General features: G+C 43.7%; 3 protein-coding genes and 2 non-coding genes across 8 annotated transcripts; 2 read left to right on the plus strand and 3 right to left on the minus strand.

The window, feature by feature from the left end:
• Positions 1–198,466: 198,466 nt before the first annotated feature.
• LOC126251998 (alanine aminotransferase 1-like) lies at positions 198,467–264,683 on the plus strand. Its single transcript, XM_049952781.1, has 12 exons — positions 198,467–199,100; positions 226,073–226,162; positions 226,275–226,383; positions 226,493–226,623; positions 229,441–229,554; positions 229,676–229,805; positions 240,983–241,062; positions 258,073–258,193; positions 258,336–258,457; positions 261,590–261,775; positions 264,062–264,210; positions 264,560–264,683. The coding sequence occupies exons 1-12, from the start codon at positions 198,810–198,812 to the stop codon at positions 264,648–264,650; spliced, it is 1,614 nt and encodes a 537-aa protein (XP_049808738.1). The 5' UTR covers positions 198,467–198,809; the 3' UTR covers positions 264,651–264,683.
• Positions 264,684–330,724: 66,041 nt separating this feature from the next.
• On the minus strand, positions 330,725–888,583 carry LOC126251794 (E3 ubiquitin-protein ligase ZNRF2-like). Of its 4 annotated transcripts, XM_049952427.1 has the most exons (5): positions 755,685–755,763; positions 441,520–441,615; positions 337,639–337,744; positions 332,539–332,629; positions 330,725–331,053 (listed from the first exon to the last, which is right to left on the minus strand). In XM_049952427.1, exons 1-4 carry the CDS (start codon positions 755,746–755,748, stop codon positions 332,572–332,574), a joined length of 324 nt encoding a protein of 107 aa, XP_049808384.1. In that variant the 5' UTR covers positions 755,749–755,763; the 3' UTR covers positions 330,725–331,053; positions 332,539–332,571. The 4 variants fall into 4 exon arrangements, with proteins under 4 accessions (XP_049808384.1, XP_049808386.1, XP_049808385.1 ...); XM_049952429.1 differs by lacking the exon at positions 755,685–755,763 and adding an exon at positions 888,556–888,583 and having other exon boundaries at positions 330,725–332,629; XM_049952428.1 differs by lacking the exon at positions 755,685–755,763 and adding an exon at positions 806,573–806,618 and having other exon boundaries at positions 330,725–332,629.
• Trnas-gga (transfer RNA serine (anticodon GGA)) lies at positions 629,345–629,419 on the plus strand. The gene has a single exon. It is a non-coding gene; the product is annotated as a tRNA-Ser (tRNA).
• Trnas-uga (transfer RNA serine (anticodon UGA)) lies at positions 713,177–713,251 on the minus strand. The gene has a single exon. It is a non-coding gene; the product is annotated as a tRNA-Ser (tRNA).
• A 187,043-nt stretch (positions 888,584–1,075,626) lies between the features above and the next one.
• LOC126251414 (uncharacterized) lies at positions 1,075,627–1,076,171 on the minus strand. Its single transcript, XM_049951824.1, has one exon. It carries the CDS (start codon positions 1,076,005–1,076,007, stop codon positions 1,075,627–1,075,629), a length of 381 nt encoding a protein of 126 aa, XP_049807781.1. The 5' UTR covers positions 1,076,008–1,076,171.
• Between the last annotated feature and the right edge of the window lie 36,508 nt (positions 1,076,172–1,112,679).

The following is a 1,112,679-nucleotide window of genomic DNA, read 5'->3' on the forward strand; positions in this document are numbered from 1 at the left end:
TGTTCTGCTACATCTGGATCAGGAACATGCTGTGCTGCTGGAAAGACAACAAAACGTTAAGTACAACCTAAAATAATTATTATATGAATGCGGATGTCTGTTCTTTCAGGCATGTCCAAAAGAACAGAGACCATGCATTCACATAATTGATTCGCCTCGATGGGCAATGAATCAACCACATTCAGTGCAGATGCACTATTACATCCAGCCTCCCTCAACATGGAAGCTAACCTTACATTTGCAGAAAGAAACCCAATCCACCATCTAAAAACTGATCCTGACCTGCAGACAAAGGCTCCACCGCTATGGTTTTGAACCACAGGGATTGCCTGTCAGAAGAACTCCACCAGCTGTTACATTCATCCACCTACAAACCCTGCATAGTAACCTGATTGTACAAATAAAACAGGATCTCCAGCCTCTCCTCAAATCCATAGGCCCATCCTAGAACCTCTCTCTCCTTACCCCTACTCACCCCCATACTCCTACCTCCTACATGCTTCCTAAAGTCCATGAACTCAGCCACTTGTCAGTTACACCGCTCCCACTGAGACAATCTCTGCTCTTGTGGACCACCGCCTTCATCCTGTTACCCACAACCCGCCCTCCTATACTAAGACAGCAGCCATTTCCTCTGTTGACTTTCCACAGTTCCTTTTTCTTTACCACACAGCACCGAGCGAGGTGGCGCAGTGGTTAGACACTGGACTCGCATTCAGGAGGACGACGGTTCAATCCCGCGTCCGGCCATCCTGATTTAGGTTTTCCGTGATTTCCCTAAATCAGTCAAGGCAAATGCCGGGATGGTTCCTCTGAAAGGGCACGGCCGATTTCCTTCCCCATCCTTCCCTAATCCGATGAGACCGATGACCACGCAGTCTGGTCTCCTTCCCCAAACCAACCAACCTACCAACCTTTACCACACAGCACTCTGTTGGTCACTAGTGATGCTGCCCCCATCTGTACTAATGTACCTAACACCAATGGCCTTGTCACTATTGAACACGACCTCTCCCAACACCTGACTGGTTAGACACCTGCTCCCTACTTCCTGGTCACCATGACCAACTATATTCTCATCCACAATTGCTTCACATTTGCAAGTATCGCCTGCAAACAAATCCATGGTACAGTAATGGTCACCTGCATCAGACCATTATATGTCAGCCTATTCAAGGACCACATAGAGGAATCTTTCCTAGAATCTTTCCCAGAATCCTGAATCCCTCTGTGGTAAAGATTTATTAATGATATCTGCATGATTTGGACTGAGGGTTAGGACACCCTGTCCACATTGCTCCAGAACCTCAACCTTCTCCTCCATTCGCTTCACCTGGACCTCTTCAGTACAACAATCCACCTTCCTTTATGTTGCACCCCATCTTAAATATGGCAGAGTTTCGACTATCTCTTGTCATGACCTGAAATGAGGAATGTACTACCCACTATTATTTCCATCCCTCCCAGAGTGGCACTTATTCTCCTCCTTACCTACACAGTGTTCTTGTCCACCCTACTCCAACCCTGGTGCCAACCCTCGCCTCATGGCTCATATCCCTGCAATACACCATATATCCTCCCACCACCACCTACTCAAGTGCAGTCGCAAGCATCAACTATTCGACAAAGGGGGGTCTGCCTGTGAAAGCAATCATGTGATCTTCAAACTAAGCTGCAACGACTGTGTTGCGTTCTATGTGGGCATGACAACCAACAAACTATCTGCCTGCATGAATGGCCACTGACAAACTGTGTCCAATAGACAGTTGGATCACCCAGTTGTTGAAAATGCTTCCTAACACAATGTGCTTCATGTTAATGACTTCTTCATAGCCTGTGTCATTTGAATCCTTCCTTGCAACACGAGTGTTTCTAGTGTTTCTGAATTATGCAAGTCGGAACTCTCCCTGCAATATATCATATGCTCATGTAGCCCCCTGGCCTCAAACATCACTACTACATGTCCTTCATCTATGTATCTGCTTCTCTGCTCTTCTCTCTCTCTCTCTCTCTCTCTCTCTCTCTCTCTCTCTCTCTCTCGCTCGCTCTCTTCCATCTTCTACTTCTCTTTTTCCCCTCTCGCTCTGTTCTTTTTCACTACCTTACCCTCTCTTCCCACCCCAAACCTCCCAAATGCATCTAGCAGCCCTACCCTGTCCTTAACACATTCCTGAATGCTCTCACAAGCAGCACTGCATCCTCCCCAACCGCACCCTGCAATCCCTCCCCTTCTCTGCCCCACCTTACTCCCTCAACCTCCCCCCCCCCCTGCCCATCAGGACTGCTTCTCCCATCAGGCGCAGTTGTTCGCAGTCTGGCCTAAGTGGCCGTAGACAATGGGAATGTGTATGTCAGTTTTGGTCGTGGTAATTTGTGCACTTTTTCCGCTTTAGAAGGAAGTCTTTTGGCAGAAAGTTAAAGTGTTTATCAGTCTTTTTGTTTTGCCTGTCTGCAGCTCAACATCTCTGTATGGTGAGTAACAATCTATCCTTTTCGTAATGTTGCTTTTTCTGTTTATTGCTAGCCTATATTTTCTATGCTGTCTGCATCACCCATCGTCAGTTATTTTATTGGTGAAGGAACAAAACTCAACCATTTTTGTTAGTGTTTCATTTCCTAATCTTATGGCCTGAAAGTAGTCGTATTTAAATCGACTAGATTCCTTCAGCCTTGTTATTCGTTCCATACAGCTGCTCTTCCAAGTCCTTACTGTATCAGACCGGATTACAATGTCGTCCATAGCAGTTTCTACCCCTTCCTCGGTGATTAATTACTTAAATAAGAGAAGTTCCTGCCATGACACATGCGTCATACACGCCAACTGAGTAATTTGTTCCTTGCGAATCGTTATATGTGGAGAGCTACGTGGGACAACTCTAAAAGCAAAAGACTAACACTCCTGTAAGTTCCCTAATTCACCATTAAGAAGTTAGATTACCTCGACTCTTGTAAAGCATTCGCGATATTCCAATTGGTTTTCTTCTAATCAAAACTCATGGCGCCACACAAGCATATGAATGTGAATGGCGGAATTGTTAGAGGGAAAATTGCTACGCTACTTTAATGGAAGTCTCGAAATATTGTTACGGCACCTTGTGTTTTTAATCGGAGAATCGACGCAAATGCAGTCTAACGGTAATATTTCATTCTAAGTTCATGGTTTATAGTCATCGCACATCGTTCACCAATAGAAGAAGTTCCTTAAACTATCTCCACGCGAAATTAATAACAGTTGGAAGTCGCATACTCGTGAATTCTTATATAAACGTTCTACAAGTCACTTTTAATCGGTAAATCACTTTTGAATGCGTAATACCAGAAAGTGTGGAGCAGACATTTTGTCGATAACAGCTGGTTCCCTTCATTGAGGCTGATTAATACCTTAATTTAAGTAGAACAACGCAAAATATTCATTCGCAGTGAGTACATTTTACTGCTCGAAGACTCCTTCGATGTTTCGCGCCTCCCTGCCCAAGGTGTGTTTCTGATTGCTCCGTTTAATCAGCCAATGATTGACGTTACTAAATTAAATTCTAATTAAAACGTGAACTTGATTTTGGAGTTAGTTAAGAAAGTGCCAGTGTGAGTAATGTAGACCGTCCGCTTAGAGACGTATACAGGGTGAAAAGTATTTAAACCGACAAACCCTTTGTAGGGGACATCAAAACAAATATTTTTCCCTAATGTCATTTTTTCCTATGAGGAGTATTTAAACCGGTAGAGGAAGATTTCTCTGGCGACAAATTAATTAAACCAACAAACACTTTTCCATTTTTTTATGACCAAGAGACAACACATTAACACAACCCAATTTCAATTACAGTAGATTTTCAAAAATGTCTCCATTGACACGAAAACAAAGGTTACACCGCCAGATCATGTTTGGTCTGACACGGACAAAAACATCAGAAGTGTCCTGAATTGCTCCCCACAGAGAAAAGTGGGGATCGAGCAGGCCACGGTAGAGGACCACCTCTGCCAATCCACGTGTCTGGGAACCGTCGGTCCAGGAATCGACGCACACGACGACTGAAATGTGGCGGCTCCCCGTCATGTTGGAGCCACATGCGTTGTCTTTTTAGGATCGGGACGTCTTCCAGCAATTCTGGCAATGCTCTAGCGAGAAAATTGTAGTAGTGCCTGCCATTTAATGGCCTAGGTAGCAGGCATAGCAAAATTAAACTGTCCCCAACAACACCGACCCACGCATTAACGAAGAACCGCACTTGATGAGCTCTAGTAACTGTGGCATGCGGGTTATCCTCACTCCAAACATGCGAACTGTGCATGTTGAAGATTCCATCAGGCCCGAACGTTGCTTCATCGGTAAACAACACAGAGGATGGAAATGTAGGATGCATTTCACACTGTTCCAGGTACCACTGCGAAAACTGTGCTGTGGATGGATACTCAACGGGTTCCAGGTTGTGGACACGCTGTAAGTGAAATGGACGTAACAATTACTCTCGAAGGGCTGTTCTTACACTCGTCTGATTGGTCCCCATTTTACGTGCAACTGCACGAGTACTGATTGAAGGATCCCGCTCCACATGCTGCAAGACAGCTTCCTCAAATTGCAGCGTTCTTACCGTGCGACGGCGCCCCTGTCCAGGTAATCTTCTAAATGATCCGGTCTCATGCAGACATTGGTACACAGTAGCAAATGTCGTATGATGCGGGATACGGCGATTAGGATATTGTTGTTGATAAACCCGCTGTGCAGCTCGTCCGTTGTGGTGCGCTACGTAGTACGCACCAACCATATCAGTGTACTCACTCCAAGTGTATCGTTCCATTAGTAAACAGAGACAATGCACTTCTACACTGGTGGACAGCAGTTACCTACAACTGAAGAGCGTAATGCGCTTTCTAACAACTGAAGATTGTAATACTACCTCTAACAACTGAAGAGCGTAATACGGCCTGCACCGGTTTAAATAATCCTCATAGGAAAAAATGACATTAGGGAAAAATATTTGTTTTGATGTCCCCTACAACCTCCCAAAGTTCGTCGGTTTAAATACTTTTCACCCTATATAAACACCTCAACCGTTAATATGAGTGAATAAGACGAGCGCCTGCCGCCGAGCGTCGCAGTGTGAACGGCCGAGTCCTGCACCGACTGTCGCTGTGTGTGGTGGGGACCGCTGGCGTGCAGCCGCGTCACTCTTTCCACACTGTATGATGAAATCTGATGAATTGTGGCTCACCGTGGGCCGTAAACGTCGCACGTCGACAAACGTTTAAGTCTTTTTTTTCTGCTCCCTGAATTAGAATCTGTTTTCAAATCTCTTCTTGATTTCCTCGACAGTTTGCTCATTGAACAGACTGAATAACCTTGGCAAAAGTCCTCAATTCCATCTCAACTACTGCTCCCTTTCCACGTCCTTCGGCCGTTATAACTGTAATCTGGTTTTTACACAAGTTGTGAACAAGCTTTCTCTTCCTGAATATTATCCCTGTTACCTTAAGAATTGCCAAGTATGTGTTCCAGTCTAAACTGTCAAAACCTTTCTGTAAATCTGCAGATGTTATAAATGTCAGTTTGTGCTTCTTTAACCTATCTTCTTAGGTAAATCGTAGTGTCATAACTGCCTCACGTGTTTCTGCATTTCTCTAAAACCTAACCTGATATTGCACAAAGTCGTTTTCTACTAGTTTTTTAATTGTTTTGTGATTAATTTGTGATATGATTCCGCAACTATAAATTACTAAACTGAAGTTTCAAATCTGTTGGCACTTAAATACTTTAGAATTGGAATTGTCCAATGCGTCTCAAAACCTGAGGGGATCCTACTACTGCCATATGTCTTGTATACCAGGTAGAACAGTTTTGTCATGAGTGGCTCTCCCAAGTATCTTAACAGAATAGTTGAGAGGGTATATCGCCTGCCCGAAGAGCTTGGTTTAGAATTAGTTCTTGCACGGATCTCTCAAATTCTTCTCGCACTACCACATCTGACATCTGATCCTCATTTACTTCTTCTTCTCTTTCTATAATACTGCCTTCAAGATGGTTCCCCAGTATAGCCAAAATATAAAAAAAATGGTTCAAATGGCTCTGAGCACTATGGGACTCAACTGCTGTGGTCATTAGTCCCCTAGAACTTAGAACTACTTAAACCTAACTAACCTAAGGACATCACACACATCCATGCCCGAGGCAGGATTCGAACCTGCGACCGTAGCAGTCGCACGGTTCCGGACTGCGCGCCTAGAACCGCGAGACCACCGCGGCCGGCACCCCCAAAATATAACTTCCCCTTTTAGCCTTCCCTTCTTCTCTGCGTACTGGTATGTCATCTGCCCTCTTGATATTCATAAAATTCCTCTTCTTTTCTCCACAGGTCTCTCTAGTTTCCTGGTAGTCGGCATCTATCTTTTCCATAGACATGGATGCATGTACAGCTTTGCATTTCTGCTCTAGCCTCAGCTGCTTAGATATTTTTCTTTCATTCTCTTTTCTCCAAATGTCTTTATTCCCCTTTACCAGCTGTATTTTTATATTATGTCTTTTCGTCAACTAGATTCAGTGTGTTGTTTATTATCCGTGGATTTCAGTTTGTTCTTGTTGGTTATTTCATCCTCAGATACCACACTGTTTCACTTCTCAACCCCACTCGTTCATTATCTACTGAATTCCTGTACTCTTTTCCCTGTCCCAAGTCGCTATCGAACTCTCAATAACCTCTTTTTTTCTGTTTCTCTGGCTCCAGTCATATATTTCTGCAATTCCCTCAGTTTTAATCTGCAGTGTCCGGCTAATGAATCATTGTCAGAGTACACATTTGTCCCTCGAAATGTTTTGCAGTTTACGACCTGATTTCCAAGTCTCTGTCTCACTACTCTGTAATGATCTGAGTTCTTCCAGTGTCTCTTTCATTTATATAATCTTCCATCACGATTCGTAGACCGAGTCCGAGTGATGAATGGTTTGTACTCTGCCGGCGTGTTTCCCCTGTTGTTGGACTTGCCTGCGCTGCTGCTGTGTCGGCGACGTTTCGTGCGCCCACGGCAAAGTGAGTCAACTCGTGGCCCGTCAACTCGATTACCTCTTCACTCGCGATCCGCATGTACTCGACCTAACCCTCGGGCCTAGCTGCAACAAAAAAAAGCTCAGTTAAATATCTTGAAATAAAAGTTGTTTTGCTCTGGCCCTCCATTGTATTAGGTGATGCCGCTAACCGTATCTGTGCGCGCTTTTCTCGAAGAAAATAATAAATTCTTCCTGTTGTATGAATCAGATTAAACAGTGTTAGATTAAATAAAGCGTGCAGTAATCCAAATAATATTCCCCAACTACAGTTTTAAAGATCAATAATAATCTTTTATTCTGCTTTTGTTACTACCTGCACACAGACTGGTGATTAATTTCATCATGAAAGTTAAGCAGATTTAAATACCTCGATCCCAAATATAGTTGGTAGTAATTTCAGTATATAATTAAAATAAGCAGTAACACAGCATGTGTTCACAGCTCTAAAGGGTTAAAGGGTCGGATCGACGACAAACACAGAAATTACAACTATGGTAGTGACACGATGATACTAGGTGTCTACCAGTGTTGAAATGATTGCAAAATGGGAGAAAATGATTACAACTGCAAAAAGAATAGTTAAATGTCTGGGACAACTTCAAAAAGACGTTACTCAGACTGCAAGAAAAAGAACTATCTGTCTTAAAAATAAATGGAAACATGCTTGGTGGAATGGTGATTGCGATTAGTTAATTACAAAGAGGCGTCCGCCCCCGGTAGTTGAGTGGTCAGCGCGACAGAATGTCTATCCTAAGGGCCCGGGTTCGATTCCCGGTTGTGTCGGAGATTTTCTTCGCTCAGAGACTGGGTGTTGTGTTGTCCTAATCATTATCATTTCATCATCATCGACTTGCAAGTCGCCTAAATGGCGTCAAGTCGAAAGACTTGCACCCGACGAATGGTCTACCCGACGGGAGGCCCTAGTCACACGACATTAATTTATTATAAGGAGGCAATGAGCTTGGAATACCTGGAACCCAAATGAAAATTATAAGAACATGAAAAATCTTATAGAAGCAAGAAAACATGGATCAAAAGGTCTCAAAAAGTTCAGAGTAGAACCCACAAAATATCACAATCGTCAGTGGAGTTACACTTTAAGCAGAACAAGAAACATTTGTAAAACATGCAAAAATAGTTTAAAGCAAGGCATACCACCAAGTCTACAGTTTATAGAACCAAAAACCACAAAAGGCTGCATATAATAACATTGAGAAATGCAAAATCCTTGTTGACTACTTCAGAGAACCACACAATTGTGATGCACCAAAAGAAGAACTTAATGTTGATAATGTAATCCAAATATAACCAACAAAAGATGAAATTAGAAAAATCATACAACAACTTAAAAATAACAAAGCATCAGGAGAATAAATATAGCTGCTGAATTGTGGAAACACTCTAGTGGCAACATTATTCTATGTCGAACAGAAATTCTTAATGAAATTTTGACAACAAACAGCTTACCATCAGAATAGACGTCAACATTAAAACATCCATTACACAAAAAAGGAAAGAAAACTGCGCCTAACAATTATAGAGGGGTCTCCTTCATACCAGTAACATATAAGATCTTGTCCATGAGATTTTTAAGGAGAGATGAAGGAATAATCGACCTACAGTTAGGAGAGTATTGAGCAGGTTTTAGGAAGGGAAGGTCTTGTGTAGAGCAAATACTAAATCTAAAGAACCCAACCGGAATGAGGAAAATGAGAAACTTGAAATACATGAAAACTTTTTTAGGTTTTAAAAAGGCATATGACTCAACATAGAAATTCACTAATCAGCCATATAAAGGAATTTGGATTTAACAATGAAACAAGAGGAATGATTAAAGGAACTTTAACAAACACAACATCAAAAGTAAATTTTAGTGGGGAATTGTCCAAACCTTTTGAAATAAAATCAGGATTCTTCCTAACGGAGCGTTACAGAAGGTAGCTGGAGAATGGAAAAATTCACTAATATCAAGGGTATTCATCCAGGAAGAAACCCAAATGAATTCATCATATATTGTCTAGCTTTTGCAGATGACGTGGCAGTATATACTGACTTGTTTGATAGTGTAAAAGGACAAATCACAGAATTATAGAAACAAGCAGACAAAAGAGGACTAAAATATCATTTGAAAAAACACATTTCACGACATAACAGTATCTGAAACAAACTGTTTTAAATACCTATGGTACGGGTACCAAGAAACAGAAAAAAAGATAGCCATAGAAAATAGAGTACATAAAATCGAAAGGACATTCCAAATGACAAAAATTCTTTGTCCTGGAACATAAAACTAAGACACTATCAAACAGTGGTAAGGCCTGAAACACCGGCTGCAGCAGTAACACTTGAACTAACAAGATTGTGTGACCTTGAAAAACGAAAAAGCTGAAAGGAGAATTCTAAGGAAAATACTGGGACCTAGAAGTAAAAGCAGTGTTAAATAGAAATTAAGATCAAACACAGAACATGGAAAACTGAACTGTTGTAAAGACGAAAAGAAGATTATAATTTTATGGACACATATATCGAATGGGACTAACTGAGCAGATCTTCAACTTACTAAACAGCTACAAATCCAAACCCACATGGTGCACCGAAATTGAGAAAGATATGATGAACATTGGAATTAGAATGAATATAACAGATAACAGAATACGTTTTAGAGAAGCAACACAAATGGTAGGGAAGAAAAAGTTTTGCAAACGGAAGGAAATATACCCAGGAAGAAAAAGAACGACACTCTCAAAGGATAAAAGAAGTTTAGGAGTGACGAAATTAGACACTAAGGAGCCGAATCAAAGCTGATTTATCGTACACACCAAATGCGTTATTCGAATACGTAAATAAATTAAATCTTAAAAGTAGATGTTCAATTCACAGGAAATGTTCCGCTCATTTCACTGCTGCAGTCATTATTCAGTTATCTATAACTTATGGAGAAGTGGATGTTCAATTCACAGGAAATGTTTTGCTCATTTCACTGCTGCAATCATAATTCTGGTATCTCTAACAATATTTAACATATAAGGAAACAACGCAAAATACTGAATAATCAGATTAAATTGGCAGTTAAACATACAGTTCTTATAATCTATGTGTTGTAAGTGAAACATGTATATGCTTGTCGACATATGCTGCTATGATGTTCGTGTAAATGTTTTGGTTTATTAATCAAGCTGACTTAAATTAACTGTCCAGTTAACCTGGTTCTCACTGGTTAATTATGTATGCAATCAAATATGCATATATCTCAGTCGATCCATATCGATGAGCGCTAAAAACTGATGGGTTGATCTCTTCCTGGATATAAAATTATAATTTTTGTTAATTATTTACTGAAAATCCGTTAAAAAAACATACTTTGCTCTGTATCTAATCATACACATCACATTCATAGTATATCTCTCTTCACTGTAATGATAGTTGGCATCTGTGTTATTGCATTTGTAAACCAAATGAGGCACAGGACAAAACTCTGTCACCTCTGCGCTCTTTACAGTATGTTGTGTCCGTAGTGGTACGACGTTCTCAGTGCGGGAGAACCTCTTAAGCTAGCCAGCTGTGCACACCTCAGGTGACACATCAGCTCTTCATTATATTAAAGTTTCACCACAAGAAGATCGTATGTCGTTTACACCACAAGATTTTTTTAATTTTTTCAGGTACTTGTGGGCTTTAGCAAGCTTAATGTGTGCATAAATCTGTAATGTATCAGTCAAATTTGATTCTTCCTCCAAACCAATGCAGAAATCAGTTGCAACCGGGTTAGTTGAGTTTTCACATTGCTATATCGACCGAGCGATATCGGTTTACTGTAGTGTTCTTTACGACCAATCAGTTCTGATAGTTGCAATGTCTTTGTTTTCCTCTTAGACATTATCTCCTCAAAGTCGATGGTTCTTCACAAATAGGAGAGGTAATGGGTCTCTACCTTTCCTTGTGCAATCCCACGCGTTTACACATTTTAGTCATATTTGGCGTAATTAGTTTTCACCAGACATCACCCATATTTCTGCGAAGCTGAAGGGTATAGACTCTGGTACGGAATATCGTTCTTTCAAATAAAATGCAAATCTAATTAAACTCCAGCAATCACTTCTCTGGACTGCGTCTTTCAATATTAATGAACATTTCAAAGCTTCTTTACTATCACAGAATATACACTCCTGGAAATGGAAAAAAGAACACATTGACCGGTGTGTCAGACCCACCATACTTGCTCCGGACACAGCGAGAGGGCTGTACAAGCAATTATCACACGCACGGCACAGCGGACACACCAGGAACCGCGGTGTTGGCCGTCGAATGGCGCTAGCTGCGCAGCATTTGTGCACCGCCGCCGTCAGTGTCAGCCAGTTTGCCGTGGCATACGGAGCTCCATCGCAGTCTTTAACACTGGTAGCATGCCGCGACAGCGTGGACGTGAACCGTATGTGCAGTTGACGGACTTTGAGCGAGGGCGTATAGTGGGCATGCGGGAGGCCGGGTGGACGTACCGCCGAATTGCTCAACACGTGGGGCGTGAGGTCTCCACAGTACATCGATGTTGTCGCCAGTGGTCGGCGGAAGGTGCACGTGCCCGTCGACCTGGGACCGGACCGCAGCGACGCACGGATGCACGCCAAGACCGTAGGATCCTACGCAGTGCCGTAGGGGACCGCACCGCCACTTCCCAGCAAATTAGGGACACTGTTGCTCCTGGGGTATCGGCGAGGACCATTCGCAACCGTCTCCATGAAGCTGGGCTACGGTCCCGCACACCGTTAGGCCGTCTTCCGCTCACGCCCCAACATCGTGCAGCCCGCCTCCAGTGGTGTCGCGACAGGCGTGAATGGAGGGACGAATGGAGACGTGTCGTCTTCAGCGATGAGAGTCGCTTCTGCCTTGGTGCCAATGATGGTCGTATGCGTGTTTGGCGCCGTGCAGGTGAGCGCCACAATCAGGACTGTATACGACCGAGGCACACAGGGCCAACACCCGGCATCATGGTGTGGGGAGCGATCTCCTACACTGGCCGTACACCACTGGTGATCGTCGATGGGACACTGAATAGTGCACGGTACATCCAAACCGTCATCGAACCCATCGTTCTACAATTCCTAGACCGGCAAGGGAACTTGCTGTTCCAACAGGACAATGCACGTCCGCATGTATCCCGTGCCACCCAACGTGCTCTAGAAGGTGTAAGTCAACTACCCTGGCCAGCAAGATCTCCGGATCTGTCCCCCATTGAGCATCTTTGGGACTGGATGAAGCGTCGTCTCACGCGGTCTGCACGTCCAGCACGAACGCTGGTCCTACTGAGGCGCCAGGTGGAAATGGCATGGCAAGCCGTTCCACAGGACTACATCCAGCATCTCTACGATCGTCTCCATGGGAGAATAGCAGCCTGCATTGCTGTGAAAGGTGGATATACACTGTACTAGTGCCGACATTGTGCATGCTCTGTTGCCTGTGTCTATGTGCCTGTGGTTCTGTCAGTGTGATCATGTGATGTATCTGACCACAGGAATGTGTCAATAAAGTTTCCCCTTCCTGGGACAATGAATTCACGGTGTTCTTATTTCAATTTCCAGGAGTGTATTAACGTACCCTATTTGCTAAAAGCGCTAATTTTTCGAATCCACCTTTTGTCTCTTCGTTGGCATCAGTGTGAACTTCGGATTTAATTATGAACTTTTACAAACGTGAAGATACTTTTTGTGTACATGTTGTTCACAAAATGATGTTCCCCATACTTTCATAAAAAATCTGAATCTTCCAATTAATTTCCACAACTTCGCCCAAGTTTTTATTTGCACCAAAACGTACAGAGTCGTGAAGGACTGAAACAAGGTCAGAACAAAAGTCGTGTTTTTTCAAGATCATTAAATCGACTGACAAATATTACAATAGAAATTATATCTTTCATTCTTTTATATTCTTGCAACAAATAGGCATAGCCAGAACTTGGACCTCTCGTTATCTTGTCTGTACCAATGATCGCATATTTGATGGCAAAAAAATGTCCAGTGCATTAGTACTTTCTCGGATGTTAATAACTGATGTAGCTCCCAACTTCTTGCTAGGCGCCCAGGAACCAAAATAAGTAGCAAGTATTGTGGTTAATGTGAATAATCCAAAGTATAATTCTTATTTTACATAAGTCATACCGTCATAAAAACGTAAATATGACTTCCTATACATCGTCACCGCTGGAAAGACCTCTAATGGTACTTGTGTCGCTACGCGTGTCACACTAAGGTATCACCAAGTTTTGAAGAACGTAATTTCTCGTTTTTACTTTATCAGGTACATTTAAAAGATGCTGTTTATAAGATTGACTTGTCTCTGGAGTTATTCCTCGGCATTTTTTGTACTGCAGTACGGTGGGAGTCTCGTCACGCGCCATGTAAAATGGAGATTTAAGCGACAGGAGTGACAATTGTCTCGAGAAAGAACGCTGTTTACAATCCGGGCCAGTTGTGCAATCTTGCCGCTCTTCCCTCTAGCTTTATGTAGGCGCGCAGAAAGTGTGCGGCACTACGCTCGTAATATGTTTCCCTATTTTAGACTCTCCTACACATCACATTATTATTAGATATACAAGTACACAACATGGTAATAGAAGTCTGTACTTTAGATTTACGATCTCACTTGAGCAGTAGTATATTGTGTATTTAACTGATACACATTTGCACAAATCTGAAGCCGAATAACACTAAACAATTGAGAAGTCCGCGTTTTAGCTGAAAGGTTCTTAATTTAATGGCTCTCTTATGTTATGGCAAATGCTGTACGTACCGCTGCATGTCTTTCGTTAATCCCGAAATTCTTTGCGGCATTAGCGTTAGTCATGAACTACGTACTCCACACTGGAGAGGGCGGCCATGTCCGAAGGTTAACTAGCTTGAGTATTCTAGTGCTGGATGAAACACGGAACTTTTTAATAACATAATTAGTCAGGCATCACGACTGATGAGTAGTAGACGAAAAAAATTTCAGTTAACAATGCTTTGAAGATCTTTTGTTGAAATGCGTGATGATTAAAATCCTGTCTTGTATATCAATTTATTCACGATTGGCTTCACAGTGGAAAAATAATGCCTTTGTAAATGATATTTTTCCACTGTGAAAATGGTCTTTTGACTGAAACCTGTCGTGTATAAAATGATATAGAAGACAGCATAGTGTTCAACATGCATGTTAACAAATATCTTGATGTTGTTCACAGTTGCCCGAAGAAAATCTTTTAAGCACTGTGAGTACGGCGATACGCAATGACGGGTTCACTGCTTCAAAGTATTATATTTGTAAGTAAAACCGAATGTTCCATTCCATAATATATTTTGACCGTATAAAAGTATAAAATAAGTTCCAGCTACTGTTGTTTCATTTTTGTGTCCTCTACCTGTCGCAGTACACTACAATGAGGCAGTTGTTTAACGGTACATTCGGCTCTTCTTATCCAACGAACGCGAAGAATATATGTCTCTGAGGGGCGGAAGATGCTAACCTAGTGCATTTTCTTCAATTGCAACCGCGAAGTGAAACATGATCATAATAGAGCGCAAATATTGGTGTACTTGTATATTAGAACAAACAAAAGTCTACGTGAGGGTATTCATCAATATATAAAGGAAAGCTGAACATCATGAAATTCTGTAACCATTTCTCAAACTGGATCACATTACACACTAGACATACGACATGTTGTGGCAGCTTGTTCAACACATGTGTATCTATGCAGATAACAACTTGTTTAGCTAATGGTAAACCCGCAAGTGTCTGTAGTGACTCTTTTCCATCACCGTATTACAATCATAGTTCATACTATGTCTATTTCTTAGAAAAGAGAAATATCAGTAATGAGAGAATTAATATGTCATGGTCAAGCCTCAATGATTTTATTTCCTCTGGATGAACCTTATTCCGTTTCTATATTCCGTTTCTAAATTTCTCCGTGGTTTTCTTAGTGCTTGTTAAATGTATAGATCGAATGGCATTGAGAAGATGCTAAAACAGTGCTTCAGTCCCACCTCAACTACTGATTCTGTTTCATGGCCTCCGTGTCTTATAACTGCAGTCTGGTTCCTGCAGAAGTTGTAGGTAAACTATCGCTCCCTCCATTTTATTCCTGCTGCCATCAGAACTTCCAAGAGAGTATTCCAGTCAACATTATCAAAAGCTTTCTCTGTACGTACAAACACTATAATCGTAGTCTACCTATAAGCTATGTTCTAAGATCAGTCGCAGGGTCAGTACTGCCTAATTTCTCTGGAACGCTAAGTCGATTTCTACCATTCCGATACCCGATGTACGGGTTGTCATTCTGAACCGTTCTCGGTCCCATATGAAGGTTACTGATGAGTCGGCAAAATCTGCCCCGACACTACAAAGTCTGACCCCGTCCCTGTGTTCGGGGATGAACAGCGCCTAAGGCTCGGAGAGTGACTTTAGGGTGCATACTTGAGAAAAATTTCGAAACAGAACATCGGTTTATCGGCATGAGTGGTCTATGTCAATTAGAAACTCGCGCCCCAGAATTAAGATCGGCTGTACCTAGTAATCAGTCAGATTTCACAGCGGAGCTATGAGTTCAGTGAGGTTTGTGGCGAGCCAAAGGTGTCTGGAGAACAGAGGCCATCTTCACAGTGTGGCCATTAAGCGAATGCGGGTTCAGGTCGAGAGCTGCCAGAGAGCTGTCAGCTCGGTTGGCTTCGCAGCCAAAGTGGCCTTGACTGTCAGTCGCTCGACCAGTCCTGAAAATGGTGTATGGCGTCTTACGCCTGAAGGAGAAAAAATTCTTCAAAGAGACAGATTATAGCACGAAATTCACAGCGCCGGGCCAAATACAAAATAACGGTATGTTACGGTGAGACTGGTTGGTGAGTGACAGGTCTCCCCTGAAACGTGAATTCTCTTTGTTTCTGAGAATCCATTTCCTCCCCATGCATCCCCAGGTGAACATACGTAGAAATAACTTGGACAGAGGCTGAACTGGCGGTTATAAAGGCACATTTGCATGCCGAGCGTGAGTTTCCGCGGAAACGCGAAATATTAATTAAATAAATAATCAGTGACTAATAAATAAAGCCTATGGCACACAACTGCAGCGCTGTGTCGCTGATAAAGACAAAAGAATAATTACGTTACTCTTATGTCTGTTTAAGAGAGGAGAGAGCTCTGGTAGAAGTGGTGCGAGAAGCACGTATTTTATTTTATTGTCTGGCACACCGCCATATTTTCATGTTATAGAAGAATACTGCGAGTTGCAACCACACTAGGCACTCGATTCTGTAATGAATTTATATTTATAAAAGTAAGTAGGATTATGAACTGTAGGCTATTTCATTGAATATATCTGATTTAACTAACTGTGTAACTTTTTTATGTTTAGTAGACAATCACCTCTGTACGACGTATTGGCATGGCTGGCAAATCATTGTAATATTGAGATTAGATCATGAGTCCGTACCTACCGCAGCAGTCTTTGGAAACGATTTAATTACGAAGTCCGATTATTTGAGTTTTCTTTCACGGTCAACTACGAGTTACATTGCCTTTTCTAAATAGCCATTGTCAAGCGTCTGATACCGAATAATTAAACGTCCACGTTCCAGATAAGCAAATACCAATTACAACCAATCATCATACATACAGAATAATTAATCATTAATATTTTATTCCATTTTATTTTTATTTATTTTATATTGGCGACTGCGTGTCGGACTTGTTATTTTGTCATTTGTTACATTGTTCTTTTTTGTTTCATGTCAAAAATCAACTTTCTGGACCTGGACGTGAATGTATGAGAGATAATGAAAATCTGAAGATATTTTCCAATTCTAAAGTTTTGCCGGAAGACGCAATGAAGCTTCCAGCAAAATAAGGTAAGACGCAGCATCTTTGCATTAGCAGGCTTGACCAGACGTATAATTCAGTGTATTAGCTTTTCAGTAAATTCTGTAGTGTTTCTTTCGCGCATAACAGTTTTCAGTAACAAATTTCATTCTTAGCACTTTTCCCTAAACAATAACGTATCCAACAATACCAATACACGAGTGAACAATATGGCCGACTTCTGTACGATATGATGTAACATGGCCAGCAGCCATTACCAATAATCTCAAATTCAGTTTATATTTTTAAATTAACGGGACAGCCATTGTTGCTACGAGCGATTCATGCTCAACTGCATTTCATTTTAAAATCAGTGTCAAATATTTTCTTGAAACATAAATCACGTGTGGCATGGTAATGACTAGAAATCAATACGCAAAAATGGAACAGCAAAGACGTACTATTCAGACACAATCCGACTCGGACGAGAGACAAATGTTAGAAAATGACTTTACGACAGCAACCGGTAGTGACGATTTATCAAACATTGACGCAAGTGTTGACGGAAATTTTGACAATAGGCCGTCCACCACAAAAATTTCAAAGTCTCAGTCAGAGCCCATGTTAATGCATGACGTCACGTCTAATGACGCGGCGCGGGCACAGACGTCGCAAACGGTAAACATTGCCGACATGTTACAAATGATAATGAAACAGAACGCCGAAAACATGGCAACCTTACAGACACAAAATGACGAAATTAAATCTGACCTCATAGCACTCAAGACGAGTAATGACACTTTATGTAAACGTGTGGAACTTATAGACGCCACACTGACCAAACAGATGACTGAACTCAGTACTAAATTTTCCCAGCTTAATACGACACAAGAAAAGACTACAACTGACGTAGCACTTTTACAGACACAAGTAAAAAATCTTAATGTCACGTGTGAAGTTCTTACTGAACAAATTCAAACATATCCTTCAGTACACGACAACCTTGAAAAACGAATTACTGACGTACAGAATAAATTTGACAATGTTGAACAACACCTGACTGACATCTTACAATCTGATGCTACAGCTCATTTTCAAAACATTAATAAAGAATTTCATGATTGGGTAGTGAACAAAGACAAACATTTTGATAGATGCCTACGTGAAAATTTACCAACAATTGTGCACGACTCCGTAGCGCAATACATTACTAATAACAAACAGCTGATCAGTGACGCAGTACAATCCGTCACTGGACCAATGACACAATTCACCGATCGACCACAGTCTGAATGTAACGAAAATATCAGTCAAAATGTACAGTTCAGGAACCAATATACATTCGAGTATGACACACACATACCGCACACGACAAACACACAAGAACAAAACACACCACGACTACAACACATACCACGATGTACAAACACAAACACAAGCTATTATCATGGTAAACCACAGCAACATTATTGTAATTACTCGCCAGCTGAACATTGCAGTAATTACAGTGGAACAAATCCATATCACAATGCAAAGGAAGAAGAAAGCTTAATGAAACACAGGCAATTTCAGATTTTTATCCCAGAAAAACGAACCATTCATCCGGTGATTTTTCTTAAATCTTTTAGTAACGCATTTCCACGCACTTGGAGTGACCGGAAAAAGATTTTCTTGTGCCTTTAGGTGAATTGCTCGCCTGCAGGTGTGTCCTTTCGCCTCGCAATTCAGGGGGCAATATAAAGGCACATTTGCATGCCGAGCGTGAGTTTCCGCGGAAACGCGAAATATTAATTAAATAAATAATCAGTGACTAATAAATAAAGCCTATGGCACACAACTGCAGCGCTGTGTCGCTGATAAAGACAAAAGAATAATTATGTTACTCTTATGTCTGTTTAAGAGAGGAGAGAGCTCTGGTAGAAGTGGTGCGAGAAGCACGTATTTTATTTTATTGTCTGGCACACCGCCATATTTTCATGTTATAGAAGAATACTGCGAGTTGCAACCACACTAGGCACTCGATTCTGTAATGAATTTATATTTATAAAAGTAAGTAGGATTATGAACTGTAGGCTATTTCATTGAATATATCTGATTTAACTAACTGTGTAACTTTTTTATGTTTAGTAGACAATCACCTCTGTACGACGTATTGGCATGGCTGGCAAATCATTGTAATATTGAGATTAGATCATGAGTCCGTACCTACCGCAGCAGTCTTTGGAAACGATTTAATTACGAAGTCCGATTATTTGAGTTTTCTTTCACGGTCAACTACGAGTTACATTGCCTTTTCCAAATAGCCATTGTCAAGCGTCTGATACCGAATAATTAAACGTCCACGTTCCAGATAAGCAAATACCAATTACAACCAATCATCATACATACAGAATAATTAATCATTAATATTTTATTCCATTTTATTTTTATTTATTTTATACGGTTTCTACTACCCTCACTAGTACAACACTGATCTTGTACTAGAAACCACTGCATCAGATATATCACCTAGTAACTACGTCGGTATCTATACTCCGAGAGCTGACGTATGGTGCGTGATGAAGGACGCCCTTGCCAACACTTACTTCCGTCTTCCCCTGTTCCAGTTTCGAATCGTGACTGGGAAGAGCGATTGTCGATATAATCTCCAATTTCTCCGAAATTCTTGTTGGCGTAACTTGCCGAGACGTAGGCCTATGATACTGGAACTAACATGTTTAGTGACTCTTCCTGGAACGTACGCTTTTGGAGTAGCAAGAGCGAACCTCGCCGTTATCTACAACCTCTCTTTAGTAACGTCTGGCACACGAGTTCGTTGACCGTATCCATAATGCCCTCGCCATTACTAAACGGAATGTGCACTCTTGGTTGGTTCTTCTCTATCTCTTCTATTAATCCAACCTGGTAGGGCTTCCGGGCTGTTGAGCGAAAGTCAAGTATCGCTCGAAAGAGTGTTTTCTAAGTCACTTCCTTCGAGAATAAAATTCCAGAACATTCTTCTCTATTAGCCTGCAATTCCTACAGCTACTTTTCTGTGGTAACTGCACTTCATAGCGTTCGTAACGGTTACTCATAGACATGCTTTCAGTGATTTACCTCCGATAGTATAACTGAACAGCAGTGGAACTCTTAGACAAATTGCCTGGTGACTTCCATATCCGCGACGTTTGTTTGACGATTTCTCTTTTTCGCCAGCACGAGCTGCTGACCCTCCATTGCCAGTGGTGAACAGGAGTCGCGTTGGCGGCCACGTGTTATGTGCGCCTGGCGCGACAGCGTCCAAGTGTTTGACCGTGGTCCTTGCTGCTGTGGTTCTACCCTTGCTACCTCCAATGGTCGTTCGCTGCAGCACGGGACTCCAGGAGACACTCTTCTTTCTTGTCGAAGCTACTGTCATGGTTTTTTACGCAATATGTCACATTGATTTACGACCAGCGTCAACAGACAGTCTTCGCATCAATAGCACATCCTCAGCACGTCTTCCTGTGTAATATGGGGTGCTTCAAAAAGGAAAAAGAACATCGAAAATTCATATAAATTAATTCATAATACCCATAGCCCTCTCCCCCTCCCCCCATGAACCATAGACCTTGCCGTTGGTGGGGAGGCTTCCGTGCTTCAGCGATACAGATAGCCGTACCGTAGGTGCAGCCACAACGGAGGGGTATCTGTTGAGAGGCCAGACAAACGTGTGGTTCCTGAAGAGGGCAGCAGCCTTTTCAGAAGTTCAGGGGCAACAGTCTGAATGATTGACTGATCTTGCCTTGTAACACTAACCAAAACGGTTTTACTGTGCTGGTACTGCGAACGGCTGAAAGCAAGGGGAAACTAAAGCAGTAATTTTTCCCGAGGGCATGCAGCTTTACTGTATCGTTAAACGATGACGGCGCCCTCTTGGGTAAAATATTCCGGAGGTAAAATAATCCCCCTTTCGGATCTCCGGGAGGGAACTACTCAGGAGGATGTCGTTATCAGGAGAAAGAAAACTGGTGTTCTACGGATCGGAGCGTGGAATGTCAGATCCCTTAATCAGGCAGGTAGGTTAGAAACTTTAAAAAGGGTAATGGATAGGTTAAAGTTAGATATAGTGGGAATTAGCGAAGTTCGGTGGCAGGAGGAACAAGACTTTTGGTCAGATGAATACAGGGTTATAAATACAAAATCAAATATGGGTAATGCAGGAGTAGGTTTAATAATGAATAAAAAAATTAGGAGTGCGGGTAAGCTACTACAAACAGCATAGTGAACGTCTTATCGTGGCCAAGATAGACACGAAGCCCACGCCTACTACAGTAGTACAAGTTTACAAGCCAACTAGCTCTGCAGATGACGAAGAAATTGAAGAAATGTATGATGAGATAAAAGAAATTATTCAGATAATGAAGGGAGACGAAAATTTAATAGTTATGGGTGACTGGAATTCGATAGTAGGAAAAGAAAGAGAAGGGAACGTAGTAGGTGAATATCGATTGGGGGTAAGAAACAAAAGAGGAAGCCGCCTGGTAGAATTTTGCACAGAGCATGACTTAATCATAGCTAACACTTGGTTCGAAAACCATAACAGAAGGTTGTATACCCGGAAGAAGCCTGGAGATACTGACAGGTTTCAGAGAGATTATATAATGGTAAGACTGAGATTTAGGAACCAGGTTTTAAATTGTAAGACATTTACAGGGGCTAGAGGACAAATGTAAGGGTGTAGAGGCTTATCTCACTAGGGATAAGATAGATACTGCCTACAAAAAAATTAAATAGCCCTTTGGAGAAAAGAGAACCACTTGTATGAATATCAAGAGCTTAGATGGAAACCCAGTTCTAAGGAAAGAAGGGAAAGCAGGAAGATGGAAGGAGTATATAGGGGGTCTATACAAGGGCGATGAACTTGAGGGCAATATTATGGAAATGGAAGAGGATGTAGTTGAAGATGAAATGGGAAATATGATACTGCGTTAAGATTTTGACAGAGCACTGAAAGACCTAAGTCGAAACAACGCCCCGGGAGCAGACAACATTCCATTAGAACTATTGACAGCCTTGGGAGAGCCAGTCCTGACAAAACTCTACCATCCGGTGAGCAAAATGTATGAAACAGGCGAAATACCCTCAGACTTCAAGAAGAATATAATAATTCCAATCCCAAAGAAAGCAGGTGTTGACAGATGTGAAAATTACCGAACTCACAGTTTAATAAATCACATCTGCAAAATACTAACGCGAATTCCTTACAGACGAATGGAAAAACTGGTAGAAGCCGACCTCGGGCAAGATCAGTTCGGATTCCGTAGAAATGATGGAAGATGTGAGGCAATACTGACCCTACGGCTTATCATAGAAGATAGCTTAAGAAAAGGCAAACCTACGTTTCTAGCATTTGTAGACTTAGAGAAAGCTTTTGACAACGTTGACTGGAATACTCTCTTTCAAATTCTGAACGTGGCAGGGGTAAAATACAGGGAGCGATAGGCTATTTACAATTTGTTCAGAAACCAGATGGCAGTTATAAGAGTCGAGGGACATGAAAGGGAAGCAGGGGTTGGGAAGGGAGTGAGACAGGGTTGTAGCCTATCCCCGATGTTATTCAATCTGTATATTGAGCAAGCAGTAAAGGAAGCAAAAGAAAATTTCGGGGTAGGAATTAAAATCCGTGGAGAAGAAATAAAAACTTTAAGGTACGCCGATGACATTGTAATTCTGTCAGAGACAGCAAAGGACTTGGAAGAGCATTTGAACGGAATGGACTGTGTCTTGAAAGGAGGATATACGATAACCATCAACAAAAGCAATACGAGGATAATAGTATGTACTCGAGTTAACTCGTGTGGTGCTGAGGGAATCAAATTAGGAAATGAGACACTTAACGTAGTAAAGGAGTTTTGCTATTTGTGGAGCAAAATAAATGATGATGGTCGAAGTAGAGAGGATATAAGATGTACACTGGTAATGGCAAGGAAAGCGTTTCTGAAGGAGAAAAATTATTATTATTAAAATGTTAGGTTTATTTGGCACATTGAAAGTAAGATTGCTGGCAAGTTATGTTTGGTTTTGAAGGGAGAGAGATGTCGGAAGACAATAGCATTCTGCGATTGCTTCTCAGAACCGAACACAGGATTCTTACCTCTTCCTACTACAGCCTCATGCAGTACATTCTGGCGCAATAATTTCCAAACCGAGGCGTGGTGCTTAATACACCTGAATCACACCTCAATAGGGTAGTGTTCAAACCCTTGTTCGGCCATCCTGATTTTGGTTTCTCGCGGTATCCCGTTCTCACTTTAGACGACAGCTAGGAGGGTTCTATCAGACTTAACCTGCTGTACAGATTTAAGTGTCAGGAGGTCGTTTCTGAAAGACGTTTTATGGAGTGTGGCCTTGTACGGAAGTGAAACATGGACGATAAATAGTTTGGACAAGAAGAGAATAGAAGCTTTAGAAATGTGGTGCTACAGAACAATGCTGAAGATTAGGTGGGTAGATCACATAACTAATGAGGAAGTGTTGAATAGAATTGGGGAGAAGAGGAGTTTGTGGTACAACTTGACTAGAAGAAGGGATCAGTTGGTGGGACATGTTCTGAGGCATCGAGGGATCACCAATTTAGTACTGGAGGGCCGCGTGGAGGGTAAAAGTCGTAGAGGGAGACCACGAGATGAATACACTAAGCAGATTCAGAAGGATGTAGGCTGCAGTACGTACTGGGAGATGAAGCTGCTTGTACATGATAAAGCAGCATGGAGAGCTGCATCAAACCAGTCTCAGGACTGATGACCACAAAAACAACAATACCCACACAGGTGATTGTAGAGTCAATTTGTAGGGAAATACATCAGGTTTTGTTTCGGGTAGTTCGCTAGTGCTGAATCGCACCGTAAGGAGCGCTAGCGGCAGTTGCGTTAAGGATGGCTGTCTTCACTGGACGCGAGCGTGCTAGCTGTGTGTTTGGTTTGAAGAATCGAAGCCAGTTTAGCTTAATTTCCGTATTAAGTACGCTAAAGAACCTTCTAGTAGGCCTACAATTTATGAGTGGCGTAAATGTTTTGTAGAAACGAGGTGCTCGGTAAGACATGGGAAATCATCAGGTCGTCCGAGCACATCTGACGACGCCGTTGAGCGAGTGAGACAACGGTTTGTCAGCAGCCCTACAAAATAGACCCGGCGTGCATCTTGCGAACTGCAAATCCCACATACTACTGTTTGGCGTGTACTGAGAAACCGTTTGCATTTGAAACCGTGCAGATTGACGATCGTACAAGCAATAAAAGACACTGATAAAATTGCTCGCAAGAACTTCTGTGCAGATACGTTAAATCTATTACACGAGGATGAACATTTCTTGGACAAAATCATCTTTCCTGACGAGTCGACTTTTCACTTAAGTGGCAAGGTTAGGTTAACACACATACTGTAGGATTTGGGGCAGTGAAAATCCACATCTAACATTGCAACATGTTCGTCGTAGCCCTAAACTGAACTTTTTTTTTTTCATTGAGCAACAACAAGGTGTACGGCCCCTATTTTTCCGTGAGAGAATCGTCAACGGGATAGTGTACTTGATGAGTTACAACATTTTTTTATACCACAGGTCTATGAGGATGACCGAGAACGAAACGTTTACATCATGCAAGATGGTGCAACACCCTTCTACCTGTCTGACGTCCGGAATTTTCTCAGTGACCGCCTTCCAGGTCAATGGATTGGTCGTGATGCGCCAGTTGCATGCCCCCACGTTCCCCAGACCTTACACCACTCAAATTTTTATGGGGACTCATCAAGGATATCGTGTTTGTACCTCCTGTGCCGGCTTCTCTATCTGAACTTGGAGCAAGAATTTACGCCGCCACTGAGCAAGTTGCACCTGCAATGCTACAGCGAGTTTGGGAAGAAATTGACTTCCGATGGGACGTGTGCATGATAACCAACGGAAGCCACATACAACATCTTCAGTTTGAGGGAAAAATCTTGATGTGTTTCCCTACCAAATAACATAAAACCCAGCTCTGCATCTTCTTTCAATAAATTTATACGATTTTTTAAATCTGTGAAGTTGCGAGGTGCCGGGGCTAGCAGTGTATTTAACACTAAATTCTTCTAGAATCTTCATATATAACTCCGACTTTTGCTGTTGCACATGGATTAAAAAGAAACGCGAACTGACTGTAATCGACCCTGCAAGTGGAGTAGAAAAGAGTTTGGCACCTGCAATAATTTAATTTGATAGATAAGTTAAATAAAGGAAAGATTCATTAAGGTAGTCAGAAATGAAAGGGTTGCTCTACCGATTAACAGAATGACAGTTCTGTCCAAAATAACAATATGATCTATTATGACTAAACTGAAAATAATAAACAAAACACATGAAACATTTACAATACATCAAATTGGCTCAAATTGGATACTCAAATAAATGTTGTGAAGGTGAAGTTGTCCCTAAACTAGATTGTGACATTTATGGCGAAGTGGTATGTGGAGCCAATTCCTTGCAACTCAAATCTTAAGAGAAACACACAGCCAACCCAACATTAATTGCTGCTACAGTAGTGAGAACTCAGATAATGAACACCCAAGACAGACCAAAGTTAGAAAAAGACGAACAGGCGCGCTCTGCTGAGCTCTGATTATCACAGAGCAAAACTCCCTAATCTACCGGTGCTGCGAACATACATTACCAAGCTGTCTTCTCAACTGCAAGAACACGATCTGGCGTAGCGGAGACGATGGCTGGTCGCTTTGACGTCCCGTCTTGGTGATGATAATGTCTCGAGTATAGCCCGAAACAAATTATCCTGGTCTGGTTGTTCCAGACTGAAGACTTCCTATCAATACAAATGCGCCTCTGAGGGAGACGAAGAAGGTTCGCCACACAATCACTGACGGTACAGTGATTGATTTTAACAAGCGAAGTCACACAGCACCTCCGATACAGTCAACTTTAGCCAAAACTGCTCAAGACGGACAACATAGGCCGCTTGTACGCAGAACGCTCAATTGCCAACTGTACTCGGAAAGTTACGTTGAAGTCCACCAACTTCGTCAAACAGTTGAAAGTATATTAGACAGCCAATGGAAGGTAGGCTGTCCAGAGCAGCGAGAGCTCAGTCTTGTAACCTACTCCGACCTAAAGGCGAGAGCCGACTCTCTCAAGAGCACCCATACAAACCGAACACACAACATTCCCGCCCCCACGACAGTGGCCGTGCTTAAACGTTCCAATCAGAAACTCGAAAACCGGCGGAAAATCCCACTCTATTGCCGAAGCACTACCATTCCACCAATGGAGATTCTTGGCGCCAATTTCTGCGCCGATTTTGCTACGTCACGGAGCAAGCCCTGAGCAAGCAAATCACAGTTAAGATTTTGCAGAAAACGCGGGAATTTGCCCGCCAAGACTGCCTGGGTACACAAGTCATTTCCACGCCTCGCTGGTAGCCCGCCAGAAACGGTTTTCACTAAGTTCCTGCGAAGTAACGGAATCTCTAGCCCAGCCGCCCCTTCCGGCGCATCTGGGCGTGTCGCTCCCGCTCTTATTACAATGTCGGATTCTGGAAAGCATCCACTCGACTCCCTCACACCTGTCGACTTAACCCTTTCAAGCTCAGCAGAACTCGCCTGTCACCGTTCACCCAGGTGACGAGAGACGCTGCGAAGGAAATCCGCGTGTGAAGGAATAGCGACTTTTCACCACATGCAATTAGAGAGGAAGATCGAATTACTCAGAGTAAGACAGAAATATGAGAGGGGGCTCATGCCACCTCTCAAAGTCCTCTTCGAAAGATCCTGTAGTAATAGTTGCTGAAATCCAGGTTAAAGATGTCAGAGAGAAACCATCAGTGATCGTACGTCGAAATTCGGTAAATAAAAGACGAGTCGACTAAAAGGCCGCGAAATGCTCGTCGTTTCACTTTAGTCAATAAATTATTTCAAACGTGAACGGTACACAAAGCTGATTTCAAAGGCTTTACCGTCTTTGTCTGACGCCATTTTCACAGACAGCAGTGCACAGCAGTGGCGTGTAGCCGCGCCGATGAAAATTGCATCGGAGCGGCTGCGGGACACCGGCGGTGGGAAGATGATGGCGGATTATCAAACTGCGCTCGCTGTAGGAGGTGACGGCCAATGACGGCGGCGACAGCGCCGGGCCGTGCCACGCCGACAGCCGCCGCCCACGCCGCTGGCGACTGCGGCGCCGCGGCAGCCCACGCGGTGGTCGGCGGCGGCGGCGCGCCTGCATTGTTCACGCAGGTGGCGGGCCGCCGCGGCTGTTTTAACACGGTCGATGCACAGCGGCGGGCGACCGCCGCGCGCCCGCGCTGTGAAACCGCGGCATCAGAAGGCCGCATCGCAGCGATAATCGCCAGCCCCTGTGGACGTAGGCAGAAAGGGGCAGGCAGCGTCTGCTTATTTCGTTTACGAAAACGTTAAGAATGGTTTCGGACTCTCTCCGCTCCTCCGTTCACGGCTGCTGAAAGGAGCGTCCGTGACTCTGTTCGTAGGTTCGTGAGAAAGACAGTAGATTACCGTATTTTACAAAGACGGCAGGAAATACAGTGTAATTTTTCCTCCTGTCTATGTAATTACGTAGTTATGTAGTTCTCAATTCGTTCGAGCAATCAATCATTCATAATAGGAAACACAGTCATAACTCAGTCACTCAAAATGATTCAGAAATTTTACTTGTTAGAATGAAATCAGGCGATGATTCTTCTTCTCTGGAGGCTCGTGCTTTGCGGCAGTCTGCTAATCTGTACAAATAAAATGCCTCGTATTTTTGGGAGCGTTGTATAATCAGTCGGGAAACCTCAGATCAAGCGGATATTTGGCTTTGATGAAGTATAACCTTCCGAAGAAGTAATGGAGCTCTTGGATTATTAAATGCAGGTGCGTATCCAGTCTTTTGGAAGTTCCCTTCTGATTAACAACTACGCAATATATCGATGAATATCATTAATTCTCAAATGTCAAATAATGTAAATTGTTACACACCTTTTGTATGAAGGAGCAATATATATATATTTCCCTTTTAATCGTACAATTTCGTATCAGTTATCTTTTGTCATAAATCTCAATATTCAGATTACAATTCTTCAAAAAATGCTCAGGCTAATCGGCACGAAGACAAACTAGGAAGCTTTTTTTCTAACAACCACCAGAGAGAGTACTACAAACAATAATTATGCGCTTATGGCATAGCTATTGTATGAAACTACTTTGCGCATGGATTCTGTTGTGGATTGGCAGGAGAGCCAACCCACGAATGTTAGAGGAAGCCGAAAGGCACGCGTTTTAGCTCACGCAGGCTGGCGTGAGGTCTGGAACAGGACAAGGAAATTAGAACTTAGAAAAACGGACGCAGATGGTGGAATACTTAACTTTAATCCATTAATGTCGAACGTAGCTCTTGTCTGTACATTATTTACAATATCAATAGTAACTGAACATGGCGCCTTGCTAGGTCGTAGCAAATGACGTAGCTGAAGGCTATGCTAACTATCGTCTCGGCAAATGAGATCGTATTTTGTCAGTGAACCATCGCTAGCAAAGTCGGCTGTACAACTGGGGCGAGTGCTAGGAAGTCTCTCTAGACCTGCCGTGTGGCGGCGCTCGGTCTGCAATCTCTGATAGTGGCGACACGCGGGTCCGACGTATACTAACGGACCGCGGCCGATTTAAATGCTACCACCTAGCAAGTGTGGTGTCTGGCGGTGACACCACAGATTCTGCGAGTCTGAAGATAGAAAATTAGTAAACGTCATTCAAGGGTAGAATTGTATCAGTATAATTCATCGAATATAAAGAGATATTACAACGGCATGGAAATCAACATCGAAAAACCAAAAGTGATGCGGCTATCGAAAAGGGAGAAACCTTTGAGGATAACCATCGACAATCGAGAACTGGAGGATGTGAAACAGTTAAAGTACTTGGGAAATTTAGGGGCAAAGGATGCCCAATGCAGCAGTGAAATTAGAGCAAGAATCGCTATGGCCGAAACTGTATGCAGTAGAAAGAGGAATCGGGTGACCAGCAAGTTAGATTTGGAATTAAGGAAGAAACTGGTGAAGTGTTACATCTGGAGCATTGTACGGAGCATAGACGTGGACCACGAGAAAAAAGAAAACAAAAAACCTTGGAATTTTTGAAATGTGGCGCTGGAGGAGAACGGAGAAGACTAAGGGGACCGATCGGGTGAGGAATAATGATGTACTGAGAAGAGTAGGAGGAAAGAGAGACACTCTGAATACAATTCTTCAGAGGAGGGCCAACTGGATAGGATGCACACTGAGACACTGGAGCCGTTACAGGAGCGCTGGGACGAAGAAGAAGAAGAATAATTCAACTTTTTGATGACATTACACGTGAAAAGAGAAACAGCAGACTGAAGGAAGAAGCTGAAGACAGGGAACATTGGCATCAGAAATTCTCCGCAGGAAGACACAGACCTGCCACGAGGCAGAATACTACACTTTGTTCTTCGAAAACTTGCCTCCAAAATTCAGGATCGTCTTACACTCGAAATTAATATAATAATGTCCAGTGTTTGAATTAAAATTCCCGCCATTTTGAAAAATGGCCATATATTCGATGACGCGGGAAACCTATCTCTACCTGGCAACACTGGATTCAACTGGCAGCAACACAGCAGTGACCCGACCAACGTGAGTTGCGCGGAGTCACAGGCCTGCTAACGCCGTCTCCCTCGCAAACCCGGAACACTGCTCGGCCTACGACGCGTCATTGCAGTCTACGGTGCCAGTGAACTTGAGCTCAAAGCTATTTGTGCTATCGATAACACCACAATATTTTTGTTAGTACCAAACATCGTAGTGAAAACTGGTGAAGTGGTACATCTGGAGCATTGTAAGGAGCCATAAATTGAGAGTATGCAGAAGAGCATGGAAACAGACTAACTGAGCGGCGACTAACTGAAACCCTCAGCTACCGACAGGTGTTGTTGATATACCTCGATGTGGACAGCTGAAAATGTGTGCCCCGACCGGGACTCGAACCCGGGATCTCCTGCTTACATGGCAGACGCTCTATCCATCTGAGCCACCGAGGACACAGGTGAATAGCGCGACTGCAGGGACTTATCCCTCGCACGCTTCCCGTGAGACTCACATTCTCAGCTGTCCACAATTCTACATATGTAATTTACCTTATAGACATTTGCCCATTCACTCATTACTCGCGCACGCTTTGGCGATTGGCAGGAGATCCCGGGTTCGAGTCCCGGTCGGGGAACACATTTTCAGCTGTCCACATCGAGGTATATCAACAACACCTGTCGGTAGTTGGGGGTTTCAGTTAGTCATCATTTATTCCAGGGAAAAGCTTCACGGTCAACAACAGTAATCTGTTCTTTCGAGAACAGTTACTGTCTTCATATATATAGTTACAGGCTACCCAGCCATCGACCTTCGTTTGTGCGAATGCGCACAGGTTGCCCAAACTCTTACGGGAATCGCCAAAGCGTGCGCGAGTAATGAGTGAATGGGCAAAAGTCTGTAAGGTAAATTACATGTGTAGAATTGTGGACAGCTGAGAATGTCTCACGGGAAGCGTGCAAGGGATAAGTCCCTGCAGTCGCGCTATTCATCTGTGTCCTCGGTGGCTCAGATGGATAGAGCGTCTGCATTGTAAGCAGGAGATCCCGGGTACGAGTCCCGGTCGGGGAACACATTTTCAGCTGTCCACATCGAGGTATATCAACAACACCTGTCGGTAGTTGGAGGTTTCAGTTAGTCATCATTTATTCCAGGGAAAAGCTGCACGGTCAACAACAGTAATCTGTTCTTTCGAGAACAGTTACTGTCTTCATATATATAACTGAGCGGCATTTCGGCACTCCACCAACAGAAAAAAAACATTCGTGATTGGCGCGCTACTAAACAAGATGAGGAACACAAAATGCGCAAATAGAGGAGTGAATGCAAAATGGGTAAAACTAGAAGATGACGTATTGAAATGGATTCAAGGACACCGTCAAAATGGTATTGGTGGTGCTACAGGTTTATGAAGAATCATGGACTTAGCATGCGAACCAAAACCTAAATATCTTACAAAATGCCTCAAGAGTATGAAGAGAAAATATTATTTTTCCATCGCTTTACTACTGAACATCGAAAGAAAACCAGTGTGGAACTAAGCCAGATAGCCAATATGGACGAAACTCCTCTGACATTTGATGTGCCACGTAACAGAACTGTTGCCACGAATGGTGCTAACACTGTAACTGTAAAAACAGTGGATGTGAAAAAATGCACTACACCGTTGTCCTTTTATGTTGTGCTGACGGTACAAAACTTAATCCGATGAACATTTTCAAGCGCGAAACAGTCCCCAAACCGTCACGTTTTCCTGTTCGCGTACATGTTAAGGCTTCCATGGACGAGGTTGGTATGAAGTTATGGATTAACAGAGTGTGGGAGAGAAGGAAAGGAGCTTCACTGAACAAGAGATCTCTTCTTGTGCTATATCAGTTTAGTAGACATTTGGAAAATTCTGTGAAAGATTAAGTGAGACAGGGAAATACAGAGGTTTCTGTTATTCCGGGAGGACTTACTTCACAGTTGCAACTTACTGATGTCTTTATAAATAAACCATTTAAAGTGTATATGAGAGAGGAATGGAACAAATAGATTGTGGATGAAACGCGACCTGAAATCACGACCTACAATCAAACAAGTGTGTCAGTGGATAAAACAGTCTTTGCTCTAGAGTGAGAGAAGACATTACTGTTAAATCTTTCGATAAGTGCGGCATAAGAAGTACCAGTCCTGATGGCAGTGAAGACCGTCTTACATATGAAGAGGACAACAGGAAGAACAAGAAGAAAAACAAGAAACTTTCGATAACGATTTTTAGGGAATTTGAAGGTCAATTCGGATATAATAACTAAGAATTTTTTCATCCTAGTTTTGCAATCTAATAATAAAAATTATAAAAATGTTATTTTTAAATAAATAGCTTAAAATTAAGGTGCGTCTTACAGTTCGTAAAATACTGTATCTACCTACTTTCGAATGAGTGTATAGTCGTTTGATGAATTAACAGGAAAACCGCAGTCATCCGTCAAAAGCAAAGACTTTATGATGGTTTCAGTACCACCTCAAGAAATGTAGGCTATGACCTTGGATGAGAAGAGAGTATTTCAGTAATCACATCACGTTGGATATTTTAAACAAAAGCTAAGATTTAGTTAACCGGAACGAAATTGTGAATGATATAGTTCTCTTAACGATGTTCTGTTATCATAGGATATTACCTTATAATGCAGTAGTTGGCGGAGCTTGTGGTCACAGATTCGATTCCCAGCCAGGTAGGAGCTTTCAGCCACTCGGGGACTGGGTTTTGTGTTGTACTGATAATAGTACAATCATCGAAGGGCAAGTCGCCCAAGTGGCATCAAACAGAAAGACAGCTCCAGGCGGCCGAACAACCGCGGAACTGATCTACCGACCTGCGCCATACCATCACTCCATTTCAGTGAACTTCGCGATTGTACTCATTAGTATATGGTAGCGTATATTGATATATGGCAACACAACCAACCTCCATACATACGAGTAGGCAAAATATTTTTCATAGATAATCATAAGCTGATTAAATAATGTATTATCGATTTTGTAGGGAAAGTTAAATACAATGCAAGGATGTGTAAAGCGCGGTCGAACAACCGAAAAGCATCTCGGAATAAAATATTTATTTGAAACGTGAGTAAAAACCATTTTTGTTTTTATACTGTCGACTGGAAACCGCTTGTAAAACTTACAAGTGGTCCTTTTCTGTATGTAATGAGTACTGCTATAAAAAATATGCACAGAATCTTCATTATCTGTAACTACTCGTACACAGTTGTTGCTGTGGGAAGAAGGCCTAGCCATCCTGTAACGAATGATGTTGCTGGGATATGGCACGCGTATCAGGCTGGGGAGCTGAATCGCTAAATAGTACACTTGTTTGAAACTTCCTGGCAGATTAAAACTGTGTGCCGGACCGAGACTCGAACTCGGGACCTTTGCCTTTCGCGGGAAAGTGCTCTACCAACTGAGCTACCCAAGCACGACTCACGCCCCGTCCTCACTGCTTTACTTCTGCTAGTACCTCGTCTCCTACCTTCCAAATTTTACAGAAGCTCTCCTGCGAACCTTGCAGAACTGGCACTCCTGGAAGAAAGGATTTTGTAGAGACATTGCTTAGCCACAGCCTGGGGGAAATTTCCAGAATGATACTGGCTACTTTATTACTGTTTAAACAGTGATTTAGCTCATATAATGTAGATTTATTTTTTCGTTGTTTAATGAAGCAAAGATTAAACTGCGTAATAACAGCAGCGCAGTCCTTCACTAATGAACACGAAAATATCAGTTCTGGAGAAGTATCTAAGGATTCTTACGAAAATTCCAATAGAGCTGCAGTTTTTCAAGATCAGAAGTCTACACACAGCCCGCTACACTGGCCATACTAGTGTAAAAGTTGATTCCTTATTGCCCTCGCAAAGTCCAAAACATCCCCACCACGCCTGAGGTTTTGTGGACCTCCTACCACGCCGTACGTCAGCGCCGGCACGGAGACCTGTCTCTGAACTAACAGAGCGCTCCATTAATTCGGGCTGAAACACGCCACCACTCTCCAGGTCAGGTTCAAGACCCACCCGTGGCTGGCGATAAGTCGTACGGAGACGTGGTGTGGATGTTTTACCAAATAGACGCGCCTCCACTGACGGAACAGTTTCTGTCAACCTGCAGACTACAGGGCCTCTCATCATGCAAGATACTTCCAGTCAGCGTTTGGTATTAGGAAGCCTTCCAAATCTCGTATATATACTCCACATTCGACGTTGAAAATTATGTTTGAGAACATTTTCCATATTATCCCCACTCTTTGTAACCAAACAAAGAAAATGTTTACAGTGCTTCAAAAAGTAATATTCGCAGTAAACTAAGAAAACGTATTGATTTAATTTTACATATTTTAAAACAAGAAATGTTGAGGTTGCTCGCGGAGAGGATGAGAGACGGTCGTGGCTATATGCGCGCTGCTTTGACAGACGGCGCGGAGCTAGCTAGGAGCAGGCGTGTGTAGCTGGCTGCCTAACTAGCAGGCGATAACCCCGCTACTGGCGGAATGTGAGCGCCGCGTAGAAAGCGGGTGTCGTAAGGACAGCAAGTCTAGTCTATAGGCACGATAATGCGAGAGCTTTTTCGAAGGGAGGGTGGTCTTCCCTGGTCATCGCGACGTGTGACGGTGTTGTAGGGAAAGTTAATACAATGCAAGGACGTGTGAAGCGCGGTGGAACAACCGAAAACAATCTCAGAATAAAATATTTATTTGAAACGTGAGTAAAAAACATTTTTATTTTTATACTGTCGACTGGAAACCGATTGTAAAACTTAGAAGTGGTCCTTTTCTGAACGTAAAGAGTACTGCTATAAAAAATATGCACAGAATCTTCATTATCTGTAACTACTCGTACACAGTTGTTGCTGTAGGAAGAAGGCCTAGCCATCCTGTAACGAATGATGTTGCTGGGATATGGCACACGTATCAGGCTGGGGAGCTGAATCGCTAAATAGTACACTTGTTTGGAACTTCCTGGCAGATTAAAACTGTGTGCCGGACCGAGACTCGAACTCGGGACTTTTGCCTTTCGCGGGCAAGTGCTCTACGAACTTTTTTTTATCATTATTTTTATTTTCTTCAATGACCCACTTTTTTTAATGGGTTATGAAACCGAATTGCATCGTGAAGACAATGTTAGAAAATTGTAATCCGAATAGATTACCGTGAAAATAACTCTCTCTATAATACTGTTGACTGCATTAACGGAACGCAAAATATTCTTCCATTAGAATTTAAACAAAAATGAGAGAGAAGCAAAAGTAAAAATTAAGAGAGGAAATTAAACTTCTTCAGTGATGCACGTCTTATGCTTTACAATAGTTTATTCCTACTATTCTTGTGCTGTGGTATGACTCCCGTTACTTTTTGGGAAAACATGCTTTTTTGGGGGTTCTGTTGAGCCTTCACGGCTACCGTATCGGCCCCGGGGCACACGAAGTCCCCACCGTACGTCACCCTCAACAGCAGTCCCCTACTTTGGCAGACTATCTTGTTCCGTCGATTTCATATTATTTAGTTATTAACCGATGCCTTGTTTCTGAAACAAAATTTGCATCATAATCCCGAACTTCTTTTATGGTCTTTGTTCCGGTACATTTTGAAGTATTCGTCTTTCATATGTTCTCGATATTCTTGTAGATTGTCATTGCCTTTGTTGTTGACAACATAACTGACAAAATTTCCGAATAGCCACAAGATGACATTGTTTTTTTTTTTTGTGGTGGAAAGGAAACTTCTTCGGGGAAGAGTATATCGTGTAGTGTGATTTCTCTTCCATCGGTCCGTTTGAGAAAACCGACTTGCAATACAACGTCATTCCAAATATTCTTGTATCCATTACAGATGAAGCGATGCTTTAAGGAGTCCAAATTCTGACATTTTTGGCACACATTGGTTGCATGTAGTCCTATTGAATACGGTTTTTCATTGGTACTAATTATGCTGTTGACAACTCTGTACCATGACGCTTGCACTTCCGTAGTCAGTGTTTTGTTATTTATATTAGTCCATATTTTTTCCCAGTTTTGTTGGGATACTTCAGCTCCATTTTATTTTGGTTTTCGTGTGCTTGTAACTTCTCTATTATATATTTACATGTCCACTTATTTTTGTCTCTTAAAATGCATGTCAAGTAGCTTAATTCTACTTAAAAATCCTTAATATGCTTTAGGTTATAATTTATGTTGTGAACATCTACTGGTGGCTGCATGCTTCTGGGTTTGAGAAGGTCAAATAGAGCGGCAGTTATGCCGTTCGGCTGCGTCTCTATAAGTTTTAGCGTTCTTTTAATGAAGAGGGCAGTGTTTTTCCTCCGAAGGTCTGTCAGCCCTAAGCCTCCGTTTTCGGGTTTCGACGTAGTCGTTTCTATTGCTACTCTAAAAATACGGCCTTTCCATACGTATCGACAGATTGTACTCATTATAGATTTCGCTATGTCTGGAGGTGTTGGTAAAATCTGAGCGACATATGCAGCTTTCGAAAGAACTGCACAGTTTATTAGTTTAATTCTTTGCTTGATATTTAAGTCTCTCGTTTCATGCAGTATTAAGCTGTCTCTGATTTTTCCTGTTTCCAATTAGCAGCAAAAAGTTATGCCCAAAGCAGTTTGACGGTCCACGCTGTTTGCCCACGGTAGCTGCACATTGTCAAGACCCTGTAAATTTAAAAAGGAACTTTTCGTTTCGTTTATCCTCGCACCAGTTACCGTGCTATAAAGCAAAAGTTGGCTTGGCACAGTCATCATCGCTCCTTACTAGAACTCCCACATCGTCAGCGTATGCATTTGTAACCGTCTGCAGCCCAGCTATTGTTATGCCTTCTAAGGGTGTGCTCAAAAGCCGTAAAAGGGATTCCAGAGAAACCACGTCAAACAACATGGACAGGGGATTTCCCTAAGGAACTCCACGAGATATCTTCACTAGTATATTGTCCATTGATTGAGATTTTGGTTCGTATGCCTCTGACGATGTTCATTAAAACCGCTAAGTTGCCAACATTGAAACCTATGTGTTTCAAGGTTCTGAACAGATATCCGTAGTTGACTCTGTCAAAAGCTTCAGCAAAATCAATGAAGGCAATGCCTCCATTCACTGACGATGATGAGAAAATAGAAATAATGTCTCGATATTCACATACAGTCTTAAAAATCATACGTCGAGGGAGACACGTCTGGTGGCATCCAATGCCTTTTTGTAAAATCGGTCCCATTCGTTCTTTAATTACACGTGCAACTACCTTGTAATCTGAGTTCATTAGACTGATCGGCTTCATTTTAGTAATATCTTTCGTGTCCGTACTCCTTCCCTTTGGAAGTAGTACAGTTACACTGTCCTTGAAAGCAGCAGGAATGTCCTCTCCCCTCAAGACGTCATTAACTACTTCCGTGAATTGGGAACCTATTAGGTGCCAAAAGGTCCTATAAAACTCCACAGGCAGGCCGTCTGGGCCTGGAGACTTACGTGAAGGTGACGATTTGAGTATATCAAAAACCTCGTCATTCGTAATTTCTAACGTTAAACCTCTGTTCTCCTCCTCTGTAACAACTGCCTCTATTCCGGAATTCCGTAAAAACTCTTGTACTGAGTAGTCGTCAGTAGCATTTCCAGAATGTAATTGCTGAAAAAATCTACGTGCTTCATTTAAGATATCCCTTTGTTCTGTCAGGACTCTTCCGTTCTGAGGCTGGCAATAAAATATATTCTTCTGTTTTTTGTGTGTTGTATCAAGTGGTAGATGGAGGTGTTTTCTGCCTCCACCGTCGTTCTAGTGTGTGATTTGATTTGTAATCCCTCCAAATGTACCCTCTTGATACTTATCATTTTGGCTTTACCGTTTTTAATATTGATAAAGACGTCTTGAGACATTGGTTGGTCGTAAAGGTCTCTTACGTAAGAGTTGTAAAACTCCATTGTGTGTCTTGACCACATTGCCCTTTCTTTGGCGTAAGATATCAGCGCTGCTCTTATCTTTTTCTTAGCGGCCATAGTCCACCATTCAATAGTTGTTCTATATTTAGTACGAATCCTTAAAACAGACTGCCAAGTTTCTTGCATCTTTAAAGCTAGAGCGTTTCCAGAGAGGGTATTGATATTTAATTTCCATAGTGGGCGACCCCAATATGTCTTTTGCCTGGTTAATTTGATGCTGCACCTCACTCCGAGGTCAGAGAAGGCGGCTGCTATCACCTCGATACTACTGACTTTAGTGTCTAGAGTAGGGGTGGCATATATTCTGTCGATTCTGCTCTGTGTAGCACCAGTGATATATGTGAAGCGAACCAGCGTCGGATATTTTATTTCCCATGCGTCCAACGACTTCATGTTGGTGGACAACGCCTGCAGTTCTTGGAAGAAGTTAAAATTTGGTCGCTGATCCTTTTTATTTAAAACGCAATTAAAATCTCCATCAATGACAATTTCTGCAGGGTTTTCTTGGAGTAGAAATAAAATGACACTTTTAAAAAAGGCTGCCCTCTCTCGTCTAGCATTGTTGCCTGATGGTGCGTAAAGGTTTATAAAAGTGGTGTTAAAATTTTTGCAGCTAATTCCCCTCCCCGACTCTAAAAGGCACACGTTTGTCATCTCGATTCCTTCTTTAGCAAGGATGGCCGTTCGACACGCGTTTTCTGGAGCCACATTCAACTCCTCTTTGTACCCTGAAACATACAATTCTTTGACATTAACTTCCTGCAGAAAGGCAATATCTGTATCTGACTGATACAGAAAGTCCTTCAGTGCATCTACCTTTGCTTGACTCTGAATTTTGTTTATGTTTAGGGTGGTCACGTTATATGTATGTTCCACTGTGAGACGCTGCAAGACAGTAAATAGAGGACACGTTATTGGAGCCGCGTACAATAACTTCTGTTTAGATATATATACAGTGTTATTTAATTTTACTTTTATTCCATTGACGGTTTTCCTACTTTTTTTCTTTTTTTTCTTTCTTCTTAGAGTTCAATGTGACAATTTTTAATAAAAAGATTCTTCCTCAAAAGCCCCTTCCACCCCCATTGCATCGGTCTGATCCTCCTTTTCGTCTGTCCAGCTAAATCGTGGCGCGGTGATGTCATGTCCATGTCCTTGTCCAAGTCGGGTTTCATTGTTCATATCTGATGTCGTATTGTCATGCAAGGGTTCAAATGTTCCGTGTAACGTGTGAGCCCGTTCTTGTCTCTTGTTCCGATCCGAAGACTCGCCGACCGCTTCAATTTGTGTATCTTCGTCCTTCTTTTCGGTCTCCTGTATCTTCCTCAGCCGCTCTCTTAAAGGAGGGGCCAAGTTCTCAAAAATGGCGCCGGCCGGAGTGGCCGTGCGGTTCTAGGCGCTACAGTCTGGAGCCGAGCGACCACTACGGTCGCAGGTTCGAATCCTGCCTCGGGCATGGATGTGTGTGATGTGCTTCGGTTAGTTAGGTTTAAGTAGTTCTAAGTTCTAGGCAACTGATGACCTCAGAAGTTAAGTCGCATAGTGCTCAGTGCCATTTGAACCATTTTTCAAAAATGGCTCTGAGCACTATGGGACTTAACTGCTGAGTCCCCTAGAACTTAGAACTACTTAAACCTAACTGACCGAAGGACATCACACACATCCATGCCCGAGGCAGGATTCGAACCTGCCACAGTAGCGGTCGCACGGTTCCAGACTGTAGCGCCTAGAACCGTTTGGGGCCAAGTTCTCTGCAGCTTGATGTGCTCTTCGTCTCTTTTTATTTTTTGATGATTTCGGTTAAATCGTTGGTGAAACCTTTGGTGAACTTCCTGGCGACTCCATGGAAGGTCGATGAGAAGGCACCTGTCCCGCCTTCGTGGCGGAAGATTTCTGAGCTCTGTTACTTTCGGAGTCGGCCGTTGCTGCTGTTTCTACGACACGTGAGATGGGTGGTGTCATTGGTTGTCTTCTTGCGCCCCCCCCCCTTTTCATTTGACGTTTCCTGAAGTTGTCTGTGGTGTCCTGTCATCTGTGTGGTTGTCAGTTATTTGTTGCATCACATCCTCTTTATGTCCATCCGCTGTAGTTCCCTCTGGGATGTTGGCCCTTTCGTGTGTACTACCGCTTCGTACTCTACCATGTCTACATCAGGTATTATCGATGAAGCTTGTCGCTCGTTGGAAGAGTTGTCAGAGGGCAAGAGCGGTGCGCCGTCAGTGACGTCATTACTGGCCAGATTCTGATTGTCATCGTTAGTCAACTCCGCGGTGCTTCCCGTTTCCGTTTGCGCGTCGGAAGGTCCCGCCTGCTCGGCCATATTCTGTTGATATGGGGCCCGGCTAGCTGCCGCGGCAGCGTACGTCACTTGCATGCTAACAACTTGTCCTGGGACAGCCGCCTCGTTAGTCGGTAACTGAGGAACACGCCTTCTACTGCACTCACTTCTGACGTGCCCTGTGGCGTTACATAACGCACAAGTCCGTGGCTGCCCATCATAAATTATGAGAGCGCGATGGCCACAGATATTCAAGTAAGAAGGGATTTGTCGTAAGAGCTCAACCTTAATCTGTCTAACTCCATTCAAAACCGGAAACATATATTGCTCCGACCATTTTTCTGCAATATTAGATATAACCCTACCATAGGGCTGAAGACCAGCATTGACTGCTCCGGCAGGGACCTCGAACGACAGTTCGAAAAGTCTCACTGTTCGAATGCCTAGCCCAGCATGGGAAACAAGATCGTCACCAACGGTTCCGTCTGCATGATTAAATTTCATTTTTCCATCACACTTGTCAACTATCGAGGAGCACAAATCAGAGGAAAGCAATTCCAAAAAGACAGAATTGGAAACAAAAAAAAGATGAACGCCAATAATTTCGTCTCCTGTGATCTTAACTGTTTCTGAAAGCCATCTTTAGATCTCAAAAGCCTTTGGTCTTTTACAGGTCCAAGCAAAAGTGAATCTAACCGTATCTCTTCTTTCACAGTTAATTTCGTTCATTTTGCCACTTTAAGTCACTGATAGATGCAAAGTAAACAAAGCGCTCTACTGACCTTCGTTACAGCCACACAGCCGCTGTTTGCGCCAGCCCTCCTAGCGCTGCAGCCACACGTCCGTGCGGCTCGGCGGCCGAGCAGCGAATTAGCCACTCAGCTACCCAAGCACGACTCACGCCCCGTCCTCACAGCTTCACTTCTGCCAGTACCTCTTCTCCTACGTTCCAAACTTTACAGAAGCTCTCGTGTGAACCTTGCAGAACTAGCACTCCTGAAAGAAAGGATATTGCGGAGATATTCAGTACACTGGTTTGTTTGTTGCCACCTGGAAAACGATCAACAGGTTGACCCTGTTGACGACAATGTGAAACGCTGAGTTCTGGTGAACCTTTACAATAACTTCACCAGCTCGCGTCAAGACTTCACTTAACATTTCCGCGGCTGCGTTAGAACAGCAGGAAGCAGGGATTCAGTAAGTAATATATTGTTATCTGGTACCTCGGGAGTAGCTGCCGGTCGGGACTAGTCATGAATTTTCATAAGGTATCTTCAGTTGTCCTGCGCCGTCTGGAATCAGGTGCGTTCTCTAAATTATTCCAAGGCTCCCTCCGTGCAGTTAATATTTATGTTTTTACTGTAATATCCAAAACACCTAGAAGTCGACTACCAGTGCCGTCTTCATCATCGACACCTGTTTGCGTCGGACCTGGATCCATTGTTTTAGAAAAGAAAGACAGTTGATTGGCAAAGACGTATCTTCTAAACGAAATTGTCCCTAGCCCTGCTTTTGTACGTCCCTTTCCTATTCTGAGTAGGAATCTTTAATTCCCTTTCACCTTTCCATCAATTTTGAACCCATAATAAAACTCAAACTGTAGACTACCTCGGTACCACTAATGACACAACTCACTATTATTATTAATTTAATATTCTTATTCAGATATCTCGGTAGTGGCAACACTGTAATTGATCTGCTGTACCAATACTGAACGGGCCACACAACACAGTGTGAGCAATCTTCAAATTTTGTAGTCCTGTCGTCCTCAGTTGCGTGTAATATTACGGCATCTTCATAATTTTTAATTTTTGACAGTCTAATTACAACTGAATGAAACACAATTTTCGTTTGATACGTGTTTCGCCTTTATTATTTACAGGGCAGCTACAGGAGCCTGGAATATGTACATATTTTTGTTTATACTATTTAGTTCACTTTCTGGGACGATGTATATGTAGATGATAAACAGTTCTGGTAGTTGGCTTTTCTATGATGTGGTAACAATTTAAAATTCTACTTACAGGTTCCACGGATGTTGTTCTACGTGTTGTGTTTTTGTTCCATTTTGGCGCTGTTCTCCGTCTTATGACTGCGATTTCAAATTTTGTTTCTCAGACTTCACAGCACTAGCAACTGAATACTTGTTTTGATGCTACGTTTTGGTTGGTTTTGACAAATGTCGACTGCTATTGCCGAAGAGCGAATGTTATTGCCAACTATAGAGTATAATTTTGTGGTGTGTGTGTGTGTGTGTGTGTGTGTGTGTGTGTGTGTGTGTGTGAAATGGCACTTGTCTTGGTATGAATTTTTTTTATATAATTTTGTTTGTGTCTATGTGTGTGATAAGGGGAGAGAGAAAGAGAGAGAGAGAGAGAGAGAGAGAGAGAGAGAGAGAGGATATCAATTTCTTTCAGTGTGGCTGCATGAGTGAAGTGGAATGACTTTATCTTCTAATTTTTTTATTAAGTGTAGTAGAGATTCTGTATTGATTTGTGTTCGCTCATTCATCACATGTTTGTTTTCAGCAATGGTTTTCTGCATGTGAAATTTCCTTGTATTTGTATAAGGGACTTCTCACGAGTGTTTATTCAGATTATTCTCATATCTTGTACCATGTTTGTAGGATGGTGGTTGTGGTGTTTCCAATGCTTTGGAATGGTCTGTTCCATGCTTCTGACACCTGATGTGTTCTTTGTTCCATGCTTTAAAATACCTCCACATCATACCCATGTATACTGCATCACAACTTTGGCATTCAAGTTTGTATATTCCTCATCCCAGAAATTTGTCCCTCTTGGTTGTTGGTTGGCTTAAGTTCGACTGGAGGGTTCGCAGAGTTTTATATGCTATTTGGAAGCCTTATTTCTTTAGTTTGTTTGACATTTTGTGTGTTAATTTATGTGTGTAAGTCATAGTGTTCCATCTGCTTCTTTTCTGTGTGATGGTGTCATTGTGTATGAGTGTTGAGTGTCTTTGGGAGTTTGCAGCTAGTGAGTTTTCTTCCATACTGGAAATGCCTGGTACATTGTGTTTGTTTTTCATTTGTGTTTTTATTTTTTGATTGAGTCTGTGTACTACATATGTGTCATGCCCATTTTTCCTAGCTATTTGTATGTCTGTACTCATTTCTTTTTCATAGATTCTCGTCTTGAGTGGAATCCTGTTTAATCTATATAACATATGTCTTAGTGCTGCAAGCTTCTGTTTGTGTGGATGATTAGATGTGGAATGTATCATAGTGTGTGTGAGCTTTGGTTTTCTGAAAATGATAAATGAATGTTTGCCATTTTGTTTTATTATTGTTACCTCAAGAAAATTTATTTTATCTTCTTTTTTTTTTTTCAAGTGTGTATTTTATTTTCTGATGTGCTTTGTTGACTTCAGAGTGAAGTCCATCTCTTTCTTCATTGTCTGATCTACCAGACAAATAATGTCATCCACAGTGAGTATCTTTTCAAATATCTGATTTTTAAATGACTGCTAAAAATGGTGGCTAATGTTCGTGATGTTGGGGATCCCATGGCCAATCCATTATTTTGCAGATAATATTCATTCCCAAACTGGAAGTAGTTTTGTTTGGTCATCAATCTGAGCACGTTTATTATTTCTGTTACTGCATCTGTTTTGAGGTTTCTGTAGGATGTGAGATTTTCTTCTACGATTTCTATTAGTTTTGTGATAAGGATGAAGGTATACATGATTTCTGTATCAAATGAATTCAGTGGTGCTGTTTGTGGTACCTGTAGGCTCTAGTAGTCCTTTGTTAGGTCTCCTGTATTTATTACTGTTCTGTTGTTTTCTATTTTGTAGTATTTTGTAATTAACTTTTCGAAATGTTTGTTATGTGGTATATTGGAGCGTTCTTGAAGTTAATAATGCCTCTCATTGGTATATCGTCTTTATGAATGTTTAGCTGTGGAGTGTTGGTGCTTTTGGATTCTTCCATGTCATGTAATATTTCTGTTTATCGATGAGTGCATGTTCATTGTTTTTCAGCGTTCATTTCAGGTTTGCCTGAAATTGGGTCTGATTTCAATTTTTGTATGGTGTCAGCATTCACGTATTCCTTGGTTTTTCTGATGTACTGTTTTTTTGTCCATCTATTACATTTCCCTCATCTGCTCTCGTTATTACAATGTTATTATGTATTAACTTTTGTTTCAACGTTTTCTTGGTGGCTGTTACTGTATGATTGTTCTTATGACATGTCTTCTGTGTTTGCTTCCCTTTTATTTTTTTACTAATTATCTTACCGATCCTTTCTTTATTTCCAAGTTATTTATTGTCCTTCAAGTGTTAGGATCTTTCAGTTCCTACTACGAGATTTTCCATGTATTGGTTGTTTAACTTGCTGTTGGTGCAGTGTTTCAAACCTTTTTCCAAAGAGCATTTTTTCTTTTTTATGTAGTTCTGTCTTTGTCAGGTTAACTAAATGTGGGTGTAATGTGTGTTGTGTTCTTGTGGTTTCACATTCCAAACGTAAATCTATTTTTGTATCTTTTTTATTGTCAGTTTCATTATTTTCTGTTTATGCCTATTTTGTAAATGTTTCACTGCGGTGTGTGTGTTATTTTCAGTTTTTTCCATCCGTGCCATGAGGACTATGGCGTTCCCTATGTGCTATGCTAATTCCAAATGAGTCTCGCAGAGTAACAAGTTTAGGTACTGTTTTTTTCAAATGTAGCATATTAATTTCATTTAATAAACATCATTCTGAAAATGTTTTAGACTTATGTGCCACTGTAGAACTATTTTAACTTCTTCATTAACATAACTTACAATTAAGTTTTCCTTTTTACAATTTTTATTGAATTTTATGTGCTCTATCATCCTATGAAGCTTCAGGTGTATTTTCTTGAACTTGATGTATTGACAGGGAATGCTTGACACAGCTGTAGTAACATCTTCAAAGTATGTAGTCCTGTCGTTCACAGTTGCGTGTAATATTATAGTATTTTGATAATTTTTACTTTAGGATTGCGTAACTACAATTTAATGAAACACAATTTTCGTGCCGTATGCGTTTTGCCTTTATTCTTTGCAAGGCGTCTTCAGCGGCCTGGAATATGTACATATTTTTGTTTATACTATTTAGTTTACAGTTTTTGATATATATTCTATTTACAAGTTCTCTGGATGCTTCCTATAAAAAGAAGTAAAAAGAATATGGAACTATAGAAATATGGAACTTATATAGTTCCATATTTGGCGCTGTTATTCTTTTTACTTCTTTTTATAGGAAACATCCACAGAACCTGTAAACAGAATTTTAAATGCTCACACAAACAGGTCATACATATCATAAGATTACACTCAATAGTTAACAATAACATTCGATCTTTGGCAAGAACATTTGACAGTTCGCAACGCCAATCAAAACGTAGCATCAAAACAAGTGTTCAGTTCCTGGTGCTGTCAAGTCTGAAAAACGAAATTTAAAATGGCAATTATAAGAAGGACAGTGGCAAAAATGGAGCTAAAACACAACATGTAGAGCAAGATCCACGGAACCTGTAAGCAGAATTTTAAATTATTAAAGCGTCATAGAAAATCCGACCACCAGAACTGTTTACATCCTGTATATATACATCGTCCCAAAATGTAAACTAAACAGTATAAACAAAAACGTATACAAATTCCAGGCCACTGAAGCTGCCTTGCAAAGAATAAAGGCGAAACAAGTATAGCACGAAAATTGTGTTTCATTATTGTAATTAGATGGTCCAAAATTAAAATTATCAACATGTAGCGTGAAATAGTGAGGAAGGTTTGTGGCGCTGTGTGGTAAGTCTTGCACAAGGTGTGTACATCGAAACTGAGAGAAGAAAGGCGGCTGAAAAACGCCAGGGCATTTGAAAAATATGCAAACTTCCCCAACTACTAAAGTGTCTTAGATGCCAAGCACTTGACTGTAGTTAAACCAGATTCCAGTGTTTCGTAGTTCTTAGACTACAACGAAGTTCATTCTGTTCTCGTGTTCATGGTCGCAGATTCAACCTATTTGTTCAGCTAAGTGGAAGTTGCTTCTGGCGTTAGAGAGTATGATAGCACGATTTTCGGAAACTCTGCGCTGTTTTAATGTGAGAAGCCAGCCAAGTGAACCCAGCGAAAGGACATCCTCAACCATGAAATGCAGAACCTTCTATACCCTTTACTCTATTTGGATCATCATGAGACTGTACAACGAAACTTTCCTTTGCTACGAAAAACATAACTGTAAAATATGGCGTTTCAGTCTTCGATCGCTATTCTTTATTCTCAATAACCGGTTTCGGGCTAGCTGCCCATCTTCAGATCTGTTAGACAATGTTAAAAATGTAATTAATAAGAGAGATACAGTTAGCGATAAAACTATCTTATGGAACGTATTAAATGCCAACATACCATATGTTGTAGTTACAGAGTAACTTGTCCGTACAGAACACACAGTTCACTGTCATAAGTAAAGTAAATTTCAATCTGTTAAAACATTATATCGCAGTATTTAAGAGTAACCTGATTGGTAACAGTAAAAAGTGCCCTCTACCTATAACAATTGTGCATCTGTCATTATTTCGCCGTATATATTAATGGCGAATATTCTTTTTAATAAAACAATTTTTAAGGTAATAACATATGAATAATCATTGTGAGTGGACCATGAAACGAAAAAATTTTACATTAATTTAAAATTTTTTTATAGAGAAAAATAAAATATAATTAAAACGTAGATATTCTTCCGAAAATGTGCGTTTGCTCTTCTTTGTTTTTGATTGGTGGTGGAGTGGATTTCCCTACGTCAGAACGTATACAACGCCACGCCGAGTCGTCTTGCGCCGCGCCCAATTCACCCCGCCGCCAGTACGCTGAGGGCCGTTCCGCTGTAGCTGTTTCTTACTGGGGCGTGCTGTTGCATTCAAGAGGAAGCCTAAAACAGGTCTTTAAAAATCTCATAATAATTCCTGTGCATAAAATCACTTTGCTCATTAAGTAGTAGGTCTGGGGTTTTATTGTGATGTGCGTATATTTCAATCTCTTCGAGCACGTTGAGATAGAGACTTTTTGGAGCTTTATGTAGCACCTCCATTTGATCATTTATGTTACTCACTTCATGTCTACTCTCTTTTACATGTATTCCAAATGCTGTTCGATTGCTATGACTGCAATGTTCCCTGTATCGAATTTCAAAATTCCGCCCTGTTTGTCCTATACAGGGTGGTCCCGAATTCATGGTACAAACTTTAATGGTAGGTACAGGACATTGTAACAAGGATTTATTGTATAGGAATGTATAGTCGCAGGTGACGCGGTGAGGCGTAAACAGGGGAAAGAGAAATGGAGTGATCGGTTGGTGTCACTGCCGGTAGAGGGCGGTAGATGAACATGATGTATCGCAGTAGGGACAAGCGCCATTCACAATTGTGCTGCCGTAGACGATGGGTGACTTTACGTATGCAGAAAAAGCAGACATGCATTACATGTACGGCCGTGCAAATGGTAACGCCAGAGCTGCGTTACGAATGTATCGCGCGGAGTATCCTAATCGACGAATGCCGGATCATAGAATTTTTCAACGGTTACATCGTCAACTTTGTGAAACAGGTACGTTCGACGTCAACAGACATGACGCTGGTCGATTAAGAGCTGTACGCACTCCAAGACTGGAAGAACGCATCTTGAACATAGTGGCTGATAGACCCGAGTCAAGCACAAGAACTGTTGCGCGTGACGTACATGTGAGTCATCAGACTGTATGCAGAGTGTTAAATGAAAATCGCTTACACCCCTTCCATTTTCAAAAAGTACAAGCATTGAATCCGGCAGATTATCCTCTTCGCGTGAACTTCTGCCAGTGGTTGTTGCAGCAATGTGCGTTGCAGCCGGATTTCGTAGGTCATGTGCTATTTACAGATGAAGCGACATTTTCACGCGAGGGTGTCTTTAATGCGCACAATTCCCATGTGTGGGCAACAGATAATCCACATGCAACGCGTCCACATGCGTATCAACAACGTTTCGGTATTAATGTGTGGGCTGGTATTGTGAACGACTTTTTGATTGGGCCATACTTACTACCCACGCGACTCTGTGGCGAAAGCTATCTTATTTTTCTGCAAGAAGTGTTACCAGAACTGCTGCAAGATGTTCCGCTCGCCATTCGTAACCGCATGTGGTTTCAGCACGATGGAGCGCCAGCACACTTCAGCACTGCTGTACGGAATTACCTGAATGCCACGTTTGGTGCTAGATGGATTGGGCGTGGTGGACCAGTCCCTTGGCCACCCCGATCTCCTGATTTCTCTTGCCTCGATTACTTTTTATGGGGACATCTTAAGAGCCTTGTTTATGAGACTCCAGTTGACTCAGATGAGGATCTCGTTGCTCGCATATCTGTAGCTGCTGCAGGTGTGCGTGAAATACCAGGCATCTTTGAACGTGTACGCCAATCGCTGCACCGACGCTGTCAAGCATGTATCGCTCATGGTGGACGCAATTTTGAACACTTACTGTAAACATGACACTTGTCAACAACGATTTCAATAAAATCTTTCGTTTTCCTTTCGGCCGTTATTTCCCCTGTTTACGCCTCACCGCGTCACCTGCGACTATACATTCCTATACAATAAATCCTTGTTACAATGTCCTGTACCTACCATTAAAGTTTGTACCATGAATTCGGGACCACCCTGTATAGGACAAACAGGGCGGAATTTTGAAATTCGATACAGGGAACATTGCAGTCATAGCAATCGAACAGCATTTGGAATACATGTAAAAGAGAGTAGACATGAAGTGAGTAACATAAATGATCAAATGGAGGTGCTACATAAAGCTCCAAAAAGTCTCTATCTCAACGTGCTCGAAGAGATTGAAATATACGCACATCACAATAAAACCCCAGACCTACTACTTAATGAGCAAAGTGATTTTATGCACAGGAATTATTATGAGATTTTTAAAGACCTGTTTTAGGCTTCCTCTTGAATGCAACAGCACGCCCCAGTAAGAAACAGCTACAGCGGAACGGCCCTCAGCGTACTATCGGCGGGGTGAATTGGGCGCGGCGCAAGACGACTCGGCGTGGCGTTGTATACGTTCTGACGTAGGGAAATCCACTCCACCACCAATCAAAAACAAAGAAGAGCAAACGCACATTTTCGGAAGAATATCTACGTTTTAATTATATTTTATTTTTCTCTATAAAAAAATTTTAAATTAATGTAAAATTTTTTCGTTTCATGGTCCACTCACAATGATTATTCATATGTTATTACCTTAAAAATTGTTTTATTAAAAAGAATATTCGCCATTAATATATACGGCGAAATAATGACAGATGCACAATTGTTATAGGTAGAGGGCACTTTTTACTGTTACCAATCAGGTTACTCTTAAATACTGCGATATAATGTTTTAACAGATTGAAATTTACTTTACTTATGACAGTGAACTGTGTGTTCTGTACGGACAAGTTACTCTGTAACTACAACATATGGTATGTTGGCATTTAATACGTTCCATAAGATAGTTTTATCGCTAACTGTATCTCTCTTATTAATTACATTTTTAACATTGTCTAACAGATCTGAAGATGGGCAGCTAGCCCGAAACCGGTTATTGAGAATAAAGAATAGCGATCGAAGACTGAAACGCCATATTTTACTTAATGAACGATCGCGGACCTCCCAGTGAGACAACCATGTCTTGTTTTGATAAACATAACTGTAACTAGCGTTTAAGCCGTGCCCGCAGATACCTCGAGTGCACATTTTAAATTCTAAGGTATAAACAGAGAATATTTCGCTGTCATATATGAGAGGTTCCTGTGCCCCTTTCTACTTCAGGGTAGCCAGAGGGTGGTAGTACGTTTTCATTTGGTTATCATCAGATTTAGTATATATTCAGACCAATATAATTTACACATTCACTATGTGATCAAAAGTATCCGGACACCCCCAAAAACATACGTTTTTCATATTAGATGCATTGTGCTGTCAGGTACTCTATATCAGCGACCTCAGTAGTCAATAGACATCGTGAGAGAGGAAAATGGGGCTCTCCGCGGAACTCAGGGACTTCGAACGTGGTCAGGTGATTGGGTGTCACTTGTGTCATACGTCTGCACGCGAGATTTCCACACTCCTAGACATCCCTAAGTCCATTTTTTCCGAGTGATAGTGAAGTGGAAACTCGAAGGGACACATACAGCACGATATCGTAGAGGCCGACCTCGTCTGTTGATTGACATAGACAGCCAACAGTTGGAGAAGTTCGTAATGTGTAATAGGCAGACATCTATCCAGACCATCACACAGGAATTCCAGACTGCATGAGGATCCATTGCAAGTACTATGACAGTTAGGCGGGAGGTGAGAAAACTTGTATTTCATGGTCGAGTGGCTGCTCATAAGCCACACATCACGCCGGTAAAAGCCAAACGACGCCTCGCTTGGTGTAAGAAGCGTAAACACTGGACGACTGAACAGTGGAAACACGTTGTGTGGGGTGACGAATCATGGTACACAATGTGGTTATCCGATGGAAGGGTGTGGGTACGGCGAATGCCCAGTGAACGTCATCTGCCAGAGTGTGTAGTGCCATCAGTAAAATTCGGGGGCGGTGGTGTGGTCTTGTTTTTCATGGAGGGGGCTTGCACCCCTTGTTATTTTGCGTGGCACTGTCACAGCACAGGCCTACATTGATGTTTTAAACACCTTCTTGCTTCCCACTGCTTCGAGCACCTGTTCATAATGCACGGCCTGTGGCTGAGTGGTTACACGACAATAACACCCCTGTCATGGACTGGCCTGCACAGAGCCCTGACATGAATCTTATAAAACACCTTTGGGATGTTTTGGAACGTAGACTTAGTGCCAGGCCTCACCGACCGACATCGATACCTCTCCTCAGTGCAGCACTCCGTGGAGAATGGGCTGCCGTTCCCCAAGAAACTTTCCGGCACCTGATTGAACGTACGTCTGCGAGAGTGGAAGCTGTCATCGAGGTGAGGGGTGGGCCGACACCACATTTAATTCCAGTATACGGAGGGCGCCACGAACTTGTAAGTCATTTTCAGCCAGGTGTCCGGATACTTTTGATCACATAGTGTAGCTGTTCCAGTAACTTTGCCATTTCTGGAAAGCCAAACATAAGTTTATTCCTTAAGACAGCGGCAGGCAAGATTTCAGCTCACGAACCATGTCTTGGCACACACACCACGACCTCTAGCACGGCTACTCCCTCCCCCCACTGCCGCGCCACGCTGTTTAGAAATAAGAAGACGGAGCAGGAAGGAACTGCGAACGCACTGCATTTATACGGCAAATCAGCTGCATTGCTCACGACTTGCTTTCACATTTCAGGTCGCAAACTTAATAAATTTTTGGGCATTATTGAATTAGTTCTGGCGTGCTGAACTCTCAACTTATTTCATCCGGTAAAAAGTGTCGGCGAGGACAATTTCAAATATTTTCATACTTATGTTACTACGTAATGATGACTTATTTAGTCTCATAATTGAAAAAAGGTCTTTCGCACACATATATTGATCGAATATTGTGGTTCAACTTACTCTGAGCACTATGCGACTTAACGTCTGAGGTCATCAGTCGCCTAGAACTTAGAACTAATTAAACCTAACTAACCTTAGGACATCACACACATCCATGCCCGAGGCAGGATCGAATCTGCGACCGTTGCGGTCGCTTGGTTCCAGACTGTAGCGCCAAGAACCGCACGGCCACTCCGGCCGGCGATAGAATATTTTGGTACTTTTGGAACCTCATTATGGGGATGCGGAAACTGTACCAGGAAAACAATGCGTACCTCCTGGACAGTTTAACTTAAACGAATTTTTTGTTGTTGTTTTTACTGGGGTGCACGTGCGCTCAACAATGAGATTATCGGCGCCCTTACAAATGTTAAGAGAACCGAATATGGGTACAAGGACTAAAAACATTGCTTCAGCCACTCACCCACTCGCCATCTCCCAGTCCTACTCACTCGCGTTAATCCACACAGCCACTCCGCCGTAAAACAAAGGAGAAAGAGTGAAGGGCGCTGTACCTGGTTGAAAACAAGGAAAATAACAGAAGCGCTAACAGAACGTCACAGGGATATGTGATCGGCTGACTACACCCAAAAGACAGGGCTGAACCAGTCACCTTATTAACACATTGAGGACATCTCCCAAAAATTTTTGGAAACAAGTTCGACAAATCACAGAACCTCAATAGGCACACCATATTCGTCTGAACGTCAATAAAAATAGAGGGGAGAGCTGCGGGCAAATCTGCCGCTGCCCTCTGGTCCAAAAATAAAACAGTCTAGTAGAATGTGGCGCACCGTGATCTCAGCGCCACAAGCACCGCGACTTGAAGGGTCGTCGTGCTCGAGCAGGAAGCCACGCTTCAGAGGTCTGCGGCCAGCGCGAAGGTGAGTGAGGAGCACCTCGTCCCGTCTCTGTGCCTGAAAGGAGGGGAGGTACGCCATGGCTTTATTAGACACAGCTTATTACCTGCCACTTCCAGTCACTCAGCACCTCGTCGATGCATGACTCTTAAATCAACAGCGATGTAATAGCGTGGAGGAGGATGGCACACTGAAATAACTTGACGATTACGACACGCATCCTTGGCTGCTTCATCTGCCCCATGCAATACCCAGTTCTCTGGTACCCACTAAAAAGACACTTCCTTCCCCAGCTGTTGTAGATGGAGGAGTGTGTCCTGCGTATTTGTAACTACTTTATCTTCTGACTACAAGCTTTGTAAAGAGTGAAGAACACTCAGAGACACGTAACAGACAAGGAATTTGTGGTGTCACCGCCAGACACCACACTTGCTAGGTGGTAGCCTTTAAATCGGCCGCGGTCCGGTAGTATACGTCGGACCCGCGTGTCAACACTATCAGTGATTGCAGACCGAGCGCCGCCACACGGCAGGCCTAGAGAGACGTCCTAGCACTCGCCCCAGTTGTACAGCCGACTTTGCTAGCGATGGTTCACTGACAAATTATGCTCTCATTAGCCGAGACGATAGTTAGCATAGCCTTCAGCTACGTCATTTGCTACGACCTAGCAAGGCGCCATTATCATTTGCTATTTATCTTGTGATGCATGTACCGTCAGACCAATGTTCACCAATTATGGATTAAAGTATTCCAGAAGCTACGTACTTTATTTGCTATTCTCCATTACTTGTCCTGTTCCAGACCTCACGCCATCCAGCGTGAGCTTAAACGCGTGCCTTTCGGCATCCTCCCATTGTGGGTTGGCGCTCTGGCCAATTCACAACAGTTGGCGCCGAGGATTTTGCGTTCGTATTGATATTGCCCTGGTTTACTTGTGTCATGGCTTCGCCACAATCTCCAGATGTACTGTCCGAATGTTATCGCTTGCAGAATCAGCAGACGCAGGCCTTATTAGATGCCCTTGGACAGCTCGTCCAGGCTCAACGTGCAATGCAAAACGATGCGGCAGCCGCCGCTCCACCGCTACCGCAGCCACAACACGCTGTTGCACCACCTTTTCGTCCTTTTGATGCGGCACTGGAAAGCTGGACGGAGTGGTCACGCCAATTTGGATTCCATATCGCCGCCTACAGGATTCAAGGTAATGAGCGGCAGCCTTATCTCCTTTCGTCCATCGGCGTACACACGTACCGTGTGATAGTCAAATTATTTCCCCAACGCGACGTAGCAACTCTGTCCTACGACGAAATTTTGTCTGCATTAGATGCATATTTCAAAGAATCAGTCATTGTAGTTGCAAAAAGGTATACGTTCTTTCGTACAAAACGTACAGCCGGTCAAACTAATCGGGAGTGGGTTGCAACTTTGCAAGGCCTTACTAGGGATTGTGCTTTTAAGTGTCAATGTGGACTCCCTTATTCAGATACTGTGGTGCGTGATGCAATTGCACAGAACTTTTCTGATGTTTGTATAAGGGAACAGATTTTGAAACTAGTCAATCCCTCCCTTCAACAAGTGATGGACATATTGGATCGGCAAGACACACTTGACTTTGCACAGGAATCATCTGAAACTTCGCCACCCCTCTGTCAGGTTAACCGGCCCGCCGGGCGAGCTGCACGGAACAGTAAACAGTCCTCATGCCCGGCTGCGCAAAAGCCGCCTAGCTCTCCGCCACGTGTGCCGCGCAAGCAAGCAACTGCAGTGAAATCATGCCCGCGGTGTGCTACTAGACATTCGCGTGAGAATTGCCCGTCACGCCAAGCTATTTGCTTTTTCTGTAATAAACGAGGACATGTTCAGAGTGTTTCCCAGAAAAAGCTCTGATCGAACACTCACAACCATTCCAGGCCCTTTGCTTCGCGCCGGAATCGGAATCGAACCAAGAATACTCAGGCTCGTGAACCGTCGCCCATGGAAATTCATGCAGTTCATTCCATTCCGCCCAGTGCCCCTCTCTCTAACAGTGACAGTGTTCGTCCCACAAATAGTGTGCGTCGACATCGACGGAAATCCCGTCAAGTCGCAAGTGATTCTGTACCAGTGTCAGTCCACGTTGCACGAGACAGTCGCTCTTGTCGTCAGCAGGACAATAAACTTTTTGTGGACTTGGACATTAATGGCAAAGTGATACCATTCCAGCTCGATACCGGAGCTGCAGTTTCACTGATCAATCACGACACGTTCAAACAGCTGGGCACACCTCCGTAGCGTGCCGCAAATGTTAAGCTAAGTAGTTATTCAGGACAAGCGATCCCTGTGTTAGGACAGTGCAGCCTTCTTGCAACATACAAAGGTCAAACTAAACTTGTGTCATTTTACGTCCTTCGTTCTTCTTCTGCAGTGAACTTGTTTGGTTTCGATTTATTTCAGTTGTTTAACTTGTCTATAGTAAATCAGGTCCTTTATCGGTGAACCAGACTGTGCCTTCAGACAGTGTTTCTCGTCTATGTGAAGAGTTTGCAGACATTTTTGCACCGGGCCTTGGTTGCGCTACGAACTATAAAGCACATTTGGAACTGAAAGTTAACGCGCAACCGAAATTTTTCAGAGCGCGCAATGTTCCCCACGCATTGCGTGATTACGTCGCAAGAACATTAAACGATTTGGAATCACAAGGTGTGATTGAACGTGTGCAGGCTTCTCTCTGGGCATCACCCTTAGTAATTTTGCCAAAACCTTCCGGAAAATTGAGACTTTGTGTGGACTTCAAGGCAACAGTGAATTCCCAACTAGTGATTGCAACTTTTCCTTCACCCCGGCCGGAAGATCTTTTTGACAAACTGTGCCTGGGTAAATATTTTTCGAAGTTGGACCTAGCATATGCGTACTTGCAAATACCGGTGGACGAAGAATCTCAGCGCGTTTTGGTGGTTAACACACATCTTGGTTAGTATCGATTCAAACGACTGCCATTCGGGTGTGCATCCGCCCCTGCATTGTTTCAGCAATATCTACAAACTGTTTGTGCGTCGGTCCCTACTGCAGCAAACTATCTGGACGATATAGTGATCTCCGGACAGACGGAAGAAGAATATTTAGCCAATCTCAGAACATTATTTCATGTCTTGCGACAAAATGGTCTTCGCTTGCGGAAGGACAAATGTGTGTTTTTTGCTCGTGACTTGCCCTACCTGGGACATGTACTCAATGCCCAAGGCATACATCCCAGTCCCGAGCACCTCCGTGCCATACAAGACTTGCCTTCGCCGCAGAATTTGAAGCAGCTACAGAGTGTGCTGGGAAAAATTAATTATTATCATCGCTATGTGCGCCACGCCTCTTCCATTTCAGCTCCGCTTCAGCGCTTACGCCGTAAAGGTGTTCCGTTCGTCTGGACGACGGAATGCGAACGCGCCTTCCGCCAGTTGAAATCGGCGTTGCTTTCAAATACTTGCCTTACGCCATTCGATCCCCAGAAACCACTTTTGTTGATGGTGGACGCCTCAGATTTCGGGATCGGTGCTGTGCTTGCGCACAAAGATTCAGTAATTTTCCTTTTGTTGTCCGGATGTCTTCCACGACGTCATCTGCCACCATCCAAGCGTTATCCGCTATCTTTTGCATTGAAGGTCTTCCACAGACTATTGTTTCCGACAATGGCCCACAATTCACGTCCGCAGAATTTCAGTCATTCTGCATTCAACATCTGACAACCGCGCCGTTTTCGCCACACTCAAACGGTGCCGCTGAACGATTGGTTAGGACTTTCAAGTCACAGATGTTGACGTTGAAAGAGTCGCATTCTCGGGAGGACGCGTTATTGCTCTTTTTGTCCTCGTATCGCTCTCAGCCCCGAGATGGTCGTTCGCCGGCTGAGTTGCTCCATGGTCGACCTCATCGAACCTTGATGTCTTTGCTACATCCGCCGCATCAGGTTCCTGTGCAGCGGCAGACACCTGCTTTTGCCCCAGGCGACGTTGTATACTATCGCAACTATCGAGGCTCACGGCGTTGGCTCGAAGGGCGCATTCTTCGCTGCCTTGGCCGCGCTACGTATCTGGTTTTGGGGGCCTCTGGTGAGGTGCGCCGGCATCTCAATCAGCTGCGCCTCTGTCGTCGCACGGGTTCTGCCGCTCCCCGTCTGCTTTCAGCGACGGTGCCGTCCGGTCAGTGCCCTGGGGACCCATCTACTGGCTCGCCTCAGCCCCAGGTGTTACCGACGCTGCCTGCCATTTTGCCCCATGGCGACGCGCCGCCGCCTGTTCTCCCGCCGGCGACGCCCGCACCGATCGCTTCCCGTGACCTGTTGTCCTCCACCATGGACTTCTTGCCCGCTCCGGACCACATGGCGTCTTCGCCCGTCGGGTGCCCCGACCCTATGGAGGTCGACCCTTCGGCCCCTGTCTCTCTACGGGCGCATACACCGCATGTTGGCGTGCACCCTGGACTAGGTTTTCAGGCGTTTCCTAGCTCCCCTCGGACCGAATGGCAGGATGCGGGTGGCACAGCCTCGCCTGTTGTTAGGCTCCCCACCTCGTCGCATACGTCAACATGGGGTCCTCCCCACGGCAGGCGGAAGCCTTATAACACAACCGTACGCCGATTTGCGGGGAAGGAATGTGGTGTCACCTCCAGACACCACACTTGCTAGGTGGTAGCCTTTAAATCGGCCGCGGTCCGATAGTATACGTCGGACCCGCGTGTCAACACTATCAGTGATTGCAGACCGAGCGCCGCCACACGGCAGGTCTAGAGAGACGTCCTAGCACTCTCCCCAGTTGTACAGCCGACTTTGCTAGCGATGGTTCACTGACAAATTACGCTCTCATTTGCCGAGACGATAGTTAGCATAGCCTTCAGCTACGTCATTTGCTACGACCTAGCACGGCGCCATTATCATTTGCTATTTATCTTGTGATGCATGTACCGTCAGACCGATGTTCACCAATTATGGATTAAAGTTAAGTATTCCAGAAGCTGCGTACTTTATTTGCTACTCTCCATTACTTGTCCTGTTCCAGACTTCACGCCATCCAGCGTGAGCTTAAACGCGTGCCTCTCGGCATCCTCTCATTGTAGGTTGGCGCTCTGGCCAATCCACAACACAATTTAGCACCTGAAGCACATCTCATCTGGTCCAGTGTTCGCAAGATTGCCTATAATTCTGCGTCGAAGACTGGGAAGTCGCAAGTCAGTCGGGTCTTGAGGACAATATCAGAGAAAACCCAAAGGAGTCCCCCTGTTTCGACCTACCCCTTAAGACAACTGTAGAGATGCGGCGCTTACTTAAAATGTCCTTATATAGTGTATTAAAACATGCAGGAGTGCAGTCTCTCCTGTACTGCACCAAATCTAAACTTACTCTGGACCTCTGCAGTAACAGTTATAGCCCTGGATTTTGGGCTGTATGTGCTCCACACCAAGTAGCACCAGCACACGCTGCACCCAGAGTGCAAATGGTGTTGTTGCTCGTGCACGAGTGGAGAAAAGGAGGATGAGCAACACTATGGTAGGCAAGTGATGTCGGAGCTGTGAGGAACTAAAATCCCTGATGCACCGTGAGGAGCTGCCGCCATATGGTGAGTGGTGCTTCCAGAGTCTCAGCACAGAGGCTGGGTATGGCGCTGGTCCTGTAACTACCTGTGGTCAGCCTAATCTCCTTAGGGTAGATAGCATCTGGCAAGAAGGCCTCACTGACGCATAACCGTCCGTCCATACTTTAGCTGTGAAGGCACAAAAGCCCTACAAAACTTCAGCAGTACCTTCTGCGTTCTGGCTTTCAGGTCTCTCAGGTATGGTAACCACGACAGTTTGGAGTCAAACATGAGGCCCAGATAGCTCACTGAGTCTTTGAAATGAAGAATGTTGTCCCTCATATGCCAGTCAGGAAAGTTAATAATACGATAAGAAGGATTAAAATGAACACACACGTATTTATCTGCAGAAAACTGAATACCCGTTTTTCCAGTCCACTCCTGTAACCTCCGCTCTGTAAGCTGCAACAGACAGATCGCTGTTGCAACACTGGAGGAGGAGCAGGCACAGAACATCGTCCACAGATAAGGAACACTGTTCAGGACTCCTTAGCACAGACATGATACTATTTATGGCTATTGCGTAGAGGATAACACTTAAAACACTGCCCCGAGGAACACCATTCTCCTGATCAAAATGGTCCCACAGCGCGTCACCAACTTCGGACCTAAGAAAGTGCTTAGGCAGGAAGGAACATATGAAGATGGGGAAGTGGCCACGGAAGCAATTGCACAAGAATACGATGTGTCTAGTGTTATATGCCTTAATAATATCAGTGAATATATCATGACAGTGACCTTTACATAGGAAAGCCTGCTGAACAGCCTCCTCTAGCCGGGTCAGGTTGTCACTAGTGGAACAAAATCTTCGAAATCCACACTGAGAGCGGCTAAGGAGTTGCCTGGTCTCCAACAACCAGGCACGACGACGCTTAATCACACGATTCAGGGTCTTTCCTACATGGCTCGTTAAGTCAACACCCCGGCAACTACTGGAACATGTGCAGTCCTTTCTTGGTCTGAGGAGAGATATCACAGTTGTTTCGGCAGATGTCGAAGCATGCAGTACTGGGTTTAGTCATGATTCGGTGCAGTATCACAAGTCTCAGACAGTGCCAACTCTAACTCTCACGTGGTGAAAGTGCAGTTATAAGACTCAGAATTGTGGTATCTGAAGTCCAACTTGCACCTCTCCATAGTCGCTTGGTAGTGGCGGAAAGCCAGATCCTGGTGCTGCAAATACGCTACCATCAGCTGAGCGATACCTCAGGCGTTATTTGGAGGCATTACTGTTTCAACGTTTCCCGGAAAACCTACTGATACTTTCTGACACTGTTTTAGAGCAGCTGGATGATGGAGTCCAGAAACGATTGCCATGATCTTTTCTTGCTCTCCTCAATTACGCATCGAGTCTTGGCCCTCGCGACCCGAAAGGCTGTGTGACAGTCGACTGTTGGGTGGTGCTTAAACTGTCGAAGAACAGTACGACTGTCCCGGTTTCCTCAGTCACACTCAGGAAACCATTAAGGTACAGGTTGTCTCCTAAGATAACCTGAGAGCTTTGGGATGTACAAGGCAGCGTCATCATAGATCACTCCTGTAGTGTGGTCCACACATTCCTGGACACTGTTTTGGTGTTCAAACACAGCCAGCTGGCTGAACGGGATCCAGTTAGCCCTGCTGACCATCCATTTAGGTTGCTTCACCCAACAGGTGAATGCAGAGTGGGAAGTTATCACTGGAGTGAAGATCGTTAATGATTTCCCACTGAACAGAGTCCAACAGGGCTGGAGAAGGTCGATGACTGAGAATGATCAAATAGCAGCACAGAAGTGAGTGGGAGTATCAGTGTTGAAGATGCACAGCTCGTGAGATGTCATGAGGCTCTCCAAAACAAGACCCTGAGAAGAAGTAGAGGTCGAGCCCCAAAGGACATGATGTGTATTGGAGTCTCCCACCAGGAGAAATGGTCAGGAGAGTTGTTCTGTACGATCTGTAAGAGCCTCACAGGTCTGTTGCATCTTGCACGGTTAAATAGCGAGCAATAAATTTTCCTATGATACACATGAACTTGAACCGCAGCTGCTTGCAGACCAATAGCCAGGGGAAGAGCAGAGGAGTGGTGCATGTTACTAACAAACACAGTGAGATCTGCCTTGCCCTTTCCCCAGTAAGGTCAACCTTGCCATAGAGCAGGTAGCTCTGTACTACAGGGACACCAGCGGAATGGGCGTTCCTGTGCTAGGAGTTTCTCCATATGCATCCTGAACTAATTAATCTTCCGCTGTAGGATGGGAGCCATCTATCATGGGTGTAGCATGTTGATCCTCACTTTCTGCCAAGGAGGGGAGCTCGCAATGGATGGAGGCTCACTCTTGGGCCAAGATGTTTGCCTCAGTCTGACATCAAGGCCCATCACCTCTGAAGAAGTTCCGAAAGAGACGTAAGAGAAGATGACGTCGACATCTTCGGTCTGTACTTCCTGTCTCCGTCAGTGGGCGATTCTTCGCCTTCGAATTTAACTTTTTGATCTGAGGAGGTTTTGGAGACACAAGCGTGGAAGAGGTAGTGGTAGCGTTGGATGGTGTACAAGACTTGATGTTTGGATGGGCAGGGAGTTCCATAACATCAGCAACCACAGCCTTTTCTGAAGTAGGCTTCGAAGTAACTACAGCAGCACAAGTGGATTGACAAATTCAAGTACCATCACTGACACTAACAACCTCCATCTGTGTTGCAGCGTTGTTTTCCTGGACTGGCTGAGAATGGAAGAAAAGGGGATAGCAAACATAGGCAGCTGCATGGCCTTGTATGTATTTTTGGTTTCACCCTATGACATCCGGTTTTGTCGTTTTTATCTGCTGGATATTACGTTCTTCAAGGAAGACACTGCAGTCCCTACCCCAGACAGGGTGATACACAACCACCGCCACGCTGTACAGTGGTCGCTGAAGCATGCCCAGAGCTTATGGTGACGGGGGACTGGTGGTTCTTACCAGTCCCCACCTCAGGAACACAGGATCTCCATGTCGGTACCCAGGAAACGAATGCTGAGCTCCTGAGGGCAAAGTATTTGTCTCTAAAATGGGAGCTACATTGCACACCAGTCAATTACATCTTCGCATACAAAGGGACGCTTTCAACTGCAACGGAAACGATGTCGAAAACAAATCGAAAAACAAATGTAAGATTAGCAGTTCTTTCAAACTTTAGAAATTGTAATTACTTCAAGGCCACGATTAATTCTTCAGACCCCCGTTTTCCTTAACGCCAGTGAGTTTAGAAACCCGGTCCGGCCGGAGTGGCCGTGCGGTTCTAGGCGCTACAGTCTGGAGCCGGGCGACCGCTACGGTCGCAGGTTCGAATCCTACCTCGGGCGTGGATGTGTGTGATGTCCTTAGGTTAGTTAGGTTTAATTAGTTCTAAGTTCTAGGCAACTGATGACCTCGGAAGTCGCATAGTGCTCAGAGCCATTTGAACCATTTTGAGAAACCCGGACTGTGTTTTTTGTCAGAATTTGTCCGTTCTTCAAAGCGATTTTATTTTTAAAGGCATCTCTATCAAATCAGAAGTAAATAGTATCTCGCCTTTCAATGGCTTACTGTTGACAGTGAGTAGGTAAAGCCTCTAAAAATGAGAGGTGTGCAGTCGTTTATGGATATTGCAATTTTCGTTTCTGCACACCTTATTCCTTTAGCAGTTCGACAATACAGGCTTTTAAATTGGAAAATCGCTCCAGGCATGCCCCTTGACTTAACCAACGTACTTTTCAGTAACACATAAAGTCTCAATACTCTTTTTCAGTTTCATTGAAATATGTCGCAACTGACAATGGAATAATGCGTGTCAGTACCAAAATTTCCTGTGCCGGCCGAAGTGGCCGTGCGGTTAAAGGCGCTGCAGTCTGGAACCGCAAGACCGCTGCGGTCGCAGGTTCGAATCCTGCCTCGGGCATGGATGTTTGTGATGTCCTTAGATTAGTTAGGTATAACTCGTTCTAAGTTCTAGGGGACTAATGACCTCAGCAGTTGAGTCCCATAGTGCTCAGAGCCATTTGAACCAAAATTTCCTTCTCGTCCTCTGAGCCTGAAAAATTAGCACAAAATGCTTTTTTGATGTACGGAACAATGAAACTCGTCTGCTAACCATTGTAATTTTTCGCTATTTTAGTGTCAACTAAATCTTTAAATTCTTTCTGCATGCTGTTGTAAAGTCATTTCATAGAAATTTCGCAATATCCGTCGATTATGGGACAGCGTAATAGATACTGTGAGTATTCTCAACTCTCTCTGTGTCATTCCCATTCATTTTGAAAGCTTGTGACAATTGATTGCAATTTTCCCTCACTTTGTGCAAACAACCACTGGACCCCTGGACTTCAGTGCCTGTTCAACGCGCGCGGTCCGTTCACAACTGGTTTCTTACATCAGAATTACTTATTAGGACATCCTCCCTCTCTCCCTCTCCCCTCCCCACTGAACCAATGAGGATCTATCAACCCCACCCCTCCTCCTCCTCCCCATCATCATGGTTTATATCTGCGACACGTGAGTATGAGGAATTCACTCCGCAGCTCAGCAGTGTAGGGGCGGGTTGCAGTTGTGTCTGTTTATTAATAGCAAATTATGTTAAGTCATTTGCCTTGAGTCCTATTTGTTAATACTAATGTAACATAATATCGTTCAAGACGACAGCAGGGACCACACCCAGGGGGAAATGTAAGAACTCTCATTCCTCTGTGTTGTTCCATATTTTTCTTATTTTCCTCAATTTTACATATTTTTCATCCATTTTCGTATTTCTTCAGGATTTTCCAAAATTTTACGTATTTGGTCCAGTTTCCAACGTCGCATCGGTGTCATGATTCTCTCAGGCAGTCACAGTGCAGAAATTGCCTGAATTAGTTAACACTGCTATAGAAGCACATGTTGTCAACTCCATTTTTTATACGTGGGACACTGGCGCTGAGTAAGATAGGGAGAGGTTGTAGGATAAATATGTTCGTTAATAACAAATTACTTTAAGCCAAACCACTCGAGAACTGTTTCTTACAAAACAATTTAATACCATATCATTGTAAACACTAGTATAGGCTAGAACCAGGTGGGTGTATACGACTTTTCCATATTTTACGCTTTTCACCCCGTTACGCAAGTTCCGCCTGAACATCACATCAATGCAGCATATATAGCACCTCGTTGCATCTTGACATCACATTAACATAAAGATGTCATGTCACAGAATCACATCGCGTTGCAGTGTCAAGCCAGCCACAGGTTGCATCATGTCGATGTTATGATGCTCTCAGATAATCACAATGCAGCACCGACCCCACACTATCATTGCTAAGCCACCTCATCATTACTAGAATGCGTGTGTGACGTGATACTGTATATTTTAGAAATAAACACATTTGTAGAAATAATGATATCCCATCACATAACTGATGTCATAACAAGTACTACCAACTATTAACCAAACATATTGTATGTATAAGAAATACCGCACTGCAATAGATAAACCACCACTGCCTTTCTATACTGTATAATGCCATAATAAAATTCTGATGCTTCCAGCCAAAGATACCGTAGGTGTAGCACAGTCCTACAAAATACGCACCTAGAGGTGGAGTTTAAGCGCCAAGCACTCCCTCCTATACCATCCCATCCACGCTTTCTCTCTGGGCCACCTATGCCAAGCAGTCATAACTCAGAGACTCGTACGTGCTTACCAGAGGAAATGTGTGGACACCTCCGCAGAAAATCTTTGCTAGGAGTTTAAGCGCCAAGCACTTCCCTCTCCTCCACCATTTATCTCTGGACCCTCCTCTCCCAACCGTCACCCATCTAACACTGGCGTCAGTGGACCCATTTTCATCCAGACTGCACTCTGAAGTGGAATGAGGGCACATAGTAATAATAATAATATCTAAATCAAATACATCCTTTAATATTATTAGTATATACGACGTTACTACAAGTCTCGCATATTAAGTGCGCGAAAATCCGAGTATGGTCATCGCTATTAATGTAATTGCGACTGTTCCGTAGAATACCAAAGATACAGGCGCTGGATAGCTAGCACATTGCAGTATGTGGCGATACTATAAGACTCGTAAATATTAGGTTGGTACATAAGATCGTAGTGTTTTCCCGTAAGTTTACAACAGATACACCTAACAGAGAATTTAGTCATCAGTAATAGATTATCCTTCACTATTTACAACAGTCTATCAACGCTGGGGAAACTTTTCGATTCTGTGAATGAAGAACTCATGCGGTTTTGAAGCACAGAGCTTGTCGTGTCATGTTCGGAGCCCATTTTCCCCAGGAAAGGAAGTTCCTTGAAGGATGGCCGATCGAGAGAGAAAAAGGTGAAAATCTGAAGGCGCAGGGATCAGGTGAATAAGGTGGGTGTGCAATAACGTCCCGCCGGCCGGTGTGGCCGAGCAGTTCTAGGCGCGTCAGTCTGGAACCGCGCGCCCGCTACGGTCGCAGGTTCGAATCCTGCCTCGGGCATGGATGTGTGTGATGTCCTTAGGTTAATTAGATTTAAGTAGTTCTAAGTTCTAGGGGACTGATGACCTCAGGTGTTAAGTCCCATAGTGCTCAGAGCTATTTGAACCATTTGAATAACGTCCCAACCCAACTCTTCTACAGTGTTTTTTGTCATTCTAGCAGAGGGCCATATAGCGGAGTGGCGTCACTTCACGCAGTCCGCATGGTCGTTGATCTCGGACTGAGTACGCAAGACGCCTGAGTTGTTGATAATAAATATGAACTGTGGTGGTTATACCTCGAAGCAATTCGTAGTACGCCGTTGCATGCGAATGTCGCACTGCGGTGCAATGATCACAGTTCATCACATATGCAGGGTCTCGAGAACACTGACGTGGATGATTGTGAATTAATGCATTTCAACCATCTTCATCAAAACCTAAATATCTACCTAAACGTGGAGAGTCAGTAATGTCAAAACAGTCCTCCTTAAAACGAGAAAACCACTTTCTTGGCGTGTAACCCCACACACAGCGCAAATTTTTCTGGTTGCCGCCGATGCTGCCAAGCCTCTGTTGAATTCAGACAAAAGAATGTGTCAGAAATTTTCTGATTTCGCAACTTGGCACTCCACTTTAAGCGTCCACAGATCGACTCGCTATCTCCAAACAACAGAACGACAACATATAAAGTAGCAACAGTGAATCACAAGTGAAAAATGAAAACTGGAATACGAAAATGCAAAACTAAAACGCTACGAATTTATGCACCAACACAATACAATCCTGCAGGAAAACTCGCTGGACCAGATCCACCACGGCTCATGGATAGAATATAAAGACTGTCGCAATATTAGCGTACGAAGTGACTATGACACTCGTGAACAGGTGCAGGAATAATCTGAAGTATATACGCCCTCAACACACACAAATGACACTGAGCATTGGCTCCAGCGCAACATAAATAAACTTTTCCAACATACAAAATCAAAGGCACACAGAGGTCATGACCTTGAAGATCTAGCACCACCTGTCGATAAGCATATTTTTCAAGGACCAATAACCTATCAACGACGTGATTCAAATTGCGAATGAGACACAAACAATGACTGCTGGAAAAACGAACTGTATACACCTGATAACACTATAATCGCAGCCACATTTATAACAAGATGTGTGCGTCTCTACATCTACATCTACATCCATACTCAGCAAGCCACCTGACGGTGTGTAACGGATGGTACTTTGAGTACCTCTATCGGTTCTCCCTTGTATTCCAGTCTCGTATTGTTCGTGGAAAGAAAGATTGTCGGTATGCCTCTGCGTGGACTCTAATCTCTCTGATTTTATCATCATGGTCTCTTTGCGAGACATACGTAGGAGGGAGCAATATACTGCTTAACTCCTCGGTGAAGGTATGTTCTCGAAACTTCGACAAAAGCCCGTACCGAGCTACTGAGCGTCTCTCCTGCAGAGTCCTCCACTGGAGCTTATCTATCATCTCCGTAACGCTTTCGCGATTACTAATCGATCCCGTAACGAAGCGCGCTGTTCTCCGTTGGATCTTCTCTATCTCTTCTATCAACCCTATCTGGTACGGATCCCACATTGGTGAGCAATATTCAAGCAATGGGCAAACACGTATACTGTAACCTACTTCCTTTGTCTTCGGATTGCATTTTCTTAGGATTCTTCCAACGAATCTCAGTCTGGCATCTGCTTTACCGACGATCAACTTTATATAATCATTCCATTTTAAATCACTCCTAATGCTTACTCCCAGATAATTTATGGAATTAACTGCTTCCAGTTGCTGACCTGCTATATTGTAGCTAAATGATAAGGGATCTTCCTTTCTATGTATTCGCAGCACATTACATTGAGATTGAATTGCCATTCCCTGCACCATGCGTCAATTCGTTGCAGATCCTACTGCATTTCAGTACAATTTTCCATTGTTACAACCTCTCGATATACCACAGCATCATCCGCAAAAAGCCTCAGTGAACTTCCGATGTCATCCACAAGGTCATTTATGTATATTGTGAATAGCAACGGTCCTACGACACTCCCCTGCGGCACACCTGAAATCACTCTTACTTCGGAAGAGTTCTCCCCATTGAGAATGACATGCTGCGTTCTGTTATCTAGGAATTCTTCTATCCAATCACACAATTGGTCTGATAGCCCATATGCTCTTACTTTGTTCATTAAACGACTGTGGGGAACTGTATCGAACGCCTTGCGGAAGTCAAGAAACACAGCATCTACCTGGGAACCCGTGTCTATGGCCCTCTGAGTCTCGTGGACGAATAGCGCTAGCTGGGTTTCACAAGATCGTCTTTTTCGAAACCCATGCTGATTCCTACAGAGTAGATTTCTAGTCTCCAGAAAAGTCATTATACTCGAACATAATACATGTTCCAAAATTCTACAACTGATCGACGTTAGAGATATAGATCTATAGTTCTGCACATCTGTTCGACGTCCCTTCTTGAAAACGGGGATGACCTGTGTCCTTTTCCAATCCTTTGGATCGCTACGCTCTTCTAGAGACCTGCGGTACACCGCTGCAAGAAGGGGGGCAAGTTCCTTCGCGTACTCTGTGTAAAATCGAACTGGTATCCCATTAGGTCCAGCGGCCTTTCCTCTTTTGAGCGATTTGTTTTTAAATCCCCCTGTCATCTGTTTCGATACCTATCAATTTGTCATCTGTGCGACAATCTAGAGAAGGAACTACAGTGCAGTCTTCATCTGTGAAACAGCTTTGGAAAAAGACATTTAGTATTTCGGCCTTTAGTCTAGTCATCCCCTGTTTCAGTACCATTTTGGTCACAGAGTGTCTGGACATTTTGTTTTGATCCGCCTACCGCTTTCACATAAGACCAAAATTTCTTAGGATTTTCTGCCAAGTCAGTACATAGAACTTTACTTTCGACGCTATCGACCGAGGGCCGTGGACGGTGATTCCTGCGGAAGCCAGACAGAATACAAGCCGTCGGCGACGTGTAGTACAGCCGCTGCTGGTCCCAGGACAAGAGCCATGTCGTTGGCTTCGCGTGTTGTTGTGGTCCTCAGTCCTGAGAGTGGTTTGATGCAGCTCTCCATGCTACTCTATCCTGTGCAAGCTTCTTCATCTCCCAATACCTACTGCAGCCTACATCCTTCTGAATCTCCTTAGTGTATTCATCTCTTGGTCTCCCTCTACGATTTTTACCCTCCACGCTGCCCTCCAATACTAAATTGGTGATCCCTTGATGCCTCAGAACATGTCCTACCAACCGATCCCTTCTTCTAGTCAAGTTGTGCCACAAACTTCTCTTCTCCCCAATCCTATTCAATACTTCCTCATTAGTTATGTGATCTACCCAACTATTCTTCAGCATTCTTCTGTAGCACCACATTTCGAAAGCTTCTATTCTCTTCTTGTCCAAACTATTTATCGTCCATGTTTCACGTCCGTACATGGCTACACTCCATACAAATACTTTCAGAAAAGACTTCCTGACACTTAAATCTATACTCGATGTTAACAAATTTCTCTTCTTCAGAAACGCTTTCCTTGCCAATGCCAGTCTACATTTTATATCCTCTCTACTTCGACCATCATCAGTTATTTTGCTCCCCAAATAGCAAAACTCCTTTACTACTTTAGGTGTCTCATTTCCTAATCTAATTCCCTCAGCATCACTCGACTTAATTCGACTACATTCCATTATCCTCGTTTTGCTTTTGTTCGCTTCGCGTAACCACGGGAAAATCATCAAACGCAAAGTGATGGACGTTGGGGACCACTGGCCTGTGTCCGTCCAGTTAACAACCAAAATCTTCCTGCTCCCACCTGCGGCTGGGGCGTCCAGAAAGCTGAGGCTCCAAAGCTGCCATGAAGAACCGATGCCCACGCGTTAACGATGGCGCGTGTAATCGCCAGAAGCAATGTGTCACCTGTCGAGATGCGAAGCAGCCAGAGGAACCTGGGCGAATAAAAACGTTCTAATATTAATTTTAATACACACGTCTCTTGTTAACAACAAATGCATTATTTAGTAGCAAAAACACACCCTACTTGTACTGGTTACAATAATGTCATCAGGTGTGTAGTGTTGGACGTTAAGGTTTTGCCACGATTCCACATATCGCTAGAGCTCCGACCACATCCCGTCTACAGTACTGCCATCGGTAACGAACCGCAAATCAGGTGATATCGGACGCAAGTTCCTTGTCTCATACTTCTAAGAAAAGAGTAGGTTGTAGAGAGAATATTACTACATCTTTTTATCGCTATGTTCTAAGATGGTAAATGCGGCATCTCGTTCGGGAAAAAGATGTGCGTAATCCTTGGTTGTAATGCATTCTTCTTCTTGGACTCTGCTGGATAATTTGATTAGGGATCATATGTCAAAGATAGGATGCACAATAATTATATTCCACATCTGTTAAGCCATACTGGTATGGTCTCAGACCGACGAGAAAATCCCATAATGTGATTTTATTAGCTAGTTCACCGCACTTCCTAACAGTGAATCCTTTGTCACCGTAATACACAAATTACTAACTAGACGACTTTCTCCAAAAACAAATAAAAAATATTTATACTCCTAGACTGTGCACCAGTAGCTCAACCAATACATTAGCATTCCGTAATCTCAGATCGGATTGCCCTCTTTTCTCGAAAAATACTCCTGAGGAGCGACATGTGTCCAGCGTACATTTCGTCATTTCGAGCGAGATAAGAGAAATTAGGGATCTATAGACGTCTTCCATATTGTACATGTGTGTCTTGAGAAGAGAGACGCCATGTACGCACGGTCCTCTTCTACGCAGAAAGCGATCCACTGCTCGGATAAACAAAACAAAACAAAAAGAATCTGTGTCAAATTTTTGTTAGGAATTATACTATGTAAGCACTGGACCGTCAATGTGGTTCAAATGGCTCTGAGCACTATGGGACTCAACTGCTGTGGTTATCAGTCCCCTAGAACTTAGAACTAGTTAAACCTAACTAACCTAAGGACATCACACACATCCATGCCCGAGGTAGGATTCGAACCTGCGACCGTAGCAGTCGCACGGTTCCGGACTGCGCGCCTAGAACCGCGAGGACCGTCAATAAAATAGGCTTCTATGGAAGTATTTCTTAAGATAGCTTTAGCCCAGATCCATTAAACCAAACTCGGAATTGTCTCATAATTTTGACCAATCTCGTAATTTGTTGTAAGATACCACTAAAGTCCTAAATCTGTTATCTATGTGATAAATAGTTATAGATTTGAGAGCTTATCGTAGGTATTTATTTATAACACCATAGTGACTTCAGTACAGTGTTGTGGAAGTGCGACACCTCTAGAAAGTCTAACGGCCACAGTTAGGACAGCATAAGAGCGCCAGTTTCTCAGTCTTGATTCTTAGGAAGTAACGTGGCCAGACGGGGTAATTTCAGTTATCCGGTGGAGTACCTCTGAATTTCGTTGGCTAGTAAACAGATACCAGCATTGGTGTCTTTTGAGTATCGATTTCCTCGTTAACTATACTCAAACACCAAAGAATCTCGTATAGGCATGCGCGTTCAAATACATAGATACATGAACGGGCAGAATACGGCGCTCCGGTCGGCAACGCCTATATAACACAAGTGACTGGGGCGGTTGTTAGTTCGATTAACGCTGCTACAGTGGCAGGTTATCAAGATTTAAGAGTGTTTGAACGTGGCGTTACAGTCGGCGCACGAGCGACTGGACACAGCATCTCCGAGGTAGCGATGAAGTGAGGAGTTTCCCAGATGACCATTTCACGAGTGTAGCGTCAGTGTCAGAAAACCAGTAAACATCAAATCTCCGACATCGCTGCGGCCGGAAAAACATCCTCCAAGAACGGGACCAACGACAGCTGAAGATAATCGTCCAACGTGACAGACAGCTGCTGGACCATGAACAAGTGTCAACGTGCGAACCACTCAACGAAACATCATCGATATAGGCTTTCGGGGCCGAAGGCCCACTCATGTACCCGTGATAACTGCACGACAGAAAGCTTTATACTTCGCCTAGGCCCATCAACACCGACATTAGAAAAAAAAATGTTCAAATGTGTGTGACATCTTATGGGACTTAACAGTCCCTAAGCTTACACACTACCTAACCTAAATTATCCTAAGGACAAACACAAACACCCATGCCCGAGGGAGGACTCGAACCTCCATGACTGCAGCGCCCTATACCGCTCGGCTAATCCCGCGTGGCCGACATTGGACTGTTGACTGGACACAAGTTGCCTGGTCCGACGAGTCTCGTTTTAAATTGTATCGAGCAGATGGACATGTACGGATTTGGGGACGACCTCATGTTCACGGATCCTGCATATCAGCAGGGGACTGTTCAAGCTGGTGAAGGCTCTGTAATGGTGTGGGACGTGTGCCGTTGGAGTAATATGGGACCCCTGATACATCTAGATACGCCTCCGAAGGTGGAACGACCGCAAGCATTCTGTCTGATCACCTGCATCCCTTCATGTCCATTGTGCATTCCGACGGACTTGGGCAATTCCAGTAGGACAATGCGATACCCCAGACGTCCAGAATTGGTACAGAAGGCTCCAGCAACACACTTCTCAGTTTAAACACTTACGCTGGCCACCAAACTCCCCAGACATGAACATTATTGAGCATATCTGAGTTGCCTTGCAACGTGCTTTTCAGAAGAGATGTCCACCCCGTCGTACTCTTACCGATTTAGGGACAGCCCTGCAGGATTCATGGTCTCAATTCCCTCCAGCATTACTCCAGACATTAGTCGATTCCAAGCCACGTCTTGTTGCGGCTCTTCTACGTGCTCGCGGGGCAGGTGTAGCAGTTTCTTTGGCTCTTCAGTGTGTAAACATACAGCGAATAGTTTTATAAACCTTTACAGGTTCTGACTGTCTTTTTAACTATACTATCGAGGTGTTACGTCCTGCCATTACCAAACAATCCATTAAGACAGCAGTCTTCCACAACATGTAACATGCAGCTAAAAATAAAAACTAATGTATTCCATTTTAGGAGTCATAACAGAATAACGACTTCATGATGAACACAATCTAATCTAGTAGTACTTTCCCATTAGAAAAGCTGTAGAACGATCTTCGCTATACATATAAGAATACGCTCAGTGTCTTACAAGAAATGGTACGGGATAGTCATAAGGATTTCTAAACTCTGTAGACAGGCCTAAAAAATCGCAGAATAAATCGAAGTAACATTCACAGTCCAGAGGTCTTTGTCCAAAATGAAACATCGAAACAACATTTTTTTAAATATCTTTACGCCATTTAACTGTTCATTGTTCATTTATTTTTCACAATCTTGATTTAGGCTTTATAGCCATCCTCAGTGCATGTTGAAACGTTAAAATATATTTGACCTGCCTGTGACATGTCACGTCAAAGAAACACATTTCTGGTCTTATAGACCAGTTGTCGTATTACAGCATATGAGTACATATCAAAGATACATAATGTGGCTGACATTGTGTACAATGAAAAACCACTAACACACAGTATGGCATGTTTAAGTGAGAAAACTAGCCTATAAGACCAGTCATTTTACAAGACTATGTTCCCCCACGAAGGATAGGTTACCGAAACATTAGTCTTTCTAGAATACTGCAGAAGAAAAACTGCCTTGTGTTTCTTGCATCACGTAAGAAATCACATCGATGACAGGTTTTAGAACCATCACAATTTAGTTAAATCCCTTCAGATCATGACTGCGAAGAAATGTGTAAAGTGCAGTACCGAAGATACACTGGGGTCCGTCAAATTTCCTCGCAAAACGTTACCAAAACTTTCGTCTGCAGCTGCAGAAGTTCCCGTTTGAAAACAAAAATGCTTTAATGAAGAACCAATTAGAAGACCAGAGAACGCTTTGTCGGCTTTAGAGACATGCGTTTCAAAAGTTTTTTCTTCCAATTCTAATCACTTTTCCAGTCTCATCAGGAGCGACGGAGATAACGTTTTCGACTTTAAAACGTTTAAACCCTGACCTAAGGAACAGGAAAAATCGTAGAGGACTGAGTGAACTTGCCCTCCTTTCCGTGCATCGGAGTCTTCCAGTTGATCCAGAGGCAGTAGTAAATCACTTTGCAAACTGCCACAACCGACAAACACTTGCTAAAGGTAAGTGCTGGCAGCTATTCCGTGCCTCACTGTTTCTGTAAATCGATAAATTTTTGGGCTGGAAGCCTGTGGTGAAAGGCATAGGCGGTACTGTGACCGAACACCCACTACGACCTAAAAAAATCGTGAATACGTTCATGTTAACTTGAGGACATGTGTTCATTTAGCTTCACTCTGCATGAGAAAGAAAATTTTCTAGAACAGCTGGCGGTTTAAAATTTGAATACAGCTTCTCAGATTAGAAGAGAAATTCGGCAGCTACTCAAAGCTGTTTGTAAGTCTTCCATAAACAGGAACCATTAAGATGACACACCAGCGCTTCAACCAAATAAAATGAGAGAGTACTTACTGATCACGAAACTCTTAACAAATCGATCGTTTCTCCCTCGTGGAAGCCCTAAATAATATCCCACTCTGCCGGCCGGTGTGGCCGTGCGGTTCTAGGCGCTACAGTCTGGAACCGCGTGACCGCTACGGTCGCAGGTTCGAATCCTGCCTCGGGCACGGATGTGTGTGATGTCCTTAGGTTAGTTAGGTTTAAGTAGTTCCAAGTTCTAGGGGACTGATGACCACAGCAGTTAAGTCCCATAGTGCTCAGAGCCATTTGAACCAATATCCCACTCTAAATAACCACTGTTAAGTAACAACGAAAACTGATGAATATTAAATCGGCACCTTTATTAAGAGCGGTCAATTTCATCTGACTGTGTCGTAGTTCAGGACCGGTGTAGCAATACAGAATGGGATATGAAAAAGCCTTTTATACGAATCACACATTATGGCATGCTCAATTAGCAAAAATTTCTCACAGGGGTAGAAAAATATTATCGAAGAACTTCTCACGTGGCTGTTCATATGTAAAGCATCTTAGTGGCGCCAAAATTACTGTCTAGTCACTAATGGACGAGACAGGGACTGAAACTGAGGGTAGCAAAGCAAAAGCAGAATGCCGGTCTCCGTTTCGTAATGTTCCTTTTCAAATGGAGTTACAGGGCTATTGCCCCACTGTCATTCTCGTACCACTGAAAAAAATGAGTGGTGACAATATGAGCGTCAGTAGTGTAGAGGACCGTCTGAAAGCGCGTAAACTGAACGAGGCTACAGTGTCCCATCGAAACTCTACGAAATTCTATAGCAAATATGTGGCTGAATTAGTGCCTCTCTTAACCACAACCCACCGCAGATACCTCGAACAAAAAACTGTGCCCAGTAGAATGCACTGGTAACATCCATGTATAAAAAGGGTAGCGGATGCGATCTACAAAACTGTTGTCTAATCCTCTGGATGTCCAATTGTTGTAGTATGTCAGGACATGTTCACTAACATCCCTAATCGTATTACAATTCCATGGATTTTGAGCCGTTCTCTGCCTGGGTGATTTACCCCTGCTCAGTCATTCACCTGGTTTCACTCAGCTGTAATACATAAAGAGAGAATATTGTAACGTACGAAACACTCTCATTCCAAAATCTAAACAAGCAAGTAACATGTGCCATCTGTTATTGAAGAACTTTTCACACGGCTGGTCATATGTAAAGCATCTTAGTGGCACTGTAATATTGTTTCTTCTACCTACAAGACATCTGAAAATTACGCTTTTCAGGTCGAATTTACATAAATGCGTGAGAAACTGTCTTCACTATATCAGCTGTATAAAAAAATAAGCGAGTTTCATAAGAAAATATACAGAATTACGTGAGAATCAGAGTCATGAAAGATCATGTCGCTCTTTCCACAAGGATCCATGGAGATACAATTTATATTTACTAATACACACATGGCACTACACACAGACACCAGTGGTCTCTGGACTGGCCGAAGCATCGAGGTGCATCGGAGTTGCAGCAGAGTGCTGGTCGCCCTTCACTCAGTGCTTGATGTCAGAGCAGCAGCGGATGGCTCTGGTCCCCCATCCGGTCCACGGCAGCATCAATAAAGCAACTGGGCTGTTGGCAACATCTCGGCCTGGCAGCAAGTGGCAGTCTGGCAAGCTGTCGGGAGTGAGGGACATGAGATCTGGTGGGAAGGAACGAGACACTGGTGTGGATGCACGGCGCCCAGCGTCTCCATCTCAGCCACTGATGACCTCTGCCCCTATCGTGTCTCTTGTTCCACTGGCTGAAAGGGTGCAGTCTTCCCTTGGATTAGGTGGTGGGGCAGCGTTACATTTCAAATGCAACCCATCTCCTAGTGATGATTTCCTCTCTTTCACTGTGCCAGTGGGCAGCCTGTGCTGTCTCCACAGTTGCCGGTGCCTGCCTGTGTCTTGCGTGACTGGAGGAGCAACTCGTCTGGATCGTGGCCACCAGCTTCTGCACACCATCTGTGGAAGTGTATGCCCGCCTGGGAGAAGCGTCTGGGCCTGGTTGTGGTGCTGGCTCTATTGGTGTCCTTTGAGGGCACGGCGTGAAATCAGGGATGTGCCTCCAGTCTCATTCACCAAAATGTTTGGTGGGTGGTTGCTGTTGCCTGTCATTTACTCAACGTGAGACCGTCCTGCAGACAATCGAGGAAGTAACGTGATATCAGTGGTAGCCCCGCTACCCAGGGTAGGCTGGTTTATAGCAGCCATGGTGCGTGTTGCAGCTCCTCCTCCGCTTTCATTTTCATTGGGATGTTAATGTGGCAGGCAGACCTGCAGGTGTCCTGGCATTCATTCAGCGCTGATGACCGGCACTTCATTTGACAGGCTTCTGGGCTAGCCGCCGCAGGCGTTCTCCTTCAAGCTTCCGTGTGGTCATTGTCGCTAGTCATAGGGTGTTGGCTCGCAATGTCCCACAAGATCCATCGATAGTAGGTTTGACATCTCCCAAAATGTGCAGTTCTTGTAGTATGTTTCAGTGCCAAGCTTTTACATCGATCTTAATAAATAGTTTCTTATGAACAGAACAACAACCCAAAAATAAGTTCTTTGAATAAATACAGTATGAGCGCATATATAATTACTGGAGTAATCCTAATAAAAATCAATAGAAGAAAAATGTGTTATTGTATTGACTAAACATAACATCGTTAACAGTTACAATTGCCTTAGAAATATGGTGTGACATACCTGTGGTCTGTGTTTGAGAGTTGTGTTGGTACCATTTCCTGTCATGCATATCCGTATGATATGCTGGCCCTGCATTCACACTTCACACAACACATAGTATTAACTTATTTTCTTTACCAAACACCTGTCAACTTTAACTCCTTTCTACTCTTAGAGTGCGTTACGTATGCTACTCATGTTCTTAGTACTTCTGGTGGCGTTGTCACCCAATGGCGAAGTGGCCTGAAACATACTCCCATTCGTCTGCACAGATGCTCTGTCTCATGACAACCACTCCTGCATTTTAACATCTGAAACTTACAAATGTGATTAGTTCCCACTTACTTGTTGCTTTACAATTCACAAAAATTCCTCCAATTTCCTCTTGTTGGATCGGCACTGGAATAAAATACAGGAAGGTAAATTCTTTCTCCAATACAGACTGAGTCTCATCCTCACCAGCTGTCCCCTTCTTACTGCTGCCCTGTATTTCCTGACCCTGAGGTACGCTACACCACTGCGACTCGCACTGTACGTACTCATCCTCATAATATATTTTACTTACGACACTCTAGTCGCACCAGAAAAATACGAAGACCTCTTGAAAGGCTTCATAGCGTGACTGGCGATGTCCCAGAATCGCAGTAGACTTAGCGTCTCCATGCACCTGATGTGTGGGCAGCTACTACCACTCATAACACACCCGAAAACAGAGCCAAACATGTGCTGTGGCGTGGCTGCAGTCTTGTCGTCACTAAACAGCAGAAAGGAAGGTAATCTCACTTTTTGGGCAGTGCTCTCAAAGGCCATTGTGATACTGTGGAAGACTTCACTACGAGAATTATACAGCTGAAATAGATGCTCATATTGCGATCGTTTCTTACCATTTCTATACTCCTTGGAGTATGATAAAGATAACGTCAGTGCGGTGCAAAGACATAATGGCCATTTCTCACAAGGGGAAAATGCAGGCTGGACCCTGAACTTACTTCAGTCAACATGCAGGTGCTCTCACGCCACAGAGTAGGTGTGTTAATTCGAAGAGCTGACACTTATGACGAATCTCTATTCAGTCCTGACTTTGATTTTCAAGCAGTTACTGAAGGCATTGATACGATGGTGTATCAACTACGCTACTCACTTGACCACGTTCCTTAAGGAGTCGTACCCCTACCTAATAAATGTCAGTTACCAATACGTCAGTTACAGGAATTCAATAAACGGATGATGTAGACTACGCTACACAATATCCACCTAGAATTATATAATCCGTTAAAGTTTTATGTACAAACGGATTCTAACCTACATGAACTACTTTAGTCACCTGTTCTGCAAATGTTGCGACTTTATATTCTAGCATGTTGATGTTGCTCGTTCTGATAGTTCCTGTGGCCTTGTCTAGAGCTGTGACCGCAGTAGCCGAGCGTCAGTTTCTATTCAGACTTCTGATACGTTTCCCCTGCGGCGGGTTGGGTGGTCTAATCTGGACATGATGATCGTCTTGGTTTTCTTTCTGACACTGACTGTTGTTCTCCCAGTTGTTTCTTAGCTGCTGTGGTTCCCAGTGTTATAATTGCCACGTCTACCTCAGTTCTTCCACAGTGGCTGGTTACTCCATCTACAGATCGAGTTGTTGTTTTCCTGTGATCGATTATCCCCCCATTTAGTCCGTCGTCGTTCCTTTCTGACGAGCCTTGCCAACTGCGATCAGCCGGCCGCGGTGGCCGAGCGGTTCTAGGCGCTGCCGTCCGGAACCGCGGGCCTGCTACGCTCGCAGGTTCGACTCCTGCCTCGGGCATGGATGTGTGTGACGTCCTTAGGTTAGTTAGGTTTAAGTAGTTCTAAGTTCTAGGGGACTGATGACCTCAGAAGTTAAGTCCCATAGTGCTCAGAGCCATTTAAGCATAGTATACTTCGCGAAGCGCGCTCTTGAATGATTCAAGAGAATCTTTGCACATTCCGACAAGGAGCTGTTGGTAGTGCAGAGGTAACTGGACGTAACAGTGTCTCGTAATTTTCTTGAGAGTGTACGGCTGGTCCAAAAACCGATTCTTCTCAACTAACGACTCAGAGAACTCACCGGACTACCGTATCCTGACGCTTTTAGGCCTTTGCCCAGCATAATTTCCTGCTTGATTCCTGCGATACCTCTCACTGCACATATGTTCCGCAAACCCCCTTCTAAAAATCCGCAGATAAATTCAGATTGAATTTCAGTGGCCACGATCCTGGTAGCACTTTATCTTACTGAAATATCCAACTGTTTGAGTATTGGGACACTACTGGTCTCACCCTAAAGTACCATTATCCAAGATGGCGGCGATGACGTCATGCAAGATGGCGGCGATGACTTCAGCTGATGACGCAAGTACCGTTATCCAAAGTGGCGGATTTTGGCGAGAAGTTTGAATTTTGTTTGCATTTTGGCGGGAAAGTGTCACCCCCTCTCGTCCAGGACAATGGCGCCAAGTTCAAATTCCAGTATGATAAAGGCGGGAAAAAGTACTTCTCTTTATTATTTAACCAATTTCAAGCAGATGTGCTTGCCATGAGATCTGGATTCAAACTGACTTAGTAACGGCACCAGAGGGCGCTACCGTGAAGTCATTCAAGATGGCTGCACCTGGTGCACCTGCCACGTGGTGTTGGTCTAGTTCATATCATTGACACCAGAGGGCTCTGTCATGATGTTAGCTGATGACGCATGTACCATTATTCAAGATGGCTGCACCCAGTGTATCCACCATGAGGATGTAGCTCTAGTTCCTATAGCCGCCACCAGATGACTATCATGACGTCAGCTGATGACGTTCTGTGGTGGGGGAAATGGTGTGAACCAATAGCAGCCCTTAATCGAGTCATGAGTTCGACTTCTACCAATAGGATTCAAGTATCCGGTGACGTCATTGTAGGAAATATAGGTTAAGCTCAGTGGGGTCTCAGTCTTGGTCAGTCAGCGGGAGAAGAAGAAGAACAAGAACCATGATGCGCCAGCAGCCGTCGAACTCCCGTGCAGTCACGCAGAACAGGATCAAACGGAAAAGTAATTATCATACTTCCCATTATTCTATCTCGCTTCTTATATTATTCTTCACGGATTTCACGTATTGGATCATTCCTCGTCTTTGTTCAACAGAGTCCAGCGCCACCATGCCTAGCTCCACAGACGCGCCCGGACCTGCATCAGCCTTGACAGCCATCTCACCGAGACCTACAGCAACGACACCCGTCACGTCTCACCCAGTAGCGGCCACGTGGGATCCTGTATCCCACATAGCCCACATGTTGGAGCAGGACAAGGAGTTGCTCATCTCTGTCCCACTCAGCAACTCGTGTGATGAAGACGCTCGACCTGCACACGACACATCGAATGCTGCCGCTGGCGGTGTTAAACAGCAACTAGAAGGAGGTCAGTACTTGTCGCCGACATATGTTCCTTCTCAGTCGAACATTCCTGTGATAGTGCACGCGCAAACTTTAGATACTGTCGATAAAAAGAACACGTCGAGTGCAGCCACGCTTTTCGCCACCACATACCCCCAGTGAGTCCAAACGTGTGAACATTGCTATAGAAGTGCACCACGTCTGGGGGATCCAAACTATAATGGAGATTGAAAATGTGTCAAAATGTGTTAAAGTGCAAATTTCCGAGTTCGACTGGGATGAGATGTGCTGTGCAGAGCGCTACATCAACCAGCAAATGACCACCGAATATCATCCATCTCACATTCGTCTTACTGATGCTACACTTTCTACTACTACGGTATATGATGACTGCGCCTTATGCGTGAAATCAGGTGTCAACTGCGTCTATGTGAGACATCCGTCAGTTATGAAGTTATTCAATCTAGGCTCTGCCATACGGTTTGCGCTGGAGAGACTGAACCGTTGGTTGCCTAGCATAGAGGCGGCGTACATATCTTGTAAACTCCCTACGTGTGAATATTATACATATTGACGATTTTGAGAAGCACCGTCGTACGCATATGACCGTTAAAGCTAAAGACTTCCATTTGAAATGCGTGAGTCACCTGCCGGCCGCTGGTGGCCGAGCGGTTCTGGCGCTACAGTCTGGAACCGCGCGACCGCTACGGTCGCAGGTTCGAATCCTGCCTCGGGCATGGATGTGTGTGTTGTCCTTAGGTTAGTTAGGTTTAAGTAGTTCTAAGTTCTAGGGGACTTATGACCTCAGCAGTTGAGTCCCATAGTGGTCAGAGCCATTTTGAGTCACCTATTGGAGTGCGTGAGATATGTGCCGAATTTGTTGCCAACCAAAAAGAATTATTTGGTAGATATTGTACAGGTGCTAAGAAGAATCGTACAGATTATGCTGATACCCCAGAAATACTACATCCAATGTACGATTTCTAAATAAATAATATATCTCTAAATTCAACTCGTGTTTGTGTTTTATTTCATACCACTTTCCCATTGTAATAAAATTATTACAATAATTTTTTTCCATGCTATACCAGTTACTGAGATTTTGTTCATCCTACTCTTCAGGTATAAAATATATACTTATTTTCCTCGTGTAGTCAACATAGTTCAATCTGTTAATTGATGGAACTATACTGGCTACACAGAAATACTATTATTATCCTTCCAGGTTTCATTTTATGTATATAGGTCAACTACATGACTGTGCCTGACTCATTTCGAATCATGGCGGGCTGGGTGAAGCACCCTCGCCGCGAGGGCTCTGTTGTCGCTGACTGGTCATGTGAAGATTCAAGTGAAGAGCTGAAGAATAAGAACAAGAAGAATGGAATTCTCCTCCTCATAATGCGCGAGCGCCGGCCGCGGTGGTCTAGCGGTTCTAGGCGCGCAGTCCGGAACCGCGCGACTGCTACGGTCGCAGGTTCGAATCCTGCCTCGGGCATGGCTGTGTGTGATGTCCTCAGGTTAGTTCGGTTTAAGTAGTTCTAAGTTCTAGGGGACTAATGACCACAGTAGTTAAGTCCCATAGTGCTCAGAGCCATTTGAACCATTTTTAATGCGCGAGCTATTATTGTAGGTCCATCGAATTGCGGGAAAACTAATGTCCTCATGATTCTGCTAACGCATGTAGACGGGGTCTGATTCCAACCTGTCTATGTATTCTCAAAAACACTCTTTCAAGTATCAGTTATTGCAAGAGATACTGCGAGGTGTAAATGGTGCTACATACACGACATTCAGTGAAAGCGGTGATATCCCCCCACCCGAAAAAGCAAAACCAAACACAGTCTTCATATTTGACGATGTCGCCGTGGAAAACCAAGACCAAATTCGAAAACATTTCTGTTTCGGTCGTCATATGGGTGCTGATGTATTGTATCTAAGTCAAACGTATTCCAGAATCCCCAAACAGCTTGTTAGGGATAACGCAAACCACACTATACCCTGCAAGCAAGACAATCTGAATTTAAAGCACATTTACCAGGCACATGTGGGAACGGACATGTCGTTCAATGATTTTGTAAAGATATATATATGCAGATTGCTGGAACCATTCACAGTATGGGTTTCTCGTTATTGATAAAACAAGAATCACAGTATGGGTTTCTCGTTATTGATAAAACAAGAAAACTGAATGATGGTAGGTACAGGCGAAACTTTCAAGAGCTGTTGCATAGATGCCAAGGTAAGAGAGGTTAGTACATCAGTCTACGTTACACCAGGGACAAATTCGCGCGTATGTCCACTTCTCAACCGGAGAGGATGGGTGTACTCAGACAGAACATTCGCCTGTACTTGGATGCGAAAATTCAGGCTATGGCGCATAAAGTTGCAGGTATGCGCAGGGAACTAGAGACGTGTTAGCAGACTCTTCTTAGAATGGTGAATGCGTTAAATGAGCTAGTTAATCAAGTGAGTAAGAAAGTAACCGACTTAACTGAAAAGGTCGATGCTATTCAGGGGAAAATATATGTAGACTCCCTTGTTGTTGAGAAGGGTGACCACGATCATAGTAAGAGGAGGAAGAAAATGACTTGATATATAAAGCCTCACGTCGCAGAGATGTCTGATTAGTATATGCCGACATGTCGACGAAGCAGAAAGTTATTCAAGCGCGGAAAGCAATTCGTGAGAAATTACGGCTGCTGAGGTTAGGGCATATGGATCGGCAGCAAACACTAAGAGAGACCTTTAAGCTCTCAGCAAAAGCAAAAGCACATGATAACGAGTATGTTGCCATAGATGAATTCATTATTAGTCACGCTCCAGGTCAGTTAGAGAGAACATTCAGCGTTAGCAAGGGAAGACCGTAAATGTTGGGTGCACATCCCATAACTGTAACTGAAGACAAAATACAGATCGGTGATAGACAGTTTGACAGAACACCCGGCTTAATGAATCTTATTTTCCTAAGACCTACCAAAAGCCCATAAATTATTCAGTTAATGATAAGGACACGTACCGTGAAATACTGCACATGACTCGTGTACACAAGATCACGAAAAGCCTTAGCAACAAGAAATATAAAACCATCATAAAACCAATACTTGAAGACGAAAACATCAACAACGGTGGCAGCAGCGGTGATGGTATTGACATTTGGCTTACAGCAGTGAACAATCGAATCCCTCAGTATATATATTATGACGACCCCAACGAACTAATAGCTCGACTACGGTTGCTCATGGCATCAGCTGCTGCATGTAATACAGCTCATTCGAATGAGGTTGCCTTGATAATCTCTGAGCTTCGAGAGACAGGTATCATCGAATAAGTATGGAGATGGTAGTTCGAGAACTGTACAAACGAGCACGCAAAACATACCCTCGCACGCATGTCATGATTAAAGGGTTGGATGACTTGTGGCAAGATGATCTTGTAGATATGCGGCAATATTCACATGAGAATAATGGATTCAAACACATTTTAATGGTTATTGACACATACTCGAAATTTGCATGGGCAGTAGCAGTCAAAACAAAGACCGGTCCAAATGTCGCTGATGTTTTTGAACGCTTGCTACAGACAGGCACGAATCTATGCCCAGACAATCTCCAAACCGATCATGGTGGCGAGTTCTACAATACCGTATGTATTTCAAGACAGTGATGCAGCGGTATGGAATCCATCGCTGCTCGACATTCACTCACCTGAAGGCGAGTATCGTGGAGCGATTGAACAGAACAATAAAAGGTCGAATGTGGATACGTTTTAACCTTCGAGGCTCATTTTTTATAAATGGACAGATATCCTCCCAGGAATAATTGCTCAATATAATAGAACGAAACATAGAACAATAAAAAAGCGGCCAATCGATGTGAACTGGGCTACACACAAATACTATTATTATCCTTCCAGGTTTTATTTTCTATATAAAGGTCAACTACATGACTGTGCGTGACTCACTTAGTGAAGCACCCTCGCCAAAATTTCTGGGGCATTTGGAATTTCTAATTGGATGCAGCTAGTAGTAAGATCGGGGTGAGATAACAGGGGTGTACCTATAAGAGACTGTTTTAGTGTCTCAAATTCCTTTTGAGCAGTATTATCCCAAGTCCAGAGAGAATTTTTTCCTGTTAATTTACATAAAGTTGGCGTATCTAAAGCTTTGCTGCTAATAAACCTGCGAAAGCCAAGTGAAAGTATCATTGATGATATTGTTCGAAATTAATTATTCAGCAAACCTGCATCTGACTGCGTCTGTGAACTTGTTTCTTGCACTCCTCCATTTTGCCAGAAATGCAGCACGTATTTGACTCAGCAATAAAATTTAAGAGAATAATACCGTTTGTGCAATGGCATTAAGATGGTACTGGAAAATTAACTTATATATGGATACCGTATACTTTCGCATTAAGATGCTGGATCCACGCAAACAGAAATTTAATGTAGGTGATTTGGTGCGTATCTCAAAACACAAGACGGTATTTGAGAAATCATACCTACTGAACGAATCCTAGAACTTATATACTGAAGGACAGTAAAGGTGAAGAAATTGCAGGCTCCTTCTACACTGAGGAGATGCAGAAAAGCTCAGAACCAGTTGTTTTTCTCGTGGAGAGAGTCATAAGGCGAGGCGGAAATAAGGCGCTAGTCAAATGGCTTGGTTTTCCTGCTGCACAAAACAGTTGGATTGATGCCAGTGATTTGCTATATAAGGAGCATGAATCGCCATATGAATCGCCACAGTAGCGTAACATGCGCGCATGAAGACACATTAGAGGAGGCGGTGATATTCTGGACAAACTACCTGTGGAATTACACATCCCTGGGTATAACTGCTGCGGACCTGGGACAAAGCTTCAGAAATGCTTGGCGCGAGGCGATAAGGGAATCAATCTGCTTGGCGAATTGTGCATGGAACACGACATTGCATACGCGGCAAATAAAGATCTATGAAGTCGTCACATTGCAGATGGGATTTTAGCTCATAAAGCTAAGGCGATACGGAAAAGAAAAGATATTGGTATAGGTCAACGCATCGCGACATTCGCAGTTGATAAAACTGTGCGCGCAAAAATCGTTGGATTTAGGAATGATGAATTTCAAGCGAGTTATGAATGCTGCACGTTGTGCACTAAACAATAAGAAAAAGAACAAGAAGGGTTGTTTGAAGAACTCTATGCTTACAGCGATGTATGCAGCTAAAAACGCAATCAAGCACAAAGATTAACGAACAAAAAGAACAAGAGGACCCGTTAAAGCACCTCGTGTTCTACCAATACCCACGACATCCTGCGGTTTTATTCTATTTCTCATCCCGGCCCTCTCCGCGCGCTCGGTGGTAGGTTCCCTCGCCGGTGGGGCTGCAGCTATAGCCCGAACGGTTAAGAACGTACAAAACTCCCAAGCGCAGTTAGAAGAGGCGAGAAGACATAACCGCATGATGGAAAAGATCTGTACTTGAAACCGTACAGGAAGGGCCTTGGTCTATTCATAAATAAAAAAAAGCCCATTGGCGGTCCTACCAGATCGGCCGCTCACAAATACAGACCACCTTAAGTTTGTTACGGATAAATTCAAGGTACCAAGATTCCGTGGTGTGTTCATGCGTGATACATTACGGAAGACTATGTGGAAAACTGGTGAATGCGGTATTGTGATTTTAGATGTTGTCGGAGGCCCCAGCACCCACTGGGTGGCATAGGTTATGAGAGACGCTGGGACAGAGTACTATTTCGACCCATTTGGTGACCTCCAGCCACCCGAAGAATTACAGTAATACTTCACTCACGAAAGGCTTGTACTCTACAATTATCAAAGCTATCAGGACTTTAATACACACCTCTGCGGACATCTTTGCTTCATGTTTCTCTTGACGTTCACAAAGAAGAAGATGAATGCTATATAAGGAGTATGTTTAAAAAGTTGACGTTCAGATGCAATGTCGTACACTTTGACGTTGAAAGAACGGTCATCTAAACTGCATGCAAATTACTTCCCGCCAACCTATTTGAGCACTGGTCAATGGAATGTTGCATTGATTGGACTGGAGACATACAACAGCAACTCAAATATACCCGAGACTAACAATAAACTGCAACTCGATATTAATGGTGAAAAATATCTTCTGGAAATAAAACCTGTTGCATACGATATCGACGATTTAAACGACGTCTTAAAACAGTCCGGGAAAGATGTTGAACTACGTGCAAACATCAATACACTTAAATCATAAATAAGAACTGTAAATGCAACGATTGACTTTAATGAGGAAGGTTCAACAGGACGCCTGCTCGGATTCACAAAAGGACAGATTTTGAAGAAGGATCCAACTAAATTTTACAAGTCGAATCAGACAGTGGACATACTCCCAGTCAGCACAATACGTGTCGAGTGTAACATTGCAACGAACTCCTATCTCAACGATACTCTCATTCACAATATTTACGGTTTATTCCCCTCAGTTGCAACGGGGCATAAGATTGTTGAGACTGCAATGCAATATACGTTCGAGTGACAGATCAGAAATTGGAATATTTGGAGCTACTTATTGTCGATCAGAATAATCAACTTGTTGACTTTCGAGATGAGGAAATCATTGTACGATTACATCGAAGACAAGATGGGCGTGCGGTATAAAACAAGTGCATGCAATCCACAGCGCGCCACCTCACTACCAAACAGCAAAGTGATAACGCCTGCGAACTTTCTTAAATCAGTTGGTCTGAAACGTCGCAATGACGTTATCACCCAATATAGCAAGTCAGTATTGGGGCTAGGCTAGCACCATCCCAAAGTACCGTTATCCAATATGGTGGCGATGACATCATCCAAGATGACGGCTGTGACGTCAATCAAGATGGCGGATTTTGGTGGGAAGTTTCAATTTTGATGGGAAAGTGCCACGGCCCCCTCGCCCAGAAGAAATGGCGTGAAGTTCAAATTCCACCATGTTAATCCATCACACCCCCGTTATCTCTACTAAGCAAAGAAAATTGCGGGAAAAACGACTTGTCTTTATTATTTAACCAATTTCAAGCATATGTGTCTAGACTGCAACTGGCTTAGTTCGCATCGGTGTCAGCAGAGGGCGCTCTCCTGACATCAGGTGATGATGCAAGTACTGTCATTCAAGATGGCTGCACCCTATGTATCCACCATGAGCCCCAGAGCCCAACTGGCTTAGTTCATATCATGGCCACCAGAGGACACTACTGTGATGTCAGTTGATGACACAAGATCGTCCACTGTCTCTCTCACGCCGCAACACTGGCCCCATTCCATCTGACCACTTACGTCAAACAGCCTCGGCCGCCACCTCCATACATGCGCCGTGCCTAGTATTCTCTAAATATGCTAACTAAACAAACACCCACATCGCGCATCTAACCTACCAGTTGTCTAAGTACTTAATTCCATTTCAATTTTAATCATCTTCAATAAGTCAATTTAAAATTTCAATATTCAATTATCAAATGAGAAATTCGACATTTCCCCACTATCAGAGCGGTATTCATTCATGACATAGCCGCCCCTCCCCTCCCACCTCTGTTGGCTCCTGCATTAGTCACGTGATTCGACTTATTCGACCTAGAGCTTGGAATCAATTTTCATCAATGCCACACCCATCTGGACTTGGAATCAACTAGTTAAAGTCTCCACCATGATGCTCAACCCAGAACCATGCCCCCTTACTGACCCATGTTGACGGGATAACGCGTACTTACCTGCAGTAATGTGCACTAACCTGTACTAACGTGTACTAACTTGCACAATGCATGACTTCATCCAAGATGGTGGGGCAAAATGACGGGAAAACAGATCTGAACGCAAGTCTTTATTTTGCAGGCCGTGTCTCCACCACGAGGTTTACTGTCCACCTGACATAGTACACATTACTGCCCTCCTATGACCTAATCCTAGATGATGGTCTGTAGGGGCGAGAATTATGCTAAAATTAGTCAGGCTGCGCTACGTTGCTGGGGAGAGTAAGCAATGAGTCCACTCTATTTATTTTCGAATATGTTATTTAGAGATCTAATACATTTATCCCACTGAGGCAAAACACTCTCCACCTTATCCTTGCGCTCACAATACACACTCTACAGACACGCAAACAACTAATTTACGCAAATAATTTACTCCACCACACCCCGTCCACAGCCCCAACCACGCGGCGCGGCCATCAGCTGTCAACCCACGCACACGCCCCACGCCAGTGTCCCGCAAGTGGCCACATCTGATTCGTACTTCAACTCTTAGAAATTCCTGTCCAAATACGTGTTCCCCTACACAAGCGTGCTGACGTGATCGGGCGGAAGCGCAACCGCGAGCTGCAGCCGAACGCTATGCCACAGTTGTGTCTAGGCGCCGTTAATGACCGAGGCCTTATTTACAGAGCGAACTCTCCAAGCAGAGCCGCACGCGAACGGCGTTACTCGCTACCCTCACTAACTTCGGTCCGGTGAAGACGCCGCAGAATTCCATTCCGCAGTAGCAGAACCTGGTTTCTCCTTAGCGATTCCAACAGACCATACGTCACGTTTGACTGACGCTTCACCACGCATAGCTACATACCATCGCAAACGCATCTATAAATGTTATCAATCTTATACTCAACTCACATTGCTATCTAAAATAATAACCAAGTCTACTAAATTCCATAGCCCCCCAGAAATAATTAACGTGCACGTTTTTACTAGTTTTCGTCTTCTCTCAGCTGTTATGCATTAAATTTCATGCCCTATTACGAAAATAACGTACAATAACGTCCAATGCAGTCTTCCTCACGGACCTAGCGTGATACCCACCCCATCACGTGATACCCATCATGCTCTCAACATCTGCAAATGTTCACACAGCTATGTACAGATCCCTATATCCCAGCACAAATGATGGAGCATTCTCATTTGCTCTTATCGAATTTGCACGTCGAATTACTTATGCAGCCTCTATCGAAGGACAGTCCACCTATTCTTTCTCGTGCTTGCAGCCGTTATATCACACAGATCGCTAAATTGCATTGACAGTTAAACCAGCAAAATTTTCTCCCCATTATCAAATACATACCAGACTCACATGAATATTGCAAGCTAGGAACATATGTACCACTGTAACTACAATTAAATATTACTATTCCTGCTACAGTCTGACACTAATCAATGTACACCTAATCACTCCTCTTGATCATTGTACTTCAGTATTTATAACGAATATAATTTTCCACTTAAAATTTCTCACTTATACCCTCCTCCTTATCAATCTGCTAAATCTATACGTCCCTCACGATAGGACACACAGTCATCCTCTCTAGTCATGCCATAACATAAACCATACTATCTTTACAATCCAATATATATACAGTTTACACAGTGTAAGCCACAGAAAGTCACAATACAATATATACACATTTTACACAAACAGTGCACTCATCTTTTATATCTGTACAGCACCCGAAAAACATTTCTCTACCGATCATCAAATACACACCAGACTCGCAAGAATAATGGAGATTGAAACCGATCGCCATCCCAGCGATATATCACCGAGTACCTTGTCGATCCAGTAAACATGCAATTCACATCCCCCACCATACAAAATCACCCGTTTTACATCAGCGAGCCGAAGTCACTTGCAGAACTGTTCTACAAATTCGCGATCGTTTCCTCTAGACACAAACGCGTTACTGTGTCTACTTCCTTGCCTGCTGCTCCAGACTCGGGGATTACGAGACCACACCTATTTTCGCCATAATATTATACCATTTTTCGCTATACATCTCGATATCAAGCAGTAGCTTCCCGATAGCTAACGCAGCGTAATTCATGACATATAGACTCGAAATCGTTTCACTACAAATACGAAACTTTAGCTACGTGGAGCGTCCTCTAGACCACTGAGTAACTATAAACAAACACATCAAAAATCATATTTCCACCCGCGAATATCGATCTCGGTGATTTAACATACTCCAATCATCCATATAATTTACAAGCCAACTTAGGTCTTTCCCATGTCTAAAGAACAGGCAAACGTGCCTTCCACACACCACATTCGATCTTCTGTCAACTAAATAAAGATCCCAAATGTGCACAAACACTCAACCGAACAATTTACACGGGAGTCAATAACTCTCCATCTCAATCATACCATCTTCTCAAAGTTCCACTTGATCACAAAAGCCGCCCAACACATACTAAGTATTAGTTCGCTGTCTGGCCGTCTAGACAAGTGCAAAGTTAACTCATATACTTTCCTACAATCCAACAGGCCTCTGCATTCACATGGATGCTGCTGTTAACAGGAAACGTGAATCGTTACCACCACAGACTTTGCATACACGGAACCATTCGGGAAAACCGCTCCCATATATATATTTATCATTATACTTACAATTAAATGCCACGATCGCACTCTCAATTGAACAGCATTCAAGAATGAGCGAAGTATAAGAACTACACCCTCTTGTCAGCAGTGGCTCTCGATATAGCTGTACCTTCCTTATAACTAGACATACTCCCTCCCCCCCCCCCCCCCCCCCATTGCTGTCACAGTACTCAAAGTCAAATCCTTACCTTCCATACAACAGGACATATTCATCTCCTTTCCGTAAACACACATATTTTATAAAACTGGTGCTCAAATGTGAACATACTAAGTATATTACTTTGTCAATAACTGATTGCCTACCACACCAAATAGCATACCAAATAATACTGATCGAAAATCAGCTATGGGCATGCATCTCTCTTAACTTCTTCTTTCGAGCCCTACCACTGTGTCCTAGAAAGAGACACGTAATCAGCGAGATGTTAAAGAAAAAACTGGCCCCAGCAACTAGTGCATGTTACTGTCTCATTCAGTCTTGGTTCTACAAGTGCACACAAGTATCAATGTTAAAACCTATACCCGCATTACAAATCAACGTACGACATTACCTCTCAATGAGGTCCTTTTTTCTTGACAAATACCATGAGGGTGATCGTAGGAATACGTATTATCAGCCAACGATGCAGCCTATGGATAAAATCACTGAACTTTGAAAGGGATTGAACTAAGGAACGTGGTATGTACGCGCGGTCTTTGCGACCCCCCCCCCCCAAATCATTCTTTATTATTTGTAATGCACTCTGTCTCGACATCATATCAGAGGTTCCTCGATTATCCACCGAGTTATAGGCAATGACTGATTGAGAAAGAACATAAACGGTAGTAGTAGATGATGTGCTGACTGAGGTCATAAGAAGAAAAATGTACACTAGCTTCTCAGATCTCTAGTGTTCGAAATGATGTGAATCATCTGGAATCACCTCTCTCCAGTCAGACACATACCAGCATCAGATTACAACGACTAGTCACTCATATTTGTGGCACTCTCATATCTCGAAAGGAGTCACCTTTCCCGAACTTAGCTTCTACATTAAAATTCAACGTGGTTTTAGTCACCCTCTACACATCGTGCAACTGATCCCATTTCTACAGCTTCGCGCATGTGATCAGTCCAATTTAAGTTTGAACTGAGCAGAAGTCAGAGGAAGACATATCCACCACCTTCACCAACCTTCGTAGAAACAGAACGAGCTGAATTACTGCAACAGGACCGTGTGTTGACCATTCGGTGGAAATGCACGCAATGTGGTATGTCCCCAAATAGATACAAGTACTACAGATCCGCGTTCATTGGAATCAATCAGCCCAGCAGATAAAAATTACGAACTGTAAAATCTCATACCAATTAGAAGTCACCAAGGCACCGATGCGGGTGCTATGATGCATAGCTGCGGCCAGCCTCCAACGTGGGGAAACAAATTTCACAATACTTCCCACAATAGCGTAGCGTGCAGCCATCCATGCATTCCTAGCCGTATAAACCGTTCACCGGGTCTCACCTCAAACTGCTACTGCTACTGATGCGTGCATATACACCAACATACACAAAATAGAGCAAACGCTCCCCAAATGTGGAGGTTACTGGATACATTCGGGTACAGTGCTATATTACACCTCCCGATTTGTGCATTGGGGCTAGGTGTTGACAGCTGTGTTACATTTACAGGCAATTTTTAGAACCCAGAACAAGCGGTTACGTAGTGATCGCATGGAGAGATCTGATATAAAATCGACAGAATTGCGAAAAATATCTAGGGAATAGGTATAAATTGATCGAATATGCACCTAAATGGGGGTAAATTGAGGAAGTACTTGTGTATGTTCTGGTTCAGGCCGAACAGTTTGTACATGTGATCAAGCATGCGCCAACAGCAGGACTGTGAGAAAACGTTGACATCGAAATGAAGGGGAATCAGGGAGGTAGTCAATTTTTTTCCCGTTGAGTCAGTATTATACTGTTTGTCTACTGAGGTATAAGAGATACACGCTAGTTGACTGCTGTATTTGGTGCTTTTGAAGAGTACAGGGATCGATTCACCTCTAAACTTACTTGCATCTGCGTTATAGAATAACAGAGAGTAGAGGGGTTGATCGATTGAGAAAGAGCTGTAACGAGGAGAAGGAGAAGTTGGTGCAGGTCAATTTCTTTTATTTTCTTTCAAGTGTTCTATCCGGATGCATGAGTCACGTGACATAGCCTACGTTCTATGCTTATAGAGCTACGTATTCTGTATGTGTTCTGTATGTGTTCTGTGGGTGTTGTGTGCTGTCCTTAGGTTAGTTAGGTTTAAGTAGTTCTACGTTCTAGGGGACTTATGACCACAGCAGTTGAGTCCCATAGTGCTCAGAGCCATTTGAACCATTTGTACGTTTGTAAATTTTTAATGGATAAGAAATGTTTCTGGTCGAGTGGTTCGATATATTCTGCGAACGGATTTTCTCTCGTTTCTGCACCACGCGTCTCCGTAAATCGGTGTCCTTGTACACCATTAAGGTCTCCTCTTGTGTCGTCAGATTCACGGAGTAATGTTTCCGTCCGCCCGAGACGTACACAACTCTATTCCGGTTCGGTTTCTGCCACACTTTGCGTCACTGAGGACGCACGCTCTGTCGTGCGCCCTATGGCGACTGGTGTGTTCTCCTGCGGCATTCGCTGTTAATGTCCCCTCACGTTGTGCATCGAAATGTCGTAACATATGCTCTTCTCTCTTTCCTGGATGATGCGGGAGTGCCGAAGTACGAGATCGTGATTCTAACTGCGCAACCCGCTGGAGTGTTTTCTGGACGTCATTTGTTTGGTCGTTCTGCTGCGAGGTGATCCAAGTCTGCTCTTCTTTAACGTCTGGTATTTGTGCCTGTTTGTGCTCGATCTGTTCGATGCGCTTCACGTTCTCTCTAATTTTTTCTTGTGTTTCCTTCTTCACCGTTTTTGTAGCATGGCATGAACCTTTTGGATTTTGGCATTTCGGTTTTGGCCTGCTTTTACTTGTTCTCTAGTTAACAAAGCGTCCTTGCGTGCACCTTGGGCTACTAGTCTTGCCGTTCTGGCTTCGCGCTTTGCCTCGTTCACGACCTCTCGCGTCTCTGTCGATGTTTCTTAACGATTTCTACCTCTTCTTTAACACCCGCGACTTCCTTCTTAACCTGCTCTATACTTTCAACAAGCTGTTTAGCTACCATCCGTATCACCTTCGTCTCCTTAGTGATTGCGTCTCCATTCTCCTTCGTGGCTGTCCTCTCTCTCGTGCGTCTTTTTCTCCGCTTCCTGCATAAATCGCGCGAGGCCCTCAAATTCAGATCCTCCGTTAATACCTTCAGGACTATTCCATCGCTCTGCGGCATTTTGTTCCTGTGTCTGCCCTGCCACTCTCAGTAACGGTTCGTCTTGCCACGCCTGCAAATTCTTCATGGCGCTCTGCTGCGGTTTCACCTTCGCGCTCCTTGTCTGACTGAACTTCCTCGTCACAATCAGAAAATTCTGCTTTCGACATATCCGCAAGGACACCTGCTACTTCCGACTTAGAATACTCTGTAACTTTCTCTTGATCGGTGCTACTTGTAGGACACTGATTAATTTGTGACGAGATTCGAATAGTCTCAATACTTTGGAGCAAACGTACGTTGCTTCTAGTGAGCACGCATTCAAGTTTCTACTCCCGAGAGATTTCAATTACTCCCCTCCGCAGTGCCACACAATTCCACTATGAGATTTACTCTGCCGAGCCATCAACTCTAAATCCCTGACAATGCGTATAAAACAAAAAAAACCCTAATCCACGATAAAATGCAAGAGCCACGGATAATCTACCATCCCACACGTCAACATAACACCGTTCTCCGTCAGGAGGCGCCTTGTCACGGTCCGCGCATCTCCCCCGTCGGCGATTCGAGTCGTCCCTCGGGAATGGGTGTGTGTGTGTTGTCCTTAGCGTAAGTTAGTTTAAGTTAGATTAAGTAGTGCGTAAGCTTAGGGGCCGATGACTGCAATTTGGTCCCATAAAGCCTTACCACAAATTGCCAAGAACAATCAACAAGTGACACAGGAATCACAACAACAAATGAATGAAAATACAAACAAACAACACACACAAATTTACAAATCATCATCAATGTATTTCGCGCCAGCATTTGTTATGGTGGCCCGAAACTAATTTACCTCAGTGGACTCACTGAATTTCAACACGGGGACACAGAAACCATGTACGAGAAATGGCATCTGACCGTCGCAGAAGCTGCTATCAGTTCAGCATCCTGGTAGCGATCCCCAAATCGCAAGATTACACTGGTTTTGCGGTATGATTTGAAAGATTACTGGCGACTATCAGTTTACGCGCTGATAGATGGCACTTTAACTAGTAAGCCTTCCACTTCACTATCTGGCCTATGCGTCAGCTAAATAGCTTGTTGTTGTTAGGCTGCATTACAGGTTATCAGTTTTATCACAATCTAAATGAACTTCAATGGTGAAAAAAACTGGTGAAATGGAGGCCCTCTCATTATTGTACTCAATTGTTAATGCTCAATTAATATATCAATATGAGATTGATCTTCTATAAAAAATTTTGGTAGAAGATTATTGATCGTAAAGTAGGAGAAACAATGCAAGTTAAGTGAGACGACAAATAAATCCAGAACTGTTGTCAACACAAATAGGCATACCAATTAGTTAACATTGCAATGGAAGGCGATTAGTTGGCAAAGACTAGGGTTTGTCTGATTAAACTACACTCCTGGAAATGGAAAAAAGAACACATTGACACCGGTGTGTCAGACCCACCATACTTGCTCCGGACACTGCGAGAGGGCTGTACAAGCAATGATCACACGCACGGCACAGCGGACACACCAGGAACCGCGGTGTTGGCCGTCGAATGGCGCTAGCTGCGCAGCATTTGTGCACCGCCGCCGTCAGTGTCAGCCAGTTTGCCGTGGCATACGGAGCTCCATCGCAGTCTTTAACACTGGTAGCATGCCGCGACAGCGTGGACGTGAACCGTCTGTGCAGTTGACGGACTTTGAGCGAGGGCATATAGTGGGCATGCGGGAGGCCGGGTGGACGTACCGCCGAATTGCTCAACACGTGGGGCGTGAGGTCTCCACAGTACATCGATGTTGTCGCCAGTGGTCGGCGGAAGGTGCACGTGCCCGTCGACCTGGGACCGGACCGCAGCGACGCACGGATGCACGCCAAGACCGTAGGATCCTACGCAGTGCCGTAGGGGACCGCACCGCCACTTCCCAGCAAATTAGGGACACTGTTGCTCCTGGGGTATCGGCGAGGACCATTCGCAACCGTCTCCATCAAGCTGGGCTACGGTCCCGCACACCGTTAGGCCGTCTTCCGCTCACGCCCCAACATCGTGCAGCCCGCCTCCAGTGGTGTCGCGACAGGCGTGAATGGAGGGACGAATGGAGACGTGTCGTCTTCAGCGGTGAGAGTCGCTTCTGCCTTGGTGCCAATGATGGTCGTATGCGTGTTTGGCGCCGTGCAGGTGAGCGCCACAATCAGGACTGCATACGACCGAGGCACACAGGGCCAACACCCGGCATCATGGTGTGGGGAGCGATCTCCTACACTGGCCGTACACCACTGGTGATCGTCGAGGGGACACTGAATAGTGCACGGTACATCCAAACCGTCATCGAATCCATCGTTCTACCATTCCTAGACCGGCAAGGGAACTTGCTGTTCCAACAGGACAATGCACGTCCGCATGTATCCCGTGCCACCCAACGTGCTCTAGAAGGTGTAAGTCAACTACCCTGGCCAGCAAGATCTCCGGATCTGTCCCCCATTGAGCATGTTTGACTCTGGATGAAGCGTCGTCTCACGCGGTCTGCACGTCCAGCACGAACGCTGGTCCAACTGAGGCGCCAGGTGGAAATGGCATGGCAAGCCGTTCCACAGGACTACATCCAGCATCTCTACGATCGTCTCCATGGGAGAATAGCAGCCTGCATTGCTGCGAAAGGTGGATATACACTGTACTAGTGCCGACATTGTGCATGCTCTGTTGCCTGTGTCTATGTGCCTGTGGTTCTGTCAGTGTGATCATGTGATGTATCTGACCCCAGGAATGTGTCAATAAAGTTTCCCCTTCCTGGGACAATGAATTCACGGTGTTCTTATTTCAATTTCCAGGAGTGTATTTATACTGGCTCGAAAGATGGATAGCGCAATATGAAATTATCTAACGCTCAAAGGCCTTTGATGGATTTATTCTACGCAGAAGTAATACTACATTAGTGCAGCTGAGAGGAAGTGGCGGGATTCTGTTTGGCCTAACAGGCCGGAGCAGCAAGCCTTTCTCGACGTGCAGCACTGTGTCATGTGACGGTCGTGGTGCAAACGTCTGCAGGGCAGTGATGTGTGACGGCTGTAATTCTTTATCACAGGCACGAAATGTAAAAAGTCGCGGCTGGCGATTTGTTAGACGGATCGCAGTTACTCTCTAATGGAGCCCTGAAATCTCGGCAGATTTCAGCGTGTGACATTCCCGTTCGCCGGTCATACAGTGGACCAACTTGACTCGCTCGTACGGCAGTGCACACAAGGGGATAAAACGTCGAGGCGGCAGACCTGACACTAATACGGTTGCCCTCAGCACAGCGAACTGTCCGAGATGACTGAGGTCTACACTGTCGGTACAGCTAAGTCTTCACCACAGGCTTCCCAGCCAAGGTCAGTTCTAGTGCGAAGTCACGCTCAGGACAAGTGTCCCAAGTACAACCCACTCATAACAAAAGTCAAGAACATAATCCTCTTCAGACTGAAGCCAAACAAGCGCTGTACCACGTGTGAGATACAGAGGCGAGCGAGTGAGCCTGAACTTAACCCAGTTCACTGCTAGTAGCGCCACGTCACCTTAACGCGTCTGTATGTAGCGCACAAGTACTGCACCACAATTTAGTACGAAATTAAAAATAAAAATTTATGTTTAAAACTTTGTTAAATTATAGTTTAGTGTAATAATGTTCCAAATACCAAGTCTTGATGTTCTAAACTTAATAGTTTACGGAAAAATGCCGTTCTAAGAGAAAAATCAGAGGCGCTAAATAATGACGCTAGGAAGCCAGAATTTGGTCAGAAGGTGCATTTAGAAGTTATAAATAATCGATGAAAACCATGAAACAAAAATTAACGCCAGAATCCACGTTTTTCGCAAAAATCAGAGGCGCTAAATAATGGACTTAGAAACTTGAAAATTTGTTTTATGCTTCAGTACACCCAAAAAATAATAACAGAGTGTCCACGTTAAGCTATCTCCTATGGTTTTAGATTAATTAAATAAAAACTAATTTTGTAACTAAAATGTACCTAAGTGTTGTAGATTAAGTACTTGAAATTTTAATGATGGAAGATTTTGGTTAAACCAGATGATCAAATATATCAAATAATAGAGCTACACCAAGTTTAAGACTTGTAACAAAAATAGCAACTGGTATAAGTCTTAGCAAAGGTATGGTTCAGAGGTAACAATCTACCGATAGTTCCACTAAATAAATTCTATTAAGCAAAGTTTTCATTCTAGCGATCTGAAGCTTTCTACGTGCTTTCAATCTGCTTATCTGCATACCAGCAAAAATTAAGAAGTTACTGAAGTAATTGGTAACTATATTATTAAAGATTATGTGCCCGAGATAGCGGTCGTTTGTAGACTGCCGCCGTATGCAAATAGACAGAGACAACAGATGTTTTCTCGGCAGTCCGCACCGTCACCTTATAAATACAGCTCCTTGATGCAGTAAAAAGGTTCACTTCGCTCTCAGACAGTGTGAGGTCCATGCTAGTTAAACGTCTGGTCGCGCTCTGCCTCGGATGACGTCAGAGCTGAGCTGTGACAAGCGCGTATTTGGCAGTGAAAACGGATAGTGAACTAGCGAGGACTGTACACCGTCCTGGATCGTTTAGAATTCGGTAAAATAACTGTTAATGTGCCGTCCGTGTGAAATTCAATTCCGCGTGGCAAGTGGCGAATTTATTTCCACTTTTATGGCGAGCATTAATTTTTGAACATTTATTGCGAACTTTCTACTGAGTGATGTTTGTCAGGGCGAAAAACAGTCTGGTAGGAAGTTACCGTAGAGGTCGCCTCTCAACTGCTGAAGGTGCTCTTAGATTAGAAAGACTTCTTTTCCATTGAACATAACGTAATTTTAAGTGTTGTTTGTGAGAAACTTTAATTAAATTAAATCTTGATTGGAACTTTAACCTTTTACTGAAGTCATAGTCCTGATCGCGCAAAGAAATGGGAACTAGACACTTTTCTTTCAGTGGGCTGGACCGGAATGTGGCCGTGCAGACTGGAAACAAAGGTCAGTATGTTTCCCTTAGCTTTATGGCTGACCACCAAATTAGTTGCAGGCTCACGTGATTAAAGACGGGATCAGAACCTTAAACCAGTGAAGTAACCTTACTCGCCGCCCCCACAAGACCACAGTTTGAATCAGGAGACAAAGCTTCTCTGCTTCTCATATTCCGTCAAACCGAAATAAACTCCACAAAAGTACTCACGCAACCACCCCGACAATGGATACGACCCAATCACAATACTCAATGAGCTCCGTGCCTCTCCTCTACCTTGTCCGCTCTACTCATTAGCCAGTTCTGGTCATAGTTAAGAATATACTCCTCCTTCCTCGACAAGCAGCCAAACGCTGACTCGTAAATTTCTGTGCAGAGAGGAGAAGACGTTGTGCTCCCAACCTGAGTTTTCCCACAGCCACTTTAGACAGCGTATTTCGGTTTTCCATTTAGCCCTAAAGTGAGCAACAAATTTATCACAGAGATCATTATGTGGATGGCCCAAACGTTACAGCGTGTCCGACCAGAAGCCTCAGCTAAACTAAGAGAAGCGCTTTTGTGTGCCAACACAGACCACTTCAGAGCTGCCATAAACGTAGCGTTACATTTAAAATTGTTCTGAAGGCCTGAGGCTTCCCACAGATTCAGCAGGCAGACCGATGACACCACCAGACAGCTCCCTCAACAGTGTCCGGTCCACGGTGAACGTGGAAAGTCTCGAATATTTACGGCCACCGTTCCTGTTCACAAAGGGCATTTCGACACTGTTGTAACGCCTCCACCTGGTGACCTAGATTTCTCTTGCGCCCCTGCCCCAACCGTGGCTAGAGGTACCTGTAGTTGCAACTTTTGACGTTTAGCTCACCGGAGGGGACGTGACGCCGTTGCGCAGGTAACGCCAATGGCGAGTTGACCTTCCCTACCACGCCACCAGCGGTTAGGTTGGTAAAGGGCCCCTGTTGCCACGACACGAATAAACAGTACCACGTTGTGTCACGCGTTAGAGGCACCTACGTCCATTAGCTCCCGCTGCAAAGTGATATTTTCTGGCACTGAAGTGTTACACAGTCGTCAAGTATTGTGCACGGGTGTTTTATGTTGGCGTTGCATTAATAACAATGGAGCATGTCTGAACACGAGATTCCCAGGAAAAATGGTCATCCAAGAACACGTTCACCGGCTGTGAATATAAAGTTCTGTTCAAAAAAATTCCTCCAAATTCGACAATAGTAATGGCCAATGCGGAATACCACTCGGCTGTGTCGGATAACGCTCCAACAATGCAGCGAAGGAAAGCGGCTGTTTTTCTCTGGGTACAAAGAAACATTCGATGGAATAAAGCTGTGTAACGCGAAGTTAATGGAATAGTATTGTACTAGCTAAAAACCCGCACTTACCAGGTCGTCGAAATGGCTAATGGTAAAGAGCATAGTTTAATCAGGCCTCCTCCGCATCATGCTCATTTAAATCCTTCTGAGAATAGATAGGCCTAGATGAAAAGTACTGTGGCAAAAAACAAGAAATTTGCGCTCTTTGAGGTCGAAATAATGACAAAAGAAGCCACTGCAAAAGTTACATCACAGACGACGTGGATTCATGAAGGACTGTATCGAGTTTTGAGTAATACCTTACTTCCCTTGTTACTGCATCAAGTTCCTTCTTTTGCCTAAACACAGCAGATTTCACAGGTATACATCTCACTAACAATCTAACGAAGTTGGAATAGTCGCAGAATCCTAAAACAGTGTATTATTAAACTTTAAACTGAGAGCGAAACATATCAATAGTTATGATAAATTTGCAGCATCTTCACTCCTGTTGTAACCGCGATCGCAACGGTCGTGGGGTGGCCGTGAACGAAGGCGTGACGGGCCCGGTCGGGAGCGGCCCGCGAACAAACGAGACGGACAGACAGGAAAGGATGGTCACACACAAGACAGGCCACCGAGCAAGACGCCAAGGGCAGCAACACGCAAGACGCAACGGAGTCACAAGCGAAGACCTCACGAAATCGACAACGTCCACTTGGACACGGAAACAAGCAAGTGAACACGATGTCTGTAAGCGAAATATCGAGAGTGTGACGCGAATATCAGACTGCCTCGCTCAGTGAGAGGCAGGCGCTTAAGTAAGTGATAGGGTACGTGGCTATTGGCTGCTGGGACCACGTGCTCCACAGTGGCGCCCTCACATTATACGCGGGCCAGGGGCGCGCGCAGCGATGGCTGCAGAAATCTCTAGTGGTAATCGAGGTCCACGGATTCGAAACCCGCGGCGCTCGGTAGCAGAACTCCTGTTGTTGCAAAACCCACGGCAATTCTCGTTTCACAGACTGTTGATTATCCTTAAAAATTACATAATTTCGTGTAAAATAATCTGTAGTTGTTTGAATATCTCGGTAGGTATGTAAGTTTCGCATATTAATCATATAGCGTGCTATCATTTACCAAAATCTTGTTCCAATATCTCAGGCCATTATGACTTATGAGACACGACGTATTGACGTATATTTCATTCTGGCTTATTCACTGGTGAGTGCGTTCGTGACAGAGCCGTTCTCATACATTCCATTTTTTCGACGCTGCAGACAGACAATATCCTTCGAGGTTTTAAGAATAATTTATTATGTTATCTAAATTTCATATGCAGTAACAGCTGACGTAACACACAGCAAACGCAAATTCATAGCGACCCCTATTTTTCACTCCAAAATTTACGAATTTCTTGCAGTTAATTAATGCCGAAATATCACAATAACTATGACCATTAACGAACGACACGTTCGTAAGCATTGTGTCTGATCACCTGCATCCATTTATGTCCATTTTGTATTCCGAAGGACTTGGCCGATTCTAGCAGGACAGTGAGACACCAGACACGTCCAGAATTGCTACGGAGTGGCTCCAGGAACATTCTGAGATTAGACACCTCTGGCTGGCCACCAGACTTCCCAGACATGAATATTATTGAGCATATCTTGGATGCCTTATAACGTGCTCTTCAGAAGACATCTGCAAGCCCTCGTACTCTTACGGATTTATGGAGAGCCCGGCAAAATTCATGGTGTCAGTTCCCCCCAGCACCACTTCGGACATTAGTTGAGTCTATAGCAAGTCGTGTTGCGGCACTTCTGAGTGCTCGGGGGCGCTACACGATATTTGGCAGGTGTACCAGTTTCTTTGGCTCATCCTGCAGATGTTTTTGAGCCGGCCGGTGTGGCCGAGCGGTTCTAGGTGCTTTAGTCTGGAACCGTGCGACCGCTACAGTAGCAGGTTCGAATCCTGCCTCGGGCATGGATGTGTGTGATGTCCTTAAGTTAGTTAGGTTTCAGTAGTTCTAAGTTCTAGGGGACTGAGACGCCCTCAAATATTAAGTCCCATAGTGCTCAGAGCCATTTGAAGCATTTTTTGTAACTGTAGCTCCTTGGAAAGGTAATACTGATACCGCAATTCTACCTCCGATTTGGTCATAGAGCCCCTCAGCTAATCACATAAATAACAGCACTTGCTTTAATTCCATAATTTAACCCACAACCGGTTGGTATTCCTCTTTCCTATCTACTTCATATTCTTCAAAAAGAACTTCTCTAATATCCCAGGACTTTCCCTTCTCAACCTCCATCACTTATCTTGGCATGTGTTCGGACCTCACAGAAACTACTTACTAGTTTTCCCTTTCCTCTCATTTTGTTCCTGGTATCGTCTGTTACCGTGATTATTACTACCTCCTTGGTTCCAACCTCTTCCACCACGCCTGTTCAACCCATCGCCATGCCCCTCGTCGTCCCTCCCATTCTGATTCCTGTTATGTTCCATCTGCTCATCATGGTTTCTATTTGGTTCCCCTCAATTACCACTTTCTCTCGATCTCCAATTTACTCCTCTCTGGCCACTACTGGATGTTTCTTCCCCTGAAATTACATCCAGATGGTCTAAAGCTTGTAAAATATCTTCTGCTTTCTTTTTCGATATCCCTACTAATGTTTCCTGAACAAACACTGGCAGTTTCACGATTACTGCCCTAAGTGGGTTATCTAAACACAAGTTCTTCTCGCAGAAACTTGGAAACGACCTTTTAGCTATCATACCCAATGTCTAAGAAATTTCCCCCCTGGAAGATGCTGTTTCTAACTTTGTACCAGGCCAGTACTTCTCTAAGAATTTTTTAATAAATTCGTCAAAAGTTTGACATGATTCACCAGCTCTCATTCCTCGTATTTTCCTCCACTCGTCCCATTTTTCTGGTAATAGTTCTTGGAACTGTTTCGCAATAGCTTTAGGATGAAGTTTCCCTCTTGCCGAAAAATAAATTAAAGTACAAACTTATACGTAGAGGTCTTCATTTGTACTGTTCCTACTATTATTTACAGCAATAATATCTTTCAACTTTGAATCTAATTTCCTTTCAAACGTTTCGGACTCTGATAGTAAAATCGCTGGCCTATTTCTGAATACTAGCTACATTTGTGATTATCTCATTAGTATTGGTTTCTACAGAAAATATTATATTAGGCAAAGCTGTCTCTGTTTCATATACTTTTTTAGCTACATTTGATAATACCTTATTCCATTTTTCAGTCTCCTTCCCAAAATTGTGACCTAAAATTTTGAGATTATGTAGTAATTACTAAATTTACTGTGACTCTTTTTTCCGAATTTCGCGTCACTGCTCGCTCTTTCTTGATTATATTCACACATTCTTCATCTACTACTTTGAAATTTTGTATAGTGTCCCAAATATATTTAACCAATCTATCAGCTGTGTTCGAGTTAATTTCTTTCAGAGTTTCTCTCAACTGTTCTTCAGTGTCTCTAGCACTATTCTCTTATTAGTTGCTTCGAGATTTTGGTTACTTCTTCTAGTTCCTTGATGGTTTCCCTAGCAGTTTCTTCTATTTTGTTGTTAGTCTTTTTCAGTTTTCGGTTTAGTTGTTTGTTTCCTTTGCACTTTCCTCTAGTTTACTCATCATAGCTGGAAACAAGGCGCCGGCCGGAGTGGCCGTGCGGTTCTAGGGGCTACAGTCTGGAACCGAGCGATGTGTGTGATGTCCTTAGGTTAGTTAGGTTTAATTAGTTCTAAGTTCCAGGCGACTGATGACCTCAGAAGTTAAGTCGCATAGTGCTCAGAGCCATTTCAACCATTTGAAAACAAGGCTTGCATATTAAATTATGAACCATTAATTTTGGTAGGTTCATTTTGTGTCCTCATACTTTCGTCAACCTCAGTCTGAGTGTGTGACTCAGCAGCATTTCCTGTGGTATCTGAAGTATTTAATGGGACTTTCCGCCCCTCGTTACCTACAATATTATTCAGAGTGACTACAGGGCGTTCTTTTGATTTTGCAACGGGAAATACTCATACATCATGCATCTCTGACGAGTCAGAAGTGTCTTGAACGATATAGGGACTGATGGCCTTAGCAGTTAAGTCCCTTAAGATTTCACACACAACATTTTTCTTGAACCATATTCTCGCGAATATTGGGTTCGTTCATTTTAATTTTAATTGTCCTACCGCTTTTAAGTAACAGTAACTCTATACAACACTACTCTGTCACTTTAATCTACATTGATAACTGTATATCTCACTGGGTGCAGTAATGCTCCGCTGCCTCCAGCGCACCCCTTCTCCGCTGCGCTATCCACACGATGCCCGCGCGTCGCGTTGTTTCCCCCGGTTACACAGCTCGCCTTCCACATTGGGTGCCGCTATCTTCTTTCTTCTGCTGCGACCTGTTCTCGACGATCTTTCGCTATTCTTCACTCTCGAAATGTTCGAATTGCAGTGACGCAAATCGTATATTTCTCTATGCGAAACTTATCACTTTACGTCACACACTTCCTGCATTACTTCACTGACACAGTTTTAACGTCACACGCTGCAATAACTTTTAACGTAATTGTTCACTTCCCGCTTCTTTTCTCGTCGCGTTTTTCGTCGAGATTGCACTTCCTAATTTGCCCATAAATTTGCAATAAACATTGTTTTATATCGCAAGCTATTTCTCTACACTCGTATCTGCGAACTGCAAAACTGCAAATCTCCGTTTATGTCAAAATTATTCATTTATTTTTTAATATCAACATTCCCTGGCGTTGCAAAATTACTGAAAAATAGTATTTATGACTTATAGACTGCTCCTAATGTCTGAGTGGCAAAAGGCAACTTTTATAAAAGGGATTTCTACGTCGGCACATCATCCCACTGGCTCTGAAAGCGCCAGCCGCCTCTGCTAACCGGCGTGCGAACCAACCGCTCACCCCTTGCTCCATACACACTGCAATGCTAATACATTCACTTCACGTATGTGGAACAGCAAAACTGCAAATAAAGTAAAGTGTACTCTTATCTGCAAATAAGGGGTACCTAGCGTGGTTGCACTGAAAGAAGTCACAGCAGATTTTCCTTGCTTTCTTCCCTGCCACCTCGCTTGTGCTCTGCTCCTTACGACCTCATTTTGGACAGTACATTAAACATTCCATTCATTGGCCCGAAAATACAATATCACGTACGCGCCAGTGGAGGAACAGGAGAGCAAAGGACCTAAGAGTTCTAATACAATCACTCACATGCAAGTGAGTCAGCTACAAAGAGAAGATTTCCGATTATGACTGTATCAAAGATCTTAGTAATCAAAGCGGGAAAGATAAGTGTTTAACGTCCTGTCGACGTCGTTAGAGACAGACACACTCTCGGATTTCGAAAGGATACAGGGGGAAAAGGGGTATGGCTTCAGAAGTAGCAGTCCGTCATTTCCATTAAGCGATTTAGGGTCACCATGGAAACCACAAAGTCTCCGGACAAAAGTGTCAAGATTTATTGCCGGTAATTTACAATTTCCATGGCCCATGTAAACAACATGAGTGAAGGCGAAGCGACGCGATGCCAAACAGCAGCCAGACATGGGTGAGGGACCGGGGGGGAGGTCGACTGGGCGACGAACAATGAACAATGCGCAAGGCGGGCGCCATCTATCAGCTGGCTGGATATTTTCGCGCTAAGTGGACGCTGTTCGCCTTACAAGCTGAAATGTCTAAAACGTTGATCAGCGCTGTTCAAGAACGTTACGCATTTCTGCATCTAAACTACACCCTACAAACCACTGTGAAGTACACGCCACAATTTAAGTACCAATGGAGCACTCATTACGGCTTTTTCCTGTTCCACTAACGTATTCTGCGCAGGGGAGCTTTTTCTGCTGACAGCAGATGTCATCGAACCGTACGCACACGCCGATCAAAGCGGGTGCATGAAACTATTTGAAATTATTATCTATCTTCGGAATATGGAAATATCAAAGGCATATTCTCTGCTTTGGAATCAAATAGCTCGTCGTGTCATTACGGTTGAAATGGACGCATGAAATCTAATTATGGATCTTCATAGCTACTAATCAGACACTGATCAGTGGGAACGCCCATATGCGTTCCACGGGATGCGTGAATTCTGAAGATCTTAACAGACAGTTGTGCCAGGCACTTCACCTCACAAGACAAAAGAGAGTGAAATAGAATACCAGATGCCCCCATATAAAATCCATTTCAGTTGCGTTAGAAGAGAGACTAGTTGGCATGCTAATCAGTACATTTTGCTATAATGCATTCTAAAAGCAGTAAATAAACAAAGCTTCTCACTGCAAACTGAAATAATTAAAATATGTAATTAATTAGCGATTACATCTTGTGACATAAAAACAATTAGGTCTCAATCAAAGGCAATTAGCGCACACAGAATTCTTAAATATTAACGTGTGTAATGCGGCACTATTCTTCTTTCACAATACAATAAATACTGTCAGATACAGTAAATTGTTTCTATCGACAAAAATGATAATTCCATATCTCGAAAGATAAAAAAGTTTCAAGTGTTAATCAAACGGAATAATTCGCATCTCTTTGCGATATCATCTGCAAAAAATCTCGTTTACGTATCTTGAACTGGTTATGAAATTCCACGCCTTTTACGACCACAACATTCACTTTGTGCTGTGCATCGTCAGGACCTTGGACGACCCTCTCATAGACAGAGAACTCAATATCTCAACAACAGAGATAGATATCGTTCTGCTCTTAACTTTAAATGCAGTTGGATATGTTAGCCACATTTCATATGCAGCAACGTAAGACGTAAAATGAACGAAACGAAAAGGCTACGCAATGCGTTTTTACCTGTGCAAACTCTTAAAATTTCGTGCAATTATTTACTGAATTGATCTGCAGCACAGTAACTAAGCCAAATAACGAAAAGGATTTGGGTCCTATATCGAGTGAAGACATAAGGCTGTAGGACTTGAAATAATCAAATATTTTCATCAAGTAAATTTCTTAAAATCGGATGATAAGTATTTCATATTGGCCAGCGCATCTGCACGAGCTCTCCAGCTATTGGCTGTGCTGCACACATAGGGCAGACTAGCCGCACTGCACTGCTTCAGGTTGAACCACTTAAAGTACTCGTGTAGCCAGGCGGATTCGCCAGGTCGCTCACGTAGCACGGGGTGTGAGTGCAGGCGCATTCCGTGCCTGCATGTAGAGCAACGGCCGACCACGTCACACGTGTGTCTACGACGTAACTGAGCTACAGATTGTGCTGAGGGTGGAGTTGTAGAATGCTGTGCGTGCTGCAGTCTGGCCACATGTAAAAACACGGGACTGTTGTGTCATCTGCTAAAGACGAAAGTTAACCTCTCGTGGCCAAGCACACACTTATTATAAAGTGGGTTTAGTGGTTTCGTGTCTTTTTAATCTTTATTTTCTTATTCGCTTTCTTTTCGTGAAACACTGAAACGTAGTATTAAACTCTGAGGCATGGAAACGTTCAAACTCCGCCAAATGCTGGGCACTTACAGAATGAAATTCCCAGTCAGACTGCTAGCCAATCCCAAGGAAGAACCAAAACTTTTGAAATAATACTTGAATGAAGACAAGACAACTCCTTGGAAACAAAATCGAATTCTCGACGACTGTCATGAATCCTTTCACGAACAAAAGCTACGCCAATGCGTTGCTACATGTGACTGGCGGTGGGAGAATTAATACGATGTAGAACTTTGGCAAACGTTGGAACAATATTTTGATCACGACATCTCAGTAAAAACGACAACGCACATTGCAGTCTTACGCCGCTGCTGCGAAGTTTATCCAATTTTCGCATGCAACGACACGTTTCCTCCCTGTCGAGGTAAACAATGTTTCTCACGGCGTATGCAGTGTTCAAATAACTTGAGGGAATGCAGGCGGATGACGATGAGAACGGCCGATATTTCAACACGATCACACCGTGCCATTTTGTAGGCAAAACTGCAGCCAGTAAGCGCTGCGGAAGACAGTTCAGAACCTCGGTTTTCAGAGAAACTCCGTAAAAATAACACGCACACACCCACACACACACACACACACACACACACACACACACTGTAAGTACTAGCGCCATCACAAGCCAAAGATTACCGACGTCAGAAGTCATCGATATTGAACTTAATAATCAATTAGTGAAGTAGGATAAACTCTGTGCCGGCCGCGGTGGTCTCGCGGTTAAGGCGCTCAGTCCGGAACCGCGCGACTGCTACGGTCGCAGGTTCGAATCCTGCCTCGGGCATGGATGTGTGTGATGTCCTTAGGTTAGTTAGGTTTAAGTAGTTCTAAGTTCTACGGGACTGATGACCACAGATGTTAAGTCCCATAGTGCTCAGAGCCATTTGAACCATTTCAACCATAAACTCTGTCCCTTTGTCTTTTTACAAGTGAGAGAGTAGGATTCGATGCACAATTTAAATAAAAACCACCATCTCTATTTACATGGTTGCGTGCTAATTTAATTTCAACACAGTAATATCACAAATTGAGTTCGCCTTGATGCAAAACACCTTGTTATTCGTTTATTTCTTTATTATCCCAAACTAGTTTCGGCGACAAATATCACCGTCATCAGTGTTTTTTTTTTTTAATCTAAAACGTGCAGAAAATGGTATGGTTTTACAAACACAGTAATACATTATTACATTTTTACAAATCGTCTTTTGAAATATAGTTTTATATTGATACTTTCACACTATCTTATTTATTGTATGCTAGAGCATGTTTTAAGCAATTATTGGCGCTGTTTGTGACATATTTTCTGTGCTCTTTTTTCTTTTGCCGTCTTTTTACTTAGCGAACATCATGTAATCTGCAATCATGTGAGCGGCTGTTAGTAAACAACATACTAACAGGTGAACTTCGTATGTTGGGGTTGTGGTAGTGTTGTGGAAACCAGTTATTTTGGTGTGTATTTAGCTGTTGCTTAGCTATTCGTATACTCACGTTCGTTGGGTGGTGTGTGGCTGCTTTTTTACACAGAAACCATACCATTTTCTGCATGTTTTAGATTTTAAAAACCCCACTGATGAGGGTGATATTTGTCGCCGAAACTAGTTTGGGATAATAAAGAAATAAACGAATAACAAGGTGTTTTGCATCAAGGCAGACTCAATTTGTGATATTACTGTTTTTCTATGCAAACACGGACCAAATGGAAGAGTTCCAAGATAATATTATTAATTTGAACAGTTACCCTAATCCTAATAGCTGAGATCGCGTGTCAGAATCTCCGTATTGTTACATTTCGCTGAGAGGACGCTCAGCAGAGCAGCAGCAGCACTTCTCTGGTAAACTGTAAACTAATTTTGTCTTTGCTTTTTTTCCACGTGCTTCTGCAAAGAAGTGAACTGTACGTGTTAATTCTACTGTGTAGACCAGTGGTTAGAAAATTAATCGTAGTTTTTATTTCTGCGTAAGTCTTGTGAATTCCCTTGTGCAGGGCGGCTTCCTAGTGTAAATTTTCCCGTTGCCAGAAACTCCACGCCACTAAGTTTTCATTTAGTGCTAGTAGACAGCACACAGTTTAGATCAGTGCATTCTAGTTTGAATATTTATCTCGTGCAGTAACTTTTAGGCAAACAGGGTTTCTAAAGAGAGGTATCTCTAAATACATCAACTTCAGCTGAGAAATTTATTTCTGTTTAATAGCTCGCAGCCTTAGAGTATAGTGAGAAATCTGCACAGCAACTTTTAGTGTTACTTTATTCTCCCTTGGAATGTTTTCAAACTCAATAGCGCCATTTGAGTCTGATATCTATTTTCCACACAGTACGATATGGCTAGGGGCTGTGCTGGTTGTGAGCGGACACAAGGAGAGTTGGCTGCTGTCCGTAAAACAGCTGGAAGCTGCGTTGACCACCATCGACACGCTTCTAGCTAATTCTCAAAGTTGCGGTGACGTCGGGGCGCCAGTGGCGAGACCTGCGACACCTTTCGTGCCACTGGAGTGACCTGGTAACGCGGACGTCGCTGCGGCTTCCGATACGCAACACCTGACAGGTCCGTCCTCACTCCAGAATGGGCGGCAGGCATTGGTGGGCTCGCGTGTCACTGGACGGAAGGCGAAAGAGGCGGCAGGCCGTGCGGCTGGCTCCCTACGTCTACGAGGTGCTACCCAGTGTTGATGATAGCTGTACACCAGCACGCGATGCCTCTCCTGTTGCGACAGCCGTCGATGCTACTACCCAGTCTGGAGAAGTACAGAGGGTGGGTATGCTTGTCATTGGGAGTTCCAATGTAATCCACGAAAGAAGTGGCTTATAAGGTTCTTGTTCGCAAAATTCTTGAGTATTGTTCATCTGTCTGGGATCCTATCAGGTAGGATTGATAGAGACGATCCAACGGAGAGCGGCGCGTTTCCTCGCGGGATAGTTTAGCTGGCGAGAGAGCGTTACGGAGATGCTAAACAAACTCCACTGGCAGACGTTACAGGAGAGGCGTTGTGGATCACGGAGAGATTTACTATTGAAATTTCGGGACAGCACTTTTCATAAGTCGGACAACATATTACTTCCCTCGCGTATTGACCACGAGGAGAAATTCGAGAAATTAGAGCCAATACAGAGGCTTACCGACAATTATTCTTCCCACGCACTATTCGCGAGTGGAACAGGGTTGGAGGAATCAGATAGTGGTACCGAAAGTACCCTCCGCCACACACCATTAGACGGCTTGCGGAGTATGATTTACATGTCGATGTAGATGTTAATAACATGACCGGTGCCAAGACAATGTTCTGCAGTGGCTGTTGTAAGCGTGGGTGCCGCTTAAGCTCTGTACACCGGTCCTCCACGCTCCTAACAGTCTGACCAACATATGACATGCCGCAAGCGCAAGGAACATGGTGGACACCCTACTAATACAAACCAAGATCATCCTTTACGGAACTTAAATTGACCCTGATCTTAGATGGTAGTCGAAACACACACTTCACATCATATTTTTCCCAAAATATGACCAACCCTGTTTGAAATGCTCCCTACGTAAAGGAAAAATGCTGTAGACTTCGTGCTAGCTCAGTATTATCATCACTCACCTGGGGCACAGTCAGTCAATTGCGCTACGCACACTTCTAACCTGTCTTTCACTATACCGTTTCTAACGAAATGTGACTTCCAGATGGGCTAACTCAGCTGGCAAACTCTCATGGTCCGAGATTACGTAGGCCCACTAAAGGATTACATGGCCCCTATCGACCAAGGTACGAAAGACTCCTACACGTTGAGCCGGATAGTCACAAACTATCAGCCTGCAAATTCAATTCAGTGTGAGTAGGCTTCCTACGAACGACATGTCCCAACGTACCATCCACCTTCCACCTGACCATCACGTCGAGGGAAGGAAGACAGCCACGCATTTCCTCCTCCATCGTGAAGCGAATGTTCGGGTGGATTGAATTCAGGTGTTCTAAAAAGTCTTTCAGATTCTCCCTGCCTTGAGGCCAATAAACGGCACGCAGGTTTCAAAGGCACCGACTCTAAGGCACGTTCCTCGACATCTTCCATAACCAAACTGCCAGCATTAGGAGACAACGGGCTTCCCATCGCAACTCCATCTGTCTGCTCGTAGTTCGCTTTTATATTTTGAAGAAAAGGTTTTGATTCTGGAGTTTCCCCGGTCATATAACGTAAAAATTCCTGCGGAGAGGCTTCCAGTAGTGATAATAGTATTTTTCCATTCATGCAACAGAATCCTGATGTTCCTCTACTGAATTTATTCGCATTGGCAGATGCTACTCATTTTTCCGATTACGACGTGTATGTGTCTGTTATATTCCTTCGTCGGGTCATAGTGGACTGCTTCATTTGTTAGTTTGTACTTCTTACTTGTCCTTGTCCGCGCTTCTCGAAGGGTGATGTTTTCATGGCTGGCTTGAGTTTGCAGTCTTTTATCATAAGATTGTGCCGCAATTCTTGATCCTCCAATCCGTTCATTTCGTTGTCTACTTCTCACAGTCTTCTTTGGGAACTTAAACGTGCTTTGCTCTTTTCCTCTCATTCGTTTTTTCGTTTTTCTTTATGTTATCGCCGTTTTCCTTCAGAAGTCGCAAGATCTCAAAAATCAAATCAACTTCTTAGTAACAAACGCACTAAGTACAGTTTACACAATTTTCACACTTTATTTTCAATTTATATTCAGTCACTGTATCACTTTGACTACTCACGCTTCACTGTTTGTTTTTATTCACTCACTGCGCTACTTTTTGGGTTCCTCCCTTCGTCACTAATAAGAAACTGATGTTCGAACCCACGACAGTTCTTTATACATCCCTACTAATAGGTAGCCCCACCAGTGGCGAATTCCCGAACATACCAAAAAGGCGTCGAATGGTCCACAATATTCCATAACATTCCACAACATTCGAGAGTGTTCTGGAATGTTTCACAATGATCCGGGATCTTCTGGAATGTTATCGACACTATTTCCCATGGGATCTTATTTTGTAAGTTAAAACTATACGGAATAAAGGGCTCACAGTTATCGCTAATAGAATCGTACCTTGATAACAGACAACAAATGGTCATAATTGAGAACCAACTATCAGACATACTCAAAATTGAAACCAGAGTTATTCAAAGATCAGTAATTGTCCCATTTCCCTTTCTAGTGTATATCAATGACCTCCCACATAACTTGCCAGACAAATCAATTCTATATGCTGACGACATCACCTTAATAACATCAGACGGAAATCTGGAAACTTTACATGACAAAAATACAGACATGGTAGAAAACTCCACCACATGGTTGCAAAGCAATAAATTGGTCTTAAATGGCAATAAAACAGAGACTATTTTCATTTGAGTAAGTTGAAACCAGAAGGGACGGTAAACACATCTGTCAAACTGCTAGGAATTTATTTAGACCCGAATTTGAACTGGGGCGAACATACGCAACAACTATGCAAGAAACTGTCCAGAGTAATTTTTTTATTGCGCAAACTTAGGACTTGTGCCAGTAAGAGCCAAATGTTAGAGGCATACTATGCCTTTTTCCACTCGCGTCTGGTCTGTGGCATAATACTTTGGGGGAACTCTTCAGAGGCTCAGGAAGTTTTTAAGTGGCAGAAGAGGGCAGTCAGGGGTATAAAGGGCTTACCCGACAATGAATCATGCAGACCAGTATTCAGGGAGCTGAAAATAATGACTCTCTCTGCAGTATTCATATACCACTGTCTGATAGACATCAAAGAAAACCATAGTAACTTCACAGTAAGGGGGGAGGTACATTCACACAACACAAGAACTAAACATTACATTGGCACGCCCCAGGTAAAGCTAAAGAAAACCCAAAACTGCCACAACTACATGGGGATTAAGCTATTCAACATACTGCCTATAACACTGAGGGAAATGCCAGTACAGCAACTAGGGAAGAACCTAAAAAATTGGCTGATTCTGAATACAACCTACAACATTCTGGAATTCGAATAAAACTTAAGACGCCTCCAAAATGAATGATGATTATAGCATGTAGTGAAAATATAGGCGGTATCATATTCTGTGACAAATTTGATCCAAGGAGATGAATAACTGTAAATACTTTTCTCTTCTGTATATTTTTTAAAAAAACTAATTGGTACCTTTAAAAAAAACCTGTATGTATGTATTGTATTGTGTTTTGGTACCTTTACTTGTATTTTTTGACGCTGTCTATTACAACACTAAGTTGTTTAACGACAATAAAATTTGATTTGATTTGAACATTATAGAATCTTCCGGAATGTTCCAGACTATTCCCAAACATTCCAGAACATCCAGATTACTGGAACATTCCGGAACATCCTGGAAGGCTGTGGAATGGCCTCAAATACTCTCGAATACTCTGTAATGTTATCGAATATTCTGGAATGTTCTAGAAATTTGTAAAGGGCGAAGCATCTCAGGTCTTATGTCTTCAAAAGCACATCCATCAGGTAAAAATGGGAACCTTCTTCATGGATGGGGGACAGAGCGCTAGCGCACCACATAACTCCCTACATCGTACGGGGACTCGTTCCTGAGTTTTAGCGGCATGCACATTGTACACTTACTTTTACAATATACAGGGTGATTCAAAAAGAATACCACAACTTTAGGAATTTAAAACTCTGCAACGACAAAAGGCAGAGCTAAGCACTATCTGTCGGCGAATTAAGGGAGCTATAAAGTTTCATTTAGTTGTACATTTGTTCGCTTGAGGCGCTGCTGACTAGGCGTCAGCGTCAGTTGATGCTAAGATGGCGACCGCTCAACAGATAGCTTTTTGTGTTATTGAGTACGGCAGAAGTGAATCGCCGACAGTCGTTCAGCGTGCATTTCGAACGAAGTATGGTGTTAAACCTCCTGATAGGTGGTGTATTAAACGTTGGTATAAACAGTTAACAGAGAATGGGTGTTTGTGCAAAGGGAAAAGTTCTGGACGGCCGAGAACGAGTGATGAAAATGTAGCACGCATCCAGCAAGCATTTGTTCGCAGCCCAGGAAAATCGACTCGCAGAGCTAGCAGAGAGCTGCAAATTCCACAATCAACTGTATGGAGAGTCCTACGAAAAAGGTTAGTTATGAAACCTGAACGTCAACTACCCGAGGCGATGGATCGGCCGCCAGGCAGCCCGTGACAGAGCACTTCATCACTGGCCTCCAAGAAGCCCTGATCTTACCCCCTGCGATTTTTTCTTATGGGGGTATGTTAAGGATATGGTGTTTCGGCCACCTCTCCCAGCCACCATTGATGATTTGAAACGAGAAATAACAGCAGCTATCCAAACTGTTACGCCTGATATGCTACAGAGAGTGTGGAACGAGTTGGAGTATCGGGTTGATATTGCTCGTGTGTCTGGAGGGGGCCATATTGAACATCTCTGAACTTGTTTTTGAGTGAAAAAAAACCTTTTTAAATACTCTTTGTAATGATGTATAACAGAAGGTTATATTATGTTTCTTTCATTAAATACACATTTTTAAAGTTGTGGTATTCTTTTTGAATCAATATTGATTAATTGTTATTATTATGTCCTCTGCAATTCAATGTAATCAGCAGTTGAATTTACCGCCAAAATAGAATTTAACGCGACAATCTGAATTTCTCGCCGATTTTGAATTTCCCACCATTTTTCCAGGTGGGGGAGGGGAAGGCAGGTGGTTTACAGAGGGGGAGGGGATAGTTAATTGATCGATTCAATTAATTAGTGAATTAATTTGATATCAAATGTGTTCCAGAGATGGCGAGGAGGAGAGGGAAGGGCTGGGGGGTTTCTCAGAAAGATGGATTATCCCCAGAGGCTCATAAATCAGTTAGCATAACAATAGGTTAAGGTATTATGCCATCAATTTAATTAATTGGCATATCAATTTGATATCAAAAGTGACCCAACTCTCGCTCTGCCCCGCTACTATGGTGTTAGCCGTTAATTTACATGCAGGTGATGAGTGTAGACTGCAGATTCTCACCACCAAAACATCTTTCAACACACTGCAGTCGACCATTAACACACTGCTAACGGAGAACGACGATTTCAGGACACTTCTATTACGGCCATTCTAAATATTCTGGAATAAATTATACTGGAATACATGATGAAGGTGCGGCCAGAAGACTACGGATTGGACAAGACAGAGAGTGGTTAAGCATCTGCAAGCAGATGGCTTAAATCAAAAAAAGGAGTTAAGTTAATTCTTGAAATTTATAAGAAACTTACGGATGAGTGCTATAACTTGATTGGTGTAAATAACTACTTGTTTCCTAGAGAAATGATGACTGCTTTGTGTAACATTACAGACATATTTCACAAGCTAATACCACTGCTTCACAGCACTGAGTTTATTTCCAATACAGATGCTATGACAAGCCTTTTCAGTTGCATGGAGATTCCGAAGAAACTACACAAACACGGTTTTTTTGCCTTCTTTCACAGATTTTCTTATGGTTACTGCACAAGTTGGTTTCGCGTTATAAACCCATTTTGAAGTACATTACTGATTTCAATGATGATAATACAATGATAAACATAATTATAAGGCAAAGACAGTCATTTCAACTTCTTAATGTATCGATCCTTGGCTTAATGCAAAATTACTTTAGTGACCCTTTTTGACAAATTACCTACGGAATTACACAATTCAGTAATTACACTAACATGACTAAAGATATCTAGGAATGAAATTATGCATCAGCCAGGAACTTTTTAACTAGTGATGGATTGGGGCCCAAAGTTTCCCTTCTCTCTAAAAGAGGTGAATAACTGAATTGGGTCTCCTCATTTAATAATATGTGTCGGGATGTATACATCTGTATTTAATTTTTATAAATTTCTAACTGGCTGAGTTTAGCCCCCTTTTCATCTGTGTGTAAGACTTGTACATCTATTAGGTATTGGTTGCATTTGTTAAGGCAATGTTCTGCAAACGCTGAATCAGGCTTCTTCAGTCTCCAGCTTCTATGATGTTCTTTAATCCTGGTACAGATTGACCTTCCAATCTGTCCAATGTAGCAAGACTGACACTCCCAGCATAAGATGTTATAAACCCCACTTTTTGTGATGGTTAGTTGTTGTCTTTTGCATTGACCAAGCAACTACCTGTTGTCTGAGGGACACAGAAAAGCACAGAAAAACCCTTTGCCTTCAAAATGTAACTTGCCCTGTTTGACGTTTTCCCTAAAAAAGGTATTTTCTTTCCAGTTTGTCTAGTAGGAACCTGGCCTGCTTCTTCAGCCTTTTCCCTATTATTTTGCCTATCATCCTGGGATGAAATTCATTATTTGTGGCTATTGTTTCTATTGTATTAAGTTCTTGGTCAAAGTCTTCTTGGGACATAGGGATAGAAAGGAGATGATGGTTCATGTCGTGAACTGTTGCATGTTTATAGGCTGTAGGGTGTTGGGAGGAAGCTAGGATGAACATGTCAGTGAAGGAGTCTTTCTGATAAATTTTAAATTTATGGTTGCTGTCTTCAATCTTTAAACTAATGTCCAGGAAATTTATGCTTAGCCCCCCAACTCCATATTGACCCTTATATTAGTGTGCCACTGTTCCTTATTTTCCACAGAACTGTAGAGTTGTCTACTGAAACCTTCTCTCTCTCTCTGTCTCTCTGTAGTGGTCAATCCAAGGATTGGTTTGCAACAGCTACAATGGCAGCTTGTCTCCATTCTGTGCGTCTTTCAGCTTTTCTCTTCATTTCTTTATAGGTGTTACATCCCACATCTTTCACGATTTGATCCATGTACCTCAGCCGTGGTCTTCCTCTTGGTCTTTTTCCCTCGACATATCCCTCTATGATTGTGTTCAGGAGTCCTCTATGTCTTCATAGATGGCCTGTAAATTGCACTCTTCTTTTAACAATGAAACTCCAGAAGCTTCTCTTCTCACCTGCTCTTTCCAGAACCACTTCGTTTGTGACCTTGTCGATCCATTTTATTTTGAGCATGCGTCTATAGCACCACATTTCAAAAGAATTTAGCTTCTGCTGTTCCTCTGTCCCGAGAGTCCATGTTTCACACCCATAGCATGCCACACTCCACACATATGATTTCAAAAATCTTTTCCTGGTTTCAAGGCTGATGCTCTTAGATGTTAATATGTTTTTCTTCTTGTTAAAAGCAGCCTTTGCTTGAGCTATTCTACTTCTCACTTCTGCCTTGCTCCTTCCATCCCTGGTAATATTACTGCCCAGATAAGTAAATTTATCAACTTGTTCAAGCAGTTCATTGCCTACATGAACTTGGACTTTCACTTGATCTTCTTTGTCGCATGCCATTACTTTTGTTTTTGCTTTATTAATTCTCATATTATATTCTTCACCCATAACTTTATCCATTCTATTCAGTAGGACTACAAGATCTTCTTCACTTTCAGCCAGGACAGCTATATCATCAGCATATCTTATCATATATATTCGTTGGCCATGAATTACTACACCTGTCTGTGAATTTTCCCTTACTTTTTTCGGCGCCTCTTCAATGTATACGTTAAAGATAACAGGGGATAGTGCGCAACCTTGTCGGACACCTTTCCGTATCTGCACCTCTTCTTGTTTTGTCCGTCCACGGATAACTACTGTCTCGTTTTCGTACAGGTTCCATATCATTTTTCTATCTTTATGGTCTATTCCTACTTTTTTGAGTACCTCAAACATCTTATCCCATTTAACATTATCAAAGGCTTTCTCTACATCTACGAAAGCTATGTATGTTTTCAGGTTCTTATCTAGTCGTTTCTCTATTATTAGTTTTAGAGCAAATATTGCTTCTCTGGTTCCTCTATCTTTTTAATTTCCTTCTTTCTTCCATCATATTTAGTAGGTCATTAGTGATCCATTCCTTCCTTTTCTCTGTCCTTTCTTTTCCTATTACTTCTTCTGCTGCTTCTAAAATACCAGTTTTTATTTTTTCCCAGCTGCTTTGGATGTCATTGCAGCCCTGTGTATTTGTTTTCTTGTCTGTTTCTAGTTGATAGTGCTTCAGTGTATTTTCGTTTTTCAGGTTTGTCAAATCCCATTTACATGTACTTCTTCTTTTAATGTTCTTGAATTTTAGTTCAGTCGTCATCATAACGAGTATGTGGTCACTTTCCACATCACAGCCTGGATATGATCTGCTTTCCTTAACTTGGTTTTTAAATCTTTGCTTCACTAATATGAAGTCAATTTGGTATCTGTTAATGTCACCAGGCATTTTTCAAGTATATCTTCTTCTCACATACAAAGAATTTCATGAACATATTTGTACCAATACAAAAAATGTTTTACCAATGGTTCCCTCTTAAGAAAATCAGTCTCCCACTTGTCTATGAATACTTCTGCTAGTAAGTGGGATAAAGGTGAGCCCATTGCCAGATCACACTGGTCAACACTCATTTTCTTGCCAAGGATATTTGAGTGGCTTTAGGATGGGTTAGTGGTGCTGAATATAGCAACCATTTATGCAGTTTGGCTCTAGTTTTTGAGATAATGCATGATTTATTCAATAAATTAGAAAAAAATTGCTAATACTGAACTCGAGCGCTACAAACTACAACGAAAAAAGAAAATAATCTTTATAAATAGCTTCTATGAAAACCTGATAGGCATTTGTCCACGTATAAAACATAATTGAAAAGTTTCTCTATAAGTATATCATTTTCCGTCCATGACGAACCGCTTCCTGCACATTTTCCTTTTATAGGTCTCTTCAGAACAGTCACGTTGCAGATTCCAGCAATAATCTGCCATCATATGCCTGTCCCATCTTCCTTTATATCTTTCCTCTATTCCTTTCATATCTTGATGGAACCGCTCTCCTTGTTCCTCACTGAAATCACCTAGATTACGAGGAAATCGATCCAAGTGGCTGTGAAGGAAGTGCGATTTTATGCTCATGTTAGCTCCTAAGTTTTGAAAAATAGTGAGCATGTTTTTGACCAGTTCCTCGTAATTGGTAGATTTATGATTGCCCAAAAAACATTTTACAACAGCGACAAAACTGTTCCAGGCCGATGCTTCAGTGACAGTCATGACACTTGTAAAATTGGTATCGTTGATGAGCCTGCGAATTTGAGGACCATCAAATATTCCTGCCTTAAGTTTTTCACTACTGAGTCCAGGGAACGTATTGCAGATGTATGTGAAGCAATTACCATTTCTGTCTAAAGGTTTGGTGAATTGCTTCATTAGTCCTAACTTAATATGTAATGGTGGAAGAACAATCTTGTCCCTACTAACCAGAGGTTCATTAATGATGTTTGCTTCACCAACAGCCATATGTTCCCTTGGAGGCCATGTTTTCTGCTTCCAATGTTCGTGCTTTGCCCTACTATCCCACATGCAGATAAAACATGGGTGCTTTGTGTATCCACTTTGTTGTCCAAGCAAGAAGTTCACCATTTTCAAATCAACACAAATCAACCACTGGTGCTGAATATACTGAATTTTCTGCAGAACCATCTTGATGTTAGCATATGCTTCACAAAGTTTTGTTGAGTGGGCAATTGGAATAGATGCGTAACGATTGCCATTGTGTAGGAGAACACATTTTAAACTTCTTGTGGAACTGTCTATGAAGAGACGCCAGTACTCTGGTCTATATTCCGGCAGCCCCAATTCAAGTAAAAGTCCAGGTATATTGCTGCAATACACTATAACCTCTTCTTGGTTGAAGTATGGAAGAAGGTTTTCTTCTCTCGTCCGGTAAGCTGTTATTTTAACACTTGGATGAAGACAGTTCTTTTCCTTAAGCCTGGATGCTAAGAGTTCTGATGCTTGCTTTGAAAGATTGAGTTCTCGTATCAAGTCACTGAGCTCCTTCTGGTCGAACTGCTGGGGTTGTGTCTCACGTCCTTCGTATTCCGAACCACTACTTGTACATTCCTCGCCGTGCACATCGTCATCTGATGACGTTAGCGTGGGTAATGTTGTGAAGGTTGGTACAGGAACATCGTTGCTGTGCACCACCGGTCTTCTTGCTGACTCCAAATCGGGATATTCCCACTTTCGTTTTTTGAACCTATTAAAACCTTTCACATTAACAATGCAAAAATAGCAATCATCTGTATGGTTCTTCTGCTCTCGCCATACCATAGTCACTCCAAAGTTTAAGCTTTTCCTTTTTCGTTTTGTCCACTGCCGTAAGCACTCCACACAGCATTTACAAACTTTATGGGGTGCCCACGCCTTGTCTTGATCTCCAAGTTTAATTCCGAAATATGCCCGATACGCTTCCTTCACAAAAGGAGTGATATTCTTCCTGTTCTTTTGAAGAACGTATTCACCACAAATGTAGCAGAACTCATCTGGATGGTTCATGCAAAGACGGCGTGAAGAACTCATGTTTTCCTAAAACAAAATTGCACAAATACTACATATTATGCAGAACTTTCTTGTATTTGCATGTCAATCACATCCAACAAACATCATTAATTGTTTTGTGTGAAATGAATACTCACCTCTTATTTGCTACGTCACGATGAAAAGGTTCTATCTCCTTGAAGCTGCACCGCACATGTGTGTGACTTTCGACCATCGCCATTTTTCATGTTTACACTGAACGCTACCTATCGGCTGTTGCGGGGATTACCTCGGCCAACAAACGAATGTCGAGTACCGCCGAATTCAAATCTGCACAACCCTCAATATCTTCAACACACGCACCGCACAACAGGACTGAACACATGCTGACAGTGTGATGTTTGCATGATGTAATCCTCAACCACACAGATGCACTCCCTGAGCACAATTGTTTAATAAAGATAGTACAATATCACTAATTAAAGAACAGGTAGCAAATACATTACACCATATATGGACCCTGCAGTCGATATTATCCACATGAAACTCTCATTTCCACAAATAACCTATATCTCAAAAACCAGAGCCAATTTGGAAAAAGTACAAATATACTCGGAATGAGTATCATAACAATATCCCATTTTCGTTCAAACTTCCCTGGCAACGAAAAAAAAAATTTATTTTGTAGAGCTGTGTCATCTGTTGCTGATAATAGCTCCCTTGGAAACCAAAATAATTTTGATTTCAGAAACAGTGCACTGTACTAACTATGCTCAGCTGTTCTCCTGGATTAATTTTGTGTGAATACAATGATTGTTATACAATTTCACTGGAATACTTGTCAACAAGCTATGCACATCAAAAGGGACTACTTTTGCATTTGTTGAATCCTTAACATCTGTTAAAATTAAATTTGAGCTGTTCTTAAGGCTATATTTCCCTTTGACATTCAGTGCCTGCTTGATTTTTTCTACACACTGAACTTTGGTTACTATATCTTTCTGCGGGGCTAGTTCTAAATCTGCCCTTAGATGGTCTGACAATTGAGGTTTTGTTATCATGTCTGGAGCGTGTTTGTAGTCATTTGATATTAATTCTTCTTCTGATTCTGAAAGGGCTAATGTTGATAAACTTCTTTTTATCTTTATACAAAATGTGCAACTGATTTATCACAATCAGCTTGTAACGATGGTGGGCCGCTTCCTTTATTGTATACACATAAAAAAAGTTTTGCATCACCCCGATTCCCAGAACTCTTGAAGATAAACGTTGACTGTTGATATTGTATCACAGACACAGTCCCTCTGACTGTTCAGAGATGTCACTAAACCCGCCCAACGTTAAACAATCGTGCATGAGCAGTGCCTATTAGACAGAGGTGGTCCGACAGCCGAACAGTTCCAGTCATTCCAACAGGAACGAGGTACACGGCTCATGTTGTCTGTAGTTCAATCAGGCCTAGAGGGTCAATACCACGGATCGATCGCGTCCGCATTGTTACTTTGTGCCAGGAAGGTCTCTGAACAGGGGAAGTGTCCAGGTGTTTCAGAGTGAACCAAAGCGACGTTGTTCGGACGTGGAGGAGATACAGAGAGACAGGAACTGTCAATGGCATACTTCGCTCTGGCAGCCAAAGGCTACTGCTGCAGTAGATGACAGTTACCTACGGATTATGGCTCGGAGGAACCCCGTCAGCACCGCCACCATGTTGAATAATGCTTTTTGTGCAGCCACAGGACGTCGTGTTACAACTCAAACTGTGCACAATAGGCTGCATGATACGCTACTTCACTCCCGACGTCGATGGCGAGGTCCATCTTTGCAACCACGACACCATACAGCGCGGTACAGATGGGCCCAACAACATGCCGAATGGGCCGCTCAGGATTGGCATCACGTTCTCTTCACCATGAGTGTCGCATATTCCTTCAACAAGACAATCGTCAGAGACATGTTTGGAGGCAACCCAATCAGGTTGAATGCCTTAGACACACTGTCCAGCGAGTACAGCAAGGTGGAGGTTCCCTGATGTTTTGGGATGGCATTATGTGGTGCCGATGTACAAAGCTGGTGGTCATGGAAGGCGCCGTAATGACTGTACGATACGTGAATGCCATCCTCCGATCGATAATGCAACCATATCGGCACCATATTGGCGAGGCATTCGTCTTCATGGACAACAATTCGCGCTCCCATCGTGCACATCTTGTGAATCACTTCCTTCGGTATAACGACATTGCTCGACTAGAGTGGCCAGCATGTTCTCCAGACATGAACCCTATTGAACATGTATGTGATAGAATGTAAAGGGCTATGGTCCACTTGACTCACCAACCACTCTGAGGGACCTACACCGAATCGCCATTTAGGATTGGGACAATCTGAACCAACAGTGCCTTGATGAACTTGTGGATAGTATGACACAACGAATACAGGCATGCATCAATGCAAGAGGACGCTACTGAGTATTAGAGGTACTGATGTGTACCGAAACCTGGACCACCAACTCTGAAGGTCTCACTGTATGGTGGTACAACATCCAATGTGTGGTTTTCATGAGCAATATAAAGGGTGGAAATGTCGTTTATGTTGATCTCTATTCCAATTTTCTGGCACATTCTGGAACTCTTGGAACTGAGGTGATGCAATTTTTTTTTTGATGTGTGTATTTGCAGACACCTTTGTGCTAAATAAGTTGCACGTCTGTACACTCTTTGAATAAGGCATTGATCCTACAGCAGGAGCTGCATATTTACTCGTAGGCCAGTGTGGAGGGGGCTGGATGAAGTTCCCCCCCCCCCCCTGTGCCAGCAGCTTCTGTGTTCCCACAACAGGTGCCAGCCTCCACTGCCCACCCATGTGCTGGCAGCCGTTGTTGCTTGTGTGCTGTGCCTATGGTGGGAGTGAATGAAGAAAATTAAGAGCACAACAGTGTTACTTGCTGTGATATTAGAGTAGCAAGAGGGTTTTTTTCCAGTGCAGTGTCACACACCTTTGACATGTTTTGCACATCATTGCAGCTTATGTGTGTGATGTTAGCTGCTGGAACACTATATTAGAGCAGTAAGAGCCTAATATTAGTACACTGAGGTGTTATGTTTCATAACTATATTTTTTTAAAGAAAATTAGTAAACATCATTGCAGCTCATTATTGAGTTGGAAAATGGATACACATCACAGTGGTGTCAGAATTGCTCAAATGAGGTTTACATTAAGACTGACAGTCCTGTGGAAGCCAAGGAACGACCAACAGCAGCGCAGTGGGGGCAGTGGGTGTGGGAAGAGGTTATTTTTTGTGTTATAAAGTACTTGCATTACAAATGACAGTTACCACTTTATGCTAAAGCATTTGATCACCTGGACAGACATGAAGCCTATAAATTAGGTAATAATTTTGACATTTATTGTCCATTAATTACGTCCAAAATAAACAAAATAAATTAAAACTTCCGGGCTGAATTGCCGTGGTCCATATATAAAACTGCCGACTCATCTCAGAAGATGTTGCCTGCACTAGGCAACGAAACGTCAGGAAGGAGAAGCAGTTTTATATATGGACCACGGCAGTTCAGCCCGGAAGTTTTAGTTAATGAAGACGCAGGCCGTGAAAGCTTACATGGTATGATTAAACAAAATAAATATTTTATTGTTTTCATCAGGCTCATTACAAAAATGGTTCAAATGGCTCTGAGCACTATGGGACTTAACTTCTGAGGTCATCAGTCCCCTAGAACTTAGAACTACTTAAACCTAACTAACCTAAGGACATCACACACATCCGCGTCCAAGGCAGGATTCGAACCTGGGACCGTAGCGGTCGCGCAGTTCCAGACTGTAGCGCCTAGAACCGCTCGGCCACCCCGGCCGGCAGGCTCATTACATGGAGCTAGCGCAAATGGCTACGTTGTCTACTTAAAGAGAACACTGCCCCCTTTCTCCCGGAGTCCACCTTCCCCCACTACTGCCGCCTACTCGTGGTTTCACTGTTCTTCAACCAGTTCCCACTGACACTCGCAACAGCAGCTTAGGAAAAGCTGACGCGCTTCGCCAGGTGGCTGGCCACAAGAACCTGCCCTTTTCCAGAGTCACTCACGTCGGTGGATTTCCCCATATGCAGTCCGTGTCGCCGCCAGAACGATTCCCCCACTTCTCAGCTCTGCTTACCTGCTTCCTGTACCACATCATGTGCCCAAAATGCCACTAAGCGGCATTTAGTCTCGTAGTGGGTAGTGGTCACAATGTTTTGGTTCGACAGTGTAAGGGGCACCTTTTTTCCTAATATCTTTGAGTCTTCTTGCAAGCATCAAAATTTAATTTTACGGATTATTAAGATTTTTTAAGAAATGACAAGGCTAACAGAGAACCCAGTATCGTCACAATAGTATACATGCTGAGGCTTCCTCCAAGTATCTGATATCTTCGAGATTCCTACCAGCTCTTCTGCCATTATTTTCTCTGCCTGTAGAAACTTTGATATTATCTGTTTCTTCCAGCCAAGGTGGAGACTTCCGGTCGTTTTATCAAGTTTTGCGCGCCCAATGTAAAGCAGCCTCAATGTTCCATAATCAGTGGATCTTCGGTCACGGGACGATATTGATATACTGCAACATATCACATATTCAACCTGATGGAGCGACGGGTTAACTAATTCCTAGTCACCTGTTAATTGCTTTATCTTCTCTTGGTGTTTGCTTTTTTTCCGAAGAACTCTCCCATAGGAGCCACCCATATGTTCCTGCTCTTCCCTGCTCTTTTCAATTTGGGAGGCTCGCCACTGAGGCAGATTAATGCTCAGAATATCTCTGGCCTGTACTCCGATGTGGAAATCATGCTCGCAACTCCCAAGTTCCCAAATACACGAAATGTAACCATGCGAAATATGAGAAGACTCTAACATTCATTGAAACTTACACAGAGAGTAAAACATGCTTTACCTGCCTCTGTGAAGCCGTGATAACAGCCTCGTACCTAAAACGGTATTACAGGCAAGCAAAATACACATAACCGATCTGTAACAGGAAACAGTCACACATACACATTTGTGCGAAGAACACGGATAAAACTAGACCAACGATAACGACGCAGAGGTGAAAGAAAGTTTAACTCATCTGCTAATGGAAAATGAAGCGCTCATAAATAGATTGTTTTACTGTAGGTTTCTCTCTGTTAAACAAAATTTTGTAAATACCGTATTCACGGATGGAACACGTACAGCACAGCCGTTTCTCACTTGCCGACAGCAGTTTAGGCTGAGTCTGCAGCATTTCAACTGCACTGTGGTACGACTACAAGCTTTGACTATGCATTGACTGTGCCTTCTCAGCATAATTTTGCTATATCGTAAGAAGAATTCACTAGTATTGGGACAAGGAAGTTTCTGGCACACTCTGCATTGTAGCCAGATGTATCAGAGATGGCGGCATATAAACTTCGCAACAGCGCATGATGTCGTCCAATATGGCGGACATGACGTCAGCAGATGACGCAAGTACCGTTATCCAAGATGGTGGCTTTTGGCGGTAAATTGCCATGCCCCTCCCCCACAAAAATGGCAGGAATTTCAAATTCCAACAGGATAATGCATCCCACTGCGGTTATCTCTACTAACCTAAGAAAACCGTGGAAAGAAAGGACACTTGGACTACCTCCACTAACCTAAGCCACCCGAATGCCACCTCCTCCTAGGGATTCGTGGGAAAAGGTCTCAGCCGGCACTGGGCTGTTGGACAGAGGAAGGAGTGTACTTTATTTTGGAACAATTTATTTAGGTATGGAGTACATTTATCACAGTGATACAGAACACATGATCTAACACACCACACAACATAAAGATCTGCAAACTACTCCTAAAAAACTCATCTGCAATGCTCTACACACGTGACTGTTAATTCTAAACTGTCAAAATAACGTATTGCAAAGCCTACAGACAGCAAACCACTCGTAAATAATGCAATACATTTACGTCCAGAGAGCCAAACAACTCGTAAATTGTCAAAATAATAATCCATCTAAAGGACCCTGCAAACATGCTTGCTAATCGTCAAGTGTCGAAATCATGCACCAGTTTTTATTTAAACAATTAGAGGCAGCACCACCATTCAGTGTGTTCGCCAACTGACCTATTAAACAGTGCCATCACCAGAGGGAACTGTCGTCCGTTGTGTGAGGTAATCCAAGATGGCAGCCATGATGTCAGTTGATGGCGGCAAACAGTGTTCACCATTAGTTCCGGACCTAGTACACAGTACCACCACCAGAGAGCAGTGTTGTCCATTTCGAGATGTAATCCAGTATGGTGGGGGGGGGGGGGGAGGAAATGGTGGGAAAACGACTCTTCCAATACTGGACATAAGTTTTTATTTTGCAGGCAATGTCTGCACCACGAGATCTAGACTCCAACTGACCTAATACACAATACTGCCACCAGAGGATGCTGTCATCCCTCCTGTGGCATAATCCAAGATGGGGGTGTGGAGGGGGAAAATGGTGCAAAAATGACACAGCCTGCACTGGGCTGCTGGAGAGAGTAAGGAAGGAGTGAACTTTATTTATTTTGGAACAATTTATCTGGGGGTGGAGTATATTTATCACACTCATACAACACACATTCTTGGGGGTCACGCCACGCTACCCAGCCCACAGACCTGTAAACTACTCTTAAATAACGCTCTGCAGACACCCAAACAGCTACTAATTTACGTAAATAATTTCAGTACAAACAAGCAGTCTACTCCTAAATAACGCAGTACACAGATGTGCAGACATGAAATCAACTCGTAAACTGCCCAAATAACGCACAGTGCAGACCAAAGACCTGCTCACAAACTAATGCAACAGACACATAATAAATGTACGCAGACACCGTCCAGTAGACTGCACAGGAGGCTACCTGCAGACCCGCAAAGTGACGCGGCCATCAGCTATCAAACCACACACAGATGCCTGCACACATGAGGTGGCGATATCACAGTCATACTTGATCCCTGACAAATTCCTCTCAAAATACGTGTTCACTTAGGCACCGTCGCTGACGTTACCAGGCAGGAGCATAGATGGTCCAGGGACGCGCGTGCCATCACAGCCGTGAGCCGCCGCCAGATGCAGGTGAAAGTTGCCTCTATTTTCGGGTATACGGTTAGCGTTATACTGATGTCACAGAACTCCAAGGCTTGCAGCGTCAACAACCTGTGCAGGGGTGGTTCATGTTTCCCTTTAGCGGTAGGAGCTGTCAGAATGGAGAGGCCTGTTGGAGTGTAGGAATATAGATGAATTAACGTGTTGTCCTTTACCGAATAGTGAACTAATACTTAGTATGTGTTGGAAGGCTTTCGTGATCGTGTGGAAATTTGAGAATAATTATGGAGGTGTGTTTGCACTGGACCATTATTCCCTCCCATGCAATTTATTCAGTTGACTGCTTCTGCACATTTCGCACCTTTATTTAGTTGAGAGAAGATCGATTGTGGGGTGTGCATCTAGGATGTGGAAGACACATTTGCCTGTTCTCTAGACATGAGAAACATTGACCTTGTAAATTATAGGGATGATTTAGAATCTGTTACATCACTGAGATCGGTATCCGCAGGTGGAAATATCATTTTTCGTCTGTTTGTTTCTAGTTACTCAGTGGTCTGGAGCACGCTCCTCCTAGGTAAACTTTTGGGCTTGTATAGAAATAATTCCCAGTCTATATCTTCGGAATTATGTCGCGTGAGCAATCGGTAGGATACTGCTGTGTGCGAACCATGCGAAATTAGGTATGTTCTTGTAATACCAAAGTCTGGAGATGGGTGTAGAAATGCGAGCAAGCAGGCAGGTGCAGACCAGAGACCTTAACGTGTTTGTACCAAGGGAGGGGGGGGGGGGATGAGCCAGTCTTTGCACAACAGGTTCTGAGAGTGACTTCGATCCACTGACAGTTTTCTGATGAAAAAGGTATGATTTTGTATGGCAGAGGATATGAGTTGTATGTTTACTACATCGACACGGTACACGGTGATATATTGCTGGGTTGGAGATCGGTTACATGCTCTAATATTCAAGCTCTTTCTCAGTGAGAGAGCGGTGTATTTGAGTAAGAGTCTTTCTGTATTTGACGATATGTATGTCACTTTGCGAGGTTTAGTTGTCGGTGCAATATGGCGATCAGTGTAAAATATTTTATTGCCGCTGAATGTCACGTCTGTAGAAAGAAACAAAAGACGGACAGTGCTTCCCTAGGACTGAGGAGCATCGTGACATATAGCCACTGTGAGTGTAGGCATACCATAATTTTTTTGGGTGCTGTACAAATATAAAAGATAACTGCACTGTTTTTGTAAAATGTGTATACATCGCACTATGAAGTTTCTGTGGCTTATGTTTGAAAAATGTGTATATATTGCAATGTAAAGTTACTGTAGTTCATCTTGTTGCATGACTAGAGAGGATGACTGTGTGTCCTATCGTGAGGGACCTAGATATTCAGCACATTGATAACTGCGAGAGTATGAGAGAGATTTTTTACATGGAAAATTATATGTGCTATAGATACTGAGATTCTTCCAAGAGGCACAGCTGTCAAGAGGAGACATTACCTGTACATCAATCAGAGTCAGACTGTATCTGAAATCATAATATTTAATTGTAGTTACCCTGGTAAATATGTTCCTGGCTTCCAATATACTTGTGAGTTTTTAAAATAATTGAAAAGCCACGATCACTTCAATTGTTTATTAGGTGACCAGTTTCAGCACTCTGAAGGTGCCATCATCATATCTGTGAAGGTATAACATAACAGGTTTGAGGGAGGGCTTACATGAGTTAACTACATACATTACAATTACTACAGAACCACATACCTGAAACGTGGATTAACATTTATAAAACCATATGGACATCATGGCATATGAGGCAGACTATCAGATAAAATCATTGTCACAACCAATAAAAAATAATAAAAAAACTGCTCTCATGGTTGTTCTTTCCATAACATATAAAACTGGTCACCAGATAAAACTACCACTGCTCGCCTAACACTGGTCAGCATCATCACTGCCCTATTCCGCGCAGGCTCACCTGCTGTGACTCTAGCGGTTCACAACCGGCCACCAGATAGCTATGTCCAAGCAGTGCATACACAGTCCCACAGTATAATCACGCATTACTACTAAAACACAGCTTTACTATAACTGCTTGTCACATACCCATGCAAAGCCCATATTTGCGAATACATTTCCTGTACATACTTCAATCACTATAAGTACGTGCCTCAGATGCTTTTACTTTGTAATTGACATACTTGCGTCATCAGCTGACATCATGGCTGCCATCTTGGATTACGTCACGCAATGGGCGACAGTGTCCTCTGGTGATGGTACTGTTTACTGGGTCAGTTGGCGAACACACTGGATGGTGGTGGTGTCCTATCTGTATAAATAAAGACTGGTGCGCGATTTCGACAGTTGATGATTAGCAAGCTTGTTTGCAGGGTCCTTTAGATGGATTATTATTTTGACAATTCACGAGTTGTTTGGCTCTTTGGACGTAAATGTATTGCATTATTTGCCAGTGGAAAGCTATCAGTAGGCTTTGCAATGCGTTATTTTGACAGTTTAGAATTAGCAGTCACGTGTGTAGAGCATTGTAGACGAGATATATAGGAGTATTTTGCAGGTCTGTATGCTGTGTGGCATGTCAGATCACATGGTCTGTATCACTGCGATAAATATACTCCATACCTAAATAAATTGTTCCAAAATAAATAAAGTACACTCCTTCCTCTCCCCACCAGCCCAGTGCAGGCTGAGTCCTTTTCCCACGAATCCCTAGGAGGAGGTGGTGTTCAGGTGACTTAGGTTAGTGAGGTAGTCCAAGTGTCCTTCCTTTCGTGCCATTTTCTTAGCTTAGTTGAGATAAACGAATTGACCTTCCTTTACCACCAAAATTCAAAATTGGCACCACTTCCTACAAAGAGGTGGCAGTCGGATGACTTTCGGTAGTGGAGGTAGCCCAAGTGACCTATCTTCCCATGATTTTCTTAGGTTAGTAGAAATAACCGCAGTGTGATGCATTATGCTGTTGGAATTTGAAATTCCTGCCATTTTTGTGGGGGAGGGGGGCATGGCACTTTACCCCCAAAAGCCTCCATCTTGGATAATGGTACTTGTGTCATCAGCTGACGTCATGGCAGCCATCCTTGATGATGTCATGCGCTGTTGCCAAGTCTACGCTGCGCCATCTTGGATGATGTCCCCGTCGCCATCTTGGATACATGTGTCAACAATGCAAAGTGCGCCAGAAATGGCCTTGTCCCAATACTGTCACTGGATCGACCCATGCCTTGAAACATTACCTTTTTAAGTACCATATAAAATAGTTTATGTGAGAAAATTCTACAGAAAATGGAAAGCTAATTTTTCTCTTACAGAAATCAAATATCAGTCAAGCTCTGTAATTTCACGGAATCACAACTCTATGCTGTTTATAAAAAATGAATGGGCAAGTTCATTTGTCTTGCAAACGTTTCTCTACCTTTTTTTTGTGTGTGTGAGCTCGGAGACACCGGACACAAGTGAAATGTATTTCCTGTTTGCTGGCAATAACTTGTTCAAATGTTCAAATGTGTGTGAAATCTTCTGGGACGTAACCGCTAAGGTCACCAGTCCCTAAGCTTACACACTACTTAATCTGAATTATCCTAAGGACAAACACACATACCCATGTCCGAGGGGGGACTTGAACCTCTGCCAGGACCAGCCGCACAGTCCATGATTGCAGCTCCTGAGACCGCTCCGTTATTCCCTCGCAGCTGGCAATAACTGATCTATTTATTATACTTAATCATGTGTTATTATTTAAAAATCATTTACTTTCCTCATTTCCTTTGTCATGATCATAATTTTCGTTCTATTTTTATGATTTATAGCGGCCGACGGAGTGAAAATGACAGCATATTGTTCGACGATGAAACGACCGAACACAACCAGTATTCTATCATTATCTGTTTGTTGATCGAAGACAGAACACCAGTGAGATTACTTTGCCGATCGCCTGTCTTTGCCTTATGTAATTCACTGCCTTATGTTTGTACTCAATGGATCGGTCACTAATCGTCGAACAATGACGTCACCCAGTACACTCCTTGGTCTGATGCGCTCCCACATTTCTTTAGTGACGGTGGTATATCTGAATATTAATAATTGTCATTTCCCAGATTTATCAGATTTGCCAACGTCATGAGAACGAACTTTCTTGTCGACGATTAACTTATGCAGAGTTTTATAACATCTTGTATCGTCGCTTATTTGAGAAACTTTTAACTGAAGTATCTCAATAGCCAAGAGAGGCATGTTTCAACTGGCGCCCAACGTGGGGCCTGAAAAGTGGAATTTCTTTTATCATTTGCAATTACAAGCACCACTTTATAAGATTCAAAACAGTCTTGATCGCAACTTTTTATTTTTATAGGTGTGATCGGTTTCGATTCTATTTAAGAACCATCTTCAGACCCTGAAAAAAACATATTACCAGATACAGGGATCGTTATAATAGTAAGTATATAAAAAATGTAGAACTAATAAATAAATATACCCAAAACGGTGGGTGGACTCCGTAGTGCAAGTTGCGCCGACCCTCGACGCTGGAATAACTGGTAATCGGACAAGGAGGGAACGGTTATTAAATAGGCTTGGTCACGCCCACCGTCCTGAGTGTGACGTCATTGCTAACCAATCAGAAACACGTCTATGATTAGGTAAGTACAAGGAGTAGATTAAAAAGTGCTTTATAGTTAAATTACATCGTAACATCATTATAAATGTTTATTCGTCATAAAATTTAAACTATAAAGGTTACTTGGTTTAAGATCAACTAAAAGTATGTTGCCGTCTAACGTCTATTCTGCGAACATGCACCAAATGTTGTTAAATCGACAGGGAGACGCTACTCGCAAAGATACATCGAGGGTTGCCGTGGGAACGGCGTCCTATGCCGATGGGGGCAGTCTACAGTGCTGTCAGAGATTACAATAGGCGAGGACCAACGGCCTCTGTCGATATAACATGTTGGAGATAGCTGGAAAGTCGGTTATAGTTATATTATATCGTAACATCACATAAGTCTCATTATTCGTCATGAGATATAAGCTGTAAAGGTCAAAGATTTAAGATCAGCTAAAAGTACGCTGCCCCCTAATGTCAGTTCTGTAAAAGATGCACGAAAGGTTGCTATATCGATAGTGAGACGGTGCTAGAGGATGTACATCGAGAGTTGCCATGGAAACGGCGTCTTATTCCGATGCGGCAGTCTACAGAGCTGTCAAAGATCGCTATAGATGAAGACCAAAGTCCTCTGTCGATATAACATGTTTGAAATAACTTTATGTGATGGTGGTTTTAACAGTCATTACAATGAGTGCGTGAGGAGGCAGTTTTCACATTAAAGCATAGTGAAAGACATAGATGTTATAGAGTAGCACAAAGTTACTATGGGCAGGTTCCATTCTATGTAGTATTGATTATGAAAAAGTTAAAAAGTAGAATCATGATGTTCTTAGGTGGAAAGGTGACAATATTCGTGTACACTAAGGGAAATAATCCCGTAATGACAGATAGTTGACATAAACGTTACATTACGTATAGCATTTAGAGGATGGCTGGCTCTGAGCACTATGGGACTTAACTACTGAGGTCATCAGTCCCCTAGCATTTAGAGGATAGAACCTCTATAACCAGGAGACCATTAGCGATATAGGAAAAATTTTACAAGCACTACTGCTTTTCTGTTGCATTTTTGTTGACCAGCTGTGAAGAGAAATTATCAATTACTCGTTGGATGACAACAGCAAAAGAAAAATTTACGTATAAATTAATATTGAATGGTGCTGTGGTATATCGCTAATAAAGCTAAGGACACCATAATTCTATCGACTGCATTTGCGTGTCAAGATTTTCAAACATTGCACCGAATGCTTCACGATCCGGATTTGGTCATTAGAGATTTTAATTTGCAAAAGTTTTCAGGTAGTAAATTTCATTGATGTGAAAAATCGCGTACAATATGTCCGGTTCCACAGAACGAAGACGATATGGATTGAAATTGTTCTTCTGTTGTTTTACAGTGAAGAGTCGAAGAAACTGGTGCACCTGCCTAATATCATGTAGAGCCCCGCGAGCACGCAAAAGTGCCGCAACAAGACGTGGCGTGGACTCGACTAATGTCTGAAGCAGTGCCGGAGGGAATTACACCATGAATCCTGCAGGGCTGTCCATAAATCCATAAGAGTACGAGGGGGTGGAGATCTCTTCTGAACACCACGTTGCAAGGCATCCAAGATATGCTTAATAATGTTCATGGCCAGCGGAAGTATTTAATCTTAGAAGAGTGTTCCTGACGCGTCTCCGTAGCAGTTCTGGACGTGTGAGATGTCTCATTTTCCTGCTGGAATTGCCCAAGTGCGTGGTAATGCACAATGGACACGAATGGATGCAGGTGATCAGACACGATGCTTACGGACGTGTCACCTGTCCGAGTCGTATCTAGACGTATCGGGGGTCCCATATCACACCAACTGCACACGCCCCACACCATTACAGAGCCTCCACCAGCTTGAACAGTCCCCTGCTGACATGCAGGGTCCATGGATTCATTAGGTTGTCTCCATATCCCTACACGTCCGTCCGCAACGACACAATTTGAAACTAGAGTCGTCTGACCACGCAAAATGTTTCCAGTCATCTACAGTCCAATGTCGGTGTTGCCGGCTCTAGGCGAGGCACAAAGCTTTGTGTCGTGCTGTCATCAATGGTACTCGAGTGGGCCTTCGGCTCCGAAAGCCCATATCGATGATGTTTCGTTGAATGGTTCGCACGCTGACACTTGTTGATGGCCCAGCATTGAAATCTGCAGCAATCTGCGGAAGGGTTGCACTTCTGTCATCCTGAACGATTCTCTTCAATTGGCGTTGATCCCGTACTTGATCTGTTTTCGGTTGCAGCGCTGTCGGAGGTTTGATGTTTTACCGGATTACTGGTATTTACGGCACATTCGTGAAATGGTCGTACGGGAAAATCTCCACTTCATCGCTACCTCGGAGATGCTGTATCCCATCGCTCGTGCGCCGATTATAGCACCTTACTCACTTAAAGCTAGACAACCTGCTGTTGTAGCAGCAGTAACCGATTTAACAACTGTGCCAGGCGCTTGTCTTATACAAGCGTTGGCGATTGCAGCGCCGTATTCTTCCTGTTTACATATCTGTGTATTTATATACGCATGCCTATACCAGTTTCTTTGGCGCTTCAGTGTATGTGCAACGTGGAGGAGTAGTCCTACAGTGCCATATATACCGAATAAGGTCTCATGTAAGCATTTACATCTACATACTTACACCGCAAGCTAACGTAAGGTTTGTGACGGAGGGTATCCGGAGACTTTCCACTTCCGCTCACAAATGGAGCGAGGGAAAACCGACTCTGTATATGATTCCGTGCGAGCTCTCATTTCTATTACCTTTTATACACGGTACTTAGACCAGATGTATGTTGGCGACATGAAGATTGTCCTGCGGTCTTTTGCAAATGCCGGTTCTCTAAATGTTTTAACTAGTATTTTGAGAGGAGTACGTCTTCTTCCCTCGAGGGATTTGTATTTGACTTTACGGAATATTTCCGTAATATTCGAGTGTTGATCGAACCTACTGGTATCAAATCTACCACCATAGCTGTTTGTCGACGTCTTCCTGTTATTCGGCTTGGTGAGGTTCCAGAACACTCGAGCGCTGCTCAAAGAATGGGTCGATCGAGTGTTCCGGGCGCCGTCTCCTTTACAGACAAGGTACATATAACTAGCATTCTCCCAATAAACCGAAGTCGACAGCAGTTTTATAAATTATAACTCTTACTGGGTACTCCGGACGATACCTTCGTCTCCCATTAACACTTGCCGTCTAGCACAACGTAAAGGGTTCTGTCAATTAGAAAGACTTCCCGCCACTCACACTGTTGTTGTTGTGGTCTTCAGTCCAGAGACTGGTTTGGTGCAGCTCTCCATGCTACTCTATCCTGTGCAAGCTTCTTCATCTCCCAACACCTACTGCAACCTACATTCTTCTGAACCTGCTTAGTCTATTCATCTCTTGGTCTCCCTCTACGATTTTTACCCTCCACGTTGCCCTCCAGTACTAAATTGGTGATCCCTTGATATCTCAGAACATGTCCTACCAACCGATCCCTTCTTCTAGTCAAGTTGTGCCACAAACTCCTCTTCTGCCCAGTTCTTTTGAGTACCTCTTCATTAGTTACGTGATCTACCGATCAAATCTTCGGGATTCTTCTGTAGCACCACATATTGAAGGATTCTATTCTCTTCTAGTCTAAATTATTTATCGTCCATGTTCACTTCCATACATGGCTACACTCCATACAAATACTTTCAGAAAAGACTTCCTGGCACTTAAATCTGTACTCAGTGTTAATTAATTTCTCTTACTCAGAAACGATTTCCTTTCCATTCCCAGTCTACATTTTATATGCCCTCTACTTCGACCATCATCAGTTATTTTGCTCCCCAAATAGCAAAACTCATCTACTACTGTCTCATTTCCTAATCTAATTCCCTCAGCATCAACTAATTTAATTCGACTACATTCCATTATCCTCCTTTTTCTTTTGTTGGTGTTCATCTTATATCCTCCTTTCAAGACGCTGTCGATTCCTGTCAACTGCTTTTCCAAGTCCTTTGCTGTCTCTGACAGAATTACAATGTCATCAGCAAACCTCAACATTTTTATTTCTTCTCCATGGATTTTAATACCTACTCCAAATTTTTCTTTTCCTTCCTTTACTGCTTGCTCAATATACAGACTGAATAACATCGAGGATAGGCTACAACCCTGTCTCACTCCCTTCCCAACCACTGCTTCCCTTTCATGCCATCTGGTTTCTGTACAGATTGCAAATAGTCTTTCGCTCCCTGTATTTTATCCCTGCCATCTCCAGAATTTGAAAGAGAATTTTCCATTCAACATTGTCAGCTTCCTCTAAGTCTACAAATGCTAGAAACGTAGGTCTGCCTTTCCTTCATCTTTGTTCTAAGATAAGTCGTAGGGTCAGTACTGCCTCACGTGTTCCAATATTTCTACGGAATCCAAACTGATCTTCCCCGAGGTCGGCTTCTACCAGTTTTTCCATTCGTCTGTAAAGAATCCGTGTTAGTATTTTGCAGCCGTGACTTATGAAACTGATAGTTCGGTAATTTTCAGACCTGTCAAAAACTGGTTTCTTTGATATTGGAGTTGTTAGATACCGTATGCTCAGACGTTTGTTAACTGTCTGCACTGTGCCATTGTTTCAAATAATTTATGGAAACCCGGGAATATGGAATCTCCGTATTGCTCCTAATCCATAATTCGAAGTATATCGTGCGACAAGATGGTACATTGACTGCTGCACGCGCGATGCTTTCTAAATGTGTGTTCACTTGCGGACAGAGCTTTGCCGTGTCACGGAAATTTATTATATTCAAACTTAGCATATACTCAATAATTTTACAGCAAACCGACTTTAATGATTTTGGTCCGTAATTTTGCGGGTCCGTTCTTTAACCTATGTCATATACGGGAGGCATCTGTGCTTTTTCCAGTCAACTGGACCTCGCCGCTGGGCGAGAAACCTTTCGATAAATGGAAGTTAAGTATGACGCTAATGCCGAGGTGCACTCTCTGTAAAACCGAATTGGATTCCATATGAACCTGCTGCTTTCAGCTGCTTTTCAACGCCAGGTATGCCTATTTCTGTGTATTCCATATGGGAGTGCAAAATCATGACCTACGTTACCCATCCCATCCCAATTGAAGACCTTTCCTTGGCCAGCTGTCATCCAACAAATCTAACACTTAGATCCCATCCGTCAGTTCCTTCCCACATAGAGACAGCACACATCCTTTCACTCCAAAACTTCCCGCATCCCATTCCCTTCACACAGTTAACAGCAACCCCATCGTATCATCGTCATAATACACATAATATCATCATCATCATCTCATAAATATCAAAGCCTATTTGAATTTATTACGTTATTTTATATTAAGATCGTAATTATACAGGATGTATCAGAAAAGACAATTCAAATTCAAAAATTCATATAAATTTATTGAAAGAAGATATAGAGTTTAGTGTTATTTTGTAGGGAAAGACATCAAGTTTTTTTACGTTCAACTAAAGTTGTTGTATGGTGCTTATCCTGCACACATCCCATCGGAATTCAACTTCTTCCCAAACCCGGTATAGCATTGCAGGTGTAACTTGCTCAGTGGTGGCGTAAATTCTTGCTCTAAGTTCAGATAGAGAAGCCGGCACAGGAGGTACAAACGTGATATCCTTGATGAATCCCCATAAAAAAATCGAGTGGTGTCAGGTCAGGGGAATGTGGGGGCCATGCAATTGGCGCATCACGGCCAATCCATAGACGTGGGAAGCGGTCACCTAGAAAATCCCGGACGTCAGACAGGTAGTGGGGTGGTGCAGCATCTTGCATGAAGTAAACGTTTCGTTCTCGGTCATCCTCATCGATCTGTGGTATCGGAAATTGTTGTAGCATATCCAGGTACACTATCCCGTTGATGGTTCTCTCACGGAAAAAAGGGGGCCGTACACAGTTATGTGTGTTTATCTTGCCACTTAAGTGAAAAGTCGACTAGTCAGAAAAGATGATTTTGTCCAAAAAATGTTCATCCTCATTAATCGATTTGACATATCTGCACAGAAGTTCATGCGAGCAATTTTATCAGTGTCTTTTATTGTTTGTACGATCGTCAATCTGTACGGTTTTACATGCAAACGGTATCTCAACACGCGCCAAACAGTCGTATGTGGGATTTGCAGTTCGCGAGATGCACGCCGGGTCGATTGTGTAGGGCTGTTGACCAACCGTTGTCTCACTCGCTCAACAGCGTCGTCAGATGTGCTCGGACGACCTGATGATTTCCCATGTCTTACTGAGCACCCTGTTTCTACAAAACATTTGTGCCACTCATAAATTGTAGGCCTACTAGGAGGATCTTTAGCATACTTGGTACGGAACTTACGGTGAACTGTTGCTGCCGACTTCGATCCTTCAAACGAAAACACACAGCTAGCACGCTCTGGTCCAGTGAAGGCACTCATCGTTAACATTTTGGACATCTCTTTGAACACTGCCCAGTCGCCTTCTCTAGGACGTACGTAAATATCCGTTTGAAAAATTCCCACACTATATCTGCACGCTCTGGAAATGAGTATAACAGCGCCTGGTACAGAAGAATGGCAGGGTCCAGTGGGAGTAAAGACGCAGAGGAATTAATAACATTAAATCCCAGTAGGCACTGATTAAATCGATGGGTAAAGTTGAAAATTTGTGCCGTACCTGGATTCGAACCAGGAACTCCAGCTTAGTAGACAGATGCGCTAACCACAGCGCCATCCGGACACAGTTGTGATCGCAACTACACAGACTACCTGTAACGTCTTGTAATAAACAAAGACAATATATTATGTAATAATTAAAATATTAGATGTGTCATATTGTGTCATTATGTAAAATTATGTATTATTTTCTTTATTTTTTATTTTTGAGAACGTCTGTGTCGGCGAGTAATAAGACCGACACAGAAGATAAATGTTGTACAAAGATCACCAAATGAATTTGTATATAAGGCATGATGTAAAGCAATGTCTTTGTCTTCTTAATCTGAAAGCTGTGAGAGAAAGATCTCCTGTTATTGTCGTAGAGAGCGCGAAGGTAGCATTCTTTTGTCGAGATTGTGAATTGGACGCCATTGCGCGTGAATGTACACAGGTCTGTAATTATTAAGATATTTAAATGTTTAAATAGAGTTGTTTAAATGAAAACTTGTATTACTTAAATGTTAAAGTGTGCCTGCCTATTATCCCATCCTGTTAAGATATTTTTCAGCCATATAAAAATATTATCTGTGGAGCTGAGCTGTGTGGAGAAAGAAGAGCCGCTGCCGCGGCGTATTTAAACGACTTACAATATAGTCGAGTATACCGCAAGGAAGCGGTAAAATAATAGTAAAAAATAATATTATTTCTTTTAGCTCCCAGGTTGGCAGTGAAGATCAGCAGATTTTATGATGTGTTGCAGGTTGACGCGGGCTGCTGATAGGATATAATTTTCAGTGCAAATAATTTTATGTACCTAAAGAATCTGATAGGAAACTTGCTGTGCTCCGTTCTGATCTGGCTAAATTTTATAGTGAATACGTAATTTTCTTTAATGAGAGTCTCATGTTCTTGGGCTAGCCGTGGTATGAAATAGCATTTTAGTAAGAAATAAAATCCACTGCAGACTTGTATTTGTGAACGATCGTACGAACTGTAACATCAGTGATCATAGGACATTAATTTCAACTTTGAATAATTACGAAGTAGGAAAGATATATTGATACTTAGCATGAGTTGCAGTTACTAAAAAATCGTTCTTTAAATTGTAGGCCAGATTCAGAACAATAATACTTCCATCATTTTATTTTGCTAAAAAAGGTAACGATGATAAAGCAATTAAAAGCACAGCATTGTTAAAAGAATTTCACGTCACTCTTTCCATATATGCGTTGTTACGTTAATAATAATTAAAAATAATTAAATAAACCAGAAGGAGCAAAAACAATTTTTATAAAAGCAACAATTAACGAAAGGGCAGTCAGCAACAGCAATAGTTTTTTTTTCAGAGAGACGTGAAACTGGCGCCCAAAAACGCGGGGCCCGAATTTGCAGTGGCCACAATTATAAAATTTTATGTATTTTCTTTCAGTGTCTATTGTTATGTAGGTGTATATGTATATGTATTTAGTGTTAAATGTATGTATATCATGATCTATGCTATGTATTAATGAATGTTCAAACACTCTTACATGACAAAACGTACTACTGCAAGCGAGTTTGAGAAGACGATCCTGATTGTACTGAGAAGCTCTAACGACTACGTAATCCGGGGGCAGCCGGACCCCGAGATAATAGAAACTAAAGGTAAGACTACAGTGTAGTTGTCCTGTTTGTAGAAGTTGAGCTCCAGTGAAGTAATCTCATATCGCTAGTGGTGTGCATACTGTATGTAGTTTGATGTTAGTATTTGTGACAGGACAAAGTTGATGTAGATAGTAATTTTTAGTGTGCAGTGTAGTGTATATAAAGTGATGTATTTTGTGTGCAAGGGGAAAAACTGTTAGATTTTGTGTTTTAGTAAGCAATTTAGGAATATGGTTAAGTTGCGTAGTCAACGTCCGAGCAATATGGATATTGAAGAACAACAATTAGCTAGTGAAGGAAATGTGGAACCGGGTGCCTCAAGTAGTACTAGTACTCTCTTTGAAGATATAACTGGCGAAAATGTGGGGGCAGGGCCACAGGAAGTAGTGCCACCGCCCACTAGTCATCAAGTTGATGTAGATAAAGAAATTGTACCACCACCAGAAAAGCAGGAACCAGAGAGTGGTAATCTGCCTGGTGGGTATTCAATTCAGACTATGTTAGAGCGTGTGCTAGATTACCAGGCAAAATTTGCGCAACAGCAAGTTGAGCGAGATCGCCAACAAGCTGAACGAGATCGCCAGCAAGCCGAGCGAGATCGCCAGCAAGCTGAGCGAGACCAGCAACTTGTGCAATCGATAGAAAGTATGAAAAAAGAGATAGCAGATATGAAAAAGAATTACGAGTCGATACCTAAGGCCGTGCAGGAGCTGACTGAACAGGTCACCCACCTGCAAGTAGCAAACACTAACATGGTAGATGAAATAGGTGTCTTAGCCAACAGAGTAGAAAAGCTAGAAATAGATTCCACACAGATTGTAGAGCAGAAGTGGAATGAACAGGCAAATAAAATTGAAACAGAATTTAACTCATGGCTAGAAGTGAAGGAGACTGAGATTGACACGAATATTAATTCTAAAGTAGAAGCAGCAATAGCAAATAGAGATTCAGAATCGTTCAGTACCGCCGTAAATAGTCAGGTACAGAACGATGTGCAAACCATTAAACAAATACTCAGTGAGGATATTCCGCAGTGGCAAGTGAATGTTAACAAACGGATATCCGATCTGGAGAAGGGTTTAGCACAAACCAGGAAACAAGTGGAACAGGAACCTCTGTCGCCAACAGCCCATGGTTTTGGCAACGCACAAACTTATATGCGATACAACAATGGGGAATCTGTAGTCGATAATGCGAAGAGCTGTAGCTCCGGTACGGAGCACACAGCATATGTCCCAGCAGCAAACCCATGTAGTTCAAAAATATTAGTGGAAGAAAGTTTAATTAAAAATAGACAATTTCAAACATTTACTACTGAAAGGAAATCAGTACACCCAGTGGTATTTATAAAAAGCTTTAAAAATATCTTACCCAGTGTATGGAACGAAACACAGAAAATACAATACGTAATGTCGTACATTCAAGGTGACGCAGCACTGTGGGCTACAGAAGTAGCAGACAGCTGCAAGACATACGAACAGTTTGAAAGGGCATTTTTATCGAAATATTGGTCGCCTTGTATACAAGAGCGACTAAGAAAAGAGGTATATAATCCCGAACCGTACTCACCCCGTCTTGGGAATTTGAGGCGGTACTTTGAAAAATATATAAACAAAACACGCTACTGGGACGAGCCTATATCACCGAGAGACATAATAAGACTACTCAAATCCCATTTACCAATTCAGATCAAGGAGAAGTTAATACATGTACCAGAAAGCGACATGGAAAACTTCCTGTCGGTCCTAGATTCCATAGATTTGATACAGGAAGATGTAAAATCGGCGTGCGACCATTTGCGGAATAATGGGTCGGGATGTAATCACGACAGAAACAGTAGTGCACAGAACCACAACCATAGAAATGGTGGGGGTGGTAGCAAGCGACAAGAACAATCGCAAAATGGTAGTAACGGTAGAGGCCAAAACGGGTATGGACAACCAAATTATAACAAAAAGCGTCGATTTGACGACAGATACGAATCCGGAATGTCAGGGACCAACCGCTGGAAAAATGCGCGAGGTCAGTGGCAGAGTAATTATAATGATAGTAATCGAAATTGGCAACAGAATCAGTGTAGAAGCCCAGAGCGACAGGCTAGTGACCGGTATGACAACAATAGACCACCACCGCAAAACGCGCCTATTGCGCAGCCGTGGCGGCCTACAAATCAGAACGTACATATAGTGGAGGTCGCGGACAATAGCCGTCCAAGTACCTCCCAAGTAACTAATCCAACAAACTAGAATCGGCCTCGATATGCTCTCCATCGACGGCCGAGGGATGGAGTGAGAGCAACTCGAGTAATAACAGTAATAGACCTGGGATACGCATGCTGCGATACAACGAAGGTGTCAGTATGGATAAAGATCTGCTGAACGAACCGCACGAATGTAAGAAGGATAATAACGAAAATGTGCAAGCTATTATTGAAGCTAGAATCAATGATGTTGCAGTAAACATAATTATCGACACAGGTGCCTCAGTAAGTGTGATGAGTATGGAGCTATTTAAAGCACTGGGAAAGGGACATAGTATTCCGACCTTCCCGGTTAATAATTGTAAGGTGTCTGGAGCCATTAGTGCACAGAGCCAATCAGTTAAGTACCAGGTGCAGGTGGAGATTTATAAGGAGGGCGAAGCCATAGTGAGCTCGTTCCTCGTGGTTAAAGGATTGAAGGTGGCCTGCATTCTGGGAATAGATTTTCTCCGTGAGAGGGACGCATTGATCGACCCCTCCGTGGGGAAACTAAGCATAATTAATAGGGGTAGAAGGATTGAATTATCTATGATGAAATCGAAGGAGGTACTTGTGCCGTACTGTAATCGAATCGATATCAAAGGTAGGAACCCTTGGGTACTACACATCGATGATTTTTCACATGCAACAGACCTCTATTACCCGAATTTAGAGGATCAAAATTTCGAAACAAATGTTGAGGCATTTCAGACTAAAGTGCACGAATCGGAAGGTTTAAATGATACGCAAAAGCAACAGTTGACGCAGCTGCTATCGGAATATACTATGGTATTTACCGACCGTCCAGGAATAGTCAAAGGGTACCACTATCACATAGAGGTGATACCCCATAATACATACTGTCGCGCAACCTACTCCATCCCTTGGTCGAGGAGGGAATTAGTAGCTAAAGAAATTCGAAAGATGTTAGAGTGGGATATCATAGAGCCCTCCTTCTCTCCATACAGTAGTCCTCTTGTAGCAGTGGCGAAAGCCAATGGAAAAATCAGGCTAGTGTTAGATGCTAGGGACATTAACAAAATTATTATACCTGTCCGGACTCGTCCAGAGAATTTAGACGAGCAAATACAAAAATTTCATGGAGTGCAGTACTTGACCTCGATCGATCTGAAAAGTTCATATTGGCAAATTCCCCTTACAACGGAATCCAGGAAGTACACAGCTTTCATATTCGGGGGGCGAAGTTACCAATTCAAGGTGCTTCCCTTCGGATTGAATGTGAGTGCTGGAGTGTTTATTACTGCACTAGACACCGTACTGGGTCCAGACCTATTGGAAAAAATTACGGTATATGTAGCTATTTGTTAGCACATCCCCATACGGGGAAGATCAAAGGATTATATCCACGTAAAGACGTGAAGTTATTTATTCAGTGACACATAATATATAAAGAGTAATAGGTGTAAAAAGATTTTAATTGTGTTTTAGAATATAAGTGTGTTAGTATTTAGAAAGAAATTTGTGTGTAATGAAGTTGGGAGGAAGTGGAATCAGAAAGTGAGCAATAGCTTACACAGGACAGATTTTGTTTACAGACAATTAGTCATTAAGATATTACGTGCTTATTAAAAAATGAACAATTTTCTTGTTGTATAAAGGATTAATTTCTTGAACCATTTTCTATGTGTAGGGTGTAAGTGCAATTAATGATGCAATCTTATAGAGTAAGGGAATTACTGTAATTGTATTAGGATAAGAAACCCTGAGAGAGAGAGTCTTTACTAGCCAGACATTGACTTTGCAATATGCGACAATGATGTAATGTGATGTTGGCTGCCAGTAGTGATTTGAGAACGACACTGGAGCAGAACCTAATTAAAAACGAGCCCGTTCCGTGGAAACTCCGTTCTGTATGTAGCAATGCTTCAATTGAAGCCTGTGTACTTGGTACACGACCTTGAATATTCATTACGCGATACGCGAGTTAAGTCAGACAATGCAGAACCTACACTGTAGTCATATAGGAAAAATCATTAAAAATAATGTTATTGCTGAACGAAGTATTTATTGAACAATATGCCCGAGTCAAGCTGTCATGCACATGGTAAAATCTGTTTGATAGATGGGTGATAATCAGGCAAGCTACACTAAGAAAAAAAAAAATATGTATAAAAAAAAAAAAAATTTACAAAAGGGCCAAATACGCCTAGCAACAATATGAAGAGTATGGTGTGATAAAGTGAAAACAAATAAATGCTATGTAAATCAGAGTGACTATGCAAAGAACAGTTAAAAGGTGTTAAAAAATAAACTGTGTGCATAAACACTTAAGGACAGGACGGAATATTGTGTGTAGTAGGGACAGAAAATGACTGTTGTATCTGCACCAATTTATACGTCGATAAATCTAGTGTTGAGTGATAGACTGTCCTAGTGCAGCGCTCAACGAACAATAGACAGTGTATAAAAACAGTAGTTATTGATCCGTTCGGAGACGATTTACACAAACATCGCTCAACGGAGACATGTAGTATGAGTGTAACGAACCATTTTCGCGTGTTGAAAGACGCTCTGGCAGTGCATCAACCGTGGAAGTGAATGAAAACGTGTAGTACAATGTGCGTGTGACGAACTCTGAATACCAGTGTCACGATGCCACAAAAAACCTGTTATCACGCCAAAACATCCTGTGCATACCAGTGAAGCGACGGCTTACTGAACAATAAACGCTTTTAACAAATTGCCTCTTCTTCCACAGCTAGTAATCTGTGTCCTTAAAGACAGTACACCGTGTGGAATGTTTGTTTCATGCGCCACGACGGGGAGCCATGCGGAGAAGCAGAGACGAGTGCCGTGCCGCCATCCAGCCGGTTGCGGTAAACCACTGCCACTCGCCGACAACAGCGAATGGTTCAGCGCGGTTCGCGACTGCTTGGGCGCCACGCTAGCACGACCTCACTGTTATTGAGAGCCGGTCGTCGAACCCAGCGGCCGTCGGTACGCGGCGTTCCAGACGACGCTACTCAACAATTGCTTCGCGCCGCCAGCTCCATACCACATTGTTGTCATTCAAATGAACTATTAACTATATGTATAATGTGCTAACATGAATGGTGTTTAATGGACACGCAATGACGTGATAAACATTTTTTTTGTTGTTATCCAACACGAACTCACAATATTCATGGATTTAGTGATGTATCGATATAATATGTTTGCGTCATGTTAATGAAAGATACTCGCACGAATGCTAGACATTTTAAACCAACTGTCGCGAGTAAGTGCAAAGACGGTTCATTATACTATTGTAAAAATGTGTAATAAGTGACCTTCATAACAATCCAGAATACAAGTAGTATATTGATAACAAAGAGACTAAAAGTGTAGCATGCTATCACAAATAGCCTTTGTTATATGTGGACATTGAATAGAGTCTAAACTTTTCGTGAGATGACCATGGCTCCGGCGCAGTTTTCCCAGGTTTTCTGATCGCACGTAGCCCGAATGGGGGAGCCAAATAAATGTAATGACCCTGGGACTAGGTTGACGGTCACCTCGCAAAGTGTAAGAACAGTATACGAAGTGTAATTAAACCTACAGTGTAAAAGAACTGAGTAGTGTAAAGTGAATGTTCCAACTAAAGTAATAAACCATAAACAAGACAGACGTTAGTGGCAGCATATTGCCGAACATTTTCATCGTTAGTCAAATGCTGCCAGGGGGCAGTGTAACGTCTTGTAATAAACAAAGACAATATATTATGTAATAATTAAAATATTAGATGTGTCATATTGTGTCATTATGTAAAATTATGTATTATTTTCTTTATTTTTTATTTTTGAGAACGTCTGTGTCGGCGAGTAATAAGACCGACACAGAAGATAAATGTTGTACAAAGATCACCAAATGAATTTGTATATAAGGCATGATGTAAAGCAATGTCTTTGTCTTCTTAATCTGAAAGCTGTGAGAGAAAGATCTCCTGTTATTGTCGTAGAGAGCGCGAAGGTAGCATTCTTTTGTCGAGATTGTGAATTGGACGCCATTGCGCGTGAATGTACACAGGTCTGTAATTATTAAGATATTTAAATGTTTAAATAGAGTTGTTTAAATGAAAACTTGTATTACTTAAATGTTAAAGTGTGCCTGCCTATTATCCCATCCTGTTAAGATATTTTTCAGCCATATAAAAATATTATCTGTGGAGCTGAGCTGTGTGGAGAAAGAAGAGCCGCTGCCGCGGCGTATTTAAACGACTTACAATATAGTCGAGTATACCGCAAGGAAGCGGTAAAATAATAGTAAAAAATAATATTATTTCTTTTAGCTCCCAGGTTGGCAGTGAAGATCAGCAGATTTTATGATGTGTTGCAGGTTGACGCGGGCTGCTGATAGGATATAATTTTCAGTGCAAATAATTTTATGTACCTAAAGAATCTGATAGGAAACTTGCTGTGCTCCGTTCTGATCTGGCTAAATTTTATAGTGAATACGTAATTTTCTTTAATGAGAGTCTCATGTTCTTGGGCTAGCCGTGGTATGAAATAGCATTTTAGTAAGAAATAAAATCCACTGCAGACTTGTATTTGTGAACGATCGTACGAACTGTAACATCAGTGATCATAGGACATTAATTTCAACTTTGAATAATTACGAAGTAGGAAAGATATATTGATACTTAGCATGAGTTGCAGTTACTAAAAAATCGTTCTTTAAATTGTAGGCCAGATTCAGAACAATAATACTTCCATCATTTTATTTTGCTAAAAAAGGTAACGATGATAAAGCAATTAAAAGCACAGCATTGTTAAAAGAATTTCACGTCACTCTTTCCATATATGCGTTGTTACGTTAATAATAATTAAAAATAATTAAATAAACCAGAAGGAGCAAAAACAATTTTTATAAAAGCAACAATTAACGAAAGGGCAGTCAGCAACAGCAATAGTTTTTTTTTCAGAGAGACGTGAAATACCCCAGCACGCCTCCTGTCAGACACAAATTCCCAACTTGCCCACACACAACTGATGTAGTGCCCCTTGCCCATTTCCTCATCACTCTCGACATTTCGCCAGTTCCCGTAAGAGCTAGAGTGTGGTGCGCATCCACATTGTAGTGATGATTGGGCGTCTTCGCCTTAATTATTTATGTGGTGCCTGTTCTCTCGGACTTTTGAAAAACACTCAATCGCCAAAGAAATTGGTGTAGGCATGCGTATTAAAATACAGAGATACGTGAACAGGCTGAACGACCTTTTCACGAGTGTACCGTGAATATCAGGAAACGAGTAAAACATAAAATCTCCGACATCGCTACGACCAGAAAAAGATCCTGCAAGAACGGGACCAACGACGACTGAAGAGAATCTTTCAACGTGACGGAAGTGCAACCCTTCCGCAAATTACTTAAGTTTTCAATCCTGGGCGATCAAGAAGTGTCAGCGTGCGAACCATTCAACGAAACATTTTCGATGTGGGCTTTCGAAGCCGAAGGCCCACTCGTGTACCCTAGATGACTGCACGACACAAAGGTTTACGCCTCGCCTGGGCCCATCAACACCGACATTGGACTGTTGATGACTGGAAACAAGTTGCCTGGAAGGACAAGTCTTGTTTTAAATTGTATCGAGCAGACGAACGTGTACGGGTATGGCGACAACCTCATGAATCCAGAGACCCTGCATGTCAGCAGGGGACTAATCAAGCTCGTGGAGGCTCTGCAATGGTGTGGGACGTGTGGAGTGGAGTGATATGGGAACCGTGAAACGTGTAGATACGACTCTGACAGTTGACTCGTTTGTAAGCATCCTGTTTGATCATCTGCATCCATTCATGCCATTGTGCATTCCGACGGACTTGGCCTATTCCAGCACGAAAATGAGACGCACGACACGTCCAGAATTGCTACAGAACGGCTCCAGGAACAGTCTGAGATTAAACACTTCCGCTGGCCACCAAACTCCCCAGACACGAATATTATTGAGCATACCTGGGATGCCTTATAACGAACTGTTCAGAAGACATCTCCAATATGTACTCTTACTCTTACTCTTACTCTTACTCGGCCTCTATCTCTTACGGATTCATGACGAGCCCGGCAGAATTCAAGGTGTTATTTCCTCCCAGCACTACTTCAGACATTAGTCGAGTCCATAGCACGTCGTGTTGCGGCACTTCTGTGTGCTCGGGGGCCCTACACGATATTTGGCAGGTGTACCAGTTTCTTTGGCTCTTCAGTGTAATATTCTGCAGATGTTTTTGAGCCAGCCGGTGTGGTAGAGCGGTTCTAGGCGCATCAGTCCGGAACCGCCCTGCTGCTACGGTCGCAGGTTCGAATCCTGCCTCGGGCATGGATGTGTGTGATGCCCTTAGGTTAGTTAGGTTTAAGTAGTTCTAAGTTCTAGGGGACTGATGACCTCAAAGTCCCATAGTGCTCAGAGCCATTTGAACCATTTAGATGATTTTGATGTTGGGTTTGGCGGTGGACAGATCTTGCGCGGCCAAATCCAACATCAAAAACTGTTACATGACCTTCCTCCCGTAGCTCCGTCCCTCAATTTTTCGACGTGTTCACACCAACGTAGACCTCACCGAGAGTCACTGCTTTTCCGTGCTTCCCCTTTGCAGGGCTCCGCTTACGAAGCAGACAGAAGCTTCTGCGTCCTCATTGGCCGAGTTACAAGCACCGATAATAGGCGTTTTACGATCCCGTACCACCTGTGAAGGACGAAACCTATGAGATTAACTCCCCTGCGTTTGCCCAACGATTTGCAGTCCTTTCTGGGCACCGCAGAGCGTAACAGCTGTACGCTCAGTACTGGGCCAGCGGAACTGCGACTGGAACACTCGCATACGTCCTCCGTCAGTTCACAGCGCTCTGTGCATCCATTGCTCCCTCCCTCCCTCCCTCCAACCCTCCAATCCCAATGCCCGAGCGGGCCTCCGCCTGTGCCATTGATCACGTGCGCAACTGCTAATTGCAGTCGCCTGCCCGCATGTGAGCACCATCTTCGCTATCTGCGAGAATACTATTACTGTGATTGCTCGTTTACCAAACCACCTTCAGCGCTAGGTCCAGAGAGCAATTACCAGGGCTCAAGACAGGGGATCTGCTTGGAATTATTCGTGTGAGCCAATGCGGGAAATCGTGGTACCACATCAGTGGTAGTTGACATTTTTTCTTATTCGCCGTTCTCTGGATGTCAATGTGACACACCCTGACTACAAAACAGGTTCGTCTTGCGACATATGTGATACGTGTTGTAGCAGTTCTGTGCGTTACCATGTGAGTCTCATGGTCACACTTAAGGAAGCAGTGGCGATACACTGCCAAACGTTTTCCAGCTTTCGATATGTCTTTGATAAATAAAGAAATCCAGCCAGCATTTTGCCTCATGCAGCGTGTGACCTATGCAGCTGCATCTCCACCGGAAAAATCATATCTTACTGCTCGGGATGAAATAATTTCTCCCAACAGTCGTTGCATAATGCGACTGCCTGATGTTTATTACGGGGCTTGAATCGCAGTAATTCATATACTTTAAAAATATGCGCTCTGCCCTTCAGTGTCACACCTCCATTACTAAAAAATTATCAACAGTAACAATGCTTTTGGTCTATAGGCCTTCTAACGGTGGTAGGGCTCTTTGACTAGCTAATAGTTATTACAGTCTCTGTGGCGGTACGTCACATAAATGGACATTTGGAGAAAGGGAAAGGAAGTTTTCGTTACGAGACGTCTGAATTATAAATTATTTCAAGACTGTGTACGTGTGCGCGACGTATAACAAATAGTAAATAACGTAAGTTATTATTATCAAAACACAAATATCGATGTAATTAACAAAACAGTTTTTTTGGTATAATCTCTCTGTAATATAAGCCATGAAGATCAGAGACAATGCTTTGATTGAACTAGCTCTCCTGTTTTGTTTCGTCTAGCAGTAGGCCGCCATTGTAGTGCTGTCTGATAATTAACATAAGATTTATCTGTATTTTGAAAAATATAATAGAAATTGTTATTAGAAAGTGTGTATTATTGACTTAGTTGTCACCTCTCATGATTGCAGCCATTAATTATAATTACCAAAATTTTTACAAAACTTCGTAGTCCCTAGCAGGATTTAGTCGGCCATTACGCTGACTGTATTATTTAATCAAAAAATCATGTCATAATATTAAATGTAAATGCGAGAGACTTCTCAGTTTTGATCTTTCATTAATTTCAAAGTTAAAAAGAGTAAAAAAAGATTTGGTTTATTAATATTTAGAATACTGAGTGAGTTCAGTATGTTTCATTTTGGAAGCCTAACGGCAGACGAAATTCTCTCCAGTTTTGCCTTACAAATAATGAAAAGAAATATTCAAAATCATTACATTCCGCTATATCTCAGTTAATCTTTGTGTAATTTGGTACATAAATAACCAGTAGCCCCTGAGACCCATTTAATAATTACAGTTTGCGTAAGAATACGCATATTTTCTTTTCTAAATAGCAGCGGTCACGCAAACTATTTGTTAGAAGGCGGTGAGTCGCGTGCTGTGTTTAAAAAATATTGTATCGTGCGTACTTCGGGGCAGCCGATGTCCGTACGAGTGTTATCGCGGTATAAGTTAATTAAAAGTCTCATGCTAGTCCACAATATTTAAAGCCACCCCAACCAAAATCATAAAATATATAATTGGATTTTACCATCCAGGTATTTCTTGTATCTCCTATCACAGATATCCAGCGCGAACTAAATGTAACCGGTAGCTCATAGCCAAACTATTCCTCGTCTAAGAAATCTGCTAAGAAAAACAGTTTGGAATATTTTCTCTTATTAACACCAACTGATTTAACTTCCTCCATTGGACGCAATATCAAATATAACGAACTTTTATGCATAAAATTTTCAGTTTACTTTCCCTTTCAAACTGAATAGTGTAACTGAATATTTTTTTTCTGCTGATGTTAAACATGCACACATATATCATTTCACATTTATTAACAGTTCTCCTAGTTATACAAAAAAGTAAAATACTGTTACTTAACTCGCACATATAAAAAGTTACTGCTTCAGATTTAAAATTAATGCCGTTGACTTGCAGAATCTTTAAAGTCTGTACATTACTAGTTGTTTTTAAGCACAATTACTCGCTGTGATTTTACAAGAGACAGACGTTGAAACAGGAGTGACCCAAATTACGATCACGGCAGCACTCCAGTTATTACGTGCAGTACGGTACTTCGACAGATCTCGGTTACGCTATTCTCTACACCCAAGACATCCGTAAGTTTCAGATGAATGTTGGGAATAAAAAGTTATTCTTTAAGATGTATTTTAAAAGCAAATTCTCTCGAAAGCTTAAACCGATACGGCCATTCGGAGTTGCTTCTCTCCATAACCTTGACTAATTATTATATTTTAACTGACTTGCGTCGTTCCGTTAAGATGTTCAGGGAGCGCGCTTCCATCGATCACACGGGAGTTCAACGACTCTTGCTCATCCATTTTCATGTGCACAAACACAAAAGAATTTTCATTTATTTTCTTAACAATTTTTTACTCGAATTTTAAACAAATATATTCTGTGTTCGTTACATTAAGTCCTTCATATTGTGCCAGAACATATTGTTGTAACTTATTTCCACTCACATCAAAATGTACTAGGAAATTAACATTATCTCTACCATCCGAGAGTTGAAATCTCTCATCAAAACTTCCAGTAACCTGATCTGCCTACCCTCAGTGTTTCTGTGTGCGTCTTAGTAGGTGGCATTACCGGCGCTGGTTGTTCACCAAAGCCAACGCACCATGCCACCATCTTCACCGCCGGTATGGTCATCCGTCATTGCCAAGTATCATCACCTGCGCCAACAGCCATCGCCATCCATCATCACCCCGCCTGGCATTGCCTTCATTGCCAATCATGCCAATCATATTCCTTGCCTATCATATTCCTCAACGCGAGACGTCTTCATCTGCCGTCGTCCGGCCTGTGTTTCCCTCCACCGCCAGTCGCAACCATCTCTCAAGTTCCACCTGTCACCGCTTTCTCCAGCTGTCATCATCACGCATTACCGTCACGCCTGTCCTCACCACTGCCAGCAGTCATTGCCATCTACAATTACATCGTACTCCGTAAGCCAGCTTACGGTGTGTGGCGGGGCATACTTCCAGTACCGTTACCTGATCCCCATTCACCGTTCCACTTGCGAATGGCGCGTGGGAAGAATGATTCTCGGTAAGCCTCTGCAAATTTCACTGACTTTGTCGTCGTGATCATTTCGCGAGATGTATGAGCGAGGAACTAATACGTTGTCCGACTCTTTCCGCGGAAATTGCACTCTCGAAATTTCAATAGTAAACCTCTCTATGATACACAATGCCTCTCTTGTAACGTCTGCCACTATTCTAGGCTGCGGTAGAAGATAATTTTCATTAACACTACTATATTAATAACAGAGTAGTTACTTCTAGGACATTAATGCGATCTGTGTAATGGGGACTTTCAGTTCCGACTACTTGTTTCGTAAGCCTATATACTGGCAAACACCTACTGCATTATTTATATACTCCACCATTCCAGCCGGCCGTTGTGGCCGAGCGGTTCTAGGCGCTTTAGTCTGGAATCGAGCGACCGCTACGGTCGCAGGTTAGAATCCTGCCTCGGGCATGGGTGTGTGTGATGTCCTTAGGTTAGTTAGGTTTAAGTAGTTCTAAGTTCTAGGGGACTGATGACCTCATATGTTAAGTCCCATAGTGCTCAGAGCCAATTTTTCACCATTCCAGTGGGTTCATCATATACAATACGGTTCGCTCACGCGGTTCTATTTACTTGAATGTCCTCCAGAAGCCCCAGTTAAGCGTATCTGTAGGGTGCAGCTATTATTTAAAGTATTTGACGTATCTGTAGTTGAGTACACAAAATTACACGGGTCGACAACTAGAAACATTGCACTGGTTGTTGCAGTGGATCGCCACAAGAGACGTTGACATCCTTGTATTGAGTATAGTGTGCTTCGCCTCATGAAGAATTTTCACCAGGCATTTGTTGCTCGTGTATCTGCCTCACGACATCATACTTCCAGTTCTGCAGAGGAAAGTAAGTTTCACTGTTCTTCCTCTCATGTTTGGAAAGCCATTTGTTGTTCAGTTTGACTTCAGAACTCACTCGTCACAATGTCTATATCGCATTCTTTATTGAATGAAGATTTTCACTTATTTAGTTGCACGAAGTTCACTTAAGCGTACATTTCGAACACATATACATACGGAAACATGCTTTTCGCATTTTAAAGATACATTTGTAGGATGGGCGTGGATATACTGCAAAAACGTTGATATATATTCAGAATATAAATAAAGAATTACTTAAGATATTAATTAGTATAAGCGGTTGTATCGATTGTGGCGTGCCGAGAAGACGGCACCTTTTTTGTTCTTGAAGCGCGCCAGTCGATAAATCGAAGTATACACATTCAAATCTTGACATTCATTCCCACATATACATATGGAAACATGCTTTTCATATACACTTTCACATTTTAACTTTCATTCCCACGTTGGAGCGGATTTATTTCACAATATGTGCCCGTGTACTTATCCATGCCTATTTTCATTTTGTTTCAATTTGTTCATGTGCGTAGCCATGTTGGATTATTTATGTAACACATTGGCAGGACATTTATAGATAATAGTATTTTTCCTTTCTCACTAATTAGGCAGACATATAGAAATTGAGGAAATCATTGTCTCGCCCTCAGAACAACAAATCACAAAACTGCAGTACACGTCCGAACGAAACATTAAAAAAAAATTTTAAAAAAACGCTTTCGCGAAAACAAAACGCAATGCACCGAAAGGTGCAAGTAGAAACTGCCGAGCTAACTACAGATGGGCACCTACTGACACGGGTATTTACCATGATATGTATTCATTTCAACAAGCAAGCAATTTTGAAAATTAATTCTATATGATGAAAATCATACATCTTCTATTATACAGAGCATAAAAGTATTTGCATAGATATTTGCAAACTTGAGATAAGATAGTAGTTACTCTTAAACCTAAAATGTCTTATTCTACATTCTTTCTTATGCTAATGGCCCTATAGACGCGGAAAATTCTATTTATATCAGTATTCAACACACCACAGTTTTGCATTATGCACTGTGTATTACGTGTTTTATTATTATTTTTTTATCACTCATTCTTCTTCAACTCTATGCACATACATTCTTCAACTTAAGAGTCCAGTTTCATTTTTCACAGTCAGTATTCCAAAACATTTTAGCAAACAGCAAAATCTTTTTATCTACCAGCTAACAACATCGACATTTAGAGGAAAATTGTCCATATCAATCTGTGTATTTCAATCAGCCCACAAATATCATTCAGTTATGATCTACAAATTCGTGACTACAATGTACAGGTTGGCCCAGCTTAATCGTTTCAGCGCAGATATCTCTGGAACAACAATAAATGTTGAAAAACGTTATGAATGTTAGGCAGGGGCTCATGAAAGTAAATACTACGAGACATTTTAAAACGTAAGCAAATATTACTTACAACACACAATTATGATTTTTTCAAAAATGAATACCCCCACTATTTCTTTCGCAATCAATAACGTGAAAAATCTGAAAAAGAATGGCATTAGTTGCATCGCAATACTTCAGTTACATCCAGAGAAATTGTAGAAAGAAATTGACGCTTGAAATAAACTAAATGCTCAGCTATTGCAAATCCCGAGATGAAGGCGTGAATCCCACATTGCCCATAATCGTGATGTAATCTTACTTTAACTGTTGAGGGTCGAAAGTAACAATAGGGTTCCCTGCGACAAACATTGATATGTACGTTGGTTTCCTTAATGCAAGTGTTACTTATCTAAATACACAGTGCGGAACAGTGCCGGCTAGTATACTAAACGAACAATTCGCTGGATAGGACGGGGCAATCATGTTCAGAAATTTCCAGCGTGTCGCCGGACCTCATATCCACGAACTTTTTCGTCTGGTGACATGTGAAAAATGTGGTGCATCGGAAGTTTCAAACAATGATTGGCAACATGAAAGTGCGCATATTACTGCTACATGTGGCGCAATATCACCAGAAACACTGACAACAGTGAGTTGAGCGGGCACGGCGCTGTTGGCATGTAACTGGCGGTCTCTTCGAACATACAATGCAGCGTTTCTGCCGTGAGAAATATGATTGCATTTTGTGTGTTTCTGAGAAGACGCATGTTTGTTTTCTAGGTAATATTGTACATTTGTGTAATCATTTCACCATCTGCAGAAGTTCAGTTTTAACTTAATCACCAAAAATGTTCAGTGATATGTCCTGTACGCGTCATGTACCATTATGTTATTGATGTACAACTAGCATTACCCCTCTTTTAGGTCCTTGGTCAGCCACTATTTATTTTTACTCTGGCCGGTGATATTCGGTTATTTCGTTACGCTATGTTCACTCTAGGACTGTAGTACAGATCAATAAAGTACGAACGAGTAAACCTTTTCCTTATCTCTACGTAGTTTTGAAGCCATAGGGGTCGGACCCTACCGCCATTCTAGGTAGCCCAAAATACTAGCAGACTTGTTTTTACGATTGCCTCTTGTTCGTTATTTCTATCGTGTGCATGCAATAACTGTTTTAAGTACTAAAAATTACAGTACTTGCTTGAACAACATAATGTCAGGAAGGCAATTTCGAACGTTTTTCTGCTCCTGAATGCGTATTAGCTCTAGTAAAACGACCCATTTGGCTTCGTTAACGTAGCTTGTTTTTGTTCTTGAATTTCGAATAACGAAGAAGAGTAGGATGTGATGTGAAAAGGGTGGTTACATGCTGCATTTTATTCCACTTTTACTGTATTTTTATCGATAGCAAATAAAGCTGGAACTCCGAAACTAATACTTGTTTGCTTACTGCTGCTGCTTCTCGTTCGTTACATTTCCTGCTTTCAGATCATATGCACAACACTTTTAATGTTCACGTTTGCAAAAAAAACTTACCTCCGTGGTCTTAGTTAGCCCATAAACGTTTGCACTGAGGAAAGAAACAAGACACGCTATGTTATCTTGTGCATGTCAACAAAGCGAAAGATTATTGAAATTTCAAAGAAACAGAACTGCATAGAGGTAAACCTGCATGCAGACTAGAGTTCTTGTTTTAATAGATTGTCAGTGCATTAGTTTTCATTGTAGTACACACATCTCCTCGCTTTGAAATCTTACCTATGATGCATCATTCAATGTGTGGCCAATAATAACAATTTACAGGGTAAAGTAACAATATAATTTTTTAAACATCTTCCTGCATTGTGGAACACTGTAGATGTTATTAAGGGAATGGTCTTAAAGCGAAATGTCCATATTATGGGGTCTTCAGTGTTTAACATGTATGTAAACAATTTTTCAGTTATGGTTGCCTAACCCATGTAAGATGTAGGCCAACCTTTCCAACAGTAGCCTATTTGCTTCATTTCCCAGAATATAGCTCGCGAGTAACTCTGTCAGTTTCTCAGGAATAAGCAAACATGTTGTTGTTGTTGTGATCTTCAGTCCTGAGACTGGTTTGATGCAGCTCGCCATGCTACTCTATCCTGTGCGAGCTTCTTCATCTCGCAGTACCTACAGCAACCTGCATCCTTCTGCATCTGCTTATTGTATTCATCTCTTGGTCTCCCTCTACGATTTTTACCCTCCACACTGCCCTCCAATTTGTGATCCCCTGATGCCTCAGAACATGTCCTACCAACTGGTCCCTTCTTCTTGTCAAGTTGTGCCACAAACTTCTCTTCTCCCCAATCCTATTCAATACCTCCTCATTAGTTACGTGATCTACCAACCTTATCTTCAGCATTCTTCTGTAGCACCACATTTCGAAAGCTTCTATTCTCTTCTTGTCCAAACTAGTTTCACTTCCATACATGGCTACGCTCCATACAAATACTTTCAGAAACGACTTCCTGACACTTAAATCTATACTCGATGTTAACAAATTCCTCTTCTTCAGAAATGATTTCCTTGCCATTGCCAGTCTACATTTTATATCCTCTCTACTTCGAACATCATCAGTTATTTTACTCCCTAAATAGCAAAACTCCTTTACTACTGTAAGTGTCTCATTTCCTAATCTAATTCCCTCAGCATCACCCGATTTAATTTGACTACATTCCATTATCCTCGTTTTGCTTTTGTTGATGTTCATCTAATATCCTCCTTTCAAGACACTGTCCATTCCGTTCAATTGCTCTTCCAAGTCCTTTGCTGTCTCTGACAGAATTACAATGTCATCGGCGAACCTCAAAGCTTTTACTTCTTCTCCATGAATTTTAATACCTACTCCGAATTTTTCTTTTGTTTACTGCTTGCTCAATATACAGATTGAATAACATCGGGGAGAGGCTACAACCCTGTCTCACTCCCTTCCCAGACACTGCTTCTCTTTCATGTCCCTCGACTCTTATAACTGTCATCTGGTTTCTGTGCAGATTAAAATAGCCTTTTGCTTCCTGTATTTTAAGCCTGCCACCTTTAGAATTTGAAAGAGAGTATTCCAGTCAACATGGTCAAAAGCTTTCTCTAAGTCTACAAATGCTAGAAACGTAGGTTTGCCTTTCCTTGATCTTTCTTCTAAGATAAGTCGTAAGGTCAGTATTGCCTCACGTGTTCCAACATTTCTATGGAATCCAAAATGATCTTCCCCGAGGTCGGCTTCTACCAGTTTTTCCATTCGTCTGTAAAGAATTTGAGCTAGTATTTTGCAGCTGTGACTTATTAAACTGATAGTTCGGTAATTTTCACATCTGTCAACACCTGCTGTCTTTGGGATTGGAATTACTATATTCTTCTTGAAGTCTGGGGGTATTCCGCCTGTCTCATACATCTTGCTTACCATATGGTACAGTTTTGTCAGGATTGGCTCTCCCCAGTAGTTCTAATGGAATGTTGTCTACTCCCGGGGCCTTGTTTCGACTCAGGTCTTTCAGTGCCCAGTCAAACTCTTCATGCAGTATCGTATCTCCCATTTGATCTTCATCTACATCCTCTTCCATTTCTATAATATTGTCCTCGACTACATCGCCCTTGTATAGACCCTCTATATACTCCTTCCACCTTTCTGCTTGCCCTTCTTTGCTTAGAACTGGGTGTCCGTCCATCTCAGCTCTTGATATTCATACAAGTGGCACTCTTTTCCCCAAAGGTCTCTTTCATTTTCCTGTAGGCCGTATCTATCTTGCCCTAGTGAGTTAAGCCTCTACATCCTTACATTTGTCCTCTAGCCATCCCTGTTTAACCCTTTTGTACTTCCTGTCGATCTCATTTTTGAGACATTTGTATTTTTTTGCCTGTTTCATTTACTGCATTTTTATATTTTCTCCTTTCATCAATTAAATTCAATATTTCTTCTGTTACCCAAGGATTTCTACTAGCCCTAGTCTTTTTACCTACTTGATCCTCTGCTGCCTTCACTACTTCATCCCTCAGAGCTACCCATTCTTCTTCTACTGTATTTCTTTCCCCAATTCCTGTCAATTGTTCCCTTATGCTCTCCCTGAAACTCTGTACAACCTCTGGTTCTTTCAGTTTATCCAGGTCCCATCTCCTTAAATTGCCACCTTTTTGCAGTTTCTTCAGTTTTAATCTACAGTTCATAACCAATAGATTGTGGTCAGAGTCCACATCTGGCCCTGGAAATGTCTTACATTTTAAAGCCTGGTTCCTAAATCTCTGTCTTACCATTATATAATCTATCTGATACCTACTAGTATCTCCAGGATTCTTCCATGTATACAACCTTCTTTTATGATTCTTGAACCAAGTGTTAGCTATGATTGAGTTATGCTCTGTGCAAAATTCTACCAGACGGCTTCCTCTTTTATTTCTTAACCCCAATCCATATTTACCTACTACATTTCTTTCTCTCCCTTTTCCTACTCTCGAATTCCTGTCACCCATGACTATTAAGTTTTCGTCTCCCTTCACTACCCGAATAATTTCTTTTATCTCATCATACATTTCATCAATTTCTTCATCCTCTGCAGAGCTAGTAGGCATATAAACTTGTACTGCTGTAGTAGGTAAGGGCTTCGTGTCTATCTTAGCGTTCACTATGCTGTTTGTAGTAGGTTACCCGCAATCCTATTTTTTTATTTATTATTAAACCTACTCCTGCATTACCCCTATTTGATTTTGTATTTATAGCCTTGTATTCACCTGACCAAAAGTCTTGTTCCTCCTGCCACCGGACTTCACTAATTCCCACTATATCTAACTTTAACCTATCCATTTTTAAATTTTCTAACCTACCTGCCCGATTAAGGGATCTGATATTCCACGCTCCGATCCGTAGAACGCCAGTTTTCTTTCTCCTGATAACGACCTCTTCTTGAGTAGTCCCCACCCGGAGATCCGAATGGGGGACTATTTTACCTCCGGAATATTTTACCCAAGAGGACGCCTTTATCATTCCACCATACAGTAAAGCTGCATGCCCTCGGGAAAAAATTAGGGCTGTAGTTTCCCCTTGCTTTCAGCCGTTCGCAGTACCAGCACATCAAGGCCGTTTCGGTTAGTGTTACAAGGCCAGATCAGTCAATCATCCAGACTGTTACCCCTGCAACTACTGAAAAGGCTGCTGCCCTCTTCAAGAACCACATGTTTGTCTGGCCTCTCAACAGATACACCTCCGTTGTGGATGCACCTACGGTTCGGCTATCTGTATCGCTGAGGCACGGAAGCCTCCCCACCAACGGCAAGGTCCATGGTTCACGGTCCATGGTCCATGGTTCATGGTTCATAGCACAATTGAAATGTGCAATGTGCATTCATGATCCATGGTCCATGGTTCATAGCACAATTGAAATGTGCATCTATTTTGATCACCTGCTTGATTTTGCTTTTGAATTTCTTTTTGAGGTTTTCAAAGTATATAAGCCTATACTATGCTTTGTGACATGACAACAGTTAGTTTGATGTTCCCTGTATCATATGCACGATAAATCGTAATAACGTTGAACGAGTCATATATTGACATGAATTCTCTCTCTCTCTCTCTCTCTCTCTCTCTCTCTCTCTCTTTCTTTTAAGTATGCATCCAAGCTAATCATTTATTAGCTTTTTCGTTTATCAGTTAAAGACAGACAAGCGTTAGTAATTCCTCCCCGTCGTCATTTAAACATTACAGTAATAAGCATTTTATTCCACTTCTGTGGAATAAGAGAAGTTGTCATAGAGAGACGTTTTCAGTTTAGTTTCAAATTTTACTTTGCTGTGCGTCAGGCATTTTATATCAATGGGTAAGTGATCAAAACGTTTGGTTACAGCAATGTGGACCCCTGTTTGTGCTACAGACAACCATAACGTGGCGTAATGATGAAAGGGCTCTGTTGGATTCCTTTCACGTTAATTTATTAAATCTGTTGTCATTTACGGCATAAATTCCTCTTCTAAATTTACTGTGGTGTTTCTGACTATCTGGGAGGAGACTGAGCAGTGAAACGTGTTACTTTTACACATAAACAAGAACGATCTGTCACACTATTACACTTTAAAACACAGTTTATATGTAATTCATGTCACACAGTCTCATACGGAACCTACATCCGCTTTCTTTTATATACTGTATATGATAAGATACTGTCATCCCCCTTCCATTCTGTGTGAGAGGATGAATGAGCAAATGTATTTCTAGTTGCATGCTGGATGGTAGCAGACAAGCCTGTCTGCTAGAGAACAGTAGGACCAACGTCGGAACAGGTAGCTACACTTTCTAAAAGCAGAGAGGTTTCTATTCTTAGTATGGTCCTGTCCGTCCCTTGTCATGTTGGTATAAGAAGCTGCCCCTCTGGCCACTTCCGTTTGTATTTGTGAGCCACCCTCAGGAAGGGACCAAGTCAGTCTGTCCGTGGCGAGCGTCTGAAGTGGTAAGATCTCCGGCTAAGCGCGTGTCTGCTAAGTCCGTAGGACAATGGATTTCTTAAGTCCAGCCTAACTGAAAATTTAATCACCTTTATTTCAGGTTTAGCTCTAAAATATCTAATGTTATCTTAAATTGCAACGCAGTGTAATTCGAGTGTGAAGTTCAGAATATATTCCGGTAGTTGCTTTGTCACTACTTTATGAGTAAAGTGGAACCACGTGTTGATCAGTAACTCTAACTAGCATCATCAATCTTCAATGCGAATGTGCGTGAGATTATAACGTCTCGTCTTGACAATATTTTTCAATATAGCAACTTTTCTTTATGTTCAATCCACGTGGGGTGTACTTTGTGAGACCAGTACCACGTGCTTATACAATTGTTTGACCCATCAGGTTAATAGTAAGACGATAGTAACCAGTTCGAGGTTTTTCTTTTGTAAATTGCTTTTCGATCTAATTTATTTTAATTATCAAAATTATTGTGGAGTTACACTCTTTGTGTAAACCAAGTTGACCATGTGAAGCATGTGGTGTATTCATCAAAGTAGCCCTCAGCTATTCTTTTCGGGAAGATTTCACAGATAGTATGAATTTAGTATACCAGTGTGTGGTAATTACATGACGGACAGGATTGTGCTACGAACGTAATTTCTTTGGGTGAAAATTGAATAGGTTGGTTGTGGTTAATTTCCTCTTGCAAATGTTTCAACGTTCTTCGTGTGTTATTTTATGAATGCAGTGTTGTATTCAGTCTCCCAATCTTGGCTCCATATTTGATGTGTTCCGTAAGATTATAATCTCACATTTTCACAATCCTAAATAAGGCACCAGCTTAGTTATGAATCGAGTTTAATATGCTGAAATTTCAATGATCAATGTTAAAATAAATTTCCAAATATAAACTGATTTATTTCTTTTTATTTAAATTCTCTTTTTTATATACATATCACCGGTTGTCGTATGACTATTAAAAGATTATAATTAATGTTAGTCTGGTTGGGGATTTGGTAAGCTAGACTAGATACCTGGTGAAACAGTTGCTCAGTAATGCAAGGTTAACTTCGCCAGACAGCTCACAGCTTTTAACCCGCTTTTATTGTCTATCAGCACCGCTTTCATAGCAAATTAAAGTAACAACATTACAATGAATGTCATTCGTTTTCTTCTGTTATTGTAATTATGTACAACATTGTTAAAGTTGAAGTGTAGTGGATTATTTACAACAAACTTCATAAGGGAATGAATATACTGCGAAACAGATAGATTGCTACTCGCATGTCGATCAGCAGGCAGGCACGACAAAAAGAGCGTTCACAAAAGTTTTCAGCCAAAGCCTCCTTCAAAAAGAAAGCTAAGCACAATTACACATTCATACAATCATACACGCAGAACTCACAAAGACATGACCGCTGTCTCTGGCTGTTCTAGCGAGAATCTTTTTTCAAGAGGGAGGAAATATGAACGATCAATAATTATCAGAGGGAGGAATAATAGCGAATGAGGTGCTGCCCCAACAATAAGCGCGCGTGTTGTGCGGGGACGAGACCGTTAATATAGTGTGGCTCGGACGTTGGAGCGTTTGCGATTTGGAATGCAATGAAAAACAGAGGAAAGAAGAGAAAGAACGGAAGCAAGGCAGATCTAAAGTCAAATGACAGACATAAAACCACTACGATAAAAATGAACAGTACAACCATACATCATGTATACAAAAGAAAATATTGCTTGAACGGCCCCACTTGCTAGTGAAACGTCACACCTTTAAAATTTAGACTACGATCGGATTGTTTAGGACATCTGTAAACAACGCAGGCTGGCATTTTTGATGAAACAATTATATCTCCACTCAATCAAAGCACACAATGCGGTCGAAACTGGGCATGGGTACGTCATGGGGAAGTATCAGTATGGTGAGCTTGGAGGTAAGAATGCGGTGAACCTAATGTTTTGGGCTACTTAAGATGGCAGCTGTCGGCTTCAAGTTTGTGACGTAATGAGAACTGCCTTCTTTTTTTACCTCAGAAGAACGTATGTCTGTAATTCCGTCTTCCTTTTTTTTTTTTGACTTCCATGTATACAAGCCGTCACCTTTGAAAGATGATGTCAAAAGTTACCACAGATGATGCATTGCAAAGACATAGACGAATGTTGGGAAACAAAGTAATGTAGTACAGAGAAATCAGACCGTAGACATATGCCACGTGTATCCATATTTCGAACGTAATTTTACACACATCGCTTTCTTCGCAGTAGAAAGTATTGCTATTATATTCTTCAGTCGATCTATATAGGCCAACTGAAGGATAAGCTAAGTCGAAAACCAGCGACAGACGTACAATTTATATCATGAACTTCTTTATCTATGTAGATCAACTGAAGGATAAGCGAAGGCAAAAGAAGCAACAAACTTAAAATTTGTATCCTGTACTTCAGTTGACCTACATAGATCAACTGAACAATAGGACACTAGTGCTAGCGTAGGCAAAAAAAGACAACTAACATAAAATTTATATCTTATTCTTCAGTTGACCTATATAGTAAAGGATGCGAACCAACTGCAGAGTAAACAGCAATTGAAACGACTCACTATGAGACAAATGTATAATTCGAAAAGTGTACGCAAATGATTTAAAATTACCACAAGCGACAAAAAGCATACACAATAGTTACCTCTTAATAACACATTCAATTATTTTTATTTATGACTGACGTTTGCCACAGACGATAACAGATTTGTTATATACACCCATGGAGATAAAAAAAAGGGAGATGTCATTACGTCAGAAACTTGAAGCTGATGTCCGCCATCTTAACTAGCCCAAAAAATTAGGTTCCCCACGGTGATACTTCCCCATGACGTCACTCTGACGTGCCCGTGGCCAGCTTTCAACAGCGATGGGTGGGTGCTTTGTTTGTGTGGAGACGTAGTTGTATCATCAAAAATGGCAGCCTCCGTTGGTACAGGTGTACTAGTCGATCCGATCGTAATATGAAGTTTAAAGGAATCACATTTCATTCGTAAGTGGAGCAATTCAAGCAATATTTTCTTTTGTATACATGATTCATTGTTGCACTGTTTACTTTTGTTGTAATGATTTTATTTCTGTCATTTGACTTCAGATCTGCCTTGCTTTACTCAGCGTCCGTTCTTTCTCTTCTTTCCTGCGTTTTTCATTGCCTTCCAAGTCGGAAACGCTCCGACATCCGAGCCACACTGCCTCACCAGTCTCGTCACCACACAACACACGGACACGTAACCGCGCTCCTTGTTGGGGCGACATCTCCTGCCCTAAATTCCTCTCGCCGATAATTATTCATTGTTCAGATTTCCGCTTCCTTCAAAACAGATTCTGGCTAGAACAGCCGGAGACAGCGGTCATGTATGCGTTTCTTTTTTGTGTACGATTGTGTGAATGTGTAATTGTGCTGTGCTTCCTTTCTGAAGATGGCTTTGGTTGATAGTTTATGTGAACACACTTTTTGTCGTGCCAGCCTTTTGGTCGACATGTGAGTGGCAATCTACCCATTGCACAGTATAGTTAGTCCTTCATGACGTTTGTTGTAAATAATTCACTGCACTTCTACAGGAACAAATATGTACAGAATTACAATACCAGAAGAAGAAAATGACATTCATTACGCCACATTAAGGTTGTCTGCAGCACAAACAGGGGTTCACAAAATTTTGATCACTTACCCATTGATATGAAATGCCTGACACACAGCAAAGCAATATCTGAAACGAAACTCAAAACGTTTCTCTTTGATATTTCTAATGAGATTCAAGTTTTCTTTGAACCATTCAGCTATTATATCATCGGAGTTCGGGGTTCAGTAGAAGGAGCCAATTATTATTTTGGTACGGCTGTTGAGTATAAACTCTACCCATAGTAATTCGCAGGAACTATCTATTTCAACTTCACAACAAGATAAACTACTACCAACAGACACAAACACATTACCACCTACTTTATTTAATCTATCCTTTCTGAATATGGTTTGCGCTTCTGTAAAAATTTCGGCAGAATTTATCTCTGGCTTTAGCCAGCTTTCTGTTCCTATAACCATTTCAGCTTCAGTGCTTTGTATCAGCGCTTGAAGCTCCATTACTTCTCCAACACAGCTACGACAATTTACAACTACAATACCGACTGTTGCTTGGTCGATTCTCGTCGCTTCTTTGCCCTGTACCCTTTGAGACTAGAGCCGTTATTGATTTTTCCCGACACTATCTAACCTAAAAAAAACCGCCCAGTCCACTCCACACCGCCCCTGCTACCCGTGTAGCCGCCTCCTGCGTGTAGAGACACCCTTACTGAACCACCATTTCCATTCTTTACGTAATGTGTATCTGATATTATTTTATTTCCACTGTCAAAATCTGCACCATTTCTACACGCTCTGTTGCAGGCATTACCATGCACAAGATCACACAAAAAGCATTTTGCAGATTATAGTTTCCTTATTTGCTAAACTCAGTGAAGAGTGTACCCTTTTTGCACGCTGTTACTGTAACGTGTAAATGTTGATGGGTAGGAATTATTGACTAACATGAGTCAGTCTTTAATCAAAAAATGTAAAAACTAATAAATGATGAGCATGGACAGCCGGTCGTTGTGGCCGAGCGGTTCTAGGCGCTTCAGTCCGGAACCGCGCGACCGCTACGGTCGCAGGTTCGAATCCTACCTCGGGCATGGATGTGTGTGATGCCCTTAGTTTGGTTAGGTTTAAGTAGTTCTAAGTTCTAGGGGACTGATGACCTCAGATGTTAAGTCCCATAGTGCTCAGAGCCGTTTCCAGCATGGAGACATATTTACAAAAAGAAACTGATCTGAATATATAATAACTCGTTCCATATCATTAAGATTTATCACGCAAATGATACATGGAACGTGAATCCAACAAGGGAAACTCACCATCGCAGCCCCCTCAGACTTTCTGGTAGGAGGATCCAGTGGAAGGACCGTCAAAAACTGAACACAGACAAGCACGAAAACAGGAATAAAATGTACTGAGCTCTGAAGAAAAAGCAAAATAGAAACAGTTGAAGGTCTAAGGACAGGAAGCGCAATATAGCGCAGCCCACAACACCAATGTCGTTGTGGTTAGGTGGTCACGGTATTAGAATGCCACACGGGCGATTCCTATCCAAACCCTACTTGTGCCTTCTGTTTCCGCTGCTCCCTTTTTTCAAATTAGTGTCAGTCTCGTGGAGTAACATCGGAGTGTAAGGAAGGGACCAACAACGATAGCTGATGCTGCACATCTACTATATTACCAGAGGTAAGAGATTTGGCTTTCGAAAGGGAATCGTAAACGTTTGATGACAAGGCGACGAGTCAATTGAATTCTCCTCCGGAAAACACATCTGGTGTGTGATACGCGGCATTAGTGGCAGTACGTGTGTCACATGACAGGAATCTCTTATCGACGCACCTAATTTGTAAGTGAGTGAAATATGCCTTCTCCCTGATTCAGGTGTTCGTATGAGGGTGAATGACATCACTCCCAAGGAAATGATGAAAACATAATAATTGTCACATAAGCTGCTACAAATGAACGCAACATTTCCACAGCCACACAGTTTCTCTGTGCTCTGTCAAAACATATGTTTTTAACGTTTTTGAAGTTGCGTTCCGTTGTAGAAGCTTTGACTCTGGAATTCCTTTGTTGTAACATAGTTCACACCCGTTTATTTGTTGTTTTAATTTCTCGGAGACGTCTATGTGGTATATCGCCTGTACTCACTATCCATCATGTTTACTTGCGACGGTAACGTATTCTTACCACACGACTCAGTTCTGTAACCAATGGATAGTATGACAAGTGCCAAGACCATAGAAAGAGAACAAACATTTCAATGGCGGACGGGCAGTTCATGACGTTGTGAAAAACAGAAAATAAAAATAAATGGCACGAGAGAGTTTTGAACAGGCTGGGCCACTTGACAGTCCAACACCGGGCCACATTTTTTCCCCGTGCATTCCTTCCCCCTAGGGAAGAGGAGTTTGTGGGACAACTTGACAAGAAGAAGGGACCGGTTGGTAGGACATGTTCTGAGGCATCAAGGGGTCACCAATTTAGCAATGGAGGGCAGCGTGGAGGGTAAAAATCGTAGAGGGATACCAAGAGATGAATACACTAAGCAGATTCAGAAGGACGCAGGTTGCAGTAAGTACTGGGAGATGAAGAAGCTTGCACAGGATAGAGTAGCATGGAAAGCTGCATCAAACCAGTCTCAGGACTGAAGACCACAACAGCAAACAACAACATGGTGTACAAAAGGAATTCAAGAAAAGGAAGAAAAATTGCCATTGCCATTTTTGACCTAAAAAAAAAAAAACACTTCAGGCTTTGGCCCCTATCTAATCGTACTCCCAGTACGAGTAACATATAGCTGTAAGGGAGTGAGACAGAATAAAGGGAAGGAAACTGCAGGGGAACCATAAAAATTAAACATAATAAGTTATCTTGATTTCATTTTTATTTTTTATTTATTTTTTGTTGTTATTATTGTTTTGTGCATGAGGTGGTTGAGTACCCGGCCCTGCGTTGGCCAGCACATCCAAGCACATCTACTCGTTCAGTGGGCGTAGATTCCATTATCGGTTCTGATCGGTTCGGGTACTTTCCAGCTTCCCGTGGCTTGGTTGTCCCAGCTGCGAGGTGGATCATTAAAGGTGATCTCTCAGAAATTGGAGAAGTGTTGCTGATTGCGTGGGATGCGTGTTAGGTTGCACTGTCGTTCGTTGAGATAATTCCAATATCCTAGCACTGACTCCCCCCCCCCCCTCCATGAACCACATGGACCTTGCCGTTGGTAGGGAGGCTTGCGTGCCTCAGCGATACAGATAGCCGTACCGTAGGTGCAACCAAAACGGAGGGGTACCTGTTGAGAGGCCAGACAAACGTGTGGTTCCTGAAGAGGGGCAGCAGCCTTTTCAGTAGTTGCAGGGGCAACAGTCTGGATGATTGACTGATCTGGTCTTGTAACACTAACCAAAACAGCCTTGCTGTCCTGGTACTGCGAACGACTGAAAGCAAGGGGAAATTACAGCCGTAATTTTTCCCGAGGGCATGCAGCTTTACTGTATGGTTAAATGATGATAACGTCCTCTTGGGTAAAATATTCCGGAGGTAAAATAGTCCCCCATTCGGATCTCCGGGCGGCGACTACTCAGGAGGACTTCGTTATCAGGAGGAAGAAAACTGGCGTTCTACGGATCGGAGCGTGGAATATCAGATCCCTTAATCGGGTAGGTAGATTAGAAAATTTAAAAATGAAAATGGATAGGTTAAAATTAGATATAGTGGGAATTAGTGAAGTTCGGTTGCAGGAGGAACAAGACTTTGTGGTGTAACAGACGACAAATGATCTGTTGCATGCGCCATCTATCGCCCCTGGGCTAGCACAAATTCTAATTAAATGAGAAAATTGAGTTGCGGGTTAGGATTTCTTAGTTATGTGCATAAATACTGTGGAAGTATTTGGTTTTTATGTGGGCAGATAATTCAAACACCGAGCCAGCAACCGGCGCGGGCTTCCGTTGACGCGGCAAGTAGCGGGCCGCCATGGAGCAAACGCGGTGAGGCTGATGACGTCGCTCCACGGAGGTCCAGAGTCGCGGCGGCGGGATACTCCGAGGCGGTTGTTGGACTTCGGAGGAAAGACAAAACGAAGAATGTATAATGAGGAACTTTGTGTATAACAGTGAAAGGAGGAAGAAGCAATTTAACGGCCGGTAACGCAGTAGGCGGTACCTCAAGAGCCGACTGTGCATAGGTATCAGAAATAAATCGCTGTAACTGTTGTAGAAAAAGGAGTTCTGAATAAGAGTTATTACGAGAAGCAGTCAGACAGCGTCAGTTACTGGTGAATGATCGCCATAGGCGACATTTTCTTCATCAGCTGCGCCGTCGCCTCTTTCACTCGACGAATTTTGTCAACATTAAGACAGAGCAGAAATACGCAAATAATAAAACTCTTCAGTGGGGCGGGTATATCGCAACTTCTGGTCAGGTGAATACAGGGTTATAAATACAAAATCAAATAGGGCTAATGCAGGAGTAGGTTTAATAATGAATCAAAAAATAGGAGTGCGAGTAAGCTGCTACAAACAACATAGTGAACGCATTATTGGGGCCACGATAGATACGAAACCCACGCCTACCACAGTAGTACAAGTTGATATGCCAAATAGATCCACAGATGACGAAGAGATTGATGAAATGTATGATGAGATAAAAGAAATTATTCACATAGTGGAGGGAGACGAAAATTTAATAGTCATGGTTGACTGGAATTCGATAGTAGGAAAAGGAAGAGAAGGAAACGTAGTAGGTGAATATGGATTGGGGCTAAGAAATACAGTAGAAGAAGAATGGGTAGCCTTGAGAGACGAAATAGTGAAGGTAGCAGAGGATCAAGTAGGTGAAAAGACGAGAGCTAATAGAAATCCTTGGGTAACAGACGAGATATTGAATTTTATTGATGAAAGGAGAAAATATAAAAATGCAGTAAATGAAACAGGCAAAAGGAATACAAACGTCTCAAAAATGAGATCGACAGGAAGTGCAAAATGGCTAAGCAGGGATGGCTAGAGGACAAATGTAAGGATGTAGAGGCTTATCTCACTAGGGGTAAGATAGATACTGCCTACAGGAAAATTATGAGACCTTTGGAGAAAACAAAACCACTTGCATGAATATCAAGGCTTCAGATGGAAACCCAGTTCTAACCAATGAAGGGAAAGCAGAAAGGTGGAAGGAGTATATAGAGGATCTATACAAGGGCGATGTTCTTCAGGACAGTATTATAGAAATGGAAGAGAATGTAGATGAAGATGAAATGGGAGATACGATACTGAGTGAAGAGTTTGACAGAGCACTGAAAGACCTGAGTCAAAACAAGGTTCAAATGATTCAAATGGCTCTGAGCACTATGGGACTCAACTGCTGTGGTCATCAGTCCCCTAGAACTTAGAACTACTTAAACCTAACTAACCTAAGGACATCACACACATCCATGCCCGAAGCAGGATTCGAACCTGCGACCGTAGCAGTCGCACGGTTCCGGACTGCGCGCCTAGAACCGCGAGACCACCGCGGCCGGCTCAAAACAAGGCCCCAGGAGTAGACAACATTCCATTAGAACTACTGACAGCCTTGGAAGAGCCAGGCCTAACAAAACTCTAACATCTGGTGAGCAAGCTGTATGAGACAGGCGAAATACCCTCAGTCTTCAAGAAGATTATAATAATTCCAATCCCAAAGAAAGCAGGTGTTGACGGATGTGAAAATTACCGAACTATCAGTTTAATGAGCCACGGCTGTAAAATACTAACACGAATTCCTTACAGACGAATGGAAAAACTGGTAGAACCCGGCCTCGGGGAAGATCGGTTTGGATTCCATAAAAATATTGGAACACGCGAGGCAATACTGACCATACGACTTATCGTATAAAATAGATTAAGGAAAGGCAAACGTACGTTTCTAGCATTTGTAGACTTAGAGAAAGCTTTTGACAATACTCTCTTTCAAATTCTGAAGGTGGCAGGTGCAAAATACACGGAGCGAAAGGCTATTTGCAATTTGCACAGGAACCAGATGGCAGTTTTAAGAGTCGAGGGGCATAAAAGGGAAGCAGTCGTTGGGAATGGAGGGAGACAGGGTTGTAGCCTCTCCCAGATGTTATTCAATCTCTATATTGAGCAAGCAGTGAAGGAAACAAAAGAAATATTCGGAGTAGATATTAAAATCCATGGAGAAGAAATAAAAACTTTGAGGTTCGGCGATGACATTGTAATTCTGTCAGAGAACGCAAAGGACCTGGAAGAGCAGCTGAACGGAATGGACAGTGTCTTGAAGGGAGGGTATAAGATGAACATCAACAAAAGCAAAACGAGGATAATGGAATGTATAATTAAATCGGATGGTGCTGAGGGAATTAGATTAGGAAATGAGACACTTAAAGTAATAAGTGAGTTTTGCTATTTGGGGAGCAAAATAACTCATGATGGTCGAAGTAGAAAGGATATAAACTGTAGACTGGCAACGGCAAAGGAAAGCGTTTCTGAAGAAGAGAAATTTGTTAACATCAAGTATAGATTTAAGTGTCAGGAAGTCGTTTCTGAAAGCATTTGTATGGAGTGTAGCCATGTATGGAAGTGAAACGTGGATGATAAATAGTTTAGACAACTAGCGGTTCTAGGCGCTCAGTCAGGAACCGCGCGACTTCTACGGTCGCAGGTTCGAATCCTGCCTCGGGCATGGATGTGTGTGATGTCCTTAGGTTAGTTAGGTTTAAGTAGTTCTAAGTTCTAGGGGACTGATGACCACCGATGTTAAGTCCCATAGTGCTCAGAGCCATTTGAACCATTTTTTTAGTTTAGACAAGAAGAGAATAGAAGCTTTCGGAATTTGGTGCTACAGAAGAATGCTGAAGATTAGATGGGTAGATCACATAACTAATGAGGAGGTATTGAATAGAATTGGGGAGAAGAGAAATTTGTAGCACAACTTGACTAGAAGAAGGGATCGGCTAGTAGGGCATATTCTGAAGCATCAAGGGATCACCAATTTAGTATTGGAAGGCAACGTGGACGGTAAAAATCGTATAGGGAGACCAAGAGATGAATACACTAAACAGATTCAGAAGGATGTAGGTTGCAGTAGGTACTGGGAGATGAAGAACCTTGCACAGGATAGAGTAGCATGAAGAGCTGCATCAAACCAGTCTCTGGACTGAAGACCACAACAACAACAACAACAACAGCACTGACTTACCAGAATTAAAAAGATAACAGAGCATGTGGCAACAGATCCAGATCACAGAGTCAGTTTTGATGGTAGGGTAAAAAGTCCCCTTCGGGAATAAAGGATGTCGATCTGGGCGTAAGAAACGCCAATATACGCCGTGCAAGTGTCCAGACATCGGACGCTGGACCGCAGTGGAAACGGTGGTCGTGTGTGTCGTCCACTCTACAGTGGGTGCAGAAGGACAAGACGGCTAGATGGATGTGATGCAGTCGATGTCGGTTAACTCGTTTGCCATTCACTGTGATATACCACGCTGATTGGACGTCAGATTGGAGGAAGCATGCTTGGACCACTTTCTATATGTGCTGCCACACATACTGGGAATAATTAATGGAGATGGCACTGTTGTAACACTTTCTAAACTTGTAAATAATAGATTTCAGCTATCAAACGTTCTTTTTAAATTTTATTGGTAGATCTAGATTTCGGCTAGAAACTAGCCATTCTCAATCCACTATCATTTTTGATCAATGCACGTAATGCCTGTTGGTCGAGCTTCATCCACAGTTCATTGAATACTGTATTTCCCTGCTGTCGGCATTCTCAAAAATAATAGAAGCAATTATGAAAGACAGAGTAATGAATTACCTGAATAAATACAATCATTGAAGCGAATCACAGTTTGGTTTCCGAAGTGGCAAAAATATAGAGTCAGCCATAGTAGAATTCACAAAAGTTGTAGTTGATGCTCTTGATAAACACGAGTGCGTCACAGGCATATTTTTGGATCTTTCTAATGCGTTTGATACAGTCGACCACAAGATTCTATTAAATAAATTAGAAGCGTTAGAAATAAGAGGGGTAGCTAACGAGTGGTTTCGATCAGACCTAACAGATAGGATACAAAGAGTAGAGGTAACACATACTTCAAATTGATCTGAACATTTAGTAAAACACTTATCAGAACCAAAATACATTAATATAGGGGTTCCGCAATGTAGCATATTAGGACCAATACTGTTCCCGATATACATCAATGACTTTCCCAGTAGTTTTACTCATGGTGAAAAAATCCTCTTCGCTGATGACAGCAATATTATAGTCACTGAGAAAATAAGAGAACTCCTTGCCGAGAAAGCAAATGAAACTCTCAAGGAAGTTTATGATTGGTCAATAAGTAATAAAGTGACATTGAACATAAACAAAACTAATGCTATGAATTTCAGATTGAAGAGGAAAAATAACAATGTTAAATTAAATGTAGATGGCGCCTCTATAGACTGTGTAACAAATGCAAAATTTCTAGGAGTGAATATTGATTCTCAGTTGAAGTGGTGTGAACACACAAAGGTACTTGCAAACAGAATGTCATCAGCATGTTATGCCATTACAATCATATCAGCAGTGAGTAACATGCAGTGTCTTTTAGTTACATATTATTAATATGCACAAACAGACGGAGATTGCTAAGAGACTGAACGCTATTATAGCACAAGAACTGCCATTCCTCGCCCAAGAGGTAAGTCATTAGTAAGAAATTTTAAACTAAGAAATATAAAGCACTTCTTTATGAAGCATAGTGTTCCAAACAGATTAATCTATTTCACAAGACTGTATCATCTATATGAATGGAGATAGAAGCTTCCCAACTTTGACTTAAGCACAGTACTATCAAGCTGCTTATTTGGAAAAAATCAATAGAATTTTAAAGGGTATATGTTTCACGTGTATGTATATACAGCCTTGCGGTGCCTTTTACAATTATGTTTAGAATACAATGAACCATAGAGCTTGCCGTTTGTGGGGAGGCTTGAGTGCCTCAGCGATACAGATAGCCGTACCGTAGGTGCAACCACAACAGAAGGGTATCTGTTGAGAGGCCAGACAAACGTATGGTTCCTGAAGAGGGGCAGGGGAAACAGTCTGGATGATTGACTGATCTGGCCTAGTAACACTAACCAAAACGGCCTTGCTGTGCTGGTACTGTGAACAGCTGAAAGCAAGGGGAAACTACGGCCGTAATTTTTCCCAAGGGCATGCAGCTTTACTGTATGGTTAAATGATGATGGCATCCTCTTGGGTAAAATATTCCGGAGGTAACATAGTCCCCCATTTGGATCTCCGGGCGGGGACTACACAAGAGGACGTCGTTATCAGGAGAAAGAAAACTGGCGTTCTACGGATCGGAGCGTGGAATGACAGATCCCTTAATCTGACAGGTAGATTAGAAAATTTAAAAAGAAAAATGGATAGGTTAAAGTTTGAAGATATAGTGGGAATTAGTGAAGTTCAGTGGCAGGAGGAACAAGACTTTTGGTCAGGTGAATACAGGGTTATAAATACAAAATCAAATAGGGCTAATGGAGGAGTAGGTTTAATAATGAATAAAAAAATAGGAGTGCGAGTAAGCTACTACAAACAACATAGTGAACGCATTATTGGGGCCACGATAGATACGAAACCCACGCCTACCACAGTAGTACAAGTTTATATGCCAAATAGATCCACAGGTGACGAAGAGATTGATGAAATGTATGATGACATGAAAGAAATTATTCACATAGTGAAGGGAGAAGAAAATTTAATAGTCATGGGTGACAGGAAGTCGATAGTAGGAAAAGGAAGAGAAGGAAACGTAGTAGGTGAATATGGATTGGGGTTAAGAAATGAAAGAGGAAGCCGCCTGGTAGAATTTCGCACAGAGCACAACTTAATCATGGCAAACTCTCTGTTAAAGAATCATAAAAGAAGGTTGTATATATGGAAGAAGCCTGGAGATACTGACAGGTTTCAGATAGATTATATAATGGTAAGACAGAGATATAGGAACCAGGTTTTAAATTGTAAGACATTTCCCGGAGCAGATGTGGACTCTAGCCACAATCTACTGCTTATGAACTGTAGATTAAAACTGAAGAAACGGCAAAAATATGGGAATTTGCGGAGATGGGACCTCGATAAACTGAAGGAACCAGAGGTTGTAGAGAGCTTCATGGAGAGCATTAGGGAACAACTGATAAGAATGGGGGAAAGAAATACAGTAGAAGAAGAATGCGTAGCCTTGAGAGACGAAATAGTGAAGGTAGCAGAGGATCAAGTAGGTGAAAAGACGAGAGCTAATAGAAATCCTTGGGTAACAGACGAGATATTGAATTTTATTGATGAAAGGAGAAAATATAAAAATGCAGTAAATGAAGCAGCCAAAAGGAATACAAACGTCTCAAAAATGAGATCGACAGGAAGTGCAAAATGGCTAAGCAGGGATGGCTAGAGGACAAATGTAAGGATGTAGAGGCTTATCTCACTAGGGGTAAGATAGATACTGCCTACAGGAAAATTAAAGAGACCTTGAGAAAAGAGCACCACTTGTATGAATATCAAGAGCTCATATGGAAACCCAGTTCTAAGCAAAGAAGGGAAGGCAGAAAGGTGGAAGCCGTATATAGAGGATCTATACAAGGGCGACGTTCTTCTGGACAGTATTATAGAAATGGAAGAGAATGTAGATGAAGATGAAATGGGAGATACGATACTGCGTGAAGAGTTTGACAAAGCACTGAAAGACCGAAGTCGAAACAAGGCCCCGGGAGTAGACAACATTCCATTAGAACTACTGACAGCCTTGGGAGAGCCAATCCTGACAAAACTCTACCAGCTGGTGCGCAAACAACAACAACAACATTATTAATATGTACATTCAACTCTTAGCTATGGCATTCTTTTTTGGGGAACAAATGCACAAAATATTGACACAATTTTCAAACTCCAGAAAAGAGCCATAAGAATAATAACCAAAAATACTAGTCGAGCTCATTGTAAAGATCTGTTCAGAACACTGGGAATTTTAACTGCTCCGTGTAAATACATTTACAAGTCAGTTGTACACATCAAAAATAACATTGGTAATTACTGCACAAACAGCTCTCTCCATGACCATGCAACAAGAGATAGACTAAACTTACATTTACCAAGAAAAAGTAAACATAAAACTCAAAACAGCATTTTCTACCAAGGAATAAAGCTGTACAATAAATTATCAAAAGAGATTAAAGAAATTGCCAAAATACACTTATTTAATAAGGCAGCTAAAAAGTACATGTTATGCAATACATTTTATACATTGAAGGATTACTTAGCTAAATCAGAGTAGCGGTTTGATAAAAAAAAATGTTATACAAATAAATAATAATAATAATGATTATAAAATATCCAACATTCCACATAACACCTTCACTTTATGTTTTTCCCCTTCTTTTTTTCCTTCTTTTTTTCCTTCTTGAAATACTTACCCCCAAGCTATCCGTAGCATAATACTAACACCTCTTTCTGAGCTCAACATCTCACTCATTATGGAGGGACGCTGACTCAGGTTTTCAGGATAGTAAATGGGAAGTTGCGATACAGAAAATGGTCCAGAGATCGCCAGTGTGTGTGTGTGTGTGTGTGTGTGTGTGTGTGTGTGTGTGTGTGTGTAGTCAGTGAAGAGTTATGAAACAATGTGTGTATAGTGTGTGCAGTGACTGATAGTGAGATACGAGTGAACCATGTGGCATTACATTATTTAAGAAGTTATTTGTAAAAAAAAAAGTATACCAGGAGTAAATCTAATGATTGTCTCTAACTAGAAGTCTGTAAATATATGTTTTGTGTTAGCAGAAGAGCCAACACCGTGTTACGAGTGGAGGCCGAAATGCACGCGTCTTAGCTCACGCAGGCTGGCGTGAGGAGGGAAGAACTATACTGACGTGACGTCTGGAACATGCCAAGGAATTAGAATTCAGAAAGCGGACGTAATTAGTTTGATACTTAACTTTAATCCATTAATGATGAACGTCGCTCTTGACGGTACATGAGTCACAATATTATCTGTTCAGAATACATTCTTGAAGATATTAGTTGTAGTAACTGAATATGGCGCCTTGCTAGGTCGTAGCAAATGATGTAGCTGAAGGCTACGCGAAAATGTCATCTCTGCAAATGAGAGCAATTGTAGACAGTGAACCATCGCTAGCAAAGTCGGCTGTACAACTGGGGCGAGTGCTAGGGAGTCTCTATAGAGTAGACCTGCCGTGTGGCGGCGCTCGGTCTGCAATCACTGATAGTGGCGACACGCAGGTCCGACGTACACTAACGGACCGCGGCCGATTTAAAGGCTACCACCTAGCAAGTGTGGTGTCTGGCAGTGACACCACATTCCTCCCCCGCAAATCAGCGGACGGTTGTGGCATAAGGCCTCCGCCCGCCGTGGGGAGGACGCCATGTTGACGTATGCGATGAGGTTGGGAGCTTAACAACAGGCGAGGCTGTGCCACCCGCACCCTGCCATTCGGACCGCGGGGAGCTAGGAAACGCCTGAAAACCTGCTCCAGGGAGGACAAAAAGAGCAATAACGCGTCTTCCCGAGAATGCGACTCGTTCAACTTCAATATCTGTGACTTCAAAGACCTGACCAATCGTTCAGCGGCACCATTTGACTGGCGAAAACGGCGCGGACGTCAGATGTTGAATACCATAGGCCTTGCAGAATGACTGAAATTCTGCGGACATGAATTGTGGGTTATTGTCGGAAACAATTGTCTGTGGAAGACCTTCAATGCAAAAGATAGCAGATAACGCTTGGATAGTGGCAGATGGTGTCGTGGAAGACATGCGGACAACAAAAGGAAAATTACTGAATGAATCTGTCACAACCAACCATCGATCATTCCAGAATGGACCGGCAAAATCGATGTGTAAGGATTGCCAAGGGAAAGTGGCTTTTGGCCATGAAAAGAATTTCCGCGGTGGTGCTGATTGTTGTTCGGCACACACCATGCAAGAAGAGCACATATTCGTAATCGCCGCATCGATTCCGAACCAAGTACAGTGCTGACGAGCAAGTTGTTTCGTTCTCACTATACCCCAATGTCCTTGGTGGAGAAGCTTTAAGACAGAGGACTGTAACGAACGTGTGACCACGACCCTGGACTGATCATTATCAGAACGCAACAGCAAAACACCACGTCGAACAAAAAGTCTCTCCTTGTGAGCAAAAAATCGGCGAACCAACGGGTCCTCGATCCGTGACTTTGACAATGGCCATTGCGTAGCAACAAAACGCAAAACGGTAGCTGTGGCTGTAGCTACACGACGAAAATCAATCGGAAACGATTAGACCACGTCATCGGTTTCCGAATCAATGAACATGCAAGCAAGTTCGGAGGAATCGAATGCTCTATCCTCAGCAACAGGCAAACGGGACAACGCATCGGCGTTTCCGTGCTTAGCAGTGGACCGATACAAGATATCGTAGCGGTACTGCGAGAGGAAAATAGACCAGCGAATGAATTTCTGCGCTGTACGTGGAGGTACGGGCTTGTTTGGATGAAAAAGCGATGTCAGAGGTTTGTGGTCTGTGATTATGGAAAAGTGACGACCATACAAGAAGTCATGAAACTTTTTACCACCAAATACGAGAGCCAATGCTTCTTTCTCGATCTGTGAACAATTTATTTGCGCAGACGAGAGCAATTTGGACGCAAAGGCAATAGTGCGATTGTGCGAGCCATCTTTGTGCGCAAGCACAGCACCGATCCCGAAATCCGATGCATCCACCATCAACAAAAGGGGCTTCTGGTGATCGAATGGCGTACGGCAAGTATTGGAAAGCAATGCCGATTTCAACCGGCGAAAAGCGCGTTCGCATTCCGTCGTCCAGACGAAGGGAACACCTTTACGGCGTAAGCGGAGCTGAAATGGAAGAGGCATGCGGCACATATCTGAGATAATAGTTGATTTTTCCCAGCACACTCTGTAGCTGCTTCAAATTCTGCGGCGAAGGCAAGTCTTGTATGGTACGGAGGTGCGTGGGACTGGGATGTATACCTTGGGCATTGAGTACATGGCCCTGCTGTGACAAGTCACGAGCAAAAAACACACATTTGTCCTTCCATAAGCGAAGGCCATTATATCACAAGACCTGAAATAATGTTCTGAGATTGGCTAAATGTTCTTCTTCCGTCTTTCCGGAGATCACAATATCGTCCAGATAGTTTGCTGCAGTAGGGACCGACGCACAAACAGTTTGTACATATTGCTGAAACAATTCAGGGGCGGATGCACACCCGAATGGCAGTCGTTTGAATTGATACAAACCAACATGCGTGTTAACCACTAAAACGCGCTGGGATTCTTTGTCCACCGGTATTTGCAAGTACGCATCTGCTAGGTCCAACTTCGTGAAATATTTGCCCGGGCACAGTTTGTCCAAAAGATCTTCCGGGATGGGTAAAGGAAAAGTTGCAATCGCTGGTTGTGGATTCACTGTTGCCTTGAAGTCCACACAAAGTCTCAATTTTCCCGAAGGTTTTGGCAAAATTACTAAGGGTGATGTCCAGAGAGAAGCCTGCACACGTTCAATTACACCTTGTGATTCCAAATCGTGTAATGTTTTTGCGACCTCATCACGCAATGCGTGGGGAACATTGCGCGCTCTGAAAATTTCGGTTGCGCGTTTACTTTCAGTTGCAAAGGTGCTTTATAGTGCTTAGCGCAACCGAGGCCCGGTGCAAAAATGTCTGCAAATTCTTCACATAGACGAGAAACACTGTCTGAAGGCATAGTCTGGTTCACTGATAGGACCTGATTTACTACAGACAAGTAAAACAACTGAAATAAATCGAAACCAAACAAGTTCACTGCAGAAGAAAAACGAAGGACGTAAAATGACACAAGTTTTGTTTGTCCTTTGTATGTTGCAAGAAGGCTGCACTGTCCTAACAGGGATCTCTTGACCGGAATAGCTAGTTAACGTAACATTTGCGTCACGCAACGGAGGTGTGCCCAGCTGTTTGTAAGTGTCTTGATTGATCAGTGAAACTGCAGCCCCGGTATCGAGCTAGAATGGTATCACTTTGCTGTTAATGTCCAAGTCCACACTTTGATTCCTGAGCAAAGTCAAGTGTGTCCTGCCGATCCAATATGTCCATCACTTGTTGAAGGGAGGGACTGACTAGTTTCAAAATCTGTTCCCTTATACGAACATCAGAAACGTTCTGTGTAATTGCATCACGTACCATAGTATTTGAATATGGGAGTCCACATTGACACTCAAAAGCACAATCCCTAGTAAGGCCTTGCAAGGTTGCAACCCATTCCCGATTAGTCTGACCTGCCGCACGTTTTGTACGAAAGAAGTATACCGTTTCGCAACTACATTGACTGATTGTTTGAAATACGCACCTAATGCTGACAAAATTTCTTCGTAGGACAGAGTTGCTACGTCGCGTCGGGGAAATAATTTGACTATCACACGGTAGATTTGCACACCGACGGACGACAAAAGAAAAGGCTGCCGCTCGTTACCTTGCGTTCTGTAGGCGGCGAGATGGAATCCAAATTGGCGTGACCACTCCGTCCAGCTTTCCAGTGTAGCATCAAAAGGTCTGAAGGTCGGTGCAACTGCATGTTGTGGCTGCATTAGCGGTGGAGCGGCGGCTGCCACATCGTTTTGCATTGCACGTTGACCCTGGACGAGCTGTCCAACGACATCCAGTAATGACTGCGTCTGCTGATTCTGTAAGCGATAAAATTCGGACAGTACATCTGGAGAGTGTGGCGAAGCCATTACACAATAAAATCAGGACAGTCTCAACGACATATGACAGTATAGTTAAGAACACCATTTATCCCATCCTCGTTGCCAATTTTGTGTTAGCAGAACACCGTGTTACGAGTGGAGGCCGAAATGCACGCGTCTTAGCTCACGCAGGCTGGCGTGAGGAGGGAAGAACTATGCTGACGTGACGTCTGGAACATGACAAGGAATGAGAATTCAGAAAGCGGACGTAATTAGTTTGATACTTAACTTTAATCCATTAATGATGAACGTCGCTCTTGACGGTACATGAGTCACAATATTATCTGTTCAGAATACATTCTTGAAGATATTAGTTGTAGTAACTGAATATGGCGCCTTGCTAGGTCGTAGCAAATGACGTAGCTGAAGTCTATGCAAAACTGTCGTCTCTGCAAATGAGAGTGTATGTAGACAGTGAACCATCGCTAGCAAAGTCGGCTGTACAACTGGGACGAGTGCTAGGGAGTCTCTCTAGACTAGACCTGCCATGTGGCGGCGCTTGGTCTGCAATCACTGATAGTGGCGACACGCGGGTCCGACGTATACTAACGGACCGCGGCCGATTTAAAGGCTACCACCCAGAAAGTGTGGTGTCTGGCGGTGACACCACAATATGTGTATACGAATTAGTTTATTTTAATTTGATCTAAATTTGTAAATACTTTGACATGTCCTATATCCTTGTAAAAAGAGATCTATGGTTGAATAAAGCTACTACTACTACTACATTTTATAATAGTCTAATCCTTAAACAAACAGACAAATGGTCATGGCAAAAATATTGAAAATGGGTATATTTATTTGTAATTAGTTCGACTGCCACCTGTTGATCCTCTTGTTCCTCACAAATTTAGTTTCATGGTTTAATAAAAATGGCTTATATGTTTGGCAAAATGATAATTATGTACTTTCCAAAAAGTTAAATACACTGTGTGTAATAGGCCCTCCAAATAGTGGTAAAAATTGGATTTTCGACTGTTTAATATCGTTAGCTTTAAATGTAGGTCATATTGGTCGTTGCAACAATAAAACAAATAAGTTTACTCTTCAAGATGCTGTAAACAGAAGAATAATAGTTGGGAACGAAATTTCATTGGAAGAAGGTGCATTAGAAGATTTTAAGAAAGTTTGTAAAGGTATAGCCTGTAACATACGAGTTAAATATAAAGGTGATTCCATTTTACGTCGAACTCCTCTACTTTTGATTTCTAATTCTCAACCAGTTGTTTGTAGTCACCCTGATTTGAAAGATATACGTGTGAAAACTGTTAGATGGAGAAAGTTTGATGAATTAAAAGATGCAAATAAGACACCGTATCCATTAGCCTCCTTCAATTTGTTACAAATGTATAATGTGTCATATTGAGGTGAAAGAAAGTCAATCCACAAATTGTATATATACTGCTTTTATTGTCATTATTGTACATTACAAATGGTTTTACAATATATTCAATCATAAGAATTATGCATGTTTCATTTCATATTGACCTTTATACACAGATGATTCCTCATTCCTTGTCACATTTGCCATGTAAATCATATCCGATATTTGAACTTTTGATACATTTGCTCGAGGATAATGAGTCTCTAACCCATCTGAATAAACAGAACATTGAGCAATCACTTCAAATAACATTTGAGTATCTGTATATTTTGAAACATCACTGTTCAAACTACTGGTACTTAAAGCATAAGTAGGATTTATCCCTATATGAAGACTTGGTTGCACATTAGTATCATGCACTCTAATATTATACCCACTAGATGTAATATCAGCTTTTTCAATCAAATCATTATATCCCAATGAATCCATATTTGTTACTGCACTAATAGCTGATACTAGCTGTTCTTGGATTTGTGGTGGTTCTAAAGGTGTTTTCGAAAAATCATCGCACGTCATAAATGGATTGGAATGCTTATACCATTAAGGGTACATCGTTGAGGCACACCTTGTTGAGTTACAGAAATGGGAAATATATCAACATTACTAACTTTTGGAATTTTAAGAAAACCTGAAGTAAGGTTATATTCATAATTTATTCAACAACACTTCCAGTACGCAAATCTGCATCAACTTCAGAAACACACGATTGTACGCACTTCCAACCCCAATTATGTAAACCTTTATCTTTTGAGCTAGATACACATGCATAGTAGTATTTCAAATTAGTGGGTTGTCCGAATTGATGTGCGGGAACTGTAGTTAGAAAAGCTTCTTCATCATTTCTATATCCGTACCATGATTTCCATATTGGACAAAAATTACGTTTATGGTCTGTACTAGTTGTCTCCATAGGTGCAGAGGTGGAAAATGCAGTTGGCTTTACATTAACACCAGGAATTTTCAAATTTATACCTATACTGGTTATCATATTTTTATTTTGGTTTAAAGTGGCAAGTTCAGTGTCACTTGAATTTGTTGGAAATGCAATTCTGGGATTACGAGCAATTACTTTTACATTACAATGAACAATTCTACTATCATCTGGCAATAAATCAAATTCGGAAGGAGTCATATACAATAATGGAACTTCGGCCAAAGGAGTAATCATAAAAACAGCATCTTCATGAGTAATTGCTTTATATGCTTACCCATATGTGAAAAAGCGATGCACTTTTCTATAACTTGTAATATTTCCAGTATCTAATATTGATGAGGACGGTAACGGTAAATCACGTGTATTAGCAGAATCACCCATTCCATTAGCTGATGGAGCTGCAGTTACTGGAAGTGCTTTTTTTTATTGTTTTGCACAAACATTCTTTTGCACTTGACCTGCACGTTTCCCTGATGCTGATTCCATTTCACTACTATGTGTGTCAGAACCTGAATATGGAACTAATGGTGCAACTGGAGTGTGATCCTCTTGTTCATCTTCGGAATATTCGATCTCGTCGTCGTCGTGTTCAGTCGCAGCTTCTTCCATTGATGCTAGTGACGTACTGCCAGACGTTGATGGGCGTTCGTGATCTATAGGCAAACCACGACGTACACGTGACATTAGCCACTGTTCATGTGCATAACGTTTCTGGCCTTCATGCATTCGATTCTAATTTGGACGTTCCCAAGGAGGCCAATCATAATTCTGAAGGCAAGAAACGTTACTATTATTATCGTAATATAATAGACAAATAGTGTCTACAACAATATAAATATATAAATTTATATACCTTGTTGTTTGGAATCCGGTGCTTTCGGATATAACACTTTGTTGAGTTTCTGTTCCACAAATGTTTTCAATTTCAGTCCGTACTTTTCTGCAAAGGAATGCCAATTTCGTGAATGACTCCAATCAATAGCAAAGTGAATTATGGCTTTAGCATCCAACTGCTGTACACGTTGCTTAAATTCTTCTTCAGTAAAAACACATTCTCGAGCTTCCTTTAATAAGCGGTCGTAACCAACGTCGTGTTCTTTAGCAATGGCATCTGCTCCACTTCCTGGTGCGTCTATATTTATAGGGTTTCCAGGCCCAACATAATCGCTACCTGGCAACGTTAATCCTTTATTTTTCGCTCTTTCAACTAATTTCGTAGCGCCGTATGCTATTCCAGCACCTGCTAAACGTGTTGCACCAGCAGCGCCAGCTATCTCACTTGTAGATAAGGAGGTGCTCAAGGCCGCGTCGTCCACTGCTGTTTCAGCCGCTCCAGATAAAAGCGGTCGACTTTCAGTCGTACCTGTGTCTATTGCTGGGTGACCTCCCTCGCCGTACTGATGTGGATGGCGCTGGCGCAGTCCAGTTTTGGCTTCTTCTGTCGGCCTTGGCTCTAATTCAAATTCCACAACTTCTTCGTCTAAACCGTCATATGCTGGGTTACGGGCCGAGTCTAATTTCATTAGCAGCATCTTGCCTACCAATTGTCCTTATACTGTTGCTCCTATTAACATTAAAATTATTCCCCCTCTCCGCCATTTCAGTATCGTCCACGGGTCCTGGATATAATGTTCCTCCGTCGTACTGTATTGAACTACGTTGTCCTGTGCTTAACCACGACACTGTGCTGACTAAATTACATTTACTAGTATCTATATTTATATAGGTAAAAGAATAAAAATCTGTCACTTCATTGCGCCATAAATTGGAAAATTTTATACGCGCCAACCTTTTGCTGGCGTGGGTGCTTGCCCAGATAATAGCTCTAACAGAGCTAATTATCTCAGCGACAGAGCGACAGTTCCTTCCAGACCTTCAGATCCTGGGGGACCCGGTGACCTTGGGGACTCGAAACGCATCGGCAGTAGTTTCATGTTTCAAGCTATAGAAAAAGGATATAAAATTTATATCTACAAAATATGGAATTTTAGAAGTAAATGCAACACACTGTTTAAAAATTACATTAGGACTGAGCGAGCTGGCGCAGTGGTTAGCACACTGGACTTGCATTCTGGAGGACGACAGTTCAAACCTGCGTCCGGTATCCTGATAAAAATTTAATCAACAAGAAAAATTCACTAAGATAAAAGAGTAGATCTAGAAAATTATGGAAGCCTTACTGAAGAAGCTCAACAACGCCAGCAATGCTTATTTGTTGACAAACATTAGCGAACTCAGCCCAGGAACTGTCTTTTTTCTCATACACGGAATGGCTGTTTCATCTTCGTGATTTCCATTAATGTGCACTTTTCCAGACACATACCTTCCTGCGAGATCTCCTACCCAACTTGCTCTCAGGCTCTCTTTGTCCGGCCTGAGCATCACACATGTCTCTGGAGTACCTCCAGCAGTTGATTTATGTGGCACATGTATTCTTCAAATTTGTAGATGCGACAGTTATGCCGTCGATGTAGGCGACACAAAATTCCTTTATCTCGGGTGTGATTACGCCGTGCAGGGCCCTCGCAAATGCCGTACTTGAGTCCTTAAGCACATATGGCACTTGGCTGTACTCATACTGTTCATCTTCAAATAAGAAGGCAGTGTACTTCCAGCAGGTTGGATCGAGTTCAATTTGATTCAAACCGGCTGTAGTATGAAAAGTGGACAGCGAAATTTTTCCGAGAACTGGCGCAGTATGTCCTGGACAGGTTCCGGCCTTGTTCCGTCTGCCTCAGTGTGATCATTTAATAATCTCGCATCGAGGCAACAATGGCCCGATCCGTCTTTCTTAGGAACAATCGCGAGCGAATTCACGTATTCCGATTATAAAATCGAGAGACAATCCACAGACGACAATTGCATTCACTTGGAAGGCAACTTCTTCCGTCGCTTAGCGACAACGAGATCTGTTTTTCTATCTCCTTCCTTTTCGCTCCAAAAGTGGGAATTAGTAAGATTTCTTTTACGTATACCTCAGCCAATTTACTATTACTTTGCACCAGTTTTGCGCAGAAAGACGCCGAAAGTGCTATCACTTCCGACCCAAAATGCAGACATGCTCTCGTCTTAATTTCTGTTACGGTTATCTGAATGAGGGGACACGGACTGTCCGCTTTTTCCGGCAACTTCGGGTAATCACACTCCTGGTAAACTCGTCCCTTGCTTATGATTGCCAGTACCGCTCGATGCCTCTTCTGTGCTGAGGCGTCCCCTGCGATATCGCATGACTTCGGCCATTCACTTGTACGATCTCACACATCTCCGCCGGCAGTCTGTATTCTGGCTCTTCGCCCCTGCCCTGATCTGCCTGGTGTGCGGCGCCGGCGTCTGTCTCACTCTCGCCTATTCCCTTCATCTGTCCTTCGTCCGTTATAGCACCCATTATGCTTGCCACTGCGCTGCTCGAACTCTTGTGGCGCCCTATTTTCTGTCCTCACTACGTTAGCATCTGCCGTACTTTGTTTCTCCTGCTCCTCGACGTCGTCCTAGGATCTTCAAATATCGAGGAACTGTTCTCGCGACATTGCCCCGACGAGTGCACGTTGTACGTGAGCAGGCAAATGTGAACGCATCGCGCTACATCGTTGCTGATCTGTCATTTTGTCGTCCGAATGCCTCACCTCACCAGAACGACATAGAGAGCAGCGAATGTTGCCACGGATTGGTGCGACAGTGGCGCATACTGCCCCCACGTTTGCACTTGCCTGTGGGGCCAGGTACCAGTACGTTCCCAGAAATTTTGAGCAGAAGTCCTTAGAACTACTGTTCACGCAAATTGTTACATCAAACCAGGCAGCCTCCTCTCAGTCGAGTGCTTCTCGCGCAACAAGTAAAGCACTACTTTCCGCCACTCCTTTCACACGCAGATATGCGTCTAATTCTTTACTTATTCTTCGGGTGGGTACTGCGCATTCGATAAAATTAGCCACTGGTAAGTCCGCCTCGTGTATCGGGAGTGAGGCCTGCAAAATTCGTAGGCGTGACATGCGTTATAACAACACGTCTTCGTCGCACTGCGGAAACTTCTTGCTCCAGGACTGACACTCTAGTTTGTGTTTCCCTCGACCATTTACTTTCCTCATCCATGCGCGTTGAGATCTACATCTACATCTACATCCATACTCCGCAAGCCACCTGACGGTGTGTGGCGGAGGGTACCTTGAGTACCTCTATCGGTTCTCCCTTCTATTCCAGTCTCGTATTGTTCGTGGAAAGAAGGATTGTCGGTATGCCGCTGTGTGGGCTCTAATCTCTCTGATTTTATCCTCTTGGTCTCTTCGCGAGATATACGTAGGAGGGAGCAATATACTGCTTGACTCCTCGGTGAAGGTATGTTCTCGAAACTTCAACAAAAGCCCGTACCGAGCTACTGAGCGTCTCTCCTGCAGAGTCTTCCACTGGAGTTTATCTATCATCTCCGTAACGCTTTCGCGATTAGTAAATGATCCTGTAACGAAGCGCGCTGCTCTCCGTTGGATCTTCTCTATCTCTTCTATCAACCCTATATGGTACGGACCCCACACTGCTGAGCAGTATTCAAGCAGTGGGCGAACAAGCGTACTGTAACCTACTTCCTTTGTTTTCGGATTGCATTTCCTTAGGATTCTTCCAATGAATCTCAGTCTGGTATCTGCTTTCCCGACGATCAACTTTATATGATCATTCCATTTTAAATCACTCCTAATGCGTACTCCCAGATAATTTATGGAATTAACTGTTTCCAGTTGCTGACCTGCTATTTTGTAGCTAAATGATAAGCGATCTATCTTTCTATGTATTCGCAGCACATTACACTTGTCTACATTGAGATTCAATTGCCATTCCCTGCACCATGCGTCAGTTCGCTGCAAATCCTCCTGCATTTCAGTACAATTTTCCATTGTTACAACCTCTCGATATACCACAGGATCATCCGCAAAAAGCCTCAGTGAACTTCCGAGGTCATCCACAAGGTTATTTGTGTATATTGTGAATAGCAACGGTCCTACGACACTCCCCTGCGGCACACCTGAAACCACTCTTACTTCGGAAGACTTCTCTCCATTGAGAATGGCATGCTGCGTTCTGTTATCTAGGAATTCTTCAATCCAATCACACAATTGGTCTGATAGCCCATATGCTCTTACTTTGTTCATTAAACGACTGTGGGGAACTGTATCGAATGCCTTGCGGAAGCCAAGAAACACGGTATCTACCTGGGAACCCGTGTCTATGGCCCTCTGAGTCTCGTGGACGAATAGTGCTAGCTGGGTTTCACAAGATCGTCTTTTTCGAAACCCATGCTGATTCCTACAGAGTAGATTTCTAGTCTCCAGAAAAGTCATTATACTCGAACATAATACATGTTCCAAAATTCTACAACTGATCGACGTTAGAGATATAGGTCTATAGTTCTGCACATCTGTTCGACGTCCCTTCGTGAAAACGGGAATGACCTGTGCCCTTTTCCAATCCTTTGGAACGCTACGCTCTTCTAGAGACCTACGGTACACCGCTGCAAGAAGGGGGGCAAGTTCCTTCGCGTACTCTGTGTAAAATCGAATTGGTATCCCATCAGGTCCAGCGGCCTTTCCTCTTTTGAGCGATTTTAATAGTTTCTCTATCCCTCTGTCGCCTATTTCGATATCTACCATTTTATCATCTGTGCGACAGTCTAGAGAAGTAACTACAGTCAGTCTTCCTCTGTGAAACAGATTTGGAAAGAGACATTTAGTATTTCGGCCTTTAGTCTGTCATCCTCTGTGTCAGTACCATTTTGGTCACAGAGTGTCTGGAGATGTTAGTCATCTTCGCGTTTACCGTTGTTTCTAAGTTGTCAACCTTTGTTTCACACTCTTTTCTCATCTCGTCCAAGTTGTTGGTGACCTCCGTCCGTTCGGTTTCGGTCTCCAGTTCGTGCATAAGTTCATCACTCTGCCCTTCAAGCTTTTGATTACAAAGTTTTACTCCAGTTTCCCGTCTTTCAACTCATGGTTTGTTTATCTCCCTCATAAGTGTTAACTCCGATGTGCGGTTGTCTAATATCTCGAGACTTCGATACAGTCGACTCCGACTTTCCGTACGGCCCACAGACATGCCTCGTATTTCCTTCCTCACTCCCGAACTTTTCTCAGTAATCCTCTCGGTTTCTAGTGCACTCCGAATTTATGTACTCCCCACAGAAGTGCCTGTCGTTTCCTCAATCACATACAGGTACGAAATCCCCATTGTCTTGACCGCTTACATATTTATCACTCTCCCAGATCTCAGCTGCATGGAAAAAAGGAATCACAAACTAAAAGCATTCCACAAAACGAACAGAGAAAATGCAACGCTGATGGCAGCGTAGGTAGGAGCAAATAGAACACCGGAAACTTGGGACATAACACGTTCCATAACTACATCACTAAATATGGGGGTAGCTGTGAGAACAAAAGCTGAATACACTAGCTATCGCTATACCTACTTCATATACTCATTTGCGACAGACCCAGCACACAAAAACACACCATCCTTAAGCCTGACATCATACGCAAAGAGGTTAGCACATCCGAATAAGGGAACGGAATTGCTCCAGAGTCGTGACTGGAAATTTAGAAGTTGTCACGCTAGCGAAAACGTGAGACAAATCAAATCGAAGCCCCACGCTGGGCGCCAAAATGTGGTAAACTCGAGGAATTGTTTGTGACATCAGGTGACATAAGAATTATCAATGGCATCGCTCCATACTGGTGGCGACATCAATAATTAAATGAGAAACTTCCTGGCAGATTAAAACTGTGTGCCGGACCGAGACTGCCAGGAAGTTTCATATCAGCGCACACTCCGCTGCAGAGTGAAAATCTCATTCTGGAATAATTAAATCAAATGAAACATACAGGGTTATGAGATCAAGGAGTCGATATATGAATGGAACAGGTTGCTTACACGATTAAAACATGAAAAAAATAAGAATTTCAGTACTGTTTACACACACCAAACCAGAACTACAAATCTCAGGGCGGAACGAATCTTCTCACGACTATTCGTGATCAATCGTCGTGTAGTGCTGCGGCAGATGTTCTGCGTCGGAGCTCTGCGGTCCGTGTCTGCTGCTCTCCTCGGCACCCGCGGCTCTGCAGCGAGGCACAGGTACGCTCCCTGCGTTGCCCTCCCCTTGCAGGTCGTGTGGTCGAAGCTGTGGTGTCACGGTGTCGGAGGGCGATGCGCGGAGGCGCCCTACTGCCGCGCTGCCTTACCGACTCCCCTTAAACCCCGGTCCATCTCCCAGCTCAACGATTCCTCAGAATTGTCTCCTCTCGCGGCGTTATTGTGGTGTCACCGCCAGACACCACACTTGCTAGGTGGTAGCTTGAAATCGGCCGCGGTCCATTAGTACATGTCGGACCCGCGTGTCGCCACTGTCAGTGATCGCAGACCGAGCGCCACCACACGGCAGGTCTCGAGAGACGGACTAGCACTCGCCCCAGATGTACGGACGACTTAGCTAGCGATGCACACTGACGAAGCCTCGCTCATTTGCAGAGCAGATAGTTAGAATAGCCTTCAGCTAAGTCAATGGCTACGACCTAGCAAGGCGCCATAGCAATTGATAGTTATCGTATGAAGCATGTCTCATCAAGAACGATGCATACAAATGATGGATTAAAGTTAAGTATTCCAGCAGCTACGTACTTTCCTTTATAGCATTCATTACGTATCCTGTTTCAGACCTCACGCCAGCCTGCGTGAGTTTAACGCGTGCATTCGGCCTCCTCAACCAAGTAGTGCGCGTAGTGTTGGCTAACTGCTAACACTACAGTTATCATTGGTCGCCCAGTGAATGATCGCAATTTAACGACCATTCCTCTCAGTGCAGGGTGGAAATTTCCTATTGAGGCGTAGCGCTGTATAACGATCCTGCCTTGGTGGCGGTTAAGTGGGAGATGTGTCTCAGAGCTGGATAGTGACAGATGGTGACGCGAGACTGGACGCGCACATAGTTTCTGTATCAGTCGATAGAGGACAATATTGGATAGGGAACTGATTTACTTTCGATTGTGCCCACTAGAGTGCACTAAAATAATAGAATGTTTTTCATAAACTGTTCTAGTATTTTCATAAAGTGTTATTATTTCTTTTTGTGTATGTAAAATGTTATAAATGTGTTTTAGCAGTATGAATGATGCATGAGTGTGGTTTAAGGTTAATATGAAGATAATTATTTAACGAGTTATATAGTGGGATTTAGCATGGGAACATTTCGAAGAAGTATGGATGTGGACAAAGGGGATTTTTGTAGAATAGATTTGTAAAGTAAGTTTATGGTAAAGGGAAAGTTAATTCAGGTATAAATAACAATAGTAAATAACTTTATGCATAAACAAAACTTCAGCATATTAGATAATTACGTCGATAAAAAGTGCAGTCGTTAGGTTTACTATTTTGCGATTGGTTATTGATGAAGAGCGCGGACTGGCGCGGGAGAATGTGGTTTTGCTATTAGCTGTTGAGTAAACTGACCAATATTAAAGCAGTATTTTTCGCGCGCCTTTCTCTGCTGGTAGAGAAGAGTTAGAGTATTCTAAAGAAGAGTGGGAGCCTAGCCATGAAACAGTTCGGACGTGTGTAGTTGTAGTTCAGATGGAAATGATAAGTTGCCGGATCTAGCAGTCTCTCATACATGAAAAGTGTGGTAAAGTGACGGCATAATTACTCCGATGGGAGTGTAGAAATTTCGGAATTTTTAAGTGAATTTTGTGACGAGAAAAGACATATATTCCGCGTGGCGTATTGAGCAGGTCGGTGGCTAAAAACTGTGACTGCATTTGGTACCGACAGACTTAATATTTGGCGAGCATTATCAATCAAAAAGAATCTGTATTTTTGTAGCTATTACGTTTTCGGGAAATGCAACGCCATAAACTTGCTAACGTGAGTGAAAGGGATTCGTGACTGTGTTAAGACTAACACGGGCTTGGCAGTGATACTTGTTCACCTAAGTTTCAGATTATATTAATGGAGGACAAAATTTCCAAACTTTCATTTGTGTGAAAACTTTCTCCCGAAACGTAGATTAGTGACTTAAATTGCAGTCTGGTTCACGTCGAAGTACAGTAGGTTCAACTCGGCTTTCCTACTGATGATCTGCTGAGACAATGTTCACAGGTAGGTGCAGGTCCGTCGTAAAGGGACGGAAAGAACCGCACCGCCGCACTATTTGCATCTAGTATGCGAGTTGGGAATTGGCATCTTTCTCACGATTTCACTAGCATTGGTGGCACATTCTTCCGACGTTTTCCTGCATTGCGAAGTCGATGTGAAACAGCCATACAACACTTCCTTGTAGCCGCTGTCCCTGCGTGAGGCCTGGACAGACTCATTTTTGGGCTTCGTCTCGGAGTCTGCTTCTATCTGTGATTTCTAACGAGCGTCCTTACTGGCCGGAACACGTCTTTTTAAGAAGGCTGACTTCTTTCAAACGGCTCCCTGGGCGAATTCTTCGCGATTTGTGTATGCTCCTCCCAGTGCCTGTGGTGTGCTGGAATCGTCGACACGTTCTTGCTTTCTAAGGCAGGTAAAACGACTGCTGCCGGGCCAGAAGAATTCACATGCTTTTGCATGTGTATTCTTGAGATCCCATCCTAACGGCTGCAGAGGCCCATCGGTTTTCGGCACGCTTTCCATTGCCCACGAAGCACTCCGCAACGTAACCATTCTTAAGCAAGGTGAGGGCGTGGCTGCACAACGGCTGCTTACTCCTGTGTCACTCGGGCCGGCCGGTGTGGCCGTGCGGTTCTAGGCACTTCAGTCTGGAACGGCGTGACCGCTACGGTCGCAGGTTCGAATCCTGCCTCGGGCATGGATGTGTGTGATGCCCTTAGGTTAGTTAGGTTTAAGTAGTTCTAAGTTCTAGGGGACTGATGACCTCAGATGTTAAGTCCCATAGTACTCAGAGCCATTTTTTGTCACTCGCGGTATGAGTACGGGGAGGTGTCAAACCCTGGAATGTGGCCACAGTGCTGCGGGGCCTCCGTGAAGGCGGAAAATGCATCTTCTCGTTGCCTTTTGAGGTGGGGCGAGGCTTAACGGCGGAGTTCACCTTTCATCCCCTTTAATGCTTTCTTTGGGATTGGAAGAAAGCAGGTGTTGACAGACGTGAAAATTACCGAACTATCAGTTTAATAAGTCACAGCTGCAAAATACTAACGCGAAATCTTTACAGACGCATGGAAAAACTGGCAGAAGCCGACCTCGGGCAACATCAGTTTGGATTCCGTAGAAATGTTGGAACACGTGAGGCAATACTGACCTTACGACTTATCTTAGAAGAAAGATTAAGGAAATGCAAACCTACGTTTCTAGCATTTGTAGACTTAGAGAAAGCTTTTGACCATGTTGACTGGTCCGCAGCTCGTGGTCGTGTGGTAGCGTTCTCGCTTCCCGCGCCCGGGTTCCCAGGTTCGATTCCCGGCGGGGTCAGGGATTTTCTCTGCGTCGTGATGACTGGGTGTTGTGTGATGTCCTTAGGTTAGTTAGGTTTAAGTAGTTCTAAGTTCTAGGGGACTGATGACCATAGATGTTAAGTCCCATAGTGCTCAGAGCCATTTGATTTGTTGACTGGAATACTCTCTCTCAAATTCTGAAGGTGGTAGGGGTAAAATACAGGGAGCGAAAGGCTATTTACAATTTGTACAGAAACCAGATGGCAGTTATAAAGAGTCGAGGGGAATGAAAGGGAAGCAGTGGTTGGGAAGGGAGTGAGACAGGGTTGTAGCCTCTCCCCGATGTTATTCAATCTGTGTATTGAGCAAGCAGTAATGGAAACAAAAGAAAAATTCAGAGTAGGAGTTAAAATTCGTGGAGTAGAAATAAAAACTTTGAGGTTCGCCGATGACATTGTAATTCCTTCAGAGACAGCAAAGGACTTGGAAGAGCAGTTGAACGGAATGGACAGTGTCTTGAAAGGAGGATATAAGATGAACATCAACAAAAGCAAAACGAGGATAATGGAATGTAGTCGAATTAAGTCGAGTGATTCTGAGGGAATTAGATTAGGAAATGAGACACTTAAAGTATTAAAGGAGTTTTGCTATTTGGAGACCAAAACACTGATGATGGTCGAAGTAGAGAGGATATAAAATGTAGACTGGCAATGGCAAGGAAAGCGTTTCTGAAGAAGAGAAATTTGTTAACATCGAGTATAGATTTAAGTGCCTGGAAGTCGTTTCTGAAAGTATTTGTATGGAGTATGTGGTGCTACAGAAGAATGCTCAAGATTAGATGGGTAGATCACATAACTAACGAGGAGGTATTGAATAGAATTAGGGAGAAGAGGAGTTTGTGGCACAACTTGACAAGAAGAAGGGACCGGTTGGTAGGAAAAGTTCTGAGGCATCAAGGGATCACAAATTTAGCATTGGAGGGCAGCTTGGAGGGTAAAAATCGTAGAGGGAGATCAAGAGATTAATATGAGGTGTGGCTAGAAAAAAACCGTACTAGTACTGGTGAAACAATAAAACGAATGCAATAAGGCTGAAAGTCGCGTGGCCTGTCACGTGACTCTCGCTCCGCCTACTGCTCGAGTTTCATCAGCCTCCTGCACTCAGTCTGCCCGTGGCGTCTGTTTTAAGTAGTTGACGTTTTGTCTGTGCGTCGGAAAATGTTGAGTGTACAGAAGGAACAGCGTGTTAACATCAAATTTTGTTTCAATCTAGGAAAATCTGCAAGTGAAACGTTTGTAATGTTACAACAAGTGTACGGCGATGATTGTTTATCGCGAACACAAGTGTTTGAGTGGTTTAAACGATTTAAAGATGGCCGCGAAGACACCAGTGATGACACTCGCACTGGCAGACCATTGTCAGCAAAAACTGATGCAAACATTGAAAAAATCGGTAAACTTGTTCGACAAGATCGCCGTTTAACAATCAGAGCTGTGTCTGAGTTAACAGGAGTTGACAAGGAAAGTGTCGAACAAGTTTACTGATTTTTTCAATGTTTGCATCAGTTTTTGCTGACAATGGTCTGCCAGTGCGTCATCACTGGTGTCTTCGCGGCCATCTTTAAATCGTTTAAACCACTCAAACACTTGTGTTCGCGATAAACAATCATCGCCGTACACTTGTTGTAACATTACAAACGTTTCACTTGCAGATTTTCCTAGTTTGAAACAAAATTTGATGTTAACACGCTGTTCTTTCTGTACACTCAACATTTTCCGACGCACAGACAAAACGTCAACTACTTTAAACAGACGCCACGGGCAGACTGAGTGCAGGAGGCAGATGAAACTCGAGCAGTAGGCGGAGCGAGAGTCACGTGACAGGCCACGCGACTTTCAGCCTTATTGCATTCGTTTTATTGTTTCACCAGTACTAGTCCGGTTTTTTTCTAGCCACACCTCGTATACTAAACAGATTCAGAACGATGTATGTAGCAGTAGGTACTGGGAGATGAAGAACCTTGCACAGGATAGAGTAGCATGGAGAGCTGCATCAAACCAGTCTCTGGACTGAAGACCACAACAACAAACACCCTTTAATGATCATGGGAGTTTGCTGTTTGACAAGTCCCACTGACCCCGTTCTGAATGATCTATAGCCAAAAGAGGTAACAGAATTAACATCAGGGTTGCCATGTGCTGTGTTCACGCGGATATGGGCAGGACATTATAATCCTTGTGTTGGCAAAAGAGATTTTAAACTTCGTGTTCAATATCAATGAAACCCTGAATTTAATTAAGAAAAATTTTGGAGGTACGATTTTGTACCTTGTGTAATGTGTTGTTTTGAATCGATTTAGTTATTGTCAAGCCTTGGCCCCACAAAGATACACTGTGACTTCCTATGCAGGTTACAGTGGGCCTGAATATTGGCTGTACTACACACCAGTTGGGAGTGGCAATCTGGTTACGCATGGCAAATTGTAAGTAGTGATAAAAACTTCTGATGATCTGCATCCTAGGCCTTAGTGGATCCTTATATTATTTCATTCTGACTCTGTCGTACTTCAGCGTAAGTTTCTAAGGCTCCTCGGTCACCTTAGTTGTCATTATTAATTTATTGTGCATTGCCGGCGTACTGACCGAGTTTGAGATACTGTTTTAATTACTATAATTTTGGGTGTCTCACACTCATGTGTTAAATTGCATTTAGAATTATGTAAAGAACTTCTTGTTGCTGAAAATTTAACCTAAACGCCTGTTTCAGAGATTATTTGGTTTTATATTAGCTAGGCTTATTTTGTACATTTTGTATTCTGTAAAGCTTAAGATTGTTTGAATAAATTGTATGTGCTTTGAGAAACTGAAAATGATGAAGGGTGTTGCAAATAAAGATGAACCTGGGGCTGATCCTTTCGAACTTGGTTTTCCTTAAACTTTTTTAAGACACTAGTGAGCCTCGTCATCCTTTTCCGATAGATCGTGAGATGGCCGGAAATTAACTTGAACAGTTAATGAGAGGACTGGACCGTGAAGATAATATCTTAGACCGGCTCGTGACGAACGAACCTTTTCTACTTGGCGTAGAACAGGAAACTAGTTATCAAAGTCGTTACAGCAGCACTGAATGCAGCGGTAAACAGGAATACAAGTAAAGGCAGGAGGTCTTTCTGTTTAGCAAGAGCGACAAGAGGCAGATTTTAGATTACCTGATAGGTCATCACGTAAATTTCATCTCCAGCACTGACAATGTTGAGCATCAATGAACAAAGGTTACGAGCCTCGTACAATACTCTTTAAACAAGTATGTCCCGAGGAAAGTTGTGAGGGATGAAAAACGTCCATCGTGGTCTGACAACGGTGTTAGGACGTTGCTAATAAAGCAAAGAAAGCTTCACTGCCATATTTCTAACGTAGCCAAAGCCTAGCGAAAAACAAAAACGAAACGAAGCCAAAATTAGTGTAAAGCGGGCTACGCCTGAAGCATTCTACGAATACGAAAGTAAAACTCTGTCTATCAATTTGACAGAAAATCCTAAGAAATTCTGGTCGTATTTAAACGGATCTAAGTCATGTGGCCCTACACTCTGCAACCGTAATGCCATCGAAACAGAGAATGACACAGATAAAGCCGAAGTACTAAGAGTATTTTTCGAAAACTGTTTCACAGAGAAAGATCCCACTGCAGTTCGTTCTTTAAATCGTCGCACGAATGACAAAAGACAGGAATCGAAACAATTGGCCACGGTGTAGAATAGCAACGGAAGTCGCTCTATAGGGGAAAGGCCACTCCACCTGGCGGGACACCATTTCGATGCTCCGCAGAGTACAGGAAAGAAGTCGTCCCTCTTCCAGTAACAGTGAACCACAGGTATCTAGAGGAGAGAAGCGTTGCTAATGATTGGGAAAAATCACAGGTCATTCCCGTCTTCGAGATGCGCCGTCGAACGGTCGTACAGGACTAAAGGGCTGTCTCCCTGACGTCGGTCTGTTGTAGAATTTTCGGAACTTTTTTATCCCCTGGAGACCGAAAATCTCCTCTGCAGGAAGCGACATGGCTCCCGAAGACAAAGATCGTGTGAAAGCCAGCTCGTTCTGTTCGTCCACGAGATCCGGAGAGCAGTAGACAAGGGCGCCCAGGTAGCTGCCGTCAGACGCAAAGCACACCATTTTACATCGTGTGAATCGTTTTTTGTCAGAATATTGTCAGCAGAGGTTGAATCTTTCTTCCCTAAACTCCAGATTCTCTCATTTTCAGACAACGTAGTAACAATCAGTGTGAAATGGTATATACTGGTCAGTCAGGCAGAGCTGTGACAATTAGGTTATCTGAACTGTAACTGCAGATTAGGTAAGAAAAATACAACCTTTTCTGATCATTTTTAACAGAAAATCATTCACATGTTGCAGAATGTGAAATTTTACATTCTGTTAAGAAAAGCATAGAGCCCACCCTTCTAGAAACACCGGAAGTCTACGAGCACATTACACAGGATGCCGGTTTAAGTAAATGATCAGACCCAGTTTCCTTTTCCTTGTTGTTAAATTAAGTTTGTTACAAATACCAGACTCAAATCGTAAATTCTTCGTATTTCTCATCAGCTGATAAATTTATCTCCACATGAAAACCTTGTTTTCCCCTCTTTCAGTAAATTTAATTATTTCTGTTTGACAAAAACTGTAATGTTTTCTATGTAAACACTACGTTATTTTTGTATCTTCTGTATAAATAATATATACGTTAGTCGCACATCATGTTTGTAGTAACTTCTGTCCCCCTGCAGTAGATGAGGGAAGTTGTATTCGCAAATATCGAATACACAAGAACAGTATGCAACCCAGCCGGCACGCGAAAACGAAAGTGAATTTAAACCAAAGAGTTTGTTCAGTCAAAGCACAGAAGTGCGGTTTGAGTGCTCGACAGTCGCTACATGTTTATCTGTGTTTGCGACATTCACTTGTCACCTGAAAATGTCCTAACAGGCTGAAAGCCGGCTAGTGATCAAATAAACACAATTTTGCACAACATTAGGAAGTGTTTTCCTATTTATTATTGTTATTATTATTATTATTATTATTATTATTATTATTATTATTATCGCCAATTAAAACGTATTACATTTTTATTGTTTCTATTATTGAAATCGCAGGCATCTGCGCTTCAAGAGCGTGAGACCCACACCACATACGAGTAACAGATGATATCGAACATACACAAAGGACCATGCGAACAGTCAGGGGTTCGACTTACGAGAGGGCGCCACGAAAATGCTAAAAAAAAAACTGAATTGGCAGACTCTTGAAGATCGATGCAAATAATCCCGCAAAAGCGTACTTTCAAAATTCTAAGAACCAGTATTGTATGACGAATATTCTCGAACTTCCTACGTATCGCTCGCGTAGGTATCTTGAAGATTAGGCTAACTACAGAGGGTAGACACCCATTTAAGTAATCTTTATTTCCACGACGCGCGTGCTGTTGGAACGGGAAGATACCGATACCTAACACGTGATAGTTTAGTAATTGCCTCTGACATGGACTTCACAGAACTTTGCAGAGCACGTAGGTGTTTGTTACCTCTCTCGCGCTACCATTCAAAAGGGCGAAACATCAGCGGAAGTCGACACCTACAGGCGAGCTGCTTGGAAAGTGTCAACACGCGGTCGTCCTCACTATCAGCTCTGCTGCACGGACCGTTAGATAGCGCTTTACCACGGACCTTCGGACCTGAACGTCGCCAGTGGAGAGACACACAGTAGCAGACGGTTCTTCCACACGAGCATCTGTGCGGAGGACGTGTCGAGCTCATTTACCCGTTGAGGTGTTGCAGCTTCTCTGTCGCGTTGTTTCTGGCTCGACGAAAGTCATCTCAAAAGACTTGCACCAGGCGACCGGTCTACCCGACGGGAAGCCCTAGCCACACGACGTTTCATTTCACAAGTTACTGTGCGTGCTGGTATGACTTCTGTAACGAGCTCATCAGACAGTTACCACTAAAACTGGCTACAGTTCGAATTCCGTCTAAAGCCGTATACGGTCTGCAGTTCCCTGCTCAGCTCACTCTTAATATCGGGAATTCCGAATTAGCGAGAGCACGTTGAAATTCCAAGAGCAGCCATGGCAGGAAGCCGTGTGTTTCATTCTGTGCGGACCCTTAAAGCGCGCAACGCCATGCCGATATACGAACGCGTGAACGGGAGTGCCGCACTGTATATGGAGACAGTAGCTGTACCTCCTCATATAGCTCGCAACATGGTGACAGCCAACAGTATCGGCGGGGATCGTCCCAGCAGGCGAGCTAAGAGTGTGACTCTGGAAACACTCAACCCGTGCATAAAGGAAATGCAGTATGGTATTAGGGGACCACTCGTGAATCGTGCGTCGAAGATCGAAAAGGAACTGGAAAAGGTACGTTGAAAGCTGCAGTTTACAGTTTCAGTTATACACACATGCAGTATAGTCATATATGTCAAAATCTTTGAAGGTTTTGTGTATTAGTTTCACGTAGTAGTATAATTTAGACACTCTGCATGCAATGCCATAGGGTCAATGTCGTTGCTTGCTTAGTATCTCATTTTTGTGAAGGACTTTAGTTTATCGTGTCTAAGTTGCTTGCTTAGTATCTCATTTTTGTGAAGGTCTTTAGTTTATCGCTGTTACCACCATCTAAAAGACGCCAGGCCTTTTTTGACCTGTTGTTTTAATTCATTTTAATTATATTGTAGTAGTACAGCTTTGCAGCGCTTCCAATGGCAAGAGGTTAAACGTACATTTGTCTGACTGCCTGTGTGCAGTGCGATAGAAAGTACGTGCTTATACACTGAAGCGCCAAAGAAACTGGTATAGGCATGAGTATTCAAATACAGAGACATGTAAACAGGCAGAACACGGTGCTGCGCAGTTGTTGACCGGTTACTGCTGCTACAATGGCAGGTTATCAAGATTTACGCGAGTTTGAACCTGGTGTTATAGTCGGCGCACGACCGATGGGACACAGCATCTACGAGGTAGCTATGAAATGGGGACTTCCCTTAAGGCCATTTCACGAGTATACCGTGAATATCAGGAATCCGGTAAAACATCAAATCTGCGACATCGCTGCGGCCGCGAAAAGATCCTGCAACAACGGGACCAACGACGACTGAAGAGATTGCTTCAGTGTCGCAGATGTGCAATCCTTGTCCAGATTGCTGCAGATTTCAGTGCTGGCCATCAACATGAGTCAGCATGCAAACCATTCAATGAAACATCATTGATAGGGGCTTTCGGAACAGAAGGCCCACTCGTGTACCCTTGATGACTGTACGACACAAAGCTATACGCCTCGCCTGGGCCCGTCAACACCGACATCATAACTGGAAACATGTTGTCTGGTCGGACGAGTCTTATTTCAAATTTTATCGAGCGGATGGACGTGTACGGGTAAGGAGACAACCTCATGAATCCATGGACCCTGTATGTCAGCAGGGGACTGTTCAAGCTGGTGGAGCCTCTGTAATGGTGTGGGGCGTGTGCAGTTGGAGTGGTATGGGACCCCTGATACGTCTAGATACGACTCTGACAGGTGACACGTACGTAAGCATCCTGTCTGATCACCCGCATCCTTTCATGTCAATTGTGCATTCCAGCAGGACAATGAGACACCCCACACGTCCAGAATTGCTACAGAGTGGCTCCAGGAACGTTCTGCTGAGTTTAAACATTTCCGCTGGCCACCAAATTCCCCAGACACGAACATTATTGAGCATATCTGGTATGCCTTGCAACGTCCTGTTCAGAAGAGATCTGCACCCCCTCGTACTTTTACGGATTTACGGACAGCCCCGCAGAACATGGCGTCCGTTCCCTCCAGTTCCTTCCAGCACTACTTCAGACGTTAGTGGAGTCCGTGCCACGACGGTTTGAGACACTTTTGCATGCTCGCGGGGGCCCTACACGATATCAGGCAGGTGTACCAGTTTCTTGGCGCTTCAGTGTGTAGCAGTATATGCTTCTGTTTCTGACAAAGAGATTAGTGTATCGCCGTTTTCGTCCTCTACAACACACCAGTTCTTACGACTAGAAGGCCATTATTCGCAGCGTAGCCCGAGACTTAAGTTATGTTGAAAGGTGACAGCATTGTTAACCAATTACGTTGAGCATCCTGTTGCGTTGAATAGACTATTTATTCGTGCGCTTTCGAAACGAATTCATGTCGTTACGTCATTAGTTTTACAAATTAGCTGTTCTGCCATCTTAACTTCCCATGATCGCTTGCGACAGGCGTTCGGAGTAAAACCGTGGACGGCTCCTAGTAAAGTTTTACCAGAAATGGACAGGGACTGTATTTGAATTATGCTGACATGACTCTTGACGCTCTCTGGAAACTGCGGGAAGCTGCCCTGGCTACGATATACGGAATTCAGGCTGCAGCTTTCAGTGTTGCTTTACAAAGAAAAATACAGGACTATTGCGCTAACTTAATCTTTGTTCTACTGAAATCATTATTGAAATGAATATTAGTGTAAGTGACGATGAAGAAATAGCTGAAATCCTTACAATCGAACAAATCTCCTGGGCCCTGTGGAATCCCTATCAGAGTCTAAACTGAATTTACGGCTGAATTAGCTCTACTTTGAACCATAATTTATTGTAGATACCTCGAACAAAAAACCGTGAGCATTAATTGAAGGAAAGCACAGGCCACATCCATCTAGAAGACGGGTAGTAGGAGTCATCTATAAATCAACAGTCAATATCTTGACATCGGTTTGTTGTAGAACCTTACATCTTGAGCTCAAACGTAATAAGGTATCTCGAACAGAAAGAGCCCCTCCAGGCCAATTACCATAGATTCTGAAAACATCGGTCACGTGAAACCCGAATCACACTTTTGTTACATGATATACTGAAAGCTTTGGATCAAGGCCGTCAGGTAAATACATTATTTCTCGATTTGCGAAAAAAGTATTTAATTCAGTACCGCATCAACGCATATTACCAAAAGTACGATCGTATGAGCACCCCAGTTACTACACACACTGAGGTTGCCCCCTCACCCGCGGTCGTCGAGAGAATTCAGGCTGCAGCATCCAACCGGCCGGAGTGGCCGAGCGGTTCTAGGCGCTACAGTCTGGAACCGCGCGACCGCTACGGTCGCAGGTTCGAATCCTGCCTCGGGCATGGATGTGTGTGACGTCCCTAGGTTAGGTTAGGTTTAAGTAGTTCTAAGTTCTAGGAGACTGATGACCTCAGAAGTTTAGTCCCCCCAGTGCTCAGTCTTTTTTTTTTTTTTTTTTTTTTTTTTTGCTGCGTCCAATGTTGCTTTGCAAAGAAAAATACAGGAATATTGCGCTAAGTTAATCCTTCTTCCACTGAAATCATTATTGAAATGAATATTACAATCGGAGTTCGCTCCAAGACGTGGTAAACAGCGAAAGTGTACCCAGGAGCCTATCGAAAGGCCTCCCTGGTTCACCTGACACAGATTTCTGGTCCTGCCTGTGACTGATGATAATCATCATCCAGATGCAGTCATTTTTCAGCCTGCAAGAGCCGGGAATTGGCGGAGGTTGGGACTACTGGTAATTGGAAGTTCCACTGTTAGCTTTGTAATCGGGGCATTACGGACGCGACTATCAAGGATGGGAGGGGGCGCAGGAGGAGAAAGAGGATGAGGAGTAGTCACAGAAGTGGAAAGGGTCTTCCAGATGCCATAAATAGCACAGATTGCAGTCAACTACAGGTGATGGTTCATTTCGGTACTAATACTGCGAGTCACTTGGCGTCAGAAGAGATTCTGTTTGGTTTCTGGAAGCTATTTGAAGTGGTAAAGACTGCCATTCTTCTTCCAAGATGAAGACAGATCGGTAGTATCGTCAACAGGACCAGTTGTGCGTGTTTGGTACAGCTGAGTGGAGGGTCTGAATCACAGGCTCAGGTGGTTTTGGGGCTGTGTAGGATGCAGATTCCTCGACTTGCGCCATAGGATAGTCGCTTTACAGGTTCCGCTTAATAGGTCAGACACAGGAAACAGCTGCACGTGTGGGTGAACAGGGCGGTGTTTTAGGTTAGATGATCGGGAAAGAACAAAAATGGCTTCAGTCTCGAAGGATTCAGGTCAAACACAGGTAGAGGTAGACGTAGGAACCATAGGTAATGCAGTTGTGTCGTAGCATTACTGGGAAAGAATCAGAGATCCAAGCTTATATCGGTATAGGTATTGGAATACGAGTAATGCCAAAGAAAGGTCAGCCAAAATTTTTACGAAATGAGTGTCCAGAAGGGATAGGTTAAATACAGTTGATCGCGGAGTGTTTGTTCCGGTTAGAATTAGTATATGTTGAAATTAAATTGAAGTAGATAGTTTCTGTGAGTTAGTGTGGATAGAGGTTACACTTGACAACCTGAATAAATTAATAATAGGCTCATTTTACCGACCCCTTGTCTCAGATCACACGCTTGTTGAGAGGTTCAAAGAAAATTTGAGTACCACCTCAAACAGGTACTGCACTCACACAGTTAAAGGTTGTGGTGCCATCAATCTGTCCTCGATATGTTGGTGAAAATACATGTTCAAAGCAGGTGATAGGCACAAAAATTCGCCCGAAATTGTTCTAAATGCTCTCTCTGAAAAATATTTTGAGCAGTTACTTCAGGAGCACACCAGAACTGTAAATGGTTGCGAAAAGGTACTTGAACTCTTAGGATAAATAATCCTAAGAAAACAGAGGACATCATAACGGTCTTAGGGATTAGTAAGCACAAAGTCGTTGTGGCGAGACTTAATACCGTAACATCCAAAGCCACCAAAAATAAAAGTAAAATGTGTCTATTTACAAAAGCAGATAAAAATTCGCTTGACACTTTTCTAAGAGAAAGTGTCCATTCCTTTCAAATTATGTAAGCATACACCAGACGTAGCTTGAATTCAAGGAAATAGTATGGGCAGCAATTGAAAGATTTATACCTAATAAATTAAAAGAGTTTGAACTAATTCCGCGTGCTACACAAAACGTGCCAGAACACTGTTGCAGAAGCAACGAAAAGAGCATGCCAACTTTAAAACACAAGAAGATCGAGATTCACCACGAATATCAGTGCGAGATGCTTTTAATAATGTCTACAACGGAACTCTGCCGGGAAAACTGACAGAAAATCCAAACAGATTCTGCTCACAGGTAAAGTACTCCAGCGGCAAGACACAATCAATATCCTCATTGCATGATATGCCGATGACAGGGTCACAAAATGGAGTTACTGAATATGATTTTCCGCAATTCTTTCACCCAAGAAGACGAAGTAAATATTTCTGAATTCGAATCAAGAACAACTGCCAACATGAGTAACTTAGAAGTATATATCCTCGGTGTAGCGAAGCTGCTTAAAGCACTTAATAAAGGCAAGTCTTCCAGGCCAGTTAGCATGCCAACTAGGTTCCCTTTAAAGTATGAACATGTAAACGTCACTACAGATATTCTGATTTAGGTTATGGCATGTTCGATACGTTTGCTATCATTGGCGATGATATGGCGGAGACGAATAACGAAATTCTGAATGACCCACTGAAGTGTCGGAACATCGATGCTTCGATGACTTCCTGAATGGCTGTTTCCATCTCAGCAATGGTTTTGTTGTTATTGCTGTATACTTTGTCTTTAATGTAGCCCCACAAAGAGGAGTTGCATTAGTACAGATCCGGAGCATATGGTAACTAATCGAGGGCCCTGCCAGTCGTCTCTGGGTACCCAGAGGCAGAATGCGGTCCCCAAAGTGTTGCTCCAGAACGTCAAACACTCTCCTGCTTCGATGGGGTTGAGCTCCGTCTTGTGTGTACCACGTCTTGTCGAAATCACGATCGATTTCGATGGGGATGAAATAATCTTCCAAAACATTCACTTACCGTTCGGTAGCCACCGTGCCATCAAGGAATATCGCACCGATTATTCCGCGACTGGACACTGCAAGCCACACACTCATCCGTTGGGGGCGAAGAGACTTCTCGATAGCGAAATACGGATTCTCAGTCCCCCAAATGCGCCGATTTTGCTTATTTACGAACTCATGCAAATGAAAGTGGGTTTCATCGCTAAACCAAACCATATTCACATACTAATACCCATCATTCGGCGCGGCCAACCGTGTAGTTTGAAAGTCCTAACGCAAACCGTTCAGAAGTTCAATAATTGTCGACCTGTATTTGGCAATAACATACAACAGCTCGCCGTATCTAAGGCCACGAAAGTTGCAGACCATATCACTGAGGTCGATTTGCAGTAGTATTTTGGAACATGTAGGCCTACTGTGTTCTTACATTAAGAATTACCTTGAACAAAACCATGTATTCACAAATAGTACACGGATATAGAAAATATCGCTTGCGTGCAATCAAATTCCGTGCCTATGGAATATCGTCTCAGTTGTGCGACTGGATTCGTGATTTCCTGTCTGAAAGGCCTCTATTCGTACTAATTGAAGGGAAGTCCTCGAATCAAACAGAAGTGATATCTGGCGCTCCCCAAGGAAGTGTTGTAGGCTCTGCTGTTCCTAATCTATATACACTCCTGGAAATTGAAATAAGAACACCGTGAATTCATTGTCCCAGGAAGGGGAAACTTTATTGACACATTCCTGGGGTCAGACACATCACATGATCACACTGACAGAACCACAGGCACATAGACACAGGCAACAGAGCATGCACAATGTCGGCACTAGTACAGTGTATATCCACCTTTCGCAGCAATGCACGCTGCTATTCTCCCATGGAGACGATCGTAGAGATGCTGGATGTAGTCCTGTGGAACAGCTTGCCATGCCATTTCCACCTGGCGCCTCAGTTGGACCAGCGTTCGTGCTGGACGTGCAGACCGCGTGAGACGACGCTTCATCCAGTCCCAAACATGCTCAATGGGGGACAGATCCGGAGATCTTGCTGGCCAGGGTAGTTGACTTACACCTTCTAGAGCACGTTGGGTGGCACGGGATACATGCGGACGTGCATTGTACTGTTGGAACAGCAAGTTCCCTTGCCGGTCTAGGAATGGTAGAACGATGGGTTCGATGACGGTTTGGATGTACCGTGCACTATTCAGTGTCCCCTCGACGATCAGCAGTGGTGTACGGCCAGTGTAGGAGATCGCTCCCCACACCATGATGCCGGGTGTTGGCCCTGTGTGCCTCGGTCGTATGCAGTCCTGATTGTGGCGCTCACCTGCACGGCGCCAAACACGCATACGACCATCATTGGCACCAAGGCAGAAGCGACTCTCATCGCTGAATCGACACGTCTCCATTCGTCCCTCCATTCACGCCTGTCGCGACACCACTGGAGGCGGGCTGCACGATGTTGGGGCGTGAGCGGAAGACGGCCTAACGGTGTGCGGGACCGTAGCCCAGCTTCATGGAGACGGTTGCGAATGGTCCTCGCCGATACCCCAGGAGCAACAGTGTCCCTAATTTGCTGGGAAGTGGCGGTGCGGTCCCCTACGGCACTGCGTAGGATCCTACGGTCTTGGCGTGCATCCGTGTGTCGCTGCGGTCCGGTCCCAGGTCGACGGGCACGTGCACCTTCCGCCGACCACTGGCGACAACATCGATGTACTGTGGAGACCTCACGCCCCACGTGTTGAGCAATTCGGCGGTACGTCCACCCGGCCTCCCGTATGCCCACTATACGCCCTCGCTCAAAGTCCGTCAACTGCACATACGGTTCACGTCGACGCTGTCGCGGCATGCTACCAGTGTTAAAGACTGCGATGGAGCTCCGTATGCCACAGCAAACTGGCTGACACTGACGGCGGCGGTGCACAAATGCTGAGCAGCTAGCGCCATTCGACGGCCAACACCGCGGTTCCTGGTGTGTCCGCTGTGCCGTGCGTGTGATCATTGCTTGTACAGCCCTCTCGCAGTGTCCGGAGCAAGTATGGTGGGTCTGACACACCGGTGTCAATGTGTTCTTTTTTCCATTTCCAGGAGTGTATATGATTTAGGAGACAATCTGAGCAGGCCTCTTAGGTTGTCTGCAGATGATGCAATCATTTACTGTCTAGTAAAGCCATCAGGAGATCTTTAACTGTATTTTTGTTTTATTTTTTATAATTGAGAGCTGCATCAAACCAGTCTCTGGACTGAAGACCACATCAACAACAACAATGGTCTCCTATTCGTATCTTCGTGTGTGTACGGTTAATGTGAATTTTCTGTCAACTGAACAGTGCAAGTAGTATGGTTACATAAAGCCTGTCTGACAGAAAGAGTCGCTGAATCCATCTGAAATTGTGTAACCGTCTTCCAATTAACTTTTATCAAAACTAATTAAGAAACATAAAACAGTATAACGAATGAGCTACCTTGTGAAACTCTGTATTGTGCAGTACAGTGAACGGGGGGCACAATGCATTTCTTGCATTTCCAACACACACAACTAAAAACTAAAGTCCGTCCGAACAGGCCATGAAGGCTCCACGGTACCGACCGGCCGCCGTGTCATCCTCAGCCCACAAGGATTACTGGACGCGGATATGGAGGGGCATGTGCTCAGCACACCGCTCTGCTGGCCGTATGTCAGTTTCTTCTCAATCGGGTAGCCCCTCAGTTTGCCACTGTAAATTTACTTAAGCGAACTAAGAAATTCCTGAACACTCACGAGAATGTGTAACACTGCACTGTAAGAGGAAGAATGTCTGACAAACAAGTAACATCTTAACTAAACTTTAACTGTACTGACCATGGCGATAATTTGAAATGCAATGCTCAACTGTAAATAATTTTGTTGCTCCTACAGTGATGTTAAATGGGCCCTAATAAACTTCCGTAACTTACCTTGTGGCAACGGAAGCTCGGTGCTGTTCGAGACTGGTGAATGTTAGAATGCTGCGCAGCAGCAAAAAAAAAAAAAAAAAGAAAAAAGAGCCTTACCCGAGAGCAATGGAAGATAAAGCAACTATGCTAAACACGTCATATTTAAACTTTAAGTAACTGTCAATAAAATTCTTCTGGATTTGAGGCCGCATTGTCAGTTATAAAATTCCGACGTTTCGCCAACACACCCTAGAAGGCCTTCTGGATTTGAGGCCGCATTGTCAATTATAAAATTCCGACGTTCGCCAACACACCCTAGAAGGCGTCTTGCAATAGTCGCCGAAACGTCTGATGTTTATAATTGACAATGCGGCCTCAAACCCAGAAGAATTTTATTGACTGTGACAACGGCCGCGGAAGCCTACGTTTACATTTAAGTAACTGCTTTCCGCCAAGTGAAATTTGGTGACACAAGATTACAAAATAGTAAGGGGACGGTGAAAGAAACTGAACTTACTGAAGATACAGAAGAGACAACCGTTTAAAAACTGACATATGGAACAATTTTTTAACGATTACAACAGTTTGTAAAAAATTCACTTCTTATATAAAATATAACTCTGTCATGTAACTCATTAATGAAGGGTAAAGGAGTAGTGAATCTAGTCCAAATTATGTGGGCACAGAATTTTGTTTAAATCCGTCTCAACAATCAAGCTAATCAACCCGAATCAATAAAGAAAATCATATTGAAAATTTGCCTTTCAAAAACCTATCATAAATTAAGGGTGAGCAAGCAATGCAGCAGCATTACCTAAATATCTTCACACTTTACAAAACCATGTTTCCAAAAATCAGTATCCTCTGCATTTGCATCTCTGTATTCCAGACAGCTCAAAAGCTTGACCAGACTCTCTTACTTCATACTCTCGAATGTTACACAGGCAACGACAATATCGCTGACAACCAAAGATCACATAGTTTGTACTCAGAACATCTGCGGCGTAATATATCGATTGTTGAAGACTTATATAGGAAAAAAGTATCCAGTAAACAAGTATGAAGTATGACTTATCGAACACAAAAAGACCTCACATCGCTCTTGTCGAATACCGGAAATAGCTGGAAACCTTACAGATCAAACGTAATTGCAAAATGATTAGACAACATATTTGTATTGTGCGAAAAATGACAATTGGCCCTAAATAATAAAAAGTATGAGGTCATCCACATAGGTACTAAAAGGAATTATAAAATTTCGGTTACATGATAAATTGCTAAAATCTAACGCGAACCAAAGAGAGCATTGTTTTACAGCAAACTTGAAGGATGCAACAAATCCGCTAAAGAGACTGGCTACATAGCAACGGCGATAGGAGAGGGGCTAGGACACGAGTAACTGGGACATAGCGCCCGCCTGCCCGGCTGCGTGACTAAATGGAAATCAAACGCAAAGGCGTGAGCACAGCGAGTTGTGGACACTTGTGAGAAGCGACACTTGTGAGAAACTGGAATGTGGAGACACTTGTGAGAAATCCGGGATACTGAGGGACCGGCAGAGGGTGTGTCGCAAATGCTGCGCCACTACCTGCTCGGCCACTACCTGCTGCCGCCTGGTGTGACTGAGCGCTCGGCTTGTGCCGGCCCGGGCAGCTGCCGAGGGACATTCACACTCCTCCAGTGCAACCAGGCTACATTATTTCAGATTTTTTTTGGGCAAGGACAAGTGGCCTTAGTCACATTAGAAATCGGAGCTGATTTTGCCCCCACGATATCGTGTCAACCATTAGTTGCATCACAGTTATGTGTAAGACCTTTTTCATTGGAATTTTTGTTCTGATTAATCTTACATAGGGCATAATTTTCGCTCAACCTCATACTTAACGACGCATTTTACAGAAACTATAGAAACCGTAAATATTTTTCATCTTTCAACCGCTCAGCCAAATTTTGATATGATAGGAATGGCAACCTTTTACCATATATTAAGAGGAATCAACTAAAGAATTTGTTTCTCAGTAGAAACTTTTTTCTTTAATTGTTTCGAAATAAACCTCAATTTTCGCGGACCACGCAGGGAAGTGTACTGAGGTCTAACGTGAGTCCTGCCAGCAATTAGCGTTAAGGAATGCAATTTATGTATTGAAACAAAATGTAGTCATCGTCCACTCAAACAGACATTGTTTCTAAAATTCTCTGCACAAAAATGCTGATTGTGATTGTTAGAAAAGCTATGACTTTTCAGACTTCATTAGTGAATCTTTTACAATTTGCAAGAGACATTTAGCCGACTTTGTGTCGTTTCCAGGGAACACCACGAGGAGGTAGTCTCTCTTCGTCCCCCATTATATTTATTTACAATATTTACCGGATGATTATTTATTTGCAATTTTTACAATAGAGCGATCGGCGTGAACTGAACCTCTTTTCAGTATTTACAAGTGTTGCTGTAGCTTCAGCCATTTCCTTTTCATTGTAATTTCTGTGCATAGGCCACGCAAGTAATAAATGATTTTGTATTGCCGTCAACTTGGAGTCTTGTAAGGGCCGTAGAAACTATTTAATCTGTCTTAATTGCGGACTTCTTTCTTCTTTTCCCACCTAGATTTAAAACTAGTCGGTGAAATTGGTGCCCATGATATTCTGCGTCCTCTCTGAGAATTTTTAGTAAGGAGTAAAAATTTGGATGAACCTTCGAAATTAATGTATTTATCCTCCGATTCCATCCTTCTGAAACATTGTTGGTGCGGTGACGCCTTCCTGAGCGGTTCCATATATTTATCCAACCATTGTTCAACAAAATAGTCGTAAAAATCCTGCAGTTTTTCATTATCTGGCGTGCTCTCCTGAATGCATAGCCACCCATCATCTAACATGTCCAGGGGAATGTGAGCCAAAGCGGAACACAATCTTATGTGAAAACGAATTTCTTCGTTTTCCTTGTAGGCAGTAACAAGGCCGCAATTCTACACTTGCCTCCACAAGCACTGATTGAAATGGTAGTTGCAGCCATTAATCTTCGCATCAGGAAACAAATGTGTTAATGACTGGGTGATTGCAGTTTCAAAATCCATCATGATAGCTGTAGGATTCCATCCAGGTACATTGCTCTTAACAGCTGTGAAAAAGCGATCGTACGTTTCTCGCTTTTTATTCGGTAGCAAGGCGTACACGGTTGGAACTAGAAATATTGGCACGAACAATAAATAACTGTCCAAACTGCTTGCTGGAGCTTTTGAACGTTCCATCGACAAAGAACGAATTGCAGTCTGTTAAACTGGATTTTCCCCTTTCGCTGTCGAACACCAATATCCTATCATTTGGTCCTCAGTTGTCATCTGCAAGCAAAAATTAGCTCCCATCATTCATTAGCAAATGATGTTCGTGCAGAAATATTCCTGTAGCATCGGTCGGATCTTGTGTAGATCCAACGCTTTTTTGCCTGATGCGTCGCAGCGATCTTTTGCAATCCTGTGTGACGTCAGTGATGGGACGATGTCGTATCCTTGATTGAACAATAGCCCTACTTCTTCGGCGTAAACAGAAGCAATTGAAGTGTCCGTTTCTTTTGCACGCCTTTTGGCGTTTGCCACGTATTTTCGCACTTCATTAGCCGCGACGTCCGGAATACATGTATGGCTGCCTTCGCCTAAAACTGAGTTGTTTCTGGTGGATAGTCTTCCTTTACACTTCTTGTTCACGTTTACGCACCGCCAATAACTTACACCTTTATTGTTGGTATATTCCACTATATACTGGTAAGCGTTATAAATCACTAAAGGCTTCCCTTTCGTAGTCGTGGAGAATTCCATCTTTACAACAGGAGCAGTAGTCAACTGCGGTGTGCTACCTGTCTGGTGTCCCTGTAGACCTCCCGCTACCTGTCTGGTGTCCCTGTAGACCTCCCGCTACCTGTCTGGTGTCCCTGTAGACCTCCCGCTACCTGTCTGGTGTCCCTGTAGACCTCCCGCTACCTGTCTGGTGTCCCTGTAGACCTCCCGCTACCTGTCTGGTGTCCCTGTAGACCTCCCGCTACCTGTCTGGTGTCCCTGTAGACCTCCCGCTACCTGTCTGGTGTCCCTGTAGACCTCCCGCTACCTGTCTGGTGTCCCTGTAGACCTCCCGCTACCTGTCTGGTGTCCCTGTAGACCTCCCGCTACCTGTCTGGAGTCCCTGTAGACCTCCCGCTACCTGTCTGGAGTCCCTGTAGACCTCCCGCTACCTGTCTGGTGTCCCTGTAGACCTCCCGCTACCTGTCTGGTGTCCCTGTAGACCTCCCGCTACCTGTCTGGTGTCCCTGTAGACCTCCCGCTACCTGTCTGGTGTCCCTGTAGACCTCCCGCTACCTGTCTGGTGTCCCTGTAGACCTCCCGCTACCTGTCTGGTGTCCCTGTAGACCTCCCGCTACCTGTCTGGTGTCCCTGTAGACCTCCCGCTACCTGTCTGGTGTCCCTGTAGACCTCCCGCTACCTGTCTGGTGTCCCTGTAGACCTCCCGCTACCTGTCTGGTGTCCCTGTAGACCTCCCGCTACCTGTCTGGTGTCCCTGTAGACCTCCCGCTACCTGTCTGGTGTCCCTGTAGACCTCCCGCTACCTGTCTGGTGTCCCTGTAGACCGCCCGCTACCTGTCTGGTGTCCCTGTAGACCGCCCGCTACCTGTCTGGTGTCCCTGTAGACCTCCCGCTACCTGTCTGGTGTCCCTGTAGACCTCCCGCTACCTGTCTGGTGTCCCTGTAGACCTCCCGCTACCTGTCTGGTGTCCCTGTAGACCTCCCGCTACCTGTCTGGTGTCCCTGTAGACCTCCCGCTACCTGTCTGGTGTCCCTGTAGACCTCCCGCTACCTGTCTGGTGTCCCTGTAGACCTCCCGCTACCTGTCTGGTGTCCCTGTAGACCTCCCGCTACCTGTCTGGTGTCCCTGTAGACCTCCCGCTACCTGTCTGGTGTCCCTGTAGACCTCCCGCTACCTGTCTGGTGTCCCTGTAGACCTCCCGCTACCTGTCTGGTGTCCCTGTAGACCTCCCGCTACCTGTCTGGTGTCCCTGTAGACCTCCCGCTACCTGTCTGGTGTCCCTGTAGACCGCCCGCTACCTGTCTGGTGTCCCTGTAGACCGCCCGCTACCTGTCTGGTGTCCCTGTAGACCTCCCGCTACCTGTCTGGTGTCCCTGTAGACCTCCCGCTACCTGTCTGGTGTCCCTGTAGACCGCCCGCTACCTGTCTGGTGTCCCTGTAGACCTCCCGCTACCTGCTCGGCCGGGTCTCCTCACAACTGCCGCTCCTCACAAGTGTCGCAACCTCAGCACAGCAGGCAATCACTGAACCCGTTGGATTGTTTAAAATGTATATAGGGTGACTTTTTCCACCGCCTATACACTTTGGGGATTGATTGATGAGAGGATACGGAACGGAAAAGGTCTAATGAATTTATGTCCGGATATGCATGGTTTCCATGCTAGATTCCATTTATTCACTCATACTTTGTTACAGAGACTGCGGTCTAATACGTGCTGTACCATGCGGCCACAGTTACAGATGCATGTTTTCCTCCTAGAGGACGGTACTGTTCGTCATACGTCATGCCCTAGCACCCTCTCCTGACACAGTAATTGGTACTGTTGTGGCCGACTCACTTTTCTTCCTGACTCACCTAGTAGTGGATGTGGTGCAGCGTTGTAGACAATGGTTCCTTATTCGGATCGAGAGCTTTCCGACATGGTGTTTACTTACGAAAAGGCAAATGGCGACTTGCGGTGGGCAGCACGGCTGTATCAGGAGACCTATCCCGGCCACAACAAACACAGCATTCAGTGTTTGCAACAGTGTTTTGCCGTTCTCTGGCACAGGGTCGTTTCAGGAAGCAGGGAATCATGAAGGACGTAGCCGAAATGTTTGCACACCAGACTTGGAGGAAACTGTGATTAACATTGTGGAAGGTGATCGCTGCGTCAGAATCAGGCAGTTGGCCTGCCAGTACAGGGTAATGAATGTCTCTAGTATGGGAACCATGCATTTCCGGACATACGTTCATTAGATCTTTTTTGTTACGTATTCTCTGATCGATCAATCCCTAGAGTTTGTACACGGTGGACAAAAATCGCCCTGTTTACAGTTAATGCAAAATGCTATGGATTTTTATGGAAGGCATGACCACTACGTCAGACACTGCGGAACAAAATGGTTCTGAGCACTATGGGACTTAACATCTGAGGTCATCAGTCCCCTATAACTTAGAACTACTTAAACCTAACTGACCTAAGGACATCACACACATCCATGCCCGAGGCAGGATTGGAACCTGCGACCGTAGCTGTCGCGCGGTTCCAGACTGAAGCGCCTAGAAGCGTTCGGCCACATCGGCCGGCCACTGCGGAGCAAAAAATATTATTTTTCGTAAATGAAAATGTTGTAATATTTATGAACGTATTTTAATTTCCATCAATTGACACTAGATCTTAATGGGTATATTATAAATATTGTAATCAAAAAGAGGATAATGTTTTAATTATTAAATACGTTAATTTCTAGCCTTATCAAACAATACGTTAAGGGCACCTAGCTATTAGGGATATCGCACGCGTTGCAACTGTAAGATTTCCATGTAGGACGTATCGCAGTTGCTAGCGGCCGCTTGAAGAGCCAAGCTGACACCGGCGATCAAGTGCGTATCGCATTATTAGTAGCGAAAGCGTACAAAAGAGAGAGGGGGGGGGGCAGGGAAGCGCCAAATGATAAGACATTTGTGTGGGAAAATGTTCTCGAACCAGTCCTGTGTGTAGGGGAAGGGGGCCTAAAGCGGCGAGGTCGGGAAAAGTGCCCACCGTAGAGGTGTCTGCCGAGAGGTACTCAAACGAGTTCTGATATGCCACCATTGTCAGTGAGTTTGACAGGGGATGACTGTTGCGTTGTTTTTTAATAAAAACGATTGTGATTTTCAACTGTCTCATGCAACGTTGAGTCATTAATGTTATTCTTGTTATCTCATAACAAGAATAATACTTTCCTACCATATAAATATTTGAACATCGTTTGGCCTACAAACGTAGTTTCTCGTTTTCCTTTTTCGGCCTGATAGTTCCCTCTGGGAACACTGATACCGACATGATGTCCAGTAGCCGAAAGTGGCTGCAGCACTCATCGAGTTCACCCCAACAAGAGTAACGGTAGCTACTGTCTACACATCACGCATAATATTGCAGAGCAGATTCACTACCAAACCCTTCCCCACACATAGCCTTCGTCCCTTTCCGACTAATTTGAATTGCCTGATTTATTTTATTTAAAACCGTTTCTCTTGTGTTATAGTTGCGCTAATACAGAAAAATTGAAAACGGTCTGCTCCGGCCACTAAGTATTGTTTGAGATACTACGGCAGTAAGGGCTTAGCAGTAAGATGCTGTTGAGATGAGACTGGCCACGTTATTCCACTCAGCAGGGAGAAATGGCCACTACGCAAGCCTTCAGGAAAATGCATTCAGTTCCTACATACTGTTTTGCTTTTTACTTCAAAATATTTGGTATGATATCTCAGAGCATGTACATTCAAAATGTGTAAGCGGCAGGGTTCTATCAATAGACATGGTTTCGTGAAAATTCAGTTTCTCTTAGAGTGGCCACTGTAGCCCACCTTGCCCTACAATTGTGCATGTACGAATTTTAAACTTCACGCCCCTCGTCAAGTTCCGTTTTCGCATGCTGACTGAGCCGCGTGAAATCTTTGCCCAAAAAGGGTCGAGGACGGGTCCACTAAAAAGAACTGAGGGACGGTACCTAGCGGTTTCCGAGCTCGCATTTTCAAGCCGTACTATACAGAACGCTGCGAACTGAGGTCAATATCAAGGGTGCGTCGACAGCTTTCCACAAGAAATCAATACACGCTGCAAAACCATGGAATGTATAGATATCAGATGCCGTCGCTAGAGCTTTAGCTTCCGCCAGGATCTGTGGTTGTAGGACGGGAGAGGGGGGGGGGGGGGGGGGCGCCATGGCTTCCTTACGCAACCCTCCCACCATTTTCCTAGAATGATCTGAGAAACCACGGAAAACCAAATACAGTACGGCTCGCCATAGAATTGAGACCAGATTCTTAAAATTATTGAGAATTGCATCACACTTTATCCATGCTTTGGACTGGCACAAGTACATTATTGTCATTTAAATGTGTTTAAAATCAGCTTACAAGCATCATCAATATACTTTTTAAAGTTTTTTTATTTATAAGTAGCTATTTATATTTTGTAAATTTTTATTTCCACATTAATCTTCAGTCAATCTTTTGTACGTAGGAGACAGCTCTCAAGCAAGTCCTGATCTCATCATCCTCTTCGTACATTTTTACTAACCTTTCATCCCGTTTCGTGTACACTTTTTTTCGTTTACCTTAACGTACTCAGCTCTACCCTCACTATAACGCGCACACAGAATTTTTGCTTCTCTTTTCATACACCTAATTACGTCATTGATTTTATGATTTGGTTTAGCAAGCATGTTATTAATTTTGTGGTGCCAGCCTTCTGCAGTGTTGGTCGTTCGATGGCGCCGTTTGTAGAAACTTCAACTGACCGCAGATAGAAAAATTCTAATTAAAGTTCTCTCAAAAATCAAATATTCAAATGTTAATTTAGTCTTAGAATATCCTAAATACTCGCAGTTAACATACTATTAACTCATTGTTAATAGCACACAGCAACTCTGAATAGGAATGACGTTAAACTCACGTACTGTATTTGAGAATAGTACAGTTGATTGTGCAGCTTGCTAAGGAAGATGGTTAGCTGCTCGACAGCGAGGCTGCAGTTTCACTAAGAAGCTGCAAACTGTAATAAGATCATTAATTTTATGTCTATAGATGGACCAGAATCCATCTGCGTGCAAAGATGGCATAATCAGTGGAAGATGGTTCATAGGTCCGATACATATAATTCAAAACACAGCTGCATAAAGGATAGTAGTCAACCCCGAGGATGCTTCGTTAAATGAAAAATATTATAAATCTCAGGCACTGCAGCAAGTTACAAAGTATATAACAACAAATGGTAACTGGCCTTGCCTGACACGCTTAAACTTCACTGACACTTGTACTACAGTTAATTACAGCACACATAGAGGTATTTAAACGATTATTCTTCCTGCGCTCCTTGGGAGCCGTTATGAATTTTATAGTGGATTCCCAAGTATGGATCTCGCTTCCATCCCCACCAACGTACTTCTGCGTTCTCGCCGTAGTTGTGAAATTATGACTGTATGTGGTAAATCGCAATTGTAATAAGATTCATTAATGTCGAGGTGCAAAGTGTGTGATATCTCGCTGTTTCGTGACGTGTGGGGCAAAGTTAATTTTCAATTAGTTGTTATTCCAATGAAATAAGCTATCGTTGCAAACTGACAATGCAACTGTTTTATCGATTTCTATTTTGGTGAAACTGTAATCGTGATGAAAAATTAGATGCCTCAATAGTTCAGATGTCATACCGTATGCTGCAAGAGCGGAAACTAGTGTCACTAGCTTTGCTATCCCTGCGCTGAAATTATATAACTCCTGCGTCAACAGCATTCTTCCATGCTGGTAAGCTGAAGAATGAGTTCCAGATTAAATCTAACTGAAAGTCCTAAATATAGATAGCCTGAAAGGCAGCATTAGAAAGCAGCAGAGGATAACGCTGGATACAAATAAAACCCCTTCGGCACCCCACAGGTGGGGTTGTCTACCCCCAGGCGCAAGAGCAGCACACAGGGCACAACTTGGCTGCATGGGTGTCAAGTCTCGGACAGGTGTATTTCTGACGTGTTCAACAAAAACAGTGTTGCCGAGTTGGCGTGTTAGAGCGACCCTTTACCAGTTTTATTCATGCACATGTAAGTGTTGCACCCTCTATGACCACGCCACAGGTAGGTGTGAAACAGGGGGGCTGAAACAGCACAAACGCCCTTTACTACTTTGGATCACGTTCGAATTGTATCAGATGGCTTTGAACGGTCCACTTCATATACCAGAGCACAAACTGTGGTAGCACTACACTCCAAAGGGGTCACATTGCATTCAGTATGACTGAAGCCCTACGAAGTCGATAGAATACGGTTGAAACGTCTGGAGATGGGGGGTCAGCAAAGCCGAACTTTGTCAGAAATGTCGTTCTGTAGCACATTAGACTGCAAACTGTTGGTTTCGACTGCAAAATGTGTAGGAATCAACGCCCTGTGATAAGCAGTTGTTTCATTGATGCTCTTCGTGCCACCCACCTCCTGAGGACTTTTGTGTCGATTCTGAGTGCCAAAGTGTCTGAAACGTTTTTCTTGCCGACCCATAGGAAAACTGCACTATTTCAATGATGGTATGGGGTTCTGATGACTGTAAAAAGGAGAGGTAAAATGTAGGTAAAAGGAGAGGTGATGACCTTCCCATCGTGTGTCACGTCCACAACAGCGTTGGGCAAAATTGTTGTGAAATTTGATGCCAACATACAATCATTAATCCACCTCACACGAATTTTAAATGTATGCAGTGTGCAGAGTTTTCAAAAGTTAACTTCCTTACACACTACCTGATGAAAAGTATCTGGACACCAGTTAGTGAACATCATATGAACTCTACGGAGGACACTTTCAATGAGGTATCTGAATGTCTTTGGAGAAATGGAAGCCCCTTCCTCCTCAATAACTGAAACCAGAAAAAGTTCTGATGATGGACACTGGAAGCTGGTGCTAGGTCGACATCGTAATTCGTGCAAAAGGTGTTCCATTTCGTTCAGGTCAGGACTCTGGGCAGACTAGTCCGTTTCAGGACTAGTATTATGCACGAAACATTGTCTTACAGTGCTACTTTGTCGCAGGGTCAGTAGAAACCACAGGGTCAGTAGAAACAGTCGTCGCCTCCAAACTGTTCCTCTACTTTGAGCTGAACACAATGATGTAAAATGTGTTCATATTCTCTTGCATTTAACATTTTCTTAAGTGCAATAAGGGGAACATGAAGAGCACCCCCTTACTCTAACACCATCTGTTCTGTACTTCACTGTTGGCACTACACATCACAACAGGTAATTCTCTCCACACATTTGCCAAACGCAAACCCTTTTCATTAGACTGCCACAGGATCTAGTGTAATTCAGCACTCCAAGTTCCTCGTTCCCAGTCATCCACTGTACAGTGAAGTTGTTCTTTACGCCATCTCAATCACCACACATTACGGGCCAAAGGAATGCACGGCTTACGAGGAGCTGCCCGATCGTAGTATGCCGTTCTTTTTAGGTAGCTGTACACAGTCACTGTGCTAGTTGAACAGCTGGCAGAACTTTGCAACTCTTTCCCTGTCTGCCAGTACGTGAGGCCTGCCTGGTGCCAGTTTATCTGTGGTTGTTCCCTCACATTACTTCCGTCTCACAGCACATCAACAACAGCTGACTCGGGCAGCTTTACAAGGGTTGAAATGTTCCTGGTGGATTTGTTACTCTGGTTGACTAGTCCACGTTCAAAGTCACTGAGCTCGTGTGACCATCCCATTCTGCTGTTACAGTCCCCTCCTCCTCTTATACTGGCACGTCTGCCTTTCACAGTATCTGGCGGTCAGTTCCACACTACACAGTTCCGGATACTTTTGATCAGACAGTGTACACGTCGACGACCAGTGTCGGGCTCGTACTGCTGAACATATCGACATCTCGAGAATGTGTCTCATACACCGTCGTCGACAGATCTTCGATCTCTCACGTCGGTCCTATTCCGACTCGGCGAAATGCACCTCTGTACCACGTTGAGCGTTCTCCACTTTTACAATAACTTCGAAGACAGCTGATAAGCTGGCACTAAGATTTTTCAACTCACTGATGGTCACTTATTAAGTAGTGGTAAACAGCAGCATACTGAAAGGAACTATCTGGACGGGTGAGCAGCTCAGTCTCATATACACATGCACAATCCCCTGTCTGGAAGCGGATCTAACACTATCTCACTGTAAATTCTTTATGGTGGTGGTGCATAGTGGTAAATGTTTAAATGTCAAACACGGTCGACCGAGTGTGGTACATTGTTCTAACGCAATAATCCTAGGACCTTCACACACGAGAGGGCATCTTCGATGCGCGAGTGTGGGGAATGCCGTTTCTGAGTATCGAAAGAGGGCATCCAATCAAACACTTTCCCCAAACGTGTAGGTTTGCCATTCTTTAACCTGTCTTCTAAGATAAAGTACAGGACCGGTATTGCCTCACATGTTGCCACATTTCACCAAAAACCCAAATTGTCCTTAGCCTTTTATCAGATTTCCATTCTATTGTAAATAATTCGTGTAAGTATTTTGCATCAATGACTTATTAGTCTGGTAGTTTATTAATATTCACACCTACCAGCATCTACCGTCTTTGTATTTGGTGTTATTACGTTCTTCTAAGTCTGATGGTATATTTCGCCTCTCACATATTTTGCAACCTAAGTGGAATAGGATTGTCACGACGACCTCTCCCGAGGACCCCAATAGATCTTATGCAATATTGTACACGCCAGGGACCTTATTTCAATTTAGCTGTCTCATTTGTCTCCCAGTATATCTTCCATATCATCTTCCTCTACTTCTTTAGTAAGCCCTCGTCGGCAATTTTGTAAACCGTCGTCGCCAGTTTTGTAAAGGCCTCGTCGTTACCCCTGTGAAGGCTGTGTTGCCACTGTTGCTACGGTAGGCCGAGATTATGAGTTCCTAAAACGTATTCTGGTGCAGCACACCACTAGGACAGTTTCTCCCTGACACTATGACACAGCTATGCCCCAGGGTCAGGTAACAGGGTAGGAGAACGAAGGTTCTACTACACTCCAACAAATTAGTAACGAAAATCACACAAATGAGTTAAAAAGGTTTACCTATTTTTGTGACTTGTCAAATAATGAAGTCTGCAACACTGCTTGTAATATAACACAGAAAGGGCCTTCAATGGCTCAGTGCAAATAATCACGGGTAAACTTTGCAGTACATGGCAAATGCAATTTACGACAACTGTCTGTTCGCTTCTAAGAGTTCACTATATGACATTCCCTATCTAAGTCAGCCATGGATGATGATCTACAACCAAGTGAACGAGAGCTGCTCCTCTATCTTCTGAGTAAGTTTCTGTCCGTTGTCTTCTGGTCACGGCAGATTGTACTTGGCCGGCAATTGGCCAAGGCGAAGTCGATACCTTCATCCTCAGCACTGCCCGTGGTGCCGGTGGAATGCGCACAAGTGCCGAGTCTCTATGGCACTGGCACCAGTTCGCATCTTTGTGCCTGTGGTGCTTTTGCCCTGGCTGTGTCTTGTTTGGACGACACAGCAGCTTCGTCTTCCCTTTCTACAATATTATGCTGGAGTTCATTTCCCTTGCATAGGGCCTCTATACATTCCTTCCATATTTCTGCTTTCCCTTCTTTGCTTAGTACTGGCTTGCATCTTAGCTTTTAATATCCATACAACAGCTTCTCTTTCTCCCTCTCTAATTTCCTTATGTGTGGCATCTATCTCTCCCCTAGTTATGCACGCTTCTACATCCTTGCATTTCTCATCTAGCCATTCCTGATTTGCCATATTGCACTGCCTGTCAATTTCACTCTTTAGAAATATGTGTTTTTTTTTCTTTCCATTTTACACTTTTAGTTCTGTAGGTCCAGACTGAGGAGCAAATTGACATATTCGTGGAAGAAGTCAGTACATAAAATTAACATCAGAAAAGTTAATAACTGATCAAAAGAATTTACATGTATCCTATTCAGACAAGATGCTGAGTATATATTAGCATAATCAAAAACATAACACAGGAATCGTCTTAATTTTTTTCCATTAGCTACCCAACAGAATAGGAGTAGTAAGCCATGAAGAAATTCTTCACTTAGACATGAAAGTGAATGGATTACTGCTAAGATTTTTTTTTATTCTTGTGGTACCTTAATGAAAATGGATGCAGCAGAATACTGCATGGCTTTCTGCACAAGAGTCAGGGAGGTGTGATGCAAATGCAGATTGGATTTCTGCCTAGTATTAACTGAATAAAAGCTGCTGATTCTTGGGAATAAGCTTATCTAGTTAGCAACAAATAGTATTTAAGAAAACATATGTTTAAGAGGCCAATGTCAGCCTTCCCAGATTCCGGAATAGGGGTCAACAAGATGTTAGCAAACTTACATCCCACATTGCTTGAACGGTCCATTTCTGAGTAAAAAATACCCTTTGTGAATGGGAAGAGTTATTCCGAGTGTCATAAGTGAATGAAAATAAGCAAAGTAGCCTAACTTCAGATTGGATATCACTTATGAAAATATGTTGTAAAAGTCAGTATAGTAGCATTCACTTTCTGAACAAGATCCTGAACCTGGACTTTCAGTGATAGCTTACCATCTGTCTGAACACCTAAGAATTTAGACTGTTCAGACTCACTAAACATGTGCTCATTTTGTGTAATCAAAATGTCAGTTTTAGTTTAACTGTGTGTTATTAACTGTAAAAGCCAAATCTTACTGTGATTTAGCATAAATTTGTTTCCTACAAGCCATGAACTTGGGTCCAGAACTGCATTATTTGATACACTGCCCATGCTGCACTCAACAATCTTCACTGCAAAACTTGAGTCATCAGCAAACAAAAATATTTTGGAATTACCTGTCTTTGGAAGGCATATCATTTACACATGTAAGAAATGGCAGCGGTACCAGCACTGACAACTGAGGCACCTGCCCACTTAATCATGCCCAGTCAGACTACTTATCACGGTTATCCTTTATACTGTGAAGAATTATCTTATGCTGTCTGTTCTTAAAGTATGAGGGGAACCAATTGTGAGCTGCTAGTCTTATTCAATAATGATCCAACTTCTGCAATAATATTTTATGATCAGAACTATCAAACACCCTAGTTAAATCAAAGAAGACACCTAGTGTAAGAAGCTTTTTATTTAACATGTCCATTGCATTGCAGAGAAAAGAGAATGAAGCTTTTTCAGTTGTCAAACCACTTATACAAACAAACTATACATTTCAGCAAATTATGTGAACTGAAATGACTAATTACCCTTATGTATAAATAAGTTTGATGGTGTAGAAATAGGTCTAAAATTGTCAACATTATCATTTTCTCCTTTTTTATAAAATGGTTTAACTCCTGAGTACTTTACTCTTCCAGGAAATTGACCATCCCTATGGGGAAATCTATGAATATGGCTAAGTACTGGGCCAACATACACAGCGCCATACCCTAGTTTTATGCTAGATGGCCCATCATATCCATGAGAGTTCTTCGTCTTCAGCAATTTAATTATTGAGTCAAACTTTCCCTTGTCAGTAACAAAGAAGTTTATTTCAAATGGCAGTCATCAAAAGCTGTTTTCTAAGAGTGTCATATGATTCCGTGAAAAAAAAGGTTTTTATTTAATTCACCTCTTATACTCAGAAAGTTATTGTTAAATACTGCACATATATTTGACTTATCAGCAACAGTAATATTTTTACAGTATCTTGACTTTAAACGCTCAACCTTGTGCTGTTCGTCACACACTTCTAAACAGTTTGTAATTACATATAAAATGTGATCATGCACAAATCCCTTTTAGTGTTAAAATTTGTGTGTCATGATCTGAAAGGCCAATTATGCTTTTACTAATGGAATGTTGCTCTATTAATGAAGAATGAACAAGAATGTTGTCTATAGTTGTGCTACTGTTCCCCTACACTTTGGTTGGAAAGAACAAATTATGCATTAGAAGATAGTAATTTAAAACCTCTTCCAACATTCCTTTTCTTGCACAACTACTTATAAATTAATGTTAAAGTCATCACATACAACTAATTTTTGGTGCTTTTGCCGGTGTCACCCGCTGCATTTTTGTATTTTCTCCTTTTGTCAATTGCATTCAATACTTTGCTTGTTATGAAAAGATTTCTGCTGGGCCTTCTTTATCTTTTGCTATTTGATCCTTCACTGCCTTCACTATTTCATCTCTCAAAGCTACCCAGTCATCTTTAACTGTCTTCTTTATTCCTGTTTCAGTTAATTGATGCCTAACACTCCATTTGAAGCCCTCAACAACTGCTAGTTCTTTTAACTTATCGAAGTCCAAACTCCTTAATTTCTCTCTTTTCTGCAATTCCTCAGTTTTAATCCACATTTCATAACCAATATATTATGGTCAGAGTCCAGTTCTGTCCTTGTAAATGTTATGCACTTCAAAATCTGGTTTTGAGATCTCTGTCTTAAAAATCTGTAGTATATTTGAAACCTTCCTGTATCTCCAGGTATCTTTCAATATGTAGCCTCCTTTCATGATTTTAAACCCATTACTACTACTTATTAAATTATGTTATTAGCAAAATTCTACCATGTGTCTTCCTCTCTCATGACTTTCCCCCAGTCAATGTTCTCCTATCATTTTTCTTTCATGTCCTGTTCATATGGTCATATTCCAGTCCCCCATCACAATTAAATTCTCATGTCCATTAAATATCTGAAGAATTTCTGTTACCTCATCACACATTCTTTCAATCTCTTCATCTACAGAATTAGTTGGCATATGAACTTGTACTGTTGTGGTAACTAATGGCTCCATGTGATATGATAATGCATTCACTGTGTTGTTCATGGAAGCTTACCCCAATTCCTATTTTATTATTTATTATTAGACATGCTCCTGCATGACCACTGTTTTATTTTGTATTTATATCCCTGTACTCTTGGATCAGAAGTTCTGCTTTTCTTATCATCACACTTCTCTAACTTCCAGTATACCAAACTTCAACCTATCCGTACAATATATGTGTACGAAGAACTTATTTCCCACTTGACAACAGTTTCAAATAAGTACTAGAACAACAAAGGGTTCCAAGCAATTCAAAAATTCCCCCATCATTCAAGATAGCCCTTGGACAAATGCACACAATTATAGGTCTACATCCCTGTCATCAGTTGTTGCAGGATTATAGAACTCATTGAATGCTAGCATATTGTGATGTCCTGGGAGAATGAAAATCTCTCTGTAGGAAATAATATGGTTTTCACATTCAAATACTTTGTGAAATTCAGCTTTCTCTATTTTCTTTATTTGTGAATTGACCACTTAGGATCACCAATTCTATTTCTTCTTTGTCTGAAGTGCCCTCTTTCTCCAGTGCTCCTTCATATGGATGCTGTGCTGTTGCTTTTGTTCATCCATCCAGGTCCTTCCAGTCTTCTTAGTTCTTTCGACTTGAAATCCTTCCGAATTTCGAATCATAGTCCAAAATGTATCCCTATTTAACATCTGAACTTCTTGAATGTCGAACCTTTCCAGATATTTACGAGCTTCCTTAACCCTACCTGAAACCACAATGCCATTCAGTTGCCTGAGACTGTCTCAGTCATGTGTGTGAGTTGCATATATATATGCGGATGGATATGTGTGTGGTGTGAGTGTATACCTGTCCTTTTTTCCGCCTAAGTCGACTGGAATGACTCCTTACCCTCTCCCTTAAAACCCACATCCTTTCGTCTTTCCCTATCCTTCCCTCTTTCCTGATGAAGCAACCTTGGGTTGCGAAAGGTGTGTGTGTGTGTGTGTGTGTGTGTGTGTGTGTGTGTGTGTGTGTGTGTGTGTGTGTGCGTGCGCGCGCGCGCGCGCAACTTCCCTTCTCATGATGATATTGTTACAGTCCATCCTGGATTTTCCATTGTTTAAAGTGGATATATACTACCTAAGTTAAATAATTTTGAAAGACAACTTGCCAACAAACATTATAAAAACACTATAATACCATAAAAACTGTAAGAAGTTGGTAACAATCTAGGAAAATGAGCTGTGTCTCCTGAACTTACAGTAGGATGTATGTATTGATTACAGCTATGAGTTTTGTCAAAAGATAAAAATTTGTTAGCTTTGTAATACTTAACTCAGAATTAACATCCTACTATCATTTATAGTTATATGTTTAACAGCTCTGAAGATTGGCAACAGTGTGTGAAACCAATAATCTTGAGATAATAAACAGTGACTGACAGACTATTATTTCTAAAAATTTCTTTTTTTTAAAGACCCATTTCCATTTTTAATTATGCATTGGCTCATACTACCATGGTATGAGATTATTTTTAGTGTCTGTAGTAAACAAATTTCAGTGTGGCTCCAATTAACAAGTGTCTTTTACTTCTTGAAACAGCGTAAGTGTAACTGTAAGTGGAGACCTGACCTCTGTTTTGCAGATGACAATCTGAGAGCAGCACAGATTTTAAAATTACTTGTTTTGCGAATTACAACTCTTTGGCTAGAGAATTAAGTGTGCTACAGTGTGAGTGGCTCACCTTTCATTTATTTAGTGTTATAGGGGCCACATGACAAAAGACTGAAAGCTAAACAGTTTACTTTTTGTGTGTGTGTGTGTGTGTGTGTGTGTGTGTGTGTGTGTCTGTGTGTGTGTGTGTGTGTGTGTGTGTGTGTGTGTGTGTGTGTGTGTCTGCCTGCAGAGGGGAGGGGGGGGGGTTACAGGTAGAATGAGCCACTCAAGCTTACACGCACCCCCACCCCTCCCCTCTCTTTTGTTCGAGTCTTGTCAGTACTATACATATTGTAATTCAAAAACCATTGTTGTTTTTAACTGACTTGTTACTGTTTGGTTGTTTTGTGCAGGGTGTCAAGAAACCATTTACAGAAGTTATTAAAGCAAACATTGGTGACTGTCATAGCATGGGGCAAGTGCCTATCACATTTGTTAGACAGGTAACTTTAGTAAATATAATTAAAAATTTTGCAATGAATTTTACTTCCAAATGAAATTTATATATTATGAATATATATTAATATTGTCTTTCTACTGGAGTATCTATTTTAGGTGCTTGCTATGGTTTCATATCCAGTGTTATTGGACGACCCCAGGTTTCCCTACGATGTAAAATATCGAGTCAAAGAGATCCTGGCTAGTTGTCCAGGTGGCAGTGTGGGTTTGTGTGACTGACTTTAATACTAAATTACTTACTTCAATCACTCTAACCTATTTAAGTTCACTGCAACATTAGTATTTTTCAAAAGTGCTTAATAAATTTTTTCTAGGGTCTTATCCTGAATCTGCTGGAACTGAAGTGATCCGTAGACATGTAGCAGAATTTATAGAAAGGAGAGATGGTGCCCCAAGCTCTTGGGAGGATATTGTCATGACATGTGGCGCGACTACAGGCATAAAGGTAGCAAAACTCTAATTGTGATGTCATTAAATTATTAATACATTCAGCACTGCCATCCCTCCCCTTCGACTGCATAGGTGAACTGGTAATTTTCCAGCAAACTGACGGAACCATCACTCAGTGGTGAAGCATCTTAGAGGCACACATCTAGCAGCATTTTAAACCCCATAATTTATAAATTATGAAATATGCTTGCTTATACACATGTTCACATCAGTATTGGTGTATTAGCATTGCCAAAACATGAAAAAACACACCACCACCCCCTCCCCGCCCCCCACCACAACCACCACCACCCAGAAAAGGTGTTATATTTGCTCCCAAGGATTTAAAGCAGATTGAAAAAAATTCATACTGTGAGACAAGAATGATTACATGGAATTTGTAGATAATCTACTTCCAAATGGTAATTTGAAAACATTGTGGTACACAAAGTCAAACATTGCACTTTTTGCCCCATCAACTGCTTTCTTTTCTTGTACACAGTCTCTTTCCTTCCTTTCAAACACAGGAAGGTCCACGTTGGAATATCAACAATTATGGAAAGGACAAATTGCTACTCAGTTTAAAGATGAAACATTGAGTAACAGACAGGTACAGCAAAAAGGCTGTTACACATTAAGCTCACAGACAATGCTTTTATCAGGAAAGAGAAGCACACATATATTTGCACAAGAAAGAACACCTACAAACGCGAGTGCTTTTTCTTGCTGCTCAGGCAGTCATCTGTTTATGAGGTGTGCTTGCTTATGTGAATGCATGTGTGTTTCATATTTCCAGTAAAGGGTTTAGCCGAAAGCTTAATATATAACAATCTTTTCATTGTGCCTGTCTGCAATTCAACATGTCCTCCTACCCTCCTTCATCAGAACAAACTTCACAGTAGCATGTGGTTTTTACTTTGTTGGCAGTGGGTAGTACCTTTTCTATAAAATAGCGAACAAAATTTCTATCTAGGCTAATGGTTAGTGATGGTTCCAGTGGTATAATGTCTCTTCTTGCAGCTACCAAGTCCAAGCTAACTTTTTTTTTTTTTTTATAAATTCCACTTGAGATATATTTTGCTTGGTGACTTCCTTCTGGAAAATAAAACAATTAACAGTAGACTGAGAAAATGTGAAAGAAAATTTTTTTCCACTTCATTGTTTTGCTTGAATAAAAGAAGGGGGGGGGGGGGGGGGGGGGAATTCAGGTTCCTTGTTTTGAAGCTTTTTGGTAGCATGTTTCTGTCCTCCATGACAATTCTGAAAGTTAATGTCTGATGTTCATACATGTTCAGTGAAGGGATACTTGTAAATAGACTACTGCTGCTGCATCTAGTGAACAAAATGTGACTATATTAGATTAATACTAGTTCCATGGATCATGAATACGATATTTTGCAATGATGTGGAACGAGCCAAATTTTCCAATACATGACATAATTAAGTTAATTTAACAACTTGTTTATTTTTTGTGTTTATTTATTTATTTATTTAGTTTTCTTAATTTATATCTAAAAATTCCTCTATGGAGTAGAAGGAGTTGTCATTCAGAAATTCTTTTAATTTTTTCTTAAATACTTGTTGGTTATCTGTCAGACTTTTGATACTATTTGGTAAGTGACCAAAGACTTAAGTGCCAGTATAATTCACCCCTTTCTGTGCCAAAGTTAGATTTAATCTTGAATAGTGAAGATCATCCTTTCTCCTAGTATTGTAGTTATGCACACTGCTATTACTTTTGAATTGGGTTTGGTTGTTAATAACAAATTTCATAAGAGACTATATATACTGAGAAGCTACTGTAAATATCCCTAGATACTTAAATAAATGTCTGCAGAATGATCTTGGGTGGACTCCACCTATTATTCTGATTACACGCTTTTGTGCAATAAATACTTTATTCCTCAGTGGTGAATTACCCCAAAATATGATGCCATATGAAAGCAATGAGTGAAAATAGGCGTAGTAAGCTAATTTACTAAGATGTTTATCACCAAAATTTGCAATAACCCTAATAGCATAAGTAGCTGAACTCAAACGTTTCAGCAGATCATCAATGTGTTCCTTCCAATTTAATCTTTCATCAATGGACACACCTAAAAATTGGGAATATTCTACCTTAGCTATATGCTTCTGATTAAGGTCTATATTTATTAATGGCGTCATACCATTCACTGTACGGAACTGTATGTACTGTGTCTTATCAAAATTCAGTGACAGTCCGTTTACAAGGAACCACTTAGTAATGTTCTGAAAGACAGTATTGACAATTTCATCAGTTAATTCTTGTTTGTCAGGTGTGATTACTATACTTGTATCATCAGCAAAGAGAACTAACTTTGCCTCTTCATGAATATAGAATGGCAAGTCATTAATATATATTAAGAACAACAAAGGACCCAAGACTGACCCTTGTGGAACCCCATTCTTGATAGTTCCCCAGTTTGAGGAATGTGCTGATCTTTGCATGTTATGAGAACTACTTATTTCAACTTTCTGCACTCTTCCAGTTAGGTACGAATTAAACCATTTGTGCACTGTCCCACTACTACAGCTATCCTACAGGCAGCAGTCATGTAGCAAACGCATTTCAGTGGATGGAAAAGATGTGCCCATATGGGATAAAGGCGCTTTCCACATGGCCGATACATGTGTGCTCGTATAGTGTACGGGCATAGTGCTGAATGTGTTAAGGAATGTGATAACACACACATGGTTGTACACTCCACACACACCACTGCAACAACCCCTTCCTTGCTCATACACATATTTGTTAATTAACAATAACTGAAAAGTGAAAAATATTTTCTTATCAATGATATTGATGTTTCAGATGGTGCTGTACTTGCTGATAGGAGAAATGAATGGGAAAAAGGCTGGTGTCATGACTCCAATTCCCCAGTATCCTACATACTCTGCTACTCTTTCAGAATTTAACATGGTGCAGGTCAGTGAATTTATTTTGGTCTTGCTCTTCTTTAATCTTTCTGTACGAGTGTTTTGTGTTCCGTAATTTGCACATGAATGAGCTGTGGAAGTCATTCCTTTTGCAAGATTTTGTTTTTTAGATACCATATTATCTAGAGGAAGAAAGTTGCTGGGGCTTGGATCTAGCTGAGCTGCAACGTGCCATAGATGAAGCTAGAAAAGTATGTAACCCTCGTGCTATAGTGATTATAAATCCAGGAAATCCAACAGGTAATGGTAAAGCAGAAACATTTACTTACTGATTTATTTTATGCTTTCACTTGTTTACTCTGGCCAGATTAGGGCCTCCAAGGTTTCTTAGGTCTCAGCAGACACTCTACATCTACAGTTTGAACATACTTATTTTTCAGTAATAAATCATTTATATTATAGTAACCATTCAAACAATGGAAAATCCAGGATGGAACGTAACAATAATAGAGAAGGAAAGTTGCTACTCACCATATAGCGGAGATGCTGAGTCACAATAGGCACAACAAAAAGATTCACACAATTATAGCTTTAGGTCATTGAGGCCTTTGTCAGCAATACACACACATACACACACGCACACACACACTCATGCAGATGCAACTTGCAAACATGTCTGCAGTCTCAGTCTTAGTGTGGTTTCAGTTATCTGAGAATGCAGACATGTGTGCAAGTTGCATTTTGTGTGTGTGTGTGTGTGTGTGTGTGTGTGTGTGTGTGTGTGTGTGTGTGTGTGTGTGTGTGTGTGTGTGTGTGCGCGCGCGCGCGCGTCTACTTGCGTCTAATGGTCGAAAGCTATGATTGTGTGAATCTTTTTTTGTGCCTATCGTGACTCAGCATCTCTGCTATATGATGAGTAGCAACTTTCCTTCTCTAATACAGTAACCATTCATTCACTCACTCATTCATTCATTCATAGTAGGCAATAGATCTCATCAATAAGGAGAACATTAAGGATGTGGAATGTGTAAAAGTATATATTAACATGAGACAAAGACATCATACAAATTATATGTGTGTCCTGTGTTAACAATAAATTATCACTAAAAGTTTCAAGAAAATGTCAGCAGCAGGTGTAATTTTCTTTATTTTTTCTTTATTTTAAACCATTACTGCCTTGGGCCCAATCCAAGGCCATTATCTATTGGTATAAATCAGGCACAGGGTGTCTTGGAGGCCAAAACCTATTGTGGTTTAAAGTAAAAAGAAAAGTGCAACAAGTGCTGACATTTTCTTCAAAATCGTTACCACAGTTGTGGAATCATCACAGATATGTTCTTCATGCTGGACAAGAAATTTATCACTAAAATGCTTAATTTTATTCATGCTTATGCCTTATAAATTTAATTGAGTAAATTAGTAAGGAAGGTGGTAATTTAAGAAATGCTGGTGCCTTCTCAGTTTCACTAGCTGCTCACAGCAGCTTAAAATTTACAACTTGTTTGGAATGGTATGTTTTGGAGAAAGTACTTTTTACATCTATAATTAATACTGACTACTATTTATAGTACATCATTCATTTTTCATACAATATTTTTAATAAACATTGCTTTTTGTCATGTGCCCAAAAAACGGTTCCAGTCCCAGAATCTAGATATTCAAATAATTTGTTGAGTTACTAACAAGGTTTTCTTTAAATTTTTCTTTCAAATTGATAGTATTCCCAATTTCTTGCTTTCTGTTATATGGGAGCTAGTTAAATACCCTACATAACAACATTCTGAACACTAGACAAGGAAGTACAATCTACATGATAATTATTTTTGTGTCTCATACTGTGAATGGTCATATCACAAACTGTTGAAACTGATATTTATCATCAGCAACAAAAACCATTAAGGAGTAAATGTATTGGGAGGTGAGTATAAGAATTCCAAGATTCTTATAAAGGCTTCTGCAACTTGTTACGGTTTTATATTTTACACAATATTCTTACTGATACCTTCTGCTGAAGAAACATTTTGTCTACTTTAGGTATACTTCCTTTGGAATAATACAAGCAAAACTTAAGATACGACATGAAACTGCCCTATAAATGTTGCATTAGAACATCACACATATTTTCTCTGCATCCAGCATTAAGTGTAGTTTATACTGACTTCATACAATGAAGAGAGGAAGTAAAGTAAACAGAAAAATAGGAGAAAAGGGAAAAATATTCATGAACTTATAATTTACAAAGACTCTGGTTACTGGTAGAATACTGAGGCGACAGACTCTGATGTGTAAAAGTGACTGTTGTCTGGAATTGAAATCACAGTTGATTTAGTATAATGTGATCCTGCTACAATTTGTAACAGGCAATGGTGACCCCTGTTAAAAACATGCTGTTACTGATTGCAGCTGACTCTGGCAGTGGAAACTTTCCTCAAATTGATGTACCCACAGTACACCCTGGAGATATTGGCACATTACTAGACCAGTGTCCGCACAACTTTGGAGGCAGTGTCTCACATGCCATATGCTGAGCATTGATACTGGGTACCATGCTCTTCATGCTCTAGACTGTCTTGCTGATGGCCAGCTGCAAAGTGTAAAGCAGCTTCAACTGTTCACAGCCATTAAATATATTCAAAATTCAGTTTTATAATTGCACCTTCTGCCAAAATAAATAAAATGCTGTGCATTTTTTATTTTTTATTAATTAATTAATTTATTTATTTTTTCACTTATGATGTATTGGCTGTTGGCTTTTCTCTCAGCACTGTGACTGACATTTATTTTTCTGATGCTTTGCTGGCATGAGTGGCTGGAATTGTCAAAGATTCATTCTCGATTGCAGATGGTTGCCACCTGAGATGAAAGCAAACAGCCAATATTATTTCTTGTCAAGAGTCTTCTCAAAAACTCACAGAAGGCTGATGTTTCTAGTTTCCATTTCTGCCCCAGATTCTGCTTAATTTTTTACATGGAAATAGTAATTTCTGGGTTTCTTGAAAACTAATTTGTTCAGATTTATCATTACTGGCATTACTTTATTTAGTCTCAGCGTAAAACGTTACTCTTGACCACAGAACTGAACTTAACAACTATCCTGCTACTACTTCATTCATTAAGTGTCATCTTTTTGATACAGGATCCTGTCAAGATTGGTTACGTATGTTTTCCAAGATTATACGTAATGCTATGAATCTTACTCTTCAAATGATTTATTTACAATCTTTATTTTTGTGTATTATTGCAATAAGTTCAAACATACATCAAAGAAACTGAAATATTTATTTCGAATGAAACTTCCAGGCAGATTTGAAGCATATGCCAGGGCTGGACTTGAACCTGTGACCTTTGCCTTTCACAGACAAGTTCTATATCGACTGAGCTATCAAAGCATGACTCACGATCTGATCTCAGACCATTACTTCCACCAGTACCTTCAATAACTTACCAGGAAAATTTAAAGGTTCCAGATGTAAGTCCTGATCCGACAAACAGTTCTAATCTGCCAATTAATTTTAAATCGATGCACACTCCACTTCAGAGTGAAAATTCATACTGGAAGTTATTCAGAACATTATATTTTATATTGTAATCATAAAAATTTTATCAGCTGGTTCATTACTTCAAAAAAGAAACTATTATCATTTAACTGAACTCCACATATGAAAATGACAAAACATTATGCCATTCCCATACTATTTACCGAATCATAGTTGACTGCTCTTTTCTGTAGTCTGGGTGACTCCAAAATTAGGCATTAGACATTCATGAGTAGCCAGTTTTGGAGGGCAAATCTACACCCATGGTACATGTCCTCTTAACTAAAGTTCTGACAGTAAGCCTACAGTGCATGGCCGGTCTATTATCCCAGACTGTTCTATAATTCACTTCTTTCCACAATATTCTACCAATAATGAAGAAGTTTTAACATGCCAACACTTTTGTGTGACACAGGTAATTCTTTCCACTCTATTTGTGTGCAGATTATCAAGTTTGCGAATTATTCGTGCATGAAAAAAAAAAAAAAGGATCTGCAATCTTTTCTCTAGAAAACAGCAATAAACAACCATGTGACAAAAACTGCCATTCCCATTGTTTAAACGACTGCCACATGACAAAAAAGTAACATGTACATTGTTACTGGCCAACCTGTTCCACATAAATGGAAGACAAATTTCAGTTTCCTGATGTCAAACAGTGTGTAACTGTCAATGAAGCAAGTTAAAAGAAATTTTTTAAAAGAGATTACAGAGAAACAAAAGAAATGTGTTGACATTAAAATGAAAGTTAGGATTATTTGAATGATTTGAGAAGGGGAAAACTACTGCAAAGCTAAGTGCTGATTGCAAACTGTTTGGGACATTACAAAGGATAAGCAGAAAATATAAGATTTCATCAGGAAATGGACCACCTACATAAAAAAGCATGAAGAGAGCTACATTTGATGACTTTGCAATGCTTTAGCAAAAATGAGAAGGTGGTGTCATTGTTTCAAGTGCAATAAGTGTCAAAAAAGCTATATTTTTCATGAAGCTCTAGGGTTAGAGGGAAAATTTAGTTCCTCATCTGGGTAGCTAACCAGATTCAAACAACGTTATGGGAATGGTGAAGTTACTGTGCAAGGAGAGTGGCTTACCTCAAATGTTAAGGCAGCTGATCCCTTCCAAGCAGAGTTCCATAAATTTGTGGAAGAAGAGAATTTCACACCAGACCAAATTTATAATGCAGAGAAAAGTGGTTTGTATAGGAAATGGCTACCAGCCAGAACGCCTGCTTTTATGAGCAAATTTGAAGCTCCTGGCTATAAGTCATCTAAAGAACACATCAAAATTTTGTGACAGCTAATCCTCCTGGGAACCACAAAGTGAAACTACTAGTGAGTGGAAAATAACAATAATAATACTAAAAAAATGAGCATTCAAGGATATCACAACTAAGGATCTCCCTGCGCATTACTACAACTAAAAAGTTGCCTGAATGGATAGTGAAATTTTCAAAACTGATTCCACACACTTCTGTACCACAAATTCAGTGATTTCTAGGAGAGAATGTCTTGCCACAGAATGCTATTCTATTGCTTGTTACTGCTCCTTCACATCCTGATGAGCGGATTCTTGGATCTGATTATGACCTGTCATAACTAAGTTTTTACCACCTAATTGGCTCCCATTATATAGCCAACAGACCAGTAAACACATCAGTATCCCATACATGGAATTTCTGATGCACGACTGGAAGTGAAGCTGGATGAAAATTCATTCAGATATAGAAGAAAGTGATTTTCAAGGTTTTAGTTATGAAGAAATAACGTCTGCACAAGTAATTAATCTGGCAACAGATTTAAATAGTTTTGAAGATGTCAATGGAGGAAACTTGAATGAGTGGCTGATCACTGATGCATGTGAAAATGGCTTCCAATACACGAGTAATGCCAAAATTGTTACTGCTGCTTCATAACAAAACAAAGAAGAGGAAATTGAATGTAAAGATAGGGATGAGGACACTGACCTTGTCAGTCATTGAACCGCATTGCAGTATGGTGATACTCTTCTAGATTAAAAAGGCCAGAGGAGTTTTCGGTACAATGACATTATTGTTCCAAGAATAATCTGAAATTCCATGCAAAAAAAATTCAACTCCTCTCAGAAACACACTGACATTACCATCCATTTTAAGAAATAAACAGGCTTCAGCACCTATGCACAAAACTGAGATAAAATTTCAAACAAGGGATGCATGTTTGAATATATCTTTATTATTCATGTTTTTCGATTATTTGTGTGTCTTCTCATGCACATTCCCCTGAATAATTAGAAGTTTACTGTATTACACCTGTACTTGTTCTGAGCACATTTACACTACAATTACAGCCACCCATCATGAGGCTCCCATTGCCGACTTTTTACTGTGCGATTGCCATTTAATTATATACACTACCAGCCATTGAAATTGCTACACCAAGAAGAAATGCAGATGATAAACGGGTATTCATTGGACAAATATGTTATACTAGAACTGACATGTGATTACATTTTCACGCAATTTGGGTGCGTAGCTCCTGAGAAATCAGTAACCAGAACAACCACCTCTGGCCGTAATAACGGCCTTGATATGCCTGGGCAATGAGTTAAGCAGAGCTTGGATGGCATGTACTGGTACAGCTGCCCATGCAGCTTCAACACGATACCACAGTTCATCAACAGTAGTGACTGGCGTACTGTGACGAGCTGTTGCTCGGCCACCATTCACCAGACGTTTTCAATTGGTGAGAGATCTAGAGAATGTGCTGGCCAGGGCAGCAGTCGATCATTTTCTGTATCCAGAAAGGCCTGTACAGGACCTGCAACATGCAGTCATGCATTATCCTACTGAAATGTAGGGTTTCGCAGGGACTGAATGAAGGGTAGAGCCACGGGTCGTAACACATCTGAAATGTAACATCCACTATTCAAAGTGCCATCAATGCGAACAAGAGGTGACCGAGACGTGTAACCAATGGCACACCATACCATCACACCGGACGATACACCAGTATGGCGATGACAAATACATGCTTCCAATGTGCGTTCACCGCGATGTTGCCAAACATGGATGCGACCATCATGATGCTGTAAACAGAACTTGGATTCATCAGAAAAAATGATGTTTTGCCATTCGTGCACCCAGGTTTGTCATTGAGTTCACCATTGCAGGCGCTCCTGTCTGTGATGCAGCGCCAAGGGTAATCACAGCCATGGTCTCCGAGCTGATAGTCCATGCTGCTGCAAACGTCGTCGAACTGTTCCAGCAGATGGTTGTTGTCTTGCAAACGTTCCCATCTGTTGACTCAGGGATCAAGACGTGCCTGCACGATCTGTTACAGCCATGCGAATAAGATGCCTGTCATCTTCACTGCTAGTGATACGAGGCCATTGGGATCCAGCACTGCATTCCATATTACCCTCTTGAACCCACCGATTCCATATTCTGCCAACAGTCACTGGATCTCGACCAACGTGAGCAGCAATGTCACGATACGATAAACCGCAATCGCGATAGGCTACAATCCGACCTTTATCAAAGTCGGAAACATGATGGTACGCATTTCTCCTCCTTACAAGAGGCGTCACAACAACGTTTCACCAGGCAACGCCTGTCAACTGCCGTTTGTGTATGAGAAATCGGTTGGAAACTTTCTTCATGTCAGCATGTTGTAAGTGTCGCCACCGGTGCCAACCTTGTGTGAATGCTCTGAAAAGCTAATCATTTGCGTATCACAGCGTCTTCCTCCTGTCAGTTAAATTTTGCATCTGTAGCACATCATCTTCATGGTGTAGCAATTTTAATGGCCAGTTGTGTAATAACTACCCCAATACAAAATTTAACCTGAGCTTCTAAATTCTCACTTTGCTCGCATAGATTCATCTCCTACCCCCATGATGGCTCCAACATGACTCTTTATAATCTTTCAATAAAATACTTCACTTTTGCATACGATTGCAGAAGCATGGTCCATCAGGATCTGCTCTGCAAGCATGGTCTGGCACGAGTGACTCAGTCCTTCACGCTAAACAATCTCCAGGCATCAATCTCTCCCTTCGAGCCATGAGGGCAACCCCATCAGCGATGCCAATCCACTGTAGCAAAGCAGCATAAGGGTGGATTTGATCCTTCAAGTAAAGGATTGATATCTGTACCCTTAAAAATGAATAGATCAACACTCCTGTGTGATGAAAAATAAACCACAATCTCTCAGAGACAGTCATTTTTCCATCCTGGATTTTCCATTGTTTGACTTCATCTGAATATAGTAGTTTTAAGAGTCTCTAAAAAGAAAACCTCTTTGTCGCATAATAATCCAAGAAATGGTCAAAATTTTGGTGGAAGCTTGTTGCATCTACCTCATATTTGTTCTGTTATCCTTCAATAAATCCAGTAGTCTTTGTTTTCCACATTATGTATGAGCAAGCACATTTATAACTCAACCAACTCATATCTTGGAGGACTGTAATGGATACAACCCGTCTGAAAGATAATGAAATTTATTTATTTATTTATTGATATTTAAATTTTATAGTCCAACCTAATGCATTCATCTCTCATCACTATAGCAAACTTATATTTCAGTGAATCCAAAGATGTCACACTGCATTAACTACAGCATTATTACTGAATACCTATTGTGGGAACACGGGAGCAATCCTTTTGACAAATGGCATAGGAATTTGTTTTCTTTACTACTACAACAGGGTTCACAGAAACATCGTATTCACCATGGAGGTTGACAGTTATGGCCACCTCTGATTGCTGGATGTGAGTGTGCAGAAGACACCTGATGGCATTCTGAGACATGATGAAGGCAGAAGACTCACTCACAGGGGCCTGTTATCTTTCCAACATGTGGATGCTACTATCCAGGACACTGAGACTCAGTTTTCATGACACTAGTGCACAAAATGTGGACTATGCGACAGTTTAATATGTACTGAGGCTAAACTCTTTATAAAGACATTTATTTCAAGAGTTACAGGATGTCATACTGAGTGATTATAAAGAAACTGACAGTGTACAGAGTGCTGTAGTGCAGGCTGAATACATCACAAGGTGCTGAAACACGGTACATACGAGGTGTGGCAATAAAGTAATGAGACTGATTTTCTTTGCAAGATCTGGCAACCCTGCAGGCTTGCGTAATCACAATATCTTTGACCTTGGTCTATAAGCTGCTTCTAGTTCAAGTGGCGCATCAATGCAACTGCTCAGTCGTGAGTTGTGCTGTAATAAGTTAACACGTGTTTGTGTCTCTCGTCACAGAAATGGAACCACATAATATTGCGCAACAGTATGCCATTTCTTTTTGTGTTTAATTGGGTGAAACATGACGACAACTTACGGTAAGCTTCAGAAGGCGTTTGGAGGGGAGGTTATGTCAAGGGCTCAAGTTTTTCGTTGGCATAAAATGTTTAGTGAAGGCAGAATGAATACTGAAGATGAAGACCGCAGTGGATGACTATCAACCTCTCGGACAAATGTAAACTTGGCCAGGGTGCGTGAACTCGTACGATCTGATTGAAGATTATCCGTGAAAGTGATTGCAGAACTAACATCAATCAAGAAGCAGTTCATCTAATAATAACTGAAGATCTTGGTATGAGAAAGATATGTGAAAAAAATGGTCCCCAAAAGTCTCACACCACACCAGCAAGAAACACGGAAAACTGTGGCGCCCAATCTGTTAGAGCAAACAGAAATCAATCCAAAATTGTTGGTCTGTGTTACCACTGGTGATGAAAGTTGGTTTTTTCAGTATGATCCAGAGACAAAACGCAATCAGAAGGAAACTACTTTGAAGTAGACAACACTAAACTTGACTATAACGGTAAGCAACATTTTTTTTCACATCAGTCTCATTACTTTATTGTCACACCTCATATGTTCATTAAGCAGTGCACTCCCAGATCATGCTGAAAAAATTATAGTTTCACTTTCTACCCCCAGGTGAAAATATGGCACTGTAAGCAGTCAGAATGTGGTGTAGGTGCAGGAGAAGGGGAAGGATGACCAAACAGTAGATAATGTTAGTTCTGGCAGGTTTATTAGGATATATGTGTTCAATATGGTCTTCTGACAGGATAGTCGACAGTTGCTTGCGATATGTCTGTGCAACCAGAGCGATACATCGTCGTATGTTCTCCTTCAGGTCAGGAAGAGTCTAGACACAGCCCTGATAGACATGATCTTTCAGATATCCCCACAACCAGAAGTCACACTGATTAAGGTTGGGGATCTGAAAGGCTACACATCTTGAAATTGTCTGGAGATGATATAGTCATTACTGAATGTTTCTCAAAGCAAATCTTTCACCTAGCAAGTGACATGTAGTGTCACCCTATTTTGCGTCAAAATAGTGGTGTGGACACAGTTACGTTCTTGCAAAGCTCAAACCACACGTTACGTAAGGAGTCCTTACAACATGAAAATGTCGCTGTAGAGCTAACAGGTCTACAGGATGTCGCCTCCTCAAAGAAAATTGGACCAATAATGAAGGAGCTCGTGAAACATCACCACACAAAAACATAAGCTGTGTGGAGTGGATGTTCCTGCACAACATGCAGTGGAGTAGAATCCCACATGCGACAGTTCTGCACACTCAAGGCATTGTGCAGAGTAAAATGTGCCTCGTCCATCCAAAGAATGTTTCCCAGCCACATCATCCATTTCTATGCACGCAAAAAAAGAAGGGAAAACTCATGGCATTGTAGCCTTGGAGCTTCATTTGGTGCACATTCTGAATCTTGTAGGTATAGCACAGTAAAATACACTACAACATCTTTCGAACTGTTGACCAAGTGAGAAACAATTCCTATGACACAACTTGAGTACTAGCTGGAGAATCTGAGGCATGCGCTGCACGATGGGTATAGCCACGGCAACTTTATGAACAACTGCCTTGGGAATGAGCCGCCTCCTTCTACCTTGAACATCACCCAATTCATCTGTTTCTTCAAATTCCTTGATCATATTCTTTAACACATTTATTGACACTGGGCTTCCTCACAGCTGTTTCTGTCAGTGATACTCCGGTAATGCACTGCTGCTGCTGCTGCTGCTGCTGCCGCCATTCTGATGAAACAACTTTACCAGCAGACAGCACTGCACAGTCTTTCTTCTCAACAGCCCTTGCGTTTTGTATTGAAAACTTCAAGATTCTTAACTTTTTACACCAGCATTCACTTTTCAAAGGGAATCAAAATGACTCATCTACCAAAAAACAGCATACTGATGTTAAAACAGGAAGCATTTCACATTTTGACTGCTTTCAACACCCTACTGTCATCTGGTGGCAGAACGTGGAACTATTATTTTTTCAGCAAATTCCATGAGAGCTCTGATTAATGAACATATCTACAGTGTTTCAAGCTTTCAACATCCTGTGATGTGTATGGTCCACACTGCAGCTGTCAGTTAAGTTATAACCACTTTGTAGCTGAAGCCACCTGAATGCAGTGGCAGCAAACAGAGAATGGGAGAATACTTTCCTACTGAATATGGGTTTAGCCACTACAATAATTGGCTAATGTTTAACTTAGGACATTTTATGAGTAAGATAAAGAAGTATATTGGGATTTCATATTTATTCCTGGAGTGTGTTGCATTCTTAGGGATTGAAATGCTAGGGACTGGGAAGAGAATGTGGGGGAAAACTCAAGCAATGAGTGCTGGGGTTTAAGCCTCTTTGTTTCTTGCTTCAGTTATTATAATAACACAGCTAGTAGCTGTGGCATCTTGAGTCAAAAAAGACCATTTCGGTTTGACATTGAAAAACTGCCAAGTCCTTAAAAATGAGAAGATCATTTAACTCTCGGCAGATCATCTTATCTTTAGAAGACGGATGCAATGTGGGGACTAATTGCTGTTTTCAGTGCACTCATTATGAAAGTTTTGTTAATTCGATTTCCAAAGTACTTGTTTTATAATAAATTTTACTTTCCTTGTTACAGGGCAAGTCCTTTCAAGAAATAACATTGAAGAGATCATTAAATTTGCGTATCAGGAGAGATTATTTATTTTAGCTGATGAGGTAAGTTTTTCAAAATTATATTTTCACATTATCCAAAAGTTATTAATCACAATATAAGCCATAATAACAGTGAAGAAAGGAAATTCCAAGCTTATTATTGTGGTTAGGTTGAGCCTTCTTACATTTTAGACTTAGAGACATCCAAAATCATTACGTAAATAATGTAGGATGCTAGGATCGTCTTCTTTAGGAAAACTGGTACAGTATGTAGTGCTTTATTCATTTTATTGTATTCACAGTCATGTCACCAAGTTATTAATACTGAATTTGACAGATTTAATACAGTTTGATACAACAATACAGTTTAGACAAACATTATTTGGTTTGCAGACAGCTATCCAGTCTACTTCTCAAATAGCACATCTGAAATTTTTCAAGTAAAATGTTTACTAGATGACTAATTAAGGAAAAATTAGATGGTTATCCTTGGATTCCGGGAACTTGTATTATTAGCAACTATCTTATAAGCTGACTGGTAAAGGAGAGGCATGTTGGAAATGGACGGGCACTGGCATACAAATGGTCCATTTATTTCAATGAATTTTACCTATTACAGGGAGGTTATACAACAAATTAACATACCTTTGGAATGTTGCATAATTTCATATTGTTTCTCCACAAGTTTAATAAAAACAACAGATATACATAACAGTTGCTTTAGTCCTCAATAATAAATTTTCCTTCACTATTTACAACAGTCTACCAATGCTGGATAACTTTTAAATTCCACAACTGTAGAAATAACATGATTTTAAGGTAAATAACTCATTGATCCATGTTCAGACAATGCATGTCAGCAATGATGGTTACACCTCGGGGAAGCAATTCTTAGTACACTACATGGTTGCTGTTCCTCCAGATGCATAATGTTATCTTTTGTGAATGCACACAGGTCTTTGCATAGAGAGTTGTTTCTTTCTTTGGGCTCATTCATTCCTTTTCATCCATTTCTTTCTTTTCCTTATGTTAGCATAAAGACACAATTTCTTGTCACCAGTGATGCGACTGGTCAATGTTGTTCATGAGCCAATTAATGACTAGCAAGCAGAGATGCACATATCACCACCCGATGATTTTTGTAATTTTAGTTTAAAGCATGTGGTACCGATATCCAATTTTTGAACCTTCCCCATTGCATGCAAATGTCACATGATGGTGAAATGACCACAGTTCATCACATTTTCCACTTCTTAAGCACACTGATGTGGATAATTGAGGATTAGTGTGTTCAAACAATCTTCATCAAACCCCAAATGTCTTCCTGAACATGGAGAGTCACTAATGTCAAAACAATTCTCCTTAAAACTAGAAAACCATTTTCTTCCTGTGCTCTGTGCAATGGTGTTATCCCCGTACATGGTGCAAATGTTTCTGGCTGCTTCCACTGCTGTTACCCCTCTACTGATATCAAACAGAAAAATATGTCAGAAATTTTCCAATATCTCTACTTGGCACTTCTTTTTCTAGTGTCCACAGCTCCACTCACTATCTCGAAATGACAAAGTGTAAAATCAAATAGCAACAGTGAACTACAAATAAAAAATTACAAATGATAAATAAACCCAAAGCAATCTGAATACCAATGTGCAAACTGCAAACACTATGATGATTCAAATGGCTCTGAGCACTGTGGGACTTAACTTCTGAGGTCATCAGTCCCCTAGAACTTAGAACTACTTAAACCTAACTAACCTAAGGATATCACACACATCCATGCTCGAGGCAGGATTTGAACCTGTGACCGTAGCGGTTGCACGGTTCCAGACTGTAACACTTGGCCATCCCCAGCTGGCAAAACACTATGAACTTATGCACCAACCTAATGAAATTCCAAAGGTAATGTTTTGATGGGAGACTGTACAAATATGCAGAGATGGACCAATGTAAATGATGGTCCAGCTATCATGTCTGGACCAGATACATCTCACCACTAATGCAGCTGAAATTGGTGTTCATAAAAAGTTCCCTCTCTCAGCACATGAAAACAAAACCCCTATGTTACATGGGACACGTAACTTACGCCTATCAGCAGAGAATAGAAAGTATAATATTTTGATCCCAGTTCAATTAATGGAGGTCATGTTTACATACAATTTCCATCTACAGAAAGAAAACAGACTACAATAATTATCTCTATACGTGCAAAAGGGTACAGAGTTTGCACACTAAAGGGGCCTACACATTAAATCTACACATACATAAGAAATCACTTAGTACTCATGACTCTTACCACATGAGTCTACACTCTCAGGTGAAGATGGGAGGTAATAATGTAACAAATACATGGTGGCTGCATCTAACTATCTGTTCACACAAAGGTGCACTAATACAGGCAACATTATTTCACATATGCGGGTAGGCGACTTGTGGAAAAGCATACAAGTCCTCATGAGCACACACACTGCACCATTTATCAGGCTTTGGAGGTTGCCAGACTGCTGTCCTGGATAGTATCAGTGTTGGTGTAGTTAAGAAATGATGGCTGGTGTTGTGCCTGGAATAACTGTCTGTCTGGGTACGAGGGCAGCGAAAGCCCAGTTGTTTAAAGCAGGTAGGCCCACTGCTTCTGCATGAAAATGCAAGTAGCTAGCAATGCTCAGGCTGCATAGTCACACAAATCCAACTTACCAGTGCATGGTGTGCTGACTGCTCATACACCTATCTGAGAACACTGTGCAGCAAGCCATTATGTTCTGTTGGCGTGCAATTACACGCTGCACAAATCACTCATTGTTGGTGTCTCAATGTCCGTGCAGGAAGTGTTCATCATGTTAAAGGCTTCTGGCCACACTTTCTGCCTGGAAAACCCACATAAGGCAAAGAGTTGGACAAAGAGAGAATCCGTGTCACATTAGGGTGCTTGCTACATACCAACGGTCCAGCATCTTCTGTAACGTTCTGTCAGCTGCTTGCGCAGACAACGAGCAAGCACGAATGTTGTGGTGCATTTCACCACAATACTAATCAGAGTATTTTTCAGCAGAGATGGTTGCCCATCTTTTACAGTTAACAATTGTTGGGAATTATACCAAATTCAATTCTTGCATTACCCAACTAAGACAGTTCAAGTTCTTTTCTTTAGGACGTGATTTGTGTCAGCTCAAAGGAAAGTCATAACATGGACAGTTCATCATGATACATGTGGATCATTGTCAAGGAGAAGCAGTCATTTGATTTTATGTAATATACCTTTCATTATCATTTACATTTCCTGAAGATGTAGATGAGTGTACAACACAAATATTGTAAAGGAAGATGGGATCCAAATGTCACCAAAGAGGCTCTTGATATGCTACGAGATTTCTGCCTTTCTATACAAATATTCAAAGAAGGAATTCTCAGGTATCTCGCAGAATGAAAGTGTGAAATTGGAGTGATATTTTGGCATGAGATCACACTGCCATAAGATACTTTGATGCAACAAGTATCTTCTGTTATACACTGCTAATATATCATATTACCCCACTGCTGTTGCTGGTGAAAGCAGAATGTGTAATTACAGGGCCAGCACTCACTTGTGGGTGCTGCATTTCTAATGGTGAAACACCAGAATTGCTTGCTTTTCCACTTGCACATACAGTACTTACATATTGCATTCCATTTTGACCTCTCACACACAGATTTTTATCATGCAAAAGAGAATAGTCAAGATAATGAAAAAATGCCTCACCTCCACTACTAAACATGTTTCAGGAGCTATAACCCTAAAACAACAGCCCGGCAGGGATTTTGTTGCCCCGCTGGTGGCGATTCTCGCAGGAAGTATTAATCCCCTCCACTGTATACAATATAGTATACTGAATGAACGTGTTTCAAGTGGAAAGGGGAAATCCATGAATTCTAGTCACCAAAGAGCATTCATGTATGATTCATATGTGCATTCAGAATCAGCACACGTGTTAAGGAGATTCTTTCAAGAGGAATTTCCTAATGTTCAAGTTCATAATCAGAGTACAATTAATTAATAAACAAATTTTGTGAAATGGGAAGTGTTTTTGACAGGAAACATAGTCAGCTGATACATTATTCAAAGAAGCAGCTCTGGATACATTGTGCATGCTGTGGAAAGGTCTCCTAGAAAATCTGTCTCAGCAAATGGCAATTTCCTATGGCTCTGTTCAAATGCCTATAAAGAAATAGAAGTTATAGCCCTGTAAAATAACTACAGTGCAAGAACTTAAAACAGGTGATGCTGCAAAAAGGCTGTGGTTTTCTGAATGGATTTTGAACAGAGTGCATGACGGAGAATGTTTCCTAAGTGAATACATTATTTCACAAAATAACCGTTACTGAAGTTCTGAAAAGCCTAACATAATACACGAGGTATGATGCATAATCAAAAAATAGGAATGTGGTGTGCTGTTAGCACAGAGAGAATAATAGACCCAATTTTCTTCCAGGAAGCAAACAGTGAAAGATGTGTGGAAAACATTTTGCAGTCGTTTTTGGCCAATTAACTGAGAGAACATCCTTCTGTGACCCATCAGTAGAACTCTGTGACTGCACATACAGCCAACTTCTCATTACAGGAAATTCATGATGTACTTCAACATATGGCCTCTTCATTCCCCCATTTTAACCCTCTGTGGGTTATTTATCTCTGGGGAAGAGGGGGCCATTTAAGAGAAAGTATACAAATCAAATCCACACACTTTATGTTAACTTAAAACTAACCAACATTTGTCAAGAAAAATTGCTGCCATTTCTCAGAGGTAACTGCAGAGTGTAATCAGCAATTTTCTAAGTAGGTTTGAACAATGAATGGAGGCAGTTACAGCATATCTTTGCTTAATATAGATGAGTAATTTACTTTTCTTTTTAAGTGTTTGTGTTGCATATGGTATAAATAACTGAACCAACAAACTGTACCTGCACCACAGGCACAGCAGCCAGCCTCATGGGTCAGCCGCATGCTGCAAAAAAGGTTGCACTAATTGTTGATCACCATGTATATAGCCTGCCAGTGCCTTTTATTTATATTCAAAATATAGCGTGTTTTCTTCATTAAAATTTACACATTTTTGCAAAAAAATTGACATCCACCATCAACAAGCCTGTCACTTCAATTATGTATCTATAATTAGTCAATGGCTATGTAAAGGACAGACTAATGTAAGAGACAAGGGAGTTCTTTTATACAAGGAGCTATCCAAAATTCAGAGGCAAACTAAAACTGTTAGTTGTGAAGAATTGCTTCCATACAGCTGAAGATTTTATGAACGCTAGTCTAAAATAACGAAGTAAAAAGTTTTTAGTTAATTTATTTCATTCTATATATGTCATTCTATATATGTCATTCTATATATGTAATTGTTCTTTTTTATCATTATAAGTCAATTATAATATTTGTACAAATTGTAACTGTGACTTGCCCTATGACCATGTGTAGCATGAGCCACGATTTATGGATCAATAAAAATCTAATCGAATGATCTGCACCTTGACAGGACAGGACAACACAGTATAATCTGCTGTAGATATCAAGATCTAGACTCACCTGCATGTTGTTTGCAGTTACTTCAGTGGGGGGCCCAGAGAAAGGGAGAGGATGACTGAAAGAGAAGAGGTTAGATGAGAAGAAAGTGGAGATGTGGAGAGGTAGAGAGAGAGAGAGAAAGGGGGGGGGGAGGAGAGAGAGAGAGGGGGGGAGAGGAGAGAGAGAGGGGGGGATAGAAAGAGTGAGAGAGTGAGAGAGAGAGAGAGATTGGCAGTCACAACAGCAATCACAAAGAACAGTAATAAAGTATTATATTCAACAGTCTTAATTGCACAAAACACTTTTATTCATAAGTGGTGACCAGTTTCTACTTGATGTAGATCATCTATGAACCAACTATTTAATTTGCAGTAGTATAATAAAACAAAGTTAAAAGCAAATTGTACAGTGATGACTTGTGGATACCATGGCACAGAGCAGGAACTGTGGTGATCACCCACTCATGTTGACTGCCGACTATTCGGCGAAGTCATGGAAGTAAATAGCAGATGCCTGACCATTGCCTGTCACCCTGTAGCATCTTTAGCCAATAGGATATAACAATGTGACTTTTTCAGACAGCATCAATTTAAATCTCAACACTATGCTGGTATGATTATTTTCATATTATAACAAATAATTTGATGTCTATCGGAAAGTGATACAAAATGTTAAAAAAGAAGCTCCACATGTCTAGAATCAATAATAATACTAAAATCTATATGAGCAATGGTTAAGAGGGAAACCAGAAAATCAAAAGCATACATCTTGGAATTCTTGCTCACTTCCCAACATATTTACTCCTTAACATTTTTTGTTGATGATAATAAAAAATCAGCTTTAGCTGAACTGCAAGTTACAGTTACAGTATGTGTGACACACACACACACACACACACACACACACACACGTAGACTTCATCTCTTTGTTCAGGGTCCAGAATAGGGTCGTGTACTCTGATAGCAAGAAATTATATAAACACAGCTTAAACAAAATATCCATGTATTATAATTTCTTTTGATCACACACACAGAAAAAATAAAATCTCATACAGCCGTTAATCTGTTCCATTAACAACAGTTGCTATTTGCATTAAATATTGGCTGATTTCCTCACCCATAAGGTGGAAAGTCTAATATTCCCTTCACTACACTGCTTTTTGATATGAATGGCATACACGAAACTAGCAAATACTGAAAAGTTTGAGGCGATAAGAACATTTAACTTTTCTCAGATTTTCATAGATTCCAGTAAATGAAACTGGAATACAGATGTAGTCTCACTTGGGAATATGTTCATTTTTCCCAAGGATAGTAAAAGAATGTGGGGTAATGAAAATAGGGATGACATACTATCTACATTACTTAAGGAATTAATAAAACCAACAGCCCACTTAATAAGCAGTTCAACTGGCCAGGGGACCATTCCTGAACTTTTCAAAATTACTGAGATACAACCAGTGTATAAGAAGGGAGCAATCACAGACATAAATAATTACAGGTCACTCTCATCGACTTCAATACTTCACAACCTCTTAAACAACTCACAGTTTGGGTTCTCAAAAGGGAGGTCCACAACAATGGCAGTAGCAACTTTTATCTATTAAATGCTAAACAAACTGGATAAAAGAATCAAAGTCATTGGGACTTTTCTAGATTTGTCTAAAGCCTTTGATTCTATGAACCATGCAGTACTATTATCCAGTTTAGACACTTACAGTATAAGAGGAGTAGCACTCTACTTCTTAAGTTAGTACTTCCAAGACAGAAGATCGTTTAGTACACTATGTTATAAGAACAAAAGTAAAATCCTAACAGTAAAAACAGCACACGAATCTCCTAAATGTGGAGTCCCTCAGGGAAGTATTCTTGGCCTCTTTTTCTTTATTGCATGACATAACATGGTCGCAAAACTCAAAGCTAGTGAACTATGCTGATGACACATCATTTATTAGCTTGGGTCACACTCATCAGCAAAGCAATAAAGAGAACTCTGTACCGATCACAAAATATCTATCAATGAATAAAATTACACTGAACAAAGACAAGACTCTTGTAATAAAGTTCTTGTTTAATTATAACCAGTCTCATACTGAATCATTGTGTACAGTTGAAACAACCAATAAACCTATGTTTTTAGGCTTTGTGATTGACAACATCTAACATGGAAAGAACACAACAGCTACGCCTGTAAAACGATTAGCAGCAATGTTTACATACTGAAACGTCTGTTGAGTATAATAAATCCTATTGTCCTTAGACAATTGCATTTGCTCCTCCACCAACCACAGTCTAAATGGATAAGACATTCAGGTTTCAAAAGAGAGCATTGAGGTTAATTGACAATATAAGTAAATGTTACTCCCGAAGGGACTACTTCAAAAATTATGATTTACTGACTGTGTATTCATTGTATGTCCTCAAGATTATTATGTTTGTAAAAGAGAATGATGAAATGAGGATAATGAAAAGACGCACTCATAATTACAATACACAAATCAGATGTGATTATCATAGGGTAATGACTAACAAAACAGCTACACATCAAGGTGCACTTGAAGCTGTAAGACAATTCTATAATAGGTTACCAAATAATACAAAGGAGCTCCATGGCCATCATTTTAAAATAAAATTGAAACAATTGTTAATCAAAAATGTTTACACTCATTCAAATAATTCTAAGCTCTGTTATTGACAATTTTAGTTTAGTATGCCTGAGTACAAAATGTTGGTGAATGTTTATATAATAGTATATAATATGCTACTTGTTGTATATATTCATTACATGTATGGCATGATATCTTTGTAAATGTACAAAAACTGATGATATGCAAGACTGTAAAGCTATTACAGACAATGCTATTATTATTATTATTATTATTATTATTACACTGAGGTGACAAAAGCTGTAGAATAACTCATAATATAGTGTTGGACCTCCTTTTGCCCAGCATAGTGCAGCAACTCAACATGGGATGGACTTGACAAGTTGATGGAAGTCCCCTGCACCACACTGTCTCCATAGTTGTGCATAATTGTGAAATTGTTGCTGGTGCAAGATTTCTGTTTGCAAACTGACATTTTGAATATGCCCAATAAATGTTTAATGGGATTCATGTCAGGCAGTCTGAGTGGCTAGACCATTTGCTTGAACTGTCCAGAATGTTCTTCGAACCAATCGTGAACAATTGTGGCCCGGTGACATGGCACATTCTCATGAGAGCATGTAGTCCATCAGTGGCTGCAAATGGTCGCCAAACATAACTATTTCCAATAAATAAACAATTCAGTTGGAGCAGAGGACCCAGTCCATTCCACATAAACACAGCCCACACCATTACGGAGCCACCACCACCTTGCACAGTGCCTTGTTGACAACTTGGGTCCATGGCTCCCTGGGGTCTACAACACACCCAAACCCTACTAGCTTGTACCAACTGAAATCAGGACTCATCTGGCCAGGCCACAGTTTTCCAGTCATCTAGGGTACAACCGACATGGTAACAAGCCCAGGAGAGGCACTACAAGAGATGTCATGGTGCTAGCAAAAGGAACTCATCTCAGCCATCTGCTGCCATAGCCCATTAACACCAGATTTCACTGCATTGTCCTAAAGGACATGTTTATCGCATGTTCACATTGATTTATACAATTATTTAATGCAGTGTTGCTTGTCTATTAACACTGACAACTCTACTCAAACACTACTGCTCTCATTCAATTAGTGAAGGTTGTCGGCGACTGCACTGTCTGCGGTGAGAGGTAATGCACGAAATTTGGTATTCTGAGTACACTCTTGAGACTATGGATATCAGAATATTGAATTCCCAATCAGTTTCTGAAATAGAATGTTCCACACATCTAGTTCCGACTACAATACCTCATTCAAAGTCTGTTAATTCCCATCGTGTGGCCATAATCATGTGAAAAACCTTTTCCCATTAAGCAGCTGAGTAAAAATGACAGCTCCACCAATGCACTGCCCTTTAACACCTTGTGTACATTGCCATCCATTGTCACCTAATCATATTATTCCCACCTACAGCTAACCGAGGCTTGCACTCATCAGCTATACTACAAACAGTGTTCACACTGATTCACTCCTGCACTCACCTTTTTCTACAATGGTTATTCTTTTGTCATTTCTTGCAGATGGTGATAGCAACTCTGGATTTCTTATCACTAATACATTTAACTGTTCCCTCAAACAGCATCTTCATGCAAGACCAAATCTCAGTTTCCCAATTGGGGTTCTGTTGCCATGTTGTTGTTGTGGTCTTCAGTCCTGAGACTGGTTTCATGCAGCTCTCCATGCTACTCTATCCTGTGCAAGCTTCTTCATCTCCCAGTACCTACTGCAACCTACATCCTTCTGAATCTGCTTAGTGTATTCATCTCTTGGTCACCCTCTACGATTTTTACCCTCCACGCTGCCCTCCAATGCTAATTTGTGATCCCTTGATGCCTCAAAACATGTCCTACCAACCGATCCCTTCTTCTAGTCAAGTTGTGCCACAAACTTCTCTTCTCCCCAATCCTATTCAATACCTCCTCATTAGTTATGTGATCTACCCACCTTATCTTCAGCATTCTTCTGTAGCGCCACATTTCGAAAGCTTCTATTCTCTTCTTGTCCAAACAAGTTATCATCCATGTTTCACTTCCATACATGGCTACGCTCCATACAAATACTTTCAGAAATGACTTCCTGACACTTAAATCTATACTCGATGTTAACAAATTTCTCTTCTTCAGAAATGATTTCCTTGCCATTGCCAGTCTACATTTTATATCCTCTCTACTTCAACCATCATCAGTTATTTTTCTCCCTAAATAGCAAAACTCCTTTACTACTTTAAGTGTCTCATTTCCTAATCTAATTCCCTCAGCATCACCCGATTTAATTTGACTACATTCCATTATCCTCGTTTTGCTTTTGTTGATGTTCATCTTATATCCTCCTTTCAAGACACTGTCCATTCCGTTCAATTGCTCTTCCAAGTCCTTTGGTGTCTCTGACAGAATTACAGTGTCATCGGCGAACCTCAAAGCTTTTACTTCTTCTCCATGGATTTTAATACCTACACCGAATTTTTCTTTTGTTTCCTTTACTGCTTGCTCAATATACAGATTGAATAACATCGGGGAGAGGCTGCAACCCTGTCTCACTCCTTTCCCAACCACTGCTTCCCTTTCATGCCCCTCGACTCTTATAACTGACATCTGGTTTCTGTACAAATTGTAAATAGCGTTTCGCTCCCTGTATTTTACCCCTGTCACCTTCAGAATTTGAAAGAGCGTATTCCAATCAACATTGTCAAAAGCTTTCTCTAAGTCTACAAATGCTAGAAACGTAGGTTTGCCTTTTCTTAATCTTTCTTCTAAGATAAGTCGTAAGGTTAGTATTGCCTCACATGTTCCAACGTTTCTACGGAATCCAAACTGATCTTCCCCGAGGTCCGCTTCTACTAGTTTTTCCATTCGTCTGTAAAGAATTCACGTTAGTATTTTGCAGCTGTGACTTATTAAACTGATAGTTCGGTAATTTTCACATCTGTCAACACCTGCTTTCTTTGGGATTGGAATTATTATATTCTTCTTGAAGTCTGAGGGTATTTCGCCTGTCTCATACATCTTGCTCACCAGATAGTAGAGTTTGGTCAGGACTGGCTCTCCCAAGGCTGTCAGTAGTTCTAATGGAATGTTGTCCACTCCGGGGGCCTTGTTTCGACTCAGGTCTTTCAGTGCTCTGTCAAACTCTTCACGCAGTATCTTCTCTCCCATTTCGTCTTCATCTACATCCTCTTCCATTTCCATAATATTGTCCTCAAGTGCATCGCCCTTGTATAAACCCTCTATATAGTCCTTCCACCTTCCTGCCTTCCCTTCTTTGCTTAGAACTGGGTTGCCATCTGAGCTCTTGATATTCATAAAAGTGGTTCTCTTCTCTCCAAAGGTCTCTTTAATTTTTCTGTAGGCAGTATCTATCTTACTCCTAGTGAGACAAGCCTCTACATCCTTACATTTGTCCTCTAGCCATCCCTGCTTAGCCATTTTGCACTTCCTGTCGATCTCATTTTTGAGACGTTTGTATTCCTTTTTGCCTGCTTCATTTACTGCATTTTTATATTTTCTCCTTTCACATCTCTGTGTGTTCCAGTCCTATGCTCCAGTGCCCACCCAGTGCGTTGTCCCATCCCGCCCTGCCCCCACTGTGGCACCGGCTGCCGCCATTCCAGATCTGACGGGTGCATCTCTCATTGGGCCACCGGCATCTCCTCCATCACCTGGGTGCCCTCTTCACACAAGGGACATGTGTGGCGTACCCTGTTACTAGTGCACGTGGCTATGAGTGCGCTGAGTGTAGTGTTATGGCATGAGTGTTTTTAAATCAAATGCCAACTGTATCAGTGTGGGTCAGTCATTAGAGGCCAGCTGTAGGAAGCATACACATGGCAGGATTCCGACATGCTGCCTACTGGCAACTTGCACCTATATACACAAAGAGGAGAGCTGACTAACTCTCACTGTGTTCTTTTCGTTTGCATCAGCTGTTCTGTGTATCATTTATGTTGCACCTTCTGTGTGTTTCTTTTGTCTTATGTGTGGAGCCGCGAGAGATTTATTTTTGTTATTGTTCAGAGGTTTATGAATAAAGCCATCTGTGTGTTACTTGGGTTGGCTTCGTGTATTCTTGGTTAATCAGATGTTCAGGTACTTTTGACCTCTTCAATGTTTAAAGTAATATTTTGTTTATACTTGTGAAATATCAAAAATCTAATCACCAAGTGATAGCAGGCAAAAACACAGAAAGACATAAAATTTTTAGTTTTTTGAACGAGGGACTGCTACTTCTGGCTGAATCAAAGAAAGACTTAGAGGCTAAAAGAACTGCCAAGCTTTATAATGCAGGGAAAGCTGAAGGGGAAGTTGTCCACGATAAAAAATCAAGGAAGACATAGCAGCCAAATAGAGACATCTTGCCTACTTAGTCTCCCCTGATTAATTGACTATGTACAATGACAGTTGGTTGGTTGGTTTGTTGGGGGAAAGAGACCAGACAGCGAGGTCATCGGTCTCATCAGATGAGGGAAGGATGGGGAAGGAAGTCGGCCGTGCCCTTTGAAAGGAACCATCCTGGCATTTGCCTGGAGCGATTTAGGGAAATCACGGAAAACCTAAATCATGATGGCCGGACGCGGGATTGAACCGTCGTCCTCCCGAATGCGAGTCCAGTGTCTAACCACTGCGCACAATGACAGTTCAGCAAAGCAGTTTTACTGGGTGTTGTTGTTGTAGTTGTTGTGGTCTTCAGTCTTGAGACTGGTTTGATGCAGCTCTCCATGTTACTCTATCCTGCACAAGCTGCTTCATCTCCCAGTACGTACTGCTGCCTACATCCTTCTGAATCTGCATAGTGTATTCGTCTCTTGGTCTCCCTCTATGAGTTTTACCCTCCACGCTGCCCTCCAATAAAAAAGTGCTGATCCCTTGATGCCTCAAAACATCTCCTACCAACCGATTCCTTCTTCTAGTAAAGTTGTGCCACAAATTACTCTTCTCCCCAATTCTATTCAGTACCTCTTCATTACTTGTGTGATCTATGCATCTAATCTTCAGCATTCTTCTGTAGCACAACATTTTGAAAGCTTCTATTCTCTTCTTGTCTGAACTATTAATCGTCCCAAGTTTCACATCCATACATGGCTACACTCCATACAAATACTCTCAGAAACGACTTCCTGACACTTAAATCTATACTTGATGTTAACAAATTTCTGTTCTTCAGAAACGCTTTCCTTGACATAGCTAGTTTACATTTTATATCCTCCCTACTTCAACCATCATCAGTTATTTTGCTCACCAAATAGTAAAACTCATCTACTACTTTAAGTGTCTCATTTCCTAATCTATTTCCTCAGCATCACCCAAGTTAACTCGACTACATTCCATTATCCTCATTTTGCATTTGTTCATATTCAGCTTATAGCCTCCCTTCAAGACACTGTCCATTCTGTTAAACTGCTCTTCCAGGCCTTTTGCTGTCTCTGACAGAATTATGATGTCATCTGCAAACCTCAAAGTTTTTATTTCTTCTGCATGGATTTTAGTTTCTACTCCAAACTTTTGTTTTGTTTCCTTTACTGCTTGCTCAATATACACATTGAATAACATGGGGATAGGATACAACCCTGTTTCACTCCCTTCCCAACTGTTACTTCCCTTTCATGCCCCTCGACTCTTATAACTGCCATCTGGTTTCTGTACAAATTATAAATAGCCTTTCGCTCCCTGTATTTTACCCCTGCCACCTTCAGAATTTGAAAGAGAGTATTCCAGTCAACATTGTCAAAAGCTTTCTCTAAGTCTACAAATGCTAGAAATGTAGGTTTGCCTTTTCTTAATCTATTTTCTAAGATAAGTTGTAGGGTCAGTATTGTCTCACATGTTCCAATATTTCAACGGAATCCAAACTGATCTTCCCTGAGGTTGGCTTCTACCAATTTTTCCATTCATCTGTAAAGAATTCGTGTAAGTATTTTGCAACTGTGAAATATTAAACTGATAGTTCGGTAATTTTCACACCTATCAACACCTGCTTTCTTTGGGATTCTTCTTGAAGTCTGAAGGTATTTATTTCGCCTGTCTCATACAGCTTGTTCACCAGATGGTAGAGTTTTGTCAGGGCTGGCTCTCCTAAGGCTATCAGTAGTTCTAATGGAATGTTGTCTACTCTTGGGGCCTTGTTTTGACTCAGATCTTCCAGTGCCCTATCAAATTCTTCATGCAGTATCATATGTCCCATTCCATCTTCAGCTCTCTCTTAATATTGCTCTCAAGTACATTGCCCTCGTATAGACCCTCTCTTCATCTGTGGAGCTAGTTGGAATATAAACTTGTGCTACTGTGGTAGGCATGGGCTTCATGTCTATCTTTGCTACAATAATGTGTTCACCTTTCTGCTTTCCCTTCTTTGCTTAGAACTGGTTTTCCATCTGAGCTCTAGATATTCATACAAGTGGTTCTCTTTTCTCCAAAGCTATCTTTAATTATCCTGTAGGCAGTTTCTGTCTTACCCCTAGTGATATATGCCTGTACATCTTTACATTTGTCCTCTAGCATTCCCAGCTTAGCCATTTTGCACTTCCTGTCAATCTCATTTTTGAGACGTTTGTATTCCTTTTCGCCTGCTTCATTCACAACATTTTTATATTTCCTCCTTTCATAAATTAAATTCAATATCTGTTCCGTCAACCAAAGATTTCTACTAGCCCTCATCTTTTTACCTACTTGATCCTCTGCTGCCTTCACTACTTCATCCCTCAGAGCTACCCATTCTTCTTCTACTGTATTTCTTTCCCCCCATTTTTGTCACTCATTCCCTAATGCTCTCTCTGAAACTCTCTTTACCCTCTGGTTCTTTCATTTTATCCATGTCCCATCTCCCTAAATTCCCACATTTTTGCAGTTTCTTCAGTTTTAATCTACAGTTCTTAACCAATAGATTGTGGTCAGAATCCACATCTGCCCCTGGAAATGTCTTACAATTTAAAACCTGGTTCCTAAATCTCTGTCTTACGATTATATAATCTATCTGAAACCTTCCCATGTCTCCAGGCCCCTTCCACATATTCAACCTTCTTTCATGATTCTTAAACCATGTGTTAGCTATGATTAAGTTATGCTCTGCGTAAAATTCTACCAGGCGGAATCCTCTTTCATTCCTTGCCCCCATTCCATATTCACCTACTACTTTTCCTTCTTTTCCTTTTCCTATTATCGAATTACAGTCCCCCATGACAACTAAATTTTTGTCTCCATTCACTATCTGAATAATTTATTTTATCTCATCATACATTTCTTCAATCTCTTCTTCATCTGTGGAGCTAGTTGGAGTATAAACTTGTGCTACTGTGGTAGGCATGGGCTTCATGTCTATCTTTGCTACAATAATGTGTTCACTATGCTGTTCATAGTAGCTTACCCACACTCCTTTTTTTTTTATTCATTATTAAACCTACTCCTGCATTACCCCTATTTGATTTTATAGTTATAACCCGATATTCACCTGACCAGAAGTCTTGTTCCTCCTGCCACCAAACTTTACTAATTCCCACTATATCCTACTTTAACCTATCCATTACCCTTTTTAAGTTTTCTAACCTACCTGCCTGATTAAGGGACCTGACATTCCACACTCCGATCTGTAGAACACCAGTTTTGTTTCTCCTGATAACGATGTGCTCCTGCGTACTCCCCGCCCAGAGATCCAAATAGGGGACTATTTTAGCCCCAGAATATTTTACCCAAGAGGACGCCATCATCATTTAACCATACTGTAAAGCTGCATGCCCTCAGGAAAAATTGCGGCTGTAGTTTCCCTAGCTTTCAGCTGTTCGCAGTACCAGCACAGCAAGGCCATTTTGGTTAATGTTACAGGGCCAAATCAGTCAATCATCCAGACTGTTGCCCCTGCATCTACTGAAAAGGTTGCTGCCCCTCTTCAGGAACCACACATTTCTCTGGCCTCTCAACAGATACCCCTCTGTTGTGGTTGCACCTACGCCACAGCTATCTGTATTGCTGAGGCACGCAAGCCTCCCCACCAACGGCAAGGTCCATGGTTAATGGGAGTTTTACTGGGTACAACATAAAAAAAACTAAGGAGTAAAAGTAACAATTGCATTATTATGGTACAGTTCTTGATATGCACTGCTGGAAAGGTTGCATTTCAATAAATTGAAGTGATAAATAAAATGTTTTTTACTGGTTACAACATAAAAAAAACTAAAGAGTAAAGGTAACAATTGCAATATTATGCTGCCTGAATATTACTAATGTCAGCGTCTGTTAAATTTATACAAAACAGGAGTGCACTAAGATGGAACATGGTACAGTTCTTGATATGCACTGCTGGAATGGTTGCATTACTATCAATTGAAGTGATAAATAAAATATTTTTTACTGGGTACAACATAAAAAACCTAAGTAGTAAAGGTAACAATTGCAATATTATGTTGGCTGAATACACTGTGCTAGGACTGTAGCCCTTCAGCTTGACTGGAGTGAGAAGTTGTGCACTGTGGAGTGTATGAAGAAGGAAAGATGGAGAGTAGGAGGGATGGTTGGTATCCATTGATACAAAACAAATATCATGAATAAATTTCCTGAGACAAATGTGATTCCAGTTTTAATGTTTTCGTTGCGAGGCTCTGATTCAAAATATTCACAGCAGTTTACAGGTGTTAAATCATATTTCAGATGTAAGAAGAAACACAGTATATAACTACCGTCAGTGTCTGTTAAATTTAAACTAAATAGGAGTGCACTAAGATGGAACATGGAACAGTTCTTGATATGCACTGCTGGAATGGTTGCATTACAATAAATTAAAGTGATAAATAAAATGTTTTTTGTGATAATGATGATAACGACCATGAATTCTCATTTTACATGACATTCTTCAGTACAGATACCTGTGTGAAAAAACATCACTTTTCTTTGCAGTTGCAGTTGTAATTTGTTTTTCCTTAGGTGTACCAGGACAATGTGTATGCAGAAGAGAGCAAATTCTATTCATTTAAGAAGGTTATGATGGAAATGGGACCACCTTATAGTGAGATGGAGATGGCCTCTTTCATGTCAGCATCGAAAGGTAAAATGTTTATTCTGATTGATATAGTGATGTTATTGTTGTTTTTCCTTGGTTTCTAATAGTGAAAGGATAAAATAATACCTCAACTAACTTTAACAGTGTCAGTGTTGTTAGGGTATGTTTTTTTTTTTTTTTATTACAGGATACTTGGGAGAGTGTGGACTACGAGGAGGATACTGTGAGCTTATCAACCTAGAGCCAGATGTGAAAGCAATGTGCATGAAAAGTTTTACTGTCATGTCATGTCCTACTGTCCCAGGACAGGTACTCTCCCTGACTTAAAAAGTTTCTGAATGCTGTAAGATTATATTTTACAGTAATTTCATGTTGAACTTTTTTTTCTAATTTTTTATGTACAATAATACATTTTCATGAGAGGCTATTTCATTCCACAGAACCCTGGAGTGAGTATCTTTATGCAATCCCCTGCAGGAAGTAGACACGTAAATGGGCATAAAATGCCTAACTCACATTCATTTGTAGATATTAGCCCCTCAATGAGCTATTACACATAAATTTTATTTATTTATTTATTTGTATACTTGTTCCATAGATCTGTACATGTGAGCAAGTCACTCGATGTGGAACGTGTCAATGTACATAATAAGGTTATAATAGAGGGAAACATTCCACGTAGGAAAAATATATCTAAAAACAAAGATGATGTGACTTACCAAATGAAAGTGCTGGCAGGTCGACAGACACACAAACAAACACAAACATACACACAAAATTCAAGCTTTCGCAACAAACTGTTGCCTCATCAGGAAAGAGGGGAAGGAGAGGGAAAGACGAAAGGATGTGGGTTTTAAGGGAGAGGATAAGGAGTCATTCCAATCCCGGGAGCGGAAAGACTTACCTTAGGGGGAAAAAAGGATGGGTATACACTCGCACACACACACATATCCATCCACACATATACAGACACAAGCAGACATATTTAAAGACAAAAAGTTTGGGCCAAACTTTTTGTCTTTAAATATGTCTTTAAATATGTCTGCTTGTGTCTGTATATGTGTGGATGGATATGTGTGTGTGTGCGAGTGATACCCGTCCTTTTTTCCCCCTAAGGTAAGTCTTTCCGCTCCCGGGATTGGAATGACTCCTTATCCTCTCCCTTAAAACCCACATCCTTTCGTCTTTCCCTCTCCTTCCCCTCTTTCCTGATGAGGCAACAGTTTGTTGTGAAAGCTTGAATTTTGTGTGTATGTTTGTGTTTGTTTGTGTGTCTGTCGACCTGCCAGCACTTTCATTTGGTAAGTCACATCATCTTTGTTTTTAGATATATAATGTACATAATAAAATACATAGAATAAAGACATTGTTATAGTATTAATAACAGTGCACAAAAGTCATACTTATTAGCTTAAAAACTAGTCAACATAAATGTGAAGATAGCAGTTTCATATTTAGGGCATTATTGCATCTATTTTAACCTTGAACAGTAATCAAAACTTCCCACTTTGGGTTTAAAAGTGACCCAAAATGGAAATGAGAAAAACAGGAATTTTTACATTAGGGCATTATTACATTAGTTTAACAGTAAACAGTGTCAAAAAATTTAAAAACATCTTTCCAATCTGAGTTTTACTTATTTCTCTGAAAGAACTCCTCTAGTGAATAAAGTGAGGTCTCAAGTAAATAATTTTTCAAGCTACGTTTAAATACTGATGTACTACTCCTTATACTTTTGATGCTGTTGGGTAGGGAATTGAAAATTTTCGTTCCAGCATAGTTTACCCCTTTCTGAATAAGTGTCAAGTTCTTTAACTCACAGTGGAAATCCTCTTTTCTTCTGGTGTTATGTTCATGATGTAGTCAATTCGTTTCATACAGAGTTGGGTTATTTATTATGAAGCACATCAGTGAATATATGTACTGAGATGTTGCTGTCAGTATTTCAAGTCATTTAAAAAGATTTCGACATGAGGTTTGTGGGGGTAGACCACAAATGATTCTTATTGCTCTTTTTTGTGCTGTGAGGATTTTCTTTGCGGCAGGTGTATTGCCCCAGGTGTTGCATCTAGTTAGGTACTTTACACATTATAGTTTGTTGCTGGTATTTATCTTCTTATTGCTTGCATTTAGGAAGATTTTGTGAGATATGCCACATGTGGCAATTATTTTAAAAATGTATCACATGCGTAACTAAAAATGGATTTCGTATGTTCATCCTTTCGTTACTGTATGTGGTGTATTTTATGTATCAACTTCACAAAGAAAAAGTAAGTCTGGCCAATACTTACCTTCAGACTGCACTATAAGGAATCGCAAACATCTTTTGTTGCTACACACTACTGAAACCGAGAGATTCACACAGTAAAACTTCTGCTCCCACACATTTACAATCTACAGTCTTAACACAACACCAACAGATGACATAAGAGTCTTTATTCCCCGACAACTATTATGTATCACTCTTTAATCTATTTTAGTCACTTCTACAGATGGGAATGGAGTGGAGCGATGCATAGGTGATTTATGCATTATAAGTAAAGCTTTATAAAATTCACTGTACTTTTATTTAGCACTTCAACAAAGTGTCATTCAACAGTTTGTTAGTCTCAATTTTACATCAACAACTTTCAGATTTATGGTGGCATAGATTTACTTTTACAAATTAATATGCAAATAGTAAAAAAAATGTAAACTTGCTAAATAAAATCAAAATAAGAGAAAATAAAACACACATTTTATGTAAGCAGCATAAATAGTTCGCTTCCACAGTATTAGAGCACAATTTTTTTGACAGTAATTGTTACTGAAACAATAGTTAATTATATGTAATGGTCACAAAATGCAACAAATTTTATGACATATTTCTGTAAAATGTGAATATGTCAGTTTCTAATGTTATCTGACAAGTATGTAGATTTCTGTACATGAAATCTTTTACCCAACGCTGGTTATTTCATAACAATTTTTTTAAATACTAACTTCAGAGGTAAAACAGAACTGTAAGGGTGAATATCATGGCACTTTACCAGGTGCAGTCATAAAGGAAGTAGTACGCTCTCTTTTTCCAGTCTATGAAAGGGCTGATCCAGCCCATTACAAGAAGACCCACAATTTAACATGAACTTCACATTATGGTGTAACTAGGAACTTTTCACATAAATATCCATTCCACAGGTAAAATAACTGAGATGTGAAAGAAAAAATGGTGAGACTGACAGCATCTTGAACTTTACATCTTTGGATTTTTAGTCTGACATGTACCCACTAAGTCACCGAATGACATTTTAGTGTCTGTTGGACTTCAACAATGGATTACTCATTTCATTTAAAATGATAATCATATTTCATAAGTTGCACGGTGTAGCGACTTTTTTCTCTTAGAAGTAAGAATATCATTGGTGATTCATTTGTATATATAATTTTTATGTGTGTTTATAGGTCACAATTGATTGTGTAGTCAAACCACCGCAGCCAGGGGATCCCTCGTACGAACAGTATACTGCCGAAAAGGAGTCCATTTTAAACTCACTCAGTGTAAGAGCAAAGACAGTTGTAAACATGTTCAACTGTCTAGAGGGGATGTCCTGCAACAAAGTGCAAGGTGCCATGTATGCATTCCCACAGGTACAACTTCAACAACATTCTTGTAAAATGTGTGGATGTTACAAATATGTATATGTTATATGATGCAAATGGGAAACATGTTCTATAGTGTCCAATCGAAATATGAGGGAAGACACCCCATATCAGACTGTTCATTCACAGTAGAGTGTTTCTGTTAATATGTTGAATGCCACAAGCATCAGTGACAGACTTTTAATTGCCAGGCCAGGCCATAGCATTAGGTGTGAGGCTGTGTTGTGGCTGTCAGCGAGTACATGGCATCAGGCGTAAGGCTCTGCTGTGACCGTCAGCAGCCTCGTGGCAGTCGACGTGTTAAATGTCTCTGTGCAGCATACCAATCAGTTATATATCAGTGGAGTGGCCTTTCCTCAATTTTGTCCATTGTTTCCAACCTGTTGTCATAGTAACAATAACAATAATATGCCCAGTGTTATAAAAACCATTTCATAGTGAAAGTCATGTTACGTTGTTGGTTTGAAAAATGAGTGAGGAAGCAATTGGAGGCCCATCACAGATGTTACCTACAATTCTTCAAAGGCCAATAGTTGAAATAGACTGTAGAGTATGCATCCACTGTCATAGGTGCCCAGTGCAGAGCACAAAGCACTGTTGTGAGGAAGTCAGAGCTTGCTATCTTTTGCTGTTTCATTCCCTGTTGCAGCCTGTTGTCTGCTTAATGCAGACAGCTTTCTCTATCCCTTTTCATCCCCATTCAGACAGCAGTAATGTTTCTTTATGCTGCAGTAAAACAGCCATTTCATACTTCTATTCTTTTTGGCAAGAACGACTTTATTTATTTATCAAATAAAAACTTTTGTCATCATCATCATCATCATCATCATCATCACCACCACCATGTCCAGTTTGGTTAAGGCATCCTTACATGTTCCAATATCAAGTAGATTGCAGTTGATCTTTCTATCTCTTTTAGGACACCCAACATTCCTTTTCCCTTCAGGTGTATATTATTTTAGGTATTCGTTCTTTTTGCATTCTTCAATTGTATTCATGCCATTTCTTTCTGTACTCTCCTATTTTATGAAGTATGCTTTTGACAGACAGTTCATTACTTATTTCACTATTTTTTATCTGATCTATAATTTTGTAACCAGCTAGAGGTCTTAGGAGTCTCATCTGCTAGCTCAATCCTCCTTCTTCGACTGGCATTTAGAGTCCAAGTCTCTGACCGATACATTAGAACTGCACTGCTATCACATTATAAAATTTTAGTACTGTCTCTTTTCTAACTTTTTTGAAGATTAGTGCGATTTATAGTACCTACATACTGCTGGAATTCTTGCAGTTTTTACTCTTGATCATTGGTGTGTGATATATGGGACTTCACATCCCAGGTGTTTAAAAGTATTTACTTGCTCTAGTGGCTTATAATCAATTATTATTTTTGCTCTTAAAGGCTCTTCACCCTGGAATGCCATTATCTTGGTTTTACTTTTAAATACTGTAATATTAAAATCATTTGCCACCTTGTGCAAGAGCCAAATTGCTCTCTTTAATTTATCTTCTGAGTGCACTATGGTTATCTGATCATTTGCAAACAGGAACGTATTTATAACTTTATTACTAAGCTTATAATGGTGCACTGCTTTATTCTGCCATGTATTTATGACGTCTATGTATATATTAAATAATTTAGGTGATAATGGACACCTTTGTCTCACTCCTTGACAGATGTTTCTCACAAACAGACTCCTTCTTTGTGCTTTGATTTTGTTGTGTATATATACACTTTTGAATTACACTTTTTTTTACGTAAAAAGCTTTTAATGCCTAGACTGCAATTTTGAACACAATGACTAGTTTTGGTTGTTTTCTACAACCCTCTTCAAATCATTCAGGTCATAAAAAAGCAGTGAACATGCATTGAAAAATATCGTTGTTAACTGCATTCATGCAATGACATGAATTTGTATTATGGGCCAACAGACTGACTGTACGTAGTTAAAGACTTCATGTGATTGAGCTAAGTTGCAAGCCATAATCTCACAAAAGATGAAACCAACAGTAAAAATCACCACATACCCCTGATCTGCACTTCTACGGCAGCTATTATAGAGAATAAATGCAATGGGAAAAAAAAATGTCAGCTGTTCCATAGCACGGCTTAAAAAGGAGTGATCCAGCATAGCATGCAAAATAGCCATCTTTATAAAAATACAAACAAGTCAAAGATTAAAAATAAAATGCCAAAAGTCCAATGTGACTGGCAAGGCACATCAAAAGTCAGTTTATTTATTATTCATGACCTGCTGTCAATTTTTATTTCAGTTACATCTTCCTCCCAATGCTATAAAGGAAGCTAAACAAAATAATTTACCACCCGATGCTTTCTATGCATTGGGATTATTGGAGGATACTGGTATCTCTGTTGTACCAGGATCAGAATTTGGACAAAAACCAGGGACATATCATTTCAGGTATGAAGTATAATATTGACTTGAATGTTGATTGTAAATTATGTATGTGGAAAGAGGGAAGTATTCAGCTCCCAATCACTTAAACAACTACAACCACAGTGTGGATGCTACACCAGATTAAAAATGTAGCTGATAAGAGTATAAATGATTTAAAGGCAAAAACCACCTAGTCAAAGATTTGGAGTAACTGACATTTCATACTTTTCAGTACCTGTACAAATTTTTTGTTCCTGTTCCTCAGTTTTATTCTCATCTTTTATTCATCATTTTAGAACTGAACTACTTCATTATTTTATTCATATGTCACATATTGTTGAAAGATAACTCTAATAACTCTTTTTTTTTTCAGAACTACAATTTTGCCTCAGCATGACAAACTGAAGAGTATGATGAACAAAATCAAGGCTTATCATGATAAATTCATGCAGAAGTATGGATAACACATAAATTTCAGAAAACTAATCACAAGTTTGACTGGATGAGGATGGAAAATTAAATGTATTTAAAAATATATGGTACTTCCTAAAGAGACTGTAAAATGAATGTTACACCCAATCCATCATTTTTTATATGCTTTCTTTGTATCCAAGTTTTTGACAGGGGCATAAGACCTCTATTACAAATTATGGAAGGAGTAAAAGTAACCAATCACCATATAGCTGAGGCATTGAGCAGCTGATCAGTAAAGAAACAATACTGCATGTGTAGCTAAGTTTTCTATGTCCTTCCTCCAATCAAAAGTCTAACAAAAACATACACATGCACACATTTAAATTTCCTCATCTACTTCTACATCTACATCTACATCTACTTCTATAGTCTGCAAACCACCATGAAGAGCACAGCAGAGGGTACGCACCATTGTACCAGTTATTAGCGTTTCTTCCTTTTCCTTTCATGTATGGAGCATGGGAAGAATGATTGTTTGAATGCCTCTGTGCATACAGTCATTATTCTACACTTGTCCTCACGATCCCTACGTGAGTGATACATAGGGGGTTATGGTATATTCCTAGAGTCATGATTTAAAGCTGGTTCTTGAAACTTTGTTAGTAGACTTTCTTGGGACAGGTTATGTCTACCTTCAAGACTCTGCCAATTCAGTTCTTTCAACATCACAGTGATACTCTCCCACAGGTGAAACAAACCTGTAACCATCCATGCTGCCCTCCTCTCTATATGTTCAATATCTCCCATTAGGCCTATTTGGTATGGGTCCCACACACTTGACCAATACCTAAAACTTTTCGCATGAGAGATTTCTATGTAAGCAGTTTCCTTTGTAGACTGAGTGCACTTCCTGAGTACTTTACCAATAAACCAAAGTCTACACCTACTTTATCCACAGCTGAGTCTATGAAATCATTCTATTTCATAACCCTACAAAGTGTTGCACCCACATATTTGTATGAGTTGGCAAATTACAACACTGACTTATTGACATAGTCATAGGATACTACATTTTTCATTTTGTGAAGTGCACAATTTTACATTTTTGAACAATTAAAGCAAGTTGCCAGCCTTTGCACCACTTTGAAATCTTATCAGGATCTGACTGAATATTTACACAGCTTCTTTCAGACAGTACTTCATTATAGATAACTGCATCATCAGCAAAAAGTCTGAGGTTACTATTAATACTATCTATTAACACTATTATCAGGAGAAAGAAAACTGTCATTATACAGATCAGAGCGTGGAATTTCAGATCCCTTAATCGGGCAGGTAGGTTAGAAAATTTGTAAAGGGAAATGAATATGTTAAAGTTAGATATAGAGGAAATTAGTGAAGTTCGGTGGCAGGAGGAACAAGACTTCTGGTCAGGTGAATACAGGGTTATAAATACAAATCAAATAGCGGTAATGCAGGAGTAGGTTTAATAATGAATAAAAAAAATAGGAGTGCAGGTAAGCTACTACAAACAGCATAGTGAATGCATTATTGTGGCCAAGATAGACACAAAGCCCACACCTACTACAGTAGTACAAGTTTATATGCCAACTAGCTCTGCAGATGATGAAGAAATTGATGAAATGTATGATGAGATAAAAGAAATTATTCAGGTAGTGAAGGGAGACAAAAATTTAATAGACATGGGTGACTGGAATTCGATAGTAGGAAAAGGAAGAGAAGGAAACGTAGTACGTGAATATGGATTGGGGGTAAGAAATGAAAGAGGAAGCTACCTGGTAGAATTTTGCACAGAGCATAACTTAATCATAGCTAACACTTGGTTCAAGAATCATAAAAGAAGGTTGTATACAAGGAAGAAGCCTGGAGATACTGCCAGGTATCAGATAGATTATATAATGGTGAGACAGACATTTAGGAACCAAATTTTAAATTTTTTCTAGCGGCAGATGTGGACTCTGACCACAATCTATTGGTTATGAACTGTAGATTAAAACTGAAGAAACTCCAAAAAGGTGGGAATTTAAGGAGATGGGACCTGGATAAACTGACTAAACCAGAGGTTGTAGAGAGTTTCAGGGAGAGCATAAGGGTACAATTGACAAGAATGGGGGAAAGAAATACAGTAGAAGAAGAATGGGTAGCTTTGAGGAATGAAGTAGTGAAGGCAGCAGAGGATCAAGTAGGTACAAAGATGAGAGCTAGTAGAAATCCTTGGGTGACAGAAGAAATATTGAATTTAATTGATGAAAGGAGAAAATATAAAAATTCAGTAAATGAAGCAGGCAAAAAGGAATACAAATGTCTCAAAAATGAAATCAACAGGAAGGGCAGAATGGCTAAGTAGGTATGGCTACAGGACAAATGTAAGGATGTAGAGGCTTATCTCACTAGGGGTAAGATAGATACTGCCTACAGGAAAATTGAAGAGACCTTTGGAGAAAAGAGAGCCACTTGTATGAATATCAAGAGCTCAGATGGAAACCCAGTTCTAAGCAAAGAAGGGAAAGTAGAAAGCAGAAAGGTGGAAGGAGTATATAGAGGGTCTATACAAGGGTAATGTTCTTGATGACAATATTATGGAAATGGAAGAGGATGTAGATGAAGATGAAATGGGAGATACGATACTGCGTGAAAAGTTTGACAGAGCACTGAAAGACCTGAGTCGAAACAAGGCCCTGGGAGTAGACAACATTCCATTAGAACTACTGACAGCCTTGGGAGAGCCAGTCCTGACAAAACTCTACCATAGCTTGTTCATTGCTTACCGCTCACATATATAGTCTTAATAGCTAAATATGTTTCGTCCATGGTTGTAACTTTATTTCTTTTCATCAGGCTATTCAGTCTGCACAATCCTATTATTCATCAGCAACTTATTTGACTCGATACCTCTGGCTTAATATCTATTCCTTTTTATCTCCATTCATATTGCTTTGTACTACTATAGCTATGAACACAGGTGGATATACACTTCGTCCCCCCTTGTTCCTTTAGCTTAAGCTTACTATACCATTTCACTTGAGATGTGCAACCGTCACTACTTAGCACATGTGCTCGAGCCCTTCCTGAGCACTACCTCCCCCCTTATCTGTGACGGTTGTTATATCTTCCTGTGCATTACTTGTCTGCGTCTTTGTATTTAATTGTTTGAGTGTGGAAGTGTGATCGTGCGTCCTGATTCTTCAATCTACTACGGTTCTTAGTTGAAGATTTTTAGAAATCATGGAAAAGAGAAGGACTTTAGCGATAGAAGTATATGAATGTGGAGAGAGGGAAAGATAGATTGGTACTCTTAAGAGAAGTAAGAAAGGAAATAAAAGAATTGGTTGCTAAGATCGAAGAAAGAAAGAAGACAGCCCCAAAGACAGGAAACCCTTTCCTCCCCCCTTCCCCAGGATCCCCACTTCGCCGGTACTTAAGTGACAAGCCGGAGGAGGTATGATGTTCAGCAGCTCCTGCAGAATGGATGTTCTCACAGTCACCTTTGAAGTCCCCGAAGAAAAGATCTTAGCAACTCTTATGAAATGGAAAATGATGAAGAACCAGTGACACTTGTTTGCGAGGGTTGTATGAAGGGCGTGATGTGTAGGTCGTGTCTGTGCCTATGCTACCCACCCCTTTCAAAATTAGATATAAACCCTCCCCAATCACATCACACTTTACAAAAAATATAAAACATTCTATAAAAATAGAAATTATATACACTATAATCAAATAGTTATTCAGTTAGTCACTTCACTTTATATTTCATAGACATGTGCAGTTTATGTCATCTAGGTATCATTCTTCCTAAACAGTACCATTATATTATATCTCCTGTTAGAATGTTACCCTGTTAGTTTTATCTCATGCTTAGAGGTTACTGTTTATTGTGACTCCTTAAATTAGTCATAATCGTGTAGTCATAATTGGTCTCTTTCAATACTAATATGATAGGATAGCTTAAGGGCTATAAATAGATTACAGGATAGTCGAAGATTTGAAGGGAGTTTGGTCTAGGAAATCTAATGTGGAAGTAACACGGAACCCAACTCGGAAACCGGCGGACGTCACTCCGCCCGTTGACACAGAACGTCAATGTCCATGTGGGTTTTGTACATATCGTTCTATATCCTTAACATTATACATTCCCTATTCCTCTCCCATCGCAGGATCTACTAAATATAGGGTTTTTTGGTGTACTATTGATTGAATACAATAAGGTCCTACGTATTTCAGAAAAAAATTGTGTGTTTTAGGTATGGCTTGGTTAAACCGTTTTAAGAAATGGGTGGTGTGTACCTCCCCAAATTATTTGAATTTAGGAAACTGTGTCGACAAGCCTGAATTTGATCCCCATCGCAAATCAGTTATCATGTCCTTATTTAATATAATATTTTGGGGAACTGTGCCTTTCTCTAGTTTCTCCTGCATAAGCTTGAATTCTTTCCTCAACGTTTCTAAGGCTTTCCTGGTGTTATCTAAATCGAAGGTTACTATAGGCGAAGTGATATCAACACTTAGTTTCTCTTCAACCTTTCGTCCTATTAATTCTTCTACTTGTTCTTCTAAGCCATTCAAATTTATTAGCTCTGCAGTCATTAACTTTTCGTTGAAGATCTGTTCGATGGTTTCCACCCGTGATTTGACCCCTGAAATTTGCACCTGTACTAGGGGGAGCAACTTATCTTGTTTCTGGACATTGGTTTATAGCGTAATTAATTCTTGTTCGACCACATCAAATGTAACATTACAAACATTTTTCAAAGAGTCTTCCAAATTACCACATTTACAGTCTACATCATATTCTAGTTTTTGAACGAACACTTTTATATTAGCTTCATTTCTTTGTTCTAAATCCTTAAATAAAAAATTTGTCTGTTGACTCATGGAACCAGACAATTCTTTTTTCCATTCTTGCATCTGATTACTTAGCATATCAACTTGATCCTCTAGTCTTGTGTTTTGCAAATCTGACTTAGAGTTTAATTCTGCCTTCAGTTCATCCTCTTTTGTGTTCTGTGGTTCAAACTGCGCTTTGATAAACCTCATTAATTCACCTAAATCTGGCCCCTGTTTTTCAATTCCCATAGCCCCAACAGACTCTACGGATTGATGTTCTTTTTCCATTGTGTTTTGTTTTGCCTTTAATCTAGTTATCATTAAAAGTACACTCACTTATTTCCACAACACCACAAACTTCACAAACAATCAAAGGTCAGTAGTAGCTCACCCGGCATCGGTGGAAGGCGGTGTCAGCGTCGATGGACGTCGGCGTAGGTGGACGACAAAAGTGGACGGCTGCGTTGGCGTTGGTGTGATGCGACGTCGGCGTTGGTGTATGGCGGCGTCTGCGTTGGTGTAATGCGACATCGGCATTGGTGTGATGCGGTGTCGGTATTGGTGTGCGGCGGCGGCGATTTGAGACTAACTGCAGCGTTGTGCAATTTTCTTGATTCCCTTAATCATTTCACCATTTATCAGTACGATATTTCTGGATAAGTATCATGGAATCGCTCCTCAGCCTCGTTGTTATCAGTTGCTATGGCAACTCCCAACTGTTTTTTTTTTTTCTCTTTTTCTTATAACTTCTTCAATATTTCCCCTTCTTTCTCAGGTCCTGTCATGGTCATCACGTTGTGCGGTGGCCCGGTGTAATGTTAAGCTCCCTCTATACAGCTTAAGCATTTTTGTGATCTTACTTGTTGAAGAATGCTGGTTCTGCTTTCTTGCAGCGCCGATGTCTTCTGCTAGTACTGGACACTTCTCTGATGATTTCACTGCTACGAAGGGGAAATTTTCACTCTCTCACTCTCTCTCTTCTTATTTAAAAAATACCCTACTCTTGGAATATCATTCAATGCACCAGAACATATTTATTTCCACTTTGTACAGAAAAACAACTAAACTTTATCACGTAAGCCCACACATCACACGCTCCTCAGGCGCTACTTTGGACCTTATAAGGTTGTAAAACAATTGTCTGACGTTACTTATGAAGTTGAAGATTTCAACCCCAACACAAGACAATGAAAGACCAGAGACACGGTCCACGTCCTTCGAATGAAGCCCTATATGGATCCTGCAACCCAGGGTAAATTCGAAGCTTCTGCAACAGGCACCAAGCAGAAAGGTGACTACGAGTGTAGCGGCAAAGTAAGTTCTAAGATCACCGCCAGGGCGAATATCAGTAATCGGGAGTCGGAGTATGCAGGAGCGATGACTCGTTCCCGGACTAAGAGGACTTAACACCGAGACACTGTCCTCTTAAGGACGGAGCAATGTCGCAGAAGAAGCTGAGTAGCACCGTGCTGTAGTGGTTATGATACTGAACTGTTGCATGGAGGGTCGTAAGTTCAAAACTCACCTAAACTGTACACTTTTAATTTCTATATTCTGTTTGAGTACATTCTGGAAGTATCCACAAATGTTAGGAATCATTGTACTGGAATGTCCTGTAGCCATATATGTATATACTGAATGTGTTCTCAAAAATGGCTCTGAGCACTATGGGACTTAACTGCTGAGGTCATCAGTCCCCTAGAACTTAGAACTACTTAAACCTAACTAACCTAAGGACATCACACACATCCACGCCCGAGGCAGGATTCGAACCTGCGACCGTAGTGGCCACGCGGTTTGAGACTGTAGCGCCTAGAACCGCTCGGCCACTCCGGCCGGCTGAATGTGTTCTGGCCTGAGGCAGTTCACTCCGCACTCTTGTATGTGCAAGTGCTGAATATACCTTCTTTAAGTGAAGTTAGTGTTCGTCATTCATCTAATTACACCTTCTTCTACGTGACATTATTCTGCTATATAGTGATTGAAGGCTTCACACATTGCTCTTCCACCCTTATGCCATGCATTTACACATACCCATGTCACATTGATCTTACCAAGTTCATCATCTCACTCATTACAGAAGGATGCCAATTCAATTCCTCAGGCAAACAAATCTGACATTCGCAGTGCACAAAATGGAAACCTATAATTATCATAATGTCAGGTCAGCTGATGGTCTGGGCATTTGGTTCCTACAACAAGACTAAGGCTAACTGTTATTCTCATCATACAATGTGCTATTCTCATCCTAATAATTCAACTGTAAGTATGTAAATACATGCATACTGGCATATGAATTATGCTTTTTTTTTCAGAATGTAATATGATGACATATACTTGTAAAAGCAATCCCTGGATGAATGCTACTACTACAACTACTACTACATCCATGGAGATAAAAAAATGAAGGAAGTTATCAATACATCACAAACTTGAAGCTGACATCTGCTATCTTATGTAGCCCAAAACATTAGCTCACCACATTCATACCTCCATGGTGAAACTTCCCTGTGATGTCACTCTGATGTGCCTGTGCCCAGTTTCAACCATGTTGGGTGCTTTGACTGTATGGAGACATAGTTGTTTCCACAAAAATGCCAGCCTGCATTGTTTACAGATGTACTAATAAATCCTATGGCAGTCTTAAGTTCAAAGGTATCGCATTTCATTTGTAAGTGGAGCCGTTCAAGCAACATTTTCTTTTGTATATTTGAATTGCTGTTGCACTGTTTACTTTTATCATAATGATTTTATTTCTGTTATTTGACTTTAGATTTGCCTTACTATACTCAGTGCCCATTCTTTCGCTTCTTTTCTGTGTTTTTCAATGCCTTCCAAATTGCAAACACTCCAATGTATTGGTCTCATCCCTGCACAACACATAGCTACGTAATAGCATTGATTGTTGGTACAGCATCACATGTACTAAATTATTCATTGCTCACATCCCCCCCTTAAAAAAGGTTCTGGATAGAACAGCCGGAGGCAGCAGTCGTGTGTGTGTGTGTGTGTGTGTGTGTGTGTGTGTGTGTGTGTGTGTGTGTGTAATTGCATGAAAGCGTATGTGCGATTTTCTTCGTTTCTGAAGAAGGCTTACCTTGAAAACTTGTGTGAACACACTTTTCATTGTGCCTGCCCAATCTATCCGTTTCTCAGTATAGTTATTACCTCATGAAGCTTTTTGTAAATAATGAACTGCACTTCAACAGGAGTAATGTTGTACACAGTTACAACACCAGAAGAAGCAAAATGACATTCATTACGCCACATAAAGGTCATCTGTAGTACGAACAAGACTTCACAATGCTACAAACCAAAAGTTTTCATCACATACACATTGATACACAAGTCAGACAGAGAGCAAAGTAAAATTTGAAACTAAACTGGAAATGTTTCTCTTTCATAACTCCTCCTATTCCACAGAAGATGATAAATTAATGTTATGATGTGTAAATGGTGATGGGTAGGAACTACTAACATCTGTCTGTCTTTAATTAAAAAACTCATAAATGATCATAGGCTTTTCATATTAGGTGCATTGTGCTGCCATCTACTGCCAGGTTCTCCATATCAGTGACCTCAGTAGTCATTAGACATCGTGAGAGAGCAGAATGGGGCACTCCGCGAACCTCACGGGCTTCGAATGTGGTCAGGTGATTCGGTGTCACTTGTGTCATACATCTGTATGCAAGATTTCCACACTCCTAATTATCCCTAGGCCCACTGTTTCTGACAGCGAAGTGGAAACATGAAGGGACATGTACAGCACAAAAGCATACAGCCCCACCTTGTCTGTAAACTGTCAGAGACCACTGACAGTTGAAGAGGGCCGTAATGTGTAATAGGCAGACATCCACCCAGCCCACCACACAGTAATTCCAAACTGCATCAGGATCCACCGGAAGTAGTTAGGCAGGAGGTGAGAAAACTTGGATTTCATGGTCGCATGGTAAATGCCAAATGACGCCTCACTTGGTGTAAGAAGCATAATCATTGGACGACCAGTGGAAAAAAGTCGTGTGGAGTGACGAATCACGGTATACAATGTGGCAATGCGATGGCAGGGTATGGGTATGGCGAATGCCCGGTAAACATCATCTGCCAGTGTGTGTAATGCCAACAATAAAATGCAGAGGCAGTGGTGTTATAGTGTGGTCGTGTATTCCATGGAGCGGGCTTGAACCCCTTGTTATTTTGCATGGCACTATCACAGCACAGGCTTACATTGATGTTTTAAGCATCTTCTTGTTTCCCACTGTTGAAGAGCAATCCGGGGATGGCGATTCCATCTTTCAACATGATCGAGCAGTAATTCATAATGCACAGCCTGTAGCAGAGTGGTTAATGACAATAACATCCCTGTAATCGTCTGGTCTGCATAGAGTCCTGACCTGAATCCTATAGAACACCTTTGGGATGTTTTGTAACAGCAACTTCATGCCAGGCCTCAGCGATCAACATCGATATCTCTCCTTAGTGCAGCACTCCGTGAAGAATTCCATTCCCCAAGAAACTTTCCAGCACCTGATTGAGCATATGCCTGCAAGAGTGGAAGCTGTCATCAAGGCTAAGGGTATGCCAACACCATATTGAATTCCAGCATTACCGATGGAGGTTGCCACAAACTTGTAAGTCATTTTCAGCCAGGTGTCTGGATACTTTTGATCACATAGTGTACTTTGAAAATTTCTAAATGTAATTCAAAAGTAAAATGAAGTAGATGATTAAAGTAGATGTAGATCCGAATTGTGCTATGTTTGGTTATTCCTGAAAAATTGACAGAGTTAGTGGTGAGAAATATTCCAGGAAAAGAAGCAGATAGGCTACTGTTGGAAAGGTAAGCCTACATCTGACACAGGCTAGGCAATCATTACTGAAAAAATAAATTACATATGTGGTTAAGTAAAATATCCATTTTATGAGGCCTTAAGTGTTTGAGACCCTACCCTTTATCACACTTGTACAATTCCACAATGCCGGAAGATGTTTAAAAAATTACATCCATTTTTTTACCTTGTACAGTACTATTATTGACCACACACTGAATGATGCACCATAGGTAAGATTTCAAAGTGAGAAGATGTATAAACTATAGTGAATGCCCTGCAATCTAGTAAAACAATAAAAACTCTATTCTGCATAGAGGTATACCTCTATGTAGTACCTTTTCTTTGATATTTCAATAATCATTCACTTTGTTGACATGCACAAGATATGACAGCATGCCTTGTTTCTTTCCTCACTGCACACATTTATGGGCTAATAAAGAACAGACTAAGAAGAAGCAGTACCAATAAGTAAGCAAGCTTTAGTTTTGGAGTTCCAGTTTCATTTGCTATTGATACAAATATGGTAAAAGTGGAATAAAATGCATTATGAAAGCATCCTTTTCACATCACATCCTTATCTTCTTCATTATTTGAAATGTATGTTTGAAACTGCCATCCTAACACTACGTTATTCGAGCAAGGACTGTAATTTTTACTACTGTATTTAAAGCAGCTATTGCATGCGCATGACAGAAATGCTAGGCATGACCTGCACCTCAATAGGTATGGGAAGGGGAGGCTGGCAGAGCTTATAGGTGACAGTGTAGTGGTTAGTGTAGGATCACTCATGGAAAAATTCCTGTAGTACGTTTTACAGCTGCACCTTTTTCAGATTGAAGTTAGCTGATACATACAACTGCTTAAAAGAAATCCCTCTGACTAAGGGATCACCTTCACAGGACGTCATGTTTCCAAGAAGAGAATGAATTAGCATATTTCATCAAAATATAAAACGTATTAGAGAGAAAGTTAGTGAACTGCTTATAGATGTTGACTCTGAAATTATAGGTACATCAGAACACTACTTAAATAATTTGGCAATTCAGAGGCTTCCTTTACCAGGATACAGATTAGCTACCTGTTTTCCACAGAGTTCCTTGTGGAATGGGGGAGTGGCCATGTATGTAAAGAACAGTATTCCATTTGAGTCCATAGACGTATCATGGCCCTGCACTGAACAGATATTTGAATGTTGTGCACGGGCAGTTGAATTTAGTGAAACTAAACTTATAATTTGTGTTGTTTATTGGCCCCCTAACTCTGACTTCAGAGCATTTCTGCTCAAGCTAGGGGGGGTTCTTGATTCTCTTTATAGTAAGTACTAGAAATTAGTTGTATGTGGTGACTTCAATACTAATTTTGTATATTATGGTGCAAGGAAAAGGATGTTGGTAGATCTCCTAAATTCATATGATCTAATGCAGACTGTGTCTTTTCCAACTAGGGTGCAGGGGAACAGTAGCACATTCACAGACAATTTTTTTAAATTTATTGTTCATTATTAGATGAGTATTCTGTTAGTAAAAGGGTGAATGGCCTTTCAGACCATGATGCACAAATATTAACACTAAAAGGCTTTTGTACTCAAACAATTGTCACATATAATTACAAACTATGTAGGCAATAGAGTGTTTTTTAAACCTCATCAAGGAACAAGAGTGGCAGAATGTTTATAGTACCGATAACACAGGTTAACATATTTATCATGCTCTTTGAGAGTTGCTTTCCATTAGAACATTTCAAATGGGGTACTAGCAGTAAAAGGAAGCCTGGGTGGCTGACTAATGGGATACGGATCTCATGTAGAATGAAGCAGGAATTACTTCAGAAGGTAAGAAGTAGTCACAATCAAGTTACAAAAAAATGGTTCAAATAGCTCTGAGCACTATGGGACTTAACTTCTGAGGTCATCAGTCCCCTAGAACTTAGAACTACTTAAACCTAACTAATCTAAGGACATCACACACATCCATACCCGAGACAGGATTCGAACCTGCGACCGCAGCGGTCGCGCGGTTCCAGACTGTAACGCCTAGGACCGCTCGGCCACCCCGGCCGGCATCAAGCTACAGTAGCATATTACAAACAGTACTGTAAGCACTTAAAAATGTTATTAGGAAGGCAAAGAGTATGTGGTACACAAATAGAATAGCTAATTCACAGGATAAAATTAAAACCATATAGTCAGTTGGGAGGAAGTCTCTGTTCAGCAGCACAAGGTTGAAGATATAAAGTCAGTTCATAGTAAAAATATTTCTGTTACTGATAAATCAGGTACATGTACAGTATTTAATAATCATTTTCTGAGTGTTGCTGGTGAATTAAACAAAAATTTAGTCGCTACAGGGAATCATATAACTTTCTTGGCAATTGCCTTTCCAAGATTGATGTCTGAATTACTCCTTGTGATAAGATTGAGTCAATAATTACATCACTGAAGACTAAGGACTCTCATGGATATGATGGAGTCCCTAGCAGAATATTCAAGTACTGTGCTGTGCGTGTTAGCTCTGTACTTAGCCATATTTGTAATTTTTTCTTTAAGAATGGTCAGTTACCTGAACTATTAAAGTACTCAGTAGTAAAGCCACTTTATAAAAAGGGAGAAAGGGATAATGTAGACAATTTTAAGCCTATTTCTATGCCATCAGTGTTTGCTAAAGTTATTGGGTTGGGTTGATTTGGTGGAAGAGACCAAACAGTAAGGTCATCAGTATCATCGGAATAGAGAAGGACGGGGAAGGAAGTCGGCTGTGCCCTTTCGAAGGAACTATCCTGGCTGACATTTGCCTGAAGAAATTTTGGGAAATCACGGAAAGCCTAAATCAGTATGGCCGGATGTGGGATTGAACCATTGTCCTCCCGAATGTGAGTCCAGTGTGTTAACACTGTACCACCTCACTCAGTTTAAAGTTATTAACAAGACTGTGTATGTAAGCATAATTGATCATTTTATATCACACAATTTGCTATCAAATGTACGGTTCGCTTTGGAAATCGTTTAACAACTGAAAATGGTATATTCTCTTTTCTCTCTGAGGTGCTGGATGGGTTAAACAGAACGTTTTGAATGCTATGCATATTCTTTGATTTAACTAAGGCATTTGATTATGTGGATCACAAAATATTGCTCCAGACATTGTACCATTACGGAATAGGGGGAGTAGCTCACAATTGGTTCATCTCTTACTTTAGCAACAGACAGCAAAAGGTCATTATTCACAATGTTGAGAATGGCTGTGGTGTGAGGTCTGAGTTGGGTACCATCAAGTGGGGGAAGGAGGGGGGGGGGGGGGTTGCCCCAGGGATTAGTGTTGGGGCCACTCCTGTTCCTTATTTATGTAAATGATATGCCCTATAGTATTACGGGTAACTCTAAAATATTTCTGTTTGCTGATGACACTAGCTTGGTAGTAAAGGATGTTTGTGCAACATTGGCTCGGTTTCAAATAGTGCAGTTCATGACCTAAGTTAATGGCTTGTAGAAAATAAACTAACGCTAAATCACAGTAACAGTCAGTTTTTACAGTTTTCAATAACAATTCAACAAAACCCAATGCTTTAATTTTACAGAATGGGCATATGATTAGTGAAACTGAACAGTTCAAATTTCTGGGTGTTCAGATAAATAGTAAACTGTCGTGGAAAGTCCACATTCAGAATCTTGTTCAAAGACTTAACGCTGCCATTTTTACAATTTGAACGGTATCTGAAACAAGTGACTGTTTGACACGAAAATTAGTCTACTTTGCTTATTTTCATTCACTTATGTCGTATGATGTTATGTTTTGGGGTAACTCTTCCCTTTCTAAAAGGATATTTTTGGTTCAGAAATGGGCGGTTCGGGCAATGAGTGGTGTAAGTGCGCTAACCTATTTTCGACCCCTGCTCATCAGTCTGGGTATTTTGACATTGGCCTTTCAATATACATATTCTATACTGTCATTTCTTGTTAAGAATATCAGCTTATTTCCATGAATAAGCAGCTTTCACTCAGTTAATAATCGGCAGAAATGAAACCTGCATTTGGATCGTACTTCCTTAACTCTTGTGCAGAAAGGTGTGCAATATACTGCTGCATCCATTTTCAATAAGCAACAACTCAAATTCAAAAATCTTAGCAGTAATCAAATTGAAACTGAAGATTCTCCTCGTGGGTCACTTCTTCTATTGAGGACTTCCTTGAAAAATTAAGCTGATTCTTGTTGTATTATTGATTGCATTTACTTAATATCACGGCTTGACTTTTTTTGGGTTCATAAACACTTTAATTTTATCTATTATTACTTTTACATTGTAATTTCATGTTCTGACACATTCCATGACCTTAGAGATTTGCTCCTCAATTTGGTCCTGCGAAACTTGATGTGTAATAAAACAAAGAAGCAATCATAAATAGTAATCAGCTGTTTTGGGCTACTTGAAATGGTGGCGGGCCCTGACCACACTGGTTTCAAAACAACGTACAGCAAAAGTCTAGTGTCATCTCCCTTCTTTTTTTACCTTCATGATTACATCCTATTATAGTCCCACCACATGTATAACAATCCCATCAGTGAAAGCAGGCATATCGAATATGAACTCTGCTTTAACTTACACAGACACTTTATGTGGGCATGGCCACCAACCAGCTACCATCTCAAATGAATGACCACAACTAAACTGAAGCCAAGAGCCAATTAACCACTCAGTGGCAGAGCAAACCACTGGGTAGAACATACTCAACTTCAGCAGCTTTATCACACCCCTTTCCATCTGGATTCTTGCCCAATAGCAGATCCTCCCATTCGGCAGATAGTAATTGTTTGTAAAATACATTCAAATCCTGCAATCTTCTGGGTCACAATTGGAAATAGCCTGTCTCTCTCTCTCTCTCTCTCTCTCTCTCTCTCTCTCTCACACACACACACACACACACACACACACACACACACACCACTTCCACCCCCGCCCTCAGGCCTCTCACTTCACTACATTAATCTTCACAAACACTGTTCTCTATACTGTCTGGCCTTCGTGTCAACAAACAGTGTCTGGTATGAAAGATACAGGCTGACACAGAACTGCAATAACTGCTACAATTGTGTGCTACTGACTTATGTAGTTCCTGCTCCAGTAAGTAGCTAGCAGCACAATGCACTGGCATGAGACACATTTCATGATCTCCAGTGAAAGTAGTTTTGAAAATGTATCAAAGATGAGATGTTTAAACAAGGTAATGCACTATTTTCCCACTAGAGGGTGTTCCTTTCTTCCCAGTGATAAAGATTATGGTATGCACATTCTGGATTTCAATAACTGTTGCATAGACTATCACCCAGTAAGAACACAGAACAACACGGAAGAATTTCATTTCAGTATAACCCCCACCCCAAAAAGCAATAGAGTAAATAAAAATAAGAAAAAACAACTTGCAACTAATTTATTGATGGTTTAGTGTACCACTCAGTCAAGCTCAAAACACCACAGAAAACTCAATACGTCAGGCTTCCAAGTGATCTGTTACCTCTCAGTTGCTATTAATCCCAGAGAAATTGGAAGAAATGAAGAACAAGGTTGAATACACAGCAAATTTCAACAGACTTTGTAAAAATCTTTCCAGTGGCCAAGTTTGGAGATACATACATGATACATAGCAGTTTTTTGAATTGGTTGGTCTCACTTGGTCTTTCAGTATTACTAGTCTTACTGTGGAAAACTTTGTGTATGTTGCTTTCTAAGTCATCTTACTTATACCAAGTGTTTCCACGTAAGTGTTGAAATGTCAGGTGCTTTCTAATGTCTCCATATTGTATTAAAACTCTCAAAATACAGACTGAATAAAATTTTGAAATCCATCTACTTTGATGAAATGTCATTCATCTCTAAGCACAATTTTTTTCCATCCACATTTTATTCATTTAGAGGAGAAAAAGTCATTTCCAATTTTTTTTTTTTTTAGAAACTACAATTGAAACAAAATTCAGACTATCAATGTGTTTTTAACTAATTACATGTGTAGATAAAATTGTGTGTATTAAGATGGAATTTGTTCACATTTTGTAAAAGTCAAAGTCCTCTTCTGTGACAATATGCCACCAGTCCATCAACACTTTGCTATGACTAAATAAGACACACTCCAATTTCAACATTCAATACCTACCTGTTGATAACGTCAGTACAATGTTGCTCTCTTTATGACAGTAGCACACGTGAATGAGGAAATTGCCAAATTTCACAACATTTTGCAATAACAGCCAATTTTGTACTCCCTGTCCCAAGTCATAGCTGAAAGGCATTTGCATATACACTCCTGGAAATGGAAAAAAGAACACATTGACACCGGTGTGTCAGACCCACCATACTTGCTCCGGACACTGCGAGAGGGCTGTACAAGCAATGATCACACGCACGGCACAGCGGACACACCAGGAACCGCGGTGTTGGCCGTCGAATGGCGCTAGCTGCGCAGCATTTGTGCACCGCCGCCGTCAGTGTCAGCCAGTTTGCCGTGGCATACGGAGCTCCATCGCAGTCTTTAACACTGGTAGCATGCCACGACAGCGTGGACGTGAACCGTATGTGCAGTTGATGGACTTTGAGCGAGGGCGTATAGTGGGCATGCGGGAGGCCGGGTGGACGTACCGCCGAATTGCTCAACACGTGGGGCGTGAGGTCTCCACAGTACATCGATGTTGTCGCCAGTGGTCGGCGGAAGGTGCACGTGCCCGTCGACCTGGGACCGGACCGCAGCGACGCACGGATGCACGCCAAGACCGTAGGATCCTACGCAGTGCCGTAGGGGACCGCACCGCCACTTCCCAGCAAATTAGGGACACTGTTGCTCCTGGGGTATCGGCGAGGACCATTCGCAACCGTCTCCATGAAGCTGGGCTACGGTCCCGCACACCGTTAGGCCGTCTTCCGCTCACACCCCAACATCGTGCAGCCCGCCTCCAGTGGTGTCGCGACAGGCGTGAATGGAGGGACGAATGGAGACGTGTCGTCTTCAGCGATGAGAGTCGCTTCTGCCTTGGTGCCAATGATGGTCGTATGCGTGTTTGGCGCCGTGCAGGTGAGCGCCACAATCAGGACTGCATACGACCGAGGCACACAGGGCCAACACCCGGCATCATGGTGTGGGGAGCGATCTCCTACACTGGCCGTACACCACTGGTGATCGTCGAGGGGACACTGAATAGTGCACGGTACATCCAAACCGTCATCGAACCCATCGTTCTACCATTCCTAGACCGGCAAGGGAACTTGCTGTTCCAACAGGACAATGCACGTCCGCATGTATCCCGTGCCACCCAACGTGCTCTAGAAGGTGTAAGTCAACTACCCTGGCCAGCAAGATCTCCGGATCTGTCCCCCATTGAGCATGTTTGGGACTGGATGAAGCGTCGTCTCACGCGGTCTGCACGTCCAGCACGAACGCTGGTCCAACTGAGGCGCCAGGTGGAAATGGCATGGCAAGCCGTTTCACAGGACTACATCCAGCATCTCTACGATCGTCTCCATGGGAGAATAGCAGCCTGCATTGCTGCGAAAGGTGGATATACACTGTACTAGTGCCGACATTGTGCATGCTCTGTTGCCTGTGTCTATGTGCCTGTGGTTCTGTCAGTGTGATCATGTGATGTATCTGACCCCAGGAATGTGTCAATAAAGTTTCCCCTTCCTGGGACAATGAATTCACGGTGTTCTTATTTCAATTTCCAGGAGTGTACAAATTAGATTTCATGATGGCTATGTAAGTTACTGACCTACATTTATTAAAGGTAATGAATAATGTTAACTGCAAGGTAATCATGTTTGTGCTGTGAAAATAAATGTACATGGACAGTATTTAATGTATCAAGCAGTGTTGGCTAGTTAAATGAAAATTCTAACCAATACCCATTTCTTATCAAACAATGCCCAGAGGGCAACTGTAAGATCAGTAACCTTATAAGATCCAACAAAGAGAATGAGAAGGGTCTTGGTCTTTCATTCCAAAGATTGATTTACCAGATGAAACTATTAAGAATCTACAACTGCAAATACCATTTACACTGAGAGCACTCCTCCCCACGTTCATTATCAAGGGCTACTAAAATATCCAGTTTCTCTAAGATTTCGTGATCTTCCCCAGGTTCATAATGCTTCTTCATCCCATTATCAGCAACAGAGAGGCCCCAACATACCAACTTACTAAATATGTCAAAAAATTGTTTACCACTCAGACTGGTATATGATTACATTACATTTGCAACTCTGCTGACTTTGTGGAACACTTCAGTTTCATGTTGAAAGATTCAGAGGTCTTTGTCAGGTTAGACACCATCTTCCTTTTTATCAGCCATCTTCCACAGGCATTCTTTGAGCTCAGCAGCCAGAAGTTTGACATGAAAATAACTTCTTCTGATACAGACTAGATAAAGGAAACAAAGTCATTAGGACTTTTCTAGATTTTTCTAAGGTCTTGGATTTTGAGGAACTGATGTTATAAGAGGAGTAGAACTAAACTTGATAAGTTTGTATCTCTGAGACAGAAGACAGTTCTACATTGTGTTATAAGAATGAAAGTAAAATCCTAACAGTAAAATTAACATACACAAGTATCAAGTGTAAAATTTTCCAGGGAAGTATTCTTGGGCTATTTTTATTTTTCGTATGTGTTATTGACATAAAACAACCACAAAACTCAAAGCTAATTAACTACGCTGATGATGATGCACCATTTATTAGCTGGGACCATATTGAACAGTTAGCATTACAGTGCAGAGAACTCTGAACTGCTCACAGAATCTCTACAATGGATAAACTTACAAGACTGTTTTAATGAAGTTCTTTTAAATTATAACCAATCTCATATTCAGTCGCTACCTACAGTTGAAACATCCAATAAAAATAAGTTTTTAGCTATTGTGATTGACAAATGTCTTACACAGAACGAGCATATCGGCTACACAAAAATTAGCAGCAGTATTTACTTACCAAAAACCTCAAAATATAATAATAAATCATCCTGCCCTTAAGCAAGTGTACTACAGATTAATCCACTCTCATTTTCAATGAGGGCTGAAATTTGGGGTGGGGCACCCACAGTCTATGTGGATAGGAAATTGAGGCTTCAAAAGACATCAGTTAGGGTAATTGCTAATACACACATCAAAAAAAGTTTTGCATCAGCCCAGTTCCCAGAACTTCTGAAGACAGATGTTGACTGTGGATATTGCATCAGAGACACAGTCTCTTTGACTGTTCAGAGATGTCACTAAACGCACCCAAGGATGTAAACAACCATGTATGAGCAGCACCTATTAGACGGAGGGGCTCCAACAGCCAATAAGTTCAAGTCATTCCACCAGGACGGAGGTACACAGCTCATGTTGTCTGAAGTTCAGCCATGCTTAGACAGTCAATACCGTGGTTCGATCGCGTCCACATTGTTACTTTGTAGTGGTGGTGGTGGTGGTGGTTAGTGTTTAACGTCCCGTCGACAATGAGGTCATTAGAGACGGAGCGCAAGCTCAGGTTAGGGAAGGATTGGGAAGGAAATCGGCCGTGCCCTTTCAAAGGAACCATCCCGGCATTTGCCTGAAATGATTTAGGGAAATCACAGAAAACCTAAATCAGGATGGCTGGAGACGGGATTGAACCATCGTCCTCCCGAATGTGAGTCCAGTGTGCTAACCACTGTGCCACCTCGCTCGGTGTGTTACTTTGTGCTAGGAAGGGCTCTCAACAAGGGAAGTGTCCAGGAATCTCGGAGTGAACCAAAGCAATGTTGTTCGGACATGGAGGAGATACAGAGAGACAGAACTTTCGATGACATGCCTCACTCAGGCTGCCCAAGGGCTACTACTGTAGTGGATGACTGCTACCTACGGATTATGGCTCAGAGGAATCCTGACAGTCACGCCACCATGTTGAATAATGCTTTTCGTGCAGCCACAGGACATCGTATTATGACTCAAACTGTGCGCAATAGGCTGCATGATGTGCAATTTCACTCCCGACGTCCATGGCGATGTCCATCTTTGCAACCACGACACCATGCAGTGTGGTACAGATGTGCCCAACGACATGTCGAATGGACCGCTCAGGACTGGCATCACGTTCTCTTCACCGACAAGTGTCGCATATGCCTTCAACCAGAAGATCATCAGTGACATGTTTGGAGGGAACCTGGTCAGGCTGAACACCTTAGACACACTGTCCCAGTGAGTGCAGCAAGGTGGAGGTTCCCTGCAGTTTTGGGGTGGCATTATGAGGGGCCCACGTATGTCGCTGGTGGTCATGGAAGGCGTCGTAATGGCTGTATGATATGTGAATGCCATCATCCGACTGATAGTGCAACCACATCGGCAGCAAATTGGTGAGGCGTTTGTCTTTATGGACGACAATTCATGCCCCCATTGCACACATCTTGTGAATGCCTTCCTTTAGGATAATGGCATCGCTTGACTAGGGCCAGCACATTCTCCAGATCTGAACCCTATCAAACATGCCTGGGATAGATTGCAAAGGGCTGTTTATGGACGACGTGACCCACCAACTATTCTGAGGGATCTACACCGAATCACCGTTGAGGAGTGTGACAATCTGGACCAATTGTGCCTTGATGTACTTGCGGATAGTATGCCACGACGAATAAAGACATCCATCAATTCAAGAGGACATGCTACTGGATATTAGAGGTACCAGTGTGTAGAGCAATCTGGACCACCGCATCTGAAATACTCACTGTATGGTGGTACAACATGCAATGTGTGGTTTTCATGAGCAATAAAAAGGACAGAAATGATGTTTATTTTGATCTCTATTCCAATTTTCTGTACATATTTTGAAATTCTTGGAACCGAGGTGATGCAAAATGTTTTTTGATATGTGTATAAACGAATATCTGTCCTATGGGAATTTCTTCAAAAAATTATAATTTATTGTTTGTGCATTCACTGTATGTCTTTAAGACTGTTATGTTTATAAAAGCGAATGATAAACTAGGTGTAATGAGCAGAGCCAGTCATAATTACATAACATAAACCAGATGCAATCATCAAAATGTACTGAGTATTAAAAGACAAACCAGTGGTTGAAACTCGATCAGCTGCATCAGTGTACCTCTTGTATGTCATGTATCTTAAATTGTCTAAAATTTTAGCTGTAGAATTGATGTGTGGCAAATGCTGCATTGTAGTTACATGTATTCTTGAAATAATTCTCTGATTCATCTTTAATTGCTCCATCATTTGAAGAGAGTCTTTGATACACTGCATTGAAAAACAAATTTTATGTTCATGGCAGCAAAGTAACTTTTTGGTTTTGGCAATACAATTGTTTTGTTTTATTTTAGGGCGCAAAAACAACTAAGGTTGTACACGCCCAAGTCAGAACTGTAAAACATGAAGACAAAGAGAGGAGTTAAAAACAACTACAAGTTAATCGCAATCAACAGAAGACAGGACAGCCAAAAACAGGGATGTGGAGAAAGGTCTATAAAATACACCATAGAGAAACAGAGATCATGATCTAAAAATTAAATGTTCTTTGCCATATTGCCATGACGGATAAAAAGTAAAATGTGGTCAACAGCCTGTGCATTATTTGCTAAACCAGCTGATAGCTAAAACGGCAAACACAAATGAGAACATAAGTGGTTAAAAGGGCATTCATCACGAAATGGCGGGCCATCAAAGGTTCAGCGCAATGAGCACAAGGTGGTGGGGGAGCACCACTTAGCAAATGGCAATGGCTAAAATGACAGTGCCGAGTAAGCAACCTAGCTAACTTTATCTCCTCACAGTGAGAGGGCCGAGAGGAGGTTGTCCAAGCCACAGGGAGAGGCTTAATAACCTGGAGCTTGTTCCCATGAAGGAAGGACCAGTGGCAATGTGAAAGTGACACCACCTGCTGACAGACGGCATCATAGAGACCATTGGAGGGAATATAAGAACTAATGAGCTGAAGTGAAAGGACTGAAACCTCGGCAGCAGCGTCAGTGGCCTCGTTTCCTGTCAGATGGGTGTGACCAGGAACCCACATAAACATCACATTTGCTCCATCAAGAGTGAGCAAATGAGAACTTTCCTGGGCCCATTCCACTAAGGGATGGACAGAGTTCAGCACACAGAGGCTTTGGAGTGCACTGAGAGAAGCAGAGCAGATGACACAACTGGAAAGTGTGTGAAGCCAGATGTACTGCATTGCCTGATCAGGGCAAAGAGCTCTGCAGTAAATACTGAGCAGTGTTCCAGAGGCCAATACCAAATGTCAGAGCCAATGGCGAAGGTGCACCCAACACCACAGTTAGTCTGAGACCCATCAGTGTACAGAAAAGTACTATTGTAATGTTCAGTGTGGAGGTCGCAAAACTGAGGGCAATAGAGCAAGGCTGGAATAGTGTTCATAGGAAGGGAATAAAGGACAAGGTGAAAATGGGCCACTGTACGAAGCCAAGGTGGTGAAGGCTTCTCGCTCATGGGGAAGGTGGCAGGTAGCATGAGGTTAAGCTGGCAGAGCAAGAGCCGAAAGTGAACTTCAGGAGGTCGTCAGTCCTGAGACTGGTTTGATGCAGCTCTCCATGCTACTCTATCCTGTGCAAGTTTCATCATTTCCCAGTACCTACTGCAGCCTGCATCCTTCTGAATCTGCTAAGTGTATTCATCTCTTGGTCTCCCTCTACAATTTTTACCCTCCACGCTGCCCTCCAGTACTAAATTGGTGATCCCTTGATGCCTCAGAACATGTCCTACCAACCGATCCCTTCTTCTAGTCAAGTTGTGCCACAAACTCCTCTTCTCCCCAGTTCTACCCAATACCGCCTCTTAGTTATGTGATCTACCGATCTAATCTTCAGCATTCCTTTGTAGCACCACATTTCGAAAGCTTCTATTCTCTTCCTGTCTAAACAATTTATCATTCCTGTTTCACTTCCATACATGGCTACACTACATACAAATACTTTCAGAAACAACTTCCTGACACTTAAATCAATACTCGATGTTAAAAAATTTCTCTTCTTCAGAAATGCTTTCCTTGCCATTGCCAGTCTACATTTTATATCCTCCCTACTTCGACCATCATCAGTGTATTTGCTCCCCAAATAGCAAAACTCCTTTAATACTTTAAGTGTCTCACTTCCTAAACTAATTCCCTCAGAATCACCCGACTTAATTCGACTATATTCCATTATCCTCGTTTTGCTTTTGTTGATGTTCATCTTATATCCTCCTTTCAAGACACTGTCCATTCCGTTCAACTGCTCTTCCAAGTCCTTTGCTGTCTCTGACAGAATTACAATGTCATCGGCAAACCTCAAAGTTTTTATTTCTTCTCCATGAATTTTAATACCTACTCCGAATTTTTCTTTTGTTTCCTTTACTGCTTGCTTAATATACAGATTGAATAGCATCGGGGAGAGGCTACAACCCTGTCTCACTCCCTCCCCAACTGTTGCTTCCCTTTCATGGCCCTCGATTCTTATAGCTGCCATCTGCTTTCTGAACAAATTGTAAATAGCCTTTCGCTCCCTGTATTTTACCCCTGCCACCTTTAGAATTTGAAAGAGAGTATTCCAGTCAACATTGTCAAAAGCTTTCTCTAAGTCTACAAATGCAAGAAACGTGGGTTTGCCTCTCCTTAATCTTTCTTCTAAGATAAGTCGTAAGGTTAGTATTGCCTCACGTGTTCCAACATTTCTATGGAATCCAAACTGATCTTCCCCGAGGTTGGCTTCTACTAGTTTTTCCATTCGTCTGTAAACAATTCGCGTTAGTATTTTGCTGCTGTGGCTTATTAAACTGATTGTTCGGTAATTTTCACATCTGTAGCACCTGCTTTCTTTGGGATTGGAATTATTATATTCTTCTTGAAGTCTGAGGGTATTTCGCGTGTCTCATACATCTTGCTCACCAGATGGTAGAGTTTTGTCAGGACTGGCTCTCCCAAGGCTGTCGGAAGTTCTAATGGAATGTTGTCTACTCCTGGGGCCTTGTTCCGACTTAGGTCTTTCGGTGCTCTGTCAAACTCTTCATGCAGTATCATATCTCCCATTTCATCTTCATCTACCTCCTCTTCCATTTCCATAATATTGTCCTCAAGAACATCACCCCTGTATAGACACTCTATATACTCCTTCCACCATTCTGCTTTCCCTTCTTTGCTTGGAACTGGGTTTCCATCTGAGCTCTTGATATTCATGCAAGTGGTTCTCTTTTCTCCAAAGGTCTCTTAATTTTTCCTGTAGGCAGTATCTTGCAGACGCATAAATGAAACACCCATAGTCTAGTTTTGAGTAGAGAAGGGACCGGTACAAACTGAGGAGTGTGGTTCAAAGTTTCCTCTCAAGCGTGAGTCCCAGGAATTTCATAGTTTCAACAAATGGAGGAGCAATAGGTCCAAGATTTAAAGACAGTGGAAGAAACCATTTGTGCCACCAGAAATTCACACAAACGTTTTTGCCAGCGGGAAAACAAAAGCCATTATCGAGGCTCCATCAGTAAAGAGAATTGAGACAATGCTGAAGACGCTGCTCAATGAGCCAACTGCGATACATGGCAAAATCATCCACGTGAAGGGAGCCGGAGATGCCCGGCGGGAGACAGGCTATCATAGGGTTAATAGTGACAGCAAATAAGACAACCTCACGATGGAAGCCTGAGGCACATCGTTTTCCTGGATAGAAGTGTCCGACAAGACAGAACCCACACTTACCTTGAAAACTCAGTCTTTTAAAAATTCTGGAAGGAATCTGGGCATGTGGCCACAGAAGCCACATGTGTGGAGTGTACAGAGGATACCAGTCCTCCGGCAAGTGTCACAGGCTTCCTCCAAATTGAAAAACACGGCCACAGTCTGGGATTTCCGCGGAAACCATTCATGACACGAGTGGACAAAGTGACAAGATGGGCAACAGCAGAAGTGAGTGCTCGACATCCACACTGTGCACGGGTTAGTAAATTGCGAGACTCAAGCCCCTATACTAATCAAGCACGAATCACGTGTTCCATCACCTTGCAAGCACAGCTGCCGAGAGAAATGGGGCAGTAGGTAGAAGGGAGGTGTTTGTCCTCAACAGGCTTAGGTATGGGTATGACAGTGGCTTCACATCAGTGTCTGGGAAATGTGCCCCTGCCCAGATGCAGATCCACGTATGATGTATGACGTGCTTGCCGAGGAGAGGAGTGGGAGGGGAGGGGAGGGGAGGGGAGAGGGGGAGTGGGGAGAGTGGGAGGGGAGGGGAGAGGGAGAGGGAGAGGGAGAGGGAGAGGGAGAGGGAGAGGGAGAGGGAGAGGGAGAGGGAGAGAATCGCCCAAGTCTCCTCCGAGCTTTTCTGATGGAGGAAAGCAGGCTGATAGTGGGAGGAGCCCGAAATCTCCAAAAAAATGGTGGCCCAAGGTGTTGGATATAATAATAGTATACACTATAACATCATCTGTTACTTTCAGGCTAGAAATTGCGTCATGCATCTTGCTCCTAAAGAGCCGACGGAGTATGGCCCATACAACAGAAGAGTGAGTGGAACTGTTAAAAGAACTAGTGGATGATATCCAGATAGCTTGTTTCTTACCCCAAAGAACGCGACAACACTGTGCATGCAACTGTTTATAATAAATGCAGTTTCCGATCGAAGAATGATGGTTAAAAACGTGGAGAGCACATCTCTGTGTGCGAATTGCATTGTGGTATGCCTCAGTCCAAAGGACCGGGATATAGCATGGTAAAGAGGAAGTGCGAGGAATGGAACATTCTGCAAAGGTAAGTATAATGTTGGTAAGATATTCTACTCAGTCATTACAACTGAGGAAATATTCGTCAAAGGTCGCCAGGGAGAACTAAAGCCTCCAGTCGGCATTAGAAATCTGTCATTTGGGTGTGCACGTAGGTGGCATAGGAGTCAGCAAACGGATACCACATGGGAAATGGTCACTCGAGTATGTGTTAGAGAGAATGGATCACTTGAGATGATGGGCAAACTGGGCACTGCAGATGGATAGGTCCAAATGTACCTCTCGGACACATTCTAGGTGAGCCCCATAGGAGATAGTGTGCGTTAAAGTTACTGAGCGGCAGAAAGGGATGAGGTCGCAGCCCAGTAAGCTGGAGGAAGTCTGCCCAGTGACATCGAAAGATGGAGGGATGTAAATGGTACAAAGGGAAAAGGTCAAGTGAGGAAGGAAAAGGTGAACTGCAACAGCTGGTACACTATGAATATCATCCCATATGAGCAGCATGGCTCCTCCATAAGATGGAATGCCATCCTCAGGGGGGAAGGTGAAAATGGACCAGGAAGAAATGCGAGAGCTCAAAGTGGTCATGAGGATGCAATTTTGTTTCCTGGAAACAGAGAACAAGTGGACATTGTGATTCAAAGAGCAGTCCTAGATCCTCTTTGTTTGATCAAAGCCCACGAATATTCCATTGAAGGAGAGACACGACAGTGAAAGGGGAGGAGGGAAAAAAGAAAGGGGTACACCACAGCAGCTGCTCTGTGTCAGCCTTCAAAGACTCACTGCTACAGTGTGCAAAGGCTGGCGGATCCTGCTCCATGAGATCTGCAAAGGTGTCAGCATTCTCCCTCTGTTGATCTGTGGAGTCCAGGGCAGAAAAAAAATGATTGGTGGTGTGCACCAGCGACATAGAGGTCGGCTGGGAAAGAGTATCATGTGGTGGCACCGTCAAAGAGGATCTTTAAGTTGGTGAAGAAGACCGTTTGCCTTTGTTTGACTTCTTGGAAACTTTCTGGTTGGTGGAGGAAGACTCAGACATTTGCTGGTTGGAAGAATGTAGGAATTCTTCGCAGGAGTAGCCCTTCTGTCCTTTCAAGCCTGCCGGTTGTGTAGCCGGTGACTTCGCCACATGAGGCGAAACTTTGGTGGCTTGTTGCACAGCTGGTGATGCTACCATGACACGGGGCAATTTTAGAATCACAGTGCTGAATTTGAGGTTGCATGTAGCAAGAACAGTACTGTAAGTGCCAGATGGTAGGACACAGGGTTTGTGACTAGCCAATAACTTGCGGGCGACCAGGTAAGGTACTTTTTCCTTTACCCTGATCTCCTGGACAGGCCTCTAATTGAGATACATGGAACAATCTCCAGAGCAGGCAGCATGGTCACCATTGTAGTTGATACAGCTGGGAGGAGGCGGCAGACAATCGCCCCAATGAGCACCCCTACCACAGGTTACAAATTTGGCTGGGTGTTGACAGGACATTCAAGTGTGGTTGAAACGATTACACTGGTAGCAGCGCATCGGGTTTGGAATGTATGGTCAGACTGTAATAGCTTCATAACATGCTTTGATCTTGGATGGAAGCACCACTCTATAAGAGATGAGAAAAAGAGTGTGTGTGGGCACTGAGGAGAATCTGCCTTTTTCATCACCTAATGGACTCCAGTGAGGTATGTTTGGATTTCAGCCTCAGTCAGACCGTTGAGCAGCCTAGTGTAAATAACAACACAGGAAGAATTCAGAGTCCTATAGGCCTCGACACGAACAGGATAGGCATAGAGGAGTGAAGCGGCAAGCTATTGTTGTGCTTGAATCAGAAGTAGTCTCCAAAAGCATAGTGCCATTGCATAAATGAGAGCAGAATTTCACAGGACCGGCAACTGCAACACCTTTCTGAATAATAAACGGATTTACAGTTGCAAAAGACTGACTGTCTTCAGTACTGGAAACCACAAGGAACTGTGGTGCTGCTGGGAGGGTCTTTGAATCGGGAGCATCATTCTGTTTATGTCTGGTAGACATTGACTGCGAAGATGATGATCGGCTCATTGCGAGAAAATCCCCCCATGACTGCCAGCGTCTCCAATGGCGCGCTCCTTCCAAATGGGGGCTCCCCTCAGGTCACACCTCCTGAACACCTGACAGAGGGACCAATCACCAATTTGGGAAGGTAGCAGCTCACACAATCACCCCTCCCTGGGCCTGGCCTGTACCAGGGGGTACATGCGAACCCTACCTGTCAACCCAGGGCTGGGAATTACGTGTTACCGAATCATCTGTTACTTATTCTATGCAAAAAGTGTCTCTCTCGCTCATAGTCTTGTCAGTCTGACCCATTAACATTCTTCTTGTGGTGTTACAGTTATTCTTGTTACGTTCATTCTCGCTATGAAATTAACATTCTTCTTCAAGGCATAGCCTAAAACAAATATAGTTTCCTTATAATAAAAGACATTGTGGCTCAAAATAAAGATACTGAAAATTAGGAACATGATAAATTTTTTGGTGACTGTGGCAAACGAACACAGAGTTAGTTCTGTTTACACTTAGACAAAAAAGTAACTGAAAATGCCGTTACTTTCTTGTGTGTGTCATGTCTCCCATAGCACCTGATCGTTACACATGGTAAAAAATAGTAACAATGTCAGAGCCAAATAAAAACTTTTGTCGTGTGTGTGTGTGTGTGTGTGTGTGTGTCCTCATAGTGGTTATTTATAAACACAATTTTGTTCTTTCCTGCACACCTGCGACAAAGTTTCTTTCAAATTATGTACATAAGTTTCATTGGCCTCCTTACATAATTAATTTACAAATCGGTACTTCAATTGATGGTACTCATGAATTAATATCATGATGGTTAAGTAAACAGATGCATTATTATCAATGCCCACACTGCTATTACTTTCTTTGCGCAGAAACGGTATCTGTCTAGCTGTGTGTCTTTCACTCTGACCCGTTAGCATCCTACTTCTAGGCATATCCTAAAACAAATATAGTTTCTGCATAATTATGGAAGTTGCAAGTCATAGTTATTAAATATGAAGGAATTAAAAACTAGGAACTTACTTCAAATTTTCTGGTAATAGCAACAAATGACCACACACTTACTCTTACACAAAAGTAAGTGAATTAACGATGCCATTATCCAACGTTATTTACAGACTTCGTTACAACGATATGTTGCTTTCCACTGTTGACATCATCGACCTAGCAGCTGTTTTGCACTGTAGCTGCCCGGTATGCATGTTTTACTGCAAATGAATCACGTAAACATAAAAGCCCCTAGAATGCGATTTCATGAAATGTTGTTACTTTCGTGTGTCATTTTTACCATAGCACCTGATCAGTATGCAGGAGAGAAGTTGGTAGCTCTTCAATATTTGATGTTTGGTTAGTGGAGATTTTAATGCATGATAGAGAATGTGAAATCAGTGTTATGAACGTGAAAGCTTCTACTTCCTTTTACCATTCGTAATGGCCATTAATCCATTCTCTGCTGCTTCTCCTTTTCTTGAAAGATTTCAAAACTTCACCTGTCATGTGCTTGTCTCCAGTCTTCAGCTGGGATCATTTGTCTACATCATCTCCCTCTCCTTCCAGGCCAGCAAACCTGTTACAAATTTCAATACCATTTATCCTTTCAATGTTGCTTTCTCTCAGGGGATTTTTTTTTCCCCCTCCTCTCTCCCGGTTTGCTTCTATCTGTTTTCCTGCAGTTACAGCTTTCTATCCTTTCATGGTTAGTTGTCAACATAAAATATTGGTCTGATTCTGTTTCTGCACCTCTTTGAGATTTTACATTCTCAATAACACTTCTGTGACTGGCATCCACTAGTACCTCGAGAGCCAGCATAGTGTCTCAGAAAAACCACTCTTTCTACTTTAGCATTATAGTCACCAAGGAGCACTTTTATGTCACAAGATGGTGCATCCTCATATACTAATTCTGGGTCCTCACAGATACTGGCTTTTTCTTTATTGTCTTTATCATATGTGCACGATATGACACTGTGGCAACACAGCAGTGATGGCATTAATGAATGTAGCTTGGTTGGTCAGTTGATTGATTTAAAAGAGGGGGAGAGGGCCCAAACTGCTAGGTCATTGGTCCCTCGTTCCGAATAAAATAATTCCACAAGAGTGGGAGTAAAATAATCAAGACATACAATACACAGCTGGAAGAAAGGAGAAAACCACAAGAATGACAAAGGGCAACAAACACTAAAACAGAAAAATCGGACAAGAAAATCACAGAGAGATACAAGAAACATGTAGAAGAGATACAACAAGACAGCAGATTACCGTGGCTGGCTGACCATGAGAATAGAAGGAGAAGTCAGCCACTCTGCAACACATTAAAACCTTCACCCTAAAAGCACTAGGGTCGAGGACACAGAAGGACAAAGGACATGTGCTAAGACTTAGATCAAATGATAAAACCTACTCTCACAAATAAAACATAAAAATAAAGCTGCTGTTGAGGCATTGTCACGCAACATTGAAGGTAGGGTGCTGGAAAAGTTAAACGTCCGCTGCAGAGCGGCTAAAAGTGGGCAGTCCAGAGAGAGGTGGATGACCGTCATTTGTCAGCCACAGCAACACCGGGGTGGGTCCTCACGATGCAGGAGGTAACCGTGCGGTAGCCACATATGGCCAATGACAAGCCAGCATAGGACAACTGATTCCCTGCAAGACGACCACTTGCAAGACTTCCACACATTCGTAATCTCCTTAATGACACACAGTTTGTTGTGCATACTAATACACCATTCCGTCTCCCAAAGCAGAACACAGGTGTGTTTTGGAGATACGCATCTCCAGAAGCAGTTTCCGCGTAGCCTGTTTGACCAGCCTGTCGGCAAGTTCGTTGCCTGGGATTCTGAACATGTCCTGGGGTCCACACAAACATAACTGAACGATGGGACCGGTCCAGAACATAGATGGACTCCTGAATGGATGCTATCAAAGGACGGCAAGGGTAGCACTGGTTGATAGCTTGTAGGCTGCTCAAGGAGTCAGTACACAGGAGAAATGACTTCCCAGGGCATGAGTGGATGCGCTAAAAAGCACAAGATATGGCCGCCAGCTCTGCAGTGAAAACACTGCAGCTATCTGGTAAGGAGTGACGTTCAATATTTCTTCCAAGAACATACGCAAAGCCTAAGTGACCATCTGCCATCAAGCCGTCAGTGTAATCCACTTCATGGCCCCAGTACATGTCAAGAATTGAGAGGAAGTGACAGCAGAGAGCTGCAGGGTTAACGGAATACATAGAGCCATGTGGAAGGTCCAGATGAATCTTCGGCCTAGGTGTACACCATGGAGGTGTATGCAGAAGGACCTGGATGGGAGGTGGTAAAGAGAAGGACTCCAGTTCAGATAGAAGGGATCGCACGTGAACCGCAATCGTTAGTCCTGACCTGGGCCGCTGATGCGGGAGATGAACTGCCACAGGTGGAAAAAGGAAACAGTAGTTTGGATGCTCAGGAGAACTATGAATGTGTCTAACGTAACTGGAGAGCAGTTGTGCAAGCCTAACCTTCAATGGAGGGACTCCGGCCTCCACTAGAACACTGATCACCGGACTCGTTCTAAAAGTTCCCGTCGCTAGGCAAACGCCACAGTGGTGCACTGGGTTGAGTAAACACAACACTCAGGGCGCCGCCGAACCATAAAAAGCATCCTCTGCCCAGTCTCCGTTAGTAAAGGCAGGATTGAACAAGGGCTTCATAGCGTTGCAGCAAATTAGAGCGACTTGCACCCCAGTACAGTGGGGAGACATATGGGTGAACTACCAGCACTTAAAACACTGCATCGGTGGAGGGATATATGGCCTGATGTCACAGCAGTAGATCATCACATAAACATTCTCGGGCAATGTGTCACCCTCGATGGAGGCACCAGTAGCAAACTGGTTATGCCTCGGACCACGATGGACGTGCCAGATGAAATGAACACCTCAGCGCTCTAAATTGTTGCGCAGCTCATTGTCCGACTGCAAAAGAAGGTCCCTGTGAAATATGATACCCTGGACCATATTTAAGCTCTTATGGGGTGTGATGGTTACAGAAACATCCCCCAGCTTGTCACAGGCGAGTGGTGCCCGTGACTGGGCAGAGGATGCTGTTTTGATTAAGACTGGCCCAGAGTGCATTTTGGACAAGCCTTCCACCTCCCCAAACTTGTCCTCTAAATGCTCCACAAAAAAATCAAGATTACATTGACAAGACGGATTCCCTATCAACTCTTGTACATATGAGGTACCAGAGTGAATAAGCTTCGCGGCCATCATTAGCCTTGCGTTCTTCCAACGGTGTGGCTGGGGAGGGGGGCGGCAATGATTTGGGATCACATTTCTTAGCATTTAGCATTGAAGTTAGACCTTCATTGCTTAGAGACTGCTGGTGTTTGACAATCAGCAAGAGATGATGTACTACGCTTCATGGCGAGTCATCTGCCCTGATGCCACCCACTCCGACCAGGGGCCCTCCCCATGGGCACCACCAAGCCGCAGCAAAGGCCACCTGGTAGGATGGCCATTGCCGGGAGTCCCGATGCCCCAGCGGGATAGCATACATGTGGAGTTTGATGTGTCGGCAGCTGGGCCAACACCTTGTAGATAGAGGTGGCTTAATGCACGCTAGACTAACGCAGACGGGCGTGAAGTACTGGAACAGGATACGTAATTAACGCTATGAAGAAAAGTATGTAGCTGGTATAATACTTATCTTTTAATGAATCATTGTGGTACATCGCACAAAGGAGACTTTAATTACAATCACTGTAAGGCTAATGGCGCCTTGCTAGTTCGTGGCCATTAACTTAGCTGAAGGCTATTCTGTCTCTCGGCTAATGAGAGAGAAAGGCTTCGTACGTCTAGTCGCTAGCTCTGTCGTCCGTACAACTGGGCTGAGTTCGAGTCAGTCTCTCGAGACCTGCCTTGTGGTGGCGCTAGGTTTGCGATCACACAGTGGCGACACGCGGGTCCGACATGTACTACAGGACCGCGGCCGATTTAAGCTACCACCTAGGACGTGTGGTGTCTGGCTGTGACACCACAGAGTTAATAGTGCAGGCATCAGCAGAGTGATCCCTGTGTGGTTAGGGGGCTACAACCAACAGGGTACATGGCGGCCCCACCACAATGGATTGGCTACCGTGCTGGATATGAGGTGCGAAGAAGTCCATTAGCAATGTCAGCACAGAAAATGATACTGCACAGTGGATGGAGGAAAACGCACCCAGGAGGATGACCCCACCCAACAGCTGCAAAACGGACAGAAGTGCAGATCCACATCGATGAAGGATGCGAAGAGGTCTCAGTGCATGATGGACACAATGCACCTTGTAAGGCGCCCTTCCCCAATTGGCTCACTCTTTGGAAAAATTTGGAAGAATGGAGGTCAAACCCTACAGGGGACTATCACATAAAGGCCGAAACACGTCAGACTCCTTTTAGTCACCTCTTATGACAGGCAGGAATGCCTCGGGCCTATTATAACCCCCGGACCTGCAGGGGGAAACTAATGTAGCAAGACATTTCAGGCAGTGGCACAATTCTCTGCCGCAGGACTATCTTTGAGACCAGTTCAATCTTTTTCATTGTATGCATGTAGGCTTTTTCCATTTACTGTTACTGTGCAATAAAATGTATATATTTTGCATTCACTGTGTCCATCATCCGACCAGGAGGAAACTCATCTGGTTCTTGTCCATATTAGCGACGTCGCAATGAATGTCAGCACCTCCTTGGATTATCATGTGGCCTTCATCTAATCTCATAGGCTTAGACACAGGAACCATCTCACAATTACAGTGTTGGAGAACTTTGAATGTAAGACAGTGACTTACATAATTTTCACTTCAGAGCTTCACATCAAAATGAACAACCTCTGCCTCTTTCTAAAAAAAAAAGTGTGACATGTTTTGTGCACTGCCAGTGGCATCAACAATGAGGTCCATATATCCAAACATTATGCACCAAGTACCTGCTTTCTAGGTGCCTTTGGTAATGGATACATCATATTTGCAATGCAACAAGACATCGTTCAACAGACTGTTGCATACATACACAAGGGAATGTTATCTGACTTTGTCATGCGCACAACACCAAGTACAGTTCCACCAAACTTGTTTCCATTGTCATGCAGAGCCCAACTAGTTGAGCCACATATCTACATCTACATCTATATCTACATCCATACTCAGCAAGCCACCTGAATGTGTGTGGCAGAGGGTACCTTGAGTACCTCTATCGGTTCTCCCTTCTATGCCAGTCTCGTATTGTTCGTAGAAAGAAGGGTTGTCGGTATGCCTCTGTGTGGGCTCTAATCTCTCTGATTTTATCCTCATGGTCTCTTCGCAAGATATACGTAGGAGGGAGCAATATACTGCTTGACTCCTTGGTGAAGGTATGTTCTCGAAACTTCAACAAAAGCCTGTACCGAGCTACTGACCATCTCTCCTGCAGAGTCTTCCACTGGAGTTTATCTATCATCTCCGTAACGCTTTCACAATTACTAAATGATCCTGTAACGAAGCGCGCTGCTCTCCATTGAATCTTCTGTATCTGGTACGGGTCCCACACTGCTGAGCAGTATTCAAGCAGTGGGCGAACAAGCATACTGTAACCTACTTCCTTTGTTTTCAGATTGCATTTCCTTAGGATTCTTCCAATGAATCTCAGTCTGGCATCTGCTTTACTGACGACCAACTTTATACGATCATTCCATTTTAAATCACTCCTAATGCCTACTCCCAGATAATTTATGGAATTAACTGCTTCCAGTTGCTGACCTGCTGTATTGCAGCTAAATGATAAGGGATCTTTCATTCTATGTATTCGCAGCACATTACACTTGTCTACATTGAGATTCAATTGCCATTCCCTGCACCATGCGTCAATTCACTGCAGATCCTCCTGCATTTCAGTACAATTTTCCATTGTTACAACCTCTTTGTATACCACAGCATCATCCGAAAAAAGCCTCAGTGAACTTCCGATGTCATCCACAAGGTCATTTATGTATATTGTGAATAGCAACGGTCCTACGACACTCCCCTGCGGCACACCTGAAATCACTCTTACTCCGAAAGACTTCTCTCCACTGAGAATGACATGCTGCATTCTATTATCTAGGAACTCTTCAATCCAATCACACAATTGGTCTGATAGTCCATATGCTCTTACTTTGTTCATTAAACGACTGTGGGGAACTGTATCGAACGCCTTGCGGAAGTCAAGAAACACAGCATCTACCTGTGAACCCGTGTCTATGGCCCTCTGAGTCTCGTGGACGAATAGCGCGAGCTGGGTTTCACACAATCATCATTTTCGAAACCCATGCTGATTCCTACACAGTAGATTTCTACTCTCCAGAAAAGTCATTATACTCGAACATAATACGTGTTCCAAAATTCTACAACTGACAGACGTTAGAGATATAGGTCTATAGTTCTGCACATCTGTTCGATGTCCTTTCTTGAAAACGGGGATGACCTGTGCCCTTTTCCAATCCTTTGGAACGCTATGCTCTTCTAGAGACCTATGGTACACCACTGCAAGAAGGGGGGCAAGTTCCTTCGCATACTCTTTGTAAAATCGAACTGGTATCCCATCAGGTCCAGTGGCCTTTCCTCTTTTGAGCGATTTTAATTGTTTCTCTATCCCTCTGTCGTCTGTTTCGATATCTACCATTTTGTCATTTGTGCGACAATCTAGAGAAGGAACTACAGTGTAGTCTTCCTCTGTGAAACAGCTATGGAAAAAGACATTTAGTATTTCGGCCTTTAGTCTGTCATCCTCTGTTTCAGTACCATTTTGGTCACAGAGTGTCTGGACATTTTGTTTTGATCCACCTACCGCTTTGACATCAGACCAAAATTTCTCAGGATTTTCTGCCAAGTCAGTACATAGAACTTTATTTTCGAATTCATTGAATGCCTCTCGCATAGCCCTCCTCACACTACATTTCACTTCGCGTAATTTTTGTTTGTCTGCAAGGCTTTGGCTATGTTTATGTTTGCTGTGAAGTTCCCTTTGATTCACAGCAGTTTTCTAACTCGGTTGTTGAACCACAGTGGCTCTTTTCCATCTCTTATGATCTTGCTTGGCACATACTCATCTAACACACATTGTACGATGGTTTTGAACTTTGTCCACTGATCCTCAACACTATCTGTACTCGAGACAAAACTTTTGTGTTGAGCCGTCAGGTACTCTGTAATCTGCTTTTTGTCACTTTTGCTAAACAGAAAAATCTTCCTACCATTTTTAACATTTCTATTTACGGCTGAAATCATCGATGCAGTAACCGCTTTATGATCGCTGATTCCCTGTTCTGCGTTAACTGTTTCAAATAGTTCGGGTCTGTTTGTCACCAGAAGGTCTAATATGTTATCGCCACAAGTTGGTTCCCTGTTTAACTGCTCAAGGTAGTTTTCAGATAAAGCACTTAAAAAAATTTCACTGGATTCTTTGTCCCCGCCACCCATTATGAACATTTGAGTCTCCCAGTCTACATCCGGCAAATTAAAATCTCCACCCAGAACTATGACATGGTGGGGAAATCTACTCGAAATATTTTCCAAATTATACTTCAGGTGCTCAGCCACAACAGCTGCTGAGCCAGGGGGCCTATAGAGACATCCAATTACCATGTCTGATCCTGCTTTAACTGTGACCTTCACCCAAATTATTTCACATTTCGGATCTCCGTCAATTTCCTTCGATCCTATTGCACTTCTTATCGCTATAAACACGCCTCCCCCTTCACTGTCCAGCCTGTCTCTGCAGTATACATTCCAATCTGAGTTTAGAATTTCATTACTGTTTACATCTGGTTTCAGCCAACTTTCTGTCCCTAGTACTATGTGGGCATTGTGACATATGAACACTTTCATGGGATTTCCTTCCGATTTGCATCCTGCCAAAGAGAGCTCATCCATCATTGTCACTACTCTCCAGCCCACTGTAATGTCACATATGTATCAAAATTTTGGTGGCATTTCTTTTCACCCCAGCTCACAACGAAATCATGGCATGTCCAATTACAGCTCAATGCTCATCACATTACTGAACCATCTGGGTGAGCACACTGACATTATTATTGACACTTATTCTGGGGACCAAGAACTGGCCAAAACCTGGAGTAGAAGGATCTGAGATATTTAGAGGGTAATGGAACATACAATAAAGTTCGGTGAATGAAGTCAGAACAGCCGATTGGGCAAGACTGGTTACTGACAACGCTACATCTGTGTAGCAGCCAGTGTTGGCAATCTGCCCCTACCACAGTTCAGTTGAGCATCGTGTGTGTTCCATGTTAGACCTGTTGAACAAAGTGCTTGTTTAGTGAGTTGGTTCTGAACTGAGAACAGGACAAGGAAAAAACAAAGGATCAATTTAAAGTTTTGTTTTACGTTTAGCAAGACACTGGAAGAGACACATGCAGTACTGCTATGTGTTTATGGGGATCAAGCACTGTCCATGAAGTGCATGTACAAGTGGTTCACCCATTTTCAAGAAGGCAGGGAAAGAGTTTCTAACAATCCCTGTATTGGACGATCAGCGACCGCTATCAGTGACGAAAACATTAAGAAAGTGAGGACATTAATCACAAATGACTGTCGATTAACTGGGCGCATGATAGCGGATAAACTGCAGATGAACTGTGAATCCGTGCGAAAATCCTTACCCACGAATTAGGGAAGAGGAAAACGTGTTGTCATCTAGTGCCACATCATTTGACTGACAATCAGAAGCAGCCATGTTTGCAGGGTTCACAGGATTTTGTCAAAACGGTGGATGCGACACCTAATTTCTTGAATTGTGTTGTCACTGAGGACAAAACCTGGTGTCTCTGGTATTATCCTGAAACGAAATAGCAATGCACAGAACGGCATTCTCCGACAACGCCATGTCAGAAAAAGATCACAGCTGAAACATCACGCATCAAAATGATGCTCATCACCTTTTTCGATAGTCAAGGCATTATCCTCAAGGAATTCCTACGTGAGGAAACAACATCAAATGTTGCGTGGTACAACTCTTTCATGCAACATCTAAGCAGGGTACGACTCCAGTATGCACAACAAGATTCCTGGCTTTTTGTTCATGACAATGCTCGCTCACACACAGCCTATATTGACAAACAGTTCCTGGCAAAAGAGGGTGTGGTGCAACTTTAACATCCACCTTACTCGCCAGATCTCAAACCTCCAGACTTCTTCCTGTTCCCTCAGCTCCAACTCGCTTTGAAAGGAAAGAGATTTGACGATATTTCTGACATCCAACAAATTATGACACGGCTTTTGAACACCATCCCAAAGGAAGACTTCATGCAAAGTTTCCAGGACGTGTATCGCACAGCTCAGCGGTGCATAGTTATTGGAGGTGGCTATTTCAAAGGACAGTAAGGTTACTGTAGTTCATAGTTCATCTATACTAATTTTACAGGACTATTCACTGAACTTTATTGTCATAGGTTGTATACGGCAAAGACAGATTAGATGCCATAGGATGGGGAGAGTTCATTGCAGTTGACAAAAATATTGTCTCTTCTGACATTGAAATTCAGTGTGACAGTGAATTTATCTAGCAGCATACAACATGTCTAGGTGAAACCCATTTAATTGTTTGATATTTTTACCGGCTACCCAATCCTGCTGTGACACTTGTAGAATCCTTCAAAGGAAGTCTGTGGTCAGCATTGCAATAATACCCAGATCATGGAATACTAGTTGGAGGCAACCCGAACCTGCCAAGTACAGACTGGGACATCTACGGATTAGTTGCAGGGGATACAGAAAGGCAGTACTTTTGAATATGCTTCCCAAAAACTGTCTTGGGCAGCTAGTTTGGCAGCCCACACATAACAGAAATATCTTAGACCTTGTAGCTATAAATGAGCTAGACCTTATCAATGACATCAGTGTAGAAATGGAGATTAGTGCTCATGATGTCATCATAGCAACTATGGTCACAAAAGCTAATAAATCAGTCAAGAAGGTGAGGAGAGTGTGTTTCTGCTAGAAACAGCAGAAAAATGTAAGTTAATGTGGATGAGTGGGAAAAACCAACCCATAATGTTCAGAGACATCGTTAGTAGCAACCTGCCTTATACAGTCACATGGTTTAAAGATCTGGGCATAATACTGAGAAGTGATACGAAATGGAATGAGCGTGTCAACATTGTGGTAGGGGATTTACTGGGTGAAGTTTGGAAAAGTGTGGCTCTTCTGTAAAGGAGACTGCTTATAGTATACTTCTGTGACCTATTCTTAACTACTACTCAAGTGTTTGGGATTCGCAACAGGTCAGGTTGAAGGAAGACATCGAAGTAATACAGAGACAGGCTGCTAGAATTGTTACCAGTAGGTTTTAAGAACATGGAAGTATTACAGAGATTCACCAGGAACTCAAATACGAATTCCTGGAGGGAAGATGATGTACTTTTCGAGGAACACTACTGAGAAAATTTAGAGAACCAGCATTTGAAGTAGATTGCAGAACGATTCTACCGCTGCGAACATACATTTCACGTAAGGTTCAGGAAGATAAGAAATGACAAATTAGGGCTCATATAGACACTCATTTTTCCCTTGCTCTATTTGCTAGTGGAACTAGAAAGGAAGTGACTAGTAATGGTACACGATACCCTTTTCCATGCACTGTATGGTGGCTTGCAGAGAATGTATGTAGATGTAGCTGTCAGCCCTGGCTATTAACAAATATGACTCAGTAAAGACAGAAACAACTTTATAATATGAGCAGCCATAGCTGTGGAAATTCATGGTAAACTGAACTTGAATATGACTGCAAACAGCTGGTAAGTAATGATTTATTCACAACCAGTTTCATTAAGTTAAAGTAGCATCTTCAAGTGGTTCTACACAGAAAACAAAGTATCCTTGTAATCTACACATTTTAAAACTTAATTAAGGACAGCCAATAATATTAAACCTAAATAAAAGTATGCACAGTAGCGTCACATTATTAACACATGGAGATGCCCCCAACATTCACAGTCACAGAATTCAACCCCATGATGCTGGAAGTTAGCAACAAATAACAACCAGCAGGGGATTGGGGCAAATAGCACAGGGAATGATGCACTATGGCAAAAAGAATCATACTTAATGTGATAAATATAATTAAAATTTAATACAAGAAACATAAAATAACATACGTTCAATGGAGCATCTGTCTGAGAAATCTAAACCATAACCAATTGTTACTACAAAGATAAAAACCTATAAAAGGATAAAATTAGATTAAAAATCAGGAAGAGAGTAATTAATTAAGCTATGAGCCTACATGAGCATCCATGTGCAAACTGAATGCAGATGAAGGACTAGACACATTCAAAACCTTATAAAGTTATAAACTTTATTCAATACACTAGTAAGAACCAATAATGAAAATCAAATAATAATAAACCACATTTATAAAGGTTGTTCGGATTAAAAGAGGGGGAAAGCGACCAAACTACGAGGTCATCAGTCCCTTGTTCCCAATAAAACAATGCCACAAGTGTGAGAATAAAACAAACGGGACTGACAACTCAAAACGGAATGAAAGAAAAAAATCACAAGAACGATGAAGCGCAAAAAACAGGTAAATGGACAAAAGGGGACAAGAAAACAGAAATGCAAGAAATGGGATGAAAAGATTAAAACAACAAAGCAGATTACCATGGCTGGCTGACCATGAGAATAAAAAAGGAGAAGCAATACATTAAAACCTCCACCCTAGAAGCACTAGGGTGGAGGACACAGAGGGCCAAAGAACATGCCCTAAAACTTAGATCGAATGATAAAACCCACCCTCATGTATAATAAGTAAAACTAAATCAGCCAATGAGGTGTTGTCAGATAAAATTAGCAGCAACAAGTAAGGTAACCCAAGATTTCGTTGCTGAGCAGTCAACGTTGGACAGAGCACCAAAATGTGAGCCACTGTCAACTGGGCATCACACCGGCACTCTGGCAGCTCTTCATGGCGCAGGAGATAACCGTGGGTTGCGCGAGTATGGCCAGTGTGGAGCTGGCAGAGGACAACTGATTCCCCGAGAGAGGCCCACATGGAAGTCTTCCACACATTCATAGTCTCCTTAATGACAGTTTGTTGTGCGTACTGTTACACCATTCCATCTCCCAAAGCCGAAAAACCCTACGGCATAAGTCAGAATATAGGTAAGGTTCAGAGATGCCCATCTCCAGAAGCAGTTTCTGCGTAGCCTGTTTGGCTAGCCTGTTGACAAGTTCGTTGCCTCGGATGCCAGCGTGTCCTGGGGTCCACAGAAACACCATTGAACGAAGGGACCGGTCCAGGGCATAGATGGACTCCTGGATGGACGTTACCAAAGGAGGGTGAGGGTAGCACTGGTTGACAGCTTCTAGGCTGCTCAAGGAGTCAGTACACAGAAGAAACGATTCCCCGGGGCATGAACGGATATACTGAAGTGCACAAGAGATGGCCACCAGCTCTGCAGTGAATACACTGCAGCCATCTGGCAAGGAATGCTAATCAGAATGGCATCTGTGGACGTAGGCAAAGCCAACATGACCATCAGCCATCGAGCTGTCAGTGTAAACCACTTCAGAGCCCCAGAACACATCAAGAATCCAGAGGAAGTGACAGAAGTGACAGCGGAGAGCGGCAGGAGCAACTGTGTCCTTATGGTCATGCGAAAGGTCCAGACACATCTGCAGCCTAGGTGTACACCACGGAGGTGTGTGCGGATGGACCTGGATGGGAGGTGGTAAAGGGAAGGACTCCAGTTCAGACAGAAGGGATCGCACGCAAACTGCAATCGTTAGCCCTGACCTGGGCCGCTGATGTGGGAGATGAACTGCCGAGGGTGGAAAAAGGAAACAGTAATTCGGATGCTCAGGAGAACTACAAATGTGTGCACGTCAGATCTGCAATGGAGGGACTCAAGCCTCCACCAAGACACTGGTCAACGGACTCGTTCTAAAGGCTCCCGTCGCTAGGCGTATGTCACAATGGTGCACTGGGTCAAGTACACGCAATGCTGAGGGCGGTGCTGAACCATAAACCAGACTCCCATAGTCAAGGCGGGACTGAATCAGGGCTTCTAGAGCTGCAGCAGAGTAGAGCGATCTGCACCCCAGTTGGTGTTGCCCAGACAGCGGAGGGCATTGAGGTGCTGTCAGCATTTCCACTTAAGCTGATGAAGGTGAGGTAGCCAAGTCAACTCCTAAGAACTGATATGTCTCATTACAGTGAGTGAATCATCATGAAGGTAAAGTTCTGGTTCCGGATGAATGGTATGATGCTGACAGAAGTGCATGACACATGACTTAGTGGCCGAAAACTGGAAGCCTGAGGGAGAGCCCATGACTGCCCCTTGTGGATGGCTCCCTGTAGGTGCTGCTCAGTAATACCAGTACTGGTGGAGCAGTACGAAATGCAGAACTCATCTGCATACAGAGAGGGTGAGACAGATGGCCCTACAGCTGGTGCCAGATCGTTAATAGCTACAAAAAATAGAGATACACTCAATATAGAGCCCTGACGGACCCCATTCTCCTGGATATGGGGAGAAATATGGGAGGCACCAACTTAGACATGAAAAGTACGGAGCGACAGGGCGACCCTGACATGGAGCCAGTAGGCCATCTGACTCCAGGACCCAACCCAACCGTTGACACACCATACATTCCAGCAGCTTACAAACAACATTGGTGAGGGTGATGGGCCCAATAGCTATCCACATCAAGCAGGTTTTTACCACCGGAACAATGGTGCTCTCCCGTTATTGCAATAGAAAGATGCCATTGCACCAGATCAGGTTGGAGATGGTGAGGAGATGGCGCTTGTAGTCAGACGAGAGATGTTTAATCATCTGACTGTGGATCCAACCTGGCCCAGGTGCTATGTCGGGACAATGTGCAAGTGCGCTGAGGAGCTCCCACTATGTAAATGGGGTGTTACAGGGTTCACTGTGGCGTGTAGTGAACGAGAGGACTTCCCTTTCCATCCACCGTTTGAGGGTGCGAAAGGCTGGGGGGCAGTTCTCCGATACAGAGGCTCAAGCATAGTGCTCAGCAAAGTGCTCGGCAATCCAGGGACATCTGCTGGGGTCTGGTACCCAAAAAGACGTCCGATCTTCGTCCAGGCTTGGGAAGGTGACATATGGCACCAACTGGTCGACATGTACCTCTCCCAACAACCCTGTTTCAGTCGTTTTATAAGCTGGCTTACACGGGCACGGAGCCGCTTAAAGGCTATCAGATGCTCTAGGGAGAGTCAACAGTGACATCACAGGTGAAAATTTCCCTGCCTGCCTTGTTTAAAGCCAATCTGGATAGGTGTCCATGGGCCTGACACCGGGGCAGTGATGGGAAGATGGGGAAGTGGTCACTTCCACACAGGTCATCATGTGCTCTCCACTGGATAAATGGGAGAAGTCCTGGGCTGGAAACTGATAAATCAATGGCCAAGTAACTACCTCGAGCCACACTAAAATGTGTGGCGACCCCAGTATTTAAGAGGCAGAGATCGAATTGAGACAGTAAAGTTTCGACATCTCTGCCTCGGCCAGTAAGCACAATGTCACCCCACAAGGGTTTAAGGGCATTAAAATCTCCCAAAACAGGACAGATTTAGGGAGTTGATCAATCAGTGCAGCTAATACATTCAGGGGTACTGCACCATCTGGAAGAAGATATACATTGCAGACAGTTCTTTCCGGCGTCATCCGTATTCTGACAGCCACAGCTACAAGAGGGGTTTGAAGGGGCACAGTTTCACTACAGACTGAGTTTAGGACATAAACACAAACTCCACCTCACATTCGATTATAGTCGCTACGGTTCCTGTAATATCCCTTATAGCCACGGAGGGCAGGGGTACACACTGCCAGGAACCAGGTTTCCTGGAGGGCAATGCAGAAAAGAGATGTAAAACTTAACAGTTGCCATAGCTCAGCCAGGAGGTGGAAAAGATCGCCGCAATTGCACTGCAGGATGAAGTCATCGTGAGACAGACAAGGCATGGAACATTCAATGAGGCAGTTTACGCCTCAGGGTTACCTGTTGCCACCGACTTTTCACCTGATCAGTCTACAACCATTGTGTCTGAGGGTCCAGCGAGATCCAGGCCCTCAGCAGACGCCAGAATCTCCACCCCATCCTCAGATGCAGAGCTCGTAGGTAGCGATGGTGTGGATGACACCACAAGTTCCTTGTTCTTGGGTGTCTTCTTTTTCGATTTCTCGCACTGTTCCTTGGGTTTTCCTGGTTGGGAGGACTTCACTGGCTCAGTCTCCACAGCTGAGGATGAGCGTGAAGCCCTAAAACCAACTGCTTTTGGCCCTTCAGCAACTAGCGGGTGTCATCTTTCCCACAAGCAGAGACCTGTGAAGGGAGTGACCCAAGGGAACCCTTCCTAACGAGTGGAGCCGAAGAAGCCTTACACTTCTCTGGCTCAGAAGTGGGGACTGAAATCCCTGATGGTTGGAGGGGTGTTGCTCCCACAGTAGGTGGTGCAGAAGCAACAGAAGCCACCATCAAGGGGGCAGGTGCAGTCTCCCAGTTCTGAGAGGCAACAGGAATTCGAGGAACTGATGGGGCAACAACTGTTCGTGTAGCAGTGGCGTATGAGGAGGTCATAGCCACAGGATGTAGGCGCTCAGATTTCCTCTTAGCCTCAGTCTAGGTCAGTCAGTCCAGGGTCTCGTATTCCATGATTTTCCTCCCTTTCTGTAAAATCCTGCAGTCTGGCGAGCAAGGTGAATGATGATCTCCACAGTTGACACACATGGGGGCCATGCCCACGGAGTATTGGGATGCAATGGATGTCCAGAATCTCGACAGGTGGGGCTGGAAGTATGGCGGGAAGAGATATGGCCGAACTTCCAGCACTTAAAGCACCACATCGGGGGATGGATATATAGCCTGACATCACAGTGGTAGACCATCACCTTGACATTCGCGGGCAATGTGTCACCTTCAAAGGGCAAGATGAAGGCACAAATGGCAACCTGGTCATCCCTCGGACCCCGATGGACACACCAGACAAAATTAACACCTAACCGCTCTAAATTGGTGTGCAGCTCATCGTCTGACTGCAAAAGAAGGTCCCTGTGGGATATAATACCCTGGACCATATTTAAGCTCTTATGACGCGTGATGGTAACAGAAACATCCCCCAACTTGCCACAAGCGAGTAATGCCCATGACTGGCCAGAGGATGCTGTTTTTATGAAAACTGACCCAGAGTGCAATTTGGACAAGCCCTCCACCTCCCCAAACTTGTCCTCCAAATCCTCCACAAAAAACTGAGGCATCATGGACATGAAATATTCCCCATCAACTCTCATACATACAAGGTACTGGGGCAAATAAGCTTCACTGCCATCCATAGCCTGGCGTTCCTCCCATAGTGGGGCCAGGGAGGGGTCATATTTCTTAGCACTGAGGTTGGACTTTGTTCACTTAGAGACTGCTGGCAGTGGACCACCAGTGGACTACGCTTCATGGTGTGTCATCCGCCCTGATGCCACCCACTCCACCCAGGGGACCTCCCGACGAGTGCCACCCAGCCGCAGCAAGGGCCACCTGGTAGGATGGCCATTGCCAGGCTTCCCAATGTCCCAGGGTGATGGGCATCTACTCCTTGGTATACATGGGGAGTTAATGGTGCAGGCATCAGCAGAGTGATCCCTGTGTTGTCAGGGGGCTACAACTAACAGGGTACATGGCGGCCCCACCACAATGGACTGGCTACCGTGCTGGATATGAGGTGCAAAGAAGTCCATGGTCATCAGCAGCATATGCAGTGACACTGCATAGTGCATGGTGGGAACACACCCGGGAAGGTGTCCTCATCCAAGAGTTGGAGGATGGGTGGGACTGGAATGCAACGATGAGAAAGTGGGCTAAATATCACACTGCATGATGGACACGATGCACCATGTAAGGCGCCCTTCCCCAGTTGGCTCACTCTTTGGTACAATTTTGAAAAATGGAGGTCAAATCCTACAGGGGGCCATCACATAAAGGCCAAAACTTGTGAGACTCCTTTTAGTCTCCTCTTACGACAGGGAGGAATACCTCAGGCCTATTCTAACCCTCGGACCCGCAGCGGGTATTTATAAAGACAAACTTAGGAACCAGAAGAACAGGTTAATGAACCATTTAATATAAATTTAATTTTCCAAATTTACCAACACAAAAAATTTACATACCCTATAGCTGGTTGTCATGAGGTCAAAACACTGGATGAGGTCAATTGTGTACTAACCTCATGGGGTTGGCCATATGACTGGAGGCACAAGTGTACGAAGGAAGACTATAACATGTGATAGGTGAGGATGGATTTTTAACCCCAAAGATCTGGGAGTTCCTTACCAGTGGAACATTGTTCTATGAACCAAAGAACATAGTAAAAACGAAGATGTGACTATCATCAGGACAGATCACTGTATTTAGTGGGAATGCTAGAAATGTAAACAGTGAGGGAATAAGGTATCAAAAGTGAATATGAAAGTCCTGACTTTGAAATCTATTAATGATAAGCTGAATTGCAACCAGGCCTTAATTACAAGGCTGATAAGGAGAAGACGGTGGTCATAATTGAAAAGAAGAATTATACTGAAAAATTGGAGCAGTTTTTTATTTACATTGAATAACATTCTAAAGATGGTCTTTAATTCCATCGAATGTCTTCTCAATGGCTTTCAGTAAAATCAAATACTTTGAATGCATTCAAACACCCCTCAACTGTGGGCCACTATGAAGCTTCATAAGGACCACCGGCCTGTCCAACCCTTTGCTAGAGTTGGTAGAGCACTTGCCTGCGAAAGGCAAAGGTCCCGAGTTCGAGTCTCGGTCCAGCACACAGTTTTAATCTGCCAGGAAGTTTCCTTTGCTAATGATAGGGGGCAGCTGGCTATCATGTTTTGCTGGCTAAGTACTTGAATAAATATTACAAGCGTCCTACTTACTTATTGAGAAACTGCCAGCACATGTGCAACATGTATTGCAACATTCAAACCGATGAAGTTATAATTCGCATTTCCAGTAATTTATGCACTTTCAAAGGAAGGAAAAAATAAAAAAAAGCAAGGGGAGGGAGGGAGGGAGAGGGAGAGAGAGAGAGAGAGAGAGAGAGAGAGAGAGAGAGAGAGGTAGATGAGGTCATAGCCAAACTAAGGATAGCCCTGCAGTTTACTTATTTCAGGTTTGGGGACTGTTACCACATGCAAGAAGATGGGCTGCCAATGGGATTACCCTTGGCCTTTTGTTTACCTAACACTTTTCTGACTAATTCTGAACAGAATTCCACAGAAAAATTTTGCTGCCATACCGAAAAAAATCTTGTTGTGGCGCAGATATTTCAGTGACATTTTGCTAGCCTACGATGCCAATAGGGAGCCTCCAGCCAAAGATTCAGTTCACTGTGCAAAAAAGTGTGTTGGGTTCACTTCCTTACTTAGTCTTCATGATCATACTGCAGAATTTCTCTATCTCTTTTGATATTTATAGCAAACCTACATCCACTGAATCAGTAATCCACAGTACTTCAAACCGTTCTCTCAAATATAAAATGGTCACTTTCAGATCAATGCTAAATGGACAAAAAGAACTAAAGACGTTGGCTTCCAGTGAGCATTGATTTATATCAATGGGAGAAGTTGGACATGTCCAACAGAATAGACGCCACATATATATCGCCATCTAAATAAGATGCACGTTGTGCCCGTATCTCGTAAGTCGTTCAATAAAGAGTACCAACTGATTCAATTAATATTTTTACGTAATGGTTACAGCACCAACTTTTCTAGTGATTTTAACAAGGGCATTTTAAACAAAAGTGTTCTGATCTGAGGTCTGGTCATATTCATGACATTACTCTCCAGCCAATAGCTTAACAATTCTGAGGCCATGGTTGCCATAGGCTACCCTATTATGGTAAGATTTCAGAGAAGACTGGTGCCAGTCTCATAGCAAAGAACACCTCCCCTGATGTTTTATACCTCAGAGCATTGGTTATAAATGTAGGCACACAGATTACTCTACAGGTTGTAAAGTCAATGTACCCGGTGTTTATTGTATCCCATGTGGTCCAATGAGACATATAGGCCAGACTGATAAGTCATTCAATACACATTTCCAGGAACATCTTTATCTGGCCAGCTGAAAGTCAGCCTTGAGCACACCCCTCCACAAAATGGGACATACAGTTACAAATTTGAACTCCAATTTACTTATTATGCCCCATCAGAAGAAAGATCTGAGTCTCAACATTCATGAGGAGGTTGAGATTATTCACAGTAACAACACCTTTCAGTGGTATACTTTAAATAACCAGATGGAGCCAGGACACTATTGTATTCAAAATAATTTTGTTTGTCTAATATAATTCCTTGGATCCAACAACTTTTGCATTTACTGTTGGTGCCTTATTCCCTCGCTATTTATATATCTAGCATCTCCACTAATATGAAGGAGAATCAAAAAGTAACACACTAATTTTATTAACAAAAAGTTTAATAGGTAACAAAATAAAAAATAAAAAGTGGACCTACATCATTCACCTACTTTTCTACATACTCACCAATATTCTCAACAGATTTTGCTGATCACTGTAAAAGTCCATTTTGGTTGGCATATAGTCATCTGTAGACTGCTGATTTCTCTTCCGCATCTGTCGCAAAGTGTTGGTCCGCCAGGAATTTCTTCATGGGACCAAACAGATGGAAGCCCGGCAGTTCAAGGTCCAGACTGTATGATGCGTGCCGGAGCACCTCCCACCCGAATTCGGCAATTTTCTCATTAAAAGGGGCAGCAACAAGGGGTAAGCATTGTCATAAGGAAGTCTCATACTGTCAGCATTAATGTAGAGGCATTTGTTACAAAGGGCATGATGTAACTTCACCATAGGTTTAATGTAGACTGCAGCATTCACAGTGGTCCTGTGTTCTGCAAAGTCCACCAATAACACACCATACATATCCCAGAGCACTGTCACGAGCACTTTCCTGGCAGACCGAATCACTTTGAATTTTTTTCATACTAGGGAACCAGCACACTTCCACTCCATAGAGGCTCGCTTTGTTTCAGGCGTGTAGTAGAATCGACACTTAATTTTTTAGGAAACAATGAGCAACTCTGTCTCAGTCAGGGCCCACACTGCAACATATGGCAGCAGGCAGCTGAGCATGACGTCGCTCACACCCGCAGGGACAGCAACCTCCAATCAGTCTAAAATTTTATGTGTCAGTATGCACCTCTTTGATCATACAAACCATCCTCCATAATAAAGCACGTTTTGTTTTCTGGGAACTTGTGGTAAAACTTACAATGAGAAATGATTATTTTTACAAAATATTGTCCTGAATTCCGATTTTTGCAACATAATTTATCATAACCAAAACACTAAAACCACAATATTTAATATAAACAACAGATGCTACATCTGTCCCCACAGCAGTGTCACTTTGCTTCCTTATTCCACTCCATACATATCGACACAAGTCAGTAGTCTTTGTGACTATGATGTCATGTCTTCAACTGCTGCCAGACACAACTCAGTGAATGAGTATCTAGAATTAAAAAAGCCTTTAGTGATTATAAAGATACTCCCACCCATGGGAGTCACATACAGTTGCGACTTCCCAAAGAGATGTGATGCTTTAAATGTCATTTGTCTTTTACTCATTGAGTTGTATTACAGCTCAATTAATCTAAGTTCACATTTATTACACAAATAATTGTTACATTGTCATTTAATACATGTGTACCATTCTACATCTCTGGTACTAACTTGCTCCATTAAGTTCAAACAACAATTCCCTAGGAGGTGCCACTATGCCTTTCCAGCACATCCCAAATGAAATTAACCCCTGGTTTCAAACACATTTCGGCGGTAAAGCATGCAACTGCACAGCACCCTGTGATCACCCAAATGGTAAGAACAATTCACAATAGATGCTCCAGATTGTTGCACCAGTACAAACCGCCTACTTCCTCGACACATGAACCAGCCCAGTTGCACACCATTCCCACAAAAGACCTGCAGACTCTATATCGTAGACCATACTCCAAACCAATATTTTCTCAATGACACGGGGTCAGAAGTGAGTACCACACTTATGAGCTAGCGTTATTGGAAAGAACTTTAACCACTTTCCAACTTCATGCAGCAAATGATTCACATATTGCAGCATATGGAACCTCATCTCAAACCTTGAACCTTGGTTTAGAAGAGATGTTTCCATGGCAGTTTTTCATTGCCGACATCAAGGAACCAGTACTGGGGACTCATTTCCTTAGAAATGTTCATCTGTCTCCCGATATGGCACTTTGAACTCTTCTGCGTCACGGCAGTGGACATTCCGTGACTGGAACCATACACACACGCCTTCCACAAACACTAGCTTGCAAAACACTCATTACATCAACCCTTACAAACACAGCTGACGATCCTCCAATCAGTCTTCAAACTTCTCTCTCTCTCTCTCTCTCTCTCTCTCTCTCTCTCTCTCTCTCTCTAAAGCCCGTATCATCAAACAGACTGATAGTCTTTGGGCCCTAATCAGCACATGTAGGCTGTGCGGTGACTAGGTGATTATCTGTCTCTTAATGCCTGCATGATCCTGGACAGTCATCCAATTTGGAATATTCAGGTCTTTACTCAAGATTTAACAACCACCTCCACGTTCAGTGTGCTGGACTGTTAAAAGGCTTATTTTTCAGATTCCCATGAACCAAGACGCCACACAAAAGAAGACTATTATTGCCTCTTTTGCACTTTATGAATTGTGTTACAGGCCATATGGACTCAAGAATGCAGTGCAGACTTGGCAGAGACACATACAAAATAATCTTTTCATGTTTTCCTTGTGCTACTCTTACTTAGATGATATTTTCGTCTTCTCTATATCTTAATGCAAACATGAAGGGCATCTCAAAGTAGTTAATGATGATAAACGTCAACTGCAACAATTGAGAGTTACTTTCCTTCGTCATTTGGTCAGCAGTGACAGCATATGCCCTACAACACAATGGACTGAGCTCATTAGTATACTGCTGTGGCCACAGAACTTTCAAGGATTAAGCCAATTTCTTGGCATATTTTTATAGCAGATGGCTACCTCATGCAGCTGCGATCCAGGCATTGCTGACAAATGTGTTAGCAGGCAAGCACACAATGAGAGAGCGAGACATCAAGTGGAACTCAAAGATGCAACAGGTATTTGAGCAAATTAAAGACTGCATTTCCCAGGATAGGATCTTGGTACAACAGCTACGCACCACATATCTGTCAATCACTTCAGATGTGAACATTTCTCCAATTGGAATGGTTCTGCACCAGTTGGTAGCAGGAATACAGAAACTACTACACGTTTTTCAACAGAAGATGACTGGCCTGGCCGCAAGTGGTTTGATTATGACATGGAATTGTTCGCTGTGTATGAAACAGTATGTCAGCTCAGACAATGTTGAGGGCAGGCCTCTAACGATCTACACCAGTCATTGTCCCCTGGCAGATTCCATCTAAAATCTATCAAGGATTGTTGCACAGTCATTTTGCCATTTAGATTATATTTCACAATTCACAACCAACATTCAACATCTCCAGAGCTGAGAAGATATCATGGCAGACGCAATCTCTCAGATCAACACACTCTCAGTTGATATTGATTATGAGAAACTAGCAGGTGCACAACTACAGGAAAGACACAATTATGCCAACCCTTGTGTGACACCACAACCAGTTTGCGAATAGAATGCCTCACGATTCACAGCTTGCCAAATGTTGTGTGTGAGGTTCCACAGAATCATCTTTGACTAATCCTAATGCTCCGTACGACGGGTGCTGTCTTCGATAAACTACACAGGCTGTCCCATCTGTGGAGACTCGTCAGAGACCACTTCATGTGACCAAATGCCAAGAGATTGTAAAACCTGGATACAAGTGTATGCTGCCTGGCAATGCTGTAAGATATGACGGCATGGACAACCACAACACGATCATTACTCAGTCTCAAAGGGTCACTCTCAGCATGTCTGTATAGACCACGTCAGGCCACTCCCTCAATCAGTTTTCATTACACCCTTTCAGCAATCAATAGAGTAAGTCACTGGGTTGAGGCTATACCAGTATCTGACATAATGGCAGAAACCGAGGCAAGGGCATTTGCCCATTTATGGATTTCTTTTTTTGGCTGTCCTGCCTCTGTCGTTACTGATCAAGGCAGCCAATTGGAATCCACACTTTTCACTGAACCCTGTCACTTTCATAGTGTTCAGCCGTTCCGAACCATGTCCTACCACCCTGAACGTACTTGCTTAGTGGAGCACTGGCACTACACACTAAACGGCCCTCATGTGCCAAAGAGGGGAGTGCAAGGAGGCCCTGCTGCGGGTACGTTTAGGTGTGCATTGCATGTATAAGGAAGACCTTTGTGACCTTGGCATAAATCCTTCACAGAGAACCACTAACTGTGCCACTGGACTTCACAGGGCCATCTCAACCATCAACAGATAAAGAACTTCCTACACTTGTCTACAAGGTGAACTGGCACAGCACTCATCTCAAGGTACCAGTCCTGCAAGTACATGGTTCACATAAAATCTTCATCCATCAAGCTATAAAGGACTGTGATTATGTAATGCTGATGGATGACACATTCTGCCTGGCCTTGCAACAGCCATACACAGAACCCCACAGAGTGATTACGCAGAGTAATAACATGTTTGACAGCCTGCTTTGCAGGAAATCAATGGCTGTTACCATCAATAAACTTCAACACAACCAATTATAGCACTGCCCACATACATGAAAGTACTTACATTGCTCACAGCAATGATGTATTTGTAGTGTGACTAGACATGTAACAATTTCAACCTGATAAAACTCATCAATAACCTTGTGATCATGGAAGGTCAGTACAGGGAAAGGCTGGCAATGAAGGGACACTCCCCAGAATATCCTCTGACAACTACAGACTACCACTGCAGGTGCCGCCACTTCCCAGCTTTTGCACACAGAACCATCACTGCCACAGCTGCTAAGAAACAGCCAAGCTCCAGGTCTTGAAAATGTAGCAGGACACATCCATAGCCATGACATTGCCCCAGTCACACTTCGGACACTTCACTTCATCCAACTGCCACATCGAGAAAGTTTCAGCTGTGCTGCTTTAGCAGCCAACCATAGCATGGGCGGTCATGACCCCCCCCCCCCCCCCCTCCGTCCACGCTCCTCAGTGCGCCACACTGCAGCACAGTAACCAAATAGTGACTGTGGTAACTCTTAAAGCAGAACTCTTTGGACAGTGACGTAGCTCTGCTGCAGGACTATCCTTGATCCAGTTCCAGTTGACCTTTTACTATACGCACCTGCATTTTTTCAAGTATTGCTACCATCCAATGAAGTGCAGTATTTCACATTTATGGTCTCAATCATTGGACTATGAGCATACTCAACCGCGTCTTCTTCAAAAAATAACTGTTAGGTTGTAAAACTTTCCTTTCATTCTTCTCCAGCTTGTTCTTTGATATTTTCTTGTTCTGTTGGCTACTGCAAACCGACTGCAACTTGATGTTTAAGTGTTTCCACTACAGAAGTAGCAGCAGAACAATCTTTATGTGCCCCTTCTCTGCACCACCTGATCTCCTGCAGTGCCACTAAATCTAGCCTGTGCTTATTCCTTTCTTAATCCAACATCTCCACTGCTCCACACATGCAGAGTGATCTTACATACTTAGTACATCAATTCAGTCAAGGATTGTTCTGTGATCTTCCAGTACTAGTCATTGACTTTCTAGAGTCAATTACATTGTTGTTCCAAACCAAATGTGAAGCTATTTCTTGGGTTTCATAACAGTTACCATTTTTTTTTAATGGTGTGCGGACTTGGCCCCACACCCAACCCCCAATCTGGAGGACCAGGTAATCCCCTTCAGTCTGGATCGTCACATTTGATCTGTCCAGCTTGGGAAACCTTACCATAGTTCAATCTACAAAGAAAAATTGGGGAAAAACTAATGCATCACGAGATTTTTTTTTACAATGGTAGGAGGGAGTGTCTTGAACAACATACTGAAAATTCTGACTAGTGTGGTGTCAGCATTGGTGTCATGGGGTGTTTATAGGTCACTTTCTTATGTTTTTTTAATAACTACAAAAAGGTGGTGCTTGGTAAAAATATTTCCCAGTACAATTTTGCGCAGAAAACATCAAATTCAATTTTCTCTTTGTTGCAAGGGATGGGATATTGTAAAATATTGTTTTAGTGGTATAAAATTAAATGTTCATCTTTGAATGAAGTGGATTAAGAACAAATATTAAATGTGTGTACGAGTTCTAACTGCAGTAGAGCTGTATGAAGGGATAAATTGTGTTCTGGCAGTGTAACAGGATGGAGGGAGGTGGAGGGTAGAAGCGCAAGAGGAGGGAGGTCTCCACATTGTGTTCATGCACTTCCCTCCTTCATGCATCTACAAATTGAAGAGAGAGTAGGTGATTCTCCACTCTGTGTACCCCAAAATATCACAAGAAGCAACTAACGAGTGTTTCACACAGTTGTACCCACCCTTCACAGTACACCTTATGAATCACTGGTGATGCAGTGTGCAAAACATGCCCGTGCTGTTTATTTTATACAAACTGCATTAACACTACAAGGAAACAAGTACAAGAAATGGATATGGGCAAACTCTGGTTACATCTCTGCATGCTGTACTACACTGGTACAGAACAAAATGATCCTTAACCGTCATGTTACAGTTACAGTGTTCCTCCAGGAAACGCAACTTCCCCCAACACAAGTGCTGCTCGTTTTTCATTTTGCATATGAAATCTACATCCCCAGCATTTCCTGTCCCATTCTCTTATGAGAGTAGACAAACAAACTTTACCGATCTTATGTTTATGTAGTGGTGTTATCTTCAGTTTATTAAATGAGTGCTTATTTGAGTTGCTAAGTGAGCTTGTATGTAAAATATGTCCCTATAAACAATGGCTGAGAGGTGTATAATTTGTGCCACGTTTTCAGTGACTGTTGCAGTGTTGGCAGGAAGTAGACTGGATTGGATGTTGTGGCACACTGCTGCTGTCTACACAGCATGCTGTGAAGTCATGTAATTGTGTTGTAGTCATTTGGTGGTGAATTAATGACTGGCCACAAAAATATTGCATTTCTCTTCCCATTAACTGAGGTATTGCATAAATACTTACAGTCATGAATTGCTGGCACTTGTAGAGTGGGCTGTACCGATTGCTGCCACTTGCCACACATACACAGTGTATTTACCATGCTGGTTATGAATATGTCATGTTCAAGTCTACAGCATAATTTCCTGTAATCTGTTGCTCGACTTGTGCCGAGAGATCTGAAGTTCTGTAAGATATATGTGATTCTACTTCTGTGGTGATCTTCTTCTGGTGCAAGAGGAGATAATTTAAGCCTCTGGACCTCTTCAGATCTTGGGAGAGCTCAGGTGAAGGTGACACATGTGACAGCACCCATACTGTTAAAAAGTTCCAGACAGTGATAATGGAGATAACAAAATAGACATTATCAAACACATACTGATGGCATGTTACACATGGGACAAGCTCTTCAGTATGGTAGACAGTAGACAGCTCCAGCTGCCCAACATTTTTATGTAATAGCTCAATTAACAGATGCAAACACCCATTCCATTTAATAAACTAAAAATAACTCCAATATGTAAACAACAGTTGACCAAAGTTATTTTATTAACTTGCATAAAAGAACCGGACAGTACGTACTGGGGAGGAGTAGCCTGTTTGCAAAATAAAAAGTGAGTAGCACAAATTGTGGAGGAAGTTGCCTCTTCCAGAAGAACAATGCAGGTGCCTTACTGGATGACTAAAATTCAGTTTTCTGTCTAGCAGTGTAGGACAGTGTGCGGAGATTTACATAGGTTTTGTCCATATGCATTTTTGCTATTATACGTGCTTTCTATTACTTATAACCTGTATCTCTATGCTATGTCGTGTTAATGCACTTTGTGGAAAATAAACAACCCCTGGCATGTAGCGAACTGTGTTGCCACGGATACGTAAAGCACACTATGGACAGTTGGTTTGACTTTGTGAAACACCTTAGTTGCTTCTTGTGACGTTGTGGGGTAGGTAGAGTGTTGGATCACCTGCTCCCTCTTCAGTTTGTAGACGTATGGAGGCGGGAACTGCACGAGAACAATCTGGCGACCTACCTTTTCTCGAACTTCTATGGTCCACCACATCCGCCTCCACACTGTTACACCTCCACAATGCAAATTATCCCTTAATATGGCTCTACTGTGCTTAGCCATGGTACACACATTTAATATTTGTTCTTAATCCACTTCAGTTAAAGATAAAAATTAATTTTGTAGCGTTAAAACAATTTTTAATAACACGTGATTTTTCCATTCCCTGCAACAAGGAAACTGTTATTCCTAGGGGGGAAAATGAACAAAACTTTTACTGTAGGAAATTCAATGTAGTTTAATTTTGTACTGGAAAACATTTTCACAAGAAGATGTGGATTTAGAGACATTCAGGAAAAACATTAACAAGGGATTTTTAAATGCCTCCCATTGGCATGGTTACACCTCACAGGTCCAGATATTCAATATGTGCTACATAACAATCCCTCCTACCACTGGAGAAGAATTTGCAACTACAAAATTTTTCGCTATTTAACCTTCTTTGGTCTTCATTGACTGGGCTACAGTGGCATAGCTAATGCCAGGATAGCTCTCAAGGACATCTGCACCCCCCCCCCCCCCCCAAGTCCTCTACCTACACAAGGTAAGGATAGCAATGATGGAGCACACAACTGATCTGCTCAAATCAGGACAGGGATGGACAGGGGGGGGGGTGAGGGGGGGGGTGAGAGAGAGAGAGAGAGAGAGAGAGAGAGAGAGAGAGAGAGAGTCAAGTATCCAACAAAATGAATTATTTACAATGTAGGTAATATGTTACTAACTTATGTAACAGCCAGTGCTACACCAGTAATAGAAGCTGCTGTTTTGTATCATATCACAATAATTTTGTAGCAGATCTGGAGTCAATTGGGAACCAACATTTGTGCAAATTTACCTCTGTATTAGATAATGAGACAAAATAAGATTATGTGTCATGAAAGTTGGTTTTCATTCCACGGTTTGTGTTAAGACCCAAACCTCTCGCCAACCTCAGGCAATCTGCTCTCTTAAAAGCTATCTCTTTAATAAATTATATACACTTCTCCTGTTGTCACCTTGCATGCGAAAATGATTGTCTTACATTAATCGCACAGTTGCAGCTGTATATTTGGCAGTAAGAGGGTGTAACAGAACCAAACTGGTGCTAGGTTCTTGAGAACAAATTAAGGCCATACCAAATGGTTGCAATATGTTGGGTACTTTCATCCACTGGGAAAAGTTAATCTATCAAGCAACCTAGCCTTCAGCATCTGAACTACGCATCACTGCTGCAATTTCAAATATTTGATGGAAAATAGTTCAGTGCTGCAATCAGTATTGCTGCTGCTGTTATTAATCCTTTTGAAAGTACCTAAAAATAATGTGAGTAGATGATTTTTCTACATTTTGCACCATTCAGTATCAGCTCTGACTTGTCTCTTGAGCTGCTATTGATGTATTTTTTTCCCACCTTGCACTTGTTTTGAAAGTGTTTCTCAGCTTCACCTGATCCTTTGTGCTGTCTTCCTGTGGAGTATGCTACATGATATTTTACACTCGCTTTGCTTTGGCCATCTACTGACACAGGAAGACGTGCAGTCATTTAGAATGATTTCCTTTAAGTCTGAAAAGTATTTATTATTAAATATATAAGAATCACTATAGCTCTCACAGTTTGTGTCATATATGGTAGTTATCTTTCAGATTTAATCTAAAAGTAGTCAAGATTTTATTCATACTTAAGGGGTGTTTATTAACTTATGACACAGAATTGCTGGCTAGTACTGGCAACAGACTCATAAAAGTATGACAAACTATTCCAGCTCTTGGAACTAGTAGTTCTTTCCATGGGAGTAAAACCCGCCCAATGCACCTACCACCACCACTACTCCAACCCCATCACTTGACAAGCATACAATATCAAATTTGGAGCAAACTGCGAAACCACACAAGTGAGTAATGGGCAGAGAAGAACTGTTCTCCCTGTGGACACCCAGTACACAGATGCTGAACGTGCTCTGTCTGCAGCATGAGTCAAGGGAATTGAGTGCCTCCTACACCATCCAGGCTACTTGGTTCCTCGCATTCAATACTAGTTTCCCTGAATTCTGAAGACAAGAACTTGCCTTCCAACACATCCTCGCATCCTGACACCCTCCTGGGCTATTGCTTTCATTTCATCTTCATTCTCTACCCTCCACTCTTTATCTTTTTACCATCTCTTTTCCTTCTCATTTTCACCTTCATTATTCATTCCTCTTCCCCTTCCCCTTTAACCCATCTTTACTCTTCACTCTACCCTATCATCTCTGGAAAGAAGCTGACACAACATACTACTGTCTTTGCTTCCTCCTCCATCTTTGTCTACCACTGTCCTCATAATAGTTGGGTCCCTCTCATCCTGGGGTCTAAGTAGCCTGCCCTTCCTTTTAACCTGCCCCAACTTATCTTCCTCTCCTCCTCCAGAAAGGATCTACCTGTCATAGCACCTTTAAACAGAATGTGCATTTTGCATATATATTCTTACGTGGGTTAAATTTGTCTACCGAAAGCCAGTGATAATATTGCCTAAAAATGTGATCTATTAAATATTGTGCCAGTTATGTAAATAGGACTCCTTTCAGATGGATCCTTTTAAGCTATAATTTACTTATCAGGCATCCAAAGTATGCTTATAGTGGGCTCTGTTATGACTTTTGCAGCCACAATAGTAAGAAGGAAAAATAAGAAGATAGTTTAGAGAGCAAATATTTGGCATTCTATCTGCTTTGTGTAGTGTAAATAGCGGCAGAACATACTGTTTATCAAGAACAACATGTTTCATTCCTTCCTTACAAGCCGATCAAAGTCGTTCGTGTGACAAAATTATTTAGGTAGTTAGTACGCAGGGAATTTTCCATTGGGTCTGCACTGAGTTGACGTATGTACGGAACTGGAGAAAAATGTGCGAGTAAGAATGCTGTCGAGCAGCGGCGACAATTGAGCATCTCCACCTCCTCTGAAAGGGTCGCTTATGCTTTGATGTTGTGGCTTGAAAATCGAGGAGCGGACAGGCAGACAATAATGTCAACACCCAGTAAACAGCTGAAGAGATACAATGTAAAACATTATTTTGTTCTAAGATTCTATTTGGAGATGTTAGTCTGATCTATGAATTAATGGAAGATCTGTTCACCGAATGTCGTTACTATTACATACAAATGCAGAAAAGTTATTTAAAAAATGGTCATGTCATTTAGTAGCATGGAGTTCTGTTACAGCCCTCTGCAGAAGGTGAAGAAGTTTGGCCGGACAGATCAGGGTCACTGCATCAAGAAACTTAAAGAAAGGCAACTGTGCAAACATAATTGAGCTAAAAAGTATTGTGAAATTATCAGGGTGACAGATCATTTGTAAATTACACATACACACTGTATGTGCTAAATGTATGTACTGTTCAGTCTAATGGTTGGGGATAAGATGTATGATGCAAGAACACGGTGTAATTTCTAGAGTGTATTGTTTAAATAGTATTATTATAATGTAAATATAATGAATGAGACTAGTAATTTTTTCCAATATATTGTGAAGCATTGAAAATAGTGGTTATTCCACATCCAAATGCAGCGTTCTTAGTAGACCCTAAAATGGGACAAGAGAAAGGATTGATATTGTAAAGATATTTATATCCCCAGGAAAATTTGCACCCTTTGCAAACTCAACAGTGTGATATCCATCAGTAGCAACATTTAACTGCTTGGTAGCTTTACATTTCTTTTTATGAAGCAATTTCTTCATCATCAACTATCCATTATCTTTAAATGATCTCCATCTCTTACTGTACTATCATAAGAAGAAACATGAGAGTACTGAGAAATGTGTCATTTGAGAACCAAGCATACAGTACATATATTATTAAGTACCAATTATAAACAACATGGCTGTTCAAGCACACAAAAACTATGGACAGAATAATTTTGTTGTGTTTTTTAACAATTTGTACACATGATTTGTGCTTTTTCTTTCCTAGGGTTTTGTTTACTTTTTATAGTGGAGATTAGGTAATGGTAGTTATTCACTACATATTGTAAGTCATTAAGTACAAAAGTACTTATGACTAAGATGAAATATTTTGCATTATCATACACATACATACATCTGACGGTGGTGAAATACTGTGACTGACCCAACCTTAATAGACTTTGCTTTGGCACAGTAAGTAGACGATTCTTTTTACTGTGGTTTGAAGAACATGTTAGGAATGTCAATAGAGTGAAAGGTAGAGAAAGGGAAACTATTCCCTACGGCAGTAGGGATGGTGACATGCTAACATGTAAGCGAACAGGAAATAGTGCAGCAAGCAAACTATATTGCCACCTCTGTGGTACATGAAATTAGTGTTTTAAGTTTTAGGAGAGTGCAGATGACTTGTTTAACAGATGAGGAGTGAAAGTAATCTACAGAACACTCCAATAAGAGAGTGCTAGTGCATAAAGGATTTCTGTAAGTGTAAGAAAACTGTGATAGTTAATAATATACGACATCTTTCAACATAAAACAGAAGGATTAAAGAGCCATTAAGTAAATGTTTTGTATTTTATAATTATTAAAAAAGATGAAATAGAGATTAACAACAAACATAGAAGTGTGCTCAAGAGAATGTGGGAAATTACTTTATAACATATACAGCCAAAAAGTGACGATTGAAGTATGTTCACTCCTTACATCTTACAATTCCTCATGGTTTTTGAGGTGGGAGGAATGAGACCACTTTGACAACAGAAACACAAATATTGTAGTCGAGTAACAATAAACAGATTATTTGTGAATAACATTTGATGACATCTGCGTGAATGTTATGCATAATAAAAGAGAAAACAAATGTAGGAAGGATAAGTTGAGAGAAGCCTCTTTGTTACATAGTTTGAAAGCATTGTGAGAAGTATAGGTAAAGGAGTACAAAAGTAGAGGTCAGGAAAAGTTGATAAGCCATGGAGCAACTTCACCATTGGAAGATATACAGTTAAAGGTCAGAAGCTTTGCATAAAGCTACAAATCTTTAAGATGGGGTGGACCCAAGTTTATGTAGGTATGGGAGACAGGAAGGATAGGCAAACACTGGGAAGGGCTGATCTAATCCTTGATCAGGTGAATCCATAGAAGGAATGACATAAACCATTTTTTATGGAAGTATAAAGAAAGGGACACTCACATCACAAAGACAATAATGTATGTACATAGTGTCTCTCTGGGGGATAAGATGTAAGGGCAGCTATTACAGAGGTAAGAGCTGTGAAGTGACTGTTAGTCACACTAATGAAGTGTTCTCCAACATAGTCAGGATTATTAGACATACCTGAACAATGAAGATTCTTGGAATTTTCACTTCCGTACACGTTTGACTTCACGTCACCAAGGTACGGCAACAATTGAGAGTCTCCACCTCCTGTGGAGATGTCGCTTATGCTTTGGTGTTGCCCCTTGGCGTTGACTTGGAAATCAAGTAGCAGATGGGCAGACAATAATGTCAATCCCCAGTAAACAGTTGAAGAGATACAATGTAAAACATCATTATGTTCTAAGAGTCTATTCAGAGATATTAGTCTGATCTATGAATTAATAAAAGATCTGCTCACTCAATGTTGTAAAAGTGTTAAACACAAGTATCAAAACACAGAAGAGTTATTTAAAAAGTGGTCATGTCATTTCATAGCTTCCAGTTCTGTTACAGCCTGGTACAGATGGTGAAAACGTTAAGCAACACTGTCAGGGTCACTGCATAACACATCTGTTACATCAATAAACTTAAAGAAAGGTGACCATATGAACATAATTAAAGTAAAAATTGTCATGAAATCATCAGGATGACAGATCATTTGTGGAAGTAATACACCAGATGGCTTAGTCCAGCTACAGAAGGTGGATATTACATGCCAAAACTTACACATGCATGAAAACACTCAAAATAAATTCATTACTGAGGACATTCATGTTTTTAAACAATTTTTCTCACAAATCTTCAGGTCCAATGGAAATCATTAACAACATGACATTGACAATAGCATCATTAATGGAAACACAAAAAGAACTTTAAAGACACATAAATGAAGTAGAAATAAACCCTTAAAGAATAAAATACAAAGTTTGCAAAGATTTCAAGGCAGAATAAATAAAAAAAACTGGAATAACATGGACAGAAGAAAGAACAGAGGAGAAAGTGGAGTGCTGGAAAAATAGGCAAAAATAAAGAAAGAGGAGGAATTTAAGTAATGTGACCCCTGTTGGTCATCACAAAGATAAAAAAACCTATCATGTGATACTAAGCTTGCTGCATCTACTCTTAAATCACTGGCATGAAAATAGTATACTACTGCTGTAGAAAGAAATGCATCAAAGGTGTTAATAGAGTCATTCTCATTCATATATGTAACAAATTAATTTCAGGGCTGCACATCTATTGCAATTGCACACCAGCTGGAAATACTGATAATTAAATGTTTACATTACTGCATAAATTAATGAAAACCAATAAGCAGGAAATGATAAAATTATTAGACACTGATCACCTGCACTAATTCTGTGAAATTGGGGAAGGAAATTGGTCATGAAGTCTTTAACAAACCATTTTGAGATATGCCTTAAGCAGTTTAGAAGAGGCATGAAAAATCTAAGCTTAAATCACCAACCAGTGATTTAAGCCCCGCCTCATCTACACAAGTCCAATGTCTACAGTACTACCTCAGACCTTCTAAAACATTATTTAAAATGAACTTTGAAAAGGCATTTCTAAATGAGCCTAACATCAATATTAATGCATAACAAAAACAAATGGATAACAGGTATCGGGAAGTCCTCCCAAACCTCTAAGTATCTTAGCTTTATGAAAAAGAGTCATAGTAAGACAGAATTCTTAAATTCCTATCATAGGTGCAAAAAGACTTATTTGATGATGAAGTAATATAAAATACAGAGAATAAAAGCAAAGCAGTCTTGGAAGTCAGTAAACAGGAAAAGGGGAAAGACAAACAAAGGCACAAAACATAAAACAAAGGCACAAAACATACTGATAAAAGAGGAGGATAAAGCAATAAATAATCGACATCACCCAACAAACTATTTGAATGAGTGATTTTCAAATACTGATGAGGAATTACACCAAAAATTCTCAAAAACAGGTGGGACATCTGTAAATACACTGCTGTTAGTGAAAACTGGAATCATCAACCAACTGAGAATGAATGGCTGAAATCGCTCCAAAATCTGAGGATGTGTAGAGTAGTGGAACAATAATAAATAACTAAAATTGTACAGAGAAAATGTGCACATAGGCCAAGCAGCACCCTCTTTTGTATGAGCTAACGGTGAAGGACGTTAAGCAACGTGGAAACACAATCAAGTGTTCAATGTGCCTCCTTGATGTCGAAGGGCACAATATCAGCATTTGAGCGAGTTCAAAAAGGGCAAGAAGGTTGGACTCCAGGGAAAGTGTTTACCATACTGTAACACTGCAACTCATATAAGGAATGCTGCTTTGACAGTGATGTGTTGTGTGTGTGGGTGGGGGGGGGGGGCGGGGCGCAGGTGCACATGCGTGCACAACCAGTTGACAGAAGAGGGCCACACACAGTGATAAACGAGTACTGGACCTAACAAAGTGACCATACAGCAAGAGGATTGACATATTGTCCACCTGACCACAACCAACACAACATCTTTGTCCACATTTTTAGCATGACGTTGAAGTACTGCAACTGGTAAAATAAGTTTGCACCAACAGGCTGACACCATCTTCTGAGGGATGGACTGGTGGCCATTGCATCAACTTCCATTGCCCAGAAACCACCAATGCTTCAGACTACTATGGGAATGTCAGATGCATGCCGAGTTGCTGAATATAGTATTTTCAGAGAAGTCTCACTTCAACTAAACCTACAGTGATGGCTGCATATTCATTAGATGTTACCATGGTGAATGAAATCAGACTGCACTGTAGATAGGCATAATGGGCATAAGCCAAATGTGACATTTTGGGACACCGCTGGTTACAACGAGTGATCTCACCTCTGATGTATTAATGGTAATATGAACAGCAACAGCTACATCAGTACGTCAGGGAGGTTTTTGAGACCAAGTCACTGCCCCTCCTGCAGGCAGCTCCACATTCCATATTTCAACAGGACAATGCCTGGTCACATGTGGCAAGGAATGGACAAGCTTTCTTTTAAGAATTACAAGTACCACTGCTTCTCCAGCCTGCACTGTCACTTGACATGTCATTCTTCGAACATGTCTCAGATATGGCCTGTCGGCAACTTGTTCATTCAGTGCTTCAGGGAAAACAATTACAACCTGTGTGCAGCAACATATCCAGGCCTTCTTTGATTATGTGCTACAACATCTAGAGGCTTTGATTGTAACATACACTGCCTTCATTCCATGCTGAATTCCACAGTCAAAGTGCATGTACTGTTCTGTAATTCTTATCATTTGTAAATTGTCACATCCCTTTCCATGGAATAAATTTCATAGTAATCATGTATCTCCTTCTTTGTGTTGCAATTTTTATAAACAGTAGTGTAATTATGTGCACAGTACAGTGAAGTTACTACCAACAACAGAGCAAAAGTCAGTAAACTGTATGAAACCTAAAAAACCAAATGTCAGTAGGATTAGATAATGTACCAATGTGTGTGCTGAAGCAATGTATACAGAGTATACAAGCTCCCTTCACAAATGAGTCATTTACATCCGGGAGGTTTCCAGAGTATTTAAAACAGCCAAGAGCCATGCACATGCTAAAGAAAGGTAACGCAGAAGACAGAAAATACCAGCCCAATTCCCTGCCGTCATTGTTCTAAAAAATAATAGAATTGATTATAAAAAACAGATTAACGAATAACTTGAGTAAATACAACCAACCATGTGAATTACAGTTTGGTTTCCAAAGTAGTAGAAGTACAGAATCACAAATAGTAGAATTCACAGAAGTGACACTTAATGCTCCTGACAAAGATGAGTGTGACACAGGACATATTTACAGATCTTTCTATATCTTTTGCTACTGTTGACCGTAAGATTCTACTAAATAAATGAGAATCATTAAGAATGAGAGATGCAGCTAATGTCTAGTTCTGATCATACCTAGTGGATAGGGTACAAGGGCAGAAATAACATATGATCAGAGTTTCTATAGTGCTTTAATATGTGTACTTACCAATGTTTTAAGTATCATTGCCTCATATCCTACATTTCCTTGTCACACTCCTACCATCCCTCTTTTAGGATTGTACATGGTCTGTACCATATTTTAACTGGCATGTAGTAACCAACATGATGCTCGGCACAGTGAGTTAATTCAGACTATTAGGAATCAATTAATCCCAACAAATTAAATAATCTAAGAATTAAACTCTCACTTGGCATTTAAATTGGAATTGCTGACATAATATTTTGCAGCTAAAGTGTAGGTTGACATTGCAATTTAGGGGCACTTTCATCAGTTTTTATATGTTCTAATTAAAAGTGTTGAGAGCAAATGCGAGTACTGCCTAATATATCTGTATTTTTACAGTTTCGTGAGTTTTTTTTCTTAAATATGATAATCTAAAATGAACAGTCTACACTTACAACCCTTATGGACTGAGTCAAACACAGGCAACTTCTACAAAATCCTGTCAATTTTCTGCTATTAAACATCTTTCCTGTACCATTTCTTGCTTTAATACAAACATGTGAATCATATCTGGCAGTAATAAAAGAACAATTAAGCAGTTACACGAAGGCTGTTTTCCCACCTCATCAAAGTAAGAACAACTGTGGGAGAGTGTTACACACAGACAGAAGAGACAACTACATGTTGAGGAGGTGAAATGAACACTTTGTGTGAAAATTTTACGATGTCTAGTAGGAGAGAGTGAGTAAGCCATCTGAGAACACACTGCACCTCTTATGATTTCAGTGCATAAATTCTGACAGTGGTTTATAGCTGATAACAGAGCTAACTGCAGCTCTTTAACAAAACGGAATAAGTTCAAAACATAATTTAATGACATCTGCTTTCTCTTCAAATAACAGTTGTCTCTCTTCATTTGCCTATTCAGCCAAAATCTTCCAAATTACTTAGCACATTTATGAAGAAAGACACCAATAAATGGTCAATCTTTTTAAAAATAGCCTTAATCAGAAACACAGTTTCTTATTAAAAAGTAACTCAAGAAGTCACTCCCCATACATCCAACATCATGCATTATCAAGCACGACATATCTAGCAGTACACATAAATGTCAGTTGACTAAACTAGTCACACAATTATTTGTCATCTTACAATCAATCAATCTTACCTTCCTTCTATCGCACTACTTTAACAATCTGTAAGAATGGTCTCAGTTTTTTTAACTGACATACAAACCATGGATCACTCAAAAATGGTTCACAATGGACAAGCTGAAAAAAGGTTCAGTTTTAGACTTGAATGAGTTGTTGCTTTTGAGAAGCACCAAACTGTTATCAATATATACGAGGTTTTGATTCCAGTGTTATACAGGGTTTGACTGGAAAAATATACACAAACACACAGGATGTTGTTGTATTATTATAATTGATTTTGGCTAAAATAACAATACAGAAGTTTCATCATCATAATATTGGTTATTTACATGTCTAATTACTGCATCACAAGGAATATATTTCCACACAAATTTGAGTTTTACACCTTCAAGTGTAGCACCAAGGCATCTTTCCGAAATAGTGGCAGCACAGTGCAGCCTGGTAAAATCAAGCCTTTATAATGGAATCACAGTTAGATTTTATTACCACCTCTTCTCACTCTTCACTTAGCATGTGAAAAGCACTGACTGCTGTCTCTCTTCAGATTCACTTTTTTTAAATAAATCATTCTTAAACCACTTCAGTGTTTCAGCTGTAAGAATTAATCACAATGTTGTCATGTTTTACTGGAGTTTGTTCCACAATGCATCTTTATCTTACTATCACAATGTCATAAAAACCATACAACAATTTCCCATAGCACACATATTCAACATTGTTTTAGAACTTAAATCGTAAAAGCAAATAGCACTTATAAGCTAGCAACAAACATATAATTTTCACATAAAAATTAAACTGCTAAGATAATTTCAGGATTTTTGTTACACTGTAGCTGATTTCAATAATTATATACGATAGGAACAAAATTGAAAGAAATGGCACAACATGTTGTAAGGTACTCTTATAGTCACTCCCACTGTAAGCTTGCAGCAAACTGATAAAACTTTCTAGCAACAGTACAATTTGACTTAAGCATCACCAAAACAGTGTGTGTTTATAGGGTTAAACCAACTGTTAGAAACTGCTTACGAACACAATTTCCACACTCATTAATAAAAATGTAAGGATTTACAAATCTAATATCTTTTTAAAAAGTTTCTAAGCAATAAAAATTTTGGATGCAAACAGTTTTAAACTTTACCACTGTTTAATCAACATCTTTGGTTTCACTTATTTCCATTCACAACAATAAATTACTTAAGCTGTCACTCAAAAATACTCCTGAGTAGCATGTTTGCTCTATATAGTTTTTTTTATGAAAGTATCAAAAATATTAAAGCCTACCAGACTTTTAGGGAGTTCCCTGCTTCTAACACAGTTACTTGTATGTGCCCGTAATCCTTAGTCTAAGTCTTTTCAATTATACTTCAAAACATATTACAAGTATTATACGCTCTTACAGCAAAGACAAGTGGTCGTTGCAGTGAGTGATGTTAAACACAAGAACTTGAAGGACTAAACATTCGGCTTTTGTTTCAGCATGTAAATACAGTTATGTTAATTAAATACTCAAACATATGTCTAATATGTCACAGTAAATATGGTACAATGCCTTAAAACTGTATGTTATACCAAAAAAGGCAAAGCAAGCAATGTGTTCTGTCTGAGAAATATATATATATAAAATATGAAGCAATATCCATGAACAGAACACGTAATTAAATTCTTGCCCTTTCCCATTCTATTTCAATGAGGTTTCAAACAACCTCTCTTAACTGTTGTTAGTGACTGACAAGAATGCTGGCAAAGCACAGTAGCTTCTCTTTCCCTAAAAAAAATCTTTCAACACATCACAGTATGAGTCATCCATCCCCCTCACAAAACCATCTCTCTCTCTCTCTCTCTCTCTCTCTCTCTCTCTCTCTCTCTGTTGTTCTTATTTGGGTAGATAATTAAAACAGATACAGAGGGCAGGATTCTAAAAATGTGAATCCAGATCACAAACTCAACAACTATATTTTTCAAACTGCCTAACTATCCTCCCAATGTTACTGCATTTGTTACGGTGTGAAAACTGTAATTCCTATTTGAATGTATGTAACAGTTTTAAAACAATCACTTCACCATGAGGTAATACCTCAACAGTTCGGGAAGAGGCAGCTGACAGAGGCTAATCACCAGGGTGTTCTGGACACGAACGGTTCACTTCAAACCACCTGTCAATGCAGCTGTAACAAAATTTGTTCCAATAAATGTAGATACACAAGCAACTTCAATTTACAGCTACAAATAATAAGAAATGAAACAACCTTTAGCTCGGCACTACACTGTAACACTCATTTAAAATCAAACAATTAGCAAAGGCACTGTAAAATGATTACTAAAAAGAAATTAAATTCAGTTACACAGATGAAATGAGAAGGACCCTTCCCCTCACTTTACAACATTGTTCGATCTTAATATCCCCGCCCCCACAAACACCATTCTTCATTATGGAATTACCTCACAATGTAAACTAAGAAATATGAAAAAACTGAAGGAATATTTTACTTTTTGTGTGTCACTGAGTATCATCTGCTCTATTAATTTTTAATAGCTGCCCTCCCCCCTTTAGTGCCTCGCCCAAAAAAAAGGGAGGGGGGGGGGGGGCAAGTATGGCACTAATAACACATACTAAAAGTCAATGATTATAAAAGGAATCAATACATCATGTGTAATGAGTAGGAAATTATATGAAAGGGTTAGGGCAATTGAAGAGGTAGGAAGATATACTTTGCTTTATTGTTAAAAGTGATTAAAAAATAAAATCCGAGACTTATATAGTGAATGAAAATAATATCTGAGATGATAAAATTAATTCTGAATGGGGAATAGTAATGACATAAATCAATAAATAAACTGAAGAAATGTCGAGATTTAGTTTTTAAAGATAAAACAAAATGACATTATACAATAATCTGGTACCAAACTATAATAACCCCATCACTGAAATAGTTCAGAAAGCTGGTGTGACAGTTCACGGAATAATCCAATACAACATATGCATGAAGCAATACATGCAGCAAAATCATGATTACTGCATGCTCTACCAAAGACATTAAGAACATAATTCACTTTCTCAACTGTAACAATCCTCGCAGAGCTGATAATAAATAAAGTAAATTGCTAAAACCCCATTCTTCAGATGTATATAAGGAACTCAGTTACATATGCAATACACCATTATCACAGGATATATTTCCTGACAGAGGTTGTACAGAGTTTCAGGGAGAGCATAAGGGAACAATTGACAGGAATGGGGGAAAGAAATACAGTAGAAGAAGAATGGGTAGCTTTGAGGGATGAAGTAGTGAAGGCAGCAGAGGATCAAGTAGGTAAAAATAGAAGGGCCAGTAGAAATCCTTGGGTGACAGATGAAATATTGAATTTAATTGATGAAAGGAGAAAATATAAAAATGCAGTAAATGAAGCAGGCAAAAAGGAATACAAATGTCTCAAAAATGAGATCGACAGGAAGTGCAAAACGGCTAAGCAGGGATGGCTAGAGGACAAATGTAAGGATGTAGAGGTTTATCTCACTAGGGGTAAGATAGATACTGCCTACAGGAAAATTAAAGAGACCTTTGGAGATAAGAGAACCACTTGTATGAAGATCAAGAACTCAGATGGAAACCCAGTTCTAAGTAAAGAAGGGAAAGCAGAAAGGTGGAAGGAGTATATAGAGGGTCTATACAAGGGCGATGTACTTGAGGACAATATTATGGAAATAGAAGAGGATGTGGATGAAGATGAAATGGGAGATACAATACTGCACGAAGAGTTTGACAGAGCACTGAAAGACCTGAGTCGAAACAAGGCCCCGGGAGTAGACAACATTCCATTAGAACTACTGACGGCCTTGGGAGAGCCAGTCCTGACAAAACTCTACCATCTGGTGAGCAAGATGTATGAAACAGGCGAAATACCATCAGACTTCAAAAAGAATATAATAATTCCTATCCCAAAGAAAGCAGATGTTGACAGATGTGAAAATTACCGAACTATCAGTTTAATAAGTCACTGCTGCAAAATACTAACGCGAATTCTTTACAGACGAATCGAAAAACTAGTAGAAGCCGACCTCGGGGAAGATCAGTTTGGTTTCCGTAGAAATGTTGGAACGACTTATCTTAGAAGCTAGATTAAGGAAGGGCAAACCTACGTTTCTTTAGAGAAAGCTTTTCACAATGTTGACTGGAATATTCTCTTTCAAATTCTGAAGGTGGCAGGGGTAAAATACAGGGAGCGAAAGGCTATTTACAATTTGTACAGAAACCAGATGGCAGTTATAAGAGTCGAGGGACATGAAAGGGAAGCAGTGGTTGGGAAGGGAGTGAGACAGGGTTGTAGTCTTCCCCGATGTTATTCAATCTGTATATTGAGCAAGCAGTGAAGGAAACAAAATAAAAATTCGGTGTAGGTATTAAAATCCATGGAGAAGAAATAAAAACTTTGAGGTTCGCCGATGACATTGTAATTCTGTCAGAGACAGCAAAGGACTTGGAAGAGCAGTTGAACGGAATGGATGGTGTCTTGAAAGGAGGATATAAGATGAACATCAACAAAAGCAAAATGAGGATAATGGAATGTAGTCGAATTAAGTCGAGTGATGCTGAGGGAATTAGATTCGGAAATGAGACACTTAAAGTACGAAAGGAGTTTTGCTATTTGGGGAGCAAAATAACTGATTATGGTCGAAGTAGAGAGGATATAAAATGAAGAAGAGGAATTTGTTAACATCGAGTATAGATTTAAGTGTCAGGAAGTCATTTCTGAAAGTATTTGTATGGAGTGTAGCCATGTATGGAAGTGAAACATGGATGATAAATAGTTTGGACAAGAAGAGAATAGAAGCTTTCGAAATGTGGTGCTACAGAAGAATGCTGAAGATTAGATGGGTAGATCACATAACTAATGAGTAATTATTGAATAGGATTGGGGAGAAGAGAAGTTTGTGGCACAACTTGACCAGAAGAAGGGATCGGTTGGTAGGACATGTTCTGAGGCATCAAGGGATCACCAATTTAGTATTGGAGGGCAGTGTGGAGAGTAAAAATCGTAGAGGGAGACCAAGAGATGAATACACTAAGCAGATTCAGAAGGATGTAGGTTGCAGTAGGTACTGGGAGATGAAGAAACTTGCACAGGATAGAATAGCTTGGAGAGCTGCATCAAACCAGTCTCAGGACTGAAGACTACAACAACAACATTTCCTGACAGGCTGTAATGTGGCACTGTCACACCCCTTTAGAAGAAAATGTTATGTATGCAAGAACAATAACACACCTACCCCAAAGCAAAATACTAAGTCAGTTTCAATTTAAGTTTTAAAAGCATCTCTCCACAGAAGATGCCATTTTTTGGTCCACAAATCAGATTATACAAAATTTAAATTAGAAATACTGACTTTTTTCCCCACTGTGACATGTCAGAAGCATGCAATTGTGAGGTCACCATTTTCTCCAACAGAAAGTGTAATATTATGGTATTCAAGATCTTGTTGGTAATCAATTTTTATTACATCTAAGGAGATAACAAACCCAGAGAGAGTATACAAAAAGTATCTTCATAGAGGGGAACAATCACTGTAGGTACATCACAGAAACTGGTGTTGAGTGGTCACTCATTCTTAGAATACATAAACAACATGCCATCAAATATAGAAAAAGCTGTAATAGTTCTTTGCTGATGGCAAGGTGCTACAATCATGTTTAATAAAAGACATTCCAACACTGAAACTTCCTGGCAGATTAAAACCGCATGTTAGACTGAGACTCAAACTCAGGACCTTTGCCTTTCACAGGCAAGTGCACTGGCGACTCAGCTACCCAATCACAACTGATGACCCAACCTCACAGTTTTCCTTCTGCCAGTACCTCATATCCTACCATCCAAACTTCACATAAGTCATTCTGCAAAACCTGCAGCACTAGCACTTCTGGGAGAAAGGATTTAGTGGATACATGGCTTAGCCAGCAGCTTGTGGGATGTTCGAGATTTCCACTCTGCAGCAGTGTGTGCACTGATATGAAACTTCCTGGCAGATTAGGACTGTGTACCAGACCAAGACTTGAACTCTTGTCCATAATGCTTCCCTTTAGAGGAAAAACAACCTGAATCACTTCATGCAACAGCATCAGAGTTACAGATGCTAGCTTGTGTATTAAAAGACAACTGAAAGCAATGTTACTAGTAACAGTTGCTTATGCAACGAAGTGTAATACTTGTGTTGTTGCTAATAATTGTAGAATACAAGTAAGATAGATGGTAAGATCTTGTGGCGACACATAGTTACTCCATCTAAATAGAAACATGTGGACTGTGGGACTTATGGACCCACTCGATGGATCAACCACCAATGCCCTTACTCAATAAGACACTGCAAAGAGGTTTACAAATTAACTGGGATGTTGGCACACAGAGAGTGATTAGCAGATGCATCTCACCATCTCTCCTCCCACCCCCAACAAAACACTGATTACAAAAATTTCATTTACCATCAAAACTGGAAATGACAAACTTAAGTTCACCATCACTACAGAGAAAGGTGCACAACAGTAAGCTGGAATTTTTTTAGGGCTCAATATGTTTTTACAAATGCCTTACAGGATGACATATCAGAGCCATGAAGAGTGGTCTACGTCACGTTACTTAGAAAGATGAACATTATGTTAATTCCATACTTTTCAATGAGTAACATGCTCCTAAAATAGCATGAACATCTCAGATTTATTTTATGAGCATAAAATGGTGTCATAGGAGCAATGACGAACATGAAATAATTCACTACTAAAAATCATCCATAAAGTAAGTTATAATGCACCTAGTATATTTACAGATATGACTTGTTCCTACATCAAAATTACAAGTGTCACTAATGTATACAATATATGATACTGCTGTTTTAGATACTTGAAAATGGCCTAAGGCCAAAATTGTACAATTGTACATATAATAAGGAAAATGGCAGCTGACGGCATCAAGAAATCTTTCAAAACATTACGTTAATTGTTTGAGAATACATCTCACAGACAAGTAACTGGCCATTCTGTAACCTATCATACCTAACCAAGTAATTATTTTACCTTTTTTTTTTCAGAAACTGAATTTCAGCATAGAGCTTCTATTTAACTATGCCTTATGAAGTCTTATCAGATCATTATCAAAACGCTGTACATTTGTGAGAAAATTTACTTGCCTTTTGTGATATATACAGAGACAAGGCAGTCTAGCAATGATATCCCCTTGCTGTAGATCCTCCAGGCATATGACACATTCTCCTTTGTCATCTGCCAGAACATCTTCTGCAAAAATACAGTTAAACAAAATTGTCAATAGGTTTATCGTAAAAAAATACAGTTAAAACAAAAGCAAAAGGAAAGTGTTTCAGTATGAGAAAATTATTGTTATTTTAAGAAATGAAATAAGCTTTCTTTTTCTTGAATTCTCTTTAGCAAATATTAATTTAAATAGATGCCTTAACTGAACTATCTACTGTTGTATGTATTACAGTTTTTGTGTAATAAAGGAGTCATATTATGCCAGAAAATGATAATATAAAATATTACAAAATCATAAAATTAGCTGTCATTACTGTTTAGTAGAAATGGAAGATGAAGCAACTGTAACTGAACTGAAGACCTGCACCACACACAGATGCTGCACAACTGTGTGTCTCAATTAATGCTTCAGTTCCATGTTGAACATTCAAAGCTATCAAACTTGGTAAATACAAGGCCTTTACAAGAAAACTGCAACAAAACAAAAAGTATTTGCAAGAATGCAGCCAACTTAGGCAATGTGACGGATTTTCGATACGTATTTTCTGACGTAAATTGCTCAGTGCTGTCTGGTTCTATTGACGCACTGGAAAATTGGACCACGGGTACAAACTGGTATTCATTCCCTGCCCATCACTAACACTGAAATTACGGCCAATTAACATTCTACAAAAATCATGGACATCATACAAAATTTGATAACAGGTTCGCACAGTGTTCTCAAGATACTGCACATCTAGCTGGCTTGTGTAAGACCAATTTCCGGTCAGTGACTGACCAAAACTCAAAGCTCTTTTGGAACAGTAAACATAAATACGCTTTCCCAAGCAGAAAAATTACATGAATTAGGGAACAATAATTCCACGCACATATGGGATTAATTTTGGCAACTACAGGCTTTCGCCCCATCTCTACCCCCCCCCCCCCCCTTCTCTCTCTCTCTCTCTCTCTCTCTCTCTCTCTCTCTCTTTCTTTCTCAAAAAGTACCTCGGAGTTGCCTTCGCCATTAACAAGTACATACTAAATTCAGCAATAAATATGAATCCCTTAAATAGCAGATTAATAATCGTCACCATAAAGTGTGCAAATCAATAAACGCTCACATTTTTGCCAATGAAGGTAGTAGAAAAGACGCTAGAGAGGGGGAAAAAAACGTGCAAAATTCAGGTCAATACACGACTGGTTGAATTTAACGAACAGTTAAGTAACTGTACCGGCAAGAAATACTGGTAAACAAAAGTGTATAAAAATGGCCTAAGTTGAATACAAGAACAGTCAACCGTTTAGTGAAATAATTTGTCTGACAGTAAATAAACGCTGAGTACAGAAACATTTGACGTAACTCATTTGCTGTATTTCATTGCAAGCATCTACATCTACATCTACATCTATACTCCGCAAGCCACCCAACGGTGTGTCGCGGAGGGTACTTTACGTACCACTGTCATTACCTCCCTTTCCTGTTCCAGTCTCGTACGGTTCGCGGGAAGAACGACTGCCGGAAAGCCTCCGTGCGCGCTCGAATCTCTCTAATTTTACATTCGTCATCTCCTCGGGAAGTATAAGTAGGGGGAAGCAATATATTCGATACCTCATCCAGAAACGCACCCTCTCCAAACCTGGACAGCAAGCTACACCGCGATACAGAGCGCCTCTCTTGCAGAGTCTGCCACTTGAGTTTGCTAAACATCTCCGTAACGCTATCACGCTTACCAAATAACCCTGTGACGAAATGCGCTGATCTTCTTTGGATCTTCTCTATCTCCTCCATCAACCCGACCTGGTACGGATCCCACACTGATGAGCAATACTCAAGTATCGGTCGAACGAGTGTTTTGTAAGCCACCTCCTTTGTTGATGGACTACATTTTCTAAGGACTCTCCCAATGAATCTCAACCTGGTACCCGCCTTACCGACAATTAATTTTACATGATCATTCCACTTCGAATCGTTCCGCACGCATACTCCCAGATATTTTACAGAAGCAACTGCTACCAGTGTTTGTTCCGCTATCATATAATCATACAATAAAGGATCCATCATTCAAAGGCGCGTAAATATTTCTCCAATCTATTTCATTGATAAATCATTCCACAAAACATTTGATCATTTTTTTTTTTTATTTTCAAGTTTTGCTCAGGAAAATAGCGTATTATTGACATGTCATTTGCTTTCCTATGTCTTCTCGTCTCGAAATGTCCTGTATGTACTTGTTCAAAGGAAACCCATTTGACAGTTAAAATTTCACACCGATGAAACCTTTAATGCGCAAAATAACTAGGCCTTGAAATGATTAAACTGAACCAGGCATATGAAGTAATAGCTTGAGCGGTGTGCGATATTGTTACAGTGTTGCACAACTCCCAAACTCTACACTCATTTGCGATCTTTGCATGTAATCTTTTAGTTTAATATACCAAACATATCCTCTAAAATCTGTTACAATCAACCATCTTCGGTCGTTCAACGTCCAAATTCTGCATATCCCAATCCTTCATAACAGGCCAATAAACGGCCTTCTCAGCCGACAGCGCGCCTCAGTAGATGGGTGATGAGCCCACAGGCTGTGCTTGAAAAACAGTGCACCTGCGTATTTCGGTGACTTGCTGTCAGGTTAGGTTTCGATTTTGGTGTTGATTCGACAGTATACAAGTGTCTGAACATACACAACGTGAAGATGTATATTATAATTGATACAAATTTGTTACGAGAGTTTCGTAGGAAATGTTTGCTCATCAACATTTTGTATTTCTGTCCGCTGTAAATCGAGATTACAAGGAGAGCTGCTGGTCTCGGAAATTCAGCTCGGAATGAGACTTCGCTGGTTCGTAGTATATCTCAAGCGTGTGCACTCGTAGAAGTCTTAAAGCCCACTATCCAGAAAATTCCGAGAAAATGAGCTCCAAAATTTTAAGCGCACCTCATAAGCACCTCATATAACGTTAGACGTAGCGTTCCAGCACACAGGTGAAATGGCTCCGCCAGTAGCGTGTTAGAATGTCATACTGCCGATCCGGCCCTGAGTGGGAAGCCAGCGAGAAACAAAACGGAGAACAAATTTCCACAGGACATCTGGAACCAAATACGGAAGAAAATCCCTCAAAACGTGTTACCAAAAGATGCCAAGGAGACATGGAACAAGATAGTAAACACAACGGTGCTAACCAATCAAAGGCTGGCGGAGATAATACTCGTCGCAACTGATGAGTGTGGCGCATGTCCCTTGACAGACACCCTCGAGCACCGTTTCACCTGCGGAAATGCCACCAAAATTTGGAAAGCATGCCAGCAAATGATGGCTCATATCATCAGAACAGCGCCGATGAGTGTCACAGTGGAAGTTATCACTGCCCCAGAGACCAACCCATTTCCACGACCCAAGAGGCTGGCGACCCTCCGGTTGCTCGCCATGACGGCACACGCCTTCGTGGCGAGGAAGTGGACTGACCACCTGGTCTCCCTGGTGGACCTCTGCGACGAGAACACGAGGGCCCAGCAGCACAGACGCTACCGCGACAACTTTAAGAACTTCCTCCAGACTCCACTACAGACAGCAATCGGCAGAGTCCTCCCCAGCCTGTGACCATCGCCATCAGCCATCCCACCACGCTCATCTCCAGAGAAAGTGCGCAGTGAAAGTGAAAATGTGCAACAGAAAAAAGGGTATCTCCTCACGCTCCAAATAGCCTACCTCGATCAAATATAACAGTGTGAAGTGCGTTTCAGTGAAATTAGTGTTTACAAAGTGTTCTCCCTCTGTAACATGTCATGTCCGTAATTTCAAATCATAGTCCAAAGTGCTTCAAAGAATATTACCAGTGTTTTCTAAATGTGTGTTAAAAAAGCAAACTTTCCATCCTGCCGTGCGGTGTTGCTTACCATCCAGCCGTACTCGACTGTACGAACTACATGTGCTAGGCTATATGCTTTACTCAGTGACAAGCGCCTATTACACACAAATTTTGAATGGTTTCCTTTTGTTATATGCTTTACTAGTTTTATATGATGTATACTCTCATTCTCCTCATGACTCTTATATAGCATGACATCGCTTTTCAAATTATCTTTTTGTTGTATTGTACGAAAATTTCTTCCACTTCTGTTCCACCAGTCATGCTAATGTTTTCTCTCATACTTTGCCAACTAATAATGCTGACTACGGAAAGAAAACTAGACCAGCATACACAAAGTGACTGTGGCATCATAAAGTGCATTACACACGCAAAAGCTGAACTCAATAATCATTGCTGTGTTGACGTTAGATATACGTTTATTATGCTTGTCCTACTATGATTTATCTACAAAAAGACGACAAATGGCCATGGTAAACGGACTTGAGGAAGACCAATAGGGGAAACCAAACGGAATGTTTGTTGTTGTTGTTGTTGTGGTCTTCAGTCCTGAGACTGCTTTGATGCAGCTCTCCATGCTACTCTATCCTGTGCAAGCTTCTTCATCTCCCAGTACTTACTGCAACCTACATCCTTCTGAATCTCCTGGTCTCCCTACACGATTTTTACCCTCCACGCTGCCCTCCAATACTAAATTGGTGACCCTTTGATGCCTCAGAACATGTCCTACCAGCCGGTCCCTTCTCCTTGTCAAGTAGTGCCACAAACTCCTCTTCTCCCCAGTTCTATTTAATACCTCCTCTTTAGTTACATGATCTACACATCTAATCTTCAGCATTCTTCTGTAGCACCACATTTCGAGAGCTTCTATTATCTTCTTGTCCAAACTATTTATCGTCCAAGTTTCACTTCCATACATGGCTACACTCCATACAAATACTTTCAGAAACAACTTCCTGCCACTAAAATCTAAACTCGATGTTAACAAATTCCTCTTCTTCAGAAACGCTTTCCCTGCCATTACCAGTCAACAATTTACATCCTCTCTACTTCGACCATCATCATCAGTTATTTTGTTCCCCAAACAGCAAAACTCCTTTACTGCTTTAAGTGTCTCATTTCCTAATCTAATTCCCTCAGCATCACCCAGTTTAACTCGACTACATTCCATTATCTTCGTTTTGCTTTTCTTGGTGTTCGTTTTATATCCTGCTTTCAAGACACTGTCCATTCCGTTCAACTGCTCTTCCAAGTCCTTTGCTGTCTCTGATAGAATTACAATGTAATCGGCGAACCTCAAAGTTTTTATTTCTTCTCCATGGATTTTAATACCTACACCGAATTTTTCTTTTGTTTCCTTTACTGCTTGCTCAATATACACATTGAATAACATCGGGGACAGGCTACAACCTTGCCACACTCCCTTCCCAACCACCGCTTCCCCTTCATGCCCATCGACTCTTATAACTGCCATCTACTTTCTGTACAAATTGTAAATAGCCTTTCGCTCCCTGTATTTTACCCCTGCCACCTTTACAATTTGAAAGAGAATATTCCAGTCAACATAGTCAAAAGCTTTCTCTAAGTCTACAAATGCTAGAAAATTAGGTTTGCCTTTCCTTAATCTTTCTTCTAAGATAAGGCGTAAGGTTAGTATCGCCTCACGTGTTCCAACATTTTTATTGAATCCAAACTGATCTTCCCCGAGGTCGACTTCTACCAGTTTTTCCATTCGTCTGTAAAGAATTCGCGTTAGCATTTTGCAGCTGTGACTTATTAAACTGATAGTTCGGTAATTTTCACATCTGTCAACACCTGCTTTCTTTGGGATTGGAATTATTATATTCTTCTTGAAGTCTGAGGGTATTTCGCCGGTCTCATACATCTTCCTCACCAGATGATAGAGTTTTGTCATGACTGGCTCTCCCAAGGCCGTCAGTAGTTCTAATGGAATGTTGTCTACTCCTGGGGCCGTGTTTCGACTCAGGTCTTTCAGTGCTCTGTCAAACTCTTCGTGCAGTATTGTATCTCCCATTTCATTTTCATCTACATCCTCCTTCATTTCCATAATATTGTCTTCAAGTACATCGCCCTTGTATAGACCCTCTATATACTTCTTCCACCTTTCTGCTTTCCCTTCTTTGCGTAGAACTGGGTTTCCATCTGAGCTCTTGATATTCATATAAGTGGTTCTCTTTTCTCCAAAGGTCTCTTTAATTTTCCTGTAGGCAGAATCTATCTTACCCCTAGTGAGATAAGCCTCTACATCCTTACTTTTCTCCACTAGCCATCCCTGCTTAGCGGTTTTGCACTTCCTGTCGATCTCATTTTTGAGACGTTTGTATTCGTTTTTGCCTGCTTCATATACTGCATTTTTATATTTTCCCCTTTCATCAATTAAATTCAATATTTCTTCTGTTACCCAAGGACTTCTACCAGCCCTCGTCTTTTTACCTACTTGATCGTCTGCTGCCTTCACTTCTTCATCCCTCAGAGCTACCCATTCTTCTTCTACTGTATTTCTTTCTCCCATTCCTGTTAATTGTTCCCTTATGCTCTCCCTGAAACTCTCTACAACCTCTGGTTCTTTCAGTTTATCCAGGTCCCATCTTCTTAAATTCCCACCTTTTTGCACTTTCTTCAGTTTTAATCTGCAGTTCATAACCAATAGATTGTGGTCAGAGTCCACATCTGCCCCTGGAAATGTCTTACAATCTAAAACTGGTTCCTAAATCTCTGTCTTACCATTATATAATCTATCTGATACCTTTTAGTATCTCCAGGGTTCTTTCATGTATACAACCTTCTTTCATCATTCTTGAACCAAGTGTTAGCTATGATTAATTTATGCTCTGAGCAAGATTCTACTAGACGGCTTCCTCTTTCATTACTTACCCCCAATCTATATTCAACTACTATGTTTCCCTCTCTCCCTTTTCCTACTCTCGAGTTCCAGTCACCCATGACTATTAAATTTTCGTCTCCGTTCACTACCTGAATAATTTCTTTTATCTCATCATACAGTTCATCAATTTCTTCATCATCTGCAGAGCTAGTTGGCATATAAACTTTTACTACTGTAGTAGGCGTGGGCTTCGTTTCTATCTTGGCCACAATAATGCGTTCACTATGGTGTTTGTAGTAGCTTACCCGCACTCCTATTTTTTTTATTCATTATTAAACCTACTCCTGCATTACCCCTATTTGATTTTGTATTTATAACCCTGTACTCACCTGACCAAAAGTCTTGTTCCTCCTGCCACCGAACTTCACTAATTCCCACTATATCTAACTTTAATCTATCAATTTCCCTTTTTAAATTTTCTAACCTACCTGCCCGATTAAGGGATCTGACATTCCACGCTCCGATCCGTAGAACGCCAGCTTTCTTTCTCCTGATAACGATGTCCTCCTGACTAGTCCCCGTCCGGAGATCCGAAAGGGGGACTATTTTACCTCCGGAATATTTTACCCAAGAGGACGCCATCATCATTTTACCATACAGTAAAGCTGCATGCCCTCGGGAAAAATTACGGCTGTAGTTTTCCCTTGCTTTCAGCCGTTCGCAGTACCAGCACAGCAAGGCCGTTTTGGTTAGTGTTACAAGGCCAGATCAGTCAATCATCCAGACTTGCCCTGCAACTACTGAAAAGGCTGCTGCCCCTCTTCAGGAACCACACGTTTGTCTGGCCTCTCAACAGATACCCCTCCGTTATGGTTGCACCTACGGTACGGCCATCTACACTCCTGGAAATTGAAATAAGAACACCGTGAATTCATTGTCCCAGGAAGGGGAAACTTTATTGACACATTCCTGGGGTCAGATACATCACATGATCACACTGACAGAACCACAGGCACATAGACACAGGCAACAGAGCATGCACAATGTCGGCACTAGTACAGTGTATATCCACCTTTTGCAGCAATGCAGGCTGCTATTCTCCCATGGAGACGATCGTAGAGATGCTGGATGTAGTCCTGTGGAACGGCTTGCCATGCCATTTCCACCTGGCGCCTCAGTTGGACCAGCGTTCGTGCTGGACGTGCAGACCGCGTGAGACGACGCTTCATCCAGTCCCAAACATGCTCAATGGGGGACAGATCCGGAGATCTTGCTGGCCAGGGTAGTTGACTTACACCTTCTAGAGCACGTTGGGTGGCACGGGATACATGCGGACGCGCATTGTCCTGTTGGAACAGCAAGTTCCCTTGCCGGTCTAGGAATGGTAGAACGATGGGTTCGATGACGGTTTGGATGTACCGTGCACTATTCAGTGTCCCCTCGACGATCACCAGTGGTGTACGGCCAGTGTAGGAGATCGCTCCCCACACCATGATGCCGGGTGTTGGCCCTGTGTGCCTCGGTCGTATGCAGTCCTGATTGTGGCGCTCACCTGCACGGCGCCAAACACGCATACGACCATCATTGGCACCAAGGCAGAAGCGACTCTCATCGCTGAAGACGACACGTCTCCATTCGTCCCTCCATTCACGCCTGTCGCGACACCACTGGAGGCGGGCTGCACGATGTTGGGGCGTGAGCGGAAGACGGCCTAACGGTGTGTGGGACCGTAGCCCAGCTTCATGGAGACGGTTGCGAATGGTCCTCGCCGATACCCCAGGAGCAACAGTGTCCCTAATTCCCCTACGGCACTGCGTAGGATCCTACGGTCTTGGCGTGCATCCGTGCGTCGCTGCGGTCCGGTCCCAGGTCGACGGGCACGTGCACCTTCCGCCGACCACTGGCGACAACATCGATGTACTGTGGAGACCTCACGCCCCACGTGTTGAGCAATTCGGCGGTACGTCCACCCGGCCTCCCGCATGCCCACTATACGCCCTCGCTCAAAGTCCGTCAACTGCACATACGGTTCACGTCCACGCTGTCGCGGCATGCTACCAGTGTTAAAGACTGCGATGGAGCTCCGTATGCCACGGCAAACTGGCTGACACTGACGGCGGCGGTGCACAAATGCTGCGCAGCTAGCGCCATTCGACGGCCAACACCGCGGTTCCTGGTGTGTCCGCTGTGCCGTGCGTGTGATCATTGCTTGTACAGCCCTCTCGCAGTGTCCGGAGCAAGTATGGTGGGTCTGACACACCGGTGTCAATGTGTTCTTTTTTCCATTTCCAGGAGTGTATATCGCTGAGGCACGCAAGCCTCCCCACCAACGGCAAGGTCCATGGTTCATGGGGGGAGGAATGTACAAACGGAATGTACAAACGAAAAAACCATAAAAATAACAGAAATGTTTACCAACTTTGACAACATTGATACATTGAAATGTTAAGAATTTATCGTCGTTAATAATTTAAAAAATATACATTCATACGGCTAAAAAAATGTTCGATCCTAGCTGCAGGTTCGATTTTTTTTTTGTTTTCTTAAGTATTTCAAGAATGATAACAATTTTTAAATAAAGTTAATGACCTCAAGTATTATCAAGTACATCATAAACAATTTTATTTTGTTTATGAAATGGCTGCTACAGGCTACTTAAAATGTGAATTACAATCCTCAATACTTCTTAAAAAAAGTTGAATTACTTCCAATGCATTTTTGATGGAGGTAAATTAAAGCGTTAATTATTGTCATTAGCGCTACAAAATTGGGCGATATTATAAACTGTGAAGGTTATAAATATTGGTTGTAAATTCGAGGAACCGGTGTCTTCGTGGAAAAGCAGAGTATAGCTGTTGCCCTATTGTATATACACGCATGCTCAGAAATTAAGGATAATGCTGATACATGGTGAAACGACGCTCTGGTGGGTGGTTTGGGGGTCTTAATCCCCTCGGGGTATGACCATGCGGTGCATCTGACCTGCGTTCGTCGCACGGTGGCGCTGGCAGCAGTCCACATACGCAGAGGTGTGTTGGTGCATGTCAGAGTACGGTGCAGCGAGTAAGTGTGCAGACGTTTTCAGACGTGCTAATGGTGTCTGTGTAATATGGCTCAAAGAACACATATTGATGACGTTATGAGGGGTAGAATACTAGGGCGACTGGAGGCTGGTCAAACACAGCAGTTCGTAGCACGGGCCCTCCGTGTGCCACGAAGTGTGATCTCAAGATTATGGCAACGATTCCAGCAGACAGGAAACGTGTCCAGGTGCTGCAGTACGGGACGTTCACAGTGTACACCACCACAAGAAGACCGATATCTCACCATCAGTGCCCACAGACGGCCACGGAATACTGCAGGTAGCATTGCTCGGGACCTTACCGCAGCCACTGGAACAGTTGTCTCCAGACACACAGTCTACAGACGACGGAACAGACATGGTTTATTCGCCTGGAGATCTGCAAGGTGCATTCACAGGAGAGCCCGTAAAGCCTGGTGTCAAGAACACAGTACGTGGTCATTGGAACACTGGTCCCAGGTTATGTTCACGGATGAGTCCCGGTATAGTTTGAACAGTGATTCTCGCCAGGTTTTCATCTGGCGTGAACCAGGAACCAGATTGTTATTGTTGTGGTCTTCAGTCCTGAGACTGGTTTGATGCAGCTCTCCATGCTACTCTATCCTGTGCAAGCTTCTTCATCTCCCAGTACCTACTGCAACCTACATCCTTCTTAATCTGCTTAGTGCATTGATCTCTTGGTCTCCCTCTACGATTTTTACCCTCCACGCTGCCCTCCAATGCTAAATTTGTGATCCCTTGATGCCTCAAAACATGTCCTACCAACCGATCCCTTCTTCTAGTCAAGTTGTGCCACAAACTTCTCTTCTCCCCAATCCTATTCAATACCTCCTCATTAGTTACGTGATCTACCCACCTTATCTTCAGCATTCTTCTGTAGCACCACATTTCGAAAGCTTCTATTCTCTTCTTGTCCAAACTGGTTATCGTCCATGTTTCACTTCCATACATGGCTACACTCCATACAAATACTTTCAGAAACGACTTCCTGACACTTAAATCTATACTCGATGTTAACAAATTTCTCTTCTTCAGAAACGCTTTCCTTGCCATTGCCAGTCTACATTTTATATCCTCTCTACTTCGACCATCATCAGTTTTTTTACTCCCTAAATAGCAAAACTCCTTTACTACTTTAAGTGTCTCATTTCCTAATCTAATCCCCTCAGCATCACCCGATTTAATTTGACTACATTCCATTATCCTCGTTTTGCTTTTGTTGATGTTCATCTTATATCCTCCTTTCAAGACACTGTCCATTCCGTTCAACTGCTCTTCCAAGTCCTTTGCTGTCTCTGACAGAATTACAATGTCATCAGCAAACCTCAAAGTTTTTACTTCTTCTCCATGAATTTTAATACCTACTCCGAATTTTTCTTTTGTTTCCTTTACTGCTTGCTCAATATACAGATTGAATAACATCGGGGAGAGGCTACAACCCTGTCTCACTCCTTTCCCAACCACTGCTTCCCTTTCATGCCCCTCGACTCTTATAACTGCCATCTGGTTTCTGTACAAATTGTAAATAGCCTTTCGCTCTCTGTATTTTACCCCTGCCACCTTCAGAATTTGAAAGAGAGTATTCCAGTTAACTTTGTCAAAACTTTCTCTAAGTCTACAAATGCTAGAAACGTAGGTTTGCCTTTTCTTAATCTTTCTTCTAAGATAAGTCGTAAGGTTAGTATTGCCTCACGTGTTCCAACATTTCTACGGAATCGAAACACCAACCTCTTAATGTCTTTGAAAGGGACCTGCATGGAGGTTGTGGTTTGATGGTGTGGGGTCGGACTACGATTGGTGCACGCACACCCCTTTCATGTCTTTGACAGAGGAACTTTAAGAGGTCAGGTGTATCGGGACGTCATTTTGCCCCATTATGTCCGCCTTTTCAGGGATGCAGTGGCTCCCACCTTCCTCCTGATGGATGACAACGCACAGCCCCACCGAGCTGCCATCGCGGAGCAGTACCTTGAAACACAAAATATCAGGCAAATGGAGTGGCCTGCTTGTTCTCTCCAGATCTAAACCCCATCGAGCACGTCTGTGATGCTCTCGGTCGACGTATCGCTGCACGTCTTCAAACCCCTACGACACTTCAGGAGCTCCGGCAGGCACTGGTGCAAGAATGGGAGGCTGCTCGACCACCTGATCCAGAGTATGCCAACCCGTTGTGCGGCCTGTGTACGTGTGCATGGTGATCATATCCCAAATTGATGTTGGGGTACATGCGCAGGAAACAGTGGCGTTTTGTACCACATGTGTTTCGGGACGGTTTTCTCAACTTATCACCAATACCGTGGACTTACAGATCTGTGTCGTGTGTGTTCCCTATGTGCCTATGCTATTAGCGCAAGTTTTGTGTAGTGCCACGTTGTGTGGCACCACATTCTGCAATTATCCTTAATTTATGAGCATGAGTGTAGAAACAGGTAGACGGTCAGGAAGTGTAAGGTCTGCACGGAACTAATCGAGCAATGGGTCTTACCTGCTACAGTGCCAGTTCATTCCTGGCTTTCGCAGAGATGGAGCGTCCTGTGCTGTAAAATATTACCAGAATGTTTATAATATTGTGAATTAAAAATATCTGTCAATGAAGACATCGCGAAAATATAGGAAGCTGCAGATTCATTGTACAGTGAAGTGTCGAAGGTGATGTTAAAAGATGTGGTTTTTATTAAGAAAGCTTGCTTGCTGCAAATAATTTGATTGCATCGGAATCTTGAACAGCAATTTCTCGTGAAGCAGTGTCGATGGGTAAAGAAATTTGCAGAGGTAGTATGGACATGTTGGCTGAAAAATACTTGTGACTGGTGAACTTGCTCACGAAAATGAAAACTGCGAAGGTGAACCTTTCGAAAAGTGGGGAAGGAGACCACAGCTCATCGGATGTACAGCGTTATTACAAATGATTGAAGCGATTTCACAGCTCTACAATAACTTTATTATTTGAGATATTTTCACAATGCTTTGCACACACATACAAAAACTCAAAAAGTTTTTTTAGGCATTCACAAATGTTCGATATGTGCCTCTTTAGTGATTCGGCAGACATCAAGCCGATAATCAATTTCCTCCCACACTCGGCGCAGCATGTACCCATCAATGAGTTCGAAAGCATTCTCTACAGCCCAGATTTGCACATTGTGTCTGTTGACTTCACCATTAAGAAAAAATGTTGCTTCATCACTGAAAACAAGTTTCGCACTGAACGCGCACCCTCTTCCATGAGCTGTTGCAACCGCGCCGAAAATTCAAAGCGTTTGACTTTGTCATCGGGTGTCAGGGCTTGTAGCAATTGTAAACGGTAAGGCTTCTGCTTTAGTCTTTTCAGTAAGATTTTCCAAACCGTCGGCTGTGGTACGTTTAGCTCCCTGCTTGCTTTATTCGTCGACTTCCGCGGGCTACGCGTGAAACTTGCCCGCACGCGTTCAACCGTTTCTTCGCTCACTGCAGGCCGACCCGTTGATTTCCCCTTACAGAGGCATCCAGAAGCTTTAAACTGCGCATACCATCGCCGAATGGAGTTAGCAGTTGGTGGATCTTTGTTGAACTTCGTCCTGAAGTGTCGTTGCACTGTTATGACTGACTGATGTGAGTGCATTTCAAGCACGACATACGCTTTCTCGGCTCCTGTCGCCATTTTGTCTCACTGCGCTCTCGAGCGCTCTGGCGGCAGAAACCTGAATTGCGGATTCAGCCGAACAAAACTTTATGAGTTTTTCTACGTATCTGTAGTGTGTCGTGACCATATGTCAATGAATGGAGCTACAGTGAATTTATGAAATCGCTTCAATCATCTGTAATAGCCCTGTATATCAACCAGAAGAAAAGAAAGCAAGAGAAGTACATCGTGTTTCTCTGGATTACAAAAGCAGCGTTGTTAATATCCCAAAGGCTCACCCCACGTGGAAACTACATACATTACAAAAAAGAGGATGCAGCCGGTTAAGAAAGTAGGAAAATTTATCCCAATGGACAGAAGAAGTAAATAAAAGGAGGCAATCAATTTGGTAAGTACGCGACAATCAGTTCCTGGACATACGATCGTTTTGTTGAAGCCCGATGGAATTGTCAGCAAGTGACGTGTCAGGAAGATACGGAATTTACAACAGCTGGCTTTAGCAGCATCACAACAGTCTACAGATTTTGAATTTAAAGCTTCTGACAGCTGGTTCATAGATTCAAAAATAAGCATGAAATTCGTCAGCGAAAACTGACAAGATTTGCTTTAAGAAAAGAAACAGCGACGATCGAAGAAACCTTAGCTGCTGCAGACACTTTTCGAACCCAGACATTAAAATTGATACTGAATTTCAACAAAGATTTTGTTATCAACACTGACCAGACATTTTTTGCGGGGTATTTAAAAATTCATTTTGCTCTCTATTTTTACAATCCTCTGACAAAAGACTTTGATTTTGGTTGTTTTTTCTTTCCACGCTGTCACTATCAGTCGATGTACAACAGAACTCTGGCTCTTCAAAGGAAGCAAAACTATTTTCGTCAAAAGATACTACATGAATAAAGTGACGCATACATTTACCGCTCAATATGCTCTCACTGGAATCATCCTACGTCAAGTGTGTGTTTATTTACAAGAGGCAACCGGGAACTTTTGTTCCCGAGTTCAAGAAACAGTAAATAAATATGAGCAAATTATAAAACGCTGTAATAACGTCTTCCAAATCTGGGAAACTAACGACAGAACTGTATACTGACTTTCTCAACCAGTGTTTGAAGTCATATGTGTGTCAAGATCGGTTTCTGTTAATTATTGACTCTTGAGGTGAACTCGCAAAGCCTGAATTATACAACGATATCTTGTAAATTATAGACTGCAGCAATCAGTCGTCCTTTTAAAACGTTATTATGCAGATCTAGATTTCAGCTAGAAGCTAGCCATTCTCAATGCACTTCCGGATGGAAGGTAACCTGACGACGATATCTTTTAGGATGACGAGAAATCACCAACATGTACAATTAAAGCGATTCCTCCGGAATGTACTCCACTTGTTCTACCATGTGACACCTATTTTTATAGACAAGTAAAAAAATCTGATATTGTGTGTACAAAACAGCGCTTGTCTTATTAAAAATAATAAGGAAATAAATTCTCGTGAAGACTGTATGTAAAAATACAATCAATAGTCCATCATCAGCTGTCATCACCAATTTGCTTCCACGCTTTCTGATGAAAGAGGAGTTTTCTGGAATGTCAACGAAGTATGTTTTTCAACAGACCTTTTTTAAAAAAAAACATTGTTCCTGTAAAACTATCGTCGTTCATAAATTGTACAAGATGCTAAAATATTTTTCGTTTTCTTCTGATACTTGCACATAAAATACAAAATCAGCAAACGAACATGATATTGTAAAAAATTTTACATAATTGAACTCCACCCTGAATTTTGTGATTGTGGTAATTAATTTGCCTCCACTAAAAATGCATTTGAAATTATTCAACTTTTTTAAAAAGAAAACACTGACGAGTGTAATTCACATTTTAAGTAACTGTGACAGCCATTTCATAAAGTAAATAAAATTATTTATGATTTAACTGATAATTCTTTAGGTCTTTAACTTTATTTAATAGTTGTTACAATTTTTAAAACAATTCATAAAACAAAATAAAACCGTACCGACAGGTACGTGCGATCGAACCCATGTCGGTCGCATGATAGTCTAAGACACTACTGACTGACCTACTTCACGTATCTGCTTGGTTGGTTGGTTGGTTTAAAAGAGGGGGGGGGGGCGAGGAGGAGGGGGGCAAACTGCCAGGTCATCGGTGCCTTGTTCCCAGTAAAATAATTACACAAGGGAAAGAAGAAAAGAAAGGAGACGTACAGCACAATAACAAGAGAAAGGAAGAACCAGAAGAACGACAAAAGGACAACCAACACTACTAAGGACAAAACAGGAAATGAAAGCAACAGAGAGAAGCAAGTAACAGGTAGAAAGGGTAAAAACAAGAGAGCACGTGACGGTGGCTGGCCGAACACGAGAATAAAAAGGAAAAGCTAGTCACTCAGCGACACATTAAAACATCCACCCTAAAAGCATTAGAGTGGAGAACACAAAGGGACAAGGGACTAAAACTTACATAGAATGATAAAAACCACCGTCACGTATAGAACGTAAAACCAAATTAGGCGATGAGGCGTTGTCAGCTAATATTTATGGCAACGAGTCCGGTAACTGAAGAGTCCGTCGTTGGGCAGCCAAAGAAGGGCTGCTCAGCAAGATACGGGCCACTGTCTGCCAGGCGCTGCACCAGCACTGAGGTGGGTCATCACGGCGCAGGAGGTAGCCGTGGGTCACACAAGAGTGGCCAACGCGGAGCCGGCAGAGAACCACAGAGGTCCACATGGAGGACTGCCACACATTCGTAGTCTCCTTAATGACACGCAGTTTGTTTTGCGTGCTGAGGTTATGTCACTTCGTCTCCCAAAGCCGCAAAACTTTGCGGCGTAGTACTGAACGCAGGTCGGTTGCAGAGAAGCCGATCTCCGCAATCGGTTTCTGCGTAGCCTGTTTGGCCAGCCTGTCGGAAAGTTCGTTGCCTGGGATTCCGACGTGACCTGGGGTCCACACAAACACCACTGAACGACCGGACCGTTCCAAGGCATAGATGGACTCCTGGATGGTCGCTACCAAAGGATGACTAAGGTAGCACTGGTCGATAGCTTGTTGGCTGCTCAAGAAGTCAGTACACAGAAGAAACGACTCCCCAGCGCATGAACGGATCTGCTCCAGAGCACGAGATATAGCCACCTGCTTGGCAGTGAAAACACTGCAGCCACCGGGCAAGGAATACTGTTCAATATGTCCTCCCCGAAGCCGACGTGACCATCAGCCATCGACCTGTCTGTGTAAACCACTTTGTGGCCTCAGTACATGTCAAGTATCAAGAGGAAGTGGCAGCGGAGAGTTGTGGGGTTAACTGAGTCCTTAAGGCCTTGTGAAAGGTCCAGGAGAAACCGCGGCCTAGGTGTACATCATGGAGGTGTACATGAATGGACCTCAAGTACATGTGGTAAAGACAAAGACTCCAATTGAAGCCCTGACCTGGGCCGCTGATGCAGGAGATCAACCGCTGTGGGTGGGAAAAAGGAGACGGTGATTCGCAAGCGCAGGAGAACTATGAACGTGTGCAACGTAACTGGCCAGCAGTTGTGCACGCCTAACCTATAATAGAGGGGCTCCTGCCTCCATAAGGCGCTGATCACCAGACTCCTGTCGCTAGGCGAACCCCACAGTGGTGCAGTGGGTCGAGTAAAAGTAACGCTGAGACAGCCGCCGAACCGTAAACCAAACTCCAGTGTTCAAGGCGGGTTTGAACAAGGGCACTGTAGAGCTGCAGCAGAGTCGAGCGATCTGCACCTCAAACGAAGTCAATCAGGCGTCGAAAACCAGTCCTAAGAATCGATATGTCCCCACCACAGTGAGTGGATCAAGGTAAAGTTCTGGTTCTGGATGAACGGTACGACGCCGACAGAAGTGCATAACACACGACTTTGCGGCCGGAAACTGGAAATCGTGGGCTACAGCCCATGACTGCGCCTTATGGATAGCTCCCTCTAGGCGCCGCTAAGAAACAGCAGTACTGGTGGAACAGTACGAAATGCAGAAGTCGCCTGCATACAGAGAAGGTGAGACGGACGGCCCTACAGCTGCTACTAGACCGTTAATGGCCACTAAAAATAGAGACACACTCAATACAGAGCCCTGCGGGACCCTACTTTCCTGGAGATGGGGGCAACTATGGGAGGCTCCAACTTGGACACAGAAAGTATGAAGCGAAAGGAAATTTTGGATGAAAATCGGGAGCGGGCCTTGGACACCCACTCGCATAATGTGGCAAGGATATGATGTCGCCAGGTCGTGTCATCCTCTTTTTCGTAAATCAAAAATATAGCAGCCAGGTGCCGGCATCTGGAAAAGGATGTTCGCATGGCAGACTCGAGGGACACAAGATTATCAGTGGTAGAGCGACCCTGGAGGAAGCCGCCCTGACATGGAGCCAGTAAGACACGTGACCCCAGGACCCAACCCAACTGCCGACACACCATACTTTCCAGCCCCTTACAAAGAACGTTGGTGAGGCCTATGGGCCGATAGCTATCCACATCAAGCGGGTTCTTACTGGGTTTGAGCACTGGAATGATGGTGTTCTCCCGCCACTGCGATGGTAAGACACCATCGCACCAGATCCAGTTGAAGATGGCGAGGAGATGTCGCTTGTAGTCAGATGAGAAATGTTTAATCATCTGACTGCGGATCCGATCTGGCCCAGCAGCTGTGTCAGGGAAATGTTCAAAAGCACTGAGGAGCTCCCACTCTGTAAATGGGGCGTTATAGGATCCACTGTGGTGGCGTGTAGTGAACAACAGGACTTTCCCTTCCAGCAGTCATTTAAGAGTGCGAAAGGCTGGGACGGGGGGGGGGGGTCATTCTCCGACGCAGAGGCTCGAGAATTGTGTTCAGCAAAGTGCTCGGCAATAGCGTTTGCGTCGGTAGATAACACGCCATTTATGTTAACACCGGGAACACCTGATGGGGTCTAATACCCGAAAACACCTTTGGTCTTTGTCCAGAATTGGGAAGGTGACGTATGGCACCCGATGGTCGAGACATACCTCCCCCAACAGTCCTGCTTCCGTCGTTTGATAAGTTCGCCAACGCGGGCAAGGAGCCGTTTAAAGGCTATGAGGGGCCGCTTATGCCGCTTATGCCCGTGTAGAGCTCGCCGACGCTCCTTGATTGCTTCAGCGACTTGCGGCGACCACCAAGGGACTGCCTTTCGCCAGGTGCACCCTAAAGAGCGAGGGACCGTATTTCCTGCCACAGAAACGAGTGTTGTAGTCACCTGCTCAACCATCACATCGATGTTACTGTGTGGAGGAGATTCAGCGGTGACAGCAGAAGTGAAAGTTTCCCAGCCCGCCTTGTTTAAAGCCCATCTGGGCAGACGTCTATGGGCATGAGGCCTGAGACAGTAAAGTTCGACATCTCTGCCTCGGCCAGTAAGAACGGTGCCACCCCACTAGGGGTTATGGGCGTTAAAATCACTCAAAAGTAGGAAAGGTTTAGAGAATTGGTCATTCGGTGCTGTTAATACACTCAGGGATACTGCCCCATCTGGAGGAAGATATACATTGCAGACAGTTATTTCCTGCGCCGTCCTTATTCAGAAAGCTACAGCTTCAAGAGGGGTTTGAAGGGGCACAGTGTCACTATCGACTGAGCTTAGAACATAAACGCAAACTCCACCTGACACTCGATTATAGTCGCTACGGTTCCTGTAATATCCCTTATAGCCATGGAGGGCAGGGGTCAGCATTGTCAGGGGACATGACCTCAGACGTTAAGTCCCATAGTGCTCAGAGCCATTCAGCAATGTCGGGAGCCACGTTTCCCGGAGAGTAAAGCAGAAAGCAGGTGTCAAGCTTAACAGATACCGTGGCTCAGCTAGGCGGTGGAAAAAACCACTGTAATTCCATTGGAGGATGGAGGCATCGTGAGACTGGGAAGGCATGGAACATTCAATGAGGCAGCTTACGCCTGAGGGTCACCTGCTGCAACCGACTTTTTGCCTGAGCAGTTTATATCCATTGTCTCTGTGGGTCTGGCGAGATCTAGGTCCTCAGCGGATGCCAGAATCTCCACCTCATCTGCAGACAGACACCTTGTAGGTAGCAGTGGTGTGGCTGCCATAGCTATTCCCTTGGTCTTGGGGACCTTCTTCTTGGATTTCTCTCGCTGCTCCTTGGGTTTCCATGGCTGGGAGGGCTTCACTGATTTAGTCTCCGGGACTGAGAATGAGCATGAAGCCCTAAGACCAGCTGCTTTTGGGCTCTTCAGCCACTGGCGTGTCGTCGTCTTTCCCACTAGCAGAAACGTGGGAAGTGAGTGACCCAAGGGACCCTTTCCTAGCAACAGACTTACGCTTCTCCGGCTCAGAAATGGGAACTGATATCCCCGATGGTTGGGAGGGTGGGGTGTGTTGCTCCCGAAGTAGATGGTGTGGGAAGAGCAACAGGGAGGGAAGTGCCTCCCCCCCCCCCCTCCACTGTCAAGGGTGCATGTGTAGTCTTCTGGTTCTGAGAGGCGACAGGAATGCGAGGAACTGATGGGGGCGACAACTGTTCTCGTAGCAGCGGTGTAAGAGGTGGTCATAGCCATAGGATGTAGGCGCTCAGTCTAGGTTAGTCGGTCTAGAATCTCATATTCCGTGATTTTCTTCCCTTTCCGTAAAATCCTGCAGTCTGGCGAGTAAGGTGAATGATGCTCTCTGCAGTCAACACAGATGGGTGGCGGGTCACATGGAATCTCGACATGTGACGCTGGACATCGACTGTTCTGACAATTTACGTACCTTGACAGATGCAGACAAGCTTCATCAAATAAAAAAAGCATCGTAGGATCAACTTCCCCATCGTGCTCAGACTGTAACAGCCAGTTGCAATAACGACGTCGAGAAACAGTATCTGAGTTCCTCAGTTAATGCATTACCGTTATTTTGTATGGTTTGAATTTCAGTCCGTGCACAACTCTGTGAGCAGATGCTCTTGACACACCAGTCTGGTGTCTCCAACGGCGCACAGGTTTTCTCGGACTTCTTTCCAAGGCCTCCCCTATCTCGTCTAATTTATTTTCGGGTAAAACACTAGGTTCTCTAGGCCTTAGTTTGTGTTATAACGGCTCTGAGCACTATGGGACTTAACATCTATGGTCATCAGTCCAGTTTGTGTTATAGATCCAGCCTCTTTTAAATTTCTTCACTAATCTGCGTATCGTAGAATCATTGGAAACATGCACTCCGCGAAATTTTCGTATGAGCTCAAGCCGAAATTCCAAGAAACACCTGTTGGTCCTTCGTGTATTCCATACCGAACGGAAACTCGACAGGAAACCCAAAACAAAACACCCAGTCTTCCAGTATAGAAGACATGCGCACGGTGTTTCTGTCTGAGGACCGGGTCCAAACACATAAGGCAGGGGAAGCACCGGACTCGGCGCAGCTGTTATAATGACATCTATCAACAATATTTGAAGCGATTAAACTTGACAAAAAAACTCAAAAGAAAACACTAGTACACTCAGCCACATAGTGTAGGGGCCGCGCGCAAAGTATTGCTGTCCGAGAACTACGCAGAGCGCCGTCAGTCTATACGAGTTTACAACAACAGATAAGACGTTGACGGAGAGTTTAACGCTGTTCAAACTAATCATTGTAATAAGAAATGACATCAGTTGAAGTACGAAGGAGTGTTTCTACTTTGGAAAGAATAAGAACGTTCTTAAGGTGTCACCTTACTAATATTTAAAAGTGCTTCTCTTGACGTTTTTCCGTACTTTCGATTTAAAATTTGGGTTGTTTTGAAAATCCGCCTTATGCAAACACTATCTATTTTTTTTATTCGTTCAGACGGGTTTCGAAGCCTGTGTGTTATCTTCTTTGGGTCAAACTTCTTATTTCTCAACATTACATCGGTAGTGAAACAGCGTTATTATAGATGGGTTTTTGTATCATTTTTTGTCATTTTTGACAGCGTGTCATCCATCTGCAAAGCAATCGGGAAGATAATTGCTTGTGCATTCGTGAAGTACTATTTCGTGGGCAATGGTCATCTACGTCACTGTACTTACATTTTCCGTCCTGTTGCGTATCTCTGGTGGATATCTCTTTATACTGCTACTGAGTACACTGTTTCCGCACTGTTATTTATAAAACTTCGCTCACAACTTTACTTCGCAAGTATTTTCCACAAACCGTCACTTGAGCAGACACTTGTATCCATTCTCACTGAGAGGTGCTATATTGTCGCTGCTCACTTGTTCATCGTCTGCATTTTGTTTAATGTGGCGCTTATTTTGAATGTTTCGTGACGAAGGTACTGAAGGTGAACGTTAAGATGTGAAAAATTTTAGGAATTTAATTCTTGGAAAACCCTTCCACGATCTTCTTCCATTTCTCAACCGCAGGCTTATTTTTGTCATCAAAACACTGTGCCACGTCCAGGCTTCTTTTAATTATTTGAAATCCTTTGTATAAAGAGTCCATGTTCTTCAGTTGATCGATGCTTAAAAGTTCCGCAGCAGTATTTTGGAAAGGATGTTGTTTTCAAAAACATCTTATCGTGGTAAAAAAATATCCAACAAAACTGGCTCTGAGCACTATGGGATTTAACTTCTGAGGTCATCAGTCCCCTAGAACTTAGAACTACTTAAACCTAACTAACCTAAGGACATCACACACATCCATGCCCGAGGCAGGATTCGAACCTGCGACCGTAGTGATCGCGCGGTTCCAGACTGAAGCGCCTAGAAACGCTCGGCCATTCCGGCCGGTAACTAAACTGGTATAGAACTGTAGAAAATCGTTCCAAATAAACTTTTGTATTAGTGTTTATTCGCCCGTTATTTTTGTCTTACTTTCGAAAAAGTTGTGATTTATTTCTTGCTCAATCTTCAAGCGAATCCCGTGCATTTCAGCATGCATCTTAACAACTGATGGAAAATCTCATTCAATCTTCTTATTTGTTGTTTATACCGAAAACATTACGTTATGCAGTAATGACAAATAGACCAAAGTTTTTTCCTCTCCTTCATCACGTGTGATTATCTTTTCTAATAGACGAGGAAAATTAATATTCTTTCGATATCAGGACTAAGAGATAAAAATCTCGAGGCACTCTACTGAAGTATCAAACTTTCTACATCACTTCCAGTTTATGAGCACTGTGATTTGTCGCACTATGGAGAATATGGACGGCACTACCAGCTTTGACAATCATTTTCAGCTAGAAGAAGTGTATAAATGTAATGGTTTCTCCCGAAGTTTACATTAGTGTTGTCAGCGGCGAATGCCGAAACTTCATTTAAAGCCAATCCATTCTTCTCCAATGTGTCCATCACTAAACTTTGAAATTTGATATGTACATTCATCGGAACATTCTACAAATTCCAGTAGACTGTTTACAGTCCTGGTATCGCAATCAAAGAATCGTTTACAAATTGAAAACATTTTTCCATTTTTTAATTACTTGCATCTGTCGCTAAAGAAAAGGATAGATTTTTTCCTTGGATGGTATTAAAAATATTTTCAACTCATTCTTTGGTCAATACATCGCATTCAATAGCTTCCGCTTTTGTTCTTCCGCAGCTAAAACGAGCGATTTTTAAATCACTGCAGATCTTTTGATTTACCTGCAATTTTTTTTCTCAGTTCCATCTGCGTTAGCACAAACAAGAACTGTTTTTCTTTAGATAACTTGCCACCGACACGTTTTTCGCCCTTGAGTTTCAGAGTTTTGTCGGGCGTCAATCTAAAGAAAACACCAGTCTCGTCTGCATTAAAGATGTCAAATCTGCTTATCCTTCACGAATTGTAGGTGACACAGCAGTGAGCCACTGATTCAGTATTCACACTTATGGCTTCACCTCTCACTATTGAGAAAGTAATGCCGTGGCGTTGCTTGAATCTGTCAATCCAGAAACACAAATTCCTCATCCTTTAATTTCTTGGCAAATTCTTGTGCTTTCACCATAAGCAGAGGTCCACTAATGGGTGCACTGTTGCTTAGTACTTCATCCACCTCGCTCCGTTCAGCTTTTCATAACCGCTTAATTCTAGATCTATTTTGTTCAAACGCTGTAATAATATTATACCTGTTCTTCCAAATCATTTGCACTGTGGAATTTACGAGGCCAAACTGACGAAATACGTCAACCTTTTTAGCTCCAATCTCTATTTCATGAATCACTTTCACCTTTTCTTTTACTGGCCATGCTGTTCTAAAAAGCGTGCACTTCGTGACGAATTGTTATGGAAACGGACATCACGTCTACTATTATCCATTTCATAATGATTGAACCTGACTTTGAGCTCAAATTTTGGTCACATCGCATGGCGAACATCGATATGTTACACCTTGCCGGGATCGTGGAAATGTCTACCTTAATTTGGTGTACGAATACTAGATTTTAGTTGAAAAGGGGGTGGCATACGCGGTAACATTTAACAGAAAGAGTGCTTTTTCGACCAATTTTTGGCGAGTGTAAAATTTGAGGAGTCATAGAAGTCAGACCGCAATTGGGAGAAAAATTTTCTTTGTTCAGTTTAATGATACAACCATATTCAATTTCAATCCAGACTAACTGTCATTGGTTTCCAATTAGTCGTTTTGTCCTAATATGGTGGGCGTAGATGGCTGCAGTTCGCCTAATGGTGGTACACATTAACATCTCTACATCTACGTCATACTCCGCAAACCACAGAATGGTGTGGGGCAGAGGATACTTTTCATACTACTAACTGAGACCTCCAACCCTGTTCCACTTGTGAATAGCGCGTGGAAAGAATGACTGCCGGTAAGTCACTGTACTGGCTCTAATTTCTCGAATTTGTCCCTTGTGGTCATTAAGCGAGGCGTATGTGGGTGTAAGTAATAAGTTTTCAGACTCTTCTCGGAAAGTGCGCTCTAGAAAATTCGGTAGTAAAGATCTCCGTGATGCACAACACCTCTCTCGTAACGGCTGCCTATCCAGTCCGTTGAGCATCTCCGTAACGCTTTCGCGCCGGCTAAACGAACTCGTGACGAAACGCGCCGCTCTTAGTTGGATCTTCTCTAACTCTTCTATCAGTGCTACCCGGTAGAGATCCCAGACGGACGAACAGCACTCAAGACTCGATCGAACAAGAGCCTTATATGCCACTTCCTTTGTGGATGGGTTATATTTCTTTATGATTCTTCCTATAAATCTGAGACTGGTGCCTGCTTTCCCCACTACCTGTTTTATATAGTCATTCCACTTAAGTAAGGTCGCTCTGTATAGTTACTCCTTGATATTTTACGGTAGACACTGTTTCCACCGGTTTGTCATCAATAGTATAGCTGTACAGTAGTGGATTTCTTTTCCTATGTATGCGCAATATGTCACATTAATTTCCGTTTAGGGTCAGCTGCCAGAGCCTGCAACATTCATCAATTCTCTGGAGGCTCTGAGCACTATGGGACTTAACTTCTAAGGTCATCAGCCCCCTAGAACTTAGAACTACTTAAACCTAACTAACCTAAGGACATCACACACATCCATGCCCGAGGCAGGATTCGAACCTGCGACCGTAGCGGTCCAATTCTCTGGAGGTCATACTACAAATTGTTACTATGTTCTGGCGTTGCTACTTTGTTGCAGACAACCGCATCATCTGCAAACAGCCTCAGAGAGCATCCGACGCTTTCTACTAGATCATTTATATATATTGTAAACAGTAACGGTCCTATCACATATAGTTGGGGTACTCTGGAAATTACCTTTGCATCTGTCGACTTTGTTCCGTTAAGAGGAACATGTTGAGTTTTTTCTGCAAGGAATTCTTAAATCCAGTCGCAAATCTGCTCCGATGCTCGATGTGCTCTTTCCCCCCCCCCCCTCCCCGCTAAACGGCACTGCGGGACGGTGCATCTACCTAAACGCTATTGTCTACGGCGCTGTGGACCTCATGGAGGAACAGAATGAGCTGGATTTCGCAAGCTCTTTGTTTGCGGAATTTATGTTGATTTTTATAGAGTAGGTTTTCCTTCTCCACGAACGTTATAATTCTTGAGCATAAAACACGTTCCATAATTCTACAACACACTGACGCCAACAATACGGGTCTTTAATTGTGTGCATCTGTCCTACGGCCCTTCTTAAAAACGGAAATGACCTGCGCTTTCCTCCAGTCGCTAGGTACCCTTCGTTCCTCAAGCTATCTACGATAAATTACTGTTAGGAAGGCAGCAAGTACTTTCGCATGATCTTTGTAGAATCTTACAGGTATCTCGTCTGATCCTGACGCCTTTCCACGATTACAGTTATATTTCTGTTCCGTGATCGGCTGTCTCACTATCTGCCATCTCGACGTTCGTACGGCGAATTTCGGGGAACCATGTTGCGATCTTCCGCGGTTAAACAATTTTGGAAAACCAAATTCAGTATTTCGACCTTCTCTCTGCTATCTTCCTTTTCGGTGCCAGTATGGTCACTAAGTGAATGAATCGATGATTTTGACCCACTTACTGATTTTACATACGACCAAAATCTGTTATGGTTTTTACTCAAATTGATTGACAAAATTTTACTTTCAAAGTTATTGAACGCTTCTCTTATCGCTTTCCTTAGCTCATTTTCGTTTCGTTCTGCTTTTGTTCGTCAGCTAGGTTTTTATTTCTCTTGTATCTGAGATGAAGTTATCTTTGTTTACGTAGCAGTTTTCTAACACGGCTGCTAAACCATGGTGGGTCTTTTCCATCCCTTGAGACTTTACTCGGAACATACTTGTCTAGAGCATATTGCAAGACACCATTCCATTTTTTCCATTTGTTCTCCGTATCTTCGTCCTCATCACAGTATATCTGATGCGACTTCTCCGATACAATGAAATTTCTATCCTGTCACTCCTGCTGGGCCAAAATATCTTCATACCTTTCTTAACATTCTTTGTTAAGACCCGTTGTCATAGATGCTATCACAGCGTTATGATCACTAAAATGTGTGTGAATTCCTAAGTGACCAATCTACTTAAACTAACTTATGCTAAGAACAACACACACACCCTGTCCGAGAGAGGGCTTGAACCTCCCCAGGAGGGGCCGCGCAGTCTGCGGAATGACGCCTCAAACAGCGCGGGCCTCTACGTTAACTTATTCGGTAAGTTCAGGTCTTTTGCTGCCAGGTGGTCTAAGATGTCCTCAAGAGTTGGTTCTCTATCTCCTCAAAATAATTTTCGGACAAGACATCCAAACAATGTCTCTGGCGCCCCCAATGTATACTGACAAGTAGAACTCATCCCAATTACAACGGCAAGACCAGGATAATTTATAATGAATTCTGCGAATTCTGTCTGAAGCGCTCTACCACTAGAGTTTCTGATCCAGGCGGTCTATGGAAGCATCCGATTACAGTTTTTGACCCATCTTTGATACGTAACTTGACCCACCTCAATTGACAGTCGGAAAAAGGGGTAACCTCGCTAGATTTTATCGAATTCTTTGTCGCAATAGACACGCCACCACCACTGGCGACTACCCTATTCTTACGATTAATATTCCAATCTGAACTGCCGGCCGCGGTGGCCGAGCGGTTCTAGGCGCACAGTCCGGAACTGCGCGACTGCTACGGTCGCAGGTTCGAATCCTGCCTCGGGCATGGATGTCTGTGATGTCCTTATGTTAGTGAGGTTCAAGTAGTTCTAAGTTCTAGGGGACTGATGACCTCTGATGTTAAGTCCCATAGTGCTCAGAGCCATTTTAACCAACCTGAATGTAGGATTTCGTTGACATTTATGTCCGGTTTCAACCAACTTCCTGTCCCTAATACTATCTGTACTTACCTTCTATAAGCGATAATACTCTGGAACCTTTCCTTGGATGCTCCTGGAGTTTACTAAAATCATATTAACCTTTTATATCTCTGATCTGCGACGAAAAGCGTTCTCTGGGAGACTGTGGCTAATTTATCAGGCAAATCGTCTTTGATCCTACGGTAGGGTTCATCTAGCCTAAAAAGGCCCCATGTGCACGCCACAGAACCGTCTTATTAGGTTAGAACTTCGACTCTGCTCCACACCACATGAAAGACGAAAAGCGTAAATGTAAACTGTGCGGCCTTTCACAGCTGTTCTGTTTTTATGCACATACATCTGCTCAAAACGCTAATATCACGTCTTTAATTTATTTGCTTTTGCGTTTCTACGCGCTGTACGCTCGCGTATGCTATGTTGCCGAACCTCTGAACAGTATTTCCACTACATCATTGTGCTGGTCTGGTGCAAATCATTTTAGAAAGTTTGGTTGGAAGGCACAAAAAATGACTTTTGCATCACAAAATGTACCCAATTATCACACAGGAAGTTTTCAAGAGTGGAATGGCTAGAAAGGAGGAATTCAAACACCGTCCGGTTCTGTGGAATGCGCCTCACTGGGAACGAAGGTTGGTTCATGCAAAATGCTGGCAAATGTTTTATTGGGCAAAAAGGAGGTACACATTATCATTGTGAAACGAATGCTAGACACTACCTCGAGTGGTTTAGGAGCATTCGCGAAAAATTACCGAACACATCTGCTATTGTTTTAGATCAGGCTCCATATCACGCGATGATAATTTATCACGAAATCCATCTACGAAACGGAGAAATGATTCTGTTACTGGATGGATGGAAAGCCCTGGAACACATACGACCGCACTTCAGGGCGCAGGAATACCTTCAAGTATACCTCCGAGGAAATCAAACTTATGTGGTCGCCTGTAGCGCACTGCGAAATGAAAGTGTTTGGAGGAATTCAGTGATTCATGTACACAAACTTGAAAACAGTTATCCACAAAGAGTCTACTTTTTTTACATAGCAACAGAACCGCAGCTGATCCAAGTAGACGACTGCAATAGCAGCAACGAGACCTCAGTCAGCAGCGAAAGTGACTTCGGTAGGTTTTATTTCAGTCATCACTCTTTACTGAAAAATATATTCGATCTAATCGACTTTTCCATGGCTGAAATGTGCTATACAAATGCTCATTTATTGCGAGCTGCTTGCATGTCGGCATTTATTTCCAATTTTCCATACTATTTCCCTCTACTCGCAACGTGGCCAACGCTGTCTGTACTGGAATGCGACTACGAAGTTGCCGTTCTCCGCTGGCTAACGCGCTTATCGCGCACTGGCGTGGCAACTATGCTCCACCACAGCCTCAACAAACAAACACAAGCAGTACTCATGTTCAAGCCTAACACCAGTGTCATCCCCGCCCCAATAGCTACACCGGTAAGCTCAATCGCAGAGCTTTAGCGATGGCACGAGTTATTAGAAAATAACTAAAATCCGCAAGTAAATAGAACAAGATTGTATCGCCGAACTGTGCAGCGGAAATTTTTTTCCTATTTACGGTCTGATTTTTGTGCGTCCTTAAAGTTGACACTCGCCGGAAAAAAATTTGGAAAAAGGGCAGTTTCTCTTAAATATTACCACGTATATCACCCCCATTTCAACTAAGATGTAATATTCATACACTCAATAAAAGTAGACATTTCAGATTCCGGTAAGGTATAACATATCGATGTTTGTAATGCAATGTAACCAGAATATGAGCTCAGAGTCAGGGGCCAATCATTATGAAACAGATAATAGTTCTTTGATTGTCACCACTACTGTACTATGAATGTGCTAGGGTAACAATGAGGAGAGTAGTCGGTACGACGCTTACTGTTGACGGAAGGGCAGAGAGAGGAATATACGAGGTTGCAATACTGAAACAGATTTCCTTCTACAGTACATTGATTCTTGGAAAATCTTGTTACCAAATGAAAATGACGTTGAATTCTGTGCCTTACGGGGAGTACGGCCGTACCACAGAAATCACGACGTTATGGCTGAGCTGTCGCTGTAACAGATATTCAACTGTAGCTTGGTGAGACATGTCAAGAAAATGAAACTCAAAAGAAAGTTAAGAGATGTCAGAGGTGGAAAAAACTGAAAACTGTGTACTACCATTCAAAATAAATAAAGTAAATCTACTTCCAAACACACTAAACTGAACATTACAATTTCGTCACTACATCAGAATATGTCAATGATTCAGAAACACTAATTTCGAACTGGATATCAGATACCGGAAACGCTGACAAATGAGAATGGAAAATAATAAAAAAAATCCTTGACCGGAAATGCACAAGGATTCAGTTGAGGCTAAGAAGCAAGCAAAGCGAACAGAGGATCATAGTGACGTTAGTAAACAAAATTTTTCGGCACTATCAAGACAAGGAAATCAGATAAACTTGCAAGACAAACACTTACATTTTATGAAACCAGGGAAAGCAAAAACAGTGGCCATGAAATGGAGCAGGGAAAAATACAAATAATTATCAAAAACTGGCATCGATCACACAAGATGACACTCAAAACAGAGACATTTTTCGGTCTACGGTTCAACAAATTGCAATTTGACCGAGAGGAACGGAAGAAGACTGGAGCAGCTTGATCCGAGGTGAGGATACAAGCCCATAGCAAAAGACTGGACAGGAAGACCAAGCAAGGTTTAAGTACTTTGTGTAGTCTTGAATGGGGTTGGTTGGTTGGTTGTTTGGGGAAGGAGACCAGACAGCGTGGTCATCGGTCTCATGGGATTAGGGAAGGATGGGGAAGGTAGTCGGCCGTGCCCTTTCAGAGGATCCATCCCGGCATTTGCCTGGAGTGATTTAGGGAAATCACGGAAAACCTAAATCAGGATGGCCGGACGCGGGATTGAACCGTCGTCCTTCCGAATGCGAGTCCAGTGTCTAACCACTGAGCCACCTCGCTCGGTCTTGAATGGGGTTATTCGCATCGAAAGTGACAGACATTTATCCTCAAACGATTGCCGCCTTTATCAGTCGAGTACCGATCTACCATAGCGATTAACACTTTGGAGTGATATGTGTCTTTCGACAGATGTGTGGTTCCAATATCTGCCCTGTTAAGGTAATTTTGCTATGTTTTCTTTGGCTTGCTTAAATATCTTCAGGAGAATTCCGGAATGGTTCCATTAATAGGCGCCGGCCGGTGTGGCCGAGCGGTTCTAGGCGCTTCAGTCTGGAACCGCGCGACCGTTACGGTAGCAGGTTCGAATCCTGCCTCGGGCATGGATGTGTGTGATGTCCTTAGGTTAGTTAGGTTTAAGTAGTTCTAAGTTCTAGGGAACTGATGACCTCAGATGTTAAGTCCCATAGTACTCAGAGCCATTAATAGGCCAATGCCGTTTCATTCCGACACCACGATCATCAACTGGCGTGTCCATTTGTAACAGTCTTCAGGTGTCAACTGTTATGAACCGACAAACTGCCTGATATTTTGTAAGTGGCTAAAAATAACCTGGTACGTGCAGGAATGAAATTCATTAAGTCCATAAAAAGTAATTTATTGTTTGGAACGGTATAATCCATCAATAATCTTCAAAATACGACGCTCTTGCGTCAATACATTTTCACCAGCTGGATTTCCAAGCGTTTTAGGCATCTTGGAATTCATGGGATGGAATGTCCCTTAGCACACGCGAAACAGCCTCTCACTGGGCTTGAAACTGTGCTCTCTCAAGGGTCTCTTGAGGCAGAGAAACAAAGAAGTCTGCTGTAGTGAAGTTGGGATTGGTAAGGGAGGGGCATTGGGTCAGCGTAGCCATATCGATGATAACTCCTCACCAAGAAGGCGATGTGGCAGGGCGCCTTGTCTTGGTAGATCTTGAACGGATCGAGAATGTGTGATTAGACGCGCACTGCCCTTTTCTCAGGCTTTTGAGCACTTCCACACAATAGGCAGCATTGTCCTCCAGGCACAGACTCATGAAGGATGACAACGAGCGTTGCCTTCACTTAGATCAGCTCATGCGTGCCTTGTTAGGACACAGTGACTGCGAGGTGTGGCAGATGGAGGCCTGTGTCTTCTTCTTAACCTCATATTTGTCCAAAAAGTAGTATAATTTGTACATGAACACAGAAGTTTTTCACAAACGAGCACCCGATTGAATTTGCGGTCGTCAATCAAAATTTTCGGGACCATTTTTTTTACACTTTCTTCATCTGCAATTTCTCTTTTACAGTTTCGTAGACAATGGTATTGAGTATATCCCAGGTGTGAACGTGCACTCGTTCTGCGGTCTTTACCTTTCAACGTTGAAGGGCGTCACGAGCGAATTTCGTCGTCGATGCCATCCCGGATTCCCAAAAACTCCTTGTACCACCGAAATTCCTTCCGTTTCGACATCATTCATTCCCAAATGCCTTTTCAATCATTGGAAACGTTTCAGCAGCGGACGCCCTATGTTTCACGCAGCCTTTGATTTCAAGTGAACACTTCATCGTGGATGGAAACGGTGCCAAACAGAGATGCACGTATGGACATGTCCAGACTTTGGAGCAGCTCGGATAATACTAGGGTTACTTGCGTTATGACACTAACAAAATTCTACCAAATAACCGACGCAGATGGGCCGTGGCCCGACAACACAAACGTCATACTAGAACTGGACATACTCTTTTCCACTAACCTTGTTTTCCTTTATACTGTGGTGGTCCTATTCCGAAAAGGGAAAGTATAGATCGCAGCTGTAATTAATTTAATAAAAGCAGACAGCACCAACAGTAAGATCACCATCAAAGAACATATGGTATACCGATATACGAAGGTCTGGACGAAAATAATGTTCTCGCGTTATCCAGTTGATAATGAACTGCCAGCAGACAAAGAACACCTGCAGTCAGCTAGTGACTAATAACAACACAGGGATTACCATTAACAAGATAGGTGGCTTGGTTTACAATCGCTTTGTTATCAGCTTTGCGATACTGAAATCCGAGCAGCCAGCTAGCTTCATCATCATCATCATCATCATCTGGTGAGTATTCTACGGCTGGCGCCGCTTCTCGCTTTTCGTGTCCCATGTCCTTCGTTCATGCGAATCTCTTTCTCGGTGTCTGAAGTAATAACAAAGTGCAACAAATTTGGAAATCAGTAGAGACAGTGAAATACTAACGTTATGCTTTGAGCAAAATAGTTTAAAATATGTCACGTTATTCTGGGATGTGGTGTTGTAGATCTGTTACGGTTTGGAAAATGTATAGCAACAGAACACTGAAAGTCTTATATCGCTGAAATACCCAAACGAAACTTAACATAGAGTAACGGAATTGTAATTCTTACGCTATTCATCGAAATTCTAGTATTGAAATCTTTCTTGATAAGATAATATTACTGCATACAATTATTAGGTCATTTTTTAATGTTTCCTGTTTCAATTAAGATGACATGTCTGATAATTTGAAAATAATCTATGGATGAACAAACAACTAACAAGCTTAGTTAACGACGTCTTTGTCATAGAATGACTAATCCTGTAACTATTCCTCTGTATTCGATAACAAAATGCTTCGGCTCTCCACCCGTAACTTGAAAGTTACGCAAGGATACATACTATTGCGCTATAATATAATTTACGTCTGAAAAATCACCAGTTGTCAGTAATGAATTTCAACGCTGAATCCATAGGTAGACAACTTCACTACTTGTAAGACAAGTAAGCCACTTCGAAAGCCTAAAAATCGAATAAAAATCATTTTAAAGTAGACAAGTGGCTGTACTATCTGTAAATTCAACATTTGTGTACCTCCGATGTTTGAAGGTTAACCAGTCTGAAGTATACGCATGCGCAAGCCGCTGAACAAATAACACTGATTAATAGATAACTATTTCATAAGAGTCATAAATGAGGGATTATTTGACCTGAAGCTAAATCTCTGCTTCAAACAATGTATGTTAACACATGCAGTACTTGCTTCTTTCTTCCTCTTCGATGTATCGACTGGAGCTCTCCAATGTCCTCTGTTCCGTGTCCCTACACTAACCTGTTTGGAATTTCGTCTTTTTTTAAATGTCATCCAGCATTCTTAGCCGTCTTCGCCTCTTCCTTTACAACTCTTCCTTCGATGTCTCTTCGTTGCAGTGCGATTTTCTCATTCTCGTCATTTCCACTAATTTTCTTTCCTATTTTTCGCAGGACTTCATTCGTCATTCTGTCAATTCATTTCACTTTTAGTATTTTCCGCCACAGTGACGTGTTTTTTCCTCTTTCTTTTCAACTATCTATCATTCGTGGCCATATACCACACTCCGGACAAACATGCGTATTTCTTAATTCCACTGAAATTACTTTTGATGTCAACAAGTCTTTCACCTTTTCAAAAGGTGCTTTATCCATAGATATTCTTATATCCTCCACACATTCTTATTTCTTCCTCACTGTTTTCACTTTCTTTCACCAAACTTCCTAAATACATGACCAATTTACGTGTTCAATGTATTTCCTTCTAACGATTTTTTGATGGCACCTTCATGTTTGTAGATTCTCAACTCTTTGGTGTCTCCTATAGTTATCTTCGTTCAATTTTTTCTTCTCACTTTTATGATCCTCTCCATCATAAATAGCAGTTCTTCTGGTTCAGCCAACACTGCCTGACCATCTGCAAACTTAACTGTCTTTATCCTTTCTCCTCCTCTTCCTTTTTCTAATGCTATACCTGTCGGTTTGTAGCATAGTTATTCAAAAGCGTTGATGATTAACAACAATCTTGTGTAACATTTCCTACATTATCTGTCTCATCCGTTTTCTTATCGCCAATCCACGTCGCCACTCTCTCTTTTAGAGTTCGTTTGTAAGTCTTTTGCTCTTCAGTCCTCACTAACGTATTTTACGGTATTCAGGAGGATACAACAGTCCACTGTCATACACTTTTTCGTAATCGTCATTACATGTAAAGGATACGTGCTTTATGTATGTCTCATGTTAACGTCTAGCATTCTTTGTCCTATCATACTCAACGCCCAACAGCATCTCGTGATCATTTTTCTTCCCTGAAACCATGTTTTCTTTAACTTGTATTTCTAATCTTCAGAGCAGAAGACTACACACCTCCACTGTAATGTGGCATATGAAATTAACTGCCCTTTAATCTTGGCATTCTGTGGCGATGTATTTCTTTGGTAAAAGCGACTAGAATGGTTTGAACTAGATCTTCCGGCCAAATACCTTCGCATATATCCCATTGATCAGGCACGTTAGTCTGAATATTGCTCTATTTTCAAGCCGTTTCGACCTTCGGCCACTATTTATCATAGCCCACTTGTTTCCTCTTTCTGAGATGCTAAAAGGTTTTCTCCAATTCACATAGACAAATACGTACAATACCACATATATAATTTTTGGAATCTATAGCCTTTTCAGTGGCAGGCGCGATGATTTAAATCCCTCGGGGTGGTGGCAGTCATAACATGTAAAAATCACTGTAAATGGCCAACATCAGTACACAATTCAGTTTTCAGAGGTTCTAGGATAGTTGATAACCATCCTAATAACATTTACGTTGGAAGATTGTACACTGTACTTATACTTCTGAGTGACATTACTCTGATTTCACGAAAAAAATTGATTTATTTTCCAATGTAACAGAAAACTGGTGTAAGTAAATAACCGGGAAATGGCGAATAAAGAGATAGTAACGGTATAAAGTGATGATGGTGGTCACTATCTGAAGGTACTGTTGCCCGAAACATTTGTAATAAATCATTTCTGTACACAATTTATCATTTAATTCTCTTGAGAGCAAATTTTTTCGAACGTAATAAGCAGTTTCGGCTATGCAATAGCCATCTTGAGAATCTACTAAAGAAGTGAATGTTGTTTTCTTCTTTTACTTCTATACAAGAGCAACACAATACAATAGGCATCTTCAGAATCTACAACAGATGTAAAAGAAAAAAAGTTTCCGTCCATTGTAGATTCTGGAGATTGTTATTTTATATCCGAAACCGGTAATTCTGTTCAAAAAATCTTTGCGATCAAGATAATTAAATAAAAAATTATGTACGTAAACATATAACTACTCTCCAAATTATTTTATGTCAAATTCGGTTTGATAAATTCTGGTTTAATTCACTACCATGCCTGGCACAGGCAGCTGGACATGATAAGATTATTAAAATTACCTCTTCAACCTGATGTAGTCCAAAAAGATAGTTGTACTCTACAACAAATCTGTTTTGTCAATAATTTTAGTGCTAGTCAAGTCGAATTGTTATATCAAAAGCTACAATAAACAAATAACACACACAAAAATTCTAACAGGTTTGTTAGAGAGTACACTTCTGGTACTGCATATATCAGAAACTTTGGTCAGCATCTTGATGTTGCATTTCTAACAATTTGAAAATTTTACACAAAACACCTGAAGGGCTGTTTCTTAATATGTTAGAAGTAAATCTAAATCTATTCACATTATAAAAACAAACCCCCATCTTCTATAAACGAGCAGCTAGACTTCAAAGACAACAGTTTCCTGGAGCATTTGACGATCTGCTTTAGAATGCTTACTGTGATGTCCTGATTTTCTAACAGTACAAATCTAAAAAATGGCTCGGAGCACTATGGGACTTAACATCTGAGGTCATCAGTCCCCTAGAACTTAGAACTACTTAAACCTAACTAACCTAAGGACGTCACACACATCCAAGCCCGAGGCAGGATTCGAACCTGCGACCGTAGCGGTCGCGCGGTTCCAGACTGAAGCGCCTAGAACCGCTTGGCCACCACAGCCCGCACAGTACAAATCTATTTTACACCTTCTTCACACTCTTTTTATTGAGACCCACATTATTTTGCTTCCCTGTAATTTTATTGAAATATAATGGCTCATCACATTTTCTTATTACTTTTACAAATATTTTGCACATTAGGTCAGTCACAGAACTGGATTTTTAATGTATATTTGTTCCTCATGGAATCATTTTAATTTATTACTTTTCGACATTACTTATTGTCACTAGTTACCACATGATGTATTTTACAAAGATGGACAGATATTTTCCTTTAATATTGCTCGCCTTTCACATTACTTCCGTTTATTTGCTACCACATTACGATCTACAGCTATTTACTATAGATCGTTACGTACATTAACGGATTCGGCTTGTTTAATATTCTGAGGCTGCGTCTATGGAGCGTTCTCTACTTCATTTATCAATGTTGTAGGTGGTTCAATGGAAACCGCCCATCTCCATAGTAGCCAAGTACTTGGTACATCTACGGAAGGTCGTCTGCTGGACGTCACCTATCGATACTCACAGCCGTCTCTTTGGCCTGCTACACCTTTGCAACGCCGCCCACCTACTCTGCAGAAAATAACAACACCGTAATTATTTTTCCAGCATGCTCCTAGACTGTAGCCGACACAACGAATGTGACGTTTATTTGTTCCCTTTTTAAAGCTCTTAGTATATTTATACCACAATAGCTGTATTAACAAGACGTTTCTTCTTTACAATAATTCTATGTAATTCTGGCATTGTGTTTACTAACAAGTACATCTTTTTGTACATAATTCTCTCGACTTATACCTAACTGGCTAAAGCTGACGTAATGTTGTCAGCTGTAGCCGGAGTCTCCACTATTGGAAGAAATAGCTGCACTGCTCTCTTCAGCAACTGACTATCGTCTATCAGCGGTTCCTGCTCCATGTACAGCCATTGTCCATCAGTATGGGTATATCTATGTTTTGTAATTTAGTAGTTAAATTTACGTTATTTTTATGTATTCCTCTAATTTATATCCTTTATTATACTGCAGCTGAAGATCAGAAGATGATCACGTGATGATCGAAACTGGTCACCTTTTAATAAAATGTCTCTTACGACCTGGGCTGTTTTATTATTATCTTCAATATTACATTGTGATCGCTCACTTTATCCGGCGAGAGTCGCCAACGCTGTATAACGAGGAACTTGTTACTCTAGTATCCAACAGCACATACCTAATTCTGGTCTTAAGCGGAAATAGATTGTCGCCGTTAATAAGTTAAGAGCAGGGCACATGACTACCAACAAAACGGAACGTCTTTTACAGTTAATTATCTCTCTGAATTACATAATCACGGTAGAGTTGAAGATGACAACCTGCATTTTTTAATTGGTGTGTGTAAAATATACAAACTTAAGAGTGAAAACACTACAAGGACTGATGTGTTCATTCTTCCTCACTCCGATCTTTCGCAAGTTCTTCGAACTATCCAGCATGTAAATGTATGTATAAAGTTCATCAGAGTTAGTAAAGGGATCTGTAACGATAATTTTCTTTAATTTGATTAGTTTATGAAAAAGCTAATCTTCGAATGATGTAATGTTCAATCTCCTTATATTCGTGACGAAGCGTCTGAATTAAAGGAAGTAACAGTCTAAATTCAACCTCAGTCATCACGTGTGTGAAAAGCTTCCACTTCAACATGCGACCGAGCGAGGTTTAGTCGACTGACCTCTGTTCCGAAGCGAAAGCTTAGCAGGCGAAGTGACTCAGCGTTAACAAGAACGGAGAGTGCGCGTTACAGTGCGGGCATTCCGGTATCAGATTCTGCTAATTTGGTGCCATTACATCAAGCTAAAACAGGAACTTTCTCTTAATCACTGCCTGCTCCAATTACCTGTAGCGAGCTGTGTTTAAACCGACACAAACTTAGCGTCGCTAACGATCACATTTCCGCTCGCACGAAATGCTAGAGTTTAGAGGGCGTGAAGGGCGCAAAGAGTTTGGATGTCGTAAAGGAAGACGAAGATGAGGACGACGCAGTGACTGATGAGCGGAAGGGAAAGAAGGAAGAGGAAAAGGAGCGAAAGAACGGCCGCTAACTTGCTTCTGCACTCACAAGCAGACACTTCCCATGCAGATCCAACAATGTGGAAATTAAAATGGAAATGACAGTTGAAAACGGGAGGCTAGGAAGCGGTGCTCTTCCATCGTCCCACCATCACAGCTGAACTGACGTTTAGTACGCACAAATGACGTAGACACTTTTGGCGCGCTGGAGCGTCGTGTAGAAATGTAACAAATCAGAAGGGAATTTTGAGGGGACGGGTTGAATGATTCAAAATTTGTTACACCTACCGTTCACTTAAACTTGTCTCTGCTGCTCAGTCATTTTCAGAATTAATAAGCACACAGATTTAAAGTAAGTTAAGAGGCCGCCTTGCTTGTATTACTTTTGTAGAGCTGCTATTGCTCCTCGTTTACCTACAATAGCCGTTCAAATCTGTGCTATAATACGGTTTTACGTGGCAAAAAATCTCAGAGATGCTGACATTCTGCGCGAATTTGTGCTGTACGTGGACCGAATGTGAAGAGCGAAGTGTTGTGCGCGTCTACGGCGCGTCATTCGTGCACATGACAGAAATCATTTATAGTCAGGAAAAAACTTTACAGAAAATTGACAATTTGTGGTAAATTGCGTTTCAGAATGTCTCAACCGTCGTATAACTTCCCGCAGGAAGTATTAGAGGGCAAATTTTGTGCAGTTTGGGCTCCAGAACGACTTGCTGAGAACCACAAAACTCTATACATGACTGTTTCTCTGGACTTTCTTTCTCGTTTCGATGTATAATGAGAAAACGTACTGAACGGGAGGAGAAAACCTACTAAATGGAATCGAGACCAATGATGTCATGGGTTTCCTATGCTAACGCGAAGACAAAATACGAGTCAGTGGTATGGGGAGAGAGCACTTCGCCCCCTCCTCTTAAAAAAAAAGTATGCGCATTTTATGCCTTTTTTACGAGGGGAGATGGGGGAGGGGGAGTGGGGGTTCTTACGGAAACCTGTTCGTGGATTGTACGCGACGCGCGCCTGCAAACACTTCCGAAGCATACCGTGCGACAGAGAGAATCCGGCAACCTCTTGACGACACGTGTGCTGTTTTTTGCACGAAATGCTCGACCATACTCCTCCCGGCACACACAAGAATTATGTAAGACGTTCCTCAAGCTCTGCCCTACAGCCCAGACTTAACTCTAATTGATTTCCACCTATCGCTTGGATCCCGTCACTTTAAGCCGACGAAGAACCTCAAGATCGTGCCTTTCACGCGCTATGCCAGAATTTTATTCAGAGGGGATTTGGTAACATAAGAGGTGCGATGGATGCTTAAACATGAATGGTGATTATGTGAGGAAGGAATAAACGGATGGTATTTTGCATATATTTACTATAATTATTTCAGTACTTCATTTGTAGCCTAAAGGAGAATACTTTGTAGTAGAATACGAAATCCCAGACAACGACGTAGTTAGAGACGGACAGAAACTCAGATTCATCAACGAGGCAAAAGTAAACCGACAGGGATTTTTTCAAAGACACCATGCTTGAAGGAGATTTACAGACAGCACGGAAATCTAACTATGGGTGGGCAGTCGGGGACTCGAGCACGTACAACGTGTCTGTCTCAATGACGTCTCGGTTGTTCCAGGTCAGCTGTGGGATACTTCCAAATGGCAACAAACGAAACGGCGCAATGGTTAAAAGGCTGGCTTCGTATTTAAGAATATCGCGATTCAAATCCTGTCCCGCTTTCCTAATTTATGGTTTCGGTGGTTAATGGACTGCTACGGGAAGCTCCTTCCATCGGCTGCGGACATATTTTAGGTCAGTTATGTTCATCACTGTCAGCTAGGCAGAGGCTTCCTCCAGGCTCTTCCATGCATCACGGTCCCTGTTTATAATCATACATGTCTTCTCCTGCATGATTTCCATTACAAATTCTGTAAGATCGCTGTTACGATCTTTCAGCAAGGAATTTCACTAGTTGTTCTACTAACCTAGTCTGTTGACAATGACTGGGTGCAGGCAGCAGAGGTAGCAAGCTCCACCATCCGAAGCCCAACAGCCAGGAATAAAGGGCGCTGGGCTAGAGTTGCCGTTCGTTCCGATGTATCGGGACCGTCACCATTATGGACCTCCTTGTTCCGACATCTCGATAAGACCCAATTTTATCCCGATTTTGCAAAATACTGTTACGAGCTTGGTTACGTACTGGAGTAACTCCATCTGTTAGCGCATCATGTAAATACAGCTTCAGTTAGTTAAAAGTCAACAAGCTTATGTTGACGAGGTCTCACACATGGCGTTGCATGTTGCGTGTCCTATATCAACGATGTAAGCACCTTCTAGACCTGACGCAATCATTCGAGAAAATAACAGACGTCTCCAGTATTACGGGGCTGGAACAATTTAAGCATCGCCACGCGTAAGAATCGGGTTGTTTCCATTTGAATAGCGATCTGATAAGGTGATACTTTCTAAACGTAATACGAGCAACGAGTGCAAGTTAGTAATGTCTGAAGTATTTACAGCCGGTATATAGGCCGTGAACTGTACGTTGACGTGTACTTCGATGACTAAAGTGTTATTGTCGACTGTTTACCGTCTAATAAACTTATCATAGCTTACGAAAATGTCTTAAGGATGGCAAGCGAAAGTTTCACTTTTTGGATGATTACACAAAAGAGTGGTCTTTTGCCAAGAAGGGACGTACGGATCAGGAAGTGTTGTGAGAGATATGTAACTGTTTCATCTCAGCAGTTCACAGAGGTGAGGCACCTGCGAGCCATCACATTTCTACGAAAAATCGTACAAATAGATTGGCGGAAGCATCGAAATTAAAGCCTATTTCTACATTCATGATTAAAGATGATACCCAGGAAGAACTAACAACAGCTTATGAAGTTTCATCAGTCTTTCAGTTCTCTCGAGTGGGCAGTAAAACTGAATGCTACAATGTGTCCTCATTCCAAAGTCGCCAAAGCTACAGAGATTTTTAAAAATATTCCCGCACAACACTCCGTGTCAGAATGCATAAAATAATCGCAAGAAGTTTCATTTTATGGCATAGTCACCGACGCTTCGAACCACAAGGCTGAAAAGATGTTTCCTTTAGTTGTTCAGTACTTTCCTGAAACTGATGGAATCCAACAGGAGCTGTTGAAATTTGATTCGCTGAATAAAATGGCTCTGAGCACTATGGGACTTAACATCTGTGGTCATCAGTCCCCTAGAACGAGCTACTTAAACCTAACTAACCTAAGGACATCACACACATCCATGCCCGAGGCAGAATTCGAACCTGCGACCGTAGCAGTCGCGCGGTTCCGGACTGCGCGCCTAGAACCGCTAGACCACCGCGGCCGGCCCGCTGAATAAAAAAAAAAAAATGGTTCAAATAGGTCTGAGCACTATGGGACTTAACATATATGGTCATCAGTCCCCTAGAACTTAGAACTACTTAAGCCTAACTAACCTAAGGACAGCACACAACACCCAGTCATCACGAGGCAGAGAAAATCCCTGACCCCGCCGGGAATCGAACCCGGGGACCCGGGCGCGGGAAGCGAGAAGCGAGAACGCTACCGCACGACCACGAGCTGCGGACTTGCTGAATAAAGAAACATCGGAGACAGTTTCAAAGTTTTTTTCTAGACACTTTAAGACAACTGCAAATTCTATTTGATAAATTAATCGCTTTTGGTGGAGACAATACCAATACGGCCAGCGGAATGTCTTACCAAATTAATGAAGAACTGGGAAAATGTAGAAGGAATTGGAGATATTGCGCATATTCTCCACAGTAATATATCAAGCGCTGCTGCAGTCTTAACCGTCGACACTGAAATCATCGCCATGAAAGTATTTAATTATTTTTCAGTATACACGATAAGGACAGAGAAGCTGAAAGAGTTTTGCTTATACGTTACGTCAGTCATCAGACTCTCCCATCTCACTCAAAAACAAGATGGCTGTCGTTAATGCCCGCAGTTGAGAGACTTTTTAAGCTTTGGACTACATTAGAACAATTTTTTAACACCGAACACAGGCCGCCTAAGATAATTTCAGATTTCTTCAGTAGCCTGATCAGTGAAATTTACCTCATGTTTGAAAAAAATATAAAAAGCGTAGAAGAATAAAGTCTCGATAGTTGAAATAAGAGATATATTAACCGACACTCAAAGATGTTTGAATGAAAGGAAGACTGACAATTCTACTGGCATGCAAACAAATTTGAACAAATTGAAGAGTGAGAACCGTAACCAAGATAAAATTAATTTGATTTCGTAATTTGAGGATGAGACGATGCCTTTCTATACCATAGCATTTGATTAATTAGAGAAATGGGCTTTTTAAAACTAAATATCAAGTATTTGATTGGATGACGCTATCTGAAGCCCCCGATTGGGTGATGATTGAAAACACTGACTAAAAATGGTGTGAAGATTTTAGGCTTGATTGATTTAGAGGCGGGAGAAGGGACGAAACTACGAGGTCATCGGTCCCTAGTTCCTAATAAAACAATGCCACAAGTGTGAGAATAAAACGGACGAAACATATCACACAAAACGGAAGGAAAGGAAAAGCCACAAAAGCGAAGGGATTAACACTAAAACGAACAAAAGAGGACAAGAGAACAACAGAGAGACGCTAGAAACAGAAGAGAGTAAAACATGAAAGCAGATTACAGTTGCTGGCCAACCACGAGAATAAAAATTGGAAAGCAAGCCACTCTGCAACACATTAAAACCTCCACCTTTTCACTAGGGTGGAGGACACAGAGGGGCAAAGGACATGCGCTGAAACCTACATAGAAGTATAGAAAACCCACTCTCACAGATAAAACGTAAAACTAAAGCTGCTGTGGAGGCATTGTCCCCCAACACCGAAGGTAGGCTGCTGGGAAAGTTAAAAGTCTGCCGCAGAGCGGCTAAAAGTGGGCAGTTCAGCAAGAGGTGGACGACTGTCATTTGGGAGCCACAGCGACACTGAGGTGGGTCCTCGTGATGGAGTAGGTAACCGTGCGTTAGCCACGTATGGCCAATGTGGAGCCGGCAGAGGACAACTGATTCCCTGCGAGAGGCCTACATGGAAGACTTCCTCACATTCATAGTCTCCTTAATGAGGAGATAAAAGGAGAGTTACTGTTATTAATCATACGCTCATACAGACAACACAAAAAAACTTCGTCAGACAATTACGATACTTTGGGATCGCTGAGAGTGGCAGGAATCTGAAACAGGGACACGAAGTGTTCCGAATGGTGGCGACTTTTATAGATCAGTGCTTGGTGGCCGGTGGTCAACTTATCGCTCATGACACTCGACGAGTGTCGTCCAGAAAGTAATACACCGCTGTCTTTCTTTTTTTCCTCAATCGTAAACAATGCTACGTTACGTATGTATTGTTTGAATTCTCCTGAACGAGCGCGCTAAGTTTTCGTCACTTCCGACAGATAGCGTAGCTGGAAGACAGTTTCAAAATGGCGTCTGTAGGTGATGTACGTTAAAAGCATCGTGCCGGCATTGAATTTCACACTGCAGAGAAAGAAACTGTGGGGAATATTCACAAACGCTAGTGCAAAGGCTATGGAGCATCTGCCGTCGACAGAAGGTCAGTTAGTCGCTGGATTCGGAGGGTGCTCAGTAGGTGGTTCGGCGGAGCCCCACGCTTTGCAGCGGTCGGGGAGAACATCCACGGCTGTCACGCCTGACATACTGCAGCGAGCTGATGTTCTCATTCGCGAGGACAGACGCATTACGACTAGGCAGTTGGCGCTGCATCTATCAATCAGCAAAGGGAGTGTGGATGCGATTATCCGCGCTCTTGGATATTCAAAAGTGTGTGTAAGATGGGTCCCGCCGTGTCTAACGTTGGATCAAAAAATCACAAAGAAAAAACATTTGTCATGATTTGTTGCAACGTTTTGAAGCTGAGGGGGAGGCCTTCTTGTCCCGGATTGAGGCAGGTGATGAAACGTGGGTTCACTACTTTGAGCCCAAAACAGTCGATGGCATGGCGCCATTCCCACTCCCCACAGCAGAAAAAATTCAAAGCAACTGCTTCTGCCGGTAAGGTCATGATCACCGTGTTCTAGGACTGTGAAGGTGTGATTCTAATTGATGTGATGACGTGTGTGTGTGTGTGTGTGTGTGTGTGTGTGTGTGTGTGTGTGTGTTTTGCTCTGAGGCACAATTTTGTGTGTCCTGATTTGCAATGTCCTCTTTACTGTTTCAATTGCCTACACAAACCGAAAACATTTTTTGGGATAGCTCTCCTTTGACAATCTGTTAACCTTATTTGGCACCTCACCAGGAAATAATAACAAACACACACACTAATGGCCGAGGGAGGACTCGAACCTCACACACATTTGACATTTGACCCGAATGTACATATTCCGAACCACAGGCTTGGTTACTTTGTTGAGTGTGAAAGTTGATATTTTTGTAAAGTTCCTACTTCCATGCAACATTTGCCGCGACAGAGTCCGCCTTAGTCGTTAGGAGAAGGCAAGTAATGCCAACAGTAGGAAGATGATCCACGGCAGAAAGCGCTGTTGCCAGCTTCCAACTGCAAAGTGTTACCGGCTACAGGCGAAAACAGTTGCCGTCTACAGAGGTGTAACAACACTGAGGCGTTGCCATAGATGATGATGATGAGTCCCATACTCCTTTACAGAGCGCAGGGGAGCGACGCGGGAGACACGCGCCGCCTTACTAGGCAAGGTCCTAGTGGAGGTGGTTTGCCATTGCCTTCCTCCGACCGTAATGGGGATGAATGATGATCATGACAACAACAACACCCACTCATCTCGAGGCAGGAAAAATCTCTGACCCCGCCGGGAATCGAACCCGGGACCCCGTGCAGATACGTTAACAAAATCGCGTTACGTCGCTGGTTGAAGCTCCCACCCCCAGCCCACTGCAGCTGTCAGGGATTCAACTGTAGCAGGCAGGCTGTCTACACCTGACTTGTACACGTTGGGCGTATCGCTTTAGGAAACTTCAACAAGTGAAGGTATCTACCACACGGTCCCGTCAGCAAAACTAGTGAAGGTATCTACCACACGGCCCCGTCAGCAAAATCTCCAGGTCTGGATGCTACACTGCATATGTGGTTCGCATAAAGGGAAACGATTTTCAGCCTACAGCTGTCACTAACAAGGGAAGCACCCCAGCTACAACGGCAAAAATGACTTCAAAATACGGGGACGTGACTATTTGAAACATCAATTGCACACAAATGCAGTGTTTTACAGATATATGACTGTAAGTGGCTGACGAGGTCTATATAATCCAATACAGTTTTTAATTCGGTTTTTGTCGATAGAGCTGGGGTACTTAACATGTAAGTATACCCTCGTACCATCACGCGCTTCCTTCTCGATCATCCTGCTCACTTTTTAGTTGTTGTCCAAGAGACGTTTCTACGAATATCTCGGGTTTGAGAATATTTCTAATGACATGTTTTGGTCACTGTCAGTGTCACACATCTTGTAATTAAATTTAACTCTTTCTGTCCTGTTAACGAAACTTAATTACGTCTTATTTCGCTTAACTACCGAAAACTAGTGTGCTTCCGACCATTTACGTAGTCCTAGTTGTGGTGGCGGTGGTGGTCCAAGCAAAGAAAGCGTTTTGCGTAGGCAAACTTTTAAGAAAGAAAACGATATATATTGAGTAGCTGGAACAATCAGTGCCTCAGATTGTATGGAAAACAGACTTAAAGAGAAAAGCACAATGCCACACTACTTTAGACATCTACGATAGTGGCAGCTGCTGGGAATAAGAAGGGGGTCTTTAAAAAAGGAACCTAAGCTCTGGACAGTGCAAGAAAATCATCCGCGTCGTTTTAAAATGAACCACCTTCGGCATTTATACTTCAACGAATTCTGGGAAACCACGGGAGACATACGCTGGGTAATCATACCGACCAATGTAGCGTAGTGTTTTAGCATACTAGATTCGCAACCGGGAGCAATCCCTTTGTAGAGGGCACGGAAGACTTCCTTCCCTACCTAAGTTGTGCTCCGTCTGTTGTCCGTGGGACGTCAAACTCGAAATCTTACTTCCTGTATGGTCAGACATTACTTCAACCCGGTCTTTCCGAATACAAACCCTGTGCCACCAACATTACGTCACCTAGCTCGATCCAAACACTAGCTACTTAAGTTTTCTTATGGGTACACAGGTCCCTTTCTTAAGCTTAGTCCGGTAGCACCTATTTTTGTTAATAAAGGCTCTGCCGACAGTCACACAATCTGAACGATCTCTGTTCCGAAGAAATTAGTATCCCTCAGGCCATGTAAATGTGTAAAGTTGGTTGTTGACCGATTACTTCAGTGGACAATAACATTTTCATTCGTAATTTACTTCGTTCTTTTGGCTGAACAATTCTGTTCGTGACCGAAGCCGTTAGTCAGCTGTGACAACGTACGTTTCGTTTCGTATTATATCGATTCGTGTCGCTATTCAAAGGCACCAAATCGATACGACCGGGGCTATGTCGTGCTGCTGGCAGTAAGACCAAGCTGTCATATTCCCACCCATTTGACTAATTGTTTCTACTGCAATACATTTTCAGGCAGGTGGCGATTACGAAACCAAACTTTAATTATGAAGTGGCACTCCTATAACCATTCTCGTTCATCAGTACAAACTTTGACTGATACATTTTCGAAGCACTGTCGAGAGAGTTTCATATAATTATGTTCGTATTGACAACCAGAATCAAAAAATACTCCTTTCACATTACAAAATGGTGAATATTTACAGGGCAGAACTTGGGATGTAAAAAAAAAGGGGGGGTAGTTTTTCGACTTATCTGGTAGTTTCAAACACATTTACAACAGAAAATGACATATTCGCGCTTTTTTATTTGTTAGTATCAGTACCCCCGTCACGTAATAAAGTAACATGATACATAATGTTATGTCGTATAACATGGCACATACCATCACGCGATCCAACATGGCATTTGTCATCTCGGGCAATATGAAACAACGTCATTAACGTTTAGGACGCGTGCGTCCCCACTCTGGGATGCACCCTCACTCTCGGATATTTTCTATTGTAGATCCATCCACGCTCCATAAGCATACAAATTTAAAATTTATGTCTATTTGTTCTTACGCCCAACACCGTAGACTGTAATCCAGCTGCAGGAGGGCCCGCTCCAAACGCGAATTAACTGCACAGACAGAGTACACACGCGACGGCGTGATAACAGCAAATTGCCGTGCCCATCGGAAGCTATGCCAAGATAGACACAAGTGGTTCTAACAGCAGAATATCCGATCGCCGCAGAATATTAAGTCATTTCAGGCATTAGACACTGTTTGAATTTATTGTAGGAGTGCCGACCCCGGCAGTACTGAATTGCCGGATCAACCCCAACAGGGGTTGTGTTTGAGCGAGAAATGGTCCCCTCGGAAAAAATAAAAGAAAAAATCAATCCCTCCACCCAGAACCTCTAAAATTGTTATAGCGACCCCCTCCCTCCCTCTCAGGAACAAATCCATTCCTAGAAATGTTATGCCCCAAAAATACTTTTTTATAGCTATTACATGTATCCTCTTCAGCCATATGATACTTTATATTGTTTACTACGGCTGGCGAACCTTCTGGATTTTTGACACAAGACGCAAGTGTGCCAGTACCTTGCAGCTAAGAGAGGTAACTGCGTAGGGGAAGTAGGGTTAACGCGTCAAAAACGCGAACTTGTCGAGAAGTTTTGATTTAAATGTCTTTGAAGCTTCCAGATGAGTTCCCTTCTTTTTACATACCTCACTCTGCTGAGGACGTATTCGCCTCTTTCTGTGCTAAGCTAGCAGCTCTGTTCATTCTGGTTCCCAACTTTTACTCTACCATAATTTTTACATTAGACTGCCACAGTTTGGCAATCGATGTAGATATTTGTTGTCTCAGGCAACGACTGATCCGGTTTATATTATTTTGCTGTCTTTTGAGCCGCATCGCTTGAGCTGGGCGTCGTTGGCCTGGCTGCATCCACTAAGTCCTACTGAGCCCCTGAGCACGCGGGCATCACCACTAACCACGTCAGGGTCAAATGCCCGTGGGAGGTTTTTTGTTTTATTGGTTATCTTCTCATTTTTCATATTTATATTTTTAATATTTTGTTTCATATTTTTATTTTTGTAATTTTTATTGATTTTTAATTTTTTCTTTTATAATTACATTTTATTAATATACGCATGAGCCTATATAATAAGCAAACATATGAAAAATAACCACGAATACTTAATCCGTGCACAAAACAGCAGCAAACATAAAAATGATATCGAAAGAAATATTAAATAGCATGCGAAGTTTATGATGATAATGAATGCTAAATAACTTATATTACCTAGATCTTACGGAAGGACCATATTATACAGATAAACTTACTTTAAATGTTACTATATCGCAACCTTAACGATTCGTACAAAAAATAATAAACTACTGAAAAGCATACATCTTGGTATTATCTATCTTAAAATTCTTGTCATTGTTTACTTAGGGTATGCAAAAGCAAAAATTGAGAATTAACAAACCGCCACTACAAAAACTCACATGAATAATTTTGGCGTGAAATGTTGCAACTACCAATGTGAAGAACGCATGATTGGCTGAAATGAGCAGGACACCTGCGAAACAAGGTATTCACACAAAATATTATCTGCCGTACGAAAATGTATATCGTTTTGTATGGGGCTGCGCGTAATTCTGGTTTGATACATGCTTTGTTTTGCACGTGCACACAATTTTTCGTTGATTTTAAACCACTAGTGAATAAAACATTTAACGTATAAACAACGAAACGATGATTAATATTAACAACCAGTTTTTTTAAAAATTATATCTAAATACAGCGCCTAAAATGCAACGCATTTCTACAAAACAGTTTCATGCGCAACGACGTGCTTTTTCGCACGTAAAACCAGAACGATGAAAAGATTTCTGTAAAAAACTAAGTCGGCGAAAGTCACGTAATGTGGGCAAGTGAAGGGACGTCTTGTCACCAATTACAAGTGCCTAGGCTGGTCCCGGCGGAGGTTCGAATCCTCCCTCGGGCATGGGTGTGTGTAAGCTTAGGGCCTGATGACCTTAGCAGTTAAGTCCCATAAGATTTCCCACACATCTGAGCATTTTGAACAAGTGGCTATGTAAGGTTGAACAACAGCATAAATCTTTCGGCGTGGAATATACATTCAGTTTACCGAGGAAGACCCATTTCGCAAAAAGGAGTTCGCTTGCGGTAAGGACACGAGCGCTGTTCATGTGTCCGGCACTCCGCCAAGCTATGGCTAAACATGACATGAAACGATGAGCGAGCTGTGCGGTTTCTGACTGATTTGTTTACTCATAAAGAGACGTTACAGACTCGTGAAGCACACATCAAACACTAAAAGAGCTACGTTGTACATTTAACCCGACAGAATCCTCTTAAACTATCAAGAACCTATACCTACGTTGAGTCGAAAAATGTTATTCCGCTTCAACACAAACGTATCGTGGGACTTCTAGTATGCTCGATTAATCGCAGGACAATAATTTGGGTCAGCCATTTCGATACAGAAACAGCCACAGCCGCAAGATTCACTTTTTATTTAACTGATGACGACTTTAGTTTGAATATGGGTTTATATAACCGAAAACTAGTCATCAATTACATAAAAACTGCATCTTTCAACTTTGGCTGCTTCCATATCGAACGAACGTATCACTTAAGGTCAAAATCAGAGAGATTACGAAAGCTATTGGAGTGTATAATCAACAGCCTTCTCTTCGAACGCTTACCAGATGCCACCTGTAATACTTGCAATCGCGCTCGACATAACTTCCTGTGGATGCAGCTAACCGGACTTTTCAACACTGCTCACACACAGAAGCAGCCAACACAATATCTCGTTTCTGAATGGAAGACGGATGTTCTATGAAACACAGAGGAATCCGTTTCTGTATGGAAGACTGAAAAGTCTCTCGTGCAAATCGCCTTTGTTTTGTCTTAGGGCGCAAAAACAACTAAGGTCACAAGCGCCCTTGTCAACCGCAGAACATTAAGATGAAAAAGGAGTTAAAAGCGACTACACGTTAAGCCCAATCGATGCAAGGAAAGACAGCTAAAAACAGGGACTTCCTCTCGGAGAAAAGTCCATAAAACACGGCATAGAGACAACGGAGGCCCTCAACTAACGATTAAACGTTTTTCGCCATACTGCTACGACGAATAAAAAGTAAAATGCGGTCGACAGCCCGCGCGTCGTTCGCTAAAACGGCCGAAAACTCAGACGGCAGGCACAAACGTGAACGTAATGGCGGACCGTCGAAGGTTGAGCCCAATGAGCACGAAGTGGTGGGGGAGCAACACTTAACAAATAGCGATACCTCAAAAGACAGTGCCTGATACGCAACCTAGCTAAAACGATTTCCTCACGAAGAGAGTACCGAGAGGAGGTCGCCCAAGCCGCTGGGACTGGTTTAATTCCCCGGAGTTTGTTCCCATGAAGTGAATACCAGTGGTAATGCCAAAGGGACATCACGTGCTTACAGATGGGAACACGGAGATCCTCAGAAGGAATGGAAGAACTAGCGAGCCCACGTAGGAGGACTGCAGCCTTGGCAGCAGCGTCAGCAGTCTCGTTTTCGTCAGACCGACGTGACCAGGAACCCACATAAACAACACAGTGGTGTAACACCATAGCTCTAATGCTGTACGGATTTATTTTGTCTTTTGTTTTGGTTTAATGTTATAACATTGAGTATCTGTAAAGGTTGTTGGATTGAATCGATAACACAAAATTGTATACTCCTTTCTCTGTAAAAACTTGGATGTCATGGTTTGATTTTATGCAATGTAGTATATCTGTCATTTTAATTCTTTGTCTCAATTGGAGGGAGACGAAACTTACTGTATACATTTGGAATTTGGGTGAATAATTTTTTGTAGAAATACTAATTTGTGCAAATGTTCTGTTTTATTTAAAATGTTTGTTTACTGTTATGTAAACTGCTGACCTTCACTTAGGGTTCTTAGTTAGTTTGTATGGTAAAGGTATGGCGGTTCCCCTCGGGAACGGAACTGTGCAGCGCGCGCAAATTGTGGTTGGCCTAAGTACAAAAGGTGGAACAAGAGTCAGAGCTACCAAACTGTGCACTGCCCATACAAAAGTTGTATACTGTGCTGGTTCAGAGAGAGGCTTTTCCTGCCGCTTTCCAATGCCTCGGATGGACGGATAAATACCTGGAACTATTCTGGAATTGGTATCTATCATCGCCACCAAGAAATGACAGAGTCCAACAATTCTACCTGCAATTCCACCTACCAACATGCAATCGCCACCACATTGCGCAATCACTATAATGGAGCACTATAGTAATGTACAGTGAAGGATCAGCTCATTGGATGTTTTAGTGTGCACAAATATAAGGTAACTTATAACTGAATTCGCCGGCCGGAGTGGCCGTGCGGTTCTAGGCGCTACAGTCTGGAACCGAGCGACCGCTACGGTCGCAGGTTCAAATCCTGCCTCGGGCATGGATGTGTGTGATGTACTTAGGTTAGTTAGGTTTAATTAGTTCTAAGTTCTAGGCGACTGATGACCTCAGAAGTTAAGTCGCATAGTGCTCAGAGCCATTTATAACTGAATTCATGTACCTACCTTGATTTTTTTCCCTATCACAACACCTCTCAGGTTCTTCTCCATTTGAACTATGATTACAGAGTGTCCTAGTTAATGGAAAAAAATGAAAGCCTCAAAGCCAAATAGTTAATTAAATAATGTTGTTTGATCTTTGGTGAGAAGGGAGTATTCAGATTTACTGTGGATTTAGTGAAATTGTGGGAGGTAGTAAATGTAGCTTTGTGAAAGCCTCCCAGTGATGGAAACAGTCCAATTTAAAATTGGTGGAGTTTCAAAGTCACCTATTTAATCATTTACTTGAAAGTAGGAGGTTTCGGTAATAAAGACAATTTGCTGTTTCTTTTAATGATTGAAAGTTCTTAAAACTGAGGCTTATAAAGTTTTGCTTAGTTAATGATCATATGCTGCCCGTAGTAAATTGTAAAAGGTGAGTCAGTTTCTTGCAAATTTGTCAACATTGTGTCTCACTGTAGTAAAAGTGGAAAAGTGCAATAGTGGAAAGTTATATACTTGTTTCTTTTGGGTAATGAAAGTGCATATTAATAGTGTAATAGGATCCACAGGTTATCCTTTATGCTCATGATAAATAGCAATTAAATAGAAAGACCACTGTTTATGAAAACAATAATTTCTTTATTCAAAAGACAGTGAGAAGTAACCTGTTAGTGAATAAAATAGTATTTAGCTAAGAGAGACTTACCCTGTGATCAGTTCATAATTTTGCAGTGAACTACATTTACGATTTTATGTCAGCTAGGAAAATGTGTGAAAAGTAATAGTGTGTAATGTTATCTGTTATGGTGCTGGTTAGTGTTTAACGTCCCGTCGACAACGAGGTCTTTAGAGACGGAGCGCAGGCTCGGGATAGGGAAGGATTGGGAAAGAAATCGGCCGTGCCCTTTCAAAGGAACCATCCCGGCATTTGCCTGAAACGATTTAGGGAAATCACGGAAAACCTAAATCACGATGGCCGGAGACGGGATTAAACCGTCGTCCTCCCGAATGCGAGTCCAGTGTGCTAACCACTGCGCCACCTCGCTCGGTTGTTATCTGTTATATTTATGCAAATAGTCTGTTCTGCTCTGTCAGCTTCCAACTTAACCGTGAACATATGCAGGTGTCAGAGTTCATTGCACTCGCGTGTGGCAAAATATAGGTTGTGTTTGTCCGTTGAAGTTACTCATACCTATTTTCTTAAACAAGAATGTTAATCATTCTCTTGCCTAATTAGGCTGGCGACCGTTTTCTTTATTCTTTAAACAGTGTAGATATGCAAAAATATTGTTTGTTACTGTTCGAATATTTACTTAATTCTGGCTTTTATTTCCGATAAGCCACCTCCGTTAGGTACAACACGGTCAACATAACAAAATTCCTCTCAGAGGGTACCACTGCTCTGTTGCTTTATACCATAATTACTTTAACAAGATGGTTTTTATTTCACGACCTGCCTCCAACTTTAAGGTTATGGTATGGCAGTAGCAGACAGGGCTCCCTCAAGAGTGAGCAAGTAGAGGCTGGACCTGTTGTGCTAAGGGATGGACTGTGTATAGCACGCAGAGGCTTTGAAGGGCACAGAGAATCTAACAGGTGATACAATCTAAAAGCCTGTGTCGCCGGATGTACCGCGTGGCCTGATACGGGGCGAACAGCGCTGCTGTAAATAAAAGGCAGTGTTGCGGAAGCCGATACCCGAAATCGTCGGCAGCCATTACGAAAGCACATCCGACACCACGGTCTGTCCGAGAGCCATCAGTGTACACAAAGGCACTATCGCTAAGTTCTGTGCGAAAGTCGATAGACTTACAGCGGTAGATCGAATCCAGAGTAGTCTCCTTAGAGAGCGAATGAAAGGTGAACACGGGCCGCCATACGAAGGCACGGTGGTTAAGGGTTCACACCCATCGAGAAAGTGAAGTTAAGCTGCCCGAGCAATAGCCGGAAGTCAACTCCTCGGGTAACAGAAGAGGGTCGCGCCCCGTAATTGCAGTCAGAGTCATCGAAGGAGGAGGCACAGGATGGATGGTCAAGCATGCAAGACAAACGGCATACGTATCCGCCGAGGAGAACATTGCGTCGATATGACAGCGGTATCCGGCAGTTTCAGCATACAGACTCTCAACCGGGCTAGTGTAAAAGGCGCCCATGGCCAAACGGACGCCACGATGGTGGATTGTATTTAGACGGGTTAAGATGGACGGACGTTTATATGCATAAATGAAACACTCATAGTCTACTTCCGAACGGACAAAGGAGTAGTAAAATCGGGGAAGGGTGGTCCTACCCGCTCCCGAGGAGGTACCGCTGGGGACACGTAGGACACTGAGGGGCCGGATACAACAAACGGCAAGGTAAGACATGTGGAGGACCAAGAAAGTTTCCTATCGAGCATATACAAACGGTTTTGCCAGTGGAAAAGTAAAAACCATCGTCGCTACTCCACGAGTAACCTCTGCCAGGTACTTAATTGTAAATAGCAGACTAATCACTAGACGTAGATGTAGATGAGTAAAGACGATCGAGACATCGTTGAAGAAGCTGCTCAATGAGACAACTACATGGAGAATTGCAACAGATGGCAAAATCGTCAACAGAAAGGGAGCCGGAGATGCCCGGTGTGACACTGGCCGTAATAGCGTTAATGGCGATGGCAAAGAGGACAACGCTCAGGGCGGAAACCTGAGGCACACTGACTTCCTCGATACACGTGTCCGGCAATGCAGAACCCACATGTTCCTGGAAAACTCGGTCGTTTTAAAATTCCTGGAGGAAACACGGCAGGCGACGCTCCACGTGCAGAGAGTACAGAGGATACCAGTCCTCCAGCACGTTTCATAGGCTTTCTCCAAATCGAAAAACACGGTCACAGTCTGGTATTTCCGCAAGAAACCAGTCATGAAATGGGTGGACAAAGTGACGAGATGGTCAAATGCAGAACGGCGCGAAAGAAATCCACATTGTGCACTGTTCAGTAAATTGCGAGACTCGAGCCACGATACCAGCTGGGCCTGAATCATATATTCCATCACCTTGCAAACACAGCTCGTGAGAGAAATGAGGCGGTAGCTCGAAGCAAGATGTTTGTCCTTACCGATCTTAGGTATGGGTATGGGTATGAAAATTGCTTCTCGCCAGCGTCTGGGAAACATGCCCTCTGCGCAGACGCCAATGTGTGCATGAAGCAGAAAATGCCTGGCCACAAGAGAAAGGTGCTGCAACATCTGAATGTGAACATCCGTCGGTCCTGCGGCGGAGGATCTGGATGAAGTGAGAGCACGATCTAGCACCCTCGTATTAAAGGCGACATTATAGCAGTCATTATTCTGAGAGGAGAAAGGTATCGCCCAAGCCTCCTCCACTCATTGCCGGTGAAGAAAAGCAGGGTGACAGCGAGTGGAGCTCGAAATGTACACAAAACAGCGGACCGAGGAGTTGGGAGACAGCAATAGGCTCCACTATGACATCATCTGCTACGGTCAGGCCGGAAACTGGGAAATGGACCTTGCTAAGAGAGCCGTCGGAGGTTGGCCCACCAGACGGAAGAGGGAGTAGAACTGTTGAAAGAACTAGTAAATGAAATCTGGCTAGATTTTTTGCTATCCAAAAGAATGGCACGACATTGTGCACGCAACTGTTTATAACAAATGCAGTTCGCCTTTGTATGATGACAGTTAAAAGCTCGGAGAGCACGTCTCCGCGCGCGAACTGCGTTGCGGCACACTTAGTCCACCAAGATACCGGGACATAGCGCGGTAAAGACGAAGTGCGAGGACTGGAATGTTCTGCGGCGGTAGGGATAACGTCTGTAAGGTATTCGAGCTGGTCATCACAACTGGGGAAATGTTGTTCGTCGAAGATCGCCAGGAAGGAGCAAAGCCTCCAGTAGGCCTTAGAAACCTGCCACTTGGGTTTGCACATAGATGGGGTAGGAATCAGCAAACGGAGAACACACAGGAAATGGTCGCTCGAGTACGTGTCAGAGAGAACGGACCACTCGAGACGACGGGCGAGCTGGACAGTGTAGAACGAGAGGTCCTAATGGGAATAGGTGTGTGTGGAGTCTGAAGGGAACGTGGGTGCTCCAATGTTAAGGCAGGTGAGGTTGAGTTGATCGAGAAGGTCAGGCAAGAGGGCACCTTTCGGAAAGGTTCTGCATGACACCCAAGGGGATGGTGTGCATTAAAGTCACCGAGCAGCAAAACGGGGTGAGGGAGTTGACCAATAAGCTGGAGGAAGTCTGCCCTGGTGACACCGAATGATGGAGGGATGCCGATGGTACGAAGAGAAGAAGTGCGGCGAGGAAGGAAAATGCGGACTGTAACAGCTTGCAGGTGGATGTTCAGAGATGGTTTGACTATGAACGTTATCCCGGACGAGCAGTATGACTCCCCGGAAGTCAAAGCGGTCGTGAGGACGCAATTTTGTTTCCTGGAGGCAGATAACAAGAAGATGCTGCAATTCCAAGAGCAGCCGTAATTATTGCTTGTTGGATCTATGGCCGCGAACGTTCCACTGGAGGAGAGGGAAAGGGGAGGAGGGAAAATAAGAAGCCACCTTCCCTCAGCAATTGCCGAGTGCGAGCCTTCGAAGATTTTCTCTGTCACGGCGCAGAGGCTGGAGGATCCTGATTCATGAGATCTACATAGGCGTTGGGGTTCTCCCTCTGTCGGTCTGCGAATTCTAGGGCAGAAAAACGGTTGGCGGTGCGCACCAGCAACACGAAGGCGGGCCGGGTGAGGGTATTACACGGCGGCTCCACTGAAGAGGATCTCCGAGTCAGCGAAGGAGAAGACTGTTGTCTGTCTGATTTCTTGGAATCTCTGCGGTTGGCAGATGAGGATTCAGATGTTTGTTGGCTGAAGGAACGTAGGAAATTTTCGCAGGCGTATTCTTTCCATCCTGCCCGAGCTGCAGATTGTGTAAGAAGTGATTTCGTTGCGTGAAGCGAAAATTTTGCTGCTTGCGCACAGCTGAAGGAGAAGGAGACGGGGATGCTACAGTGACACTGGGCGATTTTACAACCATGGTGTTAAATTTGAGGTCGCAAGTCTGCTTGGCCATGTCCTTTGTGGAGCAAGACGTAGCAAGAACGGAAATGTAAATGCCAGATGGTGAAGCGCAGGGCTTCTGACTAGCCAACATCTTGCGAGCGACAGGTTAAGGCACTTTTTCCTTCTCCCGGATCTACTGGACGGACCACTCATCGACATACACAGGACATTCTCGGGAGGAGGCTACATAATCGCCATTGCAACTGATACAGCGGGGGTGGTGGGGGAGTGGAGGCAGGCAGCAGGCAGTAGCCCTCGTGAGGATCTCTACTGCAGGTAATACATCCGGCAGGGTTTCGACAGGACATTCTAGTGTGGTTGTAGCGATGACGCTCGTAGCAGCGTATTGGGTTCAGAATGTATGGTCGGACTGTGATTACTTCATAAACTGCTTTGATCTTTCATGGAAGCACTATTCTATCGAACATGAGAAAAAGTGTGTGTGTGTGTGTGTGTGTGTGTGTGTGTGTGAGCACGAAGGATGCGTCTACCTTTTTCATCACTCAATGGATTGCAATGACACCCTGATCAGAGAGGTACGTTTGGATTTCTGCCTCGGTCAGATCATCGAGCAGCCTATTGTAAATAACACCACGGGAAGAATTCAGCATTCGAAGAGCCTAAAAACGAACAAGATAGCCATGGAGGAGCGAAGCTGCAAGCCGTTGTGCTTGGGAATCACAATTAGCCTCCAAAAGCCAAGGGCCCCCGCGTAAACGAGAACAGAAATGGTCAGGACCAGCAATTGCAACAACACATTCCTGAATAATAAACCGATTAATGGTACCAATGGACTGACCATCTTCAGTACATGAAACAACAAGGAACGAAGGTGCAGCTGGAAAGGTCTTTGAATCATTAGTCTCATTCCATTTACGTTTAGTAGACGCAAACTGAGAGATAATTGGTTCATGTGAGAAAATCTCCCACGATTGTCATCTTCTCCGATGGTGTGCTCCTTTCAGCTTCCTCCCCAGCCCCTCCAGAGGTAGGATCATCCGTCCAAGTGTTCACAGCTTACGTCACATCTCTCTAACTCCTGACAGAGGGACCATTTAGCGATTTGGGAAGGTCACAGCTAAGGGAACGACCCCTCCGTGGGCGTGGCCTGTACCAAGGGGTATGTGCACACCCTACCTGTTAAGATGGGGCTGGAAATTACGCGTTACCCCATCACCTGCTACGCATCAAACGCATAGCAAGCCTTCAGGAGCGCACAGGGAGGAAGAAGAAAAATAGGAACCTCAAAGGTCGAAGGGGAGGAAGTATAGGAGAAGGAGAACGCAGAAAGAAAAAAAGAATGAGAAAACAGCGAAGGGACTGTTCTGGTCTGAGGCTTCTGAAAATTCAGGACACATTCGTACAAATATCCCAGACGTATTTCCTACAGGAGGGGAAAAAGAATAACTGCAGGACAGACATGCAGCACGGAAGGGAACAGGTGCTGCGAAGCTTGGGGTTCCATGGTAGCCGAGCACGTACTCACCAAAGAGTGTTGAGTCTCTTCGGGGGCCTATGTTTGTTACGTGATACACAACAGTACGTAACAGTACTAGTGATTGCTGGCTTGTTAGAAAACACAATTTACTCTTTTATTCAAATTTGCCTGCTTCATACAAGTAAGAGCGCTTTGAAAGCACGTAGGCAAACAGAGAAAACACCTGTGGAGTTTCTCAGAAGGAAATGCCGGGAGGGACGCTGGTTAATGGCTTGCAGTGCGCCAGACACATTTTTTTAGTGCCGACCTCGGGCGCCCGATGCACAGTACGCTTCACAGATACGATCTACGGCGTAAGGTCCCGATCAGAAGCGTTTCACAACCCAGAAGTGGAAAGGGAAGGAACGCTGTCTTTAGGCGAGACTAGGATGGCATTATTATGCACAAAACGTAGAAAGTTGTTTTCTTCGGAAATCACCGGACGCTACATATACCATGTCGTAAATTGAGTGAGAACCCACTGTTTGGGGCGCCTTTGAAGGTGTGAGATGCCACTGGAGGTTTTTCCCTATAAAAACGATATTTTCCGACTTAATATTGGTTACCTTTATCTGATCCCCTTTCTGAGTACGCAGGATCTGCGAAATCAATATCGTCTTTTTTGTGATGATTCGAAAGTTCAACCTGAAGCCAGCGCTCTACTTTGGCGACACGCAAGGCTAACTACTGCAGCGATGAATGTACGAGCCCGCCATCGCATACAGCCGTAGGGCACGAGCCCTTGCCGTCTGGTGACAGTGCCAGGTTTCACGCCCCCCCCTCCCCTCCCCTCCATTCCGTCTTCGCCCATGACTAAACTTAACATTGGTTCGCCCACTGTTAAGAGTATGCGGCCGTGGTCGGGGGGAAAGCCGCAGATGCTCACATTGTGCAGCGGATACAGAACTGCGCCCTGAAGACTGCTATGCATCTTCCGAGGCGCTTCTCGACGCGCCAACTCCACGAGGACACCGGGATCCTGCCTCTCCGAGACAGGTTTCGCGCCATCGCCAGGAAGATCTACGAGAAAACGGGACGCTCCCGCAACCGGCTCATCCGTGGACTGGGCCAACAACTTCATCACAGGCCAACCACGCGTTGGCCTGACCTGCTGAGGGATTAAGTTTTACTAATCCCTCACCAGAGTGTGTCTTTCTCTTTTTCAGGCTACACCAGCTAGGGCCAATCAACAAGAGTGGTAATATATCTTTCTCTCTGTTACAGGAACCGCAGGAATGACAAATATTGTCTAAACTGCACCACCACGAGCCAAGGACAGGCTCGTCATTCCAGCGTCAGCGTCAGCCATGGCTAAACAAACACAACAATGCATTCCGCACGCACTCACAGCAATCATCCACGCATACAGATACAAACTTGACAATTCGTAACGGGTGGGAGTGAGGCAATGATCAATTTCCTGCCCAGCACAGAACTGTTGGGTTTCCGGCTTGTCCTCAGCACTCATTTCTAGGGTATAGGACTGATTTTAATACGAGTTATTACGACTGTGTTCGAATTTTGGTTTGGAACGAGGAAGAAGATACAGAACACTGCACAACCGGAGTGAATCCAAATTCTTATCTCGGGCAGTAGATATGGTAAACGCGGTGGTCTACTACGACCGTTAATGGTACATTGCTTTGGAACTTATTTCCAATTGTTTCATTAAGTAAAGGTGGGTGGTCTACTAAGGCCATGAATGGTACATTGCTTTATTACTTATTTCAAACCGTTTCGTTAGAACTCATTGTCTGATTCTACGGCAGAAAGCGACTCTTAACAGCTGTCAATACGTTGTTTTCTGTATCATACAGTGCGCCTGTTTTTCATAGCAAGTGATTGGTAACGCAATTACGAAGCTATAACAAACGCCCCAATTAACGTGCTGGCAAAAACTGAAAGTATAAGGGCTGCAGACAAAGCAGCGACGGCGACTACACATAACAACTGCTGTTAAATGAGACAATTAGTGACATCAGTGCTAAAACAATAGGTTGTGATTTCGGACCTTCTGGATGGAGGAAAGCTAGTTATAAAACGCACGCATAGCATACAGACCGCAAAATTGAGAGATTCTAGAACGCACGATGTTTTAGCAGTGCGGATTTTTTTTAAATTTGAAATGCGTCGTGGCCCACTAAAAGGACGGCGCCCGTGACCCAGTGGATGTTGGAAGGTCCTGCAGAAAGTTCATCACTTCTGTCTCTAAGCTGGTCGTGGGCTGTGTTCCAAAATGAACAGCATAGAGACAGCAGTGATGTCACTTTCTGCACGACCTGACCATCATTTTGCAGGACAATGCTCAAGCACGTACAGTGCAAGCTGTTACTGATTTGTTTGACTGATGGGGCTGCTAAGTGCTATACCACCTACTGCACTCCCCTGACTTAAGCCTTCGTAAGTTCAACTCGATTTCTAAACTGAAGGAAACACTTCACGGCATTCGCTTCAGAACTGCTACAAATTCATCGGTCAATAGACCGCGCCGCTCGAACTGTCAACAGAACTGGCACTGCTAAGAGTATCCTACCACTTCCACATCGCTGGCAACGGATTATACACAATGCTGGTGACTACTTTGAAGGTCAGTAAAACTTTGCAACACGTATCTACGTTGTACGAGCTGTAAATAAATAGTTGCCACTATTAAAGTTCCGACAATCGTATATAACGTTTCTTTTGATCGTAAACGAACACGAATGTGGATGCAATTATCTTTTGGACCAACTAGCTGGTTGTTCTACCTAGACGCGCGCGTCCACGCTCGTGCAATACCAGTGGGACAAACTGTGCGTCAACTTCCCTCGACAATGACGGCCACACACCGACCACCCTCAGACGAGCTAACTTCCTTCACTTAAAGGCTTGCGACGACATTACAGCGTCATCCGAGCTATGCCACATAATGACATCGTTTTCTTAAATGTATGCATATTGTACATGTTACTAATTTCAGGTACACGGAAATTTTCTGCATTGTTCAAATGGTTCAAATGGCTCTGAGCACTATGGGACTCAACTGCTGAGGTCATTAGTCCCCTAGAACCTAGAACTAGTTAAACCTAACTAACCTAAGGACATCACACACATCCATGCCCGAGGCAGGATTCGAACCTGCGACCGTAATGGTCTCGCGGTTGCAGACTGCAGCGCCAGAACCGCGCGGCCACTTCGGCCGGCTTCTGCATGGTTCGGGACATTATGATACATATGGTAGTCCTTCGCCGAGTGTTGTTCTGTATGAATGAAAATCAAGTTTACAATATGTGTGTCGATTCGACGGAGTAGATGCAACCGAAGAAGTGATATAAACGCGAAGAACAAAAACTGCAAAGGAAGTTGCACAGTTAAAATTGGCTATTGTCATGTATATTCGATCAAACAATGGCAGTTCATTCGCGCAGTATGGCTATGAATCTGGGACTTTTGACCTGTTTCAGCCGAGAAAGGTCAGTTGATTCAAAACGGTTTTAGAAACCGTGAAAAAGTGAAGTAGCGCTTTAATTTCATTTTCATATATTTTGGCTTATTATTTAATTACGAAGTACAGATAGTGCCATCTTTAGCGAAATTCTAATTGACATACAAAATAACATACATGAAGCTCTCAGCTGTACACAATGATAAGAGGCAAACAGGTAGTTTTGAGAAACTGTACGGTAAAGTTTCAATAAATTTTCAATAACAAAGTATTTCAAGCACATGCAATGCGATTTTTGAGTCATTTATGCCACTGTTTTCAAATATATTTACAATAAGAACATGTTTTTACAATGGTGAAATCTATCTGAAATTGTATTCTTAAAACTATATCGTCAAGAGATATACAAGACTGTTTACTTGCAAACTGTGTGACTATTGGGACAAACTGCGTTCTGGCCCAAAGTACCGTTATCCAAAATGGCGGCCGTGACGTCAGTTGACACAAGTGCCACAAGCCCCTGGCAGGAAGCTTGAATTTTGGCGGAAAGATAGGACAACTGGGCTACCTCCACTAACCTAGCCCCCACCCCAGAAAAATGGCGGTAACTTCAAAATCCATCAGGACAATGCAACCTCTACTAGCCTAAGAAAATCGCGGGAAGACAGGGCACCTGGGCCACCTCCACTAACCTAAGTCATCCGTTCGCCACCTCTTCATAGGGATTGGTGAGAAAAACCTGCACTGGGCTGGTGGAGAGAGAAAGGAGTGTACTTTATTTATTTTGAAACAATTTATTTAGGGATGGAGAATATTTATTACACTGATACAAAACACACTCTCTGACATGCTTGGGGTCATGTCACACAGCCTACAGACATGCAAACCACTAAAAGACTCTGCAAAAATGCTTGCTAATCGTCAACGGTCGAAATCGTGCACCATTCTTAATTTAAACAATTTGAGTCACTACTGCCATCCGGTCCAGAGACAAACTGACCTAGTGCACAGTACCACTGCCAGAGAGCGCTACCACCCCTCTCATCTATTCGACCGCTTTCTCCCTCCTGCACTTCTAATGGGACACGTCTGACGTGCCTAGCCTGCGTGTGCGCATAGCGACGTCGCATTGTATAGCCAACACGCGCATATGGACGTCGCATCACTATCTAAATAAGCGCCAAGTCGTTCTTTGGGCCACGGGCGTGTGTGTTCACCGCCGCTGAAGTCATTCCCATCCCTAGCTGCACTCCAGCGAAGACATATCTGCAGAGCGGCTCACCCTCACAGACGCTATAGAAAAACTGTTCCACCACTCGCGACCAGTGTGTGAGACGTGCATACTGACGTCACAGGTTATGCAATAGAAATCTGCTCGCGACTGTGACGGTACTCGTGCGACGTGTGTAGCCAGCGCGCGCATGGTGACGTCACAGCGTATAGCCCGCACACATATACAGATGTCACAGACTGTGCAATAGAAATCTGACCGCGATTCAAACGGAACACGTGAGTGCCGCTGCCCCAGCCCCGACGCCACCCGGGCTGCGGCCGCCACAGCATCGCTCTGGCGCCCATGGGCCATCCTCCCTCAGGCTAGGGGGTTACGGCTGCAGCAACCAGCCTGATCACAGTGGCCCGATTCCACAGCGCAGCCTCCTCCGACGTCACGTCCTTGCCAACCGCGTGAGGTATAACACACACACACACACTCTCCTGTCCATCTCGCCACAGAAATCCAAGGCGTGCTCACACCGATCCCATCATGCCTGCTAATTGTAAACTGTCCAAATAAAGCATTCCGCAGCCAACACACATGCAAACTACTAAACCAAAATAATTTCAGTACAGACCTGCAAACTGCTTCTAAATAACGCAGTACAGTGATGTGTAGACACGCTCAGTACTCGTAAACTGTCCAAATAGCGCATAGCACAGCCTACAGGCCCGCTCGAAAAATAATGTAACAGACACGCAATCAACGCGCGCAAGCACCGCACCCCACCCCCTGTCCACTGGACTGCACAGGAGGTTAGCGGCAGTCCCCATGAAGTGACGCGGCCGTCAGCCGTCAAACCACACACACAGACATCCGTTTGGGTCCTGCACACATGAGGCACTGGCATCTCAATCATATCGTCAAATACGGAAAGACTCCTACTCAATTGTACTGCACTCCCACCGAGGACAGGAGCTTGAATATTAGAAAGTGAAAGCATATTCTTGGCACGAGCACCGCAGCCGTTATTACTAGTAGCAGCTACGTTTCTGGTACTTAAGCTGTTTACATGCACACATTCTGACAAAGATATAACTTAACGAGAATCTGAAATTACAAACATCGCAGCTATTTCTCGATTACTGTGAACTACGAACTTATATGAGTAAAGGACATGAGTTAGCATGTTTTGCATTCAGTAACACTGTTTACCACCGACTGTCCGTTGCCGTGGTTTCCAGCCGAGACCTTCTCATGACCTTAGGTGCTGCATCCTCTCAGCAACGTACGTCTGAGGGAAGTCGCGTAACTCATATACGAGAGCACGAATTTTCTATACGGTGCTTTTCATTGAGAAAATTCTCTTACTGTTTTGCGATAATGTCCTCCCACGATTTAGTAGGTATTCTTAGATACACTTCAATCTTTCATCTTCCTCGAAGATCTCCGTAATGGGCTCGAATATTTCCGCGACTGTGTGACGCTACTCACAAATTTTAAGAATGTCGATTACGACAATGGACGTCGGTATCTCTACTCCACAGCCAAACTACATATAATATTCACACATTGTACCTGTTCGTAGAATGACAAAGGAACAGTCAAACTGACGTGGTACCACACATATGCTCACCGCTCGATGGTCTGCCAACACAGGGAATTGCTTCAGTTGTTGTTTGCGTCGTATGGATACAGACTAGCATGCTTAGGGCAAAGTGACGTCAAATTAAAAGCTTTCGTAACTGGCATATTTATTTGTCATTCGTCCACTGAGCGATCGACAAGCCACCCTGGATTTGTGTATCACACAAATTTAGGAAGACAGAAGGGTCCATTAGTTTTCAAGAGGCAAATTTTTATTATTGCACGACACACAGTTTAGGAGACATGAAATTTTATACAACGGAGTTCGATTTTTTCAATAATCGGGGATGGGGGGTTTTATGGTATGTGAGAAATTACTCGATGAGTCACAAATGACAAAAACCTGTGTCTTGGTCAGAGCCGTCGATGTATTGGTTCTTTCAGATTTATAGTAGAGATAAGGCTTGAGGCATACGACATGTGTCATGGGTCCTGGTTACAGCACTGGCTGCCGGGTACTTTGCAGACAAATATTGTGTGTTTTGGCATGACAATGGTTCAACAATAGCCTTGTTACTACTATATGCGCAGTCGACCTTGATACTCCGCGCGGGGATGATGGAATACGCGGAATCCCTTATGGCCACTCCCAGCATCCGCGGCGCGGGGTGCACATGTAATATACACGTCGTCTTTTACATACAGAAAATTAACCGTGTTAATGCCGCCTCTACTGAAGGTTTTTACTGCCTGAGGATGCGGTGGGTCGTTTTTTGTAACAGGAAATAAAAACAAGGGCAATCGAACGAAATCATTTTCGGTGCTAGTAGTGGATGTTGCATGCGCCTATAGAAAAACGGAATTCATGTGGACATACTCGTACAGCAAAAAATACTGTAACTTTGTGCTGTCTACGAGAAAAAGAGGTAGGGATTTTCCAAGATTGAAATTTATTTAGATGTATTTATATATTTTTCGCAAGAATAGTAGTTGTTGACAAATTCGCTACCTCAAACAACCGCAGCAGAGAAATGAAGCGCTAAAGAACGTGCTGATTTCGTAGAGGTGCGTGATTTAGAGCAGCGTCGATGAGTCGTATCGCTGACAATCGAGTCGACGGTGGTCGGCAGAGATGATCACCTCGTTTCTCTCCTTTCGCAACTTGTCCCTGACGCAGGACCCGGCGCCGGCGCACGAAGGCCGCCAGATAAGGGCGGCGCGCGTGGGCGGGTCGCCCGAGCGATCGAGCGCATCAGGTGACTCAAACTGTGGCGCTACATTCGTTAGTGGATTAGTCGGCGAACAAAGAGCAAAGAAGCCTTCTCATATCAGAAGACTGACGAAACGGTATCAGGTCGACACATTTCTGCTAGCTTTAATCGCTTCCCTTTACAAGCGACCCAGTTTTTTGGAATGTGTAAATAATTACTCTGTTTGCAACCACAAAATTCGTAGCAAAGGAAAAATTCTTAGGAATGGAAAATAGCTGCAAATGAAGTTTCTGTTTTCTTTCCAAAGAAGTGTTTAAAATCTTACACAGCAGAACAGGAAAAAACAGGAAAGGTGACGACGTGTCGGTACCAACAGCTAGGAGGCACTGTAATGGCCATACTCTTTATAGCTGCTGTACCGTTCGGATCTTCACGTCTCGAAACCAATATTTCCTTGTGATTATCTTTTTAACATCAAATTAAATACCTTTACCATACTCAATGATTTCCTCTGTAATTTTTTAAAATTTTGTTCCAAATGGTCGATGTTACTTCCATAGTGTTCGTGTCAATATCGACAAAAACAGGAGTTTTCTTAAACATTAGTTATTTGCCGTGGGTTCACAGTTTTGCTTTGTCAAATGTTTCACCTCGTGTAACAATTTATGTCTTTTCAACATATGTATTCTGCGTCTTATTCCCACGAAACCACGTTGACTTCCGAAAGCTGTTCAGTATTATTATGTTACTAGCTCACAAACCGGGCAATTTTCTATTAGAAAATGAATAGTGTTTGTAGTGAAGTATCAAAACATTTCATTTCCATGTATTCGCGAAAACACCTTTCAAATTATGAAAGAGTTCTGTAGGTGCTCAAGCGTGTGACTACAGTATCCCGGACAGTTTCTCTACGCTGGGCGCAGCTGCTTCGCCTGTCAACAATGCGATTTTGTAAACGTCTCTACAGCAACAGATCTTCATAGGTCTATAGACGGGTGTTGTGTTCGCCTACAGCCGCTTTCGTTTCGTAGTTGAAAGCTGTCCAAAGCGCTGCCAAGTGTCAAGGATTGCCTTATTTATTTGTTTAGTGTATGGCTAGAGATACAACGTCTATCATGATTGAAATGTACACTTGTATGTCCAGATTACGAATGTAGTCTACAGTTTGTGGAGTCGCGAGAGCAAAGTCAAAAGCACTGCCATTATACTTTCTTGTCCTACATTCGGTGATGATGTACTGGATCATCTGTCGTGTAGCACCACAGTCACACTCAGGCATTGAAGTTATGTTCCACTTGAAGTGGGAGGCCGCACAATTCCCGTGGTTGATTCGGATTCTGTTTAGTGTGGCCCATTGTGTGCGAGGGAGGTTGAAACCAGGTGGCGGCGTCTTCACAGGAGGCATTGTTGGGCAGCGTTTGTCGTAAGTCTCTTCTGCCACTCAATGGTAGTTGCTGTTCCTCAAGTTCATGGCATCTCTTGTTGGTTTCCTCGAACGCGGGCGATTAGCATTTGCGTTGCTGATGTCAGAATGTATCGGTAGTTTTGGATTGTCCATTATTTTGTTGAATTCTCTTAAGAGAACGTCTTTACGTCTCAGATCTGGCGGGGGGATATAACTTAGTGCTGGTAGCCAGTGTATGGGAGTAGATTTGATTGTGCCACTGATAAGACGCATTGTGGTATTTAGTTGTGTATGTATGATATTTGCATGGGCACTATTGAGCCAGACAGCAGTACAGTATTCAGCAGTCGAGTACACCAACCCTAGAGCTGAGCATCGCAGAGTTGCGGTTGTAGATCCCCGAGTTGTTTCACATAGTTTACGAATTATGTTGTTGCGAGTTCTTATTTTTGTAGCAACATTTTAGAGATGATGTTTGAAAGACAGAGTTCTATCCAGTGTGACCCCTAGGCATTTAGGGTATCTGTTGTGTCTCAATTTCTGGTTGTCCATGCACACCTTATCTCCATATTAGGCGTTTTGTTGTTTAGATGAAAGCAACAAACTTCAGTTTTACTGGTGTTTGGTCTGGGTCCCCACTTTTTGGAAGTATTGAGTCTGCCTCTTGAGGTCTTCTTTCAGGGTCTCTTCCGTTTCTCCAATGCTTTGCTTTCCGATACCAATTGCTCAGTCATCTGCATCTGCATATCCGAATTTTCTTGAAAGCGTATCTGGCATGTCTGAAATGTACAGACTAAACAGCAATGGAGCAGGAACCGACCCTTTAGGTAGCCCGTTGTTCAACGATCTTTTATTGCTTACATCTTCGCCCTTATACACACGGAATTGTCTTTGGCTCAACATGGTGTTCAAAAACCGTGCAGTTCTTCTAGATGCTTGTAGAGTCCTCCGTCTTTCCACACTGTATCATAGGTAGCTATTAAATCTATGAATGCCACTGAAGTCCTGAGTTTTCGTTGACAGCCTGCTTCTATGTAAGTTGTAAGAGACATAACTTGATCTGTTGTATTCCTGTTTGGTCTAAAGCCCGCCTGTTCCACTGGAATTATCTTGAGTACATCAGGACCAATTCTGTTCAGTAAAAGTCTTTCCACGAGTTTATATGCAATGCTGAGCAAGGCAATATGGCGGTAGCTTTCTAACTTTTCACTTGGTTTATTTTTCTTCAGTATAGCAATAATCTTTGTCTGTTTGAAGAGCTTTGGTATCTGGCCTCTTTCAAGAATATCAGTGTAGAATTTGGCTAGACAGGCACGAGCCTGTTTTTCACAGTGAGCGAAGAACTTCGGGGGTAGGTCGTCCTCACCAGGGGCTTTACCTAATTTAGTGTCACTGATGGCGGTGTTTATTTCTTCCACGTTTAATGGTTTGGGTTGTGTCATCGGGGAGCTACGATTAAGGAGTTTCATTTCTTTCTTTATATCCTTAGTAAGATTTTTGCTCCTTTTGCTTTTGGAAATCATGACTATATGCGAGGCAATCTTGTTTGGATGGATTTCTGACGTTGTCCGTGCAGTTGTTTTTCCATCTCCAAGCTTCCTTAGAAGACACCAAGCTTCTAGGCTTGATTTTGTGTAGTAAAGTGAGCTAACTTCATCTTCCCATTTTTCCTCCTGGCTGCATCTAGGCTGTGTAAAAGCTGATCTGCAATTTAATGGTCATTGCTCTCAGTAAATTTGTTGGTAAAGGTTTTCCCTTTCTTCACTCCATCTAGGAATATACTCTTTGCAATACCCTCTAGAGATATGTTTCTTTGCTGCAGATATCATAGCTCCTATAAATCGTTCATAAGCTTCATATGTAGGTGGTATTCGACGTATACTATTACCAAGTTTTTCTGTGAAGCCACGCTAATTGGCCTTATTGAAGTTCCAGCGAGGTCGAGGGCTGGACGTGATCAGGGGGATTTGGATGCCGATTTCGTATATCACAGGTCTGTGCTGGCTATGAGGGTAGTCATTAAGCTCCTTTCGAGTGGTTAGTAAAGGTTTGTTTCCTTCATTTCTGGACACAAAGCATAGATCAGGAGAGTACACTCTTTTCCAGGCTGCTGAGTTGAACGTGCTTCAGTCTTGGCATCAAAGAGGTTGTTTCTGTCCATCCATTCCACTACTGCTTCACCATTTTCATCATTAGATTCCTTAAGATGCCTCGGCTGCAGGATTATCTTAGTAGAAAAGAATAGCTGTATTAAAATTTCACGCAGGCTGTGGCATTTTTTCACGTTTCTCAGTGTTTATGACGTCACATCTCTTGAGCTCTGTGTCATACATTCAGCGGCATATGTGGTTATATGAGTTAGCAGCATAGAAGTAATAAACTTAGTAGCGCACAATGCGGCAGTCTGTGATGTCACACGAGCTGTGTGAGAAAAGTAATGAGACTGATTTTTATCTATCAAAGTTTTTATTATTTTCAAACGACAATACTGTCCATAGTTTTTGATCCGTCTTCAGCATGTAATCTACCCTCTTCTTCCTACTTTCTTCTATTGACCACATTGAAGTCTTTTACGAAGATCTGAGAGGAGCGAAGATCACAATAAACTTTCTAGTTTAGTTAACTTGTCATATTGAGTTGGCTCCAGTTCTTCTTGACCAGAGGTCCGACTCTTGAAGCTGAAAAATGTCATATCAGGTCCTCACGGTTGGTGTGAACTAAATAAATCTGAATATTGTTGTTGTAGTATTGTTTTCGTAAATATATTTTATCACATTTTAGTATATCATACAGTATTTTGATTTTTCACATTAACAGAGCCGAAATTACATTGTTCGCACTAAATACAAAAATACGTCCGATCACATCAGAGGCATGCTTACGACTCTCACACTCTGCAGAAATAATATTCCAAAGGGTTTACAATTTTTCTTAACAAATGAATTTCTTCTAGTTTTTGTTACATTATTAATTTCGAGCATTATTTCATAAATGAATCCAGGAATAAATATAGTAAACAGTACAGGATTGCGTAATTAATAATAGAAATTTAAAGTTTACCAATAATACGCAATTTCAAATGTTTCCAAAAAATAACAACAATAATAATTTTAACTGTACATTCAGAAGTAGTATATATCGATCCTGTGCTAAAATATTATATAATTCCTTTTCATGAATTTTAGCTTCAAATATAACATACTGTGTATAAAATTACATGAGAGTTTTCAGAAAAGCAACTGAGACAATATTGGTCTGTACAAAATTCGAAAAATAATACTGGTATCGACAAATACTGTTGAGGAAAGGTAATGCTAGAGGAGGATGTCCCGCTACAAGCACCTATAGTTGTACATGCTGAAATAATCGGCAAGCAGTTGCTTAATTCCATGGGCACGTGGTTCACCGTGCCCGTACAAAAATGGCATTTTGCTGCATGCATCTTATTGACGACACTTGCAAATAATGCGACACGTACAACCTTATGAAGAACGCACTAAGTGCCCGACACCGATTAGGAAACTAGATTTCTGACTATTTCTACAGAAACAATACTGTCTCCTACAAAGCGGTTCCCTTCGGCAGTTGAACAAAGGAGGAGCCGTCGTTCCAGGTCTTAGTAGCAGCGCTGAAAGGCTTCACCTTGTAGGGTCTTCGACACGTCGCTCACATTCTTTTGATTGTTCTGCTGAGTACCAAACTGAGGTCCCTTTAAGTCATTATTCAATTTCGGGAGAAGAAAAAAGTCACAAGGACACAGATCAGTTGAATGTGGGGTACTGTGGAACAACAGGAATGCCTTTTGAGGTAAAAAATTCCACGATGGAAGGGGCCCTGTGACATGGGGCGTTGTTCATGATGTAACATACACTTCTCTGGAGTGTCTAGTCTCACCTGATTCATCGTTTTTCTGAGCCTTTCAAGGGCATCTTTGTAAAACACTCGATTGAGAGTTTGTCCTGGAGAAACAAATTCTTTATGCAGGATACGCTACTGTCAAAAACGCAAATGAGCAAGCATTGTTTTGATCTCTCGATTTACTCACTCGAGTTTTCTTCGGTCGAGGCGGTGTCTCGGTGTGCCACTCCACTCCTCATTCTGCCGCTTTGTCTCAGGATCGCACTCACACGACTGAACCATTCGTGGTCACTGGCAATCCTCTCAGAATGATAAACGCACGCGTTTCTGCGATTGCCCTGCTCAGTTGTGGGATTGTTCGGCACCATTTTGTTACAAACTTTTCACATGCGCAAAATTGCGGCCAAAATTTGATTTACGGTAAAAGTATTCAACAAGTCAGTCATCATCCTTGTTGTTAAACGTCGGACTGATCTCGCAAAAGTACGCACATGTTCGACGTTTTCACCGGTTTTTGATGCTGAAGGTGTCCCTAAGCGAGGTTCATCTTCAACGTGTTTTCAGCCTTCCAAAAATGATTTGTACTAGCGAAGAACTTCTGCTCTTGATACGAAAGTTCCGCACAGATCCGTTTCCACTTTTCAAAGGTAACAGTCGCGGATTCCTCAAGCTTAACACAAAACTCGGTAAACGTTGCTCTAAATTCCGCTGTTCCACTTTCGTAAAACACAAATTCACTCTTGACGCTCTTAAAAATCACTTGATGGCCGTACGGAGCTGAAACTCGGACATTGTTGTCCGATAGTAAGCTTGGTCGAAATCGGTTCATAAGTTCAGGACGAGATGTGGAACAACCCCCCCCTCCCCCTCCCCCCGGACACACACCATCCCACACAGAGGAACTAATGGTCAGAAATAAGTATTTAGTTTTTTATAAACAACATACGCCTTATAGCAACAACATGAATTCCTCGCTAATGTTCGAAGCGAAGAACCCAGATGCCTACATCAGCACCGCACTGTTTGCCACACCATATAGCACCATGTCTAAAATTCTACTGCGTGGAAAATTCTTTGTCCAAAATCTTGGTCGTCTGTCCGTGGATTGAGGTACCTCGTTTCTATACATGACGATAAATTCCTTCCAGTTTGTAATACACCGACTGAAAAGCTTTACTCTGTACTTCCGTTCGATTTTCGCGTATTAATAATGTAAATAGAAATGAATGTAATTAAAACGTATAAAATATTACAAAGGGCTAACACACAAACTTACTTCAAACTGAAATTCCTCTCACACAGTCAAATTATCACGCATACATTAAAATACTGTGAGTATAGTCAAGCGTTCTATTAAAACTCCACTTTTCCTAATCCCGAAAACAAAGTCTTCTACTCCAAATCGATTGCTACAAATGAAAACTGCTTTTTTCGGCATGACCTACATTCTACATGACAAAAGCTCGTTCCGTTGTAACATAAAAGATACTTTGAGCCACTCCAGAGAATTGCTTGAAATCATCCTCTCGCTTTACATAATTATCCTTTTAGGTGTATTTACTATATCAGCGTTGTTCGTGTGATTAAAGTCATCGTATTCGGTTTCCGTTTTATAAATTACCCCTAGCTTCACTAACACGTGCATCTTTTATCCGCAGTGACATGACAGGTTTGTGGAGATTGGTTTCCATCCACTAATTCCGCAAAGGCTGATATGAAACCGATCGAGGTGGCGCACTGGTTTTCAAAGTGGACTCGCATTCGGGAGAACGACGATTCAAATCCGCGTCCGACCATCCTGATTTAGGTTTTCCGTGATTTCCCTACATCGGTTAGGGCAAATACCGAGACGGTTCCTTCGAAAGGGCACGGCCGACTTCCTTCCCCATCCTTCCCTAATCCGATGGGACCGATGACCTCGCTGTTTGGTCCCCACCGCTGATCCAACCAACCAACAAATCTGATATGACCAGCACTGCTCATCTTAATTATTACACTTATTTCGGAAAGGCTTTTGAAGCAATTCATGTATTTCAATTGTAGCGGAGGTCAAACTACATCGGCACTCACAACTAGTTTCACTTGTTAATAATAACGTCGATAAGGGTATATTAATAATTTCCTTAATAGTTACTTACAGAAAACCCGATTTCAGTTTCGTAATCTTCTGATCAAACGAAATCGTTTGATAGGCATCACAACAGCTCTGAGCACTATGGGACTTAACATCTAAGGTCATCAGTCCCCTAGAACTTAGAACTACTTAAACCTAACTAACCTAAGGACATCACACACATCCATGCCCGAGGCAGGATTCGAACCTGCGCATCACAACAGCAATCGGTTTAATTTTTATTTTGTTTTTCCCTGTGATTTTTGTTTTTCTGTGTTTTTAGGCCTTCGATCTGCCTATTATACACAATTTTCATCCACCGGAATCGGAAATTTCTGCGGCACTCTCAATATCATTATCCATATCATTCGCCACCAGCATAGCTTAAATTTACACGGTATTTAATTTTTCGTATTTACAAGACACTTCGTAACACTACGGTAAGGACTGTTTGACGCCAAGGGAATGAAGTCAGCCGCAGTGGAAGGGCGCCAGCAGCACTCACTGGCTCTCGACACGGGCTGCGTTGTTCTAGCCCACCACTGGTAACACTGATGCAGCCACGTACGGCCTCACAGCAGAGCTAAGATCACCAGCAGCTTATCCCTTGTACACAGTTTCTTCACACCGTTTAGTTTAGAGCTACTCTATTTCTGGGCAGAAGTGAACCGCAGCTGATTATTTAGTTGCAAAGATTTTCTGTATTTTCCATCTTTAGTATTCAGGGAGTTTACTTTTTAGTGCAGCTTTCCGCCGCAGAAGCCGCTAGTGTCGCTTTGTTTACTTGATTCCACGACGTAATAGTAAATATTCAGTAGACCTCCAGCCTCAGATTCTCTGAGTTTAATCTCGCGTTTTGCAAGTGTACATCCAATTAGTCAGCAGCGCAGTAGTTACTCAGCTGTTTGTTTTGAGCGTAGTTAGCCGCTCAGTTCGGTGCCAGCTATCGCCTGTGACACATCAACAGGCTTTTCTTTAATAGTACATATTTAACTGCTTGCGTGTTTTGGCATTGAAGAAGTTTTAAGTCTAAATTGAGGCCTCTGTAACTCAGTTGTCATTTCTTCAGAACAGCCAACTACATAGTTCACTGAAGCACAATCAGGGTCCCTTGGTTCGCGTCAGGAGGGTAACAAACAAATTGCGGTTTAGGTTTCTGCCGGCTTCTACTGTTTACTCGTCAATTACTCTTGCTAGGATGGATAGGGTGTGTGCCTGCTGTTTGCATATGCAGGAGGTGCTGGGTGTAGTTCGCGAACAGTTGAATGTGGTTTTGGCTGTGATCACTAGCCTTCAGGCTACCGCCCCGGGGTGTGGCGGTGGCGGAGATTATGGAGCGTCGCATGGGACGCCTCAGGTATCGCTTGTTTCGCCCAGGGGCTCTACCGCCGAGGAACCTTCTAGTGAACCCGGAGCGGTGGACCCGCAGGGTGAGTGGCGCGTGGTAACGCGTTTGCATCGCTCGAGACGGAGGGCCAATATGGAGCCTGGCTGTATGGCCTCGCCTATTCATCCTGTGAGTGAACATGTGGCCGATCCTTCAGCACTGGAAAGAAAGCCAATGTGCACTCGGTATATGTGCCTTGACTGCGGCTATCGAGCGTGCAGGGTGCAAAAAAAATGGTTCAAATGGCTCTGAGCACTATGGGACTCAACTGCCGAGGTCATTAGTCCCCTAGAACTTAGAACTAGTTAAACCTAACTAACCTAAGGACATCACAAACATCCATGCCCGAGGCAGGATTCGAACCTGCGACCGTAGCGGTCTTGCGGTTCCAGACTGCAGCGCCTTTAACCGCACGGCCACTTCGGCCGGCCGCAGGGTGCAGTCGTCTCCAAGTTGTAGCTCACGTCGGCACCAACGACGCCTGACGCGTAAGTTCTGCGGCTATCCTCAGTTCTTGCAGGCGGCTGGCGGAAGTCGTGAAGACTGCTGGCCTCCCACGCGTGATGCAAGCAGAGCTCGCAATTTGCAGCATCATTCCCTTAGTTGATCGGGGCCCTTTGGTTTGGAGCCGAGAGGAGGGTCTCAACCAAATGCTTCGTTGATCTGTGACAAGTCTTGGCTGCAGATTTCTGGACCTGACCTGCGCTACTGGATGCGGATTTGTAGGACTCTCCTTGACAGGTCAAGGGGTGCACTACACAAAGGAAGCAGTTACTCGGGTAGCAGAGTACTTGTGGAGTACACATGTTGGAAATCTGTCCGTGTGCAGAGGAAAGACGGTTCGACAGTAAAAATTTTATCACTAAACTGTCAAAGTATTCGTAACAAAGTTTCCGAATTTTGCTGCCCTCCACCAAAGTTCTCAATCTCAAACAATTCTTGGGACTGAGAGCTTGTTAAAACCCGAAGTAAAAAGCTCTGAGGTATTTAGTTTATGGCCGAGCGGTTCTAGGCGCTTCAGTCTGGAACCGCAAGACCGCTACGGTCGCAGGTTCGAATCCTGCCTCGGACACGGATGTGTGTGAAGTCCTTAAGGTTAGTTAGGTTTAAATCGTTCTAAGTTATAGGGGACTGATGACCTCAGAAGTTAAGTCCCATAGTGGTCAGAGCCATTTGAATCAATTTTATTTAGTTTATTATGTTTATCGGAAAGGCAGATTAGACGCGGTAGGAAGACGAGTGTTGACTGCAGTCGACAAAAATATTGTCTCTGCTGAGGTTGAAATTGAGTGTGAAAGTGAAGTTATCTAGCCGGGCATAAAAGTATAGACTGGGACGCGTATGAATCCACTGGAGGGGGTACAGACAGACAGTCCTGTGAAGTGCTTCTCAACACGTTTTCCGAAAACGTGTCTTGAGCAGCTAATTTGGGAGCTCACACGCAGTGGAAGTATCTTGGACCTTGCGGCCACAAACAGGCCGGACCTTACTGATGGTGTCCGTACAGAGACGGGGATTAGTGATCATGATATGGCAGCGGCTATGGTTACGGGTTACTAGAACATCAAGAGGGCTACGAATGAATTTCTGATAGAAAGAACAGATAAGAGTTGTTAGCATCGCCTTAGGCAATGAATTGCAATCATTTCGTTCTAGAATCACATACACTGCGGAATTATGGGCAAAGTTTAAAAAGATTGTCAGTCGTGCTCTGGATAAGTATGTGCCTAGTAAGTAGTCTAAGGACGGAAAATACGCACCGTGGATTAATTACGAAATTCGGAAAATTCTGGGGAAGCAAAGGCTGTTGCACTCTTGGTTCAAAAGACGTGCAAATAACGATAGGCAAAGATTAGTAGAGATTCGTGCGTCTGTGAAAAGATCTATGAGCGAAGCATACAACAGCTACCACCTTCATACGTTGGGTACAGATTTGACGGAGAATCCGAAAAAACTCTGGTCCTATGTAAAATGCTAAGCGGGTCTAAGCATTCCATCCAGTCACTCCTTGACCAGTCTGGTTTGGCAATAGAAGACAGCAAAAGGAAGGTCGGAAGTATTAAATTCGACGTTTAAAAAATAGTGCATGCAGGAGAATGTTGCAAACGTAGCATCTATCGTTTGACCATCGCACAGAGTCCTCTATGGATGACACAGTAATATGCACACCTGGCGTAGAAAAGCAGTTGAAAGAGTTGAAAACAAATAAATCGCCAGGTCCGGATGGAATGCCAATTCGGTTTCATAAAGGGTACTCTACGTCACTGGCCCCTTACTTAGTTGGCATTTACCGCGAATCTCCTGACCATCGCAACGTGTCAAAATGGTTCAAATGAGCACTATGGGACTTAACATTAAGGTCATCAGTCCCCTAGAACTTAGAACTACTTAAACCTAACAATCTGCGGTTGTTCGCGGATGATGCTGTGGCGTAAATGAAGGCGTCGAAGTTGAGTGACTGTAAGAAGATAAAAAAACGATGTAGTCAAAATTTCTAGTTGGTGTGATGAATGGCAGCTGGCTCTTAATACAGTAAAATGTAAATCAATGCAGATGAGTAGGAAAAAGAAACGCCTAATGATCGAATACAGCATTAGTAGTGTCCTGCTTGACGCTGCTTTAAATATCTGGGCGTAACGTTGCCAAGCAATATGAGGTGGAACGAAAACGTGAGCACTGTGCTGGAGAAGGCAATTTCGGTTTATTGGGAGAATTTTAGGAAGGAGTGGTTCATCTGTAAAGGAAACCTGTGATATTCGCTATTTTTGACTTCATTAAAACAGCAAATACGAGTAAGACGGACGCAGATTTGTGGCAGTCTGATCTAATTTTTACTAAATGTATAAAAACGTGTTATGTCTAAGTTTGAGTGAAGTGTAAAGAACTGTTATAACTTACCGTGACGACGCACGAGCGACTCAAAGAAGACAATGGCTATATAAAAGAGCGCTCAATGGACAAGATACGGACATAAAAATCTACCGTCATTGTAGTACTAAGCTTAAGGTACGATATATGTTTTAGTTATAATAAATATTTGTTCTGGGAATACTGAATCATTTAGCAGTGCTCATTCCTATTATCTCCTCAGTATTATTTTCATTTTAATTATGCATTTTGCTAATATTACAGACACCAAGATCAGCAGTCCAATGTGCGTGTTACATTGATAAAAAGAAAACTGTTTTATCGTCTTCTTGCATCAGCTTTAATATTGAATTTCCCTTTTGTGTGATGTTACGGTTGTTTTTGCGCCCTTAAGAACTTTCTGGTCCCTTAGGAAATTGTTTTGTCATAACAATAACTTCACAACCGGGTATGATCGTATCTACGATCATGAAGTAATTAGAAAGACGATAACGCAATTTCTTAATCAATAGCACGCTAGTTGTGACTGCCTCAAGCCACGCGAAACTGCAAGTAAAAACTATTCACATCTCATAATGCAATATTTTATGACAATGGTCAATCCATGATTCTTACGCCAATTGTGATTGATAAAACAGTAAGCTAAAACTCAATTTCTAACTTTCCATTGAATAACAACATCACTTTTATTTTGTAACATCACACTTGGCGCCCGAACAGGGACTTGACCAAAAATTAGTTCAAATTCTTGGAAAATTTTCTATGTGCTTGTGTTAATGAATGTTCTGTCGTCTCATGTACACATCATCTCTGTGAGAATGACGGAAAATATGCTGGTCAATAACGCAGTTTAATTATCGAGAGAAAGGAAAAGAAGAGAGACGCGAATTTGCTGAGTCAACATAGTGCTAACCAAGCCATCAAAAAGTAAGTCAGAATTTTGCATACGCAGTGAAGTGCTTCAGTAGCAACGTTGCTTTTCCAAGTCGATCCACATGCTTTCTATCTCCTTCCCGCTATAGAAAATCTGCTTTATTTCATCTTTTAAAGTAAAATTCTTCGTAGTCTGATAATAGAAATTATTTCTCCCCATTCTTAGTATAGCTGTATTACATTTTCAACGTGGTGGATAGTGTGTGCAATTTGCAGTGAAGAGCATCTTCATTCATTTGTCTGAAACGTTTAGGTTCCATCTTGTCTTCTCGCCAGATAGAATTTCATTTGTTGCTCACGCGAGAGCGGTGCTCTTAGCGGACTCACCACGTCACTGACAAACGACGAAAGCCTTGCGTAGCACGTGATTTACTGACGAAAATGGCAGATAGTAAACAGAGACAGGTGACAACAGGAGACGGGAGTGAAGACGTTAATAGTATTCCATACCCTTTACGATCGCGAACGGTAGGTTCCCGTGTGGAAACTAAACTAACCATGTCTGTAACAGGGGAAAGTGACCCTAAAGTCCAAACTCTTCCCTCTGCAGCTACAAATGACGTCGGTGCGTTAATGGAAATGCTGAAGCAACAGTCTGACGCAGTAAATGAGACTATAAAAACACAAAATGAGACTGTTAACGCCCGATTAGATGCTGTAAGCGAATCAGTAAAAACACAAAATGAGACTGTTAACGTCCGATTAGATGCTGTAAGCGAATCATTAAAAACACAGCTAGGCACAATCAAAACAGATCTGCATAAAGAAATTACGGCTGAATTAAATAACCATTTGGGTGAGGTGCAAACTAAGATCAGTGATCAAATTCAGAAAATGCAGAAACAGGTGAAAAGTGAAGTAGCTGAAGTATCTGGAACATTAAACACAAAAATTCAGGCAGCTACCAAAGAAATAAACTCAGTTAGAAATGCAGTATCTGACATTGAAGGTGTAGTGGAGGATCTGTCGAGGCAGATAGACTCAATCAATATTGAAGAACAGGTTAAGAGCACCGTGAAAGCACACGCGGAGGCATTGTCGGAACACTACGGTGAATGGATAAAGGGTAAAGATATTTTTATCGAAAAGAAGGTCAGGGAGGAGCTTAGGGAGACTCTCAAGGATGTAACTTATGAAATCTTAGCTGCTCCTGGTAAGTCGGGAGACACAGTGGTTTCTGAATTGGGACAGATTCGGAGGACACTTACACGGGATCTTCCTGAGTGGAAACAGCAAGTAGTGGACGAAGTCAGAATGCTGAGAAACTGGGTAGAATATCCGCACACGCATACGCAAACTATAGGGAACAACTCTTTAGACGGTGACGAATGTCAGTCAACTCCTTATCGTTCACCGCCTAATTACATGCAAAACAACAGTCCTGTTGAGCCCCGAGTAGGGAAAATAAATGATCCGCCCACAATTGTGAGTTTAATGCAAGAGGAAAGTGTGATTAAGCATCGCACTTTTCCTGTTTTTCATCCGCAGAAGCGAGAAATACACCCCATCGTGTTCCTAAAGAATTTTTCCGGCATATTTCCCAGGAGCTGGACAGACAGACAGCGTATTCAGTTCGTCACTGGCTTTATTTCTGGTGATGCAGCATTATGGTGACGGAAATGGTAGACACGTGTAGGAATTATGAAGAGTTTGAGAAAATGTTCTTGGCAAAATTTTGGAGTAATGGGGTACAGCAAAGATTAAGGAAGGAGATGTATGGTGCGGAAATTTTCAATGAGAAGCATGGAAGACTCCGGCGATACTTCGAGAAGTATCTAGCAAAAATTAAATTCTGGGATTCTCCGATTTCTTCCAAGGACGTAATTATGATTCTCAAAAGCAAACTCCCTGTGTCTATTAGAGAGAAACTAGTAAATGTGTCCGAAGAAGACACGGATGTATTCCTTTCTGTGCTGGATTCCTTAGATTTAATTAGCGAGGATGTGCGCTCCAAGGTTGGCAGCGGCAAATTCTTCCCTGGCAGCCAGCAGAATGCATCGCACGCGGACAACAATGCGCCGAAGGAGAGAGTGCGCTACTGTGATCGCGGGTACCAACCTGCCAGCCGTTATGAAAACGCAAACGGCAATAACTTTAAACGGAAGCAGAAAACCAATTACAGTAATCAGCAGAGATACCACCCAATTTACAACCACCAGGTACAACATCAGTACGGAAACCCACCCTTTAATTCTGCGCCTGAGCAGTATGGAAATTCTCCACAAACGATTGGTAATTTTTCAAATGGACCAGTGTACAATCAAAGTTATAGGTCGAAAAATAGCAAGTGGCATGGGCAAGGCGGAGGCCACCCAGCACATCAGAACAACTTTTCACAGAATAGAGGACCGCGGAACAATTTTCAAACGGTACCAAATGCGAACTTTCCTTCACAAGGAAATGGTTCTGCCGGCAACCAAAAGATCGGGCGACAGCAGCCGTTTCAAGTATTCTATTCACAAGTGAATGCACCCAATGGATTTTACCCCTTTACACCGGCATTTGTACCACATAACCAGCACCAATATGAAACGGAACAAACACATAAGGCCATGAATGACAAACAGACTAAGCATCCTGCGGAAAATTAGAGGCAGCGCCTTTCAGCCTCCTAGAGGTCGCTGCCGGATCCAGTGGGAGTAGTAACGAATACTCTGATTCTGAGTATGCTAATGCGATACGGTACGACCATGAGACCGACTTACGAGATGACCTTGCACCTGACATACAAGCTCAAGACATTAATGACATTTATGATGAACAGGTCCAGGCTTCGATTCAGATTTCTATTGCCAACGTTCCTGTCACAGCCATTGTTGATACAGGAGCAAACATCAATGTCATGTCATCATGTCTCTTCAGACAGGTGTCTTCTGTTTCAAAAGTTTTATCATTGCCGATTCAGGGTTGCTCCATATCGGGAGTAATTGGTCTATTGAAACAGAGAGTTAGTTTACAGACACAGCCTCAACTGCAGATAGAATCTGTTTTGGTTTCTTGCCTCTTGCTTACTGGAAATTTCCTTGTGTGAACTGTTAATGATAAGTATTGTGTTGAACAGCGCACTGACTACATGGTAACGGCTACTACATGTAAACTTTAAGTATTAAATGCTATGTATGGAAAAATTGTTTATAGTGATGGACATGAACTGATATTTCTTCAACAAGCTGAAGCAGGAAATTAAGGTTGCAGAAAGAATTTCAATTTAGCTTTTTGAGTTAGTATAAAAAAATGTGCTTGCGAGGTGATTGCCAGGATCTATATAAATATGTAAAAGTGAGAAATGGAGGAGGATGCGTAAATAAGCACTTCTCTCAAGGTACAAGATTTATAGATTTATTTTTAGTAATGTAAGTACTTGAAGTTCTGTTGTAAAAGCCCAAATTACCTGCTTAAAAAAAAGGTACATGTTCAAACAGTCCAGACAGTGGACAGGAGTAGAAGAAATAGCTTAAAGTTCAGTTAAAGCGTGCTGTTAAATGGAAAAACAAGTGGTAACCCACATGTGTTCACGCAAGGAGACAATAAGCTGTAGTAAACTAAGTTAGGGGAAATACAATACAAATAGAGGCAAACCATGAAGCACGACTAATGTAGCGTAAGTACTCCACGAGGCCATTAATTGCCATAAAAGTAAACTGTTTCCCTGTGATCTGAGCCCAATCTAAAGAGTATATGAGGAATGTTAGCTGACGAATTGATTTCAGTAGAATCAAGGTACTAAATGACCACACAGCAAGCCCCCTGTATCATAAATAAATCCAAGTAAAGATCTTCAGAAGATTTGTAGTGTAATCTAGCGACCATTCAATACCCTAATTGAAGGCTAATCTAAAGAACAAGCAATGCAGTGATATTTCAACTTAATACTGACTATAATCAGAGTAAGACGTAGAAGTAGCAAAGCATGCTGTACTGAAAGAGGTTGAAATTTATATATGTGCGTATGTTTATTATGATAATTTTATTTACATGCAGATTTTATTGCAAAAATGTCTCCTAAGACACTCCTCTTATGAAATCCATTGTGCCCGTTCCTTTTGATCCTGGTTCATTAACCCTGACCAAGGGTCGACTTGTAAAAGGCACGTGTGCTTGGAGGCAAAGCAGTGCTTATGAGAAATGAGACACGTAGCGCGATGAACTTCGATAGCTTTGGTAATGTTTTTTTTGTGGACAGGTTGCGTAAACCCAGTGAAATGTGGGTAATTCCATTCATGCGAAAAATAGTAGACACGCGTTACCCTATTATTTTTTTTTTAACAGAGAACGATTGCTGAGTACATGAAGCGAAGAGGGAGACCTATTGTTATCCAGTCTGCCCTCAAATATAAAAAAAAAATTGGCAAGCACAAAGGAAAGCACAAAAAAAAAGATTCAGCGTTAAATGCGTACTCGTTAAGTAGTAGATATGCTGCGTGGCAGTAGAAAGGATCTTGGGTGCACTAAAGAATAAATGCAACGAGTGTTGCGAAACCTGTAGTTTTCATAATGAGGAGATGAGGAGATGAGCCCTTAAAAGAAAGTTTGAAAGAATATTTTTAGGTTCACTAGTGAAAGCAAACCTTGAGATATAAAGAGTCCATTCATAAAGCAGTTGTTCACTGAACTTAAAAAAAGGAGTGACCATTAATTGTAAATATTAGCTCGTAAGTGATCTTTTGTAAATATAATAGTAGAATATAAGTCTTTCTGTACCAATGGAGGAAACCTGCAAAATTGATTGTTTTGTAAATGAACTCTATCGGCGAAGGAAGCACTAAAGTGCGACGTGCATAATAAAAATAACTGTTCACTATATATTAGTGGTAGTGTTGTACTGCAAGTGTAAAAAGAAGTCAGGGCTACGACAACAGGTGCAACGCAAGGTTCAGTGTTGTTCTAAGTGCATCGACAGCTAAAACATTCGTCGTCACTTACCTGTGAGCCTCATGGGAGGCAGTTGACAGAGAAGTATGGAGGCAGCTTCAGTGTCCGGCTCCTCCGATGGAAAACGCGCACGAGGTGTTTGTATCGATGCACTCGTGTGATACGAAGTTCACAAAAAAAAAAAGGAGCAATCGACGACCAGCAGCTCTGTTATAGCCTGAGCGCGAACGGATACTGAGTATTGGAGCTCACGCAACACTGTGCAGCCGCTGTGAGTGGCTGACGTGTGGGTGACGAAACAATCCAAACTTTAAACTGCTAACCGCCATGACTTCCATCGTACATACTGGAGGAAAGACATTTGTACACTTGTGTGACTACATTTTCATACGTAAATTAAGCAATTTTCTTGAGTTGAAGTTAAGATGAGTAAGAAGTAGATTGTTGGACTACTCAGACCTTAAAGCCATTAATACCGGCACTCCTGAACACTGCTAAAATGAATTATAATCCTGTCTCTTGATGGACAAAGAAAATGAATGTGCACTATAGGAAGACCCTAAACTCCAGACCAGTCCCGATCCTTAACAAATGTATCCAATAGGTTGTAAGTTATACTAATAATTTTCCACATCTTCTGTTTCATATTGTAAATAAAAAAATCGGGAAGCCACTTGAATTCCTGGCACCACAGTGGAAAGGACAGATATACTGCATGATGAACGCCGTATACAGCTAACACTGAAAGTGAAAGTATCACGAAGTGTAGTGGTACGTTATTAAACTGTAATTGAACCACAATGAGTCAACAGATGCTCCAACATTGTCCACTCTAGCTTAGTGAAAATAAGTACTCACTGTACTCATGTATTAGTTGTTAAGCTCAAGAGAAAGTAATTACTGAATTCTATCCCCTGAAGTACGAAATGAACGTTCACTTATTGTTATAAGCCAATATGGACCAAACTGAAATATGCACATAAATGTTAATCTTGGTATTATGGAATGAAGTGACTGATGAACAAAGAAGGAAAAACTTTATTTTAAAAAAATGATAAATATCTGATATATGTTTATAAATGTAATTTCAATTTATGTGCATAGTACGCCAGTAACATTATGTAAATGTAACACCAAAAATCACGAATATCTCATGAGGGCATGAGGATCGAGGTAATCCTTCGGCATTCCCTCTCTCCTCATGGGAGGCAATGTGATATTCGCTATTTTTGACTTCATTAAAACAGCAAATACGAGTAGTTAATACTTTCCGCCAGAAGGCAAATACTTGTTTATAAATAATGATTAATGTACACTCTTGGAAATTGAAATAAGAACACCGTGAATTCATTGTCCCAGGAAGGGGAAACTTTATTGACACATTCCTGGGGTCAGATACATCACATGATCACACTGACAGAACCACAGGCACATAGACACAGGCAACAGAGCATGCACAATGTCGGCACTAGTACAGTGTATATCCACCTTTCGCAGCAATGCAGGCTGCTATTCTCCCATGGAGACGATCGTAGAGATGCTGGATGTAGTCCTGTGGAACGGCTTGCCATGCCATTTCCACCTGGCGCCTCAGTTGGACCAGCGTCCGTGCTGGACGTGCAGACCGCGTGAGACGACGCTTCATCCAGTCCCAAACATGCTCAATGGGGGACAGATCCGGAGATCTTGCTGGCCAGGGTAGTTGACTTACACCTTCTAGAGCACGTTGGGTGGCACGGGATACATGCGGACGTGCATTGTCCTGTTGGAACAGCAAGTTCCCTTGCCGGTCTAGGAATGGTAGAACGATGGGTTCGATGACGGTTTGGATGTACCGTGCACTATTCAGTGTCCCCTCGACGATCACCAGTGGTGTACGGCCAGTGTAGGAGATCGCTCCCCACACCATGATGCCGGGTGTTGGCCCTGTGTGCCTCGGTCGTATGCAGTCCTGATTGTGGCGCTCACCTGCACGGCGCCAAACACGCATACGACCATCATTGGCACCAAGGCAGAAGCGACTCTCATCGCTGAAGACGACACGTCTCCATTCGTCCCTCCATTCACGCCTGTCGCGACACCACTGGAGGCGGGCTGCACGATGTTGGGGCGTGAGCGGAAGACGGCCTAACGGTGTGCGGGACCGTAGCCCAGCTTCATGGAGACGGTTGCGAATGGTCCTCGCCGATACCCCAGGAGCAACAGTGTCCCTAATTTGCTGGGAAGTGGCGGTGCGGTCCCCTACGGCACTGCGTAGGATCCTACGGTCTTGGCGTGCATCCGTGCGTCGCTGCGGTCCGGTCCCAGGTCGACGGGCACGTGCACCTTCCGCCGACCACTGGCGACAACATCGATGTACTGTGGAGACCTCACGCCCCACGTGTTGAGCAATTCGGCGGTACGTCCACCCGGCCTCCCGCATGCCCACTATACGCCCTCGCTCAAAGTCCGTCAACTGCACATACGGTTCACGTCCACGCCGTCGCGGCATGCTACCAGTGTTAAAGACTGCGATGGAGCTCCGTATGCCACGGCAAACTGGCTGACACTGACGGCGGCGGTGCACAAATGCTGCGCAGCTAGCGCCATTCGACGACCAACACCGCGGTTCCTGGTGTGTCCGCTGTGCCGTGCGTGTGATCATTGCTTGTACAGCCCTCTCGCAGTGTCCGGAGCAAGTATGGTGGGTCTGACACACCGGTGTCAATGTGTTCTTTTTTCCATTTCCAGGAGTGTATAATGAGGCGTCGCATGGCGACGGTGGAATTTTCTAAATAATGTAATTCGTCGTCTTTGGGCGGCAATATAAACAGAAAAATACGGATAGATATGCGATCCTTCTCTATTTTGTTCGCTGGAGAACAAATGAAGCCTTGAGCGCTAAAGACTTGTACTGTTTTTCTCAAGTAAGACGGACGCAGATTTGTGGCAGTCTGATCTAATTTTTAATAAATGTATAAAAACGTGTTATGTCTAAGTTTGAGTGAAGTGTAAAGAACTGTTATAACTTACCGTGACGACGCACGAGCGACTCAAAGAAGACAATGGCTATATAAAAGAGCGCTCAATGGACAAGATACGGACATAAAAATCTACCGTCATTGTAGTACTAAGCTTAAGGTACGATATATGTTTTAGTTATAATAAATATTTGTTCTGGGAATACTGAATCATTTAGCAGTGCTCATTCCTATTATCTCCTCAGTATTATTTTCATTTTAATTATGCATTTTGCTAATATTACAGACACCAAGATCAGCAGTCCAATGTGCGTGTTACATTGATAAAAAGAAAACTGTTTTATCGTCTTCTTGCATCAGCTTTAATATTGAATTTCCCTTTTGTGTGATGTTACGGTTGTTTTTGCGCCCTTAAGAACTTTCTGGTCCCTTAGGAAATTGTTTTGTCATAACAATAACTTCACAACCGGGTATGATCGTATCTACGATCATGAAGTAATTAGAAAGACGATAACGCAATTTCTTAATCAATAGCACGCTAGTTGTGACTGCCTCAAGCCACGCGAAACTGCAAGTAAAAACTATTCACATCTCATAATGCAATATTTTATGACAATGGTCAATCCATGATTCTTACGCCATTTGTGATTGATAAAACAGTAAGCTAAATCTCAATTTCCAACTTTCCATTGAATAACAACATCACTTTTATTTTGTAACATCACAAACCGCATACAGAAAGCTGGTGCCACCTATTTTTGAGTACTGCTCGAATGTTTATGAACCGCTCCAGGATGGATCAAAAGAAGAATAAGGCACTCATTTGGAAGAACGCTACTGAGAACGTTCAGTGAACATGCATTTGGAAGTGACTTCAGAAGGATCCTACTGCTACCAAATTCATTTCGCGTAGGGACCATGAAGATAAGATACAAGAAATTAGGGCTCATACAGAGGCATATAGCAGCCGTTTTACCCTAGCTATATCTGCGAGTGGTACAGGAAAGGGAACGAATAGTTGTGGTACAAGGTACCCTCCACCACGCACCGTATGGTGGCCTACGGTGTATGTATGTAGATGTAGAGGACATTATTGCACTCGTCCTCGCGCGACCGTTATCGGAAATTTTGCACTGTGGCGTATACAGTAAACAAGAAGAGTGGTGACTAGGGAAAATACATCAGATTGTGAAAGATTTCAAGAGAGTTGTGCACATACTATCAAGTGTTTAAGCGTTTCGTCGAGAAAAATCAGGATAAAAACTCACGATAAGCCGACCGAACGCACTCACTCCCAGGTGCACTAATATTGTGGTGGCTATCGGGTCGGGCCACAAGTGCCAACGCGGCGCACGCTCAGCCTCGCTCCACACTTCCCCCCTGCCTCGCTCCACACTTGCTCCACTACGACGCTGCTCTGCCTGAGGGAGAGGAGAGGAGAGGAGAGGAGAGGAGAGGAGAGGAGAGGAGAGGAGAGGAGAGGAGAGGAGAGGAGAGGAGAGGAGAGGAGAGGAGAGGAGAGGAGAGGAGAGGAGAGGAGAGGAGAGGAGAGGAGAGGAGAGGAGAGGAGAGAAGGGGAAACCTGGGAACGCGACGCGTTTAAATGCCAGTGCGGTTGCACTACACACTACTTCGTTTTAAATTTAGGTCACAAACTAAAGAAATTTTCAGTATTATTTATTTTTGGCGCGCTGAAGACATAATTTTTACCTTTGTGAGAACGTAAAATGCCTACAGCCGTCCTTATGATTTCATTTATTTTGTTGCAACCAGTTGTTTTTTGAATGTTTCTTCAGTCAGTTGGCAGTTGATGGTTAGAGTGCTGGCACCTAAGTTTTCAGATTATTTGTGTATCCACTTATGCTGGCCACTGATGCGATATATAAACTGTTCCGCATCGATTACGGCCTGAAGATGGCGCACTTACGCCGAAACTGGTTGCCACAAAATAAATAAAATTATAAGGACGGCTGTAGGGCGTTTTATTTTCTCACAATAGCAAACGGCCATCATCCCGAAGACCTCCTGCCAAAGGATGGACATACAAAAACTTAATTTTTACCTGGTACAAACAATTGGCGTACGGACAGACGCAGACTGTTTCAGAGTTTTGCACTCAAGTTGTCAGGTAATCGTGACCTCTTTAGACACGGAATTGAAAAAGGATCTTTCACACAAATATGTCGATCGAAATATTGTAGCATTTTTGCAAGATCATTATGAAGACTTGGAAACTTTACCTGAGGAAAACAATATAGACATCCTTGATCGTTTTAAAGTGAAAATATTTGTCATTCGAACGGGGATTACCTTGCAGATCGATCAATTACACCTGCACATGCACAGGGGTGCTTTCAGCTGAAACGGCAAACGGCTCGGAAACAGATGAAAGATCGACAGTGTCCTCAAAATCTTTATAAAAACTATCCCAGTAATTCTTTCGAAGCCACAATAAATTCTTCAAACCTCGCTTTCTCTTTAAAGCGAGAGTTCTCAGTTAACTGGACTGTCTCTGTCAGAATGTGTCCCTTCTACAACGTGATTTTCTTTTTACATGCATCCCCATCAAATCAAAAGGATATTATCTCGCAATGTCTTACTGTGGGCAAGTCCACTTAAATGCGAGGTCTCTACTCCATTCCGGACGTTTTAATTTTCGTTTCTGCACTTTTCTTCCTCCGTAAATTCAACAATGTAGATTATTAAATCGAAAAATCGTTCCAGGCATGTCCCTTGACTCACAAAACGTACCTTGCAGTAAAACATGACTTCCACTGAAAACTGTTGCAGCAACTGACAATGGAATAATGTGTGCGACTTCAGAAATTTTACTATTCGTACCACTTGTGCTCCAGGCCCGTAAATATAGCACAAAGTGCTTGTTGATGTACCGAACAATGAATTCCGCCTCTGTAAGTTTTTGCTCTGTCAAACATAATCTAAAAGCTTTCATGGTACTTTAATGTAGTTTCATAGCAAATAGACAGTGCCAGGCGAAAAGAGAATTCTCATCCTTCTCTACTGTCATTCGTAATCATTTTAAAGGACTGTCAAATTAGGTCGCTAGATCTGCCTCTTTTTGTGCAAACAGCCACTGGACTTATCATCGTCTTTCGTACCACGGAACAAATAGCGAATGTTAAACAGCGCTGAGAGCACGATTCTGCCGAACTGGGAAAGTTGTGCCGACAGAAAAATCACACGTGGCAATGTTAAATGCAGCGTCGCGGTGTGGCGAGTACCCCTGGGAAAGAGCGAGCAGCGGCGAGTGGCAGGCAGGCCGGGTCTTCGCCTTGCCCGCCCCTGGCCAGCACAAACTGCACGCCGTGGCCGGGCCTGGTTTGTTGCATCTAACCAATATTGCTTTTATTTTGAAAACCAAATAAACAGATACTACGCAAAATTTTTGTTTACCACTTACAAAGTTAAAAAAATACCTCAACACACTAAAGTCGATCCGTCGACCTACAACAGATGACAAACAACCACAAGTTCAATATATCCACAGGAGTTCTGGATTTGCGAATAGATCTTTGAGGCAGCCACCCAGTTAGTACCACATTACAAACTAATCCTCAATGTTGCAGTGGACAAGCTGGGCATTTCACAGACTCTTAAAGCCGTGCCACATTCGTCTCGCTGAAAACCCGCAGGTAAATTAGCTGCTGCCCCCTTCTCTGAAAATTTAACACAGCTGATTAAAGCGTGCCGCGCCGTCATCCGTGCGCCGCAAGCCTCACGTAATGGAGGGCCGTCTCGCTGTCGTGTTACAGGACTGACAAGGAACCCCTCGAGTACGAGGTTACAAATTCAGTTTTTAGTAAGGCTCATTTCAAAGCGTTAACAGTTATGACAGGAAAAATATTAGGTGCTAATGACTCAGCATGTGCATCAGGAGAGCGACAGAAAGTGAGTGTCCGGGAGGTGCAGATATAAACCTTCTATGGGATGTGTGTATCACTCTTCATCCAATGGACATCGTAGACATTCAAAATGTTCAAAACTAAACCATTAACTTCTACCATGAACATCGAATCAAAAATGGAGCGCCAGAGAGATCACGAAAGTTCGCACCGTCAAGGTCGAAGGCACTCTTAAAGAATCAATACAGAATCATATTGCTGTAATGTGATGGGATGCAACCGAATGCGAAACAGTTTGTCGTGGAGCTTATCGTGACAACTTTAAGGTGTAGCGATGATACGTTTTACAGGCGTGGAAAAAACAAACATACAGATGCCCAATTTGTCCAATGTTTCCAGGTAGTACGAACTGCAATGTGACACACTTTTCAGGAAGGACAATTTCCTCTAAAGTAGTAACATTTTTATACATAGTCCAATAATCAAACAAAGTATGTTATTTTTATCAGCTATTGGACAAAATCGATGCTCGTACCGTAGTTGTAGTTGTAGTTCTCTTACGCCCGTATTCCCACTCTTGCTTGCTTTGACGTAAATATTCACTATTGCCCTTTCAAGATGACGCACACGTGAAAGGACTGTAGGAGCCAGAGAAACTCAATCTTCTGGCAGCCCAATAAATAACTTTCCAGCAAATTTACTATACAGATTAACAGTCGCCCTAATTGTACACGAATGTGTTAAGGCATTGATGTTAGTTAATCTTGATAAAACTCCCTTGGTACCCCTCATTTGCAGGGTACCTTTCATATGCATTTCCTCTTCCCGATTGGCCGGAGTTCAAAACAAACTCCTTCCTGAACGATGGTATAAATTTGTTTATCTCATCTACAAATTTTCGGGCCGATTACGCAGACTGCTGCGATTCGTTGAGTTGACGCACTGTTTGGAATTTTGTGATCTTACGTCTTCCCATTCTGTAGCACTGTTGGAAGTCAAGCAGCCATCACTGTAACCTACGTAGCGCGCAGTTTAAGCTGCAGGTCACTGTCAAGCACATCCTGTAAACTGTATAGAGCGTCCTTGAAACGTGCAAACACCAGTTGTAGTAACAAGTGCGCCTTGTCCTCCCCCGAATAGCCACTGTCTTTCTTAAGCACTACGCGGTCCCATTGCTGAGGACTTATTCGAAATCTGTTCATATTTTTTCCCTATGCTGAAAAACATCCAATCCATAGTTGTGAAGTCAGATAAAAGCAATACATTAGTTGCGATGAAAGAAAACGAATACATAGACAATACCAATGAATTTTCTGCAGCTAACAATATTCAGCACATTGAAAAAGATCCAACTAAACAATTTCAAAGTAAAATTAAGGAACAACTATTCCTATCGACAGAAACTGAAAAGAAATACCTCACATGCATGAATCCAAAAGCACCACGCTTAAGAGCACAGCCAAAAATACACAAAGATGGAATTCCGATGCGTCCCGTCGTCAATTCTATAAATAGGTCAGCATACAAACTGTCACAAAAACTGAATAACATACTGATGAAAAATTATACGTATGAATCAACATATTCCATAAAAAACAGCATGATACTAAAGGAACTGAAAACCAGAAAGCTCCCCCAAGATGCGCAGTTTATATCACTTGACATCACCAACCTTTACTCAAACATATCCATACAAGAAGCTCTAACAGCAATAAAAAAGAACCTTATGCAACACAAAAAACTTTCATACACTGAGATTGTCGAATTTATGGAACTCCTTCAGCTAACCCTAAGTTACAACTCCTTTACCTTTAGTAACAACGCCGGCCGCGGTGGCCGTGCGGTTCTAGGCACTTTAGTCCGGAACCGCGTGACTGCTACGGTCGCAGGTTCGAATCCTGCCTCGGACATGGATGTGTGTGATGTCCTTAGGTTAGTTAGGTTTAAGTAGTTCTAAGTTCTAGGGGACTGATGACCTCAGATGTTGAGTCCCACAGTGTTCAGAGCCATTTAGTAATGGGATTATGTATATCTGGTACCATATACATATATATATACATAAATTATTTAGAACAAAAATTATTTGACAGGCAAGAAAATAGAATTTGATAGGAGATATGTAGATGACACACTACTGTTAGTGAAAGGGCACACCAAAGACATCACAGACATTTTAAATCATTTCAGTAATCTACATGACAAAATCAAATTTACAATGGAACATGAGAAAAAAGAACCAACTTTCTGGACCTATATATTACAAGGCATAACAACACATGTACATTCGAAATTTATAGGAAAACACAATGACTGACACCACAATCCCTGCAACCTTATGTCACCCAAATACCCAAAAACAGGCAGCATACAGGTCAGTGCTCCATAGAGCAACAAAAATACCATTGAAGCAAGAAAATATGCAACAACAAATAAACATGGTGAAAGAGATTGCAGTTGTCAATGGTTACGATGTTTCCATGGTTGACACAATCCTAGACAAAGTGAAGAAAGACCCAGGTGCAAACTGCACCACAGAAGAAAAAGAGAAAAACAAATGTATATCTAGTATTCCATACATAGGCAATGTATCACAGAAGATTGCAAAAATTCTCAAAAATCTCAAAGTAAAAATTGGGTTTTCTACATCTAATAAACTACAACAAAAACTAATACATAATAGAAAATGTAATCAGGATCCATATTCAGACTCTGGAATATACAAGGTAACACGCCAGGAATGCTCTATGTTCTACCTAGGACAAACAGGCCGGAATTTCAACACCAGGTACAACAAACACACTAAGTCAGCAATAGCACCACACATACATAATACAGGACACCCAATTCGAAAAATAGAGCAAAATGTCAAAATACTCCACCGACTAAATAAAGGACATAAAATGGATTTGCTAGAAGAACTGGAGATATATTCACATTACAGAAAATGTGAAAACAACATATTAAACGAAAAACTTGTAAGTGAATCAGTGAATTTCTTTGGATGTTTCGTTAGTATACTAAAATAAAAATAGTAAACATAGAAATAAGCACAATTGTAAAATCGATATATGTGGTTTATGAGCCAAATTGTTTAAGATACATAACCTCTGTACAAAAGCATATCATGATCTGTGGAAGACCTATAATGATATCTCTGTGGACTACGTGTAAGAAGATCTTTGTAACTGTTTTGTTTGTATAAGATATTTTCGATGTGTAAAGTGTACAACAAGTTGTGTATGATGTTTAGTGTGTGAGACTCGGCACAAATGGGCCATTAGAATACTGTAAGTACAAACTCTTCTAAATTTCGCCACTAACTTCACCAAAAGAATCGATACCCAACTGAAAAAAACCCTGTTTCTTATATATCGCAGCAAAAGTCAACGAAATGAAGCATACTCTCACACATTGACAACATCAATAAAAATGGCTTAATACACACAAAAAACGCACTTGAAAATGGGAATCATTTCCCCAGACGCGTCGTACGAAAAGTAAAATAAAGAAAAATCGTGACTGGTAGCAGAAGATTTATTTATAAACAAATCCATTGTTTTCACAGTCGCAGGCTTTTAGAAACCATTTATAATGGATCAAATCACATATCCAACATAATCAAAAATACAACCAGAATACAAACAAGTGACAGAAATAACAAGTTACTTTGGAAAAAAAATATTATTTTATACAGCATTTGGAAATGAAATTATTGAGAGTCAGCGAATTTCTGACCGAAAAAAAAAAAAAACTGTAGGATACTGGAGATTACTGTTAGTCTTTATACAAACAAATTGGCTCAATAATTTCATTTCCAATCCGTGCATAAAACATCATTTGAGATTAGCTTTTTTATTTTTGTCTGTTGTTTGTAATTCTAGTGATGTTTTTGGTTGTGCTGGATGTAGAGAAACGACCATGTAGCGACGCTGCTTTGTTAGAGCGTATCACAAACTTTGGCGTCATATATATAGGATGTTGGACAACGACACCGACAAACTTCGAGGGATTGAAGAGGGTGTCTTGAGGAACAAACTGAGGACAGGAGCCTGTGTGCGGAAACGTGATTCAACGATAGTGAAGAGCGCCGCCTGCCGCCAGGCCATCCCTCCTTCAACAGACGTGACCTTGTCCGCTGATGCACCGCAGACGCAACGTCTCACAATATACCTAACAGGATGCTGGGCGTTAACTAGGGCTGAACGCGTCAAAAATGGTTCAAATGGCTCTGAGCACTATGGGACTTAACATCTGAGGTCATCAGTCCCTTGAACTTAGAAATACTGAAACCTAACTAACCTAAGGACATCACACACATCCATGCCCGAGGCAGGATTCGAACCTGCGACCGCAGCGGTCTCGCGGTTCCGGACCGTAGCGCTTAGAACCGCTCGGCCACTCCGGCCGACTGAACGCGTCAACCCCTGTCTCAACAGAGCTGTAGAAACCGCTAAGAGCACTGGTGGCAGAGTGGAATGACATACGAACACATCGCTCATTCGTACTTTGTCTTGTGCTGTCGCGCCGCATCACGGAGAACTTCGCTTGGTTTGAGCAGTGTGAGCTGCATATCGTTTGCGGTGATGCGAGAAGGAGCCCGGCCACGCAGTTTTGCGCGTCTACGGGCAAAGATATCGAAACTGGCGCCACCCACACTACTGTACGGTACGTTTGCGACTATTCATCACCGTCTAGAGGGTGAAACAAGTGCTTTCCAAGGACGTTGGAACGGCGGAGGTCGCGTGAGAAGCGTACGATCTGAAGAGGAGTTATTAGAGGGGAATTCGACTGGGACCCATCTGCAAGCACACGTAAAAAAGCAACCACATTGCGGGTGTGTCGCGATGCATGCCACGGGAAGGCATCAGTTCAATTTTCTTGACTCACAGGCACTGATGGGCCACTAGACTGCTTTGCGTGTGTTCGGGCAGTGGTTTTTGCAACGTTGCGCCGCGCAGCCGTATTACGCTGCATAAGTTTTGCTCGCGGACGAGATCTTCAACCTTTAGTGTGTATTCAACGCAAAAAAAAAAGTGGTTCAAATGGCTCTGAGCACTATGGGACTTAACATCTGTGGTCATCAGTCCCCTAGAACTTAGAACTACTTAAACCTAACTAACCTACGGACATCACACACATCCATGCCCGAGGCAGGATTCGAACCTGCGACCGTAGCGGTCACGCGGTTCCAGACTGAAGCGCCTAGAACCGCACGGCCACCCCGGCCGGCTATTCAACGCACCCAACTGCCATACTTGTGCGGAAGAGAACACCGACGCCGACCACGAACGGCGTCATCAAGAAAAGTTTAACATAAACTTACGGACTGCCGTGGTAGACAATTGCTTTATTGTCTCCTACATAGTTTCTCCTCGATTCGCAGGCGATAGCTATGCAATATAAGTGCTGCCGGAAGTGAGGGGGTGACACTTGTTGCTCATCGAGGTCTGTGGTTCCAGCACGATCGGGCATCCACACACTTCAGCCTAGCTGCCAGACACCAGACTGGACACATGTTTGGAGACCGCTGGATTTGTCGAGGTGGCCGTGTAACTTGGTCGCCCGCTGGACTTTTTCTTGTGGGGTCATCTGAAGACCGTGGTGTATGAAACCCCAGTGGAGTCGGCGGAAGACTTGGTTGCAATGATGCATGCACAATCAGGAACAGAAATGATGAAAAACTGAACATTTTTTTATTACAACAGATACTCAAAGGACTGTTGGGGGCTTCGAAGAAGTACTTGTACCTGGAAATGAAAAGCAAACCGATGGCAAAACTTATTTTTTAATACAAAAACTAGTATGTTTCTATGTAAAACATCTAACTAATGCTTATTTTATTATATTATAGCCGTACCGTAAATTGACAAAATGCTTGTATTCGAACTCGGCATTCTCTCGCAAAGCCGGCCGAAGTGGCCGTGCGGTTAAAGGCGCTGCAGTCTGGAACCGCAAGACCGCTACGGTCGCAGGTTCGAATCCTGCCTCGGGCATGGATGTGTGTGATGTCCTTAGGTTAGTTAGGTTTAAGTAGTTCTAAGTTCTAGGGGACTAATGACCTCAGCAGTTGAGTCCCATAGTGCTCAGAGCCATTTTCTCTCGCAAAGCAATCGAATTCATTGAAAACACACGTTCCGACCTCGGAGTAATCAAGACTATCCATCAACCTGAATATACTATTTAAGCATCTGACAGTGAAAAAAAAGGAAGCGCTTTTGCAAATATTGCCAGTCAAACCTGACAATAAAATGAACTACTTGTGTGGTGATCAGACATTTGTAAGACTCACGTCACCTAATTGTGTCCAATCTGTCAGATAAGAGAGGGAATATTGCCAATTATAATTAAAAAGATGCACGCAGTGTTATGAAGACGGTGCGAAAGATTCAATTTTTCAATAGAGGAATTTTTATGAATTTATTGTACTCCCCCTTCTCAATATTAACACTTTATCAGAAAAGTAAATGGGAACAGAGCAGCAGAGTTGATACCAGAAAAGGAACTACTTTCCTTACAATCTTACATTTGGCTGAGAGATTATCAACGGATATAGAGAATCTTCTCAAATACAATACGCATCAATTAAGAAAACAGCCCGTGACGCCGACTGAATAAACATCCCTTCAATGGTTTATCGGAACCATCCACAACTGGGCATTTACGTCTTACCTTCAGCAGTAAGTAATGGGTCCCGGCAAAGATGAACAGCGAATCACGGCTCCGCAGAGGTTCCGCCCAACGGCGGTAGGGGCCTTGCAACTGAACTTTACTGCAAGACAGCGTCGTAATTGGCCTTCCCCTTCGTTACGCCGACGTCAGCTTTATTGCCGCTCTAAACTTGGCCGTTTCGCAGAGCCGACCCTTAATACAAAGTCGCTCTGTGGCGTGCACGAGTTATCTGTATCGACTTCCAGGCTAAAAGGGTCGCTCCAACATTCGACGCGTCAATCTGCAAGCTGCCAGACAGTTCCTGCCGTGTCCATAAAGAACGTGGGCGGATCTCTCTCAGGCTTCGTTAGCGACAACGTAGCGACACCGACGGTCGACCACCCTCCCGCGCCCCTTGTGGCAACTGTTAAAACACACCAGATGTTTCCCTGTCCCCTTTCGATTTCAGTCCTCTGCGAGTACCTTCACCCCAATAGTGGTACTTTTCCTGACACATTCCGCACAGCCTCCACCTTATTACGTATTGCTGAAATGATCTTACAGATCCCTCCTCATGTTCACAATTCGTAACTTGGCTTACGGACATATACTTTATTACGACCCACAGGTGTCATTTGCAAATGTCGAGTTAATATTTTACCCTAGAGCTACGCTAACGCCAGTAGCAAATTACTTATCTTAATTCGAACACGTTAATTTAAACATCTCAACACTGACATCACAACAATATTCATACGTGACACAAAAAAGTAGAAAAAAAAGTCAACGTAAACCGGTGAAAAAATTGTCCAGTGCGTTGGAGCCGAGCACGGTTTGTTTGTTCGCTGTTGCTTTAGGGCGCAAAGCAGCTGAGGTCATAAGCGCCCGAGTCATAACTTGAAATGGTCAATTATCGAATTGATTTGAAGTCGATAATACTCGAGAGCCCAATCGACTGGAGCAGAGGCATAGCTAAAAGTAATCACTCCTATTCGAGCAGGTTGCTCAAACAGCTGAAAACTAAATTTCCTTCGCCATATTACTACGACTAACATGAATTAAAACGTGATCTACAGATCGTAGTGTATCTGCTAAAATATCGGACAATTCAGATGGCAAACATGCATTAAAACATAAAACGTTATGAAATCGGCATTGGGTCAGAAAACTGCGCTTTGTCAGTCGTTCGTTGCAGTAAGCACAGAGGGATGCGGAGTCTCCATGTAAATAACGGTAGCTGAAACGACAGTGCCAAATACGAAGCGTAGCTAGAAGTACCTTCTCGCGACGAGAGGGGCGAGAGGAAGTCGTCCAAGCCGTTGGGAGGTGTTTAATTTCCCAGGGTTTGTTCCCATATAGGGAAGACCAGTGTTCATGCCAGAGTGACACAATGTTGCTACGTATGTGGACACAGGGATTGTCTGAAGAGACAGAATAGCTAAAAGGCCTAGGTAGTCATTCGCCGACATTCCGACGTAACCAGGGACCCACATAACATCACATTGGCTCCATCATCATCATCATCATCATCATCGAGCGAGTGGAGGCAATCTAGGATTCGTTGTACTAAGGGGTGGTAAGTGATCAGCACACGGAGGCTCTGGAGGACGCTAAATGAATCTGAGCATAATACACAGTTGAGAAGCGTGTGACGACGATGTACAGGGTGTCCCGATAGAGGGTGGACAGCTCTGCAGTACAAATCCAGCACTGTTCCAGAAGCCGGTATCCAAAATGTTTGTTGCCAATGACAAAATCGCATCCTACACAACGGTCGGTCTTAAGAGCCATCAGTGTAAACGAAGGTGTTGTCTCTAATTTGGGTGCAAAGTTCGGGAAACGTATGGGTAGATCGCATCTAGTGTTTTTGGGAAGCGAACTAAGTCCAAGATGAACGCCGACCTCTGCACGAATCCAAGGCGATGAAGAACGGCTCTCACCCATCGGGAAAGTGGAAGGTAACGTAAGGTTAAGCTTCCCAAGCAGTACTCGGGAGGCAACAAAGACGTGGCGCTTATTCCGTACTGGACGTCAAGGGAGTCACCAAAAATGGACGCATGAGATGGATGATTGGACATGGAAGAAGACAGCACTGAGGAGAACACCACGCCGATATGACACCGGTAGTTCCCGAGCACGATGCTGCGTTCTGAAGTATCCGGGAGGGCAGCGGTTGTGACACCCATACGGCCTTGCTGGTCACGGCTTCCGGTGGCCGCACTTAACTACACCGGACAAGTCACGGCTGCCACCTTCCCTTTTCTCCAACTGAGCTGGGACCGTCTGCAATTGTTTTGACGTCGACCAGACATTATGCTCGAATCTTATTTCTTTCAGCAAAACATTATACCAATAAACCAGACACTTCCCAAACACTTAACTGCCCCGTACAGTACGACAGATGCACACATGTTGAATTTAGGATTCCTGTCATCCTTTGTGACAGGGAGACACACAATACTTGTAGCACCGAGCTTTATCACAAACTAAATATCGATTCCAGATATTTTTCAATCGCCGCCCGTTTGGTCAAATTGTCTTTGAGTGCAGCAAAAAATAATAAGATGATGTCTGAACTTAAACTAACACACTATGGATAATGCAGAACCCCGTGACTGTAGGATATATTAAATGAAATAAAACTACAGGTAGTTGTGACCATTCACTTCTTAAACACACAGCAAAACACCCGTCCCCCCTTTCCCTGTGGCCATTCCCTCTTCCGTCGCCCCCCCCCCCCCCCCAAAATCTCATTCCATCTTCTCCCCCTCTCTGTACACCTACTACACCACCCCCAACCAAATTCGAGCTAGGTGGTCTAGATGGTTCTTAACCCCATACGATTTTTTCTGGACAATAAATGTTACGTGTACCAAGTTTGGTTGAAATCGATGGAATAGTTTATGATGAAATGAGGAAAACATAGAGAGAGATAGAGAGATAGATAGAGAGAGATAGAGACAGAGAGAGAAATTCATTTTACATTGAACCCTCTGCCAGGCACTTTATTGTGAATAGCAGAGTAATCGGGTACATGTAGATATATGTAATGATTTCTCTACTTCCATAAACTAATATTATAAGCACTTCAGACTCATCTTCAGATGAAACACGCAAGAGTTTATATTTTCTTACTTGTAGGGTGTGTTCGGCACTGGAGGTGGCTTCACCACAACAAGATGACAGCTGACACGTGAATGTATCGCTTTGTGTGCTAGTTATTTGGCAGATCCGAAGTGTGAAATAATTTCGGTGAAGGTCACGGTTAAAGCAGGCTCAAACATGGCAAATGGATGTCTCTATAGGCCCCCTGGCTCAGAAGCTGTTGTGGCAGAACACCTGAAAGAATATTTGGAAAATATTTCTAGTAGATTTCCCGACCATGTTATAGTTCTGGGTGGAGATTTTGCCCCCCACCCCCTCTTGCAGCGGTGTACCGTAGGTCTCTAGAAGAGCGTAGCGTTCCAAAGGATTTTAAAAGGGCACAGGTCATTCCCGTTTTCGTGAAAGGACGTCGAACAGATGTGCAGAACTATAGACCTATATCTCTAATGTTGATCAGTTATAGAATTTTGGAAGACGTATTATGACTTTTCTGCAGACTAGAAATCTACTCTGTAGCAATCAGCATGGGTTTCGAAAAAGCCGATCGTGTAAAACACAGCTTGCGCTATTGGTCCACGAAGAGCGCCATAGACACGGGTTCCCAGGTAGATACCGTGTTTCATGACTTCCGCAAAGCGTTTGATACGGTTCCCAACAGTCGTTTAATGAACAAAGTAAGAGCATATGGACTATCAGACCAATTGTGTGATTGGATTGAAGAGTTTCTAGATAACAGAACGCAGCATGTCATTCTCAATGGAGAGAAGACTTCCGAAGTAAGACTTATTTCAGGTGGGCCGCATGAGAGTGTCTTAGGACCGTTGCTGTTCACAATGTACATAAATGACCTTGTGGATAACATCGGAAGTTCACTGAGGCTTTTTACGGGTGATGCTGTAGTATATCGAGAGGTTGTAACAATGGAAAACTGTACTGAAATGCAGGAGGATCTGCAACGAACTGACGCATAGTGCAGGGAATGGCAATTGAATCTGAATGTAGACAAGTGTAATGTGCTGCGAATACACAGAAAGAAAGATCCTTTATCATTTAGCTACAATACAACAGGTCAGCAACTGGAAGCAGTTAATTCCATAAATTATCTGGGAGTAGGTATTAGGAGTGATTTAAAATGGAATGACCATAAAAAATTAATCGTCGGTAAAGCAGATGCCAGACTGAGATTCATTGGAAGAATCCTAAGGAAATGCAGTCCGAAAACAAAGGAAGTAGGTTACAGTACACTTGTTCGCCCACTGCTTGAATACTGCTCACCGGTGAGGGATCCGTATCACATAGAGTTGATAGAAGAGAGAGAGAAGATCCAACGGAGAGCAGCGCGCTTCGTTACAGGATCATTTAGTAATCGCGGAAGCGTTACGGAGATGACAGATAAACTCCAGGGGAAGACTCTGCAAGAAAGACGCTCAGTAGCTCGGTACGGGTTTTTGTTGAAGTTTCGAGAACACACCTTCACCGAGGAGTCAAGCAGTATATTGCCCCCTCCTACGTACATCTCGCGAAGAGACCATGAGGATAAACTCAAGAGAGATTAGGGCCCACTCAGAGGCATACCGACAATCCTTCTTTCCACAAACAATACAAGACTGGAATAGAAGGGAGAACCGATAGAAGTACTCAAGGTGCCCTTTGCTATACACCGTCAGCTGGCTTGCGGAGTATGGATGTAGATGTAGAATGCTTCGGAAGTTGGATTTACTTACATTCTTACTGGCTTAGTGCGCCAGTATAGCGGGTATTGATGTAAAGATCCAACTAGCAGTTTCCAGTGTCATTGTGCTTCAGTCACGCATCATTTTCTTGTTATTATTTTGTACAAACACCGACCAGCATGCAGTATGTGCTGTACAATAGTGTACAGGACACAGATCTTAGTCCAAATATACAGTATAAAATTTCTGGGCTGGAAAAATTTCTTCAAATTCTGTGTCTGCAAGGAGCCCACCAGCAAAATAGCGCCCATAAGTAAATAAATTAGACTTTGGACGCAATTTGCTACATAACTAACACACACGGCGATACATTAAAGTGCACCCGTCTTCTTGTGGCAGTACAGCAACAAGTATGAATATGATGCACACCTGATCTAAATAAATGTCATGTGACTATGCCCTCCCGTTGGGTAGACCGTTCGCCGGGTGCAAGTCTTTGATTTGACGCCGCTTCGGCGACTTGCGCGTCGATAGGGATGAAATGATGATGATTAGGAAAACAGAACACCCAGTCCCTGAGCGGAGAAAGTCTCCGACCCAGCCGGGAATCGAGCCCGGGCCCTTAGGATTGACATTCTCTCGCGCTGACCACTCAGCTACCGGAGGCACATCTGATCTGAATCTGGGCCTTAAAGCTCGATAATTAGGTCATGAAAGCAAAAGATGTTAAGTAAGTTAATGATCGCGGTTACCTCCAATTATATTTCTTGTCTCTAAACCGATTTTACATGGCAGCTGTCTGATAAGAATAACGTACTCCCATTCTGTGATATACACAAAACATGTCTTTCCATTGTTGGTGCACTTAATGGCAAGATACACTGAAATGTCACACACTTTCTTTTGGCTTAATTTGCTCTTCACATTCGTGCCGGCCGCTGGTGGCCGAGCGGTTCTAGGCGCTTCAGTCTGAAACCGCGCGACCGCTCCGGTCGCAGGTTCGAATCCTGCCTCGGGCATGGATGTGTGTGATGTCCTTAGGTTAGTTAGGTTTAAGTAGTTCTAAGTTCTAGGGGACTGATGACCTCAGATGTTAAGTCCCATAGTGCTCAGAGCCATTTGAACCATTTTTGAACAGTTATTCGTGGTTTGCAAACAGATGAGAATTGTTTACTCTTGGACATAGCGAATAATTTTGCTATTGATAGCAGTTAAGCATCCCTATGTAAAACCATTCGTGATGTCGATTGTCACTATGATGAACTTTTATTGTATCACGAACTTCTGTTGAAACTGTAAACTGAACAACTGCTCAACTGCTTTCAGTAGATTGCTAATTAACGTTCCGCGAACTGACGCCCTGACGCCCAATCTTTTTCCTGTGGAGGCACACAACCATCATTGCATCTTTCGAGATAGAATGCTGTACGACAGTTAGAATTAAGGTCAAGTCATGCGCCAGTTACTGAAGCTATCCTGCTCCGAACATAACGCGCGCATGAACCAAATTTTCTCTGGTTTTACAAGCCTCTAAAATGAACTTAATTGTCATCTGCTGATAATTTTAAGTCACCCACCACTGTAACTTAATTGTCCTCAGTCACTCACTGTATACGTGGTAGCGCAGTGGCTGGAGGTAACCGACTCGTACTTGGGACGGCCAAGGTTCAAATTTCTGTCCGTAATCACATCATATGGAGGCGAAAATGTTGCCCTAAAGAGAATAATGACTATGTGTTAGACTTCAATCGTTCTCCCTACCAAAAGACTCACGTAGATTGACTTTTTTTTTTTTTTTTTTCATGCCAGCGACCTTGCTACACACAACCTGCAACTGCCTGGTTCACTTGCAGTAGCAGATCCCGCAGACAGCCTCTTTACAATCTCCACTAGCTTCTGGAAATTCATGTTTTGATGCCGATATCAGTACTCTTAGTATTTACAGGTCAAGCAGTCTTGTTCGTACAAATTACAGAATTTTTTAAATCGTTATGAATGTTTACGTCTGTGAGTTGTGTGGTTCAAATGGCTCTGAGCACTATGGGACTTAATTTCAAAGGTCATCAGTCCACTAGAACTTAAACGTAACTAATCTAAGGACATCACACACTTAGATGCCCAAGGCAGGATTCGAACCTGCGACCGTAGCGATTGCGCGGTTCCAGACTGTAGCGCCTAGAACCACTCGGACACCCCGGCCGGCAGAGTTGTGTGTCCTCTTGGCTTAATCACTAACTCTTTTCAGGCAGATCCAGATGTAGACGTCACGGGCATGTAGTACTCTATACCTTTCACCGCACAAATGAGCAGTTTGCCATCTCACTAGCCTGTTTCCTCAGAATGGCAAAGAAAGAAATAAATAAACTTAACGCACACATCTACCCACTAAATGCACCCCTCCCCCCCTCTCTCTCTGTGTGTGTGTGTGTGTGTGTGTGTGTGTGTGTGTGTGTGTGTGTGGCGCGCGCGCTCGAGTGCCATTCTCAGGCGACAGACGAGATGAGGCAATATTTTCACTTACCGTTGTAACTGAGCCGCGGCTTCGTGAGGCACATCACCAGGTGACATTCTATGTCATCCGGAAGGACGAACTTTGCACACACAGGACATTTTATTCCTGCGGAAGAAATAAAAGAGAACAATAAGTTTCTGTAGCATAAGAGAATGAACGAACTTTTAGTAAAATACCATAAATTATAATGTTTTGAATTTGGAATTATTAGTTGCTACGGCGTTCTATTTTCGAAAGGGTAAAACGCCTTTACAAGTCTCACGAGACAAACTTTTCAGATAATGCAGCAGAGTTATACATACGACATGAACTTTTCTGAGACAACTTGGCAAAAGCACAACAAGTTAAAAACCAGTGTCAGTCACGTGGCATCAATTATCATGCGGTTAGGGAATGTTGGAAGTTAAATAGTAAATTCTTAAATTTACAGAAGAATAGGAAGTGCCTTTCTTTTTTATTTTTAGAATTTTTGTTATTCGTTCTACACATACGACACTTATTTAAGGGTAATTATGTTCAGAAGAACGACGCACGATCATGATGCTTCATACTGGTTTATTAAGAGAAGATGTTACTGAAACTTCATTTATTATCGTTTATTTATCTTACGATAATAGGGGAAAATACTAGAAAATAGCCGGCCGAAGTGGCCGCGCGGTTCTGGCGCTGCAGTCTGGAACCGCGAGACCGCTACGGTCGCAGGTTCGAATCCTGCCTCGGGCATGGATGTGTGTGATGTCCTTAGGTTAGTTAGGTTTAACTAGTTCTAAGTTCTAGGGGACTAATGACCTCAGCAGTTGAGTCCCATAGTGCTCAGAGCCATTTGAACCATACTAGAAAATAATTTCGAGGGAAAAGTCGGCAAACTGGCGTTATACATCATAACAGTTGCCTTGTGAAATTTTTTTATGTGGCATCACGGTTCTTTTTCTGTGAGTATCTAAACTTTCCTGGCGTATTAATTCTTGATAATCTTGTCCCATCTGCAGTCATCCTCACAGACTGTTTAAGCGGTCAATCTGGCCTCCATATACAGGTGAGAACGCTGTTTGATGACTCTTTCTTCCGGTGAAATTTAATACACAGAGTTCTCACTTGAAAACAGCGGCCACATTTGTACAGAAATGTAAAATGGAACAAATGATGCAAAATCCGTTAAGAACTTTATAACGATAAATATTTACTGTTGGTTTGTCAGAAACAGCCCGTTATAGAAACTAAGTTTTTCTTCCAAGCACTTTATATACGAGTTGAGAGATTTAACACAAATCCAGGACGTCCTTTTCACTTTTAGTGCCGTCTCCAAAGCTTATGGCCATGTCTCTTGTCAAACTATGAGCTAACTTATCATCATATAGCCTAACACAAAAGTGCTGTATCGACATGCACACATCATACACCTTGTATACCGACGGATCATGGCCGGCCGTTATGGCCGTGCGGTTCTAGGCGCTTCAGTCTGGAACCGCGAGACCGCTACGGTCGCAGGTTCGAATCCTGCCTCGGGCATGGATGTGTGTGATGTCCTTAGTTAGGTTAGTTAGGTTTAAGTAGTTCTAAGTTCTAGGGGACTGATGACCTCAGATGTTAAGTCCCATAGTGCTCAGAGCCAACCGACGGATCATGATTTTTCTCATTGCCGAAGACAGCCTTGGGTCAGAGGCCAGTGTCCCATACGGGGGCTATGTTTTGGCAAACGAAGGTACGTTCGGCATTAAGGATGCGAGTCAGAATTTTATTATTCAAAATTAAATTACTTTCTGTTGTACCACACATCTTCCGAAGCAGAGAGACGTACCAAAGAGACAACTGCAACTGACGAAAACAGTTACCGAACACGTAACACGAAGCAAGTAGGAGTAATGACCAAGTTAGAGGACAAGCCACCCTTGTCAAACAGAGGTAAACAAAGCATCCAAGAAACTTTAGACCAAGCGAAAAAGGGCCATTTTCTTTTGTTATCCCGTTTCACAATCACAGAAACTCTGCTGTTCCTTTTTAACGTCGGCGCTCATCCTGTAAAAAACGGAACACTGGTCGCCTATTGCCTTCCCCGTCTCCTGACATTTAGAGTACGGGACTCCACTCCAAACTACGTCCCTCGAGCCTACACCGGCCCTCGAACACCACCTATCCGGCCCCCAGTAACGAGTCGGACATGTATGATATCCGGCCCGACGTAATTTTTTTGTTCGTTTGTTTGGTACAGTCGAAGCTTGTTTATCGAGCATCTACCGTAACGAATGACTCGCACAAAGAGTAGAAGAAATGTAAGAGACTGACTCGCGGAACGGACGATGATTCACATAGCCCCTGCTTACTGATCTTTTTCTTTTTTTTTCAGTCTTTAAGAACCATTTCAAAAACCACCTTCTGGCCTGGACCCGTCTCTTTGATCACTATAAACGAAGACTTAAGTGGTGCGCTCTCCTATAAACTTCCGCTCTGAAAAATAGAAGCTCAGTCGGTTGTACTGATCGCAATGCGCCTCGCGTCGCAACACGTGTGATGTGTACTGGGGCTCGCGCTTCCGCGACCATTTTGGAAGATCTTTTCTTCGAAAACGCGTGGTAACCCTTTCCTTTCCAGTATCTGTTTATGAATTCCCACTCTGATTTGTCATCGTTAACGAACACAAATTCATTAAACACGCCCATAAGGCAGTAGCTATGCACGCTACGAATATGCTGTGTCTCTGTTTCGAGAAATTTTGAAGCAGGCGTACACAAGTATCTTTAGATATCTTTCTTCCAAAATATGATGTACTCTACTATAAATTAAAAACTACAGTACTATATTAAAAATCTATTTCAGTACCCATTTTTTCGGAATGGAAGGCAATAAGGCAATGACCTATTCCACATGGATTCCTACAGAAAAAAAGTGTTTCACTTAACGATTCTTAATTACGACTAAGATGCAAGAACGAATCACGCTTATTATGCGAAGTAACAGCGTAAAATGTACAATAAAATGTACAATGCAAATGAATGTTACAAAATAACATACAAGAATCAGTCGTTTTTATTTTATGGCCAATTAAGATACACATTACTTGACATCCGTAACTGTAATTAATTATATGAGATTTCCTGAAAATTTACCGTACGTAAATGACACAATTCAATTCACACAACGAAATTAACCATAGAAATTGTAATTGATGAAATTTATGTAATTGTAATTTTCCATTTATAATTGTTCGTGGATGTGGATCAAGTTTATTAATGGAAATCATCGACAGCGACTTCAAATGCTCATCAGTTAGTTTACATCTGTAAATGTTTATGTGTATTTCATTTTGGACAACGGTTTTTCACGTGTCGAAAGCGGGGCAAAAGACACGAAGAAACATATGGAAATGATCAAACTGTTCGAGTGGAAGATTCTTATAAAATTACAGTAATGACTTTAAACATTTCAAATCGCTACACTACAAATCAATCTATTTACAAAACTGAGTAATGAATTACACAGGATTTATCTTTAAGGCAATCTTAATTACATTAAATACTCATTGTTAAACACACTGGAAAACAGCAGTTACGGAACACACTAGCCATATTATATTTTGCCCGCATCTCGTGGTCGTGCGGTAGCGTTCTCGCTTCCCACGCCCGGGTTCCCGGGTTTGATTCCCGGCGGAGTCAGGGATTTTCTCTGCCTCGTGATGGCTGGGTGTTGTGTGCTGTCCTTAGGTTAGTTAGGTTTAAGTAGTTCTAAGTTCTAGGGGACTGATGACCATAGATGTTAAGTCCCATAGTGCTCAGAGCCATTTGAACCATTTTTATTATATTTTGTTTTTCAGGTCGCACATGTTGCCGCAAAGGTGCTGGTACCGTATACTACTACTTGACTCAGCTTCTTTACTCTTCGGAAGACGTCACTGCCATACACGTAGCATGGTCTGAAGTAGTCGTAACATACGTAAAGCTCAGCACCAGCATCGGCCATCACCGCGGCGATGACTTGCAAGTAAGTGCCAACAGGAATTGCGGAGCGGAGTCCACCCCCGTTCCCTGTGTCACAGGTATCTGAATCACGTCTAGCCCCAAACAAAAATTTAAACGTACATCTACATCTACATGGATACTCTGCAAATCACATTTAAGTGCCTGGCAGAGGGTTCATCGAACCACCTTCACAATTCTCTATTATTCCTATCTCGTATAGCGCGCGGAAACAGTGAACACCTGTATCTTTCGTAAGAGCTCTGATTTCCCTTATTTTATCGTGGTGATCGTTCCGCCCTATGCAGGTCGGTGTCAACAAAATATTTTCGCATTCGGAGGAGATAGTTGGTGATTGGGATTTCGTGAGAACATTCCGTCGCAACGAAAAACGCAGTTCTTTTAATGATTTCCAGCCCAAATCCTGTATCATTTCTGTGACACTCTCTCCCATATTACGCTATAATACAAAACGTGCTGTCTTTCTTTGAACTTTTTCGATGTACTCCGTCAGTCCTACCTGGTAAGGATCCCACACCCCGCAGCAGTATTCAAAAAGAGGACGGACAAGCGTAATGTAGGCAGTCTCCATACTAGGTCTGTTAGATTTTCTAAGTGTCCTGCCAATAAAACGCGGCCTTTGGTTAGCCTTCCCCACAACATTTTCTGTGTGTTCTTTCCAATTTAAGTTGTTCGTAATTGTAATACCTAGGTATTTAGTTGAATTTACGGCTTTTAGATTAGACTGATTTATCATGTAACCAAGTTTAACGAGTTCCTTTCACTACTCACGTGGATGACCTCACACTTTTCGTTATTTGGGGTCAAACTGCCACTTTTCGCACCATTCAGATATTTTTTCTAAATCGTTTTGCAGTTTGTTTTGATCTTCTGATTATTTTGTTAGTCGATAAACGACAGCGTCATCTGCAAACAACTGAAGACGGCTGCTCAGATTGTCTCCCAAATCGTTTATATAGGTAAGGAATCGTACTTCAACACTACAGCATGCTGGTATTATGAATTACAGTGTGTCCAACTTTTCTTGAGCCATGTCAACGGCGACCGCAGGCAACGAACCATTATTGACGCCTCGTGGCGAGATATGTCACCACAATGCTACGGCGAGAAGATATCCCGCAATGCTGATACCATATGCAGCTCGCGCTCCGTTCTGACCACTTGCTGTGATGTTGATGACGGAAGGAAGTAACGAGGTTTTGTGAAAGCTCATTACATCCATACGTGGTATTTATTTGTAGCAATGTACACGAATTTAAATTAAGGCCACAGCTCAAGGTCAAACAATACGCTGCCCACTCTGTAATGTCTACTGCAGCGGCACTGTGTCATGTCGTAAAGACTGGCAGCGGCGGGAAGCGTCACGAAACTTGTGAACTGTACTGAGAAGTCCCGAGCAGGGCCCAATCTCCTCCCTGACACAAATTTCAGTTCACGTTTTCAGCTTATTTTGCCCTTTTTAGACTGCCACTATTGCCCAGGCTCTCCGGCATTGGAACAGAACCCCAGCATTAGATGTGGGGTGGTATTCCAGCGCCAGAGAGCCTGGGAAATAGTGGCAGTCTAAGGAGGGCAAAATAAGCTGAAGACGGGAACTGAAACTTGTGTCAGGGAGGGCATTGGACCAGGGTAGTCCGTGCAGCAATGTTAACTGTGGTGCTGTGGCCATGTGATGGCTACCATTCCCACCTTATAAGCAAGGAGACCTGGGTTCAAGTCCCGACCACGGCACACATTTTAATTCATTTCTTCAGCTTCCATCATTATAGTACATAAAGATAAGACTCAAATGTCTCGAGGAAAATTTAATTATGAGATCTATAGAACTGTATTTGACACAAGATATCTACGGAAGACTTATAACTATGTGGTGTCACTTGACATTGAAAGCTTCAATGAAGCCGAAAGTGGATGGTTAAGTGTCTGTGCACGATGTGTGACATACATCAGACGATCTGAGAAGCCTAATGAAACACTTATTGAAAATAAAACACACAGAATTTCTACGAACACTGAAACAACAACTATAGTGTAGCAAAAGAAGGAATGAGGAAAGTACGGAATATTACGGTTAGACGTCACATCGACACAGTCATTCGAGACGGAGGGTAAGCTTCCAAGATAATCGTCATCGCCTAACTTCAGTTACTAATTTCCTCTGTTTTTTATTCGTCTTCCCAAATGTGAGTCTGAGGGCTGCGTTAAGCTAGTATCGCACAAAGATTTGTAATGGATGCGGCTGTGCCCATGTTGATTGAACTAACACAGCATTCGTCGCTAATAATGTGGGGAAAATACGAAAAAAAGGTCTTGAGGGAGGGGTGAGGGTGTTGTGCCTGCACTATTGTTTTAGGCCCACACTCAAGAAGGCAGTGAGCTGGGGCACCACGATGTGGTACTCACTGTACTACCAAAGACACGTCCGCCTGAGGGATGCCACGCCTGTGAGGCGTTGTGGAAGGATGGCAGGTCCCACGAGGCAGTCGCTAATTATCCCCGTCCACAGACAAGCCGAACCGGTGATGCTGGTTCACTGTCACCATACCGAGGGGATTCTCCATACCACACAGGTGGGTGTCGTGAGGGCTGATGATACCACCCCTGGTAATGGTAGCCTCATCTCTGAATAGGGTGGATGACAGAAATCCCAGCACTGTATGGCCTGTGCGACAGTCGCCGTAGAGGGTAGTCCGTAGCTAATAAAGGCTTCATCCGTTTTAAGTGATACGCATAGAGGCAGTGGTCGTCGAGAATGTTCCACACGGTCGTCTGGCTTTTCCAACACTGACGGGTCACCTGTCTGGTGCTGAATCTGGGCCCACCTTCACTTGGATGTACCTCAGGCCGTATGCCTGTAAGACCTGTGTCGCTCCGCATTATTCTGGGGCAGTCCCCTGCAGTTTGCCACCATTCAGTAAACTCATTCCGTGTGGTGAATGCACCAAAATATACACGAACACGAACAGGTAAAATGCAGCGAATCGGTAAATGTGCTTATCTTGCACAGACCATACAACAGGCTAGAAAAAATCGCAACTGATAAATAGTTACTAAAACGGAAGAGTGTACGGTGTGACTAACACTATCTGCAACTAAAATTACAACACCAAGACAGTTAACGATGATTTATAGCCCCCACAGAACAGAGATATTTTAAATAAGGATTATTAGGAAAATAATGGGCGCAGTACAAAGTTCATATGGTTGAAAAATTAGTAGTAATGAGAAGATCTACTAAAATATACGCAAAATATCAGAAGTAACGGCAAAGCGAAGGTGAATCTTCTTTGTACACCTCTACTGAATGAATAAGAACACGCAAAAGAAAGAAATTTACTTGTATTTCTGGAAAAAGAAGTCAACAGTATCATGGATTACGGAAATAAGAACATAGTAGCATATATACATAAAAAAACCAGAGATACAAAATGAAACAGATTCCAGAAAAAAATAGTACATTTAGAAGGCTGAAACGCAAAATAAATAAGAAATGGGTTCCATTTGTGAGATTACGTGTATGCAACTGACGACTCCGCCGCACTATCCTGTTCTCTCCTGCAGAGCAAGTCTGGGAAACTACTGCAGCTCTTCAGCCGGCACCCGGGATTCTGCAACGCCTCTGCACAGATCCTCCACAAGACTGTGAAATGGTGAAGCTATTGAACCACTTCTTAGAGAATATATCGCTCAGCTGTCATGTCTCTCTTGCAGCTAGGGTACCATTGCTCTTCTCTTGCCAGTTTATTCGTCACGAAAAGGACTTCCCACTTTTAACAAGCAATCCAAAGACAAGCGTGTTGAAATTTTCCGAATTTCCTCTAACCTTTCGACATTCTCTTCATGAAACACGCTCTCATTTTTACATTACTCTTAACTCTCGAATAGTAAGAGAATAATACATGCCCCCATCGCTTCCTGGAACCTGTTTCGCTATCTCCCGGACATCACTCGGCGCACGCTGCTCAGACCTGTGGCTTACTCATCATGTAACTCTTGTGAATACCTATGGTAAATTAATGTACGGCACTCAAATCGAAGTCAGTCCCTTGTCTCATCAACGAGCCCCTGCTATTTTTTCCTCCCTTCATGTCCATGAACTTCTCTTAATCTACTGGTCAGTGATAACCTCGACGCTGGGTACGCTGTCCAACAACAACAACAATAATAATAATAATAATAATAATAATAACGCTTAGCTTAGCAACTTCTTTTCTAATGATACCTAACCATCTTTGTCTTCGTTCTCCCCTTCGTCTTCTGCATTTCGCGCTTCCTTTCGAAACTTCCATTATAGCTTGTACCTCTCTTCACGTTACACGACCATACCAAGTTGATGCTCGAGGTTTAACTTTACCTGTAAGACCTGTGCTACACTATTTTACTCTGCTTTTGATTCGTCTTCGCGTACCAATTTCCCGAAAAATTCCAAATATCTGTCTGACGACTGCGTTTCTGGAGGCCATAAGCTTCCTCGCCGTCTTCAGATTCGTGACTATTTCGCAGTTCCGCATAAAACCACTAGTTTGGCAATTGTATGTCTATTAAAGAAGGTTGAAGTCGAGGAATTTATTAAGTGCAAAACGTGCCTTTTTGATTGCGAGAATCCTGGGCGACCTTTCGTGATAAGTTGTTGTGGTCTAACAGACTATCGAAGTACTTGAAGCTGGTTACTTTTTTAAAGTCTGTTCCACCAATTTCTACATTTCTTTATTGGTTCTGCTGACCGCATTGTATTTGTCATTTTCTCTAGTTCATCCCGAGGATGACTTCTTTGCCTTTCTCTATTAATAATCTGGTCATGTGCTTAAGCAATTATTCATACCTGACTGTACTACACAATAGACATACACTAGAATACATCGCATGAAAGGACTATACTAGACCGAGACATACGCCTAAGATTTGAGGTGTACAGGCATGCAGAAGACTTGTACAGAAAAACCCTACATAACACGCGTAAACAACACTGGGAACGGTTGTAACAAAACAAAAAGAGCAGAACATTTGGGGGGGGGGGGGGTTCGGGGGGGGGGAAGCATAAAAAAATACTAACAGGGAAAATAAAACCCCGTTAGTTCTGGGAACGCTACGGCTGGATGACGGCTCTTTGATGAGGGGATGGAAGAAGACAGCTGTATAAACTGTATAAAGTGATCTCTGACGACGTCATCGATACAGACACACAATATCATACAACACTAAGAGAAGACCTAAACACACCATACCAACACTGACACAGTCACCTTCCCTTTTGCGCAATATGAGGTTGCGCTAGCAATCTCAGAGCTCAAAAACACAAAATCACCTGTATCAAATGGTATAGACACTGAAAAAAGTAGCACCGGAGATCACCCAGTTCCTAACAACGTTGCCTTACGGCCGGGCAGGGTACCTACAGTATAGAAAACCTGCGAAGCAGTTATTATTGAGAAATCAGAAGAGAGGAATCCTACAGAGCCAAAGACATAGAGCTACATCCCTAACAAAACACACTAGCAAAGATTCAGGGAAGCTACTGTGTAAGCGTTCGCAAACCCACAGGGCATTAGCCAACACCAGTTCGGCTTCAGAACCGGTAAACACAGTAATACGGCATGGCAACAATGACTGACACTGTCGGAGGATTCTATTACCTCTGGTGGCTCGCAATGTTGTAAAGGTTAAGACGTCTGGAGGTACCGAAATTACTGCACAACAGTTTCCTACACAACTGTTAAGACCGAGTAGTCGAATGGCAGATAGCATGAAAGGAATTAAAAGAATTACCAAAGGGTGTCCTCAAGGGTAGATCCGAGAGTTAACAATCGAACCCCTCCTACAACTTCTGGCTGGAGATGACAGGTCAGACGAAATTGACGCCTATGCAGATGACTTATTTTAGACGTAGTCTCTGCAAACAACAGAGTCCAGCTAGAAGAGAAAGCCAGTGGAATATTACAAACAACTACAAAATGGTGTCACAACAAAAGACTCAGGATAGCCGAAAACAAAACGACATACACATTACCGAAAGTATCACCCCAAAGAAGTCCTTCGGTTAAAATAGGGGACGCAAACATCAAACGAGCACATGTTAGACGATATCTTGGACTATATATAGATGATGAAGTTGAATTTGCTCGAACACATAAGGCTAATAACAGACAAAGCTGAAAAAATATTACATAAAATGTTGAGGTTAAATTCGAACCAGTACAGAGTACCTCTAACAGTCATATGGACATACCACTGTGCACTCTTAGAATCAATACACAGCTTCGTGGCTAGTAGGTGAGCACGCAGACCGGACCTGGTCACCAACAAAGCACCAATCAGACGGTCGCAGAGAAGTGTTCAAAAATGGTTCAAATGGCTCTGACCACATCTGAGGTCATCAGTCCCCTAGAACTTAGAACTACTCAAACCTAACTAACCCAAGGACATCACACACATCCATGCCCGAGGCATGGATTCGAACCTGCGACCGTAGCAGTCGCGCGGTTCCAGACTGTAGCGCCTAGAACCGCTCGGCCACACCGGCCGGCTTACTTATTAACAGTACTACAACAAAATTTAGTTTAAGATCAATAATCGATATAAATTGTATAACGGCTTGTTTATAGTATTTAGTCTCTTCTGCTTAGCAATCCTTATTTCATGTAAGAAGTGGTGCCTCATGCGACTAATAATCATATTGGCATGATCTTAATTTTATTGCATTCCACTGCAGCCGTAACAAATTATAAGTAAGCCTATGGACTTCCGATCAGTGTAGGAGTAATAACAGTACGACTCAATGCTAGCGGATTCCAGTAGAAGATCCAATTCTCGTTTTTACGTACACACCTAGTTACGATTTAACAGGTGTAGAAACGTAGTTAGTCTGCGAGCGAGCGTGACGAGGAGTAGGCTGTGTGCCAGCACATCTCATCATCGAATACAAACGTTACACTACTCTATAAATACACACACACACACACACACACACACACACACACACACACACACACGCACGCACGCACGCACGCAGTATTACAAAACCACAAATATTGTAATGCAGCAAAATCATTGTACATACCAGTCAAATATCAGGATAGCGAATACTAGGGTAAATAAAGCATAAGTGTTTGCAGTAGAATAAGAGCTGTTTCTTGTTTTCAATTTTTTCCATTAATTTAAATGGTTACCTTATGACTATTGACGCTAGTATTGTTCACGCTGAGATGGTTTACTTTAAGCTGAAACCGGACTAGCATCATCTTGGTGAACATGTATTGCAGCGACTTGAACAGTAAAAAACCCTAACACGCTAAGTACTCTCTGTCATGCACTTAGCACTAATTTCCAGAGAATATATAGATTTAGAACCGGCAGCATGATGGTGACGGGTAAGAAATCTGTCCAAAGATTTCTTCAAGACGACGTTATCATTTTTTCTTTTTTTTGGTTAGTCAGAGATGATTTCTCGAACGAAACTCGCTTAAGAAGCTCGCATTGTCACGCGGCAAAGTGAAGGCTGCGTCCACGGCGACAGCACGGGGCTGGCTGGCCAAGTCGGCACAAGAGTTTCCTCGCAGTGGACAGAGGCGGCGTGCTGGGCGGCCCAGTAAGAGGCTTAAACGCTTGCGCGCCGGGGTTTCAGCCGGTTACACAGGACTTCACCTCGCGTCGCGCCTCACTCGCCTTTCGCGACGGATTCTGCTTCACAGCTCGTTACGCCAACTCTAGTCATTCCAAGCTACAATTAACGTAAACGCGCCAATAGCCGGTATTTATTTCGCGCAGAGCGAGAAACGAAATATTATTCTCTAGCGAAGTGGGTCAGGAAATGTGTCGTCCCGAAACAGTTGTTCTTTCAGAACATTCTCGGTGCACGGTACTCAACGTGCATCCTCAGAGTCTCCAGCACAAAAATTGGGTGTATATGTTCATGCGTAGGTCAATAATACCGGGAGAAACTTCAACCAAAACTGGTACACGTATTTTTTACTATCAATTAGAAAATGTGCGTATATATATATATATATATATATGGGGGGGGGGGGGTTAAACATATGCCAATTTCTCAGGGTCGGTATGTCGTGCCACATAAGCATCAGTGTGTAAACGACTGGAGCAATTTCAACCAAACCTCGTAACTACATATCGCACTATCTGGAAAGAAAGAAAAAAAAACACAGTGTAGTACGACTTTCGTACTTAGAATAGTTGGGTGCGGGTGAACAGGAGGTGATTGCACATATGACAACTTACACGTATGTGGAAAATTCGAGAGGCACCAGGCTACGGGCTCACCATCTTTCTTTCATTTTTCAGGGGGGTTTTGGTTCGTCTTGTGCTGTACCAGGACACTAAGCATCTCTTATAGAAAAAGACGTATTTCGTGTGTCGGCAGCAATCAGTCTGTCGGTACTAAAGTTTGGAGATACTCACTACGACCTCCATACTCCACCTCTGACTCTAACCCGGAAATTATTTCCATATTGAAGAGGAGGGGCGCCTTCAGCCATCGGGCAGCAACAGAAAAACCGCCAACCACTGTCGCGTCGTTTGATTTCCTGTACACATATCTACAGGGTTTTTCATGTAACGCATTTTCTCTGTAACTTAAGGAGTATTTACATACCTAGCCAGGAATATAGTTAATTCTGTTATTTTTCACAGAGTTCAGAAACGGTTTATAGAAACGATAAAAGTGTCAATGGTGGAGCAACATGCTCTACACAATTGGCTGTGTTCAGATACATGTTCTGGGGGCCGGATGTTCATTTATGTGGGGTGTTCAAAAGAGTGTCCATTTTCTAGAATACACAACACAACGCGCCTTCTAAACGACCTGCCGACGAGGTGTAGAGCTGCTCGTGTCACGAAACGACAGCTTCCTCGATGCGATCTTTAACGTCATCTACAGTTGTGGGTTCGATGACATCGACACCATTTTCTAGACATCCCCACAACAAGAATTCCGTTGCTGTTAAATTGGGTGACCGTGAGCCCATTCGTGAGGAAGAACGCGTTCTAAACATATTCCAGGAAACCTGTTGTTCCCTTCTTGCGCAAGACCACGAGGAGAATACGTTGGGTGACCATCGTGCTACACTCACTCACGGCCTCTAATGACCAACGTTAAGACGTAACATTTTCAAGATTACCTAAACTGTCGACAACAAAGCTCGATACATCTCGCCGGTCAGCGTGACTGCGAAGTAGTGTGCACCGATGATTTCATCTCCAAAGATTCCACACCATACATTAATGAACCACAACGATCGACATGACGTACTCCATTTTTCTGTGGCCCGGTAACGCATACTATGACGATTCAGTACGCAGTAATTTCTGAACGTGGATTCATCAGAGAAGGAAGGCGCCCCGTGTGAAACTATTCACAACCCATTCGCAGAAAGTAGCTCTCCGATTTTCTACGTCAGGGACTGGTGGTAGGAGTGAAACCTGCGTCCGTGTACTATTCGCTACAAGGATATAAGGCTGATACAAGTGACTGCAATAACTTCTGATGAGCTGACATGAGGAACACTATGAAGTGCAGCTAAAACAAACACTTCCGTATCCTCACTTCTTGCTGGCCTCCGCGTACCACCGCCGCACCATACCAACGTCCTTGTCTCTCGAAGCTGCGGTACAGCACATAAGAACGTAATGGCTGATGAAGCTCTTCGGCCAGGATATTTCGCGGCGTAGGCTGCTTAAGCAGCATCGTATCGGCATTCGCCGAGCATAAGCACTGGATGTGTATGTCGTGTTTACTCCATCTGGCAGACCCAACCTCGTTTCTTTGTGCATTCCGACCTATCCTGCACACAGAAGTGTAAATGCACATTCTACGCTCTAGCTCAACATGACCTGAAACAGCGCATCGAAGAGGCTGCCCAGTAACACCAACTTCACATCTCTTCCGCACGTCGTCTCGAAGGCGCAAGTGTTGTGAATTCAGGAAAATGGGCACTCGTTTGAGCATATCACTCAAACGAACATTCAGCCCCCAGATCATCCACCTGAAAACTGGCAGTTATGAACAACACGTTGCACCTGCCCTTGAAACTTTCAACGTTTAGAGCTACACAATCAAAATTAATAGAAATATAATTTATTTAAATACATACGCCACATGACAGAAAAACTGTCAGATTTAAAAAATTACAACTCGTTGTTGTAACTCTTTGGGAAATAACCAAATAATGTTCATAAATCTGCACGAATAGTGACGCTTCTCACGTTTACCTATAAATTTCACTTACAGTTTTGTAAGTTATAGAGGAAACGCCCTGTATATAACAGTGTGTGTGTGGGGGGGGGGGGGGGGTGTCCGGAGGAGGAGGAGGAGTGGGGAGAACATGGGTTCGCACGCACCGGTATTGTTCCAGAACTTCTGCATGGAGTGACTTCAACCGAACTCGGTTGGCACTTGATTAAATATCTGGAGAAAATACTGTTGAAGTAAGACACCACTAATAGACTCAGGGGTGATGTGCACATCGGAAGCAGCTGATATTTGAAAACAATCACAAACGACCGATATTAGCGTCGAATCCACCCTCTCTGTCCATTTTTAGGAACCACACTGATTACAGGCACGGAAAGTTTTATGTAGGTATAAAATGGTAAAACAGAGATTCAGGAACCAGGTAGTAAACTGAAAAACGTTTCCAGGAGCAAACGTGGGCTCAAACCTAATTTTATTGTTTATGGCATAGAGAGTAAAGCTTCGGAAACTGTAAGAAACTGGAAAGTAAGGAAACAGTAGAAGCAACTGAGGTGTTGAGAATTTCAAACAAAATGATTAGGCAACGATTGACTGAAACCGGAGGGAGGAATACAGTAGCAGAGCAATTGCTTGCTTTGAGAGATGAAACAAAAAGGGAGGAGAATAGCAAACTAGCTAAACAGATAAGGCCAAACTGAAATCACAGCATAACATAGGAAATATATTTGTTTAATGACAAGGGAAAACAGAAAAATACATCATTTGAAACGGCAAAATGGAATATGGACGCCTAAAAAAATGAAACCGGAAGTAGTACAGGGTGGTGAAACAGTTACGGTTGCAGCAGAACAGCAAAGGTATGTAAGTATAAACGGTACGAAAGGTAGATGTCACTTGTAGAAAGGTAGACGTCACTTGTAGAAAACGTTCTCTTACAGGAAACGTAAAGTATCCGTTGGAGGGGACAGATTCAGGAGTATGGACATTAACAGCTCAGAGGGTAAGCCTGTACGAAGCAAGGAAGCGAAAGCTCGAAGATGGAAGCAATGCATAGAAGGGCTACACTAGGGGAAAAGGAAGGTGTTTTTCGTTACGGCGAGATCTCTTCACGGAATTAGAACCACGAACTTTTTCCTCTGAATATCAAATCACACGGTACAGACACATTAACGTGACAACCGGCTATGTGCGATGTCAACGAGCAACAACCATTCTCAGACGGCAGCTGGCAGCACTGGCGGTGGAGGATATACACGGTGTTACAAAAGGGTACGACCAAACTTTCAGGAAACATACCTCACACACAAATAAAGAAAAGATGTTATGTGGACATGTGTCCGGAAACGCTTACTATCTATGTTAGAGCTCATTTTAGTTTCGTCAGTATGCACTGTACTTCCTCGATTCACCGCCAGTTGGCCCAATTGAAGGAAGGTGATGTTGACATCGGTGCTTGTGTTGACATGCGACTCATTGCTCTACAGTACTAGCATCAAGCACATCAGTACGTAGCATCAACAGGTTAGTGTTCATCACGAACGTGGTTTTGCAGTCAGTGCAATGTTTACAAATGCGGAGTTGGCAGATGCCCATTTGATGTATGGGTTAGCACGGGGCCATAGCCGTGGCGCGGTACGTTCGTATCGAGACATTTCCAGAGCGAAGGTGTCCCGACAGGAAGACGTTCGAAGCAATTGATCGGCGTCTTAGAGACCACGGAACATTCCAGCCTATGATTCGCGACTGGGGAAGACCTAGAACGACGAGGACACCTGCAATGGACGAGGCAATTCTTCGTGCAGTTGTCGATAACCCTAATGTCAGCGTCAGAGAAGTTGCCGCTGTACAAGGTAACGTTGACCACATCACTGTATGGAGAGTGCTACGGGAGAACCAGTTGTTTCCGTGCCATGTACAGCGTGTGCAGGCACTATCAGCAGCTGATTGGCCTCCACGGGTACACTTCTGCGAATGGTTCATCCAACAATGTGTCAATCCTCATTTCAGTGCAAATGTTCTCTTTACGGATGAGGCTTCATTCCAACGTGATCAAATTGTAAATTTTCACAATCAACATGTGTGGGCTGACGAGAATCCGCACGCAATTATGCAATCACGCATCAACACAGATTTTCTGTGAACGTTTGGGCAGGCATTGTTGCTGATTTCTTGACTAGGCCCTTGTTCTTCCACCTACGCTCAATGGAGCGCGTTACCATGATTTCATACGCGATACTCTACCTGTGCTGCTAAAACATGTGCCTTTACAAATACGACACAACATGTGGTTCATGCACGATGGAGCTCCTGCACATTTCAGTCAAACTGTTCGTACGCTTCTCAACAACAGATTCGGTGACCGATGGATTGGTAGAGGCGGACCAATTCCATGGCCTCCACGCTCTCCTGACCTCAACCCCCTTAACTTTCATTTATGGGGGCATTTGAAAGCTCTAGTCTACGCAACCCCGGTACCAAATGTAGAGACTCTTCGTGCTCGTATTGCGGACGGCTGTGATACAACACGTCATTCTCCATGGCTGTATCAGCGCATCAGGGATTCCATGCGACGGAGGGTGGATGCATGTATCCTCGCTAACGGAGGACATTTTGAACATTTCCTGTAACAAAGTGTTTGAACTCACGCTGGTACGTTCTGTTGCTGTGTGTTTCCATTCCATGATTAATGTGATTTGAAGAGAAGTAATAAAATGAGCTCTAACATGGAAAGTAAGCGTTTCCGGACACATGTCCACATAACATATTTTCTTTCTTTGTGTATGAGGAATGTTTCCTGAAAGTTTGGCCGTACCTTTTTGTAACACCCTGTATAAGGCGTGTCGGGCGGATGTGGACAAAAGTGCAGTCGTTGTGGTGTGGGAACGGAGCGATTTATATGACGTCCAAAAGGGCGTGACCACTGGATTTCGGACCGAGGATGGAAGCTTTTCCGAAACTGTTAAGTTTGTAAACATTGTTTGAAGCCATCCAAAACCTGCGCCGAGACTACTGTCGTGCAACACTGACCGGAGATGACAGGGGTGAGCGATTGCTGTGAAGATGTGTACGGGGGAATAGACTTGAAACTGTTGAGAAACTCACAGCCCAGATGGACCAAGCTGCTACCAACGATGTCTCCTCAACGGCCGCTAATCGATCGCTGCTGTGTAGAGGCCTCTACGGCTGGAACGTGGTTCGTGCACCAGTGCTGACTGTTGTTCACCGGCGACGAAGGCTAGAATTTGGATGCCAATACTGCAATTGGAAGTCCACTGAGTGACGACTGGTGGTCTTTTCAGATGAATTACGTCTTATGCTCCGTAGGCCAGACGGCAGTTAGCGTGTACGGCGCGAAACATTGGAATGCAAACACTTTGCAATATTCGTCGGAAGGGGCCATGCCGGAGGAGGCAGTGTTAAGGTCTGGGGAATGTTTACGTGGCATTCCCTGGATGATCTCGTCATTCTGGAAGACACAATGAATCAACGCAAATATGCATCTATCCTATGGGACCATGTCCACCCCAACATATAGTTTCTCTTCTCCACGATGGCTTCTACCAGCAGGAGAATGCAACGTATCACACAGCTCGCAGTGTACATGCGTGGTTGGAAGAGCAGCAGGATCAGTTTATCGTACTCTCCTAGCCACCAAACTCCCAAAATTGAAGCTCAGTGGAAAATGGAATGATCGTGTGGCATTGCTTGTCGGGAGGCGTCGTCCGGAGAAGTTCGGCCGCCGGATGCAAGTGTTATTTCAGGCGGCGCCACACTGGGCGACATGCGCGTCCGTGATGATGAGATGATGATGACGACACGAGCCCGAGCCCACTGCATAGCAGGCAAGCACGTCCGCACTCAGGTAAGCAGGCGGACCACAATGATGGGGCTGTTCGCACCGAGAAACACTGTGCAGCTGGCCACAGCACTGGAGTCTGCACTGTCAGTACCTTCCGGAACGTCGCTGACTCCCTTGCTACATGTCCCGCTGCGGTCCACTCCCCAAAAGGTGATTACTCAGCGTTTTTCTGTTGGTCACATTAATGTACCTGGAAAATGTATTTTGTCTTCTTCCACCTACTATGGGCAAATGCACATCGTGATAAAGTAAGAGAAATCAGAGCTCGCAGGTTAATACTTAGGTGTCCAGACGCATAAATAGTGTGACAATAGTCGAGGTCTGCGTACAGCATCACATTGGCTGCCGGCTCAGAGGAGAACGGACGCTGCTGACACAGTGCACTACTCGTCGTCGTACGGACCCAGCACCTGGAGTGACGGCGTGGGACGCCTGTGGTTACAACACGCGATCACCTCTGGCTCGCATAGCCAGTAACCTAGCCAGCGATACTACATTTCAAACTTTTGCGGGCAGTGGTCTTCTAGGTCTGCGTGAAGTTACCTTCCTAAAACACAGTGAAGATTTCATGTTGCCCATGTTGTTATGAAAGACCTCGATACAGAGGGAGTTCAACTGTCGCCATGTTCTCCGAGTCTCTCACACATTAAAAGCATCTGGTCGTGGGTTGCCGATAGAATGGCAAGGCTCCAATCGCGAAACAACAGTTGGTGAACACTCCCCCCCCCCTCTCTCTCTCTCTCTCTCTCTCTCTCTCTCTCTCTCTCTCTCTGTGTGTGTGTGTGTGTGTGTGTGTGTGTGTGTGTGTGTGTGTGTGTGTCTACCTGTCTGCGGGGAAGCGGTTGTTGGAGTTATCCTACCGAGGCCAAATACTTTTAAGATAACCTGAATTAGAGGAAGCGTCTGTCATGGAGACAAGATCTCTCCTGTCCTCGCAGCAAATGCAATGCATGCACTAGGTTGGGGGGCGGGAGGGGAGGGGGAGGGGCGTCAGGTCTTCTTCTGGCCGTCGTAGCGACAGCCGAAGGCAGCATGCGAAAGTCACATATCATCATCTTACCTGTCCGCAATCAGATCGTGTGTGCCCGATGCGTGGAGCACTCCTCCACCTTCGCTGTGCGCTTTGCACGAGCCGTAGTAAAGGTGTTTAGTGAGTACCTAAAGAGCCGCCTCTTAAGTCTACTCCGTGAGCAGTGTCAGGTACTACCGTAGCTCCAGACACTGGACAGAGGGCTGTCGAGCGCAATGGGTGCAACCGGCTACAAATAGCGGCACATGTCGGCAAAAATGACGCCTGTCGCTTGGGTTCGAAGGTCATACTCACTTTCAGCGGATGGCTGATTTGATGAAGGCAACTGGCATCGCTCACGAGGTGTAGGCTAAGCTGACTATTCGTAGCAGGGTCGAACGCGGTCCTCTGGTTTGGGCTAGAGTGCAACCTCTAAACCAGAAGCTCAGAAGATTTGTGATGGTATCGGATACGAATTTCTAGACGTCCAGTACTGGGTGGAGAATTCTACGGCTCCCCTTAGTAGGATAGGTGTGCGCTACACGAAGGAAGCGGTTGCTACGGTGAACACATGTGGCGTGTACATAGGGGTTTTTGAGGTTACAGGAACCACCTCCCGCCCTCCCCTGGGATCAGAGACGCATTGCCTGCCAAACTTGAAGATGCATCAGCCACAATGTGCTCAGAGGATCTTGGTTCTCATAGATAGTATACAGAAAATAATAATATGATATTAGTTAACTGCTGGAGCAGCCAACGAAAGATCCAGAATTAGTATCGCTTATTGAAACTTATAATGCACAGATATTATCAGGAACAGAAAGTTGTTGCAGAGGTATCATATGTTCGGTTTGGAATATTTATCACAAGGATGGGGTACTCGGCAATGATGGCGGCAAATGGATTGCAGTAAAGAATTCGGTAATACACAGGGTGAAGAAAAAATGCCGGACTTTGAGATCGGCGTGCGATTCCTCATCCAGATTCAAAACAAATGCTTATCTAGTCAAGTCAGATCCGGTGTTCATTTCGAAAACACGAGAATGAAAATGAGGAACTGCCAACACTGTCACATCGTGCAGCGCATCGGAATGTCAGCCCGCACTGCCGCGCCAGGGGTCGCAGCTCACCGAGTATACCGCTGGGTCATCACACACACATCCAACGTACAAGGGTGGTTCGAATACTCGCAATGTTTCTTTTTTATTTGCCGTTATTTACAAGCACGACATCATATTTGTCATAAGACAACAGCCTATCACATGGCAGTGTGATCCATTACACTGCATTCACGTGTGTAGTAACCGCAGAGGGCACAACCAAAACTCATCCTGTCAGGTTCGATATGCTTTTGGTGCTGGGTGCACCCGATAACCGAGCTGCTGCTGCTTCTGCTCGTGCGTACACTGCACGGTACCCATCCCTATACGAACGTTTCTCGTCCCCTGGAGCAACGTCTTCTGGTAACCGGTAACCTTCGTCCACAGGTAATGGACAGAGGTGGTCCAAGAGGTACTCCAAACGCAGAGAACGCTATTCCTGAAACCGTTCAACATTCACCTCAACGGAGTAGCTGTGATATTTCACGGCAGTTTCAGATATCTCAAAGACTGGTTGTTAAAGTGGTGTAAAACGAAGAACTGCGTTCATATCATACACGTAAACTCAACACCAGCGGCCTGAAGACCGCGTTTGACGAGTACAATTCTGTCAATGGTTTTCCCCCAAGCGGAAGATAACGAACATTCTACAAATAACGTGGTATGAACTGACGAATCTAGTTTCACTCGTGAAAGTATTTTCAATCTCCGCAACAGCCATTATTGGTCGGAACATAACCCACATATAACCCGTAAGCGTAGCTTTTAGGCACGCTTCGCCGGCCGCGGTGGCCGTGCGGTTCTGGCGCTGCAGTCCGGAACGGCGGGACTGCTACGGTCGCAGGTTCGAATCCTGCCTCGGGCATGGGTGTGTGTGATGTCCTTAGGTTAGTTAGGTTTAAGTAGTTCTAAGTTCTAGGGGACTTATGACCTAAGATGTTGAGTCCCATAGTGCTCAGAGCCATTTGAACCATTTTTTAGGCACGCTTTGACATAAACATGTGGGCTCGAGTTGTGGGAGACAAGTTGAAGGTGCTCGACTGCAGTTACGGTTTCGCACACTATGGAACGATCGTGAGTCACTATTTAAATCAAGCGTTTCCAGGGAAATGGATTGGTCGTGGAGATCCAATGCTCTGGCCTCCAACGTTCCCCGGACTTAAATCCACTATATTTTTATTTGTGGGGACACTTAAAAGGAACAAGTTTATAGCATTCCACTCATGGATATACACAACCTAATAGCTGGCGTGGATGCCGCTTCGGCTGTAGTGGATGCAGGTGTGTTGTGAAGGGTCCAGCAAAGTATAATCCAGCGAGTGGCGGCAAAGTGTTTGCAAATACAAGGCGGTTCCTTTGAACATCTTCTCCAAACTGAACATTACTTGTACGTGCACGTACCAGCTCTGTGAAGATAAGCGTGGACGTCAAACGTACAGAATGGAATTCTTGTGTGTAGCATAATGTGCAGTTTACCTACTGTCTCTTTTGTACTTCACCTGATACAGAAGACGTTACTGTATCCAAACTTATTTTCTATTGGCTTTATTTGTGCCAGGGCGAAACAAAGTGGTCGTTTACGTCTGCAATAAAAGTAACAGCAACAAAGAAATATACATCATACCACATCGTGGAGTACCGAATTGGATACGACTTGATGCTTCAGAATAGAAAAAAAAAAAAAAAACACCGTGTCACTGAGCTGATGGGACAGTAAGCAGGTCTAAATCGTCTATTCAGTCACTCCGTGATCATACAGGCACCGAAACGGAAGATAAGGCCGAAATATTCAGTACGGATTTTCGAAACTGTTTCACAGTGCGAAGTCGTAATACAGTCCCTCCTTTAAATTGCCGAACGAACGTCGAAATGGCAGATATTGAGATGACCGATCGCGGAATAAAAAAGGAACTATAATCGGTTAGTAGTGGAAAGGCATCAGCACCAGACGAGACACCTGCAAGATTGTACAAAGATGATGCTGGCAACTGGCAAAAAGCGCAGGTCATTCCCGTATTCAAGACATGCCGTAGGACAGATGCACATACTTTTAGGCCTATATCGTTGACGTAAATCTGTTGTAGAATTATGAAACATATTTTATGCTCAAGAAGTGTGATATTTTCGGAGAATGAAAATCTTCTCTATAAAAATCAGCATGGATTTCGCAGACAGAGATCTTGTGGAACAGCTTCTTCTGTTCCACCACGAGATCCATCGGCGCTCAGATTGGTGCCGTGTTCCTCGACTTCAGGAAGGCATTTGACACCGTCCCGCACCGCCTTTTAGTGGAAAAAAGAGGAGTTACGGAGAATCCGATCAGGTTTGCAACTGGATTCAAGGCTTCCTTGCAGGTAAAACTCAACATGTCGCTCTTAAGGAAACAAAATGTACAGATGTAAAGGTAATTTTCGGAGTATCCGAAGGGAGTATGATAGGAATATTACTGTTTACATTGTACATAAGTGATATCAACGCCAGAAGACGGTATCGATTTGCAGAATGACCTACACACGATTAATGAATGGTGCAGGCTCTGACGGTTAACCCCGAACGTAAATAAATGCAACATATTGCGCGTACGTAGCAAAATATATCCACTATTGCGCAAGTGAACTACTGATGACAAATTGTTGGAAACAGTCTGCACTGTAAAATATCTAGGAGCAACTATCCAGAGCGATCTTAAGTCGAATGACGCCATTAAACAAACAGCATGATAAGCAGACGCCAGACTAAGATTTATAGGAAGACTCTTACGAAAATGTAACTCATCTACGAAGGAAGTGGCTTGTAAGCGCTTATTCTACCGATTCTTGCGTATTCGTCGTCAATCTAGGATTCTTACCAGGTGGGACTCACAGAAGACATAGAGAAGAGCCAACAAAGAGTGGCGCATTTCGTTACTGGCACGTGTGGTCGGCGCGAGAGCGTGACAGAGATGCTCAACAAACTCCAGTTATAGTCATTACGACAGAGGCGACGTGCACCTCGGAGAGTTTTAATATTTAAATTTCGATCGAGTACTTTCTGGGAATAGCCGGACAATATATTACTTCCTCCCAGATGCATCTCACGAAATGACCGCAATGAGTAAATTTGAGTAGTCAGAGCTAATACAGAGACTTAGCGACAGTCTCTCTTTCCACGGGCAATTCGGGAGTAGAACAGGGAAGTGGGGATCAGTTAAAGTGGTACCAGAAGTACCCTCCCTCACACATCGTCAGGTGGCTTGCAGAGCAGATGTAGACAGACGGTCCAAAATGCAGTAGATCACTCGCTAATTCGATGTCAGACAACCAACGATCAGCAGCTGTACCATTCAAAATAACCACGAAGCTGTCCGCCCCATACACGTACCTCTGCTCTGCCCTCCACACGTTCCAGAGCGCTATGGACACCCGGTGGGCGTTGGAAGTCCGGCTCGTCTGGTGAATCGAGGTACGCGTTTCTACAGTCCAGTGGCAAGGCATGAGAAAGTCCACGACCGCACAGGCCACGAAATGGAAGTCTTGACTTATCTGCCAGAATCTCTCATCGGCGAACGACACAGCACTCTACTGATCGAAAATTTGCATCCTTATGAACGCCCACAGCAGCCTGCAGACGATCTGCACTTTCAGCAAGACAATGCACGAACACAATCGCTCCAAAATAGTATCCGAACCGTTACAGAACATACGAAGGAAAAGAAAGCGATTGTGTGGCACTCTCCTTCAGTACCACTAAAGCACATTTAGGACGCAGTCACGGGAAATGAGTCTCTTCCACTGACCACCATAGGTACAAAACTAATCTCAGACATTTCGTTGTAATCAGTCATGAGACCTACAGATGTACGAGGCAAGCGCTACATCCGGCGCTGAGCGGTGACCAATGCTGTGAACGCAGTCTCCGATCGCCATACATGCTACTGTCCGTTCCTTGGACTTGGGTGGGTCGCTTTCAGTCTTAGCCGAATTGAACGAAACAGCACCAGCAGCCAGAGAAAGTCGTCGTAATTTAGCACTTCAGCCTAGGGTATCCCTAACACGTGTTCACAGAGCTGTACACAATCTCGTTACACAAACTCAAGCTGAAACCTTACAAAGGAACGCTAATGTGTCAACTGGCTAATTCAGGTAGGATAATTCCTGTTATTAAAGACACTTCGCGGCATCGTCACAGAGACACCTGCTTTAACAATCTCGTCCACTGGCCAGCATCAAACAACTTTAGGACTTTTAGTTTGTTGTCAGTTCTCTCAATATGGGTTGCAGTACGTTGTTCAGATACCTAACAGCATATATGGCTTGTTGGAACAAGTTCAGTCCAACAATTCGTGTTGCACTGACATATTACCGTTTTCACATCACATCATTCTTCATTTCACGATGAGGAACTTTAGAACTTCAACGTCGGTCGTTCTCAGAGTCCACGTTCTCCAATAGATACAGCCATGCTGCATCAGAAACAAATTTCTTCCTCGTGCACAGACTGCAGTACTGATGCCGAGAAACCGTACCTGAACTCACCACTTGGCGCTCTACCGTTACTGTGGAAGGTTTCAGTTTCTGTGACAACACTGTCGACACACCAGTGCTAAATGGCACCTAGATTTTCTTCCTAGGTCCGCTCCTCGATAGTCCAGTTCAGCTGAAACGGGCGCGCCACCTGACAAATCCCACGAACGGGAGTTGGCCATGGGGCTAATAACCCAGTACCGTAAAAAAAAAGAAAAAATGAATATTATAGAAATTCAACTGAAGCCTCGGAAACTGCATGGAAAACATGTATCATGACACCGGCAAAGCAAACAGAGAAAACGATCTGACAACAGCATCATGGAATGTGAGGACAATGCTTCAGCCTGGAAAAACGAAAGAAATAGCCAATGAAACATTAAAATTTAACTATGATGTGGTAGGGCTATAGGAAATAAGATGCCAAGGAAATGGGCAGACAGATAAACGTGAGTACTCGATGTTGTATAGCGGACCAGCAGAAACTACAGACCAATTCGGAACAGAGTTTATAATAACTAGGGAGTTAGGACTAGCTTACTAGAGTTTGAACCCATAAATGAAAGGATGCCCACACTCCGACTAAGAGAAATTTAGGAAAATATCAACAGTATATGAGCAGTATATGCAGCGACAGAGGAGAAAGAGGATACAATAAAAAAGCCGCGCGGGTGTAGCCGAGCGATCTGAGTTGCTGCAGTCATGGACTGTGCGGCTGGTCCCGGCGGAGGTTCGAGTCCTCCCTCGGACATGGGTGGGTGTGTTTGTCCTTATGATAATTTAGGTTAAGTAATGTGTAAGCTTAGGGACTGATGACCTTAGCAGTTAAGTCCCATAAGATCTCACACACATTTGAACATTCGATACAATAAAAGAACAGTTCTATGAAGACTTGGAAAAGTATGCTGCGCAGTACTACATAAGACCTGATGCTAGTAATGGAGGATTTTAATGTAAAGTTAGGAAGGAATCAACATCAATATGGAGTTTCTGGAAAATATTCACTACATGACAAAAACAACGAGAATGGAGACTTACTATGCCAATTCGCAGCAATGAATAATAAGATTATTAAAAGTACCAGCTTCCCACACAAAAGGATCCATGTGGGACCTGGAAGTCTGCAGTCAATGAAGTAGTCATTTAGATTACCCATATTTCAGTGACTGCACGGCACTCCACGTCTATCACAGATGTACCAAGCTGCAGAGGACCAAACTATGACTCAGACAACTTTGTGATAAAATCAGTCCTCAGAGAGAAACTGTAATTAACAAATCGCAAGTGAACAGAAAAGAACATGAACTAGGATACTCACAAAGTGAAAATCGCTGATCAAGTAAAAAGTACCAAGTAACACTAAAAGTTAGCAATAGTAAAAGCTGAGCAATAAAGAGACTGAATAGGAGTAGACGAAAGGCAGAGTAGGATTGAAGAAGCCATTACACATTCTGCAGAAGAAATAATAAGCAAAAGAAGGAACAGAAGAATCCACGAATGGTATGATGAAGATTGCAGGTCAGCAACAGAGGAAAAGAACAGGACAAGAACAAAAGCGCTACAGAGAGAAACCAGAAATGATGTGGAACAATATTGTCGCACAAGAAGCGAAATAGTGCAGTCGCCGTAGTGTAGTGGTTATGATACTAGCTTGCATGGAAGGTCTTGAGTTCAAAACTTCGGTTCGAGTACATTCTAGAAGTATCCACAAATGGCAAAAATCATTGTACTAGAATGTTCTGTAGCTGTATATATACCGTATGTGTTCTGGCCGGAGGAAGTTCGCTCCGCGATCTTGTATGTGCAAGTGCTGAATAAACCATCGTTAAGTGAACTTAGTGTTCGTCATTCATCTGCTTACACCTTCCTCTACGTGACAATATAGAGAATTAAGGAGAAGAGATAACAGACAGTGCAAGAGAAAGAAAAAACGTCGACTAAGAAGAAATTTCAAGAAGTAGAAGAGTTACAGGAACAGATTGAAATAAAGAAGTTCTACCATGCTGTAGGCAAAATAAAGAGCAGATTCCAGCCAAAAATAATGGTATGCTCCAGTAAAGATGGGGAAAATGATAAGGGAGGAAGAACACATGGGCAGAGTATTTCGAAGATACACTAAATCCCAGCGTAGAAGGTGAAGACACAGCTTAACAGGAGGAAAGAGTGGATATGGAAGTAGACAATGACGCAAGAAATACAACACTACAACTCTCCTAGCCTGTACACAAGACGAGAAACAATCGACGCCCTGGGGAAGACAGCATAATCCCTGAATTAATAAAAACTTGTGGAGAGGCTGTAATAAAGGAACTGCACACATTAATATCAGATATATAAGAAACAAAAACTATGCCAGATAACTGGAATAATAATCCCTATCTATAAGAAAGGGCACAGCTTATAAGATCTTCAAAAGTATATCAAACGAAAGGATACAGAAGTGCGCAGAAGACATACAAGGATAGTACCAGTGTGGCTTTCGATCAGACAGAGGAACAAGTGATCAAATATTTGTGATAAGACATATGATGGAAAAGTTCTATGAATACGATGTAGATCTGCATTTCCCATTCATCGACTTCAAACAAGTCTTTGACGATATAAACCGGCAAGAACTGTGCAGAGAACTGGAAGAAGCTGGCACATGTGCTAGACTAATGAGACTAACCAGAATGGCAATGACAGAGACAAGAGCAAAAGTAAAGGTCCTTAGCAGAACAAGTGAAAGCTTTGACTTTAATAAAGGCGTGAAGCGAGTGATTGTCTCTCCACTGTCCTCTTCAATATAGCCCTGCATAGTGTAGTAAATTAAATCAACAAAAAGAGGCACCATATTTATAAAAACTAGCCAGATTTGTGCATACGCTGATCACATCGCTATAGTAGGAAGAAAAATCAATGCACTCCAAGTAACATACCGGGTAATGGAAATGGAGGCAATAAAAATTGGCCTCATAGTAAATGAAAACAAAACAAAATATATGGTAATATCACAACCTGAGACCAGAAGAACCACTTAGACCTAAACTTCTGTGGGAAATGCTTAAAAAGGAGTGCCCTCTTTTAGCTACTTGGGAACCCTAGTAACAAATGATAACACTATTGAAAAGGCTAAAAAGGAAATACAAGTAGGAAACAGAGCTTACTTTCCAAATATGCAGCTTTTCTGAAACAGCCTTGTTACAAGTAAAACAAAACTACTGGTATATAACTCCCTAGACCGCCTAGTTACACATACGGGTGACAGGTATGGACGTTGACAGAACATGACAAAAATGCACTAAGAACCTTTGAGCTGAAAATACGCAAAATCTAGGGTCCAATAAGGGAAGAAGAAGGCCGGAGACCACGCTACAATGCCGAATTACAAGTATTAATATAAGGTAGGAACATAGTAAAAGTTGTGAAATCACAACGAATACGATGGCTCGGACACGTTGAGAGAATGGCAGGGGATAGAATCCCGAAGGAAATGATTAAAGGTGTGATCCATTCAGCTAGGTGAAAAGGGAGACCTAGAAGAAGATGGATTGACGATGCAATATTTGATCTCACCAGTATGGGAGTCTGGTCGTGGAAAAGAGCCGCAATGAACCGAGAAATTTTTTTTTTCACTCCGTCTTCAGGCCACGAGTGGACTACCGGGACCATCCGACCGCCGTGTCGTCCTCAGAGGACGATGCGGATAGGAGGGGCGTGGGGTCAGCACACCGCTCTCCCGATCGTTATGGTATTCTTGACCGAAGCCGCTGCTATTCGGTCGAAGCTGAAGTGCACCCCGAAAAATGGCAACAGCGCATGGCGGCTGGATGGTCACCCATCCAAGTGCCGGCCACGCCCAACAGCGCTTAACTTCGGTGATCTCACGGGAGCCGGTGTATCCACTGCGGCAAGGCCGTTGCCACAATGAACCGAGAAATGCGGGGGAAAATCATTGAAGAAGCCACGGCTCACAAAGGGCTGTAGCGCTACCAAAGACGAAGAAGAGGAAGTAGTAGAATGTAAGAAATATCGTTTCAGAAGTCCAAATGTGTTAAGTCTGAGTAATTATGAAACACGAATAAAATCCAGAAATCGAAGCACTGTGATTTTATCCTCCACAGCAGCTCTCCTACGATCGGTTTATCATCGCCAGTATAAAGCAGTGCACGAACTTATGAGAGGGCATCGCCAAGATAACAGGCAACAGTTGAATCACACGAAGAAAACGTCACGGAACACAAACAAACGCAAAGACTAAGTAGACTCATTCAGCCGTGCAACAGGTACAACTTGTTTATGAGATGAACAATATTATTCCAATAAATAATGTGATGGCAGTTGCTCTTCAAACGATAAAATAAAGAGATTCACGAAACTGCATGATACACATCCAATTTCAACATTTTTGAAAGAACATTCAAGCCACCTACCACCTACTCAGTTAAGAGAAAAAAGAAAATTCTTTAATTTTGCAATATCCAGTCAGACCTTGGCACATCAGCCTGGTCTAGTGGCTGCAAGTAATTTTTAACGCGGAGAATTCTAAAGTTGTGGACTGTATTGTAAAATTGTACCGGGTTTAGACTGTAAGGTTGATGAATCACTACAAGAGTCGGTCAAAGCCCGAAAAATACCTGGTAGAAAAAGTATGTGGGGGATATAATGAAGCATTATCACAGGAGCTGATTTGTAGTTAAAGAAAATGTAAGTGTTTCCATTTCTTGATAAACTATTGGAGAAACCAAAGATAAAATCTTCTGGGGTTTTAGAGCGCGTCATATTTCCTCCTAAAATAATCGACGTTTCGATCCCTTTGCTGGGATCTTCATCAGGATGTTTCGGTGTCCATTATTGTTAGAACACTGTCACAGACCAGCGTCGCGGTTGGTTGGTTGGTTTGTGGGATTAAAGGGACCAGACTGCTACGGTCATCGCCAGCGTCGCGTTCTCGTATAAAGGGGAGTATCGGTTAAAATTCTTGTGGCTACCACTGATGGGATATCATCACAGGCTAATATTCCCGCACTTATGCAGAGGAAGGCGTTATTGGTTAAACGAAAGGTTCGAGAAGCGGTTGAAATTTCCAAGAATGCATGTAATTTCAATAGAGAGGACGGCTATAGGCTTCCGGCATCGTGGCTCCCCGCCATCAAGGAACTGAATATGCGGCCGCTGTGTGCGAGCAATGCTGCATCTCACCTGGGAGGACAATATTATTTTGGTTAAATATTCCCCCTCTCTTGCTCTGTCAGTTTCGCATCTAGCCAATGATGACGGCCAACCAATAGCAGTAGGAGGAATTTCAACCAATAACCCTTCTTCAGCGTAAGTGTGGAATAGTGCCTTTCTATCCAATGACGATGGGCCACCAATAGTATCCACACGAGTTTAGCCAATACTCCCCTTGTTCTGCAAAAGCGCGGGAATATTAGCCTACGACGATGGCCCACCAATGGTAGCCACAAGAATTTTAACCGATACTCCCACTTCTCCAGCACAAACGCGGGAATATTCCCCTTTATAAGAGAACGCAACACTGGTCTCTGACAGTGTTCTAGCAACATCCTGAAGACGATCCCAGCAGAGGGGTTGAAACGTCGATTTTTTTAGAAGGAAATACGACGCGGCTTAACAACCCATAAGATTTTTAACTTTAGTGACAACGGCCACGAAAGCTAGTAGACTTACATCGGAGAAACTAGTTTTTCTTTTTTTAGTGAAAGACGAGAATGCACACAGGGTTGTCTGGCGACAGAGTACTGGAGGAATGCTGAAAAGGCTGAATTGTCCGAACCGTTAAGGCAAGACTCGTAATTATATCTTCCGACAATCTACACAGATTGTTCCCTCAATCTAGCGGTTCTAGGCGCTCAGTCAGGAACCGTGCGACTGCTACGGTCGCAGGTTCGAATCCTGCCTCGGGCATGGATGTGTGTGATGTCCTTAGGTTAGTTAGGTTTACGTAGTTCTAAGTTCTAGGGGACTTATGACCACAGATGTTGAGTCCCATAGTGCTCAGAGCCATTTTTTTGTTCCCTCAAAACCGACCTTCGAGTTTTCTATGACTATTCTTCCGCCTCTTACATAGTGCCGTATTAGAGACCGTGAAGATACGATCAGAATAATAAAAGCTCGCAAACATTCATCCCACGCTCCGTCTGTGAAGGTACACTCTGATATGGATTTGATACTGAGCTGGAGATCGTAGACGCAAACATATAAGGGTATGGAACTAGGTGATACGTGAGATCACATTTATTTTAAGAGGTGCTAAAAGATCACCTCGAAGTCAAAGAAAGCACTAATTTCACGGCGAAAAAGTTAATCCTATCATGCTTTCCTCGAGGTAAGTGAATTCAGTTCACGCCTCCATGTATCTCGCGTTTGGGAAAAGTGATGGAATATGCGACGATCCTGATGAGCATGAAATAAGAGAGAACTGTTTTCTAGTCTAGCTCCTGACTGTAACACACATAATGGTAATAAGAACTCTGCTTCTGACAATAGTGGAAGTGTTCCCGAAATTGTCATTGTCGTACATAAATTGAACACGAACGTCAGGACAAACATCAGAATGACGAACACAACCTGAAATCACGTACATGACATATTTGGGTAGGAATGTGGCTGTGATGCCATTTTAATGGATGTTAAAAGAAGCACTGTAATGGACAAGAAAGCCTTAGAAATAAAAATACTTGTTAACAACCAACTATCTTGAAGAAAAACTGACACTGTATTATTTTAGTGCATTTGAAACTCTAAAAAACTGATGTCTTACCTTCCTCCAACTTCTGAATCGCCTTTCTCAACTTCGCATTTTTCACACATACATGTCACAAAATAAGAGAAAATGACACTAATACGATCGCTTAAGAAGGACTCAACAGAAGACAACTGGACTGTTGGACTGACACTTAGGCTCCTAGCCGCCTAGCTCAAACTACGTGTGTATGTTGTGGGCCATTCCCCAGAAAGAATGGAACTGAGGCAACAGTCTGTAAAAGAAGAGGTTCCAGATTTGTGACTCTTCTTTTTTAACGTTTTAAAACATTTTAACGCTTTTTTAGTCAGAGGTTCCGGTACGGCAAACCGGCGCGTACAGTCAGAAATTAAGCACTGGTATGCAAAAGAACCATAAAAATATCCTGGCTGCAGAGAAAAAAAAAATTTTACGGCTAATTAACGAGAAAAGGTATTGCTTAACACCGTAAAAAGGCAAAAAAGAAAGTGACTGGACACGTAATTCGTTACAATTCACTCCTAAATAATGTCTTGAAAGGAAAATGATTAAATTTAAAGAAAGAGGGAGGACAGAATGAGACGCAGGGTCACAGTGTGGTAAATAGAATCAATGATGGCCAGTTCCGCAAATTTAAACAACAGCTGAGACACACAGCAGCGGCTTTACCAACAAGACGCAGGCACTCTCTAGGAAGGCCGCGCGGCGTGAGCGCAGCGCCGCCAGCCAGGGGATTCGCGCGGCGCTGACCTGGTGAGATTTCGGCGGAGCCACTGTGAGCCGAAATGTCTGCAGCGCACGCCGCCTTATCGATCCGAGCCCGTCCCGAAAACGGGCAAAGCGTGCCAAACGGAGCGGTCGAAATTCGGAGTCACGCAGAGGCGGGCGGAAGCCGGGGAGACTGAGCAGCTACCTGGACAGGACAGCAGGTGTTCCGGGGTCGATAGACAAGCGGCCAACCACGCCCCCACGCCGCCGCTGCCGCCGCGCACCGCGTGCGTGGTATTGAACCCGGCGTTGCTACCCCGGGACTCCGCGGCCAGATTCCCGAACGCGCAGCTCGCGGCACCACGTAAACATCGGATGTCACTTTCCGCTGCGCGGAAAGGTTTACGAAATGGCGTTTTCCCGAGGAAAAATGTGGCATAATCGAGAGCACCGAAGACATCCACGCCGTTAAGCAAGTCGTTGGAGATGAGGGAACACTCACAAGGACTTAGCCTCGATCAGTAACTATGCCCGACGTACTCTTCGTGTAATTTAGGGGAGTGTAAAACGAGATGGCCATTCGAGAGTGTAAGTAATCGAGGTACAGTGTGCAACTAGCGCATCGTCTCATTTGGCGGGCACCGAGTAGCTGCCTGATTTTTAGCATAGCGCACGAAGAAACACGTGCATGCGAGATACTTTTAACTGACGTGTCAGTAATAGGACCACGACTCTACATACTTCGCAAAGACATTGCAAAGAGAGTACTTTGTATCCGTGTTAGTCCTCCTCCTCCTACTCCAGTCTTACTTGTAGTGAGGAAAAAAGTACTTTATCTATGCCTCGGTATGACATCTAAAGAAGGGACCAGAAGTACAGAGTAGAACTGCTGTACAGAAGCCTCAAGTGGCGCATCCGTAAAACTGTTCAAATATGTGTGAAATCTTATGGGACTTTACTGCTAAGGTCATCAGTCCCTAAGCTCACACACTGCTTAACCTAAATTATCCTAAGGATAAATACACATACCCATGCCCGAGTGAGTACTCGAACCTCCGCCGGGACCAGCCGCACAGTCCATGACTGCAGCGGCCTAGACCGCTCGGCTAATCGAACGCAGCCGTAAAAGTATTCAACGATACGTGGGGACGTCGTTTTTTTGGTCCCAACGATTCTCATCTAAGTTCACGTAGCATCTCTTAGACTATTATACAGACAGTTCACCGACCTGTTCCCATCGGCCTCGCAATCTCTTTCTGAACTGCTTTGATGTCTGTTGTAAAGACTTCTTCGTAAGGATTTCAAACACAGCAGTAGCACGTCTAGTAACACAAATAGTCTTGTGCGCGGTTTCCGTAACAGAAGCCTTCCCTACTTCCGAACGTAGTCTTTCCACGTCTCATCCCCTCGCAGTATTACTCTTAGACAGTTGAACGACATGACCGACTAGATCAAGTACAACCACACGCCACCACCGGACATTACCCCCTTACAATCCTACAACACTCAATAACTCAAATGAGCTAACTATTACGGTACCTACAATATGGCACACACGCCGAGAAGATTACAGTTAATTAAAATACAGACTAGTTCTGCACTGTTGTTATGCAAGAGCTTTCGAAAATACATTAAGAGGTCTAGTAATGACGAAATCTGCTATAAGTAATGTTCTTCTTTCTAGGACACAGTGCAATAATGAAAGCTATGGTAAGCATACTGTTTGTGCCGGGCTACTCGTTTTAAGGGGTGAGTCCAAATCCCAAACATTACCAAAATAAAATTATATGACCACCGTACCTAAGGACCACAACAAAAAGGGTTAAAGCACAAGGCGACACTTATCTCCACAGCAGAGAGTTGATCTTTGTGCCTTACTATGACTGCTGTACAAATCGAAAAGTACACAGAACAGGACATACAGCATTAAAAGCAACGTCATATCATTTGACTGCAATCTCTTCAGCCCGGTGTCACACATCCTGTTTCAATTATATGCACAGAGAGAGGTATACTTTTACGAGTATCTAACGAAGAAATATTTACTATTTCGCCGATACGTGACGTTTCATTTGCGCCAACAGCTGGGAAAGGGGCACGACACAGTTCATTCTTGCGTAGATTTGAACTCCCTTTAATAGGTCAATGTGCCTCGAATGTGCACGGAAAATTCAGCAGCCGGTCTGCTTCTGTTACTGTTCGAAGCACCTAGCAACAATGTTTAACCTTCAGGGCGGATACAACTTCACGTGACGGCGAACAAATTTATCTCCTTTCGCAATAAATGCGTGCAACCCTACCCCCCCTTCCTTCCCTCCCCCCCTCCCCCCATCTCTCTCTCTCTCTCTCTCTCTCTCTCTCTCTCTCTCTCGTGTGTGTGTGTGTGTGTGTGTGTGTGTGTGTGTGTGTGTGTGTGTGTGAGCGCGCGCTCTAGGAAATACGCGCTACTAGCGGAACTTTCGAAGCTTCTGATTTTTGACCTTTTCAGCTACTTTTCGACCGCGACCGCCCAGTACACTAAACCTTACGCGGAATATCCGAAGACGTGAAAATAACAGGGGCCCTACACAGGAACTCAGTGTTTGAGATGGAACGACCGGTTGTCCACAGTCTGGGTCAACTACGACGCGCGGGACGCAGCTGCGCGATTACAAGCGTGACGATGGGGGGTTGCTACTAGAGGGTACATCCGTCTGGTAGTTCGGCGACGGCATCCTGACGCGAATACGGGACAGACGGTTACCACATACGCAAAACTGCACACATCTGCAAAATCTGTGGTGCTGAAGCCACCATATTTGTGAATGCACAAGGATAACAAGAAAGTGTCGTACTTACGAAAATGTTTAGCGGGAGTGAGAATTAAGGGGCGTAGCTAGCGAGCACTGTATGTGAGCGTCATACGACTTTCGTACTCCGTGCACTAGCCGGTCGCAAACTACTTTGTGCCAGGGCCACACCACACAGTCCCCTGCCCGTGCCACCGCTCTCGGCAGCAGCTTTTAAGTGCAGAGTGACAGGTGAGCCAGGAAGTGGGCGGCGCGGGCGGCGACGCACCGTAGAGCACCCTGCGGATGCCGCGCACGCCGGCCACCCCCGGCGAGGCGGAGGCGGCGCCGGCGGCGGCTGCTGCGGCGGCGGCGGCCACGAGCTCGTGGTGGGCGGCGGCGGCGGAGGCGGCCGTGCCCTGCGCCTGCGGGTCGGGCACGCACGAGCCGATGATGATGCCCATGGCTGGCGCCTGGCGGCCGGCCAGCGTCGCGACTGCCCGCGCGCCGCCGCCGCCGCCGCGCCCGCCATAACGATTTTAGCCGGCCCCCCTCTCTCTCTCCCGGGGCGAGCGGCCGGCCCGCCAAATATCAACACGCGGTGCGCGCACTTCGCTGCCGGCCGCCCGCCGCGGGGCATGCGCGGCCGCGGCTTGGCGCGTAGCGCGTGTCGCCGTGCACCCCAAGCCCCACACGCTCGTTCTCCGGCCTTCTCTACACCCGAGGCGATCGTACAACAGCAAAAGATAAGGCTCTCTACAGCCCGTCCTCTCACGGGACGTGTAAACGTACGTGGACGAGGAACCGGCGACGTCGCAGCGTGGAATTCCACGTCCTACTACACTGTTAAGCTCGAAATGAAGACTCCGGCATTCCAGATTCTCGCCTCGTTGACACGAACGAAGTACCCAATGACATCCGGGCATCACTTGTACGTAGCAAGCGTAACTTAGGAGACGCCGTATAGTATAAGGTTAAACCCGGTATTTTCTGGTTTTTGTACTGAAGCACACAAGGTATAAACTGGTATAATCAGAATCAAAGACCCAGGACACTGAGCATCTATCCAAAACGTGTCGTTATTATATACAGGGTGAAAAGCATTTAAGCCGATAAACTCGGGGAGGTTGTAGCGGACATCAAAACAAATATTTTTTTCCTAATGTCTTTTCTCCTATGAGGATTATTTAAACTGGTGCAGGCCGTATTACGTTCTTCAGTTGTTAGAAGCGGTATCACGCTTTTCAGTTGTATGCAACTGCTGTCCACCAGTGTAGTAGAGCATTCTCTGTGTTTACTGATGGAGCGATACACCTGGAGTGAGTACACCAGCATGGTAGGTGCGTACTACGTAGCACACCACAACGGACGGGTTGCACAGCGGGTTTATCAACAACAATATCCTAATCGCCGTATCCCGCATCATACGACCTTTGCTCCTGTGTACCAACGTCTGCGTGAGACCGGGTCATTTAGCAGATTACCTATACAGGGACGCCGTCGCACGGTAAGAACGCTGCAATTTGAGGAAGTTGTCTTGCAGCATGTTGAGCGGGATCCTTCAATCAGCACTCGCGCAATTGCACGTAACATGGGGAAGACTCAGACGAATGTAAGAACAGTCCTTCGAGAGCAATTGTTTTTTTTTCATTTCACTTACAGCGTGCCCACAACCTGGAACCAGTTGATTATCCACCCAGAGCACAGTTTTCGCAGTAGTACCTGGAACAGTGTAAAATGCATCCTACATTTCCATCCTCTGTGTTGCTTAGCGATGAAGCAACGTTCAGGCGTGATGAAGCCTTCAACATGCACAATCCGCATGTTTGGGGTGAGGATAAGCAACATGCCACAGTAACTAGCGCTCATCAAGTGCGGTTCTTCGTTAATGTGTGGGTCGGTGTTGTTGGCGACTGTTTAATTGGACCGTATCTGCTAGCTATGCCATTAAATGGCAGGCGCTATTACAATTTTCTTGCCAGAGGATTACCAGAATTGCTGGAAGACGTCCCGCTCTCTACAAGACAAGGCACGTGGTTCCAACATGACGGGGCGCCGGCACATTTCAGTCGTCGTATGCGTCGATTCCTGGTCAGACGATTCCCAGAAACGTGGATTGGCAGAGGTGGTCCTGTACCATGGCCTGCTCGATCCCCATATATGTCCCCTCTGGACTTTTTTGTGTGAGGAGACATGCGCAACCTTGTTTACGCAACTCCTGTTGCATCAGAAGAGGATCTGGTTGCCCGGATAGTAGCAGCAGCAGGAACAATTCAGGATACTCCTGGGGTTTTTGCCCGTGTCAGACAGAAAATGATCCGACGGTGTAACCTTTGATTACGTGTCAATGCAGGCATTTTTGAAAATCTACTGTAATTGAAATCGGGTTGTGTTAATGTGTTGTCTCTTCGTCATAAAAAAAATGGAAAAGTTTTTGTTGGTTTAATTAATTTGCCGCCAGAGAAATCTTCCTCTACCGGTTTAAATACTCCTCATAGGAAAAAATGACATTAGGGAAAAATATGTTTTGATGTCCCCTACAACCTCCCAGAGTTTGTTGGTATAAATACTTTTCACCCTGTATATATGAACAGCGTCCGTTTGTTTGTTTGTAATTCACAAAAATCTACACTCTTATTTTGACCTTGATTGAAATTATGCACATTTTACCTTCAAGACACGACATATCCATCTACATTTACGTGATTACGCTGCTGTTCACAATAAAGTGCCTGGCAGAGGGTTCAATGAACCATCTTCACGCTGTCTCTCTACTGTTCCGCTCTCGAACGGCGCGCGGGAAAAACGAGCACTTAAATTTTTCTGTGCGAGACCTGATTTCCCTGATTTTATCATGATGACCATTTCTCCCTACGCAGGTGGGTGCCAATAGAGTGTTTTCGCAATCGGAGGAGAAAACTGGTGTTTGAACTTTCATGAGAAGGTCCCGTCGCAACGAAAACCGCTTTTATTCTAATGTGGCACTATCTCCCCTATTTCGCGATACTACAAAATGAGCCGCCTTTCTTTGAACTTTTTCGTTGTCATCCGTCGGTCCCACCTGGTGCGGATCCCACACAGCGCAGCAATACTCCAGAATATGGCGGACAAGCGTGGTGTAAGCAGTCTATTTAGTAGACCTGTTGCACCTTCTAAGTGTTCTGCCAATGAATCGCAGTCTTTGCTTTGCTCTGCCCACAACATTACCTATGTGATCGTTCCAATTTAGGTTACTTGTAATTGTAATCCCTACGTATTTAGTTGAATTTACAGCCTTAAGATTTGTGTGACATATCGCGTAATCGAAATTTAACTGATTCATTTCAGTATTCATGTGAATAACTTCACATTTTCCTTTATTCAGAGTCAACAGCCACTTTTCGCACCAAACAGATGTCTTAACTAAATCATTTTGCAATTATTTTTGGTCATCTGATGACTTTGCAGGACGATAAATGACAGCATCATCTGCAAACAATGTAATAGGGCTACTCAGATTGTCTCCTATGTCGTTAATATAGATCAGGAACAATAAAGGGCCTATAACACTTCCTTCGGGAACGCCGGATATTACTTCTGCTTTACTCGACGACTTTCCGTCTATTATTACGAACTGTGGCGTTTCTGACAGCAAATCACGAATCCAGTCGCACAACTGAGGCGATACTCCATAGCAACACAGTTTGGTTAGATGACGCTTGTGAGGAACGGTGTCGAAAGCCTTCCGGAAATCTAAAAACATGGAATCAATCTGACATCCCCTGTCGATAGCACTCACTACTCATGCGTATAAAGAGCTAGTTGTGTTTCACAAGAACGATGTTTTCTGAATCCGTGTTGACTATGTGTCAATAAATCGTTTTCTTCGAGGTACTTCATGATGTTCGAACACAGCACATGTTCCAAAACCCTACTGCAAATCGACGTTAGTGATATGGGTCTGTAATTCAGCAGATTACTCCTATTTCCCGATTACTCCTATTTCCCTTTTTGGGTATTGGCGTGACCTGAGCAATTCTCCAGTCTTGTAGGTACGGAATTTTCTGTGAGCGAGCGGTTGTGTATAATTGCTAAATATGGAGGTATTGTTATCAGCATACTTCTGAAAGGAACCTGACTGGTATACAATCTGGACCGGAGGCCTTGCCTTTATTACGTGATGTAAGCTGCTTTGCTACACAGAGGATATCTACTTCTACGTTTCTCATCTTGGCAGTTGTTCTTGATTGGAATTCAAGAATATTTACCTCGTCTTCTTTGGTGAAGCAGTTTGGGAAAACTGTGTTTAATAGCTCTGCTTTAGTGGCACTGTCATCAGTGACTTCATTGTTGTTATCGCGCAGTGAAGGTATTGATTGCGTCTTGCCACTGGTGGGCTTTATGTATGACCAGAATCTCTCTGGGTTTTCTGCCAGATTACGAGATAGAGTTTGGTTGTGGAAATTATTAAAAGCATCTCTCATATATTTCGAACTTCTGCAAAACTTTGCCAATCTTGGTGATTTTGCGTTCTTTTAAATTTGGCATACTTTTCTCGCTGCTTCTGCAACAGCGATCTGACCCGTTTTGTGTACCATCGGGGATTAGTACCATCACTTATTAATTTATGTGGTATACATCTCTCAACTGCCGTCGATACTATCTCTTTGAAATCATTCCACATCTTTTCCACGCTTACGTAACCAGGTCAGAAGGATTGGAGGCTGTCTCTTAAAAAGGTGTTAAGAGCATTTTCATCAGTTTTTGAAGAGGTGTACTTTGCGTTTCTTTTTGATGGTTGTAGGTGTTACGGTATTCAGCGTAGCAGCAACCGCCTTGTGGTCGTTAATCCATGTATTCGTCATGATACTCCCCATTTGTCCAGGTCAGAAGGATTGGAGGCTGTCTCTTAAAAAGGTGTTAAGAGCATTTTCATCAGTTTTTGAATAGGTGTACTTTGCGTTTCTTTTTTATGGTTGTAGGTGTTACGGTATTCAGCGTAGCAGCAACCGCCTTGTGGTCGTTAATCCATGTATTCGTCATGATACTCCCTATTTGTCCAGGATTATTTGTTGCTATGAGGTCAAGTACGCTTTCGCAACCATTTACACTTCGAGTGGGCTCACGAACTAACTGTTCCAAATAATTTTCTGACAAAGCATTCAGTACAATTTCGGATGATGTTTTATGCATGCCGCGGGCTTTAAACGTATAATTTTTCCAGCATATCGAGGGTAGATTGAAGTCACCACCAACTATAATTGTATGAGTGGGGGTACCTATTTGAGATGAGACTCAAAGTTTTTTTGAACTGTTCCGCATCTGTATCTTCTGAGTCGGGGGTCGGTATAACGATGGAATTAATAGTTTAGGCCGATCGTCAAGTTAACCATGCTCATACCATTTCGTAGGAACTATCTACTTTAAACTATCTACTTTAATTTCACTACAAGTCAAACTACTTCTGATAGCAGTAAATACTCCACCACCAACTGTATTTAATCTGTCCTTTCTGAACACTGTTAGATCGTGCAAAAAATTTTGGGTGAACCTATTTCCGGCTTTAGCCAGCTTTCTGTACCGAGAACTATTTGAGCTTCAGTGCTTTGTATTAGGGCTGGGAGTTCTGGTTCTTTCCCAACAAAATGATTACTGTCTACATACGATTTCGTAATCTGGCTTGAAACATATACATGGTGAACATTAATGAAACCAACAAACCGCAGGGACGATGCAGGGAAAGAGGGCCTCGGATTGGGAGTCATCGACAGAAGCAGAAGTAGTCCTAGCCACGGCTCTCGAGACTGTGTTGGGACTCTTACTGTTTACGTCATACATGGCAGATAATACCAATAGTAATGTAAGACTTATAATTTAGGTACCTGTGATGAAGTACTCTCTGAAAAAATTGCACAGATATCAATTACATCTTGACAAGATTTCAAAATGGTGCTAAGATTCGTAAAGTGCTTTAAATGCAAAAGTGTGAAGATCAGAAAAATGTAGAAAAGTATTATCCCCGACCTATAACATCAATGCGTCTCAATTATAGTGATATTAAATGTAATCACTTAATAGTTTCAGCGGTAGGTAAATCATGTGGCAGACTTCGGTTCACTGGAAGTACAACAGGAAAATGTAATCAGGCAGAGGACTACTTACAAATCGCCTGCGTGTTCCATCTTACAATATTGTTCCAGTGTGTGGAGACTGTACCATACATAACAAGACTGAAGATATAGAACCAATTCAGAGATGGGTAGTAAGAATGATAACACGTTTGTCTGACCCAGGGGGGAGTGTAACAGAGGTGTGGAAAAATCTCAACTGGCATAGGCTCGAACATAGACGCATACTATCCCAAGCATAGTTTCAAAGTTTCAAGTACGAGTTTTAAATGAGTAACCTGTGTATATAGTGGAACTCCGTACGTACAGATCGTACGCAACGGGATCGGGAAGAAACCCTTACACGTGGTACTGCGTTACGTATCCTACGCAGAGCACTTCACAGTTGTTCTGCGGAGTATGTATGTACATGGAGGTATACTGTCTTCATTCCTGGTTGTATAATTCCGTAGAAGCGGTTTAGAGGGAATTCCTCATATGACAACGTCGGCGGATGAGAGCAACTGGTAACAAGGAAGCGTTGTCGGTCCACATGCTGGCGGGCAAGACACTGGCAAACTGGCGACCGACGCAGTTCGTGTTGGTGCCTGCCCGACTACCTCGGCTGACGCTGGCCAGTATATCGACCGACAGAGATCAGAAGCCTAAGCGGCCGAAAGTACACACTTCCGCTGTCGGCAATAAATCTATAGACTCGGTACGGGCTAAACTAATAATCACGACTAATACATGACGACGTTTCAGTTCCTACTGGCTAACAGGTTACAGGGACTTACTAATTAACTAATGGGTTCCAAGCGGATGGACGATGGACGCGTACGGGTATGGAGACAACCCCACGAATCAATGGACCCTGCATGTCAGCAGGGGACTGTTCAAGCTGGTGGAGGCTCTGTAATGGTGTGGGGCGCGTGGAATTGTAGTGATACGTAACCCCTGATACGACTCTGACACGTCACACGCACGCGAGCGCCCCGTCTCGTCACCTGCATCCATTCATATCCACTGTGCATTTCGACGGACTTGGACATTTCCAGCAGGACAATGCGACACCCCACGCGTCCAGGATTGCTACAGAGTGGCTCTAGGAGCACTCTTCTGAGTTTAAACACTTCCGCTGCTCACCAAGCTCCGCAAACATGAACATTACTGGGATGCCTTGCAACGTGCTGCTCAGAATATGTGTACTCTTACGGATTTATGGACAGCCCAGCAGTATTCGTGGTTTGAGTTCCTTCCAGCACTACTTGAGACATTAGTCGTGTCACGGCACTTCTGCGTGCTCGCGGGGCTCCTACAAGATACTAGACAGCTGTGCCAGTTTCTTTGGCTCTCAGGGTAGTTACTTTATACACTGCCGCGTTACATGTTACAATTCGGAGCCCTCAGCAATTGTAAATATGTAGACGTGAAGAATAAAGACGTAGAATGTTAATAACGTGTGTTTTATTTAAAAGGCGTTAAGAGCTTTCACATAAAAAATTCGGAGCCATTGGTTTTCAGCACTCGTCATACTACAATGATCAGAACGTACAACACACTCGGAGCAGTGACCACATGGCAGTGGCAAGCCCTTGTTAACTGTTGCCGGAAAAACGAATACGCTCCAGTCGTGCGTAACAGCATGACACTGATCTGCGCTAGCCACCGCCGAACAACGTGATAACAGCACTAAGACACGAGCGCAGCTGTCTCCAGGTTCACCACAGCTGGCAGATAAAAATTCTTTTTTTTACTATTAAAAACAGTCTTGATCACAATTTCTTTAGTATGGTGACCGGTTTCGACCACTACTGTGGTCATCTTCAGACCAATGAGTAAGAACCTCCTTGTGCTAGTGATTCTCTAGCAGAAGGAGGTTCTTACTCATTGGTCTGAAGATGACCACAGTAGTGGTCGGAACCGGTCATCATACTAAATAGACTGTGATCGAGACTGTTTTTAATAGTAAATATTTGTAACATATTGATCACTGTCACTCCCATAATGTATTCAAAAGATTACATTCTGTCTTTAACTACTGGCAATAAGGAAAAATCAGTTTCCCCTACCTCCATCCCCGCCATGCATTCATATCGCGGATTTCATGTACGCTGCTGAGCGGTTCGTGGGTCGCCCGATATCGAATTCGCGTCCGCGACCAGAATGTCGCGCCGCTCAGCGCGCGGGACGGGTGACGCGTCGCACTGCTGCACAGTTTCACAAAAGATTCAGAGATCAGACCACGGAATACCGGAATAGTTTCAGTGCAGCGCCTCTAACGTCTACTAGAAAATGCCGCCGATAATCACAACGACAACAAAACTAGTCATGTAGAGGAAAAGTCACACACATGCAACACATTCAAATTTGCACGGAAACAATATACTGGTATTAACAGTAGCCAAGTCCATCACTCTTCTGCAACGCCAGTAACGGCTCAACGCTCAACATCTTTCTATCGAGCAAGTCCAGCTTCACTAATCGGCAACATTCTCCGAGAATAACAGTGAAGCGCCGGCGTTCGGGAACGCACTTTTGAATACTCTGCAAGCTTTCAGTGTCGGAAAGGAAACGCTGTACAGGAATGATCACCAAGTCGAGACTCCGCCCCAGAGCGCCCACGACTGGCCACCCCCACGAGGCCTGCCACCCGACTCACGGGTTTTGTGGGCTCTAGGCCGCTTAGCGAAATTATTTAACGCACAGGCCTTTCAGCCAACCAGAATTAGCAGCACAATCTAGGCATTTTCACTGACCGTTTGCAGCTCCTGCTTTAAACACTTCTGGCAGGACTTTTAAGAGCTGGCGGTCACACCGAAATTACTCTCCATGTAAGCCAGCCATGCACACAACCCATTTAGGAGTCGTAGGGACAGACAGGCCTATCAACTCCGGGCTTCAGAAAGCCTGCTTCTCACAGAAGTTGATTCTGTCGTGGACAGCAGCAACAGAAAGAGCAGAGGAAATGACTCGTTACACTCCATTTCAGGAACGACAGCGTCACCAATGAGGCCAGAATAAACGACGCAGGATTTCCTTTACTAAACCTCCATAAAAGTTTCTGAGTCCACCCACCAGTCCGTAGAAAGTCGTATGGGCGACGTACTGTGCAGCTGGTCGTTTCTTCCCACTTGAGATGGTTCAGCTTTGTCAATCGACGCTTACAAATACTCCCTACCTGACCCTTGAAGCTGCCTACTTTACACACATCCATGGGTCTCATTACTGACGAAACAGCGTAAAACGTGCTGCGCTACTCTGTCGACTCGGCGGACGGTGACGTAAGCCTACGTTGAGTCAGAAGAGACGACAGCGACCGACGTCTGGATACGCGACACTCCAGAAACAAGAAGCACAACATGAGAAACCCCTTCTTCATTTGCTGCGGTGTTGGTCGAGGAGTAATTGGCCTGTACGTTTTCGAGGACGAGGGCGGCCGTGCAGTTACAGTGAATTCGGAACGTTACGTGGCGATGGCAAACGAACTTCTGATGTCTGAACTGCAAAACTTCCTCGTTACAACCAACGAACATGGTTTCGGCAAGATGGAGCCACAGCGAACACGTCCAGTTCGTGTATACTGCGAGTTCGTGAAATTTTCCCTATCAAATTAAACTCCAGGAGGTGTGTCATATATTGACCCCTACGCAGTCCAGATTTGAGCCTCAGGGATTTCTTCTGATGTGTATATGTCAAATCTAAAGTCAATAATCCGACTTCCTTGGAGCAACTGAATTAAAACATCCGTAGCGAAGTGGGAGCCATCTCAACGTCTACACGCCGAGCTGTCACGCAAAATTTTGTTCTTCCTTCAAATGAGTGCCGTATACGTGCCGGATTGCATTTAAATGATAATTTGAGACGTAAATTCCTAAACTGTGGCTTTGAATAATGAATAAATATTTTGTCGATAGACTTCAATCACTATTTTATTTTGACAGATAAAATGCAAATTTTATTTTAAGACACCTTGTACATGCAAAACATTGATGATGAAGTGACCAAGGAAAGCTCTGAAAATGGCTCTGTAGTGTGATTTAGGACACGACCAGTGGGAAGAAAAGTGGTCAATCAAATTATTGAAGTGAGCCCCGACGTTAGAACAGCTCATATTAAGCGACAAAAAGTATATACTGGGTTTGTTCCGTTCCAGTGAAAGACTACATAGTTAGGCGGTGCGCCCAAGGACAAGATCTTGGTCATCTGGCAAAACATTGTGATTTGTGAACACTGTATGGAAAAAGGCCGTATCAGGAAAGACTGCCATAAAATCAAACAAGTGGCAATGTTCGCGCCAGTAAATATAGTGCTAAAATGCGCGCGGAGAACAGGGGTGAATGTCGCCCGCACCAGCTTCTCCTAACAAGGCAGATTTTAAGACAGGCGTCTCATAAAATTACGTGGTGTCTATGTAAAAAACCTAAATCACCATGGAGTAGGAGGATGAGGATGAGGGAGGCTGAAAGAGCGAGGAATTTCTGGCAAAAAGTGAGCAGCAAGTACCACAGAAAAGAACATGCGACACAGATCTAAGTAGAGCTTCATCCACCTTAAAGATGTTTCTGGCGAAAATTGAGAACTGTGTGGTATAAAAGATAACAAAGGTCAAAGAGGGGAGGAGGGGGGGGGGCGGAGCAACGTCAAACACAGACGTCAATGTGGCAGTGCCACACCTATGATCCCCGGGGAATGCCATACAAAATAGTCTGCGGGAAAATACGATCACCAACAGTCTTGTCCACTCTTCAAACGCATGACTGGGCGGTAACAGAAAGCTGGGAACAGTCAGTTGCCCAGCTAATGAACACTACTTCCTGAAGACGAAGAAGAACACGAGACAGACGATCAGCGCAGATTACGAACGATAACATGGGAAGACTATAGAAACAATACACTTGTGTATCCCTTCGCACAGGATTAAATGAGGTAAATAATTCTCAGGCTGAAAAAGGAAAAAAAAAAAAATCTCCAGGACCCGATGCATCCCTGCCGAAAGAATACAAGCCTTATTCGACGTTATAAGTATCTACTTGTGTGAACTGTACCAGTGTCTCCCACAAGGAAGGGCCCTGCACGTTGGAAGAATACCGAAGTAGTGATTATCAGCGAAGGCTCGGATGATACCAAAATCCTACACACCAATTTGTCTTCCGAACATCCTTGGGAACATATCTCAAAAGCTGTTATGCAAAATATTACAAGATCACGGACTACTACAAGGAATGAGCTTTCACCGGCGCCGGCCAGAGTGGCCGAGCGGTTCTAGGCGCTACAGTCTGGAACCGGGCGACCCCTACGGTCGCAGGTTCGAATCCTGCCTCGGGCACGGATGTGTGTGATGTCCTTAGGTTAGTTAGGTTTAAGTAGTTCTAAGTTGTAGGGGACTGATGACCTGAGAAGTTAAGTCCCATAGTGCTCAGAGCCTTTTGAACCATTTTTTGAACCCTCACCGGCACTGGTTTAGAAGTGGCCAGTCAACTGGAGACGCAATAATAAGACCATCTCGCTAGCGACAGATACGCTCTAGCTGCGATGAGCGATATTACTGGCGCTTTCGATAACGTATGGTGGCTCATTCTTTGGTCGCCCTGGGGAGTTAGAGTGTCGACAAGCGCTGTATAACTGCCTGAGAAACTACTGCCGCAACTTTAATACTCAGGAAATGAAATAACGAAGACCATAGCGATAGGCTGTCTGCAGAGATCTGTGTGCGGCCCAGTTTTTTTGGAACCCATACTGTATAAATTACATGGTAGCGGTAACGGAAGGTGACTGGTAGTATTTGCAGAGGATGTGCTGTTCGTTCTAATCGGGGACTTGACAAGAATGGTAGAAGATAAATGTAAAGCAGCACTCTACGAGCTTGAAGTACGGTACAGAAGTGTCAAATTGTCAGTGGTACCTCACAATACCAATGTGTCTTGCTGAAATGGAACCTAGCAAAAAATTCTACGGTAAAATTAAACGATGTAACTATTAGTTGCAGCACAGTAACGAGGAATGGAAGGTATTCGTGGACGGGCGTCGTAACTTTGCACATCATATAGAGGGCAGACAGAAAAGGTGTTAACATGATGAAAAAAATTATAACCATCGCAAACAGGCAGTTTCGACTTCCCTTGAAAGGAATCAGACCATACCACCAATTAGCATTAGTCGTAAGATAGGCGACAGCTTTTGGCTCACAGACTGCACCTTGTCAAGCCAGCTGCATTAGTTAGAAGAGTTCAGCGAGGAGTGGTACTAGGATTAACAGCGCCTACTGCACTACTCCGAACGATGCGTTGCTAGTAACTCTAGGAATATGTGCACTGGATTTGGAAATTAGGGAAAGGTGAGCACTTTATTGGTTAATGAAAGGCAATCAAATGGAGGTTCGAAGGGTACTTGGAACTCAGGCCTGTACAAAAAAGTTAATAGAAGATCGCATACTGCAACTGTGGCAAAATGACAGACTTTCAGGCATTGGAAGGACAATGTACAAATTTCTCTCTAAAATCAGGAAACACTGAAAATGAGATCTCTTCGACCGTGGTATGGAGTGATACATTACCTAAGTGATCACGCCCCATGTGCTACGTACCTGTACAAAATCAAAAGCCACATTAACGGCAGCTGCTCCCGCGGCAGTGTGGGCGCTCCTCAGCACACGCCGTGGCACTGCAGTCAGGAGTTAAGGACGCTGAATCGCACAGCAGCACTGAGGAACGAGTCGACGATGCTACAGCCGCGGTATCCCAGTCGTCACACGGCACCCACCCGCCCCGGATAGACAAGGTACTCCACAGACTTGAGAGAAGACAACTGAGGTCGGCGACCACTGAATGAAATCGTTTTTCAACAATCTACATTGCGTCTCTGCAAGTGAGCAAGGAAGTGAGGATACTAAGAAGTTACAGCGAAACGTGGGCTCGCTCGTGAAGTGGAAACGCTGCTGACGCTGCCCTCAGCCAGCAGACAACGCGGCTGACCGGGGCAGTAAATGAGCGGATCCCGCAGCGGAAACAAATACCAACAGTTAAGATGAACCTCAGTAAAAGAGCACAAACACAACAAATCTACAGGGTGATCAAAACGTCAGTATAAATTTGAAAACTTAATAAACCAAGGAATAATGTAGATAGAGAGGTAAAAATTGACACACATGCTTGGAATGACATGAGGTTTTACTAGAACAAAAAAAAAAAAAGTATTGCTAGACGCGTGAAAGATCTCTTGCGAGCTTCGTTTGGTGATGATCGTGAGCTCAGCCGCCACTTTCGTCATGCTTCGCCTCCCAGGTCCCCAGACCTCAGTCCGTGCGATTATTGGCTTTGGGGTTACCTGAAGTCGCAAGTGTATCGTGATCGACCGACATCTCTAGGGATGCTGAAAGGCAACATCCGACGCCAATGCCTCACCATAACTCCGGACATGCTTTACAGTGCTGTTCACAACATTATTCCTCGACTACAGCTATTGTTGAGGAATGATGGTGGACTTATTGAGCATTTCCTGTAAAGAACATCATCTTTGCTTTGTCTTACTTTGTTATGCTAATTATTGCTATTCTGATCAGATGAAGCGCCATCTGTCGGACATTTTGTGAACTTTTGTATTTTTTTGGTTCTAATAAAACCCCATGCCATTCCAAGCATGTGTGTCAATTTGTACCTCTCTATCTACATTATTCCGTGATTTATTCAGTTTTCAAATTTATACTGACTTCTTGATCACCTGGTATATCACTAAACAGTATTAATAGTTGGGTAATTGGTTAATTTTTTTAAATTGTAGTTTTGTAGCGGTGGAGAATTTTAGTAGCAGCACCATTTTCCCGTAGAATAAACATTTTTTAAAAATATCTATAAGTACCAGAAGCCAATGATTAATACATGCATTATTACTACCCACAAAAATGTGATTGTATGGCCTACGTTGGCTTTCCATAGAACAGCTTGTCTTGTGAAGAACAAACAAATAAATAAAAATAAATCATTTACTGCATATTGTCATGAGAGTAGGAAACCTTTAATGACATGTAGGCTAATGCTAGCATTTAATACGCTCAAGGTGCCTTTCAAAGGTCTCTTTTAATATTTAATAAATATGTCTCAGCATCACGGCTAAATGTTAGTGGACCCCGGCGCAATCTACACTGCTGATGAAGAAAACGAGTTATGCTGTTAACTGCAAAGTCCCACTATAACGTTAACTTAGCAAAAACTTATTTTTGGCACAAAATAAGAGGAATATAATAACGAGTTAAGTTCACCGTTCCAGTAGCATTACGTACCCTGACGCAGGCCACTTGCAACACTGGCGGAAACGTTGGTTTAACATTTTATAAAATAACGCTGCCTAGAACTTCGTTCGCCAAACGCTACGAACATATATGACGAATTCATGACAGCTTATAAGAATAATAATAGTTTCTTGCTGGTGGTAAGACATGCCCCATTTACTATTGTTAATCTTCTACCGAAGAAGCCTATAATTGTAGAAAATTTGTTAGTCAAAATAAGAACAGAATCAAAGCTACTCTTGTTCATTCAGAATAGACGCAGCATGAAGAGAGGAATAATTCCAATGTGCTGTGGTATGTGGAAAGCTCAAGGACGACATGGAAGAAAACGCAGTACATACGTGTGAGGCAGTATTCTAGAACGTTGAACAAGAGGAGAAGGAAAAGGAAATGAAGAAACTAAATGTTTCATTTTCAGATCGATGCCTAGATTTACTTTCATTTCTATTACATATTGTTCGTGACATGCCAGCAGTTTCCTGTGCATGTCGAAAATTTCTTGCAGTGATCGTAGTCTTTGCCGACGAAAAGTTGTTTAGCAAAAGAAATGCGAAAAGACGAATAACAACATTATATCGCCCTTTTTTACAGCTTAATTAATTTGCGTGCCACTAACGTCAACAATTCGCTAATTTTCGTGAATGATGAAGGTCTGCAGATTCAAAGGCTCATTTTGCACAACTATATAAAGTGGAAAATTCAAACACGCATCAATACTCCCGCAAGGTATGTGGAGGCTACGGGGCCTCCTCTAAGTCGAGTGCAGATCGTAGTATTCGCTGCACAGCAGTCGTTTCCCAGGAAGTAACACAGTTCCGTATCAAATGTTCAACACGAGTAGCCGCAACACCTCCGTATTGTTGAGTGTAGCACTGAACAGGCCGCCCGTGCAGCTCCAGGCGCCCCACACCTCACCTCCGGTGAGCCTCAGTGTTTCAGTTTTGCGGTGCCCCCCCCCCCCCCCTTCTCCCACCCCACCACCCTCGTGCGCGCTGTCCCTCATCACTGAATGAAAGTACCGTGAGGCTTTGGCTAATATGCCCAGCTTTTGGAACATATACATGTGAACTCCACCTAATTTTAATTTTAATCACTTGTGCGAAGAATCCTTCTTGCCCTAAATTGCAAGGTACCTCAGAACAATAGCATGCAGGTGCTAAGTGAACCAAAATATGCAAAATGTATTAAATTCCTGATGTATTAGACCACAAATAAGACAATTATTCTTACGGCAAAAGTAGCCGAACCTAAACGTTTCAGCAGACTTACTATGCAGTTTCTCAAGTTGTTCTCATCAATGCGCACGTCCAAACACTCGGAGCTTTCTACTCAGTTTATTAAGTTTTGTTGGTCCACTGTACTATTTACTCAAAAGTACCCGGACACCCCTACCTAACGCGGAATTAACAGCTAGGTGCCGCGAGAGGCGCACGCACCAGTATACAACGAAGTGTGTTGTCAGCAGAGCTCAGTGGTTTCGAATGTGGACTCTGGATGTCACGCTAGTAACAAATAACGGCAGGTCCATTCCAACTCTTCCAAAGCTGCTCAAGTCAAGTGTTGGTGATGTGGTTATGAAATGGAAACGCCAAGGAACGACCACAGCTGCAACAAGAGTAGGCAGACCTCATTTACTGACGGCCAGGGACCGTCGAGCACTGCGGAGGGCGGTTGCAAAAAATCCCTCGTGAGTTCCAAAGAGGTACCGGCACGACGTGCGTACGGAGCTGAACGGAAAGGGCTGCAGCGATCGAGCAGCAGATCGTGAATGCTTGGGGTGGTGTAAAGGGCAACGCCACTGGACACTGGGTGACTGGAAACGAGTCATCTGGACTGACGAATTGCACTGCACCGTGTGGAAATCCCGTGAAACGGTTTGGGTTTAGCGAATACCTGGAGACAGTTACCTGCAATCATGTGTGGTGCCAACAGTGAAGTAGGAAGGAGGCTGTTTTCGGCTTGTTTTACCGTGGTTAGAATATGGTTCCCAAGTGCACAAGGCCACATTTTACAGCACCGTGTGCTGCAAACACTAGACGAACAATTCGAAGACGAAGACTTCGTATCAACACGAAAATGTAACCAATCACAAAGGAGCATCTTGAGGCAATAGTTTGTGGACAATAACGTGCCTGAAATTGGCTGGCCTTCTCGTATTCCTGAACTGGACCTAATGGAACAACTTTGGAATGAGTTATAACCTCGAATTCCGTCCCGATGTCGGCGATGTCCTCTGGTTTCAGTTCGTAAGGGAGCATGAGCCGCCAATCCTCCACACCGACATTGAGACACCTCACAGACTGACCCCAGCAGAGGCGAAGCCGTCAAAACGGTGAACGGCAGACACACCCGATACTAATGTCCACCATAGCTGTCCAGACAGAGTACGTCAGTCGCAGATGGGGTACTCTCTACAGCACAAAACAGCAGGAACTGTGTTTTTCCAAGTCTGAAACTAGTCAACTTCTATAAATTTAGTAAATAATTAAACCAAGTCACCACTTACAATAACAAGATCACCATTTACAATACTTCGCTGCTGTGGAGTGCACGAGACCAAGAATGGATAAAGTAATATTTCCTTGTGGGTGCTTCAATGCTCAGTTTGACAGCACCATCTACGGAAAGGAGTACTCCTATCTGTTGATTCAAAGGAAATTATAGATCCATTAATATACAGCAAGAACGTTTACGACCTATGATCGAGTCAACAGGGGCACCTAAACAGTTGAGGTACGCGCTCCGAAATTCACTGTCTTGAGACCAGAAACTAAAGGCTACAAATGAATGTTTCAGTTGGTGCAACGTCTTGGGCGAGCAATACATGTCAAAGACTTGTTAGCAAGCTGATTTTGTTTCTACATCAACACTGGTGGTGATATGTTAAAAACAATTCACATTCTCCTGGGACGTGACCCTGGAGTATTTTGTATGTGTGTCGGGGAAGGGTTAGGTACGTTCGCACAAGGACGGTGCTGTACGAAACGTCATCAGCAGAAAGTACTTGGTAGGCTCCTCGCTGCCTGGCTCACTGCACAACGACCGACAGCGATATTTGAGAGCCAGCGGCAACCTTTTATGAGCCGTCGTAATGACTGCTCTGAACTTAGCTTGATGCTTAGAGATAGTTGTTAACGTAAACATAAAACTAAATACCTGTGTCTTATTGCGAAGTACTCAATTTAGCGTCGTTTACCACGTGTATTATTGTGGCCCTGAAGTTTTGTAACGCCCTCTATATCTCCGACTCAGTCTGCAGTGAGCGGAACACAAACGGCCGAATGTTTAACACAGAGACCAACAGCTCTGAGCTTCGCACATAAGAGGTGTTACAAAATTACACCAACAAACTTGGAGACTGTGTCTCCAGGGACAAGCTGAGGGCGGGAATTCAACTCTGGAGACGTCATCCAACGACGCTAGAGAGCGTCGCACTTTTAAGCGCCAATGGCCGCCTTCGGCTGGAAGGATGTGAGTTGTAGAGAGCCTATATAGAAGGAGAGAGTGGCCAATAGTGATAGCGTCGCTGACTGGCTGAGAGCTGAGGACGCCATGTTTTTACGAAACTAACGCTGACTTGGTACGATTATAAACCGATACCGTGTGTGATTCTGTACTATTGGTTCTATTCAACGCTAATTCCATTGTACAATTATGTACAGGTTGTAATACGGTTGGTATTGAGGTACTATTGCATGTCCTCTGTCGGTTCTATTTACGTAAATTACCTTACAGTCACTCTGCTGCCGGCCGGAGTGGCCGTGCGGTTCTAGGCGCTGCAGTCTCGAGCCGAGCGACCGCTCCGGTCGAAGGTTCCAATCCTGCCTCGGGCATGAACGTGTGTTATGTCCTTAGGTTAGTTAGGTTTAAGTAGTTCTAAGTTCTAGGCGACTGATGACTTCAGAAGTTAAGTCGCATAGTGCTCAGAGCCAGCCAGTCACTCTGCTGGTCGGATCTATGATGACACTTTTAGAACTTCACAGCAATTTTAGACGTAAAATTTTTATTTAAAGTGATTTACTTAGTGTCACTAATAATATGAATTACAAAATCTTCAATGACAGCCAAGAGGAATGCCAGTGAATATAAACTGCAGATAAATAGGGTAGAAGATATCACTAAGAAACAGTAAACGCAAATTTCAGTTATGAAAAAGAAGACAACCAATTTGACACTGCAGAATTCACGCCTTAGAGTAAAGTTGAAAACTAAATGTAACTCTATAGCAGATGTAGTTAAGAAAGTATTTAATGAAAATCAGAGTCTAAAATTGAATAAAAAAATTGAGGTGGTCTGGAGATACAGTGCAAAATGCACTGAAGTTGAAATTTGCATGTGGTAGCAAGGGATATGACTTTTTAGTCAGTAATCATTTTCCTCTACCTTCTAAACGAACACTAAGAAGGCGACTCCAAAATCTCAAGTTTGGTTCTGGAACTTTACATCAAGTGTTTGATCTTATGATGAACAAAGTGAAAGCAATAAGTGACAGTGAATGTGACAGTGTCTTACTGCTTGACGAGATGACAATAATTTCAAATAGGGAATTTGATGTGTCAACAGGCTCTTTCTTTGGAAATGTAACTCTTCCCTCTCATGTAGGTATTGCAACGCATGCATGTGTTTTTATGTTAGGGAGTATAACTACACAGTGGAAACAAGTAGTGGCATATTGTTTCACTGGTGACACCTGTAATGGACAAACCTTGCATGATATAATAATAGAAGTAATTAAATGCAATGAACGTGTTGGGTTACATATATGCTGCATCACTTCAGACATGGGGCCAATGAATCAAAGTATATGGACATCATTTAGAATCCTATCTGGAAAAATTTCAGTGCTACAGAATTATATTTTTAACCCTGAAAACCAGATAATAAAATATATTTTGTTGCAGATGTGCCACACTTCTTTAAAAATATCAAAACATGTCTGCTGTCAAATGGAACTATAAAGATTCCAGAATTGATCAGACTGAAACAGTCCCTTCCCACAACGGTTGTAGATTGTACCCATATTAAAGACCTTCATCATCTTGAGAAAGAAACTGATTTAAAGCTAGCTCCTAATCTTATAGAAGAAATCATAAAACCCAATAAATTCAATAAAATGAATGTGTCAGCTGCTCGAACATATCTGAGCCAAAACACTAGTTGTGGGCTGAAGTTTATGGCTAGTGACAAAGATGATGAGAAGTACCAAACATGGTTTGCTGAAATTATTAACAAATGGTTCACATCAATGACTTCTCGGAATCCTGTCATTGCTCTCAGTAACATAAAACCACATATGTATCAGGATAGTGTGAATTTTCTGAGTGATGTGATGGTGGTGTTTCAGTATATGCAGATTGGTACAGCAGGTCACTGGAAGCCAATTCTGAGTGGGGTGAGACAATCCACTCCGTGTCCTTGACTTTATGAACTTCTTTTTGAATGAAAGGGGCTACAAACTTCTTTTGACAGAACGACTTACTCAAGACTGCCTTGTAAACTTGTTTTCTTGCATTAAGGAGTCTTAAGAGGGTGCCTACTGCACTACAATTCAGAAAACAATGTAAAGTTATTGTGTGTTGCCCAGTACTTAACAGATGTATCAAAATATAGTTATGACAAGAGTGAAGGATTTTACCTCGCAGGATATCTGGATCATACAGGAAGCAAAACACCAGCACCTTGCATGAATATACCCACATTAAAACTTCCAAAATATTGGGATGAACAGGGAAATGGATCAGTAAGTGACCTAAGCTGTATGGAGAGAAATGCACTCTTTAATATTGCTGGATACATCATAGGAACAGTAATGAAGTATAACAAAACTTATAAGAAATGCTTTACAGATTTAGTTACTAAAGAAAGACAAAACTCTGATTACATCACTTTTGTTAATCAAACAGAATAAGCAGGACAAAGATAGTCTTCTGTATGTGTCCAACACACGTTTTATGTTCTTTCTAGATATGGAAATGCCATTTAGAAAGTTTTCCCCTCTTCTTGATTGTGAGAAACAGTTCAACTGTTTTAGTTTTGTAATCAACAGTATGACCAATAATGATCTCTTGAAGCAAGTTCAGTTTCAAAGTTGCATTAATGTGAAGATGAAAATGATAAACAGATTTGTAAGGTTCCAGCTAAAAATATACAGTCTGAAGCTCCAGAAAAAATATATACATGATTTAATATGTGGACAACTACTGGGAACCAAAACCTGTGCTACAGATGCACTATCAATAAAAATTAAATAAATCTTGTTTACAAAAATTTTGAATGTCTATATTGTATTATTGAATTTATTTCAGTATCTAAAATAATAACAAGATTGTAGAAAGTTACTCATTATATATGAAAGCGAAAATACAGTAAGTCTTGGTCAGTTATGGTCTCATCCCTTTCAGGTACTTTAAAAACAGTATAACTCTTCTTTCCCTCTTTATGTAAGTAATAAATGTTGAAAAAGATTGAAATGAAGCCAGTGAGCATCAACTTCCAGAGCTGCGACATACAGTAAAACTGGTTATTTAATGAACTATTTACAGTTTTGCTTTTCCAATAATGCTAAGTTATTTCCAATATGTTTCCTTAGTGATATGCATTTGAAAACTTGAGTTGTATAAGGTCAGTTGGAGCCCATGGGACAATATGGATACAGCATGAAGAAAGACTTCATCTTATACCTATTGACAGATACAACACGACAAGCTGGTTAAACAAGCAAGCCGCCTCCATCATTTACACTCCTGGAAATTGAAATAAGAACACCGTGAATTCATTGTCCCAGGAAGGGGAAACTTTATTGACACATTCCTGGGGTCAGATACATCACATGATCACACTGACAGAACCACAGGCACAAAGACACAGGCAACAGAGCATGCACAATGTCGGCACTAGTACAGTGTATATCCACCTTTCGCAGCAATGCAGGCTGCTATTCTCCCATGGAGACGATCGTAGAGATGCTGGATGTAGTCCTGTGGAACGGCTTGCCATGCCATTTCCACCTGGCGCCTCAGTTGGACCAGCGTTCGTGCTGGACGTGCAGACCGCGTGAGACGACGCTTCATCCAGTCCCAAACATGCTCAATGGGGGACAGATCCGGAGATCTTACTGGCCAGGTTAGTTGACTTACACCTTCTAGAGCACGTTGGGTGGCACGGGATACATGCGGACGTGCATTATCCTGTTGGAACAGCAAGTTCCCTTGCCGGTCTAGGAATGGTAGAACGATGGGTTCGATGACGGTTTGGATGTACCGTGCACTATTCAGTGTCCCCTCGACGATCACCAGTGGTGTACGGCCAGTGTAGGAGATCGCTCCCCACACCATGATGCCGGGTGTTGGCCCTGTGTGCCTCGGTCGTATGCAGTCCTGATTGTGGCGCTCACCTGCACGGCGCCAAACACGCATACGACCATCATTGGCACCAAGGCAGAAGCGACTCTCATCGCTGAAGACGACACGTCTCCATTCGTCCCTCCATTCACGCCTGTCGCGACACCACTGGAGGCGGGCTGCACGATGTTGGGGCGTGAGCGGAAGACGGCCTAACGGTGTGCGGGAGCGTAGCCCAGCTTCATGGAGACGGTTGCGAATGGTCCTCGCCGATACCCCAGGAGCAACAGTGTCCCTAATTTGCGGGGAAGTGGCGGTGCGGTCCCCTACGGCACTGCGTAGGATCCTACGGTCTTGGCGTGCATCCGTGCGTCGCTGCGGTCCGGTCCCAGGTCGACGGGCACGTGCACCTTCCGCCGACCACTGGCGACAACATCGATGTACTGTGGAGACCTCACGCCCCACGTGTTGAGCAATTCGGCGGTACGTCCACCCGGCCTCCCGCATGCCCACTATACGCCCTCGCTCAAAGTCCGTCAACTGCACATACGGTTCACGTCCACGCTGTCGCGGCATGCTACCAGTGTTAAAGACTGCGATGGAGCTCCGTAATGCCACGGCAAACTGGCTGACACTGACGGCGGCGGTGCACAAATGCTGCGCAGCTAGCGCCATTCGTGTCTTACTCACTGGTTGTCACTGTTAGAAAGTACGTTTGGTTTCTTCGTGCATCGAACAATCAATTTCTTTCTATATGCTTATAATGCTACAAAACAAAATTTTTAAAAAAATTACAGAATGACCTTTTTACTGATACATCCCCTCCATAAAAGAAATACTAAATGAACACCACACCATTACTAATGTGGCTTCGTAGCACAGAGGTAGAGTTTTAACTTTTATATCCGAAGGTCATGAGTTCGCATCCTGCTCAATCCATATTTTTTTAAACGTTATTTTTTGATTTTTAATGGTTCTTGAGTGACAATTTATGCTACACGATGTGTTTTTCATGTATACGGAACCCTAAGTCTACGTACTTCCGACTCGCACATGGCTCTGTACTCTTGGCTATTCACATTCCTTTAAATAATAATTATCGTGTGGATATTCAGTCACCTATTTTGAATTACTTCCTGCTGTTTCAGTAGAGTACGTAAGTACCGATATTTTACCGATTTTCTGTGGTATAGAGTTCCTAAAAGTGTGTACAGAATGACGCGTTTTGCCAGCATAAGAAAATGTTATAAGATCGACACACACTTAAAATGCATTATGTGGGGACGGAAAGAGACAAGAGTTTACCAGTTTCAGCGATGAATATCCGCACGGAAAAATCTGAAATAGCATCATGTACTCTGAGATACCTTAAATGAAACTTCCTTTTTCTTATTAATCAATTGTCAATGTTTATATAGCATTATAAAATACAGCTGTTGCAATTCTGCAGACATACACACTGCTTCACGATACTTCCATTTGCTCACAAATTTATTGTTGTTGTTGTTGTTGTTGTTGTTGTGGTCTTCAGTCCTGAGACTGGTTTGATGCAGCTCTCCATGCTACTCTATCCTGTGCAAGCTTCTTCATCTCCCAGTACCTACTGCAACCTACATCCTTCTGAATCTGCTTAGTGTATTCATCTCTTGGTCTCCCCCTACGATTTTTACCCTCCACGATGCCCTCCAATACTAAATTGGTAATCCCTTGATGCCTCAGAATATGTCCTACCAAACGATCCCTTCTTCTAGTCAAGTTGTGCCACAAACTCTTCCTCTCCCCAATCCTATTCAGTAACTCCTCATTAGTTATGTGATCTACCCATCTAATCTTCAGCATTCTTCTGTAGCACCACATTTCGAAAGCTTCTATTCTCTTCTTGTCCAAACTATTTACCGTCCATGTTTCACTTCCATACATAGCTACACTCCATACAAATACTTTCAGAAATGACTTCCTGACACTTAAATCTATACTCGATGTTAACAAATTTCTCTTCTTCAGAAACGCTTTCCTTGCCATTGCCAGTCTACATTTTATATCCTCTCTACTTCGACCATCATCGGTTATTTTGCTCCCCAAATAGCAAAAATCCTTTACTGCTTTAAGTGTCTCATTTCCCAATCTAATACCCTCAATATCACCCGACTTAATTCGACTACATTCCATTATCCTCGTTTTGCTTTTGTTGATGTTCATCTTATATCCTCCTTTCAAGACACTGTCCATTCCGTTCAACTGCTCTTCCAAGTCCTTTGCTGTCTATGACAGTTGCAATGTCATCGGCGAACCTAAAAGTTTTTACTTCTTCTCCATGGATTTTAATACCTACTCCGAATTTTTCTTTTGTTTCCTTTACTGCTTGCTCAATATACAGATTGAATAACATCGGGGAGATGCTACAACCCTGTCTTACTCCCTTCCCAACCGCTGCTTCTCTTTCATGTCCCTCGACTCTTATAACTGCCATCTGGTTTCTGTACAAATTGTAAATAGCCTTTCGCTCCCTGTATTTTCCCCCTGCCACCTTTAGAATTTGAAAGAGAGTATTCCAGTCAACATTGTCAAAAGCTTTCTCTAAGTCTACAAATGCTAGAAACGTAGGTTTGCCTCTCCTTAATCTGTCTTCTAAGGTAAGTCGTAAGGTCAGTATTGCCTCACGTGTTCCAGTATTTCTACGGAATCCAAACTGATCTTCCCCGAGGTCGGCTTCTACCAGTTTTTCCATTCGTCTGTAAAGAATTCGTGTTAGTATTTTGCAGCTGTGGCTTATTAAACTGATAGTTCGGTAATTTTCACATCTGTCAACACGTGCTTTCTTTGGTATTGGAATTATTATATTCTTCTTGAAGTCTGAGGGTATTTCACCTGTTTCATACATCTTGCTCACCAGATGGTAGAGTTTTGTCAGGACTGGCTCTCCCAAGGCCGTCAGTAGTTCCAATGGAATGTTGTATACTCCGGGGGCCTTGTTTCGACTCAGGTCTTTCAGTGTTCTGTCAAACTCTTCACACAGTATCGTATCTCCCATTTCATCTTCATCTACATCCTCTTCCATTTCCATAATATTGTCCTCAAGTACATCACACTTGTATAGACCCTCTATATACTCCTTCCACCTTTCTGCTTTCCCTTCTTTGCTTAGAACTTGGTTTCCATCTGAGCTCTTATGTTCATACAAGTGGTTCTCTTCTCTCCAAAGGTCTCTTTAATTTTCCTGTAGGCAGTATCTATCTTACCCCTAGTGAGAAAAGCCTCTACATCCTTACATTTGTCCTCTAGCCATCCCTGCTTAGCCATTTTGCACTTCCTGTCGATCTCATTTCTGAGACGTTTGTATTCCTTTTTGCCTGCTTCATTTACTGCATTTTTATATTTTCTCCTTTCATCAATTAAATTCAATATTTCTTCTGTTACCCAAGGATTTCTGCTAGCCCTCGTCTTTTTACCTATTTGATCCTCTGCTGCCTTCACTAATTCATCCCTCAAAGCTACCCATTCCTCTTCTACTGTATTTCTTTCCCCCATTCCTGTCAATTGTTCCCTTATGCTGTCCCTGAAACTCTGTACAACCTCTGGGTCTTTCAGTTTATCCAGGTCCCATCTCCTTAAATTCCCACCTTTTTTCAGTTTCTTCAGTTTTAATCTACAGGTCATAACCAATAGATTGTGGTCAGAGTCCACATCTGCCCCTGGAAATGTCTTACAATTTAAAACCTGGTTCCTAAATCTCTGTCTTACCATTATATAATCTATCTGATACCTTTTAGTATCTCCAGGGTCCTTCCATGTATACAACCTTCTATCATGATTCTTAAACCAAGTGTTAGCTATGATTAAGTTGTGCTCTGTGCAAAATTCTACCAGACGGTTTCCTCTTTCATTTCTTACCCTACATAAATATAGACGAATGGCATTTGTTTTAATCACGTACCGCGTATTAAGCTAGAAGATCTGCTTTGGTCTCATGCGTCAAACACATGCCTTATTTTACTCGTGAAGTGGCTAGCTTTCTGCTTGCGTCGCTGCCTAATTGCACGTCCCACGAGCAATCTGGTAAAAACATGGCGACCAAGAGCAGATTGGCCACTCTCTCCCTATATAGGCTCTCTATGAGTTTGTACACGCAAGCGACACCTGGCGGTCTGCACAGTGATGTTCTGCGAGGTAAAATCCTTCACTCTTGTCATAACTAGATTTTGATACATCTGTTAAGTACTTGGCAACACACAATAACTTTACATTGTTTTCTGAATTGTAGTGCAGTAGGCACCCTCTTAAGACTCCTTAATGCAAGAAAACAAGTTTACAAGGCAGTCTTGAGTAAGTCGTTCTGTCAAAAGAAATTTGTAGCCCCTTTCATTCAAAAAGAAGTTTATAAAGTCAAGGACACGGAGTGGATTGTCTCACCCCACTCAGAATTGGCTTCCAGTGACCTGCTGTAACAATCTGCATATACTGAAACATCCCCATTAGATCACTCATAAAATTCACACCATCCTCATACATATGTGGTGTTACGTTACTGAGAGCAATGACAGGATTCCGAGCAGTCATTAATGTGAACCATTTGTTAATCATTTCAATAAACCATGTTTGGTACTTCTCATCACCTTTGTCACTAGCCATAAACTTCAGTCCACAACTAGTGTTTTGGCTCAGATATGTTCGAGCAGCTGACACATTCATTTTATTGAATTTAATGGGTTTTATGATTTCTTCTGTAAGATTAGGGGCTAGCTTTAAATAACTTTCTTTCTCAAGATGATGGAGGTCTTCAATATGGGTAAAATCTACAACCGTTGTGGGAAGGGAAATATATTATGTTGCAGATGTACCACACTTATTGAAAAATATCAAAACATCTCTGCTGCCAAATGGAACTATAAAGATTCCAGAAATGATCAGACTGCGGAGTATACCACTCTTTAAGCACAAACCGTGTATAGTCTTCTTGGAATTTTTTTCCTTTTCAAGGCCCTGCAAGGATTTCCGCTGCGGCAGAGGTCCCTGTTGCGCACCGTACCAGAGGTCGCCCGGCAGCTTGGTCACAGTGCGTCGTATGTCCTAAGTCAGTTTTTAGCGCGATGAATGCCACGACGGTTTTATTCTTAGAAACTAGTCCAGAATAGCGGATTTTACTGTTAAAACGACGCTGACAGCATGTCTGTCTCTCTAAAAGAATGACGAGTACTGTACCCACTTTCCTCCGTTACAGGAATACATACTCGAGATGGTTCGTGATCACACTGAACAGAGTACGGACTCTCTGCACAACTTCAAATAAATTCAGCAAAACGGACAAGACAATTAACCCTGAATAACTGCCATTCATTCAGTATACCAGTCAAAGACAAACACACGTTAAAATATGACACTATGGACACCTGAAACACTGAAAAGTGAAAAAAAAAAAAAAAACATACGCCGCCTTTGCAAATCACCTCAGGTAACAGAATCGCTACTCTACTGGCGTAGAAAAATAAGCAAACAGCAATAACAATTCGTAGACAGCTAATGCCCACCTACTAGGTCTACAGCAACATTAAGCTTCCAAACTGACTTACGCCACTTTTATCACTTGATTATATAATTTTTCTAGTAATAATATAGGCCTCTTCCCCCATGAACCATGGACCTTGCCGTTGGTGGGGAGGCTTGCGTGCCTCAGCGATACAGATGGCCGTACCGTAGGTGCAACCACAACGGAGGGGTATCTGTTGAGAGGCCAGACAAACATGTGGTTCCTGAAGAGGGCCAGCAGCCTTTTCAGTAGTTGCAGGGGCAACAGTCTGGATGATTGACTGATCTGGCCTTGTAACATTAACCAAAACGGCCTTGCTGTGCTGGTACTGCGAACGGCTGAAAGCAAGGGGAAACTACAGCCGTAATTTTTCCCGAGGACATGCAGCTTTACTGTATGATTAAATGATGATGGCGTCCTCTTGGGTAAAATATTCCGGAGGTAAAATAGTCCCCCATTCGGATCTCCGGGCGGGGACTACTCAAGAGGACGTCGTTATCAGGAGAAAGAAAACTGGCATTCTACGGATCGGAGCGTGGAACGTCAGATCCCTTAATCGGGCAGGTAGGTTAGAAAATTTAAAAAGGGAAATGGATAGGTTAAAGTTAGATATAGTGGGAATTAGTGAAGTTCGGTGGCAGGAGGAACAAGACTTCTGGTCAGGTGATTACAGGGTTATAAATACAAATCAAATAGGGGTAATGCAGGAGTAGGCTTAATAATGAATAAAAAAAATAGGAGTGCGGGTTAGCTACTACAAACAGCATAGTGAACGCATTATTGTGGCCAAGATAGACACAAAGCCCATGCCTACTACAGTAGTACAAGTTTATATGCCAACTAGCTCTGCAGATGATGAAGAAATTCATGAAATGTATGACGAGATAAAAGAAATTATTCAGGTAGTGAAGGGAGACGAAAATTTAATAGTCATGGGTGACTGGAATTCGTCAGTAGGAAAAGGGAGAGAAGGAAACATAGTAGGTGAATATGGATTGGGGGGAAGAAATGAAAGAGGAAGCCGCCTTGTAGAATTTTGCACAGAGCATAACTTAATCATAGCTAACACTTGGTTCAAGAATCATAAAAGAAGGTTGTATACCTGGAAGAATCCTGGAGATACTAATAGGTATCAGATAGATTATATAATGGTAAGACAGAGATTTAGGAACCAGGTTTTAAATTGTAAGACATGTCCAGGGGCAGATGTGGATTCTGACCACAATCTATTGGTTATGAACTGCAGATTGAAACTGAAGAAACTGCAAAAAGATGGGAATTTAAGGAGATGGGACCTGGATAAACTGAAAGAACCAGAGGTTGTAGAGAGTTTCAGGGAGAGCATAAGGGAACAATTGACAGGAATGGGGGAAAGAAATACAGTAGAAGAAGAATGGGTAGCTCTGTGGGATGAAGTAGTGAAGGCAGCAGAGGATCAAGTAGGTAAAAAGACGAGGGCTAATAGAAATCCTTGGGTAACAGAAGAAATATTGAATTTAATTGATGAAAGGAGAAAATATAAAAATGCAGTAAATGAAGCAGGCAAAAAGGAATGCAAACGTCTCAAAAATGAGATCGACAGGAAGTGCAAAATGGCTAAGCAGCGATGGCTAGAGGACAACTGTAAGGATGTAGAGGCTTGTCTCACTAGGTGTAAGATAGATACTGCCTACAGGAAAATTAAAGAGACCTTTGGAGAGAAGAGAACCACTTGTATGAATATCAAGAGCTCAGATGGCAACCCAGTTCTGAGCAAAGAAGGGAAAGCAGAAAGGTGGAAGGAGTATATAGAGGGTTTATACAAGGGCGATGTACTTGAGGACAGTATTATGGAAATGGAAGAGGATGTAGATGAAGATGAAATGGGAGATAAGATACTGCGTGAAGAGTTTGACAGAGCACTGAAAGACCTGAGTCGAAACAAGGCCCCGGGAGTAGACAACATTCCATTAGAACTACTGTTGGCCTTGGGAGAGCCAGTCATGACAAAACTCTACCATCTGGTGAACAAGATGTATGAGACAGGCGAAATACCCTCAGACTTCAAGAAGAATATAATAATTCCAATACCAAAGAAAGCACGTGTTGACAGATGTGAAAATTACCGAACTATCAGTTTAATAAGTCACAGCTGCAAAATACTAACGCGAATTCTTTACAGACGAATGGAAAAACTGGTAGAAGCGGACCTCGGGGAAGATCAGTTTGGATTCCGTAGAAATGTTGGAACACGTGAGGCAATACTGACCTTACGACTTATCTGAGAAGAAAGATTAAGAAAAGGCAAACCTACGTTTCTAGCATTTGTAGACTTAGAGAAAGCTTTTGACAACGTTAACTGGAATACTCTCTTTCAAATTCTAAAGATGGCAGGGGTAAAATACAGGGAGCGAAAGGCTATTTACAATTTGTACAGAAACCAGATGGCAGTTATAAGAGTCGAGGGACATGAAAGGGAAGCAGTGATTGGGAAGGGAGTAAGACAGGGTTGTAGCCTCTCCCCGATGTTATTCAATCTGTATATTGAGCAAGCAGTAAAGGAAACAAAAGAAAAATTCGGAGTAGGTATTAAAATTCATGGAGAAGAAGTAAAAACTTTGAGGTTCGCCGATGACATTGTAATTCTGTCAGAGACAGCAAAGGACTTGGAAGAGCAGTTGAACGGAATGGACAGTGTCTTGAAAGGAGGATATAAGATGAACATCAACAAAATCAAAACAAGGATAATGGAATGTAGTCAAATTAAATCGGGTGATGCTGAGGGGATTAGATTAGGAAATGAGACACTTAAAGTAGTAAAGGAGTTTTGCTATTTAGGGAGTAAAATAACTGATGATGGTCGAAGTAGAGAGGATATAAAATGTAGACTGGCAATGGCAAGGAAATCGTTTCTGAAGAAGAGAAATTTGTTAACATCGAGTATAGATTTAAGTGTCAGGAAGTCGTTTCTGAAAGTATTTGTATGGAGTGTAGCCATGTATGGAAGTGAAACATGGACGATAACCAGTTTGGACAAGAAGAGAATAGAAGCTTTCGAAATGTGGTGCTACAGAAGAATGCTGAAGATAAGGTGGGTAGATCACGTAACTAATGAGGAGGTATTGAATAGGATTGGGGAGAAGAGAAGTTTGTGGCACAACTTGACTAGAAGAAGGGATCGGTTGGTAGGACATGTTTTGAGGCATCAAGGGATCACAAATTTAGCATTGGAGGGCAGCGTGGAGGGTAAAAATCGTAGAGGGAGACCAAGAGATCAATACACTGAGCAGATTCAGAAGGATGTAGGTTGCAGTAGGTACTGGGAGATGAAGAAGCTTGCACAGGATAGAGTAGCATGGAGAGCTGCATCAAACCAGTCTCAGGACTGAAGACCACAACAACAACAATATAGGCCTAAATTTCCGGTGCAGGTTTTACCTGTGTAGCACATGACATGCTACATCAAGTATAGACATGAGGTTGAAATGTATAAACGGGCCAAGACACGCATAATGTAACATCAAGTAGCTTCCAATGTGTCCGCAGAATTTCACCGTCTGCCAAGGTACAAGCTCGCGTTTGTTGCGGAGAGGTTGGCCTCACAGAATGCTTTAGTATCGTTTCTAGAAATGGACTCCTACTCCCACCTCATTCCCCAAAGACACCCTCTAACACATCTCGAAGTTGGTCGCTATCGTTTTCTTACACCCTGTACAGTCAATCGGGAAACTGCAACAACTGAGGTACTAATGAACTCTGAAAGTAATTGTCTTTTAGTCATCGATCGATATCGTCATGCAGTGTAGAGGCGATATCGATTACGATGGGGAGTGGTTACTCATGGCCGACCTTGTCAAGGCTCACAAACAACGCATCGTGTGTGTCTTAGCAGTCGCCACAGGCTTAAGATGACCGTCTGTCGCACAGACAACGCTAATGTGGGTGTGGGCTGTGCGTGATGTAATTCAAGGCGAAATTGAGTCTGCATCTGTGGAACAGGTACCAACTGAGGACTTTGGGACATTCGTCCGTCATGTATACAAAAGCCTGCTCTCCGCTCACACTGTGTGTCTAGTATAAAGGTTTTCGTGAACTGTGAATCATGTGCCTATTTGCAGCAGACAAAACTACTCTTCTACAACACAGGTAACAGAATTCCAGTTGTAAGGCAATCCAATACTAATGGTCATTTACAGCGATACCTCGCTTCCTCTTGTTTACATTTCGTTGTTTTTCCGATGTTTCACTTATAAACACTAGTGGATTGCGATTAAAAAAAATAGCAAGTAATGTGGTCAAAAATAATTTCCGCACACACCTTGATGAAACCGACTATGCGGAATAGTCCACTCGTGAATACGTGTTTCCTGACCTCTCGCAAGCGTCGTACTCAGTACACTTATGATCATTACTTTTGCCTACACCTAGCTTGATATTTATAGTGTTCCGAATAAGTTCCAATACAAAAATCGTTTACGTATATCATCTTTAACATTTCTGTCTAAAAATAATAACTCTGGTGAAATAAACTAACATTTTATGTAAATTATTACGTGTTATCTATTTTATGTGTCACATACAGACAGTTTCTTATAAAAAGAACGGGCTAAATGTGAACAGCAAATAAATATGGGCTGAATTTAGGATTAGCATCAACATGGTTCCTTTACAGCATCAACCAACTGGTCGCCCGCGGCGTACAAGTCCCTCCTACACATTAACAGAGAAAAATGTACAACTGCTGAATAAATTTACAATGAAATAACCCGTACTAAACACTACCAAGTGATGATTCCCGAGCATTAATCGTAGGGAGCCCAGGAGTGCTCCATGGCGGAAGTGGACTATTGTCCTCTTGTTCTCCGGATATCTTCGTTTCCGTCTTCTTCCTTCCGTTGCGCTTTTTGTAGTATCTTTCTGTCCTGCTGAGTGTAAAGAACACATTGTAATAATTAAAGACAAAATTGAATCTTGCTCACCGGCGTACCGTTCTAGCATAGGAACAGCGTGAAAAAGACGCAAAATCGTCTATCCAGTGTGGAGTTGGATCGCTACGCAGAAGTAAAGCATTGAAATACATGTGAGACGCAGTTAAAAAGCTCAGCAGCGTTTTGAGCCACTTTCCAGAGTTTTCGCCCGCGAGAGGTGAAGCCGTAGGAAAGTCGTGTGGGGTTTCTGCATGACCTTCGGAACGCTGCCAAATATAACAGCAGCTCACTCTCGCAATTACCTAACTGGCTCTTTAAAACACGTTCCCTACCTCATGTTGACCACACACACACACACACACACACACACACACACACACACACACACACGTTAATTAGTTGTTTTGTGAGCTCCAGAGAGAGGCTACTGAGACTAGCGCCAATTAATTCCGTCCTGAAATCACATGTGTGCATGTTATTATGTAGTTATGGAACACCGCTACACAGAAAAAATTCCTACACGGAGATTCACAGTGACTATCAGTGCAGTACACACGAATTAATACAACTGTAAGCAAACATCGAGAATATTTTTCTCTCAAATATATAATTTTTCTGCTTTTTTGCTCTCTAATGATTTTATTCAGTCGTGTTTTGTGCACTTGCAATCAAAGAACGTTTGCCGGTACCTAAGTGCTACAACGTGGTGGTTAACAATCCGCTACAGCTTCAGAACAACAGTAATACCGAAACACAAGAATGTGTACTATTCCTAACATATTAAAGAAGTGTGGCTGGATTGCAAGCCCGCGTAAACATCGCACTACCAGTCCAGAGATCCACGGTACAATTTTCGATCCCAGGATTTTTTTCTGTCACACTTTTTTTCTCCTCTGGCAACGACTTGTGTTCGAAAATGCCAAATCACGCAGTAGTTTGGAGTTCACGTTAAAGCGTTCGCAACAGCATACGGGAGTTTGTACGCTGACACCTTGGGCGCAACATAAGCCTGTAGGCTTGAAAATCCAAATCCGAAATAACTGCTGCAAAAGGTTTTATTGTTTTAATGGCTTCATTTGTGGCCCAATATGATTATGCTAGGTTCTCCCCCTCTCCAACGCCCTACCCTGTCCGGTGGTGTTGTGCTTAAGTCGTGACAGTACTCCCAAAAGGTATATTTTTGCGGTTTTACGGTTATAGCTAGTGAAGGACTCAAAATGTCGAAAGTATGGTCCTAATGACGAAGCAATTCATCCGAGCGACTGGGAACTGCTGTCCGGATTGTTAAGAAGATGTTACCTTGTTTCCATGCCAGTGGGCATTTCACGTATGCTAAATCAGTACAGCCCTATTTACAGGACATGATGAGCCTTGAAAAGGAAAAAAATCCCAAGAAGACTATACACGGTTTGTGCTTAATGAGTGGTTTACGCCGGCCGCAGTGGCCGATCGCTTTTAGACGCTTCAGTCTGCTACCGCGCGACTGCTACGATCCCAGGTTCGAATCCTGCCTCGGGCATGGATGTGTGTGATGTCCTTAGGTTTGTTAGGTTTAAGTAGTTCTGAAGTTCTAGAGGACTCATGACCTCAGCTGTTGAGTCCCATAGTGCTCAGAGCCATTTGAACCATTTTTGAATGGTTTACAATCAGAAGGCCTTATAAGTTTTGGAATGGGCTATAGTCTGACATGCCGATTAAGCAGAAACTAATGGGCTCATTGAAAACAATCGGAGGGCTCAGTCATGGTCGTGTCATTTCAGGCAGTACTCTGAGTAGATGGATTCTGACCATGCCAACTGTTATTACAGTGACTCCGCAAGTTGAAGAGTTTTGTGGGGTATCACTCATTACCTCGGAGCAACACGCTGATGCGAGGGATACCAGAGTGCAGCGAGACAATGCAGATCAGTCAACTGCCACAGAGCCTTTTAATTCCCCAATGCTCGCCCCGTTTGCTCAAACCTTTGACCACATCAAGATTGTCTGGAAAAAAGAATAACGGTAAACAAAGGTTCAACTGTAGGGTGACTGCCGGCCGAAGTGGCCGAGCAGTTCTAGGCGCTACAGTCTGGAACCGCGCCACCGCTACGGTCGCAGGTTCGAATCCTGCCTCGGGCTTGGCTGTGTGTGAAGTTCTTTCGTTAGTTAGGTTTAAGTAGTTCTAAGTTCTAGGGGTCTGATGACCTCAGAAGTTAAGTCCCATAGTGCTCAGAGCCATTTGAACCCTTTTGTAGGGTGACCACTGATGGGGAGGGTGTAGCAGTGAATCCTGAAAACAAATTTCACCAGACAGCACTCTTCAATAAATCCGATGAACTGCTTCAATAATTCTTCCATTACGAGATGGCATAGTATACCCTCTCTCTGTTCGATGCACGTAGTATGACGAACACTCCCAAGTCAGTGCTACATGACTTGTTAACACCACTGAATGAAGTAAATCTGGAAGTAGCAGCTTTTGTCATCGATGAAGGATTTCTTCTGCACTAGGTTGTGTGGAACAATGGAGAAACATTCCAATTAATCCTAACCAAATAGATTACTACCCAAAGAGACGTCACAATCGAAGTGCGACAGTTATGGTGTTTGATGGCTGCTCAGAAGACTTGCCACCAAGAACAGCAAACATGCTGCGCGCCTCCGCCAAAGCGAAAGACACACTACTCCTGAGGTTTTCTTTACCGATTTAATGGTGGTGACCTTGACTCAGGAGCAATTCCTTTCCAACGACAGAAATAAAGTCCGTCTCGTTAGCTCGCTTACAGACAGGTTTGGAGGTTAAGGCCTCTGAGTGAAGCAAGCCAATGTAGACGCAGACCACGTACACTAGAAGGCCACTTCACGACATACGTGTGTGTGATAGAACTTCACCGTTCTTCAAGCACGGCAATATCAAAATGGTAAAGTTGTTGCTCGAAAATAAAACCTTTTTTTGAGCATGACACTCAAGCTGAAGCTCTGCCGAAGCTGGCCTACTATTTTTAACAACCTTCTACGGAGGTAGGGCAAGAGATATCTTAGATCAATTCCGATTCGATTTGTTCCCAATGCCCTCGTGAAATCCAAATTCAACATGGCATCCCTACCACCAACATCCGAAGCAGCCCGTCAACATTACTTGATAACTTACCGACAAGTACAGATGTGGTTAGGACACGAGATGGATACACTTATCTGGGGATAGTAGGCCTCAAAGTTTGGTCTTTAACTCCGCTCCTGTCCGTCCCTGGTAGCTGAGTGGTCATCACGACGGAATGTCATACCTAACGGCCCGTATTCGATTCCCGTTCGGGACGGAATTTTTCTCCACTCAGGGACTGGGTGTGATGTTGTCCTTATCATCATTATTTCATCCCCATCGACACGCAACTCGCCGAAGAGGCGTCAACTCGAAAGACTTGCACCAGGCGAACGGTCTACCCCACGGGAGGCCCTAGCCACACGGCATTTCCATTTTACCCCAATCCTACCTCCAAGGAAAAGGCTCCACAGTCTTTTGTCCGCACAATTTCCTGCAAATGCAGCAAGTGTTATGCAGGAGGATTTTGGATGGTGGAAGGGTTGAATTAAGTGATCACTGATTTCTGTCAAATGCAAGGAGAACTCCTGCACTGTCTCCCTGCAACCAGATGAAATTGACGAACCAGATTCTGATGGGAATCTGAACTCCATATATGGAGGGACGAAAATTTCAGAAGCCGAGTGATGTGGCGACGAATTCTGAGTCGTAAATTACAGCCTTTGAGGAGCCAAGTGACCCAACGACGGTTAAACGTAGGCGTCCCTGAAATTTGTATACTCGCCTATTTTTCCCCTTTTTATCTTCATATCTTTAACTACAGTTTTTGTTATTGTTGTTGTTGTGGTCTTCAGTCCTGAGACTGGTTTGATGCAGCTCTCCATGCTACTGTGAAAGCTTCATCATCTCCCAGTAACTATTGCAACCTACATCCTTCTGAATCTGCTTAGTGTATTCATCTCTTGGTCTCCCCCACGATTTTTACCCTCCACGCTGCCCTCCAATACTAAATTGGTGATCCCTTGATGTCTCAGAACATGTCCTACCAACCGATCCCTTCTTTTAGTCACGTTGTGCCACAAACTTCTCTTCTCCCCAATTCTTTTCAATACCCCCTCATTAGTTATGTGAACCACCCATCCAATCTTTAGTTATTATGGAATATAATCATCGCTAATTCATTTCAAGAACTGTATTTCTTACCCTGCCTCCATCTTCATGTCAGTTGAATGGATCTCATCATATTCTACATGAAAGTATCTTTTTGTATTTTTATATATATTCCGCAGCTTTACTATTTTATTGTGTTACTATGTTTACTAAGTACAAGACTAGCACAATGGAGTGGTGTAGTACCATGTTTCATATAGCCTAAATAACACTTATTGCAGAACTGCAGTTTAGTCTTCACTGACGATGAGAACTGGTTGAAGTTTAAGATGGAGCTCTACAGAAACGGATGGTCAAAAAAATTCACTTTTGGTCAGATAGAACTCAGAATTTATTCCTCTACAGCTTTTGTATGGACTCCTGTATTGATAGATGGGTTAGTTTAGGTGATATTACGAAAAAACATAAGTTAAAACGAAAATTTGTAATAAATATGTAAAATTTGTCGATCTTTGTGGGCAGTAGTATGGGAACGGGTGGTCCAAAAAATTTGGGTCTTCTCTCATTCATTGTAAAATTTAATGCCCTACAACTTTTAATAGGACCGTGTTTTCGGTATCTCCTTCACGAGATATAACCGTAAAATGCCAAAAACACAAATTTTGGGGATACATTTCTACGTCCAACACTTAAAGCACAACGCCGGTGGAAGGAGGGGGGAATCGAGGATAGTCGTACTGGACCACAAATGAAGCAATTAAAACACTAAAATTTTTGTAGTAATTATTTCCGATTCTTCTACATTTTTGTATTATCCTAGTGGCCTAAGAGCACTTAGCAGTTCTGTCTCTGTGAGAGGTGTGGATACATTCGACGTCACCTAAGCTGCTGAACTGCTGTCAGCCAGCCAGCAGTTAAGCTTGAGGATCGTCGTCGTACACACACACACACACACACACACACACACACACACATACGCAAGTTTGCTGCCGGCCAGGTGACGTAGGAGTGGCTCCGCTGTTCTGCAGCAGTGTCGCTGGCGTTCGGGCCGTCGCTTCTAGCCTCAATGTATTCCACAAGGTCGCCCCCCGCCTCTCTGTACAGCCTCTCGAAGTTTGTATATTGACCTACAATACGACAGACTCCCGAAGTAATTGTACAATGGGTTAAGACCATTATTTAATTCCAATATTTGCGATTTTCTGTCCAACTACGTTCTCGTATTCAGCGAGAGCAAAATACTGTCTTACGTCAATCTCACCACCTTCTTAACAGCGTGCAATGCAACAGCGGTCCTGCGTGGTAAGGATTCGGCAAGGCCTTAGTAGGTTTCCGGAAGTAATTATGGGACAGCGGTTTATGAGCTGGGACAGGCTCCCCGTAGCGATCCGGACGTGTTGCATCAGGTTCACATCGGTCGAATTTGGCCGGCAATACATCAACGCGAGTTCACTATCGTGATCCTCAAACCACTGAATCACGATTCTTCCTTTGTGACAGCGACGGTTACACTACAGCACGATGCCATCCGACATGAAGGAATGCAGATGGTTGACAGTAATGTTGTTGTAATCGACAGCTGTCACGGTGCCCTCCACTACTACCACGGTGGTGCACGTTTTGAGTACGGCGTATTCGGACACGACGGCCGACGTGGTGCAACAAAATGCGTGATTAGTCCGAACAGGTGACAAGTTTGCACTGATCCCCGTGAACGCGGGGCCGCTGAAATCGTGACTGCAGATGTCGTTGGGCCAACATGGGAACACGGAGGAGTCGCCTGCTGCGGGGCTCTTATGTTCAGCAACATCATTCTGAACGGTGTGCTCCGAAATACTTGGGCCTGCACCGGCACTGTGCCCTGCCGTCAGATCTGCCACTGACAGCACCCTATCCCGACCTACGGAGGGTTCAAGTTTTAGAGTTCCACCCTCTGCCGTGGAGAGAGGACGTCCAACACGTCGTCACCTATTCGTGGTTTCAACGTTCTTCGACCACTTTCCATAAAACGGTAACAACTGTAGCACGCCAACAGTCGACCTGTGTCGCCGTTTCCGAGAAGCTATTTCCCAGGAGCTGAGCTCTAGAAACCTGCCCTCCGTCAAAGGTCACACCCTCCTTACCACGTCACGCACCCCCAACGCCACCGGGCAGCGTGGCTTCTTGCGGTGTGCAGTGCTGACAAATCTTTGGCATATCAGTGTATATCAAGAGCTCAGATGGGAACCCAGTTCTAAGCAAAGAAGGGAAAGCAGAAAGGTGGAAGGAGTATATAGAGGCTACATACAAGGGTGATGTACTTGAGGACAATATTATGGAAATGGAAGAGGATGTAGATGAAGATGAAATGGGAGATATGATACTGCGTGAAGAGTTTGACAGAGCACTGAAAGACCTGAGTCGAAACAAGGCCCCGGGAGTAGACAACATTCCATTAGAACTACTGACGGCCTTGGGAGAGCCAGTCCTGACAAAACTCTACCATCTGGTGCGCAAGATGTATGAGACAGGCGAAATACCCTCAGACTTCAAGAAGATTATAATAATTCCAATCCCAAAGAAAGCAGGTGCTGACAGATGCGAAAATTACCGAACAATCAGTTTAATAAGTCACGGATGCAGAATACTAACGCGAATTCTTTACAGACGAATGGAGAAATTGGTAGAAGCCGACTTCGGGGAAGATCAGTTTGGATTCCGTAGATTATCGGAACACGTGAGGCAATACTGACCCTACGACTTATCTTAGAAGAAAGATTAAGGAAAGGCAAACCTACGTTTCTACCATTTGTAGACCAAGAGAAAGCTTTTGACAACGTTGACTCGAATACTCTCTTTCAAATTCTGAAGGTGGCAGGGCTAAAATACAGGGAGCGAAAGGCTATTTACAATTTGTACAGAAACCAGATGGCAGTTATAAGAGGGGCATGAAAGGGAACCAGTGGTTGGGAAGGGAGTGAGAGAGGGTTGTAGCCTCTCCCCGATGTTATTCAATCTGTATATTGAGCAAGCAGTGAAGGAAACAAAAGAAAAATTTGGAGTAGGTATTAAATTCCATGGAGAAGAAATAAAAACTTTCAAGTTTGCCGATAACATTGTAATTCTGTCAGAGACAGCAAAGGAATTGGAAGAGCAGTTGGACGCAATGGATAGTGTCTTGAAAGGAGGGGGATGAACATCAATAAAAGTAAAACGAGGATAATGGAATGCAGTCGAATTAAGTCGGGTGATGCTGAGGGAATTAGATTAGGAAATGAGACACTTAAAGTAGTACAGCTGTTTTGCTATTTGGGGAGCAAAATAACTGATTATAGTCGAAGTAGAAAGGATATAAAATGGAGGCTGGTAATGGCAAGGAAAGCGTTTCTGAAGAAGAGAAATTTGTTAACGTCGAGTATAGATTTAAATGACAGGAAGTCGTTTCTGAAAGTATTTGTATGGAGTGTAGCCTTGTATGGAAGTGTAACATGGACGATAAATAGTTTGGACAAGAAGAGAATAGAAGCTTTCGAAATGTGGTGCTACCGACGAATGCTGAAGATTAGATGGGTAGATCACATAACTAATGAGGTATTGAATAAGATTGGGGAGAAGAGAAGTTTGTGGCAGAACGTGACTAGATGAAGGGATCGGTTGGTAGGACATGTTCTGAGGCATCAAGGGATCACCAATTTAGTATTTGAGGGCAGCGTGGAGGGTAAAAATCGTAGAGGGAGACCAAGAGATGAATACATTAAACAGATACAGAAGGATGTGGGTTGCCGTAGGTACTGGGAGATGAAGAAGCTTGCACAGGAGAGAGTAGCATATAGAGCTGCATCAAACCAGACTCAGGACTGAAGACCACAACAACAACAACAACATCAGTGTATACTATAGTGGCAGCAAAACTGTAGCAGAGTCCTCACCGATTCCCAGATTTTAAATTCTCCCAACTAGGTTGCACGAGAAAAAACGTTGCCTCACATGGATACATTGCCACTTACGTTTTCCGACCACATCTCTTACACTTTCGTAAGGGTTATACCAACCTGTTACGATTCCAACAGCGCGTTTCTAAATCCGTGCCATTTCTGCTGCCATGTCCCTTCGGTAAGGACTCCAAATGTTACAACAACGGTCTGTAATTCGTCGCACTACTGTCTTGTATGCGATTTGCTTCACAGACGCACTCCACATTCCCAGCGGCATTCCAACAAATGTTAAGTCCTCCATTCGTCATCACTAATTCAGATGTTACTGTGTTGGGAGGCATAACGTCGCATGGACATACTGACCTCCAAGTCTTTGAGGAGGGTAAATCTTTGAACATGGTACATTCACCGATCAACTTTATAGTCACACTATACTCCGTCCCCGTGTGCGCCTTTTCAGGGGTGCATTCGCTCTTGGCTTCCATTTTTATTGATGACAGTGCGCGACCGCATCTAACTGTGCAGGTGGAGGACTTCTTAGAACGAGATGTCACTCGGCAAATGGACTGCCCCCCTCCCACCCCCTACCCCCCAAACGAGCATGTGTGGGAAGCGTTGGGCAGACGTACTGCACTACGTCCACAAGGCACCATTTGTCAATCGCGCTGGTGGAGAAATGTCACGCCCTGCCACAACATTATCTCACCAACCCCGTGGTCAGCATGGGGGCATTCATTTCCGTCCGTGGTGATCACACGCCCTATTAACAACCCTGTTCCGCCTTTTGTAATGTCCCGGGAACCATCAAAAATCGCGGTGACTTCGGTGTCATCATTTCTTTGAGTAAATGTGTTGTTTGTGATCGTCTCGTGGAGTATTTCTTTGCTGGCCGGAGTGGCCGAGCGGTTCTAAGCGCTACAGCCTGTAACCGCGCGACCGTTACGGTTGCAGGTTCGAATCCTGCCTCGGGCATGGATGTGTGTGACGTCCTTAGGTTAGTTAGGTTTAAGTAGTTCTAAGTTCTAGGGGACTGATGACCTCAGAAGTTAAGTCCCATAGTGCTCAGAACCATTTGAACCTTGTTAGTAGTGACACATCATGCGAAGGTTACTTTCGTCCTTATGTTTTGCATAACAGTGTATACTGAGGATATTTATTTATATACCCGTTTCCCTAGTTGCCTACAATCCGTCTTTATAAACACATCTTATATACGATGAAAACTCTAGTATTTTTAGAAATTTATCATCATTTTCAGCTTAATGCGATAATAGTAACAATAATTAACAACAATAATACTAACTTCACGCTTTAAGACTTTGTAATTAAACGTCTAAGAAGCCGAACTCGCTTAGCGTATTGGACAGGACACACGTGGCGGATAGCGAACGTTCCATTAGATATCGTGAACAGCTGCGAGAACAGAATAAGCAGTCCACGACCAAATACACTTTGCCTCTTTCTTGTAGCAAGCAGCAAAGTGGTCAGCGTCTGTTCACCAGTGGTGCGGCTGAAATTTATGTTCAGGAACTCTGAGTTCACTCAGTGAGTATACTCAACCCTATCTGATTCCAGACACAATCACCATGGAGCATTTTGATAATTACAATACTGCCCCAGGTGGTTAATCAACCGCCGGTATTACTGGCGCAACAAGTATATTGGATTCTGGGGCGGCCAGGTTAAAATGCAGCGTGATTCAACAGAGGAAGTCTGAGTCCTCTGGCCAAATTAAAATCAAAACAAATACTTTTTTGCAACATTTAACGTACAAATACTTTTGCAACCAAGTAAACTTCATACATTGGGAGATGCATTAAAAGAACAGAAGATTCAAATTTTGGCACTTCAAGAAACACGAATGACGGACAGGAACATCATGGATTTCGGCAGTTGTCGTCTTTTTAAAAGTAATACTGATAAAAGAATAATTAAAAGACACCACATCTGGGAGTCGCTTTTACAGTCCCCAACAATATTTTAAATTTAATAACGGAGGTAAAACCCGTTAATATAGCCTAAAGATTCTCTTAAATGTGCAAATAAAGCATACACTTTAATTAATGCACAAATGCCAGTCAATGAGAATAACCGTAAAAAATCTGGGGAAGGTAATGAAGCTTGGGAAACGTTAGAAAGCATCATTGGATGATGGTAATTGACTGTCGTTGCGTCAACACGTGAATACGTAGGTTTGCTCTGCTGTGGAGGTCCATGTTCAACAATGTACGATAAACGGTGTGCTCCGAAACACTTGTGCGTCCACCAGCGGTGTGCTCTTTGGGCAGAGAAGCCACAGATCACTATCATACTTAACAGAGCAGACAAGCCTCTTGAGAGCCTGTGGAGAGTCGTACACATCCAACCATTTAGCGCCTAATGGTAGTTTCGCTGTCCTACCTCTCTCCGTAGATGCTCACGACAGTAGCACGTGAACATTCGACCAGTCTGGCCGTTTTCGAGATATTCGTTCACAGGCTATACGCAATAATAATCTGCCCTTTTCCAAAGTCGCTTAGCATCCCTGATCTCCACTAGGGCCATCTCCTGTCCGTGTCTGCTCACTTGGTAACGCGCCACGAGCCCGCAACGCCACCACGCGTTATCCGACGTCACGGCGGCAGTGGTCATACTGGTTTGGCTGATCAGTGTAGAGTTCCCATTCTTCAAGAATGTTCATTGCAATACATTTTGATATTCCGTGCAGAATTAAAATTTCTGCCTGTTTAGTCAATAAACAAGCTTTCAGCGTGGGAAATCTATATACACACGAGAAAATACCCACAAGAAATATTAAACGAGCATACAGAATTTAGAACCAAGTACTACCTCAAATATTTTACTGAATTTTTAAAATACCAAATCTATAAATTGGAAATACTATACGGAACAACCAAAGATAATTGTGATAAATTTTAGTTAATAAAACACTATCACTGTTCATCTGCATATAGCGTCGTAAGAGTTGAACTGTCAAACTACTGTCAAACCATAATTAGAGTATTATTTTCAATATGTATACGTCATTTACCATATTATCAAAATAGCGACTGTTATAAGACAGTTCACTACGACCTAATATGGATGTCACATCATTCTGGACGTTAGTACGATATAGTCACCTCAATATAAATGACATTCAGATTTATGTACCTTGTCACCATAACTGTATTCCCAGCTACTTGCCAATGGCGAAAAATGCCGAAACCGTCTGCAGCTATTCTGATGTATCTTTCTAGTAATCATGTCATGATCTGACATGTACTATGCTGCAGGCCCTCAAAAAGAAAAATCTCAAAATCTAAACAATGACTTGTCCAATGAAAAATGGTTCAAATGGCTCTGAGCACTATGGGAGTTAACATCTGAGGTCATCAGTCCCCTAGAACTTAGAACTACTTAAACCTAACTAACCTAAGGACATCACACACCTCCATGCCCGAGGCAGGATTCGAACCTGCGACCGTAGCGGTCGCGCGGTTCCAGACTGAAGCGCCTAGAACCGCTCGGCCACTCCGGCCGGCCACTTGTCCAAGACATCTAAACGTTTATCGGATTTTTACTATTAAAAACAGAGTAGTGATTCTCCAACAGAAAGAGGTTCCTACTAAATGGTCTGAAGATGACCACAGTAGTGGTCGAAACAGGTCACCTTGATAAATAAATCGTGATCAAGACTGTTTTTAATAGTAAATATTTGTAACAAATTGATAACTGCCACTCCCATTATGTATTCAAAAGTAATTGGTTTATCAGATTATTTCAGAATACGTAAATGAAAGACTCCTTCAATAGTACGGAACAGACGGATATTCGCTACTATTTTTGTTTCTGAACACCCGGTTTAATTTTCCTTCTGAAACGAGATAATATATTAGAGATAAAATATTAAACGCATATCGCGCGCCGTTTGCCCACAAAAAAAAGTAGGTTCGGGTAATGCAGATAGCAGCCTGGTTCGTGACACATGTAACCGTGGAATATGAATGGGATTTTAATGCTGTATCGAACGGTTATTCGGATGAAATTACCCTGCCTAGTAATGGAAATGGATTTTCCGCAAGGTCAGCAACAGGACACACAAAATCTCTGCCGCACTGGGTTACGTGTTACCGGATTCGACAGTCAACTTTTTGTCTCAGACGAAAAGTGGTGTGGAACGAAGTTGAAGTGGCCAAAATCTCCTCTTGCCGGAGAAAACGATGAGTTTTCGCAATGTCAAGAATATGGCAATGACACTCACGAGCAATTAAATTGTAAAATTCTCTCCACGCTTCACATGAGATGAAATGCCGGCCCGTATACGAAATTTACTCGCGGCCGATACCCATCCTCTTCTTACACGGCAACGGGATTTTAATAATTTTTTATTTTTTTATTTACGGAACTTGAAATTCAGGACTCAAATAGCAATACGTCAAAGAAGTTAGATGCAGCTCTACAGAGAGCTTCAGAAAATCGACTTTAAAGTTTTCAGAATGTCTTTAATCGCTAAATCTAGGACGATTCTCCGATTGGCTCCATGGCTGTGTGGGACATTGCTCGCCTATCAGATGGCCAGACAGTATTAGATGGTCAGATGATGCAACTCTTTGAACAAAGCGACATGCTCTACCGGCATTTCCGATAAACGAAACATAAAGATGAGAAAAATAATTTGTTATATATTTTTTAATTGCAACAATCTTTAATAAAAAATCCCTAATTAAAATTTTATAAGTGCAATGAAAGCTGGAATTTTGTGTACAATTTGTAATTAGAAATAAAACGACTGCATTTTTCATAATAAATTACAATCTGATATATGTTAATTAGCATATAATTAATAATTATTATATTTAAATGTCGCAGATATTGGAGCTAAACGAAAAAAACGAAAAAATGTAATGGCCGAAATGAGACTCGAAAGTGCAATCTTGCGAGAACCAACATCGAATGCTACCGGTTTTTTTTTATCGTTATGATTTCGCGCTTTATGGAAATGCTAGTAGAGCGTGTACATTTTCTTAGAAATTTCTATCAATTGGTAATCAGACGCAAGCCCCTCGCATAACATGCCAGTATTTTACCACAGAGCCACGTGGCTAATCGTAAAATCGTCCTATATTTAATGATTTGAGGATACTCGGAAAATTTCGAAGTCGAGTTTTTCGAGAATTTTTGTGAGTTGCATGGAACAGTTATGATAAATTGATGTTTAGAGTTCTGAACTTGACGTACCATGTCAGTGACATGCAGTGCGAGGCAAACCGCGCGACGTATTGGTTAACAAGGAGACGTTTATGAGGTTACATGAATTAAATTTATGCAGTGAAACTTACAAGACACTTTTACTAATGATTCGTGAGACAAGATTAAAATTGTCACCTCTCTAAAATCGAAGTTTAATGGCCTGTGTCAGTCTAACTGCTGTAACTGAAATTCCTAGATCCGACAACTCGAGTGTACACCAATAACAGTGTCTACACCATTTTCCTCTGGTTCCTCGCAACTCCTGCACAAAGCACCACACAGTCAAAGCAGGTCATCTGTTACTTGATATGTACGTACGTCGAGAGCACCATAAAACCAAAAGACTTGAGTTGCCGCGGAATCAAATGCAGTCACTGTATTAGCGTTAACTACTGATGACTAAATCTGAATTCGTCACAAACAGTTACGCAGAATGTTGCTGGAATGCGAATAGCGGTGAAGGACGAGCGCCGCAACCATCAAAGGCGGAACATCGAGCCTCTCCTCGTCGTTCTCGGTGAGCACGTCACAGCAACGTCTCGCGGCGCATCTAGCTCTGACACGAGCAATGTCCACTTTGTAACATGAATGCACGGGGAAACAGTACACCGGCCCGACTCGTCCTGGAATGTTCATTCGGAATTGTGAAAGTGGAACACCTCCTGGAGCCACAACGCCTCTGCCACTGGAATTTGGTGAGCGCCGCCTTAACTTTCGATTAAGAGCTAGAGTGAGGATCAGAATTCGAGAGCAGCTGGATAAAGTGTTTTTAAGCCACTACTTTGCTCGATATTTTACATTTCATTAGTATTCTTCAAGTAAATCTCAAACTGAGATCAACTGTTTCTACGAGAGATTTTATGCTGTTATTCCACTCCAGACGATTACAGCCAGGTGTTCTACAGAACGATCACAAAGTCTCATTACCCCCTATGTATTACATAGGTGTAATGAATTGTTATCTCTCATTGTTGTAGTTGATGATATATACTTAAGTCATGCTGATGAGTCCACTTATAGCACGGGGGAGCGGATCGCAATGAGCACGTGAGCTCACGAACGACCCCATACAGAAAAACCAATGAGATTTTACAATGACCTTTCATAAAACTTCTCCACCAAACCTAACAACTTCACGGTCTGAAAAAGCTCTCTGCAACTGGTTGCATAAAAGATAAGCCCCTCTGAGGACGACCACCAACACGGCCGGAAACGCGTGTGGAGGCTGTAGAGTCTGTCGAACGTTCGCCAAAAAAAGTTCATTCGTCAGCGGTCACATGAACTGGGAGCCCCGTATTGGTCGTTACCCAAATATATCAAAAATGATTTGAAGTTAAAGGCATTTAAACCTTAGTTTGTAAACGAACTGATTGATAACAACATACAAATATCAGGTGGCTCTGAGGACTATGGGACTTAACATCTGAGGTCATCAGTCCCCTAGAACTTAGAACTACTTAAACCTAACTAACCTAGGGACATCACACACATCCATGCCCGAGGCAGGATTCGAACCTGCGACCGCAGCAGCAGCGCGGTTCCGGACTGAAGCGCCTATAACCGCTCGGCCACAGTGGCCGGCACAAATATCAGGTCTGTGGGCGAATTCTCGATGTCTTTACATCTCTTTCTCTGAGGGGGAAAGTGATTTTCTCGCACGAGTGGGCAATATATCGAAGTACAAAAGCGAGAAACATTTATTTCTGGATTTAAAAAAAAAAAAAACACATTTTTATAAAGAACTTGAACACAATCCATCACATGTCACGATCTGGGCTGCAATGTCTGCAACCCTCTCGGTAGGTATACATTTCTCTCACGTTACCTACAGCACCAAGTTAACTGACCGGTTTATTCCACATCTGCAATATCGGGAACTCTTCGGCCGTGAACGTTCCAGCAGGATGAAGCACCAGCTCGTTATGCTATCGCTGTTAGAGAATATCTCAGTGAGGTATTTCCTGATACATACGTGTTTCTGTCCATGGCAGTGGCCACCCTGAAATCCTGATCTGTCCTCTTGCAACAATACGTTATTGTGATCCGTTAAAAAGAGAAGGCTCCCGCCACACGTTACGCGACAGTTGGCGAACTTAACGTCACTGTTCGACGTCAATTTCCTGCCATAACGCCAGCAATGTTCATGAGAATTTGACGTCGTACATGGAGGAGAAATGTACTCTATTATGAAAACGAAGGTGTACACACAGCCACGCAAGAATAAATAATAAATAATAGTTACACTACCTCAAAGTTGTCCTCTGTCATGATCTCACTTTGATACAATGCGACCGTCTATGAAGCTGTGATCACTCTGAGAGTTGTTAAAGTTTCCAGTGACTGACAGCGAGAAATGTAACAGAATAGCAGTGGAGAGTTCCGCCTATTCGTGCGCAATGCGTCGCATTTCCTGACCTTGCGGAAATACTGCTTGGCCCCGTCACCGTACTGAATGTCCAGTACATCAAAAGAGAAGGGAAGCTACTGTTTTCACTATACCTACCGAAGTGTTCAAGTCTCTTTCCGGTATTTACGTGGAACACAATTTTAAGCCCAAGTTCGTTGTGTTTTCTTCAGGCAGGGCGATTCAGAGTTGATTTCTTAAATAGGACACAAATGGTTCAAAAAATGTTCAAATGTGTGTGAAATCTTATGGGACTTAACTGCTAAGGTCATCAGTCCCTAAGCTTACACACTACTTAACCTAAATTATCCTAAGGACAAACACACACACCCATGCCCGAGGGAGGACTCGAACCTCCGCCGGAACCAGCCATACAGTCAAATGGTTGATCGCCCAACTGAGCTAGGTCTGCGTCTCGAACAACCCAAGACACCGTGAAGTTAAACAGTCGTCTCCTTCCCTGGTTTTCTTCGCTGTTATAGGTGCGTTCAAACGTACAGTGCCTGTCCGTCACAAAATCACTCGCCACTGCTGGTTAAGCTCGTCGCAATGTGTATCTCAAGTCGCAGTGAATCTTGGACGGAGTGAGAGACAGTTGTATATTTCATCGAGAAAACTTTGCAGCAGATGGCAAAAAACTGTGTGGACTTTTTTGGTGTATACGGTTTCTCAGCTCTTCGAAGGATTCTATATGGCTCCCACTTTTGTTTCCATTTGTGTGGCGAGGACTTGTCTGGGTTGGAACGATGCCGAGTTCAGCAGACAGAAGGCCCAGCACAGCTTTACTTACGTCGGTAGGTCCTCTCCTACCTCCCAAACTCCATACAAGTCTGCATGTCTTGCGGGGGTAGTACTCCTGAAAGGAAGGATACTGCGGAGAAATGTCTAAGCTGCAGCCTAGTAAGGGACTATTTCTAGAATGAGGCTTGTGTGAAGTTTGGAAGGTAAGAGAGAATATATTGGCGGGAGCGAAGCTGTGAGTGCGGGTCGTGACGCGCGCCGGGATGGCTCAGTCTGTGGGGCATTTGCCCGCGAGAAGAAAAAAATTACCGGTCCGGCACACACACTTACCCAGCCAGGAAATTCCATAATAAATACTGCTTAAATTTGCCGCAGTTTTTTAACTTACTACGCAACTGGCTATTACAAAAGCAAGTACGGAGCTAGTTAGAGACCGGCACTTCACACGATGACAGTGATCACGATACGTTCCGGCGTGTGCCCGTACGTTTTCACGTGGGCTTTCTCTTATTTGCGCGGTGCGAGCCGTACCTGACATGTGACAATTCCAATAAAATGTGACCGCAGACCGCTTATCTTTTTCACGAAAAAGATGTTATCTGATGGTGATAAATCAAACAGCAGAGAACGTGTGCTTGTCAGCTGTAACGATCTGCAACGCACACCACGGATATACCAGAGGATGAATTTTACGAACGGTATCAGTTTATACGTGAACCTGTTGATGCAAGGAATACTCGTTAACAGTCGTTCTCGAAACCCCCTCGATAGTTATTTTTGTATCTGTCTAGCACAGTTCTTGCTGTCAAAAGACACTTCTCTGAATCACGTACCGGACATATCACAAACCTTTTGTGATTCCGATCCGGACTGAAGGAAGAACGAAAACGAGTCATCCTGCTAAAAGGATGCTAAACACTAAAAAGAAAAATACGGCAGTAAGCTAAAATCGGCTATTTACCGTAGCTGTCAAGTGCGCAGGCTTCTTATACACTCTTCGTCACGAAAATATTAAATGTCGAAGCCTAAAACTTTTGTTTCGGGTTCATTTTCAAAATGGAATAGATGCAGAAAATAATTTAAAAAGTCTTCATAATATTTGAACACTGCAAGAACATTTTATGAATAAAGGATTTAATATGAGTTATGTTTTATAACATTTGTCGAGTTATTTACGCTTCTTCACCCTTTCACAAAGCTTAATGCGTTTTAGATACATCTTTACACATACATCAAAATGCGAGATACAGATCAACAACGTATTAACGTATTCCTTATCAGTGTAGTAGACCATGTTTGTTGGCAAAAGCTAATGAATTTGATAATTTTTTCGACTTAAATTTCACGTACTTACTACTAACAGGTCTTGACTGTAATTTCTTCAATGTAAACTCCATACGTACCTGCAAAATAAAAGAAGAAAAACTGCACTCACTAGAAACTATGTTGCAATAAAATTAAACATAATGAATAAATGAGAGAATGTATACTGAAAATGACTTCAGAGCTTTATTTATGCAACGACATTTTGCACTGACGGTCTCCAAAAGAAGCTCTGTAACCTAACACATACACACTTCAAAAGAAGGGGGAAAACGCGAAAAATCGCTTCAATAACAACTTTCCAGGCGATATGACTACGACTAGCCACCACATATGCTCAGCTGTGGGCAAGAATTCTCTATCTGAGATGAAACTGTTCAAAGGTTGTATTGGCAGTGCATCGGATTACGGTGAGAGGTGGAACAGAGCCGACACCCTGTAACTCATCTCCCTAACGAACGGCAGCCAAGTTCTATAGAAGTCATATTCAGTGAGTGCGTTACCAGTGCTGCTCCGTCCATTAACGAAGTTATGAAGAAAACTCCACCTCCCCAAACTCACGTCCTGCGAACTGTACCAGACACCAGTTTCTCTCCGGGCGTCTTTGCGACGAGATACATTCTACAGGAACAAGAGCCATACATCTCTGAGGACTACAGTCCCACATCTATAAAAGCGTCTCTCCAAAGCATCTGGTGTTTCAGCAGATACTGCAATTTCGTTTTCGCATTGTGGCAGCGCAGCCGGCTGGAGTGGCCGAGCGGTTCTAGGCGCTACAGTCTGGAACCGCGCGACCGCTACGGTCGCAGGTTCGAATCCTGCCTCGGACATGGATGTGTGTGATGTCCTTAGGTTGGTCAGGTTTAAGTAGTTCTAAGTTCTAGGGGACTGATGACCTCAGAAGTTGAGTCCCATAGTGCTCAGAGCCATTTTTTTGTGGCAGCGCACACAAAGTGCTCCTGACGTCCTTCATGCGACGCCCGCTGCCGACGGAAATTTGGTTTGTTTCCGTTATAAACAAGATGATTTTTATGGCGGTATTTCACGTGCCCATTCGATAGAGCGATGGCACGTTAGTCCAGTGTCATATCTGCTTCATCGATATGTACGTATTAAAAGGGACCAAAAAAATGGTTCAAATGGCTCTGAGCACTATGGGCCGTAACATCGGAGGTCATGACTCTCCTAGAACTTAGAACTACTTAAACCTAACTAACCTAAGGACATCACACACATCCATGCCCGAGGCAGGAGGCGCGGTTCCAGACTGTAGCGCCTAGAACCGTCCGGCCACACCGGCCGGCCCATAATATTGATGTATTTGCAGAATGTTAGTTCATTAGCTATTATTAGCAAGTGTTTAATTTGCTTACGATATAGGTTAATCCATATCTGTCAATATGTCCTATGCGAGCAATATGAGTTTTTATTTTGAAAGCTTACCGTGTTGAGCTTTGCAGGCCCACTTAAGGTTGCCAATATGTGTGTCATTAAGTTCTAGTGAGTGTCGGTTGTCGTGAGACAATTCATTTCCCATTCTTAGAGTTTGTTTATTAGGTACTGTTTCACTTAAAGAAAGAACTTGCGAGTGAAATTAGTTTTTTAGGCTTGATTTTATAGTGTTATTTACTAGTCAATCTTGAATGTTACAGTTAAGGAAAGTCTTTTGGCCTCCTGTTGTCGGGTGTGCTCTGTGTTTCAGTGAGCTGAGGCAGCGGGCAACCGAAGCGCAGAGCTTCCCTTTAGATTACAAGTTTGGCTCACGGCCGGTGGACTTCGCCTGAGCTCGTATGTTCCTCTTCGGTAGCGTTTTCTGGGTTCACATTTCGGTGGCCTACTCGATGTGGGGTTGCAAACGGAGTCACGTCTTGGTTCGAAGTTAAGTATTACTTCCCTCAGTCGGCTCCACCGTTCGTGGTTTTAACTTCGGCCTTAGAAGCTTGGGCCTTACTTCTGTTGTTACACATTTATGATTGTACAAAGTTGTAACTTTCTAAGTCCTAAAAGGCCATCTGACAAGCTAATGATCAGTTGAATAATTTCGTGATTCGCTTTGCATGTTCTCTAGTTTAGTAATTTGCAAGATTGCCCAAGTTACGTTTTAATAAATATGTTCTAAGTATTGCTGTTAAAATTGAGGCTGTGTGTCCACTGTTATTTTAAATGTAATGTTAAAGTATTGGAATTGAAATGGTCTTAAATAACGTGTCATAACTAGAGTTGTTTTGTTAAAGTTATGGTCAAATTCAGCCTTTGTGGCGTTTCTCAATGTTTATGGGAGATCGTTGGCTAATGATTTATTAACTTGCTTATGATTTTATGTAATGAGTGTTTCGTAAGTAATCTTGCCTGAGTGGCGTCGGTCAATTTTTATGTGAGATTGTTTTTGGTAGTTAATAAACACATTGGAATTAAAATGTTCACTTTGTTGGGTCAGCCCTTCCACTCCCTCTAGATTTAAAGGTTAAACAAAGCAGGCGTCAAGTAAAAACGTTCCAGTAGTGGTGCTGACAGAACACTTTCAAAATGCTGGTCTCAATATTTTGATTTCCTTAGCAAGTTTCGGTTTTGATTTGAAACAACCTCGTCAATTAAACTAGCTACCAGTGGGACGTACGGTATAAGGATATGCTAACATTATCTACCGATTACATCCTGTTTCGCAAGCATTTCCCGTAATGTCAGTGCTCCAGTGCTCCTACCAGATTGTCCGTTGCACTTTAAATGCCTAATTTTCTAGTTGTTCGTAGGCTTTTGAATTTGTAGGGCTAATCGCCTTGGCAGAGCCAGTGGGTCGGGCACTGACCGAACGTGATCCGGAGTGACAAAAAAGCGTCCCGAGGTCGTGGTGTGGCGATGTAACGTCAGAAGGGTTCGCACGCCGCCTTTTCAATTACGGCAGGAAGTAATTCAGTAGAGGTGGCTATCGCTGGCTGACAGCGTGTTTCTGCCAGGGGCCGCAAATTAAGTCGCATCTAATGGCAGTGATCGATTCGGCCCCTAACCGAGAGCTTCACTCCGCCGCGCCGGTAAATCCGCCCTCTAGCAAGTTTACGAAAATTACTGTCAAACGTCAACCAGGGAGGGCCTTTTCATAAAGTATTACAGCCATCCAATTTTTGGGGGGCTTCAGTCAAGTAGAGGATGTTGGTTTTAATGCGTTAGTTTCCCCGATGAATCAGTTGGGATTAATGGTTTAAATATCGTTCTGTATTAAAGGAGTAACTTACGACAAGCAGAGAAACCGAAAACTGAGGTGGAGAGAACCGGTAGGAAAATCAGATTACGCAGGGGGAGTGGGACGGAGAGGCGGTAGAAGGGGAGGGAATTTGCAGCAAATGGCACAGAAGGTGAACAGGCACGTAGGAAGAAAATGAGAGGCATACGCCCATGGTCAGCGAAACGCTCTGATCTACCACTCGGGTCCTACTGGGAGGAGCAGAAATAGTCAATCATTCAAAGAGCTTGTCTCCGTTGCCTGAGCATTCCGTTATTTACTCTTGACATTTGAACCGGACTAATACGTCAGAATCAGAACACTAAAAAAGCTATTCGCGCCGACAGAAATTCGACTATTGTCATTAGTAAGAAATGAGACAAATCTTGGTTCAAACATGCATACTCATGACTTTGTAGCGTAGTCCGCACACATAATCGGGATCAACAAAAATGGAATTATTATTAAGTGCTGTGCTCTATCATATACCATGTCCGCCCGGGTAGCCGCCCGGCGGATTGGTGTCGAGGTCCGGTGTGCCGGCCAGCCTGTTGTGGGGTTGTGAACCACTGAGGAGTACGGTGGGGATCAAGCCTCTCCTTCGTTTCTAGGTTCAAAAAAGGCTCTGAGCACTATGGGACTTAAATTCTGAGGTCATCAGTCCCCTGGAACTTAGAACTACTTAAACCTAACTAACCTAAGGACATCACACATATCCATGCCCGAGGCAGGATTCGAACCTGCGACCGTAGCGGTCGCGCTGTTCGAAACCATAGCACCTAGAACCGCTCGGCCACTCCGGCCGGCTCGTTTCTAGGTCCCCGGATTAATTACATACATACATACATACATACATTATATACCATAATCACATAAGAAAATCGTGGAAGAAATTATATTTAGACTTTACTGTAAGACCAAAAGCACTAGAATCTGAGCACCAACTTAATTTTGGAAGAATGCGGGACACCATCCGCTGTGTGCTTGCCGAAGAGACCAAACCCGCGTTCGAATGAGATGACAGAAAAAGCTGGATCAGGTTATCCTGATCGCATTTATACTTGTCAAACTCCAACAGTGAAATTACTCTCTACGATTCAAAGGTGTGCTACTCTTTCAAATTTGAGTAGAAATGTAGTATGGGATGAGAACAAACTTTAAAAACTACCTCGCTTAGAGTTTACAATAAAGAGAATTGGAAAGGGAATAAATGCCAGTATTTAAGTCCTCGTGAGGAAATATTGCGTTAAGCGTTGGTGAAGCAATGGAGGAAGGATGACAGTTACACACTCCATAGACATCGACGTCTTTAAAGACTGAGAATTTCCCCGCAGGATTAGGACCGTAGAAGAAACTATTCCGTGATTCGCCTGACGTGATTTCGTTCTAGTAGCGAGTAAATTGCAAATCAGGCGCCCTCTCAAAATATGCTATTCAAAGAAACAGGCCACTATTGAAAAATGGTAAGAAAGACAGGTATTTCGACTGTATATACAAAAACAAATTCATTTACGATACTTCGTAGACAAGAACCTCGGAAGTTGGTGAAACTTGTGGTTACTATGAGAGGAACAGCAAAGACAAAGTATTTTGAGAACTGAACATCAAAGAAGTTATTCAAAGTGGAGAAATTTGCATTTCAGAAAACCCGCAGTTGAGTACAATTGCTCGTAGTGAGCGGTTAACTCAACCAAGATTTCTCTTTTACCGCCAAGAGGTTCTCCATCCGTAGGTCATGAAGTATTTTTTTCCTCGCCAGCATTACCGCCATTCCACAGTGCAACCATAAATCCTCTCCAGATGTATGTAGTGCCTGTCTCTGTCATTAATAATTCCACAAAGCAATCATTAAGTCATCTTCCGTTAACATGCATCCCTCGATACCAGCAGAATCCTACGACACACTGATGCCAGGAACGGTCGCAACAGCTGTTGCATATCCCTGCAGTGTTATGTTGCTTGAAAACTTGTTTACTGTAAGAGGGACTGCCGATGGAAATCACTTGAGAGTGGTCCTTTAAGCTCCCATGTAAAATTTAACTAGTGCTGGAGGACAGAACACAGCTGCTAATAAACTGGGAAGAAGTTTGAACGGTAACAACTTGCACAGTGAGCGGGAAAACGTAACTGCTGACCAGTGGCATTAACATGAGGAACGCTGATAACTCAGAGAGAAAAAGTCCGAAGCGATGTACATGACGTTGAGACAAGTAATTTAAAGTAAGGCACATGGGGCCGCAAACGTTAGGATATACCCGACAAGCCGATGACAAATGTGAAAGATGTGACGTCACCAGATGATGTACCTTGCCGCACATGCAGCGGTTGTGTTTGTAGATCCTAATCTCGTTGGTAGGGGGCATTGCTACACACCACTCTGCTACGCTACTCTGCTCTGCTTTCGTAAATAGATTCATCGTAGTCTCTTATTGCCACTGTCCGCCTCCGTAGCGTAACGGTAGCGTTAACGCCTACCGAGCAGGGGGACTGGGTGTCGTGTGTGCTTCATTATCATTTTCATCATCATCGACTCGCAAGTCGCCGATGTGGCGTCAACTAAAGAGGACTTGCAATGGTTAAAATGGCTCTGAGCACTATGGGACTCAACTGCTGAGGTCATTAGTCCCCTAGAACTTAGAACTAGTTAAACCTAACTAACCTAAGGACATCACAAACATCCATGCCCGAGGCAGGATTCGAACCTGCGACCGTAGCGGTCTTGCGGTTCCAGACTGCAGCGCCTGTAACCGCACGGGACTTGCAATACGGCGGCCGAACTCCCCAGAATGGGGCCTCCCGGCCAACAATGCCATACGCTCATTTCATTTCATTGCCACTATCGCGAGCACTACCATATCACATAGGATGATGTGAAAACGAAAACAAGAGTACCCTAACGGAGCGATGTGCAGCACTGCCCAACCACATGTTCATTTTTTGTGTATTTCCGACATTTGCGGCCCCATGTGTCTTATATTAAGTTACTTGTCTCAGCGTTACCTACGACGCTTCAGTGGTTTTTAAACACTAACAACGATCACCCAGTATATGTAACACACTGCCGGAAAGAAATTAGTACACCAGGAAAGACGACGTCGATTTTGATCCGATGACGACATACGTCGCGCGGAGGATAGTAGATGTACTGATAATCGTTTTGACGTCGTCCACCAAGAGAACGCGTAGTGGCATAGCTACCAGATCACCAACTGCGTCTACCCGTTAACAGGGAACGCTCACGGCAAGAAGCCTCAGCGTGGTGTGAAGCAGGCAGGCAACCACGCCACCGAGACGTACTCATGTTTCCCACAGCCGACTGAGCGAGTTTCAAAGAGTAGAGGCCTTCTGAGTCGCAGAATGGTTCTTTCGGAGAATTGCCACAGAAGTTGGAAGTGGTGCGTCACTTGTGCGACGATGGTGGTACCAGTGGTCACGTGATCATTCTCACACCTGTAGACGAGGTTCTGGACGTCCGCGCAGCACACCCGTATTATAAGGGTGGCGGTGTCACATCGTACAGCTACGACAGCACATGTAAGAGGGCTCGCGAGCCCACATGTGTCAAAACGAACCGTGATGAGCCGCTTATTAGCAGTGGTGCTGCGTGCACGCACACCTCTGGCCCGTCTTCCACTCACGCCATAGCATCGAAGTGCACTGACCACCCGGAAGATGGACTGTCGCCCCGTGGTCTTCAGCAATGAAAGCACATTCTGCCTATACGCAAGTGATGATCGTCTGCACATACGACGTACTCCTGCTCAGAACTAGGCCTTATAGTCTGGGGTGCGATAAGCTACAACACTCGTTCACCTTTGGTATTTCTGGAAGGGACCCTAATCAGTGCTCGGAACGTGTAAAACGTTGTCAGACCCGTTCTTTTGCTATTCTTGTAACAGGAAGGTGACGTGTTATTCCAACAGGATAATGTCCGCCCACACACTGCCCGTAAAACTCAACGTGCTCTGCAAGACGGGCAGCACTACTCCAGGCTTGTGTCCAGTCTAGCAAGTGAGGGATGTGATGAGACGTGGCTCGTGCTACTCGTCAACCAACAGCGCTTTCAGAACTGCGTGAACAGATCGAGCAGGCGTGGCATAACGTAGGAGTATTCCAGAACAGTATTCGCCATCTGTACGCTCGACTGGATGCCGGAGCCAGCGCCTCCACTGCCGCACGTGGCGGCTACACCACGCACTATAATCCGTTCACCATAAGAATAAACCTGATTTTTTTTTTTTTTTGGTCATCAGTCTAGTGACTGGTCTGATGCGGCCCGCCACGAATTCCTTTCCTGTGCTAACCTCTTCATCTCAGAGTAGCACTTGCAACCTACGTCCTCAATTATCTGCTTGACGTATTCCAATCTCTGTCTTCCTCTACAGTTTTTGCCCTCTACAGCTCCCTCTAGTACCATGGAAGTCATTCCCTCATGTCTTAGCAGATGTCCTATCATCCTGTCCCTTCTCCTTATCAGTGTTTTCCACATATTCCTTTCCTCTCCGATTCTGCGCAGAACCTCCTCATTCCTTACCTTATCAGTCCAATTAATTTTCAACATTCGTCTATAGCAACACATCTCAAATGCTTCGATTCTCTTCTGTTCCGGTTTTCCCACAGTCCATGTTTCACTACCATACAATGCTGTACTCCAGACGTATATCCTCAGAAATTTCTTCCTCAAATTAAGGCCGGTATTTGATATTAGTAGACTTCTCTTGGCCAGAAATGCCTCTTTTGCCATAGCGAGTCTGCTTTTGATGTCCTCCTTGCTCCGTCCGTCATTGGTTATTTTACTGCCTAGGTAGCAGAATTCCTTAACTTCATTGACTTCGTGACCATCAATCCTGATGTTAAGTTTCTCGCTGTTCTCATTTCTACTACTTCTCATTACCTTCGTCTTTCTCCGATTTACTCTCAAACCATACGGTGTACTTATTAGATTGTTCATTCCGTTCAGCAGATCATTTAATTCTTCTTCACTTTCACTCAGGATAGCAATGTCATCAGCGAACCGTCTCATTGATATCCTTTCACCTTGTATTTTAATTCCACTCCTGAACCTTTATTTTATTTCCATCATTGCTTCCTCGATGTACAGATTGAAGACTAGGGGCGAAAGGCTACAGCCTTGTCTTACATCCTTCTTAATACGAGCACTTCGTTCCTGATCGTCCACTCTTGTTATTCCCTCTTGGTTGTTGTACATATTGTATATGACCCGTCTCTCCCTATAGCTTACCCCTACTTTCTTCGAACAGCTTGCACCATTTTACATTGTCGAACGCTTTTTCCAGGTCGACAAATCCTATGAAAGTGTCTTGATTTTTCTGTATCCTTGCTTCCATTATTAGCCGTAACATTAGAATTGCCTCTCTCGTCCCTTTACTTTTCCTAAACCCAAACTGATCGTCACCCAGCGCATTCTCAATTTTCTTTTCCATTCTTCTGTATATTATTCTTGGAAGCAGTTTCGATGCATGAGCTGTTACGCTGATTGTGCGATAATTCTCGCACTTGTCAGCTCTTGCCGTCTTCGGAATTGGGTGGATGACGCTTTTCCGAAAGTCAGATGGTATATCGCCAGACTCATATATTCTAAACGCCAACGTGAATAGTCGTTTTGTTGCCACTTCCCCCAATGATTTTAGAAATTCTGATGGAATATTATCTATCCCTTCTGCCTTATTTGACCGTAAGTCCTCCAAAGCTCTTTTAAATTCCGATTCTAATACTGGATCGCCTATCTCTTCTAAATCGACTCCTGTCTCTTCTTCTATCACATCAGACAAATCTTCACCCTCATAGAGGCTTTCAATGTATTCTTTCCTCTTGGAAGTAAGTCCTACTTATGTATTAAACATTTATTACTAAGTTACGTGAAATGAAACTTGAACACTTTCAAATGTATTAACAGCCATCAACGTTTTTCTTAATCACGCTTTAGCTACGTAGTTTTTATTTCAAATATCGTGTACAGTCACAGACTCTGCAGCGTTGAGCTCTAATTGTCGCGCTGCTAATGTGCAGTATGAAAATGGCTGAGGCTGCTTTCTGTTCCGTAGTGAAACACGCGCGTGGAACAAGGTTAAAAAGTGCCGAGAAATAGGCTGTTCTTAATGTTTTTCATATATCTACGGAGGTAATCGGCTTTGTAGTTTTCACTGTGGTGTATACATGCAGTCGACACTGAAATCCCCTCACTGAACATTTGGTGTAGTCTGAAGCGTAATGGAATGTGAATCAAATGCGATTATTCGTACGTTGGTTCCAATCTCCACAGTAACATTTTTTCCCCCTCCTTCAATTTGAAATATCTACATCTCATAATTATAAAACTCATCATGATTTTTATGAATAATGCACGTCTTCTTGTTTCTAATTACATATTGGGCGCCTTAAAAAATCTAGTTATTTTCTCTTTCTATTTCAAATACAAGTTCTTAATTATTCCATTTCAAATACAAATTCTTAATTATCGATGTTTTATGAAAGACTTCATAAAACTTGTTTAAATTAAGAAAATATAAGCTTATTAGGACTATGTCCAACGTTTTATACCACAGAGGTACATGAGTATCGTAGAAACATGAAAAACAGTCCCCTAGAACATTACAATAGTACGTTAGCTAAAAACGATAACGTGTTGCGGTTTTCGTAACCTCAGGACGCTGATGACCCCCGCCATAAATCATCGTCATCATCATGTACCATCGTCGTGACACTTTTGCAGTACGCTCCTCTTACCAGAACTGCTTAAACCTAAGGACATCATTTTCACAGCATGGAGCACATCAGACATTTTTACATTTGCTATTGTACCAATACAATATGAACCCAACCGAACTGAGCTGAAGCTGCAAGACTACCGAAAGAGTCGGAATCACCACGGCAGCACCACTTTAAGTCTTCACCTTTCTCGGCGGCACTGCTGGCTTTGCTCTTTTCTCTCGGGGTTGGGAGATACACTCACAACTCGTCCCATCGTGATAACGCGGCCGTACTAGTTGTCTGGATTGGCCTCAAACGGCTTCAAAATATCCGCTGCTGCCTCAGTTACGCTGGTTTTTTTGAGTGGGTATGAGCAGTCGCGGAAACCCACGGGCGGCGATCTTTTGTTACGTCGAATATTTGCAAGATTCTGAAAAGTGACCAACGACAGTTTCACGTTTTCCACTATCGCCTGATTATGTTAGGTACTGAATGTCATGTCATGTCAGCGATGCTATATACGCTAACCAGGCTGCAAAGTCAGATGTCCAGTTCCAATGTATAATATAACATATATATTTCTACTATATAAACAGAAACTGAAATAAAAATCCTCAAATACTTGGTATTTTGCTATTTTGCACAATGTTTGAAAAATCATTACTTTTTTGACGAACTCTAGCATTAGTTATAATGGCGTTGGGTACAGAAAAAATTTATAGTAATCAAATCTCTAGACATTGTGCTCTTTTAAAAAGGAAATAGATACCAAAGCACTAGTCACACACAAGAAATGGAGATATTTTTTTTAAAAACTGAAAAACGTCCGAAATTATGAAAGTGTTTTGACTGTAGAAAGTTTAGTCAACATAAATTTTGTTGGTAAAACATGGTTTTCCAATCTTTCCAGTCATATGAACGAGTTAATAAGCGCCTTTCTGAGAGTTTGATTGGAATAAAAATTTGACCAAACGGAACGACTTTAGATATGGTTTAAAATTGCTTTGCTACCTGTCGGACTTTTATACTATTCGGACAATGATCAAACATTTTTGTTGTTGCATACTGAACTTTCTGAGCCACTGGCAGCTTTTAATAACGAGTAATAAATGTCTCTTTTTCCTTCTGTTGCCGTAGGTATAGACTCCACTATTGTTATCGAATTGTGATAGGCTATTTATGACGAGTTTCATTAGCGAATATAAACAGTGTGTAGGTGCATTTAAAATGGCTAACACCTTGAGGATGTACCAACGAGGTGACTGCTTGACTTTGTATAATCAATACTTTCTTTCTAAGCGATGGGTTATCCCAGAAAATTATTCTATAAGATTATTATTGAGTGGAACCCTGAAAATGTATCAGGACGTTTATTCGTTTGTTTTAAAAGCTAGCAATTTTCCACAGACCAAAATTAATTCAACTATATTCTTTGAGTAGCTTAGTACTATGTACCTCCCGTTTCAAGTTTTTGTCAATATATCAACATGTTATTGAGTTCCAAAAAAAAAAATGGTTCAAATGGCTCTGAGCACTATGGGACTTAACTTCTAAGGTCATCAGTCCCCTAGAACTTAGAACTACTTAAACCTAACTAACCTAAGGACATCACACACATCCATGCCCGAGGCAGGATTCGAACCTGCGACCGTAGCGGTCGCGCGGTTCCAGACTGTAGCGCCTTTAACCGCTTGGCCACCACGGCCGGCTATTGAGTTCCATATTCCCATCGAATGGTGTAATATCTGACAATCACAGACGTAAGATCCAACTGTAATTAAAAAATTGCAACCCGTATGCCTGTTTAGTCACCGTCCCAGTACACACAAGAAGTAACGCACAAAAACAGTTTGACGTATGTCTTGAAATGAAAACACACAAGTCGTGGCGAACGTCTTAAATTAGCACGAACGTCTACGACCTTGTAGAGATACCATCATTCATCTTTTGCCTCTTTTGGGCCGTGGTCAGCAAGTTGCTGAAGGCGGATCGAAGCTGGGCCTGCTGGAATTGCTGCAATCTCACCCGAAATGTTTGGCTGCAGGTCTCGAAGACTATGAGAGTTGTTGCGATAGACCATAGACCTGAGGGCTCCCCACAGAAAGTGACAAGATTAGGTGACCTGGTTCGTCAGGCAGGGCTGCGACCAGACTGACCTGAAGGTTGAAGGTTGTGTAAATGTGCTCCAAGGTTCGACCGGCTGTATAGGCAGCTGCTCCATCATGTTGGAAGTACACCGTAGGTCTTTTCCTCCTCCGTCAATGCTGCCACAAATTGTTTCAAAATGTTGGCTATGTAACGTCCGTAAGTCAGCGTCTGATGAAAGAGGATGGGACCAATAATGCGGCGTCCAGACACTACACACCAAATTCCAGCCTTCTAATCATGCAATGCTGTTTCGTGAAAGTTATCTCAGTAAACAGCCACTCGCAAAACTGGAGGCACTGAGGAGCAACAGATAATGGGAACGTCGCATGTGCAGGTCCAGGTGGACGCATGATCGACGTGATATGCAGGTCTCTTGCGACAGGCGTCGGGTTCATTTGATAGGACTCCCAAACATTCTCTGGTGAAGCGCAGTCACATCAGATCCTGTCCGACTAAGCGGTCCACGGCACTCCTTGCTGGCAGTTTTGACACCATTAAACTTTTCAATAAATAACTGACCACGCCGTTTCTACGACGTTGTTGTCACGTAACTTTCCACAACGAATTCTGGCTGCTCCACTGAGAGCGCGTTACGAGGTGTGGTTATATGCGTACTTTCATGTCGAATCGTATCCACTAGTCCGGGCCAATTTATTTGCCCAATACTGTAGAAGTAAAGGGATGAATGCTCGCGCTTGACGAAGGAACTTTTTTTAAGTTTATTGCGGATGGCGGGCTCGTAGAATTATTGGCTGGACAGAAGAGTATTATCAAAACAGTCATCTATGTTTCAAACTGAATTCGACTATAACGTTCACAGAGAAAACACCGCTGGAACGGAAACAAAGGTCACGCAGTTCAGTTCCGAAAATGAAGCACCGCAAAATGATGGAAATGGAAACTGTTACACCTTGAGCTATCGCTACAGATGTGATAGTTCAGTATTTCAATGCCTTTGTGAGGTGCTGATTAAAATTTCGTCCTTGTGCAAGCTCACTTTCAGTACAGAAATACGCCATTCCTATAGGTGAAGAGTGGTGTAATTACACGATGGCTATTTGGTAAATCTAAAGCTACTGCAAACTTCTCAGGCAAACATAACAACAAAGCATGCTCAGGAAATGTGTGTGTAGAAGTTTACAGCCATCTTTCGGACGTTTAGAAAGGTCGAAACACTGGCGTGAGGGGCACGGCATCATAACGACAGGTAACAGAGACAAATGGTGATGAGCTGGACCTCCGCCAGTAGCACTGTTTTATATTTACGGTACGTGAAGTTCAGAACTCTAATATCAATCCCCAAAATCAGTTCCATGTAACGCCCAAAAGATCCCAAAAAAATCTCCTTTGAAGTTTTCCGAGGCACTTTTATTTACTAAAATTTAGGCTGTTTTCGCGGCCGACCACGTGGTTCATCACTTGGTAGCTTTGGAGAAAGCTACATAGGTAACCAATGGTTCGCTAGTTCAAATCTCAGTATTTTATTTTCCGTTTTTTTCTTCGTTCAGTTCCAATATCTACATCATTTAAAGATGAAACTTACGAAATATATGCTAATTAGCACATACCGGTATCCAAGCATCATTTTTCAAGTGAAAAATGCACATTCTATTGTTTGTAGTTCCACTTTTCATTGCAAACATAAATCCTTAATTATTTGCACTGTATAAAAAACACTGTTACTTTTTTAATTTAAATAATCTTTACTAACTACTGACAGCCTTAGGAGAGCCAGTCCTGACAAATCTCTACCATCTGGTGAGCAAGATGTATGAGACAGTCGAAATTCCCTCAGACTTCAAGAAGAATATAATAATTCCAATCCCAAAGAAAGCAGATGTTGACAGATGTGAAAATTACCGAACTATCAGTTCAAAAAGTAATGGCTGCAAAATACTAACGCGAATTCTTTATAGACGAATGGAAAAACGAGTAGAAGCCGACCTCGGGGAAGATTAGTTTGGATTCCGTAGAAATGTTGGAACACGTGAGGCAATACTGACCTTACGACTTATCTTAGAAGAAAGATTAAGGAAAGGCAAACCTACGTTTATAGCATTTGTAGACTTAGAGAAAGCTTTTGACAATGCTGACTGGAATACTCTCTTTCAAATTCTGAAGGTGCCAGGGGTAAAATACAAGGAGCAAAAGGCTATTTAAAATTTGTACAGAAACCAGATGGCAGTTATAAGAGTCGAGGGGCATGAAAGGGAAGCAGCGGTTGGGAAGCGGATGAGACAGGGTTGTGGCCTGTCCCCGATGTTATTCAATCTGTATATTGAGCAAGCAGTAAAGGAAACAAAAGAAAAATTCGGAGTAGGTATTAAAGACCATGGAGAAGAAATAAAAACGTTGAGGTTCGCCGATGACATTGTAATTCTGTCAGAGACACCAAAGGACTTGGAAGAGCAGTTGAACGGAATGGACAGTGTCTTGAAAGGAGGATATAAGATGAAAATCAACAAAAGCAAAACGAGGATAATGGAATGTAGTCGAATTAAATCGGGTGATGCTGAGGGAACTAGATTAGGAAATGAGACACTTAAAGTAGTAAAGAAGTTTTGCTATTTGGGGAGCAAAATAACTGATGATGGTCGAAGTAGAGAGGATACAAAATGTAGACTGGCAATGGAAAGGAAAGCGTTTCTGAAGAAGAAGAATTTTTTAACATCGAGTATAGATTTAAGTGTCAGGAAGTCGTTTCTGAAAGTATTTGTATGGAGTGTAGCCTTGTATGGAAGTGAAACATGGACGATAAATAGTTTGGACAAGAAGAGAATAGAAGCTTTTGAAATGTGGTGCTACAGAAGAATGCTGAAGATTAGATGGATGGGTAGATCACATAACTAATGAGGAAGTATTGAATAGGATTGGGGAGGAGAGACGTTTGTGGCACAACTTGACTAAAAGAAGGGATCGCTTGGTAGGACATGTTCTGAGGCATCAAGGGATCACCAATTTAGTATTGGAGGGCAGCGTGGAGGGTAAAAATCGTAGAGGGAGACCAAGAGATGAATACACCAAGCAGATTCAGAGGGACGTAGGTTGCAGTAGGTACTGGGAGATGAAGAAGCTTGCACAGGATAGAGTAGCATGGAGAGCTGCAGCAAACCAGTCTCAGGACTGAAGACCACAACAACAACAACAACAACATAATCTTTATTAACAACGTTTATATAATGTCTATAATTAAAAATTTATGTTTGGAATTAAAACTGGGATTTTGCTTTCAATATGCTATTAGAAACTAAAAACGTACATTTTTCATAGAAAGTTATTAGGTGTGTTATATATCTGACAAATTCTAGATTTACGTGATGTAGGTATTCGGAGGAAAAAAAATTGAGGCCATAGCGAGATTCCAAACCACTGATTACAGGATTACTGTTCTCCAAAGCTGCCGAGCAAGCCACAAGACCCGTAGTGAAAAATAGCACGAATTTTCGGAAAACTTACAAATTAGCTTTCTCGACAATTTTTAAGTTCCAGCGATCGGTTTGGGAGACAGTTTTGAGTTCAGAATTTCATGTACCATGAACATAAAAATGTTACAAAAATCCGATCGCTAAGTGTCCTTGTCAGTTCAACAGCGTGACAAGAAGAGGAGACACGGATCTTTCGACAAGCATTGCGCCACAAGAAGATCGTAGTATCTGATTAGTAGACGATTGCCAACAGTTGAAATGTTGGCAGAGGTTTCACACTTTATCACCACGGACCATTGGGAACAGACCAATAGGAAGAGCTGTGTTCAGCTGAGGAGTTGTGATGCCTCGTTTACCACTGCCACTACACAGCAGCGGGTGTCGAGAGTCAACTGCGATATTCAGCAGCAGTCTGAGGTGGTCAGCGGCGAGTCTCGCTTTTGTTTTTGGCGGTCAGTTGGACGCCGACGCGTCCGCAAGCGACTTGCCGGAAGGCGAGAGGAACCAGCGGCTCTCGAGATCCACTGCGCTCTCCACCTCGTGGCGGAGCTGCCAGATACGACAACAGCTCTGATTTAGTAATTGTTGAAGGGAGGCTGGTAGCTAACGGTAGGTATGTGGCACGAGTGTCAAATCCTGTTGTCATATCCTTTTTGACCAGGTACTAAATGGCATAGTCCAGCACGATAACGCGAGTGGTTTCACTGCAGTTCATGCTAAAAACTCTTTGAGAATGTACTGATCCATGACTGGTCTGCTTGGTACCCTGATTTCTCACCCACTGACCAAGTGTGAGATTCTATGAGGAGACATATATCTTCATATCCGGTTTAAGCCAGCAATTTGCAACGACTGAGACAGCGTGTGGTTTGGGCATGGCATGAAATCGTCAAGATGACATTCGGAAGCAGTTCGCTTCCTTTGCCACAACGAATGCAACAGCGCATTCGTCCTTGTGGCGACAAATATCAAACTAATGTTTATGATGGACTTCGTTTCCTAATGGCATGATGCTTTAATCATGTAATACGCTTCACGTCACGAAGATCTCCACAGAGCTCGATAAATATCGGACTGTTGCTTCATGGTGTCACACGTTCTATATCCGTCGGGGTGTAAGAGATGGAGACATAAATGGACATGTTCCAGTCGGTGGCACGGTGTTGAAAGCAATTTTTACACGTTGTTGCACAGAACAAACGTACTAAAGCATTCGAGAAAAAGAAAATCACTTTATTTCCGAGTGTAGCTCAATATACGCAAGCATGCTGCTCTGCTGCGCCCTTTCTTTGAGTATGAACTTTCTGCTGACCTCGACACTGTTCATAGGAATTACCTTCTGATAGCGCATCGTACACCGTCATTCCACATGCAGTGGGAATGGAAATCATTTATGTCTTGCTCATGCAATTCGGACTTGTTTGCCTGCTAGCAGATGCGGTTCGTGTTCTAAACTTTTGATGATTATGGATCTCCATGTTTTAGTAGTTGTTCAACATATTTATCAAACAAATGAGCACAGAGTTGGCCTATCACAACAGTGTCGATTATGTTATGTTATCAGCTAGGTGTATATGCTACACAGAACACACTGCTGTCACTACAGCTAGGGGCAACTACTACTGAGAGGCCAGATCACGCCGCATAGGAACCAATGACGGTACGGCGTGGGAGGCTGCTCGCAAGTCGGGTCGTCGGCGCCCGACTGCTGCACCTCCCACCCTCAGGGACTGTCGGGAAACCGGGTACCGACCCCTACGCTTAATGGCCACAACTGCCGCCTTTTTTCTCGCATTCAGACTTCCAAAGCAGCTTTCCTGCACCTATCTGCAACATTACTGTCACCTTAAATATACGAAATGAAATCGATGTCGCCCTTAATGGAACGAAAGTAGAACTGGGGGGGGGGGGGGGGGGGGGGAAGTTGTTCTGCCTCTTCACAAATATGTCCAGTTGGCCGATTATACTCTAAGCTACCTTTAACTAATTCTTTGTCACGGAGTATTTCTCCATTCACCAGCTAGTCGTTTCTCCCAGAGGTAGTCTCCTACCAGTTCCAGTTCTCGCGCTGTACCTGCGTCTTTTTGCTGAGGTGAGAGCAGTTGCATCCTCTCCGACCAGTTTCGGAAACGAAATTCTACTAGTCTATAATAAATTTCTGTTGTCTGCGTATGAATAGTTTTTGTAATACAATTTCATCACACGAATTCAAAGTTTAGAGGCTTCGTCTCTAACAATTACACTAGAGGCCCCCCCCCCCCCCCCGCTCGTCTTGGACGAGTATAAAACCGTCCATTTTTCAAACATGATGTCACCTTCTTTCCCATATTAACCACCTTACCATTTCAAATTTGCAGGGGAAAAAAGTGACAGCCTTACAAAGAGATATACGATACCAGCGGAGAACTGACCACGGGGTGGCTGGCGTCCTCGGCAGCTGGAGGTGGCCACGAGGCTCGGAACGCGCTGCTGCAACCGTCACAGCCGCAGCGCTGGTGGACGGCGGTTACAGCACAGGTCGCCTCTGTGGCGTCTCGCTGCTCTTACCGAGGCCTCGGTTTCACTAGAACTGTGCCTGATGCACTGCGTTCGTGGATAGAAAAGTGACCTTGTGCCGCGAGGTGACCCACGTACTCACTTCTTTGAGCTCCTGGGTTCACTACGGTCCACAGAGGGTGCAACGACCAGCTTCTGCACTATCCCCGGAAATCGATGTCCCGGCCAACAAAACCATCTTTTCCTCCTACTACCACGCCTCCCAGCACCCACCCTCACGCCTCTGCACCTTACAGCTTGTCTGCTCACACTGAGACGTCTGCCCAGCGTTGACGCTGTGCTGTGCCACTTCTCTTCTCATTTGGTCCACTCAGCGCTGCGAGATTCTCTCTATTCCTATGTAGCGTCTGGCCACTTCCGTGGCATTATGTACAGTGGAGTGTGAAATTAAATAACTGATCGCCGGTCAGCTAAACCAGAAAAACATAAATACCACACCGAGTCAGTATATATTATTTATTTTTGGTCAAAGAGACCGGGATCTGATAGTTCTGGGTTTCGACTACTTACACGGTATTAATGATACAGAAATTGTTACCATTTTGTCCTTTACGAATTACTGGATTCAGGGTTGATGGTTAAGAAGCGATGTAACAAATATGTCATCTTGCAAGTCATGAAAAGTCACCTAGTAACAGTGTAATTAGTTTGAATATTTTGTCGCTCTCAAATTGGATTCCCTATTTTACTTAGTTACCCTTGCAAGAGAGAAAAAGACAAACTCTTGTCCACGGAGCGACTCGGAAGCTGCTCCTTCGGGAAGCCAAAGCACGAGCTGAGGCAACGATTTGAATACAAGACTGCCTTCTAAGCACTGTTACCTACTTTACTATAAAACGCGTTTTGTGAAAGACTGTAAAACAATGTCTGCAATATATACATGATAAAGCTGATACAAGTATATCAGTTTCTAATAAGGGTCTCAGTTAGTTCAACTACGCATCTCTGTTACCGATGAGTTTGCAGCTAAGAAAAGAAATCTCATTTTCAACCACCGCTATCTTCAGTTCGATGATAAATTTTTCGAATCTTGGGGAGTTTATTTTTTATTTATTTATTTTTTGACAGCCGTTTACTTCGATTGAGTGTCTGCAAGGAATTGTGAATCGAAATTTCTCCTACTTTACACGCTGTTCTATTTACATTTTGCAATCAACTACAGAAATTTTATTTAATTAAATGCAATTTCATAACTAGGTCTGCAAAACTGCCATTACTTTACGAAGTTGCCTTAGTTGTCGAATAAGTATTCGCAAGATTTCATTCGAAAAAAAAAATAATAGACTACAAATGACAGTGAATGGATACAACTTGAGAAACGGTCCCACAGATGCGGTCGGAATCGTGTGTAGTCTTCCGCTGTACCGGCAAATTCCTTTTGTTTGTTTGTCGAACCGTACTACCAATAGTTCGCTACAAATATTAAAATATATATGCGAAGAAATAAAAAATACGAAAAAAGAGTTTGAACGATGTTTTGTGACTATTTTACAGTGTCTACAGAGGCATAATACTTCTTGCCGAAGAATTTTGACGTAATACCAATTATAGATAAACAGAATGTAAAAAAACAACTCAAAAGAGATTGGGGAACATACGCCTGGTGATTAGTGTGTTTATGTAACCACAGACAGTACACTAGTTTTCACAAACACACGTTTGGTTGAGGACAAATTGGATGAAAATCAGTGTGGGTTTAGGCCTCTTAGAGGTTGTCAGATCTTTAGCTTACGGCAAATAACGGAGAAATGTTATGAATGGAACAGGGAATTTTATCTATGCTTTATAGATCTAGAAAAGGCATATGACCGGGTTCCTAGGAGGAAGTTATTGTCTGTTCTACGAGATTATGGAATAGGAGGCAAAGTTTTGCAAGCAATCAAAGGTCTTTACATGGATAGTCAGGCAACAGTTAGAGTTGACGGTAAATTGAGTTCATGGTTCAGAGTAGTTTCAGGGGTAAGACAAGGCTGAAACCTGTCTCCACTGTTGTTCATATTATTTATGGATCATATGTTGAAAACAATAGACTGGCTGGGTGAGATCAAGAAATGTGAACACAAAATAAGCAGTCTTGCATATGCGGATGACTTAATTGTGATGGCAGATTCGATTGAAAGTTTGCAAAGTAATATTTCAGAGCTAGATCAGAAATGTAAGAACTATGGTATGAAGATTAGCATCTCCAAAACGAAAGTAATGTCAGTGGGAAAGAAATATAAACGGACTGAGTGCCAAATAAGAGGAACAACGTTAGAACAGGTGGACGGTTTCAAGTACTTAGGATGCATATTCTCACAGGATGGCAACATAGTGAAAGAACTGCAAGCGAGGTGTAGCAAAGCTAATGCAGTGAGCGATCAGCTACGATCTACTCCCTTCTGCAAGAAGGAACTCAGTACCAAGACTAAGTTATCTGTGCACCGTTCAATCTTTCGACCAACTTTGTTTTATGGGAGCGAAAGCTGAGTGGATTCAGATTACCTTATCAATAAGGTTGAGGTTACGGATATGAAAGTAGCTAGGATGATTGCAGGTACTAGTAGATGGGAACAATGGCAGGAGGGTGTGCACAATGAGGAAATCAAAGAAAAACTGGGAATGAACTCAATAGATGTAGCAGTCAGATCGAACAGGCTTAGATGGTGGGGTCATGTTACACGCATGGGAGAAGCAAGGTTACCCAAGAGGCTCATGGGTTCAGCAGTAGAGGGTAGGAGGAGTCGGGGCAGACCAAGGAGAAGGTACCTGGATTCGGTTAAGAATGATTTTGAAGTAATAGGTTTAACATCAGAAGAGGCATCAATGTTAGCACTGAATAGGGGATCATGGAGGAATTTTATAAGGGGGCTGGCTATGCTCCAGACTGAACGCTGAAAAGCATAATCAGTTTTAGATGATGATGATGACGTTGCTCTCTCGAAATATCAGAGTAACTCCTTTTACACAGTAAAACAGGAGCGCTCGTCTGAAGCGGCACCCTGTTATTTCGTCAGGTTTTGCAGCCAGCTGTTCTGCTGAAATTCGAATATGCTGTAGGAAAACAGCAGCCGGCCGTGGTGGCCGAGCGGTTCTAGGCGCTTCAGTCTGGAGCCGCGCGACCGCTACTGTAGCAGGTTCGAATTCTGCCTCGGGCATGGATGTGTGTGATGTCCTTAGGTTAGTTAGGTTTAAGTAGTTCTAAATTCTAGGGGACTGATGACCTCAGACGTTAAGTCCCATAGTGCTCAGAGCCATTTGAACCATTTTTTTTTTTTAAACAGCTAGTGGTTCACATCTCCTCCTGGTTTCTTCTGACTGTAGCAGAAAGCATTATCCCTGAACAAAGCATTATACGACACATTCCTACTTCTCTACCTTATAACACACACACACACACACACACACACACACACACACACACACACTGGTCTGGCACAACATCTTAACATTTTGTAGTCTTTGCGTCACTGGCTAATCGGTCAGTGCAATTTAGAAGGCTCGATAGTGGTACGTTATCATCCCTATGGCTTACAAAAGGGCAGACGAATATTCAACTGGTTTTCAACCAGTTATCTGTTTGAGTCACAGTTGCGAGAGGGCATCCTAGGAAAGTTGGTTGTAACTAGCTCGCCATTCATCTGCTTCTGAATGATTAAAATTTTTTATAACTATTACAATTGTGACATTGCGTTTTTTATGTGGTACGTAACAAAAATCAGCGCTGGATAATCGTCTTTGACAAAAACCGGTCGCACAATAAAGAATAAATCGAACAACAGGTTAAGGTGTTGCATGGCATTTGTACACTTTGAATATATCTACGTTGGTCGACACCAATCGGCTGCTTCCAGTAAGTATTTTACACTTTCGAAAAATGATCACCATCTATCTTTTCTGCTGATGGGTACAGTACTCAAACAACTGACCGCAATACTGTTTTGAATACCCCTTGTATTTTTTCTACTCTATGCACGACATGTGCACATAATACGCACCGAGCTACTACGCATCTGTGATTTCTCAACCATGCTACACAAAGTTTGTGAAAGACAGCGATCATTATGGAGCGAATGTGGGCGGGCGCCGCGGAGCTTTCTCACACTGGAACCCATTAGTCAATTCCCACAAGCGAAAAAACTAATAGCTGCTAGATAATTCCGCCCGAACAAAAAAAATCTCTTGGCATAGCGAATACTAACGATCACGAGTTTTCGCAAAACGAGGTGGTGACGGCTTTCCCTGCCGTGGAAATTTAACGAGAGCGGAGTTGTATCGATCCAGCAGGCAGCAGGTAAACAGGCTGGCGACCCCGGTGTGGAAGGCCACGGCCAGCCCCCAGTGACCGGCCTCCCTGCCCCTAGCCGCGAAGCAGCACACCGGCACCGCACTGTTACTGAGGCCAGCCGCTGGTATATCGTGTCAATGTGGCACATCGTTCAACAAGCGACACCAGGCCAATCTCCTCTGTAGGGATCCACAGGAATTTCGCTCATCCAAAAGTGTTCGATCGTGAGACCCGGAAGGCGGCACATGACTATAAAACGCCAAGGTTGATGTGTTCCTTTCTATAGGCGTCTGATGCAGATCTGAAATGCCGTTAAGTGAACAAAATACTAGCCTGAGGAATATAGGACCTGTTCCTTGATTAGATTCAGGGCTTCCCAGCAGGTACAGTCCAACAGGGGGTCATTTTGAAGAAAATCTGCTTGCACTCACAACTGATAATAAACGATCAGTCATGTTTTAAATGAACCGCTTTCAATTGTGACCGGTAGCGAATTTTCTTCCTTTAATGGAAAAGTCATCGAGTTCAGCAGCATCCATTATGGATTAAATTATTTTATCGGGACGGACTCCCCAATGCAGTGACACAGGAACGTTACTTTCAATGATACACGTGACTGACTGTCGGACCACGTCGAAAGGCGCGTCAGGTTGATTGGGAACGATGCTGTTACACTCAGTGAACTCACAATCCTAAAAACAAAGATCATCTTCAATCGAACCTCGGTACAGGGACTAACGTCTGACCCCCAACATAAGCACACGTAATATACTGTGTATAAACAGCCGAAAAATGGCATTAATGCGCAATTACGCTCTAGCCCATTTATCACTGTTAACAGCAGCAACAGTAAAATATCGAATAGTATCAGTCCGAAGACCGACGACTACAAAGAACTGGTTGTCGGGAAGTAGATTTACAATGAGATACACTGGAAGAATCCTAAAGAGGTACAATTAACCAAGAAATGTAATTAACCCTTGGTCGAATGTTTCTTTAATTTCGACAGTCTGGGACCGGTACTACGTAGGACTGATACAGGAGATGCAAAGGATACCAAGAATAGCGTCACGTTTCCTCACCCATTCGTTTAGCGGGCGCGAGAGCGCCGCGCAGCAGTTCATCGGAATGCCGCAGCGGACGCTGAAACTGAAACGTTGGCAACACGGAGTGGTTCACTTTTAAAATTCCTAGCGTCTGCGTTCCAAGCAAAATATTTCCTCCCACAATAATCTCGCGAAATTAACATGACAGTCATTCTTTCCAAACGTATTTCATGACTGGAACAGAAAAAGAAGTACCCACCGCCATACATTGTAAAGTGACTTCCCCTGTATTTATGTTGATGTAAATGTGGTTATTACTGTAAATTATCATCAGCAATACTAGAAAGGTGTGAAGGCCAAGGGACAGTTCTGAACATGTCAATGAGCCAGGGTAATTACCATGAAAGTTACTGGTTTGCTTCTACGACAAATCTCACTTTTTCGGGCTATACGGTTCAACACCAGAAACAGGAAAAAATGAGATGTATGACACACTTCCAGAGAACAGTGATAACTTTAGCAGAGCGAAAGCGTGTAAGTCTGTTTTCAATCCTTCAATCTCTTTTCTTTTTATTTGGGTTTAACATACACACATATATCGTTCAGACAAAAGGATAAAAATGCCTTCTGTTACAGTTGGAGATAGCACTCCCTTTTGGCCAAAAACAGCGAAATCGCTCAACATCTGTGCTAAAATTTAACGCGCCAATAACAACGACGGAACTTATCCAAAAAATGTTTGGCTTCTAGTAGTACAACACTGGGTTTTCGTTTTTACTCTGAAAATAGTACATATTCAACATATATTCAACTAACTGCATATGTGCCTTAACGTTTTCATTTTATATACGAATTTTCTTCACATATTTCTGGGCCCTAGAGTTTTACAGATATATCGTTTAAACAGATGCGTAATACGTAAACGCGTAAAGTTGTGTGCTGTTGGAACTTGGCGCACAGACGTTTTTAGCGCTACAGTAATCCTCAGTTGCTATAGGGCGGTTTAACAGCACGCCAAGTTACATGTGCTGGAGTGGGTATATAAAGGATGTAGCAGGAGAAATTGTCAATATTCAGGGCTATGACAGGTATGATCATGCGAATCGAGAAAGTTTAGCAAACTTGGGTTCCAAAATGAATACATTAAGGGGACATCATGTCTCCGCTGTGCTAAACTGACCATTTTCAATGCGCCTTTTCTTAGGAAGTAGTAACAGTACAATACCGAACTATGTTTCACAAACATTACACTATTTTCTGACAAGCTGACTTTTTTCTGAATATCATACTGAAATTGTAATTTTGAAAAATGTTTTAACAATGAGCGGTTTTTCAGGCAAATTTTTAAGATTACAAGGGCCAAGGAATAGAATCCTTTACAATATAGCTATAAAGTTAATAAAATGTCGCTTCAGGCACGTCTACTAACACGTTTGCTAGAATTTGATTGCTCTGGAATACGTAGTTCCAGAGAAAAGGTACATTAAGCTAGAAAAATCGAGTGTTACGGGAAACTGAATGTTAGGTTTCATTCCACACACAATGTCTTATAATACATTCCCGCTATACACCTCGTCGTTTAAATTCACAGCTTCTTTCACTGCATCTGCCACTGCTTTGGGAACAGCTTGCAGTAAAGAATCGTATTTCTGAAATTTTGTAGGAGGGCTTGCGAAGTTCACAATGGCAAATAAAATTTTCTCTGCTGTTAACTCCTTTCTAACACAATGCATGCACAAACGTAATACTCCTTTCATTATATTCGCTATTTTCTTTCATCCCAGTCCTCCAGATAGTTTCTTGGAAACTTTCGAGGTCCATCTCGGCAATTCTGTACTCAGAAATAAAAAACCTCCACGAGTTATATTACTATAAGAAACAACTGAAAGCAAGACCAAAAATAAAGCAGCCAATGCCTAAAGTAACGGCTGATGAAATCAAATAAAAGAAGTAACAGAGCAGCAACAAGTGGGTGTATTTTACTGCGAAAGCTGACATTTAAACTGACATTTAGCACCTTTAAATAAGGATTAGGTCTACAATACATGTATATTCGTACCAAGCATACTTCAAACCACCATAATCACCAATAAAAATTAATATTTTTATCATTTTTTGTGGCACAACTTGACTAGAAGAAGGGATCGGTTGGTAGGACATGTTCTGAGGCATCAAGGGATCACCAATTTAGTACTGGAGGGCAGCGTGGAGGGTAAAAATCGTAGAGGGAGACCAAGAGATGAATACGCTAAGCAGATTCAGAAGGATGTAGGCTGCAGTACGTACTGGGAGATGAAGAAGCTTGCACAGGATAGAGTAGAATGGAGAGCTGCATCAAACCAGTCTCAGGACTGAATACCACAACAACAACAATCATTTTCAAGGTTTCTACTCTTAAGATGTATTAATATTTCTTCATCTTCAATACTGTGAAACAAATTTATTCTGCTGCAACTTCTTTGCTTTCCACATTTTGACAGGTGGAAGTATCGACCAAAACAAGGAACAAATGGCCAGCCATCGGCTCAAGTGCATGCCTTAAGACCCCAAAATATGTAGAATTTTTTTTTTCTTTTTTTCGACATACTAGCCCGTCCCAAAATATGGAAAGCGAAGCTTCACAGTTATCTCAGATGATGAAGTGCTCATACCTCATAAGACATGCATTTTAGTGCCCACGTTAACTAGAATGTTTTTCTTCGAATGATCGTTTATGTCATATTCCAGAATACTGGCCATTCCCCCTGGTACACCCTGTATATACTCTGCATAACATTTACCATACCCGACTTCTTCTAAATGTATCACTTTATCCTCAAGTGAGATCGTGGACTGATGAGATCATAACGCTCTTTTCAGCCATAGCTTTGGTTGGACCCCACTTATTTGTAAATCGCTAGAAAGAAAGAAAAACTTCCAACTTATTCTCTATTGTCCTTTTATGATTTTTATTTATTTATTTTGTTGTGCTCATTAAGTTAGTTTGGTCGTTTCCTAGCTTTCTTTCTTAGGTTTCCTTCAAGAGATGGTTGATGTTGCTGGCTAGTCTCCAGTTGGTGTGCATTCTTCCAAGAGGGCCGGCCGCGGTGGTCTAGCGGTTCTGGCGCTGCAGTCCGGAACCGCGAGACTGCTACGGTCGCAGGTTCGAATCCTGCCTCGGGCATGGGTGTGTGTGATGTCCTTAGGTTAGTTAGGTTTAAGTAGTTCTAAGTTCTAGGGGACTTATGACCTAAGATGTTGAGTCCCATAGTGCTCAGAGCCATTTGAACCATTTCTTCCAAGAGGGACGTGTGAACCTCAGGATGGCCGGTAACCCCTCATAATGTCGGCCCATTGAGGCAGCAATTTTGAACAACTGGCCTGTGCAACTGTGAGCCTTATCACAGCAGTTCAACATTTCCGACGGTGCGGTAAGATATTATTGTCACTTAACGCGTCACGCCGCAGAAGGGCATTGTTTCTGAAAGGAATCGTCATTGGTGATGAGTCGTGGGCGTACCACTACGAGCCCGAAACCAAGCAGGTCTCTAGGGAGTGTAAACATGTTGGTTCCCAGTACGAAAAAAATTCAAAGTGACTCGGGCTGCTGGGAAAGGACTTGTGACAGTGCTCTGGGACATGCATTGTGTGTTATGGGTGGACTTCACTGAACAAGGGACCACTGTGAATGGTGCAGCCCACATTAAAACGCTGGTTAAACTACGTCGTGCGCTCCTGAAAAACATCACAACACGCTGACAATGTCAAACTTCTTCACGACAATGCTCGACTCCTTTTTGCTGCTCCTTTTCGTGAGAAAATCGCCAGATTTGGGTGCGCGATCCGGCATCCCTCATACAGTTCGGACCTTGCACCGTCGGCCTTCCATCTGTTTGGTTCGATGAAGAAATTCCTGGCCGGACAATGCTGTGCGACAGACGCGGAAGTGAAATCAACAGTCCGCAGACGGCTATATTTCAACCAAAAGGATTTGTACGAACAGGGCATACTGAAACTGCTCCCACGATGAAAGAAATATGTTGAGAACGTTGGTGACTATGTAGAAAAGAGGTAAAAGATGTAAGTTCATTTGCGATTTTTTTGTTTTGTTACCTATTAAAGTTTCTGATGGTAAAATTATTGTGCGCTGCTTTCCGATCTTCCCTCGTATTTAGCTGTTCCAAGTTAAAACAAACACTATGTATATACACGGTTGAAGATCTTAAGTACATGCCGTCCTTGAGTAATATTCAGATACTGGATCAACTGATTATGAACCGACTCAGGTCTGGGGTTGTCTCGTGTGATGAGCCAAGAGCCTGAACCAATTCCGTCACTTAAAGGTTCCTTATATAATACGGTGTGACGGGAGGTAACGGACCTTGCCTTTCACGCATCCGAAAAACAGCGAGGCAAGTAGTAGAGTACCCGACTCTGTCGCGAAGTAGATCGCGCGGTGTTGAGCAAGAACCTATGCATCGCTATAAATACTACCACTGAGGAGGAGACGCAGGGACAGCTGATCTCTGGCGGCCCACACCTGTGATGATTCCCAAGCAGGAGGCGTATTCTTCTTGCTGCATTTCATTAGACAGCGAGCCTTTGCACGTAGCCGCTTAAAAATGATGACATTGGTCTATGTCGTATGTTGCTTCACTTGTTACATGGCCCAGAGACGATCGTCAGTAGCTGTCGCACTGTCTTTGGTCTACCATGAAAGCATTTTCTCTGAAACTGATTTAGGCGGTCAAAACTCTTGCAATGTCTTCCGTTGTGGGCGTAGGAGAGGAAGAGGGGCAGACAGCCCTGAGGCCCTGGCTCCTTCAGCCGCCGGCTGGCGTCGGGTCGCTGGTCTATAGGTTTGCAGGTATAGAGTTCCCAAGGGAAAGCTTGCCACCGGTAGACGCCGGAGAAGACTTTGCTTCCATGGCCGGGTGGGGGGAGTCTGGGTCTCAATCTGCTGCCATAGGAACCACAAGAGGGAAAAGCATACCTCGCCCATATTTCTCTCGATCATCAAAAATGGCTCTGAGCACTATGAGACTTAACGTCTGAGGTCATCAGTCCCGTAGACTTAGAAGTACTTAAACCTAACTAAGCTGAGGACCAGCCAGGATTCGAACCTGCGACCATAGCAGCAGCGCGGTTCCGGACTGAAGCGCCTAGAACCGGTCACCCACAGCGGCCGGCTCTCGATCATCAAATGTGAGAAGCGCAATCAGTGACCTTCAGTTTCTGGATTTTTCGTCCGTTAATTAGGGCCGCGCTTTTCGGGGACTGAAAAGGTTGTCGTTTCCGCCATTGAGAAAGAGAGGTGCCGGCTCACATGGGTGCGTTTTCATGCGGTAGCCGACGTCAGCCTTCGCCGATCTGTTCCTACGTACATTGGGAAGACATATGAGCAAAACGTTGGTATTTGAAGCACCGCATCGGGAATAATAAACACGGTTCCAAATCATCAGAGCGGTAAACCACGATTTTGAACTTCTCTGGAAGTGTACCCCTCAATGGCGATGGTTAATTATCGAGCGTCAACCTTGTCTGGCGAGCGCCGACGTGCAAATGGATTTCTTCAAGTGTTCGCATAGTTCTTAACCCGTCTGCAGCGTTTAAGTCTAGTAAGTGAAAAATGAAACCCTTTTATGAGAATCTAAGGTAACAGTTACAACACCAAGTTTTGTGCAGGGGAGTAACGCCCAGGACTGGGAAGGTTTTGCTGTTTTAAGTAAAATAGAACAGATCCATAAATTACTGAGGGGCACAAACGCTTTCAGTATACCCCTGGCTTAGTAGAGAGAAAAGAGGCTCCACCTGTTCAGGTACAAACAAGGATCTGAAGAGTGTCTCCAAATCACTTGGTTTTGCTTTCCTCGCATAGCGCGACCAAGGACGTGAAATTGCCAGGATAGTAACAATCTGCACTGAATTGCGAGCTGTCTAAAGAGACCGCCGGGACATCGTAGGCGGCGGCTAACAACTGCGGTCGTTTCATGACGCCAAATATCCGCCATGATGCCGTCTACACCGAATGCAGGCTCTCCCCTCGGGCGCCACGCACACAGGGCAAAGACCGCGCGGCGTGATGTGATGCGATGGCCAGTGCCCGGAGTCCTAGGGACAGACACTTACTCCTTGGCATGTGCATGGTCAGACGGCTAGTACCGCATGGGCAACTGACAGCTCACGCAGTGTACAATAAAGGGAACAATGTGGGTAAAGCCGTAGTCAACGCCCTAGGTGACAGCTAGGTTCTCAACAGGAAATCTGACCTAGATAATAAGTCTGAGAAAATATATCGTTAGAGTAAAATTGCAACAAAGGAAAGCAAGAATAACTGCAATGGCTTCGGGCCCCATGTCCGCAACACGCGTACTCACGGAAGAGTTGTTAGCCACCCCTGAGGGGAGACGGGAAACCGTTGCGTACTTCGTAAATGGAGCTTTGCACATTTACCCAAGTAATGAGATTTAAGGATCTTCTCCATTCTGCCATCCATCGTTCGGAAGTTTCGCTGAGGGGACAGCACGGGACTTTGTGTTTTCTTGCTGTAGCTTGGGTAAGCGTTATCATAACCATCTAGCAGAGCGAGGTCGGCGGTCGAGGTGCTTGGCTACCAAACTACTGGTCCGCGGCTTTTTGTTCCCATTCTGTGTTTTTGCGATGTATCTGATAATATCCTGATAATCTAAATACTTTTCTTTGACCTTTTTCAAGCAAACATCGGGAGGTGTGATTAACAATCAAGTACGTATATATCATGTATTTGTCGTTATTTTCGTCATGATACAAAGAACAAAATACTCCTTACGTACATTATCGCGTAATGCTAACAGACAGTTTATTCGTGAGCGTTTCTGCCACCAGTGGGGTGAAACTTATCGTAGAAACAGGCACACCAACGAAATCTCGTGCACTCACATTTTTGCTATCGGCACAATATTCGTGGAAAACATATCTGAATCACGTTGCTGAACATAAATCTATCATATTTCAATATGGCTATGTACCATGCGTACAAATGAATGTTTTGAAAGATAGGCACGGACAACTGGTAGTAGACCAACGTGTGAATTTTGATAGCATCCAACCTATCTTGTAATTCTCTGCTCTGCTGTGATGTAGTATCATTTCGAAATCGTTCGATGAAATTCTTTAACTGTAGGAAATAGTTAACGTCACACGGTTGACAAAGAGAAATACATTTCGATGGTATCACGTTCACGGTGCAGGTCGGTTGAACATTATCATCCTACCGTAGCGCGTCTTGTCACTTTGGCCTTGCTGCAGGTAAAGTTTCACAACGTGACCCAGATATGATTGATACAGTTGGGAGGCCAACTTCCCCGATTTTCAGCACGTGACAAAACTTTTTCCAGATTCCCTTTGGGGAGCTTCATCTTGAGAAACCCGCGGGCCGAATTTTCCATTAGGTTGCTGCAAATACAAGAACACTGTCAGCAGCAGTTTTCCGGATGCAGAGACTGAATATTGCGCAGTGCATGAGAGTGTATTTTGAATCACATTACCAACTGCAGCACACATTTTCTTCTCGTTTTGATGTGTCAGCGTACGTTTAATACTGACATGATATTCACATCCTGTTTGGTCGGCGTTTATGACAAAATCTCGGTCATATGTTCCAATCCTGCTTCGGTCTGCCGTTGAAATAGCTCGGTAGCTTCAAGCGCTTTCTCAGTCGATGTCACCTCTTTCTCGGAAAAATATTTGGTGACATGACATCAGCGTATTCTATGTCTCGCTTTGAACCTCTTTAACCATGATGGCGATGCCGTGAACTGAAGATCTCTCTCCTCTGATTTATACTGCGCACTTGCTGCTATCCGTCCACTGCTGAAGACTATTAGTTAAGTGCTCTGCACTTTCTCTGGCTTCATGAATCTGTCGAACGTTCATTTATCGACAGCACTTGATTTATAGACTGTGATTCCTCCGTTCTGGATGTCTGCTTCCTATCTCTTCAACAAAACCTTTCTCGTTAACCTTGAAGTTGCTCTTTTGGTCTGCAGTGATTTCAATCTACAATTGCTATATCGTTTCGTCAATGTAAATCTGCTTCTTTTGACATCCAATGGCACCTGCTCCCACGCCTTAAATCACTTTGATTTTGATTCGTACGTCCTGATTTCGCAGGTGATGTCGCTGATCCACTTGAATAGTAGACGCTACTGGTACTTTCGACAAAATCTGGAGGGGAGTAGATTTCGTTTTCTTAGACAATCTCTTCAACTTCTACATTTCCCCGTGCATAATTTAAAACTGACGAGACAGTGCATTCTGATTAAAGAACATATTTCAGAAATAGATGAGCTCACACGTGGTAGTGCACAACTGTCTAGAAATAAATTCGAGAAAAATTGTGTTGCTTCACAGTGTTCTCGTTTGCTTTCATCGCTTATGCTTTTGCCGATATCTGCAACATCTTCCCCATTTTGAACTTCCCATTCCGTTGGCGAACTTGTTGCAGGTTGCTATTTCACCGCCGTTTCAACAGTTCACTTACACACGCACACGTCGAAGGTGATCAGGAACTGTTTTGCTCAAGTTACACTCCTGGAAATGGAAAAAAGAACACATTGACACCGGTGTGTCAGACCCACCATACTTGCTCCGGACACTGCGAGAGGGCTGTACAAGCAATGATCACACGCACGGCACAGCGGACACACCAGGAACCGCGGTGTTGGCCGTCGAATGGCGCTAGCTGCGCAGCATTTGTGCACCGCCGCCGTCAGTGTCAGCCAGTTTGCCGTGGCATACGGAGCTCCATCGCAGTCTTTAACACTGGTAGCATGCCGCGACAGCGTGGACGTGAACCGTATGTGCAGTTGACGGACTTTGAGCGAGGGCGTATAGTGGGCATGCGGGAGGCCGGGTGGACGTACCGCCGAATTGCTCAACACGTGGGGCGTGAGGTCTCCACAGTACATCGATGTTGTCGCGAGTGGTCGGCGGAAGGTGCACGTGCCCGTCTACCTGGGACCGGACCGCAGCGACGCACGGATGCACGCCAAGACCGTAGGATCCTACGCAGTGCCGTAGGGGACCGCACCGCCACTTCCCAGCAAATTAGGGACACTGTTGCTCCTGGGGTATCGGCGAGGACCATTCGCAACCGTCTCCATGAAGCTGGGCTACGGTCCCGCACACCGTTAGGCCGTCTTCCGCTCACGCCCCAACATCGTGCAGCCCGCCTCCAGTGGTGTCGCGACAGGCGTAAATGGAGGGACGAATGGAGACGTGTCGTCTTCAGCGATGAGAGTCGCTTCTGCCTTGGTGCCAATGATGGTCGTATGCGTGTTTGGCGCCGTGCAGGTGAGCGCCACAATCAGGACTGCATACGACCGAGGCACACAGGGCCAACACCCGGCATCATGGTGTGGGGAGCGATCTCCTACACTGGCCGTACACCACTGGTGATCGTCGAGGGGACACTGAATAGTGCACGGTACATCCAAACCGTCATCGAACCCATCGTTCTACCATTCCTAGACCGGCAAGGGAACTTGCTGTTCCAACAGGACAATGCACGTCCGCATGTATCCCGTGCCACCCAACGTGCTCTAGAAGGTGTAAGTCAACTACCCTGGCCAGCAAGATCTCCGGATCTGTCCCCCATTGAGCATGTTTGGGACTGGATGAAGCGTCGTCTCACGCGGTCTGCACGTCCAGCACGAACGCTGGTCCAACTGAGGCGCCAGGTGGAAATGGCATGGCAAGCCGTTCCACAGGACTACATCCAGCATCTCTACGATCGTCTCCATGGGAGAATAGCAGCCTGCATTGCTGCGAAAGGTGGATATACACTGTACTAGTGCCGACATTGTGCATGCTCTGTTGCCTGTGTCTATGTGACTGTGGTTCTGTCAGTGTGATCATGTGATGTATCTGACCCCAGGAATGTGTCAATAAAGTTTCCCCTTCCTGGGACAATGAATTCACGGTGTTCTTATTTCAATTTCCAGGAGTGTATATTCACTCGCCGAGGAGCTCTCGACGTGGACTGTCTGAAAAAGTGAACAACGCTGACGGAATCACTGGATAGCGGTCCGCCTCGACTGCTCGACCGCCGACCTCGCTCTGCCAGACGGGCAGACTGACTCGCGCCCGAACTGCAGCACGAAAACACAAATAGCGGACATGGCGCTCCGCTGGCGCCACTAGCTATATGGGCTGTCGGTGTCGATCCTGATCATATGTCGGGAACTGGCATCTTTGGCGGAAGCGGGTGCTTTGGGATTTTGGCGGGACCTGGTACTGCCTGTCAGCTGGAGGGCACCTGGCTGCCAATTGTTGGTTTTGGGGAACTCCTGTAGTCCGGTACGGGCCCCGAGTACCCGCGAGTAGTTAAATCGGTCCGATGCAAGCCTCGTGTCTGGATTAAAGATGGACAGCGGCGAGTAGAGGGAGAAGCAGTGGACGCCGCGTGCACCCTGGTCCGCTGGTTCCCGACAAACTCCGCAAGCTTTAATTTTACGGCACCTCGATGACCGCCTGCACGGATTGGAGGTAATAACACCCCTTCTTGGAACCCTTCACTCCTGAGTGGAGTTAAGTGTTCTTTTTTACTGGTACTTGTCATCGTATGGCCACGTCTCAATTAAGGTGGAATTGGACCTGTCATATTAACGCAAGTGATTGTATGTGGGATCATTGCTCAGTGTAACTGACAATTTGTTGTTGCAGGCCACATTCTGTGCAAGTGTACGAGCATTCCCTGTTACAAACTGAGTTGAAGAAATTGAAATTGTAACATACTCTGTGTCAAGGGCAAGAGTATTGGACCAAGGAGATTTCTGGCACATTGTGCATTGTTGCGAGATGTATCGAAGATGGTGGCGATGACAACATCCAAGATGGAGGCGTGTAGAGTCGGCAACAGCATATGACATCAACCAAGCTTGAATTTTGGCAGTAAATAAAGGTCAATTCGTGTATCTCTACTAAGCTAAGAAAATGGCGCAAAAGAAAGGGCACTTGGACTAACCTCAGTCACCGAACCGCCACCTCCTCCTAAGGATTCATGGGAATAGGACATGGACACAAATCTTTATTTAAACAATTTCATGCAGTACAGCCATCCAGTGTGTTCACCACGAGGTCCGTACTCCAACTGACTTAGTACACAGCGCCACCACGAGAGGGCACTGTCGTATAAGATGGCGGCCATGACGTCAGGTGATGATGCAACTACCAAGAGGGTGGCAAACAGTGTGTTCACCACAAGGCCTAGTACATATTGACATCACCAGAGAGCGCTATTGTGTGGACCTGGAATGAATTTTCGCGAGTGTCACGCCCACCTGGACTTGGAAGGAAATAGTTAAAGTTTCCACCACGAACCTCAACCGACCGCCACGTCCCCTCACGAACCCATGTTGTCAGGCTAACGTGTACTAACGTGCACAGCACATGATGTCATCCAAGATGGCGGCCATGACGTCAGTTGATGCCACAAATGCCATACCCCCTGTTGGAAGTTACAATTTTGTGTGGAAGTTAGGTAAATTGGGCTACCTCTGCTACCCTAAGAAAATGGCGTGAAAGAAAGGACCTTGGACTACCTCCAGTAACCTAAGTCACCTGACCGCCACCTCCTCCTAGAGATTCATGGGAGAACGACTCAGCCTTCACTGGGCTGGTGGAGAGAGGAAGGAGTGTACTTTATTTATTTTGGAACAATTTATTTACGGCTGGAGTATATTTATTACACTGATACAAAACACACGCAATGATATGCTTGGGGTCACGTCACACAGCCTACAGACATGCTTGCTGATCGTCAACTGTCGAAATCATGCACCAGTCATTATTTAAACAATTTGAGCCACTACCGCCATCTGGTGTGTTTGCCACGAGGTCCAGGACCCAAATGACCTAGTGCATAGCACCACCACCAGAGCTCGTTATCATCCCTCTCATCTGATAGACCACTTTCTCTCTAGCGTCATTTTAATGGGACACCTCTGACACGCGGATACCGACTTCACAGATCGTGCTGTTCCACAACTCGCAATGTGTAGGAGGTTAACGGCAACCCCCGTGAAGTGACGCGGCCATCAGCTCTCAGACCACACACAGATGCCCGTTATGGTCCTGCACGCATGAGGTGGTGGTGCCCCTTTCATACTTGACACCTGACAAATTCGTATCGAAATACATGTTCACCTGGACACCAGTGCATATGCTCCCGGGGTGCACACAGCCAAGAGCCGCCACCAGGCGCGGGTGGAAGTTGCCTCTATTTTCGAGTAATCAGTCTCTCTTATAACGACGTCACAGAACTCCAAGGTGTGCTCACTCCTGTCTCATACAAGTGACACCTACGGACAGCACTTGTCTTTACCACTGATCACAGAATAGCATAAGCTGTTTTCCCCTTAACAGAACATATGAACTGCATCCAGTCGTGCGTACCTGCCCCAGCGTCACTGATACCTCGCCACAAAACGTCCGTGTGCCGACTCGCCATCTAAAAGGTTCTCCATGTTATTCCTACATCACATGGTTTTGTAAAATGTCACAGACAAGTCGACCTCTCGGGAATTGTATAGTGTCCCAGAAATAGTTAACACTCGCTTTCTTGACGTCTCAGCTTGTTTGCACGGAAATTTTTGCCCTAACAGAAACTGTTTACGAAGATAACGCCGAATGCAGCCTTCCTCGTGGACCTAACGTGGTACCCAGTCCATCATGTGTTACCCTTCCTGCTTTCGACACACACAAACGTTCCTTCCACTATGTAGAGGCTCCTATGTCCCAGCACAAAGGTTGTGAATGAATCGAGCATTACGACTGGCTCTTATCGAATTTACCTGCCGAATTACTGATGCCGCCGGTACCGAAGCGCCGTCAGCCTTTTATTCCTTCAGCAGACGAGACTTTCAGCGGCAATGAACTATTTTACACTGATCAGCATATTGCAACGACAACTAAACCTCACAAAGTGCCATACATATCGTCAAATACAGAAAGACTCCTACTCATTTACACTGCTCCCCCACCGCGGACAGGAGCATGAACATTAGTCCGCAAAACCGATCTCCAACCAAGCAATATATCGCCATGTACCGTGTCGATGTAGTAAACATATAATTCATATCCTCCACCATACAAAATCATCCCTTTTACATCATCCGTACACATACCGTAAAGACGAACAGTATCGTATATATACTCTTCTCAGCACTAGGGAATCTACGACCGATAGGTGCCCACAGCACCTCAGTGGACTGAAGTCACTCACACAACTGTTCTACAAATTCGGGATCGTTTCCCCTTGGCACAAACGAGTTACTGTTTGTGCTCCGAACCTGCCTCCTTGCTTGCTCACTTTCCCATGCACATCTCCAGACTCTGGGATTACAAGAACGCACGTATTTTCGCATGGGTCGCCATAATAGTATACCATTTTCGCGGTACTTCTCGATATCAAGGACTAGGCAGCATCCTACCGATCGCTGGCGCAGCATAATTCCCAAGATATAGACTGGAAATTATTTCTCTACAAACCCCAAACTTTAGCGAGGTGCAGTGTGGTGTAAACCACTGAGTAACTAGAAACAAATAGAGGAAACTGGTATTTCCACTCTCGAATACCGATGTCAGTGATTTATAAGATTCCAAATTATTCCTATAATTTACAAGCCAAGTAAGGTCATTCCGATGGCTAGAGAACAGGCAAATGTGTCTTCCACATGCTAGATGCACACACCACAATCGATCTTCTCTCAACTAAATAAAGGCGCGAAATGTGCAGAAGCAGTCAACCAAACAATTTACATGGGAGGGAATAACGATCAAGCGCAAACGCACCTCCATACACAATATCCCCAAATTTCAATTTGATCACGAAAGCCGCCCAACACATACTAAAAAGTCACCCAACACATAATAAGTATTAGTTCGCTATTCGGTCATCTAGAGGATGGCAAAGTTAACTCAGGTACATTCCTACACTCCAACAGGCCTCTGCATTCGGACAGCTGCTTCTGTTAACGGGAAACGTGAATCATTCCCACCACTGGCCATGCATACACGGAAGCATTCTAGAAAACCGGTCACATATATGTTTTATCACTATACTTACAATGAAATGTTACGATCGCAGTCTCAATTGAACGGCATTCGAAGTATTAGAAATACACCCGCTGTCGGCAGTGCCTCTGGAAATAGAAATATCACTACCTTTCTTATGACTTGACATACTCTTCCCTTTGGTATCGCAGTAATCCAAGACAAATCCATACCCTCCTTACAACTGGACATAGTCATTTCCTTTACACTAACACAGACTTTATAAACCTGATGGCCACATGCGAACATATGGCGCATCCCCTACTACTAAGTCTAATACTTCATCAATAGCCGATTGCCTACCATACGAAATAATACTGACCGAAAATCAACGATTGGTGGACATCTCTCTTAGGTTTTTCTTGTGAGTGCTATAACTGTGTCTTAGAAAGAGAGACCTATTCGACCAGATGCAACAACTACTGCACGTTACTGTCACAAGCAATCTTGGTTCTACAGCTGCACACAATTATCCATGTTAAAAGCTATACCCGCTTTACAAATCTAGGTATGACATCACTTCTGAATGAGGTGGTTTCTTTCCGGACAAATCCTGTGATGGTGATCGTAGGAATGTGTATTATCAGATCAACATGTAGCCCACGATGCAACCTCGTGATAAAACTACCGCATTTTGAAAGTGATTCAGCTAAGGAACACGGTATGTAAGCGATATTTGCGACTCCCTAACACCGCCCCAGCTAGATAATTCTATAGTATTTGTAGCGCATTCTGTCTCGAGATCATTAGTAGATGATGTGCCGATTGAGGTCATAAGAAAATGTACACTAACTTCTCAGATCACTAGTGTTACGCTATCCGCTAGAAATGATGTCCATGAATTGGAATCGTGTCATTCCATTCAAGCACATGCCTGCGTTGGATCCTATTGACAATTCCTTTAATGATTACAACCACTACTCACTCATATTTCTGGCACTATCATATTTCGAAACGAGTCACCTTTCCCAAACCTAGCTGCTACAGTAAAATTCCAACTTGGTTTTAGCCACCCCCTACGCATCTTGCAACTGCTCCCATTTCTACAGCTTTCTGCATGTGATGGTTCCAATTTAAGTCGGAACTGAGCAGAAGTCGGCGAACTCATGTAGAAACGAAATGACCTGAGTTACTGCAACAGGACCGTGTTTTGACCATTTGGTGGAAATGCGCGCAAAGTGGTACGTCTCCAAAGTAGATACAGATACTACAGCCCAAAGCAGATTCGCGTCCATTCAAATCAATCAGCCCAACATGTTATCATCGTTATTCTCTACCCCCTAACAGAGAAAAATTACGAACTATGAAAGCTCATCCAATTTAGAAGTCACCTAGGCGCCGATACTAGCACAATGACACAGAGCTCCAGTGCGGTCCAGCGCGGAGAAAGAAATTTCACAATGCTCCCCAGAATAGCGTAGCATGCAACCATCCAGGCATTCATAACGGCATACCCAGTCCCTCACCAAATTTACACCTCAAATTGCTGCTGCTACTGCCTGTATGGCATGATCCTATTAACTATTAAAGTTTGATCACCTATACTCTTGGTGAATGATCGTATCCCGCAGACTATACTAAATCACATGAGATGCTCCCTCTGGTCCTGTTTAGTTGTTTCAAACACAGTTTTCTAACACGCTTTTGTACAATGCCAAACATTTCCTTTTTTCTGCCACGACTTCGAGACCTGTGCCTGGTTCTAAACTGTCATTAAGAAGTTCTGATACACGGTCTTTTGCAGGAAACTAGACGTTGCATGGTGTAAATCATATTCTTACGGCAGACAGCAAAGCACGCCACACATTGGCTGATTTTAAATAAAAGACAGTTACAACATAAGCAAACTGGAAGAGTTTTAGGGCGCTGGCATAGGTTTCCAAACTACAGACTGAAGGTGATTCACGAGCTCTACATTTAGACTCTTCTCTCACACTGACCAAATAGTTGATGGCGCTGCGTTCCCTTTGACTGATTCCTCATATTGCACCCATGTACGCGATCAGTGTTTCGGTGCTATCCATCCAAGAAGGTGCGACATCCACCGAAACTTTTTCCCCAACTCGAACACGCGATATCAGTTAATCATTATGTGGTAACCAACAGCGTGCCAATGCACGGATAGAATGGAAAAAGACACCATCGATGTACTCTAATAAAGAGCATCACAGTTGATAGCGCGAACAATTTTAGCAATTTTACAGTAATTCAACAACGGCCAATGATGTGACAGCATCTTTTCCCAATTTCAGTATCATAGCTAAACCACCCTTTCTGCACTTTGCGAGTATCATCGCGAATGTAGATAGATGACTGTGCAGTACATCCATTCAGTGTTAATTCTCGAACACATAAATCATCAAAGTATAGCAGACAGCACTCCACATATTTCTATCACCTTGAGCATAGTGTTTAATTTACGATCTCTCTCTCTACGTATGTGAGTCACAGAGCATTTTCGCTGTCTGAGGGTAAAATTAGAGAGTTAAAGACCCTCCTCACACTGTCATTGACCAACCCGCCCTGCAGCACCGTTAGCGAATTAATCTGCAACTGACCAGAAGAAAACCGCTACATTCCACGTCTCGTGAATGAATGGAGCTTTCTGAGTCCTCACCCATCTCGAGATGCGTCCATGTCGAAGAGCTTAGAGCTCCTTATCGATATATAGCAGACAGTTAAGGAGAACAAGAAACAAATGATTTTTATACGCGATGGAGCTCCATACAGATGGAGTGTGACGCATTTTTACATAAATCAACCACGCTGTCAACTCAAGTATTGTTCTAGAGTGCCGGCTGCGGTGGTCTAGCGGTTCTAGGCGCTCAGTCCGGAACCACGCGACTGCTACGGTCGCAGCTTCGAATCCTGCCTCGGGCATGGATGTGTGTGATGTCCTTAGGTTAATTAGGTTTAAGTAGTTCTAAGTTCTAGGGGACTGATGACCACAGATGTTAAGTCCCATAGTGCTCAGAGCCATTTGAACCATTTTTTTGTTCTAGAGTCTAGGATCGGTACCTGGAAGGCATTGGTAAGAGAGAACATAAACACACATCGTTCCCCACTTAAAATGGGCTATAACGTTAGATCATCTGCATTTCCGACCTATCAGTCGTATGGAATGTAGTGTTGTTAATATTCCACTGTGAGAAATATAACTGGCTCTGAGCACTATGGGACTCAACTGCTGAGGTTATTAGTCCCCTAGAACTTAGAACTAGTCAAACCCAACTAACCCAAGGACATCACAAACATCCATGCCCGAGGCAGGATTCGAACCTGCGACCGTAGCGGTCTTGCGGTTCCAGACTGCAGCGCCTTTAACCGCACGGCCACTTCGGCCGGCAGAAATATAACTCAAGCACATGACATACATCCTTCTTCCCGGTTCCTCTACGATAAACTATGTTGTCGAATCGTGAAAACGAAAAAACTACTTCTGTAAAACACTTTCTGTGCGTGATATGAGCACAATATAGCTTTCTGGAGACGTATAGTGTCCACTGTTCATATCCGATCATGGTTCAGAAATTATACGATGCCTGCATCAGGCCTATATAAAATGATCGTTAGTAGCGGGGGATACATCCTACATGAAAACAGATAAACGCATAGCAGCAGCGTCCGACATGTAAAAATTACAAGTCATTCCGTCACTAACTCTGTAAACAGCACATCTGTTGGGAAAATGTGTACACGGGGATTGCAGCACCTCACAAGCTCCTATTGCTAACTTAGTTATGACGCTGAAGTCTCGATTTTACACCCAAGATGCTTACAGGAATGTGTCAAGTTTCATCACACAGACGGAAGTCCTCTGATGACCGGCAGGTTTACATGTGGCTGTATACAAATAGAACACAGGCTATGTCACGCGACTGATGCATCCGGACAGAACACTGGAAAAAATATTGACCTGCTGAATGGTTCTCTGTCCTCCTGAAAAGTATCAAATACAGTAGTCAACTTGCATGTATCACTGGTAGCTCAATAGACATACAGTATAATACTGCCTCAACGGAAAAAAATTGACTGCCTCACTGATTCCCCTCTTTTCGATGTCGACGTTTACCTGGATTCCTCTTGTTGCCGCATACTTGTTTCTATGTACAAATTGTTCGGCGCGAACCAGAAGATATGCAAGAACTTCCTCAATTTCCTCGCATTTCGGTATATATTCGGTCATTTTTCACAATTCTATCGATTTTATGTCAGATCTATCCATGCGATCATGACATAACATCTCAGTCGGGTGTTCTAAAATTGCTTGTAAATGTAGCACAGCTGCCGACACCTAGCCCAAGTGCACTGATTGGGAAGTGTAATATAGCACTTTATTCGATTGTATCCAGTCACCTCCACATTCGGAGAGCGCTTGCCCTGTTTTCTGTATGTCTGTACATATGCACACCGTGCGGAAGGCCCCCAAGACCCACAGTAGAACCAAGTTAGCGTTCGAATGTGGCTCCACCACACGTTATATGCAGAGCGGTGTTGAGATGCAGATCCACAATATGCAGTGCATGAGATAGTGTCTGAAGGTGGATCCACCACGGGAAATATACGAAGCGGTGTTGGGATGCAGTTCCACAATATACCACATCCGAGTTAGCGTTTGAGTGGATCTGCTGTGGACTATATACCCGGACCTATGTTCGGAGGCAGATCCACCACACGTCACATCTGCAATAGGGTTCGCGGGTGGACTAACCGTGCGTTACGTCCAGACAAGTATTCTATGTTCAAAGTTTGGTCCACCAGCAGAGGGACTGGGTCCTGGGAGCCGTCCGCAAGGCGTGCATGTACACAGACATACAGAAAACAGGGTAAACGCTCTCCGAATGTGGAGATAACTCGATACAGTCGAGTACAGTGCTATATTACGCCTCCCGATCAGTGCATTTCGGCTAGGTGTTTGCAGGTGTGCTACATTTGCAGGCAATTTTAGAACACAGAACGAGAGGTAACGTCATGATCGCATGGATGGATCTGACATAAAATCGATAGAATTGCGAAAAATGACGAGGGAATAGGTATAAATTGACCGAATGTACATCGAAATGCGGGGAGACTGAGGAAGTACTTGCTTATCATCTGGTTCATTAGTACATGTTAATACACGTTAGTGCACACTAGTACATGTTTATGTACGTTAATGTATGTGATGTTTTGTCTAGAGAAATAAAAAAACACAAACAAAAAATTTAAGATTGTAAATATATTTATTTATTCGGTGGGAATAGGTGTAAATTGACGGAATGTGCGGCGAATTTGAGGAAGTACTTGCGTATCTTCTGGTTCGCGACGAAGAATTTGTATATGGGATCAAGTACGCGGCAACAAGAGGAATCCGGGAAAACTTAGACATCGAAACGAAGGGAAACACGGAGGCAGTCAATTTTTTTCCATTGAGGCTGTATTATATTGTATGTCTATTGAGGTACCAGTGAGAAAAGCGAGTTGACTACTGTATTTGATGTTTTTCAGGAGGACAGAGAACCATTCACCTTTAAACTTACTCTCATCTGCATTAAAGGATAACAGAGAGTGGACAGTGTGATCGATTGAGATACAGTGTTAATGAGAAGGAGAAGTTGCTGCAGGTCAATTTTTTTTCCAGTGTTCTGTCCGGATGCATCCATCTTGGATGACGTCATCGCCACTATCTTGGATACATCTGGCAACGGACAATTATACTGCTCAAAGATGACATCGCCGTCGGAGAAGACATAAAGCGTGAAGGGATGCAGGTGGTTCGCAGTTGTCAGCGTGTCTCCTATAGCATAATACTCTCCACCAGTCTGAGAACGTGGTGCGCTGCACGTTTCGAGCCGCCGTTCACCTCGATAATGCCGTTTGCAAAAACGAACAATGACCTTGTGTAACAAAAAATGCGATTCATGGCGGAGTGCCGATGGTCCTGTACCCATTGTGATCGTAACTGAAGATATCGCTGCGTGAACACGTAGGTGTGTTCAACAATGTCCGATAAAGATTTATGCGTGCACCAGCATTGTGCGTTTTCCTAAGTGATGTCACAAATGACCACCTACCCTACAGGTTGACAATTATTCAACTATATGAAAAAAACGTAAATTAGTTACAAACTACGGCGTGCACAAATTTTATTGAAAATGTAAACGTCACTACAGATATTCGGATTTAGGTTATGACATGTTCCATATGCGTAATATTGGCGAACGTATGGCGTAGACGAATAGCTAAATTCTGCATCACCCGCTGAAGCGTAACAACATCGACGCTTTAGATGACATCCTGAATGGCTGTTTTCAGCTCAGCAACACTTTTGGGGTTATTGCTGTACACCTTATCTTTAACATAGTCCCACAAAAATGAGTCGCATGTGTTCAGATCCGGAGGATATGGCAACCAATAAAGGCTCATGCCAGTGGCTTCTGGGTACCCCAGAGCCAGAATGTGGTCCCCAAAGTACTCCTCCAGGTCATCAAACACTCACCTGCTTCGAAGGAGTCAAGGTCCGTCTTGCATGAACCACATCTTATGGAAATCAGGGTCACCTAGGATGCAAATGAAATCACCTTCCAAAACGTTCACGTACCTTCCGGTACTCACTCTGCCGTCAAGGAATATCGCACCGATTATTCCGTGGCTGGACATTGCACACCACACAGTTACCCGTTGAGGGAGAAGAGACTTCTCGATCGCGAAATGCGGATTCTCGGCCCCCGAAATGCGAAAACTTTCCTTATTGATGAACCCATCCAAAAGAAAGTGGGCTTCGTCGCTAAACCAAACCGTATTCACATCAAAGTCCTGTTCGTCAATTCTGTGGGCATAGTGTTGGCGAAACACAATCGCTGCTCCATGGCCCTGGGACTTAATGGGAATCGATGCAGATCTTGTACAACAATCAGTCGCAGTAATTCCCGGTTGATTCCCACCTGTTGTGCAGCTCGTCTGGTCGATGTCCTGGGGCTGGTTTGAAACACAGCGCGTCTTCTCGATGTTTTCAGCCGTTTTCAGCCTTTTTGGACTGCTGACATTACCAACACTGTCATCACAAACACTACCCGTTCTCTCAAACTTGCGAATCAAATTCTTGATTGTTAGCACACTTGGATTGGTCGTCTCCAGCTTGAACTAGGTCGCAAACACTCCTTTGAGGCGCAATTGGGCTGTCATTGCTCCCACAATGCGCCTTCACAAGCGCTATACGCTCAGTGTATCGTGACATTTTCACGTGCAAATGGCCAACAGTAACAAGGCGCGTCTGCATGCGCATACTGATTCCCATCATGCCCCGCGGCCAACCGTGCACTTTGAATGTCCCAATACAAACCGTTCAGAAGCTATGACGATTTTATTTCATATACACTCCTGGAAATTGAAATAAGAACACCGTGAATTCATTGTCCCAGGAAGGGGAAACTTTATTGACACATTCCTGGGATCAGATACATCACATGATCACACTGACAGAACCACAGGCACATAGACACAGGCAACAGAGCATGCACAATGTCGGCACTAGTACAGTGTATGTCCACCTTTCGCAGCAATGCAGGCTGCTATTCTCCCATGGAGACGATCGTAGAGATGCTGGATGTAGTCCTGTGGAACGGCTTGCCATGCCATTTCCACCTGGCGCCTCAGTTGGACCAGCGTTCGTGCTGGACGTGCAGACCGCGTGAGACAACGCTTCATCCAGTCCCAAACATGCTCAATGGGGGACAGATCCGGAGATCTTGCTGGCCAGGGTAGTTGGATGTACCGTGCACTATTCAGTGTCCCCTCGACGATCACCAGTGGTGTACGGCCAGTGTAGGAGATCGCTCCCCACACCATGATGCCGGGTGTTGGCCCTGTGTGCCTCGGTCGTATGCAGTCCTGATTGTGGCGCTCACCTGCACGGCGCCAAACACGCATACGACCATCATTGGCACCAAGGCAGAAGCGACTCTCATCGCTGAAGACGACACGTCTCCATTCGTCCCTCCATTCACGCCTGTCGCGACACCACTGGAGGCGGGCTGCACGATGTTGGGGCGTGAGCGGAAGACGGCCTAACGGTGTGCGGGACCGTAGCCCAGCTTCATGGAGACGGTTGCGAATGGTCCTCGCCGATACCCCAGGAGCAACAGTGTCCCTAATTTGCTGGGAAGTGGCGGTGCGGTCCCCTACGGCACTGCGTAGGATCCTACGGTCTTGGCGTGCATCCGTGCGTCGCTGCGGTCCGGTCCCAGGTCGACGGGCACGTGCACCTTCCGCCGACCACTCGCGACAACATCGATGTACTGTGGAGACCTCACGCCCCACGTGTTGAGCAATTCGGCGGTACGGCCACCCGGCCTCCCGCATGCCCACTATACGCCCTCGCTCAAAGTCCGTCAACTGCACATACGGTTCACGTCCACGCTGTCGCGGCATGCTACCAGTGTTAAAGACTGCGATGGAGCTCCGTATGCCACGGCAAACTGGCTGACACTGACGGCGGCAGTGCACAAATGCTGCGCAGCTAGCGCCATTCGACGGCCAACACCGCGGTTCCTGGTGTGTCCGCTGTGCCGTGCGTGTGATCATTGCTTGTACAGCCCTCTCGCAGTGTCCGGAGCAAGTATGGTGGGTCTGACACACCGGTGTCAATGTGTTCTTTTTTCCATTTCCAGGAGTGTACTTCAATAATGATCACCCTGTATTTTACAGAGAAGACAAGCCTCCGAACCGACATTCTGCGGAGAGTCGTGGACATCCAACTACTTAGCGACTAGTAGTAGTTTCAATGTCCTGCCTCTTTCCACAGGTGTTCACGACATTAGCACGCGAACATTCGGCCAGCTTGGCCGTTTTCGAGATGCCCCTTCACAGGCTCTACGTAATAATAATCCCCCGTTTTCTAAGTCGTTTATCTCAATGGATTTCCCCACTTGCAGCCCATATCTTCGCTATGGTGAGCCCCCGTCCGTGTCTGTTCCGCTTACATACTTTTTTTTACACGCCACGTGCCCGCAACGCCAGCAGGCGGCATCCAACGTCGCGGTGGTTAGTGGTCATAATGTTTGGGCGTATCACTGTATGGACAATGCATACCCGACGCACTGCCGCCTTGCCGTCGTCGCAGTCATCTCGGCTGCAGATAGTACACACTTAGGGAGACTGCAGTATGTCGTTGACAATTTCGTGTGTGTGTGTGGTGGGGAGGGGAGGGGGGGCGGGAAGACGGCGGAGGCGCGCGCGCGCGCGCGCACACACACACACACACACACACACACACACACACAATAGCTAGTATTGGTTTAAGCGCCCTTTCTGAGGAGATAGCGTTAATATTGATTAGCAACACAACGATGTCCGAGTCAGAGCTTAATGTAATGAGGTGATCATCAAGATAAGCAAAATTTCACCTTGTTCGAGGAGCAGCAACCGAACGCAAAACTACATGGAGAACGTGAATAAGGTGTGCTGCACAGTTATCCCGAGCCTCACAGAATCATCTTAGGAGGTTATTGAGTTTTTGTCCCAAAGTACGAGTGACATGATACCACGGAAATAATATATTTTTAAAGAATGTCTATCCTTGAGGCGATAATTTAGGAAAAGTAATTGATTATGAAGTTTTATTTCCAAATTACGAAACGAGTTCTCTTAATTGCTGGATGAGGAAGTTCGCTTAGCTGGAAGTTCTCGTTCTCACCCTGCTTCAGGATGACGCAACCGAAAAGCGATCTTCGTTCTCCTCTACCCAAAACCAATTTCCATGCACTGGCTGCTTAGACACTCCACAGGCCCGTCCCAGCAGTCTGACTATACCGAGTGCACACAATAGTTCTGTGCACTACGGAATCAAGTATACAAGTGGTGGCAGCTGAGAGACATTACTCATGCGACTGTCTAGTGTGTTCAATAGTCGCTCAATACAAACAGGACTTAGCCGGAAAAATTCATCCGGGAAGGTGGCAAATAACGTTACGTTAGTTGCGTTCTTGCCGAGGAGATAGCAAATTATTTAGCGACGCTGCCACGCTCGCTAACGGCAAGTAACAGCGATCCCAGAACGTACAAATACTGGAGTGAGAACATTCACATGCAACTGTACAGCACGAACGACCCTCGCGTCATACTCACGTCTTGTATCCCGTTCCCTGCCAGAATTTTTCTCGAATATAATTTTGTTATTCTCTTGCAAGAATTTAAATAAATGAGAAATGGTTTTTGATGACTACAGTTTACTCGTTGAAAAATTACTGCCATATATCTGGACTTGTATTATGAAAAATTAATCTTACTGCGTTAGCATTAATGACACCTGGTGCAAAAATTTTCTTACACTTAGAACCAGTCAGTTCTCTAGTATGGTACCTACACTATGTGATCAAAAGTATCCGGACACCCCCAAAAACATACTTTTTCATATTAGGTGCATTGTGCTGCCACCTACTGCCAGGTACTCCATATCAACGACCTCAACAGTCATTATACATCGTGCGAGAGCAGAATGGGGCGCTCCGCGGAACTCGCGGACTTCGAACGTAGTCAGGTGACTGGGGGGTCACTTGTGTCATAGGTCTGTACGCGAGATTTCCACACTCCTAAACATTCCTAGGTCTACTGTTTCCTATGTGATAGTGAAGTCGAAACGTGAAGGGACACGTACAGCACAAAACCGTACAGGTCGACCTCTTCTGTTGACCGACAGAGAGCGCCAACAGTTGAAGAGGGTCGTAATGTGTAATAGGCAGACATCTATCCAGACCATCAAACAGGAATTCCAAACTGCATTAGGATCCGCTGCAAGTACTATGACAGGCGGGAGGAGAGAAGGGGATTTCAGGGTCGAGTGGCCGCTCATAAGCCACGCATCACGCCGGTAAATGCCGAACGACGCCTCGCTTGGTGTAAGGAGCGTAAACAATGGACGATTGAACAGTGGAAAAACGGTGTGTGGAGTGACGAATCACGGTACACAATGTGGCGATCTGATAGCAGGGTGTGGCTATGGTGAATGCCCGGTGTGTGTAGTGTGTGTAGGGTGTAGTGCCGACAGTAAAATTCGGAGGCGGTGCTGTTATATTATGGTCGTGTTTTTCATGAAGGGGGCTTGCACCCCTTGTTGTTTTGCGTAGCACTATCACAGCACATGCCTACATTGATGTTTTAAGCACCTTCTTGCTTCCCACTGTTGAAGAGCAATTCGGGGATGGAGATTGCATCTTACAACACGATCGAGCACCTGTTCCATATGCACGGCCTGTGGCGGAGAGCGTACACTACAACAACATCCTTGTAATGGACTGGCCTGCACAGAGTCCTGATCTGAATCCTAGAGAATATCTTTGGGATGTTTTGGAACGCCGACTTCGTGCCAGGCATCACCGACCGATGTCGATACCTCTCCTCAGTGCAGCCCTCCGTGAAGAATGGGCTGCCATTCCCCAGGAAACCTTCCAGCACCTTATTGAACGCATGCCTGCGAGAGTGGAATCTGTCATGAAGGCTAAGGGTGAGCCAACACCATATTGAAATCCAGCATTACCGAGGAAGGGCGCCACAAACTTGTAAGTCATTTTCAGCTAGGTGTCCGGATACTTTTCATCACTAAGTGTATGATGTTCTTAATAACTCATTATCTAATTTCTCTGCCGGCCGGAGTGGCCGAGCGGTTCTAGGCGCTACAGTCTGGAACCGCGCGACCGCTACGGTTGCAGGTTCGAATCTTGCCTCGGGCATGGATGTGTGTGATGTCCTTAGGTTAGTTAGGTTTAAGTAGTTCTAAGTTCTAGGGGACTGATGACCTCAGAAGTTAAGTCCCATAGTGCTCAGAGCCATTTTTTTCTAATTTCTCTCATTTTTGATGAGGTAAGCAACAAATTCAAAATATTTTTTTCTATTTTTTGGTACACATAAGTTAGGTACAAAAGGAGATATATTGGTTTTCTTATTCTCCTGACAAATGTGAGATTTGGCATTTAGGCTTTCCTGCAGCAAGACAGGTGAGTACAGCGTCCGTTTGTGAATTATAAGAATCAGTTCCAACCAGGAGTGACTTATTTTCAGTTACCTGTGTACATCATAGTTTAATTCTTAAATTTAATGGATGTTCATGTGCTTACTAGATACAGCCTAGCGTATTAATAATCATGTAGTGTACAGTTATGCCAACTTTAGTATGGTTAGGGGCTGTGTTTGCTGTGTTCGTATGCACACTGAGTTGGTGTCCCTTCGTTCACAGCTCCAAGCGATGCTGGCTTTGGTCACACCACTCGAGGCTGTTGGCAATGGGCATTACTGTGGAGGACCGGACGTGGGAATGCGCGGGACGTCTAGCTCGACCTACGTGCCCGACCCCTCCCCCTAACCCCCCCCCCCCCCCCCAACTGGCCTGTTGATGCCCCATTTACTGCCTACACTGAGGCTGAACCCTCACCGTGGGAGCTCGTTTCAAGATGTCAGTGGAAGACTTTCGATGGTGGAGGGCGACCGAAAGGCCTTCACGGTTTGTCTGACAAACAGGTTTCAGGCACTATATGTAGCTGCAAAATCGTCAACAAAAAGGGAGCCGGTGATGCCTGGTGGGAGACCGGCCTTGATTGGGTTAATGGCGACAGCAAAGAGGATGACACTCAGGACGGAACCCTGAGGCACCCCGTTTTCCTAGATAAAGGTGTCCAACAAGGCAAAACCCACGCGCACCTTGAAAATTCGATCAAGGAAACAGGGCAGGCGGCCACGGAAGCCTCACGTGTAAAGAGGATCCCATTTCTCCAGCAGGTGTCGTAGGCCTTCCGCAGAAAACCATTCATGACATGGGTGACGAGATGGTAAACTGCTGAACGCCGTGTTAGAAATCCACACTGTGCATTCGTCAGTAAATTGCGAGACTCGAGCCACCATACCAGTCTGGCATGAATCATACATTCCATCACCTTGCAAATTCAGCTGGTAAGAGAGATGGAGCAGTAGCTATAAGGAAGGGTTTTGTCCTTGCCAGGCTTAGGTATGGGTATGACAGTGGCTTCCAGCATCCAGAAAATGTGCCCTCTGCCCAGGTGCAGCTGTACGTGTTAAGCAGAAAGTGCATGCCTACAAGAGAAAGGTTCTGCAACATCTGAACGTGGATGGCATCCGGACCTGGGGGCGGAGGATCGGGATGAACTGGAGCATGATCGAACTCCCTCATAGTAAAGCCAACATTGTAGCACTCACGATTCAGAGAAGATAAGAAAGGTATCACACGAGCCTCCTCCGCTTGTTTCTGATGGAGGAAGGCAGGGTGATAGTGGGGAGGGCTCGAGACTTCCGCAGAATGGTGGCCCAAGGTGTTGGAGATAGCACTAGGGTCCACAATAACATCGTCTGCTACAGTGAGGCCGGAAATGGAGGAAAGAATCTTGGTCTCAGAAGGTTGGCCCACACGACTGAGGAAGGGGTGGAACTGTTAAAAGGACTGGTGAATGACATCCAGCTAGCTCGTTTGCTATCCCGAAGAACGCAACGACACTTTGCACGCCTTTGTTTATAATGAATGCATTGTAGGATGACAGTTAAAAACACGGAGAGCACAATCTCCATGTGCCAATTGCATCACGGCATGCCTAAGTCCACCAACGCACTGGGACACGACATGGTAAAGGGGAAGTGCGAGAAATGGAACGTTCTGCAGTAGTAAGGATAACGTTGGTGAGAGAGTCCACCTGGTCTTCACAACTGGGGAAATCTTGTTTTTCGAAGGTCGCTAGGGAGGAGTAAAGCTGCCAGTCAGCCTTAGTAAGCTGCCATTTGTCGTGCACATGGATGGGGTAGGAGTCAGCAAAAGGAGAGCACATAGGAAATGGTCGCTCGAGTAGGTGTCAGAAAGAACAGATCACTCAAGACGATGGGCAACCAGAGCAGTGCAGAAGGATAGGTCCAAACGGGAATAGGTGTGCGAGGAGTTGGAAAGGAAAGTGGGTGCTCCAGTGTTAAGGCAGAAGAAGTTAAGTTGTTAAAAAGGTCAGCCAAGAGGGCACCTCTCTGACAGGTCCTGGGAGAACCCCAAAGGTGATGATGCGCATTGAAGTCACTGAGTAGTAAAAATGGGGGGAGTAGCTGCCCAAAAATCTGAAGGAAGTCTGCCCTGGTGATGCGGCGAACATTCCATTGGAGGACAGTCATGAGGAGGAAGAGATGTGGGCGTGTCAGCTCGGCAGCCGTCGAGTGACAGCCGGTGTAGAGTCGCTACTACAGGGCACAGAAGCAGGAGGATCCTGCTCCATGGGGTCCACAGAAACATCAGATTGCTCGTGTGGTCGGTCTGTGGAGTCCAACGCTGAAAAACGGTTAGTGGTGCACACCGGCAAGACAGAGGCCGGCTGGGCTAAGGTACCACATGGTGACACCGTCGGATCTTTGAGTTGGCAAAGGAGAAGACAGTTTGCCTTTGGTGGACTTCTTTGAGCCTTTCCAGTTAGAGGAAGACACGGGTGTTGTTTGGATGGAGGGGCAGTCTTCACGGGAGTACTTCTGTCCTTTCCCGCCTACTGTTTGTGGAGCTGGTGGCTTCGCCCCTTGACGCGAGAGATTTTGCACAGTGGGATGGGTGGATGGCGATGCTACCTTGACACTGGGCGACTTCACATGACCGCCATTGCAGTTGATACAGCGGGGAGAAGAAGGCAGACAATCGCCCTCGTGTGCATCCCTACCACATGTTACACATGTAGCTGGGTATCAACAAGACGTTCTAGTGTGGTTGAAAGGATGACACTGGTAGCAGAGTATCAGGTTCAGAATGTACGGCCTGGCTACGATAATTTCAAAGACTGCTTTGATCTTGGACAGCAGCACCACTCTACCAAAGGTGGGGATAAGAGTGCAGGTAGGCACTAAAGTGGAATCTACCTTTTTCATTACACAATGGATGGCAATGATACCCTGATCAGAGAGGTAAGATTGGATTTCGGCCTCGGTTAGACTGTCGAACAGCCTGGTGTAAATTACACCAGGGGAAGAATTCAAAGTTCTATGGGCCTCGACATGAACAGGGTAGCCGTGGAGAAGCGAGGCAGCAAGCAGTTGTTGTGCTTGAGAATCAGAAGCAGTCTTCAAAAGCAAAGTGCCATTCCGTAAATGAGAGGATTACACAGGGCCAGCAATTGCATCAGCACCTTCCCGAGTAATAAACGGATTTACCGTGACAGGGGGAACAATCGGCAATTTGGGAAGGTTGCAGCTTAGACAATCACCCCTCCCTGGGCGTGGCCTGTACCAGGGGTACGTGAAAACCCTACCTGTCGACCCAGGGCTGGGAATTACGCGTTACCCAGTCACCTGTTACGTGTCAGACACGTGGGCCAGCCTTCAGGAGCGCACTGGGAGGGAGAAGAAAAAGAGGAACCTCGAACGCCGAAGTGGAGGAACGAGAGGAGAGGGAAAACGAAGAAAGCAAAACGGAGCAAAGAACAAAGGTGAGACTGTTCTTACGTCAGCGAACGACAATGCAGAACGTTCCCCATAACATCCCAGACATGTTCCCCAAGGGAGAGGAAAAGTGGCAAGATGACAGACAGGCGGCACGGAAGGGAAGAAACGCTGCAAAGGCCGGGGCGCCGAGGTAGCCAAGCACGAACCCGCCAAAGAGTGGCGAGCCCACTGCGGGGAATTTTGTATTATCGCGACACAGAGACGAGAGTGTCAGGAATAAGGTAAGCGATTTGAGTGGCAATCATTAAAACAAAGGCGTTTTTCGTTGCAGTCAGATCTTTTCATGACATATCGGTATCCAACTTCCTCTTTGGAATGTGAAAACATTTTGTTGAGAGCACACTACATAGGAAGAAATAATCAATGTAATAAAATAAATCAGAGATCACACTAAAAGATTCACGTTTCACGACTTACTTTCCATACACACACAAACAAACACAACAAAATTTTTTTATCAGTTCTTAGTACGTCATTTCAGTATAACTTGAAAGAAATTGCAGTACAGAGCAATGCATAATTTGAAAAGCCTTCAACAGAAAATTTGAGAAGTACTGATTTAAGCTTTATAACAAAAGACGGACATAATTTTCACAACGTCATAATTTACGCGATATAAAATCGTAGTGTGTTTTCACCGTTAGCAATATTTCACTCAGCACTACGGCTGTCAAACCAAGTCTGCAGACTATCGGTAGGGAAGTGTGGAAATGAAGGGTGGCGGCAGCGGATGTCGCGACCACGCGACGCGACCCACCCATCCCCCTGCATATGCGCCTGATTAATACGTACGAATTTGAATTCTAGTGAGCTGTAGTGTGAAGCAGTAAGGTTTCGCAAGTTCACGCCATCTGTGGAACTCTCGATCAGTATTCTGCCAGTTGAAGCCAGTAACTTTTCTGATGTCTTCATCCCAGTGTTCTGGTGCTCTCTCTCTCTCTCTCTCTCTCTCTCTCTCTCTCTCTGGCTCCGGTCTAAAACTGCCCTCCTCCACCTTACATTGTTTCAAGTGCCAACATCGCCCGCTTCTTTTCATTTTAATCAATGACCTTGTCAGTATACGAATACCGCAAACTCATATGCGATCTCTTCGATTTAGCCATTGCATCGATCTTTCCAAGCCTACGGAACGTATTGTTACACGACAAATTAGTATGGAAACGGGAGAGTAAGATTTTCCAAGGTCGAACAGTAGGTGTTAATCAAGCGGAAATAACAACCGCCAAGTGGGAAGCGTTAAATTACTCGGTCAGAGAGCAACCTCGGCACTCTTGAGCAAGACTGCGAGCGAGCTCAGCAGAAAATCGGTAGAAGCCTGCAAACCAAACCGCCTTCGTAACGTCATGTAAGAGACACTAGGCAGGATGCAATATCGCCTAGCATGGTTTTGACTACGCAGTACAGACACTGCAACAAATTCGTTAAGCAAGTGTAGCCTAAAGGAAATAAAGGCCGACGACAACTCGAGAAGAGCAATATCGATTCGGTCATTACGAATGACATAGTAAAGCGCCGACAACCGCTCGGCCACAGCGGCCGGCCGTCAAACTGGTTTGACGGCCTAAGTTACTGATGGACCAGATTCAGCACTCACCACGACATGACAGCATCCGACATCGAGGTCCAGCTGAGCGGAAAACACGAGCAGTGCTCTTCGAGGTATTAAGCGCCCCCGAAACGGGACGTGAATCTAACAGGCACGTCGCGGCCACCGCCCTCTCCGTGCATGTCTACCGACAGGGCGTGCGTATCTCGCCAGCGAGCGGGAAACCGCCGCACCAGGGTGTCATCGACATCCGCTGCTAGATCATGCACCGTCGTCGGCAGCCGTGAGTCCGCTGGTGGATTCAATGGATTCCTCTCCAGATTACGTAGCCACCAGCCGCCACAGAAGACAGCTATAACTTTTACTGTGAGTAATACACGGAATACTCTCGAATACTGCTTTACTGCAACTAATGACGACACAGATGTTCTGCATCGCGACCAAACGATAGGGGTTTCCAGTCCGGCAGAGGACGACTCCTACAGTATACACACAGTTTTCTTCGGTTTTTATCCGCCTGATAGCCGAGGTACCTAGGAAGTGAGGTCAGGTTATAACGGTCTGTCGACGTCGAGATTACTAGTCACCCGGGTACAAGCGTGCACCGACCGAGTGCGGGGAAGAAAATGGGCCGTGCGTTTTTCGGAGGAACTACTCCAGTGGATGTCTGGAGACGGATTCGAGGGGCCGATGAGGGGAAATGAGACGCACAAGACGGAAGCGAGTGGCACGAGGGAGACCAGAATCGATGAGCGCGGGCTGCGTCCATCGGGCGCCCCCTGGCACCGCCAGCGCCGCCCACCTGCCGCCCACCTGCCGCCCGGGTCACGTGTCGGCCGCCGCGCCGCTGGAGTCCCGCCAAGCTGCGCCGACTCGCGAGCAGCCAGCACAGCCGCGCCGCCAACCGCTGCTTAATTAGCCTCTCCAGGCGAGTTCGAGCGCTCGCAACGGATTAACCTGATCATTGTTACGCTGCCGCCTCGTCTCTTCGACATCGGTCGTGTGAAACCCGACTCGCACTTTTTTCACACGTACTGAAAGCTTTGGATCGAGGCACTCAGGTAGATGCTAGATAGGTAGAGATCCAGCGACCACAGGCCCTGCAGACCACGCGCTGCTTGCACAAACTGCCTCCTTTCCTCCCTGTTTTGTGTCCCGTTCCCTCAGGTGTCTTCAATCCCCAGGGCTGCTAGGTCCTTCGCCAGGTCGTCCATCCAGCGCTGTCTGGGCCGTTCAATGGAGAGTTTGGTGTTTGGTTTCCCCTCTAGTGCCATCTTCGCCTGTCTGCCAACTGGCGTACGCGCTACATGGCCCACCCATTGTATTCTTTTGCTCTTTATCTTCTGTAGGATAGTTGGTTGTCGCATCAGAAGGTAGATTTCCTCGTTTTTCCTTCTTCTCCTCCATTCTCCGTTATCTAAAACTGGTACCCATATCCTCCTCATTACTCTTCTTTCGAATATTAATAGTATTTTCCTTTTCTGGCTTAGTGATGCTCCATGTTTCTGAGCCGTCTATGGCCGCCTTCAACTCGCAGTACATGTCATTCAAACGCAAGTCTAAACTCTAGGTTGAAGCTTCGTAATTCCTTGCGTGTCGTCTTCCGTACGTAAAAGCTGGCTAGTAAGATTATAACAACACTTGATGATAACTGGCACCAAACACAGTCCAAATAGACAGCTTAAGAAAAAGATAGAGGATAGTAAAAATACGTTATGTGCTACTTACAAGTGGCTTCCGTAAGATGAAGATTGAAAAATACTGGCCCTCTTCCATTTGCTTCATACTTATATGATTCGAAACTATATGCCAGGACATTAACTTCCTGACGCAGTTTACAATAAACATCGCCTCTGAAGATTGCTATGTGTTTTAGCTGACTTCGCAGATTAAAAATCTTAAAATCTTAAAGACTCCAGTTCGAAACTTGCCAACTACAACTTCTTTAACAAGGTTTTATTAGGTCGCTTTCTTGTCTGATGGGTAAAAATTTGCAGTTGTTTTTAAACTAATTTCCCGATGAGCTACAGACTTTTAACTTTCATTATAGCTGAGAACTGGATGACATTGCAATATTAACTCATTTTCCTCTCCACTGTGTGGCTGAGGGTGCTTTGTGTACCACTACTACATCCCTCTTTTCCCGTTCCAGTGCCGAATGTTTCACTCAAAGAAGGATTGCTATTAAGTCTCTAATTTTTATCTTTATGGTCTTTTCGCAAGATACACGTAGCGTGATGCAATATATTGGTTAACTCTGGTGAAGGTAAGATGAAATAAAACTGAATTTTTCCACATTAATCTTTTGTAATCTCATCAAAATGTTACAAATCAGTCGAAAAATTCCACACATCCGAGAAAAAAATTACAAAATAACTATTTAAATAAAAATATTTTAATGTAACACGTCTTTAAAAAGGACAAGAAAGTATAAAACAGTTTCTCCTCGGACCAGACACATTCCTAAACCAACAGAGAAAGTCCTGAAACTTTGTGATTGTGTATTATTGATAGCTATGACAATACCTGTAACCTTTATAACGAAAAACGTGTGGCGCATGCAATAGACAATTGTGAAGAGTCTATAGAGTACCTGCCGTTGAGAAAAATCACGCAACAGGTCGTATCTTACAGTAAGCCAAATTGTTATTGATTTCTGTAAACTACTCATGAGTCAATTACCTAATGTATGCGCCCCATTTTTTTCGTTTCAGATTTTACAAATATTGCTATGGCTATTAAAAATTCATGACCACAAATTATCAAGACTATCTGTATGGCGTTAGAAAGTGTATAGGAATAGGATAAATTATTTTATAGTTCTTAGTCCTTTTCTAAAAGTGTTACACTACAAAGTTTTTTAAATAATTATTAAAACTGTTTTTAATTCTATATTTCTCATCAAATGGAAATGGTAAGTTGCAAACAGTGAATCAATCTATACTACTGTATACAGACAAGTTCCCGTTGAACGTTGTTACCACAAATCTCGATAGCTATTTGACAGATTTATTTCAAATTTTTACACACTACTCTAATAAACATTCGGACGGACACATGTCTATTTTTTTAAAAAACTGTTAAAACAGACTTCAAGAAAGAACATGCGCTGTGCTCTGTTGTGGAAATGTGCGGTTTGTTTTCTTTCTCGAAGTTAGTTTTAGCTACCATAGCATGGCATTTATCCATTAGAGAAAGTATTTCCCCGTATATATTGCTTCTCGTTATACAAGATGGGTCAAAAAGGACTTTACAACTTCGGAATGATAAAGAAATTTATTAAGATATCTTAACAGAATTGGTAGATATGTCATTTTGTAGCAAATAACCTCTAATTTCATATAAAAGTTTCAAGTGTCGTCGGCCGTGGTGGCCGAGCGGTTCTAGGCGCTACAGTCTGGAACCGCGCAACCGCTACAGTCGCAGGTTCGAATCCTGCCTCGGGCATGGATGTGTGTGATGTCCTTAGGTTACTTAGGTTTAAGTAGTTCTAAGTTCTAGGGGACTGACGACCTCAGAAGTTAAGTCGCATAGTGCTCAGAACCATTTTAACCATTTTTTGTCAAGTGTCTTTTGGTTCGATGTGGCTACCAATTGTGATGTGGCAAATATCCCATCGGTAATCAATTTCTTCCACACTCGTTGCAGCAATTCGGGCTAACTTGTGCAACGACAGCGTAGATTCAATTTCTCAGGTCGGCCTGGTCTTTTAAGGAAATCCCAGAGAAAGCAGTCGAGTGATGTGAAGTCTGGGGAGGGAGGTGGCCATGCGATTCGCCCTTCACGCACTGACCTGGGAAGCGATTATCTCCATGAAGAAGAAAGGATCTTAAATTTTCTAGCATTCGTGTCACGCGAGAGTATCAGATAAGTGGCCAAACAAGATGATATTTGAAATGTACTCGCGCGCAACTGACTGCGATAAAGCAGCATTATCGCTGACGCTCTCTCTATTACTTGAACTAAGAGAGCTTTGGTTCGATGTTAATTATTTTAAAAAGTAGTTTAGCTTCTGATCTTGAAGGGTAAGGACGAATGTATTACGGCTTAAGAGAGAAGGCATTGTGCGAGAATAATAAGCCAATAAACCAGTTTCTCGGCAGCATAAATAAGGTGTGTATTGCGTAAATTATTCTCCCTCTTATGGTTTCACATTTTCAAATATTTGTGCACACCTATGAGACATTTCTTTGGACTGTGGAAGCTCGAGCCTGAAAACTCTATACGGTCATTAATTTAACGACTTTTTAACAAATCCACTTCGACAGACAGGCTTTCATAGAAAGGAGAACTGGACCGTAGTTAACGCAGACTAAGGTTCCTACAGATTCAGCACGCAGTTCGACGACCGGCAGAGACGTCGAGTACAGCTGACAGTCAGCGCGCAGCAGCAGATCTCTAGTCTACCATGCACACAATCCTCTGACCATAAACGTCGTCTAGTGACATCTGTCTGGATACTTGTTCATTCTTAAGACCTAAACTCTTTCCTTAGAGAGACTCGATACTGAAGTACTAATTCCTTGATTCACTAATAATAACAATAAAATCAAAGCAGTATTTAAATGAATAACAATAATAATAATAAAAGCAGTTCATCGAGGTTACTTTTTGTCTCTAAAAGGAAATTTTCTACACAGATCTCCATACATTAACTAGATTCAAGATGAAGTAATGACTTATGAATCTTTCCAGCTCAGTAAAATTATAACAATTTACCTCTCACGTGAGAGGGAGTTACAATTTACAATTTGCTAAGGGCACAAAACGCATTAACTATGGGACTGTCACGAATGTGTTCCAGGGCTGCATAGCCCCATATTCTGCAGTTGTTGGCGTTCACCATGCCCCTATATGAAATGTTGACTCATCGATGAAGATTACTGTGTTCAGAAATGCCTCGTCGTTCTCTATGCGCATATATTTCGTTTTATGAGCATAACATGGAGTCACAGAGCAACGACATACATGGCATAATTTACTACCAAACAATCATCTGTAAAATACTTGAAAACGGCTTAAGGCCGAAATTGTACAATCGTACTTGAGATAAAGAGAACGGCAGCTGAAGACATCATGAAATCTTTCGAAAAATTGATCGCAGCTGCAGACCCTATCACATTCAAAATTATAGAATCTCGACAATTACTTATCAACCTCTTAAACTAATTATGTGAAAGCGGTAGTGTAACATCTAGACAACGTAACATAAGAAAACAAGTGATGACAGAAGAGGGAAATTAACGTTCGTGCTATTGTTGCAAATGATCCGCACGTTAGCTGCTTTGCAATCGGAAGCGGCAAGAGTCAGGCAAGTGTCCTACGAATTCTCCGTCAACGTAGGTTCCATGCGTATCACTCTCTCCATCAAAAGCAGCACGGACACGATTACGACAATCGTATTAACTGAACCCACACTTACCAATCATGGACAGGTAGACTGCCGAAACATGCACTATTGGTCTGTTGACAATCCCCGTTTGATTCATCAGGTGGAACGTCAGCGCAAACGTGTGGTGTGGCACAGTGAACAATCAGCTCACAGGCCCATTTTTCATAGACGAAACAATGAACGCGCACAAGTCTCAAAGCCTCCTAACAGACCATCTTCCACGGTTGCTACAAGCCGTTCCTCTGCAGACTAGGAGGAACCCGTGGTACTAACATGATGACTGTGGAGCCCATAGTGCAATAAGTACTACAGCATGTCTTCACGAATTGTTTCCGAGCAGTTGGATTGGACGCAGACGACCTGTATCTTGGTCGACCCATTCCCCGGATTTGATGGGGTTCAAATGGTTCAAATGGCTCTGAGCACTATGGGACTTAACATCTGAGGTCATCAGTCCCCTAGAACTTAGAACTACTTAAACCTAACTAACCTAAGGACATCACACACATCCATGCCCGAGGCAGGATTCGAACCTGCGACCGTAGCAGTCGCGCGGTTCCGGACTGCGCGCCTAGAACCGCTAGACCACCGCGGCCGGCCCCGGATTTGATGCCTACAGACTTTTCTCTGTGGAGGAAGCTGATAGACGCTGTCTACAAGGTGATGTGCAACGACTTATTACTGAAGCCTGCTCGACAATCTCCACTAATAGCTCGTACATCTCCACTGAAATGCTAGCACGTGTAGAGCAATCGTTCCGTACCAGACTGGATGAGTGAAAAATTGCCGCTGCCGGCAGTGATTACGAGTATAACATGTGATGGTCAACTGTCTCGTTACTAATTAGAATCCACATAATTAGGATATGCACTTGTGTTGTTCTTTAGTGTACGAGTGTCGGTGTGGGAACTTTTCAAAATACGACATCTTGTCAACGACTCTCACTTGAATCCTTTTAACAGACACAACAAACATTATAATTTATTGTAGGCCTACTTGTCGTTTATTAATGTCAGTAGGCATTGTGCCTTTGAGAAACGTATGTTTGCACAAAAACACATTTTCTAATTACTGTTACAACCTGTTGACTGGCTACAAGCACCGGATTACCAGTCCATTCTCTAAAAACTGCACGTCATTTCTGCAATATTTGCTGTGCACGTTTTGGGTGATTCACCTTCTATATAACAAAACTTGTACACACAACTTCGTGCTGTTTTGTTTTCTTCCTCGCAGTTGGTTTTCAAACAAAACAGGAAAGTTGTATTTACGGTCTTTCGGCTTATGATTAGAACACAAGTCTGGAATCTAAATTGGCAGTAACTATAAAAAGGCTCACGGTGAGGAGGAAGGGAGGGAGGGAGAGGGGCGAGGGGAAGGGGAAAGGGGGAGGGAGAGGGAGGGAGGGAGGGGGGGGAGGGGGAGGGAGGGAGGGAGAGTGACACAACGAGGGGACAATGGACATACACAAGCAGAGGGTGGTGGATAGAGGAGATAGAGTGGAAAGGAAATTAGGTCATATACACACATCAAAAAAAGTTTTGCATCACTCCATTTCAAAGAACTCCTGAAGATAGAGGTTGACTGTGGATATTGTATCACAGACACAGTCCCTATTTGACGGAGGGGTCAGACAGCCGATCAGTTCCAGTCACTCCACCAGGAAGGAGGTACACGGGTCGTGTTGTCTGTAGTTCAACCATGCCTAGACGGCCAACACCGCGTTCGATCGCCTCCGAATTGTTACTTTGTGCCAGGAAGGGCTGTCAACAAGGGAAGTGTGCAGGCGTCTGACCAGGACTGTCATCATGTTCTCTTCACCGACGAGTGTCGCATATTCCTTCAATCAGACAATCCTCGGAGACGTGCTTGGAGGCAATCCGGTCAGGCTGAACGCCTTAGACACACTGTGCAGCGAGTGCAGCAAGGTGGAGCTTCCCTGCTGTTTTGGGGTGGCATTATGTGGGGCCGACGTACGCCGCTCGTGGTCATGGAAGGCGCCGTACGATACGTGAATGCCATCCTCCGACCGATAGTGCAACCATATCGGTAGCATACTGGCGAGGCATTCGTCTTCATGCACGACAATTCGCGCTCCCATTGTGCACATCTTGTGAATGACTTCGTTCAGGATAACTACATCGCTCGACTAGAGTGGCCAGCGTGTTCTCCAGGCATGAACCTTATCGAACATGCCTGGGATAGGTTGAAAAGGGCTGCTTATGGACGACGTGACCCACCAACCACTATGTGGGATCTACGCCGAATCGCCGTTGAGGAGCGGGACAATCACCAACAGCGCCTTGATGAACTTGTGGTTAGTATGCCACGACGACAGGCATGCATGAATGCAAGAGGACGTGCTACTGGGTATCAGAGGTACCGGTGTGTACAGCAATCTGGACCACCACCCCTGAAGGTCTCGCTGTATGGTGGTACAACATGTAATGTGTGGTTTTCATGGGCAATAAAAAGGGCGGAAATTATGTTTATGTTGATCTCTATTTCAATTTTCTGTACAGGTTCCGGAACTGTCGGAACCGAGGTGATACAACACATTTTTGGTGTATGTAGTTAGTTGCCACCCATATTTAGCAATTGCAAAGGGGCGTTCACTAGTAATTACGGTCGTATGAAAATAAAACTTGATACAAAATGCCTTGTTAGATGATAGAAAATTATATACATCAGTAATATAGGTCAACCTCAAGAAACGGTAGTCATTTTTATTAAAAAATTAAGTTTAAATATTTTTTAATTTGAATTTTTATTTCTTAACACAGCTGGTTCTGAAATAAAATGGAAAGAAGTTGCTCCTAGCGAGACAGGTTCCTCTGACTTTGGGACCGCATTACTTTTAAAGTACGCATTCATTCGGCTCTCCGCCTCCGATGCTTTGTGTTCGCCGTCACGGTGATCCAGCGTGTTCGGTCAGGGAACTGGACGCCCTCTTCAATTTAAAAAAGAAAGTGACTGAAGCTTTCGCCCAAGGAATAAAGGTGGTGGTTTTTGACATCCGCTCACAACAGCTAACGAAAACTGACGAAGATTAACAGAATGTGGTCAGCGCAGCTGATTTCCATGGGGCGGACGCGGGTTCGATTCCTGCCGCTGCCAGACATTTCTCCTAGATGCGAGGACTGTAATGGGCTGCTCTCAGACTCGTGATGCCGACGGAGGAGCAGCTTGACCCAGCAGTGGCGGCACCGGGCCTCCTAACTCGACAAAGGCCGGAGAGTTTTTCGTTCGTTGCTTATTTTTACCGGTCGACCTCCTGACTGCTTACGGTTGCCCCTTGGCCGCTAAGGCCAGCTTATGGGGGCTCGAGTGGAGCTGGATAGCAGACTCGCCCGGCGCCTCCTTTCGATCATGCCAATGTCTCGCCAAGTGGAGGCGGGCTTATTGATTTCTGTCTCTTTGTTATATCTTTGTTTTGTTTGTTTTAGCAGCTTCGTACGTTTCACAAAATATATTACATAAATTGGAAGTGGAAATACAAAAATATAAATAGCGGTGTGCTGACGTCACGGCCCTACACACCGCATCTCTATGACGCCACCAGCTGAAGATGACAACCGGTCGGTCGGACCACAAAGTAGGGCCAGAACGGCGGTGCTTTCCACTCATTCTACTACAGTCGACGGTGCTAGCCCGAAATTCTCTGTACGCAAAACTACTCGGAAATCTTCCACTCTTCAAGACCGACAGCTTTCGATTTTTTTGAAGCTGCGTCGTACTTCATTAAGATACTGACGTTCGGGTACTGAGATTAAAATCCGGTAAATGTGAAAGAGTGAGGTCCCCCAGTTATGTTCAGTTACTATCTGACGGGCAGTCTACGGGATAGTACAGACAGACACTATCAGTTAAATGTCTAAGTGTTACTTTTTTGAGATGAGAATAGAGGCGACAGCAATGGGAAAATGCTGTTTCATGTCTTTCTTTTGCTCAAAGTAACGTGCTACTCGCGTAAGCCTCCTTGTTTGACATGTGAAATGTGTTCATTGCGAGGAAAACGAGCTCGTTTGCTTCTGTGTAGAAAAGGCGACACGCGCCTTGGGAAAGGCTTATGTGATGTGTGACCCGGAAAGCAAGTAGGCCGACCCGCTCGGCGCTGGCGGTACCAAGCACGAACTGCTCTGACAAAGGGAAGAAATGGCTGGCTGTAATCTCGTTCTGATATCGGGGCGCAGACACGTGTTGGGGACTTACTGACGCCCACCCTGTGGAGGTGAGTCGGCAAGTCTGCACAATAAAAACGCACGGGGGACGTTAGCTGCCGTCTACTGCGTGCAACCACGATTTTCTCGGGGGAGCTGGCTGCAGATTTTAGTACTGGTGACCTCTTGTGTCGTCGTATTTCATCCCGCCCTTCTTTCTATTCATTGTTTGTCCTGGAATGCGGTCAGATGCGTAGGAACCGGAAATAAGCGAGCCCATCCTTCTCGAGGCCACGAACGTACTCATTTTATTGAAAGCCTTTTCGAAGACACCAACGTATTCATTTTATTGGTTTCCTTAGCGCTCAAGTAGCCACATAATCTTCGAAGAAGTTAGAGACCGCTATAGCTCAACCACCTTATGCATTATAATCATAAAATGAACCCTATAATACACGTCGCGTGCCAGATGAATTAGTTTCTGTCTTCAACTTTTTAAATTAGACAGAGTCGCAATGTATTATTATGTACGTTTCTAAAGTGACTACACAGAACGGGTAAAATAACAATGGCCCGTAAAATATGAACAACAGGACTGATACGGGACTGAGTCTCGTTAATGAACATCACCGAGGGCACTGGACATGGCCAATACTGACGTCGATGCAGCTCTGTGCCGGATTTATCAAACTATGAGATACGCGTAGCAGATCTGCCTAAAGGGTAGCAGCAGTAGCGTTTCAAACGTTCTGCTGTAGCTCTTACAGCGTGTCAGGCTTATCTCAGTTCACCTGAGCCCCCAATTCGTCAAACAGGCACAGGGATCAGGCGACAGAGGTGGCGTGTGTGTGCTGTTGCTCCTTATTGGTCAGAAGACACACACAGTCCATCATCTTCTGTGAACTGATGGACATGCAGGCCAGTATTAACAATTTGGTGAAATAATCGTGTTACGATGCGGACACAAGAGACTTCCCACCAAAAGCGAGATTATGCAACGGCTCTTCAAAGTACTCATGGGGATTTTCAGTTTGATTTTGTCCTATTTATTAGGATGAGTTAGTTGAGTAATGGTGTGATTATTCTTAGGAGACCAATCATTCTTCTTAGCTCACCTTGTATAGCATTGACTTTGCCACATGAGACTGTCTGTATTAATTATGTTTCCATCTTTTATAGATTTATTATAGAAACTCACAACTCAAAAGACGACACTCGTGCGAACACTAATTGTGAAAATCCACTTACACTATTAAAAACTAGAAGAACATGGGCTTCGCTTACAAAAATAATTATCACTGTCAGTACGAATTTATGGCAAGAAAATTAGAAACAACCTGTAAGAAACTGAGACACATTGATTAATGTCAGACCACATAACACAACTGACTGAGATTATGCCCCAACGAGCCGTAGGTTCTTTTCTAACAATTAATACAAGTATGATCCCGCTTGGGTGACAGTGTGTGACTACGTCCATATTCGCTGTGAAGAATGAGGTAATAACTTGGTTACTTCGATCAACATCTGAGAATGCAACAAGCCACGAATTTAACTTCCTCAGTCCTGCGTTTAGATTTCATGAATGAAGTGTTTATATTAGTCACCAATAATGCATTGTTATATGTAAGATAATCGGCAAATTCAGTAGGTACGAATGATCAAAAACCACGGCTAGTTTTCAGTACAATCCCGAGACAACTAATGTAAGCCTTTCCCTATGACGTCACAAAGCTATACAGGGTGGAGAAAAATTGTGTCACGAAATTTTAAGCCTGGGTAACTGATGCCCGTAGGAACCAAACTTACTAGTGTTGTGTAGGTCGACAACGCACCATTTATAAACTTCGGAAACTTGACGCCACGCGCTCCGATCGTCCGCCGCATTGCCCTGTTGCTGTTCGTCGGTTGACGGGCAGCGCTATGGTTGTCTTGTCGGTTGACACACACAAACGACCCTCGCCCCGTCACTGCCCCAACGTCATCACGCGGCCAATCGCAGCGCGTGGCGCCAAGTTTCGGTAGTTTAAAAATTGTGCTTTGTCCACCTACACAAAATCAGTAATTTTGGTTCCTACTGGCATCAGCTATGCAACGTCACAATTTCGTGACAAAATTTTTCGCCGCCCTGTGTAATGGTTGTAAGAACGCAAATGAAAAAACACTAGAATTGCCCGAATTCTTATTTATAGCTAAAGCCAGGTAATCGGTATTATGTTGAAATGTTATTTCGTTTGAAATAATACAGTATGATTACCATAAAAGTGTCCGCCATATTGTTACGTAACATGCACGTGCAAGAAAGGCTCTCCGACTGGCTCTCGGCCGTATTCTGAAATTCTACCAAAATCGCTCCTTTTTTAGTTTCAGCGCTAGTATCAATTTTCTCTTCGTAAGACTTAACATTATACGTCAGCATGTTCAAAGTTAGCTGGTATTACATATTTACATGGAAACAATGTCATTAAATATATAAGAAAGAACAGATACCTTTGGTGATCTTGCAGCTCTCTAAGAATGAAATTACAATGAAATCCACACTGAAGAACTGTCCCCCTTCATATTTATCAACGCCTGTAAGCAACTAATGGTCTGGATTTCATTCAATGTCATTAAAGTCCGTAAAATTCTCACAATATTTAACTCTAGCTACGTACGTAACCTACTAGTGTTCAGTTATATTATCGAGTAACATTGCAACAACCACCGGCAATGGAGGGTGAAGCTTTGACAATGCCAGCCACTCGTGCTGGCGAAACGTCAGAAAAATCATTAGATGAACGTCGGCCGAAGAACCCGAGACAGAAGCCAATAGGCAGTTTGTCATTGCAACAACCATAAGAACATGCGCATCTCTTTTTTCACATGGATGATGATGATGAAGAAGAAGAAGAAACATTTTTTTTGCCATAATGAAAAAACACCGAAGCAAAGTAATACGAAAATGACGGATAGGATGCACATGAAATAACCCCTTACACAAAAACACAGTTTTTTAGGACTTAAGTTAACAAAATAACGCACGTAAGCATCAACTCTAAAAATTCATATTCACTATAATAACGTTGAATAAAAAGCGACTTTACTTACGCGCAATGACAACACAGAAATACAAATCCAAACAAAGCACAACACTGAAAAATAGAGCTATACAGTCTACAAAAAGTGCGGCAAAGAGAAAAAATAATCAATAAAGGTCGTGCGTGACTTCCTCATTCCAACAAACTTCCGACCACTGGCCAAAAGAAACTGAAATGGCGGGTTAAAATAAAAAAAAAGGGGGGGGGGGGGGGGTAGCTTGAAGACCAATAGTTAAAAATCGTAATCAAGAGAAATAATGGCCTAAATCGGGAGAGTTGGCATGTATGAATACTATCTATGTTAGAAAATGACTGAAAACGTATGTCAAATATCCAAAAACATGAAAAAATGCCACTGGAACGTCAAGTATAGGTCGTTGCCAAATCAAAATCGAAAAAATATATGACTGTATTGTTGTGATGAATTAAAAATCGCTTATCCGATAGCCCAGACAGCATGTTCTGAAGACATTCTACCCCAAACTTACTAAAAATAAACAGAAATCAACTTTATTTGCCGAATTCATGCTGACACTCCGATAGACAACTTTGTTTAATCAGATGGTGCCACCTACTGAGAACATGGAGAAATGAAAAAAACAAGTGATGCATAAAAAGCACATGGTGTAAAGTATATACTACTATCGGTCACAGCGAGTTTAGCTAAAAAGAAAAATGACGTCTCGCCAAACATACTAAAGGCAGCTACAGTGCTAAATACGACGACTGCGTTGGGGTGTTTTTCCGACGGCGCCGAGAAGCTACTTTTCATCGACATCTCGCATCAGATATTCACTGCGGCTATAGCGGCGGACAATCGATTCCACAAGTTACCTGAAATAAGTTCTACCTCGATGCGCCGAGCACGCAACCAGCCGTTTCAAATGAGACAAATGTAGTTCGGTATACGAATATCTCAGGTCTAAGTTGCAATAAATCTGTCAGGAAGTGGGAGCAGCTTGACTAATGCAGACAGCTCAATGCTGCCCCCTGGCACTGCGCTGGATGCCGAGATCAGCCGTCAACGACTGCCTGCAATTTGTCTTTAAAGTAGCTTAGACAGTCTGGCACAACATGCGTGACAAATGCTTGTTCCATCATCGGAGAAGGTTTGGTACAGATCGTATTCAAATGACGGCTGCTTATGAGAACTGACACAGATGCAGAACACGGTACTGCAACAGTGAAACAGCTTGTATTTATTACAAAATTATCGTTAACATGTCTCTCTCTCTCTCTTTTCAGAGTGTATGAAATCTTGAATGGACTATGCTTGAGAGGTACATCTCTAAACAGATAATACCGAACATTCGGCTGCGGTATTGACGTTGGCGGCGCTACCTTTGCGAACAATACACTATCGTATGTGATGTATTAACTGTGGATTTTATCACTGTTTACAGTTCAGCTCATGGCTGGTTGTCCACGATGGCGCATAATGGCTAAACATTGATGTACCTCGCACGGTGATGTAGTGCCTGGAAGGCCAAATGAATTCTTCTCACTATAGAATTTGAGGGGAAGTTGTTGCTCTTCACATCGTTGTAATTCACTGACACTGGAAGCCTTCACTTTGCACAGCCGCGAGTTGTTACCGTAACGTGTCAACAGAGGAACAAAAAATGTTCAAATGTGTGTGAAAGCTAACGGGACTTAACTGCTCAGGTCATCAGTCCCTAAGCTTACACACTACTTAATCTAAATAATCCTAAGAACAAACACACACACTCATTCCCGAGGGAGGACTCGAATCTCCGCCGGGACCAGCCGCACAGTCCACTACTGCAGCGCCCTAGACCGCTCGGCTAATCCCGCGCGGCCAACAGAAGAACCTAAATATTCATTTCCGCCATTACTGTCTTACCGAAAAGTAGACCGCTCGGCTAATCCCGCGCGGCCAACAGAGGAACCTAAATATTCATTTCTGCCATTACTGTCTTACCGAAAAGTATTCAGTTTTCGCCACCCGAGGTGGCCGAGCGGTTCTAGGCGCTACAGTCCGGAACCGCGCGACCGCTACGGTCGCAGGTTCGAATCCTGCCTCGGGCATGCATGTGTGCGATGTCCTTAGGTTAGTAGTTTTAAGTAGTTCTAAGGGACTGATGATCTCAGGAGTTTGGTCCCATAGTGCTCAGAGCCATTTGAACCATTTTATTCAGTTTTCGACCACCCACAAAATTATGAACCGAAATATTAGGGACAACCCATGTGTTTGAGGGTGAAGAGGGAGACTCACATTAGTTTCACATTGAATGAGGAGAGAGTTGCGAGATTTCACGACTAATGACTCTGCGTATATGAGGTGTTTAGGTGTAATGTGAGAGGCAGTAGGGGTGCGTGCTCAGAGAGAGAGAGAGAGAGAGAGAGAGAGAGAGAGAGAGGGGGGGGGGGGGGGAAGAAAGATGAATAATACAGGAGAAATAGTGAAGTTGTGCCAGCAAATACGTGAAAAAGAACAACTAAGTGTCAAAGATCTCACGAGAATTAGATCTATACACAAACGTAGAAGCACTAAAAAGATCAGCGGAATTACGGTACAACAAAATAAAATGCGATAAAAACATTATTGTGGAATAATAACGGAAACATCGCTGAGTTAGAGGGACGCAAGAAGTATTTTAAAAAAAGGAAAACAGAAGCAATAACGTATAGAGATCGATCGCCGCAGCTCCAGAACACGGCGCTCAGAGCGTGACTCAATACTGCGACACTTGGCCGCGGGGCTGTGTGCCCGCAGGCGACACGCCATCGCGTTCGTTGACGTCGCCAGGTCATGAATAAAAAGTTAACAATCAATAGCGTTTGACGCGGCCAAGTCGCCACGAATCGGCCGGCACAGCCACCTGCGGCGGAAAGAGTTACAGCTGCTTCCCGCGGGACCAAGGGCGGATTACACACGAACTGGCGGCAGAGGAATAGGGCGGCTGGACTACTGTTTCAGTCGGACAAGAATGGGGACGTATGAAATGAATTACACACAATTAAATGAAAAGGTCGATGGAGACGAAACCAACGACGCACTGACAAGAAATGATATCAGTGCAAAGCGTTAAAATATGCTGAACTTGCAACGTGATGGGTGCACGATTGGGATGTTTGGGTACGACCCGTAACCTGTCTCGAGTACTGACAGTATAATGCACACCAGGCCTATTCTTAATACCAAGAATAATGCTGGAACACGTGTTTCATCGCGCACCTAGTGTCCCGAGGAGATTACTTTTCGTCAAGTAACCGGATTCGGAGGTATCTCTTGATAGTTATGTGTACTCCTGGACTACTATAAGGATGCCTACGAGTACTATAGAAGAAAACTTAGCTGATTACTGACAGTGCTGACGATGGTCAAAGACTCCGTAATATGGCATCTAGGCGGAAAGTAAGTTAAACTAGCGGCCATGTAACTGAAGAGCCAATGCATTTCTACTTCAGACAAGGCGACGCCTCCCACAGCGGTATGTAAGGCTCCACGGTTTCAGAAGGCGACTACTCAAACTACAAGACACGCAGAAAAAGACACACATTACTGGTTAGAGCATGCCCCCAAATTAATACGCGCCGCTTTGCGTGTATTTTGTGTCCTTGAATTCGCTAGACGCAAGTTAATCGTGCCAAAACCAGGCAGGCGTTGTCTGCAGCGGGAGCCACTGTTAAAATTAAGTTATGGAAAACAGCCACAAGTCGCACTTTGTATCTTTCATTGTGACCGATTTCGCTCTTCAAATGAATAAGAGCATCATCAGAACATAAAGTTCAAAGTTGGCTGACAGCATTAAAGATTGCCTTTACAGTAGGCTGACCTCTAAACATTAATTTGGCTGTACTATAGCACTTAAACTTACGTTTACAGTACAGTAGTAAGTCATGACATTCACAGCGCTGTCAATGTCAATGACGCTGACATCATGGAAGCCATGGATCAAGGTGTCAGGTACAGGCACTATTTCTTGATCTCCGAAAAGCGTTTTATTCAGTACCACGCCAGCGTAAGGTATAAATCGGAATTTCTGACTGGATCCAGGACTCCTACAATGACGACGGAAAAAGGGAGGGAGGGAGGGAGGGAGGGGGGGAGGGAGAGAGGGAGGGGGAGGGAGAGAGGGAGGGGGAGGGAGAGAGAGAGAGAGAGAGAGAGAGAGAGAGAGAGAGAGAGAGAGAAGAAATGACGAAAGGAAGAAGAAAGACAAAAAAAACCTGCGGCCACGAAAATTTGGTGCAAGAATAATCGGTACACACTGCAGGGGCATTTTCGAGCATACAATGGATTTTTTTTCCGAGGTACCCATGCAGGCTGGGACTGGAAGCGTGGCGCGGCGCCGGCACAATCGATACCTAACGGTGCCCCCCCCCCCCCCCCCCCCCCACCCTGTCGCCTTGGCGCCGTACCTGCCGGCGACATCCGCCCGCTCACAGAAGCTACGGAATGCCGTATACATGACCAGCTTCAGAGTTTACGCCGCACCACACTTCCCGCTCGCGTCTTCAGCAGTAATCGACGAGTACGCACCGTGGCCTGGCGCAGTCTATTGGTGATTGCTGATAACCCTGCGTCGTTAGTTTCCCCGAAAGACTGGAGGCCGAACTCACGCCAGCTCCAATCTAAAGCGGATTTAAAAAGCAATTGTTTTTAGGTCGATCTCGGTACGTCGAGGCAAAGTTTTTCGAGACGCGGCGGACAGAAATTAATCCCTACTGTACACTGCTTACCTGCACTAAGGGACAACTTTTCTAGCATTTAGCGCTGTAGTATCGCCTATAAGAAACGTTTGTCCACATTACTGACTTCTGTTTCGGTTAAATCGTTTGCTTAAGGGATAACAAGTTAAAACTCAAATCGTAAATTGTCAGCGTACGCGCCTGAAACCAAACTACGTGCTATTTACGTGCGAGGTTAGCGCTGATAACTAAAAATGGTTCAAATGGCTCTGAGCACTATGGGACTTAACTGCTGTGGTCATCAGTCCCCTACAACTTAGGACTACTTAAACTTAAGGACATCACACATATCCATGCCCGAGGCAGGATTCGAACCTGCGACCGTAGCAGTCGCGCGGTTCCAGACCGTAGCGCCTAGAACCGCTCGGCCACTCCGGCCGCCAGCGTTGGTAACTACCGTGCGTAGGGAGTAATCGACAGGTTACGGTGAAAAACTGACCGTTGAAATAGAGTAGCGGGCTACCAGATTCGTGGCTACCACGGCACTAGACCGAACACTGCTATGGGGGTTTGAAGCAAACCGATGCTGAAGCCAGTCATGGTCCCTGCGTATCCACAACGGACGAGCGGCCGCTAATTTCATTCTGGACTGTTTTCCAGGGTCGGCTACATGCAACACTGAGCGGAGTCTTGGAGACTACCAAGTTCACAGATCTGAAGGCGATCATTACTGGCACACCTAGTAATCAAAAATAAATCACATAAAATTCTTACCAACGAAGACGGAAACATATTCTGCAACTAACTGTGACCATATCAAGGTGAGGAGTCTCCGCTGTAAGGAAATGACAAAACTTAACAAAATTTCTTACGTAACTAGTGGGATACTTGGGTACTGGAGTAGTGCTAGTTAGTGTAAGAAAAACATGAAACTAACGAAAATTATTATTTATTCTGCAAAAATTCTGACAAATCACAACGGCACTTTTAGTTATGAACTGAACAAGTTATTTCCGGGTCCTTTCGGAATGTGAAGTTACCTCTTAAGGATAGGGTTCGCTAATGAAATTTCTATACAAAGTTTAAGATTGTTATTGACTTTGCAGGATGGCTGAGAGCTGCGCCTACTCAACTTGAATAATTATCCGTTAGAATCTTGCTAGGTACGGTCGAGGCTGTCGCGTGTGAAATACAGTGAAGTGTACTGTTGTGGAGGAAATATGGGGCTCACAAGAGCTGTAGCGCACAATACCGTAAGCTGCGATGACTGCTGTCTGCGATGCTCGCTGCTGACAAATGAGATAATTCTCTTTCTATCTGTATTGACCTTCGCCAATCAAACTCTCCCTACGCCTTGATGATGTCAAGGACTCCTATTCACCCCTAGTCTAACTATTGACGTGGTACACCGGTCAGATAGCCAGTCCACCGAGATGCCACTCAAAAATTCGCTCGCAGGCGTTTAACTATAACTCTGTCCGTTCACACCGCACAATAAGTGTGGCGGCCAACACAGTGAACAACACTTAATCGCAAGGACTCAATATAGAGTCGCACTCCGATTCGCTCTCGACAGACGTGCTCTCCCAGTGAAGTACTGAGGAGAGACTTGTTCCTCACTCTTTGAGTACACGTACAAGTGCAGACGCTCTCGTTACGTGTTGTCGCTCCGAGAGCGACAACGGAATGTCTCCTCTCCACGCCAGATGTGAAGGGGTATATCTTTCAGTCTCTTCCATTACTCCTTCAGCTCAAGGCGTCATGAATATCGTCTGCCAACCAGCATTGCTCTTCTAAAACGGGGGAATGACGTTTCGTTTAAGGCGACCAATCCAGAAATCTGTAGCATTGGCGTTTGGCGTTTGCTGTCTCCCTGTGAGAACCTCTGAAACTGTGTGCTATGTTTGTAACGAATGAGTAGGCTGGGCGCTCCCATACAATGTAGCGGAATTTGCTTTTAAGCCGAACACGGGGTCGTTCTGCCTTTCACTCGGGCAAACGCTGTCAGCTCTAGGGGCGGTCGCCGGCCAACGTAGATAGGTTAACTCGTCCTCTGAAGGGACCGGCCCCCCAGCATGCGGTTTGCCTCTCCCAAACTAAAAGCCCCTGAACTGTCGTGTCTTGAAAGTGTGTGTGTACGCCAGCCTCGAGTATTTCAATCTCGGTGTGCACTTGCGATTTACTAGTTATTTGCATATCGTTTATATGAATTCATACAACATTGACTTTATCTTACCGAGTTTGGGTTCGAATGAAGCGTCTTGGTCTGCGGAATATGATTGTGAGGGCGGAATATGTAGGCAATGAAGGTCAGGAGACCACGACGTCTTATACTGTGGGAAGACATTTTCGACTTTTTTTCTTATTGGCGTCTGTAGCTGTAAACAGTCAACTTTGAATGAATATCCGTTGGCGATGCACGGTCAGGATATAAAATGAAAACGAATAATTCTTCTTCGATTTGAGGGTGACTGATGAAATTGCGTTGAAGATTAGATGAAGTTTGTCGATACTTTACTACCACGGGGCAAATATATTTGAGCTGGGGTAAGTACGGTCGGACTGAGATACACTCCTGGAAATTGAAATAAGAACACCGTGAATTCATTGTCCCAGGAAGGGGAAACTTTATTGACACATTCCTGGGGTCAGATACATCACATGATCACACTGACAGAACCACAGGCACAAGACACAGGCAACAGAGCATGCACAATGTCGGCACTAATACAGTGTATATCCACCTTTCGCAGCAATGCAGGCTGCTATTCTCCCATGGAGACGATCGTAGAGATGCTGGATGTAGTCCTGTGGAACGGCTTGCCATGCCATTTCCACCTGGCGCCTCAGTTGGACCAGCGTTCGTGCTGGACGTGCAGACCGCGTGAGACGACGCTTCATCCAGTCCCAAACATGCTCAATGGGGGACAGATCCGGAGATCTTGCTGGCCAGGGTAGTTGACTTACACCTTCTAGAGCACGTTGGGTGGCACGGGATACATGCGGACGTGCATTGTCCTGTTGGAACAGCAAGTTCCCTTGCCGGTCTAGGAATGGTAGAACGATGGGTTCGATGACGGTTTGGATGTACCGTGCACTACTCAGTGTCCCCTCGACGATCACCAGTGGTGTACGGCCAGTGTAGGAGATCGCTCCCCACACCATGATGCCGGGTGTTGGCCCTGTGTGCCTCGGTCGTATGCAGTCCTGATTGTGGCGCTCACCTGCACGGCGCCAAACACGCATACGACCATCATTGGCACCAAGGCAGAAGCGACTCTCATCGCTGAAGACGACATGTCTCCATTCGTCCCTCCATTCACGCCTGTCGCGACACCACTGGAGGCGGGCTGCACGATGTTGGGGCGTGAGCGGAAGACGGCCTAACGGTGTGCGGGACCGTAGCCCAGCTTCATGGAGACGGTTGCGAATGGTCCTCGCCGATACCCCAGGAGCAACAGTGTCCCTAATTTGCTGGGAAGTGGCGGTGCGGTCCCCTGCGGCACTGCGTAGGATCCTACGGTCTTGGCGTGCATCCGTGCGTCGCTGCGGTCCGGTCCCAGGTCGACGGGCACATGCACCTTCCACCGACCACTGGCGACAACATCGATGTACTGTGGAGACCTCACGCCCCACGTGTTGAGCAATTCGGCGGTACGTCCACCCGGCCTCCTGCATGCCCACTATACGCCCTCGCTCAAAGTCCGTCAACTGCACATACGGTTCACGTCCACGCTGTCGCGGCATGCTACCAGTGTTAAAGACTGCGATGGAGCTCCGTATGCCACGGCAAACTGGCTGACACTGACGGCGGCGGTACACAAATGCTGCGCAGCTAGCGCCATTCGACGGCCAACACCGCGGTTCCTGGTGTGTCCGCTGTGCCGTGCGTGTGATCATTGCTTGTACAGCCCTCTCGCAGTGTCCGGAGCAAGTATGGTGGGTCTGACACACCGGTGTCAATGTGTTCTTTTTTCCATTTCCAGGAGTGTAGAAAGGATACCACACATACGTCACGCCGGTAAAGGGGAACAAAGCCATCTCAGAAATGTGGTCAACAGGCGGCGCACAACCACCTCAGGAGCGCAGGTAATTAAGGGCTGAGTGCGGCAGAAAGCGGCCATCACGTATTTACGAGATGTGACGGTCCGTGGCTGCGGCCGGGAACAATGGCCGACGGCTCCCCTCGCTCCTCCAGGATGTACAGACTAGTTTCTTTTCGCGCAGCTGGTTTCGTATACGACTGCAGCCACAGCGCCGCCAGTGTACACTCCAGTTTCGCCGTTTTGTGAATGCTGGAGTCGTCTCTGAAATGAAAGATTTGGCAGCTGCACGAGTTGCGGCGGAGTTAATGCTCGTCTGAGTGAAATCGCAGCATACGGAAAAAAGAAAAAGGGGTGTCAGCTCGACTGCTCAGCGACCCGCTGAAATAAATTGTTATTTCAATCATTGGAGACTGTCACCAGAACAGACCACGTTTATTCTAAACAGAATTTATAATTCAATAAGGAAGAAAGATGCCGTAATGCATGAAGCACTGTCACCACAACCGGGGCAACAGATCATATTCCGTTAATGGCAAGTCGAGATTCTTACTCTTATACAGTAATGTAGATATACCGTTTTCCAAAATCAAGAACTGCCATATTTAGCATCGTTCGCCTCGCAAGTGGAGACAGTAATTACTGTTTCACTTATGTTCATATACATTAAGCAAGAAGGGCAGCATCTGATGGTATTTTTGCAAGAAGTACTCCAAAATCGGCAACAGCGACCACAATTCTTGGCCTGCCACAAGATGCAGTTTGAATTGATGATAACGCATTTTAGTCAACACCATATTTAATAAGTTTTTATCAAACGATGGTCCGCCGAGCGTCAGATAAAGAATGTTCAATTACATACTGTTTAGAGCACGCCGCGTTGTAGAAAATGCGCTTGGAATTCTGGTTTCCATTCAGTTTTCCTTAAAAAAGAATCGCCCAGCTCCAACCACGGTATTTTAATCTCGCAGACGTTGGCCGTTCTACAGCTAGAGGTTTTGCTTGCCTGTGTCCTTCATTTGTATGCTGAAATTTATTCCTGAAATTCATCGTAACTGTAACGGCTATTCACGTACTACCTAAAGCGAGATTGAAAATTTGTGCTGCACCGGGACTCTAACCCTTATTTCTCGATTATCGTGGGCGGCTACCTTCTCGCTTACACTATCCGAGCACACTCCCGGACAGATCCAAACTTCCACTATGTCTCACAACTCGCTGTATCCTCTCAGTCCCTGTGCGGCACAAATTTCCATGTGTCGCTTTATATAGTGCACCTATAACTGTTAAAATTACGTTGACTTTCATGAACAAATTTCAATATTTGAAACTGTAATTCGTCATCAAATATCAATTGTAAGTGTACTACCAACTGAATAACTTTGCTCTACAGTTCTGATATCGTCAATACACTAATGTTCTGGTCCCGTAGGACGTTACTGAAATCCCACAAGCTCCTATGCATAGCACATATATCCACAAAGCGAATTTTTTTTTATGTTCCCCGCTTCATATTTCGGTTTGCCACTCTACAGACACGACGCCAAACTGCCAAACACGTGCAACTAGCGTAAAACCACTGATTGCGGTTATCCCATCAGACATTATGTCTTCTTTTGCAAAGGCACCAACGAGTTGGTCAAACGGTCACCGCACATGCGCAGTAGCCGGTAGCGCAGTTGCGTGTAACGCTTTTGCTGTACGCTCTGGTGCTCGTCATAACAAGTAGTTCCACACCTTAAAACTCTGGATACATGCCATTCATCTGTCCTTGCACGTACTATTGATATGGTGCCTGTATATTGGGGAAGCACACATTCACTACGTGTTCCAAAAACTGCGTGCACTTAATTTCGCAATTAGACCCTCCGTTATTATAGCACACAACAGCTTCAGGGACACAATGAACCCGGAACTCTCATTCCAGGACGTATTAGACAATATACTGGAGCGATTTAGTTCAGTCAGAAAGGATGTTTTAGCCCAAATGCGAACTGTGACCCACGTGTGGTGTTAGTTCATTACAAATCCTGTATGGACCTCGGACCACTGTTACACCGATGTCGCAATGCATCTACACGCTGCTGACATTTCTGGTTGACAATATGGATTACGATTCAATAAATACAACAACCGATTCTCTTTCTGGTAGCACGTTGTTTGTATTCAGGATTCCACACTCTTTTTCAACATAATCTCCATTCAACGCTACGCCCTTACCGTCTTACTGGGAGAGCCTTCGTGTGCCTCCATAGCACCACTCTGATCGACGTCGGACCCGAGGTGTTGCTGCGTCAATAACCTCTCCATCATCCATGCACTGCTTCCTGCGGACTGCATCTTTCATTAGGCCAAATATATGTAAGCCGGAAGCTGTGAGATCCGGGCTGTAGGTCGCATGAGGACGAACAGTCCCACCAAGTTTTGTGAGCTCCTCTCAGATGCACAGACTCGGGTGAGGCCTTGCGTTCTCGTGCTGAAAGAGAAGTTCGACTGCATTTTTGTGGCGACGAACACGCTGACTTCCGTTTCTTCAGTTTCCCGAGGGTAGTACCATTCCCCTTTAGAGTCGCAGGCGACAGCCGTCATGACTTTACCGGCTGAGGGTGAGAGACTGAACTTTTTTTTCCGCGCCACTCAGTGGATGGCTAGTTTGTTTCCGATTCGAAGTGATGAACCTATGTTTCATCGCCTGTGACAATGTTCGACAAAAATTATCACGATCAGCCGCGCAAACAACTCCACCCATGCGGCAGGGAACCCACGTGGCACACACCTGTGAGTACTGGTGGACGAGTGTGTCAGTACTATCGACAGAGACGTGCAGTTGATCAGCGAGGTGTCATCCGTCGATTATCTCGAATGACAGTGCCGGCACGTTGCAACACTGCAGCATTCGCAGTAGAGATGGGTCGAACTCGTTCATTCATTTCACTCTTTGCCGTGAAGCGTTCAAATGAAGTAGTTCATTCATGAAGTACGGAAGCCTGGCGAAGTTGCCCAGTTCGCCGTTCAGCCGCGGCTACGCTCGCTTCGGTTCGCCTCGCTCGTACAATAAAGCTTCGTAATACTTCATATTTTTACCAACAGATGGCCGAACTATGCAGTAACGTGCACGCAACGTTTTGCGTCTTACAGCGTCTGAGTTAACTCAAATACAGGATGGTCGAAGGGGACAAAGGAAAGATAAACAGAGAAGCCTGTCACATATAAAGAAGGTATTACGTTTAATCTTGCTCGACATTTTCTCATGAAGCGCCAAAAAGAGTCTTCATCTGCCAAGTGAAACCTTATTTGTTGTATTTATGGACTGAAAACTAGGGCTACCAACGAAATGCAGTCCAAGTTTATATTCCTTTTAAAATTTAATCCAAAATAGAATGAGTATGTTTACCACTGTCACAAAGTCTATATACATACACTAAGTAATTATTCAGAAGTTTTCCTGGAGATTTTATTTTTATTGAGAATAATAACCCTCTAAATTCAAAACGTAAACTGTCACCTGTAGTCATTGGTACGACTTCAGGTAAAATCCCTCTTTATTTTATTCGAAAGCAGTTTTTGTGTCTGTTCACGCTTATACAATGGTTAGCAACACGCGATCGCGTAAAAGTAATGAAATTTGGGGTTTCTTCGCCGATTTAGGTTATGTGAAAGCAAAGTGCAACTGTTGTTCTAAGTGTATTTCACCGCGCGATTCGTCGACAGGCAGTACAGGGAGGATTGAAGTGAAGGGAGAGTGAGTGACGTAGCGCCAATGTAGTGGGAGAGGGACAGGGGAAGAGAGTGAGTGAACGAACTAGAAAAAAAGTGTGGAGTGTACTATCTGTGGAGAGTTTGAAGTACCAGTTCACTGAAATTGAGTGGTTAGTTCACACTTCACTGGAGTGAAGCGTTCATTTAAACGACTCATTCACGAGCTCCCCATCACTAATTCGCAGCAGTGCGCGACGCTTCGGCCAACCTCTCACCGTGCTTCTGCAAACATTCTGCAAGCGCCTTCGAATATCTGCGATGCTCTGATTTTCCGCCAAACAGCTCTCTGCTTGGAACGCACCTCAGTTACAGACGCCATTTTGAAGGCTGCGTATAGCGCCACCACCTAACGGACCTTCGTGACACTACAGGGGCTGAAGCTGGAATATTCCATGTTCCACAACAAATTCCGCGGTTTTTCAACCGAAATTGGCGGAGAAAAAATGTGTTACATTACTTACTGTACACCCCTCGCAATTTAGAAGGAACAGCGGAGGCAATTCAACGAACTCAAGACAGAAAACCTATGTTACACGAACAGTTTTAAGTTTGTCAAAAAAAAAGTGTTCAACGCTGTGGAAAATAGGCTTCCACTGAAGCTGAAGGCTGCAGTGGAAACCACGTGGATTCTTAAATTTGTCGCTACTATCTCCTTCCACTCCTAACTGTAACACGGGGAACAAACTTAGTGAAAGAAATGGAAAACTAGAACAACACTGTTCTCATATGAGCACGTCTGCTTCTTTGTTACTGTGACTTCATAAATAGACAAGTAGAAAGATATAGTTGTCTGTATATTAAGGATTCTGATTTGGTTCCCTAATTCAATCACTGGGACTGGGGTTTTCCGTGGCTTTTCCACGTGACTACTGCCAGACGATAGGATTAATTCTATGTATAAAAAATGGTTCAAATGGCTCTGAGCACTCTAGGACTTAACTTCTGAGGTCATCATTCCCCTAGAACCTAGAACTACTTAAACCTAACTAACCTAAGGACATCACACACATCCATGCCCTAGGCAGGATTCGCACCTGCGGACGTAGCGGTCGCGCGGTTCCAGACTGTTCGCCTAGAACCGCTCAGTCACCCCGGCCGACAATTCTATGTATATTTCAAGTAATTCATCCATCGTCTAATGACACATTTTGCAGTACTTTTATATGTAAATTTCTGGGTGCTTCCGCTTTGCGTCCATGCTGACATTTAAAAAAGGTCAACTGCAAGTCGTTTACTATACTTCAAATATAATCTCAGTTTCCTATGATATTACAAAACAATTAATGCTATTATTAAATCTTTTAACGAAGCAGTGTCTTCTATTTTATTGAAGTCAATACAATACACGGAAATCAAATGGAGCCGATGTCACTGTACTCTATGATGGATCAACAAATCGATCGACACCCGTGTGGGAAAAGCCCCATTTGAATGATCAAAACATTTACTTTCGCTGGAAACGGCTTTGCCTGTGGCATACACATTGAAACGTAAAAAAAGAAGTGTTTTAATTATTCAGTTATCCACAAAAACAATAACTAATTGCCATAATTAACATCAACATAACGAGTTTGAAAAGCCAGAAGATAAACTGTTTTGGCGATATCGTTGCAAACAAACCCCTCGGTATGCGCACGTAAGACGATGCACATGCGATTGTCGCACTGCAGAATTAGCAACTAAATGTTCAGAAATTAAGATGAAGACGGCTATAATTTTTATTATTAATCACGTATACGCCCTATAGAACCACGCGAGGTACAATCAATCAATGTCGCTTTCGATCGTTGGCCTTCCTTTGTGTCCAAATTTGTTTCATCCCTTCAGAATGAAATCATCTCAGCACGGTGTTATACCGACTACTTTCAGAGCTTCCTTAAACGCAGCGATCCATTTAGTTGGCTCAATTTTGGCCTTCCTTCTGTTTTCGTAGAATCCTACTATTTGTTTTGTCAACCTCGTGAAAAACCTTTTTTATTTTTACATATTTCGTGTTCAAAAACTTTGGTGCTTCTTGGTTGCACATAATATACTCCGTTTTTTCGAATGATATTTCAAGTCCTACTTTTTCCGCAACTTCTTTAAGAGTTTCAGTTCGTTTTTGAGCTGTAGTATTGACCCTAGTTAAAATTGGCAGATCATCTATAAAGACGAGGCAATCTACTCTAATGTTACTGACTGATGTATATTTTGACTGGACTTTTGCTCTCGCCTTTTCATAATTACCTGTTCCAAAACACAGACAGTAATGGGGAGAGGCCATCTCCCTGTCTGACATCAAATGATTCAGAAATTTCTCCCACGAATCTAGCTTTAGGGCTAGTGTCGGTAAACGTTTCCTTAGGCAGTGTTATAGTTTTATTATCTAGCACTTGTTCCTTTAAAATTTGGAGAGAGATTCACGATCAACTGAGTTGTACGCCTTTTTAAAATTCATAAAAGTACATACAATATTGTTACTAGAAATTCTTTTGTGTCTAAGGATTACTTTTAAATTCAGAAACTGTTCCGGACAGGATCTGTTTGGTCTAAAGCCTGCTTGGTATTCACCAATTTTAGATTCTAACTATTCTTGGGCTCGATCAAATAAACATTACGAGAGAATTTTGTATGTGGCCGGGAGAAGAGAGATTACTCGGTAATTATACTACCGGCCATTACAATTGCTACACCACGAAGATAACGTGCTACAGACGCGAAATTTAACCGACACGAAGAAGATGCTGTGATTATTCAAATGATTAGCTTTTCAGAGCATTCACACAAGGTTGGCGCCGGTGGCGACACCTACAACGTGCTCACATGAGGAAAGTTTCCAACCGACTTCTCATACACAAACAGCAGTTGACCGGCGTTGCCTGGTGAAACGTTGTCGTGATGCCTCGTTAAGGAGGAGAAATGCGTACCATCACGTTTCTGATTTTGATAAAGGTCGGATTGTAGCCTATCCCGATTGCGGTTTATCGTATCGCGACATTGCTGCTCGCGTTGGTCGAGATCCAATGACTGTTAGCAGAATATGGAATCGGTGGGTTCAGGAGGGTAATACGGAATGCCGTGCTGTATCCCAACGGCCTCGTATCACTAACAGTCGAGATGACAGGCATCTTATCCGCATGGCTGTAACGGATCGTGCAGCCACGTCTCGATCCCTGAGTCAACACATGGTGACGTTTGCAATACAACAACCATCTGCACGAACAGTTCGACGACGTTTGCAGCAGCATGGACTATCAGCTCGGAGACCATGGCTGCGGTTACCCTTGACGCTGCATCACAGACAGGAGCGCCTGCGATGGTGTACTCGACGACGAACCTGGGTGCACGAATGGCAAAATGTCATTTTTTCGGATGAATCCAGGTTCTGTTTACAGCATCATGATGGTCGCATCCGTGTTTGGCGACATCGTGGTGAACGCACATTGGAAGCGTGAATTCGTCATCGCCATACTGGCGTATCACCCGGCGTGATGGTATGGGGTGCCATTGGTTCCACGTCTCGGTCACCTCTTGTTCACATTGACGGCACTTTGAACAGTGGACGTTACATTTCAGATGTGTTACGACCCGTGGCTCTACCCTTCATTCGGTCTCTGCGAAACCCTACATTTCAGCAGGTTAATGCACGACCGCATGTTGCAGGTCCTGTACGGGCCTTTCTGGATACAGAAAATGTTCGACTGCTGCCCTGGCCAACACATTATCCAAATCTCTCACCAATTGAAAACGTCTGGTCAATGGTGGCCGAGCAACTGGCTCGTCACAATACGCCAATGAACTGTGATATCGTGTCGAAGCTGCATGGGCAGCTGTACCTGTACACGCCATCCGAGCTCTGTTTGACTCAATGCCCAGGCGTATCAAGGCCGTTATTACGGCCAGAGGTGGTTGTTCTGGGTACTGATTTCTCAGGATCTATGCGCCTAAATTGCGTGAAAATGTAATCACATGTTAGTTTTAGTATAATATATTTGTCCAATGAATACCCATTTATCATCTGCATTTCTTCTTGGTGTAGCAATTTTAATGGCCAGTAGTGTATTAACATCGGTTCTATCCCCATTTTTATGCTATCGATGAATTAGGAGAGTTTTCCAGTCCTCAGGCATTTGCTTTGTTTGCCAGATATGTCCTATTAGTTGAGTGATCCGTTTCATAGTGTCAGGGCCAGCTGATTTTAGTAGTTCTGCAATTATACCGTCTTCTGCGGATGCTTATTGTTTTTAAGTTTTTCAAAATAATTAGCAAGTATCTCACAATTTACCTCGTTGTTACGAGCCAAACTGCAATTTTCATTTCTGAAGCAAAGACTTTGTGGTTAGTAACGGGTTAGTTTTGTTATGAATGTTTTATAAAAGTTTCTTGTATTGTTCCCCTGCTAGTCTTTTTAGATTTCTAGAAGTTGGGCATTTTCGTAGTTTCTTTTAGTCTGTCGGATTATATGTTTCTTTTCTTACAGTTAGAAAGGTGATGTACGTATTTTCAGTTTTCTCACTATTCCAAATTTTGAACGCCTAGACTTAACTGCTGTCACACAATCCGCGTTCCACACAACGTGTTTTTGTTTCTTTCGAAGCGGAATTAAATTTTGCGCTGTTCAGACGAACTTTCCTTTTAGGCTTTGCCAACTGTTGGATTGTTTTTTTGTCAAGTTCGCTTGTTAGAGTTGAGGTTATTTTAGCAGTGTCAAATTTTGGGACAACATTTTCTGTTTGGAATAGTTTTTGGACATTTTAAATTTCTTTGTAGTTAGGACATGAAATTGCTGCATGATCGATTTGAAATTCCGCAATAAAGGCATTGGGTGGACACCAAGGTTTTTGTTTAGGATTCTTTTTAAAATGTGTTGACATGATCTGAAGGTTAAAATTTTTGCATGTTTCAACAAGTCTGTGACCACTTTGGTTTGTTCATTTATGCTCGGGAAATACACCCACAATTTTTTTTTCTCTTTACCTGATTGGACATTAAAATCACCCATTAAAATTTTAACATGTTTGAGGGAATTTCCGAGATGGTGAGTTTTAACGTTTTCCAAGCTTCACTGACTTCTCCAGGTTTTTTACGGTTATCCTCATTGACTGGCATATGGGCATTAATTAAAGTGTATGCTTTATTTGCGCATTTAAGAGGAATTACCATTAGTCTATTATTAATGGATTTTACCTCCTTTCTTGAATTTAAAATATCTTTGGGGAGTGCAAAAGTGACTTTCAAATGTGGTGTCTTTTAAGTATTCTTTTATGAGTTTTACTTTTAAAGAGACAGTAATTGTCGAAATCCATGGTGTTATTGTCTGTCATTCTGTGAAGTGCTAAATTTTGAATATTCTATTCTTTTGAGGTATCTCCCAATTTATGAAGCTTATTTGGTTGAAAAAGTGTTTGTATGTTAAGAGTTGCAAAAAATGTATTTGTTTTGGTTTTAAGTTGGATCACACTGCATTTTAATCTGGCTGCCACAGAATCCGGAAGACCAGCTGCGCCAGTAATAACGGCGGTGGACTGACCACCTGGGATGATACTGTGAGTATCGAAAAGCTGCATGATGATTTGTAACTGGAATCAGGTGGGCTTGAGTACACTCATTGAGTGAACTCAGAGTGTTAAGACTGGAAGGGTTAGTTTCAGGACATAAATTTCAGCCGCACCACTGGTGAACAGACGCTGACGACTTTGCTGTTTGCTACAAGAAAGATGCCTTCTAGACCATGGAGTCGCTACTTCACTTTCAAATAGCCTGGCTGAGTGCACCCCTTCCAAATCTTGCCGCAAAGAAAAAATTCCCTGGGTTCTCCGCTTGGCCGTTTGACAACCTGACTGCTCAGTTACCCACACTGAGTCCACCGATACTATATTTATAAATGAGAAATGAAACACTATGAATGTTTTAAGGAAGGTGTAAAACCTCTCCAGCTAAAGCTAATTTGTACCATAAAAACGCATAGGACATTAGAATATCGTACTTTGTAGACCTCGATATTCCAAGCAATAATTTTTCTTTTCAGAAGTAAATTACTAGATAATCTAATAGGAGCTAGATATTTCGAATCTAATATCTACATTTGTAGTCCTAAAAACAGTAATCTTTCAGGAGTGTCTCATTCTAATGAAAGTCTTGTTCTTTACTTTTAATTTCTGAATTAACAGCGAAATTATCTCCTTCGCGCTCGATACGACTTCACCGTTTCTTAACCTCAGTAGAAGTTTGACTGAAAGATTTTCAAGAAAGAGAAAACTGACGTGTAGCTTACTGTAATCTTACATTTCTACCCGCTGACGCAAATGAATCTTCTGATATCAGGAAGATTACACAGTTAGAAAACCCTGAAAATTATACTGTTCACATCAGCCGTGACGTTACTTTAAGCACGCCTAGGCGCTTTTGATAGGAATGAATGACCTATGGTACCAACGTCAAAACAATCCGTATGACGCTTCTACTCACTATATAGCTTGCCTTTCGCGTACTTACAATAGTCTATCTTCTTTCTGGATTAAGGTCGTACGCACCTGCAACAGCAAGAAAATGAAAATTATTACAAATTCCAGTCATTTTAATAGTAAAACGTAATATACAGAACCCGCTGTATTTCTCGAGGCGGATTGTCAACAACATATTTAGAAACGCCTATCAGAATTGCTGCACAAAAGCTGTAATTATTATTCTTGATTTGTAGAGTGTAGCTACTACATAAGCATGTGGACATTTGTTTCAGTGTGCGATTAAAATATTTCTTGTGGTTCGAAGTAACAAATCGCAATACTTATTTTGTTACTACACACGTGAAATATTTGTGTCATTCTTTCAAAGGTGACATACCAAATAACTTCTACGGTATTGGGAACTACACTGAAAACCACTGCAGTCTGTCAGGCACAAACTGCAATAATTACGTACCATCATAGGGACGCTTCTGACAATTCGACAGAGACGAGGGAAAAAAGGAATGAAAACGTTTCCTTCAGTGTGGTGTGTGAGTGTGAGTGTGTGTGTGTGTGTGTGTGTGTGTGTGTGTGTGTGTGTGTCCTGCACCTACACGGTAAACTTATCTTCTGTAATCGTACCGTCTAACCAGCTGCCTCGTATTCCAGCAAACAGAACTCGGTCTGGACGTGCAAGCGTGGCCTCCATCGGCGCCGCACAGCCAGACACGCAGCCAAATTACAATTCCTGCCCAGACTAGTACAAGCCGGTGGCCAGCAGCGCCTCTAAAAATAGTGACTACCGGCTGTGTCGCTCAAGAAGAGGTATACCTTGTGGGGATCCGTTTGTGCAGTCCCTTGGTCCACTCAGTTCAACAATTTTTTCTTCTGAAAGCCCACAATAATTCCCATCACCTAAACGGTTATCAAACAATTAACTACTTAAGAGTAAATCTACTTAAGAATAAAAGGGGTATTTGCTGCACTGTAAGTAAGTTGATACGAAGCCCCCCCCCCCCCTTACTGATGTTCAGATATCACAAGAAACAATATTCTAAATCTCCTGTTTCTGTTTGAAATAATATTTTTCTTTGATCTGTGTATTTCTGAAGTTAAATTTATACCCACCTACAATGACTGCAGGACCTGTACAAATCTCTGTGTCATTTCTTACCGTGCATTCCTATAATGTTCGTAATGAAAGTTACTGTTCGTTGTCACTTGTAAATTGTTGAATGATTTTGTTGCAGTTCTATTTGTAGTATTGCTTTTCTCAAGAACGTCACCATCCCGTATTATAGGTCCTCGAACTCACTATGACGCTACTGAGATCGTTGATAAATTTTCCAAGTCCTATCTCAAGTGATTTAAAGTTACAAAAGTTACTGTTACCAACGCGGGATGCGATAAAGTTTATTATCGCTAATTATTGGCATCAGACTATGCGAACTGACGAGGAAGTTTCATTAAAAAGTGTGGAATGTGAGTCTCGTGACAACAAATGCCACAATATGGGGATTCACTGAAACCAAGCATCGCCGGAGGACCGACAGTTTCATTTACCAGCGACATCTGGGTCCGAAGCTACAGCAGTAGCACCACTGTATTAGAGACTTCCTATATGATGTCAAAATTATCAGACTTGGTTCAGTACACAATTCCTCGTTCACGAAAGTCGACGAAACGAAATCCTGTACTGCATTACTAAAGCTGGCGAATTCCCTAGGAGCAGTCAACAGACAATGTACAAGTTTTTGAAAGAAATTTCCGCCACTTAATCGTTAATTCATCATTTATTTTACACACTCATGAATTTGGATTTATAACCATTCTCAAGTGCATGTTGAAATGTTAAAATTTCTGGTATATCACAGCCATGTCAGACATATTTTATTATTTCAACATGAGTAGTAGTATAAAGAAAGCATCACCACCTCACACTGCAGGCTGTCTGCATCAGAGGCAAGCATACATTCACAGGCACACCTAACGTTCTCTTTTCAGTGACAGGACATTAAACTACTGTTCTGCTAATTGTATTATGACCTCCTTGTGGATAATCCATCCTTCCAAGAAACCCCCGAACCCCTCTTCCTCTTCTTCCTCCCCCCCCCTCCTCCTCCCCCGCCCATCTGGAACACTTCCAGGCCTGTATTAATCTAATACGCCCTCCCACTATCACTTTATTTACTAATTAATTAAATCGATCAATTAATTAACCCCTCCCTCACCTGGAAATTGGCAGGGAAAAGACTCAGTTGACTGTCCATTTGTCGGGAAATCAATTGCCGTGTATGGGACATGGTTTAAACAATTTCTGGTAGACAAGGCAATGTGTGCAGTGTTATTTATTTACGGAATATATGGGATACAAAGCGGTCTATGAAAAATAGTTTATTTATTTAATTCAAGAATTCGTTAGGAAATCGATTGCAGTCTGCAGAATATTTAAACAATTGCGGCACTTTTTCATTCTGATCGCGTGTAAAGAAATATGTAATTACTCTGCCACAGGTCGCATAGGCAAGTCTGAAAAGCTTTCTCGTGCCTCGCCACCCACATAGGCTGCCTGGGGATCAGGTGCACCAGTGGACTTGCAAACGCGTGTGCTTGCCGCACAGCAGTAGTAAGGCAACAAGGACTCTAGTGCATTTTGTTGATGTGGGTTGCCTACATCAGGGGCAAACCTATTGTTCTCCTTTGACTGACAGGTACTTAACCGATTGTTCTCCTTTGCTTGACAGGCCCTTAACCTGTTGTTCTGTTAAGTGGTTTTTCCTTGTCAACGCAATTAAGGGGCTCCGGAAAGGCTCAAAATCATGAAAAGTTCAATTTTTACTTTTTTGCGTTTTCTGAATCTGCAGACTATTACCTTTTAATAGATATATAATTTATTCAATTCCGAAGACTACAACTATTTTTAAATTTTTTTTGAAATGTGTTCTACATGGGCGTGACCCACTGTGGCGCTGTTAAACTGCTGTCAAATGGTGTTATTATTAACGTCCGTGTTCATCAGGTACATTTCAGTGATGTGAGATAAAGTATGTGTTGTGGCTAACCTGTGATGGTTCAATATATATCGCTGGTGTGATTGTCGATTGTTTCATGTTTATTTACTCTGTCGTTATCTCGAAAATATTCGTAATTAATTCTGTTTCTTGAGTCTCTGTTTTGTTGAAGTATAATAATGAGTGAAAGTAAAGTTATTAGAAATCCTCTGAAGGCTTTTAAGAAAAGGAGAAATGTTGGAAAGCCAAAGGTATGTGTTATTACAGTAAACAATAAAGACGATAACCAAGTGAGTGAACCTAACCTCTCAAGTACACCTGCGCATAGCAGTCAAAGTGGGAAAGAAAATACTTCACAGAAGAAGCTTGGTTCAATGAGTAAAAACTATGAATGTTTTATGGGCGAATCGGATGTGAATGAAATATTTGATATGTCGGTTCTCAAAGGAATTTTTTAAAACTGTGTAAGATGTATTCATTGTAGTGAAGTTGGTCTGGAACTCTCCATAATAAAGCACGTAGGACTTGCTAGTGAAATACAACTGAAATGTGACAAGTGTTCATACATGACCACCTTTTGGAACAGTGTTGCAGTAGCTGCAACTGAAGAAAATGGTAGCAAAATCTACGAACACAACAACGAGCGATGCTTGCTTTAGACAAGGAACGCCTTCGGGCTGCAGACAGGGCTGTAAAGAGTCTAGAAATACAAGCAAGAGTAAACAGGAGGAGGAACAAGAGGAAGCTGGAGGAGGAGTTTGCAGAGGATGAAGATAATCCATCCTATGGACCTGGAATGCACTAAAAAGTTAATCCAATCTTTGTCGCTCGATTCCCAAAACTTTTATTTTCTCATACTAATTACATGTTTTCTAAGGATCTTCCAAACATATTTGTTTCAAACTTTCAGTAAATGTTACACAGTACCTTCTGCATAATTTAACACAGCCTTTTTCCAAAAAACTGTATATTTTTGAATATATAAATAAAAAATTGCACAAACATGTTGTGAATTTTCATTACAATTGAAAAAAATCATCTTTAATAACTGAACTAAAATTTTGTAAAATCCCTGAGTTAAGTTGTAGCCCATATTCCAATAAATAATCTGTAAAAAGTTCAACTTACTACCTCAAATACTTTGTGAGGAAAGATGTAATTTATAAGCGTTATTTTAACATTGCAAGTATAGGGCGTTCCGGAGGCCCTTGACCTATTTTTCCCCAGCCCCTCCCACTCAAACTCCCCTCCCCCCTCAGGAAACTTTCCCCCTCGCTGTTACAGGTACACTTTCAGGTCTGAGTTAACCTATTCTTCTGTTAAGTGGTTTTTATTGTCACTGTACTTAACCTATTGTTCCCTCCCCTCCCACCCTCTCCTCCTCCCTCAGAAAATGGCAGGAAAACGGCTCAACTGATCGTTCATTTGGAGGGAAATCGATTGCTGCGTAAGGAACATTGTTTTAGGGGATTCAAGGCTTTTCAGGTCTGAGTTATTGGAATACACCATGTCACTAATATCAATTGATTGACTACTTAATCAAATTGATCAATTAAATAACCTCACCCCTCCAGTACACCCCCCTCTCTCCTACCCTCTCCTTCCCAGAAAATGGCGGGAAAAAGACTCAATTGATTGGTCATTTGGAGGGAAATCGATTGCTGTGTATGGAATATTGTTTTAGGGGATTCAAGGCAGTGTATGGAATAAATGGAAATGGTATATTGTTTATTTATAAACAAAATTTGTTTGTGGGGGTTGGATTTCTCTTGCTCATCATTCTCAGCTGTTTGGAAACATGTAGTCCTGTAAGAAGTAATTACATGTGGCAAACATGTTGCATAACGTAATGTTCGGCACTGTACACATAACCTAATGTTCATCACTTTGTCGCCACGTAATCTATTGTCCTGTTAACTGGTTTTCCATCTCACTCCCTTTTCCTTTAACTATTGCACCGCCTTTGATACCAAAGTAAGTAATTAGTTATGTCCTCCCACCATTTTCTGGTACACTTTTCGAATTTCACGTGCTTTAGAACGCCATTTCTGGCGCAGTCCTCTTTGTCACCCACCTCCTTAAACTATTGTATTACATTTTACATAAAAATTATTCAAATTAACTTAGTGTTCTGCACTTAGTTCTGCTCCATGTCACACACAGCCTCCCCTTAACTATTGTACCATTAACACAACATTGATATAAAAAATTTATGCAAATTAATTAAATCTATATTCTTCACATGTATGGGGTAGCTTTTTTTAATTTGCAGCATCCTATTAGTCTTAGAGAATTGTTCGTTTATATGGGGGCCCTTACCAGTTGGGTCTGATTCAAGTGGCTGAGAAGGTCCAAAGAAGAACAGCAAGATTCGTGCCTGGTACATTTAGCTATCGTGAGAGCATTACAAATCATATTGAAAGTTTGAAGTGGGGCAGAATTGCGTATAGACGACGCGCTGAATGGAAGGGGCTGCTCCCTAAATTCCAAAATCCTATCTTCCCTGAGGATGTAGAGCATATACTATTACCACCAACTTTCATATCGCACAATGATCACCATTCAAACATGAGGGAAATGAGAGCTCCTACTGAAAAAAATAGAGAAAACTCACATTTCCACTGGGAAATACTGATGTCGGTGATGTATCAGATTCCAAAGCATCCCTATAATTTACAAAGTCAACTAAGGCGTCTCTCATGTCTACACTACCAGCAAACGTGTCTTCCACATGCTAGATGCACACAGCAGAATCGATCTTCTCTCAACTAAATAAAGGCGGAAAATGTGTAGAAGCAATCAACGAACAATTTACATCGTAGGGAATAATGGTCCAGCACAAACACACCTCCATATTCAATCTTCACAAATTTCCACGTCATCACGAAAACTATACAACACATACTAAGTATCAGTTTGCTGTCTCCATTCGGACGGCCTCTGTCATTAGCTGGAAACATGAATCATTCCCACCACAGGCCACGCATAGATAGAATCATCGTATGAAATTGGTCACATATATATTTGATTGCTATACTTACAATTAAATGTTATGATTGCAGTTTCAGATGAATGACATTTGAAAATGAGAGAAGTATAGGAAATACATCCTGATGACAGCTGTGGTTCTGGAAATAGAAATATCTGTACCTTCCTTATGATGGACATTTCCTTTGCACATGCCGGAACACAAACACGTACTTTATAAGCCTGATGCCCAAGGCGAACCTATCACACACCGCCTAATACTAAGTATAATACACTCCTGGAAATGGAAAAAAGAACACATTGACACCGGTGTGTCAGACCCACCATACTTGCTCCGGACACTGCGAGAGGGCTGTACAAGCAATGATCACACGCACGGCACAGCGGACACACCAGGAACCGCGGTGTTGGCCGTCGAATGGCGCTAGCTGCGCAGCATTTGTGCACCGCCGCCGTCAGTGTCAGCCAGTTTGCCGTGGCATACGGAGCTCCATCGCAGTCTTTAACACTGGTAGCATGCCGCGACAGCGTGGACGTGAACCGTATGCGCAGTTGACGGACTTTGAGCGAGGGCGTATAGTGGGCATGCGGGAGGCCGGGTGGACGTACCGCCGAATTGCTCAACACGTGGGGCGTGAGGTCTCCACAGTACATCGATGTTGTCACCAGTGGTCGGCGGAAGGTGCACGTGCCCGTCGACCTGGGACCGGACCGCAGCGACGCACGGATGCACGCCAAACCCGTAGGATCCTACGCAGTGCCGTAGGGGACCGCACCGCCACTTCCCAGCAAATTAGGGACACTGTTGCTCCTGGGGTATCGGCGAGGACCATTCGCAACCGTCTCCATGAAGCTGGGCTACGGTCCCGCACACCGTTAGGCCGTCTTCCGCTCACGCCCCAACATCGTGCAGCCCGCCTCCAGTGGTGTCGCGACAGGCGTGAATGGAGGGACGAATGGAGACGTGTCGTCTTCAGCGATGAGAGTCGCTTCTGCCTTGGTGCCAATGATGGTCGTATGCGTGTTTGGCGCCGTGCAGGTGAGCGCCACTATCAGGACTGCATACGACCGAGGCACACAGGGCCAACACCCGGCATCATGGTGTGGGGAGCGATCTCCTACACTGGCCGTACACCACTGGTGATCGTCGAGGGGACACTGAATAGTGCACGGTACATCCAAACCGTCATCGAACCCATCGTTCTACCATTCCTAGCGGGCAAGGGAACTTGCTGTTCCAACAGGACAATGCACGTCCGCATGTATCCCGTGCCACCCAACGTGCTCTAGAAGGTGTAAGTCAACTACCCTGGCCAGCAAGATCTCCGGATCTGTCCCTCATTGAGCATGTTTGGGACTGGATGAAGCGTCGTCTCACGCGGTCTGCACGTCCAGCACGAACGCTGGTCCAACTGAGGCGCCACGTGGAAATGGCATGGCAAGCCGTTCCACAGGACTACATCCAGCATCTCTACGATCGTCTCCATGGGAGAATAGCAGCCTGCATTGCTGCGAAAGGTGGATATACACTGTACTAGTGCCGACATTGTGCATGCTGTGTTGCCTGTGTCTGTGTGCCTGTGGTTCTGTCAGTGTGATCATGTGATGTATCTGACCCCAGGAATGTGTCAATAAAGTTTCCCCTTCCTGGGACAATGAATTCACGGTGTTCTTATTTCAATTTCCAGGAGTGTACTTCACCAATAAATGATTGCAGACGATACAAAATAATACTGACCGAATATCAACGATGGGTGGGCATGTCTAATAAGTTTTTCTTGCGAGTGCTACCACCGCGTTTAGAAAGAGAGGCATAATCGTCTTACCAACCGCTATATGTTTTAAATAAAAACAACCATATTACCATCACAAGTGGTCTTCGTTCTACAGGTCACACAAGTATCCACGTTAAAGGCTATACCGGCTTTATAAGTCCATATATGGCATTACCTTATGACGTGGTTTTTCCAGACAAATACCATGACACTGATGGCCAGAGTGTATGTTATCACACCAGCAGTGCAGTTACACGTTGCCGACAGTGCACCCTCGTAATAAAATCATAGAATTTTGAAAGTGATTCGGCTAAGGAGTGTGGTATGAAACAGATATTTGCAACCCCTCACCCTGCCACCAGGCCAGTATTTGTAATGCATTCTGCCTCAATGCCATATCATATTTCTGGCCCTCTCATATCTCGAAACGAGCCACCTTCTCTGCTACATTAAAATTCTGACATGGTTTTAGGTAACCCCTTTGTATCTTGCAACAGCCCTCAGACTCTGCACTACCATCCCCACAGCTTTGTGCATGTGATTGTTCCAATGTTAAGTCGGAACTGCGTAGAAGTCGGAGAAAGCTATATCTACCACCTTCAGCAACCCGTGTAGAAACAAGCGAAGCTGAATTACTGTGACAGAACTGTGTTTTGACCATTTGACAGAAATGAAGCCCGCTCCTGCAACACGAGGTAGTATAAAAGAACTGGGTAAAGGACGTGGATTTTGCTACAGCATTGTGGTACTTCTCCAAACTACAAGCAGGTACTACAGATCCACATCCCTCAGGGCCCATTCGTATCTATCACCCCAATATTCTATCATCGTTGTTCTTTTCCATCCATCAGCGAACAATTACGAACAATAAAACAGCTCCACTAACTTCATCCGATAGAGAACACGACAATATTTTTACCGCATCACTCTCCCCCACATGTTGTTGTTGTTGTGGTCTTCAGTCCTGAGACTGGTTTGATGCAGCTCTCCCCCACATATCGAAAACAAATACCGCATACGTGCCGGCTTCGAGCACATGTGACGATCCTATTAAAAATTTAGGTATTGATCCAATGCACAGACCAGTTTAAAGTTTCATAACCTATACTGTACAAGGATGACCGTATCCCACAGACTATACTGTAACTCGCATGAGACGCTCCCTGTGACACAGTGTCGTAGTTTGAAACACTGTTTTTTTTTATGTAAAACGCTTTGTACACTGCCATACATATTGTTTTTCCGCCACGACATCTAGGTCTGTGTCAGGTTCTAAACTGACATTAACACGTTCTGATCCATTGCCTCTCACAGAAAACTAGACGTCGCACGGTGTAAATCATGTTCTTACTGCACGTACCGTAACACACCACACACACTGGATGATGTTAAATAAATGACAGTTACAACATAAGGAAACTGGAGGATTTTTACAGCGCTGGCGTGGGTTTCCAAAATACATTTAAACTCATCTGTCACACTGACAGGGATATAGGAGTCTCTACATAGTGGCGAAAACGTTTGTGTATGCAGAAAGCAGGAAGGGTAACACATGATGGACGGGGTCCCACGTTAGGACCACGAATTCGCACTTTCCTTGTTGTTAGACTTTTTCAGATAATTTCCTAGGACTTAGGACAATCAAGACATATGGCCTGTCTGAGTGTATGTATACCATAACTTTTTTGGGTCCTGTACAGATATAAAAGATAACTGTACTGTTGGCGTAAAACGTGTATATACTGAAGTGTAAAGTTACTGTGGCTTATGCTGTGGCATGACCAGAGAAGAGGAGAGTGTGTGCCCTATCGTGAGGGGTGTAAAAATTCAGGACCTCGATAACTGCGAGTGTATTGAAGAAGATTTTTTTTTTTTTTTTTTTTTTTTACGTGGAAAATTACCTGCGCTATAGATACTGAGACTCATTCCAGAACCACAGACGTCAAGAGGAGACATTACGTGTACATCAATCGGTGTCAGACTGCAGCAGCAATCGTAATATTTAATTGTAGTCAGACTGGTAAATATGTTCCTGGCTTCCAATATTCTTGATGATGATGATGAAGTCCCATACTCCGTGACGGAACGTAGGGGACGATGCGGGAGACCCGCACCGCTTTACTAGGCAAGGTCCTAGTGGAGGTGGTTTGCCATTGCCTTCCTCCGACCGTGATGGGGATGAATGATGATGATGAAGACGACACAACAACACCCAGTCATCTCGAGGCAGGAAAAATCCCTGACCCCGCCGGGAATCGAACCCGGGACCCCGTGCTCGGGAAGCGAGAACGCTACCGCCGCGAGACCACGAGCAGCGGACTCCAATATTCTTGTGAGTCTTGTATGTATTTAATTATCTGTAGGCAACTTATGTGGGGTTACCTGTCAGTGGAATGTAGCGATCTGTGCAAATAATTTTGCGGCTGAAAGTCTCATCTGCAGAAAACAATGGCAGATGGTGCTCCCACACTGGCAGCAGCATCAGTTTCATGGGTAAATTCACTGACGGACGGTCTGTCCTGTTAAGAATGCACCCTGTGCTATTCTGGGAAGCATTGCAACATCTCTCCATGCTGGACCCTATGCATCACTGCACCAGAAGCAGTAGCTAGGTGAAGGCGTATTTCAACAGGAATTTCTCAGGTGTCAAGTATGAAAGAGATCCTGGCGCCTCATGCTTGCGGGACCCGAACAGTCGCATCGTAGCTTCGCAGGGACTGTCGCTGCACCTAGACTCCGGCTTCAGTGTCGGGATCTGTTTTGTTTAAACTATATTCCATCTACATTTACATCTACATATATACTCCGCTAGCCACCAAGTGGTGTGTGGTGGAGGGCACTATTCACGCCAAGGTCATATTTCCCCCCTTCTGTTCCACTCGTGGATCGCGAGAGGAAAACACGACTGTCTGAACGTCTCAGTACGAGCTTTAATTTCCCTTATCTTTGAATGGTGATCATTGTGCGATATGAAAGTTGGTAGTAATAGTATATGCTCTACATCCTCAGGGAAGATAGGATTTTGGAATTTAGGGAGCAGCCCCTTCCATTCAGCGCGTCGTCTATACGCAATTCTGCCCCACTTCAAACTTTCAATGTGATTTGTAATGCTCTCACGATAGCTAAATGTACCAGGCACGAATCTTGCTGTTCTTCTTTGGACCTTCTCAGCCACTTGAATCAGACCCAACTGGTAAGGGCCCCCATATACACGAACAATTCTCTAAGACTAATAGGATGTTGCAAATTAAAAAAAGCTACCCCATACATGTGAAGAATATCGATTTAATTAATTTGCATAAATTTTTTATATCAATGTTGTGTTAACGGTACAATAGTTAAGGGGAGGCTGTGTGTGGCATGGAGCAGAACTAAGTGCAGAACACTAAGTTAATTTGAATAATTTTTATGTAAAATGTAATACAATAGTTTAAGGAGGTGGGTGACAAAGAGGATTGCGCCAGAAATGGCGTTCTAAAGCATGTGAAATTCGAAAAGTGTACCAGAAAATGGTGGGAGGACATAACTAATTACTTAATTTGGTATCAAAGGCGGTGCAATAGTTAAAGGAAAAGGGAGTGAGATGGAAAACCAGTTAACAGGACAATAGATCACGTGGCGACAAAGTGATGAACATTAGGTTAAGTGTACAGTGCCGAACATTACGTTATGCAACATGTTTGCCACATGTAATTACTTCTTACAAGACTACATGTTTCCAAACAGCTGAGAACGATGAGCAAGAGAAATCCAACCCCCATAAACAATTTTTTTATAAATAAACAATATACCCTTTCCATATATTCCATGCACTGCCTTGAATCCCCTAAAACAATATTCTATACACAGCAATCGATTTCCCTCCAAATGACCAATCAATTGAGTCTTTTTCCCGCCATTTTCTGGGAAGGGGAGGGTGGGAGAGGAGGGGGAGGAGTTTACTGGATGGGGAGAGGTTAATTAAGTAGTGAACCAAACTAATAATAGTTACAGGGGCTATTCCAATAACTCAGACCTGAAAGTGTATCTGTGGCAGTGTCTCGGTGTTCTGTTTCGATTGATTCCTAATATTTCAGCCGCGTACACCATTGCTGTTTCATGCAGGACATCTCCAGAAGATGCTGCCACCACCAGGACGCCCTCCATCTCAAACAAGTGGCGCCAGTCGATCATTATGTGGTTATGAACAGCACACCAGTGGACAGATGGGATGGAAAAGACACTGTCAATATGGAACAGTCTCAGAATTAAGGACGGCTATAGAAGCAGCATGGCTCATTATTTCGTCAGGGGTCTTCCAACCACTTGTGGAGTCCGTGCCACTCGAGTTGCTGCACTACACCGAGTAAGAGTAGGTCCGACACGATGTTAGAAGGCATCCCATGAATTTTTTCACCTCAGTTTACATGCTGTCGCGTGAGGAATGGTCAGTATTCATGGATAAGACAGGAACGCTCATTTGAAACAAAAAATTTCTTGATGACATATGCCCTGTGCCGAATGGTTTCCAAGACAGACTACATTTAATATACATTCGTTTGCGGACTGGTTGCGCACACACGAGTGTCTTACCTACTCGACCTCCTACGTTTAATTCTGGCCCACCCCATCTCTTTGCTTCCAATTTCTTTGCACGAGATGATTTTCCACTATTAAACCAGCCCTTTGAAAACGCAGTTGACAATGGTGTGTCGTGAGTGAAGTAGTGCGAAGGGCTGAGAATGTATCAGAGAGAAGCATCAGTCAACTGTGTTTCTACAAGCGCTGTTATAATACCGACTGTTGTACATGTCTAAACCTGACGATGTATTTAATAATAGAGAATATAAAAAACCAGCGTGTCTTGGGAACCATTCAGAATTGGGCATACGTTCACATTAAGTTTTTTCCTTCAGATGATCGATCGTGATATATCTCTGAATACTGACCATTCCTCCTGAAACATCCTGTGTGTGAGTCTTGATCCTCGTTGAAGAAATTCTAAAAGAAACTGTTTTCGAATGCATTGGTGTGTAGAAAGATTAGAATGGAATCTCAGCTTTTTCGCTGAATGGATAAAAGGGTAAATTTAGCAGTGAACTCCTACTTTATAAAGAAAACACAGAGTGGCAGGATGGGGCACACTCAGAACATATGAGTATAAACCTGAGAAATACGTGTTTTTCAAGGTTTTTTATTGTTATTTGTATACAATGCAGTAGGACAAAGAATTGCTGTGTCTCTAATTCTTGCGATTTTGTGGATATCGACAGGAGGAAAACACACAAAATCATTTCTTTTTCACGTATGGTTTACGCACGATGAGACAGGCATCGCTTAGGAATCCGTATCTTGGCGTATCTAACTGCTCTGTCCACAAGGAAAGCACATGAAGTGGAAGCGAGTCACCGCCGGGCGACTTCTCGCGGCAGGTTACATAAAGTACACACAGCAGTATCTGCAGGCGGTGCCTAGCTTTCGAGGTAAGAGCACTTCCAAGAAGAGCTACACGAACGACAAACTGCAGCATGTAACATTCAAAGTAGCGTTTCATCATTGCACGAAGCAATTAGTGATCACTGACCATTTCACGTGGGAGAAGCACGTGGTGGTCGATTTCCGCTGCTTAGGTTACATGTCAAACATCGCCGTGGTCAGAAATAGTGAATACGGGAACATGAACAACCTGGCAACATAGGCCCAGATGGCGCATCAATTAGCTACAGCGCGCTGTAAAATTCGAGCAGAAACAACGATGGTAATTTGCTATCAACTTTTTCTGACGCAAGGCACTGACTAAGAACTTGGCAAATTAAATAAAGAAAGCTTTAACGAGACTCTAGGTCGTGAAAGATGGCTGAAGAGGTAGCGGTGGTTATAATTTTTATTTTATTTAACGCTTTCAGATGCTATGGCTACATTTGTGAACATTAACTTTTACTGTGTTTCAGCTGCAACTGAATTATTTTTTCCCGATGGAAACCTCACGTACACATTGATGAAAGTTCAAGCTTTTCTTCACGCACAAGTGCTGCCAACTGTTGGGCATCACAATGAAAATAGCAGCAAGTCAATGTAGCAGTGCGCAGCAGCTTGTGGCCACCAGAATACATGGAAATGGTTGGTTCACTACATTGGATTGTACAACTGAATATTGTTATTTTGCATGGTGATTACTGAATGATAACAGACAATATATTGTAAATAATTATTTTTGTCCATAAAATGAAGCCAAGTGTACAAACCATGTTTTGAAAAGTGGTACATACTTTTGTATGTATCTTGCATTTAAAACCATTAAAAATCACCTAAGAGCATTACCACAAAGCTAAATTTTCCTCGCACGCGAAAAAATTCAGGCTTGAAAGGATTAAAGTGAAATATGCGTATAACTACTCTTACTGTCCAAAGGGCGTGAAAGCATGTTAAGATTACATACAATACGCTTCTCTCTTTCCACTTCGGTGTTTTTCTCAATCCAAATTCACACTAGTCTTACCTTAATTATAATCGTTTTCAGAATTTTCTTCTCTCCCGCGCTCCATTAAAAGAGGTCTCAAACTCTGTAGAATACAGAGAGGTGTCTACACATGCAAATAAAAAAAAAAGGGACAGAACACAGAAATCGATGTGAGGTGTAAGGTGGGTTATGCTGTCACACTGGCAATAAATTTCACCACAATTATGACCAACGCCACCACGGACGTGTCAAACCCCGTCTTAGCCACATTTCGCACCTTCTGAAGTGTCTGCGACGAAGGTTAGAACCGCGACCCCCATCGTTGAAATCGCGCGGTTTTCTTGTGGGTGGCAAAGGAAAACATTGCAGACACACCGCCGCCAGGAATAGACACGGAACGACCTCAGGCGGTGGCATTAATGGTGTGAATGAAACCACCGCTTCGTATGGGGCGTTGATTCCCACACATTTCGCAGGAGAGAAAGACAGTTCGCAGTCCGATGTGCAAGAGGACGATGTTCTTAGAGATCTGTGACACTGCTGACATCCCGTGGACGATTACACGCTACTCTGAGGACACCGTTGAGTCACCAACGAAATATCAGCGTCTTCCGAAGCAGCAAAGGGTGCTTACGCTTCTTCAGCCCTTCTATTTCGCGACCCCCGGTGGCTTGATCACGAAGAAGTACAACGTTGACACATGCGTGAATGAAATGGCGAAGAGTCCCTGTGAGAGCGCACAGTTCGGCAGCATCCTCCGCGCCCACATTTGTTGAGCTCGTTAAAAATGTACCCGCTGTTGCTCTTGCGCCTGCTGAGAGACCATCCGGAATTCGGTGGGCTGTTAAAGGGTTGCCTATCTGCAAGCGCCGAGTACTACGTCAAAACTCTGTTCACGTACATTTTTGAAGTGCTCAATAACGACGGGTATACAGCACCGAGGGTGTTGCCAAAGGACGCTTTGCCTTATTCATTCATGAGTCATTTTCGCACCACTCTGTCGTCACGCCACAGGAGGGTGGAAAACAGGTGGGATGGAAAAGACCATGGTGGTGTCGAGAGGGAGCCCTAGGAACACAGACTACAGGAAGCTATTGGCGGTCCTTCAGTGGAGTATCGAGTCGGATCCCAGCTGGTGTACCCAGTTTCAGACGGTGTGCAAACAATGTGAACTGTTGGTTTTGGAACAGGGTTGAGTGATACGGGTGAGTAAGCATCTGAGAGGCAGTGACTACGTAATTAGGCAGAAGCTGCCTTCGTCTAACCCGCAGCGATGGGACACCGGCTTACGCCAGGCGGCTGTCAACAGGACTCATACGGACGGCCCCCGCTGCCAACCGCTCGCCAGTGTGGTGAACAGAATCCAGCAAGCTCAGTATGGTCGCTGCTCCCGACCCGTAGGCAACACATCTACAGTCCAAGTGGGAAAAAAATCAGTGCTTTGCAAAATCTCAGGAAAAGTAAGTGGTCCGCGCCTCACATGGACTTCCTATGGAAGCGGAGAACATTTAGCTTCTTCATGCAAGTTGCCTTCAGGTGGCAGACATGTGGCAGCCAAATTACCGTCCTGTCAAATAAATTACCTGAGAACTGAAAAGTTTCAACGACTTCAATTGACTGGTCACTAAGATAAATTATAGAGAAAAGATGAATCGACAGAACAGACGTGTGATCGGATAAATCCGGAAACTGGCTATGGAAACGAGACGACGAAGCGCTGATTTTGTTTAACCCCTCTAATCCAACAAGTTATCTACGCTGACAGTCAGACAATCCCTGGCAACTGGCGCAGCACAGTAATTTGGTATTCTCGCGGTAGTTGTCTGTTTTTCAGGACTGAATACAGAATGACTCTTGTGGAGGATATTTACAAGTCAACGAGTTCTCAGGACCAGGTCCACAGTTAATCACCTGTCGCACTCGCTTCAATGTTATCTTTGACGGAATTGTGTGCACGCAGCATCAGAAATAGGGAAAACCGACGCATCGCCGAGCACTGTTTTAAAATGACAGACATTTCTGGGTACGGCAGGAGCGCCAGTCACGGGCGTATCAGCTGTTTCCAGTCGAAAGGACGCGATTCGGCCGGGCGGCGGCGCGCATTAATTCTGGCAGATAAGTTTATCTGGCGCGGGTGAAGCCACGCCCCCCGCGACGCGTCGGCGCCGCTCTCTGCCCTCTGCCTCTGCAGATGAGAGCGCCACTGGCGAGGACGTCGACACGCGACGCCGGAGCGGCACTAAATGCTGCGCTTGAGAGTGGCGGTCGCGATACTAGGAGCTTACGAGATCGCAGTAAATCACTCGATACAGTATGTTCTCATTTAAATTCTGCGACTCGGTGGCTTAATGGTAGTCGGCACGGTAGCTCAGTGTGTTCAGTCAGGCAAGTGTAATAAAAAAAATTAAATAAAATATATTGTGTGAAATTCATCACGACGGAATTTGAAAGACGTATCTGACATGCGCACAGAATCACTGACGAAAAAAGGGCGAATAAACAGATCGAAAGAAAGACGATAAAAAAAAAGAAGCGCTCGAATTTGTTCCCCGATCACTCCTTGGATTTTTTCGGGTACTTACCACTGCTTTCACTTCCGGAAATATTTGTCAATGTGAAAAATGTCGACTTGCAACGACATTCGGAATCCACCTTAAACTTTACGTTTCCATATAAGGTCGGGGGAAGCCCCACGCATATAAGGCCTCCAACAAGACAGCGCCTAGTAAATTGCCGTGGTGTTCAAAACAACTTTCGTGTTGAAACTTCCTGGCAGAGTAAAACTGTGTGCCGGACCGAGACTCGAACTCGGGACCTTTGCCTTTCGCGGGCAAGTGCTCTACCAACTGAGCTACCGAAGAACGACTCACGCCCGGTACTCACAGCTTTACTTCTGCCATTATCTCGTCTCCTACCTTCCAAGGCTGTGAGGACGGGGCGTGAGTCGTGCTTGGGTAGCTCAGTTGGTAGAGCACTTGCCCGGGAAAGGCAAAGGTCCCGAGTTCGAGTCTCGGTCCGGCACACAGTTTTAATCTGCCAGGAAGTTTCATATCAGCGCACACTCCGCTGCGAAGTGAAAATCTCATTCTGGAACTTTCGTGTTGATGACAGCTTCACTTACTTACCGCCACTGTAACCTTTATAACATCGGTGAGTCAACTCATACAACTACCTGGGTGCAACGATGTGCAGGGATATGTCAATGGCAGGTAAGGAAGGTGGGAGACTTTACTTCAGAGCAGCATAGTGGGAAACTGCTGTCTGTGCAAAAAGTAGGCGCCTTACAAATCGCTTGTGGTGGTCGAGCATTGTCCTGTTGAAAAACGGCACTACGATGCAGCCGAATGAAAGGTCACATGCGAGGATGCAGGATGCCCGTAACGTACCGTTACGCAGTCACAGTCAATCACTAATAACGGTGACCGGAAGTGGTATGCGATGGCTCCCCATACCGTGATGCCAGGACTAACAGCGTAGTGCCTCCAAAGCATTAGAGGAATGTAACCCCTCCCCAGATCACCGACTATAGTCACCCGGCGTTGTGCGGAACCCCCGCTAGTCGTTGGCCACGATACATTCACCAATAGTGCGAGCTCTCCGGTTACGGCACCACACTAAAAGCAGCCGTTTGTGTTGTGGTGGTGACAATGAAATGATGGTATGGCACTGTTGTCCGGGTCCGGACGCCTTGTAACATTCTTACGGGGGTAGCAACTTTAATAGTGGCAACTATTTATTTACAGCTCGTACAAAATAGATACGTGTTTCAAAGTTTTACTGACCTTCAAAGTAGTCGCCAACTTTGTGTATAACCCGTTGCCAGAGATGTGTAATTCGTAGGATACTCTTAGCAGTGCCAGTTGTGTTGACAGTTCGAGCGGCGCGGTTTATTGGTCGACGAATTTGTAGCAGTTCTGAAGCGAATGCCGTGAAGTGTTTCCTTCAGTTTAGAAATCGAGTTGAACTTACGAGGGCTTAAGTCAGGGGAGTGCATTATGTGGTATAGCACTTGGCAGCCCATCAGTCAAACAAATCAGTAACAGCTTGCACTGTACGTGCTCGAGCAATGATGGTCAGGTCTTGCAGAAAGTGACATCACTGCTGTCTCTATGCTGTTTATTTTAGTACACAACCTACGACCAGCTGGGAGTCCATTACTTTTTCTTCTACAGCAGGCAGAGATGTGAGGAGGTTGCAGTGTGTTTGGCGCGCAGTACGGCGACACTTCCTTGTGGTGGCAACAAGTGGTGGACCGGAATCTTGACTACGAGTATGCCTGCCCCCACGTTCCCATGCAGTCAAATATCGGGCCTCTGTCACATCGAAATTTCCCAAAACATATAGGATACTGCACGATTCGACCAGCCGGCCAAATGAAGAGCCCACAATGAGACCCCTTTCGAACTCTTTCAGGTGCTGATAACGCTGTCTCGCACGAGTAAGCGGTATCACTGTGTCACTCGAAATCCGACGCTGTTCAGGCCCCTCACATACCCTACCAGGCCTGACAGCAACACTAAAAACGAACAACACTACAGCAGTCTGTTAGTCGTTCTACTGGTCACTGAGAATTGCAGCTCTATTCATTTACATGGTGAGTATACGCGTACAAAGTTATCCCGACATCCGATCGCGTCTTCTGTGTGCTTTTGTCACGCAGTGTACATGGACCATCTTGTTCTTACACTACTGATCCATAAAGTGGATGGTCTATAGACGTTGCGGATCATCCCCCCCGTCGCCAAGCTTTATATGTTTTCCGTGCATTACCATCTGCAGCGATTCGCTTCCTTGCTGTACCGGCAGCTTTTCTAAGATCGTTAACCCACCTTCATTACGTGTTTGAATCGGTTTTTTTTGTCATCTGAAATAATGACGTAAATATGGCATCGCAACCTTGTGAATAAATGGTCACCTTAGTGCGGGAGACTGGTTAGTCACATAGGAGCAGTCCTTCAAATCTGGAACTCATTATTTCCCCATGTTACCGTTAAAAGTTTCACATACATTTTCATTTTAAAGAAATAGTATGTTCGCTTAAACAGTCACAAACTTTCTTCCCGCAGGCGCTGCAGTGCCATGTTTTAGCTTTATTTACAGCAATGAAGAATGCTATATCGTTCACGAATTACATTTTCTGAATGCTTGGTTCTGCTAGCAGTGGACTGACGACAACGATTTCATGATGTGATGACTCGAAATATGCAACGTCATGGATCAATATAAGCATCATACTATGGGCGTTCTAAATCCGCAATAAATTTTGAGGAGGAATAGTATTTACGAGTTGGTAATTCTCTTTAGAGCAGAGATCAAACACATTCTACTGTGGAAGTTGCTCACACAAGGAAACGGCAGTCTTGACTCCAGCCTGATACCGGTTAAAGGAGACATTACTGTTTTCAAACGGAAGGTTTCAAATAGGCTATTGGCCTTACACGGTTGCGCCGGTCAACGCACATGTGTGCATGATATCGTAACGACTACCACGGTCTTTGGCGTTCTGTTGTGGTCAGTCACATACATTCACTGCTGCAAGTTAAATAATTACACAAAAATTATTTACTGTGTCTCAGTTGGAAACATGAAACGAAGTGGTCATGGGATGCAGTTACGTTAAGACAACTACTTTGTCGTAATCACAAGATACTGAATCATGTCTCCTTACATGTTTCGCTCTTCAAAATATATGAGTCTGAATCGACAAAAAGAACCTCGTATCAGTTATTTATACCAAGTATCAGCGCAACCTCCACCCTAGTTTCGATACGATGATGAGATGTCTCACTAAATAACCGCTCCGCCGGTATAAGAATCTTGTGGCGAAGCAAGAAGATGGTACGGACATTGTGGTGCTCAATCTTGCAATATTTCTACTCAGACGTCGAGTGACTATCCGTTATCTGCAGGAAAAGAAACTGACTACAAACTCAAAGGAGTGCAAAATGTCATCAGTTAAAAATATTACCGATTTCGACGATCCCTTAGCGGCCAATGAATATCAGAGAGCAAAACATCGAGTTTTAGAGCCTGTTACCATACGTGTACCACAGTTTCCCCGGAAAAAAAAAAACTGTGTATCCAGCTTTTCCATCCATCGCACACTAGATTACGTTACAGTAGATAGCCTAGTCCCGTAGTGAATGCTATACAAAAGTGTACACAATCTGTGAAACTTTTCTACGGAACGTTGACTGTCACAGGCAAGCTCAAAGCGTGACTTGATGGCTACCCAGTATGAGGTGCAAAGCGTGTTACGGCGTAAAGTCAAGCGCCAGCGCTCCAGTCGGGAACAAAAGAGAAGGCTGTGAGGAGGGGCCAGCCACGTCACGTTAACCACTTCGATAGAAGTTCAGGACGACGACGCCTCATCACAACGTGCTATTGGCGACAAAAACAATAAAATGGGTACTCTAGACCGTGGAGTATCCGAAAAGTTCTACCTGCCATGGGGAAACCAGCGTTCATGATATCTGAGTGGCTGGACGGTAGAAGATGATATCGAGCCCAAGTTACTCACTGAAAGCATCAAAAGAAGCTGCTAATAACGTTCACTAGAATGAAAATACACACATCAAAAAAAAGTTTTGCATCACCTCGGTTCCGAAACCTGTACAGAAAATTGAAATAGAGATCAATATAAACATCATTTCCGCCCTTTTTATTGCTCATGAAAACCACACATTGCATGTTGTACCACCATACAGCGAGACCTTCAGAGGTGGTGGTCCAGATTGCTGTACACACCGGTACCTCTAATATCCAGTAGCACGTCCTCTTGCACTGATGCATGCCCGTATCCGTCGTGGCATACTAACCATAAGTTCATCAAGGCGCTGTTGATCCAGATTGTCCCACTCCTCAACGGCGATTCGGCGTAGATCCCTCAAAGTGGTTGGTGGGATACGTCGTCCATAAACAGCCCTTTTCAGCCTATCCCCGGCATGTTCGATAAGGTTCGAGTCTGGAGAACTTGCTGGCCACTCTAGTCGAGCGATGCCGTTATCTTGAAGGAAGTCATTCACAGGATGTGCACGATGGGGGCGCGAATTGTCGTCCATGAAGACAAATGCCTCGCCAATATGCTCCCGATGTGGTTGCACTATCGGTCGGAGGATGGGATTCAAGTATCGTACAGCCGTTACGGCGCCTTCCATGACCACCAGCGGCGTACGTCGGCCCCACATAATGCCACCCCAAAACAGTAGGGAAACTCCACCTTGCGTTCAGCCTGACCGGGTTGCCTCCAAACGTGTCTCCGACGATTGCCTGGCTGAAGGCATATGCGACACTCATCGGTGAAGAGAACGTGATGCCAATCCTGAGCCGGCCGTGGTGACAGAGCGGTTCTAGGAGATTCAGTCCGGAACCGCGCGACTGCTACGGTCGCAGGTTCGAATCCTGCCTCGGGCATGGATGTGTGTGATGTCCTTAGTTAGGGTTAAGTAGTTCTAAGACTAGAGGACTGATGACCTCAGATGTTAAGTCCCATAGAGCCATTTGAACCACTTTTTGCCAATCCTGAGCGGTCCATTCGGCATGTTGTTGGGCCCATCTGTACCGCGCTGCATGGTGTCGTGGTTGCAAATATGGACGTCGAGAGTGAATTTGCGCATCATGCAGCCTAATGTGCACAGTTTGAGTCGTAATACGACGTCCTATGGCTGCACGAAAAGCATTATTCAACATGGTGACGTTGCTGTCAGGATTCCTCCGAGCCATATTTTGTAGGTAGCGGTCAGCCACTGCAGTAGTAGTCCTTGGGCGGCCTGAACGAGGCATGTCATCGACAGTTCCTGTCTCTCTGTATCTCCTCCATGTCCGAACAACATCGCTTTGGTTCATTCCGAGACGCCTGCACACTTCCCTTCTTGAGAGCCCTTACTGGTACAAAGTAACAATGCGGAGGCGATCGAACATCGGTATTGACCGTCTAGGCATCGTTGAACGACAGACGAGCCATGTACCTCCTTCCTGGTGGAATGACTGGAACAGATCGGCTGTCGGACCCCCTCCATCTAATAGCCGCTGCTCATGCATGGTTGCTCACATCTTTGGGCGGGTTTCGTGACATCTCTGAACAGTCAAAGGGACTGTGTCTGTGTTACAATATCCACAGTCAACGTCTATCTTCAGAAGTTTTGGGAATCGGGGTGATGCAAGACTTTTTTTGATGTGTGTATTTACAATTATTAGTACGCATATTGCTATGCACACTCTTTAAAAAAAATTACGTTAGAGGTTTCGGAATGAAGACAAATTACGCAGTGGAATGTTTCTGATTTATTGTGTCCACAACGTCTAAAGTAGCCGAACCAGCTGTGGCCTAAGTCAATATATCCAATTCTAGAGAACAGAACTCTTGAAGATTTCTTCTGGCATAACGCTTGCGTTTCGGGTTTATCGTTTTTTAGGTTTCAGACAGAGCATTAGCTAAGATGGACAAAAATGGCGGACAAATTATCTCCATCATGCCTCTCGTCCTTCTTAATGTGTGTCGGCACATCATCCATTCTATTTACCTTCAAAGAAGTTCGAATGCAATCTAATCGTAGGAACTGCACTCTCATGCATGTAGGAAGAGCAACAAACATAGTTCGAATGGAGTGTTCTACGAGGAATATTCGACGAATTTAGAGGACATACGCAGAATCGGTTAAATTAAAAGACACACCAACATTCTGTGGTGCCACCGCAAGACACCACACTTGCTCGGTGGTAACCCTTAAATCGGCCGCGGACCGTTAGTATACCCGCGTGTCACCACTATCAGTGATTGCAGACCGAGCGCCGCCACACGGCAGGTCTAGTCTAGAGAGACTCCCTAGCACTCGCCCCAGCTGGACAGCCGACTTTGATAGCGATGGTTCACTGTCTACATACGCTCTCATTTGCAGAGACGACAGTTTAGCATAGCCTTCAGCTACGTCATTTGCTACGACCTAGCAAGACGCCATATTCAGTTACTATAATCTGAACAGATAATATTGTGAATCATGTACCGTCAAGAGCGACGTTCATCATTAATGGATTAAAGTTAAGTATCAACCTAATTACGTCCGCTTTCGGAATTCTAATTACTTGTCATGTTCCAGACCTCACGTCAGTATAGTTCTTCCCTCCTCACGCCAGCCTGCGTGAGCTGAAACGCGTGCATTTCGGCCTCCTCTAGTAACACGGTGGTGGCTCTTCTGCCAACACTACACATTCCATGCGGGAATCTAACCTAAAATTTCATCACCTTCTCCTCCTGTTTATAAAGTAAGCACACTTTCATTTTGCGCCATGTTTCTGAATCTTGTTTCCATGAGCCATTCACCGAAGCCATTTGAAGAAAAATTAATAGAAATGAAACCGCGACCAACTGTTGAGGAAGCGAGGCTCGGAAGGTGGGAAGTTCGAACGAAGAGGAGTCGCAAATAGCGCTGTCGGACTCTCAAGTCATTCAGTGTACACAGATGTGCGTCAGTGACATCCAGCGGTTAACGCTGCCGCCACCCAAAACCATAGAATAAGTAATTATTACGTCTACATAAATTTACAACAACTTAAAAAAGAAATGTCTTGGATTGATCACATGAATTGTCGTGGTAGTCTCTGTATAGTGACAAAGCGTTTAGCCAACTTGTGTATACCCTCTGTATCCTGTGGTCTCTTCTTATTTCCGGCATGTTTCTTTTCCTTACATGGTTCAAATGGCACAATACTGGCTAATGACTGAAATGGCTCTGAGCACTTTGCCACCGCAGATGGCCACCTAAAGCCATCGGCACGTGGACCTTGCATCCCAACGTTGAGCGTGCCGAGTTTCCGGCGTCACAACGTGGAAGTAGGGGGAGTCTTGACGGCAGAGCGTCACCTACGTGACACGCACGCCATCTCCCTTCAAATTCAAATGGCTCTGAGCACTATGGGACTTAACTTCTGAGGTCATCAGTCCCCTAGAACTTAGAACTACTTAAACCTAACTAACCTAAGGACATCACATACATCCATGCCCGAGGCAGGATTCGAACCTGTGACCGTAGAAGTCGCGCGGTTCCGGACTAAAGTGCCTAGAACCGCTCGGCCACCGCGGCCGGCTCTTTTCCTTACCCAACCGCCAGATCTTAGTTATTGATTCTCAGTTTTTAATTTAACAAAAAAATCTCGTCCACCTCCTCCTCATTATTATTTTCGTTGTCATGAAGCTGTGAACCGCAATATAGTAAGATAAAAATACACATCACATGTGACATTACTTTCGACAACTGCTTGTATGCTTGTGGAACATGTAGTGCGATAAATTCACCTCCTTCTATTCCTGAGGAAGATTCTCTGTAACAGCAGTCAGCAGAACACTGAGAAAAGGAAACTTTGACGTTGCGATTTGTGAAGACAAAATATGAAAATATGGAGACGCATAGTCTGCATCAATCAGCAGTAAGATTGTCACGAACGTAAACTTCACCTTTCTTTCAAGTAATAAATATTCTGCTTAAATATAACCGAGAACTCAAGGGACATTTTAGAAAGACTATGTTTTCTTGGACAAGTGTGGAAATTAAAGCAATTTTAAGATACGTGCTCCCTGTGATTCCTGTACGTCTATCACTTGCTGACTGGGTGTTGTGTGCTGTCCTTAGGTTAGTTAGGTTTAAGTAGTTCTAAGTTCTAGGGGACTGCTGACCATAGATGTTAAGTCCCATAGTGCTCAGAGCCAATCTATCACTTGCTCCTCGGAATGTTATTACCGTGCTATGTCGTACTCTGTGTCGACTTTGACATGTGGGCAGTTTATGGGACTGAATTTTTATTTAGCAACACTCGACCTGATTAACATTACGCACAAGATACTCTGACGTGGAGAACTCAAAACGACTTCGTAAGTGACTTTACGACGGTGATTTAATATTTACAGTTAATTCCAACCGGCAGCCGTTAACAAAATTTAAACAATGAAATGGCAAATATAATCTATAATGTAGTTGATCAGCAGCCATGTGGCTTAAAAAGCGCTGTGGATCCAGACCGTTCGCTTTTATCCAAGCGGCACACAGTCTCCTATTCTGTTTCGACGATCAGCCTTTTTCCCTGAAACAGCTTATTAACAATTAGTTACTTCTAAAGCACTTGGTGTAATCTGAAATGCACTCCATACCTCGTTAGAGAGTAATTAGTTGTAGTTAGCCCATCACAGTGTTTGCTACATGCAGTAAGGAAGGCTGCTTAGCGCCCGGCCGCTGCTGCCCTCTGTCGACGATCGCTGGAACCTCCTTGTAGGTAGTGCCGCGACTCACAGATGACGCGGCGAACCACAAGCAATTCCGATTTAGTCATTTACCTATCGTCAGATGTTCCGGCTTCTCGTTCCCGAGTTAAACTGTGGCGCAAAAGAGACTGGTGTGGACAATGCCTGCAGGATGTAAAAATTTCTACTGTTGCTTCAGCAGTTACGATTTGAGGGAAAGTACATGTGGTGTTTAGTTAGCAAACTGTCATCGCTGCTACAGAGTACCTTCAACGAGTTCAATAAAAGAAATAATGATAAATGCCCACAGCTCTACTGTAACCGTTTACTGTCCTCATTACTAGTTGTGAATTGTCGTTTCTACCGAAAAAGTAGTTGTGAATTGCCGTTTCTACCGAAGAAGTTCCCATCCTCTATATCCGTGATAGCTCTCTCGAAGTTCCAAACTTAACACGTAACAAACCGGAAATCTATAAAAATGTCTATCTACTTCCGTGATTATCATCTATTACGATCAAAACGCTCTCCAGACATTGCAACAATTCCGCTGTTATCCCGAAAGAGGATTAATACGTTGTCCCGTGGCATGGCGTTAATTTCACAGGAGCGGAGTGGGAGGGCCCCCATACATCCTAAGGTTACAGAGATTACCTACATCCCAAACGGAAGAAAAAGGGCTGATTTTTGAAAATGATTATGTTATACAACAGCAAGATAACACCCAGTGTTCCTCTTGTATAATACAACTGTTTATCCCGTCAACCTTATTACATTAGTACCATGTTATGCTACGAACAAGCAAACAGACCGTTATTAAATGTTCTCATTTTCACTGTGCGATGTCACCATACTCTCAGGCCACGTGAACTGTTTTATAGTTTTTGTATCTTTAGATTTTCCATTTCTACTTCTTCTTTGACACACTTTTCACGGTACGGTATGTTGGCGGGGAGGGAGAGAGAGGGAGAGAAATACTAATATTTTTCTCATATAAAAATAAACATAAAAGCGGCCATGCGCACTCTATAAAGCTGAAGCCAACGTGGACCAAACATTAAATTCAACGACAGGTGTCAGGTAAGTTATCATCGGTGGAGCATTTAGTGTTGTGTTGGGGAAAAAGCGAATGAAAACAACGTTCGACTCATTTGGTTACAGTTTTACGTATCGGCTGAATTACTCATTCACTCCGACGCAGTCAGTTCTGAGCGGAAACATTCGACCTATTTGCTATTGTAAAATCATCTTATCGCCCACCGTCACTGAAATTGCCGTTCCGACATTTGCTTCTTACTGAGTGCGTCCTTCTCGGATCATTCTAAATAAATCAGAGTTCTCCCCAAATTTTCTCGATTTCATCGCCATCTGTCAATGGTTTAAAAAAATGTTTCAGACAAAACGTGATTACTTTTTTATGGAGAATACGAATCTGCAATAAAAAATGGGGGTTTCCATTTAAGATTTATAAGTTGCACCCCGCCCCACCCAAGGGGGCGGGGGCTGGAGGTCACGTGCAGTAAGCCGACCGCTGTGACCAAGCGGTTCTAGGCGTTTCAGTCCGGAACCGCGCTGCTGCTACGGTCGCAGGTTCGAATCCTGCCTCGGCCATGGATGTGTGTGTTGTCCTTAAGTTAGTTAGGTTTAAGTAGTTCTAAGTCTAGGGGACTGATGACCTCAGATGGTAAGTCTCATAGTGCTTAGAGCCATTTAAATTTTATCACGTGTAGTATCATTTGATGTCCCCCTCTGAGCTTACGAACTTGGCTTACCCACCATTTTTACCCGATGTACAGTTTTAGAGATAATCTCATCCGAAACTTCAGATGGACCACTCTGTAGAGAGTATCTTCAAGACATTTTACGGTGTACGAAAGGAGCCTTTGTAGAAATGTCTTAATTTTTGTACAAAACTCTGAGTTACTTGCCGTGATACCGCAAATCTTAAGTAGATCAAATATATACATTTGGAACGTCGGGAGACTTCATGTGGACAATCTGTATACGTATTTTCACAATAGAAGCTTATGTCCACTATCAACCTGTAAAGGGAAAGGTGTCCCTGCATGTATTTTAAATGGCTGCAGCCTTAAACACTAAGATCGCTCTTGCCATGAACGGATTTGTTTCGTACGTTTTTCGCAACATAGCGGGCTGCCTACGGTTCTGATGCCCTGTAGCTGATTGGTAAATTCTATATCAATGTGCAGGAAGCAATCAGAAGCCAACCGAGAAAACTGAAATTAACTGTCGACAAAATTAAACAAGGTCGCAGTTGCACAATCGATTCAATGCACAGGGTATTTCTAAAACATTCAGCCGATTTCTCGACATTGTCTTCTACATGAAAGAAGATAGTAACTGGGGTAGATTTTGAGTTACGCAAAGAACGACCAAGTTTTTAATTATACATAAGCATCCAATTTTACAAGAGTTATCGCTTTTACCTCTGAGTACACAGAGTCTTTGCATACTGTTTACAATTAATTTACGATCGAAGTTTACCTTTGTATGTTCTATGTGGTTGACGCAACATAACCGCAGGACATGAACATTCAATTAAAATGTCCCATTCTTCTGCGAGTATGTAGCGTCGCAGTTAATGAGGTCGCCAGAAGGGGAGGCACCTAGATGTGGTCCTGTAGACGTGGGAGACCAATAGTAAGACGGCGGGGTTCTTATGCCCCCCCCCCCCCCCCCCGAAACAAGGAAACACGCAAAGCAGATTTTTGCCTCGTGATGGGCTGCGTAACGAATGAGATGCGACATTGTTTCAAAGCCACAAGCATCTCATTGAACGGCGTTACGTCGTGTGAATATAGGCTGTTTCAAAGCATCAATAAATTGATTGTCTCTCGAAGAGGATTCGTTTCAGCCGCGATTTGTTAATCGCGGCTGAAACTACGTATCATAATCGAAACTACATATCGGTAATTAAAACCTTCTGTAGTTGATCTTCTTATAGTTATAATTTACATTATAAAAGTATACTGTTTCAGTGTTTCGGCACAATGATGATCTATCAAAAGCGCGTCGTTCTGATGCAATTTGTCATAGTTAAATATCAAATAATACATTTACAGATACAGCCTTTACACAGTACCGTATCGATCCGAAAATAAGCAGCAGTTTTTATCCAAATTTTACCCTCGGACAGTTATAGTGTGGTTTGTATCAGAGGCATTGTCTTTTTATAAATCATTCTGTATACCATTACAGTACAAAGTTGACGGTGTCGCGAGATGTGGAGGAAACAGGTATCAGGCCTGCGTCCACCTCCTTTCGAAATGCTTTTTCGCCTTTTGCTTAGTAAAATATTCTGGTTCTTTCTTATTATTAATTTAACAGAATTATTATCTAGAACCGTATATGTTATTGATTGTAAACAATGTATTTTCTGCAATTCTCATTGCGTAGACCAACGACTGCAATCATCCCCAGTGGCCAGAAAGCTTAACGTGACTGCCAAGTCAGAAAGTAAAGACAAGATATATATCTTGTCTTTACTTTATATATATATATATATTCCATTCGAAGAAAATAACGAAGCGACTGCCGATACTGAAATCTGTTCGATGAAGCACGTAGCTTCTAAGCGATGGTAGTCAGTGCAACGAAGACCATATGGATATTATGCATGCACAAATTGATATTTGACAGTATACTGAAGTATATTCAATTTAAGGCTTTAAAATGAGATCGACATTCAATAAATATAACGAATAAGTTCTATCTCATTTCGTTGGACGCATTATCTTGTGTTCCTCTACTACCAGTTTGCTGTCCAAGCCACCGATCAGTCTAGAATCTTCTTCGAGACTTTCTCCGCTCTTCTCTGACGACCACTAATAGAGTTAGCACAGCTATTTCACGCTCATCAATTTGCGTATAGAAACTGAGCGATTTACGCGCCAGACGCAGCCGGGAACTGCCGCTGGAGAGTGTTGACGCAGCAAATCACGATGAGGAGCACGTTCCGTGAGACGTAGCACGCCGCTTCAAAGCGTGCAGCAACCACGACGGACATCACGTCTGGCGCACTTGGCAGTGAGCAATACGTCCCGTGTGAGGCGATTTAATGGCAAGCCCACGGTTTAGATAGCTCACTGTTAAGAAACGCTCTTACAGGCAGGTAACTGTTCTTGCTGAGTTGTCGTCATCCCGACTCAACTCGTAACGAGTGATCGAACTGTACCACGGAGACCCCTATCGATACCCACCAGGACCGTGGTCTCGTGATATCAGATCAATCTTTTTGAAACACCGTCTAGTTCCGCACCGGAGCTCCTCTAAGAATGATACGTGCCATTTGGGACCAATCAGATTCCTGTAAAGATTATTTCCCGAGACTACAACTTCACTATAACACAACTTACATAGAATTTTGCTCATGTTGTGCGTACGACTGAAGAACACAAATGCCTCTTCTTCTGCTTTGCTTTCGTGGAAATAACTGTACCTGTATACTTATGGAAGAGAATTACTGATTTTTTTGACTGAAATATTTAAAATTATTAATTGTTACACTACACTTCATTCCTGTCAACACGGTAAGAAATGATTCGTCTTCCTCGACAACTTAGCAGATGCGTCCAATCAGCAGGATGAAATGATTGCTTCAAAGGAAATGAAGGATCAGCTTTCAGTTGACTCCGCGTTATGGCTGGCATTACGCAGTGGTGATTCTTCACTTTTACATTCAAAGAGTTCATGTGCTGTTCTATCTCGATGGCATCCACAGTCAGTAAAGGAATTTCTTTCCATTTTCGACAAACGTAGCAGATAATGAATGTTCTAAAAGGGTATTCACTGTCAACAGTTAATTTGGTAAGCGCACATTATTTATGAGTAAATACCCTCCTCACGTCCCATTTTTCACTGCAGCCTGTTAAAACGCCATTAGACGACAACATAGGCAAAGAGAAGGAGGCAGAGATTAGGGTTCAACGTTCCGTCGACAGCGAGGTCATTACAGACGCAGCGCAAGTTCAGATTAGGGAAGGAAATCGACCCTGCCCTTTCAAAGAAATCGTCCCGACATAAGCCTGAGGCGATTTATTACAAAAATCACGGAAAACCTAAAAATCTGGATGGCTGGACGCGAGTTTAAACCGTCGTCCTCCCGAGTTCAGTGTGCTAACCAAGAAACAAAAACCTTGGGGGAAAAATAGGGTAGAAATGGAGAGAGAGAGAGAGAGAGAGAGAGAGAGATATGAATCTGGACGAAGTTATAAGGGAACTGAGCAACGTTCTGCTACTAATGTAATCAGTAGATCCAGTTTTCATGTGAAACCCTAACACTCAGGGAAATTAAATGTTTGTCACTAGAATAAAGGCAACGTTCTTGGGGTAACGCTGTTCGGAACATTTAGAAACAATATCTGTGGTAGACTGCAAGCGCATACATTATCTCCATGAAAATATATCGCACAGAGGCTATTAAAGCCAAGACGTGAGAGACAGATGTGCACACGATGACTTATTGACAGTCCTTTTCTCCTGGCACTACACGTGAACGAAACTGAGAAAAGTTACAACTTTCATGAAGTGCACTACAAGTCTTACGACGTCAAACAATACGGAAACGGAAAATATAAAGGACCTGACCGTATACAAGAGGTTGTAAAACTTAAAAGGAAGCTCTCTCAAGAGGAAGAAGAAGAAAATGAAGAAAAATCAAGCGAGTGTGCCGATGCTGGAATGGCTACAAAACTAGAGTACTTTTAGCAAAGCCCTCGCGCCCTTTCACGGATGGTGATTTAATAAATCTATACTTGCTAGTTGCACCTGAATATTTATGTCCGCTTCAGTAAAAACAATTTCACGTTGTGCCGTTATCAAACACAACAACCATGTGTTCCACACAGTGTACGGCTGACGACGTTCAGAGCCAGCTTGTTAAATCTTTGTGAAGAGCTTTAACAGACTACGTTGCTCCAGTCGTGGTATTCTGTTCCCCCCTACCGCTGGGAGAACCCTCTGTAGTGGTGTTCGACAGTCGTAGGTGGAAACGTCAGCGACAGTGGAAGTTTGAGTCAGACCTGAAGACATGGCAATCGTGAGGAGATTGATTACTGTTGTGCTGGCAGAAGAGCCAACACCGTGTTAGGAATGGAGGCCGAAATGCACGCGTTTCATCTTACGCAGGCTGGCGTGAGGAGGGAAGGACTATACTGACGTGACGTCTGGAACATGACAAGGAATTAGAATTCCGAAAGCGGACGTAATTAGTTTGATACTTAACTTTAATCCATTAATGATGAACGTCGCTCTTGACGGTACATGATTCACAATATTATCTGTTCAGATTATAGTAACTGAATATGGTGTCTTGCTAGGTCGTAGCAAATGACGTAGCTGAAGGCTATGCTAAACTGTCGTCTCTGCAAATGAGAGCGTATGTAGACAGTGAACCATCGCTAGCAAAGTCGGCTGTCCAACTGGGGCGAGTGCTAGGGAGTCTCTCTAGACTAGACCTGCCGTGTGGCGGCGCTCGGTCTGCAATCACTGATAAGGACACGCGGGTCCGACGTATACTAACGGACCGCGGCCGACTTAAAGGCTACCACCTAGCAACTGTGGTGTCTGGCGGTGACACCACACTTACCATCAGCAGGAACAACGAGTTCCGTCTCAGCCTGACACACACTTTCAACTGTTACTGCACACCAGCCACATTATTTATATGGAATGATAACACACACACACACACACACACACACACACACACACACACACACACACACACACACAAACACACACACACACACAAACAAACACGCGCGCGCGATCGCTCGAAATTTTATTCGATCAAGTGAGCGATGAGGAACAATTCTGTATCTTTTCAATGAAAATAGTCGATCAGTTGACAGGTCGTCACAGAAGAACTTACGACAACTACATACAAATTTGCTAATAGATTGGGCGTGGCCCTGCCATACAAATTTTAACACTCGCGTCCATGTGAGCAAACATCGGTGCGAGGGGGCGGATAAAAAACTGTTGATACGTTGATGGGTCTGAAGCGTTTTATGAGTTACAGCAGGCAATTACGTAATTAGAACACGGAACATCTAATTGACTCAGGTAGAGAGAGAGAGAGAGAGAGAGAGAGAGAGAAAGTCCAACGAGTTGAAGTCGGAGGAGATGGGACCCACGGTATTGGTGGACCAAGATCGATACACTTGTTGTCGTAACACTATTTACCAGTAGTCAGGTGTCTGGACCAATGAAAAAGTCAAATGAAAGCAATTTACCACACTGTGATTTACGCCTAACTTGCCGTGTTTCGAAATAAACGTAGACTTAAGAAATTTTGGAAATTCGTTCCCATGGGACCAAACTGCTGAGGTTATCTGTCCCTAGGCTTACACACTACTTCATTTAACTTAAACTAACGTATGCTAAGGACAACAAACACACCCATGTCCGAGGGAGAACTCGAACCTACGACGGGGTGAGCCGCGCGAACCATGCAACGGGACTGAGACCGCACGGCTACACAGACTTAAAAGACATTAACAGTGTTGTAATGTTGGCATGACCGCACTTGTACGTATGTAGTATTGGGGAAACTATTGGTTTCTGGACGTATGTTTATTATGATTATTTACTCGGACCGTTCTCCTCTACTCGCCGTTTTGTTTGCGCCTACATTAGTCAGACACAAATCATCCGTGCCTTATCGACATAAATCACCTGAAGACGGAGCTATAATATCCCGAACACACTCGTCGGAAGAACAATAAATGTGACTGCTTGAAGTAATTCGAATTTTTAACTGACATTCATAATGGTCACGATCTAGCCTAACCTAAAATGTTCGCATTTAAACGAGGCTAACTTACCTAAGTTGCTACATGCAATTGAACATCCTTGACAGGGACTTGCGATGGTGTCGTCAACTAAGCATGTCATGGTAACAGGCCTCGAACACTCCTGTACAGGAGTCAGCAATGGTTGCGACGTTCGCAGCTGGAACAGCCAGAAGGCTACACCTGTCCTAGTTGTTGCGGTGGCGCGCAGCTGGAATATTTCAAGCATGACTGGAGTAACGAGCCAGTGCAAAGATCGTTCTTCAGTTGTCTCTAAGACCTCCATACCACTCAAAATGCTTTGCGTGATTCTAATGAGTCTTAGATGTTAACAAGCTTCGTGTTCGAAGAAGCTGCGTGCCACAACGTACCAGCCGTTAAATGATGGTCGCAAGAAGAGGTGATTATCATTTCTTTTCCGGTGCTCGCCGACACTCACTGATATTGTCTCTTCCTCTCTGCAGCTGTTAAAAAGTCGGAACGGGACGAAATGTCAGAATGTGACGCAACGCACTTCAAATGACGGCATCCACAAATGCCTGAACGGAACGAAACGGAACATCCGCGTCAAGAGTACAGGCTCCTGCTAATTGATGCTCAGTACCACCGATGCGCAGATTTTTACGTCAAAAGGATTCACGGGAATGAGAAGACAGGTGTATCTTCCATCACCACCTCAGGGACGTACTACGTCACGGACTTACAGCTACAGATACATTTGTTTCAATATCTGCAGAGGACTTCGTCAGAATCTGTAGGACAACCATCGGTCTTAAGATCATTATAACGACGTGTTTCTTGCACCTCGTCCACACTTTAAACAATAAAATGTGCTGCTGTCAACATTACTTCATAGTATGACTAGCTGAAAGGGCTTAAATGTGGTCCTCAATGTGCTCTAGATAACTGTGATTAGAAGGTTGGTGCCATACTTTCACACTCTGCTGTTACTGGAATACTCGTACAATCTGACTTGGCGGGTGCGGATTTACCGCCTGCCTAGAACCAACATTTTCGAACATTTATCTGCCCGTGATTTGACACATTTGCGTCATATAAAAACAATATTACATTGTCAACTAAAACTAGTAAAAAACTCTAAGGGAAACTTCTCTGGGATGCTCTACCATGTTAATTTTCGTTAGTTTTTATGGGCAACAATGAAATTTAAATGATGGGGCGTTGATGCACTTATGCGTCATTGTCTCCCTGGTAACAATGGCTTAAGGATATTCTCGACACAGACGCCACACTACTAACTGAACACGAATATTTGTTGTCACTTTAGTCTCGTCTTGACCGACGACATGCGAAACTTGTTTGAATAGCTCTGCGTGCCGTAGACGTCTCTCAGCGGGTGGCTCTGAAGACTTGTCCTCTTATAATCCGCAGCAGCTTCCTCTCAACTTCAACTGCGTCCATCCCCCCCCGGTCCAAACACACACACACAAACCAAGCCACTCCAGCGCTTTACCCCTCATCGATATGTTTCCCGTCACTCCGGGTTTAGCCTACAAGCACCTATCGATGCATCCCCGCACGGTCACGTCAGAAAGTTCCCATAACTGCGGATAATAAAATGCCTTGATATCACATCCTTTCTCATTTCAAGAACTTTCCATTTCAACCTAATCCGCACCAAGGAAAAAAGGCTTCCTTCAATATCTGTCCGAAAGAATAAAACCTGAAATTAATAACGGGTGCAATAACACGGGCACACTTTCATTTGTAGTCGCGTGTTGTATACATCAAGTCACCACGAGAGTAGGTGACAGATATCATGTATGAATAAGAGGCGGAGCGAGAAAATGTTCTTCGATTACAGAATAAGTTTCAAATCTGTAGGAAAAGTCACATCGACAGCACATCTGAGAAGCAACATGAGAAATTGATGTCAAGTGGAATGAACGCTAAGAAATTGAGGTGCACTGGGAAACCACAGTGTTTTAAGGTTACGCAAGCGCAGTCGACTAGTCAGCCACCCACTCCTCAGAACACAATGTGTTTAGGGCTCTCATGCTGTCGGCATTAAATGACGAGCCCAGGAATATACTGTATTACAATTCGCTAGGTGACGGTTCCGAAGAGACCGCTAAGATGAGAACAGACTAACTCAGCGCGGAAACACGCTTTTACAGGCGCTCCGCACGTGAATGGATCGGGAACAAGCCCTAATAACTGATACACCGGTAAGTCAATCCGAGGTTGTAGACGTACAAGAAAGAGGTCGAATGGATTCAAAATTATGACCAATTAATATCTCACTAAAGTATTAAAGAGACAGTTAAAAAGCCGATCAGAAACTGTTGGTAACATGGCACAACACTGTTCTCACGAAAATATTTCAGACGAACAGCAGACCAATTAGTCTGTCTCCGTCGTATGCTTGACTATGAAATGACAAGACAACAGGTGGGCAAAATGCAAGTATACCGGCTTTGTTCCTTCGGAACAAGGACAGATCAGTGAAGTAACAATATGAAGAAAGAGAAAGGGTCATTAGAGGCGAACCACAAATTCTGTGGGAGCAGAGAGAGAGAGAGAGAGAGAGAGAGAGAGAGAGAGAGGGGGGGGGGCGGGAGGAGGTGCTGAAGTGAGAGGGCTTTAGAACAACCCCTTCTGAAAAAGACCTCAATTTCTTAAATACTGGCTACCTCGCTCGGCAAAAGTGGTACAAATTAGTGTCTGCTGTGCAAAGTATTGTGACTCACAGAGGAAACCTCACACGCTTGTGAAATACTGGATATGTTCGCGTGTAATTAAGAACATAAAGCGTTCCGCGTGTAGAAGAATCGTAACATCCCGCTTGCACTACGTTCAGGAACGACTGTGTCATGCATTTATGTTGGTTAACGAGAGCTGAAAGGTAGCCCCGCCTCTAACCCCACCCCTACACCCGAACAACCACCAGGGCCAAGAAAAGTCAACATAATAAAATATTCGTGGACGAGGAGACCTGGCCGAAAACCATGTAGTGGACAGCTAGCGAACGGGCTAGAGATTTGCTCCCTCCCTAAACAACTAATAAGCGCGGCTCGAAATAGATTTCACCCGCGTCCACAAAGCAAAACACGCAAGCGGGTCCCGCGGAGCCCAGATCACGCCACAAATGTCGACGTCTGTCAGTGAAGAAAAGAGCAACAGGCGATGACACGAGGTTATCGCTTACTTTAGAAGGAAAAGTAAGATTTAACATCCCGTCAAACATGAGGTGATTAGGACGGAATACAAATACTGAAGGTATAGGAACTGGTCAAAAAATCTGCTAGCGGTTTCACTGGAAACAACACAAAATTCGCTTTAAGCGATACAGAAAATAACGGAAAACTAAAAAAAGTGGATATCTTAACGGAGATTTGAATATTGTTCCTGATAAATGACTGTCCAGTGAGTGGCAAATACAGTTATCTGCTGAGACTATTGCATACAACATCAATACATTTGCAAGGTCGATAACCGACTGATCTTTGCAGTACAGATTGTCTTTAGCTCAAACTAATCCAATAGTTACAGAATACGTTGCTGTAAATTGATCGTGCAGCATGCGTCCCGGGTAGTACTAGTGCTCGAGCAGAGTCCCGAGAATTGTTCAACCCAGGGTCAACAGCACAAAAAGTTTTGCAGTGTATCTTACACTGGTACCTGCGTGCAGCAACTGATACCTCATGGTCTGCAGCAACGTTCTGAATTAGTTCTTCGGTTTGTGGCACGAAGAGAAGTTGATGACGTGTGACCAGCCAGCATCACCGCGTGCTGTGCACGAAGAGCGACTGCACTCGCTGCATGTGACTGCGTAGTGTGGATTCACAAGCACCTTTATTCTCGTTCTGGCCTTCTTTCAAGAGAATACACCCAGTCACTCCGAGATTGTACATGCACAAGGAAGAAGTCGAATGGATTCAAAATTATAACAGCAATTAAAGTTTCACTAAAGTATTAAAGACGTAGTCAAAAAGCCTATCAGAAACTGTTGGTAACATGGCACAACACTGTTCAAAAATGGCTCTGAGCACTATGGCACCTAACATCTGAGGTCATCAGTCCCCTATAACTTAGAACTACTTAAACCTAACTAACCTAAGGACATCACACACATCCAGGCCCGAGGCAGGATTCGAACCTGTGACCGTAGCGGTCTCGCGGTTCAAGACGTAAGCGCCTAGAACCGCTCGGCCACACCGGCCGGCTCCACACAACACTGTTCTCACGAAATTTCAAAGATTTTCCAGATACAAGTCCTGCAACTGTGTGACTTTCGGCTCTGGGAATACCTAAAAGAATGCGTTTAACGAGGACACGTTAATTCTCTGCTTGGTCTGATGGCCAGTATGCAAGAACACGTTGCTCCGAATCCACCGGAAATGCTGCGAGCAACCGTTACCGTCGTTTTACGCATGCAGCATATCTTCGATGTCTCTGGTTCTCACTGCGTAAGCGTCGGTGCAAAATAAAATCAATTAGAAGATGCCTTTCTCACTTGTTTGACCTTTTCTGCCCACGTCCCGTTCCTAATCCATTACGTATGGAAACATTCATCATTTTGATTTGCAGCTCCTTATGTTGGCCGTGTTTGCAGTTAAAATTGTCGGATGTGAGGTCCGCCAGTTATGCAAAAACACCGTTTTTTCTCAATAGCGCCGGGCGTGTGGCCGAGCGGTTCTAGGTGCTTCAGTCTGGTACCGCGCAACCGCTATGGTCGCAGGTTCGAATCCTGCCTCGGGCATGGATATGTGTGATGCCCTTAGGTTAGTTAGGTTTAAGTAGTTCTAATTTCAAAGGGACTGAAGACCTCAGGTGTTAAGTCCCATAGTGCTCAGAGCCATATGAACCATTTCTCAGTACCCAAACATGTTTCGGCATCACTGTGCCATTATCAGCGGGTTTTCGTTTTTATTTATTCTGTAACGTGAATATTTTTGTTAAATAATAATAAAATTATGTGCATCTTTAGTTCAAACAATACATCGTTTCTTTTTGTAAATACCTTTACATTTGGTGTGCATGAATTTTCTGGATAACTTGTGTGCCAATGACTACAGGTAGCTTGTCATCTGCAACCAAACGATGGGAGTAATTGTTTTTACAGTTATTTTCGAAGTCCCTGTCTACCTCCCTCATGGCTGCTGATTTATCACTCTCTTCTCGTATTCCCCTCGTCCCCCTCTCATCAAATCTGATGCTTCTCGGTAGGAACATAAATCTTTTACAGGAAAACGCTGCTCGGCAAGCCATAATCCCTGTATCATTACGTTTTCAATATCTTCGGCCATTGGCACGGCAACTTTTGTTGAGAGCGATCACAAATAGAATTCCACACAGAGCTTTCATTTCCGAAGGAGAAGTAAATCCAGAATATCTTTCCCTCGCATACTGAACTGTACACCTCCGTTGTCAAATACACAGGTTTGTGTAACCAACAATATTGTCAATCATATTTGTAAGAATGAATCTCGTAAACGCGTCCAATTCAGAGGAAGTATTCCTGCCTGCGCGCGTCGGGCCTGGCAATACTTTTATAATGTTTTTCGATTTTCTTTTATTCGACACACATAAGGAATCCCTTCTCCATCTTTTCCTACGTGAAAACGGTAATCATTGTCTGTAATATCATCTAAGGGATTGGAATGTTGGTCCCCGGATTGTTCTGAGTCGCTACTGTGGCCGTCCACGTTCACGCTTTCCTCCTCCCCTTTACTTTCATCTGAGAAATAGCAAGGAGGCTCTAATACTTCATCTTCGTCCTCGCACTACGCCGCTAATCTGTCCGCCACAAATTACAGCACCTACTATACGACGCTCAAATTCTTCCTACACAAATCATTAGCAACACTCTTTTCAAGCGACACAGCCTAATTGCCTCCCAAATGCCTTTACAACGCCAAATGACTGCAACGTGTATGACTAAGATTACGTACTACTTGTTTTGAAAAGCATCACAGAAGCCGATCAAGGAGGAGATCAGTTTGAATTCCGGAGAAATGAAGAAACAGAAGATGCACCACTGACCCTACCACATATTTTTGGAGGTAGACTGAACAACAGCAAACCTACGTTTATACTATTCGTAGATTCAGCGTTGGCTAGAAATTTTTTTGTGACTTTAGATTCGCAACAGCCACACTGGCATGTAGGCAAGAGTGACATTTTGTTTGATTTGTGTACAAAATAAACACCAAAGCGTAATATCCTGACTGTTTCTTTTGTTAATAAGTTGTAATTAAAACCGTTATGCAAGTCGCTCCGTTACTGCACAGAAATTATGCAGAGTTTTTCTATTCTGGAGTGTAATCGCGAGTCGTCTTGCCACTGCGTCCATCCATCACCACGCGATGCCGCTGTTTACAGTATACAGAGGACAAATGAGAAGTATTTATTCAAATATACGAATATAGATTTCTCTACAAAAGGCACTGAAATGCAACACCTGTCTGTCTATTTATCTCATCGAAGAAACGCAGTCATTGCTGAAGAGACTGCCACCACCTGAGGTCTCTTCGCTAAAGCCTCCTGTAATGACTGAACGCACTACTCCGTCACTAGCTGTATGTGCAGCGCAAAGCAGTTGCCACCACACGGCATAGTGATGAAAAGCAATGGATTTTGACTCGTAGTCTGTTTTTCGAGCCCGTTCCGACGGAACTTTTACGTAAAACTCACCAAACAGAGTCAAATAACCTACTACAAAGACAGCATCAGACGCAAGCCAAGGCGAGTCGTCTTGCCGCTGGGTCCATTCGCTCCTCTTCGGGGAGCGCCGGCCTCTCGATAACGTCCTAATCTGTATCACGTACGCCTGCCCAATCCTCGACTGTTGTTTGTGATCATGCTCCTCACCCTTCACCGTGTTTCGCTGCACTGGCAGCTTCACAGGAACAGAGCGAAAACACGCTAACAGATTTTTGACACGCTAGGAAAAACCATACATGATCCTATATAAGAGACTCACAGAAAGTTCTGAGAATGACAGGATTCAGATACACTGTAAAACTGTAATGTGTGACTTTTTCTTATACAATCGGTTGCTGCAAATTTCAAGAAAATGTAAGTTGTGAAAGCAGTGACTGCACCTCCACTGCCAACAATTGTTGAAACATTTTTTCCACTTTGTTGGTTTTAGAGAGAGAAGTCACCTTCTGGACAAGATGAAAAGCACTGTGCACGTATGTTTCTGTTTGACTATGGAAACAAAAAAAAAAGGTCGACAGTTAAATATAGGAAATGACACATTAACTCGATATTTATGTCCATCGACTAATCAACTGCTGGATTCGCTGAGTAACAGCTGGTATTGCCACGATGAAAAGTGACGCGACCATCGCTGTACAACATTTGCAGCGTAACCAAAGAAACAAGTGATCATTTTCTAGAAGTGCTTCTAGAACGAAGCACGTTTTTGGTTTCGATTCATTCAAGAGTAGATTGCTGTTTAGTTTCCGATTAGTACTAGTACCTCCAAGTTTCATACCATGCTAAAATGTTGTATTCAATAAGAACGAAGATAAATGAGTAAAATCTTCAGCAAAACACATTGTGTCAATATTTAATGGTAAGACTAAGAACCGATGTCAAAGGGGATGATCGGTACTAGAGAAGGCAAATAGCAGACCGATATGTTGAAAGGTTCCTCGGAAAGAGCGGTGCATCTCTAAAAGGAAATCGCATACAAGACACTACAGTACTGCTTTAGTGTTTGGAGCACTTACCAAGTAGACATGACAGTACACGTGTGATGACTTCAGACACGCGATTCTGGGATCGCAACGGGCCGGTAGAAACGTGTAAGCACAGGAAACTAACACTGATGAGCCAAAACACTATAGCAGCTGCTTATTAACTTGTTTTTCCGTCGTTGCAATACATCAGTGATTCTGCTTATCATGGATCTGACAGTTTGTTGGTAGGTTTGTGGATGTATGTGGCATTAGATGTCTACGCTCTGGTCATGTAATTCGCGTAAAAAACGGGCAGCTGATTTTCGTACGCAGTCATGACGCTCGATAGCGAGCTGGATGGTTTCGACAGGATTTACATCGGGAGAATTTCGTGGCTGAGACTTCAACGTGAGTTCACTATAACGCTCAGCAAAGCACTGTAGCACGGTTCTGGCTCCGTGACCCGGACAATTATACTACTGAAAGATGATAAGACATCAAGTATGAAGGGATGCTGGTGGTTCGCAGTTGTCAGCGTGTTCTCGATTACTAGAGGTCCCATGCAAGAGCAGGAAAATGTCTCCCATGACGTAATACAGCACCCTCTCGCCTGCGTCCGTGGCACGCTGCACGTTTCGAGCAGCTGTTCATCTCGGTGAAGGCGTTTGTGGAGACGACAATCGACCTAGCGTAGCAAAAGCGTGATTCACCCGAAGAGCCGACACGTTTCTGTTGATCGACGGTCGAATCCCGGTGGTCCCGTGCCCACTGCAATCGTAATTGACGGTGTCGTTGGGTCAACATGTGAGCACGTAAGGGTGGTCCGCTGCGGAGCTCCATGTTCAACAGTGTACGATGAACGGTGTACTCCGAAAACACTTTTGCGTGCACCAGCACTGTCCTACTTCGGCAGATCACCATCAATCGTGTTTCACATAGCAGACAAGCCTCCGAACCCCATGTTCTGTGAAGAGTCGTGGGCGTCGAAGCATGCAGTGCCTAATGGTAGTTTCACTATCCTTCCACCTCTTCCCGTAGATGCTCACGACAGCAGCACGTGAACACACGACCAGCTTGGCCCTTTTCCAGATACTCGTTCACAGGCTCTGCTTAATAATAATCCGTCCTTTGTCATAGCCGCTTATCTCAATGGACTTCCCCATTTGCAGCCAATTTCTTCGCTCGTCCGTGGGCGCTCCGCTTACGTACTTTTGTGACCGCGTCACGTCCCAGCAATCATAATCAAGCAGCATCCAATGTGGCGGTGGGCAGTGGTCATAATGTTTTGGCTTATCACTGTAAATGCGATTGTAATCTCTCAGGTTTGACTGCTGCACGCATAGTGATGGATGCCCACCTACAGTCCGGGGCAGGCCACGGAGTGAGGCGTGAGACTTCGCTATGGCCGCCGGCGTGTTAATAACATGCTGGTCACATTCTGATTGAAGTCCAGTCAGCCAGTATGCATAAAAGCAGAACTCGCAGCACATGAACAAGACGTCTTGATAGGTTGTCCAATTATGTGCACAAAATGGAAGCAACAATTCGCCAGAACGTTCAGAAGCACATTATTAATTAAATGGGCATAATTGGAAGAAAGACAATTTTCTTCTCGCGAAAACAGAGCAATTTAACAGAGTAAATTCAAAGAATAGCTCTCCGTTGCGTCAAAGGTCTAACGGCCAGAGTAAGTGTGTATTGCCGGTTGAATGAGTACCCATATTATGAACGAAGACTTTTTTTTTTCAGAAACAGATTACTGATTTTTCAACATACTACCCTTCACAGAATGCACAATTCCCAATATCTCTGCGTGTTTTTAACCTCACCCCCCCCCTGAAAATTATCGAGCTCTCTAACACGGGCTTCTGTCTCTAGGATGCCGAGCTTTTCTGAGCAGATTTATTTTACCTGCGAGCTATTTTATCGTATCGGTGGATAAGGAGGGAATCTCGAGCGATCGAGGCCGGACGAACGCCGGTAGCGCGACAGTAATTCGTAGGGATTTGTGACGTCAAGTCAACAGGAATGTACTGGCGCTTTGTCGTGCTGAAACAGCACTTCCTTCTTCGTAAAACGATGTCCTTCCTTCCACATTTTGTCGAAGCGGTCCAATATCTCACAGTATCGTACAAGTTTCGTATTTCGTTTCACTAGAAAGGCTATTGGTACCACACCCTTTCCATTCCAAAAACTCTTCGTAATACACTCCTGGAAATGGAAAAAAGAACACATTGACACCGGTGTGTCAGACCCACCATACTTGCTCCGGACACTGCGAGAGGGCTGTACAAGCAATGATCACACGCACGGCACAGCGGACACACCAGGAACCGTGGTGTTGGCCGTCGAATGGCGCTAGCTGCGCAGCATTTGTGCACCGCCGCCGTCAGTGTCAGCCAGTTTGCCGTGGCATACGGAGCTCCATCGCAGTCTTTAACACTGGTAGCATGCCGCGACAGCGTGGACGTGAACCGTATGTGCAGTTGACGGACTTTGAGCGAGGGCGTATAGTGGGCATGCGGGAGGCCGGGTGGACGTACCGCCGAATTGCTCAACACGTGGGGCGTGAGGCCTCCACAGTACATCGATGTTGTCGCCAGTGGTCGGCGGAAGGTGCACGTGCCCGTCGACCTGGGACCGGACCGCAGCGACGCACGGATGCACGCCAAGACCGTAGGATCCTACGCAGTGCCGTAGGGGACCGCACCGCCACTTCCCAGCAAATTAGGAACACTGTTGCTCCTGGGGTATCGGCGAGGACCATTCGCAACCGTCTCCATGAAGCTGGGCTACGGTCCCGCACACCGTTAGGCCGTCTTCCGCTCACGCCCCAACATCGTGCAGCCCGCCTCCAGTGGTGTCGCGACAGGCGTGAATGGAGGGACGAATGGAGACGTGTCGTCTTCAGCGATGAGAGTCGCTTCTGCCTTGGTGCCAATGATGGTCGTATGCGTGTTTGGCGCCGTGCAGGTGAGCGACACAATCAGGACTGCATACGACCGAGGCACACAGGGCCAACACCCGGCATCATGGTGTGGGGAGCGATCTCCTACACTGGCCGTACACCACTGGTGATCGTCGAGGGGACACTGAATAGTGCACGGTACATCCTAACCGTCATCGAACCCATCGTTCTACCATTCCTAGACCGGCAAGGGAACTTGCTGTTCCAACAAGACAATGCACGTCCGCATGTATCCCGTGCCACCCAACGTGCTCTAGAAGGTGTAAGTCAACTACCCTGGCCAGCAAGATCTCCGGATCTGTCCCCCATTGAGCATGTTTGGGACTGGATGAAGCGTCGTCTCACGCGGTCTGCACGTCCAGCACGAACGCTGGTCCAACTGAGGCGCCAGGTGGAAATGGCATGGCAAGCCGTTCCACAGGACTACATCCAGCATCTCTACGATCGTCTCCATGGGAGAATAGCAGCCTGCATTGCTGCGAAAGGTGGATATACACTGTACTAGTGCCGACATTGTGCATGCTCTGTTGCCTGTGTCTATGTGCCTGTGGTTCTGTCAGTGTGATCATGTGATGTATCTGACCCCAGGAATGTGTCAATAAAGTTTCCCCTTCCTGGGACAATGAATTCACGGTGTTCTTATTTCAATTTCCAGGAGTGTACATCTTCCGGGCGATGAGAATTTCTCGCTCTGAGAGTAGGTTTTAAGGAATCAACTTACTGTATTGGCTGTAGCTTAGTTTCCAGGGTAGACAAAACCACGTCTCATCGAGGGACCCAAAATGTCCTCGAGATGTCTCCAAGCACTTTCAATGTTAAAAGCATTCCCGTTTGGTGTCTGAGAAAACTCAGCAGTTACCGGCCGACAATTTATTCATCGCCAACTTCTCACGCATAATATTAATTGCCTTTCCCATCAACATAATCAAGTACTTTTCTTCGACGAGAATCTTGTAATGCAATTTTCCGATGATTTCTTCGAGAAACACATCGGGCGGGCGTCCTGGAATACCTTAATCAAAAATGGACGCTCGAACTCGTTTAAATTCACTGAACGAATATCTAAATGATATCACAGATGGCTGACGGTCACCATGAATATGACGCAGTCTCGCACTAATCGCCTCCTCTTCCAAAAACAAAATGGAGTGACTTTTTACACCTTTCCCAAAAACTTGTGATTATCACTTATTGAAGAAGTTGCCAAAGCTAACTTATTAATCAATGACATTTTTGTGTCTAGCTGTCTTAAAAATGGCGACGTACGACGGAAATACTAACAGTCTTTAAGAACGTAATTTGTTTTCAAACAGACCTTCTTAATGAAAGAACTCCGCGAGGGAGACGAAAATTCCAGCTATGTAGGCGTTTACTGAGAGTGGTTCTTCCCGCGCACCATACATGAAAACAGGAGTGGAACGAAATAATGGTGGCATATGAAGCTACAATGCCGCCGTCCGGAGGCAAATGGAGGTGGTGGTGGTGGTGGTGGTGGTGGTGGTGGTGTGGGGGGGGGGGGGGGGGAGGCTACAGCTACGTATGAGCACGTTTCATTCTAGTCCTTCCAAATAATCTAAAAACGATATTCGCAAACGAAATAATTGAATTTTGGTTGAGCACGTTTCATCGTAGCCCTTCCTAATAATCTAAAAACGATATTCGCAAACGAAATAATTTAAATTTTGGTACGGCGTGGTGGCTGAGTTGGCGCGTTTCAGAGCACAAACCAAGAGATTCGGTGAAGAATTCTCACTCGCTCTTAGGAAATTTTCTGTCTCACATCGCTTTTTGAACTTCTGGCGATAGTCTGTGTATGCCAAGAATGCTTAACTTCCACGGTGGATGGTAGTCCATGGTAGACTCTAGGTCTTCATACAATGATGACCCTTAACATTATGTACCTTTGGAACGCAGTATAGGAACGATCCTGTGTGCCACCGATTCTAGCCGTCTTTAAGATATTTCCGGGGATATGCGGCGCCAGGTGCCTACGAACTGGTAGCGCGATACCCGTAAATTACGGGCCAGTGGTCTACTGGCGCCTCACAGCATCCCGGATGCGTTCCGTGGCGTTCGGTTCGGGGTAATTCGGTGGCAAAGTTATCAGCGTCGGTTCTGGCCTTCTCACAACAGTTATCCTGCTGGAAGATGCCACAGACGTCGGGAAAGACAGCAAGGACGGAAGGATGCAGGTGATCCGCTGTCATGATCACGTAGTCCACAGCCGTCATAGTACCTTCGATTATTACCACACGTCCCGTGGAAGCATAGGTGAACGCTCACGTGGTGCATGTTTCGAGGAGCCGTTCGCCCGGATGACGGTGTATCCGGACACGATGGTCGACCTGGTACACACAAAAAAATGTGATTCATCCGACCAGGCTACACGATTCCACTGACCCACGGTCCAATCTCGATAACTGCGCTGCAATCCCAATTGACGATGTCGCTGGGTCAACATGGGAACACACAGGCGTCGTCTGCTGCAGAACCCCATCTTCATCAATGTGCGCTAAACTGTGTGCTGAGAAGCTTTGTCCGATCCGTCACCGACCCCATCTTACATGTTCTACACAACGGGCAATTGACCGACGTCCAGGTTCTGTGCTGAGGCGTGAAAGCCTGTTCGTGATTGCACCGTCCTTCAACCACTTTCGACGACAATAACACGCCAACAGCCGACCAGTTTCGCGGTTCGCGAGATGCGTGTCCCCCGGCGCCGGGCTGTACCTACACTCCTGGAAATGGAAAAAACAACACATTGACACCGGTGTGTCAGACCCACCATACTTGCTCCGGACACTGCGAGAGGGCTGTACAAGCAATGATCACACGCACGGCACAGCGGACACACCAGGAACCGTGGTGTTGGCCGTCGAATGGCGCTAGCTGCGCAGCATTTGTGCACCGCCGCCGTCAGTGTCAGCCAGTTTGCCGTGGCATACGGAGCTCCATCGCAGTCTTTAACACTGGTAGCATGCCGCGACAGCGTGGACGTGAACCGTATGTGCAGTTGACGGACTTTGAGCGAGGGCGTATACTGGGCATGCGGGAGGCCGGGTGGACGTACCGCCGAATTGCTCAACACGTGGGGCGTGAGGTCTCCACAGTACATCGATGTTGTCGCCAGTGGTCGGCGGAAGGTGCACGTGCCCGTCGATCTGGGACCGGACCGCAGCGATGCACGGATGCACGCCAAGACCGTAGGACCATACGCAGTGCCGTAGGGGACCGCACCGCCACTTCCCAGCAAATTAGGGACACTGTTGCTCCTGGGGTATCGGCGAGGACCATTCGCAACCGTCTCCATGAAGCTGGGCTACGGTCCCGCACACCGTTAGGCCGTCTTCCGCTCACGCCCCAACATCGTGCAGCCCGCCTCCAGTGGTGTCGCGACAGGCGTGAATGGAGGGACGAATGGAGACGTGTCGTCTTCAGCGATGAGAGTCGCTTCTGCCTTGGTGCCAATAATGGTCGTATGCGTGTTTGGCGCCGTGCAGGTGAGCGCCACAATCAGGACTGCATACGACCGAGGCACACAGGGCCAACACCCGGCATCATGGTGTGGGGAGCGATCTCCTACACTGGCCGTACACCACTGGTGATCGTCGAGGGGACACTGAATAGTGCACGCTACATCCAAACCGTCATCGAACCCATCGTTCTACCATTCCTAGACCGGCAAGGGAACTTGCTGTTCCAACAAGACAATGCACGTCCGCATGTATCCCGTGCCACCCAACGTGCTCTAGAAGGTGTAAGTCAACTACCCTGGCCAGCAAGATCTCCGGATCTGTCCCCCATTGAGCATGTTTGGGACTGGATGAAGCGTCGTCTCACGCGGTCTGCACGTCCAGCACGAACGCTGGTCCAACTGAGGCGCCAGGTGGAAATGGCATGGCAAGCCGTTCCACAGGACTACATCCAGCATCTCTACGATCGTCTCCATGGGAGAATAGCAGCCTGCATTGCTGCGAAAGGTGGATATACACTGTACTAGTGCCGACATTGTGCATGCTCTGTTGCCTGTGTCTATGTGCCTGTGGTTCTGTCAGTGTGATCATGTGATGTATCTGACCCCAGGAATGTGTCAATAAAGTTTCCCCTTCCTGGGACAATGAATTCACGGTGTTCTTATTTCAATTTCCAGGAGTGTATATGTATTGCTTAACCCTGCGGGGCTGAAACCATCTTTACCTTAATCTAGAGAGTTTTGAGATGATCGAGGTGAACAACATACCGGTACCGATTACCGCTCCCCGGGCGCACTGGCAGACGCTGGGAAGTAAGTAGCGTGGGCCGCAGGCAGGGTGCATTGCGTGAACATCCGGGAAAGCTGGCCCGCCGTGCCGTCCTGGGCTTGTGGCATCCTGCAGAGACCTGCACGTAGTCGGCGCTGTTTCTACTGATCCACAGCACCCGCCCTCGCGCTACGCCACTAATCTGTCCGCCACAAATTACAGCACCTACTACACGACGCTCAAATTCTTCCTACACAAATCGTTATCAATACTCTTTTCAAGCGACACAGCCTAATTGTCTCCCAAATGCCTTTACAACGCCAAATGACTGCAACGTATATGACTAAGATTACGCACTACTTGTTTTGAAAAGCATCAAAAAAAGGGAGAAGAGGGAACAGACTGCTGTTGAAGAGTACGAAATGAAGGCGGTATCTGAGAAGACAGAGAACAGTAAGCCTATCACCAATATTTTTCAATCTGTACACTCAGAAAGCAGTGAAGAAAAGAAAGCAGAAATTTGAAAGGGGAATTAAACTGCAAAGAGAAGAAATAAAAACTTAGAAGTTTGTCGATGACATTGTAATTTCGTCAGAGATGGGAAAGGAGTTGGACAAGCAGTTGAACAGAATATGTAGTGTTCTGAAAAGTGCTTATAAGATGATCAACAACAAAGGTAAAACAAGGGTAATGGAATGTTCTCGAATTACATCAGGTGATGCGGAGAGAATTAGATTAGGAAAGGAGCGACGTAAAATGGTAATTACTTTTTACAAAATAAACTGGATATCGTATGCAGAGTGGACATAACATGAAAATCATTTCCGAAAAGCAGAAATTTTCTAACATCGAATAAAAATTTTAGTGTCTGGAAGTGGAGTGTAGCCTTGCACGGAAGTGAAACGTGAACGATAAACAGTACAGAAATGAGGTAAATCTAAGCTTCTGAAATGTGATGCTACAAAGTGCTGAAGATGTGTAAATCGAATAATTGATGGTGAGATACTGAAACAAATTAGGAAAAAGCGAAATTTATGGGAAAACTCCACTAATTAAAGGGACTGGCCTTGAACAGCTAGTTCCACGCGGAATGAAAATATCTTACACCTTGTAGCTACCAACAGGCCGGACCTTATGGATGCGTCAGTATGGAGACGGGAATTAACGATTATTGTGTCATAGTGACTATGGTTACGAAAATTAATACGAGGTGTATGACAAAACAAATTAGATTCATTTTTGTCGATCTAAGTTTTAATTTTTTTGAAACAAGAATATTGTTCCCTCCTTTTGACAACTACACACCGGCGGAGCCGTTGTTTCGTCTTGGTAGGAGCAATGAAAGACTTTAACTTTTGAATGTTCTCCAGAGTCACAAAATAACGACCTTTTAAGACGTTTTTCAATTTTGGGAAAAGAAACAAAATCACAAGGACACAGATGAGATGAATAAGGGGGATGTGAAACAACAGAAATGTCCTTTCAGGGGTAAAATTCCGTTATGGAAGTGGCCATGTGACATTAGGCGTTGTCATACCATAGCATCCACTTGTCTGCAATGTCCGGTCTCACTCGATACAAGTTTTCCTTAGCCTTTGAAGAACGTCTATGTGAAACATCTGGTTGACAATTGAACAATTTCTTTATGCACGATAACCCTACCGTTAATAAAGCGAATCAGCATTGTTTTGATGTTTGATTTGTTCATTCGAGCTTTTTTCGGTCGAGATGTCTCAGTTTGCCACGTCTCACTTTGCCGCTTTGACTCAGGATCTTAACTTCAAAAATCCACGATTCACCACCTTTGATCGCACGATTGAACGATTAATGGTCACTGACAACTCTCTGAAGAAGACCAATGCACACGTTTCTTCGATCGTTGTGAGGTTTTTTGGTACCACCTTGGCACAAACCTTTTGCCTGTGGAAATCTTCGGTCAAAATTTGATGTACGGTGAAAGTGTTTAACAGATCACTCGTCATGACCATTGTCTGATCTCACATGAGGACGTACAAGTACGCTTCCGTCGGTTTTTGAAGTTGCAGGTCTCCCTGAGCGAGGTTCACCTTAAACGTGTTCTCTGCCTTTCAAAAATCATTTATGCAAGAGAAAAACTTGCGTTCTTGATAAGGAGTGTTCCCCATAGGCCTGTTTCAACTTTTGAAAGGTGACACTCCCGGATTCCCAAAGTTTAACACAAAACTTGATGGCACAACTTAGCTACAAATCCCGCTGTTCAACTGTCGTTAACACACGACAATATCACAACTTAACTGATGGCGCTCTGAGAAATCACGTGATGGCTGTACGGAGCTGAAACTCCAACACAGCCCCTGGAAGGAATGAACACACCGGTCTAGCCAAGCAGAACAACACAGCGCTGCCACATCGCTCACAGCCTTGTCAGGCTCATTACTTCTCTCACACATCTCGTAAATGCCTAGAAGGCTGGTAGAGTGTTTCTGCTAGAAACACCAGATAAGCAGCTGTTGGCGTTTCACTTAAAAAATGAATTGCAATTATTTGGTTCCAGTATGATGGATACAATCTAATAATCGTGTCATTATCTGATATACAGGGTGAGCCAGCAGGAAATTTACATGCTTCATTATCTGATATACAGGGTGAGTCAGCAGGAAATGTACATGCTTCATTATCTGATATACGGGGTGAGTCAGCAGGAAATGTACTGCTTTCAGGGGTAGTACTCGTGATACTGAATAAAAAAAAGCTTCATATCGACTTATGCCCTATTCCAAATGGTTTCCAAGATGGAACACATTTAATATTCACTGTTATTTACTTTCTGTACTATCAAATATTGTCACTGTTTACAACGTACCAGGGTAGTGTAGAGCAAGTTGAGACGAACAGTTTGATACGGGACACTTGTTGTCTATCAAGTCGGGAAACTAACTCAAATTGGCCTACAAAAACTACGCAAGGCACAGCGCATGCGCGTCGCGCGAGTTTACAACTTTCTCGCGCTCTCTTCGCACAAAGTGTTAGTTCTAAAGAAAAAAAATGAGGACTTTTTACAGGAAATTTAAGGTAGTTTAATTTTGTACTGCGACTCGTTTTCGTTGGAGGGTGCGGTTTTCGAGTTATTCAAGAAAAACGTAAAAACGTGATATTAAATGTGTTCTATCTCGGGAACCAGTGGACGACGAGGAGATTAGTGTTTAACGTCCCGTTGACAACGAGGTCATTAGAGACGGAGCGCAAGCTCGGGTAGGGGAAGAATGGGGAAGGAAATCGGCCGTGCCCTTTCAAAGGAACCATCCCGGCATTTGCCTGAAGCGATTTAGGGAAATCACGGAAAACCTAAATCAGGATGGCCGGAGACGGGATTGAACCGTCGTCCTCCCGAATGCGAGTCCAGTGTGCTAACCACTGCGAGAAACCAGTGCAAATAGGGCATACGTCGATATGAAGTTTTTTTGTTCAGTATCGCGAGTACTATTACCCCTCAAAGTATGTTACTGCAGATGAATAGGAAAGTCAGATGTGTTATGTTCGAGTACAGCATTAGTAGTGTACAGCTTGACACAACCACGTCATTTAAATATACGTCATTAAATATATATTTACATAATACGGAACGCGAGTGGTCGACTTCGGTTTATTGGGAGTGTGGTTCACCTGTAAAGGAGACCGCATATAGGACGCTGGTGCGACCTACTCTTCACTACTGCTCGAGTGTTTGGGGTCCGCTCCTGGTCGTATTAAAGGAAGATGTCGGTGCAGTTCAGAAGCGGACTGTTAGATTTGTTACCGGTAGGTTCCAACAGCACGCAAGTGTTACACGGATGCTTTGGGAACTGAAATGAGAGACCCCGGAGGGAAAGGGGGCGTTCTTTTCGAGGAAGAATATTTAGCAAATTTGTGGATAACTGCAGAACGCTCCTACTGCCGTCAGCATACTTTTGTGTAAGGACCACGAAGATAACAGAAATTAGGGTTCACACGGAGGCATACAGACAGACGTTTTTCCCACGCTCTATCTGCGAGTGGAACAGGAAAAGAGACGTCTGGTAGTAGCACAAGGTATCATCAGCATCGTACGGTGGCTTATGACATACGATGTAGACGTAAATGTAGACTGGTTGATAGGACATATCTCGAGGCATCAAGCAATAGTTAATTTGGTAATGGAGGAAGTGTTGACTGGGAGGTAAAATTGGTGTCCTGACGACGGAGTGCTTTATTTATTCATAGTGGCGGCGCGTCGGAGCTTCAGACGGGGGAAACACTCTAATCAGCGAAACCGCGGTTGCCAATCTGCAAAACATGCCTCCCTTTTCCTAGCAAGCACTATGCGAAGGAGCCTAATTAAATACCAGTCCGGCCGTACATAATTCATTTTTCCTCAGTCTCTGAAGGTGAAACGAAATGATTAGTTTGAAAATGCCACGGTCAATTTTCTTCCTCATACTTAATCAATCTGAATTTGAGCCACTACGTCTCAAATAATTTCACCGTCGACGGAACGTAAATCATCTTTCTTGTCAGTAGCCGTTAACAGGCAGTATGAAACGGGTACTCGCACCTTCGTTTCTCGGCCGTGGCGATGACCGAGTTTTCTGTGACACTATGGAATACTGAATACAATATTGCTAATACTCTTTTTTTCTTGTCGCTTAGCCATCTACGGCCTACGCTATTTGAATTGTCGTTTTCCTTGTCCTTGTACCTTGACTAACTTCAGACCGGTGTTCCCGAATGCGTCTCCTATGCTGTTCCTCCTTCCCTTCAGTCCACTTCTCCACCCTGTAGGACTCATACCAGACACGGCGCCACAGAAAACAATGCTCCAAAGAATGGTGCATCTGAGCTTTTCTACAAGTGTGTAGACTTCAAAGTTCTGTCTCCTTTTGATTCACCACATCCTTTGATTGGACCTAGGATCTATACTCAGTATCTGTCTCTCACTTATTTCTAATTTCTCGTGCAAACATTCTCCACCCATATCAGGCATGTGCGGCGTGTAAGATATCATGTCGCAATACTGCGCAGCAATGATATATTGGCATTTCGTCTTTTACACATTTCTGCTTAGTCGATATGCGGTCTTCACTGTCACGATTCGTGACGACAAGGCTTCTTTCTTTGAAGTGTTGCTATCGTTGCGGTCTCCTAGGTTTTAAATTTCTCGATCCGCTTGATATTCCCTCCTAATACCTCTAACACTCTGAGTGACGAGTTTACTTTTTCTACAAATTCCATCTTTTCGAAGGCTATAAATAATAAATCCTGCCAGGAAGCAAATGAGGGTGATCAACGGATGAGAAGGCAGCGCCAATACGACTGTTGGTACTGGGCACAAAAACCGTATCGGCTTGTAAATGCGATGCTTATTGCCTGAATATTAAACAATTGTTGAAAGCTGCTATGGGGAGAAGTCGGCAACTAAAACGGTTTTCCAGCAGTTGAAGCTGTTTTTCAGGTGTCATTGGAAGTGGAGAGACCTCCCCCTCACCAACGCAACAGGCAAAGAGCGCGTGAAAAAATGACCGTACAAAAAAGATCCACAACGTTACGGGCATGTAGCTGTTGAGCCTGCATGGCTAGACTTGGCGGGCTCTGGCCAGAGCGAGTCAGAGCCAGTTATAACTTGAATACTCTCCAACCTCTACTGCACCCAGTTAGTTTACTAGAAAGCATGTATAACCAATATTCGGGAAGTATTTCGAATCAAACGTGTATATTCGTATTCCTAAAATCTGTATCCTTTCATGTGTACTCCATTCTAACGAAAGTTTTATTGCGTTTTACTTCCAAGTTCTGAACTTACAGGGAACTCGACTCTTCCGTGCTTTATACGAATTCACTGTATCCTAACCTCAATAAAAGTTTGAAAAATTTTTCCATAAAAGGAAAATGATAAGCAGCTCACATTTGTACCCCCTTCTGGTATTAAAAAGTACTTGCGCCATCAGAAAATCCTGAAAATTATATTCTTCATAATAGACAAGATGTTTCTTTATAAGCTAGCCTATGCGCTTTTGGGAGAATTGAATGAACAACAGTAACAACACCAGAACAATCCGTGTAATATTGCTACTTACTATAAAGCTTGTATTTCACGTACTTACTGATGTTAATCTTCATCCTACTTCTTTTCAGCTTAATGACATACGTACCTGCAAACAGAAAGAAAATCAAAATTATTACAGGTTCTAGTTATAGTGTTGCAGTAAGCAGGTTCCATTCTACCTGCCTAGTCGTATTAACGCGACCACCTGTCAAAAGCCTGCACAAAATATGACACTGTTGTACATGCAGGGTGCAATACTCTTACTTATTCTTGGTCTCTTGATAAGTTAGTTTGTCTAGATTCTTGTATTTTCGCCTCTCTCTGGAAAACAGTGCAATCTTGCGAGCAGGGAGATTGGCAGGCTCATCCACCATCTTTACAGACGGGGTTAGCGCTGCTATGCTAACACATGTACCCGAACATACGGTTTCACATCGCATCGGTATACCATAACCTTGACCTTTTCAGATAATGAACCACCGTCAGAGGACAAGGCATCGGTAGTGAACCTTTTGTCCTTTGCCCCCTATGTATACGACGGACAAAGTGTATACACCATTGCTCCAAGTTGGCACGAAACTTATCAGATTGTAAGAGCAGGTAACGCTGGAAAATGATGCCCTGAACCATTTTTAGACTATTACTGGGAATGACAGTCATCGGTTCGTCACCCAGCTTGTTACAAGCGAGCAGTGCCCGTGACTGGGCAGGGAATGCTGTTTTGATCACAACCCACTTTTCATTTCAGATGACCCACTTTTCATTTCAGAGATGGCTGCCATTTCCCCAAACTTGTCTTCCAAGTTCTCCACAAAGAATATGGGCTTTGTGGCTAAGAAGGAATCACTGTTAAGTTCTTGTAAAAACCAAGAGGACTTTACTTCCACATACACTGTTGGGACCGTATTACCACCAGCGGGAGATAACTTCATCTGCTTCATTTGCGGCTCAACTGCCATGGTGCCACCCACCCACTCTCCCCGTGGGCGCCAGCCAGCCTCAGTAGTGGCTACATGGCCTAGTCTGTTGCTCAGAGTCCCATTGCCCCCGTCACGATGGGCACATACACCTTGGCATACATAGGGAGTTTGGCACAGGCACCAAGAATGTGATTCCTGTGTGGTCAGGGGGCTACCACTGTGCAGGTACTTGATGACTCCCCCCAACAACAGGATGTGGTGGAACATACACCACATTCGGTGCTCTTCCCTCCACGATCCACAATTCTGAAGAATTTTGATAACTGGTAGCTGGTCAAACCCAACAATGGGGACCATGTGTTTAATGAAAAGTTGTAGAAAATGCCGCAAGTGGACACTCGAGTCTCAATCATAAACCAGGTCCAAGCAGGGTCTGCACCAAGAAGACCATCTGATGGAGAGGCATAAGGAGAAAGGGACAGTGGAAGTGTAAGCTTGCAGCACGGAAAGAAAGTAATGCTGCAAAGGCTGGGGCCTCGTGGTAGCTAAGTACGAACTCATAAAGAATGGTGAGCCTCCTGGGAGGGAGAGGGTATTCTAGTTGGGTGAGTAGGCGAATATCTGGCTGGCATGCTTCAGACGGCCACAATTTACACACAGACCAGAGATATCAGAGCTCCAGTGCACTGAGATGAAGCTTATGGAAAAGAATCCTGGTGCTCCAAGGTATTCAGTTTCGTCAGAGCAGAGAAAGCGAGCAACAAACAGAGAGACGCTTGACACCCTCTTATTGCTTAGTTCTATAGCTAAAGAACTGCGATGCACAAGGAAAAAGTAAGCATTACGTGTTAAGTATATATTTTGAAACTGGTGTGAAGGTTAACAAACTGTCTCTGTGATTTGAGTAACAGCACGTCCTAACGCCCCAGGTAAGGAACGGCAGATCGCCTAGGCAAACATGCTGCTTCCCATAAATTACAATACAGCATTGGATTAACGGTTCATCACTTTTTTCTATTGTCTCCAACTGCAATTTAAAGAGCAATTGATTTTGTGTCCCTGGTAAAAAAGTGCTAACGTCTTACAAGTAGTATAGCCACTCGAATTAAAAAAGTCAACTACCTGCACAAATAGCGTAGGTATCTCATCAATTGTACACTGCTGAAAACTGAATTACAATTATGGATTTTAAAAAATCAGATAGGTGTGTGACACATCAGACTGCTCTTTGACCAGCAAGCAGCGTCAAGCTACGGATAAAAAGAGACACGGACAGGTGGTCTACAAAGAACATGCCTACTTGTGGGCTTAGACTGCAAGCTACCTACAATCTCTAAAATGTAGCTTGCTGCGAATGACTGCAGCAAATATCAAGAAAAGCACTATTCTTTTTAACAAAGATTTTTTGATATGTAAGATGAGTAGTTTTCGCTACTCCATTACTGGGGCATTACTGCTTTCTTTCCTTTTCCTTTTTCTAACAGAAATATTCTTCCGGACATCAAGGAGGACTGAAAACACCCTATCTTGCTGCAAACACAAGAAAACGAGCGTAGTGCAAATAGTTGCGCAACCCTCCGGGCGGCCACTGAAACGGCATGTACCTGCACACATAGAGGGGGTGGATGAGAGTATGGAAACACGAAAAATACTACACACTACGATGTCTAAAACGGCGCAGAAAACCCGTTGGCATTCCAAACAGCTTCCAGTTGTCTGTGGATGGATAGATAGATACAGGCCCTGTACTGTTTTTAAGGGAATCTTATACTAATCTTCCTGCAAAATACTGGCATGTTCAGATAATTATTATGGACGTGGTTAGTGATCACGCACCCTTCACAAAGGTTGAATAATACTGAGATCTGGTGACTGCAGTGATCAATGGAGATGTGACAACTCATCCTCATGCTCACAAAAGCAGTCCTGGACAATGTGAGCTGTGTGAACAGGGGCTCTGCCGTTTCGGAACACAGCATCATCAATGGAGAACAAACTTTGTCCACGGGATGCACGTCATCATCCAAAATGGTCACATGATCCGTGGCAGTAACGCAGCCTTTGAGAGTACCCATTGAGCACATGGAATAAGACGACACTGCTGCCCAAATCACTGCCGAACCGCCGTCACGTTTCACTGTTGGGTCGAAGACCAGGCTAGAAGTTGGGTGTAGTGTGAAAAACGTCTCATCCTACTAAATGACATTCTTCCACTTCTCCGTAGTCCAGGTTTTATGGCTACGGCATCACGTTTTCCTATTACGGGCAACTGCATTACTCATAAGTAGTTCTGGAATTCCAGCTCGCTCTCAGAAATTCCCAGCTCACGGAGCTCCCTTCGTGTTGTTTCGGTGCTGTCGTAAATGCAACATTCAGTTCTACAGTTGCAGCTGCCGCCCTCTCATTTTCCGTCGCAATCCTCTTCGATGAAAGTCCCTCGCGATCACTCTACACACACTTTAGTTCCACTTGTGAGTTAGCAGATGATATTTTTCCGCTTTCCCTGTAATCTGAACAATGTTTCGATACGGTGCCTCTTTAACCACCACACACTTGGCTACCTCGATTACAGAAGCACCCACCATACGCGCACCGACAATTTTGCCCACGTTCGAATTCACTTAGCTCCAACGTAGTACACTGACAACAGCACAGAACAGTTCTGAGCGCGGCTGACAGTTGAAACGGACTGAGGACATCGCACAGACGCCGTCTATGGTCAATTACAACCGCGCAGTCTGCAGTTTTGGCTAGAATCTGCATTTATGGACAAGCATGCAGTTCTCACAGTGTTTCCTGTGTATAGTGAAATATCCTCCACAGTAATTTCAGTCTGAATGTTTGAACTAATCTCAGAAACCACTTTAAGGCTTTTGATACAGTTTTAACTGGGACAGCATGATTCACGAGTAAGTTCTGCGAATGTTATTTATAACTGTTTTGTGAAATTAGATTGAACTATACATAAATTAAAAATCTACGGCGGCTGTGAAGCAGCGCAGGAGAAGAGCCTGAGGCTGCGGTGCTAGGCCAGTACCGGTACCAGAAGGCCAAGCCGGGACGAGCTACTGCAGACCCGCAGTGCAGAACATACCAGGTGTTCAGCTGATAACAACGGTGCTGCCACAAGTTGTCAGAGCAGAAGCCACTCACATACGGAACATTTACCATTCGCGTCTCCTCAGAACTTCCCTGGTGTGGACAGCTTATACACCACTGGCCATTAAAATTGCTACACCAACAAGAAATGCAGATGATAGACGGGTATTCGTTGGACAAATATATTATACTAGAAATGACATGTGATTACTTTTTCACGCAATTTGGGTGCATAGATCCTGAGAAATCAGTACCCGGAACAACCACCTCTGGCCGTAATAACGGCCTTGATACGCCTGGGCATTGAGTCAAACAGAGCTTGGATGGCGTGTACAGGTACAGCTGCCCATGCAGCTTCAACGCGATACCACAGTTCATCAAGAGTACTGACTGGCGTATTGTGTCGAGCCAGTTGCTCGGCCACCATTGACCAGACGCTTTCAATTGGTGAGAGATCTGGAGAATGTGCTGGCCAGGGCAACAGTCGATCATTTTCTGTATCCAGAAAGGCCCGTACAGTACCTGCAACATGCGGTCGTGCATTACCCTGCTCAAATGTAGGGTTTCGCAGGGATCGAATGAACGGTAGAGCCACGGGTCGAAACACATCTGAAATGTAAAGTCCACTGCTCAAAGTGCCGTCAAAGTGAACAAGAGGTGACAGAGACGTGTAACCAATGGCACCCCATACTATCACGCCGGGTGATACGCCAGTACGGCGATGACGAATACACGCTTACATTCTGCGTTCACCGCGATGTCGCCAAACACGAATGCGACGATCATGATGCTGTAAACAGAGCCTCGATTCATCCGAAAAAATGACATTTTGCCATTCGTGCACCCAGGTTCGTCGTCGAGTACACCATCGCAGGCGCTCCTGTCTGTGATGCAGCGTCAAGGGTAACCGCAGCCATGGTCTCCGAGCTGATAGTCCATGCTGCTGCAAACGTCGTCGAACTGTTCGTGCAGATGGTTGTTGTCTTGCCAACATCCCCATCTGTAAGGGATCGAGACGTGGATGCATGGTCCGTTAGCTATGCTGATAAGATGCCTGTCATCTCGACTGCCGTGTGATACGAGGCCGTTGGGATACAGCACGGCATTCCGTATTACCCTCCTGAACCCACCGATTCCATATTCTGCTAACAGTCATTGGATCTCAACCAACGCGAGCAGCTATGTCGCGATACGATAAACCGCAATCGCGATAGGCTACAATCCGACCTTTATCAAAATCAGAAACGTGATGGTACGCATTTCTCCTCCTTAACGAGGCATCACGACAACGTTTCACCAGGCAACGCCGGTCAACTGCTGTTTGTGTATGAAAAATCGGTTGGAAACTTTCCTCATGTCAGCACGTTGTAGGTGTCGTCACCGGCGCCAATCTTGTTTGAATGCTCTGGAGAGCTAATCATTTGGATAACAGAGCATCTTCTTCGTGTCGGTTAAATTTCGCATCTGTAGCCCGTCATCTCCGTGCTGTAGCAATTTTAATGTCCAGTAGTGTAGAAAGGTGACGGTAGTTATCTTGACAAGTCGTCTCGTCGTAGATAGTTACTGGTACCCGTGCAAAGCCATTAGGCCTATTCCGTATCGTCCATACCGTTCGGTTCCGTAGGTTAACCTCAGTAGTGACGTCAATTTCGGTTCGGTAGTCGAAGTTTCTATTGTGCACGCCACTGAAACGTGTTAAAGATCGGTCCACCTGCCAATAATTCGTCTACTGTACAAAGAGGTGGTGAGGTGTCTGTAAGGCCTTTCGTTCGCTTCGGTGTGCTTTCATTGCGACGGTAATTTACTTTAGATGTACTGAGTGCATTTTCGTTTCGGATTTTTTGGGTTAGGTTTTACTGAATGATCACTAGGAGACATTCGAGTGGAAAGTGAGTTCATAAATGTTGTTATGCATCCATTTCAGCCGAGTATCACAGAAGTGGACATGGTGCAATCGGTACTGATAAGGAGAAGGCAAGGGCAACGAAGGCGGGCAAGGCGGCTCGTGGAAATGTGCTGCGACGCGATTCGGCAACACAGTCTGCGGGACGAGACGTATCACTTTGAAACGGCCGAGAGGAACTTTGTGAGGAGGTACAGACTGCGCACTGACCAGCAGGTGGTCTGTAATATGATTGAGGGACTACGGCCGTACATGGCAGCCCATCAAAGAGCTACAATCATGCGTTTCCACCAGAAGTTCTATTTGTTTAGCAAGTCCTCAGATGAGTCATCATCATCATCATCATCATCATCATCATCATCATCATCATCATTTAAGACTGATTATGCCTTTCAGCGTTCAGTCTGGAGCATAGACCCCCTTATAAAATTCCTCCATGATCCCCTATTCAGTGCTAGCATTAATGCCTCTTCTGATGTTAAGCCTATTACTTCAAAATCATTCTTAACCGAATCCAGGTACCTTCTCCTTGGTCTGCCCTGACTCCTCCTACCACTCTACTGCTGAACCCATGAGTCTCTTGGGTAACCTTGCTTCTTCCATGCGTGTAACATGTCCCCACCATCTAAGCCTGTTCGCCCTGACTGCTACATCTATAGAGTTCATTCCCAGTTTTTCTTTGATTTCCTCATTGTGGACACCCTCCTGCCATTGTTCCCATCTACTAGTACCTGCAATCATCCTAGCTACTTTCATATCCGTAACCTCAATCTTATTGATAAGGTAACCTGAATCCACCCAGCTTTCGCTCCCATAAAACAAAGTTGGTTGAAAGATTGAACGGTGCACAGATAACTTAGTCTTGGTACTGACTTCCTTCTTGCAGAAGAGAGCAGACCGTAGCTGAGCGCTCACTGCATTAGCTTTGCTACATCTCGCTTGCAGTTCTTTCACTATGTTGCCATCCTGTGAGAATATGCATCGTAAGTACCTGAAACCGTCCACCTGTTCTAACTTTGTTCCTCCTATTTGTCACTCAATCCGTTTATACCTCTTTCCCACCGACATGACTTTCGTTTTTAAGATGTTAATCTTCATACCATAGTCCTTACATTTCTGATCTAGCTCTGAAATATTACTTTGCAAACTTTCAATCGAATCTGCCATCACAACTAAGTCATCTGCATATGCGAGACTGCTTATTTTGTGTTCACATATCTTAATCTCACCCAGCCAGTTTATTGTTTTCAACATATGATCCATAAATAATATGAACAACAGTGGAGACAGGTTGCAGCCTTGTCTTACCCCTGAAACTACTCTGAACCATGAACTCAATTTACCGTCAACTCTAACTGCTGCCTGACTATCTACGTAAAGACCTTTAATTGCTTGCAAAAGTTTGCATCCTATTCCATAATCTCGTAGAAGAGACAATAACTTCCTTCTAGGAAGCCGGTCATATGCCTTTTCTAAATCTATAAAGCATAGATACAATTCCCTGTTCCACTCGTAACACTTCTCCATTATTTGCCGTAAGTTAAAGATCTGGTCCCGACAACCTCTAAGAGGCCTAAACCCACACTGATTTTCATCCAATTTGTTCTCAACTAATACTCGCACTTTCCTTTCAACAATACCTGAGAAGATTTTACCCACAACGCTGATTAAAGAGATACCTCTGTAGTTGTTACAATCTTTTCTGTTTCCATGTTTAAAGATCGGTGTGATTACTGCTTTCGTCCAGTCTGATGGAACCTGTCCCGACCCCCACGCCATTTCAATTATCCTGTGTAGCCATTTAAGACCTGACATTCCACTGTATTTGATGAGTTCCGACTTAATTTCATCCACCGCAACCGCTTTATTGCACTGCAATATATTGACCATTTTCTCCACTTCCTCAAATGTGATCCTATTTCCATCATCATTCCTATCCCATTGTACATCGAAATCTGAAACATTACTGATCGTATTTTCACCCTTATTGAGCAACTCTTCAAAATATTCCCTCCATCTGCCCAAGGCATCAACAGGATTCACCAGCAGTTTTCCTGACCTGTCCATAATACTTGTCATTCCCTTCTTACATCCCTTTCGAAAACTGCTAATTACACTCCAGAATGGTTTTCCAGCAGCTTGACCCAAAGTCTCCAACCTGTTTCCAAAGTCTTCCCAAGATTTCTTCTTCGATGCTGCAATTATCTGTTTGGCTTTGTTTCTTTCTTCAACATAACTTTCTCTGTCTACCTGAGTTCTAGTATGTAGCCATTTTTGATACGCCATCTTTTTCCTTTTACAGGCTGCCTTGACTGTGTCATTCCACCAAGCTGTTTGCTTCATCCTACCTTTACACAATACTGTTCCAAGACATTCTTTAGCCACTTCTAGTACTGTGTCCCTGTACCTTGTCCATTCCTTTTCCAATGACTGTAATTGACTACATTCAACTAACTGGTACCTTTCTGAGATCCCTGTTATGTACTTGTGCCTGATTTCCTTATCCTGAAGTTTCTCCACTCTTATCCTCCTACATATGGACCTGACCTCCTGCACTTTCGGCCTCACAATCCCAATTTCACTGCAGATTGAATAGTGATCAGTGTCATCAAAGAATCCCCTGAATACACGTGTGTCCCTAACAGCCTTCCTGAATTCCTGATCTGTTATTAAATAGTCAATGACAGATCTGGTTCCCCTGTCTTCCCAAGTATACCGGTGAATATTCTTATGTTTAAGAAAGCAATTTGTGATTACTAAGCCCATACTGGCACAGAAATTGAAGAGTTGTTTGATGATGCTGGCAACAATCAGACCTGAGATGAGTACATCAGCTAAACAATTCCTATCAGTCATCAAATGCAATGGCCATTTTTTCCCTAGGTTTTGACAAGTTTGAAATTTTTTGGAACACAGGTCCGATGGAAAGGGGGATGACGGTTCACCTGGCATGAGTCAGCAGTGCATTAACGAAGTTGTGAGGCCTCTCAATGCGCCAGTAGTCGGAAAAACTAATGGGGAGAGCGTGTTGCTAGTTGTGTCGGCTGGCCGCATCGGGTGTGGGAGCGCTGAGCTCGCACTGCGATATGGTGTGTCGCGGCATGGGCGCAGTCGTCTGGTGAGCATGTCCGCAGCTGTGGTCTACGCCTACATGGATATTCTGCAAATCACATTTAAGTGCCTGGCAGAGGGTTCATCGAACCACCTTCACAATTCTCTATTATGCCAATCTCGTATAGCGCGCGGAAACAATGAACACCTATATCTTTCCGTACGAGCTCATTTCTCTTATTTTATCGTGGTGATCGTTCCTCCCTATGTAGGTCGGCATCAACAAAATATTTTCGCATTCGGAGCAGAAAGTTGGTGATTGGAGTTTCGTGAGAAGATTCCGTCGCAACGAAAAAGCCCTTTCTTTTAATGATTTCCGCCCCAATCCAGTATCATTTCTGACACTCTCTTCCATATTTCGCGATAATACAAAACGTGCTGCCTTTCTATGAACTTTTTCGATGTACTCCGTCAGTCCTATCTGGTAAGGATCCCACACCGCGCAGCAGCATTCTAAAAGAGGACGGACAAGCGTACTGTAGGCAGTCTCCTTAGTAGGTCTATTACAAGTTCTAAAACGCAGGCAGGTCATTGTGTGTGTGTGTGTGTGTAACGAAAATCATATCAAAACATTTTCATTTGCAGTTGCTTGTCAGGCCTGCGAAAGAGTTATATGACTGAACTGATCTTTATAGAAACAGATGCTGTTCTGAAATGAGATCAAAGAATATTAAGAACCTGAACCGAATTTTATTTCATGATCTTCAAAAGGTGGGACTGACATGATCGACACTTCCAAACAAAGCAAATGCTGTAGTTTGACAATCGTTCGGCTAATTTGTGAACTGTGTGATTCGGCAGAGCAAGTTGTTCTTCGCACCGTTTTAAATACAGAAGGTTTGTAACAGTGTTCTCGTTACTTCCACTGCTTCAAACTGTACTAGAGTTTTACGTATTTCTGTCTCTTACAGAAAAACTGGATGTATTTTCAGGGTAATGGCCGATGCACCTTGCTGTTGGGATAAAGAGCATAACTAAACCTTCTCTCTGTTATTTAATCTATTTCCCATACAAGAAATAACGCAATACTCAGAAAAGATGACAAGGATAAATATAATGCGCACACAGACAATAACCTCCATCACTTAGACTAGGCCAGGAATCATCAAGCGTGAAAGCATTTTTCAAAGCGCGGTCCATGTATTGAGAAACCTCTCCAGTCTCTCTGTGCCTGGAACCCGCACACTCGCGGCAGTGTTGGCGTCACCTGCAGCACTCGTGTGCCACGGAACACTTTTTGACGCTACAGGCGCCTCACGTCTCACGTTCCTTTTACTGCCGCCAGCTCACACTTTCGCGTGCAGAGCGGCCCACTTTCCGCCTGTCAACAGTTCGTACGGCGATTCGAAATTCGCACGCGACTGCACTAACGTTAAGTTCGCATGCCTCTTAGGGCCGCCGGCAGTCGTTTTATTCCGAGTATACAAAAGTTATCACGGGCCGCGAAAAAGATACTCAGCACGCTACTCTCAGATCTGCCTGTACTTAAATCTAATGCATTATGCTAATGAAAAAATTCCTACAATGTAGCTAATAATGACACTCACTCTGACTAGGCAGAATACAGGTTCACCGTGAAGTCACTTCCTGATTACAAGACCTACTTCTAAGAAACTATGTATGCTACATAGAGTTAACATAGAACTAAGTGGTCTGTTGAAAGTAGTAGCTTAACTCGTGAAGCTTATGCCTACATTTCTAAATGTGCTCTGACAGCAGCTAATTTCTCTGTCTCTCTATCTCGTTACAGGCAGCGTAATTTAAGAGTGCTGCGTCTATGCAGAGGAAGCATGTTTTCACGAAATATAGTCGCCTATCACAGTTCAGCGACAGTTTTAAAGTGCCTACGGTCGAGATTCGACAAATGTGAACAGCATCCAAGGATAGTGTGTAAAGTTTAAAGAGACTGAGCTGGTGAGGAGACAAGAAGCGGCAACCTGCAGCGCGTGCAGCACTGTGCTGGAGATTGTACACAAACTGCTGCATTTTCACGCATAAGAAGTGGAGCTGCTGCTAGTTTTGCAGCCAGTTGATAGACCCAGACGTGCTGAGTTTAATATGAACTTGCTGGAATGAAACGACGCAGACAATCACAATCTGAATAACGTTTGTTTTTCCAATGAGGCGACTTTCCACGTCAACGGGAAAGTAAACGGGCGTAAAGTCCAGATCTGAGGATCGGAGAATTCACATATCACAGCAGGTAAGGGATAGCCAGGAAGTGAATACGAATGCGTGGTGTGTCGTAACGTGTAACACATATTGGTGGACAGTTCTTTTCCACAGAGCGTATCACTACGGCAGCAGTTTACATGGATATCTTGGAACTTTAGGCTGCACCTCAGTTATAGGAACTTCAACCACAATTAGTGTTTCAAAAAGACTGTACACTCCCACACTGGAGGCTATTTGTTCGTTAGTTCTCGGATGAAACTTTTTCGGATAGATGGATCTGTAGAGACCGTCTGTCATGCCCAGCTCGTTCGCGACACATAAGCTCCCTTGACTATTTTTTGTGGGGGCAACTTGAGGATAAAGTCTTCAGGTTGCCAGTTCCTCATGTGCAAACTTCTACGCCATGGTGTAGGGACGATGATGGATGAGTTGTTGGCAAAGACATGAAGAGAAATTGAGAACCGCCTACACATTCTACTGCAACAAACGGAGCACACGTGAAAGTGTATTCTCAGAAATAAGATTTTGTGCAACCTTGTACAATCGCAACAAGTCCAAACACCATTCACTTAATTTAACCCACGTTACACGGGACTGGGAGAGGCTGGCAGCGCCTCACGAATTTCAGAAACGACGCACTGTTCTGCTTCCGCCACGTTTTAAATCATCATATTATACTACGAGTAGGCAGCTTCAAGATTTCACAAGGCTTCATTTTAGCCTACGTACCGCAGTACAGGTAGTCAATGATTCTAGACAAGCGTTTTGTTTCCACCAAATAACAACTGCACAAAAATATCACAAAAACGGCTAAGGAAATTGTAGACCATTAAAAGAGTGCACATTTTAGCACTAGCTGCTCTAACGTTACCAGATACGATTCAGGCTAAAGCTGAGTCTCACGCTAAAAACATTTTACAGAATAATACTAAAGGATGTTTCATTGAATACTGTCATTAGACTGGTAAATACACCGGATTTCGGACCCCCAAGAACAAAGTAACTTCCCATCTTCATGAGACGAAAGCAAAGTACTTTGGAAATGTGGAGGTGGGTCCCATGATGGTACAAGACAAAACCACCATTCTTTTCTCTACATCTAACGTATCAATACATTTTCGGCTAAACCATTTATCAGCAAGAAGTCCACTGGGCAGTGACACTGTCAACGTGAGCGTTAATTCACTAATAACACTAGAGGTAATCACCTGTATATGCACATTGGTGGTAAATTATTAAACTACTTACACCAAAACAAAGTGAAATTCTGAGCTTAAAAACTGACTAAAGGAGAGAACTAGGCAAGTACACTGATCAGTCAGAACATTATGACCGTAGACCTCCCACCCAGGAGACAGCAGCGTCACCTGGCGAGGAATGACTGCTAACCAGACGCACGTATGTTGCATCTACTACCAGTGAGCGTGTTGTCCGTGTGTAGAATCGGGAAGGCGCGCGATCTGTCAAGAATTTCACCGAAGGAATACTGTGATGGCCCGGAGACTCGGCGAGAGCATTTCGGAAACTCCACAACTTGTCGAGTGTTCGAGGACTGCTGTGGTGAGTGTCTTCAATGCGTAGCGAAACCAGGGTGGAGCCAAGGTGAAGCCAAGTCAAGACGTCGTGGGGCTCATTACAGATGTCGGACGTCGTAAGCTGGGCGGACTGGTAAAACAGGACAGACGGCGAACTGTGGCGGAACTATCATCAGATATTAAGTGTATCTGAACAAACACGGCACCGAACTCTCCGAACGATGACCCTGCCACGTCCAACACCACGACATCGGCAAATACGACTGGAATGGGCGCGTGACAATCGGCACTGAATGTTGGCGCAGTGCCAGGGCGTTGCATGGTGTGATGAATCCAGATACCTTCTTCATCATGCCGATGAGAGGGCACGAATCCGTCGTCTTCCAGGGGAACAGCTCCTTGACACCTTTACTGCTGGACGGAGACGAACTGGCGGTGGCTCCATTATGCTCTGGGGAAACATTCTTGTGGGCATCCATGGGTTCAGCGGGGCTCGTGCAAGGCACGATGACGACTAAGGAGTACCGTACACTGGTTGCAGACCACGTACACCCCTTCATGATGATCATTCTTTTCCGAAGATGGTGGCATTTTTCCAATAAGATAAAGCACCGCGTCACGAGGCCAGGAGTGTGATGAAGTGGCTCGAGGAACATGACAACGAGTTTCAATTTATGAGCTGGCCTCCAACTCGCCAAAGCTGAACCCGATCGGACACATCTGGGATGTGATTGAACATGGCGTCAGAGCTTATAGCCCCCCCTCCCTCCCTCCCAAAATTTTACGGTGTTAGATGACTTGCGTGTGTCGATGTCGTGCTTACTCCCTCCAGCGTCCAACCAAGGCCCCACTGCTTCCACGCCACAACACGTCGCCGCTGTTATCCGTGCCAAAGGTGGACATACTGGCTATTTGGTAGGGGGTCATAATGTTTTCGCTGATCAGCGTAGGTCATCTTATTTCCCTAAGTGGAGAACCAACGTTGCTCGACCCACATTGTCACATGAGCGCACAAATAAATTTACTACAGGAATGGAAGCCAAAGATGTTGCCTTGTGGCCGGCCGGTGTGGCCAAGCGGTTAAAGGCGCTTCAGTCTGGAACCGCGCGACCGCTACGGTCGCAGGTTCGAATCCTGCCTCGGGCATGGATGTGTGTGATGTCCTTAGGTTAGTTAGGTTTAAGTAGTTCTAAGTTCTAGGGGACTGATGAACTCAGATGTTAAGTCCCATAGTGCTCAGAGCCATTTGAACCATTTTGTTGCCTTGTGCTACTTCACACTAATGCCAACCGACAACTAGTAGTAACTGTCCCAAACAGCTGAATTGTCGAAATGATTATAACATTCCCATTTCATGCTAAGGACCTCACATGACATTTATCACACTGCATGTGACTGCTGTAATTCAAATCTCCGTTCCTGCAACGGCATTCAGCATGAAGTATGCACGTTTTCGTGAGGTACGCCAACAGAGCACAATTCACCGCAAACAAGCGACTGAAGTTTAGTTCAGATGCCCAGGTGCAGTTACTACAGGATGGTGCAAAATACATGGAAATTGTTTGTCAACTGTAATTACTCGTATGCCGTAAATGATTTTCGTTGCGACATTTTTCTATTGTACCTCTGAAAATTGCCTAGTTTACTCGCCAATGACTCAATTCACATTTCCTAATGGAACCACTAACACCGGAACAGCGGTGCTGTGACCCCACACGTTCAAACTGCTGTTCCACTTGATTCACAAAAAGTCAGTGTTTGGTGGGCAGTCTGTGCACAGCGCACTACTGAGCCCCTTTTTATTGAAGAATCTCTCACAGAAGACAAATGCAGACAACTCCTGGGACAAGGGCCTGTGCCGGCTGCACGGCGCCGCCGGGTGCTGTGGTCCAGGATGGGTCACGTCCGCCCCGTACCGAAGACGACATTCAGGCACTGGATTGGTCGCAGTGGATACCTTAACATTCACTGAACTGGCTGCGGAATGGCGCTCTTATAGTCACAATCTTAGCCCGTATGATTATTTTTTATGTGGTTATTTAAAGGACAGAGACTTCTAAGTTGTTGCTGCAGCGTTCCAGGATCTTTCTACTGTAGATCGTGTAGCCCAAAATGATGTTCCTCAGAAAGTCACCACGGAATTGCTGACAGCTCTACACACACATTGCTGCACAAGGGAAACACTTTGAAAACCTTCCGTATCGTATTTCAGGTTGTCTGCTACAGAATAAATAGAACAACAAGAATGGGTCACCACTTACAACGTCATAGCAGACAAAAATTTTCTAACACGTATTTTGCGCCACTGTGTCTACTGGAAAGCACATTCCTTTAGTCAAGTGTCAGCTGAAGAGGATATCCGACAAATCACAGGAGAGGTGGTCTACTGCACACAGACAAATCGACCGAATGGCGGATGGAGCTCTGAGAAATGGGTCTGGTCGAACGCTATCAGTGAACGTATATGCTCCTACTGCAGTTTTCATCCCATTTGTGTTCCGTTCCTTACTACATGCATGGCTCAGTCAAGCTCCAATTAACGTAGGTCACATTAGCAGTCAAACTGAACACTTCCAGATGTTTTTCGCTGAGAGAAACCACACAAAGAAACCGATAGATATATACAGTCACAGGAATTTACAAGAAATTACAAAGAAAGTGCAAATGTAAAATCGAAAATGATCACAAACATGTAAAATGGAAAAAATATGGATAAACTTGCGCAGTCCACAAATCAGCTCAGACGTGCACTCACTATAGCACTGAGTCCCACCAGGAAACCACTGTTAACACTCAACTTCATGATACAGGTTCAGGTGTACCACTGCGTGCCCTAACTTTAATCCAGAAAACTTTGTAGAAAAAGGTTGTTGCGAAAAACCGGTTATCTCTACCAACCTCAGAAAATCGGGGGAAGATAGGTTAGTGGGGGTGGTCCAAGTGACCTAAGTCACCCGACCACCACTTCTTCCTATGAACTGGCACAAAGTTTGAATTTTGTCTGTAAATAAAGGTCAATTCGTGTATCTCTACTAAGCTAAGAAAATGGCGCAAAAGAAAGGACACTTGGACTAACCTCAGTCACACGAGCGCCACCTCTTCCTAATAATTCTTTATTAAAACAGTTTCATGCAGCTCAGCCACCCAGCGTGTTCACCACGAGGTCTGGAATCCAACTGACTTAGTACACAGCACCACCATCAGAGGGCGCTCTCATCTGTGACGTAATCCAAAATGGCGGGAAACTGTGTTCGCCACGAGACCCGGACACAAACTGACATAGTACACAGCGCCACCACTAGAGGGCACTGTCGTCCAAGATGGTGGCCATGCTGTCAGGTCATGACACAAGTACCGTTAGACCTGTGATGTCACAGACACACTGATAGGGTTCCCACCCCAAATCCAAGACGGCAGCGGCTGTAAATTCAAAAAGAGCCACACACTCCTCCCAGGTGGGAAATTCAAGTTCTGTCAGATTTTCTCGAGTGCCACGTCCATCTAGACTTGGAAGGAAATAGTTAAAGTCTCCACAACGAACCTCAACCGACCACCATATCCCCTTACCAACGCATTTTCGCGGTCTAACGTGTACTAACATGCGCAGCACATGACATCATCCAAGATGGCGGCCAGAACGACAGTTGATGATGCAAATACCACCCCCACCCCCCCCTGGTGGGAAGTTTGAATTTTGGCGAGAAGATAGGTAAATTGAGCTACCCCTGTTACCCTAAGAAAATGGCAAGAAAGAAAGGACACTTGGACTACCTCCACTAACCTCAGTCACCCAACCGCCACCTCCTCCTAGAGATTCGTGGGAGAACGACTCAGCCTCCACTGGGCTGGTGGAGAGAGGAAGGAGTGTACTTTATTTATTTTGGAACAATTTATTTAGGGATGGAGTATATTTATTACACTGATACCAATCACACACTCTGACATGCTTGGGGTCATGTCACGCAGCCTACAGACATGAAAACCACTAAAAAGACTCTGCAAACATGCTTGCTAATCGTCAACTGTCGAAATCATGCACCAGTATTTATTTAGACTGGTGCATGATTTCGACAGTTGACGATTAGCAGCCGGCCAGTGTGGCCATGCGGCTCTAGGCGCTTCAGTCTGGAACCGCGTGACCGCTACAGTCGCAGGTTCGAATCCTGTCTCGGGCATGGATGTGTGTGATGTCCTTAGGATAGGTTTAAGTAGTTCTAAGTTCTAGGGGACTGATGACCACAGATGTTGAGTCCCACAGTGCTCAGAGCCATTTGAACCTTTTTTTTTACGATTAGCAAGCATGTTTGCAGAGTCTTTTAGTGGTTCGCATGTCTGTAGGTTGTGTGACATGACCCCACGCATGTCAGAGTGTGTGTTTTGTATCAGTGTAATAAATATACTCCATCCCTAAATAAATTGTTCCAAAATAAATAAAGTACACTCCTTCCTCTCTCCACCAGCCCAGTGGAGGCTGAGTCGTTCTCCCACGAATCTCTAGGAGGAGGTGGCGGTTGGGTGACCGAGGTTAGTGGAGGTAGTCCAAGTGTCCTTTCTTTCGTGCCATTTTCTTAGGGTAGCAGGGGTAGCTCAATTTACCTATCTTCTCGCCAAAATTCAAACTTCCCACCAGGGAGGGGGTGGGGGTGGTATTTGCATCATCAACTGTCGTTATGGCCGCCATCTTGGATGACGTCATATGCTGTGCAAGTTAGTACACGTCAGTCCGCGAATATGCATTGGTAAGGGGATGTGGCAGTCGGTTGAGGTTCGTAGTGGGAACTTTAACTATTTCCTTCCAAGTCCAGGTGGGCGTGGCACTCGCAAAAATCTGACAGAATTTGAATTTCCCACCTGGGAGGGGTGTGTGGCACTTTTTGGATTTACTGCCGCCACCATCTTGGATTTGGGGTGGGAACCCTATCAGTGTGTCTGTGACATCACAGGTGTAACGCTACTTGCGTCATCACCTGACGTCATGGCCACTATCTTGGACGACAGCGCCCTCGATGTGGTGGCGCTGTGTACTACATCAGTTTGAGTCTGGACATCATGGTGAACACACTGTTTCCCACCATCTTGGATAACGTCACAGATGAGAGCGCCTCTAATGATGGTACTGTGTACTAAGTCAGTTGGAGACCAGACCTCGTGGTGAACACGCTGTGTGGCTGTGCTGCATGAAATTGTTTAAATGATGCATGCAAAATAAAGACTTCTGTCCAGCACTGGTTGAGTCCTTTTCCCACGAATCCTTAGGAGGAGGTGGCGGTCGGGTGACTGAGGTTAGTGGAAGTGTCCTTTCTTTTGCGCAATTTTCTTAGCTTCGTAGAGATACGGAAATTGACCTCTATTTACAGCGAAAATTCAAACTTCGCGGCAGTTCATAGAAAGAAGTGGCGGTCGGGTGACTTAGGTTAGTGGAGGTAGCGATTTTCTGAGGATAGTAGAGATAACCGTGATGTGATGCATTATCCTGTTGGATATTTGAACTTCACACCATTTTTCTGGGGGAGGGGGGCGTGGCAATCTTGGATGACGGCAGAGCTGCCATCTTGGATACATCTGGCAACACTGCAGAGTGTGCTCGTACACCTTGCCCCAATACTAATACAAGTTCAAGAGCATCAAACAATTTCACCCCAACTCACATATTTATTTCAAATGAAATGCAGCGGGTACCACTAGCTATTACCCAACTGCACCTATTACGACATTAGCAAATTGCAGAAGTCACGCTCGAGGATTATTGGCATCATTTAACACCAGAGCACAATACGCTATTCAATGTCCAAAGTACAAAACACATTACGCACGTTTCTTAAAAGTCACAACACTACATTGAGAAAAATAAATAAATAAAACTCAGGCGGAATGGCAGGTTTTACTTCTAGAATGAACAATATAAACAAAACCAGCAAACAAGAACTTCAATCACACAAAGAATAAATATTAAAAAGGAACATTTATTAGTAAATATAGAAAAAACACAAATGTATTCACAGTCAATTATACTTTAATCTCGTGCTTCTATTTTCATTATATTGCTCAGCAGAGTGGCCAGGAAGATGTTGTTTACTAAATCACTAGTTTTTTTTCTTGATAACACTATGCCACAGAAGCGAAGTCGATGCTGATTTGTCAACGTTACCATCGTTTCTTTTTATTGAAAGAAATGCGCCCGCGCCCGCCCGCGCGCGCGCGCCACACACACACACACACACACACACACACACACACACGAGGAGCTCGTAAGTGCCGATCTACGGATCCGAAGGTCTCGGGTTCGATCCCCGTTGCCGGCCGGGATGGCCGAGCGGTTCTAGGCGCTACAGTCTGGAACCGCGCGACCGCTACGGTCGCAGCAGGTTCGAATTCTACCTCGGACATGGATGTGTGTGATGTCCTTAGGTTAGTTAGGTTTAAGTAGTTCTAAGTTCTAGGGGACTGATGACCTCAGAAGTTAAGTCCCTTAGCGCGCAGAGCGATTTGAACCATTTTGATCCCCGTTATGTACCTACTAAGATATCTGTTCGTCACTTTCTACTTCGTTCACCTCTGATGTCCATTTAACTGGATGGGTAAGTCAGTTTAAAAGTCGGAGGAAGGCATCTCTGATAGGTCCAAGACCAATGAAGCATTGTGGTGTTCAAAGCAACCTTCAAGTTACCGACAGCATAACCTATTTGCCAATTATCGATACTGTGAAGGCTTTTGAGTTACAACGGGTCATTGTGGGATATGGAAGACAAGAAGTGCCAGTACAGTGACGTGCAGAAGGAAGTGTTGTGGAATAGGCGTTCGAGGTAAATAAGGGTGGCAATCGTAAGTTCGGGAAAGCTACGATACTTATTGGACACAATTTTGCAAGAAACCAGGTACAAAAATATTTCATAAAATGTTCAGTTTCGACTGCCGAAATCAAGTGCTCACGCTACGTAACTTGTAAACTAATCAAATCGAATTTACGATTTCATTCACGCAAGAGAAACGCACGGATTTTTCTCGAATGGAATATTCCTCCATGCATTAAGATTGAGCCTACAGAACCGATCTTTTTGTCGATTGTGTTCAGCTACGAAGTGAATGCAGCTGGTAGTTCTTCAATCTCAATCTCAGTTACAATATTATGCACATACATTTGATTTATGTCAACATCATTGAGCTCTTCAAGAGCGGCCAATATCAGTACTTCTTTGGAACAATCTTCATTTACTGTTCATCATTCGGAAATTCACATTCAAGTAGTTGTCAAGCTTTAGAAAGGAGTTAGTTTAAAGTAGTTCGCATGTTCTAGGACTAGTCACTAGGAAGGGCTTCGTCAGTGAAATCTTCAACAGGACATGCCATAGCGGTTTTTCCTGAGTTTTGCAACAAGACTAGAATGAGAAAAACACCACTGACGCTACCTTTGACATACGCCCGACGTATAAACACACCGTACGCATGTGACAGCATACGCTACCAATGTGTCGCAAAACACCGCGCACGAGTAAGGAATTTTTCCGGTGTTGATACCTCGCGTTCTGTTGGTGACATAAAGGTACGGTCAGGTTTTTAGGATAGTCTTTGGGCTACGTACCATTTGCATACCCAACAGAAGGATCGTCTCACTGTAACAATCCTAGAATCAAAAAATGGCTCTGAGCACTATGGGACTTAACTGCTACGGTCATCAGTCCCCTAGAACTTAGAACTACTTAAACCTAACTAACCTAAGGACAGCACACAACACCCAGCCATCACGAGGCAGAGAAAATCGTTGACCCCGCCGGGAATCGAACCCGGGAACCCGGGCGTGGGAAGCGAGAACGCCACCGCACGACCACGAGATGCGGGCAATCCTAGAATCCAGGGTCGTAGTTTGAATATTACACTCTTCCTGCATCTTAGGCAAATTAATTAATTTATTTATTTACAAACATTTATAGAGTGGGCCCACTGCGTTCGTAACTATGGTGGGTCGTTTGCTACTAAAAAACAGTAAGAAGCTGCAGAGACAGACTTTTTGTCTTTTTCTGCAGCTTCTCTCAGTGCTGTTATTTTTGTCTTTTCATTACTTACATTGTCAGTTAAAAAAAGTGTGATACTATCTGCTGCCCGCGCCATAAGCTGGAGAGGAGCTTTTGAAGGATGACCTCGTGCCTCGTCTCCCCGAACGGCAGGGCCGGCCGGTGTGGCCGTGCGGTTCTAGGCGCTTCAGTCTGGAACCGCGTGACCGCTACGGTCGCAGGTTCGAATCCTGCCTCGGGCATGGATGTGTGTGATGTCCTTAGGTTAGTTAGGTTTAACTTGTTCTAAGTTATAGGCGACTGATGAACTCAGAAGTTAAAGTCGCATAGTGCTCAGAGCCATTTGAACCATTTTCCCCGAACGGCACTTCTTCGTTGTGAGTTCGTGTTTGTGTAGTTGAGTCTTATTATATTGCATATGTATTTTCATGTACAACATTATAAAGTTCTCATGTTTTACAAAAAAATGGTTCAAATGGCTCTGAGCACTATGGGACATAACATCTGTGGTCATTAGTCCCCTACAACTTAGCACTACTTAAACCTAACTAACCTAAGGACATCACACACATCCACGCCCGAGGCAGGATTCGAACCTGCGACCGGAGCGGTCACGCGGTTCCAGACTGAAGCGCCTAGACCGCACGGCCACACCGGCCGGCCATGTTTTACAGTTTGCATCTTATACTGTTTACATATTACAGAATTAAAGGTTTGAAATTAATGATCCAAAAAAACTAAGGAATTACTAGTTTTACTTTGCATCAACAAGAATTCCCTGTTTTACTTCTTATTACTAACTTATTCCTAAATTGTATATTACTTGCAGCATTATGGCAGTTGCATGCTCTGCTAATATGTAATATACGCACTGTGTCTGTATACTGGTGTGTTCATGTCATCATCTGTTGTTGTTTTTGGGGGAGGAGACCAGATAGCTAGGTCATCGGTCTCAACGGATTAGGGAAGGAAGCCGGCCGTGCCCTTTGAAAGGAACCATCCCGGCATTTACCTGGAGCGATTTAGGAAAATCACGGAAAACCTAAATCAGGATGGCCAGACACGGGATTGAACCGTCGTCCTCCCGAATACGAGTCCAGTGTGCTAACCACTGCGCCACCTCGCTCGGTGTGTCTGTATATTCATCTGTTTCCATATCAGTGTTCGAACCTCTACTGTCCCATGTACGGTGTTGTGGCGTACAGTGCGTCTAGTCGTGGTCTTGCATAAGGTAATTGCTGTTTATGTAATAAGTTTAGTGTAGCGCTCTCGATATTTCATCAGTGATGTGGTGAAGCAAGCTCAATTTAAATGGGTCTCTTAAAGCTTGCCCTACATCTTCTGTGACCAGTCTTACGTGTGAGTGTGCCGCATTGTAGCGTTGTATCTTCGGGGGATCCATGTTCCCTATATTAACATGTATCACTTTAGCTAGGGCCAAAGCAGTGCAAGGGTGTAGGGTAAGGGCCACGGCCCATCAGGAACTGTAACAACTGCGGGTTAGGTTAACGAGTCTAAGCCTCGACCGTCCCCAGATGTTCGGGAAGGAGCAGCAGACCAGACAGCACTTGACAAAAAGAATGGGAAACATTTGACATGTCTCAACCTCCCAAAGATTTAATTGGCGTTTTCCTGTAATAAGGCCCTGTGTTATTTCATGTACCTTGTCCAGTCTTCCCCGCTTGAGCCAGTATGTTGCTGCTCTGTGTCTAATGGTTATCTCAGTGGGATATGTTGCAAGTACAACGAGTAGGACTTCCACGGACGTGATGCCAAATCCCCCTGACAATATGAGCAGTACATGCATCTCAATGGTTGTGTGGGTCTTGAGAGATAGTCGATATGCCTAGAAACTTGCTGGGAAACACATAATAGACTCAGAGAGGGCTGAATGATACATTCGTAGTGTCTGAAACGGTAGTCTGTAGCGAACTGAGTTTAGCGTGGCAAGTTTGTTCATTAGACTAGTCGCTTTTTCAGTTGGGAGTCTTTTGTGCCCCTTGAATGTCAGTCGTTCGTCGAGGTGTTGTTATTTTCCTCTGTATGCTAGTGTTGTTCAGCCTAATGGTGGGGTTTCTCCGCAGTGCCCCTTCGATCAGTAAGTATACGTTCTTGTTTGCCGCTTATAACGTGCTTGTTACGCTTATTTTTACAAGGAGTTGCGTAACCTCGCTTTCGAGTTGCGCTTTCGCGTTTGCAGCATAAGCTGCTATACCCTTAATTCTATCATCTTTGTCCAGATAGTTTACGAATGATTCTATGTCCATATCACATACAATTGACCCGTGGGCATCCTTTAGTTGAAATAACTTAATTAATAGCTTAAATAAATAAACTGATAACCTTTTGTGTTCCCGCTCGCCATTGAGCCACCGTATCTTTGCAGTAGTCGAGTGATCTATTGTACAGGACTGTTAATGTCTGCATCTCTCGTAGCCTTCCGCACAGGACAGAGCACCAGAGACAGTCGAAGTCCTCAGCTATGTCTATTGCTATTGCTACTGTGTATTTTCCTTTTGCGTCCCGTATTTTCGGCGCGCGGTTAACTGCACTGCCTGTTGAGATTTGGGGTTTAAAGCCATTGTGATGTGGATTAAGGACGAAGAGCCTCCTGTATGACTGTAGTCGATTAAGCAGCAGCCTCTCCCGCACCTTAACCTAAGTGTTCCAGAAGCAGATGGGCCTATAAGTCTTTGGGGTCTTTTGGGTCCCGATCATCTGATTTTTGATGATTGTTACGTTCGCAGTTCCACATGGCAGGGTCCCTACCTCATAGCAATGCTTCATTCAGTAACTCTGTTAGCAAAGGGGTGACCTGTGGAACTGTATTTTTGAGCGTTTCTGAGTATACGCCATCTCTTTGATTAATTGCTAACGGTGCCTTTCCTTGGACAAATGGGACAGTAACGAGGCCATCTGCGTACGCGTCATCCATATCTCTTCGTAAGTCTGTGTGATCTTGCTGGTCATTCGGCTTTTCGTCATCAGGGAGAGGCCTGTTCAGCAACCCCAGCCCCCATGCAATAGTGCCGCGTGTGCGCCCAAAAGCCGTCACTGCTGTGGCGTCTTTACCTTATCTTACGCAAATAGAGCAAATCGGTTTTTTTTTTTTTTTGCATTAATTATGGTCAACGATGCGCCTTAAGCGGCTTACGGAGGCACAATTTAGTTCATAGGCGGTTCCTGAAAAAACCTGAACAAAGCGTTTTTCACCACTGTTTCGCCGTCAGCAGTGGATATCGAAGTAACTTACCCCGAGCAAACTGCTGTATTCTTAACAGTTTACTCTCTATGTATTTATCTGGAAGCGCCACCTCCCCGTTTACAAAAATCGTTATCCGTTATCGAGAAACACCCCACAAAAATGGTTTTTGGGTACAAAAAAGGAGCCGCAGTTTCAAAGACGTCTATGCACAGCAAATGGCTGAAATGTTTGCGATATATTCAAAAGATTCGGATCTCTTACAACACTGAACATTTTCTTGATATCCTTACCGTTTCCGAATACAGCAGTTTAACGTTACCCTACTTTTATGCGTGAAGTACGCGCGGGAAATGCGCTGTATCGTAGCACGGAGAAATGTGCTGCACTGTGTCTCCGATGTCCTCAGAACTACTACTCGGCAACATGCAAAATTTTCGAGCATGTAAAATCCAGTCTGAGGTGTAAAATTAGTTCCGTGTTAGTACAATTTCACATAAGTAAACTATGGAATTTCTACTGAGCCATAAACGTCTTTTCAAATGAGTGACATGCCCTACTGTAGAAGGGAAAAGATGGGATCCAGCGGAAAAACGAACATAAAAGACGAATATGCTCCTGTTTAAAAGGCTCTGACTAAAAAGTGGATAGTCAGGTGCCTCAGTTTACCTTCATCAGCACCTTTAAAAATTTTCCGAAATTTTTGGTATGCGAATACATTCGAGCTTTCTTATGCTGAGAGGAGGAGACAATAGCAGTGGGAAAGAGACGGGAATGTAATAAATACTGGAAGATAGTAGACAGTGGTTGTGGCATGGAAAGAGTGAAGTAGACAAAGGCAGTGTCGGAGAAGGATAGGGAGACGGTGGTAGTGGAACATAGTTGACAGTGACAGAAGAGTGCCAGGAAAAGAGTGAAGGAGAGAGAGTAACTCTTGGGGAGGCATAAAGAGAGAAGGTGGAAAAGGGTGAGAGCCACTGAAAATGAGAGACAGCCTGTGACAAACGCAAAAAGGAAGATAGAGATAATGACAGCGAGGAGGGGCGGCAGCAGTCGGAAGGAATGTAGCAGCAAGTGAGAGCAAGATGGAGGCAAGTGACAGTGATACGAGACAGTAGGAGAGGGACAGAGTGAAGTAGACTGTGGCTGTTAGACAGAAGATAGTGACAGACAGAAAGAGATAGTGACTGACCTGGGCTGAATGAGTGAGTTGAGAATGGGCTAGCGGGAATGGATGGGTATGAGCGACTTACAGCGACAATTAGTGTGTGTGAACGAATTACAATTAGTGATGCTCATAGGAGTGAGAGCTGAGGTACATGTTAAAAATAGCGCGAATACGTCAGGACGCCAAAAATTTTTGACGGTGGTGAGGAAGTTATTTGGTACCCCACTTTTAAGCCAGAGTCTTTTGATCATCATATAATACTTTCTCCTTCGATAGAAGCATTCTTCGGCTGGTAGACAGAAATACCATGATGTATCTCGAGAGATAAGACAGCTAAAACTTCTAACGAGATTAGGGGGGACTGCGTATGATATCCAGACATTCTAAGCGAATTCCATGGATTCTTGGCATCTGTGCAATTCAGAAACGGCCATTTCACCGATCGCCGTTCTGTTACAAATTTGACGGGATCTCATTTGTAGAGAAATATGCGCAAAAGGTGTAAATCGTTCCAAAACCAAACGGATGGAGCACCAACTGCGTAATCGCGTGCTGAATAGCTGCAAGGATGTAGCTGGTGACTATAATTAAAATGTAGCAACTCACGAAAGTCCGGTGTCGGCTGTAATTATCGTACGGCAACGAAACTTGATAGATAAGCTAATGCGTTAATGCAGAACCGATTTACACTGGAAAAAAATTAGTTAAAATTTTATCCACTAGGTCCAAATATGGCACTGTAAATGCAACAGACGTGTAGGAATGTTTCCACATGTAATGGATTAGGAACAGGACGTGAGCAGAAAAGGTTAAAAAAGTGAGAGACGCATAATGTTGATTTTATTATTGAGTGCTGCTTACACAATTTGTTCAATGACCATCGGAAACGTCACGAGATGGTGCACCCATAAAACGACGTGATCAACAGATGTGCGCAGCATTTCCGGTGGAATCGGAGCAACGTGTTCCTGCATACTGGCCATCAGACCAGGCAGAGTGTGAACGCAGACTTTTAGGTATCTCCGGAGCCATAGGTCACACTGATTCTGATCAGGTGATCTTGCAGGTCTTGTATATGAGAAACCTCTGGAGGTACCACATTCGTGAAAAGCTGCATTAAGGAGATCTTTTAATGGGCGACCGAGATGAAATGTTGCCCCGTCTTGCGCGAAAACAGTTGTTTTGCACACAGTGGCGCTCTTCCACAGCAGGAATCACATGCTGCACAAGGTGGTCTCGATAACGTGCAGACGTCACGGTAACACCTGACAGGCGGGCTGCGTGTATTCTGATCGAAGAAGAACGGACCGAGAATAAAGATGCCTGTGAATTCCACACCACATAGCCATATGGATCAAGTCCAGTGGCCCTTCGTGCCCAACACGCGGTATAACAGTAGCCCAAATTTGGCAGTTCTGTGTTTTCGCTGCACCTTGTACTGTAAAATGTGCTCGGCACACCACAGAATATTGCCAGGGCAGATGTCACGAACTTCGACTCGTGCCAGAAACCGAACAGTAATTTCAGAACTTTGCTGAGGATCGTCAGGTTTCAATTGCTGCACCGTCTGGATCTTATACAAGTCCTGACCTAAAATAGACCGCAAAACCTCCTATACTGTTGAATGCGGGATTTACAATTCTCGTGACACTGCACGAGCACTAGCACTTCCCGGCATTCAGTTAACAACAGCAACGTCGTCTGTGACTTACATCAGGATAGGACGCCTTCCTCTTCTAGCTACTACACAAAGCTCACACGTTTATTTGAATTTCATCATCATCTTCGAGATATTTAATGAATCGGCCTCTCCTCAGATCTTTCAGTCCGCGATACTAGCTCAATGCAGCACTGCAATGCTGCCGGTTTTACTAACAGCGAGCAGTCTCTCTTCTCGATAGCCATACTGTTCAGTCTCGTTATGGCGTGGGTGCCATACTGTCATGCAGACTGTGACAGATTTGCACCTGGTGGCCACAATTGGAACTAACTTTCTTTCCTGCCTAAATCGGATCGGCAATAACGCATTAGCATATCTACCACGTTTCGCTGCCATACGATAATTACAGCTGACACTGTAGTTCCGTGAGCAGCTGCACTTTAACTATAGCCACCTGGTACTTACCTGCAACAGTAGACAAAATATTTCCCCGTCCCTGTTTAGTTATGGATGTAGGTGGCAGAATTCTCAGTCTGTTTCGTTTGATTAGCACGATACTGATACAGTACAGTACTGTCTTCGCTATCGGTAGGTTCCTCACCTTATGAGGTTGTCGAATGTTACGCGGTGGCAGTGGAAGAACTTCAGCGATTGGGCGTGGAGAAGCTAAATGTCGCCTAGACGTTGTGCGAGCAAGAAAAGAGCACATCTGGCAAATTATCCACAAAAGAAACTTTATGAGTTAGGCTACAATTTGCAAAAACCCGCATAACTTTATCTGGTACAGTTCCTTAGAAATACATTTTTGCCGTCAAGCAGATATTTTATGCTCAACCTGCATTTTAATTGTTTGTATTATGTTTCTGACGCAGCGAAGGGGAGCCAGTGCCGAATTTGCCTAAGCACCTGTGTAGGAGACTACAGCTGTCGTCAACACGAAGTATATAAGCCTCTGAAATGCTCCTAAATTTTCCTGTCGCATTTAACCAGCAACGCGTGCCGAATAAAAGAGCCACCACAAGCAGAAAGCAAGCGGGGCGCTGGTGGGCGATTTCACGGCCGGGTGCAGGCCGTTAACATTTCACGCCGCCTAGCGCTCCCAGGGCTCCGAGAGCGGCAGAGCGCGCCCTGCAGACCGCTGGCTGCAAATCAATGCAGGCGGCCGCGGCCCTCCGTCGTCCGCGCAAAACACACACGCCGCGCCTGCGGCATTACGTGGCAGCGGAACAGCGAGGCACGACGGAAGAAGATGACGATCTAATGTCATTCAGACGATGGGCTCATTGGAGACGATGGCATACGCTCAGACAGAAAATCGACCCAGTCATTTCCAAAGAAAAAGTCCCAGAGGTCACCTTAATTTAAGCTTTCAGTCAACACCGCTTTAAAATCCTGAAGAGTGTTTTTTCCGATGTAAATGAGGTTTTCTGTAAATAATGTGTTGTTCGTGTTGTTGTTGTTGTGGTCTTCAGTCCTGAGACTGGTTTGATGCAGCTCTCCATGCTACTCTATCCTGCGCAAGCTTCTTCATCTCTGTTTAGCACACTGGACTCGCATTCGGGAGGACGACGGTTCAATCCCGTCTCCGCCCATCCTGATTTAGGTTTTCTGTGTGTTGTGACTTGGCAAGACAGCCAAGCCACTAGGAGGTAGCCGAATGGCACGTATTTAAGCTCACGCAGGCTGGCGTGAGGTCTGGAACACGTAAAGTACTTATACTAGCAAAAAAGGTACGTAGCTTCTGGAATACTTAACTTTAATGCACAATTGGTGAACATCGGTCTGACGGTACATGCATCACAAGATAAATAGCAAATGATAATGGCGCCTTGCTAGGTCGTAGCAAATGACGTAGCTGAAGGCTATGCTAACTATCGTCTCGGCAAATGAGAGCGTAATTTGTCAGTGAACCATCGCTACCAAAGTCGCTTGTACAACTGGGGCGAGTGCTAGGAAGTCTCTCTAGACCTGCCGTGTGGCGCCGCTCGGTCTGCAATCTCTGATAGTGGCGACACGCGGGTCCGACGTATACTAACGGACCAAAGGACCGCGGCCGATTTAACGGCTACCACCTAGCAAGTGTGGTGTCTGGCGGTGACACCACACCGTGATTTCCCTAAATCGTTTCAGCAAATGCCGGGATGGTTCCTTTGAAAGGGCACGGCCGATTTCCTTCCCAATCCTTCCCTAACCCGAGCTTGCGCTGCGTCTCTAATGACCTCGTTGTCGACGGGACGTTAAACACTAACCACCACCACCACTCCTTCATCTCCCAGTACCTACTGCAACCTACATGCTTCTGCATCTGTTTAGTGTATTCATCTCTTGGTCTCCCTCTACGATTTTTACCCTCCACGCTGCCCTTCAACACTAAATTGGTGATCCCTTGATGCCTCAAAACATTTCCTACCAACCGATCCCTTCTTCTAGTCAAGTTGTGCCACAAACGTCTCTTCTCCCCAATCCTATTCAATACCTCCTCATTAGTTATATGATCTACGCATCTGATCTTCAGCATTCTTCTGTAGCACCACATTTCGAAAGCTTCTATTCTCTTCTTGTCCAAATAGTTATCGTCCATGTTTCACTTCCATACATGGCTACACTCCACACAAATACTTTCAGAAACGACTTCCTGACACTTAAATCTATACTCGATGTTAACAAATTTCTCTTCTTCAGAAACGGTTTCCTTGCCATTACCAGTCTACATTATATATCCTTTCTACTTCGACCATCATCAGTTATTTTGCTCCCCAAATAGCAAAACTCCTTTACTACTTTAAGTGTCTCATTTCCTAATCTAATTCCCTCAGCATCACCCGACTTAATTCGACTACATTCCATTATCCTAGTTTTACTTTTATTGATGTTCATCTTATATCCTCCTTTCAAGACACTGTCCATTGCGTTCAACTGCTCTTCCAAGTCCTTTGCTGTCTCTGACAGAATTACAATGTCATCGGCAAACCTCAAAGTTTTTATTTCTTCTCCATGGATTTTAATACCTACTCCGAATTTTTCTTTTGTTTCCTTCACTGTTTGCTCAATACACAGATTGAATAACATCGGGGACAGGCTACAACCCTGTCTCTCTCCCTTCCCCACCACTGCTTTCCTTTCATGCTCCTCGACTGTTATAACTGCCATCTGGTTTCTGTACACGTCTTGTACAGCACATTCAATTTCATGGGCAGTGTGTCGGTGAGCACACATCACCTTCCTATTGCAAGAAACATCACCTTCCTATTGCAAGAACGGCAAAATAATGAGTGTAACAACATTCTGCACGTACCGAGCGCTGGTTAGCGTCTCCAGCTGAAAGACGTGTTTACCGCATGCCAGACCGTAAGGCGTGGAATGGAGCCAGCGCTCACCAAGTTTACACCACCGTGCGGGCAGAACCTGCTTCCGTCACTGAAGACCACGGCGCGCCATTTCATCTTCCAAGTTATCTCCTGACGGCACCAGTTCTGAATGCTGAAATGTGAGTGGAAGATGGGCTAAAGCTGTGGCTCCCCGTAGTGACACTGCTAATAATCGGTTCACGACAGTTCGTGTTGACACGTTCTGGCTCACAAGCCCTCTTTCCTTTGCTGTGGTACTACACGATCTACCCTGCTGCCCCCTCAATACGACGATCCTGGTGGGCGTCTGTGCTGCATGGACGTCCAGTACCTCGTCTAAACGAATGAGAATGTTCACGTGACCACCGATTCCAGCACAGTTGCACAAATCACGCCGCACGTCCAACTCGTGTGTAATTCTCCGAAAGGAAAACCCCGCCACTTGGAAGGCTACAATTGCATCCCTTTGAAACTCGCTAAGTTGGCTACAGGAAGCACGAGTGCGTGTCCGGAGGATGGACGCCTGCTTTCTTCACACGACTGCAACACACTGAGCCTTCTAGCTCCGAGCATTCCCTAGTAAAGGGTACACACAGATGGCGCTCTGGTAGCGATGCCACTCTGCTATCTGTTGGCGGACGGCGTTGAAACCATTATCAGTACATCTACCATCTCCCAGGTCGCAAATGCCGTCATCGTATCATAACCGACGTCGTCTTTCCGGGTGTATTACTTTTTTCCGGCAGTCTATTTATTTTTATGTAAATCAATATGAACTCAAAAGTCGACAGATGTGGATGAGGGAAAACTTTCTCGCAGGCTTGGTCAAACTAACAAAATAATAAATTTAATAAATCGATAAAAAATGAAAAACTGGTACGGAAAATTCTTGGGAACATCCGTACAAAACAAGTTTGATTTTGGAAGAAGATTGGAACATGTGACGTCTATACGCTAACATTTATTGCCGTATTTATAGAATGAATAACAATCGACCCTACAAAACACTATTCATCATTATTGATTCGGATACAGTTAGGAACACCAGGTTGGAAGAAACTAGGGAAGCTTCACAACATATGAACATAACGGAGGATGATACTGTAAATCGTCTAACGAAGTGGTAGTCAACCTGGTCCCAACCGCACTGCCCACTTTCATGGTGGGCGGTAACGGGTAGGGCTTTTTTTTTTAATCGCTCGCGGGTTAAGTTTTGTTCGTGTTAGGTAAGGGAAGCAAAATATTCCTACAGCGCGACCGCAAACAAAAGCGCCTTCTCCCAAAACAGCCCGCGTATTTTCCCCACACACCACCACTGTGGCAGGCAGTCGGAACTAGAAGCCGGCGCAACCCCCACCCCAACCACCACCCACGATGCGCGAGAGGCATGCGGAGACGAAGGAAGGAAGGAAGGAAGGAAGGAGGGTTAGTATGTAACGTCCCGTCAACATAGAGGACGTTAGTGGCGACGATACACGCCGCAGCCCGTAATGTTTTCTGTCGCAATAGTCAGTGTGCAGTTCGATTTGTGAGTCAGCAAGTCCTAACAGTTTCAAAAGAAATGTCTTCATATACTGTGTGACATCTTTCAAAATAAAGAAATCTGTTCGTCACTATTTACTACAGTATTACAGGATGGGTTTCATAGAATCTGTTCTTAATATACAATATCCAGTGCGTTTCTTGTGCCACAAAACACTATCCAATGACGCAATGAAGTCAAGTCGACTGCGAGAACATCTTTCCACAAACCATCCAAATGATAAGTACAAGCCTACTGAATATTTTCAGGAAATATACAAGAAATTTCACAATCGTTCAACAATTGTTGCATCATAAGAAAAAGCATGCAGCAAAAGAATATCAATTAATTATCACTTATCACATTTCACAATTAATTGCAAAAAGTGGTAAAACCTTTATTATTGAAGAAATAGTAATACATCCTCTACGAAAAAATTATCTTCCCAGTAGTGCATCAGGATATACCTCCAAATTAAAAACGTTGCACCTGAGGGATAGCACGGTAAGGCGACGGAGTGAAGAACTGGCAGTTAAGATTGAAAAAAACAAAAAAAAAAGAAAACAAAGAAAAAAAACTTTCCTATTCTTCAAAAATCATTTTCCATGCAATTAAACGCGTTTACAATTGCAAATAATACTCCTTTATTGATGGCATACGTAAGTTATTTTTGTGAAAACAATACATTGTGAGAGGAAATCCTGTTTTTAGTAAGTCTCGTTACAGGAAGGGAGGGAGGGAGAAGGGGGAGAGGGAGAGAGAGAGAGAGAGAGAGAGAGAGAGAGAGAGAGAGAGAGAAAAACACAACTATCTAAATTTGTTACTGTGAACTCATACTTTAAAAAAATCCTCCTTTGAATAATATTGTTGATTGACTACCAATTGAACACTATCAATGATAGGTCGCTACCCGGATTTGTTGCTTCTTTGAAAGCAGAAGTAGCAAATGTTTTATGGACTCGTTGTGTGGCGCACCTACATCGTCTTCACGGAAAACATCTAAGTATAAATGTCAATGGTAATAGTTCGTGCCTTAAACAAGATGAAATACAATGCAAAAAAAATGACATGTTTCTACTGTTTTGCCATAACATTGATGAAGATTTATTAGGTCTCGCAGAAGCTAGGTGCATTATTTATGACAAATTCTAATTACTTCGTTATAATCTACTGAAGGGAGGATTTTATCACTTTCTACATTATCAGCTATAAAAGATGATGCCACACCAGACGACCGTGCAGCGCCGGGTTTAATAGGAAGCTTTTCTCATTAAATTTTATTTCAAGTCTCATTTCGTTCCGGGTCGGATAGCTGCCTAGTTCCGCTGCTATCTGTCGGCAGTTCATGAGCATGGCACGTGTTGCAGAACTCGCACTACTGGCCAGTTCCAAGCAGAAGAACTGGAAGGGTCACGTGGCACCTTGGCGAGGCGCTATCCAACGCGCTCACCTCACCTTCGATGGCTTAGCGCGCCCTTTCCTGCTGTCTATATGAACATGCAGCCGTGGTAACTAAACATAATTCTACAGTCGTTCTACCACCCCACCCCGCCTCTCCTCCAGCAAGAATGCTATACCAACTGTGGACAGGATGGTGGCAGATTCAGAAGCCACCTCAACGAACTGGACACGGAAAAACGATTTGAAAGTATTTTGAAACTGAAGAGAAACACGTTTTTACCGCAAATATCGACGAGACTGCTACACCTCGCCAAGAACTGCGAGAAATTAGATATGATGAAGACAGTAAACTGTTCGATAATGATGGACGTGAAAACTTTGGACAAAACAATAAAAAAATACCTGTCTTATACTCAAATATGTGGAAAACTTATGCTCAGTATATTGATACGTTTCCCTAAGTCATATCTTGTGGAATCAGGCTTTAGTGCTGTTATTCATATTATGAGCAAACGGGGTAAGAATGCGACATTTGTACAGTGTGGTCGACGCCGTGAAAATTATTGTTTTCCATGTTCCTACGAAGTTTATCACTCTGGCTCGTGTCAAATCACATGTGTCCTACAAAAGAATGGGCATATTCAACTAAAGAGTTTTTGACTGTGTAATGTTTCTTAACTTCAGCAACTTTTAACAATCTTTTATAAAATATCGATGCCTAAGAATTTATATTTTGCGTGCGACATGGAATTAGAAACTAGATGACGTGCAATTTTCTTGAAAAATGGTGGTTAACTATGGTGTAGCTATTCAAACCGAAAAAAAATTATAGAACACAACGAGATTCGAAAGTTGCCCCAACACATACATGATCTGCGACGCTACCGATTACGCAACGGATATAAATTGAATATAACCTCCTATTTAATACACAGTGTTTCTAGAAAAACGTCAGAGCTGATTTTTTTCTGTAAGCTTATGAAAAACATTACGAGCGACTTGTTTCTCGCCATTAACTGTGTTCCGCGCGCATGTTTCACTACGAAGCAGGAAGTAGTGTCAGCCATTTTCATAGTACGTGTTGACAGTGAGATAATCAGAGCACAAGTAGCGTTTACAGAGACTGTGACTGTACACACTTCTGAAACAAAAATTACGTAGCTAAAGTATGATTAAGGAAAACCATTAATAGCTGTTAATGTATCAGAATTCTTGAAGTTTCATTTACAGCGACACTGTAATAATATATCATAATACATTGTAATAATGTATCTGCAGGCCAATGATCGTGTATGTGTTTTTTTTTTTTTTACATACGGTTTATTCTTCTGAAGGACGAAGTACAGCAAAGTGTATCTTGTGCACAGGATTTCTGTGCTTTCGTGCTTCTGTCATGCATTCTGTCACACGCACGTGGCAACACGGACAGGAACAAAATATGTAAAAAAAAAAAAAAATGGCTCTGAGCACTATGGGACTTAACAGCTGAGATCATCAGTCCCCTAGAACGTAGAACTACTTAAACCTAACTAACCTAAGGACATCACACACATCCATGCCCAAGGCAGGATTCGAACCTGCGACCGCACAAGTCGCGCGGTTCCGGACTGAAGCGTCTAGAACCGCTTGGCCACCGCGGCCGGCAAAATACGTCAATCTTCGAGAAACCGAGTGATTCCAGTAAGCCGGCCGAAGTGGCCGTGCGGTTAAAGGCGCTGCAGTCTGGAACCGCAAGACCGCTACGGTCGCAGGTTCGAATCCTGCCTCGGGCATGGATGTTTGTGATGTCCTTAGGTTAGTTAGGTTTAACTAGTTCTAAGTTCTAGGGGACTAATGACCTCAGCAGTTGAGTCCCATAGTGCTCAGAGCCATTTGATTCCAGTAATAATAAAGAAACATTTTTCTTTTCGCCGTCACACTCGTCAGTAGTGTAATTTGTTTGTGAGCAAAAAGAAACAGAAATTACAGTAACTACATAGGACCAAATACGTGTGATCATAAACGGTAGGCATGTGTGTTAATCATTGGTTTTTCGTTGTTCACAATGAAATACCTCCAATGAATTAACATTACTTATTTCTAGAGACTTGATCTGGTCTGAAATGAAAAATACGTTGGGTTTTTTTCCGAACACGTAAGCCTTTTTTATTTTAGAGAGTAGAAAGAACTGACAACTTAAGAGCCCATGCCATACCTAACCTTGTAACACCAATAAATAAAAGAAGTCAAAAGCGACTGCACGTTAAGCCCTATGGGCAGAAGGAAGGAGAGCTAAAAACATGAACTTTATCTTGGAGAAAGACCCAGAAAATACGCCGAGGACAACAGAAGTCCGGAGCTAAAGATTAAATGTCTTTCGCCATATTGCTACGACGGATAAAAAGTAAAACGCGATCGACGGCCTGCGCGTCGTTCGCTAAAACGGACGATAACCCAGACGGCAAACGCACACTGCAACATGAGGGGTTAAAAATGGGCATTGAATCAGGAAACGGTGAACCGTCACTGCTTGATAACAATGAGCACAAAGTGGAGGGGGATCACCACTTAACAAATGGCGATGGCTAAAAAGGTAGTGCCCAACACGCAGCCTTCTGTAAGCTAAAATGATCTCGCACAGAGACGGCCCAGAGGAGGTCAGTCACGCCGCTTCCAGCTTGTTCCGGTGGAGAGGAGGCCAGCGACACCGTCTTCCGACACATGGCACCACGGAGATCATCTGAAGGAATGGAAGAGCTACCAGACCGACGTAGGAAGACGGCAGCAGCATCAGCAACTTCATTTCCCATCGGGCCGGCACGACCAGCAACCCTCTAGAACATCGCCGAGCGGGGTAGCCGTGTGGTCTGGGGCGTCTTGCCACAGTTCGCGCGGCTCCCCCCGTAGGCGGTTCGAGTCCTCCCTTGAGCATGGGTGTGTGTGTGATGTCCTTAGTGTAAGTTAGTTTAAGTTAAATTAAGTAGTGTGTAAGTCTAGGGACCGATGTACACAGCCGTTTGGTGTTGTGTTGGCAGAAGAGCCAACACCGTGTTACTAGAGGAGGCTGAAATGCACGCGTTTTAGCTCACGCAGGCTGGCGTGAGGAGGGAAGAACTATACTGACGTGAGGTCTGAAAGCGGACGTAATTAGTTTGATACTTAACTTTAATCCATTAATGATGAACGTTGCTCTTGAAGGTACATGATTCACAATATCAATAGTAACTGAATATGGCGCCTTGCTAGGTCGTAGCAAATGACGTAGCTGAAGGCTATGCTAAACTGTCGTCTCTGCAAATGAGAGCGTATTTAGGCAGTGAACCATCGCTAGCGAAGTCGGCTGTAGAACTGGGGCGAGTGCAAGGGAGTCTCTCTAGACCTGCCGTGTGGCGGAGCTCGGTCTGCAATCATTGATAGTGACGACACGCGGGTCCGACGTATACTAACGGACCGCGGCCGATTTAACGGCTACCACCTAGCAAGTGTGGTGTCTGGGGGTGACACCATATTTGGTCCCACGGAACTTACCACAAATTTTCAAATTTTCCACTTGAACATCACGGTGGCTCCATCAACAGCGACCAAGTAAGAGCTTTCTTGGGGTCGCTGCACTAAGGGATTGATTGTGTACAGCACACCGAGGATCTGAAGGGCATTGAGAGAATCGGGGCGTAAGACAATTAAAAAGCCTGTGTCGCCGGATGTACTAGGTGGCCTGAAAGAGGGCATAGGACTCTGCTGTAAATAGTGACCAGTGTTCTGGAAGATGATACCGAACGTGGTTGGTGCCAACGACGAACGTACACCTGGTCAGTCTCAGAGCCATCAGTGTACACGAATGTGCTATCACTAAGTTGTATGCCAAGGTCGAGAAACGTACAGCGATAGATCAAGTCCAAGCTGAACAACGGGCCGTCATGCAAAGCCAAAGTGGCGAAGAGTTCGTAACCATCAGGACCGTAGGAGCTAGCGTGAAGTTAAGCTGCCAGAGCTGCAGCCGAAAGCGAACTTCCGGAACTAACTGAGAAGAACGGCGCGCCCCATACTGACGGTTAAGGCTGTCATCAGAAAAGGAGGCTTAGGATGGGTGGACCGGCATGGCAGACAAATGGCATGAGTATCCACTGAGAACTGACGGAATGACAGTCGTTGGTCGGCAGCTTCAGCGTAGAGACACTCAACCGGGCTAGTGTAACATTTTTTTTTTCAAGCTTTTAGGACGCAAAATTGCTACGGTCATACGCGCCCATACTGTGGCTTAGTAAAGGGTAAAAAAAACCGAATGTCAAATGAGTAGCAATGGGAGCGAAACTCAAAAAGGAAGGAAACTAAAAAAGGAAGGAAATCTTAGAAAAGTGCAATTGAAGCGGGTTGTCTTCCCCGAAAAAGAGCTTCAAATGGCTGACGTCATCTCACTGACACTGATAAACTAAAAGGACGCGATCGGGTTGTGCGAGTGTCACCTGCTAAAATGGAAGATGTATAAGGCGACAGCTGTAAACGGGCGCGTAGCAGATTAAAATAGGGGCACTGAGGTAAAAGGTGTTTCACCTTCCACGGTTGAGAGCAGTGGGGACAAAGCAGAGGAGGATCGCCACTTAAAAGATGTCGGTGGCTAAAAAGACAGTGCCCTATCCGGAGTCTAGTTAAAATTACCTCCTCCCGACGACAAGGCCGGGAGGACGAGGTCCAAGCACAGGCAAGAGGTCTGATGTCCCGTAATTTATTATCGGGAAGTGCAGACCAATGTGTGTGCCATAGAAGAGCAACACGGCGTCATAAAACACTCTGTAGATCGGCAAAGGGAACCATGGGAACAGCGGGCCGAGGGAGAGAGACTGCAGTCTTTCCCGCTATATCGGCTGCCTCGTTTGCGAAGATACCAACATGCCCTGGGATCCAGAGGAATGCCACAGAGACACCCCCCAAGTGGAGCATGTGGAGGCAGTCCTGAATCCGGTGGACCAAAGGGTGGACGGGATAAAGAGCTTGGAGGTTGAGAGGAGAGCTGAGCGAATCAGAGCATATAATATACTGCATCCGCTAATGGCGACGGATGTATTGGACAGCCTGGAGAACAGCGTAAAGCTCCGCAATAAAAACCGAACAGGGGTCAGGAAGCCGAAATCTAATAGAGGTGTCGCCAACAATATTGGCACTCCCAACACTAAATGTGGTCTTTGAGCCGTTAGTTAAAATAAATGTGGCATCCTCCATTTGTGTGCATAGAGTAGCAAATGCCCGACGATAAACTATAGGGGGGGTTACTATCCTTGGGAAGGTCACGGAGAAGACAGGTCCGGAGGCGAAGCGAAGGTGACGCCGTACCCCCATTTGTCAAAGTTTTTGGAAATTGGAAGGAAAGGGAATGTAGCAGTTGACGGAAGCGGACTCCCGGTTATAGTAGAGAGGAAGGGCGGCCTGCATACCCTAAATCCAAAGGAGCGTGGGAAGAAAAAAAAATTTTTTAAAAAAGGGGGGGGGGGGGGCAGGGGCGGATGAGCAGTGATGGAAGACAGATGACTAGCGTAACGACTCAGGACAGCTCGCCGATTGGACAATGGAGGTTCAGCAGTCTCAGCGTAAAGGCTCTCCACGAGGGTAAAAAGCTCCAGACGCTAAACGCAAACACGGTGGTGGACAGAGTCGAGACGCTGAAGAATAGACGGCCGTGCAGAGGAGTAAACTACGCTTCCACAGTCCAACTTCGAGCGCACTAAGGCGCGATATAGGCGGAGGAGGAGCACTCGGTCCGCTCCCCAGGAGGTACCACTCAGAGCACAGAGGGTGTTGAGCGATCACAGACAGCGAACCGAAAGATATGAAACGTGGGAAGACAAGCACACTTTCCTGTCAAACGTAAGTCCCAAGAATTTGGCAACGTCCGCGGACGGAAGGTCGACATGGCCTAAATGTAAGGAAGGCGAATAAAACTCTGTACGACGCCAAAAATTAACACAGACGGTCTTACTGGGAGAAAATCGGAAGCCGGTTTCGATGCTCCATGAGTGGAGGCGATCAAGACATCCTGGAGGACGTCGTTCAAGAAGGCTGGTCAGCTGAGAGCTGTAGTAGATTGTAAAATCGTCGACAAAAAGGGAGTCCGAGACATCGGGAAGGAGACAGTACATAACTGGATTTATGGCGATGGCAAACAGTCCTATCCTTAGCACAGAGCCCTCGGGCACCCTGTTGTCTTGGAAAAGAGTAGTGTTCACCCGCACCTTAAATGTGCGCTGTCATAAATTCAGGAATGAAAAGGGGTAGCCGACCTCGATAGCACCAAGAGAACAGGGTGCGGAGGATGCCTGTTCCAACAGGTCCGGCAATTTCCCATCCGCTCCACAATCTTACATACACTACTCGTGAGACAGATGGGGCCATAGCTAGAGGGGAGATGTTTGTCCTTTCCAGGTCTCGAAACAGGAATGACGATAGCTTCCAGCCATCTTCTGGGAAAGGTACTATCAGTCCAAATTCGATTATAAAGGTGAAGGAGGTAACGCAGACTACGGAATGACAAATGCAGCAAAATTTGGACGTGGATGCCATCCGGTCCTGGGGAAGAAGAGCGAAACAAAGAGAGTGCGTGTTGGAATTCCCGCATTAAAAAAAAGTATTACAGCTTTCGGGATTTTGAGAGGAGAAAGCAAGAGGTATCACTTGTGCTGCTCGTGTCTTCAGGAGAAAGGCTGGTGGGTAACTGGAAGAGCTCGAAATCTCAGCAAAATGTTGACCCAATGGAGATAGAAATTGCGACTGGTTACACTAAGGTACCTTGCACGACAGTTAGCCCAGAGATCGGGAAGAAACTAGACGTGCTGGATAATCGTCGATTTCAACCCCAAACAACAGATGAGGGAGTGAAAGTATTAAAGGCGGTGGTAAAGAAGTCCCAGCTTGCCTTCTGCTATCACGTATGATGCGACAGCATTGCGCACACAACTGCTTATAGTGGATACAGTCGGCCAGTGTAGGACGATGGCAGAAAATGCGAAGAGCACGTCTCCACTCGTGGCGGGACATCGGGGCAAAGGGAGGTACGGGGTATTGAACTTACCGTTGCTGCAAGAATAACTTCCGTAACACGAGTGAGTTGATCGTCGATGCTAGGAAATGGACGGTCATCAAACGTTGCTAGAGAGGAGAAAAGTGTCCAATCGGCTTGGGAAAACTTTCAGCGTCTTTGGCGCATAGACGAAATCGAAGGACACATGGAAAAAGGTCACTCGAGTGTGTATCAGCAAGAGCGAACCATTCAAAGCGCCGAGCTAGCTGAACAGTACCAAATGAAAGAAGGTTGACGTCGAGGCAGGCAAAAATGTAGGTTCCCCAGTGTTGAGGCAAACAAGATCCGCTTGGTGGAAGAGCTCATTCAATAGGGAACCTCTCAAGGAAGCGGAGCTCGTCAAATCGGGTGGTGGGCATTGAAGACCCCAACCAGCAAATAGGGGGGGGGGGGGGGGGGGGAGCTGACCAAGGAGATGAAGATCGCCTCTTGCCATCGGTGTGGATGTATCTAGATAGGGAAAGACGTACAGCGGCAGCTTGGAAGGAAGTGTTTCAGGGGATTGGGTGATAATGGATAGTATCATGGAGAAGAATCGTAAGTCCCCCATGTGCCGGATCGCCATCAAACCGGACTGATTGGAAATGAGGGAAAACAAAGTGGTCGTGGGGGCGTAGCTTTGTTTCCTGAAGACAGAAGACGACTGGGTAGTATGATCGTAAGAGAATCGACAAATCATCCCGATTGGAGCAAATTCCGCGGATATTCCAATGGATAATTGACATAGGGTGGACAGAAAAAGCATAAATCTCACCACGGTTGCCGTCAACTTGACGGCCGAGAGCCGGGGCCCAACGGCTTGGAACGGCATTCCGCCAAATGCAGAAGATCCTGATCCATAGTTTGTTCGGGGGCAGCTCCTGCCAACAGTGATCGGCTGGTTGATCGGCCGCCAGCAGTGCGTCTCGGCGACACGGAAGACGGCCGAGGTCGTCTTCCGCTGGGTGGCGTTAGAACAGTCACGCAGTGGAGGAGAAGGAGAGGAACTTTGTTTCTTATGAGCCTTCTTGGAGGCAGGAAGTTGAGAAGATGGAGGAGTCGAAGGTTGTGAGATCTGCCTATTTAGAAAATGTTCACGAGTAGGCTCTTTTTTGCAAGTCTGGGCGTCCGATTTTGGGGCCCATGATTTAGCAAGGGCTGATGAAGGTTGAGACATAGAGTGATCGGGTGATAGTGGGGAGGTTGAATGGGCGATTTTTGGGCTGGTCGACCTGACGACTGTGGCGCTAAAGGTGAGATCGCAAGTCTGCGTGGCTACCTCCTTAGTAGGTCGAGGAGAGGTGAAGACAGTACTATATTTACCCGTTGGGAGCACAGTGAGCTTTCTACTGGCGAATTACTTACGAGCAGCAAAGGTAGGCACCTTTTCCTTCACTAGGATTTTCAGAGTAATTCGTTCATCTTTAAAGATAGGGTAATCTCTAGAGGAAGCAGCGTGGTCGCCCATACAGTTGATGCAATCAGGGGATGGAGGTGGACAATTACCCTCATGGGCATACCTGCCACATGTAACGCATTTGGCCGTATTGGAACACGACTAGCTGGTATGATTAAACCGCTGGCAACGATAGAAACGCGTAGGGTTGGAGATGAACTGAAATGATCTCATATGCCGCTTTAATTTTGGATGCAAGTTGAACTCTGTCAAACATCAACAACGGAGTACGGGTCAGTAGCAATTCTTTTTCAACCCTTTTCATGATGCTATGTACGGCCGTTACGCCCTGATTAGACAGGTAATTTTGAATGTCCTCATTGGATAATCCGTCTAGCGATCTTATGTAAACCAACTCGCGCAACGAGTTTAACCTACGGTGCGCTTCCACCCGGGCAGGGAAGGTGTGTAGCAGTGTAGTTCGAAGCAATCTTTGTGCCTGGAGGGCACTGTCTGTCCCTAATAACAAGGTGCCATTACGTAACTGGGAACAAGACTTGACAGGGCCTGCAACTGCGCCGACACCATTCTGAATAATGAAAGGGTTGACTGTGGAGAAGTCTTGACCTTCGTCAGACCGAGAAACAACTAGGAACTTTGGCACTGATGGAAGAATTGTCCGTGGCTGAGACTGATCTAACTTTCTCTTGTGCGCAGAAGTTGTAGTGGAAACCATTGCGACAAAGTACCCCCATGATTACCAGCGTCTCCGATGGCGCGCTACTTCTTAGTGAGGGTCTCTCTGAGGGCACTCCCGCTTTCGGTGACTGTCCGCACCTCAGGTCACACCTCCCGAGAAACGGACGGACAAATTCGCACGTTCGGAAGGTACCAGCTCGGGTAATCACCCCTTCCTAGGACTGGCCTTTACCAGGGGGTACGTACGTGTCCTACTTGTCTACCCGGGGCGGGGAATTACGCGTTACCTCGTCACCGGCTACGCGTGGGATCGCGTGGGTCGGCCTTCAGACACAACAGGGAGGAAAGAAATAGAACGGGAGGAACAAAGAAAAGGAAAGAAGAGAAGAGGTCTCAAACGCTGCAGTGGAGAAGAAGGTTAAGAGAAGAATCAAGGAAAAGAGATTTCTTGGACAGGTTCTGGAAGAGCCCCAAAAGTCGATGTTGCGCATTGAAGTCACCGAGCAGCAAAAACGGGTGAGGGAATTTATCAATAAACTGGAGGAAATCAGCCCTGGTGACACCAAACGATGGAGGGATGTAGATGTAGACGTTACAAAGAGAAAGGAAGGAAAATGTGGACTGCAACAGCTTGCAACTGGGTGTTCAGTGAGATGGTTTGACTATGGGCATCGTCCGGAATGAGCAACACGACTGCCCCATACGACGGAATGTGGTCCTCGGGGGAAGGGGGTAGGGAGTCAAATCAGGCTGGAAATAAATGCGAGAGGTCAGAGTGGTTGCGAGGACGCAATTTTGTTTCCTGGAGGCAGAAAACAAGTGGACGGTGTCATGCGAAGAGCAGCGGTAATTCATCATTGTTGGATCTAATGCAGCGTGCGTTGCATTGGAGGAGAGGAATGATGGGGAAACGGGAAGAGTGAAATTATGAAGGGTTGTCACCTTAGTGGATGCCGAGTGCCAGCCTTCAAAGGCTCATTGTTACAGGCCACAGAGGCTGGACGATCATGTTCCGATAGATCCACAAAGGCGACGGCAGTCTCTTTGGGCCAACCTACAGATTTCACGGCAGAAAAACGGTTGGTGGTGTGCACCGGCCAAACGGAGGTCGGCTGGGTGAGGGTATCAAGCGGCGACACCACGTAAGAGGATCTACAAGTCGGTGAAGGAGAGGCGAAGATTTTTTGGCTTGTTGCACAGCTGGAGTAGAAGGAGACGGTGATACTACAGTGACACTGAGCGATCTTATAAGTGGGGTGCTGAATCTGTCATCGCAGAGCTGCGTGGCCATGTCCCTCGTGGAGCGATGGCGTAGCAAGAACAGTATGGTAAGTGCCAGGTGGTAAAATGCGGAGCTTTAGACTAGGCAACAACTTGCGAGCGACAGCTTAAGGTACTTTTTCCGTCAACTGGATCTCCTGGACAGTCTTGGGATGAGGCAGTGGCTCATTACAACATGCAGCGGGGAGAAGGAGGCGCCCTCGAGAGCATTCCTACCACAAGCACCACATTTGGTAGTGTTTTTACAGGACTTTCGAGTGTGGTTGTATCGCTGACACTGGTAGCAAATCATCGGCTTTCTAATGTGAGTCAGGCTGTGATGACTTCATAGCCTGCTCTAATCTTCGATGGAAGCACTACTCCATCAAACGTGAGTAAAATAATGTGTGTAGTCACTAAGGTTGCATTAACCTTTTTCATTACCCGATGGACTGCAGTGACGCCCTAATCGAAAAGTTTGGATTTCTCCCTCCGTCAAACCGTCGAGCAGCCCAGTGCAAATAACACCAAACGAAGAATTCTGAGTTCGATGGGTTTCGACACAAACAGGATAGCTGTAGATGAGTGTAGCTGCAAGTAGTAGTTGGGCTTAAAAATCACAATTGGTCTGCAAAAGTGAAGTGCCACTACATAAACCAGAGCAGGATTTCTCAGGGCCTGCAACTGCATCAACACCTTTCTGAATAATAAACTGATTAACTGTAGCAAAGGAGTTACCTCCTTCAGTGGGTGATACCACGAGGAACAGAGGCGCAGCTGGGAGAATCTTGGAATCTTTAGCCACACTCCCTTTACTTATAGTAGACAGACTGAGATGGTGATTGGCTCATTATGAGAATATCCCCCACGATTCCCAGTATCTCTGATGACGCGCACCTTCCATGGGGGGGCCCCTCCTCAGAGGAGGGGTCATCCACCTTAGGTAACTGTTTACGCCCCATGTCACTCCTCCCAAACTCCTGACAGAGGGACCAATTGGCTATTTGAGAAGGTAACAGCTCAGGGAATCATTCCTCTCTGGGTGTGGCCTGCACCAGGGGATGTGTGTGAACCCAAGCTGTCGACCTGTGGCTAGGAATTACGCGTTACCCAGCCACCTGTTACGCGTCAGATGCGTGGGCCGGCCTTCAGGAGCGCGTAGGGAAAGGAAGAAACAAAGAGGAACCTCAAATGCCAAAGCGGAGGAAGGAGAGGAGGAAAAAACCCACAGTGGAAGGACTGTTCTGACGTCAGGCTACTGAAACTTCAGAACACATTCCCAAATATATCCCTGATGTGTTCTCCAAGGGAGGGGAAAAAGGATAGCAGCAGGATGGATATGCAGCACGGAAGGGCTGGGGCCCCGTTGTAGCCAAGCACGAACTCATCAAAGAGTGGTGACCCATTGTCTGATAGACTGCTCAGTGACTTCCCTAGAACATAATTTGGAATCTTTGTCTCGCTCGCAGCCCCACAAAATGATGAAATAAAAAGTTTATTTCCTACTACATGTTCGTTTTTGATGCAGGATAACTTCGACATCAATGATTACGTTTTAATTTATTATTTCTATGCTACTGAGTCTACTCGCTACCCATAATGAAGACAGTAGGAGCATATAACAATGGAGATACGTATATACTTATATCATTGTACGACACATAGTTTAGGAGAAAAACTAGCTTTTCATGAACATTAAAACTAATAAAACGAACATGATAAGGGTTTTGCGTCTTCAACTGTAGAATGTTTTAGATGCTACATGTCAAGTATTTAACACACTAACCCACTTGTAAAGTAATCAAGACGTCTGAAGATGTTTTATACGAGGGGATTCAATTGGTAAGTGTGTGTGTGGGGGGGGGAGGGGGGGGGAGCGTGAATTACTCCAGCGCCTGGAGCCCCTATCAAGTAGGCATCACAGCAGACGCCAAACGAATCCGGAAGTGCTCTGATACGCACTTGGGAATATTAAATGGGTGTGTTTGGAGAAGCGGAAGCTTTGTTTTTTTTTTTGTTTTTTTTTTATTTTTATTTTTTTTTCCAGACTGTGTTGGGTAAATTCAAAGAGCCTATACTGGAGGAAGAGTCTGCAGCAACTGTATAATGCAGGGAGCTTGAGAAAGAAACGAACAGAAGTACAGTATCCTCAACAGGCGAATGGAATGAATCAGCGAATCGGTGACATTGGTACGAAGTAGCCTTCATCACGCACTGTATAGTGGCTTGCAAAATATGTATGCAGATGTAGTTAGAGCAGAATAAATAATAAGCGACCTCAAAACATGGATGTTAAATGATGCATTTATAGAATTACGTAAAACGCAACATACAAATACGCCGAATATCATATTTATTCATAAATATAGTAATAGTTCACATAACATTCGCACAATTTTTTATGTACAGATAGGAAATAACATTTCGAGAATTGTTTCCCCCTCAGTCTGCTGCGCCGCTGACAGATGGCATATCCTGCTTTTGAGAATACTTTTTCAGAACGTGTGTATGTGGCTACGCAGCTCAAATTTGAAAGAGGAGTTATTTCCAGCTTTAGACAGTTAGTACTGATGATGTGACTTCATATTCTTAATGAATCTGGTTGAAGATCGTTCGGATTCTAACTGATCGGTGACGGTAGATCTGTTTCAGTTTGCACACTTTTCTTTTCTTGTCCTGCTATCATAATATTCGCTCAATAAATCGAATTTTGTTTGCCCTTAATAAACCAAAGTGTTGCCTACAATGCTTGATACCACAAAAACATGAACTGAATGAACAGTGAATGACATTAATCCAAGCTTTTAGCTACAACAACAGCCAATGTTCCTGTGTAAATATTACTCCCCCCAAGCTTATCCGATGGTCACGTTCGACACATCACAACTATGGGGAGGTTCCCTTGTGAGGAGGCGGCTCTCTGCCCTACTGGACAGTGCAGCAAGCGGGTCCAGTTTGCAGGCAACTCAACTCGCAAGGTCTGGATTAAGACAATTTGCGCACCGCGTCATCCGGTGCGGGCGAATTAGCGACACACACACACACACACACACAGGATGCCGCACAAAAACCCCCCGGCCCGGCCGGCGCCGCCCGCAGCCGCGAATTGAATTTCCGGGGAGACCGCGAGCCGTGCCGTCCCTGCCGCTGCCTGCTGGCGGCACAGCTGCTGCTGCAGAACATCCCACATCACGCGCGCCTAACCGCCCACCATTTCCCTCCCACCAAGTACGCATCTTTACGGTTAACGGTTTTACCTCCTCTTCCTCATTATTAAACAGAATTTGTACACGTTAACAATACTCAGATTTGAGAGTTATCTTTTGTGTCGTCTGGTTGTCACTGTAGGCTTGTACCTTGGGAAGCAAGAAGAGGATGTTGAAACTTCCTGGCAGATTAAAACTGTGTGCCGGACCGAGACTCGAACTCGGGACCTTTGCCTTTCACGGGCAAGTGCTCTACCAACTGAGCTACCCAAGCACGAGTCACGCCCCGTCCTCACAGCTTTACTTCTGCCAGTACCTCGTCTCCTACCTTCCAAACTTTACAGAAGCTCTCCTGCGAACCTTGTAGAACTAACACTCCTGAAAGAAAGGATATTGCGGAGACATGGCTTAGCCACAGCCTGGGGGATGTTTCTAGAATGAAATTTTCACTCTACAGCGGAGTGTGCGCTGATATTAATCTTCCTGGCAGATTAAAACTCTTCTGTAAAGTTCTTTATTTATAAGAATAAGAAGTGTCCCGCTACGTACACTACAGCGGTCGTTAGGTACTGACTGACTCTATGAACTAGAGGCGGAGCGCGGCTGCGACTCACACTGGACTGCGGCTGATGACTCGTTGACTCACTGGATGGCTGACTGGCCCTGTGGTCCGCGGCGGCGACGTAAATACTGCCGGTTCAGAGGACTGTGGCGGCAAGTTTCTTGCTAGTTTGTCTCTGGCCTCTCTCCTGATAGTCTCGCTTGCTCCAGCGTCTATTATCGATCTTCTCGCAACCTCTTTGCTACCCGGAGTGCTGGCGCCAGCTTGCGCCAGCACATAATCTGATGTATAATGCTGTACACGCACTTGTACAATATTATCTCCGAAAAGCTTCTGGTTCTTAGGCTCCACAGTGAAAATGAGTTGTTTAAGAACCTTTTCCGCCACTGATTGATGTTTTACTTTTTAACATTCGACTGCAGTTTCAGCACTTAGTTCACTGTCAGGTGTGCAAAATTATGGCGTCACCCAGACGTCAAAGACAGCGGCCTCGAATATCACCATGTTCATATAATGGCCGAATATATCTTAATTATCGTAAGACACTGTTGTAAGCACTTCACAATGGCATACGTGCTGAGATTGCAATCCTGTGTTGCAAAATAAAAACATTACAGTCAACTACGGAAAGACTATGTCCTTTAAAAAACTGTTACTTAGGTCATACTTCAAAGTAAACATCACATATAGACACTGACACGCACTCATCGGGTGTTAGGATGTGCAGCACAAAACTTGTTTCGCCGTACATATGTTTTCCATCTCTCGAAAAAGAAAACCGAGGTTAGGAAGAAAGTGAAGAGAAAAAAAGGACAACTTCCCAAAAATGAAATGAAAGCAGATATAAATTTCGTTTTAAGTGTAATTTTTTAGATAAGCTGTCTGTTCCCGACGAGTGACGCGTAAGAAACGTAGTGGGATTTCCAACGTGAGCCGGCCGCGGTGGTCTCGCGGTTCTAGGCGCTCAGTCCGGAACCGCGCGACTGCTACGGTCGCAGGTTCGAATCCTGCCTCGGGCATGGATGTGTGTGATGTCCTTAGGTTAGTTAGGTTTAAGTAGTTCTAAGTTCTAGGGGACACAGATGTTAAGTCCCATAGTGCTCAGAGCCATTTGAGCCATTTCCAACATGACACACACCCAAGTTTTGTAATCACAGTTATTTTGTACAGGAAATGAATTCGCAGTTGCTAATACAGGGAATATCCAACTGTAGAATGGAATTTGTGCCGTACCGCGACTCAAACCCGGATTTCCCGCTTGCCGCGAGTGGTCGTCGCAACCATCCGGCTACCCGTGTATGCTTCACGGGCACATCCAGACATGTACGCATCTTCTAATGAACACTGCATCGTACTTCTTAGAAACACACGCACTGCAATATCGTATTTGTGCCCAGACACCGGGCAAGCGACTTTCGATTTAACGTTTCTCCTGCACGGGAATTACAGCAAGGTTAATGACGCATGGGTGACGACATATGGAAACTTGCGCCTGGTTGGTTGGTTGGTTTTGGGGAAGGAGACCAGACAGCGTGGTCATCGGCCTCATCGGATTGGGGAAGGATGGGGAAGGAAGTCGGCCGTGTCCTTTCAGAGGAACCATCCCGGCATTTGCCTGGAGTGATTTAGGGAAATCACGGAAAACCTAAATCAGGATGGCCGGACGCGGGACTTGCGCCTGGCCACAATGCGTGCAACGAAGGACGAAATATTCAAGACGCCCGCACGCAGCAAGCGGGAAATTTCGTTTCGACTTCCGGTCCTCACAAATTTTTTAATGTCGTTATTCCATTCTACAGTTGGAGGTTGCATATATCCGCAACTCTTAATATGCGTATTTGGATTATCAATGTTGTCTCGGGCACGCATTAACCCGAATAATTGGGAGCTTGCTGTTGTACAACTTTAGATATATATAAAATTCGCTGTACGTAAGCAGTACCATTTGTACACGTAGATCTGTGTCCACTTAGTCATCTGTCGCTTCTCGGTACGTGAAGTCACGACTACAGACGATGCCTTTATCCGTCCTGTTAGCGACACCTCTAAATGGTCGTAACTCCAAGTGGTCTCGAACTGCATGTAATCGCCAGGCCATCCATGGTCCGAAATATCCTTGTAGAGACGTGTAGAACATCAAACCACATCACCACTGACGAGATTTGAATTTTTTCCAATGTCTGATTAACGTGAACGCTCCAAACCCGTGCGAACTGCGAACAGCGTGTGAACTCTAACGTCTGTGCTCCCGAGTTGTGCATTCAACCATTCTATTCCTCGATCCGCCGTGACAACATAATATCACGCGATTCGTATCTTCTTCGTCGCCACGTGTACAAATAGTCGACTTAGACTTTTTAAAACGGCACGATTTAATTTTATACGTGCTGTGGTTGTCTACTGACTGCTTGGTGCCGCGATTAACAGCGTGAATTTCTCCTTCGCTGTTAGTTGTTCTCCATCATTTTTCGTGCCGCCTCAACCCATAGTCAGTTTAAATCACTGTAGAAAATTAGTGTGCGGTATTTCTGGATGTCATGTCAACAATATGATCCTTAACAAGTGGAAATGGGAGGCCAAGTCGCTAGACTTTAAACTTGAAGAGACAAGCTAGCACGACAGAAAATGTTTCATACTTGTGTTTAACAGGTACAGGTATAACATCTGCTACCTGATGGGACTGGAGCATAGATCCCTCAGGCCGACAGTTAACAGAACTACGGCTATGAGCTGTGCTGCCAATTCTGCCCTCTCAGCCATTGGCAAACATCCGACAGCAATATTTTTCGCCTCAGACGGTCCGCAGGTATTCTACAAGTCCTTATTCATGCCTTTCCCGTACATCCAGAGCCGGCCGCGGTGGTCTCGCGGTTCTAGGCGCGCAGTCCGGAACCGTGCGACTGCTACGGTCGCAGGTTCGAATCCTGCCTCGGGCATGGATGTGTGTGATGTCCTTAGGTTAGTTAGGTTTAAGTAGTTCTAAGTTCTAGGGGACTGATGACCACAGCAGTTGAGTCCCATAGTGCTCAGAGCCATTTGAACCATTCGTACATCCAGAGGACTTCCCCTATTCGCCACAAGGAAATGATTCGACATAATAATAGAATTCTGAGTGTACGCCATGAGAACGTTAAGTATCAAGCAGGTGTTATCGGCGACCCTTCCAAGTTAAATTTACGGGCAGTTAAACATGGGTTAGACATCGTGATGAGCTGCCGCTTTCTTTTCAACTCCATTTTTGTGACCAATTCTTTGAGATGCAGATGTATTATGCAAAATACAGACTTACAAGAGCAATTACATTCCTCAATTAAGGTATCGGAAACCAACGAGATTAAAATCTTTTTTAGTGATGTTTTAGCACGACCCCCTCTGTTAAGGGTAGAAATCCAACGATCATTATATATCCATAAAACGACTTCAGTTCCAAATTACATACGTGACGCAAATATACCGTAACCGGCTACTAAACCTATTTCTAGAAAGCTGTACGACACTATCGGATGCGGATGAAGTTATATAAAAAAATGAAAAATCTTTCATAACACCTTTGTGGTAGTTTCTTTTCATCGTTGTCTCAAAGAAAGTACAGTTTCTCAGCATGGGCTACTCAGTAAACGGATGGGGGGCAAAGTAGAAGCAATGTTGGCAGCTTTAAGGCGTACTGATCAAAAAATGGTTCCAAGCACTATGGATCTGAGCTCATCAGTCCCCTAGACACAGAGCTACTTAAACCTAACTAACCTAAGGACATCACACACATCCATGGCCAAGGCAGGACTCGAACCTGCGCTCGTAGCAACAGCGCGGTTCAGGACTGAAGCGCCTAGAACCGCTCGGCCACAGCGGCCAGCTTTCCCCTTCGTTTCGAACCAAATGACCACGACATTATAAATGCCTCGCCATATATATATATATATATATATATATATATATATATATATATATATATATATATATATATATATATATATACAGGGTGTTTCAAAAATGACCGGTATATTTGAAACGGCAATAAAAACTAAACGAGCAGCGATAGAAATACACCGTTTGTTGCAATATGCTTGGGACAACAGTACATTTTCAGGCAGACAAACTTTCGAAATTACAGTAGTTACAATTTTCAACAACAGATGGCGCTGCGGTCTGGGAAACTCTATAGTACGATATTTTCCACATATCCACCATGCGTAGCAATAATATGGCGTAGTCTCTGAATGAAATTACCCGAAACCTTTGACAACGTGTCTGGCGGAATGGCTTCACATGCAGATGAGATGTACTGCTTCAGCTGTTCAATTGTTTCTCGATTCTGGCGGTACACCTGGTCTTTCAAGTGTCCCCACAGAAAGAAGTCACAGGGGTTCATGTCTGGCGAATAGGGAGGCCAATCCACGCCGCCTCCTGTATGTTTCGGATAGCCCAAAGCAATCACACGATCATCGAAATATTCATTCAGGAAATTAAAGACGTTGGCCGTGCGATGTGGCCGGGCACCATCGTGCATAAACCACGAGGTGTTCGCAGTGTCGTCTAAGGCAGTTTGTACCGCCACAAATTCACGAAGAATGTCCAGATAGCGTGATGCAGTAATCATTTCGGATCTGAAAAATGGGCCAATGATTCCTTTGGAAGAAATGGCGGCCCAGACCAGTACTTTTTGAGGATGCAGGGACGATGGGACTGCAACATGGGGCTTTTCGGTTCCCCATATGCGCCAGTTCTGTTTATTGACGAAGCCGTCCAGGTAAAAATAAGCTTCGTCAGTAAACCAAATGCTGCCCACATGCATATCGCCGTCATCAATCCTGTGCACTATATCGTTAGCGAATGTCTCTCGTGCAGCAATGGTAGCGGCGCTGAGGGGTTGCCGCGTTTGAATTTTGTATGGATAGAGGTGTAAACTCTGGTGCATGAGACGATACGTGGACGTTGGCGTCATTTGGACCGCAGCTGCAACACTGCGAACGGAAACCAGAGGCCGCTGTTGGATCGCCTGCTGCACTAGCTGCGCGTTGCCCTCTGTGGTTGCCGTACGGGGTCGCCCTACCTTTCCAGCACGTTCATCCGTCACGTTCCCAGTCCGTTGAAATGTTTCAAACAGATCCTTTATTGTATCGCTTTTCGGTCCTTTGGTTACATTAAACCTCCGTTGAAAACTTCGTCTTGTTGCAACAACACTGTGTTCTAGGCGGTGGAATTCCAACACCAGAAAAATCCTCTGTTCTAAGGAATAAACCATGTTGTCTACAGCACACTTGCACGTTGTGAACAGCACACGCATACAGCAGAAAGACGACGTACAGAATGGCGCACCCACAGACTGCGTTGTCTTCTATATCTTTCACATCACTTGCAGCGCCATCTGTTGTTGAAAATTGTAACTACTGTAATTTCGAAAGTTTGTCCGCCTGAAAATGTACTGTTGTCCCAAGCATATTGCAACAAACGGTGTATTTCTGTCGCTGCTCGTTTAGTTTTTATTGCCGTTTCAAATATACCGGTCATTTTTGAAACACCCTGTATATAACTGAAGCGTCAAAGAAACTGGTATAGGCATGCACATAAAATAACAGGCAGTATAAGGCGCTGCGGTCGGCAACGTCTATAGAAGACGTCTAGCGCAGTTTTTAGATCTGTTACTGCTGCTTCACTGGCAGGTTCTCAAGATTTGAGTTTGAACGTGGTGTTACAGTTGGCGCACGAGCGATGGGACACAGGATCTCCGTGGTAACGGTATGACCATTTCACGAGTGTACCTTGAATATCGGGAATCCGGGAAAACATCAAATCTCAGACATCGTTGCGACCCGAAAAACATCCAGCGAGAACGGGACCAACGGCGACTGAAGAGAGTCGTTCAACGTGACAGAAGTGCAACCCTTCCGCAAATTGCTACAGCTTTCAGTGCTGGTCCATCTGCAAGTGTCAGCGTGTGAACCATTCAACGAAGCACCATCGATATGGGCTTTCGGAGCCCACGGCCCACTCGCGTACCCTTGATAACCGCGTGACACAAAGCTTTACGCCAAGCCTGAGCCCATCAACACCGACACTGGACTGTCGACGACTGGAAACATGTTGCCTGGTCGGACGAGTCTCGTTTCAAATTGTTTCGAGCAGATGGACGTGTACGGATATGAAGACAACCTCAACCTCATGAAGCCATGGACCCTGCATGTCAGCAGAGGACTGTTCAAGCTGGTGGAGGCTCTGTAGAGGTGTGGGGCGTGTGCAGTTGGAGTGATATGGGACCCCCGAAACGTCTAGATACGACTCTGACAGGTGACACGTACGTAAGTATCCTGTCTGATCACCTGCATCCATTCACGTCCATTGTGTATTCCGCCGAACTCGGGCAATTCCACCAGGGCAATGCGACACCCCACACGCATCTGTTCCACAGCACTCAGCAGCACTTGTCATATATATATATGCAACCATGACAAATGCTAAGTGCCATGGAAACCTAGGAAGTATAATAGCATCGTCCGCAGCTCGTGGTCTCGCGGTAGTGTTCTCGCTTCCCGAGCACGGGGTCCCGGGTTCGATTCCCTGTCCCAAGATGACTGGGTGTTGTTGTGTCATCATCATCATCATCATTATCATCATCATCATCATCATCATCATCATCATCATCATTCATCCCCATTACGGTCGGAGGAAGGCAACGGCAAATCACCTCCACTAGGACCTTGCCTAGTACGACGGCGCGGGTCTCCCGTATCGACCCCCTACGCTCTGTCAAGAAGCATGGGACTTCATTTCCATTCCATAACAACCTCCGTATAGCATATTATATAACTTCGCTACTCTCTAAAGGTTAGAAACTCCGTCACCCCCCCCCTCCTCCCCCACCCCCCACACACATACACTAAAGCACAATTCTGGCAGCAAGTCAAACGTTTCTAAAAGTAGAGCGAAACTTATTCTCTCAAATTTTGTAACTAATTATACGGAAACAAAGAAATTTTGACTTCCTATGCTAAGAAAAGACAACAGATATCATCGAATCGGTTCGATACACTCTCATTCTGGACAAAATTTTGCCTGGAAATAAGTTAATAAAAAAGCATTTCAGAGAATTCCGGAAAAGGCACTTATTTTCATAGTTCCAGAGTTTCTTTGGAATTGATTCTTCAGTGAAACAAACATTATTTGATAAATTGTTGTTGTTGTGATATTCAGTCCCAAGACTGGTTTGATGCAGATGTCCATGCTACTCTATCCTATGCAAGGCTCTTTACCTTGGAATAACTATTGCAACCGAAACCCTTCTGAATCTGACTGTATTTGTTTCTTGGTCTCCCTATACGATTTTCTCTCCCCCCCCCTCCCCCTTCTTCCTACCAATGCTAAACTGGAGATCCCTTGGTGTCTCAGAATGTGTCCTAACAATTGATCCCTCCTTTTGATCAACTGGTGCCACAAACTTCTTGACTCTCCATTTCTATTCAGTACCTCCTCACCAGATTCGCGATCTACCCATCTAATCTTCTGCATTTTGTATAGCAACACATTTTACGTCTCTTTTCTCTTCTTGTCGAAGCTGTTCATTATCCATGGTTCACTTCCATACATGGCTACATTGCTTACAAATACTTTCTGAAGAGACTTTCTAACACTTAAATCCATATTCGATGCTAGCAAATTTCTCTTCTACAGAAACGCGTTTCTTGCCATTGCAGTCAACATTTCATCTCCTCCCTACCTCGGTCCTCATCGGTTATTTTAACGTACAAATAGCAAAACTCATCTACTACTTTAAGTGTGTCTTTCCTAAACCAATTCCCTCAGCATTACCTGATTTAATTCGATTACATTCCACTAGACTTGTTTTGCTCTTGTTGGTGTTCATCTTATCAACTCTTTTTAATACACTATCTATTCCGTTCAACTGATCTTCCATATCCTTTGCTGTCTCTGGCAGAATTACAACGTTACTGGCAAATCTCAAAGTTTTTCTTTCTTTCTCCTGACCCTTAATTGCTATTCCAAATTTTTCTTTGGTTTCCTTTACTGTTTGTTCACACTATAGGTTGAATAACATCGGGGATAGGTTACAAGCCTGTCTACCTCTCTTCTCAACCACTGCTTCCCCTTCATGCCCCTCGACTCTTTTAACTGCCCTCTGGTTTCTGTACTATTTGTAAATAGGCTTTCACTCCCTGTATTTCACCCCTGCTCCTTCAGAATATCAACGAGAATATTCCAGTCAACACTGTCAAAAACTTCCCCTAAGCCTACAAATGCTTAACCTATGTTCTAAGGTAATTCGTAGCGTCGTTATTACCTCTCGTGTTTCTACATTTCTCCGGAATCCAAACAGATCTTCCCCGAGGTCGGCTTCTACAAATTTTCTGTAGTTCTGTACAGAATTCGTGTACGCATTATGCAAGCAAGACTTATTAAACTGATAGTTCGGTAATATTTACACCTGTCAGCACCTGCTTTCTTCGGAATTGAAATTATTACGTTCTTCTTGAAGTTTTGGCGTTATTTCACCTGTCCCGTATATCTTGCACACCAGATAGAAGAGCTTTGTGACGGTTCTCTCTCCCAAGGCTACCAGTAGTTCTGATGGAATGTAGTCTACTCCCGCAGCCTTATTTCGACTTACGTTTTTCAGTGCTCTGTCATATTCTTCTCGCAGTGTCGTATTTTCCATCTCATATGATCTACATCTCTTTCCTTTTCGTCATTTTGTCTTAAAGTTCATTCGCCCTGTAGAGGCCCTCTATATACTTCTTCCGTATTTCACCTTTCCCTTCTTTGCTTAGTATTGGTTTTCCATCTGAGTTCATGATTTTCATATACCTGTTCCTCTTTTCTCTAAAGGCCTCTTCAATTTTCCTGTAGGCGGTATCTATCTTTCCCCTACTGTTAAATTAAAAAGCAAACTGTGTATCTTGCCGCGTGCAGGTGATTAAACATTTCACGCGGAGTTTTCAAAATTAACGAGTAACAAAACATCGCTAAAATAGATTGCTCTGTGAACTCTAAAGAACAAAGGTAGAACTCTAAAGAACAAAGGAGAAGCCGCAAATGTATCATATAATGCCAACTGTGTGATGAATGAACGCGGGCAAACGCTGCCGTGCCATTCCCAGCGAGCGCGCGCGCTCGATGGTGTGTGTGTGTGTGTGTGTGTGTGAGAGAGAGAGAGAGAGAGAGAGAGAGAGAGACGCTGTCTGCACACACACGCGCACACACACACACACACACACACACACACACACACACCTGCTGCTCTACTTCACGCGGCACCTGTGCTAGACAGCTGCCGACGAAAGAATAAAAACAAGCCAATCAAGTGTGTGTCCATTTGGATTCCTCAAGATATCTGCATTTCGTAATACATCGATGACCGAGAAACTGATCACTTGTTTCTTTCGTTATGCTAAACATTTTGCTACTGAGTACCGAATAAGTCATCGATGAAATCAGGTACAACAATCGAAAACTTCTCATCATTGTTCACCATGACAATATCAGCTGTCCTACACAACACGACAAACAAGTGATTATTTGACGGAGAAAAGCGTAGGATTAATATGTTATTGCTAGTGTTCACCTAAAGACCCCATTTAGTATCTCGAGTCATCAGTCTTCTGTAGTAACCTCTTTCTCTCGAGTACCACTTGCAACCTACATCCTCAATTATTTGCTGGTTACATTCCAATCTCTGTCTTCCTCTATAGTTTTTGCCCTCTACAGCTCCCTCTAGTACCATGGAAGTCATTCCCTCATGTCTAAGCAGATGTCCTATCATCCTGTCCCTTCTCCTTATCAGTGTTTTCCACATATTCCTTTCCTCTCCGATTCTGCGCAGAAGCTCCTCATTCCTTACCTTATCAGGCCACCTAATTTTCAACATTCGTCAGTAGCACCACATCTCAAACGCTTCTATTCTCTTCTGTTCCAGTTTTCCCACAGTCCACGTTTCACCACATTCACAGACATTTCTTCCTGGAATTAAGGCCTATGTTTGATACTAGCAGACTACTCTTGCCCAGGAATGTCCTTTTGCCAGTGCTAGTCTGCTTTTTACGCCCTCCTTGCTCTGTTCATTATTGGTTATCTTGCAGCCTCAACTTCATCTACATAGTGACCATCAATCCTGATGTTAACTTTTCGCCATTCTCATTTCTGCTGCTTCTCGTTAGTCTTTCTTCGATTTACTCTCAGTCCATATTCTGCACTCATTAGACTGACAATTCCATTCAGTAGATTCTGTGATCTGTTCCCTTATATCAAACAAAAAATTCGCACCTCAAGATGCTGAATTAGTCAAAAACCAACTACTGAGGAGCCAAAAGCAGAAACAAAAAAAAGTCTCCCTAACTGGTTCAAACTCATGCAAAATTGTATAAATTTTTATGACGGATATTTTGAGAAACAAAATCGATTTGGAAAAAGGAAGTTATTCTTTCAGTGAGTCTGTGAAATCATAAAAGCCAATTCTCTTAAGGCAGAATACAACAAATTATATAAAGAAGCAGTGCATTAATTCATTCTCCACCCAAATGATAAATAAGTGAAAACTAACGTGGATACAGAAATGTTCTAATCACCGTTACCTAGGCGCTGTTACTACTTCGTATTTGACCAACTAAAAATTAATTTAACGGAGGCGTCATTTCGGTGTGGGCGGGATGAGAGAGAGCAAGGGTCCATTAACGGCCGGTAACAGTTAGTGAAAATGGCCTTTGTCCCGCGTGCGGCCATTAAATCGTGCAAATTATTGCAGACAGAGGAAGCAAGCCACGGCGGCTGTGTCCGACGCAGATAAGCCGCTAGAATGCATCTGCTGACCCTTTCCTGTGAAAGCCGTTACGTTCCACTTTTTCGTTTCAATTGTGCCCCCTTTTTTTCTCGCCCAATCCAGATGAAAACCTATGACACCGAATTAATCGTCACGTTTGCTTTTGACACCACTGCATTACAACAGAGGCAGTATTCGTGACAGCTCTGCACAGGGCTCGTCCGGCGAGCTATACGGATGACAGGCGAGGTGAGAAACGTAAAACTCGTTCTTTGCCATGTCACTGTCACAACAGCAGCGGGAAATTAAACGGGCGAATCCCGCTATGAACACAAAGCAACACTTCTCGAGCGTGTCCTGCACAACCAGCCAATGCAACACATTTCTTGGCTCAAATGGCTCTGAGCTCTATGGGACTTAACATCTATGGTCATCAGTCCCCTAGAACTTAGAACTACTTAAACCTAACTAACCAGGACAGCACACAACACCCAGCCATCACGAGGCAGAGAAAATCCCTGACCCCGCCGGGAATCGAACCCGGGAACCCGTGCGTGGGAAGCGAGAACGCTACCGCACGACCACGAGATGCCAACACATTTCTTGGAGCACGTTTCTCATCACATCAACCGTTATTTTTTGATGTCAGTATCAACTACGGCTGAAGGATAACATTCCTTTAATAAAGGAAAAATTTTAATTCTTAAAAAATTGTACTAAAAATAAAATCCTATTACTGCATTCTGTATTTTGCACTGAAAACAGATGAGAAAAGTTGTTATGCATCTTATGGAGCACTCAACATTCGCTATAGGGTCCGTTCATATACTTTGCCGTCGTATTTATGTTCCTTATTGCATGTGTTGGAAATCTGCTGTCCACAACCACTGCCTGATTACTAATGTAATACACAATTTTTAAAAAAATGAAACAGGCAGTACGAGATTTTTTTGGAGTCACAAAAAAATGGTTCAAATGGCTCTGAGCACTATGGGACTTAACATCTGTGGTCATCAGTCCCCTAGAACTACTTAAACCTAACTAACCTAAGGACATCACAAACATCCATGCCCGAGGCAGGATTCGAACCTGCGACCGTAGCAGTCGCGCGGTTCCGGACTGAGCGCCTAGAACCGCTAGACCAGCGCGGCCGGCCTTGGAGTCACACATACTGGACACAAAAGTATATCAGAAGCACGAAAATTCTCGTTTACAACATTATCACCACTAAATTTAATGTTCGTGTCACAACTGCAGCCGGTAAAATTGTTTTATACATAGACATTTAGTATTTTGTGTACTTTTATGGGAAAGACATACTTACTTCATGAACCTTTGAAGATTAAAAACGAGCAACATGGATGATTGTAAGGGAATCACTGACGCACAGTTTTTGAAGAACCCCAGCTATTGACTCTTTCGGTATTAGGCGCAAGAAGCATGTTTTCCGAACTTACGCTCACGCTTTTCGCTGTTGAACATTGTACGTCCGTAAGTGAAAGTAGAAAAAAACTTCCATTGAAAGTGTCCTGTACCAAGTAGAACAATTTTCAGTATACTACCCATTAAAACAAACAAAACAACTACCCCTAAAAGAGACGAAAATATCCTTAGATCTTGCAATTCCTACAGTAAGTAGTGACTCCAACAGTTATCCACCGATTTCCTAAATAGGGCGTATGTCCTTTTATAATGAATGTATTGCCTACTGTTCAGTAGTTACTATGTTGAAAGAAGGCATCAGAAGCGTCAGATTGGTGGTACAAATGAAATGTCCACATTTTAAAGTCCTTTTTATTCGTTTCTTACGTACCAGTTGGGCTACTTCCATCTTAAAAAGGAAGGCTTTCTCGTGGCAGACTCCAAGTCTCTACATGAATTGCTCGCAGCAGTTAGAACCCTACCTTCTAACGTGTTATTAATTTTCTACATTATCGTAATTATTTTGCTTTCTTGTTTTCCTCAAAAAAAAAGGCTTGTTTTACATTTTTAATAACCTTTTATGCATGATTTAGTGTTTCAGTCCATGACAGAATATCTTAGTCGGTATGGTACCTCGGAATCCGTCAAAAATACAAGTCTGTCCTTGTAGTGACAGACAGGCTGTTTACTTCGCAAACTAGCTAGCTGTCGGCAGGAAACTTGCAAGGTGGAAGTCACGGGCTCTTGGCCCGCCCGGTTGGCCGTGCGGTCTAACTAGGTCCTCGGTTAACATACAATACACAGGCTCTTGCTGGATGCCAAAGACGAACACTGTATGAGAGTTTTAATTACCAGGGCCGCTATGTATGATGTAGCATGAGGGGTTGTGGTTGTGGTTGGTGTAGGGGTAGGGGTAGGGGTAGGGGTAGGGGTAGGTGTAGGTGTAGGTGTAGGTGTAGGGGTAGGGGTAGGGGTAGGGGTAGGGGTAGGGGTAGAGGGAGGCCAAACAAAACAAAACAAATTTATTTGCAGTTGTAAATATGGATAACCATCAGATGTTTAATGGAATGACAACAACGAAAATTCGCGAGTGGACCGGGACTCGAACCCTCGACGGATTTCCTGCTTATCGCGAGCGGTCGCCTTACCATTTGGCTACCCGTGCACGAATCACAGCCACACCCAAACTTTCATACGCCATCAACCAAGTGTCTACAATCTGTACTCATGCATCCGCTATGTACACTGATCAGCCAGAACAATACCACCACCACCTACCTAATAGCCGGTATGTCCATCTTTGGCACAGATAACAGCGGCGACGCTTCGTGGCACGGAAGCAATGAGGCCCACACCTTGCACACAAGTCACCCAATTCCCGTACATTATGGGAAGGGTAGGATGAGCTCTGAAGCCACGTTCAATCTCATACCAGATGTGTTCGACTGGGTTCAGATCTGGCGAGCTTGGGGGCGAGCACAGCAATTGGAACTCGCCACTGTGTTCCTCGAACCACTCCACCTCACTCCTCGCCTTAACACATAGTGCATTATTTTGTTGAAAAATGCCACTACTGTTGGGAACATTATCGTCATGATGGAGTGTCAGCAACAAGTGAACGATACTCCTTCGTCATCATGGTGCCTTGCACGAGCTCCAGTCGACCCATGGATGCCCACGTGAACGTTCCCCAGATCATAATGTCTCCGCCCGGCAGTACAGGTGTCAAGGACCTATTGCCCTGGAAGACGACCAGTCTGCCCAGCCAGCCTACGACCTCCGATATTTGTAATGAGGTGTAGCCGCCCAGTCCCACATCGTCTGTATGTGGTTTAACCTTGGTTTTGCCGCTGGTTTGAAGCATTCACCAGAGCACTCCTCGAATATCCGATAACTCATGCAGCTTCTGAAATGCTCGTGCTGAGCGTCCGGGCTATCACAATCTGACCTCGGTCAGACTGAAACAGTTCGCGCGCCTTCCCAATGCTAAACACATGCTATGTCGTATTTATCCGCCGACACCAGGCAAGCGACATTCAAGTAACACGTCTCCCCTGTACAGAAAGATACATGGATGTACGAGTACAGGCTGTAGACAACATTGTTGACGACTCAGCGAAGTTTGGGTCTGGCCGAGAGTTGTGCTCGGATAGCCAAAGCGTAAGGTGACAGAGCGCGCTAAGCGGGAAATCCGGGTTCGAGTCCCAGTCCAGCACAAATTTTCACTTTCGCCATTCCTTTATACCGCTGATGCTTATCCATATTCGCCACTGCGAATACAATCCTTGTATTTCACAATGGCTACAGTCGCCGCACTGCCTCTCCCTTCGGCTACGCATGGACTTCCGAAGGAACTTTGCACACACACACACACACACACACACACACACACACACAGAGAGAGAGAGAGAGAGAGAGAGGCGCTCTAGCGTCTGCGCCGAGAGTTTGAGATGATTAAACCAAAGTTCACAAGAACGCACGGGAATTTAGTGCACTAAATAGGTCATCTCACTACAATGAAATTTTCACTCCACAGCGGAGTGTGCGCTGATATGAAACTTCCTGGCAGATTAAAAACGTGTACCGGACCGAGACTCGAACTGGGGACCTTTGCCTTTTGCGGGCAAATGCTCTACCAACTGAGCTACCCAAGCACGACTCACGCCCCGCCCTCACAGCTTTAATTCCGCCAGTACCTCGTCTCCTATCTTCCAAACTTCATAGAAGCTCTTCTGCGAACCTTGCAGAACTAGCACTCCTGGAAGAAAGCATATCTTCGCAGAAGAGCTTCTGCCAGGAAGTTTCACGTCACCTCACTGTTGGATTCAAGCATTTAATTTTCTCTGCACTAATGCGATGCTCTAAATCGTACTGCAAGGCTGTAAAATCATTGTTCCACGGGTCAGTAAATTACTTCTGAAATAAACATACGTTTAATTAGCATTACTTCTCAATATCCACGAGAATGGAAAAGAGCAACACATGTCAACAAAACCTCATGTTGATCGGTCGATTGAAGCAACCTACTTTAAGCAGCGTTCACACACACCTTTCTTTCCTCGCTTGACTACTCGATCTCGGTGAGACATTCATCCACGTCCTTCCTTCCTTCCCTCCCATTACCTCTCACTTTTGCTACAAGTTTGTTGCTATGTATTGTTAGTTTCTTAAATTCTATTTACTCTCTTTGCAGTTCACACAAGCCTTAATTTTGTCGAATCACCCTAAAACAGCGTTCTTTCAGTACAAAACAGTGGCACCGCTCAAGTGGTACTTTCTACAAAGCGTTGCTAGCTTAGCCGAGAGTGATACGTCATGCATTCGGGTTAGATGACGCAATGGATCGTTACACCCACAGGACGAATGCTAAATTTTACACATTACGTATCCCGCGTCATTCTGCTTACCAAGGTTGATCACAGAGCGGTCAAGGGCGTCTTTGATCAAAATAATGACCAAGCAGTGTGGAAAGTCTAATATTCCGCAAAAGCGTGAAAATGTATTTGCGCTTTAATGTTAGATTTCTTGACTCCTGCTTGAGTGTTAACTGACGGAAGGGAAGTTCACCGCTGTCATCCAATCTGACTTTCGTGTGAAAATGTAATGTTTCAAGCAGGTGATTACGGTAAAGAAATTCTCTTGACGTATAGCATTGTTTCACTTTCTGCAGTCCAGAACTGATCCTTTGTGAAATTATTTTGGTAACTTGCTCTGTCTGAAGATAAGTGGCTCATTTTACTGACTACCAAACCGCGTAAGGTTGAAGCATTCATAGTAGATCGAAATTCATTACCGTTTTTCCTAACAATACTAAAAACTCTATCACTGACAGCATTACTGTGAGGAAGAAGCAGCAACGGAAGCATAAGTTCACTCAGTGACGGACAGTTTTTAATGCCTCATGCAACACACACAGCAGATATTTTGCACCGAACAATATCAGCTAACTCTTCTTCCACTGTTCGATGTCATCAGCATGGTATCTTGAGAACTCCTATTCTAATGTGTTTTTTCGTATTGTTCAGGAGTCAGCAAATAGTCGATACAACTTTACAACTGATGATAAAGATTTATTTTTCCTAGCTCCAGTGTGTAACTTGTATGTTTTTTAAAAAGTCATCACCTAGTGGAAATTTCTCTTTGGTGTAACTACATAAGCGGATGGTTCGAAGAATGTGACAAAGATATTAGGCACATTGGTATCTTAGAGAGAGAGAGAAATTCCTGACAGGAACAAATTTAGAAGATTGGTGAACAACTACCAAGGTTTTAAAATGGCATCAACGTCCAAAAGACGGAGAGGACCTTTGTCCGAAGAGCATAAACAGTCACTTATTGGTGGGCTCAGAAGACACTGGCAGGAAGTCAAAGCTGGAACAAGAACAAGACACTAAAATGAAATTGCGTGTTACCATGCAGTCCATAGAGGCTCAACTCGACATATATTTAAAATAAAAAATAAAAAAAGCGGCCAAAAAGCTTCTGATATCTTCATAAAATTTTATAAGAACAGGTTTTTCGAACTTTGTATGACGAATGTAGCCTCCAGTGTCTACACCATTATTAATCCCATTTGTGATATTTATTTATTTTGGAATTTCAGTTCCAACAGACAACCAGAAATATGTACTGCGGAAGGATTGTAAATCTCACAATCAAATCTATAAATAAGTTATTTAGGGTGCTATGCAGTTGGTGCATTACTGGCTCTTCTTTCCAAGCAAGACATTTGATTTGGTAAATAATGAAAGAGTGTTATGCAAGAAAAGAAGATACAGTTTAGTAACTGCATCATTTAAGTTAGGAAAAATTTTTGAAATTTGTAGTAAGTTCCTATGGGACCACTCTGCTGAGGTCATCGGTCCCTAGGCTAACACACTACTTAATATAACTTAAACACACACACACATACACACGCACGCACGCCCGGGAGGGGGGGGGGGGGGGGGAGGAGAGCCGCGCGAACCGTGGCAAGGCGCCTGAGACCACGCGGCTACTTCACACACCTTAAGTTTAGAAACTGCATCATTTGGAATAGCGTGTACTCTACTTAAGTGAGAGTTTATATTTTTTGAACCTTCCTCACAGAAAAATTTTACATTTTTCCAATGTTCAACAATTCTTTCTATTGATAAGAGAGAATTATGAGGGACTTACTACGTACTCAGGAAGGAAATCTTAGCAAGTTACTCAATATTAGCTTATGATTAGCGGAATGTTAACAGTACCCTTTCAGATTTTTTAAAATAAAATTATAAAATGTCTATCTCTGTAAGCTTTTCTTCCCGTAACAGCGCAATTAAGGTGATAAATCCGTAATAATTATGGACAATACTTAATAGCTGACAGCTACGAAAAAGAATAACAATATTTATTAACTTTTTTGACAGAAATCCATAAACATGAATGACGCGGATTGCAGACGTCACAGCAGATCGAAGGGAAGAGGGAATATCGGAGGAAGTAATAGGAAAAACAGAAAAAGTAAGAGCGAAAGTAAAAAATTTCTTCGGGTTCAAGGAGAAAACAAAGAACAAGACAGACGTAATACGGGAGAAGAAACGAAGTAGGAAACATGACTCGTACCTCTTTGTGCCAGACTGAGCTACTGCTGCTCTGACATAGGACAAGTCGTTACAAACATAACTCACAGAACGTGGATTAAAAAACTGAATGCGAAAACAAAAGTTTTGCAATAATATAAACACATCTTCACGCATTAAAAGGTCTTTATACTACAACGAATTGCCACACAGCGCGAAAGGAGAAACCTACGTCACGAAGGAGTCGTTTACATGAAAACCTGGACTTTATTTCATTTCTCATTTCTGCTGGAACTTCACTGCAATGGAATCAGCAGAAAGACGACATCGGTAAGGAAATTATTGTCCACGAGAAAATCGTTTCTCTGCTCCCTGTTCACTGAGCGATTGCTGCAGTGTCTTTTGGAATAAGCCCACATTACTTACTACACTTTCCAGTGAGGCAGTCAAATAATTTAAAGGGGCGGTGGAGTTTAAATTTCAATAGTTTTACAGATACCTGTTTGAAAGATGTGCCAGTGTAACGCATACTAAAGTAAAACTAAATTGGATTTCACAAAAAATAATAGCTAACAAAAAATGGTTCAAATGGCTCTATGGCTCTAAGAACTATGGGACTTAACCTCTGAGGTCATCAGTCCCCTAGACTTACAACTACTTAAACCTAACTAACCAAAGGACATCACCCACATCCATGCCCGAGGCAGGATTCGAACCTGCGACCGAAGCAGCAGCGCAGTTCCGGACTGAAGTGCCTAGAACCGCTCGGCCACAGCGGCCGGCAATAGCTAAAACAATAGAACCTCAATGTGTGATACGCGAAGCTAGGAAGGTGAGGAGCGGCACCGATCATCACTTATGGTTAGCAGAGATCCCAAAATATTTCTGTAAGACCGTGTGACGGCTCATACCCGTTGTGCCAGACTGCGAAGTCAGTTGAGTACAGTTAAATGCACTGTCCAACGGAAAGTAGTTGGAGAAGTAGGTCCACGTCCAGCGTTCCGTACGTGGTTACGAACAGGTTCCGAGTCCGGCTTCCGGCCGCACGCCTGAACGACAACTACTCCAAAGAGCAATCCCACAGCGCCTGCGGTCGATCGTCTACCAAGGCAAGGTGAAATGGAAACTAATTACACCAATTACAAACGCATTCAAACTGAACGAGGCGGAGTGGTTTCTGCTGCCTTCTTTGTGCGCTCTATGGAACAATCTAACTGGCTGTGCAGTGCCGAATAATTACGTCCCTTCTCACCCCCCCCCCCCCTTACCAACTCCCCAAGAGACATGAAGCAACTGCCACTAAAACTCCACCTGGCTGAAACAACAAACATAACTGCTTAATAACACCCTCATTCATTTACACGTTCATTTTACCTGGCAAAATTAGGGCCTCGCATCTAAGCAGACATACTGAGTGGGTTAACATTACAATATACATAATACACGAACAGTATATAATAGCAGTTAACAGTAACGAAAAGTGTATTAATAATAATAATAATAATTATTATTATTATTATTACAGAATACAAAAATAAATATAGGGTACAGGTTTTGAAAAAAGGTTTAATTCGATCATTCACTGAGCTGTGTTTGAGGCTCTAGAAAAAGGAATAGAACAGGCCTGTATTAAAGTTCTATACATGTACACAAAACCTCCACAGCGTTTGTGAATGTAACTGAAGAAATCAATGAATTTTCCTTTGAAAATGATGTAAAACAAGGTGACTCTGTATCTCCAAAATTATTTACACTAGGCCTAAAAAAAAAGAAAAAAAGAAAAAAACATGTATAAATTGGTGTGGAAAAGAAATGGAATCCAACCTCTAGGAAAGAGATTAAATAAATTGAGGATTTCTGCAGATATTGTTCATTTGCAAATAGTATAGAAGGACTTCGAACACTGGTTAGTGAACTTGCATTAGTCTACTCTGAACTTAGTCTAAAAGTGAACTATGACAAAACGAGGACCATGCCGAATGAATGGAGCCGGCCGGAGTGGCCGTGCGGTTCTAGGCGCTACTGTCTGGAACCGAGCGACCGCTACGGTCGCAGGTTAGAATCCTGCCTCGGGCATGGATGTGTGTGATGTCGTTAGGTTAGTTAGGTTTAATTAGTTCTAAGTTCTAGGCGACTGATGACCTCAGAAGTTAAGTCGCATAGTGCTCAGAGCCATTTGAACCATTTTTGAATGGACAGACACCGGAGGGAAATATACCTATTGGAAGTACGCAACTCCAAGAGCTACAGAATATGTCCCTCTGGGTCAACCTGTAAATATGAGTAAAGACCTAAAACCAGAAATATTTCGATGTACTGGATTAGGACGGCAAGTTTATGGAAGATACTGTTCCGTTTAGAACTCTACGATGTAGGCCGAGCTGAGGGAAACAGTTTTTGAAGAATATAGTGCAAGTAATAATTTATGCCTGTGACACATGGACATTAAACGAATTCTTTGTTAGAAAACTAAGAGTAACGCAGAGGGGGATGGAAAGATCAATGTTGGGGTACACAAAGAAAGACAGAAAGAAAGCAACTGATATCAGATTGACAACAAAGATCGGTGACGTAACAGAAAGAGTGAAATCTTGAAATGGCAGTGAGCTGGTCATGTCGCTCGAAGAAAAGATGACAGGTGGTGAAAACGAGTACCAGATTAGACCCCAATTTACCTAAATAGACCAAGGGGAAGATCACCGGACAGATGGGACAGCGACGTAAGAAAGGCAGCCGGACTGAACTGGGAATGGGAAGTTCAAAGTTGGCAGAAATGGAAGAACCAGCACGGACGTCGATTCAAACAGGCCACATCACCAAGTGATCGCATTGGCTGCTGCTGCTGCTGATGATGATGATATGGTATTCCTGAAATGTCGGTCTAATTAACACCTAACTAATTTCCTCCTCATATTTCTCTTGAATGTGAACAACAGAAATATATCATAGCAATATGAAAGGAATCAAATGTGCAGAAGCAGTTGAACGGTCTGGAGAAGAGCGACGAGTAATACGGAAAGGTTAGCAGATGAAATGGAGAGAAGAAAAAGGAAACAGAGAGTCGAGGGAAGCATGGATAGCGTTCACAATATGACAGTAGCACTGGTTCGTTCTTGGATAAAAGGATTGCGGCTGGAAATTCCCAGAGGGAGCGTAGGCCGATGACAACAGGTGAGGCTCTAATCTCTTGAACGCAGAGATTTTGGGTAAAGCGCAGGTTACTGGGTAGTTTGTTCTGACCATGTACTGCAGTTACGGAATGATACGTATTTTATAGTACTGAGGACACCAGAGACTAAGAAACCGACGAAGAAAACATGCCGAAAGTCACCTCGCGTGTCCGTCGCATTCAGTACAGGCAGCACTGACCTGCTCAAACAATGGCATTATTAACACTAGCACCCATCGTTACAGTCTTCTGGAGTTTTCATTATTTGTGCCGTCTTGCACCTCACAATCGTAAGGATTTGTCAACATTAAGGACTGAACTAATTTTTGTTTTAGTGCAGGTGAAAATAGTTTTCAACATTTTTCACAAGAGAGATTTCGTGCTTGCTACGACTTTTTTTTTCTTCCCAATTCAGGTGCTCAACCAACATAATACCGACATCTCTTACCGTTTCCAGAATGAGATTCTCACTCTGCAGCGGTGTGGGCTGATATGAAACTTCTGGCAGATTAAAGCTGTGTTTCGGACCGCTACACGAACCCGGGTCTCACTCTGGCACACAGTTTTAACCTGTCAGGAAGTTTCACATCAGTATACAATCTGCAGCAGAGTGAAAACTTCATTCTCGACCCATCCCCCAGGCTGTGGCCAAGCCATGTCTCCGCAATAGTCTTTCTGCCAGAAGTGCTAGTCCCCCAAGTTTCGGAAGAGAGACTGGCCGGGGTGGCCGAGCGGTTCTACGCGCTACAGTCTGGAACCGCGCGACCGCTACGGTCGCAGGTTCGAATCCTGTCTCGGGCATGGATGTGTGTGATGTCCTTAGTTAGATCTAAGTTTTAGGGGACTGATGACCTCAGAAGTTCAGTCCCATAGTGCTCAGAGCCATTTGAACCATTTTTTTCGGAAGAGAACTTCTGTGATATTAGAATAGTAGGAGACGAGATACAGGAGGAAGCAGGCTGTGAGGACAGGTCGTGAGTCGTGCTGCACTTGCTCGCAAAAGGCCAAGGTCACGAGTTCGAGTTTCGCCCGGCATAGAGTTTTAACCTGTCAGAAAGTTTCAACTGTCAAGGAGCATAGCAGAAATTGTTTCACGTAAATCTTTGCTTATCAACTTATGGCGTGTTATACAAAGATGACACGTGACGTCTTATGGTTTAGTTTAAGACCCAAGTTTTGAACACAAAGACTGACCGCTGTGACACTCCTGAAAGCACAAGTTTCCATGATGACTTTCTGACCCACAGACGATTCGCAGATTTCTGATTCTGAGGTGGCAGTCAGTAGGGGACGTAAGTCGGACTCAGGACAATGCTTTTGTAGTAAAAAAAACCGCCCCCTTGTCCTAGCCTAATTTAATGACCCTAATGTAAAACTGCTCACTTGGCCGCTTGTATTGTTCGTGTAGGATATAGTTAATGCGAACTAACTGTCATGATAATGTCAATTAATGGTCAATAACTATGGTGACTACTATAATTTTCAGGCATGATGGCAGCTTAGTGGGGGGACTTGGATTCATGTTTACTCAGTTGTCCAAATGCTTTTAGGCTAAAATGATAACTGTCATTGTCATGATGGTAATTTATGACCCCAAAAAAATGAATTCACCTTCACTATCCCTCCCACTGCCCCACTGTGCTGATATTGGTCATTCCCCCACCACCACTGCCCCCAAGCATCCTGCGACTGGCAGTCTTAATATCTATCTCACTCAAGCAGCAGCATCATTAGATCCAGGTGATATTGCAAATTTCCAGTATAGTAAGTACCCAGTGGTATTGGCGTAGTTTTCAGGAATGTTAGGCACCTACGCTGTTTTCTTCAACATGCGATGATATTTACGGTTTCGTGGCTAACTTTTAACGACTGTTTAAGACGACGTTCGCTCCACTGCTATTTTACCGATTTTCCCCATTTTTTTAAGAAGATACACGTAAATGTGTGTTTCATGGCTAATTTGGTCGATTTTATCAAAGAAACGCACATACACTGACCTACTATCAATATAAACCCATGCAGGCGATAGCAGCGTCACCTGACGAGGAATAACTGACAGGTCAGACAGAAGAAGGCGGCTTGGCAGTGTCAGTCAGCGTGCTGTCCGTGTGTAAATGGTGAAGGCGCGCGATCTACTCGAGTCTGACCGAGGACAGACTGTGATGGTCCGGAGGCTCGGCACGAGCGATTTGTCGGGCGTTCGAGGAGTGCTGTGGTGAAGGTCTTCAAACTGTGGCGAAGCCGAAGTGAAACCAGGTCGAGACATCGTGGGGTTGGGCGGAACAAACATCAGCTTTTAATGCTGGGCAGAGTATAAATGTATGTGAACACACAGTGCACGGAATATTCCGAACGATGGGCCTCTGCATCCAATTACCCAGCCATGTGCCAATGTTAACACCACGACATCGGCAACTACGACTGAAACTGGCTCCTGATCATCAGCACTGGGCGTTTGCACAGTGACAAGAGCATTGCATGGTCAGATGAATCCCGATACCATCATCATCATGCCGTTGGGAGGAGGGGGGGGGGGGGGGAGAATCCGTCATCTTCCAGGGGAACAGCTCCTTGACACCTGTACTACAGGACGGAAGAAAGCTGGTGGTGGCCAAGATGTATAGTACACTGGTCTCAGGCCACGTACACCCCTTCATGACGATCATGTTTCCCGACGGCAGTGGCATTTTTCAACGAAGTAATGCGCCATGCCACAAGGCCAGGGGTCCGATGGAGGGGTTCGAGGAAGACATTGGCGAGTTCCAATTGATGTGTTGGCCCCCCAACTCACCAGATCTGAACACAATCCAACACATATGGGATGTGATTCAACATGGCGTCAGAGCTCATCGCCTCCCCCCCCCCCCCCCCCTGAATTTACGGGAGTTAGGTGACTCGTGTGTGCAGATGTGGTGCCAACTCCCTCCAACGACTTACCAAAGCCTCATTGCTTTCACGCCGCAATGCATCGCCACTGTTATCCATTCCAGCTGTTAGGTAGGTGGTCACAATGTTGTGGCTGATCAGTGTACATCTACCTCTACCTCTACATCAACACTCCGCAGTTCACCTTATGGCGCGTGGCGGAGAGTACCCAGTACCACTACTAATTATATCCTTTCCCGTTCCACTCGCAAACACTACGGGGGAAAAGCGACCATGTATATGCCTCTGTATGAGCCCTAATTTCTGGTATCTTATCTTCGTGGTCCTTACATGTCACGTATGTTGGAGGCAAGAGAATCATTCTGCAATCACCTTCAAATGCTAATTCTCTAAATTTTCTCAATAGTGCTCCTCGAAGGGAACGTCACCTTACCACCAGAGATTCCCGCCTGAGTTCCCGAAGCATCTCCGTAACACTTACATGTTGCTCGAACCTACCAGTAACAAATCTAGCAGCTCACCTCTGAATTGCTTGAATGTCTTCCTTTGATCCGACCTGGTATGGATCGCAAACACTCAAACGGTACTACAGAATAGATGGCACTAATGATGGTCAGACGTGAATACGTGATGGTGGACGTGAATACTGGTTTTGTGGATATTTTACTGGATGACACATCTAAAATACGGGTTTGTAAATACCACCACCATAAATGCCCTGCAAGCAACTCAATGTTTGATGCTATCTACATTTTTGGGGTTATTTCACAGATTTCTCGAAAATTTTGGGAATTTGTGGTAAGGTCTTATGAGACCAAACCGCTGAGATCATCGGTCCCAGATTTCTCGAGAGGACACACGTAAATACTTTAAATGTCCAAAAAATTTCTACAGCACATCTCCTGCAAGCACATACCGTTGGTATGATTGCGAATTCCAAAAATAGCCACTTTTTCAGGAAGACGCATGTGAAAATATCGGTCTATCACGACAACGTAGTAACCTAACAAGTTACACGGACATTCAGCCTCAAAAAACAACGAACGCACACCAGGTCTACATTTCTCTTAAAACGAACTATATCCCCAACTCACCTTACACACACAATAACATTATACTTGACTCGTAGAAACAACGGCGGGAATGCTTCTGCAGAGAAAAGTAGATCCCACACACATAGGGCCTGGACCAGTCCAGGTGAGCACACTTGCGTCTAGTATATAGACGTTACTTACAGCTAGTTGCTACCGCCGTCACTGAACTGTGCTGCCGCCATGTTTTCCTTGTAGCTTCTGTCGCACTGCTGAACGCTCACGACTGAAAATAAGAGGATGACTGCAAAAATCCTCCTCTTGCTCCGCAACAGCAGAACACACGTGCGGATCAGCAGGTTGCGACTACGGCACTCTAGATGGAAGCGACTGCCGAACATTGATGGCCGGCCGGAGTGGCCGAGCGGTTCTAAGCGCTTCAGTCTGGAACCGCGCGACCGCTACGGTCGCAGGTTCGAATCCTGCCTCGGGCATGGATGTGTGTGATGTCCTTAGGTTAGTTAGGTTTAAGTAGTTCTAAGTTCTAGGGGACTGATGACCTCAGCAGTTAAGTCCCATAGTGCTCAGAACCATTTTTTTTTTTTTTGAACACTGATGAACGTATCAACGTTCCAAGTACGTCTGATGGATCCCCACTAGATTTAAGTTTCACTATCTTGGCGGTAGGATGTACACTTTATCACTCCAAGTAGTCATGAGGCATATTTGTTTTTCGTCTGTAACTAGAACTATTCATTAATTGCATGCAGAAACAATGACTGTCTCTTGGTCACATTTTTTGTACTGCAGAGTAACTCCATAACCTTATTCAGCATATTTTATCTACGAACCAACTACGTAAATTTAGTCTGCCTATTAAGATGTCATTCCATCCATTTGCAAACACACAAAACTCGTAGAAGAATGTACAGTATCCACAGAGACTCCTCTGCCACTCACGCTGTCCCAAGCACTTGATTTACTCTACTGCAACTCAGCACCCTGGACCTACTGTTCGTGGATCCACCATCGAGACCTATCCCAGACGAAACACGCGGTGGATCCACCTTCGAACCCTATCCTGGACATAACACACTGTGGATCGCACCTTCAAACCCCACCCTGGACGCAACGTGTGCTGGATCCAGATTCGAGCTCTACTGTAGTCATAACGTGTGGTGGATCCACCTTCAAATCCTATACCGCACCTACCCTAAACCGCGACCCAAAATAATACATGCCCACCTGGCGTGTCTGTGGAGTGGCGTCCATCACCACTCACACAGAAATTTAACGTCCATTGCCAGGTGACAATATCAGAATGTCAGATCTCTGTAACATAGAAAACACGATGCAGATGGTGCCGAGACAACACAATGAGGAGGATCGATGATAGCAACTCAACAGTAGCTCTGATCTGTTACTCTGTACAACCTGTTTACATTCGCCTGAAGCATAAAAAAAAGAAAGAAAAGAAATGTTGCACCAAACAGGAGCGCAGAGTAATACTTGAAATGTCCGGCGACCCTACACCGAAGCGAACAGAGCCGCGTGTTTTTCCACTACCTATGAAAACAGCCGGGCGGGGGGGGGGGGGGGGGGGTGGCGTGGGTGCGAACCGTGAACACAATGTCGCGCAGGTGCGTTACGCCGCAAATGGACGACCAGCAGCAGCAGCAGCGGGGGCCGCAGACCTGTGGGAAATCAAGCGCTAGTGGCAGCGGCGGCGGGCGTGGCGGAGCCAGTGCGTGACAAGCGGCCCGCCGCTGCGGTCTGTCATTAGCAGCTGACGAGCAGTCCAATATCCCGCAGCCTGTCACGGCTCTGACTGTAAAATTACAACAACCACAGATGAGAATCTCGCCCGTCTCTTCAATATGAATTTAACAAGAACACCAACAGCACCATTACTCATTCAAGATTTGGATGAGACGAAAGAATGTTTTCGGTTATAGGCGTTCCGTTTTATTATATGCTTGCAACTATTTATATGGGGGTAAGCTAGACACAAATCGAACCAACGGCGACTCAGTGTTATCTGTTTCAGCATGTTTTCATTCCTCAATAGACACTTTTAAAAATCAATTATTGATTATCTTCACTTGCAAAACGTACTTCTTTATAGTACAATAATATAATTTGACAATTTTCCCAAACTTCAGTTACCCCATAGTTGCGTTTCTTACAAAAAATTTCAATCAAATATATGAAGACAGTAACTGTTCTCGAAAGAACGGATACTGTTGATGACCGTGCAGCTTTTCCCTGGAATAAATGATGACTAACTGAAACCCTCAGCTGCCGACAGGTGTTGATTTACCTCGATGTGGAAAACTGAAAATGTGTGCCCGAACCGGGACTCGAACACGGGATCTCCTGCTTACATGGCAGACAGTCTATCCATCTGAGCCACAGAGGACACAGATGAATAGCGCGACTGCAGGGACTTATCCCTTGCACGCTTCCCGTGAGACTCACATTCCCAACTGTCCATAATTCTATATATGTAATGTACCTTATCGACATTTGCGAATGCGCACAGGTTGCCCAAACTCTTACGGGAATCGCCAAAGCGTGCGCGAGTAATGAGTGGATGGGCAAATGTCTATAAGGTACAATACATATGTAGAATTGTGGACAGTTGGGAATGTGAGTCTCACGGGAAGCGTGCAAGGGATAAGTCCCTGCAGTCGCGCTATTCATCTGTGTCCTCGGTGGCTCAGATGGATAGACTGTCTGCCATGTAAGCAGGAGATCCCGTGTTCGAGTCCCGGTCGGGGCACACATTTTCAGCTGTCCACATCGAGGTATATCAACAACACCTGTCGGCAGCTGAGGGTTGTTTCAGTTAGTCATCATAATTTCAATTGAATTGTCGTCTTGTGTAGAATACCGTGTTTACTACAATAAGGTCATACGGGGAACAACAGAATTCTTAATCAACAGTTATTTAATCAACAGACTATTTAATTTGCAATTTTTTTCTAAGATGCTTCAGTTAATAGACTCTCATATTTCAGGCAACACAAATTGGGGCAGATATCAAATAAGCCACTAAAACTGATAAACCTAATTCCTAAAACAAGAAATCAACTTTAAAGATAATGTAAATTATCAGTGTAACTAGATAAAGCACATGACACGATTCGGACATTCAGTAAACTCAGTAACAAGTGCAATGATTTAGTCGAACACGGCATACCACCACTTACTCGTAAATGGAGACTGACACAGTTTCTTCCAGGTTTAGAAATAATCTCCAAGTGTAAGTTACGGTTCACACATAGTAAAGTACGCAAAAAATCAGATTTTTCTGAGGTCATATCCTCTGGTTCTATAGCTTCCCTACAGTACAGAGTCAAAATTCAAACATTACGCACTTCCTCCAGCCCACGCGAATTGAGCACATCCAGCTGGTTCTTTTGCATTATGCGTGGTCTACGGTGGACCTTAGTCGGCTCATATAAGCACCATTTGATCATCGGTGGTTCGTGAGAAAACGCCGAAAAATCTATGATTTTTTGGTACCAAAAGCATCACTTGTGGAGATGGGCAATTCTACATTTTCTATTCGCAGCAAATCGTTGAAATTTTTACCACACGCTCTTAAGATGATAATCTCTGGCACTTTGAAACTTTTTTCGATATCATTATCCATTACCAAGACCCAGAGATATAAGATACCGTACTTATGCACGCAAAACTGCCAGTATAGACTTGTCTGACGTGTAAGTGTGGTTTTGTCTGATGTAGGGAACACGTGAAATAGGTTCTGGTGTCATCCCTAACTTTCGGAGGTCACCAAACTATCTTTTTAGTCTCCACATTTTCAACAATAAAAAATATGAAACATTTACTCTGCGTAATGAACACTTCAGGCCTATACAGACTGTCGTCCCCTGGGAATTATTCGATGGTGCCACTAGAGTACAGAAGCAGCTTACAACAAATCATTTTGTCATAAGAGATTCTTTGTGCATGCAAATCAAACACGGCGATTTATTTGTATACTGTATGTGCAGCCTAAAATACGTTATGAATTTTTATGTAAAGTAGCGTAAAGAACACTTGCGTTGGATATGATACGATTTTGCGTTAATCTCGTATTATGCGTACTTATTTGCTGTTGATGTTTTTCAATGTACACACATGTGTCAAAGTATGTAAATAAACTGTGAAAAAACTTTAAGGACGTATAAATTTTGTTTTATATAAGATGTAAAGCCTGCTGCGGCAGGAGAAAGGAAAGGAATCAGCAGAAAAATGCTTCTGTGGCAGCGGAAAAAAGCCAAATGTGCTCCTCTTTGAAAGACTCCGACAGGAAAGCTGGTAACCAACTCCCTCAATCCACAGTCTGCTTCCTCACCAAAAATGCTGGTATGCGTCCTTCTTTGTGCTGAAAGAGAGCAGCAAAGTACAGGTGAAAGAGAAAAGAGACAGTGGTGGTGGTGGTGGTGGTGGTGGTTGGGGGAGGGGGAGGGAGGGAGGGAGGGAGGGAGGGAGGGAGGGAGAGAGAGAGAGAGAGAGAGAGAGAGAGAGAGAGAGAGAGAGAGACGAAAGCAGTAGCAGTGGGAGCCAAAGAGACAGGACTTATTAATGGACTGTGAGAGACAGGGCAGACAAAAAAGAAAATGGATGGAGACATTAACAGTGATAGAAAAAGGAGAGAGGGGTCAGTGGATGTGAAAAAAGAGAGATGAGTGGAGACCGTACATAACTTGGAGGGGGGGGGGGCAGTCTGAACCACCTCACACTGGCGAAATTTAACACATAGGTGTAGGGACGTCGCATTATGGACAGAAATTTTAAAGCTGAAGCTACAGGGGAAAAGTACGATGGATCGCACTCCCGAAATTTTTGAGCTGCCGAGCTATGATGGCGACAGTGGCAGTGGGAAAGAAAGGCAGGAAACAACATAAGTAAGAGAGGAGACAGTGTCAATGGGAGGCGGATAAAGAAGTGTGGACAGTGGCAGCTAAAGATGCAGCGGGTTGTAAGAAAAATAAAGACACAGCGGTAATGGGAAAGGAAAGGGAGTGGGACAAAGACAATGGCTATGGGACAGACAGACAATGAAAGTGGCAGAGAAGGAGACATAAGTTAGTAAGAACAGGAGAAAGAGAAGAAGACAGTGGGAGTGGAAGAGACGCAAGCAAGTGCCAGAGTCAGAAGGAGGAGAGTTGAGGCAGCCGGTTACCCTCTTTTCCCGTCAGTCTTTCAAAGAACAGCAAATTTGCCTTCTTCGTGCGCATTTTTTTGCTGGTATGTATAATGATTGGTTAGCTGTAGAAGGAGTCTCGGTGGCGCTAATCTTCATAAGTTGTGTATTGCACAGCGGGTACAAGAGAGAAAGATCACCGTTGCCACTCCTTCACTGGTTGTCTAGAATTTGTAAATGAAACTGCTGCGGGTGTTTCACCGACGGCAGAAGGCGGCGCGCACTCGGCGCCGCGCAAACACCGACTCAAAGGAAGGCCTCGGCGCTTGGTGGTGACGTCACGTCAGCTAGGCAGAAACGCCTGGGCGTGCTTATCACTATAAATCTCTTATTTTTGGACAAACTGTTTGGTACTGTTGTGGATTCTGCAGTTTTATTTAGATGAAAGATTTTCTTACTATCGTAAAGCTACAAACGAAGATCATAGTTCTGTATAACTGAATCCTGTCGAAACAAACGTAGATCAATATCAAAAGACGCTTTGCCCCATTGCAAGCTTTGGAAATTTTACATTCAAGTAACTATATTTACTTGATCCGTTTTGTTATCGAAACTTACCCCAACCCCCTTACAATGCACTTGTTTCTTTTATTTATTTACATTTGACATCGTCACTGGAAATGTGAGCTAATTTACAGGTGTAAATGTCCAACTGTTGCCAGTCATTAGATTACAGTCGTTTTCAACGAAAGGAATTCTAAACAGGAAACAAAATAGCTTCATACATCGAAAACACTGCTGATCTTAAACTTTTTTAATCATGCACATTAGAAAAGATAAATATTCCCCTCTTGCAACTGAAAGGAGAAACTTTTTAAGATAAAAGAATTTTATTTGATAAAACAAATATCTCTCTTTTGTCTCTTCTTCTGTCCCCCACCCCCTCCCCCAACGTGTACAACGCAAGATATTTCTTTAACATTCAGTGCTCGTCACTCCATAGTCAACCAAGATACCTAAAGAAGAGCACCAATATCTTCACAGTTTCTTGTAAAAGGAACCCAGTCCAAACGTAACTTCCTCAGATTTATAAATAAGGTAAAGAAGCACGAATTCTGTTGCTGTTGGACCGTGAAGTTGTTTTTGTATGTCATTCCTTAAAACAGGTGGAAATTTAAGTTCAGGAGTACACTATTTGTTAAAAAGAGTAATGAATTGCGCAATTAATTGATTGCAGAAGCCGGCCGAAGTGGCCGTGCGGTTAAAGGCGCTGCAGTCTGGAACCGCAAGACCGCTACGGTCGCAGGTTCGAATCCTGCCTCGGGCATGGATGTTTGTGATGTCCTTAGGTTAGTTAGGTTTAACTAGTTCTAAGTTCTAGGGGACTAATGACCTCAGCAGTTGAGTCCCATAGTGCTCAGAGCCATTTGAACCATTTGATTGCAGAAATCTCTCAGAACAATGTGTGTTGGTCAACTACCGCCAATAGTTAACACATTTTCCTGTGTCAGGGAGGGAGACACCACCATTATGAGTATGCCTGCAACAGACCTGGCGTTCGCCGTGCCTAGCTGACGTGACGTCACGAACAAGCGCCGACGCCTTCCTTTGAGTCGGTGTCGGTCGCGCCGGTACCCCTACCGAATTGCGCAGTGACGGAGCTGCGTCAGCCGCCGCCGGGCGACCACTTATCCCGGACGCCGGAATCGATCGCAGCGCCGCCACGCGACGGCGGCCGCCGCCCCGTACTTCTCGCCAGCCGCGTCCTCTGTCTTTCCTCTCCTCTCCTCTCCTCTCCTCTCCACTCCGCAGACAGATGACCGTGCCGTACAACGTTCCTGCCCGCCGTAGGCCAAGATCCGCATTTGTTCTCTTTCTTAGCTCATAAAAACAGCCTGCAACACCAGTATCTGCTACGGGGACGTCCGCCGTTGCGTGACCTTCGTTCTGCGTTTGGCCCTTGCCATTGATGGGTAAAGGTATCGGTAAGTCGTCGTTAAATTGCATACTTCCGGTAGTGAATGTGCTACAGGACTACTTTCTTCTGCAATGCCACTCACCCGAGGGGAGGTCAATCCTTGTGGAGGATCGATTTCCACCAACTTCGTCTGTGGCCTCTGGAATGTACACAGTGTGATCAAAAGTATCCGGACACCCTCAAAAACATACTTTTTCATATTAGGTGCATTGTGCTGCCATCTACTGCCAGGTACTCCACATCACATCAGCGACTTCAACAGTCATTAGACATCGTGAGAGAGCAGACTGGGGCGCTCCGCAGAACTCACGGACTTGGAACGTGGTAAGGTGACTGGGTGTCAATTGCGTCACACGTCTATCCGCGAGATTTCCAACTCCTAAACATCCCTAGGTCCACTGTTCCCGATGTGATAGTGAAGTACAAACGGGAAGGGACACGTACAGCACAAAAGCGAACAGGCTGATCTCGTCTGTTGACTGACACAGACCGCCGACAGTTGAAGAGTCGTAAAGTGTAATAGGCAAACATCTATCCAGACCATCACTCACGAATTTGCATCACGACCCACTGCAAGTACTATGACAGTTAGGCGGGAGGTGAGAAATTTGGATTTCACGGTCGACCGACACACATCACACCGGTAAATGACAAACGACGCCTCGCTTGGTGAAAGGAGCGTAAATATTTGACGATTGAACAGTGGAAAAACGTTGTGTGGAGTGACGAATCAAGGTACACAATGTGGCGATCCAATGGCAGGGTGTGGGTATGGCGAATGCCCGGTGAACATAATCTGCCAGCGTGTATAGTGCCAGTAGTAAAATTCGGAGGCGGTGGTGTTATGGTGTGGTCGTGTTTTTCATAGAGGGGGCTTGCACCCCTTGTTGTTTAGCGTGTCACTATCACAGCACAAGCCCACACTTACGTTTTAAGCACCTTCTTCCTTCCCACTGTTGAAGAGCAATTGGGGATGGCGATTGCACCTTTAAAAACGATCGACCATGGCGGAGTGTTTACACGACAATAACATCCCTGTAATGGACTGGCCTGCACAGAGTCCTGACCTGAATCCTATAGAACACCTGTTGGATGTTTTGAAACGCCGACTTCGTGCCAGATCTCACCGACCGACATCGATGCCTCTCCTCAGCGCAGCACTCCGTGAAGAATGGGCTGCCATTCTCCAAGAAACCTTCCAGCACCTAACTGAACGTATGCCTGCGAGATTGGAAGCTGTCATTAAGGCTAAGGGTGGGCCAACACCATATTGAATTCCAGCATTACCGATGGGGGGCGCCAAGAACTATTAAGTCATTATCAGCAAGGTGTCCGGACACTTTTGGTCACTTAGTGTAACTCTTACGAAATGGTTAAGGTCACTATGCGCCCACTTTCAAAAAGGTATTGAGGTAAGTTAGGATCATTATATCACTTAAAAACAGGAGCGTTTTATTTACATATACAGGGTGAAGAAAAAATACACGTGGCGATTCCTCGTCCCATTTCAAGACAGAAGTGTATCTAGCAAAACTTAGCCCCGCCAATAGGTTGAGTAGAAATGCGATTTAGGAAACATCGCTCTAGAAACGCTGTAACTGCGTGCGGCGTGGCCAGAAACACGTAGCATCGACACTGCGCTGTACCGGATCTGTCCCATTAGCTCAGTGAGACGAGGCAACGTACGTGTCGCGTTCGCACCATGGATTTTTTTTTTTTTCAGTTAAAGCGCCAGTTTACACCTCCACACTTTTGTGTCTCGGGTATTTCTTTATGTCACTGTTATCTTTGTATAACCATCGAGATATAACATGGACTTCTCACAAATGTGGAGGACCACTTCTTTTTCGTCCACGACACAGTTGAAGCCAACAGCATGTAATTGTGGATCAGTAACGTCGTCTGTATCCATAGGAGACAAAGAAAGACAATAGGTAGGCTACACTTGATTGCACATTATGCTACACACAAGAATTCCATTCTGTACGTTTGACGTCTCTTATCTTCACTTAGCTGGTACGTGCACGTACATGTAATGTTCTCTTTAGAGAAGATGTTCAAAGGAACCCCCTTGAATTTGCAAACACTTCGCCGCTACTCGCTGTATCGTATATTGCTGGACCCTGTGCTACACACCCGCATCCACGACTGCCGAAGCTGCATGCCCGCAAGCTATTAGGATTAGGTCGCGTACATCCATGAGTGGAATACTATAAACTTGTTCCTTTAAGTGTCCCCACAAATAAAAATATAGCGGATTAAGGTCCGGGGAACGTGGTGGCCAGAACATTGGACCTCCACGACCAAATCATTTCCCTGGAAAAGAGTGACTCACATTCATCCCTTGAGTGTACGGTGCACCATCATGCCGAAATCATAGCTTTCGCCGAACACCAAGTGGGACGTTCTCTATTGCACAGAAACGTTCGATACAGAGATACAGGTGCGCATTCAACTTATCAGGCAACAGGTAAGGGCCCAAAGGCCAACTCACAGGCTTATGTCAAAGCGTGCCTGAAAGCAAAAAAAAAAAAAAAAAAAAGTTCAAATGGCTCTGAGCACTATGGGACTAAATATCTGAGGTCATCAGTCCCCTAGAACTGCTTAAACCTAACCAACCTAAGGACATCTCACACATCCAGGCCCGAGACAGGATTCGAACCTGCGACCGTAGCGGTCGCGCTGTTCCAGACTGAAGCGCCTGAAAGCCACATTCATGTGTGACATGGCTGTTGTGGAATTAATGGCCGTTGTGGAAGCTGAATATACCTTCACGAATGAAGCTAGGTTCGTCGGTCCATATCACGTTATTTATAAAATGTTCGTTATCTTCCATTTGGTGCAAAAGCTACCCATAAAACTACTCGTAGAAGGCGTTCTTCCGGCTATAGGTGTTGAGTTAACGTGTAATGATATGGAGGCGGTTGTTAATCGTTCAACGCTTGAAAAACGAGTCTTAGAGATATCTTGAACTGCCCTGAAATATCGCGCCTATTTTGCTGAGGTGACTCGTGAACGGTGTCAAGAATCGCGTTCTCCGACTGTGGAGTCCTTGGATAACCTCGGTCCTTTACTTGTGGAGGAAGATCACAGGTTTCCCGTAGGTGGTGCTCCAGGTGATGAAAAACATTGTTATCAGGACGCCACCTTCGAGGGTACCGTGCAGCATACACACGAGCAGCAGCTTGGTTATCGGATGCACCCAGCACCAAAAGCATATCGACGTATTCACCGTTTGTGTACTCCAGCGGGAAGCCGCCCTGCATGCACTTTACTAGTTATGGTTGTGCACTGTGCGGTTAATGCAGTTTAATGGATTACACTGCCATGTGATAGGCTGTTGTCATGTAACAAAATGATGTCATGCTTGTAAATGACGACAACTACGGAACGGATGTCTACAAAAAAAGAAACCTTGCGAGTGTCCGCACGACAGTTGTATAATGGATGCGGGTCTGATGACCCTGCGGTCTCCTTAGTGAGCTGCGGCTGCTGGTGCGGTAATGCGCGGTGGTAAACAAACGTTCCTCTGCACACTCTGATGCGCTGCACGACGTGACAGTGCTCTCAGATCCTCGTTTTCATACTTGCGTTTTCAAAATAAACACCCGCTCTGACTTGGTTTGACAAACTTTTGTCTTCACTATGGATGAGGAATCGCATGCCGCCCTCAAAGTGCGGCATTTTTTCTTCACCCAGTATACAGGGCCAATGAAATGAAAACGAGACAGATGCGAAAAAAGTAACTAAATTGTTTTCATTTTGAATGTAATCGCCACTGAGAGACAGGAGGGTTTATGCCTTCGTAAAAAAGGGTATGCGGTTGCCTGCAGAACAATCATTGCAGTCAGGCATGCGCCTAGTGGTCCGAAGAAGACTTGAAACGATAAATAGTTTACTTACTCTTTTAACATCTGTTTCGTTTTCATTTGGCTGTCCGTTGTAACAGGTGTACCATCGCAATCGGTCGCAGTTACACACCTGTAACGAATCTCTTACCGACTGGATAGGCGGCCAAGTGGAGTGCGGCTTCCGTTCATTTAACTCTCTGCGCTAGAGTTCCAGTCGCACTTCGTGCAAAATGGTTCAAATGGCTCTGAGCACTATGGGACTCAACTGCTGTGGTCATTAGTCTCCTAGAACTTAGAACTACTTAAACCTAACTAACCTAAGGACATCACACACATCCATGCCCGAGGCAGGATTCGAACCTGCGACCGTAGCAGTCGCACGGTTCCGGACTGCGCGCCTAGAACTGCGAGACCACCGCGGCCGGCGCACTTCGTGCAATTTTTTTTTCTATTCGCAAAAGAATGAAAACGCGAAATTTATAAATTACGCCTACAGTGTGCCCCGAGTATCAGAGCATGCGTCGCCATCGCTCGTAGGCACACATGCGGATCACTGTCTTTCTCTGTCACTTTTCCTCGCTTACGTCTGGTGAGCAAGCCAAGCCTAGAATGAAATTGTCACTCTACAGCGGAGTGTGCGCTGTGGCTAAGCCATGTCTCCGCAATATCCTTTCTTTCAGGAGTGCTAGTTCTGCAAGGTTCGCAGGAGAGCTTATGTAAAGTTTGGAAGGTAGGAGACGAGGTACTGGCAGAAGTAAAGCTGTGACGACGGGGCGTGAGTCGTGCTTGGGTAGCTCAGTTGGTAGCGCACTTGCCCGCGAAAGGCAAAGGTCCCGAGTTCGAGTCTCGGTCCGGCACACAGTTTTAATCTGCCAGGAAGTTTCATATCAGCGCACACTCCGCTGTAGAGTGAAAATTTCATTCTTATTTAATTTTATCTGCGACATCCTTAAACATTCCTGCATCATCTCATACATTTCCAGTAGCTCCAGGGAGATGGCAGCCGTATAATCGTTCTTCAGAATTAAGTCTGTATCTGACGTGCGTTCCAAGCAAAGGGAAGTTACTGAATTTCTCTTTCGGCTGAAAAGCACACCATCACAATTATTCACAAGTGTCTACAGAACATCCACGGACAGCGCGCACTGTGTAAGAGCGCGGCAAGTTGTTGGGCGACGCGTGTGTCGTCAACAGACTTACTTGAAGTAATTCGGCCCCACCTTCCATGCGCAGGCCGGCAGCACACAGGTGTGACGCCTGCAATGTTGCAACGTGCGGACACCCTTATTTGAGGCGATTTTCCTCCATTTCCAGTCAGCAATCCGTCCCTGCAGTTTGGCGGTTTTAGTAACGTTCACCCTTTATATATATCATACACTGTATTGGCTTTTAGTATTAAGGAACTTGTAAAATTTCTAAATTTGTTGTTTATAACTTATTGATTGAGATCAGTCTTTGCAAATTAGAATTATTTCCGCTTTTGTTTTATGCTGCAAATGTGTTTCTATTTAAGTGTCACTTTCAGTGTGTGCTCTTTACCTACTCATCTTTTTTTTTCAAAAACCCAGTCGCATTTGGAACTAAGCTAAAATATTTTTAAGAAACGAAATACACCAGGAAAAAGACTGATGGACAGAATAAGAGTTACTATGACAATATGAAGCTTAGGACACGACGAGTGGTAAAATAACTAGTTGTAACTATCGCACTTAGGTTATAACAAATGACCTTTGATGCAGTTTTATGTTGGCTCACTAATAGGCACGGTGCGTTTAAAATCAGTTGCGAGTTTTGACAGTTGAGTACGGAGCGAGTGGCGGGTAGCGTAGTTGCCAGCGGAATCTGTCCATCTCAGTTGACGGCGTGAACAGGAAGCCGCGCACGCCGGCCAATCCACGATCTTTCTTAAAACGATTTTAATCAAACTATCCGGTAATAAACTCTGACTCCCTTATAGCTTCATGATGAACTGCCTATCATTTCGTTATTGTGATATTTCGATATTAGGAAAACTACTGCCCGAAATTGTTAAAGTTTGCAGTGGAAAATATGGATCGCTAAGAACTTGCTTTTGGTGCGTGTTAGGCCGTATATTGCTGCGTATGAAATTTACAGAACATCTGAATTATTCTTTAAACTAGGATGGATATCGCTATCTGTGCCCAGCGTCGGAGAAAGGAATGTACACTCCTGGAAATGGAAAAAAGAACACATTGACACCGGTGTGTCAGACCCACCATACTTGCTCCGGACACTGCGAGAGGGCTGTACAAGCAATGATCACACGCACGGCACAGCGGACACACCAGGAACCGCGGTGTTGGCCGTCGAATGGCGCTAGCTGCGCAGCATTTGTGCACCGCCGCCGTCAGTGTCAGCCAGTTTGCCGTGGCATACGGAGATCCATCGCAGTCTTTAACACTGGTAGCATGCCGCGACAGCGTGGACGTGAACCGTATGTGCAGTTGACGGACTTTGAGCGAGGGCGTATAGTGGGCATGCGGGAGGCCGGGTGGACGTACCGCCGAATTGCTCAACACGTGGGGCGTGAGGTCTCCACAGTACATCGATGTTGTCGCCAGTGGTCGGCGGAAGGTGCACGTGCCCGTCGGCCTGGGACCGGACCGCAGCGACGCACGGATGCACGCCAAGACCGTAGGATCCTACGCAGTGCCGTAGGCGACCGCACCGCCACTTCCCAGCAAATTAGGGACACTGTTGCTCCTGGGGTATCGGCGAGGACCATTCGCAACCGTCCTCATGAAGCTGGGCTACGGTCCCGCACACCGTTAGGCCGTCTTCCGCTCACGCCCCAACATCGTGCAGCCCGCCTCCAGTAGTGTCGCGACAGGCGTGAATGGAGGGACGAATGGAGACGTGTCGTCTTCAGCGATGAGAGTCGCTTCTGCCTTGGTGCCAATGATGGTCGTATGCGTGTTTGGCGCCGTGCAGGTGAAAGCCACAATCAGGACTGCATACGACCGAGGCACACAGGGCCAACACCCGGCATCATGGTGTGGGGAGCGATCTCCTACACTGGCCGTACACCACTGGTGATCGTCGAGGGGACACTGAATAGTGCACGGTACATCCAAACCGTCATCGAACCCATCGTTCTACCATTCCTAGACCGGCAAGGGAACTTGCTGTTCCAACAGGACAATGCACGTCCGCATGTATCCCGTGCCACCCAACGTGCTCTAGAAGGTGTAAGTCAACTACCCTGGCCAGCAAGATCTCCGGATCTGTCCCCCATTGAGCATGTTTGCGACTGGATGAAGCGTCGTCTCACGCGGTCTGCACGTCCAGCACGAACGCTGATCCAACTGAGGCGCCAGGTGGAAATGGCATGGCAAGCCGTTCCACAGGACTACATCCAGCATCTCTACGATCGTCTCCATGGGAGAATAGCAGCCTGCATTGCTGCGAAAGGTGGATATACACTGTACTAGTGCCGACATTGCGCATGTTCTGTTGCCTGTGTCTATGTGCCTGTGGTTCTGTCAGTGTGATCATGTGATGTATCTGACCCCAGGAATGTGTCAATAAAGTTTCCCCTTCCTGGGACAATGAATTCACGGTGTTCTTATTTCAATTTCCAGGAGAGTATATAAAGAGCTCCGCCACGAACGCAGGCGCCAGTGAAAAAGTCAAAATGAAATATTGCCTCGTATCTCATAACCGGTCAGAGATATCGAAATATGATATTAGCAAATAACAGCACCCAAAGTGGAGAGTATTTTTCCATATATGTAACATGCGAAACTTCCATATCTACCGCGGTATTCAAGCAACTACAGTTTTTCAGATCAAATAATGTAACTTTAAAAACCACTAATAGCTGGTGAAACGAGAATTGCTGTGGGTTTTGCAACAATACAAGTGAAGAAGTTGCATGTTTATTTTTATAATGGGAATGGTTTTTCTGACTACTATTGAACTGTCTTGCCCTCAGTTGCTGGTTTAATACTACACGTTTTGGGATTCTGTCACAATTTCAACTGAGATGAATATTTGGAAACTCTGATGTCTTTAGGCAAAAGAAGCGGATTTTAACATGGCACGAGAGAAGTTAATATTGTCAAAACTCTTAGGTACCACATGAATCTATGTCTTCTCAACTACATTCTTTGTATGGCTCACACCAATACTGTGACGTAACATTTGCAATGGCTTCTTTTGTCAGCATTTCAACCTAACTGAGCGTAAGTTTTTTTTGCCACATTACTTTTCACCTGGGCCTGTATAGTCTCAGTCGGATTTAAATGAGCGCGATACTGAGGAAGGCTGATTAAACTATGGTCTTTAGCGTCAGTCAGTCCGTCGATCGAGTAGCGTGGAGTTTTTGGCTTGTACAAAAGTTCCATTAACTCTGCCTTACACGAGTTAGGTTCGGCTTTTAATGGAACATTTCTTTGTACCCAGAGCAAAATATCCGCTTTCGTCCGTGCATTGTTGGAGCTTTCTCGATCACAAAAGAGTGGTACGGCGAACTTTCTATTATTATTGTCGAATTCGGAGGAATATTTTCAGCAGAATATTATATTCACAGCCGGTGAACGTGTTGTTGGACAACCGTTTTTACTGCGAATGTCATGTTCAGACGTGCTGTGGTGTTGTTATTAATGCAACGCGAACACAGAACACTTGTTCACAATCCCTGACTACTGCAGAACACTTCAAGGCCAGAAAATACCGCTTTACAAGAAGAGCTCATGACTATCCACGGCGTGGCAACAGGCGCGCTTTACCAACCGAGCTGCCGGCGCCGTGGTAGGAAAAGCCGGCTCGCCGTTAGTAACACCTGGCCAACGACGTCATGTACCCTCCCCGAGGCATAGGTCAGAAGCCGCACAATTTTAAGCACACTGTAGGTAGAAATAACTTATTAACAATGTTAATTGCCTATGAAAGGTGAGACAAAAGTTTAAAAGTAATAGTTTAAGCTATAATCAATAATTCCAGGGGAGGGGGAGAGAACTCAAAAATAGTAGGTGTTCCTTCACTGTGGGATTAGGAACAGCAGCAAATGGCTTCTCTCGTTAGGTGTATCTACTGCAACTGTTTCGAATCAACAGTCGAAGGAATGAAGGACGGAAGGAAGATTTGGGTGAAATGTCCCGTCGATGACAGATCATTAGAGAACGCTGTACAGGATCGGTCTCTGAATGGTTGGACGAGGAATGGCTTTCATAGGATCCGTCCCACTCTAGTGCAAAGATCGTATCTGGTGAGGAAAGTGCCCAGTAGGAAGCAGATTGCAGCAACGTTGCTGGATACAATCGATACAGCAGTATCCTAAGCAGAAGAAGCTCGTGCCGCAAGGCACAGCAACGCCGCAGCAAGGACAACTCAAATGCGTATAAGTAACTAGCCATTTTAATCTAAAGTCACTTTTGTCAGTACCACAGTTTTACTACCGTGGGGTTCCACCCGGAACGCTGTGCGTGGAGCACAGTTTGACAGTCGGTCCCGGAGTCGCTGGAAAGCGCGCCACCTCCCCCCCCCCCCCCCCCCCCCCCCGACCGGAGTCGCCGCCGGCCGAGGCGGTTGCGTCACGAGCCGCACACAGTCAGACGAGACACACGAGGCCTCGGGACGCCTCAGCCACGCCGCTGCTTCCCGAATTAACCCACGTCGGGAAGCCGCGAGACAGCAATCTGGGAACTTTCGGCTGTTTCACTGACGTCCCCCCTAAACCTCGAATCCACCAGGTACTTTCACCGCAACCGTCTTAAGCAGTTTAGGGAAATGACACAAAACCTAAATCGTATGGCCAGACGGGTATTTGTATAGCCGTGCTACAAAATACGAATTCACTGTTGTCTTACCACGGCGTCGCCTCGTTCGGTACTAGAGATGAAAGAGTCAAATATAAAATGAACCTGTAAAATATCAGATTCCAAGATGCCTTAAGAGAGATGGCTTATCTGGATACGATGGAAGAGTGGCTCTTTCTATAATTAGAAGGAGAACCTGAAAACTGTATTTGGCGACAAGGTGGAGACCCTCTCCACTCGCATGTGTCTGTACGAGAGTGGTCAACGTCGAAGACTCCGACCGTTCGATCAGTCGAAACGGTCAGTACGACAGAGCTCTTTTCCCCTGGCTTCCACGTTCACTTGGCCTCACGCCATGCGATTTTTTCCCATTGTAGCTTTATAAAAGATCGTGTCTATGTTCCGGCACTACCTAACGGGTTCGCCAGAGTTAAGACACACAGGTGAATAGGCTTTTGCTTCCATTGCTCCTAATTTCTTAACCAAAGTGTAGGAAGAACTGGATTTTAGGTTGAATGTATCCCGGATATTGAACATTTGTAAGAAAAAGAAGGTTAGTTTACCTTCAGTTTGATGTACAATTTGCTGTAAACAGTCTGTTGTAATATACCACTGAAACTGGGACATTCTTTTACGGACACCGTGCACTGTACTGGATTAGCCTGGCTTACGGGCCGGTGAGTGAGGGCTTCCTGCCGGACTACTCGAGCACACAGTACTCCGTTGAATCTCCCGTCGGCGTTCGTTTCATACTAAAGACACGCTACACAATGAGCGACGAATCAAATACGTGTCTCTCGCCCCTGACTCCCCCCCCCCCCCCTCTCTCTCTCTCTCTCTCTCTCTCTCTCTCTCTCTCTCTCTGTGTGTGTGTGTGTGTGTGTGTGTGTGTGTGTGTGCGCGCGCGCGCGCGGCGGCGGCGGCGGCGGGGAGGGGCGGTTATGAGGAGAGGGGGGGGATTCGAAGTTTTGCGACGCTGTCTCAAGTTATAGTGGCGCTCCACTCTCAATGGCAACAGAAAGTCGCTATAAAGTTTTCATCTCTTACAAAAGCACGTACCAAATCTTAAATACACGTGTAGTACAATTCTCTGAAGTGACTAAGCACGATAAAAACCTGTTTCCAGCTTTTTTTAAAATTATGGCCCAAGTAGCGGTTTTTGTTCCGGAAATCGCGAAATTTCCATTGAATGATGTCCTCCGTTGACACGCTGCTCGCTGATGACCCGAAACACGGCGACACAATTAACGCACAGCAGTACGTGGGCACTTTGCAAAAACTGGAGTGCTAACGCGCAGGAGCGTTGGCGGGCAGCATCACTCTGCTGCTGGATAATATCCGCCCACATGTTGCGTTGCCGAGATTGTTACAGCAACGCTGCGGAAGTTTCGCTGGGAAGCCCTTACACATCCTCCGGACAGTCCTGGTCTCTCTCCGTGCACTTTCCATGTTCTCGGAGCCCTGATGAAAGACATTCGTGGCCGTCGATTTGTTTCTGACAGAGAGCTGCACGCCTGGATAAAATAATGGTTCCGTAAGCAACAGCGAACATTTTTCCACGAAGGCATTGGCCGTCTTGTCTCTCAGTGGGATAAATAAATTACCAGTTATGGCTATTACTTTTCACATAATAAGCAGCTTGCTTACTTGCTTCTGCCTTTACCGTTTTCATTTTACTACTCTTTATAATTACGCCTGCGGCCGAAACATCATCGTCACGCACCGTAACCGCCTTCACTCTACAGTACGGACATTGCTGAAGGACGACAGCGGTGGTGCTTCTACTCGAGTATGTGCAAAGTAAAGATTTGTCTCGTGTTAACTGATTTGTGAAAAATAATATTCGGGACTTGTAAGTAGAAATCACAGTTCTCTTAATTTCAATCTCTGGACGAGGGCACAATGGCAAATTATTTTTATTGTTTAGTGTGGGAAACTGTAAGGGCCTAGAAAATGAATATGCATATCAAAGATTCACTGCCGATGGAAAAACGCTACCATTAAAGCGACACGAGACTTGGCCTACGTTGGTCTGCAGTAAGTCCACGCCGGCCGAAGTGGCCGTGCGGTTAAAGGCGCTGCAGTCTGGAACCGCAAGACCGCTACGGTCGCAGGTTCGAATCCTGCCTCGGGCATGGATGTTTGTGATGTCCTTAGGTTAGTTAGGTTTAACTAGTTCTAAGTTCTAGGGGACTAATGACCTCAGCAGTTGAGTCCCATAGTGCTCAGAGCCATTTGAACCATTTAGTAAGTCCACGCTAGGCGAGGCTACAGGAATGACGGCAGAGAGCCTCCCCCCGTCGAAAACGATGGAAGGACAGTGTTTGATTTGTTACAGAGGAAGAGGTAATTTGAGATGTACCGAAAGTTCGAATGGATGAGCCACGGGTAAAGAGATAGGCTACGCGCTTTCGCGCAGGGTCAATCCCGCCATCTGTATTACTAAACGGCCAAAACGGTCATCCGGTCTCTGTTACTTCTCTAATGGCTTCCATGGGCAACAAAAGTTTTATTTCCAGTATTTCGTATAATTAATGAGCGAATTTAAAAATTTAATATGTTGTCGTAGTGCACTCATTATGAGGCGTAAAATTACGTTAAAGGTTAACACAATACGACAAGCATTAAAATCAGAAACTGTATATACGTTGTAACGCCCCAACGACCACCTTAAAGTCAATTAAGAAAGAACATGAAGTAGGGAAAGTTACTTTGGCAGTTACGACATCTTTGCCGATGAGCTAACACGAAAGAGTTTTGTCAACAACTACATTGTACAGCACTGAGTATATTTGTTAGCGAAAGAGAAAGAAGAAACATCGTATTTCAGCAATGGACAAATATCCATGTGACAAATGTGAAATTAATATGTGGCAGTGATATTTTTCATGTCTGGTGCAAAGTGATATCAAAAGTGCGCGAGAGTTTCTGTGTACGTGGGTTGCCCGTTCTGGATGCCCCCTTCATGTCACAACTGACCAAGGACGTCAGTTCGAATCTACGTTGTTCCTCGAGCTGTCCAAAATGTGCGGTTTCCAACGCCACCACACGACTGTCTATCACCCTGCCAGTAATGGTATGGTCGAGCGATGGCACAGAACACTCAAAGCTGCATTAATGTGTCTTCAAGAGATGGACGGAAGCATTACCATTAGTGTTGTTAGGCCTGCGGACAGCTCAAAAACCCGATATTGGTGCATCTGTTGCCAAGATGGTTTACGGCGAGCCGCTACGGATTCCTGCAGATTATTTAGTACCAACCTCAGTACCTGGATCAGAGGGCCTCACACACTGGGTGCAGCAGCTAAAACGTCACTGCACAAATATACGTTGCCCGCCACCTTCTCGCCATGGTAACCGTAATGTGTTTGTACACAAAGATTTGTACAATTGCTCTCACGTAATGTTGCGAACAGACTCAGTCAAATCGCCTTTGCAACCACCATATACGGGCCCATTTCAGGTGCTGAGTAGAAATAAGCATACCGAGTACATTATGTACAATGGTGTTCCGACAAAGGTATCGATTGAACGTGTCAAGCCAGCATGGGTTTTACCCTCTCCGACCTCTGACACCACGCATGTGCATCAACACATGATGGACGCAGAGCATACCAAAACACCGCTCAGTACATCGTCCGAGACAGGTGAATCACCACCACAAACAACAACGTCACCGCCCCCGAGACACCCGACGCACACCAGAGCTGGACGTCGAATAAAATTCAAGTATCAAGATATCCCTGGGGCTCCGCACTTTAAGGGGGGGTGGAGGGGGGGGGGGCTGTGTGGCAGTGATATTTTTCATGTCTGGTGCAAAGTGATATCAAAAGTGCGCGACAGTTTTTTTTGGTCATGTGTTGTTTTTTATCTTTGCCGCAAGACTATAGGATCTCCTAGTTTTTGTTACTTCTCTGTTGTTCTTTCTAGTTTCTTCTCATTGTGAGTTTTCACGAATAAATATGTTATTGTTAACTCATGATACCGGACGGCTATGCAATTATTTGTTGTAGGTAAGTCGCCTACAAATATGTCAAAAGTTAAGTCCAAAGTAATGTCATCAGAGATAACTTTAATGTGGAAGAGAGTTGTAAGCGCAACGAAGAAATTCAATGCGCCTACAATGCTCTTCCACAGAAGAAGTCGCTTGCTAGAACTCATCCAGTGCAGACGTACGAGAGCAGTTCTGACTTGAATTATTGAGATTGCGAATCGTGACGAGATTGTTTTCGAGTTTAAAAGTGTTTGTTGCGTGACGGGATTCACGGCTTAAGACACTGATTTTATGAACTGAGACAGGAACAGATAGACTCATTTAACCGTGCACTACGGGTCAATTGAAATCTAATAACGGAATTAGTGAACATTGGACTTGACTTTAAATTAATTGGACCTTAAGGAGAAGTGAACATTCTATGAAAGAATACACGCAATTAGTCTTGAGTAGGAACCAAGCACACGACATCATGAAGATAAAACAATTACGCTAAGTGTTGAGTTGTGGTAATTGCCAAGAAACTATAACTTAATCGGGCTGACTTAACTAAACTATTCCGTGTGCGTGTGGTGCGGGAGTTATAAGTATTTAGTGATAAAATAACAATAAACTGTTCGTTACCAGTTAAATACTCGGTGTGGACTACATCATTAAATAGTTTGATAAATGACTAAATCAACGACTACTCATGAAAGACTATTTCATTGAAGTGCAAATATTCACGTCATTAGTTGAGAAGTGAACTTTAAAATATTTTCGTATTACGACGCAATCTTAGAAAGACTGAATCAAAGAGTATCTCTGGATCTCACTGCATACCAGCACAACAATTCCATAGCAACGAGACAACAGCGTAAGAAAAAACTGTTAACTAAAATATTTCCTCGCAATCAGTGGTGTGTGCTATGCGAACGAGAGAAGAATTAATAACTACTACAAATCCGGGCAATTAACAATACAATATTAATAATAAAAAGCATGAATTATACGAGTTCGCATACGTGGAAACGCTGCGGACTTGTAATTGAGATACAGCGACTACGCGAGGAACGCCTTTTCGGGTGTTTTTCAGGTTATTTCTCCCGTTAATCTACGGGGACCGACGTTATATCGCATCGTGTGTCTACTCTGTCGCGAGAGCTGTGGCAGTAGCAGCTCTACGGCGTCGACTACATGAGCACGCGGTTGGAGTCCAGGGGCACGTGTCACAACGTCCTGCGGCAACTTAACTGCCAGCGCGCAAATTATCCAGACACGATTCATGCAGTATTTGGGAATAAGAGCCCACTTGCCGACTTCTAACGAACTTAACATATAATTTCGCACCTTTTAGAAACTGACACCGTCCTCCCCCCTCCTGCCCCACTCCCCCAAACTAACGAAAGGAAACAAAGTTAGTCGGTTACCACATTTTCGCTGTTCGTGCAGTAAAACTCCAGTATCAGGCAAGACGTCGTAAACGTGTGAGTCTGGTTCTTTATAGGATCGGGTGGGAGGCGGTGATTTAGGCTGGCCACACGGGGCTCAGAAGCACAGCCGCCAAGTGCCCGGCAGACAGCTGGCCGCTGACCTTAGCAGGGAGCGCGTACACGCGCGGTCACTCACCAATACCTCCGGGACTACAGCTGACGACTGCGCGAAAACCGCAACACAGACACAAAACGCACACATCACTGGATAGGGCACCTCTCCAACTTCTTAACTCACATTACAGGTCCAAAATACAACCACAGCGAGACGCGGCCAGCGTTAATACGACAGTCAAACTCTTCCCGTACACGTTCCAACACGTCACGGCCGGTATCGGCAACCAGGTGTCCGTGGGGCCCGTTAATAAGAGGGCAGTCATGGCGGAAAGAGAGTCCAATCCGGCGCCGAGCAGTAAGCCACTGACATAATCACAAAGGGACGTGTGGAAAAGTGTGGCGGAGCACCGTCTTGTTCCAAAATCGAGTCCTCATACTCATGCTGCAGCATGTCCAGATTTACGAACCAAATCACAGTTTTGTGTGCGAAGAAAAATTGTCGATAAATTTCTGATAACGGTTCACCTCTGCAGACATGAAACGCGGCTTCGTCACTGAAAATTGACCTCCTCCAGTAGATGATGCAAGTCAGAGCAAAAGTAAGAAGGAAGTCCAGCGTACCGAGTAGACGGCACACGTAATAATGTGGCTTTCTCCGTCACACGTTTCCGCAGAATGCGCCTGACATTCGAGTGCTCCTAATGAACGGTCTCCGCAGACGCTCCAACTTCTCCGCCCAAAGCCCCAGCAGGACTGTTTCCTTAGCACCACGTAAGCGGCCAGTTTCACGGAACGCATTCTACCACCCACGGACTGCTTTGTCGCTGCTTTAACTGTCACAACTGACTCACATTTCGCGAATTCTAAGAGACGTAAGGCGCTACTCTGGCCCAGCTGCCTCCTAAAGGTACGCTCTGTAACTACGCCACGGCGCACATTACGACACAAAACTTGGAGAGATGCTGTATCCACAGGTGTACGTTAGTTTCCTGTATGTGTGGCAGTTTCAATGTTGTCTTCTGAAACCCCCAGAGATGCTGCTCAGTAGTTGGTGTGTGAGAACCACTGACGCCCGTCAACACTGATACCTTCCCTCGGCTGGTGCTTCTGTTCTCCGCACTGCTGCACTCACCTGTACAATCAATGTAAACACAAGTCGCTGGCCTCTTGTTGAAGCGCGAGACGGCGTTAAACTTCTCACTACTCTAATGTCAATAATTAAAGAACCGTACCAATCCAGCCACTTTCACAAGGACTGGCAGATCCGATTGCTGAAATGGAATATGTACAGTGCCGATGATCTCGAGACAGCAAAACAAAAGTGCATTCTGAACATTACCTTCAAATAGCTAAATGCTCTACGCTCTGACATAAGACGCCCCTTCCTATCACCCACTTGCTAGCCCATTGCAAGGCTAACCTTGCCTTGAAAACTGTAAAAGACGAAATATAAGTCCATGCCCTCACAATGGAACGAAATGCAGACTATTGTAGTCTTTCCGTATTTGGCGGTTACTAGCTCCTGGCTTAAGTTACACATCAAATAAAAAAATAAAAATAAAAACTCTGCCCTACAGGGCCATCTGAACCTCACGAGGGCTCTTGCCCTACTCCTCTTAACAGCGAGCTACAATCCACTCCACGAAATTATTTAACCTTCAGGCTTTTCGGCCAATCAGACGTTTCTCTCGCGCTCTAATCACTCCAATGCAACATAACTCCTGTCATTCTTCGAAAATCACTCTCCTCTGAGCTAGCCTCGTAGGCCTCCAACACAACCCATTTACAAAGATTACCGCAAGACCAGCCCGTCATATTCGGACTGCAGAAAACCAGATTGGCTCCGATGTCGGAAACCGGCTTTAGCACACACGACAGCCACAGGAGAGCACTACCAAGCGCCACCAGTAAATGACAGCTGTAACACTCGGACGTCGTTCAAGGAAAGAAAGGATATTGTGTCAGTCATTTACTTCGTTCTCCATATCTATAGGGCAGTTTTTCAACAAATGGAGACGAACTGCAGGAACCCATACCTGGGAGAACTAGGAACAAAAACGGCCAGATCGACATACAGATATAGCCAGGAATGCCTTCCAAAACTACCGCACCCACCTAAACGTGCAGATAACAGATATTTGACACTGTAGATTTTAATGATTGCAAGCACACATGAGAACAAACGTGGAAAATGGGGATATTCTTGTCTGCACTAGTAACTTAGCGGTGCAGTGGCAGTGAACCGTAAGCACAGGTTCAGTCTCAATGTGTTGCCGGAGCAGGCGTTGTCCAGATGCCTCCGCAGGGAAATGCGGAAGTGATCTGCAGCACCGACCTGCAGTGGCCACAATCTCGTCGTTCCACCACAGGCACGGTCACCCGCAGGAGGTGCACACATGCCTCGTGGAGGACCGACTGGTCCCACTAGGCGGTCGACCACACACTGAGGCCGAACTGGTGCTGATGGTTCGCTGCCAACACCCTTTAAGACACTTCAACAGACACTGTGACCTGCTCTGTTGTCATGTTCGCTTGGATTGAATTTCCGCTCACGTGTCCATATTACCTTTTTGCTCGTTAGCCTCTCCAGTTTCGTCTCCTGCAGTTTCTCCCCATCCTGTGTAACTTCAGGTAAGGAAAAATATTAAATTTCCTTAAACTTTGATTGCGACTTGAAACTAGTACAGAGCGGCCCATACGGCGGACCGGGACCCGCTACGCGGCGTAATTAACTGCCGCACTGTCGCCGATGCAACTGCTAATAGATGGGTGCGGATTAACACACACAACTGTTATACAAGTAAAACAGCTTCAATCCGCAAGCTAAGGTTAATTAGAGACACTCCTCACTGCCCCGCGCAGCAGTCCGGACGCACTCAGATAAATTCTCTGACGCCACCACTGTACTGGAAACACCGCTAACATACAGGGTGATACAAAAAGGTACGGCCAAACTTTCAGGAAACAGTCCTCACATACAAACAAAGAAAAGATGTTATGTGCACATGTGTCCGGAAACGCTTAATTTCCATGTTAGAGCTCATTTTAGTTTCGTCAGTATGTACTGTACTTCCTCGATTCACCACCTGTTGGCCCAATTGAAGGAAGGTAATGTTGACTTCGGTGCTTGTGTTGACATGCGACTCATTGCTCTACAGTACTAGCACCAAGCACATCAATACGTAGCATCAACAGGTTAGTGTTCATCACGAACGTGGTTTTGCAGTCAGTGCAATGTTTACAAATGCGGAGTTGGCAGATGCCCATTTGATGTGTGGATTAGCACGGGGCAATAGCCGTGGCGCGGTACGTTTGTATCGAGACAGATCGACAGGAAGACGTTCGAAGCAATTGATCGGCGTCTTAGGGAGCACGGAACATTCTAGCCAATGACTCGCGACTGGGGAAGATCTAGAACGACGAGGTTCAAATGGGTCTGAGCACTATGGGACTTAACATCTTAGGTCATCAGTCCCCTAGAACTTAGAATTACTTAAACCTAAGGACATCACACACATCCATGCCCGAGGCAGGATTCGAACCTGCGACCGTAGCAGCCCCGTGGTTCCGGACTGCAGCGCTAGAACCGCACGGCCACCGCGGCCAGCAGAACGACGAGGACACCTGCAATGGACGAGGCAATTCTTCGTGCAGTTGACGATAACCCTAATATCAGCGTCAGAGAAGTTGCTGCTGTACAAGGTAACGTTGACCACATCACTGTATGGAGAGTGCTACGGGAGAACCAGTTGTTTCCGTACCATGTACAGCGTGTGCAGGCACTATCAGCAACTGATTGGCCTCCACGGGTACACTTCTGCGAATGCTTAATCCAACAATGTGTCAATCCTCTTTTCAGGGCAAATGTTCTCTTTACGGATGAGGCTTCATACCAACGTGATCAAATTGTAAATTTTCACAATCAACATGTGAGGGCGGACGAGAATCCGCACGCAGTTGTGCAATCACGTCATCAACACAGATTTTCTGTGAACGTTTGGGCAGGCATTGTTGGTGATGTCTTCATTGGGCCCCATGTTCTTCCACGTACCCTCAATGGAACACGTTATCATGATTTCATACGGGATACTCTACCTGTGCTGCTAGAACATGTGCCTTTACAGGTACTACACAACATGTGGTTCATGCACAGTCAAACTGTTCGTACGCTTCTCAACAACGGATTCGGTGACCGATGGATTGGTAGAGGCGGACCAATTCCATGGCCTCCACGCTCTCCTGACCTCAACCCTCTTGACTTTCAATTATGGGGGCATTTAAAAGCTCTTGTCTACGCAACCCCGGTACCAAATGTAGAGACTCTTCGTGCTCGTATTGTGGACGGCTGTGATACAATACGCCATTCTCCAGGGCTGCATCAGCGCATCAGGGATTCCATGCGACGGAGGGTGGATGCATGTATCCTCACTAACGGAGGACATTTTGAACATTTCCTGTAACAAAGTGTTTGAAGTCACGCTGGTACGTTCTGTTACTGTGTGTTTCCATTCCATGATTAATGTGATTTAAAGAGAAGTAATAAAATGAGCTCTAACATAGATAGTAAGCGTTTCCGGACACATGTCCAAATAACATATTTTATTTCCTTGTGTGTGAGGAATGTTTCCTGAAAGTTTGGCCGTACCTTTTTGTAACAACCTGTATATGAAGATGGTATCTGAAATGTCCGAAAGAACAGATACCATCTTCATATATAGTTCGAGCTAACCGGCCATTGACCTTCTTCTTCTGTGCGGATGCACATGTATTGCCCGAACTCTTACGGGACTCGGTAAGATTGTCTGCCGCGAGTGATGAGTGTAATGGGCAGGCGACTACGAATGTAGTGTGTGGACATTATGTTGGGAATGTGGGTCTCACGGGGAGCGTGCAAGGGATAAATCCCTGCAGTCGCCCTATCCCCTGTGCCCTCGGTGACTCAGATGGATAGCGTCTGCCATTTTAGCAGGAGATCCCAGGTTCGAGTCCTGGTCAGAGCATACATTTTCAACTGTCCCCGTTGATGTACATCAACGGCTGTCGGCAGCGTAGGGTCTTGATTTAATTTCACACCGCTAACAATCCCATTTTAACCTCCAAGTGCCTCACTGGAACGTCCCCGGCTATTTTCACACTGAAAAATATCTCAGGAAAACAGTTCAAAGATGTCGAATTAAGAAAGTCACACGTCAAATCAAACAGTCAAGTCAGAAATCCAGTATTCTCTTAAAAATGCGTTCTATGTCCTTTTTTCAGTGTTGATGGAAGTTACAGTGATGTTAACTGCTTAAAATTCACTGAACATTTTTTTGTTGCGTCCTGCATCTATATTTACTGGTGTTATCTTTCTTTCCACACTGGCGATTCCAAAGTTGGGTACCATCATCTTATAGTACGATGGACGATGAGCGCATCGATATCCTCAAGTGTCTGTCAAGGCGACCCAGTCTACACTGTCTCAAAGAACTGTTCAGCAGTTTCATAGGTTATCTATTTTTCAGTTACACTTGATACATGCAGATCTTCTGTGCACAACTCGGATTTGTATGAGACAGCACACATCTGTTAATATTGATTGACTTCTATGTCATGCTGGCTATCTAGCTTCGAAATTGATGACTAGTAAAATTAAAACTAATAAACACAGCTGCACGAGAAGAAAAAAAAATCTTTCGTTGATACGCTTCATTCCTAATTCCATAAATCTCACGAAGACCGTTTCTTCGACCAGCACTTGTTCCAGCCTCCAACCATTAGCTTCCTAATCTCTCTCTCTCTCTCTCTCTCTCTCTCTCTCTCACACACACACACACACACACCTGTGGACGTGTCTGAAAGTCACAAAAGGTGAACGGCTACTATACAACAAGGCTTCGCAATAAAAATCATACGGTGCGTGCGCTGAATTGATAAGGCCGCGTAAGGAAGTCTCAACTGCCGCTATTACTCCAAGTTCCCCAGACGTATTTTCTGTCTTCCATCAGCATCTGTGATCAGGCCTTCGAGTTTTAAATTTACAGCAACCCTTGAAATTTGGTAAATATTGAGGCTTCTTAGCCATTTAGTGCAGGGAACTTATAATTCTTGGCTTAGTTTTGCCCATTAACGACCAGTAAAGTACATGTGACTTCACGCGCAACGTTTAATACTCTAACACTGTCAGTTCTCGCGTATCCTTGCGAAAATGCAATACAGTCTCACAACACTACCTGCATCTATGTATGGGAACCGGCCATACAACAATTACAGGAGACAGAATTACGTACGACCCATCTGTACATGTAGAGTTTTAATTGCCAAGTGCATACTCAAAATATCCGTTGCGGCGGATAGAGTGGCATCACAAAGTACTGGCACACCTACTATCACGTATAGATTACAAAGAAGTAAAGGCATACCACGACACTGTTATATTAACTTAAATGTACAGTAGTAAACATAATGTTGTTCTAGTATGTTTCTCAAAACAAAAGTATTAGTTTAGCATAAGAATTCAGTTACTCTGCACATCATAAAAGTATTGGCACTCCTGCACAAAAATGAAGTTAAAGCCTTCTAATTCAACTAAATGTGTGTACACCGTTGACACTGATGATAGCTTCGTGAAATGACCTTCGACCATTTCTCTAACAATACCGTCTGAAACTCCCGCTCCCGTGTCGAACGACGTTTTCGAACTTTTGTATCCAAGTGTGCCCAAAGATGATCTGGGTTGCAAACAGGATTCTGTGATGGAGTGAAACCCTTCTTGGAGCATTATACAATAACCATCGCCGAGTTGTGAGAGCCGTATGTTTAGAGTCGTTGTCTTGCTGACACTAAAAGGCGCCATAAAGACCGCGATTCTGCTTCGTAAATGGCCGGGAAACACATCGATATATTTACTATGATCCATGACACCTTCAATAATTCCCAAGTCAGCAACACCAAAAGATGTGACGCATCACAAGCCATTATGCTTCGTCCCCCACGTTTTAATGTAGGTAGCACGTGTTATGATTGCAGCTCTGTATTTGGTTTGCGCCACACCTTTCCCTTTCCGTCAGATCCAAACAAGTTATTTGGATTCATCAGAAAATAGCACAGAATTCCAAAATTCAATAGACATCATCTTTGGCAAACTGCACGCGTTTTCTTCCGTTAACATCCGAAATAAACGGCTTCTTTCTGGGAGTGGGCACTGACCTGTTTGTTGGACGGTGACGGGATGTCCGATACAAACGACCGTGCGCTCTTAAAGAGCTCTTTTTCTGCAAGAAGAACTATCCTTCGACGCTCTCTACGTTTACGAACTTTTGGACGTCCGGATCTGGGTTTATTGTCTGTTGTGTCAGTCTCCTGAGAGTTCTTGATGATCGCCCGCACTGTGGTATATTTGACAGAAAGTTCTTTACCAATGTCACGATAACTGCATGCCCCTTACACTGGACGTCAGGCAAGCGAACAGGGATTCTGCTCAAAATGGTTCAAATGGCTCTAAGCACTGTCGGACATCAGTCACCTAGACGTAGAACTACTTAAACCTAACTAACCTAAGGACATCACACACGTCCATGCCCGAGGCAGGATAAGAACCTGCGACCGTAGCAGCAGCGCCGTTCCAGACTGAATCGCCTAGAACCGCTCGGCCAGCGATTCTGGAAATATTACGTTAATTATACTGCTGCATATATAGTGCTAATACACTTGGTCCTAATTGTCAAAATAAATGCTTGGCTTGGTTTTATCTACAAATGAGCGAATCTGTAAATGTTAGCTCCAATTCGCATAGCTCGTAATGAGAGTAATCGCGTGACTCGGGTGTCGGGGGGGAGGGGTGGAGGGAGCGGCGGGCGCGCGCAGACCCTGTGCTGGACTACTGCACTGCACCGCACGGCGCCGCGCCTCGCCTCGCCGCTTTCCGCTGGGGTCAGCTAAAGTTCCGCACGGCCGCGCTTGCCCAAGGTCAGGTGACGGCGCCTGCCCAACGGCCGAGGTCAGCCGCCCCGCACGTCACCGTGACGTCACCGCCACACGGCCTCCAACAGCGGCCGCGCGGCCGAAACCACCGCTCCAAATTTCCTGAGCAACTCGACGTAAATAACAAGCCACGGCGTGCATCTTTCCTTCTTCCTGTAGCCCACCGATGAGAGAGAGAGAGAGAGAGAGAGAGAGAGAGAGAGAGAGAGAGAGAGAGAGGCGTGAACAGATAGCCATAGCTCTTACATATATCGGTATGCACATGAGTCCCATAAGAACACAGTCTTGGTTAAATCGCCAAAAGGTCGAAGATTAAATTTGAAAAAGTTATAACACAAACGCTAAAGTTCTTTTCCCACTTTCCTTGCTTCTGAGTCACAAAGAGAGACACGTTATTCTAGTTGGGCCAAGGATACGATGAACAGTCCGAAATTTTTTTGAATTCCGTGCTTCTGAAACCAAATGAAAGTTGCTTCTATTTGCGAGTTGATTGCCATGTATTTTATTCGATTTGCTCTGACAGTTCGTTAGTAATTTTCATTTAAATATGATTCTTGAGTTTCTCCCGGCGTATTTGATAATCAAAATATCCACGGGTGTACTGCCGGTCTACAGTGTCCAACGGGCACAATATTTCGGCGATCATACATGTCTCCATCATCAGGTGAACTGACGGACTGAGCTCCTGTGAACGTGCCGGCACGGAGATCCGTACACTATGGCTGCTCAGGGGGAACTGGGTTCGGTCGCGGCGGCGGCCGATTTAAATACCCTCCGCCCGCGGCGCGCTCACTCCGCCGTCCGCGCCCCGCGCCACGGTCGCGCGGTGGAACAGATTGCGACGGCGTCTGAGATGACGTCGGTGTGATGGCTCTGTCCGCCGTGGTCGTCACAACTATACATTTGCTCGATTTACTCTTGATTAACCCAATCGCTGGTTCCCAAGCCTTGCTAAGATTATAGCAACAGTCACGGTTTATGAGGTCGTCATTGGTGCGAATCTCGATGGCCTCTCTAACAACGCTGTCCCAGTATCTCGACATCTGTACCAGAATCCTCGTGCGTTCATACTCCATAGCATGATTTTCCGACAAACAATGTTCAGCGACCGCCGACTTGCTCGGATACATCAGTCGAGTGTGCCTCTGGTGTTCACGGCATCGATCCTCGACGGTACGCATCGTCTGACCAATGTACGACTATACGGCAGTCGTATGATGGCGACATGTACGATCGCCGAAATATTGTGCCCGTTGGACACTGTAGACCGGCAGTACACCCGTGGATATTTTGATTCATTTAAATATATTGTGCGGATCGAAAAATGAATTTGATTAGAGCTAATTTCCGGCCTATGTTCTTTTACAATTCACACGCCAATGTGAAGATCGACTTAGAAATGCATTTGGTTAAGAATTTGCGTCTCAAATAACAATTAATAACAATATGCATTTGGTTAAGAATTCGCGTCTCAAATAACAATTAATAACAATGGTATAGCGAATTCACGAGAGATTGGTTTCTTCTCAGTGATGACTTTCTTGACGAGCGCTCAAGAATTGCTGTTACAGGTTAAAATGTCCGCCCGCGGTAGCTGAGTGGTCAGCGCGACAGAATGTCAATCCTAAGGGCCCGGGTTCGATTCCCGGCTGGGTCGGTGATTTTCTCCGCTCAGGGACTGCGTGTTGTGGCGAACCGTCCACCCGACGGGAGGCCCTCGTCACACGACAGGTTAAAATATTCACGCTATTCGAGCAATGCTTGAAGAAGATCGACGGACCTCTTACGATTTTATTTGGTCGACATTCGGCACTGCTGTGAGCCAAATCCAAAGCATTTTACATTAACGGACGATAGGTCACTTTGCCGTCGATGGATTCAACATAAACAGACACCTGACCAAAGACGGCAACGCATTAACTGGTGCACAAAAACGCTGGAAAATTTCTAAGGCGACACTGCAAACTTGATTTGGAATATCGTTAGTGGTGATGAGTGACTATTGCGATCCTGAAACGAAGTCAGTCGGCTCAACAGGTCTTCCGAACACAACCTAAACCTGCAGAAGTCCGACGAATTCGCAGTGCTCGTAAGAAGATCGTTGCCGGGTTTTTTTCTCCTAAAACGGACAATATTGTAACTAAAGCATTAGAAGACAGACGTACCATTTAAGTCGATTGGTACACAAACTTCTATATAGCAATTCTTTGAAAATTTTCTGTCACGATAACACATCATCGCACACAGCAAATCAGTATATCGATGCGCTGAAGGTCAGCACCGACGACACTCCATAGCCGCATATAACAGCTACTAATTTACTTTTATTTCCAAAAACTGAAAATAAAATGCGTGGAATCATTTTTTCGTTATCACATAAAGCAGTACAACATTAGAATAACCTGGTTTCTGACGTGCCTCGGGAAGAGCGGCATCGTTACTTTCAGGACACTTTACATCAAATAGAAAAATGTATTGATACTACACGGGACTATTTTGTAACCATTAAAAGCTTTTATTTTTTTAAAACTAAATCTTGTTTCATTTTCTACGAGTTTTCAGCGTCGTTCCCATGTTACACACAATCGAGAATAACAATTAACTCTTAAAAACCTAACAATGGTCTGAAACTATTGCAATCATTGCGTGCTCGTCTACTTTGTATGGATTATCCAGAAAACGTTAAGTCAATGACTGCTGTCATAGGGTGTTACCGCGATGATGTAAACAGCTCCCAGGGGCAATGGAGAAAGCCAAATGTGTCAATTTGAGATAGCAAATAGGCTATGTCATAAAGCCAAACACACTGTGGATCACGGCGCTACGGTCGTGGAGAGCTCCTTGCAGTGAATCTGGAGGCAGACACAGCCAGGCTACATTGTGCTTCTGTGGCAAAGTCCTCAAGCTGACACGTGACGACGCCGGCCGCCGTGGCCGAGCGGTTCTAGGCGCTTCAGTACGGAACCGCGCTGCTGCTACGGTCGCAGGTTCGAATCCTGCCTCGGGTATGGATGTGTGTGATGTCCTTAGGTTAGTTAGGTTCAAGTTCTAGGGGCCTCATGACCTCAGATGCTAAGTCCCATAGTGCTCAGAGCCATCTGAACCATTTGACACGTGACGTCATCTTCACGTTTACAGCTTGTGGCCGCAGCTCACTTGTCACTTCCCGCTCGTGAACGAAGAAGACGGATAGAAAGGGGCGAGGATCCAGCCATTCTGCAGTCAGCACGTTTACGTTACCCGCCCCCAACTGATTTCTTCTAGTGAGGTCACTTGAAACGTTGTGTGCACGAGGCACCTATCCAGACTGGAGAGGATCTCCTTGCAACCAGTCTCGGTGCATGTTATAGTGTTCGAACAACACGGGTTGTTTAGGCCGTACCATGTCTACATACAAACCGGGAGACGCCAGTCTAAACAACTGTGCTGAAATCTTACAGACAGAAAAGTTGTACACAAATGCGCATTCTTAGGTGTTTACCGTCACAAGCAGACCAATGGTTAAGTTCGGGATTTTCTCATTTTTCTTACAACTTTCGACTCAGTCGTATCCGGGCTAGGGATACCAGTTATTATTGATTGATTAAACATTTTCCATCATCCAGGACAATTTGTGTTACCATCACTGTAATTCTCTCTATTTAGAAACTCTTTATTCAAATCTCTTGTCCAAAAGAGAAACTGGTACTGCACGAACTATCCGCTTTTACGTAATTTATAGTACTGTTTTACTGACCACTTATAGAAACAAGTAAGAACTACATCACATTTCGCTTACTCAGAGCAGTTTTCTGCGTCGGTATGAGCTTATGTACGGTTAGGGCTCCAAGTAAAACACCAACAGAATTTTTTAAAAAATATTTTGCTTCCCTGAGATTTCGAGTGGTAACGCACGGGCTCAAGCAGGACATCGCCGGACGTCAGCAACAATTAACACAGGTACTGCACCGTATATCCGATCGGCAGCGCAGCAGTCGTTAGTGAGAGTGTCACGGCGTCCAGGTAACGGGCGGCCTCCACTGCAACAGCAGCCGCCGACCTCCGTGGCCAGTGCTGCAGCGGGAGCGAGGCCGGCGTGCGAGCGCCGGCGCTACTGCTGGGGTCGCTCGGGCCTCGTCAGCCAAGGAGCCACGCGACGCTGGCCACAGAGTCGACTAGAGATGGATAGTTCGCGAACGAACGGGTGCAAAGGAACGGTTCACTAAGGTGAACAAAAGGACCGAGGAACGAATTCCAAGGAACGGCGGTCTACTTACAGTTCCCGGGAACGAGGAACGATCGGTTCATAGTTCACTAGTTCACTTCGGTCGCGGCGGTCACTTCGGCAGTTCTCGTCTCGTCGCGTGCTCGTCTCAGTCTCGGTCTCCCTCGGCCGCAACCGTCGTTCTTCGCGTGACCACCTGTCTCAGTTCCACTGCCGACTGCTCCTAGTTAGTTCAGTATCCACTTGTTCGTTTTGTTCCCTGCGCTCGCCCATTTTACATGTGTTCCAAACTGTTCTTGCACTTGGGTCTGGCTACTCAGCGTCCACGACCGGTAATCAAAAAGTATTTTATAGTTACGTAAATTACATAAAAATTACGTTGTATGTAATAGGTACGTCTTTTCAGGTAACAAAAGGGCATATCAGCTCAATTCATTATATCGATGAACAGCAGAAGACACACTTATAACACGGCAAGGTTTTTTTTTTTTTTTTTTTTTTTTTTTTTTTTTTTTTTTTTTTTTTTTGGCCGGCCGAAGTGGCCGTGCGGTTAAAGGCGCTGCAGTCTGGAACCGCAAGACCGCTGCGGTCGCAGGTTCGAATCCTGCCTCGGGCATGGATGTTTGTGATGTCCTTAGGTTAGTTAGGTTTAACTAGTTCTAAGTTCTAGGGGACTAATGACCTCAGCAGTTGAGTCCCATAGTGCTCAGAGCCATTTGAACCATTTTTTTTTGTTATTCATATATTTTTTGTTTTCATCGACTTGATTTAGCAGCTAACTTTCAATAATTCGCTTAATTTTTAGTGCAAGAAAATGCATATAAAACGATCTTCGAGTATCTTTCATATACAAAACATTACATTTAGGAAGGGTCTAATAATTTTTAAGTTTGGTTGTTTCCAATTTGCATTACCCGCTAGTTTGGTTTCTTTGAAGGAAAAAAAAAGAAAAAAGTGCATTGTGAGTCATTTTGGCTCAGTAGCAAAAGCGGCGCCTCTCCATTTGAAGAGACAGATTGCCATAAAATCGTATTATTATCTCAAAATCATTTGTTCAGAAGGAGCTTTCAAACCAAAAACTTTACTACTGCGAACTTAATTATTATTATTATTGCAGCATTAACTTTAATAATGCAACATAAAAACCTAACTTTTACTAAGCGCGTGACGCAAGTATGATGAGAAAACCACATTTTATTTTATGCTTCCATAAAGTCTACTTCGCCTACGAACTCTGAGACAACGTGAAGTATATATAGGGTGTAAATGATTATTGTTTACAGCGTAGCATAGTTATATAGTGGAAGTCGAAACTAAGAATTTTATACAAGACACTTGTGGTCTATTGAGTTGGGAAACAGCCACCAACAGGTTTACAAGACTACATGTGCTATAGCCCATGCGCGTCGCGTGAGATTGTCATGATCTCTTCTCCAGCTCTCTACACGTCGTCACCGATTGTTTCGCCATTGTTGCTTGCAATAGCTTGTTATTTCTTCACTGCCTAATTGTTACATGTTTGTCTGTTTGTTGTATCTGCTCGTAACGGGCAACACATCGTCCGTAATTGGTTGGTTGGTTGGTTTGGGGGAAGAGACCAAACAGCGAGGTCATCGGTCTCATCGGATTAGGGAAGGATGGAGAAGGAAGTCGGCCGTGCCCTTTCAAAGGAACCATCCCGGCATTTGCCTGGAGTGATTTAGGGAAATCACGGAAAACCTAAATCAGGATGTCCGGACGCGGGATAGAACCGTCGTCCTCCCGAATGCGAGTCCAGTGTGCTAGCCACTGCGCCACCTCACTCGGTTCCGTAATTGGCGAGCAGTCTGTACTCGGAGCCGGTTTTCCGTGCGCCACCCTATATTATTTCCCTGCGATCAGCCACACAACGCTACAGTTGGCTAAACGAGAGGTTCTGCAGAATCACACTTTTAGAACTATCACAGAAATTAGTTCTAAAAGTGTGTAAGAATTCTGTAATGAATAAAAACTCTATACTCCAGGGGGGAGGCAAGTGCCCCCTCTTGGTGCCCTCCATCCTTTAGTCACCTACACTACTAGTTTTCAGTTTTTCATAAGAACCATATACCAAGGCGATGGCTCTGAGCACTATGGGACTTAACATCTATGGTCATCAGTCCCATAGAACTACTTAAACCTAACTAACCTAAGGACCTCACACAACACCCAGTCATCACGAGGATCTGACGCGGGTATATGCCTCCGATAGAACCACACAATCGCCGGCTTCTCGATAGCGAAATGCGGATTCTCACTCCCCCAAATGCGACAATTTTGCTTACTGACGAACCCACGCAAATGAAAGTGGGCTTCGTCGCCAAACCAAACCGTACATCACGTACTAATTCCCATCATGCCCTGCGGTCAACCGTGCAGTTTCAACGTCCTAACGCAAACCATACAGGACTTACGACGATTTTATTTCATGTAGTTCAATAACTGTCACCCTGTATTTAGCGCCTAAATGGCACGAATCGGAACAGTCGCGTAGATGCAGTATGTTATCTCGTATGGAAACTAATCTCCAGGAGTACAACTAGCTTCAGGCGTGCCCTAGCGAAGTGTGTTGGTTCTCGAGCGGTTCACTTGCTTTAATGAATCTCCGTTCAATATTTACAGTAACATCATACTTTTTACAAACGATACTGCCGTGCATGATGTATTTTTGTCTAAAAAAGCTCCGCAAATACAAGGTATTTCAAAATGAATATACGGATTTTAAGGCGTTGTAGCATTTATTACGTTCAACTTACAATTGTAAATAATACACCAGATGAAAGAGCAACTCAAACAGTTTTGTTTGTATACCTGTGCGCAAAAGGAAGAGTACAAAACGACCAAGAGTGACTGAAGAAGGTATTGAGCGAGTGAGAGTTGAAAGTTCTAATACCTACAGACTACAGTTACGAGCCAACTTAGCAAACGAAATGTTGCTACATGACAACCAAGATTTCCTGGGTCGTGTCGTCTTCAGTGAGGAATCGAAATTTCACGTCAGTGGATGGAAGAAGTGGAACAACACGATTTTATTTGATAGCAAAATAGTGCGCCGCCTCACTGGCATAACTCAGTACGCGACTGGTTAAACAACTTTGCGGAGGGTGGGGGATGGGGGACGGGCAGACTCCGGTTCAGTGACAGGGTACTGCAAAAATGCAGTCAGTCTACGAACGAGTCTGCTTTCATATCACCATCAACAATGCTCAAGTGCGTGGGACCCACTGAAAACCGGTCTAACACGAGATGGTGATAGCATATAAAACGGCAGTAACAATGCTCACACGTTCGTTTGCCCCCATCACAGTCGCGATGGAAAACCCACAACTGGCACACGCTTGAAGGAAGGCGTAAACTATCCTGCGAATACCAATTCAGTAGGTTTCTTCACAAGTGAGGAATCTACGAATATGCAGAAAATCCTATCACTAACGCAGGACTCGCCAAGACAAAAATAGTCTAATTAAAGCGCGTACAGGCAATCTTTCATCCAGCGCTCCATGTGTCAATGGAACTGGAGGGAGCCATGACCACTGGTACCATGGGAAGTAACCTCCGCCATTCACTTCACTGCATGTTGCAGACTGTAATTGGAGACCTTTTCTGAGATCAGTTGCATTTAATAATCACGTCTCTTTTACCTATTCCATTCTGCTATCTTTATTTATTATCATCATCATCATCATCTTGGACAGTTTCCAGCCACTGGCTGGGTCTGTCGGGAACACAAGCCTCTCCATCGTGTTCTGTCTTTCCACCATTCCCCCTCTTCCACCTTCGTCCAGTTCTCCCCTCTTCTCATCACACATTCCTTCACTCCCTTCACCCATCTATCTCTTGGTCTTCCTCTGGGGCCGGCCGCGGTGGTCTAGCGGTTCTGGCGCTGCAGTCCGGAACCGCGGGACTGCTACGGTCGCAGGTTCGAATCCTGCCTCGGGCATGGGTGTGTGTGATGTCCTTAGGTTAGTTAGGTTTAAGTAGTTCTAAGTTCTAGGGGACTTATGACCTAAGATGTTGAGTCCCATAGTGCTCAGAGCCACCATCTTCCTCTGGGCCTCTTCCCCTCCAGTTGCAGATCAAACATCCTCTTTGGAATTCTTCCCTCATCCATTCTCTTCATGTGTCCATACCACTGCAGTCTTGATTTTTCTATCCTGTCCTGTACTGGTTCCTCCTTTAGTCTTTCCCTCACATACACATTTCGCAATCTGTCTCGTCTTGTTACACTCAACCTGCTCCTCTGGAACTTCATTTCACTAGCCTGTATTCTACTTTTGTCGCTTTTGTGCATTACCCATGTCTCACTTCCGTATGTCAATATGGGGACAAAGTAGGTTCGGTATATAATTCCCTTGGATTTCTGTGGCACCTCCTTGCTCCAAATAAGCCCCCTAATGCATTTGTAGAACTGCCCTGCTTTTCTGCACCTTTCATTTATTTCCATTGCGTTTCCCCCCTTACTTTCGATCATGCTTCCCAGGTACTTGAAGTTCTCTACCACTTGTAGTTTTTCCCCTCCACAAGTTATATCCACATTTGGCCTATTCTTCTTCCTTGTTGTGACAATTATTTCACTTTTCTTTGCAGAGAAATGCATTCCATATTGTGCTGCCGTTGCCTCCCATACATCTAACTGTTCTTGCACCTCCTTCTCGCAATTTCCCCATAACATCAGGTCATCGGCAAAAAGCACTGCTTTCATTTTATGATCACCAATTGCATCTGATACTTGCTGTAGGATTTCATCCATAACAATAATAAACAATAAAGGCGAAAGTGCACTTCCCTGTCGCAGCCCATTTTCCAGCTTGAACCATGCAGTATGTTCCCTCCCCACTTTCACACAACTCTCACTTCCCTCATACATTTTTCTGACTTTTCGTGTTATCTCTTCATTTATCCCTTTTGCGTTCAGCACATCCCAGAGCTTGTCCCTACAGATACTGTCATACGCCTTCTCAATATCTAAAAAGGCCATGATTAAGTCCTTCCCGTACTCATAGTGCCTTTCCTGCAGTTGCCTTACCGCAAATATGAGGTCCGTTGTTGATCTTCCCGGTCTGAAACCGTACTGCTCCTCTTGCAGTCTACTTTCAATACTGCTTCTTATTCTCTTCTCCAGGATCTTTTCATAGATTTTTCCACAGTGGCATAGCAGGGTGATTCCTCTGTAGTTCTCACATCTCCTTTTATCCCCTTTCTTGAAGATCGGGACTATAATTCCTTTCTTCCAATCCTCAGGAATTCTGTTCTCCTTCCACACCACCCTCAGCACTCTGTATAGCCACTGGGTTCCTACTACTCCTGCTGCTCGTATCATATCCACTGTTACTTCGTCCCAGCCTGGTGCCTTGCCCCCTTTCATCCTCTTTATGGCTTCTTCCACTTCATTCCAAGTTAGATCATCAATTTCCCCACTATTATAATCGTCTGCTGCCTTAGGCTCTCCATCGCTGCTAGTTACCCGCTTGGCGTCATTCAACAGATCTTCAAAGTACTCCTTCCAAATCTTTTTGAGCTCATGTATTTCCTCCACAACTCTTCCATTTTTATCCATGATCCTCAGGCACTCGCTGCGACTAGGTGGAGAGGAGTTGGTGAAAAACCACTAAGTAAAGGATGTAAACTGTACTGGATAGGGAATGAGAGGGGAAGAAATGGAGTGGCAATAGTGGTCAGAGAGGGTCTGCAGGAGGAGGTGGAAGGTATCAATGATCGAATGATAAAAGCCAGAGTACGAGTGAAAGGAAAAAGCATTGAAATCATCCAAGCATATGCCCCACAGGTGGGGTGTACAAAAAAGGAGAAGGAGGAATTCGAAGATGACATGCAAAAGCAGCTAAATGGAGGTAATCAGATTATAATAGGGGACCTCAATGCACATGTTGGCACAGATAGGAAAGGGTTCGAGGAGATAATGGGACCAGAGGGCTGGGGGAACCGAAATAGAGAAGGAAAATTGTTGCTGGAATTCTGCAAGAGGAATGGGCTGGCGATCGCAAATTCCTGGTACAAGAAGAGAAGTAGCCACAAAATAACTTGGTACAGTGGAGACTGGTCCCAAACTTCAGTAGTAGACTATGTACTAGTGGATAGGCAGATGATGAGCAGCCTCACAGATGTTAAGGTCATTCCATCTGAGGCCTTAGACAGTGACCACCGGCTGTTGGTAGCCACCCTGAGAGAGAAAAAAGATAGGAGGGCAACAGATATACAGGAGAAAAGGTTGAAGACATGGATGCTGAAAGAGGATGAACGGAGGACCCAGTACCAGACACTGATCAGGAAGAAGCTGCCAAAGGAAGATCAGAGAACAGTGGAAGAAGAATGGGGAGATTTTAAGAGGGCTCTAGTTGAGGCAGCTGAGACTGTGTGCGGAAGAACTAGCACAAAGAGGAGAAGTAAGGAAACCCCATGGTGGAACAACATATGTAAAGAGGCAGTACTTCGAAAGAACAAAGCCTTCAGAGAATGGTTCCAGACCCGAACAGAGGAAGCTAGGGTAAAATATAAGGAAAGCAAGAAAGCGGCACAGACCATAGTAAGGGGGGAGAAGAAGAAGTGGATGGAAAAATGGACAAGAATGTTAGGACAGTGAAGGGAACAAAAAAGTACTTTACACCATGTTAAGAAATAAGAGAAAAAGTACTTTATTTATTATGTTCATATTTATGTTTTGTTATCGTCAAATGTCCATTTTCTGTGTAAATCAATCGAGCATGGGATACACGGAGAAACTCAAATAGCGTACATATAGATTAACTGTGTACGGTGAATAAAATAGCAACTAAAATCGTATATACCGCCTTGACAGAAAATTCTAAGAACTTTTTGTCTTACGTTCAAACATTAAACGAATCGCAGCCATCCGTCAAAACACTCTGTGATCATAATGCCATCGAAAAGGGGCGTGACACAGAGAAGATGGAAATACCAAACGTATTTGGCAAAACTGTTTTCACTTATGAAGATCGCACTGTACCTCCTCCTTTAAATCGTACTGTTGTTGTTGTTGTTGTTGTGGTCTTCAGTCCTGAGACTGGTTTGATGCAGCTCTCCATGCTACTCTATCCTGTGCAAGCTGCTTCATCTCCCAGTACCTACTGCAACCTACATCCTTCTGAATCTGCTTAGTGTATTCATCTCTTGGTCTCCCCCTACGATTTTTACCCTCCACGCTGCCCTCCAATACTAAATTGGTGATCCCTTCGTACTACAAAGTTCAAAATAGGTTATCGAAATAAGTAAGTATGGAACAGAAAACCAACTGAAATCACTTAACAAATCAAAATGCCACTATGCCTGACGAGATACCGACACGAGTGTACACAGCGTAAGCGGAAGAATTTGCTGATCATCTAGCAGCAGTCTATAGGTTGCTGGAGGAGCGAAGCGTTCCTAGTAATTGGAAAAAAAAACGGAGGTCATTACCATTTTCAAGAAGCATCGTCGAAGAGACGCAAAAAACTATAGTCCTATTTATATCTGGCATCGGTCTGTTCCAGATTGATGGAAAATGTTTTATGCTCGTGTGTCATGTCATTTCTGCAGACCAAAAGTCTCTTCTGTACGATTTAACAGGGGTTCCGAAAATAACGGCACTGAGAAACACGTTGCTCTGTTCGTCCACGAGACTTAGAAAGCAGTAGATACCGGCACCCAGATTAATGCTGTGTTCCTTGGCTTCTGGAAGTAGTTCCATACAGTTCCGTTCTGCCGTCTAGTGAACAAAATACGAGCGTACGGAGTATCGGGCCAGCTCCGTGATTTCTAGCAAATAGAGCACAGCATGGCATTATCAAAAGAAAGAAATCTTCAGGCGCAAAAACAACTTCGGAAGTACCGCAAGGAAGTGTTATGCGACCATTACTTTTCGCAGTACTTTTCAGAGAACAGCAGTGCGGTCTGTATACATCACTGGACGCTTGCCGAGTCGGCTGAAAAAATAACGGTTCCACTTTCTGCCGCCAGGTGCAAATATGGCGCCGTAAGCAGTGAGAATGTGGTGTGGGTACAGGAAAGGAAAAGGAAGGATCAAACACATGATAACGGTGGTTCTGGCAGGTTTATTAGGATAAGGTCACAAGATAAAACATGTTTTTAATACGGTCTCCCAACTCAGCAAGATGCTGCATCCTTAACAAGGCATGGTCAGCAGTTGCTCGCCGCATATATACTGTAATCAAAGCGATATGTCGTCGTATGCTATCCTTCACGTAAGTTGTAGTTCAGATACAACCCTGATAGGCACGGTCTTTGAGATACATGTCCCCACAACCAGAAATCACATGGACTTAGGTCGGGAGATCTGGAGTGCCACGCAGCATGAAATTGCTTAGAGGCGATGCGGTCGTTACCGAAGGTTTCTCGAAGCAAATCTTTGACCTGGCAAACGACATGTGATTCGCCCCATCTTGCATCGAAATAGTGGTATGGATACGCTGCGTTCTTGCAAAGCTAGAATCACGTATTGCAGAAGGAGGTCTTTACAGCGTGCAGATATTGTACACTTAACACGCCGCCCGCAAGGTGTCATGTGCTCCAAGAAAAACTGACCGATAACACTGGTCAACACTCATTTTCTTGCCAAGGATATTTGAGTGGCTTTAGGATGGGTTAGTGGTGCTGAGCACGAATATAGCAACCATTTATGCAGTTTGGCTCTAGTTTTTGAGATAATGCATGATTTATTCAAAAAATTAGAAAAAATTGCTAATACTGAACTGAAGCGCTACGAACTACAATGAAAAAAGAAAATAATCTTTATAAATAGCTTCTATGAAAACCTGATAGGCATTTGTCCACGTATAAAACATAATTGAAAAGTTTCTCTATATCATTTTCCGTCCATGACGAACCGCTTCCTGCACGCTTTCCTTTTATAGGTCTCTTCAGAACAGTCACGTTGCAGATTCCAGCAATAATCTGCCATCATATGCCTGTCCCATCTTCCTTTATATCTTTCCTCTATTCCTTTCATATCTTGATGGAACCGCTCTCCTTGTTCCTCACTGAAATCACCTAGATTACGAGGAAATCGATCCAAGTGGCTGTGAAGGAAGTGCAATTTTATGCTCATGTTAGCTCCTAAGTTTTGAAAGTTAGTGAGCATGTTTTTGACCAGTTCCTCGTAATTGGGAGCTTTATGATTGCCCAAAAAACATTTTACAACAGCGACAAAACTGTTCCAGGCCGATGCTTCAGTGACAGTCATGACACTTGTAAAATTGGTATCGTTGATGAGCCTGCGAATTTGAGGACCATCAAATATTCCTGCTTTAAGTTTTTCACTACTGAGTCGAGGGAACGTATTGCAGATGTATGTGAAGCAATTACCATTTCTGTCTAAAGGTTTGGTGAATTGCTTCATTAGTCCTAACTTAATATGTAATGGTGGAAGAACAATCTTGTCCCTACTAACCAGAGGTTCATTAATGATGTTTGCTTCACCAACAGCCATATGTTCCCTTGGAGGCCATGTTTTCTGCTTCCAATGTTCGTGCTTTGCCCTACTATCCCACATGCAGATAAAACATGGGTGCTTTGTGTATCCACTTTGTTGTCCAAGCAAGAAGTTCACCATTTTCAAATCAACACAAATCAACCACTGGTGCTGCATATACTGAATTTTCTGCAGAACCATCTTGACGTTAGCATATGCTTCACAAAGTTTTGTTGAGTGGGCAATTGGAATGGATGCGTAACGATTGCCATTGTGTAGGAGAACACATTTTAAACTTCTAGTGGAACTGTCTATGAAGAGACGCCAGTCCTCTGGTCTATATTCCGGCAGCCCCAATTCAAGTAAAAGTCCAGGTATATTGCTGCAATACACTATAACCTCTTCTTGGTTGAAGTATGGAAGAAGGTTTTCTTCTCTCGTCCGGTAAGCTGTTATTTTAACACTTGGATGAAGACAGTTCTTTTCCTTAAGCCTGGATGCTAAGAGCTCTGATGCTTGCTTTGAAAGATTGAGTTCTCTTATCAAGTCACTGAGCTCCTTCTGGTCGAACTGCTGGGGTTGTGTCTCACGTCCTTCGTATTCCGAACCACTAATTGTACATTCCTCGCCGTGCACATCGTCATCTGATGATGTTAGCGTGGGTAATGTTGTGAAGGTTGGTACAGGAACATCGTTGCTGTGCACCACCGGTCTTCTTGCTGACTCCAAATCGGGATATTCCCACTTTCGTTTTTTGAACCTATTAAAACCTTTCACATTAACAATGCAAAAATAGCAATCATCTGTATGGTTCTTCTGCTCTCGCCATACCATAGGCACTCCGAAGTTTAAGCTTTTCCTTTTTCGTTTTGTCCACTGCCGTAAGCACTCCACACAGCATTTACAAACTTTATGGGGTGCCCACGCCTTGTCTTGATCTCCAAGTTTAATTCCGAAATATGCCAGATACGCTTCCTTCACAAAAGGAGTGATATTCTTCCTGTTCTTTTGAAGAACGTATTCACCACAAATGTAGCAGAACTCATCTGGATGGTTCACGCAAAGACGGCGTGAAGAACTCATGTTTTCCTAAAACAAAATTGCACAAATACTACATATTATGCAGAACTTTCTTGTATTTGCATGTCAACCACATCCAACAAACATCATTAATTGTTTTGTGTGAAATGAATACTCACCTCTTATTTGCTACGTCACGATGAAAAGGTTCTATCTCCTTGAAGCTGCACTGCACATGTGTGTGACTTTCGACCATCGCCATTTTTCTTGTTTACACTGAACGCTACCTATCGGCTGTTGCGGGGATTACCTCGGCCAACAAATGAATGTCGAGTACTGCCGAATTCAAATCTGCACAACCCTCAATATCTTCAACACACGCACCGCACAACAGGACTGAACACATGCTGACAGTGTGATGTTTGAATGATGTAATCCTCAACCACACAGATGCATTCCCTGAGCACAATTGTTTAATAAAGATAGTACAATATCACTAATTAAAAAACAGGTAGCAAATACATTACACCATATATGGACCCTGCAGTCGATATTATCCACATGAAACTCTCATTTCCACAAATAACCTAAATCTCAAAAACCAGAGCCAATTTGGAAAAAGTACAAATATACTCGGAATGAGTATCATAACAATATCCCATTTTCGTTCAAACTTCCCTGGCAACGAAAAAAAAATTTTATTTTGTAGAGCTGTGTAATTAAAGAGCTTGTGAAACCAAACTACACAGTCACATAAGCAGAGTGCAGTGGATGTGACCGGGTAAGACCCTATATGCTAGAGTTCTGTGCATTCAGTAAAATATTCCTCATTCGTCCAAAAAATATTCCCCAGTCACGTGTCATCCATTTCGATGTCTGCCAAAAAAAGGTTGGCAAAGACGTATGTTGGTCACTTTCAATATCTGCTATAGCCAGGTTAGTACTGTATTTACTTCGTCTGCTGTGCTCCCCCCCCCCCCTCCCCGCTCCATCAGGTTGGGAATCTGATAGTCTGTAAATAAATGTGTTATTAAATGGCAGTTTAGCAATTTCTGCGATATTATGAATACAAGGCGACACCGTCTTTGCAAGAACTTCACAGTTTCCGTAGCAATGGAATTCACGCTGGCAATGAAATTCTGAGGATAAAAACTGCTCAATCTACTGGATTTGATTTTAAATGGTGCCAAAATGAGCGAGTCATTACTTGTGGACAAAAGAACATACTTACAAAAGGAGCATCAGAATTAAAGCGGCTACTAGTTCATTTACATGACCTGTGGATTTATACACACCACACTGCGTATAAACGTCGCGAAGTGACAGTGTGCGTAGGAAGGATCCGATTATCAAGTCAAAAAGAAGAAAAATACAGAGAGAGACAAGGAAAGTCGAAGTTTTGGAATTAATTTGTTTCAGTAACACAATACTGCAAGAAAACGGCACCATTCCTACTTCCGCCGTACCATCTAGACCTAAATCCAGTAGAAGCCGTCTGGAATGTTGCGGAGAGTATCATCCGCATGTTAACACGTCGAGCATCTCGCTCCCTAACCCGCTGTCGTATCTGGTACTAGCAAAGTAAACGCCGTGTGTCGGCTGGCCTGGTGGCAGGCTCTCAGGAATACCACTTCAGCGACTTTGTGCGTCTGTTTCGCTGCATTTACACTCAAGCGGCTTCTACATTCAAGTAGCGTGTGTGTACTCGTCGCAAACTAATGTAGGCTCTGAACTGTCAAAACAAACTGTAGTACAACATTTCCGCTGTTGAGATGACTGTATGGACGCGTTCCGAAAGCCAATGAACCCCTACTCTATATAAAGATGGATGTACGTTTACTATACATGTACGTAAGGAGCATGTGTGATAAAAAAAGTAACGGGGAATTTTCAAAGCTTTTTTTACCTTGTTGGTATTCATGTTCCTGACGCATGTTTGCATTTTCTGCTGTTTTGAGTATTTAGTTTATGGCTCACAGTCGATAAGGTTATACGTGGTCAGTGGATTTTTACTTTCGAAAAAGGATTGATCAAAGAATTTGCATTAAATTTTGCTTGAAAAATGGAATAAAGTGGAGCACCGCATTCGGTGTTCACTGTGGCGTTTGGCGAATCTACTACACGTAAGACAAGAGTTTACGAGTGGTATAAACGTTTCACAGAGGGTCGAGAAAACGCAAACCGCCCTGGTCGCTCTAGCACATCAATTACTGTCGATAGCGTGGAAGAAGTAAAGAGAATGGTCTGAGAAATCACCTAATTCCCATCCGAGAGATTTCTGATGGTGTTGACGTATCCTTTGGCTCAAGTGAAGCAGTTTTCTTTCGAATGTTTTGGGTATGAAACGTGTAGCAGCAAAGTTTGTTCCGAAATTGTTGAATTTCTACCAAAAACAACGTCGCACAGAAATCGCTCGGGATTTGCTGAATGAAGTCGACCGCAATCCAAAACTTCTAAACAAGGTTTCCCGAAACATGGATATACGGTATGACGTCGAAAGCAAGGGCCAGTCCTCCCAATGGAAACTGCCTGAAGAGACAAAAAAAAAAAAAACAAAAAAAAAAAACAAAAAAACAAAAAAAAAAAAAAAACTCGACAAGTTCGATCACATGTGAAGGCGTTTCCTAAGATTATAATGGGGTGGTGCATCATAAGTTTCTGTCTTATCGTCGAACGGTCAATAAGGAATACTAGCTGGAAGTTATGCGACGTTTGCGTGAAGCAATCTGAAGAAAACGACCAGAATTGTGGCAAAAACACTTGTGGAGCATAGCCATAACGTTGAAGTAGCAGAAGACCATCACGAAAAGTGAGTCCTAGAAGTGCGTCACAGATTGGGAAAAGCGCAGGAACAAGTGTTTTACATTTGAGACTGATTACCTTGAAGGGGACGAAATTGAAATTGGTGCATAAATTAAGAATGTTTGAGAAAATAAAAATTTCCGTTACAAATCTCGTATGTATGTGCTTGTTCCCCATCTCCTTCTAAACCACAGAACCGATTTCAACCAAACATGGTCCACGTCCTCCCCCCGTGAACCATGGACCTTGCCGTTGGTGGGGAGGCTTGAGTGCCTCAGCGATACAGACAGCCGTACTGTAGGTGCAACCACAACGGAGGGGTATCTGTTGAGAGGCCAGACAAACGCGTGGTTCCTGAAGAGGGGCAGCAGCCTTTTCAGTAGTTGCAGGGGCAACAGCCTGGATGATTGACTGATCTGGACTTGTAACACTAACGAAAACGGCCTTGCTGTGCTGGTACTGCGAACGGCTGAAAGCAAGGGGAAACTACAGCCGTAATTTTTCCCGAGGGCATGCAGCTTTACTGTGTGGTTAAATGATGATGGCGTCCTCTTGGGTAAAATATTCCGGAGGTAAAATAGTCCCCCATTCGGATCTCCGGGCGGGGACTACTCAAGAGGACTTCGATATCAGGAGAAAGAAAACTGGCGTTCTACGGATCGGAGCGTGGAATGTCAGATCCCTTAATCGGGCAGGTAGGTTAGAAAATTTAAAAAGGGAAATGGATAGGTTAAAGTTAGATATAGTGGGAATTAGTGAAGTTCGGTGGCAGGGGGAACAAGACTTTTGGTCAGGCGAATACGGGATCATAAATACAAAATCAAATAGGGGTAATGCAGGAGTAGCTTTAATAATGAATAGGAAAATAGGAGTGCGGTTTAGCTACTACAAACAGCATAGTGAACACATTATTGTGGCCAAGAGAGACACGAAGCCCATGCCTACTACAGTACTACAAGTTTATATGCCAACTAGCTCTGCAGATGACGAAGAAATTGAAGAAATGTATGATTAAATGAAAGAAATTATTCAGGTAGTGAAGGGAGACGAAAATTTAATAGTCATGGGTGACTGGAATTCGGTAGTAGGAAAAGGGAGAGAAGAAAACGTAGTAGGTGAATATGGATTGGGGTTAAGAAATGAAAGAGGAAGCCGCCTTGTACAATTTTGCACAGAGCACAACTTAATCATAGCTAACACTTGGTTCAAGAATCATGAAAGAAGGTTGTATACATGGAAGAACCCTGGAGATACTGACAGGTTTCAGATAGATTATATAATGGTAAGACAGAGATTTAGGAACCAGGTTTTAAATTGTAAGACATTTCCAGGGGCAGATGTGGATTCTGACCACAATCTATTGGTTATGAACTGCAGATTGAAACTGAAGAAACTGCAAAAAGGTGAGAATTTAAGGAGATGGGACCTGGATAAACTGAAAGAACCAGAGGTTGTACGGAGTTTCAGGGAGAGCATAAGGGAACAATTGACAGGAATGGGGGAAAGAAATACCGTAGAAGAAGAATGGGTAGCTCTGAGGGATGAAGTAGTGAAGGCAGCAGAGGATCAAGTAGGTAAAAAGACGAGGGCTAATAGAAATCCTTGGGTAACAGAAGAAATATTGAATTTAATTGATGAAAGGAGAAAATATAAAAATGCAGTACATGAAGCAGGCAAAAGGGAATACAAACGTCTCAAAAATGAGATCGACAGAAAGTGCAAAATGGCTAAGCAGGGATGGCTAGAGGACAAATGTAAGGATGTAGAGGCTTGTCTCACTAGGGGTAAGATAGATACTGCCTACAGGAAAATTAAAGAGACCTTTGGAGAGAAGAGAACCACTTGTATGAATATCAAGAGCTCAGATGGAAACCCAGTTCTAAGCAAAGAAGGGAAGGCAGAAAGGTGGAAGGAGTATATAGAGGGTTTATACAAGGGCGATGTACTTGAGGACAGTATTATGGAAATGGAAGAGGATGTAGATGAAGATGAAATGGGAGATAAGATACTGCGTGAAGAGTTTGACAGAGCACTGAAAGACCTGAGTCGAAACAAGGCCCCGGGAGTAGACAACATTCCATTAGAACTACTGATGGCCTTGGGAGAGCCAGTCATGACAAAACTCTACCATCTGGTGAGCAAGATGTATGAGACAGGCGAAATACCCACAGACTTCAAGAAGAATATAATAATTCCAATCCCAAAGAAAGCAGGTGTTGACAGATGTGGAAATTACCGAACTATCAGTTTAATAAGTCACAGCTGCAAAATACTAACGCGAATTCTTTACAGACGAATGGAAAAACTGGTAGAAGCGGACCTCGGGGAAAATCAGTTTGGATTCCGTAGAAATGTTGGAACACGTGAGGCAATACTAACCTTACGACTTATCTTAGAAGAAAGATTAAGAAAAGGCAAACCTACGTTTCTAGCATTTGCAGACTTAGAGAAAGCTTTTGACAACGTTAAGTGGAATACTCTCTTTCAAATTCTGAAGGTGGCAGGGGTAAAATACAGGGAGCGAAAGGCTATTTACAATTTGTACAGAAACCAGATGGCAGTTATAAGAGTCGAGGGACATGAAAGGGAAGCAATGGTTGGGAAGGGAGTGAGACAGGGTTGTAGCCTATCTCCAATGTTATTTAATCTTTATATTGAGCAAGCAGTGAAAGAAACAAAAGAAAAATTCGGTGTAGGTATTAAAGTCCATGGATAAAAAATAAAAACGTTGAAGTTCGCCGATGACATTGTAATTCTGTCGGAGACAGCAAAGGACTTGGAAGAGCAGTTGAACGGAACGGACAGTGTCATGAAAGGAGGGTATAAGATGAACATCAACAAAAGCAAAACGAGGATAATGGAATGTAGTCGAATTAAGTCGGGTGATGCTGAGGGAATTAGATTAGGAAATGAGACACTTAAAGTAGTAAAGGAGTTTTTCTATTTGGGGAGCAAAATAACTGATGAGAGGATATAAAATGTAGACTGGCAAGGAAAGCGTTTCTGAAGAAAAGAAATTTGTTAACATCGAATATAGATTTAAGTGTCAGGAAGTCATTTCTGAAAGTATTTGTATGGAGTGTGGCCATGTGTGGATGTGAAACATGGACGATAACTAGTTTGGACAAGAAGAGAATAGAAGCTTTCGAAATGTGGTGCTAAAGAAGAATGCTGAAGATTAGATGGGTACATCACATAACTAATGAGGAGGTATTGAATAGGATTGGGGAGCAGAGAAGTTTGTGGCAGAACTTGACTAGAAGAAGGGATCGGTTGGTAGGACATATCCTGAGGCATCAAGGGATCACAAATTTAGCATTGGAGGGCAGCGTGGAGGGTAAAAATCGTAGAGGGAGACCAAGAGATGAATACACTAAGCAGATTCAGAAGGATGTAGGTTGCAGTAGGTACTGGGAGATGAAGAAGCTTGCACGGGACAGAGTAGCATGGAGAGCTGCACCAAACCAGTCTCAGGACTGACTACCACAACAACAACAACAACAACATGGTCCACGTATGACTTACTGTGGTTAAGAACCACCTATCTAATCAAAGGGGCGGAGGTCAAAAAGCAGTGTAGCCCAAGACGCGCTAATAGCCATATCTCATTGATCCAATATTTGAGAATGCGAGCACTTAGTGACTTGCAACAAACTTAACGCACAATTTCAAACCTGCGGCGTCGTGTAGGATGCTTTAATTTATTACTTCTTTACTACTACTTATTCTATTCGCAACACATTTTGCAGACCTTATAAACATATACGTCTTGATGTATTTGTAAAATTATATCACTGTACAGCACATAGCTCAGGAAATACGACGTCAAACACTGAGCTCCGCGAGAACCACACTGCAGGGCGAAATTCGCTGGGGATACAGGTGAAATATGTGTACAAATACGTGCGAAATATGTTGAATATGTATGAAATATGCTTGACATGTGTATACGAGGGCAAAAGAATAGGTAGAAAGCTCATCCTAAATCCCTGAGACAGTTTCAACCAAATTTGGTACGCAGATTAATTACAATCTGGAAAGAAACGCTGTGGGTGTGAGAACTACTGTCTTCCTGTGATAATGTGGGTAAAGAAGGGGATGAGAGGAGGAAGCACGAAATGGTCAGAGAGGGAGGAAGGGGGAGGGAGGAAGGGGGAGGGAGGAAGGGGGAGTGAGGGAGGGGGGAGGGAGGAGGAGAGGGGGGAAGGAGGAAGGGGAGCGAGGGGGAGTAGATGGAGACAGAAGAGTTGAAGACGGTGGAGATGGACAGAGAGGATGGGTGGAGGTGGACAGAAAAGGTGGGTGGAGATGGTCAGAGGGGGTAGGAGCAGACAGAAGAGAGAAGACGCGCAGGTGGAAAGAGGGAGGATCATGAGCAGACGGAGAGGGGGAAGAACAGATGGACACAGGGGGAAGAGGAGATAGGCAGGCAGGGCAGTGGTAGGAAGAGACACAGAGAGGCAGTGGACAGAGAGAGGAGGAAGGAAGAGGTGAACTCACAAAAGATCAGAAGAAATACATACCCGGGCATTACGACGGGGCAGTGCTCCACTTTTAACAGTACTGGACTGTACGCTGCTACTACTTCAAAACAAAAATAAACGTAAAGGAATCCGACCACTAATACGACGTGTGTAAGTATACAGACTAGAGTGGTGCAGCTTCCGTACGAGTTTTACCCAAATGGTTTGGGGCACCTGGCGGGCCGCACATTCAATTCGTACAATCTCAATGTAGTGTTTCAATTTTTTAACATTAGTGTGTTTCTGGTTAGCCATAAGGGTAGCGACAAGTGGAAGCAGAGACGGCTGGGCGGCGGGCCAACGCAGCGTGCGTCACGGCCCGGCTGCAAGGTCGCGGGCGGCGCGGCGCGGCGGGTCGCCGCAGAAGCGTGGGCGGCCGGCGGCCCGCGGCTCGATACACGGCACGGCCATCGCCTCCGCTCGGCTAATCCGGCCACGGCTGGCGCCGGGCCAGCAGTCCGGAGTAACCACTACCAGGTCCAATCAGAGCGCGCGACACCAGTACACCGGTAAGACTGCCTGCGTGGCGTACACGTGGGACCAGCAGCGGTCATCACAGGATGCGAACCTTACCATGCAACAACGCTCCTGAGGTGAGAGCGTGTGGGTCTTCACGGTCATCCGGCTGTCGGACCTTAAATTCGGCTGCCATGGTGTTATTTCGGAGGAGGAAGCTGTGTGTGTCTGCTTTTATCTCCTCTCAATTGCTGAACAGAGCAACACACTAAGAAACAAGGTTGAAAGATTAGTGTTTTGGGTCCAGTCGTCGACGAGGTCATGAGCTAATGAGTACAAGCCCTCTGCCACACACCGTAAGGTGGCTTATGAGGTACATATGTAGAGAAATGGGGAAGGAAAGCCTATGACATTTGCAAGAAAAAATCTCGGACTTTGCCCAGAAAGAAACAAAGAAAAAACGGAAACACTGCATCTCAAACACTATCCGGGAATTTGAAAAAAAAAAGAAAAAAAAGAAAGCCTACCGAATGCGGTACGACAGTGTCAGCCACCGCCACACCATCCCCAATTAGTACCAGTACCCTTAGCAGTCATCAGCACGACAAAACTACATTTAAGAAACTTCCTGGCAGGTTAAAACTGTATGCCGGACCGAGACTCGAACTCGGGATTTCCCGAGTTCGAGTATCGGTCGGGCACACAGTTTTAATCTGCCAGGAAGTTTCATATCAGCGCATACTCCGCTGCAGAGTGAAAATCTCATTCTGGATACATTTAAGAATGTTGAACAACCACCGCCGCTGTTATTTTTTGTGTTTTTACTAAGGCATGACCGGTTTCATGCTCGTTCGGTGACAAACTGGCAGAAATATGCCAGGGTGATGACTGAAAACGCTTACTCGGCCAATAAAACACTGAAATGTATATGAAGGAATATGACAAATACAATGTTTTATTTCACTGACTGTCCTTGGCTTAAGTACAGCAAGCAGTACGTGTTGTGTACAGAACGATATGCAGCGCTATCACGCACATTTTAGCCTCTGACTTTACTACTTAGCCCAGCACAGGTTCAGATTCCTCACATAACCTTAAACCCTGGTTTTGACTGAGGTGCTTTCGTTCTTCTGTACTTTACTTTTTTTCTTTTCACAAGCCTACGAACAAAATAAACATACACCTATTTGTTTTCCATAGGCTATTAAAAAGGCAGACTGATATCGGAATTTTCCTGCATATTTTCTCCACAGACGGTCGCAAAATCTACACATCGAATATGAATTAGAATGCAATTCATATTAATGCATGTTACAGCTACTCACCACTGTCACTCCTAATCCCGTCTCCTTTAGCCAAAGTCGTACGTACCTGTAACAAAAAGGAGAAACGAAATAAAATGTAAGTAGTCCACTTGTCTAAGATGATTGTCTAGTCATTGTGTAAGGAATTTTGGTGGCTACCCAATCGCCGCACACCACAGATTGTTGAAAAGTGAAGCACTACAAATGAAAGAACAAAACTTCGCACTGACACGCAAAAGAAAAAAAGGATAGAATTACTACCTATTTAACCACAGTTATCCCAAACCAAATTAATTTACTAAAAACAACTTTCGTGAATGTACTGCGAAAAATGATCGAACAGTCCAATGGGCGCCTCATTTCCTCTCGTTCCTTAAATTCATTGGTAGCTACATTCAAATCAGTTACGTTATCACCAAATTTACTTCAAATGATCTGGAGAGAGAAGTAAGGTCGTCACTAATTTATAATTGTTCACCAAATGTAAGCGCATTCTTTTAAAGCATATGTAACAGGATAGAACTTCGAATCAGTCAGTGACGATACAGCAAACATCTGCTGACTACAAAACTGTGACAGGGACAAAATACATTATCCGCTAAAGCTCAGTAGCGCAGAGATTGCATATAAACGTTTCATTTCTGGCGACAAACAATAGAACTTCCATTGCCAAACTACATGGGTGTTAGAAAAAAAAAAGGGCATTAGCAGAGAGAAGTAGACTGGACGTTACTCATACACTCCTGGAAATGGAAAAAAGAACACATTGACACCGGTGTGTCAGACCCACCATACTTGCTCCGGACACTGCGAGAGGTCTGTACAAGCAATGATCACACGCACGGCACAGCGGACACACCAGGAACCGCGGTGTTGGCCGTCGAATGGCGCTAGCTGCGCAGCATTTGTGCACCGCCGCCGTCAGTGTCAGCCAGTTTGCCGTGGCATACGGAGCTCCATCGCAGTCTTTAACACTGGTAGCATGCCGCGACAGCGTGGACGTGAACCGTATGTGCAGTTGACGGACTTTGAGCGAGGGCGTATAGTGGGCATGCGGGAGGCCGGGTGGACGTACCGCCGAATTGCTCAACACGTGGGGCGTGAGGTCTCCACAGTACATCGATGTTGTCGCCAGTGGTCGGCGGAAGGTGCACGTGCCCATCGACCTGGGACCGGACCGCAGCGACGCACGGATGCACGCCAAGACCGTAGGATCCTACGCAGTGCCGTAGGGGACCGCACCGCCACTTCCCAGCAAATTAGGGACACTGTTGCTCCTGGGGTATCGGCGAGGACCATTCGCAACCGTCTCCATGAAGCTGGGCTACGGTCTCGCACACCGTTAGGCCGTCTTCCGCTCACGCCCCAACATCGTGCAGCCCGCCTCCAGTGGTGTCGCGACAGGCGTGAATGGAGGGACGAATGGAGACGTGTCGTCTTCAGCGATGAGAGTCGCTTCTGCCTTGGTGCCAATGATGGTCGTATGCGTGTTTGGCGCCGTGCAGGTGAGCGCCACAATCAGGACTGCAGACGACCGAGGCACACAGGGCCAACACCCGGCATCATGGTGTGGGGAGCGATCTCCTACACTGGCCGTACACCACTGGTGATCGTCGAGGGGACACTGAATAGTGCATGGTACATCCAAACCGTCATCGAACCCATCGTTCTACCATTCCTAGACCGGCAAGGGAACTTGCTGTTCCAACAGGACAATGCACGTCCGCATGTATCCCGTGCCACCCAACGTGCTCTAGAAGGTGTAAGTCAACTACCCTGGCCAGCAAGATCTCCGGATCTGTCCCCCCATTGAGCATGTTTGGGACTGGATGAAGTGTCGTCTCACGCGGTCTGCACGTCCAGCACGAACGCTGGTCCAACTGAGGCGCCAGGTGGCAATGGCATGGCAAGCCGTTCCACAGGACTACATCCAGCATCTCTACGATCGTCTCCATGGGAGAATAGCAGCCTGCATTGCTGCGAAAGGTGGATATACACTGTACTAGTGCAGACATTGTGCATGCTCTGTTGCCTGTGTCTATGTGCCTGTGGTTCTGTCAGTGTGATCATGTGGTGTATCTGACCCCAGGAATGTGTCAATAAAGTTTCCCCTTCCTGGGACAATGAATTCACGGTGTTCCTATTTCAATTTCCAGGAGTGTAGATACCACATCAGCCAACTGATTATACACACCGCTGATAAACTAGCCACAAAAAGATAAAATCCCATTTACTAAAGCTTACAATGTAAGCATGGGAGACTTGTCAAACTGAAATAACCAATGGAAAGGCAGTCGAGTGCTGTACGAACATCACAATAACGGTACCTAGAGTCGACGCCAGCACAAATGTCGCATCACACACAACACAATACAGCTGTAAGACAAACAGACATACTACCTTAGCTATGGTGGTTAACTCCTGTAACCAGAAAACGGAGAAGTTTGATGGCAGTCGTATGTGACAACGACATTACCCTATTCTATGTTTGCCTTTTCCCAATGGAATTCTTAAGTATTGTATTGCGCCTTACGAAATGATATTTATTAGCCCAGAAAACTGCAGTCACAACTTTATGCACACTCAGCTTCTGAACTTCAGGTATGATGCTAGTAAAGCGTCACGGAACTACAGGACAGAAGCAAATTTATTCAACTTCGAATATATTCACATGTAATCGGTGTTGTCTCATATGCATCTAGAGGTTATATTGATACAGAATGGTTAAATAGTACATTATTTAAATAAAGGTAGTACAAAAATTAAATGCAAATTTTTCCATACTGTCTGCATTACATTACAATCAAACACATTACAGTACATATTTTTATACTTGATTATAGTTTGTCACTGAGTGCAGTTCAGCATTAAAATTCCCAGATCATTTATTAAACACACCTGAAAATATTGTACTGCATAATATGTCTTACTTGGAATCAATTTTGTAACTACACTTTTTAATTTACTCATTGACACTGAGTAGACTTCAAAAAAAAGAAGGCGGAGGCTGATCTTTTTGCAAGAATATGTCTTATAGTAGCACACATATGTGGTTAAGGAGGACATGCATTACTTATTCAGTGGGCATTACTTATTCAGTGGAACCCCACAGACTTAAAAAAATATTTTCATTTGGACATCATTTCCTCGATCACATATAATGTGGTGATATGCGCATGTGTGGTGGAGGGGGTGGGTTGAAGAGGCTGGACACACAAACCAGGCACAAGCTGTGCATACGCTGGAAACGGTCCACTGAATTGCAATCTTCTCTCCTTACAATGAGCTGAACTGATGCGCCCCCCCCCCCCCCCGAGTTGAAACCAAGCAATCGCAGACAAATTAGAATCTGCGGTCCAAAGCTGTAGTTTAATTCCTCTGTCACAACTGAAAGGGAAAGCATGCTGCGTTTGACTGATAAAAACATGGAACTGCCTGTATGTAAAGGATCCGTCAAAGTAAGCAACGAGCACATAGATGTGTTACTGTTTACAGGAGGTGCTAGATAAAACGCTGTATGTCCAACAGTATCTGGACAAGCGACAACCGACAGGTGGCATGTTTAAGAGTTTGGAATGATACTGCCACGAAGAAGTTCAATGGAAAGATATATAGTTGTGAAGAAATCATCCAATGAATTACCATCACAAACCAAAGGTTTTGTTGGCTGCTGTTCGACAACACAGGGCTGCTTTAAATATTCACATGGTAGAGGTGATGGCTGATTTTGGTCACCTGTTCAATACCCTCAAACGTTCCATTTGTAATTAAAAACGCAGCAGTTTCACAACAACAGACCCATTAATTTCCTCGACATGCACTAAGGGTGCACTAATTTATACTGAGTACATCAGACAGTTTTTCAGACACAGACATGTAGTGTTTAATAATGGGTAACAACCTTGGTGACCCTCAGGTATCTAACAGGAGCTCGCTACTCACTTTTTCTCCAAAACATCTCCCTACTGTTTCTGAAACATGTGGCACTAATGTGGTTCCAACATGAAAAATCTACACCCGAGGATGGCTCTCCTAAACAGCTGCCACTCTACGAAGGAAACTGCTGAAATGACTATTTTACACCAGCAGATTTTTTTTCTGTGTAAACCATTTAAAGAAATCCTGCATGCACTGTAACCAGGGAATTCTGATCATCTCCAAACATATGTGACAGAAATACTCCTGCTATTGCATAATTCACTTTTACTAAGAAGGGGAATAGTGCAACTAATGTCCTCCAGTGACATGTAACACTAAACACTTCTGGTAACATAACAGATAAGCAGATATCTTGAGGAAAACATTCACTAGTTTTTATGCTATCTCTGAATATTAAATGACAATTCTCTGAATAACACTTTTTATGAGGGAACTACGTGAAGTAATTATGGTAGTAGATAACATTTGAGAGTTCTGATGCAGATTAAAAAGAAAATCAAAATAAATATACTCAACCCAAAATTAAAAAAAGAAACATTTTATATTTATTCAGAAACAATTTCATGAACTCAATATCTGCAAATTTGATTTTTTTTTCAAATTGTTAAGTTTTCCTAATTTATTTTTATTTTCAGAAAAGATTTTAGTATAACGTTCAGGGAGAGTGATTTCATATACACTGTTTAAAACTGATGAAACATTCTGACCATATCTAGTTTATGAAAGTTCAGCTTTTGAAATATTGTACAATTTATTTATTTTTGATTCAGTCAATTTAGTAAATTCTTCTGTACAACCTTTACTATAAAAATTAAGTTCACTTTTAATATTATCATCCAAGAGTGTTTTTTTCCTTTCATTTAAACAGAAAAAAGTTAGATTCTTATTTTTAAACACATTTACAGCTGAAATGTACTTGCAAGTATTTTTCTTTTTTGTATGGAAACTGAATTTCATCAAATGTTTTAAGAAACAATATAAATTTGTTCTGTATAAATGAAACTAAAAACTCAGAAGTAAACAATTTAAAAAAAATTAAATATCTTCCATATAAATAAAAGGAATAAACTTAGAAGTACATTTCACCTGTAAATATTTAAAACATAAAGGATCTTAATTTTTTTTCCATACAAAAGGAAAAAACTCAAATTTCAACCATAAAGATTTCAAAAAGTCTAATATTTTATATATAAATAAAGTGAAAAAATGAACACATCAACAGACAACCTTAAATTACAAAACTTACATAATTTTTGTGAAACAGATAAACTGAAAGGTTATTCACACTTAAATTTGAATAAACTCAGAACATTTATTAATCATTACACCAACAATGATTTAAGGTATAAAACTAGAACAGAACTTCAAGAAATCAGGAAAATGAAAAATTTAATAAATTATTCTAAACTTAAAAACAATAATTAATCAAAGGTACTGAAAAATCAGAGAGCAATAACAATGAAGAGAAATAAACTTTAAAAATCTTCAAGTAATTTGTAAATAGAGAAATTTAAAGAATTATTCTAAACTTAATAAACAAGAATTAAACGAACTTATGAAAAAACAGGAGGCCAATATTAAGGATTAACTGAAAATCCAAAGACAGTATTAATAATAACAATATTGGTCAAAAAACTTAATCACTCCAGGACTATAAAGAATTTAACAAAACACCTGTTACAAAAATTATCCGGTTATAAGTTTTTAGATCTTGATGACAACAAATTGAAAACAAATCACTTTGGGTTTTCAATCTAGAACTTACGAAATTTATAATACCAATACTATTGTATATGCACAAGTATTTAAGAACATCTTAATACAAAGAAGATGATTAAAGTTAATATGAAGCTTTTTGTACTTCCGAATAACAGGACAAAACACAATAACTTAATTTTGAAACAAGCATTGAAATTTCATTAAAAACAATGGACTTGGAAGATTATTATCAAAGATCAACAAATAAACTATTAACAGAAATGGAACAAATGAAAATGGAAAAATATGGTTTGTCTTTTTTTATAGATAATTTAGAATTAAATGTCAATCAAAGTAACCCAATTTTTGCTTCTTCGTAACTGATTTACCAGAAGTTATTAAAAACAAAAAAGCTGTAACTCATACTAAAAACAACGATCAAAACTGGTTTCATTATTTAATAAAATCAGCTTTACAGACAGCACATCACAACTTGGAAAAAGTTAGTAAATATAAAAAAATTGATCTACAAATAGACGAGATTTTTGAAAAAGAAAAAACTTTCCCATTAACATATTCCAAAATGCGAAATAAACAAATATTGCCATTATGTTTAAGCTCAAGATGAAAAAAAAATATTATGTACCCACATTACCACACAAAAAATAAAGAAGAAAAACATGTTAATCATGTCTTACTCTAACATGAAAATAATTCACATTACTACTGGAGAAAAGATTAATATGGAGTAATTAGTTCTTACAAAAATGTAAAAATTTATACTTGCAAAAGAACTTTGAGATTTTTAATTTACAAGAAAAATTGGAGTCAAGGAAAAAAACGATTGTAATGAACATAATAAAGTATGAATAAATATACCTAAAATAGACGAAAAAATTAAATTTAAGAATTTTCAAAATTCGTCATGGCTGCAGATGAAAAGATTTACCATTGATCTTTGGTAATTTATTGACATAATCAAAGGCATTTCGAAAGACTGTTTGTGAGTGAAGAGTATTGGAGTATGTATCCTTGTGTGTCACCTTTTAGCAGTGCTTGATTTGTAAAAAAAGAGTTCCAGCACTGTCACATTCTGAGGGGAGGAGGGGGGGTGCTTTCGAAAGTGAGACATCTTGGTCATTTTAATGGTGTTCGGAGCATTTTAAAAATGGTGAATATAATATTTGTATTGTTAAAAAATAAAATTCCCATGTGCACTCACAATATTTTACTACATGTTTTATTAATTATTGTTTCTCAACTTACAATTTGTTACAAAAACTCTTCACTTTGTCCTGTATATTCTATACACAGAATAAAGGCTTTGAGAGCAAACAAGAATCCCCATCTGTATTTGCACAAACCATGAATTGGGGAGAGCATTTCTTCTGTTTTCCCAGTTAACCCCACATTCCTCCCACAGTACTGCCAGGGAAGTAAACATTATGGGGTTGCATCTCTGTGATTTGAAGGAATTCTTTCCTTCTGAAGAAGAGTGCTGGGGCCTTATGACCACCAGTGGGAGGAAGCTTCATCCACTTTATATGCAAGTCATCCACTATGGTTGGTCTCCCCATGTTTGCCACTCAGCCTCATCAATGGTTGCCTGGCCAGTAATCCACTGATTGGAGTCCCCATAACCAAACACACACCACACTGGGCAGCCTTCCCTGCACAATCTGCTCTTCTGAAAAATTTGGAGAAGTTGTGGCAGATCAAACCCAACAATAGGGCCCACAGATTTATTAATGAAAAGGTAAAGGGAGCACCAAAAGTGAACTGGAAAACTACAGTTCTAAATCAGGTACCAGGTCCAAGTAGGGTCTGTAGCAGGAAGAACATTCGATGGAAAGCAGAGGGAGAAAAGGGATAGTGGAAGTATGGTCTTGCACACGTTAAATCAGTAAGTGGCTCGAAACAGCATATCCAGACACTCCGGGATGATGATGGCATTGAAACAGAGGATGACACGCGTAAAGCTGAAATACTAAACACCTTTTTCCAAAGCTGTTTCACAGAGGAAGACCGCACTGCAGTTCCTTCTCTAAATCCTCGCACAAACGAAAAAATGGCTGACATCGAAATAAGTGTCCAAGGAATAGAAAAGCAACTGGAATCACTCAACAGAGGAAAGTCCACTGGACCTGACGGGATACCAATTCGATTCTACACAGAGTACGCGAAAGAACTTGCCCCCCTTCTAACAGCCGTGTACCGCAAGTCTCTAGAGGAACAGAGGGTTCCAAATGATTGGAAAAGAGCACAGGTAGTCCCAGTCTTCAAGAAGGGTCGTCGAGCAGATGCGCAAAACTATAGACCTATATCTCTGACGTCGATCTGTTGTAGAATTTTAGAACATGTTTTTTGCTCGAGTATCCTGTCGTTTTTGGAAACCCAGAATCTACTATGTAGGAATCAACATGGATTCCGGAAACAGCGATCGTGTGAGACCCAACCCGCGTTATTTGTTCATGAGACCCAGAAAATATTAGATACAGGCTCCCAGGTAGATGCTATTTTTCTTGACTTCCGGAAGGCGTTCGATACAGTTCCGCACTGTCGCCTGATAAACAAAGTAAGAGCCTACGGAATATCAGACCAGCTGTGTGGCTGGATTGAAGATTTTTTAGCAAACAGAACACAGCATGTTGTTATCAATGGAGAGACGTCTACAGACGTTAAGGTAACCTCTGGCGTGCCACAGGGGAGTGTTATGGGACCATTGCTTTTCACAATATATATAAATGACCTAGTAGATAGTGTCGGAAGTTCCATGCGGCTTTTCGCGGATGATGCTCTAGTATACAGAGAAGTTGCAGCATTAGAAAATTGTAGCGAAATGCAGGAAGATCTGCAGCGGATAGGCACTTGGTGCAGGGAGTGGCAACTGTCCCTTAACATAGACAAATGTAATGTATTGCGAATACATAGAAAGAAGGATCCTTTATTGTATGATTATATGATAGCGGAACAAACACTGGTAGCAGTTACTTCTGTAAAATATCTGGGAGTATGCGTGCGGAACGATTTGAAGTGGAATGATCATATAAAATTAATTGTTGGTAAGGCGGGTACCAGGTTGAGATTCATTGGGAGAGTGCTTAGAAAATGTAGTCCAGCAACAAAGGAGGTGGCTTACAAAACACTCGTTCGACCTATACTTGAGTATTGCTCGTCAGTGTGGGATCCGTGCCAGATTGGGTTGACGGAGGAGATAGAGAAGATCCAAAGAAGAGCGGCGCGTTTCGTCACAGGGTTATTTGGTAACCGTGATGGCGTTACGGAGATGTTTAATAAACTCAAGTGGCAGACTCTGCAAGAGAGGCGCTCTGCATCGCGGTGTAGCTTGCTCGCCAGGTTTCGAGAGGGTGCGTTTCTGGATGAGGTATCGAGTATATTGCTTCCCCCTACTTATACCTCCCGAGGAGATCACGAATGTAAAATTAGAGAGATTCGAGCGCGCACGGAGGCTTTCAGACAGTCGTTCTTCCCGCGAACCATACGCGACTGGAACAGGAAAGGGAGGTAATGACAGTGGCACGTAAAGTGCCCTCCGCCACACACCGTTGGGTGGCTTGCGGAGTATGAATGTAGATGTAGATGAAGGATAGTAGTGCTGCAAAGACGGGGGCCCTGTGGAAGCCAAGCATGTATTCAGAAAAAGGTTGTTAACCCCCCTGGGGAGTTCGAAAATTGCTGTGAAAAATTGTGAAATGGTGTTCTAGTGCAGTTCCGGGCTGTCGTGGACACAGACGGTTGTTTGTAATCTGGTAAGTAAACATGGTACGCAATTAACAAATGTTAGTTTCTGAAGAGTTAATTGAAATGTGTTCCTTTGAATATTTTATTCGTTATTTCTCTTCTGCGTGTCCAGTTTCCACAAAGTTTAACTGTCCTATAATCACTCGTTTTTCATGGGGGCCCTCTCAAGTAGCGAAAGTTTAATTATAACCACCCTGTATTTGAGAGAGCAAACAAAATGAAACACGTCGGGTGAGGGTTGACAAAAATGATATCAAAATGAAAAGACACGGACTACAATTTGCACTGCTTGGGGAACATTCATTTAGGAAACCTAAACTTCGAAAACTTCACTAGGCTTGTAAACTTTGAAGCTTTAAGCACCATCAAACGTATGAAAGTCTCGTGACACTTTTTAGAAGCGACGACTACAGCTTCTTCCAATTTATCGTTGAAGCAGAGATGGAAGGGAAACGTGGGCGTGTACAGAGGAAAGTTATGTGGTAGCAGCACCTTCCAGATTGGCTCAACGTCCCAGGCGCTGTAACACTGGTTACAGCAGCTAAGAAGAGAGAAAAATATTCCACGATGATAAGAGGACGGCACACGAGGAAGACCATTTTGAAACATCTGTTCAATGGTAAAAGGATACCGGCAAGACAACTTGACAAAAGAAGAGACAAACGGAGAACAAGGTCTAGACTAGAGGCTCGTACAACCCGTTGCGATTCGTTTACATAAATATGACGCGACTGCTCCAGCACTGAAGACAACTGCGATAGCGGAGACTATTTACACTGTTTCGCAAACAAGTGGCCGGAGGCAGCTCTCAGGGCAGAGGAGAGAGAGTCGAAAGCCAGCGGCGCCCCACCGCTGCACACCGGCCGGCCAACTACGTAAACATTTTCTATAATTATCTGTTGGAAGCAGAGGCAAATATAACTGCTCCTCTCATCGCATGCTCTCCGTGATGCCCAGCCATTCACACTTCCGCGGCCGGCTTTCGAGATACACAGTGTCCAGCGGGGAAACATAAAACGCGGAACGGACTGCTGCCGATTTCGGCACCCGAGTTTGAGCAGCTTACAGCCATCTGGAGTCCAAACGGACTAACACGGTTTTGTCGATGTAGGCGTACGAACAGATCGTGTAACTGAATCAGATCAACCACCTGATAGTATAAATTACGATAATGTACACGCTACGGCCGATTAGTGGCATCCAATGAAGCCTATTACAGCACACTAATGTAATGGTTTTAACGATGGGTGTCGTCAGGAGACCTGCTACGCAAACTAATACACAAACGTTTAATAAAAAAAAATCTAGGGTTAATAACTGTATTAGCTATATATAATTACCACAAAATTTGCATGTATTTCTTAGTTAAGGCGCAAGAGGAAATGATCTAACTACGGCGATTTCCAAATGGTATGGGACGCAGTTTGATACGGCAAAGAAACTTGGACACTAAGAAAGAAAGGGGAGAAATATTTGGAAAGCTTAGAAATTTGGCTCTGGAGAAGACTAGAGAAAAGAGAATGTTTGTCACGATAAGATATAATGAAGCCTTCGAAAGAGTGACTGACCTAAAAACATTTCTGAAGCATATTGAAACGAGGAAATCCAACTGGGTCGAACACATACTAAAGAAAAACTAGTTCAAATGGCAACGGAACAATAGAAGAAAACTGAAGAACGAATACCCTACTGACGTATTTAAGGAACGAACATTTCACCAAGACCAGAAGAAAGCATCAAGGAATAGGACATACTGGACGGCAAAGTTCGACCGAAAATTGTTTTTTGACAGTGGTATATTTGTTATAACGTTGTTATTGATGATGATGATGATGGAGAGTAGTGCAAAGCAAATATATGCCCTAGGCAAATGCAATGGTTACATTTTGAAGTACTTTTGATATACAGGGTGTTACAAAAAGGTACGGCCAAACTTTCAGGAAACATTCCTCACACACAAATAAAGAAAAGATGTTATGTGAACATGTGTCCGGAAACGCTTAATTTCCATGTTAGAGCTCATTTTAGTTTCGTCAGTATGTACTGTACTTCCTCGATTCACCGCCAGTTGGCCCAAATGAAGGAAGATAATGTTGACTTCAGTGCTTGTGTTGACATGCGACTCATTGCTCTACAGCACTAGCATCAAGCACATCAGTACGTAGCATCACGAACGTGGTTGCCGGCCTTAGTGGCCGTGCGGTTCTAGGCGCTACAGTCTGGAACCGCGTCACCGCTACGGTCGCAGGTTCGAATCCTGCATCGGGCATGGATGTGTGTGATGGCCTTAGGTTAGTTAGGTTTAAGTAGTTCTAAGTTCTAGGGGACTGATGACCTCAGAAATAAAGTCCCATAGTGCTCAGAGCCATTTTGCACGAACGTGGTTTTGCAGTCAGTGCAATGTTTACAAATGCGGAGTTGGCAGATGCCCATTTGATGTATGGATTAGCACGGGGCAATAGCCGTGGCGCGGTACGTTTGTATCGAGACAGATTTCCAGAACGAAGGTGTCCCGACAGGAAGACGTTCGAAGCAATTGATCGGCGTCTTAGGGACCACGGAACATTCCAGCCTATGACTCGCGACTGGGGAAGACCTAGAACGACGAGGACACCTGCAATGGACGAGGCAATTCTTCGTGCAGTTGACGATAACCCTAATATCAGCGTCAGAGAAGTTGCTGCTGTACAAGGTAACGTTGACCACGTCATTGTATGGAGAGTGCTACGGCAGAACCAGTTGTTTCCGTACCATGTACAGCGTGTGCAGGCACTATCAGCAGCTGATTGGCCTCCACGGGTACACTTCTGCGAATGCTTAATCCAACAATGTGTCAATTCTCATTTCAGTGCAAATGTTCTCTTTACGGATGAGGCTTCATTCCAACGTGATCAAATTGTAAAGTTTCACAATCAACATGTGTGGGCTGACGAGAATCCGCACGCAATTGTACAATAACGTCATCAACACAGATTTTCTGTGAACGTTTTGGCACGCATACTTGGTGATGTCTTCATTGGGCCCCATGTTCTTCCACGTACCCTCAATGGAGCACGTTATCACGATTTCATACGGGATACTCTACCTGTGCTGCTAGAACATGTGCCTTTACAGGTACGACACAACATGTGGTTCATGCACGATGGAGCTCCTGCACATTTCAGTCGAAGTGTTCGTACGCTTCTCAACAACAGATTCGGTGACCGATGGATTGGTAGAGGCGGACCAATTCCGTGGCCTCCACGCTCTCTTGACCTCAACCCTCTTGACTTTCATTTATGGGGGCATTTGAAAGCTCTTGTCTACGCAACCCCGGTACCAAATGTAGAGACTCTTCGTGCTCGTATTGTGGACGGCTGTGATACAATACGCCATTCTCCAGGGCTGCATCAGCGCATCAAGGATTCCATGCGACGGAGGGTGGATGCATGTATCCTCGCTAACGGAGGACATTTTGAACATTTCCTGTAACAACGTGAAGTCACGCTGGTACGTTCTGTTGCTGTGTGTTTCCATTCCATAATTAATGTGATTTGAAGAGAAGTAATAAAATGAGCTCTAACATGGAAAGTAAGCGTTTCCGGACACATGTCCACATAATATATTTCCTTTGTTTGTGTGTGAGGAATGTTTCCTGAAAGTTTGGCCGTACCTTTTTGTAACACCCTGTATATCTAACTTCAGTACTGAAGCTCCCAATTTATGTCCAAAAATTGGCTGCTTATGATAAAAGGGCATCGACGAACAGCGTTTCAGAGAAGTTACGCCTGGAGGAATGATAGGTGCTTCGAGTCCCACGAAAAGTACACTTTTTTCTAATTTTTACATTTTAATCTACATCTATATGGTTAGTCAACAAATCACACTTAAATGCCTGGCAGAGGGTTCATAGAAGCACATTCGCACTAATTCTCTATTATTCCACTCTCGAGCAGCACGCGGAAAAAACAAACACCAGTATCATTCCGTGAGAGCTCTGGTTTCCCTTATTATATTATTATGATCGTTTCTCCCTATTTAGGCTGACGTCAACAAAATATTTTCACATTCGGAGGAGAAAATTGGTGATTGAAATTTCTTGAGAAAATACCGTTGCAACCGAAAAGGCCTTTGTTTTAATGATTTCCACCCCAAATCCTAAATCTTGTGTGACACTCATTCTCTTATTTCTCGTTAATAAACAACGTGCTGCCCTTCTTTGAACTTTCTCGATGTTCTCCGGCAGTCGTATCTGGTAAGGATCCCACACTGCGCAGCGGTACCCCGAAGGAGACGGACAAGCGTAATGCAAGCAGTCTAGTACATCTGTCGCATCTCCTACGTGTCCTGCCAATAAAACGCAATCTTTGATTCGCCTTCACTATAACATTTTCTGTGTGTTCTTTCCAATTTAAGTTGTTCGTAATTGTAATTCCTGGGTATTTAGTTGAATTTACGGGCTTTGGATTTGATTAATTCAGCGTGTAACCCAAGTTTAACGGAAATTTTTAGCAATCATGTGGATGACCTCACACTTTTCAGTATTTAGGGTCAGTCGCATCATACAGATGTCTTCTCTAAATAGTTTTGCAACTGGTTTTCATCTTCTGACGGCTTTTCTAGAGACGGGTGCTCACATTCTCTCCTAAATCGTTTACAGTAGAGCACCGGCAATTCGAGCTAATTGGGGCTGTGGCTCTCTCGAAACACACAAAATTCATATAATACGGAAATATCACTAAATCAATGGATAAATCATGAATAAATGTTTAATGAGATCAATAATGATTAAAAAATAAATAAAAACCAATGTAGTACATACCTGTGTTATATTTACATGTATGAGTACACATTTCTATGTTGCAAAAATAGAAGTTGCATTTTAAAGAAACTATCCACTGTCCTTTGTTTTAAAAGAGAACCCGTTTCTAAGCACCAGTGTCGCGCCATCTTGTAAGCAGCACGGTGTCACTTCGAGTAGGTTCCGCTTGCTGCCCGATATAACGCAATGCCGCATCCGGCGCTGCAAAACCCTCGGTGAGAGTGAGAGTGATCACTGGTACAATTATCTCCAGGCAATTCCTCGTCGTCACTGTCTTCAACGGGTTCACTAAAACATTCCAACAATTGCAAGATCGGTCACTTCAAACTGTTTATAGCTGTTCATCCATTATGAAATATCACTCGCATTCGCCTTTTCACCTTCAGCAAGCTTTTTCGTCAGTACTGCCAATGGTAGATCATCATCGTCTGCAGGTATCTGCTTCATTCCGTAAAATCTGGTTTCAATACTAAATGTCTCTGCCCTAATTTTTTAGAAATTGTTTGATGGTTCCTTCACATTCTGTTTGTAGAAGCGTCAGTACTTTGGAAGGCAAAAACTTTTTCCTCGGGTATCTTTTTGTCTCTGGATCAAAATCTTCGAATAATCACTTCTAAAAATATTTTTGGTGGACATATGTAATAGGCAGTGCAGGAGCAATGATATTTTTTTAAAGCTCTAGGCTTAGCAGACTTACCTATTACCAGCAGTTTAAGTTTATGGTCTTGAATTCGATGAAGAAAAACCTGTTAAGCTTTCTTTAGATTTTTTTTAGCCCTGGGGCAGGCTTTTCTTCTTTTGAGGCTACAGTTTTAGATGGAAACATTTTATAATTTAGGCCTATTTCAACACAGTTATACAGTTGTTCAGGAGTAAGGTATTCTTCTTGTATAATTTTTATTGATTTCCCACAAAATTGTGTAGCAATTTGAGAATCCGCAGAAAGTTTTTCACCGCAAATTTCAAGCTGCTTTATGCCGTAGCGCTTCTTTCGCCTATGCAATCATCCTGAACTTGCAGTAAAATCGACCCCACCTTTCTGTAACTCATTTCTAAAAAAAGTTTGCAGAATAGGTCTTGAAATTGGATTACTTTTTGTCTCTGTTGAGTACACCAAACGAACAGAGCATCACTCGTGTTTTCCATACGCAAATTTCTTCATTGACTTCCGTTCAAATGACAAAACAGAACTCTTGTTTGATGGAACTTCTCAGTTTTGGCTCTGTTTCTACGTCAATCTCCACCTGTCACTTCACCGATTCCAAACTCAGCAGCAAGTTGTTTTTCTTTTTGTTTGTTTCTTTTCCTTCGTGTAGTCTTTTCAAGGCCTCCAGTTTCGCATTCAACGGCATAAACTTTCTTTTACTCCTATCACTCATTGTAATGTACGAATTAAGACATTAAGAAACAAACAGTTACATATGTAGAATACAGTGTACATACATACACTTCAAAATTAACGTGTCACAGGTGGTCTCACTATAGTGGAGATGTTCCTACGCCATCAACTACAGTACATACAACAACGGTCAGCCAATATTGTAAAACGTGTACTATATTATTACTTAGGCGTACCGTATTTTAATGACCACTGTTGCTGTGTAGGTACAACAACACAGGTAACAATAAGGAAGGTATGCACTGTACAACTGATCGTCAGGCGATCCCAATTAGTGAAGGGTCTCCAAAGAAAGAGAAAGCGCACTCCTCGAAACCTAATGGTACATGTCAAGCTGCAATAGAAAGGCATTTACAGTCTGAGACCAAGGTTATTTCCGTGCATTATGAACGAAAACGCAAAATGTGCCAGTTTCAGCTTTATTGTACATGGAAAATTGGAAGAAAGTTAAAACTGTAAACCATACATGTCGACAACGTATGGAAACGGGTTTTTCCTCTACTTTTATGTAAAATTTTAAATTCCTAAAGACCAGCTCGAATTACACGAACCTCGAAATACCGATGCTCCACTGCATATAGACAAGGAACAGCTAAAGGTCTAAACACCACCTTGGAGGAAAGGCAGAAATTACTTCTGTTTTACTCGATAAGCACGCAATTGGATTACCTTTCGCTTGTGAGGAACGGTGCCGAAAGCCTTCTGGAAATCAAGAAATACTTAATCTATTTGAAATTCCTTGTCCTTGTCGATAGCACTCAATAATTCGTGTGAGTAAAGAGCTAGTTGTGTTTCACAAGAACTATGTTTTCGAAGTCCGTATTGAGTATGTGTCAATAGACCGTTCTCTTCGATGTGATTCACAATGTTCGAACACGATATATGTTACAAAACTCTGTTGCATATAGACGTTAATGCTATGGGCCCGTAATTTAGTAGATTACTCCTACTGACTTTCTTGAATACTGGTGTGACCTGTGCAACTTTCCAGTCTTTGGGTACGGACATTTCGTCGACGGAGCGGTTGTATACGATTTTTAAGTATGGGACTATTGCATCCGCATACTCCGAAAGGAACCTAATTGGTATACAGTCTGGACAGGAAAACTTGCTTTTATTAAGTGGTTTATGTTCCTTCACTACTTCGAGGATATCTATTTCTGGGTTACACATGTTGGCAGCTGTTCTTTATTCGATTTCTGGCATATTTACTTCGTCTTCTTTGGTGACGGAATGCTGTGTTTAGTAATTCTGCTTTAGCAAGACTGTAATCGACAATATTTCTATTGTGAGACCTGAGTTTCTCCTGGCGTATACAACTTTCAAATAACTTCCGGGAATTCAGCCACGTAACACTTTCAGCGACCGCCGATATTTCGGCGGGAGAACACCCCGCCATTTTCAAGGCAAACTGCAACGGACAGGCGGCGTACATGCAAATTTAATACCTCGGTTCTCCGACAGAAGCAGGAAAGATAACACACACACACACACTGAACACTAGTGCCACCAAAGATGACCAAAGTCAGAGCTATCGATAGTGAGACTATGAATTCGCAGGTGAGGCAGCATTGACTCTGTTCCTCTGTTTTTTGACAAGGGAGAGAGCCGGATTCCAAACAGAGTTTAAACAGAAACCTCCATCCCTGTTAACAAGGTTGCTCGCTAATTTAATCTCAACTGCCTCCCTAATGACACTGTCCCAATAGCTGGACGTGCATGCCAATATCTCGGTGTTATTATATAACATGGGGTGACCAGTATCCAAGCAATGTTCGGCAATAGCAGATCTATTTGGCTGCTGTAATCGTGTGTGCCGTTTATGCTCAGTACATCTGTCCTCCACGGTCCTGATAGTTTGACCAATATATGCCATGCCGCAGCTACAAGAAATACGATATACACCCGCCTTACGCAGTCCAAGATCATCCTTAACGGAACTCAAAAGTGCTCTAATTTTAGATGGAGGTCGGAAAACACATTTCACATCGTATTTCCGTAAAATACGACCGATCTTATTGGACGTGTTTCCTACGTAAGGCAAAAAGGCAGTAGACTTAGGTGTTGACTCAGAATTATCATCAATCACCCGATGTACAGATGGTCGATAGCGCAACGCACGTTCAATCTGTCTATCACTATAACCATTTTGACGAAATGTAACTTCAAGATGGGACAGCTCAGCTGGCAAAGTCTCAGCGTCAGAAACGACATGTGCCCTGTGTACCAAGGTACGAAGTACCCCTTCACGCTGAGCCGAATGGCTATTAGTTTGTAAGTACAAGTCGGTGTGAGTACGTTTCCTGTAGACTGCATGTCCCAATGATCCATCATCCTTCCTCCTAACCAACACGTCGATAAAGGGAAGGCAACCATCCTCTTCCACCTCCATCGTAAAACGAATGTTCGGGTGGATCGAGTTCAGATGTTCTAGAAAGACATTCAAATTCTCCCTACATCAATGGCATACGCCAGATGATATGCAGACAGACAACTATCCGAAAAATGATCATCTCGTTGTTGTCAGATCGAACTATTGGCGTGTAAAAGGTATTAAAGTTAGCCTCATTTTTGAAACTGTAATATAACTAGTTTTCAAGAGTTCGAAATATATTGGAGACCTTACGACTGTAGTGAACTAGTGTATAAGCAATAAGTTTATAACCTTTGTATTGTCGGAATTAGCCAGCAAGCGAAGTTAGAACGAACGTAATATTTCTACGGAAACATATTTTAAATTCAATATTACATATACATTTATCAAATCTTTGGTTAGTTTATCATAGAATATCGAAAAGTATATCATTACGTCATGTCAACCAAAGCAGAACTGCCGTCTGTAACAAAATATCTTAATACTAAATTACCACGAAAATAAGCCGAAGAGAATCGTTCACGTAATATATTCTTCATGCTATATACTGGTGACAGAACAATCGACTACCGATATAGACATAAAATTTGACCTGATCTTTGCTTCCGACCATGGGACTAATTATGCATGTGTGGTAAAATTCTAGAAAAGCTTAAGTTATTTATTGATAATGAGGTGGTATTTCGCATCCAGCACCCGACGTGCGATTAACTGCAATGTCACTGACGGTGGCTGACTCGTCGACTTTCACACTCCACCTTTCTTTATCAACGTAACGTTCAAACCAATATTCATTTCAGTGAACAGCTCACTCTAACCACAAAAAGACAGCAGGACTGCGTACAGTAAAAAGCAATCTATCTTGTTGGACTGAACATCACTGTTGGACGCTCCTATAGGAGGTGGGTATCAGTAGCAATTTGTAACAGACACTACGAACATGTTGAGCTCCAAAAACGTAACAAACTAACGTGAAACGAACTTGAAGATACCGTATAACAAAACTCCGCTAAAAAGCTAAAGCACGTACCATGCTAACGTAAATTTAAACGAGAACAGGAATTCATACTGATTATCGTTGTTATGCAATTACAAGTGAGCTACTGCTAGAACTTCTAGAAACATGCCGGAAATTACCCCTCAACGAGCGGGCGAAGTTGCAGGGATTGGATAACTCGGTACACGGGTGCCGTCTAATCTCTGGCGCGCTTTCCGCGCTGTGGCAAAAATCAATGATCGGACTTCTCGTTCGACTGAACTTTGGAGAGCTGTTTGCTGCCGAGCGGGTCGAGTCGAGTTGCCTGCTAACGACTGGGGCCGCGCCGCCACAGCCACGCCAGGTCTTCCAAACACTAGCTACGAAATCTTAGCAGAGGTAACCGAACGTACATGGCAAGACCTCGACAATTTCGGAAAAATAGTGGATGACTATCACAAAAGTTGGAATTTTATAGTTTTTTAGGGAACGAACACGGAACGCGTATTCGAATTATTTTCTCTTTTCATTGTGGTTTTATACTACCTATAAAACACCATAAATATTATGTTCTATGTTACAAGGAGCGGTTCATTCTAATTACAAGCTCATAAATATTAATGGCATTAACGAAAGGCATCGGTTACACGCTCAAAGAATATTCCAACATTAAGTTATGAAGATCGCGAAAAACTTTTGAGTTCGCCTTTTGCATAAAGTATTCTAGATGAACACGTAACCTAAGTACAAAGTTCTGTACGTGAGGCCGCCGATATTGTCACATGAGTTCGCTTATTATATTATCAGTAATTGACGAAGAAGGTATTAAACATTATCTAACAGTACAAACATCATCATAACCAATCTAACTAATTAAGCTTCCGCGAGAAGACCAAATTACCGGGGCGCAGATATTCGCCTCATTCCTTCAAAACGTACCTATTACACTTACCACCGTGAAAATAAACTTTTCCACTTACGTGTTGTCACTGCACATCACAATTTTTCAAAACAAACCTAATGATGATGGTTTCTCTCTTTATGATACGGCAGTGCAGGACTGGCAAGTATTTCAGCAACAGAACTTCCGCAACTCACCCTCGACTCTACAGCAGAAAACTTCAGTTTGTAAGCGCTGATCGAACATCACTGCTACAGGAATGCCATTTGCGTTTTAAACCGCTAAGCCAATGTCGTCACTCTTGTCGTTTGTCGCAACCCCAGCACGAATGTGCCCTCCCTTACTAAAAGTGGTTTTATTTTACGTGGAACACAAGGGCGAGACGGAGAGAAAGAAAGATAAATGTGTGTATTTTACAGAACTACTGAGTTTCCAAAACTGCGGTCAATCCTGGTTATTGAAAATGGGCTGAAAACTTTTCAATTTTGCCTCCTCCTTCGCATTTTTGTTTATCCGTTAGAATCGGCATAACCACTCAGCTACACATCTTTGCCGTCACGTCCTGTAAATGAAGAGCAACCGTGTTCAAAGATCTGGCGAGTCAGCACACCCATGTACCATTATGTCTCCCGACACCGTAACACCTGGGCCACTAATACGATCACGTTCGACTGTATTCCTGGGTGCATTAGGTGTTCCCACCTCACCATACGAGGGTACGTCGAGAACCACTACGGCAGGCGACGACACGACAGTCCCCGCTCGATCGTAGGTATACGGTCCTGTCACCGGCGCTAACGGTACGGCCCACGTGCGGCTGCCAACGGCAGACAACCTACTGGTCGGCTGCCGAGGAGGCCCGTCCCATACAGTAAAAACTGAAACTGCATTCCTTGCAATTCTGTTAAATGTGGCTGTAATTACACCCCTTTAACTGTAACATCGAGCATGGATTTAAGTGTCAGGAAGTCGTTTCTGAGAGTATTTGTATGGAGAGTAGCCGTGTATGGATGTGAAACATGGACGATAAATAGTTCAGACAAGAAGAGAATAGAAGCTTTCGAAATGTGGTGCTGCAGAAGAATGCTGAAGATTACATGGGTAGATCACGTAACTAATGAGGAGGTATTGGTTCAAATGGCTCTGAGCACTATGGGACTTAAACTGCTGAGGTCACCAGTCCCCTAGAACTTAGAACTACTTAAACCTAGCTAACCTAAGGACATCACATACATCCATGCCCGAGGCAGGATTCGAACCTGCGACCGTAGCGGTCACGCGGCTCCAGACTGTAGCGCCTAGAACCGCTCGGCCACCCCGGCCGGCGAGGAGGTATTGAATAGAATTGGGGAGGAGTTTGTGGCACAACTTGACTAGAAGAAGGGACCGGTTGGTAGGACATGTTCTCGGGCATCAAGGGATCACCAATTTAGTATTAGAAGGCAGCGTGGAGGGTAAAAATCGTAGAGGGAGACCAAGAGATGAATACACTAAGCAGATTCCGAAGGATGTAGGTTGCAGTAAGTACTGGGAGATCAAGAAGCTTGCACAGGATAGTGTAGCATGGAGAGCTGCATCAAACCAGTATCAGGACTGAAGACAACAACAACAACAACCTGTAACATAACGTTGCGGTCATCTGCTGCTGCAGTTGATCGTGGTCGACCACCTCCACAAAGGAGGCTGCTCACATATAACCTGCACTTTCCCTCTCAGCGTACTGTCGAAGTGTTTGGGGCCCATACCGAACAGCACTGACACGGGGATATTTAACATATACCACGAAGAGCTGCATGAATATTCACAAATTTGTTTGACTCACGAGAGAGCTTCTCGGAAATTGAAAAACCTGAATTGAGACACACTTCAAGTAGACAATAGGTATCTCACAAAAGTCTAATCACAAAATTTCAAGATCCAGTATTAAACAAAGAACGCACACAAATTCTTCATACACTCGTCGTTCCAATACCGTCCTTCAAGAGAAAATTAGACCTCGTACAACGCGTACAGAGGCATTTAAACAGTCATTCGTCTCGAACTCCATACGCGACTGGAACGGGAAGAAACCCTAACATGTGGTACCAGAGTCAGTAACTTCACAGAGGTCTGACGAGTATATACGTAGATACAGATTCAAGCAGTGCATGCTATCACAGCTTAGCAGAGTCCGCCCACGACAGCTGAGTTGTCAGCGCGACAGAGTGTCAATCCTAAGGGCTCGGGTTCCATTCCCGGCTGGGTCGGGGATTTTCTCCGCTCACGGACTGGGTGTTGTGATGTCCTCATCATCATCATTTCATCCCCATCGACGCGCAAGTCGCCGAAGTGGCGTCAAATCGAAAGACTTGCACCTGCCGAACGGTCTACCCGACGGGAGGCCCTACTCACAAGACATTTACATCTGCCTCTTAGCAGAAACAATGAACGTCCAAACGGAAGTTGTACAAATCTGATGACTTGAAGCGACGTTTCTCACAAGTGAAAATGACACACATGAAACATCGTCCCTGGTGGTGCCGGGAAAAAGCACGCCACCGTACCTGTGCACTAATAACACTCGCAAAGTACGCATCTGTGGTTTTGATTTGTTGTCACCTATGTAATTGGTCGATACATATCGACACCTCCACACTGAAACTAGTAAACTACATACAGAAGTAGCAGCAGTACGCCATCCGTGGACTTGCACTGCGTATCAGATCAGATCAACACAACATTTCCAACAATTACCTGCACCGCAACATTTCGAGTATGCCCGTAAATTGCATGACTACTTAGACACCAGATTTGCAAGTGACTACAAAGACGCTCTGGACCATTACACAGAACTCTACGATCTCTAGACGCAACATGTAATTTCTGGTAATTATGAAGACTGAATTGCGTCCCTGTCGCTGGAAGGATCACAATAACTACAAACAAGAAAGATGGAAGTTTAACCTCCCGTCGGCACCGAGATCGTTACAGACGGAGCGCAATATCGGAAATGGTGGGTTACGGAATTCGGGCGCGTCATCTACAGCAACGATTCCAACATTTAGATGGTCCATATTGTCTGGCCTGGAGAAGGTTTGAACCACGTTCCTCCCGATTGCGCATCCAGTGCCTTCACCCCTAGGTTTTTCTTCATCCTCACAGGATTTTCTAGGACAAGAATCAACTATAAAAAAAATACAAAAAAATTGCCCTTGATGATTAGAAAATTCCGAGCGTTGCTAACTGCATAATATTTCGAGCTTGTTAATTGAGGCACCGCAACTGAATGCGTAGCGTTTATGTCTTATAATCGTAAGTCGCCGCTTCGATTCTCGCTTGTAGCAACTTTGTTTTATTTAATCTGAATCCTCCATTTATCATTGAATAGAATGGTAATTTTATAATGATGATCGATATTTGTTAATTAAGATTTTTAATTATTAATCGGATTAACAAAAAAAATTGATACAGACATGCGAAATGTCTTCTCGTCTAACAAAAAAATTATATACGCCAATAGTAAGGTTCAATGTCTAGCTAAAAATCTTTAGTTTATTTTTCATGTTATTTTTCCCATTTTTTGCACGAAATTTTAATTTACTATTAATACTAGCATTTTCATGTAATTAGGAATTGAATATAGAAATATTTTATTCAAATATATGATCAATATTCGTTAATTCTATTTCATCATAAATATAGAATGTGGCACTGTCAATCTTCAATCTGATTGGAGTACTTGCGGATTCTCTACGTGGCACACACTCTGAACATGATGAAAACGTAATTCGGGGAATGAAAACGTGGCTACGACAACAGGATAAGAACTTTCACCCAGGGGGAATACAGGCTATTATACAACTATGGCGTAACGCCACAGGAAGTGATGGCGACTATCTTGAAAAATAGTTTCAGTCAACAATTATTTTGCAAGTACTGTCACCAGATTCTAACTCTTAAAAATAAATATGTTATGAGAAAAAAACGTGCGGCATTATTTATTAAACGATGCTCGCACGTCTGTTTCGTCACGGAGCGAGCGAAATGCTGCGCCTTTTGTGGCAGAGAGGTTAGCCCGTGCGCTAAGGCGCCTCGCGCCTGCGAGCTCCCGCTATTAATTTGAACGGAGCAGAAAAGAAAGCGCCGCCGCCCGCTGACGTCAGACGCGTGATTAATGCTCTCGGTCCAGCATCCCTTCTCCACCCTTTACAGCCAGAGCGAGCTCCTCTCAGATTCTCACCTTCTATTCGGCATTCTCCGCTACCGGTATCATCCTAACAATCCGTCACGCTATTCTGTTGTGACGTCCCTTCTGCACCCGGTTTCCCCTCCGTTTCGCCCCCCCCCCCCCCCCCCGATAATGGTTTCTGGCTCCATGAGCAGTTTCAGCACAAATGCGTCAATGATATGCAGTGTTGTACCAAACAGTATCTATCATTTCTGGAGCCTCGAACCACAAAATGTATTCCCTCGTTTCAGATCTCAGTTGCGCAAAGATGTAACTGACGCATGACGCCATGTAATGGAGTTACGGTACATCTACATGATTACTCTGCAATTCACATTTAAGTGCTTGGCAGAGGGTTCATCGAACCACAATCATACTATCTTTCTACCATTCCACTCCCGAACAGCGCGCGGGAAAAACGAACACCTAAACCTTTCTGTTCGAGCTCTGATTTCTCTTATTTTATTTTGATGATCATCCTACCTACGTAGGTTGGGCTCAACAAAATATTTTCGCATGCGGAAGAGAAAGTTGGCAACTGTAATTTCGTAAATAGATCTCGCCGCGACGAAAAACGTCTTTGCTTTAATGACTTCCATCCCAACTCGCGTATCATATCTGCCACACTCTCTCCCCTATTACGTGATAATACAGAGCGAGCTGCTCTTTTTTGCACCCATTCGATGTCCTCCGTCAATCCCACCTGGTAAGCATCCCACACCGCGCAGCAATATTCTAACAGAGGACGGACGAGTGTAGTGTAAGCTGTCTCTTTAGTGGACTTGTTGCATCTTCTAAGTGTCCGGCCAATGAAACGCAACCTTTGGCTCGCCTTCCCCACAATATTATCTATGTGGTCCTTCCAACTGAAGTTGTTCGTAATTTTAACACCCAGGTACTTAGTTGAATTGACAGCCTTGAGAATTGTATTATTTATCGAGTAATCGAATTCCAACGGATTTCTTTTGGTACTCATGTGGATCACCTCACACTTTTCGTTATTTAGCGTCAACTGCCACCTGCCACACCATACAGCAAGCTTTTCTAAATCGCTTTGCAACTGATACTGGTCTTCGGTTGACCTTACTAGACAGTAAATTACAGTATCATCTGCGAACAACCTAAGAGAACTGCTCAGACTGTCACCCAGGCCATTTATACAGATCAGGAACAGCAGAGGTCCCAGGACGCTTCCCTGAGGAACACCTGATATCACTTCAGTTTTACTCGATGATTTGCCGTCTATTACTACGAACTGCGACCTTCCTGACAAGAAATCACGAATCCAGTCGCACAACTGAGACGATACCCCATAGGCCCGCAGCTCGATTAGAAGTCGCTTGTGAGGAACGGTGTCAAAAGCTTTCCGGAAATCCAGAAATACGGAATCAACCTGAGATCCCCTGTCGATAGCGGCCATTACTTCGTGCGAATAAAGAGCTAGCTGCGTTGCACAAGAACAATGTTTTCTGAAACCATGCTGATTACGTATCAATAGATCGTTCCCTTCGAGGTGATTCATAATGTTTGAATACAGTATATGCTCCAAAACCCTGCTGCAAACCGACGTCAATGATATAGGTCTGTAGTTCGATGGATTACTCCTACTACCCTTCTTAAACACTGGTGCGACCTGCGCAATTTTCCAATCTGTAGGTACAGATCTATCGGTGAGCGAGCGGTTGTATATGAGTGCTAAGTAGGGAGCTATTGTATCAGCGTATTCTGAAAGGAACCTAATCGGTATACAATCTGGACCTGAAGACTTGCCCGTATCAAGCGATTTGAGTTGCTTCGCAACCCCTAAGGTATCTACTTCTAAGAAACTCATGCTATCAGCTGTTCGTGTTTCAAATTCTGGAATATTCCATTCATCTTCCCTGGTGAAGGAATTTCGGAAAACTGCGTTCAATAACTCCGCTTTAGCGACACAGTCGTTGGTAACAGTACCATCGGCACTGCACAGCGAAGGTATTGACTGCGTCTTGCCGCTTGTGTACTTTACATACGACCAGAATTTCTTCGGATTTTTTACCAAATTTCGAGAGAATGTTTCGTTGTGGAACCTATTAAAGGCATCTCGCATTGAAGTCCGTGCCAAATTTCGCGCGTCTGTAAATTTTAGCCAATCTTCGGGATTTCGCGTTCTTCTGAACTTCGCATGCTTTTTCCGTTGCCTCTGCAACAACGTTCGGACCTGTTTTGTGTACCATGGGGGATCAGTTCCATCTCTTACCAATTTATGAGGTATGAATCTCTCAATTGCTGTTGCTACTATATCTTTGTATTTGAGCCACATCTCGTCTACATTTGCATAGTCAGTTCGGAAGGAATGGAGATTGTCTCTTAGGAAGGCTTCTAGTGACACTTTATCCGCTTTTCTAAATAATATTATTTTGCGTTTGTTTCTGGTGGGTTTGGAAGAAACGGTATTGAGCCTAGCTACAACGACCCTGTGATCACTAATCCCTGTATCAGTCATGATGCTCTCTATTAGCTCTGGATTGTTTGTGGCTAAGAGGTCAAGTGTGATTTCGCAACCATTTACAATTCGGGTGGGCTCGTGGACTAACTGCTCGAAATAATTTTCGGAGAAAGCATTTAGGACAATCTCGGAAGATGTTTTCTGCCTACCACCAGTTTTGAACAAGTATTTTTGCCAACATATAGAGGGAAGGTTGAAGTCCCCACCAACTATAACCGTGTGAGTGGGGTATTTATTTGTTACGAGACTAAAATTTTCTCTGAACTGTTCAGCAACTATATCATCGGAGTCTGAGGGTCGGTAGAAGGAGCCAATTATTAACTTAGTTCGGCTGTTAAGTATAACCTCCACCCATACCAATTCGCACGGAGTATCTACTTCGACTTCATTACAAGATAAACCACTACTGACAGGCACAAACACTCCACCACCAATTCTGCCTAATATATCTTTCCTGAACACCGTCTGAGACTTCGTAAAAATTTCTGCGGAACTTATTTCAGGGTTTAGCCAGCTTTCTGTACCTATAACGATTTCAGCTTCTGTGCTTTCTATTAGCGCTTGAAGCTCAGGGACTTTCCCAGCACAACTACAACAATTTACAACTACAATTCCGACTGTTCCTTGATCCAAGCACGTCCTGTATTTGCCATGCACCCTTTGAGATTGCAGCCCATCCCGTACTTTCCCGAGGCCTTCTAAACTAAAAAACCGCCCAGTCCACGCCACACAGCCTCCGCTACCCGTGTAGCCGCCAGCTGAGTGTAGTGAACTCCTGACCTATTCGGCGGAACCCGAAACCCCACCACCCTATGGCGCAAGTCAAGGAATCTGCATCCAACACGGTCGCAAAACCGTCTGAGCCTCTGATTCAGACCCTCCACCCGGCTCTGCACCAAAGGTATGGACAACAGACGGCACTCCGAGTATACATGTCGTTAAAAATTGTGCCAGCTGAATAGTCTAGCAGCCTGATTGCATGCCGTCATAGAAAATGGAGGGATTATCTCGGTTCAGCGTGCCAAAGCTCATATTTCCATTCTCTGTTTATTACCTTAATGTAATTCAGTGTCTTCACAATCGCAGTGGAAAACCTCTCAATCATAAGCTATCACCAAACAGTTAAAACTTTATTTTAGTATCAATTTTTGAAGAACAGCTCAGTAACGAGATAGAGCTGAATCACTTTTGTTATCGGCTGAGCGCCCAGCGATGTGGTTCGTGCTATCCAAGTGGCCAAACAGTACTGCCCTCATTGTCACTAGACGGGCCCCACAGCTCAGTCAGATGGGTTTCAGTGGGCGCCTACAACAGCACCACTGAGAACAAATCTGAGAGCAACTGAGCTTAGGGTGCGTAATTCGATTTCTGAAACAGTTGACATATTTAACGATGCTTACGTATCATAGTTACGAATGAGATGCATGATCAGTTACTTCACGCCTGACTTCTGTAGGCATACGTTGTATCACAAAATTCCTGTGATCTGTTTTCAGCTTCATCTGATAAAATGAGAAATAAAAAGGCCGATGGCATCCCAAAAAAGTTCCGGATTTTGATTTTAGTAGCAGTTAGCCTTAGCCGATTTATTAGTAGTTCCGTTGCAGTCTCACAGAAAGAGAAGCGGACACTCTTTCTACGTGCTACCCCTGCGCTTAGACGAGAACATCACTTGAGAACGTTAGGGTGGTGGACATTTGCGGGATTCCAGTGTTTTAATTTGATGCGTCGAGACAAAACTACACACCTCGCACGTCCTGCTACTGAGATACAAAGGGAGACAGTTCGTGCCATCTGCGGTATCATAGAGGAGGGATCCGCACTCTAATGACTGACTAACGTCATATTCAGTAGGGACGACTGCGCATAACATAAACACACAGGCGTTTAGCGGAAGATAGCCTCAAACGCTTTGTAGAAGTGGGCAAAATCGTTATTTTTCAAGAATGATTTTCTCTCGTGATTTGTCAGCTGGGAGGAGTGGACTTTCTAAATTGAAATTTTTTTTCCGCAGGAGGGAGAGACGAAAAACATTTTCGCACTGGACCTTAATGATGATGTTTTATACTTAATTCTGAGCATCAGCTTAATACGGAGCCAACGAGCGTAGTTTGTATGTCGTGTTCGACGCTGAATTCCCATCTCTGAGGAGAAGGAAGTTGTGCTGCTACCTGCGCCGCCCCAATAACTGTTTTAGCGTACGTTTTCGTTGTTGTTGTTGCCTTCAGGCCTGAGACTGGTTTGATGCAGCTCTCCATGCTGCTCTATCCTGTGAAAGCTTCTTCATCTCCCAGTACTTACTGCAACCTACATCCTTCAGAATCTGCTTAGTGTATTCATCTCTTGGTCTCCCTCTACGATTTTTACCCTCCACGCTGCCCTCCAATGGTAAATTTGTGATCCCTTGATGCCTCAGAACATGTCCTACCAACCGGTCCCTCCTTCTTGTCAAGTTCTGCCACAAACTCCTCTTCTCCCCAATTCTATTCAATACCTCCTCTTTAGTTATGTGATCTACCCATCTAATCTTCAGCATTCTTCTGTAGCACCACATTCCAAAAGCTTCCATTCTCTTCCTGTCCAAACTATTTATCGTCCATGTTTCAACTCCATACATGGCTACACTCCATACAAATACTTTCAGAAACGACTTCCTGACACTTAAATCTATACTCGATGTTAACAAATTTCTCTTCTTCATAAACGCTTTCCTTGCCATTGCCAGTCTACATTTTATATCTTCTCTACTTCGAGCATCATCAGTTATTTTGCTCCCCAAATAGCAAAACTCATTTACTACTTTAAGTGTCTCATTTCCTAATCTAATTCCCTCAGCAACACCCGACTTAATTCCACTACATTCCATTATCCTCGTTTTGCTTTTGTAGATGTTCATCTTGTATCCTCCTTTCAAGACACTGTCCATTCCGTTCAACTGCTCTTCCAAGTCATTTGCTGTCTCTGACAGAATTACAATGTCATCGGCGAACCTCAAAGCTTTTATTTCTTCTCCATGGATTTTAATACCTACACCGAATTTTTGTTTTGTTTCCTTTACTGCTTGCTCAATATACAGATTGAATAACATCGGGGAGAGTCTACAACCCTGTCTCACTCCTTTCCCAACCACTGCTTCCCTTTCATGTCCCTTGACTCTTGTAACTGCCATCTGGTTTCTGTACAAATTGTAAATAGCCTTTCGCTCCCTGTATTTTACCCCTGCCACCTTTAGAATTTGAAAGAGAGTATTCCAGTCAACATTATCAAAAGCTTTCTCTAAGTCTACAAATGCTAGAAATGTAGGTTTGCCTTTCCTTAATCTATTTTCTAAGATAAGTCGTAGGGTCAGTATTGCCTCACGTGTTCCTACATTTCTACGGAATCCAAACTGATCTTCCCCGAGGTCGGCTTCTACCAGTTTTTCCATTCGTCTGTAAATATTCGCGTTAATATTTTGCAGCTGTGACTTATTAAACTGATAGTTCACTAATTTTCACATCCGTCAACACCTGCTTTCTTTGGGATTGGAATTATTATATTCATCTTGAAGTCTGAAGGTATTTCGCCTGTCTCATACATCTTGCTCACCAGATGGTAGAGTTTTGTCATGGATGGCTCTCCCGAGGCCGTCAGTAGTTCCAATGGAATGTTGTCTATTCCCGGGGCCTTGTTTCGACTCAGGTCTTTCAGTGCTCTGTCAAACTCTTCACGCAGTATCGTATCTCCCATTTCATCTTCGTCTACATCCTCTTCCATTTCCATAATATTGTCCTCAAGTACATCGCACTTGTATAGACCCTCTATATACTCCTTCCACCTTTCTGCTTTCCCTTCTTTGCCTAGAACTGGGTTTCCATCTGAGCTCTTGATGTTCATACAAGTGGTTCTCCTTTCTCCAAAGGTCTCTTCAATTTTACTGTAGGCAGTATCTATCTTACCCCTAGTGAGATAAGTCTCTACATCCTTACATTTGTCCTCTAGCCATCCCTGCTTAGCCATTTTGCACTTCCTGTCGATCTCATTTTTGAGACGTTTGTATTCCTTTTTGCCTGCTTTATTTACTGCGTTTTTATGTTTTCTCCTTTCATCAATTAAATTCAATATTTCTTCTGTTACCCAAGGATTTCTACTAGCCATCGTCTTTTTACCTACTTGATCCTCTGCTGCCTTCACTACTTCATTCTTGCAATTTAAAACCTGGTGCCTAAATCTCTATTATATAATCTATCTGATACCTTGTAGTATCTCGTTTTCGTTAAAAATACTAAACCGTAGCACCATGAAAGAAAACACAGTTTGTTAACAGCGCAGTGCTACTACTCGTCCGAATTACTCAAATGTTTGTCAATTCTGCAGCACGTAGCCGAGATAGACCACAACGCACGCAGATAGCACCCGTTTTCCACAACGGTGCGAACAAGATGTGGCAGGCTACACTCTTCCCTGCATCATTTGGTCCCCCATTTCCGCGGGTGCCTCTGTGCACGGCGTAGCTCAGATTAGCTCTTTGTTACAGCCCTCCCTCGTTGCTCCACTTTGATATCGGGCTAGCTTCGAACTCCATTTCAACTGTTCGCAGCACTGTCAGCAGGAAGCCATGCTGTAAGCGAAAAGTGGAAACAGGTGGCGGTCCAAAATAATATGTTCCACAAGTCACTGAGGACAATTAGGATAATCACTACGTAATTATATGATCGCAGAAGAGGTATAAAATAAAAGTGAACTGATATAGAACAAACTTCGACGAAGCATAGAACCCTGAAGTCATAAAGCTGTGCGGGCTGAAACTCGCATCTAATTAGAAAAGATCATAAAGAACAGTGGTAAAGGAAATACTCACCTGTGCCATTAAATTAATTTATTCACAACAGTACAAGCTTCAGAAGGTTAACTTTTACCGTTAAGTGTATTAAGGAGAACAATTAAACTATTCCTGTAACTGCATAACCAATACACAGGGTGAGCACAAAGTCTTGCCCTGATTGTAACAATTTATCACAGAATAACCGTTTGACATAATAATTTACATTTGATGCCGTTGCATAGGTTAGCGTTACTAGTTTTTTTGTTTTAAGACCACTTACGTTAGTAAACCTCAACATGTGCTCCCTTGGTAGCTAGGAGAATGTAGAGGCGGTATTCCAGTTCCCGTCAGGTGTTTCGTAACATGTGTTCTGTCACAGTACCCACAGCAACTTGTATCCTTTCCTTCACCCAGGAAATAACGCACTATCAAAGTTCCACAGTTAGAAGAATATCAATCATGGATAATTTAATTTTCCAGCAAGGTGGAGCACCCCTCCCCCCCCCCCCCCCCCCCCCCCCCGGCCCCTGGGCTTTGAATAGTGCGTGATTTCCTGGATGAAACATTTCCGGATAGGTGGATTGGAAGGAACGGTCCAACACCCTGGCCACCCCCCTCACCAGACATAACACCCCTCGACTTTTTTTTCTGGGGCTATATCAAGAACAGTCTTCGTCAAACCAGTTGCTGGTGTCGACGAACTGAAGGCTAGGGTACAAGCTGCTGTGGGTACTGTGACACAGTTACGAAACTCCTGACAAACTGGAATACCGCCTCGACATTCTCCGAGCTACCAAGGGAGCATATGTTGAAGTTTACTAACGTAAGTGGTCTTAAAACAGTCGACCAATCTAAGCATGACACAAAGAAGTGAAAGGTAAAACCATCCACAACCCGAAAGTTGGTTTGAACATACCAGAGTTTTACTAGGCGTCGGCCTACTCCAGGTGGCATGGCTCTGTTTTCTTCCAACCGTGAACAGACTAACAAGTTATAGGTTGACCTACAATACGGCGTGGACTCTGAACGACGGTGTAGCTTGGCATTTCTCACACTACCACAGCAGTGCCTCAATGAAAGAAGAGACAAAAGCTCGGACCGAGTAAACATTAGACCCTTTAGTCCACTCAGCCGCCAAGGATCATATCCTCTCGAACATTACCACTCCTCTCCTCGCACAAGTTATTGCAACTGAAGTCCGCCCCCGGTAGCTGAGTGGTCAGCGCGACAGACTGTCAATCCAAAGGGTCCGGGTTCGATTCCCGGCTGAGTCGGAGATTTTCTCCGCTCAGGGACTGGGTGTGATGTTGTCCTAATCATCATCATTTCATCCCCATCGACGCGCAAGTCGCCGAAATGGCGTCAAATCGAAAGACTTGCACCAGGCGAACGGTCTACCCGACGGGAGGCCCTCGTCACACGACATTTCATTGCAACTGAAATCTGGCTCTCAACTATCTCAGAACTGTGCAATGCGAATGTGACGTATGCGAGAGAGTACCTCGACTAAAGGGTTTCGCTCTAGCGTAATAAATTCCTTTCACACTAATAGGACACGTGTTACTGCATCGGAGAGTAGCTACGATGATGCTAGAGAGCCACAATGGACAAAAAATGGATGGAAATACGGAGATTAGAAGATTCTGCCTGACTTTTAACAGTGTACGGGAAATTACGCGATGCACAGATGATGACAAAGGGCATCGAGTGGTTATGTACCATTTTTCACGCTAACCAATATTTACTTATCCTTTATTGTCTAATAACTATGCAGGGGTGTGTTGGGACCGCTTTCAATTAATGTCCAAACTTCACTGTAGTGCCAATTTATCCACTAATTTTGCATCCAGCCAATTATGACGCTAAAACATATAGATCCCGCACGTGGCATATCCTGACGGGCCAGGGTCCGTATCCAGAACACCTGTCATCCGAACACCCAGATGACAGATACACAAACATACGACACCATAATGAGAATTTTTCTGCAGGGCAGGGTGGCGAAAAAACAACTGTGGTCACAAGCGCCCATTTTATAACCTGAGAACACTAATAAGGAAAAAAGTTAAAAAGTGACTACAAGTTAAGGAAACTTGCCAGTGAATGGCTGGAAAAACAGTAATAACTTTCATAAAGTTTATGAGGGTCTAACTACATAATGTGAGCTCCTACATAATGTGAACTCTGAATATATAGAAATTTTGGGACAATGTAAGTGTTTTCAGGATGAAGATTTTGGTATAAGAACAATCAGAATATAAGAACAATCAGAATAGCTTCGATATAAGCTTTATTATATAAGCACTTACGTCGGTCGGTAATTTAAAATTTTTCCTGCCAGACTATAGACTTTTAATTTTGGGAAATGCACCTCCGCTGCGCTCCCCATACCAGCTGCCCCGTTATAACGGGACAAGTGCAAACAAGTGACAGTGAGATAATCGCATAAATTAGACACATCGCGAACGCATAAATTACCCTAACTCCTCGCTGCCTTCACTTACAAGCTTCAAACTTTGAAACCGCCAAACGACCACCGACCTTAGTACGTGATATCAATTTTAACTTGATACACGCTTACTTTCCCAGGGATAAACGCTCACAAAAACGAAATAAAACAACCGAAAAACGGATTAAAGGAACTCAGAGGAAAGCCGGTTTTTCGTCTTATGTAATTACAAATTAAACACTTTCCGTTACTTTCCTTCAATTGTACTGTGAGACCTTGTTTCTTTCCGCCTCTCACACTTCTAGGTCAACGCAAATAATAATGACGCCATTTGACATCTGACCGCAGCGGAAACACGGTCGTTGCCGCATACCAACATATATTTAAATTTGTTTTTAAAGATGTTCTCGATGTTCGAATCGATTCATTTGACTACCATTTTGTTCACAAAACTCTAAATATTGATTTAAGACGGAAAGAAAATCGAATTTTTAAGCAGATCACTAGCAAGTGACCTTAAGCCCAATCGATGGAAGGAAACAAAGCTAAAAATAAGAACTTTCTCTTCGAGAAAGATCCACAAAATACGCCGTACAGCCCGCGGCGTCGTTCGCTTAAACGGTCGATAACTCAAGACGTCAAACACACGCGAGAAAGAAGCTGTTAAAAAAAAAAGGGGGGGGGGGCATTTGGTCAGAAAATGGCGAACCGTCAAAAGTTGACGACAATGAGCACAAGGTGGTGGGGGATCACCACCTAAAAATAACAACGGTTAAAACGACAGTGCCCAATACGCAACCAAGCTAAAATGATCTTCTCACGGCGAAGGGGCCGAGAGTTGTCAGCCAATCCGCTGGGAGGGGTTTAATTCCCCAGAGCTCGCTCCCGTGAAGATGCAGAAGTGACACCACCTGCCACCACACGGCAGCGCGCAGATCATACGAAGGAACAGAGGAGCTGGCATGCCGAGGCAGCAACGTCAGACCGAGGTGACCAGGAACCTTCAACATCACGGTGGCTCCCTCAACAGCGAGCAAGTGGGAGATTTCTTGGACCCGTTTCACTAAGAGATGGACTGTGTACAGCACAGGCTGGGTGTTGTGTGCTGTCCTTAGGTTAGTTAGGTTTAAGTAGTTCTAAGTTCTAGGGGACTGATGACCATAGATGTTAAGTCCCATAGTGCTCAGAGCCATTTGAACCATTTGTACAGCACACATAGGCTCTGAAGGGTACTGAGAGAATCGGAGGATACGACACAGTTGGAAAGTCTGTGTCGCCGGCTGTACTGGGTGGCCTGATAGAGGGTGACAGGCTATGCTGTAAATATTGAGCAGTGTTCTGTGAGCCGATGATGAAAATGGTGGGTGCCAATGGCGAAAGCACACCTGACACTACGATCAACCCTAGAGTCATCAGTTTACATGAAGGTGCTATCGCTAAGTTGCGTGCAGAGGTCGAGAAACTTACAGCGATAGATCAAATCACGAGTAATGTCCTTGGAAAGCGAATGAAGTCCAAGAGGAACACGGCTCACGAAGCCAAGGCAGTAGAGTGTTCACACCCATTGGGGTTGTGGAAAGTAGCGTGAAGTTACGTTGCCAGAGCATTAGCCCAATGCGAACTCCCGAGAGATAACGGGGAAGAAGGGCGCGCCCCATAGCGTCGGTGAAGGGGGTCATCGAAAAAGGAGGCACAGGATGGGTGGCCGGGCGTGGTAGACGAACGGCATGTGAGGACCACATTACGCCGGTATGGCGGTGGTCGATCGGCAGCTTTTGCGTAGAGACTATCAACCGGGCTAGTATAACAGTTGCCAGTGGCCACAAGTATTCCACAATGATCCAATCCGCTTCCCAGGAAGTACCGCTGAGGACACATAGGACATTAAGGGACCAGAAACAGCCAGGCAAGACAGATGGGTGGACCAAGAAAGTTTCCTATCAAGCATGAACCCCAGCGATTTCGTTGTTTCAGCGAACGGAAGAGCAACAGGCCCAAGATAAAAAGACGGTGGAAGAAAATCATTGCGCCGCCAAAAATTCGAACAAACAGTTTTATCAATGAAAAAACGAAAGCTACTGTCGATTCTCCACGAATAAAGACGATTGAGACATCGCTGAAGGCGCCACTCAAGGAGACAATTTCGTGGAGAACTGCAATACAGGGTGTTACAAAAAGGTACGGCCAAACTTTCAGGAAACATTCCTCACACACAAATAAAAAAAAAAGATGTTATGTGGACATGTGTCCCGAAACGCTTAATTTCCGTGTTACAGATCATTTTAGTTTCGTCAGTATGTACTGTAGTTCCTCGATTCACTGCCATGATTTCATACGGGATACTCTACCTGTGCTGCTAGAACATGTGCCTTTACAAATACGACACAACATGTGGTTCATGCACCATGGATCTCCTGCACATTTCAGTTGAAGTGTTCGTACGCTTCTCAACCGATTCGGTGACCGATGGATTGGTAGAGGCGGACCAATTCCATGGCCTCCACGCTCTCTTGACCTCAACCCTCTTGACTTTCATTTGTGGGGGCATTTGAAAGCTCTTGTCTACGCAACCCCGGTACGAAATGTAGAGACTCTTCGTGCTCGTATTGTGGACGGCTGTGATACAATACGCCATTCTCCAGGGCTGCATCAGCGCATCAGGGATTCCATGCGACGGAGGGTGGATGCATGTATCCTCACTAACGGAGGACATTTTGAACATTTCCTGTAACAAAGTGTTTGAAGTCACGCTGGCACGTTCTGTTGCTGTGTGTTTCCATTCCATAATTAATGTGATTTGAAGAGAAGTAATAAAATGAGCTCTAACATGGAAAGTAAGCGTTTCCGGACACATGTCCACATAACATATTTTCTTTCTTTGTGTGTGAGGAATGATTCCTGAAAGTTAGGCCGTACCTTTTTGTAACACCCTGTATATCGCAAAATCGACGACGAAAATGGAGCCAGATGCCTGGCGGGAGATAGCCCATAATAGGGTTAATAGCGATAGCAAAGAGGACGACGCTCAGGACGGAGCATTGAGCCATCCCATTCTCCTGGATAAAGGTGTCCAACAAGGCCTTGAATACTCTGCCTTTTAAAAATTCCTGAATCAAGTGGGGCAGGCGGCCTCAGAAGCCCACGTGTAGGGAGTACGGAGGATACCAGTCCTCCAGCAGGTGTCGCACGCTTTCACCACATCAAAAAACACGGTCATTCTGATATTTCCGCAAAAAACCATTCATTCCATCACCGCAGAAAACCATTCATTCCATCACATTGCAAATACAGCTGGAGAGAAATGCGGCGGTAGCTACAAGGAAGGTGGTCGTTCTTATGGGGTTTAGGCATGGATATGACTGGCTTCACAACACTACATGGGAAATGTGCTATCTCCACAAATGCGATTGCACGTATGCAGGAGAGAGTGCTTGCCCACAAGAGAAAAGTGCTGCAACATCTGAATGTGAACATCGTCTGGCCCTGGGGCGGAGGATCGGTGTTAAGTTTGAGCACGGTGTCACCGAGCCTCCCCCACTCGTTTCCGAATGAGGATGACGGGATAATAGTGTGTGGAGCTCGAAATCTTCGCAAAATAGCGGCCTATGGTTTCGAAAATGGCAACAGGGTCCACAATGACATCATCTGCTATGGTCGGATCGGAACTTGGAGAATGGACCTTGGTCCCAGAGAGCCGACAGAGGTTGCCCCATAAAATGGAAGAGGGAGTGAAACTATTAAAAAACTAGTAAATGAAATCCAATTAGCTTTCTATTATGAAGAATGTGAAGATACTGCACACACAACTGTTTATAATGAATACAGTTCGCCATCACAGTATGACGGCTAAAAATGCACAGAGCACGTCTCGTATGCATCGCCTCAGTCCACCAGGGGACCAGGACAGAGTGTGGTAAAGATGAAGTGTGAGGTACAGAACATTCTGCGGTGAATAGGATAACGTTCATAAGGTACTCTACTAGGTCATAAAAACTGGGGAAATATTCTTTGTCGAATGTCGCCAGGGAGGAGTAAAGCCTCTAGTCGGCCTTAGACAGGTGCCAATTGAGTTTACACGTAGTGGAGTAGGAGTCAGCAAGCGGATAGTGCAAGGAAAATGGTCACTCGAACACGTATGAAACATAACGGACCACTGGAGACGACGGGCAAGTTAGGCAGAGCACAACGACAGATGCAAATGGGAATAGGCGTGCGTCGGTGCTCCGGTGTGGACAGTTCTTGAAGAACCGAAAAGTGAATGTTGCAACTCACCAAGCAGCAAAAAGGTGTGAAGGAGTGACCAATAAGCTGGAGGAAGTCCCTCCTGGCGCAGTGAATGACGGAGGGATGTAGACGTTACGAAGAGAAAAGGTGAAGCAGGGATCGAAAACGTGGACTGAAACAGCTTGCAGCCAGGTGTTCAGTGAGATGGTTTAGCAATAGACACCATCCGGAATGAGCAGCACGACTCCCCCATGCGATAGAATGCCGTCCTCAGAGGGGGAGTCAAAGCGGACTGAAAGGAAACGCGAGATGTCAGAGCAGTCAAGACGACGCAAATTTGTTTCTCGGAGGCAGGAAATAACCAGACACTGCGATTCCAAGAGCAGCCGTAATTCCTCATTGTTGTATCTAATGCCACGAACGTTCATTTCGAGAAGAGTCATAATGGGGAATGGGGAGGAGGAAACAAATGTAGGACAGTCACCTTTCGGCTGCCGAGTGTCACCCTTTGAAGAATCACTGCTACAAGGTGCAGAGGCTGGAAGATCCTGTTCCATGATCTCCCTGGGTCGGCCTGCAGATTCCAGGGCAGCAGAAAAACTGTAGGTGGTGCGTACCAGCGAAGTGGCAGTTGGCTGAGTGAAGTTATTACGCGGCGACACTGTTGAAGATGATTTCCGAGTCGGGGAAAGAGAAACCGTTTGCCTTTATTCGACTTCTTATAGCCACTACGGTTGGCAGACGAAGACACAGACGGTTTTTGGCTCGAGGGACGTACAAAGTTTTCCCGAGAGTATTCCTTTCGTCCTACCTGGCCTGCCTGTTGTGTAGAACGTGATTTCTCTACCGGGACGAAGATTTGATGGCTTGTTGCGCAGCTGTAGGAGGAGACAGGGATGGTACTGTGATACCGGGTGAAGTGATGAAATGGAAGTCGCAAATCTGTGTGGCCATGTCCTTTGTGGAGCCACGTGTAGCAAGAACGGTATTGTCAGTGGCGGAAGGTAAAATGCAGGGCTTTCGACTAGCCAACACCTTGCGAGCGACAGGGTAAAGTACTTTATCCTTCACCTGGATCTCCAGTATGGGCCGCTCCTCGAGATACATGGGACATCCATGCCGGTCGCTATTACAACTGATACAGTGGGGAGGAGGAGGGGGGCAATCGCCCTCATGACGATGTCTACCACAAGTAATACATTTGGCCAATTTTGACAGGACACGCGAATACCGTTATAACCTTGACACTGGTACAAACGCATCAGACTTGGAATGATAACTTCATAGCCTACCTTAATCTTCGATGGAAGCGCTACTCGATCAAAAGTGAGGAAAAGAGAGCATGTAGGAAGTAAGTTTGCATCAACCTTTTTCGTTAGCGAGATAATGTTGGCGGACCATCAAGGAGCAATAAGACCACTTGAAGAATTAAGTGTACGACGGAGCTTGATATGAACACGATATACATGGAGGCGCGAAGCTGTAAGCAATCGTTGGGCTTGCAAATCGCAGTTGGTCACCAGAAGCAAAGTCCCATTTCACAGGGCCTGCAACCGCATCAACACCTTCAAAAAATGGTTCAAATGGCTCTGAGCACTATGCGACTTATCTTCTGAGGTCATCAGTCGCCTAGAACTTAGAACTAATTAAACCTAACTAATCTAAGGACATCACACACATCCATGCCCTAGGCAGGATTCGAACCTGCGACCGTAGCGGTCGCTCGGTTCCAGACTGTAGCGCCCAGAACCGCACGACCACTCCGGCCGGCCAACAACACCTTCCTGAGTAATAAATAGATTAACCGTAGGAAACGACTGACTTCCTTCGGTCAGAGGGGGGCTAAGCCGTCTTCAGTGATTGTTGACGTAACAACAGTCTGGTGTTTCCGCAGATAACCGTTCGTGACATAGGTTGACAAAGTGACTAGATGGTCAACAGCAAAACAATGAGCACGAAACGCTGCCATACAAGCTGGACATGAATCGTACGTTCAATCACATTGCAAACAAGTTGGTGAGAGAAATGGGGCGGCAGCTAGAAGGAAGCTGTTTGTCCTTATCGGGCTTAGGTATGGGTGCGACAGTGGCTTCACGCCACCGTATGGGAAATGTGCTCTCTGCCCAGATGGGATTGAACATACAAAGCAGAAAGTGCTTGCCCGCAACAGAAAGGTGCTGCATCATCTGAATGTGAACTTCGTACGGCTCTGGATCGGAGGACTGCAATGAAGTGAGAGCACGATGTAGCTCCCTCACAGTAAAGTATTCATGAATCTGAGAGGAGGGTATCGCCTGAGGCTCCTCCATTTCTTTCTGACGGAGGAAGATAGTCGGTGGTGCTCGAGATCTCGGCAAAGTAATGGTCTAACGGTTAGGAACAGCTGTGGGGTCCACAGTGACATCATCTGTTATGGTCAGGCCAGAAACTTGGTCCCAGCGAGCGGCCGGAGCTTGGCCCACACGATGGTACACGGAGTGGAACTGTTAAAAGAACTAGTAAATGAAATCCACTTGGTTTTATTGCTGAGCCAATGAATGCGACGACACCGCGCATGCAACTGTTTATAAAGAAAACTGTTCGCAATCAGAATGGCAGTTAAAAACGCAGAGAGCACAACTCCGCAAGCGAGCTGTGTCGCGGCAGTCCCCAGTCCACCAAGGCACCAGGACACGGCGCGGTAAAGATGAACTGCAAGGAATGGAACGTTCTGTTGTGGCTGTGCCCCCTGCAATGTTTTGTGGTTCCTGGCTGGGTGAGCAGAGGGTGGTATGATAGGTGGATAGTCGGTTACCTCTCACTACAACACAAAATGCACACGTCGTTAAAATACACTTTATTACAGGAACCAATTGAGTACTAAATTTCAATCCGAAGTTCTAAGGTTAACAGCAATCAAACAATATGTATTAATTCTTGAATCTTGTCCGTGCACATAACACAACTACATATAATGACTACCGTCCTCTCACAGCTCGCTAAGGTACAAGGCGACGACTATCACTGGGGAGGACAAGAGCACAGTGCGGTGTATTGATGGCGCAATGCGAACTGAGTCCCGATATGAGGTACTGAGGTACGGAGCTTCAGAGACTGAGCGAATGACCCAGCTCGATCGGCGGCGGCGGCGGCGGCTGATTTGCACGCTGCCCAGGGGGCGTTATCGGCGCGAGCCTGGGGGCGTGTCTTTGTCTTCTTTCGTCACAGGTGTGCTTAGTTCAGCGTCTGCTATACAATGTTTCCTAGTGCCGACCGGTGTCCTAGCGAAGGCGTACTTCGTAGTATGTTCTGTAGTGGTACGGAAAACGTTTGTAAGGTATTCTACCTTGTCAAAGTCGACGGTAAAAAGGGAGGAGTAAAGTCACCAGTCAGCATTAGAAAGCTGCCAATTGGGTTTACACGTACGTGGGGTAGGAGTCAGCAAATTGATAGCACATGGGAAACGGTCGCTCGAGTATGTGTCAGAAAGAGTGGACCACTAGAGACGATGGGCAAGCTGGGCAGTGCAGAACAGGAGATCCAAACGGCAATAGGAGTGCGTTGAGTCTGAAAGGAATGTGGGTGCTCGGGAGGTAGGGGTGATTGAGAAGGTGAGCCAACAGGGCACCTGTAGGACAGGTTCCGGAAGAGCCACAGAGGGGATGGTGTACATTAAAGTCACTGAGCAGCAGAAAGAGGTGAGGGAGTCGACCAATAAGCTGCAGCAAGTCGTCCCTGGTGACACCGAAAAGCGGAGGGATGTAGACGTTACAAAGAGGAAACATGAAGTGAGGAGGGAAAAACGTGGACTGCAACAGCTTGCAGCCGCGTGTTGAGTGAGATGGTTGACTATGAGCGTCATCCAAGTGAGCAGCATGACTCCCCATGAGATGGAATGCCATCCTCAGGGGGAAGGTCAAAGCGAACCGGAAAGAAATTCGAGAGGTCATAGATGTCGCGAGAACGCAATTTTGTTTCCTGAAGGCAGAAAACAAGTGGACGCTGCAAATCCAAGTGTAGCCCGTAATTCCTACTTGTGGGATCTAATGCCCTGAACATTCCACTGGAGGAGAGTCGTGATGGGAGAAGGGGAGGAGGCAGAAAAACGAAGGTTTGTCACCTCGGCAGCTGCCGAGTGCCAGCCTTCGAAGATTCACTGCTACACAGGCATCGGCATTCTCGCTAGGTTGGCCTGTGGATTCCAGGGCAGAAAAACAGTTGGCGGTGCACACAGGCGAAGAGGAGGTCGGCCAGGTGAGTGTATCACACGGCGACACCGTTGAAGAGAATCGCTGAGTCGGTGAAGGAGAAGACCGTTTGTTTGATTTCTTGGAGTCTTCTCAGTTGGCAGAGGAAGACTTAGATGTTTGTCGCCTGGAGGGGCGTAAAAAGTGTTCATCGGAGTATTCCCTCTGTCGTTTCCGACCTGCAGGTTGCGAAGCCGGTGATTTTGCCACTGGAGGCGACGATGTGGTTGCTTGTTGCACAGCTGGAGGAGAAGGAGGTGGGGACGCTGCTGTGACACTGGGCGACTTAACAACCACGGTGCCGAATCTGATGTCGCAAGTCTGTGTGGCTGTGTCCTTAGTGGAGCGATGTGTAGTAAGGACAGTACTGTAAGGGCCAGATGGTAATACACAAGCCTTTCGCGTAGCCAACAACCTGGAAGTGACAGGATAAGGCACTTTTTGCTTCATCCCACTCACGGAGATACACAGGACATTCTCAGGATGAGGCTGCGTGGTCATCACTGAAATTGATACAGTGGGGAGAAGGAGTGGAGCAATTGCCCTCGTGGCCATCCCTACCACAAGTAACACATTTGGTTGTGTTTCTACAAGAGATTAGAGTGTGGTTGTAACACTGACACTGGTAGCAATGCACCGAGTTCGGAACGTACAGTTGGACTGAGATTAATTCACAGCCTGCTTTGATTTCTGATGGAAGTACTATCCTATTAAACGTGAGAAATGGGGAGCAAATAGGCACTAAAGCTGAATTCACCATTTTTATTAACCGATGGACTGCAGTGATGCCCTGATCAGAAGGGTAAGACCATTGAGCAGCCTAGTGTAAATAACACCACATGACTAATTCAGTGTTCGATAGGCCTCAACACAAACAGGATAGCTGTTGAGGAACAAAGCTGCGAGCTGTTGTTGGGCTTGAGAATCACAATTTGTCTCCAAAAGCACAGTGTGATTACATAAACGAGAGCAGGATTTCACAGGGCCAGTAGCTGCATCAACAGCTTCTGTATTATAAGTGGATTAATTCTTCAGTCTGTGATAACACGAGGAACCGAAGAACAGCTGGGAGAGCCTTGGAATCTTTAGCCTCATTCTATTTTGTGTTTGGCAGACGTAGACTGCGAAGATGGTGACTGACACACTGCGAGAAAATCGCCCATGATTGCCATCGTCTCCAATGGCGCGTTCCTTCCAAGTGGGGGCTCCCTCAGAGGGGGACCCACCCGCCTTAGGTGACTGGTCACGCATCGAGTCAGACCTCTCTAACTCGTGACAGAGGGACCAACCGGCAATTTGGGAAGGTAACAACTCAGGTAATCACCTCTGTGAACCCTACCTGTCGACCCGACGCTGGGAATTACGCGTTACCCAGTCACCTGTTACGCGGCAGAGTAGTGGTCCCGCCTTCAGGAGACCACATCTAGGAGGAAGAAACAAAGAGGAACCTCAACTGCCAAGCGAAGGAAGGATAGGAGATGGAGAACGAAGAAAGAAAGAAAGAGTGTGGGGACTGTTCTGTAGTCAGGGTACTGAAAATTCGGAACACACTCCCAAAAAATATCCCAGACAGGTTCCCCAAGGGAGGGGAACAAGAATAGCAGGACAGACATGCAGCATAGAAGGAGAAAGATGCTGCAACAAAGGCTGGGGCGCCGTGGTAGCCAAGCACGAACTCAATGAAGAGGGGGGGGGGGGGCTCTCCAGAGGCGACAGGTGTCTGGCTTCTTCGTTGTGATTGCAGCTATGGTATGGCTATTTGTATCGTTGAGGGACGCAAGACACTTTACAACGGTTAGGTCGGGTCCACGGTTCACGGAGGACTCCACTGAGTGAATGATCTTTTATTACCATTTTATCCCTGCCTACCACACAACGTTCTCGCAAAGTAAACGGACGAGAGTGTAATACTTGTTCAGCCTGTCTAGCATTTGTGTGTTAATGGTCACTGACAAGAAGCCAGAGAGAGGAATTCCTGTTCCCTTTTCCTTGTTTATAATTAGATACCCCCCCCCCCCCTTTGAAGCTGAGAGAATAGATAGGAGATAGATAGACGTCGCCTGCTGCATTTTGATAAGTACGGGGTGCTCAAGCTCTGGCAATCCAGTTAACAACTGAGAAGATCCGAATCGGAGAACCACAGCGGGTTGCAAGTTTCCTGCATGGAATCATTCAGAACGCTAGTGGTCGAATTTTGACCGCTTAGAATGTCATCACGTCTACCGACAGACTTGGCCGTTTGCTGAAACAAGTCTGGCCCATAGCTTTTATTGAGAGGGTCTTGAATGTTTTAATGTTGCCTGTCGATGTATCGACTGCGTTCCTGACACTGGGTAGACCCTCACAAACGGAATGTGGCAGAGCCGATCAAAGACAGAATGACGATGCTCTGTCTGCACGCGGTCAGAGGCGTCGTCCCGTGAGCGTGACGTAACAATTAGGACGTGCACGTAACGATCGACGTCAGCAGCGCACCGCAAGGTTCCCTTCGTTTTAATTTTATTACACAAAATACGCACAACACTCTTGATTTTCTTATTGCTGCCGTGCCCAAACCTTGACAGACAACAACTAACGAAAAAAATGGTAGAAGCACATAGAGTCTAAGATACCGGAACTGCCTTTACTTAAACGCACAACGGAAATGGGTAAAATTTAATTTAAGTGAAGTTGACATTCTCGTTTGATGACCTGCACATCTATCTTAGAAAGAAGCGTCATTGGTAGGAGACGATTCAACAGCAGTATTACAGACTGTGGTGTCACAGTCAGACACCACACGTCCTAGGTGGTAGCTTAAATCGGCCGCGGTCCTGTAGTACATGTCGGACCCGCGTGTCGCCACTGTGTGATCGCAAACCTAGCGCCACCACAAGGCAGGTCTCGAGAGACTGACTCGAACTCAGCCCAGTTGTACGGACGACAGAGCTAGCGACTAGACGTACGAAGCCTTTCTCTCTCATTAGCCGAGAGACAGAATAGCCTTCAGCTAAGTTATGGCTACGAACTAGCAAGGCGCCATTAGCCTTACAGTGATTGTAATTAGAGTCTCACTTGTGTTCACCATAGAGATGTACAAGAAGAAATTAAAGATAAGTATATGAGAAACTCCGTTCTTTTCTTCATAGCATTAATTACGTATCCTGTTCCAGTACTTCACGCCCGTCTGCGTTAGTCTCGCGTGCCTTTTTAAGCCACCTCTATTTACAAGGTGTTGGCCCAGCTGCCGACACATCACAGACAATCGAAGTTACGCTATATATATATATATATATATATATATATATATATATATAGAGAGAGAGAGAGAGAGAGAGAGAGAGAGAGAGAGAGAGTTAGGCTGACAGCACAAAGTTTGCCGGACATGGAAAATTAAATATGGAGGCACTCTGCACTGTGATACACTACAGAACATAAGGTCACTCTTTTGTTTATGCAAGTACTAAGAGTTCTGAAGTTGTATCACTTGACGGCGACAAAAGAAGAAAGAATAGAATTTAATGACTTGTCAAACGAGTATTCATTATGAAACTGAGCAGTAGCTCAGTAGGACAAGAACACAGAGCAAATTAATGCAGAACCACCCCGGCATTCAGCTGAATACATTTCTGAAAATCTCGTAAATAATGAATTTAGACTGACAGATGCTAATATGAAATCCTCTCCCTCCGAATACGCGTCCATGGCGTCGGCGGTAATTCCATAATGAGGAACGCAACGTTTGTCTAATCACTGCAAGAATCTTCCATTCCTCTGCCTCATAAAAGAGAAAAAAAATGCCATGCCTTTGATCGAACACTGAACACATTCTTCTTGAGAGACGAACCCTAACCACTAGGCTACGTGAGTCCTAATCTACTGATACTGATACTCAAATCACTGAAGCTGGAGACCTCACTGAAAAGAAAAAGTTACTGAAGTGATAGTTTTCCCAGCATATAGATCAACTATCTCTGTTAGAGCAAGTCGGACACAGTTGAAAATTCCTCCAGAAACACGGTTAGGCACTTAAACACGACGAGCGCTGTTTTCAATAGGCTGCGGGGAGTGACAATCTTTACTTTTAGAGATATGAGGTTCATTTCAAAAAATACTGCACACTGTGCATGCGCGATCGTTACGCTAGCGTTATCAAGTTGACATTCGTGTCAGCTGTGAGCGAGACTTTAGGCGTGACGGTCGCATATGTGCTTGCTGGTTCGCGCAGCCGCGTCGTAACTCAGTTTCAAGATGGAAGTTGAAACCGAGTCAGGTCTGATTACATGTAGTGACCAGCATTCCTACATTAAAATCAAATCATTACATGAAACGAACACAACGGAAATTTACACCGCTTTGAGAGGTGTGGGAGAATAGTGTAGTGGATCGTAGCACAGTATCACAGTGGTCTGTTCATTTCAGTGATGGTCGGGTAAGCAATGAGGACAACCCGGGAAGTGAAGTCCATTAACTGCAACAGGCTACACCTCTCGAGTTATTGTTAATTACATTTTGGGAGAGGATCGACGAAAAACATGAGAGGAAATTGCATATGAGGCCAGAATGTTTGTCGCTTCAGTTTATAGAATCGTAACTGAAAAGTTAAAGATGAGAAATATTGTTGCCAGACGGGTTCCGTATGATCTGAGTTAAGATTAGAAAGCAGTTCACAAAAGAATCGCACAAGAATTGCTTCAACGACATTGAACAGAAGAAAAACGGTTTCTGAAAAGGACTGTTGCATTTGATGAAATCTGAATACGAGATTTTGAGCCAGAACTGAAGATTCAGTCATCACAATGGAAAAGTTCCGACTTACGACGCCAGAAAAAAATTCCGCCGCCAACAATCGAAGGTAAAACTGATGACTACTTCTGAGTATGACGTGAATGGAGTCGTAGTTACAGTTACAGTTGTAATGGTACTTGAATTACGTAACCATTACGGCAGCTCACCTGAACCTCTCGATACCAGTAATATTCTACTGTGTTTCTGCAAAGTAGTTGACGTATTTCTGAGACAACATTCAGATTTGATTTCATTTGTGATACATCGATATGTTTATATTGCAATGATATTATTCTTATGTGTATTCTTTCTTTTGTCACTATGATCTTTGACGTACTTGTAACTCTGATGTTTGGGCGCGTAAGCGATAGTTAGTTGGTTGTTAACTTGTTAGAGAGTCGGACCTTGAAAAAGTCAAGTCGTGGACGTCATGTTAGAAAGACGAATATTGTCGTCCGCTTATAAAATGTGAACTTTAACAGTGACTGTGAGAGAGATGTTTTCACGTATGTTTTGTATTGTGAAGTGATGTTTTGTGTTTTACGTGATATTGCAATAAAAGCAATTAAAAGGAAGTGTAACTTAAATTCGGAGTGCTGATTATTTTTTTTACACAACTATTGTGCTAACTTTGAAAGGTTTAATCTCCAAGAATGGTTTGAGAAGCGCATCTACAAAACTATTGAATATAGCAGAATAAAACCTAGGACTCTTTGCATCCGAGCTTGGAATCGTAATCACCTAGATTTCCAACCATTGAGCCATAATAATACGAGACCATCGTGGGAAACACAAAAAGATGAGTGCCTAGTTTTTTCATTATTACATGAAATGACTTAACTGTGCTCTATTGACACCTGCCACATAATATGACTGATGTTGCCCGAAAATGCAGTATTTAGCAGCGTGAGCAACACCACAATCGTTATTAAAATTTTGGCCTTTGTTGTGGTAGGGTTGTTAGACAGTGCACCAGGGGACGTCTGTATCGGACTGAAGGCCTGACCTGCTTGCAGCTGAGAGTCCTCATTTTGTTAAGACCGCATATTGCCCTACCAGCGAGAGGAATGCTCGACAAATATAGATGGGAAATACTTCTCCACCCATCATACAGTTCTGATATGAGTCCATCACACTTTGAATCGCTTCCCATATTGAAGGAACGACTCCGTGGAAAATCTTTCTATAGATTTGATGAGGCGCCTAGTGAGGTGACCAGAATAATCACACAGCTCAACAATGAAGGTTTCCTATCCGGACTACAGAAGTTGCCAAAACGTTGGGAAGCTGTGTTACAAGCAAGAATGGATGGCTTGGCTCTGAGCACTATGCGACTTAACTTCTGAGGTCATCAGTCACCTAGAACTTAGAACTAATTAAACCTAACTAACTTAAGGACATCACACACATCCATGCCAGAGGCAGGATTCGAACCTGCGACCGTAGCGGTCGCTCGGATGCAGACTGTAGCACCTAGAACCGCACGGCCACTCCGGCCGGCAGCAAGAATGGAGATTATGTTGAATGCCTGCGAATGTATTTTGTAACAGGAATTATTTTCTTCAATTCTGACAGTGTGCAGAACTTTTGAAATGACACTCGAATATACCCTAAGGGTATACATACTACATAAATATGTCGACGTTTTATTGTCTAATAAGGGAAATGTAAAACACTTCCTAAATAAGTGTCTTAAAACCATCCTTGTAGAGTAGATTTATCATGTGAAAACATAATCCGAAAATTTTAAAATTAACTTGAGATAAGCCATTGGATATTATATCTGTATATGGTCCGTGAAGAAACAAAACTAAATGCTTGCTTGCTTCAGTTAGTACGAAATTATCGAACAGTTGCTTACGAATAAAGGTGAGTGCTGGAAAATTGGACTGCCTTGAGAATATTATGCAAAAATATTTAAGCCAGGCTTCTGACCGAGACGGTTGCCAGGAAAAAAGCACGGCGAGTAATATAACTACATTCAGCTTCACGCTTTGCTAGTGAAGCACATGAGAGAGAGAGAGAGAGAGAGAGAGAGAGAGAGAGAGAGAGAGAGAGAGAGAGAGGGGGGGGGGGGGCTCGATTGCTTCCTAACGGGACAATATCACAGAATTAAGAACTAATGCCCCTTAAATTGCGATCAGATTCCGTAACTTACAGTGGGTTCAACTCTGAAAGTCGATAGGCACCTTAAACATAACACGAATCTTTTTCTATGCACACTGCTGAAAAGGCATGTGCAAGGAGGGCGAAGGTTTAGGTACGTTCAATACTATTACATTATTTAACTTTATGAAAAATGCAGTATTAAGCAGCCTACACACCTTCAGTTTATGTACAGATATCTGAACTGAAAGAGTGTAGAGCACATTTAGTTGGCCCCACAGCTCTTTCAGTTACCGCAGTTCTATCGTTCCGTAGGCAGCGTTCACGGCGATCACGCGACAACGGGTGACAAAAAGGAGAGCCGACTTTGATACGTGAAACTAAAGTATTTTAATGTGTTGTACGTTGGCACAGTGACAAAACTCGTATAAATATCGCACTCTTTCTCACTCACTCCCTCCCTCCCCCTCCCCCCTTAACGCCATCTGATGTTGCTTCCTCCACACATATGTGTGTGGAATATAACATGGTACAATATTTTTATTGTGAATCAAATAGCTTAAAAACGCCAAGGGGACGAAGTTACCTAATAGCTGAATTACAACATAAGGTCATTATTTCAAAAATAAATACAGCGTACGCAGGAAAATGACGTTCCTGAAGAAATTCATCGTGGCTATGTACCCATTTATACGAAATTCATGTATTTACTATGGAACTTTTCAATTGGTTTCAAATTACGCCAATAAACACTATTTCTCTTAGCTATAGAAACTGGAAAGATAAAATTAAATTGAGCTGCCCACGGCTGAAACAATCGAAGAGACGGAACGTAGGGCAGTCGACTCCAAAATCCCACGGTAGCGGGCGCGTTTTTGGAAGTGCTGGGTGGTTTGGGTGGATCTGCACTGGTTCTGGAAGGATCAGAGTCCACACGTTGCTGGATGCTGCGGAACCATCCCCAGTACGTAAGCCACAGCGCCCCAGCCGCAACAGTAGTCATCCATTATTAATTTACATCAGGAACAAATACCAGCTGATTCAGTTGAATTGATCTTTGAAGTGTCTTGTTAATATTTTGTTATACAGATTTTCTTTTGTTAGGAGAACAGTAATAGACGATATCGCTTATTCATCCTTTTTGACCTTAATATCAATACATCGAACTGAAGCTGATTCGTATTTGGACGGTTGCAACCATCTTGCCAAATTTACACTGCTGGCCACCGTAAATGCAACACCAAGAAAGACAAGAGGTAGCACAACAAAATTTATTTTGTAGATAACATGTTGATCAAGTATAAAATGATTACGTTTACAGACGTCTGTGAAATGTGGTTCCTGCCAGAATCAGTAGCCAGAGTAGCCGCCATTGTTGGAGATCACCGCTGCCACACGTCTCGGCATTGAGTCAAAGAGACGTTGGATGTGTTCCTGGGGTACAGCAGCCCAAGCAGCTTCCACACGTTGCCAAAGATCATCTGGTGTGGCAGCTGGGGATGTAATCTGGGTCACTCGTTGAGCAACCATGGACCACATGTTTTCTATCGGCGAAAGATCCGGAGAGCGAGCCGGCCAGGGAAGCAATTCAATCTGGTTATTGACGAAGAACCTTTGGACAATGCGTGCCACGTGTGGTCGCGCATTATCCTGTTGAAATATGGCTGTGACCGAGCCCTGAAGGTAAGGAAGGACAACTGGCTCCAGCACCTCGGGTATGTAGCGCCGGCTATTTAAAGTACCGGCAATGCGTACTAGAGGCGTGCGAGAGTAATATCCAATACCGCCCCATACCATAATACCAGGTGCAAGACCAGTGTGGCAGTGCATAATGCAGCTGTCCAGCATCCTCTCTCCACGGTGTCTCCACACTCGAATCCGACCATCGTGGTGCTGCAGACAGAAGCGTGGCTCGTCAGTAAAGACAACGTCATTCCATTCTGCCGTCCACATCCGTCTGTCATCACACCATTGGCGACGGAGACGTCTGTGGTTCTGCGTCAATGGTAGACGAAGCAATGGACGTCTTGCGGACAGACCACTCTGCTGTAAACGGCGCCGAATGGTACGCGCAGACACTGGATGATGCGTTACAGACGCAATGTGCTGTGCTATGGTTCGGGATGTCACTGAGCGATCCGTCACTGCCATGCGCACAATTTGCCTACCAGCACGTGCAGTGGTGCACCGAGGTGAATGCGATCGACCACGTCGGTCCGTCGTAACCCTCTGCATCCAACGGTCACATATCCGCATTACAGTTGTTTGGTTTCGTCCAACACGACTAGCGATTTCTCTGTATGATAATCCACAATCTCGGTAAGCCACTATCCTTCCTCTGTCGAACTTGGATACTTGATCAAACGATGTTCGCTGTTGTCAACGAGGCATAACTGATCGTCTTGTGAAACAACCACAAGGTAAACACACATGCCGAACGTACACTCGTCGAAATCGCCAAGCCTTATGGCGCTATGAGGTGGCGCCACAGGCGCGCGTGATGTGCGTCTGCGCTGAAATTCTAATCAGTTGCATATCTCATCGTCTGGAACCGCAAGACCGCTACGGTCGCAGGTTCGAATCCTGCCTCGGGCATGGATGTTTGTGATGTCCTTAGGTTAGTTAGGTTTAACTAGTTCTAAGTTCTAGGGGACTAATAACCTCAGCAGTTGAGTCCCATAGTGCTCAGAGCCATTTGAACCATTTTTTGCATATCTCATCGCTGCAAACCTATGGTGTAAATTTCACTTGATTCGGATGCTTCCTTCAGGGTGTTGCATTTACGGTGGCCAGAAGTGTATTCAAGATGGCGGCGATGATGTCATCCAAGACGGCGGCACGTAGACTTGGCAGCAGCACATGACGTCATCCAAGATGGCGGCTTTTGTTGGGAAAATAGGCCAATTGGGCCACCTCCACTAACCTAAACCCCAGAAAAAATTGTGGTAAATTTGAATTTTGGCGGGAAAATACGTCAATTGGGCTACATCCACTACCCTAACCCTCCAGAAGAAAATGGTGGGAAATTCAAATTCCAACACGATAATACCTGTAAAACTGTACTTTATTATTATTATTATTCATTATTATCCATTATCATTCATCATTTATTATTATATATTATTTGTTATTATTATGTGTTATTATTTGTTATTATTATGTGTTATCATTTATTATTTATTGTCATTTATTATTAATTATTATTGACCTACCTCCACTAACATAGAAAATCGCGCCATGTTAAAATTATGTTAAAATTCACACGCCATAATTTCTGGAAAACCGTACTTCTATTTATTACTATTATCATTTACTATTATTTATTATCATCTATTATTATTTATTCAAGACGGTCGATTTTTGCGGCAAGAAAGCCAATTCCCTTAGATCCATAACAAAAAATCTGTCACATATTCAAATTCAAACACGATAATCTGTCACACCTACGAAAAAAAAGACCATGTGCACTAGCCTAAGTCCACCTCATCCTACGAAGTTTGAATTTTTCGCGGTCACTTATTGTTTCACTCCTAAGCTATGAAAATCGCGTCAAATTACAATAAAATGCACTTTTATTAACGTAAGTCACCTCCTGTGAATTCGTGGGAAAAGGACTGAAGTCTTTATTTCAAACAGTACCGTCATCACTTGTTCTGTGATGTGTCGGCAGCTGGGCCAACACCTTGTAGATAGAGGTGGCTTAAAAGGCACGCTAGACTAACGCAGACGGGCGTGATGTACTGGAACAGGATACGTAATTAATGCTATGAAGAAAAGTACGTAGCTGGTATAATACTTATCTTTAATCAATCATTGTGGTACATCGCACAAAGGAGACTTTAATTACAATCACTGTAAGGCTAATGGCGCCTTGCTAGTTCGTAGCCATTAACTTAGCTGAAGGCTATTCTGTCTCTCGGCTAATGAGAGAGAAAGGCTTCGTACGTCTAGTCGCTAGCTCTGTCGTCCGTACAACTGGGCTGAGTTCGAGTCAGTCTCTCGAGACCTGCCTTGTGGTGGCGCTAGGTTTGCGATCACACAGTGGCGACACGCGGGTCCGACATGTACTACAGGACCGCGGCCGATTTAAGCTACCACCTAGCACGTGTGGTGTCTGGCTGTGACACCACATTCTGCAACAGAGTTAGTACACATCTTACAGATCGTAGTCCAGTCGCCAAGAGGCCCCCAGTCCAACTGAATTAGTTCATATTGTCGCCGCCGACCCGCGCCGGACCGCGCGCCACCGGCAAGCGAGTGGTCGCCTCACGTGACGGCCGTCGGATGCGATCCGCGCGCGCTGCCGCTCCAGCGGCCGCTCACGTCACAGCCTACTGGCGCCGACACGCTTCGCAGGCCCGCGCTGGCCCAGATATGTAAACATGTTTTAGTGGACAAATGGTTCAAATGGCTCTGAGCACTATGGGACTCAACTGCTGAGGTCATTAGTCCCCTAGAACTTAGAACTAGTTAAACCTAACTAACCTAAGGACATCACAAACATCCATGCCCGAGGCAGGATTCGAACCTGCGACCGTAGCGGTCTTGCGGTTCCAGACTGCAGCGCCTTTAACCGCACGGCCACTTCGGCCGGCTTTTTAGTGGACAGTGGAGTCCACCCCCACTGACCAGTTGGCACCAAAGCTGTTCGCTGGACAGGTTGGAACCTGCCGATGGCGACTTCATAACGGTAGGTTGGTTCATCCAGCACCTGGTTGACAAAGAACGTCCTGCCGCACGTTTGGCGCCAAAGTTTGCTCCCGAGTGGAATCCGCAATGACGTCACAACAGGTGGTCCAGCACATGTGCTCGCCACAACGTCTCTCGCTAAGTTAATTGATCACCCGACTCTCATTATTCAATCCACATTCTGCGGTTACCTAATCCAAGATTGTCGCGAAAACACACGCCCGTACACAAGAGCCATCGCGTGCGCCTAGCTTAGTACCTCCGCAAGTGAATGTAACAAAGTTTGCATCACTACTTACTTAAACTGATCAATTAATTAACCTCTCTGATGCGGAAAAGTGCCCCGTCCACCTAGACTTGGAATCAATTTTCGCCAGGGCCACACCCACCTGGACTTGGATTGAAATAGTTAAAGCCCCACCGACCACCACGTCCTCATACCTATCCATGCTCGTTGGCTAACATGTACTAATGTATACTGCCGTTTACTAACGTGCACACCCTCAGTACTCGTAATCTGTCCAAATAAAGCATAGCGAAATAACTCAACAGACGTGCGCAATCAACCTGTCCCACACTATGTCAATCGTCCGACAGCTCTCAATTCGCTCAAAGGTCTCTGTTCGACCCCTCAAACATGACTTGAAGACAGCCGCATTCACGCCTAACACCGGAGAAATTCATATCATCTAGACGCCGAACATGACTATCCAAGCCAGGCCGCGCGCGTCGTCTGTCACCGTCCTAACTCAGTGCGGTCCAACACATAGGTTAAGGCCGCATTCCATTGCTTGCCAAACTATTTGCGACATATATCCACCTTCACGTCTGTTGTCAGAATAGCCGTGAGCGAGTTCACACACAGACCGTCCGCATACATCCCAGCGCTGCCCTCCCCTCGCAATCTAAAACGATCATCCGACTATGTAAAAAAAATAAGAGCCCAGTAAACCTCTCCGAAATTGTATAGTGTCCCAGAAATAGTCAACCTCTCCGAAACTGTATAGTGTCCCAGAAATAGTTAACACTCGCTTTCGTGTTTTCTCAGCTTATTTTTAAATTCAAATTCTTGCCCTAACAGAGCTTGTTCACGAAAATAATACTGAATGCACTCCTAACCTCCTACCCTTCCAGCTCTCAACATACGCAAATGTTCTCAACCCTCATATATCCCAGCACAACCGATTAATCAGTCTTATTCCTTCTTATCGAATTTACCGGCCTAATTTCGTAAGGCCACGTTATCGAAGTACGATCCTGCTTTTCTTTCTGAGGCTTTCTGTGCTTACTTTTACAGAGATCGCTAAATTACCTCCACAGCCCCCTCAATCTACACACACACACACACACACACACACACACACACACACACACACACACACACACAGTCATCCTATCTACTCACCCCATAACATAAGCAATAGTAACTCTACAATCCATTACATACAAACCCTACACGATGTAAGCCACAGTAACTTTACAATACCGACTTTATGCCCCAATGCTCTCCATTACTTAGGAAGCGCTGTGAACCTGCTCTTTCTTTCTACACACGCGACACTCAGCGGTAATGAGCCCTTCTACATCAACGGACAGAAGTCCCTCTCAGAACTGTTCCACAAATTCGGCGATCGCTTCCCCTCAACACAAATGCGTTACTCTCTCTTCTTCATTGCCTGCTCGCTTTTTCTACAAACATATCCAGACTCATAGACTACATGAAGACACCAAAATTTTTCCAAGTACAGCACATTGTAAACCACTGACTAACTAGAAACAAACAGACCAAAAAATTATATTCGCACTCTCGAATACCGAAGTCGTTGATGTCATTATATTTACCTTTAAACGTTACGATCACGGTCTCAATTGATTGGCATTCGACAATCAGCTAAGCAATGGAAATACACTCTCTTGACCGCTGTTACTCTGGAAATATCTCTACCGTCCTTACGACTTCCTCTCTATCCATCACATAACATAAACAATAGTAACTTTACAATGAAATATATACAAACGCTACACAATGTAAACCAGTCACTTTACAATACAGTATATACACATTTGGCACAAAACAGTGCACTTATCCAGTATATCTCTACAGCATGCGAAAAAAATATCCTATTCCTGTAGCGTCTATATACCGCAATGCTCTCCAGTCCTAGGAAAGAACCGTCAACCTGGTCTTTCTCTCTACAGACCCGACACTCAGAGCTAATCTTCCCTCTTACATCAGCGGACCTAAGTCACCCTCAGAACTCTTTTTACAAATTTATATCATGCGCGTGTGTTCGCCACAAGGTCCGGAGTCGAACTGGGTTAGTACACATCGCCACCAGCAGAGGGCGTCATTCAAGATGTCCTATTTTGGTGTAGAGTTTGAATTTTGGCAGAAGATCATACAATTCGTTTACCTAACAAAAATGGCTCCAAGTTCAACTGTGTTTAGCTCCTATCACAGCCACCAGAGCGCTCTGTCATCACGTCAGTTGATTACGTAATTACCGTTACATAAGATGGCTGCCTCCAGTGCGAAACGTGTCACCTCTCCCGAACCTGCATGCTACAGTAAAATTCCAACTTGGCTTTAGTCACACCCTACACATCGTTCAGCTGATCCCATTTCCATATCTTTGCGCATCTGACCTCTGCAATTTAAGTCGGAGAAAGACATATCCATTACCTTCTGCAGCCTGTCTATAAACAGAACCACCTCAGTTACTGCAACAGGACCTTGTCTTGGCCATTCGCCGGAAATGCGTGCAATGTTGTATGTCCCAAACTAGATACAAGTACAACAGATCCTCAACACCCTATCATCTTTATCCTCTACCATCAAACAGTGAAAAAAAATTACCAACTATAAAAGCTCATCCTATTTACAAGTCACGAAGACACCAATGCAATCCACCTCCAGCGCGGAATTCAGAATACTCTCCCCGAATACCTCAAGAGTGCGACCATCCAAGAATTCCTAACAGCTCACCAAGTCCGACACCTCAAACTGCAGCTGCCTATGTGGACAAGATCATATTAAATAGTCAGACGCTGCAGAGAACACTTTAAAGTTTGATCACCCATACTCTAAGCGAATTAGAAGCTACCTCTGACCCTTGTTCAGGCACTGTTTTCTAACACGCTTTTGCACACTGCCGAACATTTCGTCTATCTGCCACGACTTCGACGTCTGTGTCTGATTCTGAACAGACATTAACACGGACTGATGCACGGCCTCTTACAGGAAACTATACCCTGCACCATGTAAACCATATTCTTACAGTCGATAGTATAACACTAAATGATTTTAAATAAAGGACAGCTACAAGACAAGGAAACTAGAAGAGCCTGCGGCGTTGTGGCGATTTTCCAAACTACCCCATGAAAGTGATGACGGCCTCTACATTTAAACTCATATGTCAGAGTGACCGAATAGTTAATAACTCTGCGTTCCATTTCAAGTGATTCCTCATTTTGCACACAAGTACAGGATCACCGTTTTCGGTGCTAGCAACCCCAGAAGTTGCGGTCCATCAACCAAAATTTGTTCCCCAACTCAAACAAGCATTGTCACTCAATCATTATGTCGTACCCAATGCACGGATGGGATGGAGAAGACACCACCGATCTACTGTAATATTATCCATCACAGCTGATATCGCGAAAAATTTTACAGTAAGTCCAACACTGGCCAATCATGTGACAGAACGTTTTCCTAATTTCAGTATCATAGCTAAACCGTACCCCCTCTACTTTGCAAGTATCATTGCGAGCACTGATAGATGACTGCTCAGTACGCCCATTCACACTTAATTCTCGAACACATAAAAACAAAGTATACGAGACAACGCTATACATACAGTATTTCTAAGACCTCGCGCATAGTACTCGATCAATCTCTCTGCGTATGGCGGTCACAGAGCAATCTCGCCGCCTTACGTTAAAAGACTATACTCACATGGGCATTGAACAACCTACCCTGCAACATCGCTACCCAATTAATCCTCAACCGAGCAGACGAATACAGCTACACTCCAACTTTCTTGACTGAATAGACCTTTCCTAGCCCTTCCCCCTCCAAGTGAACCACGTTTCTCGAGATGTGACCAAGTCTTGGAGCTTAGCACACCATATCGATCTATAGTAACAGATTTCAAAGTGCCTTAATGTAATAGCATACAGTTAAGAAGAACAAAAACCGAGTAATATTTATACGCAACGTAGTTCGACACATTTTTATATAAATCATCCAATCTATTATATGTAAAGTATTGTTCTAGAGTCTAGGATCGGTGCGCCGAAGGTTCTGGTAATTATATATCAGTTTACGCATTTCTTTCGATTTTATGTCAGATCCATCCGTGCGACCGCGACATAACCTATCGTTCTGTGTTCTAAAATTGGCTGTAAATGTAACACAGACGTATCCAGTCACCTCCACATTCGGAGAGCGCTTGCTCTGTTTTCTGTATGTCTGTGATCGGATGTGATCAGTGGGCACTACACGTGTCTGCAGGGCTATATTGCGCTCGTATCATACAAAGCAAATGTTTTACGATTGGGGAAAGGTAGCTCAGCGTAGGGGAACCGGGAAGAAGGATGGATGTCTGACAGGACGGAAAAGTAGGCGATCTAAGATTATCGCCCGTTTTTAAGTGCGGAACACTCTAGTCTATATATATACAGAGAGAGAGAGAGAGAGAGAGAGAGAGAGAGAGAACATAAACACACGCACTCCTAAGACTAGACATGGAAGAGGCCTGGAGATGCTGGTAAGTTTCAGATGGATTATATAATGGTAAGCCAGAGATTTAGGAACCACGTTTCAAATTGTAAGGCATTTCCTGGGACAGATGTGGACTTAGATCACAGACAATGAAGCAGGTGAAAAGGAATACAAACGTCTCAAAAATGAGATCGACAGGAAGTACAAAATTGCTAAACAGGGATGGCTAGAGGCCAAATGTAAAGGTTTAGAGGCATATATCACTAAGGGTAAGATAGATATTGCCTAGAGGAAAATTAAAGAGACCTTTGGAGAAAAGAGAACAACCTGTATGAATATCAAGAGCTCAGATGGAAAACCAGTCCTAAGCAAAGAAGGGAAAGCAGAAAGGTGAAAGGAGTATATAGAAGGTGTATTTGAGGACAATATTATGGAAATGGAAGAGCATGTAGATGAAGATGAAATGGGAGATATGATACTGCGTGAAGAGTATGACAGAGCACTGAAAGAGCTAAGTAGAAACAAGAGTCCAGTAGTAGATAGCATTCCGTTAGAACTACTTATAGCCTTGTGAGACAGAACTCTTCCATCTGGTGAGCAAGGTGTATGACACAGGCGAAATACCCTCAGACGTCAAAAAGAACATAATAATTCAAATTCCTCAGAAAGCAGGTGCTGACAGGTGTGAAAATCACCGAACTATCAGTTTAGTAAGTCATGGCTGCAAAATACTAACACGAATCTTTTACAGAAGAATGGAATAACTCGCAGTAGCCAACTTCGAGGAATACCAGTTTGGATTCCAGAGAAATGTAGGAACACGCGAGGCAATACCGACCCTACGACTTCTCACAGAATATAGGTTAAGGAAAGGCAAACCTACGTTTCTAGTATTTGTAGACTTAGAGAAAGCCTTTGACAACGTTGACTGGAATACTCTCTTTCAAATTCTGAAGGTGGCAGGTGTAAAATACAGACAGCGAAAGGCTATTTACAATTTGTACAGAAACCAGATGGCAGTTATGAGAGTCGAGGGTCACGAAATGGAAGCAGTGGTTGAGAATGTAGTTAGACGAGGTTGTAATCTATCCCCAATGTTATTCAATCTGTATATCGAGCAAGCAGTAAAGAAAACAAAAGAAAAATTTGGAGTAGAAATTAAAGTCCAGGGAGTAGAAATAAAAATTTTGAGGCTTGCCAATGATGCAATTTTGTCAGAGACAGCTAAGGACTTGAAAGAGCAGCCGAACGGAAAGAACAGTGTCTTGAAAGGAGGACATAGGATGAACATCAACAAAAGCAGAACGAGGATAATGGAATGTAGTCGTATTAAACCAGGTGATACTGAGGGAATTAGATTAGGAAATGAGACACTTAAAGTAGTAAAGGAGTTTTGCTATTTGGGGAGCAGAATAACTGATGATGGTCGAAGTAGAGAGGATATAAAATGTAGACTGGCAATAGCAAGGAAAGCGTTTCTGCAGAAGAGAAATTTGTTAACATCGAGTATAGATTTAGTGTCAGGAAGTCCTTCCTGAAAGTATTTGTATGGAGTGCAGCCATGTATGGAAGTGAAACATGGGCAATAAACAGTTTAGAAAAAAAATGGTTCAAATGGCTCTGAGCACTATGGGACTCAACTGCTGAGGTCATTAGTCCCCTAGAACTTAGAACTAGTTAAACCTAACTAACCTAAGGACATCACAAACATCCATGCCCGAGGCAGGATTCGAACCTGCGACCGTAGCGGTCTTGCGGTTCCAGACTGCAGCGCCTTTAACCGCACGGCCACTTCGGCCGGCAAACAGTTTAGACAAGACGAGAATAGATGCACTTGAAATTTGGAGCTACAGAAGAATTTTGAGGGTTAGATGGTGAAACACCCCAAGAAACCCGAATACCCAAATAAGAATATCATGATAGTTTAAAGTAGGAAACAGTGTTATCCTGACAGGTACGACAACTTTGAGAATGATATAACAGTTTAAAGTTCTGATTAACATCAATTTCAATAATTACTGAGTATGTCATGATATAAAGGTACAAAGAAAGGAAGATTATTTTTAATTAGCTACCAAACATTTCAGTAATAAATGCAAATCAGTACGACGAAAGTTAAGTCCTAAGTAATATGTCGGTCAAAGATAACATTTATTGTGAAAGTGAGTTGTAAACGCGGCGAAAGGGAAATTCAATGCGCCTACAATGCTCGATCATGGAAATGTTAGTGCTTGCTAGCCCGCTTGTTATCAAGTCGTGACAGAGCAGCGTTTGTTATAGTACTACAAACGGAACGCTACGAGATTGTATCTATTCAAAAAAAGTACTATTGCGTGATAGAAATGCGCGGAATTTGTTCTCAGTTATTCTGACTTCAGAACTTGAACTGAAGTGATATTCTGATAGTGTACGACGAGTTAATGAACTCTAATTATTGGAGATATTATTGTTGGACTCAACCTTCATCAAAGTCAACAGTTACAACGAAGAATGGACATAGTATCGAAGACTGCAATAGCTGATTAGCCTTGAATAGGAAACATTAATACGAACACACGAAGATAATACAAACACGCGGATTGTAAAAGTTGTAATTGTCACGATCACCGATCTGAAAAGAATCGTAATTGATTTGATCCATCGGTGTGCGTGTGGTGTGATGACTATAAACTAACTGCTAAGAAGGAACAATAAAAAATGTTCGTTAGGAATGGAAATATCAAGTGTTGGCTCTATCATTAATTGAACTATGTGATAGTTGATGGTCAAAATTAATTAACTGTGAACATTTTAATTGAAAGAGTGACTTGATGAACATTGAGCATTAAAAGGAGTGTTTTGCCGAAATAATATTACGACTCACGAAAGCAAGATAGCATTATAGATTATCTCTGGATTTGCGTCGTGCCGTAGTGAAGAATTCTGCCTAGCAACGTAATAACAACTATTGATACTGAACCGCAAATGAATTTTTCCTCGCTTCAGTGGTGTGAAACGACGCCGGTGATGAATGATTCACTCAATACTGCAATAACTAACTAGCATGGCATAGCAAATCATCATAAAACCATAACAGACAATTAAAATCAGCTGTTCGCATAGCTGAGAAGACTGTATGGACTCGCAAACGTACTTTCATACATTACGCGAGGAACAATTTTCATTACAGATTTTCAGGTGCTGTTCCACGTTATCCGACGGGGACAACCATCACTGCGAGTCGCGTCTCCATTCCACCGACCGAGCTATAGCAGTAGCGGCTCAACATCAACAGCGACAACAAAAGGGGAAAAGGGACGTCACAATGGGTAGATCACGTAACTAATGAGGAGGTACCGAACTGAATTGTTGTTGTTGTTATGGTCTTCAGTCCTGAGACTGGTTTGATGCAGCTCTCCATTCTAATCTATCCTGTGCAAGTTTCTTCATCTCCCAGTACCTACTGCAACCTACATCCTTCTGAATCTACATCTACATCTACATCTATACTCCGCGAGCCACCTTACGGTGTGTGGCGGAGGGTACTTATTGTACCACTATCTGATCCCCCCCTTCCCTGTTCCATTCATTCACGAATTGTGCGTGGGAAGAACGACTGCTTGTAAGTCTCCGTATTTGCTCTAATTTCTCGGATCTTTTCGTTGTGATCATTACGCGAGATATATGTGGGCGGTAGCAATATGTTGCCCATCTCTTCCCGGAATGTGCTCTCTCGTAATTTCGATAATAAACCTCTCCGTATTGCGTAACGCCTTTCTTGAAGTGTCCGCCACTGGAGCTTGTTCAGCATCTCCGTAACGCTCTCGCGCTTAGTGTATTCATCTCTTGGTCTCCCTCTACGATTTTTACCCTCCACGCTGCCCTCCAATACTAAATTGGTGATCCCTTGATGCCTCAGAACATGTCCTACCAACCGATCCCTTCTTCTGGTCAAGTTGTGCCACAAACTTCTCTTCTCCCCAATCCTATTCAATACTTACTCATTAGTTATGTTCAAATGGTTCAAATGGCTCTGAGCACTATGCGACTTAACTTCTGAGGTCATCAGTCGCCTAGAACATAGAACTAATTAAACCTAACTAACCTAAGGACACCACACACATCCATGCCCGAGGCAGGATTCGAACCTGCGACCGTAGCGGTCGCTCGGATGTAGCGCCCAGAACCGCACGGCCACTCCGTCCGGCATTAGTTATGTGATCTACCCATCTAATCTTCAGCATTCTTCTGTAGCACCACATTTCGAAAGCTTCTATTCTCTTCTTGTCCAAACTATTTATCGTCCATGTTTCACTCCCATACTCCATACAAATACTTTCAGAAATGACTTCCTGACACTTAAATCTATACTCGATGTTAACAAATGTCTCTTCTTCAGAAACGCTTTCCTTGCCATTGACAGTCTACATTTTATATCCTCTCTACTTCGACCATCATCAGTTATTTTGCTCCCCAAATAGCAAAACTCATTTACTATTTTAAGTGTCTCATTTGCTAATCTAATTCCCTCAGCATCGACTACATTCCATTATCCTCGTTTTGCTTTTGTTGATGTTAATCTTATATCCTCCTTCCAAGACACTATCCATTCCGTTCAACTGCTCTTCCAAGTCCTTTGCTGTCTCTGACAGAATTACGATGTCATCAGCGAACCTCAAAGTTTTTATTTCTTCTCCATGGATTTTAATACCTACTCCGAATTTTTCTTTTGTTTCCTTCACTGCTTGCTAATTGGGGAGAAGAAAAATTTGTGGTACGCCTTGACCAAAAGAAGGGATCGGTTGGTACGACACGTTCCGAAGCATCAAGGGATCACCAGTTTAGTGTTGGAAAGAAGCGTATGGGGTAAAAATCGTAGATGGAGACCAAGAGATGAATACAGTAAGCATATGCAGAGGGATGAAGGTTGCATTAGTTTCTCGGAGATGAAGAGGCTTGCAGAGGATAGTGTAGCTGCGGCAAGCCAGTCTTTCGACTGAAGAGCACAATAACAACAACGTTCTTCAATGTTCTTGAAGAAAAACATTCAGTATCAAGCACGGCGTTTTACTTTATTTCTTTACTACCACGTCTATTCGCAACGCACTTTGCACACAGTGTCTACATATACCTCTGAATGTACCAGCAAAATTGTATCACTGTTAGACGCATAGTTTATCAGATGTAACGTTAGAAACACTGAATTGTATGAAAAAGCTCATTTCTTAAAACTGAGCGTAGGTACCCCGACAATACTTATCCAGTTTTTACATTCTTAATCTGAATCTGTAAAGTAGTAAGACGTCTGAAGCTGCTCAACTAATCGGGGGGTGGCGTTATTGATCACTGGAAGTAGCGTACAAAGAGATGGTAAATGTAAACAGGAAACATTGAGAAAATGGTTCAAATGGCTGTGAGCAATATGGGACTTAACATCTGAGGTCATCAGTCCCCTAGAACTTAAACCTAACTAACCTAAGGACATCACACACATCCATGCCCGAGGCAGGATTCGAACCTGTGACCGTAGCAGTCGCGTGGTTCTAGACTGAAGCGGCTAGAACCGCTCGGCCACATCGGCCGGCTAAACATTGAGAATGTCCATTTCGTAAGATGTTAACACGAAGGCGGAATGTCAACCAAAATGAGTTTACCAATAAACGAAAAAAAAAAAAGTTTCTCCGAGAATATAGGGCATCATAAAGTCCGCCTTAAATCTTCTGATCGATGTTTTATCGCCGGAAGACACGACCCTATCGAACGTCCTAGAAATGTATTTTCCGTTGTTTCCCATGTGACCATCTGAAAACTGCAGGGACTCAGCTATGTAACATGTCAGCGAACGATATACTATCGTTTTGTATGATCAAAGGTGGATTATTCTCAATTCATTTAAAGCCGATAGTAAAGTAAGGTGCTCCAGGTTTTCTTCTCGGACGATTCCCTTCAGCATTCTTGTTATTCTTGTTCTGCAGTGATACGAAATACGTAGTCTGTTTCCGGTCAGTAACGCGTATGTAATGCAGTGAGCTTTCAATCGCGCCTTTTTATTTTTTTAAGGACACTAAGTTGTAGTTTTGGGTAAAATGTGTATTTCCTTTTTGGTACGGCAGCTCCAAATGCACAGCTGCTCCGCCACGGTGGACGAGTGCGCACCCGCGGCGCGCAGACCACGTGACGCCGCAATCAGCGGCCGCCTCTCCGGTCTAATGAGCAATACGCTGCGGGGCGTGTCGTTAGAATAATTAGCACGGCTCCTCCCCGCTCTACTCCCGTGACTCGACATCGCGCTCGCGTTGAAGCTCGAGAACACTTCCCCACTCACCGCATTCCTTACGATTACCCGCTGCTGCAATGCATTCAATCTGTGCAATTATCACGATAGAACAAACAAGGCGTGAAATCGTAAAACACATACAGTCATGGGGAAAACTATCCATACACCGTTGTTCACGCTGAATATTTATTAGAACTAAAGATAACAACCAGAAATGCTAGTTGCTAAACTAACAAATGGTTCAAATGGCTCCGAGCACTATGCGACTTAACTTCTGAGGTCATCAGTCACCTAGAACTTAGAACTAATTAAATCTAACTAACCTAAGGACATAACACACATCCAAGCCCGAGGCAGGATTCGAACCTGCGACCGTAGCGGTCGCTCGGTTCCAGACTGTAGCGCCTAGAACCGCACGGCCACTCCGGCCGGCCGCTAAACAGAAGGGTTTTCCTTCCTAAGCTGTACATATAAAAGGATTAACTAAATTACCGTTCTGCAAAAAGTAGGTAAAAATTCTGTACCATCTGGCTTTACAAAGCGTCGAAACAAGTATGCTTATAAAAAAAGAAAATTACATTGTACATAAAAATAATAACAGGAATGGGCCAGTTTTTTGGTAGCCTCTGAGGAAACACATTGCCAATCTTGTTGTAGACATTGGTTCGGAGCAGTCTTACCTTGTATTTCATTTTTTCTGGCCATTTCTTCAAGCGTACTCCAAAGATGTTGAACTGGATTAAGGTCTGCGTTCTGTGCTGCAAACTTGAGAACATGGGGAGTATGGTACAACAAAGTCGGACGAACAATTTCCGCTGTATGCGTAGGGTCATTGTCTTGTTCAAAGTAATAATCTGTGCCTAAACCTAAGCTATCAACATTTTTTTTTTGCAGATTTTCCTTTTGGATATTTAAATGTCCCAAATAAAATAAAATCTATCCATGCTACCTTCGAAAAGAACAAGATGCCCAACATCACATGTAGCCATGCATCCCCACACCATAATTCCCCCACCACCGTGCTTTCCTGGGGGTTGAATGTGTTTGGGATCCAGTTCAGTATTTGGTCGTCTCCACACCAAAATTCTGCCGTCGTTAACAAACATGCCTGCATCTGTGTTGTTCTTGCTTATATGCTCTCCAGCAAATTCAAGTCCCTATTTCTTGTTATTCTCGCTGATATACGGTTTTCTTCTAGACGCCCTACCTCCATAACATGCCCTATTTAAAATACAGCGAACAGTCCTCGATGTGATCATTTTCATGCGCATGCAGTACAGAAGCCGTCAATTCAGAATGTTTTCGGACCATCCTTATTGACATACTTCGGTCTATTTGCGTTAGCTTCTGTGGTCGATCTCTTTTTTCGCTATTAATGCCAGTATTTCTTTCTCTAAACCGCGATATTATGGACTGCACAGTTGCCCGGCTTCTTCCAACAACATCAACTATTTCTGAAAATGATTTCCCCTTTCCATACTAGGAGACAGCCATTTGCCTTCCCTCTACAGTTATTTCCTTCCCTTTGCGGCCCATTTGGATGTTGCACGACATTCACCGCGTACCAGAACCTACATGCACGAGGTGCAGCTTACCACTGAAGCATTCCTTCCTGCAAGCCATTCGTTAGTTGTTTCTGTGTTTACATTTCTCGCAGTGTTGTTTACCCACCATACGAAACCGACTGGTACAGAATTTTTATTTAGTTTTGGCAGAAGACTAATTTACTTAATCGTTTTATATGTACAGATTAGGAAGAAAACCAAATACCGATAGTTTACCAATAACATCTGGGGTTAAGATCTTTACTTCAAATAAATAGAGTTATTCTACATGAACAACGGTGTATGAAGAATTGTTTTGCGTGACGGTGCAAGAACAGGTTCTCCAGAAAGCGTAGATGTACTCTGACGCTGGAAATGTCTATTGGGAAGTTCTCTAACAGGAACGTGTTGTTAGAAACTCGAGTACCTTCATCAGAGATTAAACCCTTTTTTTCCTCAAAGGTCCTGAACTGTAAGTAAACGTAAAATGCAAATACGACTAAAATTTTGGTAGAGCACTTGCCCGCGAAAGGCAAAGGTCCCGAGTTCGAGTCTCGGTCTGGCACACAGTTTTAATCTGCCAGGAAGTTTCATATCAGAGCACACTCCGCTGCAGAGTGAAAACCTCATTCACGACTAAAATTTGATTATTTATTCTTCTGTAAGTGCGAACCTCTCCGCAGAATCTGCGGACCCCTCTGCAGCTACTCGACACGAGCGGGCTACATCTACCTCCCCTCAGACTTAGACTCACCATTCCTCCAACTAAAGGGGGCCAATGTGTGTGGGCGAACAGGCTGCTGAACCCACCCCTTGGGGTCTCCTAGTCAATGCAAGGGCGCTGATGATCTCGCTGTTTAGCGCCCTCCGCCATAAATCATCATCATCATCATCATCATCATCATCATCATCATCTTAGTCAACGACTCCACACGACCATTCCACTGTTCCTATAATTGAAATTTCGGGACTATTATTAAAAAGTTATTGCTGAAAAGAATATCTTTGATGGAAAGACCATTTTCATTTAAAATTTCAATGGCCAGGCGTGTATCACGGTTCTACAAAACGTTAGAACTTTGCGCACGAATTAAATTTTTATATAACTGATTTTATTCGTATTAAAACTTACAGACCTTAGCATTTAAAATATTAATAAACGATGTCTCGACTTTTGTTAATTTGAAGACCATGAATATTGTCCTTCAGTATGGAAGTCTACTGTTACACCAGAAAAAGATACCAATCCTTATAATCCCGACCACACCAGAAAAGGAAAGTTTAATAGGATCTTCAGGATCAAGAAGGAACGTTATTCACAGTACAGTAGAACTGTATGATGGAGTTATCGTTAAAAGAGTGTGAAGGTTGTTCTCTCTCTCTCTCTCTCTCTCTCTCTCTCTCTCTCTCTCTCTCTCTGGATCAGTCCAGTTTAGCACAATTAATTTAATGGAACAGACGGTAGATCGTACCGTCTCTGCTATGATAACAGAACTAAATGCAGTCTTTTTCAAGAAACATTATTTCCTAATTTAAATGCTGCATATCAGTTAGCAAAACGTTAGTTTATTTGACCACTATTGCCTTTTTCGATTTTTAGCAACTTTCAAGTGGAGCCTTACAGAACTGGATATCGTCATCTTAACTTCTCCACTGAAGAAAAGTTGGCACAGACCAACTCATTAAACATTCATCTGAAAACAGCTTAAAAATCGAAACTGGGCAGCTGTGGTTAAATAATCTTAAGTAATGCTAACATACACAGTACATACTTGTTCAGTCTTGGCGCAAGAAAATAATGAAATTCTTTAAAAAAAAATTGCAACATGCAAAAATAAATGCAGTTTTCTTTCGGTGTAACGTACCAGACTGTCACTTCAGCTAAAATTACACAGAACGGTTCATGTAAACGGACAAAAATTTCATAGTCCCGTACATTTTACTGATCATCTCCTACAGTAACATTTTAGTTCTTTTATGCACCAGTGGACACGGTCTTCACTGACGAATGGTTTAACCATTCGAAAAAGACGGTCGTGTGAAACCCAGCTCGCGCTATTCGTCCACGAGACTCAGAGAGCCATAGGCACGGGTTCACAGGTAGATGACTTCCGCAAGGCGTTCGATACAGTTCCCCACAGTCGTTTAATGAAGAAAGTAAGAGCATATGGACTATAAGACCACTTGTTTGATTGGATTGAAGAGTTCCTAGGTAACAGAACGCAGCCTGTCGTTCTCAATGGAGAGAAGTCTTCCGAAGTAAGAGTGATTTCAGGTGTGCCGCAGGGGAGTGTCATAGGACCGTTGCTATTCACAATATACATAAATGACCTTGTGGATGAGATCGGAAGTTCACTGAGGCTTTTTGCAGATGATGCTGTGGTATATCGAGAGGTTGTAACAATGGAAAATTGTACTGAAATGCAGGAGGATCTGCAGCGAATTGACGCATGGTGCAGGGAATGGCAATTGAATCTCAATGTAGACAAGTGTAATGTGCTGCGATCTGGGAGTACGCATTAGGAGTGATTTAAAATGGAATGATCATATAAAGTTGATCGTCGGTAAAGCAGATGCCAGACTGAGATTCATTGGAAGAATCCTAAGGAAATGCAATCCGAAAACAAAGGAAGTAGGTTACAGTACGCTTGTTCGCTCACTGCTTGAATACTGCTCAACAGTGTGGGATCCGTACCAGATAGGGTTGATAGAAGAGAGAGAGAGAAGATCCAACGGAGAGCAGCGCGCTTCGTTACAGGATCATTTAGTAATCGCGAGAGTGTTACGGAGATGATAGATAAACTCCAGTGGAAGACTCTGCAGGAGAGACGCTCAGTAGCTCGGTGCGGGCTTTTGTTAAAGTTTCGAGAACATACCTTCACCGAAGAGTCAAGCAGTATATTGCTCCCTCCTACGTATATCTCGCGAAGAGACCATGAGGATAAAATCAGAGAGATTAGAGCCCACACAGAAGCATACCGACAATCCTTCTTTCCACGAACAATACGAGACTGGAATAGAAGGGAGAACCGATAGAGGTACTCAGGGTACCCTCCGCCACACACCGTCAGGTGGCTTGCGGAGTATGGATGTAGATGTAGATGATCGCCACGCAACAAGATTGTTTTATGTCAGACGAGGAAACCAACCAGAATGAAGTTTTCCGTTGTTTCCCTATATAGCTGAACTCTAACGTCAGCATGCTTGCTCTGAAATGGAAATGGACACAGCCGATTTCGTTCTCCAACTGGAACTTCTGCTGCGTCTATAATGACCTAGTCTTCAACGAGGCATTAAATCTTAATCGTCCTTCCTCTCTTTTACCCTCAAATGCCTGCATGTAAGAGACAGATTCTCAACCTGCCGGCAGCAACCTAACAGACAGATTTCTCATTAACAAGCCGTCCGACGTTGGAAAGACTCTCTGGAGTTGTCAGGGGAGCAAATGCAAATGCGACGGGAACAAATGATCGGAGATATGGCTGAATGACTCCCACAGTAGACTTCTTGATGTCCAACAGGGCGAAACAACGAGAACTGTTAAACTCACAGTACCACATAAAGCATAAGAATTAAGAATAAGCTGCACGTAAACGTCACATTATGTATTCTTCCGCGTTTGCTGAAACCTCACTGAATTTTGTTCTACGGGGAGTGGAAGCAAAGCTTCAAGAAGAATATAATGATTCCAATCCCAAAGAAAGCAGGTGTTGACAGGTGTGAAAATTACCTATCAGTTTGTTAAGTCACGGCTGCAAAATACTAACACGAATTCTTTACCGACGAATGGAAAAACTGTTAGAAGCCGAACTCGGGGAAGATGAGTTTGAATTCCGTAGAAATGTTGGCAATGTGAGGCAATACTGACCCTACGACTTATCTTAGATTAAGGAACGGTAAACCTACGTTTCTAGCATTTGCAGACTTCGAGAAAGCTTTTGACAATGTTGACTGGAATAGTGTCTTTCAAATTATAAAGGTGGCAGGTGTCAAATACAGGGAGCGCAAGGCTATTTACAATTTGTACAGAAACCAGATGGCAGTTATAAGAGTCGAGGGGCATGAAAGGGAAGCAGTGGTTGGGAAGGGAGTGAGACAGGGTTGTAGCGTCTGCCCGATGTTATTCAATCTGTATTTGAGCAAGCAGTAAGGGAAACAAAAGAAAAATTCGGAGTAGGAATTAAAATCCATACGAAGAAATGAAAACTTTGGCGTTTGCTAATGATGTAATTCTGTCCACCTGGAAGAGCAGTTGAACAGAATGGACAGTGTCTTCAAAGAAGGATACAAGATGAACATAAACAAAAGCAAAACGAGGATAATCGAATGTCGTCGCATTAAATGATGTGATGTGAGGGAAATAGATCAGGAAATAAGACACTTACAGTAGTAAATGAGTTTTGCTATTTGGGGAGCAAAATAACTGATGATGGTCGAAGCAGAGAGGATATAAAATGTAGACTGGCAATGGTAAGAAAAGCGTTTCTGAAGAAGAGAAATTTGTTAACATCGAGTATAGATGTACGTGTCAGGAAGCCATTTTTGAAAATATTTGTATGTAGTGTAGCCATGTATGGAAGTTTTTTTGTTTTGTTTTGGTTTTAGGGCGCACAACGTCAACGGTCATTCGCGCCCAGACTACTTTAGGAATGCACCGCGAGTCACAAGTTTAAAACAGCAACGAAACGGAAAACACGATGAAAGACATACCGACAGGCATAGGATTAAAAAAAGAAAACAGCATAATCAAATGTCCTTTGAGAGGGTTGTCAAATTGATAAAATGAAGAACGCGAGCAGCTGCTCGTGGGTCATCCGCTATAATGGCTTCTACAGTACATGGCAGGCCAAGATCGAGACGCAGGGTGTTAAAATCCGGACACGACGTTAAAATGTGGCGGACCGTCAGCAATTGCCCACATGGGCAGAACGGCGCCGGCGCAGCCGTCAGCAGATGGCGATGGCTGAACCGGCAGTGGCCAATTCGCAACCGGGCCAAAACTACCTCCTCCCGCCGAGAAGGGCGTGAGGAGGACGTCCAAGCCACGGGAAGAGCTTTCAAGGCCCGAAGCTTGTTGTCTGGAAGTGCAGCCCAATCGGCATGCCACAGCGATACAATGCGCCGACAAATTACCCTGCTACAATCTGACGAAGGGACACAACAAGAAGCTGTCCGAGGCTGGAGGACCGCAGCCTTGGCCGCGGCATCTGCAGCTTCGTTCCCAGGGATACCGACATGGCCAGGAACCCACATAAAGCTAACCGGAGAACCGACGTCCACCAGCTGCTGAAGAGAGCGTTGGATCCGGTGCACGAAAGGGTGAACCGGGTACGGATCACCGAGGCTCTGGATAGCGCTCAGGGAATCGGAGCAGATGACATATGCAGAATGTCGGTGGCGGCAGATGTAAAGGACAGCCTGGTAGAGGGCAAAGAGCTCAGCTGTGAAGACCGAACAATGGCCATGGAGCCGGTATTTGAAACTTTGTGCCCCGACAATAAAAGAACACCCGACCCCGTCATTGGTCTTAGAGCCATCTGTATAAATGAAGGTCATATTAATGAACTTCGAACGAAGTTCGACAAAACGGGAGTGGTAGGCTGAACCGGGGGTAACCTCCTTCGGGAGCGAGCAGAGGTCAAGGTGGACGCGAACCTGAGCCTGGAGCCAAGGTGGCGTGTGGCTCTCGCCCACTCGAAAGGTGGCAGGGAGTGAAAAATTAAGGTGTTGAAGGAGGCGACGAAAGCGAACTCCAGGGGGTAGCAGGGCGGAGACATACAACCCGTATTGACTGTCGAGAGAGTCATCAAAAAAGGAACGATAAGACGGGTGGTCGGGCATTGCCAGTAGCCGACAGGCATACCGACAAAGCAGTATATCGCGCCGGTAGGTGAGTGGCAACTCACCAGCGTCAGCATGAAGACTCTCGACGGGACTAGTATAAAACGCTCCGATCGCAAGTCGTAAACCCCGATGTTGTATGGAGTTGAGGCGGCGTAAGATGGATGGCCGTGCAGAGGAGTATACGAAGCTCCCATAATCCAGCTTGGAGCGGACGATCGACCGATATAGGCGAAGTAGGACGGTTCGATCCGCTCCCCACGACATACCACTGAGAACACGGAGGACATTGAGAGAACGGGTACAACGGGCAGCCAAATAAGACACATGTGGAGACCAACTAAGTTTCCTGTCAAATGTGTTGTTGTTGTGGTCTTCAGTCCTGAGACTGGTTTGATGCAGCTCTCCATGCTACTCTATCCTGTGCAAGCTTCTTCATCTCCCAGTACCTACTGCAACTTACATCCTTCTGAATCTGCTTAGTGTATTGATCTCTTGGTCTCCCTCTACGATTTTTACCCTCCACGCTGCCCTCCAATGCTAAATTTGTGATCCCTTGATGCCTCAAAACATGTCCTACCAACCGATCCCTTCTTCTAGTCAAGTTGTGCCACAAACTTCTCTTCTCCCCAATCCTATTCAATACCTCCTCATTAGTTACGTGATCTACCCACCTTATCTTCAGCATTCTTCTGTAGCACCACATTTCGAAAGCTTCTATTCTCTTCTTGTCCAAACTGGTTATCGTCCATGTTTCACTTCCATACATGGCTACACTCCATACAAATACTTTCAGAAACGACTTCCTGACAAATCTATACTCGATGTTAACAAATTTCTCTTCTTCAGAAACGATTTCCTTGCCATTGCCAGTCTACATTTTATATCCTCTCTACTTCGACCATCATCAGTTATTTGACTCCCTAAATAGCAAAACTCCTTTACTACTTTAAGTGTCTCATTTCCTAATCTAATTCCCTCAGCATCACCCGATTCAATTTGACTACATTCCATTATCCTCGTTTTGCTTTTGTTGATGTTCATCTTATATCCTCCCTTCAAGACACCATCCATTCCGTTCAACTGCTCTTCCAAGTCCTTTGCTGTCTCTGACAGAATTACAATGTCGTCGGCGAACCTCAAAGTTTTTACTTCTTCTCCATGAATATTAATACCTACTCCGAATTTTTGTTTTGTTTCCTTTACTGCTTGCTCAATATACAGATTGAATAACATCGGGGAGAGGCTACAACCCTGTCTCACTCCTTTCCCAACCACTGCTTCCCTTTCATGCCCCTCGACTCTTATAACTGCCATCTGGTTTCTGTACAAATTGTAAATAGCCTTTCGCTCCCTGTATTTTACCCCTGCCACCTTCAGAATTTGAAAGAGAGTATTCCAGTTAACGTTGTCAAAAGCTTTCTCTAAGTCTACAAATGCTAGAAACGTAGGTTTGCCTTTTGTTAATCTTTCTTCTGTCAAATGTAAGACCTAAAAATTTTGTTGTCTCCACGAATGGGAGAGCAACGGGACCGAGTCGTAATGACGGTGGGAGAAACTCTTTGTAGCGCCAGAAGTTATTACAGACCGTCTTCTCGGCAGAAAAACAGAAGCCATTGGCGACACTCCAGGAGTAAAGACGGTCAAGAGAACGCTGAAGACAGCGCTCCAGGAAACACGTACGCTGCGCGCTGCAATAGATGGTAAAATCGTCCACGAAAAGGGAGCCTGATACATCAGCTGGGAGGCAATCCATTATTGGATTGATCGCTATGGCGAAGAGAGCGACGCTCAAAACTGAGCCCTGTGGCACCCCATTCTCCTGGCGAAAGGTGTCTGACAGGACAGAACCCACACGTACCCTGAACTGTCGATCCATTAAAAAGGAACGAATAAAAAGAGGGAGGCGACCGCGAAGGCCCCATGTATGCATGGTGCGGAGAATGCCCGCCCTCCAACAGGTGTCGTAAGCCTTCTCCAAATCAAAGAACACAGCCGCGGTCGGGCGCTTCCGCAAGAAGTTATTCATAATGAAGGTCGACAAGGTAACCAGATGGTCAACAGCAGACCGGCGCCTACGAAATCCACATTGTACGTTGGTAAGGAGGCGTCGAGACTCGAGCAGCCAAACCAATCGAGAGTTAACCATTCGCTCCATCACTTTACAGACACAGCTGGTAAGCGAGATGGGTCGATAACTGGAAGGCAAGTGCTTGTCCTTCCCCGGCTTAGGAATCGGGACAACAATAGACTCGCGCCAGCATGCGGGAACATGTCCCTCAATCCAGATGCGATTGTAAGTACGAAGAAGAAAACCTTTACCCGCAGGAGAAAGGTTCTTCAGCATCTGAATATGAATAGAATCAGGCCCTGGAGCGGAGGACCGTGATCGGCCAAGTGCGTTTCCGAGTTCCCGCATGGTGAATGGGGCATTATAACTTTCACGATTCGAGGAGCGGAAGTTAGGTGGCCTAGCGTCCTCTGCCTGTTTGCGGGGGAGGAAGGCAGGGTGGTAATGAGCGGAGCTCGAAACCTCTGCGAAAAAGCGGCCGAAGGCATTGGAGACAGCCTCAGGGGCCACAAGGACGTCATTCGCGACCGTCAAGCCAGAAACTGCTGAGTGGACCTTAGTGCCAGACAGCCGGCGCAGGCTACCCCAGACAACAGAAGAAGGAGTAAAACTGTTGAAGGTGCTTGTGAAAGCAGCCCAGCTGGCTTTCTTGCTTTCTTTAATAATACGACGACACTGTGCACGTAATCGTTTATAATTGATACAATTCGCCACTGTAGGGTGGCGTTTAAAGGTGCGTAAAGCACGTCGACGAGCACGTAAAGCGTCTCTACGTGCTGCGGTCCACCAGGGGACCGGTACGCGACGTGGAGAAGAAGTAGGGTGAGGGATGGAATATTCAGCAGCAGTGAGAATGACTTCCGTGAGGTTTGCGACCTGACTATCGCAGCTTGGGAATGCTTGATCCTGAAAGGTCGCCCTGGAAGAGAAGAGCCCCCAGTCTGCTTTGGAGATGTTCCAACTAGATGAGCACGAAGAGGGGGTATGCTGCAGGAGATGGATAACACACGGGAAGTGGTCGCTCGAATATGTATCAGAAAGTGCATACCACTCGAACCGGCGTGCAAGTTGGGGAGTACATATAGAGAGATCTAAATGGGAATAGGTGTGAGATGTGTCCGAAAGAAAAGTAGGGGCGCCAGTATTGAGGCAGACAAGATTGAGCTGGTTGAAAAGGTCTGCTATCAGGGAGCCCCTCAGGCAGGATGCTGGAGAGCCCCAAAGGGGATGGTGGGCATTGAAGTCTCCAGTTAACAAAAATGGTGCAGGTAGCTGAGCAATAAGTTGCATCATGTCTGCCCTGGTAACGGCAGACGACGATGGAGTGTAAACGGTACAAATGGAAAATGTAAAAGTGGGGAGAGTAATGCGGATGGCAACTGCCTGCAGGCCGGTGTGCAACGTGATGGGATCGTAGTAAATATCATCCCGGACCAGCAACATAACCCCTCCATGAGCTGGGATACCTACCACAGGGGGTAGGTCAAAACGCACAGAGGTGTAGTGTGCCAAGGCAATTTGATCGCATGGGCGTAGCTTCGTTTCCTGGAGGGCTACGACGAACGGACGGTGCAAGCGGAGCAGCAACTTCAAGTCCTCTCGGTTGGAGCGAATGCTGCGAATATTCCAGTGAATAAGTGCCATCGTAAGAAAAAAAAAAAGGAAGATGAAAGAAGGGGTCACCTCGAAGGCCGCTGAGGGCCTGGCTTCGAGCGAGCACTGCCGCCGCTATCAGTAGGCGGACAGTCAGCGTCCATTGGGTCTATAGGTTCATCGGCCATCTTGGGAAGATGGCCGGGAGGGGGAGCTTCCTCCGCCGGTGAAAGGCCAGATGTTCGGCTACCAGCGGTGCGGCCAGGCGAAACGGATGACGGCCTGGGGCGGCAACCGCTGGGTGGCGCAGGAGAAGAAATGCGCCGTGGCGGAGGAGGAGAACTGTGCTTCCTATTAGCCTTCTTGGAAGGTCGTTTGGTGGAAGTACCGGTCGAAGGCTGGGAGGTCGAGGTACGTAGGAAGTCTGCACGGGACGGTTCCTTCTTGAAGGCCCGTGCATCTGACTTCTGGGTCTTCGTCTTAGCAGAAGCTGATGAAGGGGCTGGTGTCTGTGGGGTGATGGGAGGAAGAGGAGACGTCGACCGCGCGATCTTAGCACTGGCCGAACGGACGACCGTGGTGCTGAAGGTCAGATCGCATGTCTGGGTTGCCACCTCCCTGGTAGTCCGAGGAGAGGCGAGGACAGTACTGTATTTCCCCGCTGGGAGCAGCGTGGGCTTCCTACTAGCCAATAGCTTGCGAGCAGCCGAGGTGGACACTTTCTCTTTGACCCGAATTTCTTGGATACAGCGTTCTTCCTTATAGACAGGACAGTCGCGGGAGGATGTGGCATGGTCACCCTGACAGTTCACACAACGAGGAGACGGAGGTGTACAGTCACCCTCATGGGCATCCCTGCCGCAAGTGACACATTTAGCCACATTGGAACAAGACTGGCGAGTGTGATTGAAACGCTGACACTGGTAGCAGCGCGTAGGTGTCGGGACATAGGGGCGAACAGAAATAACCTCGTAGCCCGCTTTGATGCGCGATGGCAGCTGAACACTATCGAAGGTCAAGAAAAGTGTCCGGGTCGGTACAAGGTCATTGTTGACCTTTTTCATGACCCTATGGACAGCCGTCACGCCCTGCTCAGCGAGGAAAGATTGAATCTCCTCGTCAGTCAAGCCGTCGAGGGATCTAGTATAGACCACACCACGAGACGAATTCAAAGTTCGGTGAGCCTCCACCCGGACAGGGAATGTGTACAGGAGTGTGGCCCGAAGCAGTTTTTGTGCCTGAAAGGCGCTCTCAGTTTCGAGTAATAAGGTACCGTTACGCAACCTGGTACAAGATTTGACAGATCCGGCTATGGCATCGACGCCCTTCTGGATAACGAAAGGGTTGACAGAGGAAAAATCCTTTCCGTCCTCAGATCGAGAAACGACGAGGAACTGTGGGGCAGGCGGTAGTACTTTTGTTACTGGTAGCTGGTCACGTTTCCGTTTTTGGGCAGAAGTCGAGAGAGATGGAGTGAAATCCATTGCGGAGGAATCCCCCATGATTGCCAGCGTCTCCGATGGCGCGCTCCTTCCTTGTGGGGACCCTCTCAGAGGGCACTCCCGTCTTAGGTGAATGTTTACACCTCAGGTCACACCTCCCGAGAAACAGACGGAGGGACCAATCGGCATGGTCAGAAGGTATCAGCTCAGGCAATCACCCCTCCCCGGGCCTGGCCTTTACCAGGGGGTACGCGCGTGCCTTACATGTCTACCCAGGGCGGGGAATTACGCGTTACCCCGTCACCGGCTACGCGTGCGAACGCGTGGGTCGGCCTTCAGGCGCGCACAGGGAGGAAGGAAGAAGTGGAAAAAGGAGAGAGAGAGAGAGAGGGAGGGAGGGGGAGAGAGAGAGAGAGAGAGAGAGAGAGAGGACAGTGTCTCAAACGCCGAGGCGGAGACCAGAGAAGGCAAGGAGAAGAAGGCAATGAGAAGGCAAGGAGAAGAAGGCAATGAGAAGGCAAGGAGAAGAAGGCAATGAGAAGGCACGGAGAAGAAGGCAATGAGAAGGCAAGGGGAAGGCAGGGGAAAGAGGGGAAAGAGTAAGGAAGACAGTGAGGTGGAGAAGAGCAAAGAAAGGAACCAACCAAAGGAAGGAAGGAACGAGAAGTGAACAAGCAAAATGACCGCAAATAGAGGTCGTGGAACCGTCCGTCTCCGGACGCAGGCGCTAACTACCCCCTTGAGGGGGAGGGACTCCTTTTAGTCGCCTCTTACGACAGGCAGGAATACCTCGGGCCTATTCTTACCCCGGACCCGCAGGGGGTATGTATGGAAGTGAAACATGGACGGTAAATAGTTTGGACAAGAAGAGAATAGAAGCTTTCGAAATGTGGTGCTACAGAAGAATGCTGAAGATTAGATGGGTAGATCACATAACTAATGAGGAGGTACTGAATAGGATTGGGGAGAAGAGGAGTTTGTGGCACAACTTGACTAGAAGAGGGGATCGGTTGGTAGGACATGTTTCGAGGCATCAAGGGATCACCAATTTAGTATTGGAGGACAGCGTGGAGGGTAAAAATCGTAGAGGGAGACCAAGAGATGAATACACTAAGCAGATTCAGAAGGTTGTAGGTTGCAGTAGGTACTGGGAGATGAAGAAGCTTGCACAGGATAGAGTAGCATGGAGAGCTGCATCAAACCAGTCTCTGGACTGAAGACAACAACAACAACAACAACAACAACATGTTCAGTATTTCAGAACGGCTCGTAATGGTATTATTTTACATCACTGCATCATCATTCGTCTCATATTTACAGGATGCACTGTAGTGCCAGAAGAAGGGTCTCTTTTAGATGCTGTGAGGTTGATTAGTCCCTCCTACGAGTATTTGTAACTGGTACCAAAGTACAAACAATCTAGCATATAGTAAAGAGCTGGTATCAACAATGTTTCAGTGGTTCGATGAAAATGCTAAATAAGTGAACGCCAGAGACACATACTTGGGACGAAGAAACGTTCGCTTGTAATAGGCCGTTGCCCTCCATCGTTACTGTGTTTTTTACATTTGTGTGTAAAACGTACGTTGAAACTAATTGCAAAAGTAAACTCACGAATAAGTAACTTGTGACAATCACTGGACTGATATTCATGTAAACTAACTTCACCATCTTTTTTGGTTATGTTGTAGCTAATTACAAAATGTGTCATGAAGAACACGAACTTCTTCGGTGAAAGCTCAAGCAGTGTCACAGTTACAACTCCGGAACACATGTAGGGATGACAGAGGTGATATCTAAATTCAGAGACAAAGGCCGCAAAGTTTCACGTCCACGTTCCTTCGTAACATTTTTTTACGAACAACCGCTTACCCAGTGTAATTCAACAGGCGGAACGTTGCCACGCAATTCGCGACTGGCTTCGGCCGGATTTTTCTGGTCCGAATACATTTGCGCATTAAACCAGTCACCAGCGTAAAGAGAAATAACATCTTAAACTCTTATTTTCAGTTTTTGCTTACTTAACTCCTCTCAACAAAAGCACAAGTTATGTAAACACGATAACCATTCATACCAAGTACAAATAAAAACATATCGTTTACGGAGACTTACAATCATTTTCTCGGTGCCCCTTAGCAGAATGTAGTAAGTAATGATGATATCAAAAATAAAACGTTAGTCACCATGCAAATGGGTCTAAACACTATGGGACTTAAGATCTAGACTTCTCTCTCTCTCGTGTGTGTGTGTGTAAACCTAGGGAAACTTTAGAAAAAGACATTAATTCAATTAAAATTGCACTCTTACATTTCCAGACATTCATCCGTACAATTACACTCAATCATCCAAAATTTAGAAGTTCAACATGGTGTCCCCCTTTTACAACAGATAGGCTCACCAAGTTAAAGCTAAAATGTGGCAGCCTGACCACTTTTAAATAACCTGCAAGAACCTGTGACCCAGACGAGACATTAAGCCCCACCCCCCTCCCTAATAATTTAGGAAGCACGCCAGACAGCGTGATAATGCGACGCGGTAACTCGTTACGTATTTTACCATTCGTTTCATATGCATGGGACGAAAACTAATGTATAAAATATAAACTGTTAAAAACTCAATTTGGTTGAAGCGAACTGAAATGAAAATTGGAAAAAAAAATGGAAATGTCTTATTGTCTTCATGTAAGTGCCTTTCTGGTGCACTACGAATTCATGGGGGAAACTTGAGGCGACTGATTCCATACATGCGCTACTACTGGTTGTAGTGTCGCAGCCAAGTCTTTCTCCTGATACAGCGAACCCCAGTCGGCTCCCAACAGACACGCCCGCGTGAGCTGCCAGCACCACTCACAGCATGGTGCATACGCGGACACGGAAAAAAATTCCCGGATTTTTTCCGGATTTCCCCGTTAAAAATACGCATTTTTCCCGGACGAAAATACACTTTTCCCCTGTTAAGTGACAGTATACAAGGTCCGTTCCATAAGTAACGCGACCAAATTCATAAAAAATTTTCAAAATAGCACCCTCTTGCGTCAATACACTTCGGGAGGCGGTGTTTCCATGCCTGGAAGGAATCCTGGAATGCCTTTTCCGGAATGTCCTTTAGAGCTGATGTAACATGCGCCTGGATGCTTTCAATTTTGTCCCAATGTTTTCCTTTCAAGACTCCTTTTAACCGAGGAATAAATAAATAAATAAATAAATAAAAGGAAGAAAGTCAGCAGGAGCCAGGTCAGGACTTCAGGGAGGCTGGGGAGCCAATGGGGTCTTGATCCTGGCCAGGAAGTCGTTGACAATGAAGGCGCTGTGACTCGGCGCGTTGTCGTGGTGAACTTCCCACGTGTCCTCGATGTCGCTTCGGCAGCGCGAGACCCTCCTTTTCAGTCTTTTGAGCACTTGCAAGTAGAAAGCTGAGTTCACTGCAGTCCCGGTAGGTACGAATTCGTGGTGGACAATGCCTCTGACGTCAGAGAAGACAATGAGCATGGTTTTGATCCTGGACTTGCTCGTGCGTGCCTTCTTCGGACGATGGGGTGTGCCACTCTGAACTCTGCATTTTTGTCTCAGGGTCGTATTAAAAAATCCACGACTCATCACCAGTGATAACTGAGTTTAAAAAATGAGGATCATTTTCACACATTTCCACCATTTCTCGGCACCGAAGCACTCGCATGTGCTTTTGTTCGTCGGTCAACACTTTTGGGACGAGTTTGGCACACACCTTTCTCATGTTCAAATCTTCGGTCACAAAACGGTTGTTTTTGACATGTTTAGAGTTTGTGCTATCAATTGGAGGCTCAACCGTCTGTCAGAATTCAAACAATCGAGCACACGCGTCACATTTTCGTCGACTCGTGCGGCTGATGGCCGTCCACTGCGAGGTTCGTCGGTGATCTTCTCTCGGCCCTCCATGAACGACTTGTGCCATCGGAAAACTTGTGAGTTGGACAGGCAATCAGTCCCAAAGGCATGCTGAAGTAATGGAAACGTTTCGTTGGCGAACCTCCCAAGTTTAACGCAAAATTTGATAGCGTACCCTTGCTCTACAGAATGATCCACTGTGCCGTGTTACATAAACTCAAAACGGGGTTGACGGAAACGCACGTCCTGACTCTCCGGCAGTTCGCAGCCGAATGAGACAAAGAGCGGTTTGAAGCTAACATCCCCCTCTACTTAGCCCAGCCAGTTACAACACGCTGTGGTGTACCGTTGCGTCATAAAAAAAATTGGTCGCATTACTTATGGAACGCACTCTGTACTTTCCCTCGGAACTGTAAAACTTATCAATCCTTTGAATGGTTAACATTTTATATATCTGCGTAGAACTTCCTGCACTTTACGAAATGAAACCCAGTATAAGAAATCAAATACAATAAAAAGAGTTTTGAAAGATCTTTGGTGTGCAGAAACATGTAAGCTGCAAAAAAATGGTTCAAATGGCTCTGAGCACTATGGGACTCAACTGCTGAGGTCATTAGTCCCCTAGAACTTAGAACTAGTTAAACCTAACTAACCTAAGGACATCACAAACATCCATGCCCGAGGCAGGATTCGAACCTGCGACCGTAGCGGTCTTGCGGTTCCAGACTGCTGCAGCGCCTTTAACCGCACGGCCACTTCGGCCGGCCTGTAAGCTGCATATTTCCGTATTAAGGAAGTATAAACTCCAATTCCACCAAACACAGCACGTCAGTTTCCAAAGTATTGGAAATTTGTGGTAAAATCTTATGGGACCAAACTGCAGAGGCTTCCTCACTACTTAATGTAAATTAAACTAACTTACGCTAAGGACAACGCGCGCGCGCGCCGCGCCCCCCCCCCCCCCCCCACACACACACACATATATACACACGCACACACACACGTGCCCGAGGGATGACTCGAACCTCTGACGGAGGGAGCCGCTAGAACCGTGGCAAGACGCCTTCAGACCGCACGGTTACCCTGCGCTGCCCAAAGTATTGAAATCGAGGTTGCGATGTCCTCTTGTAAGCAACTCACAGCTCACGTCATGTCATCTCGCCAGCCTATGACAGAGTACAGGACAAGTGACGTAGTCATCCAATAGCAACATCACTGTTCAGTAGCGCGAACACACAAATAGAATAAAATAATGGTTTAAATTACTATACAGAGTGTAGTTACAGGAAAAGCTACGCTTTCACATATAATACTCCTACATCTACATCTACAGTTATACTCCGCAAGCCACCCAACGGTGTGTGGCGGAGGGCACTTTACGTGCCACTCTCATTACCTCCCTTTCCTGTTCCAGTCGCGTATGGTTCGCGGGGAGAACGACTGTCTGAAAGCCTCCGTGCGCGCTCTAATCTCTCTAATTTTACATTCGTGATCTCCTCTGGAGGTATAAGTAGGGGGAAGCAATATATACGATACCTCATCCAGAAACGCACCCTCTCGAAACCTGGCGGGCAAGCTACACCGCGATGCAGAGCACCTCTCTTGCAGAGTCTGCCACTTGAGTTTGCTAAACATCTCCGTAACGCTATCACGGTTACCAAATAACCCTGTGACGAAACGCGCCGCTCTTCTTTGGATCTTCTCTATCTCCTCCGTCAGCCCGATCTGGTACGGATCCCACACTGTTGAGTAATACTCAAGTATAGGTCGAACGAGTGTTTTGTAAGCCACCTCCTTTGTTGATGGACTACATTTTCTAAGGACTCTCCCAATGAATCTCAACCTGGTACCCGCCTTACCAACAATTAATTTTATATGATCATTCCACTTCAAATCGTTCCGCACGCATACTCCCAGATATTTTACAGAAGTAACTGCTACCAGTGTTTGTTCCGCTATCATATAATCATACAATAAAGGATCCTTCTTTCTATGTATTCGCAATACATTACATTTGTCTATGTTAAGGGACAGTTGCCACTCCCTGCACCAAGTGCCTATCTGCTGCAGATCTTCCTGCATTTCGCTACAATTTCCTAATGCTGCAACTTCTCTGTATACTACAGCATCATCCGCGAAAAGCCGCATAGAACTTCCGACACACACACACACACACACACACATATATATATATATATATATATATATATATATATATATATATATATACTCCTACGCTTTAACATACAGCACACAAATGTGCCAGTATAATTTAAAATAATGACATAAATGTCTGGTCTTCTGGGCTCGAAATTCTTCTAAGTGGCTGATCCTCAAAGTGTTACGTTTTAAAAAAAGAGTCAAACACTCTGTGATTTAAGAAATTCACCGCACATTCTCATACGTAACATAACCCATCTTGCGTAAAAGGAAATTTACTTTGAAAGTAACGCTTTTCGAACCACCATTCGTTCGTTTCAGGAGTTTCCTGAGAGAGCCAGAAAACAGGCATTAATGAGCGTTCGCAGCTACGATGACTTACGAAGCCCGTCTGTTCGTACGTATAAAGCGTTAAGAGATCTTACACTAAATCATAAAAGAAACAAGACATCAGAAGATACTCCAAGGGTATCGGAATTTCGTAAACCATACTAAACTGCATAAATCAACTTTAAGTGCATAGTCGTATGTCCATATTCACAATGACGTAGGTCCCAACCTGATATTAAGCTCTGCAGTGTGGTTTTCGGGATACAAATTTTCTCGGGGTACCAGTACTTTACTATCTCAGGTTTGGTCCTTTATTATGGCATAATGCCATACCTGCCAGAACATGAAAACGTGTACCTGAAATCCAGCAAACAGTTGGAACTGGCCAATAGTGTGAAACACTTCTTCTCAGATAAATTGACAGCCTCGGCGGAACAGAGTAATGAAACCCAAATTTCTTTGGCAAACGACAAAAATAGCTTGATTGTTCTGCAAGGCGTTTAATGCTTGACTGCCAAAAATGTGAAAACTGAAATAAAATCGTGCAACAAACTAATAATATGTTTTAGCCTTCTGTAATTATGTGAATGTAGTTAAATTCACTTGACAGCTCCCATACACAGAAATCAGTTTTGTTTTCATTTGGCGTGGGAGCCGCAAACGAAGAGATAAACACGATCACACGGAGGATACCCCCCTCCTCACTACAATTCAGACTGCTCTGCGCGTGCGCGAATCCGGCAGCTTGGGCGCGCCAGGAAAGGTTTTCCAGTTAGCGCCTGGGTGCCTTGCTGCCGCTGCTGGTACAGCTAAAAGCCACGCTTCAAGCAGCCAGAAGCGGGAGAAAGTACTGCTCATACGCTACTTAACTGCGCATGCCCATGAGCGCGCTGGCAACTGCTCAAACGAACCTAATGTAAACAGTTGTGACGTCACGCTCATAGCGTGAAGAGAGTTTCACACATCCCAAAGGTGAAGGTCACGGCGGCGGAAAAAAAAAGGGAGCCTATTTTGACTTTCGTGTCGTAAATTGAAAACGTCGCTCGATACGGAGACGTCATTTAAAGAACTGTGAACAGATGAGTGAAAATAAAAAAAAAAAAAAGTTACTCCTCTGGTTATAGGGATCGCCGTTAAATATAGTATTTCGCTTACAGACTTAACAACGCAGATCATGTTACTGTATTTCCCTGTTAATACATATTAGAATATTCTTTACCACTTCCTGCCACGGTCAATAAAACATAACAGCCGTACTATTTCTATGCCACACACGTCACGGTAAGTAGGATAGTTCAGGCCTCATTCACGTCTATGCAAAACTGTACAGTCGAGTTTATATATTCGAGGCAATTGTTTTTATTCCTCCTCTCGAGGGTTCCCTGTGTTTTTCGCGTTCACATACATTTCTTAAACAGACGACGCTTTGGCGATATTTAATCGCAATCAGCAAGACTTTTTGCGCCGATTTTTCATCAAATGAGGAACTGATAGTTGCAGCGAACGACTATTTTTCAGAATTTGACAGAACATATTTCTCTGAAGGGGATGAAAAAACTGGAGAAACGTTGGGCCGAGTTTATATCCTTCAAAGAAGACTGTCGAGAAGTAAGGGGAGCTCTTTACGAAAGGAACATCTTTTGTTCCTTTTTTATCAGACTTGCCAATGAAGTTGTTCGACTAACAAGCGACGAAAGACTCAGCTAAGATAACGATCCTTAAATCAGAAACTGTCACGGAGCTCAACAAGATCTGGCGCGCATAAGACAAGCAAGAATTTATCCTTAGTGAAGACGACACTTTACGAGAGGAAATAAACCGCTAAGGAGAGAAGACGTGGCTTGAGCTAGCGGCGCCGGCCGCGGTGGTCTCGCAGTTCTAGGCGCGCAGTCCAGAACCGTGCGACTGCTACGGTCGCAGGTTCGAATCCTGCCTCGGGCATGGATGTGTGTAATGTCCTTAGGTTAGTTAGGTTTAAGTAGTTCTAAGTTCTAGGGGACTGATGACCACAGAAGTTGAGTCCCATAGTGCTCAGAGCCATTTGAACCATTTTTTGAGCTAGCGGCGGCGGCGGTACTCGGCCTGACAGACCACCACTACTCTTGGCAACGAACGTGAGCGCGCGGAATAATTTGGCTGTGCTCGGCGAGTCGCATGCGCTGCATTAGCGCACTTAGCGCTCCTATTCCGGAGAGCTGAGGGCTGGACCGGCTGTTTGCGGAGCGCCCGGCGATAATCTGTTTATCGAGTGACACCTGAAAGCGCAGTTGCGACACCGCTACTTGCGCTTCGCAGCTCCCTGCCGAGGGCGACCGCCTCACAGCGCACTGGCCAAATCTCCCAGTGCAGAGCACGGCTACTGCGAAATACAGTTCGTCTCGCGTACCTGCACCGACAATGGTCACGGACCCAAAGAGACGACCGTGACAACAATGACGTGAAGAGACACTTTCAGTTAGAACTTCACAACAAGTCAAAAACTAGGGAAGATTGGCACTGTGCTTTCACTGTCCACAAATGTCAAATTGTACACAGCACAAATAGCAAATATGTACCACAATATCAACGAGTAATAATTGCAATCGGTCACGTCACACAAAAGCCTGACAACGGAATGGTTCAATGAGACATGTCAAAATACACCCTGAAATTTTTTAAGCAGAAAGAATACAACGAAAAACTACAATGTCAAAATTTTCGATGCTAAGAAGCACTACAAATATTTTTCTAAAACTGTTCAAGTTAATCGTTTTTCCGCACGAAGAACCGCTTGCGAGGGCGATTTGTACAGCCCTTTCATGTCTGGTGTATAAGCAGACGCAGCTGCTGTGACCAGGAGACGTAGCGCCAAATCCAAAGTGCACACACGCGAATTTTAAGCATTTAAACCAAAAAGTCTCAAATCATTGACAGCTAAACTACTGAAGATGCTATTGTTACACAAGTAACTAGCAGAGAAAAGGAAATTAAGGCAACGTTTTACGAGGGTCGTTCAGTAAGTAACTCACCACTTTTTTTTAAGCCATTAATATACAAAGACAAACGCCCTTGTTGGTGCTTCACATTTGATGTTTGTTCTGTGTGCCGGTGAAGCTTCTAGCCGTTTGGCAGATGGCAGAGCCGTAGTAGACCGTCAAAATGCCGTCTACATGCGAATCACGTTACAAGCAGCTTGCTGTTATTGAATTCTTGTGTGCAGAAAAAATAACTGTGGTGAACATCTATAAAAGTTTGTGTCCAGTGTATGGCGATGCTGCGGTTCATAATTCAGTTGGGTAATGGAAAAATAAAGTTACAGCCTCAGGAAATACAGAAAGATAGCTCCGTGATTAGCCATGCCCGGGATGTCCTGCCACAGCCACTGGACATCATTGACTCATCCACCCTACAGCCCAGACCTGGCAACCTCGGACTTCCATCTCTTTGGCCGCTTAAAGATTCTGCCCTTCCACAACGTTGGCGTAAGACCGTACAACGTAATGGAGACCACGTACAAGAATAAGACATGAACAAGACAAGTTGATGAATGTTGTCACCAAGTCTGACTCTTAACAATAAACATGTTCTGAGAAAGAAAATATGGGCGTTACTTACTGAACGACCCTCGTAGTCTGGACAGTTATGGCTTCCCTTCCCTACTTTCATCATAGTGGGTTCAGCATATTTCTAGAGGATGCATTATACACTCCTGGAAATTGAAATAAGAACACCGTGAATTCATTGTCCCAGGAAGGGGAAACTTTATTGACACATTCCTGGGGTCAGATACATCACATGATCACACTGACAGAACCACAGGCACATAGACACAGGCAACAGAGCATGCACAATGTCGGCACTAGTACAGTGTATATCCACCTTTCGCAGCAATGCAGGCTGCTATTCACCCATGGAGACGATCGTACAGATGCTGGATGTAGTCCTGTGGAACGGCTTGCCATGCCATTTCCACCTGGCGCCTCAGTTGGACCAGCGTTCGTGCTGGACGTGCAGACCGCGTGAGACGACGCTTCATCCAGTCCCAAACATGCTCAATGGGGGACAGATCCGGAGATCTTGCTGGCCAGGGTAGTTGACTTACACCTTCTAGAGCACGTTGGGTGGCACGGGATACATGCGGACGTGCATTGTCCTGTTGGAACAGCAAGTTCCCTTGCCGGTCTAGGAATGGTAGAACGATGGGTTCGATGACGGTTTGGATGTACCGTGCACTATTCAGTGTCCCCTCGACGATCACCAGTGGTGTACGGCCAGTGTAGGAGATCGCTCCCCACACCATGATGCCGGGTGTTGGCCCTGTGTGCCTCGGTCGTATGCAGTCCTGATTGTGGCGCTCACCTGCACGGCGCCAAACACGCATACGACCATCATTGGCACCAAGGCAGAAGCGACTCTCATCGCTGAAGACGACACGTCTCCAGTCGTCCCTCCATTCACGCCTGTCGCGACACCACTGGAGGCGGGCTGCACGATGTTGGGGCGTGAGCGGAAGACGGCCTAACGGTGTGCGGGACCGTAGCCCAGCTTCATGGAGACGGTTGCGAATGGTCCTCGCCGATACCCCAGAAGCAACAGTGTCCATAATTTGCTGGGAAGTGGCGGTGCGGTCCCCTACGGCACTGCGTAGGATCCTACGGTCTCGGCGTGCATCCGTGCGTCGCTGCGGTCCGGTCCCAGGTCGACGGGCACGTGCACCTTCCGCCGACCACTGGCGACAACATCGATGTACTGTGGAGACCTCACGCCCCACGTGTTGAGCAATTCGGCGGTACGTCCACCCGGCCTCTCGCATGCCCACTATACGCCCTCGCTCAAAGTCCGTCAACTGCACATACGGTTCACGTCCACGCTGTCGCGGCATGCTACCAGTGTTAAAGACTGCGATGGAGCTCCGTATGCCACGGCAAACTGGCTGACACTGACGGCGGCGGTGCACAAATGCTGCGCAGCTAGCGCCATTCGACGGCCAACACCGCGGTTCCTGGTGTGTACGCTGTGCCGTGCGTGTGATCATTGCTTGTACAGCCCTCTCGCAGTGTCCGGAGCAAGTATGGTGGGTCTGACACACCGGTGTCAATGTGTTCTTTTTTCCATTTCCAGGAGTGTATATTTCGCTGCCAGAAATAATGGCTTTAGCTCCTGACAGCGGAAATACAAGAGGCAAAGTGGATTTTAGTGTCAGTTCTTCCACTGAGGGTAGAATCACCATCCCACTCGTAGGCTGCTGTTAACACAAACCGCTGCGCATGAAGTGGTGCCACGACAGGGAAGCACCAACTGCTGATGAATGGCGTACCTTTGTGTTCAGGGACAGCACTGCGGTGGACGACGACACCTGCGAGTACGACGGCGACCTGGTGTGCGGTCCCTCCTCCTAATGTTCTGGGTAGGCACAGCGGTGTTGACTCCGGACGTCACGGCGTGGAGAGCCATCGGGTATTGCACCAGGTCGCAGTCGGCAGGAACTCAGGGAAATGTGACGGCGCGGGCCTCCTGCGTCCACCTGTGTTACAACTCGTGCGACAGTATCGTGGGGCCAGCGCTCACCCGCACGTCGTTCGGTTTTCTACGACGTGTCTGAGGTGTGCCACTGCTGTGGCCGGCAAGGTGTCCCGATCAAACCACAACAGAACACGTGTGGGATCAGGTCGGACGTCGACCCTGTCCCAGTTCCATTACATCGAGGAGCAATTTCAACAGATCTGGGCCAACTTGACTCGGGAAACGATACAACGGCTTTGTAACGCTCATCCATACCGTATCCCGGTCCGACGGGGTGCAAAGTCGCAGTGATAAGTGAGCTCATACTGCCCAGTTCTTTGTCAGTTTTACTCGATTTTGTAATCACTGCAATTACACCATCTCTCAAAAAGAAAAAAAAGTCTCTGAGCACTATGGGACTTAACATCGGATGTCATCAGTCCCCTAGAACTTAGAACCACTTAAACCTAACCTAAGGTCATCACACACATCGATGCCCGAGGCAGGATTCGAACCTGCGACCGTAGTGGTCGCGCGGTTCCAGACTGTAGCGCCTAGAACCGCTCGGCCACCTCGGCCGGCATACTCTCTCAACCCGTGAATATACGTCTCACGTCCTCCTCCGTTTCTGACTGCTTCTTTTCTTTTTTCAGGCAGTGTACATGAAATCGCACAAATTTAGAGTCCGGACACAGAAGCAGTTGATGGGTTTTTGTGTTTACGACAACTGATGGACTGACTGGATGGACAACGAAATGAATAAAAAAAGAGTTACAGCCTGTAATGACGTTGCTAACGTAAAAAGGATTTTCAAAGCTTAGGTTTCCATCACACTGAAGAAGGTAAAATGGTTCAAATGGCTCTGAGCACTATGGGACTTAACATCTTTGGTCATCAGTCCCCTAGAACTTAGAACTACTTAAACCTAACTAACCTTAGGACATCACAAACATCCATGCCCGAGGCAGGATTCGAACCTGCGACCGTAGCGGCCGCGCGGCTCCGGACTGAGCGCCTAGAACCGCGAGACCACCGCGGCCGGCTGAAGAAGGTAATTTACAAGTAATGATTATTACCAAATCTGACTTACAGAAATGAATTCACTCAAAAACTGAGGATCAGACAGTGAAGAATGGAGATATGTATGTTGACACTTTCTAGCAGTGACACGAAAACAAACAAATTCGTCAGGGACCACACTGGAGTAGAAGACGCAATTTTGCCTGTAGTGGAAATGAAATGGGAGTGGATGGGACCTGCAGCCAGGTGAAAATACAGTACGTGCACAAACTGAGTCCTTTGCGGGATTCCGAGATATAAGCAGAGATCGATACGACGTCGTAATTGTAAGATGGGTGGATAACGTTAGAAAGAACTCTGGCACACTATTATATATAACAAATGGATGATGGTTATGATCCAAAAATGTTGAGGAGGAAGTCTGTAGTTCTGACAGTTAAAATTCTTATAAGAGGTATTTTTTCCCCCTCTGAAACTATTACACATCTTACCTTAAGTGTGCTTCGAACCTGTCCCTCTGTGGAAGGTTTCCTAAGACCTGAAACACGCATTTCCAGCGATTACATTGCGACCGAGTGACAAAATCAGCTGTTGAAGAGAGAAGGTGCCTTGTTCATCGAATCACACAAGACGACACAACGGAGGATTACATGACGGAAACAGTCACCAGTTTACTAAACGCTCTAGTTTATTAAACGCTGGGATGGCTTCTGAACAACTTCGCTGGCTTACCAAAGTGCCCACACGTTGTGCACACAACGTCTCTCAAACGTTCATGCACCGAACTGTTTAGTTAGGAGCATAATGTTTGTGTCGAACGTAATGACAGTGGGAGCGCCAGATAGTTCTCAAAACGGGACGCGACTAGTTAAAAGTGTTTGCGGCTGATATGGATACTACGCTCGATCCCTACGTCGCACTGCCATCAACGATGCGCCGTTGAACTGCACCCCGAAACATTTACATGGACAATGGTGAAAGGACTCTACAATTCTGGTATTCGACCGAATTTACGAATGGAAACTAAGGGGTACCCAAGTCTCTATGTCCAGTCCAATAAATGGAATTAGGTGCGTCTGAAAAGTAAGGTCCATTTGGAAATAAAACGTGAACGGGTAACGTTACAGAAAAACTACAAGTCGTAAACCATCTTTCTACATAGTTGACACCATTTTGTAGGCACTTCTCATGTTGTAATCCAAGTTTCCGTAAGTTTTCCACATAGAACGTTACCGTCTATATTGTCAACTATGTTGAACACGTTCTTTGGATATCGCTAGTAGAGAGATCGCGGCTGTACGGAGGCTTCGGCCAACGTCCTGTACCAGACGTATCTTGCTCTGCTTAAGATTCTAACAGTAAACATTTGCACTGTTTGTTTGATCTCGCGGTAAAAAAAATCCACCACTAGAATGCCGTGTCCATTCCGACAGACTGCACGGCTTTTCGAGGTGTCAAGATTTGCCTGACTTCAGTCTTTACTGGTGGTGCAGTGTGCCTCCATTCCACTGATTGTCGTTTACATCGAGCCAGGTCTCACCCCTGGTCACTTTCTAGCTCAGAAAATCAACATCTTTGATTTAAAGTGTCAAAAAGTTAAATCCACTTCCCAGACGCTGGTTTTCGTGTTGCTCTCTAAGACTTTTTGGCACCCAAAGAGCGCACAGTTTTCGAATTTATTTTTTCAGATACAATTTGGAAGGAGTGAACTTGAAATATGCGGGAAGTCCTTAGAGAGACTGGATACTGTAATCTTACGGTTTTCTGTACGAAACAGTTCTTCATTAACCGAATATGGACGTCCTTTTCGTCCATCATCGTGCACAAGATCACGTCCTCCACTGAATTGTCCTATCCATCTCCTTACCACTGAACCACTCATCGCATTTCGTCCGTAAACATCACATACCTGTTGATAAATGGCGCCAGGTTTAGTGTTCTTCGATCACAAAAAATGTATTACTGATCTTATCTCACAAGCGCCGCAATTTTCAATCAAGTTTGCCAATCCAAACAAGCACTGTACAGCTTAAACACCATCCGGAGAAATCAAGACGGTGTCGTCTCCTTCTCCTTGCCTTGAAGGAACTGCCGCGCATGCATCCAACTGTGAATGCAGGGCTGCCGCAGAAAGGAACAGAAACGGAACTTTACTTCCAGAAGGACTGTGTCTCGGTGAGAGAGAAACCTCAAGCAGCTGGTTAACAAACAGGAAAAGAGAGAACCAAGAGCTGGTGTTGATGCGCTGCAGCCCCGCCGGTAGTTACGAGCTGCGAAAAGCTTTAGCATCGTGGGGTATTTTCACACACAATGATGTTAAACATGTTTAATAATTCCCCAAGCTAACTAGAGCCTTTAGAGAGACGTTCGCTGAATTTCTAACACCGCGTGAGCCCTGGAGTCTCAGAATTCACACGGTATCTGTTACACCAGGCCGGTTTTATCAGCGCTACTTAACGCACGAAAGGGAAAAAACAGCGGAGCACTTGCTGTTGACGTCGCATTTATTTACAGTCCTTTCTTGTGGTTCAACAATATTCAAGACCCACTATTATCTGGACAAATCTTCACTTTAAGGTACTATGAAGTTCAGTATAAAACATCGGCAAAATACCTTTGTCTCGGTAGTCGATGTAATTCTGAATTCACTTTAGTTCCTCTTTCGTGCACAGTTACGTGATCCCCTCATGTGCAACTGTCGTGCGTATCTTAATAGCTTCCTCTCTCATACATCTCGCGAAATGACTAAGATGAGTGCTAAATTAGAGCTACTACAGAGGCTTACTGACATTCATTCTTCCCACACGCCATTCGGAAGTGAAACGGGGAAGTGAGATCAGTTAGTGGTACCAGAAATGCCCTCCGCCACACACGCTATGTTCCTCGCGGATTACTGACGTAAATGTAGAATAGCTTATGAGCAGAAACGTGGCCACGATTTGGGGCAGAACCAAATAACCTCGTCAGTTGCAACCTTCAATCGACTTATTTCACAAGAAACTTCATTATTTTATTGACTGTTATACATAAACGTACCAATGAGAAAACATTGCAGTCTATCAGAATTCCACGGAGTAAACATTTTTATTTTATCGAAATTAATTACAGATAGATAAACCGTTCATAGTAGATTTTCCGTTGCCCAATAGTGCATATCATGTCGATTTACGTTACCGCTGTTGGTGAATGACGCTTCGTCGCTAACCAGAACGCCTACAAAAATCTGTCATCGCCCCGCAATTTCTCTTGTGCCCAGTGGGGGAACTGTACGCGACGTTCAAAGTCGTCGCCATGCAATTCCTGGTGCACAGAAATATGGTACGGGTGCAATCGATGTTGATGTAGCATTCTCAACACCGACGTTTTTGTGATTCCCGATTCTCGAGCAATTTTGTCTGCTACTAGTGTGCGGATTAGCCGCGACAGCAGCTAAAACACCTACCTGGGCATCATCATTTGTTGCAGGTCGTGGTTGACGTTTGACATGTGGCTGAACACTTACTGTTTCCTTAAATAACGTAACTATCCGGCGAACGGTCCGGAAACTTGGATGATGTCGTCCAGGATACCGAGCAGCATACATAGCACATGCCCGTTGGGTCTTTTGATCACCATAGCCATACATCAACACGATATCGACCTTTCCCGCAATTGGTAAACGGTCCATTTTAACACGGGTAATGTATCACGAAGCAAATACCGTCCGCATTGGCGGAATGTTACATGATACCACGTACTTATACGTTTGTGACTATTAGAGCGCCATCTATCACAAAGCGAAAAAAGTGGTCCAACGAAAATATACATGTTTCTTTACGTACTTCATTAATGTGTAATAAAAAATGGGGTTTCCTATTTTTAAAAAACGCAGTTGATGTCCGTTTGACCTATGGCAGCGTCATCTAGTGGGCCAACCATAGCGCCATCTGGTTTCCCCCTTCAAGCTAGACGAGTATCATTCTTTATAGTTTTTTCGTTTGATGCTTATTTCGTGAGATATTTGGCCCGGTCACTATAAATGGACCAACCTGCATAGGAAATCTATCAACTGATGTAATACTGTTAACAGCTATGGCAAAGACAGTCACGCTTAACACTACCTTGAGAGACTCTGTTCCCCTGCCCAAACCAGTCACACACTTAATATCGAAAACAGTGTGGCGAGAGAAACGACCAAATAAAAGTGGAAAGGCAATCAAATAAAACCCATTCATGAAGCTGCCTGACGAAGAAAAGCCTCCAAGTAATGTTGTAGGCCTTTCCGATATCAAAAAATTCTCCAGAAGATGATGTCGGCGCAGGAAAGCCTGTAGTATAGCCGGTTCCAGGAATGCCAGGCTATCAAAGGTGGAAACCAAACTGAACGTGACTACAGAGCTGCCTAGAAGCTAAGATCCAGACAAGGCGGCTGCTGACCATCCACTCCAAGGTCTTCCCCACACAGCTACTGAGGGCAACACTGCGGTAACGACTCGGGCATGTGCGGGCTTTAACAGGTTTCAGGTTATAAAAGAGGAATTAAAATTGCCTCTCGCCACGAGTCGGGAAAGTGACATTAAAAACGGCTACGAGGGTTTTTTTGCGTCAGCCTAAGACGTATCACAGAGTACTATAATGAATCCTATTGTGGCTAGGGAATGTGTCACAAGCTGCAGTCAGTGCAGAACCTAGCTCCAGAAAGTGGTTTGGGAACAGTTTCGGAAAATTAGCAAATATCTGCGATCTTTATGGATCAGACTCCGTATCCCACGATGATAAATTCAGTATCACAAAGTTCATCTATCAAATGGACGAAGGATTCTATTACTGAAGCACTACACAGAAATAACATTGAGTTTCCAACTAATACCACGTCATACGGGGAATTTACTAAAGAAGGCTACTGGCATTAAGGTAGTTTTCAGTACATTCATCATTCTTTCCTGCAAAATATATTCTCGATAATCGATTTTTTAATTACTATTGAATTATACAATACATTTCATTGTTCATTTTTGGGCACTTCTTGTATACTGAGCGTTCACTTGCAACTTGCCATTTTAGTGCCCTCTACTCGCAACAACAAATGAATGCGGCAACGCTGTATTGGAATGTAAGTACGAAGTTGCCATTCCTCGCTGGTGAATACGCGCTTAAGCGCCTTACAGCAGTCGTAGCGCGCAAGTATTGCCAACGACACTCCACCGCAGCCTCGCACACATTGCCGCTAGTAACCCAATCGCTTTACCAAATCTTAACAGACAAACACGGGGAACAATCAGTAGTAATAATGCAGATATAACTAACAGAAGTGGCAGCTTTACACCCGCGCTTTCTCCGCCGCAATACCTGCAATGTAAGCTCAATAGCGGCGTCTTGCGTTGGATATTATAGCGGTGACACGAGTCACCATCCATATCAGGATACACCATCTGTAAACGAAAGATGTAACACGGAAACCTTCAAATTTCTTTTCTTGGGTAATAGTCATGTGCAAGTCCCAATGGTGGTATTTTTCGCCACCAGCTATGGGCTACATCAAATTTACAACCTTGGATTCTTATATCACAAAATCTGGAAACATCGTTGCAACAATGGCGGCCTCGCCACCGCCGCGGCGCCTGCGGTCGTCAGGGCTTCTGTAACAAGGGTCGTAGGTTACGGTGCCACGAGGTCACTAAAGGCAGAGCTCTCTCTAGAATTAATGTTTCACTCTACAGTGGAGCGTGTAAGTTGTTTTGAAACTTCTTGGGAGTTTAAAACTGTCTGATGGACCGCGACTCCAACCAGAAGGCCAGCTTTCCGCGATTAACTTTTCTCCTGACTGAGCTATCCATGCACGACTCACGATCCGCTCTCATAACTTTACTTTAATCATTCCCTTATCTCCTACCGTTCAAACTTCACAGAAACTCTCTTGGATACCTTCTGGAAGCTTACTAATTTTAAAGGACACTAGTTAATTTTTCTTCTGTATAAATTCTACAGAAGTGTAATATTTATATACATTCATCAGTCAAAAACAAATCCATCTGTCTATACCCAGTTCTACACAGTAGTCGGAGTTACTCACCCTTGTTCGTCATAATTGTACGTCTTTAGCCGAAATCATCGTACGTACCTGCAACAAAACGAAAACATAAAATTAAATACAAATGAAATTAAAGAATGTCCGAAGCATAGATGGAACATTAATATTTAATAACATTTCCAGAACGTTAATAAACATTTTACTGCCGGATGTTAACCTACAAATACATCAAACTAAAATAATAACGCCATCAGCAACTAGTATACGAATTAATGGAGGAACCTTCAACTTGTCATGCATCTTAGCAGAAGAAATACAATATTTTCAATTGTAGAATCATAATTTCTGAAACAAGGCAACAGCACCAATACGGTTTTTCTGAAATAACGCAGAACACAGTGACTTTTGAATTACTGCAATACTATAAACAGTAATGATAATTTAAAATATTAAGAAATTGATAGGAAAAAACTAGAAATTATAGAAACTTAAAAGCAATGTGTTTCCTGAAATAACTTTGCTGCATACAGATCATACCTAAGAGGAATGAGAGGCTGTAGATTTGTAGGAATTCGACTTGCCTCGGCTGACCTTTTAATATATTTGTAGGCCTACGTTACATGCTTTTGGAGGTTAAACACGAGGCAACATGATGTGGTTTTGCTACGGTTGATTGGCAGGTGTCTAATGGGGGTTATATCACGCCCAAGTCTAATGCACAGTTAAGTGAAGAACGTAACATAAATACATCCCAAAGGAAATCCTGTTTCAGATAGTAAAAAAAAAGAAAAACACCAGTGTTCGACAAGCTTCTACTGTCACAAAATCTGTAATGGTTGGTTATGACGCATGAAAATATAACAGCATACGGATTAGAGTACAGCTTGAAAGCAATGGTATGCTACTGGCCGACCAGAAATCAACTTTGTGTCGCGCACTGGAGTATGTAGAGTTCAGAAAACCAGGAGGGCACAAATTTCTCTACGTGCTAATGGGAACAGGTAAGACTGCATGCACTTGAATACCGCACAAACAGGCGAAATGACATATTACTGGCGTTCAATCGCATTAAACAATAAGAAGCGATTTAGGGAAATCACGCAAAACCTAAACCAGGATTTCCGGACGCGGGATTGAACCGACGTCCTCCCAAAAGCGTCATCACGCTATGGTTTAGTGTAAAAAGTTCCGGGATCGTAAGTCTCCTCCTAAATACGTCTCGCGTAAAAACCACGAACATAAAATCAGAGAAATTCTGCCTGTCACGGAAACTTTGATTGCCCTCCCCGAGAACCATTAGCGACTGGAACAGAAAAAGGGGGATGTGAGATTGGTACACAAGGTACCCACTGCCAAGCACCGTGGGGCGGCTTGCGCAGATGCAGATGTAGATGCAGATGCGAGCGTGCTGTCTTTGACGAAGTGAGCAAAACGGAGTAGGAAAAGAAGCATTTAGACGTCGTAGTTTCTACCTGTACCTGAGATGCGTGGAGGTAATGCGTATTACACAGAATTGCAGCTCCAGCATTGTTTAGCGCTATTGCAAAACATTGCACATACTCGTATTAAAGCTGATGTTTTTCGCTGGCTCTTCATTACGTCTGAGGACGAAATTTAAAAGCAGAACACCAACTACCGATGAGCAATATAACCTGAAGAACGCTTAGCATTTACACTCTTTATATTAGCAATCGGAGAAATTTACGTTACTCATTATTTGGAATGTCAATAGCTGCTATATGTTGTTGTTATTGTGGTCTTCAGTCCTGAGACTGGTTTGATGCAGCTCTCCATGCTACTCTATCCTGTGCAAGCTTCTTCATCTCCCAGTACCTACTGCAACCTACATCCTTCTGAATCTGCTTAGTGTATTCATCTCTTGGTCTCCCTCTACGATTTTTACCCTCCACGCTGCCCTCCAATACTAAATTGGTGATCCCTTGATGCCTCAGAACATGTCCTACCAACCGATCCCGTCTTCTGGTCAAGTTGTGCCACAAACTTCTCTTCTCCCCAATCCTATTCAGTACTTCCTCATTAGTTATGTGATCTACCCATCCAATCTTCAGCATTCTTCTGTAGCACCACATTTCGAAAGCTTCTATTCTCTACTTGTCCAAACTATTTATCGTCCATGTTTCACTTCCATACATGGCTACACTCCATACAAATACTTTCAGAAATGACTTCCTGACACTTAAATCTATACTCGATGTTAACAAATTTCTCTTCTTCAGAAACGATTTCCTTGCCATTGCCAGTCTACATTTTATATCCTAGCTGCTATATATCACATTGTTTTTCAAGCCTGCATTGACATATGCGAAACACTTCGAAGATTTTATTAAGCTACTTAGAAGAAAGATTATGTCAATATAGTACGATTAAATAATTGCAAAATACACTGTTCAAAAGACTTGGGGGAACACATGTATGAACGGCCAGTATGTTAAACCTATTTTGGTACAGGCGGTATCAGTTATCTTATTGCAGGGCTCGAGATCCTCGCTTTCAATATAGACAAAAATTAAAATCATTCGCCACGCGTTGGCTGTGTTACGCCTTACATTAGCAGGTGACCCCTCAGAAGGGAGTGGGTACCGGCGCCCCAGTGTTTTCAAGTGAGGTACATACATACCCGTTTTCATTTACGGACGTTGTAGTCAACTAAGCACATCCAATGGGACATGCAGCGCAAGTTGCAAGGGCCGTCTTTCGGTCGCGTTGCTGCAGATGTCAATGTCTCTCCATGTATCGTCCACAGGTTGTGGACACGCTACAGGGAGACAGGTATGTGCAGAAGTCTCCAATGCGTTACACCTGCACGTGAAGACCGCTACCCGGGCATTTCTGTGCTGCGGCGTCGTACGGATATCGCAAGAGCACCGCGAGCCTATCTCAGAAGGGTCACGGGTGCCGCTGTGTCCGACCACACTGTGATGAACGGGTTACCAGAAAGGACCTTACGACCCAGACGTCCTGGTCCAGTACCCCGCTTGGTACGACAACACCTTGCAGCTCGCCTTCACTTCTGCCGTTCCCACATCGACTGGCAACTTCGTCACAAGCGAAATGTGTTACCCATAGACGAGTCCAGATACACTCTAATGCCAGGGTCCCTATGGCGAACATCAGCGGGGATGTTTTGCGAAGCCTCGACACTGAAGTGGTGGAATGGCCGGCGGTGAGTCCTGACCTAAACCCCATAGTGAATACGTGGGACATGGTTGACAGACGTGTTCGTGTCCAAGAACTCACGTGGGCTCTCGCTGAAGAATGGGCCTCCGAGTGCTCTGGGAATTTTGTAGCGTCACATTTCTTTTCCTTCGACATTTGTTCTTTTGATCTCTTGACTGCGAGAAGCAGCTATGACATCGACATTCTTTTAGCAACGACTGTACACACACTGCGCAGAACTTCACAGCTCACGCAACCGATATCAACAACAAAGGTAGACAACATAGCGGACAAAAGCTTGGTATACTGATAAAGAGCAAGCAGAGAAGACGCGAACTTGCGTCGATAGTTTGTGGAACACGAGCGAGCACTCAGGAATGCGAGCCGAACACTGCAAAATGCTGCTGCTCGCGCTCGCCTACCGTTTACGCTGGACACAATTCTCGATCGCGGGCGCGCTGGTTTACGTTTGGCTCCGGTATAAGACGTAACGCAGACTGCACGCCTGCGGGTGGTACGTGGTGTACTGCTCTGACGCTCTCCCGTCTGCAGTCTCTCTGCTTTCTCCACGCAGCAGAGAGCCGTGATCCGTCTTTGTCCACGGCGAGATGTCACGTTGCTGCATGGGAACACGTCTACCAATCTGTTACAGGTCCAGTACTACAGTGAGTTCTGCACTCACAGGACAAAGTATCGGCCACCTGTTAGCAGAGCATACTAGACAGCTTTAGATGGTGCATGTCTGGTACCATGCGGCTGTATCTCTCTCCTAACCTGACGTACACATGTCAGTGAAGCCGTGTCTATGCAGAGGATAAGATCGACATGGAGATGTGGGACAATGGCAGAAAGCCGTTGTCGTGTTTGAACGTCCCCACGACCACATCTGCAATGAACTTACCCCCGATTTGTAGCTCTATCGATTACAATTGCCCAACGTGTCCGCAACGACCACTCGCAGGCATGTAGAACGGCGTAAGCACAGTGGTGCTAAAAGGATCCTTATGGACAGTGACAGGAGACGTGTTATTCGCATTTCCAAACCAGACTGAAAATGCAGCTGCCAGTGGAGGCAGCACCGCTTCAACCAGTTTCCGATCCAAGAGTGCGAAGGGAACTGCCCGCAATGAACATTTAGAGCCTGGTATCCCGAATGAGATAAATACAGCCGTTTGGAGGCGCCTAGTGTGTTCGGACGAGACGCGACTTTGCCTCTCTCCAGATGGCGACTGCCCAGTCGGCTGCTTACCCAGCAGTATGTGGAGGGTGCAGTTGAGACCAGAGGTAGCTCTGCGATGTTTCGGATGTGTTTTTCGTGTCACCATGACTCAAGTCCACTTACTCAGGTTACCGTACACTTCATCTACGATTATTCGTAGACAAAGTGTTATCCTTTGTTTTGCATCTTCATCATGAGTGCTGTAGACACACTCGTCTCCCAAAATGACGACACATGTTCTCCCAGGGCTGCACAAACACGTTCCTGGTTTGACGAAGACTCAGACAATCCATAGCACCTAAACTGACTCCCTAAATCACTCCTCTTAATTCCTTAGGCAATGTGTGCGGATGAAACATAACCAACATCATCCTCGTAATTTGGAAGCCCAGCCAGATCAAGTCAACACAGAGTGCACTCACTTGGATATGGCACTCTTTAAGAAACTTGCGGGCGCACTACTTCGATGAATTTAGACGATTAAAAGGGCTAAAGCCAATGTTACACACTGAGTTACTGTGATACGAGCCAACAGCTACTAACTGAAACGACGAAACATCTTGTCCACTGTGAATGTTTTATAAAACACACTACGAGGTAAAAATTCCCAGACGCCAATATCTGTTTGTACAGCAACTTCACACACACACACACACACACACACACACACACACACACAGATAACTGGAGGGCGGGGTGAGGGGAGGGGGTTAGAGAAATTCTTACTGTGAAAATAGTTTCTGCATTGTCTTGGTCGTCAGGAATTGACAGCGACGGATTTTGGAGGTAAAGTAACATAGGGTAACAAGACATCTGGAGAAGATACCAAACCTGAATGGCCAACAGAAGGCGCTAAAATTATCTGTACGACCGCTCCGCAGGGTATAATGAGCACTTAGACCACAATCAAAGAAACATTCTTCAGTTCCCTTCAAGTAGCTTCTGAATGAAGGATGTGTGAAGGGCAATACATGGCCATAACGTACCTGCAATCCTGCTAGTTTGTATTATCAACTAGAAAAATAGCAATGTAATGCCTTATTAAACTGTATATTACGCAGAACAAAAATCTGTTCCCCCTCATGACAACGGTGACTCCAACGTACCCATCAGCTCTACCTGGAAGGTAAATATTGTACTGACAGTGCTTTATATTCACGTTAACAGCTATCCAATTCTCGGCGATAAGTGTTATAAAATCACCGTGGCTATCAAGATAATTCATTTGTTTCGTGCGCCAAGAACACTGCACAGCAGAAAAGTGAGTGCAACATCACACCACTGTCATTAGAAAGCCTCCACACGGTTAGAATTAGGTGCATTTTTTACTGTATTCTTTTTATGAATCGTAGTGTCACCTGTTAAATGCTCAATATCCAATAGAACAACAGAACCACCGACAAAATTTATCGATATTTATTCGTTGATTACAGTTCCTGCACGAATCGCAGAAGTATGGATTTTGTACAATCGAGGCGATAGGACCGCTACACGAGAGAGGGGGGACGAGGCGACGGACAGAGAAAGAGGGGGAGGAAGATGAGGAGGGAGAGAGGTGGAGGGAAAGGAGGATGGAGAGAGGGGGAGGAAGAGTACGACGGAGTGGGCGAAGGAGGGGATGGACAAAGAGAGGGGGATGAGGCGAGATGGACAGAGAAAGGGGGGAAGGGGAGGTGGACAGAGAAAGGGGGAAAGGGGAGGTGGACAGAGAGAGAGGAGAGGAGGAGATGGTCAAAGTGAGGGAGGAGGCGAAGGAGATGTTTGCATAAATGTGACATACACATATTAGGGCGAAGCTGTGGATAAACAGCTTGAAATAACAAGTCACAGTAAGGACCAATATCACAAAACCATACTTAAGAGCAATACAAAGAGAAACAGGAAACTTTAAAGCAAAGACAGCTGACGTTCAAAATGACGACCGAGTATCATTAATGTAGTCTCCGAATTGCCGTTGCTGTACCGCTGAAGATCACAACCTGAATTTATTAGAGTGCACAAATATGAAAACAACTTAGATAATAGTACACAAAGAACTCTAAATTGTCGATAAATTCTCACTGCAATTAGTTCTAAGTTCACTGAACTATGAAACGTGTAAATGTATAAGTTCATTAGACTCTGTCAAAGGGATCTTTAATGGTACCTTCAGGTTGTGCTTACTACCTGTCTGGTTCATTAATTTGTTAGATGAAGGAAAAACTTAACAATGTATGCTACCATGTTTAATGACTTTGTATTCCTAAAACCGAAATTTACAAATATTAGTTTTGTGCAATGTACACCATAAGTTAAGCTCAATTTAATTTTGCCTCGCTTCTGAATTTTGTACTTCGTTGTACTGGCCACTGCCACAAGCCACCTGAAATAACATAAAGACGAGGATCAGAGCCCAGCTATCCCGCACAAAACACGGCAACGTCCGAGATGACAATACAATGTGGTGAAAACGTATGAGGAAATATTGCAGTTTCAACGTAGCGACCCAGGCGGGTACTGTGGGCATAATGGAAGATAGTATTGGCCGTGGGTCGTCCTCGCAAAAACGACTGCCTATCTACATTACAGGTGAGACGCCACAACTTCCAACTGCTGACTGACTTCTCGAAACAGCAGACATCTGGCGTACGAGCGTCGTACGCTCTTGGATGCAAGGCAATTGTGCGTTTGCGTGCAGGTGCTCGCAGACACGCTACGTGACAGTCCGCTGCTCAGCGCTACTATTACACTCTGCAAGCTAGCCCACGATATGTAGTGGAAGGTATTTCGGGCAACACAAACTTCCCCTGTTCCACCTCAACAGTCATTTTCTACGTGATGGAGAACGATTTTCTTTTAAGTCTGATATCTGAGTCATATGGGTCTTGCCGTTGGTGGGGAGGCTTGCGTGCCTCACCGATACAGATAGCCGTACCGTAGGTGCAACCATAACGGAGGGGTATCTGTTGAGAGGCCAGACAAACGTGTGGTTCCTGAAGAGGGGCAGCAGCCTGTTCAGTAGTTGCAGGGGCAACAGTCTGGATTATTGACTGATCTGGCCTTATAACACTAACCAAAACGGCCTTGCTGTGCTGGTACTGCGAACGGCTGAAAGCAACGGGAAACTACAGCCGTAATTTTTCCCGAGGGCATGCAGCTTTACTGTATGGTTAAACGATGGCGTCCTCTTGGATAAAATATTCCGGAGGTAAAATAGTCCCCCATTCGGATCCCCGGGCGGAGACTACTCAGGAGGACGTCGTTATCAGGAGAAAGAAAACTGGCGTTCTACGGATCGGAGCGTGGAATGTCAGATCCCTTAATCGGACAGGTAGGTTAAAAAATTTAAAAAGGGAAATGGATAGGTTATAATTAGATATGGTGGGAATTAGTAACGTTCGGTGGCAGGAGGAACAAGACTTCTGATCAGGTGAATACAGGGTTATAACAAAATCAAATAGAGGTAATGCAGGAGTAGGTTTAATAATGAATAGGAAAATAGGAATGCGGGTAAGCTACTACAAACAGCATAGTGCACGCATTATTGTGGCCAAGATAGATACGAAGCCAACGCCTACCACAGTAGTACAAGTTTATATGCCAACTAGCTCCGCAGATGACGAAGAGATTGATGAAATGTATGATGAGATAAAAGAAATTATTCGGATAGTGAAAGGAGACGAAAGTTTAATGGTCATGGGGTACTGGAACTCAATAGCAGGAAAAGGAAGAGAAGGAAAAGTAGTAGGTGAATATGGAATGGGAGTAAGGAATGAAAGAGGAAGCCGCCTGGTAGAATTTTGCACAGAGCATAATTTAATAATAGATAACACTTGGTTCAAGAATCATGAAAGAAGGTTGTATACATGGAAGAGGCCTGGAGATACTGGAAGGTTTCAGATAGACTATATAATGGTACGACAGAGATTTAGGAACCAGGTTTTAAATTGTAAGACATTTCCAGGGTCAGATGTGGATTCTGGACACAACCTATTGGTTATGAACTGTAGATTAAAACTGAAGAAACTGCACAAATGTGGGAATATAAGGAGATGGGACCTGGATAAACTGACAGAACCAGACGTTGTAGAGAGTTTCAGAGAGAGCATTAGGGAACGATTGATACGAATGGGGAAAGAAATACAGTAGAAGAAGAAAGGGTAGCTTTGAGAGATGAAACAGTGAAGGCAGCAGAGGATCAAGTAGGTAAAAAGAGGAGGGCTAGTAGAATTTCTTGGATAACGGAAGAAATATTGAATTTAATTGATGAAAGGAGAAACTATAAAAATGCAGTAGATGAAGCAGGTGAAAAGGAATACAAACGTCTCAAAAATGAAATCGACAGGAAGTGCAAAATGGCTAAGCAGGGATGGCGAGAGGGCAAATGTAAAGATGTAGAGGCATATATCACTAGGGGGTAAGATAGATACTGCCCACAGAAAAATTAAAGAGACCTTTGGAGAAAAGAGAATCACTTGTATGAATATCAAGAGCTCAGAGGGAAACCCAGTTCTAAGCAAAGAAGGGGAAGCAGAAAGATGGAAGGAGTGTATAGAGGGTCTATACAAGGGTGATGTACTTGATGACAATATTATGGATATGGAAGATCATGTAGATGAAGATGAAATGGGAGATATGATACTGCGTGAAGAGTCTGACAAAGCACTGAAAGATCTAAGTCGAAACAAGGCCCCGGGAGTAGAAAACATTCCATTAGAAGTACTGATAACCTTGCGAGAAACCAGATGGCAGTTACAAGAGTTGAGGGGCATGAAAGGGAAGCAGTGGTTGGGAAGGGAGTGAAACAGGGTTGAAGCCAATCCCCGATGTTATTCAATCTGTATATTGAGCAAGCAGTAAAGGAAACAAAAGAAAAATTCGGAGTAATAATTAAAATCAATGGGAAAAAAATAAAAACTTTTATGTTCGCCGATGACATTGTAATCGTATCAGAGACAGCAAAGGACCTGGAAGAGCAGTTGAACGGAATGGACAGCGTCCTGAAAGGAGGATATAAGATGAACATCAACAAAAGAAAAAGGAGGATAATGGAATGAAGTCGAATTAAATCCGGTGATGCTGAGGGAATTACATTAGGAAATGAGACACTTAAAAGTCGTAAAGGAGTTTTGCTATTTGGGGAGCAAAATAACTGATGATGGTCGAAGTAGAGAGGATATAAAGTGTAGACTGGCAATGGTAAGAAAAGCGCTTCTGAAGAAGAGTAATTTGTTAACATCGAGTATAGATTTAAGTGTGAGGAAGTCGTTTCTAAAAGTATTTGTATGGAGTGTAGCCATGTATGAAAGTGAAACGTGGACGATGATAAATAGCTTAGACAAGAAGCGAATAGAATCTTTCGAAATGTGGTGCTACAAAAGAATGCTGAACATTAGATTGGTAGACCACATAACTAATGAGGAGGTATTGAATAGAATTGGGGAGAAGAGAAATTGGTGGCACAACTTGACTAGATGAAGGGATTGGTTGGTAGGACATGTCTTGAGGCAGCAAGGGATCCCAATTTAGTATTGGAAGGCAGCATGGAGGGTAAAAATCGTGGAGGGAGACCAAGAGAGAATACACTAAGCAGATTTAGAAGGATTTGGGTTGCAATAGGTACTGGGAGATGAAGAAACTTGCACAGGATATAGTAGCATAGAGAGCTGCATCAGATCAGTCTCTGGACTAAAGACGACGACGACGACGACGACGACGACGACGACGACGACGACGACGACGACGACGACCACCACCACCACCACCACCACCACCACAACAACAACAACAACAACAACAACAACAACAACAACTGAGTCTGATGAAGATTTCTGTACTACTAGTTCAAGCGATTCTTCTTTCGTGAGTGAATTACCGTCCTTTACGACTTTTCCAGTGAATCTTATCCTGACGTCTGGTATTCCAGTTAGAAGGCATTCCACTTTAGGTCGCTCCCCAAAGATGCTGGCAGATGTTTTAAGGTTGGCACTGGTTCCATTTACATTTGTGAGTGAATTACCGTGCTTTTCGACTTCTCCAGTGACTCTTATCCAGACATCTGCTTTTCCAGTTTGAAGTCATTCCAATTTCGGTCGCTCCGCAAGGATACTCGCAGATGCTTTAAGACTGGTACTGTTTCCCTTATTTATGTGCTGTAAGCTGCGATTGTGTTTGGTAAGGACTTTTTATGTCGAGACGTGAGCCCCTGCAGGCCGTCCTACATGTCACTGCACTTTTTTTGGAGACGGCTCTCTTCTCAACACGACATCATCACCCACGAACAAGGTCTCGGAGTCTCCGTCGGAGATACACGGTTCATTTAACATCTCGGTCTATGAACTTCAGCTTGACATAATTACTTTGCCAGCCTGAGTTTACTAGCACAAACCACTTTCGTCTGTTTCGTTCCGCAGGCAGAACTTTGTATTATGTCGCAACTACATCTTCACTATGTTTATATTGTTCCCTATTTCTTTTGGAAGCAATTTATTCAGAAACGTAGAGAAATATTACTCAGCTCTTCTAAAGCGTAACAACATTGGAATACAAAAATTGATGATCGACGAGCTCGTGAATTGCAGATTTTCCAAACAATCGATGTTGTTTTTGTAATAATTGATATGCTGTCATAAATCTCTAACAGCCACAATACTTTGTTAACTTGTTTATTTTTTTTTAAAAATATTGCAACATGTTTCGGTGTATGCATCATTAGACTAAAACGGCAATACAAATCATTTCATATGAACACATACACATTTTGATATACATATTACTTTTGTCTTGGCGTATGTTGCGGACCGTCTAAAACGGAAATATAATATGTTAAACAAGTTTGCTGGTAACACGAAAAGGTAAAGAACGACACACGTTGGTAATGATTATAACAACGTGTAATAAGTGTACTTCACGAGTATACAAAAAAAATCCAGATGGAAGCAGGAGAATGCGCTACAGCAGGACAGCCATTTCTCACGAATACACTGATTAAGTAATGTTCGTATTAGCAAAAGACCAGAAAAAAAAGAAAAAAACACGCTCTCCTAAATGTGGTTCATTTCTGTCTGCTGAAGAAGTCCACTACTTGTACCGAGTTAAGCGTCAATACATTCAGACAGTATGCACTCGAGTTAAATGTTTTAGTATTGTCATTTACGCCTGCTGCTGAATTCTTGTTTTGTACCATGTCGGAATAATCAAATAACTCAAGCAGGTTCACAAATAACCGGGGTAATATGGATGTAGGTGGCCGTGGCTCTTCCGTCACGTGCCTCTTTTGGCAATTACTTTATCGCTGGTCGTAGGCAACTGGGTAGCAGGACACGATAGTCACAGAAAAACCTTGAGTCTAATGATTTCGTTCGGCGGAAGATACGACTTGACTGCTGTTGATGCCGATACGGATAGAGCGAGATTGAGTATTATTTGTTTATAATCACAAACACGTTTTGTTTCCGAATTTTTCTAAGATTTTGGTTGTGGCTGTTAGCACAGTTTAAATGATTGCGAATGGAATGAGCAGCATTGATATTTACGATCATTGTCATCACAAACGTTTCGCTGTTGCCTCGTGACACGTCGCCACTTTCACAAATTGTACTTAGAAAGGGATCGAATACCTTAGCTTCAATTGCTGTGAGTGGAACTTAGTAATACTGTATAAATATTTGGATGTTCCTTTTTCTGGGATAAATCGCGATTTTCGAAGTTGTGGTCAGAGTCAATACAGAGAGCACAATCTAAATTGAGCGGCAGATGTGTTTACTATCACGGAAGTTCCGCTGATTTCCGTAATTATCGAGATCTCGGAGTGGCAGTTTGGCTGCTTAAATTGCTGCGAGTGCAGTGTGATTGGACTGATTGGCTGCCCACATCCAACTCACGATTCGTCGTGTCCGGTTTCATTCATCACGCGAATCGTTATCAACGGTAGCACGCAACGGAAAAACTGGCGGACACAGCAAGTGCCCTTCAACCGGGTAGTTGGGTCTAAAAATACTGTTAATAATTTTTAACAAACCGTCGCGATGGAATAGCAGCCGATACAGGCTTGAACTGCGTATTCATAACGTTTAAGGTGAACTTTCACGGTTACTAGCACGGAGTCAACACTTACGCACACGGACAAGTCAGCTCCGCCTTGCAGCACTGGATTCTTGCTATTCCAAGACTGCCGTATCGCTTTTCCACTTACAGCAGGCGTCCCGCCTAGAGGCGGGTTACACAGAGGACGATATGCAAGTGTCGAGAGGAACGGGCTTCAGTGAGGAGACAAGAGGGGCGGTGGGGGTAAGAGCTATAAATAACTCTTTCCCTTTGTCGCCGCGGACAAGAATGAACGCTACTGTATCGCCGGTGAGGCGGCGTCTATGGGAACGGTTATCAGCTTCTGGAATGTTTCGCGGAAGGGCACTGGCAAGGAGGCTGCCAACGGCTGATATGAGCTGGATCCTCAGAACTGATCAAAACCAGGCCGCCTCCGGACATGCGAATGTTACTCACATAGGGGCTACCGCGTTCTCCGTCCTCTAGAAATAATTCTTAATGTGGGATCATAATTGATTTTCTTGTAGACTTTCAGCACTTCCGTACTAGCTATCTGCAAGACTGCCTCTGACGAATGAAAAGTGTTACTTCAAAATGACGCATCCGATTTCACAAGACTCTGTCTTCTACACAAACGACGACAGGAACTTGGACCGAGTTTTGAACGTACGCATGTACATCACTCAACTGCTAAATCCGCTCCCACTTGCACGTTTCCTATCTAACGGCATCCAGTAACAAGTTAGCTTTTCAGTATTTCACATAATTATCGACCAAATTGCTTTAATAATCTACTCAAAAGGAGTGTAATCTTTTAACACAAAACACTAGTATTAAAATTATAAACTTTGTGTATGTCTTACCTCACGGTGCGCAAATTGCTCGGATTATATTCATCCAGTATATGCAAATGACATCACTTACTGATTTCCAACGAACTTGACACCTAATTTCAAACCTTCTGGAAACGTTTTTTTCGCTAACACTCAATCTCCCCCCCTCCCCCCCCACACACACACAAATAATGAAAGGAAAAAATGTTTATCGCTCACTACATTCTCGCTGTTCGTGCAGCAGAACTTCAGCATCAGACACGATTACTTCTTCACTACGAACTCCATTCGCTACAGGTTTTGCAAAAAGCATCCACAGATAACACTGTATCCACTTGCAAAATTACGTCACTGTACGGTCCTAAGTTCAGGAAACATGACGTCGTAAACATTGAGGTGTGATGTAAAACCAGATTTTTTTTAAAAACGGAGCGCAAACTATGCTGACTACACTCATCGAGCGTTTGATAATGACAGCACTTAGCGTTTCTACATGAGAGCTCAATTCTTAAAGAGTATGAGGTGGGGGACTTACTGGCAAAACTGGAAGTCTACGTCGGCGACAGCTCTAAGTTCTCGCTTCATACGGTTGCCTGAAGGGGTCCCGCTTGTGGAGGTAGCTCGCTCGATCGTTCGTTCACCGAAAGCCATTTCGCCTTCCCCGTTTCAACAGGAGCTGTTCAGGTAAAACTGTGAGCTGCTGGCAGACTTTTGCGTTTCTTTGATTCGTCAGACAGCAGTACTAGACATTACGTGAGACAGTGTTATCCCGCGATATGGCTCGAGCAGTTGAAACACAGCTCCAAGTTTTATGAAGGCAAGAGATGCATGTCATGTCACAGTACGAGCAGTCTTCATACGCTTTTGCTACACAAAGTGAACATATACGAAAACGCACCACATAAAAACAGAAAACAATCATCGAACATTTCAAACAAAAGATACTGTTTAACTGCGCAAGTTCTATGCTACATGTGACGGAAATTCATCAGTAAGTAAACAAATTGCAAAAATACTTGGCATAAAATAGTTTAAAACTGATGAAAATGGTCCAAATTTTTATGTGCTAAGCTGAAAATGGTGTGTACACAAATATACTATATATTCTATTTACAATGTCAGTTTATGTACTGACAATTTATATTGTATTGTAAATGTACTGTATTGAAATTTTTCAGTCGTTTAACTAACAGGTAGCACAGAAGATGTTGCTCTTAGCGGGACTAAATTAACAGATGTAATCGTAATTACGACCTTCCGTGACAAGACAATGGCGGAACACTGAATTCAGTATTTTCTCACACACAAAACACGGCCAGCTTGAAGTCTTGCTCCTTGACATTAGGAAGGCATTCAATGCAATTCTGACTGTCGTTTAATGGCTGAATTTGAGAGTCATAAAAATTTAATGCTCTACTGAAAACATTCCCACATTTCCAATAAATTTCTACTAACTAGGACAACATTTCATACCGAATTCAGTGGCGCCTAGTAATCCCACAATCGCAACTACCCCACACACGGGCAAAAGTGCAAGACGTTACGTCTTACATTTTTGCCCGTGTTAGTTTTCGCCATTAATCATTACACACGCTGTACACATATTTTGCATGTGGACGCCGCCGGTGCCACTCACCTTGGGTGGCGCCCCAAGCGGTCACTTCTGTCGCTTGGGTCTTCCACGGTAGTTTTCTGAATTTGGTAACACTGTGGACGTCGAATCTGTCTACCTGTGCTGCTCAGTTAGTGCAGAGGGCAGCGTTCTGCAATAGAATACTGGCGTGCAAGAATTTGATTCCGGGTCTACTTTTTTATTAACATGTGTTTACGACTAGGACGTCGCTTTCCTGTCTGTCTGTCTGTCAGGTACAAATTTAATAATTGATTTTAATCGAACTTCCCGATGAGAAGACTTCAAACTCTCAACATAGCTTGGAACTGGACGACAATGCCATATTAACTCACTTTCGCGTGTGGTGCGTGGCTGAGGGTATTTTGTATACCACTGCCGTTTCCCGCTTTTCCTGTTCCAGTCGCCAATGTTTCGCGGTAAGAACGATTGGCGATAAGCCTCCATGTGAGCTGGATTCTCTCTAATTTTTTACCTTCATGGTCATTTCGCGAGGTATACGTAGGAGGAAGCAATATATTGATTGACTCAGGTGAACAGAAACTGAAATAAACCTGAAATTTGCCACTTGTCTATGTTCTAATCTCTTCAAAAAATTTTACCTCGATTAAAAAATTCACACACACAAGACTAAAAAGTAAAAAAAAACATTACTTAAAGAAAAACGTTTTAATATAACATGTTTTTAAAACGGACTAAAAAGTATAAAATAATTTTTCCTAGTCCCGTACAGATTCCTAGCCCTATAGATATAGCCTTGAAAATTTGGGCTTGTAAAATTTTAACAGCTATGGAAACACATGTAAGTTTTACAACGAAAAACGTGAGACGCATCCAATACGCAACAGTAAGGAGCGCAGAGAGTAGCTGTCGTGAAAAATTACAACACTTCATATCGTTTGTTGCGCAATACAACTGTTACTGACTTCGGTGAAATGTTCATGCTTATCTACTGCAAGCGCTCCATGTTTCTGTTTAAAGTTTCACAGGTGTTGTCATAGATATTAAAAATACACAAGGACAAATTTTCAAGGGTTGTCTGTATCGGGTTAGGAATGGTACTATGGGAAATTATTTTATGTTTTTTGGCCCGTTTTAGGAAATTGTTCTATTATTTTCCAATTTCGTTCTTCCCAATAAAGCTTTAGTATACACTGTTCTTTAAACCACCGTTTCTTTGAACGTTGAAGATATTGGTCAGACGTGTCAGAAATATTGATGAAGAGTAATGATCAGTTAAAAATAAATTATCTGTCATAGCGGGAAGCATAAACTCGAGACAATGTAATTTACATGGTTACTGACGATCTGTTTAGAATAAAAACAGGGATAAACCAAGAAGCAATGGGGTGGAGTTGGTTTCTTTTTACTTTGGGGGAAGCAAAATGAAGCAACCAATGGACAGGGAAGCACGAAGAGCTGATGTGCGTCGAAGAGAAAACAGGAAACGTTTTAAGTCAAAATATGTCTAAGGGCGGATTCGTCAATACGACTTTGCTTTTGATTCTGTATTTCGACAAAGGAATTTATCGACGCGACGAATGTTTGCTAGGTATATTTTCTTACTGTTAGTATGCAAGGAATTGCTGTGGCTTTCCAGTACGCGACTGTCGGTTCACTCTGTATGTATTTGATAATATTATCCATGCCACACGACTCAGGACGTGTGATTAGCAGCTCATACCAATTTATCTTCTTCGCAGAATGACTGATCTTCACTTACCGTTCATGAGCCATGCAGGACAAGCTAACACCCCCATCTGCCCAGCAACTTTCGTCTTTTAATGCTCGGTCAACACTACGTCAGACTCCCGATTATTTTCTGAACATGTTGGCTTCTTTCTCCATCGCAAAAAGCGTTCTGAATATTATTCTGGTTAGTTGTGGAGGGTCCTCCGGCAACGTAAAGAGTATGTTTTCACCTCACAGCTTCAGCATATCTTCATGAATCTAAATTTCTTTGCAGGTACATTCTAAAGCTCCGGCTGGGGACGTCACCATTTCTGCCAGATGTTCCGTCTCCACAACATCGCCCTAGCCTTAGAGGTGAAGAACGGCAAGAATGAGATATATTTTCCAGTTGGCATATCTGTTTCGAAACTTTTCTCTATTTTCATTGTTTTCTCAGGGAGGGAGGGAGAGAGAGAGAGAGAGAGAGAGAGAGAGAGAGAGAGAGACTGTGACTATTCTTTCATCCCGTTCCATACACCCCACAGCGTTATGTTGACCCCACAGCGCTATGTTGACCTAGCTGTCATAACCCACCATTCTCCTGTCACAATATACTCGTTTCATGATTCCATGCTGGTTACGTGTTCGGTCTGAGCCGCTAGAAAGGGTAAACTTCCCGGTGGTTGCATTCTCTGGATTACGTCATTCCCACACTCTAACTGCCGTCTGCTAAACAAATGTAACACACAAAATTACGCGCCAAACGACTTTGCTTCAATTAGAGGTTCTCTTTAGATGGTGCAGATTATTATGAAGCATGAAAAGAAAACAGTATATACTTATTTGGCTCTGAGCACTATGCGACTTAACTTCTGAGGTCATCATTCGCCTAGAACTTAGAACTAATTAAACATAACTAACCTAAGGACATCACACACATCCATGCCCGAGGCAGGATTCGACCGTAGCGGTCGTTCGGCTCCAGACTGTAGCGCCTAGAACCGCACGGCCACTCCGGCCGGCTATACTTATTTATTTCAAAGATGTTTAGCAAACAAGTGCGACATATAAGTTATCTTTACTAGTGAGAAAAAAGGCGGTAGGTGCTCCTAAAATCCTGATTGACGTCAACTGACAATACCTTCCTGCATGTTTATTTTATGTACTTACTACCTAAACACCGGTGATGTTACTGTGTAGCCAGTCAGTGTAACATATACCACGATACGCAGACAGTTAATTACATAAGCAACTGTAACCTTTGCCCCTTACAACGTGCGTGACCATGCGACTATCTTGTCACACGCGGGCCCCGCGTTTTATGTAAGATCTCGCTGTGGCGGCTACTTAGCACAAAAGGACACAATGGTGTGGTTTTAGCTAACAACTGGCTTTCTTCTTACATCGCTCAGTGTGTTCATTAAATCAAATACCTTCAATGTACAGCAATGTAAAACACAATTTATTCACAGTGTGTTGGGTTGGGTTGTTTGGGGAAGGAGACCAGACAGCGAGGTCATCGGTCTCATCGGATTAGGGAAGGATGGGGAAGGAATTCGGCCTTGCCCTTTCAAAGGATCCATCCCGGCATTTGCCTGGAGCGATTAAGGGAAATCACGGAAAACCTAAATCAGGATGGCCGGGCGCGGGATTGAACCGTCGTCCTCCCGAATGCGAGTCCAATGTGCTAACCACTGCGCCACCTCGCTCGGTCACAGTGTGTGTGTGTGTGTGTGTGTGTGTGTGTGTGTGTGTGTGTGTGTGTGGAGCGGGGGAGGGGTTGACAAAAGTTAAAATTTCCATGTATGAAAATAATTTGCGCGTTAACGTTTTGCGAAAGACTTAAGTATAGTCATCGACAAAATGCGGTTAATGGGTCTACAAGCCTCTTTATTCCAGATTTCTGATGACGTGCACATTTGCACAGTCCAGTGAGGCACATGTATAGACACACCTAACTTCGACACGCTTATTGGCGTTGGAGCCACTCAAGATCTCTCACCACACTGACCACAAAAATGAAGTGGAGGTATTTTATGTACAGTCACACTGCCAAGAAGGCGGCCTATACATATTTCCGAATTAAGTTTCTGATTTCCTATGGTGGGTTGGATGCACTGGGTTTTGCCTCGTTTTACACGAGCGCTACTCCTCGGTCATCACAAAGACAAAGAGTATAGCCGGCCGAAGTGGCCGTGCGGTTAAAGGCGCTGCAGTCTGGAACCGCAAGACCGCTACGGTCGCAGGTTCGAATCCTGCCTCGGGCATGGATGTTTGTGATGTCCTTAGGTTAGTTAGGTTTAACTAGTTCTAAGTTCTAGGGGACTAATGACCTCAGCAGTTGAGTCCCATAGTGCTCAGAACCATTTTTGAACAAAGAGTATAAATTAAACTCACATACATATTTAGCTGGTAGATTACTCCACATATGAACGAAACACAGTGCGACACAAAATTCAATCCCTACACTTTTAGGATCTTAACGATGCACAAAAGAGTAGAATCCGTCAGGTCAGCAGATACAGGAAATCGCCATGAAGATTTCATGAGTTTCATTATATTTTCGGTACACAAGTTACATCAAATCTGTGTATCCAGTTCGAGCTATTTGTAATTAACTCTATTCGCGTCGTCTGGATGTTCAACGCGAAGAAAGAGATCCTATGATTTGTTATAAATAGAATAATCCAAAAAGTGGGGAAATTTCAGTTGGTAGGCACGCATCAACAGGCCTGCAACCGGAGAGAATGCGACCTCTGCCTTCGTTTAGCAAACAACTGTAGCGACATCAGAGCAGGAGCACCTGTGATCACTGTACGTGGCACGATACTTTTCAGAATATTTCTTCCGACAGCATCCCATTCCTCGAACTCAGCGACAACTAATTTCCTTCCTTCGCTTACACTGGAGTGGCACTTAGCATAGCGCTCAGCAACCAAAAGCAGTCTGCTAATTGCAGTCTTGTTGTACTCTCGACCAGTCGTACTACATAATGGCCAAGTTCTAATCCGCACACAACCTTTTTAAGTGCTTTTTCTCTGTCGCTTCCAGTGAAACGGGAATGGTCGCAGCTCTTCATTACCTCGGTCAGAGCTTCGTCTCCAATGATTGCGACATCGAGTGGGCGTATAACTATACTCTCCTTCGCACAATAATATCTACGACGGTACCTCACTTTTCTAAAACAAATCCGTCCCTGACGTGTGTGAAGAATACGGCTTGTCTTGTCTTGCTGGAAGCAGTAATCAATAAAGAATAAGTATTATATGTGTAATTGGAGCCCAACATAGTCATCTTTCGTGCTAGAAAATTTCTGTAATCCTGATGTCTGTCCTTCGGCTATTTTAACTCACAAATTACCTCCGTTGTAGTCCGTCACAAAATCGTGCATTCATGGTTTCTAGGCTCTATTTCTCCGGGACAGGTAATCGAAATAAGGCACACTGAAATAAAAAGTCGCCATCTGTCAGTAATTTGTACGTAAAAGTGTTTTGTGGAAACTAACTTTTAAGTCGTGACAGGCGCAAGGGAATCGAAATCCTCCCCTAGTTCCGCACCGCTTTCTGTAGGTACATGGTTCGAATCCTCGTGGAGTCGGCGATTTACCCCACACGAGAGTGAGTGGGTGGCACTACACCGCGCGCCAGAACTACCCTGATGTAGTGATGGTCCCCAAACCCTCACACACGGTGTTCGTCCGCTACAAACACCTTTCTGTAAACGAAACTAAGTTATTCCAGCGATCCTAAATTCTATTAGATGGGTAAGACCTGTCAAACAATGTGTATTTTATCGACTAACATTTGCAACGTTGCTCAAGCACTGCAGTGCGAAGACTGATTATTTTCCCAAATATGCATCATTTCTTAAAGATAAGTATTTCAACTTATAAGGCTTAAATTATTAAAGAAGAATGGAAAAGAAAGTTGAGGATCTTTTGGATGATAATCAGTCTGGGTTTAGAAAAGGTAAAATAACCTGTTTTGACAATGCACTTCATAATGAAAGCAAGAAGAAAATTCCAGACAATTTCATGGGGTTTGTCAACCTACGGAAATCGCTCCATAATGTAAAATAGAGCAAATATTCGAAATTCTCCGGAAAAAAGGTTTGAGCTACAGGGAAAGTCGGATGATATATCAAATGTACACGAACCGAGAGGAGAAAAAGAAGAATGGAAGGCCAATGACGAAGTTCTCGGAAATGAAACAAAACTTAGACCGTTTTTCTCGAAAAGTGTTAAGTGGTTGAATACTACAAAGAAATCAGCAGTATTTTCCTACTGATTCTAACTTTTTGAAACTATGCTCAAAAATAATGTTGTAATCGAAGATCATACCACTTTTTGGGCATTATGAATACTGAGTGCTAAAGGGTGAAAACCGAGATCGAAGTACTCTATTTTTCATGTTAATTTGTCCGCTCTCAAAAGCTACAAGCATATTATGTAGACATAAGCGACCGATCAGATACTTTTTGTATTGTAAACTGTGAATGAATTGTTAAATTTTAAGTTTTTTTCCCTTATGTGATGTTGCAAGTTTATTGTGGCTCGTGCCGTTCTTAATCTTTTAATCCAACGGGTATTGTACTCCATTCCACTGACACTGCACTTGGGAAGTACTTCCACATCAGGGATGGTGCCACTCTGTAATACAACAGCGAGGAAGTGCCATACAGACCAGACAGAGCAAGCCTCGCACGCGTGCCATTCAACTGCTCACACTGCATGGCAGCAGGTACACTATTCTCTCAGCAACGCTGTACCAGTTCTTATGCCATGTATTTGTTGCTCGTTTCTGTCGACATTGTTATTAAAATAGGACTGATCGCTGAGCCATATCGCTGGTCGATCATCAGCGATCGGCTTGTTATCTTTGGCGCGTCCCCGGGCATGAGCATCTTTGAGTTTTCGGCTGGGGCGCGCGGGATGGCGGGAGACTGGCGTAGTTGTGGCTCGGGCGTAAGCACGTGTGTGATGTCTGTTACGCTGGGGATGTTTGCTAATCGTGAAACTCCTGCGGCGGTTACTGGCTGCCTGGAAGGCGTTTCCTATAAACTGTGCCAAGCCTCGCAGTGAGAGGGGAGTCCGGACATGGTGTTGACCTAGATGTTTGTACAAATTGAGGTGCCTGAGTGAGAAGCAAGGCGTGAGCCTGTTGGTTGCTTCGTCCTGGCAGCCACCGCAAGCGGATGTTCGGCCGGAATGTCTACAGTTTGTGGTGAGCATAGTGTGAACAAGTTCTCGTAGGATGTGCTCCCAGCCTGACTCTTAGCCAGTGTTATTTGTGGGTGCCGACCCCTTGTCTGTTACTGCTTCCGGGTGTCCTGTAAGATTTCACAGCAAAACTGTGTTTTTGTGGCATTCTGTGCTTCTGGCTCAGCCTCCGCCTAGAAAGAGGAAAGATTTGTGCCTCAACTGAAAGGGGGGGGGGGGTTCGATTGGACATCTTTTGGAATTCCTTAATGCTGTAATTTAAACATACAAAAAAAATTGTTCTTTCAGAATAAGCGCCTGTTTCTTTGGGACACTGCAGTTCAAATAGGAGTGGCGTAATGTTAATGAGTATTTGTTATTCGTCAAATGAAGTGTATTTAATGTCTTGCTGTTTTCTGGGGCACGGAGCTGTGTTATTGAACTCATTTTGAAGTGTTCTGTCGGGTGAATGACTGCTCCCCACTTCAGTGTATTCTTTTGAGTAGTATTTTAAGGCTTTTTGGATATTTGTCAGTGGGCTGTATTGATTCAATTTTGTTTTTCTCTTTCTTTTGAATCACGGTGAATTGTTTAGTTTATCTGGTTATTGGCTTAACTCGCGCTTCACGCACTAAATCAGCTGATATTGAAATTGATTTTTTTTTTAATTCCTGTTTAATGTCAGGCAGATTCAAATGTAACTTCATTTATGTTATTTGAAATAAATGTGTTGGATTGATCTAACGAATTATGTGCAATCGAAATAAGGGACCCAGTCCTTCATTAGTGCTTAACAGTGCCGTGTGGTTCGGATTGTTAGCCCCGTGCTCGGACCACTCACTCTTCCCATTTTCTATAATAACGCAATAGTTCAAAGCAATGGAGATCTTACGAATTCAAACGACTAAATCAAACAATGGAATATCCAGTATGGAATGTAACAATATAATGAAAAGATAGCTGCTACTCACCATATAGCGGAGATGCAGCACGACACAGTAAAAGTACTGTCAGAAAGTTAGCTTTCGGTCAACGAGGCCTCTGTCAGACGTAGACAACATACACTCACAAACACACAACCACAGTCTTTGGCAGCTGGAGCCAAACTGCGAGCAGCAGGGCATACGGATGATTCCATTTTTAAAAGAGGAGAGGTTTATTTGAAAACCAAAAATTTTAACATTGCCACCATGGCTAGCGGCTAATTGATATTTCTGTTTTCCATCCGTTTAAAATACCGAAAAATAGTTGCTGGTAACTAAAATACAGTTTTCGGTTTTAACCGGTCGGTCTTCCCCATCCCCACTGCAGATGGGCCTCATACACAGTTAGCATGAGACGTAGACAGAAGGAACGCCTCCGTAGCCGCACGGCTAGCGCCAAAGCATTTGGTGCTGCCAAAGGGCCGTTTTCGATTCCTGGTACCTCCTTAGAATTTATCAGAGGTAGGGGAAGGCGGGGCAAGATGGTGAAGCTAAGTTTAAACCCTTACAAAAGGAACAAAAATAAACAAATTCAAGTGGGTTTGATTATCATTTGTTTACTTAACCACTGAATTACAATAGCATGCAAAGAAACCTGCAAACTTGTTACATTTAGTTAGAAATATTTCTATTTGAAACGTAAACTACCAATTCCCCGTCTTGCCCCATATGCGGGGTAAGATGGGGAACTAGCATGAATTCATCTCTAAAGCTTAAATAAGTACTGGAATACCGAAATCATGTGACGATAAGGTTTCGAAACATGGTTCTACTAATTGTAGAATCAGGTATTACGTTTTATTTAGGCCTCTTACTTTCACATAGTACACAAGTGTGGACAGCCTCGTCATCATCGCTTTCTATCCCTGCACAAGTGTCGTGGTCCCAGCGTCCGCAGCTAATACACCGTATCCAGCCTCCTTCAGAGAAGTCATAGCAGTATAAACATTCTTCACTCTCTCCCTCGTTGTCATTCGACCTCAGTTTATTATCCCTTGAGCATTAAGGGGTGGTTAAGACGTCAGTAACGTTCGTCACTTTTTCGTTGTCATTATGTCCTTTTGGTGGTATCCCAGGTTTATTAAGCGTCTTTGAGAAGAGTCTTCGTTTACATGCAGCACGTTTTGGGACTCCTTTTCGTTTAATTTCTTCAGATAGTTCACTCCTATAAGGAGATTCGGTTAAAACAACGGGTTTTCCACGCCTGTTAGATGGTAAACACACTAGTGATTGGTCCTAGCCTTTTCACAACTGTATAGCCAGGATTAGCACGTTTCTTTGCCACATGTCGTTCAAACATTGTCTGTGGCACGTTGAACTGTCGAGCAGCCCTGAAAGAACCCATACGACCTTCTATAACAGCAGTAGGGGCAAGACGGGGAAGCTCCCCATCTTGCCCCACCCCGTCTTGCCCCCTACCCTGCTGTCAGGTTCTGTTACGCCTACATGAACACTATTCAGTGAACATTGACTAATGACAACGTACTATTCAGTGTTATATATACAGTCTGGACAAATGTTCACGAAACATATTTTAGGACCTGGAAAGGTGTGAAACATTGCAAATCAGTATAACAATTGTACGTACCTTGCAAAGCTCACAGAAACCGCCGCGAAACTAAGGTTCAGCAATGTCAACACACTGGGACCTGTGTATTGATGATGCTGACGTAGCTATCCACAGATGGCAGCATTCTAACTGTAGCTTATAGCCCTTCCCCGTCTTACCCCACCTCACCGTCTGCCCCGCCTTCCCCTACTGTGGGCTCGAACGGGGTGCACTCAGCCTCTTGTGGCCAGACGAGGAGCTGCTGGACTGAAGAAGCTGCGCCACCATCAGGATTCATCTACTGGCAACGACGGCTGATGGGACTCAGCAGTGTGGGATGCGTACCAGATATGGTTGATAGAAGAGATAGAGAAGATCCAACGGAGAGCAGCGCGCTTCGTTACAGGTTCATTTAGTAATCGCGAAAGCGTTACGGGGATGATAGATAAGCTCCAGTGGAGGACTCTGCAGGAGAGACGCTCAGTAGCTCGGTACGGGCTTTTGTCGAAGTTTCGAGAACATACCTTCACCGAGGAGTCAAGCAGTAAATTGGTCCCTCCCACGTATATCTCGCGAAGAGACCATGAGGATAAAATCGGAGAGATTAGAGCCCACACAGAAGCATACCGACAATCCTTCTTTCCACGAACAATACGAGACTGGAATAGAAGGGAGAACCGATAGAGATACTCAGGGTACCCTCCGCCACACACCGTCAGGTGGCTTGTGGAGTATGGATGTGGATGTAGATGTATATGTAGACTGGCGAATGCTGGTCGCACGAAGCGGAACAGGCCGAGGACTGATCCAGGGCGGGTGTTCACGTCGAGGCAGCAGGCACAAGCCTCATCCCCGAGTGGTGTTTCCGTTTACGTCACGACAGCAAGAAGGAGCTTCATTAAGTCTTGCCACCTAGGTAATTTGTTCTAATACGGCATCACAGAAATAGGCACCGCACGACAAAACAAAAACGTTTCGTTGTTGTCCGTAAATTACTGCAAATGAATACTAAAAGGGTATTCTTCGCTATCTCTGTAGGCTCTGACCAAGTACCACGCCTGTAAGCGAGAATACCTTACTATTGTAAAGACAAGTAGTTTTGTCAAAGTAATTTTTCCCATATTTGCAAATTTTGCAGTAACTAATCACGTTCGTGGAAAAAACGCTTGCGAATAATGAAACTTATAGATAGGAGGAAGAAATAAAAAACGCTAGCAAGGCATCAGAACAGTTAAGACATCTTGAGACACCCTTCTTTTTTTTTGCATTGTCTGTAACGTGACGTCATCTGACGGCAATAATTGTGGGGCAAACGAGCTCCAGCTCCAGGGCTACATTAGCCCGTCCCTTTGACGATCCGAGTGTTGCATATAAATCAAGACGCAGCGGATCTTGATTAGTGCCTCGTCGGCGGTTTATAACGATTCCAATTACGCAGGCGGGAGTCGTTGATCAGTAGAAGAAAGCCCGGAGTTAACAAAGTGGACGGAGGAGATCCCACCTCCCTCGCCCCGCCACACAGAGCTCGCTGCCGTCACATCCGACCGCCACGGCTCCTACTGTGCTTCTCCCTCTTCCTTTTTAAAGAAAAAAACGAAGCCGTTTTATCTCTCTGAGCTGCTCACAAGTTTAGCAAGATAAACTCCGTAATTGGCGAGCATACGAAGTTGAAATACTAGCTCTGTAATTAAAGAATGGAGAAACACAATTAAAACTAACTCTCTCCACGAAACACACAGGAAGAGGTATTCCTTTTGGAACTTGGGATTTAGGTGGTGCTGCTAATTCTGTTTCTGCCACGTGCTTTTGGTAGACTACGCATTTCTTTGGTTCGTCCGACAGCTACATTACGCTTTAAGTTACGCGCCCATATTGAGAATGAGTGTCCCAACAAGAGTAATTTAAACCGCTCATCGACTGTTTTTGCGACATAAAATGAACATACCACTACAGAGTGACAGACATCGTTATTGGTTGCCCGTCACATTTAACATTATGCGCTTGACAAGAAATGCAAAATGGCTAAGAAGGAACGGCTAGAAAATTAAACTAGCCTTTGGAGAAACGAAAAGTAGCTGTATCAATAGCAATAGCTCAGATGGAAAACCACTCTTAAGCAAAGACTGGAAAGCTGAAAGGTGGAAGGAGTATATACAGGATCGTTAAAAAGAGAGATGGACCTGAAGGCAATATTAGAGAAAGGAAAGAGGACATTTATGAAAGACATGAATATATAATACTGCGAAAAGAATTTGACAGAGTACTGAAACACTCTAGTCGAAACTAGGTCCCTGAAGTAGACAACATTCCGTGAGAGCTAATGCCAGCCATGACACCATCTGGTGTACACGAAGTATGATACAGGCCTCACACCTCACAGAGAATGAAGTAATTCCAATTCCAAATAAAACAGTTGCTAACAGGAGTCAATATTACCGAACTATCAGTTTAATAAGGTGTGATGATGATGATGTTTGGTTTGTGGGGCGCTCAAATGCGCGGTGATCAGCGTCCGAACAAAAACCCAATTTTTACACAGTCCATTTTATTTTCACAATCCAATCAAGTCACTCTCACAAATGATGATAGTCATGATGAAATTATGAGGACAACACTAATAAGATGTGGCTGCAAAATACTAACACAAATTCTTTACAGAAGAATGGGCAATCTGACAGAAGCCGACAGCGGGGAAGGTCAGTCTGAATTCCGGAGAAATTTAGTATCACGCGAGGCAGCACTGGGAAAGACAAACCTACGTTTATAGCATTTGTAGACTTACAGAAATATTTCGATAATGTTGAATGGAATACACTCTCTGAAATAAATACAGAGAGCGAAAGGCTATTTACACCTTGTTCAGAAACCAGAGGCAGTTACAAGAGTCGAAGAGCATGAAACGGAATAAGTGTTAGAGCAGGGAGTGAGACAGAGTTGTAGCCTATTCCTGATGTTAATCTGTACACTGAGCAAGCAGTAAAGGAAATCAAAGAAAATGTTATGGTAGGAATTAACGTTCAAGGACAAAAAAAAGTGAGGTTTGCTGATGATATTCTTATTCTGTCAGAGACAACACAGGACTCTGAAGAACAGTTGACCGGAATGGATAGGGTCTTGAAAGGAGATATACGATGAAGATCAAAAACAGGAAAACAAGGTGAATGGAATGGAATTAAATCAGGTGACGCTGAGGGAATTATATTAGAAAATGAGACACTAAAAGTAGTAGATGACTGATGCTATTTGCGCAGCAATATAACTGATGATATCGGAAGTACAGAGGATATAAAATGTAGACTGGGAATGGCAAGAAAAGCATTCCCGAAGAAGAGAAATGTTAATATCAAATATAGATTTGACTGTTAGGAAGTCTTTTCTAAAGGCATTTGTATGGGGTGTAGCCACGTAAGGAAGTGAAACATCGACGATGGACAGTTAGACAAGAAACTAATAGAAGTTTTTGAAATGTTGTGCTACAGAAGAGGGCTGAAGATCAGATTGGTGGATCGGGTAGCTAATGAGAACGTACTGAACAGAACGGGGGGGAGCAGTATAAATTTGTGGTTTGACTGCAAGAAGGGCTCGGTTGATGAGAGACATTCTAAGACATTAAGAAGATCGCCATCTTAGTAGTGGGGGAAGAGTGGGGGGGGGGGGGGGGGTAAAAAATCATGAAAGGTGACCAAGAGATGAAAACAGTATGCAGATTAAGAAGGATTTAAGTTGCAGTTCTTACTCGGAGATGAAGAGTTTATCACAGGGTAGAGTAGCGGCGGCAGCGGCGACGATAACAGCATCGTCGGTAAGATACGAACTGAGGAGGTGGTGTGCAGAAGTGGCGAGGAACGGAACATACGGAGAATACTGACAAGACGAAGAAACAGGACGTGTATTAAGACACCAGTGATTATCGGAGGTAAAAACTGTGGAGGAAGACCGACACTAGCGTACATCCAACAAATAGCACAGGACGTGGGTGGCACGGAGGACGACGTCGTGGCGAGTTCCAGCAAAGTAGTCAGATGACTGATGGCCCATACAAAAAGTGAAGTATGATTTACAGATCTTCAAACTGAAACATATATTTTTCCTGGTCAAGGTGATACAGAGGAATATTCTAAACTGAAAATTTTCAGGCAAGGAAAAATTGAAGGAAGGCCTCGAAATAGCAATGCACGTGAGGCGCGTGTTTGAACGACTGATTACCGTAACAGACAACTGTGTGCTCCATCAATGATCGCACTACATCAGAAAATAATCCGCGGTGCATGTACAATTTCCAGTCTTGACAAACAACAGTGCGCCTATTGTCAATGAATGTCCCCAATTCGCGGCCCGCACCGTCGCCAGAATGATTTCTCATTCGTCTCTGCTTGTTTACTTCCCTTACCGCGCCGCGTACGTCGAACGTCACCTGCGGTGGGCAGTGGACATAATTTTTTGGCTCACGAATGAAAGACAAGAGATTTTGACATACAGAGAAGCGCACAGCCTTTTGGCCCATTCCGTAATGGATGCTGCAGCACAAGGAACGACTAATAATGGTGTAAATGTGCATGTTGGCGCTGTAGTAATTCTGACGCTATTTGTGAGATTAATCAACACTGCACAAAGTTACTACAAGACGAACAGTGTTGCAGCTTATTGGCTATGTGATTACGCCACTCAGGGTGAAAATTTATCTACTCCCTAAGCCCGTTTTTCACCCGCGACCTTATGGTCAAAGTCGACTACTCGAAGAGCGTGCGCCGTTCGTGACTGTTGGCAACTAACCATGTCGCGAATGTGTGTATGCCGCACAGTGCGAAGAAAGCATGGCGGTGTCCGCTAACATCGGAAGTTGTAGCGTGTTCTGGTCGAGGTCACTCCTATTACAGAACCGATTACCTGCTTTTGTCGCTTCTTAATCTTTATTACGTTGTTTGCTCTGTTTTCCTGGCAATTGAAAAGTTACACAAGGTCTTGGTATTTATTTCCTACTAATGTTTCGCTAGTGCCGGCCGCGGTGGTCTAGCGGTTCTAGGCGCGCAGTCCGGAACCGCGCGACTGCTACGGTCGCAGGTTCGAATCCTGCCTCGGGCATGGATGTGTGTGATGTCCTTAGGTTAGTTAGGTTTAAGTAGTTCTAAGTTCTAGGGGGCTGATGACCACAGATGTTAAGTCCCATAGTGCTCAGAACCACTTGAACCATTTTTTTTGTTCCGCTAGTCTACGAGAGACGAAATATCTGAAAGCAAAAACTATTTACATTTTACATAAAAAACCTACATTAATATAAATACGAGCGTAAACAGATAAACGTGTTTCATGAAAATTGTTTCAACAGTGAAAATTATTAGTACAGAAAAAGAATTTTTGTCGTTATTTGGCAATCGGCGGGAGAACAAGATACAAAGGATAAAGCTATTTACTGCCTTCTACGTATTGTATGGTGTGTTTGCAAGTATATATATATTGTCGAGCAGATAAATGTGTGTGTGTGTGTGTTCTGAAATGTATGGATGAACTTTTACCTATTCTTTCAGTCTTCAGGGGTGTGCCACGACATTTGACAAGAACCCGTACTATGAATTCTACTCTTGTCATTGCTTTGTTCCTACATTTTGTTACTTTATTTCGAATTTTCCGTAAAAAGGTTAGTCCCTCGTAATGTTATCGTTCATGAACACTCAAAACGAAGACTCCGTACAGCAATAATCCGCCATGGCCGATGCAGTAGACGCTCTTGTCTCGAGTAGCCGACTGTGACAAGAAAGTCAGTCGTGTAAAAGGGGCTTTACACCCTGGGGGACGAAACCCAGCCTGTCAGGCCTTCGGTTATTCTGCCGTCGGCGACGTGGAGTACACGCAGATTGGAGCCGTTCGCGCTGGGGGTGGTAAGTCGTCCGCAGCCGTTTGCACGGCCGATGCAGAGGGGGCGGGGTGAGGCGCCGCTGCCGCGGGCAGCCGCCCCGTCCAAACAAGATAACGCTCCGCGCGGGGTTCAGTCCGCCAACGCCGCCGCCACGCGTAGTTCTGTTCGCGCTTCGTGTAGGATAATCGCTTGTCTCACACGACGCTGGGCAGCGAGGATGCCGGTGTTTGCTGATACGGAAATCGCGCCACCGCTGAGTAACTGAGTACACTCCGTTTGGAACGGTTTCACTCTCAGTGTAATGCCTACGAAAAACTCTCTCTACATCTGCAGCAGGTCGGCGGTGCTGTGAACGACCACGGCACGGCAAGGGCTGTAGCATACACACAAATGCGTATCTCATTTAACTCGTAAGCTACAGCTAGCGAGTCTACGATCGGCAGTATTAACGCGTTATGTCAGTGCGACTAATAATTCGACAAATATACGTGTTCAAAATCAAGAGTTTCTCCCGTCTCATATAGGAAGGATCCATCAAAGCAAAATAAGTCCAACTATGCACTGCCAGAAGGAAGGGGGGTAAACAGTGTAGGGAAGCAGAAACGTCGGTAACCACGATATAAAGAACGCGGGGAAATAATCTGTGTGTGTGTGTGTGTGTGTGTGTGTGTGTGTGTGTGTGTGTGTGTGTGTCAGTCTCCTGACAACCCGTTCATAAATATTACCTAAATATAAAGGGTGTTTATCGATGTATACTGGCCACGACATCTTGGTAGATGATTGTTGCAGTGTCTGTGTGTTTATGGGTTGCTTTTTTTCATATGACTTCTCAAGCCAATGGCAGCACGGCATCTCTTGCCGCAATTGTCAAAAGTGTATCTTATCGATGAAGACAGAGTAATAAGATGTCACGGCTGTTAAAAAGGTTTGAGGAATTAGAAACAATAATTAAACTAGGAAAATAATCTCCCACGTAATACGACCAACGGAAAGCCTCAGGCAACGACGCTGAACAGCAATACTATCTGAACCAAGTTCTTGAAGAATTGATGAGAAAGTCTGCAGAATGGGCGCAGACGTTAGTGCGATTACCCATCAACTATATTATTCGCCAATGGGAATGAAATGAGCGTTTGGCGTCATTGGCTGGGAGGCCCCTTACGGGGAACAAATAATATTGGTTGCACATCACTATCATAAGGACTGCATGGTCGTGAGAATCATAGAAACTTACAATATGCCCAGACTAACAACTTTTTGTAAAATATTTGTCTATGGGAAGCAACATTATCATAACCGGAAACTATATTGAAGCATATGGAAAGTATATATATCTGAAAATAATAATCTCATACCATAGCTCCAATAAGCAAGAAATAAGGCGCGTGGTGGTGGTGATAGTGATGATGATATGTTTAAAGGAACTAAACTATCTGGTCGTCAGTCCCTCCATTTCATGAGAGAAACACGTAGAAAGGTAAATAGAACCTCATATCATGGTTCCAATAAACAAGAAATAAGGCAGAGGCTGAAGCTGACGACTATGTGTTTAAAGGGACTGAACTACTGGTCCACAAAGTGGGGACTCTGTTGCTCGAACTACATAAGCAAATCAGAGAGTTTAAACAAGGGTGTGACAGCAGCTGCAACGCTATAAGTGAAAGGAAATAGAGAACACAGGCAGCATCTTGCACAGGAGAGTCTATATGCACAACTAGGTGGGGGGGATAAAGTAAATTTGGGTCGAGCGGGGGTGCAGGAATATTACAGTTTAGTGTAAAATCCGCCCTCCCTCACTAAATTTAACACTTTGGTAGTGACTGTCTCGTCATCCGCAAGCAACTGAGGCAGTGAGGTAAGCAACTGACAGCTGTGTCGCAGATCGACCAGCACAGCACACTAACAAAAACAGGCTCCATCGCCAAGAGACTACCGCAGCTGCACTGAGGAGGATCCTCCCGACGCAGAGGGAACTCGTGGGTGAGTCTCGTGCGGCCGATACGTAGTCGGCACAACACAGCGGCGTCTTTCCGACAGGCCCTGAAAGATGCATGCCACACCTTAGTGGACCCCTTAATCGTCGTTAACTTGTTTTCGATCGTAGCAACCTGCCATTCCAATCCCCAGAACCTCAAAACATTGGGTCGGAGTTGTAATCATAAGTCTGCCCCCGGTTTCCCGACGTCAAGAACATCTCCTGCAGCCGTGTCTTTAGCTAGACGGTCGGCAAGTTTATTTCCTGGAATACCTTTGTGGCTCTGAGCCCAGATGGAGGTCACTGTCTTTCCAGAGCTGTAGAGGTCAACCATTAGGTCCTGGATATTGGCGACCAAAAGATTTTTGGGATAGCACAGGTTATGCCTTTCAAGCAACTCACGCAATCCCCACAGATCAGAAAGTCCGTCGTGGCCTGGGATTTGACGTAGTGCAAAGCCTGAGCAATGTCAACCACCTCTGCAGGGTACACACTGCAGGCACTCGGCAGAGACTGCTTTTCGTGTCTCAATGCATATGCAAAAGCATAAGCAACCCTGTCGTTGATTTTTGATCCGTCTGCGTAGATACATATCGAATTAGAATAATCGTGGGGGATTGAAAGAAACAGGTGTTTGAGAAGGTAGGATCAGCATCCCTCTTGCGGCCGCAAAAAGTCCATCCGTATCACAGGGCAGTGGTGGTCGTCGAGAGGGAGCTCAGCTCTAGGAACACAGTGGTGATGAGCAAACAGTCTGAACTGTTGGTCATGGACCAGAGTTGAGTGAGATGGATGAGTTTACACCTGAGAGATTGTGAGTGTTAACTTGCCAGAAGCTGCTGTCTTCCAACCTGCAGCAGTGGGACACCGGCTTCCGCCAGGGCCCAGTCATGGACTCTCCAGACAGGCCCCTGAAGTTGGCGCTCAGTGGTGCATAGTGATGCAGAGGCACAGTACAGGCAAAGATCATCCACGCGCAGTGACAGAGACTATGGGGCCCAGTGCATTTACGATACCACGGAAGGCCAAAGCGAGCAGTGTTACGGTCAGAACCAATCCCTGAGGAACTCGTTTCCTCTCTATATTGGTTGCTGAGAGTCGAGCCTATCCTCACCTCAAAAAGTTAGAGAGAGAGAGGACATTCTGGATACAACGGGTAAACTGCCCCGGAAACCCAAATCATGCAGTGCAGAAAGGATGTGATATCGCCATATGGTATCGTATGCCTTGTGCAGGTCGAAGAACACATCAATCAGATGTTAATGAAGTGCGGAAGCATTGGACACTGCGGATTCCAAACGAACCAGGTAGTATGTGGTGGACCGAAAAACTGGAAAGCCATTTTGGAATCGCGATGTATGCCTCGTGGCTTCAAGGCGCCAACAAAGACGCTGGTTGAGCATACGTTCGAATGGCTTACACAGTCCATTCGTCAGAGACATTCAGTCAGATTAAAATATGTGGGTCCCTTCCCGGTTTCAGGACAGGAATAATAATAATAATATTGAGAGGGAAAAACTCACTCCCACCAAACGCAATTAAAAAGGCCGAGGATATGTTTCCTGCTGCATGCATCATTAAAATGGACATTACATGGTGGAGAGCCGTGTGTATGGAAAGACAGAGTGCGGCGCTCAAAAAGGTGTTTACGTGTCAGGAAATGAGGGTTGTAATTTCGCCGTGGGTACTGGTTGGCCGCAAATACGGTGCAGTTTAGTCCATACTTGGGACGATGGAGTGTGCGATCGTATAGTTGAGACGTGTTACTCCCAACACTCCTATCTTCTCTTTGTTAAAAACGGCGCTTTCGCCCGGAGGCTGTTGAATATTATTAAATTATTCATAGAGGGATGGCGCTTGTGCCGTTGATGCACCCTGCAGCCTTCCCTGATAAACATGGTTATATCTTCAGACCACCATGACACCGGCGGTCGTCAGGATGAACCGGTGGAGTAGCGTATCGTTGCTGCTCCAGCGTGAGTAATGGTATCAACGGTATCCTGTACAAATTTAGCGATACCATCGCACGAGAGGCTGCAAAGGTAGCTGCAGAGGAGAAAGCCTGCCAATCATCTTTCTGAAGCGACCAACGTGGAGCGTGTTCCAGATGTCTGAGTTGACAGGAAACTGGTCACTGTCACAATGTTCGCCATGGATGCGCCGCTGAATCAGGGGTAACAGACTCAGGTTGCAAACTGTGAGATCAATAGTGGAGTATGTTTCGTGGGCCCCACTGAAATGGGTTGCAGCTCCAGTGTTGAGTGGGCAGACGTCGAATTCTGAAAGGTGTGGTTCTAGTACTCGGCCTCTGTGAGTCTTAGTGTCACTGCCCCACAGAGGTTTATAGGTATTATAGTCCCCCTGTAAGAGGAAGGGGAGAGGTAGCTGTTCCACCAATTCTAACACTTCCTGATAATGGAAAGGTCCGTCTGGGGGTGTATAAACATTACAGATCGTCTGTCATACAAACTGACAGGCAGACACTAATGGCTACGGCCTCTAGTGCAGTGGGAAACGGGCACCTGTTCACTGAAAATATCAGAGCGTATGAGGGTACAGACCCCACTGGACGCTCTCTCGACGTTAACGCGATTGGTACAGTAGGGTTTGTAGTGTTTTAGAGCAGGGAGGTATGTTGCCATAAACCGAGTTTCCTGAAGCACTATGCCAATTATGGAGTAAGTAGCCATTAAAGGACAGAGTTCGGTCAAAAGGCAATAGTAACCACTGCACTTCCACTGAAGGAGCGTTGGTGTCAGGTCTAAGACAGTGGGGAATGGAACATATGGCTTTCATTACTTTGCTACCAGGTCGTGGTCCACCTGACTGCGTTCTCTGTCCTTCATGTGCGAAGACTCAACTGATGGGGGGGCTGGGGAGCCCGCATCTCGTGGTCGTGCGGTAGCGTTCTCGCTTCCCACGCCCGGGTTCCCGGGTTCGATTCCCGGCGGGGTCAGGGATTTTCTCTGCCTCGTGATGGCTGGGTGTTGTGTGCTGTCCTTAGGTTAGTTAGGTTTAAGTAGTTCTAAGTTCTAGGGGACTTATGACCACAGCAGTTGAGTCCCATAGTGCTCAGAGCCATTTGAACCATTTTTGGGGCTGGGGAGCGGAACATCTGAAGCCTCAGAAAATAGTTTACCTTTCTGCTTACCCTTCTTATCCTTCTGAGACTTCGATTTCTGTGCAGCTTTAGCCATTTTATCTTCTGGCAGCGAGGACCGTACTTGAAACACCGCCTGTGGCTGCTGGTCCTTGTATTGAGAGGTGGGGACCTTGACAGGTGTCCTCATCCCTGACGCCAGAGAATCACTAGGCATCTCTCACCACACTGACGGTGTGGGAACCCCTCTGCTATACGTGTAGAGGATGAGTGAATTGACGTTCCCTCGCTCAACTGAGCGGCAGGCCCTGGAGGTGTCATCCGAGGCATTGTCATCGCGTGAGGTGTGGACAGTGACACCACAGTCGCAAAATTGGAGACTGTATTAGTTGGATGAAGTCTTTCAAACTTTTTTCTTACATCTCGGTAAAACGTACAGTCAAGAGTTTTATAGTTTAGTTTTCAACACTGAGAATTGTGGTGAACGAGGAGGGTATGGTTCCAGACAGTTGACACATTTTCGGGGTGGTCGCAAAGGCCAGCCTCATGGGACGCCCGTCCACAGCCCTACAGATGACAAGTGTGCGATCCTTTGGCACTTACATCATCTCATCAGAGGGGCAAAGTAAGGCTGTCGACGGCTAGGACAGAAGCTCTCGTGTCCACTCTATTATCCTTGGGTCCCTTCTGGGTGCGGCGAACAAAATGGACTCCACTCCGTGCCAGATTAGTACGGAGCTCTTCACTAGTTTGTAGCGTTAGGTCCCGATAGAAGATAACACCTTGAAATCTACTGTGTTTGTTATGAGGAGACATGGCATATCCCCTAAGTTGACAAAAGCCTGAAGTGCCCATGATTGGTTGGAGTGCGATATTTTCATCAGCAAAGATCCATTTCTCATCTTCTCTATTGCCGCAAACCAATCTTCAATGATGTCATATTTTAAATATTGGCTTCGTTGTAGCGAAATAGCCGTCCATCAGTGCGGGAACAAACCAAGAACTCGGCAAACTGTCCACTTTCATTTCTCCTTGCCTGGCTCTCGTATAGAGGTATGATCAGTGACACAAAAGCCGTAGGATTGTGAACTTCTGCGTTCAATTCATTGTTTCTGATTGATGAGGCGGCTGTGTTGGCATTGCCACCATTAAGTTTGATCAGTTTCGTTGTGAATCATCCGATCCGATGCCAATCCCGTCCCGATACACTCACTCCGACCGGAGGCTCTCCCTGTGGACGCCACCCAGCCAAGGCAGAGTCGCCGCCGTAACTTCTTATGACGTCTCGCAACAGGCATTAACAGCACACACCTCCAACTTAGAGCGCAGACGGTCCTTTGTAATTTCTACCATTTTTTAAAATTAACGAAATCTCATTAGTTGCGCGCTTCAGCTGTGTCACATTAACGTTTCTAGGGCTCGGCGGGAAAGCTAAGTTGTATTTAGGGCTCCGGTAACGAAAGAAGTTAGTGGACCACAGAAATACTGGGTGGTTATAACTAAACTGCAGCTGCTCACAATTATCGTACGGCAGCGAAACTTGGTAGTACGCTAATGTGTTGGTGCCGAACCGATTTACGCTGGAAAGAAATTAGTTCAAATTTTAGCCACCAGGTCCAAATCTGGCGTTATAAAGTGCAACGAAGGCGTGTAGAAATGTTTCCATTTATATGGATTAGGAACAGGATGTGGGCAGATAAAGTGAAACAAGTGAGAAAGGCATAATGCTGATTTTATTATTTACTGCCGCTTACAAAATTTGTTCAATATTACCACTGGAAAGGTCCTAAGGCGCTGCACGCGTACAACGACGTCATCAACAGTTGCTCACAGCAGATCCGGTGAAATCTGAGCAAGTGTTCCTGTATTTTGGCCTTCAGTCCAGGCAGAGAGTGAACTCATCCTTGGTAAACGCATTCTTTTAAATATCCCCAGAGCCGAAAGTCACACAGATTCAGATCAGGTGATATTGCACGCCTCGCATCTGGAAAACCCCCTGGAGCTAACATGCCCATGAAAAGTTGCGTTAAGCAGATCTTTTACTCGGCGAACGACACGAGTTGTTGCCCGATCTTGCATGAAAGCAGTTGTTTCCACGCGGCTGCGCTCTTCCAAAGCAGGAATCACGTGCTGCAAAAGGGTCTCGATCGTGTGCAGACGTCACAGTAACACCTGACAGGCCGTCTGCGTGTATTCTCTTCAGAGAAGAACGGACCGAGAATACAGGTGCTGGTGAATCCACAACACACAGCCACACGTAGCGACTGCAGTGGCTCTTCGTGCACAACACGCGGTTTAACACTAACCCAAATCCGGCAGTTCTGTGTATTCACTGCTCCTTGTATTGTGCAATGTGCCTCGTCACTCCATAGAATATTGCCCGGGCACATGCACCAACTTCGATTCGCGCCAAAAACTGAAGAGTAATTTCAGAACTTTGCTGCGCATCATGCGGTTTCAGTTGCTGCAGCGTCTGGATCTTGTAAGGGCGTAAATGCAATACACATCGCAACATTTCCGTGCTGTTCGCCCTGAGATGAACAATTCTCGTAACACTGTACGAGCGCTAACATTACCCGAGACACGTGCTGCATGGTCAGTTACAGCGAGAGCAACCTCGTCAGTTACTTCCACCGGGATAGGAGAGGAGGCCCTCGTCATCCAGGAGCCATAACCACGCTCAACCGTGATTTCGAGTTCATCACCGCGTTCTTTAAGTAATGCAATGACATCGGGCCTCTGCTCCGACCTTCAGTCGGCGTTACTACCTCAATGTAGCACTGTAATTGCTGCTGTTCACATAAAACCGTTTCTCTAACGGTCTCTGTTCTCGATAGCTACACTGCTCACTCACATTATGGCTTGTCAAATGACAGGGTGGATGATGCCATACAGACGGTGTACAGCGCCCGATTTGCACTTTGTGGCTGAAACTGGAACTAATTAGTTTTCCAGCGTAAATCGGCTCCGCATTAACGCGTCGGCGTATCTCTCAAGTTTCGCTGCTATACAGTAGATACAGCCCTTACTGCAACTTCGTGAGTAGCTTCAGTTTAACTATAACCACCAGGAAGTATTAAAAAGCGATGCCAGGGATGCTCTGGTACAGTGTACTACCGTGAATGTAACGGAATCAGATTTCTGCAGTCCCTCAAACGACTGACTCTTTCCGGGAGGGCTCTGGGCGGTGGGAACAGCGGCGGGGGTAGATAACGAGCTGCGGCGGGCCATCCTCAAATAGCACTGCGGGCGCCGCCAAAGTGGCAGTCCGGGGAAAGGGGGCGATTCGCCGGCAGGTCGCGGGCCAGACACCGAGCATTGATTTTGGCGGCTGCGCCAACCGCGCTGACGTCTTGCGTCGCGTGCCGAGCCGCGCCGGGAATCTATGCGCGGACCGTGGCACGAGACTCACTTTCCTTCCTGCGTCACATCTTCCTTTCTTACGGCAGGTCAGAACTATTCGCGCACCGTGCAGTGCACGAGTTGAAAACTTCATGAGCTTTGCAGTGCGAAGTGTCGAGACCGGATTGAAGGCCAGCCGAAGGACATCTATTGTGTGAAACCCAATTCGCTCTGTTCGTCTGCCCAGATCCGTACAGCAGTAGATAGCGGCGCCAAGGTCGATGCCGTCTTCCTCGACTTCCGGAGGCGTTCCGTACTATTCCGCAATGTCGCATAATGAACAAAATACAGAATATCAGATGAGCTCTGGGGTTGTATCGAATGTAACAGAGCATGTCGTTCTCAGAAGAGAATACTGTAAAAACTACTTCGGGCGTACCCCAAGGGAGTGTTAAGGACCATTACTAGTCTTTGTGCACTATCTGATCAAAGGTCATCCAGACATCCTTGTGTAATGTCGAACTGACAGCTACGCGTCACGAGAGGCAGGCCCGCAGGATAAGAATAGCGAGCGAGTGTTGTGTAGTCTGTCGGGAAGCAGCAACAGCAGAACTGGTGGATCAGAGCAGCTCAGAAACTTCGAGCACGAACTAGTCGTAGCACGCTGCCTAAGTAACAAACCCGTTAAGGACGATTCAGCCCTTCGAATCCTGCTACGGTCATGTGTTGCCGATGTGGTTCTGACGTGGAAATGCGAAGAAACGACCAAAGCCAAACCGAGAGCTGGCAGACCTTACGTACTAATGCACAGGGACCGTCAAGCATTGCAGAGGGTGATTGCATAAAATCACACGAAATCAGAGGAAGGAATCACTGGAGAGTTCAAATGTGTGTGAAATCTTGTGGGACTTAACTGCTAAGGCCATCAGTCCCCAAGCTTACACACTACTTATCTAAATTATCCTAAGGACAAACACACACACCCATGCCCGAGGGAGGACTCTAACCTCCGCCGGGACCAGCCGCCACTAGAGAGTTCCAAAGTGCTACAGCAGTCCAGCTAGTACAGCGACTGTGTGTAGAGAGTTGAAAAGAATGGGGTACAATGGTCGGAGCAACACATTTCTGTAACTGACGCTAGGCGACGCTTCGAGGCGGTGCAAAAAGCTACGGCACAATGGATGGCTGGAAACGAGTGACTTGAGACAGACGGAAATCGCTACACGTTGAGACAATTAGGTAAAAGGGTTTGAGGACGTTACCCGCCATCACGTGCATTGCCAACAGTGAAGCAAGGAGGAGGTTATGTTACAGGGGCGTGGGTTCCCTCATTGCCCTTATGAACACATTTTGGAGCACTGTGTACTGCGTACATCAGAGGAACTGTTCAGAGATGGTGATCAATTGTGCAGCATGACACTACACCGCGTCATAAAAGCAGCGTCCGTAGGTCGATGGCTTGCGGGCGATAACATTCCTGAGGTGCTCTAGACTGCCCAGAGTTCCAACCTGAACCCACTGGGGCACCTTTGGGGTGAGTGAGAACATCGACTACGCTCCAGATGCCACCGTGTAACATCAGTATATCATCTGGTTTCGACTCTCGAGGAAAAATGGTATGTCATATTTCCACGATATTCAAACAGCTCACTGAAAGTGTGCGCAGCAGAGTTCAAGATGTCAAAGTCGAATACAGCCATATCAATGTCCATGAATAGGTGTATGGAGAATTCCGATCAGAAATGCATCTTAAATAGTTTTCATAACCTCTTTCTGCCAAACTAGGCGTTAACATATAGTTCACTTACAAGAATCCTAGGTGACACTGTATCTGTTTCGTGTAAAAGAGGCTAACTGGAAATCGTTTTATCTTAGTGGCGTACGCCTATCTTCTCGGTGCAGACGGACGGAGCCTGGCTTGAGGGATCCATTCGGCGGTGTTTACACCTCAACAGACGATTCCAGGAGCCTAGTCTCAATTTTTGCATATTTTTCCGGTATTTTTTTTTTGCGACAAGTGTCAACGCCCACATTAAAGAGTCTTGTGTCACTGTATTTGTCTTTTCAGAAACTTTCGAAAGTCACTGAAAAGCATAGCGCTCCACTGAAAATACGTCCAGAAATTAGAACTAGGAAGACCCTGGCCATATTACCCCCAGAGGTAGAGGACAGTAGCTACTACTTAATATTTCTTAAAAATGCACATAGTTTCCGCACTTTATTTTCTTTTCTACTAAAAAACATTCCGTGTAATACCCTACAATATGTAGATTCACAATGTGTAAGTGGAAAGCTATCGCGGTAATGAATTCGGGCCGATTATCTCGGTTTGGTGAAATATCAATTTCTCTTGGAGCGACTACTTGTCCCCCCCCCCCCCCCCGCCCCCCAATTCCTCTGCTGTCTGGAAAAAAAGATGTAGAAATATTCAATCAGATACTCGTAAGTTTCCAAGGTGGTGCAGAGATATACAACATACTTTAAATGTTCAGAAATGTACTACTGTTCGCCCCAGAAAACAAAAAAAAACCTAGGATCATATGCCTACAATAAGAATCATTCACAATTACTATCAGTCAACTGCTACCAATATCTGAGTACAACGATTTGCAGGAATACGAAATTGAACGATCACATAGACTCAGTCGTTGATAAGGGAGGAAACTGTTGTGTTGGCAGAAGAGCCAACACCGTGTTACGGGTGGAGGCCGAAATGCACGCGTTTTAGCTCACGCAGGCTGGCGTGCGGAGGGAAGAACTATACTGCCGTGAGGTCTGGAACATGACAAGGAATTAGAATTCGGAAAGCGGACGTAATTAGTTTGATACTTAACTTTAATCCATTAATGATGAACGTCGCTCTTGATGGTACACGATTCACAATATTATCGGTTCAGAATACATTCTTGAATAATATGGCGCCTTGCTAGGTCGTAGCAAATGACGTAGCTGAAGGCTATGCTAAACTGTCGTCTCTGCAATTGAGAGCGTCTGTAGACAGTGAACCATCGCTAGCAAAGTCGGTTGTACAACTGGGGCGAGTGCTAGGGAGTCTCTCTAGACTAGACCTGCCGTGTGGCGGCGCTCGGTGTGCAATCACTGATAGTGGCGACACGCGGGTCCGACGTATACTAACGGACCGCGGCCGATTTAAAGGCTACCACCTAGCAAGTGTGGTGTCTGGCGGTGACACCACAGAAACCTCGCTTCATTGGCAGGATCTAGGGAAGTGCAGGCAGTCTAGAAAGGACTCCGACTTAAAATCACTTGTGCCCAAGTGTGAGTGAGGGCCCATACGAAACGTGACTATATGGGGATGCCGAACATAAGCGAGGAAGGGAGCCGCGCATGGTCACAGGTATGTCCGACTGGCTGGAGAGCGTCACGGAAACACTGAATGAATTGGCACTCTCGGACACAATTTATCAGACAAGAGGTTCGTTACAAAATTTCACGAATCAGTATTAAGTGAAGCATCTAGATATATTCTTGAGCGCCGACGCATCGGTCCCTTAAGGACCCTGAAGGCAGAATTAGACACGCACGGAGCCGACTGATCTGTCGTTCTTCACGCGCTCCACGCGTGAATGGAACGTTTGTAAACCTTAACATGTGTTGCCGTGCTAATTACGTATGCCTTTCATGCACTTCACACTGCTTCGTGGGGAGCAGACGGCACCTCCTGGCCGAAGACAGTTCCTCGAGTACCGGAGTGCGGGGCCGCTGGTGGAGCGGGGGCAGGCCTGCGAGGCGCCAGCCGGCCGGCCAGCCACGTGGCGTGCACAGCGTTCCGTGCCGCTCACAGTCGCAGCCGGCGCTGGCGCTATTCGAGGCGGCCGCGGGTCAATACGTCAACAGCGGCCGACACTCGATACCCCTCCTCTCACCACCGCCGCACTACCTGAGCGAGTGCGCCGCCGGGGTCAGGCGCTGACCAACGCACGCACCACCTCTTCTCGAAAGGACCACACATCTACTTCAAACTTTGTAGACGTTTCGTTGGCCATTAAAAAAACAACGTGCACGTAGTAAGGTGCACTGCTCTGGCAATTCCGAGAAAATTGCGAGACAAGTTCTGTCACGTAACTGACGGTTCTGTGAGGAAGCAGGCACGGTAGCTGAGCGTGTTCGGTCAGAGGGCTGGCTGGTCTCTGAAATAAAAAACTGAGGGAAGGGATCGACAACGAACTTCAACAGATGTCCTGTGACGCCCTTTACGACTAAATACAACGAATAATAACGAACAAAATGCAAAAAGTGGTTAGCGTTCGAGCATTGTAAGACGGACGTGTGTAACGCGACGGTTCGACTCCCACTCTCGCTTAACTTTTGATCTATTTTTTTTCATCACTTGCCATATTATTTAATTTATATGGGACTTAAGGGTTAATATCATTTTTAAAAAAACCACGTGTATTTGCACGAAGTTTAAGTGAATTTCAGGTTATTCGAGAAACTACTATTTTTAATTAAATTTAATTATTGCAACAAACATATTATTTCTATCGACAGGTAAATAAATAAACGCACAGAGCTTTCCTGAAAATATACGCCTGTCGTGCAATGAGGTAAGGTGCCCGGAACTACTTTGCACCTCGACGCTTCGAGCTGCAGACTCAAAGGCAGGCTGCATTTGGCAGTTAACCTGCGTAGCGCTCAGACGTAGCAAGAACGAATAGCGTAGGTGCGAATTTTTTGAACATTACAGAATTTATACTTGTACCACAAAAATGGAGCTTTGGGCGGAGTCGAACCGTCGCCTCATTACATTTTTCTCTTATACAGCTCACACTCTGACCACCTGACCGCCACGATCTCTAACGTCCGGCACCTACACACAGATACGACAGTTACATAATAGCCGCGTACAACTTCTCTCGCAATTTTCTCGTAATTGCCAGAGTAGTGCACATTACTACTTGCACATTATGTTGTTTTAATGGCCAACTAAAGGTGCGCAAATCTTTTAAGGAAATGCGTGATCCCAACGTCGCAGCCTTCTCTCGTCAGGCGTGTTTGACATCTTACCGTGGCCACACTCATCTCAATGTACTCGCAACGAACGACTAAGACAGTGTAAATGTACACTAGGGGCCCTGATTCAAGGGAACAAGGTTGTTACGTAAATAAAATACTTTTCGCTCGAGTGCCACTGCACCGATCGCTTTTATTCGTTGGCGAGCAGCTGGAGAGGGCATTTCATTTGTTCACTCGCGTGATCACTTTCAAACTATTTTTTATTCGATGGCCAATACTCTAAACAGACGGAATGGGTAGTACCTTGTAACCATCGAAGCCAATCTTATGGGAGATTTCGAGGAGCCAGTCCGAGGAGTTAAAACCTACGTGCTTATGTGGATGAAACCTTTGTAATCTGGCTCCAGGGCACTACATCACTGGATGTATTTCTGCGGCATCTCATATTCATTTCACCCTGACACCACGTTTATAATGCAGACAGAGAAAAATGGCGTCCTATCCTTCACGGACGTGTTGGTGCTAAGAAAAGAGGAATGCACCTTGTGTCACATTGTTACCGTAAACCAAGAAACACGCACTTGGACTAAAAGGCCAGCAGCTATCAACATCCTTCGCAACGAAGTGGCTTACCTAAGAAGCTGGTCGACAGTGCATATCGGATTCAGACAACGTCGTCGTAACTTGTTTGCCTACCATGCAGCGCGCCAAGTTGGAGATTTTGTCCGCTCGTGGAGTGGGTTTTTTGTTGTCCTCGGCCTCATTTCATCATCACCGACACGCAAGTCGCCCAATGTGACGTTACCTGAAAACAGACTTGCAACTCGGCGGCCGAACTTCATCGGATGGGACGTCCTGGCCATCAATGCAACACCATTATTCCATTTTTTTAACACAACATATCCGAAGAGCTAAATCACTTCCGTACAGCATTCTCGCGAGCAGATATTCCGAACGGGAGATCGGCGTGCCTCACTCCTGGAGCATTTAAAGCTATGTGAGGAGTTAGAAAAAAGTGAAGAACAAATATGAAAGGTTTTCCCGAATTGACTATGGCTGAGGCCGTACCTGAACTCAGGAAGCCAAAAAGGAAATCCCCAAGCAAGAGCCTGAGGGACGCTCTGAGGGCGAACAAATTCAAAGAATTTATTCAAAAAATCACGCAATCACGATCTCTGACGATAACAATGAAAGAAGTTTGCATACAAACCGACCCATGTGAAGAAGACGCTCCCTCTACTCCCTGATGGGGACCTAGGTCGAACCAAGAGCATTCTCGACCACGCAGGCATCCTGTACTTGGGAGTTCACAATCTCACTGCAAAGAATCAGTAACAACCGAACATGTCCAATGTAATGAAGTGAGCAGCACAAATCCATCCTCAGACTCACCATCCCAGAGAGGAATGGGAACTGATCCCCTACGAATATACCCCAACCTGGAGCATGCCATTGCAACTATCAAGATTAGAGGAGCCGGCAATCCTCACTAGCGCACTGAGACATGTGGTACGTGTCGGCCACGAGTACGGCAGAGACGTCACCTTTCCAGTAATGGAGGCTGTGGATAGAATCCAGCTCAAGACAATGAATCTCCCCACCGACTTCGGAGCCCTGCGAGATCTAGTCAAATAGGTTTTCGAAAGAAGAAATGAAAAATTCGACAGAGATGAATTATACTATCAATCAGTAATAACAAATGGCAGAGTAGCTCACGACTGATCCAAAAACTGGCCAGAAACACACATTCATACCTACTTCCCACGTGAGCCAACTAAACGTGCGTCAGATCAACACCCACAATAGCAAACTAGTCTTGCAGGAACTCCGGTGGTGGTGGTGTGTTGGGGCTTATGGGCGCTCAACATCGAGGTCATCGGCGCCCTGACACACATTAAAAGGAACGAATGTGGACAGACCTAAGAAAACTAAAGCACACACTCAAAGAAAGTTGGAAAATGCTACATAAGAAAGTAAAACCTAAGGAAAGGGGAAACATAGCAACAAGAATGTCACAGGAAATTGTTATTGGCTGGCCACTTACATAAAATATGGGCGAGCTTGTCACACAGTGAGCAAATTAAAATCCTCTCCCTAAAATCTTTGTAAAAACATTTGACAGGGCACAGAACATTAAAACTTTAACCACATTCGTCCGAGTGTTGCCTAAAAGAGATGGCAGGTCCGCTGGCAAGTCAGCCGCGACCCGCTGGTCAGAAAATAAAACGTGGCGCACAGTGACCTGGACGCCACAAGCACCACACATTGGAGGGTCCTCTCGCCGGAGCAGGAAGCCATGCGTCATAGGGCTGTGGCCTATTCGAAGCCGAGTGAGGAGAACCTCGTCCCGTCGATGGGGCTGAAAGGAAGTACACCACACACGCGGTGTGGGCTTGACGATACGGAGCTTATTGTCAGTCACTTCCAGCCACTCATCCTCCCACCGACGCATGACCCGTGAGCTCAACAGCGAGGTGAGTGCGTGCAAGGGGATAGCACACTGAGATACTTGTGGGGAGAGACACGCCTCCTTGGCTGCGAGATCTGCCCTTTCATTCCCAGCAATGCCGACATGCCCCGGAACCCAGCAGAAAGCTACAACCATCCCCAGTCGCTGTAGTCGGAGGAGGGCATCCTGGATCGTCTGGACAATTTTGTCTGCCGGATACAAACGTTGCAATGAGTGAAGGGCACTGAGTGAATCGGAACAGACAAGAAATTTAGGAGAGGAAGAACGTCTCATCTGCTCCAGCGCCCGCAAGATCGCAAACAATTCTGCATCAAAGACAGTAAAAGTCTGAGGCAGTCGGACCTTGAGGACACGATATGGAAAAACAACTGAGCAACCAACAGAATCCCCCTTGTTTAGACCCATCCGTAAAAACAGCTACATAGTCGTGGTGCTCAGATAAAATGGCAGAAAATGCTGCATTAAAAACGGTGGCAGGAATGCAATCTCTCTTGTACTGCAATAAATCTAAAATCACTCTGGGCCTCTTCAGTAACGAGGGTGGCAGGCGGTTAAAACCTTGGATTTGGGGTTGTACAGACTCCACACCGAGGGACTCTAGTACACGTTGCACACGGATCCCAAACGGCAACGTAGCCCGGGGACGGCGGGAAAAAAGGCGCTCCAGAGGTGGATGGGCAACAAGACGGTGAGCAGGCGAGCTGGGAGCTGCAAGAAACTTACAAGCCTGGCGCACCAGCAGGAGCTGCCGCCGAATGGTAAGTGGCGGTTCGCCAGACTCAGCACAGAGGCTGGGTACGGGACTGGTCCGATAAGCACCCGTGGCCAGTCGGATCCCAGCATGGTGAACAGCGTCAAGGATCCGCAAATAAGACGGCCTCGCTGACCCATATACTGTGCAGCCATAGTCCAGCCGTGATGCACAAAAGCTCGATAAAACTGTAGGAGACGCGCCCTGTCCGCTCCCCAAGACCTGTGGCTGAGGAGGATGTTCAGTGCCTTCAGCGTTCTGGCTTTCAAGTCACGTAGGTGTGGCAGCCATGACAACCTGGAGTCAAAAATTAGGCCCAGAAACCGCACTGTGTCTCTAAAATGTAGGACAGTATCCCCCATATGCAAGGCAGGCAAAGTAAAAAGATGACGAGAACGATTAAAATGAACACAAACACACTTATCGGCAGAAAACCGAAAACCCGTCTTTGCAGCCCACTCCTCTAACCGCCGCACTGTTAGCTGCAATTGACGGCTCGCGGAAGCAACACTAGAGGAGGAACAGAAAACAGCAGAGTCGTCCACAAATAAGGAGCACTGTACTGGACTCCTCACTGTAGACGTTATACTGTTGATGGCTATGGCAAAGAGGGTAACGCTTAAAACACTGCCGTGGGGGACACCGTTCTCTTGCTCAAAGCGATCAGACAGTGTGTTACCAACGCGGGTCCGAAAAAACCGCTGAGACAGGAAAGACCGAATGAAAATGGGGAGGCGGCCACGAAAGCCCGATTGATGCATTTGTGCAAGAATACAGTGTCTCCAAGTAGTATCATATGCCTTACTGATATCAAAGAAGATACCGATACAGTGATGCTGACGGAGAAAAGCCTGCTGAATAGCCGCCTCTAGGAGGGTCAGGTTGTCGACCGTGGACCGAAATTTTCGGAATCCACACTGAAAGCGGCTAAGGAGCTGTCTGGTCTCTAGCAGCCAGACCAGACGCCGGTTAACCATCCGTTCCAGGGTCTTTCCGACACAGCTTGTCAAGGCGATACTACGATAACTACCGGGACATGTGCGCTCCTTTCCTGGTTTGAGGAGAGGGATGAGGATTGACTCCCTCCACGAGATGGGGAACACTCCTGTCTGCCATATGAGATTAAAACATTCGAGGAGGATTTCCTTTGACGCCGCTGGCAGATGTCGAAGCATGGAGTACCGGATGCGGTCGTAACCTGGTGCAGTATCAGAAGTCTCAGTAAGTGCCGATTCAAGTTCCCACATGGAGAAAGGGGAATTGTAGGCCTCAGAACTGTTCGACCGAAAGTCCAAGGTCGCTCTTTCGACAGTCGCACGGTAGCGACGAAACGCTGGATCCTGATTTGCAGTGGCAGTACTTTGTGCAAAATGCTCTGCCAGCGTCTGAGCAATGGCTCTGGGTGTTGTTTGGAGGCATCCCTGGTTCAGGACAGCAGCTATTGGTAAACGGCTATGTTTACCGGAAATCCTCCGGATGGCTTCCCATACTCTTGTGGAACAAGTGGAACGGTTGATGGAGTCCAGGAACTCCTGCCATGGCCGGCCGAAGTGGCCGTGCGGTTAAAGGCGCTGCAGTCTGGAACCGCGAGACCGCTACGGTCGCAGGTTCGAATCCTGCCTCGGGCATGGATGTTTGTGATGTCCTTAGAACTAGTTAAACCTAACTAACCTAAGTTCTAGGGGACTAATGACCTCAGCAGTTGAGTCCCATAGTGCTCAGAGTCATTTGAACTCCTGCCATGACCTTTCCTTGCTCTCTTTAATGACACGACGTGCCCTGGCTCTCGCGATTCGAAAGGCGGTAAGATTGACCGCTGTTGGGCGGCATTTAAATCGGCGAAGAGCCGCACGCCTGTCCCGGATGGCTGAACGGCACTCTTCTGTCCACCAAGGCACAAGGCGCCGCTTAAGAGTGCCAGAAGACCGTGGTATGGACAGGTCAGCAGCATGGTGGACCACAAGCGTGATGTGATCCACCCATTCCTGTACGCTGTTGTGGCGGTCAAAGACAGCCAACCGAGTGAACAGTGGCCATTTAGCCCTGCCAATCATCCGCGATGGTGGCCGCTGCTCCAGCAATACACCATCCAGGAGATGAATGCGGATAGGGAAGTGATCGCTGGAATGTAGGTCGTCAATGACCTCCCAGTGAACAGAGTCGGTGAGGGTTGGAGAGCAGAAAGATATGTCAATGGCTGAGAATGACCCTGTAGCAGTAGAGAAATGAGTCGGAGTACCTGTGTTGAGGATGCACAACATTTGAGATGTTAGGAGGCTCTCCAAAATCCGACCTCGAGCGCAAAGAGAAGTGGAGCCCCACAGGACATGATGGGCATTGAAGTCTCCCAGGAGGAGAAATGGGCGGGGGAGTTGGTCGATAACATCTGTGAGAGCGTCTAAGGTCATTGCATCCAGAGGGGGTAAATAAAGGGAGCAAACGGTAAGCCTCCGAGGTGAATGAATTTCAACTGCAACTGCTTGCAGGTCAGTATCCAGGGGGAGAGCAGAGGAGTGGTGGTCATTATTGACAAACACAGCGACTCCGCCTTTGGCCCTGTCTCCAGTCGGGTAATCTCGGCAATATAACGTATAGCCCCTTAGTACAGGAGCATCAGATGGTTTTAAATGCGTTTCCTGTAAACACAAGCACAGGGGACGTTGCCGTGCTAGGAGGTTCAGTTCCTCCACATGTGCCCGGAATCCATTCATGTTCCACTGTGTAATGGGAGCCATCTATCAGGGTGGGAGTACTTTCAACCTCACTTTCTGTCGGGGAGGAGAGCCCACAACAGGTGGAGGCTCAGTTTTGGGGCGAGATGATTGCCCCAGTCTGACATCAACCTCCATTGCCTCAGAAGAGGAGTCGAGAGAGACGTCAGAGAGAATGACATCCACATCAGGAGACTGTATAACTGCAGTCTCCTTTAGTGGGCGAGTCTTCACCTTTGTCTTCGGCTTCGATGTTCTGGCCTGAGGTGGCATTGGAGCCAAAACCTCAGAAGCAGTAGGGGGCGTAGCAGCGCTGGGCAGTGCACAAGACTGGACCCGGGAAGGGGCAGGAAGTTCCATGATGTCAGCTACCACGGCCTGGTCAGCAGGCCGGGGGGGAGCAGCAGGCTTCACAGGAACGGCAGCAGCACACGTACATTGACAAGCGCAGATGCTAGTGCTAACAGTAACAACCTCCGTTTGTGTAGCGGCATCGGTTTTCAAGACTGGTTGTTTGACAACGCAAGAAAAAGAAGCAGCGAACGTGGGCGGCTGCATGGACTTGTAAATTTTCTTCGCCTCACCATACGGGATGCGTTTTGTAGTTTTTAGTTCCTGGATCTTCCGTTCCTCAAGGAAAACTCTGCATTCCCTACTCCACACAGGGTGATCCCCAGAGCAGTTGACACACTTGGGAGGAGAGGAGCAACCAACTCCCTCATGGGCGGCTTTACCACAATTCCCACAAGTGGCTTCCCCTTTACAGTCGAGAGTAGTGTGTCCAAAGTGTTGGCATTTAAAACACCGCATGGGGTTGGGGTAATAAGGCCGTACACTGAGACGTAGGAAACCTGCCTTCACATGCTCTGGCAATTTGGTGTTGTTAAATGTAAGGATAAATGAGTCAGTCTTTATGAGAGCACCTTCCACCCGTTTCATAGTATGTTGCACGTCGACAATTCCTTCCCGGGACCATTCAGCCTTGAGTTCGTCTTGGGGAATGTCAACGAGATCTCTTCAAGTCACAACACCCTTGCTGTAGTTCAAGGTGTTGTGAAATTCAGTCTCTATCGCAAACTCCCCAAGAAATTGTGTCTTCTGAAGGTTCTGGACTTGCTGGAAGCTAGATGTTTCAACCAACAAGGTGCCATTTCGCAAGCGCTTTACAGATTTTAATGTGCCAGCAATACCTTCTAAGCCCTTCTGTATATAAAATGGCGAAACTTTTTCAAAACATCTTTTCTTTTAATTATGAAAAACACATTCTGCGAAGCAGCATGCTTTCGGTTACTACTACCTGAATCAGGAGGACTGGCTACACGAGCCCTCTTGTTGGATTGGGTGTTAGAACCCACCAGCGGTCCACCCTTTCCGCTGGCAGGAGACGAAGGAAAGTTCGTGGGTTCCATCTCGGTCCCACGAGCAGCTAGGGAACTAGAAGTCCACCTAGACAGAGCCCCGCGTGCCTAGGTAAGCCTTATACAACTGAGGTGCGGCAAGTGCCCCAGAGGTTGCCCGCTTGCGACTGTTCCACCCCAACAGCCATGCATCTTATAGGCGCGCAGCACACCCAGATTGAGGGGTTTTTATAGAGGTTTCGGTCAAGCCAAGATTACCATTCCCCGCAGCACACAACATTACACCGCCGCGCCATGCGGTGGTCGCTGAAGCATGTCCGGGGGTTACGGTGACAGGAGACTGGCGGCGCTGACCAGTCCCCAGCTCAGGACCCCGGGGTCGCCAAGCCCGTACTCAGCAAATGAATGCTGAGCCCCTGGGGGGAGGAATTCCGGAAGGTGGTGGAAGAGAAGAGTCTAGATGTACTCTGTTTGCAGGAACCGTACTCCCAAGCGGGGCGGATCCCATTCATGGCTGCCAACTGGCAAGTAATACACTCTGACACAGAGCCAAAAGCTGCAGTGGTAATTATCAACAGAACATTTAGAGCCACAGTCCTTGCGCAGTTTTCTGGCGAACACTGCAATGTCGTGGAACTGCAAACACCCACAGGAGTGTTATACATCTCCAACATATACTTTCAATATGGAAGGGAAAGAGACGAGTTGTTTTTGGAGACACTTACACAAGTTGCCACGGCATTGTAGGGACGCAGGATGCTCGTGACGGCAGGTATAAATGCAAAGTCCACCCTATGGTTCAGTGGCACACACGACGATCGGGGGCTAAAGGCTGAGGAGACAATCATGGCATTGCAACTGGTGGTTGCCAACAAACAAGGGAACCCCCCCACCTATTCTGGCGGCGGGGGACAAGGCACAAATATTGATGTTACACTAGTAACACCAAACCTCATCACAAAAGTCGCCAACTGGAAAGTGTGGGACAGAGCAACCACCAGTGATCATAACTTAATCACCTTTACTATTGGGGAAAGGGAGTGCCACTGGGACATGGGGTGGGAGCTGCAGCTCAATTACAACAAGACCAACTGGGACCGTCTCGCGGAAGAGTGCAACATCCCGGCACTGCTGGAGGGTGACGAAAACGTGGAAGAGTACGCCGAAGAACTGGTACAAGCGATCACCAGAGTGGTGCGAGCTGCTGTACCAACCAGGAGGAGAGCCGCTGCGGCCACCCCCACACCATGGTCTGTCGAATTAGGACAGATGCGCCAGGATGTAAGGAGGGCAAGGAGGTACTACCAGCGGAGTGTCGTCTGGGGAGAAAAACAAAGATGGCTGCAGATCTATAGAGAAAGCAAGGATCAATTTCAGCAGGAGCTTAGGGCAGTAAGGTTCAGAAGTTGGGAAAATTACGTGAAAAGCCAACTGGCTACAGACCCTTGGGGAGTCCCGTACAAACTGGTACGGGAAAAAATAAGATCACCCATGGTGCTATCCACCGTCAGAGACGGGGACCGGATGACGGGCACATGGCAGGAAACTGCTGAGGCCCTCCTTCGGGTCCTGTTACCTGACGATGTGGAGGCAAATGATACAGAAGAACAGAAAAGAATAAGGAGAGAAGACCTAAGGGATTATGACAACAATATCAGAACTTACCCCTTCTCTGAAGAAGAGGTTGCTGCCCAGATCAAGGCCCTCAAAAGGGGAAAAGCTCCTGGCCCGGACGGCATTACTGCGGAGGTGGTGCAATTCCTTGCCCCCCAGCTCGTAGCTCCTCTCACTAAGTTATACAACGAGTGCCTGAGACTCGGAAAATTCCCAGCAATATGGAAAAAAGCAAATATAATTACCATCAAAAAGGGTCCAGATAAAGATCCTACCGAAATTAAGTCATACAGACCCATCTGCTTGCTAGACATACTGGGCAAACTTTTTGAGAGGCTACTGGCAAACAGACTGACAGCACACCGCATGCTGTGCGGGATGAGTGACAGACAATTCGGTTTCCGGTCTGGGCGTTCTGCGTCTGACGCAATCGCCCTGGCCGCCGAGGTCTGGGGCTCCTCCCCGCACAAGTATGTCGTCGGCATCATGGTGGACATCAGTGGCGCCTTCGACAACCTGTGGTGGCCCTCACTCTTTTCCTGCTTGCGGGAGAAGAACTGCCCAGGGCTACTATATGGCTGTCTGAGGAGCTATTGTGCAGACAGGGAGGTCTGGCTATCGGCCCCTAGCGGCATAGTCAGGAAAACTGTGACCAAAGGATGTCCTCAAGGCTCTGTCTTAGGACCTCTCTTTTGGGACATCAACATGGAGCCATTACTGGAAGACCTGAAGAACAGTGACGATGTGCTAGAGGTCATAGCCGAAGCCGCGAGGACTTGGAGCCCAAAGTGGAGAGAGCCATAACTGTACTTACATCATGGTGTCACAAAACCAAAATGACGATTGCGCCCAGTAAATCTACATACCTACTTCTCGAAGGCCAACTGGTCAGAAACCCTACTGTAAGAATTAATGGCACGCCAGTTCTTGGGCGCCGCGAGGCCCGATATCTAGGTGTAATCATCGATGAGAGGTGGAACTTTGCATCACACATTGATACCGTATCTCAAAAATCCTTGGTTTTACTAAACAATCTCATTGGAATTGGTCACAAACGATTTCACCTTCCACCCAACCTAATCAAATTATATCATAATAGTATCTTGACCTCAATAGTAGGATACGGATCAGGGGTCTGGGCACACAGACTCACGAGGATCATGCCTGCCATGGCCGTAAGAAGAGTGCAGCGGAACATGCTTCTACGTTCAGCAGGGGCCTACAGGACAACACCTGGGGGAGCGCTTTTAGTGCTAATGGGGATCTGTCCACTGGACATAAAAATTCGTGAGCAGGCCGCCTGGTACTGGGCGAAGAAGGAGAACAGGGACAAAATTAGGGAGATACTTGGGGTTTATGCTGGGGATAAGAACGCCATCAAAAAGAGAGGGATCGAACTGTGGCACGAACAGTGGAGCAACGAGGATACGGGACGCAGAACCTATGAGCTGCTACCGGACATAGAGGAACGGAGAAAACTTACATTTTTCACGCCTACGAGAGGAATGCTGCACTTTCTTACTGGACATGGACCATACCCAACATATCTATGTCGGTTTGGGAAGCAGGCTACACCAGCGTGTGACTGTGGTGCTGTGCAGGGTACCCCAGAACATGTGGTGTACGAGTGCCACCTCTTTGATGATGTAGCCCATGACCTAAGACAACAGCTACCAAACGATGACACGTGCCACTTACTAAGGCACGACAACACTTTCAACATCTTAAACTCACAGACGAAATATCGAAAAAAGTCCTTAAGAACTTTTTAAGGGACAATCATTAAAGACAAAAACTTTTCACCGACTCAGACTTCGTGCACCCTTCCTGTACCGCCGGGTAGGGTCTTGGCCAGACGCTTCACGGCTGGAATCCACCTTGCCCTGGACTAGGAAGGAGGGGGGTACATAAACACCGGACTGGAACACGCACCGATTATGACGAATGTAATTTAGATTAGATGTAGAAGATAGGATAACACCTTAGAATAGACTGCAGCGATACCAAGTTGAGGGCCAGCCCAGTGCCAGGGGCATGCCCACTGGGATTAGCTCAGTGGGCCTGGCCAACACCCAGTAGGTTTATAGTAGCACTGGCACCTGTAACGCTGCAGGTAGCATGTAGTTTCCTTGTAGATTAAGTAGCTTAGAACCACATAGTGGTAAGATTAGGGTAATAATAATAACAAAATTACCTGTACTGTAGAAAAAAAGCTGCATTTTCTTTGTATCATCATTAGGACCCACTAATTTAGTCAGGTAGTGGGTTAATATGTATAATGAAATGAATTGAATAAAGAAATTAAAAAAAAATATGAATGGTCGCCTTATATTCCAAAACAGGAATATTATTAAGGAAACAAAGTTAAATCAGTCTTCCGGCCTCCAACGAAATTCAAGAGCTAAGCTCCGTTAGGAACGACCTCGGTTTGAGAAGACCAGGTGTTTAAAGAATTCCTGTTGCTGCGCGAAGTCATACAAGAGAAAGACTTGCCGCACTGTCAAAGACAGATGCGCCGAACTACGACGACACACCCGTCTGTCCATCGCACATGTGTCCGCCGTGACCGAGCACTGTCTCAACACAGGACACAACACGGCGAAACGCTCGGCATAACAATCGGATTCGACTTCTTGCAAAGGCATTATCTAATTACCTGAGTACGTTACGTGAAGGTACAACCGAACAGGCCATAATAAGTGAATTTTGCTAAAATAATGCGATCTACACTCCTGGAAATTGAAATAAGAACACCGTGAATTCATTGTCCCAGGAAGGGGAAACTTTATTGACACATTCCTGGGGTCAGATACATCACATGATCACACTGACAGAACCACAGGCACGTAGACACAGGCAACAGAGCATGCACAATGTCGGCACTAGTACAGTGTATATCCACCTTTCGCAGCAATGCAGGCTGCTATTCTCCCATGGAGACGATCGTAGAGATGCTGGATGTAGTCCTGTGGAACGGCTTGCCATGCCATTTCCACCTGGCGCCTCAGTTGGACTAGCGTTCGTGCTGGACGTGCAGACCGCGTGAGACGACGCTTCATCCAGTCCCAAACATTCTCAATGGGGGACAGATCCGGAGATCTTGCTGGCCAGGGTAGTTGACTTACACCTTCTAGAGCACGTTGGGTGCCACGGGATACATGCGGACGTGCATTGTCCTGTTGGAACAGCAAGTTCCCTTGCCGGTCTAGGAATGGTAGAACGATGGGTTCGATGACGGTTTGGATGTACCGTGCACTATTCAGTGTCCCCTCGACGATCACCAGTGGTGTACGGCCAGTGTAGGAGATCGCTCCCCACACCATGATGCCGGGTGTTGGCCCTGTGTGCCTCGGTCGTATGCAGTCCTGATTGTGGCGCTCACCTGCACGGCGCCAAACACGCATACGACCATCATTGGCACCAAGGCAGAAGCGACTCTCATCGCTGAAGACGACACGTCTCCATTCGTCCCTCCATTCACGCCTGTCGCGACACCACTGGAGGCGGGCTGCACGATGTTGGGGCGTGAGCGGAAGACGGCCTAACGGTGTGCGGGACCGTAGCCCAGCTTCATGGAGACGGTTGCGAATGGTCCTCGCCGATACCCCAGGAGCAACAGTGTCCCTAATTTGCTGGGAAGTGGCGGTGCGGTCCCCTACGGCACTGCGTAGGATCCTACGGTCTTGGCGTGCATCCGTGCGTCGCTGCGGTCCGGTCCCAGGTCGACGGGCACGTGCACCTTCCGCCGACCACTGGCGACAACATCGATGTACTGTGGAGACCTCACGCCCCACGTGTTGAGCAATTCGGCGGTACGTCCACCCGGCCTCCCGCATGCCCACTATACGCCCTCGCTCAAAGTCCGTCAACTGCACATACGGTTCACGTCCACGCTGTCGCGGCATGCTACCAGTGTTAAAGACTGCGATGGAGCTCCGTATGCCACGGCAAACTGGCTGACACTGACGACGGTGGTGCACAAATGCTGCGCAGCTAGCGCCATTCGACGGCCAACACCGCGGATCCTGGTGTGTCCGCTGTGCCGTGCGTGTGATCATTGCTTGTACAGCCCTCTCGCAGTGTCCGGAGCAAGTATGGTGGGTCTGACACACCGGTGTCAATGTGTTCTTTTTTCCATTTTCAGGAGTGTAAAAGAATTGAGTTCCTGGCAGAACACCAGCATGGTACGTGAAACTAATCATAGCTATTCCAACAAACTGAACCACAGTTTTTAAACTGCGTTAATCATGTCCAGCTGACGTCCAGCTGTGCGAAAAAATGACTTCTGAAGCGTCGGAAATGTACTATTAGAGGCTTCTTTGATGAAAAAAAAAGCCTACGTCCTAGGAATTAGGAATAAAAAAAATGGCTCTGAGCACTATGGGACTTAACATCTATGGTCATCAGTCCCCTAGAACTTAGAACTACTTAAACCTAACTAACCTAAGGACATCACACAACGCCCATTCATCACGAGACAGAGGAATTTGGAATAAGGAGAGGGGTTTAACGCCTCTCGTCGACGATAGGTTGTTAGAATCAGAGCTCGAGTTCGGGAAGGGAGTATTTTCGAAACGTTGTTACCTAAAAAATGTTTTTCATATAAAAGTTTATATGTAATTAATGTTCTTAAAAACTGTGTAATCAACTTGTGTAATAATCTGAAATTTTGTGAAAGACTCCACGACCATTAATTTTGAAAAATGAAAACTTTTGTTGCAACATAAATTAAACAAGCCACGTACATCACTGTGTAATAAGGCTGGTTTCTGAAATACCATTTTTGGAAAATAGGCTGTACACAAATGTGCTGTTTGAGTATTTTCAACATACCTAATTAAAGTATCTAACATTCATTTCATTACTATTCTAGTCATTTATTTTACTTCTATTTGTTTCGCATTTCAAACTGTTATTTTACGTTTTACATTCAACTTTTTTTTAGTTTACCGTTTCACTTAAGTGTATTTTCTTAATTGAAAATAAGTAATTCATTAATATGATAGAAAATAATTACAATAATGATTATCTGTAAAGAAATCCTTGAAACGTAACATTTTTACACCATGCACATAAGCTGAAAGAAAGGTAAAAGAGAATATAAAATAAAATTCAGCAGGACTTCAAATTGTCACATGTCATCCTTCAAATGTCCTCATTTGTGTCAGGCATATTTCAGTTCAATGGTAAGCCTTGGCGAAGAGAACTGATTATGCACTAGCGACTGCAGCTTGATGGTATTGTTTCTCATGTGGAGGTTGACATCACAATCATTCAAAATAACCACATCTGAAAATCTCAAAGTTCTTACAAAATCGAAAGCTGTAAATGTTCCACGATTTTTTTTCTTTGGAACTGACCACCTGCCTTCTCACAGTTTTAAAAGAAATTAAGGGTAAGTTTGACCAATAACTTGAGATCTGTTTTTGAAGCCCACAATGTCCTTGTCACAGCTTAGATATCTCGTAAACAAACGTCTGACCAGTTCAGAAGATACTTGAAAGATGTTTCCTTTCCCAGTGATGGAGAAATATCTGTACTGTTTTTGCAGTGGTCAGTGCGAATGAACCGCTTAGAGCATCGTACCTGAGGACAAGGGACTTGTTCATCTGGTGACCCCTAAGGGATGGACGTCACAGGTACAGCCGTGGGACGTATACAGCTTTCGATGTTGGAAAAACTTTGTTAGAAGACTTTCAGACATAGTTGCGGTGAATACAAAACAAATACAAGTAATATAAATAATTATAATGGTAGTAGATGTTTAGGTATTTTTATTAATTGTGTTGAAAATATTCCAATAGCACACTGTGTACAGCTTATTTTCCAAAAATGGCATTTCAAAAGTGAGCTTTATTATACATGGATGTGTGTGGCTTGAGAGCTTCTTATAATTTATAACAAAAGTTTTCACTTTTCAAAATTAGTTAATGGTGGTGGGGTGTTTATAAAATTTCTAATTATTACAAAATTTGCTTACACAGTTTTTCAAGAACATTAAATATCAACTTTTATATGAAATTTTTTTATATAAAGCGAAATTGGAGAAACGCGTATTGCGCTATTTTGCCTCCTCTACACATCCGCCAAATTTCATCAAGTTACGGACACTTGGAAATGATCCCTTGCGAGTCTTAACGGCACATCCTGTGTGTGGAGCAGCGACCATCACCACCCATCCTGACACTTCAACTGTGACAGGCTGCTTCAATGTCGCTCTTGCAACGTCGTTGTTAAGACACCTGCTCATGGTGTATGCGGTTTCTCGGACACCATGCAACTCCATCTAATCTGCAGCTATATTCTTCAAGACACTGACAAGTGTATCGCATTTCTCACTAATACTTGTTATTGAAACTTTGTAATTAGCCCACTGCGAGGTAGTTTGCCTCATTCTACAAGTTTCTGTCACTGGTGGTGATGCCCTTCTCTGTATACGCTCAATATCTCCTGACAATCCTGGCTGGCAAGGACATCCCCCCCCCCCCTCAAATACTTTAGTAATATACTAGGATGGGTCGCACGAATGTCTGGCAAGAACCTCCGTTGCATTTCTCCAGTATCGTACGAATGAAACACTCGTGCCCCGAGAGTAAGGTTTGTTGTTGGATTATGCGAGAACTACAAGTGACGATTTTAAACAGGTACTTACTCCAGCCGTTTTTGGACGCTAAGCCATCTGGGACCACAGGAATACAGGTCATCGCAACCGCTTCGTAACTGATAATATTAGGTGTAATAATTTTGGGAATTAGTTCCTCTAACGACATTTTTCTGATCCGACGACCGCATGTGCCACCTGGGTGATAGCAGATGTTTCAGCGCCGTCCGCCTACAGATAGCGTAGTGACCTACTCAGCAAAGCGTCATCTGAGTCTACCCTTTAATACGGAATGCTCACAGCCAGAAGGTTCAGTGTGGTGTGCGAACGTGTGAAGCAAGAGGTAACCACGCCACGGAGACGCACTCGTGCTTCCTACAGCCAACTGAGCGAGTTTGAAAGGGGTCCAATTGTAGACTTCCAAGTGGCGGAATGGTCCTTTCGGAGAATTGACACACAAGTTGGACATGCTGCGTCAGTTGCGCGATTCGTCAACCAATAACTCTTTACAGAACTACGTAAACAGGTCGAAGAGGCGTGGCATAACGTATCCCAGGACAGCATTCAGCATCTGTACGATTGACTGGATGTCACCAATCTGCGCGATCGACTGATGCCAGAGTCAGCGCCTGCATTGCAGCCAGTGGAGGCTACAAGAATCTTGAGTGAATTGGAAACCTCTATACGGCTGTGCTTTTTTCTCTTTTTTTCCCGGCGGTGTATTTCGAGCAAGTCGCAACTCTCCCGGGCAGCACTCACTGTATCTCACCGGCGCAGCTTTCAGCAATATCGCGTGAGTACTGAGACAAGCTGTTCCCCTGGTGGCTCGCAGGGCGGGGTCACTGACGTACAACCGAAGCCCCGAGCGGACGCCGTTATTGGATTACAGGGGTGTTGCGCTCGACTTAGCACTTCCGGTTCCGTGGCACTTGCTCACTTACCAGGCGATCACAGAGGCTGGGAAAACCATATACCTCATGTACAAGTCACGTCTGCTGCCAGTATATACACGTGTCGAATAACTAAAGACTACGAGAACGTTCACTTAGACGAATGGATGCAACACTGTGCTAATAATTTCCCAGTTCGCGGATCTCTCTTTCACAGCAGGTCTATAGCAGATGACCAACACCACACAACTTTCGTCTACCAGAATGGCTGCGATAATAGCTTGTTGCCACATACATGAAACACGGAGCAACCTGTGTCGTGGTCACTCAGATGTGGTATTTATTCCTATTTGCCTGACCATTGTGCCTCCGCGCAGTGCTGTGTTGCTTATAGCTAATGTATTTTCGTGCCTATTTACATCTCCATTCATTTCTTACATCCGCAAGCCACCTTGCGGTGTGTGGCGGAGGGTACTTTGTGTACTACTGTCACTTCCCCCTTTCGTATTTCAGTCGCTCCGTGTAGGATCGAATCTCTCTAATTTTATCTTCACGGCCTTTTCGCGAGGTTTACGCAATATATCTATTGATTCACGTAAGAACACACGCTCTCGAAACTTGAACAATAATCCACACTGCGACGCAGGAAGCGTCTCTTGTAGTGTCTTCCGCTGCGACGTTTTTCTGCTTACTAAATGAACTTGTAACGAAACACGCTGCTCTCCTTTGGATAGTCTCCATTTCCTCTATCAATCGAAACAGGTACGGATTCGACGTTGACGAGCAATATTCAAGTACTAGTCGAACGTATGTTTTGTAAGCTACTTCCTCGGTTGATGCGCTACATTTCCTGAGAGTTGTTCCACTGAATCTCAATCGGGCATCTGCCTTACTCGCGATTAACTTTATGTCATCATTCGATTTCAAATCTCTCCGTACGCATACTCGTAGATACTTTATGGAAGTAACTGCTTCCGGTGACTGTTCTGCAATTGCGTAATCATACAATAAAGGTTCTTTCTGCCCATGTACTCGCAGTGTGTTACATTTGTTTATGCTGAGAGTCAATTGCCACTTCTTGCACCAAGTGTCGTTCGTGTGTAGGTCTTCCTGAATTTCGCTGCAATTTTCTAGCGTCCCGACTTCTCTGTATACAGCAGCATCCTCTGCGAAAAGCTTCATGGTACTTGCGACGTTAGTAACTTTCGTGGGTCACGCCCGAAGTTTATTTTACGTCTGCAGACACATCTCTGTTCTGAATGACATGCTCTGTTCTGTTGTAGTGTTGGATTTGTCTGTAATCATAGTATCCTTATTCCATTTTTATCGTCGACACAGTGAGGTGTGAAATAATGTGTAAAGTTTGTTGGGAGGACCTAAGTCCTCTCATTCTGAAATACTGGGTTCTAGGCGCTACAGTCTGGAACCGAGCGACCGCTACGGTCGCAGGTTCGAATCCTGTCTCGGGAATGGATGTGTGTGATGTCCTTAGGTTTAATTAGTTCTAAGCTCTAGGCGACTGATGACCTCAGAAGTTAAGCCGCATAGTGCTCAGAGCCATTTGAATCATTTTTTTTTTTTTTTTTTTTTTTAAATTCTGGATGAATAAGATCCTGGCATTTACGTGCCGGGAATTACGTTGTCTCGAGACCAACATACAGTTTGTAACTTTTAATACTTGTGTTATTGAATTAAACTTTTAACGTAACATTGCACCTCAGAATGATAGGAATTCAAATTTTTAAATTATGCCAATAATTACGCGAAATATGGAAAATAAAAGTATTGTTTCCTCCTGGAAGCTAGGTCGACAACCTACGAACGGATTACGGTACCGACTCCCGGGTTCCGTGATATCGTTTTAGTAATGTATGTAAGCATGCGCTGCAACGAAAATGCAAGGTTAAGTGGCTGATAAAAAATATTTACTATGTAGCAACCGTTAACTCTGGGCAGGCGAAGGCGGATAATGCAGCTGACTTGAAAAGCGCTCTCGAGATCAACCACGTACGTATTGAGCTTAGCAGACTCAGAAACTGGCTTGAGCGGCCCCAGTAACACTCGTCACTGGCAGCATTTACTGTTACGAGAACACTGACAGGGTACGCAGGTCGCTACACACAGTGAAGTGCTGCCACAAGACGCTGTCTGTTCTGGCGCGTAGCCAGGAGCGAGGAGGGGAAACCGTTTGGCGGGTCGCACTGGGCGAGGGCGACGGACCAGAAGACCTTGTGGGGTCGGCGAGCAGCGCGCTCCGTGCCGTGCCGCCTGGACCCAGCGGCCTCTTCCGAACCGCGCCAGCCGCCTCCTGGGCCCTCCGCACCCACAGCCCGATTTTAATTACAGATGTGTCCGCTTCCACGAAATTCACTTGCAAGCCCAGTATGGTGCGACATTGTTCTTACGTTTCTCCGACGGAACCAAGACCAGGGTATGAATAGCAAGACGGCAGAGAGGGAGAGGGGCAGGGCACGGGGGGAGAGAGAGAGGGGAGACAGACAGAGAGAGAGAATTGAAACTGCAACAAAAGGATGTACGCTCACTGGATATTGCCAAGGAAATGTTTCTCAAGGAGAGCATAAGTAGTAATTTCAATCAAAACGACGTCCGACTAATTTTATTTTCGCTCTACCAGTACATACCTTTCAAAGTGATGGGAAAAACTAGCAGAAACCGATCAGTTGGGGCCCCGAGGAAATACAGGAACAAGCCAGGCAATACTTACATTACGACTTATCATAGAAGTGGCTGAAGAAAAGCAACCTTACATTTATAGCATTTGTAGACTTAGACTTTGACGATGTTGACTGGACTACACCCTTTGAACTTTTCAGTGTAGCAGGCATGAAACACAGAGAGGGAACGGTTACTCATAATATATGCAGAAACCAGACAAGAGTCGAATGGCATGGGAGGGAAGCAGTGATCGGGAAGGTAGTGAGACAGTGTTGTACCTATCCCCGATATTATTCAATGTGTACACTGACAAAATAGTAAAGGAAACAAGGGAGAAATCTCGAACGGAAATTAAAGTTCAGGGAGAATTAAAAAAAAATACATGCTGTTTGTTAATGATTTACTTCATCCTTTCAAGAGCAGTTCAACGGAATACCCATTATCTTGAAAAGAGATTACACGACAAGCATCAATAAAAGTGAAACGAGCTTATTAGAATATACTCGAATTAAATAAGAAAATGCTGAGGGAAATAGATTACGAAATGAAATACGAAAAGTAATAGATGACTTTTCTATTTCGTCAGCGAAGTAACCGACGACGGCCGAAATCGAGAGGATATAAAATGCAGAATGGCAATAATAGAAAAAGCACTTCTGGAAAAATAAATATTTGCTAACAGCTAATGTCAATTAAAGTATTAACAAGTATTTGTCTTGAGCGCAGCCCCTTCTACTAAAGTGAAGCGTGGACGAAAAGCAGTTCAGACAGTAAGAGATCAAAAGCTTTTGAAATGTGGCGCTACAGGAGAACGCCGACGATTTGGACGGGTAGACTGAGTAATCAGAAGGTACTGAATCGAATCGGGGAAAATATTTATCGTATAACTTCATTAAGGAAAAAGGTTCGGGTGATACGAGACACCCTGAGACGTGAAGGAATCGTCAGTTTGCTAAAGGCGGAAGTGTAAGGAGATAATGTTGTAAAGGGACCCCAAGCTATGAATACAGTGAGCAGGTCGTAGTAGTCATTCAGAGATGAAGAGGCTGGTAGAGGGCAGACAGCTGCGTGAAGGTCGTCTCCGGAGTAAAGGAAACGGCAGACATCACGTCCGCGGCTGACGCGTTCATTGAAGTGCGCGATCCACAAGGAGGAGGAAAAATTACAGAGTAGCAAGCACGCTCTGAGACGCCACAAGATGTGCAAGTTCTGAGCAAAGTCCTTTCAATTGCTACAGTGCCACCTTATGCTAAGGGAAGATAGTTTTTGGAGACGGAATGCTCCCTTTGGAGAGTACCTATATCTGTCGGAGATGTACTCGTAATGTTGCAGCAGAACACACGGTCACATAATGTTACATTCACCGGTTTCAGGGTCCTCTCTTCGTTGTTTCAAAAGCCGTACATAACTTCTGAAGCCACGCACTATACAGTGAATTCCGTTGTGTATGTATGTAGATACTCAGAAATCAGATGGAGCTGTGTCAAACAAAGTATTTCTACTGGGCGGCCCGATTCAAATCTCGTTTGATAATATTTTTTTCAGTGAAAAAAGGACTATGCAAATGCTGTGAAATTTCTATATGCAAAGGTACACTGAAAATGTAAGTAGCGTTGCAGTTTTACTTTTCAAAGACATCAGATCCATTAGAGAACTAGCTCTCAATATGCAGCGGTATTATTGGATCATGTCTAGACTGAATGCGGCAGTGGTTTCTGTTCGAGTATTCGGTTATAACACAGAAAGTTTATCGTGATATTCACTATTATGGAGACTGAAATGGATTCCGGAAAGGGAGAGACTAGTCTTCAAAACTAATTAATAAGCGAAAAATCTACAATAATTTTACACGAAACAGTGAGATAAGTACGACAGTTGTCCGTGGCTTCTTCCCCTTCCTCTTTATCCACGAGATCGAGAATCAGGCCACCACAAAGCCCGGCTTGGTGCCCATTTCTTCCTCGGTGTTGATATGTCCGTTTCTCCTTTTGCACCACAGTTCATAGCTGCTGCTGGTAATCGTTACCCACAGGTCCTTTCCAAACGGTTCATTTTTGTTTGCTTTTATTTTACTCAACAGTGGCTCGTTCCAAAAAATGGTTCAAATGGTTCTGAGCACTATGGGACTTAACATCTGAGGTCATCGGTCCCCTAGACTTAGAACTGCTTAAACCTAACTAACGTAAGGACATCACACACATCCATGCCCGAGGCAGGATTCGAACCTGCGACCGTAGCAGCAGCGCGGTTCCGGACAGAAGCGCCTAGAACCGCTCGGCCACAACGGCCGGCTAAAAGTGGCTCGTCTTACATCAATTATTCTTTTCGAGATTTTTTTTCCTTCAGACATTCTTCGACGAACTTTCGATTTCCATGTTCTAAATATTTTAATCCACGAAGATACTATGCAATCTTTCTGAAAGACTTCATTTCTGCCTGACTCCTACATTTGTCGGAAGTTATTCTGTTAATTTTTCATTTACATCTATACAAAATGTTGTTTCGACACAGATCATTTCGGTATGAGGTGACCTGATGATCCTCGTTCTTTTAAAATTGTTCATGACTGTGTCCTGGTGACGTTGACAGAGGCTTTTTCAAAATAAACCACTAGTAAATGTGTTACGGTGTTGAATTCTCCTCTTCAATTATTCATTTCGGTATAAACATGGTATCCGAACATGACCGTCCTTTCGTAAAACCTGTTTCTTCCTCGCAAGTTAAAACCAGACATATTGATGACAGAAGAAACGAGAAGTCAGATAGGAGAAGAGGGAAAACAGAAAGAGGAACACACGTGTAACACTAACGTCTGCGCAAGAATGCCATCAGAGAGCGTAAAGAAATCCTCCCGATTATTCCTGCTTCCCCGTGTAGGAGCGGATGGGTCGTGGCAGAACGATTATCGCTACAACTCTGCATGCGCCCGACTTTACTTGATTTTACCATCGTCATCATTAGGCCGGAGTTACGTACAGTTATGTATTTTACCCAGATCAAAGTGAATCTGGGTAAACTCTATAAATTCTAAAGAACTCGACAGCAGCATTTAGTTTTTAAACTAACACTGCGAGTGAACAGCAGCTACAGACATGGTGCATTCTAAGTGTGACGTTAACCCGTAAGTGGCCTGAGTGGCAGATATGGTTCGCCTTTTCGACACTGCAGCGCTGCATGGTTACCTAACGAACAGAGGACCCCCATATACTTCGGTTAACTTCTCCCCCACGTGGTGGTAAGTTACTACAAGCTGCTAGACCGCTCTGTTTCAGGTAAGCATCATTTTTCCTACAAAGTAGTTTGTCTCACAGGTAACTCATCTCACAAACGTATGCTTTATTATCTGCCTCCAACGTGTATGTACCCACTAATGTGTAATTCTTCATCTACCTAACAGGCAGACTATCTCACTAACCCATGTTTCTTTATCGGCATCTGAGGCAGATAATACTATCAACGTATTTTTACTGCTACTTAAGTTTTATTTTTGTCTTCTAATAAATAATTGCACATTTAGATAACGAATCTTTAATTTTAAAACGTTAATGTATGTTAAATTATTTTACAATTTTTTAATGTACTGAATATTACCCTTAAAGATTTTCTGACTTTTCGTTGTTTCACTCTAATTTTGCGTCCACCATGATTTATATAAATTTCTAAAATCTGATTATTTATATCAGTTTTGATGGTTCAAATGGCTCTGATCACTATGGGACTTAACATCTGAGGTCATCAGTCCCCTAGAACTCAGAACTACTTAAACCTAACGAACCTAAGGACATCACACACATCTATGCCCGAGGCAGGATTCGAACCTGCAACCGTAGCGGTCGCGCGGTTCCAGACTGAAGCGCCTAGAACCGGTCGGCCACACCGGCCGGCATCAGTTTTGAAATAAAATATTTTCGTAGCTTACAAATTATTTAATAATCACACTGGTACATAACCCTGGGTAAAAATGGCTGAAATGGTTGGCATTTCACCCATATCTCCCTCACAAACAGATGATCCCACTAACCGCAAAAAACTCATCTTCCCACTAAAGAGTGAACTATTACTGCCGTTATAGTTTTCGGAACATTGTGCACTGAAGGTCTGCGCGGCAGCCAACGGTGTGGTGTATCGTTGGCGAACTTCCATAGCCGACTGGTTCCCTTTATCCGCCCGTATACAGAACCTGGCGAGTGAGGCCGCCTTTGTCAGGCACACGAGTTGCAGTCGCTTCCTCAGAATTTCTGTGCTATAAGCGACCATCGGCGCACCAGGCATGTGTATCTTACTTCTTATGCATTACCTAGCATGGGCTGGATTTCCCTGATGGAAGCTCAGTCGGCCTTCGGGTGCTGCTGCTGAAGTCTGTGGCCGGGCCAAACCACCTGTTTCCTCTGTATATTGCGGGCGGTGTAATTACTGGATTGTGTGTGTGTGTTTTTTTTTTTTTTTTTTTTTTTTTTTGTGGTTTTCGGGCGCACAACTTCAATGGTCATTAGCGCCCTGACTACTCTAAGAATGCACCGCGAGGCGCAAGTTGACAACAACAACTAAAAGGGAAAACACAATAAAAGACAGACTGACAGGCATAGGATTAAAAAACATCATCAAATGTCCTTAGCGAGGTTTGTCAAAGTGATAAAACAAAGAACACGAGCAGCTGCTCGTGGGTCATCCGCTAAAATGGCATCTAAAGTAGTAGGCAGGTTAAGATCGAGGCGCAGTGTTTTAAGATCGGGACAGGACATTAAAATGTGACTAACCGTCAGCAAGTGCCCACATGGGCAGAACGGCGCCGGCGCAGCCGTCAGCAGATGGCGATGGCTGAACCGGCAGTGTCCAATTCTTAACCTTGCTAAAACGACCTCCTCCCGCCGAGAAGGGCGTGAGGAGGACGTCCAAGCCACGGGAAGAGGTTTTAAGGCCCGAAGCTTGTTGTCGGTAAGTGCAGCCCAATCGGCATGCCACAGCGACACAACGCGCCGACAAATGACCCTGCTAAAATCGGACGAAGGGACACAACAAGAAGCTGTCCGAGGCTGGAGGACCGCAGCCTTGGCCGCGGCATCTGCAGCTTCGTTCCCAGGGATACCGACATGGCCAGGAACCCACATAAAGCTAACCGGCGTACCGACGTCCACCAGCTGCTGAAGAGAGCGTTGGATCCGGTGTACGAAAGGGTGAACCGGGTACGGATCACTGAGGCTCTGGATGGCGCTCAGGGAATCTGAGCAGATGACATAAGCAGAATGTCGGTGGCGGCAGATGTACAGAACAGCCTGGTAGAGGGCAAAGAGCTCAGCTGTGAAGACCGAACAATGGCCATGGAGCCGGTATTGGAAACTTTGTGCCCCGACAATAAAGGAACACCCGACCCCGTCATTGGTCTTAGAGCCATCTGTATAAATGAAAGTCATGTTGTTGAACTTCGAACGAAGTTCCAAAAAACGGGAGTGGTAGACCGAACCGGAGGTGACCTCTTTTGGGAGCGAGCTGAGGTCGAGGTGAACGCGGACCTGAGCCTGGAGCCAAGGTGGCGTGCGGCTCTCGCCCACTCGGAAGGTTGCAGGGAGTGAAAAATCAAGGTGTTGAAGGAGGCGACGAAAGCGAACTCCAGGGGGTAGCAAGGCAGAGACATACAACCCGTATTGAAGGTCAAGAGAGTCGTCAAAAAAGGAACGATAAGAAGGATGGTCGGGCATTGACAGTAGCCGACAGGCATACCGACAAAGCAGTATATCGCGCCGGTAGGTGAGTGGCAATTCGCCAGCGTCAGCATGAAGACTCTCTACGGGACTGGTATAAAATGCTCCGATCGCAAGTCGTAAACCCCGATGTTGTATGGAGTTGAGGCGGCGTAAGATGGATGGCCGTGCAGAGGAGTATACGAAGCTCCCATAATCCAGCTTGGAGCGGACGATCGACCGATATAGGCGAAGGAGGACGGTTCGATCCGCTCCCCACGACATACCACTGAGAACACGGAGGACATTTAAAGAACGGGTACAACGGGCGGCCAAATATGACACATGTGGAGACCAGCTAAGTTTCCTGTCAAAGGTAAGGCCTAAAAATTTGATTGTCTCCACGAGTGGGAGAGCAACGGGACCGAGTCGTAAGGACGGTGGGAGAAACTCTTTGTAGCGCCAGAAGTTAATACAGACCGTCTTCTCGGCAGAAAAACGGAAGCCATTGGCGACACTCCAGGAGTAAAGACGGTCAAGAGAACGCTGAAGACAGCGCTCCAAGACACGTGGACACTGCGCGCTGCAATAGATGGTAAAATCGTCCACGAAAAGGGAGCCTGATACATCAGCTGGGAGGCAATCCATTATTGGATTGATCGCGATGGCGAAGAGAGCGACGCTCAAAACTGAGCCCTGTGGCACCCCATTCTCCTGGCGAAAGGTGTTGGACAGGACAGAACCCACACGTACCCGAAACTGTCGATCCATTAAAAAGGAACGAATAAAAAGAGGGAGGCGACCGCGAAAGCCCCATGTATGCATGGTGCGGAGAATGCCCGCCCTCCAACAGGTGTCGTAAGCCTTCTCCAAATCAAAGAACACAGCCGCGGTCGGGCGCTTCCGCAAGAAGTTATTCATGATGAAGGTCGACAAGGTAACCAGATGGTCGACAGCAGAGCGGCGCCTTCGAAATCCACATTGTACATTGGTAAGTAGGCGTCGAGACTCGAGCAGCCAAACCAATCGAGAGTTAACCATTCGCTCCATCACTTTACAGACACAGCTGGTAAGCGAGATAGGTCGATAACTGGAAGGCAAGTGCTTGTCCTTCCCCGGCTTAGGAATCGGGACAACAATAGACTCGCGCCAGCATGCGGGAACATGTCCCTCAATCCAGATGCGATTGTAAGTACGAAGAAGAAAACCTTTACCCGCAGGAGAAAGGTTCTTCAGCATCTGGATATGAATAGAATCAGGCCCTGGAGCGGAGGACCGTGATCGGCCAAGTGCGTTTTCCAGTTCCCGCATGGTGAATGGGGCATTATAACCTTCACGATTCGAGGAGCGGAAGTTAGGTGGCCTCGCCTCCTCTGCCTGTTTGCGGGGGAGGAAGGCAGGGTGGTAATGAGCGGAGCTCGAAACCTCGGCGAAAAAGCGGCCGAAGGCATTGGAGACAGCCTCAGGGGCCACAAGGACTTCATTCGCGACCTTCAAGCCAGAAACTGGGGAGTGGACCTTAGTGCCAGATAGCCGGCGCAGGCTACCCCAGACAACAGAAGAAGGAGTAGAACTGTTGAAGGTGCTGGTGAAAGCAGCCCAGCTGGCTTTCTTGCTTTCTTTAATAATACGACGACACTGAGCACGTAATCGTTTATAATTAATGCAATTCGCCACTGTAGGGTGGCGTTTAAAGGTGCGTAAAGCACGTCGACGAGCACGTAAAGCGTCCCTACATGCTGCGGTCCACCAGGGGACCGGTACGCGACGTGGAGAAGAAGTAGGGTGAGGGATGGAATATTCAGCAGCAGCGAGAATGACTTCCGTGAGGTGTGCGACCTGACGATCGCAGCTTGTGAAGGTTTGATCCTGAAAGGTCGCCCTGGAAGAGAAGAGCCCCCAGTCTGCCTTGGAGATGGTCCAACGAGAGGAGCACGGAGAGGGAGTATGCTGCAGGAGATGGATAACACACGGGAAGTGGTCGCTCGAATATGCATCAGCAAGTGCATACCACTCAAACCGGCGTGCAAGTTGGGGAGTACATATAGAGAGGTCTAAATGGGAATAGGTATGAGATGTGTCCGAAAGAAAAGTAGGGGCGCCAGTATTGAGGCAGACAAGATTGAGCTGGTTGAAAAGGTCTGCTAACAAGGAGCCCCTCGGGCAGGATGCTGGAGAGCCCCAAAGAGGATGGTGGGCATTGAAGTCTCCAGTTAACAAAAATGGTGCAGGTAGCTGAGTAATAAGTTGCGTCATGTCTGCCCTGGTAACGGCAGATGACGATGGAGCGTAAACGGTACAAAAGGAAAACGTGAAAGTGGGGAGAGTAATGCGGATGGCTACTGCCTGCAGGCCGGTGTGCAACGTGATGGGATCGTAGTAAATATCATCCCGGACCAGCAACATAACCCCTCCATGAGCTGGGATACCTACCACAGGGGGTAGGTCAAAACGCACAGAGGTGTAGTGTGCCAAGGCAATTTGATCGCATGGGCGTAGCTTCGTTTCCTGGAGGGCTACGACGAGCGGACGATGCGAGCGGAGCAGCAACTTCAAGTCCTCTCGGTTGGAGCGAATGCTGCGAATATTCCAGGTAATAAGTGCCATCGTAAGAAAAGGAAGATGAGAGAAGGGGTCACCTCGAAGGCCGCTTAGGGCCTGGCTTCGAGCGAGCACTGCCGCCGCTAGCAGGAGGCGGACAGTCATCGTCCATGGGGTCTATAGGGTCATCGGCCATCTCAGGAGGATGGCCGGGAGGGGGAGCTTCCTCCGCCGGTGAACGGCCAGACGTTCGGCTACCAGCGGTGCGGCCAGGCGAAACGGATGACGGCCTGGGGCGGCAACCGCTGGGTGGCGCAGGAGAAGAAAGGCGCCGCGGCGGAGAAGGAGAACTGTGCTTCCTATGCGCCTTTTTAGAAGGACGTTTGGTGGAAGTACCGGTCGAAGGCTGGGAGGTCGAGGAACGGAGGAAGTCTGCACGGGATGGTTCCTTCTTGAAGGCCCGTGCATCTGACTTCGGGGTCTTCGACTGAGCAGAAGCTGAGGAAGTGGCTGGTGTCTGTGGGGTGATGGGAGGAAGAGGAGACGTCGACCGCGCGATCTTAGCACTGGCCGAACGGACGACCGTGGTGCTGAAGGTCAGATCGCATGTCTGGGTTGCTACCTCCCGGGTAGTCCGAGGAGAGGCGAGGACAGTGCTGTATTTCCCCGCTGGGAGCAGCGTGGGCTTCCTACTAGCCAATAGCTTGCGAGCAGCCGAGGTGGACACTTTCTCTTTGACCCGAATTTCCTGGATACAGCGTTCTTCCTTATAGACAGGACAGTCGCGGGAGGATGCGGCATGGTCACCCTGACAGTTCACACAACGAGGAGACGGAGGTGGACAGTCACCCTCATGGGCATCCCTGCCACAAGTGACACATTTAGCCGCATTGGAACAAGACTGTCGAGTGTGATTGAAACGCTGACACTGGTAGCAGCGCGTAGGTGTCGGGACATAGGGGCGAACTGAAATGACCTCGTAGCCCGCCTTGATGCGCGATGGCAGCTTAACACTATCGAAGGTTAAGAAAAGTGTCCGGGTCGGTACAAGGTCATTGTTGACCTTTTTCATGACCCTATGGACAGCCGTCACGCCCTGCTCAGCGAGGAAAGATTGAATCTCCTCGTCAGTCAAGCCGTCGAGGGATCTAGTATAGACCACACCACGAGACGAATTCAAAGTTCGGTGAGCCTCCACCCGGACAGGGAATGTGTAAAGGAGTGTGGCCCGAAGCAGTTTTTGTGCCTGAAAGGCGCTCTCAGTTTCGAGTAATAGGGTACCGTTACGCAATCTGGTACAAGATTTGACAGATCCAGCTATGGCATCGACGCCCTTCTGGATAACGAAAGGGTTGACAGAGGAAAAATCCTTTCCTTCCTCAGATCGAGAAACGACGAGGAACTGTGGGGCAGGCGGTAGTATTTTTGTCACTGTTGGCTGGTCACGTTTCCGTTTGTGGGTCGAAGTCGAAAGCGATGGAGTAGAATCCATTGCGGAGGAATCCCCCATGATTGCCAGCGTCTCCGATGGCGCGCTCCTTCCTTGTGGGGACCCTCTCAGAGGGCACTCCCGCCTTAGGTGAATGTTTACACCTCAGGTCACACCTCCCGAGAAACAGACGGAGGGACCAATCGGCATGGTCAGAAGGTATCAGCTCAGGCAATCACCCCTCCCCGGGCCTGGCCTTTACCAGGGGGTACGCGCGTGCCTTACATGTCTACCCAGGGCGGGGACTTACGCGTTACCCCGTCACCGGCTACGCGTGCGAACGCGTGGGTCGGCCTTCAGACACGCACAGGGAGGAAGGAAGAAGAGGAAAAAGAAGAGAGAGGGAGAAAGAGGACAGACTGTCTCAAACGCCGAGGCGGAGACCAGAGAAGGCAAGGAGAAGAAGGCAATGAGAAAGCAAGGAGAAGGAGGCAAGGAGAAGGCAAGGAGAAGAAGGCAATGAGAAGGCAAGGAGAAAAAGGCAATGAGAAGGCAAGGAGAAAAAGGCAATGAGAAGGCAAGGAGAAAAAGGCAATGAGAAGGCAAGGAGAAGTCAAGGGAAAGAGTAAGGAAGACAGTGAAGTGGAGAAGAGCAAAAAAAGGAACCAACAAAAGGAATGAAGAAACGAGAAGTGAAAAACCAAAAAGACCACGATTAGAGGTCGGGAAACCGTCCGTCTCCGGACGCAGGCGCTAACTACCCCCGTGAGGGGGATGGTCTCCTTTTAGTCGCCTCTTACGACAGGCAGGAATACCTCGGGCCTATTCTAATCCCCGGACCCGCAGGGGGGGTGTGTGTGTGTGTATGGGGGGGGGGGGGGGGGGCAGAAGCCTCGCGAAAGCCTGTAGCTACAGCGCTGATAGGTAGCAATACTTTCCCCGAGAAGGTCGAAACTCGCAAAATCTGAGTCTGTCGTGGGCAACTACGAGCTGCAAATAGCGGCGCCTTCTGACGTTTCTGATATGCAGGGCGAAATAATTTTCCGAGCTTTCATTAATTTCCTGTGGTATCTGTAGTAATCGTAGAAGTTGCTGTCAGAGTGGGGAATTTGCGTATTTTCGAGAGTCAGTTTTTGTTGGTAGTTCCAATGTTTTATGACGAAAGTTGGAATTCAGCGCACATGTGTGTGACTACTGGACGGAAAAACTGTACTTCACTGTGGAGGTGGTAGTTGTCGAAAAAACAAACTTGACAGGGTTAGTTAAAGCAGGAAGCTGTCATATTTCTGCGAATATTGAAGGGTTCGATTTTTGTGACTGACTATACGTCATACTTTCGAATCTTTAATCCAAGGCTACACTGCTGCGTTTCTGAAGGTGTTATTAACGAACACTGTGTCCTCATTCATTCCTTCCTAAGTACAGTGGGTCGGTGGTGGTGGTGGTACCGGCGGCGGTAGTTTTTAACCCACACTGCACTCACGTTGAATATGAATGTACCTATTTTATGAACGGAACAAAGATGTCTCCTCTTACAAATATGTTGAAGTAAATGACTTTTTTAGACAACGTACGATGAAGTTAATGCTTGGGTGGACGCGAAACACCGCACCTCAGTGCATGATCTACGTGGAGAGCCTACACCCACCAATGACAACACTGCTCCACTCAGTACCCTCTCACGTTAAAAAGCGTAGTGGGTGAGCGGCCCTAAAACATACACAAGCTTATTTGTAATTAATTAAAATTATAATTTTTTTGTAATTAGTTAAAATTATAATGTAAAACAATACGTATACTAAAATTAATCGTACGCGCGTTTCACAACAATTAAATAAAATTGTGATAGTCTTAACACAAAATCTTACATGAGGAAACGAAGATTTGCTGGATAACAGCACTAACACTTTCTCCGGATGCATATGCTGACCGATAACATACGAGTTGTAGAGCGAACTTAGTAGATACGATTCTGATAAGAAACGAATGTCCGGAAACGTAATGCTTGGCTGTAAAATGAGTCTGAAGGCAAGGTCACTTTCAAATTTCACTTTTCGCGGTACGGCCACGAACTGCTAAGACAGCTTCGTCGTCAGTCCTTGTTGTAATTGTGACGTCACATGCCGTTTACATCGGACTACAACCCGCGAGAAAATGCAATTTTGCTACAAGGAGGGTCCACGGACGCGCCGCACTCTCGTAGCTGAAGGCGACGTTTTCGTCACTTCCACTGCCGCTTGCCCATTCTCGCTCACTCATTCAGCCCAACTCAGAGTCGTTATCTCTGTGTCTCGCTGCCACTTTCCACCTCTTGCTCTCTTACTGCTAGTCTCTCATTCATTCCTTCCCACTGCTGTGGTCTCTCTCACTGTCACCATCTCACTCTTCCTCATCACTGCCACATACACTGTGTCTCTCATTATCAATGGCTCTCACCCACTTCCACTTTATTGTCCTCTTTATTCCTCTCACCTGTTTCCTCCACTCATTTCTCATCAATGTTCTGTCGTTGTCAGCTATGTTCCACTGCCACCGTGTCCCTCCCTTTCTCTGACACTGCCATTGTCTACTTCGCTGTTTCGATACCACAACCACTGTCTACTATCTTCCAGTATTTATTACTTTTCCGTCTCTTTCCCACTGCCTAAAGTCTCCATCTCTCTCAGCATAAAACGGAGCGGATATGTTACCATGCCAAAATTTTTAAATACATGAAATGTATTCGTAATTGCGAATTGGGACAACCATCAGCTGTATGGTGGAATGACGAATATGAAAATTTGTGCCGGACCGGGATTCGAACCCGGATTTCCTGCTTACTGTGAGCGCTCGCCTTACAATTAGGCCATCCGTGCACGCTTCACGGTTCACCGTTCGACCGAGACTACCACATGAAATTACAAAGAAATCCAGGCCTTTAGCTGCTCACGGGCGTTTATAAGAATCAACAGGGACAGTTGAAAATGTGTGCCCCGACCGAGACTCGAACCTGGGATCTGCTGCTTACATGGCAGACGCTCTATCCGTCTGAGCCATCGAGGACACAGAGGAGAGTGCGACTGCAGGGACTTATCTGTGGCACGCTTCCGGTGAGACCCACATTTCCAACTTACTGTCTACACACTACATTTATAGAGCCCATGCCCACTATACTCATTACTCGCGGCAGTCAATCTACGATCATTGGCCGGTAAGCTTTATATACATGAAGATGGTATCTTTTGTTTCGGACATGTCCGAAAGAACAGATAGCATTGGCGATCTTGCATCTCTCGAAGAATGAAATTACGATTAAATCCGACCATTAGCTGCTTACAGGCGTTGATAAATATCAACGGGGACAGTTCTTCAGTGCGGATTTCATTGTAATTTCATTCTTCGAGAGATGCAAGATCACCAATGGCATCTGTTCTTTCGGACATGGCAGAAACAACAGATACCATGTTCACATAGAGGCTACCACATGTCGTCTACCATGTGTCTACAACCTGCACTCCTACATCCCTTATGTATATTCCCGTACCAGGGACAGATTTTAATTGAATGTCGCTTGCTCGGCGTCGGCGGATAATCACGACATTGCTGGGCCTGTTCTTCACGGTGCTGAGGAAGGTAGAGTGAGGCAACTCGTACTCCACTTTTCGGTCAGAGTCTTTTAAACAGGAGCATATTCGCTCCGATACGATCATTTTTCCTCGGGTTCCCTTCTTTTTCCTACTGAAGCATGGCATGTTACTCATATGAAAAGAACTTTATGGGTCAATAAAGTCTTGGTAGTTTACGGGTACCTCACATTGTCAGTGTTAGTTTCGGCAGATTTTAATTGCCATCTTCAGATCATCTACATACACTGACGGAAAAACAATACCAACACAAAAGGATGAGTCGTGTAAGGTAAACGAAAGTTGGTAGGCGTGTTTCTACATCGCATACGAGTGGCGCTAGTAGCGCCTCTACGACGATGCAAATCAGGTTTGCTTTAAATACGCGCTGCAACTGTCGTGAGCGGCATTTATCAATATCGGACGTCGTGAGTTGATGTTAGCCAAGAATGTTTTTAACACAAGGAAGACGCCATTATCAACAGCTCACTGAGTTAGAATGAGGTCGTGTAATACGGCTACGAGAAGCTTGATGTCCCTTCCTCGTTTGACGTCCCTTCCTTCTTATTGCAGAACGACTTGGTAGGAATGTAGCCCCTGAGCATGATCGCTGGCAGCGGTGGTCACAGGAATGTGCGACCACGTGGCACTACCGAGAAGGTAAACCATCGTGTTCGGCGTATGGATTTGGGTTGTTTGGAGGACGAGACCAGACAGCGAGGTCATCGGTCTCATCGGATTGGGGAAGGAAGTCGGCCGTGCCCTTTCAAAGGAACCATCCCGGCATTTGCCTGGAGCGATTTAGAGAGTTCACGGAAAACGTAAATGCTAGCCACTGCGCCACCTCGCTCGGTTTCGTGTATGGCTCTGACGCATCTTAACAGGGTCTGCAGCAGCTGGCTCCACAGTGACAAGTTTTTTTTTTTTTAACAATTAAGGTCCATTTCTAAGACATATATAGACCGTGCTACTTCTACTTTATTACAGAACTACTGCAACTGTACAATGGATATACTAGTATGCCTCTACATGTTACATTACATCTTTACTACATACTATTTCCGGCCTGCTCAGCCCGGGTTACTAATTAACCAGGTTAGCGTCCCTAAGTGCGAGGAGCCGGGCCGGCTACTACTAGGTTAACCACTGCTCGAGTTCATTTGTTATGAAGGATCAGAAGGATGGGCATACAGTAACGACTGCAGGTTAACGCGCCTTTTTGAGCTACAGCCTGGCACGGTTGTAGCTGGGGTAGGGGTATGCGAGGGCTTCTATTCGAGACTGACGTGCCCGGCACTGTGGCACGCGCTGCGGCGAGAGCTGGGACGCGTTACGCAGCAGACTTCTGCCTGTGTGCTGTGTCCGCGGGAACCGGTTCTGCGCGCCCTGTCGTCGACACCCGTGAGAAAGCCCCATCCGCAGCCCCGGTACACAAATTCTGTTGTGGCGAGCCAACAGCGTATATTCGTTTCACTGTCCGACTCGATGCAGCGTCACCGACATTTTGTGGCCAGTGTGAGGCCAGAGCAGAGCAGGTGTAGGGTAGACACAGTGAACAAAAGCGCCTGGCGTCACGTTAAAAAGTCGCCCGACATTCTTTTACTCTCTGTCGAACAAACTGCACACACTGACCCTTCCTAACCTGGCGACTCAGTCGCGTGGTTGCAGAGAGCGGGGGTAGAGAGCTGCCGGCTCGGCAGGTTGTGATGCACTCTTATCTTCACTCGTGGTCTGTCATCTACCTAACAAAACCGCCTGCTAGCGCTCTGTGACTGGTCAATTACGAGCATTTGACCAATTCTGTTGTTCTTTTCTGCTGCAAAAGTGACACCCCTTTGACCTCGGTGTGGTCTTCAGTCCGAAGACTGGTTTGATGCAGCCCTCCACGACAGCCGTACTGTGCCTTACCTCCGAATAACTCTGCAAGCGCCTGCCATAAACCTGCTTACTATATTCATCCTTTGGTCTCCCTCTACAATCCCTACACCACACACTCCCCTGCACTATCAAACTGACAAGCCCTCGATGCCTCAGAACGTGTACTATCAGCCGATTCTTTCTTTTGGTCAGTCTGTGCCATAAATTTCTTTTATGCCTAGTTCAGTACTATTCGGTACATCACTCGTCACTCGATCTACTCACCCAAATCTTCAACATTCTTGCATCGCACCACTTGTCAAAAGCCTCTATAATCTCACTGTCTACCCTGCTTATCGTCCACGCCTCAGGGTCATTTCACACATATCCGGCGCTTTTCACATCGACACGCGGCTGCCGTGCAATCGCTGACAGTACGCGACTGCACCACGACTTGTACACTTATTCGTAAATACTGACAAAGAATTAGCAGATGGGTCGCAACAAATTACAGCAAGTTCAAATGTGTGTGAAATCTTATGGGACTTAACTGCTATGGTCATCAGTCCCTAAGCTTACACGCTACTTAACCTAAATTATCCTAAGGACAAACACACACACACCCACTGCCCGAAGGAGGACGCGAACCTCCGCCGGCACTAGCCGCACAGTCCATGACTGCAGCGCCTAAGACCGCTCGGCTAATCCCGCACGGCACAAATTACTGCCTCGGGTGATCCAATCAACATGAGAAGAGACGATGTTGGAGGATTTTTATACTTTTAGGTAACTTAAGAAATGATGGTGACACTTTTTTGAATTGTTTGAGGATAAGTTTGCAAACTTTTGGCGATCTACGGGTAACAAAACAGGATTCAATACAACTCCGCAACATATCCTTCCGAGAATAAATCCAGCCTTTACACACATGTTGAAAGTCACAGATGAGTCGAAAATACGAAGCATTTTAAATTTGTTATTTCCGTTTCCAAGGACATTAATAATATTGCGTATTATGAGGAGATTAACAACTTAACAGAGAAAGATCTCAGGTTCGTAAGGACCGTTAAGCAAAAGTAAATATTTAATTTTGAAGCAGAATGGATCAGGTGATGAGATTTCGGAGTGATCTGAAACAATAGGCTACGCACAAAACGTTCCTGTGAAGTCCTGGTAGCGGATGGGTAGTATATAGTGCTGGCTGTGCCGTGCTCAATGGTGTCCACGTGATACGCTAGGACCACACCTTTTTCCCTCCAGAAACGATTTGTAACGCTATAAACTGGAATTCCACAACGCGATATTGGAGGACGGAATTATTCGCCTGAGAAATGACTTGTGGCGTTCTGGCTTTTACATCTCGCTGCTACTTGTTAATAGTTCAACTGAGACTGGTTCCCGTTTTTTTTCCATTAAAATTAGTACATCCAGGTCTACTTCCATTATGATAAAACAGATAAGGACGGTTCAAACAATTTTAGTTTCACACCAAAGAAGACACAAGAAGTGAGGGATACCACAACATACGTCAAATACCGCCAGATGTGAACGCCGAGAATGCCCCGTGGACGCCTCGCCACTGGTCGTCTTTGTTTGCTGTCGCCGGCAGCCGTCTGTGGCAGCGGCAGCTCGGCACCCATGTGCCTTTTATGTTCAAATGTGTGTGAAATCTTATGGGACTTAACTGCTAAGGTCAGCAGTCCCTAAGCTTACACACTACTTAACCTAAATTATCCTAAGGACAAACACACACATCCAGGCCCGACGGATGACTCGAACCTCCGCCGGGACCAGCCGCACAGTCCATGACTGCAGCGCCTCGGACCGCTCGGCTAATCCCGCGCGGCCATGTGCCGTTTAACCGGCACCGGGCCAGAGTGAAATCGCGACAACCGTGTACCGGCGCCGCGGACGCGAGTGTGCAAGGTTACACTCCCGACAAATACCTCGACAAAAGACTTACCAACACTTAAATTGATATTAGATGGTAACAAATTCCCCTAGTTCGTAAATTCTTTCATTGCTATAGACTGTCTGCATTTTGTATCTTCTCTAAACCGACCATCATCAACTGTAGTTTGCTATTTGGGCAAAGAAACACAGTTGATGACGATCGTTTATCACTTGGCAGCTATCCTCTTCATATCTGCCTTATGTACCTAAATCTACGCTTGTCCCTGTGATTCTTTCCGTCTAGAAGCCCTTCAGTTGCAGTATTCAGCAACGACTCGTGCAGTAATCTGTCCCTAACCATTCTCTCTTCCCGTTTCATTAAGTTCATTAGTAGTCTTTTTCTCGTTGACTCGTTCCAGATCATCATCATTTCAAACTCCATCAGTCTATCTGATATTAGATGCTCTCTGATCTTCTATAACATTTGAAAGGCTTCTAGTCGTTTCAGTTTTGTCTTACTGTCTGTCCATATTTTGCACCTCTACAGAGCTGGGCTCTAAACACACTGTGTGCCAAAGAACAATTGAAGTACCGAGAAAACAGGGTAGAATGTTAAGTGTAACTTTGCACACGTACAGTACTGTAGTAATTCACTGTGACCGATAAATCGGCCGCCATGGGACATTAGTGTTGTCCGTATTTACTTCTATCACCGGGTGTGGTAGTGCATGTATGATGGCCTGAGCGGTGTCAGATGCCGAACGATCTCTGTGAAGCACACGAGATGCAGGGAACTCGTGTGACAAAGCGTTATCTGCACCTGACGTAGTCTGCAAGGTGTCTCATTCTGGGTCTCCATTTGGCCGGCTGGTGGAATCGTGGAGTATCCAGATTTGTTGGGCATTCGGATGTGACAGTGAGCCAATGTCGGCCTGCACGGGAACGAGCGGGCTGTGTTCTGGCCACTACAAGGGAGGATCGGCACACAGTGTACCGGGCACCCTTTTACATCTGCGGCTGCCATCCGAGAATTAGTAGTGGACTGCCTGCAACATTCTGTGTCATTCAGCACCACTGGTCGGAAACTAGCAGCAGACGGCATAGGCTGCAGTTAACAGCACGGCTTTTAGTGACCGACGGGACTCTGATGGTGCAGCCGTACGTGACGGACATTTTGCTTCCTCGTGTGTTACTTCTGATGCGACAGTATCCTGGTGACATTTTTCAACAGGACAATGCTCGCCCACACCAGTGTCTTTACGAACTGTGTGTGATGTTGAGGTGCCCTCGTGGCAAGAAGATCGCCAGATCTGTCCTCGTTAGAACACGAATGGGATCAGCTTGGATGTCAACTCCGTCGCTGCACCCAGTATCCGGGATATCGAGGATTACGTACAACAGCTGTGGCGGCTGTGGCCAGCTCACTTCAGCAGACGATACAATCATTTCATGGCACCCTTCCCAAACGCATCATCTGGGCCAGAGGGTGCAACGCCACACTGGTAAGTGGGCTCGTACTGCAGAGTTCTTTGTAAATCTGACTCTACGCCGTAATCACTGCAATAACATCATATAATCTCCTCCTCCTCCAGGTGCTTCACTTTTTTTTTATTTTATAGATAGACAATGTTCGTGTTTCATTAACCTCTTTCTGATCTCAAATTTCATATTTTTCGATGTGAGGAGGTGTTTCTTTTTATACAAAGGCTTTTTTCCCCTAATCGTTGTACATCACGTCTTTTTCGCATTTTATGTCTTTATCTTGTTTCCTTCCTAGTCTGCAAAATTCCTCCATCTCTTACTCATTCTCCCCCCCCCCCCCTCCTTCTTCTGCATTCAGCCACGCAGCACATTCGCCTGCTGCGCACACCGTCACCTCAGCGGTGTTCTCGTGGAGGTCCGTATTGTAGCTACCAGGTACCGCACAGGAGTCGTATTCGCAACTACGCCGGTTCATATCCCTATTCCTCCATGAAAGCTTTAGTGGTTTTAGGTCGATTACGAAAAATAAGACAAACACCAGTATGGTGCCTCTGCAATAGCTACAGTAATTTCCTTCATTAACTCGAGCTCCTGTTCAGTCACTAATAACTTCGTGGTCGACGGGATGTTACATCCTTACTTTCATGTAACACACGTTTGATTTCATTAATTTCTGATTGCTAATGTTCAGTGTAGGTAACTGCAGTAGTCTAGGAGGCAGCTGAAATGCTATTCACATACAACAACAAGTAGAAATGAATAGTGACGCATAACACTGTCCGTCGAAAAAGTTCTGAGAATGATTTTACTCCTGGCATAAGCGACGTCATACCAGTAACCCCAGTAGCAGCTTCAACTAACAATGGTAAATATCAGTTGTAAGCAGGCAGTGTTACGTAGTGGACTGCGACAATGGAGAACCACAGCGGGTTCTGGGCCAAGAGTTGCCGACATCAGCACCAGTGTCGCCAGAGTTATAACATCACCGCATCTGGACAACTGCATTAAAGCTATCACGTCAGACCACTCCTGGAATTCTCACATCATCACATCCCCGAGACCATGTCACTGCCCTATGAAGCCCCCCCCCCCTCCACACCACCACTTGACGTCATCGTGCTGTAAATGGCGTGCTGTCTTGCCCCCCCCCCCCCCCCCCCTCGGACAATTTTAATTTCTATTTAGTTCGGCTGTGTGTGCATTAACTTTTTTCCATCTGCAATTTGGTAAGCATGAAGCGTCACAAATTCAGTCCGCGACGAGTGGTGGCGCGCGGGAGAGGGGCGGCCTTCACAAAGCAGTGACATGGCCTTCGGGATGCGATGATGCAAGAATTCCAGGCCCGATGATGTCACAGCTTTGGTGCAACTGTCCAGATGTGATGTCACAATGCCGGGAACGGTGATACTGATGTCAGCAACTTTTGGCTCAAAACCTGCAATGATCCTGTACTTGCGTCCGTGTGTTTCAATATTGTAGTGGCACAAATCCAAATAGAGAAATATCTCTACACCAAGTGTACAAGACACTGTTCAGACCGGTGTGTACCAAGTTTGTCCTGCATACTGGAACTTCTTAAAAAAAATATTCTTTGCTGGAAAAAGATCATTTACCAATAAGAAAGGTACATAAACTGAAATCTAGGTCAAGCCTTAACCCACTGCTCATTCGCGCCTGTGGCTGCCGCTTATCACTTTGAGGGATGTTAATCTGATGTCAGCTTGCCGTTATATTATGTATTCGCCTGCCCAGTTGACTAGGCGTAAGTGACGCAAACTAAGGGGGTTTTGACACTCAACGAGTCAGATTATTGGGCTACGATTCGTTGTAGTAAGTGTATCCAGAGCCTAAACATGGGAGTTTTTGGCGGCATACACGCCTCCATGAAATGCTTTGTATGAGTGATGCGAGACAAAAATCGCGTTTGGTGCTGGAAGTCGCGTTTGATGCCGCCGAACAATGAGGATGATTTGTCGTATGTTAAAGTTGAGGAAACATACGTGATCTCGCAATCAGCAGCCGAAGCAATCAGCTTTTGCATTCAAGGTCTGAGGCGTAGTCCATGAAATCTCCAGCTACATTCACTGGCGTCGCCTCCAGCTTGTCAACCGATGAGTGCGACACGAAATGGGAACATATTTCCTATTATCTAAATACTTGTGAACGTTAGCGTCAACTCTGTCCTTCCGAGTCCTCAATTAATTTGATATTTGCTTGCTCGATTTTGCTGTGGTTATGCTTGCTGATGGTCGAAGCGATCTCGGTACAGTAGTATTTAGCAGTCGTACGTGAGATGAGAGGTTTGTTGTAGCACTGGCCAGCTCCCCTTGTCAGTTTGCCTCTATACGCATTCTACGTCCATTTGAGAGTTCTTACTCTATTCAAACCTTGGTCCTCCTCTAATATACGGCGTCCATAAAACAACGTCGCAGTTTCAATGGTAGATTATAGCAGCTCAATTTAGACTATTAACAACAAATAATACATCAAATTGAGGTAAACCTAGTTTTTCTTACCAATGTTTAATGGGTGCACTTTTAGTTACATGGCACACGTTCAACCTAAAATTCATTTCTTCCCTTAATTTGGTTAACAAGCATGGAGTAATGGAAGAAATAGCCTCTTCAGTTCTGTCTCTCAACTGTGGCAAAGGCGTGAGGTCAGGTGAACGCAGAGGACAGCGAAAAAAGAGCTCTGTCGTATTGACCACCACGACCAATTCAACGTTCGGGGACATCGTTCAACCTCTCTCCTACACAGCGCGGAATATGTTTAATGTTTGGGAATCTCTCCGATACTGCACAAGTTGTGAGGATGTTCTTACCGCTAGATAGGAATCATTACGGGTATTTGCCTTCCTACTTAGATGAAAAGTTGCCTCATCACTGAAAACCACACGATCAATCCAGTCATCTTCCCGATGCAATACTTGATTTGCACCGTTACAACGCACAACACAGTCATCTCCCTTTACAACACGTACAGCATGTACGAACTGTAACTGTGTAAGCGTTGTCTTAAAACCTTTCTCACTGTGATCTTTGGCAACTGAAATTTAAGACTTTCTTTCCGAACAATCTTCTCAGGACTATAAGATGCTCTGACACGTGAACAGCTCTTTAGTCACTTTTGGTCGTGCCACATGGGGGATCACGAACAAAACGCACGCTGAACTTAACTTACAGGTTCAGTAGCAGCAAAGTGACATGAAACACTCTACGCTTAGGAGTGTGGTGAAAGCGGGAAAGCAACACCGCGGTACTCACGCATGTGCTTATCTAAAACCGTTTAAATTACTCTTTAATTGTGACCTTGAACAAACACAATACAACGTTTACAGTTAACAGAATTAAAATTTATGACTGCGACATCTTTTTATTGACTCATTGTATTTTAACGGCCTCAACCCCCTCTATTACTAAATTCACTACTACTTGACTCCTCAGAATGTATCCTGTCCACCTATCCTTTCTTTTACTTTAAATTCTCCACCCCCTCCCCCTCCATTAATTGTTGTATTTACCCATCCAATCCGCAGCATTCTTCTGTTGCTGCCTGCACTTCAGACTTCCAGAGTACTCTTTGCTGCTGCCAGTCACTTATTTTGCTCATCCTGTACTACTTTCACGTTTCCTTCAGCAGTACCTCATGTAATTATACTGCCCTCGTTTTATTGTTATCTTATACCTCTTTTCGAGGCACTATCCGATTCCTTCGACTGATCTTCCAAGTCCTTTGTCGTCTTTGACAGAATTACGATTCTGTCGGCAAAATGTAGAATTTCTCCTCTTCCTCACTGGACTTCCATTTTCCAAATTTCTCTTCGGTTTTCTTTATTGCTTGTGGCACGTACCGTGTGAATAACATGGAGGTTAGGGGACAACCCTGTCTCACTCTCTTCTTAACTATTTTTGACGCTTATAACTGCAGTTTGACTTCTGTACAAAATACAGTCTGTAGACGAGACGGTAAGCTGGTCGATGGCCACTATGTTGCGCGAGGAGCGGGGACAAGAGAGGGGTAATGCTTTCTCGCCTGCGTTTCGGTGCCGACGACGCCAGCAGGTGCACCCCTAGCAGATATAGATTACACACGAGAGTGACAAGGATTTGTGAAAGCACATTTGAGAGACCTTTGTGTTCAGACGTAATACTAATCTGCAGTAATGAATAGGTACATAAATGAAATCAGCTCAATGATTAGAAGACAAATGGCATTTAAGACATTCAGTTGTCTGGCGGGCGGGGTGACGTCGCGATGAATGCGATCGCCCATTGTCGGCGGCTTCTCGTTGTCTCAATAAAGAAGCAAAGAAAATACAGGTATTCGAAAATTGTCTTTACAACTTTGATCTCACATATTTCACAAATGGGGATAGGTAGAAAAGCGCGGTTTGCGACATAATGTTCACACATACCTAAGGTTCTAGTAGCCACGTAACAGAGTTCAGTGTGTTAAGGTGGACCATATTTTCCAGAGCAAAATTAGGGACACATTAAAAATTTTTGATGTTGCAAAATATATCTTAATTGAATGTAATAAACACAAACTGTCACTTTAATTTATTTCGTAAGTACATTAATTTATATTTTATTAGTACCTTCTAAGATCAAGGAGTGCAATCAGACATACAGTATTATGAAAACATTCGAGTCCAGTTTTGTCACAATTCACTGTAGTCACTAACATTGCTTTCGTAGTTTTTACAATAAATTGTGTTTGTCACTGCTCCACACATTACTCGTTTGCAAAAATATCCTTTCAATAACAGCATACCGATACTGGTGAAATGAACATATAATTTGGGATTAATCGTTTCGTAACTCTTTAAGTCCAGGGCAAACAGATGTTCCGAAGTACTTTCGAAAAAATTCGGGACAGAGCTAGAAAATCATGACTGTCACGAGAAAATGGGGGACGGATGGTCACCTCAAATGTGTACACCTTCTGTAGCACACAGGATACCTTCGCGATATTCCAGCTCCATATTCGGCTTAAGATGTCCTCATTAAAGTGTGCTATTACTGCTTTGATGCGAGCTCACAGTTCGTGCAAGTCCCGCCCAAAGAAAAAAAAATGCAACGCGGTTCCGCAAAACCTGGAGTCGGGTCTGGTCTGTGCCAACAATTCCACACATTGTGTCAGCTACTAGAGGGCGGCCAGTCAACAGCTAACGTGGCAAAACAAGAAAAAAAAAATAAAAAATGTGCGTTGCCATAAACCACACGTTTCTACTTGTTCCCATTCCTAAAATACACATGATCAAACTTGTAAAGATCATTTTGGAACATAACGAATGCGTAACGGAGAGCGTCTAAGCGTGCTTGCCGCTGCGTTTTCAATAGACTAAAACGAAGAAACTATCTAGGGTTGGGTCCTCCTTTCATGAATTTTAATCAAGGTTTATTACAATTTGTTTCCAGTCAATCGAATTTCCACAGACACGAAAAAAGGTTTAGGTTTAAGCCGGACAGTTGTCTAAAAATCCCTCCAGCACGCCTCTGGACGCCCTCAAAATTAGGACCAATCCGGGAAAATTAGGACTATTGCAGTCATAATTAGAGATGCAAAAATAAGCGCAACAAGAGTTGATAACTTTTTAAGAAAGTACCTCTTTTCAGGGAGATGTGAATGAAAAGAATATTCCTAACAATATATTCAAAATGTTTGTATTTACTTACTGAAATACGAATTTTCGTACTTGTGGCATTAAATATCAGTTTTTTTGTTGCTTTTAAAAATCTAATTATGGTGCTGCACTGTAGATTTGTGTACATATAAAAGAATAATCACTTTTTAACACCTTTTATTAGGTAGGTTTCTTGTCTTTTTTTCGATACCAATTTTGCAATTGATTTTAAACTAGTTTCCCGATAAACTAGAGAACTGGATGACATTGCAATATTAACTCGCTTTTTAGTCTGGTGTGTGGTGCAGGGTACTTTGTTTTTTCGGTCTGTCTGTCAGTCTTTTTTTTCTGTTCGGCACAAATTTTGCAATTGATTTTTAACTAACTTCCCGATAAGCAATAGTCTTGAAACTTTCAACTTAGCTCAGAACTGGATACAATGTAATGTTAACTCGCCTTCTCTTCTAGTGTGTGCTGGAGAGCGGGCAGTTCGTGTACCGCTGCTGTTCCCCCGTAAAGAACGATTGCCGCTAAGTTTCCCTTTGAGCTCGATTCTCTCTCATTTTTACATTCGCCAATGAGGACGCAATATATTGATTGAATCAGTTGAAGAGAAACTGAAATAAACCTGAGGTTTACCACATGTCTTTTGTAATCTCATCAAAATGTTTTAAATCAGTCGAAAAATTTCACACACGTAAGACTAAAAACCAGAAAATAACTATTTAAATAGAGAAACTTTTTAATATAAACAGGTTTTAAATCGCATTAATAAATATTCTCTCCTATCCACATACAGATTATTAACGTTATACATATAGCCCTGAAAATTTGTGCTTGTCAACTGCTAATAGCTATGACACTACCTGTAAAACTGAAAACGTCGGGGGCACGTATGTAGTTGGCGACGTAATTTTCTCTACTGAAAAGAAGATGTAAGTAAAATCACTGAAACACGGCGAGTGAGTGAAAACATTCACCTAACGGCCACAACCGACGGAGACTTGTTTCAGTCGGTTGTCTCACACGGGGTAAAACCACTCAAACACAGTGAGTGAGTGAACCACGGAGGTAGAAAAAGGAGGGAGTTGTCCTTACGCCACAAACTTGAAACCGCCGTTTGCCGTCTTAAGCAGCCTGAAACATTACGTTCAATGCAGTCATACCTCCATAATTCACTGCGGTGACGTCACTCTGGCATGCCCGTGCCCAGTTTCAACAGTGCTGGGTGTTTTGACTGTGTGGAGACAGTTATTTTATCAAAAATGACTGATTGCTTTGTTTACTACTCGATTCGATAGTAATCTAAAGTTTACAAGAATCACACTTCATTCGTAAGTGTGGCAGTTCGTGCAAATATTTCTTTTGTATACATGTTGTACCGTTTGATTTTATTGTAGTGGTTTTATTTCTGTCATTTGACTTTAGATTTGCCTTGCTTTACCCAGTGTCTGTACATTCTCTTCTTTCCTGTTTCTTTCACTGCCTTCCAAATAGCAAACGCTCCAACATCCGAACCACATTGTGTTAACGGTCTCGTCGCGCACAACACACGGCTACGTAACCGGGCAGATTGTTGGGGCAGCATCTCATCTCATCTCCGAAATTCCTCCCGCCGATAGTTATTCATTAGTCGGAGACAGTGGTGATGTGCGTGCTAGTTTTGCGTGCATGAGTCTCTATGCGTGCTTTGTTTCCTTTCTGAAGAAGGCATTGGCTGAAAACTTTTGTGAACACACTTTTCGTCGCGCAGCCTACTGCTCGGCACGTGAGTTAGCAATCTAACCGATTCACAGTATAATTATTTCTTCATTAAATTTGTTGTAAATAATCCACTCCACTTTAACAGTAACAATGTTGTACATGTGTATATGGTTCTCGGGCGAGACGTCGGATGTCATAGTGAAAACTCGACAATATTTCATCAGCGCAACTGGCCGACTTCTTCAGGTGCGACGAACACACTGCGAAGGCAGGACCAGAGCCCCTTATTTATGCCAGTCTTAGTCAGGAAGTGCGCATGCGTGAAGGCGCCAAATTCGATGGCCAATTACGACGATATCAACCGATAGCTGGAAGGACAGCAACACCACCTACATGATGAAGAACCACGCGCGGAGGCTGCCGCTGCTGCTCTGCGCTGCCATCGGCCGCCCCAGCGACCTGTCGGAAGCCGCAAGCATAGCCTTCCAGCTATAGATTGATATCGTCGCTATTGGCCATCGAATTTGGCGCCTCCACGCATACGCACTTCCTGACTAAGACTGGCATAAACAGGGGGCTCTGGTCCTGCCTTAGCAGTATGTTCGTCGCACCTGACGATGTCGGCCAGTTGCGCTGATGAAATATTGTGGAGTTTTCACCATGACATCCGACGTCTCGCCCGAGAACCATATATACAACTTGTCCGTCGGAAAAGCCTCAAGCAACACAATGTTGTACATAATTACAATACCAGAAGAAAAAAAATGACATTCATTACTCCACAGTAAGGTTTTCTGTAGCACAAACACGGGTTAACAATGCTGCTACCAAAAGTTTTGATCACTTATGCATTGATATAAAATGCCTGACAGACAGCAAAGTACAATTCGAAACTAAACTGAAAACGTTTCTTTTGACAGCACCTCCTGTTTCGCAGAAGAATATCTATTACTGTAATGTGTAAATGGTGATGGGTAAGAACTACTGACTAACATATGTCTGTCTTTAATTAAAAACCGAAAAAAAGCTAATACATGATCAGCATATTTACAAATATATATATATATATATATATATATATATATATATATATATATCAGTATGCAAAGACTCGTTCCACATCATTACGATTTATCGTCCAAATGATCCACGGAACAGCAAACTAACTACTGGTATATCACAAAGCATTGTATATTAGGCTTCTATACTTCGAAAACTTCAAAATGAAATTCAAAAGCAAAATGAAGCAGATGATCAAAGTAGATGTACATTCCAATTGTGCTAGGTTTGGTTATTCCTGAAAACTGACAGTTACTGGCGAGAAATATTCCGGGAAAAGTAGGAAATATGCTATTGTTGGAAAGGTATGCCTACGACTTACACGGATTGGGCTAGCACTACTAAAAAAATTTCTTATATACATGTTAAAGCGCTTGAGACCATTCCATAATCACATTTAAGCATTGCACAATGCTGGAAGAAGTTTAAAAAATTATATCCTTTATTTCAACCGGTAAATTGCTGTTACTGGCCACAGACTGAATAGCGTATCATACATAAGATTTCAAATTGAGAAGATGTGTAAATTACGGTGAGACTAATGCAGTGACAAGCTAATAGAACAAGAACTCTATTTTGCATGGAGGAATACCTCTACGTAGTTTTCCTTTCGCTTTTCAATAATCGCTTACTTTGCTGACATGCACAAGATATGATAGAATACGTTACTTCTTTCATCGCTAAAAATGATGAACGTTATGATACAGTTGTGCTTTGTTCTTCAAAGACAGTGACTGGTGTCCCACACGATGTAGACAAAGATTTCCGAGTTCAGCCTGCTGTTGAGTTACAATTGAAAGATATTTCTCCTTTACCAGGCCCTCTTACATTGAAGAAAAGTGCCAGACCACAACATTCCTCAATTTTCACTTTGGGTCTAACAGAGTAAGTTTAGAAAAAGCTGCTGATAGTAGAAAAGCAAAATTAAGAAAAAAAAAAAACCAGAAGGTGAATTCTCTTGAATAAGGTGAATTATCTTTAGGAAAAATGAAGTTAAAGCCTAAGAGGGAAAAAGTAAGTTCATAAAATTTGCATCACAATTAAGACCTCAGCAAACTGGCGAACTGAAATGTCGACGGAATATTTCTTTTGCGTCTTCATAAGATGATGATTTAGACATTGCACAAACTCGGTAGTGACGACGAGATGGGTGGCACTGACGCCTTCGGAGAAATTCCTGTTACAAGGTACACTGGAACATTTACTGACAACGATTCTGTTTGCCTACTCTGTAGAGAGTTTGGGAAAAACAGGGAGCTGTGGTGTCGATGTGTGATTTGCAGTGGATCAGGTCACTCAGAATGTAGTGGATGTGAGACTGCTGAAAAGTATGTTTGTGACTATAGACGCTAAATACACTCCTGGAAATGGAAAAAAGAACACATTGACACCGGTGTGTCAGACCCACCATACTTGCTCCGGACACTGCGAGAGGGCTGTACAAGCAATGATCACACGCACGGCACAGCGGACACACCAGGAACCGCGGTGTTGGCCGTCGAATGGCGCTAGCTGCGCAGCATTTGTGCACCGCCGCCGTCAGTGTCAGCCAGTTTGCCGTGGCATACGGAGCTCCATCGCAGTCTTTAACACTGGTAGCATGCCGCGACAGCGTGGACGTGAACCGTATGTGCAGTTGACGGACTTTGAGCGAGGGCGTATAGTGGGCATGCGGGAGGCCGGGTGGACGTACCGCCGAATTGCTCAACACGTGGGGCGTGAGGTCTCCACAGTACATCGATGTTGTCGTCAGTGGTCGGCGGAAGGTGCACGTGCCCGTCGACCTGGGACCGGACCGCAGCGACGCACGGATGCACGCCAAGACCGTAGGATCCTACGCAGTGCCGTAGGGGACCGCACCGCCACTTCCCAGTAAATTAGGGACACTGTTGCTCCTGGGGTATCGGCGAGGACCATTCGCAACCGTCTCCATGAAGCTGGGCTACGGTCCCGCACACCGTTAGGCCGTCTTCCGCTCACGCCCCAACATCGTGCAGCCCGCCTCCAGTGGTGTCGCGACAGGCGTGAATGGAGGGACGAATGGAGACGTGTCGTCTTCAGCGATGAGAGTCGCTTCTGCCTTGGTGCCAATGATGGTCGTATGCGTGTTTGGCGCCGTGCAGGTGAGCGCCACAATCAGGACTGCATACGACCGAGGCACACAGGGCCAACACCCGGCATCATGGTGTGGGGAGCGATCTCCTACACTGGCCGTACACCACTGGTGATCGTTGAGGGGACACTGAATAGTGCACGGTACATCCAAACCGTCATCGAACCCATCGTTCTACCATTCCTAGACCGGCAAGGGAACTTGCTGTTCCAACAGGACAATGCACGTCCGCATGTATCCCGTGCCACCCAATGTGCTCTAGAAGGTGTAAGTCAACTACCATGGCCAGCAAGATCTCCGGATCTGTCCCCCATTGAGCATGTTTGGGACTGGATGAAGCGTCGTCTCACGCGGTCTGCACGTCCAGCACGAACGCTGGTCCAACTGAGGCGCCAGGTGGAAATGGCATGGCAAGCCGTTCCAGAGGACTACATCCAGCATCTCTACGATCGTCTCCATGGGAGAATAGCAGTCTGCATTGCTGCGAAAGGTGGATATACACTGTACTAGTGCCGAGATTGTGCATGCTCTGTTGCCTGTGTCTACGTGCCTGTGGTTCTGTCAGTGTGATCATGTGATGTATCTGACCCCAGGAATGTGTCAATAAAGTTTCCCCTTCCTGGGACAATGAATTCACGGTGTTCTTATTTCAATTTCCAGGAGTGTATAAATAGAGAAAAGTCGGTCAATTATGTTACAATGTTATTTTACTGGTAAGAGGATTTTTGATTTTTGCCCTCTTCCGGAACATTAATAAGTTGTTAAATTTATATTTTAGAATTGTAAACAAATTCTAAAGTTAGAATTTTTTCAGTTGCTTTCTTTTTAAGGTTTTTGCCATTTCATGTGCTATACTGTACTATGCCTTACGATGCATGGTATTACCCAACCCCTTGGGATACTATCGTGCAACGAAACATTTTTGTAAAACACTTGTAGATATGTAAATAGATTTAATGTACCCAATGTGGAACCATAAACGTGTGGGGAATTGGGAATTGATTGCTTGACAAAATAAGGTGTTCATCATTTCTGCTGAGATAGAAAAATCTGAAATATTTAAAAAAAATGGCTTAAATGCACGGTGTTTCCCCGCTCTCCCCTACATTGGCTATCTCGATATGAGTATCCCCTATTTAACAGGAAAATGTGCGTCCTTTTCCTGCAAGAAACGCCGTCAAGCTGCCGTAAAAGGCAGAAATGGCGGGACTTGTTTTAAATTGCTATTTCATTGTTCGGGGCGCTGGAAATAGTACGCTAGTGGCGTGTCCTCACGTGTCTCCCGTACTGTACACGTGCTGCTCTTTCTTGGAGTCCTAACGTTACAGCAACGCGAAAATATACGGACAAAAAGATCGCGTCAGCAAAACATTCTCTTCGCACGTAAATGCTAGATTACTCGAGATCGGGAGAGCTACTACAAATCAACAAAGAAACAACGATTTACACAATCTTGGCACACCAGTTTGTTGCAGCATGTTTCCTACAGGTAAGTAACTTACTTTACCCGAGCTGTTAAACATTTCAACGCCAATCATATCGGAGAGGCCCCAGGAGACGGAGATGGCGAAGGGGTAGCGGAGCGTGGAAACTAGGTGAGGTGGGGAGGGGGTCACATAGGAGCCAGCAGGGAGGGCGGCGAGGAAAGGGGACAGGGATGGAGGGAGTGAGGGGTGCTCAGCAAACGATACAGGGAGTGAGGGGTGCTCAGGAATCGAGACGGTAATGTGCGAAGGGAGAGGGGAGGGGGCTAATAAACGGAACGGGGAGAGGGGGCACGGAAACTGAGAGCTATGAATGTCGGAGAAATGTGAGAAGGGAGACACACAAGAAAAAAAGAAAGAAGCGAAAGCGAGGAAGGAGGGGGGAACTCAATAATTATAATATCATGGGCTTAGCAGAACAGGCTGACACATCACAGAAAATATTTAATGACTGTACAATTCTACAAATAACTGATGACAGAAGTCTCTAATGACAACGAGACATGAAATCGCGAATATGTAGGATTCACAGAGGTGTGTGACACTGTCTTGCCAAATCACCCAGCAGCAGGGAGGCGGTCAACAACATACGTAGCATTAGCGCAAACGTACCGCTCCTCGTGTGGTGCCGCGCAGGTAAGGCCTATGTCCAGTTACGGTACAGAGGGGAGCGGAGCAGAGCAGAGGGGCCGCTCGTCCCTGCCACCGTAGTGCCGCGCCTTTCTTATCTCGAGTGTGGAGTCCTACAGTTCTGGCCCAACGCCAGCCACGCCACCATTCCCCGGTACGGAGCTCAGGTGCTTCACCAGCTGGAGCTCGATTACCACGGCCCGCTACATTCTGGCCGTCACCGCTACTGCTAACGCATATGGACACTTTGTAACCCTCAGAACATCACTTATCTGATGTTCTGGGTATTTTCAATTTTTTGTCTTCCCAAAGCTGCTAAGTTTTCTAGATCTAGGTTCCTGAACGAATGTAATGCAAGGTGTTCGCTAGGTTACTTGCTACGTCCTATAGCCAAGCAATCTTAATGCGCCATTTTAAAAAAAAACGTCTCAAAATAACAAAGCTGCGAAACGAGACCCTACCGACATAGCTGTACCTCACAGAGTTCATTCTCGGTACCAATTTTCTAATCTCTCTTCATAGTGAACTCCACGCAGTCGATACTGTTGAATCATCGTCACGAGAAGAAAGAATGCAGTGGAGTTTGTTATGTTTAGTGGTCTTCAAATGCGATGCTAAGCGAAACACAACGTGAAGCGGCGCGGTTTTTGTGGAGTCATTATCTGGTAATTAATTTAATTGAGTATTTCGAGGCGCGAACTAAAGGACTGTGTCAGTCAGATTTGCTGACTGTACAGTGGGACGCAGATCAATTAGATGAAACATAGCTTTATACGACACTGGCAGGATCGAGAAAACGCCACAATGGATTACATTTTTTTGGAGCTGAGATCACATTTGGTGACTTTTCTCCTAAGAGAACTTACGTGGTATGAAACCGTGTCTTTTCTTGGCACCTCTGCATTAACTGTCTATCGTTGTGCAATAAAATAACCAATTATCAGCGCTGCGGTCAGCACGTAATCACTCACTCTCCTTACGCTTATCTGGCGTCTCCAGCACCAAACCTCCTATACTTCGAGAGCTTTTATTTCACTTTTACCTACTGTCCTCGTTTCACAGCCTACGATTCAATATTTTTGTCCAAACAACGTAAGTACTGAAGTGAGGAGAAACATATTTAAGTGCTGCATTTGCACCCCACCTCTTTATGGCTGTGAAACATGAACAACAGGCAAAAAAGAAATGAAATTTTACCGAAGCATTTGAGGTATGGTACTGGAGATTCTAAAGTGGACAGCTAGAACCACCAACCAGGAGGTTCTGCCAAGAACTGGCTAAAAGAAATACGTTTGGCTGTCAAGACAGCAATGCATGAAGCCTTCAATGACTACCGTAGCAGAATATTGTCAAAAGATCTTTCACAAAACCCGAAGAAAGTCCGGCCTTATGTAAAGGCTGTTGGTGGCCCCAAAGTTAAGTGTCCAGTCCCTAGCGAATGAGACCGAAACTGAAATTGAGGGTAACAGAGCAAAAGCTGAAATGGTTTGCTCCATTTTCAAATCACCCTTTCCAAAGGGAAACCCAGGACAATTGTCCCAAATTAATACTCGTACCACTGAAAAGATGAATGGTGTAAGTGTTAGGGCCAGTGATGTTGAGAAACAGCTGAAATTATTGCAACTGAACAAAGCTCCAGGCCCGACACAGGTCACACCCGTCTACAAAAAGGGTAACAGAAGTGATCCACAAAACTACCGTCCAATATCCTTGACAACGATATGTTTTAGAATCTTGACACATATTCTGAGCTCAAACATAATACGGTATCTTAAACAGAACGACCTTCTCAATGCCAAGCAGCACAGATTTCGAAAATGTCGAGCATGTGAAACCCAACTCGCACTTTTCTCACATGACATACTGAAAGCTAAAAGCATTTGAATCAGTACCGCACCTACGCTTATTGTCGTGAGTACGGTCATGTGGGGTATCAAGTGAAATTTGTGGCTGGATTGAGGACTTTTTAGTACGGAGGACACAACATATTACCTTCGATGGAGAGCCATAGTCATATGTAGGGAGTAACTTCGCGTGTGCTCCAGGGCAGTGTACTGGGACCCTTGCTGCCCATTTTGTATGTTAATGACCTTGCAGACAATATTGATAGTAAAATCAGACTTTTTGCAGATGATGCAATTATCTAAAATAAAGTACTATCCGAAAGAAGCTGCATAAATACTGAATCAGATCTCGATGAGATTTCAACGTCGTGCAGAGATTTGCAACTTGCTCTAAATGTTCAGAAATGTAAAATTTTGCACTCCACAGAACGAAAAAACGTAGTACCCTATGACTATAATACCAATGATCACTTTTGGAATCGGTCGACTCATAGGAATACCTCGATGTAACGCTATGTAGGTATATAAAAGGAATAACCACATAGGCTCAGTCGTGGTAAAGCAGATCGTAGACTTCGCTTTATTGGTAGGATATTGGGGAAGTGCATCTGGGAATATAATACAACCCCCTACGTATCGCTTACAGAGAGATCGTGAGGATAAGATTAGAATAATTACTGCACGCACAGAGGCATTCAAACAATCAATCTTCCCGCGCTTCATGTGTCAATGGAATAGAAAGAAATCCTACTTACTGGTACAATGGGATGTACCCTCTGCCATGCACCTCACGGTGGTCTGCAGATTATAGATGTAGATGTAGAAAGCACTGCCCCTCTACAAATTATATAACAATGCGAAAAATCCAAAGTTGTTGTGGTGAATCGAACCAGACTATTTCTTTTAGCATAAGAGCTGGTTGGCTTGAACATGAACCTTTCCAAAACAAAAGTAATATCCAACAAATGGGTCCCAGCTGGAGATGTGAAAGTCAAGGACAGTCTACTAGAAGAGGTCAGTGAATATGTCTACCTTGGCCAGATTATAAATATGAAGGGAGACATAAGGCCAGAAATCTATCGACGCATCAAGCTTGGCTGGCAAGCATTTCGGAAGAATTCAAAAGTATTCAGATCAAAAATGCCAGTAAATCTGAAGGAAGCAGTATTTGATCAATGCATTCTTCCTGTGATGACGTATGGCTGCGAGACATGGACACTGAACTCATTCACAAAAGGGAAACTTAGGACAGCACAGAGAGCCATGGAGAGATCAATGCTGGGCTATACAAGAAAGGACAGGAAAAGGGCAGATGACATCCGTAATGATTGAATTGGCTGATGATGATGATGATGATGAAGAGCATTGGGCTTTAATGTCATACTAGAACTTTTTGCTCCCAACACGAGAATACCTGAAAAATGTGCAGTTTTTATTCGATATATGTGATTACTGTTAGTGAAGATAGTAGGCGTTCTGTTCAGTACGACAACACAAGCCACAAAAGAAACGCCGGCTACGCAGATCTCAAGCTGGAACGCGAGTGACGCGCGGCCTTGATATGCCACAGCTACTGCAGTGGAATAAAGAAGTACATCAAGTCACGTAGAAACGGACGCCTCTCTCCTAACACCTACACACAGCTAGGCACATCTCTGTATGCTGGAGCGGGCACACGAAAAGGGCAAGAGAGCTTTATTGCTGATTTATTGTTTATTCGCGAACTGAACCCATTTTTTATGTTATGGCTACTGTAACTTGAGTTTCGGGTTTACACTATGAATTCTGTAATATCTCCGTAAACTCTTCGTACAATTTCCGTACGAAGTGATAACTTAATCACAATTTGCAAGCATTTTATGAAATCTATGCAAGTAGATTTCTTCTGCATGGCCACTAACTTTAGATTTTTTGTGGGAAACACAATACTGGATATTCGTTTTACTAAGGTTTGAAGCTCCTCTTTTCGTTCTTCCGTGTTTGCGATTTAAAAACTGGGTTGTTTTGGAAATCAGCCTTATGCAAGCACAATTAGTTTATTTTTATATTTACCCAGACATGTTTCGACACCAATGTGTTATCTTCTGTGGGTCAAATTTTTATTTCTGTAAAGTACAATATCATATTCGTAATAATTTAACTGCTGTAGGACTAAAAAATATAATATTTGCAATTTGCTTCGTTTTGTTTAGACACTCATCTTAAAATTACATCGCTAGCTGAAATGTATTATCATACATCGATTTTAGTGCTCGTTTTCGTCGTTTTCTTGACAGCATGTCATCTGCAAACTAGCCACGAAGAAAATTATTGCGTATTTGTGGAAAGCTGTTTCGAGGGTAGAGGTTATGTACGTTTTTGAACTTACATTTTCCGTCCTGTTTCGTGTCGCTGGTTGGTGTCTCAATCAGCTGCTATTTAGCGCATTGCTTTCACTCAGTTTTTCACAAATTGCCGCTCACTACTTCACCTCAAATGCACTTACACAAAATATGGCGACATGTGATCTGAGCAGACACTTCTGACAACACGCTCAGTGAGAAGTGTCATGTTCATCGTTGGTCTTGTTTGTTATGGCCCTGATTTTGAATGCGCGCGCGCAGAGAGAGAGAGAGAGAGAGAGAGAGAGAGAGAGAGTGGACGATTTCCACCAGAAACCGACCCCCAAATAATTGTCACGTGCCAAGTGAGTGTGGGTAATAATTGCTACTTAATATCTTCTCGTCAGCGAGACCATTGAACTCAGAATACAGGTTGCTTTGAACAGGATTGGGCAAGCAGAATCACCCCAATATTAATCTAAAATTATTCTGAGAAAACTTGAAGTTTAAACGGCATAGCTGGAGCAAGATTTAAGCAGTCTCCGTTGGAATGCCCATCCCTAGTAGTCCGCTATAATAGCCACGAGATCATAGCAGTCGTACTGCTAAATGCAAAATGAGAGCGCCTAATCAGAATTTAATTACTAACGTTTTGAACGGTACAGTCCACAGCCTAGCGAACCACTGCGGGTGTTGGAAAAGTCATTTGCTAAAGACAACGACAAGACAGTTTATACTAAACGAGCGGTATTACCTGACGCTTCTTTGTTTTTCAAGTAGTCATTTACAATATATATTTTTAAAGAAGCTCACTTGAAGGTACAGCGATCAGACCTAAACAGGGTTTCTGTGTGAAAATTAGTCTTTCTCAAGTAATTCTCTTTCTTACTTATGTACTCTGCTTCTGATGTTTTTTGCCTGGCTTCTCCTCCTATACTTCGTTTGCCTTTCTGTACGGATTACTATCTGTTTGTATATGTGATAATCAGATATAATACATCGTACGCCGATGTAATGCGCGTTCATTTTCTTTATCTACTGAAGCTTATGGGTAGATGGGCTAAATAATGCAGGCAAGTCCAAAGTTTTGGATCAACTAACTTTGTTGATTTCTTCGTAATTACTTACAAATTACTTACAAATAATGGACAAATTATTCTCATTGTTACGAATGGCGTCTGACTTGTTCTTACTGTGAGGCCAACAGTATTGAGATCATCGCTTGCCACTCTCTCTCTCTCTCTCTCTCTCTCTCTCTCTCTCTTCTTTGATGACAAGACTGATGCGGCAGCAGAAAAGAGACACCTGCTCGAGCGAGCTCCTAATCGAGCGCAAAGTACGACAAGATGAAAAATCGAAACGCTAATTTTGAGAAACCAAATGTATACTTGGTCGTAGCCAGAGGATACATAATATCGCATCTGTTGAGATGTAAGGCTACCGCTGAAACTGAGGACGTTCGTATCGTTCGACGAATAGCTAAATACAGGCTCTAGATAGTGACTAGAATTTTATACAGTCTGCCTCTCTAGTACAGAGAAAGTGAGGGGCGAGAGGAAAAATGTGGTTTGGGGCCGGTCAAAATGTAGTACTACTTCCACTGATGGCTACGAATGATACCCGTATGTACAGAGCAGTCGTCGTAACGAAAACAACAGCAGCACATAACGTTCTTAACTAAGGAAGACTGTTTCCTTACTTAATGCCAACTATTTAATTGAATAAACTAAAATGAAATGATAGGGACGACGAAATCAATAAGGTGCAATGTCGTGAAATGATTTACTTCGTTTCATTTCATTGAATCTTTCGATTCTTATAGACCTATATATACAACTACTAATATTACGATGTACACATAATATAAAAAGTAGTTGCGGAGTATTTTAGACAGTGCTGGAGGGGATACTAGTGAACACACAAGTCGACAAGCACTTGCAAATACCTGCGTGCCACTCTACTGCCTAATGTGGCGGTGCCATTCGAGACCAACCGCTGTCGTGCTCTTGGCATTGAACTAAATCACCACTGCGGATTTATCCTGTTCCAATCTCACCATTTCATTGCATTTCTTTATAATGCCAGTTTTACAGCGCTTTCTGAGCCTGTCCTAGGGATTGCCTGCTTTTACGTGACACTTGACAATGTTCCACTTTTACGCTCAGTCGTACTCTTAAACTGGCGTCGTAAGCCACAGTTCCAGGAAAGCATCAACTCCCCCGCTCTGAAACACCAAATGTAAACATGATTCAGCACAGGTTGCTGTCTGTAGAGACAATTCAAACTTATCTATTTGGTGGGACACGATTCCGCATAGTGCGCTGCCTGCACAGACAATACAAGCCCTTATCTATTTGCCGGGCCCTTATCAGCAGGAAATAAGCAAACAACGTAGCATCGCAAACAAGTGTAGGACTGAAACCAAGTTAAACCAGTTTCTGGCCCCGTTGTTGCCTTTTCTGTGCAGCATCTATAACTATCTGAGAATGTATCTCATTTTGCATCCGATTCAACATATTATTCACTAAGATGACATTTTCAAGGACAGAATGTTCGTCGTAATTGCAGCGCTACCCTAACTCATTTCGTAACACAGCAAAAGAAAATGCGCATTCTTTGGTCTTAAGACCTCACATTTCAAGAAAATACACAGATAAATACCGAAGTTTAGATGGTTATTCGAGGGGAACCAAAAATATTGTGTTGCCTTCGCTGGGGACTGCAACAGGACACGATATAATTGAAAATTGTCCTCACGAGATGCATGGCAACTAACTTCTAAGCTTGGACGGGTAGTTAGGAAGTAAGGAACTACTTCTGTAACATACTTGCGGAACGCTGTGATGTTCGTTGTACACTTGAGGACAAGGGATGTGACAATTTCTTGCCCGTATGAAAATTCTCGAGATGGTGTTTGCCCTTTCCGTCGTAGTTCCCTTAATCGCATATCTCCCATGCATACACCTTCACTGCGTTGAAAACCATTTCTCCTTCCACATACGTCAATAAAGAACACACTAACTTTCGTGTTGCGTCAGTTTGTATAAAATGGTTATTTATAACGGAAACAATATGGAAATCACTAAGCAACGTCCTCTTGGTCCACAGCAAGATATCTGCATTTATTCTGGATGACGAATAGACAAATGGAAATTCATCTCAACTTTACGCGACGTTCTGAAAAAGAGCGCACGAGAAGTGCCGGAGACGTCTTCCCTCCGCTCAAAATACTTATGTTTCTGCGGCGCAAAGTACAAGCCAAAGACGAAGCTTCTCGGTGTTGCCTACCAAATATGAAAAACGACCCTTAATTGTTGTCTCAGCGGAAAAGCACATAGCTCCCACAGTGTATGTTCTTTAGTGGCAAGGAGACTTCGGTAAAGTCTTGATGGGAGGACGCTCGGAACGAAATTATAGGCCAGATGAACTGAGCGATGACCTGAGGCACATAGCACATGGTCATCGCTCCTGTGCACGAATGATTCAGTGCAAATACTGACGACTTTCCGAAGGAGTTTTCGTTACTTTCCCCAAACAATAATCTTCAAAGTTCGTTTGGAGGTACTCATCTAGTTGAAAGATATCTTCCAAGCGAAGCTGAAAATCAATAGGTTTCACAATCGATCAGTGAGCTAGAAACGAGTTTTGAGAAATGTTAAGAATTTAACGTCCAGTCGACGTCGAGTTCACAAGAAACTGAGCGCATGCTGAGGTTAGGGAAGAAAAGTGGTGGGAGATATGTCCTGCCCTTTCACAGAAAGGATCCTGGCACTTAAATGAGGTAAGGAAAACATATAAAACCTAAATGTTTCTGTCCAACGTGATGTAAGATCGCGTTCTATGTAGCAAACCGAACTTCGGAGACGCCATACTAGATTTCGCCTTCTTCAGTTTAAGCGCATATTTGATGAGTTTTGTTTTATAACTTATGTCCTACGAACATATGCTGTTTCAAAGCACCAGCACATTGAGAATCAGTTGAAAACGCGTCGTTTTTGGTAAAGATCTGTTATAATAAAATGGTGGTTAACGAATTTTCGTATCTGGTTTTTTCTTGTATATACTAGCTGACAAACCCGACGTTACCCGTGTGTTCATTTTGCCAATTTTCTATTAGATACGAAAACAAAAAAAAAATTAATAGTATTTGTAGCTTAATAGCGAAAAAATTTCATTTATATGTACCCGTGAAAACACCTTTGAAATTAGGAAACAGTACTACAAAAATGTCTGCATAATGTAGAAATTTAAGTATAGCTGCTTTGCGTGTCTACAACGGGGATATAGTAAACGCCTCTATGGTTAACTCCTCTTCATAGCTTTATAGACCGCTATCGTTTTCGCCTGCAGCCGTTTGCGATTCGCAGTTGAAAGCTGTCAAAAGCGCTATCAGATGTCTGGGATTTCCTCAAGATGACTCGACTGTAGGAGTGTCTTAACAGTAAAGAGTAAACGTATTAAAACTTCATGCATGATGCGGCATGTTTTCACGTATCTCAGTCTTCATGACATATCAGCTGAACTGTCTCGTGCAATGACATATCTGTGTAGGTACAATCACAGGTATATGTGGATACTATCTGCGAAGCATTTTCCAAATAGAGATAGTAACGAAGTAGTAATAAATTTAAATGTCATGGATAATGCGGCAGCTTTTCACGCAACTCATTTTTTATTACCTCGTATGTCCTGAACTATGATAGGTAGGTCGTTATCACACCAACAGCGAGTGTTGCCTGACAGTAAGGAATATGTATACCAAGTTTGGTTAATATGGATCCAGTGGTTTCGGAGGCGATGTCACACACACACACACACACACACACACACACACACACACACACACACGGAATACAGAAGCTCTAATAATAACGTCCTTTGATGAAATAATTTTCATCTCACGTAGAAAAGCTACTGTGAATTTGTATAGCACTGTTTGTACTGGAAGTTTAAACGCTGAAGTCCTAAATGACTGGACATGGGACTTTTCTTTCTGTCTCGTATCACGTTCATGAACATATAACTTTTTTATTTTTGTATCTATACCGTAGACAGAACAATGTGGCTAGCATATGGACAAGGGAGGCAATGTGCGTTTTAACACAGCTGATGTAACAAGTTTACGCGCGTCCATTTCCGTAAACAAACTGCTTGATTTCCAAGCCAGACACCGCTGGCGACAGCCGCTGGAGAGGAGCGCTGCGTTCGCATATCACGACGTGGAACACGTTCCGTGAGATGCACCATCTCGTTTCTAAGCGTGCACCAACCACGATGGAAACCACGTCTGGCGATAAGATACACGTCCCGTGTGAGAGTAGTTTTTTTTTCCAGCCACCTCGCCCGACATCGCTTTTCTGCGATGTTCTGCCTTGCATATAACCGATACATAATATTGTGCACCAACTGAGCTCTGCGCAGGCGAGCAACAATACGGAAGCAATCACCTAGCGGACATGAGAATTCTTAAGCATCTAGAGTATATACCTTCGAGTCGTTTTAAGTGTTTTTCGTGAGGTGGAAGTCTGTACGCTCATCAATACCGATTCCTACTAATTCCGTCGGTCCTCCCCCAAGACACAGGTATCGTTCGCTCTCAACAACTAAGGAGGGTTCCTTCCCCGGAGTTCCCATCCACTACGTTTTCCCGGCCAACTTCTTGAGACATTAGTGTGTCATGTTGCTACTTTGTCACATATAAAACTATTCGATTCTGATGCTTTTGGTGCTCTGCATCCAGTCAGCGCCGGTCAGAGCTAATATGGTACTTCTCTAATTGGGCGGAGAATCCATACACGTATACAGGCAGCTGCAATGGCCGCCAATGATGATGCAAGACTCCAGCTCGACGGCTCGGATTGCTACAGCAGTGAGCGCTCGAGAATGGGGCTGCAACCCCGAAACTGGTCGCAAAGAATGAAATAAAAACAATTAACTGTAACAATGGAATTCCTATTTCTAAAATACATACTTCATTAGATACGGATTCGCAAATACGGGGTTAGCCTAAATGATTCATCAGGTATGAAAGTACTGTATATCGACAAATATACGACATACGAAGATACACTCATCAAGTTCACAAAACCCGCCTCTCGAGTCGCTTGCACGCTACATGGCAGGGCTATGACGGCGAGGCATTGATATTTAGCGACGAGGTGACATTCCTTTGTCGGGAAACGTGAATCGTCACAATGCGAGAATGTGGGGTGAACTGCTGACAAAGGTGTACTGCCCCTTTTTCTTAATCGAGCAGACGGTGACAGCTTCCATGTACATGGGTATGTTGCTGCTGTTCTTGTCGCAACTGACCGCCGATTCTCGACTTTCATCTTTCAACAGGACGGGGTCCGCCTCACTGGAGCACAGCCGTCCGACAGAGAAGTGCCGCATCGCTGGACAGGGCGTCCTGGTCTCGGTGACGCTCCTCTGCTGCGGCGGCCCCCAGATCGCCCGATCTCACGCCATCTGAGTTCCTGCTATGGGGATAGCTTTATGTACACCCCCGCCCCCCAAACAAACGGCAGCATCACAAGCAAGAACTGCAGGAGGCCATGACTGCTTCCGTGACGGAAACGTGCTAGAGGGCGTAGGGGCGGAAACGGATTACCGTTTGAATGTGTGGCGGGTGCGCGCGCGCACACACACCCACACCCACACATACACTGAATATCTGTTGAATTTACGAGATACTTGGTGAGTGTAGTTTTTCATGTATAACCAGTCTTTGTACGTTGTTATAACAAGGCTCTGAAATCCGAAGAATCATTTAGGCTAATCCTGTAGAATTCTCCTTTGAAAGTAATGGAGATCATGAATCACACTTTGTATCAGTGTCCAACGTTAAATCACAACTTCATTGCTGCCGTTTGTTGAGAGAAGCCAAGTGACACTTTCAAATAGTCCCGAGGTCAAGTTCAGTGAGCTCCTTGCTACTATCAGCGAGTAGACCATCTACCCGTACCGGATTTCGCGCACCTTTTCCTTTTATCTCGTCATCATTACGCGCGCACACACGCACACACACACACACACACACACACACACACACACACACACACAAACAAACAAACAAACAATAGGCCATCAGCCGCGCGGGATTAGCCGAGCAGTCTTAGGCGTAGCAGTCATGGGCTGTGCGGCGGTCCCGGCGGAGGTTCGAGTCCTCCCTCGGGCATGGGTGTGTGTGTTTGTCCTTAGGATAATTTAGGTTAAGTTGTGTAAGCTTAGGGACTGATGACCTTAGCAGTTAAGTCCCATAAGATCCCACACACATTTGAACAACAGGCCATCTTTACAATTTCGAAATGGACACAAACAAGCATGGGATGGCTACCACTCCCCGTAGTCTGCTACAGTGATACTACTGGTTTCTCACATTCTTACAATATAAAAATGACTGTCACAAAATGTTTTTCGTTGGTCTGCTCTTAAAGAGGCAATTTTGCACGTCGTGGACACGAATTGTTTCGCACCACTGCATCTGCTGGGTTCCAAGCCTTCCCTCTCCCAAAGGTCCCATCGATTAGTTGTTGTTGTTGTGGTCTTCAGTCCAGAGACTGGTTTGATGCAGCTCTTCATGCTACTCTATCTTGTGCAAGCTTCTTCATCTCCCAGTACCTACTGCAACCTACAACCCTCTGAATCTGTTTAGTGTATTAATCTCTTGGTCTCCCTCTACGATTTTTACCCTCCACGCTGCCCTCCAATACTACATTGGTGATTCCTTGATGCCTCAGAATATGTCCTACCAACCGATCCCTTCTTCTAGTCAACTTGTGCCACCAATTTCTCTCCTCCCCAATTCTATTCAATACCTCCTCATTAGTTATGTGATCTACCTATCTAATCTTCAGCATTCTTCTGTAGCAGCACATTTCGAAAGCTTCTATTCTCTTCCTGTCCAAACTATTTATCATCCACGTTTCACTTCCATACATGGCTACACGCCATAGGAATACTTTCAGAAACTACTTCCTGACACTTAAATCTATACTAGATGTTAACAAATTTCTCTTCTTCAGAAACGATTTCCTTGCCATTGCCAGTCTACATTTTATATCCTCTCTACTTCGACCATCATCAGTTATTATTCTCCCCAAATAGCAAAACTCATTTACTACTGTAAGTGTCTCATTTCCTAATCTCTCTCAGCATCACCCGACTCAATTCGACTACATTCCATTATCCTCTTTTTGCTTTTGTTGATGTTCATCTTATACCCTCCTTTCAAGACACTATCCATTCCATTCAACTGCTCTTCCAAGTCCTTTGGTGTGTCTGACAGAATTACAATGTCATCGGTGAACCCCAAAGTTTTTAATTCTACTCCATGAATTTTAATTCCTACTCCGAATTTTTCTTTTGCTTCCTTTACTGCTTGCTCAATATACAGATTGAACAACAGCGGGGATAGGCTACAACCCTGTCTCACTCCCTTCCCAATCACTGCTTCCCTTTCATGCCCCTCGACTCTTATAACCGCCATCTGCTTTCTGTACAAATTGAAAATAGCCTTTCGCTCCCTGTATTTTACCCCTGACACCTTCAGAATTTGAAAGACAGTATTCCAGTCAATATTGTCAGAAGCTTTCTCTAAGTCTACAAATGCTAGAAGCGTAGGTTTGCCTTTCCTTAATCTATTTTCTAAGATATGTCGTAAGGTCAGTATTGCCTCACGTGTTCCAACATTTCTACGGAATCCAAACTTATCTTCCTTGAGGTCGGCTTGTACCAATTTTTCCATTCGTCTGTAGAGAGTTCGTGTTAGTATTTTGCAGCCGTGGCTTATTAAACTGATAGTTCGGTAATTTTCACATCTGTCAACACCTGCTTTCTTTGGGATTGGAATTATTATATTCTTCTTGAAGTCTGAGGGTATTTCGCCTGTCTCATACATCTTGCTCACCAGATGGTAGATTTTCGTCAGGGCTGGCTCTCTCAAGGCTATCAGTAGTTCTAATGGAATGTTGTCTACTCCCGGGGCCCTGTTTCGACTTAGGTCTTTCAGTGCTCTGCCAAACTCTTCACGCAGTATCATATCTCCCATTTCATCTTCATCTACATCCTCTTCCATTTCCATAATGTAGTCCTCAAGTATATCGCCCTTGTATAGACCCTCTATATACTCCTTCCACCTTTCTGCTTTCCCTTCTTTGCTTAGAACTGGGTTTCCATCTGAGCTCTTGATATTCATACAAGTGGTTCTCTTTTCTCCAAAGGTCTCTTTAATTTTCCTGTAGGCAGTATCTATCTTACCCCTAGGGAGATAAGCCTCTACATCCTTACATTTGTTATCTAACCATCCCTGCTTAGCCATTTTGCACTTCCTGTCGATATTTTTGAGACGTTTGTATTCCTTTTTACCTGCTTCATTTACTGCATTTTTGTACTTTCTCCTTTCATCAATTAAATTCAATATCTCTTCTGCTACCCAAGGATTTCTACTAGCCCTCGTCTTTTTACCTACTTGATCCTCTGCTGCTTCCACTATTTCATCTCTCAAAGCTACCCATTCTTCTTCTACTGCATTTCTTTCCCCCATTCTTGTCAATCGTTTCCTAATGCTCTCCCTGAAACTCTCTACAAAATGGTTCAAATGGCTCTGAGCACTATGGGACTTAACATCTGAGGTCATCAGTCCCCTAGAACTTAGAACTACTTAAACCTAACTAACCTAAGGACATCACACACACCCATGCCCGAGGCAGTATTCGAACCTGCGACCGTAGCAGCGGCGCGGCTCCGGACTGGAGCGCCTAGAAACGCACGGCCACTGCGGCCAGCCAACACTCTACAACCTCTGGTTCTTTCCATTTATCCAGGTCCCTTCTCTTTAAGTTCCCAGCTTTTTGCAGTTTCTTCAGCTTTAACCTACAGTTCATAACCATTAGATTGTGGTCAGAGTCCACATCTTCCCCTGGAAATGTCCTACAATTTAAAACCTGGTTCCTAAATCTCTGTCTTACTATTATATAATCTGACACCTTCCAGTATCTCCAGGCTTTTTTCACGTATACAACCTTCTTTCATGATTCTTGAACCAAGTGTTAGCTATGGTTAAGTTATGCTCTGTGCAAAATTCTACCAGGCGGCTTCCTCTTTCATTCCTTACCCCCTTTGCATAATCACTTACAACGTTTCGCTCTCTTCCTTTTCCTACTATCGAATTCCGGTCACCCATGACTACTAAATTTTCGTCTCCCTTCACTATGTGAATAATTTCTTTTATCTCATCATACATTTCATCAATCTCTTCGTCATCTGCGCAGCTAGTTGGCATATAAACTTGTACTACTGTGGTAGGCGTGGGCTTCGTTATCTATCTTGGCCACAATAATGCGTTCACTATGCTGTTTGTAGTAGCTTACCCGCACTCCTATTTTCCTATTCATTATTAAACCTACTCCTGAATTACACCTATTTGATTTTGTGTTTATATCCTTGTAGTCACCTGAGTCTTGTTTCTCCTGCCACCGAACTTCACTAATTCCCACTATACCTAACTATAACCTATCCATTTCCCTTTTTAAATTTTTTAACCTACCTGTCCGATTAAGGGACCTGACATTCCACGCTCCGACCTGTAGAACGCCAGTTTTCTTTCTCCTGACAGCAACATCCTCCTGAGTAGTCCCCGCCCGGAGATCCGAATGGGGGAGTATTTTACCTCAGTGATATTTTACCCAAGGGGACGCCATCATTTAACCATACAGTAAAGCTGCATGCTCTCGGGAACAATTACGTCTGTAGTTTCCACTTGCTTTCAGCCGTTCGCAGTACCAGCACAGCAAGGCCGTTTTGGTTAGTGTTACAAGACCAGATCTGTCAATCATCCAGACTGTTGCCCCTGCAACTACTGAAAATTGCTGCTGCCCCTCTTCAGGAACCACACGTTTGTCTAGCCTCTCAACAGATACCCCTCCGTTGTGGTTGCACCTACGGTACGGCCATCTGTATCGCTGAGGCACGCAAGCCTCCCCACCAACAGCAAGGTCCATGGTTCATTAGTACCAACCATTATTCTTGCCTCGTTCACGCGCATTACATTTCATTAGGAATGTACTATGTAAATGTCGGATTCGTGTGATTTAAGAAAAGGCGTGTACTACGGTCCTATATGGCAGAATGAAATTGGCAAATAAAAACAAATACGCTTCGGCTCAGAATTGAACCCTAGACCTCCTGCATGCTAACCCAAAACGCTATTCGCTGCACTACCTGCACAGCACTACGCCTATCTGCCGATAGATGTAGTTACCGTACATGTGGATTACACTGTTGTCAGACTGCTAATCTTTAACGTCCACTTACTGCCTGAAATACGTGCATGACGAAATTTTTTTGTGTGTATTTGAGGATAATGCGCTGCGAAGGCCGAGTGAGAGAACTTTCCTTCATCCTGTACATGTAGCTAAATGTGTCCTTCAAAAAGATCTCGTCTGTCCTCATCGCACGAATTGAAAGGTGTGCAGAAAAATTCAGTGAATGACGTCAAGAAGACATTAACATAACGTCTAAATTCTGTGATCCCGTCGTATTCGGCTGCGTGTAATGTGCTGACAACTTCCACTTCAGTTCCATTTGATTACAAACGAATATTCCGGCACTTTAGCATGACTCCCATGCAAAGGGCCGATTCCCGGCCGGGTAGGAGATTTCCTCCGCTCGGGAAAATTTGGAAATTCGTGGTAAGGTCTTATGGGACCAAACTGCTGAGGTCATCGGTCCCTAAGCTTACACATTATCTAACCTAACTTAAACTAACTGACGCTAAAGGCGACACAAACACCCATGCTCGAAGGACGACTCGAACCTCCGACGGGGAAGCCGCGCGGACCGTGACAACAAGCCCAAGACCGCGCAGCCCTTCGCTCGGGGATTGCTGTTGTGTTATCCATCATTTCATCGTCATCGCCATGCAAATCGGCCAATGTGCGTCGACTGAAAAGACTTGCAACTTGGTAGTTGAACTTCCCGCGTGGCGACTCACGGCCATCAACGCTACACCATCATTTCATTTTTTCCCCTCCACAAATACGATGTTTTTTTTTCGTCCTGCACTGGATTCGCCTTTGCTTTTGCTTTCCCAAAGGCGTGTTGCTGTTCTGGTTTTAGAGCTGTTGTTCTGCCTACTGTCACTCAAATTTCATTTGCACAGCAATAAGAAATGAACTCTCATTTACTTCACAGGTAACACGAAGTAAACGTTCATTTTTTAATGCGTTCCTAATGAATTTGGAACTGTAGTAAGCAGAATAGCAGCTCTAAAACCAGAACAGGAACAAACGCGGAGAACTGATTATCTATTTCAAAAAATAAGGGTGAAATGCGTATTGCACAACAAAAATTTGTTTTATTCAGCTTTAATTAGTCGGACCTAACGTGAAAATTATCAGGATGATATGAAAATATGATGCCGTTCACATTGTCTTTAGAGACCTCCTTCCTCCAATGGCAAGCTTAACTGTATTTGCTCAATATTGGCTGTCAGCTATACTTATTCACAGACGACCTTGTAACGTGGCGCTTCAGCGACAGAATTTCCACTCCGCCGTACATAACCATCAACAAAAAAAAAGTTTCAGTGTAAGTAAAGGTGACCAGGTTGATGACGCGATGCTTGACTCTAACGCCTAGGGAATAAAATATGAGCAAACGCAACAACGGAAAGTTATACGGGATCGATGCTTGGAGCAGGGACATAAGCAAGCTTAACATATTCCGTACAAACGGCGAAGAGATCTATTACTGTCTGATTACACGACAAGCGATAAGTCACTGGAAACAGTAACAGTAACAGCCGTGAAACATCTGAAGTGGCACGACCACTTAAGACGTATAAAGAGCAGGTTGACCTGGGCCGCCGATGCGGGAGACGGGCTGCCGCAGGTAGGAAAAGGAGACGGTAATTCGGTTGCGCCGGAGAACCACGAACTGGCGAGCAGTGGTGCACGCCTAACCTTCAACAGAGGAACTCCGGCCTCCACCAGGACACTGGTCACCGGACTCGTTCTAAAAGCTCCCGTCGTTAGGCGAACGCCACAGAGATGCACTGGGTCGAGTAAACACAACGCTGAGGGCGCCGCCGAACCATAAACCACACTCCCCTAGTCAAGGCGGGATTGAACAAGGGCTCTATAGAGCTGCATCAGCGTAGAGCGATCTGCACCCTAGTTGGTGTTGCTCAGGCAGTGGAGGGTATGGAGGCGCTGCCAGCACTTTCGCTAAAGCTGACGAAGGTGAGGTAACCAAGTCAATCGGAAATCTAAAACCAGTCCTAAGAATCGATATACCTCCGCTATAGTGAGTGGACCGCCAGTAAGATAAAATTCTGGTACTGGATGAATGGTACGACGCCGACGTAAGTGCATGACACACAACTTCGCGGCTGAAAACAGGAAGCCGTGGGCTAGAGCTCATGGCTCCGCCTTGTGAATGGCTTCCTGCAGGGGTCGTTAAGCAACACCAGTACTGGGCGGGCAGGAAGGTATGCAGAAGTCATCCGCATACAGAGAAGGCGAGACTGATGGCCCTACAGCTGTCGCTAGATCGTTAATGGCCACTAAAAATAGACACTCAGTACGGAGCCCTGTGGGACTCCATTCTCCTGGATATGGGGAGAATTGTGGGAGGCACCAACTTGGACACGGAAAGTACGTTGCGACAGGAAATTTTGGATCAAAATTAGGAGCAGACCTCGGAGACCCCACTAGTATAATGTGGCAGGATACGATGTGGCCAGGTCGTGTGATACGCTTTTCGTAAATCAAACAAGACAACAATCAGGTGTTGGTGCCTGGAAAAGGCTGTGCGGATGACAGACTCGAGGGACACAAGATTATCAGTGGTAGAGCGACCCTGATGGAAGCCGCCCTGACCTAGAGACAGTAGGCCACGTGACTCCAGAACTCAGCCCAACAGCCGACACAACATACGTTTCAGCAGCTTACAAAGAACTTCGGTGAAGCTGATGGGCCGATAGCTATCAATATGAAGCGGATTTTTATCGGGCTTGAGCATCGGAATGATCGTGCTCTCCCACCATTGCGATGGAAAGACACCATCGCACCAGATCCGGTTGAAGATGACGAGGAGATGTCGCTTGTAGTAAGACAAGAGATGTTTAATCATCTGACTGTAAATCCAATCTGTCCTAGGAGCTTGTCGAGTCAATAAGCCAGGGCACTGAGGAGCTCCCACTCTGTAAATGGGGCGTTATAGGGTTCACTGTGGCGTGTAGTGAACGAGAGGACTTTCCTTTCCATCCGCCGTTTGAGAGTGCGAAAGGCTGGGAGGTAATTCTCCGACCCACAGGCTCGAGCACAGAGCTCAGCTAAGTGCTCGGCAATCGCGTTTGCGTCGGTAGATAACACGCCATTTATGTTGACCCCGGGAACACCTGTTGGGGTCTGGTACCCGAAAACACGTTTGATCTTTGCCCGGACTTGGGAAGGTGATGCATTACACCCAACAGTCGAGAGGTATCCCTCCCAACACTCCTGCTTCCGTTGTTTGATAAGTTGGCGAACGTGGGCACGGACCAATTAAAGGCTATGAGGTACTCCAGGGAATGGTGCCGCTTATGCCGCTGCAGAGCTCGCCGACGCTCCTTAATTGCTTCAGCGACTTCCGGCGACCACCAGGGGACTGGCTTTCGCCGCAGGCACCCTAAAGAGCGATGGATCACGTCTTCTGCCGCGGAAACGATAGTTGTAGTCACCTGCTCAAGCATCACACTAATGTCACTGTGTGGGAGAGATTCAAAGGTGACAGCAGAGGTGAAAATTTCCCAGTCCGCCTTGTTTAAAGCCTACCTGGGCAGGCGTCCGTAGGCTTGAGGCCGGGGCAGTGACAGGAAGATGGGGAACTGGTCACTACCACACAGGTCGTCAGGTGTTCTCCAGTGGATAGATGGGAGAAGGCCAGGACCGCAAACCGAGAGATCAATGGTTGAATATGTGCCATGTGCCACACTGGAATGTGTGGGGTTATTTGTATTTAAGACGCAGAGACTGAGTCGTGACAGTAAATTTTCGACATCTCTGCCTCAGCCAGTAAGCACGGTGCCACCCCACAAGGGGTTATCAGCGTTAAAATCTCCCAAAAGTAGAAACGGTTTATGGAGTTGATCAATCCTTGCAGCTCCTGTTCTCAGGGGTACTGCACCATCTGGAGGAAGATATACGTTGCAGACAGTCCTTGAGAGCCACAGCTTCAAGATGGGTTTGGAGGAGCACAGGTTTACTGCACACTGAGTTCAGGACATAGACGCATACTCCACCTGATACTCGATTATAGTCGCTACGGTTCCTGTAATATCCCTTATAGCCTCATAGGGCAGGGTTCCTCATTGCCAGGAACAAGGTTTCCTGGAGGGCAATGCAGAAAGCTGGTGTAAAGCTGAACAGTTGTCGTAGCTCAGCCAGGCGTGAAAAAAAAAAAAAAAAAAAAAAAAAACGCCGCAATTCCACTGGAGGATGACGTGTTCCTGAGGCTGGGAAGGAATGAAACATTCAATGAGGCAGTTTACGCCTCAGGGTCACCTGCTGCCACCGATTTATTTTCTGAGCAGTCTCTATCCATGGTGTCTGAAGGTCCGGCCAGATCTAGGTCTTCAGTGGACGCCAGAATCTCCACCTCATCCTCAGAAGCAAAGCTTGTAGGTAGGGGTGGTGTGGGTGTCACCCCAAGTCCCTTGGTCTTGGTGTCTTCTTTTTGGATTTCTCTCCCTGATCCTTGGGTTTCTCTGGCTGGGAGGGCTTGACTGATTCAGTCTCAGGGACGAAGGAGGACCGTGAAGCCCATGACCAGCTACTTTTGGGCACTTCAGCCACTGCTGGGAGTCATCTTTACCACTTGGACGGGAGTGACCCAAGGGACCCCTTCCTAGCGAGAGGTGCCGAAGAAGACTTACGCTGAGCAGTAGGGACTTGTGTCCTCGATGGTTGGGGGGCAGTGCTCCCGAGCTAGGTGGTGTGGGAGCAACAGGGTGGGAAGTGCCCCCCCCCCCCCCCCACCATCAATGGGGCAGGTGTAGTCTTCCAGCCCGCAGAGCCGACCGGAATCCGCGGAAAGGATGGAGCTACAACTGTTCTCGTAGCGGCGGCATAACAGGTGGTCACAGCCACAGGATCCAGACGCTCAAATTTCGTCTAAGCCTCAGTGTAGGTCAGTCGGTCCAGGGTCTTGTATTCCACGATTTTCCTTTCGCGCTGTAAAATCCTGCAGTCTGGCGAGCACGGGGAATGATGCTGACACATATGGTACGCTGGGCACATGGAGTACTGGGACGTGATGGACAGCCACAAACTCGACTTGTGATGCTGGAAGTACTGTGTGAAGACAATGGCCAAACTTCCAGCACTTAAAGCACTGCATAGGGGGAGGGATATATGGCTTTACATCACAGCAGTACACCATCACCTTGATCTTCTCACGCAATGTGTCACCTTCGAATGCCAAGATGAAGGCACCAGTGGCAACCTGATTATCCCTCGGACCCAGGTGGACACGCCAGACGAAATGTACACCTCGCGCTCTAAATTGGCGCGCAGCTCATGGTCAGACTGCAAAAGAAGGTCCCTGTGAAATATGATACCCTGGACCATATTTAAGGTTTTCTGGGGCGTGATGGTAACGGAAACACCCCCATCTTGTCACAAGTGAGTAATGCCCGTGAATGGACAAAGGATGCTGTTTTTATCAAGACCGACCCTGACTGCATTTTGGACAAGCCATCCAACTCCCCAAACTTGTCCTCTAAATGGTTAAAAAGAAAAAAAAAGAAAATAAAATAAACCACCTGTAGCTTCATCGAAACAAATGAGTCCCCATCAGTTCTCGTACATACGAGGTACTGGGATGAATAAGGTTATTCTGCCATCCTTAGCCAGGCGTCCTCCCATGGTGTGGCCAGGGAGGGGAATGATTTAGGGTCGTACTTCCTTGCATTGTACTGAGACTTAGAGGCTGCTGGTGTTTGATCACCAGCAAGTGATGACACGGTACGCATCGCCGCGCGTCGTCCGCCCTGATGCCACCCACTCCGACCAAGGGTCCTCCCCACAGGCGCCACGCAGCCGCAGCAAAGGCCACCTGGCCGGATGGCCACTGCCGGGAGTCCCGATGGCCCAGGGGGACGGGCATCTACTCCTTGGCATACGTGGGGAGTTAACGGCGCAGGCATCAGTAGAGCGATCCCTGTGTTGTCAGGGGGCTACAACCAACAGGGTACATGGTGGCCGCACCACAACGGACTGGCTACCGTGCTGGATATCAGGTGCAAACAAGACCATGGTCATCGTCGGCGCAGAAAGCGATACTGCATAGTGCATGGTGGAAAACGCACCCAGGAAGGTGTCCTCGCCCAAGAGATGGAGAATGAGGGGGACTGCACTGCGACGACGAGAAGGCGGGCTACAGATCTCAAGGCACGATGGACACGATGCACAATGTAAGGTGCTCTTCCCCAATTGGCTCACTCTTTGGAAAAATTTTGAAGAATGGAGATCAAATCCTACAGGGAACCATGAATAGAAGGGCGCAACGTGCGAGACTCCTTTTAGTCGCCTCTTACGACAAGCAGGAATACCTCAGGTCTATTCTTACCCCCGGACCCGCAGGGGGGGGGGGGGGGAGGTGAGCAGGTAATTTCGTCACTTTTTCAAGTGTGTTACGGAGGTACGTATCAGACTGGCAGTAGGAGGCTGCAAACAGGCAATATGGTCCACTGTGAGGTTTACTGTTAACATTCCGAGAGCAAATAATACCCCCCTCCCCCCAAGTACATCTCGTGATATCGCCATGTCATGAAAATGGAATAAATGTGAACTCATTAGCAGAATTACTGACCGTTCTTCTCAAGTGCCTTTCGCAAACGTGACAGAAAGAAGGAAATGCAACAAGATGTACGCTGCGCCGCACAACTTAAGATGGATTCTCAGGTCTGGATGTGTATCAACATGTCCGACCATTATTAGCGCACACGTCGGCCCTTAGAAGCACCGTAGGCAAGAGAAAACCAACAGTGTTTTATTTCTGTTATTACCAGCTCAGGACAATCGTTCCTAAAGTTCGTAGTAGAAATACAATTATACTATATTTTCTGTCCTCCTCCTGTAGGGTTAACTATTTTTGGGCAGTGTATGTTTGGTCAACGTGTAACGCATCATTTGCTGTGGCTGCTGGTCACGACAGGGTCGGTGTTTGGAGGAAGTAGGCTTTTTTCTCCTGCCTAGAGCTGACGGGCTGGTCTTTCCGTAATACCCCTAAATGTGCAGACGTCTGGGCGTAAGAAGCCGGCTAAGGGTCGACTGATTTCCCCCAGTCACCTGGGGTTTTCGAATGCAGAGAAAGTTACAAAGATTTTGACAGGAAACAGCAACTTACAAGTACGAGCAGGAAATATCCAATGAAATTTTCTACGTTTTGCTGCTCCTGTTTATAACTCGCTTACCGGCATTAATCTATATCTAAAAGTAGTATAAAATGTATGTATGTGTATTATGTTCCACATGTCCTCAGGAAATGGGCAGATAGAGAGAAGTGAGTATGAGACGTGCAGAGTTGGTGGAAAGATAAGATGGATAGGTACAAGGGGAGGGGGGGGGGAAGAGAAGGACAGAGAGACGGGGGAGGATGAGATGGAAAGATAGGAAGAGGAGGAGGAGGAGGAGGAGGAGATAGAGAGAAGTGGGAGCTGTAGGAGGCAGGTGGAAGATGGAGAGGGGTATCGGGCAGATGGAAAAGGAAGTGATCTGAGGAGGCAAGTGCGAGAGGGAGAAGTGGAGAGTTTCAAATGGAACGTTACTTAATTTCGTGGAGCTGTTTGGGGCTCGCGAAGTCAAGGAGTCGGCAAATGGGTGGGGTGTCGAAGTCGTGTAGCATCCCCAGGGCGGACCTGGACTTTTCGTTGAGTTTAAAGAGAGATCTCAGAGTAAAGCGTAGAGACATTAGCTAGCTAGCAGGTGTGGGACTTGGCTGGGGTCAACGACACCAACACATTTCATTTGTTTCCGTGTGAATCCGAGAGTGATGTTTCTGTGTGACTCTTGCTCCATTGACTTTGTACTGTACCCCTTTTCCATTGCTGTCGTGGTGAATATCGGTAAGAGTTGCTATTGGTCATCTGGAGATGGTGTACGATCTGTCAGCGCTCTACACATTCCAGTCCACTGGTCGGATCTTTCGATCTTTCCTGAAAGCGATTCGGTACCTTCAGAGCTTTCAGTTATTGTCGTTGGTGTGCTGAGAACTTTAACCTTGTCTCGATGGTCGAAGTGAGACTGACGTTCCTTGATTAGATAGCTTTTGCAAGTGTAGCATGCAGAGAGTTTATCTGGCTGCGCCAATAAACCCGCAGACCAGTCCGTCGTGTAATCGCATCCCGCACACCGCTAAGAGTCATCCACGAAAGAAGTGGCTTATAAAGCGCTTGTTCGCCCGATTCTTGAGAATTGTTCATCTACCTTGGGATCGCTATCAGGTAAGACTGATAGAGGAGGTGGAGAAGATCCAACGAAGAGCGGCGCGTTTCGTCACGGGATCATTTAGCTGGCAAAAATGTTCAAATGTGTGTGAATTCCTAAGGGACCAACCTGCTGAGGTCATCGGTCCCTAGACTTACACACTACTTAAAATAACTTATGCTAAGAACAACACACACACCCATGCTCGAGGGAGGACTCGAACCTCCGGAGGGAGGGGCCGCGCAATCAGTGACATGGCGCCTCTCAACCGTGCGGCCACTCCGACGGAGATGCTAAACGAACTCCATTTGCAGACGTTACAAGAGAGGAGCTGTGCATCACGGAGAGATTTGAGAGCTTTACTATTGAAATTTCGGGAAAGTACTTTTCAGGAGGAATCGGACAACGTGTTACTTTCCCCTACATACATCTCGCGCATTGACCATGAGGAGAAAATTCGAGAAATTAGAGCCAATTCAGAGGCTTACCGACAATCATTCTGCCCACGCACTAATCGCAAGTGGAACAGGTTGGAGGGATCACACACCAATAGGTGGCTTATGGAGTATGATGTAGACGTAGAGGAGTGTGCGGATTCTGGCAGCGATGCTGGAGACGACACGAAAGCTCCGAAGCGCGGGCAAAGGCAACATTACCCAGTTAAGCCTTTCCCTTTCCATTTTGCTCAGTTTGTAACAAAACATTATCTTTGTAATGCGTTGTTCTATTACACAACTACTCTGGTATTCCTTGTCTTACGATAGGTATCGACCGAATGTTCTCGACTTTCCTCTGTCCTGTGCCCCTACCACAACCTGCTAGTAACTTCGTCTATTTTGTACGTCACCCAGCCTTCCTATCTGTCTTCTTCCTCTCACTCTCTTCCCCACGAATTTTTCTTCGATGACTTTTCGTTACAGGCAATTTCTTCGCGACGTTATGTCCCAGCCAAGATGTTTTTCTGGTTCTTTCTACAGGGTGGCGGACAAGAAACCGACCCCCAAAACTAGAGCCCTCATTGTCGCCCGTTAATTGTCATCTACTGTTTCGAAGCTGTTGCGATGTATATTCGCTGTCTTCTGACAGGATGGGGACCATCTTTCACGCTTCACGCGAGTGAGTCATTCACTTCCACGAAATTCACAAAAGAAAGTCGGCCGGTGTGGCCGAGCGGTTCTAGGCGCTTCAGTCTGGAACCGCGCGACCGTACCTCGGGCATGGATGTGTGTGATGTCCTTAGGTTAGTTAGGTTTAAGTAGTGTCTAAGTTCTAGGGCACTGATGTCCTCAGAAGTTAAGTCCCAAAGTGCTCAGAGCCATTTGAACCATTTTTTTGAACCACAAAAGAAAGGCCTGCCAGCAAAGGATTGTGGCCGCCGTGTTCGCCGGACGTAACTACCGCCGGCACGGTAGCCAGCGTGTTCGGCCAGAGAGCTGGTTGACCTCTGCAATAAAAAAACTGAGTGGAAAGATCAACAAACGAACTTTAACGGATGTCATGTGACGTCCGCAACGACCGAACACAACGAAAAAAGAAAAAAAAAAAAACACTTGTGGCTATTGTGTGGCAGGCTACAGAGAAAAGTGTACGCAAATATCCCAGCAACTTTAGAAGACTTTGAAAGACAATATTCGTAATGGAATTTTGAGAACTGGAGCGGCACAGTTGCGCAATGTGTACATCAACATGTTAGATCGCGGACTACAGTTCGCTGAAGCACAATAACATTTTCAGCACATAATGTAATATAATGTAAAAGATAAGACTGAGTAAACACAGACCTTTGCATTAGGCTATTTGTTATTTCTTTATTATCTAATCGTTACATGTTTATCTATTTGTTGTAGTATCAGCTCGTAGCGGGCAATTCGCGCGTAACTGGTGAGCAGTCTGTAGTCGGAGCCGGTTTTTAGTGCGTCACCGAGTAGTTACGCATGACAGGACACGGGTTTCCACAGCGCAGCTGCGTAGTGCGAGGTCGTCCTAGGTAAGCCAGTCCCGGCTAAAAACGCGTGCACGTTTACAACGGACGCTCTTTAGGCGCTGCGCACTCCAGAGCTCCTGGCGGGCGCTCCACGAAACAATGCGCCGTGCCAGCGGCTGCCTCGGCGGGTTGTGGCGGCTGACTACTTTCACAGAGTGCCCCAGCCGCCTCCTCCCCCCCTCACTCCCCTTCTATCACCGTAGCTTTCCAAGTGGCGAGCGTCTGTTACCCCGCCCTGCGCCATTCGCTTCTCAGAGCCTCCGAGTCCGGCTGCTGCACTGGAATGAGGAACACAGCGACGGCCAACGTGTAAAATTATGGACACCTAGCTCGTGTGGCTCAACCCTGACAGGGCTTCTGTGGCCTCAGGGTCGTTTCTTAATACGAAAACCATTCAGTGAGCACCCGCCTTTCGAGCTGGTGTTACCACCGTCTGTCGCAATGTTACACAGCAGCTTCTCAACTTTCCTTTTCCTTTGAAGCACGCCAGAGTACGTTTCAAACTTTCGTGACACCCCTACAAGTAAGTTTTTCCTAGATGCAAAAAAGCAAACACAAAATACATGCAACAGTTTTTTTTTAATGGAACGACTATGAGACACAAATTGTACAAACATCTAGGCCAACACCAACTCCGAACTCCCCTCTCACTGCGAGGCTTGGCACAGTTTATAAAATATGCCAAGAAACGATTCGGCACTAATTTTACCTGCGGAAGATTATAACCAATGTTAAAAAACCTCGTGACACACCAATGCGTCTTTACGCTCCACGGCACTGGAGCACGTCTTAGTTGCGATTTGCCGGTGAAGTCAGTAATGAGCCAGATCGCTGGTCGATCATCAGCGATCGGCTTGTTATCTTTGGGCGTCCCCGGGCATGAGCATCTTTGCGTTTCCGGCTGGGGCGCGCGGGATGGCGGGAGACAGTCGATTTGGGGCGGCCGGTGAGACTGGCGGAGTTGTGGCTCGGGCGTAAGCACGTGTGTGATGTCTGTTACGCTGGGGCTGTTTGCGAATCGTGAAATCTCCTGCGGCGGTTACTGGTTGCCGTGAAGGCATATTTTATAAACTGTGCCAAGCCTCGCAGTGAGAGGGGAGTTCGGAGTTGGTGTTGGCCTAGATGTTTGTACAAATTGAGGTGCCTGTGTGAGAAACACGGCGTGGGCCTGTCGGTTGATTCGTTCTTCTGGCAGCCACCGCAAGCGGATGTTCGACCGGGATGTCCACAGTTTGTGGTGAGCATAGTGTGAACAAGTTCTCGTAGGATGTGCTCCCAGCCTGACTCTTAGCCAGTGTTATTTGTGGGTGCCGACCCCTTGTCTGTTACTGCTTCCGGGTGTCCTGTAAGATTTCACAGCAAAACTGTGTTATTGTGGAATTGAATAGCTAAATGCGTAATCCGTCACGTCACATGTTAAAGACTAGTTTGCAGACCATGGTTTGACCGTAAGAAGTCTTCGTTTCCTGTGATAGTGACCTTAATGAATTATGTGCAACCGAGGTAAGGGACCCAGTCGTTCATTAGTGCTGAACAGTGGCGTGTGGTTCGCGTTGTGAGCCCCGTGCTCGGACCAAGTAAGTTATACTAGGCGTTTGCAACGACATAGAAAAAGTGCAGTATCGGCCGGCGATTCGGGCACTCAACGGCGATATTATCAGCGCCCTTACACATATTACAAGGAAACAATATGGGCGGCTCGCCTGTTCCGCTCAAAAAGGAGGAGTGGCGAGTGGCGTGGCGTGGCGTGCGGACGTGTTCGGCAAGCGCTCCGCTTGTTTTCGCGTTTGTGGCGGGAAAAAGTGGTCGGAGTGCAGTACAAGTTTCAGCGTGGATAGCTAAATGCGTAATCTGTCACGTTACGTATTAAAGACTAGTTCGGAGACCATAGTTTGACCGTGAGAAGTCTTTCTTTTCTGTAATAGCGAATGTGCCGTGTGGCAAGTTTCGTCGGGGGAACGGGACGCTACTGTCTTCCCTGTGGGCTGCGACGCGTTGCGCTTTCTGCTGGCGGCGAGAGTGCAGCGGCTCGCAGTGACGTCAGACGCGGACTGCGGCGGGCTGACTGCGCGGGCCACAGCTGTTCGTTGCGTCAGGCGTCCAGACAGCAGCGGCCGACTCAGCGGACGCCGTCTACGGAAAGCTGGCCGCAGTTACTGTCAACTGGCGTGTGGCTCTTATATCCTGGCGTTACCGAGTAACAGCGCGGCTAACTGTCGAACAAATCACAGATCGTACTGCGCTTAACGGAACTGGTTGCACTCGGTTTGGAGACAAACTACATGCGCAACGGATCCAGAATTTGGGAATCGGCTGCCGTACAGCAAAATTCGTCCGGTGTGCGTTCTCTCTGCCTCACTCTGTCAAGCATTTGGGACGTGTGCATCGGCTTTTAACTAAGTTAAGTTCCACGTCCGCGAGTATACGCCGACACTGGGCCATACAACCCGGTCCAAGCTGGCGGCAGCCGCTTCTACTTTGGAAAATGCCGAACGCGCTCCCCGAATCAATGTGAGCTACGCATCAGTCGGAGGACGTCGAAACAGTGAAGCGACTCCGACGGGCAGGAGCACGGGGGCAGCCGGCCGAGGTGGCCGTGCGGTTCTAGCCGCTACAGTCTGGAACCGCGCGACCGCTACGGTCGCAGGTTAGAATCCTGCCTCGGGCATGGGTGTGTGTGATGTCCTTAGGTTAGTTAGGTTTAAGTAGTTCTAAGTTCTAGGTGAATGACGACCTGAGAAGTTGTGTCCCACAGTGCTCAGAGCCATTTGAATCAGCACGTGGGCAGTAAGACGAGTCGTATCCAGCGTAGAGTTAACTCCCAAAAGAAAGAAAATGGAAACTAAAATGATGAGCGCTATAGATGAGATCTTAGCGGAGTACCAGAATGAACTTAAAAAAAAAAAAATAGGCGTCAACCACAATTACTTCGTAGGTTACAGACAAAATTTGGGCACTCGCACTAGGTCAAGCAAGGCTTTATGGACAAAATGAAGAGCTCAGAACTGAAAACGCCAGACTCAGAAAAGAACTAGCGGTTGCAAACGCTCCAGATGCCCAGGAAAGCATTCAGCGCCTGGAACGAGAAATAGCGGAACTCAAATCCGAAAAATCAGAGATTAAAGTCAGAAAATAAACCCCTCTCACTCTCATTTACAGCGGTTGCGGCTGCCGGTCCGATTGCAAAACCTAAAAGCAAAGTACAGGAACGCATTCAACAAACAAAAGCTAAACAGTCCAGCACACTTTTCTTTAAATCAGAAACCAATCGAGATGCGAGAACCATTAGAGAAACCATCACTAAAACAATTAACCCCAAACAAGACAAATTAAAAATAAAATCAATCAGGTCAACAGCAAACACCGTAATAATTGAAACAGTATCACAAGTAGACAAGAAAAAGGCAATAGAAAAAGCGGCACAGCTTAAGGACATTAGGTGTGAAGAACCTAAGAAGTTCAGACCCCTGCTGGCACTGCACCATGCTCAACATAAATAGCTGACCAAGAATTCTTGGAAGAGCTCTACGAAATAAAGCTGAGTGAACACATTACTAAAGACGAGTTCGATAACGAGGTTAAAATAAAATTTAAAACAGGACCAAAGGGCAAAAGGACAGTAAACAATATTCTAGAAGTGTCGCCAAGAGTGCGATTACTACTGCTTTAAAAAGAAAGGGTTTTTATTCAATTTGAATCTTTGTACATCAACGACCTTTTTGCTGTACAAAAATGTTTTAATTGTTCGGCTTTCGGTCACCCATCGAAGCGTTGCCACAAAGATCTAGTATGTGGAAGATGGGCAAAACCGGGACACAAAAAGTCACAATGCAGGCAGGAGAATCCTGTAGGCTGTATACCATGCAAACACAGAACATGCGATAAGGTGGGCGGGCGGGCGGGGGAGGGCAGACTGTCCTACATATAAACAGCTCTACGAAAGACAAATAGAGCGCACCGAATACGATCTCCTGGACAACGTCCATTAATAAGGAGTGCAACCATAACTGTCAGAAACCCACCCCCCTAACACACGCTGGAACAGACGTAACTAATAACACAAACAGGCAAAGGTACAAATCGCCGTCGATCCGTTGCCTGGCGGCAACACATGGGGATATTACAACCCCCAAGTGCAGATACCGATGCTAATGTAATGCCTCAGTTCTGGGAGACAATACAGTGTAGGTACTTCAGCATTACCGACTATATAGAAGATATGTCCATGCAGGGGGCAATTGAATATGAGGTTTCCAGGCACCTGAAACATTACATGTTTGATTGGGCCATCTTCCAGGCTGGTCTCCTTTTGCGAGTTGACGAACCGGAAGACGAAATACTGCGAGATAGTACAGAGAAATATAACGACGTCCTGGAACATCTTGAGAATGAGGATGTCGCTGAGTTCACAAAAAATCCAACACCACAGGCAAACACAACTGCACACTACCCGTGCAACAAATACAATATGATACAACCAACTGTAGACCCTACATTACACCAGTTCGTTTTGTCTACGGGGGTAGTACACACACAGTCACTACGACAAACAAAACAGTAATGTAGTTGAACAGAAAGACACATCCTGCACCGGCACAACACCAGACACAAACACCACAGAAACGGACATACATTTTACGAACAAGTTCCCGGTAGAGATCAAAAACAAGAAGTCGTCATCAGGGGAAATGCTCAGCGAAAGCACATCAAACTCCATACTACCAGAAACTATGAAGCAGGAAAGACGTGCTACACTACAAAATTACTCGAAATCGTAGCAACAAAAAAACAGTCAAGAACACCAACCAGACACAACCGAGGACCCTAAGCTGAATACCGTTAATTAAGTAAACTACGAAAACTTAAAAGTTGACCTACGGCTTAGCTAATTAGAAAACAAGGATATATTTCAAACAGCTCTTCGCTATGAAATGCGAACTAAGCATGAAAACGGGGATAAAATTTGCTTTCCAACTACAAAACAAACTGACAAGATGATCCTAAGAGTTGAAAATCTGCCAACGAACCCCAAAGAGCTATGTAAGCTTTTAGGGGAGGCATGTGCGCGAAGGGGAGAGGGCATAAACCTAGAGAAAGTATACAAGGACTTCGTGAGAGCACATGGACATGTGTTTCTGGATTTTAAAGAAACCACACCCAAGTGCTTTTTCTTCACCAGATATCCCTTCTGTAGGTAATACAACTAAATTGCCAGGGCAGTACCCTAGTGAACATGGAACTAGGTAGGCTCGTAGAAGAAACAAAAGCAGCCATCGCCTGCGTTCAGGAACCTTTTCTGCGAGGCGGGAAAATGTCAGGGCTCACCTCACATCACATCACAATAGCAGGAACACCAAACGCGAAAGCCGCAATAATATCAGTTAATAAAAACCTGGTAGTAACACAGATCGCCCGGTTTTGCTCTGAACACATTGCCACAGCGGAATTAACAGACGGACAGGATTTATGGCTTATGTCGTCTATTAACGCTCAGTACTCGTATGATATAGAACCTTTCTTAGACAAAGACATTGCACGACACTCAGAAAGAAAAAGGCTGCTCATTCTAACTGATATCAACGCAAAATCCCCCTTGTGGAACTCAGAACTGACGACAGAGGGCAACTAGTGCTTGACGTGGTAAATGAATGCAACCTCTTCATACTGAATAGGGAGGGTCAGCCACCTACCTACCGCGGAGACGCCGGTGGTGTAAGTAACATAGACCTTTCCCTAGGGAACGCAAAATCTCTTCCACTAGTCAATACATGAAGGGTATTAGATAGAGCCACACACAGTGTCCACAACGCAATCGTCATAACCACGGACAAATACATCAATACACATAACATGGACCACGAACAGCAGCATTTACTCATAGGAAGAGCCAAGTGGCAAAAAGTTCGACATATTGTTGAGGCGCCGTCGCTACACACTGTTCAAGGCAGTATAGATTACAAAACGCATGTACTGACAGAGGTCCTACAAAGAGCACAGGAAGCAGCTATGCCACGCGCAAAAGCTGGTTGGGGGCAGAAACAACCGTGGTCGACAGAACTGACAAGATAAAGGAAGCATTCAAGGGACAAAAAAAGTACCACCAACAAGCAAAGACAGTTCCTGAAAGATAGATAAGACTTGATCTGTATCGTGACGCTAAACAGAAATGCCAAAAACAACTAAAGACAGCAAGGCAAGACTACTGGACCAATTTTGTAAAAACCCAGCTACAGAACCATTCAAGATAGAAACAGAACGAGTTAAGACACCGACAGTTCTGTCAACACTAAAACAAGGTGACGGCACAATGATGGAGAAGCACGGCAGAATACCTTCTGAACAAGCTCCTCCCAGATGACGACCTCACACAAGACGAGCGGCAGCACGCTGACCTAAGAGAGAGCGTGAGACAGCCATACATCAGTGACAGTGTAACCATGCCATTCGCGAAGGAAGAAGTCGCGACGGCAATCAGCAGGCTTAAAAATCGAAAAGCACCACCCGGCCCAGACAAGATACTTTCAGAAACATTAAAACAAACAGTAACATGTTCAACGAGGCACTACTAACAGGCAGAATTACAAACCTCTGGAAAACTGCTAATGTAGTAATAATCAGGAAATCACAAGACAACGAGCCAGCAGACCCCAAAACGTGCCGACAGATGTGTCTCTTAAACACTCTCGGCAAGGTACAGGAAAGGCTCCCGTGTGACCGCTTACAATCACACAGACGCCTCCTAGGCCTAACGCCCCATCAATTCGGCTTCAGGGAAGGTAGATCAATAGAAGACGCCGTCAACCAAGCACTGACAGTTACAAATAGCATCAGCGACAAAAACGCGTCCGCCATTCTAATCGACATAGCCGTGGCTTTTGACAACTTTTGGTGGCCGTCCCTCTTCGCCAGATTAAGGGAAATGAGGCTATCAGATTCCCTCTAAAATAGCCTCCTCGACTACTGCAGAGGCAGAGTGGCGGAGTGGAGGGCTGGTACACGGCAGGTTGTCAAGAGAATAACAAAGGGATATTCACAGGGCTCGATCTGCCGACCAATATTCTGGCATATCGCAATCGAGCCCTTGCTGGACACCCTGGACAGTGACGACGGGGTAAGAGGTGTGTGGCTTACGCAGATGACCTGCTCGGAGTGGTGTTAGCCAACTCGAGAGCGGCACTAGAGACAAAAGGCACGCAACTGCTTCAGAAAATTAACAGTTGGTGCAAAGAAAATAAATTAAAACTATCTCCCAACAAAACTGTATATATTCTGCTTAGAGGGGCACTACAGAGGAATCCAATCCTAAATTAAACAATACAACCATACAGAGGCAGCAAGCCACGGATTGCAGCTACACAAAAAACAGACTTTCAACCATCATATAAAATTGACAATTGACAAAGTCTCCAAAATTATGCACAAACTTGCAATACTAAACACATCTTAGTAGAAATTACCTATTAAGACAATAAGGACCTACCACACTGCCATATTTGAATCCATCGCATGCTTCGCCGCAAGTGCTTGGGCTCACAGACTGAACATACAGACTAACAAGACAATTGCAAAACGAGGTCAAGGCAGTGTACCCCTGAGAATGAGCGGAGCCTTCAACACCACGTCACTAGAGGCACTTTGCGTTGTGATGGGGACCTGCCTATAGACATAACAATACGTTACAGAGTTGCACTTTACTGGCTTACGAGGGACAGGCTCGATAAAGTCACCGAAATTGCAGAAACCAACATTATGACAAAAACACAAATGAAACAATGGCGGATTCAAACATGGCACAGAGAGTGGGATGCATCCGACAAGGGTCGCCGAGTAAACTCTTTCTTTCCTGATGTACACGAAAGACTACGTCTGAAACATGTCGACCCAAGCCGGGGGATGGTCCATTTCCTGACAGGCCACGGGCCGTATCCGTTACATTTAAACCGTATGGGACTAACGATGAAGCATGCGTATGCGGAGAAACTGGGACACCACAACATGTCACACTGCTGGCCAGTCAGAAAAGCTCATGAAGACTGGATCAGTGTGGTCTGATGAGCACAAATGAGACCTATACAGAATGACAATGACATCGCCAGAATAATACGTAATCCCGATGACTGGAACAAAATAAATATCGTAGCCGATATTGTATCGAACACTCTGCACGAAGAATACAAGCGCCAAAACCCACATGGAAGGAGGCGTAGACAAGCACAAACAACACAACAAACCACATGGGAGGACACAAACACGACCACAGATTCCGAAACCGGAGAAGGAACACTAAGTGAACATGACTCAGAAGGGATCATCATGTAAGGGACCAAAACCAACAATGTATGACACTGCATGCCACAACACAGTCACAAACAACACAACACTCATAAAACAAATAAACACCGGCACCACATACTAAGACTGTAGTAGTAAGGTAATGTCGCTTGGGAGGAGAAGGCTCGAAGAACTTTTATTCCGAGGCTCCTCCTTCCCAATGACATCCTGCTTAGTGTTTGAAGTATACTGCACACAAGCAGTAATGTATTGCTCGTCTTATTGTGTGCGGACAGAAGTATATTCTCTTCTCTGTTCAAAGCTACAATCAATGAATTTTAGATATCAGAAATGTATTAAGTTATTTGAGTAATAATGCATTCAAGTAGCAATGAACGAGATTCACCCATCTCTAGTCCAGATCATGGCTAAGACTTAAACCTATGTAGAAAGGATGGCGCAAGCCGTTTTCGAGAAAATTGAGTTTGAAAATGTTGGGCATGCATATACACTGATCAGCCAGAACATTACAACGACCGACCTACTATCGATATAAACCCGTCCAGGCGATAGCAGCGTCACCTGGCGAGGCATGACTGCTCGTCAAACAAACGCACGGTGCATGTAGTATCAGTGAGCGTAATGTTCCTGTGTACAATGGGGAAGTCGCACGATCTACCTGAGTTTGACCGAGGGCAGATTGTATGGCCCAGAGGCTTGGCACGAGCATTTCGGAAACTGCACTACTTGTTGGGTGTTCGAGGAGTACTGTGGTGTCTTCAACATTTGGCGAAACCAAGATGAAACCACGTCCAGATGTCGTGGGGTTGGGCGGCCACCCCTCATTACGGATGTCGAACGTCGTTGGCCGGGCAACCTGGTAAAACAGGACAGGAGACGAAATGTGGCGGAACTAACAAAAGACTTTAATGTTTTGCAAAGTACAAGTGTGTCTGAGCGCACAGTGCACCGCACACCTATCGATCGGCCTCCGCAGCCGACGACCCAACCAAGTGCCAATGTTAACAGCACGACATTGGCAACTACGACTGAAATGAACACGTGACCGTAGGCAGAGTGTTGCGCGGTGTGATGAATCCTAATACCATGTTTATCATGCCGATGGGAGGGCGCGAATCCGTCGTCTTCCAGGGGAACAGCTCCGCACCATGACGATCAAGGAGTATCGTACACCAGTTGTAGACCACGTACACCCCTTCATGGCTATCATGTTTCCCGATGGCAGTGGGGTTTTTCAACAAGATAATGCGCCATGTCACAAGGCCAGGACTGTGACGGAGTGGTTGGAGGAACGCAGTGGCGAGTTTCAATTAATGTGCTACCCCCCCTCCCCCTCCCAACTTAACAAATCTTAACCCTATTAAACACATCTAGAATCTGCTTGTATATGGCGTCAGAGCTAGTCACCTCCCCTCCCGTTAATTTACGCGAAATCGGTGACTTGTATGTGTAGATACGGTACCAACTCCCACCAGGACCTACCAAGGCCTCACTGTTCCATATTACGACGCGTTGCTGCTGTTATCTGTGCCAAAGATGGACATACCAGCTATTAGGTAGGTGGTCATAACGTTCTGGCTAATCCGTATGTGGTCGCTAGCAGCCCAGGAGTTGGTAGACGATCGAGTAAGCTCTTGGTTTCATAAGATGGCTGACTCTAGATCGAATGTCGTTCCCATTACTGTTAATTCTTTTCCTTTCGTACCCGCGTAATTCTAATAGCAGGTTTATTATGACTAAGCAAATTATCATTATCTAAGGAATCATTTATTGTTGACGTAACTTCACCTTGAGCATTCAGGTTTGTCTCTAACATTTTAAAAGCAGTTTATCATTGTAACCTGCAGGAACGTTTCAACTGGCCACGAGCCCTTGCCCAGCTGCTTGTGCACAACAAACTTTCGGTTGAGGGAGAAAGGGAACAACGTTTATAAACACGAAGAATGCTACATTCGTATGTTAGGGTCTGAGGTAGTTACATGTCAGCGCTCCAAGTTCTCATTTTATGATGACTGACGTGCTTGGTATTCGGCAGTAAGAGTACTCGAACAAGAGTGTGAAGCCGAATAGCTTTACAGTGAAGTTTCAAAAGTACGATTGAAAAGGGCACTTGGGTACAGTGAACAGTTTCTTCTCCAAAACAGTCTCATCGGTTCGAAACCTACTGCTGTAATAACACGGGAGCACTTGGAAATTGAAGAAGAAATATTTCGCAGAATTTTCGAAATTCTAGCGGAGAAACAACTTGTGGTACAGGACGAAGTAATTGCCCACCAAGACATCAGTGAAGAGAGTGCGTTTGAAGAAACTGAAGAGGTCGCTTCATCTTTGTCAGACGATTATGAGGCCAAAGAGAAACAGTCGAAAATGGACAGCGATTACGTTCCGCAGTATCACAAGATCATGGTCGTCAGTGTAGCGACAGAGCATCTTGGATGGATTTTTACCACTCTTAGTGGAAGAGGAGCTTCACGCCTCGAAAGCATGAAAAGTTTTAAAAGATACGAAGAACGTATAAAACAGGGTGGAACAAAGCATAATCAAGTTAAAAAACTGATTCGTAGGCTTGTGATAGTTTCATTGAAGCTGTAGGCTGCAATTAGTACGTGCAGCGGTAGAGCGAGCCTGGCGGAAGCCGCCTTGACATGGAGCCAGTAGGCCACGTGACTCCAGGACCCAAGCTTACATACCATATGTTTCAGCAGCTTACAAAGAACGTTGGTGAGGCTGATGGGCCCATAGCTATCCACATCAAGCGGGTTTTTATCAGGTTTGATCACTGGAATGCAGGCGCTCTCCCGCCATTGCGATGGATAGACTCCATCGCACCAGATCTGGTTGAAGATGACGAGGAGATGTCGCTTGTAGTTTAATCATCTGGCTGTGGATCCGATCAGGCCCAGGAGCTGTGTCGGGGCAATGTGCATTGGCACTGTGGAGCTCCCACACTGTAAATGGGGCGTTATAGGAGTCACTGTGGCGTGTACTGAATGAGAGGACGTTCCCTTACAGCCGCTATTTGAGAGTGCAAAAGGCTGGGGGGTAATTCTCCGACGCAGAGGCTCGAGCTAAGTGCTCAGCAGTCGCAATTGCGTCGGTAGATAACACGCCATTTATAGGAACACCGCGAACGCCTGTTGGGGTCTGGGACCCGAAAACACGTTTGATCTTTGCCCAGACTTGGGAAGGTGAGACATGGCACCCAGCAGTCGAGAGGTATCCCTTCCAATACTCCTTCTTCCGTTGTTTGATAAGTTGGGGAACGTGGGCACGAAGCCATTTAAAGGCTATGAGGTACTTCAGGGAATGGTGCCGCTGTAGAGCTCGCCGACGCTCCTTAATTGCTTCAGCGACTTCCCGCTACCACCAGGGGACTGCCTTACGCCTTGGGCACCCTAATGACCGAGTAATCGCGTTTTCTGCCGCGGAAACGATAGTTGTAGTCACCTGCTCAACATTCACATCGATGTCACTGTGTGGAGGAGATTCAACGGTGACAGCAGAGGTGAAAGTTTCCCAGTCTGCCTCGTTCAAAACCCATCTGGGCAGGCGTCCGTGGGTTTGATGCTGGGGCAGTGACAGGAAGATGGGGAAGTGGTCACTACCACACAGGTCGTAATGTGTTCTCCAGTGGCTAGATGGGAGAAGTCCTCGGCTGCAAACTGATAAATCAATGGCTGAGTAACTACCATGGGCCAGTATTTAAAAGAGGTAGATGTCGAACTGAGACAGTAAAGTTTAGACATCCCTGCCTCGGCCAGTAAGCACAGTGCCACCCCACAGGGGCTACGGGCGTTAAAAGTAGGAAAGGTTTAGGGAGTTGAACAATCAGTGCAGCTAATACATTCAGGGGTACTGCACGATCTGGAGGAAGATATACATTGCGGAAGTTATTTCCTACATCATCCTTATTCTGACAACCCACAGCTGCAGCAATGACCACCTGGCACGATTCTCCAGGGGGATGGGCACCTACCCCTTGGCATGCGTGAGGAGTTAACACTGGAGGCATCAGCAGAGCGATCCCTGTGTGGTCAGGGGGCTGCAACCAACAGGGTACATGATGGCCCCATCACAGCAGTCTGGCTATTGTGCTGGATATCAGGTGCAAAGAAGTCGACGGTCATCATCGACGCAGATAGTGACACTGCATAGTGCTTGGTGGAAAACGCATCCAAGAAGGTGTCCTCGCCCAAGAGATGGAGAATGAGGCGGACTGAAATGCTAAAGATCTCAATGCTCGATGGACACGATGCACCATTTAAGGCGCCCTTGCCCAATTGGTTCGCTCTTCGGGAAAATTTTGAAAAATGGAGGTCAAACCCCACAGGGGGCCATCACATAAAATGCCGAAACGTGAGAGACTCCTTTGAGTCGCCTCTTACGACAGGCAGGAATACCTCGGGCCTATTCTAACCCCCAGGCCCAGAGGGGGGAGGGGGGGGGGGGGACTGTTGCGCGTCTGTCGAACTTTGAAGTCGTTATAGTAACTTTTTGTATTCGTGTGCGTCCTCATCAGCTGCTTTTACGCCCTTGGTCCAAATGAGCCAGTGGCCTCTTGCAAGCAAACGAAGACAGTTGGTAGTAATTTCCAGATAAGGTGACAGCATACTGTGGAGTGTGCGAATCTGTACCTTGTGCATTTCCTTTTGCTCCACACATGGTAAAATAGTATTGCAATTGATGTAATGTACCAGGTACTTTTATGTGTAATACCTGTTTGATCAGTGTTAATAACAAAATACTTGTCGTTTTTTGGAATGAGGACTCGAATCTGCATTCCGAAACTTGCTGCTGCCTCAAGGGATTGCTTCCCTCTCGGATACAGATCTGGTGATTTTTTTCTGGCGAATCCCATGTCTTCCATTGAACAGCACGACACACGAGTCAGAAGCTTCAAAATTGAAATCAGTAAATTGGCTAGCGGCAGCGACGGCCCATTGACGCAGGTTTCTCGTCGTCACGTACTAATTGCAGCCTACAGCTTCAATGAAACTATCACAAGCCTACGAATCAGTTTTTTAACTTGATTATGCTTTGTTCCACCCTGTTTTATACGTTCTTCGTATCTTTTAAAACTTTTCATGCTTTCGAGGCGTGAAGCTCCTCTTCCACTAAGAGTGGTAAAAATCCATCCAAGATGCTCTGTCGCTACACTGACGACCATGATCTTGTGATACTGCGGAACGTAATCGCTGTCCATTTTCGACTGTTTCTCTTTGGCCTCATAATCGTCTGACAAAGATGAAGCGACCTCTTCAGTTTCTTCAAACGCACTCTCTTCACTGATGTCTTGGTGGGCAATTACTTCGTCCTGTACCACAAGTTGTTTCTCCGCTAGAATTTCGAAAATTCTGCGAAATATTTCTTCTTCAATTTCCAAGTGCTCCCGTGTTATTACAGCAGTAGGTTTCGAACCGATGAGACTGTTTTGGAGAAGAAACTGTTCACTGTACCCAAGTGCCCTTTTCAATCGTACTTTTGAAACTTCACTGTAAAGCTATTCGGCTTCACACTCTTGTTCGAGTACTCTTACTGCCGAATACCAAGCACGTCAGTCATCATAAAATGAGAACTTGGAGCGCTGACATGTAACTACCTCAGACCCTAACATACGAATGTAGCATTCTTCGTGTTTATAAACGTTGTTCCCTTTCTCCCTCAACCGAAAGTTTGTTGTGCACAAGCAGCTGGGCAAGGGCTCGTGGCCAGTTGAAACGTTCCTGCAGGTTACAATGATAAACTGCTTTTAAAATGTTAGAGACAAACCTGAATGCTCAAGGTGAAGTTACGTCAACAATAAATGATTCCTTAGATAATGATAATTTGCTTAGTCATAATAAACCTGCTATTAGAATTACGCGGGTACGAAAGGAAAAGAATTAACAGTAATGGGAACGACATTCGATCTAGAGTCAGCCATCTTATGAAACCAAGAGCTTACTCGATCGTCTACCAACTCCTGGGCTGCTAGCGACCACATACGGATTAGCCAGAACGTTATGACCACCTACCTAATAGCTGGTATGTCCATCTTTGGCACAGATAACAGCAGCAACGCGTCGTAATATGGAACAGTGAGGCCTTGGTAGGTCCTGGTGGGAGTTGGTACCGTATCTACACATACAAGTCACCGATTTCGCGTAAATTAACGGGAGGGGAGGTGACTAGCTCTGACGCCATATACAAGCAGATTCTAGATGTGTTTAATAGGGTTAAGATTTGTTAAGTTGGGAGGGGGAGGGGGGGTAGCACATTAATTGAAACTCGCCACTGCGTTCCTCCAACCACTCCGTCACAGTCCTGGCCTTGTGACATGGCGCATTATCTTGTTGAAAAACCCCACTGCCATCGGGAAACATGATAGCCATGAAGGGGTGTACGTGGTCTACAACTGGTGTACGATACTCCTTGATCGTCATGGTGCGGAGCTGTTCCCCTGGAAGACGACGGATTCGCGCCCTCCCATCGGCATGATAAACATGGTATTAGGATTCATCACACCGCGCAACACTCTGCCTACGGTCACGTGTTCATTTCAGTCGTAGTTGCCAATGTCGTGCTGTTAACATTGGCACTTGGTTGGGTCGTCGGCTGCGGAGGCCGATCGATAGGTGTGCGGTGCACTGTGCGCTCAGACACACTTGTACTTTGCAAAACATTAAAGTCTTTTGTTAGTTCCGCCACATTTCGTCTCCTGTCCTGTTTTACCAGGTTGCCCGGCCAACGACGTTCGACATCCGTAATGAGGGGTGGCCGCCCAACCCCACGACATCTGGACGTGGTTTCATCTTGGTTTCGCCAAATGTTGAAGACACCACAGTACTCCTCGAACACCCAACAAGTAGTGCAGTTTCCGAAATGCTCGTGCCAAGCCTCTGGGCCATACAATCTGCCCTCGGTCAAACTCAGGTAGATCGTGCGACTTCCCCATTGTACACAGGAACATTACGCTCACTGATACTACATGCACCGTGCGTTTGTTTGACGAGCAGTCATGCCTCGCCAGGTGACGCTGCTATCGCCTGGACGGGTTTATATCGATAGTAGGTCGGTCGTTGTAATGTTCTGGCTGATCAGTGTATATGCATGCCCAACATTTTCAAACTCAATTTTCTCGAAAACGGCTTGCGCCATCCTTTCTACATAGGTTTAAGTCTTAGCCATGATCTGGACTAGAGATGGGTGGAACTCGTTCATTGCCGTGAACTACTTCATTCATTTCACTCTTTGCCGTGAAGCGTTCAAATGAAGTAGTTCATTCATGAAGTACGGAAGCCTGGCGAAGTTCCCCAGTTCGCCGGTCAGCCGCGGCTTCGCTCGCTTCGCCTCGCTCGTACAATAAAACTTTGTAATACTTCATAATTTTACCAACAGATGGCAGAACTATGCAGTTATGTGCACGCAACGTTTTACGCTCTTATAGTGTCTGAGTTAAGGTAAATAGAGCATGGTCGAAAGGGACGAAGTAAAGATAAACAAATAAGCCTGTCACATGTAAAGAAAGTATTTCATTTAACCTTGCTCGACATTTGCTCATGAAGCACCGAAAAAAGTCTTTATCTGCCAAATGAAACATAATTTCTTGTATTCATGGACTGCCGGCCGAAGTGGCCATGCGATTCTAGGCGCTACAGCCTGGAGCCGAGCAGGTTCGAATCCTGCCTCGGGCATGGATGTGTGTGATGTCCTTAGGTTAGTCAGGTTTAATTAGTTCTAAGTTCTAGGCGACTGATGAACTCAGAAGTTGAGTCGCATAGTGCTCAGAGCTATTTGAACCATTTATTCATGGACTGAAAACTAGGGCTACCAACGAAATGCAGACCAATTTTATGTTCCTTTTAAAATGTAATCCAAAATAGAATGAGTCTGTTTACCACCGTCACAAAGTCTATATACCTACGTTAAGTAATTATTCAGAAGTTTTCCTGTAGATTTTATTTTTGTTGAGAATAATAACCCTCCAGATTCAAAACGTAAACTGTCACCTGTAGTCATTGGTACGATTTCAGGTAAAACCCCTCTTTCAGTGTTATTAACAAACCTTTTATTTTAATGTTGGCTGTGCGTGCTCACACAGCCGTGTTCCTCGTTTGTATCTTTAATATTCATTTGTCTGCCAGCGCTGCCAACGGTAGGCTACCCGTAGACGCGAAGTATAACTGCACAAATAGTCACGGGTAATGATGTCAACACTGCAGGAAGCAGCTCACGCTGCATTCCTCTCGCCCCTCACCACCCAACCACGACTAAACCTATCGTTCCCCACAAAAACCGCGCGATTCGTCGACAGGCAGTATGAGGACTGAAGTGAAGGGAGGATGAGTGACGTAGCGCCGATGTAGTGGGAGAGGGGAAGAGAGTGAGTGAACGGACTAGAAGAAAGTGTGGAGTGTGCTATCTGTGAGGAGTTTGAAGTACCAGTTCATTGAAACTGAGTGGTTAGTTGACACTTCACTGGAGTGAAGCGTTCATTTGAACGACTCATTCACGAGCTCCCCACCACTAATCTGGACACCCTATCAATATGAATCAAATCGGTGACGGCAAGTATGTACGGTCCCCTCGTCGGCAACCCGCCGTGCTGACCGCGCAGCTACTAAAAGGAATAGGCTGACAGGACATACACTGGAAGACGGGCTAGTTAATTTGGCAGTGGGTGGCGAGTGAGTGAGTATGTACGTGAGGGGATGGGAGGGGGCAAAAATTATACGACGAGAGCAAGGATCGATTACAATACGGTGGTTCAGATGTGTGCAGGTTGCGGTAGTTACGCAGAGTTGAAAAGGGTTGCAGAGGATAACATAAGAGATTCGCGTGAAGTACTGCATCAAACTAGTCGGACTGAAGACCACAACGACAACCGTGACCATCATCGTGTAGGTGCTGACGTCACTTTGAAGTGAAGTGTACACAACTGGCCGTATGTTAGACCACTAAGAGCTGTCGTGTATGATAGCGTATCAGCAGTTCCCCCACTACATGCGTCTTCCACTTCTGGCTATAGCTGCCCGCAGCTAAACAATCAATTTTTAATCGGCAAGAATTTGCACTACAGTTTTGGAAAACTGCAAATAACTTCAAATTTCCATGCAAATGAAAATTATGGGCGTCTAATGAGATGGTGAACAAAGTGTTGCGCCAGAAACACAATGCTCTGTTACGAACGATGGAAACAACAGAAAATAATTTAATTCAGCTGCCGCAATAGCACTATTTCAAAAAAGGAAAAAGCAATTCCGCCACAAGGAAATGTTTCAACTAAGTCGAAAGATCGACAAGACATGGTTTTTGAATACGAGATTTACAGTTCGTAGGCGTGATTGTCATGAACTGAATGTTGCCTGTTTTGCTACAAGACCAGTGTTAAGGCGTATTAATCTCTATATAAAATAAGGGAAGACGCACAACGAAGCTATATGCGGAAAATGCCTGCTTGAAATTATGGCGACACGTTTAACCATCCAAGGTTAAGTCCAAAACTTGGATCTTTCATAGCGATAACCCTTTAGCAGTTCATCTGAAATTTGTACTGATCATCACTCGCAGTTGGCATCAAAGGTCTTCAGCTCCTACCCTATCGTCCAATCTTGCCCCATTTGACTTATTCCTTTTCTTATGAAAACACCATAATTTCCAATAGATGAAACCCCATATCCAGTTTGAGTCTGATACTGCGTATTACAGGCAGGATTTAAGATCAGTCTCGGTCAACATCGCAACAATTTTTGCCAGCAGTAGTTAACTGTATAAATAAGAGCATTGTCTGTCTCCATTTTTAGTGTTTATCTGGAATACTATCACATGTGCATTCATTAAAATCTTAACTATTTCAGGATGATTCAGACCCATAAGACCACGATATTATGAGCGAAGCACAGCTGTGCATAATATATTGAACCAGCTCTAAATGTTCCAATTGCCACTGTGTACTGATATTTCATCTGACTCATCACAAGCATAGACTCTATATAGAAACTGTGCGTTCCAGCTGTTTACAGTTGCACTTTTCAGGACGCTAGAGCAGAAAGGTTCGAATTATGGGACAGCTACCAATCCGAAGATATTTTCACTTACTATTACTTTCTATTGACGAGTGTTTGCTGTACCATAATGAACCTGTCCACTACTGCAATTACACTCAGGTATACTTGACGCAAATTGATCAGCAACCTGAAGCATGTGTATCACAGTGCTCTTTTTCGAGTCTTAAAGTAGCTTTTCCAGTCCAGTTTCATTTAATATACCAATACAAATCCAAACTTATCCACAGTGCCGCTTGGCATGTTCCGCGTACACAAAGTTTAACCATTTGACTTGCCTTGTCAGTCACGTCTGATGGGCACTAGTATTTTCCTGCTAGGTTGCAACAGGCCGTCGCTTGTGACACCTTTCGCCTTCTAGCGATCTCTGTAGTTTTGGAAGTAGGTCCTCTTGAGGAATGTTGTTTTTACACTCCTGGAAATGGAAAAAAGAACACATTGACACCGGTGTGTCAGACCCACCATACTTGCTCCGGACACTGCGAGAGGGCTGTACAAGCAATGATCACACGCACGGCACAGCGGACACACCGGGAACCGCGGTGTTGGCCGTCGAATGGCGCTAGCTGCGCAGCATTTGTGCACCGCCGCCGTCAGTGTCAGCCAGTTTGCCGTGGCATACGGAGCTCCATCGCAGTCTTTAACACTGGTAGCATGCCGCGACAGCGTGGACGTGAACCGTATGTGCAGTTGACGGACTTTGAGCGAGGGCGTATAGTGGGCATGCGGGAGGCCGGGTGGACGTACCGCCGAATTGCTCAACACGTGGGGCGTGAGGTCTCCACAGTACATCGATGTTGTCGCCAGTGGTCGGCGGAAGGTGCACGTGCCCGTCGACCTGGGACCGGACCGCAGCGACGCACGGATGCACGCCAAGACCGTAGGATCCTACGCAGTGCCGTAGGGGACCGCACCGCCACTTCCCAGCAAATTAGGGACACTGTTGCTCCTGGGGTATCGGCGAGGACCATTCGCAACCGTCTCCATGAAGCTGGGCTACGGTCCCGCACACCGTTAGGCCGTCTTCCGCTCACGCCCCAACATCGTGCAGCCCGCCTCCAGTGGTGTCGCGACAGGCGTGAATGGAGGGACGAATGGAGACGTGTCGTCTTCAGCGATGAGAGTCGCTTCTGCCTTGGTGCCAATGATGGTCGTATGCGTGTTTGGCGCCGTGCAGGTGAGCGCCACAATCAGGACTGCATACGACCGAGGCACACAGGGCCAACACCCGGCATCATGGTGTGGGGAGCGATCTCCTACACTGGCCGTACACCACTGGTGATCGTCGAGGGGACACTGAAAAGTGCACGGTACATCCAAACCGTCATCGAACCCATCGTTCTACCATTCCTAGACCGGCAAGGGAACTTGCTGTTCCAACAGGACAATGCACGTCCGCATGTATCCCGTGCCACCCAACGTGCTCTAGAAGGTGTAAGTCAACTACCCTGGCCAGCAAGATCTCCGGATCTGTCCCCCATTGAGCATGTTTGGGACTGGATGAAGCGTCGTCTCACGCGGTCTGCACGTCCAGCACGAACGCTGGTCCAACTGAGGCGCCAGGTGGAAATGGCATGGCACGCCGTTCCACAGGACTACATCCAGCATCTCTACGATCGTCTCCATGGGAGAATAGCAGCCTGCATTGCTGCGAAAGGTGGATATACACTGTACTAGTGCCGACATTGTGCATGCTCTGTTGCCTGTGTCTATGTGCCTGTGGTTCTGTCAGTGTGATCATGTGATGTATCTGACCCCAGGAATGTGTCAATAAAGTTTCCCCTTCCTGGGACAATGAATTCACGGTGTTCTTATTTCAATTTCCAGGAGTGTATAATGAAGCTTGCTGGCAGTAAAGGCAGGCCCACGTATGTGTGGAGTCCACACTTTTTTAGCTTGTCACTTACACCTTCTTTCACACCTCGTAATGTTTGTTAATATGAAAAATGCCGAGCTGTATCACGTGTCGGAAAGGAGGTTAAGCGGTAACCCCCCCCCCCCCCCACAAAAAAAAACAACATGGTTCAGTCAGATCTGAGGTCGGAAGAAGGCAACGGCATTTCTCCTGCTATAGAACCGGGCGTAGTAAAGCATTGTGCACAAAGCAACACTTGAGTCCATGAAAGTTGTTTTACCTTACATCATCATCATCCTAAGTCGTCGTGCTCATTGCTGAGCGTCGTGACCCCATGAACCAAGCGTCTCCATCCCGGACGGTTGCCAGCTTCTCTTAGTGCCTGCTGAAGAGGTAGACTGGAGATGATCTTGATTTGATCTATCCATCTTCTCGCTGCTCTCTCTCTTGGTCTCGTGCCCTCGATCTTTCTTTGCAAGATTATTTTCTCTAGATTTTCTCCATCTATTCTCACAATATGGCCAAAGAACTGGAGAATTGTTTCGATGACTCGAAAAGAAAGGCGTCTGGAGATATCGAGTTGTTCAATAATTGATACATTTGTTGTTTTTTCGATCCATTTTATGCGTAGCATCCTACGGCAGCACCCAGGCTCAAACGCATCAATGAGCTGTGTGTGTCTGGCGTTGAGTGTCCATGTTTCGCAACCATAAAAGAAGACAGAAAAGAAGACGTTTCAACTAGCCGGATCTTGGTGCTATTTGTTATTACTCTGCTCTGCCAGGTCTTGGTGAGCTTCTTCATAGCCACTCGCCCTGTCGTCATCCGTCTTCTTATTCATCTTCACAACTTCCCGTGCTGCAGATGGTTGACCCAATATAAATGAAGGAATCCACGACTTCCAGTTCCTTTAATCGACCTGTAAGCTGGATCTGTTCTTCTTGATCAATTATCATGATTTGGACTTGCTGAGGTTGATGTCTAATCCATATGCTAGACTAATGTCCTTTATTCTTGTTAATAGTTCAGCAAGTTCATCTTCGCTGTTGGCTAAAAGAACAGTGTCATCAGCAAAACGGAGGTTTTTGATAGTTCTCCCACCAGTTGAGATGCCTTTGGTCCAACCATCAAGAGCTTTCCTAATCACATGTTCTGTACAGTTGTGGGAATAGGACACAACCCTGTCTCACACCTTTTGATACTCTGAACGAATCAGACGTACCAGCACTTGTCTTTACAACTACGAAGTGATTATTGTATACACTTTTTATCATTGCTATCAAGCCCAGACAACACAGTCAAAGGAAGCAGATGAAAACAGGAACACAGAGCTATCGCGATTTTTCTATTATTTGTCTTGTGTTGAGGATCTGTTCACGAGTTCCTTTCCCTTCAACAAAACCTGCTTGTTCTGTGGATATGTGAGGCTGAATGTACGGCTTCAAACGTTGATTCAGGATGTAGAGCAAAATTTTACTTGCGTGAGATATGAGGGCAATAGTTCGGTAGTTGGAGCAGTTCCCCTTCTTGTGCAAGGGGATGACGAGAGACTTTGACCAGTCATCTGGCCACTCCCCAGTTTCCCATATTCTTTTACACAATGAATGCAGCACATCAATACCTTCCTGTCCCATTTCTTTGATCATTTCTCCAGATATACCGTCTACACCAGGGGCTTTATAATTCTTCAGATGTTGAATCGTATTCTCTATTTCACTGCGTAAAATTGTAGGTTCCAAAGTAAGTTGTTCAACTGCTTGGTTGTCCATATTGTTAATTCCAGAGTACAGCTTTTCACAGTGCTGTTTCCATCTCGCAACAACGTCTTCCTTGTCTCCGATAGGGTTAACGTTCTCGTCATCTACCACCCACGTACGAGGATTAAATTCACCAGTGATGCTGCTGATTTTCTTGAAGAGATCACGTACCTGATTGCAATTATGATGCTGGTCTATTTCATTACAGATACCATTAATGAAATGTGCTTTGTCCTTTCTACAACTCCATTGTATTACTCTGCACAGGTTCTTGTATATGTCTTGATCCTGGGTAGTACGGATACCATTTTCCTTCAGATGGCTTCTCTCTTCAATTAACTGTAGTGTGGACTGCGATATGCAGGGATGTTTTGCACTCTGCGATTGTTCTGATGTCGGCAGTGACGAGGAAACAACGTTCTTCATTCGGTCCCATATTTGTGATGCTTCCTTATCAAAACCGATCTTGTGAAGTTTTGGTCTAACAAGTTCACCAAATTTTCTAATAGATTGCTTTTGGTGATATCCAAGTGTACAGTCGTCTTGGGTGATGTTGGAACATGGTGTTACAGATGGACATGTCGTTACTCACACAGAAATCCATTAAGTTCCTGCCTCGTTCATTTCTCTCACCAAGGCCATCAAGTCCAACGACAGATCGTAAGTGCAAGTCTTGGGTAGTATCTCCAACTTTAGCATTGAAGTCGCCTTGGATTACTGTCTGTTCTTTGGTAGGGATCTTACTAAGGACTTGCTCCAGTTGGTCATAGAAGTTCATCTTACATATGCATGAGGAATTATACCAGATGGTGACATATCGAGCAGTCCATATGCATAAAAGTCTGATTTACACAGGATACAGTGCACATTCAACTTCACTGCACACCAGAGGGAAGCCATATTGTTGGCTATACCCAGTGACTAATCAGTTCCAAACTTACAGCTCTGTTAGGTGTATGCCATAATGCCATCACATACGTGTGTAACATTGCCATACGGATACATCATCATTTCAGAACGCTACGTCAGTTACCAGTGACTGACATTTTCTATTAAGTTTATTAGCTGTTCTGAGGTCTAAGGAAGTGTGAAATTCACAGATACGTGCTCCTGTCGCTACTGCCAACAAGTCGTTCGAACACTGAAAACTAGATGCACCTATCTGCTAAAGAAAATATATACTTACAAACAAGTCAAAGAATACTTACAAACAGTAAACGGGGCCTTTTTACTTTAACTTTGTATCTTATTTTCTTTTAAAGTGCCGAACAACCTCAAAGATTATTTTTCTCGTTAAGTTGTTCTGACTTTATCGCTGTTGAAATTATTTTATTTAAAAACTTTTTTATGCACTGTCTTATTTACGCAAAACGTAGGCTTTTTCTTCATTCATGTACAGGTATTGTAAAACGTTAATATCAAGACATTATTGCTTTCAGATCTCTGGTCACTTTTGTGGTTGAGTACCATTAGGAAAAACACAAGGCCCTGGAGGAGGCGTTACAGTGTGGCACGAAACCAAAGCAAACAACAAAAAGATTAATAAGACACAAAACCACAACTGCCCCACAATAATAGGAGTGAGATCGGCGAGAATAGGTTAACTTCCGGCGTTGGCAGACGACGCCGTAGTCCACTGTTTCTGCGCTCGCGCTGTCTACAGCATACTCAACTGATCACTGACGTCACTGGTCCACTAGCGACGTGACAGGCGGATGATTTACACGCAAGCATAAACTGACGTTTAGAGCAGAAAGTTGCTCGTTAAGACGCAGGGTGGCACTCGCAGCTGTATGATGTGGCATGATAGAATAATACTGGTAGCAATCATCTATACCTGACGTGGCAGTCTAAGGTGTTGCAGGATGGTTTGAAGGGGACCCGCTCCCAATGGCTTGAGAATAGACCGGGACTTAAATCTCATACTTTTGGATTAACAGCCTCACCGTTAGTTGAGTGGGTCAACAAAATACGAATGCACTTATCAGCGCAATGAAAGTTATACACGCACATGCAGACGATAAATCTCTGCAAACTTAGTTATTAAAACTGGTGCGTTTCATTGCACGAATAAGAGCGAAAAGCCTGAAGAATCGACTAACCGTTCACAGGATTTTTTTTTAAATTTCTTTCTGTGCGTGATCCTATACTTCAGGAGACCGGTCCCGCTTCACGAGCACGAGTAACCTTGGCAAAAATTGTTTTGAACAGGCTACCGGCCTCGAACGTGGTGTCAATGGCCTGTTAACAGGAATACAGCGGCGTGCCTGGTTCACTCGGAAGGCTTTGTCTTGCATTTCTTAACCTGGCCGAAGAAGCTGGTTATTCAATCTTTCGAGTACCTCGCTCGGGGCCTCTGTGACGGAACAACGCGTCTTCCTTGGACCTGTACAGGAGATACTAGTGAAGAGCGCCGCGTCAAAACAGTCTCCGGACTGGTTACCTGGCACAACACCAACAATTCCGGCGTACAGCTGTAGCGCTGCTGATCACGAGTCTACCCAAAATCTCTCCGCGATGTGCTTTGATGACGACATTTAATTAGTTGATATTGAAGAGAACGTGAAGCTTGGCATCCGTTGCGATATTTCTACAGCGAAGGAAGATTATCAGCTCAGTAAATCACACTCATTTTTTGCTATTTGCATACACGTCTAGAAAAACCAAGGCCGTATTTAGGAATCAATGGTGCGGGTCCAATCAGGCAAAATTTTTTGATGTTTATTCGACAACAATTGTGTTTTATAGCAATTTTTGAAAAAACTGCATATAACTCAGCATTTAAGGTTTATTATTTTATTACGTATACTGTTACTAAACGAGTAATGGTTTAATGAATTGATTATATCCAAAAAGCTTTCTTACGGCGATTAGTTTGTGTTTCGTGGCGGTCCATCTACACTTAAGCGCCATAGAAACTGGTATAGGCATGCGTATTCAAATATACAGAGAGAAGTAAACGGCCAAAATACGGCGCTGCAGTCGGTGGTGAGCCGTGGAAAAAAAAAAAAATTGCTGTTTTGAAGAGCGCGCCGCAGTGCGTTGTGTGAAGCAGTCGCCCTCCGTTTCTGGCGGTGGCGCCGCTGTGGCAATCGCAGCTTTGGTGTCTCCCTTTGGTAGGAAAGCGGATAGGTTGCCTGTTCACGTGCATTTAAGGGGCGCTATTATCTCGGCAGGGGGTCAGTCGGAGTGAGGCTGGGTCAGTCTCGCGTCACCAGTTGCTGGTCTGTCTCTCGTTTGCATTTGTGCGGCAGTTAGTGTCTGTCTGTCGTCGGAGTGCGAGTATGTCTGTCGTTTGGATCAAACTTTAAGCCAGAAAATGAGAGTCTTGCCACTCCGCCAGTAACAGAATTCAGCTAGTGGTCGCCCGGTCGGGGCTCAGTTCCCGCATCTGAGTCTGCGCGTTAGGCCGCCAGTCTGCTCGAGTTGCTCGGGCAACGGTCATTGGCGGTTGGATCGGTCGGTTGGTCGGTCGCGCACTGAGACACGAGATGACTTGTCCGCCTTGAGCGTCGGCGCATGTGAGCTCCCCACGTGAGTCCAGTGGGCCGCGCCGTATAGAAAGGGGTAGTGGCTTCGAGGTTGACACGAGAGCAACAGGAGTGAAACCACGACATCGAGCTGGGCGGGGCGAGCTGCGACACCGTGAGACGGGAGATCGGCGCGCCTTCCTGCGTCCGTTGAAGCGGCTGGCAGCGGACGGTTCGGGAGAGCTTTGGGGGTGCTGCGCTAGGTCTTCGCCAGAAATCGCAGTTTATTAGAAGTTAAGTGATTGGAGATATGTTGTTTCATTTACTTGTTAAATTCTACTTGTTTTCTTGGTGATGTCACCAGCCGCTTTGTTTTGGGGTCGTCCCACCATTCTTCTCCGTTTGCCCACCCGCAGGAAGGTGGTTATTTGTGAATTGGGTGGTCCGTTTTCCCTTGTGGAGTTGCGGAGGGTTAGAGTAATCTGTGGTTCGGGTTGTTTAGTAATCCCCCTGTCAATCTGCCATACGTTAATACCTGCTTGTGTCATGTTTGTCGGATTCGGTGTTAACGAATTTATAGAATTAAGGTGTAGAGGCCGAATTCCTAAAATATGTTTTTATCTTGCCTATCATCTTGCGAGGTGGTACATGTGTTATGTAGAGCACGTTGTACATTTTATGTAAGTCTGAATTTCATGAGTCTTATTTAAATAGTCATTTTTAATGTGTTTTTGTGAGTTGTTAAAAATTTTTAGTTTAAAGTAATCTGGTGTGTTGCAGATTTGCACCCGTATAGTCTTTCAGAGGTTGTTGTGAGCGGTCGTGACTACGGCCGTGTTGAAAGGGAGCGGCAAGCTTCTCAGCCCAAAGGCCCATACTGTCAATATTGTTCGTTCTGCCTCCAAATAAAATTGTAATTTGATATTTCGAGGATGCTTTTCTGCTTATAAATTTTAAATCTGTTTTTGAAGAGACTTTTATGAATAAAATTTCCATTTGTTAAAGGTGATTACATTTTCATCAGTTACTCCCTGGCAACTACTTCCACGCTCACCTAGAGTGATTAAAAGTGTTAATGTTCTTGATGAATCGCTAGTAAATAAAGTAAATTCTTTAAGAAAAGATTTTGAAAGTGAATTCACGGTTCAGGTGGCATTACAAAATATTCAATGACTCGAAGCCCTTTGTTTGCAGGTCTTTCAGGAAGGGAAGCAAAGTTAATTTCGAGTCAAACAAACCCAAAAAGTGTCCAGTTTCCTGAAAATGGAAAATATAGTCCCCCACCGTGAGCACTGGTTAGCTAAAAACTTCAATTAGTACGATCAAAATTGCATCACCAACGCGATATAGAAGGTGCCAGTCCTTGAGGAAGGATGTTAAAAATGGTTCAAATCGCTCTGAGCACTATGGGACTTAACTGCTGTGGTCATCAGTCCCCTAGAACTTAGAACTACTTAAACGTAACTAACCTAAGGACATAACACACATCCATGCCCGAGGCAGGATTCGACCTGCGACCGTAGCGGTCGCGCGGTTCCAGACTGTAGCGCCTAGAACCGCTCGGCCACTCCGGCCGGCGCTGGAAGGATGTCATACCTCCAAGATGTATCGTACGCTTTTTCGAGGTCAGACAACACACAAACCAAATGGTTTTGTCATAAGGAGGACTCCTTATCGTCGTCTCCAGTAGAATTAAATTGTCAAAGGTGGAACGGTAGCGCCTGAAACTGCACTAGGAGCGGCTCCTTGCATGGTTTCCATAATGGAATTAATATTGGGGTACTCCCCATCAAACCAGATCTGACAGGAACAAGAGAGGAGCATGGCATAATAAATCCTATCAGGTCCTGGAGCAGTGTCTCAGGGCGCCGACAGATCTGATTGTAGTTCCCAAATGGAGAATGGAAGGTTGTAGACTTCATCATTATGCGGGAAGAAATGGAGCTTCCTCATCTCGGCAGTCCTACGGAACACCTGAAATGCAGGAGCTTCTCTGGATGACACAGCGACTGCACAAAGTGCAGAGCTAAAACCTGAGCTAAGTCTTTAGAGGCGTCCACCAAGACCCCATTTCTTGACAAGACCATAAGGGGACATTTACTGCCCTTGCCTGAAATGCGTCTTATTATTTCCCAAACTTGTGCAGTGGAAGTGGTCCGATTAATTGAAGTCTTGAATTACTTCCAGGAATCCCTCTTCCATTCTTTTATCACTCGTTTCGCACGTGCTTTTGCAGATCTGAAGACACTACGGTTGCCGGCCGCTGGTGGCCGAGCGGTTCTGGCGCTACAGTCTGGAACCGCGCGACCGCTACGGTCGCAGGTTCGAATCCTGCCTCGGGCATGGATGTGTGTGTTGTCCTTAGGTTAGTTAGGTTTAAGTAGTTCTAAGTTCTAGGGGACTTACGACCTCAGCAGTTGAGTCCCATAGTGCTCAGAGCCATTTGAACCATTTGACACTACGGTTTTCTGTAGTTGGATGGTGTTTGAAGTTCCATAGAGTGATGTGAGCGACCGTCTCCTGCACACAATCCTTTTGTTCAAGAATGGCCTGTCAACTGTACTGCAACTAATTTACCCCTTGAATCATCATCTTCGTGGTCTCCTGTCGACCACCATCCAAGTCGGCAGACCGATCCACACTGGGAAGTGCTTACTAGAATGTAAATCTGTAGCCCCTTCCCACTGAACCGAGTCTGCAATAGCTGAGGAGCAAAAACAAAGGTCAATGGCTGAAAAAGACGCTGTAGCTGTGGAAAAGTGTGTCAGCTGACCCGAGTTCAACAGGCGGATATTCTTAGAAAGGACGAGTCCCTCGATAATTTAACGCCTCGCAATCACGAATAAGTCCTGTTCTCGAGCTTTTGTTCATTCTGCGATATACACTACCTGATCGTACACTACTAGTGTCCATTAATATGGAGTGTGCCCATCCTTCGTATTCATGACAGCTTGAACTCTACTGAGGACACTTTCGAACAGGTGTCTGGACAAAGTACGAGGTGCTGTTGGGCGCTGTGGTCTGCAGCGGATCAACGTTGTAACTCATCCCAAAGGTGCTCCGTTGTGTTCAGATCGAGTCTCTTGACAGACAAGTCCATTTCAGGAACGTTTCCGTGCATAAACCATTGTCTCACAGATGCTTCTTCGTGACAGGATACATTGTCATAATCATAGTCTCTGAATCATTCTCCTCCTGCACTCAGTACACAAGCTTCAAAATGTGCCCATATCCTTTTGTATTTAATGTTTCCTTAACCGCAATAAAGGGGACAGCACCCTAGCCACGAAAAACACACCAATAATATTAGACTACCTTCTAAGTACTTCACCGTTGCCATACACACGGTTGCAGGTAATTTTCTTCAATCATTCGCCAAATCCAAACGCTTACATCGGATTGCAAGACGTGCAGTGCGATTCATCAATCCAAATGACTCATTTCCAGTCATCCACAAACGCAGTGGATTCGCTCTTTACACCAATCGAAGTGTCGGCACTGAACACAGAAATGTGTGGCTCATGAGGAGCTACTCGACCACCGTATCGCACTCTTTTGAGCTCCCTACCACACAGTCATTGCGCTAGCCGGACTGCTGGCAGCACTTTAGGACTCGCCACTGATTCTTTCCGTCAATTTCAAGAGCAGCTATAGCTCGTTGCGGCTAATTCGTAGTTCTTTCCGTGTCTTTTGCACACACGCCGTATGAGTTAAATGTCACGTTGCTGTGTCGGGAAATTTCGAGATCGTTCGAAATGTAGTATCGTTTGCCCAACCGTAACTGCGCGTGTACTCGGCCCTCGACAACACATGCCAACTGAAACTATTCGTACCGTTCAACAGCTTATTTTAATCATCATCAACGTATGCAAAGCCGGGACGAAGTAACGATGAACTCCAACCCAAACCAATAATGATGTCGATTCCCTACAATGACCCACATTCTGTGGTACTATAATAACTCGTTTCTTCGCAATAAGGGAAGCTGTATTTTCCTTTTTTATTCTTCATTCACTGTCTGTATCTCCCTCTGCCGAACGTTTTTAAATTTACTTCTTATCACCGAATGAGGAGTGATTGCTGTGACACTGGAACCATTTTCAGAAAGATCGGAGTTCAGCTCACCTTTCAGACATTCAGGTTTACGATTTCAACAACACCAAAACGACGACGAAGAAGAATGCAGGGATAGTTCGACCTAAAAGGAGAGACTAAATCCCTTCTCCACTGTTGTCCAACCAGTGTGTGCTATCCATCTCTTAATGGTCTCGTCACCTGCGGCAACTTAAACAGTCATCTTTCCATTTTTTTCCTCGTCACACGCCACCGTACTGTGTATGTAGTACAAGTTCTCCTTTAGACTACAACCACTGATGCGCATCGCTTCGTTAGACGTAAATATTTTATTCGTTGCATTTATATTTTTACACTCTTATACCATCTCCAGTCTGTGACAATGTTATTTACTAACAGTATCGTACACTGTCATCTACATCAATTGATTCATAAATCCCGACGAGGAGTTTGTGACGTACTCGAAGAAGACGGGGAGGTTCATTATTTCTCGTACAAAAATGATTAAACTTCGAGAGATGGAAGGTGCGAAAAGAAGAAAGTAATTAGTTATTCTTACTTGTTTGTTGCTTCTCATATCGTCTTTGTGATTCGTGTAGGACTATTAACAATGAGGCTGAAAAATATTTTCAATCTACCGGAAAAGAGGTCTGCAATTATCATAGGTTTTATATAACATTGTAGAACATTTCGCTCACCAGGGGAGCTGTTTCCTTTTGGCCTTTCGATAGTCGCTTCTACCGCTGCCTGTCGATAATCTCACAAAGTCCTAAAGCTGGATAGATAAACGAACGATGATTTACAACTGTGGTTTGTATAGAAGTTAACTTCACGGATGAAAGTAGTTTACTTCACAATGAGCTAAAACGTTTCACATTCCACTAAATCACCGTAATAACTTACATCATAGCAACTACAGTCGCATCAACAGTCCGAAGTATTTCAATTTACCCAGTTTAAGTCGAGAGCAAGACTTAAAAGCGTTTTCAGTGTTAAGGATACTCAAAGAAAAATTCATTACGTTGACACTTTTTACGTCAACTGACGCCGAGCAGCAAATAATATCCCAAACGCACGGGAAGTGTTAAATATTGTGCTACTGCATTAATGGATGCCGGATGTTTGCTACTGTTCAATTAAATTAGCAAACCGCATCATGAACAATTTTTCAACGTTCCTGCTGCAAAAATCAACGAACTGCCATCAACCTATCAGGCAATTCTGAATTCAAAAGTTTATGTATTTTGTATCAATGCATCGACTGTGGGCACGTGCAAATTCGTTGATATAATGCTGTAAAATTAAACTTTTGACGAACCTTGAGTTTCGACGTTACGAAACAGTGACGTCTCCAGTCTCAAGTAGACGCTGACAAGATTGTACATCAAAGAACACACTAACAGTTTTGTAGTAGAAGTTTCCTCTTTCACATCCACCGGTATTTTCAATTTTAGTGCATAAAAATTTACTCTTGCCTAGTCATTAATACGAACCAGTAACTTCGTATTTGCATGAGTGTTTGTCAAGTCTGTAGGTCGTGCTCACGACAATGCTGAGAATTTGTGCAACATAATGGACGAGTTTTGAACGTAAATAAAGGAGAGGTCGAAACGCGGTGCCTGCACACAGCTTATCCGTCTCTAATAGCAAGGAGGGGGCCGCAGAACGTGACGTTCCATTTCGGCAGATGAATCCTGGTTGAAAATGTCACATGCCATCCCTCCGTGGAGCACTCCGCAACAGTTTTGCTTTCTTAGCCGACACACTAGCACTACGCTTGATAATCAGCAAACTTTTCTGCACCACCTCCTTTCCCACTGCCGAGCAAACACTGTACGAAAATTATTTCAACGCGGTGGATTCGAACCGGGTGCTTTCCAACACATCGCAACTGCACTTGACTGCATTAATGGCTCCTGCTGAGGAGACGAGTAACAATTTCTTTTAGTATACTACAAAGTTAAACCTCTCAGGGATGTAAGTCCTGATGATGTATCTCAGACTTTAAGATCGATGTTATTACGTCACAATACGATGGAAATGTGTCGGCACAGTCGTATTGTAGAAACAAAAACACATGTGTATCTGTCAGCAATAGTCGTGCAGAAAATTATCTTGCAATATTTTTATGCTGTACGCTTTTACATCCTATTTATGTACGAATCTTGAACCATTGGAAACATGATTCGGAAACTACCATTTAGTCGAATCTGCTGCAAAGACAAGGGCTTTTTCTAATCGATGACTCTGAGAGCAATCAACGACTTAACATTTATCAACTGAAGACAGAACTGAATTACACGCTCCTGATGAAGGACAAGTGGTCATCTGATCCTGTACACGGTCCTGTAATAGTTCCAATCAGGTCTTGCGTACCTTCCATCACTGACCTTCATACGTGCTATCGACAGCGGCCCAAACATTTTTGTTATTGTGAATCCTAATGTTCTGACGGCGTAAAAACTGACCCATAAAATTAGGGGAATTCTGTACTAAACACAGTTTTTCCTGCTGCTATTGTTTTTTGGATCCAAGCCGTCCAGCCATCTTCAGAGCAAGCCTGACGGGCTGAAGATAAAGCTTACTGTACCGGCAGGGCAAGCCGAGTCCGTATGGTTACGCCATGCTAGTACCGTGACCCCACTGTGGAGGATATTGTTTCACAAATTCTGGTCGACAGGGTGGGGGCGGGTGGCAGTATCGTTATGTACGTGAGTCCACATTTTATCGAGGTTAAATATCACCGTCACGATCAATTTAACCATTCGTCAACCGTATTGATATATCTTCCCTGAAAACTAAATCCCAGAAGAACGAAACAAATGCAAAAATCTGGAATTTCTCGCTGTCCATAGCACGGCTTCCCTGCAGACAGTGCTCTAACACGGCACAGTTACGAGACCGTACATGGTGGGTAACCGACGTTACCTTCTTTGTTGTTGTCGTCATCGCTAATTTTTCAAACCGCCGCAACACAGTTTCTCCTCTGCATTTAAAAAAAAAAACACGAGGCGTAAGGTGTGATGCAGGATTACGTCTTCGAGAGTGAACAAAATTTTAGACCTGGTTTGTAGGTGTAGCGGCACAGGTCGCCCCACTACTCATTAGCTGGAGCCGCCTGCTGCGAACGTGTTACGTAAGGAACAAGCACGGAACACTCAAGACTGCTGGCTGTCCCACCTGTCGAGGGCCCCAGGGCTCGACAAACAGCTGTAAATCTTCGCGGCGTATCATGTTTACGGTCGCTTCCCCTATATTCACTCTGCAACAACAAGTTCCGTTTGGTGTTCCGGCCTCCGTGGCACACCTTCGCCAATAGTACCTACAACTTTCTTGTACGAAAAGAACACACTTCATTTGCAAACTATTTTCTGTACCGTAACTGCTATCTCATAGCTTCCACGCTTCCGGGCTAACCGAGCCGAGCCTCGACGGCAGCGTGTGCTCTCAACGTGGGGTGACCAATCTCCCCTAGGCAGCCTCAGATCGCCGCGTGACGTTCCGCGCTGATGCTAGGACAGCGAGGTAGGTAGGTAGGTACGTTGTAACCGACAACAAATTACGCGAGTCGAAGCGGTCTTAGGAACACGTCCGGGAAAATCGTTGCGCCATTCAGCACTCCAGGCTGGTATGTGCATAGCTTCTGTTCACAGAACTGTGCATAAACCACGCAGCAAGGTAGTGATCGACTAACCAACACAGACACTGTTGTTCTCTCAACGTCGGTACTGCAAATGGCTTTTCCAGACGGCGCATGTTGCGGATGTTAATCTTCTCATGAGTAAAGAGCTTCTGCAAGACGTAGAAAGCGGTGTGCAGTTAGCGCTATATGAATTATTGGACCGATATTTTCCCACGAAACCATAACTTCTGATAAATATATCAACATTTATTTGTTTACTGAAGTCCACTTCTTTGGTAACAATCCAATGCGCAAAAGAGTTAAAGGATCACTTACTCTAAAACCTGTAACTGCCGCCAATCGCGCGGCGCTAAGTTTGAATTTTGCCTCAAAGCTGTGTACTGGCTTCCTCTATAACGCTGCAAAAGCTTGGCGCCCTGCGGGGATGACGACGCTTCACACAAGCTGTCTAGACTGGCGAAAAAAAGGCCACAGCTCAGAAGTCCACGTACGTGCTACGTAGGTCAATGGTGCCAGATGGGCACCAAATATCACCACAATTCTGCCCAATGCCACTGTGGACGTGAGTATTGGGACTACCTGCGTTGTACCCCAAAGTAACGTTATCCAAGATGGCGGCGAAGACGTCATCCAAGATGGCAGCCATGACATCATCCAAGATGGCAGCCATGAGGTCTTCCAAGATGGCGGATATTGGCGGGAAGATTGAATTTTGGCGGGAAGAAGGTCAATTGTGCTACCTCCACTAACCTAAACACCCCCCCCCCCCCACACCCCCAGGAAATAGCGGGAAGTTCAAATTCCAACAGGATAATGGGTCACACCAAGAAAAATGGCGGGAAAAAGGGACTTGTCTTCATTATTTAACCAGTTCCAAGCATGTGTGTTCTCCACGAGCTCTAGAGCTCAACTGACTTAGTTCATATCGTCGCCACCAGAGAGCGCCACTGTGACGTCATCCAAGGTGTCTCCACCACATGGTGTAAGATTGGACACTTGGCCTACCTCCACTAACCTAACACCCTCCCCAATAAAAATCACGCGAAATTCAAATTCCAACGTGATATTTTCGGCATACCTACGATAATGGCGGGAAAAACGGACTTGTCTTTATTATTTAACCAATTTCAAGCAGCTGTGTTCTCCTCTGGGTCTGGATTCCAATTGGCTTAGTTCATATTGGTGCAGCTACAGGGCGCTCTCATCATGTCAGATCTTGATGCAAGTACCGTTATTCAAGATGGCTGCACCCGATGTATCCGTCACGAGCTCCCGAGTTCAGGTGGCTTAGTTTATGTTGTGACCACCAGAGGACGCTACCGTGACGTCGCGTGATGACACAAGATCGTCTGCTCTCTCTCTCTCTCTCTCTCTCTCTCTCTCTCTCTCTCTCTCTCTCGCGCGCGCGCGCTTTATAACCGGACACGCGCCGCGCCACCGGCCTGCGGGCGTCCGACCACTTAACGTCACAGACCCGCGAGCGGCTGAGCGCTCCCTCCATACACGCGCCCCACACATAGTCTTCTGTAAATATGCTAACACACACATCGCGCATCTAACCTATCAATTACCTAAGTACTTAATTCGATTTCAATTTTAATCATATTCAATAATTCAATTTACAATTTCAATATTCAATGATTAAATCAGAACTTCCACATTTTCCCACTATCAGCGCGGTGTTCATTCATGACCTAGCACCCCACCCCTAGAATGCTGCACTCCTATTAGTCACGTGATTAGACTTCATATAGGTAGGAAAAGGTGTTCACTATACTTTCAACTACTTTTCAAGAGCCAGACCGCCATCTCTTCCTAGGAACTGTCACCGAGTTTGAATTCTGGCAGTAAAGAAAGGTCACTCGTTCTTTCTCTATCAACCCATGAAAATTGTGGGAAAGAAAGGACACTTGTTCTAACCTCAGCCACCTCCGAACGTGGAGTTGACTGGATACAGTCGAGTGCTGTGCTGTATTACACGTCCCGATCAATGCGTTTGGGCTAGGTGGTGGCAGCTAGGCTACATTTACAATCAATTTTAGAACACAGAACGAGATGTTATGTCATGATCGCATATATAGATCTGACCTCAAATTGAAAGAATTGCGAAAAGTGACGAGGGAATAGGTTTATATTGACCGAATATAGAGTGTAATGTGCTCAAATTGAGGAAGTGCTTCGTTATCTTCTCGTTCGCACCGAACAGTTTGTATATTGGACCAAGTATGCTGCAAGAGGAGGAATCCCGGAAAAGTGGACATCGAAACGAAGGGAATAAGAGAGGCAGTCAATTTTTTTCCCATTGAGGCTCCATTATACTGTATGTCTATTGAGGTACCAGTGACTCCGGATGCATCAGTCACGTGACATAGTCTGTGTTCTACTCGTATACAGCTACATGTTCCATATGTGTTTTAAAGCACTGTCTACTTGCAATCGTTAATGGTAAACCAGTCGGTCATCAGAGGACTTCCATCTCACGTGTGAAGAAACTTGACACTCTCCTCTAAAGGAGCTTTCATTCGTGCGATCGCCCCTGTCGCATCCTGGGTGTAAAATCGAGACTTCAGGGTCATAACTAACTTAGCGGTAAGAGCTTGTGATGCGGTGCAATCCCTGTGTACACATTAGCCCGACTGATGCGCTGTTTACAGAGTTAGTGACGGAACGAGTTTCAATTTTCACATGTCGGATGCTGCTGCTTTGCTTTTATCTGTTTCCTTGTAGGATGTATCCCTCGCTAGTAACTGTCATTTTATATAGGCCTTAAGCAGGAATCATATAATTTCTGAACCGTGGGTGGATGTGAACAGTGGCCACTATACGTTTCCACAAAGCTAAATTGCGCTCATATCATGCATAGGAAATGTTTTACCATTCGATAAGATATATCAGCGTAGACAAAGTGTTAAGAAGGCTGTATGTCTGACAGGCGGGAAAGGTATTCGATCTAATACTATAGCCCGTTTTTAATTGCAGAACGTTGTGGTCTTAGGAGTGTGTGTGTTTATGTTCTCTATCTTACCAACACCTTGCAGGTACAGATCCTAGACTCTTGAACAATAATTTAGAGTTGATAGATTCGTTGATTTAGGTAAAAATGTGTCCAACTCAATTCATCTCGAACTCCATCGTGTATAAAAATAAGTATTTTCTTGTTCTTCTTAACTGTATGCTATTACATTAACGCACTTTGAAATCTGTTACTATACATCGATAAGGCGTGCTAAGCTCCTCGACGTGCTCACATCTTGAGAAATCTCATGCACTTGGATGGGTTGGGACTTGGAGAGCTATATTCATTCACGAGATGTGGAGTGTAGCGCTCTTCTTCTGTTCGCTTGGAGATTAATTCTCTCTAATGGTGCTGCAGGGTGTGTTCGTCAATGAGTGTGTGAGGTTTGTCTTTTACCTTAAGACAGTGAGAATGCTCTGTGACTCCCATACGCTGAGAGATAGATCGTAAATTAAAGACTAAGCTCGAGGTGATAGAAATATGCAGAGCACTGTCTCGTATACTTTGATCATGTATGTGTTCGATAATTAACAATGAATGGATGTACTGCACAGTAAGCTATCCACATTCGCAATCATAGTCGCAAAGTGATGTAAAAGTGGCGGTTTAGCTGTGATAGTGAAATTGGGGGCCATGCTGTCACATCAATGGTCGGTGTCGACTTAGAGTATATCGGTGGAGTCTTTTACATCCCACCTATCCGCAGACATGCTGTTGGTCATGAAATAATGATTGAGTGAAAATGCTTGCTTGAGTTGGAGGGGGATTTTTGGCAGCTGGGCCATACCTTCTGGGGTGGTTAGCACCGGAACAGTGATTGCGTACATGTGTGCAAAATTACAAATGAGTCGAAACGGAACGTAGAGTTATCAGCTATTCTGTCAGTGTGAAAGATGAGTGTAAATGTAGATCTCGTGAATCACATTCGATCTCTAATTTGGAGACTCTACACAATGCGAGCAAACTCTGCCGGTTTCCTTATGTTGTAGCTGTCTTTTATTTAAAATAATCCGATGTGTGGCATGTTATGGTATCAGCACTAAGAACATGATTTACACCGTGGAATGTCTAGTTTCCTGCGAAAGCCCGTGGATTGGAACTTCTTAATGTCAGTTTAGAACCTGGCGCAGGCCTCGCAGTCGTGGCAGAAAAAAAGAAATGTTTGCCAGTATACAAAGTGTGTTAGAAAACATTGTTTCAAACAACTAAACAGGACCACAAGGGGCGTTTCTTGCGATTTACAGTATAGTACATGGGATACGATCATTCTCCTAGAGTAGAGGTGATGAAACTTTAAACAACCCTCTGTAGTGTATCAATACCTGTGTATTTAATGTGTCTGTTCCACACGGGGAGTAGTAGCAGAAGCAGTTTGACAGGTAAATTCAGTGAGGAGCGAAGTACGCCGTTAGGAATGCCTGGAGGGCTGCACGCTGTGCTATTCTGGGAAGCACTGCGAAATATCTCTCTCTCTCTCTCTCTCTCTCTCTCTCTCTCTCTCTGTCTGTCTCTCCCCGCTGGACCCCCAACGCAGCTTTGGGTCATCGCGCGAGTAATGGCGTCTATGTGAGTTCTATATCAGTTGAAGTTATCTGAGCTTCTGTAGTTAATTTTTGTCTGCTGCGGGTGATAGCACGTTGGGCTTATAGATTTGAATGGACGTGGGTCTGTAGTACTTGTATGTAGTTTGAGAATGTGCCACAATGCGCGCATTTCCGTCCAATGGTCAAAACACGGTCCTGTCGCAGTAACTCAGTTCGCTCTGTTTCTAGACGGGCTGCAGAAGATGGTGGATACGACTTTGTCAGACTTCTGCTCAGTTCCGACTTAAAATGGCAAGATCATATGCGCAAAGCTGTATAAATGGGAGCAGTTGCAAGATGTGTAGGGACTGACTAAGACCACGTTGGATTTTTACTGTAGCAGATAGGTTCGAGAAAGGCAACTCATTTCGAGATATGATTCACTTGTGGCTGTGATCCTTCTCAATAAGTCATCGCCTTTAACTCAGTGGATATATTACAGAACAATTGACATGGTATCGAGACAGAATACGTTACACATACTGGATAAATATCTAGCGGCGTGAGGGAGTTACACATACCGGTCACATACTGCGTTCCTTAGCCAAATGACTTTCAAAATTCATCAGGCGGGTGTGTGATATGTCCACATTTGAGGATCAGGTTTATAAAGTATATCTGTTTGTGTAAAGGAAATGTCTATGTGCTGTGTGGATTTGACTTGGGGTACTGTGATAGCGAAGGGAAGAGTATGTATAGTGCTAAGGGAGGTACAGGTATTTCCAGAGCCACAGCGTTCAACAGGTTGTATTTCCAATACTTCGCTCATTGGCGAATACCGTTCAGTTGAGACCTAGATCGTAAGATTTAATTGTAGATATAATGATAGAAGAAATATGTGAGGCGTTTTCTAGAATGTGTTCGTGTATGCAAAGTGTGTGGTGGTATGGCTTCACATTCCCACATTAATGGTAGCGGTCTTCCGAATTCAGAGGCCTGTTGGAGTGCAGGAATGTATGATAGTCAACTTTACCATGTTCTTGACGACCGAATAGCGAACTAAGTATGTGCTGGGCTGCTTTCGTGATGAACTGTAACTTTGATAAGATGGTGCGTTTGCGGTAGAGCGTTATTCCCTCCTACGTAAATTGTTCGGTCGACTGCTTCTGCACATTTGATGCCTTTATTTAGTTGAGGGAATATGGATTGTGGTGTGTTGGACACACGTTTGCCTGTTCTCTAGACGTGGGAAAGACCGCAGTTGGTTTGTAAACAATACTGATCATGTGGAATCTGTTACATCACCGACTTCGGTATTCGAGAGTGCGAATACCAGTTTACTCTACTTGTTTCTAGTTAGTCAATGGTTTACAGCACGCTGCGCCTCGCTGGTGTTTGTGGAGAAATAATTTACAGTCTATATCTTGCGCATTATGTTGCGTTATCGATCGGGTGGCTAGTGCTGTGTGCTTGATATCGAGAATTACGGCGAAAATTGTATAATATTATGGCGAAAATACGATTGTTCTTGTAATCGACTAGTCTGGAGATGACTGTAGAAATGCAAGCAAGAAAGCGGAAAGAGTAGAGCGTTTATGCCAAGGGGAAGGAGCATGTCTTTGAACGTCAGTTCCGAGGGTGACTTCGGTTCACTGATGTAAGGGGGTGATTTGCTATGGTTGGGGATATGAATTGCATGTTTCCTAGATCGAGACAGTACTCGGTGATATATTCTCTGGTTGGATATCGGTTTGATGCTCCAATCTTCTTGCTAGTATACTATGTATTTGATGACGTGTAGACAAATTTACCGTGTTTAGTTGTTGGTGCAAAATGGTGATCAGTGTAAAATAGTTTATTACCACTGAGTGTAGCATCTATAGAAAGAATGAACAGGTTGGGGGTGTACAGATTGAGGGAACTGTTTGTGCAATTTAGCAGTCTTTGCAAAATAACCGCTGGAAGTCCGAGAAAGAAAAGGTGGATGGTGCATCGATACATGCGGCATAAGTAATTCGACTGGTAAATTCGATAAGAGCAAATGAGAATGCTCGATTGACTGTGGTGGGATATAGCAGCGGTGAGAACATTTGCGTTTGTTGAGAGCAGGAAGGCTATCACGTTATGTCCGGGAGGAAGCCTGGATTAGACGATATTTTGGTAAACAGCTTCTGTTAGGGTGAGAATTTCAGTGCATACAAGCGGAGGCATGAAGAAAGTGGGCGTAACTATTTCTGGGACACTATACAATTCCCGAGAGGTCGACTTGGCTCTTATTTATTTTTACAACGAGACGTGATGTAAGAATAAGATTGGGAAGGTTGCTAGATGAGTTTGTAATTATGTGTGTACATTTGGTGGTGTTGCGTCGGTCATGCTGGGGGGTGGGTACGTGCGGTTCAGCACGTGTGTCAACACGCTCTGCGCTGTTCTGCATTCAATGGTAAAGGCAAGTGGTGCCTGGAGATGCCTCGAATATGAGACTGGTGTTAACACGCTTTGGAATGCTATGACAGTATAATGGTGACTGTAAACAGGAATGCAACTTTCACCCGTGTTCGGTGGTTGTGGCTGGTTGGTGCGGCAGAGCACGCGTCCCTGGCCGGTCGCGCCAGGTGCTGCGTCTAGGTGAACACGTATTTGGATAGGAATTTTACGGACGTGGAGTATGAATGCGGCTGTCGCCGCCTCATGCTTGCGGAAGCTGAGCAGGGACCCGTGCGTGGTTTGAGGACTGTCAGGCGTGTGACTTTGCGGGGGAGACGGTGTGGTGGTGGATGCTTGTGCGTGTCTGCTGTGTTATTTTGCGAGCGGCCCTGGAGGCTGTGCCATGCGTTATTTGGACACTTTACCAGTACTGAGCGTGTTTGCAGATATGTGTACTGCATTATTTAGGAGAAGTTTGCTATTGTGCACTGAAATTAGGAGTTGTTTGCGTGTATGCAGACTGTGTATTGTGACGCCAAGCACATTAGGATGAATGTTTTGTATCAGTGTGATGGATATATTCAATCGCTAAAGAAAATGTTTGTAACTAAATAGAGTTAACTCCTCCTTTACTGCCCCCAGCAGCCCAGAGCAGGCTGAGTCGTTTTCCCTCATGATCTTGGTTTACGTCACAAAACGGACAACAGCGTCATAGACCTCGTGGAGAACACATTATTTACCGCCAACATGGATAACTGTACTTCTGTCATCAGCTGGTGTCACTGCAGCGTCCTCTGATGGCAAGGAAATGTACTAAGACAGCTGGGGTCTGGAGCTCGTGGTGAACACACTAGGTGGCGCCATCTTAGATTACGATACTTGCGTCACTACAGCTTCCTCTAGTGGAATCGATATGAAATAAGTCAGTTGGGGTATGGACTTGGTGGCGAATACACTTGGTGGTGGTGTTGCCTCTAATTGTTTAAATAAAGGCTGCTGTATGATTTTGACAGTTGACGATTAGCAAGCAGTCTTTTGCATGGATTACTATTTTGACGATTTAGGAGTTGTTTGGCTATATGGACGTAAATGCTGTGCATTGTTTACGAGTGGTTCGCACGTCTGTAGGCTGTGCAATGTGTTATCTTAGACAGTTTACAATTAGCAAGCGTGTATGTAGAGCGTTATACATGAGTTATGTAGGAGTAGATTGCAGGTCTGTATGCTGTGGGACATGTCAGAGCGTGTGTTCTGTGATAAATATACTCCATCGCTAAATAAATTGCTCCAAAATAAATAAAGTACAATGCTTCCTCTCTACATCAGCCTAGTGCAGGCTGAGTCCTTTTACCACCCGCCCCTAGAAGGAGGTGGCGGCCTGGTGACTTAGGTCAGAGGTGGTGGTGAGCTTCATTTGCAACAATTTTCTTACGTTGGTAGCGAAAAAATAAGTGACCTTTCTTTACTGCCAGAATTCAAACTTGGCGCCGGTTCCTAGGAGGAGGAGGTGGTGGTCGGGTGGCTGAGGTTAGTACAAGTGTCCTTTCTTTCCTATAATTTTCGTAGGTTGGTAGAGAAAGCGTGAGTGACCTTTCTTTACTGCCAGAATTCAAACTCGGCGCCTGTTCCTAGGAAGAAATGGCCGTCTGGACTTTGAAAAGTAGTTGAAAGTATAGTGAACACCTTTTCCTACCTATATGAAGTCTAATCACGTGACTAATAGGAGTGCAGCATTCTAGGGGTGGGGTGCTAGGTAATGAATGAACACACGCTGATAGTGGGAAAATGTGAAAGTTCTGATTTGATCATTGAATATTGAAATTGTAAATTGAATTATTGAATATGATTAAAATTGAAATCGAATCAAGTACTTAGGTAATTGATACGTTAGATGCGCGATGTGTGTGTTAGCATATTTACCGAAGACTATGTGTGGCGCGTGTATGGAGGGAGCGCTCAGCCGCTCGCGGATCTGTGACACAAGTGGTCGGACGCCCGCGGGCCGGTGGTGCGGCACGTGTCCGGTTATAAAGCGCGCGCGCGAGAGAGAGCTGACGTTCTTGTGTCATCACGCGTCGTCACTGTAGCGTCCTCTGGTGGTCACGATTTAAACTAAGCCACTTGAGCTCTGGAGCTCGTGATGGATACATAGGGTGTAGGTGCCGCATTATCATGTTGGAATTTGAACTTTGCGTGATTTTGATTGGGGAGGGGGTTAGGTTAGTGGAGGTAGGCCAAGTGTCCAATCTTACACCACGTGGTGGATACACTGGGCACAGCCATCTTGACTGACGTCACGGTCGCCATCTTGGATGACATCACAGTGACGCTCTCTGGTGGCAACGATATCAACTAAGCCAGTTGAGCTCTAGATCGCGTGGAGAACACACATGCTTGAAACTCGTTAAATAGTAAAGACAAGTCCATTTTTCCCGCCATTATCCTGTTGGAATTTGAACTTCCCACCATTTTTCTGAGGGAGGGGGGCGTGGAAATTTCCTGACAAAATACAAACTTCCCGCCAAAATCCGTCATCTTGGAAGACGTCACAGCCGCCCTATTGGATGACGTCATCGCCGCCATCTTGGATGACGGTACTTTGGGGGTGGAACGCAGGTAGTTCCAATACTGACGTGTCACAGGATGAGGCCGTCACACCCCCATTTCGCCCCTTCTTTTGACGCCTCTACGATGGAAGTCAGAAACGCGCCGCCCAGCGGTTTTCTTGCGAGCGGCCGAGGAAAATATCACAATCACACCGCCACTCAGAATCGGCACGAAAAGGCTGCAAGAAGTGGCATAACCGGTGTCAATGAAACTATCACTTTCCTTGTAGCGTCGATTCCCACACATTTCGCGATCGAAAGCGACAGGTCGCAGTGCGATGGGCAACAGGAAGACGTGCTGGACAACATTTGACACTGCTGACACCCTCTGGCGTTTCAGCCCTTCTCTACGGATACTGTAGGGCAGCATCCCCATCGAACGTGATCGCACCCGCTTGGCGCGTAGCGCGACTGTAATTTTTGCTCTCGGGTACGGGTTGAAACTTGTAGGGAACCATTCGACGAAATCTGAACGTGATGAAAAGCAACTACGTAATCAAAGGATGATGCGCCATTGACAAGTGTGAGAACAAAACGGCAAAGGGTACCTCTGACACCCCCAGTTATGTGAAACCCCTAGCAGCACCCACTCAACTTTACTGAGAATTTTAAAAATGTACATATAGAAGCACAACATAGGCCTACTATCAGGCAGAAGAGCAGCAGCGTAGATCGCCCGCAGGCGCCTGGTCCTGGGAATAAGGCGGACTGTGACGACCTCCCGCTCGCGTAACACGTCCATGGCGGCACTGGGCACAAGTGTGCTGAAACTTGGTACCAATGTGACATCATTAACCCATCTCGCACTCATACCAATTTCTGAGCTGTGGCCTTTTCTTCGTACTTGTCGACACGTTGCTGTTTGAAGCTCAGGCTGACGTCGGAGGGCGATGTGATTTTGCACCACTGCACAGAAAGGTAGTCTGCACATTTGAGCAAAATTTCAAACTTAAGCGCAGCAGTGGATGGGAATTACGGGATTTCGAAAAAGTATCCATTTAATTCTGTTGTGCAGTGTATTTTTTTTTCTTTTTTGTAAGTATATGAACGACAGGGTGTAAACGGTATAAGGGGTCAAAACAAACCTGTTACTAGAACACAAGTAAATATTTCAAAACGTCTAGTAACATGTTTCTCCATTTCCTACGGTTGTCCTACAAACAACAACAGTTCATCTCGGGACAATCTTTTTGGAAAAGTATACATTAGCGCTGCGCGTACTGAAATCACGAGCGTGACTCGCAAACATGAAGGCTACAACGGCCGGCGTTGTTGAGTCACTAACACAAGTGTTTTTTATTCCAGTCATCGATCACAATATGAAGTCCATCGACGATGACCGGTTTCAGTCAGTAATGAGCATCTTCATATCTACAATATAAAAAATATACAACTGATGGGCAGTCTATCTTTCAAAACAATACAGTATTTCCTTTCACGATACACTCTGATACAAACTGGGAATGTACTGACAAAATAAGGTAAAACGTACCTGTTCTGCACCATGTCCTAATTTGGTAAGGCCGTAATGGCATCGTCAAAACATATAAACACACTCAGCAAAGCATCGTCACGCAGAACTAAAGTATGGTGTAAAATCGGCCACATCGTCCACACGGTCATTTTGCGACTGGCATTACTGTACAACACAGACTGAAGCGCAGTAGCTACCAGAAATACGTTTGGTTATACGCTTCACCGACGTAACTGCTGTGGGCTTAGATGTACTCTTCATTTACATAAGAACCATAACACTATGAAAATACGGTAGGTAAAATATATATAGCAGACTTTTAAATTTTGATAACTACTATAGAAAACAACTGTAATAAAATAAAAGACGAATACAGTAACATAGAAAATTATTTAAAGGAAATGTATAAAAGTAATAGGTTTGACACTTTTTTGGTGAATTTACCGTCAAAAATAAAAACGTAATACACTGCCTATAGCAACCTATAAATCACCTATGAAAGCTAAAACGTCTATATGACAACATAACTGTATGGAAAGAAGACAGATCAATGATCAGCACCTTCTCTTGGCTCGGCCGCCATGATGTTACGCAGGATCGTAAGAACTTAAAAGCTAGAGGGCTTTTCGTACATCGTGATACAACTTCCACAGAAAAGATTTATACAACATATTAACAGTCAATAAATAAGATTATATAGTCTACCCATACAGTCCTGCCTGAGTCAAAACAAGGCCCCGGGAGTAGACAACATTCCATTAGAACTACTGAGGGCCTTGGGAGAGCCAGTCATGACAAAACTCTACCATCTGGTGAGCAAGATGTATGAAACAGGCGAAATACCCTCAGACTTCAAGAAGAATATAATAATTCCAATCCCAAAGAAAGCAGGTGTTGACAGATGTGAAAATTACCGAACTATCAGTTTAATAAGTCACAGCTGCAAAATACTATTGCGAATTCTTTACAGACGAATGGAAATACTGGTAGAAGCCGATCTCGGGGATGATCAGTTTGGATTCCGTAGACATGTTGGAACACGTGAGGCAATACTAACCTTACGACTTATCTTAGATGAAAGATTAAGAAAAGGCAAACCTACGTTTCTAGCATTTGTAGACTTAGAGAAAGCTTTTGACAATGTTGACTGGAATACTCTCTTTCAAATTCTGCAGGTGCCAGGAGTAAAATACAAGGAGCAAAAGGCTATTTACAATTTGTACAGAAACCAGATGGCAGTTATAAGAGTCGAGGGGCATGAAAGGGAAGCAGCTGTTGGGAAGGGAGTGAGACAGGGTTGTAGCCTCTCCCCGATGTTATTCAATCTGTATATTGAGCAAGCAGTAAAGGAAACAAAAGAAAAATTCGGAGTAGGTATTAAAATCCATGGAGAAGAGATAAAAACTTTGAGGTTCGCCGATGACATTGTAATTCTGTCAGAGACAGCAAAGGACTTGGAAGAGCAGTTGAACGGAATGGACAGTGTCTTGAAAGGAGGATATAAGATGAACATCAACAAAAGCAAAACGAGGATAATGGAATGTAGTCAAATTAAATCGGGTGATGCTGAGGGAATTAGATTAGGAAATGAGACACTTAAAGTAGTAAAGGAGTTTTGCTATTTAGGGAGTAAAATAACTGATGATGGTCGAAGTAGAGAGGATATAAAATGTAGACTGGCAATGGCAAGGAAATCGTTTCTGAAGAAGAGAAATTTGTGAACATCGAGTATAGAGTTAAGTGTCAGGAAGTCGTTTCTGAAAGTATTTGTATGGAGTGTAGCCACGTATGGAAGTGAAACATGGACGATAACTAGTTTGGACAAGAAGAGAATAGAAGCTTTCGAAATGTGGTGCTACAGAAGAATGCTGAAGATAAGGTGGGTAGATCACATAACTAATGAAGTATTGAATAGGATTGGGGAGAAGAGAAGTTTGTGGCACAACTTGACTAGAAGAAGGGATCGGTTGGTAGGACATATTCTGAGGCATCAAGGGACTACCAATGTAGTATTGGAGGGCAGCGTGGAGGGTAAAAATCGTAGAGGGAGACCAAGAGATGAATACACTAAACAGATTCAGAAGGATGTAGGTTGCAGTAGGTACTGGGAGGTGAAGAAGCTTGCACAGGATAGAGTAGCATGGAGAGCTGCATCAAACCAGTCTCAGGACTGAAGACCACAACAACAACAACAACAACAACAACAACAAACAACATATCGAGAGCACGACCCTTCTCCGCCCTTTGTAGAACTGTCAATATTCCCTATAGTGTGGTCGCTTTCTGCCAAATGCATTCCCAATGCGGTTTTGTTGTGCCTGCAAATGCTCCTTGAATATTACTTTAAAAGAACGGCCAGTCGGCCGATATAAAATTTGTCACAACTGCTACAAACCGATCTTGTAAGCCCCAGAACCATCAAAATTTTCAAAATTATTACACAAGTTGCGTTTTACACGGAGTTTCAGAGTGTTGTTAACTTGAAAACCACATCTAACCTTAGATTTCCTAAAATATTTTTCTATTAGTTGGGGCATTTTTCCGTAAAATTTCATTGCAATAGTTTTCAGTTTTTCTTTACTGCTTCTTTCTTTCTGTGTAATTATGCGTCTGCCTACTATTTATTTTCTGTTTTTTTATCCTATTGTACGGGCGCATAACATCATTTATAGAAAAGCCACTGGCTGCTGCAATTTGTTTTTAGATACTAAGTTCTTGGCGTATTTCATTGTCGGCCGATGCTAATCGAAAGAGTCGGTGGGTAATGGAGGTGACGAAGGCCCTTTTATATCTCGGCGGGTAGCGTAAACTGGCACCGATAACAGTATTTGTACATGTAGGCTTTCTGAAAATCTAAAATTTGTATCTTATCAACTTTTTTAATAGTAAGGTCTAAATAGTTAATGGAGCCCGCTTCTTCTACTTCTGTAGTAAAAGCTATTTTTCGGTGCATGCTGCCTATTGGCTTGAGCAAATGCAGTAACCTCATTCTCGACACCCTCCAACAGTAGCAAGATGTCATCGACATAACGTTTATCACATATAGTCTTAATCAAAATATCCACGTGTGTGCTGCCGGTCTATAGCTTCAGGTTGGATGAGTCAGATATCATGGTGAGTTTTGACGTCGTTTCCTTGTTTACGAGGGTACCCCTGCGAGAGTCACTAGAATTGATTAGTCAGAAGTTTGACGAGAAGACCACTGAACTTTTTAGGCATGTCTTGACTTCCACGTATTTTCTTTTTAATGGAGAATACTACGAACAAACGGAGGGAGTCGCCATGGGTAGTAGCCCACTCTCACCGGTGGTAGCGAATTTGTACATGGAGAACTTCGAGGAGGAAGCCCTGTCGTCATCCGATTGGAAACCTACTTGCTTTTTCCGTTACGTGGACGACACTTTCGTCATCTGGCCACATGGTATGGATAAACTCCTTGACTTCCTTACACATCTAAACTCCATACACCCCAACATCAAATTCACTATGGAGACTGAAACGGAGGGTAAATTACCTTTCCTTGACGTCCTGGTCAAGAGAAGGGCTGACGGCACCCTAGGTCATGGGGTGTATCGGAAGACAACGCACACTGATCTGTATTTGCACGCAGACAGCTGCCACCACCCTTCACAGAGGAATGGGGTACTTAAAACTCTAGTACATAGGGCGCGCACTATCTCTGACGCAGAGAGTCTACCCCAGGAATTGGAACATCTGAGAACTGTATTTCGAAAAAATGGGTACTCAGAGTGGCAGATTCAACGTGCTCTCCGCCCAACCACTGCAGCACAACCTGTTGAGATGGATGAAGTCACGAGGGAGGAGGTAGGCACTGCATTTATTCCATACACAGGCACACTCTCGGGAAAAATCGCCCGCATTCTGAAGAAACACCGGGTCGGAACTGTGTTTTGTCCTCCAAATAAAACTCGTGCACTGTTGGGGAGCGCCAAAGATGACCTCGGTTTGAGGAAGGCCGGCGTGTACCAGATTCCGTGCCAATGTGGCAAGTCGTATATTGGTCAGACGATGCGTACCGTCGAGGATCGATGCCGTGAACACCAGAGGCACACTCGACTGATGTATCCGAGCAAGTCGGCGGTCGCTGAACATTGTTTGTCGGAAAATCACGCCATGGAGTATGACCGCACAAGGATTCTGGTACAGACGTCGCGATACTGGGACACCGTTGTTAGAGAGGCCATCGAAATTCGCACCAATGACGACCTCATAAACCGTGACTGTGGCTATAATCTTAGCAAGGCTTGGGAACTAGCGATTGGGTTAATCAAGAGTAAATCGAGCAAACGTATAGTTGTGACGACCACGGCGGACAGAGCCATCACACCGACGTCATCTCAGACGCCGTCGCAATCTGTTCCACCGCGCGACCATGGCGCGGGGCGCGGACGGCGGAGGGAGCGCGCCGCGGGTATTTAAATCGGCCGCCGCCGTGACCGAACCCAGTTCCCTCTGAGCAGCCTTAGCGTACGGATCTCCGTGCCGGCACGTTCACAGGAGCTCAGTCCGTCAGCTCACCTGATGATGGCGACATGTATGATCGCCGAAATATTGTGCCCGTTGGACACTATAGACCGGCAGCACACCCGTGGATATTTTGATTATCAAATACGCCGGGAGAAACTCAAGAATCACAACATATAGTCTTGTCTTTTAGTTGTGGAGACATCGACATAACGTGTATAACATATAGTCTTGTCTTGTAGTTGTGGAGACTTGGCGAAGAACTTACATTCTACATAGTTCGTAAAAATGTCTGCTAGTGTACCAGCCAAACTGTTACCCATCCCAAGACCACCTTTTTGTTGAAATATCTTACCGTTGATGGTAAAAAGGTTACAAGTTAACACAAATTACAAAAATTCTGTGTATTCTGCAGTACTACTCTTGCTACGAGTTACCAGATTACGTTTAATGATCTGTATCGTTTCCTTTATCGTGACACTACTGTAGAGGTTTTTACATCTAGGGAAGCTAGTGTCGCATTATTTGGAATTTGTATGTTCTTAATCGCATTAGCAAGGTCAGAACTGTTTTCCACACCAAAATTGGTAGTGGACGTGTACAATGCTTTAAGCTTGTTGTTAAGAAACTTATTTAGTTTACAACATGCCGATGACAAATTGTTAACAATTGGACGGACTGGGTTTCCCTTCTTATGTATCTTAACCTGAACTTCTATTATCTCATTTTCAGAAAAAAAATCCCTCAGTTTTCCTAATGTAGTCTTCTTCATATATATATAAGGACCATTGCCTTCTCTTTTTCTAATTTTGTATTAAGATTTCTTAAGATCTCTCGTGATTGACGGTAGTAGAAGAGTTACACCGACTGGATAAAGCTTTATTAACGGCTGTGTCCGCAACTTCTAGTTTCATCATCTTAGCTGCTTCACACGCTATTTTAGTTTCAACTGTGACTCTTGTAATAGTAGTAGTAGTAGCGGTAGTAGTAGCTTTATTCATCCGTAGGTCTCTTTTTACAAGGATATAGGACATGTCAAAGTATTTACAAGTTTAGACCAATTTAAAATAAGCTAATTCGTATAAACATATATTTACAGACTCCTAGTTGGAGACAATCATTAGATTTACTCCTGGGATACAAAACTTTTTTTCACAAATAACTTATTAAATAATTTAATGCCACACTGTTCACTCGTATCTCACTATCAGTCACCACACACACTATACGTACGTTGTTTCATAACACTTCACTCACTACACACACACACACACACACACACTGGTGATCTCTGGACCATTTTCTGTACCGCAGCTTCCCATTTGCTATCCTGAAAAACTGAGTCAGCATGTCTCCATAATGAGTGAGATGTTGAGCTCAGAAAGAGAAAGAGGTGTTAGTAATGTGCTATGCATAGCTTGGGGTAAGTATTTCTAGAAACGAAAAAAGAAAGAAAAAAACAAAGTGAAGGTGTTATGTGGAATGTTGGATGTTTTATAATCATTATTATTATTATTATTATTATTATTATTTATTTGTACAACATTTTTTTAAATCAAACCCCTACTCTGTTTTATCTAAGTAATCCTTTAAGATATAAGATGTATTGCATAATAGGTACTTTTTGGCTGCCTTTTTAAATAAGTGTATTTTTGCAATTATTTTAATCTCTTTTGGTAATTTATTGTACAATTTTATTCATTGGTAGAAAATTCTGTTTTGAGTTTTATGTTTATTTTTTCTTGGTAAATACAAGTTGAGTCTATCTTTTGATGCATGGTCAAGGACAGAGCTGTTTGTGCAGTAATTACCAATGTTATTTTTGACGTGTACAACTGACTGGTAAATGTATTCACATGGAGCAGTTAAAATCCCCATTGTTTTGAACTGGCCATTACAACAAGCTCGGCTAGTATTTTTGGTTAGTATTCCTATGGCTCTTTTCTGGAGTTTGAAAATTGTGTTCATATTTTGTGCATTTGTTATTCAAAAAAGAATGCTATTGCTTAGAATTGGGTGTACATATGAAAAACGTGTAACTAAAAGACACTGCATCTTACACACTTTGTGTGTTCACAGCACTTCAACTGAGAATCAATATTCATTCCTAGAAGTTTTGCATTTGTTACACAGTCTATAGAGGTTCCATTATTCCTCTTCAAACTAAAATTCATGGCATTAGTTTTCTTTATGTTCAATGTCACTTTATTGCTTAGTGACCAATCGTAAACTTCCTTGAGGGTTTCATTTGCTGTCTCAGCAAGGACTTCTCTTGTTTTCTCAGTGACTATGACATTGCTGTCATCAGCAAATAGAATTTTTTCACCATGAGTAACACTACTGGGAAAGTCATTGATGTATATCATGAATAGTATTGGTCCTAATATGCTACCTTGTGGAACCCCTATATTAACCCTCCCATTACCAAGTTTTTTCACACCTCTATATTACCGAGCGGGGTATTTGGACTACCCCAAAAGAGTTTTGTGTTTTATTGTAATATTTGTTCTCAGTTTTCGTTATTTCCATTGAATGGGTTTATTTAGTATTGAGAAACAGCTTTTCATGTCATTAGAAGTATTTAATCAGATCACAGGTACAAAGTACAAAAATTTGTTTATATCTTTCACTAAATTCAGTACGCAACGAACAAAAAATAATCTATGTACCTCAACAGTCACTGGAGTAAAATAACACAAGACTTTTTTCAACTTTTCAGGCAAGTACATTTTTGCACTGCATGCACTTCACAGTAACAGTTTCTTCTCTGTGTATATTACAAACAGGTTTCTTGCATGTTACACAACAGAATCTTGATTTCCGATCTTCGTTTCTCTTGCAATCTTGACATCATTGTGGCGTTGGTAACTTGGAACACTGGGTGTGGATCACTGCTGTAGGAATTGCAATGCCACAAACTTTCAGTGCATCTTGTACAACTTTATGAAGACCGTTGATATTTTTGGCTCTCTCTTCCATGTTGCCTTTGCTGAGTCCAAATGTCAGTTCAGTCGTGAAGAGTTTACGTCAGCTTCGGTTATTCTTCTGCCATTCAGGAAATCTTTGAGTGTACAGAATATATGAATCCAGTGCTGCAATATCTATCATATCCATGAAGATTCTTAGTGGCCACCGCCTCGTTCCTCTAACACAACTGTATTCTCTTGTAATTTTGTCCCCATCATTTACAGCACCTTTGGTTTTGTTGTAGTGCAGTATGATTTTGGGTTTGTGTTCACTTTCTTCACCACTCACTTGTCTCTCATTATGCTGAGTAGAGCGTAGTGTTACTGCCTTGGGATTACAACTTGATAATAAATTCAGTTGGGAAGAGCACACCACAGAACTGCAGAAACGCCTTAACAAATCTGTATTTGCAATTCGAGTGTTAGCAGACATAGGCGACATAAAAATGAAAACGCTTGCATACTTTGCCTACTTTCATTCCATAATGTCATATGGTATAATATTTTGGGGTAACTCTTCAAGTCAAACAAAAGTTTTCAGAGTCCAAAAGCATGTAATACGTATTATTTGTGGAGTAAATTCACGGACGTCCTGTAGAAACCTCTTCAAAGAACTGGGTATACTAACTACTGCCTCTCAGTATATTTACTCATTAATGAAATTTGTCCTAAATAATATATCTCTTTTTCCAACAAACAGCTCAGTTCATACATACCATACCAGGAACAAAAATGATCTGCACAAGGACTTAAAAGCACTTACTTTATTTCAAAAAGGGATCCCTACTCAGGAACACTCATCTTCAATAATTTGCCAGTAAACATAAAAAATTTAGTTACAAATAAAGATCAGTTTAAAAGGAGCCTGAAAGACTTACTAGTGGCCAACTCCTTCTACTCCATTGACGAATTTTTTAATAGAAACAAATGATGTATTGTATATATTCATACTATTAGTATTGTTATTTCAGTTTAAAAAAAAAAAAAAAAAATTGACATGTTCCACATCCACGAGGACCTCCTCAGCACAGATCTATGGAACGAAAACTAATCTAATCTAATCTAATCTAATCTAATCCATTCCCTTCTTTGAAACATAGGAATCTAGAGTCAAGTGATTTGTGATGCCAAACATTGCAGAGTGAACTTCTCTCTTTCTGTTTGGCAAGAATTCCTTCGGAGTCTCTTTCTTATTGGAACGCAAGGTACCAACCAATGTCATGTTTCGTTTTATTAGTTCAGCAGCCAATGGGAAACTGGTGAAAAAATTATCAATTGTTACATCATGAACGTTATTCAGAAATGGTTCCATCAGATCCAAAACAACTCTCTGTCCTTGATTCACTTCCCGAGTATTGTCCACCATTCCTGTGTAAATTTGGATCCGTAATAAGTAAGATGTCTTCACATCAGCACAAACACAAATTTTAATGCCATACTTGCCAGGTTTGCTCTTCATATAAACCCTAAAAGGGCAGTTTCCTCGGAACATTGATAATCGTTCATCAATTGAGGACATCAGAATTGTATAGAATTGCCATGATCTCTTCGCTAGAAAATCCTTTTGACATCCTTACTTGCAGATGAAATACTGACTTGTGTAACAATAGTAACCAGCAACAATAACAAACATTGGATCTATGGCAATACTCAACAAAGAAGTTAAATGACAGATATATTTCCCAAAATCTTCTTTTTCTACAAATAAGAAAATAAGAAGTTTCATACCAAGTGGGGTAGTCTCACAACCCCAACAATAAATGACTTGAATAACAATGATAAAGCCAAAAAAATTATAGTCATGAGTGTGAATTCAACGTCAATCATTTTAGTACAAAGTCATGAAGCCACAGGCTTGTGGCCCTTCAGATAACATTATTATAGGGAAAAAAAAATCAACCTGGGGTAGTCAGAATACCCCGCTTGGTAATGCGAGGGTTAATGTATTTTGGTTCTGATAAGTGTTTTACTACATTTTTAGATCTATTTGAAGTACGTGTTATCTCTAGGTATGATCGAAACCAGTCATTAGCGACCCCTCTTATTCCTAATGCTTCTGTCTGGTCCCTTTAATCCCACAAACCAACCAACCTAATGCTTCTAATTTAATAGAATCTTGTAGTCAACGGTATCAAACGCCTTAGAAAGATCCAAAAATATACCTGTGATACACTTATCTTTATCAAGAGCATCAAGTACAACTTTTGTGAATTCTACAATGACAGACTCCGTATTTTTGTCACTTCAGAAACCAAACTGTGATTCGCTTAAAAGATTGTATTTCTTCAGGTAATTCATTAATCTGTCTTTCATAAATGCTTCTATTGTTTTTGAGAATGCTGACAGCAGGGAAATGGGCCGATAATTTTCTGTCTTCTGCATTACCTTTCTTAAGCAAAGGTACAACTCTTTCCTGTTTTAACTGCTCTGGAAATGTCCCTGATGTGAAGGATTCATTTATTATATTTGTCAAGGGGGATTGTGTAATCCCTTTGCATTGTTTCAGTACACACATTGGAGGCATACTGACTTTTTATTTTTTGGTTTTTGAACAGTTTTATTGACTTCATTCTCTGTGGTTGGAAGTAACATCATTGTATTAAGTGCAACATTATTTACATATGTTATATTTGTTTTGGGGGAATATTTGCTGTAACTTCTCTGCAATACTTGAAAAATGCTCGTTTACATAGTTTGCTAAGTATTGTGAATCATTTATTACCTTATGCCCCTCCATTAGCAGTATGTTATTCTGCATTTGGTTGCCTCTCCCCATTTCCTTTTTTATAACATCCCACACTGCTTTGCTTTTATTCTCTGCAATATATATTATTTATCAGTGTTTGCTAAAACCATTTAAAATGTCACTAATTTTTGCTCCACCCTCATTACTTGCATAGCTGGTGGGAAATACAGGGTGTCTCAAAAAGTCCACTGCAACTTCAATGTGTTATAGCATCCAAACTAACGGAAATATTCACACCATATCTGGCTTATGTGACAAGACAAATGTGTGAATCCTTAAGGGACCAAACTGCTCAGGTCATCGATCCCTAGACTTTCACACTACTTTAAGTAACTTATGCGAAGACAAACACACATACCCATGCCCAAGGGAGGACTCGAACCTCCAGCGGGAGGGGCCGCGTGGTTATGAGACAGACAAATTAACCAAGTTTTGCTGTGAGCGTTCCAGGTTGTCTCGAATTAAGCACAATGAGAATGGTTCAAAAAAAGGTTCAGAATGTGGAATGGTTTTTTTCAGACAAAATTGGACATGCAGGGTCAAAAGAACTTCCAAACACGGTATAGATAGCAACCACCCTCGCAGGTGTCGATACGACGGTGGTGCACCGCCACACTGGGATCAGACGGTGCAAGATGTTCAAGACCAGGAGTTTCCATTTCGCTAGATTGGCAAATTCCCTGGTCTCCTAGGTCACCTGATATTACACCAATGGACTTAATGCTACGGGGTATGGCAAGGATAGCTACTAAACACCTGTCAATCACATCAATGACTTCAAGAACCGTATCGTTGCTGCCACTGCCTCAGTTGATACAGATATGTTGTGCCGAGTGTGGATACACCTCGATTGCAGGCTGGATGTTGACCGTGATAACAAAGGTGCACATGTTAAATAAGACTGAATGGCACAACAACTTTGTGAGACAGTGTGTCACGTAAGTCAAACATGTGAATATCTTAATTAGTTTGGATGCTATGATGCATTAATGTTTTACTGTACCTTTTGAGACACCCAGTATTATCGCAAAAAAAGGGAAAAAAATGTGAACAGAGGATCAAACACATGTCGAAGTCTGTTGGCACGAATGCTGGTCACTTTTCCCCTTGTCCACACTGAAGTTTGCTTAATAACACGGGCCTCTTCTGCGGTGAGTCCAGATGAAATTGAACACGTAATGCTGTCTGTCATTAATCGCTTTATAGGATGTATCAGTGTTCTAGGTCAACATTTAGAGCACTGATGTCACAGTTATTATAACCACGTATGCATCTTTCCAAGATACAAATTTGCTTAATTTTGTATAGTAGGACACCTATCTGTAGGACCTCTTCTCCTGCTATAGGGACAGTGGTTTGTGGCACATTTATCTTGTTACTATTTCACCAGGTTCCACAGATGTTAAGTCGTTGAAATCCTCATCAAATGTCATTGCCAATGCCACAGGCAAGGTACAAATTCTCGTTCAATAATTAAAAGGACCAGAGTAGGTGTCAAACTTCGGCCGCTAAAAATGTTAATAATTACTTGTGTTCATCAGTATATTCTCCACCCTGTCTTAATACCTATTATTTGAAATTCTCCATAAAAATGTTAGTTGCTACAGGTGACAAAGTTGAGTCCACAGCAACCTCGTCACAATGTTCATAAAACATTCATACTGAAAATAACTCTACTGCAAGCATAACTCAACCAGGTCACACATATTTGGTGTGATTATCTCCAATGTATCTGGTACTGGGATGTTAGTAAGTAAAGACTTGGCACCGAAGTTCACCAGTAGGCCAGTTGTGAATACTTTTGTTGTTCGCAATGGACGCCAAATTAGAGTGCAGGCATGTTTCGTACTGTCTGTTCGATTCAGCCCTCTCCGTTGTCTTCGGGGTACATACTAGCCATACGTTATGGGTAACAAACACAAGTTGGTGGTATTGATGACTGGTGACCATTACGGTGCATATCTATCTTTCACGACCGGCTCAATGTCGAAATGATCTGGCTGCGGGCAGCTTTCTGAGCTGACAAGACTTTTTGCTACAAAAGTCTCAATGCATGCACAGTCTAGTCTGTAACAGACCAAACAGTGCATAAGTACACTTCGCATTGTTCTGTTCACAAGTGGCTATACAACGCACTCTACTGGAACCACAATGAGAACCCAGATTTACGTTTAACTCCATTATACAGGGTGTACATAAAGTCCGGAAACACTTTCAATTAGTTATTGCACAAGAACTAAACATTATACAGATGTCATACATATTGCATTTTGAAGAGAAACTCAAAGTTTTTTTTTTTTTTTACAACCATTCCATATGTGAACCATGAGTGACCCGGCAAGTCTTGCCATACCCATCCCAGCATGGCATCGTCGACTGTGGCAGTCGCTTCCTATATTCTCTCCCGGAGCTCTGCTACATCACGTGGTAGAAGCAGTACATACACCAGATGTTTTGTGTGTCCCCACAGTAATAAGTCATGTGGACTGAGATCTGGTGATCGGGGAGGGCATTTCATGAAACAGCTGTCCACTTCTGTAGCACAGCCGATCCATCGATGTTGCAGCTCCGTGTACATGTACGTGCTCGAGTTAATGGGATGCGCGACGCACGGATTTCTTTGGACTCCTTATGAATGTATCTCATACGCGCTCACACTGGGATGTCTGCTTCTCTTTGCCGGACACAACTGTACTTGGTTCTAAACATCCGTTGAACAGCTGTAGCACTCTTGTTTTTGTCGAACTCCAACACACAGAAAGCTCCCTCCACACCTGAACTCGCCATGTTTTGCAACTAGCACTGACTATTGGCAAATTACCAAACTACACTGTGGTGGTGGTTTCTCTTCAAAGTGACATGTGTATGATATCTGTACAACACTTGGTTCTTGTGCAATAAACAATTGAAAGTGTTCCCAGACTTTATGTACACCCTGTACACTATGTGATCAAAAGTATCCGGACAACCCCAAAAACATAAGTTTTTCGTATTAGGTGCATTGTGCTGCCACCTACTGCCAGATACATCATATCAGCAACCTCAGTAGTCATTAGACATCGTGAGAGAGCAGAATGAGATGCTCCGTGGAACTCACGGACTTCGAACATGGTCAGATGACTGGGTGTCCCTTGGGTCATATGTCTGTACGCGAGATTTCCACACTCCTAAACATCCCTATGCCCACTGTTTCCAATGTGATAGTTAAGTGGAAATGTGAAGGGACATGTACAGCACAAAAGCGTACAGACCGACTGTTGTAACCGCGACCGGAACAGTTGCGGGGTTACCGAGAACGAAGCACTGCGGGACCAAACGGGAGCGGTCCCGCAAACAAAGAAACAAACGAGAAAGGACGGACACTGACAACGACGGACGACTGAGCAAGACTTTATGAACAACAACACGCAAGAAGCAACGGGGTCACAAGTGACAACTTCAAGAATTTCACAACGACCACTCGTACACAGAAACAAAGTAAACATGCTGTCTGTAGGTGAGATGTCGATAGACTCCGGCGAATATCAGATTGCCTCGATGAGCGAGAGGCAGGTGCTTCAATACAGGATAGGGGTCGTCGCTATTGGCTGCTGGGACCACGTGCTGCACAGTGGCGCCCTCACGTCTTATGCGGGCCAGGAACGCACGCAGTCACGGCCTATGGCACAACGGCTGCAGACTACGTCGCAACGGCTGCAGAGACCTCTAGTGGTAATCTAGGTCCATGCTGTCTGATATGGATTCGAAACCCGCGACACTCGGTACCAGGCCGACCTTGTCTGTTGACTGATAGAGATTGCCAATGGTTGAAGAGGGGCTTAACGTGTGATAGACCGACATCTATCCAGACCATCACACAGGAATTCCAAACTGCATCAGGATCCACTGCAAGTACTATGACAGTTAGGTGGGAGCTGAGAAAATTTGGGTTTCACAGTCGAGCGGCTGCTCATAAGCCACACATCACACCAGTAAATGACAAACGACGCCTCACTTGGTGTAAGGAGCGTAAACATTGGACAATTGAACAGTGAAAAACATTGTGTGAGTGACAAATCACGGTACACAATGTGGAGATCCCATGGCAGGGTGTGGGTATGGCGAATTCCCGGTGGACGTCATCTGCCAGGGTGTGTAGTGCCAACAGTAAAACTCAGAGGCGGTGGTGTTATGGGTGGTCATGGTTTTCATGGAGGGGGCTTGCATGCCTTGTTGTTTTGCATGGCACTATCAAAGCACAGGCCTACATTGACGCTTTAAGCACCTACTTGCTTCCCACTGTTGGAGAGCAATTCAGAGACGGAGATTGCATCTTTCAACATGATCGAGCACCTGTTCATAATGCACGGCCTGTGGCAGAGTGGTTACACGAAAATAAAATCCCTGTAATGGACTGGCCTGCACAGAGTCCTGACCTGAATCCTACAGAACAGGTCTGGGATGCTTTGGAACACTGACTTCGTGCCAGCCCTCACCGACTGACATTGATACCTCAGTGCAGCAGTGAAGAATGGGCTGCCATTCCCCAAGAAACCTTCCAGGACCTGATTGACCATATGTCTGTGAGAGTGGAAGCTGTCATCAAGGCTACAGGTGGGCCAACACCATGCTGAATTCCAGCATTCCCGATGGAGGGCGCCACGAACTTTTAAGTCATTTTCAGCCAGGTGTCTGGATACTTTTGATCACATAGTGTATTTAGGTGTTCCCTGTGGTCAAATTAGTGTTAAGAAAACACGAACACAGAAGTCAGGCTTACAATGGCCAGAATTGCCATCAGCTACAGTAATTTTTGGAGGAATGGACACCAAAGTCTGTTCGCCATTCAGAAAATAGTAACTTTTCCCCTTTCCCTTAAACTAATGCTGTCATAACTTACTTGAGGAAGTTCCCTGTGCAAGCCTTTGTTAAATGAGACTTCTTGAAGTTTAATTTGCTCAATAATGTATATTATTATTGTTGTATGGTATACAATCAATCTATGTTGTTTTTGATGGTTGGCCTTCCTTTGTGCCCAAATTTGTTCCATCCTTCCTTTCTTTCATCAGACCACGGTGTTCCAGTCTGTTTTCTGATTTCCTTCTGACCAATTTTCCAATCAAAAATCTTTGGTCTGAATGTTTTTCTATCTGTAACGTCTGCCTGAGTTATACCGGCAACATTAAGAGCCTCCTTAAGCGCAGTGAACCATTTAACTGGCTCAGTTTTGGCCTTACTTCTGATTCTATTTGTTTTGTCAACTTAGTGGGTGTCATTCTTTTAAATCACCCATAAAATTTAAGTCTTCGTTTTCTCATTAAACCATGTATGTCTTTGTATTCTCCTCTTTCCTTATTACTTCTCAGCCTGTAAGTTCCTCCATCAATAATTTTGTGGCCTAATATTTTCCTCTTAATCTTTCTTTCTTTTGAATTTCTTCAATACCCCTTTTCTACTTAAAATTAAATTTTCTGCTCCTTGAAGACATTCAGGTTTGATTACAGCATTGTGATGCCTAAGTTTGCTGAATTTAGAAAGTGATTTTTTATAACAAATATTTTGTGTTAGTCTGAATACAGTTGCCATTTTCTGACAGCGAACTTTGCAGCTTTTTCCAGACTTTTTTTGTATGATTTCCCCCAAGTATTTAAATTGAGAAACGCTTTTTATTTTTCCATATTTAGTGTTCAAAAACTTTGGTGTTTGCTTGTTGCAAGTCATATATTCAGTTTTTTCAAATGATATTTGTAATCCAACTTTTTCCGCAACTTCTTTAAGGATTTCAATTTGTTTTTGAGCTGTGGTAATACCCCTAGTTAAAACTGCCGAATCATTTGCAAAGGCGAGGCAGTCTCCTCTAATATTACTTCTACCTAATTTGATTGATTGATCTATGTTTTGACTCTACTTTTGTTCTCACCATTCTGTAATTACCTTTTCCAAAATACAGTTAAACAGTAATGGGAAAAGTCCATCTCCCTGTCTAACACCAGTCTTTATATCAAATGGTTCAGAGATTTCTCCCATGAATTTAAGTTCAGAGCTGGTTCCTGTTAACGTTTCCTTAGTTAGTGTTAAAGAGTTTTATTATCTAGCCCTCGTTCCTTTAAAATATGGGAAAGAGATTCACAATCAAATGAGTCGTACACCTTTTTAGAACCCGCAAATGTACACACAATATTGTTACTAGAAATCCTTTAGTTTTAAATTAAGAATTTGTTCCAGACAGGATCTGTTCGGTGTAAACCCTGCTTGGTATTCATCAATTTTAGGTTCTAACTGTTCTTAGCCTCGATGAAGTAAACACTGCAAGAGAATTCTGTACATGACTGGGAGAAGAGAGAGTCCTCGGTAATTATTAACACAGGTTATATCTCCTTTTTTTTGCAGTGGGTGAATTAGGGCAATTTTCCAGTCTCCAGGTATTTTCTTAGTTTGCCAGATATGTCCTATTAGTTGAGTGATCTCTTTTATAGTGTTAGGGCCAGCTGATTTTAGTAGTTCTGCAATTATACTGTCTTCTCTGGCTGCTTTGTTGTTTTACAGCCTCTTAATTTGTTTAGTTATTTCGATTTTGTGAGGTTCTTTAGAGCTAGGGTTGGTGTTGTTAGTTTGGTATGGTTGGTATTTATTCGCTGGTTCTGGACAGTTTATAGTTTTCCAAATTAATCAGCAAGTACATTACAATTTTCCTGGTAGTTAAGAGCCAAACTTCCATTTACATATCTTAAGTAAAGACTCTGAGGTTGGTAACTGATTAGTTCTGTTTTGAATGTTCTATAAAAGTTTCTTGTATTGTTCTTTAGGAAGTTTTTTTCGATTTCTTACAGTTGGGCATGTTTGCAGTTTATTTTAGTCTGTTGGATTAATTTATGTGTTCCTTTTCGTACAGTTAGAAAGGTGGTGTACGTATTTTCAGTTTTATTACTATTCCAATTCTTGAATGCCTCATGCCTAAACTTAACAGCTGTTTTACAATCCACATTCCACCAAGGGTAGTTTTGTTTCTTTTGAAGCAGAATTAAATTCTGTGCTATTTTGATGAACTTTTCTTTTAGGCTTTGCCAACTGTTGGAGGTTTTTTTTTGTGAAGTTCACTTTGCTATGTGATCAAATTGAAATTCCCCAATAAATGTATTGGGTGCCCACCAAGTATTTTTGTTTAGAAGGGTTCTTTTTAAAATATGTTGACAAGATTTGAAGGTTAAAATTTTTTCATGTTTCAACAAGTCTTTGACCTTTCTGGTTTGTCCATTTATGCGCAGGAAATCCACCCAAACATTTTTTCTCTTTTCCTAATAGAGAATTAAAATCACCCATAAAATTCTTAACATGATTTGAAGGAATTTTCTAGACTATGTTTTCTAACATTTCCCAAGCTTCATTAGCTTCTTCAGGTTTTTTATGGTTATCCTCATTGACTGGCACATGGGCATTAAAAAAAGTGTATGCTCTATTTGTGCCGTTAAGAGAAATTGTCATTAGTCAATTATTAATGGTTTTACCTCCGTTATTGAACTTAAAATATTTTGGAGACTGCAAAAACCACTCTCTAATGTGGTGTATTATTAAGTATTCTTTTATCAGTTTTACTTTTAAAAAGACGATAATTGCCGAAATCCAAGGCGTTACTGTCCGCCATTTGTGTTTCTTGAAGTGCCAAAATTTTAATCTTCTGTTCTTTTAATGTAGCTCCCAATTAATGAAGTTTATTTGTTTGCAAAAGTGTTTGTATGTTAAGTGTTGCAAAAATGTATTATTCTTGGTTTTTAAGTTGGCCAGAGGACTCCAACTGACTCTGTTGAATCACATTGCATTTTAACCTGGCCGCTCCATAATACGAAAGACTAGTTGCACCAGTAATACCGGCAGTGGATTGACCGTCTGGGGTAATACTGTAATTATCAAAATGCTCCATGATGATCGTACCTGAAATCAGGTGGGGCTGAGTAGACTTACTGAGAGTGTTAAAACTGAAAGGATTACCTCCTGAATAGAAATTTCAGTCGCATCACTGGTGAACAGACGCTGACCACTTTGCCGATGCTACAAGAGTGATGCAAAGTGGATTTGGTTTTTGTCTTGCCTTGGTCTGGGACTGCTTATTCTGTACTCGCAGCTGTCCACCGTATCTGATGGGACACCTGTGACCCGTCCAATACCCTAGGCAAGCTCAGCTTCTTAAACCTTTAGTTACAAAGTCTTGAAGTCTGGATATAAAAATTCAAGGCTGTGGCAACTGCTCTTGCAGAATGTAATCACTGAACCAATATCTGAATACGGTAATAACAGATTTTCTATTAATGCACATCCCCGTGGGTGATGTCAAATGATAGCTAATTTAGAAGCGAAATAATTGTGAATAAATTAGAAGTCAGAAGTTTGTGGGCGTTACAACAAGAACTTGGTGGTGGCTTAGTGAGCAGGTGTATGGGGAAATAGAGAACCTACCCACATCCACCATCTGCTTCGAACAATATGTATCCAATGGCGAACACAAACCACTCACAGAAGTTTACTACACATAAAATATCTCGTAACAGAATTACAGTTATTTTCTTAACATTGCATTCATTGACTTTGACAACACGACATAACTGCGTACTTTAAACATGTCGTAGATCTCACACCGTGCTACAGGTCTCCTGTCACCATAACCTGCACTCTAAAAACTGATATAGAAGCAACATAAATATTGTTAGTGATTTATTCCATTCACATTTTGTGCACTTATGATGTCACACACAATACGACTGCACCCTGCATAAGTCAAAACTCATGTCCGGTATTGGTAGCTTCAGCCAATCCGTGACATGTCAGGATCCAAATGCCTGAGGCTCAATCCCAAGTAACTCCAAGACTTTTTTTTCTGTCCCATATCGCCTAGCATTCATTTGTTAATGTGGAAAATGCAACATGGTTTGGAGCCCACAGCTGGTCCCCTGATAACTGGCTGTGTAAATAAAGTTTGAAAGTCTGACGAAGGTACAGGGAAACCACCTCTTATAGGACCCTGATTAGTGAAAGCACTGTGGTGTTCAAATAAACCGCCACGTTAGTGACAACTTTAGCTTTACATAGAGTTGTGCTTACAGAGCATTTCCTTTCTTAGCACAGAGGATAAATTTAAAAAAAGTAATGAGCAGCCAACTTCAATCATCATGCCAAAATTGCTCTCTAATTGCATTTATTCAATTTGTACGTTACAGTATTACAAACAAAAATGGAAAGGCATCATCAGCCCATAGATCGATCTGAACACTGGAGCTCTTTATTAGGCATAGTGTTATCAGAAGTGATGTGTTCTAGTCTTCCTCAAAATTCACATTTCAAAGTTGAACATTCAGCTATTCTTACAAGGGAACCTCCCCATCGCACCCCCCTCAGATTTAGTTATAAGTTGGCACAGTGGACAGGTCTTGAAAAACTGAACACAGATCAATCGAGAAAACAGGAAGAAGTTGTGTGGAAAAAAATAAGCAAAGTATACAAACTGAGTAGTCCATGTGTAAGATAGGCAACATCAAGGGTAGTGTGAGCTCAGGAGTGTCATGGTCCCGTGGTTAGCGTGAGCAGTTGTGGAATGGAGGTCCTTGGTTCAAGTCTTCCCTCGAATGAAAAGTTTAATTTTTTATTTTCAGACAATTATTATCTGTCCATCCGTTATGTTTTCATCATTTTTTTGGGAGTGATTATCACATCCACAAGAAAACCTAAATCGGGCAAGGTAGAAGAATCTTTTTACCCATTCGCCAAGTGTACAAGTTAGGTGGGTCGACAACATATTCCTGACATGTGACGCACATGCCGTCACCAGTGTCGTATAGAATATATCAGACGTGTTTTCCTGTGGAGGAATCGGTTGACCTATGACCTCGCGACCAAATGTTTTCGGTTCCCATTGGAGAGGCACGTCCATTTGTCTACTAATCGCACGGTTCTGCAGTGCAGTCGCAAAACACAGACACTAAACTCATTACAGTCAACAGAGACATCAATGAACGACCGGACAGATCATAACTTTGTGAAAATAAAGAAAGTAAACTTTTCACTCGAGGGAAGACTTGAACCAAGGACCTCTCGTTCCGCAGCTGCTCATGCTAACCATTGGACCACGGCGCTCCTGAGCTCACAATATCCTTGATGTTGCCTATCTTGTGCATGGACTACTCAGTTTGTATATTTTGCTTATTTTTTTCATAGTTCCACACAACTTCTTCCTGTTTTCTCGATTGATCTGTGTTCTGTTTTTCAAGGCCTATCCACTGTGCCAACTTATAACTAAATCTGAGGGGGGTGCGATGAGGAGGTTCCCTTGTTAGATTTTGTGTAATACTGCAATCTGTCATCAAAGTCTGAAGTATGTCATCTAATTACAGCATACTGCAATTTATGACAGTTTTCTTTACTTGTGTGTAGTTCCACACACGCAATACCAAACTGTGAAGGTTAGAGAACCATTTGATCAAATGCACAGAGAATACATGCATTCACATCAGTGAAATCATGTTTTCAAACAAAACATTGACTGCAGAACCAGTCACGTATGACAATACCACATACTCCAAACTATTGGACAGTGTCAATTGATCTCAGAAAAACAATATTGCGACTATTACCATTGTTTGACAGCTGATCAGAATGTTCAGCACAATCAGTACATTGTAGTACAGTATTGTCATATAGGAAAAAGATCACACATATTACCCCCACACTAAAATATATGTAACACCTTTAGCATATAAACTACAGCAGAATTTAAAGATGTGAATCATTATACATGAATCTAGATGCTTTGTGTAGTTGATTGTTTCCATAAATTTCCACAAAAAATAGAAATGGTAGATATATGGACTAGGGCAAATGGGAAACATACAACAGAATACAGGTCAGAGAGAAAGAACGAAATGCAACACTACTGAGCCTGAGGAATTCAGTAAGTCATGTGAAAAATCAAGCACTTCGTGTTTACTATTATCCAAAGTGTGTTTTATCTGATTAGAACAGGCAACTTATCTATAGCTAAGTATTTCCGTAAAGTTTTATGGATGACATGCACATCACTAAAGAGATCTTCCAGATGATCAACAAAATTCATCTGCTTTTGGTATAGGAGTTTACACAAACCAAGCTTCATCCAACACAAAAGGGTTGGAGACCACATGTACTCTACCTTCCTCCCGTAAGACTGGAAGTAATGCAAGTATAATACATGTGTTTTCTACTTGTACTGAGCACAAATAATTGATCCATCAATAACTGAAGTACAGACCACTTCTCTAAGTAGGGATTTGAGAAACTTCTCATCATGGAATAGAAAGTGCTTTGTAATACATTGTCATACAAAATAGTCACACAAAACACAACAGCTAAAAATCATGTTTTGAGTCCTAGTACACTAAAGTAAAAATATTAAGCTGTCAACTCAAAAGTTGGTTTGAAAACCACAGTGCTTTACCAGGTGAAATACTTTTCAGGGTGTTATACCCTTTCCTTTAACTTTCGAACTGACTAATCTAGGCAGATACCTTGTTGGGATCAAATATTTGGTATTTTTCGTATCAACAGGTAATTCTCAGAGCTGAAAAAAATTATAGATGTAATAAAAAATCTTAGCATCAACTAAGGATTGAATCCCGGACTTTTGGCTTTCTTGTCCGACTTACCCACCGAGCCTCACATATCAAGATACATTTATATTATTTTATCCATACTCTATCTGAGACTGCCAATACATAATTAGTTGGTAGTTTCTTGTATTCTCCCAGTTTGTTACCAGCAAATCATAACACAATGAAAAATTATAAGGATACTGACAGTTTCATCTCCACCTGTACAATTTTCCACCATTTACTTGTCAGTTTATTTACCACCATATACTTCAGGCTATAAGTTTGCAATTTATTGAGCTGAGGTTGTTCAGTTATGATTATAATATACCACATATCTAGTACAATAAAAACTCACATTTAATTCCAACGATAACTGTTAGCCTACATATTTCATGACACCTAGGTCCACGAGTTACCATTTTGGTATTATGTTCACAGAACTTTTGTCAGTACAGGAATCTCTTATCCTGGAAACCTCAGATCCAGACACCAATTACCTTATTCTTCTGTAATATCTATCCCATGAACTTCACAACAGACAACAGAATACAAGTCATGGAGAAAGAATGAAGTGCAACACTACTGAGCATGAGGAAGTCATGTGAAAAATCAAGTATTTGGATATGTGCTTGTCTAACTGCTACAAAGATCTTTTGCAGAATCTCTCCTAGGTAGTTCATTGGCAGATTAAAAGCTCACTTCAATGAATAACAATGCTGGGCTCTCATGCACAGCTAAAGGTGAAATAATCAAGTGACAATCTTCTGTACTGATTGTTCTATTCTGAGAACCCACTGTAAATGAACAGAAACATTCCTATACCAGCTAAAATGACAGAGCAAGTTCCGTAAACCAAATGAAATGAAAATTAAGAAAAACAAAAGGCAAACAACACTTATTCTAATTGTTTGTGTGCTACAGAAATTAGTTTCTACAAAAGCAGGGTCCACACAATCAAAACCTGAAACATTGTTACACTCACCAAGAAGCCTGTAATTTCCATAATTCTGTACCTACATTACTGAAGTTCACGCCGGCTTAGCTACACCGAATAACATTATTACAGAATACAGGCATACATGTAAGGAGGCAATATTCACTGCAGCAATGAACATTGTTTTTCAGGGAGTAGTAAAAGAAATTTATGATATTAGGGAAGCAGGACATATAGTTTTGTTGACAGATCCAGATCCACTGTTGCTCACAGTTAAACCAACACTGACAAGCTTCTCATCAACCAATCAAGACAATTCAACATCTCAAGTAGGGGAACAAGAGAGGATTATGTTGCAGTGTGGCTGAGAGAGTTTGGATGGTGAATAGCCGATACGGACAACTATGGTAAGACAAGATAATCTAAATATTAACAAACCAATTTTAGTTAACGTAAAATTAAAACCATATGAATGCAATTTTCTATTTATGATAGTTGAGAGAGTTTTGATATTTTGTTATTTGCTACATACAAGTTCCGTTATGTACTTCGGAGATCGCAATAGTTTTCAGATAACTGTAATCGCACACGGGTGAAGGTTTTACTATTATACTGTTCACAACAAAAACCTGGAGTTTCAAGCAACGTTTATGCAGAGCAGTATAGTGGACGCTGATATAAGTCTGCGCCAAAATGGAACTAAGTACAACAATGAGTAAGTAGCACTATTGTTGACAGCCTTTCTGGTAAATTATTTCTATGCAATGTTCTGCTGTAGAGTTGCATTAGCACAGCATCAATACTAGTAAGAATTCTGTCGGTAATTAATACAGAACTAAGGCAACTTTTCTTACTTCTGTTTCATGAGCTACGCTGCTTGCAACTGTATTTACTCACCGTTTAAGGGCCAGATATTCGACGGCAACGAATGAGCAGCGTAAACTCGACCAAGGCTAATGTTGGCAGCCAAGGGACCAACCAGCACATGATCCTCGGGAGAACTGCTGTCAGTTTCAGGGGATTCAGATATGTCATAAGCGCCGACGCTTGAATTCGGTATTCCAATTGCTTCATGACTTGAATGACTGTCAGGAACACTTGACAAGGATCTTGCTCTTTGTCTATCACTCGACACAGCACCTGGAATTGCTCTTAGAAGGCTAAATCCCGTACTCCCAGCAGCAACAACATCGGAACTGCTACTCGTAGAAAATGTTCTAGTTCGCGGACTTGATCCTCCACCGTTTGCCGTACTGGCTTTAGCACCCATTACACTTGATGCGGTATTAAATTCCTAGCAAACAAAAATTTTGTATGTTGTGAGGACTACGGATTCGAATACGACCGAAATCGACACAATCATATCACTGACCCTAAGACAATAACACGGCCACAACAACAAGCGGCCATAATGCTGCTGACTACCATAGCACACCCTAGCGCGCAAGAAAGAAAACAAAACATAGTGACGGCCAACTTCCTCGTATTGCTGTAAAATAATCTCTGGTGTTAAATAGTAGCGAAGCGAAAGGCTCTCCTTGGCGGTGGATTTAAAAGATCCATTTGTCGGCTACCATTCCTATAATGCGAGTAATTTTTAAACATCTGAATAAGTTTATTGAATTTAACATATATTATATTATAAGAAGCTTCGTATCTGCGAAAGCTATAACGCTGCAGTTCACAAACAAATGAGATAGGCAGGAAGATATCAGAAATCAATTTATGACACATAATAACAAATTCAAGTAGGGACTACAAGAGTTGCACTGTACCATATTCATTAGCTGAATGACGTTAGAGGCATACATAATATAGTAAGTATGACAACGAATATCTACGAGTCACATAGTTATTCTGAAAAACAATGCTAGTGGGGAAAGGACAGTGACAAATTATAAGCAGAAAAACATAAAATTTTAATAACAGAACCTTAAAAATTAATCAGTACAAAATACACATACATTTAAAAACATTGTGCCCTACAATGATCTGGTCAATATGTAACTTTATATTACATTTTACAGCAGTAATTGTTTTTAGATTACTCTTCTTTCTTCATATTTCTTTTCATTTTATTTAGTTTTATGGCAAAGTACTGAAAGTGCATTGAAATACCGACACTATTTATTTTGTCGAAAAGAGCTAATTAATGATTGTTTCATGCAAATCATTTCATTATGAGTAACAAAACTCAAAATTAATTTGTTGCCTTTGATATAGTCTATGCAACAACTAAAATAATACATTTTATGTGCATAATTTACAAAATATATTCATGTATAAAGGGGAACAGACAAGGAAATGTCCTCGCACATGATGTTTGGTCACAATAAAACAAAATGTGTGTACATTGTGACAAAAAGCACATTTTTTAGTGACTGCACAGATGATACCATACTAAGTAATCTATACACCAACTATGAAATCATGACCACATGTAAGAAGAATAAAAAATGAATATACTTTTAGATTTGACTAGTTAACCATTTCAATTTTTTTGTTACTGGCAGTATCAGAAGTAGAACACATTATGCACAAGGCAACAGAAAATTACTCATGAACATACACAAAGGCACAACATTATGTTGCATCAGCACACAGAATATTGTTGTTGTTGTGGTCTTCAGTCCTGAGACTGGTTTGATGCAGCCCTCCATGCTAATCTATCCTGTGCAAGCTCTTTCATCTCCCAGTACCTACTGCAACCTACATCCTTCTGAATCTGCTTAGTGTATTCATCTCTTGGTCTCCCTCTATGATTTTTGCCCTCCACGCTGCCCTCCAATACTACATTTGTGATTCCTTGATGCCTCAGAATATGTCCTACCAACCGATCCCTTCTTCTAGTCAACTTGTGCCACCAATTTCTCTCCTCCCCAATTCTATTCAATACCTCCTCATTAGTTATGTGATCTACCTATCTAATCTTCAGCATTCTTCTGTAGCACCACATTTCGAAAGCTTCTATTCTCTTCCTGTCCAAACTATTTATCATCCACGTTTCACTTCCATACATGGCTACACGCCGTAGGAATACTTTCAGAAACTACTTCCTGACACTTAAATCTATACTCGATGTTAACAAATTTCTCTTCTTCAGAAACGCTTTCCTTGCCATTGTCAGTCTACATTTTATATACTCTCTACTTTGACCATCATCAGTTATTTTGCTCCCCAAATAGCAAAACTCCTTTACTACTTTAAGCCTCTCGTTTCCTAATCTAATTCCCTCAGCATCACCCGACTTAATTCAACTACATTCCATTACCCTCGCTTTGCTTTTTTTGATGTTCATCTTATATCCTCATTTCAAGACACTGCCCATTCCATTCAACTGCTCTTCCAAGTCCTTTGCTGTCTCTGACAGAATTACAACATCATTGGCGAACCTTCAAAGTTTTGATTTCTTCTACCTGGATTTTAATACCTACTCCAAATTTTTCTTTTGTTTCCTTTACTGCTTGCTCAATATACAGATTGAATAACATCGGGGAGAGGCTACAACCCTGTCTCACTCCCTTCCCAACCACTGCTTCCCTTTCATGCCCCTCGACTCTTATAACTGCCATCTGGTTTCTGTACAAATTGTAAATAGCCTTTCGCTCCCTGTATTTTACCCCAGCCACCTTTAGAATTTGAAAGAGAGTATTCCAGTCAACATTGTCAAAAGCTTTCTCTAAGTCTACAAATGCTAGAAACATAGGTTTGCCTTTCCTTAATCTATTTTCTAAGATAAGTCGTAGGGTCAGTATTGCATCACATGTTCCAACATTTCTACGCAATCCAATGATCTTCCCCGAGGTCGGCTTCTACCAGTTTTTCCATTCGTCTGTAAATAATTCATGTTAGTATTTTGCAGCTGTGACTTATTAAACTGATAGTTCGGTAATGTTCACACAGAATATTACCAATTACAAATCAGCATCAACTTGTTACCAAAGCAATAGCATAGGTTGTATAAGTTTCTTATAAAAATAAGTTTGCTGATGATAGCTATGGAATTTTCAATATGTTTCACTGATGTCATCATACAAACTTTATCAGAAGGCTGTATAATGTAGATTATCTGTACAATGAAGGTTATCTATATTTTTACTGATGCTTTGTTGTAATGAGCACGTCATTCATTCATTTGTAAATTCATTCATTTGTCCATTCATTAATTTGTCCATTCATTCATGCATCGCATTATGTAAATAGCATCATGGAGCAGAGGTTTCATTGGTCTGGAATGAGCCGAGTTATACATTTATAAGCAGCTACTGCAGGCTACTTTTGTACAGAATACTAACAACAAACTGTGACTAGCTCAAGTAATAATACTGATGATTAGGGTAAATACTTTACATATGTAGAGGAACAAGTAATTTGAAAAAATCTTATCGTACTCAGCTGTTGTTTTCATTCAATAAATTTTTACTTAAAATTAAGGATTTATATAACTTAACACAGACTTCCTCCAGCTATCTATATATTGAGGTAAAACTGAAGATTGTGGTACCACCCATTGACTTTTTTACTCATGATGTCATCAAGATGGTGGAGACCCTTATTTCAGACTTATATAACATGGTGTCCATGATGTCATTCATTGCACAAGTAATACGAAAAATATTTAATTGCAAAAATAATATGTAAGTAATGGGACAACTGCAGAAATTAGCTTGTTTTGGGTGGGGACAAATTAAATATACACCAATCCTAGTAATTAAGACATCCTAAAAAAATACAAAAAAATTAAGGAAAAAAAAGAAAGAAAGAAAACCCTCAGCAATTAAAACCACAATAAAAAAAAAAGCTTAACCTGGTATCAGAAATTTCACTTGACCTCTATAGCTCAAATGCAGTTCATGAAGTCACACACACACACACATATAGATTTAAAACCTGGTACCATAAATTTCACTTGACACATACAGCTCAAAAGAAGTCGACAATACTATGAACCCACACACAGTTCCAAAACCTGGTATCAGAAATTTCACTTGACTTTTACATGAAACCCACAATACCCTGAAACTACACACAAAAAACTAGTAACTAAGACTTCATATGATCCAACAATCGAAAGTCAGACTGGTATAACAACAATATGAAGAGGAATGATTTCTACGCACCGCATAGTTAGGCAATGTGTCACTAACAGACGCAATGAAAATGCTTTCGCTGTGACAATCTTTTCATTGTGTCAGTCTGTGACTCAAAGACTTCACTTGCCCTATGTAGCTAAAATAAAATCTGCAGTATCACAAAACCTAACCTCAGCCATATAACTAATATCAAAAACCTATCCTCACCCTTGTAGATAGAAGAAACTTCATGATACCTACCAATTACAATGAAACATCTAACAACACAATCAAAAACTATATAAATAATTGCATTAACACCCATTTTGATGTACAAAAACCACACACTTATGCACATAAATACTTCTGCTATTCAAACTACAGTAAAAAAAAAAAAAAAAAAAAAAAAAGACATACTTACCATCCAGTCATCCAACATATAAATCTAGCAGTCTAGTGACAGCAAAACTAATGTCATCAATCCTCTCTGGGGGACACCACCTTGACGAAGCACTGTCCGTGTGGAGAGGCTTGCATATCTGTGGGAAGCTGAGGACAATGTCGAAGGTAGAGGACCTACTGCTGGAAAGGCCTCAGCTGATGGATCAGACTAAGATTGTCCCACAACGTCCTTTCTTCCCTATCCATTTCTAGTCCTACTCTATTCCCTGACCCAATCCAAGGTGTGATATGACCCGTGCTGAGGGGTGCATGGCACATGGGAAGATGTGTCGCAAACGTAGCCTCTGGGATACCGGCTGACTTCCCTGAGTAATTAGCCTTACACTGCGTGGGGTATTTGTGGTGTGGACCTTCTAGATCCCCAAATCTCATGGGACCAATATGAACATGATTATAGAAAATAAAGAAAAACAAACTGAGGGTCAAACTGAGACCTCAGATATCCAAACATGAGGGACAGAACTGATGGAAGGCATTCCCACTACTGAATCATGGTCTAGACCTGGGCCAGGAGTGGGACCGAGAAGCTAGACCAGATGAAGATCAAAGGCTTGTCTGGGGCCCAGAAGAGGAAGCTACTCAGGGAACAGAGGAAAAAGGAAGGGAAAAATGGCTCCGTAAAGACAAGTGGAGGGAATTAAAGGGACTAGAACCTAAGACCCCCAGAAAGAAATTGTCTCAGGTTGAAGGGGACACGCAGACCCCCACAACGTCAAAGACAGGTAGTAAGCAGATAAGGGAGGAATCAAAGTCTCCCTTCTTCCTGGATGAGTGAGTCAAGAAAAAACCGAGGCAACAAATGGGGAAACAGACCTATAGTACTGCAGTCTCGGTTTTTAGGATGGCAGTTATCCAGAAAGGTTATCCACTGGTGGCCATCACCTCGCAGCAGGAGGAATTGGTACAGATGGCCCTCTTTGAAAAGAATGTGGTGGATGGCGGCCCAGGTCCCAACTTCAGGAGGGTCTATCTAGATTGCGGTGCACTCATTTTTGTCTGTAAGGGAGTACACACGGTAGAATGGCTTGAGGACAAGGTCCCCATTATATCCCCGTGGGAAGATGCGAAGCTGCTGGTTAAGACGGCAGAGGAGCTTCTTAAGACCGCAAAGATATCATTATGGGTACATAAGATTCTTAAGGAAGTCTCTCCCAAGATTCTGTTTGGGAAAATAGGGGCCCAGAACCCAAAAGTCTCAACAGAAGACTGGAGAGTGATTAACCAGAAGGTTGCTCCAGAAGGACGAACCCTGGTGGTGGAGGTTGATGAGAAGTCCCTGAAGGCGATGCTGGAGCAGGACCTGAAATTGTTTTTAGGGTTCTCGCAGGTCACCGTCAGGGATCTCAAAGACCTCATAGATGGCAGCAAGATGGAGCCTGGAGGTGCTGCAGATTAATCTGTAGCACAGTAAAGGGACCTCTGCTGCCCTGAGCCGCTGCCTGGGGAGACAGGAAGTGGATGTGGCCCTGATACAAGAACCCCTATTTATACAAAGGGGGTGTATTGGGCCTTGGTTGCACTGGAGGTAAGCTGATTTATGCTAGAAATCTAAGAAACTCCAGAACATGCATCTATGTAAGAAAAAATGACGTTTCTTTTATGTCAGTGATGGATTTTTGCTCTAGGGGCTTAGTGACCATTAAAATGCAGCAATGTGAGGAAGATATCACAAGGGAAATTATTTTGGCCTCAGCATTCCTTCCTTATGAAGACAGCTCTCCTCCTCCCTTGGAGGTGAGGAGACTGGTAGAGACTTGCCATTGGCAAGGTGATCAACTGCTGGTGGGATGTGATGTCAATGCCCACAACCTAGTGGGGGAAGCAAGGACACCAACAAACAGTAGAGGTGAGTAACTTCTTGAATTTCTTTTAGCTAACAACTTAGAGGTACTGAATAGGGGCAATGAACCCACATTCAGGAATGTCAGAAAGGAAGAAGTAATTGACATAACCTTTGGTTCCATGATGATGGGTAGCTATGTTGAACAATGGCATGTGGTGTAGGAGCCATCCTCATCAGACCACACGTCCATCAAATTCAAGGTTGAAATGGGAATCAGACAGACCATGACCTATAGGAGTCCCAAGAAAACAGACTGGGAGACATATAGGAGGGACCTTGACTTAGGCTTATTGGAAATTAAAACCTCGATAAGGAATCCAGTAGAATTTGAGGAAGTAGTAGAGGCTGTTACCTCTGCCATAGTGACCTCATGTCAGGACAACTGCACAATCACCAGCAAGTGCACAAATAGGATTGTTCCTTGGTGGAATAACAAACTGGAAACGCAAAGAAAACAGGTACGGAGACTGCTTAATATTGAGAGACGTAAAGGACAATGGGCTAAATATCGTGAGGCCCTTGTCAATTACAATCTTGCAATAAGACAATCAAAGGAGGTATCCTGGAAGGCATTTTGTGAGGAAGTGGAGGGCATGGGTGCACAAGCCATACTTCACAAGATTCTCACTAGAGTATCAACCAATCCAGGAGGTATGTTGAGGAAGGAGGATGGGGAATATACAAAGGCAGCACATGAGATGCTGGAATTTCTCCTCTAAACTCTCTTTCCTCAATATGCTCTACTGGACAACACAGACCAGTATGTGACCCCAGAGAGACAACAGCACTCAGGCACTCAAAGAGAGGACTGGGAAATGGCCAAGGAGTGTGTGAACTTCAACAGAATCCAGTGGGCAGTGGGAACATTCCAACCATCAAGTCACCTGGCCCAGATGTAATTTTTCCAGCTCTCCTGCAACAGGCAGGAGGAAAGCTCATAAGAGTCCTATGGCTATTCAGGGTTAGCCTAGTGGTGGGAATCATTCCCAATGCTTGGAGGGCAGTGAAGGTTGTCTGCATAACAAAGCCAGGGAGAATTGATCATACCAAGGCCAAGGGTATGAGACCAATCAGTCTGTCCTCCTTTATTCTCAAAACATCAGAAAAACTGGTTAATGTATATGTTGGAGAGAGGAGGCTAAGTAGGGTCCCTCTACACCCGAAACAACATGCATACCAACCAGGTAAATCATGTGACATGGCTCTTCACCAACTCGTTTGGAAGGTGGAAAAAGCACTTCACTTCCAAGAAATAGCCCTCTGCATTGACACTCTCGCTAAACCTGCTGGGCAGAACAGGTGATTAGGATTGTGGAAAGGGACAAATAAGATTCGAGTCAGTTTCATATTGTTGTTGTTGTGGTCTTCAGTCCTGAGACTGGTTTGATGCAGCTCTCCATGCTACTCTATCCTGTGCAAGCTTGTTCATTTCCCAGTACCTACTGCAGCCTACATCCTTCTGTATCTGTTTAGTGTATTCATCTCTTGGTCTCCCTCTATGATTTTTACCCTCCCCACTGCCCTCCAATACTAAATTGGTGATCCCTTGATGCCTCAGAATACGTCCTACCAACCGATCCCTTCTTCTAGTCAAGTTGTGCCACAAACTTCTCTTCTCCCCAATCCTATTCAATACCTTCTCATTAGTTATATGATCTACCCATCTAAGCTTCAGCATTATTCTGTAGCACCACATTTCAAAAGCTTCTATTCTCTTCTTGTCCAAACTATTTATCGTCCATGTTTCACTTCCATACGTGGCTACACTCCATACAAATTCTTTCAGAAAGGACTTCCTGACACTTAAATATATACTCGATGTTAACAAATTTCTCTTCTTCAGAAACGCTTTCCTTGCCATTGTCAGTCTACATTTTATATACTCTCTACTTTGACCATCATCAGTTATTTTTCTCCCCAAATAGCAAAACTCCTTTACTACTTTAAGCCTCTCATTTCCTAATCTAATTCCCTCAGCATCACCTGACTTAATTTGACTACATTCCATTATCCTTGCTTTGCTTTTTTTGATGTTCATCTCATATCCTCCTTTCGAGATACTATCCATTCTGTTCAACTGCTTTTCTAAGTCCTTTGCTGTCCCTGACAGAATTACAATGCCATTGGCAAACCTCAAAGATTTGATTTCTTCTCCATGGATTTTAATACCTACTCTGAATTTTTCTCTTGTTTCCTTCACTGCTTGCTCAATATACATATTGAATAACATCAGGGAGAGGCTACAACCCTGCCTCACTCCCTTCCCAATCACTGCTTCCCTTTCATGCCCCTCGACTCTTATAACTGCCATCTGGTTTCTGTACAAATTGTAAATAGCCTTTCGCTCCCTGTATTTTACTCCTGCCACCTTCAGAATTTGAAAGAGAGTATTCCAGTCAACATTGTCAAAAGCTTTCTCTAAGTCTGCAAATGCTACAAACATAGGTTTGCCTTTCCTTAATCTAGCTTCTGAGATAAGTCGTAGGGTCAGTATTGCCTCATGTGTTCCAATATTCCTTGAGGTCGGCTTCTACCAGTTTTTCCATTCGTCTGTAAAGAATTCGCATTAGTATTTTGCATCCATGACTTATTAAACTGAATTTTCACATCTGTAGCACCTGCTTTCTTTGGGATTGGAATTATTATATTCTTCTTGACGTCTGAGGGTATTTCGCCTGTCTCATACATCTTGCTCACCAGATGGTAGAGTTTTGTCATGACTGGCTCTCCCAAGGCCGTCAGTAGTTCTAATGGAATGTTGTCTACTCCCGGGGCCTTGTTTCGACTCAGGTCTTTCAGTGCTCTGCCAAACTCTTCACACAGTATCGTATCTCCCATTTGATCTTCGTCTACATCCTCTTCCATTTCCATAATATTGTCTTCAAGTACATCGCCCTTGTATAGACCCTGTGTATACGCCTTCCACCTTTCTGCTTTTCCTTCTTTGCTTAGAACTGGGTTTCCATCTGAGCTCTTGATATTCATACAAGTGGCTCTCTTTTCTCCAAAGGTCTCTCTAATTTTCCTGTAGGCAGTATCTATCTTACCCCTAGTGAGATAAGCCTCTACATCCTTACATTTGTCCTCTAGCCATCCCTGCTTAGCCATTTTGCACTTCCTGTTGATCTCATTTTTGAGATGTTTGTATTCCTTTTTGCCTGCTTCATTTACTGCATTTTTATATTTTCTCCTTTCATCAATTAAATTCAATATTTCTTCTGTTACCCAAGGATTTCTACTAGCCCTCGTCTTTTTACCTACTTGATCCTCTGCTGCCTTCACTACTTCATCTCTCAAAGCTATCCATTCTTCTTCTACTGTATTTCTTTCCCCCATTCCTGTCAATTGTTCCCTTATGCTCTCCCTGGAACTCTGTACAACCTCTGCTTTATACTTGAAAGGAGAGACAGCATTGGTCGTATATTTTTGTTTATTATCAATATTATGAGTCTATGTGATCGCTGTAAGCTTATTGACACCAGTGCTTACTAATTTAACTTATATATTACAGCACTGAAGATGGTCACTAAGTGACCGCAAATCGATTTTGCGATAATAAACAAAAATATACAACCAATGCTGTCTCTCCTTTCAAGTATACCCATTATCTGGTCGTAGTGCACAGGACACTATGGAGTCGCCAATCAATAACCTCTGCTTTAGTCAGTTTATCCAGGTCCCATCTCCTTAAATTCTCACCTTTTTGCAGTTTCTTCAGTTTTAATCTACAGTTCATAACCAATAGATTGTGGTCACAATCCATATCTGCCCCTGGAAATGTCTTACAATTTAAAACCTGGTTCCTAAATCTCTGTCTTACCCTTATATAAGCTATCTGAAACCTGTCAGTATCTCCAGGCTTCTTCCACGTATACAACCTTCTTTTATGATTCTTGAACCAAGTGTTAGCTATGATTAAGTTGTGCTCTGAGCAAAATTCTACCAGGCGGCCTTCTCTTTCATTTCTTAGCCCCAATCGATATTCACCTACTACGTTTCCTTCTCTCCCATTTCCTACTACCGAATTCCAGTCACCCATGACTATTACGGTAAGTTTTCGTCTCCCTTCACTATCTGAATAATTTCTTTTATTTCATCATATATTTCTTCAATTTCTTCATCATTTCACCTTAAAATTGTAATTTATTTTACTTTAATAACACATTTACAACCAAAGCGGCACATAGCCAAACCTTCACAACTATGAGTTTCAGAATGCTATTCTTTCACAGCTGAAGGCCTCCAAACAAGAAATCTTAAAAATAAACAAGATAAAAAATGCAGTTAAAAAAGTCAATAAAATAATTAAAATATATATATGACAGCTAGACTGAAAGCCTCAAGGCAAGGGTGGATAGACAAACATAAACAAGACGCAATACAAATGGCTGAAGGCCCATAATAAAATTTTCCAGATTTTAAAATAAATTACCATAACCTTTCAAAGGCAGAAGGCCGCAATGTCTAAGCTTGAAAGGTAATTTTAAGAATAAGATTCCAAGCCACAATGTTTAAGCTTGAAAGGTAATTTTAAAAATAAGGTTTCAAGGCTGAAGGCCCACAATTAATTTTCCAAATTTTTTTTAAAAAAATATAACCATAAGCCTTAAGTTTTAAGTAGCTGAAACTGGACTAATAGAAAAGACAACACAACAGCAATAACCTTTCAGCAAATATCAAATTGCCAGAATTCAAACTTACTTACATAAAACATAGTAAAACCAAGAGAGAAATACAGTAAAGACAACAGCACTCAGAAACCTCCAGGGGGTTGGTCTGCCCTCGTTCACATAGGTGAGACAGGTGGTGAGCCCAACTACACTTGATCCGTTGAAACCCAACCAAGGGACAGCCATGGACAGACCAACAAACGACTTGCTTGCCACCAATTGGTACATGAGAATTCAAACACAAAATGTTACAGGGGTGATTATCCACAATCAAATATATATATGCATTAAGCTGTCAAAAGTACATACCGTGTTGGACAGTGACAACAGGTGAGGAAAGGACACTGCCTGAAATTATGTTAGTGGCCACGGCAGGTAACTGGAAAGTGCCAAATAAGGTTGGGGTCAGTTTCACCTTAAAATTGTAATTTAATAACACATTTACAACCAAAGCAGCATATAGCTGAACTTTTACAACTACGAGTTTCAAACTCAAATCTTTCACGGCTGAAGGCCTCCAAACAAGAATCTCAGTCTGGCACGCAGTTTTAATCTGCCAGGAAGTTTCATAACAGTGCACACTCCGCTGCAGAGTGAAAATCTCATTCTGGAAATATGTATATGTATTAAGCTGTCAAAACTACACACCATGCTGGACAGCGACAACAGGTGAGGAAAGGACACTGCCTGAAATTACGTTAGTGGCCAGGGCAGGTAACCGGGACACTAACAGCCACAAGGCAGAAAATTGCGCTGGTGCACTTGAATTGTAGTCAACCAATAGAGTTAATTCCACGGCATGGTGGCTAAATTTCAGCAATACAAACACTCGGTGTTGCTCACAGGAAAACCTCCCCAACAGCGAACCACCGAAACGAACCACACAACATGAATGGATGTGGCTTGATTACTTGAAACCACTACTCAACTTTGACATCCTGGGTCAGTGAACCACAAAGCCCATAACAATTGGACAGCTCCACACACACTCTGACACTGCGCAGGGGCCGCTTGCAGACCCAGCCAACTGCACCCCATGAAGATAACTTCCCTGGTCCTCAGCAACCGACTGACCGCCTGCTGGTCCATCCAGGACTGCTGCTCCATCGCGACTGCACTGCTGGTGTATCTCCCACTCACTTCCAGACACCCAACAGAGGAAATACTGCCTCGGACCCAACCGTGTGGAGGAAACACACCCACTGGCTACCCGACATCCCTGCCCCGGGAAGAGAGCGAGCTAAGTTCCACAAGATGGTAATTTAAGAGGCCCAGAAGTGCTCAGAGAACCAGTTACACATCACCTGATGAGACGACTGAGCTCTCAGAGCCAACAATACGCCGATGACATTTAAAATAACTTGTCAATCAAAATCACACAAACTACACACACAACCTGACAAACACTTGCACAAAAATCTGAACGATACCCAACAGAGGACAAAGTGGGAGTCAATGCATACACACAGCCGACTCATGAATGACCGGCGAGCCAAAACACGTTGTCCTGTAGGACGGCCGACCGACGATTCACCGAGACCGTGGCCCGGCTCAAGTGATGTGTGGCGACAATGGTTGGCAAGCGATGTCGATGCAGACCTCACAGTTCCAATCTGACTGCACTAGTGCTGCATAGCAACTCCCCAACTGGCAGGTCCGAACTGCGCTGCAGACGTGTTCCAACTGACTGGCAAACCCGAACTTGTGACTTGAACTCCTTTACGACAGACAGCAACTGGGAAGTAATAGCAGTCGAGCAAGATACTACGAATGAGGATATATTGATATGTGCTGTTAGCACCGCTCATGGTCAGGCAAAGCAGCAACTCAGTGAGAATAGTAATCTAAATTAATGTAGTGAGGTGGAAGTATGTGAAAAACAGGATGTAAAATACATGATGGCAGGAACATGAGCCACACACGGCTCATGCATCTTCCTGGATATCGAGGGGGCCTTCAGTAATACGACCTTCGGTTCCATGGTAAGGGCAGCAGGGGTGCATGACCTGGGGACCACTATATGTAGGTGGACCAGGGCCATGCTTAGTGGAAGGTAGGTAGAGGCTACCATGATGAATGAGAGGATGGTAATTAAGACCACTAGAGGCTGCCCCCAAGGAGGAGTTTTGTCTTCTCTATTGTGGAAACTAGTGGTGAACAAACTCATTGAGGAACTAAGTTCTAGACAATGCTTCCGCCAAGGATACACAGATGACCTTGTCATAGTAATACTTGACAAATTCGCTGACACAGTCAGGAATATGGCACAAGGAGGATTGCTCATTGTGCAAAAATGGAGCATTAAACAGGATCTGAGAGTTAATCCTAAGAAGACTGTTGTGGTGCCATTTATTAAGAGACATATTCAACTCGCAAGTTGGAATCTAAAGCTCTTCGATGAAACTCTACCTGTGAAAGGGATAGTGAAATATCTAGGGGTAACCTTGGATGAGAAGCTAACTTGGATCCCCTCACATTAAGAGCATCTGCTCCAAGACAAAAAGGACTCTAGTGAGTACTAGGAGGGCTTGTGGCAAAAACTGGGGCCTAAGCCCCAGGGGTATGCACTGGATATACGCCACAGTGGTTAGACATATGATTTCCCATGGGGCCATAGTGTGGTGGAAGAAGGTAGAACAGCGGGTTGCTGCTAAGGAGCTTGCTAAGGTGCAGAGATTGGCCTGTTTAGCCATAACAGGCGGAATTAGCAGCACACCAACTGCTGGAATGGAAGCCATGCTGGATATGCCTCCACTTCACATTTGGGTCAAGATGGAGGCAGCAGTTGGGGCACACAGACTTAAAACTGGCAAAATGTGGGTCTCATTCGGATATCCAGAATCACACACTAACATAGTGAATGAGGTAAATATAGGAATGGCTGGGGAAATGCCTGTCGACTATATAATAACTCCCAACTGCTCTGACAAGCCTTACAACGTAATAATTAGAAGTAGGGAGCAGTGGGAAAAAACAGTTCGACACCGTACAGGGGACATCGTTTGGTTCACCGATGGATCGAAAACAGACCAAGGCATTGGGGCAGGGGTGTACAGGGTATAGCCAATGAAACTGGCCTCTGTATTCCAAGCTGAAATTACTACAATCAGGGCACATGTGAAGGAGAATATTTGTAGGTGCTACAATGACCATAGCATCTACATCTATTCAGACAGCCAGGCAGCCCTGAAATCATTGGCAGCTCCTGCAACAAGATCTAAGATTGTTGCAGATTGCCACAGGGCTCTGGTGGAGCTAGGGGGAAGCAACAGGGTAAACCTAGTCTGGGTCTCGGGCCACTCAGGGATCTGTGGCAATGAACAAGCCAATAGTTGGCTAGGATGGGGGCAACAACTCCATGTATTGGATCCGAACCTGTTCTGACAATCACCAAGGCTATGATCAAATTAGAACTACGGAACTGGCTTAGGAAACAGCACATAGGATATTGGACCAAGGTCCATAAACAAAAACATGGTAAGGTAATGATGCCCAAGCCATATTTTAAAAGAAGCTCTGTAATCCTGGGATTGAACAGGAAAGAGATCAAACTCATGACTGGACTGATCACCGGCCATGGGAATTTCAAAAAACACCTACACACAATGGGTATAATGGAAGAGGACCCTAAACGTAGGATCTGTGATGAGAGTGAAGAAACTGCGTCACACCTAATCTTCAAATGCATGGCATTGGAGAGTAAAAGATACAGAATGTTCAGGACAGATAGACCTGAAGAAATTGTGTCTAACAAAAAACTGGTAGAGGGACTCCTTGCACTATTTAAGGACAATGGTTGGCTTTACTAGATATACAGGGAGCGATACCGCACAATAAACCTACTTTCGGTGTGGACAGTGGTGGGTCTGACCTAAGCTGTTTTAGCTTCCCTGTTAAAATCAATCAATCAATGTCATCAATGCAGTCTCTCGAATGGCCAGCCTAGACTTATCAAACCGAGAATCCCCTGGAACATATCACCATACCTTGTCCCACTGACAATGCCACATATACTAGTCCCTGGTGTGAAGTGCAACAACTTTAGTTAATCCCATACCTTCTCCATGAATGGAACACTTCACATACTTCTTGACATGAAAGGGAATAACATACATCCACCATAAAATTAAAGCTCCATCCTTAAAGAACACACCATGCTAATAATTCCAAACATGAAAATGAATCAATTGTCTGTAACTGCCAACATAAAAATAGCTCACAAACCAGCTGCCATAAACTCTTCCAATATTATTCTTACAAATAGTACTTAAGAAGTTCAACTAATCACTAACAGCATTCACAAACAATTTAAAAACATAAACATCCCACAGTAGATATGCTACTATATACTCCAGCATGCCCTCTGCAAACACGATCTGTTTCAAATATGCTGTGCCACCATGGCATCACACAACACAACACAGTTATATCCCAGTGCAAAGCAGGCAGCGAATACCTCAAACTTTGGTTGACCCCATACTGGTGAAGTCAAGATCTATTTCTATTAAATGTTAAATTTATGCCAAACTAACACCCCAAGTCCAAATATTCTGACAAATTGTAGGAGTAGCTAAAGAGGTATTCTCTTCTTTATTTTTGAATATTTAGGGATTTTCAATGTCTTGCCTGATATCTGTTAGTACTCTGTTAAATTATCAACACATAATGTAAAATTCTTTACTGAAACATAGACACAGATGCATAGTCTAAAAGGAATTTGTTTTTACTTCTATTATTGTAGTGTAAGAGAACTAGCCGCACACAGCAATTCCAGCTGCTTGATGAATACAGTGTACAGTACTTGAAATAGCTATGGAACACCACATCAGTCATGATAATGTTTGCTAGGCAATTGTGGATATTTGCACTCACGGTACTGTTCCACCATAGGAAAATTTTTTTAATAGCTAGAGTAAAAGAGACACTCAAAATTACTTGTGAGACAGGGAAGGGAGCCTGCAGTAGCTGTGTGTGCATGTTGATGTATAACTTGACTTGCTTCTCTTATCTGAAGGACTTGATAACTTTTCTTTGTGATTTAATTTATGGAATACAATACATGAGTGAACAGTTTGAGGATGAGGGGAAATGAAGATGAAGAGGGAGGTATACGATGGAGGGGAAACAAATTCTCAAGGATGTTTACAGTTGGACAGTTTGTAATAAATTAAATATGAACGTAAGGAAAACAGACATCAAGCACTTCAACTTTAAGTGGGACAAACTTGTAACACTAAGCATACATGATAAAGATATAGATCTACAGACTGTATAACAATCAAAGTTTTTAGGAATGAATATTGGTTGACAGGTAACACAGAATGAACATTCAAAGATACTGGCAAAGAGAAAGTCATCATAATGTTATGCTCTTAGTACTTTATCATGAATTTAACAAAAGAATCAATCAGTTTTTGGCAAAATAATTTAATTCGATAGAAAAAAAATCTACTCACCAGGCAGTGGCAGAAAACACATGCAGAAGATTGTTGTAATTAGGCAAGGTTTTGGAGCCAGTGGTTCCTCCTTCAACTAGAGGGGTTGATGGGGAAGGAAGAGGGATGAAGGAAAAGGACTGGAGAGATCTAGGAAAAAGGGTAGGTTTCGGGAAAGTCACCCAGAACCATGGGTCAGGGGACACTTACCGAGTCCTGAAATCTCCGGAGCATGGAATGCTAGATCCCTTAATTGGGGAGGTAGGTTAAAAAATTTAAAAAGGGAAATGTATAGGTTGAAGATAGATATAGTGGGAATTAGTGAAGTTTGATGGCAGGAGATTTAGGCCTTCTGTTCTGGTGAATATAGGGGAATAAATACAAAATCAAATAGGGGTATTGCAGGGGCATTTTTAATAAAGAGTAAGAAAATAGGAATGTGGTTAAGCTACTATAAACAGCTTAGTGAATGCATAATAATAGCCAAAATAGACATGAAGCCCACACCTGCCACAGCAGTACAAGTTTATATGCCAGCTAGCTCCACAGGTGATGAAAAGATTGAAGAAATGTATGATAAGATAAAAGAAATTATTCAAGTAGTTCAGGGAGGCAAAAATTTAATTGTGATGGAGGACTAGAGTTCGACAGTAGGGAAAGGAATAGAAGGAAAAATAGTAGGTTAATATGGACTGGGGGGAAATGAATGAAAGAGGAAGCTGCCTGGTAGAATTTTGCCCAGAACATAATTTAATCTTCGCTAACACTTCATTTAAGAATCATGAAAGAAGGTTGTATTTGTGGAAGAGACCTGGAGACACCAAAGGTTCAAGACATTTCCAGTGGCAGATGTGGACTTTGACCACAGTTTATTGGTTATGAACTGTAGATTAAAACTAGCGAAATTGCAAAAAGATAGCAAATTAAGGAGATGGGACTTGGAAAAGTTGAAAGATCCAGAGTTGTTGAGAGTTTCAGAGGGAGCATTAGGAAACAGTTGACTAGAACACTGGAAATAAATATAGTAGGAGATGAATGATTAGTTTTAAAAGATGAAATGGTGAAGGCAGCAAAGGATCAAATAGGTAAAAAGACAATGCCTAGTAGAAATCCTTGGATAACATGGGAGATATTGAATTTAATAAATGAAAGGAGAAAATATAAAAGTACACTAAATGAAGCAGACAAAAGGGAGGAGTACAAACATCTAAAAATGATGTGGACAGAAAGTGCAATATGGCTAAGCAGGAATGGCTAGAGGACAAATGTAAGGATTTAGAAGCATATTTCATTAGGGGAAAGATGGATACAATCTACAAGGAAATTAAAGAGACTTTTGGAGAAAATAGCAGTCATTTGAATATCAAGAGCTCATGTGGATAACCAGTCCTAAGCAAAGAAGGGAAAGCTTCATCCTCCATTGCCAGTGGTGAACTGGAGCTGAGCTTGTGGCCGCAGACTATATGTACCTGGCACGCCAACATCTGAGGGCTTCTCCAATGTCATTTCTGGTGCAGTTCTTCTCTTGCTACCTGTGACGGTCGTTCACTGCAGTATGGGAAGCCAGGATCCCGTACTGCAGGGAACGACCATCGCAGGTAGCAAGAGGAGAACCGCCTCGGAAATGACTGCGGAGAAGCCCTCGGATGTTGGTGTGCCAGGTACTTATAGTGTGCGGCCGCGAGCTTGGCTCCAGTTACCCACCGGCAGTGGAGGGTGAAGCTTTGACAATTCCAGCCACTCGTGCTGGCGAAACATCAGTAAAATCATCAGATGAACTTCGACTGAAGAACCCAAGACAGAAGCCAATAGGTACTTTGTCAACAAGTGGCCACGAAAGCCTTAACAATTTCGTAAAGAAGGGAAAGCTGAAAGGTGGAAGGAGTATATGGAGGGCCTGTAAAAGGGAGATGAACTTGGAAGGCAGTATTATTGAAATGCAAGAGGACATAGAGGAAGATGAAATGGGAGATATACTACTGCGAGAAGAATTTGACAGAGCACTGTAAGACCGAAGTTGAAACAATGCCCTGGGAGTAGACGGCATTCCGTCAGAACTGCTGATAGCCTTGGGAGGGGTAGCCATGACAAAACATGTCCATCTGACGTGCAAGATTTATGAGACAGGCAAAATACCCTCAGACTTCAAGAAGAATGTAATAATTCCTATTACAAAGAAAACAGTTGCTGACAGGTGCAAAAATTACTGAACTATCAGCCCAATAAGTCACAGTTGCGAAATACTAACATGAATTATCTACAGAAAAATGGAAAAACTGATAGAAGCCAACCTCGGGGAGGAACAATTTGGTTTCCAGAGAAATGTAGGAACACGCAAGAGAATATTGACCCTACGACTTATCTTAGAAGATAGGTTAAGGAAAGGTAAACCTACATTTATAGCATTTATAGCCTAAGAGAAAGCTTTAAGGCAGTTTAAAACATGTATAGAAACTAGACGGCAGTTGTAAGAGTTGAGGCTCATGATAGGGAAGCAGTGGTTGGGAATGGAGTGGGGCAGGGTTGTAGCCTATCCCTGGTGATATTCAGTCTGTATGTTGTGCAAGCAGTAAAGGAAATCAAAGAAAAATTTGGAGTAGGAATTAAAGTTCAGGGAGAAGAAATAAAAACTTTGAGATTTGTCGATCACCCTGTAATTCTGTCAGAGGCAGCAAAGGACTTGGAAGATCAGTTGGACAGAACGGACAGTGTCTTGAAAGAAAGACATAAGATGAACATCAACAAAAGCAAAACAAGGATAATGGAATGTAGTCTAATTAAATCAGATGATGCTAAGTGAATCAGATTAGGAAACAAGACACTTAAAGTAGTAGATGAGTTTTGCTATTTGGGCAGCAAAATTACTGATGATGGCCAAAGTAGAGAGGATATAAAATGTAGACTGGCAATGGCAAGGAAAGCATTTCTGAAGAAGAGAAATCTGTCAACATCAAGTAGGTATAGATTTAAGGGTCAGAAAGTGTTTTCTGAAAGTATTTGTATGGAGTGTAGCCATATATGGAAATGAAACATGGACGATAACTAGTTTAGACAGGAAGAGAGTACAAGCTTTCAAAATGTGGTGCTACGGAAGAATGCTGAAGATTGGATGGGTCGATGACATAAATAATGAGGAAGTACTAAATAGAATTGCAGTGACAAGAAATCTGTGGTAAAACTGGATTAAAAGAAGGGATCGGTTGACAGGACACATTCTGAGACATCAAGGAATTGCCCGTATAGATTGGAGTGAAGTGTGAGGGGTAAAAATCATAGAGGGAGACCAAGATATGAATACATGAAGTAGATTCAGAAGGACGTAGGTTGCAGTAGCTACTCAGAGATAAAGAGACTTGCCCACGATAGAGTAGCATGGTGAGCTGTACCAAACCAATCTATGGACTGAAGACAACAACAACAATAAAACAACAACAAAAGAACAAAATGGGAGAACTACAATATCTTTTCATATTACAGTACATGATTATAATCTGATGTTTTTTCAAATAAATAATGTGAGAATACCTATAGTGCACAATAGTAGTAATGCTTATTCTCCTAAGCTCATCATCTCACTCGTCAAGGTTGGATGCTGATTCAGTTCTCCATATGCACTGAAGGGTATAGTAGCATGTGTACAGGCCTGGAATCAGTTTTGCAAACAGACTGATGGAAATGCAAGAGGCACAGCATTGTGTGTGTGGTCTTGTAGTCTCCAGTGTATGTCGATAGTACATTAAGTGATGCAGCGCAGAACTATGTTTTATTAAAAACTGAAATATACACCATTGATATTCTACAGTAGTAATTATTTTATATTTTGTTGTGAACTGGCTTTTGGCTTTCTCAGCCATCTTCAGACAATATAAAACAAATATTATTGCTGTGGAACTTCAATACTGTGTATTTTGTTTTCAGTATTTCTATGTTTCTTCAAGCATTGGTGGAATATGTGATAAAAAACTATGTTTTGTACTAGATGTTATCTAATTATAATTATGTGGTGCAAACTGTGTATGATGAAAAAAAAAATGTATTGTAGATACCAACTGAAAAGAAGCGGTGCAGTTTGTTAGGACACTGACCCCATATTCAGAAGGATGGCACTCATTCTGTCCAGCTAATTTGAGGATAGTGCCAAAATGGTGTCTTCATCAAGGCCACAGCTGACCACATGACCTACCCTCATAAAAACATACTTACTTACTTTTTGTGTGTGTATACTTGAGATATTTATTTACGTTGTGCTATGATGAGAAATACTATATCATTGAGAGATGACACATGGGTGAATAAATGAATTTTTTGGAGCACTGTGCCAATGTTGATTCAGAGCTGATATAAGAATGGAATGGGAAATGAGGGTATACAGTGGAGAAGAAATGACGAGTGAAATGAAGAGAGCATTTGAAAACTGATAAGAAGACAGGGGAAAAACAAAAAAGTGAAAGAGGGAGGAACTATTGAACAAGACAGAACAAAATATCAATATAATGAAAACCTGCATATATTACACAAATTTTGAGAAGAGGACACAAGGATACAAACTCCCCCATTCATACTTCCAAATGAAAGATTAAACCTTAGCCACTTAAAATGAAGAAAACTGAAATTGTTGCTGAATACTTTAAGTTGTGAAAAGCCAATTCCTCCAATCAGAACTAATAAAGCAAGAGATCAAAATGAGTGGTCTCCTCCCCCAGACTGCAATGATATCAAACACAATATCCACAAACTAAAAACAACGAGGCTGCCAGAGAAGCCTCCATAATAGTAGAATTACATACGTTTGTGTTTGAATAAGCAATAAATGTTTTACATAAAACCATAGAAAAGCAAATCAGAGAAAGAACAACTACATGATGAGAGGAAGTTAACCTTAATTCATCCTCTGCATAATAAAGGAAATACTACAGAAGTGAATAATTGGTATAGCATCTAATTACTCCCAGTAACATACAAGATCCTATCACTATTCATCTTAAAACACGGGTATCTTTTCCATAAATACCAGAATTCTCATCAAAACTCTGTCATAAACCTAGTGTATGTCTTGGCATTTCAGTGTCTTATCCTCTCTGAGAGAAGTTAAATAGCTAAACTAGAAAGAAAAAAGAGAAAGATCGTACAGGATATATAATAGATCCACATTATAAAAATGGGACATATGTAAGAAAATGAAAAAAAAAGAAATATATTCTAAAACAGGGAAATTAAGGGCACAATGCACTAACAGAGTTTAGTTTTTGGCCACATAAGAAGAATGAATAATTTGAAATGGACAAAATGCATCTTAGCATATTTTTTATGTACTCGAAAACGAAAGTCTGCTCTGTACTGGAAATTTACATTTGCTGTGGAATGGTACATAATTTAACAAGTTATTTGCTGCTGTCATCTGGATATACAATCATATGGTCCACAGTAGCCAAAGAAACATTAGTACTTCATTCTGATATTACGGCAAAATTTTCATCTGCAATATCTGTTGGTAATGGGTTGAACAAGAAAACTTAGTTCAGCTGAGACTATTTAGTATACTGTTTTTTAATATCTTGTAATCACATCTCTTTTAGTGTGTGGTAATACATTTAATAATCTGGATTAATGTCAGTAAAGTTGTGAAGTGTATGCAAATTTTCCCTTACATTTGACAATGTAAAATTAATCTATTACCAGCACATTCACTGATATTATTGACTCCTGTTTTTCACTGGGGATTTCTTGTGCCTGGTCCATTATTTTGTTCTCAGTCAGGATTTGGTTGCCAAAATCTTTTTCATCTTTATTCAGCAGACCACAAAGATTCTCCATCATTGTAGCTACAAATGCAGCCTGGAAATCTACATCTATGTATACACTCCAACATATTATGAAGCTTATCTTCTATTCCTTCAAGATCAAACTCTGTTTCTTTGACACACAAAAAGTTATTTCATGTTTTCTTAATGGTTGTAGCTCTGGGAAATCCAACTGCTGGCCCAGTTGAAAATGACAGTCTTGATATTATACGCTTTCTGTTTTATTAAGGCCTGTTCACTTATATTGCCTTTAGCATTGAAGCACACCATACATTCATCAAGTTGCTTGCATCTATGAAGGTGCTTACAAGTGAGGCTTACTCCTTGATCCACATGCTGGATCAGCAGAGTAATGTTTGAAAAGAGAAACATACAGTACACTTACTCAGTCCATCATCAATAGACAGACAAGGGGAATGAGCGGGGTCATTCTCCAAAATCAATAATACTTTCACATATTCATTTTTCAGTTATAACTTTTCAATTTGCAGTTTTCAAACTTCTGGGGTGAAGATGTTCTTGAACTTACTGTGCAGAAATTCAAGCCTTTTTCAATGAAATTATATGGTTCCAGAGACCTTTTCAAGTCTCAAACATGTATGATGTACATATGCAGACTGAAGTGACATGAAAATCTGTACCAAGGCCGGAATATATAGATCATACATGTTTGAGACTCGAAAAGGTTTTTGGAACCATATAGTTTCATTTGATTAAAGCACCTACGCCTGGGTTACAGGCAGGTTTCGTTCGATGCTATTCCAATACAGCTGGAGAGCCTCTGCAATGTTGTTTGAGTTTATGGGGAATACCAAGTGGTCTGAGGTGTAAATGGAAATTTTGATTGGGAAGGGAGGTATGTTAGGGTAATCCATGCAGTTGTGCAAAGGCACTGTGCCAGTGCGATGTAGGGGTTAGCGCATTTGCCGACTTTTTGTTAGCTTTATAGGTGACTAGGAGTGCTGCATAATATTTTTGATTGCCCTAGGTATTAAAGATTTCCCAGCTACAAGTGATTTAAAATAGTGTCATCATCACAGAAAAGACTAGTGGTTTGTTCTTTGTTCGTTTTATGTCAAGGTGTTGAAATGTCTTTCCTACTGCCATGTGTATTGTTGGGAAAAGTTTTCCAAAACTAGCCAGTTTCCTCATGCTAAAGAGAAATTTCCCTCCTATAAGATGAAATGGTTCAAAACTTTTGCACTTAAACATTCCCCACACAGTTTTTGGTAGACATTACAGAATCTGCCAGTACTAGCCTTCAAACTTGTGTGGCCTAACTTATCTGAAAATGTTTCCTCTGCAGCCTTCAGTTGGACTTTTTATGGGGCCTCCAACAAAACATTATTGTTTGTACTGGGTGCACACATCATCATGGGCAGTGGTTAGTTTTGGTTCAGTTGTCTGTTTTTGTTTTATCTGAAAATCTAAAGGTTTATTGTAATTTTTTCTTAATCACTCAAAAGTTACCTTAGCAATGCCTAACTCTGTCATAACACTCTGGCAAAAGCACCAACTTCGATTTTATTACGCACTTCCCTTTTATTTTCTAAACTTAAGGAGAGTTTGTTTGCAGGCAAAAATTCGAAAATTTTCACATTTTACAAAACATGCCCTAGAATATTATGTACTCTTTCCTGTACAAAATAGTGCATAAATTATCTGTGTGTGGCTTTTAGAAGTATTTTATTTTTAATTATGAAGTCTTACATGTGTATCTGCAAGATCACCAAATTTCGGACGTGCTTCTGTTTATATGTGAATATCTCGGAAACTATATTTTATAGAAGGCTGTGATTTTCATATCTGACAGAAAACACGTGGTGCTCGATGTTAGTCACACTGCTATTTTGCACTCACTTGGCAATTGTTTGTTTGTTTTGAGTGAAACAGTGACTTTCGATGTAATTTGGTGCAGTTTGACGTAATATAAACATGCCTAGAAGTGCTAGTCTATTCAAGAAACGTATGTTTGGTGGAAACCAACACACTGGAAGTATAAAACCATGTGTCATTCAAGAGTTGGAACCCACAAGCAGTGCAAAGTCAAATAACCTTGATGTGCCACTGGAGAACAAGGGAGATGCGACCTCCCCAATGCAAGTAAAACTAAATTACATAAACAACTCAAGGAATTATGGTTACTGCATGATAATTTAGAAAATAGTACTTCTGGTCGGGGCTACATTTTTTGTGACATGAACATATTAATTTAGGTGTTGTGTGATACATTGTGCTGTAATATTTGCGGCAGAAAAGTAATTATTGAAGAAGATTTTTCTGCGAGAATAGGACTCACTATGACAATAGTGCATCCATCTGCAGGTGGTCGCTCATGTCGGCACCAATGATGTGTGTCGCTATGGATCGGAGGAAATCCTCTATGGCTTCCGTCGGCTATCTGATTTGGTGAAGACTGCCAGTCTCGCTAGCGGGATGGAAGCAGAGCTCACCATCTGCAGCATCGTCGACAGGACTGACTGCGGACCTTTGGTACAGAGCCGAGTGGAGGGTCTGAATCAGAGGCTGAGACGGTTCTGCGACCGTGTGGGCTGCAGATTCCTCGACTTGCGACATAGGGTGGTCGGGTTTCGGGTTCCGCTGGATAGGTCAGGAGTCCACTACACGCAGCAAGTGGCTACACGGGTAGCAGGGGTTGTGTGGCATGGACTGGGCAGTTTTTTAGGTTAGATGGCCTCGGGCAAGTACAGAAAGGGCAACAGCCTCAAAGGGTGCGGGGCAAAGTCAGGACATGTGGGGACCAAGCAGCAATCGGTATTGTAATAGTAAACTGTCGAAGCTGCATTGGTAAAGTACCGGAACTTCAAGCGCTGATAGAAAGCACCGAAGCTGAAATCGTTATAGGTACAGAAAGCTGGCTGAAGCTAGAGATAAATTCAGCCAAAATTTTTACAAAGGCACAGATGGTGTTTAGAAAGGATAGATTGCATACAACCAGTGGTGGCGTGTTTGTCGCTGTTAGTAGTAGTTTATCCTGTAGTGTAGTAGATGTGGATAGTTCCTGTGAAATATTATGGGTGGAGGTTACGCTCAACAACCGAGCTAGGTTAATAATTGGCTCCTTTTACCGACCTCCCGACTCAGCAGCATTAGTTGCAGAACAACTGAGAGAAAATTTGGAATACATTGCACATAAATTTTCTCAGCATATTATAGTCTTAGGTGGAGATTTCAATTTACCAGATATAGACTGGGACACTCAGATGTTTAGGATGGGTGGTAGGGACAGAGCATCGAGTGACATTATACTGAGTGCACTATCCGAAAATTACCTCGAGCAATTAAACAGAGAACCGACTCGAGGAGATAACATCTTGGACCTACTGATAACAAACAGACCTGAACTTTTCGAATCTGTAAGTGCAGAACAGGGAATCAGTGATCATAAGGCCGTTGCAGGATCCCTGAATATGGAAGTTAATAGGAATATAAAAATAGGGAGGAAGGTTTATCTGTTTAGCAAGAGTAATAGAAGGCAGATTTCAGACTACCTAACAGATCAAAACGCAAATTTCTGTTCCGACACTGACAATGTTGAGTGTTTATGGAAAAAGTTTAAGGCAATTGTAAAATGCGTTTTAGACAGGTACGTGCCGAATAAAACTGTGAGGGACGGGATAAACCCACCGTGGTTCAACAACAAAGTTAGGAAGCTACTGCGAAAGCAAAGAGAGCTTCACTCCAAGTTTAAACACAGCCAAAACCTCTCAGACAAACAGAACCTAAACGATGTCAAAGTTAGCGTAAGGAGGGCTATGCGTGAATCGTTCAGTGAATTCGAAAGTAAAATTCTATGTACCGACTTAACAGAAAATCCTAGGAAGTTCTGGTCTTACGTTAAATCAGTAAGTGGCTCGAAACAGCATATCCAGACACTCCGGGATGATGATGGCACTGAAACAGAGGATGACACGCCTTTAGCTGAAATACTAAACACCTATTTCCAGAGCTGTTTCACAGAGGAAGACCGCACTGCAGTTCCTTCTCTAAATCCTCGCACAAACGAAAAAATGGCTGACATCGAAATAAGTGTCCAAGGAATAGAAAAGCAACTGGAATCACTCAACAGAGGAAAGTCCACTGGACCTGACGGGATACCAATTCGTTTCTACACAGAGTACGCGAAAGAACTTGCCCCCCTTCTGACAGCTGTGTACCGCAAGTCTCTAGAGGAACGGAAGGTTCCAAATGATTGGAAAAGAGCACAGGTAGTCCCAGTCTTCAAGAAGGGTCGTCGAGCAGATGCGCAAAACTATAGACCTATATCTCTGACGTTGATCTGTTGTAGAATTTTAGAACATGTTTTTTGCTTGAGTATCATGTCGTTTTTGGAAACCCAGAATCTACTCTGTAGAAATCAACATGGATTCCGGAAACAGCAATCGTGTGAGACCCAACTTGCTTTATTTGTTCATGAGACCCAGAAATTATTAGATACAGGCTCCCGGGTAGATGCTATTTTCCTTGACTTCCGGAAGGCGCTCGATACAGTTCCGCACTGTCGCCTGATAAACAAAGTAAGAGCATACGGAATATCAGACCAGCTGTGTGGCTGGATTGAAGAGTTTTTAGCAAACAGATCACAGCATGTTGTTATCAATGGAGAGACGTCTACAGACGTTAAAGTATCCTCTGGCGTGCCACAGGGGAGTGTTATGGGACCATTGCTTTTCACAATATATATAAATGACCTAGTAGATAGTGTTGGAAGTTCCATGCGGCTTTTTGCGGATGATGCTGTAGTATACAGAGAAGTTGCAGCATTAGAAAATTGTAGCGAAATGCAGGAAGATCTGCAGCGGATAGGCAATTGGTGCAGGGAGTGGCAACTGACCCTTAACATAGACAAATGTAATGTATTGCGAATACATAGAAAAAAGGATCCTTTATTGCATGATTATATGATAGCGGAACAAACACTGGTAGCAGTTACTTCTGTAAAATATCTGGGAGTATGCGTACGGAACGATTTGAAGTGGAATGATCATATAAAATTAATTGTTGGTAAGTCGGGTACCAGGTTGAGATTCATTGGGAGAGTCCTTAGAAAATGTAGTCCATCAACAAAGGTGGTGGCTTACAAAACACTCGTTCGACCTATACTTGAGTATTGCTCAACAGTGTGGGATCCGTACCAGATCGGGTTGGCGGAGGAGATAGAGAAGATCCAAAGAAGAGCGGCGCGTTTCGTCACAGGGTTATTTGGTAACCGTGATAGCGTTACGGAGATGTTTAGCAAACTCAAGTGGCAGACTCTGCAAGAGAGGTGCTCTGCATCGCGGTGTAGCTTGCTCGCCAGGTTTTGAGAGGGTGCGTTTCCGGATGAGGTATCGAATATATTGCTTCCCCCTACTTATACCTCCCGAGGAGATCACGAATGTAAAATTAGAGAGATTCAAGTGCGCACGGAGGCTTTCAGACAGTCGTTCTTCCCGCGAACCATACGCGACTGGAACAGAAAAGGGAGGTAATGACAGTGGCACGTAAAGTGCCCTCCGCCACACACCGTTGGGTGGCTTGCGGAGTATAAATGTAGATGTAGATGTAATTATTTGCACTGGCTCTGACAAAAAAAAGTCATTTGTAACATCAAATGAATGCAAGAATAATCTTTATGAGGTAAATGTAAGACTTTTCTATACCATGAGAGCCATTGGAAAAGGTCTTAGTGCAGCTCAGTGTTTCTGTTCGGTTATGAATCTACCATCACCACCAACAAAAATTCAGAGGTATGCTGAAGTTATAGGAGAAGTTGTTGAATCTGTCGCTTCCCTGTCAATGAAGGCTGCAACGAATGAAGCTGTTGAAGTGAACGAAGGCAACATTGATATACCAGCTGTGTTTGATGGGACATGGCAAAAGCGTGGTCACATGTCGAAAAACTCAATTGCCACTATCACAAGTGTAGACACAGGCAAAGTAATTGACTTTGAGGCACTTACAAAACATTGCTATAGCTCCTGTGACAAATATGGAAAAAATGAACATGAAAACTGCCAGAAAAATTATGAAGGAACTAGCGGAAGAATGGAAGCTGATGCCGCAATGAAAATGTTTAGCAGATCACTGCAGGAAAGGGGTGTACGATGCACCCAGTTCCTTGGGGATGGAGATTCTAAGGCGTATAAGTGTGTTGTTGAAGCAAATCCACATGAAAACATTGTGATAAAGAAACTGGAATGTGTTGAGCATGTGCAAAGGAGGATGGGACACGTCTCAGAAAATTAAAACAATCTCTTCCCACCACCACAATGTCTGATGACAAGCCACTTAGAGGTCAGCTGACTGATAAAACAATAGATCAACTCCAGAAGTATTATGGAATGGCCATCAGAAATAACTGAAATGATTTAGAAAGTATGAGAAAAGCAGTCTGGGCCACATACTTTTCCACAAACATTCAACCGACAGAAAACCGACACATGCACTCTGCCCACCTGGACCTGAATCGTGGTGTAAATTACAGAAGGCTGAAGTTTCAGGACTGTCTTTTTAACACAAGAACTCTACTCCTGAAGCTGTTATGGAAGCAATAAAACCAATTTATAGGGACCTAGCTCACCCAGACCTCCTCCGAAAGTATCTACATGGGCAAACACAGAATGCTATCAATACACTAAAATGGGATGTTAGTGATGCTGTATTAACATTTAATGATGGAAATATGGGAAGAATAAGAGTTCTTAACATCACTCCAGACTGCCATACTGTAAAGGGCTTGAAGTTATTGGAGAAGATAAGACTTGCCAAGGCACAGTGTGCAGCTCAGTTCACCACCAAAGAAGCAAGTTCAGTCAGAGAAAGAAGCTTTTGGAGAAGGAAGCTGGGAAAGATAGTGATGCTGACTATGCTGCTGGGTGTTTTTGAGACTTAATTTAAAATTACAAGTCAATTTTTATAATTTTATACTTTAAATGTGATTTTCTCAAAATGACATTTTTTATGTTTTATGTTCCTTTATATCAAAACCTACTTGTGATAGCTATATGAGACTTTGGCACCTGTTTCATTATAATTATTGTATATACTGAAGCAAAACCATAGCAATAACTTGAATAGAAGGCCATCTAAGGCATTATGTGTACAATTATTTCTAATAAAAAATATTATAATTGAAAATACATATAAATCATATATATCTCTCCTTCTTTTGTACCCCATCTCTTAATTCTGGTTCAGTAGACATAAATAACATCAATAAGACAGCTGTAAAAATTGTACAGTGTTATCTTCATTGATTCCAGAGATAAAGGTACATGAAGTAGGCTAATTTAACTTTGCCCACATAGGCACTACAAACTCCCCTTACCAATGTATGTGTACTTCTAACACGCATCTCGATAACTGTATTGCACTGTACGACACTTTAATATACTTTCAAGTGATCACAAAGGTGGAATTTAACAGAACTTGTTATTTGGGATTCAGCAAGGGGACTGAGCAGACTTCAACTTTGTTGCACACTTCTGATCAACAATAATACATTTGTTACTTGTTATTGGCCATGAGTGAAATGAGTAGCGAAGGAGGGGATATGTTCAACATTTTATAGTGAAAGAGCTCGATGTGAATGACATCTGGTACAGTAAGACTTTGCAATAAGAAGCCTGTTCAAAATTTTAAGAAACAGCTCTTCAGATGGCCAAGACAAAACCCAGTTGTTGGTTTTTGTATGTTGACAGTGGATTTATTTTTTGGCCGTATGGAGAAAACAAATTATCATAATTTCTAAATGATCTGGACAATGTTAGTACTGATATAAGGTTCACTATGGAAGAAAGAGATGGGAGGTCAAATTTTATTTTTGGATGTGCAGGTATTCAGAAAACTTGATCGTATTTTAAATACAAATTCTACAGATACCTTCACAAGAATTCCAGTTGCCATTCCAAGCAGGAAATAGAAGTGATTAAAACACTGGTGGATTAGGCTAAAGAAATTTGAGAGCCACAGAACATGGAGGAAAAGCTCAATCATTTAAGAATTACTTTCAGAAGAAATGGCTACTCTGACCTACAGATAAATAGGGCAACACATGCTAAAAGATCTGGAGCTTCCAATGAAACAGAACTAACTTATGGGAAAGTTTTACTTCCATTTGTAAAAATTGCCACTGGCTCCTATATTAGGGCACTAAGAAGTTACAGTATTCATACATTGTTTAAACTGACAAGAAAGGTGTGTGAATATCTAGCCACTCCAAAGGACCTACACCTGCTTGTTGCTACAGCAAAAGTATACAAAAATCCCCTGCACATTTGCTCAAGTGTACATAGAAACAACTAAAAGAATGAACACCTAGCTCAAAGAACACAAGAGCAATTGCCATTCAGGCAACACTAAACTGGCAGTAGTGAACTAGGGAATCACCCAATTCATTTTTCAAGTACTATGGTTTTATCGAGGTCCAATCATTATTATGCTAGGAAAAACTATGGTGTAATGTAACAATATTATGAATAGTATAGTTTCTACTCACCATATAGCAGAGATGCTGAGTCCAGGATAGGCACAACAAAAAGACTGTCAGAAAGTGAGCTTTCGGCCAAGGCCTTTGTCAAAAATAGACAAAACACACACACACACGTGAATCAGCATCTCCACTATATGGCGAGTAGCAAATATCCTTTTCATAATATTGTTACACTATTATGATAGAATGTGCACAAAAAAAAAAAAAAAAAAAAAAAAAAAAAAAAAAAAAAAAAAAAAAACCAACTATATTATAAAAGGAGGAGGATTAAAATTAGACAGAATGTGGACCTTATTGCTAAATAAAGCAAGGAGCACCAACTTACCCTCACTATACATTCTGTGGCAGGTGCTGGAGCAACTCTGTAATGCTAAATGAACTCCAGAAACACCTTGGGGAAGATGTGATTGCCACACAAGAGGAGAGACATTTTACAACTACCCCTAGGGAATCAGTCTATGGAACCAGCTGGATATAGGATGGACAGGGAAGTTGAAAATGTTTAACAATGTCAATGTTTGGCACTGTACTACACAAGCGGCTTGTAGTGAAATTGCGTACTAATGGAATATTGTCTCAGTTATGTGACTGGATTCATGATTTCCTGTCAGAGAGGTCACAGTTTGTAGTAATTGACAGAAAATCATTGAATAAAACAGATGTGATTTCTGGCATTCCCCAATGTAGTGTTGTAGCCCCTTTGCTGTTCCTTATCTATGTAAACTATTTAAGGGGGGGTAGGACGTCAAATGGGACGACTTGGAGCAGGAGAGGCATTACAGGACATTTTAATTTCCACTGTCTATACTTTTACAAATAAATTTATAAAACTTTTGCAGCATGACCAGGAAGGATTCAGGATTAGCAGTGGAAGTTCAAAAACTCAACAATTTTTTTTTTATATCTGAAATTTCATCAGTTTTTCACTTATTATTGGCTGCATTTGTTCCTATAGATACACTTTTCTTCATAACTAGGAGAGATTCTTCGATGAATTTTGCACAGCATACAAACCATAGTTACAGGTGTATGAAACTCTAGAATTTTCCAAATCTATTAAAAACTGTGGTAAAAATGGAGATAATTGACTATAAAATTTGAGTTTGTTCTAAACATTAAGTTTAAAATGTAACAGCTTATTCATTTTTTCATAAATTAACTAAATTCTAGAGTTTCATACACCTGTAAGTATGGTTTGTATGCCGTGCAAATTCATCGAAGAGTCTCTCCTACTTATGAAGAAAAGTGTCCCTATAGCAACAAATTCTGCCACCAGTAACTCAAAAAATGATGAAATTTCACATGTAAAAATAAAAAATATTTTGTCATGTTTGTGAACTTCCACTGCTATGAGTGTGAATCCTGAAACCTTCCTGGTCATGCTGACAAAGTTTTATAAATTTGTTGGTAAAAGTATAGACAGTGGAAATTAAAATGTCCTGTGGTGCCTCTCCTGCTCCAAGTCGTCCTGTTTGACGTCCTAACCCCCTTAAGAGACAATCTGAGCAGCCATCTTGCAGGTTGTTTGCAGATGACGCTGTTGTTTATCGACTAGTAAAGTCACCAGAAGATTAAAAAAATTGCAAAGCAATTTGGAAAAGATATTTGTGTGGTGCGAAAATTGGCAATTGACCCTGAATAACCAAAAGTGTGAGGTCATTCAGATGAGCGCTAAAAGAAATCCGTTAAACTTTGGTTACATGATAAATCAGTCAAATCTAAAGGCCATAAATTCAACTAAATACCTAGGATTACAATTATAAACAACTTCAATTGGAAGGAGCGCATAAAAAATGTTGTGGGGAAGGCTAACCAAAGACTGCGTTTTATTGGCAGTACACTTAGAAAAGTAACATATCTTCCAAAGAGACTGCCTACACTATGCTTGCCCGTCCTCTTTTAGAATACTGCTGCACGGTGTGGGATCCTTACCAGACAGAGCATGAAGGACATCGAAAAAGTTCAAAGAAGGGCAGCACTTTTTGTATTATCCTGAAATAGGGGAGAGAGTGTCACTGAAATGATACAGGATTTGGGGTGGACATCATTAATACAAAGGCGTTTTTTGTTGCGGCAGAATCTTCTCATGAAGTTTCAATCACCAACTTTCTTCTCTGAATGTGAAAATACAGGGTGATTCAAAAAGAATACCACAACTTTAGGAATTTAAAACTCTGCAACGACAAAAGGCAGAGCTAAGCACTATCTGTCGGCGAATTAAGGGAGCTATAAAGTTTCATTTAGTTGTACATTTGTTCGCTTGAGGCGCTGTTGACTAGGCGTCAGCGTCAGTTGATGCTAAGATGGCGACCGCTCAACAGAAAGCTTTTTGTGTTATTGAGTACGGCAGAAGTGAATCGACGACAGTTGTTCAGCGTGCATTTCGAACGAAGTATGATGTTAAACCTCCTGATAGGTGGTGTATTAAACGTTGGTATAAACAGTTTACACAGGATGGGTGTTTGTGCAAAGGGAAAAGTTCTGGACGGCCGAGAACGAGTAATGAAAATGTAGCACGCATTTGTTCGCAGCCCAGGAAAATCGACTCGCAGAGCTAGCAGAGAGCTGCAAATTCCACAATCAACTGTATGGAGAGTTCTACGAAAAAGGTTAGTTATGAAACCTTATCGTCTGAAATTGGTTAAAGCACTGTCTGCAGCTGATAGGATTAAAAGAATCGATTTCTGTGATTTTATCCTTGCTCAAATGGAAACAGATGAATCTTTCGTTTCAAAGATTGTGTTTAGTGATGAAGCAACTTTCCACACTAACGGGAAAGTCAACCTTCACAATGTCTGTATATGGGGCACTGAGAATCCACGGGAAACAACTCAGTATGAACGTGACTCGCCTAAGGTGAACGTTTTCTGTGCCATTTCAGCCAATAAAGTTTTTGGTCCCTTTTTCTTCGAAGGTGCTACTGTAACTGGACTACAGTATCTGGAGATGTTAGAGAATTGGCTGTTCCCTCAGCTCGAACAAGAAGCACAACAATTCATATTTCAGCAGGATGGAGCGCCACCACATTGGCACTTATCTGTCCGTAACTACCTGAACGTCAACTACCCGAGGCGATGGATCGGCCGCCAGGCAGCCCGTGACAGAGCACTTCATCACTGGCCTCCAAGAAGCCCTGATCTTACCCCCTGCGATTTTTTCTTATGGGGGTATGTTAAGGATATGGTGTTTCGGCCACCTCTCCCAGCCACCATTGATGATTTGAAACGAGAAATAACAGCAGCTATCCAAACTGTTACGCCTGATATGCTACAGAGAGTGTGGAATGAGTTGGAGTATCGAGTTGATATTGCTCGAGTGTCTGGAGGGGGCCATATTGAACATCTCTGAACTTGTTTTTGAGTGAAAAAAAACCTTTTTAAATACTCTTTGTAATGATGTATAACAGAAGGTTATATTATGTTTCTTTCATTAAATACACATTTTTAAAGTTGTGGTATTCTTTTTGAATCACCCTGTATTTTGTTGATGCCGTCCTACATAGGGAGAAACGATCACCTTGATAAAATAAGAGAAATCAGAGCTCGCACAGGAAGATATAGGTGCTCGTTTTTTCTGCGCACTATAGGTGATTGGAATAATAGAGAATTGTGAAGGTAGTTTGATGAACCCTCTGCCAGGCACTTAGATGTAATTTGCAGAGAATCCATGTAGATGTAGAACACATGATTTTGAATCTTATACTACATGGACTGTGGGCAAAATAGTATGACCCATTTAATTTTCTTTGTTTAAGGGTAATCACTAATTGGTAACAACTAAAGGAGTTAGCCATTTTTATCATGTTATCTTCACTAATATGCTACACATTAATGAACTGTCCACTGTAAGACACTCTTGGTCACATAACCATTTTGATCTCAATATTCTGTAATCGTAGGTCAGTGATATGTCAGGACATGACTTTCTATTGCTCTCAGTTAGGTTTGGGTCATGTTGTTATGGAATAAAAGTAATGAGAAACAGCTTTTATTTTTCCAGGAAAAATACTCCCAAGTATCAGCCATGATACATGATTAAATCACAAAATGTTCAGTATACGAAAATATATCTATTGACATGATACTTAATATCTTCTGGCCAATTGACATGTTGGTCCTCTGCTATTTTTGCATATTTTTACTGACCTTGGCCTGCACACCATCCTATGTTCACTTTAATCAGCCAGTTTGGCATGTGAACTGTCCATAACTCTAAGCCTATCTTCTCTTATAATTCTGGCAAGATATTCTTCATTCAAGAGAATCATTATACTTAGACCACAATTGTGAAAATGTTTTGCACCAGAGCTATGTAGCTGTAGGTTGAGTTGGAGACATTACACAATAGCCAGTTTATTTAAACAAATTGTGAGATTTTGTTAGAACTTTCAATATATCTTTGTGTTGGTCACATTTATCTATATGTTAAGCGAAAAACTCATCATGCAGGAATTTTGAGTCTCCTGCATTAGAATAACAACAATCTAGAAAGAACATATTTCTACTCACCAAACAGAGGAGGCACTGTGTTGCAGATAGGCACAATGAAAAGAATATTGGTAATATTTAATCTTGCTGGCGAAGTCCATCCTCAGAAAAAGACCTTGCACACAGTCACTCAACAGCAACAACTAATACACACATGGCTACAGCCTCCACGTGCCTGGAGATAGTAGCCATGCACATGTCAGTTGCAGTTGTTTGAGTTTTCTACTTCTGAGGAAGGACTTTGTTCAAAAGCTTAAATATTTCTGGTATTCTTTTCTGTCTGTGACTAAATGCCTCTTTTATGTGGTGAGTATTGTTGTTATTCCATCCTGGACTTTCCATTGTCTGTGATGGACACCTTGTAAACAATACCACTGAAGATCAGGGTTGTTTGCACTGGAACAGGTTATTTTTACTGACAGCATTTACATCATCAGTGCTAACAGTGTCACTGAAGCTCCTCCAACTTTTTAACCTACTTTTCTCTGTACACTATGACAAATTTCTGAATGTTTGTCTGTTGATCACTGATGGCTACCCTGTCTCTTCTGCATGTATTAAATCCAGTGACAACCAAAAACATCTGCATTTGCAGAGCTCTTTGCATTTTACTCCTCACCCTTTTTCTGTATTGAATAGTCCTCATCTAGTCAATTACAGGGCTTTTTTGGTAATGTGTTATTTCTATTATTGTTGTTCTTTTGAGTATTATTTTCATTCTGGAATTTCAAGAGATTTTCTTTTTTCCTTTTCATTTCACTGTACATATTATGACATCTCCATAGCTTTGTCTCATCTGTTCCTAATGAGTATGAATTATGAATCTTGTCTGCAGTGGTTGCGTTCTGTAGTTTCTGCTGTACACACTCACACTCTTTCTTTATTACTGTCCCACTGTGAAAGCTGCAAACACAAGCTCGAGTTGCTAATGTTGGTATTCACCAAATGACAGCTATAGAAGAAATATTGAAAAGGAAAATATTTACCGTAAGACTGACGAGGGATTTACCCTTGTTAATGAACATCACAGAAGATGCTGGAAATGGGCACCATTAATGTCAGTGCTGCACTGTGCCCGATTTATCAAAATGTGACACTTGGTTAGCAGCTCGGCCTGAATAATAGCAGCAATAGTGTTCTCCACGTTCTGCAGTAACTCTTCCAGCACGAGAGATTTATTTGAATACAATTTTCTCCACAGGTAAAAATCACACCGAGAAAGATCAGGTGATCATGAGATTGGACTACTTCTGCTGATTGTCCACACCTGACTCAACACATCATACACTTGGGATAAGGCTCTCACGGTGACACGTGCTGTTGCTCTGTGTTGCTGAAAATATCCGAACACTCATTCATCTTCTATGAATTTATCCACATATGGATTAAACAGTTTCTAGACAGACCAGTTAAGATCAACAATTTGGTGAAACAATCGTATTATGATGTGGACACCAGTCATCGTGCACCTAATACCAATCTTGAGATGAGCTCTTCAAAGTACTGATGCAGGTTTTCTGATGCATAATGGTATATGTTCTGTGAGCGCATGTACCACGACAGGCTGAACCAAGCCTCATCTGAAGAAATGAGAAACCGAGGATCCTGATTCTACTTCACTCAGAAACCACTGACAGAACACAACACATGAAATTTCATCCAGGTGCTTTGTAGGGAT

Source organism: Schistocerca nitens, chromosome 4 (assembly GCF_023898315.1).
Source record: "Schistocerca nitens isolate TAMUIC-IGC-003100 chromosome 4, iqSchNite1.1, whole genome shotgun sequence".
NCBI classification, from domain to species: Eukaryota; Metazoa; Arthropoda; class Insecta; order Orthoptera; family Acrididae; genus Schistocerca; species Schistocerca nitens.

Coding starts and splice junctions, on each gene's coding strand:
- LOC126251794 (XM_049952427.1), bottom strand. CDS start 755,748: ATGTCCCAGTTTCAGTGGTATATTACAACAGACTGTTTACAGCAAATT. Junction 337,745..441,519: donor GCCGCGGCTCAGTTACAACG/GTAAGTGAAAAT, acceptor GTATTTTTGCAG/AAGATGTTCTGGCAGATGAC. Junction 332,630..337,638: donor CTCTGTATATATCACAAAAG/GCAAGTAAATTT, acceptor ATTTTGTTACAG/CTGCATTGACAGGTGGTTTG.
- LOC126251998 (XM_049952781.1), top strand. CDS start 198,810: ATGGCAGGAAGCCGTGTGTTTCATTCTGTGCGGACCCTTAAAGCGCGC. Junction 226,163..226,274: donor CTATCACATTTGTTAGACAG/GTAACTTTAGTA, acceptor TATCTATTTTAG/GTGCTTGCTATGGTTTCATA. Junction 261,776..264,061: donor CCATGTATGCATTCCCACAG/GTACAACTTCAA, acceptor TTTTTATTTCAG/TTACATCTTCCTCCCAATGC.
- LOC126251414 (XM_049951824.1), bottom strand. CDS start 1,076,007: ATGGGTGCTAAAGCCAGTACGGCAAACGGTGGAGGATCAAGTCCGCGA.